At 38.8% G+C, this 1,153,433-nt stretch overlaps 1 protein-coding gene, 1 long non-coding RNA gene and 1 pseudogene across 3 annotated transcripts; 1 reads left to right on the forward strand and 2 right to left on the reverse strand.

The window, feature by feature from the left end:
* Positions 1-22,392: 22,392 nt before the first annotated feature.
* Positions 22,393-23,415, reverse strand: LOC139356952 (histone-lysine N-methyltransferase SETMAR-like; annotated as a pseudogene).
* Positions 23,416-41,683: 18,268 nt separating this feature from the next.
* Positions 41,684-951,019, reverse strand: LOC105492445 (contactin associated protein family member 5). 2 transcript variants are annotated; one of them, XM_071072554.1, is made up of 24 exons: positions 950,897-951,019; positions 728,302-728,406; positions 699,301-699,494; positions 541,793-541,940; positions 525,017-525,220; positions 512,208-512,392; positions 485,442-485,585; positions 456,293-456,557; positions 434,809-434,958; positions 431,796-431,967; positions 394,363-394,469; positions 353,736-353,855; positions 323,387-323,587; positions 224,067-224,223; positions 207,323-207,450; positions 206,975-207,145; positions 197,252-197,470; positions 180,026-180,265; positions 171,858-172,082; positions 103,021-103,151; positions 99,018-99,105; positions 60,645-60,863; positions 51,443-51,514; positions 41,684-48,920 (listed from the first exon to the last, which is right to left on the reverse strand). In XM_071072554.1, the coding sequence occupies exons 1-24, from the start codon at positions 950,937-950,939 to the stop codon at positions 48,724-48,726; spliced, it is 3,885 nt and encodes a 1,294-aa protein (XP_070928655.1). In that variant the 5' UTR covers positions 950,940-951,019; the 3' UTR covers positions 41,684-48,723. The 2 variants fall into 2 exon arrangements, with proteins under 2 accessions (XP_070928655.1, XP_070928654.1); XM_071072553.1 differs by lacking the exon at positions 950,897-951,019 and adding an exon at positions 920,593-921,051.
* On the forward strand, positions 921,151-936,075 carry LOC139357061 (uncharacterized). Its single transcript, XR_011609669.1, has 3 exons — positions 921,151-921,659; positions 931,219-931,328; positions 933,624-936,075. It is a non-coding gene; the product is annotated as an uncharacterized lncRNA (long non-coding RNA).
* Positions 951,020-1,153,433: the final 202,414 nt, after the last annotated feature.

Raw genomic sequence — 1,153,433 nt, forward strand, 5'->3', positions numbered from 1 at the left:
TCCTCTTGTTTTTCTATTTTTCAATGTGTAAAGATAGGCTAATAATTTAAGATCTCTGTTTTTTAATGTATTTCCCTTTTAGTTATAAATTTTGCTTTTAGTTTCCCTCCATTGCATGTTATAAGTTTTGAAATATTTTATTTTTGTCATCAGTTATATCTATATATTTTTAACTTCCATGACATTTCTCCTTTGACTCTTTTGTTACTTGAGTATGCTTTGCTTCATTTTCATTGATTTATGAGTTTTCTTTTTGTTTTTCTTTTATTATGAATTTCTAGCTTCATTCTATTGTGGTTGGAAAATATGGTTTGCGCAATTTCAGTCTTTTTAAAATTAGAGACTGGTTTTGTGGCCTAAGATTGTCCTGGGGAATGTTCCACATTGCTTGAGAAGATTGTGCGTTTTGCCAGTATTGGGTGGAGTGTGCCGCAAGTGTCTGTTAGGGTTAGGTGGTTTTTAATTTTTTTTTTTTTATAGTGTTGATGAAGTTCTTTCTGTTCTTATCGATCTTCTCTCTAGATGGTGTCAATGTACTAGTAATGCATTATTTTGGGTATAAATGTGAAATAATATTTTACTTCTTTCTCTCTGATTTTGTCTTATTATAATTGGAGTGTTTGGACTCTCGGATGCTATAATTCTCTTCCTTTTTAATGTTAATTTTAGTGTTTTTTTTTTCAATTTGCCATCTGTTATGATTTCTTTTTCTTTCTTCTTATTCATATTTACTATGACAATTTTGTTCTGACTCTATTTACTCTGTGATATTTAGGGGGAATTCTTTTAGGCTTTCTTTCTTTCTTTCTTTTTTTTTCTTATTTCAGGCTTGTCTGTTTTCCACTGAAAAACAGTTGAGGTCACACTCTGTTTGATGCATTGTTATAACTGAAGAAAGAGAAGGCACATTCAGATGTGACTGTGTTTAGAAGTTGTTGGAACAACCAGGCTATGTTCTTCTTGTATTTTACTAGCGAGGAGGGTGTCCCATTTCATTGAAAAGATCCTCACAGGATACTCTTATATTTTCTAGTTTAGAGCTCTAGCTTCTAAGAGAGAAAACAAAATTAGTTTTCATGTTTTACTTCCTCCATTGTTCCTACGTCTCCAAGGATCTATTTTTCATCTTGAACCCATTCCCAGTCCCGTTAAAGAGGGCAAACATCCCTTCATCTACTTCTCTCTAAAAATAGAAATAGAGTGATAATTCTGGGAATTTTGAACTTCCAGTATCTTTCCTGTAGTTAATCGGGGCTGGGAAAATCTTCTTCAGCCAAACTATGCTCTGAAATCATATCTATTTTGCCTTTTTACTATCTCAGGACACAAGAAACTTGTGAATTAACACATACATCAAGTAAAACTCATGTTCCACATAAAAAATATGACCAGACCCACAAACCCATGCCTTTGTCTCTTGTGCTATGCTCGTGTTATAATATAGTTTCTTGTCCATAACATTTGCTTTTTGGTGCTTATGCATAAATGCTTCATTAACGTTTGACTGAAGGTGCACTGGAGCTCTGTCAGGTGTAGCATGTAATTCAGTATGGTTAGAGGATAGAGAATGTGAGAGGGTGTAGAGATACCTGAGGCTGAAATGTAGAAAGAAAACCGAAAATAAAGTACAGGCTGATTAAAAGACTCAGATTTTATTCTGAGGACAATGGGTAGACACTAAAGGAAGTGTTTAGAACACTAAGGAGTAACATAGTCATATTAGTGTTTCAGAATTCTCTCTTTGGTGGCAATGTGGAAGCTGCATTTAATGCCAGAAAAATCGGCAGGATGTGGTGGCTCTATGCCTGAAATCCCAGAACTTTAGGAGGCTGAAAAAAATATATATATAAATACATAGGTTTGTGTTTGCACGTGCACGCGCGTGGGTGTGTGAAAAACTGGAGACAAAGAAACTGGTTAGGAGATTATTATTGGCTCTAATCAAGAGATGATGCGGATTCTATTGTGCTCCATCCACAAGACCAAGAGAAGATACCTAGTACCACAGGAAGGGGAAAGGGGGTCTAGCATCAGCTGTGATAACAAAACCGGTATTTACATCTAAACTCAAATCTATCTGTCAGAACCTCAGAACCTCGGGTTAAAGAATTAAATAGTGCTCCTAACCTCTCAAGTCTACTGGAGAAAAGTGGGTGTCTCATCAGGTTCTAATAGAATTTCTTTGACATTGATTATTTGTGTTTCTGATCATGTTCATGGTTCTGTAGCAACCTCTTTCTTTCCTACAGGGCTTCAGTGCTATGAGGAAAAAGGAACTGATGATTCAAATGAGTAAGATAAGTGGTGTTTTTATGAGACACAGAAATTAAAATAGAAGTAAATTAGGGGAGGAAGGAGAAAAGCAAAAGGAAGGAGTTCATATAAACGACAAATCAAACTAACCAAAGTGCCAAAATGCCAGCATCTTTCTGGTAAGTGTACTAAATCTAAACAACTATCAGATAACCATAGCATTGTAGCAACTGAACTCTTCAAACCATTTGCAGGTTTTGAGAGATTTCAAAAAGTAGACTGGCGCTAGTCAATTTGCATTTATTTAAGTTTATATTTTAACGAAGATTTTAATTCCATCAGGATTCATAGTTCATCTCCACAATGTGTGGCCCACAAAGTGGCATCCTGCTGCCTTCCTTTCCCCTTCGTCTCCAGAAAGTGCCGGTTTTTAAATAGGACTCTTTTCCTTCTTACCTCAATATCTTCAAATAACCTGCTATTATTGTTACTTCTTGATTTTCACTTTTAAGCATTGGTTATTAACCTTCCATAATAAAGTGTAACCTGTCTTTAACCTTAACACAGATTTAGATTTACCTGCCTCTTCCCCACACCCTTACACCCTTCACAACTTTCTCCCCCACCTCTTCTCACCCTTCCAATAACATAGAATGGTAATCTGGGTTAATTTAGTTATCAATTTTTTTACATATTGTGTCAATGTACGTCCTTTTTCTATCTGAACCATGTAATAAATGGATTACTTTTCATTTGTATCACAACTTTTCATAGTCCTTGAAATAAATAATTATTATTTTATTGTTGCCTAGTTCTATTTGTTAGTTTTTTTATGCCTTATTACTCATTTCATCCCAAACTCTCTTGGAACACTAACATATCAGGTCTTATATCAGTGGCAACTTCTTGGAAATATCTGTCCTGAAACCTCTGGCTATTTTCATCATACTCAATCCCTTTAATTCTGGTATAAATCTGTCATATGGCTTTGTCTTACACCAGTACAATGGAGACTTTTTTGGGATCCCCTGATTACCAGACCCTTCTTCTCATTTCTATTAGCATATTTTCTCTTTTCATTGGACCACATACTCCCATAGCTTCTTGACAAACACAGAGCATGGTAGGTACACTTTTGGTGATGCTACATCTTTTAAAGATTTTTCAAATACTTTGCCATGTGATGTATAATTTATCTTGTAACAGAATTTCAGATTGAAATTTTTTTTTCTTAAAATATTTGAATCTTGTTTCTTTTGTTGGTGTAAGAAAAGTCTCGAACCATTCTGGTGGACTCCTGATTTTTTTTTTAAATGCAATCTCTGTATTTTCTATTTGTCTTTCTTTTTTTTTTTTTTTTAAATTATACTTTAAGTTCTAGGGTACATGTGCACAACGTGCAGGTTTGCCACATATGTGGCCACACATATGCCATGTTGGTGTGCTGCACCCACCAACTCGTAATTTACATTAGGTATATCTCCTAATGCTATCCTTCCCCCAGCCCCTCCCCACAATAGGACCCAGTGTGTGATGATCCCCTTCCTGTGTCCAAGTGATCTCATCATTCAATTCCCACCTATGAGTGAGAACATGCGGTATTTGGTTTTCTGTTCTTGTGATAGTTTGCTGAGAATGATGGTTTCCAGCTGCATCCATGTCCCTACAAAGGACACAAACTCATCCTTTTTTACGGCTGCATAGTATTCCATGGTGTATATGTGTCACATTTTCTTAATCCAGTCTGTCACTGATGGACATTTGGGTTGACTCCAAGTCTTTGCTATTGTGAATAGTGCTGCAATAAACATACGTGTGCATGTGTCTTTATAGCAGCATGATTTATAATCCTTTGGGTATATCCCCAGTAATGGGATGGCTGGGTCAAATGGTATTTCTAGTTCTAGATCCTTGAGGAATCACCACACTGTTTTCCACAATGGTTGAACTAGTTTACAGTCCCACCAACAGTGTAAAACTGTTTCTATTTCTCCACATCCTCTCCAGCACCTATTGTTTCCTGATTTTTTAATGATTTCCATTCTAACTGGCGTGAGATGGTATCTCATTGTGATTTTGATTTGCATTTCTCTGATGGTGAGTGAGGATGAGCATTTTTTCATGTGTCTATTGGCTGTATGAACGTCTTCTTTTGAGAAGTGTCTGTTCATATCCTTTGCCCATTTCTTGATGGGGTTGTTTGTTTTTTCTTGTAAATTTGAGTTCTTTATAGGTTCTGGATATTAGCCCTTTGTCAGATGAGTAGATTGCAAAAATTTTCTCCCATTCTGTAGGTTGCCTGTTCACTCTGATGGTAGTTTCTTTTGCTGTGCAGAAGTTCTTTAGTTTAATTAGATCCCATTTGTCAATTTTGACTTTTGTTGCCATTTCTTTTGGTGTTTTAGACATGAAGTATTTGTCCATGCCTATGTCCTGAATGGTATTGCCTAGGTTTTCTTCTAGGGTTTTTATAGTTTTAGGTCTAACATTTAAGTCTCTAATCTATCTTGAATTAATTTTCGTATAAGGAGTAAGGAAAGGATCCAGTTTTAGCTTTCTACATATGGCTAGCCATTTTTCCCAGCACCATTTATTTAACAGGGAATCCTTTCCCCATTTCTTGTTTTTGTCAGGTTTGTCAAAGATCAGATGGCTGTAGATGTGTGGTATTATTTCTGAGGACTCTGTTCTGTTCCATTGGTCTATATCTCTGTTTTGGTACCAGTACCATGCTGTTTTGCTTACTGTAGCCTTGTAGTATAGTTTGAAGTCAGGTAGTGTGATGCCTCCAGCTTTTTCTTTTGGCTTAGGATTGTCTTGGCAACGCGGGCTCTGTTTTGGTTCCATATGAATTTTAAAGCAGTTTTTTCCAATTCTGTGAAGAAAGTCATTGGTAGCTTAATGGGGATGACATTGAATCTATAAATTACCTTGAGCAGTATGGTCATTTTCACGATATTGATTCTTCCTATCCATGAGCATGATATTTTCTTCCATTTGTTTGTGTCCTCTTTGATTTCACTGAGCAGTGGTTTGTAGTTCTCCTTGAAGAGGTCCTTTTCATCCCTTGTAAGTTTGATTCCTAGGTATTTGATTCTCTTTGAAGCTATTGTGAATGGAAGTTCACTCATGATTTGGCTCTCTGTTTGTCTGTTATTGGTGTATAGGAATGTTTTTTGATTTTTGCACATTGATTTTGTATCCTGAGACTGCTGAAGTTGCTTATCAGCTTAAGAAGATTTTGGACTGAGACAATGGGGTTTTCTAAATATACAATCATGTCATCTGCACACAGGGACAATTTGACTTCTTTGTTTCCTAACTGAATACCCTTGATTTCTTTCTCTTGCCTGATTGCCCTAGCCAGAACTTCCAACACTATGTTGAATAGGAGTGGTGAGAGAGGGCATCCCTGTCTTGTGCCAGTTTTCAAAGGGAATGCTTCCAGTTTTTGCCCATTCAGTATGATATTGGCTGTGGGTTTGTCATAAATAGCTCTTATTATTTTGAAATATGTTCCATCAATACCAAATTTATTAAGAGTTTTTAGCATGAAGGGCTGTTGAATTTTGTCAAAAGCCTTTTCTGCATCTATTGAGATAATCATGTGGTTCTTGTCTTTGGTTCTGTTTATATGCTGGATTACATTTATTCATTTGTGTATGTTGAACCAGCCTTGCATCCCAGGAATGAAGCCGACTTGATCATGGTGGATAAGCTTTTTGATGTGCTGCTGGATTCGGTTTGCCAGTATTTTATTGAGGATTTTTGCATCGATGTTCATCAGGGATATTGGTCTAAAATTCTCTTTTTTTGTTGTATCTCTGTCAGACTTCGGTATCAGGATGATGTTGGCCTCATGAAATGAATTAGGGAGGAGTCCCTCTTTTCCTATTGATTGGAATAGTTTCAGAAGGAATGATACCAACACCCCCTTGTACCTCTGGTGGAATTCAGCTGTGAATTGTCTGGTCCTGGACTTTTTTGGTTGGTAGGCTATTACTTATTGCCTCAATTTCAGAAGCTGCTATTGGTCTATGCAGGGATTCAACTTCTTCCTGGTTTAGTCTTGGGAGAGTGTAAGTGTCCAGGAAATTATCCATTTCTTCTAGGTTTTCTAGTCTATTTGTATAGAGGTATTTATAGTATTCTCTGATGGTAGTTTGTATTTCTGTAGGGTCGGTGGTGATATCCCCTTTATCATTTTTTATTGCATGTATTTCATTCTTCTCTCTTTTCTTCTTTATTAGTTTTGCTAGCTGTCTATCAATTTTGTTGATTTTTTCAAAAAACCAGCTCCTGGATTCATTGATTTTTTTGGAGGGTTTTTTGTGTCTCTATCTCCTTCAGTTCTGCTCTGATCTTAGTTATTTCTTGCCTTGTGCTAGCTTTTGAATGTGTTTGCTCTTGCTTCTCCAGTTCTTTTCATTGTGATGTTAGGGTGTCAATTTTTGATCTTTCCTGCTTTCTCTTGTGGGCATTTAGTGCTATAAATTTCCGTCTACACACTGCTTTAAATGTGTCCCAGAGATTCTGGTGTGTTGTATCTTTGTTCTCATTGGTTTCAAAGAACATCTTTATTTTTGCCTTCATTTTGTTATGTACCCAGTAGTCATTCAGGAGCAGGTTGTTCATTTTCCATGTAGTTGAGCAGTTTTGATTGAGTTTCTTAGTCCTGAGTTCTAGTTTGATTGCACTGTGGTCTGAGAGACAGTTTGCTATAATTTCTGTTCTTGTACATTTGCTGAGGAGTGCTTTACTTCCAACTATGTGGTCAATTTTGGAATAAGTGTGATGTGGTGCTGAGAAGAATGTATATTCTGTTGATTTGGGGTGGAGAGTTCTGTAGATGTCTATTAGGTCCACTTGGTGCAGAATTGAGTTCAATTCCTGGATATCCTTGTTAACTTTCTGTCTTGTTGTTCTGTCTACTGTTGACAGTGGCATGTTAAAGTCTCCCATTATTATTTTATGGGAGTCTAAGTCTCTTTGTAAGTCTGTAAGGACTTGCTTTATGAATCTGGGTGCTCCTGTATTGGGTGAATATATATTTCGGATAGTTAGCTCTTCCTGATGAATTGATCCCTTTACCATTATGTAATGGCCTTCTTTGTCTCTTTTGATCTTTTATGATTTAAAGTCTGTTTTATCAGACACTAGGATTGCAATCCCTGCTTTTTTTGTTGTTGTTTTCCATTTGCTTGGTAGATCTTCCTCCATTCCTTTATTTTGAGCCTATGTGTGTCTCTGCATGTAAGATGGGTCTCCTGAATACAGCAAACTGATGGGTCTTGACTCTTTATCCAATTTGCCAGTCTGTGTCTTTTAATTGGACCATTTAGTCCATTTACATTTAAGGTTAATATTATTATGTGTGAACTTGAGCCTGTCATGATATTAGCTGGTTATTTTGCTCGCTAGTTAATGCAGTTTCTTCCTAGCATTGATGGACTTTACATTTTGACATCTTTTTGCAATGGCTGGTACCTCTTGTTCTTTTCCATGTTTAGTGCTTCCTTCAGGATCTCTTGTAGGGCAGGCCTGATGGTGACAGAATCTCTAAGTATTTGCTTGTCTGTAAAGAATTTTATTTCTTCTTCACTTATGAAACTTAGTTTGGGTAGATATAAAATTCTGGGTTGAAAATTCTTTTCTTTAAGAATGTTGAATATTTGCCCCCACTCTCTTCTGGCTTGGAGAGTTTCTGCCGAGAGATTTGCTGTTAGTCTGATGGGCTTCCCTTTGTGGGTAACCCGACCTTTCTCTCTGGCTGCCCTTAACGTTTTTTCCTTCATTTCAACTTTGGTGAATCTGACAATTATGTGTCTTGGAGTTGCTCTTCTCGAGGAGTATCTTTGTGGCATTCTCTGTATTTCCTGAATTTGAATGTTGGCCTGCCTTGCTAGGTTGGGGAAGTTCTCCTGGATGATATCCTGCAGAGTGTTTTCCAACTTGGTTCCATTTTCCCTGTCAGTTTTAGGCACATCAATCAGACGTAGATTTGGTCTTTTCCCATAATCCCATATTTCTTGGAGGCTTTGTTCATTTCTTTTTTTTTTTTTTTTTCTTTTTTTTTTTTTTTTTTTTTGAGACGGAGTCTCACTCTGTCACCCAGGCTGGAGTGCAGTGGCGCGATCTCGGCTCACTGCAAGCTCCGCCTCCCGGGTTCCCGCCATTCTCCTGCCTCAGCCTCCTGAGTAGCTGGGACTACAGGCGCCCGCCACCGCGCCCGGCTAATTTTTTGTATTTTTAGTAGAGACGGGGTTTCACTGTGGTCTCGATCTCCTGACCTTGTGATCCGCCCGCCTCGGCCTCCCAAAGTGCTGGGATTACAGGCTTGAGCCACCGTGCCCGGTCCTGTTCATTTCTTTTTGCTCTTTTTTCTCTACACTTCTCTTCTCACTTCATTTCATTCATTTGATCTTCAATCGCTGATACGCTTTCTTCCAATTGATCAAGTCGGAAGCTTGTGCACTGAAGCTTGTGCATTTGTCACATAGTTCTCGTGTTATGGTTTTCATCTCTATCAGTTCTTTTAAGGTCTTCTCTGCATTGATTATTCTAGTTATCCATTCATCCATTCTTTTTTCAAGGTTTTTAGTTTCTTTGCGCTGGTTACGTAGTTCTTCCTTTAGCTCTGAGAAGTTTGATCGACTGAAGCCTTCTTCTCTCAACTCATCAAAGTCATTCTCCATCGAGCTTTGTTCCATTGCTGGTGATGAGCTGTGTTCCTTTGGAGGAGGAGATGTGCTCTGATTTTTTGAATTTCCAGCTTTTCTGCATTGCTTTTTCCCCATCTTTGTGGTTTTATCTGCCTTTGGTCTTTGATGATGGTGACATACTGATGGGGTTTTGGTGTTGGTGTCCTTTCTGTTTGTTAGTTTTCCTTCTAACAATCAGGAACCTCAGCTGTAGGTGTGTTGGAGTTTGCTTAAGGTCCACTCCAGATCCTGTTTGCCTGGGCATCAGTAGTGGAGGCTGCAGAAGATAGAATATTGCTGAACAGTAAGTGTTGCTGTCTGATTCTTGCTCTGGAAGCTTCGTCTCAGGGAAGCTTCATCTCAGGGGTGTACCCCGCTGTGTGAGGTGTGATGTGTCAGTCTGCACCTAGTGGGGGAATGTCTCCCATTTAGGCTACTCAGGGGTCAGGGACCCACTTGAGCAGGCAGTCTGCCCGTTCTCAGATCTCAACCTCTGTGCTGGGAGATCCACTGCTCTCTTCAAAGCTGTCAGACAGGGGCATTTACCTCTACTGACGTTTCTGCTGCTTTTTGTTTAGCTATGCCCTGTCCCCAGAGGAGGAGTCTACAGAGGCAGGCCAGCCTCCTTGAGCTGTGTTGGGCTCCACCCAATTTGAGCTTCCAATTCGAGCTTCCCGGCAGCAGTTTTGTTTACCTACTTAAGCCTCAGCAATGGTGGGCACCCATCCCCCAGCCTCGCTGCTGCCTAGCAGTTAGATCTCAGACTGCTGTGCTAGCAACGAGGGAGGCTCCATGGGCGTGGGACCCTCTGGGCCAGGTGTAGGATATAATCTCCTGGTGTGCCATTTGCTAAGACCCTTGGTAAAGCACAGTGTTGGGGTGGGAGTTACCTGATTTTCCAGGTGTTGTGTGTCTCAATTTACTTTGGCTAAGAAAAGGAATTCCCTTCCCCCTTGCGCTTCCCAGGTGAGGTGATGCCTCACCCTGCTTCAGCTCTCCCTGGTCAGGCTGCACCTGCAGACCAGTGCCAACTGTCCAGCACGCCCCAGTGAAATGAACCCGGTACCTCAGTTGAAAATGCAGAAATCACCCGTCTTCTGTGTTGCTCACGCTGGGAGCTGGAGGCTCGAGCTGTTCCTATTCGGCCATCTTGGGCACGCCCCCTCTATTTGTCTTTCTATGCTTTTCTTTTGTCTCGTTCTCAGCATTCAGATACTTTTTTATGATACATTTTGTCATGATTTTCTTTCCATCCAATCAACCAAGTACAGGTACATTGAGCTCTTCTGCCCCGGACACTCATGCCCTGCATGGATAATATTTTTTCAATCATTTTTTTTGCCAATTATCTTCTCGATTATTATGAAACATGTCTTAGGCACATATTATAATTTCTGGACTGTTTCTCTAGTTTTTATATCTTTATTGTTACCCATATCATTTTTGGGGTTTTATTTTCTGGAAATTTCTGCATTCAGTAGGCATCCAATTATAGAGTTCTTTACATGAATAATTTTAAAATGTTCTCTTGTCCTATTAATATTTCTTTTCCTTCTAAATTCTTTTTCTTGCTTCATAATTGCAATGTCTTTTCATATTCCTCTAAGGGCATTTATTGATAATTACTTATTTGAAGTCTTGCTCTTCTTGGCAAGGCAGTTCTAATTTGTCTTTGTTTGTTGGATCTGATCTCAATCTCTCATGGTAGAGGAATTTTGCAGATACCAAATAATCTCAGGTTGTCTATTCATACTTATGTATGGGAAGCTCTAAAATCTATCTGTAAACTCTAAGAATGTGTGCTGTGTTCTTGCCTGTTGGGATGTGACTGGTCTGTTTGGTAGGGCTGGTTAGAGTTTCCAGAGAAATCCTTTCCTGTCTGCAGAGGAAAGTTTGAAGACCGGACTGCCAAGATTCTGGAGATTGAGTAGAGTGCAGGCTCCTCTGCACGTAGTAGGCACGCAGTCACATACTGGCTGTAACTTCAGTAGAGTACCCCTGGCCACTATATTTTGGTCTTTCCTTATTTAGAGACTTTGTTTTTCACCCTCCTTGAAGAATATTTTCACTTGCTCTCCTGGGATCAGGGAGGGCATTGCCCCAGGTATGCAGAATGGAGAAGAATCAGGGGAGCTAATTCTTAATGACTTCTAACCACTCATCCTTGATCTTACTCACCTGCCCACCCCATTACGTCTATTTCAAGGAATACATTTTGTATCAGCTGCTGAGCTCTTAGAGATAATGCAATGTAAATCATGTTGTTTTACAGTTCACACCCCTTCTGCCCACCCTCTTGCCCATGGGGTTTTACTAAGTGAGTGAATCCTCACCCCCAGTGTTTTCTATCTTCCAAAATACTGTTACCATGTCTCTCCATGATGCTGCCACTCTTTTCATGTTTATAACCAACCAACAAACAAAAAAGAGTCTTGTATCAACTGTTTAATGGGATTGTAAGATAAAGTGAAATTAAATATGCATGGTCTATCAGCCTTATATATCCATAAGCCACACACTAGTTTTCATTTGAGCATGTGCGTTAAATGCTGCTCAGGTTAAGTCACTATTAATAGCTCCAATGGGTGACTTGGGCAAGTCTAGTTTGTCCATTTCCTGAATAAGCACATAATCAGGTTTTCTCATATATGTAAAAGTCTGAAACACATGCATAGACACACACATACAGCCACAAACACATACAGGAATTGTATTCAGTTGGTGCAAAAGTTTTGCAATTTTTGCCATTGAAAGTAATGGCAAAGACCGCAATTACTTTTGCAGCAACCTAATGGAGTTTGCAACAACCTAATGAAGTTCCTCAGAGAAACACAATCAATGAGATGTACAGAGAGAGAGAGAGAGAGAGGGACAATTATTTTAAGCCGTTACAGAGACTGACAAGTTCAAAAGCTAAGGTTAGTAGGCTGGAAATTGAGGGAAAAGCCAGTGCTGCCATTTAAGTCCAAAGGCCATCTGCTGGCAGAATTTCTTCTGTTGGAAGTGGGGGACAGGGTAAGTCAGTCTTTGTTCTATTAAGTCCATCAACTGATTAGATGAGATCCACCCACATTATGGAAAGCAATGTGCTTGGCTCAAAATCCACCAATTAAATGTTAATCTGATCCAAGAAACACCCCTCCAAAAATGTACATATGGCCGCACGCAGTGGTTCATGCCTATAATCCCAGCACTTTGGGAGACTGAGGCATGTGGTTCATAAAGTCAGGGGATCGAGACCATCCTGGCTAACATGGTGAAACCCCATCTCTACTAAAAATACAAAAAGAAGAAAGAAAAAAAATAGAAAAAATTAGCCAGGTGTGGTGGCGGGCTCCTGTAGTCCCAGCTACTCAGGAGGCTGAGGCAGGAGAATGGTGTGAACCTGGGAGGAGGAGCTTGCAGTGAGACGAGATCGTGCCACTGCACTCCAGCCTGGGTGACAGAGTGAGACTCCTTCTCAAAAAAAAAAGTAAAAAGAAAAAGAAACATGCATATGTGTGAGCAATATCTGGGCATTGTGACTCAGCCAAGTTGGCACGTAAAATTAACTCTGTTTCCATCCTTTTCTCTCAACCTTTCCCTCTCTCTTTCACACACACACACCCCAACACACATACACATTATTTTTTATTTTTATAAAAAGGTGTCTCCAGGAAGATAATGGCTAAGGACTCAGGTAGACCAAGATTCAACTTGTATTTCACCTTTGAAGGTGAAACATTTTCTTTGTCCCCATATCTTCTTTTATTTTCTTTATTTTCTTGCAGTGAGAAGGATCTCAATATTCTACAAGCATAAGAAGAGTGTCTTCGAACGTAGTGCGAAGAGTGATTTGATTGCACACGTGAAACAGACTGACCTGTTTGGCTCATAGAAAAGGCTCAAAAAAATGTGTCATATCACTTTGGTTACTATTATAGTCTTTGCCTAACTAAACATTTATCAGAGAGGCGTTTCGTGCTCATTTTTTCTAACATGGTACCGCTCCACACATTCACCTCTTTCCCTGACTCATCTGCTCCTTACTGCTGTAGGACAGCAGAGCTCTGTTTGTTTTGTTCACCATCGTGTTCTTGCAAAGAACCTGGCAAACCAATGGAACTAAACTGAGAAAAGAATTGAATAAATGGATTATCAATATCACAGAGATTGGATTTCTGCTGAGACCATTTTAACTCTTGAGGTTGACCTCAGACTTGGTCTCAAAAGGGATTAAAGTCATTTTCAAAACTAAACACAATATAAACTTAGACAAGATGGGACACAAAAAGTAAATAAATAAACACAATAAAAGCATCTATCCATAATAAAAAGCAGAATAATGGAAAAAATTAAAAATTTAACTTTGACAAAATAAAATTTCCATTCATTAACAAGACACAGATAGTGAAAACATATTAAAATGTTATACACACTCACATACTCACACAGTTCTGGCAAAGGGCTGGTAATCAGGGTTTATGGGAAACTTACATTTCAATAATAGACAACCAATACAGTAAAAATATGAGTAAACCATTTTCACAGACACCTCGGAAAAAAGGATATAAAAATGGCCAATAAGAACATGAAAAATCAGCATTATTAGACAACAGACAAACATCCTTGAGAACTTCAGTGAGATACATCTACCCCTCACTAGGATGGCCAGAATTAAAAATTGATAACAAATGCTAGTAGGCATAAGGAGCAGTAAATCTGTTACAGTGTTAGTAACAATATAAAATGGTACTAAGCACACACCTCCTCAGCAATTCTAAAACTATGCATGTACCCAAGAGAGATAAAGATATATGTTCACAAAATACTTACATATATACTCATGGAAGATTTATGCATGTTAGCCAAAATATAGAACCCTGGTGTCCATCGATAGAACAATACATAAATAAACTGTGATGTAATCATTCAAAAATATTATTCAGCAATAAAAAAGAATTAACTATATATACCAAGGGTGTATCTCAAAAAGTTATTATGCTGAATAAAGGAAACTTAACATAAAAAATCCCACACTATAGGATTCTATTCATATTAATTTTTTAAATACACAAATCTAGTCTATGGTAGAAAAAAAAATCAGTAACAATTTCCTGGGATGCTAGTGGTAGCAAGAAACACATGGGAGAAATCAAGAGAAAACTTCCTGGGGTGGTAGTAAAGTTTAGTTATTAATAGGGGTTTGGTTACTCAAGTGTATGCATTTGTCAACACTTAGCAAAACAAAATAAGATTTATGCAGTTCATCTTTTGTAAATGTTACCTCAAAGGGCATAAAACACTGTAAACGAATCTTGTGCTGTAGTTAATGATATGCAGGCTGGAGTATTTATCATGCACACTTATTTAATTTACTGTGAAATGAATAAAAAAGAGAAGATGGATTCATAGATGGAAATTCTGATAAAAAGGAGGATGACATCTGATAAAGCAAATACAGTAAAATTTTAATAGTAGGCTCTAGAGCAAGCTTCTACAACTTGTAGCCCACAGGCTGCATGTAGCCCTGGATGGTTTTAAATGTGGCCCAATATAAATTTGTAAACTTTCTTAAAACATTATAAGATTTATTTTGAGATTTTAATTTTTTTTAGCTCATCAGGTATCGTTAGTATATTTTATGTGTGGCCCAAGACAATTTTTCTTCTTCCATTGTGGCCCAGGGAAGCCAAAAGATGGGACATCCCTGCTCCTAGAGGACATTCACTGTAAAATTAATCCAATTTTGCTACGTGTTTGAAAATGTTCATAATAAAATGTTGGAACAAATAAAATCAAAATTTAAAAATAACCTTCAAAGATATTGTAGGTTTTCAGGAAATGAATGTGTGCTTGTTGCTCTAGCTGTACTTCTAAACTTTAAGTTTTCAAGATGTCAAGGCAAAAGGACAAATCCACTGCTTTATAGAGTCTTTCTTGTCAATCATTAGATCATTTCTGGTCATGCAACGATCTGTGATTCTACATAAGCCTACCTTGCTCTCCAAATATCTCTTTGGCTCAGAGATAATCTGAAAACAAACAAACAAAAAAACAGGCACATTATTCTTTCCACCGAGTCTGAAATATACGAAGAAGTATATGTCTTCCAAGAAAGTTTCATTTAAATGTCAAAGATGTAAACCGTATTCCAAAACCATGGTGCACACATTGATGGCCGCCAGTGGGGTTGGCCCAATTCCTGCCTTGTGAAGTTTTACAGCAACAATCATCCTCCCTGTGGTTACATCAATATCTTAAAGTCAATACCTGAAGTTCTGGTGTCTTGTTACCACAAAGCATTTCTAAGTGTGCTGATTCACAGAAAGTACTTCAAACACTATTGTTCTGGAGAGGACTTGGGAAGAAAAATACAGCTATAAATCTTAAAAACACTCAGTGATGCAAAGATTGCAAAGGAGAAAGTATGGATTCCATAGTGACTGTGCTTTAATTCTCATTGTAGACAGCATTTCCCATCTTAAGTCTTCCTCAGTTTGCAAAACAGATCTAGATGCTCTAGGCCTATGGAACATTTGCCCTTAGCAATTGTTTGCTCTATAACATTTAGCACTCTGGATTATAACGACTTGCACAGGAAACCTTTCACTGGACTCTAAGCCCTTGAAGCCAGCTGAATAAACTTTTCACCTCTATATTTCAGCTTGGTGCTAGATCTTGTTTACAAGGTAGAATTAAAATTATTTGATAAATGAATGAGGAATGAAAGAATGAATATCGTTAGTTAATTTGATTGTGTAGAGATTTTGACTCTGTATTTTCTCATGCCATATCCTAAGATCGTCTATCATTTGAAAATCTCATGGTTGCAAATAAACAACAAAAACCAATCCAAATTGGTTGAAGCAAAAGGAATCATGTCATGAAAGGTTCAGTGGTAAGACTAGTTTTAAATGTGCATATGTTTGGACTAAAGTGAATCTATTTTCTCTTCATCTCTCAGCTCTCCTCTACCCTGGTATTCTCCGCATTTTAAAATCACTGTTACCCTCCCCTGAGGTCTCAGCTGGCTGACTGCAACCCCATGGAACATCCTTCCAGGTTCCGAACAAGCAGAGAAAGAAAGAGAATCCTTTTCCCTGTATTGACATCAATAGTCTTGAGAGTTACAGTGCTCATCGCAGCTTGGTTGTTTCCCGTACCTGAAAGTCACATTTTCTGTTTCACATAAACTATCAACTTTCACTTTATACACAATGAATAAATTCAAAATTCACAAAGGAGCTACAAATCACCTACCACCCTTATTTGAATGACATATATAATAAAATATTTTTTCCTGAAGCATTCCTCATATACAATACTAGACCAAGTGTTTTTATGACTTTTTCCTCCAAGTGATCTTTCAACCAGATGATATGTTATATAGAAAATTACTTCCTCATGGTTTTACTCCATCTTGCCATGAAAACTTAACTTGCTCATGTGACCAGAGCCATTTCCTTCACTCCTTTATGGCTTATCTGAATCCTACCTAGTCATTTTTCAAGGGTTGGCTCAAACACTGTTTTTTCTCTAAATATTTTCTAACTACCTCCAAAGTGAAGGCTGTATTCCTCATCTCTGAATTGAGATGATATTTAATGTCCTTGCCAATCATTGTGTATTATCCGTAACACACATATTGGCACTGTATGTGGACTTTAGGTTGGTATGGTGGCTATAATCTTGCTATAAAATTAATTTGTGATGACATATCTCACCTTTTTCTTAGATGCAAAGTAAGTAGAAAGTTTGCAAATCATAAATCTAACCAGGAATAAAAAGATATCATAAGCAACGTGTTTAGAACTGTGTTTGGCATACAATAGCATTCCAGAAGTTGTAGCTGCAATTTTCATTATTTTATTATCTCCATTGGTAATTTTTAAGTGTACATTGTGGGTTCACAAAATTATAAACTCTTTGAGGACAAATACTTTGTATCAAAGTTTTTTTGTATCCTTAGGATACACCACAACACCTTGAAGATCAAAGACAGTCAATAAATTTTGATCTAATATCTCCAGTTGCTATTATCTGCTATGAGAGATTTGTGCAGTGGAAATTTTCAAACATAAAATACTATATGCTAGTAGAGAGGTACCTTTTTAGTAAAATATGTATCACTTTTTTGATGGATTGCTTGTCTTTTCTGAAACTGTTTTGTCTCCAATACATTTTTCAAGGGTCCTTGTTCCTAGAAGCCTATCTATGCAATCTGTATAACACTGAGCTATTTCATTTCCGTTTTTATCTTATTGGGATACGATTCTGACAGTAAAATGATGTAGAAGGAAAAAATGCTCATAATAATGACTATTTTAGGGTGGGCAGCTTCTCTTCGTTAAGAACATTAAGAACATTCTTTGAAAAGGATTTTCAACAAAATTATTTGCCTTCACTGTACATATATCTGGTGGAACTTCTGGGCTTAATTTTTAAGATATTTTTCAAAATGAGTAGCTTAAGTAGGCATATGATTTGTTTTGACATGTGATTATAATTTGCTGTTATGGTGGTTTTAAAACACTTTTGCAAATGATCTGGCACTTTGCCATCAAAAGGCAAGGTCTGCATTCCCTTCCCCTGGGACTTTGGCAAGGTGGGACTTTGGGATTGCCTCAGCAAATAGAAAGTGACAAAAAAGACATGACTTCCATGGCTACCTTAAAAAAGCATGTGTAGCTTCTGCTTATTTCTCATGGGACACTGACTCCACCAGTCATGACATGACCTGTAAGATGTCTCATTATCTTGAGATGACCATATGGAAAGGCCAAGTGGAGAGACCTCATAGAGACAGAGACACCCAGGGAACCCCAGTTCTTCCAGCCCCTTCTGTTTGAATCTCCCAGCCCAAGGGGCAGGCATGTGAGGGAAGGTGCCTTATAGATGGTGCCAATCTCAGCCACCATCTGACTTCAATGGCATGAGACACCACAAGTAAGAGCTGCCAAACCGAGCCTAGTTATTCCCCGCATTGGTGAGCAAGCTAGATTATTGCCAATGTTTTAAGCTACTGTTTTGGAGTAGTCTGTTATGCAGAAAAAGATAACCAGAACAGTCCTATGGCCATTAGCAAAGGCAATATTCTTCACAATTAAAGTTTTAATACCAAGGTATTGAGAGCAACCAGTCATGATACATTAGTTTTAGCATCGATTCATGTGGTTTTGCTTGACATGAAAGAAACTGATAAGGAGGGGAAGATTATTTCTCAATTGTTCTGGATAGAGGAAAACAAGTGGCAAATCTGGTTATTTTTTCCCCCTGAATTTTCATTAATATTTTTCACCTTTTATTAATATATTAGGTGTGTAAAATATTCTAAGGACTTACTGTATTAGTCTGTTCTTGCGTTACTATAAAAAAATACTTGAGGCTGGGTAATTTATTTAAAAAGAGGTTTCATTGGCTCATGGTTCTGCAGGCTGTACAGGATGCCTGGTGGCATCAGCTCCCGGGGGGTCCTCAGGAAGCTTACACTCATGGTGGAAGGCAAAGGAGAGCAAGGTGTCTCACATGGCTGGAACAGGAGAAAGAGAGAGAGCAAGAAGGTGCTACATAGTTTTAAACAACAGATCTCACGATAATTCACTCACTTACAATCACCGAGGGAATGGTACTAAACTATTTATAAGAAATCGCCCCCATGAGCCAATCACCTCCCACCATGCCACATCTCCAACACTGGGGATTACAATTGAACATGAGATTTGGGTGGACACACAGATACAGACGATCACTTATATACTTGCTAATTCATTTATGTATTATGGCTATAGCTTATTGTCTCCCTCTCCTGACTCCATCAGGTACAGCTTGAAAAGAGCAGACACCTTTCTTCAATGTGTTCACTGAAGAATCCCAGAAGCTTCCTTAATAGTAATTAGGAAGAAAAAGTAAATTGAAACACCAAGATTCTGTGCCACATCCATCAAGTTGCCGGTGTCTAAAAGACCAGAAATTCCAAGAGTTGACAGAGATCAGAGAAGTGGGCACATATACATATTAAACATGCGTGAATAAATGGTGCCATAATTTTGGAAATTTTCACCATTAGAGGAATGGATAAGATGGGGCATGTACAAAATAATGTTGATACCATAGCTTTCATTAATAAAATGTATCAAAATGATTAAAACCTGAAAATTTAACGGTAAGTAGAAATAAACAAGTAGTAAAAGTATATGAGCACTATGATATCATTTGCTTTAATTTTAAAAAAACTTTAAAAGTTGACAATGTATATAAATACTATAAATTTGTTTAACATGTAGACATTTATATAAATTAATGTGTATTTATATGTAATACATTTTGATGGGTACATAAATTAATAGCAAATGTATAGAACATTGTTCAGAAGAATCTTGGTTACCTCTACCAATGGATGGAGGGAATGGTAATGAAAAGTGGCCTTTAATGGCACATAGTATAGTCTATGTCCTTAGCAATAATAACATTATTATTAAAATATTAATACTAATTTAAAGACCTGAGCCAAAAATGACAAATATCTCTAATTGTTAAATATGATTTCTGGGCATGTGAGAATTGGTTATTTTCTGTACTTATATCTACATTTGAATTATTTCCCATAAAAGAACCTAATTATATAGTCTCAGCATATGTTTAAACTATTTCATCCAAAACAGGAGCTAATCACATAAGAGTCTGTTGAGGAGTATGTGTGGGGCTCAGGTAGAAATGGAACAATATTCCTAGAGCAGTGACAAGAAAAGTTGCATAGAGTAGATAAAACTACTGCTAGTCTTTAATGCCTTGTGAGCATTTGCCAAGGTTATGCACTGAGAAGGGAGATCCCAGATAGAAATTAGTGAGGTGAGGGGAGCTGCCGTGGGAAATCCATGCCTAGAAGAAACTGCACATAGGAAGTTTGGCAGGATGGAATGCAAGGCTGATCCCCAAAGTGGACAGAGGGCAGAGTCCCCTCATGAGTTCCTCTGTTGGGGAGGTCCCCAGGTACCCATGCTAAGTCAGGCACCATGCTATACTTTCCTCAGTGGCGCAGCCAACTTACTTTATTTACAATCATAGCAAGTCCTTTTAAAGAAAACAATTATCTTCTTTTGTAGAACACAGTTATTTTCTGTATTCATCATTTGAGTTAATAATATGAATGGCAAAGAAAGGAAATATGGACAGTGAAATTTTTCTTTTAATTAACTTCATCCATATAATTATGCCAATAAGTAATAAAAATGATAAAACCTAAAATAAAGTGAACAATATAGTGTTAAATAAGCAAAATAATCCCAGAAATGACTTTCTATTTTAAAGAGGTGCATGTATGAATAACATTTCATGCATGAATTAAAGTTTGAAACAAAAATGCTATACCTCACAGTTTCCACTTTTAAAAATATTTAATCAAATAAGAATTTTGATCAGTCACATAGAATACCAGATTCAAAGTAACTGAAGTTTTATTTCTTCTTATTATTTTTTATTTTTATTTATTTTATTTTTATTTTTATTTTTGATACCTAGTCTCACGCTTGTTGCCCAGGCTGGAGTGTAATGGTGCGATCTTGGTCCACTGCAACCTCCACCTTCCAGGTTCAAGCGATTCTCCTGCTTCAGCCTACCAAGTAGCATTTCTGCTGTTTTCTTAACTGTGTGACATTGTTTTGTCCACATGCCTTTGTCCACATACCAAGGAGGTTGGAGATAGCACCAAAAGCACGCTAGAACAATTCCACATTAGGACTGAGTTACCCTTCAAATGAATATGTGTGGTGAGTCCTGTAACACAGGTCAGTCTCTTACCTCCTGTTTCTTGCAGTGAATCTGAAGCCAGCGTCTTGTGAGGGCTTGGGAGCTGGAGGTATCTGGCCAAGAAAAAAATACCTCCCCTCACCCCTCACTGTAAGCCATCCTCTAGCCAACAGCAGCAGCCATTGGTTTGGAAAGAAGAGTACTAAGTTTAAGTCTGGCAAAGTTTTGATGAATAACTGGTTCTGGACATGTTAAATTTCTGAAATAAGACTGTGTTGAGATCCCACGTCACTTCCGAACTTCAGTTATCTAAGAAGTACCAGAGAGTAATAATGACTGACTAAATTTTACACCGGGAACAGAGAACAGCTCCATTTTCTTCTAAGCTGATTATTTCTAAAAGTCAGTGGTTGGGTTCAGCTCACAGGAACCAGCATAGTGTAGTCACAGAGTAGTTCACAGAAGTTTGATTTGATTATTAGATAACTGAGTTAGCCCTCTATGGCTGCCATAAGAAAACCACACACTGGATGGATTAAACCACAGGAATTTATTTTCTCACAGTTCTGGACTCTAGTAGTCCAAGGCCAAGGAGTTGACATGGTTGATTTCTGGTGAGGCTTCTCCTCTCATGGCCTCTTCTCTGTGTGTTCAAAGAGAGAGGGAATCCCTGGTGTCTCTTCCTCTTCTTCTTCTTTTTTTTTTTTTTTTCTGAGACAGAGTTTCACTGTTGTCACCCAGGCTGTACTGTAGTGACACGAGCTCAGCTTACTGCAACCTCTGCCTCCAGGGTTCAAGTGATTCTCCTCCCTGAACCTCCTGAGTACCTGGGATTACAGGCTCCTGCCTCCACACCCAGCTAAGTTTTGTATTTTTAGTAGAGACAGGATTTCACCATGTTGGCCAGGCTGGTCTTGAACTCCTGACCTCAGGTGATCTGCCTGCCTCAGCCTCCCAAAGTGCTGGGATTACAGGTGTGAGCCACCGCACCCAGCACTCTTCCTTTTCTTATAAGGATATCAGTCCTAGATTGGGGCCCAATTTTTATGGACTCATTTTACCTTAATTACCTTCCCAAAGGCCCTAGCTCCAAATATGATCACAATGAGAGACCGGGTTTCAACATATAAACACTGGGGACAAAATTTAGTCCATAAAGTAACCATGGAAAAGACCAATGGGCAAGCACTTTTGCAAGCTGCATTTATTTAACAGTATATGACAGCAGTGTGTCAGTTGATAAGCAGGGAGGCAGTCATGGTTAACAGGTCTTTGGGACCAGGAAGGGAAGGAAAGGAGGAGGCCCTCTTTACTCATACTGTTGTCTGATCAGCATTTCTGATGAGGAGCATTTCCCCACACCTGCAGGACAAATGTATGTTTATACAAATCTACTTTAAAGAGCAGCCTGTCTGAGAGCAAGTTTGCATGCATAAGTTTTTCATAAACAGATATTAAAATGTGAATTTGTGCAAAACTGTTAGATTTGCTCAAACTCAATGTAATTTAGTTAATTTTGTCAGGGATGAAAGAAGGTAGAAAATAAAGAAAAAAGAACAGGATGTTATAATAAAGAAGCATTAATAAAGTGAAACTATGATAGTATAAATTCAAAGTTCAAGATCGGAAATGATAAAGGCTAGTGCAAAAGTAATTGCGGTTTCAGACCATGAACTTTAAACCATTATAACTAGGCTCAAACACATCTGTATTAATCAAAATAGGAAATATTACAGTCAAGACATTTTTTCCAATGATAAATGTTTGTGTATTCCTGCAGCATAAAAATCCATGCTTTGGGATTCGACATACTCTTGGAAAAATATTTTCTGCATCTTGCTGGTGGTGGAAGCGTTTACCCTGCACACAGTTGTCGAGATGCTTGAAGAAGTGGTTGTTGGTTGGCGAAAGGTCAGATGATTATGGTGGATGGGGCAAAACTTCGTAGCCTAATTTGTTCAACTTTTGAAGCGGTCGTCGTGTGACTTGCAGTTGAGTGTTGCCGTGGAGAATTGGGCCCTTTCTGTTGACCAATGCCAGCCGCAGGTGTTGCAGTTGTTGGTGTATCTCATGGATTTGCTGAGCATACTTCCCAGATGTAATGGTTTCACCTGGATTCAGAAAGCTGTAGTGGATCAGATTGGCAGCAGACCACCAAACAGGGACCATGACATTTTTTTGGTGCAATTTTGGTTTGGGGAAGTGCTTTGGAGCTTCTTTTCAGTCCCACCACTGAGCTGGTCATTACTGGTTAGAGTATGAAATCTACTTTTTGTCGCATGTCACAGTCTGATGGAGAAATGGCCTGTTGTTGTGTAGAATAAGAGAAACAACACTTCAAAATGATGATCTTTGTTTATTTTCACTCAGCTCATGAGGCACCCACTTGTCGAGCTTTTTCACCTTTCCAACTTGCTTCACATGCCAAATGACTGTAGAATAGTAGACATTGAGTTCTTTGGCAACTTTTCTTGTAGTTGTAAGAGGATCAGCTTTGATGATTGCTGTCAATTGGCCATTGTCAACTTCCAATGGCCGGTCACTATGTTGCTCATCTTCAAGGCTCTCTTCTCCTCTACAGAACTTCTTGAACCACCACTGCTGTACGCTTGTTAGCAGCTCCTGGGCCAAATGCATTGCTGATGTTCTGAGTTTTCTCTGTTGCTTTTTGACTCATTTTGGAGTCGAATAAGAAAATTGCTCAAATTTGCTTTTTGTCTAACATTATTTCCATAGTCTAAAGTAAATACAAAATCGACGGTAAGTACTAAGTTACTAACAAAAAAAAGCAAGAAATGTGCATTAAAATGATGTATAACATAACCACATTTATTAAGAATGTATTCCAATATCAAATGAAAAATTTAAATAATGCAAAAACCACAATTTTTTTGCACCAACCTAATGTGAAGGAGAATACTTAGAAAGAAGAGTAAAATGGTGGAAAAGTAGAGAGAGAGAGTGAGAGCAAAAGCAAGGAACAAAACCATAAAATCAGACTCAGATGCTCAAAATCGTTTTGTTCCCAAAGACAGAGAAATCAGAAAGGAGGGATTGATCACAGAAATGCTTGAGATTGTCCAGGCTGCATCCTGGAGCAACTTGCTGGTTGCAGAGCACATGAGTGGAAAATCACCCACACCAAGTGACAGCATCATGTAATTTCAGAACAAAAACCAGGGGAAGATCCTAAAAGGTTGGAGAAACGGTAAATCAGCAGTCTTCCTGTAATGAAGGAGGAGTTGATGTAAGATTCCGCAGTCGTTATCTCAGAAATTAAAACTGCAGAGGAAGAAATCCTTTCAAAATTCTAAGGAAAATGATTTTCAGGCTAAAAATTTTATATCTCACCCACCTACTAATCAAGTATGAGAAAGTAATTCAGACTTTTCAGAAAAGCAAGACCGAACATTTTTGGGGTTTGTCCTATTTGTTTTCAGGATATACTTCCTCAAAAAGAGGAAAAGAGGCAAGGAGTAGGAAATCCTGATATTTGGGCAAAGGGAATGCGATGCCTAATAAAGCACAGTGTGATTCCTGGCTGATGGGAGAAGGGAACAACCAGGAGAATAGCTGAGCAGCCAGGCTGGGAACAACGTCTTGACTGGTGCAGTGAAATCAAAGGCTTCAGGATGTAAGGATGAAATGAACCCGCATGTCTGATGTGTTTGGACTCATTGAAAGGCGAATCACATCTCTGGTAGTTTAAGGATAAACTTGTGATAGACCTATAGTCCATCAAACACATGAAAACTTCAGAAAATAGAGATTCACGAGAGAATCAATGTACTTATAATACAGTAATTGGCTTAGGTCCGCTACTATTTATGTGGTCACAATGACAGTAACACTGAATACTGATGTGACCCAAAATGATGCCTTAATTATTCTGGGTGGAGGATGGAGGGTGTGCAAGAAAGTGAAATCTTGATTTTCCACAGTAAGGAAACCATAGTGATACCTGAGACTGACAAGTCAAAAGTTATTAGTGTAAATACGTTATTTAGACAAATAGAGGATGGTACCAGAAGAATTTTTAGGGGATGAGTTAAAATCAGGGAAAAAGATGGGTGGTACATCTTATAAAATATTTTTACTTTTTAAAGTAGGTATACTTTATATGTTGGTTAGGTAATTTTTAAAATTTAATTATTCAATTAAAATTCAAGTGTGGAATACCTATTACGGCCTAGGAATTGAAATTGGCGCTGTGGAAGATGTAGGAAATACAGGGGAAATTTTAGCATATGTTCTACAGAGAGCCTGGAAAAGTTGAAAGCCAAAGTCTTGTACATAAATAAACTACTCAGAGATTGATAATTAAGTGGTAAGTTTTCTGGAGCAGGTTGGAGTAACAGGGAACCAAAGAAGGCAGTCCCATGTGGATGAAGCAGTCAAGAGCAGCTTCATGGAGGAGGTGAGACACAACAGGCCCTGGAAGGAGATGTTCATGTAAACTGAGACTTGGCAACATTTTCTGAATGCTTCTGCTGTGCCAGGTGCTATTATGAGACTTGGCAACATTTTCTGAATGCTTCTCCTGTGCCAGGTGCTGTTATGATTTTTTTTCTTTTTTTCTTTTTTTTTTTTTTGAGATGGAGTCTTACTCTGTCACCTAGGCTGGAGTTCAATGGCACCATCTCTGCTCACTGCAACCTCTGCCTCCCAGGTCTAAGCAATTCTCTGCCTCAGCCTCCCGAGTAGCTGGGATTACAGTCACATGCTAATTTCACTCCGGCTAATTTCTGTATATTTAGTAGAGACAGGGTTTCACCATGCTGGCCAGGCTGGTCTTGAACTTCTGACTTCATGATCCACCCACCTTGGCCTCCCAAAGTGCGGGAATTGCAGGCGTGAGCCACCGCACCCGGCTGGTGCTGTTATGATTTCTATTCATTCCTTGGTTTAATTCTTGATTTAACTCCATGCAGTATGTTTTATTGTGATCATCTCTGCTTTTCAGATGAAACCTTGCAAGAGCTACGCAAGCTGAGCATCTTGTCTGCACTCACATGAATTTTAAATAGCTAGTTAGGGTTGAATGAGCAACTCACATGCTAGTTCAGTGTTCTTATCTGAACAATAAGTATATTAGGCTAAGTGAACTCTAAAATCTCTTCCATGCCCCGTTCTTTGGTCCTATAATCCCGAAATTGTGATTTCTCTTGGACCTTGGCTAGGGGTGAAGTGGGGGATGAGCGTGCACGCAGTGTGTTCATGTCTTACATTTTTATAATTTAAACATTAGTACTCTTTGCCTCCAGGTTAAAAAATAATAATAATAAAAGAAAAGGGATTGGTGGTTAGGACTCCAGTGTTAAAAATTCAATAACGCACCAGTTAGTTAGCTCTTGTGACTGTAGTTCCTCGTCATCACCACTGAAAGATGGCTAGAGCTTAGCTTCCAAGGTCAGTGAATTCTAGGTTTGGAAAACAGCACAGTTTATAAGTTCAAGCATCTTTAACCTGTATTCTAATTTAGTTGGGTATTTCATCAAGTTATTTGACCCAGAGCAAAGCATTTGATCCCTTCATGAATTCCAGTCTCACGTATATGCACCTCATACACACTAAGAACGCTTGAATCTACATGCGCTCTCTCAGTATTAGGAGGTAAACCTGATAATACCACATTGCAGCCCAGGCTTTCTTACTGAATTTTCCTACTGGCTGACACAGGGAAGTAGTACATAGTGGTTGAGACCACAGAATTGGGATTCCGGATCTGTCTGTAAGTCCTTGCTCTGCCCTTGCTGCATCACCTTGATGCTACTTAAACACTCTAGACTCTACTTTCTTATGTGAAAAATAAATAAAGAAAATAAAGTAGTGCCTACTGAACAAGGCTATTGAATTAAAGGAGATAATAAACGTAAAACTTTTAGCACAGTACTTCAAATTTCACGTTTCAACAAATGTCAAGGGTGTTTTGTTGTTTTTTGGTTTTGTATTTATTTGCTTATCTATCTATCTATCTATCTATCTATCTATCTATCTATCTCTCTACCTGCCTAACTTTTTCAGAGACCTATTGACAATGTGTATTTTTATACTTACCCCAGTCAAATCATTGGTTATTTGGGGAGCACTCCTGGGTGTTCAGACTTCATAATCAATGACCAGATATACCGAAACCAGCTACTTTGTACTGACTTTCATACTTTGGTCTCTGGATTTTGTTTTTTTCCGGTCTTAGGACGCTCTTTTTGAGATGGCACTAGGAGATGCATATAGTGGTTGTTGGGGCTCAGAACATGCAAAATAACACAAAATACGGTATACTGCCCTGCTAAGTCCTTAGAACTGAAGGCGATTTGGAAGGACTTCAGCTACGTCTTCTGGACCTTCTGCCACCCTCCTTTCTTCCCCTCCATTATCTACCAAGTGAGTCACAGAAACTGGAATCTCTCTCCTCAAAAACAAACCGTAAAACCCAGGAAGGTCTCTGACCTGCTCCCTTTCCCTTGAAGGTCCTCACGTGACAAGGGCCCTGCCCCATTTCCCAGGTGATAGGAGGAAGACATTTCTTACAGAGACACAGAAAACAAGCTGAGTAAATAGGCTTTGCTGAGTTTACCCCGACTTTATTACCTAGATCCTACACTTTTTGTCCAATAGTGTTTCTCTATAATCATTCTCTTCTCTCATCAGACTTAGGATAAGTACACAGTTTTCCCTGAGTCTTGTAAAACTGATTAAAAAAATTGTGTAAGCCTCTCTCTTGTTATTCTGTCTTTTCTTTTCTTATTTATTTATTTATTAATTATTTATTCTTTTTTTGAGATGAAGTCTTTCTCTGTTGCCCAGGCTGGAGTGCAGTGGCATGATCTCGGCTCACTGCAACCTCTGCCTCACAAGTTCAAGTGATTCTACTGCCTCAGTCTCCCAAGTAGCTGGAACTACAAGTGCCCACAACCACACTCAGCTAATTTTTGCATTTTTAGTAGAGACGAGGTTTCATTATGTTGGCCAGCCTGGTCTTGAATTCCTGACCTCGTGATTTGCCCGCCTCGGCCTCCAAAGTGCTGGGATTAGAGGTGTGAGTTACCATGCCCAGCCATTATTCTCTCTTTTCTTATAACAGTGTTGGTCATGACCCCTGCAATGAATGAGGAGAAGATAGTACTTTTTTTTCTCTTCTACATGGTATTAGTTATGCTGAAAAATGAAGTATTCAGATTCAAACTACTCTATGTTCTATGTGCTCATCTTCTAACAATGACTAGCAGAGCAGCAATTGAGGTAATTATGTGATCTTCTGGAGACTAAACTTCCTCATCAGCAAATGGGAATGTTGGGACATACTTTGTCCTTAGAAAGTAAGAATGTGATTGTGAGACTGGGATGGTGAGAATGAGAGATAATGCACAAATGCAGTGAAGAGAAAAAAAGCTCAATAAAATATGTTGACATCATTGTTATTACCTGCTCTGGCTAGAAAGAAACTTAACTCATCACTATTCTCACTTCAGAATTTAATCGTGATAAACTCTAAGTTTTTTATGTAGTTTTATGGAAAAGTGAATCAATTTTTATCTTTTGATTCTCCCTCAAAACTTATGAACATGTTTCTTAAACTCTATGGATTTTTATTTCTTCTTAGAATAGAATCACAAACTGATAAATTGCATGAAGAAGACCCCAGTATACATCTTCTCAACTCCCCTCCTTTGAAGGGGAAGACACTGAAGTTCCAAGTGGAAAAAAACCAAAACAAAAGAAACCTTCCTCAACCCTCCCAGCTCTTTAGGAGAAGAATTCCGCCCTGTTAGAGGAGTCTCACATCTTTACAGAGCGGCATTCTGTGCCTATTCTCTGCTGTGGTTTAATGCATTCTTTGATAGCCTCTTCAGCACTTCAGATTATTACAATTATTAAAAACACTGACAATTAAATCACAACACTGTTGTCCTTCTTGCCCCTCCTCATTTCAGTCCCAAACTTTAACAAAGTATTTAGGCTCTCTTTTCTGTACAGAAATGTACCCTAACTTTTCCAGCTAACATCTCTAACCTGTTTTAAAAAAGGAACAGTGGTGATATCAGGTAGCCTGTTCCAGTTTCCACAGAGCTATTCAGAAAAGTGTTCCTTAAAACTGACAGTCTAGGTCTCATCAGACAGACACTTTCCTGTTCAAATTTATGAAACTAGGAAACAGCACTATATCTACTTAAGCCTTCTTCATTTTCAACTAAATAATACGAATTCTTCTAATCTCCTTTTGAATCTACTTTGCTGGTTGATTATTTCTTGTCTTTACTCTTTTCTATTCCCCAGAGAGAGGTTCCCCAGGTATGAGGGCCTTTCTATTTATTGGAATGGACTCAGTGGGGATATTCACCCTGACAAAAAGACAGGAGCACAGGTTAGGCATTTAGTGTACATTTGTGAGGATGAAAAGAGACAAAAATTCAAGAGGAGAGGCTAACACTATGGTTCTGTACACAAAACAAATGTACATAGACGTTTGTACTCAAGACCACTTCTTGCCTCGAGTTGTGCCCAAGAAGAAAGGCAGGGCTTGAAAGCTCAGTGATGGGCCTGAGCCTTGATATCAGCTCCAGGTGTGGCTCTTGTATTTTTCTGCTCACCTCTTCTGACTTACTAGGGGTCAAAGTCTGACCTTTTAACAGTGTGACCTTAGATATTTGACTTCACCTTGCTACTCTTCTCAACTTCTTCATGGTGTAAAATGAAGATGAGAGTGCTTGGCACTAATTCTGGAAGAATCTGAACTGACAGTGTTGAAGTAAGTACCTGGCAAGCAGTCACTCAACATATGGCAGAGAAGACACTGCTGCTGCTGTTGATGTGGAATCAGAGGAAACAGATAGCAGTCATTCCAAATGTTAGGGAGAATGATGTTTTCTTAATCCTTCAGGCTATTAGTTTTAGTAAAACAAACAAAAATCATTTGTTTTCCAAAGAATCCAAATCTATGAAATTAACCACTTAGACAAGTTTTAACAGCCAAATAAACTTATGAGTTGGAGGATAGTCTGATCCACAGGTAATAGATTCCTAGTTATTAATAGTGATGTGGTAATAAACGGAGGTGTTCCTAGGTGGTGTTTTCACTTTGTGGATAATGTCATGGCAGTTAACTAAATTGTTTTGCACAAAGCATTTCTTGGTGTCTTCTGCCAAAATTTTATCATCCTCCCATCCAAGAACTAACCGGGCCCAACACTGCTTAGCTTCTGAGACCAGACACGATCGGCATGGTATGACCATACACAAAAAGGTATCATCCTCAGCTTGAAGGAACATTCATCACATTCAGGGCCCAGTTGAAAAATTCTTAACATTTTTACCTATGCAATTATTTTTTAAAGAAGTGACTGATTTGATCAGTCTTCGGTCCCATTCTACATGAGTGTTATTATTTTGTGCTCTTTGGCTTGACTTAGTCTCATGGTGGAAAACTGATATTGAAGAAGCAGCATCTTCTTGCCTAGACCTTTCCTAATGGCATCAAGCCTGAGAGCTGTACAGCCTCTTCATCTACCCTGGACCAGCTCTCTCATTTCACATTAGAGGAAATTGCATTGTGGAGAGTTGAAATGTCTAGTCCGAGGTCACACCATGTGTCAGGAATAGATCTGAAGCTAGGATCCAGCCAGGTTTCTGCATATCAGACCACTGTAATGTCCACTTTCATAGAATAAAAATAAATCAATGGGGTCTGAGAGAAAATGTCACATGCTGAGAAACACTGGTATAGGTGGTATAAAGTCATCATGTCTCTTCACTGCAGAGGTTCGTTCAGTTTGTTAATATACATTGAAGTGTCAGATTCAGGGAATATACTTTATTTCTAAAATATTTACTCATATGATGCTTTTTATTTGTACAGTATTTTAATTTTTCATGGGAACCCTGTGTATAGCTTTTAGGACTTTTTTGCAGACCACAGTTTCAATGGCACACATTAACTACTCCTGACATTAACTCAAACTAAATCACGCCTCAAATTGCAGGACCAGCAACAGCTTTTCCTTTATCTCTGAGACCACCAGACACCTGGCCCATAGTGGGAGCTATGTGCATTTTGAACAGTGCTGCATATTTTCATAAGTACAATAAAAAAAATTAGGCCAGTGAGCAGTTAGCCCAATAACTGAACCTAAATGGAAATTATTTCCATTATAGCCCATCATACCACTGTTGAGATGCATTTTGATAAATTCTTTCATTAGAAAGGCTTTATTTCTTTTCTTTTCTTTTCTTTTTAATGGTGTTTCACTTTGTTGCCCAGGCTGGAGTACAGTGGCACAATCTCTGCTCACTGCAACCTCCGCCTCTCGGGTTCTAGCAATTCTCCTGCCTCAGTCTCCCAAGTAGCTGGGACTACAAGTGCGCGCCACCATGCCCGCCCAGACAATGTTTTGTATTTTTAGTAGAGATGGGGTTTCACTGTGTTGGCCAGGATGGTCTCCATCTCCTGACCTCCTGATCCACCCACCTCGGCCTCCCAAAGTGTTGGGATTACAGGCGTGAGCGACCGCACCCGGCCAGAAAGACTTTATTTCTAAGTGTCCTTCAGTTAGAAAAATAATAATCAGGCTTCTAAAAGAGTTGCCTTAATATAAGGTTAACATTTAAAGAATACATATAAAATTCAACATGGAAATTCAATAAATATTCAACCATAAGAAACTAGGGATAATTGCTAAGTTTTCTAGGATACACAAGTTATTTACTTTCCTTTAAGGTTTTCAGGAATGTATTCAACACTTTATTTTTGTCTTTACTAAATTCAAAATATTCTGTGGGATAGAATTTCAAATACCTAATTTTCTGAACTCTCCTCACAGTCCTCTCCTGTTCCACACTTCTCACTGAAGTCACCACGCTATTTCAGGCTGACCCTTAACTATTGACCCATTCAACAACATGAACAGAGAGGCCCCAACACCTTCTTTGTGCTCAGCAGTGTATAAGGGATAGTGTGTACTCAGTGTTGGCCACTGCCCTCAGGTAGCTCAGGAACTGACAGGTCATCATAGAAAGAGATCATTGGCAAACACCATCCTAGTAACAGAGGCATACATAAGTTGCAAGAGGAGGAAAGCTGAGGGGCACACGTCTGTGTCATATAGAAAGAGCACAGTGGAGAAAGAGTCCTTCCTTTGGGCTTTATTCACACTAAATGTGTGGTCTTACTTGACCCCACTTTATTTTTTTCTCTACAAACCTCCCCTTTCTGAATTTAGGTGTGTTTACCCCTTTCCTTCAGGTTCATCAAATTTTGTCACCCTTTTTTCAGTTAGTAACCTTTGACCAGCATATCCTGTCATCTTAAAATGTATTCATTTCTTTCACGTTAACAGATTTTCCTAGTGAGGTTTATCCATGTAGTTGATAAGCATATCATCACTCGTATTAGTGGAGTTATTGTAGGTTTGCAATATAACATACTCTAGGACTAATTACTGTGAAATAGTAAGTATGAGTAAGTATGTATGAGTAAGTATGTAAGTATGTAGGTTTGCAATATAACATACTCTAGGACTAATTACTGTGAAATAGTAAGTATGGCCTTAGTTGAGACTGACTTATAGAAAGTCACTCTAAAAGTCAGTTAATCTTTCACCGAAGTGTTATACTTAAGTCTGCACCATCCATGATTACGGAGAAGAACATCTTTCGAGACAGAAATCATCAAGGCCTTTTAAAAAAGAGATAGATTGCGGTTATTGTTTCTATCTTGTTCCTACATTCCTGTGCATTTTCACTGAAACAAACTAAATTGGTATCAAAAGGCTTGTTCTTTTTGGAGTCCCATGTTCTAATGTCATAACGTCTCATGCTTTTTAAAGGCATGATTACCCCAGATGGGTTATATGATGGTTCGCTGCCCCTTTCTTGTTTTCTGACTGGCCTGAAACTTCAGAATGTCTCCTTTCCTCTCTTAAGTATCTAGAGTCAATGCCAGGGATTTTAGCCAAGCCCATTGAAAGCCCAGAAGGCACGGCATTCAACTCTTCTGATTTGGAGGTGACACTGCTCCTGGGTTTTTCTTTATCTTTCAGCATGTAGATTGGACCTTGCCACAAAGCTGACAGATATTCAACTCGAAAATTCACATCCAGCTTTTTTAAAAGTGAGCAACGAGGAGGCCATACAAACTTTTAGTATTTTTATGGCTTTCTATAAAGGGCTTTTCTTTCTAGCAAGCAAAAACATTTTGGCCCATTATTGAATGTGAATTTATATCATTTATTTTCTCTTTTTTGCTTACAAGTGGCTTCCAGCTGTAGGCTTCCTTGTTTTGTCCTTAAACAGTCTTTTTACTTCTTTATGCTTTTTGCTTAACTGTCTTGTTTGTATTATTTATCCCAACTCAAAAATGCAGATCTGAGGTTATGTAATTTGACCCACCATCTCTGAGATGCTCATTCTAATCAGACCACTTTCTCAGACCCTGGGGACAAGATTATCCGTTGGGTTGCTCTGGGCACCCTAAGCCCTGCCATTCCTCACAAAGGTTTTAGGTGATCAGTATCTCATGACATACCTATTACTCATGTAAAGCACACGTTTGGGAGTTTAGAATTATTCTAGAGACATTTCTATACATTAGCATCGTCTATGCTAAGCAAACAAAACTCCCTTTCTCCACAATATAATTGTTTTCTTTGAAGTGGCCCACTTAGCCTGATTAACTTGATTGTACAATTAAATGCTTAATCCAGTCATGTTCCTGAGACTTGTGCAAAAGTTTTCAACTTCCTCTGGGTCCTCCAACCCAGACAAACAAGATTCCAGTAAATAAGAGAGTTTATTTCTATCGTAAGTCAAACGTGTATATGCTTTATGGCTAACAAATATTTTCATATTCACAACCTCTTCTTTTTAAAAGAAAAAAATTTTCATGGGAACTCTTTTGAGCAAGAAACTGAGATTATCTTGTTCATCACTGTCAATGCTGTGACCCAAAAACCCAAAAGGCCCCTTTGCTTTAAATCCTTCCCTTCAGCTCAAGAGTAGTCTTGGACTCTTGAATTCCACACCTTTCCAAAAGCTAATAGCCCTTAGTATTTTCAGCCTCATTTTCTAAGTGCATGTGCACACTTTAATAGTATCAGTTTCCAAAAGGTAAAGAGCATTTATTTCATATCTCTACTTCTCATACTAAAATGGGGCTAGACTTTGAATTCAATTAATATTTGTCTAATTCAGGAGTCAGGAAAAACACAACCTGCAAGCAAAATCAGGCCAAGTGCCTGTTTTTGTAAAGTCTATGAGCTAAGGTTTTCGTTTTGCATTTTAAGTGGCTGCGATAAAGTAAAAACACACCAATATTATACGAAATTTACATTTCAGTTTTCCTACATAAAGTTCTATGGAACACAGCCAACCTCATTCGCTTATGGAGTGCCCACAACTTCTGTCACACTACGATGGCAGAGTGAAGTGGTTGCAACAGAGACTGGCCCTTGAAGCCTAAAATATTTACTATCTGTTCATTTACACAAAAGATTTCTCAATCCCTACTGTAATTGACGGATATTTTCTCCTCCTCCTGGCTTGCAGGTATAATACCAATAACTGATAACTAATATCAATAGCTAATATTGCTCTGTATAATTTATAAATATACTTCCGCATTGTTCATTTTATGACTTGTAATAACTCAGTAAGTGGAATATTTTATATACATACTACAAATTAGACACCCGAAGCTCAAGATAGTGATTCGTCTGTCACTAGGAAGATGATGGCTGGGATGGAATGAAGCCTTCCAATACAAAATCTCGTCTGATGCTTGCTTGAACACAATGTGCCCTAAATATAATTCTGTTTGACTTTAACATGTGCCCTATTGTGTCCCAAATTGTTCCTTCTGGTGGGTTCGTGGTCCTGCTGACTTCAGGATTGAAGCCACAGACCTCCGCAGTGAGTATTACAGCTCTCAAAGGTGGCACGGGCCCAAAGACTGAGCAGCAGCAAGATTCATTGTGAAGAGTGAAAGAACAAAACATCCAGGTGGTGGAAAGGGACCTGACGGGGTTGCTGCTGCTGGCTGGGGTGGCCAGCTTTTATTCCTTTATTTGTCCCCACCCATGTCTTGCTGATTGGTCCACTTTACAGAGTGTTGACTGGTCCATTTTACAGAGTGTTGATTGGTCCATTTTACAAACCTCTAGTTAGCCACAGAGCGCTGATTGGTGCATTTTACAAACTTCTGGCTAGTCACAGAGCGCTGATTGGTGCATTTTTACAGAGTACTCATTGGCACATTTTACAAAACTCTAGCTAGCCACAGAGTGCTGATTGGTCCATTTTACAAACTTCTAGATAGCCACAGAGCGCTGACTGGTGCATTTGTACAGAGTACTCATGGGGGCATTTTAGATCAGAGTGCTGATTAGTGGGTTTTACAATCCTAACTACAGAGTGCTGACTGGTGCATTTCACAATCCTCTTGTAAGACAGAAAAGTTCTCCAAGTCCCCACTGGACCCATGAAGTCCAGCTGGCTTCACCTCTCACTGTTTGTTGTCTCTGTTTCCTTAGCCCATAAGTGGAAACTTTGATGTAAAAGGTCATTCTCATGTCTTTGCTGTGCCGTCTGTCATTTCTAAATAAAAACTTTCTAATCTTATTCTAACCTATATTGAGCTATGTACAATTTCCTGAATTGTCTTCTTTCAAATGCTACTTCCTCTCTCTTGAGTACTATTTTCCACCTAAATTCTAATCATCCTCTAGGCCTGTGAGTCACAGCTGGAACCAAGCTCCCTCAGCCAGGTGCCCTCTCATATGTGCTAATCAGAACATTGGGTTATTCTCTACAGCACCTGCTATAGAGGCCTGTTGCTCACCTGCTGACCTCCACTACATCACCATGGCCCCTAGCAAGCAGAAGCCACATCTTAGTATGTGATTATTCCCATTTTCTTAAACAAAATATACATCAAAAGGGCTGACCAACATTTGTTTAAAGAGTCAATAAATTAGGGAGGAAATGAATAGTTTCTCACAAATAATATACAATAAAAGTGGTATTAGACACTATAATATTAACACAAAATGTCATCTCACAGGCTGGGCTTGGTGGCTCACGCCTGTAATTTTAGCACTTTGGGAGGCAGAGGCAGGAAGATCACCCGAGGTCAGGGATTTCGGACCAGACTGGTCCACATGGCGAAACTCCATCTCTACTAAAAATACAAAAATTAGCAAAATTAGCTGGGCGTGGTGGTGCATGCCTGTAATTCCAGCTACTCTGGAGGCTGAGGCAGGAGAATTGCTTGAACCCAGGAGGCGGAGGTTGCAGTGAGCTGAGATCACACCACTGCCCTCTAACCTGGGGAACAGAGTGAGATTCTGTCAAAAAAAAAAAAAAAAAGTTATTTCACAAATTCTGAGGAAGGTTACAATAAGATGCTGTTTCATGTCAAATAAAATGCTAAAGAACCTATATGCAGACAGACACCAAGTTGATCCCTGTTTGTCTTCTAGCAGCTTGATTTGTAAGTTTTCCCACTTTTTTGAATGTATTTACTTAATTATTTGTGTGTTTATTTTTTTAGAGAGGGGTTCTCACTATGTTGCCCAGGCTGGAGTGCAGTGGCTATTCGCAGGTGTCATCACAGATCATTTCAGCTTTGAACTCCTGGCCTTAGTGATTCTGCCACCTTAGCCTCCCTAGTAGCTGTGACTACCACTTGTTGGAATTTAAATAGAGAAAGCATAAATGGGATGTTTAGCATCTAACACATTGAAGGTTCTCAATTAACATTGCATCATAGAGTTTGCTCAATAAGCTTACCAGCTCCTTCACAGAAACCTAAAGGGAAGACCCACAGGGTAGGAGTGAACTCTTACATGAATGTACCCCCGAGATTCCAAGATGGATGCCATACGTGCTGAATAAGCTCTCTCTGTTTATTGGTGGGAGCACTTGATTTCTACTTGGTTGTAAGTTTATGTGCTAGAAAATGTTTCCTATCAGCCCCAGCTTTAGGTAAATATTATTCCTTCAGAGAATGTTTTACCATCTTAGACATCCACAAAAAAAATGCCAGCTGTTCTCCCCACTCACCAAGGATTGGTCCTGAGAGTAGGCACATTAGGAAGCAATGCTGGTGGGCATGGAATGACTCTAACTTTACTGTGTCCCACTCTCTTGCTGCTTCTGTTTCAATGTTGGTTCAGTGTAGCTGGCCTGACAAAGCCTCATTTTCATATTAATGGCCTTTACCAACTCTCTTTAGTATCTCTTTATGTTTTTGGAAGACGTTTTTTGTTGTTGATTTTTGTTTTTTGTAGTTTCATTAAGCAGAAGAATTCTGGGACAGAGCAGTTGCACTAGAGTGGAAATGGATCTCTTGAATTAGTTGTGGAGCAACTAGGTTGACCAAGGTTTGGTTTAAGCCAAAATGTGCTAGATATTTACTAGTTCCACTGACCAGCAGTATGATTCTGGGAAATAGGTATTGTTTCCTGAAAACAGAAAAATTCTGGTTTTCCAGGTGAGAAATTAGTAACAGGGTAAGAGCTTTGCCCAAAGCCACATTGATAATAATGAACAAAACAGATGTTGATTTCAAGTGTTTGTGACATCTGACTATGTATTAATTTTAACAACTTAATTTTCTTAGGCTAGATATTCTTACCTACGAAATGAGAAAAATATTGCCCCTCATGGTTTTATTATGACAATAAGAGGTAACATATATAAAGAACTGTACACAATAGGTCCACAAAAATGGTAATATTCTATTATTTAATTTATTATTATTGTACATTCATGAAGACATTTGACTCATTCTAATTCTCTTCATAAAGCCAGCATTTATTTTTTTCCCCAATTTTTAAAAATTGTGGTAAAGTACACATAACAAAATGTGCCATCTTTGCACTTCTTTTGTATATAGTTCAGTGGTTTCTTAAAATTTTTTCTTTTAATCCTTGCTAGCAGGAAGTCAAGTTGAGTGATATAAAGTACACTTACATTGTTGTGCAACCATTACCATCGTCCATCTTCAGAACTCTTTGTATCTTTCCAAATTGCTTGGAAAGATGTAATTGAACCTCAGTACTCATCAAATAGTGACTCTTCATTTCCTTTTTGTTACCACCCCTTGCACCTCCCGCCATCCCTGGCAACCATTGTTCTACTTTCTGTCCCTATGACATTGACTATTCTAAATACTTCATAGAAGTAAAGCCTGTATTTCTTAAATAAGAGCTTCACATACAACGAAGGGTCCTGGGAGAGAGGGACAAGATGTCACAGTCTCCAAACCAAAGTGTCAGGAAAGTGAGAGCTGCCATGTCTGCCCTTTCACAGAGAGCATTCTTGTGCACTTTCAGCTGATGGCATTTCTCCTCCACGCAGGTGAAAGATGTGCTCTAAGACAGGTTTGAATTCTCTAAGGCCCTTTCCAACAATTAGAGTGCTTCAGAGGATATGACTGAACTGGATTTACCTTTTCCACCAGTCAGCACTGTCATTAGGGCTCCTGTTTCCTCCCCATGGAAGGATTTCACATTCATGGACTTGGCTCTCAGCAACCCCTGTGTGCTGGTGCCAGGCTGAGCCCAGCCACTGCTCTCATGCATTCGAAACGCTTTTCAGCCTGGCCTCTGGCTCAGAGGAGCAGGCGCTGTGAGATTATTTACCTGTTAAGAGTTAGGCCAGGAAAACTATCTTTTTGAACCACCATGAAAATTAAAATAAATGTATATTGACTTTGCAGTGGGCTGAATGTTTGCATTCCCCACAAAATTCATACACTGAAAGCCCAACCTATAAAGCGACCATATTAGATAGTGAGGCCTTCTGAGTGTGGAGCCCTCATGAATGGGATGAGTGCTCTTGTAAAATAGACTCAACAGAGCTCCCTCTTCCACGTTCTACCACATGAGGATGAAAGAGCAGATGACCTGACCTTGCTGGCACCCTGATCTTGAACTTCCAGCCTCCAGAAATGTAAGAAATAAATTTATCTTGTTTATAAACCACCCAGTTTATGGCATTTTATTATAGCAGTATGAATGGGCTAAGACATCATTTACAAATTTGAGTGTTTTTAAATAACTGGGTTTTTTTTCTCACGTACTGTATGTCTGCTTGGACTGAAACACATCTTTTTCTCCTCCTTTAATTCATTGGCCTACACCAAATTCAGAGATGAAAAAGAGACCTCAAGCTAACATAGTCCTTCATGAGCTTCCCGTTTTACTTTGATTCTGCTGTGCGACTAGAATCAAGCTCATGAACAAAGAAGGGAGGGAAACTAACATTTTTTCTGAGGACATGAATATTGTTTAAACATCTTTCGACAACCTGAAAACACTCATATATGTTCCACAGACTGTTCAAAGGCCTTTACAAAATTAAACTAATGGTATCCCTATAGCAGCCTTATGAGGAAGATGCTGTTATTCCTATGTGGTACATGTTTAGGTTGATGATGAGGCCACTAAGGAATATGACTGTATCAGTTTTCTATTGATGTGTAACAAATTACCACAAACGTAGTGGCTTAAAACAAAATAAAAATATATAATAAAATCTTTTGAGTGATGAGGAATTGAAACTTGGAGATGAGATGAGAAGGCACTTATCCACTTACTATCCCTCACCTAGCAATTAAAAGAGTTAACACTTTGGCCTACATGGGTGGATCACTTGAGGTCAGGAGTTTGAGACCTGCCTGGCCAACATGGTGAAACCCCATCTCCACTAAAAATACAAAAATTAGCTGGGCCTGTCAATTCACTTCTGTATCTATGGAGGCTATTTGGGAGGCTGAGGCAGGAGAATTGCTTGCACTCGGGAGGTAGAGGTTGCAGTAAGAGGAGATCATGCCACTGCACTCCAGCCTAGGGGACAGAGGGAGACTCTGTCTCAAAAAAAAAAAAAAAGAAAGAAAAAAGAAAAAAGAAAAAACTCAGAAACAAAACGAAACAACAACAACAACAACAAAAAAAACCATCTTAAGTCATGACTGTCTGTCCGAAAGCTTATAAGGCCAATTTCTTTGCTATCACAAATTATCACAACATTTGTTTTAAGATAATTGATTCATTTTTTAGATTCACAACCTTTCTTTCAAGGGAGACATCTCAAAGGCTCTCTGCGTATGATTTATTAAAGGTCACAGACCTAATTTATGGCAGAGCCAGAACTAGACTTATTTCTAGCCCGATTTGCTTACAAATCACGATTGACCCCTTCATGCCAAACTAAGCATGATTGCCTTTTCTATGCCTCACTTTGTTTGATTCTGTGTGATATGTGTTTACTTCCTGTAGATTAGAATATGATTAAAAAAAAAAAAAGTAATGACACACAGCATCGCAGAGAGCCCCTGACCATGTGGTGTGCTTCGTGGTTAGTGTGTGTGCATGACCTCATTCAATCCTCAGGATCTGTGAAGTTTTTTTTGGTTTGGTTTTATTTTGTTTCCCAATTTGTATCTGCCACATGTAAGGGTTACATTGGTTAATTTATTTCAAATCACAAAATTAAGGAAACGGGTTTTATGTTATTTGAGCCCCAGTCTTCCAAGCTCTGATGTTCACGCATCTCTCCTGCTCGCAGGCCCTGAGCCTTGTTCCATGCCTCCCGGCGCTTCGCCAACTTTTCAGCTGACTCCGATCATAGTTTCTCCCAACTTCTTCATTACATGGCTCTAGAAAGGGTCAGTGCCTTAATCTTGCTAAGCCTGTGGCTTTTATTTCTTCTCACCTGCCTTGGTTTCTCAGTAGCATCTAATAACTCTCTGCTTCCTCCTGATACAGCACTTTGTAATCAGGGCTCCTACTGACTCACCTGGTTTTCCTCATTCTTCAATGCACATTTGCAGGTTCCCTTGTGTAGCTTATCCTTCTAGAACATCCATTGTTTCTAGATCTATTTCCTAGTTATACTCCTGCCCTAGATGATGCCAACCTGTGCACACATGGCCGTGTGTTTGGATATACCTATTCATACATAGACAAACACACATACACACATCTCTTAAGTGTCTACGGACCAGACCTCACTGCTGAACTGCAAACATGTACCCAGCTACTGACCTTCCATCTATGCTTGCTGCCTAGTTGAAACTTCAAACTTAACAAAATCCCAAATTAAACTTGTCTACCCTTCTCATTTTACAACCACCATTTTCCAAAACAAAATAAAACAAAAACTCTGCCCCAATCTACTCAGTTGCATAAGCCCCAAATCCAAGCTTTCTTGACTCTTTTCTCCCCCACACACTCTCTTTCCAATCCACCGAGCCCTGTCATTTCTGTCTACCAGCTACTGCTAGAATCTTTGCTACCACTGTGCTAGTGCAAGCCGCCACCACCCTCCCTCAGGCTTTTGAAATGGCCACTAACTGTTATCTCCTCCTCCTCTCCTATCCTGCTATGATCCCTTCTCCAAGGGACCATAACCCAAGTTAGATTTTTCTTAAGGGTAAATCTGGTACTGTCTCTCTTCTGTTTAAAGCCCTGTCAGTTTTAAATTTCTGTGTGTGTGTGTGTGCTGACTACCTCATACATAGAAGGCTTAATAAACACCACATGAAGTGGGTTCTGTTTCACAGCAGTCTTTGTTTAGTCTCAAACACACAGGGTTAAGGTCCTTTGTAAGAAAAAGATGTAGGGTAGGAGACGGAAGAAATACAGTTTTTGTGAGTGGGCGCTGATGAGGGTGGAGGAGAGTGTGAAGGTTCACGTGGGTAGCTGAAACCAGGGTGGCTCCAGAACACTGAAGCTGACATTGACTGAATCAATGAGATTGCTCTTGTATACATTTAAGCCAGGCGTGAGTTACCCAGGATAACTCAGCTCAGTGATGAGTGAGCCCAGGACAGCACTTTTAGCCATGCTGAAATCAATAAACCCAGCCAGTGGGAGTTTCTTGTTTCTCCAGCAACCCCACAGGTCATGTTGTCTGGGAGTTAATGGTCTAATGAATGAGAATGGGAGCTAAGGGATTAATTGTTTGACTCTTCATTAACTCAAGAAAACACAGCAAGGCACATGTGTCTTCCACACAAAATCATACAAAATGTTCTCTTTATTAAATATACATTATTTACAGTTCATCTTTCTTCTGTACAACAATAACCATAGAAAACAAAGAAATCTAAGGCTAACTTTTATTTTTTCCCCATACAGTGTATTAAGACGTGTTACATGGTCTACAAAACTGACTTGGAAGAGGCAACGTCACTTGGGATTTTGTTTTAGGAACAAAAATCAGAAGATAAAAAGGAAAAGGTAGACTCCAGCATTTCCACAAAAAGATGACCTGTTTTGTGCTTTTACCATAATAAAGAGTCTGACATATGTGTATTTTTGCAGGGAGGTTATTTTGCAATTTATCTTTCGTTGAAATACCCTCCCCACTCTTTCTCATTCCCTGAAAAGGAGGGCCTGAACATGCCGTAGGAAGAGTTACTTCACATCTGAAACACACTGTAATGCTCTGTCTTAGAAATCAGCAAACCGTAACCTATGGACTAAATTAGTTTTTGTAAATAAAGTTATATTGGAACATGACCATGGGTATTCATTTATACATGGCTGCCTTTCTGCCCTAGGCTAGTGACTAAGGAAAATGTTAGCTCAAGGCAACACAGGATATCAGGAGGCCTGTCAACTGTCAGATTCAGAAAGAGAAAATTCTTGGTCTTGGTCCTCACTAAATGCAGTCTCTTTCTCAATATAACTATGCTGCTTTAAGCAAAGTTTGGTATTTTTCTCAACAGTATTTAAGGCAGGACAAGGTTACACGGGTTGATACTGCCTTTCAAACAGAATAGACTAGGTGAATATTTCACGTAAAACGTTTGGGATAGAGACTGACTCTAATGGGAAAGCATGCCAAGGCTGATGCCCATTAATATTTTCCCTTCAAGTTTCCTTGAAAGAGAAAGCCTTTCAAAGAGTCTGTAGGAGAATGCATTATTCCTGTTGCATATCCAGCACTTTGTTCATGTTCTCTTAAGATATTTCTGGCATCTGAAGCATGTAAGACTCTGACACTCATTCAAATAGGACCAGGCTTTAATCACTAACACAACTATCTTCACCTTTGGTCTTGGCTTGGGACTAATCTCCTAATTTTGTCCTATTTTATAAAGGGTTTCCTTGTGTCAACTGGAAGGACTGAGAAAAAAACAGTGTGCCTAGATGGTGTTAGATGGTAGGTCCCTGGCGGTACTCATTGTCAGGGCTGGAAAGTACTCATTCCTTCTTAGAGTTTTGGTATGCTTATTCATGTCAGGATGAATGGAAGGAAAAGAAAGACACTGGATGGATTCCAGAATCTAAGGACTTCCACTCACAGGGGTTCTGACTGAGAATAATAGACCTACAGCAGTTTTCTGACAGTTGTTTCGTTTCCTGAAAGTTGTATCTGGGTGCTTAACCTGGGCAGGTTAGATAATTATAGTAATAGTTCTAAAGCACTCTGAGAAAATCCTGAAAAAAAATTTAAAACTTGAAAAAAAAAAAAAAAAGATGTGACTTAAGAAGTTTTGGAAGTTAAAAAAATATCATGCAAATGTGAGTAAAGAATTATTCATGCAAAGCCCATGATATTGCCTCTTTCCCTAATGAGTAAGACAATGATCCAAATGCACTAAAGAGACTCTTGAGTTAGGAGCCACGAAAGTGGAAAGGCTGCCACCAATGATTCATGGTGGAAGCAATAAACTTCCTCACCTCAGACGGCCACCAATTACTGCCACCGGCCCCTCTTCCTCCTCATCAAGTTCCCAGCGGGTGTGGTTGAAACCCAAACCAGCTTTTGCATTAACCTCTGTTCATGTCTGCTCAGCCACTTCGTAGACTGTAAACATTACATAAGACAGATATCTAGCTTACAAAGTACAATATTTCACTAGAAAATGTGCTTTTCTGTTCTTCCTCAGAGTACCTTAGTGCAAAATAAGATAAAATAATCACTCAAAAATAGCAAACCGGTTAATTACTAAAACCTTATGTGAAAGATTCAAATAATTGCCAACATAAAAGAGGAATGCTTCTCTCCCTACCAAACAGATATGTATGTAGAATGTTCTAGAGAAAAGTTGAATAACAGCCCTATTCGTACAAAGTGTGCACATGTGTGTGCGTGCGTGTGTGTGTTGCACTTTTTCCCCTTTAGGTGGTTCAACTATTTGGAATTTGTGAAGGCAGAGCTGAGAATGAGAGACAACCAAAATCTGCAAAGTAGATGATTCCACAAACAAGACTATGAGAGAGGAGATAAAAGAAGAGGTCGAGAATAGCCCAAGAACAGTATATAGAGATAATTTAATTACATTGTGTATATTTTAAAGAAAACAGGTTCAAACTGCATGAGAGACACGAACTAGCACTCAGTTATCTTCCTAGACTTCTGAAAGTTTTCAGTTTGCCTGCGTCTTCTTCCATTAATCACCTTTGCCATCTTCAGGAACAATGAAGTCTGTTTGTTTATTTGCTCAATACATGACCTGTAGGACAATTGAGGGCTAAGTATGTCCAAGCCTTTTCGTTAAGGAAGAATGAGTGGCAGCACCATACAGGTGTCCCAAAGGCCTTTTGGTAGGCTGCTGCTGCAATGAGATTTTGATGGATGGAAGCTATGGGGAAGCTTAAAGGAAGCTAGGGCAGTTGGTGAACAATCCGTCAAGACCTTTCCTTTCCTAAGAAAAAATGCAGCAGGTCTGATACCCATCTCCCTGGATATCTTGGACTGGATAAGTTGGCTGTGCATGCACCCTCCCCGTGCAACTCTTCTAACTGAATTAACTTCCTGCAGAGAGGGAGCAGGTATGACCTTCAAGACGGGAAACATTCACTCAGGCTCAGAGGTGAGACCTCACATAAATGGACAACATTTTTTAGTCAATTATTGACTGAAGGGTAGACTTCAGTTAGGTTCAGAAATTTTATGTAGAGTCAAAATGGCTCATCAGGACTAAGAAGGGTTTTAGGAAGAGTTGGACTACAACCAAACCACCTTCAGGAACATCTGGAAGAACAATGGCATGCAATAGGTCATAAACACATGGCAGTGGAAGAACTGAGAAAAGGGAAGGAGAGGGGCCAAAGTGGAGACACTTAGGTTCATGGGAGGCGAAACTTTTGGAATCCCCCAACCTGACCTGAAACAAGAATGTAGAGAATTCAGCCTCCCCAAATGTATGGCAGAGACAGAGACTATCTATTTTTACTGTCCCTAAAAGTCAATCCACCTCTTTCTACAGAAATTTATATGCATTGATAGATATCTACTTTGAGGAGGAGAAACAAAACAGCTTATGGAAGGTGGATTTTTAAAAAATTATTTAAAAAATAACAAATATTTCCCAGAAATTTACCTGTTTCTTTCAGTCTCTAGTGGATGCTTTACCAAAAATAATTGTGCAGGACCTTGTGCTGCATTCTAGGACACTTTACGCATGCCCCTGTTGCAATAATACATGCCTTGCCTGCTAGACTTTGAGCTCCTCAAGGACAAGAACAAGGTGTAATTTATACATGTTCATCCAATGCCTAGCACAGCACTCACTGGCATTCCATAAATACTTCATAAATGAAGAAAGAAAAACAATCTCTTTATTTTGTTCTATCCTGTTCTTGCTACCCATTGGTGGGGATGGGTCTGACAGAAGGTAGAAGTCAAGTTAATACCATCTCTGTTATTACTAAGGAGAAGAAAAAAGTTGTTTTAAAATATCACCCCTAGGATCCTTAAAATCTTCTGTGTACAGCTGAGGGTAAATAGAAGAGGCAAAGCTATTCGTAAAAATATGTCTATAGAAATGACAAATGTCTATTTCTCCAGACAAATTTTTCATAAAGATGGCAACTGAGGCTATACATGCAATAAATGATGCAGTAGGTTAAATATATTTTAGAGTTAGCAAATATACTGTTGCTTACATAAATAGATTTGTTTGGTGGAAAAAAAATCAATGAAACAGCCCCATTAAAATATGAAATTTCACAAGTACTTTTGGTTTTACTGTAAACTGATCCATATTCCATAAAATCTTTTTGTAAACAGCAGTTATTGAAGGCTGAGGGTTTAAGTGGAAGAGACCATGGTGGCCCAGTTGGCCAGAGCATGTAGTTGGGAAACCTGAATGTGACACGAAAAAGAAAAAAAAAAAAGTCGTTAAAGAGAGATTAAGATGCTTTCAAAGTCTCCTTTCAGATGATAACTGCTGAAGGATTGAAACACTCACACAATTGAACAATTACATAAAACTACATAGATCTTGGTACCACTGAGGAAAGACAGTCGGAGTTAGCACGATTTCTAACTGTAAATTACATTCTACTTTGGAGGGTACGACTCACTTGCATTTCATATATATCTAGCAAAAGTTAGTGTTCTCTGGGGTTAAGAAACAATTCAACCCTGTAAAAATAATTCTGCTTTAGCCCTGAGACTACTTATAGGAGTGGCGTGCAGGGGGCACTGTCCTGGCATCTACATTTAGGTCCTGTGGCATGCAGTGTGTATGGAGTCTACACACGTGAGGAAGATGCCAGTTGATTCTGCAGTGCAGTTGTTGTCAGGATAGAGCTTCACAGATTCTTCATCCTACAGGACCATCTAAAAGCATATATACTTAGATGAGAAAATCAAATACTCCGAGTTAGCCTTTGCTAGTCTCCATTTCTTCTGTTAGCACTATGTCAGCAAAATACAGTCCTCACTGCTCGAAGATTGAATAATGAAGAGTTCCAGCTTTATTACTCACACCTTCCTTTGCCTTTCTATTTCATTATTGGAGCTGCTTCAGGCTAAACCCACTACACTTCGTGGTGACTTTTATTTCAGGGGACAAAGGAATATATAGCCAAGCAAAAGGCTGATTTATACAGGCTTTTTATGGAAATCAAAAATTCAAAAGTGAAAATTGAAGAAAGGGAGGAAAGGGCAGGGGAAAAAAAACACTGTTTAAAGATCCTTCATCTTACTAAAGAATCATTCATCTTATTAAAACTAAAAGGAGAGAAATGGTATCATGGTTAAAATCACTTTAAAATAAATGATATCATGTAGCCAAAAGATACCATGTAGATGATAAAGTGATTAAGCTCAAATCCATAGAAAATTTCAAGGAGAGAATCTGCATTTAAAACAACATCTTAAAATAGAGGAATATGATTGCAAACTAAATCCTTAACTCATAAGCTCTGAAACTGAAAGAAAAGCTGTGCTTAAAATGGAATGAAGCAACTAAGTTCCTCACTATGAGAGGCGAGAGACAGTGTACCCTAAGCAAAAGGTGGAATGTCTGCTAACTGTCAAGGCTGGCAAACAGAGCTGTGGTCATCGATTTCCACACTGAATCTGCCTCGTAAAGAGAATCAACAAGTATTTTCCACACCTAAGAATCATTACATGAGCATTTCCAGCATCTTGGAGCATTTATGTTGTTTTCTCCTTACCTTTTTCTCCAAGATGGCGCAGGACAAAGAACGATGCATATTGCCATAGAAAAATCATTAAGATCTTTACCACCACCCCATGGATGAGCTCAAGGTGCCTTCTTGAAGGAATGAATGACTGTTTTCAACGCTTTGTTACCAAAAGGGGCAAAAACCCTGAAGTTTATCACCACCTCTTTTGGGAGTTTAAGCCTATAAAGAGATGTTTGGAAGAGTCTTTATGTATATAGGGTATAGCAGACTTGAAAATGTGATAAGCTACAGAACCTAAGGGCTCCTCTGAAATCAAGCAAAGCTAGTTAGCTAGAGGTGACCATGTCACTTATGTTAATGCATCCTAAACCTCTCGGAGAATAGCTTGATGTTCAAAAATGTGAAACTTGCAAATTTGAATTAACTGTCTTCACCGGGTCTTTAGAGAGTGAATGGAAGGGCAGAATTCTGTTTGGTATTTCTCTTCTTTCATGCAGTTTTTTTTTTTCCATTTTTTCCTGATTTAATTTTTGTTTTAAAGCTGAGTTAAGATGGTTTAGGCTCTTTCATTGAAACAGGTACTATTTTAAACTTTTATTTTAATTTCTTTATGCTGCAGCAACATATATGTGTGTGTGTTTGTGTGTACATATCTATATGTGTGTGTGTGTATACATATGTGTATATATATACTCACATATATATACATGTATGTGTATATATATACTCACATATATATACATGTATGTGTATATACTCACATATATATACACATATACACATGTGTGTGTACATATATGTCAGTAGAATAATCCCAGGAATACCTAGCTAGCATTCTTACAAAATTGGAGGAGGCATTTTTGAAGATACGGAACATCTACTTCCTAGACGCTTTCTTGTTACCTCCTAGTTTCAAGCTACTATTACCATGCCTCCCCTAGCTTTATGCTATGGTGTGCTATCCCAACGTGTCGGCCCCAGGAGAGAGTGGTAAGAAAGGAGCAAAGTAATTTTGCTCACTACTATCAGTGATCATATATTTGAAAATACTCAGGGTCTAAGGGTCATAGTGAAAAAGGGTGATGAGTTAAGGCAAGTGATTGCCTATGGTAAAGAAAGTAAACCACCACAAAACAAACCTCTCTTACCCCTTTTATCATGCCTCCAAAGCAAACCAGGCCTCTAGGTTCTTCTCTCCCTGCCCTGGGTTCCCTGGTAAGAATAGACTTGAGATGGGGAGGATGTCAGGAATGACCGTCATGTGCCTAAGCCAAAGAGCTCAGGTTCAAAGCAAGCCCGAACCACCAAGCGGCTGCCAAACTGAACAGTGCATTTTAGAAACTGGAAGTACAGAACTGAACATGCAGGAGTGCACACATGTGTCTCTTCCTTGTCTTGAATAGTGAAGTCAGTCTCTTGAGTGGTCGTTTTCACCCGATAGGTTCATCAGAGAGGAAGGCAGTGGCCACGTCTGCCTGGTCTCTTGGACTGGATCAAGGGAATTGATGCTGTGGTGGATGCAAATATGTTCCAGAAAAGAAATGGCAAGCAGAAAATAAAGAGAATGACCAAATCAAAAGACAGGAGAGAAGAAGGGGAGGAGATAATTGAACAACAAGAAAAAATAGTAGTAGGAACCCTGCAGTTTCTCAGATGAAATATTCCCGTTTACACTCGCTCACTGTGTTTTGCAAGTCAATATCATTTCTGAAGGAACTGTCCAAATTTTCTGGATATTCCTTCTCCTTCATCTGGTTTGTACGATGTGACTGCTTGTGCTGGTAGAGGAACCGGGTCATGATGCCGATGATACAGAAGATGATGAATATCACCACTGCTATCACCCCTGGAGAGAAAGGGGAAGGAAAGAGAGAAGGAAATAATCACAAATCATCTGCTCAGGAGAGTGGGTTCCTGCCAGATGAGAGGAATGCTAAAGAGAGAAAACAAAACAAAACAAATCACACAAACGCAACTCTGCCACCTGCCCAGAAATAAAGACCTGCTGAAAGGCCCTGTCTTCAATTATTATAAAACCTTCTTTCAAACTAGCTGGGGAGAGAGGTGCTTTCAACCATAGAAGGTTTTGTTTAAAGAACTGAGAATGCCATCTTCTACATATGGAATTGGACTAGCAAAGGGTTTCTTTGTAAGTTTTTCAAGTCTGCTATAAATGTGTCAGAATCATTTGTAATTAGCCCATTTTTTTGGTCACCTCACAACTAAGTATTTCAGAGTTACTTTAGCATCCTAGAAAATGGTACTTAAATATCTCACTTCTCAACACATGCCCTCCTGATGTAAATTTGTTTTATGTTATATATTTGTTTCACTCAAACATTTTCATTAATAACGAAATGATCACTATAAATTCAGAACATTTTTGCATGCTCTGCACTCTGTGAAACTGAGGCTCATTCAGTGACAAGACGCCTCTGTTCTCGAGAAACTCAGAGTCCATTGAGACGGCAAACTTCTGCCCAGGCCCATCAGATTCCCCCTAATTCTGATTGTGTGTGATTCAACTGGATTATGTTGCAAGCTATCCTTGCTTACCCTAAGGTCTCACCCTTACCTTTGCCAGGAAGGCTCTTGGAACATGAAAGGCAGTATCCGCCAAGGGACAGTGAAAATGTGGAAGTGGCAGATGTGTCTCTACATGAATGTAGTATTTCAGCATGAAAATATTTAACAATATGTATGATAAGCAAAGACTTGACTTGTAATAAGTTCTATATTTTGCTGTTTTATTTTTCTAAGGAGAGGAGATATTGAGGAAAAGTGTCTATTTTAGAAAGTTATTTTTGGACACAGTGCATTATGATTTACAGAAGCATGGACATTTGAAAGTTTCATATGTGGATTGCACGTCTTCCGCCAATTTTTTGTAGAACTGGGGCCATGATTAAGATTTATTTTTATAAATATATGTTCCTAAACCATTTTGTGGCATTTTCTACGACTATGTTAGAACAAGTAAGAGTAAAATCACTTAAGTTAGCAAGTCTATGAATAAACTGGGTGGTAGTGAGTGACTCTCCTGAGTGGGTTGCAGCCTTAAGAAATGAAATAGGAAACTGGTTCCTACTCCTTCAATGCTTGGGATAGTCCAAGTCAGCAGCTGTGCAAGCCTCCAGGAATTTTCCTAGGGCGTCAGATGACTTTCCTGTCCTTAAAGAGACTCACAGAGCATGTAAATAGCTGGAGAGGAATCAGCAGTCACAAAAGTCTTTTTCTGCACTTGTCAAATGGGAAATTACTGAAAGAGATATAGGCACAAAATTCTTTCCCACATTTCTCGATGCCAAACAAAAATTAAGGTGGACCAGCTTCTCTGAAGCAGAAATTCAGGTCAGAGGTTTTAGGAACTTCCTTAAGGAAAGGCGTGGTTTTCCTTTCTTCATGTTATCAGGAGTGCACCTCTGTGCTCCCATAGCCATTTGTACCTCCTCCCTCAGAACAGCCTTCACTGGTTGTCTTGTTTTCTGTTTACCCATCTCCTCCCTGGCTCATTCATCCTCTACTTAGCACAGAGCCTGACCCGCAGCAGGGCTCATTAAATATAAGCTAAATGGAACGATACTGCAGGTTTTTAAAAGGAAAACTCCATCTGCCAAGGATCAGTTCATCTAGGCTTCCAGAAGGCAGGGATGGTGGCACCTGCTAAGGTTATGTTTCTCAGATAGAAACGAGTTTGGTCTTTCACACGCATCTTACATTAAGCGAAGCTTGGAAATCATTCTGTGTTGCAAGACCCAGATGGAAAAATCAAGCCACAGCAGGCAGAAGCCAAGCTGAAGCAGAATAAAAAAGTGGAGAGGCCAACAGGCAGTGAGAAAATGGAAAAGCAGGAAAGCTGAGCTCGCAGCAGAGGAGACAAGGTCTGCATCTGTAACCATATGTGCAGTGAAATTGTGGGCTTTAGCCTGCTCATTAGACTTAACCCAAATCACTTGGTGGGGAACACTCCGCAGGACTGTGGCTTCACCCATTGTCTGCCCCAACGTGGCTTCTTCCCTGTATTTAGCTTTGTTGGTCTGCTTTGTTTGCATTTTAGGAACAGTGACAACTGTATGAAATGAACAGAATGTGAGCTGCTGTCTGTAAGTAAATGCTCCAGCTGTTGACTTGGTGCTCAGCTGCCTCGTGAATCAGAGGCAGGATGAAGCCGCAGAGCTGCTGGTGTCGGCAGAGCCTGCCTTTGATCATTCAGCACACATGACTACTCATGAAAAGCTCACAGTCTTGCAGATAATGTGGGGGGCTGTGAGCACTGGATGGCCATAATTAAGGAAGGCTTCAGATAACTTTCTCCAAAATACAGGATCGTTTATGTCTTTCTGCATTCAACAACAATGAATTGTTTACCTCCGATGACTGCCGAATCACTTCGAACAGCATTCGTGAGTGGTTCCCGCTCATCTGTCTTCCCAAAAGGATCTGAAAGGAGTAAAAGACATGGGACTTTACTTCTCACTCAAAGCACTGGCAGGAGGTCTACAGTGTGGCCCACCTGGAACGACACACCTGTGCATTACACCAGGTGCCCTCAAAGAGTTGTGAGTTGACATGTTGCAAGGAACTCAAAAAACATGCACAAGGAAAAAGCATTTGAAATGCACTGCTCACACCCCATGGTTCAATGACCCTTTTTGTTTATACGCTAGTTGTAAGACAAGGGGTTGAAACAGAGGATGGTGGTATCCTGCCCACATGCCCTCACTCTGCCCCTAAGGTGCCCTGTTGCCTCGCTGGACAGTTCCTATGCATGCCACCCTGCTCTGCTTGAGAGTCTTCTTCAGGTGCAAGAGGATCCTGAGTTTATTGACAGTGAAGAACAAAAGTGCTGGAGAATTAACACCTTCAGGAACAGCCCTCACTGATGAGGGAGGAATTGTACTACAGGTGCAGTACCATATATGATATAAGAAAAAGCATCAGGTTTAAGGATACACAGACCTTAATCTGAATCTTTGCTCTGTTGTTTGTTGGTCTGGTGACATAGAGCAAGACCTCTTTTTAAATATGAATTTGCACATGTATTAAAGGAGAGTAGTAATGCCTATATGTGTGTATATAATGCATGTTAAATTTTCAGGAACTTGTGGCTACTACACACTCATAAGTAGTCACTATTATGATTATTGTTGTATCATTTATTATTTATAATAATATATATTACAATATTGTTTATTATTGTTGTATCATTTATCATTGGAAAATGACTAGAACATGAGTTTTATTGTTCCCCTTTGGCTAATAAGGAAACTAGATTGAAACAATCAAATAACATGTCAAAAGTCCTACAGATCATTCATGGAAGAGGCAAAATCCACACCAAACGTATACAATTACTGCACTCAGAGTCTTTCTATTACTCCTCTCTGCTGCTGGAAAAACTCCAAGATTGGTGATGTGCAGGCAGCAACAGAATTCAAGCCCCCGTGTGACATCATTAGTCCTGTCATGTGTCATTTAAACTTTCTTATCTGTCCAATGGTAAAAATAATACTTTAATTGCCTTAAAAGGTTTTGTAAGAATTATACAAGTTAATATATATGTTTTTAGAACAGTGCCTGATACAATGCAAGTGCTCACTAAATCTTGTTTCTTATTATAATGTTGCTTACTATTAATTACATACACATTTACATGTGTATAAACATGCATATCCTAGTCTTACGAGCGGGACATCAAGCTTCCTAATGAAAAAACCAAGACACGCACTTCTTCATACCACAGCACTTGCCACACGACCATGTACAGACACACATGCAAGATGTTTGGTAAGAATTTACTGTGTCTTCGAGTGAACAGAGAGTGGTGGTTTATGCTGTCTGTGGTGTACAGGGGTGGCCTTTTCCTAGGACTCTCGAAATTGGAGCAGAAACAAATCAACATGAGAGAGAGGCTGATGGGGTCAAATGGGAATGGTATTGTAATTAAAGAAGGTGCTGGCCATGGGGCAGATATTCTGAACTGGTGACATTGATAAGGTGGGTCTGGTGGAAAAAACTTGGGGTTGGAACTTGACATTATTATTAATCGTCTGTGTACACCTGAATGGCCTACTTACATGCATATATACATGGAGAAGAACATAGACGTGTGTGTGTGTATACATATATACATATATATATATATATATATATATATATATATGTCGCCAATTATAACAATGGGGTGACGATGATGATAGTGGGTGTTAGAGACAGAGAGAGAGCAGGCAGGCAAAGAGAAAGTGGAAAATGTGAAATCAGAGGAAGCAATGAAACGGGGAGAGAGAGAGAGGGGAAGAGGTATAGTAAAAGACAGGTAGAAGACAGGGGGGAAAGAAAGAAGAAAGAATGGGAGGGAGGGAGAAAGGGAGAGAGGAAATTCAAAATATTTAGTTATTAGATCTCCTGTATCACACTGTCCACTGTGCTTGTTATTCTTGTATATCCCTGGGCTAGTCCGCCTACCTAAAATGCCTCCTGCTTCTTTATAAATACAGTCATGTGTAGCTTAATGGTGGGAATATATTCTGAAAAATGTGTCATTAGGCAGTTTTGTCATCGTGTGGAAATCATAGAGTGCGCTCACACAAACCTAGATGGTACAGCCTATGACACACCTAGACTGTATGTGTAGCATAGACTATTGCCCCAGGTTACAAACCTGTATAGCATGCTGCTGTACTGAATACTGCAAGCAACTATAACACATTTGTAAGTACATGTGTACCTAAGCATATCTAAACATAGAAAGGGCAGATTAAAAATACGAGATTTAAATACATGCTACACCTGCATAAGACACTTATCATGAATGGATCCTACAGGACTGGAAGTTGCTCTGGGCGAGTCAGTGAGTGAGTGGTGAAGGTCTAGGACATTACACTAATAAAGCCTTTATAAGCACTATACACTTAGGCTACACTACATTTATTAACTTTTTTCTTTCTTCAATAATAAAGTATCTTTAGCTTACTATAACTTTTTTGCTTTGTAAACTTTTTATTTTTTTAACTTTTGACTTCTTTGTCATAACACTTAAAACACAAATAGCATACAACTATACAAAACTATTTTCTTTCTTTATATCCTTTTGCTATAAGACTTTTTCTGTTTTTAAATTTATTTATTATTATTTTTTACTTTTTAAACTTTTTTTTTCCCTGAAAATGAAGACACAAACATACACAGTAGATTAAGCTTACATGAATTCACGACATTAACATCACTGTCTTCCACCTCCTCATGTTGTCCCACTGGAAGGTCTTCAGGGTCAACCACATGCAGGAGGTACCATCTTCTACCATAACAATGCCTTCTTCTGAGTTTTTTTCCTAAAGAAAATGCTTGGGGCTTTTATTGAGGAGCAAGTTTATACCAGAGTCATCAAAATACGTGTGGATAAGGTGTTGTACTAGGACCTTATGGTTGCTACAACTTCATTAGGTCATAGAAATTATTCAGCTCCATTATAATCTTAGAGGACTACAGTCTATGCAGACCATTATCTTCACATGGTACATGACTGTATTCAAATCTGGATCATCCATTATGGTTTATTTTTCTGCCTTGCCTTGCCTTGCCTTGCCCTGCCCTGCCCTGCCCTGCCTTGCCTTGCCTTTCCCCTTGCCTTTCCCCTCTCGTTTCCTCTCCTCTCCTTTCCTCTCCTCTCCTCTCCTTCTTTTCTTTCTTTCCTTCCTTCTTTCTTTCTTTCTTTCTTTCTTTCTTTCTTTCTTTCTTTCTTTCTTTCTTTCTTTCTTTCTTTCTTTCTTTCTTTCTTTCTTTCTTTCTTTCTTTCTTTCTTTCTTTCTTTCTTTCTTTTTGACTGAGTCTTGCTCTGTCACTTAGGCTGGAGTGCAGTGGCGCGATCTCAGCTCACTGCAACCTCTGTCTCCCCGGTTCAAGCAACTCTCCTGCCTCAGCCTCCTAAGTAGCTGGGATTACAGGCATACACCACCATGCGCAGCTAATTTTTCTGTTTTTAGTAGAGACGGGGTTTCACCATGCTGGTCAGGCTGCTCAGGAACTCCTGACCTTGTGATCTGCCCACCTTGGCCTCCCAAAGTGCCGGGATTATAGGCATGAGCCACCGTGCCCAGCCTCATGGCCTTTTTCCCTTACTCCAACTTACAATGGTTTCTCCCTTATTGAGTCTATGTACTACTTTTAAGATCATTAACCAAAATGATAACCTTGGTTACTACTTAACATTGATTTTACAACAGATTTCCCCATTTCTAGCAAATTTTGCTAATGATACATTAATATATGTTAACCCAGTTTGTTAATTGTAACTCTCTAATATTTATTAAAGCTACAAATAAAATACTTCATATCTAGTATGATGACAGCTTCAGTAACACGACTACGAAAATTAAAAATACCATGCCTATATCCATGTTTAATGGACACCTTCTACAAAGTAACCCTTGGGGTAGTTATTCATTTATTTCAATAGTACTTCTGTCTTCACAGTGTGTCTAAATTGTCTTTTACAATTTTAGAGCTATCTTTTAGTTTTAATTCCCTTCTCAAAAAAAAAAAAATGATGCAGCTTAAATGTATCTATTTATATCATATATATAGATCAAGATCTATATATTATATATAGTCTATATCTATATATCTATTCTTATAGAATAGAATTTATTGTGTACTATAATTATATAGATAGACATTGAGCAACTATTTATATCTATCTCTGTGGAATATCTATATATATATATATAGAGAGAGAGAGAGAGAGAGCCAACATTCGGTAAGAACTCCTCATTATTGAAATATGTTGGACTTCTACACTTGCACCTAATGATTTACCTGTGAGGGGTTTTCACTGATTACTAAATATGCTACACTGTACCAGAAATTTGCACTTTAACTTACATATTTCCTTTTGTAATGGTCTTCTGTCTTCTGAACATTGCAAACCCTTCTCCCTAAGCAATTGGCATGATCACATTATTTATAAATCTATCATTAGTTCATCTAAAAATATATTTGCTGCTTTTTCTAGGTTCCATACAACCCAAAAACTCTGTTCATATCTTTCCCTTAGCATTGCTCACACTGTATTATGATATTGTGCCCAGCATCTAATGCTACACCCTAATTCCCTGAACCATCGCCTTCCATCATCTTTACAGATTTCTAAAAGTAGGGACTTTAAATGTTTCTTAGTTTTTGTTATCTCCACTAACTATGGAAGTTAACACTGAGTAGCTGCTTGAAAGATGTGTGATGAATGAGGCAACAGGAGAGTCACAACAATCTCACCAAAGACAACTCAAAATCGCATTTGAAGAATAAAATGGTGAAACCTAAAGCAGTAAAGGAGTGGGCAATACATTGCTGGAAGAGTAGATAGAAATATTTAAATATCCTATTCAGATTACCAACTTGGTTAAAAAATTTATTTCTCAATTTTTACAAAATATTGGACTGGGCACTATGGATCTCAGGCTAAAGGTCTTGGCTAAGAGTCCTGCCATATAAGAGAGTGCATGTTTCTCAATATATTTCCCAAGATACGAAAATCCCCGACTTGTTTACTGCAATAAGATGTCCCACCTTTTATCTTCCTACTAATACATCATGACCTATCATAGACCATTGCCAGGGGAATTGTGCCTGTAATAGAAAATTACCATGGCCCAGAACCCTTTGATGCCTACCACTATTGTTCTTAGTGTATGCTTGGAGGCAAGGGGAGGGTAAAACAATACCATGGTAATCTGGGAGCTGTATCAAATATCTCAGACCTAGCCTCTTCATCACCACTACTTGCAAAACCCATACTGTATATCAATATTGGCAGCAAATTCTGAACAAAATGTATATACTGTGGATTTAGAAAAAGCATCCTGGAAAAACCTGACAATACCTCCTCACTCCCATACCAACCACTTTATTTTTATTTATTTATTTATTTTTGAGACGGAGTCTCGCTCTGTCGCCCAGGCTGAGTGCAGTGGCGCAATCTCGGCTCACTGCAAGCTCCGCCTCCCGGGACAAACCACTTTAAAGCATAATCAGAATGACAACCTTATTACTGTTTCTATCTATCAATATTGACATGTTGATACATGTGGATGTCTTGGTTTTATCCCAGTGTATTAGTCATTTTGTTTTATCAGTATTTATGATGCTTTGACATCTTGAGGACCTTGCTGGCCAGGGAGACACTGCCCCTCCCAGTGCTAGCTAATTCCTAGAGATAGCAAACAACATGCCTGCAAGCATGCATTTTATACACAAACCAATCAATCCAGAGCCCATCTTCCCCCACTAACTCATTTATTTAACTCACACTCACCAACCTAGTATTTCTCTTGCCTTAAATAACTCAAGGCCAAGTATTAAATAACTAGAGACCACCCTTGTAGCACAGATACTGCCCAAATTATTCAAACTATCCAATTCTAACTGGCTCAAGCTTGCCTACCTGGTTCACACCATTCCTTCCCGTGGAAGCTGCAACACAGCCACCCCACCACACTTTCCCCTTTCTCTTTCTGCCTCCTGACCAACCCTAGCACTCCTCCATGTGGCTCTGCATGGTATAATGTATCTCCTTTCTTGTGAACTGTAAGAAACAAACTTTGCTTTCAAAGGCTGTCACCTCATGCCTGTCACCTTATCATACCTGATTAAAACAAAATCCCAGATACATTTTCAGACACCCAAAATGGCAGTGACTAAGAAAAGATAAAAAAGGCACTTAGAGAATGGTGAAGCCTAGATGCATGGATGATGGTGCTGTGGGTTTTTTCTACTTTTAAAAAAGGCTGATTTAATTTATTTTGGTTACATATTCAGAAACAGGATTCGAGTTTTAATATTTTGAGGAACCTCTCTACTCTTTTCCATAATGGCTGTACCAAGTTGCATTCCCACCAGTAGTGTACAAGGGTTCCGTTTTCTGCACTTCCTCTCCGACATATGTTGTTCTTGTCTTTTTGATACTAGCCATCACATTATCAGCTGTGAAGTGACATCTCATTGTGGTTTTGATTTGCATTTCCCTGATGATCAGTGATGTTAAGCACCTTTTCAGGTACCTGTTGGACGTTTGTATGTCTTTTGTGGAAAAAAATAAAAAAGCCTATTCACATCCTTTGCCTATTTTTTTAACTTATTTTTTATTATTATTATACTTTAAGTTCTAGGGTACATGTGCATAACGTGCAGGTTTGTTACATATGTATACTTGTGCCATGTTAGTGTGCTGCACCCATCAACTCGTCAGCACCCATCAACTCGTCATTTACATCAGGTATAACTGCCAATGCAATCCCTCCCCCCTCCCCCCTCCCCATGATAGGCCCCGGTGTGTGATGTTCCCCTTTCCGAGTCCAAGTGATCTCATTGTTCAGTTCCCACCTATGAGTGAGAACATGCGGTGTTTGGTTTTCTATTCCTGCAATAGTTTGCTAAGAATGATGGTTTCCAGCTGCATCCATGTCCCTACAAAGGACACAAACTCATCCTTTTTTATGACTGCCTAGTATTCCATGGTGTATATGTGCCACATTTTCTTAATCCAGTCTGTCACTGATGGACATTTGGGTTGATTCCAAGTCTTTGCTATTGTGAATAGTGCCACAATAAATGTTTTTCTTTTTTCTTTTCTTTCTTTTCTTGCTATTGAGTTATATTAATTCTTTTTATGCTTTGGCTACTAACCCTTCATCAGTCATATAGTTTAAAAACTTTTTTTTCCAATTCTGTAGATTGCCTTTTCATTTTGTGTATTGTGTCCTTTGCTGTACAGAAGTTCTTTACTTTTATGCAGTCCCACTTTTTTATTTTTGCTCTTGTTGATCCTACTTTTGGTGCCATGTAAAAATTACATATATATTTTCAAGATCAATGTTAAGGAGATTTTTCCTTATGTTCCTTTCCTGGAGTTTACAGTCTCAGGTCTTATATTTAAGGTTTTAATCCATTTCAAGTTAATTTTTATATGGTGCAAGATAAAGGTCCAATTCTATTCTTTTGCACGTGGATATTCAATTTTCCCAGCACAATTTATTGAGTAAGCAACATTTTCCATATTATGTATTTTTGGAAATCTTGCCAAAGATTAGTTGATTAAATAAGCCTGGGTTTATTTCTGGCTTTTTTATTCTGTTCTATTGGTCTATGTGTTTGTTTTATGCCAGTATTATGCTTTTTTGATTACTATAGCTTTGCAATATAGTTTGAAATCAGAGAGTGTGATGACTGCAGCTTTCTGCACTAGTGTTTACTGCAGTATTATTCACAATAGCCAAGATATGGAAACAACCTGTCTGTTAACGCTTAAATGATTAAAGATATTGTGGCATATACACACGCAATTGGAAATTATTCAGCATTAAAAAAGATCATGCCATTTGTGACGATACAGAATAACCTAGAGGACGTTATGCCAATTTGAAATAAACAAGACACAGAAAGACAAATACTATGCGATATAACTTATATGTGGAATCTACAAAAGTCAAACTCATAGAAACAGAACGGTGGTTGGCAGGGGCTGGCGTGTGGAAGAAATGGAGAGTTGTTGGTTAAAGAGTACAAGCTTTCAGTCAGAAGATGATAAATTTGGGGGATTTTTTTTTTTCTTTTTTGAAACAGAGTTTCGCTCTATCCCCCAGGCTGGAGTGCAGTTGCACGATCTTGGGGCATTGCAGCCTCCGCCTCCTGGGTTCAAGCGATTCTCATTCCTCAGCCTCCCAAGTAGCTGGAATTACAGGTGCCCGCCACCATGGCCAGCTAATTTTTGTATTTTTAGTAAAGATGGGGTTTCGCCACGTTGGCCAGACTGGTCTCGAACTCCTGACCTCAGGTGATCCACCCGCCTTAGCCTCCCAAAGTGCTGCAATTACAGGCATGAGCCACCACACTAGGCCCAAATTTTGGTGAACTAATGTACAGCATGATGACCGCAGTTATTCATACTGTGTTGTTTCCTTGATGTTTGCTAAAATAGTAAACCTTAAGTGTCCTCATCAGATGTGCATACACATACACACACACACACACACAAAGGGTAACTATGTGCAGTGATAAGTGTGATTAATTTAATTGTGATAGTAATTACACAATGCATATGTTTATCAGGTTATCACATTTTACACTTTGAAAATATATAATTTGTATTTGTCAATTATTTCTTAGTAAAGCTAAAAAAAGGTTTATTTTAATCACATGAATTATCATATTAGTTGGAGAACCAGCTTGCTGCCTCCCATTCTCTAAATACCTCAATTCTCAGAGCAGTATCCAGTTCAACAGTAGTGACTATGTATACAAACACACACACACACACACACACAATGCATTATATACATGCATAATAAGCAAAGTACACAACTATGCATTTAGTTCTAATTACTCATCATATTAAAAATAAAACATCAATTATATATAAAAATCCCCCATGAAATATCAGTCATAACTTTTAACCACCTGTAATTACACGAGGTAAAAATTGAGTCGCATTAGCCAACCCTTTCATCTGGAAGCTTCTTGAAGACACCAAAAGTAGTGCCAATGACAGAAGCTCTCTTGTGCATGCTCTTGAGTATACCTGATGAAGAATGCACCGTGGTCACTGCATCCACATCTGAGTCCACCATGAAGTCGCAGCTGGATTCCGTCAAGGTCCCATGGACAGTCACAGGCGCGGCGGTGGCATGGCGCAGGGCAGCTTTCAGTGGTGCTATGTGGTTGTACTGGACGGAAGACATGCATCCAGCAAAACCCAAGGCGTTTGCTTTAGCAACTTCAGAATCCAAACTAAGATTCTCTGCAATGTAAAAGACAATCAGAAGTCCTTTACTTCTTTTTTTTTCTCAAATTATGCTGGGTCCTCTTTGAGTAATATCTGAAATTACAGAAATTCCCTCGTTATTCTTTGAGTAAAGAAAACCCTCCCCATCTCTCTTTATCTCCTTTCCCCAGCTCCGCTCCCAACGCAAGCATCAATACGTCAGCCACATTTCATAGAAAACTGTCAGGGCCATCTCTGCTTTGAGATAAAGAATATTCCAAACTTCCAAATTTTCATTCATGTATTTTATGAACTGTAACAAAGACAATAAATCTGTTCTGTACTTTAGGTGTTTTATAAAATTTATATCACTATCCCCATCATCAGTTATCTTTGGATGCTGGTGATTAGTGCAAGCTCCCTACGATGTTCATTACAACATTTCACTCAAAAATGTAGCAAGAGAAAAAAGAATAAAGAGGTAGAGACATCAGAAGTCAACATTGTCCTTCCAAAGATGTATCGTGTAAATTATTTTAAACCACCTGTGTAGACTGACCTTCTATTCAAGATTTTCACCTGCTTGGTTCTGTCCGTGGAACTGATTGGTGTGCATGGGTTTTTTATGACAGCATTCAACTTCGTAAAGTATCTTTGAGACTTTATAAAAGATGAACGTGCAGTAATTTGGAATTCACAGCAAGATCAAATGTCTCATTTTCTTCAAGATTTGTGGTAAGATTACTCAGTATTCTATTTCTTTTTGTTAAAAGAGTAATTTGAACAAACGTCTATGATGCAATTATATAAAACTGCAATGCATAATGGGCCATTTTTTTCCTAAGGTGTAACAGTCGTAACATACCGAGATGGTTCAAATGGTTATTTATTAAGATAATTTGTTTGTTTTCTGAAAGGTGGTAGGGACTCTCTCATCTACCAGTGTAGATTATAATTTTATTTTGATTCATAAATGGTCAAAGAGACTCCATTGATTTGTAAGCATGCATTATGTTGGCAGCATTAAGAGACATGATAAGGATATGGAAGAAAGTGAGAAATTAACCTCCCTTAATAATGCCTTTCTAAGTTTTGCTCTAATTTTACTCTCCTCCATCAACACCCATGTAAACTTAGCCAAGTCATCATCTCTGTCTTTTTTACATAAAGAATGAAATCGTGCATTAATGGTATGTGGCTGCTGTGACAAATTGCCACAAACTTAAATGACTTTAAACAGCTTAAAACACAAGTGTGCGATCTTGCAGTTCTGTGCATTTGAAGTCTGCCATAGATCTCATTGAGTTGAAAATCAAGTATCAGCAAGGCTGCGTTAATTCTAGAGGCTCTGGAGGAATATTACATTTCCTCGCCTTTTCCGGCTTCTAGAAACCACCCACATCCCAGGGCTTCTGTAGACTCCTTCTCTATTTCAAGGCAAGCAATGTTACATTTCTCTGTGTCTTTCTTCCACACTCACTTCAACCTATAATTCTCTTCTATCTCCTTCTTTCACTTTTAAGAACCCTTTTGATTACACTGGGTTCATCCTGATAATACAGGATTGTCTTCCTATTTCAAATACAGCTGATAAGCAATATTAATTACTTTTGCAACTTTACTTCCTCTTTGACACATCGCCTAATGTATTCTTGGGTTCTGAGGATTAGAACACAGACATCTTTGTGCACTATAATTTTTTTTTTTTTTTTTTTTTTTTTTTTTTTGAGACCGAGTCTCGCTATGTCTCCCAGACTGGAGTGCAGTGGCGTGAACTCGGCTCACTGCAAGCTCCACCTCCCGGGTTCACGCCTCAGCCTCCCGAGTAGCTGGGACTACAGGTGCCCGCCACCACGCCCGGCTAATTTTTTGTATTTATAGTAGAGACAGGGTTTCACTGTGTTAGCCAGGATGGTCTTGATCTCCTGACCTCGTGATCCACCCGCCTCGGCCTCCCAAAGGGCTGGGATTACAGGCGTGAGCCACCGCACTGGGCCTGTGCACTATAATTCTATCTACAACTTCAGGTCTGAGATTTTGTGAGAACTTTCCCAAATATGATAATGAAAATCCAATAATAAAGTGAACTGTCACTTCTTCAAATATAAAAGAACTCTGAGATGTATGAGAAACCTTCTGTCTTCCAAATATTCAAATATCTCATACAGCGCTGATATTATTTGTTACTTATTCGTGAAAGGATCACATATGTTTGTTTGTTATCATGAGCATTAAAAGACTGTATCCCACATAAAGCATCTCACAAAAAGCTTTAATGGGCTAGATGGTTTTTACTGGTGGCACCAGAACTCAGTGTATCCAGATACAATTCAGAATATACATTAGCTACAGATTGGTAGTTAGCAAGAGGTAGAGTTAAAGATCAGAAATATTTAGAGGAAGAGGCAGAAGACAAGGGAAGAGGAGCATAAAGTGTCATGGGGTTTTTGCATTGTAGGATTTCAGAACATGGAAAGTGACAAGTCATTGTAGTTCCGCCTGAAGGATCTAAGTCAACATCGCCAGTTCTCATCCCAGGACTCAATGGGGAAGAAGCCTACATAGTGTCAAGGATCTTGGAGGACATCACTATAGTGACTGTCATGACACACTCCAGATGTAAGAATAGGCACAAAGATAAGTTGGGGGAAATGCCAGCAAATGACATTCTCTCCTTGAATGAAGAGATGTTTTAAATAAAGCCCTATCTCTAGGGAAGTGTGCTTCTTCCAGATGTATTAGAAGGACGGAAACCTTGAGGTGTTTCTGAAAAGAAATGCAAAGAACAAGAATCCCTGATAGAAGAAAATATTCTCCGCATGAAGCTCAAGATCATGATTTCTCAGATCCTTACGCAGATGGAGAGGAAAAAAAACAAAAATAAGACAAAAGTTAGAAAGGTTCTAAATGATTTTAGTTTCTTATAATAGTGTTAGCTAATATGTAGTATGCTATAATAATTTGCTGAAAACAATAATTTTAAAGCTGCAAAATACTCAACATTCACCACTCACTGAGTAGCTACATGGAACTGCAATAATTGTTGTCGAAGAATGATTTCTATTCCCCTCAAAAGTTATTGTAGATATGTGTTCTCAATCTTCAAAATTTACAGATGAAGTAACTGCGACTCGAAGAAGTTCAAAGATGTACTGAAGATCACGTAGCAGAGTTGAGATTTAAACCCAAGTCTTTATGATTTTAAATGCCAAACTGTATCTAAGCAATGCAGCCTCCAAAAAAAAAAAAACCCTCCAAAATATCTCTTGTATAGAGTAAAATAATTTTACATAAATTATCTTTAAAAATGGGTTGCAAAATCTAAGGAAAGCACAAGTTATTTTGGTTAAATGCCTCACAGAATTCACTGAACTCTATATTATATTAAAGACAAATGTATTTCCTAATTCATTTTTCTGTTTTTAGGTTAAAATTACATTAGATTCATGTGGAGTTAGATGAGGGGGCTGTTTTATGTGCTGTGCTAGAGAATGGATGTTGAAGACAAACTTAATAGCGAATACGGCTCCTCAAAGGCTGACAAAATGGGAATGCAAGCAAAGGCGACACCACTGAAAAATGCCAGTATTCCCTGTTTCGCTTTTCCCAAGATTTTCTACTAACATAAAAAATCTTATCCAAAAAAAGAATGACAATGTTCAAAAGTCTTGTCACTGCCTTAAGAAACCAAAGGTATCTTGGAAAGAAAAAACAACAGCATATCCAAATGTCTTATTTGAAATTGACTTAGTTTCTCTTACTCAATACATTTTAAATATTATCAAAATATGGTTCTTGATTCTCTTTTGACTTAGCCCCGTGCCCCCCAAGGGTGATGCCAAAACAGCATGAGTTGCTGATAGGTACAGACTGGAAATTAGGCCGACCTAAGTTGATGAATCATGAACTTGCACATATGATATCTGTTTCTGCATTTCTTCAATTTTATCCACTATGAAACAGGGATAATAGTACCTACCACATGAACTGTGTCAGAAACAAATACAATAATATAAGTTGAATTTATAAGTCAATGACCATTAATGCGTCTTTGCTGTTGTATGTATTTATTTGGTTTTTGTATATATTTATATTGTACAACATGATGTTTTGATACATGCATACATTGTAGAATGGCTAAGTCAAGCTGTTTAAGGTAACATGGGGGTTTACCTTACATACCTTTTTTGTGTGTTGTGAAAACCTACTCTCAGCAATTTTCAAATATATAATATATTGTTATTAACTGCAGTCGCCATGATGTACAATAGGTCCCTTGAACTTATTCTCCAGAACTTATTTTCCAGTTTAACTAAATATTCATCCTTTGACTAACATCTCACCATAATAAAAGCATACTGTTAGGAGGAGGAGGCGGGGGGAGTGGTAGTTGGCACTAATAGTAAAATCTTTTACTCCTCCTACTATTCATCAGTTCCAAACTCTGTTGCCTGGCTTCAGTGCCCCTCAACATGCCCAAGTATTGTTGCATTTAGAACTATGGTGTAGACACTAATATGCTTGCTGTGGAAATCTACTACATTTCCACTTACTACTGATTCACGATTGAACAAATGTAGCACTCAAATTTTGAATGACTTAGTTAATTCATTTTAAACTAACTTTTTTGGCATTTAAAATTTGGCTTCCTACATTATTTTGCAAACACCTTTATTTCTTGTAAGTAAAGCTATGTTCCTCTGTTAAATCTAATAGACCTGTGATGCCCGAGAAAGTAGCACAGAGCCAATTGTAGCCTCAGAATGCACAATACTTTACACATTCGCAGTTGTTTGACAGGAAGAGAGTGATAGAATGAATCCAGGCTAGTTTTGTGCAGGCAGGTTTGTGTGTGTATGTGTGTGTGTGTGTGTGTGTGTGTGTGTGTGTTTTATATATGAAAGAAAGACAAAAAGATCAGCAATTTGCTAAAAACAGACATTGCTCGAGATTGTAACATGACATTTTCTATGTGTGAAAAGTTACTTATGACACTTGAATCCTGAAGTATAACAATGCAAAGCTGTACAGACCCATACAACAGGGGCTTATAAGAGTAAAATGTTGTATCAAGATAAAATATAAATAAGTGGAATCAATGTTAATGGAAGGTATGAGAAGTATACACAAGTAAAACTTTTTCCCTCTAGAGTTCATTGTGGCTTTCAGGTAAGGGACAAACGGTTTGAAAACTTAACTACAGGGAGGACCCAAAGTCCAAGAAATAAATAAATCTTTCAGTCCTGAAAGAGGATTGTCAAATTTGGTTAAACACACACACACACACACACCCCACCCCACACTTGGCATTTGCTTACTACTTTTATGTTTATCTTGGTACACTCATTTGTATGTACGATGTAAATATTTTCCTTTATAAAGTGAGAAAGTGAGATAATTATACACAACTTCCCGTTTGGAAAGACAAGACACATAAGGTCAAGTAATTGTTTAAAGTAAATTAACCGGTCCATGGCCAATTCAGGCCTGAAACCTAGGTTTCATGGCCATATCTCCCCTTTTTTTTCTATTATGCTATGCTTGACACTTTTCTGTAGGTATGGATTGTTGATAAGCTAAACACAATTTTATTTCTCTAGCCTGACTTAACAGTCATTCACTCACTAACACCCAGTCTCCCACCTACACATCCAACCTGTCTGCTGTGTATGATCTGAACTAACTTGCTCAGACATGATTCTCTCTGCCTGGAAGACTGTTCTGTTCCTTGACGACCTGGATAACTTCTGTACCTGCTCTGTGAAACATACATCTAATGATTGGCCACCTAGACAGCCACAGCTCCATGTTGAATATTGGACTTACAGTGACTAGCAAACACATTCTTCCTATCTCTGTGAACTTTCAATGATTTTGGAGGATGAATTTAGCAGACCAGCAAAAATTTCAGGCAATAAATCTTACAGCAGAGGGAGATCATTATGTCCATGGGAACATAAAAGAGACCCCTGACAAATCTAGGGTAACAGTGATCACATTGAGAATGCAAAACGACTTTCAGAAAAATGTATGAACATGTATATTTATGGATCTCTACTCATTCAGAGGGTGTGGTTGGGGATGGTGTGCAGAAATCTGCAATTTAAAGAACACATTCTCAGGTAATTATGATGTAGATGGTTCATGGAACACATTTTGGGAAACACTGATTTTAGAAAGATTGCTTGGAATAAATGCATTTAAATAAAGGCTTAAATGATGAATAGAAGATGGTTACATGTTTCAGGAACAAAACAAAACCTTTACAAAGTAAAGAGGGAAGTAATGTGTCACATTTAAGACACTGAAAAATGAAGTTAACTCTGTCTGAAATAAGGCAAAAGATGACACTGAATAGATACGTAGGAGTCAGAGCGAGGTAAAGAACTTCAATATTCCTGGCCAGATACGGTGGCTCATGCCTGTAATCCCAGCATTTTGGGAGGCCAAGGCATGCGGATCACCTGAAGTCAGGAGTTCGACACCAGCCTGGACAACATAGTGAAACCCCGTCTCTACTAAAAATACAGAAATTAGCTGGGTGTGGTGGCATACACCTATAATCCCAGCTACTTGGGAGGCTGAGGGAGGAGACTCACTTGAACCTAGGAGGTGGAGGTTGCAGTGAGCTGAGATGGGGTCACTGTACTCCAGCCTGGGTGACAAGAGCAAAACTGTCTCAAAACAAAAAAAAAAAAAAAGACCTTCCATATTCCTAAGACATTTTGCGTAATTCTATTAGGCTGCCTTTGCTTTGCCATTTTGTCTGTCCTCCCCTTCTTGCTTTAACAAAGGCTGTCCTTTTCAAAACTTCATTCACATCAACCAGAATACAGTGCCCAATACAGATTAAGTGTCAAGCCAATGTCAGGAACATAAATTAGTGAATGAAAAAATAAATATCTCTTAATATCAACAATAATGGCACCTAATTAATGATATTCCTCTGTGTGTGTGTGTGTGTGTGTGTGCATTTCAAACTTCTTCATCCTTGACCTTGATAAACACATAGTTTCTTTACTTTTACATCTACATCCACAGCATGTTATCCAGAGCTCTCTTTGATGAAGGAAGCCAAGTTCTGATTAGAACTTCATTAATATTTCTTACAACTCTGCCAAGAGTGCACAGGGAATATTTTCTTCCATTATTCTCAGCATTTTGATACCTAAAACCAAATCAACTCTTGATATGGAACCTGAATGGCAAGGCAAGCCTGGTTGCACACATCACAATGTCTGTTCTGTTTACAGTGACCCCACAAGCCTTACAAGGCAGGGCCTGTGCACCGACTCTGCACACTGTCCACTGGCCTCCTCCCAAGCATTGCATGACAGGTTCCTTTTTTTCAGGTGCCAGACTGAAAGTCCTTTCCTCACAGAGGACTTCCTTGGGCACCTTCCTAAGGAGCACTCCTCCCTCCTCCCACTGTCTGATTCTCTACCAACTAAAAACAGTTGATTTCCCTTCTGATTCTTTCACTAACTTCATAATTGCATGTGTGTCCCTGTGTGTGGTTATTGAGTCTTCCTCTATGTACCACTCTAGATCATCCGTTTCATGAAGAAAGGATTCCTGTTTTGCTTATAACTAACAACCTATTTCTCTATTTTTTTGAGACAGGGTCTTGCTCTGTCACCCAGGCTGGAATGAAATGGTAAGATCATGGTTCACTGCAGCCTCATCCTCCCAAGTTCAAGCGCTGCTCCCACCTCAGCCTCCCCAGTGGCAGGGACTACAGGCACATGCCACCACACCTGGCTACTTTTTAAAATTTATTGTGGAGAAGAGGTCTCACTATGTTGCCAAGTTGGTCTCAAAATCCTGGGCTCAAACAATCCTTCCACCTTAGACTTCTAAAGTGCTGGGATTACAAATGTCAGCCACCATACCTGGCGCTACTTCTTAGCAAAGCACCTTGGACACAGAAGTTGGGAAATAAATGTTTTTGAAAGATCAAATGGGTCCACATTGCATAAGGTCTGGCACTTCACAGGTCTTCCATGAGTCTTCTTATATAAAAATGCACACATACTGACAGATAAAAGGATGAAGAAATAGATAGATAGATGATAGATGGATATCAATGATACAAGAAGTCAAAAAAAAAAAAAAAAAAGAAAAACATAACCAAGTCAATTCAGTAAACAAACCTTCTACCACTTGAGGATTCATTATTTCAACTGAACAGCTAATTACCTGGCTAAATTAATTTTTCACTTTTTAATTGGGTTGCTTGATAACATGCATTATGTAAAGGCCCCCAGATGGATGTAAGACAGTGAGTGCTGAATCAGTAAAACCTTAGCTACACATCCAAGTTAAAAACTCCTAGGGATTATACTCCTAATGCCAATTCTTCTTATTTTTATATAAAAATCACTTTGTTGGCATTAAGACTGGGACTTGAAGGCCAGGTACGGTGGCTCACTCCTATAATCCCAGCACTTTGGGAAGCCAAGGCAAGAGGATTGCTTGATCCTGGGAGTTCAAAACCAGCTCTGGCAAAATGGCTAGACTCATCTCTATAAAGAATTTAAAAATTAGGCAGGCATGGTGGTGTATTTCTGTAGTCCCAACTGCTCAGTTGGCTGAGGCGAGAGGATCATTTGAACCTCGGAGATTGAGGCTGCAGTGAGCCATGGTCAGGCCATTACATTCCCACCTCGGTGACAGAGCAAGATTTTGTCTTTAAAAAAAAAGAAAAAAAAAACGGGATTTGCAAGTTGATAGGAAATCTCATTTCTTTGGGACTGAAAGAAACAAAAATAATTCCTCCTGGATTGTTCATTATTTACTTGGTGGAGTCAGAATAAATGATGCACGTGTACTGGTTTACACCTATGTTGTTTACTTTATTAAAGGAAATGAGCAAAACAAGGGTCCTGCATATTCCAAGAGAGATTTTGTTTTTAGAAAAGCTTAAAATTAATCATAGAAATACATCCTAGGATATGTTTATTATATATTATTAAGGATAAATATATCCTTAACTTTGGTGAAGTTAAGAATGCCAAAAAAATGTAAACGTGATATTCGGCATCTTCAGTGACTTAATGTTATCTTCTTTTTATTGCAGATGTAAGCATATGGTACATTTTATTTGTTGAAAGTCTTTCTAAAACAAGTAACAGAAAATCCAACCTATAGGGATCTATCTAAACAATACTGCGGTTACTTATCTCACATAACAAGGTATCGAGAGGAAAGGAAAATTCTGGGTACAGAACATGAGGGCTCCCCCTCTGTGGGGTTCTTTCATTTTATTCTCAGGCTGGAATAGGGTGAGTATGCAGTTCCAGGCATTACATTCAGATGCAACAATGTCCAGCAGCAAAAACAAACAAACAACAAACCAACCAAGTGTGTCTGTCTCATCCTGTGTCTCTATTTAAAAATGGAATGTCCTGACTCAGAATCTGAAACACTCGCTCACCTTGCAAGATTTCTCTAATTGGCCAGATTGTGTCACAATTTATGCCTACACCAATCGCTGGCAAAGGAAATGAACCACAGTCATTTGCTCAGACCAGCAGTGTTCAAACTTTTTGGTCTCAAGATTCCTTTCGACTTTAAAAATCGCAAAGAGGTTTGGGATATCTGTATTTTATTATCTATCAGTGTCAACTTTGTCCTGAATGAAAACTGAGAGAATCTGAAAACAAGAGCCCACAGCACACATTCCATTAGTTATCCTAGGGATAGCATCATCAGGTACGGCATAGCCTCTGAAAAACTCCTCTATGTATACGTAAGAGAATGAGCGTGAAAAAGGCCAATAATGTCTATTATAAAAATAAAGACGGTTTAGATCTAATGGATTCCTTAAAAGGATCTCAAAATTATGACCCCTGGACAAAACCGGAGTATCACTGGATCACATTGTTAGAAGGAATCTTCAGGGATGTCAGATGGAGCATATGACTTCAGTGAAGAGCGTGAATAGTTGCACAGAATTGGAATTCTGTTGGTAAAGGAAAGGGAGTCAAAATGGATGTGGGTAGTCCACCAACAGCCAGTTACACATATGTAAGCCAATCTTTGAAAACCAAGTGAGAGTTTTTTTTTTTTTTTTTTTTTTTTGAGACACAGTCTCGCTTTGTCACCCAGGCTGGAGTACAGGGGCGCGATCTCGGCTCATTGCAAGCTCCGCCTCCCAGGTTCACGTCATTCTCCTGCCTCAGCCTCCCGAGTAGTTGGGACTACAGGCATCCGCCACCAAGTCCAGCTAATTCTTTTTGTATTTTTTTTTTTTTTTTTTTAGTAGAGACAGGGCTTCACTGTGTTAGCCAGGATGGTCTCGATCTCCTGACCTTGTGATCTGCCCGTGTCTGCCTCCCAAAGTGCTGGGATTACAGGCGTGAGCCACCGTGCTCGGTCAAGTGAGATTTTTTTAACGTATCTGTAGTAAAACACATATGATATATGTGTTTAAAATGTGGTCATTTTTGATGAGTTATATCTAACTGCTATACATATTCTGATGTCTAATACATATATGTAATTTTATCATATACATTTTTATGAAATACATTTTTTACAATTTAAAAGTCTGTTATTTCTGATGAGTCACATACTGGCCTCTATAAAGATCCAGAGAGTCTAAGTTGAATGACTTAAATTTGACTGTTATCAATTTGTAAAAGTGGAACTATTCTCTGGGGATTGCAGTCCAGCTGCACCCCCCCCCAAGAAAAATGGTCCCACAGTTGACCATTACATACAGCATCCAATGCTGCTTGCCTTTTTGTGTTTTATAGTGCCAAGTCTCCTGCATTCTGATGCTAACCTGTAACAGTTTGTCTCACACTACCAGGCAATATTACATTGCACTCAGGATGCCCTTTGTAGTTATTGCTCCATAATAATACTAGGAGACACTAATTATGGAGCTTCTACCGGGTTAAGTGAACCATCATGCAGAGAAATGGCACACAGTAGCATTAGGACTTGGAAAGACAACGCACTGCTTTGACGACAAATTTTAAAGGTCATGGAACTACCACAGTTCTTATTAAGATCGCTTTACCCGGTTTCAGCTTGTGGAGTCAGTCTTACCATCCTGCTGTACTGAGTAAAATGAAGACTGTCTGCCTAACATTTCTCACAAATGGATGTCTAATGTGCACTAAATTCTGCTTTAAGGGCCTGATGACACTGGACCATCTTCTGTTACTCTGCCCATTTTAAAGACAAAGAAATGGAAACAAAAGGGGTTAAATAATGTGCCCAAAATAGCAGCCAGCAAGTGGTAGAGCTGAGATTTGAACCCAGCCCCTGCGTACCCAATCCCAGCCTGTAGGATGGTACACTGGCTTCCTTTTGTAATTGTTAATGCTCCCAGTGAATGAATCTTTAAATTCTCTTATATGTACTTTTCTCATAATTTAGTAATCATTTCCCCCTCGAACTTATTAACCACCTTCAGCAAAGTTTGCCCATCCCAGAGAGTCAAACACCCTTCCTCCCTAATGAACTTGTTAACCGACTGGCAACCTAATGAGATAATAATGCGTGATGACTGCTTACTGTGCTCTTCTTCAAGATGGCATATTTATATTTTAGAAGTCTCCAGCGCCTTCATACAAAGAAAAAACATATTTCTGGGATTTCTGTACAGGAGGCATTTTGGAACTAGCGTTTTGCCGCCCGCTTCAAATCACACCGCAAATTCAATTCAGTAAATACTAATTGAGGTTGAACTGAGCACAAAACATTGGATATTGTGTCTGCATAAAGACCGCCTGCTTAGCTCTTCAAGCAAGCATGCCACAATTACAGTATAGCACTCACCAGTAGGGCTTGGCCCAGTCCCGAAGCCTCCTCCTGCCGAAAACTTCCCACCCAGCTCAGTTTAAAGAGAATGGTCCCTTCTCTGCATCCTACAGAATTCTTTATCCAGAGCTCTTGCCTCAGAACTCATGTTATACTTTTCTTGTTTTGTCTCTTGAATTTTTTTCTCTGCTACATGATGAGGTGGCTGCCAGTATAATGGATCTCAAAGAGCTCAAACTGGTTTCAGTGACCCAGATGTGAGCAAACATAAATTCGTCCACTGACTTTTCTGTAGGGCAAGGAAACCCTAAGGGATTGTCCAGCTCACAGAGTCATCAGTTCTTGGAAATTTATATCATTGTTCTTCTAGTACAGCTGTTCATTTTGCTATAATGGTAGCATTTCCTTCCCAGTTTCTCCGTCTGATTCCAGAAAGTACGAAAACATAAATCATCCTCATAAGATAAATTTACATTTGACTGCATATATCAAGAAGAAAACAGTGGCTCAAATAAAGTGAGAGTTTATTTCATTTGTGGTTAATGAGAAGTCTGATATTAGGCAGTCCAAGGTTGGTATCTTGTTTCTAGATCATCAGAGGCGCAGAATTCTTTCTAGACTTATACTTCCCTCTCCATAGGCTGTAGCCTTAGATAGCCTTAATGACTTTAGAAGCTCTAGCCATTACCCCTATATTCCAGGGAGAAGAAAGCAGGGAGGGCGAAGGGCACATATTTGTGAAGTTGGGACATTTGGAAAACTCTAGTGACTTCTGCTTACAGCACATGGTCCAGGACAATGTCACATGGCCATTCTTAACTCAAGGGAGGCTAGGAAATGTACTGTTTCTAAATGGGAATATTATTCCCTCAAAAACAAAAACAACAAACCACGAACACCATTGTGTTTTATTAAGAAAAAGAGAGTGAATATTGAATGTTGGATAGGCTGTTAACAGTCCCTGCCTCAACTCTCTTCTAACAAATAAACTTTCTTCTTCTCTACACCTACCATCAACTAAATATGTACACAGTTTCCCCTTTAGAACAGGTTTTTATCACCAATGAATCAGACTTCCAGGGTTCAACATTAACATTGTATCCTTGGACAGATTACATGATATCTTTTGGGCTCAGTTTCTTTATCTATCACATGGGGATGAATATAGTGCCTGCATATAGTAGATCAAAAAGGACAGTAATCGTCATCATCATCATGCCCTTCACCGAGAGATGGGGTCTATTTCCCTTCCTCTTGAATCTGAGCTGACTTGTGACTGCTTTCTCCACTAGAACACACTGAAAATTATTCCCTGCCAGTTCTGAGACTAGCTTTCAAGAGGGCTGGTAATTTCTGCCTACTAGAGAGACTGTGTGGAGAGGTCCTAAGACTAAATGGAGAACGAAAGACTAGCTGAGCTCAGCCTTCCAGATATCCCCATCAAGGCACCCAGCATGTGAGCAAACTCACTTAGATCCTCCAGACTATTCCAGCCACTAGCCAAATATCACCAAGCGACTGAGACTTAATCAATGTCACAAGTAGCTGAAGAACTCTAGTAGGCTGTGCCCAACTTTCTAACCCACAAAATGGTGAGATATTGTAAAATGGATACCGATTTAAGCTACTAAATTATGGGGTGGTTTAATATGCCACAATAGACACTCAGAATTCTACCACATACTTTTTTGTGTGAGCATTAAATGTAATAATGAAGGTAAAGCTCTTTTTTGCTCATTGCCTGGCACATGCTAAATACACAGCACTGTTTAGTTTATACATTATGTTCTAAGATCTACCATGTCTGTCTGTAGAAGGAGACTCTCCACCTGTGTAGGTCTCTATACACTTACCAGCTCGTAACTAAGGCTGGTCTAATTAGTCTTTCAGCTGGCATTTTACTTTTATTCAGCTATTTTTACTACTCCTTCAAACTTCCTGCACTAATGTATTGTCTAAGATTAGAAGATCTGTGAAATGGGGTTTATGCCTTATATGCCTTTTATTTAAGGCTATATCATATAGTGGAATAAATATATTGTTGGCATCAAGCAAATCTGTCTTTGCATACCAGGTCAGCCAATTGAGGAATGGATGGTGACTCTTACAGTTTAAATTTGCTCTGAAGCAGATACCAAGGCAGGCATTAGAGTGCAAGTAGTTCATTTGAGAAATGATGAAAGCACTGACAGGGTGGTGGGCAGAGATAAGAAGGGGAAGGAAACATTAAGGAGACCAACCAGCCAATGAAGAACACAATCAGACTTATCCCTATGGATGGTGAGGGAGCTACGATATTAATGCATCAGCTCACATTATAATTGACTGAAGATAATTCCCAGGAGGAAGCAAAACCTGGGCACTTCTGGGTTGCCATATAGATAGGGAAAACAAGCGTCTATGACCAGAGAAAGATTTTAGCAACATTTCAGGTATGGAGGTTGTAACTGAGCTGGCATTGAAGTGGTAAAGGCAGGGGCTATGACAGAGCACCAACAGCATGTACTAGAGAAAGCTTGGACAAGATACTGAACATTGATTTTCTCACCTCTCAAATCAGGATAAAAACAATAAATCTAAAGAGTTATTCTCCTGAAATCTATGTATATTATTTCTAATACTCCCAAAGTTCTACCCTTACAGAATTTACAGATATAAGTCAATAGAGTTGGAGAAATAGCTGGGGTGAAATAAATGCCAGTTGACTAAAACTCAGTAATTCTTCTAAAAAATGACAGTATATGACTGTCTTTGAAATATTTATTCCCATCATCCTAACACATATAACAGTGGTGATAATACTGTTTTGGTTTAAATCACTCAAATACTTTAATAAAAACAAAAAAATTTACTGATCCAGAGGACAAACCTTATGTGAAATGATAATAAAAACCAAAGGGACTTGCCACAATTTTCACTATTTTTATCATAGTAATTACTGGCATTAGCACTAACAGATAAGAAGTGTATTGGCATTTTAGTTTAATCAATAAACACCAGCTATATCATAAAGGAGCACTTGAGTGAATGCCTACAAAAATACTTTATGCTAAAATCAAAAGCATAAAATTTAGAAAAGAGTTTAGAAAAGAGCTCTCGAGGAAAAGACAAGGAAAATGCTATATTTAAAAACCCTATCTCACTCCATATTCAATAAATGGCACTGGGATAGCGGACCATCCATATGTAGAAGAATGAAACTGGACCCCTACCTTTCACAATATACAAGAATTAACTCAAGGCAGATTAAATATTAAATGTAAGGCTGACTATGGTAGTTCGAGCCTGTAATTCTAGCACTTTGGGAGGCCAAGTCAGGAGGATAACTTGAGGTCAGGAGTTGGAGACCAACATGGTGAAACCCCGTCTCTACTACAAATACAAAAATTAACCAGGCATGATGATGCATGCCTGTAGTCCCAGCTACTTGGGAGGCTGAGGCAGGAGAATCACTTGAACCTGGGAGGCAGAGGTTGCAGTAAGCTGAGATTGTGCCACTGCACTCCAGCATGGGTGCCTGGGTGACAAAGTAAGATTCTCTCTCTCTCTCGGGGGAAAAAAAAAAAAAAAAAAAGTAATACAAGAACTCAAACTACAAGAATCCTAAAAGAAAAGCTAGGAACACCATTTCAGACATCAGACTTGAAAAATAATTTATGATCACATCCTCAAAAGCAATTGTGACAAAAACAAAAATTGACAAATGTAACCCAATTAAACTAAAGAGCTTCTGCACAGCAAAAGAAATCAACAGGGTAAATAGACAACCTACACAATGGGAGAAAATATATGCAAACTATGCATCTGACAAAGGTATGATATTTAGAATTTATAAGAAACTTCAACAAATCAGCAAGCTAAAAACAGCTAACTTTACTAAAAAAAAAAGGGCAAAGGACGTGATGAGACATTTCTCAAAAGAAGACATACAAGTGACAGACTTATGAAAAAACGCTCAACCTCACTAATTGTTAGAGAGATGCAAATCAAAACCACAATGAGATACCATCTCATGCGAATCAGAATATCTATTATTAAAAAGTCAAAAAACAACAAACGTTGATGAGGCTTGGAGAAAAGAAGAAGCTTATTCACTGTTGGTAGAAATCCAAATTAGTTCAGCCACTGTGGAAAGTAGTTTGGAGAGTCCTCAAAGAAATTAAAACAGAACTACCATTCAACACAGCAATCCCATTATTAGGTATATATATATAAAAAAATAAAATAAATTGTTTTACCAAAAAGACACATGTGCTCATATGTTCATTATAGCACTGTTCACAATAGCAAAGACATGGAATCAACCTACATGCCCATCAATGGTGGACTGGATAAGGAAAATGTGGTACATATACACTATTGAATACTATACAGCCATAAAACAGAATGAAATCAAGTCCTCTGCAGCAACGTGGATACACTTGGAGGTCATTATCTTAAATGAATGAAGACAGGACCAGAAAACCAAACACTGTATGTTCTCACTTATAAGTGGGAGCTAAACATTAGGATGGACAAAAAGGTGGCAAAAATAGACACCGAGGACTATTAAAAGGGGGAAAGGGTTGAAAAACTCACTGTCGAATACTATACTCAATACTAGGTGACGGGATCAATTATATCCCAAACCTGAGCATCAGGCAATATATCCACGTGATAAATCTGCACAGGTGCCCCTGTATCTAAGATACTATAAAAGCTAAAATCATTTAAAAAGAAAAAGAAACCAATCTTCTTTAAAAAAAAAGAATCACTCATGACTTCTCATTACATTTTAGATAAATGAAAACAAAAAACAATCCTGGCTTTTCAGGTCTTGGACTCCCCTGCGTGTCCCATTCCACCTCCACCGCCTGACTTACACGGCCTGGCTCTGCAAGACCAGGCTGTCCACGGGGTCTCCTATGCCAGGAATTAAAATGCGGTAAAACAGAGAGAATAGGAGACGTGAAGTTTCTTTTCCGCCAAGGTTTCTTTCTAGCCTGAATTTCACAGGAGTTCTTTCTTTCATCTTCATTTTCAGATTCCCCAGCTACAATTGCCTCCATATGGCACCTAAATATTCAGCAGTCACTGTGCACTAAGCAGTGTGTGTAAAAGCATGTAATACATACATCCAGAGTTATTTAATCATCAAAACAACTCTGGTAGGTTGCAATGATGATTCCTGGTTTTCAGATGAGAAAACTGAGGCCAGATAAAAGGAGGAACTTGCCAGGGTCTCAGCTACCTGTGGTTGAGCCAAGCTTCAGGCTCTGTCTGTCCAATGGCAGGTCTCAAGCTCTCACCATTATACTGTCCTACCACTGTCACATAGGCAAGTGTCAGCTCTCACTGCCAGATATGTTTCTACTGATGCTTAATAATAAGCATCTCCCTCCCAAAGGAACAGAAAGGAATTAGAAACAGACAATATTTGGGGAGCAGGGAGGAATGGCTAACTATGATAGAAAAGTATGTTAACCCATCCCTCACCATCTATAGAAGTGCTGGTTAGAAGGGGTTTTTATATTACTTATGACCACTGAAGATGTGTGTCCAAGAGATGTAGTAAGCTGAAATCTGAATTCAGTGCTCTCCAAGTTTATTGACACGTTGAGATGCAAACTGCAATTGCTCATAACTTAGATGTAACTTGTAGAATTCTAGAGCTTCCAGAAGCAGAGCGCAAAGAAAGATAAAAGTTTAATACCCTATTTATAGAAAAGGGAGCCATCTTTTTCTGATGAACATCTAGATGACGAGGGGCAATTTCAGAACTGAAACCTCCACTCTATGAGTCTAGGTTCTCCAGAATAACAGAGCCAACAGGATTATATATACATATGGTATAAGGAATTAGCTCACATGATCATGGGGGTGGAAAAGTCCCCAGACCTGCAGTCAGCAAGCAGGAGATCCAGGAGGGCTGAGGGTGTAAATTCCAGTCCTAAAGCTAGATGGCTGTACCTCCAGGAGAGTTAATGTCTCTGTTTGAGTCCAAAGGGAGAGAAAGACAAGTGCTCCAGTTTGAGGGCGGTCGGCAGGAGAAGTTCCCTCTTACTCGGCCTTTTGATTCTATTCAGGTCTTCAGCTGATTGAGTGAAGCCCACCCACAGTGGGGAGGACAATCTGCTTTACTTATCTACCAGTGCTAATGCTGACTACATCTGGAAACCTCCTTCCAGGCACACTCAGAATAGTGTTTAACCAAATGTCTGGGCACCCTATAGCCCAGCCAAGCTGACACCTACAATTACTCATAACAGCCACTTCATAAGTGAGTCAACTAATTTTCTTCTTCCTTTGCTTGATTCCAGTTTTCTCCTCCTAACCTCACACAAGGAAATTCTTATCAAATATCAGAGTTTCAAAATGAGTCAATCACAAAGATACAAGATGGATATAAATGATGCATAATCAAACTCTTTCCTATGCATATGATAAAAAAAATTACTGTGATCTTTCAAAAAAAATTAGATAGGATGAAGTCCTGAGCAATTTTCAGGCAAAGGTTTTACCAAAGAATACAAGGGGGAATGAGAAGTCCTGATTTGAGATCCTGAGTTCCATCCACTACATAGCTCAGCTCTTTGGACTTCCCTCTTCTCTCTCTTAAAGCCTTTGGCATGGACAACACTTTGAGTCCCAGATTCCTTCAACCTGCCCCTCCTAAATTGCAACTAAGAGCTTACATAGCTTCAGTCACCACAGTACTATAAATTAGGAATTGCTGTCTAAAAGGTTTCCGGATCCACATAACAATCACACTCCAGAGTCCAGACTACAATGGAAGTTGGTGGCATAAGACTCCAAATTCCATATTTTTTTTGCTATGCCAAGGAAAAGGAAAAAGATGAGGAGTATCCAGATGACCACACACAGAAGTAGTGATATATTTCATTTTTTTATTATTATTATTATACTTTAAGTTCTAGGGTACATGTGCATAACGTGCAGGTTTGTTACATATGTATACTTGTGCCATGTTGGTGTGCTGCACCCATCAACTCGTCAGCACCCATCAACTCGTCATTTACATCAGGTATAACTCCCAATGCAATCCCTCCCCCCTTCCCCTCCCCCCTCCCCATGATAGGCCCCGGTGTGTGATGTCCCCCTTCCCGAGTCCAAGTGATCTCATTGTTCAGTTCCCACCTATGAGTGAGAACATGCGGTGTTTGGTTTTCCGTTCTTGTGATAGTTTGCTAAGAATGATGGTTTCCAGCTGCATCCATGTCCCTACAAAGGACACAAACTCATCCTTTTTGATGGCTGCATAGTATTCCATGGTGTATATGTGCCACATTTTCTTAATCCAGTCTGTCACTGATGGACATTTGGGTTGATTCCAAGTCTTTGCTATTGTGAATAGTGCCGCAATGAACATACGTGTGCATGTGTCTTTATAGCAGCATGATTTCTAATCCTTTGGGTATATACCCAGTAATGGGATGGCTGGGTCATATGGTACATCTAGTTCTAGATCCTTGAGGAATCGCCATACTGTTTTCCATAATGGTTGAACTAGTTTACAATCCCACCAACAGTGTAAAAGTGTTCCTATTTCTCTACATCCTCTCCAGCACCTGTTGTTTCCTGACTTTTTAATGATCGCCATTCTAACTGGTGTGAGATGGTATCTCATTGTGGTTTTGATTTGCATTTCTCTGATGGCCAGTGATGATGAGCATTTTTTCATGTGTCTGTTGGCTGTATGAATGTCTTCTTTTGAGAAATGTCTGTTCATATCCTTTGCCCACTTTTTGATGGGGTTGTTTGTTTTTTTCTTGTAAATTTGTTTGAGTAGTGATATATTTCAAATGAGAATGAGAGCTCATTAACAGTCAAAGTGGCTGGGTACATGCTTGCAGCTGGCAGTCAATGAAAGGAGCACTTCCATGGGAAGCCCAGGTCATGGAGTCAGTACATGCACAGGTGTCAGTTATAAAGGTAAGGAAGTATGCCGCCCAGTGAGGTAAGCAGGGGGAGTTTGGAATTCCACAGGATAAAAGTATAAAATGTCATAAAATATTCACACTTGTGTTTACATGTGATTATTAAAATGCATGTTAATGTTTTAACTGTAAATATCATCAAGCTAAATTTCTTTTTCAGTAGATTTGCTTGCAGCCCAGAAATTCATCGATTTGGGTCAGTGAATTGGATTTCAATTCTCTTTTTCTTCCCTTTTAAAAAGTAGCATGAAATAGGACTTTGGGGTCAGATTTGGCATCAGAATTGTCAAAGTCAAAGTTCATAACATTTTCATACATCACAAAATAATATAATGTTCAAAACCAGAATAAACTCCAAAGATCATCTGGCAGTCTCTGACATTTCAAAAAGGATAGATTTGCAACCAGGAGATGTAAGGCAACTACTCACTGTCACAGGGTTCTAGGAGTGCAGAGACATTCCTGCCTCCAATCTTACTACTTGCCCCAAGTCTAGTTGCTAACAAAATCTCCTTGAACTGCATATTAAATAATAACCTTGGGATATTACCCCATGATTGTCCTTATCCTCATTAACTTATATTTGAGAATTGACAGGACAAAGTATGGCAACCCTGCTCTTGGAAACACAAATGTAGGATAATTAAAAGAATAAATGCAACCAGAATCATCTTTAAATATCTCTTTGTATTGACAAGGAGAATGGTGAGACTGTGGGAAGCACAGTTGGTAATATACTATTTCCTTGATTGATTCCACTGGGCTAGTCCTCGCGTGTTAATGGCTTTCAAAAGGCAACAAATCCCCTCCCAGAGATATGCCCAAGAGAATTAAAAACAGTTATTTAAATAAAAACATATATACACATGTTCACAGCAGCCCTATTTACAATAGCCAAAATATGGAAACAATTCAAATGTTTATCAAAGAACAAATAGATTTTTTTTAAAACACTCTGGCATATACATACAACGTATTATTCAACCATGCAAAGGAATGTAGTACTGTATATGATGCAATATTATAAATATCAAAACTATGCTAAGTGAAAGAAGTGAGATACAAAATGTGACAAATTGTATGGTTCCATTTATAGGAAATATCTCAAATAGGTAAATCAATACAGACAGAAAGCAGCTTAGTGGTTTCTAGGAGCTAAGAGGAGGGATGGGGATGAGATCTGACTGTTTAATGGGTACTGAGTTTGCATTTGTTTGTTTGTTTGTTTTTGTGTGTGTGTGTGTGTGGGTGGGTGAGTGATGAAAATGTTTTGGAGCTATATAGAAATAATGGTTGTAAAATATGGGGATATACTAAATGCCTGTGAATTGCATCCTCTAAAATGGTTAATTTTATGGGCATTTCACTTCAATAAAAAATAAAGAGAGGGTATTATAATGGTCTAAGGATGTGTGAAATTGAGTAGCCTATAGTCCCCTTATTCAGCCAAGCCCTCATCCAAGTACTGCTGTAAAGGTACGTTGTAAACGTGAATGAAGTCCATAATTAGTTGACTTTAGGTAAGGGAAATTATCCTAGATAATCTGTGTGGGTCTCATTCAATCAGTTGTAAGGCCTTATGAGCAGAATGGCTTTTAATACTTCCCGAAGAAGAAGAAATTCCACTGCAACTTCCACGCATGCCTGAGAGTTCCAGCTGTACTTCCTGATAGCCTACCCAGTGGATTTCAGACATACCTGGCCTCCATAACCATGTGAACCAATTCTGTGCAATAAATCTCAATGTATTATCTCCTACTAGTCATGCTCCATTGGTTGAATCCTGACTGATATGAGTGGGTTCTACATTTAGAAGACTTGGGATCTAAAAGCCTTTTGTTCTTCCCTAGCCAACTACACAGCAATTCTCTCACAAGTAAAACAATCTTAGAGAAAGATAAAATAGTTCCAAAAAGTACCCTTTATACCCTCAAATAACTATACTGCCTGGAAAATGAAGAAAGAAGTGCTATGAGACTGAGGGGTTATTACAGGCAGGTGAGGGTAATGTTGATAGCCGAGGCAAGGGTGCTCACCAAAATGTGAGACATAAAGGGACTTTTACCCAGTAGAACCTGACATGCACCAGCTCTTGTCTGCACCACGACTTTCACTACCTCTTTCTCTCTAAGCAAGAGATTGGGAAGTCTTTTATAGGAAATGTGCCTGTCCCAAGATAAATGGGCTAAAGATAAAGACATTGGAGTTGTCTAACTAAAGGCCCAGCCCTACTCTTCAGGGTAGCTCCAAGGCAATGCATTCCAGACACTTCCTTTTGAAACATGAGCACAGTCCAAGACCATCAGAAGCATGAGTAAAGTCTCCGGCAAGAATGAGAGATCACATGACATAACAGAGAAAAAGCAAATTGGGAAATGTGACTATGCAGAAAAGAAGCAAAACACATGGACACACACATAGACATGCATGTACAGATATGAATACATACATACACACAGAAAGGAACAGGCACATACACATATAAACAAATGCACATACAGAGACATGCATGTACAGGTATTCCCGTACACATACATACAGAGAGAAACATGAATGCACACATACATATGCATGCAAAACACTGACATGTGCACAGGACTACACATGTGCACGCACACAGACATGCATGTAAAGATATTCAAACACAAATATACATAAAATGAAATATGCACATATGTGTACACACATGTGCCGGCACACAGACATACATGACAGATATGCACATACACATATATGCACAGAGCAGAACATGCATGCACACATGCATACACATGTGCACGAGCATGGGCATGCATGTACATGTATTCACAGACATACAGAAAGAAACATAATGTACATGACATTTGCAAGCATGGACATACATTTACATGCACACATATACATGTGTCTGGACACACAAAGACATATATATACACACACACACAAATACACAGAAACATAAACATCCAGATAAACACATATACAATACAGTTATAGCACACAATTGCCCACATGTGTTTATGCATGTGGACATGCATGCACATATATGTGCATGTATGGACACAAGCAAACATGCACACATATGCATATACATGCATGTATATGCACATACAAACCCACATACATGAATATATATGTACATGTACCCATACGTGTACACACATGGATAAATGCAAACATACACATATGTGTGCACACACATGCCTGTACAGGTATGTACATCATCACACATGGACATACACATACATGTACACATACAAAGAAACCATTGATATACCCAGAGTTATAAGAAAAGATAATTTAACCTGGAAATTCCATATTAAACTCCAAAAGCTTAGCTTGGTGTCTCTGTGTGTAAGTTTCACTCATGTTTTGGGAAGCACTCTACCCACACACATGACCAAAGCCCCTATCTCCCACCTCAAGCCAAAGTAACTTCTGTGGCTCCCAATATAAAGTAAGCTTTTGGTAGAATGGGCACACACAGGCTGGGCACAGTGGCTCACACCTGTAATCCCAGCACTTTGGGAGGCTGAGACAGGTGGATCGCTTGAGCCCATAAGTTCCAGACTGGCCTGGGCAACTTGGTGAAATCCCATCTCTCTGCAAAGTACAAAAATTAGCTGGACTTGGTTGTGTGAGCCTATAGTCCCAGCTACTTGAGAGGCTGAGGTGGGAGGATTGCTTAAGCCTGGGAGGCACAGGTTGCAGTGAGCTGAAATCATGCCACTGCACTCCAGTCTGGGCACGACAGTGAGGCAGTCTCAAAAAAAAAGAAAAAAGAATGGATGATATATATTGATATGGTTAGGCTGTGTCCCTACCCAAACCTCATTTAAATTGTAGTTCCCATGATCCTCATGTATTTTGGGAGGGAGAGAATTGAATCATGGAGATACTTTCTCCCATCCTGTTCTTGTGATAGTGAGTTAGTTCATAAGATCGTTTTATAACGGGCTTTTCCCCCTTTTGCACTGCATGCCTGCCTCCATGTAAGATGTGCCTCTGTTCCTCCTTCACCTTCTGCTACGATTGTGAGGCCTCCCCAGCCATGTGGAACTGCGAGTCTTCTAAACCTCTTTTTCTTTATAAATTACCCAATCTCAAGTATATCTTTATTAGCAGTACAATACAGACGTACATATATGGAACTTCCCGTTCACAGACCTACAGCAGCTGATGTGATCTGCATCTGAAACGTGCATATTTGCAGGACTTCTCTCTGATGAAGACAGCACCTCTGCGTAAGCTAGACAGAGTGTGTCATCCTTCATAGGGAAGGCCTGGCCTTCCATCCAAAATCAGTAGGGAAACAAGATCTTGGTTACACATAATTTTACTTTTGATTTCTCCTTTCTCTAGTCTTTTTTTTTTTTTTTTTTTTTTTTTGAGACGGAGTCTCGCTCTGTCGCCCAGGCTGGAGGGCAGTGGCCGGATCTCAGCTCACTGCAAGCTCCACCTCCCGGGTTCACGCCATTCTCCTGCCTCAGCCTCCCGAGTAGCTGGGACTACAGGCGCCCGCCACCACGCCCGGCTAGTTTTTTTTGTATTTTTTAGTAGAGACGGGGTTTCACCGTGTTAGCCAGGATGGTCTCGATCTCCTGACCTCGTGATCCGCCCGTCTCGGCCTCCAAAAGTGCTGGGATTACAGGCGTGAGCCACCACGCCTGGCTCTCTAATCTTTTAATAATGCCCTTAGAATACAAGTCCCATGCTTTAAAGATCAACTTCTCTGTAATTACTGCTTGCACACAATTTTGGGTTTCCACCCAGGGCACTGAATATTTAAGAGCATAAACAATCCCACACCCTCCTCCTGTCATCTCAGCAAACCTGGTGCTCTATGATGCACCCTGGCAGAGACTCAGTGAGTGCTGGTCAGTGGGCTGAGTGGCTCATTCTCACTCCTTCCCAACCTCACCTATTCAAACCACAGCATATCCGCAGGGATGGTGGCCCCTGAACTCAGCTGTGGCTGGGCAAAGCGTGAAACTCAGTTGTTAATCTGGCATTCAAAGCCCCGAGTCCAGTTCCATTAAACTATGCAAAACCCCTGAACTGAGTGTGGCTTAGGCGACGGACTGTGCTGGCTTTCCTAAGACTGATCCAGTTTTAGGACCTATAATTCCACATCCCGGGGAATCCCTCAGTCTTGAGCAGACCAGAATGACTGGTCACACTAGTAGGGATCCTAAAATCAGGAATACCAGTGCAAGCATTTCCGCCTTGAATTGAAAACATGTCTGCCACCTGTGATGCATTACTAATCAGAAGAAGTGCATTATGAAACACATAGAAGCATAGACAGAGCACAAAGGCCCATGTTTCAAAGTGGGAGTGATAAGAATATGATGACAAAATGTCCCTGACTTCAAGGACCACACTTTTCCCAAGGAAGCAGCTACATACACACGTAAGAAATACAAGTCAGGAAATCGTAACAAATTCAAGATCGGGAGAGATGTGTCCCATGCAGTGGTGGGCTACTGTGGACATCGCCACAGTGAAGGTTCCTAACTGGACTCTCCCTGCAGCAATCCGATCCACTTCTCTTCCCCATGTGCTTGATGATAGGGATTTCTCAAATCCAGAAGCAGCTGAGCAGGACTGGAGAGGAGGCTCAAAGGAGGAGGGTAAGGTATCAGCCTTACAGTCCATTGTAACTTATGCTGCAAGTCAGCAAACTCGGGATCAGGCCAGACCAGAACTATTTTATTTCTCTCTGCAATGACTGGAAAAAGCTGCTCCAATTTCCTTTCCTCTTGTCCTCTCCATTCCTGCCTTGGGTACTCTGCCACTCACCTACCCGGTGAATTATCCAAATCTTCCAATTCTTATTTTACAAACTGCACCTGTACCTGCTCCCCAGTTCCATTACTACCTCTTTTATATCCAAAGGATAGGCATTAGCATAACCTGCACACCAGTCTCTCTTTCCTCCATCTTGCTTGTTACTAACAAGAGAGGATGATAACAGCAGCTCTGACCATGAGAGCTCCCTTCCATGCTCTCTCCTCTCTGCACAATAGATTCTGAATGCCTTTGCAGAGCACTGAATGTCCTCTGTAATATTCTCCCAATGGACTGTTCTTGTTTCCCTTGCCTCCCTCTACTCTGCTGCATGCATGAAACCCTCTCCGATGGCCTATTTACTGTTCCTATCCTACTATCTTTGTCTTCTTACGGTCTTACCTGGTTCACACCATTCCTCTTTCCTGGAATGTACTCCATCTATTGAGGTCAAACCTGTCCTTCAAGACCAAGGTCAAGGTGATCTTCCACACAACAACTTTCTAGGTCATCTCGGCTAGAAATGCTCTCTCCCTTTTACGAATATTAAGCACACTCCATCTGTAAAGCACTTATCAAAACTGTTCATATCACAATTAAATAAATGTCTTATCCTCACAGATATGTGTTTTATCACTTTGGGAACACAGATCTATGGGCTTTACTTCTTTGAAGTTTTCATATTTTCTCTTATTATATCGCCTTGTATATAATAGGTATCCAATAATGCATTCAATGAATTATCTACAAATAGTGTTAGGGAGTAATTTACTAATTCCAAATATTTATATCATGTTTATCTTTTATGGGAGGCATGCCCTGTGCAAGGCTTATATTCTATGGAATCATTTTGAAGAAAAAGGTAAAACAAGAAATGAGAAAGATAGGGCATGTATTCAAGTCTTATATATGATTGCTTAGAGTTGATTAGAGCAGGCAGCAGTTGATATTAAGTGAATGAACTAAAAGTAGAAATTTCCTAGATAGAATGATTTACTTATTTTCCTTACTAAGAAGCAGGCCATCTGACTCTTTATCAAGGAAAAGGCAGAGAACTTTAGAATATTTGCCACAATTTTCTTAATCCAGTCTGTCACTGATGGACATTTGGGTTGATTCCAAGTCTTTGCTATTGTGAATAGTGAGTTCCTGTCCTTTGCAGGGACATGGATGCAGCTAGAAACCATCACTCTCAGCAAACTATCGCAAGAACAGAAAACCAAACACCGCATGTTCTCACTCATAGGTGGGAATTGAACAATGAGATCACTTGGACACAGGAAGGGGAACATCACACACCGGGGCCTATTGTGGGGAGGGGGAAGGTGGGAGGGATAGCATTAGGAGATATACCTATGTAAATGATGAGTTAATGGGGGCAGCACACCAACATGGCACATGTATACATATGTAATAAACCTGCACATTGTGCACATGTGCCCTAGAACTTAAAGTATAATAATAATAAAAAGAAAAAAATATTAGCCACAAGAGCCTACCTCTGGCACTGATCACTGGCAATGATAATTGTGGAAGTGTAAAGGAAAAATCCACAGATTCAGATCAAATCATTCTTAGAAATGGATAAATGACATCTACAATCTTTCCTAAGTGACAATGAGCTTGACGTTATGCTAATCTGTTGTAAAACTCAATTTATTATCATTAATGGCATCCTGCAAAAATAAAATCTTGGTGGGCTCAATGAGTAACCAGTGGCCACGTAACCCTCCTTGAGCCTGATTCCCTCTCCTTCTGTGTGGGAAAGCATCTAGAATTCTAACCTGTGCTTGTTTCACTTGTTTCTTTCAGCTTCTGGCCAATACGGTGCTTCCATTCTACCAAGCTTCAGAGAGGTCCCTACAAGGCCACTGCAGGGAGTTCATTACTCTTAGCTCGGATCCTTTGTACTTCATTACTTTGTCAACATTGACATTTATAACACTGGCCCAGATTCCCCAGGCAAAGGGCAAATAAATCAATAGCAGAGCCATTGGCAAGGAAGAGGGATATCAGGCAAAGAAAATCAATAGGCGGCATGGTTGTATGATCTTATTAACAATAGTTGCTGTTTTCAAACCAGACACTTCACAGGCACTATCTCATATCTTCAGAACAAATCAATAAAGCAAGTATTACTACTCCTACTTTACAGATGAGGAAACCAAGGCTCAGAGAGGTGATGTTAATCATGAGAGAGCTAAGTAGCAACCTTTCTATGGTTTGAGCTCAGCACTGTCTGACCCCCAACCCATTCATTTCCCATCTCACTACCACACATACTCATGAGAAAAATACATTGTAAGAGGAAGCTGGAGACACTCATCCAAGTCTTGGAGGCAGCTAGCTGCACAACACTGGGCCCAGTCATGGGTAGCATGATAACCTTTCAGATAACCACAGCTCTAATATTTATACATTATACATATGTGTATGTGTATGTATGTGACTGTGTGTGTTTTCCTTCAACGTATATTACAGAACATGTAATATGTGTCTGCCAATACAGTAGCAGGGAAGACAAAACTGTAAATGAGACTGGGGTCCTGTCTTTGGAACCTCATGACTACTCCATGCTGAGAAGTGGAGAGGGACAGAGATGATGTCTGGAGTCTTTAAGCATCAGACTAGATTTGATGATTTTAAGCTTGACTGACTCAAAAAGTATCACATGATTATAACCCATCAGAGGCAGCTTGACTCCTGAGAAAATAAGTTTAAATAATTTCAGGTGGGTTTTGGCCTTGTTAACTCTTTTCAGATGATTTTATCAAGAGTATTGTGGGCCAGGTGCAGTGGCTCATGCCTGTAATCCCAGCACTTTGGGAGGCCGAGATGGGTGGATTACTGGAGGTCAGGAGTTTGAAATCAGCCTGGCCAACATGGTGAAACCCCATCTCTACTAAAGATACAAAAATTAGCCGGGCATGTGGCGCGCACCTGTAATCCCGGCTACTTGGGAGGCTGGGACAGGAGAATCGCTTGAACTCAGAAGGCAGAGGTTGAAGTAAGTGGAGATTGCACCTGGTTGACAGAGTGAGACTCCATCTCCAAAAAGAAAAAGAAAAAGAAAAATGAAGTTAAAAAGTAAATACTGTTCACACCACTGCCGCCACTGTTTACCAATCATGAATTAAAGTCATGTTGACACCTTGCCTTATCCATTCATCCCCCTAGAGTGGGAGAGAAGAGTAAAATTTAAGCTTTGTTATGTAAAGACTAGAATACCTTTAGCTGGAAGGCAATTCGAGTCCTAAAGGAAAAATGCTGAGTTGGATGAAGTAGCTTTTTACGTTATGATTATACTGGTGTTACAAACCTTACTGAGCTTTTATTACATGTCAGGCATCAACCTAGGCACATCATCTGCATCACCACTAGATTTTCCGAATTATAAGTGTTATAATAACATATACCTGTGTTCTAATTGAGAAGACTGACGTTTGCAAGACTTAGTAATTTGTCCAGGTCACATTAGTCAATGGTGAAGTCACAATTTGAACCCACAGCTGATTCCAAAGCCTGACTTACAAGAAATGCGCCATCTTCTCTCCATGATTAAAGACTCTCTCACTCTACCTCTACTTTTAAGCCCATCAGGTCTAAAAAGACAAACTTTTGATGCAGAGATTCTCAGCAGACCAATGAATTATGCATTGTGTCAAATACTTCATATCATTCCTTATAAACCAAACTGTGGCAAGATCTATTAGGAGTGTGGAATCCAGACATTTACGAGTTACGTGATATTGGGAAAGTCACTGAACCTCTGTGACTCAATTTTCTCATCTATAAAAATACAAATAAGAATGGTACTTATCTCCCTGGGGAAAAATAAATTAACATAAGGAACGAGTTTAGACTTAGCATACAGAAAGATATTATCAAATAATCATGCTAACAGTAACTACTAGTTTTATGGTACTATAGGTATTAGTATGCTATAAATACTATACCATTTTTAGTATTATCATTTGGTAACAGTGAAGAAAACCTAGAATTAGCATAGCCTACACGGGATACTTCAAAACCTTGAAAAACTTTAATACTACCAACAGATCCCACGCAAATAACTTTCCTTTGAAAGAATTAATTTTTAAGATAAGCCGGATCTTTAGAACAAGGATAATTTTTTTGCTATTATGTTTGTTTGTTTGTTTCACACACCGTGTAGCCATAGTAATGCTCAATAGTTTTTGCTTGAGGAGAACTAATTTAAAGTTTATATCAATAAGAGTCACGTCATGTGACTTCTGGGCCACCATACAAAACATCCTTTGCTATCACAGTCAGGCAAAGATGTGTAAAGTCTGGCGTTTCCTTGAAGGCCACCCCTCTTAGAAGGAGATTACTAACAGCTCCTCCCAGCTGAAGACAGTCTGCATTTAGAAACAACGTGTCATTGATATTTTTGCTTCATTCATTTTTTTTAGTCACGAGTATAGACAGAGCAGGCAAGTGATGATAGAAAATGAGTAACTCAAGGGCATTCTATTCAAAGAGTGGTTTCACTCTTAGAAAAAACGGACAACTTTTACAGAGCAGTGCAGAGCACGGAGCAGGCTGGCACTGCTATCATGAGGTGATTCATGTAACACACAGAAATAAAATTGCATCTTAAATCATAAGATAACACACATTCCTGTTGCATGAGAAGAAACTAAATTATCTATTGAATTTATCTGTGGGGGAAAAATGTAACTTGTTATTAAAGGAAAAAAAAATAACAAAAATCCCATATAACCCAGTTGCAATTCAATGCTGGTTATCCACAAAGTAGAAAATATAAGACATGCGTGTTTGGGAAGTTGGGATGATTACTGAAATCTGATATTTCAGGATGCTCTAAAACACACCATTTACTTCATGACGCAGAAGGTCAGATTAGATTAACGTATCTAAAATACTGTATTACCCAAAGAGACAGTATCATTAAAAATTATCTGGACACAATATAAGACAATTTCGTACAGTGTTAGGATTTGAGTCTAGAAGAGGCTGTGGTTTGGAGATTCAGTATTTACTAAAGAACTATGCATGACCATAAACAAAATGAAACATAATTTGAGGAGCCTATGCATTTAAAATGAAATAATCTTTTAGAGGAGTCACTGTGGAAGCTATAAACTTGTTTTAAAGAAGATTACATGAATTTATTTATTAAAAGAGCATACCTCAACTATTATTATTCCTACTGCAACATATTTGAATTGTTGATGCACACTGGCACAATCCTTTCCCAAATCAGCCACAATTCCTAGCCCATGGCTATAACTGCACCCTTTTCTCTCCTCTTAAAAGAGGGAGAGCAAAATGCAAGGCAGAAAAAGAAAACTAGATCATTGCTGATTTTTCTCTTTCTCTGGTAAGAACAGCTCAACTTGCTTCTGAGAAGTACCCTTTCCCTGTTATCAACCCATGCAATTAACACTGAACTAACTCCTTCACTCTCTTCACAGCGTAGCTGGGTGAATAATTTGGCCATGGCCATGCAGTAGATCCCAATCACCTGAACACTGCCATGGTCTGAGATTGGTCCTTGAAAACTCAACCCCATGACTTAACACAAGGAAAGTTTTCTGGAACTTTTAAAAGTGAGAGGTTTTCTTTCCACATGGAATGTTGAACTGCTACTACTTAAACCTGGAGCTGATGATTTCACCTTCATAACCACTGAAATCTTGCCTGCAAATGAAGTCCCTCCAAGAGGTAAGCAGTCACATGTGGAGTGAGAAACAGACAGACTGGAAACACCCGAATCTTAATATTTGAGATTCTGAAGCCAGCTGTACCTGAAGCAGATCTTATACCTTGAAACTTCTATTTTAACCAACTATTATTTCCTCTTTTGTTGTCATTGTTGAATCTGGTATGAGTTTGATATACCCTTGAAACATTGCTAATTAATAGATTCTGCAAGACTCACCATGGTTCAGAATTGCTCTTTTGGAGCTCGGTTGAGCACCTCCCTGGAAGTTACACTTACAGTCACCTTGACAGACACATTAACAAAAAAGAAAACAGAAAAAAAAAAAAAAAAAAAAAAAAAACCTCACAGTTCTCTTTTATGTTTCTACAACCTTGAAAATAAAAAAAAAAGCAAACATTTCTTGAGTATATGCTAAATACCAAGTATTTTGCATATAATGTTTCAAGAAATCCTTACACAGCTCTGTGAATTCATTAAATGAATTACGTATTACTATCCTCATTCTACCAATAAGGAACCATACACAAGTTAGATAAATTCACCAAGGTCACACAATGTTTAACTACGTGAGAGATGCAAACATGGGTCAATTTGTCTCCAAAAAGCTGGGCATCTTCCACTCTGGAATTGTGCTTCCTAGTTTAGCATTGACTCCCAGATTTGAATCATAAGAAGCCTCTGTGTCCAAAATCAAAAAGGAATTAGAGTACGGCCTTCCAAAGTGAGCATTTTGAAGTACACACCTTTTATTTATATGCATAAATTCTTCTGTGCTTTCTATAAATGGCAGCCGTAACTCACCCTCTGCAAGATGCTTGTAAGGTGATTTTATGTGAAAGCATTCAAGGTATTCATTCAATGATACTGTAATGTTGCACAAGACACAGTAGGCTCAAAGTGTAAACCTGAGGGATTGGGGAGAATTAAAGAACCCTGTTCTATAGATGCAATCAGAACTCATTTTAACATGTCAAAATCATGTGTACATGCTCACAGATAGCTCTGCGACTTACAGATTAACTGTAAATTTTATGCATCTTGAGAAGAAATGCTTTCAATTCCTGTATTTTTTTTTTTTTGAGGCAAGTAAATATTGAAATCTAGATGGGCAAACAGCCACTGGAGCAGAAGAATAATGCCTCTGGCAGGCGTGAGCTTTGGCCTATCAAACTGGCAATAGGAGATTAATAAACGTCAGCTGCATAAAAAAAATGTTATCAGCATGCCATGAGTGCAAATTTCATTTTTATGTCTCTTCAGAATTTTGTAGCAACAGTTTAAAGGCCATACTATAATTCTTTTCCACCTAAACTTTAACCTGTTTACCTATTTTTAAAAAGTAGCTACTTCTTAATTCTGCAGATTAGCAAGAAGTCTTCTCTCAGAAGAGTAATACCATACTTCTCTCAGAAGTATGATGATGATAATAATAATAATAATAACAACTCTTAATTTCACCCAATAATAGTAGTTTTTGTTTTGAAATCAAATTTTCTTGATATATTTTGGATGCAGCTGGAAACCATCATTTGCAGCAAACTATGGCAAGAACAGAAAACCAAACACCGCATGTTCTCACTCATAGGTGGGAACTGAACAATGAGATCACTTGGACTCAGGAAGGGGAACATCACACACGGGGGCCTATCATGGGGAGGGGGGAGGGGGGAGGGATTGCATTGGGAGTTATACCTGATGTAAATGATGAGTTGATGGGTGCTGACGAGTTGATGGGTGCAGCACACCAACATGGCACAAGTATACATATGTAACAAACCTGCACGTTATGCACATGTACCCTAGAACTTAAAGTATAATAAAATAAAAAAATTTAAAAAAAAAAGAAGGGGACAACAGGACCAGAAAAAAATAAGTTAAACACGGCCGGGCGCAGTGGCTCAAGCCTGTAATCCCAGCACTTTGGGAGGCCGAGACGGGTGGATCACGAGGTCAGGAGATCGAGACCATCCTGGCTAACACGGTCAACCCCGTCTCTCCTAAAAAATACAAAAAACTAGCCGGGCGAGGTGGCGGGCGCCTGTAGTCCCAGCTACTCGGGAGGCTGAGGCAGGAGAATGGCGTGAACCCGGGAGGCGGAGCTTGCAGTGAGCCGAGATCGCACCACTCACTCCAACCTGGGCTACAGAGCAAGACTCCGTCTCAAAAAAATAAATAAATAAATAAATAAACACAAAAAAGGAGAGTTTCTTTTAGAAGTTTCAAGTTTTTTCGATTCCTAAGTCTGCCTGGCTGTCTATGCTCTTGTGACAGGGCCAAGTTAAACAGAGACTTAGAAATAACAGTGATAGAGCACGCTATGTTTAAATCTGAGGCATATACATCTATACTTTCAAATGAAATAAGTACATTTCCAGAAACATTCTCTCTTCCAAATGGGTTACTTCCCTAAATATATGCTCTCTCTCTTTTAATGTTATTTTTCTTAAATTCACTGATGCAATCGGCCAGAACAAGGAATTCTCACTTGAAAGTTAAGAAATGTCAGTAAACCACAGAATAAAGTTTGCAATATCCCATAACTTGACAGATATGAGCATCAACATTCTTAGAGAACCAACAGTGAAGTTTTAATGTAGACAATTATATCGGCTATTTTTTATGGGCCAGTATCTACATCATGGGGACCTTCAGGAAACAAACAAACAAAAAAACAAACAAACAAAAAACTGCTTTATTTATAACAGTATCTGTAGCACCGTGGCTGGTATAGAGTATGTACTAAACCACTGTCCTCTTTAATAAGGAATTGGTCCTTTCTTGGACAAAAAGAAAATGAACAAACTTGCTTTTGCTTTGCAATGAAATGCTATTGGTGGTACTGAAGAAAACTGAGACACTAGATTTACTACATACTTTTTTTTTCGTATCTATCTACCATGAAAAATGCTTTCGAGTGTTTGATTTACAGTTGGAAATGTCCTCCAAAGCAATCTTTTCTAAAATTGTGAAGCTCAGTTGCATTCATCATTAATTCCATGTAGCCATCTTAATATCATCCCTTCCTATTTTCTCCATCCCTACTCTACTCTATTTCTGATGCATGGGGTTTGGTTTCCTTGTTCCAGAGTTCCCCCAGGATTAGTGTCCTTTCTAAATAATAAGTCTGGATGTTCATATTGTCTCCCTTTACCTTCTGCTAGGTAACTTTCATAGACCAGAGTGTTGAGGTTAAGTGTTGGTCCAAATCCTTCCATCTGTTCAACAGCTGTTCAAATGGTAAGGCAGCCCAGTAGGCAGATGTCTCCCATCCTTAGAACAATGAAGACATTTTATTGGGTATTTGATATGGTTTGTATCTGTGTCCTCACTCAGATCTCATGTTGAATTGTAATCCTTAATGTTGGAAGTAGGACATGGTGGGTGGTGATTGGCTCATGAGGGAAGATTTCTGATGAATAGTTTACTACCATCCTCTTGTTGATGTCCTTGTGATGGTTGGTGAGTGAGTTGGTGAGATATAATTGTTTAAAATTGTGTGGCACCTTCCTCCTCTCTCTTCTTCCTGCTCTGACCATGTGACATGCCTGCTCCTCCTTTGTCTTCTGCCATGACTTTAAAATTCTTGAGGTTTCCCAGAAGCTGAGCAGATGCCAGCATCATGCTTCTTCTATGGCTTGTAGAACCATAAGTCAATTAAACATCTTTTTCTTTATAAATTACCTAGTCTCAAGTATTTATGGCACTGCCAAAATGGACTAATGCAGGATTCCTCCTCAATCTTAACAGTTCTTTTCTACCTGATAATTACGAAGCACCAGAAATAAAATAACAAGTTGTCTGTAGTACCTTGCTTTAAAGTTTCAATTCACCAGTCTTATTGTTGGCTTAGCTGAAAGAGTGAAGGGTCATATGAATGCTATACACAGTGGTAAGATTTAATGAGGATTTTTTTTTCATTTTTAACAAGAGGATATTATTGGAACTTCCATTACACAGAGCAGGGGGCCATGAAAAAGGTCTGGGCTTTGTGGTCAGTAAGCCCAAATTTTCCCTCTTTCCTAAGATGTTTTAATTTGGTTAATGATATTAATAGTAACGACATTTCTGCTAAGACTTCAACCAGAAGACTGATCTCACTCAGATATGGAGCTCAAATTTATATTTCTTCACTGTTCAGAAAAAAAAAGGTGAGAAATTAAAATTGTCCTAAGTTCGTAGTACCACCTGGCACCTGGCAGAAGTTAAAAAAAATCTTATTTTGAGGAAAGTGTCTTGATTTTTGATCCTTAGAGTTGTCACAAATTAATTGCGATCAGTATGAACAAACACACATGCACACACGCACACACACACACACACACACACACACACACACACAGCATAAGGAAACAAGCCACCACAGGAAAAAAATCTAGAAAACAGCTAGTAACAGACTGGGACCCTCACAGACTTCAGATGTTGAAATTATCAGAGACAAAATGTTTAATAACTATTAATTAAATGCCTAAATACATAAAAAGATGGAAACGAACAAAAGAATGGAGACAACAAATTATCTTTTTTAATAGTCATGCTTCAAAAAGAGCAAAATATTATCTTTAGAAATGAAAGATAAAATCAATAAGAAATGATTCATTGAATGAGATTAGGCATAAATAAGGAGAGGACTAGTGAATGTGATGATAAAGCCAAATGAATTGCCCAGAATGCAAGATGTTATATCAAAGAATGAAAACTACAAGAAGAGTGTAAGAAATATGATGATAGAATTAGCAAGTCTAAGTTCATATAATTTATATATAAAAGAATTGAGTAGATAGAATAGGAGGAAGTAAGATTTGATATTTTGAGAATTTTTAAGAACTGATGAACGGATACGTATGAATAATAAATATGAATTGGATGCATAGACACATATGACATAATGAACAGGAAACATTAAAATATCAAGTAAGATACTTTAAAAAGAAATCTACAAGCAGACACCTGATGACAAAACGGCAAAACATCAAAGAAAAAGGGATGACTTTAAATCAACTTGTAGGTGGTAGGCACGGAGGTAGTCAGAGTACCTACAAAAGCAGGACAGATGGACAGCTGACTTCTTGGTAGCAACCAGGGGAGCCAGGAAACAAGAGGACACTGATGTGCCAGTGAATCTCTGAAACTGGCTCTTCAGTAGGAAGAGGTAGGGAAAGTCCTGGCTTTTAGCATTTCTGATATCCACAGTGTAAACCCTCCTACTACAGCTGATTTCAAGCTGGCATCCTGCCACCATTGAAGGATGCAGAGTTGGGGAGAGACGTGTATACCTGACTTTTACAGGTATATGGGCTCCATAACACTTCCATCTTATAGGTACACTGGCTCCATAACACCTCTGACTAATTTCTCTACATCTGAGAGAAAATATTCTTCAATATTGAATTGAAGATCTGGCAAAATCATCTTCCAAGATTAAAGGTAAAATACAAACCTTTTGTTCAGGGGGAAAAAAATCTCTCTCTCTCTCTCTCTCTCTCTCTCTCTATCTATCTATTGAAGGAAACACAGAAAAGAATTCAAAAGAATTTAGTTCAAAAGAAGAAAATAAAGTCTGGCAGAAAATAGAAAAGTCTGAGATAAAGGAAGAAATGAGGAATATATAAACTAGTGTCTATATTAATATATCAAAAATAAGCAGTATCTAAAAACATAAAAATGAGTATTATTAGGAGGGGGAATGGAATCAGAAATAAATGAAACTCAATCTGGGATCAGTGTTGATTGGTTCTTCCAACTGCTATTTGGGGAACTAAAATGGACATTTTTTTGACCCTACTGCAGCTAGCTTTCTGGATCAACATCACATCTGGAAATTATAAACCCTTTATGAAGCTTGAGGGCTGTAGCAGGAATCATTTTTCTGCCTTTTCAGCTCTATCTACCGGCAAGCAAAAGCAGGGGCGCGTGCTGCCTTCTTCACAACCATTTTTCAGAGACCTCCTCCTTCTACTTATGAATTTGCATACAGTCTGGGGCACGGGGAAGTCATTCCAAAAGACCCCACAAAGAACTCACACTGTAAGTATACAATTTTGTAAGAGCAACTAACTTACTGTTTTAAATGTATTTCTGCTCACAATGCCTTGAGTTATTAATGTTTTCTGTACTGTACTGTGATAGAGAGAGAGAGAGTCAGAAAGAATATGATGGAATCACAGGAAAAGTTGGATATATAGGAAATAGGGTAGCATAAACAAGTTCAATTGTACAAGTAGCTCCATAATGTAAAAGGACCTACATTTGCCATTATAAAAAAAAAAAAAAAGGATGGACAGATTGGGTATAAAAATAAAATCTAGCGGTATGTTCTTCACAAGATCTCCTACAAAGCTGAAAGAAAAGGAAAACTTAAAAGAAAAAGAATGAGAAAAGAGGCCAGGCAAATACTAAGGTAAGTGAGACTGTAATAGGAATATTAATAATGGGCAAAATAAATTTAAGCATCGAAAGACATTACTAAAGTTTAAAAAGATCACTTAAGTGTGATGAAATGTTCACTTCATCAGGTAGATAAAAAATTTCCATCTTGTATGCATGTAATGAATACTCTCATTATATATAAAGTGAAAATTGACAGAACTTCCAGTAGAAAAAGAGAAGATTCACTATTATAGTAGGAAATTACAATGCCTTTAAAATTTTTGATGAACGATTGAGTTGTTCAAATCCTTAATTTATGCACTCATACATTTAAGTTAAAATTAAGTAAAACTTAAAAATATATTTTAAAATTAAGTACACATTTAAGTATTCTGCTAAATTACTTTAATATTTTACCTCTTGGAAATTTTTATAAAATAAGATAGAAATGTAGTGCCTATTTCTGCCACAGATACATCTTGGCATTTTCTGAACAAGAAATCTTGGTTTCAGATCTCAGATATGACGGGAGCAAAAGGCTGCAGACTTGAATCCTTAAACACCCTAATGAAAATTATGTATTCATTTATTTTAATAAAGCCCACTGGAAAGGTATGAACTAGAACAAAATACCTGTGACTTTGCCCAGGGTGAGTGACCTTATAACCCTGAACTCTACTTCTGGAGAGAAGTTATAACTGAGTCGAAGTTGATGGTCCATCTGCAGGAAAACAGAAAACAAAGGCACATCAGCACAGGTCTGCAAGTAAGAAGCATAAAACGATCCCAACTGGAAATAGCTTGAAACAACGCACACAGAGAGCAGATCCCCCTCTGAGATTTCCTCTCCAGAGAGATTAGACAGGTCTCGCTAATTCTCCCACAATGCACATAAAATACCCCTTGCTTTCTTCTTTGTGAAATAAGGGTTTTCACACAAGTCTTCTCCCTGGGAAACTGTATATAGCGTTTTACAGGTATTTATCTCCCCATTGAGATTTTCTCACCAAATTCTTTGCTGCAAACAAGCAAACAAATGAAACCTGCTCAGGAACTTGCTGTGCAAGATTAACATTCATAGGAGGCAGGAACTCATTTTCCATTTCTCCTCCTTTCTCTCAGTTTGTCCTTAGGGCCACCACTGCCTCCATTGTTCCATAATTCTAACCTGGTCTCATTTAGGTGTGGGCAGAGAGCTTTTCCTGGGCAAGGACTGCAGTTCTACAAAACATGTGGCCCTGGGGAGGAGAGGGTAGCTGAACAGTTAGTTGCAACCAACATAGACGGTTGATAATCCCATCTTGCAGGGGTGAGCAAAAGCCACCACCGGGACTTTAATAGGACTTTATTTCTATGACCATCCTTTAGAGATCCCTCCTTACTTCACCCATTGCTAATTCCAGCTCCATCTGTTTGGTCCCCTCCCCATTCCTAGGAGACCTCCCCGTTCATTCTCACTTTTTCAGGCTAGCCATATCCTACTGGTTTCTTCCAGGCTCTACTCTGACTATGCATATGGTGCTATTCCTGGAAAGGATCCTCATTATTTTTCAGTTCACCTGTAAGAAGAGGAGACTAAGATCCCATTGGCCATGTGCCTAACTTTGCACAGCTTGGGTGCAACCCACCGGAGATTCATACATAGTCCTCCCATCTTCCTTGCCATGACTTTCCTTTGGCATGGCTGCTCAGAATGACCCTCCTCTGTTCTCAGGCAACTTACATTCTAGAGGAGAGAGCTAGGACAGAAAATTTGATAAGTAAATACATTGTATTGGAACTTAAGTGCTGAGAGAAAAAAAATAATGCAGGCAAGGATAAGAGGGAGTGTAGGGTTGAAGTCAAGGAAATAGATTGTTCTATTAAATAAGCTGATCAGACACGGCCTCAATGAGAATGACCTCTTGAATCATTTGAGTCCAGAAGGAAGTACAAGAACTGGACATGTATATACATAAAGAATAGCATTCTAGGCAAAGCAGTGAGTCCAAGTGCTCTGCAAATAGCAAGGAGGCCAGAGTGGCACAGCTAACGTTCCAGAGGGCATATAATTAGATGAGGTTAGTGAAGCAACCAGAAAGGGAGCAGGGGTGTCAGATCATGGAGATCCTTATAAGCCACTGGAAGACCTTTGACTTTTTCTATGTAAGAGAAAGGAAACCATTGACAGGGTTTGGACAGAAGAATGCCAGAGTCTGACTATTCCTTCACCAGGATCACTCTGACTGCTGTGTTGAGGATAGACAGCTGAAAAAACCTAAAGAGAAGCAGGGAGATGTCAATCAAAAGGCAACTGTAAACAGTGATAATCCAAGCAAAGGACAAGGGTGGCTTGCGGAAAGGTAGCTGCTAATGATCCACGAGATGCAGCATGTAAGAGAAAGAGAGATGAAAGGAGAACACCACAATTTTGAGATTGTGTACTTGAAAAATGAAGCTGCCACTAACTGGGATATGCTTTTGGGGATGAGGTCATTGTTTCAGAGGAGCTTCCTAATAAGTCAATTTTAACTATTTACTTAAATATTCCGATGCCTAACAGACATTCCTATAGATATGCCCAGTAGGTTGTTGGTATAAGGTCTGGAATCCAGGGACAGGATTAGTGTTAGATACACATTCAGGACTGATTAATTGGCATGTACATGAAATTTAAAGATGTGAGATTGAATGAGATGAGTATGGAGTGAGTATAGATCAAAAGCAGAAGTTGGAGTCCTTGGGTGTTCTGATGGCTAGAGTTTTGAGAGATGATGGGAAACCAACAAAAGAGACAAGAGGGAGCAACTAACACAGGCAAAAGGATCAACAGGCGAGAGTTGTATCCTGCAAGCAATAAAGACTCAGGTCAATTGCAAGAACAGGAAGGAATCCTGATGTCAGTTGCCAGTGAGAGGAGAAGGAAAGATAACACTGAGACATGACCACCAGATTTTGCAAGGTAAGCACACTGATGCCTTAAGAAGTACAATTTTGCTGAAGCACAGAGACAAAACCTTTTCAGTGTGGGTATAAGAAAAAGGTAGGGAAAATTTGAAGAACAAACATATAAACAACATTTCCAAAAATATGGGCAAGAAAATGACAAAGAGAATGGAACACTATAAGAAGTCAGATAAGAGAAAGGTTTCCTCTCTTTATCCAGAGATATGCTGGCTTGTTTGCTTGTTTAGCTATTGTCATTGTATACTAGTTCTTAATGCATGTAATAATTATTTGTTTTATGCTTTGGGGAGTCATTCAGTAGAGCTGGAACAAATGATGAAACAGAGGGAGGAAGGAGAATTCTGGAGTGATTTTCTTCAGTAGGATATCAGATCTGGCCCACAGGTAGTCAGGTCAGGCCTTAGCTAGAACCATGAACTATTCCGGAGGGAGAGAGAGTGCAAACACAGATGTGGTAGGTACGTAACGTGCTCTTGAGAATGTGCAGATACTCTCTTCTGAATGTTACATTTTTACAAGAAATAAGAAAGCAAAGTCATCTGCTGAGAGTTAAGACAAACTGGCAATTGTTAGCAGTATAAGTAAAGAGGAGAGAGTGTAAAATGGTCAACCGGGAGAACAGGAGAACAGACAGATTAAAAAACATGGAGTGATTGCTGGGCAGATGCAAGGGCTTGCTGAGGGTCATGATTCTAAAGGGGATGATCTGGGCTCTGTCTATTCTCTGTTGAGCTCTGCCATCATCTGCTGCTGGCCCTTTATATGGAGCTCACTGAGATCTCATGGGGTGCCTCCCACACAACACGCTTTCAGACAGCTTTAGCCTGCGCTCACACGGACCCTCTTCCTGAGCACTCGCCTCCATGTGGCCAACTTCTACTCATCTTCAAGACTCAGCTTACTCCTAATTTGCTCCAGGGAGTAAGTACTGATACCCAGGTGGGATCAGCGCCCTCTTAAGTATCACCTGTGCATTCTTCCTCCACAACCCTTCCCACAGCCTGTGATGATTTCCTCTTTGCCCATGCATCTTCCTCACTTTAATGCAGCCCAGGGGTTGGCAAATCTGAGCAGACATTAGTATCACCTGCTGCTTTCCCCTCTTCCATAGCCTCTAATTTAGTAGATCTAGTGTGGAACCCAAGAATCTGCATTTCTGTTTGTTTGCTTGTTTGTTTGTTTTTTGAGATGGTGTCACTCTCTCTCCCGGGCTGGAGTGCAGTGGAGGGATCTCTGCTCACTGCAACCTCCACCTCCCGGGTTCAAGCGATTCTCCTACCTCAGCCTCCCCAGTAGCTGGGATTACAGGTGTGTGCCACCACACCTGGCTAATTTTTGTATTTTTAGTAGAGACGGGGTTTTGCCATGTTGGCCAGGCTGGTCTTGAACTCCTGACCTTGTGATCCACCTGCCTCATCCTCCCAAAGTGCTGGGATTACAGGCGTGAGACACCACACTTGGCCCAAGAATCTGCATTTCTAACAGGGTCCCAAGTGATGCTGATACTTGTGGGACATGGAAAGCACATCTTGAGAACCACTATCCTAGTTCTTCCAAGTCTGGGGGCAAGTGTGATTTGTAACTATGTTTCCAGCACTAGGAACTACACTGGTATCGGGTAGAAGCTTAGAAAAGTTTGAGAGAGTAGCCAAGGCACATTGGCTGATACAGGAGAAAGTAAGGAAGGTACCTGAATGGTAAGCTCTCTTCCCTCTCGGTTAATCTTCAAGTGGTGCATCCTTCTGTTAGCAAAGTTATCTGCATCAATGGTGAATACATGGGTTTCTTCCTTGTTTAGGTGATAGCGAACCTGTAAGCTTCCTTGAAAGAAAAAAATATTAGAAATTAGAATTTAAAGCAACACCTATAAAATGCAAAGACATGATCAGATTGTCTTTTAATTGACTATTAGGGCCCCAGGTCTTAATCCTTCCATTATTCAATTTTTAAAAATATATTACGTATGTTTATCAGGGTCCCTACAGAAAATTCTGAGGAGAGCTGCAAAATTAATGAGAGAGAGAGAGAGAGAGAGAGAGAGAGAGAGAGAGAGAGAGAGAAAGAGAGTACGTGGTGCTATGGCAAACTAAAATGACAAATGACAGTTTAGAAAATAAAACATCTATTTGGTAATTGGATCATGAAACTTTAATAAGGTAGAGTTAAGATCTTTTCTACTTTCTCTTCAATTCCTACCACTTCCTATAACTCTCTTTCTTCCTAATTGCTGTCTCCCTTTTATATCTAAGGACTGGAAGGAGAATCAGTCCTGTTATCACCCATTGATGTATAATGCTCATGATGGGAGTGTGGCCAGGTTAGGGCCAGGTTAGGACACCCTGCCTCACTTTAACCCTTTAGGGTCCTTTAACCCTCTTAACCCTTTCCAGCCCATTAAAACATTTTATTAGGATTAGGATTGTGTTTTTCAAACAGCTGTTAGCTATTCCTTGTTGGTTAGGAAATCCATTTACTGGGTCTCAATCAGCATTTCTTACAAAAAGAAGCAGAATTTAGCTATATGAGACACCCAGGAGACATATTAAAAATGAAGTGTATCATTTGTGTGTGTATGCGTGTGTGTGTGTGTGTGTGAGAGAGAGAGAGAGACAGAGAGAGAGAGAGAGAGAGAGAGAGAATATTAGCTCACAAAGCAAAACGGCCACTTGGGAGAGATTTGTTAAGGGACACAAAATTACAGCTAGATGGAAGGAATAAGTTCTAGTGTTCTATGGCACTGTAGGATGACTAGAGTTAACAAAAGTATATTGTACATTGTTTCAGATAGCTAGAAGGAGAATATTAAATGTTCCCAAAACAAACGATAAATGTGTGAGATGATGGATGTGCTAACTACCCTCATCTGATCACTATATATATATATATATATATACACACACACACATTGCTATGTACCATATAAATATATACAAGTATTATATTATATGTCAATTAAAAATAAACTTCAAAAAATGTTTGAAAGACACTCTATATTTAAAAATTGCCATAGGGGCAATAAGTTGTTGAGCAGCTACTTTATCTCAGATACTGCACACTTTTTCTCATTTGATCCTTTCCCCAGAGTCACTGGCTGTGAGTTGAGCCAAGTGGCCAAACTACACGCTGCTTGCTGTCCTTTTCTGTCTGTAGGCGTCATCTAGTTGGAAGTCACTGGAGTCCCACACACCAAATGGCAGGAGCTCTTCCCTTGGACATATATGGGAACGGAAAATAATTGGAACTGAGGAGCAATGTCATAAGCTGATGGCCACTGGGGAGAAAGGAATGTCTGCTAAAATTTGAGCTGAGAACAGCTGAAGTAACTCTTTCTTCTCATCCCCTCAAAGTTTCTCATATCCCCCCCGCAAAAAAAGAAAAAAAAAAAAACAACCTCCCTGAACGTCCTCAGCCTTCCCATCTTTCCCAGGCTGCCAATCCCAGTAAGGCAGGAGGGTTGTGAGTAACCACCATGTCCCTGACTGATCCCCAGTCCTCACCCAAGTATTTGAATACTTTTGTGGGAAGAGGGCAGGGACTGTTTCAAACATAAGTTGCTACTCATAGAATTTCAGAATACGTGCATGTGATACAAATGCTTGTAAAATAACATAGGGAAGAACAGAAAAAATGTAGTTTGGGGCTATGAGGTCATTGCCTAACACAGTGGGCCAGAAGGAGAAGCTCTCTATACCTGATACTGGTTTTCCTGGTTCATTCTTTCTCTGTGGTTCTGACCATTGCAGATTTCCGGATATTATTATTTTTGTTATTTTACTACTTAGAAAGTAATGGCTGCTCCTAACAGCAACATATTTTGCGCAGACAGGAGCTGTTGGGGGCGGGTCACTGTGCAGATCATGGGCAAGTTACCCCTCCTGCCTGTGGCAGGGAAAGGGCCATCTCATGCACTAGTGGGCTGCTGGGCAGCGTGCTCTTCCACACTTTTCTAATTCTAAGAATCTGTGTGTCTTAACATTTAATTCGACCTCATAGAACAAACCAGTGTGCAATAATTATGTGCCAGGCATAATGATCAACCCCACATTCCTTAAGGCTGTCGAACTCTCTTAACATCTCACTGTTCTGGTAATTCATATTCACACACACACACACACACACACACACACACACACACACACACACACACACATTCTTTACATATTTTTCCATTTTTGATAACACTCTCATTTTATACATGTTTACTGGCATCCCTCTTGACACCATTCCTCTTAGGAACTAGTAATCTCAGCAGTGATCCTATCTACTAAAGTGTTCTGAAGCTTCCCCCAATAGCCAAGTTTGTGCTAAAACAAACAAATGAAAACCAAACAAAATACCTCAACTAGTTCTTCCAAAGTCTTACAAATACTTCTCTCGCCTTCTTAGGAGTTTTGATGCAATCAATGCCTCTTAAAGTATCCCTCCACCCGCTAATGTGATGTTCTGAAACCTCCCACTAACTCATTTTCACGTGACTCTTGGGGAACTCACTCCGTGACTTTTCAAAGTAAGTTTGACACCATGAAAGGCTAATTCCCGGAAGGGATGGGGGTCAGAGCTGGGGGCTCATTATCATCTCCCTGAGCATCTTCTTCAGTGGCTTGGTTAGGGAGCTATGAGGCATTTCTACCTCTCCAGTTGTGCACTCCAGTGGTTCAGATCACCATCAGCTTCTTGCCTGGCATTGCCATGTCTGCTTGTCTCTGGAGAATCCTGGGCCCAGAGTTATTCCCGCTGTCCTCAGGCCTTCCTCTACCCCCTCTGCTTGCTTCATCTGTGAGCTTCCATTTCCTCCCTGGAGTTTTCTGTCCCCATCCCCTTTCATTAGGTTGACAGCAATGATAGACATTGCAAGTTTATAATTCCACAGACAGTGAATGGACAGAGGGAAGGTGCTGTCCCTAAGTCTAATAAAGCAAAGAATGAATTGAATGTTCTGGCCATGAGTGTGATGCAATTACTCTGACACACTGTAATGCATTTATTTTCCATTTGGTATCATTTTCTTGTTGTTTATATATTAACATTGCTACACTGTAAAGGACACACACCATTTTTTGTGCATATAAACAGAGATAAGATGTTCACAACGTGGAAATTAACAATAAAACAGATTTGAGCCTTAGCTTAAAATAAAACTTAGTCTAAAGATAAAACTGGACTGGGTGCAGTGGCTCACGCCTGTAGTCCCAGCACTTTGGGAGGCCGAGGTGGGCAGATCACATGAGGTCAGGAGTTTGAGACCAGCCTGGCCAACATGGCAAAACCCCATCTCTACAGAAAATACAAAAATTAGTTGGGCATGGTGGCACATGCCTGTAATCCCAGCTACTTGGGAGACTGAGGCAGGAGAATCGCTTGAACCTGGGAGGTAGAGGTTGCAGTGAGTGGAGATTGTGCCACTGCACTACAGCCCGGGTGAAAGAGCAAGACTCTGTCTCAAAAACTAATAATAATAAAATAAAATAAATAAAAATAAAACTAATTTGAGCCTTAGTTGCTTCCGGAATAAACATATGTGTAAAGAAATAAACTTTTGTCACTAGCAAGTACCCTATAAAAGTTTTAAAGGTCCTATCAATGTTGGAGCACTCAAGTTAGATCTAGCTGCTGCTGCTGCTGCTTCTTCTTCTTCTTCTTCTTCTTCTTCTTCTTCTTCTTCTTCTTCTTCTTCTTCTTCTTCTTCTTCTTCTTCTTCTCCTCCTCCTCCTCCTCCTCCTCCTCCTCCTCCTCCCCCCTCGTATTCAGGCAAAATCATCATCATTTTTATATTTATTTATTTTTGAGATGGAGTCTTGCTCTGTCACCCTGGCTGGAGTGCAGTGGCGCAATCTTGGCTCACTGCAACCTCCGTCTCCTGGGTTCAAGTGATTCTCCTGCCTCCGCTCCTCAAGTAGCTGGGATTACAGGCTTGCACCACTACACCCAGCTATCGTTTTTTTTGTTTTTTTTTTTTTGTTTTTTTTTGTTTTTTTGTATTTTTAGTAGAGATGGGGTTTCATCATCTTGGTGAGGCTGGTCTTGAACTCTTGACCTCAGATGATCTGCCCCTCTCAGCCTCCCAAAGTGCTGAGACTACAGACGTGAACCACCATGCCTGGTCAGCATCATTATTTTTAGAAATAAACAACAGATATTATAAATGTTGTTTTTCTAAAAAAAATGATAAATCTGTATTTTAAAAAGTACTTAAACACATGATAAAGAATCCTCTTAAAAAAGCCGACGGTTTATCAAACCCTGATAAGATCCCTTTTCACTTACTAGACATCATTACACTCCTTGGCTTAGCACAGGTATTCCATCATGATTGAGCACCTACTCAACACTCCACTTTCATCTAGAATGCTTTTTCTCTTTAATTTTCTTCATTTTACTGGTGAAAAAACAGAGCTGCTGGGAAGTAAATAACTTTTCCTGTTCTCAGTAAATGAGGAGGTCAGATTTAAAAACTAAATCCAGCTGGTTCCAAAGATTATGAGTTTCCCAAGGGCCACAACAGCCCATGGTGATCACCCTTGCCCAGAATGCCCTTCTCATTAGGTCGATTCTCTCATTCTTCAGAATTCATCATAAGTTTCCCTCTCCTAAGAAGTCCTCCCTGGCCTCTGTAAGCTGCCCATAACTGATCCAATAGGCCCTACCATCTTTATTCTAACATGTACTGTGTTGGGTTGCCTAACATGTACTGTGAGTTACTTGCCTAACTCACACAAATCAATAAACTCCTTGGGAGCCAGGACATATCTCATTCCTTCTTGGGTTCCCAGTGCCTGGCCCATGGTGAGTACCCAGTAAATTTAGAAAGAAGGGAAAAGAAAGAAAGAAACAATGGAAGAAAGGGAGAAAGAAAGGAGAGAAGGAAGGAAGGAAGGAAGGAAGGAAGGAAGGAAGGAAGGAAGGAAGGAAGGAAGGAAGGAAGGGAGGGAGGGAGGGAGGGAGGGAGGGAGGGAGGGAGGGAAGGAGGAAATAATTGAATAATTTGGTGAGACTTAGAAATTTTTAATATCTAAAAAATAATTTGTCTGGAACAGTACAACTCTTAGTAGTACTTATTTTCATTAAGTCCAGAGACACTTGTTCTTAGACACTGTCTCACCTAGAGTGTGTTATCCTTGAGTTGGGTGTATATGTTTGTGTGTGTGTGTGTGTGTGTGTGTGTGTGTGTGTGTGTGTTTTAATGAAGTCTCACTCTTGTTGCCCAGGCTGGAGTGCAGTGGTGCGATCTCAGCTCACTGTAACCTCTGCCTCCCAGGTTCAAGCAATTCTCCTGCCTCAGCCTCCTGAATACAGGCGCTTGCCACCATGCCCATATAACTATTCATTTTTTTTTTTTTTTGAGCAGTCTCTGCATTGGTTTAGCCTCCTTCCCACCTGCATCTGAGGCTGTAACATCTCAGAAAATGTACTCAGGTTTGGGATCCCACCAACTGCCTGGAACCTACTGACCGTTGCCTGTGTTTAGGGTTCCATCTCTTTTCCATGTATCTGAGATTGCCTTATATGCTGAGTCCAGTAGTTTTCAAATTTGTTTCCAATTGGAACACTTTATTCAAATGATGTGGACAGTGAAGGCTAGTACAGAAAAGAAAAAAATGTAGAGCTGCACGAGTTGAAGTGGGAGGGGTGCTTAGGGGGAGCCTCACTGTCTCTCTCCCATCATCCCATCTCCACCCCACAACTTCGTTTGGCCTACATAATGCCTTGGTCTCCAAGGAGTACAGTGGAAACCATTTGCCCCTTCGGAGAGAGCCCAGCCTACTGGGATTTGGTCACAGATCCCCAGGGCAGCTTTTTGTATCACTCATGTGAGCCCCATGAGCCACAGCCCAGAAACCAGTGCCTCCCTGCAGGTCTGACCCCTAGGACCTCATGCTCTAAGTATTCAGAGGTCAGATCTGACAAGCTTGCCTTGGATATTTGGCCAGGCTTTACGTTGATCAATGTTAGAGTCTGTATACATCTAAGTAGACATAACTGGCTTCAAGAAAGAACCTCGTGTGGAATAGATACTACACTCCTCCTGAAGTAGGGTATGTTGGACCTATTTCAAAGCAGCTCTAATATTCAGCCAAGGATCACCCAGTACCTTGTGACAAGACATTTTATTATTATTTATATCCTACTTGAAAGTCAGCAACACATGATGGGGGGATGATGGACTAGGAACTCAGGGTCTAAAAGTCCAAATAAAATGCTCAGCATCACTAAAGATCAGGGAAATGCAAGTCAAAACCACACTGCCATATTACCTTACTCCTGCGAGAATGGCCATAATCAAAAAATCAAAAAATAATAGATGATGGCATGAATGCAGTGAAAAGGGAAAACTTCTACACTGCTGGTAGGAATGTAAACTAGTACAACAATTATAGAAAACTGTGTGTATATTCCTTAAAGAAGTAAAAGTAGAACTACCATTTGATCCAGCAATCCCACTTCTTGATATCTACAGAGGAAAATAAGTCATTAAACAAGAAAGATACTTGCACACGTATGTTTATAGCAGTGCAATTTGCAATTGAAAAAATATGGAACCAGCCCAAATGCCCATCAATCAACTAGTAGACTAAGAAATTGTGGGGTGTGTGTGTGTGTATAGATATATATTATTTATCAACTAGTAGATCAATTGTATATATACACATATGCCTGTATATATATACACACACAAACACACACCCCACAATGTCTTTATTTTATACACACACACACACACACATACACACACACACACACACACAACATGGACTATTACTCAGACATAAGAAGGAACAAATAAATGGCATTTGCAGCAACATGGATGGAACTGGAGACTCTTATTCTAAGTGAAGTAACTCAGGAATGGAAAACCAAACATTGTAAGTTCTCACTCTTAAGTGGGAGCTAAGCTATGAGGATGCAAAGGCATGAGAATGATGCAATGGACTTTGGGGACTCAGGGGTAAGGGTGAAAGAGGGGTGATAGACAAAAGACTATAAATTGGGTTCAGTGTATACTGCTTGGGTGATGGGTGCACCAAAATCTCAGAAATCACCACTAAATAACTTATTCATGTAACCAAATACCAACTGTTCCCCAAAAACCTATGAAAATAAACAATTTGAAAAATAAAATAAAATAAAATTAATTAAAAAGTTCAAATATCTAATTCAGTATCTTGACCTGGGACTTAGGGTAAATACTCTCGTACGTTGGTTGTACAAGAACATAATTTTTATGTTTTACCATTTCTCATCATTCTACTCTTCCTACTCTAATCTGTTTTCCACAAATATGAATATTATGACACATATTTGGCCATGTGACTCTAGCGCGCCTAAAAAAAACCAGGGCGGCTGGGCACGGTGGCTCATGCCTGCAATCCCAGCACTTTGGGAGGCTGAGGTGGGCAGATCACTTGAGGTCAGGAGTTCAAGAACAGCCTGACCAACATGGCGAAACCCTGCCTCTACTGAAAATATAAAAATTAGCCAGGCATGGTGGCATATGCCTGTAATCTCATCTACTTGGAAGGCTGAGACAGGATAATTGCTTAAACCTGGGAGGTGGAGGTTTCAGTGAGCCAAGATCATGCCATTACACTCCAGCTTGGGTGACAAGAGCAAAACTCTGTCTAAAAAAAAAAAAAAAAAAAAAAAAAAAAAAAAATCCAAGGCTTTCTAATTCTATATGAGAAATTCCAACTTCTTACCATGACATTGAATGTCCTTTTCTTACCTTTCTGACTTTATTATATATGTATTGTTCATATCTTAGTCACACACCTGAACACTCATTATACCCCCAGATGCTTTTCCTTGCCTCTGCACATTGTTTTGTTTTTGTTTTATTTTGTTTCTGTTTTCCCCTTAGCTGAAAACACCCACCTGTCTCCTAATACGTCTGGCAAGCTCCTCCTCATTATTTAAGACCAAGTCCATGTGACCCAGGTCCCCACTTGCCCCAAAGACTAATAACATCTTTCTTTTCACCATATTGCCACTCTGGTCACTTTGAATACAAATCTCAAATTATCAAGACTCTTTTGTCTTTCTCATCCTCTTGAATCTAAGCTCCCCTAGGAGAAATTGTTGCTTATTCATCTTCGTGTCTACAGAGAATAACATGGGACATGTTATCTTGAATCTCCAGAAGACATTTGTTGAATAAAATAGCCACTATGGAGAATGTTATCACCACTTCATCCAAATTATAAACTAACATTTATTCAATGCCTGCTGGTGTAAGACACTAGAGAAACAAATGGCTATAATGCTATAGTTCTATCTTCAAAGACTTTATAATCTAGTTGAAGAAGACAAAAGCAACAGTCACAGTGGCTGATCTGATGTGCCTACTTTGTATTAGGCACCTAAACGTGGTACTAAAGGTAGGTTTTTCATAAAATCCTCAGATCAAAAAATGGAATGTTACAGAAGTATAAAAACTCCACAAGTAAAACTGTAATGAGAATATCAATAATTAAATGGGATTTAAACTGAGGAGGAGTACAGATGTATATAAAGTATGTGCCCTTTTCACTATGTCATGCTACCTCAAAAGAGATGTGTGGCAGCGTAAAAGGATGGGTGGATGGATAGAGGAATGAACGTATCAGCAGAGGGAAAGGGAGAAGCTTTGATCAGTGCTACAGAATACATGTTTTCTGAATTCAAAATCAATAAGCAGTTATAAGGGTTGAGGTACATCCACACGAAAGTTCACTGCAGCACTATTCACAATAGCAAAGACATGGAATCATCACAAATGCCCACCAATGACAAATTGGATAAAGTAAATACAGTATATAGACACCATGAAATACCATGCAGTCATAAAAAAGAATGAGATCATGTCTTTTGTGGGAACAGCGATGGAGCTGGAAGCCATTATCCTTAGCAAACAAATGCAGGAACAGAAAACCAAATACCTCATGTTCTCACTTACAAGTAGGAACTAAATGATGAGAACTCATGGACACAAAGAGGAGAACAAAAGATGCCAGGGTCTACATGAGGATGCAGGATAGGAGGAGGGAGAGGATCAAGAAAACAACTATTGAATACAAGGCTTAGTACCTGGGTGACAAAATAATCTATACAACAAACCTCCCTGACATGAGTTTAACTGTGTAACAAACTTCAACATAAACCCCAGAATCTAAAATAAAAGTTAAAAAAATGTGTGGAGGTAATCAGAAAGAGTTTGTCTGAGAAGGTTTGCAGAAGCAAGAGAGAACTTAGTTTGGAAAACAAAGAGTGATACACTACTAGTTATGATGTAAACAGAGCAATGTAGCTGTATCTTACCACATGTGAAGCTGTAGAACTGTAAGGCAGTGGAGCTGATTTACACAACCAACCTCATCATTTTGAAAAGTAGGGAAACTGTGACCCCACAAAAGGAATGGGAACTTGGAAAGAAATGGTAAAGAAAGAGACCACACTGGCAAGGAATGCCAAGGAAAGTTTACCTGTTTCTGTAAACAGCGATTCCATTAACAGCTGAAAACAAATGTGTGACACAAAGTGATATTTAACAATGTTAGAATGCAAGAGAAAGAAATAAAGGGCATTCAGTTAGGAAAGGATGAAGTCAAATTGTCCCTGTTTGCAGATGACATGATTGTATATTTAGAAAACCCCATCATCTCAGCCCAAAATCTCCTTAAGTGGATAAGCAACTTCAGCAAAGTCTCAGGATACAAAATCAATGTGCAAAAATCAAAAAGCATTCCTATACACCAATAACAGACAAACAGAGAGCCAAATCATGAGTGAACTCCCATTCAAATTACTACAAAGATAATAAAATACCTAGGAATCCAACTTACAAGGGATGTGAAGGACCTCTTCAAGGAGAACTAGAAACCACTGCTCAACAAAATAAAAGAGGACCCAAACAAATGGAAGAACATTACATGCTCATGGATAGGAAGAATCAATATCGTGAAAATGACCATACTGCCCAAGGTATTTTATAGATTCAATGCCATCCCCATCAAGCTATCAATAACTTTCTTCATAGAATTGGATAAAACTACTTTAAAGTTCATATGGAACCAAAAAAGGGTCCGTATTGCCAAGACAATCCTAAGCAAAAACAACAAAGCTGGAGGCATCACGCTACCTGACTTCAAACTACACTACAAGGCTACAGTAACCAAAACAGCATGGTGCTCATACCAAAACAGAGATATAGACCAATGGAACAGACAGAGGCCTCAGAAATAACACCACACATCTACAACCATCTGATCTTTGACAAACCTGACAAAAACAAGAAATGGGGAAAGGATTCCCTATTTAATAAATGATGCTGGGAAAATTGGCTAACCATATGTAGAAAGCTGAAACTGGATCCTTTCCTTACTCCTTACACGAAAATTAATTCAAGATAGATTAAAGACTTAAATGTTAGACCTAAACCCATAAAAACCCTAGAAGAAAACCTAGGCAATACCATTCAGGACATACACACGGGCAAAGACTTTCTGACTAAAACACCAAAAGCAATGACAACAAAATCCAAAATAGACAAACGGGATCTAATTAAACTAAAGAGTTTTTGCACAACAAAAGTAACTATCATCAGAGTAAACAGGCGACCTACAGGATGGGAGAAAATTTTTGCAATCTACCCATCTGACAAAGGGCTAATATCCAGAATCTACAAAGAACTTAAATTTACAAGAAAAAATCAAACAACCCCATCAAAAAATGAGCAAAGGATATGAACAGACACTTCTCAAAAGAAGACATTTATGCAGCTAACAGACACATGAAAAAATGCTAATCATCACTGGTCATCAGAGAAATGCAAATCAAAACCACAATGAGATACCATCTCAACCCAGTTAGAATGGCAATCATTAAAAAGTCAGGAAACAACAGGTGCTGGAGAGGATGTGGAGAAATAGGAAAATTTTCAAACTGTTGGTGGGAGCGTAAACTAGCTCAACCATTATGGAAGACAGTGTGGTGATTCCTCAAGGATCTAGAGCTAGAAATACCATTTGACCCAGTGATCCCATTACTGGGTATATAACCAGAGGATTATAAATCATGCTACTATAAAGACACATGCACACATTTGTTTATTGTGGCACTATTCACAATAGCAAAGACTTGGACCAACCCCAAATCCATTAATGATAGACTGGATTAAGAAAATGTGGCACATATACACCATGTCATACTATGCAGCCATAAAAAAGGATGAGTTCATGTCCTTTATAGGGACATGGATGAAGCTGGAAATCATCATTATGAGCAAACTATCACAAGGACAGAAAACCAAACACCACATGTTCTCACTCATAGGTGGGAACTGTACAACGAGAACACTTGTACACAGGGCAGGAAACATCACACACTGGGGCCTGTCATGGGGTGAGGGAATGGGAGAGGGGTAGCATTAGGAGAAATACCTAATGTAAACGATGAGTTAATGGTTGCAGCAAACCAACATGGCACATGTATACATATGTAACAAACCTGCACATTGTGCATACATACCCTAGAACTTAAAAGTATAATAATTAAAAAAAAAGAATGTTAGCCTGGGTGCTAACACTACAATGTACGTGTAAGAGCTAAAGGGAAAGACACAAAGCACTATGGACCTCACATCATCAAAGGGACGACTGACCCAGACTCTGGACCACCACTGAGGGATAAGAGTTTGCTCTCATTCTCCCTTTACTATGGCATTGCTAGTTTCTTGCTTTACCACTTCTTTGAAAGAGCAGACTCTTCTCCATATTGATTCCTTTCCATTCCACATCAGTTCATGTCAATCCCAGACTTAGACAGCTTCCTATGCATCTTTCGGTTTCTACTAACCAGATTGTCCTCACCAAACAGCTACCCTTTTAGTTTTTACCACCCCACATAATGGCACCCCTCTGCACGGGCTGCTCAGGTTAAAATTCTAGGAGCCATACTTCTTTCTTTTGTTTCATTTTCCTAACCAGAACCCCATACACATGCCCCACACCAAGTCATCAACAGCCCTCTGGTCTCTGCTAAATACATCTTGCATCTTTGCACTTCTTTCACTGTCTGCGACCATGCCCCAAGGCAGTCCATCACCATCTGTCACTTGGACAACTACAACACATCTGAATTTGTCTCCCAGATTCCAGTCTCACCTCCTTGTTCTCCCACAGCCATCCATTCTCTACATAGCAGTCAAAAATAAGCATTTACACTATAAACCAGATGCCACTACTTAAAATGTGTAATGGTTCTCCAGTGCACTTAGAATAAAATCCAAATTCTTTGACATGGCCTGCAAGAAACTATATCAAATTCCCCTGTACCTCTTTGGTCTCATTTCATTCCACACTTGCCCTCACCCACTAAGCTCCAACTACTACTGACCTACTTTATGTTCCCCTAATGTGCCAGCTTACTCCTGCTTTGGGGACTTTATTCCTGCTGTTCTCTGTACCTGGAATGCTCCTGTTACAGATCTGTGCCAGGAAGCCCCTCCTTATTCACATCTTAGGTCCCATGAGATCCACACAATAATGTCTCCATATCCACACACACCCACTTCAGCACCTCCATCTAACTGTTTTCCAAGCTGTCAGTCATAATTGATTAGTGCATCATGGAATCAATATCAGACTTCAATATTTGTTAGTACTAATAATTGCAAACCCTCCATAATTGCAACTATAGGAATTTAATTTTCTGACTACAATCTCTTGCCTTTCTAATTCCCTTCCTCTAATGCCAGGACTCCTCCAATACTTAGTGTAAGGGCTAATCTCACCACCTGCTCAGAGCTCTTAACTCCTTTGTGTCCTCTCCTCTCTCCTTTCCCAGCTCATATTGTTTGGTCCATCATTATCCGCTCATCTACAGCCTCAAGTCCCTTGGCCCATTCTTGCTTCTTGAATGTGGATATTTGCTTGGCAGAACCATGACTACTTACCCTACTTTTGAATAGTTTATCTGGTGGAAGTTAACACAAACAATGCACACTGTTTACAAGCCACTTTATATCCATGACTGCCAACCTCAGGTGGGCCTTTCCCCTGCTCTCTCAATCTCAGCTTCTTTCTCCTATCGATTTACCTATTGACTAAGGGAACCATATAATGGCTTCTCTTCATTTCTGCCTTCTCCTTCCTCACTCTCAGCTAATAATCTTGTCTCCATCGTCTCAAAGACAACTGAAGCATTTATAAAAGAAGCACAAAGTCCTGCCCCCACATTTACTGACATGTCAATAGCTGAACCATTATGTGCTGACTTTCCTTTTATTAATTTAGATGAATTATCCTCGCTTTTATCTGATGCCCACATATTATTTCCTTTTCATCGTTATCACCTTGTAAAGACATCACTTAGACAACACCCATTCCTTTACAATTCTCTTTAAAATTTGATTCTTTCGACTATATAATTCCCATTAGCATTTTTGTAACTAAAAGGAAACTTCTGCAACTTTCTTTCTTTTTTTGAGACTCAGTTTCTCTCTTATTGCCCAGGCTGGAGTGCAATGGCGAGGTCTTGGCTTACTGTAACCTCTGCTTCCAGGGTTCAAGTGATTCTCCTGCCTCAGTCTCCCAAGTACCTGGGATTACAGGCGCCTGTCAGCACACTTGGCTGATTTTTGTAGAGATGGAGTTTCACCATGTTGGCCAGGCTGGTCTCGAACTCCTGACCTCAGGTGATCCACCCACCTCGGCCTCCCAAAATGTTGGAATTACAAGCATGAGCCATTGCACCCGGCCTGCAACTGTCTTAGCATTAGCTAATGTTATATTTCTCTGCTCCCTTCTGGTTTACAGTAAAACTCTTAAGGCATTATCTATACTTTCTCAAATGCCTCTTTTTTATTTACTCTTAAAATTTACTCCAATCAGATTTTAACCCTAAGCTACCACCAAAACTTTCATTTCATTACTACTTCAGTTGATAAATCTAATTTTCCTTTCATAATCACCATCTTATTTTTATTAGTTTTTAACACAGTCACATTCTTTTCTCTCTAAAATGCTTCAATTTCAAAATATTTTTCTCTCCTAGTTTCCTTCCTACTTGACTGGTCATTCATTCTCTATCTCCATTGCTGATTTCTGGATGTCACCTTGCTTTCTTCATGTTAAAGTCCCCGGGCTCAGTCTAGGAACCTCTCTATGAATACTCACTGCCTTCACAATCTCATCAAGTACTGTGGTTCCATTCACCATCTGTTTTGTCTCCTGGGCTACTGTAATAATAGAAATTTGGAGGCTGGAAGTTTGAAATTGCAGTATCAGCAGGTCCACTCGCCCTCTAATGGTTCAAGGGAAGAATCCTTTCTTGTCTCTTTTCAGCTTCTGGTAGCTCCTGACAATCCTTATTGTTCTTTGGTGTGCACTGCTCCAATCTCTGCTTCTATCATCATGTTACATGGCCCTCTTCTCTCTGTGTGTCTCTATTTTTCTCTGTGTCTCTGTATCCACATCTCATTTTCCTTAAAAAGACACCACTCATTGGATTTAGAACCCATTTTATCCAGTATGACTTCATTTTAACTTAACTTATTACATCTGTTAAGACCTTATTTTACAAATAAGTAAAATTCTCAGTTCCAGGTGGGCACGAATTTGGGGTAAACAAAATTAATGACCTGTTTTTACTGTTATTACCAATATCATTAAAATATCATTGGTTACTCATTTTGTTCTAGGGACTATCTCTAATGCATTTCATATATTTCATCATTCAATCTGAAAAATATGGCATATCCATAATTAACTTTATGCTTATTTTACATATGGGAAAAATGTAGGTCTGTTTAATTGGGTTGGACATTTAAATATCAGTCATTTCACACAGTTCTTCCCTCTAATTTGGCTGTGGTCTACCATTTTCCTGAAGGTTAGCATCCATACTTGGCATCCTTCCTTAGCACCCAACATAGAAAATAAAAACATTTAATGAAAACTCTTTAAATAAAGACATATGATAATCCCATTCAGTTAGGCGTCACAGAGAAAAAAACTAAAATACAATTTGTGACCATTCTGAAGTCAAACTTCATTGTCAAGAACTTGTCCTGGAACCATTGCATGTACAATAGAATGTTAAATGTATAAGACGCTGATGAAAGAAATTGCAGAAGACACAAATAAATTGATAGATAGCCCACATTTATAGATTAGAAGAAATTGTAGAAGACACAAATAAATTGATAGATAGCCCACATTTATAGATTAGAAGAATCATTATTGCTAAAATGTCCATACCACCCAAAATGATCTACAAATCCAATGCAGTTCTTATTAAAATTCCAATTGTATATTTCAAAGAAATAGAAAAACAATTCTAGAGCTCGTATGGAATAAAAAAAGATCCCAAAAAAGCAAAAGGAATTTTGAGAAAGAAGAACAAGCCTGGAGGCATCACACTTCTTAATTTCAAGCTATATTACAAAACTATAGTGATCAAAACCTTATACCGTATGTTATCCACGTTGAATTCCTAATTAGAAAGAAACAAAAACAAAACAAAACAAAATAGTATGGTACTGGCATCAAAACAGACACATAGACCAATATAACAGAGGAGAGACCCCAGAAATAAACCTATACATTTGTGATCAACTAACCTTTGATAAGGACAGCAAGAATACACAATGTAAAAAAGGACAACCGCTTTAATAAATGGTGTCGGAAAAGCTAGATACACACATGCAAATGTATTAAGTTGGATCCACATACAAAAATTTACTTGAAAATAAAGACTTAAATATAAAAATCTGAAACCATAAAACTCCTAGAAGAAAACATGGAGGAAAAGCTCCTTAATATTAGTCTTGGCAATATTTTTTTGAATATGACACCAAAAGAATACACAACAAAAGCCAAAATAAATAAGTGAGACTACGTCACACTAAAAAATGTCTGCACAATATAAATAACAGTTGAAAAAATGAAAACGTGACCCAGAGAATGGGAAAAAATATTTGTACTACATATCTGGTAAGTATTTAATATCCAAAATATATAAAGAACTCAACTCAATAGCAAAGAATAAACGATGACAAAAATGATCAAAAGTTCTGGATAGACATTTTTCAAAGAAAACATACAAAAGGCCAACAGATCTACAAAATGGTGCTCAATATCACTACTCATCAGAGAAATGCAGATTAAGACCAAATAAGATATCACCTCACACCTGTTAGGATGGTTATTATCAAAAAGACAATAGATAACAAGTGTTGGCAAGGGTGTGGAGAAAAGGTAACCTTTGTATACTTTTGTTGGGAATATATACTGGTATGGCAATTATGGAAAACAGTTGGCAGACTCTTCATCAAATTAAAAGAGAACTACTATATGATCCATCAATCCTACTTCTGGGTATATACCCCAAAGAAAGGAAATCAGTACCGTGATAATGTATTTGCACTTCATGTATATTTCAACATTATTCAGAGTAGCCAAGATATAGAAATGACTAGAGTGTTCATTGAGAGATTAGTGAGTAAACAAAATGTGGTACATTATTTAGCCACAGAAAATTAAAAAAAAAATACTTTAATTCTCAATAACATGGATGATATTGGAAGACATTATGCAAACTGAAAGAAGCCAGACACAGAGAGACAGACACTGTATGTCCTCACTTATATGTGGAATCCAAAAAGGTAGAAATCACAGAAACAGAAAGTAAAATAGTGGCTTCCAGGGACTGGGGGTTGGGGAAATGAGGAGATGTTGGTCAAACTTTCAATTATAAAGTGAACAAGTTCAGGCAATCTAACGTAAAGCATGGGTGGTGATGCATTTGTTATTTTGATTATGGTAACCATTACACAGTGTTTATATTATCAACCCATCACATTGTACATCTTGAATGTATTCAATCTTTATTAGTCAAGTAAACATTTTTTAAATGCAATGAGATGACTCCAAATTTTTAAAACATTAAATATTTTTAAGCTTTTTGGAAAAAGAGACACTTTATGCTTAAAAATTATAAACTCTATGGAAAATAAAGACAATTTTTATGACAAAAGTAAACATTAAGAGTATTTTCCATAATTTCTAGCTTAAGCAAGGTAAGAAAAAATTAGAACAGAAAAGAATTAGCTATCCTCAAGAGAATATTCTCGAGAATTAAGATGTCAGATAGGAGTCAGGACTAGCTTGCAGCTTCCACTTGGGTGGACAGAGCAGTGTGTGGAGACTCACGTCATAAACTTTTGCTCCAAGAACTACCACAGGAACATACCAGGAAAGCTAAGAGAATCCACAGACCTTTTGAAGGAACTGGATTACCAGAACAGGTTCCCTGAGATACCGAAAACCTGTAAGTCGGCTTGCTTTCTCTGCTGGGAAACTCATAGTCTGGGGCAAGTTCTCAGCCCTGGTCTCCGGCTGCCTGGATATAGACTCAGTGCTGTTGGAGGGGCACAATGAAAGTAAGACCAGCCTGGCCGGGCGCGGTGGCTCAAGCCTGTAATCCCAGCACTTTGGGAGGCCGAGACGGGCGGATCACGAGGTCAGGAGATCGAGACCATCCTGGCTAAGACCGTGAAACCCCGTCTCTACTAAAAATACAAAAAACTAGCCGGGCGAGGTGGCGGGCGCCTGTAGTCCCAGCTACTCCGGAGGCTGAGGCAGGAGAATGGCGTAAACCCGGGAGGCGGAGCTTGCAGTGAGCTGAGATCCGGCCACTGCACTCCAGCCCGGGCTACAGAGCAAGACTCCGTCTCAAAAAAAAAAAAAAAAAAAAAAAGAAAGTAAGACCAGCCTTTAGGACTATGGACTACATGGGAGTGGGGTGAGGCCTGTGACTGTATGCTTTCCCCCACTTCCTTGGTGACCTGTATGATTCAGCAAAGGCAGCCATAATCCCCCTGGGAATACAACTCCATTGGACTGGAAGTCACACCCCATCCTCCACAACAGCTGCAGCAAACGTCGCCCAAAGAGAGGCTGAACTCAGAAACACCTATCCCTGCCCCTACCTAGTGGTCTTTCTCTACCCGTCCTTGTAGTGGAAGACAAAGGTCTTAAGCTTTTGGGAACTTTATGACCCTGCTTCCCACCTGAGAAACCTGAGTACTTAACCAGGTGTTCCTAAGGCAAGAATGTATCCTCCTTATAGGGCCACATCTGATGCATTCTTAAAAGTGCCCCCTCCTGGATGGAGGCCAACCAACATGCAATCAGCACTCTAAACAAAAACACAACCAAAGACCCTCACAGAATCCACTTCATTCCCCGGCTACCTCCACTGGAGCAGGGGCTATTACCCACGGCTGCAAGACCAGAAGGCAAATCATATCACAGGACTCTTTGCAGAAGCTCTTCAATACCAGTGCAGAGCCCAGTAGCTCTATTGAGTCGCTAGACCCAGAAGAGCAAAAACAGTCACTACAGTTTGGCTCACAGTAAGTCCCATTCCTAGGGGAAGAAGGAGAACGCCCCATCAAAGGAGAACCCCATGAACAAAAATAACAGCAGCTCTTGAATCCCATATCTTCCCTCTGACATAGTCTACCCAAATGAGAAGGAATCAGTAAGACAATTCTGGCATTATGACACAATTTCTTTAACATCCCCAAAAGATCATACCAGCTCACCAGCAATGGATCCAAACCAAGATGAAATCTCTGAATTGCCACAAAAAGAACTCAGAAGATCAATTTTTAAGCTAATCAAGGAGGCATCAGAGAAAGGTGAGGTCCAAATTAAAGAAATCAAAACCATGGTACAGGATATGAAAGAGAAATTCCTCAGTGAAATAGATAGTAAAATAAAAACAATCACCACTCCTGGAAATGAAGGACACACTTAGAGAGATGCACTGGAAAGTCTCAGCAGTCCAGTCAAACAAGCAGAAGAAAGATCTTCAAAGCTCAGAGAAAAGGCTGTGAAATTAACCCAATTCAACAAAGACAAAAAAAAAAAAAAAGAATAAAAAAAAAAAATGAACAAAGCAACCAATGAAATCAAGATGAAAATTATAAAAATTCTTTGAAATGAGCAATAATAGTGACACAATCTATCAAAACCTCTGGGATACAGCAAAAGCAATGCTAAGAGGCAAGTTTATGGCATTAAATGCACACATATGTTTGTTGAGGCTCTATTCACAATAGCAAAGACTTGGAATCAACCCAAATGTCCATCAGTGACAGACTGGATTAAGAAAATGTGGCACATATACACCATGGAATACTATTCAGCCATAAAAAAGGATGAGTTCGTGTCCTTTGTAGGGACATGGATGCAGCTGGAAACCATCATTCTCAGCAAACTATCGCAAGAACAGAAAACCAAATACCACATGTTCTCACTCATAGGTGGGAATTGAACAATGAGATCACTTGGACACAGGAAGGGGAGCATCACACACCGAGTCCTATTATGGGGAGGCGGTAGGAGGGAGGGATAGCATTAGGAGATATACCTAATATAAATGACGAGTTAATAAGTGCAGCACACCAACATGGCATGTGTATACAAATGTAACAAACCTGCACGTTGTGCACATGTACCCTAGAACTTAAAGTATAATAATAATAATAATAATAAATCTACATTTAAAAGTCCAAAAGAGTACAAATAGGCAATATAAGATCACATCTCATGGAACTGAAAAAACAAGAACAATCTAAGCCCAAAGCTAGCAGAAGAAAAGAAATAACAAAGATCAGAGTAGAAATGAATGAAATTGAAATAACAATAACAAAATACAGAAGATAGATGAAAAAAAAGCTGGTTCTTTGAAAAGATAAATAAAATTGATAAACTATTGCAAGATTAACCAAGAAAAGAAGAGAGAATATCCAAGTAAGCTCAATTAGAAATGAAACAGGAGATATTACTACTGACACCACAAAAAATACAAAATATTATTAAAGGTTACTATGAACACATTTATGCACATAAACTAGAGAACCTAGAGGAGATGGATAAATTCCTGAAAATATACAACCCTCCTAGATTAAATGAGGAAGATATATAATCTCTGAACAGACCAATAACAAGCAGTGAGATTAAAATGGTAATACAAAGATCACCACCAAAATAAAAGGCCAGGACCAGGTGGATTCATAGCTTAATTCTATCATTAATTCAAAGAAGAATTGATACCAATCCTATCGACAATATTCCAAAACATAGAGAAAGAAGGAATCCTTCCTAAATCACTCTATGAAACTAGTATTGCCCTAATACAAAAACCAGGGAAGGATATAACAAAAAAAGAAAAGTACAGACTAATATCCCCGATGAACATAGATGCAAAAATCTTTAACAAAATACTAGCCAACCAAATTCAACAACCTATCAAAAAGACAATCCACCATGATCAAGTGGGTTTCATACCGAGAATGCAGGGATGGTTTAACAGACATAAGTCAATAAATGTGATACAACACATAAACAGAATTAAAACCAAAAATCACACGATCATCTGAATGGATGCAGAAAAAAGTATTTGAAAAAAGCCAATATCACTTTAGGATTAAAACCCTCAGCAAAATGGGCATACAGGGGACATACCTTAATGTAATAAAAGCCATCTATGACAAAGCCACAGCCAAGATTATACTGAATGAGGAAAAATTAAAAGCATTCCCCCTGAGAAGCAGAACAAGACAAGGATGCCCACTTTTCCACTTCTAGTTAACATACTAATGGAAGTCCTAGCCACAGTAATCAGACAAGAGAAATAAATAAAGGGCATCCAAATTGGTAAAAGGAAATCAAACTGTCACTGTCACTATTTGCTGATGACATGGTCGTATACCTAGAAAACTCTAAAGACTCATCCAAAAAGCTCCCATAACTGGTAAATAAATTCAGCAAAGTTTCAGGATACAAAATTAATGTACACAAATTAGTAGCTCTGCTGCATACCAACAGAAGCTGAAAATCAAATCAAAATCTCAACCCATTTCACATTAGTGGAAAAAAAAATTTAAAAACCACTACAAGGAAAACTACAAAACACTGCTGAAAGAAGTCATAGACAGCACAAACAAATGGAAACACATCCCATGCTCATGGATGGGTAGAATCAATATTGTGAAAATGACCATAGTGCCAAAAACAATCTACAAATTCAACATAGTTCCCATCAAAATGCCACCATTATTATAAAAAACAATCCTAAAATTCAGATGGAACCAAAAAAGAGCCTGCCTAGCCAAAGCAAGACTAAGCAAAAAGAACAAATATGGAGGCATTGCATTACCTGACTTCAAACTATACTATAAGGCCATAGTCACCAAAACAGCTTTGTACTAGTACAAAAATAGGCACATAGACCAATGGAACAGAATAGAGAACATAGAAATAAAGCCAAATATTTACAGCCAACTGATCTTCGACAAAGCAAACAAAAACATAAAGTGGGGAAAGGACACCCTATTCAACAAATTGTGTTGGGATAATTGTCAAGCCACATGTAAAAGAATGAAAGTGGATCCTCCAACTCTCATCTTATACAAAAATCAACTCAAGATGGATCAAAGACTTAAATCTAAGACTTACACCATAAAGATTCTAGAAGATAACATCAAAAAAAATCTTATAGACATTGACTTAGTCAAAGACCTCATGACCAAGAACTCCAAAGCAAATGCGAGGAAAACAAAGATAAATAAACAAACAGGATTTAATTAAACTAAAAACCTTCTTCACAGCAAAAGAAAAAATCAGCAGAGTTAACAGAAAACCCACAGAGTGGGAGAAAATCTTCACAATCTATACATCTGACAAAGGAATAATATCCAGAATCTACAATGAATTCAAACAAATTAGCAAGGAAAAAACAGACAGTCTCATCAAAAAGTGGGCTAGGGACATGAATAGGCAATTCTCAAAAGAAAATATACAAATGGACAAAAAGCACATAGAAAACTACTCAAAATAATTAATTATCAGGAAAATGTAAATCAAAACCACAATGAGATATCACCTCACTCCTACAAGGATAGCCATAATCAAAAAATTAAAAAAATACAGATGTTGGCATGGATGCAGTGAAAAAGGAACACTCCTACACTGTTAGTAGGAATGTAAACCAGTGCAACCGCTATGGAAAACAATGTGGAGATTCCTTAAAGAACTAAAAGTAGATCTACAGTTAGATTCAGCAATCCCAGTATCTACACAGAGGAAAAGAAGTCATTATATGAAAAATATACTTGCACATGCATGTTTATAGCAGCAAAATTTGCAACTGCAAAAATATGGAAACAGCCCAAATGTTCATCGATCAACAACTGGATAAGGGATGTTATTCAGTCATAAAAAGTTATTACATGAAAAAGATACTTGCACATGCTTTATAGCAGCCAAATTTGCAATTGCAAAAGTATGGAAACAGCCCAAATGCTCATCGATCAATGAGTGGATAAGCAACCTTACTCAGCCATGAAAAGGAGCAAAGTAATGGTATTTACAGCAACCTAAATGCCTGGATGGAATTGGAGACTATTATTATAAGTGAAGTAACTCTGGAATGAAAAACCAAACATTGTATGTTCTCACTCATAAGTGGGAGCTAAGCTATAATGATGCAAAGGCATAAGAATGATACAATGGACTTTGGGGACTCAGGAAAGGGTAGGGGCATAGTGAGGAATAAAATGCTACATATTGGGTACCGTGTACACTGCTTGTGTGATGTATGCACCAAAATCTCGGAAATCACCACTAAAGAAATTATTCATGTAACGAAACACCACCTGTTCCCCAAAAACCTATTGAAATTTTAAAAAAAAATTTAAAAACAGAGAGAATATTCTCAGCTTTTTGAGAATTTCTCATGAGTCAGTAACTGTACTGCACTAAGCATTTTCAGATCCACTCAACTATGATGGTTTTCTGGGCTCAATTCATTTCTTATTCAAAAACAACCTTGAAAACTCTCAGAGGAAGTAGTAAACAGGTACCAAATCCTCCAAACTATTCAGTGATGGGTTCTGGTTTACTTGATTCAGCTCTATTCTAAGCACCTTAATAAGCAACAATTATCTTCTTCTGTTTCCATGCTTCTGTTTACGTTTGCACAAAATATTCTACAACCTGTCTTACCTTTAACTCAAAATGCATTTGCATAGAAAAAGAGTCCCATTACTGGGAATGAATACAGACCAATTGCTACTCTTCCATGGGACCCTGTTCTGACAGGTTTCCTTATTGTATGCTTCACTGAATGGCAGCCCTTTTTCAAGGAAATAAAAATACATTGAATTATGAAATCAAGTGTTTCTTTAATTTATATTTTTCAGTTCATATGTGCAAGTAAAACCAAACCGGTTCCTTGGTTCAGGCCTGCCCTTTGAATTCAGTCTCTGTAGCATATATAAAAGGTACACTTCACAAAACTCCACGGAAGAAATTGGCCGATGTTTTATGGACTTAGAGATTTCATTGAGCTACTGAAGATCTGTTTTTCTTTCTTCTGAGACCCAATTAGAGTCATATTTACAAACTCTCTTATTTACATATAATTTACAGGGTTTGAAGGCAATAGTCATTAGGACTCAACAGAGTAATTAGTCTTTAAAGTATTCAGGATGAGGCAGCTGCGTAAATTTTATGGTCACTTTTTATGATTCAATTGCTTTTAAATATAGATGCTTTTGAGCATGACACTTAAAACTTTTTAATATTTGGAACTAATGTCAGCCATTCTGTGTTTCTGAAGATTTTTTTTCTTAAGTTTTGGTAACCACAGATACTGCCAGTGTAAAAAGATGCAATTTTACAGAAATATTGGGTCACGATTTGTGGTTTGTTAGCTGGTTGGTTGAAATGCCACTGGGAGTGACATCTTCTGTCTAACAAGGAGCGCATGCTCACATTATTAACATCTCTGTGATCCCCGTGCGGGGTTCAGCTGGAAAGCAAACCTTCCATCCACATACAACAGGCAGATAGTCAACACCTGTCATGTACCAGGGACAATGGCGTGGACGCTGGCTACAGAAGGAGACACAGACTTTCTCCCATGACACTGAAATCTAGTGATGAGTTACTTATAACAATAAGCAGACTCTTATAATACTGTGAAGAGAAATGCTGTGAGGGAACACCCACAGGCGGAAGAGCTGGAACATCGGAGAAGACATGGAAGGAAAGATAAACCCTGAATTAGGGTCTTGAAGACCTTAATTATTGGCCAAGGGTCTTGAAGACCCTAAAAATTAGCCACGAGGATGAGAAGGAAACAGAGGCATCTTACTAAAGGAAAGAGCATGTCCAAAGCAGAGGGATTTAAAAAAAAAGATGGAGTGCAGATGTATGGTTGGGTGGAAGGTGGGCATGCATGCTTGGAAAAAGTAGAAGGAAGTACCTGCTGAGCAATTTGAGAGGTGAAACCAAACTCCGATCCTGAAGAGAGGCATTACCTCTTTTGAGATATGACTTTTTTTTTTTTTTTTTTTTTTTTTTTTTTTTTTTTGAGACGGAGTCTTGCTCTGTAGCCCGGGCTGGAGTGCAGTGGCCGGATCTCAGCTCACTGCAAGCTCCGCCTCCCGGGTTTACGCCATTCTCCTGCCTCAGCCTCCTGAGTAGCTGGGACTACAGGCGCCCGCCACCTCGCCCGGCTAGTTTTTTGTATTTTTAGTAGAGACGGGGTTTCACCGTGTTAGCCAGGATGGTCTCGATCTCCTGACCTCGTGATCCGCCCGTCTCGGCCTCCCAAAGTGCTGGGATTACAGGCTTGAGCCACCGCGCCCGGCCGAGATATGACTTTTTTAACTAACCCATCATTTGCTTTTTCCCAATGTTATTTACGGAGGTAATTTCAAAAGAATCACTACTGTGAATGGTGGCTTAGATACATTTTCCAATGATGTCATACCAGGGAGTGGAGTAGGTGGCAACTTGACCCACAGCACAAATGCATCACATAACAGGGAGCTGAGCCACTCTGCATTTAATAACCAGCCCAACAACACATCCTCAGCATCTCATCTCATGTGCACCACTCAATATGCATTCAGAAAATGTATGTTGAGCTCAGAATGATAATTTTTAAAGTTTAAAGGTGTCAATGATGTAACTTGGTCAGAATAGTCTGCACATTGCTTGGTCCTGATGTTTTCCTTGCTTCTGTCAGCCCCATGCAGCCTGCTAAGTGCGGAGAAGACAGACTAGTTAGTGCTGGCTCCAGGCACTTTCATAAATGAAAGTATAAATGATGGTCAATTAGAGATGATTTCCTAAACCATTTTCTAAAATCATTAACAAATCATGTAACTAGCTCATGAATAACTTCAGGCTGTTTTCACAATGTAAAGTTGTCAAGACATAACCATAGAATCCTGTTTATTGGCATAAAGACAATCAGGTGGGAAGTTTTTCTGTATTGTGAGGGGGCAGGGCTCCATGTTCTGCCTCTGGAGTGCACCCGTTCTGTGATGGGATAAGGTTGTTAGTTGCAGCCAGCCAGCATGTCTTACTCAATGCATACTGCCCCCTCTTTCATTTGTTGGATTCTGAGACTACATAGCCAAGGTCTCTGCTCTCATGGAGCTCAAGCCTACAAACAAACAAACGTCATGACCCAGAGAAAATATTCCAGGCTCTGAGGGAGTATGCAATGGGGAGAGAGAGGGCCAGCTTATTCGAGAGGACCTCCCTTGTATTCTCTAATGCCCAAGACTTCCCACGGGCCACCCTTTCTCTAGCATCCTCCCCTATATCAGCAACAAAGTTGTCTTCCTCCACCATACCTGATAGTGTTGCTTCACTATGAAGAAATGTCCTTACCTATCAACATAGTAAAGTCCAATACCTGCCCCGTACTCTAAACTTATCTCAACCTGTCAGTCATCTCTCCAGGAGTCTCCTCCTGTTGTCTTATATTCCATGCTGAGGAGACTCACATCCTCTCAAGCTTTATTGTTCCCCCTCCTCACTTCCTTACATATATTAGGTGCTGCCTAAATACCTGCTAAATGAAGGTATAAATGTGATTCAGAAAACCTATGCATAGAAAGAAAACTGTGTCACTTTTTAACCTTGTCACATGTATTTGTTCACTTATGGCAAGGTGGAAAAAGAGACAAGTGTGTTATCCTTGAAAGAAAAATAAAAGGCAATTGAGTTTGAGTTCCCTAACATTTAGCAAAGATCTCCGGAGCTCTCCAAGCAGCCCTTCACAATTTTCAGTACATTCTAGTTCAGACAAAAGGGTTGATAGGAACTTCTGATGGGAAGTTCAGTGCACCATGTACAGCTGGGCTGGGTCAGATGCTAAAGGGCTTTTCACTCTGTCCCACTGTGTTTGGATTTATAAGGCAGAAGTTTCAGGAATCAGTAAACGTTCTTAAGAAGAGAGTAGTCTTAAAATGTATTTTAGAAAAATCAAAAGGAAAAACCGCAGATCTCAATGAAGGGATGCCCCAGGGTGAAGAAGGACTGGAGGTGGAAAATCATCTAAAAGGCTGTAGGTAGAGTTCAGGCAAGATTTTATTAAAAAAGGGAAATCTAGCTCTGAGGCCACAGGAGAGTAAAGAGAGAGGGGGAGAGAGAGAGAGAGAGAAAGAAAGAGAGAGAGAGAGACAGAGAGAGAGAGAATCATTTTTGACAAGATTTGGTGGCAGATTGTGTGGGAAATCTAGCTCTGAGGCCATAGGAGAGTAAAGAGAGAGGGAGGGGGAGGGGGAGAGAGAGACACAGAGAGAGAGAGAATCATTTTTGACAGAAGTTGGTGGCAGATTATGTGCATTAAGGCAAAGAGAAGAGCCATGAGACTAGGATTCCAGGTCCAGAGGTGACCTGGACCCAGTCTGCTCACTAGACCCTCTCATATCACTCTCCTTTATACTCTGTATAAAGCATACTCTGTTTATACTTTATCCCCTTTATACAAGCGAGACTTTCCTTCAGTTCCTCCTCACCCCATCTTCCCCCATGGGAGAACCTCTGCACAAACCACACACTCTACTGGAACGAGCACCACCCATCTCAGCCAACCCAGCCCACTCTCAGAGCTCAGCTCACCAGGGAAGCCTTCTTTGACTGATCCCCATTGTCCCTCATTTTGATATGAACTTCCATAGTACCCTAAAATTTGTCACATGAAACAGTTCCTAATTATATTTCTACTAGTATGGATATTTTATTAATGTATGACTCTTTTAATCAAATGTGAGCTCTAGGAAGACAGAGATTCTGTTTGATTCATCTCTGTATCTTCAGTACCTATCAAAGAAAGATATATGGCAGATGGCAGTTAATAAATCCTAATTTCATTAAGGAAATAAGGAATTTACTAAGTGTTTTCAGTAAGGATAGAGGAAGAAAAAATACAAGTTTCACAACAAGGGAAGAATCAGTTTAAGCACTAATTTTTTTTTGTGAGATATTATTTGTTAAAGATGGCAAACCAACAGCAACAAATGTGGAACCAGAATTTTGGAGAGAAGTGAAGAGTGGAAATGGAAATCTAAGTGTTATGAATGGGGGTTTGTGTAGACTGTGACCCTATTTGACTCACAGCCAGCTGCATGAGATAACACATTGCTTTACAGTAAGTTAGGACTGTTGCCCTCAGATTACTTCTTCCCAGATCACCAGCTGAAAGACTAGTCAAAATGCATAATAATAAAAACTATGTTCTTTCATAAGACACCCCTTTCAAAGACAGAATCCTCGTAAAGCTCCATGACATAGTGGCCCAGTTCAAATCTTAAGCCTGTGTGCCCATCAACATGTTTTCTGAGAGGCAGGCCAGAGTAGTGGTTAAGAGCTAAGCCCTCTGGATCAGATCTCAAGGCCTCTAGACATCACCTGTGAAAGCCTGGAAAAATCTAATGGTCTTCTAGTATTTCACCTCCCTGTGTGCAAAATGTATATAATCATAGTATCTACTTCTACTTCATTAAATTGTGAAGGTTGAAGCTGAATTAAGTACTTTAAGGGTATCTGGCATATAATATTCATAAATATTAACTATTATTGTGATTATTATCTTGATTATTATTTTTTAATCTCTCTGAAGCTACATTTGCAGAAATTCTACAAAGAATCAAGATAAAGAATCATCATCATCGTCACTAGATAGCCCAGGCTTGATTCTCTGTATCATTTTTGTCATTGTTAAAATGATTCTGAAAAGAACTCTATTAATGCAGCACCACATTTAAGAGCTCCATTTGCACAACAGGGAATTAGAAGGAAGTCAGTGTGGTTTTGAACACTGAAAACAGTGGCCTGGAGTGCTAGTCTCATTACCAATTGATATCAATTGAATGTGTACAATTTGCTATGTAGGCAGCAGCCTAAGAATTCTGCAAGGCCCAATCCTCATCTCAAGTTCAAATTTCTGCCTAGTGAAGGGAAATTTTGAAACGGATGAATTCCTAGGAGAAGCGTGTTTATATAGAAAGGAACCAGTGGTTCTTATTTATTTACTGCTTTGTAAACAACTGTGCCTAAAATATCACTTTTGCTAGATGATAATTTAATTGCTGTTGAGTTCTGTGCTCAAGCAAAAAATGACCCAAATAACTCTCCCACCCCTTTCCCTGGATAAGAGAGGGACTAACAATAGAGTAAACTGTGAAACAAATAGGGTCATCTGATCTACATACATTTTATCTAGATAACTAGCTTTGGTAGCAAAAGAAATGAATTATTTTAGCCAATGCTGGAATTTAGTCACTAAGGTGCTTCAAAGCCAATAATTAACTGAGAATTATAGTTGTAATCCATGTTTTGAACCTTCCCTCCTACCTCATCTTTTTGTTGATTAATGAGGATTTCTCATAGTCAAGAGTTAGTAGAAAGCCACATTTTTCCCTCTAAATGGCACTTAGTGTCACCTGCCCCACCTACCCTGTATTGTTCTAACTTTGGATTTTTCCCTGAGTGTTTTGAGGTAAGTAACCTTCTAAAATCTGCATTTAACCTTCTTTTTTTTAAAAATATAATCATACCCTGGAAACTCCTGTCTTCCAGTGTCTGGTTTCTCTCCCTTCTACTTTCCCTGTCTATACATTCCTGTCCCTCACATACTTAGTTCCACTCTGGTAAAATCAGGCCTGTAATAGTTCACAATTCCCTCTCACAGGAGAAGATGAGAGGTGCTGACTCTTGCCCTTGGGTTGTAAGGGCTTTGCTCCTAGTAGAATGCTGAGAGAGGCATAAACTTAAGACCTTAGGGATAGGTGTCTTAGAAATCAAAGACATTGTTTATTATTTGCAATTCATATTTGCAAAGTGCTTTGAGCTCCCTGGGGGAAGCTGCAATACAAACACGAGGTATGTGTATAATTAATCACTCTTCAGTGGGGATTATGGCCTCTCTGGGTAAGAGCATATTTATACACTGACACTCACAGAAGATAGTTAAATAATCTTAAAACAACCCAGGGCATATTACCCATGGATGTAGTGAGAATTCATCAGCAGTACACTCAAGAACACAGATGGAACCTATCACAGATACAGCACATTGCAATCCACTTTCACCCTCATAGACCACAGCACACATTCACATAGAGCTGGGAGATTACTATGCTTTCTTGAGGATGGGCAGGAAGGAGCATGATAGTCATTATGAGTAAGTGTCCCAGGGATCCTCTCCTAGAAAATCATAAAGCAAAATGGAAAACCAAATCACCATTCCCAATTCCTCCCTCTATAAACAGTCTACAAAACTGACATGAATATTTGACAATGAAAGCCTGTAAGAGTTTGATAAGTTGTCTATGGCAGGAACAATTTCATTTTAGAGACCACTTATATTTTTAGATGACATTATGATATCAATATCTGTCCTAACATATTAGCTTCTGACTAACACTACTGATAATATGCAAGTGTATTTGTGTAGAGTCTTACAAAGCATTTTGCAAACCATTCATTAACTTCAGAATCTTTCACGAGCTTTCCAAGGTAAATAACGTTCTAAAATCTGTGTTTAGCCATTTTTTTCCTAAAACCATTCCCTTGAAAATCCTATCTTTTCTCCAGTGTCTGGTCTTTCTCCCTTCTACCTTCCCTGCCTTTTAAATCCTTCCGCCACTTACCATTGGCCACAGAATAAAGGTGCAGTTTCTTACCATGGTCTACTAATAGCATTTCCAACTCCTTTTTTATATTTCTCTGATATTTTCTGAATAATCTAACTAAAAGACCGGAACAGTCAATATGTTTGCCAGGGTATTGGTGTCCTTCTTGTTGATGACAGTATGTGTGGTCTGGAGCAAAAGATATAGGCCCTCTGTGAATCTTTTTGTATTGTTTTTGGTAAGTCAGAAGAGAGTGAGGTGGTTACTCTTTACTGAGTGAGTTTTGACAAGTCATCTAACCTCTCTGCTCCGTGGCTGCAAAATAAGGATATTAATGTCTACTTCACAGATGTTTTGTTAGATTTAGAAAAAATAATGTAATTTTCCAGCCTTGCACACCATATAACAGATATTCTACAAATAGTAATTGTCCAGAAGCCTGACACCTAGCACCATGCCTGGGGACGGGGTAATGTCAAATGCCATTCCAGGGTTGGATTTTATGCTTCAGACTTCATTAATACCACATCAAACTCTCTGGCATGGACCTGGATGTCGCCACCCTGGAGGGTGCTAACCTTTAAGAAACTGCCCCTGCAGTCTTGGGTCTTGGCCAGAGGCTGTCAGGATGGACCTTTCCCAAGTTCTGTAGCAATCCTGGCAATTTGAAATGGATATCTAAGATCTTAAAAGGATTTTTTGTACACTTAGAACTAGTCATTCAGGTCCAGGAATTTACACAGGGCAATAACTGAGACCCCAAAGACTGAGCAGTATGCAACTGATCATAACATTTGGGGAAAAGGAAGTAGCAAAATTTTATATTACCCTAAGTGTCCAACAATGAGAAAAACGAAAACAAACTATATAATCTAATACAATTTGTTTGCCAATATGGAAATATCATTACACGATATTATTAAATGAAGATCTAAAACCGTGTGTAGTTTGGTTATATTCACATTTAAGTATCCATTGGTAGTTGGATAAAAGTCACTATTAATCATGATCCCTGTTTTAAGCATTGTGATATGTGCTTTAACTACATTATCTTATTTAATCCTCACAATAGCCTTTCAAAATATATATTACTATTTCTGTTTTATAGATGAGGAAGCCAAGTGTCAACACATTTTATGACTTTACCAAGGTCAGTAGAGAACCAGATATAAAATGAAATCTTAGCCTATCTTAATGATGGGATTAAAGTGATTTGTTATTTCTTCTTTTTGCATGTACTTGTTTTTGAACTTCCTTTGATAAGTATATATACACTGTGAAATATTTTAAAGGTATCTTTAAAGCAAGTACACTATAGAGGAAGGTGTTAAGGATACAGCTGCAGACAGGTAAGCAGCACCCTCAGTGCCACAGTGTACTTGACTGTAGAGCTCCCTTAGTATGATTTGCCTAGTGTTCCCTTAGCATGATGTAAAGAACCTCACTGTCCTGTTACTTACAGATCACACCACACCAGCCCCTGTCTCCATTGCCATTCAACAAGAAACGGCTTCTGGCAGCTTGCAGAGGCCTTCTGCTGCAATATCCCCCATTACAGCCTGGATATTTAAACATGAACTACTTCCCTCTGTGTGGAACAGCTGGCTAGGAAACCTGGCGCCATAATTAGCCGTTTCTCCCTGGGGATTTGTGCTCAGTAAATTCACTTTTCAGAGAAAGTACAGCTGGTAAGATGAAATAACAGAATCAATTGTCTAAAGTGTTGGTTTTAAGGAAAACATCATTTGTGCATATATAAGGTGGGGGCAAAGAGGGTTTTTTATTATTAAATATACTAGACGTCAGCTTTAGAATGAACCACTCAAATTTAAGGTTTATGAATTAGTGGTCAAGAAAACAAATTAAGAGTAGGGTATCTGGTACAAATCTTGGTTCTGCCAATTTATCAGCAATTTATTTAAAACTGCTCTTCCTTAATTTCATGATGTGGAATAATACTAATAGTAACTATGATAAAGTGTTATACATGGGGCCTGGAATGCAGTAGATTGCTTACATTTCTTCCTTTGTTATTATCTTTTATTTCTCATGTGAGACAAGGTAGCAAACATAGCAAACATAAGAAGCTGCGTTCCCTCGTTTCTGCATGCCAGCATAATTTCACAAGCCCCTAACTCTGTGATGATGTGCAGCTCTTCAGAAAGAGGCTTTGAAAATAAAACAGGATAGGGCATATGCCCCCCACCACATCTCTTACCTGAGTCACTCTATTCCTTAAAATATGAACGACCTTAACTCTTGCCTTTTCCTGCACATAAGATAACATCTGATAAAGTTAATGATTGTGCCTCTGTAATCTAAAGCCAGAGCTACACTTGAATTGAAACCTTGATGTGATTCTGCTTTGATGTAACTTCTGAGCAAGTTTGATGTGATTTTGCATGTACTAAAGTACTGAACCCTCACCACCTGTATGTAAGCAGTGGGCTGAAACACTGTGACAGAGCCATCTGATAACCTCTCTGAATGACTGCTCCTAGGTGAGGTCCTCATTCTATAGTCTTCAGTCTTCAGTAAGACTTCTGAATAAAATTAACTTTAACTTTCTGAAAAGCTTAATTCTTTTTTCTTTCATCAACAATCATGGTGTCCCAGAAAAAATCCATAGTATACAGATAACGACCATTTGAAACATTGTGGGGACCCAGAGCCTTGGTACCAGCATGACCCTTAGAGCCCCTACATCTCCTCCACATTTGCAGATGACTAGATGTGTCTCTCCTGAGTCTCAGACCTCATACTTGGTTGCCAATGCTGAGTTTTATTCAGCTAGTTATTAACACTCCTTGCCAAAGGGTAAGTTCTTCCATGAGACCTTTTGTTTCTTAGGAAGGGAAATTTTGGTCCAGGTTCCATGGTTCATACCTGCAATCTCAGGACTTTGGGAGGTCAAGGAGGGCAGATCTCTTGAGCTCAGGAGTTTGAGACCAGCCTGGGAAACATGGCAAAAACCTCATCTTTACAAAAAATTCAAAAATTATCTGAGAGTGGTTGCCTGCATCTGTAGTCGCAGCTATTTGAGAGACTGAGGTGGGAGGATGGTGTGATCATGGGAGGTGGAGGTTGCAGTGAACTGAGACCGTGCCACCCTCCAGCCTGGGGGACAGACGCAGACCCTGTCTCAAAAAAAAAAAAAAAAAAAGAAAAGAAAATTCAGAACTTAAATGATCATTATTCAAAAAATTCGCAACTATAGAGTTAACAGGCAGAGTCTTTTAAGTTCTCTATTACTTTTTCTGCCTACTTGAATCTGTTGGCTATTCTACCGGTGTTGAGATAAAACTCATTGTTTATAGTATTGTTACTTCAAGGTTGTATTAGTAACTGGAGATTTTGTTTCTCTTACACAACTTGGCAAGTTCTCACTAAAATGTAATCATTGAAGTATTATCCTTTAACTCACTTGAAACTGAAGGGAAAAAAATGGTAAAAGAGGTTTCTAAAAATCAAACTTTCATGGAAAATGTTTTACCCAAAATGTTGGTCCACAGCCTCCATTAGCTTGCCTACTGGGTCAAATAACGTTTAGCCTTGGGAAAGGTTCCAATTTTGTCAGAAATAATTTAGGTCTAATTGTCTTTTTTAAACTAGTGAGTTTATATTACTATCTCACAGCTAAATTTCTAAAATGAAAGTTATCTTTATTTTTATGTGTTTATATGTGTAGAGAAGTGTTTGCATATGTATGTGTATTATGCTGTATGTTGTGCCATATGGTACTAAATAGATGTATAAATAAATGAGCACTCATGAATTAGTAAGTTTAAATATCTTCCAGTTCATGTGACTTAAGAAAATCCTTAATAAATAAGCTTATTTAAAAAGTATTGATAAAATAAAAATAAAATTGTCTTCTGAATTATCAGCATACATTTTTGCCTGGATTTACTGAAGAGACAGTTCTATATTTTCCTCTGCTAGATATTTTAATGTGGCAGGTTTTAGAATGTAATAAAACTGCAAACTCAGCCCAAAACAGAAAGATCTGTGTGTATTCTTTTTATAAGACTACTTTAATATTGTTAGTTTAATGAAAACAGCTGAATTTTCTGAGCTATCATCAAAATACTCATGTATTTAATTTTAAAGTTCTTACTTAGGTAAACACTTGAGAGTCACAGGCTGTAAAAATGGTCAACTTGGAAATAAATTTAAATGATGACTAGCTTTGTCTAATTTCTCAGTTTTCATAAGTAATCTAGGCAACCTGTTGAAAATAATAAATTAGGTAAATACTTGTAAATAAACTTTTCATGTAATTTTAAATATTAAAGTTATGTTAAATTAAATAATACATACTCATTAAATACTTGGGTCATTTTCAATTGAGAGAAAAATTTTGTTATAAGGAAACATGTTTCTAAAAATTAGGAAATTATTTTAATATATAAAGTACTGATATATGAAAGACAATTCAAGATCTTGCTTCCTAGATTTTGACTAAAATTGAAGGTTACTAAGAATTTAAAATATTTTAATATATAATTCTATATGCAAAGTATGCAAAAATGTCTTTTTGTTGAAAAATGTAAGAAAAGCATACAAATGCATCATTTTGAGAAAAAGGATAATTTTATCTAATTCAGAGGTTATTCATGAAACAAGACAGAAAGGAACCAGTAAGTAGGAAAGAAAGATGTGAAGAATGTATATGAATGGAATGGAAATGATGCTGTATTTTTGGTAAGAAAGGCAAGAGGAAAGATATTAATCTTGTATGAGAAAGAAGCTTATATGGTAAATTGTTGTCTTAAAGTAAAATGAGTGGTTATTTAAAAAACAGAAAGTGTTGGACAAACCAGAAAGTCCAAGCATGTCATAAATGGTCTGTGTAAGTCATGATATAGTTGTGAAAAGAGAATTTATGAAAGTTATGTTTTATGTGATCAAGTTGGCTATAATAGAAATAACATTATTCATAATACTCTTTCTAAAGATTGAGCTTTGATATTAAAATATATTAAAACAAAACAAAATTTTGGCAGTTATGTTAGAAAAATAAGGTTATCTAAAAATATTGATTTGCTCTTAATGCAATTGCAAGAGGTTTTGATTTTTAATTCTGAAATCAGTTTCTTTTTGAAACTTCTCAGATTTATGTCTCAAAAGTTTAACTTTTGCTGTATTTCACTGCACCTGATTTGTGAATTATACATGATTGCCTTCAGTTCCTTTTCTCCTTAAAAAGACATAACTTATTGCTTAGCTGAGATGATAACTCTCTCTTTCAACATTTTCATCAGTTATTGTAAATGTTTTTCTCCAGTTCTAACTCTGCTGTTGTGACCTGAGGCTGAAATGTTTATCTTGAAGGTCCAGAAAAGTAATTTTTTTCTCAAGTATAACTGATTCTGTGCCTTGACTTTTCTTGATATGTCTGAATTGTTCAGTGCAACCAGGAAACTTCCTATATTGTTACTATAAGCCATGTATTCCCTCTGCTCAAGATACTAGTTTTGTGTTTACATTCCTCTATCATATAGTGTACATTCATGACCCTGGACCCACTCTTCCTGTGTCTGATTGAATTCAAGGGCTCTTTTCATCAGATTTGACCATTATCTAAATGGGCTTTTCATAAGAAAAGGCAAGCACACTATAGGAGGTTTTTCTTTACGTTTTACGTAGCTGGCCTACACAATAAAGATTTCACAATCTATTAAGATAATTCCTGTGTTGTCTTTATTCAGTTTTTGATTAATTAGGAAAACTGAGCTTAAAAGGGTTAAGTATTTTACATCCATGTTATGACTGCAGTGAAATGAATAATTATTATTTTACGATAACCTGTGATTCTGTTTTGATCAAGTATTTTAAACCTTTTGACATCTTTTGCAGTTTTCCCAAAGATCAAAATTCTAAATTTAGTCTTTTTGATTAAAATATTAGACTTATTAGGTAGATTGTATAGAAAATATTATCAAATGATAAATAATCTAGGTCTTCTTTACATTTTATTTTTGGATATGTTATTGCTATAAATGTCATAAAATATATAACATAAAAATATAACATGCTATCAGTTATAATTTTGATTATGTTAAACCTTTTCTGAAATTATATTTTTATAAATGTTATTAATGTGAGTATTCGAAAGACTATATAAACTTTATAAAAGTTTGATTTTTCTGATGTGGCACTGTCAGTCATGATTCCAGTTATCTTAGAATGCTGTATATAATAGAAATAACTAGATGTTCTTGTCAACTGGGAACTTTCATCATATTTTAATCATGGCTATTCAAAGTTTTCATTATCTACTGTATTATTTTGAAGTATTCTCTAAAAACATTTATAATAAGCTCTATTCCAATTTTTTCATAAATAATAATAAATATGGATACAAAAAAGTTAAAAACATAGTACAATTAATGAAAAAATATGCAAAAGTATGTTCCCGTTTTGTTGCATGATTATCAATGGTTTTATTTTTTAAAATTTCTAATTTGTAACTGATACTGATGCTATTATGTATATACCACTATGTATAATCTGTAGTATCCTTGTATAGTCCTGTTGAGGTGTTATGTTAGGTGCAGGAAAATGTCAGGAAAGAAAAATAGATTATGCTAGTTAAAAAATAGAAGCTATTCAAAATTTGCTATCCAAGAAATAGGAAAGTATGCAATATGCCCAATTCTTCACAAATACAACGGAAGATCACTGACCTTTCTAAGTAAAGAGCCTTCTTAGCTATGTGGAACAATCAGTATTGGTTTTGTAAATGCAACCAGACAGTTGATTTATGATCAAAGGGGGAATCTTGTGAGACAAAATGGCAAAGGGAAAGAAGCCCTGTTGGCCCTTTTTGAGCTAGCCAGCATAATTTCACAAGCCCCTGACTCCGGAATGATGTGCAGCTCTCCAGAAAGACACCTTGAAGACAAAACAGGATAGGGCACATGGCCCCCCACATCTCTTGCCTGAATCACTATATTCCTTAAAATATGAATGACCCTAGCACTTGCCTTTTCCTGCATATAAGATGACATCTGATAGGATTAATGATTGTGCCTTTGTAATCTATGATCAGATGTATTCTTACACCAAAACCTTGGTGTGATCCTGGTTTGATGTAACTTGTGAGCAAGTTTGATGCGATTTCGCATTTACTGAGCCCCCACCAGCTGTATGTAAGCTGTCGGCTGAAACACTGTGCCAGAGAATTCTGACAACTTTTCTGAAGGACTGCTCTGGGGCTATAGTCCTCATTTTCTGTAGTCTTCAGTAAGACTTTTGAACAAAACTTACTTTAATGATGTAAGTGGTTGAATTTTTTTTTTTTTTCCCAACACTCGCATTGGTCTGCAAGGCACATAGTAGGTCCTTGGTAAACATTTGTTAAGCAAATACTTGCCTTATACTTATAGAGAAGCCATTTCTCAGGCTAATCCAACTATTCAAACACTGCTTAGAAAAGACTACGAAGAGAAGAGAATTCAAATATTTTGAAAACCTACTATATGGCAAAGCATGGTTTTAGTTATTCTGTGCATTCATCCTTAATACCATATTTTTAAAATAAAAAGTAGACATTATTATCAAACTTTACAACCTTTGAAAAAGTCTTTGAGAGATTAAATAGTTCTTGCAAGGTTACAGCAGTAGTGGACTCAGGTGTCAAATTACAACATTTTTCCTGTCACTCAAGGCTGACATCCCTGTCCATGGTACGCTGGGTGCAAGTGGGAGCAACTCAGAAGAAGAGCAACTTGGAGCTGATTTGGAAACAGTTTACTCTACCAGTTTACCCAGAACAGGAAAATTCAGAGGCAGCAAGGAAGAGTTTCCAGGACATTAAGAGCCTTGGTCCAAGACAACAGACAACAAGGGAAGTGAGGGAAGAAAACACAGAAACTACAGAACATAGACCAAAGAACTCACCTGCCTTAAGGATTACTCTATTATGGCATACAATAAGCATTAATGTTTACGAGCCTAACATAGAGCTACTTATGAAAAGCTACATCATATTTAATTGGTAATTACAATAAAAAAGGAAAATGTATGATACAAAACAAACACTGAACTAGTGGTATTTTATTTACAAATCAAAAAAAATATGTAAGTGGGTTATGGTCATCTTCACTTCCTTCCTCTAACCTCAGATACTGTGATACCAGGGTTCAAGATGGAAATGCTGCTGTCTGTCATGTGGGTTAAGTCTCATCAAGGAACATGACAGAAAAAGGTTGTCTCAGTTCACGTAGGTTATGCTGGAGGACAAAACATCAGATTTAGAAGATCTCATGACTTTTCTCATCATATCTGCAGAGACACTGGAGTGCACTGACTTGGCTGCTCAGAAAGGAACAGTACAAAGACTTTAACTGTCCCAGGCCCACCTGGTCAGTGACATTTGAGGGGAATCCATCCTGAAAACCCGTGTAACTCATCACCAGCACACAGTGTGCCACAGGATGTGGTGGAGAAGCTTGCTTGGTAATGCCAAAGTTTTCTAGCCATAAGAATCTTTGTAAGCCAGGTGCGGCGGCTCATACCTATAATCCCAGTACTTTGCGAGGCCGAGACAAGACGATCACTTGAGCCCGGGAGTTTGAGACCAGCCTGATCAACACAGGGAGATCCTGTCTCTACAAAAATAATAAACAATATTAGGTGGGTGGGGTGTTGCAGTTCTGTGGCCCTACCTACTCAAGAGGCTGAAATGGAAGGATCACTTGGGCTTGGGAGGTTAAAGTTGTAGTAAGCTCTGATTGCACTGCTGTTCTCCAGCCTGGGTGACAGAACAAGACCCTGTCTCAAGGGAAAAAAAAAAGGAAAAAGAAATTTGCGTAGATACTTACTTATTGACAATCAACCTTTCTGGGGCTCATCAGAGATGCAATCAATCAGGATCTTCAGGAAGAGGTCTGGGAAGGGACACATTTACCTGCTGCTCAGGTGATACTATCTCAGGGGTGTTTCAGAAATAGTGTCTGACTATAATAGTAGATTTTCAAATAGGAGGATCACCTAGAGGGTTTGTTAAAATACTGAAACGTGGGCCCTACCCCAGAGCTTCCACTTTTGCAGAAGTGAGAGGGTAGGGGTTGGAGGGGAGCATCAGAATTTGCATTTCTAATGAGTCCACAAGTGAAGTTCCTTCTGTTGGTCCAGAGACCACATTTTGCAAAGCCTGTGTAGCCCTGGAGCAAGACAGGAGAGAAGAGGGAAACTTGGGCTTCATCCCATAATAAAGTGGTCAGGGGCCAGGGAGGGGCTGGGAATTTGGCCTGGAAGCTCCACACTTCATCTTATCGCCCACCTTCTCTCTTTACCTCCCACTCATCTCTGAGTTTTCTTAACATCCCACTCTCCCAATGGTCAGCCTACTGAATCAAAATTTGAACCTCTATGGGCCCAATCTGACACTACGAAAGACTGTGCAACGCACCCAAGACTATTTTTTTTTTTCTTTTTCTTTTTTTGAGACGGAGTCTTAACTCTGTCGCCCAGGCTGGAGTGCAGTGGCGCAAACTTGGCTCACTGCAAGCTCTGCCTCCTGGGTTCACACCATTCTCCTGTCTCAGCAGGCGCCCGCCACATGCCCAGCTAATTTTTTGTATTTTTAATAGAGATGGGGTTTCACCGTGTTAGTCAGGATGGTCTTGATCTCCTGACCTCATGGTCTGCCCGCCTCTGCCTCCCAAAGTGCTGGGATTACAGGCATGAGCCACCGCGCCCAGCCTTCACCCAAGACTTTTACCTTCACGAGGAACCCAAGAAATGAGAATTAAAACAGCAAGATAAATACTTTGGCAAGGTTTCAAATATGGTAGAAATATGGTTATAAAATTTCTTAAACTAAGGTACTTCTTTTGATATTTAATAATTAATGTAGTCATAACTCTCGTAGTAAGATCTCAAAATCCAAATGATTCAGGTTTTTTAAATACCACCTGAGGCTAATGTATTCATTTCATTATCATACAATTATTTTGGTTATATAAAAAAACAGTATACTAAAATACATGCATACCCAGTACAAATATTTCAGTCCCTAAATTTACTTTTATTAAGTAAGCCAAAATGAGTTACAATAACTCCTGAGTCCTCTTGATTTTCAACTGTTATAGACACTTTTGAGATTCTAATACAAGCTATGGTTCCTGTCCACAGAAAATTCCAATAGATACAAAGCATGGGATGTAATTCAGAGGTTCCTGGATATCCTGGATGGGGTCATCATCATGCCCCAATTCCAAGAATGCCTGGTGTAGTACAGCAGCAAGTCTTCTACAGAAATAAAGTATATGATTTCTGCCTTTTCCCCAGATTCCATAAAAAGAGACTTTTGATAAGCAGCCCCTTCCAGGCTATAAAGTAAAATCCCCCCTTCCCCCAAGTGTTTTCCATTTCAAAAGCTGTTCTGATTAAGAATGTGTTCCTATCCAAGCAAGAAAGTGCCATTAGGATGCGTTCATTTCTCATCCTGAAGATTCTGCTTCCCACCTTGTGAGGGACTCACTCTCACTCCATCCACAGTATAAAGGGTGTTCTATAGTCAAGGTCAACTGTCTAAGGTGGCTGGTCATAGCTTTGTCTTGTTATCATAAGGGCCCTTCTTGAGGGAGAGTCAGTTTAAATGGGACTTTAAGATCCCCTGTGCTAACGTACTTATCCCTGGGTACAAGCAAGTATTCGTTGGAGATGAGAAAAATCTAGAAAATAAACACTATTGGAAACGGGTAAACTACTGTTCTTCAATTACTTTAAGAAAGTAAATTTGTTATCCTCATTAAAGGTAAGAGGCATACATACTCTATGTCTTGTATACAAGAAAATAGAGTGTAGATAGATCATAGCAGAGTGCAGTATATTTACCAAGCACTCTCAGTATGTATATAGCAAAAACAATTATCTTAATTTATCTAATAATTATCAGATTTTTCTATTGTCCTCTTCATTGACCATTCTCTTATTTCTATAATAGTTAAGAATATGTAAGTAGCTGAAATATTTGTAATATGAATAGAAGCCTATTGTTTTTAGGAGGAATAAAAGGGTGGATTGAGAAGAATATGAATGTCAACTAATCTTTGTTTCATTTCTGAAAGCTTGAAAGAGTATGCTAAATCCAGGAGTACAAGATGGATTGGAACATGTATAAATTAATAAATAAGGCATAAAATCTTTGCTTGTGTAACAGTCCTGTAGGAATTAGTCCTGCAAGTAGTTCACGGATTAGGACTGGTAGGACATTAAGAGAAGCCTTCTGTTTCTCATTTTACTACCCCCAGGCAGACACTACTGATCGTGCTCTGCTTCCAGCTGGGACCAAAGTGGCTCCAGTATTATTCCAAGAGCAGTCAAAATCAACCAACGGGAGTTGCCATGAGCATCACCATGCTAAGACAAGATATTACTTAAGTAATTGACAAACTACAGATTTTTTCATGCTAACCTTCACCAGATGCCAATACTGAGTGAAGCCTCCCCTGATCACTCAACTTTGGGCATCCTTCAGAGTGAGTTTCTGGCTAATGAACTCCTTTCTACTGCACACGATGGATTAAACATCCTAGTGAACTGTTTTGTCACAGATTTTTGTTTATTTCTTTTAGTCAAACAGTCAGAACCTGCCAAAAAGCATGCTATTTTCTGTTTGAAAGTACAGCAGAGGAATAAGCAGCAAACTGATTCTGGCAGGTTAGTATGAAAATTGAAAATAACATGCAAAGATGGTAAAAAGGAAGGATGACTCCCAGATGGCTTTGGGAAAGAGCATGGTCACTTGTCTAAAAGAACATCAGGGCCAGGCATGGTAGTTCATGCCTGTAATCCCAGCATTTTGGGAAGCCAAGGCGGGCAGATCACCTGAGGTCAGGAGTTCAAGACCAGCCTGGCCAACATGGCGAAAACTCATCTCTACTAAAAATACAAAAATCAGCCAGGCATGGTGGTATGCATCTGTAATCCCAGCTACTTGGGAGGCTGAGGAAGGAGAATCGCTTGAACCAGGAGGTGGAGGTTGAAGTGAGCCAAGATCCCACCATTACACTTCAACCTGGGAGATGAGTAAAACTCTGTCTCAGAAAAAAAAAAAAAAAAGAAAAACACACACACACACACAAAAGAACATCAGAACTGTCACTCATGGCCAGCCCTGTGTTGCAGTTAACAACAGCACCAGTAAGAATGATGACAACAACTACACCAGTAAGAATGATGACAGCAACTCGTCACCATGCACCAGATACTTACTTGGCAGCAGAAACTTGCTTAGCATTTTTGCATATACTGGGCTCAGTCTATATAATGCCCTCCATGGTTTTGTGGCTATTGCAAATGGGCATCCTGTGGTTCAGATGTGTTCAGGGGCTTCTCTAAGGTCACCTAACTAATTAAGTGTCAGAGTGGTGACTCATCCTTAGGTCTACCTGTACAACTTTTTAGACTGATAAGGGCACCAAAGAACAATGTGAGCAGGCACACTGATGATGTCCTTCTCATGTCTGGAGATGTTTACTGATTAGCAGAATGTGTCATGGCTAGTTTGCAATAAAATCAAGGTTAAACACAGATGCTTGTCAACCTTAGTCTGTAACTCTTTCAGTATGTAACCAGTAGGACATGGAGTTGGTGTGGCGAAGGTCTTCGAAAAGGTGAAATATGTGAATGGTGAGAAAAGGAGACTAAGCATTTGATAATGGTTTGACTTTAGAAAGAGATCTCAATGTCCAATACAACAGTCTGTAAATATATAATGAAGGACTCTAAAGATCAACAGGACAATGAAACATATTAGTTCCATAAGCACTAGATCTGGTGTCTTAGGTAGCTTTCCCAGAATCATCCCCCAAGGGAAGGTCCATTCTAAGCCTACTTCATACCTGCACGTATCAACTGTAACTAGAGTGACCATATAAATGGTGTGCCAGGAACAGCTGTAAAGTATACCTGTTGTGTGAGTGAAATAATTAGCATGCCTGTACTCTCAGAATTTCCCTGCTTTGGTGATAAATTATTGGTTGCACTAATCACAGCATTTATGATAAAATATTGCATTTTTTTCTCTGTGTTATTTGTATTTTGCAAGGCTATGAGCTCTTTGAAGACAAGAAACATGCTTTATGAACCTCTATCTGACCAAATTTCAATGATGATGGGCACACATTGGTAGAGTTGGGACTCGGGAAATATTCACATATTCCCAAAGGTCTTCCTCCTGACATTTTAATCTCAGATGCCTCTACACCAATTTCCTCTAAGGTCGAGTTTTTTTTTATTATTTAAAATTTCTCTCAGCTAGGAAGACATACACTGTCTAAAAGAATATCCCATGAAAGTTTTCCATGCAAGCCAAGACTCAAGGAATGTTCTGCAGTGAGTAAACATAACATCTGCATTTGATGTATAAACATCACAGATTTGAAGTGAAATGACTCAGAGTTTGCCTAGAAATCATTTGAGATGTCGATCTGTTTCATTTCATTGTCTGCAGCCTTGTTTTGTTTCCCTTTATTTAAAGAAAAGACTAAATGACTTCTGGATCTAGAAATGCTTTTTAAAAATGGCAACAGTACATCTTGCTGGAAGGAGACTGGTAATTGCATCGTGTTTTCTCATGAACAACTCATGCAAAGGCAATCAGCCCATTAGATGATTTGTGTTTCATAAATACACAATAGTATGACTGTAATTATTTGCTTAATACACTGGTTAAAATTGTCCATAAAGCTAGTCTCAAAGAATGAGGGGAAGAGTTAAGTAAGACAAGGTTGTAATGAAGGAAGGCGAAGAATTTTAATGGAAAATTACAAATCATCAGAAATAGAGGCTCTCACACCAACCCTGTCTAAGCATCCCCACACCAAACCCCCTTCCAAGAGGGCTAATAAGCTACAGCTGGAGTAAGGTTCTAATATTGGCGAGGGAAATGAGCAGGAAGATAAGTCCTGAGGCCACAGAGCATAGAACCAAGAATCATTCAGGGGTAAAATTATAATTGAAAGTCAAGCAGATAGTCAGTTGTAATAAATGGACTAAATGGCTGGGTAATGCGACAGAGACCAGGTGCTCTGCAAGAAGAGGTCCCACAACATGAAGACCAGTCAGTAAATACAGGGTTGGAGCTGAGAGCTTCCATTTCTAGCAAGCAGCAGGCAGGCAGCAGACAAGTCCTGAAGACCTCACTATGGTGTTGCAACGTGGCCACAGGGGTGTCTGTAGGACCAAACCACATTTCTCAAAATTGAGCATACATCAGAATCATCTGGAGGACTGTGTAAAACACAGAGGGCTTGGCCCCATCCCCAGAAATCGGGAGTCCGTAGCTCTGGAGCAGAGCCAATGATGTGCATTTCCAACAAATTCCCAGGCAATGCTGGTACTGTAGGTCACGAGACCACATTTGAAGAGCTACTACTATGGGGCCTCTATCGCCTCTCCCAAGATCCAGAGAGGAGCTGTTAAAGTCATAGAAAGAATTCATCGAAGTCACTGTTCACTTGTTCTACAAAAAGCCTAAAAAAATAGCTCATTGGAATAGTTGTCCATTGCACTCTGCTCTGGAGCTGGCCCTTAAAGCAGTGGTTTTCAAAGTGTGGTCCCAGGATCAACACCCTCAACACTAGCCAGGAACTTGTTTAAAAAGAAAACTTTTTTTGAAAGCCCTATGCCAGACATAACAAATCAGAAATTCTGAGAATGGGTTCCAGTCATCTGTGTTTCAAGGAGTCTTCCAGGTGATTCTGGTGCCTGCTGTACTTCGAGCGGGGCTCCCTTAGTGTAAAAGAAAATGAAGGTAGGGGAGGGAAAGAAGGTGGATGGAAAGGCTGAATCAATGATCTGGAAATTACATAACCTGAGATGTAGGTCAGGCTCTTTTTCTCCTTAGTTTTCTGTCCTTCTGTTTTCTTATCTATAAGTAGAGTGGGCCCACAAGCTTTATTAACTTACTGTGGTATTAAGGTAGGTTGTATTATTGTTCCCAGATACATATTTACTTTTCCTGTAAAAGGTAATTACACACCCTGGCTTATGGCCATGAGACCGGCCATGCCTTGTGGGACCTGCATGGTTTCCTGCCTGGCGACGTCGGGAATAACCCTCCGACTTCTTTTGAAAAAGGGCCTGCGAGCACAAACTGTGACAACCCCTGCATATTTCCACAGGTTTGTTCACTCTTTTCTTCTGTCTTGAGAATAGAAAGTCCTAAACAGAGTTATTGCTTCAACCTGGGGCTTTGAATGAAAAACTGCATGGAACAAAATCACAGAAGCTAACCCACGGCCAGTGGGATATAATGTGAAAGTAAGTGGCATTTAACGCTATTACAAGCTACTGAGATTTGAGATTTGTCAGCTATGACAGCAAATCAGATTAATACAGGCATGATATACAGATCCAAAGAGATAATGCACATAACGATGTGTTGAATAAATATGAGGGACTACCATATTGAAGAGAGGATTAGAAAAGATTAAAAGGAGAAGCCCATCAACTCAAAAATTCCACTGATAGGATTTTTGGATCGTACCTATTTAATGTTTGCTTCTCTTTTGCTTTCTTTCTCCCTCCCCTTTGTGTCATTTCCTTCTTCTATTTCTTCTAAATTCACTGCATTTTTACTTTTCTTTTTCCCCCTTCCTTCACACCTCATCTGAGGAGTGGGATTAGGAAGCAACTGGAGAGGGAGAGCAGGTCCTTCCTTGTGGGTTACTGATCAAATTGTGGTTTAGATATCATTATGGAGTGGAAAACCATCATTCTCCCAATGTGTGATAGAATGGACCAGTAGTACTCGGACATACACTGTAAATGGATTCAATCCCCAATTATGTATTATTATGATACAGTCTCCTAATATTCTGAGACTTTCAAAATGCCTCAAATGTATGAAATCACATCTACCTTCCGGGCAAACAAAAAGTTGGACTAAAGGTTTTAAGTTATAATAGATAACAGCTTAACTCTGGGTATGCAGTAAGACTAGAGTAAGGAAAGAAAGAACAATGCACACTCATGGAAGTTCTATTTGTTTGTCCAGGTCTGTCCCATTTCTATAAGGGAGAGAATCTTCTCCCTTACATGTTGTTCTGCAAATCAAATAGCTGTGTGACTTTAGGGCCTTAAGTTGATATGCAATTGCACCAACCAGGCTAAAATGCTGGGACAGGAAGTAAGGCAGAGCCTACATGAGGAAAGCATGGGGGCCAAGAGAAGAAACTTCAAGAAAGAGACACACAGTAACTGTGCAGCTGATGGGAAAGCCTGAGGGACATATGGCATCAAGGCCTGGATATTTTCTCCACTTTTATTCTTTTGTCCCAGACTCTCTATTTCTCAATGTCTATTTTTTCTTACACTTTTGTTATTCTGGCTTCCTGAACCTCCTTTCACTTCTGCTCTTGTTTCTTTCCTTTAACTTGGAGTTGTCTAACCTGGTTCTTAATTTCAGCCCTGAAGCTAGAGGATGAAATCATTCAAACACATCTCAGCCCAGCAGGCTCCACTGACCAACTATTATTTGAAGATAATGTTAATTTCGCATGGCCTGAATGTTGCTTTCATGTAGGTGCTGCATTAACAGCATCACCAGTTGTTTACTCATTTTTTATAAGAACATTTTGATGAAATTCTGGTGACAGATGATTAAAATTCCCAACAAAGCTCAGATCATGGTATCAAATCAATCCATACTGCCATGTTATTTGCTGGAAAAATTTTACCAAACAGAAATAGAAGCCCTAAGTGGTAGTGAAAATTCAATATGACTAATGTAAAAGCTAAACCAGACTTTCAATCATTCAGTCAACTGAATACCTTAGTGAATATCTACTCTGTGCTAAACTCCATCCTAGCTACAAAGGACAACATCTGTGCCCTCCAAAGTTTACATTAAGGTTTGGATGACAGGCAAAAAACAAATAAATAAAGAATGTAATTTCATATAAGAGGCCGATGAAGAAACACCAAGCTGAGTAGAAGGCAAAGAGTGAAGGCTGGGGCTGACTTGGAGACGGCATGTTTTCTATAAACCCCACTCCTTGGGTTCCTCACATGGCAGCCTGTGGTCAGGGAAAGACTGTCAGACAAGGTGACATTTACAGGGGTCTACACGAAACTGAGCTAAATGGGTTTGCAGATAGAGAAAGTTAGTGTAAAACCCTAAACAGTGGCCTGCTGGGCACATTCTAGAAATAATGAGGTCGATGAGTTCAGGTCTATGACAGTAGGTGTAAAAAGTCTGGGATCAAGTTCAGGGGCCAGATTGGGTACTGCCTACTAGATCCAGGTTTGAGAAGAGGAGAAATGCAGTTGGTTTCTCATGTTGTGAATCGATAGCTCTGGATGCCCTATGGAGAAGAGACTACTGCAGTCCAGAGGAGAGGACAGGAGGCTTAGGAGGAGGCTTGTGGCTATAGGAGGGGGATGGAGTGGAAAGTAGGGAGGGAGATGGCAGGAGCATGCAGCCTACAGGGGTGAGGTGGTCAGCAGTGCTTGGATTCAGAATTTTTCTTGAAGCTACAAGTGAAGGGATAATCAACAGGTACTAAATTGGAGATGTATTATTTTTAAGAGATAGGTTCTCATACTGTTGCCCAGAATGGAGTGCAGTAGTGCAATTATAGCTCACTGTAGCCATGCACCCAACTCTTGAGCTCAAGTGATCCTCTCACCTCAGCCTCCCAAGTAGCTGGGACTACCTATAGTCACCTACCACCATGCCAACCTTATTTTATTTTTATTTTTGTAAAGGTGGGGGTCTCTCTTGGTTTCCCAGGCTGGTCTTGAACCCTTGGCCTCAAGCAGCATCTCTGTGAGCCAGTTACCTAATACTTCCAGGGATCATGGTTGCTCAGTGGGGCTTGGAGGAGGAAGCTGAGGGACAAGTGAGGCTAAAACATAGTATGTTTCTGAATATCCAGACTTATCTTTGAAGAGGGTCTTGGCGTGAACACGGTGTTAGGTGGATGCGCACACATTCCTCAGTTTCTATGTCACATGTCTCAGCATAGAGTGTCACATCTTAGCTATATCTGCAGCCAGTGCTTTATATGATTTTAGCACGATTGCCAAGTGAAAACATGGGGCAGTGGTGGAACTGTCCGCTGCAGTGTGTGAGAACGTGTTGGTGGCTAACATTGTCTACAAAGGCAGTTATACGGTGGTAACACAAGACTGGCCCATTTGCACTCAGTTTTATTATTATTTTAAAATTCTCTGCAATGCACCTCCTTTTTGTCTACCCCCAGGCCAGAATCCTCCACCACTGCCTGCTCTCCACCCTGGTTATACCACAGTTGCCTGATCCAAAGAAGTTGCCAAATTAGTGGAGTATAGATATTTTTTGAGCTGCATAAGGCCTCAGGAAAACAAAAGTGCACTGGGGTTTATGTAACTTCCCCAAGTCACACCATTTGTACATGGAAAGATGTGTAACTGAATAATTTTATCCTCTAGTAAGAACTGTGCTGGGACACGATTAATCCTGAGCTCTTCACAATCATCCAATGAGTTTTATAGCCTCTCAAGACTTTATACAACTCTAGCTATCATCTGTTAGAATAGACTTAAACATCATCAAGACCAACCTCTTGGTATAGAGTAGAAAAATGAGAGCCAGAGAAATTAAGCATCTAATCTAAGTTAACTCAGTGCTTTTGTTTTGTGTTGTGTTACTTTTTTTTTTGAAGTATAAGGAATAATTGTACTTATGTCTATAAAAGTGCACATAAATATAAAACTCCATGCTTCATACACTTTACAAATGGAATGCATCTAGTTTAGGAGACAGAACATTCTATCACCATATAAATCCCCTCACATTCCCTTATTCTCCCTACCCGCAAAGTTAACAGAATTCTAATAGCACAGATTAATTTAGCATGTTTTAAAAATTTATATAAAATGAACGTATAGAGAATGTGCCTTTCTTAGGTCTGTTTTTTTCAACATTAACTTTGTGAGATTTATCAATTTTGATTAGTGCTAATATAAGTCATTCATTCTTGCTGCTTAGAGCAAATATATGAGTATCTGGTTTTTAATAATAAGAAGGACTATTTATGTGGGAGAAACACCCTAGGGTGGCCCTCATGTTTACACCCCACATAGAACCCCAACTTCTGAGTGTAGTTGAGACTCATGACTTGCTTTAAACAAATAGAATATGGCAACGATGTACAGCCATCTGATCTTTGACAAACCTGAGAGAAACAAGAAATGGGGAAAGGATTCCCTATTTAATAAATGGTGCTGGGAAAATTGGCTAGCCATAAGTAGAAAGCTGAAACTGGATCCTTTCCTTACTCCTTATACGAAAATTAATTCAAGATGGATTAGAGACTTAAATGTTAGACCTAATACCATAAAAATCCTAGAGGAAAACCTAGGTAGTACCATTCAGGACATAGGCATGGGCAAAGACTTCATGTCTAAAACACCAAAAGCAACGGCAGCAAAAGCCAAAATTGACAAATGGGATCTCATTAAACTAAAGAGCTTCTGCACAGCAAAAGAAACTACCATCAGAGTGAACAGGCAACCTACAGAATGGGAGAAAATTTTTGCAATCTACTCATCTGACAAAGGGCTAATATCCAGAACCTACAAAGAACTCAAACAAATTTACAAGAAAAAAACAAACAACCCCATCAAAAAGTGGGCAAAGGATATGAACAGACATTTCTCAAAAGAAGACATTCATACAGCCAACAGACACATGAAAAAATGCTCATCATCACTGGCCATCAGAGAAATGCAAATCAAAACCACAATGAGATACCATCTCACACCAGTTAGAATGGCGATCATTAAAAAGTCAGGAAACAACAGATGCTGGAGAGGATGTGGAGAAATAGGAACACTTTTACACTGTTGGTGGGATTGTAAACTAGTTCAACCATTATGGAAAACAGTATGGCGATTCCTCAAGGATCTAGAACTAGAGTACCATATGACCCAGCCATCCCATTACTGGGTATATACCCAAAGGATTATAAATTATGCTGCTATAAAGACACATGCACACATATGTTTATTGCAGCACTATTCACAATAGCAAAGACTTGGAATCAACCCAAATGTCCATCAGTGACAGATTGGATTAAGAAAATGTGGCACATATACACCATGGAATACTATGCAGCCATCAAAAAGGATGAGTTTGTGTCCTTTGTAGGGACATGGATGCAGCTGGAAACCATCATTCTTAGCAAACTATCACAAGAACGGAAAACCAAATACCGCATGTTCTCACTCATAGGTGGGAACTGAACAATGAGATCACTTGGACTCAGGAAGGGGAACATCACACACCGGGGCCTATCATGGGGAGGGGGGAGGGGGGAGGGGGGAGGGATTGCATTGGGAGTTATACCTGATGTAAATGATGAGTTGATGGGTGCAGCACACCAACATGGCACAAGTATACATATGTAACAAACCTGCACGTTATGCACATGTACCCTACAACTTAAAGTATAATAATAATAAATAAATTAAAAAAAAATAAGAATATGGCAACGATGATGTGATATCATTCGCATGATAAGGCTACATTACATTGCAAAAGTGATAGAATATCCTCCCTGCAATTACATTAAAAGATCCATACACACACACACACACACACACACACACACACACACACACACACACACATATATATATTTGCTTGCTTTTGCTGGCTTAAAAAAGCAAGTTGCAGCCATGCATGGTGGCTCAGGCTTGTAATCCCAGCACTTTGGGAGACTGAGGCGGGTGTATCACCTGAGGTCAGGAGTTCAAGACCAGCCTGACCAAATGGTGAAACCTCTTCTCTACTAAAAATACAAAAATTAGCCAGGTGTGGCAGTGGACACCTGTAATCCCAGCTACTCAGGAGGCTTAGGCAGGAGAATCACTTGAACCCCGGAGGCGGAGGTTGCAGTGAGCTGAGATTGTGCCATTGCACTCCAGCCCGGGCAACAAGAGCAAAGACTGTGTCTCAAAAAAAAAAAAAAGGTAAGCTGCAAGGTCAATAGGGAGTGCCACAAGGAACTTCCATGGTCTCTAGGAGGTGGGAGCAGAGCCTAGACGACAGCCCAGAAAGAAAATAGAAACCAAAACTACAAGGAATAGAACCAAAAACTCGGGAATAGAACTTTTCCCAGGGGAGCCTCTGATGAGACCACATCCCAGCTGATACCTTGATTGTAGCCTGTGAGCCCCTGAATAGAGCACACAGAGAAATGGTGCTTAGACTCTTGACCCAAGGGAACTGTGAGATAAGAAATGTTTGCTCTTCTAATCCAGTACATTTGTAGAAGCATTACTCAACAATAGAAAACTAATACAAGAACCCAGCTCCCGGGCTTCCTAGTATAGTGATTTTTATTCATTTATATTGCTAACAGTAAGACAAAGACCCCTAAAAACACTTAAATATTCTTTATCCACAATCCATTCTCAGTAATGACCAATTTGGCAAACATAGATCTTGAAGAATATTAGTCCTGGTTTCATCATTTTAAGTTTGTAGTGGCCCCTTACCTTTAAAACGTCATTTATTAATTGATTAGACACCAATGAGGAAATTAGTGGAAGAAGTTGAAGTTGAATATCGTGTCCCAGCACAGTTCTTGCTGGAGGATAAAAGCATTCAGTTGCACATCTTTCCATGTACAAATGGTGTGACTTGGGGAAGTTGCCTAAACCTCATTTCCTGGGAAGAATGATCTTAGAGGAGGAAAAGAAAAAAAAAAAAAAAGAAAGAAAGAAAAGAAAACTGGAGTTGTATATTTTCATGACGCTATTTTCAGCATGTATTTCCCATAGATGCATCTTAAGCACTTTGGAGCAATGCCAACCAGGGTGCAATGTAGTTGTAAGTCAATATCATTACAACATAGGCACTTAACAGGAAGACATGACTGATGCAATACACCTGCTAGCATGAGAAGAAAGCTCAGCGGCTCTGGGGAAATAAGTTTCCGATAGCCCGTTTCTATTCCTTTTCACTTTGTCCTTGATTTATTGCCTCTGTCGGGCTTCAGCATGACAAAGGCTTCAGCTTTCAGCACAAAATGATATTCCAGACTCCACTAAATATATTTGTAAGACAAGGGCAGCCAACAAAATTAAACTGCCGGCACAAAGACCGGCTGTTATTTAAAGCTGGAGAGAGATTACCGAGGATTATTACTTTATCAAAAAATATTTCAGCTACGAAATCAGTGCTTATTCCTCCAGTACCTTTGGCTGTGTGCTAATTTATCTCCCACCTTGAACGGATTTAGTCTTTCATTGCCAGTTTATTGAAAAGCCTGAAAAATGTCGATGGCCTATGGTGCTGGACACCCAGGCTTACTTAGTTATTGCTACGGAGAGCTGGAAATCAGGACCGTCAGAGGGGAATTACGTGTGCTGTTTCTTTGATTTTCATTGTTGTGCTTTCATTTAAACTATCAGGCGCTTCATTGCTAATCTCATTTGTCTTTTCAGAGGCCCCACCTAAGGTGGGCAATTCAAACACCTAAAAACCAACAGTATTAGCATCACGGAGCTGATGACTTGGTCACATTTTTCCCCTATCTATTTTTTTAATGCAATATTTTGCCTGTTTTAAATTGCCTCCCTTTTAAGGTATTTTTTTTTCTCAGACCCTGATTATACTTTGAGAAGAAAAATATCTATCAAAATTAGAAATAATAATGAGTGCAACCCATTTTTATTATCTGCAACTTTTTGAAGTCTTACTCTCATTTTATTTCTGTGCTTTTAAGCAAGGTTGTCAGCCAATGTAATTTCTTATTTTTCCTTCTTCAGTGTGCTTTGGTGCACAACAAAGATATGCCAGTGAACTCTTTTAAAGATGAACCATGAGTATATGCTTGTAAAAAAGGATCTTTTGCTTGAAAACAAAACAAAACAAAACAAAACAAAAAACCCTATTTTTAAAAGAAGCTCTTAAGCAATTTCGCTAAGAAAAGTTGTCCACAATGGTGGAGTATTTATCGCTTGTAGACACTGGGCTCCCACATTGTGCTAGGCCAGGAGCGCTGAGTCCTGGAATTCAGATCATAGCAGTGGATATAAGTGAATGGTAATTGTGAAAATGTCTGTAATAGACTGGTACAGAAAGCTCAGTTGAAGGGCACTTAATGGAGTCTTTGGGAGAGGACCAGGAAAGCTTTCCCAGGGAAAGTGACATTGAACCACAACTTGGAGAAATTAGAATTTCCAGCAAGGAGGGGATGGAGGCAGGAAAAAAAGAGGATTCAAGCAAAAGTAAGAAAATGTGCAAAGACCTAGAGGAAGGACAGAACATGATGCATTCAATCATCTGAGCATAGTTTAACATACATAGAGAGTATAGTGGGGTGTGAGAATCATAAAAAAAATGGCAACTTCAGAGGATAGCAAAAGCCTCGGATTGAGGAGAGTTTAGAGATGAGCCTGCAGGCAATGGGACACTATTGAAAAATAAGTGACATGAATATATTTGATTTTTTAAAAGATCACCCTGGTCAGAATGGAGAATGAATTAAAAGAATACAGGCCTAGAGGTTCGGAGAAGTATTTGAACTCCATGGCAGTAATCTAATTCCAAGATTAGGGTGGCCAGAACAAAGATAGCCAAAGCGGGAGTATGAAGAATTGAATAGATTTAAAGAGACTGTGGAAGCATGCAATATAAGTATATTCAGTAAAGTGTGGTGACTGATGGACTCCAGAGGGGTGAGAAAGAGGAAAAGAAGAGTGATGCTTGTTTCTGACATGGACATTTGGGTGAATGTAGAACATTTATCTGAAAAAGGAAAAATTCAAGCAGAAGCAGATCTAGCTGAGGGGTTGGAGTGGTGGGGAGGGATTGAGGTAGAGCTTGAGTTCATTTTGCGAAGTGTTGAGTTTCAGAGGATTAGGGGACAACCAAGTAAAGTTGCCCGTGTAGGTAATTGGGACAATTCTTTTAAGGCCAAATAGATCTACCCAAGCTAGGCACATAGATTTGGGTTCATCAGCATACAGTAACCAGTTGAAGTCATGGGAATGGGACTGGGAATGGATGAGCTAGCTCAGTGATGGTATATCTTTCCTTCAAAAAAAGAAAAAAGAAAAAACCAAAAAACAGAGCTGACACAAAAAAGTCAACATTTAAAGGGTAGGCTCAGGACAAGGTATTCATCCAGAAGACTGAGAAGTGGCCAATAGAGCTCCAACGCTCTTGTAAGGGCATGTGTCAATGAAAAGTCTAACCCTGTAAAATATTTGAAGAGATTTATTCCAAGTGAAATATGAGTGATCATAGCTCATGACACAGCCCTCAGGAGACCCTGAGAACATGTGCCCAAGGTGATTGGGGGACAACTTGGTTTTATGCATTTTAGGGAGTTATGAGACATCAACCACATGCATTTAAGATAACCACTGGTTTGGTCCAGAAAGGCAAGACAACTCAAAGATGGGGCTTCCAGGTTATAGGTAGATCTACAATTTTTCAGATTGTTTGAAAGACTTAATATCAATAGAAAGAATGCCTGAGTTATGATAAGAGGTTGTGGAAACCAAAGTTTTATCACGCAGATGAAGCCTCCAGGTGGCTGGATTTAGAAAGAATAGATTGTAAATATTTCTTGTGAGATTTAAGGTCTGTGTTAGCGCCAAATGCTAGTTGGCTTTTCCTGAATTCCAAAAGTGGGGAGTGTATAAGGAGGTATGCCCGACCGGCCCTTTCCTGTCATGGCATGAACCAGTCTTTGAAGTTAACTTTGGAGTGCCCTGCCGTAGGGAGGGATTCTACTCAGATGATCAATCGGGGGTGGGGGGGCTTCAAATTTTATTTTTGGTTTACATATGTGTGCTCTAGGTAGCTCATGAGATTAAGGCCTGAACCAGATCTGGCAATGAGGAGCTTCTTATTAGTCTTAGCATGAACTATTTAAATAAAATGTGCTTAACCATTAAAAAAGGGGTAGAATCATTTGTTTTATATATATATATATATAAAATATAAATACATATATAATGTATATATATATATATATATAAATATGTGTGTGTGTGTATATATATATTTTTTGAGATGGAGTTTTGCTCTTGTTGCCCAGGCTGGAGTGCAGTGGCACAATCTCGACTCACTGTAAACTCTGCCTCCTGGGTTCAAGCAATTCTAGGGCCTCAGCCTCCTGAGTAGCTGGGATTACAAGTGCCCCACACCACACCCAGCTAATTTTTTGTAGTTTTAGTAGAGACAGGATTTTCCATGTTGGCCAGGCTGGTCTTGAACTTCTGATTTCAGGTGATCCACCCACCTCGGCCTCCCAAAGTGATGGGATTACAGGCATAAGCCACCGCGCCCCGCCTGTTTTCAGTTAAATTATTACATCATGTATTGTTCCATTAATTCCTTCATTCACTTGTTGAAGAACTACATTAACTGAAAACATCAAAAGGGGGCATATGTGCAACTGTCCACATAGTCATCTCATGTGTCTTCAGCCAATATCCTTTAGATATTTATACATATTTATTGGTAGGGGAAAAAAAACTAATTTTCTTTTAACAAAACTGTAAACCACTTTCTTTATAATCTAACAATAGATTTATTTGAAGCACTTAATTTTTTATCAACGTAATGCATTTATAAAGTCAAATAGTATAGAAAAACTGAACATAAGAAAGCAGCTGTTGCTCCACCCTCTCGCCTTCCTCTTCACATGCAGTTACTTTTAGTTCTATTACTCTTCTTGCTATTTTAACTGTATTTTACTAAATATGTTGTTATTTCTTGATTTATACATTTTAGATATAATCTTTTGCCCACCCACATTGAAAATGAGGAGCTGCCTTTCTGAGACCGAGTCACATAAGAGCTCCTCTCATGCTTTCTGTATACGTCTATCACCATTTTGGTGAGATTGGTTTTCAAAGTCCTTATTGTTTGTCTGATATATGCATGCAAGTGATAAAGCTGGTATTTGTTACTTGCATACTTTTTCTAGGATCCTCCTTCCAAATGCCCTGTTTTCTTGTATCTCATTCTAGACCTATAGACTTGGTTTCCTCAACTTTAAAATTCTTAACCTTCTGGGCCAAATAATTCTTTGTCATGGGGGCTATCCTGGTTTTACAGATGTTTTGCAGCATCCCTGGCTCCTACTCACTGCATACTCGTAGTAGTCCCATCTTGACAATGAAAAATGTCTCTGTATAGTGCTAAATGTCCCCTGGGAGGGCAAAATCATGCCCAGCTGAGAACCATTGACCCAGACTGGTTTTTCTCTGTGACATCTGCATAGCTGCAATCCCGAAATACCTGTCCTGTCCTGTGGTGGCTTCTCTGTTTCCTGGGTCTCGTGTCTTTCTTTTTTATATACTTCTTTAATTGGGTGAACCACGTTGTAACAGGCAATCTTCATGATGACGTCTAATAATCCCTGCCTCCTGGTATTCACACCCTTGTGTAATTTTCTCCCAGGTTGGGCTAGGCATCCCTTCTCCATTTAAGGTTCTAAAAGACTTTGATTTCTGTTTTAACTGTCCTTCTGTGTCCTCCCTCTATACCCTTGCCCCCTGTCCTCCACTGTTTCTGGGGAAGCCAGATGACATGCTGTTTAAGCAGCTCTATTAAAAAACCAGCATATCAAGCACCTGAAATCTCCTGTCAACAGCCACACGAGGGAGCTTGGAAGCAGATTATCATGCTCTTTGCCCAGGACAACAGTTTGACCTCAGAGACACCAAGAGCTGGAATCATCCAGTTAAACCAGGCTGAGATTCCTGACCTCTCCCAGAACTATATAAGGTGATCAAGGTGTGTTGCATTAAGCTGCTAAGTTTGGTGGTAGTTTTTATGCAATATCAGATAATGATGCATATCAAGGAGAGTCCCAGGAAAGATATTAAGGAAGTCTTCAATAATGACATTACACATGACTGATAATTTGACTAAACATAGAATTCCAGTTTGCAAACCATTTCCGCTTAGAATTGTGATATTTTTCCACTATCTGCAAATGTCCAGTGTTTTTCTTGAGGAGTTCCATGTTTGTCTGCCTCCTGATTCGCCTATCTTTAGGAGATTTAGGATGTTGCCTTTGCCTTGGGTATGCTGTTTTCTATGCACTGTGCTGGGTAAGAGAACAAACTTTTACATCAGTTTTATTCTATAAAATATTTTCAATATATATTTGCTAACACCTCCTCCACATTTATTCTCTCTTTCTGTAAATGCTATTAGATATTGGACGTTACATTTTGACCCTCTGATTTTCTTCTTTGTTTCTGATTGCCCACTTTTTTGTATTTTTATTCAATTCCAAAAATTCTTTCTCATTGTTTGCCAGTTTTATTTTAAAGATCATGTTCCCAGCCGGGCACAGTGGCTTGCACCTCTATTCCCAGACACGCAGGAGGCTGAGGCAAACTCCTTGAGTTCAGGAGTATGAGGCTGCAGTGAGCTATGATTGCACCACCGCACTCCAGCCTGGGCAAGAGAGAGAGACTCTGTTGCTTACAAAATAAATAAATAAATACCATATTATTGTTTTATGGGTTTATATATTACCCTACCTAGGTGAAGATATTATGTTGTTAATGTTGCTTGTGTCTCTTGCATCACCCCTGTTTCTCCATTACCTTTGTTTATTTGTGTGCTTTCATTGTCACCTTTCGTCTTGGAGGGCTGGCGAAAGTACTGAATAGCCTTGGTTATTTGTTCACACTTATGACTGAGGCACTACAAATTGGACTGAAGGTCCCAAGTGCAGAAGCTACACAGGTCAGTAGATGGGCTTTACTGTCTGGTGATCATATGGGTAAACTACTTTTTTCAATGAGGGGACATTTCTATAATTCTGGTTATCACACTTTTTTCATGGGGCTGTTCAGTTCTTCCATGGTCAAGGACTCTTATCTCCTGTATAGAGAAAAAAGGGTCTCACTATAAGAGCTCTGGGAACAGGGCCAAAAAATAAGACTGGGGATCCCATAGCCCAGTGTGCAGACCGGGCTTTATTTCCATATTTAGCCCAGTATCTTCACCTTGCCCTCAGCTTTGGACAGTCTTTCGTTCAACCTCTGTATGCTACAGAATAAGCCTGGGATGGAAGTGAAAAGGAACTTGCCTATTAGCCTGAGCAGGGAGACTGTTCAGTAAACACTGGGGCAGAGGCAGCCTTCACCATTCATCTGCTCTTCAATTTCCCACACTGAGTTCATGTTTTTCACTCATACTAAATTATCTTCTGTTGTCTTTGTCTTTTCAATTTCCTACTTCTAAAAATTAAAAATTATTTAATTGCTTTGTCTTTTTTTTTTTTTTTTTTTAAAGACCAAGTCTTGCTCTGTCACCCAGGCTGGAGTGCCGTGGTGCAATCTTGGCTCACTGCAATCTCCACCTCCCTGGTTCAAGTGATTACTCTGCCTCAGCCTTCTGAGTAGCTGGGACTGCAGGCATGTGCCACCACGCCCGACTAATTCTTGTATTTTTAGTACAGACAGAGTTTCACCATGTTGGCCAGGCTGGTCTCGAACTCCTGACCTTGGCCTCCTGAAGTGCTGAGATTACAAGCATGAGCCACCATACCCGGCCTGCTTTATGTCATTTTGAAGGAGTTTAAGAAGGGAGAGAGAATAAATTTGCACATTCATTCTCCATGTTTAAATGAGAACATACATTTATTGCATGGAATTTTTCTGACCAAAAAACAAAAAAACCTGGGGAGCCCTATTAATACTTTAAAATCACTTGTTCCAAGAAAGTAGCACTCCCCTGTGTGCTATTCCACTACAGCATTTCAGTTGACAGTGGCTGTGGGATTTGGTTGGTGAGTCTCAGAGCTGGGGGCTCTTACTACATCCTGAAACTTGCATTACAGAAATTCACACCAATAAAGGTGTGGTATTTTTTTCTTGACTTGTTAGTACTGTGTGCTTCCTTGTGCATCAAAGTGCGATTTGCTAAATATCAGGAGATATGTGGCAAGTTCCTTCATTGGCATTGTGTTTCTAAATCTTTCAGTGGTGTTTTAGCACTCCTGATAAATTACCCCATTATTATTTCTGGCTGGCCACTCTCTTGAATGAAGATCCACAAGCAAGGCATCATGGTGGTGGGGTGCACAGGAAGTGAATGTGGCATTCCTAGACAATACAACCTAGATGGGGGCTCAAGCAAGAACCCCCCCAAAAATGGCAGGTTCCTTGAGAGAAGTACACACAGTACCATGAAAGGTCAGAGAACAGAGCAGAAGAGTTTACAAGTTAAAAAGTAAATATAATGGGCTTTGATTTCCAGCCCCACTGATCCCTTGCTGTGTGTGTCTTTTTGGACAAGTCATTTAACCTTTCTAGGCCAAAATTTCCTTGTCTGTAAAACAGGGAAATACTAGTACTGACTCCATAGTCATTGTGTGAGAATGAGATGAATTAATGTATGCAGACTATGAAAATTATGCCTTGGCACCTACTCAGCACTTGACAGGTATTAGCTGCTAGGAAACATTTTCTAGCTGGAAGATCAAAGACGGTGGTATATGCCTGGTGTTAGGAATTTGAACTGGATTCTTAAGGCTGGAAGCTATCCCCCAACCTATCTTTCCACTGCAGCTTTAGAACAGGGCATCTGACTGCCAGAGCCCTCATTTCTTAACATCGAGAGGTCAAGCTACTTATTAAAGTGGAGACATATCTTCAATAACTTTGAATTAGGAGAAATAATGATAATTCAAGGCCTCCTTGCTGGACAAAAGGTAATTAACTGCACAGAGAACCGAATAACCCTGAGCTCGGGCCTTTCATTGAATTTGTTTCACATCTCAAGATGTAAGTATTTACAGGTCAAGTGCTCTAAGAAGAGTAAAAACATGTCTTTTCTCTGAGAAAAGCTTTCTTCACACTGACTCCAACTATTTTCTTAATCCTTAAACCTCTAATTAGAGTTCCAGTCCAAAAGCTAAACATTCAATCTCCCATTTTCTCTATCCCTGGCTTACAAAAAAAAAAAAAAAGTAAAATAAAGGTAGTTTAGTAACCAGCCTGTTCTTTGGTCTGTTTTGTAACAACTCTACTTTGTATTTTTGCCACATCTTTCAAGTGAGTTTCTCCAAGCCTTTTACAGACAGGATCTCATTAATGCCCCACCACACTGCTGGGAGACCCTTGACCAACACGATTATCCCATATTTACAGATGAAGAACCAAGGCACTTTGTGTACTCCTTTTTTCTTTCTACAAACAATGAAGCATCATAAGGGCAAATAATAATTATTCTGATTCTCACAGTACAGCTGTAAGCAACCAGCCTTGCTGAAAAAACAAACAGTTGTTCAATTCTTGGAAAATTTCTGAAGAGTTGTTTAAACTCGGAAAGTACCAAGTGAGAAGACCTAGAGGCCCTGAGAACGTAGAGCCACAGAATGCCAGCTCTGCAGAGACCCACTCCCCAAGCAACCCTGCCTCCCACACATACATCACAGGTGGCAGGACAGAATCTCAGAAAGAATGTGATTAAGAACTCAATTAATGCAATGGATATTCAGGCCTATTTATACTAGAAGATTTTTGAAATGCACCAGGACGAGCTACTCCCTCTCCCCGATACAGCCCCATTGTCATCCTATAATATCTTCTCATGGATTCTACAGGGCATTTCCCCTCTCACTGTATATGTAACTTCTCCTCCTACTAGATTCAAAATACATTACATAAATCCAAGAATCATGAGAGGGGAACTATGTGCTAAGTTACTCTGCCTCACACTGATGTTACAAAGAGGAAATTGTATATTAATCTTAACCCAAAGAATCTTTCTGAAGCCAACTACACCATATTTATCTTTCTACCATGAACACATAGAACAGCATCTAGCACATGGTAGGTATTATAGAATAAATGTTTGTGTCTCCACAAGATTCATATGTTGAAGACTAATTCTAGTGTGGCTGTATTTGGAAAGGAGGCCTCTAAGGAAGTAATTCAGGGTAAATGAGGTCATAAGGGTGGGGCTCTGATCCTACAGGATTAGTGTCTTTGTAAGAAGAGACACCAGCAAAGCCCTTCTGTCTCTCTCTCCCTTTCTCCTCATGCACGAGGGAAGACCATGTGAGCACACAGGAAAAGGTGGCCAACACAGAGGCAGGGTCCTCACCAGATGCCAACACTGCCAGTACCTTGAACTTGGACTTCCAGTCTCCAGAACCATTAGAAAACAAATTGTTGTTGCTTATGTCATTCCGTCTGTGGTATTTTGTTTTGGCAGCCCAGGCAAACTGAGACAGTAGGTATTAAACAGATGTTTGTAGAGTTGATTGTATTTTGACATTTTTGTTGGCTTTATTTCCATACTAGCTCTTTGCTGAGGGTCTTAGAGGACTGACTTGGAAGCTGCCATTGTCTCTATTTTGATTTTCTTTGATGCTGGCACATGCTGCCCAGCTAGCTCCACAGCCAAAGTTGTTGGGGTTGAGGTGGGAAGTTTCCTTGTGTTTGACTATGTTGCCCCAGGTGTATTGTGCAAGGACTAGCCCTGCAGTGAGCAGAAATTTTTGTTAGTTAGTTCTACACATAACTCTGTTTCCTAATTATCATAGCTCTCTCTCTACACACACACACACACACACACACACACACACACACACACACACACACACACATATCTCTCTTTATTTTAGAAACATCAGAGAAGTTCCCTGAAGGTCTGTGTTGGGGGGCATTTGAGAAAGTCATTCTTAAAAAGGTTTTGTTTTCATGCTTGTATATATTAAAATCTCTTTCCTATGCCTGGAGATAGCTGGTATTCAAGAGGACACCCTGTACCTTATCTTTCTCCTTCTTCAGGGTAATGTCCCATCCAGGCCCAAGTGTTCTGCCTCTAGGCACTGCACATTTTCATTTCCTCTTTGTATTAAATTTTAACCCCAAATGCCCTAAATCCTAGCCTTCACATTCAATGTGCTCTGATAACCCCAGGATGCAGATCATTCATATTATTACTTATACCAATAAGAAAAAAAGTGTGTTTTATAGTTTACAGTCTGCACAGCATAGTTACTTGCATCATCTCATTTGACCTTTGTCCACTCAGTTGGCTACAACAAAATGTCATAGACTGAGTGAGTGACTCAGACAACACTAATTTTCTCAAACTTCTGGAAGCTGGGAAATACAAACACAAGTGCTGGCTGACTTGGTCCCTGTTGAGGGCTCTCCTCCTGGCTTGTAGATGGCTGCCTTCTCAGTGTCCTCACATGGCATTCAAAGAGAGAGCGGGAGACAGAGTTCTCTAGTGTCTCCTGCTTTAAGGACACTAATCCTGTCAGATTAGGGCTCCAATCTCATAATTTCATTTAGCCTAATTACCCTCTTACTCCAAATACAGCTACACTGAGGGTCAGGGCTTCAACACATGGATTTTGGGGAGGGGGTGGTTCACAACTCAGTTCATAGCAATCTTCTTGGAACTTAGGAGCATACCACAAAATCAAGCATAAACAACAACAAAGAGAAGAGAAAAAAAGATGACCCAGATCCGGTATTACTCAGCATGCCACTGTTTCTCCAGTCAGGCCCAACCTTAGCACCCTAATCTAACCCTGTGATAACGGAAGCGCGCGCTGTCTGCCCTTATCATCCATTGACCTTCACTAGGAGAAAGTAACGAGGAGGACTCTTTATCGCCCTCTAGAGATCACACTGTGTCATAATCGCATGACAGTGAAATGGATGATGACAGTACAAGAGATTGTTGGAAAGCCCAGAAACGTAGGCAAAGAAACAACTAAAACAAAGTCTGGGAGATAGCAAAAGACTATTGGGAATTTTAAATTCAAACCCAGCAAAGTGTTGCTTGACACAAGCCCAGAGACTGAAGTGGTCAGGGCTTAGTAAGGCTGTCAAAATAATCCTTCCAAGGCTTGCTTTTCCCCTTCTGTTTATCAGGATTCTTGTTGCTCTGAGGAAATCAAGCATATGCTGGTGTTAGGGAGGGGCTATCTGGAGGCAGCATTACACTTCGAAGGGCTTCCATAAGATAGCAGTAATGGCAGGGGTGTTCTAAGGTCAACTCAGCCCTGGCTAGCCACTGCAGAGTTTTGTGCTTTGAAAATGCTCCCTCCCTGGCTTCCTTCTTATTCTTGCCTCCCTTGGATAGTGTGTTCAAAATATAAAGTGTCACAGTTCATCATTATTCCCTCCAAGGTGTGTGCAATCACAAATGCAGACAGTGCATCTTATGAATGCATATGCTTAAAAAAACAAAAGATTGATAAAAAGAAATCCTGAAGCAAAGTCAGGCAAACCATTTGGTGCTGGAGGGCAGTTGCACAGCCGCCCCAGCAGGTGACCTGGGAACCGTATTTGGATTGTGCACCCGAAGAATTTCACCATGGATGGACAGCCCTAGAGTTAGTGCATATTCTGAATTTGATGTTGCATTTCTATCAACAAAGAAGATGATGGAAGAATAGAAACAGAAATTGATCATGACGCATATGTAGATTTCAACTGCAATGTGAATAAAAAGGAGAAAATGAGGAAAAATCAAATAAATATCTTTATTTTTGTGAAAAATATAATGTCTGCTGGAGAACACTAATTTATCTTTCATGACCAACTCAAGCGTCACCCTCTCTAGGAAGCCTTTTCTGACCTTGTCTCCCAGAGATAATTGATCATCTTTAACTCACTCTACCTAGAACAGACTTCTACCTAGCATCTATGACATTCGGTTGTTTTTATTTATGTTTCTGTCCCATAACTAGATTTCTTTCTTTTTTTTTTTTTTTTTTTTTTTGTTTTGTTTTTGAGATGGAGTCTTGCTCTGTCGCCCAGGCTGGAGTGCAGTGGTGCGATCTCAGCTCACTGCAAGTTACGCCTCCTGGGTTCACCCCATTCTCCTGCCTCAGCCTCCCGAGTAGCTGGGACTACAGGCGCCCGCCACCTTGCCTGGCTAGTTTTTTGTATTTTTAGTACAGACGGGGTTTCACCGTGTTAGCCAGGATGGTCTCGACTCCTGACCTCGTGATCTGCCCGCCTGGGCCTCCCAAAGTGCTGGGATTACAGGCGTGAGTCATCGCGTCCGGCCAACTAGATTTCTTAAAGCCAGGGAAGGGTCCTTTCTGTCTGTCTTTGTCTCTCCAGTACATGAGCTAGTATGTGCCACTTGGTAGGTGTTCCATGGATATTTTCTGAGTTGCAAATTTGAAAGAAAAATCCCCACTACTGTGGAGAAGGCAAAACCATCACATAATACAATTCTGTGAAGGTCCTGTGTATCTTTAGAATGAGCTCATCTCCCTTTCTGGACCCCTTTCCTCTCTTCAAGACCCCTTCTCCTCCAACTGTCCAGACTCAAGAGAAGTTGTCTGTGGCCAAAGCCCCAGGTTATGGAACTAAAACCGCCTTCTCTTTCCTAACAACTCTGACCTCAAAATGTCTCTCTTTCTGCCTCTGTTCTTCCATTACAGAATTTAAAATTATTCCTTTTTATTTAGGAAGAAGTACCTGTTTTCCTTTGAAAACACATCAGCAGTTTAACCTGAATGAGTCTCTAGTTGGAGAAATTTCAAGAATAATGATAAAGGGCAAAGAAGAATTCCAACCCTGGAAAATCAAACCCCTGCCAGGGAGAGACTTATAACCATGGCTTTGAATCACATTGACCTTCTTTCCTCTGGCCTGTTCAACTATATTAAATGAATTTGCAAGCTGAGAATTGTGTGCCGTGTTTATGCAACTCATCCACCTTACTCCACCTGCTGACTTCTTAACCCAAGAGTGCTGAAATTAGAGCCATTGTGCAAACCTGGAGGCGGATACTCGATTTTTTTTTTGGAGAAAGCAAAATGGGCTCCCTATAAGAGTGGCCCTCTCATCTTAATTTCCACCAGATTCCCAAGGCTATCTTCAGTCACAAAGGCTAAGACAACTGGACTAACAGAAGACTCTTAACTCTTCTCAGGGAGGTTTGAATCAATGTTATCATAAAAGTTCTCACAGATAATAACCTTCCCCTGTAAACCCCGTGGTTTTCCGATTTTTTCGCAATCTCTAATAATCTTTAACTCTCAATAGTATTTTCGCAGGTATATGTTTTCATGACAGTGTATCAAAATAACATTAAAATATTCCCAGTTCTTTATCATGCAATGCCCACCCCCATGATTCTCTGGTAATTAGGTCAATGGCCTAATGGAACAAACATACTGGGAACAAGCTGTAAGAATATCGATTCTTTATTCCTCAAAGCAACATTTCAAAGTCTGCAAATGAAGCCTTAACAGAAAGAAATATTAATGTAAGACTACACAAAAAGGGAATAAAGAATCACAAAATCTAAGACTTGGGAAGAAACTCAGATGTTATTATTTTTTTCCTGTCGTCCACTCCTGCGATAGTTATTATGGTTTCTCCAACAAATAGTCATGCATTTTCATTTGAGGACCTTCAACGGCAAAGAATTCACTACCACCAAAGGTATTTTGTTCTACTGTTATGATCCCTGAATTTCTAGAAGATTCATCTTAAAATTTAGTCAAAATCTCCCTTCTAGTTAGATTGCTTCAGAAATCTGGGTAACACGATTGCCTCCTCTATCTAGATTGCCTTTCAAAAAGTTAAAGGCAGATTTTTTAGTCTGTCATTCCTTATCGCCTTTAGACAGCACTTAGTCCTGCTTTTCTTTGCTTATCTTCACAGTTCCTGATACTGTGCAGTTTGACTAGTAATTACCCAGAGACTTAATGAAAAAATGAATGATTGAGCACATATCTTAGTTGTATCTCTGCAGTATAAGGAGATGGCAAAAGATCCCCAGGATTCTAAACAGGGCATCTTTCTCACAACCTACTGCTGTGGGTTCCCTGGAGCAAGGTGTGGTGGGGGTGTTCTGAGTGGAGTGGGGAAGGGGGACACTCTATTAATAACAATGTCCTGGACATCCATCTCCCATGAGTTAGCCTGAGCTAACTAAAATATATAAAACCTAAAATATATAAAACCAACCTGTACCCTGACCACTTTGGGCACACACTCTCAGGACCTCCTGAGGACTGTGTCACAGACCATGGTCACTCATATTTGGCTCAGGACTCATACCTGAACTTTCACACATGCCCTGAGACCTAAGCTTAAACAATCATACAAACAAGGCACAAGTACCTTCTTGACTCCTGCATGTAGCCAGGATTTTAAAACGTGCAGATGCCTATGGGATCAGGCAGCTTTTAATAGAGTAAGACTTCAGGATGTAAGAAGATAGGGGCAGGGAAGAATTCAAGAATGTTTTCTCAATTAAATAGATTCACATTATTTGAAACATTGTGCATTTTAAAAACACTCTTTGTTTAGCCCTGGTGGTTAAGAATACAGATTATGCCACCAGACTGAAGAAGGGAGGGTGAATCCAGCTCTGCTTCTTACTTGCTGTGAGATTTTGAAGTGCCTCAGTTTCTACAACAATAAATCAATCAAGCAGGGTTGTGATGAGGAGTAAATGTTGTGTAGATTAATTAACATAGTGCTCAGTACAGAGTTATATGTGTGTGTGCAATTTGATACAATTATATTCATTATGCACTGTCTGTCTTCATGGCAGCTGTATGTCCCTAGGCATGGCCTGACAGGTACAATTGTGCCTATGGAACTATACCCAAAAGATGTTTTGGAAAAAATCTTGCATTGGTTGTAACCAACCATCTTACTATGGTCCAATGACATCATTAGAAGATGATATTATTTAGAATGAAGGCTGCTGGCTAACTATTGGGAATCCTGGATTCTGGTCCACACTGTGCCATAGATTACCTCGTTGGTATGTCCACCTGCTGAACTTCTCCATGCCTCAGTGTCCTCCATCAGCTTTATCACCCTCACAAAGCCCTGATGGGCAGAGTCTAAGATCTGCTGTGTTGATAGAATGGTCCTAATCATAATCACATAAAGGGCTATTGATAAACAGATCTAATTACCCAGTGTTTACCCATCTCTCTTGTGGGTTCTTGAATTCCAGATGGGCTTGGAATGAACATTGTCATCCTAGTCTCTATTTCTCTCTATTTTCCTTCCCTTCTATTTTTCTCTTAGAAAGAAGGACACTTGTTACATCATGTGGTCCATCGTCATTATTATTTCACTTCAGGCCTGATTCAGCATTTGATCATTTCTTTATGCCCACACATTATTCATGGCTTTTGATGTTGTAAATAGCTGGAAAGCAAGATGAATTAAAGTGGAATAAACCCAAGAAAAAACAAAGCAAGATAATCATTGAGAGTTTTCTCCTAAGGCCTGGAGAGGACTCTGTGTACGGGACACACTCCAGGCTTCCTTTCTGCTAAGTCCCACCACTGTCTGTGCAGAAACTCAGTGGCACGGCTTGGGCAGAATCTGCCAAGCCCCAGCCCCATCTCATGACAACAGCAGATGACAAGGAGAAGGAAGTTGTATTCTTAATCACAATACAGTGTTTTTTGAAATCATACTATTGTATGTTCTACCCCATAAGGTTTTCATCTAATAGTATTCCTGCCATGACTGTATCGAGAGTCATCCTTGCAGAGTGGAATTAAGCAGGATCAGAAGAAAATCTTAACTCATAGTAGCCATCCTAACTGCTGTCGTTCACCATTCCTTGCATGAAGTGTATTCCATCTTGCTTATCACTCTCAACTTCTCATCTTTCATTTTGTCCAAATTCTTTTCAAAATCTGATTCTCACCTACTACTTAAATTAATAATGGGCAATTTAGGTGCTAGAACCTATTAGATACCATGCAAATTGAAAAATGATCTCTTCCTCAGATACGATGATATTGAGTTTATCACTAGTTTTGAAGCTTAAATAATAAATAAAAATTTTTAAAAATTAATCGTTTATTTAGCATTAGGAAAAAAATGCCTTGTATTTTTGTGAATTTTGTATCAAGTTGGAGTAATTATCAAAAAGAGAGGAAGTGATAACATTTTGATTTATAAAACAATAGTATTATAGTTTTGTCAAATAAAATGCCCCAAATCTTTCTGTTTCAAAATAACAAATGCCACAGTTTGTCATTATCTTAAAAAAAAAAAAGCCTGAAAAAAAGAAATCTGATTCTCAGAAGCAAGCCAGCTATTCCCCAAGGTTATGACTTATATACTAACTACTTCTCTGTAAGACCTGGACAATCGCCTTCTATTAATACAGCCTGCAAGTATGCTAATTGTTTTAACAGTCCTCAGTAAAAACGACTGCAGCATAGATGACAAAATATATGTGGCAAGTGTCCTTCTGAAATTCAGATATGCTTATGATCTTCTCCTTTGCACTTAATGGATTCCAGCACAGAATAAATAATAAAGAATTACTGCGATCCAGTTGAGGCGAATTAAAGTCAATGCATTTGAGACTTCAGCAGTGAATTGACACTGGCCCTGAATACCAATTGCAACTCATGCAGGTAAAGTATAATCAAGGATTTGGCTGGAAGTCTGGAAATAAGCTTCCCAGGTGGGACCAACTTGAGGTTGAAATTATGCATAGTTCTGGAGGGTACACACCATCCCTCCAGCCTAGGCTGAGACTCCGCTGAGCATCATGCCATCACACTCACCATTCTTGCAGAGCAGAACAGCCAGGAAGTCCTGAGAAGAAGAATTGACAAAGAGCAAAAGACTGGGTGTCTGAGCTGTCACAAAGCTAAATGCGATGTTTTCCTTGGATGGAGCTGAATCTGTGTAAATAGCTGAGGATGACAGGCTTATATTCTTGGTCACAGGATAGGGTTCTTGAAACATGTAAGTAACCGACGTGCCAGCCTCAAAAACAGCAGAAACCTCTGCAAAATATAAGAGGGAAGAGCACACATTGAAATATTTAGGTCCATTGCTCATGCTAGCCATAACTGCTTTCTCTTGTTTCCTATGCACTGGGCGCTGTGTGAGGAGTGTTACATGCATCAGACAACATGTTCCCCACAATAATTTTGAAGCGGCAGAAGTCACTATCCTTATTTACAAATGAAAAACTTAACGCTCTCATAGGTAACAAACCTTGAACAGGGTTGCAGAACCAGAAAAGAAAGCTCAGGTGTGCCTCCTGTGGTTTAATTCCAGCTCTACATACATCTGCAAAATAATGACCATGTGCCAGGCTAATTTCCTGAGAAGCAAAGATAACATGTCCCTGCTTCCAGCATAGTGCATGGAGAAATATACTGGAACCATCTTACTCCCAAAACTGAGAACTTGACAGTTTTAGTTTGTGTTCTTCTTCTGGTATCTCCGGGACATTGTGGATGGTCTCTCAATACAGAGCAAGACATTCGGGTGAACAGCAGTAATTCTCTATGATGTTGGGTAAAGTGTGAAGAACAATGAAAACAGCAAAAAAAAAATTTATGGAAAAAGTAGAAAAGGCATAGGTATCCAACTCTTAAACTCACTTTTTTAGATGTGTAGGCATTGGTACTCAGTTCCAAAATATAGCCAAGACTTGGGTAAATAGGCTTTCCTATGGGAAACAATCCCTCTAGCATAACACACTGAATGGAGATCTGCCACCACCGGGAAGAAATATCAGATCTAGAAACTGATAAAATTCGTTTAGCGGGATCTGTAAATCACCCAATCTCCTTGAAGAATGCTCTAGCACACCAACTGTTACCATGTTAGTGTAGTGGAACTAGCACTGAGCGAGTCAGCACTGGATATGGAGTCTCACTTGATTTCATCCCGACCATGTGGTCCCAGGCAAGATAATGAATTCTATGGAGAATGTTTTCTTATCTGGTGAATGGGAATCATAACACCTACCTCATCAGTATTTCTCTGATGTATGCGAGCTGATGTATGTAAAGCACTTAAGAGAGTTGCCCAGTACAGTTTGAATTTACGGAGTGTTAGAAGAGAATTTAACCTGAAGCCACCCCAATAGACTCTATACAATATATTCATTTATTAACTGCTCATCTATCCAAATGCTGAGATGCTCTCCTTAGATCAAGGCTGCTCTTGAGTTCACTTTACATTTTATCTCTATACAGTAACAGAGTGTGTGGGGAAGGCTCTTTCACAGGGCAGCACACCTTAGATCAGGCAGCAAACCTCTGCCATAAAAACTGCACAGTAAACATGAACCCATATGGGCATGACTAATTTCCTTTTGTCCTAAATGGCATATGGAATGTTCTGAATTCCCCGTGAAAGTCTCTGATTGAGTTGGTGGCACCTAGAATATAATGATACCTGGCTTTTGCTTCCTAATTCTATTGCAAATGTGTTCCACCTTGTGAAAATTCTATAACAGTCTGTTACAGCGCCAAAAAATTAAAGTTGCATATTTATGCATATTGCCTAGCAGATTGGGAATACTAGTTCGTTTATACTAAAGGTTCAGTGAAAGCATTTTGCGTTTATCATACAGGTTACAACCTTGGTACTCCTGATTATAAAAATATGCAGCAGACATCTGTGACAGTGAGAATTCTGGTTATCATCAGCTTGACCCAAGAATTTTCCTTGAGTACATTTTCTCAGGGATATTTGGTCTGCATTCTGAGCAATGGCCTCTTAGGTAACAAAATAAAGGACTCTAATTTGATATTTGTGTGTCTGCTTAAAAGGAAGTAAAATTCAGAGCATTCTGCTAGGAATAACATAAATATAGATATAGGCATATACAGGATATTACTTTTTTCTTTATACTTAAGACAATAAATTAAAAATGAAAAGCATTTTGTAATTAGGGATGTCAGACCAAATTTCTGTTGTCACTCTTCCTCCAGCCCCAGTTCTAATTATTTTTAATGTTTAAATAGTGTCTGTTTTATCATAAAGCTAAATTCAGCAATACACCTGGACTCTATTATTCTTTCAGTTTCTTATACTTTATAATCTAAGAGTATAAGCTTTTGATCAGATGAATTGAGTTAGCTGAACATTTAAAACCACCGGCCAAAAAGGATAAAGACACTTAACTTGAAAGTGATTTCAAATGACCATGATGCTTCTCCAAGGCCACAGAGCCACTATCAACAACACCCCTTGAGCACCCGCTTGGTGGAAGAACCTATGCTAACTAGGTTCTGAGATGGTAAGATACACATTTTTTAAAAACTAACATCTGGAGAGGGTGTGGTGGCTCATGCCTGTAATCCCAGCACATTGGGAGGCCGTGGTTGGATCACCTGAGGTCAGGAGTTCGAGGCCAGCATGACCAACATGGCAAAACCCCGTCTCTACTAAAAATACAAAAATTAGCTGGGTGTGGTGGCAGGCTCTTGTAATCCCAGCTACCGGGGAGGCCAAGACAGGAGAATCGCTTGAACCCAAGAGGCGGAGATTGCAGTGAGCTGAGATTGCGCCACTGCACTCCAGCCAGGGTGACAGAGAGAGACTCTGTCAAACAAAACAAAACAACACAACAAAACAAAACAAAACAAAAATACCAGTGGACCAATGGAAATTAACCTTGGGCTTGATGTGTTAGTGACAGAGACAATGTTTTCCAGAGCTGGATGTCTCTGAGAGAAGAGCCTCCTGAGACCTGCAAGGGGATCTCCATATCGACAGGGCATTGATGGGTGACATGAACTAGGAGGAGCTGGAAATGGGATGGTACTGGAGGGTGCGTCTCTGAGCTTCCATGGGGCCTGTAGACTTGGAGATAGAACCTGAATCTACCCATGTCCTGCAATCACGGAATCCCACTCGACCTCAGGTTACTCAAATATAAATCAGGATGAATTCAGTCTTGGGGGGGTGAAAGGATTGGAAGAAAGTACGTAAAAGCACAGCACATAGTAGGAACTCAATGAACAGTAGCTGGTTTTAATAATAGTAGTATAATTCGATTTGGAATTAGAACAAACAGAAAGACCAGTCCTGGCTAATGAATAGTCTAGAAATTACCCAGAAATCATCCAAGCTGATTTAGATAAAATCAAACAAACTAAATAAAAATAAAACAATTGGAAATTTGAACACTGAGAAATTATTTCAAAAATTATTATAATTTTCTTATGATAATGATCCTGTGGCTATGTGTTTATCGTGAGTGCTTATCTTTTAGCAATACATGATGTAATATTTATAGATGAAATAGTATTATATCTGGGATTTTCTTCAAAATAATAAAGGGGGAGGATAGGAGGTGAGTGTATCGATGAAATAAAAATGATCATGTGTTTGTAACTGTTGAAGTTAGATAAACAGTGAATGGGAGTTTTTAAATTCTTCCCTGTCCTACAGCATACGTTTGCCATTTTTCCATAATAAAAAGTAAATAAATGGTATAAGTTGAAAGGAATATAAGTATTAAATGATTTCTGGACAGATTTTTGGCAATATGTAAAGAGTACCCAAATGTACATACTTTTATTTTTTCACTGAAATTCTGTTATTAAGAAAATAATCAATATATGTGTTTATCATAGCATTATTTACATACAAAATTTTAGATAATGAAAAATTTCAATCAATAAGAAGAGCCAGTATTTAGTGAGACTTTACACGCCGTGGGCGTGTGCTTTGTGGGGTGCTCATCGAATGTTAAACACGACTCCCTGTGAAAGAGTTTGGCACTTTCCACAACTCCTAGATGAGGAAACCAAGGAATCTTGACGTTAAAGTACACAACCAGTGTCACACAACGTGGACTGTAGACGAACCAGAACCTGAACTTGGGCAGGGGTGGTGCCAGAGCGCCATGATTTCTCTGTGAGCGGTAATGCTCTGGTAAAAGGATGGACAAGAAAAGGCAGTAACACCAGATGGAACATAACGCAGTCATTAAGACGAATGTTTACAAATACTGATGACTTACATAGAAATGCTTTTGAAAGGAAATACAGAAAATCCAGAATATACAATGTAATGGACAAAATTATCTTAGTTATATTAAGGGCAAGGGGAAAAAAACTAGAAGGAAGTACAAGTTCCCTATTAATGATTATTTCTGAGTATTAGATTGGGTTTTAACTTTTCTAGATTTCTAAATAAATTTTCAAACAAATTTTATAAATAATTATCTTATGTTTTAATTAGGAAGAAAAACATTTAAATTAAAACACTATGACAGTCATATCCAGGTTCTTTATTAATGGTGTATGTGTAGGGGGGATAAGAGAGCTAACGACAAACACACATCAACAAATGGTGTTGAGACAAGGATATATCCAAATGCAAAAGATTAAAGCTGGACCCTCTACCTCACAACAAATACGAAAATTCACTCATAATGCATCAAAGACCTAACTGTGAGAGGTAAAACTATAAAACTCTTAGGAGAAACCATAGGTATAAATCTTCATGATCTTGGATTAAGTAAGGGTTCCTTAGCTATGATCCTAAATATATAAGCAAAAAAGATAGGAGACTAGGGAAAATGAATTTGATCAGAATTTAAAACTTTAGTGTTTCAAAAGACACTATGAAGAAGACAAAATACAACCCATAGAACTGGAGAAAACATTTGCAAATTATATATCTCATAAGGGAATTATATTCCAAACACACAACAAATTATTACAACTGACTAATAAAAAGAAGAAAAAATTTAAAATCTACAAAAGATGTTAGACATTTCTCCAAAAAATTGATGTATACAAATGGACAATAAGCACAGGAAAAGATATCCAATATCATTAGTCATTAGGGCATGCAAGTCAAAACCACAATGCAATAGCATTTCATATTCATTAGGATGTCTATTATCAAAAAGTCAGACAGTAAAAAGTATTGGCAAGAAGGTGAAGAAATTGGAGCCCTCATTCACTGCCAGTGAGAATGCAAAATGGAGCAGCCGCTCTGAAAAAGTTTGGCAGTTCCTCAAAAAGATTAAACCTATAGTTACCGTATGACACAACAATCTCACTTCTAGGTATATATCCAAGAGGATAGACAATATGTGTCTGCACAAAAATGTGTACATATTTATAGCAGTGTTATGTATGATAGCCAAACAAATGAAACCATCCCAACATTCATTAACTGATCAATAGATGAATGGATAAACAAACTGTGGTGCTTTCGCACTATGGAACACTCTTTGACAATTAAAAATGAATAAAGTAATGATGAATGTTGTAACATGGATGAACCGGGAGAATAGTATGTGAAGTAAAAGAAATCAGACACAAAAAGATCACATACTATATGGTTCTATTTATATGACAGGCTCAGGATGGGCAAATCTACAGGAAAAGAAAGTAGATTAGTAGTTTCCAGGGATGCGGGAAGAGGTAACTGGGGAGTGACTGCTAATGACATGGAATTTCTTTTTGAGATGATGAAAATATTCTGAAACTGATGGTGGTGATCGTTATACAACTGTGTGAGTATCCTAAACATCACTGAATTATACACCTTAAAAGGGTGGGTTTTATGATATATAAATTACATCTCAATAATAGAGAGAGAAAAAAATACACAAAACAAAAGCTGCATATTTGAAGCGATGGAATCCTATTACCATGTTCACATATAGAATGAAATTAGGGTCATAAAGAGAAAAAATGAAGCAAAGACAAGCTAGATGGACCTCCTGACATTTAGCAAGTTAGTACAACTTTATGAACCCCTAATAAGTCAAATTTAGATGTTAATACCTGCTCTATTTGTTTGGATGAGGAATATATGTTGCAGTTAACGACTAGTTTATTTTTTATGATGATTACTTCTTCGTACTATTATGAGAAACAGAAAAATGGCCAATGAAACATAGTTCTGACCTAGGAATTGATAATGAAAAAAAAGTCCCCAATTCTATACAAGATATATTCAGTATGTACACACCATCTCCTTGAAATATACAGTGCCATAGTAAGTAGCATGGAAGGCTGCACCAGTCGCCCAACAGATCACCCTCTGTTCAGAACCATCTTGTAGCCTCCGGCTCCCCATTTCAGTTCCGGCCACATTCCCCAGAGGCAGTTGGCAGGGCTCAAAGATGTGACTAAAAAGGCCATCTTACATACATTGTGAGGACTAAATATAGAGGGAATCATTTTCTTAGAAATATCAGAAAGAATGAACAGTTTGGAAATAGTAAACTACAATGCACATGAAAAGGCTAGGCACACATTTGCCTGTGTAACTTGCAGATCATAATTAAAAGTGGGAGGGAGCACAGAGATGTTGCAGCATATGCAGGGAAAAGATCCAGGGCCGAGGACGGAAGAAAATTAATAGGAATGGTTTTGGAGAAAGGAGACAACAACAACAAAAGAGAAATTAGGCACATTTAGAACAATATGATCCAAAAGATCTTTGAATAATGTCCCCAGAGAAATGCAGAGAGGTCTCCTGTTCATGTTCTTCCAAACAAAAGTCTTGGGTAGAGATGCTGAGAAGAATGCTTGTGCATTTCAATGCCTGGGTCTCATGGTATTTATTGTTTGTGCTCCTCCTAGCGTGTGGGATGGCTTTAAGAGGAGCATTCACACTTCTCAGGGGAAGTTGTTCGGACACCTCCCCCAGTGTGAATACCTAATAGCACTTCGCTTGTTTAGTTCATAATATGAGCCCCCGGAATGGAACCTGTTTTATTTTAAGTTTCCATGCAGTTAGCCCTAAAATTTTTACCATTAATTTTCTTCCAAGAAACATAACATGCTCTTTGGCAAGAATAAGTAAGTAATTCAAACTAATTGAAGAGAAGGCCCCTGTATGAATGAACGGAAGGCTTAAACTATAGTATCCTTCAAAGAAAACAGTGAGTGCTTTTTTTCCCTTTTGTTTCTAAGTTCCAACAGTAGTAAGCTGGACTAAATAAACCATTGTTTTGTAAAGGTGCTTTGAAGATGTGCTTTAATGAATTGAGAAAAATTATATATAATTGCTATGATTGTTTGTTTCTAAATGGTGTCTCAAAGTGGTTCAACCATTTTATTTGAATAATTTAAATGCTGCTCTTGAAATATTGTTTACATTGTTTACTAAACAAACGTTTCTCCATCAATTAAACTTTTAAATATTGCAAAAATTGAGAGTACACCAAATATTTCTTATGTTTGAAAAATACTACATATTCATACTGAATATTGAGATTTTCTAGTTTCTTGAGGTATCTTGAATTTATCTAGAGAATTTACACAATGATCCTCATTCCTTGTCCAAGCTGTATGTCCATGATTATTAATTTGTGTCAATGTAATGAATTCATGAGATTGTGAAGGGGTACACAAAAAGCCCTGGAGCAGAAATTTTGACTTTCATGTGTGTTTCAGTCCCAGCCCACCAATGAACTGAATATGAGCCTTCAGACAGGGCTTTTAAAGCCTCAGACATTCGCTCAAGTCACCTGCAGAATAGAGAGATTTCACCAAATACATGGTGCTGTGTTTACTAATTTACTGATACTCTCTTTGTTGTAAAAATAATTTAAGATGGTTTAAGTATCTCTAAGGCTCCCCCAGGGCTAGATTCTACAATCCTTTGATTACATTTGCAGACAGAGGGATTGGAAGTGGACATATTAATGTGTTCACTAACAATCTAGCTAACAACAGAAATATGAGTCCACCTCTTTCCCTGCTCAACCGGCTTTTTGGCCACGGGCAGGGTGTTTTCCTGTAATTATCCATCCAGTTCAGTTGCATTGCCAGTGAACACACGCAATATCAACAAGTATACGCAATTATGTTGAGGAACTATGCAGACTCTTCAAACAGAGGGAGAGTAGATGATAAAGACTGTCTCAGAGTGTGAGTATCACAAGGCCTGATCATAGCATGTAGGTGATATAGCACTGCACTCAGGAGAAAGGGAGCGCCTAAGGTACCTTTTTTGCAAAAGGGCCCTTCATAAGGTGAGTTGGTGCAATCGCATAGGTAGCCATTGTGCTTCTCCACACACTTGCCCCCGTTGTGGCAGATGCTGCCATAGCTGCTGCAGTGACCCGGGCAGCCTGGCCTGACTCCAGATGTCACCTTTGCCCTCTCTTCCAGGTCCAGTTTCTGTCCATTCAAGTGTAAGGAGCGAATGCATCCTAGGAAGCCTTTCTGTCTGGATGACGTTCCCCCTAAGAGGTTAAATGAAAGGAAAGAAATGTAAGGTATTATAGGGCTCAATACATTTAGGTTTAATGTTGGCATGGGTAAGAGTTAAGTAGTCCTCTGTTGTCATGCAGGGCTAAATTGATTTTTTATTAAAGTTTCCATTGAGAGTTGGAATTCCAAAGAGCCTCAAAAAAAATGCATGTCTTAGAAACATGGGTGGAGCTATAGGCCACTATCTTTAGCAAACTAAGGCAGGAACAGAAAACCAAATACCCCATAGTCTCATTTACAAGTGGGAGGTAAATGATGAGAATACTTGGATGCAGAGGGGAGCAACAGACACTGGGTCCTACTTGAGGGTGTCGGGAGGGAGGAGGGAGAAAATCAAAGAAATATAACCATTGGGTACTAAGCTTAGTATCTGGGTGACAAAATAATCTATACAACAAATCCCCATTACACAAGTTTACCTATATAATAAACCTGCAAATCTACCCCTGAACCTAAAATAAAAGTTAAGAAAAAAATACACATCCTTCTAGGCTGGGAATCCCCTCCCTCAGGCTCTTGCCGTATACACACACAAAAAAGTGAAAGATTATAGTTCCTGTATTTTACAGGTTTCAGAGTAAAACTTCAGATGGCCATGTTTCTTGTGAAAAAAAAAAAGTTCTTACACAGTCTACAGCACAGTTGCACCTGAAGTGGAAGGCACAGAGTGGGACTGTCCTTTCTGGCAAAGTTAGACAGCAGCTGTTAAGTACACCAACTTACAAAACTTCAGTAGGCTTCCTAATGCTTATGCAGTGCAGTGCAGTGAAGTGGAAGGTGGGTAGACCAGAGCCAGATAGACATGGAGTCAAAGTCATGTCACTCGCTGATTAGCCATATTGACATTGGAATTACCTAAGTATCAGCTACTTGATCTATAAAATAAAAATCAATCTATTGTGCGGGTGTATGGTGAGGCTTCATTAAGATCATAGAATAGGCCAGGCATGGTGGCGCATGACTGTAATCCCAGCAATTTGGGAGGCCAAGACAGGCTGATCATCCGAGGTCAGGAGTTCAAGACCTGCCTGGCCAACATGGTGAAACCCCATTTCTACTAAAAATACAAAAGTTAGCCAGGCATGGTGGCAGGCGCCTGTAATTCCAGCTACTTGGGAGGCTGAGGCAGGAGAATCACGTGAACCCAGGAGGCTGAGGCAGAGGAATAGCTTGAACCAGGGAGGCTGAGGCTGCAGTGAGCTGAGATCACACCATTGCACTCCAGCCTGGGCCACAAGGCGAGAGTCTTTCGAAAGAAAGAAAAGAAAGAAAGAAAGGAAAGAAAGGAAAGAAAGAAAGAAAGAAAGAAAGAAAAAGAAAGAAAGGAAGGAAGGAAGGAAGGAAGGAAGGAAGGAAGGAAGGAAGGAAGGAAGAAAGGAAGAAGGAAAGGAGGAAAGGAGGAAAGGAGGAAAGGAGGAAAGGAGGAAAGAAGGAAAGAAAGGAAAGAAAGGAAGGAAGGAGGGAAGGAAGAGAGAAAGAGAGAAAGAAAATAACATAGAGTACAATACTGTTGAATCACTGCTGCTCTCTTATGCCTTCTCTTGCACCTTTACAATGGCTAGAACCAGGTCCTTAATATATATGTGCTAATTAATCCTTGAGCTTTTTCTTACATTATGATTTAGAAGACAGATTTCTTTTTGCAAGCCTACACAATAGGCTTGTAACTTTCTGCTGAGGATGTATCTTGTAGGTTTCAGAGAGATTTTATGTTTCTTGAAAATTATTCAAGAATCAGGCAGATTTAATATTTCAGAGTGTTTTGTTCCCATCAGAAATCCAATATTCCACCAGCCTACCCCTCTGATATCAAAAAAATGTGTGTTGAGAGACAAGCCAGGAAACTAGGCTAAGTCCCATTAGAAGGTATTTATTTGGTGCTGAAACTCGTGGGAGAACCCAGGGGAGGCAGAGGTACAGCCTGGCCTTAAAGAACACAACTTTTGTTTCAAATCCTCAGACTCAAGTCTACACATATGGATGAGTAAAAGCCACACACAGGTCTCTGAGGTCTGCCAGATGTACTAACGGAGAGGAGGAGAAGGTGGAAGGGAAAATACCAAGGTCAGGACCAACTTGTCATTCATTTTCTGTACCCTTAGGATCTCTCATCTGAGCCTCATTCTAGAAATTATTCTACAACTTTATTAAATCTTTGTCTGGGCAAATGACCAGATACAAATGTGTTCTTATCAAAGTGGATCAGATGAGAAATTGAAATGCATAATCTTAGACAGGGAATAGAGATGTTAAGTGAGAAACAAAGCTGTAAGTTAAAGAAATGAGTAGATAATTCAAAGAATTCCTGGCATTAGTCAGACTGGCCCAGTGGTGGGTCAATGGCTTTGAGGAAAGCAAGGAAATGATTAGAAATGGGGAGGACGTGAGGGGCACATGGGGCAGGGCAGAGTGGGGAGAGAAGGGTTGTTTCTCCTAAATCCCACCAGGTCAGCAGACTCATAAATACATGTATGACATTCACTTGTTCCGTCCAAAGACATTTATCCTAAGGGATAAATCTCGTCTCGCATTCTGAAGTAATGATTCATAGAATACAATATGTGTTCAGTCATTATATTTTCAGTTCCCACAAGTGATACCCAAGCAGGCCAGGAGGCCAAACCCAAATTGCATTCTCCTGTCTGTCTCAATTTTGGTAAGTAAATCTCTTTAACCACAAGATAAATCAATTATAAGCACAAGCAGATCATAGAGGAAGGTTCATTATTTCTTTCCTAGAGAGTGTGTAGAATAAAGAGGAGAGGATTTATGTAGTCAAATGTTTGGTTTCGTTTTGTTTTTCTCATTTTGTAGTCACTCCCCATAGTGGATTTGAATAACTCTTCATATATCTTGCTAGAGTCATTTTTCTTTTAGCAGAAGTGAAGAATGAAAGATCTATTGCACATTTTCTTGCGTGTGACTTAGTCAACAAGTTTATTAATGGAGAAGAAGATGACTGGGGTGGGTGGTCTCTTGGGCAAAAATGCACTCCTTAAGGTTTGAGACTTATAGAGTCTGGTGATAGTGACACAAAACGGGGGGATTATTTCAATTACAGATGCTGACGAAACATAATGACACAGTGAGTTATGAACTCAATTGCACAGTGAACTAAATTTCCATTTTTAACTGGTTGTTTTAGCCTTTACAAAGGAGAAAACTAGGAGTAAGTTTGCTTTTCCCTTTTTTCTTTTTCTTTCTTTCTTTTTTTTTTTTTTGAGACGGAGTCTCACTCTGTTGCCCAGGCAGGAGCACAGTGGCCGGATCTCGGCTCACTGCAAGCTCCGCCTCCCGGGTTCACGCCATTCTCCTGCCTCAGCCTCCCGAGTAGCTGGGACTACAGGCACCCGCCACCACGCCTGGTTAATGTTTTGTATTTTTAGTAGAGACAGGGCTTCACCGTGCTTTTTCTTTATAAAAAGAATAATTTTTTTAAAGCGGCCCCTTCTTACCTACTCTGAGTAAAGAGTTACTGGAGGCATGAATCTTCTGTAAAACTTATTGTACAGAAACAGAAAGGCAACGGTAATCTTCCCTCATCCCCCTCGCTCACCGTCTTCCTCCTCTACCCCAGACCTACGGATTTTCTCTCCCTCTCCCAGAAATCTCTATTTCTGAATCCATTTGCTTCTCTCTCTCTCTCCTCTTTCTCTTTCCTTCTTCCTTCCTTTCTCTTTCTTTTCTTTTTTCCTTCCTGCAAAAACATGCTACCTACAGCCCCTGCTCTTCCTTTCTATTCACCGTTTTGTGGCCAGAATTAATACAAATTTGAAAATGTGATTCTGCTGTACGTGGTTGATACCCTTTGGAAACTAGTCATTGTCCTAGGGATTAAGCTGAAATTCCTGATCACAACTGACACAGCAAGGGAGATCTGGCCTCCCCTTACCTCACCAGCTTCTTTCTCCCACACTTCCTGCACTGACATCAGTGCACCAAGCATTCCAAACCACTTGTGGTTCTCATGCCACATGACCTATCTAGACTTTGGACCTCTTCACATATGTCGTATTTCCTAGTATATTATCCATCCCCCTGCACTCCACTGCTTGTCCTACACTACCCCTGCAGTCGCAGACACGCACACCTGAACTCATATAAACGTATTAGTCATCTGTCTGTTTACCCACCAAGCATTTGCTTATTTTAATTATTTGTCAATTTTTTAAAAAACACAAAAATACTTTTAAAAATTCTAGTTAGTTCCTCATTGAAAAACCAGAACATCTCTTAATGACCCTGCTTTCTTGCATGGCAGTTCTCAGCTGCACTGGGGTCAGCTCCTTTAAGATAGGGCATGCACTCTCCTCTTGACCACAGAGCCCACCAGGAAGACTTCATTCATTCATGTTGCCTTCCTGGCCACTGCAAGTATTTAATTTTTCCTCTGTTGTTCTAGTATACTTTTATTTGTACTTGTTTGCTTCTTGTATACAGTTCACTCTGATTTTAGAAAAACAAAAAACATGTAGCATTATACTTAGAGAAGTTTAAGGGTTTTTTCTTTTTCTTTTTTTTTTTTTCAGCCTTAATCTGTGGGCTCTTTGAGGACCAGAGCAATGCCTCTGGTTCTAAAAACAATATTAAAACATACTAGTCATACTAGTTGTAGGTTAGAAACTTTATACTAAACTCATTAAACTGTCAATGGGAAAGAAGGTATTCTTCATATCATTCACATTGCCTAAGAAAACTTAACATCAGAGATTGCTTTGGCCACAGTCAGGGATTAAACAGATTTTATGTGGCAAAACCTGGAGTCACACTGGACCTGGTGATCTTCAAAGCCTGCAGGTAGCTCCGTGCCCTAAAATTCCAAGATGAATATTAGACGATTTGGGTCAATACCACAACTAAGTGATTCTTCCACTTTCTTCCTCTTGTCTCTTACATGTTTTCTTTCACCAAATAATATACCAGCATGCATTTATTCTCTCGGCTTCCCTATCAGTCTTTTTGACAACTCAGACCATTAGTTGGCTGGCCTAGCTAGAAGCAATTTTGTATGATACTCTTCAGCTGGCCCTTGGTATCAACTGGGTTCATTATGATGATGTTTCCTTGGACTGACTATGAATCAACTCTTAAAAATTTCACTACCATCATTCTAAGCCTGTCTTTGAAAACCTCCATGTGTCAGTCGGACAAATGCTCATTGCTTCCAGAGAAGCATCTCAATTCCTCGTGCCCTCCTTAAGCACAAACGCGGAGCCTCTATTTCTCTCATGTGTGTCTGCTCTGTCCTGCACATGCTCCAGCAAAACTCATTTTCAGAGAAGCCCCTGGAAGAACACAGACTGCATCAGATCAGGCTCTTATTTCACAAAAATTAGTACAGTGCCACCTTTCCATCCTCTCTTCTTCCCTCCCACCCTTTCTTCCTGCCTTAATTTTTTTTCTGCCCTTGAACATGGAGCAGTTTGTTTTCTACTGAAGTTCAGCTGCATTTACCACCTAGATTTCAAAAAGTGACAGAGTTTTTGACTAAAGTGGCAAAGGTTTAACATACACATGATGAATAAAAACAAGTATACTAACCATCAATTATCTTCTGTTTTAAGCCCTGGTTCTCCAATTGGCAGAATCTTGGTACCAGGAGGAAATCCTACTGGAGACTTTAATTTAAAAATGTGATTTCCTTAAGGATAAAGCATGTGTCTGGTTGAGTTTTGCCAGATAGAGAGATTTCTTGCTCAGGAATCACTAAACACACACTAATAATACTGGCAGTATTAACTGGATGCCCAAAATGTAAAATAATAATGATAGTGATCAGAACTAAGAATTTATTTAAAATCAAAACCTTCTACATGCTTCATTGATTTAATCCTCACTACAAATTGTGACACCTCCAACCAAATGCCAAACCCCCTCAAGAAACTGGAAAAGAGCTTAGTGATAACTTGAATTTGGTTAACAGATTAAAATAATTTCCTTATTTGTTTGGTATAAATAAATGTTGTGAAAGACTTGTGAATAATAATTCATCAATGCATGTTAAAAGCCATTACAGCATTGTTATTATGGGCTTTATTGCACTTTTTAAAGAAAATAGCTGAAAATGGAGCTCGGAGGAAGATTACAAGCAGAAATATTAATATTTAATTGATCTTTTGAAATAGTTGTTACAGACTGGGGGAGGGAAGTGTCTGACAAAAGAGAATGATACATAAGTCATGGTAATTCTATATGGGGAACTACTTATAAAACCATTAAAACTTATGATGATGAGAAAACTCAACTTCAGTGATTGAGGCTGTTTTTAGCACCGTGTTTTATATTTTCTTGTGTTCAAGAACAAATGCAAAAGTGCACAGGAATATATGAGTTGATATTTTTTCACAAACTAAACACATCAAAGTAACTAGCAACCAGATCAAAAGACAGAATTTTACCAGCACGCCAGAAGCTTCCTTCCAGTCACCAACCACTCCCTTCCAAGAATACCGCTAACCTGTTTCTGAAATCAGAGGTTGAATATGATTTAAATGGGAATCATATTGCATGTACTATTTTGACCCTGGCTTCTTTTGCCTAGCATTGCATTGATGCCATTTGTCCATATTAATAAAGGAAGCTGTACAGTATTCTGGTTTGAGAAACATTTCATAAATCATCTTTCTTTCTACTGTCAATGGGCATAGTACAGGTTTTGGTATTATGAATAGTGCTGCCATGAGTAATCTTCTGTATTTATTTTGGTTCATATTTCTGTTGGTGTACACCTAGGAGTAGAACTGTTGGTCATAGGGTATACGTATGTTTGACTTTAGTAGATAATGCAAAGGAGTTATCTTAACTGTTTCAATTTATACTCCCACCAACAATAAATTAAATTTTAATTGTTTGCATTCTCAGAATGATGCTTTTTTTAAAAAAAGTTATTTGGTCAACATGCTAAATGCCAGTGATTATTTTACAAACTACAGACGAAAAAAAAAATGAGAGCAATTGAACTAAAATTGTCCCAGCCCTGGGATACTTATTGGAAATCTGATTTACACTTTCCATTTCTACCTATGGCTTGTGGTTGGTCTGTAGCCTCCCCTATACTGTGTTCAAACTAGATCTTTCCTACTGTTTAAGGTCCACATGACCTTCTAGTACAGAAAAAGGTGTCAATTTCACAATACATAATGATGGGGACAAGTTAGAATAACAATAATAACAAGGATAAAATACTGAAATATCTAGAGGCTTTTAGTCTTCTGTGAACACAAAGCAAGCAGGACACATTATCATCCATATTTTCCCGCTGAGCGTGCAGCCACCATCAGAGGTTACATGGCCTTCAGGAATAAATGGAAGGAAGCAAGGTGGCTTTGCAGAAGATAAAAGAGGAGAAAAAATGAGGGTGAATAAACAAAAGGATAAAAAATGATGGAACCAGAGGAAATGCATAACACAATGTGCTTTGACTGAAAGGGGAAAACTGCAGGCTTTCCAACTCAATTCTAAGAGAGTGGAGATATTATAAAAAAGAAATGGACCTCATCTGCATATGCACACATATACATATATATGACTGCTCCACTGCCCTCCATTACTGCTTTTGGAGCACTCTCCTCTGGGCAAGGACTATTTCTTATTAGTGGGTGTGTGGGTGAGAATCTCATGAGCCTGAATCTGCCCTTCAGGGCATCAACCTCATCCTGACAGTGACCCCCACCATGTTTTTGATGAATTAATTTATCTGTGAAAGGATGAGAGATAAAAGGTAGAAAAGGAAGGATCCTTGAGGATAAGAGTTTGTGGGAAAATGGTAGAGAATGAGAAGCATAAGTGCACCCAACTCTGTCATTGATATAAGCACCATCTCTATTTTAAGACAAACCCAAGCTCAAAGCAGGGCCCCAGTGCAGTGTAGGTGGTGGCAGGAAATGCAGTGTCCATGTTGAGTACCCCAAATAGACAGCAGGGTCTGGAAGGATGGTCTCTCTTAGAACCTGAGGCATTTGGGCTCCAGGTGTCCTCCCAGATACCTGAATAAGCGAGCGATTGACTTAGCAAGGCAAGAGACTTGCTTCCTACACAGTGAGTGGGCACACAAGTCTCAGGCTGCTTTCCAAGGGCCAATTTCCTCAGACACTGTACTCACTGCAAATTAATCTTATTTCCCCAATATAAGAAAGAGAGAGGGCAGGAAATAAATAGTTACACAATGTAAGGGAAATAGAGTCTGGGGCCTGCCTCTGCATAGAGTTGGGAGCTGCATCCAGTTTTCCCTGCTCATACCGCCTTGAATACATACCACATACCACAGCATGAAGGACTTACCACTAGAAAATCCAACTCACCTCTTCCCTGAGCCTGTACCTCCCAAAGAGTGAATGGATCTTATTTATCTCCATGACCCCATTGCCCAGCCCAGGGCTGATTGAGCATGCACTCAGAAAACATTTGCTTAGTAAATTACGGAAGGAAAAGAATGTGAGTGGGGAAAAAAAGGATAAAGGACAAAGAAAAGCAAGTAGAAGTGCAGAATCAGACCCCTGCCCCTCAATCCCCATCCCGCAAAATGCTCCAAACTCCACCAAAGCACCCATGGGATTTTAAAGACTCTTTTGGGTAAAACAGTAGGAAAGGAGGAGGTTGATCCCTGGGAGAATGAAGAATAAATTCTGATTAAAGAAAACCATTTCAATTTAAAACAATCATACAGTCTGGCTTTTTGCTGCGCTTTATTCTCTGTCCAGAGCAAGAGAAGGTCAGTGGCTGAGGCAAAATCCTGACTGCCCAGAAGGCAATGCAAATGTGTGAGGAGTGTGGTCAGCTTTCAGTGTATTTCTGGTATCCTCGAATCACAAGTAAAGGTCCAATTTCTGGTCTGGGCATATCCTCTCACTACCAGATCAGACACAATTCTCTGATTTGGAGAAACAACCCAAAAAAGACTGTCTTATTGAACAGATCAGGGGGAAGTAACAGCAGTGAGAATGCAATTTAGCAATAACAATTCCGAAGCAGGTGTATGTGAACCATATAGTAATTTGGAAATGTGGTTTTGAAATCCCTTTATCTTTCAAGTTGTTGGCTAAGAAAATGGCAAGAAACTTTCCCCTTTATAAGGACTGGCCTTCAGCTTTCGAGGCACTCACACTCCAATTACAACAGTGTGTGGGGACATTTCTGTTGATTTGTGAGAAGAAGTAAAATCCAGCATAGGGAGGGGTCCTTCCCCCTGGAGCCATTACACCAATTGAGTGTGTCATTTAAATGTCAAAACCCCTCAGTTTCCAAAAGGAGTGTCTCATTATGCCACTGGGGTGAGGGCACAAATCATTTCCCATTTGAAACAGTCTTTTGCTTGCCATTCTTATTTAAGAACCCTTAAAAGAAAATCCCAAGGGGAACAGGGACATCTATTGCTGCATTCAGTGTTTGAAACTGATTTGCAAGGTATTGATTATTATTAAGCCCAGTGGGCAGATGGAATAACTGAGGCTCAGAGAAAGTAAGTGGCTTGCCTAATACCATAAAGCCACTAGTGGAGTGGACTGAACTGGGAGCTCTGCCTTCATTCACTTTCATTAATTCATTAGATTTTTTTTTTTTTTTTTTTTGAGATGGAGTCTCGCTCTGTCACCCAGGCGGGAGTGCAGTGGCCGGATCTCAGCTCACTGCAAGCTCCACCTCCCAGGTTTATGTCATTCTCCTGCCTCAGCCTCCCAAGTAGCTGGGACTACAGGCACCTGCCACCACACCCGGCTAGTTTTTTTTGTATTTTTTAGTAGAGAAGGGGTTTCACCGTGTTAGCCAGGATGGTCTCGATCTCCTGACCTCGTGATCTGCCCGTCTCGGCCTCCCAAAGTGCTGGGATTACAGGCTTGAGCCACCGTGCCCGGCCAATTCATTAGATTTTTATTGAACGTTAAATATATTAGAAAACCTTTACTAGGCCCAGAGATATGAAGATCAATTAGACACTATGTCTTCCCACAAAGAAACTCCTAGGTCAGTATAATTCAGTAAATTCAGGTCAGTAGAATCAGGCGTATTGTGTGTGCTCACAGAGATGGGGGGGTGTACCAGGATAGACTCCCTTGAGAGGAGGTAGTTCATCTGACTCATCAAAGTCTGCATTATCAATGGAGAGGAGCCTGTCAGGTAGATCGGGGTGGGGCAGGCCCATTTTAGTTTGAGTACCAGGATCTTCGAAGGGTAATGAAGCAAAACCATGCAAACTTGGTCTTAATAACCTATTAGCATTAAACAGTGTTTTGGAAAAAGAAAGTAGGAGGGGAAGAGGCATTATTTTATAGCTAATTCTCAAGAGAAATGAAAAATAAATTTCACTTAAGAAAATTAATTCAATTTAAAAGAAGTGTGTGTGTGTGAGAGCATGCACACATGTGTGTAAATTGCATGAAAAATGTATCTGATTCTGTCTCAGATTAGGTTCACCAGAAAGCAAGTTCTGTGATGGAGTTAAGGGTAGAGGATACTTTTAGGGGAAACCTTGGAAACCAGACTTATGGTTGGACAGAGGAAAAAGAAAGTATGAATGGGCAGAGAAGTGAGCCGTGGTGGCGGCCCAACATCAACCCAGCACAGTACCACTGGGAGTGCTGGGGCCAGAACAAATAACCAGAGATGTTCCTTCTTGGGCCCAGTGGTTGTGCCTTTGCACTCTGGCTCAGTCACTGGATGTGAATCCCCCTGGAAAGGACACGACCTTGGTCAAGGCTTTCTCTGCAGCTGAGGCAGCTTCTGAAGGCTCAGACAGATGAAGACTGTCCACCAACAGCACTCCCAGCCACAGGGCAAGTCCTTCTTTGAAGGGAGACCTAGACAGCAGATTACAAGGTCTACCACAAGTCCCTAAGCCCCTCTACACATGGAAGATGAGCCTGAGACCTGATCCTTTTTACCTTGAGACATGGATGATAACACTGGAAGCCGAATTGGAGCATGGCACTTCTTACCGCCTCTTCTACAAAATCACCTCTTCTACAAAATTCAAAGCTACTGAAGCAGCTTTGAATCTATGTCCGTTTCTTCCAGGTTCAGAAGAAACTCTTTTGTTTTTTTCTTGTTAAGTTGTCTCTATTTGTCACAATCTTTTTAAGAATGTGACTTGGACACTACATTTCCATTCAGAATCCTCTCTCTGAATTATTTTTGAATGGCTTTACAACACGTCTAGGTAGGCTTATCATCTCCCTTCTCTGAACTATACTTTTCTTTGGAAAACAAGCCCCTTTTGGAGAGTTTCTTCCATTAAGTTGCTTCTTGGTTTATGAAACTGGGTTCCTGTCTTCTGGCTTCAGTGTGGAAGATCCCCAGACACATGCTAACAGGATTGACAGGATGATCAAACTCGGTCTGGGCATTGATGATGCCAGCGCTGCTGAAACTGAAGCAAGGCCATCCTCAAAGGAGATGGAGACACAATGTGCATGGAAGAGGTAGACGAAGCTTTGGCTGAGGCACCACTTGTGCACGTGTTCAGAAGAAACTTGATAACAAAATGAGAAGAATATAAGTCTGCCAGTAGGACTTACTGGAGGTTTTTGACATATCTTCCCATCCACTGCTTTGCCCAAGGGCTTTCCCAGCTCCTCCTCTGAGTCATCTGCTTTGTCTCCGCAGACTCTCTCGGAGAAGTGGAAACCAGCTCACTAAGCTCCAGGCAGTGTTGCAGCCTCAGCCACCTCTCTGGTTTGCTCTTTTCCAACTGGGAGCTTCCCTTGTGGCTACTCAGCATGTGGCAGTCACATTAGCTCCAGGGCAGCCTGAATTCTCTCCTGCAGTCGCCCCTCAGATTGGGTCCTTGAATGTCCAGGGAGAACTGTTTTATTGTCCAGAAAGATCTGCCTTATGTTTCTTTTGACAATTAGAATGCCAGTTTCACATAAATGATGCTCTTCTAATGATTTCTTTCTTTACTGAGTTATAAATGTTGACAAGTGGAGGTGCCAAGAGAATCAAATTACTGCTTCTAACTTTGAGTTTTTGTGAGGTCTGAAGCTCGAGACTTCTCTTTCTGGGCTGCCTGAGAAGACGATACCATGCTGCAGGAGATATACCTAGTGTAAATGATGAGTTAATGGGTGCAGCACACCAGCGTGGCACATGTATACACATGTAACAAACCTGAACGTTGTGCACATGTACCCTAGAACTTAAAGTAAAAATAAAAAAAAATTTAAGAAAGACAGTATGAGTCCTGACACACACACAAGCACACACACACACACACATGCACACACACACTCCTCTCCATTCTGCCTCAATTGTCCATTGTCAATCCAACAGAGACCACAAGATGACAAAATGAGCTCAATTAAAGCAGAAGAAGCTGTAGATAAGTGTTTCAAAAATGTGTCTTAAATAGTAGGGAGCAATCTGGGCAGCTGAGGTGGGCAGATTGCTCGAGCCCAGCAGTTGGAGACCAGCCTGGGCAACAAGGTGAAACCCTGTTTCTGTTAAAAATACAAAAATTAGCCAGATATGGCAGCGTGAACCTGTAACCCCAGCTACCCGGGAGGCTGAGGAAAGAGAATTGCTGGAACCCAGGAAGCAGGGGTTTCAGTGAGCTGAGAGCTGGAGATAGTGCCACTGCACTCCAGCCTGGGCGACAGAGACCCTGTTTCAAAAAAATATATATAGTAGCGGGTAGAAAACACTAAAATGGGTGTTGGGAATTGTTAAATGTTTCCAATTCTCAACATCTTCAAGAAGAGACAAAATTTTGCTGAAAGGGTGATTTAATTGTTCACTTTTCCTGAATATAAAAACAGAACCAATGTTTTTTCAAACATTTTCAAGCTACAAGAACCTGATTTTGTGGAGCACTGGTGTTAGGGACAAACCCAGATGTTCTTCACCATTTTTTTTTTATCCACTACACAAGCATTTTTGAGTGGCCACTGGGTGTTCTTCTAGTGTTTCTTATGCAGCTACTGAGGCAGTCCCAGGACCTGCCTGCTAGCCTCGCTCAGAGGTCTCTTACCATCTTCTTAAACCAACCAGAACAATTTCTCTTATGTAATTGTTAAGGGGACATCAAAAGTCATATCTTAATTTTTCCTAAAAAAAAATTTAAGTACACTTCATATATTATTTGACTTTGAAAAAAATAGACTTTTATGGGGAATAGGTAGACGTAATCAGAGATTTATATAATGTTAAAAAGACAATTGTTTCTTCACTTTTTGTTTCACCATTGACATCATGATAATTATTATTTTCCACGCACAGTAGCTTTATGTAAAAATATGCTAACAGTTACTTTTCCAATTATTTCTCAATGTGAAGAGCATATAGATCTCTTCCTAGACTGTGAGACATATGACATCTTGTCTAATGGAAACCACTACAGGCGTGCTTCAGGACGGCTATCTTCATGAGGCACTCACGAGCGTAAAATATAAGTCACTATTCCAAGAGGAGACTGGGGCCAGTTCTGTATGTGTTGCATTATGCCACAAATCAAGAGTTTCGGAAGTGCCAGAGCACAAAATTAACATGTGCACACCAGGACTGCCTGGCTTCACCCTTGACCCCACTGAGTTTGACACGCTTCACCTGAAAATAGGAATAATAATTCCCTACCAGCCTGGAAGCAAGAACAGCAATTTTGGGGGATCTCTCCAAATGTTATGATTTATCAAGTCAGTGTAGTAGTTTCCCTAGGGGATTGTAAGTTTGGAGTAGCTTCAGTTTATTTTGACACAAAGAGAGCAGTTGGGCCAAGAAACAAAAAATAAGCCCATGGGAAAAATAAAAAGTAGAAGGAAATAAAGTCATAAAATGAGACTCACAGGCCCCCATCTTCACACAATTTCCACTCTGTAATTGCAGCATATTTCGAAAGATCTTGTGTTAGGTTTGGAAGGAATGAGACATTTTCTTTGTTGTTACATACACATGGGCATGATGGTAGGTGTGACCGTTGTTCCTAATTTATCCATGCAGAGAGCAGATCTTCACGCCTTAGAAGATCAGTTACAGTCTCTTCATTTTCATTCAGCAGATAAAGACAATAGTACACTCATGCTAGTTATTTTTCTACCCAGGGCCTATGGCTTTGGGCATCTGACCAGGAATGCATACTCGGATCTCTCCACTGGATCTTGGATTTTTCTTGCCTCATCCTCATATTGATGGACACATTAGTGGGGAATAACAAAGCAGAAGGGGTGGTACTATGGACCGTTCCAAAGGTGAGAATGCCACATGCTTGCAGTTTACATTTCAGAAGCTGCATGTTATGAAGAGTCTCCTGCTCTGTTAAAGAAATGTGACTGGTGAAATGGCATGGTTGCAAATGTCCCTAACCATCAGGGTGATATAACAGCCTGAAGTTAAAATATTGATTCTGGAAATCCAGTATGCATTGACTCATGTATCAGTATTTCAACCTGTCACATTCCAATGACAGGGGCAGTGCTGAGAGGAACATCCTATTCTAAAAACACAGCCTGTTTCTGGTACTCAGGAAACACTCATGAGCACAGCAGCTGTGCCAGTGATTACAATGCTGAAGGATGCTCCATGTTGATTGAAAGATCCTTCAGTGGCCAAAGATATCTAGACAGACATATCCAAATTAATATTTAAGTAATGCTACACTCAATCTATTCCAGTAAAGAAGCACATGCCAACGATATCTTTTCCTGCCTAGCAAATATAAATATCCAGGGCCTCTCAATTTCTGAATAATAGAGAATGCAATTGTTCATTTTGGTGACTATAACTAAGCAGACCTCATTTATTTATCTATATATTTGTTGAACAATCGAATTGTGCAAGATGGAAATGTTGAGACTTCAGCTTTGTTGGCTACCTGACATTTCTAAATGGGTATATCACTGAACTCTAAATAGGAAAATTCAAACTGAAAGACCATTAAAGTGACCTCCAACAGCATTTTTTTCTTCTTCAAGTACATTAAGACAAATTCAATAAAGCAGAGTAACATCTGAGATGGGATTTATTGGAGAGAAACATAGCAGAAGCAGGTGCTCTTGCCACAGCTGACCTTGGCTCCAGCTCCAGCAAGATATCTCCTCCAGACCCATCGACATGCTCTTACAGCTCATTGCATTTGTGATCAATGTAACCAAAACGTCTGCAGATAGAAATCTGCCATGAAATACAGCTGTCGCCTTTCCCTTTTGACTTGCACAAACTTTATCACATATCCAGTCCATATGATAATTTCATAGCCACATAAAATTTGCATGAAAGGGTAAAAAAATTATTTCCATCTTTATATATACCTTTCAGCCAGAAAGACTGATAAATACTGCCTGAAGATAAATTAAACGTTGGCATGGAATATAATTTATGAAAATTGTGAAACACTTGACTTGATTCCACCAAAAAATATATTAGATTTTGATGACGAGCAACCTTCCTCAGAAGTCACCCATCAAAATGTGATGTTTAAATAAAATTAAAACAGAAATATAAATTTTAAAAATATTTTAATAGTGAATCATATCACATATATGGGTTATTAATTGAGCAAATGACTTGAAATCACAAAACTGTTTTAATCATTTATATCTCTGGGGAACATGACAGATGAAGAAAGAAATATGGTTCCTATTGAGAAGAAAGAATATTACATCCTCACATTCTATTACTTATTTTCTTTTAGCTGGTGTTATTTTAGTGACTGCTTTCCTCAGAGTTAAAAGTTGCACAAACCTCAATTTAAAGGAAGCAAATAAGAAACTTCCATTGAGTGTTGATGGCATTTCATCACTAGCAATAAAGCTATGTAGTGTGGGAGTTGGCAAAAAAATAAATAAACAAAAAAGGAAACGGAGTTAAATCTGGGTAGACTGACAAATTCTGTTACTTATTTACATCACTGTTCTAAACATCTGAACTGCGAGTTTTATATAAAAACACACTCTTGGTTTTGGTAGTATTGACAATATTTCTTAACTTTCAGAGCTTGATTTTGTATTTTAAAGCTTTACAAGCCCTCCTCAACCTATGCTAATTTTTTTAACTACAGCTATAAGGATGACCTTATATTAGTTTCTCTCTCTTATTTGTCTCTCTCTCTCTCTATCTCTCTCTCTCTCTCTCACACACACACACACACACACACACACACACACACACTCCCGTATGTTTAGCAAAATGTTAGAATTATGACAAGGGAAACAAAATGCCAACTTAAATGTAGTTAAGGCACAAGCACTGAAGAGAGACTTCCCAAACCCCATGCTGTCTTCTCTGTGAAACACGCACACACACACCAGAGGATTATGAACTCCTTGAAAAGCAGTGGTAGTGCTCAATTCATCTTTCATTCCCAGTAACAAGATACCTGACCAGTTGTAGATACTCAGTGACTATTAGCGGAATGAAAGAAGTGAGGAATGACTAAAGAAGGATGCCCGGATGTTTCCAGGCCCACACCAGTGGCAGCCACCAGTTCAGATGAACAACCTGTGGCAGGTTGATCTCCAGTGCTATGAGTTCAGGTAGTATCGAAGAGGCCCCTGATTTAGAAAGGGATCATTCCTCTCCCAACCATGTTATTGATAACAAAAACACCTTTGAAATAGCTCAACTGTCTCATTGCATGGATATCAATAGTTACCAGAAGTGGGGTAGCACTTGGAAGGGCGGCCCATGACTTAGAGTCTACACTCACTAAGGTGTAAAGAGGTGACATGTCCTGTCCCTTAGAGTAGATTTATATTACAATGATGGGTCCCTGGACATCTGAAGACAATATTACCAAAAGAAAATATATAGAATCTGGACAACCTCAGTATTTGCTAAAGGTTAGCATCATCTTAACTTGATGTAGCTAATGAAGCCAGAGAAAAAAGAATGTGTAGAATGAAATTCACGATTAGAAATGATTTATGACATTTCGATCATATCCCAGATCTAAAATAAAAGAGAAATTTTTCCTAGGTGTGGTCACACAGTGATATTGTAGGGGTTTAGCACAAAGGGAGCCTTAAGATGTCCCCTACCTACAAACAACTGGCTGTTCAGCTGCAGTCGAAAATGGCCCTCCTCTGACGTCTCCCGGGTGCTCCTTGGAAGGTTGTCCACCTGAAGGGAGGTCTCCTTGAGGTTCCTCTCAGCCCGGACATAATGCCATTGGTTGTCATTCAGAAGAGAAGGAGACTGGACCACAAGCTCTACAGGACCATTCCCAACATCGATGGCAAAGGTGATCTCTGAAGGAGCTGAAACCAGAGACGAAAATGGGAAGAAGAATAGAGGGAGTTGTTAGCACATTCAAGGCACAGGCTTGAGTGGGAGAAGCAATTGTCAGTCAATATTAATGTAGAGAAGACTTCTTTTGAAATCTCTGTAGCATTGAAATCACCATTAATAGTAACAGCTATCAAATTAAATGTGTATACTTGTTCCAAGCTGTTTTCATTCCTGCTACTTGTGTAAATTCAGGAAACAGGATAAGCACCTGGACCATTCATGCTGATCTGATAAACCTGCATGAATGCCGAGGCCCTGGATTTTCTAGATCTGTTGCGGCTTCAGCTGTGTCCTCCAGGATATCTGCAGACATGAGGTTAGCCAGGCAGCTCCACTCCCACAGGGAGGAGACTTATGCCCTAGGAAGTCCAGCGCTTCCTCCTTATTTTATTAATGCACATTATATAAGCATTTGTGCTATTTCCATAATGAAAAAAGCTCAGAAAGTTGTATTGCCTTGTCCAAGGAGACACTGCTGCAGGTGGCAGTGCCTGCAATCAAACCCAAGTCTCCTGTTGTCACACGGGACTCCTTCCATTATTCTTTCTGCCCCTCTATAACAATCTTTGTATAATGGAAGCCAGATGGCACCCAGTCAGAAGTAGGCATACTGATGACGGTGAAATGACAATGGTGATGGCAGCAGTTATGGTGGTGGGTAGCGCTGGCAGTGGTTGTGGTATTGATGGTGGTGGTGGACATAACGTTAATGATGATGGCGGTGGTGGTGGTGATGGGGGTGGTGGTGGTAGAGGTGATGATGATGGTGATGGTGGCGGCAGTGATGAGGATGGTGGTGGTGGTGGGATAATGGTTGTGGTGATAGTGGTGGTGGTGATGGAGGTGATGGAGATAGTGATAGTGGCAGTGCTGGTGGTGGTAATGGTGATGGTAGTGATGGTGGTGGTAGTGATGGTGTCATCATTGTTGGTGGTGGTGATAATGGTCATGGTGGTAGTGGTGATGGTGGTGATGGAGGTAATGGTGACGGTGATGGTGGTGGTGGTGGGATAATGGTTGTGGTGATAGTGGTGGTGGTGATGGAGGTGATGGAGATAGTGATAGTGGCAGTGCTGGTGGTGGTAATGGTGATGGTAGTGATGGTAGTAGTAGTGATGGTGTCATCATTGTTGGTGGTGGTGATAATGGTCATGGTGGTAGTGGTGATGGTGATGGAGGTAATGGTGACGGTGATGGTGGTGGTGGTGGGATAATGGTTGTGGTGATAGTGGTGGTGGTGATGGAGGTGATGGAGATAGTGATAGTGGCAGTGCTGGTGGTGGTAATGGTGATGGTAGTGATGGTGGTGGTAGTGATGGTGTCATCATTGTTGGTGGTGGTAATGGTCATGGTGGTAGTGGTGATGGTGGTGATGGAGGTAATCGTGATGGTGATGGTAATAGTGATACTGGCAGTGCTGTTGGTGGTAATGGTGATGGTAGTAATGGTTCTGGCAGTGGTGGTGATGATAGTGGTGGTGGTAGTGGTGGTGGTGGCGATGGTGGTGGTAATCGTGATGGTGGTAATGGTGGTGGTGAAGGTGGTGATGAAGGTGATGATGATGGTGCCAATGATGGTGGTGGTGATGATAGTGGCAATGGTGGATAACCATTAAGAGAGAGAACTGGAAGGGGTAGCACAGTGAGAACAATGAACTCTATGCCAGGCACTATGCTAAGCATTGACCGTGGATTATCTCATTTTAATACACAGAACCACCCTATGAGAAATGTAGCATTATTCTCATTTTATGAGTGAGAAAACTAAAGTGCACAGAAATATAAATAATTTGTTGGAAGTGTCCTAGGTGGTAAGTAGAATCTGACTCCAAAGGCAGGGTTCGTCACGATTTTGCTTTATTGAGTATATTGTCTTGTGTTTTCCATTATCACATAAGAATGTTCTAAATTTAAAGGAAATGGAGAGGTTAATTGTAATTTACAAATTGAGGATGAGGATAGGACTGGAACTTTCATATGCCAGGCATTCCTTTTTTTCTAGGCACCTTCACAATTGCTCCCTCTCCTCTACCCCCTAAAATAGGAAATGGGTATTTATTTGACAAAGTCATCAACTGCCAGATTTAAATTATCACAAATGCCAAAAGACAGACTCCCCCCCAGAGCACTTTCTTCCCAGCCTTTAAACCTTAACCAAAAGCCACCTGCATCAAAGTCCCCATTACACATAATTTTGAGTATCTGAGAGCTTGAATTATTTTGCTTTCTGGTGAGCCCTGGCCTAAAGGAGAGTAAGGTGGAAGCAGTAAGAATGGGATTTGAGAGCTTAGACTCTGGAGCTACTGTGACCTAAGGCAAGTTTTCAATGTCACCATGCCTCAATTTTCTTGTCTGCAAAATGGGAATAAGAACAGTACTTAAATCATCAGATTATTTAGACATGAATCCTGATAAAGTTAACTGTGCCTGGCACATACTGCATGTTCAAGAAGTGATAGCTGTTGTTATTATTACTGTGACCTGTGATTTTTCAACTTAGGCAAATTGGCTTCAGGTTACAAATCCATGCCTTAAAGGAAACAAAATTGAAGGGAACAGATTGAGTGACGAGCAGTTAGACTAAATAAGAGTGAAGGTGGCCCCTTGAGTCTTTCCCTGTTTCTTATTCAGATCACCAGTGCCACCTGGCAGCCCTGCATATCTCAAAATTTAAAAACACTTAACTGAGAGATGACTGGACCCCACAATTACATTTTTCTATAAAACACAGAATAAGATTGGTGAGAATTTGGGTGAGGAATGTTAAAGATTTTACTAAAAGCTTTCCTGCAAGGCTAGTCTTGTGGATAATAAATTCCACTGAGACAACACATGTTTGTGGAGGGCTTGCTGCTTCGCTGTGACTAGCCTTGCCCCCTGACCACCACCTCCATAATCGGTTTCCCATCTGTGCTTACCTCTTCTCCAAACTGCAGCCCCCTGCTGTATAATAATCTGTGTACTATCTCCCCCGAGTCTGCAACTCTAGAAGAACACCTCATTTATCGTATACCCAGCACCTAGCACTGTGCCTTGTATACAGGAAGTTCTCATTTTATTCATTGGAACATCATTACATTGCATATACTAAATGCAATTCTGCAATTTTCTTTATACTTTTACAGTTTTATACCAAGGTATTAGGGTCCTTGCAGAGTCTTTAAAATTATTATTATTATTATTATTACTGTTATTTTATTTATTTATTTTTTTTGAGATGTTGCCCAGGCTGGAGTGCAGTGGCGCGATGTCGGCTCACTGCAAGCTCCACCTCCCAGGTTCACGCCATTCTCCTGCCTCAGCCTCCCAAGTAGCTGGGACTACAGGCGCCCACCACAATGCCTGGCTAATTTTTTGTATTTTTAGTAGAGACAGGGTTTCATCACGTTAGCCAGGATGGTCTCGATCTCCTGACCTTGTGATCTGCCTGCCTCGGCCTCCCAAAGTGCTGGGATTACAGGCGTGAGCCACCACACCCAGCTTAAAATTATTATTATTTAACTTTATTAAAGCAACTATTAAAGACATACTATGTTTAAGCCATTCCTCCTAGAATCAGTAAAATTCAATAAAAACAGTTAATATTTACTGAGTACTTACTGTGAGCCAAGTACCTTGCTACTCGTTTTTCATTAATCAACTCACTAAGCCTTGCTACAACTTTATGAGACAGGAATCTTTTACAGATGAGGGAAGTGAGGTACAGGTAGCTAAGGAAGCTGACCCAGTGCAGGTGGCGCAGAGTCTGGATGTGAATCCAGGTGGTGCTTCCCAGGGCTCAATTTTTAAATCATTATTCCTATGATAAAACCTCCACACCTGGAAACCTGTGCAGTTGCCCTGGGTAGTCAAAGTTAGAATGGATGATAAAGATGCCTGAAAACAAGGTAAGAGAATGAATGATCCATCCCACTTTGGCCAGTGCCTTTATAACAGGGCCCTTAAGGCAAATTCAAGTTGGCTCTCCCTTGCTGAAGAGGTGGACATAGCCCACTGGCCCTGAATAGGAAGGGAGAAGACCCATGAGAGCATTAGCTCTATCGTGAACTTACCCTCTAAGCTCAACCTCCCCCAGCCTTCTGACAAACGCCTTCTCTCACCAGCTACTTCTTTATGGTTCAAGGCAAAGCTAAGGAGTCTCCTCAGTCTTTCAGGGCATTTTTATCAAGCCAGGCCCTGTGCTAGGCACTGAGAATTCTGAGACAAATGAAACAAGATGAGTTCGCGATTTACTTTTGAGAAGACTGATAAAGAAAAGAAAGGGCATGTTTAGGGCTGTTACAGAGTTTCTACCGAGTGCTCCTAGGAGATGGGAAGAAGCTGCTAAGAAGACACCTGTATGTTCTTCCAGGAGTGACCACCAAGCCCATTAGAGAATATCCTTAGGACAGACTCCACACATCTCCTCCCAGCACTCAATCCTGAGCTCTGTGAAGACAGAACCACACTCCATTCTGTGTCCTCAATCCCCACCCCAGATCAGCATGAGAGATATTTCAGAGTCCATTTATGGAATGAATAATTTGTAAGGCCTTAATATAGTGAGCTAATCTCTCTGTCCTTCCAGGTGTCCATGTGTAAAATGAGAAATATGAACTAAATAAAATACTGTTAAAACTTTTCAGGGACATAATCTCTTTAAGGTTCTGATGGCAGCCATAGTTTCTAACTCTAGAAACATAGCACCTGTGGTATTGCACAAAATTGCAGGGGCTTCCTCTATGTCCTGTGCCTCAAAATCTGGAGGTAAATAATTGTACGTTCTCTTGAGTTCTAACATTGTCAATCCTGCGGACCCGTGCAAAGCAGAATTGGGGGGTGCTGTAAGGAGTCAGACAGAGCCGGGTAGGTCCTGGATTCTAACCTTCCCAGCTGAGTAATCAGGGCTTGCCTCTTGCCCTCTCAAGGCTCATCCTGCCTATCGGTGCACTGTGCAGTGGTAATCACAGTACAACATAGGGATCGGCATCGATGGGAGTGCTTGGAAACAAAATGAAATCAGGAATGTAAAGAATTGTGCAGTGTCTAATCAGAATAATTGCTCAACAATTCAACAAAAGTGTAATTATGAATAGTATTCATTGGTACTATTCTCTGAAGTTCTAACTATAGTGTGTCCAAGTTAACATCACATTTGGTAATATTCTCAGTATAATACTTCTGAAATCATAAAGTCAAATCTTTCTCGCTCTCTTTGTGTGTATATATGTATCTATACAGTATACACACATATTTATAGAGTATATATATACATACACATACATATACATGTATACACACACACATACATACAGTATATATATGTATCGTTTTTCCCATGAGCAGCTCAGGAAATTTCTGGTTTTGTTTCCTTTCAAGGCATTTTTTAAAATAACTTACACATTTCAATTCTGACAACTGCCTTAGAAGAATCCTCATTGATTGTCTCCCTGGCGACTACCTTCTTTCTAACAATACTGAGTTTGCTTTGGGAAACTCTTCCCTCTCTCACTTTCCCATGGGCTTTAGGGGAAGCTAGCCCAGTCTCTGGTGTGGGGGTCGGCCCTGGTATAAGTCAATCTGCAATCTATACGTTCCCGGCCACACACATTGGTTTTTGGGGGCCAAGTGAGTGACCTCTCAGGAGGATTGCTTGTAGGGCTGGAAAGCAGGGATTCTCCACCAGCTGGCATGCAGCTCCACCATGAGGGAGTGCCAGCCTTAGACCAAAGCAGACATTCAACATTCATAACCGAGAGAGAAAACCATGAGACGACTGATAACTTTGTTAAACTACTGCAAACAACCATAAATAAAGCCAGTCCTACCTCCTCTGGGCTTCGTCACATGCTCCAGTACCAGTGAATTTCCATTCTTGTGGCTGCCGGTTCAGATTGGGTTTTTTGTTATTTGCAGCCAAAGGCATCTCTGGGTGGCATGTGGATGTCACCAACCCCATGTTGCATAAATAAGCATAGGAAGGGAGAAGAACTTGCTCAAGGCAGCTCACAAACCCACTTGGAAGAACAAAAGTTTGAATCCACATTGGGTTCTAGTCTAGCTTCTTTCCACTATGCCAGACTGACTCTCAAAAGCCATTTCCTTCTGATCTCCTCATCTATTCTAAAATATCAATTTCTACCTGTACAGCCATTGTGAGATAAGTATCAAAACAGTTATTGTTTCCACAGGCCCACTAAAACACATATACTAAGACTTGCCAACATAGTGGCGTGTCTTCTTTTTCATAGAGTATGGGCTACAAAATTCAAATATCTTTGACAGCAGGCTGGAAGGAAATGGATTGAAAATTTCATGGAAATCTACTGTTCCCTGTCCAACAATTTGGATATATCAACCTTGGAAACTGCTGCTCGGATAGTTTTAGAGGAACACTCCTTGGGGATGGGAGGCAAATCTATTCTGAGCAACTGCATCTGTTAAAAGGCCATTTCCTTTCCAAGTGCCTGGTCTGTGGATATTTCTTGCTATGAACCCTTTGGAGTAAAAATTCCATCTGCCTAAAATGCGTAATACGAGTGTCGCTGTAAATAAAGAAAGCAAGATGTTTCCATCCCACTTTGGTCTTTTCCCCTTTTAAATATTAATAATAACAAATATTTTGAGAACTATAAGATCTTGAACTTCTCAATGTTTTTATATAAAATCTTGTCTTGGAAGGTATATGTTCTCCAATCTGGTGACATATTATATACCAAACAATTACCTCAGTGGGTTTTGATTTTTGTCAAATGTAATTCTAACCTGCGCTAAAAACAATCTTGCATAAGCCAAAGGGAAAAATACAGTAGCACAAAGTACAAACAAATTGGACATTGATATGTAATTAACACTAAATCATCGGTCATTACCTTGTAATAACATACCATGATGTTTGCTGCTGCTTTAATTAATCAAAGGCCATGGGGCCTAATTTTTATTAAATTTACATTGAAGTTATTATATCCAAATTATGAAATTGTTGGCATTCAACTCAACATTTTTAGAGACTGGTCATGTTAGGTGTGAGGGATCTTGTTTCACACCAAAGCCACAAGAGCTTCCTCCCATTAATAGTCTCAATAGTTGGAGTAAAAGGAGATTAAAACTACCAATTAAGAAGATCTTTTTCCTTGTACGTATTGTGCGGTAACTGCAAAAGAAACACTTAGCTGCTTGGTAATTTGCAGGAGACTTAAACACCTCTGCCACCTCCTCCAGTCATTTTTTTTTTCTCCTTTTCTGGAGCTCTCAAATTTCCAATTTCTGTTGCTAAGACATTACTTATACTTTCAAGGGTATTTCGTGCAGTCGCATCATTATAGTGATATGGTCAATGGCCTCAATCAAACTACAGGAAAACATTCATTTAGACACACACACATAGGGCACCTAATGACAAGCCTGAGTCTTTATGGTCACAGGAATGACACGGGCAAGGTGCTGGCTATAGCCTACCCTGTGTATAAGTAATAAAAAGTGTGCTCAGTGCAGAGAACCTAAAACAATAGCAAAAGTCACTAAAAATACATCTTTTTAAAAATTACTACCATACACAAGTAATTCCAAGCAATGTTAGTGATAAAACATTCCTTCACCAAATAAATCGTTTGTTGGTCTGTTTCAATAGATGCTGATGCTACTGTTATTTTATTTGTTTTTTTATTTATTTATATATTTATTTATTTTTCTGAGACAAAGTTTTACTCTTGTCACCCAAGCTGGGGTGCAGTAGTGCAATCTTGGCTTACTGCAACCTCTGCCTCTGAGGTTCAAGCGTTTCTCCTGCCTCAGCCTCCTGAGCAGCTGGGATTAGAGGCACCTGCCACCACACCTGGATAATTTTTGTATTTTTAGTGGAGACAGGGTTTCACCATGTTGGGCAGGCTGGTCTCGAACTCCTGACTTCAAGCAATCCTCCTGCCTAGGCCTTCCAAAGTGCCAGGATTACAGGTGTGAGCCACCGCACCTGGACTTGAGTTTTACTCTTAAAAATAAACAAATGTATTTTGTTCATATAACGCTACTGTTAATTTTTAACAATGTATGTATAAACTTCAAATTAGTATGTTTTATCTCTTTCCATTTAATAAATATTATATTCTGAGGGAAGGTTAATACAGAGAACTCTAGATTTACCATTGTCTCCTAAAAATACAGACTCAAATATATTTGTTTATTTTTAAGAATAAGAACTCAAATTCTCATTTTTCATCTGTATAATTACTGTGCTAGCATTGTTTAACTCAAATCTAATGTTCAATACATGAATACATGGAACCACAGAGCTTTGAGACAAAATTTGCACCCTATTAGGACCCAAGCAATTTCAAATCCTTAGGAATATGGTAACTTTTTACCTAATAAAATAGAAATTTATGATGAATTTTCTGTCAAAATTATTTTAGTGGAATTTTTTTGCTTGCAGAGACATTTGGAAGTTTCTAGAATCAATCCTGAAGTAACAACATTGACAGTACTAGAATTTACAGAATTTAGTATAAAATGAAATTTTTATGAATTTTTAACAAATATGAAGTTTAAAACCTTACTTATTTGTATAGCTCTTGCTTCATATGAAACAAACAAATTAATAGAAAATATTATTTTCTCAATATGAGATAAATGGACACGAGCATACTCTCTTTTGAACATGAACATAAGAAAATACTTAAATTTTATGAAGTCACTCTCAAATTTCAAGAAGTAGAGACTCAGAAACATAAATTTTAATGTTACTAGGATCACAACAGAGCAATATGTACGTATGCTTTCTCCCTTTTTATTAAAAATATGACTTGGTGTAATTTTTTTAAATTGTATTTTATTTGTATTGGAATATTGTTTCATTAGTATGATTATATACAAAATGTTTAAATGTAGGAAATTTCACCATCTGTATTCCTATCATTTTTCATTGCATGTCATGATTATTACTGAATATAGTTTATATGCAGGGTATGCAGACTAAAAGGTGATCCACGTCCTGGCATCGAGTTTATTAGGTATGCCACTGTTCATGGGGAAGTGGTAGAGAAACCATGACAATTCTGATTGGATAGTCACAGGCTCCTAGGGTGGGAAATAAGTCAGGAAATTACTTTTGGAACAAAGGTAAAACAAAAAGTAGACTCCAAATATGAATAGAATGCATAATAATCCTCTTTTCAGCTTTGCATGGAAAGCGTCATGAAAAAAGTCCTGTAGTGTGGAAGATTAAAGTCACAGGTAAGAGATACTTTGGAAACTGTAATAGGTGTCTGTGGGAATTTTCGGAATGCCCATGTTTTGATGAGAGAATGACTGATTAAATACTGACAGGTCATAATAAATCATAAAGCATCAGAAGAAACTAGACATTATCACTGCTAATTTTACAGATGTCCAGCGAGATTAATTTGCTGGTACAAATGCCCACTAGCGATTGGTGGCAAAAACAAGACTAAAACTTGTTTGTTGATCAGTTACATTAAATTCATAATTGAGCGCACTTACAGCTTATTTCGAGTCGAATGAAGTCTTTAATGCCAAGATTTTCTAGGAAAACTCCGGATAATGCTGTGGTTTTAAAAAAGAAGGAAATATCGGCACTGAATTCCGCATGGAAGGTAGGAAAGTGGAGGTAAGAGGTTTCCGTGTAAAATGAGACGGCGTTCCAGAAGCGTCCTGCAAATGAGAAAATCCTTCAACATGGTTTATCGTTTTCAATGGGGTAGGGGAAAGCACTGGGTATGTGGGTAATTTTCAAGACTAGGGCACACTGCAGGGAAAAGGGATAAGGGAGTAAAAACATCTTGTGCTCATGTAATGCAGAGAGAAAGCTTCTTTCGATTTAGTACTCACGGTCACCATAGCAACGCAAGGGACCAATTCTCCAAGCGGCTTCTGAGTTTGATCTGTCGGTATCAGTGATAACTATCTGAGTGACAGGCAAGTGGTCTTTGAAGGAAAGAAAGCCAGTATCATTTGTCCTGCAAAACATAAATTTAAGAAAAAAAGAGGACAAAATGTGGATCATCTAGGGACTCTTTTCCATGACCCCTCTTTTCAGAAGTGATTTGGGTAGTTGCAGCAGGGTAGGGGAAGAGAGGGGGAAAACAGAAGGCCTTTCATCGCCTAAGTGTGTGTGAAGGAAAGGAATGTGAATTACAAAACCCATGGCTGGCTTCCAAAAACAAGTGAATTTTCCATCTTCCCCGCGTGTGCTTGTAGAAATGGATAGTTGACAAAGATTGCTGCTGCTTTTGGTGGCTAAGAGCAGACCACCTGCTCAAAGTGTGCTAATGTGACATTAAACCTCACCTCTCATTCCCATAAAGAGATCAGCTATCTCAGCAACTAACTTGAAGCAGCCATCACAAATTCCACTCAAAAATCACTCCAAGGACTTGTTTCAGCCACCTGCCGACAGGTTTTAGTCAACTTTATCTATTTTTTACCACCCTTTAACTCGAGGTGCTTTACGGTTACTGCTTCCTTGCTTTTCATTTTGTTCTTAAACATCTCGGTAGTTAATGACTCTGACTTTGTTTTTGTTAACCATGCAAATAAAATATTGACTAATCATCTTTGGATAAAGTTCAGAAAGAATAGGCTAAGCCATTGGAAATGTTTTCCCCTTTTGTTGACGGTGGTGTTTTTGGACTCATGGTAAGGGCCACATCATTTGGCTGAGAAGGAAAAATTGGATGTAGGAAACTAGCATTGAATGTACAACTGTTCTGAGGCAGTTATACTAGGGGATAGGTATTTCCCCCCCACCAAAAAAAAAAAAAATACTATGCCGTAGGTGTCATTATGCCCACTTATAAACGAGGAAACTGAGGCTGAGAGATATTAGATAGCTAGCCTAAGGTCACACCTCACACCACAGAAGAGGCAGGGACAACGTCACATTCTTGGTATCCCCAGGATCTACCCCAGGTCTTTAAGGACTTAGTTTTAGAAGCATACACATGGGTTCTGGAATCTCAGTCCCCAGGTCCTAGCTATGTTAGACTGGGCAAATAATTTCATTTCTGAGATATTCAGTGTGCTCAATTTTAAAATGGAGATAACATCTACATCACAATGACTGATGGGTTTAAAAGAGATTATGTAGTCACTTAGCATGCTACGGTAAATGCTCAAAAATGGTGGCAGTGACACTTATTTTAGTTGTCTTCTTTGCTCCTGAACTACTCTGTGGCCCCAGGCAAGTCAATTCATCTTCTTATGCATCCACCTATGATTCTGCATTGGAGAGCTTATATGACACAGCACATGTAGAAAATTAAATTTTCAGATTTATTATCCAACTCATGAAAATGGAGAAAAACATATTAATTCATCTTAATTATGAATAAGTCAAATATTCACCTGTACACATGTTCCTACAGATCTATCAAATGGAAAATGTAAAGAAATGTACTGTACAATATCTACAATTCGAATACCTGTACTTAGAGGCCATTCAAAGGATATAGAATAAGGCTTTTGCCTCAGCTTGAAAGTACATCTATGAATGCTGCATAGACACAGGGATAAAGTTCAATCTCCACATTCCAATATCTTTTCAGGCAGAGATTTTAAAGCAAATGCCAAACAGCCGAAGTGGAATGAAGACCAAACCTAAATCCTCTCCTGAAGAAATTCTGTACTGCTATAGCACTGTATGCCTCTCCATTTCCATTTTCAAGGTGAAAATAGTAGTTTCTAAAGTCTGCCCATCAATGCCAATGACTGCCTTTCCTATACACTCTGGCATCTTGTCTACAAAAATTTGATGTTTTTGTGTCAAAGTGTTGAGATCTAAAAATAGCACTCTAAGAATAAAATTCTCTTCCAAATAACAGAGGAAAAAAAATCATATTTAGTTTGATGATGCAAGGCACATTACTAAGAATACTTTTTACCTGAAAACTTAAAGTAAATTTCTCTCTAAAGCTATTTAATGCAACAGAAACAGATACAAATTTAAATGCCTACAGGGGCCAAGCAGATCGAAATGTATGTGAATCCAGCTTTGTGTTAGTAATAAATGGAAATTGACACACAATCTCAGTGTCAGGGGGAAAGAGAGATAAGTATAAAGTAGGTGTTCCAACTAAAGCAGGCCTGTAGTACTCATTAGCAACAGGAAATTATGCCATTCTGTAATATGAGACCAAAGAGCCAGGCTAGAATATTAATGTAAAAATTTTCAGTTTTTGAATATTGGCAATGAAATTTAAATTTCTTTAAAAAATTACAGTGGGAATCCACATTGACTGGACCAATAAACTGCATGTGAAGGCTATGTTGAGCCTATAGGCAATGGAGCCATCAAAGGGAATTTGCATATTTATTCCTGCGTTTAAGGTCATATTAGGAATATGATTGGATTTAATTAAATTTGTGAGTGACAGGTATGATTCCAACATTTCAAAACAGTGGGTAGGACAATTGGTGGTGATGGTAGTGGTGATTGTCATGGTGAGTTTTAGTCACAATAAAATGATGCAAATGATGGTGGTACCTATTGATAGGCAAGGAGTCTACAGCTGTAGATTTGCTTTCTTCATGCCAAGGGTAAGAACTCTGCAAACTTTCACTTCCTTTGGAGCAATGCGCAAGGCCCTTCCTAAGTATAGTTGAGAGATGATTGTTTTGTATGTAGTAGGAAAGCCTGTCACCGGGACCAGACGACATGAGTTGAATCCATGCACCTCAACACCCTAGTTGTATAACATCAGTGAGGTCACTCTGGGGCTCAGTTTTCTTATGTTTTAAATGGTTATAATAATAATAATAATACTAACAATTTGATATTTTTGTATGAATCAAAGGGGATAATATATATAAAACAATGAACACACCAACTTGCGCATAGTAGAGATTCAATACATAGTTATGGAAATTCTCATTGAAGTTTGAAATACAAACACGACATACAAAGAATATATAAAAGGAGAACAAGACATGGCACCCCACAACCAGAATGCATGAGCAGAGCAGCCAGACATTCTCACGTATGGCGCCTATAAGGGCACATGGAATAGGCATATGATCCTTAAAAAACACGTTAGTATGACCTAAAAAATAATAAAACACACGCAGCAAGAAAAAAACTTATTCTCAAGGGCAAGGGTATGGTACAGAATTAGTCAATGTGGTTTCTCTAAGTTTAAATATCTGAATCTTGGTATTTCACCAAATTTAGAATGGCAGAGTGATGGGGGGGATATCATTCAAGTCTGATGAAATGTCACAGACTGCCATTCATTTTTATCAACCAATTTTGGTTAACTGCTGCTTGGTAAGTTTATTTTAGTATATAATTTGGGTGACCTAACTATTAAAAAATACAATGAGTTTTTTTCCCCCTCTTTCGTGTCCTTTCCTCTTTCAGTCACTTGGAAGTAGTAAATAAAATGTTATATATGGTAGACAAACAGAAAATTATAGGAAGGATTCAAGAACTCAGCTCCCTCTGAAGCCCATGTGCGAATCTCAGTGGATTAACCTCAAGAGACTCCACACCCGCTTCTCCTGAGTGGGGTACATGATGTTTTTCGTTTCTTATGGCTGTAAAGGAGGAATGGCCAGTAAGATGCCTGCCAGCAGCTCTTCAAGTCTGCAGTGCTGCACTGATGCTTGCTGATAATTCTATCTTACCTTTGTTTAAGGAGCAATTATTTCTCTGTTGCTTTCTTTCTCAAGACTTCCAGATTAAAAAAAAAAAAAAAAAAAAGACCGAGGAGATTAGGTAACAAGAAGCTTTAAATGAGCTTAAGGGTAATTTGGCCGCCAACCAAAGCAAATTCAGGCATTGAGTGGTCAGATATACAGTCTACCCAAGGATAATATTCATTTCCCTGTGTTCCACACAGGGGTGGGTGAGGGGGACTGGACCACATCTGGAATCTTGTTTTTATTTCCAAGCATAAGAAAAAAGGGGAGAAGGCAAATTAAGTATATATTTAAAATGTTCAGAAACTTTTTTTTTCTATAAATGCTCTAGAAACCTGAAACCATAGGACTTTTCACAAACAGATACAAGAAAACAAAAGCAGGTCTTGGTATATGAATCAGCCAAGGTTTACTCAATGCCACTTTCCTGTTAAGAAATTAAAATGACCCTCAAGAAGTCAGAGATGTAAAATTGATTTTAAAAATACCACAGATGAAGATTTTGGGGGTCATAATTTGTAGAACATGACCTCAAAATAAAGAAGGAAACAATTAGTGGTGTCATTTTATATATATATATAAAATGAACATGTATATAATGTGTATATATAATGAATATATATAATGTATGTATAATGAATATATAATGCATATATATAATGAATATATATATAATGTGTATATATAATAAGTGTATATATATTTCTAGAAATATATTCATACATTTCTAGATTGCCTTCAGTCTTATTCAGGAAGCAAGTAGATTAAAAGTCAAAACTATTAGACTGTACACCATACTTGTGATTCACTACCACTTAGATCTTGATGATTCCAAAATATATATCTCTCTTTCTCTGGAACACATCACCTGTTGGTCTTCTCCAACTCTTCAAATTTCTCAAGACTTAACTCCAGTTTCCTCTCAAAAATGTTCCCAAATGTTCTGTATTCTCTTTTCCTTCTCCATCCTAATTTCAATTTCTTGCATATAATATTTTGTGACATTGATTTATATATTGATTTGTGTGTGTGTGTAATTCTTGTTTTCCCTGTTGGAAAATGGGTAAAGGTTTCATAGAGAATAAGCTCGGCATTAATCAGCAATTTAGCCAGGGTATCTGCAAAGTCAGACCATCTGAACCCACCGTGATTTGCTTTCTCTTGGCTTGAGCAATCCTCCCTATGTCCATGGCTAGTATTTTATCCTGAATCTCATCTTCTGATGTCTCAGGGCACTTCCTCCTTCAATTAAGCTCTCTCTTTATGTTGTACCTTCGACTTCTCCCTCTTTTTCTGCTTGCATGCTGTAGTCGTCCTCAACCCTATCTCTCAATCTAGTTACTTCCCTTCTTTTCTCTTCAGAGTCAAATTTTCTTCAGATCATTGCCTGCATTCTCTCATCTCATCTTCCTCTGCACCCTTTTCCTCCTCAACCTATGACAATTGGCCTTTTCCCCTTTCAGTCCACTGAGACTTCTCTTATTAAACTGCTAGTTTCCATGGAACATGTCAGTCCCTAATGTCCTTCACTTTGTTACAGCATTTTACATTTTACTTTTGCCTTCTTTGCTGTTACACACACACACACACACACACACACACACACACACACACACACACACGTTCCTCCATGAATATATATTTATTTGACTGTCTACTAAATCCTTCCCTTGGATGTCATCAGGCACCTTAAACTAAGATGTTCAACCTCCTTCACTAGTCGTTTTCTCAGGGGTCAGTTTTCCCACCTGTCTGTCACTCACCTCTGTGAATGACTTGCCCTGTACACCCAGTTGCTGAGGCCATAAGAATATGAGTCTTCATTTCTCTGTTCTTTCTTACTTCCTCCCCCACTCTTAATTAACAACTTCCACCAATCTCACTTTCTTCATGTCCCTCCATTCAATGGCTTTATCCTCATGCTCCCGAACTCAGTTTTATTTTGAGATCTCATGGCTCTGCCTAGGCCTTGGGGCTGGTGACACAAACTGGATCCCTGCTTCTAATCTATCTACTCTCTTAATTCCTATCATTCTTCTTATTATTCCAGGAAACATGTTTACATAATATGTACCATGATTCATACTTTATTGCTTAAAACCTTTTAAGAGGTCTCTATCTCTCATAGGTAAAGTCCAAACACCAAAATATTTACAAAGTGAACAATAAAATGTTATTTTAAATCACTGTTGCCTTTTACAGAGATAAACTATTTTTTAAAAATAAGATCCCTAAATTAGAGGCACTGCTAGAGTTTGAGGTTGCTGCTTTAGAATGTACTGGTGGTTTGGGGACTCAGATGAGCAACTCATATCCGTGGAGCCTTTCCCTGGCCATGGGAGCATTGAAATAGAGTTTCACACATGAACTCACTTAATCCTGAGAATAACGCTAGGAAAATATTGTTAACAATTACCTGCATTGTACAGGAGCAAGAACTGAGATTCAGGAAGATGATAAAACTTCTCAAGGTTTATCATTTGCAAATAGAAAGGCCAGGATTGACACAGATTTAGATGCCAAAGCATTTGCCTATAACCACCAACATCTCCTGTGCTCCAACACGGGTCTCCCACCTGCCGACAGCAGCTCTCTCAAGAATGGAAGCTGGTGCTTGTGAAGCCTCCTCTGGACTGTGCTGGAATCACAGCGCCAGGCCCTGAGTCCTCACACTGTCCTCAGTAGGTCCCAGGGTGACCATCCCCATTCTGTGCACACAGGCTTTCTCCACACAAGACACAGCTCAATTGATTAGGTTTCTGTTTACTAATTTGCAATCATTTTCCAGCCCTTCATTCCCTGAGATTACACATGGACCACCTTGACAGGATTTCTGGGAGTCCACGAGCTCTTCTGTTATACATTCACAAGGAATCTCTTGGTTTATTTACACACAGGGCAGATCCACCAGTTACATGGTGAATTTTACGAATAAACTTTCAGAGAGCAGCCCTGTTTTGGGAAGAAGGAATTTCAGTGCTATTTCCTTACTCCACTCAAAGTCTGGTGGTTGAATGAACTTTGTGCTTGCATGGTATTACTTCTGTTATGTTTTTGTTCATTGCATACATGCATATATACTTTTCTTTCTTTTCCCTTTAGTTTCTTTTTTTTTATTTCCAACTTTTAATTTCAGGGGTACATGTGTAGGGTGTGGAAGTTTATTACATAGGTAAACGTGTACCATGGTGGTTTGCTGCACAGATCATCCCATCACTTAGTTATTAAGCCCAGCATTCATCAGCTATTCTTCCTGATGCTGTCCCTCCTCCCACACCCAACCTCCCACAGGCCCCAGTGTGTGTTGTACCCCAGCCCGATGTGTTCATGTGTTCTCATCAGTTGGCTGCCATTTATAAGTGAGAAGATGCAGTATTTGGTTTCCTCCTCCTGTGTTAATTTACTGAGAATAATGGCTTTCAGTTCCATCCATGTCCCTGCAAAGCACATGATCTCGTTCCTTTTTATGGCTGCATAGTATTCCATGGTGTATATGTACCACATTTTCTTTATCCAGTCTATCATTGATGGGCACTTGGGTTGATTCCATGCCTTTGCTATTGACAATAGTGCTGCAATGAACAGACATGTGCATGTAACTTTATCACAGAATGGTTTCTATTCCTTTGGGTATATGCCCAGTAATGGAATTGCTGGGTCAAATGATAGTCTGTCTAAATCTTTGAGGAATCGCCACACTGTCTTCAAAAATGATTGAACTAATTTACGCTCCCACCAATGGTATAAACATGGCTTTTTAATAGCCATTCTGACTGGTATAAGATGGTATCCCATTGTGGTTTTGATTTGCAATACATGCATACAGACTTTTCTTAGACATCCGTTTAACTTCTACAAATCAATGTTGGCTTTTATAGTTTATTTAAGATTGGATGAAAATGGAGAAAATAATAATAAAAAGATCGTTGATAAATCTTTGAGCTCTGACTCCATGGCACATCTGCTAGGTGCACAAATTATTGCTAACTCAGCCAGTATTTCCCAGAGATAGATATTCCCCCACTTTAAAAAAATAAATTAGAAACCAGAAGCTTAGAGAGGCTAAATGACGTAGGCTTTCTAGTTAATAGGTGACAAATCCACAATTTGTTCTTTCCATTGCATAATAAAATATTACTGAGATTCATTACGTTTTATATTTAGAAAACGACAATGATACCAGCAAAAACAGCTACAGTTGTGTGTATTTTAAGTGTATTACATGAATTAGCTCATGACACTTTCACAAAACACCTATAAGACAGATGTGCAAAGGAGATGGAATTATTTCTCCTTCTGCTACTTGATGAAGGCACTACACTTTAAAAAAAAAAATGCAGACATTGGGATTTATTTGTAGTTCACAGAGAGCATTGCCATGGACCACAGAATCAGCCCCAGGCAGAATAGAAATGAAAAAGACAGAGAGAATGAAAGGAGCAAGAAAACAGCATCCCCAACTTCCCATTCTGTCAGAGCTGTCCCCTTCAGACATACTTGGCTAAGAGTTCCAGCAAATTCTGATCAAGAAGTTGTAAGGAACGTCTCTCCGTGTATCTCTGTTCTGACTGGTGAGTTCTGAATATCCCTGTGGTAAAGCTACCTCCTCAGGGAGAGGATCATTTCATGTAAATGCAAAATCATAATCTCTATAATGACTGTGAGTTTTATTTCTGATACAATTTTGCTATTGCTCGAATAATGAGACTTTACAGACAATTTAGTGATAATATATTTGTAAAGCCTGACAGATAACTGATGTAAGAGAAACCTCAACCTACGTTTTGTTTTCCACAAGATGAAAAAAAAGTATTTCATAGCTATGTTTTGTTTTCCAGAACTCATGGATGATAAACTGTTCATATTAGATATTTTTCCCTAAAAGGTGGATAGGATGGTGGCATCATTAAATAAAAAGAAGGAAAAAAAAACCCTCTTTAATGCTACCATAGGCAAAGTATTTTATTTACCTCATTTAGGGTATTTACCTCATTTAGAATTTTACAAAATAATGATGTGACATTTTGGTTTTGAATTTTCAACCTTTTATTGCAAGTTCTTTTTTTTTCTATTTTCATATGTTTTTCTTTATCTCTTAACTGGGCAAGGCCTTCTTATTCTTTCCATTGAGATACATCACAAAACATTCTGTCTAAAAAAAAATGTAGGCTGGCTGGGAATAATGGTTCACGCCTGTAATCCCATAACTTTGAGAGTTCGATGTGTGAGGATTGCTTGAGGTCAGGAGTTTGAGGTTGCAGTGAGCCAAGATCACATCACTGCACTCTAGCCTGGGCGACAGAGTGAGACCCTGTCTTAAAAAAAATTAAAAAAAAATTGAAACCCAGTCATGGGAACATTAGCATAAGCAAGCCAGTATCTAGTTACTCCAGAATGTATACTTTAAGAGTATATTCAATGACTAAAACAGCAGAAAATAACTAGCAAGTGGAGCGCATATTTGGCCAGGAAGAGTGGATGAGGAGAGAGAAAATGTCCCATCTCTTCATTCATGCATCCTTTCATTAAGCAGTTAATGCGTGGAGGACCCACCAGGTGCCAAGTATACTCCTCTCCAACACAAGAGGCTGGCCCTGATTAGTTTGCAAGATGCGTGTGGGAATTCAGGGACTGAGTGAGCAAAAACCCACATAAACCCTTTCTAATTCCTGTCTGCCTAGAGAACAGGCACTTTCAAAACTCAATAAGCAGTAGAGTAGCTCATAAACAGATTCATGAATAATCAAATTCAACCAATAGAGATTGCCTAATTTATTATTCTTTTTAAATAAGCGATAGAACGTTAGTGTGCCCCGAGGTGAAATTTTTGTTTCTCTCAGAATTCAAGATTGGAGCCCCTTCTCAAGATACTACCTGGCCTAAGGCGTCCTCACTGCATGGAGCCTGGGAATCTCAGAGGTGAAGGTTTTGAGGAAACCAAAAGAGTTCTGAAAGATCAAATAATGACCCAGGTGAGGAAACAGCAAAATTTGACACCACTAGGAGGTATCCAGCATCATCTCATTCTGCGTCTCATGGGAAGGGAATGCAGGGTCCTTGGGAGGGGCAATGTCCTGGGGCCTGGATTAGACATGTAGTCACCAAAACAAAAGCCTATTTTGAAGGCAAATGTGTACAAAGATAACTTTTGGAACAGGATGTTCACTTGTAGCTACTTTTAAAAAAATTAATTGTTTAATTGAACAACAAAAATTGTATATATTTGTAGGGCATAATGTGATGTGTTGACATATGTATAAATCATGGAAAGGCTAAATCAAGCTACTTAACGTATCTATCCCCTCACATGGAAACAATCTCAGTGTCCATCAGTGAATAAATGAATAAGGAAAATGTGTATATAACCAATGAACTATTGTTCAAGCTTGGCAAATTAAGAAAACCTTGTCCTTTTCAATAACATGAATGAACCTGGAATATATGATGTTAAGTGAAATAATCCAGGCATAGAAAGACAAATAACTACTTTTGGTAGCCAGAAGAAAATCAATCTGTAGCAAAAGGCATGTAGGTTAAAATTTGGTAAATATTTCTTGTGAGATAGTAAAACAGGAGTAATGGCTAACAAGGAAGTAAATTTCAACTAAAATTTCAACTAATCCTATCATGGCTATGGCGTGACCTATCTGAAAATACGTTGGTAAAAATCTGTCTAACAGAAATCATTCACCTATCATTCATTCATGAATTTAGCAACATTTATTAAATAATTTCTCTGTAACAGAAAAGTAGAACCAAAGGCTAAATAGTAGCTTAAAGTTCCAGCATTCTATATGCTAAAAAAAATAACATCCCATAAAAATATTCTATTCTTTAAGGAAAAGAATAAAAGATTTTCTTTTTTGGATTATCAAAAGACTGGAATTTACACCTTACATCATTTTCTCTTCCTATTTTTGCCATATCACTTTATACAAGGGTACACTAAGGGCAAGAGGCAAAGAACAGAGTTACCAAAAATCAAATAAAAACTTCTGTACTTTCTTCTAAAATAAATAAAAGAATGTTCTACTGCTAAGTAAAAGAGCTTCACTTTAGTGCAACCTGGTTGTTTGGATGAGAAGACTCTTCATCTGGGCCACGGGTCATCACCATGAGGGAGATTGCACATTCTCTCTGCCTTCTCCAACATGCTGTTCCGCCGGCCTTTGACCCCTCTTGCTGGATGACTGTTTTCCCACCTCCCACACAGCCCGACACTCTCCTGAGCTGTCTCCAGGGTCTGCAACCCAGAGCTGTCACCAGAGTTTCCTTTCTTACTCTCAACAAGCCAGCACTCTAAAGTAGCTGGTTCAGAAACCATCTAGTTGGGAAGATTCCTAGAGATTGAATGGTGATGTTGAAGAGAAGTTCCTTTGCAAACAGTCATTAATTACTAAAATTATTATTCTTTACATGTTCCTTCATTTCTTCCTTTTTCATTACCATTTAGTGATTTGGTTGGGATAGAAACCCCTAGGAAATCAGCTAATTCAGATGTGTAGTTAAAGCTTTCCTCTTACTCGAAGAAGGAAATGTACTTTTGAGGTTCACTGAGTGACTTTTTCTTCTCTCCCCACCCACCTCCATCTTGTGAGCTGTGTCACTTTCACTCACCCCTACAACATGCACTCATTATCTTCATTTACTTGAGTCTCATTGAAATGTATGTTATTCAGTTACAGCGGCTTGTTAAAATAGAACAAGACGGCCATGGTTGAATGCACCTATAGTCCCAATGCTTTGGGAGGCTGAGATGGAAGGATTGCTTGAACCCAAGGAATCAAGACCAGCTTGGGCAACAAAGTGAGACCCTCACTCAAAAAATAATGAAACAAAACAGAAATTATCAATCACCAGAGGCTTAGAAGATGCCCCAGGTTCCCTAAGCACCCTGGCTTAGCAAAGAGAAGCATGCATGCTACAGTGATGTGATTTGAGAGATCATAGGAGGGTTCTCTCTAGCATCCTCACTGGCTGCCCATTATTCAAAACCCCAACGTTAGCAGCTCATTTGCCATAATCACTAAGTGCATCCTTAGATTCAGCTAAAACATCTACTCTGCCCCTTAGGCAAGCAACCTTAACCAAACCATTTATCATCTCTGAGCCTCAGTTTCTTTTTTCTGGGGAAAAGAAATAATAAAACCAAACTCAAGAGTTATTGAGATGTTAATATGAGATATAGTATATAACATACTAAGAACAATTCAGGCTATGATAGGTAACATTTAAGTGGCAATGTTATCTAGGAGTTGTAACATATTAAACTGCTACCCACTGGGTGCTATAAAAGGCCAAGTCAGTTTTCTGATTAATTTCACAAAGGCAAAAACTTGAGGAAATTTTACAAGGCAAGAATATCCAAAGCTTCTCTGAGGCACACAGAACACCACTGATAGTAAACGAGGCATGGTGGTCTAAAACAAAATTTGAAATGTGTGGAAAGTCAGTCTGACCACATGTTGGTCAAGAAAGAAGTCGCAAGTATGTTGAACGTGATTAACTATTTCACAAGTGTGTCAGCTTTTGTATTTTTCCTTTCTGCAGTAAACAATAGAGTTTGATATATAAATAATAAATACATTTTCACAAATATGCCTGGTCTCATGTGTGAATGCTTATCGTATGCCTATAATCCTTGTACAGACAAAGCTAGCTCACTGTTATTTCCATACCAGGAGCTTCATAACCTGGATTTGACCTTCCTCCCTCCCTTTATCTTCTGTACATTTCTCACATGATGACTGTGCAACAACCACACCAATATATTGAGAGTGGTGATTTGTATATTATTTTACATTTCCCCCCTGCACACAGACGTTCCCCCCACCCCCAACCCCTGCCTGTAGTACACCAGTTTGTTTATTTCTTTAGCTTCTTCTCTTCCTTCAAAACTTAACTGCTGCTTCTCTTCACAATCTAAATTTCCCAGCTCATTTCTACCCCAGGTTCAGGTACATCTGTGCTTATTTCTCTTGCCAAATTTTTCAGACCGATGTATTACTATTAGGTTGGTGCAAAACTCATTGTGGTTTTTGCCATTACTTTTTTTTTTTTTTTTTTTTTGAGACAGAGTTTTGCGCTGCTGCCAGGCTGGAATGCAGTGGCACCATCTCAGCTCAGTGCAAGCTCCTCCTGCTGGGTTCAAGCTATTCTCCTGCCTCAGCCTCCTAAGTAGCTGAAACTACAGGTGCACGCCACCACACCCAGCTAATTTTTGTATTTTTAGTAGAGATGGGGTTTCACCATGTTGGCCAGGTTGGTCTTGAGCCACTGACCTCGTGATCTGCCCACCTCAGTCTCCCAAAGTGCTGGGATTACAGGCGTGAGCCACTGTGCCCAGGCTTGCCACTACTTTTAAATGGCAAAAACCACAATTACTTTCTCACCCACCTAATAACTAACTAGCACTTTCTTTACACTGTCCTGAGGGTTCCTCAAGGGAAGTGACCATAATGCCCTTGACTTTCTCTGTACAGCAGACTATCTGTCTGGTACAGAGTAGGCACTAAGTAATTAAGCGATAAATCAGTAAATGTTTGATAAAGTAATACATACAGATGCTTCTATAATGAATTATTTATAAAAACCCTTTACCACAGGCTATGACTTGCACTAAGACAATGAATGAAACTCAGAAGTGTTGAATCAGAATCTCAGCCTCTACTCCCTCTTGAGAATGACAGAAGGAACTTTCTGATCTGTTCTCACCTAGACTTTGCCCCAAGATGGTCAATATGCTACTCAGGGACATCCAGGAGTGAGGCAAGCATCCTTAAGAGGGGAAACTCAGTCCTTTTCTCTTGACCTTTGATAGGCAGATTGTTGAACAGGACCTTATCTAATAATAAATTCTGATGACCTAAGAGAGGTCACTTGCCACAGAAAGTGGCCCTGGATGGAAAATTTTCACTGGCTCTAAAGGAAATGGAAAGGGTCATGAAATATGTAACAACTTCTGGAGTCATCAAGGTGAGAGAAGACATTGTGAAGAATCCCTCTGAGCTCACTCTGGATGATGAAGTGAAATCATCAGATAAGGGGTTCAGAGGTTAGTGAAACAGTGAGCAGGTCAAAGGAGGGAGAGGCTGGGAGCTGAGTGGAAGACAGCAGTGGAAAGTTTTAGGAAAGGAGACACAGAGCACTTCAGCCCAATTAAGGGATATAAGGTCACGCTCCTCCCTGTCCCTCAGTGTGCAGTAAACTAAGCCTGGTTCATTTGATCCCGGGGAAGTGGAGACACTGAGGCTGTGTTCAGTAGGCAAATGTCCTATAAAGAAAGGGATAAAGGAGAAGAAACACTGAGCAAAGACCAAGAAGGCAACTAAGAAAGGACTCAGAGTCTGCCAGGAGCATTGGCTCACGCCTGTAATCCCAGCACTTTGGGAGGTCGAGGCAGGTGAATCATGAGGTCAGGAGCTTGAGACCAACCTGACCAACATGGAGAAACCCCATCTGTACTAAAAATTAGCCGGGCGTGGTGGTGTGCCCTGTAATCCCAGCTACTCAGGAGCCTGAGGCAGGAGAATTGCTTCAACCTGGGAGGCAGAAGTTGCAGTGAGCCGAGATCATGTCACTGCACTCCAGCTTGTGTGACAGAGGGAGACTCCGTTGAAAGAAAGAAAGAAAGAAAAAAAAGAAAGAAAGAAAGAGTGAGAGAGAAAGAGAGAGAGAAAGAAAGAAAGAGAGAAAGAAAGAAAGAGAGAGAGAAAGAAAAAGAAAGAAAGAAAGAAAGAAAGAAAGAAAGAGGAAGGGAGGGAGGGAAGGAAGGAAGGAAGGGAGGAAGGAAGGAAGGAAGGAAAGGAGGGAGGAAGGGAGGAAGGTGGAGGTGAGAGGAGGGGGGAGGAGAGGGAAGGGGAGGGGAGGGGGGAGGGGAGGGAAGGGGAGGGGAGGGGAGGGAAGGGGAGGGGAGGGGAGGGGGGAGGGACGGGGAGGGGAGGGGAGGGAAGGGGAGGGGAGGGGAGGGGGGAGGGAAAGGGAGGCGAGGGGGGAGGGAAAGGGAGGGGAGGGGGGAGAGGAGGTGGGGAGGGGTCTGAGTCAAGAGTAACTAGGAGAAGCACTTCTACCTATTCCAGCTCCTATATCTATTTCTTTGATTACACACATAGTGTCTAATATGCACTGTGAGAGTAAACTTATAAATCAAAGGAATGAGTGAATCCAAGCGACTGGGAGCAGACGTTTTGAATATGGTTTATGGCAGCACGACCATCTAACACTTCAACACACCTCCCGAGCTCGTAGGTGCCATCTTGTGATAATTCTCTTCTTTAAAGATGGTCTAAATTAATGTGTTCAACTAATTACCACTGAATGTCTTCTGTAGGTCTTGAGAGGTATAATGTTTAAAGAGTCATGGCCTCCACCCGGGATACAAATCATAGTTGGTTGTAGGCATCTGCAATAATGAGATGGAATTCACTGGAGGATAAAGTGGGGGCTCAAGGAATGCAGAAGCCCATTCTACCTGTGGTTACCTATATCTAATTTCACCTACATGAAGAGCAAGATTCATTACCATGTAACTTCGGCCAGCTTGAGTTTAGGAGAAGGCACTCAGGTAACCTGCCCTGGTGCCTAAGCAGCCCTAGGGGGTTCTGAAGAGATAATTCCCATCTCCTGGGATCCAATGAAGACAAATGCCTGGTCCCTTCCTTGCTGAACTGAGATTTTAGCTTAACCTTATATTTTATGTGAAACAGTCCTTGTTGTTCACAGTTTGAGGAGTGAGTAAAAATATTAAAGGGAAATTTGGAGATTGAGACCAGCTTAACATAAGAATTTTTAATTAAAATTGAGCAGCATTTGATGAAGTAAGCAAAATTGCTAAGCCAAAAGCAAAGAATGCTTTAAATTCAGTCAAAGAAAAAGTATATTTGGAAATGTTCTGTACATATTTTCGTAATCAATACAGTAAAAAACTAGCAGCTCACCTGGAGGAGAAAAGAAGAGTAAATGTAATGGGCATGGAAGCTTCAAACTAAATTCGTTTTACAGAAGTAAGTTGGTGTGGGAGACTAAGAGAAACCCTGGCTGCAGAAACAGCTGATTTCTAATTGTGTATCTATCACTTGACCGACATGTTTGACACTGGGAAAATTATTTAACATCTCTGCAATAGATACTACTCAACATTATGAAGCAAAAGTAAGACAATTATATGAAATTTAATAGATGCTCAATAAATATACATTTCCTTTGTGTGTGTTCATTGGTAGCAAAAGGGAAGGCGGGTGATTGAAACATCAATGGGAGCGTGAAGAAACAGCCTATATAACCCCACATCCCTGTCTCTCTCACTCTCTCCCCGCAAAACCTATAGTCCACATATCATTAATATCCTGACTCAATTGCAAAGCTCAATATTACATGTCATTCCTTGTTTGAAATGGGAAGTTCTGAATATAAGAAACTGATGGAGACCGGGTGCAGTGGCTCACACCTGTAACCTCAGCACTTTGGGAAGCTGAGTCAGGTGGATCACGAGGTCAAGAGATCGAGACCATCCCGGCCAACATGGTGAAACCCCGTCTCAACTAAAAATACAAGAAAAAAAAAAAAAAAAAAAAAAGAGCTGGGCGTGGTGGTGTGTGCCTGTCCTCCCAGCTACTCGGGAGACTGAAGCAGGAAAATCTCTTGAACCTGGGAGGCGGAGGTTGCCGTAAGCTGAGATCACGACACTGCACTCTAGCCTGGTGACAGAGTGAGACAACAACAAAAAGAAGCTGATGGTATGACCACATGCTTGTATGTGACAAGCATCAGTTATACTGAAAATACTAGAATTGACCATTTTCAATTAAAAAAAAGGTCACCATCGGGGCACTCCAGTTTGTATTGAGCTTCTCATCCATGTCCTTCTGTCTTGGGGAAATTTTATACATCAATTAATGTGCTTTCTCTATAATTGCAGAAAGATGGAGATTCTCATTACCATTCATCCTTGTCAGCGTCGCAATTGCAAAAGTGCTGAATGTCCAGGCAGCTCTCGTCTAGGCCACACTCACACTGCTGGACCCCAGGAGGAGAACCTCCCCAGTAAGGGTGCCTTTCATTGGACCGCCCAATCCACCAGGTAAATGGTGTTCCATCTGGAAGACAAGATATTCCACCAGTCAGGGCAGGGCAAACCTGAAGTAACACAGGGGATGGCACAGAAACTGAGCTGAAAATATCTTGGAGAATAGATGTATATAGATAATCTCCTTCCCTTCCTGTCTTCTTCCCTCCCTCACTTCCCCCCTTCCCTGTGCTTGCTTTCTCCATTTCTTTGTTTCGTCATCTCATTTTTCTGTTCCTTCTTTTTCCATCTCTGTCTTTCTTTCTCACTCTTTCTATATATTTAAATTTGTATTTATACACCTATGCACACCCATATATGTACACATGTAAACAACATTTTCATCAAAATGTGTGTATAGTCAGGTATCGATGAATGGCAATGTTGAGAGGCAGTGTCGCAAAATTAAATTCTTACCAGATCAGGCACAACTAAGTAAGTTAGGTCAGAATTTAGACCAAAAATTTTAATATATGAATTTTTAAAAAGAGTAACTTTCTTTTACAACTACCAAAGAGAAAATGAGAACACCAGGGCAAAGATTAGCCTGACCTCTGTTCTCAGTTCTGGGTAGACAATGAGGAAGTTAGAGACTCCGGTGAACAAGAGGTTGGCTGTGTAAGACAGCTGATTCTGACTGTCTCCCATTGATTTCTCTCATAATAGTAGCCCCACATTTACCATATCTTCTGATTTTGTTTTTTAAAAAGAAGTCATACATTCCAAGCTGAAAGATTTGGGAGAAAAATAAAATAAAATAAAAGCACTGTGAAGGCTAATAATGTGTGGGCCTGAACAAACCCTTGTGAAGGTTATATTTAACCCAAATAACGCTGGTATGCAACCTGTGATTTCCAGTCTGTATATCTAACTAGAAACAAATAAATATAATAACTAACTAAATATCTAACTTGAGTCTTGTCCTTCTCAATTTTTTTTCTTTACAAAATGTAATTTAGTGAAACCTTTTGGATATTTATGATTGAGAATATTTCATTAGCTTAGAATTATCATTCTGAAAGTGATACGGTATCCAAAACAAGATAGGTAGAGATGGAAATGTTATACACTTTTAGACTGAAGGATGTGAGGCCTGGGCTCCCTTTGGTAATTGCCTTTTTTTTTTTTTTTTTTTTTTTTTTTTTTTTTTTTTGAGACAGAGTCTCACTCTGTCGCCCAGACTGGAGTGCAGTGGTGTGATCTTGGCTCACTGCAAGCTCTGCCTCCCGGATTTATGCCATTCTCCTGCCTCAGCCTCCCGAGTAGCTGGGACTACAGTTGCCTGCCACCACACCTGGCTACTTTTTTTGTAATTTTAGTAGAGACAGGGTTTCACTGTGTTAGTCAGAATGGTCTTGATCTCCTGACTTCATGATCTGCCCGCCTCGGCCTCCCAAAGTGCTGGGATTACAGGCATGAGCCACCGCGCCCGGCCGGTAATTGTCTTATTTGTGTGTGATATACAACAGGTGCTTAACATGTGCTTATTTAAAAAATGAAAGAAATATTTATTGACACTTTATATCATTTACAATTTTACAGTAGACTAATAGGAATTGTCTGAGGATGTTACTAGGATGAAATTTTGCCTAATCAAGATTCTAGTTTATATGCATATTTTTATGTGCAAACGTAAAAACCACAATTAATCTCTATATACAAATAACAACAATTTTCTCTTACTTGGCTCCAGGCTAACATCCCTATGAAAGCCACTGAGGTAAGTAGGAAGAGACCAGGCAACCTAGAGCTTTCAATAATCTGAAGGTCATGAGTAAAACATACAGAAGATACTTTGAAAAGCAACAGCATTTTAGGGGTGCTGATTCATGAAGCAGAGGGCCTGGAGGACTGCAGTCATCCCAACGTGGCACTCCACAGTCTGCCTAAAGTAAGTTCAATTCCTATGTCGTCTTTAAAGCTGGAGTTTCAATTAGAGATGTCTGTTAACTAGTGTGTTCTTTTAAAGAAAAGTTATAAACAATATGAATTCATTTTCTTGAGTTTCCAATAACTATAAATCACTGTACAATACTACACATGAATTGCTTTCTTCCTAAATCCCTGCTCAGGTGAGTCAAGCATACATGGCCTAGAGGACTGGCAGGAGCATGGAGCACATTCAGGACTGGAGTAAGCTTTGGTGGCTCATCGAAGCATGAGTCCAGCCAGCATGGGGGTGAAGCATTTTGTATTTGAATACATTTGTCAGTGTTGTCCTTGGGTCCAAAAGTGGAAAGAAATCTCTCAAACTCTCCCTCCTTCCAGCAGCCCAGGCCTCTCCTCTCAGACTCTAGAATCCAGACTACACAGTCAAGTCCCATGTCAGCAAGAGTTACTTTGTTTATGAACTACCGGAAAGGCTACAAGCACAATAATTGCATCATTACTAATGGTATAAGCTCTGAACAGCCAATTTGTGTGCAACTTCTGGTGGATGTGTTGCTTCTAGTAGATTTACCAATTCTTATTTGGTGTTTTCACTCCCTAGAAGTTCCATTAGCAGCCCAACTCTTAATTCTGTTTTGAATCCATCAACATCTTGCACCACTTTGGCCTCTAATGTCTCTCTCCTAATGTCTGGCTTAAAGGTTGAGAAGTTTAAAAGTTAAAAAATGTTTTAACCAATTGACTTTCAACAAACAAGAAGAAAAAGGTAGAGAACAAAAAATTATATATGTATATATGAAAACAGGAGTATTGCTAAATTTTCCCTCTAGATGTCCCATCTTTGTGTCTTGGTTCCTGTGGAGTATTGGAGAGATTCTAGCAAATGAAGCTACTGAGGATCAAACAGGGGTTTGACTCGCCTGAAGTCTTGACTCTAACCATGTAGTCAGGAAGAAAAAAGACATCCTGGGCTGCAAATTTTGGCCATTGCAGAAATTGAATTTTTTCTTTCCCGACAGGAGGTTCTTTCAAAAGTGAAGGAAAATAGCACAATTATAAATATTTTATTTTAAAACATATGCATTCATTCAACAAACATTTACTAAAGATTTATACTGTTTCAGACATGGTTCTAGGCACTTGGAATAAATCACGTAAGACAACATACCAAAATGAAGAAACAAACAAAACATGCCCTCCCTGTCGTTACATTGTAATTAGGAGGAAATGGCAATAATAACCTTTAAATAATTTAGTATTTAGAAAGGGTTAAGAGGTATGTTGTAATCGGTTTTCATGCTGCTGATAAAAACACACCTAAGACTAGGTAATTTATAAAGAAAAAGAGGATTAATGGACTCACAATTCCATCTGACTGGGAAGGCCTCACAGACATGGTGGAAGGCAAAAGGCATGTCTTATATGGTGGTGGACAAGAGAGAATGGAGTGCCAAGTGAAAGGGGAAACCCCTTATGAAATCATCAGATCTTGTAAGACTTACTCACTACCATGAGAACAGCATGGGGCAAATTGCCCCCATGATTCGATTATCTCCCACCGGGTCCCTCCCACAATACATGGGAATCACAATACATGGGAATCAGGATAAGATTTGGGTGGAGACATAGCCAAATCATATCATATAGGGAAAATACAAAACAGGCTAAGGAGAGCAAGTGTGCTGTGAAGAAGGGTATATTGAAGTTTTAAACCACACAAATCAGGAAAGACTTTGATGAAAAGATATCCTGAGCAAAACTTGTAGGCCACGGGTAAGTCACCTGTGGTCATCTGGAAAATCTCATTGCAGACAAAGGAAATGAACAACGTAAAGAACAAATCAGGGCATTTTTTAGAATCTATGGCTAGGTTTTTAAACTGCACTTTGCAAAATGTTGCAAATGCTCTGATAGGAAGGTTTAACAGGAAAAAAAAAATGGGTAGCATAAAACAGATAAAATAGAACTTAGTTGATCAGGTTCTTGAATAGAAGCTAAGAATTCCCTCTGCCTGTTCCAAGGCAAAAGGTATTTATTATGAAGATGCTGGACTGCCACAGAATCATAAATATAAAACCCTGCCCAGCTGGCTGCCCCTGAATGCTGAACGCCTAGAGACCAATTCAGTCAACATGCTGTCTGAACCACCAACACCTCCCTGCAAGTATCTCGAGCTGCAACCCTGTCTCCCCAAAGATGTGTCTCTGCAGCCCTTGTGTCTGCAAAAAAGAAGGTTCACATGGAGCCTGCTTCCTGGGGTTATCTTCCCATCAGAGCATCTCACAGGTAGGGCTGATGGATAAAGCACAAGTTGCATGCTTGAGTCCCAGCTGGAAAGGAGATTGGGGATTTAAATTCTGACTTCTTTGCTGTGGAGGCAGAACTCACAACACATTTCCCCCTAACACAGACATGTTATTCAAAAGCTAAGCAGACACTTAGTATCTCTTAATGGGTCAATATTTTAAATCTCTGAAATCTCTATTTCTTCCACCAAATGGGATTATTGATCCAAATATAAACCTATTCTGATGCTTCCGATAAACAAAGAACTCTATGAAATCTGGTGAGCAGAGCTTAGGGAGGTTCCACAATTTTGCTTTGACAACCAGGAAGGCACTTTGCTTTGACAACAAGCAAATGGGGACAAATTGTGTCTACCCTCCAGCTGCCTGCATGTGACATAGATATTTCTCCACAGTAGAGGTCTGCGTTATGCACTGTGCTTCCAGGGCCTGGGGCTCTGGGGATTTGTGAGGCCAGCTCCTTGGCTAGGAAGCCAGAGTTTTCATACACATCCCCAGCAGCCATGCCGTGCAAGGACTTCCACGAAAGAGCCAAGACTAAGAAAGCAAGAGGACTGGGACCTGATGAGAGACTCCTCCAGGAACTCCCAGTAGCAGTCTCAAAGCTCTTAGAGAGTTGGCAAAGTCCTCTGTAAGCAGGATATAAAAAATACGACTGAGGAATTGCATGAGTTTACATTACATCTATGTAAATATTATTGTCATATGACCTCATGCATTTAAACAAGATATGGGAAAACTCAAATTACATGTGTGTGTGTGTGTGTATATTTAATATATATGTATACACATATAAATCCTCCTAAGAATTTGTTTTAGAGTGTGCAAAGTAAGTGATCACAGAAGGTGATCTTACACACTGCCACACCATAATAATACTATAGCACAATGCAGTGTCAGCGTTGAGTGCTGGAACCTTTTCAGGATCTCCCTACCCCAAGTTTCAAGGAGACAACCACGAGTGTGTTTTGCTTTGTTGCAGACAACATGCAAATTGAGAGGCACAGTTTAAGCCCTGTAGCTGCCTTCTTTTCAAATGTTCAGTGTCTTTCTGAGTTTTTACTCGAAGTATTTTTATGGACTGAAATTCTTCCCCAATTTTAAAGTAGCTAGAGTATTCAACAAACAAAAGAAAAAAGTTTGCAAAACTACTATTTAACCCATTTGGCAGAGCAGACCGCATAAGGGTATGTTGTCTTAGGTCTGTCCATAAAACTCCTTGCCAGTGAACTTCCCTCAGTCATTTCAACACAGTGAGCCTCTTCCCCTCTTAATCAGGGTAGACGTAAAGTCCAAATATCCGCACTGTTTATCCACTGCAGAAATTTCTAGGTGTGTTTTACCTCCAATTAGGTTGCCAGCCTCAGGTTTCCATTTTTCTAATTATCCTAAACAGGATAATGCATCATAAACTTGGAGAAGAATTATCTCAATTGAGTCACAAAAAGACAGAAACAAAAAATAAAATTGCATACTCTAGAAGGTCTTATAAAGAGAACGTAAGTTTGGGGAGGGAACGTATGTGTGACAGAAAGAAAGAGAGACAATAAGGAGGAGGAGGAGGTAGAGAAAGTAAAAGCGGGAAGCAATATTGCATCCTCATTTGTTAAATCAGAGATTTCAGTCCATATAGACTCCTTTATGAACTGTTTCATAAAAGTATTAGACTTGAATTTAAATAATTCCAGCAGATCAAGTCTAGGGATTTTGCTAATAAGTGAATTACCACACTATCCTGACTCTAAAGTTTCCTCATGTAGAATAGGTATGTATTATATGCAGAGAAATGGTTCAAAGACAGAGAAAATATATATGTTTTATAGAAGACCTAAACATATATCTAATTTGTACATGCTTAGTTCAAATGATGATTTTTATAATGTAAGAAACTGAGGAGAATTCATACACGTGAGTTGCACAATTGTATGGCTTAATCATTGCGAGCTGTTGAACATAATTCAAACTGGAGATCTCTCTGTAATCTTGCAATTGTTTCAATTAAAGTCTTGACAACTGGAAAGCAGTAAACACAACAGCTTCCTGGTGGTAACTACAGCTACGGCCAAGAGAATCTAGCCTCTTCCCATTGCTATGAACAGTCCAAGAAAAATTCCAGACAATATCAGAATGGAGCTAGAAAGTTTCATAGATGTATACAGACAGTGCTCTGTTGAGCTGTTGTTGTCATTGTGGTTATCGTTTTCCTTTACATTTTTCTAAGTTTAGATGTAATATATTCTCATAGCCTTAGATTCTGACAAACTCAGTATGCCAACACGAAGAGTTTTAGTCCTCATTTCTTTTATTCGTACAATATTTGAAGTTGTAGGAGTAAAAGATGAGCAAATCTTTGTGGCAGTGGGTTCATGGGTGGAGTAAACCCCCCGCCCCACCTGATGTGAGGCTTGGCCTTGCTACTTGTGTAGCTCCATGGAATGTGTGCAGAAATGATAATGGTTCAGTTTGAGTGTAGACCTCAAGAGGCATGCATGTTTCCACCTGCCCTTCCAGAGCTTCCTTGACATGACCCTGGGAACACACCCCAGGAGGTCATGACCTCTCCAGTCACGGCCCCAGAATGTAACTCAGGAAGCACAGTTACCCAGTGGATGCACAGAGAAGTGAGCGTGAGAATAAGGACTGTACGTTGTATGTCACTAAGCTTTGGCAACCGGTTATATAGCGTTTTTGCAACAATAACTGACAAAATACAAATTAGATATAAATCACGTGAAAATAAATTCTGTAGGGGTTATAAAGAAGTACATAGAAAGACCAATGATGGCTCTAATTTCAAGATGTTTGTAATATGGTTAGAAACCCCTAGTGTCTTTCCCAGGCGCCCTTCTTCCTTCCCACATGTGATTTACATAAACCTAATCTGGGTTCACCTGGAGTCTGTCCCAACCCAGCCCCAGTGACTGGCTGTGTACGCTGACTTCCATGCCTTTGTCTCCTTCAAACACGGTGCTTGGCTGTCACTGCAATGTAGATAGCAGTTTTCCATGATGGTAATGGTCCTGCCTCATCTTTTTAAGTCTCGATGCCACTTACTCATGCATTCAGTTAAAAACTCTTCAGAGAACTTTGAAGGAACTATTCTCACAACTGGTCATTTAACTGTAACCTAATGAAACCAGATCTTGTACAGCTTTCTCACAGCCTCTGCCCATGGGATGATGCAAAATTGAAAGTTGTGTGTGTGTGTGTGTGTATGTGTATACACACATATGTATAATTAATTATATGTAAATTAACTATTACATTTATATTGTATAAAATTACAAATTCATGTATAAATTCAAAATATAATTCACAAATTATATAATTAAATATAATGATGTGAATTTCATATATTACATTCAATGGTTTAACTGTATGCTGTGAAAGGTCATGGTGTAATATGTCAGTGATATAAACTTTAATGAACTTTTGCTACCCTAAAAGAGCTCATAACACTTAGAGGGGCCGGGCGCGGTGGCTCAAGCCTGTAATCCCAGCACTTTGGGAGGCCGAGATGGGCGGATCACGAGGTCAGGAGATCGAGACCATTCTGGCTAACACAGTGAAACCCCGTCTCCACTAAAAAATACAAAAAACTAGCTGGGCGAGGTGGCGGGCGCCTGTAGTCCCAGCTACTCGGGAGGCTGAGGCAGGAGAATGGCGTAAACCTGGGAGGCGGAGCTTGCAGTGAGCTGAGATCCGGCCACTGCGCTCCAGCCCCGGCGACAGAGCGAGACTCCGTCTCAAAAAAAAAAAAAAAAACACTTAGAGGAAGGAGGCCCCACACACAGCTAAGAGTAATGAAAGTCAGAATGAGATCAGTGCCAAAGAGAGCAGTTAATAAAATTCTAGAAAAGGCCAGAGTAAGAAACTATGACTTCTCACCGGGGGTTGTGGGAACAGTTTTATGAAAATGGTGGCATTTGAGCAGAGGCTCAGAGGCTTGGTGTTGAGGAGGACTTCGACAAAGTGCGCCGTGGAGAAAGAATTTGTGTAGGTAAGGATCACAAAGAAAAGGAGATCTGTTTTTCACTGCAGTCGTCTTTAGGAAATGACTGTTTGGAATAATGAGATTTCTGTACATACTAAACATGCTTTATTCATTGCTTGTAGTTAAGCACTGGGGGCTTAAAAAATAAATCTACAAGAAGAGGCCACCAAAGTTATAAGGCTAAGAGATTACCAGCAATTGCAGTTACATGTCTCACTGTATGAACAAAATACACACCATTGAAATGCTGATTTAGAAAAGAAGATTCTGCCAACAAAAGAAAGTGTTTTATATGCTCTTTCTTTCTACATAGAATATCATTTCTGAGAAAACATTTAGTCAGAAAGAAAAACAACTTCATCCATCTTGGAAAATAACGGCAGGCATTCATCAAAGTCAATCTTCGTCTTCCCGCTTGCTGGTCAGGATCATTAATTCAGAACATATGTCTAATAGTGTGATTAAGGGCTAGTCTGTGACATTAGAAATTAACATTTTTATAATGTTGTTCAATGTTCTCTTCTCCCTGCCTATTGAATTGAAGTGAGCCAAAAAGAGAGAGGGAGAAACAGAAAAGATTAATGGTACTGCCTCTCAAAACAAATGATAAAAGTCACTTTGAGGGGATCATTTCAAGCTGGATTAGACAAAGCTCTCTAGAATGTACCATGGGGATCCTTCATGGTTAGACAAAGAGATGGACAATGTGATTAACTTACATGATTCTTTTGGCATTGTGTGAATTTTTGTAGAATATAAAAATACTTTTTATTTTATTGTATAATTTTTTCTTAAGAACCTTAGTGAAGAATCCCAGTAAGGTTAAATGACATTTAGAGTCACACGGTGACTGAGCAAAATGTGGGCTGCAGGCTCCGGACACCTGAGACTCCGCACAGCTCCTGTCCCAAACATCCTCCTTCACAAAGGCTCCCAGACCTTGATTCTTTTTTCCTTCCTTCCTTCCTTCCTTCCTTCCTTTCCTTCCTTCCCTTCCTTCCCTTCTGTCCCTTCCCTCCCTTCTTCCTTCCTTCCTTCCTTCCTTCCTTCCTTCCTTCCTTCCTTCCTTCCTTCCTTCCTTCCTTCTTTCCTTTCTTTTTTTTTTTTTTTTTGGAGTCTCATGCTCTCTCCCAGGCTGGAGTACAGTGGCACAATCTCAGCTCACTGCAACCTCCACCTCCCAGGTTCAAGCGATTCTCCTGCCTCAGCCTCCTGAGTAGCTAGGACTATAGGCGTGTGCCACCACACCCAGCTAATTTTTTATTTTTAGTAGAGACAGGGTTTCACCATGTTGGCCAGGCTGGTCTTGAACTCTTGACCTCAGTTGATCTGCCCACATCAACCTCCCAAAGTGCTGGGATTACAGGTGTGAGCCACCGTGCCTGGCATACCTTGATACTTTCCAATGTGCTGGAAACATCATGAAATAACATGAGCCTTACAGATAAAAAAGAACATTTTGAGACACTCTTATAAATCTGTAGGAAATGATAACAATAAAGGAACAACTCAGCATTGGAGTTAGATCTTCAGTTTACTACACAATTTCTCCCATAGGACAAAAGCCTTAGTTTTCAAATGCAGAGTGAGAAGAAAGAAGGAGGACTCTCAGCTCTTCATCAAGCTGTGATGTAGTAAAGAAACCTCTATTGTGTTAAGCCACAGAGATTTAGTGCGGGGCATGTTCATGACTACAGCATAGCTTAACCTATACTGATTCACACAGTAAAAAAAAAAAAAAAAAAAAAAGAATGAAAAACAGAGTTGGAAAAGCAAAATACCTGATATGTACACACAATCATAGAAACTGAGAATTGCAATAAATCTGACTACTAAAGCCATTGTGTATATTTATACTCATGATACTAATAAAAACATCCAGAATTGAGCATTTAAAATATTTGAGGCAGATTCATGCTCTTTTTTATGTTCTAGTTTATTTAGTCTCTACAACAACCCTATGAGGTAAATACCTTTATTTTCACTTTGCAGATGAGAAAACAAAGGCATAGATTGAGGTAAAATTACTTGCTAGTAACTCAGCTAGTTGATGACAGACCCTAGCTACAGTCATACTGATCTCTTTTGTGGGTAATTACAATAGACTCAAAAGTAAAATGCTTGCCACCATTTTTGTTCCAACTTCCAGAAGTTATTTTTGTAGCATCCAGAAAGGATTTTTAAAGTATGGACCATGTGATTTACCTCTGATTGAAATTTCCCAATAGTTCCCTATTGCAACAAGAAACAAATCCCACCTTCTTACCGTGGCCCATGAAACCCTATGCATGTGGTCCTGCAGATTTCTCAGCCTTACGTCTTATTCCACAATCCAGCCTGTGCCCTGCCCTCCAGCCGTGCTGGCCTCCTTGCTAGCCGTCACACATGCTCTTTGATGCTTGCTGCTTTCTGCCTGAACCCGTCCTCCCATGGGTCTTCATAGAGGCTGATGTCTTATCACTGGGCCCTGAAATTAACCAGTTAATTATTTCCAGTTAACCCTATCCAAAGCACTCCAACTCTCTTTTTTTTTTTTTGAGATGGAGTCTTGCTCTGTCACCCAAGCTGGAATGCATTGGTGCGATCTCAGCTTACTGCAACCTCCGCCTCCCAGGTTCAAGTGATTCTCCTGCCTCAGCCTTCTGAGTAGTTGGCATCACAAGAGCATGCCACCAGGCCCAGCTAATTTTTGTATTTTTAAAAGAGATGGGGTTTCTCCATGTTGGTCGGCCTGGTCTCGAACTCCTGATCTCATGATCTGCCCGCCTTGGTCTCCCAAAGTGCGGGGATTACAGGTGTGAGCCACCACACCCAGTCTATTGTTCTTAAGACTACTTACTACACCTGAAATCATTTTTCTTTGTTTGTATAATGTATTCCTCATTGGAATTAGGACAAGGGCTTTTTATGGCTTGTTTATGACTATATATCACCAATATAGAGAATGGTAACTGGCTTGCACTAAGAACTACACACATATTTGCTGAATGAACTCATGACTAAATGCCCCCCCCAAAAAAAGAAACAACGCAGAAAGATTTTCTATAGAAGACATTAAAAAATGTGTTTTGCAGAAATATATATGATTATGATGCCTTTAGCTTCTATATTGGTGCATTCATCTTTGGCATTTTAGGTTAGCATTGAAGAAATCAAGGGTTTTTTTTTCCATTTTAGTCACATCTCCAGAAAGAGACACCTATTAAGCCTTTGAATAATTGCTTACTATAAGTGTGGCATAGAATGAGACCACCATATAGTAAGGTTTTCACATATCAGTTCATTCATGTAGTAAACAAACCAATATGAAACATCTGCAATGGTCAAGACTCTTGTCTGATTGAACCTGGTTACCATAAAAGATAAAACATTTATGAATCTTGCCATCAAGTTCTTCACAATGAAAGGATAAGGGAAAGAAAATGTTAAACATTATTTTTAATTCAATTTAGAAAGAAATAAATTTGATGTACAATATTAAGCAATATGTCGAAAGCAAAAGGAAGAAAAATGGCTATTTAAGGGAGAGTACAGTGTCAGGGGGAACATCTAAAGTAATTTTGTTTTGTTTTGTTTCATTTTGTTTCATTTTGTTTGCCTCAGTCTCTTGAATAGCTGGGATTACAGGCACTTGCCATCATGCCCGGCTAATTTTTGTGTTTTTATAGAGACAGAGTTTCACCATGTTGGTCAGGCTGGTCTTGAACTCCTGACCTCAGGTCATCTGCCCACCTCAGCCTCCCAAAGTGCTATGATTACAGGCATGAGCCACTGCACCTAGCCTAAAGTCATTTCTTCTATGAATACACCCGCCATTTCAGTTTACAAACCAGTGAGGAAAGTTGGATATCCATAGCACTAACCTTCAAAACAAGGTTCACATCACATAACTCATTCAACCCTCTCAACAAAAAGCTGTTAAGATGCTTGTTCTCATCTTACAGATAAAGAAATGGTAGCTAACAACGGATTAGCAAATTCCCCAAAATCACACCGAAAAGAAAAAAGATATTTAATTTAGATCTTATGGCTCCAAATCCCAATAATATTTTTACATATTATGTGAAACCTGGTCCTACCAGAGATGGAAATAAAAGAATACTACATATCTTCAGAGCACTTGTTCTTGAATCAATATTAAAATAGTATAAATCAAATAATCATTACATTGGTAAAACTACAGATCATTATTGAATATGTATCCTCAACCTTCTTGGGGATATTCCCAACTGCATTGTATCTCCAACTGTATTAGTCTACCTACTGATTTATCTAAAAAACAAATTAACAGAAAAGCAAAAAAAAAAAAAAAAAACCTTGTAGAAATAATTGTTCTAATAAGTATCATTGTTTCTATGAAGTCTAATTGGCCTGAACATCTACAATTTTTCTCAGTAGCTACCTAGGAATGATAGGCTAATCATGTAACTGGGAATCAGTTGAAATTTTTCCTTAGAAGTCTTATATCAGCGTCTCTCAAAGTATAGCATCTAGCTACTTGAATCAGAATGATCTGGGATGTCTTAAGGACATGTTTTTTGTTCGTTTGTTTTTGGGTTGGACAGTCATTGACTCAACTAAAAATTAATTATTGTGGAGGAAAGAGGGTACATATATATAGAAGGGAAAGCTAGAATTCTCTGCCCAAAGCTGTCAACAACATTAAAATGGATATCATACAGCCATGTATTAATGCATTTTACCCAGGACATGGGTTTTTGAAAACTTTCCAGACACTTGGGGAGTACAGCCCAAGATTCTTCCATTTATTTCACACTCATCAAGTGACACGAAAACTTTACTCAAGTTTACACACTTAAATTTTAGAATCACTAATTACAAAGTTTGAACTTTATTTAAAATTGTCAGGCCTCTATCCCCTTTCTTTTATAAGGAATTCTTGTTTGATGGCACCACGGATTGCTAAACATTAATGAGCTACTTAGTTTTAGGTTTCACTCTTATCAAATCACATGTGTTAGGTTATAGCGGTTCCAGTTAAAGAAAGGTAGGATGATAAGTGGAGACAAATAAAATACAGAGAAAAAAATAAAGGTTAACTTGGAACTGAGAGAAGGTCACCAAATTTCTGGTTTAACTAACTCATATTAGAATTAAAAGCAGGCAGTTGCTCTGCTTCTGTCTTGGTCAAACATAAATCTAGTGTGCATGTGATGATGCTACTTTTCTCACAAATTTGCTACAAGAGTCCCAAAGGAGCATCTCCCACAGTTACTCCTTCTTCACTAGCCCCCATTCCCATTCCCTTTTGCTTCATTTCTGCAGCGAACTCTGTTCCATGATTTGAAAATATCAGTGAGGTTCATTTAGATTTCTTGTGATTTTTGTTTACCCTGCTTCACACACACACACACACACACACACACACACACACACACACGTCACTAGGTCCCAATTCCTGTGTCAAACGCTCTCTCATGCTCACTTTTCATTTGTTTCCATGGGAAGATGATAACATTTTTCCTCTCTTCATTCTATCCCTCTCTCCATGTGTTCATTAGTGACTCCATGTAGAAGGGTTTATCAGTCTTCCTCCCACCCCACCACCCTTCAGTGGACCAGGCCTTTGGAGATGTAGGGTGTTTTCCTCTGTCCTTCGTCATAGATATTTTATCTATTGCTTACACACAAATGCCTAAAGTCTTGGCTCTCCAGCTCTGCATTCTTTTCTGAGCTGTTTGACAGACAGCTGCTCCATCAAATGAGCAGCATGTTACTATGTGGTGTGTCCTTTTTCCCACTCAGGCTTCTCACATGTTTTCCCATTTTTCACAGCCTTAGGTTGACAAGTTTAATACTACGTTCAACAAACGCTAGCCTCTTAACCATCAAGACAGCAAAGCCTGTGTAAATTTTAGAATCACTGATTACAAGGTTTGAACTTTATTTAAAATTGTCAGGCCTCTATTCCCTTTCTTTTATGAGGAATTCTTGTGTGAGGACACCACGGATTGCTAAACACTAATGAGCTACTTAGTTTTAGGTTTCACTCTTACCAAATCACACGCTGTTAGGTTATAGGTTATAGTGTTCTTACTAACACTCTCCCCCATCGAAACTTTCTTTCCAAATCTGCAGTGTGGGCTTGCTCTGTCCTGTCTGCACATCACAGCAATCTACTCTGCACACATGCACTCAACTAGTTTTCTTAAACTATTTGATTACGGCCGGGCTCGGTGGCTCAAGCCTGTAATCCCAGCACTTTGGGAGTCCGAGACGGGCGGATCACGAGGTCAGGAGATCGAGACCATCCTGGCTAACACGGTGAAACCCCGTCTCTACTAAAAAATACAAAAAACTAGCTGGGCGAGGTGGCGGTGCCTGTAGTCCCAGCTACTCGGGAGGCTGAGGCAGGAGAATGGCGTAAACCTGGGAGGCGGAGCTTGCAGTGAGCTGAGATCCGGCCACTGCACTCCAGCCTGGGCGACAGAGCGAGACTCCGTCTCAAAAAAACAAAACAAAACAAAACAAAAACTATTTAATTACAATGCTTTCTGCCAGCAAAACATTCAATAGTATCTTATTTGCAAATGAATTTAAAGAAACAAAAAACTAGCAATCTGCTATTCAAAACCTCTACTCCTGGACCCCCAAGCTACTTTTCATATTGGTCTACCCTCCCAGACATATGTTCTTCCTCAATCAAATTGGGTTGTTACTCATTTTTTTTTTTAAATCTTGTTTTGTTTAGTTTGAATTTCTGCTAACATAATGCTTTCCTGCAGGAATAGTTGACTTCCACTCTTCCACATTTTGACATATGTAAATTCTACTTCTCTTCTTTTTCAAAGCCCTTTTTAAAGGATTTTTCTTCTAAGAAGTCTTCTCTTACAATTTTATTTGAAAGTGTTTCCTCTTCTCCACTGTATAGCACTTTGAAAAAAATGAAAATTATTGACTGACTGCATACTGTCTTATATTGGGCTATTTCTGTTAACTTCTTTAACAAGTTGTAATTTCTTTATACAATATCGAGACTAATTATATGTATAACATTCCATTTTCCAAATACTTCCTTACAAAGTTTGAAGAATATTTATTACCTACGATGCTGTGTGTGTGTGTATAATATACACAAGGAGGTATTAACATTTCCCCCAAAATCTCCTAATCTTTTCTTAAATAAGATGTTCGATAAATCCATAATTTTGTGTTAAGTGAACCGGGAGTAAATGTTGCATTGCTAATCAAAATGCCATTGTGATTATTCATGTTAATAGACTCACCTCCAAGTCACTGTTTCCATTTATCAAGACAACAACTAATTCACTGCTGTTTATATTCTGAGTCTTTTAACCAAAGTGTAAATCCCTCATGGTGATGGCATATTTTATGGAATTTTTGTGTTTGAAAACATGTCACAAAGGGTGAGAGCTCTTATGTAAGGAACTCAATATTTTCTATAGCTTCATCAACTAATTAACACACATTTACTATAAATTGTAGAAAGTTTGAAATAAGTACTCTGTAGTAGAAAATACTAAATTCAGTGCATTTTTCTTATGAAAAGTAAATTTGGTATGCATTTTAGTCTATTTGATCAGCTATAACAAAATTCCATAAACTGGATAGCTTATGAACAACAGAAATTTATGTCTCACAATTCTGGATGCTGGGAAGTCCAAAATGAAGGCAATTCCCATGTCTACTGGGCGCTTACTTTCTGAATCAGGGAAACTGCCTCGTTGACATGTCCTTTCGAGGTAGAAGGGCTTAGGGTCTCTCTTGGGCCTGTTTCCTAAGGGCATTAATCCTGTTCATGAGAACTTTATCCTCATGGTCTGGTTCCTTCCCAAAGGCCCCACCTTCTTATGTCATCACATTGGTGATTAGGTTTCAAAGTATGAATTTTGGAGGAATACAAATATTCGTACCATAGCAATATGATAGAATTATATTGATCCATTAATGCTTTCTAAGATAATTTAGTTGCTGAAAAGAAAGAAGAAGTATGGAATAAAATAAGTTGAGCAACTGAAACTCAATTATGTATTTTATCTTCAAAAGTATCTAGTCTTTATCAACATTTTATCTTGAGCTCACTCATTATAAAACAAAAAAGAATCGCATTTCCAGCCGTGCACTCAAAAACGCTATAATACTGATCCCTGACAAGCTGCTATTTTGCATTGTAATGCATTTTTAAAATTTTCTTTGTCTAAGTAAAATATACTAAGATGAAAAACTAAACTTGCTCAGAGTAAAAGAATAAATTTTCACCCAAATGGTGAACAAAGAAACCTAAATGGAAGGAGGGTATACTGTGTTTATATTATAAACTCTTGAATTGCCTTACCCTATTAAGAATTGCGTTCCTTTCAACACACATATACACACACACAATACACACTCACACTCATGCACACACTCACACTCATATACACCCTCATACCTGCACACTCACACATACACTCATACACACACACTCATAAACCCAGAAACACACACTCATAAACACACGCACACACATACACACACACACCCATACACACGTTCTTACACATAAACACCTATATGATCTTTCTTACACAAAATTGGGTAAGTGCCCTTTGCCCTTTCTTATTTCTTTTTTCTGTCTTCTTTCTCTCCTGGTTCTCCTTTTTCTCTGTCTCCGCATTTGTCTCTCTCTCTCCTTCCTTCCTTTCTTTCTTGCTCTCTTTCTCCTCCTCCTCTCCCCAAATTATTATTACCTCTCTTGTTCCCTCTTCTCTCCCCATATTCCTTCCTTTAATTCCCTCCCAAAAAGCAACCCTTTTAGACACCTTAGCACAATGGATTCAACAAGAATTTATCACAATCCTCTCTACAGTATTTTATTGTTGATGGTTAATAAGCATTATCTGCTTATGGTAAAAGAAAAAAAAAAGTGAAAAAAGGTGAGAAAAGAGCCAGCAAGAACCTTTGAAATAAATACCTACATGAATCAAGTTTCCTTTCAAATTCATTATAATAGGTGGGTAAATACATCAAAGAGAGCAGGAAGGAGACAAAGTGAGTTTGCTTTTCACAATGCTAATGAACAAACAAAAATTCTCTATTCATTTATGTCTGCACTTGAAACATGACTGATGGCTGCAAGTCTAATACTCATTAGAGGTCTGAGCAAGGCACAGACAGAAAGTTGATGGAGTCCACCGATCACACCCATTAGGAAGTGCTGGAAACAGCACGAGGCAGCAACATAAGAAGAATGGGCACAGAGCAGCTCTTCTAATGAATAAAATATGAAGAACTTCGCAATTACACAGACCAGAAAGAACTGGCCAGAGGATCATCAGCATAACGACAGTAATAAAAATAGGATTTCATGCCTGTATCTCCTATTTCACAGCCCCATATCTGAATAATATTTATTAACCACTCTCCTGTTTATGATTATTTACAGGTATATAACAAAAAATAAAATAAGGCTATGGATTTCTTGTCTTTGAGGATTTTCTATTCCATGATACCCCACAAAGGTCATTTAATTATTCTGAAGGATATTTTACAATCATAAAATATATGAAATTGGCAATTTTGGTTTCTGAGCAAGAATGTACCATTTAAAAAAATACTTTGTGTTTTATAAAACTAGATAAAATCAAAACAAAAAAACTAGATGAAATCAAAATAAAGTAATTTTCTAAATAAAAAACTGAAAACATAGGCTAGTGTTTACTCAAGACTTACAACGTACTAGTTGCTATGTTTCCACATCATAAAAGGTAGAGAAGAAGAATTGAATTTATGAGAAGTTGACTGTAACCTACTTAAGGGCAGGGATGATTGGTAGTCATTATACACCAGCATATTTTAGACATTCAGTAATTCTTTAAATAATAATTGAATGAATAAATACATATCTGTTTGCAGATTTATATGTCTGTACACATGTCCACACACACACACGCACACCTGTATACTACACAAAACACCATTCTCATCAAAAGATGTAGTGATACAAACACTCTTAATAATAACTGCAATACCATTCCCCTCAAGACACATTTTTTACCTAAAATTTAAGACAGGATTTTTACTGAAAAACTTGTAGCTCTATTGGTCACAGACAGGTCTACATTTTTTCAGATAACAGGGTGCAGGGCTTCATTTTTCAAGAAGTCATGTTGTTGCTATCACAAGAAAAAGCTAAGTGATTGGAAATAATGTGATATACTACATGAGCACTCAAGTCTGATGCTGGAAAACTTATTCCTTGTCTTTCATCAGGACACACCATTAACAGAGGCTGCCTTCTAGGATCTCAGTCAATATGAACAAGTCAATTAAAGGGCCTTTCAGCTGACAGAGATAGTTAATGCATTGTTGGCTGCTCTCTTAGAAGTCTAGAATCAAATTAGAAAAATAAGCACATTACAAAAAAAAAAATGAATGTTAACAGGTTTTTAGGATAGTGTAATTCAAGCAATATCTAAGATTTAGGACTCATTTGTGGTTAGAGTGAAAATATCTCAAAATAGCGGATGTAGTTATTTTATCTTGAGTATCTGGTTATTCCGGAACTTTGAGTAACAACTGTCATATTTCATCAAAGATGATAAAATAGGTCATCATTGATAATTGGTCGTACCTTTATTTTTGTACCACTAAGAAAGAAAAACCGTTGCCAGTTCAACAATCATACCCCATTGATTCTAAGATTCATTTCAACTTCAAAGATATCAAAAATGTAAAACAAAATTAGGATTTGACTGTACTTACACATATAATTAAGCCTCTTATAAATCATTCCATCTGAAATTAATGCTCTTTTTTTTACCTAGTCAGAGAAATTGCTCAGAATTGTTTATTGACTATATAACAAGGATAAAGGATGATGCCTACCAAAGAAAACAATAATAACAAATTCATTATTCTTCTATTAATATTTTCTTATGAACAATAACTGCTTTTTGCCAAAATTAGACATTATTATAAGTATTTCATTGTATTACATTAATAAAATATTTGAAGATTAGAGTTCTCAAATACGAAATGCATATACATGGAGTCATTTCAAAAGAGGTCCTGAAATTCTCTGATATTCCTCTCACTGGGAGATAAGGTTTGTGTCTCCTCTTAAATCTGAGTGGGCTGACTCCTACAGCCAGTAGATCAGGATTGATGTGACATTACATGACTTCTCATGTGGGATACTAAACGACCTGGTAAGGTCCAGCAGTTCTTGGATTATAATTCCATGAAAGGCCCTTGTTGATTACACCCTGAGAGCCCAAAATGCTGTCTCTTTTTGCATGCCAGCCAACAAAGTGAGAAGGCCTTTATAAGACTTTAATCTAATTTGGAAATTCACACCAGAGAGTAGAAAATAGTCTAGCGTATATATTCGATTATAAATTAGAACTGAGTTTAGTTTACAAATAGGATTATGAAGACTCATTCAAATCCTATTTGTGGAGTTGCCAGATTTTAGAATATGTCATTCAGAAAAAGGCAAAAAATCCTCAGAATTTTATTAAAGGTTTTAAGCCAATTTTTCCATGCCTCATTTCATATTTATTATAAATATTACCTCTCCCATGAAGCTTTATTGATCAAATCAGCTATGAATAACTATTACTTCAGACTTTTTAGAAAATAATGTATATGTATTACAGTTCTATATTTAAAGATATTTTACATTCATTGAAATAAAGAGCAACATTATTTGTGTCTGTTCATTTCTTTGATTTCAGGTGGTTTTCAATGAGAACATGATCAATAAATCTGAACAGATCAATAATGAGTAAGAATATTGCATCAGTAATCAAAAACCACCCAATAAAGAAAAGCCCAGTATCATGTGGCTTCACTGGTGAATTCTAAGCAACATTTAAAGAACCAGTGCCAATCCTTCTCAAACTCTTACTTCCATAAATTGAAGAGCAAGGAACATTTCTTAACTCACTTTAAAAGGCCAGCATCTGCCTAATATCAAAGCCAGGCAAGGGCAAAAAAATTGCAGGCCAACATCACTGATGAACACAGATGTAAAAGAATCCTCTACAGAATACTAGTAAGTGAAATTCAAAAGCACATCAAGAGCATCACATACCATGATCAAGTGAGATAAAAGATTGTTCAACATATACAAATCAACAAATGTGATACACCACATTAGCAGAATATGAATGAAAACTTTTTATCCTCTAAATATATGCAGAAAAAATATTTGCAAAATTCAACATTGCTTCATGATAAAGACTCTCAACAAATTACGTACAGAAGGAACGTACCTCCACACAATAAAGTCCATATATGACTAACCTAAAGCTAACATCATACTCAACCTTTAAAGACGAAAGTTTTTCTCTAAGATTAGGAACAAGGAAAGGATGCCCATTCTGGCTACTTCTATTCAATACAGTACTTAAAGTCTTGGCCAGAGCAATTATATAAAAAATATAAATAAATGAAAGCATCCAAAACTGAAAAAAAGTAAAATTTTCTCTGCAGATGACATAATCTTATACATAAAAATCCCTAAGATGATGCCAAAAACTGTTAGAATAGATGAATTCTGTAAAGTTGCAAAAAACTAATCAACATATACAATTTATTAGTGCTTCTATACATGAACAATGAATTGTCTGAAAAACAACAAAACAATCTCATTGAAATAGCAACAAAAATGAATTCCCTTAGGAATAAATGTAACCATGGAAGTGTAAGATCTGTACACTGAATATTATAAAACATTGATAAAAGAAATAGTGAAAGAAATGGAGAAATAGGCCATTTCATGGATTCAATGAATTAATATTGCTACAATGACCATACCACTGAAAGGTCAATGCAATCATTATCAAAATTTTAATGGCATTTTTCACAAAGTTAGAAAAAAAAATGATTCTACTATTTATAAAGAACCACAAAAGACCCCAAATAGTCAAATCAATCCTCAACAAGAACAAAACTGGAGACATCACACTTCCTTATTTCAAATAGAAAGCTATAGTAGTCATAATAATATGGTACTGTCATAAAAGCAGACATATAGACCAACAGCGCAGAATAAATAACCTCAAAGTGAATCCAGGCACTTAAAGTCAGCTACCTTTGACAAGAGTACAAAGAACAAAACATTGGGAAAGGTCAGTCTTTTCAATAAAGATGTTTGAGAAAACTGTATATCCACATATAGAAAAGTAAAACTGGACCCTTATCTCATGCAATATGTAAAAATCAACTAAAAATTGATTAAAAATTTAAAAATAAGGCCTGTACCTGTAAAAATAACAGAAGAAAACACTGGAGAAAATCTTCATGACGTTAGTCTGAGCAACATTTTTTTAGCATGACCCCAAAAGCACAGGCAACAAAAGCAAAAATAAACCAGAGGGACTGTATCAAACTAAAAATATGCCGTACATTTAAAAAAATCAACAATCGAGAGTGAAAAAATAGCCTATGGAATGCATGGGAGGAAATATTTGCAAACCATACATCTGATAAGGGGTTAACCATCAAAATCCATAAGAAACTGAAACAACTCAATAGCAATAAATAAATAAATAAATAAATAATATTTTAAAAGAAATAAATAGACTTTTTTTGAAGAAGACATACAAATGGCTAACAAGTATATGAAAAGCTATTCAAAATCACTAATTGTATTAGTCTGTTTCCACACTGCTATAAAAAAAACTACTTGAGACTGGGTAATTTATAAAGAAAGGTTTAATTGACAGTTCCTCAAGGCTGGGGAGAACTTAGGAAACTAACAATCTTGGGGGAAAGCAAATGGGAAGCAAGGCACATCTTACATGGTGACAGGTGAGAGAAAGGGAAAGGGGGGAACTGCCAAGCACTTTTAACCCATTAGATATTGTGAGAAACAACTCACTATCTTGACAACAGCATAAGGGAAACTCCTCCAATGATCCAATCACCTCTTACCAGGTCCTTCTCTTGACACATGGGGATTACAATTGAGATACTATTTGGGTGGGGACACAGAGTCAAACCATATCACTAATCATCAGAGACATGCAAACCATAAGTACAATGAGTTATCACCTCAGATCTGTTTGAATGGCTTAATTAAAAGAGAAAATATAACAAGTGTTGGTGAAGATGTGGAGAAAAGAGAACACTTGTACACTCTTGGTGGCAATGTAAATTGGTATTGTCATTACAGAAAACAGTAAGGAGGTTCCACAAAGTAATTTAATGTAACTCTCAAATATATATATATATATATATATATACACACATATATATATATATAGTGTGTGTGTGTATATATGTAGTGTATATATATATAGTGTGTGTGTGTATATATACACACACACTATGCACACACACACATACACAATGAAATGTTATTCAGCCTTTAAAATGTAATTCTTGCCATTTTCAACAACACGAATGGATCTAGAGGACATTATTCTAGTGAAAAAGCCAAACACAGAAAGACAAACACCTTATGATCTCACTTACATGTGGAACCTCAAAATTTGAATTCATAGAAGCAGAGAGTAGAATGGTAGTTTCCAGGGGCTAGGGAGTAGGGGAAATAGAGACATGTCATTCAAAGAGTACAAAGTTTCAGTTATGCAGAATAAGGTCTGGAGACCTAATATGTAGCATGATAACTATAGTTGATAATACTGTAACGCATACTTTAAATGTGCCAAAAGAGTAAATCTTAAGTGTTCTCACCACATAAAAAAAAGAAAGAGAGAGTGAGAGACAGAGGAAAGAAAGGAAAGGAAAGGAAAGGAAAGGAAAGGAAAGGAAAGGAAAGGAAAGGAAAGGAAAGGAAAGGAAAGGAAAGAGAGGGAAACTATGTGAGGTAATGGATATGTTCATTAGCCTCATTGTGGTAATAATTTCAGAATGTATGCCTATATCAAGACATCATGTATACCTTATATATATACAATTTTTGTCAGTGATTCTTCAATAAAGCTGGAAAAAATACCAATCCCTACATCTGTGATAAAGTATAGATGAAGACTGTCTTAGTAAAAATGGAAAATAAAATTATGGAAATATTTTTTAATTCAATTTTGGCAATCAAAGAGAAAAAGTCATCATCACACATTTCTTACTCACACACAAAAATAGATTTTACAAATCGGTGGGAATGAAATAATTTTTTTAAACATTAAATTTGAAAATAAATTTGTGTGTGTGTGAGATCCTGTAAAGAAGAACACAAAGCAGTTTATTGGAAAATGTCCTCGATAGACCACCGTCCAAAAAGTCAGTACATCGAATTTCACGTGGAAGAATTTCTTAGAGAAATTCATATAGTGGAATCTTCTTTAAAAAAATAAAGCCAAGAAAATTTCCTTTGAATAAAGCTAAGGGATTGATGTGCCACAGTAAAGGAGTCACCTTCAAATTCCTGGTTTGATCTAAAGACTAAAATTCAAAATACTTGAGTAGCATCGTCTTCCCATGACCCTCCCTCCCACTAATACTACTTTTTTGAGCTGGGCTTTGGGTGAGTTCTTGAGAGAGAGCACTTTAGGGCCTGTGATATGGGATGCTGCTTGGAATTATGGTCAAATGCTTTACAGAACAGATGAGATAAGGACGCAGCCGTCCATTCAATGTATTCAAGCAGGGCCAGGGAGAGAGGGAGAAAGCTGGATTCAACTGTGTCTTCAGACTTTTAGATCTCCACACACATTACTATTCTGGTGATTTGAGCATAGGCTATCAGAAAATATTGGTGAATTAACTGATCACATATATATTTATCTTTAACTTGATATCTTCTATGGGCTGACTTGTGCCCTTTGCCACCACAATTAATATGTTGAAGTGCCATTTTCCAGACACCTGAACACGTGGAGTTTCCTGGAGGGTAATGCCCCCAGTGAGGGTGTGGAACCTCCACAGTCCTTCACCTGTACTTCGCCCTACACATCTCTTCATCTGTATCCTTTACAATATTCTTTATAATCAACCATAAATGTTAAACAAACAAACAAAAAGCAACAAAACAATATGTTGAAATGCCAACCTGCAGCACCTCAGAATGCCTCTGAATTAGAGATAAAATCTTTATTATTATTATTGTTATTTGAGATGGAATCTCCCTCTGTCACCAGGCTGGAGGGTAGTGGCGTGATCTCAGCTCACTACAACCTCTACCTCCCAGGTTCAAGGGATTCTCATGGCTCAGCCTCCCGAGTAGCTGGGATTACAGGCATGTGCCACCACACCCAGCTAATTTTTGTATTTTTAATAGAGATGGGATTTCACCATGTTGGCCAGGATGGCCTCAATCCCCTGACCTCGTGATCTGCCCACCTCAGCCTCCCAAAGCGCTGGGATTACAGGCGTGAGCCGCTGCACCTGGCCTAAAGATAAGATCTGAAAAGAGGTGATTAAGCTAAAATGACGCTGCTTGGGTGGGTTCAAATCCAATTTGTCTCATGTTCTTATAAGAATGGAAGACAAACTGGGCATGGGAACACACAGAAGAAGCACTCTGTGGAGACATATCAAGAAGGTGGCCATCTGCAAGTCAAAATAGAAGCCTCAGAATAGAAGCCTCAACAACCCTGCTGACACCTTGATCCTGGACTTCTAAGTTTAAGAACTGTGAGAGAATAAACTGCTGATCAAGTCATTCAGTCTATGGTATTTTGTTACGGTGGTCCCAGCAAAGGAAACCAGGTTTCATACAGGGAAGTGTGGTGCAGCTGTAACAAATACCTAAAAATGTGGAAGCAGCTTTGGAATTCGGTAATATGCAAAAACTAGACGAGCTTTGAAATACATGTTAGAAAGATCTTACACTGCCTGAAAAGACTTTTGGTAGGAATACGATGAATGTTAAATGTGATTTTTGAGGTCTCAGACAGAGATGAGGAGCATGTTACTGGAAATTGAACGAACATGATCTTTGTTATGAAAGTAAAAAAAAATGGCTGAATTGTATTGTAGTGTTTTGTGGAAAGTACATACTGTATGGGATGAACTTGAATATTTAGCAAAGAAAATTCTACACAAAGTGTCAAAGCTATGGCCTAGATTTTTTGACTGTTTATAGCAAAATGCCATTGGAAGAGATAAATTAAAGCAACTGTTAAGCAAAAAGAAACCAGAACTTGATGATTTGTAAAATTATCAGCCTGTCCATATTGCCAAAAAGTAGAAAGTGTGCTCTGGAGAGAACACAGGAAGTATGGCTGGAAAATTATTTGGTAAAGAGATTACAGACGTGGCTCCTGGATCTAATCAGCCACCTCCCAGGAAGCTATGAATAGAGAGAAATGGGGGAAACACTGCCAGCCTTGACTGAAGGTGACAGAGGGAGGACAATAGGAAGGAAGGCTGTCAGACTTCTGGGATGCTGCAGGATGGGATAAGAGAGCGATCTGGCTGCAAGCACATGTTTTCATTCCAGGAAAGGGAAGAAGGACTCAAAGGTAACTCAAAGATTACAAGGACTGTCACTGCTGCCACTGTCCTGGAGGACACAGGCTCAGGGATCAAGGCTGCCTCCAGCTCATTTTCTGAGGTTGAGGCTATCCCCTTAATCTCAGCAGCCCAGCTGCCATTACCCAACTCCTGTGGAGGGGCTACCACTCAGGAACTCAGGATGTAATGCGGCCACTTTAGTGGGCCGTGAATATAAGGCCTCCATACCTACCAGCAGGCCTGGAGGATGAGCATGAAGCCAAAAAGAATTAGTCTGGAGCCTTAAAACCTAATCCAATTTACCATACTAGGATCTGGTCTTACTTGAGACCTATGACACCATCTTCTTCTCAATTTCTCCTTTTTGGCAGGAGAATGTATATCTGGTGATTGTCCTGCCATCGTATTTTGGAAGCAGATAACTTGTCTGTTCCCCCAGGTTTACAGCTGGAGAAAAATTCTGCAGCAGGATGAATCATACGTTGGATCTCACACTTAGTTTAAATGATATTTTAATGAGATTTGGGCCTTAGAGTTGGTGCTGAAATGGGTTAAGATTTTTGAGCTGTTGGGATGGAGTGATTGCATTTTGCATGTAAGAAGAGTAGCAATTTGGGGGGTCCAAAGAGGAGAATGTTATGAACTGTATGAACTAAATTGTATTCTTCCCAAATTCTTATGTTGCTGTCTAACCCTGAAGACCTCAGAATGTGTCTCTATTAAGATATAATGTCTTTTAAAAAATGAAGGTAAAATAGGACTGTTTTTGTGGGGCCCAAATCCAATAAGACTGGTGTCCTTATAAGGTCTCATCTTCAGAATAGAAACTGGGGGTGTGCAAGCGGAGAAGAAAGGCTGTGTGAGGGCTCAGGAGGAAGGCAGGCACCTGCACTCTCTAGGGGACAGGTGTTGGAACAAAAGCATTCCTGCTAGCACCTTGCTTATGCACTGCTAGCCTGGAGACCTGTGAGAGAATCAAATTTTGTTCTTTAAGCCACTCAATCTGTGGCATTTTGTTATGGCCACCCTGGCAAACTAAATCAGTACTGTTTAGGACTCCTGATATATCAGAATTTTGAATTTTAAAATCCTAATTATTAAGGGGAATAGTAGTATTTGTGAAAATAAATAGGGCAATACATTTGCTGGTTTGTTTTCAGAACCTACTGTCCTTCATGTCTCCTGAGATTTCTGTATGTCTCTTTTGTCTGCTTCTGACACCCTTATTTAATTTTTTTTTTTTTTTTTTAGACGGAGTCTCTCTCTATCACCCAGGCTGGAATGCAGTGGCACAATCTTGGCTCACTGCAACCTCCACAGTCCGGGTTCAAGCAATTGATTATCCTGCCTCAGCCTCCCTAGTAGCTGGGATTATACGCGAGCACCACCACGCCGGGCTAAATTTTGTATTTTTAGAGAGACAGGGTTTCACCATGTTGGTCAGGCTGGTTGCAAACTCCTGACCTCAAGTGATCCACCTGCCTTGGCCTCCCAAAGTGTAGGGATTACAGGCACGAGCCTCTATGCCCAGTCGCATTTAATTCTTGTAAATAAAGAAGGTGCAAATCTGCTGGTCAGTTCTGAGTACTGTGAGATCTGCCCTTCATCTGGTGTAGAGATAGAGCTGGACAGAGGCAAAGGTGAGTATTGGTCTGTCTAATCTGATTAATGGGATTTGCCCTTTCCACACTTCAGGAGATATGGGAAAGATGGAAACAGATGCAGAGGAATGTGCCTAAGAGCATGGAACAGCATTATTTAGGTTCATAGTAAAGAAAACAATGTTACCATCTTAAAATATATTAAAGAAGAAAAAAATTAAGGGCCCATAAATTATATTCTCAGTATGATCCAATTAAATATAAACTAATTATCAGCCTTCAAAGAGATGTAGCACTCCATTTCATAGCTAAAAGGTTATAAGTACACTAATAATCAATTTGTCATTTTAAATTTTAAAAAGTAAAACTGTCTTTGCTATAGCAAATTGATTCAAAGTTGACATTTTAATTTCTGAATGTTGTGGTTTTTATTTCTAAGGATCTCAGCAAGGCTGATTCAGAGGAAATGAAATTCCTGGCTCTACCTTTTCTCACTCCATGCCTAACTCTACTAAAACAGCTTTTAACACAGTAGAGTCACCTGAAAATTTAAACACAAATTTAAAAAGTGATTTTCTGAGTCATTTATTTTTTTTTCTTGGGATGCAAAGAAGGTTCTTTTTGGAAATATGATCAGCTGCTAAGTTATTTCTGGTTAAATCAATTGTACACTTTAAACTCATCAGAGCAGAATGGGAAGTGAGAGAAGCAACCAGATGTTTCTACAGCTTCAACTGGGGAAAAGGGAACACATGTTTTCAGAAAATAGTCAAAGGGGGAAACCACTAGATTTTTCAACAGTTTTAATGACAATATTTGGCAGTTAAAATACTTCGGTTACATACCGAAAACAGCTAATACAATCAGTCAACAGCAAGCATCCAGGCTGTACAAAAGCCTTTCCTACAGATGAAGGAGTAGAAGCCCTGGGAATGATCTCACAGTGTCGGGTCACTGTGAGAATTCAGATGCTGGGATGGTAGAGAGACCAAAGCAATATTAAGCTAAAAGGTCATTCAAAACTCTCCTGGAGCTCAGAGTCTTGCTTCTGTCTCATTCATAGTGGCTCGCTTGGTTGTCCATAATTCTTAGTTCAACTCTGAGACAATCTTGGTGGCCAGATTATCCACACTTTTTTCTTTCTCCATGGTTTTCCCCATGGAAAGCATCTGTTTTAGGCAAAATAAATCATCTACTACCAAGACTAGGACCACTGAGCCCTTGCTTCAAAGACCAATCTCATTACATCACATTAAAATCTTAGCCATGCACGCGGCTAAACTCTTGATACAAACGTTAAGGCACAGTTTCTCGATGGGTGTTTGGCCTTATTAAAAGTCTTAAAATTACACTTATAAAGATCTTCTTAAGATTTCATAATAAAAGAGATTAATCACAGTATTATTGAGAGTTAAAAAAAAAGAATGGGGATATAGTTTAAGTGTCTTCAACAGAGAAAGTATAAAATAAATTGTCACAGGACCACAAAAGAAACTATTATGTAGCTACTGGAAATCTCTGTGCAAGGAGATTTTCAAATTTATATGGTGAAGTTGAAAAATCAGAAAGAAAATTAAAAGTAAGTATCATTTTAAAACCCCTTTTTTTATATACCAGATATCAGAACAAATAATATTCTTTCCATTCCCAATCCTGTGGTAAACGTACTACTTGGTTCAGCTGTTCTTTATTTGTGTGCCTTTTATTTATTTTTAGATTGTAAGCAGTCAGAACCAGGAACTTTGATTTCATTCATTTTCCAAACACTATGTCAGGCACAGAATTAAAAATCTGTGTATGCATACTACAAAAGACAATGAGGAATTAAACATTTCTTAAACATGAATTACTTACTGGTCATTGTAGGATGCGATGTAGATATGCCCTTTTATTTAATCCTTTCAATATCCCATGAAGAGAGTTTTATTATGCCCATTTTATAGCTTGAGAGAGTGAAACCCAAGAAGGTTGCACAATTAATACAAAGTATAAGGAAAATAAATTTAAACCTGGCCTTGACAGACTCTACCTATACTTTGATCCATGAAAAGGCACTGTCTCTTCCATTGAAGAGGCACTCGGTGATTTGCATTTAGTAAAGTCACTGGCTTGACCTTCAATGGGTCTATAACATTCACTTAGTCACTGGTCTTATTTCCCATTCTTCTTCTTCTTCTTCTTCTTTTTTTTTTTTTTTTTTTAAGATGGAGTCGCTCTGTTGCTCAGGCTGGAGTGCAGTGGCGTGATCTCGGCTCATGATAACCTCTGCCTCCCGGGTTCAAGAGATTCCTCTGCCTCAGCCTCCTGAGTAGCTGGGACTACAGGCACATGCCACCGCATCTAGCTAATTTTTTTTTTTTTTTTTTTTTTTAGTAGAGACGGGGTTTCACCATGTTGGCCAGGATGATCTTGATCTCCTGACCTTGTGATCTGCCCTCCTTGGCCCGGCCTTACTTCCCATTCTTAATGTGGCCAGGGTCTACGAAATTTAAGTATCTGATCACTAAGGAGACAGGATTTTAAAACCCATCACACCTAAGAAACAGTTCAACATACATAATCACCAACACTGTTGCAGCAACGGCAGTAGCATATTTAAGGGCAATAGTGGGCCAATTTGCTTGTTTTCCAATAAATGGGCAGTTTGGGCTCTTCCATTTTTTCCTTCCATGGTTTATACCCTGACACAACATGACACAATTAGAAAATGCCATAGAAGAGAAATAGGAAAAATAAGGGTCAGGGACATTAACTGATGATAGGTTCTACTGAAAAATTGAGTTTGTTGGATTGAGTTTTACACTGTTTACAAGGTGGAAAAGTGGACTTCTGAAGCAGAAATAGGAACCTTTGTCTTTCTTCATTGCCCTCTACCCAGATAGAACAGCTTTCTTAAGCAAAGAGGAGGTGATTAATGAATAATAACACTTTATCTTTCTATTTTTATATTTTTGTAATTCAAAGCTTTTATGTTCTACCTCTCATTTGGTAAGTATGGAGTAGAAAGTTGGACATGCGGGTAAAATCAATCAGTCAAACAGCTATCCTATTTACATCTGTTAGTCTTCTCATTTATTTTCTACAAAGAAATGTAAGAACTGGTGTGGGCAGACTATAATAGCATCTTGTGATTAATGCAACATAGACATGAATAAACTTACAATAAAACCTTAATATTGTTTTCAGGAGTGAGCAAGCAATTTGGAACTTCAGGTGTCCTTGCCCTTAATGAGTAGTTTTTATTACGGAAAAGTTCATCTTTATTGTCTCCTTGGAACATTGTATTAATATATTTGTGTTTGTATCCATCAGTTAAACAAATATGAATTTAATGAGAAATGAATGGACTACCTCTATTGAAGGTAGAGCAATCCATAAAATTCCATCCCCAATTCCCTTAACTTTCAAAGATCATTCAGGCCAACATAGCTTACACCATTTATGTCAGATTCCCCAATATTCTGTCTAGTTGACATCCACATACCAGCAGCAACAGAATCATGTGGGATGCATCTTTCAATTCTTTAAATTGCAGATTCCAGGTCCTTATGTCACATGGACCAAACTGGAGGTTCTAGAAACAAGGCTTAGAAATCAACATTTCAGCAAACTCTTCAAATGACTCGCAGGCACACCAGGGTTTGGGGGAACACTGTGTCAAGTCAATGCTTTTAAAATTGTCTGTGTTTCAATCTATTTAAACCAATATTTATTGAAAGTCTCTAGGCAGGTGCTACTGTTGTATGCGCTAAAGTGCAACCTTCAATTCTCAAGTATTCCCTGAACATTAAAAAGATACAAATTTCACAATTCCATTCTGACATGAAAACCGTGCATAGGGTGGAGATGATGCCAATCTAGCAGCACGCAGCCTCTGATCTTCATTATGGCCCAACACAGCATACACTCCCCTGTTCCTCATTGCCTCTGATTCACCATCACAAAGCAAATCAAACTGGATTCTAACAATTTTAATTTTCCATCCTACTCTGGTAATGGCATCATTTGCTATCACAGTTAAAAAAGATGGTGCTCCTGATTAAAATAATTATATAGTGGGAGCGTGGCCAAATGAAAATAAAGTGTGGGGGATGATCATTCAAAGATTAAGAATGATACTCAAGAGGATAAGCACCCGGGATATTTAGGCAGAGGGTAATTATGAGTAATGGGAAGAAATTAGGCAAAGAATCACTTGCCCTGAATACCACAGAAGTTTTGCCAGGCCAGACCTATGTTACAGCAGGATGATTTCCCAAGAGATGGGTATTTATCCACAGGTTGTTGGAAACTGCAAAGAGACCAACAGCCTAATTTTATTTTCTCTCATCCTAAGCAGGTACCATGCCAGAAAAATCTATCACCTAATCAATTTCTATTTACTCTTCATCTAGCAGTTGCCTATTCTAAAAACATGTGTTTTTGTTTTCTATTCTCTTAGGTGTCCTTGATATCAAGCATGAAACTTCACACATGGTAGGTGTTTGGTTGTTGTTAAGTATGGAAGGAATATAGAGAAATATAAAATTTTTCAATGCCCTTATATTGTTTACAGTGTAATGCAAATTTTTAAAAAACAAGAAACATTGATAATATTCTATTAAAGATATTTAGAATTTTTAATACAATTATATAAGAGGTATTATATAAGTGATAGCTTGTACTATTGCTACTGCTATACTTTATTTATCCAGCAGTTTCACAGAAGGAGGTGTTCTGTAAATGAATCTTCCAAATAATACATGTGGACTTTTCATCATGCCTTTTAAGAAAAATAAGGATAATTATATATTTTGATGGCAATTTTTAAACAGTCCTAAGCTTCCTTAAATGGATGATGGCTCCACACTTTCAGGGTTATTACCATGAGAAAAACTGTATGTGCCAATGTTTATTTAAATATTCAGAGTTATTTCAATTTTTTATTTTACTTTGTACTAATCATTTTTTCATATTGATAGTGGCCTTGCAGGGGGCTTGGCAAAAATATAAAAAGAATTTTAAGGTAATTGTCAATTTGGAAAAAAATACAATCTGGCTTTAAAAAGGTAAGAAAAAAAGCAACTAAATCAAGGTGAACCTGGGCTTGAAGCTGCACCTGTACACTGACTTATGTAAACACACACCTCGGTAGAATTAGTGTTAGAGGAGTTATAGACTCGCTTTTTGATAGGTTCTGGTATATTTCAATGGGAAGGTCACATTGGGAAGAATTGAAATTATGAAATCTCTATTTTGAGAAGGAGACTTGGGAGTCATTTTATTTGTGTGCTTCTTTATTCAAACATCCATCTTCTATTAGACGAGGTGGCAGACTAGTAGCTGTTCCACCATATCCAATCTCCCCCTTGCTACAGCAATGGCATTTTCGGGAGAGTATTGTCACCCAGACGAAGATTGCATTTCCAAGTCTTCTTTGTAGCAAGTTAAAGCCATGTGACTAAGTTCTGGTCAATGGTATATAAACAGAAATGATATATGTTCCTTAAAGAAAAATACCACCCTCCTTTTTATTTTGTATTCCAGCCTCAATGGGAACATGGTGGTGAGACATCCAGGATCATAATAAATTTAGCTTTGCGGGGATGACGGAGAGAAGTGAGCGAGAAGTCTCAACCAAAATAACCCAAACCATCATGTGAGAGGCATAAATATATGGTGTTCAAGATGTTGCTATTTTGACTCTATTTAAGCTGTTAGATGTGTTTTCTAAGCAACAAGATCTAAATGTCAGGAAAGCCATGTCTAATATCTTAACTTATTTCTGTTATCCTCAATGGCTAGCCCAATGCTTGACACATAGTAAGTGCTTGAATAGTTGAAGCAGAGGGCGTGGTGCTCAGATGGCATTCTCTTCAGTGAAATGCCCACTCAGTTCAGCTGCCTTGTGTAACTAAGCAAGGATTAAACACACTACGCATTACTGGGATCAAAGCAATAGTATTATTTTTTGCCTCTTATTGCAATGTCCTACTGTCTTGTTTTCTTGTTCATGGTAGTCCTATCTTCCCTTATCCCTTATGTGAAATTGTTCTTCCTAATATGTCTTAGAGGTAATTAACAAAATTGCGGGTGTTCCGCTTAAAAGATCAATAGGGTATTTTCTACAAGTCAAAAACATGACTTTGCAAATCTGTCTTGATGGGCTAGAGGTTTTTCCGGATTATCTCTGGACTCTGGATTCCCAGTTGTGTTTAGCAAGTAAAAAATGTGTATGTATGTGGCCCCAGTAAAATACAGATTATATATTTAATATATAGGTAGCTCCATATAAATATATCCATAAGTAGTATTATACAATATACAGTATAAGGTACAATATATAATTCATGTATTATGTATTATTACAAAATATATATATTTTTGAACTCACTAGCAGTGCTGCATTTAGAATTCCCTAACTGGGAGCTACTCTGGGCTTACTCTGAACAGACAGAGGCTTTCCATAAATATTAGGGAATGGTGGATAATGGATAACAACTTGAAGGTAATGCCTTTGCCTTTGAAATAACACTATGTGACACATGGAATCTCACCTAAAAACCACTACAGTACTCAAAACTGAAGGGCTAGTTTTCATAACAGATAAAACTTATCATAAACTAAGAGGTTGTGTTTAGCTGTGATGAGGGTCTCTCTTTGAGCCAATTATCTATTATAGCATTTCCTGAACTACAAATACCTAATTTCAAATGTTTGTTTTACATCACTAATTTCTGAGCTCCTTGAGGGTCATCCTGTATATTTTTTCAGTGTTTATACCAAGATTCATCGAGCAGATAGAGGTGAATAAGTCACAATGACTGTTCTCAAGCAGCTGACAAGGCCCTTACACTCAAGCGACTCTTGAGAAGGTAAACAAGTTATTTCATAATGCATAGAACACTATGGGAGTAAAAATGAAGCTCGGCAAACTCAGAATGATGTCAGTGAAGAAAACCTAGAGGGAATGTCATACTATGCTTGGGGGAAAAAAAAAAGAAAAAAGCCTAAAGCCATTCTTGGCCAAATAATAATAATAACCATATGTGCAAAGTCAAGAGAGTATGAGGGAATATGGCATTATCTGGAGGCTGTAACTCATTAGGCAGCGTTGAAGTACAGAGAACAAGGAAAGTTTTTTCTGAACTAGGGTGGGGAGATGGGGTGTCAGGTGTTGATGAGCCTCATGCTCCATGATAAGGAGGTTGGGACTTCTCTTAAAGGTAACTGTGAGGCATTGAGCAATTAGCACAAGAGAAAATCAGGTTCGTGTTTTGGAATGGACCTTCTGGTAGCAGTATGGAAGCTGGTTTGAGAGGGAGGTGAGAAGAGGAGCAAGGCTAGAAATAAGAAACACGTGCAGTGGCTCACGCCTGTAATCCCAGCACTTTGGGAGGCCAATGTGGGTGGATCACTTGAGGTCAGGGGTTCAAGACCACCATAGCCAACACAGTGAAACCCTGTCTCTACTAAAAATACAAAAATTAGAAGAGCCTGGTGACGCACCTGTAATCCCAGCTACTAACGAGGCTGAGACAGGAGAATCGCTTGAACCCGAGAGGTGGAGGTTTCAGTGAGCTGAGATGGCACCACTGCACTGTAGCCTGGGTGACAGAGCGAAAGTCTGTCTAAAAAAAAAGAGAGAAGAAGGAAGGAAGGAAGGAAGGAAAGAAAGAGAAAAGGAAGGAAGGAAGGAAGGAAGGAAGGAAGGAAGGAAAGAAAGAAAGAAAAAAAGAAAGAAAGAAAGAAAGAAAGAAAGAAAGAAAGAAAGAAAGAAAGAAAGAAAGAAAGAAAGAAAGAGAGAGAGAGAGAAAGAAAGAGAGAAAGAAAAGAAAGAAAGAAAGGAAGGAAGAAAAGAAAGAAAGAAAGAGAGAGAGAGAAAGAAAGAAAGAGAGAAGGGAAGGCAGGCAGGCATTATTACAGTCCCATAGCAGTAGAAATTCAGCAGATGCTTGGTAGTCAAATGCTGTGGTCTGAATGTGTGTGACCCCCACTTCTCTAAATTCATATGTTAAAATCCTTACCTCCAAGATGATGGTATTAGGAGGTGGCCCTTTGGGAGGTGATTAGGTCCTGAGAACAGAGGCTTCATAATGGGATCAGTGCCCTTTATAAAAGAGGCCTGAGGGACAGACTCAGTAGCTCACACCTTTAATCCCTCAGCTTTGGGAGGCTGAGGCAGGAAGATCCTTTGAGTCCAGGAATTTGAGGCTTCAGTGAGCTATGACTGCATTACTGCACTCCAGCCTGGGTGACAAAGCAAAACCCTGTCTCTTAAAAACAAAGAAAAAAAAAATGCTGAGAGTACCCTGGCCTCTTCCACCATGTGAGGACACAGGAAGAAGGCACCATCAGTGAACCAGAAAGAGGACCCTCACTGTACACTGAACATTCTGACACCTTGATCTCGGACTTCTCAGCCTCCAAAACTGTGAGAAATAAATTTCCATTGTTTTTAAGCCATCCAGTCTATGGTATTTTGTAATAGCAGCCTGAACTGAATGACACACCAGCAGCAGCTCCTTCTCCACATACTTCTCTCATGCTAATAAAACCCATATTAGGTAGAACATCAGTGGGTAAGAGCAGAATTCTGAAATCAGGCAGCTTGAGTATGAATCCTGGCAGCTGTGTTACCTTTGTCAAAATGCTGAACCATTCTAAGCTTTCATTTTCATTTCTGCAAAATGAGAATAATTATGTTCTCTACCAAATATGGTTGTTGTGAGGGTTCAATGAGGCAATACAAGTAAGTGCTTAGAACAGCGTCTGGCCTGCTCAGATTTAGCTATTATTTGTAGTTATTGTTATGATTACTACTACTGCTGCTAACTGATTCATGTATACACTCAACATGAGTCTGAAGGGAGGTAAGTCCCAGAAGAAAAGTAAATCATAACTGGTCTAAAGTGATGGATGTGCTTAAATTTCTCTTGCAGTGATTGTTCTAGACAGACATATCATACACGCCTGGCCAATAAAACATAAACGGATATCAGGCCAAGAACTTAAAGTGAGTTGTAAAGAAGTCTTCCTTCTGCTAATTGATGTAATTCTTTCTGTTAAGATGCTGGAACTTCTGCATGTGTCTAGGGTCAGGCTTAAGAAAAAAGTGAAAAATTGAAATTACTTATGTGTGATTAGGTGCTGAATTAAATAACACTAGAACTGTCCAAATGTAATTTTTTTTTTTTTTTTGAGACGGAGTATTGTGCTGCCACCCATGCTGGAGCCCTGTGACACTATCTCGGCTCACTGCAACCTCCACCTCCCGGGTTCAAGGGATTCTCCTGCCTCAGCCTCCCAAGTAGCTGGAACCACAGGTGCGTGCCACCACGCCCGGCTATTTTTTTTTTTTTTTCCAGTAGAGACAGGGTTTCACTGTGTTAGCCAAGATGGTCTCAATCTCCTGACCTCATGATCCACCTGCCTCGGCCCCAAATATAAATTATTTTTGTTAATAAATATCCATATTGCTTAAGCCATGTTGCCTGTTTTCTGTTATTTGTGGTCAAAAGCATCTTAACTGTTACAATTAGTACAAAATAAGAAGAGCCTGAACTAAAGCAGATGGAGACAGGAAGAAGGAAATCATTTGGAGACTGTTAGGGATGCAGCATATAAAGGAGACAGTGACTAGTTGGATGCTGGGGGCATGGAGAGATGGCACAGTGTGTGTGGGTGCCATTCCCTCTGAGGAGTTTTATAGGAGAAAGACTTTTTTATTTTTTATTTTTGAGACAGGGTCTCACTCTTTCGTCCGGCCTGGAGTGCAGTGGCGCAATCTCTGTTCACCACAACCTCCGCCTCCCAGGTTCAAGCTATTCTCCCGTCTCAGTCTCCCGAGTAGCTGGGATTACAGATGCATGCCACCACGCCCGGCTAATTTGTGTATTTTGAGTAGAGATGGGGTTTCGCCATGTTGGCCAGGCTGGTCTTCAACTCCTGACCTTGTGATCCACCCACCTCTGCCTCCCAAAGCGCTGGGATTACAGTCGTGAGCCACTATGCCGAGCTTATAGGAGAAAGATTGTAAAGTGAAGGGACGATAAATTCAAAAAATCAAGAAGTGAAGAAAGAAGAACCTACTACAACATGAATGCACAGTAGTGGCAAGGAGAGAAGCAGTAGAGAACTTTCCTGAACACCCAAGGAGACGTTTTCAGAAAAATCAGAACAGACTTCACTGTCACAGAAAAGTCAGGCTGGATAACGATGAAGACATGTTTGCTGAATTAAACAATGAAGTGGTCCTGGATTGCTCTGAAAACGGTAATTTCAGAAAAGTTTTGAAGGGAGGAGTCAGTCTGCAGTGAATTAAGGAGTCAGCCTGGTATCAAAAGCTGGAGACTCGGAAATTTGGCTGCAAAACGTCCAGGAGAGATGGAGTCAAATAGCCATTATCTTCAGCACCACACACAGCCTATCGTCTACACTCCACAGACATTTGCTGGATAGAGTGGTGGATTGATTGATGGATTCACCAACAATGGATGTTAGGTTCTCTTGTTGAACTGAGAAGACTTAAACATTCTAGGCTCCATAATCCAAATTTATATAGAGAAAATCTATTGGTTTTCTATTACAGGTTGTGTACAAAAGCATCTGATAAATTAGAATTTCCCTACCAAAGCTTGCTTTATTTAGCTTATGAAGAAACTTGCAAGATGGAAACTCTCTGACCAGAGGTAGCCTGAAATTGTTGCCCATACAGTGCTTTTAAACTTCTGAATTAATTTGTCAATATTTAAAAACCAAGAGATTTATTATAAAGGGTTTCTGGGGCTTTCTAGAAAGTCAGAAGTCTTGGCAACACTGGGTCACACATTCCCACCAACCAGCCGCTCCTGTAAGGGGCTGCTTGGGCTTTCTCTTCACTGTTCGCCATCATCTTCGGCATAACACGTCGTTGCCAAACTCTGAATTCCAGCTTCGATGACCATCTGTTCAGTCACTACAGATGGAAAAAAGTAAGACCTAGGACCACTTTTTTGTAGTTTTGTAGGGAATTTTTTTTTAAGTAATGACTCTTTTATGTTTAAATCTATCAACATTGAGAAACCTAAGGAAACCATGCTGTATTCTGAGAAAAATAGAAGTTACTATATTCTTTTCTTAAGAAAAGTTAGCAGAAGATCGGGAATAGGACAAAGGAATGACTGACACCCTTTCAATGTCATATGATGCATTGTTGAACAGGCCCATCCAATATTTAATTTAATTTTCTAGAAGATTATTTAATTATCTGGTGGATTAATTATTCCGTTAGAGGATTTATCTTTGTTTGATGTGCACTTTACTGTTGATTAGGACCACATATTAACTTGTAGATTTTGTTCACTGGAGATAAAAATAACTTTAACTCCAGAAGTTAAGATTCATAGTCTTATAAGACATTAACTATTTTGTCTCTGAGCAGATTGCTTTCCTGACTGACTATACAAATCTCTGTTCCTCATGTATTCTTCGAACCAACTTTACTTCCCATTTGAACGACTTTACTCATATAACCCATTAATGGCTCCCTCCTCAATTGATTATATAACTTTTCAGCCTGTGTTAATTCTATACAGAATCATTTCTTTTAATTTTATAAAATTTATAATTTAACATCTTTCAGGAAGGCAGTTTTCCTTAATAGTTATTGCTTAGGCAAGATGGGTCTTTGTAGAAATAATGTCTTCATTTATGTGACTGCTTGGCCCTCACAGACATTTTTATTTGTAAGTCTATTAAAAAGATCACACACACACACACACACACACACACACACACACACACACACACACCCTCCCGCAGGAAGCTGGCAGTGCCTCTTCAACTGTTACCTTACATGTCAGTATGAATGAGAGTTTTGACTGCAGCAGAGATTGTCCAAAGAAACTTGCTACTTTTATGGGCCCGAGGCAGGAAAGAAATATGGAATACAAATGGTGCTAGACACTGCCCACTGCACAGTTTTGCCCAGAGAGACTCTGCTCCGTATTCTGTGGAATGAAGCACAGCGCACGGTGAGTGAATTTGCACTGTGATTTAGTGTTCATAGAAGGGTGCTGTAAGCTGGGCCCTCTGCCCAGGTTGCAGAGAAGAAAAAACACATTTCTCAAGCTTCTCTGTAGTCAGGTACGATTTCATCAAAGACAGCACGGACATAAACAATTGCTGATTCACCACAGTTACCAGCTGCTGAGCAATTCCGGCTTAGAGAACACAGCAATTAGTGCTGACAAGTAGTGACCACTAAGTGATGATGTGGGAATCCACTGCCACCAAAAACAGAGTCAGACTCATTCTTAGGATAAAGGTAGTAACGAGGAAACTCTTGGTAGCATCCTTACTCTGGCATTCCACAACTGCAGCTCCAGTAAAGACACATAAATGCCAATGTCTGTCACAACACTAAAATGCATTGTAATTTCCATCCCTCTGGGCTCAGTGTTTTCCTTGTACCTCCAATCCCGAGATACATTTTCTGCCTTTGTTTGGCTTCTTTGTCCCTGCAGATTGCACAGCCAGGTTCCCGTGTCCGCCTGCCAACAGAAGCACCAGCAGGAAGTGGAGATGAGAGCGAGATCATGGTGTTTCCTTCTGGATTCCTCTCTGCTTTTGAGAACTACCAATGATTGAGCTCTTTCATTGACTCTAGCTTCCACTGGAAACCTCTCTTCCACTGCTCCAGCTCTATTTCCTCCTCAGCACCAGGTTTAGTGATGACTTCCCACTTTTGTTAGCATCCAGGTGCCTTCATTTCGCCTGTGGATACCTCCATTCCTACGGACATCTTTGTAAGGGGTTCATCAGTAAAGCCTCTCCATTTTGACTATTTGAGTTACAGTCTGGTTTATGCAGTAATAAATGTGAAAAAAGTTCACTTGAGTTTTTAGTCTATTAATTAAAACTCAAAGAACATCATAAGCCTAGTTGTAAATACTCAAATGATTTAGAAAGCAACAGTGAACAAAACACCATCGTCTAGTTTCAACTAGTTACTTGACATATTAATTCCCTGTATTCACTTCAGCAGTTTCTGTTACATCATTGATAGTGTTTGCTTTTTTAAACTTTTATCCCGGAAGCATTGCTTTTGTATGCAAAGTTTATTTGTCTTCACTTTTACTTTAAGATGTCCAAATTGGAATAATAATTGTATGTAATCCTGCTTGCACTGAAAGGAAATTTACAATACTTCAGGCTGATGACAAAACTTTTCCTTTTACAATCGATTCTTTTTGAATCCAGAAAGATAAAGGAAGAGATGCTCATTTTATAGAAATAGAAAGTGAGATAGAGAGGTGTTAGGTTTGTTAGATGTCATGGGTTGAGCCACTGCAGAACTGGACTTAGAATTCAGGCTCCCACCTTCGAACCCCTCCCAATCTAGCCATTCCTGGCCACCATCCAGGAATGTGATCATTTTGTTTGGAATATTGTTATCTTAAATGGCTAAGACATGGCATTGATGGGGTGGGTGAAGTATGTGAAGGATTTTTTTTCCTTAAAATTTTATTAACATTTATTGCACTCTGGATTTATTTAGATAATAAAATAATGTGATGTTGCTCAAAAAATGTACCATGATTTCTAGAGGTATTTCTATTCCACTTACTTGTGAAAATTCCAGTTGCACAAATTTAAAACAAACAAACAAAAAAACCCCTCTATTTTTGGGTTTTGATGGAGATTTTTGGAGGAATCAAAGTCTGTGCCTCATCCTCTCTCTTTTGCCACACCTCCAGGTGACCCTGGGGATCACCTCTGAGCAGGGACTCTCGCCCTCTCCTCAGTGTCAATGAATGATCCCAAGTAGTTTCTTCTCCTTCTCCTTCTCCTCCTCCTCCTCCTCCTCCTTCTTCTTCTTCTTCTTTTTCCTCTCCTCGTCCTCTTCCTCCCCCTCCTCCTCCTCCTCCTCCTTCCTTCTTCCTTCTTCCCTCTTCTTCTTCCTCTTCCTCTTTTTCTTCTTCTTCGTCCTCTTCTTGTTTTTTGAGACAGAGTCTCATTCTGCCACCCAGGCTGGAATGTAGTGGTGCCATCTTAGCTCACTGCAACTTCTGCCTCCTGGGTTCAAGTGATTCTCCTGCCTCAGCCTCCTGAGTAGCTGGGACTACAGGCATGCACCACCATGCTCCGCTAATTTTTGTATTTTTTATAGAGACGGGGTTTCACCATGTTGGCCAGGATGGTCTTGAACTCCTGACTTCAAATGATTCGCCTGCCTTGGCCTCCCAAAGTGCTAAGATTAGAGGCGTGAACCACCATGCCCAGCCTCAGGATACATGGAGGGGCACAGAAATCATGACAAATAAGCAATGAACTAATAAGAAATGTTTTGGAAGAAAATACACATATTATCAGAAATTCATATCAATGTAAAATTTTCCAAAATAAAATTTCCCTGAATTAGTATTTTACATTATGCTTTAGCTGTGGCTGCAAGACACAAGAGTTGACACTGCAGAAGTCCTCAAATTCTATCTTTTTTTTTCTTTTCAAACCAATGAACATTGACCCCAAGCCTCACGAAACTAATTATTTCTAACATTTGGAAAGGGAACACTCATCTTTTGGGTAAGTCCCTTTGCTACCAGTGATTAAATCTCAGATGGTGTGGAGCAGTAACCTAGAATCAGAGCTGCTACTTCGTCATTCTCTAGTGTCAAGGCCAAACCTGTACAGATTCATTAGTTTCTTCTGGACCCAACAACAGCAATTCAGCTGGGAGAGATGAGACCTGGGCAGAATGAGCTGTTAAGTTTTCCCTTTGCCTGTGATGATCAGAGGCCTAGAGTGAAGGAGAAACAGTGGATGTCCATAGTATTTTCAAACTAAACATCACACAAGGTGACCAGGTGGTAAAGCATGTGCACTAAGGATTAACTCGAAATTTAAGGGTTTACTTTTTTAATTTCAAAACCAGAAAGTGTCTAGGTATTTAAACATCTTAAAACTTTACTCAGATTTTTTTTTTTTTTTTTACTTTTCCTCTGGTGCTAAAATACTTTGCTCAGATATTTATGCTACTCATTTTAATGCTATTCATACTCTCTTCACTATTAAAAAATCATTTGTTTTATGGAATTATGTTCTTCTTATTATAAATCATCCATAATGCCAACTCCAATTAATTCAACATTTATTTAGAGTGCCTACTATATGCCAGATACTATTGTAAGCATTAGATTTATTTATTTATTTACTTAGTTATTTATTATTTTTATTTTTTGGAGATGGAGTCGCTCTCTCTGTCACCCAGGCTGGAGTGCAGTGGTATAATCTTGGTTCACTGCAACCTCCGCCTCCTGGGTTCAAGCGATTCTCTTGCCTCAGTCTCCTAAGTAGCTGGGATTACAGGCATGTGCCACCACACTACGTTGATTTTTGTATTTTTGGTAGAGATAAGGTCTAATCAGATTGGCCAGGCTGATCTTGAACTCCTGACCTCAGGTGATCTGCCTGCCTCGGCCTCCTAAAGTGCTGGGATTACAAGCGTGAGCCACCGCACCTGACCAAGCATTGGATTTAAATACAACAAATATAATCTGCCATCATGGAATTTACTTTATGGAAAGGAGAGTTACACATACACAGGTGCTCATACATACAGTACACTCTAAAAAAAAAAAAAGTGTGTGTGTGCGTAATACATAACTACATATTATATATATATACATATATATAAAACTATGGCTATAACTACATATATGTTGCATAATATGATTATAAAGTACACAATTAAGTGGAAAGTACTATGAAAAAATGCAAAAGTAGGAGACACTGAGGGGGATTGGATATGGGGAAAGGAATAGGCAGGAACAGGACTACATAGGAGTGTCTCCATGAGCACAGGCCTCCTAGAAAAAGTGGTATTTTAGCCAAACTTGAAGGAGATAAGGGTATGAACTAAGCAGTTGAGTGCAGGGAGGGGGTTTCAGGCAGTGGCGCCACCTGGCACGAAGATGCTTAACTGAGATATGGGGAATAGGAAGCACGTGGTTTAACCGGGGTGTAGGGGGAGGTGGGGGTGGTAGGAGCTGCAGGCGGGGAGACTGGCAGCTGGATGATATCAGGTTTTACAGGCCCTGCAAAGACCCTACAAACCAGGAAATGCTGTAAACATTCTGGCATTTTTCCTCCAGAATTATTTTTTCTGTTTATACATAGGCAAACATTTTTAAAGAGTTGATATAACATCAAACATATAAGACGTGCTCTGTCCCATCAATTAACGATATTTCAAAATCACTTCCCTATGGTATAACACATTCTGCATAAACATATTTAAGGACTGCATACTATTCTATTTTTCCTTCCAACGGACAGGCTTATGTAAACAGATATAGCTCCTGGCATGTTCCTGGAATAGTGATATAGCGAGTTTCACACCTTATGTCCAAACACTCTTTCATTACGTTTGTTTAATCTTTTTTAAAAAATCAGAAAAAAGAAAGAAAAAAAACCACTTCAAATTCACTTAGGTGTTAATGATTTTTTCAAGGCTTTTCTACTTGTCCAGGTGGCAGGCCCCTCTGCGAGGCCCCTGAGGAACCCCTGTGCTTGCAACAATAGAGCAAGGTTTAAGCTGAGGCCACCAGTTCTATCTCTGTGGGTCAAGCTACCCCACTCCCAGTGTAATCTTTGGAGAACAGTTTTAAATCCAGTATGTTATCTTCATAAAGAATACAGAACTAAAGCAATTTAACCTGGGAAATCCTGGATCTTCTGTGGGTTTTTTTTGTGCCAAAATAGGAAAAAATAAAAAGCCTAATAGGTAATGCTGTTCGAATGGTGACAGCTACCAAAATTCATGGATGTTTGCCAAAAGGAATGCAGCCAGCCTCTTACATCTGTGGATGGAAATTTAAAAACTCATATCTACACTTTCTTTAAACCGCATTTAGTCCTGTGCTTAATGATAAGAGTGTGTCATTCACTGACTTGGCTGATGTCATCAGGCATTGACCTTCTGTGATTATTGTCTTCGGGGCCCAGCAGCTGCAACACAGGTAGGAGAGACAAGACCTAGGCAGAATGATGTCTTAGAGCTTCCCTTTGCCTGGGAAGATCAGCAGTTGCAGGGAAGAAGCCAAATGGTTTGAAATACCAAATGCCTATGGTATATTCAAACTAACCATTGCACAAGGTGACCAAGTAGTTAAGGGCAATGTGCTAAGGGTTGACTTAATTAATTACAAAGCTAGGCAGCGTCTAGGTATTTGAACATAAAAAACTTTGCCTAGATTTTTATGCTACTTATTTTATGATACTCATACTTTCTTTGCTGTTAAAGTATCACTACTGGGTCAGAGGTTAAAAGGTAGCAGATATGCAGGATGAACAAGTATAGACTTGTAATATATGACATGAAGATTTAAATCAATAAAATATGTATGATATTCATGCTATGATATATCCAGAAATAGCAAAAATTGTACTAAAAACCAATGATTCTTTCAAAAGAAGGCAGGCAGGAAGGCAGGAAAGAAGAGGAAAGAAAGGGAGAAAGGAAAGAAGGGAGGAAGAAGGAAGGAAGGAAGGAAGGAAGGAAGGAAGGAAGGAAGGAAGGAAGGAAGGAAGGAAGGAAGGAGAGGAAGAAGAAAGAGCGGAAGGAAGAAAGGGAGGGAGGAAGAAGGAAGGGAGGGAGGGAGGAAGGATGGAAGGAAGGGAGGAAGGGAGGGAAGGAGGGAGGAAGAAAGGAAAGAAGGAAGGAATGAAGGAAGGAAGGAGGGAAGGAAGGAAGGAAGGAAAGCTGGATTCCTATGGAGGTTAATGAACAAAGAAGTTTAAAAGCTTTGTTTCACTTTTAAATAAAATGCAAAGATGCTTATTCTGACATGAGAACAGCTGGCACATTTAACATTACAATGTAAACATCTGTTCATGTTCATGTGTTGAAATAAGCATATCAGATGGTTATGTTCCAAAAATTCAGTTGGTCTTAAAATAGTGCTTTTTGATGTCCTCTGAAGTAAACGACAAAATGGGGAAAAGAGAATGAGAGAAAAGGGCAAATAAATCCTTTAACTGTGTCCCTACCTCCCTTTAATGCTGTATCCCATTCCATTGCCAATCGTCTTGAATTCAGTTCTATCTTTTTAATACCTCCTTTTACATAATGGGAAATTTTGTTTCAGTTCTCTTTTCCCAGTGCTGTACAAAATTGATATAGGGCAGACATTGCTTGGCATGCAATTCTCCAGCCCCTTCTGAAATTCTGCTAAACTTTCTCTTTAGAGCAAATAAAGCAGGTAAATTCAATGGCCCTGGAATTGACACTATTAAACTCAGCGACATAAAATAAGGCAACAGAGAAGATAGCCTCTCACTCACTAAGTCTTAGGGGAAAAGCAATGTCCACTTTCCTAAAGGATTACTGTGGCTGTTGGAGGACACACCAAGTTGAGAGTAGCATTAAAGGTCTTTGTCCTCCTTGAAGTTCTTCACTAGAAAAAAAAAAGAAGTGTTCACAGTTTCACAGAAGGACATCATAATTCTTCATTTTAAATTATTTGCGGAACAGAAGTGCTTATGCTTAACGTAAATCGTATGACAACTAACTGGACCACTCAAATACAGATGTTCCATATAAACGTCCTCATTTTGGGAAGAAGAATTTGGTTTTGTTGTGCTATTCTTTTTCCCCTAGCCCTGAATGGATCAGAGCCTTGGTAGGTGATGAGAAAAAGAATTGTTGAAGTTTAAGGAGAAGGAGGTTGCACCAGAAATACTCAGAAAAGTTGAAGGAAAAATAAAAATAGATATGCGATAAGGCATAAAGAGAAAATATTAATTGTAGAATTGGGTAATGAGTATATTGATGTTCACTACACAATTTTTAAATTTTATATATATTTGAAAATTTTCCTGTAAGATGTTGGGGAAAAAATAAGACAAAAAATCCCCCTTAAGTCAGTCATAAGAGAAAGTAAAAGAAACAGCAAATAACTCAATTAAAAAATGGGCAACAAAAATGTAAATAGACATTTCTTCACCAAAGAAGACATAAAAAGGCCAGGACATATGTAAAGGTGGTCAGCATCATTCATCATCAGGGAAATGCAAATCAAAACCACTATGAGATATCACTTCATATTGAAGATGACTATTACCAAGAAGTCAAAAAATAAAAAATGTTGGCAAGGGTGTGGACAGAAGGGAACTCTTGTACCTTGTTCAGGGAATGTAGATTGCTCTAGAAAGCAGTATGGGGAATTATAAAGAAATTAAAAATAAAACTACCATACAACCCAGTGATCCCTATTCAGTTCATACTCCAAAAAGAAATGGAATCTCCACCTCATAAAGACGTCTGATTTCCCATGTTTACAGCAGCATTATTCACAATAGCCAATATACGAAAATAACAAGCATCCATTACTGAAGGCATGAATAAAGAAGCTGCGGTACACATATACAGGGGAATATTATTCAGCCCTAAAACGAGTGAGATCTTGCCATTTGTCACAACACAGATGAGCATGGAGGACATGAGTGCAGGTGAAATGAGCCAGACACAGAAAGGAAACTAGTGCATGATCACACTTATAGGTAGATCCTAAAAAATAACAATTCAAATATACAGAGATTGAGAACAATACATTGGTTACCAGGGTTGGCAGAGGAGAGTAGAAAATGCATAGGAAATGGGAATATATAGGTCAGAGGACACACAGCAGCAGTCAGGCAGGATGACCAAGTCTAGATATCTGATGTACATTATGAGGACCATACAGGTAATAAGAGTGTACTGTGTATGGGATTCATGCTAAACGAGTAGATTTAACTCCTCTTGCCACAAAAAAAAAAAAACCCAAAAAATGAGTAACTATGTGAGATGATAGATACGTTAATTTACTTCACTATAATAACCTTTTTTAACTATTAGGTTGGTTCAAAAGTATTTGCGATTTTTGCCATTAAAAGTAGTGGTGAACCCGCAAATACTTTTGCACCAACCTATATATGTATCTATATGTATCTCATAATATCATATTGGTGTACCTTAAATATATACTATTAAATATATTGTAAAAATAAAAAAGAAAACTCATAGAATTGAAGGATATATTTTCAAATGATATATCAGACAAGGGTCTAGTATCCAGATTACATAAAAAAAAAACTCTTGCAAATCAACAATACAAAGAAAAGTAACCCAATTTAAATAAAATGACAAACCCTTCCATGAAAGGATGTTCAATGCCATTGGTCAGGAGGAAAATGCAACTCAAACAGTAATGAGATACCATTTCACACCCACTAGGATGACTATAATAAAAAGACAATGACAAGTGTTGGCAGAGTTGTGGAGAAATTAGACTCTTCAAGTACTCCTAATAAAAATGTAAAATGGTGCAGCTTCTACGGAGAAAAGTTTGGTGATTCTTAAAAATGTAAATATAGAATTATTGTATGATCCAGCCATTCCACTCCTAGGTATGCACTCAAGAAAATTAAAAACGTATTTGCAAAAATGTGTAGTTATATTCATAGCAGCATTATTCATAAGAGCCAAATGGTATAAACAATCCAAATGTTTGTTAACTGAGAAACGTTAATGTGATATGTACACACAGTGGAATATTACTCAGCCACAAAAAGGAATAAAGAACTGAAATAAACTACAACATGGATAAATCATGAAAACATTATATTAAGTGGAAGAAGCCAGAAGCAAATAACTATTTATTGAGTGGTTTTATTTATACAAATGATCCAGAGTAGGCAAATCCATAAAGACAGAAAGTAGACAGATTAGTGCTAATGGTTGCCAAAAGCTTAGAGGAGAGGAAAATGGAGAGAAATTGCTAACAAGTACAGGTTTTCATTGGGGGTTGATGAACATATTTAAGATCACATAGTGGTGATAGTTGCACAACCTTGTGAATATACTAAGAACCACTGAAACAAACACTTTAAAGTGATGAATTTCATGATATACGAATTATATCTCAGAAGAGAGAAAAGAAAGAGAGAAAGAAGAAAGAGAAAGAAAAAAGAAAGAAGGAAGAAAGAGAAAGAAAGAAAAAGAAAGAAAGAAAAGAAAAAGAAAGAAAAGAAAAGGAAGGAAGGAAGGAAGAAAAGAAAGAGAAAGAAAGGAAAGAAGGAGAAAGAACAAATTATAGGACTCTAAAGCTGAGAATTGTGGGAGAGCCTGGCAGTGACTTCACAGGCATGACCAAATGCCTCTTTGTCTTGACCACCTCCACCAACTAACATTTCAGGTCTGCTAAGAGCATGAATGGTGAATGTGCTTTCTGAGTGTGGGTTACAGAAGCAGTGAGGGACAGCGAAGGGAGAGGTTGGTGGGTGGTGACACATCCGCACAACCATGAGAATCTGAGAAATCCCATTTCCCAGCACAGCCTGCTCGCTTGACTCTGCTGAGTGAAGCAAGGCTAAAGCTGACCTCGCTCAACTTCGAATATCCTGAACCTCCCTGTGACTTTGGCCAGGCTTCCAGTGGGTGGCCTCTGGGGTGGGAAACGACAGCAGAAAATGTTCTGGGGGAGTTTTCCAGTATTGCTTCAATTACCAATCTGAGCCCCTGCCTGCAACCTACAAACACGTAATGCATCCAAAGCATATAAGCATGAAAGTGAATATATCTGTGTCAGGATGATGTATTGAGATAAGAATTTCTGTATATTTCCCTCCCCGTTCTAAGCAGACCACAAAGCCCCTGTGCACTTAATCTTCTTAGGGGTGATTTGCACGGCAAGGCAGAAAGCACAGCTGCTTAAATCAACTTCCTTCCTGGCTTCTCCCTCGCTCTCACCATACAGTATTGTAGCTATCAGCCATAGAGGCTATTTAAACTTCAATTTAAATTACATAAAATTAAATATTCAATCACTCATTTGCACTATCCATATTTCAAATGATGGCTAGTGGCTACAATACTGGAAAATGCAGAGTAGAACAACATGTCCATCACCATTCAAAATTCCATTCTACTGGATTGTCGCTCCTCAAAGGATCAGAGGCAGAAACACTGAGGAAAAGAGAGGAAACGTCCCTCCATGGAAAGGGGACAGAGTGAGTCTCTCATGCAGGTTTTCTAATGGCCTAGGGGGTGGGAAATCCTCAGAGAGGGAGGCTCCCCAGGGCCTAGGATGGCCAACCACAAACCTTGGCCCTTTGGGCAGAGACAAGGACTTTGGCCCACATCTCTCAGGAGTTAGCAGTGTAAAGCACCTGCCTGGACAATGGGAATGCCGGTGTTGACCATGATGAGCAGAAGCATAGAAGACCTCCCCCAGTACAGGGCACTCCCAGAGTCCTCATGCCCAGGAAGAATGACCCAATCATCACCAAGATTGCATTTCTTGGCAGAGCAGCTCAGATCCAAATTCAATTTGATATGAAGAAAATACAACAATGTTCTATTTCTTGCTTACCAAAGTTTAAGAAAAAAGATTTAGTATCTGCTACCCAGTCAAATAATGTATGATAGATAACTAAATATATACATATAAATAAGCAAACATGTGTGTGTGTGTGTGTTGTGTGTGTGTGTGTGTGTATCTTCTCGCATACTTGGGCATATTAAAATCTTGAACTTTCCAGTTGCATCTCTGAGTATCCGCAGAGAATGAGGCCTGTTTGAAGCAAATTTTCAGAGGCCAAGAAATATTCCCCTTTCCTCAGCCTTTATGCAGATCATCTCTCTCACCCATAAGATCTAACAGCTTCTCTGATCCAGTCTAGTCCACCTCAAACCCATTTTGCATGCTGCAGGAAAGGGATTCCCTTAAAATAGGAATCTGAGATCATACCCCTTTTAATAATCTCTCTATATTATATCATTATTTAGGGAAAAATCTATGTCCTTAGCATGGCCCAAAAGGGCTTCCAGGATGTGGCCCCATCATATACCACTCACACCTCTTCATGCTAAAATGTCTTCTATGTTTCTATGAGTCCATCCTCCGTCTCCCCTCTGGGTCTTGGTGCACATTACATTCTTATTGTGCACCTTGGTTTTCTTACACAAAATGAGGATAATAATAGAACCTATCTCATAAGGGTGTTGAAATAATGTAATAATTAATTAATGCAAGTTCATAGAACAGTGCCTAGTATATAGCAGGTAGATTTTAAAAAAATATATAAAGTAATTGTGCAAGGATAGTAACAGATGATGAAGCACTCGTGTGTTGCCTCTGCTTGGGCAGCGTCTGCACTCTGGAGGGCGCTCCTGCATGAAGAAGTCTCTAGTGAAGGATGTGCTGGCCTTATGTCAGGCCTCTGGAAGGGTATAGCTTTTTTATTTTTATTTTTCAAACTAAGGGATGTCCTTTCAGATCTTTTCATCAAATTACTCATTCACATTGCTCACTTAAGGTAAGATACGGCCTTGTTGAAGTTCCTAGAGAAAAAAAAGGCAACTATTGAATAAACAGAGAGATAACACTGGATTAAAAATGAGGACATCATTCTATGAAACATGTGACCAGTGCTCCTCAAAGCTGTCAAGGTTTTCAACGAGGAATGTCTAAGAAACTGTCAGAGCCAAGAGGAGCCTAAGGAGGCATGACATGTAAATGTCACGTGGCATCCTGGATGGAATCTCAGAAGAGAAAAAAGACATTGGGTAAAAACTAAGGAAATCCAAGTAACTCTGGACTTCAATTAATGACCATGTATCAATACAGGTCCATTAATTGCAACAAATGTACCATACAAATGTACAATGTGAATAATGAAGAAACTAGGTACAGTGTATATGGGAACTCTATAGTATTATCTCAGTATTTCTGTAAATTTAAAACAATTCTAAAACATAATATTTTTAAAAAATCTTTTTAAAAAATATTTTTTAAAAATATATTTAAAAAATCAAGGCATCTGAGTTGTATAAGCAGACTTATCATTAAGTGGATCCATGTTTGTATGACTCAAATGAAGTCAATTAACCTTTCTGAGATGCTATATTCTCATGCCATGAAAAGGCTGAAAGAAACAAAACTTACTTTCTCACAAAGTTATAAAATTCCGTGAATTTAAAAAGAGAAATAAAAACCCCAATCCGTAAGTGATACACTAGCTATACCGGATCTGCTTTATTGAACCATATCTTAACATGGAAGTTACAAGAAAAATGTACCTATGGATATGTGTGTGTGTGTGCGAATGTGTGTTTAATGGTGATGGTATCAGGACTGGGCATACGTTTGAGAATTGAAGATTGTCACGTATTCCTTGACACACTCACTTTAGATGCTTCAAAAGTCACACAGTCGGAAGACAAGTTGCCCTGAGCTCTTGGTTTTCTCAAGTTCATTGATTTATTTGACGAAGGCCATATTTTAAGGGATTATTAAATGAACACAATTTCCTTGTTCCTTTTCAGGGACGTATGACTCGATGACTTAGACAAGCACCAAGTAGCGCCAGGGAGAGAAGGCAGGGCTGACTATGGCCACCAGGGAAGAATCAGCTTTTCATTGGTCATTTGAAGACTACTTCTCACTGAGAGGCAGAAGGTAAAAAAAAGATAAGTAAAGCTAAGAGAATGGATGTTTAAGGAGTTATTTCTCTAGGATAGAAAAGATCACAAGCCTTTTTATTGAATTTGCACTTGAAGTTCTGGGATGAAAGTGTGGAAGGAACAAAGGAAAGCAGCAAATATCACTGCATTGTTTCCTGCCTCTTTAACTCACCAGCAAAAGAATTCTTGCTACTGGGGAATAACATATGCTCTGAAATATTCCAGACTTTACTCCAGTAACATTTCCTCACTTTTAATAGGAATCATTCCAGCCATCATTCTCTGGATCCTCTGAACAGCCCCCAGCAGCATAATGACCTTTACCAGCATCTGAGGTGATTCTCAGCTCTGAGTATTTTTTATTGATCTGAATCTTCAGGATAAAAGAGGGAAAGCTTTGGGGTTCTTCTCCAGGTTGACATTCTGACTCTACCTCTTCACAGGTAAGTGATTTTGAGCAAATTACTTCACAAGTCTTCAACCTCAGTTTCGTGGTTTTAAAATTGGAACAATGCTACCACCTAGGAAATTTGTTTTTAACAATTACAAGCAAAAATATGCACAAGGAACCTGGGACAGGTACCAAGCACTCTTCACTCTGCAATGATCACCCAGAAGACAACAGAGTGATGCTGCTCTCCACCTGCTGTATGAGGAGAGCCTGGGCAATGGTGACACTGGCATGAGCTGTCAATCAGTCCTAGCTCCCTCCATCTGGACCCAATGTGGGTTGCTGCTTCTTTGGCTGACCAGATTCCTTTGGATTAACACAGACTTTCTTGAGATATGCTAACACACCCTTTGCATCCCACTTAAGTTTGGAAGACACTTCCTCTATTATAAATGATATGAAAATGTCTGAGAGTTTAGGTGCATATTTTGAAGTCTAACTTACAACAATGATTGTATTTTCCCTGCACACAAATTCTTCATGTACACCCATTGGTGTTCTGCAGACAGTTTGTACTAGTTCAAGGGAGCTGCTTGCTAAATATTCAGAAATTCTGTGAATTGGCTGTGAAACATAGTTGTTATTAAAAGATAAATTATACAAACTTATGACTGATGAATCATATTAAAAACAAAGACAATACTCAACTCATGATTTTTTGTTATTTGACTGCATTTCACAACTGTCTATGGTCTGGAGATTGTTTGTATCTGTTGTAACTGCAAGTGCTGTGCTACTGCACACCTCTGCCCAGGTCCACCTTCGGGAACTGCATGGTGGTATGGTAAGATCAGTCATGGTGCAAGTATTCACACTACAGAAACTCTACACTGCTATGATACAAATCAGGACCTGATGCATTGTTTTATTGATTCTCTGGACTGAAGAAAGTGATGGAGAAAATAATAGTAATACAGACTTAAACTTAAAAGTGTGTCATGTTGCTTTCATTACATTGTAACACACACACACACACACACACACACACACAAAATTTAGGAAATATTCTACTGGTATTCCAAAGCTATTATTTGATTCATCAAAGAAGCAGCTTCCATCATTGACAAACAAGCAAAGCTTTACTCACCAATGTAAATGAAAATACTGACTGGCACTTGTGCTTATATTCTTTCAACAATTGTAACTGTAGGTTGACTATGAATGCCAGGATTTGGAAAAAAATTGAATAAATACATTCTGTGAGAATAAAATGCCCATGTGGAATTTACAATAAGAATAACATGTATTTTTACTATTATTTATAAATTGCTCTGCATCCTCTATGTCAGTCAATTTATAATAAACGTATGTAGACACATTCACATTTTTTTGGAGACCTTGTTGTTAAACATTACCGTTAAACCACTAGGGACACTAAAATTCTGTGCCTATGTGTTTACATGCATTATAGTCAGTGACTTTTATTTTTTATATCATTAAGGTCTTTACCAATGTTCCTGCCAAACCACACAGCTATGAAGATCATTTCAGACTATGTTTAAGCACCCGACATTTCACTATAGAAAAGAGCTGGGTGCTCAGTATTTGACTCTATGCAGGTGAGCAGCATAAGATGCCAAGAATGGAGGTTCTAGGGACAGCCTGCTTGGGTTCAAAGCTCAGCTTTGCCAACTACAAGCTGGAGTCAGCAAATTACTTTTTCACTCTCTGCCTCATCAAAGAACTAAACAAAAATGACTAGAGTTCAAAACTAAGACAACATGATTTTTTGAAATAATCAACATGTCAAGTTTATTTACTACCTAGGCCCGAAAGCACTCACTTGAAGAAACTTACTGAGTAGGTCACTAAAGACGGGGAAGCCCAGGAGGTTTAAAGTTAGAAGTGGGAAGCTGAGGAGCTGTGCCAACTCCGCAGCGAACACCAGCACTCAGACAGAACAGAATGAGCCCATAAGTGTGTACACAGTTGTTTATATGAAATCATGGGTCAGGCAAGTGTCCTCAGCTAGGTCAGATAATGGGTAGTCAGAGCTCACCGCCCCTTGTCAACTTCTGGTGGTTAGAGCCAGCTGCGAAGAAACACAACAGTCAAGCTGGTTGGTTTTGGGTTTTTTGTTTGTGTGTTTGTTTGCTTTCTTGTGTTTTTTGTTTTGTTTTATTTTGCTGTATGACACCATTTAATATTATATAGGCTTAAACATCTTCACATTTCCACTCCATTGATAGACAGACTGGCCCATGCCTGCGATGTTAAAGTAGGGCAGTGGAGCCCAGTAGGGAAAGGACAGCTCATTATGGCACATCTGTGTCTCAGCCACAGCCTCCACAGGGGCGTCAGGAGCAGAGTAACTAATACACGCAAAGTACTTAAAATCAGGCACGTGGTAAGCACTTAATGGATGTCAATGGTTACCATTCTAATTTCAGAAAAACGAATAAAACCCAGCCTAGTCCTCTATCCCAGTAGATCTGACAGTTAACACCTCCGAATCCTCATACTAAAGAGGTTTCTATGACTTATGATATTCATCTTTGTTATTTCAGAACTTTGCACAATGTCTTGGACACATTATGTTCCCAAACAAATGGTGATTACTGTTAAGCTCTTCTGGGTAAGCAGTGATATTCCTGGGATTTTTATTTTGAACTTTGAATGAGATCATCTCAGAGCATAGTCAGAGAATACATTTTGATTATAAAAATAACAAAAAGGCATTTATTCTGTGCCAACTATGCTTCCAATTTTGTCCACACTTTGTGGAAAGTGGTGCACAGAAAGGTTAAAGCATTTGCTCCAGGCCCAAACAGAAAAAAAAAAAAAAATAGCGAAGCCAAGATTTGAACCTGTGTCTGTGTGTCTCTGAAACTCATGCTCTTGCTACCAAGCCATGCTGCCACCTTTCTATTAACTAAAATTTGTGGGTTAAAAATTTCAGAATTTACCTGAAAAGATTCATATGTCACAGGAAAAAAAAAAGAATTCTTTGATTTCTGAAGAACAGATGGATGTGCCCTTTGGAGAATCGCAAGCTGAAAGGGAGTAAAAGGCGCTGAATACAGAAGAGGCCGACTCATCAGCCCCCAGAGACCATTAGCGCTCATTCTCCTGGTCTCTCAACAGTTCATTCTGCAGTTTCCTTTGGTAATGAGGGAAGATAATACCTTCAGCAACTCTAGTTCCAACATCTGCACAAAGTTGGGGAATATGTTTTACTTAACTTTGCTTAGTCTGTGCTAGTATTTTCTTTCTCAACATTAGTAAGAAAGGGAGAGAAAAGATCTGGAACTAAAAAGAGACTGATTTCTGTTTGTATCAACCTTCATGTCTTGGACTCTCTTCAATACTTCCACATTAAGGCCTGACCTCATATCACCTGTGACATCTTTCCTTCCGCCTACCCCCTCCATGGATAAGGTGAAATCTGAGAGCACTTGTTTCAGTGATCTTTTGCTGCTTAACAAACTGGATCAAACTTAGTGCCTTAAAACAGAGTCCATAATTTTTTTCTGTAAAAGTCCAGATTGTATATATTTTAAGCTTTGGAAGCCATATGGTCTCAGACACAACTACTCAACTCCCCTCAGTAGTGCAAAAGCAGCTATAGTCAATATGTAAATGAATACACTTAGCTGTATTCCAATAAACCTTTATTTACAAAAACAAACAGTGGGCCACATGAGCTACTGTTTGCTGACCTCTGGTAGAAAATAGTTAACTGTTTCTCAGAGTTTCCTGGGCTGTTGCTTTCTAATGTGATATTCACTGTGACCACATTCATCTGGTGCTGGAACATCCCCAAAGGGCTTCACTCATGTGGCTGGCACCTCAACTAGGGTAGTTGGAGGAACTGAGAACTTTTTCATCCTTTCTTTCCCCATGTGGTCTCTTATCCAACAATCTAATTCATGCTTCTTCACATGGCTGTTAGATACCAAGAGCACAAAAGTAAAAGCCAATAGATCTCCTAATGCGGAGACAGAGGACTGGCCCAGAGCTACGTGTTCAAAGCAAATCATAGTGACAAGGCAGCCTAGGCTTATGGGGAGGGCAAACGATTTTGTCTCTTAATAGAAAGAGCAGCGTGCACAGACAGGGATGGAAGGAATTGCTGGTGGACACCCTCACAGACAGCCCTTCATTGCATTTATCACATCACATATTTTTTCTAGTATCATAATGCGTGCAGAAGTCCCAGATCAAAGAAGTTCATGGTCTAATTGAAGAAAATTGGGACCACTGAGTGCATGGAACGATGAATTCACTCATGAAACACTGACTGAGTTTTCAATAGGTGCCAGCGACTGCGCTAGAGTGCCAGGGTTACAAACACAGAAGCATCTTCCTCTTTGAGCTCACAACACAATATGAGATAAATAAGCCTGAAACAAAATAATGTCAACAATACTGAGGATCGGGAAATGATATCCCCAAATGAAGGCCTCAGAAAGGAAACATTTTCCTCTGACCATCTCCCATCCTGCTGTCTCTGGCCTCTTATTCTCCCCTAAGGCTAGCCATAGAAACTAGAATCCCTCTTCCTCAAGGCAGGCAATAGAAATCAGAACTCCTTTTCACCAAAGCCAGCCATAAAACCTAAAAACATTACTCTAGCTTTACCCACCACCTTTTTGTATAAAGTCTGGCCATAAAGAAATAATCTGACCTACCTCATATGACTATAGGTCGTAAGACCCCCTATACCCAGAAGGAAATAATGCTATGCAGAGAAGTCAAGAAAAATGTTGCTTAAATTCTTACCCTTCTGAAAAGCCAAGACAGGCTTTTCTGAGTTTTCCAATTCAGTCTGTTTGCATTAGATCATAGCCTTTTCTTCCAATCATCTTTCTGCACAGTTGTTCGTATTGTGTTGAGCCCAAATATAAAAATGGAGTTTCCCCTGTACCTTTGGGCCGTCACACTGAAGGCTTCTGTATCGTGTAAAAGTATGATCAAGTAAATTTGTTTGCCTTTTCTCCTATTAATCTGCCTTTTGTCATTGATTTTCTGCAAATCTTAAGAGGGCAAAGGGGAAGTTTTCCCTTTGCCCATACAGCAACATGATACATTTTAGACTAAGACATGATACATTTTTGAATAAGCAAAGAACCATGGGAATACATTGAGGAGAATTTAGCTTGGAGACATTAAGGAAGGCTTTGACAAGGAGGAGATCATATAAGAATGAAATTTTAATGACTAAGTGGGGGTTGAAGTGATGGACCGGATATGGGGATATTCTAGGCAGAGGGAGCAGTGTGAAAATGTGAAGAGGCTAGAACGAGCTTGGATGGTTGGGGGAAGTGTAGAGGAATAGCAGGAGAGGGGCTGGAGATCCCAGCCAGCAGGGAGCAGGGTCACAGAGGGCCTTGAGTGACATGGGCAGATGTCTAGCATTTACCTGGTAGGTAAATCAGAAGGGTAAGAATTTATTTTTACATTTATTTATTTATTTATATATTTATTTATATATTTATTTATTTATTTATTTTGAGACGGAGTCTCGCTCTGTCGCCCAGGCTGGAGGGCAGTGGCCGGATCTCGGCTCACTGCAAGCTCTGCCTCCCAGGTTTAGGCCATTCTCCTGCCTCAGCCTCCCGAGTAGCTGGGACTACCGGTGCCCACTACTACACCCGGCTAGTTTTTTTGTATTTTTAGTAGAGACGGGGTTTCACCGTGTTAGGCAGGATGGTCTCGATCTCCTGACCTCGTGATCTGCCCGCCTCGGCCTCCCAAAGTGCTGGGATTACAGGTGTGAGCCACTGCGCCCGGCCCAGAAGGGTAAGAATTTAAGCAACATTGTATAACAGAGATTGGTGAAACAAAGAACTAGAAACAGGGACATCTGATAGAAGACTATTAAGTATTGCAGAAAGAATTGGTGGTGGCTGGGGGGAAAATACATTTGAGTATGTCTGTATATTCATGCTGCTTGGTGAGGGGGAACACTGCTTCTGGAGACTGGTTTAGAGGAAAAACAATGCATGAGGAAAAGTCTTCAAATAAATAACGAATACAAAGCATGTTGACTTGTAGAAAGACCACTTGAATCAAAAATGTACTTTGAATGAATCTAAATAATTAACTTGATCTTCACGAACTGAATAGTTTCACACTTCTATGATAGACCTCGTGCTGACACCTAATATGTTTTTAATAGATATAGATGATTTTATTTTTTTACTTTTCACTCCAAGCAAGAATTCATACTGGTGCTTAATATAAGGTTTTTAAAGCATCCCCTGTTTCTTCTCAAGTTATAAAAGTAATGTATATTCATTACAAAAAAAAAAAAAATTCCCGTAAGTGAAGATGAAAGAGTTGTAAAACAGAAAGAGTGTGAGGGAGAATAGAACTTCCTCTTTTGGCATCTCTTACAATTTCCTTCTGAACACCCCTTTCCCTTTGTTCTACAAAAGTATAAAGACTCATTGTCCTATATTGGGCACACAGACAAAATGGAAGCGAAAAGAAGTAATGCTAATTTTACTTCTAACCGAAGTCTGTAGTTGCGTTCACAGCAAAACCAATTGAACTAAGAATAAAAATATTATGAAGATTATAAATAGAGATTGAAGTGCTGTTTGACCTATGCTGCAGATACTGACTTACCTCTGATTCCATTGCCCTGTTCAATCAAATACACACATACACAGTAAACACACATGCACATTCACACACCTGAACATACACATATGCACACATAAATGCACACATGCATATATACACATATAAACACACATATCCACACATGCACACACATATACATATACGTAGACAGGCAAACACATGTGTGCATGCACATGTATACATGCAGAGACACACATGCAAATACCAAATACTATTTTGTATTACAGAGCCTTTGCTGATGACCCAACTTCACCCTCCAACCACATGCCTCTTCTGACCTCATCTTAGCTTGGTCAATTCCCACTCACCTTCCAAGATCCAAGAATTGCTCAGTCCTAATCTCTCTCAAGAATTCATTCCCAGGGCCAGGTCTCTACAAATATCTTCTTCCCGATAATGGCTATTTTGTTTAAAATTATTTGTTTACTGATTTATCTACTCCATCAGACTGTGAGTTTCCAAGGAGCAGTGCTCTGGTCTTACCACTGAGTCCCCAGGAATTGACATAAACCCAAGGAAAGAGTAAATGTTTGATAAATGTCTACTGAGCTGAGTGTGATGTCATGCAAAGTAGAAATAGTAGTGACATTAAGAGCAATAACATGACAGTTTTCTGAAGCAGGAGAATGGCAGGGGTTGATGTGTTAATTTAAGAAGACCAATGTGACGAGTAATTCTTTATATCCTATGTGTGAACATTATCCCTGTGTAATTATCTGCCTGCTATTATCAAAATACATTACCACTGAATTCAATGTTTTCCTCACCTTTTATTTTTAACGTGTTTTACAGCTTTTACCCGTGAATTATTCATATTACATTTTAATAGGTATAAGATAATTGACCTTGTCCGCATGAGGCACCTATAATCTCACCCTGTAATAATTAACTCTCAGATGTGGGCTGTTATTCAAAGGTAATACTTTTCATCAGTTTGGCAATACATTATTGCTTAAGAGGTCCATCTGATTAGATATTTCATAGCTTTGCTTTGTAATTCCTCCCCTTCCCCAGACACTTGCTAGCTAACTGCATGTCCCGGGGTGAACTCAGGCTCATATATTTCCAATTGTGCAAGGGATTCTTCCTCTTTGTATTAATTGAATTATCATTTACTTCCTCATGAACCCAACATTCTATGACTTATCCTCAAATTCTACATCATTCTATCTGACTCACTCCTCTGCATTTTCCTTTTTCTAAAATAGTCATCCAGGCTTACTGACATTTTCCCTGAATGTTGCCCCCTTCAGCAAGTTTATGAAAATAATACCTCAAGTGGTAGCGATTTATGGAAAAATCCCAGCAAAGAATATCATACAGACAGCAATGTTTCCTCCCATATCTTCAAGTAAAAAATAAGGTCTAGACTCCCCAAATGCCCTCAAGATTCTATTTGTTTTAAAAAAAGCTTTATTTCAGCATTTCCAAAGATATTATTGCCAAAAGGATCTATCATAGCTGTATTTCAACAAAACAAAGTCCAATTAGAGAATCTTGCTGTCTTTGTTGTTGGCAACGGATACAGAGTTAAGTTATAGTATGAAATTTGCAGTAGAGATTTATGGAAAAATTCCAGGACAGAGTGTCTTATAGCTAGCAATGCTTCCTTCAATATCTACAAAGAAATAAAGCAGGGTCTGGAGGGGGTGTGACCCTAGGATTCTCACCTGCTTTTGATGACTACGGGAATTTCATAAAGTTGAACCCTATCAATTCAGAATAAGTGCTAGTAAAATGTTCTTGAATAAATTCTTTAATTTTTGAATACATAATTTGATATGTAAATGTCTACCTCAGTATAAGAAAACAGGGCAAATTTAATCTATTAAAAACATACAACCTACCTCTAAATGTTATTACCCTAATTGTATGTACATGGTAACTAATATTACAAATGATTATTCTATATTCATTGAAATCAGGGGATTTGCCCAAGAAAAAGTATGTTCTAAAGAAAAATAGCTATTTTTGATTATAGAGTTTTTGTAGTTCAATCAGATCTCTCTGCCCGCCACGTACAGGTTTCTCGATCGTTTTCATGCTCAGGAAGGACCATCCTTTCTGAATATAGAAGTTGCTTCCTGTGATTACCAACCACCTTTTACATCAATATTCTCCAAGCACTCAAGAGAGGAAGTTAAGAAAAAATGTAATTCCGTGTGAAAAGGAAACCCATGAACCATAATGAAACTTGCAGAGCAGCGCATTTCAGATGAAAGAAAAAACAGGTAATATTTAAAAGATCTTGAAGAATGTTAAACATATCTAATGAAATGCCTAATAACTGTTCAGGAAAGCCTAGCTGTTAACACCACCCACAGCCATCTAGATCTACTGAATGGTTGTTAAATGAAGACCCGAGTGTAGAGACTGCACCTGCACCTCCTAAGCCACACTCCCTCTTATAATGCGGTGTTCAGGTGCTTCAAGCAGAAGAACTTGTGTGGGAGATTTTTAAAAGATATCCTAATCTTATATGCCATGATTTGAGAGACACTAGCATGGAGAGATTTAGTGGCACTATGGCACTTTTCTCCATTGCAACTCTAGCTCCAGGTACCCAACTAATCACATGCCAAACCTAGAAGGAACATAGCCACAAACTCTGGTGATTTCTCTCCTATCAACTCAACTTGTGGATTGCGAAAAGATCATTTGCAATGATTGTGTTTCAAGCGCTCCACACCCACAGGGCTAGTGGCTGCCATATTGGACAGTGTAGCTAAGAACATTTCCACCATTTCAGGAAGTTCTATTGGGCAATGCTGATTTATGGAATTTATTTGGGATTTTAAAAAATGTATTTAAAACTTGTATCTGAAAGTCAGTACGTTTCATATTATTTCTCACAACTTCTGGTGCTTATAATTCCAGTCGACGTGTCTAGATTATATCAAATCTTCAAAACTCCACATGTCTATTGCTGCATAGCAAACCACTCCAAATATGTCGTGGCTTTAAAGCAGTATTTCATTATTTTCCACAACTCTGCAGGTTGACTACGTTCTTTTTCTAGTTTTTCTTGGAGCTTCCCAAACTTCTGCAGTCAGATGGCTGCTGGGGTTGGAATGTCCAAGTTGTCTTCACTCCCATATCTGTCATGTGGGAAAGGACTGTTGACAAGGCTGGGCTCATCTGGAACACAGGGGAAGCTGACTCTTTCTCTCTCTCTCTCTCTTTGTAGAAGAAAAGGTCCTTTTCTTCTGCAGGCGAGCCATCTTTGGGGAGTATTTAGCACATTCATTAAATCACACTCTATCACAAAGTGTCCTCCTACCCCTTCAGTTCAGTTTTCTAAATTTCCACAAGACTAATTTCCTTCCAGCCTTCTGCAAGTGTCATGTCGTCCTTTAAATATTTCTTGAGATCATGCCACCTTCTCTACCCTACTCCTCCAAAATATATAATAATTTTCTTAAGGAAAGGAATTGGGTCTGAACTATCTAGTGTCTATGTACCTCTCCCCAGTGGCCAGCTGTGAACTATCTAGTGTCTGTGTACCTCTCCCCAGTTTCCAGCTCACAGCTGAGCGCTGTGCACAAAGTAAGCCACTAATAAATAAAAGATTGAATTGAATTATCCCACTAACCCAAGACACTACTGTCTCTATTCAAGAGTAGGAGAGTGTCTGCCCATTTCTACAGAAGGTAGTATGGCAAGAAACTCTGGAATTAGGTGGGCCAAGGGTTAAATTCTATGTCCAACATTCTATTACATCAATTGCTTCAAAACAATTGAGAGGTCTTCATAATAAGATTGTGAAGATGACCTAAATTTATGAAAAGTTAATCATAGAATAAGAAACTTAAAAAGTGAAGGGAAAAACGAAAAAAAAAATGAGGACTCAAAAGAATTATAACATGAGGCTTCTAAATCTTACATAACTTAGGAACTCATCATTTTAACTTACGTGGCATTAATTCCCTCGTCATCACAGGACTGCTCAATAACGCGCGCGCGCGCGCACACACACACACACACACACACACTTACTTTAGCTATTGGGTGTTTACAGACTGTTTAGAGGCATTAACCACATAGACAAATATGCCACAGAAGACTGCCTAGATAATAAATTGCATTCATTTTAAAAAACCTCAGTTGTAAGCAGTGCAATTTGCTCTACTGAAAATCCAGATTTTAGTGATTCAGGATTGAGCACCATAAAACTGCTTTTGTTGGCAGTAAAAATATTTTCACTACCTTAAGTCATCACAAACACCAAATGTAACTATTTTTCTTTCAATGAAGAGATGCTGGGATACTCAGACTCATAACCTACAAGGAAAAAATTTTATCAGCTGCCTTAGCCTTTGACACAAATATTTCTATAGGTGATTGAGATGATCTATGTGGGTACTAAGAAATACAGGGTAAGCAGAAATGAGCCATTTTACAGTATTTATTCTGCACAGCCTCCAAAATAGTGGAGAAGGCAAGATCTGAGACAGGAAAATGGAAATAATGTGTCTTCTTTAATTTATATAAGAAGTAAAAGGGAAATGAACCCCCTGCACTTTTGCAGTCAGAATTACAAGAAGCATCTGAGGGGATTTTCATCTGGAGGCACCTCGGCTCACAAGCAATTTACATTTTGAAGATCAACAGGCTTTATTAACCAATTTGAAGATCGTGTACCTCAGATGTTAGCTGGAAAAGTACTCCAATGAGTTTTAATTCCCATGGCAGACATGAGGGGTGGAAGTGGTAATAAGAGACAAAGAAAGGGCTGGCATCTGTAAGCATAGGAAGACCTGGTGATTAAAAGTCAAGGCTTTGGGGCCTGATGTCATGGATCTCAAGTCCACTTTCACCACTCACTAGCTCAGTGACCTTGGGCTACTTGTGTGACCTCTTAAATGTCCGTTTCCCCACAGGTAAGCTGTGGATCATAATAATTCCCACCTTACAGTTTGTTGCGAGAATTAAAGGACATACTACATGTGAATCTCCTAGCACACTGCCTGGCACATACTCATAATTAAATAAGAGCTATCCATGATGAGTATTGCATAGATTTTCTCACTTAATCATCACAAGACTACTCCGCAAGGTGGGATCTCCTCGCTTTACAATGAAACAAGCCTCAAAATCCTTCCAAGGTCATATAGCTTTCAAACAGTCCATTTGATTGCGAAGTCCCATGTTTAAGCCAAAATAGTCAATAACTTTTGGCTATCAAGGCAGCTGTTTCCAGTCCACAAGAGAAATTCAGCTCTCCAGGGGAGAAAGATGGCCATACCCAGAGCTTTGGTATAGAGTAAGGAGTATTAAAATTTCAGCACAGCAAGTGTTCAATAGAAACTTTTCAAATAAATGAAGAAATGGTTAGTAGAAATAAGCTCTGACTCTTTCCCTGCAGTATAATGCTTTTAACATACACTTAGTAACTATGATTCCTAGCTCTGGTCTTATAGCCCATGCATTTGCCCTGTTGAGTGTATATTCAGACATTGACGGGACCACATGTTAAGAACTCTCTGCTGGCTTTGTTTAAGCAGCCACAACCCTCCACCACAGAATGACAGCTGCTGTCATTTCAGGGAACTTCTGTTTACACATTTAGCTTTTACTTCCTTTCCCCAACTCAGATTCAAACTCTGACAGTGGGTCTAATGGGCTGTTGCACTTTGCTAATTTACCTATTAATTTTGCAAATGGTCTGTTTCATGGAAGATAAACCTTATCCTTTGGAAACATGACATTCTTCAGCGCAATCTGGCTTGAAGCATCCCCAGGCCTTGTGCAGAAAAAGAAAATGAATTGCCTAAGGTGGTATTTCACAAATTACTACCTCCCAGTGCCATCGTGTAGATAAAATGATTACTCAGTCAATAAAGTAAAATGATTAGTCAGGCAATAAATGTTAGTTGCCTAACATTTTGCGACTAGAATACTTTTTTATTCTTTTTTTGTCATGAAGAGGGTAGAAAAGTGAAGTTCAGGACATATATAACTTAGTGTGTCCAGAATTCAGTGAGAGACAGAAGTTAACACGAGCAAAGCCACAAATATTCCTTTGCTTGTAGTGATTAATGGAACAGAAAAATAAACATCAATGGAATTAGTAAGAAATGCCTCATAAATTCCCTTATTTAAAAAGCCAGCAATGATAAGGATGCAGAGGCATAAGAATGATACAATGGACTTTGGGGACTCAAGGGGAAGGGTGGGAGGCAGGTAAGAGACAGAAGACTATACATTGGGTACAGTGTACACTGCTTTGGTGATGGGTGCAGTAAAACATCATAAATCACCACCAAAGAACTTATCCATGTAACCAGATACCACCTGTTCTCCCAAAAAAATTGAAATAATTTTTTTTAATAAAAAAAAGTTTTACAGTTCAGCTTGGCTTACCTAACCACTTAAATATTCTTACCACTGGCTTGTTTCCTATAATGCCAAATAAGTCATGAAATTACTTCAAAACAAAACATAAAAAAATAAAAAGCCAGCAATGGGCCAACAAAGCAGTCTGAAAAGAATCTACATAATATATGGGAGAGTGGGGTACATGGCTCCCCCAACAGCTGAGATTCATACATCAGCTACACTCTGCATACTCCTCAATAATTAAGATCAACTGGAGGAAACACCAAAATTATTGCTTTCAGTTTCTAAAAATAGTTGACTTTACCCAAATAAAGTGTTCACAAGGACATAGACAACTCATTACCACGGCCACCAACTGCAACAATGCAAACCTAAAAAATCACTTTAGATAGATAAGAAAAATGTATGATGATCACTATAGTTGTTTCCATTTAAGTAAATATTTGCAGAGTAATTAAAACAATTTTTTGGTTAAGTTCCTACATAGCTTGTATCCTATTTCTTTCTTTTTTTTTTTTTTTTTTTTTTTTTTTTTGAGACGGAGTCTTGCTCTGTCGCCCAGGCTGGAGTGCAGTGGCCGGATCTCAGCTCACTGCAAGCTCCGCCTCCCGGGTTCATGCCATTCTCCTGCCTCAGCCTCCCCAGTAGCTGGGACTACAGGCGCCCACCACCTCGCCCGGCGAGTTTTTTTTTTGTATTTTTTAGTAGAGACGGGGTTTCACCGTGTTAGCCAGGATGGTCTTGATCTCCTGACCTCGTGATCCGCCCGTCTCGGCCTCCCAAAGTGCTGGGATTACAGGCTTGAGCCACCGCGCCTGGCCTGTATCCTATTTTTGAGCCACTAATTAGCCAACATCCTTTTCCATAGCTGGTAAGGTAGTACAATTCATTCAAAATCCCACCAACACTCACAAGTTCAAAACTATACCTTCACTGCCTCTTCCAGAATTTCAGAGTGAGGATCCTGGTAAATTCTCTCTCTCTCGAAAACAACATAAATACAGGCAAAATAACTAAAATCAACCATGTCAGAGTTCTAGCAATTAACCTAAGCCACCGAAGAACTGAAAGTTGCCTACCCGAGTGAAACTACTGAGCCTCGGGAAGATGTGGGGCATGTGATGTGTCCATTTTCCCCTTCTTCCCAGTTCAGCGGTCCAGTGGCCAGAAGCCTGCAGTCTTGCAGACAATTGAAAGATCTGAGAGCTTTTGAAGTTCCATTAAAAGCACCATTATTAGAGCACAGTCAACACTTTGTTTAAAGTCATGTTTCCCTGACAAATCTCTGTTCTCACAGTGTGATAGTTATTTAATTGCAGTCAGAGCTCATCTGGGTTGGGGAGCAGCAGGGTTAACTCCAACGCATGACCAAAATGACAGCACCCTGTTGATGACACCTCAGCTGCATAAGGTTGTGATTTTAGTTGGAGCAAAGAAGAGCTTGGTGTAGAATTTAATGGGAAATTTTGGAGAAGATCAGAGAGAGACTGAAAAATCTCCTAAATGCTCCTGGGAATCTTCAGGTTGCATTCATGTGTGTGGATGTGTACATGCCAAAAAAGACCTCAGAAAGAAGAGAGCACCAATGGCTCCCCTATGACTGACCTTGAGACTCTGCACAAGCAGAAAGTAAAAGCTAAGGCTGTCTCGTAAGATGCTTGAAGTTCAAGGTATCCACATAGGTCCCTTTGGCAAAGGGAGAAAGACATATAGCAAAGCATTTTAAAAAATCTGATCACTCATTGGCCAGCCACTAAATTATACTGACACAGATATAATCCCTAGAAATCAGGATTGAAAAATAAAAACAAGAACTGAACAACAAAAACAAGGGCCAGGCATGGTGACTCATGCCTGTAAACTTAGCACTATGGGAGGCTGAGGTGGGCAGATCACGAGGTCAGGAGATCGAGACCATCCTGGCTAAAACGGTGAAATCCCGTCTCTACTAAAAGTACAAAAAATTAGCCGGGCGTGGTGGCGGGCGCCTGTACTCCCAGCTATTCGGGAGGCTGAGGCAGGAGAATAGCTTGAATCTGGGAGATGGAGGTTGCAGTGAGCAGAGATTGCATCACTGCACGCCAGCCTGAGCGACAGAGCGAAACTCTGTCTCAAAACAAAAGAAAACAAACAAACAAAAACAAAAACAAACAAGAGCTAGAAGAGAACTCAGAGGCTGCAAACAGAATAGACAGAATTATTTCAGGAAGGTCACTACATGAACACGCAACAAGAGAAACAGCAACAAACCAGCAACAACCATCAACACTGGGCTGTGGAGAAATCTAATAAAAGAGTTGTTATGAAATATTATCTGTATAATATATGACCCATGCCTACAACATGGCTTTATAAATTTTTTTTTTTTTTTTTTTTTTTTGAGATGGAGTCTCGCACTGTTGCTTGGGCTGGAGTACAATGGCTCAATCTCGGCTCACTACAACCTCCGCCTCCTAGGCGCAAGCGATTCTCCTGCCTCAGTCTCCTGAGTGGCTGGGATTACAGGCTCCCACCACCACACCTGGCTACTTTTTGTATTTTTTTTTTTTTTTTAGTAGAGATGGGGTTTCACTACATTGGCCAGGCTGACCTCGAACTTCTGATTCAGGTGATCCACCCACCTCAGTCTCCCAGAGTGCTAGGATTACAGGCATGAGCCACCGCACTCAGTCAGTTTTCCCAGCTTTTAAAGGATTAGAGTCATCTGTTGGTCTTAGATGGGTGCAACTCCAAATAAAAGTAACAAGCATGTATTCTTCCACTGCTATAATAGCCTTCATCCCCTTAATCTTACCAACTATTACTACCTTAGCCAACCCCTGCAAAAAAGGTTCATACCCAAATTATGTAAAAATATCTATCACATGCACTTTCATCATTAGCCTCATCCCTACAACAATGTTTATATGTACAGACCAAGAAGTCATTATCTCAAACTGACATCGAATGCCAATAATATATAATATATTGCAAATTGAATGACCAATTTCCAACAAAAACGTATGACACATGAAGTGAAAGAAGAAAGTCTGCCCTATACATAGTAGGGGGGAAATGTAGTCAACAGAATATGCCCCTGAGGAGACCCAGATTTTGGACTAGGTATACAAGCTGCTGGCCTAGAGAAACGAAGGTGAAGGCAGCCCTTCTGGGACCCATGTCTGAGAATGGAAAGAATCAGAGTTCGTGATTTGGAAAATGCTGGAAGCCCACTGTGTGTCAGAATTTGGGCAAGCCACAGGAATACAGCTGGGGACAATTGCTCTTCGCTTTCCTTGACATGGTACTCACATGGGTGACTTAGACCAGTAGAGGGGCGGTACATGTGCTGTTTTGAGAAGTGGTTGCAGAGGGTTATGCTAATGTCTCTGTAAAGTACTGAATACCATGGTAACTTCCAAAGGAGGAACCTAACCTGGCCTGGGAACTCAAGAAGACCTTCCAGAGAATATGACATTTATGATGAATCTTGAGGGATAAAGAGGAGTCTGGTTGACCCTCAAACAGATTAAAATCTGACAAAGAACTTTTGAGGGAATCTGACTAGAAGTGGTGCTTTTTTTTTTTTTTTTTTTTTTCTGGATGCCCATTTGACGGTCAGGTTATGATTTCTATTCCTTCAAACAAAGTTGGAAAGCAGGGTATCCGTAGGATAAACAATGGGTAGAAATACGGAGACTGCTGCAGAGTTGCAGGGGCGGGGGTCTTGAACTTTTTGAGAAGACAAACAGCCATGTACACAAAGAAATTAGCAAACAAATGCGTCTTGCTTTGAACTCAAGACAAACAGTAATAAGATATGAGGCCAGTGAGGTGGCTCACACCTGTAATCCCAACACTTAGGGAGGCCGAGGTGGGCAGATCACTTGAGCCCAGGCATCTGAGACTAGCCTGGGCAACATATTGAGACCCTATCTCTACAAAAATTACAAAAATTAGCCTGGCATGGTGGTGCCCGCAGTCCCAGGTACTCAGGAGGCTGAGGTGGGAGGATCACTTGAGCCAGAGAGCTGGAGGCTGTAGTGAACCATGATTGCATCACTGCACTCCAACCTTAATGACAGAGACCTTGTCCCCCACTCCCCATCCCCTAAAAAAGATATGGGACCATTAGCCAGCATTTTGGGTTCTACGATCAACTCTGTCATTTATCATAATTAATGATTTGGAAAAACCTCCTGTTTCCTCACCTGTAAAATAGAGATTAAAGGGTGTCTGTCCTCTATGAGGGTCACCATACGTGATTGTTTTATAAATGTCAAAGTGCTTCAGAATCAGAAGGGATGAGACGATAATGATGTTAGTGATTATTTTCAATACAATAAAAATGAGGAGACATAGCCAGATCTTCCTATTAACAAAGAACAAGACTCCTAGGTCTCAAATACTGCTTTCCTGATGTGTGCACCAGCAGCCAAGACTAGCTCGTAGCTCAGCTCAGCTCCTTAAGGAGATCCGTCATTTACCAGTTTTATTTATCTTGCTTACCACAGAGGCTCCTCTCAAACCAGAAGTTGCTGCATACCTCTGTGCCTTGTCAATGCTTGCCTGTCTTCTGTGACTTTGCCTCTGGCCATTCATCCCTCTGATAAAGAAGATATAGGTGGAGCTGACAGTTCCCTTTCTGCTTTCGTGCCTGAAACAGGTTTGTTGCAGAGTTTACTATGCCCCGCCTATCCTATGTTGGAGATTCTGAAATGAAAGGTGTCTGTAGTTGACTTTACTTCATAAACATTTATTGAGTGCCTATAGCATGCCAAGCATTGTGCTGAGTCACAGGGATGCAAAGAGGCAACCAGACATTTGTCTTGCCCTTGAGAGAATTTATCTTCTAGTGAAGAAGCAGAAGCAACAGTTAAGCTACCAGGCAATTGGAGCTGGAGTAAAGATAAGTATGAGCATGGAAGGAGCACAGAGAAGCCAAATATCTCGCCCAAGGACAGTCGGAGAAGGAGACCATGGCAAGAATGGTGCATTCTTTTCCTGGCCTCTCCTTTCCATCACAGGGGGTTCCATCTGCTGTAGTTCCCACTTTTCTACCCTCACCTCAGGAATCCTTTTTGGGCCAGTCAGCTCCCATCACAGGACATAACATTTAACGATGCTGAGCATCAAGTCCTACACTAGGTCCAAACCCTCACATTCTGGAATTGTTAGAGCAGGCAGACAGTCGTGAGCAGAAAAGGAAGCCTCTTGGGGAGGAAACTCTGGAAAATCTTGTGCCTCAGAAACCACCTGAAACATGCAGTTAGGTACCAGCAGAGAGGAGGGGCGATAGCTATGCAGAGAGGAACGTCCTGAAATGTCTCTTAAGATACCTAGGAATTGCTCATTCTGTGGTTAAATTGTCAGAATGTAGCCAGCTACATGCTGATAAGAAGGGAGAAAGGATAAAGGGGAAATTCCTGACATATTCAGGCATAATCAGTACAGATTTAACTGCTATGGAACCTTCCTGGAGAGGCGGTCATGAACAATGTCATCCTTAGGTCGGATTCCTATTGATCACCAGGCCCCAGGCATATGCACCAAATGACAGTAAGGGAGGATCCTACAAACCTGGATGAGAACTAGATGGGAACAAAGATGGGGATGTAAGACAACAGTGGGAAACTAGACAAACAAAAAGGCAGAGACTTAAGACATGTGGGAACTTATAGAAACAGCCCAACATGATAAAAACCACAAGGTAGAACTCTTGGGGGTGCTCCCAGCCAGGTCAGCAACATCATCGGCAATAATAAAAACAACAGAAAACAAACCTGGGGAGAAAGGGTATCTGTTTTTCAGAATTTCTACATTATATTATCGGAAATGTCCTATTTTCAAGAAACACATTACTAGATATAAACAGGAAATTATATCCCATACACAGAACAAAAGTCAATAAAAACTGCTCCTAAAGAAGCCCAAATGTTGAACTAATTAGACAAAGACTTTAAATCAGCTTTTATAAATATGTTCAAATAAATACATAAAAATATGCCTAAAGAATTAACAGTATCTCAACAAATAAGCCAACTAACTGCACAAAGCAATGCATACTAAACTGTATTAGTGGGCTTATATACGGATGTAAATTGCATTATAATGAATATAGAATGGATGAAAGAAAAAATAAAATATGTTGCATAAAAGCTTTTGCATACTATTGAAATTGAGTTAGGATTAATGCAAACTTGATTGTTTAAAAATAAGATGTCAATTGTAATTCCCAGGATAACCAGATTGAAAAATAGGCTCTAATAAAAAAGAAAAATGGCAAGTGGGAATCCTGTCAGATCTATAATTACATTAAATATAAGTGAATTAAATTACTCAATCATAATGTAGAGATTGATATAAAAAAGGGAGAATATTTAAAAGATGATTGATATATACTGTCTAAGACAGAAATATGTTGGAAATAAATAGATGGTAAAAGATATACCATGCAAGCATAACCATAAAAGAGAGTTAACATTAGTTTAGCCACAGAATAATGTTAGAGAAAATAAATTTTAAGAAATCAATTGTTATAATGACAAAGAAGGACATTTTATAATAATAAGAGAAAATCGTCAGGAAAATAAAACAATTATAAACATATATACAACTAACAACAGAGTCCTAAAATAGAGACATATACACAAACAAAGTTTAAGAAATGGGCAGTTTAACAATAATAGTTGAGAATTCAATGCTCTTGTGTTAAAAATAAATAGAAGTAGGCAGATCAAGCACATAGAATATCTTAAAAAAAAAACATCAATAGAAAACTCCAAATAACAACAGAATGCATAATCTTGTAAGTATACAACAAAAATTATCCAAGATAGACCATTTGCTTAAAAATAAAACAAGATTTAATGAATTTAAAGTCATAAAAATTATGTTACCCAAATTCTAAACTTTAAATTCAAAATCAACAACTTAAACTTGAAAAGGTTACAAACAAGTGGAAATTTAGCAATACACTTCCAAATAACCAATTGGTCAAAAAGAAATCACAATGGAAATAAGAAAAACTCTGGAACAAAGAAACAAAAACAAAACAAAGAAAACAAAAGCAGAACATATCCAAACTTTTTGGAATGCAAGAAAATATGCCTAGAGGAAAATCTATTGTTGTAAATGCCTGTATTTAAGAAGGAGTAGGAGGAGATGAGAAGGAAGGAAGGAAGGAAGGAAGGAAGGAAGGAAGGAAGGAAGGAAGAAAGAAAAAGAGAGAGGGAGAAAGAAAGAAAGAGACAGAGAGAGAGAAAGAAAGAAAGAGACAGAGAGAGAGAGAAAGAAAGAAAGAGACAGAGAGAGAGAGAGAAAGAAAGAGAGAGAGAAAGAAAGAAGGGAGGGAAGGAAAGAAAGAAGAAAGGAGGGAGGGAGGTAAGAAGGAAGGAAGGAAGGAAAGAAGGAAGGAAGAAAGGGAAGAAGAGAAGGAGGGAGGGAGTGAGGGAGAGAAGGAGGGAAGGATGGATCTCAAATCTACAACCTTACCTTTAGCCTTAAAAATCTAAAGTAAGAAGTTCAGACTAAGCCAAAATCAAGGAGAAGGAAGAAAATATTAAAGATTAGCACACAAATAAATGAAATAGATAATAGTAAAATGATAGAGAAAAATCAATAAGACTAAAAGTTGATTATTTGAGAAGATCAAAACATTTGATAAACTTTTAGCTTGGCTGAGCAAGAAGAAAAGCGAGAAGACTAAAATCAGTAAAACAGGGATGAAATCACTGCTGGGGCTGGGACACCGTGGTGAATGGGGCAAGGTGGGAGCAGGAATGGAGAATGACTGAAAATACGTAGAAGATATTATTTGGGCATGTGAAAATATTCTAAAATTCAATTGTGGTGATATTTGCAACTCTGAATATACTAAAAACACTAAATTATACATTTTTGTGGTACATTTTATGTCTTATTAAATATATCTTAATAAAAGTTAAAACTGAGTACCTCGTCATTGTGAAAATATTTTAGGGCACTGGAGTCAGAAACAATGTCTAAAGGATCTCTCTCTCTCTTTTTTTTTAATGCTGTAGGACTCTGCAGAAATTACTTTCTCTATGCCTTGGATGCTTCTCTATAAAATCAGAAAAACAGTATGTGATAATTAAATTACATAATGCCCACAGTTTGAGGCCTGGTTTTCTGACACAGAGTAGGTATTTAATAAAAGGATGCCACTTTAATTGTCCTGGTAGATAATTTATTATGTACAAAAGTGGGTCTCAAAAACAAAGCCTGTTGGAAATATTAACATGTACCTGCATGCGTGAGGCCTTCAAGAAACGTAAGTTATCTAAAATACCTACGAAATCAAGATGAGAGCTAGGAAAAAAAAATAAAAACTGTAGCTCTCAAGTACCTTGATATTGTTTATGACATTGTGTTACTACTGCCCTATCAAAAATTGCAAATTCCTCATTCATTATTGCTCATCTTAGTCATCATCATCAGAGTGCCATCACTGCAACTGCAATCATCGAATTAAATTCATTAGGAAAGCACATTCTGAGAACGTGTTGGTGCTTTTAAATGTGTTATTTTTTTAAGATAATGTACTGTTTTAAGATTGTATACTCGACTCTTAAGACAGAAATGTTATTGCTCCTAATAAGTTCAATACTGCTAATAACAGCTACCATTTAAAGTATTATTTGCCAGGTTTACTAGCAAATAAAATTAAGCACACAATTTACATTTTGCATGGTGTCTCAGGAAGGAGTTTCTTACCAAAATGCCAATTAGATATATGTTAGCCATTACAACTTTATTCTCCATCACTTACATATTTTTTCTATTTTCTATTTCTTTGCTCTGTGATACATTCTGGGTAATTTCTTATCAGAACTATTTTCTAGTTCTGTAATTCTCTTTTTAGTCACTTCTAATTATCTCTTAAGTTTATCCCTTGTGCTTTCAGTTTTAATTATTATATTTTTAATTTTGAGAAATTATCTATATTTCTTTAAATCTTGGTCACTTGAAATCGTTTCTTACTCATATTTTAGTCTTTTTTAAATGTACACACACTTATTGAACATATTTATAAGAGAGATTTTTACTCCATCCTGATTGGTACAGGAAATTTTCTGTATTTTCCCTTGGGAATTGACTTCAAGTTTCTCCTTTACATTTTGGTTTTATAAAGCATGAGAAGTTAGCATCTCTCATTAAACTCCTTGCCTTAGATGTGCCCTAAGAAATGTCCTCTGCTCTTGGGATCCTAAAGGCCTTGGGGACCAAAAGTCAAGATCACCTGTATTAGGCACATGCTGTCAAGGTAGAAGCCAACCTCAATGATGGATTTACATTCTCCTACACTTTTTTTTTTGACTTTCAGTATTTCTTTCTTTTCAGCGCATTGATAAAGTGAAAAATTTTACAAAAATTTCCTCCTGCATATTTTTTCAATGTTATAAGCTAACCTGTGTCTTCCTAAATTCATATATTGAATTTCTAATACCCAATGCCTCAGAATGCAACTGTCTTTGGAGAAAGAACCTTTAAAGAGATAATTAAAGTAAAATGAGGGCAAATGGATGGGCCCTTATTTAATATGGCTGGTGTCCTTGTAAGATTAGGACAGTGACACACACAGAGGTGAGGTCATGTGAAGACACCAGGAGAGGGTGGCCACCTCCAAGCCAAAAAGGGAGGTCTTGGAATAAACCAATCCTGCTCACACCTTGATCTTGGTTTCTAGCCTTCAGGAATGTGAGGAGGTAAAACAAATTTCTGTTGTTTAAGCTACTAGTCTGTGGAACTCTGTGATGGCATAGTTAACACATGAACACAAGTCTCACTGGGTATATCTGAAATGGTGGTCTTTTGCTTTCTTTAAAAGAGTCATGACCAGGTGTGGTGGCTCATGCCTGTAATTACAGCACTTTGGGAGGCCGAAGCTGGAGGATCACCTGAAGTCAGAAGTTCGAGACCAGCCTGGCCAACATAGTGAAACCCTGTCTCTACTAAAAATACAAAAAATTAGCCAGGCATGGTGGTGCACACCTGTAATCACAGGTACTTGGGAGGCTGAAGCAGGAGAATTGCTTGAACCTGGGAGGAAGAAGCTGCAGTGAGCCAAGATCGTATCAGTGCACTCCAGCCTGGGCAGCAGAGTGAGACTCCATCTCAAAAAAATAAATAAATAAAAATTTTAAAAAGAGTCTCTAAGATTAAAGTTAGCATTCATAGCACATTCCTGAAACAAAAGAGAAAAGCAAAGAATCCAGAAAATTCTGTTTTTTGTAAAGTCTTGAAAGATCACTTAAATTAAATTATAGGGCCATGAGTATTACATTATTACATTTTTTCCTCCTTTCTCTTTACAAAAATAATTTTCTTGAATCCTCACAACAACCTCATTTTACAGGTGAGAAAACTGTGGTTCAGAGAGACCATGCCATTGCTATAATGTCACTCAGCTCAGGAGCAAAAATGTAGAATTGCTGTTTCTTATGCCTTTGTTTTTTGAAAACAAAAATTGGATTACATTCTCCAATAAACTTATTTTTAAATCAGGATTGTCTTGGGAAATCCCAGATATGTGCTTCTATGCCTATGCTGAGTTTACACCATGAAGAAGTGGAACCTTTCTAAACATTTCTTGGTAGTGATGATTATGCTAATAATTATACCAATGATAAAGTAACAGTTAAGGTCAAGGATGGGTGAGAAAAGGCAGATAAAACTGCTTTTACACAGGAAGAATCAGGCCCGTGGCGACAGACTGAACTCCCCTGCCAGTCGGGTGTATTGAGCACCTCCTCTGTAGCAAGCTGTGCTCTGGGCATGGAAAATACAATCACACATTAACAGACACTAACCTTTGACTTAGGAAGCTTAAGTCTAAAAACATGCCTACATAAGTAAGTAAATTATATCATATGAAAATAAGTGCTGAGGAAAAATAAAGTGGAAAAAAGGGGCCTGGGGTTGCTGTGTCCAGAAAAGACTGCAATTTTAAATAGAGTGAACAGAAATAAAGCTTGCTAAGAAGGTTCTATTTATATGGAGTTTTGAAAGAGGTGAAGGAGCAAGTCATGTGGTAAATTGGAAAAGAGATTTGCAGTCAGGGGAACAACAAGTACAACACCTTTAAGGCAGATTTTAGCTTTGACATCAAAAGTACAAACAACAACAACAACAACAAAATAGATAAATTGGGCTTCATCAAAATTAGAAACTTTACATCAAAGGACAATATCAATAAAGTGAAAAGATAGACAGAGTGGGAAAAAATATTTGCAATCATATGTTTAATAAGAGTCTAGTATCCGAGATAAAGAACTTTTACAGTGCAACAACAAAAAGACAAACAACTCAATTATACAAGGTCAAAGGAGCGAGTAGACATTTTTCTACAGAAGACACACAGATGGCCAGCAAGTACATGAGAAGATACCTGACATCATTAATTATTAGAGAATGAAAATCAAAACCACAATGAGATATGCTTCATATTCACCAACATAACTAGAAAGAAAGAAACAAAGAAAGAAAGAAAGAGAAAGAAGAAAGAAAGAGAAAGAAAGAAAGAAAAGAAAGGAAGGAAGAAAGAGAAAGAAAAGAAAGAAAGGAAGAAAGAGAAAGAAAAGAAAGAAAGGAAGAAAGAGAAAGAAAAGAAAGAGAAAGAAAGAAAGAAAGAAAAGAAAGAAAGGAAGAAAGAAAAAGAAAAGAAAGAAAGGACGAAAGAGAAAGAAAAGAAAGAAAAAGAAAGAAAGAAAGAAAGAGAAAGAAATAAAGAGAAAGAAAAAAGGAAAGAAGGAAAGAGAGAAAGAGAGGGAGGAAGGGAGAGAGGGAGGAAGCGAGGGAGGGAGGAAGAATATAAAGACATCCAGCTTGTCCAGAACATGGAAGGTCTGAGAAGGCAACTGGTCTTGCTATGAGTAATGAAATGGGGATGGGGATGGGCACTGGATTACCGAACTCAGGAGACACACAGACATTGTGGGCAGTTTGTCCCTCTATGTTAACAACAAACTGAAAGGTGTTTGGGAAGAAGCAATCATAATAATCAAAAAGACAGATGATGCCTCTTGGGCCTGGGAGTGGCCAGTGCAGTGAACACAATGCTTAAATTTTGCATCTGTTTCAAAGACAGCCAGTTGGGTTAGGAACGTCATTATGAGAAAGTATGGGAAAAAGAGAGGAACCAAGGATAACTCCTAAGTTTTTTGGTCTGAGTGCCCGGAAGAATGAGTTGCTATTTGCAAAGATTGGGAAAGAATGCTGGAAGAACAGATTTGGAGGAAGAAGATCAGGAAATTATTTTGGGACATCATAAGACCAGTAGGCAGGTGGATATATGTATCTTGTATTCAGAAAAGGAATCTTGGCTGGAGATCTAAATTTGATATTCTCCAGCATGTGACTGAATGGCAATCCAAGAAGAATGCATAGATGAAGAAGAGAGCCCTGGGCTGAGCCCTAAGACCTCCTTCTTGTTTAACGGAGCCAACAATAAAGGCAGCAGCAGTACAGTCAGAGGCAGGACTACACTGGAGGGTATCACATTCTAGAAGTTAAGCAAAGCAAGTGTTTCAAAATAGGACATGGTCAACTGTGTCAAATGCCACTAAATCAAGAAACGTTCTAGTATTGCCATGGGATTTGGCAGCTGTAGAGCTTGTTGAGGACTTTGATAAGAAAGGATATGAATAACTCGTGTGCTCAAAACTAATCATTTAATATCACCCAAATGCAGGTCCTTTCCCTGAGGATATAAAAATGAATACCATTTGCATAACATCTCCAGGTGTGCAACTGACTGAAATGAAAGTGAGTGAATAATTCGATGAAAATATGAACTATGTAAAAAGGGAGCAGAAAGAACACATGCTGAATTATTCTGAATAAATCAGGGTGGGCTTCACAGAGGAGGCAGAGCTGGGAAAGCAAAATTAATGTTACCAGCAGGACTGCAGGAAGAAGGCACCTCTGGAAGTGGGAAGAGGAGCAAGTGAGTAAGGCTTAAAGGATGTGCTTAAGGAAGGAAAAGTGTCCTAGCACTTCCTAACCTTCCCTCGTTCCTTCTCTCATTCCAGAAGCATCTTCAAGTTTGTTGCCATTTCTACCCGAACGACCACTTGCTTCAAATCTCTTTAAGTTAATTGACATGAATTACTAACTTCTTTTTAACTTACACTATGCTCTTGGTAACAAGAGATTTGAAATTATAAATTTTAAGTGCTGATGGTATATATTTTTATAACACATTAAAATAGAAAAAAATGATGTTTTTAAAAATCCCATCCATGCACCTCATAAACCTTTCCTGTGTTTCATACGTTGAGAATTCCTGCGCTCAAGCACAGAGTAGCAGGGAGGGCCTGTGGAGGGAAACAAGAGCGAAGATAGGATGGAGCTTGGCAAGTCCGGGTAGATAAAGTAATTATGAAGGCCTCTCTCCCTGATACACAGTTTCCAGGGCAATTTCTTTCTTTCCAGTAATGATTCAACACAGGCTCAATTTGCTCCTTGCCCCTCAATGCCTCTGGAATGCTTGTCATGCTAAACAGCTGGTCCCAAACCTTCCCGTTAACTGTTTAAGATCTCTCAGCTACTCTGCCATTTATGCCTCCCTCAGGGAGAGGGAAATCCATAACCTAGTGGAATCTCTTGGCCTGCTCACTGTGGAAGCCCCTGATGCCAAATAATTTTACTACCTAAATGTATGACTACAGCACACTTTAATGGATGGGTCTGAGGCCCTCATGGTTGTGTATAAATTGAAACAGGCCAAGAGAGCCTGATATCAGACAGCCTTACAAGGCCAGGGAATTCCCTGATACATCACCAGCAGTCACTCATATTTAACCTTCATAACATTCACTCTCTCCTGTAATGACCTTTCAATTCCAGGATGAAAGGGAAGTTCACATTTTACCATTTGATGAACTAGTTCCATCATATTTGCCTGCCGCAGAGTTTTCTTGACAATTCCTCATCCTCTGGGTCATTTCTCCCAAGGACTGCCTTTGATCAGTAAAGCAAACCTGTCTCAAGGATGCCGCTCTTAGCTTCCCTTACAGGAGAAATTAGAAAGAGACAAGCAGGAACAATTATCACTTTTTCTCTTTCATCAATATAGGTGCCATTGCTACCATTACATTTTCATTAAGTGATGCAGGAAGAAGAAATAAGGGAGAGAGAATAGACATGGAAATGGCTACTGCTTAAAAAATGAAGCCACGGGGAGTGCTTTCCATGCACTATTAATGTTAATGTAGTAGAATTGCTCCATCCTCTTAATTAGACTCATAATTCTTAACCTTTAGGTAAACTGTGTATTCAGGCATGGTGGAGGATGAGAAATGAAATTAGCATTGCCCTGAGGCAGGGAAGAGCACACCCACCAAAACCCAATGGTACTGATGAATGACTGGAAGAGGCATTATATTTACCTTGACCAAAATGGCAAGGAGCAGGTGCAATGAGCAGGATTACATACGTGAACACTGTTGCTCAGTGACAAAGATACTCTCATATTCAGGCTGTGAAAAGCATAGTATCAGGAAGACAGCACAGACCTGAGTTGTCAAATCAAGGACGTAGAATTCTGTGGCACCTGGAGTACACATGTGTAGATTAAACAATCTTCTGAGACTATACAGAGCAGCCATCCTCCATTTAGCAGGAAGTAGAAATGCTTTTCTGGTGCTAATCAATCAGGACTATAATGGTCTTAGCAGACCCTATAGAGATGCATTCAAATTGCATGCAGTCATAAACTGTCCTGGGGCAATCTGTTCTTCTAGTTCATTCCTTGGTTAATCTTCCCCAGCTACCAAGATGTTTAAAGTCCTTCATAGTATCAATGGACTTCTATCCATCTCTAACTGCCCAATCACTGCGAATGTTTTCCCCATCGTTTTTCATAAAGCACATCAAGCTATCATAAAATGTGTATGTAACATCCAGAGTAATAGCCTCCCTTTAGTTCTTTGCTATAGTTCATGCACCATCCTGAACATCTTTGAAAGTCTTGAGGAATCCAAACAGCAATTTCAAGCACAAAATATGCAGCAGCAGAAGAGGTCAGTGTGGGAAAGAAACGCAAGCTGCTGGGATGTGCTCCCTACAGGATGGTTCGAAAGAACACTCACCACCGTGGGCACTTGCAGAGTGAGGCGACGGCCCTCACTGGCCAGCTGCCAGAGAGTAGGACAGCATTCAGGGGATGAGGAAAAATATGTCAACAGTGCATAGCAGTGTACCATTTTATGCCATAAACAAAAATAAAACCCTAAGATCCCCTCAACTCTGAACAGACCCCTCGCGCCTTGGCCAAAGGGACTCTAGAGAAATCTGAAAAACTGAATTCCCGGCCATGACGGGAAGGGAGGTCAGACACGCCTTGTGATGACACCTCTCTGTTGGAGTTTAGGCACAACTGACCAGCATTAATATTACAAAGACTAACAAAACAAATTCTTTGTGACAAGAAGATACTAAATAATAAATAAGACCTAAGCCCATGCCTGACAAGGGTTAAGTCACCCACCCCTACAAGTCACTCTCACCCAGTGTATTGGTTAACAGACCTCCTTACCTTAAATATTTCTTTCTGCTGACTCCAAATGTTTAGACAAAGCTTTCCTCCTCTAACCCATTGCAAATTAAAGAATCTCTTAATCCACCTATAACCTCTAAGCCCCTGACTCAAGATGTCCCAACTTTCTGGGTCAAATCATTGTATACTTTCCATAGATTGACTTGTATGTTTGCCTGTAACTCCTGTCTCCCTAAAATGTATAAAATCAAACTGTAACCCAACCACTTCAGAACTACTTACTTGGGGTTTCTTTGGGTTATATTTTACCCTGGCCACGGTCACTCATATCAGCTCAGAATAAACCTCTTTAAAGTATTTTACAGTTTGTTTTTTCCATTAAAAATACATGTACACAAAAACACACGTATGCAAACTATTTCAGAGGCCACAGATTCATAAAAGCAGCATTAAATGGGATGCTGTATCAATAAATATGTATAATATTTTTTAGCTACACACCAACATGTATATGGAGCCAGTTTTATCCACATGTATGTGAGGGCTTTGTGACTAATCACAAAGTTAATTTTGAAAATTTGCTTTGCTTTTCCTAAAAAAGGGAATAAAATAATATTTTGCAAATATTTGCTCGTCAGTTGATGTTGACATTAGCATGAACTAACACTGAAACTATAATATTAACTAAATAGTAAAGCTAATTTTGACATTAACCAAATATTTGATGTTAGCTGAAACTAAAATTCAGGATATTCATATTCATGATTACATGAGGATCTATAAATAGAGTTACAGGTTTAGAAATAGTTCATAGTACTTCAGAGGTCTGATGGATTTTTCTCTCATGTGCCACACATTAACGAATGATTCACTTTATAGTAGATAAAAAGGGAGAGACAATATTGCAAATATACCCTTTGGTTTCAAGTCTCTTTTTGGATATGATATTTTCCTTTTTTTTCCTGTTTTTGTTTTTTGTGTGTTGGTTTGTTGTGATCTCACTGGCTGATAGACATTAGGGTGATGCACCAATTACTTCTGTCTCTTCACCTTCTGAGCACGCGGTAGGATTAAACTTCCTGACCGGGTGCAGTGGTTCACGCCTGTCATCCCAGCACTTTGGGAGGCTTGAGGCGGGTGGATCACCTGAGGTCAGGAGTTCGAGACCAGCATGGCCAATGTGGTGAAACCCCATCTCTACTAAAAAATACAAGAATTAGTCAGGCGTGGTGGCACATGCCTGTAATCCCAGCTACTTGGGAGGCTGAGACAGGAGAATCGCTTGAACCTGGGAGGCAGAGGTTGCAGTGAGCCAAGATCATGCCATTGCACTCCAGCCTGGGCGATAAGAGCAAAACTCTGTCTCAAATAAAACAAAAACAAAAACAAAACAAACAAACAAACTGCCTCATCCCCTGGGGACTGCATATATTTCATTCAGGGCAATGGGCTATAAGCAGAAGTGACATGTGCCATTCCCAGACTGCAGCAGGTTTGACGTACTCCAGAGCCCTCTTTGCACCTGCCAAGGTGACCAGCAACACTTGAGAGAGGTGCTAGTCTATCACTCCGGGTACTGGGAGGAGAAGACTTAACACGGAGCCCCAAGCCAATTCATGAAACATATCTGGCCTACTTGAGAAATGAAAGCATGTTGTTTTAAGCCATTAAGATGTTCTGTTTTGGAGTTTTGTTTCTTTTTACCTTGTTGTGATTGCACCACACTTAAGCTTTTTCTTTTCCTTTTTTTGTTTTTGTTTGTTTGTGTGTTTGTTTTTTGTTTTGGAGATAGGGTCTCGCTCTGTCACCCAGGCTGGAGTGCAGTGGCACAATCATAGCTCACTGGAGCCTTGACCACTTGGGCTCAAGCAATCCTGCCACCTCAGTCTCCCAAAGTTCTGAGATTAAATGTGTGAGCCACCATGCCCCGTCACCTATTTGTGTCTCATATAAGAATTCCAATTACTGTCTTCAAAGTGCTTTTTTGGATCATATTCTCACAGGATTTTCATATCCAAGAAAATATGGGAGAGGCACCTACTTTGTGCCAGTCACTAAAATGGCTCTAGAGGTATTCAGAAATAAATATGACCCAGTTACTGCTTTTGAAAATTCAGAGAGTTAGAAAAGTTTCACTTGAAAGATGAATTTGTATTTCAATTTTAGCCCCAAAGTGTTCATCCCTGTTGAGCTTCTTAGCTGCCAAGAAATTGCCAACTCTGAGCTCCCATTGCCAACTCTGAGCTCCCACTGCCACCATATCCCTGTCTTCCTTTAAGAAAGGAGGAATTCATTGTGGAATGTTGCCATTTCAAATAGCTGTGGGTCATTATCATGGACTCTTGTTTTTCATCATCATAATGTATGGCCCTTGGGAAGATCACAAGGTTATGTGCCTAAGATCATGTCTCCACGTTGAGAATCTGTCTATATTTACTCAAGATAAAAAATGAAGCAGAGTAGAGGTTTCTAACCCAGAGCCAATTCCCCAAAGGATTTTCCTTTCTTTCCTCCCTCTCTTTCTCCCTACGCCGCAACCTCAATGCTCCCAAGATGGATTCTGCAAATACTCCAATATCCTAACCTTTTATCCTTTCTAAATTCTAATGAAAAAATTCTGCTAAATATACAGATAAATTGTTACAGTGTCGACAAATTTGTTTCTGATTTTCTTCTTACCTGGTTCCTTTTCCTTGTCAGTGATGCATTCACAGGAAGATTTAGCTTTTTATTTTTGGGGGGCATCTTATGGAATGATTACCCAGATATCTTTTGAGTGGCTTCAGACGGTGTCTATATAATACTGGTTTACTAGTTAAAATCCAGTCTAGGCTTGTCTCAGTTCAAGCGAATGTCTAACTGGTGTCTGGGCAGCTAGCAACATGGCTGATTTAAGCAAGGATTGTTTTTGTCTTTCCATGCAGTGGGATTTAACTGTAACAGGTTTTACTAGATTCGAGTGTAATCCTATAGATACAGATAGGGTCACATGGTTCTTACTTTACTTAACCTCTTGAACTTGCGTTTGTTCCTTGGTAATAACCTACACCTCACAGGATTCTAAGGATTAACTTAGATGGTTTTGTAATTTGTGTGTACTAGGAACTGAAAATACCACAAAGCCTGGCCCATTGCAGCTGTTAGACTCAAAAGCTGGGCTAATGTTAACAGCTTTCCTTTTTCTATTTCCATATTTTAAGTGTTTCCTACATAAAGATTATTTAGGAACCAGAAAAAACATGTAAAGTGCATATATACATACATATATGTATAGCATATGCAATAATATATAGGTAAGAGTTTATTTGACATGTGAATACATATGACATTTGTAATCAACTACGTATAGTATGTTCTATTTGGCAAACATCTCCCTCCTCATTTGGCAGAACCATCACATAGAGCCAAAGTATCTGCACTCAGGGTCTCCTAATCCTGCTGTACCTTCATTCTCTCTTGACATGTGTCTGTGACTTTTAGAAGCATGGGCTTTGAGGTTAGATCTACCTAGAATCCCATCCTTTGTGTAAGACCTGGGGCAATTTACTTCACCTCTAAGTCTCCATCTTCTTATTTATATAACTGGACTAACAAGATCATATTTAACAGCTGTTATAATACACACACATTTATATAAAAACATATATACAGTCATGTGCTGCAGAATGGCATTTTGGTCAACAACAGATCGCATATACAAGGGTGGCCCCATAAGATTATAACGGAGCTGATTCCTCAAGGATCTAGAACCAGAAATATCATTTGACCCAACAACCCCGTTACTGGCTATATGCCCAAAGGATTATAGATCATTCTACTATAAAGACACATGCACACGTATGTTTATCACAGCACTGTTCACAATAGCAAAGACTTGGAACCAACCCAAATGCACATCAGTAACAGACTGGATAAAGAAAATGTGGCACATATACACCATAGAATACTATGCAGCCATAAAAAAGGATGAGTTTATGTCCTTTGCAGAGACATGGATGAAACTGGAAACCATCATTCTCAGCAAAATAGTGCATGTTCTCACTCATAAGTGGGAGTTGAACAGTGAGAACCATGGACACAGGGAGGGGAACATCACACACCAAGGCGTGTCAGGGGGTGTGGGACAAGGGGAGGGATAGCATTAGGAGAAATACCTAATGTAGATGACGGATTGATGGGTGCAGCAAGCCACCATGGCATGTGTATACCTATGTATACACGTTCTGTACATGTATCCCAGAACTTGAAGTATAATATATATATTTTAAAAATACTATAACGGAGCTGAAAAATTTGTATTCCCCAGCGATGTAGTAGTCTTTTTCAAGTTATTGTGCAATGAATTACTCATGTGTACATACCGGTGAAAACAAACCTACTTCATTGCCAGTTCTATGAAAGTATGGCACTTTTAATTATGTACAGTACCTAATACTTTATCATAATAATAAGTGGACTATGTTCTTGGTTTATGCATTTATTATACAATTTTATCAGTATTTTAGAGTTTACTGTTTCCACTTATTAAAAAAAAATGTGAAACAGCCTCAGGCAGGCCCTTCAGGGGGAATTCCAGAAGAAGGCATTGTTACAATAAAAGATAACAGTTTCATGCGTGTTATTGCCTCTGAAGACCTTCCAGTGGGACAAGATGTGGAGATAGAAGACAGTGATGATGATAATCCTGATTCTGTGCAGGCCTAGGCTAGTATGTGTATTTGTCTTTATTTTTAACCAAAGAAAAGTTTAAAAATAAAATTAAAATTAAAACATTAAAAAATAGAAAAAAGCTTACAGAATGAAAAGAGAGAAAATATTTTTGTACAGGTGTGCGATGTGTTTGTGCTTTCAGTTGTGTTATTATAAAAGAGTAAAAAGGTTAAAAATGCAAATGTTTACAAAGTTAAAAAGTTACAGTAAATTAATGTTCATTTGTTATTGAAGAAAAAATAAGTTTCCAAATGTAGTGGAGCCTAAGTGTGCAGTGTTTATAAAGTGTACAGTGGCACCTTGTAATTTCCTAGACCTTCAAATTCACACACCATTCCCTCTCCGCCTCGCCCAAAGCAACATTCAGTCCTGAATACTCTGTTCATGGTAAGTGCCCTATACAGTGTACTTTTTATTTATTACTATTATTATTATTATTTTGAGACCGAGTCTCACTCTGTTGCCTAGACTGGAGTGCAGTGGCATAATCTCGGCTCACTGCAACCTCTGCCTCCAGCATTCAAGTGATTCTTGTGCCTCAGCCTCCCGAGTAGCTGGGATTACAGGTGTCTGAGCCACCGTGCCCAGCTCATTTTTATCTCTTATCTTGTATTTTTACCATTCTTTTTTCATATTTAGGTATGTTTAGATACAAAAATATTTACCATTATATTATAGTTGCCTACAGTATTCAGTACAGTAAAATGCTGTGAATTAAAATGTGCTGTAAATGCAAAATATGCACCAAATTTTGAAGATTTGGTATAAAAAATAATGTAAAAGAGTGTATTAATTTTTTTTTTACTAATTACATGTTACAATGATATCACTTTGGATCTCTTGCCATAAAAATGACATATTATTAAAATTAATTTCACCTATTTCTTTTTATATTTAACGTGTGGCTGTTAGAAAATTTCAAATCGCCCATGTGGCTTGTGCTATATTTTCATTGTTCAGTACTGTTTTAGACTCTACGTGGTTCACTGAAACCAATAACTCACCAGGCTGTACCAGTGCTTTCATCTAAGTGTTAGTGTCTTTATTTATCTTTCTATTCCTACGACCCATCACCTCCATGCTTTTTAACTCTTCCCCAGACCACCAAGATAGATGCCTACCTAGTCTCCTCCAGACTCAATGGGTTCTCTCTGCCTCCATCCACACGGTTAACCTTCCTCTTATATCCCTTATATCCCTCACCAGTTCAAATGTCTTCATTCAGTGAAAGTAGATGAGTTAATCTATAGAAGCATGCTGGGAAGTATCTGAAATATAGGAAGATCTCCATCTTCCTTCCTTCCTTCCTTCCTTCCTTCCTTCCTTCCTTCCTTCCTTCCTTCCTGCCTTCCTTCCTTCCTTCCTCCTTTCTGTCTTTTTTTCTTTCCATCCTCTGTGACTCTTTATCTGAAATAAGTAGCAAGAACTTTTAACTGTTTTATTTCTACAATGTCTCCCCCATTCTCTGAGGGTCAATCTTCCCTTCATGCCTTTCCCCATCACTTCCCTCAACTCAGAATGACTCCTACCCATGTCATGTCCACAAAGAAGAAGTGCTTTTCCATAGGAAACCTCTGGAAAAGGTGTTCACCTAACTAGAAGTAGTTTCTCCTTTTCAGAACACTGTATACCTTGCTCACATGTACATATAGTCTCTAGCTCTGCCTGCAGGGGGATAGGCTCCTTAAATAATAATAGCCACTATGTCCAGCCCCACACTATGCATGCATAGTGTTAGGTCAACATATTAGCTATTTTGCAGAGAAGAAAATGAGATGCAGATTCAGATTACCTTCCCTGATGATGGCCACTCCACAAATAAGTGGCAGAGTGGAGGAATTCTGTTGTGTCTCTTCTTTTATTCTTTTTGTTCAGAGGCTAAAACATTTCCACTGTCTCATTCCAAGATTATGATTTGCCAGTCTTAGGAAGCTTCATATCTTCTCTGTGAAATCACCGCTACCATATAGAAAGCACGCTGGGTATTTCTCATCTGATCTGACACACACACATAAACACACACACACACAGAAAAATGCCATCATGTACTCACTCCCTTTTCTCAGCAAATAATAAGACAATGAAAATTATGTTCAGAAAGGCACCCCTGTAATTTCAAAACAACTTAGGTAAACTGAAAAGTTATAAAGAGTGCAATTTTCAAACACTTTTTATTCTTCCAATGATGTGGGTATCATTCATGTTATTTTTCTCATCTTCATTCTTAGAGATGAGGAAACTGAGGCTTAGAGATGGTGAGTACCTAATCTAAGGTCACATGGCGGTAGGAGTGGAGCAAGTGCTTGAACCAAAGCAAGTGATGCAACATGGAAGTGAGCTCATCACCAGAACTCTGTGGTCTTCTCTTTGGGAAGGTTCCAGTGAGGACTCAGGTGTGAAGAAAATCCAGTATGTAGCCATGGCTCCTGAAAAGCAAGCTCAGAAATGCCATTATAGCACAACGCCTATGCAGACCCATTAACCTCATCAGTGTAGCTGGTATAATTTCATTTCTACATCTATCCCATAAGCCACCAAATATGATTATAAAGAAAATACATGTATACATATTCTACGGTAATACATGCATACATATGCTACAGTAAGAAATTGGTTTTCTTGCTATTCTTGACTTGTTATGTATGACCCTAGGGAAGTTTCATACCTTCTCTGTACAATCTATGACAAGGTAAGAAAAGTATGTTCTGAGGAGATTAGGTGTATGAAGGTGTCAAAAAGTATCACCTACTACATAAATATATTAGCACATTTCATAGGCTTGAAAGGCTGACAAAAGACTTTTTTTTTTTTTTTGGTTTGTTTGTTTTACCAACCCTGACAAGTTCCTTACTGCAACCAAAAAATAATAAACTCTGACATGTGTTTTAACTCACTTTGTGTGGTGAATATAGAGACTTGGAGTGCCTATATTTCCAGAGTGGAAAGGACACTAGGAGAACATCAAATATAAGCCTCTAGTATTCAAGAGGAGAAACTTGTGGCCCAGAACACATCAGTAACATCCCAAGGTTACAGAGAATCAATGGCAAAGCTGGGAGTCAGAGGGCAGCTCCCCGCAAGCCTAGTCCCTCACTCTGTGAAGTTGCTCTCCTCCCACCAGGGTCTGTGCGACACGCTTGGCCAAGCGCACGTGGTTGTCATCCGTCCTTTGACATCATGTGACTACTGGTGACACTTACGACTGATAAGAGACCTTTTCTTCATTCAACAACATTCACTCAATTGTCCCTCAGTGCCAGGTACTATTCTAAGCATTTTGGGAATATAGAATGAGACAACGAAGGCCCCTCTTACAAGAAGCTCACATTCTATTGACAGAGGCAGATAGTGAACAACTAAGCAGGAAGAAGGTATCCGATAGAAATAACTTCAATGCAGACTCTTCAAGGATGAAGCAGTTAACAGTAATGGAGTGAATACTTCAGTTGTATGTAAAATCGGAGAGAGCCAAGCATGGAGAGAGGAACAAGGCTTGTGGGTGGAGAAAACAGTCAGTGTATCAGGCCTGAGAGGTGGGGCAAGCTGGGCAAGAAGCAGCGAAAAGCAAAGTGGGGCCAACTTCACTGTGTTAGTGGGAGAACAGGGCTGGCAGAGCTCTGCAGACTACAGTTAGGAGTCTGGGTTTTGCTTCCAGGCCAGAGGGAAAGGTTTGGAGCCATGGTTATATAATCTAATTCTGAAAAGATTATCACTCTGGCTGCAGGCTGGGATATCCACTGTAGGGAGATGGGGCATGGGATGGTGGAAGACAGATAGCAGGAATCTACTGAGCTTGTCTAGTATGACGAGGAGATGATGAGAGTGTGAATGGAGGTGGTAGACGTGGAAGTTGAGAGAAGGGACTGGCAAATATACTGAAGGGGGAATGGAGATGGTGAGGAGGAAGGAATCCTAGGTTTGATCTTAAAAAAAACTCAATAGATGAGGGTGGCATTTACTGCAATGAGAAAGATAAGCAGATGAGTGGATTTGGGTATTTGGCAGAAATGAGGAGGAGAACATAGACCTAACTCTACACTCCCAACAGCGCTACCAGGAGTAGGTAAATGCCATAGTTACAAATGAGTGAAGCCAAATTTAGAAAGTAGGTGTGCCCACAAGCTCTGAAGAGGCAAGCTCCACAACCGAACTCTTTGAATGGCCACGCCATGAGACTGGGAGACCCTCTATCAGTGCCTAAGGGAGCTAATGTTCTTCTTGCCCACTGGATAATGTGACAAAATACTGGCTAAAATAACAGCAGTGTCCAGATGGCCTACTCTGTGCCAGACATGGCATCGGTCTCATTAAATGTCACACATAAGAACACTGACGCTCAGAAGGCCCATGTAACTTACTCAAGGACTCATAACTAATAAAGGAAGAGAAAACATTGAAGACCCAATTTCACGATTCCAAAATCCATGTTCTTTGCGTTCTGCTGCCGCTGTACCGTGTCTTAAGATTAGAACATTGTACTCTTCTTCCTATACGTGCATTCCTTTACCCTTGAGATAAAGGAAGTGGACATGGGCTTTCATAAAGTGATGGGAAAAATGCATGTTTTATTTTATGTAGGGTCCGAGTGTTGATTTGTGGGCAATCAACTCTGATTATTTAAATAATTCACGGTGTGAACAGCAATTCAGTTGTGGTCGGGTACATACCATCTCTTGACTTTACATAGGATAGTTTTTACTTTTCCTCAGATTTCACACCCACATCTTTAGCTTGATGAAGGTATCCACCTTATTGGTAAAACCCACCCACTTGTCATTTTGACTTCCTGTCCCCAGTGAAATACCAAGAGGAAGTTACTAGGATGTTAGGAAAGGTGGCTTTGGTTTTCATGCACTGTAAATTGCAGTGGCCTGATTCATGTGATGATCTCTGTATTTTTTGAGAGCTGTGGAAAATGCTTAAAAACACATTTTAGCTGTATCACTCAAAGGGTAACAGAAGTCCCTCCCAGGAAAAAATGGAGGGCCAAACCCATTTCCAACAGGAATTATAACTGACTTAGACACCAGAGTCTAAGGGCCTAGACTGAGTCAGAAAGACCCGGGTTTGACTCTCCACTCTGCCCTGTATTCACTGCATTTCTTAGGCTAATTGACAATTCATGCAAAATTTTGAAGATCACACTGTCATTTAAAACATGTCTGTTTCAGTTCCAGTTCCATTAGAAGATAGAAGCAGATTTCCCTCCCCTGGAATATGTGCTAGTTGCCGTAATTTTTTTTTTTTTTTTTTTTTTTTTGGTGATAAAGTCTCACTCTGTCTCCAAGGCTAGAGGAAATGTGGGTCAGTCTTAGTGACTATCTCACTTTTCTTTTGAGAGAGAGTCTCAGTCTGTCACCCAGGCTGGAGGGCAGGGGCTCTATCTTGGCTCATTGCAACCTCTACCTCCTGGGTTCAAGCAATGTTTGTGCCTGAGCCTCCCAAGTAGCTGGGATTACAGGCGTGCAACACCACATCTGGCTAACTTTTGTATTTTTTGTAGAGATGGGATTTTGCTGTGTTGGCCAGGCTGGTCTCGAACGCCTGACCTCAAGTGGTCCTCCTGCCTTGGCCTCCCAAAGTGCTGGGATTATAGGTGTGAGTCACTGTGCCTGGCCTCCATGACTGTCTTCTAATAATTAGAAAGCAGCAGAAGTAATGTATGACTTTCAGAGCTGGGTAACCGAATGCAATAGAGTCCACTTGACTCACTCCCTTGAGATGTTTGTCCCTGAAACTCAGCTACCATGCGATGAGAAAGCCAAATAGCCACATAGAAAGGCCACGAGTCCAACCGAAGTCCCAGCCACCAGCCAGCCACTAGCCACTGCCTCAGATGATCACAGTCACAGCCTTCGGAATGCCCCAGGTGATGTGCAGAGGAGTTGCCAAATCCTGCCCAAACTGCAAATTCATGAGCAAAATAAATGTTATCGTTTTAAACCACAAAATTTAATGGCAGTTTGCTACATAACAGTTAATAATAGGAAGGGAAATGCACCTTTTCTTTGGAGACCTTAACCCTCCCTTTACTATTTTCATTCCCTCTGCGATGCCTTCCTTCTTTTTCTGTATATTACTTTGCAATGTAGATGTAGGTTAAAACCAGAGAGACATTTTTTTTTTTTTTTTTTTTTTTTTTGAGACGGAGTCTCACGCTGTTGCCCAGGCTGGAGCCAGAGAGACATTTATTTGAGACCAGTCTCTAGCGCTTAGTAGCTGTGAAAACTTGGACAAACCACTTAACTTCTCCGAGCTTCCCTTCTATTGAAAAACTAAGAATGATAATAAAAACTTCATAAGACCATGGAGAGGACTGAATGAAATAATGTGTTTGAAAGGTTGGGCAGAGAGAAAGAAAGTGGTCGGCAGCTGAGATCCAATATCATTAACAGTAATGGTAGCACTAAAAAGTATGCATTCTAAAAAGCATGGGATATGGACCCTCCCCTCCCCTCCCCTCCCCTCCCCTCCCCTCCCCTCCCCTCCCCTCCCCTCCCCTCCCCTCCCCTCCCCTCCCCTCCCCTCCCCTCCCCTCCCCTCCCCTCCCCTCCCCTCTCCTCTCCTCTCCTCTCCTCTCCTCTCCTCTCCTTTCCAGCTGAGCTCTCAACTGTTGTCAAGGCTGCAGTGCAGTAGCACAATTACAGCTCACTGCAGCCTAGAACTCCTGGGCTCAAGCAATCCTCCCACTTCAGCCTCTTGAGTAGATAGGACTACAAGTGTGCCCCACCACACCTGGATAACTTTTAAAATATTTTTTGTAGGGTCAAGGTCTTGCTATGTTGCCCAAGCTGATTTCCAACTCCTAGTCTCAAGCCATCCTCCCACCTCGGCCTCTCAATACTCTGGGATTAAAGGTGGGAGCCATGGCACCCAGCCCACCTGGGTTTATTATATTCTTGTTGTGCATACAGTAGAAATAGCTTTTTGGTAAATATATATATTTATCAAAAATATATATATATATATATATACACATAATCATTTGTTGCAGAAATCCCATTATTGGGTATATATCCCAAAGGATTATAAATCATTCTACTATAAAGACACATGCACACGTATGTTTATTGCAGCACTATTTACGATATAAAAGACTTGGGACCAACCCAAATGTCCATCAATGACAGACTGGATGAAGAAAATGTGGCATATATACACCATGGAATACTATGCAGCCATAAAAAAAAAAAAAAGAATGAGTTCATGTCCTTTGCAGGGACATAGATGAAGCTGGAAACCACTCTTCTCAGCAAACTCACACAGGAACAGAAAACCAAACACCACACATTCTCACTCATAAGCGGGAACTGAACAATGAGAACGCATGGACACAGGGAGGCAAACCACACACTGGGGCTTGTCGGAGGGTGAGGGGAAAGGGCAGGGAGAGCATTAGGGCAAATACCTAATGCATGCTGGACTTAAAATCTAGATGGCGGGTTGATAGGTGCAGCAAACCACCACGGCACATGCATGCCTATGTAACAAACCTACACGTTCTGCACAAGTATTTCAGAACTTAAAGTATAATAATAATTTTAAAAAAGAAGATAGGGAGTATCATTTAAGAAATAACTTTAAAAAACGTCAAACACTACCCTGATATTTTGTCTTCCAGATGTCATGATGTAAGTGTGTGGTTTTAAGTCTGGTGTGGAAGAACTGTAGACATTGGGGATCCATTCTACCCACATATTTGTGTATGTGTCTGTGGAGGCAGGGGGGTGGTTAGGAAAGAAGGAAGGAACAAAGAAAGAGATGAAGGAAAGATGGAAAGAAGAAAGGAAAGAAATATGGGAGCAGAGATGGTGCCTCAGAGTGCCGAGATTGCAGCTCTCTGACACGGACCTACAAGCTTTGTGGGCATGGTGAAAGTGGCCACAGCAAGAACATAGTGGGTGAAGTAGCCGAAGCAATCTCAGCTCAGTTAATTGGGTGAGAAAGAACAGAAGCACCACCATGAATCACAGGGGATCCAAGGTGGTCGCTGAGCCTTCCACACACAGCCCTGAATTAGAATGTGAGGTTACAGAGTGATATAAGACATATTTCTTCCTTCAGGGCGCTCATAGCTTTTTCCAGTTCACCAGCCATAGGGGGTGACCTAAAATGTCTATGTGCTTAGCAAATTATTCATACGAAATTATTCATACCTGGTTTAGCCTGACTCACATAAACTGACATTACCCTTTGGATTTGAAATAGCAAGAGAATCCTCCGCTTAAAATCTTCCAGTGATTTCCCTTTAGTCTTAGAATAAAATTCACAGTCCCAGGCTTTGTAAAATCTGGCCTCTGGATACCACTTTCCATCATTTTCCTCCCACCCTTGCTCCTCCTCTAGCCACACTGGCCTTCTGGCTATTCCTCAGCCTGGAATCTTCTGCCCCAAACACGCACCTGCCTCATCCTGTCCCTTCACTCAGGGTCCTGCTGGATAGCTCCTGCATACCAGGACCTTCCCGCCACCTCATGTGAAATGCAGCTCCCCACATCCACTGACACTCTAGTCCTTTGTCCTTCTGGACCTTTCAGCGTCACTGTCATCATGCACTGATTCTGTGGGCGGGGGGTCGGGGGGCCTGTAGGGGGGAGTTTCTGTCTTCCCTACTACAAGTATGCAGGCAAGAACTCTGTTTTTTTCAGTGTTTTATTTTCACTCCCCAGTGCCCGGCACAAAACAGATACTCAGAAATGCCTAGTGTGTGAAAGAAAAATGTTAATTCTGCTAATTGATATTGGGTGGTACAAGTATGGAGAACAAAGCATTTTTAGTTTTGTGAACCCCAGAGTACCTGGATGTACTGTTTCTTTTCTACCTGTAATTTGACTTTTCTACATCACAATTCCTTACTCAGATTTCTAAACAAAATCATTAATTTTCTGCACATGGGAAGGTGAATGTTGCAAATAAACAGAATTAATATGCACAAGTGTACTTACAGAGCTGCTTGGACACATAAAGAGTATGCGATGAATGTATATACAATTATGGACCAATATGATATAGCATGTACTATATAGTATATACATCATATATATTATATATATGTATCCATACAAAGTACATATTATGCAGTCTAGATTATTATGTATGGTATATATAGTCAGTTAGCTGTATGCTCACTAAAGTATCAGTAATTAAAGAAAAATAAAAAAATTCAGAATTTTAAAATACTTTAAAAGAAATAGCATGCTGTCCCTTTAAATTCTATTGTAACATAACTAGGTAAAGCAGTTGACTGCAGGTAGAAACCACTCTCAGCTGCACGAATGAATTAATAGGAATGGCTTTTAACCAGCACATTACTGGTAGGTAAACAGAGGTTCTGTGGTGCTGTAGGGCTCTGGATTCTTAGGGCTCCTGAAGAACTTACACAATCCTCACGGCAATCTTGCTTGCATGTCTGATTTGCTCCGCAAATGCTTTCTGTTCCGAAAAACCAATGTAAATTCCAGACCAGGCTGTCCTACAGCCGTTAGATTTTGAAGTAACGGAGTCTTGAATTTCCAGTGCTTTCACGTGTTTCAATATTGACTTCTTACCTCTGCCTGCGAGAGCTCACGGCTTTACTGAAAAGGGTTTCCACAAATAGACTTGCATTACATGGAGTGGTGAGTTCAAGAGGATGCCTACACTGGATACTGACACCCCAATGACTGAATCCAGTAGGGGACTTTCAAGGCACCATAGAGACTATTGCAAAAGAATTGTGGGATAGGCAGGCCTTCCAATGCCCATTCCCAGCAGAGGTCTGGGCACTCAGTTTCCCCCATGCAGTCACTTGCCTATGTCCCTCTCCATCTTGTCCTCCTTCCAGTGGAAAGTTATGGGTTATCAAGCTAATTGGCCATGTGATTAAAGAATCTTCCATATTACGGCTTTGATATTTATTTTTCTGTCCTCCTGTTTCATTTCGTGTGCTCATCACTTGTCACCTTCAGGACTCTAGTCTCAGGCAAAATGCCTACGAAGGTGCTGACAAGAGAGAAAAGGTCTGGGCTCAACCAAGGAAGCCTTTTTCTGTGGGGATAAGTGGCCGCCTCCTCCTCCGTCACAAGGTTACTGTGAGTACTGGCAGACTGTCGTGATTCTCCCACCTTGGGCTCTGTACTGGAAGCTGCACTGTAGCACAGGGCCTCTGGCCCTGCAGAAAGATCAGAGTAGAAAGCAGCAAGCAGAGTGAGGGGAACGACAAAGATCCATGAGAATCACAAAGACACTTTCCCTAGGATATGGATGTCCTGGTGAGACATTGGAGAGAGTTTCTAGTATAAACCTTCAGCTAGAGAGATGGAGGATGCATTCCATTGGTGGGCACTTATCTGTAGTTCTGAGGCAAATATAGCCAAGAAGACTGTCATAAAATGACAGTGTCATGGTTCAGTCACTAACTGAATGAAAAAGGCCCAGTGGTGACCCATGCATGACCTTATCCTGCCTGTCTCCTACTTCTCCCTCTGCTGCCGCTGAATGAATGGAACCAGAGCCCTCGCTGGAGCTGAGAGCAGGCAGAAGGAGGCTCTGGGGATGCTGTGTAGGGATACACAGGCCTTTCTATGAAGGGGTGTGTGAGCCATGGAGGCTGCTGTGTCTAGGCCAGGACGATGCAAACCCTATGATGTTACCCAGGAATGTGCCCAGCTCAGGCAACCCCGACAACTCTGTGACCTTCAGAGAGACAGTGCTGGGGGCGCTTCTCTCTTCTTCCATTTTCCTGCACAAAAGGAAATTTATACAAAATCATGTTTTTTCTGACTCCTTCATTTCCTTGTAACTCTTGGCTCTTTGCAGCTTTTGTGATGTACCAGAAATAGCATTTTTGCTCTGACTTCAGGAGATGTTGGTTGCAAGAGTTAGATCTGCCCCTCTCTGTGTGGCATTAAACAAGCATCTTATTCTCTCTGAGGTTCTGTTTCCTGAAATATCAGACGGGGACAATGACTCTTATGGTGCAGATCTGTTGTCTGGGTTAGAGATAATTCCAGTAGCTCACCCCACACATATCCTCAAACATAAGAAATCTCAGTCATTATTGGCCATTTAAATATTTCTTTCATTTTGCCTTCTTATATTGTATCCATTTATTAACTATTGTGCATAGTATATAGGAGAATCTAAGGTCACAAGGCATCCCCCACATTCTCTTATTGATTTAAATGCACCTGCAGCCACAATTTATAATTTTTCATAGTGTCTACTCACCCTGGCTACTAGTTAGCAATAGCCAATAGGCTATGGCAATCAGCCTGCACACTTTTAAAAATTAACAACAAAACTATTTATAATCATCTTTGACTCCACACCTTTGCACTTACCACATTGCCAAAGTTGAAGGAAGATAATGGTATCTATTGCTGGGAAATGGGCACTCAGACTCATAGTGTTGTTGGGAGTATAAATTGGTACAACCTTGATGCATTGCAGAATTTAATGCGGCAAGAGTTTTAAATATATGCATACTCGCTGCCCTGCAAATGGCACCTCAAGGAATTTGTCCTGAGGATATAATCAGTTATGTTCACAAAGATCTAAGTGCAAAACTATTATGCGGCATTATGTGTGATAGCGGGAAAAAAGTGGAAACAATCTACATGTCCAAAAAGGAGATTTGTTCATTGGAGTACATCCATATAATAAAATACTCTATAGTTAATGAAAATGATGATACGAAGTTGTATTCATTGATATAGAAAGATATTTGTACATTTCCTGTGTGTAACAAATACAGGTTGTAAAAGAGTATCACAGGGTCAGAAATCTTCCCAGCATAGACCAAGGATTCATCTGATAAAGGAAAAACTTGCACAAAATTCTTCCAGAATCTTAGATAGATAAGGAGGAGATGGCCTCTACCCTCCTCCGCTTCTGTCCTTGGGCTTCCCCTTAGGAAGGGAGTGGAGTGGCTTAGTAATAATAAGGACCAGGAAAACTTTCCTGTAGGTGTACGCCCTGGGCGCTGGCTGTTGAATCCATGGGACTACAAATGTTTATTGTTTTTCCCATTCCTGCTTTTCCAGAAGGTAAGCTCACATGCATGGGGGACCAGGTGGCTGCTGTCCTGGCAGTGAAAGTGTGAAGCTAGGTCACATCTTTATGGGACTATCTGAGTAAATGAGTGCTCTGTTGCCCCACAAGCGGTGACTGGTCCGGAGGTGGGAGCCAAGAGGACAAAATGGTTTATGCTACATTCTCCAAGCCAGCTCACCAAAAGAAAGTAGACACTGAGCTTACATACCCAGTATCCTCCTTTATCTCCCTCCTTTTGATCCAGAACACATGGAGAAAAGAGGATTAATGAAGACCCTCATGCACAAACATATGGTCTGTCTGCCTTGTGCCTTTGAGAATATACACATGGAAGAATGTCTGGAAGGATTCACATCTGAATGTTAAAGTGGCCATCTTCAGGGGATGAGATTATCTACGTGTATGAGTTTTCTAATCAATTCTGTTACTACATAATTATTACAATTATTCTATTTACATTGTTCAAATAGAAATAAAATTTCCCTTTGTGCTTGTTTCCCATTATGGAACACATTTTGGATGTTCCCTGCTGCAATGGAAGCTATGAATAAGGGCACCAGTTTTTGTTGAATGCCTATTATGTACCAGGCATACCACAAGGAGTTCAGACTAAATTTTTTCTTCCATCCTCAGATCAACCGCATGGGTTCAAGATTTTCATGCAAACTTTTCAGGTGGTGAAATTGAAACTGTAGAAATTGAGCAACTTGCACAAGGGCATATAACTGGTAAATGACAGGAACAAGCTCTTAGTCCCAACATGACTTGCTGCCAAACCCGTGCCCTCCCATTCAAATGAGATCAGAAACTGTGAGGCAGCTGAGTTAGGAAAAGAACACATTTGCAAAGGCAATGGTGTAGCCAAATTGATATCACAGAGTGCATATGCTAAAGGAAGTCCCATAGTCAGAATGAACATACCCTCCCATTTGTTCTACAATTCTGCCAAACCCAACCCTTCAAAAACTAGAAACATGAAAAGAGGGAAGGGCATTTCTGGAGACAGGCACCCTGAGAACAGTGCTGAGGTAGCACGTGCAGGCTTGACGGCTATGGAGAGAGAAATACACATAAATATAAACACTGACTCTGGCAGGGCAGCACCCTCTGAGGACGCTGGGTAAAGCTACACGAACCGGTACCTCTGATCTAATCAAACCTGCAAGCCTGGCTGAATCTAAGGAGAGTACAATAATTGATTTTCACAATGCTGATCCTGCGTCATCAAGAAAAGGTTACATTTTATGTTCAGTATTCTCTGCTTAAGAAGGCATGGAAGTGTGTAATCCATTTGAGAAAGATTTTCATTTCAAATAGTTAAAAATTCTTTGGAAAGATTTTTGGTGCTTAAAAGGGTAAGTGACAGTTATCTGGAAAATTCGCTTACGTAGAACGACGTCTTCCCTGAAGATCCTAGATCAGGGAGGCTTGCCCTGCCTGCCTTGCTGGCCTCCCTGCCTAATGCCGCCCCACTTAAGCATCCAGGCATCCTTCACCCCAGACATAACTTGTCCCTATTGGGTGGGTGTGCTGAGATCCTGGTGCCTTATCAAGCTCTATTCTCTCTCCCCAAACTAGCATTTCCCACGGCCACACTTTCTATGTCAAGCTCAAATGCCCTCTTTGAGGCCCATTCCTCTTCAGATGTTCTTCATTCTCACAACTGTTGCAGGGTGGGTGTTGGAATCATTTTCTTTATGATGAGGAGAAAACCTTGAGAGGTGACAGAACTCACTCTAGCTTCCATCCTGAATTTCAGAGCCAGGATAACTACATAACCAGACCCCTCTTGATGTGTTTCTCTCCAGTGCACAGTGACTACTGGTAACTATAGCCCCCTTCTCGGCAAATTTTCCTTTGCCTAATACTCCAGGTCTGAGGGTCCCATCTATCCCACTGTGGTCATGCATGCAGAGGCCTTACCCGGCGTGTTGAGCAGGCGGGACCTCCTGCAGTGGTAGGCCACCTCCTGCTCACAGTGCTCAGACCCGTCGATCACGGCCTCCAGCTGTTCCATGCTGCCCCCGTAGTCCAAGGCCATGGCATAGGGCTTCTCAGCGTTGGCGCCCCGCACTCGGGTCAGTTCTGTATTGTTGTGCTGCACCGACGTCCAGATCTTGTCCTCTGCCCAGACAACACAACACAAAGCAAGAGACATTAGAAGGAATGTCAAAAATGGAGCAAGTGAGCAGTGTGATGGGCCACTCAGCATGCAATGTTCATCAACACCCTGGTACTGTATGGGGAGTATGACAGAGAAATTGTGTTCCCCATGGAGCTCCACCAGAGCTAGTATGGGGGTCAGTAATCTTAAGAGCTCCATTTGTGGAGCCCTTTTCCCATAGGCTCTACACTAAGCATTTAATCCCACGATCTCAGTTAAAATTGACAATGCCTAAATTGGAGGGGAGGCAATTATGTCAAAATTGCCTCATTTTGCTATGTCAAAAATGAGGGAAATGTGAATGAGAATTAGGCTGTTCACCCAAATCCCACAGTTAATAAGTGACTAAGCAGGGACTTGAGCCAAGGATGTCTGACTCCAAAGCTACTGACACACTTCCTCACAAGAGAAACACCAGCATGTTTTCAGAGAACCATTTTCTCAGAGAACAAGGTTGAGATTATGTGATCCACGCTGCATGCAATGAAGTTAATCGTAGGGTTTTGTTTTGTTTAGTATTTATTACCCATATTACCTCTCTTTGCCAAAAATATTTGGGAAGATTTGCAATGAAAGAACACAGAGATGAGGACCTTTGAATCATGGCGGAAGGACATATTTTGCCTAATAGGGGAAAGAAGGTTAAGGCAGTGAGAGAGGGGAGATATTTGGGTATTAGAGCTTCGGACACCTGTATCTGCCAACAACAAGCTTGGATAAATCACTTCCTTTTATTAAAAAAATATATATTTTTAAAGAGACAGGGTCTCTCTCTGTTGACCAGGCTAGAGTGCAGTAGTGTGATCATAACTCATTGTAGCTTCAAACTTCTGGGCTCAAGTAATTCTCCCACCTCAGCCTCCCAAGTAGCTGGGACCACAGGCATGAGCCAACTGTTCCCAGCTCCCTTCTCTTTTCTGAAGCTTAGTTTTATATTCAGTTAAGAAAACAATGACAATTGCAACAAAAACAAGAGAGCAATACCCTGCTAGCACTGGTAATACGGAAAAGCAACCTACAAATACAAAGTTGCAAGGCTCTATCTGGGATGTATCAGACAGTCTGTAGTAATAACCTAGGCTAAAACATTTACTGCAATTGGACATGCAATTTAATTCTGAACATCCTCTCAAATGCAGCAAAAGAGGAAATAGGAAGACTTGAAAAGCTTTTGTCATCTGAGAATCTTGCCTGCATAATTACATCATTACTCCATAAATTCTCAGAGCTGAAAAGGAACCTAGCATAGAAATCATGTGGTTTCTTCCCTCCCCATCCTCTTAGTCTTACAAATGGAGAAACTAAGGTCCAGAAAGTAAAGAAATGACCCGAGGCACATCTATGAGACAGTAATGATGAGCACATACACTGAAAGTCACCACTATTAATTAGCAAAGCTATGAAGCAGAAGCACAGTAGTTGGCATGACTGAGCTGAAAAGAGAAAAGAATAGGCCACTTGGGTGCCCTTTGTTAGTCCTTTCTCCCTCTCTAGCTCGGTACACAACTTGGGACATGTCGTTTCGTCTTTCCAAACCTCAGTTTCAACATATTAAAAGCAGAAGAAAAAGAGAGTATGATTTTAATTATCTCTAAAGGATTTTCCAATTCTATAAAAGAAAATACTTCTTGCAGCGTGATATGGTTTGGGTATTTGTCCCTGACCAAATCTCAAGTTGAATTGTAATCCCCAGTGTTGAGATGGGACCTGGAGGGAGGTGTTTGGGCCACGGGAGCGGATCCCTCATGACTTGGTGCCGTCTTTGCGATGGTGAGTGAGTTCTCGTGACATCTGGTTGTTTAAAGTGCATGGCACCTTCCATCCACTCTCTCTCTCGCTCCTGCTCTTGCCATCTGAACTGCCTGCTCCCACTTCACCTTCCACCATAACTGTAAGCTCCCTGAGACCTCCTCAGAAGCTGATGATAGATGCTGTCACCATGCTTCCTGTATAGCCTGCAAAACCGTGAGTCAATTAATTAAATCCCTTTTCTTTCTAAATTACCCAGTTTCAGGTATTCCCATTTAGCAATGCAAGAATGGCCTAATATACAGCATAAAATTAAACTGTGCTCCAACATTCCGACTCGTCTGAAGACTATATCCTAAAACCAGTCCACTGATAACCCACATCTCCAGTGTTTCACTGAGGCAAAGTTATATTTTATTTTTTAGAGACAGGGGCTTGCTATGTTGCCCAGGCTGGAGGACAGTGGCATGATCGTGGCTCACTGCAGCCTTGGCCATCTGGGCTCAAGAGATCCTCCTGCCTCAGACTCCCAAGTAGCTGGAACCACAGGTGTGTGCCATCACACTCAGATAATTTTTAAAAAGTTTTTTAGAGATGGGCTCTCATTTTATTGTCCAGGCTGGTCTTGAACTCCTGGCCTCAAAAAACCTGCCAAAGTGCTGAGATTATAGACATGAGCCACTTCATCCAACTTAAGATTATATTTTCTATAAAGTCTAAACAAATTGATGTTATTTGCCTCTGACTTTAAAAACAAAAATAAGACATAATTCATGTTGGTAAAAATAATAATATTACAAAAACAATTAACCAAAAACTTTAAAAATGTTATTTATACCAGTATAGACAAATGCTGATGAAATAACCAAAAATCTTATCCATCAATAATGAAATGGTTGTAGAGGGAGAAATAAAGATGGACAGTTTTGAAATGTCCATAATGCTTATACAAAGAAGACAAGAAAAACCCCGTCTAATCTATCATAGTAAATGTTGTGTTACTGCTTTATACTAGCACATTTAACATACATTATCTCCAGTACGATAATCCACCACACACACAGTGTGTGTGTGTGTGTGTGTGTGTGTGTGTGTGTGTGATCATAAGATATATATAACTGACATCACAAACCTTAGCTTCAAAGACTGTGTGAGGGACAGGAGAAATGATTGCTTGAAACCTACAGCCCCTGAGTTGGCTTTTATTTTGAATCTGCTGTGTGTCCTCTGATTACTGTTCTCTTGGGAGACAGCAGGATAAAGACTAAAACATGGAAGTAAATGGATATTACTTTTCCCATCTATGTCGTGTGTATCTATCTCTTAGACTTACCCTCAGTCTCAACGCATCCAATCTGATTCCAAAATTGGTCGCCACATTTATTAATTCATATAGATTTATATTTCCTTCTAAGTATACATAGATTTTCATACCCATATATTAACTCATCTGATTGTTCATACATTCATTGATTGATTTCCTTATTCATTTACTCATTGTATTACTTTACCAATATCATATTGTTTTTGGCAAGAAAGAAAATAAAGATGCCATAATATTTTTCCTTGCTTCCTATCTTTTCTTCCTCAGCTGCATTGGCGGTTGTGTAGATTTAGCCCTGCATCCTGACTAAATATTGAAAGGTCAGGTGTTAATGCCACTGAAAGAAAGTCAGCTTTGGTGAGAGATACTCCTGATGCCTGCTCGAGGCTAGGGAAGGGTGGTTTGAGCTGGAGATGTTTATGTGGAAGTCATCTTTGATTTTTGAACAAGCAAAATTCATTTTGACAGTCCTTTAGATGGGTGAGGAGGTAGAGATTCACTTTTAGGTGGACTCACATACGACTTCAGCAAAAATTGGACCCACAAAGCTAAATGTTCAAGATGGCCAAGTTAGTTGGACAGTGGAGGTTAGTGAACATAGTATGAGTTCTGGAGTCAGCAGATCTGGGTTTGTGTGCCAGCACAACACTTACTGTGGGAGCAACCTTGATGAAATTATTACTTCTTCAAAGCCCAGGTTTCTCATTGGTAATATTTGAAAAGCAGCAATGGCACCAATAATACCATGAAATAGGCTAGCTTTAGAAACAATCCTATTCAGATTGGAATCTATGTTCTGCTCCATGTCAGCAGTAAAGATTTTGGCAAGTTTCATAACATTTCTGAGCTTTCCTCATTGGAAAATGGTCATATTTACACCAATCTTTGCATCCACAAAAGTATTATAATGACTTGGTACACATAGACTGTCTGGCACTCAAATGAGTAAAGACTCTAAACATTAGAAGTTTTCTACAACATTAGAGTGAGGGCTTGGACTTCATTCCTTAGAGGACTGGGATGGGGAGCATACTCTGCAAATGAGGTTAACAAGTGTGATGGACTGTGATTTCTTGTGATATAGCTGCTCCTATATATACTAAATTATTACCACCTTGTTAAGTTGTTTTTCCACGATAGGACAGCCCCATGTATCTCTCTATTTGTGTCCTTTGCATTTCCTGAAATTCCTTCAAGATAATTTGTTCTTTAGTACTCATGGACCCAGAAACCTGGAAAAATATTGCCCTCTGATACTATCTTTTGCTACCCAGTTCATTTTTCTCTTTCGTTACTTCCACTGCACACCACTACTCAATCCCACAATTAGAAACGTAGCCTCTTCTCTTTCACTGCTCAAAGGCATACATGTATTGACTAACACAGATCAATTCTTTTGCTTAGGAGATGACTGCATTTGGAGATTTTTGAACAGGCAGGAACCTGTTCATCATTAGCTGGGAATAGAAATAGGGCCACTTCACTAAGCATTCTAGTTCGCTGAAAGTAATAGTTATCTATGTGAAATATTGGCTTTTTTAAAGTTGCATTCAGCACAGTGGGTTGGCATGAGTGTGAACGATCTCATGATCCAGATCCAGAGCAGGTATCATGCCTTCTTCATGTAGAAAGGAACTATGAGTTATGGGCCATCAAATACTGTGCCCCCTAACTTCCAAAGACAGCCTGTGTATTGATATGTAAACCAGTAAAGCATTTCCCAAGTTGCATTGCGATTTTGAGCTTTCAAGTTCATTTCTTCAGAAAGCTATGAGATCTTTGAGGATGTGAAATGCATAATTCATTCCTGTGTTTAAATATGTGCCCAGTGAGTGCTCTTCTATCCACCAGAGTACACACACTGAAGGAAAATACGTTAACTTCTCCAAAAGCCTACCATGATCTGGGGAGAAAGTTGTGTACACAAGAATGACAAATGTCTGACACTGTTATAAATACTCTGTAGACTACAAGTAAAGGAAGAGGGGCTTTCTGGAGATCTGTCTGGGGCAGAGTCGGTGGGTAGAGGTTATTACAGAGCCCTGCCCAGTGAAGTCTGTGCACTCTTTTCCTTGAGAACTTCCAAGGTCAACAGCGGTCTTTCATCCTCAGGCTACCAGAGCCTAAGCTAGCACTGAGCACCCGAGTTAGGACTTCCGGATGGCTTCGTCAAGTGAAGAAACTCATTAGTCATTTGTATACTGTCAGGTTCCTACTTTCAGCATTTCTGAAGCTGCTCTTTTAAGCCTGTATTACGTAACAGTCCACATTGAAAAGAAGTCTCAAGTCAAAAGCTCAAAACACACACATACACACTCACGCACACTCAACCATAGCGAAAAGAGAAAAGAAAAACAGGCTGTACAAAGAGCCAGCGGAGTTGTAAGGGTGGACTATTCTGAAACATTTTGTATTCGCATCAGTGTGGTACAATCTTCCCTGGTCATCACCCCAGAGAAGCTCCCAAGCAGCCTTCACTAGCGGATCTCTGTGTGACCTACCTGGTTCCTCTGGCTCTCATTTTGGAAGCCATAAACGGTTTACATACAGAGCCACAATTTAATTTTCTTTCATATTTTTTTCTCTCATCATATGAGATTGGTCTGATTATGACGATCATTATTATTGATAATAGTAATTACAGATGCTGTAAGCAATTTCATCTGTTACCATGGGGATCACAACTCAGAAGAAAGAGCAAACAAAAGGAAAGTAAAAAAGGAGAGACAAGAAATAACTCTGATTAATAAGACCTCATTCTACACACATATCTGTCTCTTTGCAGAGCCAGAAAAAACTGCAATTTTTATAACACCGTGCTTGGAAGGAAGGGAATCCTACAGATTGTCAATACCCAGCTTAATTGAACTGAAATCACGGTGGGGAGCTGCTTCTCATCCTTTGAACAGTGTGCCAATTCACTTATACTCCTATTGTAATAGAGTACAAGTTTATATTAAGGTCCCCAGGGTCACTTCTGCTGTAGTTAGGTATGTTGACAAAGTGAATTTTCTATGCCAAGGGTAAAGACAGTTTAAATAATCCTCAAAGTACTGTCTCTACTGCTCATTTTACATCTATTCATGGGCCGTCTTGTGACATCTCTTGTCATTTTGCATTGATAGTTATTTAATTTTTCATAGGTTTGTCCCTCGTCTCTCCATTTAAATCATAGCTAATGATTGCTGAGTAAATATAGGCTTGGAAAGGGCTCCATGGTTCATGGAGGCAGATGTGATGAGGGGAAGCTGGAGCTTTGCCATCATCAGGGCTGGCTTCCAAGGCCAGCTCTACCACCCACTGGATTCCTGAACATGCAAGAGACCAATTACCTCCCCCAGCCTCAGTCTCCTCCTCTGTAAACGGCATAACTCATTGTGCAGTGTTGTCATAAACACCGAATAAACAGCATAGGGTTGAAGTGAGCATGGTGCTGGCTCTGAGTAGGTGCTCCTACCTCCTTTTTTCTTTTTTACTTCTTTTTTTTTTTTTTTTTTTTTTTGAGATGGAGTTTTGCTCTTGTTGCCCAGGCTGGAGTGCAGTGGCCGTGATCTCGGCTCACTGCAACCTCCGCCTCCCGGATTCAAGCGATTCTCCTGCCTCAGCCTCCCAAGTAGCTGGGATTACAGGCATGCGCCACCACGCCCAGCTAATTTTGTATTTTTCAGTACAGACAGGGTTTCTCCAGGTTGGTTAGGCTGGTCTTGAGCTCCCACCTCAGGTGATCTGCCTGCCGCGGTCTCTCAAAGTGCTGATATTACAAGCCTGAGCCACCGCGCCCGGCCTGCTCCTCCTTCCTAACCCTTTGCCTGGTACCTGACTCCAAGTCAAAGCTGAACTGCTGTGAGCCGTTCTGTTGAAGCGAATCCGGGAGGATGTGAAGAGATAATTTCATTATTAGAAACACTTCTGGGAACCTTTACTGAGGGGGCACATTCCACCTTCCTCCCGCCCGACCTTTAAAGGGAAGGGAGACAATTGGTGTAAAGTGATTTCCAATTCCTTTAAAAGGCTTCAGAAGTCCCCCAGGAGCTGTTTTCCCTCCCATGTGTACCAGCCCAGCTGTCTGTGCGAGAATCCATCCGTGCCTCACTAAAACCACCGCAGACGTGGCTGCTTTTAGTGTCTGGGTTTCTGCTGTTTGGGGGCCTGCGCATTACCGGTTCAGGGTGGCTGGTAGGGCTACCATGCGCTCTGCATTAGTGCCATGCAGACACCGCAGCGCGGCGGGCTGCGTCCATTACTGCCTTCCACCTGCCTGCGCGGGCCACACTTTACGACTTCCAGACAACATACTTGGCTGATTTATCTTCACACTTCACTTTAGCCTTGACTTTTTATGTACCTTTTCAGGGGGGTAATTTTTTTTCTTTTTTCTTGGTTTAAAATAGGCATGATCAAAGAGACCTGGGAAATCTGTTTTATGGTCTTAGGGGGTAGTGGTTTGGAACGGATTCTGTGTGCACTGTATCATATTTGTTTATTTGTTGTTCACTAGTTTATTTTATTATTATTACTATTATTATTATTATTATTTTGAGACGGAGTCTTGCTCTGTCACCCAGACTGGAGTGCAGTGGCCGGATCTCAGCTCACTGCAAGCTCCGCCTCCCGGGTTCACGCCATTCTCCTGCCTCAGCCTCCCGAGTAGCTGGGACTACAGGTGCCCGCCACCACGCCCGGCTAGTTTTTTGTATTTTTTAGTAGAGACGGGGTTTCACCATATTAGCCAGGATGGTCTCGATCTCCTGACCTCGTGATCCGCCTGTCTCGGCCTCCCAAAGTGCTGGGATTACAGGCTTGAGCCACCGCGCCCGGCCTATTATTATCATTATTATTTTTAATTTAGACATCTAGTGTATGCAGAGCACTATGTTAGGGACTGGAAAGGGGTGGCATGAGGGGTGCAAGTTTCCCTAACAGGCTGGAGCCTGAGCTCCGGGAGTTCACATCTGGTTCTAGGAAGGCAGACTGCCTTGTGTTGCACTCCTGTTGGGAAGAACATCTGAAGCAGCAAATGGCAGGCTGCAGGGGAAAGGGGTGGTGACAAGATACCATCCCCCCATACTCAGTGTACTGGCATTTTGGGCAAAGGAAAAGGAGAAAAGAAGCCCTAAATCTAAGTCACCTGATGGAAAGAAGACTGTGGGGCTGTCGGTAGTGGTTTGATTGCCATTAGAAGGCTTTATGAGGTCATTAGGAGTATCATGGTCATAGACACTATTTTGGTGCATGCTGAGGATAAGACTGGGACCCACAGAAGTACATAATACATGTACTGGAACACAAGTACATAATAAACAGTTCTTGTGTTTGTTGTGCTGTAATAGCATAAGTATAATAGTACTTGTTGTCCCTTTGTTTATAAGATCTAAAGTGGCCGGTGTGGAACTCAGAGGTCATCATGAGCTAGTGAGTTGATTGCAAAGGGCTAGCTTTTGTCCTTTGAAGAGATATCCAAAGGCAGCACTTACATCTCCTTGTACCAGTTCAGAAAAGAAGAGAAGCCTTCTCTAAGGGTGAGAGCATCTACTTACTCTGCTCTCATGGAGCTTATATTCTGATTCTAGAGGAGATAGACAAAAAGAAAACTCAGAGATGAGAGCAGAATTACTCATCTTTCTTTCAGCTGACATCTCTACTCTGAAGGTCATCGCAAGATGAATGAGATTGCATGATGCTGGTGTCCTATCCAATGGATGGTCTTTTCTGGTTCTGCTAACATCCTGTGCTTGTCGCATTCACATGGTATTACAACAACCTATTTCCTCAACATCCCCTGCTAAACGGCAAGTACTACATATGAAAATCTGTCTCAGAAATCTCTGGGTCCCTAACATCTGGCCTACAGTAGGTATTCACTTACTACTAAATGCTTAATGGACTACCAGAATTTTTATCCATGTCAGTGACAGCTTTTGAAATCAGCATGAAAGTGACACATGGTGGGAAAGGATGTTTAGACACGTACTTGAAATTCTGCAGTGCAGCCAAGGTTATATATTGCAAATAGCAGAATATTGGAAAAAAATTAAATACACATCCTTAGGTATCTGATCGAATAAAGCATTGTTAACTGACACAGTAAAGTACAATGCAGCCATAATAAATAATACATAAGATCTCCATAAACTGATCTAGAATGATTTCCACTGCATATTGTAAAGTGACAAAATCAAGGTATTGATGCACAAAAGAGTATGATACATTTTGTGAAGGCACAAAAGAGAAAAATGAATACACACGGAAAGGACAAACTGATATAAATAGTTATCTGAAAAAGATGGGTAAGAACAAGATGTAGGCAATAGGAATGAGAACAAAATGTCTCTGATCAGCCAGTGTGTGCATATTTGTCTGTATTTGACTTTTGTAACATGAAAATGCTTTACATTGTCAAAACAAAATCAAAAGGATAAAGAAAAGGCAAGTCCTACAATTGAATATTAATCCGAAACCAAAAAGCCTAGCTGTACATTAAATTGATAAAATAACCATAAAAAAGAAAAAAAGTTAATTTAAGCAACTTTCAAATAGTATTCTGTCTCACTATACCCTCTTGGCAGAATAAATTCTAAGGATAAAAATTAAAATTCAAGGAAGTCTTTACTTTGTTATGGATATGATATTGCTGAAGTAATTCTGAAATGATTATATGTATATTGTAGAATGGAGCAAATGAATAAATATACTGACATTGCTGAAATAAGGTCTTACTGTGAGAGAAGATACACATCTATGTATCTTATATATATGTATCATATATATGTATTCTATATATGTATTTCGTATATATCATATATGTATTGAAGAGAGAATGATGAGAAAAGAATCTAACGGAACTAGGTTTGTTTTGTAAATAACCTTGTGAACTCATACACACATACACACACACACACACACACACACAATTTTAGCTCTGTCCACTGAAAGGGGCCAGAATCAGCAGAATCAGTAAGCAAACAAAACACCTAGGTCTTGGTTTCCAAATACCATTTCCTACAAAAAAGAGGTAGGCTGCTTTAGGAAAAGAGCTGAGTCTGGGTCTAGGGTAGGGAAAGTTCAAGTTGACACTGAGAACGTCTTTCCATGTAAAAACACAAGGAAATGCTCCAAGATTAATAGACACATGTAAAAAAGAAACAGGAACAGAATTAAAGGGACCATGAATTATAGTCCATAACGACACAAGGGGAGATGGAGTCAGGGAAAGGGAAAAATTCAAAAAATAAAAATAAATTAAAAAAACCTCTTCTCTAGGTAAGGTTGCAGAATGACAGCAACAAACCTGAAACTGTAGTATTAGAAAAGCAACATTTCACAGATTTCAGGGTAATAACTTAAAGGAGTCAGGGTCCTTACCATATTGGGAGGAAATGTTGGGGAACAGGGCATTCACATAGTGTCCTCACATAATACTACAGATAACTCACTCACTGGTTGTAAATTGCCTTCATAATGCAACGATCTGGCAGAGCTGCGTTAGCCAAATGATAGCGAGGAGCATCCCCAGTATCAGGACAAACTGATGTCATGTGTCTGCTCATGGGCTGCACTAAAAGAGGCAAGCATTACTCATGAGACTTTCTTGTCAAAATGTTCTACACTGAGTAAATAATCAGAAATATCCGAATATGGTACATTTTATTTAACAACTGTCTTTTAATCTCCAGAAAAGATAAATGTCATGAAAACCAACCAACCACCACCACCAACGAAAGCAACAAGAAGGGGTCAGGGAGCTGGGCCTTCTAGATTAAAGGAGACTGAAGGGTCGTGGCAATCAAATCCAAATTGTAGACACTGCTTGAATTCTGAACAAAAATATGAAAATAGACACTGCTATAAAAGACATTGTAGGAAAAGCATGGACTATATATTGCATAATTTAATTTAATTAATGCTTATTTTCTTATGAGTGGTTTCTTATGTCTGGTTACATAGAAGAATATATTTGGTCTTAGAAGATAAAACCTAAAGTCTTTAGGTTTAAATTATCCGTATGTCTACAACTTACTGTCAAATGGTTCTATAAAAATTTTTTTAAATGTCTGAGAAAATGAGGAGAGGAGAAAAAGAGAAAGCGATGAGGAGGGCACAAATTTGCAAATGTGGCAGAATCATAAACCTGAAGGGTATCTGGCTACTCATTATTTTTTCAACTTTTCTGTAGGTGTGGACATTTAAGAAAAAAACTTTGGGAAAACAAGATAGTTTGCCAGAATGCTTCACATGTAGTAAGTGCTGAAAACTATTCTAAACTCCAAAACATTCACATGTACATGCTTTTATAACAGCACCCACACACACACACACACAGAGAGAGAGAGAGAGTTACGGAGTAACTGGCAAAATAATGATCAGAAAGCTATTATTAAATTTAAACTAAATTAAAATCATGATTAAATTTAACCATTTACACTATGGTAGATCATTCATGTTCAAGTATAAGTAGTTATTCACTCTGTTGAATTAGTTTTCATGAGTGCTTTCATTGTGTCAGGTGTTACGCACACAAAAAATGTTATTAGTTATTATTTTTATCACCATATACCCAGAAACACCAAGAAACCCCAGTCTATATTTCTGGGGACAGAATAATGAAAATAATAACTAATAGTATCCACCACGAATTAGATATATAATGTCAGGTCTTTTTTCTGGCAGTTTACATCCATTATCTCATAGAAGCTTCACCACAAACTTATAAATAGATTCTAGGATTAATTACAGAGAAAGAAACTGAGGTGTAGGAGGCTGGGTAACTCCCCTAAGTCTAACAATTTGCCAAAAGTAGGAAACGTGAGTGCTGGGTTTCCTACCAAGCCCACTTTCTAAATAACTAACTTGGTAGATGTTTTTTTCTTATGAGCATAAAAATTGTGACTTTCAAAGGAGCTTTACATGAGAACAAAATGAAAGCATACCCTAAAGAGGGAAAGCAAAACTTCCTATACGACATAAAAGTTAGAATACTCACAGTTAGCACTGGAAACCCCATGTAGAAATTGTCCCTATGGACAGCAAACAGTCAATGTCTCCTACTTGCTCCTCTTTACACATAGACATGAATATGAGAACTCAAACACACGCACACTGAAAATGCAGGCTGATTGGTGCTCCTGTGACATGAGCCTGCTCGGGAAGAATAGTAGGAAAAGGCTCTCAAGCAAGGGGCGCTTGGTCTGCCTACTTCCCAGAACAAGGACTACAGACTGTCAATCAATCTTGGCCCTTTTATTCTTTGGAATGTCTAGACTTACTTTGATTCATCATCTCTCCTTGGAAGCTGGGGCTCAGAACAAAAGTGAACAAGAGCAAGCAGGCTTTCTGGGAGACACCTTTAACACCCATTTGTTATTTTCCACTTCCAAACAGAAAAAGTATTCATTCAGCCAAACAATATCAGGCCATCAGAACACCCAGGGAAGCCAGGAGGACCTGGGGGACCTTCTCATTGCATCTCCACATTCATGATCCTGCTGAGCTCAACAAGGCTTGTCTTTCCTCCAGTTTCCCTTCTTTGCCTAGCCCCATTATATGGTTTGATCTGTGTTCCTACCCAAATCTCATGTTCAATTGTCATCCCCAATGTTAGAGATGAATCCTGGTGGGAGGTGACTGGAACATGGGGGAAGTTTCTAATGGTTTAGCACTGTCCTCCCTAATACTGTTCTCATCATAGAGTTCTCATGGGATCTGGTTGTTTAAAAGTGTGTAGCCTCTCCCTACAACCTCTGTTTCTCCTGCTCCCGCTGTGTAAGTCATGTCTGCTTTTCCTACATTTTCCGTTACGATTGAAAGTTTCCTGAGGCCTCCCCAGAGCCATCATGCTTCCTCTACAGCGTGTGGAACTGTTAGGTAATTAAACCTCTTTTCTTGATAAATTTCCCAGTCTCAAGTATTTCTGTACAGCAATGCAAGAATGGACTACTGTAGAAAATTGGTACCGGCAATGGGGAATTGCTCTAAGGATGCCTGGAAATGTGGAATCAACTTTGGAATTGGGTAATCAGCGGATATTGGAACAGTTTGAATGGCTCAGAAAACAGGAAGGTGAGGGAAAGTTTGGAACTTCCTAGAGACTTGTTAAATTGTTTTCACCAAAATTCTGAGTCATATGGGCAATAATGTCCAGGCTGATGAGGTTTCAGGTGGAAATATGAAATTTATTAGGTGAGGTACAGTGGCTCATGCCTGTAACCCTAACACTTTGGGAAGCACAGGTGGATGAATCACTCGAACTCAGGAGTTTGAGACCACCCTGAGCAACATGGTGAAACCCCATCTCTATCAAAAAAAATTAGTCAGGAATGGTAGTGCATGCCTGTAATCCCAGCTCAGTGCCTGCTTGAACAGCCACCTAGTTTTGTGCTTGAGACTGACAGCCCTGGTGGTGTAGGCTCACGAGGGAATCTCCTGATCCACATATTGCAAAAATCCATGGGAACAGCATAGTACCCCTGGCAGGTAGCACAGTCCCTCACCGTTTCCCTTGGCTAGGGGAGGGAGGTACACCCACTCAGTGCAGCTCCCGGGTGAAATGATGACCCGCTCTGCTTCTTCTCACTCTCTGTAGGTCAACTCCACTGCCTAGTCAGTTCCAATTAGATGAAGGGGTTACCTCCGTTGGAAATGCGGAAATCACCCACCTTCTCCATTCATCTCACTGGGAGCTGCAGGCTACAGCTGTTTCTTTTCTTTCATCTTGGCCCCTTTTCCACCAGGTATAACTTTTATAGCAATGTGAGCGTGGACTAACATACTCCAGGATACCTGTCTTCCAAGGTCAAACTCAAGCCTAGTATCTCCCATAAAGCTTCCTTGACCACTCCTGTCTCTAAATTCCTTTAGCATCTAGATCATTCTATGACGTTTGCCCTGGTCGGTGATTACTTTTATTTCAGGAGGTCTTAGGGAATGTCAGATATTGTCCTGGGTCTGTTGGGCACATTTGCTTATTTAATTCTACTTAATTTTGTACAACAACTCATTGAGGTAAGAATAAATGATTATTTCTATTATACAGATGAGGAAATTGAGTCTCATAAAAGTGAAGTAACTTGACCAAGATTCCATTATTGTCAAGTTGCTACAGGATAGTTTTATGAATTAAATAAAATGGCCTAGATAAAACTGCTATAAGAGCTGGATGGCTTTATTTTCTTATTACAGTATGAGGTCCTTTGGGTGTGGACCAGCAGGTTACAGAACCCAAGAAGTGCATCAATAAATCTTTGTTGACTGGATTGTTTCCCAATTCCCTGATGCCAAAAATGAGGCTCACCAGTTACCTGCAGTAAAAGATGGAAAGATCCATCTGGAAGAGTCAGGATAAGCCTTGTGTTCAGTGCTTAGAAGAGCAGCGATTCTAGGCCCTGGCCTGAGCCCCCTTAGAAGTGGGGAGATACGTAATGATGGGGCCTTATTAAGCACTGAGCACTGTGCTAATCACCTTATATAGATATATCCCAAAGTCCAGTATCTTAGGTGCTTGCTAAACATGCTATTTCTGATCACTGTTCTGTATCTACTGAATAAATATTGCTGGGAATAGGCCTAGAAAATGGCATCTTAAACATTCATCCCAGCTCATGCTTTAGAAAACTAAGCTTTGTGAACCTCTGCTTTATATAATCTTCATCTGATACTTGGAGAAACCTGCAAAGGTGGGTATGATTTCCCCCCATTACAGATGAAGAAAGTGACGGGCAGGGAGGTAAAGTGGGTATAATGGAGCTGTCGCCCTTGAAGGCTACTTCCTGGAGGAGCTTTCCACCATGGCATTGAGTTAAGGGACCTTGAGCAAGAGACAGGGCAATGCAGGCCAGAGGGGAATTCTGTTTGGACACAGGAGGCTTTCTTTGTTTCAGAGACTGTGTCACCTGGCCTTAATAACCCAGCCTCACGACCTCACCCATAGCTTCCACTCCTGGCTTTACCATTTGCTCCTTGTGAGACCTTGGGCTAGTTGCTTAGTCTCTCCAGATGGTGCCTATCTCTGTAACATGGATTGCTAAGAAAATCAAATAACATCTTGAATGTAAAATACCTAGCATGATGCCTAATACCAGCAGCTGCTAGATAAATGTTAGCAGCTTCTACTACAAAATGCGGCTCAGAGGGCAGCTCTTCAAGGGCATCTTCTCTGCCCACCACCCCCCAGCCTCCTTGTATACTTTCTTTCAACCCCTGTTTCCTTTGTACTATTTCTGTACCATCTACCAGCTTCTATTCTATTTTCCACACTGTGCAAAATATCTGTTTACAATGTCCGTCTTCTTCTCCGAACTGTGAGTTCCTTGAGGACAAGAGCAGATTTATTTATTTTGTAACCATGATGTCAAGTTCAGTCAATACTCAAAAGTTTATTTGAATTACTTAATTTCTGAATTATCAACTGAATAATTGACAGAGTGACTGAATTAATGAATAATGTGTGAGTAATTAAATACCTGAAAAAATAAATGAGGAGGTAAATAAATGAGAGAATTAACAAATGAATACATAAATGAGAGGATAATAAAGGAATTCAAGAAAGCAGCAAATGAGTTAGTAAAGGAAGGGATGGATGAATGAATGATCAAGTAAATGAATTAAAATCACAGTGCAATCACCTGAGCCTCCTGCTCCCATCCACGTGGGTCGGAGTCAACTGGCTGTGCTAAACGGGTGTGTGAAAGGAATTTCTCTAAGTGCCTGTTAAAATTCTCGGCAATTCAAAGGTGACAATGCTTTAATTTCAGGGTAATACTACAGCTTTATGACTTAGTAGTTTTATTTAATGGCCCAATTTAGCAAGAGATTATGCCTTCTGCCACTAGTCCAAAGAGACCACTTTAAAGCTCAGCCCTTCAGCACATGCAGAACAGCTCCAGAGCTTCGCCTAAGAGACCAGCCTTCTGGAAGCCCTATGTGGTCACCACACTTTGGTTGACATCATAAACCCATTAGAGAGAAAAGAGAGACACTTAACTAAAAGTTCCCTCCTCCAAGCTGTTAAATTGCTATTCTTCAGCCTAAAATAGTCCTCTGGAAAAGCTTCATTTACAGAAAGCAAATTATCCCTCTGAAATATAAGCAACAATACAAGTATTATTCCAACTGATCAAACTACCAATGAGCCACAGCACATATGTCACCCATGAGTGAGTCTCAACCAGGAAACGATGCTTGTGCCACCAGGGGACTCAGCTTGTGAGCTCCTCCCCCAGGATGAACTAAACCTGCTGTCCCTAAAGACAGTGGATGTGTTTCCAAGGAAAGACAAAAGAAGACAAGAAGAAGGATCTAGGCTTTCTTTCCCACCTTCTCTGTGACTGTCATTTTCTGACATTGTTTACATGTTAACTCATTCAATTCACTACGTGGCAACCATAAAAAGCTGTCATCATCATCACCCTCCATTTACAGACAGAGAAACTAAGGTATAAAGATGGGGGGTTTTACTCATGCCCCTACAAAGTAATTAGACAATAATATAGTAATTTAGAAGGTGTAATGATTATGGGCACTGTTCTAAGAGTTTTCATTGATGCATATAAACTTATAAATATTCACAACCATGCCCTTCAAACATTGTAAGCCATGGGTAGGAGATGGGAATTTATTCAGGTAGAGGTGGAAGGGACGGGGAGACATGGCCATCCCTGTGTTTTTTAAAGATCAGCCTAGCTGTTGTGTGAATTATGAATCACAATGGGGAAAGCTGAAGACTTGGGCATTTTTTTTCCAACAAGGACTGTGAACTTGCAGGACCATATCTTAATCATTTCTATATTCTCAGTGGCTTGTCAGTGCCTGGCCAGAACAGATAACCAATGCTTATTAATTCAAAGTAATAGAGGAAGTGTTGCCTCCCTTGCCTTACTATCCTTTGATAAAGAGCACATCATACAGAAGTTTCATCTCTAGATAGCTATAATTGGTATCCTGTTTCTACTACTTACTAGCCTCATTCATGCACTTATAAAATAAAAATTATTCCAGCTACTTCACTGTAATGCATGTTGTGCTAGCTTGGTACCCTGTAGATATTCTGCACAATATTTTACAGTCTGTAATCAAATGGCAACCTTGTGGTAACAATACTTTTGCAATGAGGGTTACCTAACTTGTGATAAAAAAGCAAACTTCAGAACTTGAACGCAGCTTGCTATTGTATAAGCCTGAAGTAGGGCAATGGAAGTTGACACGTGTGTGTGTGAGTGTGTGTGTGTGTGGGGGGGGGGTTGAAAGTAGAGTGTTTTCCAATGAGATATCATCTCACACCAATCAGGATGGCTACAATTAAAAACTAACAACAACAGATGCTGATGACATTTTGGAGAAAAAGGAATGCTTTTACACTGTTGGTGGGAGTGTAAATTAGTTCGACCATTGTGGAATACAGTGTGGAAATTCCCCAAAGACCTAGATGCAGATATACCATTTGACCCAGCAATCTCATTACTGGTTTTATACCCAAAGGAATATAAATCATCCTTTTATAAAAATACATGCATGTGTATGTTCATTGCCACACTACTCACATTAGTAAAGACATGGAATCAACCAAAATGCCCACCAATGATAGACTGGATAAAGAAGATGTACTTCATATGCATCATGGAATACTATGCAGCAGTAAAAATAAATAAGATCATGTCTTTGCAGGGACATGGATGGAGGTGGAAGCCATCATCCTTAGCAAACTAACATAGGAACAGAAAAACCAAACACAACATGTTCTCAGTTATAAGTGGGAACTGAATGATGAGAACACATGGACGCATGGAATGGGAACAACACACACTAGAGCTTGTTAAAGGTGGGGATTTGGGGGAGGGAGAGCATCAGGAAGAATAGCTAATGGATGCTGGGCTTCATATCTAGGTGATGGGGTGATCTGTGCAGCAAACCATCACGGCACACGTTTACCTATGTAAAAAACCTCCACATCATGCACATGTAGTACTGAACTTAAAATAAAAGTTGAAGAATAAAAGAAAGTAGAGAGTTTTCAAATAGGAATCTGCAAGGAGATACCAGTGCCAAATTGTATCACAGATACAAATCATGTAATCAACTAAATTCTACTTACTTTGCTATATGATACAGCTGCCACAATTAACAACATCCCAAGAAGGCCGGGGAGAAATAAATGTTTCATAACTAGTGGTCCCATTTTATGTCATGGATGACTCTCATTTCCCCTACACTGACAGACCCGGGTGCAGCCCACAGGTAAATTCACTGACATCGCTCTAACTTCAGGAAGCAAGGCTAACAATTTAGGCCAGACCACATGGATACATTTCTTTCTTTATGTCAATACCTGGGATGATAATCTATTACTGCAATCACACTGCACAATTATGTGCAGAAATATTGGTGAGACCTCAATTGCAGCTTTCTACCTACTCCATTATGCATGCTTTGATGAGTTTTAATGAAAACAGAGGCTGCTGCCAAAGGAGTGAGAAACAGAGCATCATAATAGCCAGAGTGACAAGATATGGAGACTTGTAAGTTGGTTTGCAAATGGATTATGAGCTGTTTGAGAAAGGAAAATAAGTTTCGCTTTAGAGATTTGACTAAATGTTCCTTGCAAATTCCTTGTAATGCCTGATGATTGCCTTACAGATCCACATGCATGAAATTGGCATTGAATCCATCAAGATAAGAAATAAATGTGTTTTTGCTAGTGATTCTAGACAAACAATTTTGCATATCAATATGCAATTACGCTGTGCAAAGGAAAAACAGTATACAGCTAAAAATATCTTTTAATATGTTGACAGTGTGTCCTGTTAACATTAAAAAAGGCACAATGTAAACTGGGTAGAATCAGTTTAATGTCAAGTTTCAAAGAAAATCTTGTCAGAGTGCCTCACCCTTATAATTCGGTTTTATCAATATTGAAAGAGTCCCAGCAGAAATGCTCTCTCCAGGCTCCAAAAGCCTCTGAAATCTCATGGTGCCTACACAAGTAAAGATTCTATTTCTATCACTGGCAAAGGTGATAGCTATCTTTCATGGCTAGAATGACTATATAATATTATTCATACTATGTCAACTATAAGAGTGGTTAGAGACACAATTAATAATCACACCATGACATTACATTAGTATATTGAATGACCATCTACTTTTTGAGGCTAGAAACTTTGCATATTTATGTGTGTGTGTGTACAGCATATATATGTATATGCTAATTCTCACAGTCTTACACGTCACCAATTTTTTATTGTCTCCACATTACTGATAAGAAAACAAAGATCTAGAAATGTTAGATGATTTATCCAAGGCTATGCAACTAGAAAAACCAAGATCTAGAAATACTAGATGATTTATCCAAGGCCATTCCACTAGAATGTGCTAGAATTTAAACCCCAGTGTGACTCCAAATCATATTTCTACCCATTAGTCATTTCTATGTTTGAAGAAAACAGCAACTTGGAGAGAGGTTGGGCAGCAACAAACAGTCATGAAGGCAGTGAGGAACAGATGGGCACTCTCTACTCTTGGACTTATAGAAGGCATTGCAAAGAGTAGGAATGACTCAAACTCAGTCAAGATTAAACACTGAGGCTGTTTCCAAAGTCCCAAACTGTTATTGATTTAATGCAACAGGGCTTGAGTCAAAGATAAATTATGGGAACAGAAAAGACAAAAAGGGGAAAGGTAGAAATTAGTCTTCAATTTGGCAGTGATTTCTGAGTTCAGTTTACACTAGACTCATTCAAGTGTGTATAAAAGTAGATCCAAAGATTCATCACACCCTGTTCCTTATTTTCCAACAAGGAGCTCACAGCCCTGTGGGGACACGTAGGTAAACACTGCATTATAATGCAGTGTGAGTAATGTCATGAGCAGGGCACAGAGTAGGGGCATTAAACCCATCCTGAGGCACCCAAATGGATGAGTCAAGGTTGTCCAGAAACAGAACTACCTGAATAAACTAAACTGTGTGTGTGTGTACGCTATATATATACACATACACACATATACACACACACACATATATGTGTATATATACATGTATATATGTATGTGTGTGTGTGTGTGTGTGTGTGTGTGTGTGTATGAATGAGAAAAAGATAGAAGGAGATAGATTTCAAGAAATTGGATTATGAAGGCTTAGAATGCCCAAAATCTGCAGGGGAAGCTGGCAGACAAGAGACCCAGGAAGTAGCTGTGGTTCCAGACCAGAGACATCTGCTCTCAGAATTCCTCCTTAGTTGGGAGAGGTTAGTGTTTGTTCTCTTAAGGCCTTCAACTGATTGGATGAAGTCCATCCCCATTATGGAGGGCAATCTGCTTTGCTTAAAGTCCACTGATTTAAATGTTCGTCTCATCCAAAAACACTTTTATAGGAAACATTCAGGATAGTATGTTCACATATTAGGTACCATGTTCCAGCCAAGTTGATACATAAAATTAACCATCACCCCAAGGGCAGATTGTCCCACCTTAGAAGCCAATTCTTCTGTTTTATCAACCCAAGCTTCCTATACAGCCAACTTAGGTGTTCATGGATTTCAGTTAGTTACTGTGACCTGCTCTTTCACCTTTTCTTTTATATGGGACCCAGTGCCAAGAACTCCTTTGCTTCCTGATGACATCTCACCCATCCTGCAAGATCGCCTTATGTGCATTTTCATCCAGAAACCCAAATTCTTAGTCCCTAGTGGACTGCTGGTTGTCTCAAATGCATCTCTCCCTACCCACCCAATTAGATTGGTACAGCGAAGGATGATCACCAACTCCTACATCATTGGCTGAAATGCTCTGCACCCATTCCAGGTTTTTATCATCGGATGGAGGTATGAAGCCGAGAACTACCTTTCGACAAAATAATACGTTTTAGCATGTCACAGTTTCTCTTACTTGTTTACTTGTTTCTAAGTTCTTTATAAACTGAGTACCTGTATTAAATCTTGGGGTAGGTCGTTTCCTAAATCTCTTATTCAGTACGTGTTTCTTACATTCATTCTAACTTTAGTGCTATTTAACTCATACTCATAAAGAGTGGTCTTTTCTTGTTCAGGCTGAAATTGATTTAACAAGTCTACGCTTCATTCATTTGCATGGTCTGTGAATTCCACTGACAGCCCCTGCCCCCACCACCATCCTTAATTCTTGTGCATTTTAATCACTTTCCCCAGACCTTTTTGGCCAGTCCTTTAAGCAGGTCAATATGGATATCTTCCATTTGCCCCACCAGTTCCACTTTCCGCACATCTCCAGCCTTCTCTGTGCGCAGGAAGGCTGACTAAAAGCATTCTATCAGTATGCACTTCTGCATTCTCGATTCTAGTTGGGTTTCATCAGTGGGGAGCATAGAAAGGAGCCCAGAAGGAGGAACGAGAGACTGAGGTCAAAGTGGTCATTGGATTGAGCTGGCTGCTTCCCACACAGGAGGCCACAGATCTCCAGAGGCACAGCTTCTGAACATGTGCCTTTTTCCCCACTCTGTTAGTATCCCTGTGCTACAGTCCCTACACTATAAATTCCTTTTATATATTCACACCTTTAAGAATAGTCCCTAATTTGAGCAAGCCATATGAGAGATCCACTGCTCTCAAGATATGGGGTCAGTGCTAAGGTCCATGCATGCTGTGAGGGGACATCTTGTTGCTAGCTCTTAAGACTGTTGCTCATCTCTTTTTTTTTCTTTTTTTTCAGGGCAAGCTAAATAGTCTCACATGCTCAAGAACTCTCTATGATAAAGCCATTCCTCCTTTTCTGTTCTGTTAAATCTGAGACAGCAGATGTTTGTGCTGGGAAACTCTAGTTCAGATTACAGAGCTTCAACGGCCTTTGCTTGCTGCTGCTCAAGTCAATTTGATCCTTTCTCTTCTATTCAGCCACAGCTTTATGAGATTTTCTGGGTTCTAATCTATTGAGTCAGTTCAGTGGGTTGGTGACTTCCACAAATATGCAGGTTCTAGGGATGCTGGGCCTTTGTTCCTGCTCTTCATTCTGTCTTCCTGGAAATGCTTTCTTGCAGCTCTTCTCTTGACCAGCTTCTACTCCCATTTAGATTTCAGAGGCATTATCTGCTGCCCAGTAGCCTTCACACTGCACACCAGGCTAGGTTAGGGTCCCTCCTGTGAGCTCCCACAAGCACTAGACACACCTTGTCATTGTCCTTATACTTTAATTGCTGCTGTGTCATCTCCTTGATTAGTCTGTGAAGAAGACTGAAATCATGCCATTAAGGGTTGAATTTTGTCACCAGAAAGACATATTGAAGTGCTAACCCTCAGTACCTATGAAGGTAACCTATCTGAAAAGACATTCTTTACAGAAGTAAACAAGTTAAGATGAAGTCATACTCCATTAGGATGGGCGTCATCCAGCATGAAGGGTATCCTTGTAAGAAGAAAATAAATGGACACCCAGGCACATGGGAGGAGAAGGCCACGTGACAACATCACATGAAGGCAGCGTAGCAATCTCCAGAAGGCAGAGATTAAAGCGCTGAGGCTGCAAGTGAAGGAGTGCCAAGGACTGAGCAAACCTCAAAAGCTAGGAAGTGGCAAGAAAAGATCCACCCTGCATGTTCAACAGGAAGTGTGGCACTGCAGGTACTTTGATTTTGGATCTGGGCTCTACAAGTATGAGAAGATATTCCTCTGTTTTATAAGTCACCCAGTCTCTGGTTCAAGCATACCTTGTTTTATTGAACTTCACTTTACTGTGCTTCACAGATATTTCATTAAAAGAAAAATGAAGGTTTGTGGCAACTCTTATGTTGAGCAAGTCTATCGGTACCGTTTTTCCAATATCATGTGCTCATTTCATGTCTCTCTGTTATATTTTGGTAACTTATGTTTATTATTATTATCATTATTATACTACATTATTGTCATTATTTTATACCTAGAGCCTGCACATAGGCAAGAACCACCAATCCACCATTGCAATATCTCAAACTTGTTTATTCTTATTACATCTGCTATGGTGATCTGTGATAAGGGGTCACTAATGTTACTATTGTAATTGTTTTGGGGCATCATGAACTGCACCCATATAAGGCAATGAACTTAATTGACCAATATTGTGTGTTCTGACTGCTCTACTGGCCAATGATTTCTGTCTCTTTCCTTCTCCTTAGGCTTCCCTATTCCCAGAGATGGAACAATATTAAAATTAGGCCAAATAGTAACCCTACGACGACCTCTAAGAATTCATGTGAAAGGAAGAGTGGCACATCTCTCATTTTAAATCAAAAGCTAGAAATGATTAAGCTTAATGAGGAAGGTATGTTGAAAGTATAGACAGACAAAAAGCTAGGCCTCTTGTGCAAGTTAACCAAGTTGTGAATGCAAAGGAAAAGTTCTTGAAGAAAATTAAAAATGCTACTTCAGTGAACACATGAATGATAAGAAAGCAAAACAGCCTTCTTGGTGATGTGGAGAAAATTTTAGCTGTCTGAATAGAAGATCAAGTCAGGCACAACATTCCCTTAAACCAAAGCCTAACCCAGAGCAAGGCTCTAACTCTCTTCAATTCTGTGAAGGCTGAGAGAGGTGAGGAAGCTGTAGAAGAAAAGTTTGAAGCTAGCAGAGGCTGGTTCATGAGGTTTAATTAAAGAAGCCATCTTCATAACATAAAAGCTTCAGGTAAAGCAGCAAGTGCTGATGTGGAAGCTGCAGTAAGTTACCCAGAAGGTATAACAAAGATCATTGATGAAAGTGGCTACACTAAGCAGTAGGTGCCATCTAAGACTTTCAGAGGGAGAGAAGAGAAGAAGACAATGCCTATCTTTAAAGCTTCCAAGGATAGGCTGTATCTCTTGATGCAAGTGCTAACGCTCATTTGCCATTCTAAAAATCCTAGGGTCCATAAGAATTATGCTAAATCTACTCTGCCTGTACTCTCTAAATGGAATAATAAAGCCGGGATGGAACCACATTTGTTGACAGCATGGTTTACTGAATATTTTAAGCTCACCATTGAGACCTCCTGTTCATAAACAACAACAGAAAAAGATTTCTTTCAAAATATTACTGCGTACGGACAATGAACCAGGTCACTCAAGAGCTCTGATGGAGATCTACAACGAGGTTAATGTTGTTTTCATGCCTGCTATCACAACATTGACTCTGCAGCCCATGGATCAAGGAGGAATTTTGACTTTTTAGTCTTAAGAAATACAGTTCAAAAGTCTACAAATGCCATAGACAGTAATTTCTTCGAAGTGTCTGGGCAAAGTAAATTGAAGACCTTCTGGAAAGCATTTGCCATTCTAGATCTCATTAAGAACATTCATGATTTATGGGAGAGGCCAAAATATCAAACAGGAGATTGGAAGAAGTTGATTCTAGTCCTCATGGATGATTTTGAGAAGTTCATTACTTCTGTGGAGGAAGTAACTGCAGATTTGGTGGAAATAGCAAGGGAACTAGAATTAGAAGTGGAACCTGAAGACATGACTGAATTGCTGTATTCTCATGACAAAATTGTAACGGATGAAGAGTTGCTTCTTATGGATGAACAAGTAAAGTGGCTTCTTGAGATGGACTCTACTCTTGGTGAAGAGGCTATAAACATTGTTAAAATGTCAACAAAATATTTAGAATATTCCACAAGCTTAGTTGCTAAAGCAGTGGCAGAATTTAGAATGATTGACTTCAATTTTGAAAGAAGTTATACTGTGGGTAAAATGCTATCAAACAAAATTACACACTACAGAGAAATCCTTCAAAAAATAGTCAATTATGTGACATGTTTTATTGTAGTCTTATTTTAAGAAATTGCCACAGCCACCCCAACCTTCAGCAATGACCATCCTGATTGGTTAGGAGCCATTAACATCTTTTTCCTCCAACAGCAAAAATGATTGGGTCTCTTAAGCCTTACTGAAGGCTCAGAAGGTTGTTAGCAATTTTTAGCAGTAAAGTATTTTTTTAATTAAGACAAAGATTTTTTTTGATATGCTGTTATTGCACAATTAATAGTTTACCATGTAGTGTAAACATAACTTTTATATGAACTTGTGTCAGAGATATTTAAACCAGAGTGACTCCATCTTGAACAGGGACCGGGTAAAATAAGGCTGAGATCTACTGGGCTGCATCCTCAGGAGGTTAAGGCATAATTAGTCACAGGACGAGATAGGAGGCTGGCACAAGATTCTGGTCACAAAGACCTTGCTGATAAAACAGCATGCGGTAAAGAAGTTGGCCAAATACCACCAAAACCAAGATGGTAACAAAACTGACCTCTGGCCATCCTCACTGATCATTATACACTAATAATAATGCCTTAGCATGCTAAGAGACACTCCCCCAACAGCCATGACAGTTTACAAATATCATGGCAACATCAGGAAGCTACCATACATGGTCTAAAAAGGGGAGAAACCCTCAGTCCTGGGAATTGCCCACCACTTTCCTGGAAAACTCATGATTAATTGTTTAGCATATAATCAATACATAACCATAAAAATGGCCAACCAGCAACCTTTGGGGCTGTTCTGCCTATGGAGTAGCTATTCTTTATTCCTTTACTCTCTTAATAAACTTGCTTTAACTTTACTGTATAGACTCTCCCCAAATTCTTTCTTGAGTGAAGTCCAAGAACTTTCTCTTGGGGTCTGGATCAGGACCCCTTTGCAGTAACCCTTGGAAACTAGAAAATTCATGTGACTTGCTTTATTATGACACTCATTTTATTGCAGTGGTGTGAAATAAAACCAGTGTTATGTAGTTTGTTACAGAGCCCTAGGAAACGAATATAGACACACTATTAAAACTACAGCACTTTCACAGTACCCACAATGCCCAAATTTATATTGAGTAAAATTACGTTGGCTGAACTGTATTGTAAATCACTTTAAAAAACTGTTAAGCGTCTGACAAGTGTGTGTTCCTGCGGAAACTTACTCTTTAACTTCCTTATCCATCACTTCACTCAATTCTCCATCCAAAAATTGTGCTCTCCCCATCTCCCATCTGATAGCCCTGTGGTGAAGCAACTTAGAACACAGTTCCAAGGATGGCACCCTGTCAAAAGTGTGTGGAGGTCCAGATTCAGTGCACTTTATCAATAAGCTTAATCACCTCCCTTAAGTTAACTTCCCGTCGCAGAGATTATGCCTCTTTACATTAAATGGGGTGGTTGCTGGTTGAGCATTTGGGGAACTCCCCTCCTGAAGACTGCCCTGTGCGCAGGTAAGATGCACAGACTTACATCTCCCAGGACAGGTTAGGGACTACTATGCTTATAGGAAGGGGGAGCTCCCGTTCCCCAGGGTGCACTGTAAGAGAGACAGCTGGGACTCAAATGTACTATTGTTTTCTACAATGGAAACCTGCCCATCTTCAGTCCCATGACATCCATTTGCAAATATCTGTAGACTTCTCAGAAGAAAAGTCTCTCTTCTCTGGAACCTCAAAGAATAGCTCAGAGAATTCTCAATGAGGAAAGACTGGAAGCCAGAGGACCCAGATCTTAATTTTACAGATGTGGGCCTGGGCCCCAGGCACTTAACAGAGCTGACAGGCACAAGGTGCAGAAAGAGCGCTTGGTTTTCCTGCCTTCTGGTGCTCTGGACTCCCATTCTAGGATGATCCCAGTGTTAAAGATAGCACAAGTTTCCTTCTGTTTCTTCTCTCCCTTCTTCCTGACTCTCTTCCCTGGACTACTGCGTCACACTTTTTATAGTGTCATAAGTCACTCACATTTAACAACATTCAACTTTTAAAATTTTCAAATAGAAAGATGCATATTTGCATCATTACATGTACGTATCAGAAAATTGTTTTCCATTTAAATATGAGAGTTGTGTAGTTCAGACAACACAGAGCTTTGCTTTTATTTTATTTTTATTTGTTTATTGTTTATTTATTTGAGACAGAGTCTCACTCTGTCGTCCAGGCTGGAGTGCAGTGGCACGATCTCGGCTCACTGCAATCTCTGCCTCCCAAGTTAATGTGATTCTCCTGCCTCAGCCTCCGAGTAGCTAGGACTATACGCATGCACCACCATACCTGGCTAATTATATATTTTTAGTAGAGATAGGTTTTCACCATGTTGGCCAGGCTGGTCTCGAACTCCTGACCTCAAATGCCTTGGCCTCCCAAGTGTTGGGATTATAGGTGTGAACCGCTATGCCTGGTCTGCTTTTATTTTTGCAGGTATTTTAGAAAACAAAAACAGAAACTTGTACATCGTGCAGCTGAATATAACCCAAAAAAAACATATTCAGAAGAAATACCCCACCATGCACACCAAGCTGATCAACTCGGGACACAGTTCAGAGGCTATGATTTCTTTAGGATCACATCAGCAAAACAGTAATCTTTAAATACAAGTACACTATTCACCTTTAGTCATTCTTGGACAAATGATCAAACATAAACCCTGAGAGAAGGCTGTTGGATGGTGAGGAAGAGAGTCTCATGTAAATGAAACCTGTGTATCAATCAGGCTCTCTATGTCCTTGTCCTTGCATTATTTTGAAGAGTTTAACATTTCTAAGCTATATTTATCTTAATTTCAAAATATATTTTAATAGGGAAAATCTATATCACACATTAAAATTAAAATTTATAATTTAAATATATATGTATATTTCTATGTGTTGGTATGTATATATGTAACATATAAGTTCATAGCAAAAACACACAAGCATTCATTTTAAAATGTCTTGAAGAAATTCTAATAATTTAATAACAATGGCAATCTCTGGATTGCGGATTACAGTTGGCTTTAATATTTCCTTCATCCTTTTTTCCCTCAAAATTTCTTCAATTAACCTTGATTACTTTTGTTACAAAATTTTCTAAAACTAAAGCAACACTGTTTAAAAACAAAATATATGTAATACAACGTATCCAATTAACATTTTGGTGATATGGATTATGACTGAACCAGAAGGCTCTGCCTGCTTCCTACGTCTTGACTGTTAGTCACTGAATTTATTACCTTGAGCCAGTCATGAAATGCTCATATTCTCTTTCCTTCTATGTTAGATGGAGATAAAAAATGTCTGCCTCTGATTTTTGTTGTGAGGATGAAAAGAGACGGTATTTGTAAACTCCCAGCTCAATTCCCAGAGAGAGTCGAAGCACAGTAATTGCTGTCCATTATACCACTCCTATTATTACAAGTCACACCTGGCCACTCAGCAGTGGACATTTATCTCTTTTGCCTTATTCTGCAGCCAAATTACTTTCCCTGTTTTTTGGAAAAGTGGACCAGGGACAATTTGCATCAGAATCACTTGAAAAACTCAGTAAAAGTGCATTTACTGAATTGGAATTTCTGGGGCTGGGAAATCTGCCTTTTTAGCAAGAGTCCATATGTTAATTACATTTTAAAAATAACCAAGATCCGCTGAGAAGCCTAGTTTTTGACCAGGTTGTTGAACACTATAGGTTACCACTACCATGAAAAGACAACAGGAACACAATTTCTAATTATGTTACAGGGCTTTTGAAGAGCAGCTACCATACAACCATTTTGGAGAGATAAAGTATTACGGAAATGCAAGGACGTGGCACCCAATTCCAGGTCACCAGCATTTTCTATGCAGACAGCATGTGACTTTGTATCCAGATGGGCAAATTACTGTGCTTCCTTCCTCACCATTTCTTTCAATAGTTTTCTTGCGTTTCTGCTGGGGATACCTCATGGTAGCGTTCCTGACTTTACTGCCTCATGAACAATCGCCACTGTGTCTTACTTTTCATACCCTCTGCATCCAAAACAGTGTCTGCCTACGGAAAGCACTCCATAAATGCGGTTGCTTTGTTGCCGAAAATCCTGAGGCCTGAGGGCTCAATGAGCCTAAAGAGTCCCCTACCTTCTTGCTTCATTACATGATGCAGCTGGCATCTCTGAAGACCAGCGCTTGAAACAAACAAACAAACAAAAAATGTGTATGTGACAATTAATGATGTTCACAGTGGTAGGAGTGCTTGCACAGCTGGATTTCTTTTTCTTCTTTTTTCTTTTCTTTTTTTTTTTTTTTTTTTTTTTTTTTTTGAGATGGAGTCTTGCCCTGTCGCCAGACTGGAGTGCAGTGGCGCGATCTCGGTTCCCGGCAACCTCCGCCTCCCGGGTTCAAGTTAGTCTCGTGCCTCAGCCTCGGGAGTAGCTGGGATTACGGTCACACGCCACCGCACTCAGCTACTTTTTGTATTTTTAGTAGAGACGGGGTTTCACCACGTTGGCCAGGATGGTCTTGATCTCATGACCTCGTGATCTGCCCGCCTTGGCCTCCCAAAGTGCTGGGGTTACAGGCGTGAGCCACCGCGCCTGGCTGCATAGCTGGATTTTTAAATAATGATTACTTCAAGATTTGGTTTTGTGGAAGTATATTTCATGGTAAATTAAGGATCAAATGCCGTTTCTAAGCCCCTGTAATGACTGCCTCTTACCGTGTCCTTCCGCATTTAAGAAATAGGTTGTAAGCTGTCAAGAGATTTCCAGAGAAAAGTGAAAAAGCTCACCTTTTTGTTTTGTTTCGGTTAGACATCTAAGAACAACCAGTCTGGCTAACTGCTCTAAAACACATGATTGTATTTAATCCTCACAGCTCTGGGGGTAGTCACAATTATTCCCATTTCACTGATAAAGCTCAGAGAGACTGTAGTATTCACCTAAGGGTCATGCATTCCTTGGGGCCAGACTGGAATCAAGCTTCCCAGCTTCCCAGTCAGGGCTTCCCATTGATTTGCAGTTTTGTTTGTTTGTTTGCTTGTTTACCTTTTCTTTCTGTTTTTGAGTTGCAAGAGAGAAAATGCCCTTGGAGGCCCTAAAGAAAACCACTGATAATGAATTCTTGCTTCAATGAAACATTATCAAGACCATTAACAAGTTTTATTTTTTCTGTCTCATGAAAATTAACCTAGCTGCCTATTTGCATTACTCACTACAATACCATTTCTAGTGAGTAGGTCTTTCTAGGAGAAAGGAGGAGACCAGTTGGTCTTTCAAGGTTTTATTCACGTAGGTATCCCTCTCCAGTGAATTTCTTTTTGCTTCCTACCGTGAAGTGGAGTGGTTAAGTGTGAGGAGGGCTACTGCAACCTTACCGGTGATATTGCAGTACACCTGGAGAGGTCCCAGTGGGCCGCTGCCATCCGAGTCGATGTAGAAGAAGCCAGCTGTGTTCCCCTGGTGCCTGTACACCTCACAGGATTGCTCGTAGATGGCTGGAAAGACAAAGGCAGCAGAGAGAAAACTTGGCTTGGCTCTGCACATCCCTTTGCAGGAATCAGTAACTCCTCCTTAGATTTACTCTATGTGTATTCATTTTCCTTCTACATCCTTGACTTTTGCCCCAAGCCTTAATACACCAGTACCAGTGTCTTGATACTGATGTTTCACATTCAGATTTTCCATTCATCTCTCTCTCTCTCTCTTTTATTATTATTTTGTAGACTGCAGTAGTGCGATCATGGCTTATGACACATTGCAGCCTCACACTTCCAGGCTCAAATGATCTCCCAACTCAGTCTCCCGAGTAGCTGGGAGTACAGGTGTGAGCCACCACCCTGGCTAGTTTTTTAAAAAAATGTTTGTAGAGACGGGGTCTCACTCTGTTATCCACGCTGGTCTTGAACTCCTGGCCTCAAGTGATCCTCCTGCCTCAGTCTCTCAAGCTGCTGGGATTATAGGCATGATCCAGCAGGCCCAGCCTTATTTTCCATTCATTTAAATTCATTCATTCCTTTAAAATCAGTGCAGAGGTAATGCCTCTCAAAATGTGGCCCCTCACCTCTTACATGGCCCTCCTCTTTGCTTATCTCTATGACCTTCCTCCTTGTTCCCACTGTATACTGAGCTTGGATCATCCATATACTATTGTGTCTGTTTCAATGGGTTACAGAACCTGTAAGAGTAGAGGTCATATGTCATTTGATGTTGTACCCCAGCATCTAGCAGAGTGCAGCAATCACAGCAGGCCCTGAACAAATGTTTGACTCACGAATTAAAAAAATAACTGCTTACATACAGTATGGCTTTTCACTAATGACAGACTTTTTTTTTTTTTTTTTTTTTTTCTCTTGAGGTCGAGTCAGCTCTGTTGCCCAGGCTGGAGTGCAGTGGCTTGATCTTGGCTCACTGCAAACTCAGCCTCCCAGGTTCAAGAGATTCTCCTGCCTCAGCCTCCTGAGTAGCTGGGATTACAGGCACGTGCCACCATTCCCAGCTAATTTTTGTATTTTTAGTAGAGACGGTGTTTCCTCTTATTGGTCAGGCTGGTCTCGAACTCCTGACCTCGTGATCCACCCACCTCGGCCTCCCAAAGTGCTGGGATTACATGTGTGAGCCACTGCACCCGACTGAGACTGTCTTATTTTTATGTACCTAGTACTCAGTATAGTACATAACATGTAGTAAGTGCACAATGAAATTCAGTTTATTTTGACTTAACTATCATTTACTGAGTTCCTAGTATGTGTCAACAGATGCGGTTGCCACCAGAGGATGGAACCATTGAGGAGGCAATCAATCTCTATCCCAGAAAGCTTACAGCTTGGTGGGCAGCCACAAAAGTCTGCATGCTCAGATAGAGGCAGGTTCAAGTGTCCTGAGATAGGGAGCTTTGACCAATCTGCAGGTTTGGGAAACATATTTTATTAAGCTAACATGAATAAATCTTTTGGGGTACAAAGGAGACACCTGCTGTCTCATACGCGAGAATATAGAATGGTGTCTGATGCTTCAGACAGAATGCTGTGGCTCAGAGCAGCAGGTACATCTCCAATCATGTCACCCTATGATGCTTTAAACACTTAGTGGCTCCCAACAGCTTTCAAGATATAGTACCAACTCCTCTCCTGAGCCAGCTCCTGCCCCTGGAGACTGATATCCCATCCCAGGAATAGGAAGCTGCAGTTTGTCATGATCAAATGCGAGGGGTACCTCAAATAATTTATTACCAGGAAAGTTATGAAGTCTGAGAGGGTTTGACTTTTTATAAATGAGAGTGAACTCAAGGTTATCCTTGTTCTCATGGCATTCTCTCCTGCGTTCCTGCAAACTCTCCGCAGCAGGAGGTATGTGGGAGTGCCACAATCTGTGCCCCACATTGTGAGCATAATGTACAGATTATTTTTGTTTGCCTAAACCTGATAACACCCTTGGGTGTTTGTCACAAAGGTGAAAATCAGCTCTTGGCTGTGTTGACCTCCCAACCGCTCCTGCATTCCCAGGATGACAGCTATGTGGAAGGAGTTGCTGTTGTCCCACAAAAGGTAAACACCACCCCACAGCATGTGAGCAGTTGCAGAGTAAACCCTGGAATCAGAATGGGTGGTTTTGTCTCGCGGGGCTACCCCTTACTCCCTGTGGAAGCGTGGACAAACTACTTCACCTGTGCTAGGCAACCTCTAAGGTGATTCCCGTGACGGACAGATACTTCCTGGGATTCATGTTCTGCTGATAAAATCATGTCCTCCCTCCAAGTGGGCTGAACTTACTGACTTGCTCTAACAAATAGAATATGATAGTGTGGTAGATATCATTTCCAAGATTAAGTTATAAAACAAAATGACTTCCATCTTGGGTGCTTCTAGATCACTAACTGTGGTAGAAGCCAACTCCCATGTAACAAGGCAGCCCTTGCAAGAAGTCCAAGGGAGTGAGCCTGGAAGTTTCAGCAGTATGCCTTGCGAATGGGCACCAAAGTAAGATCCCCACATCAAGCCTTAAAATGAAAGCAGTCCTGTGGACATCTTTATTGCAGGTGCATGAGAGACCGAGCCAGAACCACCCAGCTAAGCTGCTTACGGACCCAGAGACACTCCGAGATGATAACGTCTGTTGTTTCCAGGTGTTGTTTTAGAATCCTTCATTACAATAGGTAGCTAATCAACTCTCAAAGCATAAATTGTCTCATCAGACTACAGTAACTCAAAATGAGCCTCCCTCATACTGTTGTAGTAAGGATTCAAAGACGTAATCCACCTATGGCACAAAGAAAGTGCTTGATTAATATGAGTCTATATTATTAATAGTAGTAGTATTGTTTCATGACTTGTTGCCTCTCCTTTTTTTAATACTATTTTCAATAATTTTTAAAAGTTAAATATAATAACAATTACTTTTTTCTTTCGTTCCTTTCTTTCGGCCTAGAATAACAGTTCTTAAACACTAAAAGAAAATGAAAACAAATGAATTTAACCAGGATTAAAGCAACCTTGAAATTTAACATTTTCTTTTTCACTTTCTTTTTACAGAAAATTTCAAATACGAAGAGCACAGAGAGTAATAAAAGGATCCTGGCTAGCATCACAACCAGCTTCAGCAACTCCCAGTATATCGCTCATCTTCCATCATCTATATTCTCAGTGCATCAGTTCTTTGGCTGTCTAAAAACAAAGACACATAAAACTCCAAATTTGACTTTAAATCATGACTAAGCCATGATTCTGCAGGCCAGTCGTTGAGTCTGGGATTCGCTGGGCAGTCCATGCCTCTGCAGCCAGCTGCTGGGTCAGCTGGGCTGGGTGGTAGTAAGCTGTAGTTCTTTGCTTCGGCCCACGTGACCTCTCACACTCTAGCAGGGAAGTTTACATGGTACAATCTCCCAGAACAGCAAGAAACCAAGTACTTGTCAGGCCTCTGCTTGCATGATGTTTGCTGATGCCCCATTGCCCAAGGCAAATCACTCGAGCCGTCCAAAATTCTCAGGAAAAAATCCCAAGAAGCTAAATGAAATGGAGCAACAGGGTAGACATAGATTTTATCATTGTTTGACTTCACTGAACAGGTCACACTGCATGGGGATGTGAACATAAAATAAATGTTTATTTCACTAAGTCGTTGAGATCTTGGAGTCATTTACCACCTTAGTTAACCTACTGTTCTTGATATACTTGTTCCTTAAATGCTGCCTCAGTAACTGGGAGATCTCTGAGGGCAAAGCCTGGTAACAGCATTGCCATTTATGGACACTGTAAATGAGTTCATAAAATATAAGTACTTTGCCCAAAGACAAACCAGCTGGTAGGTGGTTAATCTAATGCTATCAACCCTTCCTGATTTATTAATGGGAATGCTTTACAAAACTGAAACATCCTTCATCAATTATTTGATTTCCCTAAACTACAATATTATTTGGGAAAAGCGAGTTACATGGTTGATGGTTTCCCTTTAGTTCATCAGTTTCAAAATGCTGAAATGTTTCCCTAGGGTGCCCCGAAATAACCAATGAAAATATTTTTAGTATTACTAGGAATGTATAGATTTAAACATATTTGATATTGAAACAGTAGTTTGACTAGTAGGATGAATCCTACCAAAAAATTTTAAAATATAAAAATAAATTTGATAACCTCATTTTAAACAATATTGCTATTATATTATGAAACTATTAAACATAGCAAGAAAAAGCTAATAATTATCAACTGAAACTAAATGATTTATCATAAAAGATAAAATATAAAATGCAAACATTAGATAAAATTCTGCAATATAGCTTAGAGTTGGTAATGAGCTTAAACTCATAATTTAATGCTTTTTAAAAATGATATATTTTCACATTTAGACCACTGAAAGTGCAAGAAGCAACCTAATGCACAGATAGTTGTCTCTAAATAAAAGTTCTCACATAAAAGGAACAAAGATTTTACTGAGTCAATTTCTGGACCATGAAAAGTACAGAATGAAAGTGGAATGTCTTGTTTTGCCTAAAAACAAGACTTTTGTTAAAGACTGGAATTACCTCAAAATGGTCCAGGAGTCAATTTGATGGGACAATTTGGGCATAAAAAAGAATAGCCACTTTGATTGTTAAATATATACAATTTATTAGTTTCTATCAATCAATTTATGTATGTATGCATGTATGTATGTATTTATGTATCTATCTATCTACCTACCTAGCATCTATCTTGTCTCTCTACTCAAGTCCATTGGTCCCCTTTGAAGTTTAATAGAGAATGAAGTCATGTTCTGAATATTAGAAAGAATAGAGATCACATCCTGCCTTTCTTGTATAAATGTATTTGGATGCTACTTAACAGTCCATTAAAAAAATCTTTAGAGAATAACCAAACCAGAATCTGCAAAAGAATACTAGAATTTGAAAATCATCCTTTAGTAATGCCCAGTGAGGTAAAGGATTAGACAATGATTGTCAAGGACTGCTAAACCATTAGGTGGAATATTAATGGGATATTTTAGTCTATGGATTCAATTTAAAACACCCGAACTCATGGGTCAATCTTAATGTCATGAAAAGTGATTATCAGAGTGCCTCTAATGTGGCACAATAAGACATAACACGATCTAAAACACATTCTTGCCAAAAAAATTGAAGCTAAATGTATTCGAGCCCCAAGATCTAAATACCTATTTACAGAAAGACGCCAACATGCCCAGCCACACTGTTAAGAAGGCAATTAGTTAAATCTAGAATACAGGAATGTTTGACTTAGTGTCTTCAACAAAAATGGCAAAAATGGAGTGGAAATGCAAAAGATATATCAGCCCATCAAACACTATGCCTAGATCTTGTTTAGACCCTAATTCAAACACATTAAAGAAAAGATGAGAAAGGAAGGAAGGAAGGAAGGAAGGAAGGAAGGAAGGAAGGAAGGAAGGAAGGAAGGAAGGAAGGGAGGGAGGGAGGGAGGGAGGGAGGGAGGGGAGATGTTTTAAGATAACCACAACAATTATAGATCAGATTTTATAACAGATTATATTAAATATTTCTAATTTTGATAGGTACAATAATGGCAGTGTGATTATGTTTTAAAAGATGAGTTGTCCTGTGTTAGAGTTATTCACTATAAATACTGTAGTTGTAGTAAAATTATATGTCCACAATTTGTTTTTAAGATGCTCCATCAGCTGTGCACAGTGGTTCACACCTGTAATTCCAACATTTTGGGAGGCTGAGGTGGGACAATCACTTGAGGCTGAGAGCTCGAGACCAGCCTGAGCAACATAATTAGATCTCTGTTTCTACGAAAAATTTAAAATCAGCTGGGTGCAGTGGCTTGTACCTGTAGTCTCTGCTACCCAGGAAAGCTGAAGCAGAAGAATAGCCTGAGCCCAAGAGTTTGAGGCTGCAGTGAGCTATGATTATGCCATTCACTCCAGCCTGGGTGACACAGTAAGATCCTGTCTCAGTTGAAAAAATAAATAGATAAATACATAAATAAATACATAAATAAATAAACTGTTGCATCAAACAAGTGAGGATGGGATAGTAGAAAAAAAATGGGAGAATATTGATAACTGTTGAGCCTGAGTGAAGAATACATGTAGGACAATTACATGATATTATCTTTCTTCTTCTTCTTCTTCTTTTTTTTTTTTTTTTGATGGAGTCTTGCTCTGTCACCAGACTGGAGTGCAGTGGCATGATCGCAGCTCACTACAACCTCCGACTTACTGGTTCAAGCTATTCTCCTGCCTCAACCTCCCGAGTGGTTGGGATTACAGGCACACGCCACTATGCCCGGCTAATTTTTGTATTTTTCACAGAGATGGGGTTTCACCATGTTGGCTAGGCTGGTCTCGAACTCCTGACCTCGTGATCCGCCCACCTCTGCCTCCCAAAGTGCTAGGATTACAGGTGTGAGCCACCGCGCCCGGCTGATTTTATCTAAGTATCTTCTGGATTCTTCTGACTTGCTGTAATATGGGATATTGAGCTACCAATCTGGTTACAGTTGTCTCCCCAAAGCATCTCCTTAAGCTGGATATTCCTTTTAAAACTGGCCTTTTTCACGAAACATAATTCCCTTGAAATCCATTCAAGCTTTGCGATGTCTCAGTTGTCAATTCCAGTTTCACTGCTGAGTAGTATTCCATAATATGGACATACTACAATTTAATAATTAATCCATTGAAGAACATGTGGGTTGTTTCCGTTTTAAGCTATTTCAGTTGTAGCATTTTAAAATTCTAGAAGGTTGGTTTTTTTCCTTTAAATATTATTTTTTCTAATAGCATGTGATGCTTGACTCATTGATGCAAAATTTCATTCATGTCTCTGAGAATATTAATCCTATTATAGTGCCTTTGATCCTTTCTTTGCTCTGTATAGGCTGTTCCCTTTAAGCTGTGCTTGTTTGGTTAGTTGCTTTAATTGTTGTGTGTTTTGTTTTGGTCTCCATCTTATATTTCATGTGATACTGCTTTCTGGGATGTTCTCTCATATTTGACAGTGGTCCCTGAAATACTACCTGGTATTTCTAAACGAATGCCTGTGGTTTGCCTTCCAAGGACTTTAATGTAGGCTTATCTGGTTGAAGAATTTTGTGAGAAATGCTCATGTTAGTGTCTTTTGTCTTTCTCTTGGTCTTGTTAGAGTCTATGATTTAGAGGATGTATGCTTGGCTGCTGAATATCTGGGAGCTGAAGAGAAGAAGGCCAGGTCTTAGCATTCTCTTTATATAAATGTTTTCATACGGTACCCCAGTTTCCATATGGTATAACCTCCTTCAACCATACAAGTTTTCTCCCAGTTTTAGGAATTCTGTTTTCTCCAAAGAACAACTTCCAGTCTTCTCTCTCAGTGGTGAGGGAGCAAGCACCAAGTGTCCACCATTGGAAAGAAGATTGATAATCTAGCTACTTCTAACACAGATGTGGATTTACTCTTCCTGTATTTATCTTACCTTCACCTTCGTTTGCAAAGGTGGCTGATGATTCCTATTTCTGTGCCTTTGGGGGGTTTTGTAATGTGGATTTGTTTGTTTCTTGGATTTCACTACATGTAAATTAAGATTCAGCATTTTAATTATGTTAATCTGTTACCTGTTACCATTCGTCTACTCACTTTCTGCTTTCTGCATTTTCTTGGCCTTTTCTCCTGTGTTTTTTGCGTCTCTCTCTCTCTCTCTGAGTGGTGGTGTTGTTTTTCGGCGAGGTGGGGGGGTTGTGTGTGTGCCCTGTATTTGTCTTCTTTTGTCATGCCATTGTGTTGGATTCGAGTTGTGTCAATTTAAGCCAAACTAGAACTACATTTACTAGAATTCCTTTCCTTGCATAGTTTCTGGTCAGCATATCCCACAATAGACATTTTGCATGAGATGTGGCAGGTGCAAGAGCATAGCACAGACATTGATTCCATGCGTGTAAGGTCAATGAAGGGCATGAGGTGCTACTGTAGATCACAAACATCATTGCTCATCTTCTGATACATGTTACTAGTGTGTGGCAGCCACACCAGCTGCTACTCCAGATGGGCTACCTTCTCCTTCAGTTTCCCTAATTTCTAGCCAGATGAATTCTCAGTCTCCTATGAGAACCCCATTACTGAAGCTGCTGTTTTGGAGATGGTAAAAGGCAAAGAGTTCCTCTGATTTGCTGCTGACTTACAGAACCATTTAAAACAAACAAACAAACAAACAAAACACTTACTATTCTTCATGAGGAGTGTAAGGAAGTAAAGTTAAACACACATGTGCAATTCACCAACTCTTCCAGGAAGTACAAACATACACGTTTGTTTATTAAATTATTCTGCCTACCCTGCTTGCCTAACACATTATGGAACAAATACTCCACACACAGTTATTGAGAATGCACTTGTTTTTCACTAACTCTAAGGTAAGCTCTGAGGAAACTGCATGCAAAAAAAAAGACATGGTTCTAAATCTCAAGTAATTCAGGGTCTTAAACTTACCAAAATTAATCTCAATCTAGGCACAAAATGTATATTGACCTGTTCCTATAAAAGAAAAAAATAGGCCGGGCGCGGTGGCTCAAGCCTGTAATCCCAGCACTTTGGGAGGCCGAGACGGGCAGATCACGAGGTCAGGAGATCGAGACCATCCTGGCTAACACCGTGAAACCCCGTCTCTACTAAAAATACAAAAAACTAGCCCGGCGAGGTGGCGGGCGCCTGTAGTCCCAGCTACTCCGGAGGCTGAGGCAGGAGAATGGCCTAAACCCGGGAGGCGGAGCTTGCAGTGAGCTGAGATCCGGCCACTGCACTCCAGCCCGGGCTACAGAGCAAGACTCCGTCTCAAAAAAAAAAAAAAAAGAAAAAAATAGAAAAAGTATTTAAAGAGCTCCCCCAACCCATGAGCTTGAGGCTGCAATTAACCACATTTTTGCCATTGCATTCCAGTCTGGGAGCCTGGGTCACAGAGTACACAGAGTAAGTAATACTCCATCTCCAAAAAAAAAAAAAAAAAAGAAGCTCCCTCAGATAATAGAGTAAGATGATAATATTGTGAGATTAAATGGTTTCTCAAATGAACCTTTTAAAGAACAAACCATCTCACTAGTACTTCTATTTCTCCAAAGAACAGAAAAAGATATCTTCTCATCTTCCACATTTGTTAGGTAAAGTAAATGCAAAGCTGATCCTTAACTTGACAAACATCATAAAGAAAGAAAAAATTATGGAATCACTCATGAATATCGATCACAAAATTTTAAGTATAGGATCAGCAAACAGAACCAAATAACATATTTTAAAATTGCATAATGACCAAGGGAATGTTTAATCCAAAAAATCAAGAGATATTAAATATTTAAAAATTTCTTTAAATATTTAAATAAATAATTCACAACTATAGATAGTTGTTGATAAAGGCAACTCAAATCAGTAGAAAAACAAAAAACAATTACATGTGGTATTGAGATAATTGGGAAACTATATGGAAAAAGATGAAATTAAATCCACTCCTCATACTACAGACCGGGATCAAATTTTAATTGAGTCAGAGATTTAAATTTTGAAAATATAATACATACATGTACTAGAGGAAAACAAGGCTGAATTTCTATATAAATTAGAAGCAGCAAAAGTACTACTAACAATGATTTAAAATCCAGAAGCAATAAAAGAAAATATAGATGAATTTCCTAATATTCAAAATAAATTTAAAAAAATAAACAACCTTTTTGAATGGCAAAATATATAATAAACAAAAAAAAGGGCAAATGGACAAACTGGGAAAAATTATAATTTGCATCACAAAGCACTAACATTTCTAATATATTTTTACAAGTTAAAAACAAAGACAAAATAGGTAACAACCTATAGGAATATATGCTCATGATATGAGTGGACACTCACAGAAAAATAAATGCAAATAAATCTAAAACACATAAAAGATGTCTGTCGTTACTTATAGAAAAATAAGTGCTAATGAAAATGAGAATATTAGTTTATATTGTAGGAGAAAGACCTTTTCCCTAGCAGGCTTAGCAGTAGAGTATTGTCAATCTTTTGGATCATTGCTAATTTGATACGTGAAAAATTGGATCTCAGTGGCATTTTCTTTAGCATTTATTTTTTTCCTATAAGCAAAGTCAGACAAATTTTTATGTGTTTTAGATTTATTTGCATTTATTTTTCTATTGAGTGTTCACTCATATCATGAGCATATATAATCTATTGGATCATTGCTAATTTTACATATATACATATATATATATTTTGTCCATTTACCCTTTTATTTATGTATATATGTATGACTAAGAGGGAATGCAAAAATCATACAAATCCTAAACGTGGAATTCAGTAATATCTAGCAAAATTACAGATACATCTAAACTTTGACCCAGAAACACCATGTCTAGTGATCTTCTGGTAAAAAATGGGGGGAAAAAGATGTTTCCATATTTTTTAAAAAACACCATTTGTGCTTGCAAAAAGAGAGAAATCATCCCCGGTGTTCATCAATTGAGGACTAGTTGAATAAACTATGTTGCATTCACACAGTATAGTTTAGCTTTGAACAGGAAAGAAGCATCCCCACATGTAATACTGCAAACTGAGCTTCCAAATATATGGTTAGGAGAAAAAAAAAGAGACAATGTATGTATAATATGCCAATGTTTCTCTAATAAATGGGGTATGAACTTATTTGTATTTGCTCATTTAAAAAAACAGCATTTTTATAAAGGTTATGAATAGAGAATGGAAAGGAAGAGGAAGAAGGAATAAGAATAAAAGCAAGACTTGTTTGAAGAAGTCGTATTTTGTTGGTTTTACATTAAAGCCAACATAAACAAGCATTTTTTGAATGGCTTGTAATTGTAAAGTTATCATCTTTTCTGCAGAGGTAGGGAAGACACCATAAATGTTCCCTCCATTAAGGTAGGTTTTAAAATGTGAGTAGGTGTTCACTATGTGAGTGCAGGATGGCTCCTTCTCAGCACGGAACAGCAACAGTGCAACAATGGTGCAACATGGTGACATATCAGTGTAATATGTATGTTTGTCAAGACTAAGTCCCAGGCTTCCTCACCCCAGAAAGCCTTTCCATATCATCAGTCTGAGTTAGGTAGCCCTCCTCTCTCTTTCCCCAACTCTATGTATGGAAATCCTTAGATCAGCATTTTGATCTCTCTTGTTAGACCATATATTTCTAGAGCACAGAGATGTTTTCTAAATTTAAATGATATACGTTTAATTAATATTAGTTGAGTGTCCCCTCTTTTGGTAAAAGTTAAATTGAGCTAAACTTAAAGATTCTATGGCATATCTTTGTTCTCTGCAATGCCTCGTAGAGCTCAAGACAAAGAGATTACCATCCACTGTATATGAAATGACTTGATACTTCTTACACAAGTTCTAAATTAGCACTGAAGGTCATCTTTGGGGAAATCATTACATTTTCTGTTGGGAAGAAGATGAGAGTGTGAAGGAAAAGCAAAACAAACATTATGAGTAACAAGATTTGTCTTCATTAGAAAAAACAGTAACTAGTAATCCTATTGTTGCATTGGAAGGTCTAATATTAGGGGTACACACAGAGATAGGTGCTCTTCAATGAAAAGGACAATGATAGACATATTAAGGCTCTTCAGAATTGCTTTTTATATTAATGAGAACAGATGTATAATGTAGCTGGACAGAGCAGATGGATCAGTGTTTTCATTTTTGAGGAAAATAGTCTGAGTATAGTTCTGGCAGCTAATTTATTGCCTAAGGTACAATTTGAAATGTCCTTGCGATGCCCACTCTCATTAAAGATAATGATAGTATTCAGACAGCAAAATAGTTTTATTTAGACCTCACCTTTTCAAGTACCAAGGTCAGAGCTGTAGTGTTTCTGCACCGCCATTTATATTCCTATTGTAAAACTATAGAAATAGACAAGAAGCTCAGTATGTATTTTTAAGGCCTTAAAAATGTATCAGTCCTGTTTCTTCCTTTGCTTCCTATGTCACCAGCAATATAATATTTACCACATGATTGCATCTTTAGTTACAGATCTCCATGCACAGCCTACAGACATCAATAGGATCAAATTAATTCTAGTAATTAAGTAAATGCTTGTGAAGCATTTTGCATTTAGCAGCCATTTATTTAATTAAGTTTATCAAACCTCTTGTGCAGTAGGTTTGTGGGACTTTGCCTTGGCCTTATTTCAGTGAAGAAAAGAAAAATAAATATGTTAAAACTAATGGGAGTGCTGAAATTAGTTCAAACAATGTGTCAGGGGATTAAATTAGAAAATAGATCTTTTGGTGTCCCAGTGTGCACATAGCTGGTACAGGCTGAAAATAGACATAGGTTCTGTAACATTTTCATTACCTAAAAGGAGGTTAGTAAAGATGGAACCAGATTAGTGGTTGCTACAGATTAGAAATGGAGATAAGAGACTGCAGGTATGGCTATAAGATGATTGTCTTAATTTGCTGTCTACTATAATAGGGTATGTGAGACCTAGTAATTTATAAAGAACAAAGTTTTATTTTTTGTGGTTCTAGAGGCTTGCAAGTCCAAGGTCCAGGGGACTGCATCTAGTGAGGACCTTCTTCCTATATCATCCCACGGTAGAAAGTGGAACGGCAGAGAGAAAGAGAGAGAGAGAGAGGGAGAGAGAGAGAGAGAGGAAGGGGAAAACTCATCCTTTGATGAGAAACTCAGTAACTAACCCACTCCCATAATAACAACATTAACCCATTCACGAAGTCAGAGCACTCATGACCTAATATGCTCTTAAAGATCTCACATCCCAACACTGTTGCATTAAGCATTAAGTTTTCAACATGTGACCTTTGGAAAGCACATTCAAACCACCGCAAGGATAGCAGGAGGAATCCTCACGATGAAACTATTCTGCATCTTGATTATGGCGGTGATTGCGCAAGTCTACATGTGGTTAAAATTCCATGGAACTAAACACACACACAACTGAGTGCATGTAAAAATGGTACAATCTGAGTAAGTTCCATATATTATACCAACATCAATTTCCTTTTAAATATTGTACCATAGATATGCCAGATATTAGCACTGGGGAAACTCGGGCACACAGAACCTCACAGTGCTTTATTTTTGGTTCAAGGTTTACTGTAAATTATGTCAAAGTACAAAGTTGAAAAAGGAGGCAGGAGGATGAGTCAGCAATCTCACTTGCAGGTATATATTTAAGAGAAATGAAAACATGTGCCCAAATAAAAGCTGACATATACATGTCCATTATTCATAATAGTCAAAAAGTGCAAACAACCCAAAAACCTACCAACCAATGAACTGATAAACAAATGTGGTATTTCCATACCATGAAATATTACTAGGCAGTGAAAAGGAATGAGCCATGCTACAACACAGATAGATCGTGAAAACATGCTAAATGAAAGAAGCCAGTCACAGGAGAGCACATATTGTATGATTCCGTTTGTGTTAAATGTCCAAATTAGGCAAGCCTATAGAGAGAGAAAGTACATCAGTGACTGCAGGGACTGGAGGTGGAGGAGGGGAGATGAGGAATGACTTATGTGGATGGGGTTACTTTTTGGCGCATCGAAATGTTCTACAATTAAGATAGTGATGATGGCTTGCATAGCCATGTGAATATGCTAAAAACCACTAGCCTGTACACTTTAAATAGGTGAAATGTGTGGTCTATAAAATATGCCTCAATCAACCTGAAAAAAAGTTATAGGATGGGATGTTATGTTGTAGGACAGGTCCCAAAAGATGTTTCAGGCTCCAAGGACATGCTGCACCAGAGCCTGGTGTCTGCTTGATTTGGCCTGTGGTGTCTGATTAGGGCAACAACACCAGCCAGATGACCTCTGGCTCTGTGAGAGAGGCAAAGAAAGCACTGTGCCTGCCTCCATCTTCACCACCCAAGCCCACATCTGTACTTCATTTTCTTCTTAAAAACCACCACACATTTTATTAAAGATAAAATGTAGCAACAGTCGCTAAAAGTTGAGAATGTTGTTGTGGCTAATATTCCTATTACATTGATGTCCTTCTGACCCTCCATGATCTGATACATTAGTGTATGAGATTTACAAAATAATAAGGTTTATATTTAAAGTATAAATACATAAGCAAGCTCAATATAAACTTTCCCAGTAATTCAAAGCTGAATTGAGTCTAGCCTATCAGATGCCTGGAAGTAAAGTCGTTGGTATGTAAAGACATGGGCAGGCTTGAACCTCCTCAGTGGGCACACACACCTTCTAAAGTATTGGTTCTCTGAGTATGTTCCTCAGACCCATGGCAATTGGCATACTCTGAGATTTCAAGATAGGCATGCAAATTCTTGGGCCCCGTCCTGACCTATTAAACCAGAATCTCTGGGGATAGGGATCTGGAAGTCGTGTCTCATAATATTGTCAGGTAATTCTTTTACAGGTTAAAATTTCAAAAGCATTGTAGAAAGAAAGGAAGAAGAAAGAGGAAATAAATAAAGAAGAGAAAGAAAGAAAAGAAAGAAAGAGGAAGAAAGGAAAGAAAGAAAGAAAGAAAAAGAAAGAAAGAAAGAAAGAAAGAAAGAAAGAAAGAAAGAAAGAAAGAAAGAAAGAAAGAAAGAAAAGAGAAAGAAAGAAAGGGAGAGAGAAAGGAAGGGAGAGAGAGAGAGGGAAGGGAAACTTTTGAAAATTAACTCTTATTAAATGGTGACAGGCCTGAGATTTTTACACTTTTAAACCCATTGCTGAAAACTCAAACTCAAGTTTCCAATATGTCTCAACATACCACTAGTCAAAATGATAAGTTCGCCTTTTCCCAGAACCCTAAGTTTATATATATTTATAAGTTTATATATATATTTTATAAGTTTATATATATTTTTTAAATATATATATAAAATATATATATTTTATAAGTTTATATATATATTTATAAGTTTATATATATTTATAAGTTTATATATATATAAGTTTATATATATATTATTAAGTTTATATATATATTTCTCTCTTTTGTTTTTCCTAGTAATCTTACTTTTTTTTTTTTTTAGGGGAAATAGTAATCATGTTACTATGTAAGTTAAGATTGTTTCCCAACTCACTTATTCAATAATTCTGCTCCAACTAATGATTTTATCATCTTACCACCTGAGATCTTTCCAGAAATAATTTCTGGAGGCTGATAGCTCTGAATTCAAGCATCACTGATAATTTATAAAGACGCGGCCTTTTGAGAGACCTTTCTGGAAGCCAGGGTGGAACTAGCTATATACAGAGGCCCAAAAAGACGAGGAGACTATGGCAATAATCCACCTGAGGAAGAATAAAGATCTGAGCCAGAGAGGGGCAATAAGAGATCTTTTAAAAAAGAGACCTAAATTTGGTACAGGAACATATTTATGCACACTAGAATTTGAAGACAACTGCTCTATACCTTATCTTAGACTCCATATATCTAGGTATAACATATGAAAACAATCAGACAACAAAGAAACACATAAATATTTATTTCTTCTGGGGCAAAAAATTGTTTACAGTTTGATTCAATACTTTGGTAAGATTTCAGTCTTAAATGCATCTGTCATTGTAATCCATTTCAAATTATCCAAAGACTTAGAATAAATTGAGGATGCTACACAATACAGTATATATATGAGGGGGAGAAATGTATACAGCACAGGGAGATGGTCATGGAACAGATAATTATAGCACATGGAACTAAAGACAAAATCATAGTAGCTACCATCTGATACAATAGTTACCATTTGATACTATAGTTACAACTTGAGTTAATGGTTACCATTTAATCCCATAGTGCCTGACTCACATACAGAGTCAGGAATCTCACACAACAGTGTTGAGCCTCATTTTTACAGGGAAGTAAAAGGGGGCTCAGAACAGGACCCTGACTTGTCCAAGTCCACTCACCATTCAGCAGGAAACTGGTATCTAAATCTAGGCCTGGCTATACTCTGCGTATTTTCCCTGTCACAGAGGTAGGAGTTCATGCATCTTACCCAGGTATATTTAATATAAAAAATCAGATACGATATTCAGAGACTTATTTCAGTATCAAAGTCTCCCAGGAAACCTTTACAAACTTTCAAGTGTTCCCTATAGTTAGCTTTTCAAACACAGTTGGAGGTTGCCCTGGAAGGATCTATCCACCGAATTGCAACTTTCTAGCTTGATGCATAGCAAAGAAAGCCTTTAGATTGTTGTGATACTTAACTCTCGACACACCCTCCCCGTAGATAACATTATTTGTTCTTGTATTTCATTGAAGCCTCTGACTTGATCACATCACCTATCTCTAAGCTGAAAAGGTAAAGAGGTGAACGTTTAAAAAAGAAATGACTTTCAAGAAGATTTGAAGATGAGGATATTATTTTATTCTTCATTTTATACATAAAAAAAGCTAAAAACAAAAACAGAAAACCAACCCAACCTGAAGCTCAGAGAGGTAAAATCATTTGTCCTGCAGGCAGGCCAGTGCCTGCTGCTGGCTCAGCTGGGTAGTGGCTAAGCTGTCTTCATGCTTACAGGGGCTGCTCAGCGACCCTGATGCATGCCATTGTTGTCATAGTACATGGAACAAAACCTCAATAACTCAGAAGACTCGGAGGCTTGAACAGATGAAATCATCAATACAAATTGCTGGTTGAGTCATACAACTAGAAAATAATCTCTAAAGATAAGATAGCACAGCTCATTCATTGATCCTTGGCTTTGGTGTTGAAATCTCCATCTAGTGAGCAGGGAGTCTAAGAGAGGAAGTCCCGCCTCTTTTCTCCAGGCATTAAATAGTATGTATGAGAAGTCCTGCCATGGGAAGTTGCCTGAGGCTTCTTCCAGACCCACTTTCTCCAGTCCTTTTTCTTTCTAGCTCCTGGTCAGGGCCATATTTCAGAAGCAGATTCGTATCCCGTTTGTGGAGGTTCACACCTTGTTTCGTAGGTGTAAAACTTGACCTCACGACCAAGTGATACTGCTCTTGAGAGCTGAGTTTGTGGTGTGCAGTACAAAAGAGAGAAGTTTTTTAGCCAAGGAGGTTTTAATTAAAATCCTGGCTTTGCTATTTATGAGTTTTATAAACCTGGCCTCACTACTGCTCCAAGGTTCTGTTTTCTTTAAAGGGTGCTAAAAGATCTGCTTCAGAAGATTTGTAGGGTTGGGGCTCAGAAACCAATACCCCAAGTACTGCTCTTCCACACGCTGAACCCAAATATATATATATATATCTGACCCACTGTCCCTAAGCCAGAATGAAGTTGTTCTCTGAAGTTCTTTTATCTGCCTAATATCTGGACCGACAATAAAGAACAACTGTTTTTTCTTCCCCCGCCTGTAAGACCAAGAATGTAACCATGCTTGAACAGATCCTGTCTCCTAGGCTCATTCAAATTCCAAAGAGAACTATTTACAAGTTGATCTCTGTTCCTGGACCCATCCATGCTCCCTGATAGACCTTGATGCGCCTCAACAGAATTCCTCTCTCCACTCCCATCCCTGTTTTGCCAGGGTAGTATGCAAGCTTCTGAACTAAGGGTAGTTTAGTGTTGCTCAAGTAAAAATTGGGTGGGTCATGTGCCCCCCTTTCAGGCATAACTCTTAGAACTCCCCACGTGATTCTCATTTTCTTCTCTCTCTATCATTTGAAAAGAGCTTCCCAAAGACCTGAAAGAAAATGGGGTGATAAGACAGAAGATGATTGAGCCCCTGTACAGTTTCGTGTACCAGCCATCCTGCAGTGTGAGTGAGAAAAACAAATGTTTCCTTTGCTAAGCCACTGAGACGTTAGGGTTATTTACCACCTTAGCCTACATGCTTGCTCCCTAAACGTTAGCACAGTTCCTGGAGCCTTCTGGGGAAAGAGCCTGCTAACAAGTTTTCCTATTTATGGATAATGCAAATGAGCTCATACAATGTGAGAGCTTTCCCCAAAACCACCCCCACTGGTAAAGGCTCTATCTGTAAATCTGATGTTGGTTCTTGACTCTACACTCCATGCTCTCACCTCTAAATGCCGAAAACAAAAAACTCATAAAACAGTTATATTGTGGTCATAAGTTTTCAAAACTGGTTTCAACTAGACAGAGTAATAAGGGCTATCCTGGTGAAAGTTCTTTGAAGGCATCCTTGGAAATAATTACACAGTATTTATTTGTCTATATTTCACTGTCATTATTTTAACAAGTCCAGAATTCGTTGTGCAGGGGCCCTGCTGGTAATATAATAAACATTTTTGCATTTGCATACCATTAAAGAATGGCATTTCTGTGTGAATTGGTGAATGTCTACTTTTTAAGCTGTGAGAAGGATATTTTATGATGAAAAATCTGTGTCTTTTAGTGTGTGCAGTTCACATGAGGTTTGAGAAAAAGATGAACAAAAATGACATGAGCTACACTTAGAGGATATTTACTTTTGTTACCCAGGACATTTTACGTTAATGCAATATGTGATACCCATTTCCAGATTAAATACAAATCACGTTGTCATTTTTCCTACTAGATCATGCTTATAGTTAAGTTCCTTCTCATCATCACCGCGATGAGAAAATAGTAATTGTCACGAAACAGCATGACCACCAGCAAGAACACTGAGGCAGAAAGCTCTGGGCTAGAGATGAATTTATTTTAAAGCTCTAGAAGATGCAGCTTCAAGATCTAGCAAATCTCTAGCAATGTGTTCACAACATTATGCATTTTATAAACTGTGTGTGTCAGTAAGGGCGGGTGTGTGCAGGCTATCAGAGAAGTAGGCTGTTTGGAGATATATCTGTATTTGTTATAAGGATTTGACCAGATTTGAGCTGATGCTATTGTGGGAGCAGGTGAAGTGATCTCTGGAAAGCTGTTGTCCTCTCCTCAGATGCTGGAGCTTGAAGACCACAGTGGAGAGGAGAAGGTGGATGTGAGGTGCGGGAGCTAGGTTAAACTCAAACCCCCGAGGACATGCTGGAGCCAGGAAGACAGACTGCAACCCACGGAATTTCTTGTTGTCATTGACTTTGGTGATGTGAGTACTCTGCAAAAGGTGGGGCGCTTTGTCACAGAGCTAAACACATGCACCTGACCGAGGAGCTAGTGATGCTGAAGCAGGATCCAGAGGAAGGTGGAGCAGTTCCAGGCCCAGTCACTGCCTCACCAGTGAGATGAGTCAAAAAGCCAGCAACAGTGGATGTGAGACACATAAAGACTGCAGCCTTCCTTCCCCCTTCCAAACCTCCCAAAAGTATCTTTCCTGTGGGTTTCCCCTAACTCGAAATACACAGGAAAGGAAATTCTTTGGAATACAGTCCAGTCAAATTGTGTTGACACATTATAAAGCTATTAAACTTCGCAAAAGTTATTTTAATGGCAATCAGTAAAAACCAAATATTGAACTGCAATTGGTTAATACTACTGTCTCTTTCCCCTGCCCTTCCCAGTGTTTCACTTCTCAAGCGAGGTGGCATTGGAGAGGCCACAGAAATTTTTATGATCCAGTGAGGGGAAATTACGCCATGGATACATATTTAGTTTAGATCGGTAGCATATAATCGTGTTGTTCCCAGCTATGTATGTGGATCGTTAGCCATTGCATTTGAGGAGTTGCTCCCCTGAGTATTCTTGCTCCTTTCTATGGAAAGTCATCCAGCATCAGAGAACAATGGTTCAGGGCCAGAGGTCGTATCTCCATAGAGATGTCTCCTGCAGCGCCAGCAACGGAAGAGTGCAGGTCGTGCAGGGAAGCAAGGTGTGAAATGTAGAGAAAAAGAAGCTGGTCTGCGGAAATTCTAATAAATCTTACTATCTAATCTATGAAACTTCACAGGGATATCCCCAATTTTAATCACAGTCATAAAAGTTTATGTGGCATCACCAATAATGAGGTGTGAAGCTGGAAAAAAAAAAAAAAAAGAAGCCTTTTTGAAACTATGAACATCATTTTTTAAGATATGATTTTATCAACCATACAAGAGGAAAAACTGAATTACTTATTTATTTTCTGCAATGTTTTAAAGAAAATCATCATATAAGGAAGCAATCAAACACTAGCCAAAAGTTAAAAGGAAATAAAAGTATTATAAAATTGTGTCAAGAAGTTAATCAAAATATTATGTTGTTCTAAAATCTGCCAATGTCTGTGGTACTTGTCTTTTTCCTAAAATGTCAGTAATTTGTAGTGACTTCTTTTCTCGTTCTAAAAATTATTTAGGAAAAAAAAAAAAAAAACTCCACAAATTGTAAAAATTTTCAGCCCTTTGAAACTTGTTCTGTCCCAGCTCAGTGCAGAGAGCCTGAGCAGGGCATCAGAACTGGATCATTTCTAAGGTCATCCAGACCAGCTGGCAGCCCCTTTTGCAGGGATGTGTCCCAGGTGCTAGCCCAGGTAAGCAGGAGCCCTGGACTCTTGATTTAGAGTTTGTTTAGTGTCCAGGGATCTGTATCCTGCCTTTTGACTTCCAGGCTCTGAGTTTGCTTTTTTATTTTTTTTTTTTTTGTCCTTATCAGAAATCTTGAGTTCCATCTCCTTTCAGAAACTATTACAAACAGACAATTGACAGGGGAAATCAGCTGCCTCTTTGAGTCAAATGCTGGTTTCTGGAGTGAGTAAAGCCAGGTGAGCAACAACCACTGCCACTTGAATACCGTCCGATGAGGCTGATTTTTGCCTCCCTGTGCCATCCGATTCCTAACCACATGCCTGCAAAATGACAGACACGAGACACAGCCACCGAGGCCTTCTGATCCAAATAAATCAAGCTCCTGCTAAATGGCATGTAACCGCTTTACACTGAAAAGTTCACCAGATTTACACAGTAACTTCAATTTGTAGTCTTTCCAGATCACTTGGATTTCAGTCTTTCAAGATTCATTTTAACGCAGATTTAAAGTAGAGAGACATTTCACCATCTGTTTTAATAAGTAATTTAAACTCCTACTCTAAGCCCCTGCCTCCATGTTTGCAAAACAGGACCAGCTTAAGCATGTTCCTCGGTCTTTGACTTGAGAATAGGTTCCCTGAGGTACCATCGACACTGCAATATGGCGGCCGCCTTTGGAGGGTGGTGTAATGCGAGCAGTCTTTCTCTTCCGGGGCATGCGTCAAGCATGTACAACAGGATTTCTTTCCTCAGCAGGCTGGGATCTCAGTGGGGCTCACCTCGCATTTCTTCCTATTAAGTTTGCATTTCAGGACATCGATTCATCTCTGTGCTGGCCATGTCTTTGGGTTTAAGGGAGGGTCCCTTGACTGATCATTACCCGTGTGCTTTCTCTTTATGTTCCATTTCAGCTTCCTGAAAACTTAAATCTGAAGTTATCCAATTTTTGCTCAAACTCTCAAACGCTTTTTCTCAGTCCCTGCTGCCTGAACTCTGTCTAACCTTTACCAATATTCGACAAAGTCCTTAATGAGATTGTTTTATGTTGTCGTGCTAGAAAATTGAAAATGAAAGAGCTTTGATTTCTTAGTAGAAGAATCACATAAGGGAATCTATGCACTCACTTTTATTCTTTATCTTCTAATTAGAGGATTGGACGTTTTAAAGAAGGAAAAATGAGGAGACTAGAGACTATTACAAAGGCATTATTTCAACTTTTACTTTTTTCCCTGTTTCACTTTTATTGCCACCTTGGCATGATTTTAATTTAAAATTAAGAAACCTGAAATGATCTTTGCAAATACAGAGAAATAAGAAGACTCATGTTCAGAGAAGAATTTTGAAGAATTTGAAAGCATAAAACAGGACATTGCCTCTCCAAAGGGTTAGTGACTCCCAGCCTGGTTGCCTACCGCCTCCCCGGCAGATACTTCACTGTGATCCACCTATTCCCCTGGTCTCCTCATTGGCCCTAAGCCCACGATCTGTGCTTCTCCCTATCATATCCCTCACATTCCATAATCCTTCAGTGACAGCCTTTGAGGAGCCAGGCATTCCTCTGCTTCCAACGACTCCTGTTCCCCCTCTGCTCCACACATTATGCAAATACCTGCATCCTGTAAGGCCTGGCTTCTCCTCACTCCCTGTATAAAGATTCCCCAAACTTAGGACATCCCATATTGTTCTGAACTCCTCCTTTACATCTATTTTATCATTCAGCAAAGAATCAAGTACTGTCATGCAAATCACTCCATATGCATAGGTTTCGTCCTCTCACCTTGTTAAGGCTAACAGATACACACATGCATAGGTCTATATAAACAGATATTGAGAGATGGGAATGCATAGCTGAGAGAGAGAGAGATGGAGACTGCACCCTTCTGGGCATCATGACCAAACGTAACTGTCACGCATTGTGGAGGCTGTAAGGAGGAGGGGGGCCAAGCACTTGTTAAAAGAAAAACTGTAGCCGAATTACATTTTTAAGTGTTTAATTAAGCAAAGAACGATACGTGAATTATGCAGCCTCCTGAGTCAGAGTTGTCTCAGAGACACCAGCACAGCCACGTGGTAGAAGAAGATATGTGGACAGACAGCGGAAGTGAGGTACAGAAACAACCAAATTGCTTACAGCTTGGCATCTGCCTTATTTGAACATGGTCTGAACAGTTGGCCACCTTTGGCCAGAACTCAGTGATTGGCTACAGTCTATTCACAACTCTGTTTAGGTTTTAGTTCATGACGTATAGAGAAGCCTTTAGGCTGAACTTAAAATATGTAAGGAGGCAGCTTTAGGCTAAACGTGATTTAACAATTCCCTGCTTTTGGTTATCCTCTCAATTTGAGAGATTGACCAGAACTTTAGTCATTGATATCACTGTCACCATTGTCAACGTACTTATTTGGTCTTGAAAATCACTGGGAAATAGCAGAATAGTGAGTTTTGTAAGGTGGGAACAAGGATTTCAGGTTATTTTTTGTAAAGCTTAGAGTAGAGGGTACCTCCTTATGATGGAACAAACAAACAAACAGAGAACCAAACCTGGCCTGTTCTAGGATCTATGAATTTCCTTAAAGTCTTAGTTTGATTATGTCACATTTAGCACAAGTGACTACACTTTGGTTTGCTCTGGTCTGTTGGGGCCTAGTGCATGAACTCAGCCCAAAACAATTGCTTCCCATTATTTTGCTTAAAAACTCCCTCCTTTTGGTCAGTTTCTCACTTAGGTGAGAGTGTGACCAAAACTTAGGGCCTTAGCACCACTCTCAGTTATCATCATTTTGGGTTTCTGGTCTCAGCATGTTGTTCACAGGTTATGGTACCCTTGTGATCACTCATTTCTTTCAGCTCTTGTCATCCCAGTTGAAGACAGACCATTTCACATTCTAGAGAAGGCTGCATGCGAACATTTAAAACTTTTGAAAAAATACAGTGCCCCAGGGGGCAACTATTATGACTATCGGGGATAATACCATGAGTTTGGAGGGTCCCCAGAAACCAAACCAACTAAAATAAAATAGATCAAAGAATGAGCTAGATTAAGAGTCTACTCATTTTAAATAAGCAGTCTCTGTGTTAATCCCCTACAACTGAATCTCTATAATACCCGATGTGATATATTTCTTCATGGACAACAAGAATCCAGCAGCTGCACAGATACTTTTCTGTTTAGCCAGTAAGTAAGTAATCTAGAGCAATTCTATTATTTAGCATAACTTTTATGGGAGAATATAAAATATTTTGTGTAACCATATCCTCTACAATAGAATCTGCTATAGAGCCTATCATGAGGGATGAATTTCTAATCATTGCCTCATTTACTCCAAATCATGGTAAAAAAGACCTAACAAAAGACCTCCTGGCAGTGTTATTTTTAATCCATTATGTATGTTAAGAGGTGGGAAACAATGTCTGTTTCTGACTGATTCTGAGGCAACATATGTGCCATTAATGTTTTTCACCTACACTGGCCCTTCATCTCCCATCTATCAAGGTATAAGGTTATCTATGTCTAAAGCGAGCTGAAAAACCCTTCACAAATAAAATATACCCCATGAGTGCACACCACAGACCCCTTGCCACTTCTATCTTTCATAGAGGCATGAGCAAAGAAAAAAATTTGAAAAGTAAGCGTGTTACGATAGTAGAGAAGTCTTGATCTGTGATCCTGGGAAAAAGTTGTCCACATCAAAGATGCTGTTGTCTTATTTATTTATTTATTTATTTATTTATTTATTTATTTATTTTTGAGACAGGGTCTCACTCTGTTATACAGGCTGGAGTGCAGTGGTGTGATCTCGGCTCACTGCAGCCTCAACATCCTGGGTTCAAGTGATCCTCCCACCTCAACCCCCAGAAGTAGCTGGGACTACAGGCATGCACCTCCGTGCTTGGTTACTTTTTTTATTCTTATTTTTTGGTAGAGATAAGGTTTTGCCCTATTGCCTAAGCTGGTCTTGAACTCCCAAGCTCAAGTGATCCACCCACCTTGGCCTTCTGAAGTAGGAATGCTGTCTCCTTCTGGGGAGAAAATTCCCTGGTTAGTTTTACCCTATGGTTTCTAATGGGTGTACAGTACCAAGACTGTGGGAAAACCCTTTTTGAGTTGTAAGATTATGAACCCCCAAATTTTGTTGTGATGTAGAAGGCAAGGGAAGTTTTTTTCACATGTTCAGCATCTTTTTTTTTTTTTTTCTTTTTGAGATAAAATCTCACTCTTGCCCCCAGGCTGGAGTGCAGTGGTGCGATCTCAGCTCACTGCAACCTCTGCCTCCCAGGTTCAAGTGATTCTCCTGCTTCAGCCTCCCGAGTAGCTGGGATTACAGGCTCCTGCCACCATGTCCCGCTAATTTTTTTTTGGTATTTTTAGTAGGGACAGGGTTTCACCATGTTGGCCAGGCTGGTCTCGAATTCCTGACCTCAGGTGACCCATCCGCCTCGGCCTCCCAAAGTGCTGGGATTACAGGCATGAGCCACCACGCCTGGCCATGTTCAGCATCTTAGTCAATTCAAGATAACAATATGACCAATGTTGTCATATATTTTCCCACTGGTTCTGATACCAGTTTTGTCTATCATCATTATTTCTCTCCATTAATAAGAACCCCCAAACTATTCAAGTCCATATCCCACTGACTCCAACTCCAACCAAGTTAATATCAGTCTTGACTCTTGACCCTCCATCACATTCTTTGTCTGTGCAGATCCCATGTATGCCACAGGGTTTGGCTCAAGTCCAGCATTATCCAGTATCCCTTCCCTTCATGGCTCATCTCCTTCTCCTTGTTTGGTGTCTATGTTTTGGGCAGTTCCTATATTCAATTTAGCTTCCGACCATATATAATCTTGCATTATTTTCTTAGTGTATAACACATCTACCTGCTGCCCACATTCCTGCTAATTTTAAAGTCCTTGAGAACAGGAATCAGACCTTCAATTGCCAAAGTGTCACCTGCTATATTTGGTTGACTGTTGAACCCTGAATAGATATTTATACATGCCTGATACAAATGTGTGTTGCATGAATGGGTGACCCCAAAATAGGAGAGACATACAAGAACTGGTGTTGAATACAAATAAATATCTCAATGAAATTATGTCATAACAGTAGCCAAAATAAACTTTGGAATCAGCTACTTTCACTGGTTTAGGGATGTATTATAACGTAATGATAAGTATACTACATGCTAATTAAAATAAGTAAAGGCAATTTCTCACTCTGATTATTCCTAAGTGTGTTCTGAATCCAGTGATTTCAGGAACTATGGAGCCCACCATTATACTTCACGTCAAGCGACTGAGATGTGATGATGGTATTGCGGAAAACATGGCAAGTCCATAGGAGGATCATTGAGAGCCAAAATAAAACTAACTAAGGAAAGTTAGAAGGTACATTCTACTTTCTAAAAGAAATAAATCTTATAGCTACTGGAGAACTACAGTGATAACAGGAGGCATTTATCAGTCCATTTCTAGAGCATTGATTTGAAGTATGCAAGAAAACACACTTGTACTCAAAAGTCCCTTCCAAACATAGAAATCGGAATTTGTTACTAGTCCAAAAGCTATGCACAGATGGCCAGCAAATGTAGAATTGTAGAGGACTGATGAAGTAAAATAAGCAAACTTAACCAGGCACTTCCTATATAGGCACTACATCCACCACTCTAAGCGTAATCTCTTATTTATCAAAAAGTTCTAAGACACAGATATCACTATCCCTATATTTAGAGATAAGAGAACTAACTTTCTCAGAAGGTGAATAATTTCCCACAGGTCACTCAATTAGTAATTATTACAGCCTGGAATTTAACCCAAGGCAGCCTAATCTTCAAAAGCAATTCATTTTTTCATACTGCATCGCCATTAAACACAAAACCAAATACAGAACGGATTTATTTTCTGTATGTTTTGACTATTCCCCCAGTGACATCATTAGATGGAAGACTGTTAAAGTAGAAGCCAGAGAGCGCAGCTCCTCCTCTCATGGCCTGTGAGCTACAGGCATCCCTAGTCTGCATATGTTATGTAACAGTTATTCCATTGAATGCCCATTTAGTCAACATGCAGTAATGAAATAAAATGTCAGTAGACAGAAATACTAGCTCCCTCTTCCAGCCATCATGACAGCAAAATCAAGGAGACAGGAACAAAGGAATGATTGCAGAGTCTTCATCATCACATTAGCTGCCAGCAGGAAATCTGTGCCACTGAGAAGTGACTTTGACAACTCCTCCGTTAACAGACTAATAAACTCAGTTGCATGTCCTGCTATGACAATGGACAATTTTATTCCTTTTTATATTTTCTGCAATATATATATAGCCATCCAAAAGTCCTATTTATGCTAATACCTTAAAATTTGGAACTACAGCTATGCCAACTGAAGGATCATTTACAAGTTAGTTTGAGAGCAAATGGGGACGTAGTGTGAGGCTCTTTAAGAAATACTCTTTTTTTTTTTTTTTTTTTTTTTTTTTGAGACGGAGTCTTGCTCTGTCGCCCAAGCTGGAGTGCAGTGGCGCGATCCTGGCTCACTGCAAGCTCCGCCTCCTGGGTTCACGCCATTCTCCTGCCCCAGCCTCCCGAGTAGCTGGGACTACAGGCGCCCGCCACTGCGCCCTGCTCATTTTTTGTATTTTTAGTAGAGACGGGGTTTCACCGTGGTCTCGATCTCCTGACCTTGTGATCCGCCCGCCTCGGCCTCCCAAAGTGCTGGGATTACAGGCGTGAGCCACCACGCCCGGCCAAGAAATACTCTTTAAATAAAAAGCAGGATGCTCAATTCTTCCATCAAATTACAAACGGGAAGTTTTCCTACATGATGGCTAAATGGAAAGTCTACCAGAGGTTGTGGCCTGTTACCTGATTTGCTATCTTTCACTTTCCCTCAATAAGGAAGGAAGGGATATTAGTATATTTCAAGGTAGTGCCAACCATTAGAAAATTAGAACTCCATTCTCTCAATACTTATTTTGCATGAGCAATATTCCAGACCTGGTATAGGAGTTGGGAACACATACAAAATAACCCCCAAGAAACAAAAGTGCATGGCCTCAAGGATATCAACCTAATGCCAGAGAAAGATCAAAAGTCAATTATTGCAACCACCTATACATGTGGAGGTGATACCGGAGCAGAGCATTGAGTAGAATAGAGAATAGACAATTATCTGGAAGACAAGTCCCGAAGAACATTCCAGGAGAAATAACTTCAAGGTCAAAATACTGGAAAGATAAGAAAAACTGAACATGCTCAGGGAATGAACAGTGGATCACAACTGCTATAAAGTGGAGATATACGGGGCCATGGCTGAAAATGGTTTGTGACCCAAGAGGGTTCTAAATAATGAAGGGCCTCACTTACTGAGATCAAATAGTAAAGGGTTTTCTTCAATAAGATTATAGAGAGCCACTAAACAATTTGAAGTTGGACAATGATATAATCAAAGTCACTTTTAGGAAACAACAGAAACTATATTTTAAAAGAACCCCGGAATTTCCCTAACAACTCACCTTGTCTAGAGCATGATATAGTTGAAAAATCTTGGAAAGAGTCACAATATTCAGGCTTTTGTCCTGCTGGGTTCTTGTACCTGACTGTCCTTGGGCTCTCCATATTAAACTGCTGTATGTCTCATGACTTTCCTCTGTACATTAAAGAGTACTTGCCTTATCCCTCACCAAGGTTGCAGTGGGAACAAAATGATGTAAATACATGAGAAGAAATCTATAAGAAAGGGTTATGATCATACTTGTCAGAGAGATTTCACGCCCATTGATTCATGAATGTATCCCAATAGCACTAAGGGGCAGATTCTATTATTTTCCCTTGAATATGGCAGAAATAAGGCTCACACTGCTGAAATAACCTGCTATACATAGGTCACAGTGTTACTGTGTTATAGAATTGTAAAGAATGGAGAAATGTATTCTGAATTTTGTCTCTGAATTACATAGTCAAAATATATTTGCAAGAATCAGAATGAACACACTGGAAATTCCTTCATTTCATGACAACTTAGTCAAGTCAGTCATAGTTTTAAAAAATACTGATAAATTATACTGAACGATCACATTATGTCTTCATTTTATTATTGCTCACTACTTTCATTACTCTTTGAGTTGACTCATTCCAAATGAAAACCCAACTAATTAAACGACACCAAATGCTTCAAGGGGAAGCTGAAAGAGCTGTGATGCTTGCAAAACATTCCTCACGTTTTAACCTGTTTTATTTTTAAAACCTATTTGAGGTAACCGTGTAAATGAACACTTAGTGTTTTCTATAGACAAGATGTGGACTATCTGGTTTATGTAATTGTTATTTTGGGCTAGAATATTATAAAATGGTTAAGAAAAGAAATAGAAACTATTGAGTGAGATTATAGCACATTCTCATTCTGAGTCATGCTGCTAGAACAAATCAAAACAATTTTCCTTAGTGACCATGTATAATCCACACGGTATTCATGAGGAATCATGGATCACAGAAAGTAAGTGACTTGCCTAAGGTCATTTGTGGCAGAGAGGATCTGACTCATGCAGGAGTCCCCCACTTCCTCCTACAACCCATCACTGGGATTCCATTGGTGATGGTTTGCCTCTTGGTTTTTCTACTGATGGCAACACCTATGCCAAAACCTAACCCCTATTTGGTAGTCTATAGTAGAAAAAGTGTATAGTAGGAATCTATAGTAGAAAATGGCCATATGACCTAGTAGCATAGAAAGGATGCCTCTTATATGAAAATGTATTTCTAAACTTTTACCGAAATTACTTTATAACATGTAATAGATACCATTTAACCTGGAAATGCCCAATTTCGAATATTGCGCTAGAGATGTTGTCTGTTTCTTGCCTCTAATCCACATAACAATTGTGTAAAGGAGTTACTGTTATTTTAGAGACCAAAAACAACCAAGGCTGAAAGAAGTTAAATAACTTATCTGATACTGGAGAACTATTGATAACCTCGATCTGTCTGGATTCAAAGAGGAGGCACAAATGAAAACTGTGTCTTCATATATTGAGTTTATTATGTATGTATATTCCAGATCACTTCTTACTCATGGGACATACCAGAGCTTTGTATTTCTCTGGCAATTAATCTTCTGTTGATTGAAATACATTAGAAATAAGTGCTCGTTTTTCTTGCTCAGTATTCAAAGTAAATATCAACGATTCTCCAAAGGAAGCAACATCAGCAATTAAATTATATTCAGTTAATTATCTTCTCTTATATTTTGGAATCTTTTGTTGCTTGTAGGGGTTTGGAACAAAGCTAAAAATTGTGATTACATTTCTTGCTCTTTATTAACCCAGTGTAAATATTTGAAGTTGGCTTTACTGTAACCTCAATTAACAAGGGGGTGGGGGAAAATGGAGAGAAAGACATAGAGAAAGAGGAAGGAAAGAACAAATCGAACCAATTAACATGTAGGATATGACTGTGGGAAACTCTCAAATCACTGAAATGTATTCAAAAGGAAGAAAATCAATCCAAGGTGAATATACACCCTCCATTCCTTCCTTTCTCTGATAAGAAGTTCTTTGGATTAGTTTTGCTTTTAAAACCTGTGTGTTCCATAAAATATTTAAGAGCGCTCTTCTTTGTACTTCAGATGTAATGTGAAGAGAAAGTGTTTTCAAGCCATCTAGAACTAAGCTCAAACTCCACCGGTTCTGTGGCTGTGAGCGTTTTGGCCATAAGGAACATCACACACTATCATGTGGGAGGCCTATCATGGGGAGGGGGGAGAGGGGAGGGATTGCATTGGGAGTTATACATGATGTACATGACGAGTTGATGGGTGCTGATGAGTTGATGGGTGCAGCACACCAACATGGCACAAGTATACATATGTAACAAACCTGCACATTATGCACATGTACCCTAGAACTTAAAGTAGAAAAATAAAAATAAAAAAAAATTAAAAAAAAAGAATGTTTACGTTCAGTGATGTTCTACTATGTGTAAATAGGTGCCAAATATGCAAGGAGAAATGCATAGAACACTGGCAGTTTGCAAAGAAAAACAAGAAGCAGACAATTTTTATATGGTGGAAGAAGTGCTATGTGAGAGGCTGATAAAGGAGCAAAAAGAAGCAATAGCTGCAAAAGACTCGCTCAGATTTCTTGCATCAGTTGACAGAGGTCCCTCAGGAAAAGACAGTGATAAGACGTCTTTGTGGCCAAGAGATGTGCAAATCTGAAAATCTAGTTGTTTGAAGAGCCGCCGGAGTCTAACAGGGTTAGAGCTAAGAATGTGAGATGACATGTGTTCAGCACTGAGAACGGCATATGGCATTTTCATAGGGCTCAACAAATGTTCATTCCTTTCCCCCTAGGCTAGAGCACTGGGTGAACCCCAAACATCCCCTGTGCTCATCCTTATCTTTGGTCCTTATTTTGATGCCCACCCTTGAAAAGCACCCTCCTGACACCTATCTGACTCCCCAATCCAGCCTTTATGCACAGGTCCGATCTCTTAAGACTTTCTTTCCTTCTTTTTAAATGTTATTTTCGATTTGGGGGTACACATGCAGGTTTGTTCCATAGGTGAACACGTGTCATGGGGATTTGTTGTATAGATTATTTCATCACTCAGGTATTATGCCCAGTAACCAATAGTTATCTTTTCTGCTTCTCTCACTCCATCCCCCCTGCCACCCTCAAGTAGACCCCAGCTGTTTCCTTTTAAGAAGACTTTCTCACATCCAGTTCAGCCTGCTCAGATCTCTCCCTCCCAGAAGTAGCATTCCCCCTTAGAGGCAGTCCTGTGCACTCAATTGCACAGTGCATTCCTTGTTCATTAACAGATTCAAGGAGGTTGGAGATTTTTTCCTGCTCTCAACGGCAGCGAATGCTTTTGAATCACCTGATCCTGACAAAACCTGGGATAGTCATGAATGAACACATTCTCTTGGATCAGCAAATTCCACTGCATTCCAATACTGCCACAGTCTTACGCTGCTGACGAAAATTACTGATTTCTTTCTTTCTTTCTTTTTGAATTAGCTTCCTCAGGTTGAATTTTATTGGTTTTCTTGTTTCATTTTTCCCCTTTATTGTGCTTTTTTTCCATCTTCTCCCTAAATATCTATCCAGTTGTGTAACAATTACCAATCACTATGATGAAAGAGTACTCGGCCTGTAATCCCAGCACTTTGGGAGGCCGAAGTGAGTGGATCACCTGAGGTCCGGAGTTCGAGACCAGCCTTGCCTCCATGGTGAAACCCCATCTCTACTAAAAATACAAAAATTAGCTGGTATGGTGGCCTGTGCTTGTAATCCTAGCTACTCGCAAGGCTGAGGTAGGAGAATCACTTGAACCTGGGAGGCGGAGGTTGCAGTGAGCCAAGATTGCACCACTGCACTCTAGCCTGTGGGTGACAGAGCAAGACTCTGTCTCACAAAAAAAAAAAAAGAAAGAAAAAGAAAAAAAAAGTATTCGGCTCGGCGGTATATTATGTATCTAGACATCTCTGTGAATAGTCTATTTCTGAAACACCCCGCTTCTGACTCCTAGGTTACTTACACTTTCCTTAGTACTTTCTTTTCTTTTCTTTTCTTTTTTTTTGGAGACGGAGTCTCGCTCTGTTGCCCAGGCTGGAGTGCAGCGGCACGATCTGGGCTCACTGCAAGCTCCGCCTCCCGGGTTCACGCCACTCTCCCGCCTCAGCCTCCCGACTTGCTAGGACTACAAGGGCCACCACGCCCGGCTAATTTTTTGTATTTTTAGTAGAGACGGGGTTTCACCGTGTTAGCCAGGATGGTCTCGATCTGCTGACCTCGTGATCCACCCGCCTCGGCCTCCCAAAGTGCTGGGATTACAGGCGTGAGCCACCGCACCCATCCAGTACTTGCTTTCTTTGTTTTGGTTATCACTCCTTCTTGATTGTATCTCTTCTTGACTCTCTTAAAATATTTTACTTTCAAGGTCCTACCCTTGGCCTACTCATCTACTCAAAAGGCTTCAGCAACTATACACCCACTGATTCTGATATTCCCCTTGGACCTCACTCCAGAGTTTTCCAGCTAATTCTGCACAGTGGGAAACTTTCCAGGCAAATACCGTGCCCCAAACTAGACTGAAGTCCAACTACTAAATCTCCTCCTCTTTCTACACATCCTCTATCTATTTAAACAGCAGCTAGCATGAAACAGGAAATTTGTATTTGTCAGGCACCATGCTAAACACTTTAAGAAGATTGTTTTACTCAATCCTCATAACACTTCTTTGAAATGATTGCTCTTATTAGCCCCATATGACAGGGGAGGAAGTTCAAGCACATGGAGCTCACATGGCTTCTTGGCCTAGGTCACATATCTTGTAAATTGTAGGGCCTGTATTTCACACTAGGCTGTCACACTGAGACAGACCTCAGGACTTAGTCACTTCATTCTTCATCCATGAGGTCTTCCAAGTTAAAAAGCTGAAAGTCATCCTTCTATCTACTGTGTTCAATTTTTCTTTAAGTCTACTTGATCCAATTTTAGATATGCCTTGCATATCAGGTTCCTGCTTTCTGGCTTGTGCTGATTCTCATTATTTGCTGCCCACAAAATTGCAAATTGCATCCAGTATCTGTCCCTAGCACCCACATCTTCCATCTTCAGTATATGCTCCAAAGCACTGTCACCATTACATTAAAAAAAAAGAAACTGATGAACAAAGCAAACAACAAATATTAGCAACCCGATCCTCAACACTAAAATGAAACCAACAAACTGTGGCTGGCTGTTAGTTGGCCAGCAGAGAAGTAAGTTCCTTCTCAATTCATCACCTGCCTTTTCTACCCTGTTGCATTTCCTGCATCTCCTTCCCGCCCCCACTCTCCATTTCATCTTCAATTCTAGCTATGCCAGGTGTCTCATAGCCCCCACTTTGTTGCTTGACACTTCATGTCATTTGCCTTTGTTCATGGAGCTCCCTCTTCCTGCAAGGCCATTGTCTGTGCTCGTCTTCTTTCTCATCCCTCAAATCTCTGCTCCAAGGTCAATTATTTTGAGAACTTTCTCAAGAAAGTAACGATGCTCTTGCTACAGTAACTTGACATTGTTATGCGCACATGCCTCATAAATTCATTTTTTTTTTGTATACATCAAAGAGTGGATATCTACTATGTGTCAGGGATTAGAGGAGAGGCTGGAGACCCTGGGAAGATTCAGATATCATCCTGCTCTTATGGAATTCCCACTAAGAGCACACTGAGTTATCTTTTTCTGCTTAATCTTCTGTCTCACCATTTCCATAATAGCCTATATGCCACCAAAGCCATGAATGTGACTGGTACAAGTGTAAGACAGACATGTTTTCTCACCTAAATAGGTTTATAGTCTCAGTAGGTCGTTAACATAAATAACATTAATGATAATAAAAGCGTTGCTTAATGTCATAAGACAAAGCAGGGTGTAAATTCAATTCTTCTTCTTCTTTCTTCTTCCTCTTCCTCTTCCTTCTTCTTCTTTCTCCTACTTCCCCTTTCTAGTTGCAGTTGAGAACAATTGCTAATAGCATTTAAGGTTAATGATGGAGATAAATATTTTTTAGATCTTTATGGGAAATGGAATAATATTTATTAGGATAAGCACTGACCTAAGCTTAGAGATATGAGCAATACTCTTAAATGAGTTCCCTTATTACCAGAATTTCCTACCCTATCCAACTTTTCATTTCAACCACTCAAATGCCATGCAGTCAAAGGACCATTTACCTACTGTTAAAGCTAGTGTTATACCTCTGCAATGATTACTAGAGCGTCTGATAGCCAGATGACTTGATATGCTTTGAATCAATACTTGGCTATTGACTTCCCCACAGAAGAAGCACTACATCAGGCTTGGAAGAAGAAGAAAGCTGACATCCTTCTGCAAAGCTGAAACATGAGCTAAAGGGCATTGTTAGGATGTCAGAGAGGCTACACTATTGAAAAGGGATTGCAAAGGCTGAAACATGGTGAAAAGACCCTGAGCAGGGCACATGTGATTGTCATCAGGGATAAATATTGAGAAGATGAAGGAAAAGTGCTTGTATCACTTACTGGGTCTGTTCAACGTGACAGTCATCACTAAATTCATAGTTTAATGAATCAAATGTACATTCAAAAAGCACTTGTTGAATGAAAAAAGAAAATTCTGTGGAAGCAATCTTATTCCTACAATACAAGTCATCTGAAAAAAAATTTCTTTTTAATCTGAAACTCACAATCAGGGTCAATAATAATCTCTATTTTAATATGCCACTGTGTTAGTAAAAACACATGTAAAATAGTTTTATAGGCCAGGCGCAGTGGCTCAAGCTTGTAATCCCAGCACTTTGGGAGGCCAAGACGGGTGGATCACGAGGTCAGAAGATCGAGACCATCCTGGCTAACACAGTGAAACCCTGTGTCTACTAAAAAATACAAAAAACTAGCCGGGCGAGGTGGCGGGCGCCTGTATTCCCAGCTACTCGGGAGGCTGAGGCAGGAGAATGGCATAAACCCAGGAGGCGGAGCTTGCAGTGAGCTGAGATTGTGCCACTGCACTCCAGCCTGGGCGACAGAGCGAGACTCCGTCTCAAAAAAAAAAAAAAAAAAAAAAAGTTTTAGAAGCTGTAGTAAACAATAATGGCAGAGAAGGTAAAACAAGATCTCAGAAAATAGTGATCAGAGTGTAAACTGTAATAAGAGTTTAGGAAAACAAGTTGGAAATATGGATCAAGATTCTTAAAACTATTCAGAACTCTTGACTCAATAAAGCAGTTTCTGAGGTTTGTTTAAGTGAGCCATAGAACTTGTGGTATTGGATAATATTTAAATACAAAGATGCTCAACATAGTTCTGGTTACAATAATAAATATTTGGAAACAACACAGGTCCTCTGCCTCTCCCACCAAAATAGGAAAGACAAAGAAAAATATTAAGATGGTTGAATATAGAAACAAAAAAGTATTGGGCTATTTATTTTGGAGTTCTTAAAATAATATTTATAGGTATGGCAGTAGCATGTGAAAAGCTCTAGTTGTAATGGTAAGTGTGTTTCAGTATTCTCTGGGGAAAGTGCTTTTAGGAATCCTATGTGGCCTTCAGGAATGAATGACTAGTGCAAATCACGTTTGTTTTTTTTTTTTTCTTTTGAGCCAGGCAAGTTCTGCAGTGTCCCAGAACACAGCATATATATGTCTACTATCGTGTCTTAGCCCTTGACAGTCTGTTTTCGACAAACCTCCCTTTTCCTTTTGTCTATTTCAATTTTAGAAGTCCTCCAAGTCATTCTATTTCCTTCCATAATGCTTTCATGATTATTCTAGAACACAAAAACTTTCTCATCTCTCAGTCTTCTAGAACTGTATTTTCAATTATGATCTCACACTATTCTACTGTGTCTTAAGCAATATAAAGGAGGTTGTGAATGTCCCATCACCAACTTTGTAATATGGAAGTTTACAAATGCCTTGCTTGTTTGAAGGTATAAATAAGATGCAGGATTTAGCACCTGGCATCAACAGGCAAATTCCCTTGGTTTAAAGCCCAACCGCTACCATTTACTAGATATGAGACCTTGTGGAATTTATATAAGCTTTCTGGGCCTCAATGTTCTCATCTGTAAAATGGAGATAATAACACTATGCATATCCCTTTATTGTTATGCTGTACTGATATCTATCTATCTATCTATCTATCTATCTATCTATCTATCTATGCCCTAATATCTCACAATCAAAAATCTGCTCCTTTTTATCTTAATTTGGATTCTTAATAAAGTAGATATGATATACCATGACCAAAATATACCCTGAGTACTTAGAAGCTTGGCTTTGATTATACAACCTTCTGAACTTGCACGTTGTATTCAACTAATAACCATGGTATCTATCTCTGGGAGTTGGAAAGCATTGAACTTGGTTGGGTTGCCAGGGATTGATCTGGTGGACTGCAAACACTGTTTTTGTTCAGTTACTCCTCTGGAGAATAGGATACCACTTTCAGAGAAATTTTCTAACCATAACAACTTACAAACATCATATGATAGTCTCCAATGGCACTTTATGGGGTAGATTTCCTCTTCATATGGGAAAGCTGCCACAGATGGGACAGAAATTGCCCACACATTCATCACCTTTTTCTTAAAAAGGTGGTTTTGAACGATGTACATTTGAAAAGTGACCAAACAAGCATATCCAAGTCCCTTATATATCATCAAGTAAGGATAAAAAGAAATTAAGACTGACTGAAGGTATCTCTACTTTGGACAACAGCATGCTGTGTCTACACACTTCGGGAATTTCCATTTTGTTATTCCTTAGAGAGTCCATTGTGCCCACCTCACCCAGGCCCTCTCTTGTCCACAAAGGCTGGACAAAAAGCAGTTAATCCTATCTGTCCTAAGTCCGTCCTCTTGCTTCACATTTACTAGAAAGCACCAGCAATGAGGAGGGAAAGACTATTTCTGAAGAGCTTGACAAAACTAAGAGAATACTCAAGACATTATTATAAATAATTTATTAATCCAAAGAGTTTTTCTTTTCTTATTTCGACTGTGGCCAATTCCTTCAGTAAAACATTCCTCAACGCAGCAACGAATCTGTCATTTCCACAAGTGCAGAATTTCAGGCCTGTTTGTTTTTGTTTTTGCCGGAGAGTGCCCTGTGTGCCATCTTCTGCACTGCAGAAGCTCTCACCTGGCCTGTGAGTGGGACCCATGCTTGCTGAGAGGGAGACACAAGCTTGCTGATGAAATCACTTGGTTTGCAAAATGACTAAAAACAATGGTCCTCACCCAACTGGGGGAGAGGGAAATTAGTTAGAGGGAGGACAAATATTTGAATTGCACGGAGTACTAAGGTGTGCTTGCCAAATGTCACAAATATTCAAGGGATTTTGATTGGTTCTGGCTGGGTGCCCAGAAGCGAGATAGAGTTTCACAAAGTCGCAGCCTACAGTGTAGACATTGAGCAATTTCACAGAAAAGGAAATAGGAAGGTGTTTTAAAAAATGATATTTTTAAGGTTTTTGTGTGTTGAGTCTCCTGCTCATCGGGCTTGACAGTGTTCCTTTAAAAACCAGCACCTCACCTCCATTGATTTTCAACTTCACACTTTTTTTTTAAAGCTCGACATCTTCTATTTTTAGCCTGATGGATGAAGTAAATTAAAGGAGAACAGTATCCATAGAGATGAACTCCTCAAAAAATTGTTAAATTACTTTTGGAGAAAGTGAGCGGAATAAGCTTTAACAGTCACAGGAATGTTGTAATGTGATTTGGCTGAAATTAGGGTTGCTGTGACTTCAATCTTCATGTTTCCCTTGTCTTGCTATTAAATTGATGGCCATTTAAGTTGTCTCTGAACTTCTTATAGCAGCACTGCCATTACAATCTGGATAGCCTTATGTGGGCCCTGCAATGTTTCTCTATAGGTATATATTGTTCTTGGCTATTTGGTGATAATATTTTTGGAACCAGACTTAAAACTTAGAAATTGGTGTTCACTGGGGCTCTTAGATAAAAACACCTAATTTTAGCCTTAGATGAACCCACAAGAATTCATTAGTTTTTCTTCCTAGGACCTGCAAAAAAATAAAAGGATCCCCAAAGTGATAAATTCATATACGTATTCACATATAAGAACTAGGTAAAGGCCAGGCATGATGGCTCACGCCTGTAATCCCAGCACTTTGGGAGTTCAAGGCAGGAGGATCCTGAGGTCAGGAGATAGAGACCATTGTGGCTAGCATGGTGAAACCCTGTCTCTACTGAAAATATAAAAAATTAGCCAGGCATGGTGGCGGGCGCCTGTAGTCCCAGCTACTCGGGAGGCTGAGGAAGGAGAATGGCATGAACCCAGGAGGCAGAGGTTGCAGTGAGCTGAGATCCGGCCACTGCACTCCAGCCTGCGCAACAGAGTGAGACTCCACATCAAAAAGGAAAGAAAAGAAAAAAAAAAGAGCTAGGTAAAATTTAAATTCAATCTCTGTTATTCCAGTGTTCTTTTTTCTTAATTTCTTTTTAATTTAATTTTTATTTTATTTTTATTTTTATTTTTAATTTTTGTGGGTGCAGAGTAGGTGTATATGTTTATGGGGTACACGAGATATTTTGGTACTGGCATACAGTGCATAATAATCACTTCATAGAAAATTGGCTATTCATCCCCTCAAGCATACCCCTTTATGGTATGAACAATCCAATGGTACTCTTCTAGTTTCTTTGAATTCTAAATTTTTCAGTAGAAAAGTTTTAATAAGATTTTTTTTTAATAAAGCCAAACAATTTTTTTTTTGTTTCTGTAGGCAACTAACAGCAATAACTACATACTCCCCAATGACCAGTGGACGAGAGGACTAGTTCTTCTCTAATTTGATCAGACTTCCCTATGGACATCATCAGTGAATCTTGCTTTGAAGGAATGGAGGAGGCTAAGGAATGGCTGAGAGGTCTTTAAGGATGAGAATATCAATGTCACTTACCTTTGCTCGGTCTGGTTCCAGCCCTATTGACATCTACTATGTTCTTTCTGAATCTCCAAGTGCCAGCCCAGCAACAGCAGGCACTCAAGAAAAACTGGCAGGAGCTGTCCCAGAATGATAGTTCCCACTGTAGTCCTCAGAATAGCTCCAGGCCTTGGCTCTACTCTTATGTCTAGAAAATGTTTATCTTACCCTTCTACCTTCTAAGCCAATTTCAAATTCCTAATTTTTCATGAAATGCTCTACAGTTCCACACAGCGCTTTCAGAAGTATCTTTCTCAATCACACTTACAGTCCATAGTTGGGCATACCTTTCTCTGACTGGCAAACTTTCTATACTTTTTCATGTGTTTTCCCCCACCCATGGTCTCAATAAGACTATACAATTACAAAAATCAGGGCTGGGCCGGGCCCAATGGCTCACACCTGTAATCCCAGCGCTTTGGGAGGCTGAGGCAGGTGGATCACGAGGTCAGGAGTTCGAGGCCAGCCTGGCCAACACGGTGAAACCCCGTCTCTACCCAAAATACAAAATTTAGCCGGGTGTGGTGGCAGGTGCCTGTAATCCCAGATATTCAGGAAGCTGAGGCAGGAGAATCACTTGAAACCAGGAGGCGGAGGTTGCAGCGAGCGAAGATCGTACCACCGCACTCCAGCCTGGGCAACAAGAGCAAAACTCTCTCTCTCAAAAAAAAAAAAAAAATTAATTAATTTAAAAAAATGAAGGCTCATATTCTTTACTTGTTTTCTATCCCTCACTCCTTATCCTGTGTATACTCCAGCCTACCTCTGTCTCACCTCTTACCACTCCTCCTCATTTTCAGCACCCTCCAGTCATCTGGAACTATTGGAAAATTTTGATTTTCCACAGAGCAGAGGACCCCTGTGCTTTATGTCTCCATTTGTTTCTTTGCTTCTGAGTATCCTTTTTCTTTCTTTCTTTCTTTCTTTTTTTTTGTTTTGTTTTGTTTTTTGTTTTCTCCTATATTCCTACAACAAGATCAGCTCAGGTCTTCTATTTGAAGTCTCCCTAACACTGGGCTTGACAGGCAGTCATTAGCACTTATCACCAATATTCAGGTTCCATTTTCTCCCCTTCCATGGTAAAAATTGCACTTCAGCCCCTATTGAAGTTGAGTGTGCCCACAGGGCTTTATTTGGCCAATAGAATGTGAGTGGAAGTAATGTTTTCTACTTCCAGTAGAAGCTTTGTCAAGCTACTGCATGCTTCCCTGTGCTTCCCTCCCCGTGTTTCCTCTTACCACAGCAACCTTCCAGATAATAGAACTTTGTTACCATCTAAGAATGAGGACAAGGTGGAAGAAGGGCCTCTGTCATGCTTGATGGGCTTGTGACACAGGCATGGCGTGGACCTTGTTACTTACACCACAGAGATGTTAGTTTGTTTATTACAGCAGCCTAACAACTCATCAAGACAATGCAATTGACTTAATAGCTCCCTCTTGTGTGCCTGCAGCACCTTCCCTTGCTTCCACCTTAAACTTATTCAACTGTGTTGTCATGATCTCATTTCCTGCCTGTTTTGCTGGTAGACCATAAACTCCACAAGAATATGGCTTTTATCCATGTATCCTCTGTGCCCAATAGTGTTTGGTATATAATAACCTCTTAAAACACACATGTTGAATGAGTCAATAAAACATGCCTGCCCCATGCTAAATAGATCCTGAAGTTAACAATGGTATTCCTGGAGTTTTGTCCATCCCACCAGGGGCAAATACTCAATTTACTCACAGTTGTGGCAGGTGGCACCAGTGTAACTTGTGTCACTGCAGTTACAATAGAAGGTGGTCCAGGACTGGGAGCAGCTTCCTCCATGTTCACAGTAGTTTGGCAAACACCTAATGAAAGAAAACATAAATGAAAAGAACCAAATCAATTGACAGAAAGGGGAAAGCAAAAATGCCTCATATCCAACTGCCTCAATTAATAGTAGATATTGATTTGCTATACTCCCATACCTAAGGCAGGTTGAATGACGTCAAAATAGTATGAGTATTACAGTTTTACCACAAAAGGTAGAATCACCTTGCATTACTGGGCAATGTAAGTCTAAGAGCTGATGTAGGTATTTAAGTTAAGAATGTTATTATTGAGGCAAATTCATGTTGACTTAAAGTTCATTTGAAGCGGCCAGAATTTGTAAGGTTTTTCACTTACCAAAAAATAAAATGTATAAAGATCATCGTTTTACATTTTTTTTTTTTTTTTTTTTTTTTTTTTTTTTTTTTTTTTGAGACAGAGTCTTGCTCTGTCACCCAGGCTGGAGTGCAGTGGCCGGATCTCAGCTCACTGCAGCCTCCGCCTCCTGGGTTCACGCCATTCTCCTGCCTCAGCCTCCCGAGTAGCTGGGACTACAGGCGCCCGCCACCACGCCCGGCTAGTTTTTTGTATTTTTTAGTAGAGACGGGGTTTCACCGTGTTAGCCAGGATGGTCTCGATCTCCTGACCTCGTGATCCGCCCACCTCGGCCTCCCAAAGTGCTGGGATTACAGGCTTGAGCCACCGCGCCCGGCCCGTTTTACATTTTTTAATGGTTTTGCATTTTTAAAGGAGAGGCAGATAATTGAGGTCAATGTCCTCATGCTTCTTTTTTTGGGGAATGCCCAGGTATCCATTTTAAACTGCATAAAGACAACATGAAATCAGAAAAGATGAGACTTGTGCATCTAAAATGCAAGGATACTGTATCATTTGTAAAAGTATAAATGTTATCTTCAAAACAAAGGCTTCACCACTTAAGGCCAAAATAATATGGCTATTCTGAAAAATATTTTTACCACACACATAAAAAACTCTATACAACATTTATATAATTTGAATCAGCAGTCACACTGAGATGACCCTTTCTTAAGGCTATTGTTCAAAATATGAAAAATATATATGCTAATGAGTGTTACTCACAATGATGCCATTCATAATGGTGAATCGACATAAGTGTCCAACACTAGAAAATTACCTAGGAAATCTGTAGTACATAAAACTAATGGACTATCATAAAACTACAACAAATGATGTGGACAAAAGTGATTATAACAGACCAGGACTAGATTAAGTAAAAGTTTAACTTACGAAGCAAGAACACAATCAAATAAAACACAGCCTTTATAAATTTCAAAAATAGTGGAAAGGAAAAATTTTTAGAATTAGTTGGGCTAATGGGAGTGGAGGTAACGTTTATTTCTTCCATATAGAAATCACAGACTTTAGGGAGACATGTATCTGAGTTCAAATCCCATTTACTACATGATGCCTTTGGGTTATTCTCTGCACCTCTTATACTGCTGCCATTAAGAGATAACCTGGCTGGTGCTCAGTAAATGTAGTGAATAAAATTAAGAGTAAAAACAATGATACGTACCATAATTTTTGAAAACAATTTTTATAGGGCCTGAGAGAGTATAGGAGAATAAATTCCGTGAATTTAAAAAGAAAGAGGGTGCAAACAATGAAGTTACAGAAGTGGTATGTAATACAATAAATGGGTTCATTGTGAAGCCACTAAGAATCTGAGGCAAGCAAAAGTAAGATGATTTACTCTGACTGCCCTATATAGGTAGGAAAGCCTCCAGCAATGATTGTTTCAAAGCCCAGAAACTAATATTCTTGCATATGTTCAGACATATTATTAGAAATTTTCTGCTCAGCACAGCAAACATACAATTGTGCTGACGGGGCTTATGTTTGGGAGAAGCTTGCTGATAACTTTATGGTATTCAAGGATAGCCTAAAGTACAGGAAAGATTTAAATGAAGGGCCCATAGTTTTGCTATAGAATGTATTCACACAAAACAGTCAAACAAACAAACGAACAAAACAGTGGTCCTCTCTCTATTCAAATTCCACCTCTCCTCTTTATTCCCACCCACTCTCCTGGTCTTGATGGACAGGAAAGGCCACAGGCTTCTTCTCACTTGGGTAACTCAGAGATCCTCTCCTGCTCTATGCCTGTCCTCGGAGCGAAGTTCCAAAAACTTAGAGCCTTGATGTTCTCATCCAAGTAAGGATCTCTTTCTCCAGGCATGTCCTGAGGAGATCCTGGGGGGCTAGCACTGTTTTGAATGCCCCCTGTCCCCACACCCTGTTTTCTTTCACATCCCGGCATCTCCCTGCTTCTGAAATACTGCTTCTCCTGCAGTTTCCCTTTTGCCATAATTTCCTCTTCTGAAGCTGCCCAGTTTTTCCATGACCTTTCCACACCTCCTTTTGCCCCATCCCATCCCCCTCCACATAGCACACATGTAAACACACACAGAGATCTCCATAATGAGCAAATGATAGTATTATTGCTGCCCTCCCCCAACAAAAAAGAAATTGCCTTAAGAAAGAAAAACGGCGGGCCGGGCGCGGTGGCTCAAGCCTGTAATCCCAGCACTTTGGGAGGCCGAGGCGGGCGGATCACAAGGTCAGGAGATCGAGACCACAGTGAAACCCCGTCTCTACTAAAAATACAAAAAAATTAGCCGGGCGCAGGGGCGGGCGCCTGTAGTCCCAGCTACTCAGGAGGCTGAGGCAGGAGAATGGCGGGAACCCGGGAGGCGGAGCTTGCAGTGAGCCGAGATCGCGCCACTGCACTCCAGCCTGGGCAACAGCGTGAGACTCCGTCTCAAAAAAAAAAAAAAAAAAAAAAAAAAAGAAAGAAAAACGGAACAAAGCACACTCAATAGGTGCTTATTCTGTAGTTCTTTTGTTTCGGGGCCCAAGAAAGTTCAGGGTTGCCTTTGTTTGGTGGCTGAAACTATAAAATAAAAAACCCAGACATTCTCAGTGGTCATGTTTTCAGACATAAGAAAGTTTGTCTGCAGTGAAAGAGAGACAGAATAAAAAGATATGCTGACATGCAGCATGCGGCAAAAAAGGGACATGCCAACACTGTGTGGTGGGTCCCTGCTGTTCTTGAGACTTCATTGCACCCATGAACTTCCTGAGGGCTGGCTATTCTCATCTATGTTGGATTCTGTGAAATAGCCCAACCCTTTTCCAGGAAAAGGGTCCTCTTTGCAATTAGGCTAGTTCGAGCTGGCATTCTCTTACTTTCAACTAGAATTTTAACTTTGAGTAAGAAAGAATATTCCTGTAATTACAAAAAGAAAAAGAAACATTTTCCACACTTTAATTTTTTTTTTTTTGAAATGAAGTCTTGCTCTATCACCCAGGCTGGAGTGCAGTGGGCAAGATCTAAGCCCACTGCAAACTCCACCTCCTGGGTTCCAGTGATTCTCCTGCCTCAGCCACCCAAGTAACTGGGATTACAGGCGCCTGTCATCATACCTGGCTAATTTTTGTATTTTTAGTAGAGACGGGGTTTAGCCATCTCTTCTATGGGTTGGCCAGGCTGGTCTGGAACTCCTGACCTCAGGTGATCCACCCGCCTCGGCCTGTCAAAGTGCTGGGATTACAGGCATGAGCCACACCGCACCTGCTCCACTTTAAATATTTTTAAAACCAAAGATTACAAAATCTACTTTGGCATGTAGGGAGAAGGGTTTAGGCAAAAACTCTAAGAAATATCTGGGCACTTAGAACACATCTTTAATATGCTTCACACAGACCTTATTTTGCAGTGATAAACTCAATTTACCAATAAAAATGTAGAAACTACATTTTTATTAACTTACTAGAAACTTATTTGTCTATGGTCACTCAGAAAAACCAATGATGCATTCCTGGAAGGGTAAAAGAGTACTTGAGTAAGGAAAAATCTAGTTTTCCCAGAATGAGAAAGAAAAAAATAATACTAATAAATGAGCAGGAGAGTTGCCTTCAAGCTTGGTTCATTTTGGTTCAATGCACACTGTGATTAGAAAAACTCATCTGTAAAATAGACGCTTGAGATAAAAGATGCATAACACCAATTTTCTTGTTTAAAAAGGGCAGTTTTACGAGTATAGTTTCCATGTTCTTTAATCAGTTCGTTTTAACTGGGCTTTTGTTTCTTTCTCTATGTGGCATAAACGGAGCAGCGAAGACATTAGCCCAGAAAAAGACCCATCATAGAACTGGGAAGTGAAAAGAGTCAGTTAAGTGTGAGGGCACTCACTCTTTCAGGTGTTAGGTTCTTAATCCAAACTGCTAGGAGATAAACACATTGAACGTCTGTCTTCTAAAATCCTAACGATATTGCATCTGTAACTGCATCTGGATGGATGTGACTTCCTTTGGTGCACAATGTTTAATAAAGAAAGCTTTTGGCATGGACACAATGACTTTCCTCTTATTCCCCAAAGCCCAGACAAGCTAGCATGGTGATGTGTCCCAGGAAAAACTCAGATAGTGTGGCAGACACATTGGAAGCTCTTAGCTTCTGTATAAAAGCAGAATGTGCATTGTCTTAAGGGAAATGAGAGAAAGGGTTGAAAGAAAGAGAACAGATAGAAAAGAAAGGAGAAAAAAAAAAGTCAGAGGGTTAAAAGTCTGTATAATGTTTATCCAAATAAGAATTTCTTCCAAAAGAGAAGGATCATTGCTAGGTGGGGCTATTGACAATCCGGGTAACAGGTAAAGTGAGAAGGTTCATCTAGAGTGGTCCATGTACCTAAGGTCACAGTCCATCCTACAGAGGTACATGGTTTGGGCCTCAAGGTGGTGGTTTTGTGCTGTGTTTGGCTGTTCATGGGAAATATGAAGAAACAGAGTATTTCTCTTTAAAGGCAAATGCACAGCAATGGAGACAGCCACAGAAACGGCTTCAGAGCAGAGAGAAGATTTTGTAGAATGTTGGGAGATGGAACCACTAGGTAGACTAGAGACAGGGATTTCTGAGTATTTAAACCGGAGTCCAATTTCAAGCATCCTGGCAAGCATACTTTCAGCTGAACATGCTCTCTCTACATGAGCGTTAGGAAGAACAAAAGGACCCCCGCAGCTTTCCTTCAGGAAGATCAGAGTGGTTATTTCTCTGTAACTCAGCTTTAACTGGGGCCCGGCTGAAGTTTCCAGCTGGAGTGGACGAGGCCTGGGAAAAGTGTGATGAAAGCAAGAGGAATCAAGACAGTTCAGGGAAATGCAGTCTGTCGGTTTGTTTTTAACTTGGAAAGTTTCACAGAAGAAATATGAATTTTTGGCTTCTTTTCAAGCAAAAATAAGATGACTGAGCAAAGTCAAAGCAAATCTCATGGCTACACACGAGCGACTTCAACGTTTAGATTTGAGTTCGGTCTTTGCTTGTGAACTCCAGACTTCTCTACGCAGCTGTCTGCTGGACAGCTCCACGTGAGCGTCTAACAGGTATTCCAAACTTTGTGTACCCAAACCGAACTTTCCAGTCTCCTCCCTCACCCTGCCCCCACCACCTGCTTCACCTGTGTTCTTCACTATCACAGTTGATGCCAACACCCTCCTTACCAGTATCCAGGTTCTTAAACTTGAAGATCCTCTCCTTCTCTCATAGCCTATATCCAAGATGTGAGCAATTCCTGCTGGCTGGGCCTTCAGAAGCTGCCTTGAACCTCACTACTTATCACCCCTCCCATGATGCTGCTCTGGTCTGAGCCACAAGCATCTCTCACCAGAATAACGGCAATTATCACCTAACTGGTCTCCCAGCTTCCATCCTTGGTCCCTTCAATTAATTTCCAACACAAGAGCAAGGGGGACCCTATAAAAACCTAAGGTAGATCATTTTAAATACCTCTCCTCTGGCTCCCTATTTTATCTAGGGCAAAAGCAACATCCTTAAAATGATCTTCCAGTTCTTATTGATCTGCTCCCCTTAACACTCTCAACTCACCCCTACTCTTTTCCCTTTTCTACAGCTGCTCCAACCATGTTGACTTTGTTGTCCCTAAAGCACACCGGGAATGCTCCCTTGTCAGGGTTCTTGTGCTGGAATTCCCTCTACCCAGAGTGTTGTTCCCCAGATATCCCCATGGCCCATGTCTCAGCTCATGTTCCTGCTCAAGTGTCACCTCAAAGAGCCCTGCCACCATCATGTTATTTAATGTTGCAAACCTTCCTCACTGTTTCCCTGGAACCTCTTTCCTTGGAATCTCTTTCCCTGCCATTTTATTTGTCTTTAGCATGTATTACCTTCTAACACATTAGATATTCTGCTTATGCATCCGTTTATGATTCAGTGTCTGTCTCTCTGAAAATGAACATTAGCTCCAGAAGAGCACTGTTTGTTGTCTGTTTGGTGCACTGACGTACTCAAAGTAGTAAGCAAGGTAGGCACTCTATAAATGGTTGTAGATTGATTGAATGAAGGGACGGACATTTCTGGGGTGCAGGTCTCTGTTAGGTAAGCCTCCTCAGTTCATCACAGCCTCGCTGACCTTCACTCATTTGCCATTACCTGCATGCTCCTGAGCAGCTAAGTAAGAACTCAGTAGGAAAGAGGGCAGGCAAAGGAGCCTCATTTGTGTGTGTGTGTGTGTGTGTGTGTGTGTGTGTGTGTGGTGAGACAACAGTAACACAAGGAAAAAGAGCCTTCTTCTGTGCAGCCACAGGCAAGGAGCAGTTGAGAGAGGGAAGAGAAACTCAGGTTTCTCTGAGTGGAGAAGTAAGATAGAGACCATGAATTGGATGTTCTTTAGTGGCCACTTAGGGATGCAAGTCAGTAATGCAATTCCTTTTGATTACTTATGTCCATCGAGCTGTATTTTTGGGCCCTAACAACTTTATGGCTTAAGTATTTAGAAAGATAATTGTCCTTTAATTGGATCAGAAGCAGAACCCTTATGCATGATGCAACTTAGAGCTTTTTTTTTTTTTTTTTTTTTTTTTTTTGAGGAGGGGGGCAGTAGAATATCTAGCATTCCTGATAAAATCTGTGTACAATTTTGATAGATTTTCATGAGATTAAAAAGTCTGCTGAAAAATTCAATTTACCCATCCTGCTCACCTTGATCCTTGTTACCTTTAACCAAACCTGACTTTCTGATCTCCTCCCTCACCCTGCCCCCACCCTCTACTTCACCTGTGTTTTTCACTGTCACAGTTGATGGCAATACCCTTCTTACCAGTATCTAGGTTCCCAAACTTGAAGATGCTCTCCTTCTCCCATAGCCCATGTCCAAGATGTGAGCAATTCCTGCTGGCTGGGCCTTCAGAAACTGTCCTGAATCTCACCACTTATCACCCCTCCCTGATGCTGCCCTAGTCTGAGCCACAAGCATCTCTCAGCAGAATAACTACACTTTTCAGCTAACTGGTCTTCTGGCTTTCGTTCTCGACCCCTTCAGTTAATTCCCAACACAAGAGCAAGGGGATCCCACAAAAACCTAAGGCAGATCATATTTAAAAATACAATAACCTTAAACTAGCTTTATGACTATTTAAGTAATTTTTAACCAAACATCTTTTTTTTTCCTTTCTACAAAATATCTCCACCAAGAGGAAATTTTGATCTTGACTTTCTTTAAGGCCTTTCCCTGGCCAAAAAGTTTGAAAACACTTTGACATGTGTTCGCAATCACATCTGGGATGTTGCTTTAACAGTATTATTTCCCCTGTTTTACAGATTTAAAAAGTGAGACTAGGTGAGAGTGAATAACTTGCCCAAGTACAAAGTGACAGAGTCAGGAAGGTGAAGCGTACTACCTGTCACTGAAGTCTGTACTTTGGAGCACTGCACATCCTCCTTCAAACAAATGCCAGATCATCTCCCTAAAAGCGATACCTAAGCATACATCTTAGGCATCACTTCTGCCAAAGTGAGGGCTAGGGGGCTTTGCATATTTTCTCCACTGATTCCAGACACTGTTATGCAATGTGGAGTTGTCACTTTAGATTTTTTTAAAAGATATTTTTTTGGTAGGAAAAGGGATCTTAATATGACAAATGGATTAATTGGAAATAAAATTACACGAAAGAAAAAACATGTACGTTTGCACACTTAACAATGATACAGAATTTATTCTATAAATTTCCAATGGGAAAGGAAGATGTCAATTCTGTTTTCAATCCCTCTTCGCTACTAGTTTGTGACATCTTCAAAATAGATTAACCCAGAAGACAGCCTCTGCCCCTGCCCTGCTCTTGTGGTTTACATTTTTTTGCAGACGACAGAGAGTTTTTCTGTGCCCTGAGCCTATGTGAGTTAACACGGTTGTTTTCTCGTTCTTACTACTAATGTCAGAAAATTTTAGACTCTGCCTGCTTTCAGTAGAAAGACCTTATTAGTTATCATTACAAGCCAAATAAAGTCATTTAACCTACCACACATTTCTATTGCATGCCATTTAAATTAAACTTAAGTTGTATAATCCCACAAGTACAGAAAAATGTAAGAGTTCATCCATGTGTATTAAGCAAATGGAAAATTCGTTGAGGATCCATATTTGGTCTTTGAATCCAGTGACATGGGTTTCGTGGTCAGCCAGCTGTGGATGTTACGGAGCCCTTGCCTGAGCTTCCACACACAGGGGTCAAAGATCTCCACCACAGTCTCCAAGCTTCATCACTTAGCACGTCATGTGTCTTCCTCAGGCATGCAATCTTTAAGCCCAGAAGTTTCCAAATTCAGCATCAAAAGTTTAAAATAATCAGAACCATGGTATGAATGTTTTTGGGTAAAGAAGTATGGTACTGAGAGAGAAAAAAGGTCACAAAACTGGTCCTGGACAGAAACTTCTATGTGATGTAATTTTCATTTTTCTCAGAAAAAAATCAGCATTCCCAAGTTAAAAAAAAATACTTGAGCATATTTACGATCAATTTTAACAGGGTTAAGGCTCAGTATCAGTTGACTATCAGTCTTAGGAAGAACCTTACCCTTAGAATCTCAATGTCTTACATTAAGTCATGAAGTTTAATAATCATTAACTGAGTTTTTAATCTTTAAATTTTTCTAAAAACATTAAGTCTAACAAGGAATATATCATTTATCTTTTCTCTCATAAAGGTCCCCGGCCAAGAGAGAATTTTTGAATTGGCCGGCTCCAGTTCTTGTCTCTTGTAGGAAGATTATAATAAAACTTTGACTATATTTTAATAGTCCTTTAGTGTTTGTAGTTTGTAAGAGAACTTGGCCTATTTGAGTATAATTCTTGTAAACTTCCATTTAAAATGTATAAGGCCGAGCTCAGTGGTTCACTCCTGTCATCTCAGCCTTTTAGGAGGTCGAGGCAGGAGGATTGCTTGAGGTCAGGTGTTCAAGACAAGCCTGGACTACACAGGGAAACCCTGTCTCTACAAAAAATTCAAATAATAGCTGGGTATGGAGGTGCATGCCTATAGTCCTAGCTACTTGAGAAGCTGAAGTGGGAGGATTGCTCGAGCCCAGGAATTCACGGCCACAGTGAGTTATGACCTCACCACTACACTCCAGCCTGGGGGACAATGTGAGAAGACCCTGTTTCCAAAAAAAAAAAAAAAAAAAAAAATTACAAAATGTATGAGACAACTGATTTAGATCCTTAATTGAAATCTTCCTTAGTAAAAAACCTAAGACAGAAGTTCATTTAAGTTAAATGTTTGTTTTCTGAATGTTTAAGATTGACAAATGTTCGTCACATTCTGTTTGTTAATTAACAAATCAATGAACTTGGAAAGTTAATAAACTATATCATATACGTAGTTTAAAGTATTTGAAGGTACTTAAATAACTAAATCCAGGATTAAACATTTCCAAAGGTCCCTTAGACCTGATAGCTAACACCTGCTAGATGTATAAATAGAATAAGGCATTATAAGCTGAATTTTAAAAAAAGAAAAAAAAACTTAACAAGGATTTTAAAATTTTAAGAAACTCAACATCACTTTTTTAAAACCAAAAATAAACCTTGCTAAAGTCTGTTCTGCATACAAAAAAATAATCTTTTGCGGGCACCAGAACACTCCCATCAGCACCTGCCTTGGTTCACAATTCTGTTCTTACATTCCACCTTTGGCCCTCATGTCCCTGCGGAGAAGCTCAGCTTCTCCATCAGGCTCTGCACAATGCCCAGGAGCTGACCCTGGGAGCCACTTCCATTTGTTCAGTCTGGAGCACTGAATTCTGCCTCTAGTTTCCCTTCCTCTGTCTGTCTCCACAATGGTTACTTTTTGGTGAAAATAACAGGTTTTAGATTTAAGCTATTTGCCAATTTGTTCTCCCAAATTCCCTAAGTAGTATTTTGATAAATTTGTTTATTCAAAATTGGAAAACTCTGGATTTTATTTTTCTTAATTTGCAAATATTTACAGAAAAACATTTTGCATCATTTTATTTGCATTCTTTTTTTTTGATACTGCATAATCAATCCTTTTATTTCCCTTATTCATTCTAACTTTTTATTTTTATATTTTTTTTGAGACGGAGTCTTGGTCTGTTACCAAGGTTAGAGTGCAGTGGCACTATCTCGGCTCACTACAACTTCCACCTCTTAGGTTCAAGTGATTTTCCTGCCTCAGCCTCCCAAGTAGCTGGGATTACAGGCAAGCGCCAGTGTGCCCAGCTAATACTTGTATTTTTAGTAGAGACTGGGTTTTGCCATGTTGGCCAGGCTGGTCTTGAACTCCTGACCTCAGGTAATCTGCCTGCCTCGGTCTCCCAAAGTACAAGGATTGCAGGTGTGAGCCACCCCGCCAGGCCCAACTATTTCTTCTTGGAACACATTGCCCCTTTACAGCCTTTGCCAGTGTTTTGTGTTATACTACTTTCTGGTCATGCAGCATATGAAGAACATTGCCATAATGCCATGGACACAGTGGCATTTTAAAAACTTAACTCATATATCTGCTTTGACCTAGAATTCTGTTTCTTTCAATAATGTCCCAGAAATACATTTTTACACATACAAAAACAATGTAAAATTATTGTCATTGATAATAGTTAAAAATATAATTAATGGATAATCTACCATTTGGGGGATGGCTAAATAAATGATAGTACATCCGTACTGTAGAATGCCATGAGACATTAAAACGAATAGTACGTCTGTACGTAAGGAGATTGGAAAATTCTTCAATGGATTGGAAATACGTTAATAGTGGTTAACTGCGGGAATATAAGTACCATCTCATTTTTTTATATTTCTGCTCATGGCTTTTACAATGAGTCTGGAAAGAAATGTTGAGATATTTTATTTTAGTTTGTATATGTGCATGTGTGCGTACATAAACACGCACACATATATATACACACAAATATATAGATATACTCACACATAGACATATGTGTGCATGTGAGTGCATGTGTGTATATGCTTGCTATCGGACAATGGTAAAGGGACATTCATGCAGCTGAGGGAGGAAATGGTCTGTAAAAAGAGAGAGTCAAGCTGTCCTAAGGCACATTCTAAGCCCAGGAAAGAGACCAGCTGGACAAAAGAAGATGTTCAGATGTAAAGAAGATGTTCAGATATAAAGAAGATGTTCAGATATCTGAGGATGGACAATCTACCTGGAAAGGTGGGCACTGGATATTTATCACTGCCAATGTGTTCAATGGCCCCATGAGATGCCAGGCCTGTCCTGGTGTCATTGCCTGGATGCAGCTGTCATAGTACCCAAGAGATATATATTGGGGTCACCTTTTCATGTGAAGCTCCTGAGACTCAGCGAGTTCCAGATTTCCAGTGACGGCAGAGTGAACATTTAAACCCAGGTCTAACCGACTGCCCTCTACGTCCCTCATCAAACTCCAGAAATCAAATTAAATGGGGACGGCCTTTGCCCTTTTGGATAAAGCTCATCTGATAGCACACTTCTCATGATCACCATTCATTATTGCCCCCCATTGATTCATGTACATTCTAAGTCTCTTGTAAAAATTAAAAGAAAATGGTCCTTTGTCTAAGAAAATAAGCACAGTGGTTAACTGTGTGTGCCCAAGTGGCCATTTTTATTGCAGTTATTTAAACATATTAACTTTTTAGACTCATGCCCACCCCCCCAAAAAAATCTTCAACCTGAACACATCTTGAGAAAATCATCGGTTAAAAGATAACAGCATAAAAAATATACTCAGGGTACTTAAATAAAAACTTATGGAAATAATTTTTCCTCACCATTAAATTTCCCTCTTCTCCATTTCCCATAACAGACTAAAATGAATAGGACACCAAATGACAGGACTTTGAAATTCCCAAATGTTCAGATAAATGATTCTCTATACATGAATCTGAATGTATTTATGCTCCACAGAGTAACCTCCCTTTTAAAGAATTCTCATTCCTTCTTTATACAGCTGAAGGTCAGTTTAATTTCTATATGCTTTCCTTGGAGACAAAAGAACAAAACATTTCAATAGTTCTCAAAATGCAAGCTGACTAATGTAAGCTGTGTTATGAAGCTCATACATTAAAAATCAGCTAGGTTGAGTTCCTTTGTTTGCTTTAATTAGCAGCCAACTGCATTGATCTTGTTTTGGTCAGAGAGCTTCTCTGAAAGCTTTTGAAACCTATTTCTGTGCCTTTCCATTCTAACAATTATCATAATCCCATTTTACCCCCACAGTTGGATCTCCATTATAATTGAAATTTGTTGTAATTACAGCAGATGCAGACATTAAGGAATTAAGGAAATAAAAAGAAAAGTGTCAAAAGTCAGTTTCCTAAATTTTCCAGGGTCTAGTTCACAGCAGGGAGTCAATTGCAGATTGTTGCGATGATCCCTAGATAATGGACAAGCAAAGATGATCGAATGAGTTTGCAATGCACGTCAGTGATCCCAGCAACAATGCTGGGGTTCAAGAAGAAGCCGGGCACAAAGGGCACACATGCCTCTCCCTGCACGGGCCAGTGAGGGCCACTGAACAGAAAAGGGAAAGGTCTTCTCTCCACTCTACTGCATACCTAAAATGTATGACCCTGAAGTGCTCAATTATTCAAAGGCCAGTTCTTCAAAGCAGAGGACATTCAGAATCAAGAAGAATGTATCAGCATCATCCATACTAATGTTGTTAATATGACAAACAACCTGAGCCTACGAAAATAGTAGCAAGACATTGCTACCTGGGAACTTTAGAAACAAGTCCCCTACCACCAAATTATAAAATCATATATACCAAAAACATTCACAAAGGAAGAGAACTCCCTATTAGCTTGGTGGGGTCATTTTCACAAAAGAGAATATAATTACATTTCTCTAATCAACCCATTTATCTCAGGGACCTAGAAGGGATCCATCAGAATGGAAATCCACCACACGATTGACAGAGGGGCTACAGATTTCATGGGAGAGAAATCTGGTTGGGTTAGTCTACCTCACATCCATTAGGAAGAGGGTTTTGTGTTCCTTACACTAGCAGGCTTTTGTTCAGCATCATGATTGCGGTACCTCGGTTGGAATATTGGAGCTATCGGGAAGCGCACAGACAGTAGGGCTCTCCAGATTACTATAAGGGTCTTCTTGTTAATTTTAGGACATCACTCAGATTCCACTACGAATAGAAATATTTCTATTACTTGACTCAGTGCTTCTCAAACTTTGGTTAAAATGAAGACCCTGATACAGAGGTTATGAATTTATAATAAATTTCTGGGGAATGAGAAAACTGCTGGCTCCCAGACCTCGCTGAATAGCAAAGGTCTGCACCTCAGTAGAGAGTCATTCTGTAGAGGTGGTTCAGAGGGCTTGAAAATTGTAGGCTTTTATTTTTTTCCCTTTCCTTTCCTTGTTTTGGGCTCTCTTGTCAAATATTTCTAATTATTTTGTAAGTTTTAAGTTAAAATGCTATCATTTTCGAATGGGTCATGAATCAGGTTTTAACACACGACACTAGCAATGTTAGTCTTTAGCTCCAGGCTAACTCTGCGGACTTTGATGGAAATCTTTCCCCACCTTCCCTGGGATTCCTGTGAACTTTAATGGGGAATGATGTTACACTGCACTGTCATGTATCATCAGGGCTGCTCAGGCCCACGCAGGCAGTAGAGTGGATACAGAGAGGGCACCGCTACTCCACAGCCTCATCCCCTTAAGCCCAGCCATGCTCAGGGACACCTGCATGCTACAAGCTCTTTCCACTGCATAAGAATGAAGCAATAACAAGTGAGTGGATGAACATGATATTAAAATAATAACATATCATAGCAAGTGTTAGCACTGACTATATATTTATCTGGCTTTTACTTTTCTAAGAAATGCACACGATTCTCAAATTTGAAGTAAAAAAAAGAAATTATACCCACTTTTGAATGCTTCTAGATCAGTCTTATTGAAAAACAGCAGCTATTGCAAAGCGTGGTATCTAGAACTTCTATCAACAGGTAGCTTATGTGTGTGAATCAAGATTTTCTCAGTATTTAACAACCAAACCAGAACAGCCAAATAAAATGAATCCCGAGGCTAATGTATGACTGCAATTTTTGACACTCCTCCCCCTGGATCTAAGAATTATTTTCATAGACCATGTCTAGAAATATTTAATTTAATCTTCAAATATTGTATTTATTTGTTGTGGATAGAACTAAAATTTTATTTGATGGAATACAAAAATTTCACCACATTAAAGTAAAAATGAAAACTACTCATAGAATGCAAGCCAAACATATACACCATGGAATACTATGCAGCCATAAAAAAGGATGAGTTTGTGTCCTTTGTAGGGACATGGATGCAGCTGGAAACCATCATTCTCAGCAAACTATCGCAAGAACAGAAAACCAAACACCGCATGTTCTCACTCATAGGTGGGAACTGAACAATGAGATCACCTGGACTTGGGAAGGGGAACATCACACACCGGGGCCTATCATGGGGAGGGGGGAGGGGGGAGGGATTGCATTGGGAGTTATACCTGATGTAAATGATGAGTTGATGGGTGCTGACGAGTTGATGGGTGCAGCACACCAACATGGCACAAGTATACATATGTAACAAACCTGCACGTTATGCACATGTACCCTAGAACTTAAAGTATAATAATAATAATAATAATAATAATAATAATAATAAAAGAATGCAAGCCAAAAAGGACACAGGTTATAATTGGGCCCAGCAATCTCCCTCTGGATTTTATTATCCCAGCTGCTCTAGGTTTCATTTTCCAATGGAGACTACCACTGTCCAAGCTTGGCCCTTGTTGCTGTGGTCACTGCCGTGGTCTCTAGAACCCATGGACGAAGGCCTGGATTACCGAGGATGCTGATCCATTTTGACATGTTTCAAGGTTCTTTAATTTTTGCTTTAAAGGTCATGCAATGAAATTAAAATTGATCTGGCGTTTGAGAATCAGAGGATTAGGGACTGTGCCCAGAGGCTACCATGTCTGAGCATGGAGGCTGCTGTGATGGAGTAAGGGCTGGTCTGGGACCATCCCCTTGTGCCCCAGCTGAGGCATTGCATGACCTCCTTCAGAGGTGACAAGATTCAGTCAAACATCCCAGACGTCTGATTAGCGACCCAAGTTTTAATCCCAGTTCCTCCAATTTCTAGCTCTGTGACATTTGCTATTATCGATACCTTTCAGAGACTTAGTTTCTCTGTTTCTAAAATCAAGACAAAGCACAATATCTGAATCTTTGTGGGAGTTAAATCAGGTCTTATAGAATGTAAGTAACTGTGAACTCTTGTTATTTTTGTCACTTATACTTGCAGATGGTTTTGTGACACAGTCATAGACTGTTTTTTTCTTTTCTGCACTCTTTCCATTTTTTAACCATTTTTTTTTTTCCCAGCTCGTGGAGAGAGAGATTTGGTTTGCACATTGCTAAGCTCAGTTTACTACTCAGCCTGCCTCTGCAGATCTGGGATTTCCATTCTCTGTTGCCAACCACAGGAGCTGAAAACAAAGGTTACACTTCATCTTTGTTCATTTAAATTTCATCAGTGTCCCGTCCTTGTGAACAGCAAACCCGGTTTCATGGAGTGAACTGGGCGGCCGTCTCTCCACTTCAGTTCTGACCTGCATCTGGGGCTTGAGTGGTGAAGGCAGAGAGATCCTAAGCCACACTGAGTGGTAGAGCACAGCCTCGCCATTAAACTGCTGGTGGCCACAGGTTGTTGCTAATGATTCAAACTGCAGCCGGCCAACAACTTAATTGGCCCCTGACATCGTGTCTGTTCTAGAAATAGATTCTGAATCCAATTTGAGCTAAAATGTCACGGCTCTTACACATGGAGATTATGGAGAACACGAACAAAACAGAAAACACTAAATCCTTCCCTCTACAATCAATGCTTTTTTTCCACTCTCAGCTTGTTTAGATTCTTCAGCCTCTAACTTAAGAGTGTAAAAGGTGTGGTCTAAAAAGACTTATACTAATGAAAACCTTAGATGGAAATGTTGAAAACCCAGTTGAAGCCATTTTAGGAAATGAAAGAGCCATGGGTTCGAAGATGCAAGTGAAAGCTGAATGTCTCTAAACAGCAGGAGGAGACACAGCATCGTTTCAGGAAATGCTGAACCTCAGGGCTTGACTACAACCAGGTGGCTGGCTCCTCCCTGGCCATCTCTTTTCTCTGTGGGTTGAGTTCACTCACCCTCCCGCATCCCCGTCTCCTCCCGTGGCAGGAATTGTGCTGACCGATTGCTGAATCCTGCAGTCTAAGGCTTCTGCTACGAGAAAAGAACCTTACTCTCTAATCTTAAATGTGAGAACTCCTGCAAGGGGCGCTGTTTGGCCTGACTGAACCAGCCACCCTGGCCAAGGCAAGGACTTACACAAGAATACAGATTTCCTGGAGGTCCACACCATGGGAGATGAATAGGAGCAGCCACCCCAGGTACTGACACAACAGGAGCCCCTTGATCAAATCATAGATGAATTGATTCCTCACACAGGAATACACATGTCCCCTGGCTTTACTGGCTCTCGCCTTTGCATGAAAATCCTCTTTGTTGTTCTAAGCTCAACTTAAGTTCTATCCCGGGAAAGAGTTGCCAAAATGAACAATCCACACCACAAAATTCAGTCTTTAGCTGCCCATCAACTGTATTTTTATTAAGTTAGAATTAAATGTCATACCGACTGTCAGTTCTTAGACGGCTCGGGTCACTCCTCATTTTGTTTTTAATTTTTCCTTGCGGGGCTTACTCTCTCTTCCTACTCCTATGGCTGACGTCACCTCACTCATCTGTCATTCAATGCACCAGTTCTCTACTGAGCCCAAAGCCTGCGAGGGAATCTGCATACTGTCTGATGCCACCATTGCTAGCACTGAGGCTGGTGCAACACTTGCCGTCTATTTGCTATCTCTAGTGGTTTTGGTTGGGGCGGGGGAGGCAGTGGGATTGGCAGGGGAAAGACAGAAAGATTCTGCTCCCTCCCTTTTCTTGCTTAATTCTCTCTAAATATTTACACATGTAAAATAAAGTTAACTTCTCTACCAGGTGTCGAACTCTGGACTCAGTGTGCTAGACTTGGTGCTTGCTTATCACGATCATGACTTCAACGAATCAATAAAACAATCTTGTAAGACAAGCATCACTATCTCTAGGAAAGAGAGGCTCACAAATCGAGTAGCTCAGTTAAGATCACAGACACTAAAAATGCAGGCTGCAAGCTTGTTTGTACAAATCAAAAGCGCAAGTCTTCCATACCAGAAGGAAAAAGAGGCAGAAGAAGTTACTTTTAAGGATAAGTGTTTGTTTTGTAGAGAAAAGTGGAAAGTGAAGGCTAATATCTGCTTATGACTCCCAAGTTCTCTTTAATGGTAGCTTGCGAAGTCTCGTTGTGTGCACTACCAACTGCATCCCAGAGTGGCTGCACCACGGCCCACAGTGAGCAACCCAAGGAGTTCTTGGTGTTTCCTGTGATTTATTCACTCTAGGGCAGCATTTCCAAAAGCTCATTATGTGAATGAGTAGTTTTGTGGAAAGAAGGGCTTCGTAGTCATATACGTTTATAAACTTGTGCACAGCTTTCAGCGAGTTACCCCCCTGCATGGTTTATAAACATGAGGATGCTTGTTTAGATTCTTCAGCCTCTAACTTAAGAGTGTAAAAGATGTGGTCTAAAAAGACTTATACTAATGAAAACCTTAGATGGAAATGTTGAAAACCCAGTTTAAGCCATTTTAGGAGATGAAAGAGACATGGGTTTGAAGATGCAAGATGCACACACACACACACACACACACTGAGAAACCCTGCAGTAAAGAAACACACTTAACTTTTCTTGCTCCAGCATTTCTCAAACTTATTTGAACAAAGAAAACATTTTCCACAGACTACCATTAACATTAGGCAGAACTAGAAGTATAGCTCCCCGTTGTGCAGGAAAAATTTAGATGAGCTTATATTACCATGAACTCAATAAAGAAGTGGCTTTATTTAATCTGCTGACACAATACTTCTAAAGGACTGGTCTACAGGTATCCTGGGATGTTGGATAGAATGCAGATTCCAACCTCCATTCCAGATGGACTTAATCAGAATCTCTGGGATTGTAGGGTACAAACAACTGCATTAAAAGACATTTATGAGGGATTTTTATGAATTTCAAAGTTTGAAGCTATCTGTTGGTCGGGCTGAGGTTTAACTTTTAATGTTTTATTTATTTGTATTTTGGAGATGAAATCTTACTATGTATCCCAGCCTAATCCTGAACTCCTGAGCTCAAGCCATCTATCCTGCCACCTCGGCCTGCCCAGTAACTAGGACTAGAGGGCTGTGCTACTGTGCCTGGCTCGAGGCTGAATTTTAAAATTATTTGTAACCCATCCTTAGCTTTGAAGAGTGTTCTGGGTTAACACCTGTAGTCTAGTATAGGTCTTTAAGTAATGCCATTTGTGCTAGTACAGAGACTCAGACGAAATCAAAGCCAACTGGGTTTTCCACATGATAAGGCCTGAAATTCACTCTTGACAGATTCCCAGGACCACAGCCACCACAATAATGACTCATGCAAGCAAACTGACAAGAGACTAGTGTGTGATACTAGAATCCCAATTAATAAATATATGTTAAATGTTATGATTTTCAACGGGATCATTATTTCCACCAGACTGATCAATATCTTTTCTTCCTTTAAGTTAGCTTCTTAGGTTTGCCAAATATGTGAGGGTTGCGAATTAAGCTTGAAATCAGGACAAGAATAGTTACAGAATTTGGGAGTTTCATGCCTTTACCTTGTGATAGGCATTAATCTAAACCCAGTCTAGAAAATGAGCTCGCATGTTTTGTTGACCAAGCAGAGTACCTCTTACTTTGAATTACTCAGATTTGAGCAGGTGGTTTTGGGAATTCTATTAATAACTTCAACATATAGTATGCTATTGGAGATTTTAAAAGTGAAGACTCTCGACTCTCTTATTTTAGAAAAAAAAATAGAAACCAAACCTTACTAAATGGATTATATTTAGATTACAATGTGTGTTTTTTTAACACGTATTCTAATTTAGAAAGTAACTTTGAACTGGATAACAGAAATAGCAAAAGAACACTTGATATCGTAAACTTGTCTTCTTCAGTAATATAAAATTTTTGACATTTTGATCTATCAATCGATAAATCACTTATTTGCAAGGATGTTGGGAGAAATTAAGTCAAATAGTTATAAGCCCTTCTCTTCTGATGTAATTGTCTTTGGGAGAAGGGGTTCCATGACAGATAGTGACCACGACCATACCCAACCTGGGCTGCTAAGGTTGACATTAAATCTACCCCACCAGATCTGAATTTGAGGGCCCAAACCCAATCTTTATACTTACATCTGGTGCAGTCTGCAGCTGCTGAACTTACAGATGAAAAAAATGTAAAATCCACAAGTACTGGCTCTAGCAGAGCGTCTAACCCTGCCCTCTCCAATATGGTAGTCACTAGCCACATGTGGTTACTTAAATCTAAATGTATCACACATTTTGAGTTCTCTATTACCACTAGTAACAAGATGTTAGACAGCATAAAGAAGATTATTTCTATCACCACACAATGTTCCATTGCACAGTGCTGGTATAGACAAGTAATATTTGATTCACAGAAGCAATAATTATATTACATTCCTGTAAGCTTTATCAATTATAAGGGGGGATACTCCAACTCAGTCTGAGGAGAGGATTAAGGGACTATGGGAGTGTACAATTGACGTTATTTCTATTATTCCCCATTGATGTTGCAACAAAGAACGGGCTTTTTTTCTTTACATATCTGATGCTAGGAAGTCTTAATTCAGTTCTTTAGCTAAAATTAGCTTTATCTATTTGATTTTCCTTATTTATAACTCATCTTCTTACCAACTTACTTTTGTTTGACACATGTTTTTTCCTTAGAAACATTAGCCTTAGTCCAAACACTGTCTAGCCTTGCATGGATACTCTCTTGTATCTTCAAGATGATCCCTTAAGACCTATTAGATGGTTCACTTAACTTTCAAAGGGCAACTTTTTTTAACTTCTAAGTTTTTGGGGGATGGAAGATACTTGCCAACTATATAATATTGGGAAAGTAATTTCATACCTGTGAACTTCAGTGTCCTTCTTTGTAAAATGAGCATAGTTCATTTTAAGATATTTTATTATAGTTCTCTATGGATTTGAACAAGAAAATTAGTAGAAAAAAATCTAGCTAGCACCTGGTCCATTGTCGAATTTTGGTAAACCTAGGTGATACTAGTTAGAATCCACTGTAGGAACAAGTACCGAAAAACATCAAAGGAGAAAAAAAATACATCTTCTATATTCCTTTTTATTAAATAAAGAGGCTTTAGATGGCATTTGGCAAAAGCTGGAAGCAGCTCTCTACAGTAGAAGATGCTAGAGAGTTTGACAAAGCCAAATGAATAACAATGTTGTTTAAGTTTCTGCCAGGCACTTTTGAAGAAGAGAGAAAATAAATAAATCTAGAAAACAGTGACAGTGTATGGACTGTATCTGATTCGAATGTTGCTTTCTGGGCTAATGTGAAACCTTTCTTCTTCAGTAACTTCACTTTCAGATAAACAGCCGACATGGTTACAGACACATCAGCATCCTTCCCTGACAATTTTTTGTTCCATTCCTACTAGGTAAACACCACCAACTTTACAAGCGTTCACTACTCCGCCTGTAGGAGCTGCTTAGGGGCACACGGTATCCAGAGGGTACACTCAGCAGATCTTATTACTAGGACAATGCTCACATCCTTTAACAATCACCAAAGACATTCTGTCCACTTCTCTGGAGCTGCCTTCTATTACAGAGCTAACCTTTCTTTCTTTCTTTCTTTCTTTTTTTTAAGCACAAGATTGTAATATGGATAACGTGCTCCTATGCTTCCTTCCACTGTATTATTTATAGACTACATTGCTCAAATACATTGCTATGGTTTGCTTGTCTAATTTTATGATGGCCTTGCTAAACAAAAATACTCTTGCTAGCTAGTGCTTACAGAAGGAGCACTTAACACCACGTGAATGATGACAGCTGGCTCTGGCGTTGCTTTTATTAGGCACTCTTGCTGTTCAAATAGAGCAGTATTTGGCGTGAACACATTGGGAAGTTTGCAAGATGAGAAAAGAAGTGAAGGGCTTTAACTCCTAAATCTCGGATAGCAGCCTCCAGACTTTTGGGTATAAAAAGACATTAAAGACTATCAAGTTCATTCCATAGCTTGAGGCAATATTTGCCCAAAACCAAGAGTCGTGTTGAGTTTTGTTAGCTTCATATGCAGTTTATCCCCCAGCTACTGAGAGCAGATGCTGTTAAAGCTCAAAAGGTTCAAATTATTAAACAAATAATCACAAGGCACGTGCTCTCAGCTGAATGCATCAGTAGACATGATGAACTTTGGGTGGGCAAGATACAGATAGAAAACTAGTCATGATTATGGTTGGGAGCTAAACAAAATATAAGAAGAAAGTGCCAGAGACACGCAAATAAGCAAAGAAGAGTGTGAGCAGTCAAGAAGACTTCGTAGGGTAGGTAGGATTTGAACCAGACTTTGACAGATGGGCTGGATTTGGGCAAAAGAAACTGGGAAGGGAGCTCCAGACACGCGAAATAGCAGCAAGTGCCTGGAGGCTGGAAGGCAGCTGTGGCTGCTTTGCGGCCGGCAGTGGTGCACTTCTGGAATCCCATCACACTCCTATTTTCCTTCTCAATCCTGTCTAAATGCAGCTGGGATGTAGCTTCATGGCCCTCAGTGCCATTACCTTCCCTTTGTAAGATGTCTGCTTTCAGGTTTCTTATCTAGCTTTCTTCTCTCGAGCTTCTTTAAGGCAGAAACTATGTATGTATGTCCTGGAACATAGTAGACGCTCAGTAAATGCACACAGATGGAATGATGAATTATTCATCATGTAGTAGGAGGTAAAGATAGACAGGGAGGAACAGGTGAGGCCAGAAGACTGCAAAAGTCAAGCAGGAGGACTTGGATTCTTGGGTTTAATGCCTCAGGCTCCATCATGTGCTAGAGGTCACGTGAAATGCATGTACAGAATCTGATGGTCAGAATAGCTACAGTCGCAATAACATATGCATTTGGGGAAGTGGGAGAGACATTGTAGGCAAACCCTGTCTAAAGGAAAAATTCTTGGCTACTTTGCTTTTCCTATTTCAAAACCAGGAGAGGTATATCTACATTTAGGATAATTCTATTGAGAAAAATTGAGTTGGGAATCCACTATGATGTGGAGAATGCAGTGGTTGCAAATGGACATTTTAATGCAGACAAGAGTTCACCCTTGAGACCTCTTCTTCTGGATCCTCATAGAAGTGTGCAAAATGCAGATCAGAGGTAAATCGATCATGGAATCCTGGGCTCTTGGAGGTGTGAGGATTTGCCCAGCTATTTATTGATAGCTGGCTTTCCTCTACTTCTCAGGTGCCTCTGAGGTTGAAGAATTATTTAATATCACAGAAAACAACAGTAATTTGTATTACTCTCCTTACTATTTGTTCCAGTTTCTCCCAACCACATGTTCTCATTTCTACCCGCAATGCGTGGGTCTTCTCACATAAACTCCAGAGTGTCAGCTCAACATGAGTAAGCATGATAATTGGAATGACCTTTAAAATGCATATTCCTTTTGTCACTTTCAGATACTTGGGATTTACCAAATTGCTAGCTGAAATATCAGTCCCACCTTTACACTGGTGTTTATTTTGAGTAGGCTGACTTTTTCTCATATTTTTCTAAGTGTAGCGGTGTAGCCTATATACTATTAGAATTGAATTACTAGAAGCCTAACCCTTTAACCGTGGCAGCCAGAGAAGGGATGGGGGATGGTGGGAGGAGAGTAAGAGAGTGGTATGAATGGCAGACAGGAATTCCCAGCACACACATGTTTTGGGAAAATGTGGGGAGTTTGTTTTCAGCTAGAACACCAGTGAAAAAATTTCTTTTCACCAAAAAAAAAATAATAATAATTTTACACCTCTTATCCTCTAAGTCTCCACAGCAAACAAGGATTTCAGCAGAGGACACACAGAACACTGAGATCAGAGTCATCAGCCAGAAGTTCCTAGAAAGCCGTGGAGAGGACAAAGCTCTGAGAAAGTCACTGAGAAAAGTTTGCAGTGACCTCTGTACAGATGCTTTTGTAGAGCCTGAAGATGACAATGTCCACATCCCCTTTCCTGCCAGGCTGCCCTCTCTGCAGTATAACGTAGCCTTCCTCTCAGGTTCCCTCCCGGTGCTCTAGTTATGTGCATGAGGACACTCATGGCATTTTGGAGCATATATGTTTATTTCCATGATTATTTGGTTCAAATGTGTGTCCTTCCATGGAGCTTTCTGAAGTGAGAGATTATCTACTGTGGTTGGCACTCAAGTATATCCTCAGCTTCTACCCAGCACCTGGCACAGCAGAAAGGTTCCCAACACAAGAGATGAAAGAGAGAATAAATGAACGAATGAATGAATGAATGATTCATAATAGTAAATAATAATAATAATAATAATAAAAAGCAGGTTCCTGATCCAAGGAAGATCAGAGCAGGGGAAATCAATGACATGCCTCTATGAGCAAAAACTCTCTGTCTTGCTCACTTTTGGATCTCCAGGCAGAGAAATGTGCCTGGCACAGAGTAAGCACGCAAAGAAGATTTCATAAACGAATAACTAGGTCACAGAGGAAGATGAGCAGAGCACAGGCAGTCTCTCAGCTAGTAGACCTAGAAGTATGCATCAGGATTCACGGGCTAGTATCATATTGTGTGTGAACACATACACAGCTATGTGCATACACAAATGCTAATGTTGATACAAGTGATTCTCATTTCAGAGTGTAGGGTTTTACACTTCTCAATACGATGATTTGATCGAACCTATAAACCTAGAGTTACTTAGGAACCACATCTGAGAAGATTTCCACATCCAAAGCAGGGAGAGCCCCCTACCTAATTATTACAGTCACCATTATATTTTTCAGCATGGGTAAAAGCAGGTAGCAAGGTGATGCTAACATTTTGTCGTAATAAAGTTAATGGTGTTCTGGATGTACTAGACATCACACAAGTTCAGAGACTGTAAAATCTGGCAAGACATAAAATCCAACTTAATCTACATTCTCTCAAATAACTCTCTGTTTTAGCTTTGTGTGTTCCCGTTGCAATTCTCAGGTGTTCAGATATCTACTGCTAGGTCTACGGTTCTCCCAGCATTAGGAGAGAAGAGCTCTGCAGTGGGCCTAGTAAATCATGTCCAAGAGATATTTTTAAGATGAAGCTAAAGCTAGAGGGAAGATTTCACATCTGTAACTTGAATCAAGTGAAAACATTAATCATTTGTCTAAAAAATAAAATAGGTTATGTACGTAGGTAAATTATTCAGAGAAATGTCATCGTTTTCTGCCTGTGGATGGGCTTTCTAAAATCTGGCCTGATCTACACAGAACCCTATCCATTTCCGTCTCTCTCGCTTTTAACTTTAAGAACTTTTCTTTCCGACCTCAGTCAATCCTTGCCAAAATTCCAAGAGGCAGGCAGGAATAATATCGCCTTGCTTTTGTTTAACACTTTGCAGTTATAACATGTTATCTACATTTGACAACTAGGGGAGCTAAGATACAAAGAAGTTACATGTGCGTTGTGTCCAAGATTGGGCTAAAATGGAAACGGCACAGGCTTTCCCACCTTAAAATCCTCAGTCTGATTCCATTTTGAGGCAAGTTAGTAAATTTATGTGAATATCGGTTTTCTCAGGTGACAACCGGGGAGACTGATGCTCCCTTTGGGCATTGTAAGCGTTAAAGTGGATGGCATCTATGATGCTACTGATGCCCGTGATAGAGATGCAGGAGTATCAGTTCAGCCTTCAGAAGTCCATGTCACAATTAAACCCACACGGCCTAATTGGAATTCTATGAACTTCCTCTGAAATATCTTAATTCAAAATGTAAGTAGCATAGCGCTAACTTTAAATTTAATGTTTCACTGCAGACACAGGTGAGAACCTTTTACTGCAGGTCAGACCTGCCTTTTTCCCAACTGAAAACATATTACACTCCTTTTCTCTTCCAACTGTGTCTATAAATGGCGCTTGTAATGGGTCATCGATGAAGGCTTTTGTACCAGGGAAAAACAGCATCCAAGGGCTTCAGGTGGTTCACCTCAAGGGCCCCATGAGTGGACATCAATGCAAATGAGGAAAAAATTAATGTGACATTGGCTGTGTACAAGGCAGTGCTCTTCAGAGAACACGAGAAACAGGTGGAAGGCTCTTATCGGGATGTTGGATGAAGGCTTACTGAGATATCGATCATGTAAAGGAATCAATACCAAGGAATCTCTTTCTTCTTTTCATTAATTTAGGAACGTTCTCTGCTTCACAAAAGTGGCTTGAGATAAAAAGTCTCCTTCACTACTCTGTTATCTAAAACATCTAATTCTTTCTCATCTAAAACATCTAATAATTTCTTTTCCTTCCTTCCTTCCTTCCTTCCTTCCTTCCTTCCTTCCTTCCTTCCTTCCTTCCTTCCTTCCTTCCTTCCTTCCTCTCTCTTTCTCTTTCTTTCTTTCCCTTTCTTTCTTCCTTCCTTCCTTCCTTCCTTCCTTCCTTCCTTCCTTCCTTCCTTCCTTCCTTCCTTCCTTCCTTTTTCTTTCATAGTCTCACACACTGTGCCCCCCAGGCTTTCCTTCCTTCCTTCCCTCCTTCCTTCCTTCCTTCCTTCCTTCCTTCCTTCCTTCCTTCCTTCCTTCCTTCCTTCCTTCGTCTCACACACCGTGTCACCCAGGCTAGAGTGCAGTGGCACGATCTTTGCTCACTGCAACCTCTACATCCTGTGTTCAAGCAATTCTCGTGCCTCAGCCTCCCTACCAGCTGGGATTACAGGCATGCACCACCATGCCTGGATAATTTTTGTATTTTAGTAGAGATGGAGTTTGGCCATGTTGGACAGGCTGGTCTCGAACTCCCGGTCTCCACCAGACTGGGCCTTCCAAAGTGCTGGGATTACAGGCATGAGCCACTGCGCCTGACCTAAAACATCTGAATTTCTAAGCCAGTATACCTCAGGATAGGTATGATCCAGAGCCCCAGGGACTTCGTAGACATTTTCTTCCTGATACGTTGACATGTATGTAGTACCTCAATTGCATAACTACAGCATTTGGAATGAACTCCTCATCTTTGGAAGTGCTCGTGGTAATTCACCTGGCTCATTGTTCTGGCTTCATTTTCAGCTTCAATATGTCAGATTACCAATCACTGGGGAAGGATTCTCACCACCATCTGATGGGCCAGAATGAAGTGCCACCCTGGCTTGCTCAGCCCTCTGTGTTTTCCACGAATAAAGGCTCTTTTGTGCCCTTCCATATGCACAGGTGGAGAAGGACCATTTCAGCAAGATAATGATCCACTTTTCTTGTAAAAACAAGTGACGATAGAGATGAGGTTTGTCACAGGACACAGATGCACTCGTTCAAGGTCGCTTCTTCTAATCAAATCCAGGTTTCCCATTTCTCCAAAACCCTCTTCTTTTCTGAGATTCAAACAGGTATGAGATAGACAGGGGAAGGAAGCCCTTATTAAAGAAGTAGAGAAATGAATCAGTGCTTTTTCTGGGCAGTTCCATATGGAACACCTTTACAAAATCAGCTTGAAGCCTATCTCCTCAAGTCAGTCATTCCCAGCAAGTTCCCAGCTTCTCCTATTCCCCAATCAGCTCAAATAACTAGATCAAGACCAGTGTCTCACGGGAGCCCTGAGCTCATTCTGTGTCTATCTCAGTGCGTTCTTTAGGAGATGGTGACAGTGAGCTGCGAGGATACCGATGATAACCCGTGAGGCACCGAGGTGCTCCATAGCCCTTCTCTCCCTGCTTTAATTTAACCACCTTTGTGACGTTAATGCAAGACAAAAGTATTTTCCACTTCACAGTCCTGCTGAAGAATGCGGGGTGCTTTCCCACAGCAGGGTTAGAAGTAGCACAGTGCCAGGACAGACCTAATCTCTCCAAATAGACTCCATGAATTGCAGCCAGGCTCTACCACATATAGGCTGTGTGACTTCGGGCAAGTTACTTAGTGCCTCTGTGCCTCCAATTTATTGTGTGTAAAATGGAGTTAATAATACTAACCTCACCACATTGTGGTGAAGATTAAAGTCTCTCTCTCTCTCTCTCTCTCACTCTGTCTCTGTCTCTGTCTCTCTCTCTCTCTCTCTCACACACACACACACACACACACACACACACATTGTCACACTGTCCTGGCCCACAGTAAGCATTATTTAAAGATTCACTATTAATGTGGCTGGTCTCTCAAGTTTTAAACCGTTTTGTGCGCTGGCAAGTATATGCCGGTTCTGATTTCGGTTCTCTTGCATCCACTGCTGCCAAAGCAGCCCCTCCAGTATGGACAAACAGACATTCAGCACCGCACCCCTTCCTAACCCCAGCTTTACACTGTCCACGTGAGAGCCCCTGGAGCACCCCTCCTTGACCTCCCTAAATCCAGCCTGCTCTTTGAGTTCCTCAGGATGCGCTGCTTCCTCTGTAGCCCCTCCCTGGCCTGCTCTGGCCACCCAAGCCCACGTCTCCTCTTTCTCTGGCCTTTTGGTAACAGGCTTTCCATATTTATATATACTGAGGAATCAGCAAAACCTGAATTAGAAGCCTGGTTTTTCCAAATACTAAGACATGACCTCGGCAGTCACTGAACCTCTCTAAGAATTGGTTGTCTTATCTAGAACGCGGCGATAACCGAACAACACAGTGTTTCTCAAATTTGAGTGTGCATCCGAGTCACCTGGAGGATGATTAAAACGCAGATGCCCGGGCCCCTACATTTCTGATCTAGTAGAATTGGGTTGCTGCCTGAGACTTGCATGTCTAACAAGTTGCCAGGTGACACCGATGCTGCAGTCCTGGGGGCCATACTTGAGAACCCGCTCGGCAGGCCTTGCAGACTATGGAGAGAATTCAATGAAATAACGTTTAGGAATGTTTGCTCAGTAAGTGTGACATAAAATATAACTTTTTTTTTCCCCTCTGTGAAATAGACCACAAATGATAAATAGTAAAGCAGAAGAGATCTTGTTTGGATTTTGGCCCCATCCCATGAGTTAAGGGAGAACAGCATATTGTACCATTTCTCACTTCAGAGTTAGAAGCTCCGATTGTGTGGGTACTGCCCTTACAATGGCTTTTCTGGCGCCCAATGGAAAGGCTTTCGATTTTAGAGAAGGACGAAAACATATGTATTACCGCGCAATGTAATCTTTTTATATTACCCACTGTTTTTAACACGCTCCCACACACAGGGTGGGTTTTTAGCAGGAGTCTGTTTATGGGAGGTGATCCAACGGAATGCTTGCCAACTCTCCGTGTTTACTGTACTCCAAACCCTGAACCAACAAGGTAAGAATTTTGACCAGAGAGTTCAGCAGATGCATTCTTTTTCTTTTTTCTTTTCTTTTCTTTTTTTTTTTTTTTTTTGAGACCGAGTTTCGCTCTGTTTGCACCCTGGAGTGTAGTGGCGCAATCTTGGCTCACTGCAACCTCTGCCTCCTGGGTTCAAGCGATTCTCATGCCTCCGCCTCCAGAGTAGCTGGGATTACAGGCATGCACCACCATAGACAGCTAATTTTTTTTTTTTTTTTTGTATTTCAGTAGAGACAGGGTTTCACCATGTTGGCCAGGATGGTCTCGATCTCCTGACCTCGTGATCCACCCGCCTCGGCCTCCCAAAGTGCTGGGATTACAGGTGTGAGCCACCATGACCGGCTTTCTTAAACAAGTGTGCGTGGGAGAAAATACAGTGATGATGGAGAGAGAAGCTACATTTCATAACTTATTTGCCACAAGAAATGTAATGCAGTGCTCCACATGTGATCTCCTCTTTGGAAAAAGTAAACGATTTAATTTTAGAAAGGATTACAGCAAAAAGTCTCCACAGGATGCAAAAGCAAAGACCACAGAAAAAGCACCCTGCTTCCATATCTGGCTTTGCCACCCTCTATGTGGCCTCCATTTCCTCCTGTGCACAACCAGAGATGGGGGATCTCCTCGGATCTTCCACAGTAGCATCACTGTGTGAGGAAATGATGAAGGAATGGGCCATGTGACCGTCCAAGTCCTTGGTGGGCACCAGAAGGCCATAAGAAATCAGTGTCTGTCTAATCATTTTTTATATGTATAGATTATGAGGTTCAATTGTAATATTGCTGCATGCATCGATTGCTTAGTGGTCAAATTAGGTCTTTCAGGGTATCCATCACCAGAACAATGTACATTGAACCTGTCAGAAGTTTTTGAACCAGAGCAACTCTGTCTTGAATAGGGGTTGGGTAAAATAAGGCTGAGACATATTGAACTGCATTCCGGGAGATTAGGCATTCTTAGTCACAGGATGAGATAGGAGGTCGACAGGACTGGTGTCACAAGATACAAGTCATAAAAGACCCTGCTGATAAAAAAGGATCCAGTGAAGAAGCTGACCGAAACCCACCAAGTCAAGATGAAAGTGATCTCCACTCGTCCTCATTGCTCATTACATGCTAGTTACAATGCACTAACATGCTGAAAGACTCCTACCAACGCCATGGCAGTTTACAAATGCCGTGGCAATGTCTGGGAGTTACCTTATATAGTCTGAAAAGGGCAGGAACCCTCAGTTCTTGGAATTGTCTGTCCCTTTCCTGGGAAAACTCATGAATAATCTACCTCTTGTTTAGCATATAATCAAGAAATGACTATGAGCATGCTCAGTCAAGCAGCCCATGCCACTGCTCTGCCTGTGGAGTAGCCATTCTTTTATTCCTTTACTTTGTTTCTTTTTTTTTTTTTTTTTTTTTTTGAGATGGAGTCTGGCTCTGTTGCCCAGGCTGGAGTGCAGTGGCCGGATCTCAGCTCACTGCAAGCTCCGCCTCCCGGGTTCACGCCATTCTCCTGCCTCAGCCTCCCGAGTAGCTGGGACTACAGGCGCCCGCCACCACGCCCGGCTAGTTTTTTGTATTTTTTTTAGTAGAGACGGGGTTTCACCGTGTTATCCAGGATGGTCTCGATCTCCTGACCTCATGATCCGCCCGTCTCGGCCTCCCAAAGTGCTGGGATTACAGGCTTGAGCCACCGCGCCTGGCCCCTTTACTTTCTTAATAAACTTGCTTTCACTTTACTCCATGGAGTCACTCCAAATCTTTTATGGTGCGAGATCCAAGAACTCTCTCTGAAGGTTTGGATCGGGACCACTTTTCAATCACAAACCCATTAAGTAATTTCTCATTATCCACCTCATTCACTTTTCCATTGCCTGTCATTCCACACTCTCTGAGTCCATGTGTCCACATTATTTAGCTCCTACTTACAAGTAAAAACATGCAATATTTGTCTTCTTGTGTTTAACTTGTCTCACTTAAGTACCATCCATGTTGCTGCAAAAGAGTGTCCATCGATCTTTATAAAGTTGTGTAGACAATATTGGGGAGAGGTGGAGTCACTGCTGTTATATAGGCACCGCCACCTCCCACAGGCTGTGAAGTGTGTTCGAAGGAAAGATCAAGCTGTGACGTTCATGGGTACCTCACAACAAACAGTTACGCTTGTCAGCAGCTGTAGCTGCTCTAGAACCACACTTTCTCCAGCCAAAATACCCCTCACTGAGGCATACCAGAGGATCTGATCATTTTCCTTGTTATTCATGAAGGCTTTGTTTGTAGTGGGAAGCACGGGAGGAGCTGAGAGAGGAAAACCAGGAAAGCTCAGAGATAGAAGAAACTCAGTCAACACCTGCAGCATCCCTTGGGTGGATTTCAACACCTCTTTGGAGAAAGGGACTTTGGGACATGGAGGGAGCTGCAAAAACTTTTCAGAGAGACTCTGGCCAGGATAGTGGCTGCTTGAGGCCCTGGGTGGGGCAGGAACCATCCCTCTCTCCACACCCACACCAGCTTTGCAGATTCCACACAATGCTGCGTCCTCCAGGAGCAGAAGTTTTACAGCATGGTTCTCAAAGTATGACCACCAGGCCAGCCCAGTAGCAGCAGCATCACCCAGGAATTTCTTAGAAATGCAAATTTCCAGGCTCCACCCCCGTAATTTGTGTTTTAACAAGCATTTCTGGTGATTCTGATGTTAACATGTTCCAATTTGCCTATAAGATTTAAAGAGGACCTCACTCTCAGGTTTCTGCAAATGCAGGATCCACAAATGCATGAACCTAGAAGTCCGGGTCTCCTTAAATTTTATTCTCTAGGCTCACTCTAGTCCTGATCTTGAGACTAATGCTTTAGGAAAATCTGAAGACCACAACCTTGGCACCCAAATTGATGAGTGCTTTCCTAATGGGCCATGGCTGGTGGCCCTGAGGGGCAGGTCCTCTGAACAAGTGGGACCAAAGCCCAAGGGGAGTCACAAAGCGGACTGATTTGGGAGGGGGGATGCATGTGAAATATTCACATGGGAATCTCCTCAGAAACTACTGAGGATCACTTGCAGCAGTGGGATTTGGGGAAAGACTGGCAGGGCACTTAAGCCTCTTCTCTCCCTGTGGAAACCAGAGAAGTGGCAAACCTTTGGCCAGAGGAATTAACGCGGTGAACGTCTAATTGAGCATCCACTGCATTCCAGTCATGCAATTGAACACCTGACTTATCGCACGCTCTCATTTCTCTCTCCCTCTCTCATTCAACTCTTAGCACAAAGGTAGGTTTTCTGATCCTGGCTTTGCAAAAGAGAAAACATGAACAAAAGTTTAAATAATGTGTATTACATCTCAGGCTGTGGGCGGGGTGGATTTAAACATGTCCTGCTGCCTCTCAAAGCTGCTGCCACCTGCACTGTGATTCTGAACTTTTTCCAGGTATGTCCTCTGCTTCTCCCAATCTCAGACACCTTCCTCATCAGCATCCCTGTTTTTCCCCTCCTGGTATGGCTTCATACCTTGGAGCCTGTCTCCTGTGGATGCTCTTGAACAGCATTTGCTAATCTGCCTCTCCTGTCCTGGATCTTGAACTTCACAGGACTGGACACAGCTCCTGAAATTGACTGGGAATCATCTACATGGACGTGGGGCGGAGACTCTTTGAACCTGGCTCACCTTACTCCACTCAGGCCCTGCTAGACATTGCATATCACTCTGAACGTCCCCTCATGGAAGGAATTGCATTAGGCACATAAATGTTACAAAGAATCTGACATATTGCATATTCTTGAAAATTCGATCTGGTTGAGCATGAGAAAAGAAAACAACTTTTATGTGAGGAATGCAAGTCCTTTTACTGATCAGGCCCATGAAACATTAAAAGGACACCCCAGTCATACTCGACACCCCCACTTTGTGCTGTGTACTTATCTCTTGGAACTGCTTGTTGTTAATCTAATCATGCTGCACTGGACACACTACAACCCACACCCTACAGCTTAACAATATACAACCAATCGCTAATCAAATCTGTCACCTGTAAACCATTGAGAATTCCTGGCAGAACTTTATGTCAGTTCACTCCTTGTCCTCATATTTGCCTTTAGAAACCCAGTTGCAACAGCTGCTAATCCAAGTGTCTATTCAGGGCAACTTGAATCCGTGCTCCTGGATTGCCTCAAGCAAGCTTGGCCCAAATGAACTCTCTACTTATATTAATTTTGCGTCAGCTTTTTCCTTTTAGGTCGACAATCAGAAAATGGGGTTACACATTTAGAGACACGGACCCACAGTGACTGCCATTTCCAGATCAGTGCCTCTTTGCTAGATAGTACCGGAGAGAGAATACTCACAGTGCCTGACTCTTGATCAGAACTTCGGCCCTGTGGGACCTTGAGAACACTGACATACGTCTCCAGGTCTTAGCTTTCCCCTTTTAGAAAGTGGGGATATCAGTGTCTCTGGACTCCCAGGGCTTCTAGAGCCTTTACAGCATCACATCCTGCTCAGGGAGAGATGTAAGTCAGTCTCACTCTCTCGCTCAACGCCTACCTATAAGACAGAACTACAGAGGGTGAATCAACAGCTGTTCACCGAATGAAGCCTTATTGAGAGTGACTTTCCTCTGTGATAGATTAGATCAGGGGTCCTCAAGCCCTGGGCCACAAACCAGAACCAGTACTGGTCCGTGGCTTCTTAGGAACTGGAACAAACAGTAGAAGGTGAACAGCGGGTGAGCAAGCGAAGCTTCGTCTGTTCTTACAGACAATCCTCGTCGCTCACATTACTGCCTAAGCTCTGCCTCTTATCAGATCAACTTCAGGATTAGATTCTCACAGAAGTACAAACCCTATTGTAAACTGCATGTGAAGGATCTAGGCTGCACACTCCTTATGATAATCTAATGCCTGATGATCTGTCATCGTCTTTAATCACTCCCAGATGAGACCATCTAGTTGCAGGAAAACAAGCTCAGGGCTCCCACTGACTTTGCATTATGGTGAGTTGCATAATTATTATACATCACAATGTAACAATAATAGAAATCAAGTGCACAATAAATGTGCGTGCTGGAATCACCCTAAAACCATCCCTCCCCAAGCCCCCAGTCCCTGAATGCCAAAAAGGTTGGGGACTGCTGGCTTAGACTATTGTGTTTTGCCTACTTCAAGTCAAAGAGGCTGGAAAGATGGTTATTATGAAGGACAGGGGCTTAGGGTGCAGAAATTATGAGGCTGGTGGTTTGGTCTGCAGAAGAGAGGCAGCAGCTGCAGACTGTGTCCTAGAGGTTCAGAAGGACCGTGAACAGGGCACAGTGTGGGTCAGGAATGCCTTATTCTAATTGCTGCTGCTTCCTTCCCCCATCCTGCCCATGCACTGCCAGGCACTGGAGATGCTCAACACCAACACCTTCCTGCTTCCAGAGCTGTGCGCTAGGCCAGTTCTTCCAACTCCTTTCCTCCCAGAAGCCAGAAGATTCGGTAATTTTGCCCATCCCTGAGATGCACATCGGTTAAAGTTTCTTAATCCCTGAGAAGAGACCCCTTCCGCTTTTGCTCAGGATGAAATGTCAAAGGTGGTTTGTAAACAGTGTAAACCGGGCAGCAGATGTCAGGGTCTTAGGTACCACCTCAAAAGGAAGTTGCTTAAAGGAACTAAACTGGAGGGAGCCCTTGAGATTTTGGAACATTGGTGCCTCAGGTAGGAATGCTACTTATTTATTTATTTATTTATTTATTTATTTTTGAGACGGAGTCTCACTCTGTCACCCAGGCTGGAGTGTAGCGGCACCGTCTCGGCTCATTGCAACCTCCATCTCCTGGGTTCAAGCGATTCTCCTCTCTCGGCCTCCCAAGAAGCTGAGATTAGACATGTGTCACCACGCCTGGCTGGTTTTTGTATTTTTAGTAGAGACAGGGTTTTACCATATTGGCCAGGCTGATCTCAAACTTCTGACCTCAGTTAATCCACCTGCCTTGGCCTCCCAAAGTACTGGAATTACGGGCGTGAGTCACCGTGCCCAGCCGGAATGCTGCTTTAGATGTCTTTAGATTTAGATGTCTTTAGATTTTCCCATGTGACCAGCACTAAGACTCTTTAAGTATGTAAGATGCTGCGTTGGGGCCAGCATAAAAGAAAAGCTGGCAGGGTGGGATCCCACTTCACTTTGAGAGAGAAAAAGAAGGGGTAGGATAACCACAAAGAGGCAGATGGAGACCTGGGTCTCTACGGCCTGTAACAAGGGATTGGAAAGGAGTCTCAGAGTAAGAAGAGATTCTCAGGCTGTCCTCTGTGGGCTTTTCAGACAGCTGTCCAGGTAAGGAAAACCACTGCCAGCCTATTCCCCTCCTCTCTCCCACCAAATAGCAAGCTCCTTGAAGGCAAAGAGTTTGTACTTAACCTGAAATCCAGTTCACACTGATTCACACATTAAAAGTGAAACACCAAATTCAGAAACCACCTGCCCTTGTAACTCCTGCCCCCCTTCAGATAACATTAAATATGAGTTCAAGAAATAGTGACTCAAGCACAGTCCCTTGCCGCAGCTTTCCCTTCTGTTAGACACAGCGCCTGGTAAATCAAGAAAAACTTAACCATTTACCCACGAAACTAAACACAATCCCTTATTATACAATTAACGAAAGCACAATTGTATGTAATCCAATTATACAAGACTACAATTACACAAAACTAATGATGCAGTGCATATGGCAATGACTTTCATGCAATCGAAAATAATGAGAGCTTGCTTGATTAAAAATTAAGGTAGCATTAGAGACCCCTATTGATAAATATTCCCTGTATTGATCAACACTTTGGAAGAGGCTGCACTGGCTGATGAAGTAGGATGCTTCTCCCACGCCATTACTAAACACTATTGGTCTGGCAACCATTGCCTGCAATAACTTTTATTCTCCAAGCTCTAAACTAGCACATTTTAATGAAGCACATATTTTATTACCACTTTTTCAGCTGGTCAAATAGAAAAAAAAATAAAGCAGAAGAGACAGAAAATCTGCATGATTTGTTGATGATCCCATGCATAGCGATGTTAACGGAGAAATGTGTGGAAAGTTTCACCAAGTTATGCAGCTCATTTCAGCGTTAGCAGAGACTATGCACTGCATGGCCGATTTCTGTGCCCCTCAGTAGAGTCACCTGCTACTACTCATTATTCCTCTCCCGAACTGGGCAATCACCTGCCTAGTTGTATGCAAGCTCTCTTCCAATCCACCTTTCTCACTTCTTCTTGAGTACTCTTTCTGCTAGGAAAAGCTAGCCACCTTCCTCCATGGTTCTCACCAAGAGCATGAAACCAAATCCCACTGGTACACAAAGTTCTTCATGACTGGTCCTGCCCCCACATCTCTGGACATATTTACACCAGGTGCACCATCCACAGTGACCTACCATCCCTACTGAGCTACATATTATTTAATCTAAGACACCACTAATTATAAGATATACCATTATTTTATATGCCACTATGAAAAATAGATATTGCCAACTCAACTATTAGAGATTTCAAATGCCAAAAAAGTATTTTGAGTTGATGAAATACTTGCAATCCATGCTTTCTCCTGCTTCTATGCCAATCTCCCTTCCCCTCTCAACCTCAGCCTAGCCTGCCAGTGTCTTCTCCTTTAAGATTCAACTCAGCATTATCTTCTGAAACCTTCTTGGACTCATTCTCTGGGGTCAGACTAAGTTGCTGCTGCTGTGTGTCTGACAAATAAGGGTGCACTTCTTGGTCATGTATCTCACTTTATTGTAATGGCTAATTTATTCCCTGATGAAACATAAGCAGAGACCCTGTCTCATCAACACATAGGCAAGCACTGAACAGATATTATTCACCCATTCTATAAATGATATTTTGACAAGGGTGAGAAGAACTGGAAGAATGAAGGAAGTAGGCTCTGGAGAGGAAAGAAGAAGAACATGGTAAACTTTGATGTAAATTCAGAATCCATCCTCTTTGGTTTTCTGCAGTGTGTCTTTGCATTTAGAAACTTCTATTATAAGGAGAGCAAGATCCCAGGGGAAATGGAGAGCTAAAGTGAGTTTTTCTGATCTCCTCTGGACCAGAGAAGCAGTGGTAGGGGCAGTAAGACCAAAAAACAGCCAAATCCAGGAGTAGTTGTATGTTATTGGGCATTCGTGAACCTCTTTTGCAGACTTCCCAGATGGTCCAATGCTCATCTGTCTGTGTTAGAAAGGACACACACAGCAGTGAAAAATGAAATGGTTTAGGAGAGAAGTAATTCCTTCCTCCTTTTTGCTTTAACTTCAAAGTAATCAAATGTTGTTTATGCATAAAATTTTAATCCTTTCACAAATTTGTATTTTGATTTAATTTGCATATCCCATTTACTGCAAGTCAACATGAAGAGAGACTCAACTAATTTAAACCATTTTTCTCTGGGCCTGAAATCCTTTCAGAAATATTTTCCATTAGGCAACTCAATTATGTCTAATGTGGCTAATGTCGGTGGATTAGAATTTTGCTTAAAGAAATTCATATTTAGAACAGTGAGAATGGGAAGGGGGTGGGAGAACAGAGGAGAAGAGACAATAATTACCTGTCTTTGATGCTACACAGATCAATGTGTAAATCACTAAAATTCCCCAGGGAACCTTGCTGAACTGAAATGAGGTCCTTGGGCTGGTTATCAATAAAGATGAGCCTCATGCAGCCTTGGAAAGCCTTAATGGGATTTAAACATTGGGAATCGGTGAGATTGTCGGGGCACCCTGTGGGACAGAGAAAAAAGATGAAGAAGAATGCTGAAATGATCCGTCATTGCTTTGGCGACCTATTGATGGAAGACCTTGAGGTCTAATTATTTTGGTGCTTTCTCATTCACAACAGTGCACACCCTTTTTGTTGTAAATCCTAGCATTCTCAGGGAGGGGACAGAATTGGTACAAAATAGGGCATACTCCATCACTGTAGAGAAAATAAAAAGCATGGCAAAGGGAATATCAATACTGTAACAGGTGTCTCCTTCTTACTTTTTTTTTTCCTTGGGGTAAGCTATTTTCTATTCTTTCATATGGCATCCTTCACTCACCCCAAGGAAGAAACGTATTATAGCTACTTCAGAATTTTGGTTCTGTCTTGAAATACATATCTAAATGCACAATTCAATTCTGAATTACGCTTTCAAAGGAAATTATGCTTTGGGTAGGGATGGTTGGGTAGGGATGGCAGCAGAGGAATTGTCCGGGTAATTGTTAGCATTAACAGGCTTAGTTCCTGAGAAAGGTACACACAGGAGCATAAGTGGAATTTTGACGTGATGTGCAAAGCAAAATCAGACATTTTGCTGGTTTTAGAAGGAACTAAGGGTTTAAATGCATGTCATTTTAGGGCTGTAATAGCATATGGGAAAGGTTAACACTATACCTTTTTAAAGGGTGTTCTTAAAAAAAAATTACATTGATTTAGTGTAGCTTGCAACCAGGGCATATCTACTTCTCATTAAGATGGGTATAGAGCCTTTCAGGGATATGAGTGCTCATGCTCCTTACAAACTCCATCCCAATGGCTTTAATAGGTTCAGAGCATATGGGAATGCAAGCTTGAAACCATGGTAATAACCCATAAATAACTGGGAATTATTTCAGCCATCTTTAATAGACAGTCACTGCTGGGCTGAAGCCCAGCAGCTGGTTAACAGCTCACAGGCACACTATAAAACGAACAGAGATGCTACAACTTCTAATTGAAGCTGTAGAGAGAATTTATGTAAGTTGACTATTATTACTGAAACTCATTTTTCACCTTCCTTAAGTTTACAGTCTACGTGTGGGGCGTTTGTTTAAACACTGTTCAAATCACTGATAAATCTTCACATTCTAAACCCAGGGTCCCTTAAAACTTGCCTCTAAGAACACTCCTTCAACTGAGGCAGGAGAGCCATTTTGTCTCTGAGGCATGTCAGATGCTTATTGTATCAGGATTAGTAACAAACATTTCCCTCAAGAATAAATTCAAGATAGCGTTTTTCCCTCTGATGCTGAAATATTGCATAAGATGCACAATTATTCGGTCTGTGAGGTTATCTTTGTGGACCCCAACACCCTTGTTCTATGATCTTTATAATACATTTGTTCCAATCTCTGTTTTCACTGGTGGGCTGTGGGAACACAGACCTGGATTTGAATTCATGAGCTCTATGGCGTTGCACAAACTCTTTCATCTCAGCAAATACCAGTTTTATTATCTATTAAGTGGGGGTATTATGTACTGCACAAGGTTTCTGCATGAATTAAATGAGGTAAGTCATACAACTTTTGCAGAGACTGGACGTGTATTCCCTTCCTAAAGGAATTTGTTAAGCCATGCACAGGGGGAGGAGATTTGAGGTAAAGGTCATAGGCCCTTCCTCACCCTAAAATCAAGCCACAAAGATATTGCTTCCCCCTAGGAGATGTTGAGATATACACTGCACCTGTGCAAAATCCCTTTTGCATTTTAAAGCTTTAACCACATTCCATTGGTATGAGAGAAGTGACCTGTAAATTCTGTTTAAGAGACTATGCATAATTTTATACAATACTTCTCTTCAATTTACTAATAGGAAAAGAATAAGGAAACTGTAGACCAGACCCTGACTTATATCTAAAGGAGGTGGAGCCAGTTTCCCCATCCCCTGCCATGTGGCACACTCTGTGCTATACGTTTAAACCTTGGTCGTACTTAACTTTTCCTGAAATTTTGAAGGTGAACTTATTTCCCCATCTTTCAGATTAGGAAGTTTAGGGACTATAAGTACCTTTCTCAAGGTCAGACAGCTATTGAGGTTACATCATTTTCAGAGATTGTTTCTATAATACAAACAACTAACTATGAAACTAGATATTAATTTTTATTGAAAAATACTTTTGAAAGACTAAATACATACATATATATGCATTTATAAAAATTCAGTAGATGCCTAATTATATGTTTTTCTTCACCATCAGCTTGCCCTTGTGTTCCTGTCATTGGAAAGGTTCCCAGGATTCACTTAACATCAGAGAAGGCAGAATCTGAACAATCTAAACTGGCTTCTACACGTGGAGTTACAAGTTCATGGGCCTCCTAGTTCCACCTCATTCCTGGCTGTCTGTGGGCATGATCTCTAGGAATGTGGGGAAGGAGGGGACAGGGGACTAAGAGAGGAAAGTGGCAGAGGAGGGACCCAGGTGCTGAGCATGCTGGTTGTGCCTTTCCACCTGGATTTTGCCTCTTGCAGGTACTGCTGACTCTTGATACACTTTCTCCAAGTTTCGAACTGAGTTTCTCCTTTCCCATGTGATCACAGGGCTTGGCATGGCTACAAAAATCTCCTTTGGATGTGTTATATAACACCAGCTCTTGTAGCTAAAGTTCTTTTCTTCCTCAGCACTGACCTAGATAATTTATATTTGCCCACAGCTGTGAGAGATTTTGCTTCTCACTATTTTGAGATTGAGGATGTGTGTGTGTATGTTGGGCGGGGGGGATAATTGTCTAATTGACCAAGCCAGAACCACCATAGCGAAATAATTGCCCACTTCATTTTCCCTCCCTTCTTTATTTTCCCTCTTAAAGGCTGGAGAATTTACCTCCAAAGTAGTAGCTATTTCCAGAATAAATCTGCACCCAAGTGCTGTCAGGAGCTGGGGGTGCTGCTTCATTATCCAGAGTGAGCGTGATGCGGTTCCTCCTGGCGTTGATGCTAACTGAGTGCCACAAGCCATCATTCAAGTTGCTGCCTGCAAGAGAAACAAGAGAGCAAGCCTAGAGATGATGGGTCCGGAAGGCCTGGAGAAAGGGGGCTTATTTCCCAGCCTGCTGCCGTCCATGCCCTTCTCAGAGCAAACCCACTCCTCACTCGGCTGGATACAAGCCCTTGGAAGGTTCATAAAAAGCATTGCTCTTCCTCTTTGTACCACTTCATTCTAATCTCTTTCTTTTTTAAAAAAGATGGCTAAACTGCTTCTGATATGTTTTGTTTAAAAACAAAAGGGAAAAATACAAAATGTTGTACATACCACAACCAAAGTTATGTCACATATTCTGATCTGTTGTTGTATAAATGCAGAGGAAAAAAAACAGAAAAATAAAAGAACTCAAAATATTACCAGCAATTTTATCTGAGTGGTAGAGTTACGGGCAATTTTAGTTTTCTCATACTTTCCTACAAACAATTTTAGGAAAAAGTGAGCTATTTTTAAAGTAGATGAGGAAAGCTGGATTCCAATGATGTACCAGGCAGAGGCAGCCTCCTGTTGGAGAGAGGTAACATACTAATCCAATTGCAGCGTTTTTCATTCTAAATTAGGTGACATTGTCTAAGTTACTCACCTTCATTAAGCTCTGATTTTATCATCTGTAAATATTATCATTCCTGCCCCTTATCACTGTCAAAGGGATCGAATGAAATGAGGCATGACTGTCTCTAAAGGCACTGGAAGAAAGGTGGGTGGTTTTGTAAAGTTCTTTTCTGTCCTATTCCATTGCTCCAGCTGTCTTTCGTGTACCCTGTGCTGCTGACCTACTTTACTGAGGAAACTGTATTGGGAACTAGTCATGAGGTTTCAACTATTTCCTTTAAAGAGTTTATCATCTACGAAGACTCTGTGTCCTGTTGGTGCGAAGTGCTTGCTGAAGAAAATAAAAGCATATTAACTGATTGGTTACAAAGAGTTTCTGTGGCAAGAGCACATAGCCACACAATTCTAAATTCTAAACAGTCATTTATTGTGCCCTGTGACATGTTGAGTTGTCTTTCCTCTCATTGTGTCAGTTTCCTCACTTGCAAAGAGGACAATGACTGTACTTAACAGGCCATTGTGGGGATAACACCAGTTAGTCCAGCAGGTAATGCAGAATAGTTCATTTCAATCATACGCTGGCAGTCATGTTAGCTTAAAAAATGAACAGAGCGACAAATACGAAATGGTCTTTGGCATTAGAGGGTATGGATATTAACATCACATGATCTCTACCCTAGGGTAGTCCATTGTTAAGAGGCAGAGAGATATGCAAGGAAGATTAAAATAACGTCTTTTGAGTTCAGGTTAGCGGGGTAGACAGAGAAGTAAGCAAACAACACCACCTTTTGCAATTCTGGGTGGAACAACAACATATGAGCAGAGAAGAAAGAAAGTCTAACTAACTCCATGAGAGGATCCCAAGAATGTTTCACAGAAGTGGGTGACAGTTAAGGGGAGTTGTGGAAAATGAGCAAGAGTTTGTGATTCTGGGAGCAAGGGTTCCAGGAGACACAGAGCCTGTATAAAGAAACAAAGGTCTGGACTGAGAAGCAGGAGATGCCAATATGAAGGCAGCTGGAAAGAGGATCCAATCTCCCAGGGGTCTCACATGCCAGGCTCGGGAGGACTTTAAACAATATCCTTTGACAAATGATTCTGAAGAGCACTTTTCCCAAACCGATTCTATCAGCATCTCTGGGCATGGGCCCTAAGCATCTACATTTTTTAAAAAGCTCCTTGGGTGGTTCTAATGTGCAGCCAAAGATGAAAATTACAGCTTTAGAACATGGGAGTCCATGAGGGCTCTCTAGGATGGTAATATCAGGGTTGGAGATGTTTATTCAAAGAATCAGCTAGCACAAGAGCCAATGATAGCAGCTGGGAGGGGTCAAGGCTGGAGGCAGAACTCACAGGTCCTATTGCTTGCAGAGTCCCCGGAGGCAGAATGAGAAGATCTCACCTAAAGTAGCAGCAGTGAAAATGCAAAGCAAGTGATGGATTTAGAGGTATTTCTGCAGGTAAAACAGACCTGCCTTGGTAGAGCCTACTGGAGCAGCCCCAAAGCAGCCAGCTGGGAAGAAAACACTGAGGATCACCACAGAGGTGTGGCAGACCCTCAGAGTGGCAAGTGAAGAGCTGGTGCCCCTCAGGTCCCAGATGGCTGGTGCCCCTGAGCTCCCAGGCTGCCCTGGGAGAAGCACAGCACCAGGCTTGGAACCCAGCTGTATTTGCACCTGGGCAGCTGTGACCCATCTGCTCAGTGCATCCCAGATATAGGAGACCCGATGTGTTTTCAGCCAGATCTCTCAAAGTTAGTCTCCACTGCAACCCTGAACATCTGCTTGGGGTGAAGAAGAGAACCCAGAGGCTTCTCAGCCTAGTGGCCCCACTTCCTCCCAAAGGCAGTTGTCCTCAGACAAGACCAGGGTTTGGGTCCTGGACACAGGGATTCTGCTAATGAGACAGAGAATCTGTTAGGTGTTTCTTGGTGATGAACATTTGACTTCTTTCAGGGGTATTTGGGGAAGACAGTCAATTGTAAGTCCTTTATAAACATGTTCATTTGCATACTCATTTGAATACATCCGCATAACATATGGGACTGTATCTGCAGGTAGACTCTAGACTGGAAGGGTGTTAGTAACTAGTTCAGAATAAAAGTTCTAAATACTCCCTAAAGGCCAAGCACCCTGCTAGGCATCAGGGCTACAGTAGAGAAGAATGTATTTATAGAGGCCACAGTAAGTGTCCCCTCCAATTAGTTATCTACCATCTATTCATGTTACAGATGGCACTGGCCTGAGAGGAGAGGTCTGCTCAATGGGTGTCTGTAGGATCATCTGTTCTGATTGTGGGTCTTGTCCTCTCCCCACATCGCCATCCATTTCTCTCTTTCAAGTTTTTACATAATGAGGGTTTGCTTGGTTGGTTGTTTTCTTCTTCTTCTTCTTTTCTTTTCTTTTCTTTTCTTTTCTTTTCTTTTCTTTTCTTTTCTTTTCTTTTCTTCTTCTTCTTCTTCTTCTTCTTCTTCTTCTTCTTCTTCTTCTTCTTCTTCTTCCTCTTCCTCTTCCTCTTCCTCTTCCTCTTCCTCTTCTTCTTCTTCTTCTTCTTCTTCTTTTTTTTTTTTTTTGGTTTGCCTTTTCTTTGATTTGGCCTTTTTCTACATGGTCCCCAGTCCCTGCAGGGGGAGCCTGGGTGAAAAGTTTAGCTCTGCGGAGGAAAATTATTAGAACAATAATTCTCGATGCAGGTATTGCCTGGGGAGCTTTTGAAAATACAGAACCTGGGGATCACTCCAGGTTAATTAAGTCAGATTTCTGGGGATTATCCCAGGACTTGGAATTATGTTGTGCAGCCAGAGTCGGGAGCCACGTCATTGGAGGTGTCAGAAGAGAAAGGAAAGAAGCCGAGAAATTGGAACTAGCCCAGGAGAGCTGCTCGGGCACGGGTTCCAAGGTAAGTGAAGTGGTACATCCCCAGCTAAAAATCTCCACTTTCAACTGGTCCTCGTTTTCACTTCATTCTGTTAATAGATCCAAAATAATATCCCTAGAGACTCTCCGAGGTTTTGTTATTAAGAATACTCTCTTAAAGGTAAAAGTGGAAGTGCTATTAATTATTCAACAATTAGGAAGAAATCACCTTATCCGACTGCTTTTTTCCCAAACCTCCTTGAGATAAATAGCTTTGAAAGAATAGACATGTCCAATGAGGAGAACAGGAAAGCAACACCTTTTAGGCCAAGAATGTCTTGATGGGGGGAAAAGAAATGCTTTTAGGGGAGAAGAGCAGGATATTGAGGGCCAATATGGGGCACTAAGCACCCCTATGATTTAGGAACTGAGGCCTAAAAGATGGGATTTGGGTTCCAGAAACAGATGAGGACAAACATACAATTTCTGAACTTTAAAGACAGGTCGGGTATTATTTGCCATCTCCCAGACTAATAAAGGATAAAAACTGATTATACTCAATCTCAATGAGAATAGAGGGAAATAGTCAATTTTATATGTTGTTTTCAGCCACCTAAATTTGCACATTCTTTCTGGGAGACAATACACCAGTAAGCATCAAAAATCCCAAGAATGTCATACCTCATTTCCTGTTAATTTTATTCTGAAGAATTATTTCTAAAATAGTAACAGAGCTGTAGCCAAGATTTATGGTGAAGATAGTTCATGACACCATTATTTACAATAGCAAAAATTCACTGCTACCCCTATTTCCAATAGTAGCAGGCTAGGTAAAGCAAACATGGTTTATTCCTAATATGGTATATAACGTAGTCAATAAACATCACAATGTCCAAGAATGTTACTGATATCTTGATAGGAGAGAAGTTCTTAATAAATAGTACGTGCTGCATGATTCCCATTTTGTTAAAAACTAACACCAAGAAAAACACTGCAATAATGTAGACTGACAGAATCACAGATTATTTTTGTTTTTTCTTTCTTTTATGTTATACCGGAATTTTCAATGTTTTTTAATGAACATTTTTTATAATCTTAAAAAACCTGACAAACTGTTTAAACTGAAATAAAAGACAGAAAACTTTTTTGTCCTCTTCACTTTTGTTCTCATGGCTTCTCTTAGGCTCTGGAATTCAGCCTAGGGCATCAATATAAAGGGTTCCTTATAGAGAGAGAGAGTTAAATAGGCTGCCCTGTGCTTTCCTAGGAATCAAATAAAGACTTGGAAGATTTTCTCCATAGAGAAAAAAAGAATGACAGTTTTCATCCTTGCTACTGAACTTGCAAATGAACCTTTGAAATACCCCAATTGTAAAAATAGCTAATAATACATCACACTACCAGTAACAAATGCCTACAATGTGCCAGGCACTTTAAATAATATAATTCCTAATTCTTACAATAGTCCTGGAGGTCAAGTTGATTGCCCTCATGTAATAGATGTAACAGAGAAAAGTGGAGAGGCTGCCCAGGGCCCCATGGCTGCTCAGAGGCAGAGCCAGCGTTCAAAGGGAAGTGTGGGTACTGGGGCTGAGCTCCTTTTGCTCATCATGCTGGCAACTCCAGCCAGCCCTGCCCTGCTCCTGCCATCTCTTTGATGACCAAAAAGCTCTGCAAAGTTTTATGTTCTGCTACTGAATTCTACTTTGCTTTTATTTTTATTTTATTTTTTTGGTAACAGATTTATTGAGGTAAAATTCACATACCATATATGTCATCTAAAGTGTGAAACCCGGTGGTTTTTAATAGATTCAGTTATACAATCACTACAATCAATTTTTAAAACATGTCATCATCCCCTAAATATACTCTGTAACCTTGATATACTGTCCCCCAATCCCCTTATCCCTGCACCTCCAGCCCTGGTCAACCACCACTAATCTACCTTTGGGACTCTATGGATTTGCCTATTCTGGGCACTTGATATAAATAAAATTATACATTATGCTCTATTTTCTGACTGGTATTTTTTTCTTAGCATTATGTTTCTAAGATTCATCCATGTAGCACAAATCAGTATTTTTTTTTTTTTTTCGAGACAGAGTCTCACTCTGCTGCCCAGACTGGAGTATAGTGGCTGATCTCGGCTCACTGCAACTTCAGCCTCCCAGGTTCAAGCGATTCTCCTGGCTCAGCCTCCTGAGTAGCTGGGATTACAGGCACCTAACACCATGCCCGGGTAATTTTTTTGTATTTTTAGTAGAGACGGGGTTTCATCATGTTGGCCAGGCTGGTCTTGAACTCCTGACCTCAAGTGATCCACCTGCCTCAGGCTCCCAAAGTGCTAGAATTACAGGCGTGAGTAGGTGTCTTGTGGTATGCCTGTTGTGTTGGATGTGCAGCAGCACTCCTGCTCACTAGATGGTAATAACAATCCCCCATCACCATCACAACCCTCCATCATCACACCACAACCTTCCATTACCAACATCACCACCCTCCATCACCAACACCACAACCCCTCTTCACCAATACCACAACCCTCTATCACCAACACTACAACCCTCCATCATCAACACCACAACCCCTCTTCACCAACACCACAACCCTCCATCACTAACACCACAAGCCCCCATCACCAACACCACAACCCTCCATCACCAACACCACAACCCCCATCACCACCCAACTCTCCTTCACCAACATCACAACTCTCCATCACCAACACTACAACCCTCCATCATCAACACCACAGCCCTCCATCACCAACACCACAAAGAACGATCATCAAAACCACAACTCTCCATTACCAACACCACAACCTCCCATGAGCAACAGCACAAGCTTCCATTACCAACACCACAACCTCCCATCACCAACACCACAACCCCTCTTTACCAACATCATAATCCTCCATCACCAACACTACAACCCTCCATCATCAACACCACAACCCTCCATCATCAACACCACAACCCTCTATCACCACCACAACCCTCCATCACCAACACCACAACCCTCATCACCACCACAACACCTCATCACCAACATCAATCTCCCATCAACAATACCACAACCTCCATCACCAACACCACAACCCTCCACCACCAACACCACAACATTCCATCACCAATACCACAACACTCCATCACCAATACCAAAACCTTCCATCATCAATGCCACAACCTTCCATTACCAACAACACAATCCCATCACTAACACCACAAATCCCCATCACCAACAGCACATTTTTTCACCATTTGGGGGACAGGTGGGCTAAAAGGTGAGTTTGGTGGGAATGGAAATCTTCCCTTGGCTCAGAGCCGTTGAGTTAAAAAAATATTTTTGAGGTTGCAGAGCCTTGACATACTCTTCTACTCTGGCTCTCAATTGTACCTCTCTCTCTCTGTCTCTCTAACCCCACCAATTCCTCCATAAAATTTCTAACAGATCTTTGCATTTCAATGGTCACCATATTTTAACATCTTTTTTATGTTTCAAAGACAAAATGAAAAGCAAGATCACAATTAATGTTGCAAGGTGTCAGTGAACCTTTGTAACCAAGTGACTGTTCAGGGCCTGTAAGTGTCAGCCGTGACTACCCTAGGCCATTACAGCCACACACAAGAGCAAAAAGGTAGCCCAGGCCAAATCATAGTCCCCAAAGACTGTTTCCAACCCTGGAGATAACTTGTTACAGATTTCCTTGATAGCTTTATTCACCTGCTATTCCTTGCTCAAGTGCCTGCCGCTTACAATTTCCAGAAATTTAGAGAGATTTCTTAACTTCTCTAAACCTATTACATCATCTGTAAAACAGAAACAAATTGATTGGCTTGACTTGAAAGTTTCTAGGCTTTATCATCCCCAGAAAACTCGATTCAACAGTCTTTCTATGTCCTCTCACACATGCTGTTATTTAATAATTCGAAGGTAGCTGTCAACTTTTGCTGACTATCTCACAGTCAACTTTTGTGAGAATAAAGTGGGCAATATATGAATAATTGAATAAGGAAGTCTAAAAATGTCAGTTACATAGTAGAAGAGTATATTACTGTTACTAGTACCATTATGCTACAATTTAGAGCCTGAGTTATGTTTTCCTGGCACACTGTTTATCCATCAATTATCAAATTCTCTTAACTTTTTCCTACATATGGTAGATTGAATTCACATATGCCTTCAAATTCCCTGTCCTACTTTTGTTCTACTCCTTATCCCTGAAGCTGGGAATTTCTTTAATGATGCCCTTCTTTTCCCAGTCCTCTGTCTCTTTCTGATAGAGGACACCTTGCTAGATCCAACTATCTAAACTGCAAGGTTATCATCGACCTCACAGCAAATACTCCGCCACTGGGTCATGGAGCTCAGAGAATGAAAATGACACTGGACAGTCTATTGTTTCTGTAACCAAGTCTCCCTCTGTCCTTTCAGGCTATTTTCCAAAATCCTTACAAGAATTCTCTACTCAGCTAGATCATGTGTTCATTATGCTCTAAGTAAACATAGTTAGTGAACTGGGGCTTCCACACCCAGCCGCTGCTCCACCTATATGCTATCCTTACGATTTCCTCCTTTCAAAATCCATCCCCCAATCTTCCAAGGCCAAGTTTTTGTGTCAGCAAATTCTTTCCTAAACTGTACAGACAGAGAACATACGTTTTATTACTTTCTATCACAGCCACCTACCACAGTGCAGGGCATATAAAATGTGCTGAATGATTGATTGATTGAATACATGAATAAGTTAATAAATATGGAAATGAATGAAGCAGGCTTTCCTTGACTAGACTAGTGCGTGGTGAATTCTCTTTCTAAATTCCTGTAGCATCTGCAGTCGGATCTATTTATTTAGTTCATAATATTTACCACCTTGTGGTATTAATTAACAATCCGTCCATGTAAGTTTCCACTTCCCAGTGGGATGACAGGTACCTGGGGGTCAGAGTCTGAGTCATGTTTTGGGACCCCCCCACCAGCTCCAGTATCAGCAGAGCAGCATTCTGCCCTCTCCAAATGCTAATTGATGGATTGAGCATCAGACCAACTGAATCTCCACTGCCAAGTGTCAGCAGCAGGCCCTCTCGTGAGCATTGGCCATAAATCACGGTTAAACCTTTCCTAGTCATTAATGCCTGGCTCATATTTCAAGGTAACCTGGATCCTGAAAACCCATGATTGCTGCATAAAGGGAAAACATCTTGTTTTGCCATCCGTTAGGGTCTGTTAGGAAGTCACAATACATTTGTGGTTGATGGTGAAGGTGTGGTTTCCTTAGCAGACTTGAATGCTGAGATCAAACATCCACATGCTAAACATTAAGCTAAACTCAATAGAGTTATTTCCTTATTCTCTCCAAGATACAGCACAAACTCTGGGGTCCCTGACCAAAACGCTGCTTCATCTTTTGCCCTCTGGGCCCCAGGCATCTAAGCTTCTATAGTCTTACACCTCCAGTTCTTGTTCTATTTCTCATCTCTTATTAGAGCATCCGATCCTTCCCTCCTTATTTGGCCAAATTCTATTTATTCTTCAGAACCAAGCTGTGACATCTCCACCTCTAGAAAGCCTTCCCTTTCTCCCCTGTCCTGTTGTCTCTTCGCTGTGCTTCCCTGTGCATTATTCATTAATGCCTCTTTACTGTCTCTTCCAACCACGCCTATGAGCTCCTGGTGGGCAGTGCCCCCCTCCCAGGTTCAACCACAGTACTCAGTGCAGAGTAGATACTCCAAAAGTTTCCTAAAGCCAATGGGAGGAACCTAAGTTATATGAGAGAATTGTCAAAGTAAAAATTATAAAAGACAAAGGGAAGTGATAGCAGGTTTGACAAGATTAATCTGCTATGATAAAAAAAAATCTAGCTCCTGCAATTCCCTTTTGAGTGAGAGATAGAGAAAAAACAGTGAGTTAAGAAATACAATGTTTCCATTGTCATTAATCAAAACTTAAAAAGCTGAAGATGCCCAAGAAATCACTACTTTGGTAAACATTTCCAACCTTTGCTTGGTATCTTAAAGTTCAGGCAATTGCATTGCTCAGTTTTCCATAACACGAAATGCTTCATCATGTTATTATCTTCTGAAACTCGAACTCTGTGCTCAACCAGACAGCTTGTTGTGACAATCATAGCCGTGTGGCTATCCATGTTTTTGCCCTTGCTAATGGGATTTTCTCATTAACATTATCTTAGCTCAAATACTGAGGCATTAATGACAACTTAATTGAAGCAGAGGATGAAGCTTGCGGCCTCGTCATGTTTACTTGATGTGCAGGTGGTGGCTAGCTACAAATGGCTTATATGAGAAAGGACAATATTTGGGGAGCAGCTCTGTTAATTGCAGGGCTATAGCCTATAACCACCCAGCTGCCAACATTCCACACAGTACTTCCATCCTGCACAATGCAACTCTCCAGGCCGTCTCCCTACCCGTGGGAGCTCCCTTGCCCTTTATCTAATTAGTACTCCCCTGAGTATAGCTCTTTCCTGGGTTTGACACATTATGCAGAATATAATTGTTGTAACAGGAATGTTTGTTAAAAATCACTACCAACTCTTCTTTCCTTGTTAAAATTCTATCTTTCGGAAATGTTTTAGAGGTCAACTCCACTAGTTTATTCATGCGTGTAGCAAATAGTTATGGAAGATGTGTGGTAAGCAAGGTGTTGGACCAAGGCTTGGGCAAATAATGTACTTGTTTCCATGGTTGCTTACATTCTAGTGATGAGAAGTCACATTGGACAACAATTAAATAGACACATTAATATACATTGCATGAGGTGAATCGTGTCCCTGCAAAATGCATATGTTAAAGTCCCAACACCTAGTACCTGAAAACACAATTGTATTTGGAGACAGGATCTTTAAAAAGGTAATGATGGTAAGTTTCCATATGTTTGGTGTCCTTAGGAGCAGAAGGTATTTGAATACAGACATGTACAGAGAAAAGACCATGTGAAGACAGAAAAAAGACAACCATCTGCCAGCAAACAGAGGCCCTCAGAAGAAATCAATCCTGCCAACATCTGGATCCTGGATTTGTAGCCTCCAAAACTGTGAGAAAATATATTTCTGTTGTTTAAGACATTTAGTCCGTGATGTTTTCTTATAGCAGCCTGAGCAGATGAATACATACATATAAATACTTAGGGCAAACGTTACAAAGAAAAAAAAAAAAACAAAGAAACAAGGAACCTGGCCTGCTTTGAAAAAGTTTCTTGAGAAAATATCAATTGAGATTAAATTCTGAAAGCTAACGGGGTCATGTTGACCATAGCTACAGGATGACACATTTTATTTAATGTAAATGTAGTCAGTGCTCAATAATCATCAAATAAACATTCATTATGGCTGTTGATCCGAGAATGTCATCATATTTTGAGCTACAGAAAGAATAAGCAAGTCACAGAAGTCTACTGGCTATAGAAAATTAACTGATAGAAAGGATGGCTTAAATGTTTTTTACGGGTTTTTTTGGTGTTTGTTTTGTTTGTTTTGTTTCGTTTTGTTTGGAACACCTTCTCTCTAACTAGTACTGTTCAAGGAATTATCAAAAGAGTGAAACATCATAAGGTGGTTGAGGAAATATGATAAACACTATTGCTTGCTCCTAGGAATTAAATGGAATGAGCTGAGATGGCATTTTCAATAAGCCATTTGACTTGACTATAGACACTACTTCATGGTATTTTCTTGATTTCTGGCTCTTTGCTGGCCATGCTGCCTTTTGTCCAAAGATTTTGTCTGTCCCAGGTGATCAGCTTTCACCTTTGCTTTTTCAGTTAATAACGAGCAAGTGGTGCCAGCTGCCAGGGTCAGATCTCTTAGTTTGGATTCTCCCCCCTGCCCTTCTGGATTTAATTTGATTGTGCCAAAACCATGTCTTTAAAATGTAGACTCACTCCTTAATCCTGAAAATCCCAGTCTGAGTTTGATGCCTCTGGTGACATCAACGCAGTACACTGCGCATCTGGGAAGCTCTGGGGAGAAGATGCTTTAATGGAATCCGAAGTGGGCTCTCTGCCTGCCTCACTGCTGCTTGCTTTGCCTTCTGAAGAGATGTTCACACATACCAACCGTTAGCTGTAAGAAAGCCAGTTCCATAGCCAAAGACCCTTGCTGTGTCTCTGCCTGGATTTCTCTCTGCAGGAAATAGCTTCAGTACCTACAACTAATATTGCTCCTCTACTAACATAGTTTGAAGGCCTAATATATTTTGTTAACCCTCCTACCAACATAGGCAAACACACACACACACACACACACACACACACACACACAGAGTAGTCTACTGTGATTTAAGGAAGGTTGCAAAAAAAACCCCATTCGGGTTTGGATATTTGTCTCCTAATTCTCAACAGGTTGTGAAGAGTCATAGCATAACCTTTTTAAGACCAGGCAAGCAACTCATCCACAAAATCCATGGTATCAAAAAGAGGCTACGTCTACTTTTCTGACTCCACAAAGTGCACCGGAGTTTTGGGAGTTGGGAAGCATGACCTCTGGCAAGGGGCTTAGCCCTAGGTACTCCCAATCAATCAGGACCACTTACGCCAGTTTCAAAAGAAGAGCCTTGGGTTGATGATTTCTTCGTAAAGGGTGGGGTTGACCTACTGTTTTCCTTCAAGAAATCATGAATAGTGCTGGAGGGAGCATCCATGATTCTAGACTGATCCTCTCCTTCAGCAAATGAGGACAGTGAGGCTAACAGAGCAAGACTTACTCCTGTCCTACATCTGATTAGAGCACAGGCAGGCTGGAGCACAACCACTAAAGACTGAGTTCAAGCTCTTTGCCCAGAATGTCTGATATTTTGAGAAGCACTACAAAAAACGAAAACAAACAAACCAACAAAAACGTAAGCTAAAACTCCATGCCTGTTTCTTTCGATTTTCCTTGCCTTGTATTTTCCCGTCAGAAAAATTAAAATAACATTGAAATGTCAAATCCCTTTCAAATAATTAGAGTGGTGCCAGTTTTCTCTTAAGATTGCTTACCATTTCACATGACATTCAAAACATTCTGCCCTATTCCTCCTAAGAAAACAAACCAGGTGGTCTCCTTTACCTTTATAAAATGTCCTATTTTCTTAGTAATTCAGGTTGTTTTGAAAAATACTAAACTCCATTCTAAGCATCTTCATAAAAGCCTTTAAAACGGCAGCCACATCCTTCATTAAAAAATAGAGTGTGACATCTATTGCTCAATGAAAGGGTGTGGAGTTTGAGAGAGCCTCATGACCACATGACCATGTGAGAAGTCCCCATGGCACCTGGTACCTTATGAAAAGTATAAAAAAACCGGGAGCTTAAAATATATAAATTAGGTTATGCAGGTAGTTGATCATTCATTGGAGAATTGCCTAAATGGATTTTGTGGTAAGGTTCACAGTCCAGCAAGACTGCTAGAAGGTGTTCTCTGCTCCAGTGAAGCTCATGACTTTCCACATGGATCAGATCTTTCAGTTTGAATTCTGAGAGATCTAATCTTGATTGATGGGGCACAGGGGAAATTAGAATGGGAAAGCCTGCACAAAGCAGGGCAATGTCCTTAGAAGTAGATAGGCCCTTACTGAGGTAGACCTCATGTCACTTGGCAGCCTTCATCCTTCAATGATAATGCTTTTAAGCAATCAGTACTGAGCACCAAAAAAAAGTCTGAAGAAAGTATTACCTATTTTCGCAATGAATGTTGGTGTGTGTGTGTGTTGATACATGGATATATATATGGATATATATATGGGATATACATATGGATATATATGGGATATACATGTGGATATATATACGGGATATACATGGATATATATGGAATATACATGGATATATATATGGGATATATACATGGATATATATATGGGATATATACATGGATTATATATGGGATATATACATGGAGATATATATGGGATATATACATGGAGATATATATATGGGATATATACATGGAGATATATATATGGGATATATACATGGAGATATATATATGGGATATATATATGGAGATATATATGAGATATATATATGGATACACACACACACACACACATAATTTGCTTTTTTGTTTGTTTTTTTGATGGAGTCTTGCTCTGTCACCTAGGCTGGAGTGCAGTGGCCAATGAATATTTGCGTGTGTGCGTTGATATACGGATATATATAAAATTTACTTTTTTGTTTGTTTTTTAGATGGAGTCTCACTCTGTCACCTAGGCTGGAGTGCAGTAGCAGGATCTTGGCTCACTGCAATCTCCACCTCCAAGGTTCAAGCGATTCTCCGGCCTCAACCTCTCGAGTAGCAAGCAGCTGGGATTACAGGCATGTGCCACCATGCTCAACTAATTTTTGTATTTTTCGTACAGACGGGTTTCACCATGTTGGTGAGGCTGGTCTCCTGACCTCAAGCAATCCACCTGCCTCAGCCTCCCATATTATTTACTTGATAATATTATACAGTTAATTTTAGCTAAAATACACAGACTTTTATAAAGACAACAGACTTTCAATCTAGTGTGAATCCCAAGTAATACAAGAATAAGACCACCAAGTAAATTGTTTTTGAAGACACAGCTTTAGACCTAAATAGCCACTTTCCTTAAGAGCCTTTTGTAGATTATCTACAGATGTAAAGCAGAGTTTCTTTATAATTTGAGTTATTTAAGCAACGGACAGTATGAACAACGAATATGGAGAGCAGCAGGATACTGTGTAAAGACCATGAACTTGGGAATTCTAAGGAAAAAGCTGAGGTTGAACATCACTTTGGCTACTTTAACTTAAATTCATATTCTCAGTTTCTTTCTATGTGTGTTGGTATACTAACTGCCTTATAAAGTTTTATGAGTTTTTCTACAGTTTTGTATGACGAGCCCCTAGCACAGTGCCTAACTGGCAGAAGATCTTCAATGGCTGCTGGTTCTACTTTCACATCCCTTACAGTGAAAAGAGGTCTTCTAACTTTCCTCATACCCACATATATCAGGCTTGCAAAAAAAAAGGAGATGACAAAAATAGAAAATAAAGAAAAATACAAGAAAGGGATTCCACTGTTGTCCTTCATCTTCCTGAAACTTCATCTCTACAATAACTAAATTCAGATGTCTTCTATTTTGAGGATGCATTTACTTTGCAAGTCTCTCCTTGATCTTCAATGCAAAAATCCCTAAATCAGAACTACTTCCTTCCTAAAAAGCCGAGCACACTGTACAAAGCTCTGGGAACAGGGTAGAAGGTGTGAGGCATCATTGGACTGCCATTGCCAAAGGAATTACCTTCTCTTTTAGATCTAGGATGTTAGAACTAGTCTCAAATAAACCTTTGATTATCTGCATTCTCTGACCCATTTGGGACATACCAAGTGTCAAGTATAGCCCTGTTGACTCTCAAAAATTATTGGAACGATTGTCATTATTTTTTCATCGTTCATATGAGATTTTCATCTCTTATAAAGCAAATGTAAGCTCAAGTACTTTGAAAACAAGTTTCCTCAGAAATGTAAGGGAAGAGAAAACTGTTTTTGTTTGATTATTTGTTTGTTCTTCCTCCTCTCAGATGGGAAAATAGAAGAATACACAAAATCTTGATCCATTTCTAAAAACCATCAAATTCAAATTTTCTAAAAACATAGAAATTCTCCTTAGGAGAGAAGAGTTTTTGAGAACTCTGGCTGAGCATTTTAAAAACTTCTTTTTGCTTATATCAGTTTCTGAGAGGTGGGTCTGAAATAACTGATGATTTGTTCCCTTTCTGCAGTTGGGTAAGGTGGCAGCTCTTACAAGATTCTCTTTCGGTCATAAATGCATTTTAATGACTGACATGCGTTTAATAATACAGACAGCACCTAGATTTTTAAGAGCAATGTGCTGCCAGGGCCTTCCTTGTATTAAAATTTCATTTTTGACCTGAGGCCTACAAGTCTCTGTATTCAAAAACATCTCACCGATTCAAGAGAAACAGCTCAGTATCAGCTCACATTTTTCTTTTTCAAATAAGGAGGATTGAGGTTTAACTTTTATAATTCAGAACATGAAAAATATTGTAATTCTAAGTGATTAACTCACCTCCATTACTAGAAATCTAATAAATTTTATAAAAATCCTCTGACTGCACAAATTCATTCTTAACTTTTATGACTCTGTAGCATGAGGCCCCTTCTAGCTATATCTCTTGAGTCAGCACAGAAAGAAGAAAAATGTGTTAAATAGCTACTCAACACTTTGTGCAGTATTTGACATATATACTACCTCATTTAATTGCCAGCACCAACTTATAAAGTATAATTTTTTTTAAATCTCTTGTAATAGGCAATCTCTAAGATGATCCTGGATAATCTGTGCCTGTTAATACCCAAGCCCTGGTGTCATCCCCTCCATTTGGACATAAGCTGGGAATATTTACTTGCTTCTAAGGAATAGAATATGACAGAAGTGAGGAGATGCCATTTTCTATATTAGATTATAAAAAGACTGTGGCTTCTGTCTTGGGTGGTTTTTCTCACTCACCCTTGGCAGCCTTCTGGAGAGGGTCATGAGGAAAAGTTGGTAAAAGAAACCAAAATATTTCACCCCAAAATATACGTCTTTCACATATTTTGAGAGGGCTGTTCCGAAAGAAGCAGCCCTGCAAAGCTGTCTTTCATGGGGTACTTGCATCTGTAGAGAAAACTTGCATTGATACAACAAGGCTTTCTGGAGGTTCTCCCTTGTTTGGATTGAGGACTGAGAGTCTAAACATTTAAGAGTCTGGAAGAAACATTTGTCATTTATTCTCTCTAAGGGCTGATACCTGTATGGCTTCACCTACATTTTAAGACCACCTTGGTAAACAGAACCTCCTCGGTAAACAGAACCTCCTCTTCTCTCCCCTCAATTACCTGTCATGCCATCATAACCTGATTTACTATCTCACCTGTGTTTTGTTGCTGTTTTTGTCATTGTTTTGTGTTTTTGAGATGGGATCTCATTTTGTCACCCAAGCTGGAGTGCAGTGGCACGATCACACCTCACTGCAGCCTTGGCCTCCCTGGGCTCAGATGATCCTCCTACCTCAGCCTGCCAAGTAGCTGGTACTACAGGCAGGCACCCACATGCCCGGCTAATTTTCAGTTTTTTGTAGAGATGGGGTTTTGCCATGTTACTCAGGCTGGTTTTGAACTTCTGGGCTCAAGAGATCTGGACTCCTTGGCCTCTTGAAGTGGTAGGATTACAGGCGTGAGCCACCGTGTCTGACCCATAACATGATTTTGGCCATGCTCTAAACCCCAGTTCTTTCTGTAATCTCAAGGTGGTATAAAGGCATCAACCATCTGCCATTTCTTTGGGCTTTTATATTTTGTATGTCTTTGTGACTCCTGTACACATGTGTGCATGTAATAAAATGTGTATGCATTTTTTTCCTGTTAAGTTGTCCATTATTCATTTCTTATATAGATTCAAGTTATTTTTAAATAACTTGAGGGGAAAAAATATAAACTTCCCTACATGTGGAAGTGGATTTTCTGAAGCCTGCCTGAGCACATGAGTTTGGAAGCAGATCTTCCTCCACTGAACCTTGCCATGGCTGCAGTCCCCATTGGCAATTCAACTATGACCTTATGGGAGACTCTGAGCCAGTCACCCAGCCAAGTTGTCCCTGGATTTCTGATCCACAGAAACTAAGACACAATAAATAATGTTTTCAACCATTAAATATTGCTGTCACTTGATATGCAGCTATAGATAACTAATACACTTCAGTTTACATATGAGACAAAGTTTATCCAGGGCCACAGGAAAGGAAGGAGAAAATGAATTAATACTTTTAAACTTGACTGCCTGACTTCCAGACTCAGGCCTTTCTGCTATGCTCAGGGGTTCAGTGGGCCATTTTGTTCGCCTATGGACATTTGAATGTCTCCCACGGTCTGACATGACCATAACTATGAGAAAAGAAAAACAGCTCAGAGCAGTCTGAAATATGCAAATGATGCAAAGTATATTGGGCCCAGAGAGACATGAGTATGAAACTTCAGTCACACACCCTTCCCCTGAGCTCAAGGCACCCATGCTCCAGGCGATTGTTCAAAGTTATTTTTTTCCTGACTACCTGCCTCACCCATTATCTTCTTGCTCCTGGAATCTGTGATACAAAGAACAATGCACAGGAAATCCTTAGCCGGTATGATTTTAATGTACATTTCTGATAAACAATACAGAAACTACCTCTTTTTCGTCTTTAAAAATCTGCTTCTAACTGTAGCTAATCAGAGCATACATTCAGGGCAACTTGAATCTATATTCCCAGGTTGCAATACTCAAGCTTGGCCCAAATAAACTATCTATTTATATTAATATTGCCTTGGCTTCTTCCTTTTAGGTCGACAACTATTAAGTCATATCCTTTACAATTTAACTCAATTTTTGCTAAACTACTTGGATAAAAAATCCATGCAGTCCAGTTGAGAGAAAGGCATCTAAATTAAATTGTAGTATAATCCATGATGGATGTTGACCTGCGGTGAAAAGCAGAGGGAGATTTTTATTCAGACTGTTTATTCAGGGAGACTTCTGAAAGAACTTCATCCTTCTGAAAGAACTTCATCTATCAGCAGCTGCAGCCCAATCCCTGCTCAATCCTTGGCATGTGAGATTTGACCTCAATGAGTATTTGTCACCTTTGTAAATACACCGCTGCTTGAAGAACATCAGATATTGGTAACATAACAGAGAATGAGGGAGAGACTTCCACTGTTCCATGTTGAAGAAACAGCAGCTGGAGGAGCCAGGGTATCGAAAAATACAATTTGTTCCTAGACCTGCTGCATATTGCTAGACAGTAAGATCTGTAGTACATGGCAATGAAACAGTGCTTCCCAAACTTTGGCCATTTGAGGACCATTTAAAAGTGTTCCCATTCCCTGGTGCCATATGTACTTGCATTTACTTAATATATTTAAAGAAATAAAGAGTATTCAGTTAGGAAAAGAAGAAGTCAAATGGTCCCTGTTTGCAGATGACATGATTGTATATTTAGAAAACCCCATTGTCTCAGCCCAAAATCTCCTTAAGCTGATAAACAACTTCAGCAAAGTCTCAGGATACAAAATTAATGTGCAAAAATCACAAGCATTCTTATACACCAGTAACAGACAAACAGAGAGCCAAATCAGGAATGAACTTCCATTCACAATTGCTTCAAAGAGAATAAAATACCTAGGAATCCAACTTACAAGGGATGTAAAGGACCTCTTCAGGGAGAACTACAAACCACTGCTCAGTGAAATAAAAGAGGACACAAACAAATGGAAGAACATACCATGCTCATGGATAGGAAGAATCAATATCGTGAAAATGGCCATACTGCCCAAGGTAATTTATAGATTCAATGCCATTCCCATCAAGCTACCAATGACTTTCTTCACAGAATTGGAAAAAACTGCTTTGAAGTTCATATGGAACCAAAAGAGAGCCCGCATTGCCAAGACAATCCTAAGTCAAAAGAACAAAGCTGGAGGTATCATGCTACCTGACTTCAAACTATACTACAAGGCTACAGTAACCAAAACAGCATGGTACTGGTACCAAAACAGACATACAGACCAATGGAACAGAACAGAGCCCTCAGAAATAATACCACACATCTACAGCCATCTGATCTTTGACAAACCTGACAAAAACAAGAAATGGGGAAAGGATTCCCTATTTAATAAATGGTGCTAGGAAAATTGGCTAGCCATAAGCAGAAAGCTGAAACTGGATCCTTTCCTTACTCCTTATATGAAAATTAATTCAAGATGGATTAGAGACTTAAATGTTAGACCTAAAACCATAAAAACCCTAGAAGAAAACCTAGGTAATACCATTCAGGACATAGGCCTGGGCAAAGACTTCATGTCTAAAACACCAAAAGCAACGACAACAAAAGCCAAAATTGACAAATGCGATCTAATTAAACTAAAGAGCTTCTGCAAAGCAAAAGAAACTACCATCAGAGTGAACAGGCAACCTACAGAATGGGAGAAAATTTTTGCAATCTACTCATCTGACAAAGGGCTAATATCCAGAACCTACAAAGAACTCAAACATACTTACAAGAAAAAAACAAACAACCCCATCAAAAAGTGGGCAAAGGATATGAACAGACAGTTCTCAAAAGAAGATATGCATATAGCCAATAGATACATGAAAAAATGCTCATCATCACTGGCCATCAGAGAAATGCATATCAAAACCACAATGAGATACCATCTCACACCAGTTAGAATGGCAACCATTAAAAAGTCAGGAAACAACAGGTGCTGGAGAGGATGTGGAGAAATAGGAACACTTTTACACTGTTGGTGGGATTGTAAACTGGTTCAACCATTGTGGAAAACAGTATGGCGATTCCTCAAGAATCTAGAACTAGAAATACCATATGACCCAGTCATCCCATTACTGGGTATATACCCAAAGGATTATAAATCATGCTGCTATAAGGACACATGCACCTGTATGTTTATTGCGGCACTATTCACAATAGCAAGGACTTGGAATCAATCCAAATGTCCATCAGTGACAGACTGGATTAAGAAAATGTGGCACATATACACCATGGAATACCATGCAGCCATAAAAAAGGATGAGTTCATGTCCTTTGTAGGGACATGGATGTAGCTGGAAACCATCATTCTCAGCAAACTATCGCAAGAACAGAAAACCAAACACTGCATGTTCTCATTCATAGGTGGGAATTGAACAATGAGATCACTTGGACTCTGGAAAGGGAACATCACACACCAGGGCCTATTATGGAGAGGGGGGAGGGAGAGGGCTGGCATTGGGAGTTATACCTGATGTAAATGATGAGTTGATGGGTGCTGACGAGTTGATGGGTGCAGCACACCAACATGGCACATGTATATGTATGTAACAAACCTGCACATTGTGCACATGTACCCTAGAACTTAAAGTATAATAAATAAATAAATAAATAAATAAAAATTTAAAAAAATAAATAAAATTAAAAATATATGTATACACGTATATATTTTAAATGATGTTTTAGATTTACTGATTTTTACATGAAATATAATTTAGGGGCTATCCAAACTTCCATGCTAATGTGGTTTAAGAGGAGAATATAGATTTGGAAGTCAGACAAATTCAGGATAAAATCCCAGCTCCATCACATAGGAACATGAGATTTGCAAGTGATTGCCATGACTTCTGATTTCCTCACTTATTAAGTGAAAAATAGTAACTTCCTTCAGTGAGCGTGTCTGTATGAAACATGCCATGTTTGTAGAGAACCTAGCAGAGAGTCCTAGAAATGGTCTAGATTGTGCTAAATACTCCCAGGTAAGAATTCTTATTCCCATCTTTCCAATGAGACTGCTAAGAGACTAAGAAATTTAAGCACTTAACCAAAGTTGACATAGCTAATTCTAAATTCACTTTTTTGTTTTGTTTCCTACTAAGAGAAAAAACAAAACAAAACAAAACAAACAAAAAAAAAACGCTGGCCAGGCACGGTGGCTCAGGCCTGTAATCCCAGCACTGTGGGAGCCCGACGTGAGCAGATCATGAGGTCAAGAGATCGAGATCATCCTGGCCAACATGGTGAAACCCCATCTCTACTAAAAATAAAAAAAATTGGCTGGGTGTGGTGGTGTGGAGGCTCCACTCTGGAGGCTAAGGCAGGAGAATCACTTGAATCCAGGAGGCGGAGGCTGCAGTGAGCTGAGATTGAGCCACTGCACTCCATGCATTTTAAAGATGGCAAGACTACATCTTAAAAAAAAAAAAAAAAAAAAAAAAAAAAGCTGCCTCTTCAGAGTTGGAGTAAATTTGTGAATACTGGGCTAACCCACATCCTTGAGATTTGGATTCTGTATGTTTTTGTCAGGACCTCAACCTTTGTCAACTTGGATAAATAAGAAACTGATCCAGAGTGTCAGCAGACAGTACCTGTGAGGATTTCAGCTACACGTTCTGTCATTTTCTGAATCACGAGTTTCAGGATTCCACTCTCCAGGCTCAGCAGCAGGGTCCCCGAGCCTTCAGACAGCTCTGTGGACAGAAGCAGACCATCCTTGTTCCATGTTCGAAACTGGAAACTCACTGAGAGCCCATCAATTTGGGGGGTGCCGGGCAGCAGCAAATAGCTGCCACTGGAGTTGACAAATGTGATGGGCACAATCTGTGGTTCGGAGCAGGAAAAAGTGACATTGCCCTGGAAAACAATAAAAGTCAAACATATAAAAGCCATTTTTTATTCTGCAATCTGACAGCTGATATAAACGACCACCTGGGAGCTGACCTTAATTTCAGGATCATTTCACATTCAGCGGCAAGATCTTAAAGAAGAAAAAAATGTCGGCTTTGTTCAGACACACTCACAAGATCATTTTCCATTCATGTGTTAAGGATCACAATGCTATCTGCAAAGAGGGCCATCCGAGAGTCCCAGAAAGAAGGGGGATGGAAGCATCCACACTTTCTAAGGGGTGTACAAGTAATTACATTTACTCATTATATAAATACCTATGGCAAGTCAACTATGTGCCAAGCTCACAATGTGGACATCAGCTCCCGCGGGAGCCTGGCAGGAGAAATAACTGGACAAGCGAAGGTTATGCGAGGGAAAGCAAAACAAAGGAAGGAATTAGGGAAGGGGTGGAGTACCTTGACTAGCCTTTTCAGTCAAGGGCACTGTTTGTGCAAAGGCTTGAAGAAATTAGCAAAACAGCATCCCTAAGGAATTCCAGGGAACCTGCCATTTCTAAGTAGTTAGCGGGACAGGAAGGTCCAACTAGCCTAAAGGAGGTAAGTCTGGAAAGGTGAGTAGAGGCAGAGCTGGAAAGTCCTCTGCTGCTTCCTGAATAGTTTTCTTTCAAACTCAGAAACAGTGCAGTGACATGGGCCAAATATTTAACTTAGTAAAAGTATTTTCAATAACATAGATGAGGAGTGGATGAGAAGACTTGTCTCGGGGAATATTAAGTGTGTATCGAACCCAAAAGAAGAGTAAGAAGATTATTCTTTGCATAGCAAAAAAGGGTAAAGATCCCACAAGAGGAACGCCCTAACCTGAATGGCTACCTGAATTTAACTTTCCACTGCGGTGGCCTGGTGGCAGAGTTAGATACGTAGTGTGGTTCTCAGTCCTGGAGCAGGGGAATGGTTCAATTCCAAAATCCTCTACCCAGAAAAACATCTGCAGGTCCCAACCATGTTTATTTATCATAGTCTCGTATTCTTGAAAATGAATAACAGTCCCCAAACAAACTTCTACCAGTAGCACATTTCTAATGATTCATCCATCAATCACAGTGCTATGAGCATATTATTGCATGAATCATTTGTTGTAGTTGTTTAGATGTTTTCTTCCCTTTAGGCTAGATCCTCACAAGTTAATTAACGTGTCAAAGGGTAAGGCCCTTGATATCCATCAAGCAATCACCCACAGTATATATCACTCCACTGTGCCAGGCAATAGGATAGGCACTTACATACATATCTTGTGAATTCTGCACAACAATGCCATAATGGATTATTTTCTTCATTTAAAGGATGCACAAACCAGACTTAGAATAAACAACTTAGCAAAAGCCACGTGCCTAGTTAGCAGGGATCATGGAAGACAAACCCTTGTTCATCTAACTTGGAGGCTTTTGCTTTTAGCCACCATCTCTGATACCTCCATCCTCTGCACTGAGTGCCACCATTAAAAAAAATCCACCAACTCGCTCTTGGTATCTCACAGTTGTTTTAATTTGCATTTTTGGATCTCTGGTAAATTCACTTTCAAGAATAAAAACATCACCAATGATGGCCAACTCATCGTGGCAGGGCTGTCTTTTGGAAGAAGCCAAATCACACATGCTCTGCAGAGAAGCTAGGAAGTAGTAATAACTTTTATTTATCTTCTTCTTTCCTAAGGTCAGTATCATTTTTGTAAAAACAAATCTGCCAGAGAATAGCTGCATTCAAAGTCTGAGGTTGTGTGGAGTGGGAATGTTCACAAAGATGAAGAAGGCAAAAGCATAGGAGGTTGCGAAAGTATCCCCTTCCCCGGAGTTATCTAACACCCAGTTTAGCTTCACCTAAACCCTCTTCTGAGTGTTCTCTGGATCAAAGCCATGGAAGGTGGCTTCAGGACAGTGGGGTACTAGAGGACCTGAGATTCTTTCCTTATTTGATCAGTTTGCTCACATTTGAGCAGAGGTCTGGCTCTCTTTCCTCAGTCTCCCTTCATTTCATTGTTTAATTGGCCCAACTTCTTGCGCACAATTCAGGGTTGCTCAGAATCTAAGGAGTTCCTGGATTAGTCCGCCAGAGCAAGGGCTTTAAATAAACACCTTCAGAGATTGTCACTGTTAAGATAAGGTTGTGAGTGGGGATGCACACCTAGCTCAACAGAGAGCAGGAAAACTTTGAAATGCATTGGGATATGCTTTCTATCCTTGGACAGTTTCCTCACTCACCTTAGGCCAGCTTCTCTCTCCCTTCCCCCGATTCCCTTCACACTTCCCTCTATCATTCTTGCCCCTATGCAGCCACTCCAGCTGTCTAAAACTTCTTTGTCTTTAGCGCATGCCTCTACTATATTCTCCAAGGGCAAATCCAAAGGCAAGTAGAAGAGAAAAGATGTGGGTGGATGGGAAATTCCTTCTACACAGAATCTGACCCAGCTCTCTGGGCGCACGTGAATGTTTGCTGTTCAGCTTCCTGTCACACAGCTGCTGTGTGCCACTTTTCTGACAGTCCTGTCTCAGCTTACTGCTGGCAGAAATGACGTACGGTATTGAGGGCCATTGGTGCCACCTCCATTCACCAAAGGGAGGCGAAAAAAGAAAAACGAGCTGCGTGTAAAAATGCTACTTTTGAAATCAACGTGGACTGACCATTTTCAATAGTGCCATTTGTGTCTCCAGAATCTGTCTCAAGACGGCATGTGAGGAAGTTCCCGCTGGCCATTTAGAAAAGCCATGAGAGAAGACATTACTTTAGAATTCTGTCAAAGGAGACATGGCAAATGGTCAGTGGCCTCTAATCCCTTTGAATCCCTTTCTTCAGATATCATTCCTCCTAATCCCAAGAAGGGCGCTTCATTCCCCAAAACCCCTTTGTCCCTCTGTATGTTTAATTCCATTTAAGGTTTCAACATTCATTCAAGATTTTTCAAATATTATAAAATTGTGCTAAGCACAAGTTAGTTGTACACATAAACGTGACCTGATCCTTTGCATGCTATAGTAATTCAATTCACTTTATATACTTACTCTAATTTACTGTAATTGGTACAAAGTATGTCTGGCAGGGAAGGGTGCATTGATCAAACCTTCAAGGTAAAACCACTGGCTTTGACCTCATAAGTGAGACTGAAAGGAGGTCAGTGAGCTACCCTGGGTCCTTTTTCCCTCCCTAGATTTTATAAGAACTATAGGGTCTTTCATTGTCCAAAAAAGGAAGTCACTCTTTAAGGAAGGAATGAAATTCTTGCTGTCTGAGTGCTTTTCCTTACCACACTCCTCAAGCTCCAGTTGAACCGTGGACTCCTCTGTCTGACTGTGACTGCCATTCAAGATGATAATGAGACCTCCTCAGGGCAGCAACTGCCACAAGTCACTGGTTCCTCCAAGTGTCGTCTCCTGTTGTTCCTAAGATGGTAGTTCTTAGTGCCCTATAGTTTCACTCTCATATGTGCCCCTTCTCCAACAATCAAGGTGTTCAGAAGTGCTGGGCCAAAGATGGAGTAGATGTTTGTCCCTGGGGTTCCCCAAACTATGTCTTTTTTTTTTTCTGACAAAAGACTCTTTCCTTGAGCTAACTCTAGTCAGGCTCCTCTGAGTCCTCCTTTGGACTAGGTGTGACGTTGGGCTCTGTCCATGGCCCATTTTTTTTCCAGTTTTAGCAAGAATTCTGCAGAGTCAGAATACAAAACCTCCCACCTTGGTCTGACCTCCTTGGATATATTATCACACTTGCCTGCCTTCAACAAAGCTCCTGTTGGGCTAGTTTAGAAAGAAGTACCCCACCTCTAAGGAATTTTCCATTCCCTGACCCCCACCCTACTCCGTGGCTATAAATCCCCACTTTTCTTTATTGTGCTCAGTCTTTGCTCCCACTATAAAACCCCATTTAGTAGCCCCCCTTATCATCTTTAACAATTGTAATGAATATTTTTTTCCAACACTTCTCTACAGACCCACTACAGTCTTTTCTCGGTCAGCTCTGCTGTGCCATGCGGTGCCCGGATTAAACATTATTTCTGGGTGTGTCCCTGTGTGTTTCTGGATGAGATTAGTATTAAAATTGGTGGACTTGGCAAAGTACAGTGCGCTCCCCACTGTGGATGTGTATCATCTACTCCGCTGAGGGCACAGAGCAAAATGCAAAGGAAGGAGGAATTTGTACCTTTTTGTTTCCTTCCTCCCTGCTTGATCGAGAAATTTCATCTCATCTTCTCCAGCCCTCCGGCTGGGATTTACACCTTCTGGTACTCAGGCCTTCAAACACAGACCAGCACTGACTTTCCTAGGTCTGTAAATCATTGGTCTTCCCAGACTCTGTAGTGCAGTGAGCCAATTTTTCATCATAAATCTCAATCTCTCTTTCAAATCTATTTCTCTTTCATATCTGCATTCCACATATATAGAGATCCTGGCCCTACTTTTCTGGAGAACCCTGATTCATACCAATAGCCATGTGGGAGAGTGAGGAAAGATAACAGATCCATGAGAAATTTGCAGGTACAACTGATAGAAGGTGCTGACTGGGGAAGGGGCTGGAGGGGCAAGCATGGTTCCCATTCTTCCCTGAGAGCACAATGGATTTCAAACAGGAAAGCACAGATGGCTGCTGACTACTGATAGACCGTCACCTCCCTTGGATTGTGTCCCCGGTCATCGGCACTACCCTCACTAGAGTGAGGAGATACACTAACAGCAAAGCTGTCCTCTAGACACACGCTGTGCCTTCCTCCCTCCACCAGGCATGACCTCTTCATTCTTCTGCACCCTCCACCCCCACTTTTGTTCTGCAGGGCCCAGTAAGCCTTCTGGGCTTGCCCATGCCCAGTCCTTTCCTGACATCCATCTCACAGTGGCTGCCTTCTCCACGGGCTTCCGGTGGTGTGTGCTACCTGTGGAAATCTATTATATTTCTTCTACTGCCTTGTAGTAATTAGCTACTTTTTGATAACTGCCCGTGCCTTATATAACAGGTTTACAATTTGGTATAGAGCATCTTGCTCTGAATTCTAAAGAAAGTAAGAGTGTTAAATTTAGGCAGAACTAGATTCCTGTTACAAATATTTACTGAAAAAACCATGCCTTTCTCTGGTCCTCATTGTTTCCTTTATAATCTGGGGAATAATAGTAGAGGGATGATTTAAGACCACATGAGACCACGTGCAACATGTCTAGCATTGCTCCTGGCTTATTATTTTTCTCTCTTCCCAGGTCTGACTCTTTTCTTGGTGGCCAGAGGTGAGTCACTTCTAGAGGCTTAGGTTTCTTTTTTGTAACCTGAGGCAATTGAACTGGAGGGCCCTAATATTCCTACTTGTTCCCCTAACCTTGGGTATCTGAGGCTGAAGACCCACATCTTTACCATCTGTCTTGTCTTTGGAGAGGATTTAGGGATGATCTGAATCATTCTGTTGTTGGCATGAGAAGTGTAACCAAGTATTTACATTTTAGAAGACTTTTTCTTTGAATGATTCAGGCTCTAAAGAGGAAAACTTAGGCCTCTTCCCTAGTAATTCCTGTCTCGATGCAGGAAAGAGGGCAAGAATCACCATACATGATAATTATATTAAAATAAAAAGGAAGTGAGCAAAAGATGATATAGTTTTACATGTTAAAGAAATAAGAAGGCAAGCGTGGTAGCTCACATCTGTAATTCCAGCACTTTGAACGGCTGAGGTGGGAGGATCACTTCAATCCAGGAATTTGAGACCAGCCTGGGCAACATGATGAGACCCAATCTCTATTTAAAAAATAAATAAGAAACCTGATATTTTAAATCACACTTACGAGAGTATAATAACCAATTGACTGATTATGTTTTCCCCCGCTCCCCCTCCCCAGAAACTGGAGCCTAAAATATTTTACAAAGAGAAAGCTAGATTAATGCTGAGCTGTATGAGGAACCAAAATGGTTGTGACTTTCTAGCAGAAGGCAAAATGGGAGAAATTATATGTGACCACTTAGACAGGTGCCAGTTCAGGGGCTATGCAATGAAAACCAGAAGGAAACCACGAGACAGAACGAAGTTCCTGAGCAGCGCCTTCCTTGAAGACGTATTCAGGTCATTCTGCCACCAAACCAGAAGTGCGCCGAATGCTGATGGAAATCCAATGAAACCCATCCACCTAAAAGCTTGCCTCTGTGGCAGAGAAACTCATCCAAAAGGAGGTATTGCAGTAATAGCATAATTACCGCGATCATCTCATGACTGATGGACGGGAGTGTCATGGCAGAAGGTTTCCTTCCTCAAGACTTTTGACACAGAGAACACAGTAGTACTTAAGTCTTTGTCATGTGACTCCAGAACCAATCGAATGAATTGACACTTATCCATTACACAGAGGAACAACTTCAGAAGATGCTGCTCTGCTGACAGACACAAGGATGGAACCACTGCAGTGATCTGAATGTGACTGTATAATAGAGAGAATAGACTGAAATGTGTTGAACAGCGAGCTCAGGCCTCCATGTTAGTCAAACATTCCTAAACCTGGACTCTCTTATATTCATTGATCACTGGGTATTTTAGCCAGGTCTCAGCACATGGCATAGAAGCCATAATTTACTAAGCTAGAACAAGTACCTATCAGAACTGAGAAGAGAGACATTCTTAACAAATGGCTTCATTGGTACTCATTTCCTGGCTTTATGATTAAACATAATCCTTTGGTTATTTCACTGAAGATCATTGATTTACATGAAATACTTTAGACCTTAGCAACAAAAGACAATTCTGCTTGAATTTCCCATTTGGATGTTGGCTTTGCCTTATATCTCTGCTAGGACTCCATCCTCTTTCAAGACTTTTACTGACTTACTTGCCAACCCTAGGTTGGCTGCATAGACAATAGGTTACGCTAAAGTGAGCCATCACTGATAAATGGCTAGAGGTATTTCTATTAGGGGGCATTATTCCTCTAGTCAAACATTGAACATTGGCCAGTTATTTAAGATATTCAAGCACATTCCTTTTGGACTCATTTTACTACCCAAAGACACTATTACTATTTACTATTAGTCACTGAAGCCATTTAGCTATTCTGTGGAAAACTCCAGAAAGTTGTTGGCTGCTCTGCTTTAAATGAAAACCTGAAAATAAAAAAGCTATAAATAAAAAGCATGTGAGGACCATGCAAGATCCAAAGTCTCTAGCAGATTCTCAACCAGGCTGTCACCACTGCTCCCTGACTCTCTTCCCCTAAGGCTTCACGTCACCCTTCAAACACTGCTTATCAGCTCAGCAGTAAAGCTCTGGTTTGACCTTGAGTCACCTGGGAAGAATAAAACAAGAATAAGAGACTACTCTCTATTGAAAAAAGACCTGAGGTCATAGATCCAGGTAGCTGGGGATAGGCTACGACTAAAAGGAGAGTGCATCTGAATCCAGTCTGGTGACCAAGGCAGAAGCCAGAAAATGGCAATGCCTGGGTGGGCGAGGAAGGTGGAAGGCAGACAGATAGTCTACTCCCATTGAGACTCCTCCACTGTAGGGACAATGAGGTCCTGATACATCCTTCATTATTCCTGAGAGGAAATAATAAGTCAGGTGTGGCTGGCCCACCACTCAAGGTGACTAATTTTTAAGACCTGAAGAGAATACAGCAGGCCCAGCTTGAAGTTCTGCTTACCTTGACTATTTTTCAAGTTTCTTATGTGTGACACTTCCAAGGGTTACATTACTGTGCTGAGTTGTTATTTACAAAACTTTTTCATTGTGGGTGTTTGTTTTGTTTTTAATCATCATCTAGACATCACAACACCCTGGTGTGTAAAAAATAAAGCTGGCAGTGCAAAGCTGAGCTTCAATCATGAGGCATCAAACAAAGCCAATCAAGCATTTATAAGCTGGAGAAAATGATCTTAATTCAATCTAATTTGCGGGGAAAGATTTCAAAGCCAGTTCTTGATTTTCCAAATGAGTACAACCATTTCTAATTTGATTTGTCTGAGAACTACCAGCACTGACTGGCATGCTATCAGCAAATATAGGGAAAAGGCTGCCCTGCGAGCTCAAGCTACCCTCCTATTCTCAAACTCAGGGAGACTCAGGAATCAAATGAAGGCTCTTTTTCATTTTTGGGAAAGACAGGCTCCTTCCTTTTTTTTTAAATTGACTTATTGAGCAGTTCTCTATTAAGCAGCTCATATGGGCCACCTTGACTCTCACGACTAAGGATACAGTGAAGGAGTGAGACAGACTCAGATCTGCCCACCTGGAGCTTACATGGCAGCAGGATAAGGGTCATGGAACATGTCATCACAGCTATGACCAAGTGCCATGAGGGAGACGTGTATTCTGCTGGGAGAGCATGTAACAAAGCATTGTAACAGGACTTCGTGAGGTGCCTTTGGATTTGACCTTTGTAGGACAAGTAAGAAGGAATGAAGCTGGGAATACGACTTGGGTGGAGGAAGAGAAAAGAGGGAAGGACAATTACTGAAAAGAAGGCCATAATGCATGTTAGGAATTTAAGTGAAACTAAACACGTGGCACTACTATGGACAGGCAACATTCTGCCTCTGCCAAAGGAGGCTTTCAAGGGTAAAGATCATGCACATTGGGGTTTCATTTGAGAGACATCCAGGAGAGACACACTTTTAGAATTGGAAGGAAGGCCCTGCTAATGGCCGTGGTGCGTGGACAGGCTGGAAGACGGTTCGCTGCATCGCCTTTCCTCTGGCCTCCCAGCAGCTGCCTAGGCACAGGCACCAGTAAACGGGGACCTACTAGAGGCACATGCTGCCTTTGGCCTCAGAGACTGTCTCTTGTCTTTGCTTTTTTTTTTTCGCCCTCCCAAATCTACTTTTTATTATCTGTTAGCAAATATTGCACAAAGCTATTTGGAACTGTGAATCAAGAAGCTCAAAAATATTAATACGCATTTTGACACTCTACTTTCACTTCTAGAAGTCCCCAGGAAATAATTTGAAATTGGACTAAGATTTACACACTGAGAACCATTATTTATAATAATACAAAACTGGGTCTGAAATTATAGAAATATTTAAGTAAATTATGGTACATGTATATGAAAAACTCTTTTGCCACCACTAGTAGCGATGTTTATAGCAAGCAAGAAAATTGCTTAGAACATTAAATTGAACAAATAGAATACAAATTTACACATATGAATCAGGTGAAATATACCTATATAAATATGTAGGCACAGAAGCATGACTAATATACTAAATAGTGGCTCTTTCTGGGTGGTAGAATTATGGCAATTTTTATTTCCATACTAAAATATTTTGTATTTCCAATGTATTTGAAATAAAGAGATATAGCTTTATACTAGGAGTTTCAGTTAAATAGTATTCTGTATGTGAATTCATTTGAAGGCTTTCATGACAAAAATATTCAGGATCAGTAGTTGCTATTAGAAAATTAGTGTAGATTACTGAAAGAAATGATAGAAGATAGTCCAGGTAGGAATAGAACCAGCTAGGCTTGAAACCCAATGACTACTACCTTTCAAATGATTTTTACTCTTGCATAATTTCAAAATTGCTTGTCTCCTCTACCGCAATCTTTAGTCATGTGTCTAGTCTACTCACATAAGATAAAAATAACAAGTCATTATCATAGTAAGGTGTGATGGTTAAATGTAGGTGTCAACTTCACTAAATTAAGGAATACCTAAAAACCTGGTAAAGCATTATTTGTGGGTGTGTCTGTGAAGGTGTTTCCAGAGGAGACATGTGAGTCTGAGTGCAGTAGGAGGGGAAGATCTGCCCTCAGGGTCGGCAGGCACCATCCAACCTGCTAGGGGCCTAGAGAGAATAAAAACAGAGAAAAAAATGAACATATTCATCTATCTACAGGAGCTAGGATATACTCTTCCTCTTCTGTCCTTGTACAACAACTCCAGGCTCCTCAGCCTTTGGACTCTAGGTCTTACACTGGTGTGCCCCACCCCCTTGGGTTCTCAGGCCTTTGGCCTCAGCCTGAGAGTTACACTATTGGCTTCCTTGGTTCTCCAGCCTTCAAACTTGGAGTTAGTCATGCTGTAAACATTCCAGCGTCTCCAGCTTGCACATGGCCTGTTGTGAGTTCTCTCAGCCTTAACAGCCATGTGAATCATTTCCCCTAACACACACACACACACACACACACACACACACAGACACACACATACACACACAGTCTCCTATTGATTCTCTCTAGGGAACCCTTACTAACACATAAGGCTAAAGGAAATGGAGTGTGTGTGTGTGCGCGCGCACACACGCGCGTGTGTGTGTGTCTATGGTTTCCTTTTGTCTCCAAACTACTTTTTTTTAGCCCACAAACAAAACAACTGTCCACTTCACATACAAGTATATGTTGCTTTTCTAGACTAAATTCACTTTAATAAGGATTAAATATTCTTAGCTCTGAAAATATGAGTACCTTTGTTCTTGAGTAAAGATATAAAAAATAGTAGGTGTGTGTGAAGGGCAAGTACCATCAACTGGCCTGGAAAACAAAACAAATTTTCAGCCCAATAATGAGTATGTTATAGAAGTCAACTTCTCAATTTAATCAATAATATTTATAACATAGGAAGGATCATATGTAATTATCTTTAATGAAGTACTTTTAAGTTAAAACATTAATTAAGACAGGGTGCGGTGGCTCACACCTGTAATCCCAGAATCTTGGGAGGCTGAGGCGCGTGGATAATGAGGTCAGGAGATCGAGACCATCCTGGCTAACATGGTGAAACTCCCTGTCTATTAAAAATATAAAAAATTAGCCGGGCATGGTGGTATGTGCCTGTAGTACCAGCTACTCAGGAGGCTGAGGCAGGAGAATTGCTTGAACCTGGGAGGAGGAGGTTGCAGTGAGCTGAGATCATGCCACTGCACCCTAGCCTGGGAGACAAAATGAGACTCTGTCTCAAAAAAATAAATAAATAAAATAAAATAAAAAGTAAATATTTTTAATTAAAAACTTAAATAAAGAGGGGCTGCAATGCAAGCATAGCTCAACATATGCAAATCAATTAAAGAAATTAAGGATAAAAACCTTATGATCATCTTGATAGATGCAGAAAAGAATATTTGACAAAAGTCAACATCCCTTCATGAAAAAACTCTTAATGATTTAGGTATAGAAGGAATGTACCTCAACATAGTAAAAGCTATGTAAGACCATATAAGACAAACCTATAGCTAACATCATACTTAACAGTAAAAGGTTGATAGCTTTTCATCTAACATCAGAAACAAGACAAACCACTTCTGCCACCTCTAGTCACCAGAGTACTGGAAGTCCTAGCCCAAGTAGTTAGGCAAGAAAAAGTAAAATTATTAAAATATCCAAATCAGAAAGAAGTAAATTATCTATGTTGGTAGATGACATGATATTATATATTAAAAAATCATAAGGACCCCACAAAAAATTTGCTAGAACTAATAAATAAATTCTGTAAATTTGCAAGATACAAAATCAACATACAAAAATAAGTTGAATTTCTATACACTAACAATAAACTATTTGAAAATAAAATAAGCAATGCCATTTACAATAGCATAAAAAATAGACAGATAACCCATGTTCATGAGTCATAAGAATAAATATTGTTTAAAAGTTCATACCAAAGTCATCTGTATATTTAATATAAGCCCTATCAAATTCCCAATGGCATTCTTCATAAAAGTAGAATTTTAAAAAATCCTTAAATTTGTATGAAACCAAAAACGACTTCAAATAGCCAAAGCAATACTGAGGAAAAAACAAAGCTGAAAGCACCACATTTCCTAATTTCAAGGTATACCACAAAGCCATAGGACTCAAAACAGTATGATGCTAGCATAAAAACAGACACAGAGACCAACAGAACAAAACTGACAGCTCAGAAATAAACTTATGCACAGAGGTGAAAGAATAGTCTCTTCAACCAGTGGTGTTGAGAAAAGTGGATATCCACCTGCAAAAGAATGAAATTAGGTCCTTGTCTTATAACTCTTACAAAAATTAACTTGAAATGTATTACAGACTTAAATGTAATACCTGAAACCATAACGCTCTGAGAAGAAAACAGATGAATACATCCTTGACATTGGTCTAGGCAATGACTTTTTGGATATTACACTAAAAATACAAGCAACAAAAGCAAAAATAGACATGTGGGATAACATCAAACTAACACATTTCTGCACAGCAAAGGAAGCAACAGAATGAAAAGGTAACCTACAAAATGGGAGAAAACATTTGCAAGCTATCTATCTAATAAGAGGGTACTATACAGAATATGCCAGGAACTCATAATATAACTCAATAGCAAAACAAACAAACAAACAAACAAACAAAAAACCCAGATAATCTAATAAAAGAGGGCAAAGACCTTCATTAGAGATTTTTTTCGAAGAAGATATTCAAGTGGCCAACAGGTATTCATAGTGCTAATCAATTAGGGAAATGCAAATCCAAACCACAGTGCAAGTTTAAACCACAATAGGTATCATCTCATACCTGTTAGGATGGCTGCTATCCAAAAGAAAAAAAAAAAAAAGATACAAGTATTGGTGGGAATGTAGAGAAAGGGAATGCTTGTACACAGCTGGGAGTAATGTAAATTGGTACAGGCATTATGCAAAACAATATGGAGGTTCCCTAGAAACCTAAAGGTAGATCTGCCATATTAGCAATTCCACCTTTGGGTATATGTCTGAAAGAAATGAAATCAGTATCTCAAAGAGACATGCGCACTCTCATGTTCATTGCAGCATTATCCACAATAGCCAAAACATCAGGACTACCCTAAGTGTCCCTCAACAGATAATCAAGAAATTATGACATCTCTCTCTCTCCATGTATATATAAAAATATACATATACATATATATACACATACATAAATAAGAATATACATATATACACATACATCTATAAGAAATAGGAAAACCATGCTGTTTGTGGCAACATGAATAAATCAGGACGTTGTTATGCTGAGTTAAATAAACCAGAGATAGAAAGGCAAATATGTGGTATCTTAAGAGGTCAAGCTCATAGGAGAAGAGGATAGAACAGTACTTGTCAGGGTTAGAGGGTAAGAGAAATGGAGAGACGTTAATCAAAGGGTACAAACATTCAACTATAAGATGTTCAAGCAAGTTCCTGGGATCTAATTTACAGCATAGACGATGATGGTTGTGTTGATTAACTTGATTGTGGTAATTATTATACAATGTATACATGTATCAAATTACCATATTGTACACCTTGAATATATAGACTATCTTTGCTTTTCAATTAAATGTTTTAAAATAAAAGAGTAAAAGGAAATCTGCTACTGAAATACTGGTATTTGGGGGTGATATCCCAGGCCAATGCTGTCTAATAGAAATATAATGCATACTACATAAGTAATTTAAGATTTTCTGGTAACAGTATTTTAAAAAGGTTTTAAAAAACCAGATTAACTTAATTTAAATTTTAGTACAGGATTATTTAACTCAGTGGATGCAAATATTATTTAAATATACAATCATTATTAAAAACATTGCATAATAATTATATAAAATTATTTTACTTTTATATGAAGTCTTAAAACTCTGGGTCACCTTAAAACACATCACAATTTGCACCAGACCTACTTACTTCAAATGTTCAAAAGTTACACATGACTAGTGGTTACCATATTGCACGACACAAATCTAGTGCATCATTATAATAGTAATGATAGTTTTGCCAATTTTGACACTAAGATAGAAATTGTTTTACTTCTTACATAAGAACTCTCATATACTGATCTTTATTGTTCAAAGGGATTGTGGAGAGATCCCCAGTTATATACCAAGAATTAATTGTTCCTGATCTTTCTTTTCTTTTCTCCTTCCTTCCTTCCTTCCTTCCTTCCTTCCTTCCTTCCTTCCTTCCTTCCTTCCTTCCTTCCTTCCTTCCTTTTCTTTCTTTATTTCCTTTCTTTCTTTTTCCTTCTTCTTCTTCTTCTTTTTTTTTTTCTGAAATGAGTCTCTCTCTGCAGTGGTGTGATCTTGACTCCCTGCAAACTCTGCCTCCCGGGTTCAAGCAATTCTCCTGCCTCAGCCTCCCAAGTAGCTGGGACTATAGGTGGGCACCACCACGCCTGGCTAATTTTTGTATTTTTAGTAGAGACGGGGTTTCATCATGTTGGCCAGGCTGGTCTTGAACTCCCAATCTCAGGTGATCTGCCTGCCTTGGCCTCCCGAAGTGCTGGGATTTGCTGGAAGGCTCCTTGAAGGCTGCTGGCTCAGCTGGGAGGAATATCCCCTTCGCCTTCACTTCTTCCTTTCTTCTGCAGCCTGGCATGAGGTTAGAACACCTCAAGCTCCAGCAGCCTATTAGGACCCTCAGAATGGAAGATAGAGAGCTGAAATGGCCAAGCAGAAGGACAGAAGGATCTGCACATCTGACTACTTCATGGAGCTGAAAATCCTGTACTTTAGTTTTGTTATTTCAGTTTTGTTTTAGGAAGTGGAGTTGGAGAAGAGGTCTTAGAGACTGCTCACACAAGCACTTCAGGTGGTTTGCAGAGTCAAATTGTTATGGGCTGAATTGTGTTTCCTCTAAATTCATGTGTTGAAGGCCCAGACCCCAGTACCTCGGAATGTGACTGTATTTGGAAACAGGACACTTCATGATCTGAATAAATTAAAATGAGGCTGTTAGGATAGACTCTAATCTAACATGACTGGTGTCCTTATAAGAAAATGATATCAGGATACAGACATGCCCAATGATAAGACCATGTGAAGACAGGGAGAAGACAGCCATCTACACACCGAGGGAGACACCCTCAGAAGAAATCAACCCTGCTGACATTTTCATGTTGGACTTCCAGCTTCCAGAACTGTGGGAAAATAATTTCTGTTGTGTAAGTCAAACAGTCTGTGGTATTTTGTTTTGGCAGTGAGAACAGACTAACACAGTGATAGAAAGAGTTTTAATAGGTTTTCTTAATGAAACCCTTGAGTTGAAAAGTATTTTAGACATTATCTAGAGGACATAATTCTTAATCATGGAAAGCACCAGAAAGAACAAGCTAATTGTGAACTTTACACACTGAATTCCACTAGCTACATAGTAGGACAATTGCCTGCAGAAGCCACATCTTCTGACTCACACAGTGCTCTTTTTAATTAGGTCATGCCACCTCTGCTGAAACAGGGAAGGAGAAAACATTTAGTGGAGGGAGATACCTGAAGATAGTCTCCAAACACTCTATCTCCAGGCAGCCGAGAGTCAGACTGTGCAACAGATCTCTTAATTGTATGTGGAGATCTTTAGGTACGAAGAGGATCAGTCTCCTGTGAGAAGATGCTCCAATAGGAAGACATTCTTCTTCACATTTCATCAGATCCTTCAAGTTCATTTTAGTATAATCATCACAACATAAGCTTCAACAAATATTTACTATGCACCTCCAATTTGTAGTGTGGTCACTTCTTTACCCGAAATTCAAATTACTCATTTCTCTTCTTATCAAAAATGCATTCACTTATTCAACATTTATTGATCACCATTTTTATAAAGTAATTTCATTTTAGTTAACATTTAGAAACTCAGTGATTAGAGCAAAATATAAAATGTGTGTTAAGCACATCATAGCAGCTAAGCCCAGATTTGGCATTAGAAAGGCCACTAAAGGAAAGCAGATTCTATCACATACTAGTTATGGATCTTGGGGAAGTTACTTTAATGTTACTGAATGTTACTCACTTTTCCCAAACTGAAACCACAAAGAGCTATCCACTTTATAAGGTTATTCTGAGGATTAAAATAGATAAATATAAAAATCAGTTGACAGAATACTTGGCCTGTGATGAATGCTCAACATGTTATTTTCATTGCAGAATATTTATAACAAGAAAAGGAATTACACAAAATTACACCAAAATAGTACTTTTAAAATGAAGACTAAAAAAATCTACACCTGTATAGTATTTATGATTGCTTTGATAAAATTGCAGGTGACTTATTTTCTTTCTGCTTTTCTGTGTTTACTATATTTAGTAAATTTACTATATTTACTATATTTCCTATATTCTATAAGCATTATTTTTTTCATGAATAATGGTAATGCAATGTGATTTGCAAGATATTTATTGGCTTATATTTTGGTTGTTGAGTTACATTGCTGAGAAGACTGAGATTCTTGTACTTTTCCAGAGCAGTCTTAGCCCTAATGATCTCTGGACTCTTATGAATCATGGAGACTGACTGTTTCCTATAGTGCATATGAGGGGTGCAAAAATCTTTGGGTCACAAGGCAGAAGTTTAAGCTAAATGCCGTGGATTGTCAAATCCTAGTATAAGCGTTCAATTTTGTGGGTAAAACATGGGGAAATAAAAGATCCTATATTTTCTTGGTCTTTGCCAATCGCCACAAGGAATTAAAAGTTTGATAAAATGCACTCTAGTTTACTAGAAGCCTATAGAGAAAGCATTTGTTCTTGTTGCAATGTGGAGGAATGAGAGCTCATTCCATGTGTATGGGCACATATAATCCTCCACCAAAGTCATCTTCCAGGGCTGCTGGATCTTCCGTTTACCTTGGGAATCTAGCATTGAAGTTTCTGTAACAAAAGTCAGATATTCAGCTGCACAAACATACTGTCCTTACAGGCATCCACCATGTGGCACGTATAAATGAAGTAAATGGTGGGTTTTAGAGCAGACCCTCAACCTAAAATTTGTTTGGATTCGAAATTTCTGTCAGACACGTTGTATGCGGCTTACGAAGGCTATGTATGTTCATTTAGCTTTGTTCTTTATCTCAGAGTCACATTCTTAAAGATATAGTCAATCTGCTATTTTTTATACTTAAATTATCATTACTATTTTTAAAGATAAGGTATTTATTTAGCTACTGAATTTCCCTGATGCAATGGGGACGAATATGAACATCCTTCAGAGGGCTTGCTTCCAAAGCTGATGTAGGGCGTATTTTGGACCTTGTTACAGCATCAGGGAAAATACTGAAGTAATCACTAGACACTATGGGGGATACTGGATAACCCCATGGGAGGATGTGCTGTCACAGTGATGAGCTGAACTAAGGTATTAGACAAACGTAGAAAGAAATGGCAGGGAAATAAAACAATTTCAGCAGAAGACAATAAGCTATGTAAAACAATTTTTAGGTTAAATATGAATCAGTTTTTGTGAGAATTATAGTAAATCATGTAGAGAGGTAAATTATTAGAGTACTTCTAATTCACGTCCACCTACACAGTGTTCTAAACTTTTTGAGTATGAGAAATGCTTTTTAATGTAATAAATTACATGGGTCCATAATAAATGTAGAGTTTCATTAATTTTTATGGAGCATATACATAATGACAAAGTTAAATAAATAGACATTTTACTAATTACAAGAGCCTAGGCCTATGTTTGTGGTTTTGGACTTCACCCATTTGTGAGACATGCTGGTATTGCATAAAACTGTGATCAGGTGACATATGAAACCATGAAAATATGTATGTCTCCTTTTGTCTTCCCAACTCTCTTTTCCAGATGTCCAAGGTTTCTAGTTTTTTATCTAAATTTTTAAAAGAAGAAAAGAGATTGGCAGTTGTGTCAGTTACTCATTCTGAAGTTCAGTTCCAAAGCCACTCTTGTTTGCCCTGCATTTTTTTTTTTCTTTACATTTAAAAAATTGTTATTTCAATAGTTTTGGGTAAATTGGTGGTGTTTGGTTACATCGATAAGTTCTTTAGCGGTGATTTCTGAGATACTGATGGACCTGTCACCCAAGCAGTGTACACTGCACCCAGTTTGTAGTCTTTTATCCCTCACCCTCCATCCAAGCTTCCCCGCAAGTCCCCAAAGTCCATTATATTATGATTATACATTTGCATCCTCATAGCTTAGCTCCCACTTATAAGTGAGAACATCTGATGTTTGATTTTCCATTACTGAGTTACTTCACTTAGAATAATAGTCTCTAATTCCATCCAGGTTTCTCCAAATGCCATTATTTTGTTCCTTTTTATGGCTGAGTAGTATTCCATGGTTCTTGTGCACCACATTTTCCTTTTCCACTTGGCTGATGGGCATTTAGGCTAGTTCTATATTTTTTCAGTTGTGCATTGTGCTGCTATAAACATGCAAGTCCAAGTGTCTTTCTCAAATAGGGACTTATTTTCCCCGGGGTAGACACCTAGTAGTGGAATTGCTTGATCAAACGATAGTGGAGTTGGACCCTGCAAACATCTCTCTTTTGTCAACTGGTTGAATCTTATGCTTTGTCCATAAGGGGCACTAGAGGGCCACTGCAGGGTGACAGAGGCTGGAAGATGCTTCCAGGTTCCCGTCCTCCATTACTGTTATTCAGTGGGAGGCCCAGGGACTCCGCACGGTTGAGCCCCAGCTTCAATCTCCCCACATCCGTCAGCTTTTGCAGGAAGCTGAGACCTAAGTTCTCCAGCAAGTTTCTTTGCTATCTGTATGCTATGTGTTCCCCTGGTAACTGCACCTTCTGGAAGAGGCCTGAATCTCAGTCTGGGAGGTGGGCAGAGAGAACATTTCTAGTCCTTATTCCTTCACTGTCCATCGTTTCTCAAGTTAGAGAAAGTACCTGATTTTTTGCACATGCTATTTCTGGACAACGTGGAGTCCTATTTACCTGTTTTATTAGTTATCTACCTTCAACTAGAAAGTCACTTTGTATAATTTTTTTTGCATTTTCTAATAACTCATACCTTGACACATAGAGATGTCTTCTAAATCTTGTGACAAAAGGTGAAGCGTTTCTAAGAAGCCAGCCCAGCTGGCTCACACCAGTGTCGGGTCCCTACTTACTACGCATCCTGGTGATTCAACAAGGAACACTTATAGAAGGTTATTAGGAATTTATAAAAACACAGTTTTATTTTACATATAAATGTTTCTTTGTCTAAAATTTAACCTGGAGTTCTTGGGCTACTGTCCGTGGATGAGCTTCACAGGCATCAATGAAGCCTCAACAATGTTATGTGAAGTAAAACGTGTTCATGGTTTTCATTATATTCTTAAAGGGGCGTGTGCCCTATAAAATACTAATAATCACTGATCTATAACCTTTAGTGTTGTACTTGTAAAAGGCCATTTGTCGAGCAGGCTAGAGATTACTCACAGGACTATGGTCTTCATGGGCAACATGTGAGAAGAAATGGTGAGCAGAGTGAGGCAATAAAAATAATTATGATAATATTATCAGCTCTTAGTGATTCAATGCCTATAATATCCTAGGAGTCACTCAATATATGTAAAGTAGGCATTATTATCTCTACCTTGTAGACGAAGGATACTGAAGCAGAGATAACTTAAAAAACTTATCTAAATTTTGTATCCATTATGTGGTAAGGCTGGGATTTAATCTTACTTCCTTCAAATATTATCCTCTTCCTCAACACCTAGTACCCTCATCCATATCCATTTCCTGACCATATATCACATATTTAACACCATGAGTGACATAAAAGCATGTTTCTTTTCTATACTTAGGATGACAGCAATAACTCTTGCAAAGAAATAGACTAGACTACAGCTTGTTGTTTCCCACAGTCCCACCTTGAGCTTTTGCATCTACATGTCCCTGCCAAGTTCCTGCACTTACATAAAGTCTTTCCTGAACCTACTATCCCTGTGATTTCTCCTTTCTAAGTCTCGTAAGCTATGTTTGAGTCTTGCCACTGGATGCAGTAGCTGTGGCTGTGGTAGTTGGAAGTAGTGTCAAGATCCACAGGCTGGGGCTGTGGTGAAAGAAAGGAAGTTGAAAAACCAAATGGGAAACCAGAACTGTGATGAGTGATCGAGATGGAGAACCAAACAAAAAGTAAGGGTCAAACCATAAGGGCAAGTGAGATAAACAGGGGAAAGGTGGCTGTCAAATGGTGGCCAGGAGAGCAGAAAGGTCTGAGGGGATGGCCAAGGCCAGGGCATCCGCTATGAACTCTGAGTCCTGCAAAGGTAAGACCATGCCAGGTGTGTAATTTCTGAGAGCAGAGAGGATGCTTCTCTTTGAAAAGAAGGATCATTTGCTATAAACACAGTAGATGTTCAATAACTACATTTTAGTGACAATAATGACTCAAGTGCTAAGTTATGCCACGTTGTGTATGTATGAAATTCACAGCAAGAAAGGTATTATGAAACTGAGAGTCTGAAAGGGGCCCTGAGGAGAAGGTGGGACAAGGAGTGCACCTGGGCAGGGTGGGCAGACAGCACATTCAACGCTCCCCGCTGCTCTACTCCATGGTAGATGCTGCTTGTAGATTACAGCAGCCTTCTCTACACACTCTGAACACAGCCCTACAATGTTTCTCAGCACTGTGCTCCAGAAAGATACCGACGATGCCTGGAGTTGATAAGGCATGGAGGGTATGCAACACTTTCCTAGGAGCCTGCTCTAACGGTGATTCCATTTTTAACAATTTCAGCCTTCCACATGACTTGCTATGTAGCCACTGGTCCGAAGCTTCTAGTGGCTCCCTGAAACCTGGGCTTGCCTGTCTGTCTTCCTGTGCCCCCTAGGTCTCCCTACAATGTAGCAATTCCAGGTTTCTGGGTTAGCACAGCCTGGGGGCGCCAGAACCCTGGTTTACCTCTGAGAACCAGGTGAATATTTTGAGCATTGCCCTGGTTCAGGATGTGAACCCCACCAGTGAGTTTGAAGAAGGATGGTTAGTTTGGGGCTGGGTCAGGGAAGAGGTAAAGGAGAAAAAAGGCAGCTTGGCTGGCATGGGAGAAACACAACATACAAAGGCTGAGAGGAGGATGTGCATGGAGTGGATTCCAGAAACAGCGAGTAATCCGGGTCTGGTTAGAAAAGAGGCCACACCAGTGAGAAACTGGGAAGCAAACTTTTATATGTAGGACAAACTGATTATAACAGTTTTGAAACACTCACATAAAAGTTTCTATTCACCTTGAAGGAATACAAGAGCCACTGGAAACAGAAGACTGAGTTTCTGGGGAAGCGCTTTGACCCTCTGCAGCACTTGCCGCCTTCTCCTTCAACCCAGAGGGAGAGTCTTCCAGCCAGATGCAGAGACCAGAGCCGCTGGGAGCCGGGGAGCAGTGGGATTCCACACTCTGCCCTTTGCTGCCCTCCTTCCTTTCTCACACCAAAGGCAAGGATTCCACCCTCAAGCTCTTACATCTCAAGAGACACCCAGGAGAGATTTCTTTGGCAAATAACAAAGTACACAGGGGCCATTTCTGAAACACCTCATTGGTCTTCAATACTCAGAGATCAGTGCTGTTCACGGATCTGCCCAGCCTTGTATTATTTTTTTCTTCACTTTGACATGAAAGTCATTCAGGACCCTGAAAAAAAATAAATGCCTAATAAAAACGAATAAAACCTGATGGTGGATTGCTTTCCATAAGAGGAGGAAGAAGACTGTGAAAGGCACAGCCACTAATATATATCACTGACTTTCCCTAATCCTGAGTATATTTTTTTGTATAAAACGTGGATAATAATGTCTGCCTCCTGCCTGTCACACACAGAAGTTTCAGGGACAGAGGATCTCTAATAGAACCACAGCTCATCAATCAGCCCTCCACGGACTGCCCCTCCAGTGCTAGCATCGTGATCTGGCCTTGTCTATAAGTTCTCTGAAATAAGGTATCTTCAAATAGAGGAGTAGTCATTGCAGTTATTATTGCGGGTGCAAGAGCATAAAAAGAATATGCTCAGCTCATTAGTTGGATGTTTTGCATACAGGAGGCACATCTGAGGTCATTTCAACTTCTACGTAGCCCATTCTTTTAAAAAGCACTTGAAGATTCAAATGACTTGAAAGGTATCAGGTGAAACTAGCGGGATAAGCCATTTCCTGTGTACAGTGCCAGCGGGCATGGAACCTGGTGTGGCTTTATGCAATGTTGGTTGAGTCAAAAACTCATAATCTTTGACCCAATAATATTCATTTCCAGTTATCTGTTTTAAATTTCAGAAAATTATTTTCGCACTATGGTTGTAATCTCAGTATTATTTTTAGCAGAAAAAAATTCAAACAACTCAAATTTCAACACAGCAGATTCTTACATGAACTATGGTAAATTGATTCCGTGCTGAAATAGTATTTGTAAATGGAGAAAAAACAACTTTTAATAAAAGTTTTAAAAACAATGAAAATACTTTAAAAAGGTAAAATGTAAAATTGTCAATAAACTGTGGTCTATGATAGATAAATATACATTTAAAGTGTGAAAATGAAATACCTATAATAGATGACAACAGTGTTTTCCTCTCTGGCTGGATTATTATTAATAATAATTCTTGTATTTTGCAAATTTTCATTTTCTATAGAAATATTTTTAAAACGTTCTGAAGAAATTATCTTCAATACTTTACATGATAATTTTATCAGATGAACAAATTTATCATTTGCTCATCTGATAGAAAGGAAAAGTCATAACACTAATTTCAGGTAAAAGAATTTTCAGAGAAGATGACTGCTATAGTTTGAATGTTTTTATCCTCCACTTCCTGAAATTCACATATTGAAATTTAATCCCCAATATGTTGTTATTAGGAGGTAAGGCCTTTCAGGAGGTGATTAGGTCATGAGGTCATGGGATTAACGTCTTGCAAAATAGCCCCAAGGGACTTTGTTTGTTTTTCCATCACTTGAGAAAGGAGGAAGACACAGTGAGAATTGTGAGGTCTACAGCCTGGAAGGGAGCCCTCACCGGAACCCAACCGTCCTGGAAATCTGATCTCAGATTTTCCAGCCTCCAGAACTGTGAGAAATAAATTTCCCTTATACACAAACTACCCAGTTTATGGCATTTTGTTATAGCTGCCTTAATGGACTAAGATATTAACCATTATACTATTAGTTTTGCCTTTTTTCTTTAAGGCACATTATTCTTCATATGACCTTGAAACTATTTAGTTCCATTTTTTCCTGAAGAAAGGAAGGAAGCAATTGTTCAGGGAGTGAGTAACTTGAGAATGATTTTTCCTGCGTATGAGGAGCATACAGAATAGAGGCAGGTGATGTGGATGTCAGACTGGTCAAACGGAAGTAGAAGACAGCAGGAATGAGAATAGAGAAGACACAATACGTTAGTCGCTTTTTCAAATGATTCATTCCATCGCGAGAAAGCATCATTTATCACAGAGCATACTCACAGAGATGAAACATGATCCCGGAGACAAGCTAAAGAGATTATAGGCTTTACTAGACAGTAGGGAGTTTTCTCTGAGCAATTTCCATGAGCCTTTGGGTCACAGAGAGGTAAGATAAAGGTGCCTGTCACTACGTGTGTGTGTGTATGTGTATGTGTGTGCACCTGCAGATGTAAATGTGTGTGTGCTCTCATGTCCACACTGATCTCTTACACGTAACTATGACAGTGAGTGTTTGCTTGGCTTTAGAGCCACAAGAAATAACCAACCATACTCCAATAAGTTGCATGACAGCAGAGATGCAAACGAAGGGCAACACGCTTCAAGACAGCTCACTGTTGCTACTCATCAATACATCTGTTATACCCACGCCTATCAAGCAACACGCTTTTAAGTTCCTTATTTTAAAGGAATCTATCATTTGATCAAATCTGAAGTAACGATTTTCATCAAATTTTCTCAAACAAACGAGATGATTAAGTTTGTAATATATTTACTGCAAACCCACTTCATGACTTATGGTTTGGGAGCAAACAGAAATTCAGATTCAGGAAAGAACAGGAGCTACCTCCAATCAACTTTTATTATTTCGAACTGTATGTGACTGCATTAATTAGCTATCTAAAATGGCAAATAAATATTGGCTTATATACCAACTTCAGTTGAATGGATTTATAGATGTTTTTACTAATAGCTCCAATATATTGGGTGCTTAGTGTGTGCCATGCACTGCACTAAGCATACTACAGATTTAATCTTCACACTAACACTTTGAAGTAGATACTATAATTGCCCTCATTTTATGTATGAGGGTACTGAAGTTTCGTAACTTTCTCAAGATCCCATAGCTGAATAAGCCATGGAGTGGGTATAAACAACCTAGGAAGTCAATGTTTCAGTCATGATTTTATTACGGATGCTTCCAGGAACACTGAAGGGAGACCTTTGGGTTTTCCTCTAGGGCAAACGAAAAGGTAACTTGTGATTATTTAGCAATTTCAACCATGAGGTTGGGAGTAGTATTATATGCGGCTTAGTATTGGCCATTGCCCATCCAATTCCCTGATTCCAATTATTTGGAGACAAAGGCACAGAAATGAATTGACATAGTCAATTAGCTCCAAAGCTAAACTAAAGTCTTCCTGTTAGTTATTTGCATTTTCTTCCCTTCTGTTGAAGGTAAAGTGAAGTAACACATGAATTTCCACTATGATCTTTTAAATAAAAAACAAAATATTTTGGAACCTACAATGATGTGAGTGAAACTTCAACCAGCTCATAGGTAATCATGTTATTCTCCTTGCCTCTGGGAGAGGGGATGTAAGACTCAGAAAGGACAGCTAAAAAAGCATCATTTTTGATGGAGTGCAAGGTATGAAATTAATCATTTTCAGGAAACTATCACAGCAATATATTTCTTATACTACGTATATAATAATCCACATTACAGGTACTGTACATACACTTCAATGGGCCATTTGCTTTCTGATTGTTTATTATATAGTGCTATATTAGCATATGATAAAGGATTTGAGGAAGAATAGTGAGGTATTTTTTATGTCTACTTTAAGCTGTTAGTTTTACTGCATTTCGGGATGTGGAGAATTGTCTTGTAGTCAAATCGAGCTATAAAGACTAAACTGAATTATCCCTATGGAACAGCTGTTAAGTCTCCAGGGAGGGGGAAGGTCCCACAAGAAAGAGATGACAGATTGCAATGAGGATGGCTGCTGAATGCAGCCTGCTAGAGAGGCATACGTTAGATTAGGCAAAGGCTGGGGCTTCTGTGGGCCTTGAAACACATTTTATAATGTATGGGTAGTACCATACTCTTGCTGGCTGATTTGTTGATCCCTTGAATCTGAACTTCCCAAGGCTTAATAATGCAAGAGAGTCAGCAAACACTAGAGAAGGACAAAAATGCCATTCCTTCCAAAAGCCCTTACTTAGCACTACAGTGACTTAATGACTGGGAGCAAAGCTGATTTTGTAGCAGATATGGTGTCTTTGGGGGAAACTTTAAGCTTGACTACAGAAAGGGAAGAGTTTGTACTTCAGTATTTAACTGTGCAAACCATTGCTTCCCATAAGAAATTCCTAAAGGAGATAGACTAGATATATAAACATGTGTGTGTGTGTGTGCGCGCGCACGCGCGTACATGTGCAAATGTATAGTGATGTGAATTCTCACTTAAGCAGGGTGTTGGAAGCAATTTGGAAGAAAAATAATGTACATTTTTTTCTTCTAAATTGTGAAGGTTAAAACTAAGGTTGCCTACCTGCACAATAAAACAATTTTCTTGGGATTTTTTTCCAAATACATTAGGGCTAAATGGATTCTTTATGCCTCATATTAACAATACCACCAATTAAACCCTGAGGAGTAATGTATACTAGCGAAGTTTTAGGCAACTTGATAAGTGCTGTAGTAGTTTAAAAGTCACCACAACACTTGTTAAAGTTTTAGATAATGATTCTCTCAGAAAAGGAAATGGTGGAAGCTACTGATATTCAGAAACTGAAGTTTATTTCCCCTTGCTCGTTCTCATCTTCCTTTTTTTGCTTTGCTTATTCAGTAACTCTAATATATCTTATCATTAAAGATATTTTTAACACATCATATGTATAAATACATTCTTTTAAAATATTATTATAGAGATCTTAGTTATTTATATCTAAAGCTCAGGCTTTTACACTTTTAAGTCCCAGTTTATGAACAATGAGTGTGCAATGTTTTTATAAACTTACTGTTGTTTTAACTTGCTCTGCCACATCTTAGCAAAATGGCAGGTAGTGATGCCCTTTGATGTTGATAACATTAGGCTAATCTAAACTTCCCATAGTGCATGATCTTAATGTAGGGCCCCTGTGTCAGCAGATTGGACTCAAGGAAACTGATATGTTATGAAATATTTCTTGAAACAATATTGGGAAAGGGATAGGAATGAGTGTGCTTTCCATGGCCCAAGACCACAAACCTAGAATCAAAAAGAAAAAAAAATGTCATGAGCAAGTCAGTGCTTATGTTAATTAGGAGATGGTTGACCTAAGCTCATGTGGATAAGTTGCAGAATTGTCGGGAACCTTGGGCTTGAGCCAGAGATGGACAAGTAATGCTATTGGCTCTTCTAGAGTCAGTGAGGTAACTAATCCCTCCCTAGCAGCATCCTAACTTTTCCAAACCAAAGGAGTCAGGGACTTGACACAAACCTTTTAAAATTCTGACAATCTTTAATCCAAGTGTGACTCCCCAGGAGCATCCTCTGACTCACATCCTTGAATCCAATGGCAGTTTTCAAGAAAATGTGTTAATATGATACCGCAAAACATAAAAATCAATATAGATTATATTTATCAAAGAAGAAAACAAACACAAAGTCATTTAAACCCATAGTTTGTTCAGATAATTCTATAATTAGGTTGCAAAGAGAATCAGATTATTGCTGTCAATGATAGGGTGACCTACTCTTGCCATAGACGAAAGAAAAAATGTCAGTTGAAGAGATTTCCAATTCCAGGAATATGACGTAACATAGTTTTCCCTATTTATTCTGCTAAGTAAGACTAAAAGACGATAGAAATTCTGTATAAAATCTACCTAAAAAGAACTCTGAATGGTGGAGAAAATAAATAAAGGATATATAAAAACCTTGGGACCAAGAGAAAAACATACTGGAGAATTCTCTGGATTTTCTCTTAACCTGATCTGTTTTACGTATGTTCCTGAAAGACAAACAACCCAGAGAGACCAACTGGTGCAGTTAAATTCTGTTTAAAATTGCCATTAGAAGACTGCTCTCTAGGCAAAGAATGAAGAAAGAGAGATGTTTTTAGACAACAACTTATCTCCCTAAGCCAAATGCCATAGAAAAGATTGTGGCCCCACTTCCATTGAGCCATGCTGTAGTGAGGTGCCCAGATTTCTGGCCAGGGTGGTATATGGGAAGATCAATCTGGGAATCTGTGGCTTACAAGAACAATTCTGAAGATCTGGGAATTTAATCATTGTCAGATAGAACCAAGTCTCTCCCTGTGGTATCAACTGAGATCACAAGGAAAGCCTAGACTTCTGCCCCTGCTGAACTATCATGAGGAACCCCCTTCACCCCTGCAGGAGCAGTCTCAGAGATGGTTTAGTGGTGAGTCAGGACTGTCATCACCCTCCAGTGATATGAGGGGCATCCCTCTCCCACCCACACACAAACACTGTGATATCACTGCAGGTCACATGGGAAGCAGTAATGAGTCTTTGATACTAATCCAAGCCAAACATATCCCTCGTGGTTTCAAGAGCTTTTCTTTACCTTTTGTCAATATTGGGCAAAAATATGAGTAAATGCAACAAACTCTCCTTCTCCTCTGGAATTCTCTACATGATGTCTGACATTGTAGCAAAAATCATACTACTTGAAATGGTTCTAAATATATAGAAATGGTTCTAAAAATATAATTGTCGAATGAAGACAATTATAAAGTAAATAAGGGAAAATAAAGGGATGTAAATGGAAATTAGGTTTCTACACATCAGTTAAATTGGTAAAATGATTAAACCAGTAAACTACTATAAGTTATGTATATATAATAAAATGTCTACATAAACCAGTAACAAAAGCATACATAGATATACTCTAACACTAAATAAAGCAAAATAGAATTTTAAAAACTATCCAAGAAACACAGGAAGGTAGAGAAAAGAGAATTTTTAAAAACTCAGAAAACAAAAATAAACAAGTATTTAAGCCCAACACATTCATTACATTAAATGTAAATTTGCTAAATAGACCAATTAAAAGACAGAAATTGAAAGCATGAATTAAAAAACCATGACCCAACTATTCGTTGCTTACAAGAAACTCACTTCAAAAATAATGACATAGGCAGGCTAAAAGCAAAAGGATGGGAAAAGTTACACCACAAAGACATTTATAGAGGAAAAGCAAGAGTGACTATGTTAATATCAGACAGACTTCAGAGCAAAGAGAGCTATCAGACAGATAATATTATATAATGATAAGAGTGAATCCACCAGAACACATAGCATACTAAATGTGTATGTATCAACAACAGAGCTACAAAATATATAAACCAAAAATGGATAGAACTGGAGGGAGAAACAGACAAATCCAAAGTTATTGTTGGAAACATCAACACCTTTATTGAGCACCTACCATGTGTAAGGCACTCTGTTAGTCATTGTGAATGCAGTAGTGAAAAAAAAAAAAAAACACGGTCCTGACCCTCATGAAACTCATTGTCTATTAGGGAAGCCAAATGTTACTTAATTAGAAAATCATTTAATTTGTCAGTATGATAAATGAGAATCTCAAACACACTAAAAGTTTAATCTCCCTCATTTAAAATAAACTATTTTTAATATTAACAATAAGTAGACAAATATGTAACTCCCAGGCCATAGAATTTAATGGAATATGTGGTTTTCTTGTTTCATTTTCCAAAGATAATAAAAAATTCATGTTGTCCCAATATAGACTGCAAATACTACCCACAGCTGAAATATACCCCACAGTCAAAAAAAAAAAAAAAAAAATGAATTCTCTGGATGGCTCTAATGTCTTTGTTTCTTCCACTAGTGCAATTTACACTGATTCAATACCTGCCATTCTCTTTCTCTCCAGTGTCACCTCAGAGACTGATGGGAACTCAGAGCATAAGATAAACATATCAATGGGTGCAGGAATGGGCTGGTGAAAGCAAGACTTACCCCAAAGTGGTAGAAACCATCAAGACAAAACAGATGGGTTGACTTACCACAGTATAGATCTGATGCTTTCGTCTCTTAGCCAGGTCAATTATGTTTACTCCATTGTAGTAAAGGTTTTCGATGCATCCATGGAAGTTTTTCTTTAAAAAGGTCCCAGGTTTTCCTGGTACTGGAATTCCTCCAAAACTAAGCTTTTGGGGTGAAAATAAAAACAAACTCTTAGTTACAAGCTCTGAAAGATTAGGAAAGGAAAGTAAACACATGCGTTTTTGGTAGATTCAATTGTATGCATGAGCCAAGTGGCTCAAATAATTATAGATGCCACTTGATTACACATTTAAAAGGATACTGATTAGCCCATGTAAAAATAACTGTAATTGCTTGCTTCTTAAAGGCCTATTTTAAAAAACCATTTTCACTTCCTTTCTGAACCTTTTTAATACTAAATAAAACAATAATTTACAGAAGGAGGGAAAAAGAAAAAGAAAATCAATGTCTTTTAAATTATCTCTTATCCAAGCATCTTAAAAGATATGGCCATACTAAAGCCAAGAGACAAACAAAACATACCTCTATTCAGCTACAGACGAGCCTAGTTTAAAAGCCTATATTGTATGCAAAAAGCCTAATGCATAAGATTGTCCACAATTGTCATCTATAATGAAGAAAAACAGGAAATATTCCAAATGTTCTGTACCATTTTGTGAAGCAGTTAATTAAGAATCAATATGATGAAATTTCACTTGTCAATAATGATGCTTATTAAACATCTGTAAAATAATGGGAAGTAAATATAATGTTGATTTTAAAATGTAAGAGTTATAATTGGATATAAAATATGATGTCAACAATAAGAAGTTGAGCATAAAGCATAGTCTGGGAGGAAATACACTGAATTGTTATCATCAGGTTGGTGCAAAAGCAGTTGCGATATTTGCCACTAAAAGTAATGGCAAAAACCGCAATTACTTTTGCACCAATCTAATTTAATAGTGGTTCACTTTGGAAAGGTTATGAGATACTAGGGTTTTTTTTCTTTTACTACTTTTATTTCTAATTAATATTAACACAAATTGCCTTTTTAATAGATACATTATTTTAAAAGCAAGGTGTACTGTTATGAGTATTTTTTCTACTATGAAAAAGAATCGAGATAATTTATATTATCAGGTTTGTCGCAATACCATTTAATGAGAAATGCAGTTTTTTCTACTGCTTTGAAATATCACTGTCAGCATGTACTTCAACTACATCTATATTTGGATACTTCTCTATCTCTAGTTCACTGTCTCTTTTTATCTGTCTCTCTCTTAATGTTTCAGGAGGATGTGGTCTCCCAATCAGAATGTCTTCTTACATGAATAGCTACTGATATACTAAAGGCTCTTTCTAGATTTTTTTACAAGCTTCACACTAGTAAAAACAAAGTTACTCAATGCAGTGTAATAGGTGAAGAGGATTATTAATCCTTTTGCCCACTTTTACTTACGACTACAAATTTTAAAGAGAACTCTTTGATATTTTATCTATTTCATTTTAAAGCTTAATTACAGAATAATTTTATTTAACTAGCTTGTTAGAATTTTTATGGATAATTTATTATTTACATTAAAACATCTAGTTGGAGAAGAATGGATGTTTTTAAAATATTTCATTTTTCTTTCCAAGAACCCACTGTTGTTCTCTATTTTCAGAAAATTTCTAATAAAGTCTCCCAACTAAGGTTATTATTTTATTTCTCTAGTTCACATACCCATCATTAAATTAATTTCTATGAATTTCATGATTTCAAAGATTCCATTGTATATGAATTGTTTTAATTCATTAAATATTTTATCATGTAAACGCTGTGCTCATCTTATTGCTGCTGGTATATTTTCTTTATCCAGATACTTGCATATACTTTTATATTAAATCATATACTTTTTAGTAATTTTCTTTTAATTTTTGAGGGAGATGCAGGCAATACCTTGTTTTATTGTACTTTGCTTTGTTGTACTTCACAGATTTTGTGGTTTTCATGAATGGAAGGTTTGTATCAGCCCTGTGGCAAATAGATCTATCAACACTATTTTTCCAACAGTGGGTGCTCACTTTGTGTCTTTGTGTTAGCTTTTTTTTTTTTTGGAAAAAAAATCTTTAAATTGAGGCATATATATTTTAAATATAATGTGATTATTGCACACTTAATAGACTATAATATAGTGTAAACATATCTTTTATATGTACTACGAAACCAAAAACTTTGTGACACTTGATTATTGCAATATTCACTTTATTGCATTAGTCTGGAACTGAATCCACAATATCTCCAAGGTATGATGGTAATCATATGATATATATGTGTGTGTGTATATATATATCATCTTATTAAATACATTAATATGAAATCAATTTCTTATACATTTATTTCCTATTTTACTGTCGCCATCAAAACTTCCTAACTCCTAGCCAAAACTTTCTAAGCAATATTAAACAATAATAATGGTATACAAACTTGTAACATCAACACCACCACCATCACAAAAGAAAACATTTTATTTCTCAAGTATACATAACACTAGTTCTGACTCTACATTAAGACAATATCCTTCTGCTCTTTTACACATAAATTATTTATGTATTTATTTTAAATAAGAATGAATGCTTCGTTCTGTTCATGATTATTTCAAAAATCCATGTGACAGACAATAGAGTATTTTGTTTGATCTACTGATGAGTTGAATTATATTACTACATTGCAAGTTAACAAATTATCTCTTATTGAACCATTCTTGTGTTCCATTTGTGCTCATATTTTCAGTACTAAATTAGTTTGAGCTCTAGTTTTCTTTTGTCAAGCATTTAGATCAAGTCTAGATTTGTCTCTGAGTTTTATAACTTATTACGTGAATGGCTCCGAAATCTCATAAAACATTCTGGAAAATTTAAAATTACCAGTGAACTTGTAAATTCCACAAATATTTTGTAAAAGTATTCCAAAATCCCCTTTGTTGATTTATTGATATATTCAAACATTTTAAATTTGAGTCATTTACATTAAGAAAGGGTCCAAATCCATAAAAGTGGATAAACACAACTAAAGACAAAAACCACATGATTATCTCAGTAGATGCAGTAAAGGCCTTTAATAAAATTCAACATCCCTTCATGTTAAAAACTGTCAAAAAACTAGATATGGAAGGAACATACCTCAAAATAAGAAGACCCACATATGAAAAGCCCACAGCCAATATCATACTGAATGGGCAAAAACCGGAAGCATTCACCTTGAAAACTGGCACAAGACATGGATGCCCTCTCTCACCACTCCTATTTAACATAGTATTGGAAGTTCTGGCTAGGCCATTAGGCAAGAGAAAGAGATAAAAGTTATTCAAGTAGGAAGAAAGGAAGTCAAATTATCTTTGTTTGCAGATGACATAATCAGATATCTAGAAAACTCCATTGTCTCAACCCAAAAGGTTCTTAGCTGATAAGCAACTTCAGCAAAGCCTCATAATACAAAATTGTGTCCACGAATCACTAGCATTCCTATACACCAACAGCAGGCAAGCCAAGAGCTAAATCATAACGAACTCCCGTTCATAATTGCTACACAAAGAACAAAATACCTAGAAATATAGCTAAAAAGGAAAGTGAGGGACCTCTTCAAGGAGAACTACAAACCACTGATCAAATAAATTGAAGAGAGCACAAATGGAAAAACATTCCATGCTCATGGATAGGGAGAATCAATATTGTGAAAATGGCCATACTGCCCAAAGCAATTTATAGAGTCAATGCTATTCCCGTTAAACTACCATTGACATTCTTAATGAAATTAGAAGAAACTCTTTTAAAATTTGTAGGAAACCAAAAGTGAGCTTGAATAACCAAGACAATCCTAAGCAAAAAGAACAAAGCTGGAGGCATCATGCTACCCTACTTTACACTATAGTACAAGGCTACACTAACCAAAACAGCATGGTACTGGTATAAGAGCAGACACACAGACCAATGGAATCATAGAATAGAGAGCCCAGAAATAAGACCACACACCTACAATCATCTGATCTTTGCCAAAACTGACAAAAATAAATAATGGGAAAAGGATTCCCCATTTAATAAATAGTGCTGGGATAACTGGCTAGCCATATGCAGAAAATTGAAATTGGACCCCTTCCTTAGACCACATAAGAAAATCAACTCAAGATGGATTAAAGACTTAAATGTAAAACCCAAAACTCTAAAATCTCCAGAAGAAAATCTAAGTAATACCATTCAGGACACAGGCACAGGTGAAGACTTCATGATGAAGATGCCAAAAGCAATTACAACTAAAGCAAAAATTGGCAAATGGGACCTAATTAAACGAAAGAGTGTCTGCACAGCAAAAGAAACTATTATCAGAGTAAACAGACAACCTACAGAATGGGAGAAAAATTTTGCAATCTATTTATCTGACAAAGGCCTAATATCCAGCATCTACAAGGAACTTAAATAAATTCACAATAAAAAAAAAACCCCATAAAAAGTGGGGCAAAAGACAAGAACAGGCAGCTCTCAAAAGAAGACATGCATGCAGCTAACAAACATATGAAAAAAGTTCAATATCACTGATCATTAGAGAAATCCAAATCCAAACCACAATGAGATACCATCACACACCAGTCAGAACGGCTATCATTAGAAAGTCGACAACAGATACTGACATGATTGTGGAGAAAAAGAAATATTTTTACACGTTGGTGGGAGAGTAAATTAGTTCAACCATTGTGGAAGACAGTGTGGTGATTCCTCAAAGACCAAGAGGCAGAAATACCATTTGAATCAGCAATTTAATTACTGCGTATATTCCAAAAGAATATAAATCATTTTATTTTAAAGATGCATGCACCTATATGTTCATTGCAGCACAATTCACAACAGCAAACACATGGAATCAACCTAAATGTCCATCAATGATAGACTGGATAAAGAAAATGTGGTACATATACACCATGGAATACTATGCAGCCATAAAAAGAAATGAAATCATGTCCTTTGCAGGAACATGGATGGAGCAGGAGGCCATTATCCTCAGCAAACTAATGCAGGAACAGAAAACCAAACACTGCATGTTCTCACTTATAAATGGGAGCTGAATGTTAAGAAGACATGGACACAGAGAGGTGAACAACTCACAGTGGGGCCTGTGGAAGGTTGGGAGGAGGTAGAGCATCAGAAAGAATAGCTAATGGATGCTGAGCTTAATACGTAGGAAATGGGATGTTCTGTGCAGCCAATCACTATGGCACATGTTTACCTATATGACAAACCTGCACATCCTGCACAGGTACCCCTGAACTTAACATAAAAGTAAAAAATGAAAAAAAAAATCCATTTTAGATTTGCAAATGTTTCACATACATCAAATTTATACTGTAAAAATATATGTTTAATTGGATGTTACCTTTACTTATTTTTATTATTTTAAATATTTAATGATATTTTTATTTTTGTGTTGGCTATTTTCCTCAATTTCAAAAAAATTAATGTTCCACTTCACTCAGTAATGGTTTAAGAAAATATTGTTTGCAGGAAAATGTAAGTGAAAAAAACAGAAAGAAAGCTGCTGTCTTTTAAATAGCAAAACACAATGCTATTTAAAACATTCAGGGTGGAGAGATTTTTCCAGTCACGTAGTATAGAGGGTACTATATATTAAAAAATTGTTGTTTCCTATTACACTGAAGGGAGCAATCTCTCCTCTATTCTGGGTGGAAGATTTTCAGAGGAAGTTGGTTGAGACAAGAGCACAGTTAGGCAGTAGCTTGAGGTCTGCTCTCTGGCTCTCCCTGAGGGATGTGAAACTGGATATGGATACAGGTAACAAGACAGATCTTGGAAAACACAGAAAGGTACTGCCTCCCAGAAGCACCCATGGCAGTGATGGCTGCAAGCCTGTTAGAGCTGTCTCAGGTTCAGCATGATCCCAGAGAAAATCAGCTGGGGAGGAGAAGACAGGTTAGCAAAGGCTGAGGAAGAAGCAATGCAGAAAGGCTTGAGGGGTTCCACAGTGACCTGGTCACTCTAGCACAGTGCGAGGCAGGCTACTGAGGGTCTCCAGGACCAGAAGAGCAGGTTGAGGGTACAAATGGGCCGAAGCTCTCAGTACATGTATTAAGGGCTGGTAGCTGGATGTGGAGGTTTGGGAGAGTCCTAGTGACTACATCTCACCCCCTTAGGCCAAGTGTGATGGCTAATATTAAGTGCCAACTTGACAGAAGGATGCAAAGTATTGTTTCTGGGTGTATCTGGGTGTTTCCGGATGTCGCCAGAAGAGATTAACATTTGAGTCAGTGGACTGGGAGAGTACTCCCCCTCAGGAAGATCTACCCACAGTGTGGGTGGGTACCATCTAGTCAACTGCCAGAGCTGCTAGAAAAAGCAGACAGAAGAAGGTGGAAGAAGCTGACTTGCCGAGTCTTCTGGCCTTCATCTTTCTCCTGTGCTGGACGCTTCATGCTCTTGAATATCAGACTCTGAGTTCTTTGGGTTTTGGACTCTTGGACTTACACCAGTGGTTTGCCAGCGGCTCTTGGGCCTTCTGCCACAGACCGAAGACTGCACTGTTGGCTGCCCTATTTTGAGGTTTTAAGACTTGGACTGAGCCACTACCACCTTTCTTGTTCTTCAACTGGCAGACAACCTACCATGGGGCTTCACCTTGTGATTGTGTGAGTCAGTTCTCCTCAATAAACTCCCTTTAATTTGTACATGTATACTATTAGTTCTGTCCCTCTAGAGAACCCTGATTAGTACACCAAGGCAAGTCCTACTGACAACAGCAACAAAAGCTGTCATGCAACTCTTTTGCCTCCAAACACGTGGGACTCGTGAACGGCATGACTCCCTTGATGCAGCACAATAAACAAACCACCCCGTTAGTGATCTGCTGAGGGAAGATGAAAAAAGTACAGAGAGAACATCACCACATAACCCAGTATATACCCAATAATGCACTACGTTTTAAATAATCATTAACTAATTATTATTCATCACCAAGGTTAGATTTTTCTATCATTAGAAGCAACAGAGGCTGATGAGCATATTGAATCCAGTTAGGGAAAAGAAGCAAAACCGTTTTCATGTGCATTTGAATATGAGTGTGAATTTTCAACCCAATTTAGATTTTTAGATGTTTTAAGTAGCTGAGAATTGGAAGTTATAATTCTACTATTGAATTATAGGTTTAGTCCATTATCAGAGTAAATTAGACTGGAGACATTTGCTTCATATAATGATGTTTTTCTTTTCTGAATATTTTATAAACACATAGGCTACACACTTCTTAATTCTACATTAATAAATATATCCCTCAGATCATCTGTTTTCATATTTTTGTCTGATTTACCAAAACTTTGAAATAAAAATTAAAATCTTCCTCTAAGCTGTTTCTCTCCGTCAAGCCCTCCATATAAGAATTACCACTATGGAAGACTTGGGCTGGCCGAGTTATTGTAACTACTCTTTGCAAAAGTTGAATACGGATCATCCTCAAGCTATTCTCCAGCTTAGTTCTGCTGGCTTCTCATTGGCTCCCTCCAACGTTCCCAACCTTGGCTTTTCCTGTTGAACTCTGTCCATTAGTTCATTCATCTGGCAGCATAACTGGTTAAACCAACAACCATCTTCCTCAGCCTGGCTCTAGGGCCTCTGCAAGTTGGAACTGCAACACAGGTACTCACATCAGGGCACTATTAACCAATATCCACATAGTAACAATCGGAAGTCTTTTACTTTTGCATTTATTGATATTTTATGTGCTATACACATAGGGTTAGCACAAGCGTTTTAATTAGAGACCATAATGATTATTTTACAACAGCCTCTTTTGATCTTAATATTTACTTTCAAAGGTACTAGTTTTCCCCTTCTGCTTTCTTTCTGTATATATTTAATTGGTGCACCTTTGTCTGCATTTCAAACCCGCTTTTAATCATTTTTAATTTTCTTTCATAGATTTCATTTCCGAGGATGCCAAAGATCTGATTATGCCTTTCTATTCAGATTCTAGAATATTTCATTATTTGGCAGCTGTGGATGATACTGAATGGAGATTGTATTTCTGAGTACATAATCTGTATGACATGGCCCAGGGCCTTCAATATACGGAAGACTGATCTGGACATCCTGCTTCCATTAGATAATGTGCTCATCCATTCATTGGCAACTTACAGTTGTCATAGACTTTCTGAACAAAATCTGTCTTATCTGACCAGTAATTTTCAGTGAACACTGGTCAAAAACTCTTTTATTCTTATTATTCTGTTACCAACTCTTAGAAACACTTGAAAAAGTTAATTGTTTGACACAAATTCGATTCACTTAGTAGTTGTTGATCCCTTACTTTTTGTGAAGCATGATTCAAGGCCCTGTGGTAGAATTAAGGATAAATCACACACTGCCTCTATCTAAAAATGTAGGGCCAGTCGCTAAAGACAAATTCATCCTCCAACAGACAGATGGAAGGCAAAGTATAATAGAAACAATGTAAGCATACTAGTGACCAAAAACTACAGGAAACCATCAAATTTTAAGTCACAAATAAAGTAAGCAAGATCAGTTGGTACCATGGAATAGGATATTTGAATGGTAGGCTGAAAAGAATAGATAATTATTCCATTTTCTGAAGGATTTTCAGAGAATAGTTACTCTATTCTGCTGAAGGATTTTCAGAGAAAAATCATAATCACCTTTACAGAAAATTATTTTCTTGAAGTAAAAATGGAAAAATAAATAAATAATTAAACGAAAAGGGCAAAGATTAGATCAAAGAGGTATAGTTTGGCCTCACATGAGAGGTGGTGGAAGCATGAAAAATGGAGCCTAGTTGTGGTAGGTAAAAGGGATCAATACCCTGAGCAAGCACTCTCAGACAGCATCCTGGAAAACTGACTTTTTTTGTCTCTTCTCAAATGGCACCATCTCAATGATGCCTACCTTGACTGACATATCTAAAATTGCAATCTCGTTTCCTCCAAGAACTCCTAGATCCATTACTTTCATCTATTTTTGTTCTTCTCATAGCATTTATTATCTTCTTACTTACTATATAATTCATTTACTTGTGTTTATTCTTTATAGTTTGCCTCTCCTGCTAGAATGCAAGCACTCTGAGGGTAGGAATCTTCTCTTTTACATTGAGACATTTCACCTACTTGAAGGGAAACTTGATACACAGTAGATGCTGAAAGAAATATTTGTTGAATGTTTTGGGATACCTCCCTAAAATTTTCTCAAAGACACAGATAATATCTGATTCATTTTTGAATATGTAATTCCAAGAGATATGATTAAACCATTAATAGATGCAACAGATATTTGTTAAATTGGATTTTAAAAAGAACACTGGCAACTTGCTCCTAAATCGGCTTTTGCCTTATTGTCCTTTTTGGCAATTTGGTCTCTTTCTTTTCTTACTTTTCTTTCTTGCTTGGTCTTGGCATATTGAATAGGTGCCTTTCATTGATCTTAGTGGTCATTGAATGGTGGGCCTTTCATTGATCTTGGTGGTCAACATTGCCAGGTATTAGATTGCAAAGTTTCACTCACAGTCTCAGTGTCTTAGACAACATAGTCCATCTGGTAACTTGCTGGATTTGCTATTGTCACAGGTGAGCTCCAACAGGATAAATCCCAGGAGAAAGCCTGCATTGATGTTAAACGCATGAGGTCCCAGAATCTGCCACTCTCTTTTTCTTTGATCTTATTATATTTTTGTTTGGTTGGTTGTTTTTTATTTGTTTGCTTTTTTTTTTTTTTTTTTTTTTTTTCGGGGCAGAGGGGGTCTGGTATTTGCTTGTCTCTTTTTCAATCTTTGATGTTACTTCCATGGCAATGAATTCATTCCTCCCTTGTTGGCTTTTTCTCTGGCCCTGTTTAAATTTGGAGCCTTCCTGTTCTAAAGACCCCAGTTTGTATCTGACTTGAATATCTGATACTTTTGAAATTTCTCAGTTGTAAATATTTGTCTCACTTTTGTTCTGACAGTCTACTTCTTAAAGAAACAGGTATAAAAAATGATCCAAACTGCTGTCTTCTTTTACAGCTTTTAAGACTTACACTGGCTGGGCGTTTGCTGAGGTACATGCAAAGCTCATGGCCCTTCAGAAGAAGCCCACCATCATCAACCTTTGGGATACTAGTCAAGGGCTGATTAATTTCTGCCATTACAAATGAGGACAGAAATTCCAATTTTCTGGTTAAATCTCTTGATTTTTAAAATTAGCCTGAATGTTGGGTATTTAAAAAAGAAAGTAAAACAGCATATAGGCAAAATTGGACAATGGTTTTCCAAATCTTGCCCAGGGTCATCATTTCATAGCTTCTGTTTTACTGTTTGATTGGATGAATGACTCAGCCTGTCCCATCTTTGGAACTTCTGATGTCTGTAACTTTAATATGCTAGTAGTACACATCTTGTCTTAGTTTTGCTTCTACTTTGGAGCCAAATAATGAGTGGAGGCAATTGCTTACATTTTTACCAACAATTACCTCTTCCTTATTGGTTTTATCATCTATCATTTCACAAGTTTCCAGTGTCTCCCTTTTTTCTGCAAAAAAAATTTATCCTATTTATTTTTTGCCAGTGATAGAGAGTGGGCGATTTCTTACCCAGACACAGCCCAGCACTGAATAAGAGAAAGCACTGTTCTTGATAGTGCTCCTCATTTAGAAACTGCCTATGCTCCCTCACTTCATCCATGCCCTGGCATCCTGCCCCAGTGCTCCAGGCTCACATCCCTCTTACTACATTCTGCCTATGACTTGTGACCCAACCCCAATAATTGCCCTTAAATTTCACCAGGATTTGGTCTCTCTTGTTCAACCCTCAGCACTCTCTCAAAGTATTGTTTTAGTAATAGCAATAGTAAGACTTATTGATCATGTTTATATATCAGGCACCATGCTTAGAGCTGACTTTCATTTTTTCTCTCAACTTTGAGTTGGCTACTCTGACTTGCTCCATTTTACAGGTGAAAAAAATGACGGCATACAGAGGTTCAGCAGCTTGAATGAGACCTCGCAGCCACAAGGTGAAGAGCTGGAATTCCACAACCTTCAATCTAGAGCCCCAACTATAAGTGCCACGCACACAGTCTCCCCCTAGATTCTTCTACGCCTGGTTCCACTGAGTAGCCTTCTTAATGAAAAATCCCAGGCTAGGGTGACCAAATTCTCCTGATTTGCCTGAAACATTGCCATTGTTAAAACTAAATGTTCCATATCCTCACAGCTCTCTCCGTTCTCGGAAACCTGGCACAATTTGCCCCCTTGTCTCAGCCAAATTGAGCAAACTGGTCCATGCTGTTTGGTGAGCGTTTTGCAGCCCTGGAGGAGGTGAAAAGCAGAACTGGGGCACAGTGATAGCAGCAGACACCACCCATGTTTTCTTAACGGCATAAATCAGCTCCTGGTATTTTCTGTCTGATAGGGCAGCCCTATCTTCTCAAACTACCTTCTGGTTTTGCACCAGCGGTGTATTCAGACCATTTTTCTTATTGTTTTGGTTGTCCTTATTGCTCCTGGTTTAAATCTGATCAATTGCCAGACCTCTGGTTCCTTTCTCTAAATAGGTATTTTTCACAGACTGACAGACATCAGCTGCTGACACAGCCCTATGCTTAACATACATTTTATAATTTTTGTCTGAATGAATTTACTATATTTTTACATTAGATTCTTTGGCCAATGAGGTAAATTATGTACATTTTAGTATTCAAGCAAAGAGTTCAATGGAAATCCTCCTTTCACATCCCCCTTATACCCATGCCAGTGGGGCTTCCTGCCCTGAACTGGGTTCCTAGAGGGTCCCACTGTGGTCGTCCTCGGTCATATCCTGTGTCACAAGGGCAGGGCCTTATGAGCCCAGGGGAGATGACTACAGGAAGTTGCCACCACCTTCCAGAACACCATCTCCCCACACAACACCCAGTTTCCTGCCTCAACAGCTCTGATAGTCCCTCGAAGGTCTTCACTGTTCTCTTCCCTCATCTGCCTTCCTGAGGGGTGGCCAGCAGGCAGCTGTCTGCAGTATGGGCAGAACTTTGACCTGCGGGATGTGGACGTGAAGGGATGTCTATCTGTCAAGGGAGGGGAGTAGAGCATATTTGATTCACTAGTTTTTTAGCTTGATTTGTAACTCTTTAGATTCATACGTGGTTCTCTGTTTGTACTCTTGCCTCAGGCTTACAAACACCCTAGAGGGGCTTGGCTAACTTATGAGTTTATTGAGGATTACAGTAATTTAGCCCACATTTAGCCAGTCTCCAAATATCTTACTAGCTACTTCCACTAGAAGTAGCATGCTAATGAAAAGCTACTAGCATCCCGCTAATAGCAACTAATAGAAAACAAGATATGTTACCATTTGCTCCTTTAGTTCATGTTAATGAAAACAATGCATTTTTGTATAATACTGGTATTAAGATATTCCCTTCATCATATGCAAAACAATTAATCTACTTTTAACACATTTAAGAGAAGTCTTTATCTTATTTCACTCATACAAAACTTGATGAAATGTAAGATTAGCAAGTCCACAAATCACAATAATCTTACATTTAAAACTAGAAGGAAAATGGCACTAAGTAATGTGATTTCATGTCTTATACACAGGCAGAGCCCAGGGCAAGTCCCAGAGTCTGTGTTTGTATCTCCAGACATTGATTCTCTCTCCTCAGAGGGAAAACCTGCTCCCCAGATAAACTTCTGCTCAAACGGTCACACAGACCTGGGCTCAAATCCTGTTTGTTTTCCTTGGTGGCTATTGAGGAATAGGGATTGAAGACTTCTTCAACTTCTCTGTATCCTGTTTTTATATTTGTGATATAGGAGATAATAGCCTTTCTCACAGGGCTGCTTTGGGTGGTTAAACACAATTTTAAAATGCCGTACATAATAATGACTCTTTATTTTATTTTTTTCTTATTTTTCCTTTGTATCTACTTGCTTCCTTTTTCTTTTTTTTTTTCAGTTTATTTTCCTCGATGTAGGCCTTCACTTTTAACCCTGCAGCTGCCTTTCCAAAGGAAACAAAGGATCTATCATTATTCTATCATAGGATCACCAAATAAATAGTTTTATTATATCTGGCAAGTTTTCAATTCGAGTCGGAGTTATTAGAGAGATGTCCATTAGGCAATGCTAAGCATAAGTAAGGAAGACAACAAGGGGTGGCCTCTGAGCATGGAGAACCTATTAGGAACTTATTAAGGGAAGAATGTAGAATGCAGATTAATATCATTTATAATTTACAGAAATAAAATTCATCCAATTACTCAACAACTTTTTACAGAGTGTATTTTATGTGTCAGGCATACTGCTATAGAAGTAAATGAAAGTAAAGAAGAAAATCTCATTCTTTATGATGAGCTTAAATTCTATGGCTGGGCTAGAGATGATGAGATAGATAATTTAAAAAATAAATTTATTTAATTATGTATTATAAAGTAATACGTGTTTTTAAAGAAAGCTATAAATAAAAATAAATCAGTGCATGCAACTTTAAAACAAATATATGAACTGTCTTTTAAATGATGTATTCTTTCTATTGCCTCAGTTTCTCCTTAAAGTACTTTTCTAGATGGAGTAAAACATTCAGAAAGTTTAAAGAGGGTATGCAGTAAAAAGTAAGGCTTTCTTCCTTTTTTGTCCTCCTCTCTGAGATTCTAACTTACCTCTTGCTTTAGTATCGTTTCAGAAATTTCTATGCCTATATGTGCTTTCATGTTTATATGTTCTTTTCTGTTTTTTAAACACAAAAAAAGCTGTTTACACTGCATTGCACATTGATATTTTTTCTTTTAACAATTTATATTGGAGATGATTCTGTATCAGAACATATAGGATTGCCTCATTCTTTTTAATGAGTACATTACTCTTTCGTAGAGGTTTGTCAGGCACCAATACATAAGGTGAACCTAAGACCAAAACCTGACCAATAGACTGGTAAAGATAAAAGAGTCATTTAGATTCAGACAGTTTTTTATTTGCACAAACAGCTAAGCAAAGAATAGTCATGCACCGTTGCTGTAGATACCAAGAAGGATGACATCTAAACAAAATGGGTTAGATGACCACAACATGGGCTGTGGGATTCCCATTGCTAAGAACACAGGTTTGTTGGTTTTTGTTTGTTTGTTTGTTTTTTTGACAGAGGAATTTCACTGTTGTTGCCCAGGCTGGAGTGTAGTGGTGTGATCTCAGGTCACTGCAACCTCCGACTCCCAGGTTCAAGAGATTTTCCTGCCTCAGCCCTCAGCTTCCCGAGTAGCTGAAATTACAGGTGTGTGCCACCATGCCCAGGTAATTTTTGTGTTTTCAGTAGAGATGGGGTTTCATCATGTTGTTGGCCAGGCTGGTCTCGAACTCCTGACCTCAGGTGATACACCTGCCTCAGCCTCCCAAAGTGCTGGGATTACAAGCATAAGCCACCCGCACCCAGCCAAGAACCCAATTCTTGATTGAGCTAAACGATTTTGTGTTATGCAGCTCTATTCTGAGAGGAGAGGGCAGAGAACCCCACCCTTTATCACAATCTGAGAGGTGATGAGAAACATGGTGGCCTCCCACAGGGGTGGGGAGGCAAGTGATATGAGTTTTTGGAGCAGCCATTTGCTGGCCCTCACCTTCTTGCACTTTGAGGTATCCTGGCAAGACTCAGATCAGCTGTGGTGCAAGCCTGTGGCTGAGTGGACTCTGGGTACCTGCAAGGAGCACTGTGGCAAAGCTGTTCCCATGCAGGGCTGACTACAATTTTTAATCAAACCCTTTTTTGATAAATTTGTGGGTAATTTCAAATCTGGTATTATACCTAGCATATATTCCTTTGCAAACATTTGCTAATAATTATAGGACAAATTGCTGGAAAAAGAATTATTGGGTTGAAGAGCATTTGTTTCCAGTTTTGAATAACATCGCCCTTTATTTTATATATTATTAATTATAGTGCCATCAACAGTGTATAAAATATTTCCATTTTCTTCCATGTCACCATGGTATATTATAACTGTTGGTCTTTACAATATAAGTTAAAAATATTTTAGTGTGGGTTAACATTTCTTTTTTCATTAGTGAGGCTGAGCATCTTTCCATACATATGAAAGTCATTTGTATTTTCATGTGTTCCTTTTCTTTACCTATTTTTTCATTGTTACCTATTTTTTTTAAAAAATTGTAGCAACTTTTAGCTTATTATTAAAAGTATGATTGTTTAGCTTTATTTATTTATTTATTTGTTTTTCTTACTTCCATAGGCTATTGGGGAACAGGTGGTGTTTGGTTACGTAAGTTCTTTGGTGGTGATTTGTGAGATTTTGCTGCACCCACCACCTGAGCAGTAAACCCTGCACCCAATTTGTGGTCTTTTATCTCTCACTCCCTTCTCACCCCTTTCCCTTGAGCCCCCAAAGTCCACTGTGTCTTTCCTATGCCTTTGCATCCTCATAGCTTAGCAACCACATACAAGTAGAAACGTATGATGTTTGCTTTTTCATTCCTGAGTTACTTCACTTAGAATAATAGTTTCCAATCTGATCCAGGTCACTGTGAATGGCATTAATTCATTCCTTTTTATGGTTGAGTAGTATTCCATCATATATATATGATATATGACACATACATATGATATATATATATATATAATGGTTTCTTATCCACTAATTGATTGACGGGCATTTGACATTTGAGTTGGTTCCATGTTTTTGCAATTGCAAATTGTGCTGCTATAAACATGTGTGTGCAAGTATCTTTTTTGTATAATAACTTCTTTTCCTCTGGGTCGATACCTAGTAGCACGATTGCTGGATCAAATGGTAGATCTACTTTTAGTTCTTTAAGGAATCTTCACACTGTTTTCCATAGTGGTTGTACTGGTTTACATTGCCACCAGCAGTGCAGAAGTGTCCCCTGCTCATCACATCCATGCCAACACCTACTATTTTTGATTTTTTGATTATGACCATTCTTGCAGGAGTAAGATGGTATCGCATTGTGGTTTTGATTTGCATTTTCCTGATCATTAGTGATGTTGAGCAGTGTTTCATATGTTTGTTAGCCATTTGTATATCTTGTTTTGAGAATTGTCTATTCATGTCCTTAGCACACTTTTTGATGAATTGCTTGTTTTTTTCTTGCTAATTTGTTTGAGTTCTTTGTAGATTCTGGATATTAGTCCTTTGTCAGATGTGACAAAAATTGTGAAGATTGTGAAGATTTTCTCCCACTCTGTGGGTTATCTGTTTATTCTGCTGACTGTTCCTTTTGCTGTGCAAAAGCTCTTTAGTTTAATTAAGTCCCAGCTACTTATCTTTGTTTTTATTACATTTGCTTTTGGGTTCTTGCAAGCCAATGTCTAGAAGGGTTTTTCCAATGTTATCTTCTAGAATTTTTATAGTTTTCAGATGGGACAAAGATTGTATAGATTGTGAAGATTTTCTCCCACTTTGTGGGTTGTCTGTTTACTCTGCTGAATTCCTTTTGCTGTGCAAAAGCTATTTAGTTTAATTAAGTCCCAGCTATTTATCTTTGTTTTAATTACATTTACTTTTGGGTTCTTAGTAATGAAATCTTTGACCAAGCCAATGTCTAGAAGGGTTTTTCTAATGCTATCTTCTAGAATTTTCATAATTTCAGGCCTTAGATTTAAGTCCTTGATTCATATTGAGTTGATTTTTGTAGACAGTTAAGAGATGAGGATCTAGTTTCATTCTCCTACAGGCAGTTTGCCAATTATCCAGCACCATTTATTAAATAAAGTGACATTTCTCCACTTTATGTTTTTGTTTGCTTTGTCAAAGATCAGTTGGCTGTAAGTATTAAGGTTTATTTATGGTTCTCTATTTTGTTCCATTGGTCTATGTGCTTGTTTTTCTGCCAGTACCATGCTGTTTTGTTGACTATGGCCTTATAGTATAGTTTGAAATCAGGTAATGTGATGCCTCCAGATTTGTTCTTTTTGCTTAGTCTTGCTTTGGCTATGTGGGCTCTTTTTCAGTTCCATATGAATTTTAGAATTGTTTTTTCTAATTCTGTGAAGAGTGATGGTGGTATTTTGATGAGGATTGTGTTGAATTTGTATGTAACTTGGCAGTATGATCATTTTCACAATATTGATTCTACCCACTCATGAGCATGAGAAGTGTTTTCATTTTTGTGTCATCTATCATTTCTTTCAGCAGTGTTTGTAGTTTTTCTTGTAAAGGTCTTTCACCTCCTTGATTAGGTATATTCCTAAGTATTTTATTTATTTATTTATTGCAGCTATTGTTACAGAGGTTGAGCTCTTGATGTGATTCTCAGCTTGGTCACTGTTGGTGTATAGAAGAGCTACATTAATTTTGTATCCAGAAATTTTGCTAAATTATTTTATCATTTCTAGGAGCTTCTAGATAAGTCTTTAGGGTTTTCTAGGTAAACAATCATAACATCAGCAAACAGCTACAATTTTGACTTCCTCTTTACTGATTTGGATGCCCTTCATTTCTTTCTCCTGTCTTATTGCTCTGGCTAGGACTTCCAGCATTATGTTGAAGAGGAGTGGTGAGAGTGGGCATCCTTGTCTTGTTCCATTTCTCAGAGGGAATGCTTTCAGCTTTTCCTCACTCAGTATTATGTTGCCTGTGGGCTTGTCACAGATGACGTTTATTACATTGAAGTATGTCCCTTGCATGCCAATTTTGCTGAGAGTTTTAATCATAAAAAGATGCTGGATTTTGCCAAATGCTTTTTCTGATCTTTTGAGATGACCATGTGGTTTTGGTTTTTTATTCTGTTTATGTGGTGTATAATATTTATTGACTTGAGTATGTTAAACCATCCCTGCATCCCTGGTATGAATCCTATTTGATCATGGTGGATTATTGTTTTGATATGTTGTTGGATTTGTTTAGCTAGTGTTTAGTTAAGGATTTTTGCATCTGTGTTCATCAGGGATGTTGGTCAGTAGTTTTCTTTTTGGTTAAGTCCTTTCCTGGTTTTGGTATTGGAGTGATATTGGCTTCATAGAATGACTTAGGGAGGGTTCTCTCTTTCTCTATCTTGTGGATTAGTGTCAATAGGATTGGTATCAATTCTTCTTTGAATGTATGGTAGAATTCTGCTGTGAATCTGTCTGGTCTTGGACTTGTTTTTTTGGTAATTTTTGATTACCATTTCAATCTTGCTGGTTGTTATTGGTCTGTTCAGAGTATCTAATTCTTCCTGATGTAAGCTAGGAAGGTTGTATCTTTCCAGGAATTTATCCGTCTCCTCTGGGATTTTTAGTTTATGTGCATAAAGGTGTTTATAATAGTCTTTAATTATCTTTTGTATTTCTGTGGTGTCAGTTGTAATATCTTTTGTTTCAATTCTAATAGAGCTTATTTGGATTTTTTCTCTTCTTTTTTTTGGTTAATCTTGCTAATAGTCTATAAATTTTATTTATCTTTTCAAAGAACCAGTTTTTTGTTTCATTTATCTTTTGTATTTTTAAAATTCCATTTCATTTACTTTTTCTCTGATCTTGATTATTTCCTTTCTTCTGCTGGATTTCAGTTGAGTTTGTTCTTGTTTCTCTAGTTCCTTGAGGTGCGACCTTAGATTGTTTGCTTGTGCTCTTTCAGACTTTTGATGTAGGCATTTAGGGCTGTGAACTTTCCTCTTAGCACTGCTTTCGCTGTATCCCAGAGGTGTTGATAGGTTGTGTCACAAATGTCATTTATTCAGTTCAAAATACTTTTTAATTTCCATCTTGATTTCATTTTTGACTGAATGATCATTTAGGAGCAAGTTATTTAATTTCCATGTATTTGCATCATTTTGAAGGTTCCTTTTGGCATTGATTTTCAGATTTATTCCCCCATGGTCTGAGCAAGTGTTTGATATAATTTCAGTTTTCTTGAATTTATTGAGGTTCATTTTGTGGCCTATCATTTCCTCTATGTTGGAGAACATTCTATGCACTGTTAAATAGAATGTCTGTGGTTATTGGGTGGAATGTTCTGTAAATATCTGTTAAGTTCATTTTTTCCAGGGTGTAGTTTAAATCCATTGTTTCTTTGTTGACTTTCTGTCTTGACTACCTTTCTAGTGCTGTCAGTGGAGTATTAAAGTCCCCCACTATTATTTAGTTGCTGTCTATAACTTAGGTCTAGTAGGGATTGTTTTACAAATTTGGGATCTCCAGACTTAGGTGAATATATATTTAGGATTGTGATAATTCCCTGTTGGACAAGGCCTTTTATCATTATATAAGGACCCTCTTTGTCTTTTTTAACTGCTGTTGCTTTAAAGTTTGTTTGGTCTGATATAAGAATAGCTACCCCTGCTCGCTTTTGTTGTCCATTTTCATGGGACGTCTTTTTCCATCCCTTTACTTTAAGTTTATGTGAGTCCTTATATGTTAGATGTGTCTCTTGAAGGCAGCAGATGGTTGGTGAACTCTTATCCATTCTGCAATTCTTTATCTTTTAAGTGCAGCATTTAGGCCATTTATATTCAATGTCAGTATTCAGATGTGGGATAACATTCCATTCATCGTGCTATTTGTTGCCTGTACACCCTGTTTTTTGTTTTTGTTTTTTTAACTGTATTTTTTGTTTTGCAGGTCCTGTGAGATTTATGCTTTAAAGAGGCTCTGTTTTGACATGTTTCCAGGATTTGTTTCAAGATTTAGAGCTCCTTTTAGCAGTTCTTATGGTGCAGGCTTGGTAGTGGCCAATTCTCTCAGCATTTGTTTGTCTGAAAAAGACTGTGTCTTTCCTTCATTTATAAAGCTTAGTTTTGCTGGGTACAAAATTCTTGGCTGATAATTGTTTTGTTTGTGGAGGTTGAAGATAAGGCCCAATCCCTTCTAGCTTGCAGGATTTCTGCTGAGAAATCTGCTGTTAATCTGATAGGTTTTCCTTTATAGGTTACCTAGTGTTTTTGCCTCATGGCTCTTAAGATTCTTTCCTTCATCTTAGCTTTAGACAACCTGATGACAATGTGTCTAGGCAATAATTTTTTGGCGATGAATTTCCCAGGCATTCTTTGAACTTCCTGTATTTGGATGTCTAGTTCTCTAGCAAGGCCAGGAAAGTTTTCCTTGATTACTCTCTCAAACATTTAGATTTCTCTTCTTCCTTGGGAATGCCAATTATTCTTGGTTTGATTGTTTAACATAATCCCAGATTTCATGAAGGATTTATTCATATTTTGTTATTCTTTTCTCTTTGTCTTTGTTGGATTGGGTTTATTCAAAAACCTTGTCTCTGAGCTCCGAAGCTCTTTCTGCTACTCGTTTCATTCTATTGTTGAGAATTTTGAGAGCATTTTGTGTTGATTCTGAAAGTTTTTATTGTTTTTTATTTGTTATTTATTTCACTGACTATTTCTCCCTTCACTTCTCATATGATTTTTTTTCGTTTCCTTACATCAGGCTTCAACTTTCTCTGGTGCCTCACTGATTAGCTTAATACCTAACTTTCTGAATTATTTTTTAGGTAAATCAGGAATTTCTTCTTGGTTTGGATCCATTGCCAGAAAGCTACTGTAATTTTGGGGGAGGTGTTAAAGAACCTAGTTTTGTCATATTACCAGAGTTGGTTTTCTGATTCCTTCTCATTTGGGTAGTCTATGTAAGAGGGAAGGTCTAGGACACAAGGCTGTTGTACAGTTCATTATGTTCCACTGGGTGTTTCCTTGATGTAGTACTCTCCTTCTTTTCCTAGGGATGTGGCTTTCTGAGAGCCGAGATGTAGTGATTGTTATCTCTCTTCTGGATCTGGCCACCCACCAAGTCTATCAGGCTCTGGGCTGGTACTAAGGGCTGTCTGCATAGAACTGTCTGTGGGTCTCTCAGCCATGGATATGGGCATCTGCTCCAGTGGAGGTTGTAGGAGGGTGAAATGGACTCTGTGAGGGTCTGTAGCTTTGTTTGATTAATGCACTATTTTTGTTCTCATTGGCCTCCTCCTGGGAGCTGGCATTTTCAAGAAAGCATCAGCTATGGTAGCATGGGGAGGAACAGGTGGTGGCCAGGGCCCCAGAACTCCCAAGAGTATACGCTCTTTGTCTTCATTTACCAGGGTGGGTAGAGAATGACCATTAGATAGGGGAAGGGCTAGGCATGTCTGAACTCAGACTCTACTTGGGCAGGTCTTGCTGCAACTGCTGTGGAGGATGGGGGTGAGGTTCCCAGGTCAATGAAGTTATGTTCCTAGGAGGATTGTGGGTGCCTTTGCTGTGTCATGCAGGTTGTCAGGGAAGTGGGCAAGGCTGGCAGTCACAGGCTTCACCCAGCTCCCATGCAACACAAAGTGCTGGTCTCACTCTCAATGCGCCCCACCCTCAACAGCACCAAGTGTGTTTCCAAGCAGTGGGAAAGCAGGGTTGTGAACTTCTCCCAGGCCACCCACCTCCCAGCTGCAAAAGTAAGTAGGGCTTTCCTGCTTCCCCTACCTGTGGAGTCTGGACACTGGATTCATGCCCTCCCTTGCATTCTGGCCAGGAGACTTCTCAGTGGGTTCAGATTGTTACGAAGTTCAGCTAGAGATTTCCTTCTCCCTATGGCCTTTTCTAAGTGTCTCTCGTAGCCCTCCTGAAGGTCCACTGCAAAGCAAGGCAGCAATTGACTCAGCAAGCCTACAGGGATTTTCCTGCTGCTTCATTTGGGCATTTTGCTCAGCTTTCTAAATTCAATGAGCTCCAAGTAAGGTCAGAATCTTCTCCTGTAGTCTAGACCTTCGGGTTCCCCAGTGGGGGTTTGTGTTCAGGGGCAGATGATCCCTCTTGTGTGGGATGATCTCCCTTTCCCGCCACAGTTTGGGCACTCGCAGTATTTGGGGTGTCTCCTGGGTCCTGCAGGAGCAGTCCGCTTCCTTTGGAGGGTCTGTGGGTCCTCTGGGCTTTCGTAATGTATTCCTGCAGTCTTTCTGGAGCAAAAGTTCATGATGCGAGCCTCCACTCGCTGTTCTGCCTGTCCGAGTGGGAAGTGTAATTTAGCCCTGCCTCAAAAGTATGATTTTTTTTTGAAGTACTTTTTAAAGTTCTTGGGAGGGTGATTATATAGATTTTTTTTTTTTTTTTTTTTTTTTTTTGGTGAACAGTCACATGGTTTTCAAAAATTTTACACAGACAAAATTTTGTATATGTTTTAGTTCCAAGTTGCTGGATTTTATGCCATTCCTAGAAGAATCTCCAACACTCTTACGTTTAAAAAATATAATCCCTATTTAAAACTTCTGTGAAACTTATTCTTAGACATTAAACATCTATGTATTTTAAAATGTTCAGTTCAATCTAATTTTTTGTTTGTTTTTTGACTAAGAATTTTCATTGAAAATATATTTTGTACTTTGTAAAATGCCTTTTCAGTATCTATTAAGTGATAATATATAAATCAAATATGTATGTGTGTATATATACACATTACGTATTTGTGTGTACATATATACATTATATGTGTGTGTGTGTGTATATATATTTTTTTAAAGAAACAGGGTTTTATTCTGCTACTCACGCTGGAGTGCAGTGGTGCTATCATAGCTCACTGCAGCCTCAAACTGCGTTCAAGCCATCCTCCCTCCTCAGTCTCCCAAGTAGCTGGGACTACAGAAAAACCACCGCGCCTGACTCCTAAATCATATATATTTTTCAAATATGTTTTCAACAGTTTAAGAGCTTGCAAAATAGCTATGTAAAACAAGATTACTGAACAGTCTTGATAAGAAAAGACTTCTTGGATTACAAAAATGTTAGAAAAGAACTATTTTTTCTAAAGTCCTAAAAATATCTTTTTTCTCAAGCCCTTCTGCTCCAGGCTGGAAGTAAACTGAGCTGCTACAGTCTTTCTCTCGCAGCATTTGGAGAAGTAACATGGGTTAAGTGATGTAAACTGAGAAGACATTCTAATGAGAAGTAAAGGATCACATTCTGCCTCTTTTTTTTTTTTTTTTTTGACAGAAGATTCTGTGAGCTCTTGTCTGTTTGCTTTCTGGGCAGGAAGGGAAACAGACCACTGCAGACATCTTTTTTTTTTTTTTTTTGAGACGGAGTCTTGCTCTGTCACCCAGGCTGGAGTGCAGTGGCCGGATCTCAGCTCACTGCAAGCTCCGCCTCCCGGGTTTACGCTGTTCTCCTGCCTCAGCCTCCCGAGTAGCTGGGACTACAGGCGCCCGCCACCTCGCCCGGCTAGTTTTTTTGTATTTTTTAGTAGAGACGGGGTTTCACCGTGTTAGCCGGGATCGTCTCTCGATCTCCTGACCTCGTGATCCGCCCGTCTCGGCCTCCCAAGTGCTGGGATTACAGGCTTGAGCCACCGCGCCCGGCCTCACTGCAGACATCTTAGTGCAGCAAAGTTCACCCTAGTTGCTTTACAGAACGTCATTGTGTCATTTGATTGATATCCCTAAGGTACTATAAGATGAGGAATGAAAGCTACTACCTTTTCTTGCCATTATTACCACATCATGGTAAAGAGTGAAAAGAAACATAGGTTTGAATAATTGTATTTGCTTTGGTATGAAATTAGATAGGGTACAGAAGTATGTATCAGAGTAGTACATGCTCCAAAAATTAGTCATTGGCACACAAAGACGTGACTGTCATCCTCTAGCTGGTGATATCCAGGCCTCATTTGTGCACATATGGGTGCACGGCAGAAAGCAAATCAATGTAGATTCTAACTGATATGCAACATTGTGATAAAATAGACCTTAGATTTATATATCCTGTTTAGCTCCATTCCTTCCAACAGGGGTGTGAATTTTGCTTCTGGATGACTGAAGTTAGAAATTTTTATTTTCCAGGTTTACACAGCCAGTTAGTGGTCATGTGGTAAGTAGAACACAGGGTTTCTACACCAGGGTCCCTTCACCTCCACACAGACTCCGGAGTGAATCTTCAAAGGCTGGAGGCTTCTCCCGACACATAACTCTTGTCTTCCAGTACAGCTAATGTCAAACGCCACTATTACAACCAATCTGTCTTCTTTTATGATCATTGGAGCAAGCTGGCTGAACAATCTGGAGAAGACTTGAATTCCCTAAAGCAGAGGTTGCTTCAGAGGGACGTTTCAAGGTGTTTCTTTCCTAGGGAGCACATTTTATAAGGCACCAAGATATTTCGTGCACGCCCTGAAGAATTCAGTTCCAGCTTCATCGGATTTCATTTCCCTAAATGCTGACTTTCACTGTAATGTCACTCGGCTGTGATTTCATACAGATTCCATACACAAGAGACAAAAAATAAGCAGACATGGGCTTGTAATAAACGTTAGATCTGGCAACAGAGTGAATTTTAGAACCATCTTCTGGGACATTAAAGGGAATGTATGTGGGGGGAATGACGAGATGATTTTATAGGTTTTTTTTTTTTTTTTTTTTTTTTTGCTGCTGTTGTTGTTGTCTTTGAGTTTATAAAAGACATCTCTTTTCTTTTAGGTGGTTCCAATATTGAGTGTGTTCTTTCTTTTGTCAATCAATTAAACAAGTCGACAAAAGAGAGTGATTGATATTCACAGATTTCTAGTTTTCAGCAACTCAAAAATATCCACCTGTTATCTTGTATTCTGAGTCAAAGAGCGACAAATTCTTTTTTGAAGTTAATGAATGGCATATTTTATCCACAGTCTACTAAACTAAGGTTAAGATCAAAAGAGCTCTCTTATTCTCATGATAGTGACTGAAAAAATAAGTCCCGATTTTTCAATTATTCATCTCCACCTCCACCATTCTATTATCTATCCCACTAGTGATTGAAATTGTCTCCTAGCAGGCTGTCCAGGGTGGGACACAGGAACACACACACACACACACACACACACACACACACACACAGGTATGTATGTGTCGGTGTGCCATGACTGTGTATCCAAACATAAGATTATTTTAATGATATTAACAATGTGTAGCACACAATTTATGAATAATGATAAAATATGCAATAATCTATTATTGTCAGTTCTGTACAAACCAGCTGAGTTTTATAGAATGCTTTTGCTGACTTTTGTTGAATGATTTTATCTGTAGCACATAAAGTCTCTGTCATATATTCTTTTTGAAAGATTTCTTTATTTCCTTTACAACCCTTTAAAAATGTAAAAATTAGTCTTAACTCACGCATCATAAAAAAATAGGCCTCAAGCCAGACAAGCCAGGTAGTTTTCGGACCCCTGGTTTAGACAATCCTCAAAACAATAAAGCAGTCCCTGATTTGTAATGTATGTCAACCTCTGTGGTATAAGTATTTCCACTATGGTAGACTTCAAGCTGTCAAAGGGATTTCACTGAACATGGAATTGGGGAGAGCTGTGTGGTCGCAGCCCAACATACAGTATCCCCACAACACAGATAGAATAGTCATGCAATTCCTCCAGAGCACCTTTGGTTAAAAGAGACAGCAAATCAATATAATATAGTGAAATAATTAGAAATCAATGAGTTTATTAGCTTTTAAAACTAATTTCACGTTTATATAACTTAATTATTAGTAGTAGTATTTTTAAGACGGAGTCTCGCTCTGTCTCCCGGGCTGGAGAGCAGTGGCACAATCTAGGTTCACTGCAAGCTCCGCCTCCTGGTTTCAAGCGATTCTCCTGACTCAGTCACCCAAGTATGAGAGACTACAGGCACCCACCACCACGCCTGGCAAATTTTTTGTGTTTTTGGTAAGGACGGGGTTTTATCATGTTAACCAGGATGGTCTCTATCTCCCAACCTCATGATCTGCTGGTCTCAGCTTCCCAAAGGGCTGAGATTACAGGCATGAACCACCACGCCCAGCCAACTTAATTTTTAATAATGGCTAGGTTAACCAAGAGCTCACAAAAATTTCTGAAAATCTACAACTTGAAACTCATAAACTGGTAAGAAGCTGACTCAAACACACCACTGATGGCCCATTCTTTTGAATTCCATAAATACTGGACTGTTTGACATTTTTTAAACCACGCTCTGTCATGCCTCCCCAATCTTTTCACCCTATTCTTTCAAGACTTAGCAGCTTCTCCTGCTAGAAAACTTCTGCTATTTTTCAAGGTTGAATTAAATGTCCCGTTTCCTATATAAATATAAAATTTCTATATTCCAAACCTTCAGTGACAGGGGCTTCATCCACTGTAGCCTTTACCTCCTTGTTCTGCAAGGGCTTATCTCAGTTTCTCCAACTCAGAGACTGAATATTTATGGCCCAGCAGAGCCTGGTGTACAGCAGGGGCACAATACGCATTCCTTGAACTGAACTACTAGCAAAAATGGCGAACTCTTGGCTGCCAGTTTGCAGAGCTTTGTGCAACTTTCTTTGTATTGTAGAATTGGTGCATTTCACCGTACCTCTTCTACAAGACAGCAGGGAAGAAACAGCTCACCATGGTATTAGTCAAAAGTTTGCATCGGAAGAGTGAAAGTCAAAGGGTAGTGTCTTGACTGCAGGTTTTAGATTCCATGGGTTTTGTTTATAATTTAAATATCTTTCATCACCACAGATAACTGAAGTCTTTTTTTTTGAGGAGGTACATAACCAAGGGACTAGGCAGTGGCACAGAAAGGTTACAAGCAGAAAAAAAAATAAAAATAAAAAATGAGGAGACCTGCTGACTTTAAAATGCACACACCTGCTATCTTGTGGTTTAACCCTCACTCCCTCACTGGTCAGATTCTCTGGCTGCACGCCTTTCCTTGTAGACTATCTGGCATAGATGGAGGAAGTAAGTCCCAGGGTAAGACTCCTCAGTGCCCCACCACTTCTCTCAGTTGCTCTGCTCACTGATTTTCTTGCTGCGTTCATTGAAGCAAGGGGCCTGGGAGGTGCAGGGAGGATCAACTCACCTCATAGTCAATGTCTAAGGCATCCGTCTCGCCCTTGGTGCGGAAGTGCTGTGTGTGCTTGTCCACCGTGAAGTTCACCTGCTTGCCCACCCGCTCGATGAGGACCGAGTGCCAGTGCTGGTCATCCAGGAGGCTGCCCAGGGTGGCAGAGGGCAGGCTGCTGCTGAGCCGCGCTTTGCTGTCATCTGTGAAGAGGGGAGGAAGGCAGGATGATGTCTGTGTCCAAGGGCAGCTTTGCACACCAGAATGCTCCACAAGCAAAGGCAGCTATCTCTGTTCTAAAGGCAAAGAATGATGTCTCCCTACGGACCAGGAACTGTGCTGGACCTGGGAAGTAATAACAGGCTTTGTCCACAGATTCCAGAATCAAATTCAATATGCATACCTCCTTCCAGACAAAATAGGGCATGTTTTCAAGACTTGAAAAAATAAATAATAAAAGGAACTATGTCCTTATGGCTACATAAATATGATGGAAAATGGGGATTTTGTTTTTAGAAAGAATGAATATTCTTTGAGTTTGAATGGTTCTTGAGTGGAGAAAGCCAATTAGGAGCTGTGCCTAGGAGGAGGAGTAAAGCTGGGATACGTAAAGGGAAGACAGCTAGTAAGTTTCTGGGCAAAAGCAGCGGCAAGGAAGTAATCATCCCATATGCCATGGCTGAGTACCTACTGTATGCACGGCACTTAGGAAGAAATAGCCTTCATCTTTAATCCTCTAAGGGAAAATTATCATCTCCATTTGACAAATAGGAACCTTGAGGCTCAGGGAGATGAGGCATGCATGCCTCAGGTACAGTCAGGACTTGAATGGAGGTCTGCCTCATCCTTTTTACTTTGACCACAGCTATGGATCATGGCTCAAGTCATACTGTTGATGATTGAGCTTCTGTTGAGTTTGCAAGACCCCCTTGAGAAGACATGAGAGATACAGCTGGAAAGGCATGCTTTGCAATCCAACTGCCTGGTTCTCCCTCCCCCTCCTTCTCTCTCACTTTTATGGAAGTCCCTGGCCATACCCTTCTACCAAAAAGATTACAGCTTCTATCTTCCCCCGCGGAAATTGCTTCAACCTTAGCAAAATGAACAATTAAATAGAACTAACGTTTGTGTATATAGACATTTTCAATTTTTGCAACATTTTATATATTAAGTCCCTTAGTAACTGAAAGCTAAATATCTCTCTCCTCCCTCTTGGGAAGTGTTTTCTCCAGTACAGCTGCAGCAGCCTGTTCAACGGTGTGATGTTCAGCAGGCAGGAGCCGCCACTTCCCCGAAGGCTGCTCACTCCCACCTCCAAAACCGCCCAAAGCACCATTCCCTTCACTGAGTAACTTGGATGCTTCCTATAGGGCTGGGGGCATCAAACTCATTGTAATTAGAAAAGTGAAGCTGGTGAATTAATAGCTGACTTGGTTTCATGGGTTTATTCACTGTTTGTTGCACAGCTTCTTAGTTTTCATTCTTTGATGGATTACGCTGATGAATTAAAAGATGTTTTCATTTTTTCTCCCTCCCTTTCTTTCTCCTATGGAAAGGTATTGTGAGTCAGGTGTGGTGGCTCACACCTGTAATCCCACCACTTTGGGAGGCCAAGGCAGGCAGATCACTTGAGGTCAGGAGTTTGAGACCAGCCTGGTCAATGTGGTGAAATCTCATCTCTACTAAAAAAACAAACAAAACAAAACAAAACAAAATTAGCCAGGCAAGGTGACAGGTGCCTGTAATCCCAGCTACTTGGGAGGCTCAGGCAGGAGAATCACTTGAACCTGTGAGGTGGAGGTTGCAGTGAGCTGAGATCACACCATTGCACTCCAGCCTGGGCCAGGCCACAAGAGCAAAACTCCATCTAAAAAAGAAAAGAAAGGTATTGTGATCTAACTGAGCTGGGCACAGTGACAGGTAATGTATCAAGGAGACACGGAGTTTAAAGGTATACTGTCCTCTCTGAAGGTCTTAGTGTAGAGATGCTAATCAAATAAATCTATAAAACATATGCAGGTTTCCAGCACTTAGTGCACAGAGCCATGGAAATGCAGAGTGTGGTGCTATGAAACCCTCCTTATGCAGCAGAGACAGGTTGAAACATGAGGGAAGGAGGAGCATGGTTGCAAGGCCAGGAGAAGCAGCAGCCAGGGTTAGAAATGTAGGGGAGCATGGCCCAAGACTTCCAGCAGCTGAGTGCCAGGAGCTCGTTAGCCTGGATCCCATTATCCAGGACTTTGTATGCTAGGTTACACGGTTTACCTCTTTTTTAAGAAATGGAACGTTGAGTAGGCAGAGGTTACTAATGCAGATTACTGTGTTTTTTTGTTTGGTTGGTTGGTGGGTATTTTTGTTGTTGTTGTTGTTGTTGTTGTTTTTGAGATGCAGTCTCCCTGTGTCATCCAGGCTGGAGCGAGTACAATGGCACGATCTGGGCTCACTGCAACCCTTGCCTCCCAGGTTCAAGTGATTCTCCTGCCTCAGCCTCCAGAGTAGCTGGGATTACAGGCGGGGGCCACCACACGAGGCAAATTTTTATGTTTTTGGTGGAAACGGGTTTTCACCATGTTGACCAGGCTCGTCTCCAACTCCTGACCTCAAGTGATCCGCCGCCCCTGCCTCCCAAAGTGGTGGGATTATAGGTGTGAGCCACCATGCCCGGCCAGTAGATTACTTTTAAGAAAGGTTATTTTGGCAGCTGTGTGGGAATTGGATTAGAAGGTAAGACTGGCTATAAGATTGGCCATAATCTGGATAGATGGGGCATAACAAGGCTCAGGCGAGAAGAGTACAGGAAGAATAGGATCCAAGTAATGATGAGGCGTGGCAGGAGGTGGCCTCCAGCTGATGGAGATAGAATAAAGAACACCACCACCGCCACCCCACACACAGTTTTTATTTGTAAGATGAAATGATTCAGGAGCTAACATTGGCTGAAGGAAACTTTATGCTTTATAAACTGTCAGTTCTAGATGTAACAAGGCAGGTAGATTTAATATTGGAGTTTTCACTTTGAAATTGAGCTACATCTCATTTTTTTCTTAAAATAAGAAAGGCATTGAACAATAATTTATTAATAAGTCCAAATTCTAAACATTTGAAAATTTAAACTCATTATACATCACACACACACAAACACACACACACAAAACCACCACCAACAACAACCACAAAAAACAGGGCAAGGAATTACACCGTTTCTCCAACTTGTTTGTTCTATGTGCTGTTTGTGTCTTTAATGATCTCGTGAGTTCTTTAATAGAGCCAATAATAATAATGATTAAAATGAAATATTTTAATATTTTCCACACAATCCTGCTTCACAAGATAAATTTTATCAATATTATGAATCAGTCAAACTGATTTTATTTTTTATGTAACTTTGGGTATAGTAACACACCCGCCCTCCCTCCCTTCCTCACTTCCTCCATCTGCTCATCTTCCATAGCCCCAGGTAATCACTGCTGTTAACATCTTGCTCGTGCTTCCAGAAAAATATTAGGTGTATGCAAGCAGCAAACATAGATTTTCTTTATTTCTACTCATTTAATTTTTTACCCTGATGGTAAAATACAATGTGCATTTATCTCCAACTTTCTATTTTTATTTAATCTATCCTGAAAATCTTTATCAAAATATAAAGAGCTTTCCCATCCTTTTTATAACTGCATAGTATTCCATGCTCTAATACGTATACATATAATATATATGATCTATATACATGTAATATGATACATAATTATATATGATCATATATATGATATATAGAACATATCATATTTCACTTAATGAGCTCTTAGTGATACAAATTTAGATGTTTCTACTTACTTTAGATCTCTAAAACTGTTGAAATACTTTATTATGTGGACAATATCTTGCTTGGGCACAAGCATATTTGTAGCATTCATTCTTAGATGAAGAATTGGAGGACAAAGGCTTTCACGTTGGCAATTTTGACAAATGCTGCCAAAATGTCCTATATAAAGACCGTGCCTATTTAAATGCCTAGGAGTGCCTTTACCACAGGCTTGTCAACAACAGATGGTCTAGCGTTAAATTTTTGCCTGCCTGGTAGGTTAAAAAAGTGTATTTCTGAGTAATTTTAATATGCATTTATTTTAATAAGAATGAGGTGGAAAATCTTTTTAGTTTTATTTCCTTTTCTTTGAACTGTCTCTTCCTATATTTTGCCTGTGATATGAATTTTGAAAATATCTTTTTGCCTTTCTTTATTTGTTTTTTGATGTTGTTTTTCTGTTTTTGTTTGTTTGATTGATTTTTTAAATTCACTACTCAGGTATTTGTGCATTGGGAACAAATCCATCATTTTTCTTATTAATTCTGGATTTGTATCATAGTTTAAATGGTTCTCCTTATTCTGAGATCACTGATGAATTCTTCTAGTTTTCTCTACTTCCTTTCCACTGAAATTTTTGCTGATGTACTGTATGAGACACAGTTCTACCTTTATGTTTTGAGATGGCTACCAAACTGTCTCAGTTCCACTATTTTAAAATCCTTGAGTGGTCTTAGTTAGTGAAATAGATTGTATAACTTTCAAATGGCAGGAGAACACTAGTAAATTGGATAGGGTGGTATTTGTTATGTTGACTGGATCAAGGCAATCCAAGTACATGATTTGGATCTTCAAATCCTAAAGCTTCCAGTAGTAGGTTATGTTGGTTGTTGCTCACTGTACCCTTCTTGCATCCACTGACACCATCATCACCACCATCTCAATGGACAGGAACATCTCCGTGGTGTAGAAGAGTGGGAAGCAGAGCCAGCATCAGTAACCTTACCTTTACCCTCTTCAAGGTTTAATGTCAGTCCTTTCTCTCCTGGGTCTTAACTTTGGCTCAGAAAGTTTGCTACTCTCATTGCATCCAACAATTCTGTTTCTTATAATTTTAAGACTTTAGGAAAATAAAAGTACTTCTTCTTAAATAAATAGTGACCACCTTTCATTTACTGCATCTAATGAAACCACAAACTTAATTAACACAGTTATCATTTTATGCAAAGTAGCTCATGAAATTTTTATGAATACTTAGAGCAATTTGTTGACCTTTTCTCAAAAGTGGATTAGCATTGCTCCTTGTTTACATTTTTCATTTACTTTGTGCATATATATATATGCCCAAAGATACATATATATATATATGCCCTTGTTTACATTGTTCATTTACTTAGTGTGTGTGTGTGTGTGTATATGTATATATATGCCCAAAGATAATGCAAAATTGAGTCCCACCAATTTTATGGAAAAACATTTCAGTTAGTATCAAGGGACTTAAACTAATGTTCACAACTTTTTGCCTAGTAAACCACTTTCTGTAAATGTATTCTAAAAAAGCAAGCTGAAATGTTGTGGAAAAATTTTTAAGTGGCTAGTGATTTAAAAATTGCATATAATATGCAATAATTTGGAAGGAGAAAAAAATCTGAGTACATTTAGGTAGACTCACTGGATGAAGTATTATATTAAATAGCCATCAAAATATTTATAAAATACATTATTTCAAAAGTTGTGACTGCCCTTTTTGATAACATTAAAAGTAATATTTAATAAATAAAATACTCAATAATTAGACTATACTGATTTAAAATATACATGAGCAGAAGACAAACGTAGAAAATATAGACTAAATACAAGTCTGGAAAAGGCACAAATAAGCACTATGTGTGGGTAAAATTGAATAATGCATTTACCACAATCGTTTTTTTTCTTTTCTCTGTATTTTAGAGTGAGCATAACTATTTTGGATAATGAGAAAAATAAACTTAATTAAAAACACAATCCTGACACTGCATAGTATATTTGTTGAAGACTATATATCAGAGATGTGTAATTATTGAATCTCTTGGGAATTACAAGTTACTTATTAATTAACCAAAAAGGAGCACCTATGGATAAATCTCATCACTCCTTCTCCATTATATAGTTATTATATACCAACACTCAGATATCTTATATCAAAACAAGTTTAGTGAAACTTGGTTTGGTTAAAAAATTGGGAAAAGAAAATTTCTGCTCTTCATTATAAAAGGATGTTTAGAATTGTATTTATGAGAAGAGTAGGATGGTAGTCCTCAGAAACGTTTCGTTTTCCATAGAAATTTCCATTATTAGAGATCACAAAACACTTAATTCTCAAGAAATTGTCATTCTTAAAATCTTAGAATATCGATTTTAAGTTTTATCTCAGTGGCATTTGAGGTTCAATTACTAGTTTTAACTAGTTTCTAATTTCTTAAGACAAAGATAAAAGTTTTCATGGGCAATTGTGAAGGACAAAAACAATAAAACTAGACAGAAACTAACTTTGGGATCAGAAATAGAAAAGGGAAATAATTATTTCTGGCCGGGCACGGTGGCTCAAGCCTGTAATCCCAGCACTTTGGGAGGCTGAGATGGGCGGATCATGAGGTCAGGAGATCGAGACCATCCCGGCTAACACGGTGAAACCCCGTCTCTACTAAAAAATACAAAAAATTAGCCAGGCGAGGTGGCGGGCGCCTGTAGTCCCAGCTACTCGGGAGGCTGAGGCAGGAGAATGGCCTAAACCCGGGAGGCGGAGCTTGCAGTGAGCTGAGATCCGGCCACTGCACTCCAGCCTGGGGACAGAGTGAGACTCCGTCTCAAAAAAAAAAAAAAAAAAAATTATTTCTAATGAAATAAAACTTGTTTCATGTGGTTTAAAATATAGTTAAAATGAAATAATATATATATACTACCCAAGGCCTTAAGAAATACAACAATTTTTATAGGAAGCTTGAAATGTTTGCAAAACATGTTTAACTTTACCTATTTATTCTCCCTCCACCTCAAGATGCTGTGGATACGCATGCCAATTCTTTCACCCTTACTTAGAACTCACATTTTCTGGTAAAGGGCATGCATGTGGCACTGTTTTCACCCAAATGCCTTGTTTGATTAAATCTTCTTGCTAGGTCTTATCTTAACTGTTCAAACATGGATACCACTTTAACTTTCGTAATCTGTGAATTTCAGACAGCCTGGGAAAAAGGGGATGGGAACTCTCGTGTTTAAGATTGTATTTGAGCAAAAAAAAAAAAAAAAAAGTCATTCTTGAAAAGGGTTTGATTCACTATTGACAAAACAGGTGGCCACTCATGTGAATTCCCTCATGACTGCCTCTATCAGATCATCAGAATCAACTTTTCCACCCACCTTTAATTTGTCAGATTATCAACACCGATATTCACTTGTATTTCTTAAGCTTCTCACACAAGTTAAACACTTCACATATGTTGTTCTAATTATTCGTGACCATAATAACCCTGCAGAAAGGTTACTCTCCAAGAAGCCAGAAGATTTACCTAAGGACTCAAAGAATTGGGGTTACAACCCAATTCTATTTGACTCCAAAGCTAAAACTCTCTCCACTACTTTTAGTGGAAAAATGGATACTCTCATTCTCCCTCATTTCTCACGCTCTTACTATCTGTATCTCCCATATACGCATGTAAGTTGTGTAGCTTAGTAGGAAGGGAGGACATTCGTTTGCAAAGGAATTTAATGGATTGGAAAACAGAGAGCTGTAGAAAAGTAAAATGGGGCAACACTAAGAAGGGAGGACATGACACAGAATGAGAAGACAAATTGCACCTCCCTGTCCCAGCCAGTATTATAAAGGTACTCCCTTTCAACTTTGTTTGGAATATGCAAGGCTAGTGAGTGGTCTCCTACGTATCTAAGTGAGAGCCCTGGAGAAAATAAGAAACGGACAGGAAACAATGTGATTTCAATGGACTTGACCTTCAATCCAGAGCAAGTCTCTATGTTTCTCTAAAGCATGAAACACATGTCCTTAGTTGTTAAGAAATTTCTCAATCGTATTGACTAAAAACACTCTCCAGATTTAGGAGCTGTTGCTCTACTGTGGTGTCTAACTTGTGTCCATCTTCTGTGACTTTGCTATCTTCGCAAACATTATCTTAATACATTTCTTACATGATTTTGATGATGCATAGTTAATTTCCAATTACTATAACCAAGCTAAAAGGTAAGTAGAAATAACTATTTTACTAGGTTGAGAGCCTCTTGAATATAGATACTGATAAATCCAACTTTTAACTCCCAGTGCAGAATTCAGTGCCTTATTTACTGTACTTGTTTTACCTATTCTTATTACATAATGACAGAATTTATGAAAAATGTGGTGCATTTTATCCCATTGATTCTTTGAATGAAATGCCTGTTTTTCTCCCCTCTCCATAATAAAATCTCCAGATTGCTCAAGGTTGATCCTGGATCCCTCTGTTCCTTTTTGATCTCTCCATTCTCACAACTTAACACATGCATATTGTCTGCCTGATATTTAACATTTTTTAGAATTGTTTTGTAATTTTTATTATTTGTCTTGTAAAAGTTTATAACATTCTAGTGATTAACATCAGAGAATTGGGGGAGGATTGGATAAGGCTATAATCCCATATCTACAGCTATGCAGCTATGTGACCTTGAGCCACTTACTGGGAATCACGGACCAGCAGTTCTTCATCTGTTAATGGGTTTGGATATAGATTGTAGGATTGTCGTGTAATTTAAATAAAATATGTATTTTAAATGTTTAATGCAATGCCTAAATGTGGGCTCTCAAAAAATGGCAACTGAAAAAACTTTTATGGTGTTTAGTACAATTCGAGAAACATGATAAACATTCCATAAATACGTGTGAGTTGGCTGACTGAAATGCCTGAGTTTCAAAAGAGCTAAATTGAATGTTCATTTGACTCTCTGGATAATGGAAAGAACTTTCTCTGGCATCTCAATGGTTGATTATGCAATCACATGCTTTGGCGCCTGAACCCTGTACTCAGCTCCCGGGTGCTCCTCAGATGTTTGTTCTATTCTAGGAGTCTCACTTGAGTCTCACTTTACTACAGCCGTATGTATTGGGGATTGCATAAACATCCTGCCTCAGTCAAAAGACACTGGGCTCTTGTAAGGACGAGTGACCCGCATGTACTATTGATGTCTTCTTCATTCTTACAACAGTTCTCTTGTCACGTAATATCTCCGCTCTTTGATTCTCTACCTGCAGGAATGGGTTCAGACTATTGTAATTCTGCAGAGGGCAGACTACCATTGGCAATTTGAATGAGATGTGTAAAAAGTGAGAAAGGAAACATGTCTAACCCCCTTATGGATTGAAAGAAGAAATATCTTTCCCATTTAGTAGTTCCGGGAAAATACCAATGTTCCACTCTAAGAAAGTAGGCAAAGAGGAACCACATAGTTCAATTTCTCCGTAGGACTGTCTCTACCCAAGCCAGACACAGTAAGGGTTAGGGTAACTATGTAATGTAAATTGGATACTCATCAAAGAGCATCACTAGAAAAGAACACTAGGTATAGCCACAAAGCCATCCTGAGCAGCTGACCACGGTGCTGGACTTCTTCACTCTTAGCCTGAATTTCTGAATTGCAAGTAACTGATTAGAAAATGAATACACATTGCAGATGAAGAATTGTTACTAAAGGAGACATGGCTGAAATGTCCATATAAATTGGAGAGGGAAAACCCAAAACTCTCTTTATTTGACCAGCGCTATTCTTTAACCCGTTAACTTGAATCCTGCCTCTCTTTCTCTCTGTCTCTCAGCTCTCCTATATTTCTATTGCTTTTCTGATTCATTTTTTTAACAGAACAAACCTGATCATGGATGTCATAAACTCTTTCCCCTTTGAGGCTATGTGACAACAGGAAAAGAACAGTATTTTAAAATAATATTTAAAGAATTCATATAAATAACTAAGATAAATATTGAAAAGATACTAAAATGTTAGTAAAAGAGATAATCAGGTTGTAGGATTTGGATTTTTTTCCTTTTTTATATTATTTTCAGTTTTTTAAAAACTGATATATATTTTATAATCTAAAATTAATAGCAAAACACCTGGTTAGATATAAGTAGATTGTAATGGTAGCTACACGAACCACAGTCTGTGTAAATGGCACAAGTAATTTATCCTCTTTGAGCCTACTATTTCATATCTGTAAACTGGGGCTAATATGTACTGATGCCATAAGTCTTCCTTGAGGATTGGACTGGACCTAACCACACTGTGGATACTCTGTAAATATACCCCATTGTCAGAGACAGTGGTGGATCATGGAGGAGGCAGGAGTGCAGACTTGAAGGTGAACAAGCCCGACAGGAATAATGAAATTTGTGATGAAAACCCTGTTTCTAATGTACTCAATTTGCCTCAAGCACCTACTTTAGGAAGGGGTTCTCCTAAAGGCTAGAGATACAGAAATGAACAAGGTGTTATTCTGGTGCTTATAAAACCTATATTAATAGATTTTCCACTATGGGCAAAGCAAAGGTATTATCACTCCCCTTTGCTTAGTGCTTCCAGAGATCTTCTAGCTGTAATGAGGTAGGAGGGGCTAAAGTACTAATCTGTGGCAGTGTTTCTCTAGAAGAGGAACCTAGAAACTTAGGCTATTTAAGAAGTATCCTAGGTGACTGCTTCAAACAGGTAAGTACAGAAAACACTCAACTGTGGTAAACCGATAAAAAGGAAGAGCTGCAGAAACAGATAAAAAGGATGAAGACATTTTTAAACTATGCAGAATATAGCTAAAATATATTCTTACTACTTAATCATTCACCAAGTAAGGTTTTACTTAATTACCACCATGGATGGAAATATAGAGAAGACGGAAACTGGGAAGAAAGACTTATCCTGCCATCTACGTATCGTAGCAAGGAGTCGGTGCTATTCATCTTAATATTCCATTTATGTTCAGAAAAGCCAGCATAGTTCAGGGTGAGGCATTCAGATATTGTTGGAATACATGAGCAATACTGAGCTTCTATTTTTGGCATTTGTCCATGTTTACTCATTGCTATAGAAAACGTATTTATAGTGTTCTTGGTTTTCATGTCCATACTCTGCAAGACAAGTCATTAGCCCCAGATTAGAAATAAGGAAACTGAGGCTCAGAAGACATTCACCATAATAAATCACATAATAAATAAAATAAAATAATATAACATAATTTGATGGCACATCTGTAATCAAAACAAAACGTGTTACATGACCATACCTATGCTATTTCTACCATCCACACCATGAATGAATCTGGTTTACAACATTAGATTTTGTATGTGGGAGCAGAGTTTTGGATGTGAAATGCCATACCTGAATTGGGAATCTAAACAGTAGTAACTGAAAGATTTCTTAATGTTACCAGTAGAAGACACCTGCTTTGCTCTTGATAAGTAATAACAACTTTACCCACAACTCAAAATGCTGTGTGAGCCACTTGTAACTGGGATGCTCAGCTTCATTCATCTGATCTCCTTTCTGGAAAACTGAAAACGAGTTAATGGATTGATGCATGTTTGTGTAGTATTTGGACACCCAGCCTTCAGAAAGTTCTGATGCTTGCTTCTTTAGTTATGGTAATTACAACCAATGAGGTTACCAGCAAAAATTTTTTACCACTCTCTTCTAGGTGAGATTCTACTTTTAAAGGTATTTTGGAGTGTACTTAATCTAATATATTAGGTGTCAATTTTGAGTTAATTTGAAATCTAGAGATTCTTTCTGCTATCCCTGCCTACAGTCACCATGGGGCCCCAGGAAGACCCTCAGAAATGCTTCAAAATTATATTGTTTGGTTTGGGGGCACTAATATTCATTCTTATGTCTCTTCAGCTAATTGCTAAAATTTATTTAACTTTTTTGTCGATTTTCCATGCAACTTTTTTTTGGTCAATCTTCCATGCAACTTGATGTTACAAATTACATTTTGCAATTTCTTTCCTTCTTTACTATTTTATAGTAAAGACAAAAGGATAACTAATTTCCTTTCCCTTTAATATTAGGAAATATCAGATGGGAAGCAGGGAGTCATTCTTACGAAAAACAGTCATTTACTTTTTTTTCAGCTTATCTCTTTTTTCCTTTCTTTCTTTTTCCTATAGAAGAGCGTTTTTGTTTTGTTTTGCTTTGTTTTGCTTTTGTTTTTTTGTTTGCATCCTTGGGAACTGTGCTCCTGCCTTTTGCACTCAACTTACCCTTCCGTCAGAAGTGCCTTTGATCATGTACAGGGGGCTGGGCCTCTCTCCTCTTTCTCTGGGATAAGAAATTGGTCACAATGAACGCGACCTGCCTATAGCGCAACAGGTCCTGATGGACACCAGCCCACAGTGGGAGGCTGTGTCCTAACTGTGTGGAGGCAGGAGTACTTCTGTACTAAGTTTAATGGAAACTGGTGAGTCTGGGACTTAACCTGGTATAGCAAGGGCACCTAAAGAAAATAGTTTCCCTTAAAAAGATATGGGAATGCCTAGAAACTTAGATTTTTTTGCCTCACACTTATGGTCCCCTCTTCCCCAACACAAAATAACCCAGAGCAACCAAAATGCTTCTCCTTCATTTTCCCTCTGAAACTTAACTTTCTTAAATGTACCTAATAGAATAAATTCTGAGCAAGCCTCCTTATAAAATGTGTATATACAAGCCTCCTTATAAAATGTGTGTACAGTTAAACTTGTGAAAGATTGTTTAGAGTTTGAGTTACTAAGAGAATTAAATGGATAAATACGTAGTTAGGCCAATAAATACATAACAATGAATTTGCAACTCTCCCTACATATCAGTGTTATATTGTGTCAAAGAATGCTATATATGCCTTAAACATTTATATCCCCACCAATATTACTTAGATTGTGCTCCAGTGAATTCCACCAGATACACTGCAAGTGTCAGACACTGTGACCTGTGGAGTAAAGGGACTCTCTATCCCTTGGCATTGGAAGGGGAAGTCTGAGCCTACCCAAGTTGAGGTGCAGGGAGAGCCTCCCCTTCTGGAGTTCCAAGGTGATGTGGTCTCCACGCTGACCTTCTCCATGGAACAGGACCCCATCTCCTTGCATGCTCTTGAACTTCAGGGAGATCACATCTTTGAGAGTACTCATCAACTTCTGATTGAACCTGTACAGAAGTGAGCTTCGGCCATCAAAGTCAGCAACGTCTGATTCTGGGAACAAAGAAGGAGCGGGAGAGAAAAATCAGTGCATATCCTCATGACTGCTGTTCCTGTTTCCCTTATTAGTTTGTGTCCAGTTCACAGAAATGTTCTTGAGATCTGCCAGGTCTAGTCTCAACAGGAAACATGTAGACTAGAACCAACCTAATTAGACTCAAGGGAATTATTCATTTACAAGCAGTCACCACACACTGAGTCAAAGTGAACTGATCATCAATTTAGAAGTAAAAACTCTCATTAGTGGTATGTCGGCTTTTGCTGGAGGGGACAGGGTGAGAATACCGCAAGTACCTATGTCTGGCTTACTACGTCAGATGGCTTAGAATAATCTCCCATGATCTGTCTTCCTGACAGTCAGAAGCACTTGATCTCATCATCTCAGACACAACATTAGAGATGAAAAATAGATATAATTATGATGCCAACTCCACATAGTACTGTCTCCCTAGAAGGCTGTGTTGAGGAGGATTCTGAGGCTTCTACTGGGTTCAGTGGAAAAATAAAATACTCAGCAAAAGAAGACTCGTATTTGAACAAAGAGGGCAAATGTACTACATTCCTGCCATAACTGTCTTATCTGTGCTGGTGATATTTATCATTTTAGTGTTTTCATAGAAAACATTCAATTCATTATTATCAAAGCAAAAAAAAAGGGGGGGGGGAAGGTCAAGTAACCATGATTTAGATAAACTTATGTACCAGGTATGTGCAAACATACCTGACAAATTATGCCAAAAATCTAATAGAGATTCTATTTGGAATGTGTTGTTCTAGGTTATTTTCATGTTTTCTTTTCTATTTTTTAATTACAAAAACTTCTATAATGAGCTTTTATTGTAGAAAAAAATGTAAGACTGTTTAATTATACATTGAAACTGATTCATTATATACCATGTTCTGTGGGTGGGATTGTGGTGATTATGTGGAGGGAGTGGGATTTTCTATCTAAAATTGAGTACCCAAGAAAACTCAATTTTTCTATTATCCATCATGCAATTAAAATCCTCAGCCTGAGCATACACAAAGATAATGTTTTTTTCCACCAAGGATCTAGAAACATTCTTTGTGAATCTGAGGTTCTGAAATGAAAAGGAAAATGAAATAATACTTTTCTGTAATGAGTGTTAAAACCCAATTGCACAATTTATTTATATGGAATGAAGTGGTCCCAACCAAAAGGTTGCTGATGGAAACCTAGACTTTAAAAAGAAACAGTCCAAGAGACTTTCACAAATGTCCACCTTTCTCGGCACCTCCCCTCCCTACCTCATCAATGCATTTATGCCTGTTATCTCAACTAGGATTCCACCCAGACCAAAGTGGGGCCACAGACCAACAGTTGCCACCACTCATGGAGTAGTGAGGACTGTGATATAGATAAGGTAATGGATTCTCAACTGTGATGACCATAGTTTGTTAGTTGGGTCACCTTGGTCTAAGGTGATTGTATTATTTATAAGATGAAGATAATTATATCCATTAGAGAAAACTGCTTTGAGAAGTAAATGTGCTAAGACTTACAAAGTGATGACACATCAGTGTGAACTCATGGTGCATGGCACATTATTTGTGTTAAATCAATAATAGATAGGAGAGGTATTAGTAGTAATTGAAATAACAGGATTAGTTCCTATTGAGGTTACTCTATTGGTTGGCACCTGACCTTCTTACCCCAAATGATGCTTTTTTCAATTTTGATTCAGATATTTACTGCCCAAGGTTGCCAAAGTAGCCCCAAGCTTCTTGTTCTGTCATGTTTTGGCTTCTCACACTCTAGTTGAAATTACTGTGTGCACAGTGCGTACGTCACTATGTATGCAATACTAATATTCTCTTCTGATTGCTTCTACTCTGCCACTGCACCAGATTGTGGAGTAGAAATTGGGTCCTAGGTAGCCCCTTTAGTGCCCAGCAGTGAGTAGAAGGACCACATAGTGTCCCACAGAGGTTCTAAAGGCAAATGCAGAGATTAATGCTCACAGTAATGCTCACTGAACTGACTCAGTTCAAAGGGGGTAGATTCAGACAGGGTTTCTTAGAGGAAGTGAGTGGTATATTGGCCTTTAACAATATGTAGGAGTTACCCCAGGGAAAGGAGGGACTCAGTGTCTCCAGGAGGGGGAACAGAGGCATGAGAATGTTTGGTGCATCTCAGTACTGCAGGAGGACAGCGGGATGGAGAAGGGGCAGAAAGATCTCTAGCTCCCAGTGTGGCATTTCTTGCAGGCTGAGACATACAGCACGTGGTGTGTCTTTGAAGCAGTAACTCAATCTCATCATTATTCATGGATGCATTTGCCCCACTCCCATAGACAGATATCGCATCTGAACTCTGGGTTTCTCTAGCACTGGGCACACCCCTCTGTTTTTGTTATCACATGCCATGTGAGAATCACAGTCCACAAACTGTATACATCATGTCCACTCACTCATACCACTCTTTATCTCCCAGCCAGCACCAGCACTGAGCACAGAGTCTGAACATGGCAGGTGGGGTCCCATGTGCGGTGAAGTGAAACCACATGGAGGAAATTTGCCTTTGGTTCCCTGGTAAAGACATTAAACTAAGGAGAGGAGCCCTCTACAGAGAAGCTCTACTACTCACCAAGTGTCTGACTGGGGGTAAGTTTACGTCAAAACTATGGGCCTCGCTTTCCATCCTTATAAAATGGTGCATAACAATGTATTCATTTACATTTACAACTGATTTTAAGAATGCAGTGAGAGAATTTGGGTTAATATTTATATAAATAAATTATATATTTGTATAAATATATACAAATTTATATAAATATATTTATATAAATGTATGCATATTTATATAAATATATATATTTATTTAAGTATATATAAAGGTGTGTGTGTATACATATATATACATATATATGTATACACACACACACACACACCTTTGACACTTTTTTGTCCAAGCAATGGTTATGGATAAATTTATGGAAATATAAATATTCATTATGTTTCTGCTATTTCCCCCATCCCTCTTCATTTTATAATGCCATACTCCAGTGTACTTGGCCGCCAGGACCCCTCATGGAGGCCTGAGTTCTTGGGTCAAGTGCTGAATTCCAAATGTTTCCTTTCTCCAGTCCACTCACTCACTCACCTCCCTCCCCATTCATCATCGTTACTATGATCTACATTCCATTCCCTCCAATGTCTGGCTAGTCTAGTGACTTAACTAAGGATATAAATGTTGATGGCAAAGGGACATAGGTTATCTCTAAGAAAACACATCTTCATGTTGTCATAAGACCTAGAGAAAATGAAGCCAATCAATAGCACAAGTCTAACGGAGCTGGGTTTCAATTCTGGTTTTGCTCCTTACTACCTGGGGGCGGGGTTGGTTGAAGCAACTTTTTGGATTTCTCTGAACCTCCTCCTATCTGTATGATGGGGCTTACAGCAACCTACCTTCAAAGTCATTGTGAAAATTGCACAAGCTCAGACCTGAAAATACAAAGGCATTCAATAAAAGAAAGTACTCGGTAGTGAAGATTTTCAAGCACGGCATAAAGATGCCATCAAGAACTTGGTGTGAAAAATTCTGTTTGGGTTTGGGATTCGGTAGCCTTCACATCACACTGAGTAGGCGTGCATTCACGCCCTCATCATCATTGCCTGCTTTTCATTTTCTATGAATAGTTTCAGAACTGCTTCCTGGATTCCACTTTTGCTATCTTCACCTGACACATTTTTTATCTTTAAAAAGCATGAGAAACAACACACTTCACCATTGCTAAAGTACTTCAGTGAACTTCCTTTGCCCTGAGAATTAATTTCAGCCTCCAGGACCCCACATGATCCTGCTCTGCTCACCTCTCCCACCTCACCCTCTGTTCCTTTTTTCAACCCTCACACTGCTCCAGGCATGCTGTGATTTTAGTGTATGTGCATATGCATGTATGTGTGGGGCTGGGATAATGTGTGTGGAGCCCACATCACAAGCCCTGCAATTCTCTAAGTATTTTTTGAGCATGAACTCATGTAATAACATCAATTAACCTTTGAGGATAATACTGTTATTATTCCCACTTTACAAACAAGAAAAACACGGCACAAAGAGATGAAGAGGTATGTAATGCACAAATGCCAGGGCCAGGGCTCAAACATACCCTGTCTGACCCACCCATGCTGAGTCCACTGAGCTCTCTCCCAAGCGCTACTCACTCAGACCACGATGCTCAGCTCATCAGTGAGTTCCCACCTGGCCCTTTTTCTAAGGGGTCCTCCATCCCCGTTAGTCTCCCTCTAAGCACCTTGCCATTCTCTTCGTAATGCACTTCGCAATTGGATTAGATGCTCATCTGTTTTCTCAGTGGTTTATAGTCCAGTTGTCCAACACATCAGTGCATGCCATGAGGACAAGGGCCAGATGTACACTGTTTGCCACATTAATTCAGAGCCTCACACTGGACCCAGAAGGGTATGCCATTCAGAGCCACTTGTGAAATGAGCTGTGACCCATCAAGGTGCCTATGCCCAAGTGTGATGCTGCCCAACTGTCCCCTGAGTTCCTGCCACATCATCTATTTCACCGTTCAGAGCCAGCTGACCATCCACACTGGGAGAGTTAGTTTCTTCTGCAGGCCATGCTCAGCCACTGGAACTGTGACCCGCGTGTGACTCACACACGCTTATTGGTGCAGAGAGGATGCATGGCCTTTAGTGAGAACAGAACTAGCCTGGTGGGAGTGCGGGAGCGTTCCTCTGACCACCACCAGTACCTGATAAGGGCCACACTTTGCTGTTCTCAGAGATTTCAGCCAAACACTCTGCACCTCCGCAATATTAATTACATTGCACACAACAGGCTCCAGTCATTTCCCAGATACAGAAACAGGTTTTTAAAACTTTCAAAGAAGGATCAAAGGTTTCCACAACTGAATACTTCATACTCCTTCCTAGACATTAGGAATACTCAACAGTCCCAACTTCACTTGGAAAGCAGATTTAAAATGATAATAATAAAGACCCACATGGTTATAAGGTTGCTGTTAATAAAAGATAAACTATTATACGCTGCTTTTTCCTCATGAGGTAGTATCATAACCACTTTTTCTGGATATCTCTTTGGAACTTAATTTGCTGCATGGGGTCTGGTTATAGAAATCAAAATCTTTATTTGTGTTGTGCGAGCATCTTGGCAGATTCTCTTTTAAAAGGAAACAAAGTGTGTAGAAAGGAATAAAAAGGGTAGACATGGGCTTTTTCTAGCAGATGGGAAATAGGTGATCATTTCATATCTAGTTTTAAAGGTACCAAAAACATAAAACTGAATATATCTCCCATATTCTCTATCACAACTTCTCTAACACACTTGTGGAGATTTCTTTCTCTGAATCCATTCCCCAGGGGAAAAGGCACTAATTAGCACACATTACCTAATTTAATGTTCTTAGTGGCCCTGAAAGGTCCATATTTTTTCCCCATTTGTGAAGTGGGAACAGCAAAGCTCAAAAACGTGTGCCTCACTCAACGCCACACACCAGGAAAGGAGTTGTTTGACACTGAAGCCAAAAAAAAAAAAAAAAAAAAAAAACCAAAACTGATCACTGATTTATAGAAGGGAAGGATGATGTTAAATAAGAAGTTTTCTTTTCCTTAAATGTTGCTCTGAATTTCCCTGGGGTCCCTGCACTTCTTTTTTTTTTTTTTTTTTTGAGACGGAGTCTTGCTCTGTCCCCCAGGCTGGAGTGCAGTGGCCGGATCTCAGCTCACTGCAAGCTCCTCCTCTCGGGTTCACGCCATTCTCCTGCCTCAGCCTCCCGAGTAGCTGGGACTACAGGCACCCGCCACTTCGCCCGGCTAGTTTTTTGTATTTTTTAGTAGAGACGGGGTTTCACCGTGTTAGCCAGGATGGTCTCCATCTCCTGACCTCATGATCCGCCCGTCTCGGCCTCCCAAAGTGCTGGGATTACAGGCTTGAGCCACCGCGCGCGGCCGGGGTCCCTGCACTTCTGCACTTGCTCCTTCACTTGCTCCCTTTCTGGGACGGCAGGGAAACCACGTGGACACCTGGGAGGCTTCGTTATGGTGGAGGTACAATGCCTTCTCTATCCCCACCATCTTCCCGAAGCTCAAACCCTCTATCCTTTTTTATTTTTGTGGTTTTCCTTCATTCATGCATTCTCGTATTCAAGCTCTGCAGAGGTCCTGGCTCTCAAGGGCTAAGCTGGAGAGAGCAAGCACACAATTCTACATCTACATCCAATGGAAGGAGGTGAGCACTGTGTGCTGAGGGAGCACTGGACTCTCTCCAGGGAGTGGCAGAGGGCCAGGAGGGTGTCCAGGCAGGATCAATGTTTCTCCAGAGTCCTGAGGCATAAGGGGCAGTCAGGCTGGTGAGGTGGGGGGTGGAGTGAGAATAGGAGAATAGAAGGAGGGAGTGGCAGTGAGAAGGGCAGTCCCACCAGAAGGAAGGGGTTGCAAGTTCAAGGCAAGGAGGAGAGAGAGAGAAAGTGCAGGGTCCCATCTAGGATCTATCAGGAGTCAGACTTGCTGAAGGGAAGCGCACCCTATGGACCAGCAGTGCTGAGGTAACCAAGGAGGTTTTTAGACATACGGAATGTAGGAACTCACTGTAGACCTAAGGAATGAAAAACTGGGTGTCGGAACCAGCAAGTGGTGTGTTAAGGAGCCCTCTCAGGGGCAGCTGCTCTTGATGAGGTTTGAGGAGCTCTGTGCTCAACTGTAGGGTGCCAAGGGCAGTGGGGAGTCAACAGGTCACAACTAGAGTCGGAAGTCTCATGGTAGAGGGTCAAATTAAAAATAAAATACTACAGGTTTGGCCGGGCACGGTGGCTCATGCCTGTAATCTCAACATGTTGGGAGGCCAAGGCAGGCGGATCACCTGAGGTCAGGAGTTTGAAACCAGCCTGGCCAGCACTGTGAAACCCCGTCTCTACTAAAAATACAAAAATTAGCTGGGCGTGGTTGTGGGCACCTGTAATCGCAGCTACTCTGGAGGCTGAGGCAGGAGAATTGCTGGAACCCGGGAGGCGGAGGTTGGAGTGAGCCAAGATTGCGTCACTGCACTCCAGCCTGGGCGACAGAGGGAGACTCTGTCTCCAAAAACAAAATAATAAAGTAAAATAAAATAATATGAGTTTCAATGTGACCCTGATATCAATGGAGGAAGTAACTACAAAAGCATATAGAGTAGGGAAAATGCATGATTGCTTTTTGGGTTTTTAGAAAGACCTCTTTGTGTTTTAGAAAATGCATCAGATTACTTGCATGGTTAGCCTGCATTCTAATCCTGACCACCTACCCCCATTACCCAATTTTGCTGTGCCTTGCCAAGCCAGTAAAAACCTAATGTGGTCCTTGTGGAATTTTTTCCTTCACATTAATACCTGATGTCTGTTCCTCAGAGTTCTCTATTTTATCTACCATGCCAGTGACCCAGAACACAGCTGTTAGATACTTACTTCCCGGAGTGGACAATTTCTTCCCCTTTTTTTCAAAATCGATTTTTGGGATCCCATTATTACAAACTCAATTCAATTCAGTTCAATGCATGGTTTGTTAAGATGAGGATACAGGGCCGGGCGCGGTGGCTCAAGCCTGTAATCCCAGCACTTTGGGAGGCCGAGACGGGCGGATCACGAGGTCAGGAGATCGAGACCATCCTGGCTAACACAGTGAAACCCCATCTCTACTAAAAATACAAAAAAAAAAAACTTAGCCGGGCGAGGTGGCAGGCGCCTGTAGTCCCAGCTACTCGGGAGGCTGAGGCAGGAGAATGGCGTGAACCCGGGAGGCGGAGCTTGCAGTGAGCTGAGATCCGGCCACTGCACTCCAGCCTGGGTGACAGAGCGAGACTTCGTCTCAAAAAAAAAAAAAAAAAAAAAAAAAAAAAAGATGAGGATACATTGGCAGCCTTCTCTAGAATATGAAGGATAGGCCGCTCATGCTCCAGAGTCCTTAGAATGAAGGCAGGCCCTACAGTGCACAGCCTCTTCTTTTGGGTCAAGACAGAGCCAGCATGCGCTCCCCCATCCTGGAGTACTGAGAATGCCAGCACTGGCTGACTTCCCACCGGGCCCATAATTGCTGACCTGGCTGTCACAGCTTGCTTTCTGAGAAAGACAGAGTTCCGGAGGCATATGCTGGCACATTTGATGGATGTTGGTAGCTTGTCAACAAACCAGCTAAAAAAAGGGCTTCACTGAATAACAGATTCCAAGCTTGAATCCCCAAGTGGGCCAGCTGGGCTCCTGTGTGGGCCAGGGACGAGGAGTCAGCTTCCTCATGGGCCAGAAAGCCAAAGCTCAACATTGACAGGAGAAGCTATGGATTCACCCCGACAATCAGTCCCACTTGGCATCTTCGGTTGTTCACAGTAAACATGATTTTCAGTACAATTACATTTTGAAGCTTATGTCATGATACGTTATATAAGAAAAATGATGATTATTCAGACCATACTCTTGCACTGAAGACTCGAGGGCTTTGGCCAGCAATCCACAAACCACCAAGGTTTCCACGGTCAGTTCAAATGTGCACAGATTCCTCCACCAATTCTGTGTCTTTGCCAGGCCTTATCAGTAACTCTGATCACCTCAGATGAACTAGGAAAACGATGAAAGTTTCCAAAGCTAACTGTGACAACTCCTAACACAGCTTTTCTTTCAAAATTTCTGACATTCCTATGCATGATAGCACATGAGAAACAGGATGAGTTTCAAGAAGGGAACATGAAAACAATCACAGTGCACAAAAAAATCAGAACTCTGAATTCCAGTCATAACCTCAGCAGAGATACATTCTAGTTCTGACAGTGAGACTCGCCTTCTCATAATGCTTAGGTTTTTTGTTTTGTTTTGTTTTGCTTTTAGATATTTCAGATGTGTGGGTGTCTTTTTGGGTGCACTTAAAATTTGTGGTTCAACTGGACTGTTGAATAACGACAAAGATTACACAAAAATAATGTATTCATTTTAGGGAACTCCCATAGTAGATCTCATTTTATTTGTTACTCCTAAATCCATTGGCAGGTATTAAGCATATTCTGTATTCCTTCTGGTCACTGTTCTGAGCTCTGAGATGCAAAGATAACAAAGACATGAACCATGCCACCCAGAAACTCAAACACCCTAACAGTGACATAGCAAATGCATCACTGCGTGACTGTAAGATGTGGTACAAGGAAGCATTATGGTGGTCCCTACAACTTATTACCCTAATGAGGACTTGTGGGATTGAAAAGGGGAGCTATAAATAATGGAATGGGGTGACAAGCGTGGAATAGAACTAAGGAGCAAGCTGGGCCATCTGGTCACCCAAGTAAGAGGTGCGTGGTGGGCAGTGAGAAGATAGTGATCACTCCACTAAGGTGTAGACAGGTTAGCAAAATGTTTCACTACGGGGATGAAGTTTCAGAAGTTTTAGTCATAAGCTCACAGAAGGAAAGGAATGATCAACTCGTGTTGTGGTAGCAGCATCCTGCAATGACAAGCTGCTTCCTGACTTCTACCATCAACACTGGTCTTAAGCTACAGTGTTGACACAATTGACCACTGAAAGGATGTTCATACAATGAGAGTCATTTAAATAGCAATGTCACAATTAGAGATGATAGTTATTATTTTTCTCCCTTGCAGTTTTTTTTAAAAAAAAGATTTAGGATGGTTTTATGTTTAAGAGAAGGTGAACAGTCTTTGTTAATGATTCTACCTGGGCACAGACTAAGCCATTTAGTTCCAGGAGGCAGAGGGGAGTCATGGTCAATCACTCCAGTGACCACTTCAACAGGGCATAAATGCAAAACAAATTGTAGGAGGCAAGGCTTTGGCATTTTTGTGGAAACCTACTGCTGCATAAAGTGGTTGATCCAACTACTAGGTCATTTTTCCCTTTTAAGGTTTCCTTTAAAATCACCGCCATTACCATATGGGTCACAGGAATCACAGCAATATCATCAGTCAAATCACACACTGGGCAGCAGCAGGGCATTAATTCATCAGGAAACTGTGTTAGCTGTGTATTTTTTTTTCTCCTTTGCAAGCCTTACCAAAGACTTGGTTTCTTAAACTTCCATATTTATGAGCATTTGTTTATCTACCTTTTGTAGCTTCTGAAAATCTGTGAGTTCCTAAAGGGCAAGGATTGTCTTATTTATTTTTGTATCTCTGAAGCCTAGTAGAGGGAGCCTACTGGGTAATGTTTGTTGACTATTGAAGGAGCCTTCAGATCCTCAACCAGTCAGAAAAGTTCATAAAGAAGTCATTGATTTAAGATGGAAGATCACAGGGTCTTTTATTTAAGTGTTGTTATTCCATGTACGTGTGTACATTTGTCTCTTCACAGAAGAGATTTTTCAGCCATTCCTCTAGGAACTAAGAGAAAGAAAGGTAGGAAATTTCATTTAAATCTAATGAGGGAACTGCAATGAATCTGGCATCTTGGAGATTTTTCCAACTCTTATAAATGCTATGATTTACAAAGTGGGAATCAAAGATCATATTGGACTGCCAATGCCCCAGGTCTGACTGCTGCCATCCTGTCCCTTCCCACTTCGAGGGCTGACAGAGCTGTAAACAGTGCCTTCTGAAGTTCCCTGTGATAGGGCTGTATGGGCCTTACCATGCCAGAGGTGAGATTTACAACTTTCTGGCCTCTACCATGTGTGACAAATGACCCTAGGTGATGAGAACAGCAACAAAGAGGGCAGCTGAAGCTGGAATGACAAGATTATATATCTGGGGAAGGAGAATACAACTTCAGTTCTGATGGATGATACCACTCGCCGGTAATTAACCAAATAGGACCAAGGTCTTGCATGGAACGGAGGCGACCTGAAGTATGAAGTGATGTTTGTAATTCGTAATGAGACTGGGAAGCCTGACAGATCATTATACTTTATCAGAATTTATAATGTTTTTTAAAGTTCATTAGCTTCCCATATTTAAAGAAATTCAAATGGAAGCCCCCAGACAGAACTTCAGGTAGCCTAGACCCCAGATGGCCTGACCAAGGTGCTGCAATCCTTTGGGACCTGGTAGGTAAAAAAGCTGACCTTCCTCGGAGATACAGATGAGATGTGGTCCTGAATAATAATGGGAAAAAGAAACATAGAGAAGTTTGGCCAGCAGCCTAAATATCTGATGAAGGCAGCGATGCTCATAACTAACACTTTTTGGGTGCTTACGTTATGCAAAGCACTATTTCATACAATTACATGTGTGAAGCAACACTATTATTATTATTACCTTTATTTTCATAGAAAAGGAAACTGGTGTCCACAGAAGACCCAAGATTGCCCAAGATTATCCAACTAGTTGGTGGTGAAGTCAAGTTTCTAGGTCTGGTGGTTTGAATTCAGAGCCCATATATTTAACATTATACTGACTTCTCAAGTTTTCAGATGTCATTTAAAATCCTTAGGATTAGCAATCACAGACATGGAAATGACAGTGCAGACTAAGAATGAAGTGATATTTGAGATAACAACTTTAAATTCTGGTTCCTCACCACGCTTGCCTAGAACCAACAGCAACAAAATGCTTATACAAGCACTGGAGACCCTGCCCGGAGATCATGATCTAATCGAAGCGCAGTTAGAGCAGGCATGTTAAAAGCATGTATGTCCCAAGGTGATTCTTATGTAGAACTAGGTCTGAGAACACAGGTAAGGGATAGGGGATTGGAAGCACGCTAGCCCAGAAGCTCTTGGCCCGGTCAACAGCTAAACTTTGTACCTGGAGCTGCCTATGCTCAGGAATCGTAGGTGGCTAACTTTGATTTTGTGAATAAAAAAATCACCTGAGTATTAGAAGGTTCATTAGGATGTATTCTCTCTAATAGAATTTCAGGTTCCAACATTTGACAATGTTGACAATCCAGGGCATTGTGGAAAGCCGTCTTGTCGAGTCAGGGGAAGCAGACGTTAGACAATCCCACAGTTAACTGATGACATGTAATCACAAGAAAAGTGCTTCCGAGTACAAATACAAGACTGACAGAGTCCAGAAAAAGGTCTTATTTTTTCTGATGTTCCTAGAGCATTGCAAGATGTCTGGTATCTTAAAGGCTAAATAAATGGTATCTACTGAATGAATAAATTAGTGGAAGAAATATGTTAATTTTTCCAAACTATAAAGGGTTAAGTCTGAAGAAACTATAGAGCTGTAAGAATTCTACCAATCTTTAGCAACATACGCAACTAAAATTTGAAAAAATTACTAAGCCCATAGAAACAAAAGTAGTTTCTTAGAAACTACAACAGGTTTATTAAAACCAAGTAATTCCGGAAGAACCTGGTTGCCTAAGCTGAGAGAATGAGGCTGGATTGATAGATCTATATACCCACTCAACAAATACTGACTGTCTTTTTGTGCCAATTAAGTGCTGGCTGTTAGTAGACAAGGTGCCTGATCTCATGGTACATTTTCCTGTGCAGGTACTAGAGTAGGCAAACAAGAAAGAAGTAAGCAAACCTGCCAGTGAGATTCTGTTTTGTGGTGAACAACACAAAGTAAATGACAGCACATCACATATCCATGGGCATATAATAATGGGCTAATGGTGGGTGCACAAGAAGGAAGACAGGTAACTAGACGAAGAGTCGGGGGGACTTCTCTGAAGAGGTGACATTAAAATTAAGAATCACATTGGTAGAAGGAGTCAACCCTGTAGATTCTGGGAACAATCGTTCAACAAGGACTTTTACTTGCCAGTAAGAAATCTCAATTTTATTTCACGTGAATCAAGAAGGGGAATGCTATGGTTTTATTCCTTCTTTATAAAGAACATTTTGTTGACTGTGTTAAAAATGGTTTTGGGGAGATTGTGGTGTGGAAACAGGAACTCCAGACAGAAGGTTACTTAACAACTCCAGGTAAGAACCAACAGAGGCTTCTACTCACAAAGGTGGGAGAAGTACATGGATTTAGGATGCATTTCGTAGGAAGTAACTGATAGAGTTACTGTTAGCTGTAGATAAGTTACATGAGACTTGAAGTAATAGAGAAGGAAGAACCAAGGCTCCTTCCCAGAGTTTTGCATAGGCAAGTTGATGGAGAGTGCTGCCGTTTACTGAGATGGTGAGGAGTGTTATGGAAGAGCAGGTTGCTGAGGGCACCACTAATCAAGGGTTCCATTCTGCTATATTCTATTTGATATATCTACTATACTTTAAGTGGAAATATCAAGTAGGCTGCTGCGCACATCATCTCTGAGGTCAAGTCATGAGATACAGATGTGGGGTGACCAGCATATAGACGTGTTTGAATTTACAAAACTCTATCAATTCAGCAAAGCATGGAGTGTAGATGGAAAAGTAGTAGAAGAACTGAGATAGCCAATTAGCAAGTGAGACAGGAGGAAAAGCGAGGTTTTAAAAATATGGACATAGCTTTTTGAATCAAATACTGCTGAGAGCTTGAGTGAATACAGAAACATTAAGTGTCCACTGAATTGGGCTTCTTGGAAATCACTGGTGGTCTTCAGAAGAATAGTTTCTCTAGAGCATTCTGTATTATTTAGAGTTTCCCTAGAGAAACAGAACCAGTAGGATACTTATATATATTAAGAGACTAATTGCAAGGAATTAGCTTATACAACTGTGGGTCTGGTTAAACACGCCTGAAATACATATGGCGGGCCATCAAGAATGGGAAGCTGGAAACTCTCAGGCAGGATGTGAAACTGCAGTCTACAGGTGAATTTTCATCTCTCTCAGGGAAATTTCTGTTCTGCTCTTGAAGCATTTCAACTGACTGAATTAGGTCCATTCAGATTACCTAGGATAATCTCCTTTACTTAAAGTCAAATGATTGTAGACACCAAGTATATCACAGCAGTAACTATGTTAGTGTTTGGTTGGATAACAGGGGACTATAACTAGGCCAAGTCGACATGTTAAACTGCCCACCAAATGTCTCAATATTGATTGGAATCAGTTGCAGTGTGAAGGGAGGTGAGCAGGTGGGGAGAGCAACTAAAGAGAAGTTGAGAGGAGAGAGGAGGAAAAGGAGAGGTAGTTGCTAAAGAGGGTCATGGGTTTTGTTGTTTTGTTTGGTGGTGCTTACAATAAGATTTTATGTTTATAGAAACAATCAAGTCAGACTTGGGTGCGGTGGCTCACCCCTGTAATCCCAGCACTTTGGGAGGCCAAGCTGGGTGTATCACGAGGTCAGGAGTTCGAGACCAGCTTGGCCAACGTGGTGAAACTCCGTCTCTCCTAAAGATACAAAAATTAGCCAGACATGGTGATGCACACCTGTAATCCCAGCTACTTAGGAGGCTGAGGCAGGAGAATCACTTGAACTCGGGAGGTGGAGGTTGCAGTGAGCTGGATCATGCCACTGCACTCCAGCCTGGGCAACAGAGTGAGGCTCCATGAAAGAAAGAGAAAGAAAAAGAAAGAAAGAAAGAAAGAGAGAGAGAGAGAGACAAAGAAAGAAAGAAAAGAAAGAAAGAAAGAGAAAGAAAGAGAAAGAAAGAAAAAAAGAAAAAGAGAGAAAGAAAGGAAGGAAGAAAGGAAGGAAGGAAGGAGAAAAAGAAAGGAAGGAAAGAGAAAGAAAGGAAGGAAGAAACGAAACAATTCAGTCAAATAAAAAATATGATAATGCTGAAAGGAGAATTGGCTTCAGAAGGTATGCTAACCCATTAGCTTTAGATACAAACTGATAAACGTATTCTTTTTTAAAAATTATTTCCCCCAAATAAAAAAAAGTACCAAAGCATCAGCACTACTGATTGAAGATTATAGGGTTCCTGCTTGAGGCACATCATAGAGAAACACATTCTGCGTTCAATGACTCTCCAAGGTTGTTAACTTCCCATTACTGGTGAGGTTGACCTGAAGGCAGTTTATCCCATCATAGGACGCACTAGACCTGGAGCCTACATGGAGAGAGGTAGACTCTGTTATCACAAAGTCGAGAATTCTTCCCTTGGCTTAGAACTGGGCTTTAGCAGACCTCTGAACCTTCTTATACCGTAGAAAAGGTACACGTTATCGTTATTATTTTTCTGAGTAGAGTGTTCCTTGTCAGATTCTCAAAGGGGTCCATCACCAGAAGATGCTAAACATGCTGCTCAAAGACATCTTTCAAGCCTGCAGCCTGTGATTTAACTCGATGCTGTGACTCTTTCTGTGCAAGCAGACAGTGTGGGTGAACAATGAGCATGAAAAAGAAGTACAACTGAATGGACTGAGAAAAACCAAAAGGGTAAGGACATGTTAAAGAGTAATAAGATTCTTAGATCAAAATAGATGGCTGGTATAATGATATTCACAAACTTTTAATTGTAGCATAAAAGCTTGACACTATATTTAAAAATAACCTCCCAGCAGTGACAAATTGTTATCAAAGAGGAGGTAACAAGAGAATCTTGATGCCCCAGAGATCCCAGGATAGGACACATATACCCTTGTAGGTGTTCTGTGCTTTATCATACAAAGTTTGAAGTGGAAGGCAGTTCCTCCTGGGCCTACTGGTTTGTTGATGCATCTGTTCTAAACTACATTCTTTCTGAAAGTGTTTGTTCAAGATAAATACAGTCATTTTTACCAGTAAATTCCCTGTGTGCAGGGCTTTATTTCTAGCAAACACTCTATGTCCATAGTTTACTTGGAGAATTTTTAACCATTCAGCTTTTTGGGTCTCCGTTTTCAGAAATTAAAATCCAGGATGTATGGGATGGGGCGAGGGAAATGCATTTTCTAGGCAACACTCCTGTTGATTCTGATACAGGCATTCAGTTGATCTCACTATGGAAAACAGTACAAACATGTCACTCATTAGGCACTCCTACAGCCCAAAACAGGAATCTACTGAACTAGTTCGGATGAAAGTGTTAGTGATCAAATGTGTTTATGCATTAGGTGTCATTGGATTTTAGCATATAAGCAGAATATGTCACTGCTTGTGGCAGAAAAATAAAATTTATTATTATGCAATTTTAGGTTTCAGTATAAAGCCTGCAGGAAAGAATCATAGGGATAGGAACCTTCCCTGAATAACTTTAACCTTATTCTAAAGTGATCACTAGTTCTACCCATGTTTATAATCTGCTTCGTGTCCAAGATAGAGCTCTAATTTCAAATTTAGTACAAACAATTCACAGATGAATGGATGAAGGAGATCATTTCAAGGAGAAAGCATTTTGTGAATTACATTTATTGTTCTTTCTCTTCTTCTTCTAGAACAAGTCAAGAAAGTGAATGCTTTTCTTTCATAGCTCTGCGAAAGCAGGGCAGAGAAAACTTTATAATACCTTATGCCACTTTTGGGCAAGGACTAAACTTAATTTTGTTTAACTACAAAGGACAAATGGTTGCTTGATTCCCCAAGAGTTCTTAATTTTGAATGTTTCATTGAGCCTTTATTACACTATCACAACTAAGTCCCTTCAGCCCTAAGTAGAATGTTTTTTCTACTTTGGGGTTAAATCGAACATTTTAAAATATGCATATGAAAGTCTAGAAACAACTTTAAAATAAGATGATTGTCAGTCTCAATGTAGATAAACTGATATTACGTAGGCAATGCCACTCACACTCAGCAATGGTAAAGGGTACATGTAAGTACTTACTATAGGAGCATCCGTAGACCTCGACTCTCATGCCAATTTTCCCACTGGGATTCCATTCCAGGGGCACAAAGCGAACAAATCGGGCCCTCACTGAGTGCAGTAGCTTGTGGTGCACCACACTGTCAGCATTCATGTTTCCTGCAAAGGTCTGCAGAGAAGAAAGGAGAGCCAGTGAGGTCTGTGTTATCACCGAATTTCAGTGGAAAACTATATTTGTTACTTCACAAACTCATACTGAGAACATACCTAATTTCTCACATATTTCAAATGAAATATGGGTTGGGTGAAAATCCTGCATCATGTTTTTTTGTTTGTTTGTTTGTTTGTTTTCAGAAATACTTCACATTATTCTTTATGAAATCCCTTTTAGGCCGGGTACGGTGGCTCATGCCTATAATCCCAGCACTTTAGGAGGCTGAGGCAGGCGGATCATCAGGTCAGGAGTTTGAGATCAGCCTGGCCAGCACGGTGAAACCCTGTCTCTACTAAAAATACAAAAAATTAGCCAGGCATGGTGGCGCATGCCTGTAGTCCCAGCTACTCGAGAGGCTGAGACAGGAGAATCACCTGAACCCAGGAGGCAGAGGTTGCAGTGAGCGAGATCATATCACTGCCCTCCAGCCTGGGCAATACAGTGAGAATCTCAAAAAAAAAAAAAAAAAAATCCCTTTAAAAAATTTTATGAATAAAGCAATTCTAGTAAGTCCTGAGGCATGACACCCAAAAGCTTTACAAAATTAACAATACAATGAAATTCCCATGTTCCTAATGTTCATAATCACTGAAGAATGGAAGATAACTGACAATCTGCTTTTAGAAGGAAAGGATTTTATTGAAGTAATTGTCACCATTAATTGAGGCCAGTCGCTATGCTAAGCACTTTCCATTATCATTATCACCATTTTACAGATTTTTTTTTTTTAAAAAAGAAGCCTAGAAAGAGAAAAGGGGAAGGAAAAAAATCTCCAAGTCACCCAATTGGCTAGTAATTTGAAATTTCTACAGCCTCCTACTCTTCAACAATTTAATTGTTGTTACAGGAGGGAGATAACGCAACTCAGATTTATATCTTCTTCATTTTCACATTTCCTTATGAAGTTTAAGCAAAAACACACAGCACAAAAGCTATTTGGTCTACTAACACTGTACTTCAAAGCCTTTATTTGGATGAACAATTATTGGGGAACTTTTTTTGCTGCAGATGAAATCCAAAGGCTCACACCTAATATATTTTTTAAGTGGAGTAAATATAGGTAACAAAAAATTTATCATTATAACCAATTTAAAGTAAATAATTCAGGGCATTAAGCATATTCATGTTGTTACACAACCACCACCACCATCCTTCCCCAGAACTTTTTCAACATCCCAATCACACCTCATCTTTAAGACGGGATGTCAGCTAGCATACCGATGTGCCTGCTTCGTTATGAATCATCTACTTTCTTCTTTTCAGCTTCTAATATTCATATATAAAACCTACTTGCTGTGTGCAATCAATGTCAACCAATAAAAAGAAAATCCATTGCTTTCGCAAATGGCCAAAGTGAAAACCAAGTAAGATAATTTTGCCTATTTAATGAAATCCATTTTCAAAGACCTTAACCTTAACCTTGATTGTATTTTCTTTTTTTTTTTTTTTTTTTTTTTTTTTTGAGACAGAGTCTTGCTCTGTCGCCCAGGCTGGGGTGCAGTGGCCGGATCTCAGCTCACTGCAAGCTCCGCCTTCCGGGTTTAGACCATTCTCCTGCCTCAGCCTCCCGAGTAGCTGGGACTACAGGCGCCGCCACCTCGCCCGGCTAGTTTTTTGTATTTTTTAGTAGAGACGGGGTTTCACCGGGTTAGCCAGGATGGTCTCGATCTCCTGACCTCGTGATCCGCCCGTCTCGGCCTCCCAAAGTGCTGGGATTACAGGCTTGAGCCACCGCGCCCGGCAACCTTGATTGTATTTTCATAGCACCCGTGGATTTAGGTTATCTTGCATAATCTTTGACATTGCTACTACACAAAAAACACCCACTAGCTAATAGCTCTGAAATTAGGCAATTGATGTAATTACTATTATGTATCACAAAGTGTCTTATAAAGAAGGAAGAGTCTCCCTTTCTGTTTTTCAGCCACTTCTGCAGCAAAACTCCCATGTAAAAGAATGACTTAGTGGCGAGGAATTTCTTGAGAATTAAATTCAACATTTCAGCTCCCAGGTTTGTCAAAGCTTTGAACATTTTCTCTTCATCCAAATGGAGAATGGCTTTATTTGACAGAATTGCTCTTCCACATCCCCTGCTTTCAGCATTAGCATGTGGCACAGGTATGAAGCTGTCCTCCATCCCTGCTCACCTGGAAAGGACACCTCCTTGTGGAGTTTAGTTCTTTTAAAATGTCCTTGTGTCCATACCGCTTTGATATGTATTGGGGAAGGAAGAGAGATGGGATCTGGTGGTTTCTTACTGTTTTGGATAGAGTAAAAGTGTGTCATGTTTTTCTACAGCCTAACTGTGGAACCTTCTATTCAGCACTCTCAATTCCCTACTGATTGCATTCATTACATTCCACCTCCCCAGGCAGGTGAGTCTGTGGGCCTATGGCATTATTTATCGAATCCAAACGTGCAATAGAAACTTATCCACCTTCAAATGACTGGCTGCCCCTTCTGAGTTCGGCATAATTAGTAGATTGAGTATCACACACACACACACACATCTTAAAACAACGTTTAAAATTTGATCGCATACTCCAGATAAAAATATTTGTTTTATGACCTAGCAATGCTTTATAGGAGTTAATCCCGTGACTAATGTATGGTGTGCGCCAACGAGAAGGAATCCCGGACTCTCATTCTCAGAAGAGGCAGCCTTAGTATTGCAGTCTCATAGCCTCAAAGTCCAACTATCCCAGAGCCACAACATTTGCGGTTTCATAGTCTTAGAGGCTCATGGTCAAGCAGATCCAAAGTCTCACAGTTCTGAGATCTCAAAGTTTGCAATGCATGGTCCCAGGGACTTCCTGGTGCCGGTAGCTTAAAGTCACCTAGAAAGCATTTAACAGTAGAGGCAGATTGAATCTAAACAAAGCTACAGTCAGCCCCTCCCCAAGCTCACCGGTGGATCAAAGGCAGTCAATCACTTATCAACGCCAAAAGTTATGTGCTGGATGAATAGCAAGAAAAGACCTTTCTGTTAGATGTATTAAAGACGTGGTCCTATCCAAAGCCATCTCAGCTGCTGAATTTAACATGTGAACAAAGAGAATGACAACAAACTACTCATCAGAAAACAAACAAACAAACAAACAAACAAAAAACCACGGAAATCCCAAAATGCTGAAAGTAAAACACTATCAACCTAGCATTGTACATCCAATGCTGGAACTCAGAAAATGATACCCCAAAACATGGCACTTTGACATACAACTAAAGAAGTAGCCTCAATTCTCTCTGACCTTCCCCTCCTCACTCCATCTCTCAATACTTTGTCTGTTCCAAAGCACAGGCTATTCTCTGAAGTTCTTTTATCTACTTGGAAACTGAACCCACCAAAGAGAAGCACAATTATCTTCAATCTCCTCCCTGAAATTTAATTATTTAGGGAAGATTACAACTCTTATTACAGAGAAAAAAATTTCTAAAAATTAAACAGCACACCTAGAACCCAGATGATCTTTATCTCTAATCCTATTCAATGCCTAAAAAGAATTATTTATTAAAAATAGTCTGAGTATTGGGTCCATCCATCTTCCCTGCTCTTCAGAATGACCACATTTCTCCCATCTCCCTTTCCCCTGTGAAGAAGGGTATTGAAGCATCTGGACCTCATTGAGTTACTGAGTTATCATTCTCTAGCAACTCCCCTGGTGTGCCTTTTCTTTCTAGTATCCTGCTAGTATTTAACTCCCATGTTAAATACACTGGTATGCCTTTTCTTTCTAGTATCCTGCTATTGTAAATTTGTTACATTAATTTGTTACATTTGTTAATTTTCAGTGAACTTTTAGATACAAGAGAGGAAGTTTTCCCCTCACCTCTACACCCACCCCCCAAAAAATAGCTTTCAAATATGAAGGAAAAATTAAAGTTCCATGAACAAAATAAATAATTTATTAGCTATATAGCTGCTAAGAAATGCTAATATGAAAGTAGAAGAAATTGATGCCAGGTGAAATTTGTGGTGCACAGGAAAGAATGATGAGCTCTCAATCCCACTAGTGAAAATGGATCAAAAGGAAAGGAAATCAGTATATCAAAAGGATACCTGCACCCCCATGTTTATCACAGCACTACTCACAACAGCAAAGATATGGAAACAATGCGTGTCCATCAATAGATGAATAGTTAGAGGAAATGTAGTCTATGCATTATTCAGCCATAAAAAAGAATGAAATCCTGTCATTTGCAACCACATGGATGGAACTGGAGGTTATTACGTTAGGTAAAATAAGCCAGCTACAGAAAGACAAACTTCACATGTTTGCACTCACATGTGAGAGCTAAATATAAGTTGATCTCATGGAGGTAGAGTAGAATGATAGTTACCAGAAGCCAGGAAGGATATATGTGAGGTTGGGATGAAAAAAGATTGGTTAATGGGTACAAACATGTAGTTAGATAGAATAAATATGTTCTAATGTTTAATACCACAGTAGAATGACTATAGTTAACAACAACAATGTATTATATATTTTAAAATAGCTAGAAAAGGTGATTTGAATTATTCCTAATACGAATAAATGATAAATGCTTGAGCTGATGGATATCCCAAATACCCTGACTTGATCATTGCACATTCTGTGTATGTATCAAAATATCACATGCATAACATAACTATGTACAAGTATTACACAACCATTTAAAAATCAAATGAAAAATGCATGGTTAAATATAAAAGACTATCTTTCTTTCTTAAACATTTTAAAAGTCAGTTCATAGTTTTTTAAAAAAATAATATCTTGTAATGTTTGCAAGGCACGTAGAGGAAAATATATGTGAACAAAACTAAAAAGGATGGAAAGTACAGAAAATGGAATTATACAAATGGGCAAAAAATCAGAAAGGATATGAAAGATTCAAATAATATTATCAGTAAAATTGACCTAATTTACATTCATAGAATACTCCATTCAATGACTGCAGATTATACATTATTTTAAAGTCCACACAGCACATTCACTGAGACCATACCCTGCACCATAAAATAGGTCTTAGTTAAAACCATACTGTTTGTTTTTTAACCACAATTAAATTAAATTAGAAATCAATAATAAATTACCTAGAAAAACTTCAAATATTTGGAAGTTAATCAACATACTTCTAAGTATGTTTTGACCCATAGGTCAAAGAAGAAATCAAAATGGAAATTAGAAATTAGTTTGAACTGCATGATGATAAAAACACTGTATCAAAGCTTGTGGGACACGGTTAAAGCAGACCTTAGAGAAAAATTTGTGGCTTCAGTTCTTTGCACATAAGAAGAATAACATAAAATTTAAAATCTAATTTTCCACTTCTAGAGGCTACCAAGACAGTAAATTTAATTCAGAATATTAATAGATTGGAATATTACTCAACAATAAAAAGTAACAAAGTGCTGATTCCTGCAACAACACATTAGTTGAGCAAAATAAGCCAGCCATAAAGAGTGCAAACAGCACGATTCTGTGCATATAAAATTCTAAACCAGGCAGACCTAAGCTCTGAGGATGGAAACCAGATCAGTACTTTTCTTGACAGTGTGAGGGCACGAATGACTGCAAAAACATTCATCAGTTCATTTGATCATAGCATTCTTGCGAAGGAGGTAGGCTGTTCTATCTTCATTTTAAAGGTGAGAAAACTTAATTTCGGAGAGGTTAAGTGATCCAAAGTCGTAAGTAAAAAAATTATCAGAAGTTGAGACTAGATTATAGGGATTCTGATGAGAGTCTAGTGACCCTTTTACTTCGCTCCCATAATCACCTCCATATATAAGTGGAGTCCAGTTTCTGCAACCAAATAATTATAGTGCCTGCATCACAGCTACCGTTTTCAAGGGTCTCCTCCATGCCAGGCACTTGCTAGGCTCTTTGCATGTATTAGTTCACTTTGTCGCACTTATCATCAAGGAAGCTTTCAGCCCACTTCCTCACTAAAAGAGACACCCTGTTCCCACCTCTCCATATGTATTTAACCCTTCTGAATTTGCCGTACGTCTTACAAACATGTGGCTCATTAACGTAGTGTCTCCGCCTCACTAGGAAAACCCTGGGACTCAGAGAGATTAATGGCAAGAACACACTGCAAAAATCAGTGCAGGTCCTTTCCATTTACAGTTCTGAGTAATATTATATGCACTACTTCTCAGAAATTTGTTTTTTCTCTTTTCCCCAACCCCCGCATCCGCACAACCTTAGGTACTAATATACTGAAGTTATCCACGGGTCTTTTACAGTTATAATGAGATAAATGTTATTATTTTTGTTACTCTCGAATATCATTCCTATGATTCTTAACAAAGCTGTTCACTGATCTTATCCCTACACGGGAACACAGTGCAGGAGTTTGTCTTTCTTTCCCTGGAGTTAAAGAACTTGAGGCTCAGAGAAGTTAAGTTTCTTGTAATGGTCACAGGGAGAGTGAAATTTGCTCTTCAAAGAGAATCTCAATCTCCCATCTTCTTCTAAGAACTCTCCACCACACTTGGCCTGAATATTAGAAAAGCAAATAAGCACATAGAAAGTAGATCACAGGGAGAGCTTACTCGGGATTGACACACAGAAGAATATGCCAGAAGTGAGAGAGAAGAGTATCAGTCAGCATTCAGCCCCTGCCCTTTTGCCACTCCGTCGTTCCTAAGTGTTCAACACTGTTTGGTTGATGAATGGAAGAACCTCTGGTCACACAAAGGTGCTGATGCTCTTCCTCAACTTTGTTAGGAAGGTCATGGTGTGGGCAGTCACTGTGAGGCTACGGCAAGATTGGTGCTGGGACTGATCAGTGGAGGGTGGACGGGTCTGAGCTGGCTGCCACCACAGCCACTCATTTGGATTCTGTGAATTCACCGTAGCCAGCTGACCTACACTGTTGACTTTGACTGGCAGTGAGATTACAAGTATCCACGTGTCACCAGGCAGATGTTATTAATTTGCCTAACTACAGTCTGTACAAGAAATGACAGGTACAGCAACCAAATTCTGCATCAGTGACCTTGATGGGATGTCGGGAATTTTCAGGGAGACTCTGTTGCAAGTCTGGTGCTCTGCCAAACACACCACGTTGCCTAAGGGTCCATGTGAAGAGAAGCAGTGGGAGAGAAAAGAGATGAGCTTTGGGTACCAATCCTAACATCCCTGCTGATACGGTTTGGCTGTGTCCTCACCAAAGTCTCATCTTGAAATGTAGCTCCCATAACCCCCCCATGTCATGAGAGGAACCCAGTGGGAGGTGATTGAATCATGGGGGTGGGTTTTTTCCCCTGCTGTTCTCGTGACAGTGAGTAAGTCTCACGAGATCTGATAGTTTTGGAAAAGGCAGTTCGCGTGTAAATGCTTTCTTACCTGCTGCCACGTAAGACGTGCATTTGGTCCTTCTTAGCCTTCTGCCGTAATTGTGAGGCCTCCCTAGCCATGTGGAACTGTGAGTCAATTAAATCTGTTTCTTTTATAAAGTACCCAGTCTTGGGTATGTCTTTATTAGCAGCATGAGACTGGACTAATATGATTTGCCCTGTCATCCCCAGCAAGACACCCAGACTGTAATTCCTCTGGGAATATGGATTGTATCTCGTTTTAAACTGCATTTTCCAGAACAGTGCATGGAGCACAGTATTTCTTAAAGGTATATTGAAATAGATTTCAGTAACCCAAGCCAAATATATGTAGTTTTTTCAAAATCAGTCAATTTACAAACAACATCTTAATGCTTCGCATACTGTTATTAAAGACTTGCTGAATAACTGGGTGAATTAATGAACAAAGAAACATAAAAAACTTTTCTAAATCTCTGTTTACTCATCAAGAAAATAGTGAAAATGAAGTCTCCAGGAAAGATGTGAATCTTACATCGAATACATATGCAGATGACACTTCATTTTGTAGGTTCTTTCCAATACAAGCCATACTCTTCAAGAGACAGAGAGACAGAAGGAAAAAAAAGAGAGGCAGGTTCCACCAGGAAATACTTGTAAAAATATCTTTGTTTGACAGTGTACGCTGAAGCAACGGCCTGTTAATACCTCAAGTCACATGCAAGGAATGTGTCAATGACACTTAACGTTTTCTGAATGACTTTCAAAGGGATGTCCCCCCGGAAGAGTATAAACTAAAGTTAAGGAGGAACTAGCAGCACAGAGGTAATTAGAAATGATTGGTTTTCTTTTTAATTTAAGAAGATACATTTAATAAGGCAAAGGGTAATTAACATGCAAACCACAGACTTAAAGCTAAAATTGACAAACCCATTCAGGCTTCAGAGTACCAAACTGCTATTCAGAGCAGTGCAAAAGCGGATATCAGACAGGCGTTTATAGAAAAGAAAATGAGGGAGACAGGTGTTAGGCACTGGCCACTACTGGTAGCTGAGAGGAACTCTGAAATGATAGATTTGAAGAGACAAAAATAAGAGTTAAACGATTGAATTGTCCTTTCCCCTCACCTTCCTTATGTGGAGCACAGGGCCCATTATATCATAAGTGCATATGTGTGTATCTACTTGTCGTTTAATAGGGACGGTTATTTGATTAGCTTGAAAGACCACTCAGAATTCGATGGCTATCTAAGAATCCTGTTGTATCTTAACAGTTGGCAAGAGGGGAATGACTGATTGGCACCACTTTGCCACCCTGCTTGCTTTGCCTGGTTACGACCTGCAGATTAGAGAAACAACACAAGGATTTCGGCCAACACTAGAGAAAAGCTGACATTCCAGCCTGATCTCACCACCAGTGGCATGGGTATAGGCTCTCAGAGCTGTGCTAGTAATAATCACGTGCTCCTGTTCTCTCCCTTCGCTCAGGAGTCACTACCAACTCCGTGCTCTTACTCTCTTGGAGTTGTGTACCTGGGACACTGAAGATGTATATGTTTATGCTTCTGTCTCTGGCAGTAGAAATTCCCTCCAGTGGCTATTAGTGCTTCCTCATTCCCAGCCCAGTCCTGGCACATCTTTTGTGACACATGTGTTCCTGTGCCACCAGTCATCAACTTGACATTTTCCTCCTAGTCTCCTTGTCCTGACCTTCACTGTCAGTCATTCTGCTGAAACTTGACATGGCCACTTTGGAAAATGAAATCTGAAGGGATCCTAACACGGACCACTTTGTTATTCAGTTACCCATATGAAAGTTATTTCTGATGCAAACCTTACTAAATATAGAGTCTCCTAACACACTCCTGGAACCCCGTCCTAAACCATCAGTTATATCCCTTTTTATTCTTAGTGATGGGATATAATAGAGCTTGTCAGCAGAAGTTACTCAGTAAACCCATGAAGGCTGCAGGGGGTAATGTCTTCCATTAAGTGACTCTCCCACTGGAGACTCCAGTGTTGTCAGACTGACCAGTACCTGGCCCCAGGCAGAAAAGCCCAGCTTCCCCTAAGGGCAGTGCCCCATGACCAGGGAGGTACTGCATCGCTACCCTCACTGCCCCGTGAAAGTTATTACTTCTATATTCCATTTTCTCATCCTTCTTCTACTTTGATGAATAAGTGTCCTTTCCTGTGAATTATTTGCATTAAAACTCCTCCATCAGTAACATAAGTACAAATAGAACTTATTGAAAGTCAAGAGTTATAAGCACCAAGAAAGGGCATTGATAAAGTTATTTTAAGGTAGATGTGGAAGAACCCAAATCACCATTGGGCCTCTGCTTATTTATGTCTTTAACAACCAAACACTAATTTAGAATGAAATTTCTGAATAAAGTTCTCAAAGTTCGTCTTAGAACAATATGAACTTTTGTATATAAGTAGTCTATCAGCATCCCTATGATAGTGATAATGAGTCACTTAGTACTAGAAGATAAAGTATGACAACTGATATTATGTACATCAACCCAGAAACAAACAGAACTGTGCCTTTATTGCCCACTGGCTTGTATAATTCAGAAGAGAAATTCTTCTCAAAGGCATTATGCATGTAAAGATAAATGTTTGTTAAGTAATTGAGGACATGCATATGACACCAGACTCCTCTGTTGCTATTGCTGTGTTCGTTCCGAAATTCTGAATTTTGTATGACTTCTGCTGTGTTAAGTATGAGATAATCGGCTGGGCGCGATGGCTCTTGCCTGTAATTCCAGCAATTTGGGAGGCCGAGGCAGGTGGATCACATAAGGTCTGGAGTTTGAGACAGCCTGGCCAACATGGTAAAACCCTGTCTCTACTAAAGATACAAAAATTAGCTGGGGGTGGTGGCATGCGTCTGTAATCTCAGCTACTCGAGAGGCTGAGGCAAGAGAATCACTTGAACCCAGGAGGCGGAGTTGCAGTGAGCCAAGATCTTGCAACTGCACTCCAGCCTAGGTGATAGAGCGAGACTCAGTCTCAAAAACAAAAGTAATTAAAACAAAAAACAAAAAACAAAAAAACCCACAGTATTGGGGTAATGAAGCGACTGTTGAAACAGTGTCATATATTTATGTTTCTGTCTCTGCACTGAGAGATAACACCAACATGTATGGCAGCTCCACCATATGGCGCACGCCTGGAAAAGACTGAAATACCCTCTTAGCAAAATCAGACTTTTCACATTCCACTACAGAAAAAAGAAAACAACCACCACCACCACCACCACCACCACCACCACCACCACCAATGCCTTTGCCCTTTTAAACAAAGTAAACAGAAATCTTTTTCAACTATCTTGCCAATGAGGTAGGGAACTAGAGCATGGGAGTTGGCAGGGCAGCCTGACCTTCTCTTAGAGCATCTGGAGTTAAGGAGTGATATTGCAGCAAGGGCCAGGCCCAGAGCTAGGAAGAGGCTAACTCAGGTCTACAGGGTAAAGCCTTGGGGCAAACAGAAAAACAGAAACAAAGATGAAACGGCTGCTAGTCTTCATAACGCCTTTACGTTCTTATGTGCATTGCAGTGGCTTTAGTAGGTGATCTTGCCAAATCTTTTTCATCTTCCCAGCACGATTTCTCTTTCTCTCTGTCTTGCATTATTTTCTTTCCTACACTTATCACCACCTGACAAACTAAATATATGCATATATATATCCATTTACTTGTCTATCTCCCCGCCATGACACTCTAAGCTTCATGAGAGCAGAGTATTCTCCTAAAATCTCAAGCAGAAGAGGTGGCCCATAAGTCCTTGTTGAATGAAGAAATAATACGTAGCATTGGTTTCCCTATTTTTTTTTTTCATTATAAGCCCTGTTATGTTTTCATGGTGCATCTTGAGGGAATAATGCTCCATGGAAATCTGAACATAATGTCTTAATGGGAGGTCTTAATGGGAGATCTTCCTGGTCATGACTTTGGATGGAAAACAAAGGATAGGAGTTTTGAGGAATGTTCTCAATGAAATGTCATTTGTTTAAGAGGGAACTGGTATGACATTATAGTTTAGAGCTCCTTCTACTATCACAGTGAATTTAGGAATCTTAAGTGTCAGGCTACAGTGCTTCAGAGAGACAAATAATAAAGTGTCAATGTTCAAGGTTCACCGAGCCCTATGTTACCCAGACTATCCAAAATTATTTGAGGTGGAAATATCAAAAGGAGTGAATGGGCAGTATATGAAGTCTGTGTTTCATCCTTGATGCCATTCCACACCTCGGAGAGTCAGCTTGTTAACCCCACAAACTACCCACAGACTGTGGGCTCTAGTTTCTGCCATCCTTTATACTTAATTGACCAGAGAATAAGCTAAGGCTGGTGCTGGTTTCATGAGAAACAAATGATGACTAAATAAATCTAGGATGCTCGCTCATCCTTATTTCCTCCTTAGAACTTTCCAGGCTCACTTCCAGGGATGAACATCTATACCAGCAGAAAAGCTCCAACTTGCCTGTCCTATAGTCAATTTTCTCCAAAGATAATTTCACCTCCCTGAATGGGAATATTTGAGGAGATAGCAGATTCTTGTGGGAAAGAGGAATATGAAGGCAGACATCATGTGTCTTTTTAAACAATTCATGTTATTGAGATTTGGATCTTAAACTAGCACTCTACGGAGAACATGTAAGCTCACTGACAGCCTGTGGCAAAACCACATACTAGCCCAAGTTTATCACGATCTCCTCCTCTCTTCTTCACTCGTTTGTTCCCTTTCTTTCCTTAGATGACTTTCAACTTTTTCTGTTGAATTGTAAGTAGCCCAAGCAATGAATTTCTCCTTTTCCTAGGGAAAATGAGCAGTTGAGGAGGCAGATTTTAAAAGGAACACATGAAGGATAATGGAAGAAAGAAGAAAGAGAGAAAGGAGGAAAACACTTTACAAGCTAAAGGAATTAATTTCTCTTGCCCATTTGCCTGGTAAATTGAGACAGAATTACTGGATATTTACTGGAAGCTCTGAGGTCTGACCTTGAGTAAATAGAAACCCAAGTCAGTACATGGTATATGGCCCACCTCCCTCCGTCTTCACCATCATCTTCATCATGTCCTTCCTGGATCACTGCAATAGCCTCCAGACAATTGTTTGGCCTCCAGTGTTACTCCCATCTAATCAATCTGACAAGTGAGTTCATTACCTTTAAGATAAAGTAGGGCTGGACGCAGTGGCTCATGCCTGTAATCCCAGCATTTTGGGAGGCCAAGGCAGGCGGATCACCTGAGGTCGGAAGTTCAAGACCAGCCTGACCAACATGGAGAAACCCCGTCTCTACTAAAAATACAAAATTAGCCAGGCGTGGTAGCGCATGCCTGTAATCCCAGCTACTCAGGAGGCTGAGGCAGGTAAATCGCTTGAACCCGGAAGGCGGAGGTTGCAGTGAGCCAAGATCGGGCCATTGCACCCCAGTCTGGGCAAAAAGAGCAAAAATGCATCTCAAATAAACAAACAAACAAAAAAAGATAAAGTAAAAATTTCTTAATATTCCCTATAAAGCCCTCTGCTTTCCAAATTAGCTCCTGCTTCTTCTCTCCTCTCCATGTCCTCCTTCTGTTATATCAAACTGCGAGATGTTCCCCCAAACACAACAGGGAAATAATTCCTTAAAGCATCTTCTCAGCTCTGTTTTTCCCCAACCTCTGTGTTGAAGCTGGTGGCACTCTCCTTGTTCATCCTAGTGGTATTTGCCGTCATGGAAGGAAATCAGCAAAGGAGCTGGAATGTCTGTATTTAGGTTGGTCTCCTCTTCTAGACAGCAAGTGCTTTGAGGGTCACTGCCCTGATTCACTTTGCATCCCTGGTACCTGCACAAACTATAGTACACAGAAGGTAGAGAATATATGGTTGTTCCCACAAACTCAATGGAATTTTGTATAAATCACAGTGCAAAGAAAGGAGAGGACATCACTAAAGGAAATTTCTGCTTGTCTATTATGAAGCACAAAAAATGTAAACATTTTGTCTAACTCAGGTATCTATTATCATGAAATTATTTCCTTTGAGCTAAAGATAAATGTGAAGTCTGATGGCAATGTTTTGCTGGTGGCTCTACAAAGATGCGATTTTTCATTCTTCATTTCACTTGCTATCCCTAGATCCCCCTTGTGAAGTGTCACTGGATCGCTGGCTACATGTGCAAGATGAAACCACTGGGCTTTTAAGAAAGATCCCCTTGAAAGTCACCTCCAACCATTATTTCATGTATCACCTTAGGCCATTCATATCATCTTTCAGAATCTTAGTCTATTCATCTATTACATGGAGATAACAATACCATGGGAAAGGAATGATATATATTAAACAGTCACACATTTATTTATATTTTAGAGTAACACAACATCGTTGTAGTGACCTCCAAAGATGACTTTGCAGAAGATGATATAGACTGAATTCTCCTGCAAATTCATACACTGAAATCCTAATGCCAGTGTCACATTATTAGGAAGTGGAGATTTTGAGAGGTAATTAGTTCATGAGAATGAATCTTCTGTGATGGAATTAGTGTCATCGTAAGAATAGAAAAAGAACTAGCCCTATTTTGGCTTTCCCTCATATGAGGAGGCAATGAGAAAATAGCCACTTGCACACGAGGAAAAGTGCTCTTACCAGACACTGGATCTTCCAGCACCTTAATCTTGGACTGTCCAGCCTCCAGAACTGTGGGTAATAAATTTCTGTTGTTTAAGGCTATTGTACATTTGTTATAGCAGCTAGAACTATCTAAGACAGAAAGGCTCTGGCATTGTCAACCTGCACCAAGTAATCACACAATCTAAATAGAAAAAAACTTGCTTACTATGCAAATTCAGCGTCAAAGAAATTCTCTGGCCTCTCCTATCCACAAGAGTGTCACCTAATTTTTTTTCTTACACATAAAAATGCCTGACAGCTTTCAGCATTGCAACATAGTGATGTCCTAAGACAGGAGACTGAGACTCAAGGAGATGCAGCGATGCTCAATGTTAACTTCTGGTCAGCAGCCTAAGTAGGGCTCATTATTCTCTGCATTTGACTCTGACTGGCCTTTTTCTGCACAGATTGTTGTAGTTCAAGACAAAAAGTCCTGCAGCAAAATACTGGGAGACCTGTATTCTAACACCAAATGTATATTAAACAGTTGTTATTATTATCATTATGGCTATTATTATTGTTGTTGTTGACAGGTTAGCAGGGGTATTGAATTCACATATAGAAAGATCTATCTCAAGCCCCAGTTCACATTAAAGTGAATTTACTCAACTAAGAAATTCAGTGAATTTTTGTTTATTTTAATTGCTTTCTGGAGCATCTAGATCCAACTATTCATTAGAAAAAGTATAAAATTGAAAACAAGACTCTGACACTGCCTTTAAAGTAGCAAGCTATTTTTGAATTGATAAAATTGTTTAAAAAGGAGAAAAGGGGGGGAAGGAAATAATGCTTGTCGTAGCCTGCATTTCACTTCAGTTCTTTACAACATATTTATTAAAGCATTTTGTATCCAGAAAAAAAGGATCCCCTAGAACTGTGAATTGATTAGCCTTCTCCAATAGTTTGCAACAGTGCTTCCACTGCTGATATTAATCATGCTTCCAGCACCTCCTCTGCACCAATACCAGGGAGGTCTGCACGCCCCATATTGAATGCAAGGAATTAACGCTGGATAAATGTGTTTGGACCTTGCTGTGTTAAGGAACACTCAGGCTCTGTTTATACTTTGCTTCATTCCCAAGTTTAAATAGTGATTTTCAGACTATCCAGCTTGGTAATTCTATACTTGGTCTGATTTCATTGTTGACAATGTTTGAATCAAGCCAGACAGGCATATGGAAGTTCCTTAGCTTGACTTGCAAGGTCTTATTAGCTGGCCCTGTTCTGCTTTGAGTCTTATTTCTCACAATCCCTGAATGTACTATAAACTCCAAAAAATTAGACTACTCAATGTCACTGGCCAGACACATTACATGCAGTCTTGTTTTAGGGTCTTGGTGCTACTACTGCATGGCACTGTAGCAAGGTGTTGATGATGGACTCTGGGGCACATTGCCTAGGTTCAGTCATTGCCCTCCCACTTACTGGATGTGAGAATTCAGGCACACACTTAGCTTTTCTATTCTAGCATTTGCCCAACTTTAAAATGGGGACAAGAGTGCATTTCTCAAGAGGATGGTGAGTGTGTGTGTGTGTGTGCATGTGCGTGCATGTGTGTGTAGAAATATAAATATATGTATGCATATTAGTTAACATGTATGCTAATAATTTATGCCAGAATTATTCTATGTAATATGCCATATACATTGACATAGTGTTTAGATATTGCTTAGAACAGTTCTAGCATGAAGTATGAAGTTTTGGCACAGTATGTGACCTATATAAGTGTTAACTACTATTATGGCTAGTTCCACACGTTTAGTTAAATTGTAGTTATTCTTCAGGCTCACGTCAAATACTGACTCCTTTATTAAACAGTCCTAATTTTCTAAGCAGGAGAGCAGAGAGAATATTTATTGGATGTAGAAAATGATCCAGGTGCATGTTTTCACATCAGTCTTTTGTCATATCCTATGCTGTTTCTGGGCATTTTGGGAATGAGGAAACTGAGAACTGACATCCAGTAAGTTGCCCACAGTGGACTTGGGATGTGAGCCCAGGTCTGTCCCCCTGTGCAAACTGACTTTCTCTCTGCTCAACACTGTTGCTTCTTGGGAGGCACGCTCTCTCTTTCCTCTGGACTACCAAGGCACATTATTTCTCAATCTCTCATGGCACTCGATTCTTTCTATTTTGTATTATAACTATGTGTGTACATACTTGACCTTCATTATAAAAGAATGTGTATTTTTAGAGCAGAAATCTCAGGTATTTATATATACATTCCCTTCCCCAATTCCACCTTTGTTTGTTCCTTTGCTTTATCAATGGGCATGTTTGCTTCCTCTATAAGATTCTGTGTTTCTTGGGTGAATTTAATTGTTGGAAGATGATTTCATCCCAGCATTTATCACAGGGTAAGATCAAGAGCATTTTATTATGCATTTTACTGAATTATAAATATGTATAGCATGTAAAAGACTGCCACTACCTGAAGCTCTGATACTTTAGTGGGATACTGAGCCTGAATTGGAGCTTCACAAGATTCCTTTGGTGGGCAGTAGAATGCATGTGTCTTGGCAGAGGCGATGCAGTCAGAAGGAAGGGTGAAGGAAAAGCAGATGGGCTGCAATCTTGTCCTCACCACAATGGGACCTGGGCAAACTACTCTACCACTTTAAGCCTTTGTTTTCTCCTCTGTGGAATGCGAATGACAACACTGGGTTTATCAGAGAGCTGTTTGAAGAATGAAAGGCAAAGGGTATGTCAATTACTTGCAAGTTCCTGAATATAGCAAATCCTCATTGAGTGTTCAATATACAACTTTTCCTTCCTGTTAATATGCCACTTGGGGTCAAATTGTCCATGGAAGTCTAAGCCATTCTCTGTCAGAAATTGTTTGTAGTGCTTGTCCAGAGATGTCTCATTCCTTCATTCCTGTCTCTCCTCTTTTCATGCTCTGTATTCATCTTTTTGTATTTATTTATTATCTTTTTGTTTTTCTTTTTTGAGACAGAGTCTCACTGTACTCCAGGCTGGAGTACAGTGGCACCATCTCGGCTCTCTGAAACTTCTGCCCCTGGGCTCAAGCGATTCTCATGCCTCAACTTCCTGATTAGCTGGGATTACAGGTGCCAGTCACCATGCCCGGTTAATTTTTGTATTTTTAGTAGGGATGGGGTTTTACCATGTTGGCCAGGCTAGTCTTGAACTCCTGATCTCAGGTGATCCGCCCACCTTGGCCTCCCTAAGTGCTGGGATTACAGGTGTGAACCACCATGCCTAGCCTATTCACCTTTTATTAATGACTACAGAAAACATATAATAGCTATAACAGTTATTTCATATATAATGTAGCTGGGTTCTCTAACTTACCCAAAACATTTTAAAATTTTGGTGACTAGAAGCCAGGATAAACTGCTAGCTTAAAGCTTACAGTGTTGTTCATTCATATATAGAGAAGAATTGCAAATTTACTTTGCAGAAAATAAATCACAAAACTTCAGTGTGCCCCTTGGTTTTACCAAAGTAAAGCCATATCCCTGTTCAGGTGAGGTGCAGCCTGACACAATGGGATGTCCCAGAGAGAGCCTGAGCCTGGGCTTGGCGGAACTACATCCTGCCCCTCTTTACGTAGTCCCTACGGTAAGTTTGTATGCACCCATAGTTTTGGGGTGCAGGAGATCTGGTCAAATGCCTTTGACCTTTGGCACCCTGTAGGGGCAGCTGAGTGAATCCATACAACAGAGTGTCATACTATGGGTGAAGCAGAGAAGTCCAGCAGGGTTGCCTGGCATTGGAGGCTGAACCCCATGCATGGGTCTAGCATCTTTAACATATAATAGTCAGTATAAAGCTTTCTGTGTGTAATTTGCTTTGACTTACATGCAAACCTTCTCCTTGTCTCCAAGCCTTACAGTTAAGTCTTACCTAGTCTTTGGAGAATTATGAAAACAGACTGGAATAGTCTATTCTGACACTGCAAAAAGGGCAGGAGTCCCAGCTGAGATGAAGAGCAACAGCCAAGGTGAATTTGAAGAGCACATGAGCAATCACTGGGGTCTCTCAGAAATCTTTAGGAGTCAGAGAAGTCATGGGAAATGGTGGGTTGGCTAATTGTCATTTGGAAATTAGAGAGAAGTATGACATCTGAGGATGCCGCATGCCACATTACACACGGCCTCCACGCATGACTCTGCAATCTACGACAGTAAATCGGCGGGGATTCGAATCTAATAAAACTATGCTCACTTAACGAGGTTCTCCCATTCTTCTTTTTGGATTACAAGATAAGGAAACTAACAGAAAAGTTTTGGGATTACAAAAACCACAAAACAAAACAAAAAATAATAAAATAAAATAAGAATTAAAAATTGTTTACACGGTAATCTAAAAAGCTAAACAACTTTGAAAATTGTCCTGGGATCGGTCCACATCAGATTTAGTTGTCTGTACTTGCCTGAATATATTTAAGGAAGAGTTTTGATGAGCGTTAAGCCAAAGGTGCTTCTTTAAAATTCCTTAATTAACCTGAGACCCACATTGCTAAAGCAAAGCAACCAAAGCTTGTTTTTGGCTTTGGTTTTGTTCTCTTTTTTTCATTCTCCTTGCCTTCCTTTCTTTCTTTTTTCCTTCCCTCCTTCTTTTTCTTTTTCTTTTTTTCTTTTTCTTTTTTTGGCAAAGAACAACAAAATGCAAATCGAAAGCCAGATTTATTCAAATACCATGCTTAAGAAGCATATCTGAACAAATTATTCAGAGCAGGAGCTAGGGATTCTGAGAGAGATGACAGGGTTGTATGAATAAATTTCAATATGGCTTTACTTCTTTATGATATAATCTCAGTCTTAATTCCCAATGAAGCTGCCAAAATGCATTATAGCTCTGTCTCCATTAGAGAGATTTTGGTTTTGTCAGCTTACTCTCTGAGTATTTAGATATTTCATTTAATTGACCTATTCCTAGATATTTGTAAAGACAACTGGTTTAAAAGATTAGTAATCTTTTAACTGTTTTCCTTTTAAAGGCAATCAAAGCTATTTCTTTCCATCATCATGGGCAGTGGTTGAGCATATACCAGAGTAATCCTGCTTAGATTATTTGACCTTTTCCTCATCAGCTTTTATAGTTCGTCATTCCTGCTAACATTTCTTCACAGTAAGCAATCTTGGTGTATAGTAAATGCTAATTGGTCCTTTAAAAGGTTCCCATGATAAATACCTTTATGCCTCAATTTAAATTTTCTGGGCACAGAACAGAGATAGGAGAAGTCACTTTGCGCTGTGTCCTTCATCCAGATTCATGCTTTTCTCTAACCTCCCTGACTCTCTGCAACTTTTGATCACTTACTCTTTGTCTTATTTTCCTGTCATTTTCAGTGCCTGCTCTCACCTTTCCCTTTCTTTCTTTTTTTCTTTTCTTTTCTTTTTTTTTTTTTTTTTGAGACGGAGTCTCACTCTGTCGCCCAGGCTGGAGTGCAGTGGCGCGATCTCGGCTCACTGCAAGCTCCGCCTCCCGGGTTTACGCCATTCTCCTGCCTCAGCCTCCCGAGTAGCTGGGACTACAGGCGCCGCCACCTCGCCCGGCTAGTTTTTTGTATTTTTAGTACAGACGGGGTTTCATTGTGTTAGCCAGGATGGTCTCGATCTTCTGACCTCGTGATCCGCCCGTCTCGGCCTCCTAAAGTGCTGGGATTACAGGCTTGAGCCACCGCGCCCGTCCTCCCTTTCTTTTTTTCTCGGTAAGAACAGCAAGTGCTCTGGATTCACAGGACTGTCACCGGTCCTTTTTGTTTTTTTAATTTTTTCCACAAGAGTTAAAACAAAAGACTCAGAGGCTGCAAAAAAAGCAATGAGGCGGACTGACAAATAGCCATTTGCCCAATGCAGGTGGCAATTTAGAGAAGACGATGAGGGGAGGTGGCTGCTTTTTGTTTTTACTGCCTGAGTTACATCAGGTAAAAAGTGATATGAACAGGTCAAAAAGTCACAAAGACGACTTTATCACGTCCACCCATTTTTATGATCCCATTGTGTCGTCTTCTTTCCATTTTAAATTTTCTAAATGTTATATTCTAATTAGCATATCTAAATATGTTAATATATTAACATCTAAAATTTCTCAAAGATCTAAAATACCTTACTGTTTATACATTCTTCTTAACAAATGGTGTATCTGTTATGTAACAGGTATTTTTAAAATGCACACTAGAAATATATTATTTTAGTTAATTTCCTAGACAGTCTCTGTGAGGTATATTTTGTTATACCCATCTCATACATGAAGATCTAGATCCATGGAGTTCAAATAACTAGTCCAAGGCCACATCTCAGTTAATATGTAGAAGCAGATTTAAACCGCTGCTGGTTTGGCTTCAGAATTTAACTTTTCTAGTCATGCGGAGTAATACTGGAACCAGCAGTTCTCTGAACCCATGTCTAACACAAATATTTTTTATCTCCCTTACAGAAATAATTTCATAGAAATTTCTCAATTCTAGTCCTCTGCCTTTATAGAAAGTAGGTATGTCTTTCTGAATGTTGTGCAAAAATATTGTCCAGTCTCGTTTTTATATATTGTATATATTGTATCACACAGTGTATGCACCACCTATAAAACCACTATTCAAAATACTATGCATTATAACACCCAGTGTTTTTGTATAAGGGTTTGGCCAAATACTTTCTCCTTGAGTGTAATTATAGAAAAAAATAATGAATTTACTGCACAGCTAAATGGGCATTTTCTGTTAGTGCAACCTGACACGTTGCCATTTTTGCCTCAGCTACTAGAAAAAGAAGTATTTTCCAGGTGTTTGAGCCTAGTTGATTAACTGCACCCTAGTACACTCTGCTTTGTGTACTCTACACATGCTTCCAGTACGTTTCTGTTTACTTTTGTCCTCTTGGTGTTATTTCTCATAATATTTATCTGATTGGGGCTAACCAGTAACCTCCCACTGAAAGCAGCAGGGACAGGTGGGCTGTCATGGCTTTTTAGTAGAGAATCCTGTGCTGGAAGGTAACCCTTTCTGTATCATCGATAAGATGTAACTAAATTTAGAGTCAGAAGCCACTCTCAGGATTAGCTGCTAAGCTATTTGGTTGACAGGCGAGAAGTTAATCAGAGGATGCAGATGAGAAGTCAAAATCACAAAGAAAAATAAAAAAAGGAAGGCAGAGAAAGATCTAGGAGTTGACTCTGTCGGCAGTTGGATTATCTAGAGCCAGGGAGAGGGCCTAGCCCTTTGATTATCAATGGAAAGATTGATTCAGGCTCATCTCCCTTTTGTTATCATTGGTAGTGCTTTGGAGACACTCATACTTCGGATTTTTTAGCTGAAAGAGACTCTGGGCTGACAAACAACCCAAGTGTTTTTTTTTGTTGTTGCTGTTTAAATTATTATTACTATTGTTATTACTATTGTTACTATTATTATTTTGGAGATTTCGCCCCCTTCTGTTGCCCAGGCTGGATTGTAGTGGTGCGATCATGGCTCACTACAGCCTTGACCTCTCAGGCTCAAGAGAACCTCCAGCTTCAGTCTCCCAAGTAGCTGGGACAAGAGGCAGGTACAACCACACCCAGCTAATTTTCATATTTTTCTGTAGAGACAGGGTCTTGCTCTATTGCCCAGACTGTCTCAATCTTTTGGCCTCAAGTGATCCTCCCACTTCAGCCTTCCTAAGTGCTAGGATTACAGGCATGAGCCACTCTACCCAGTCTAAATTATTATTCAAAACAAACAAAAAAGGTTGCGCTGCTGCTTCTTTTATTTACTTGCATCTCTACTACTTGTGGAAGGCAGATATGCCTTGTTTTTTGTGTCAAAGCAACTGAGACCAGAATCTCCACTATGTGAATAATTAACTGATTTGTTAAACATATATGAATTTTTTTTTGTCTGACAAAAATGAAACTGGTCTAACTGTAAAAAACAAAAGAGAAAAACACATTTTCGAAGGCAAGAGACAAAACCTATGGGTTAACTAGCTATAGCAGGAACTACTTGAAAAGTGTCAAAAGAATGTCACAGACACTAAGCATTACATTCTTATTATTGATAACCAATCATTTAAAAAAACTGAGTATTTCATTTCGAGTGAAATTTGGAAAAACGGACAGTGAATTACATTAATATTTGCAGCAGCCAGTCTTTTCTCCAAGTTGTGGCAACACATTTTTTTTCAAGCAAAACACTTTATTAGCTTTTTAAACTCCTTATTTGCACTTCTTATCTGCACGTAAACATGACAGGACAGAAAAGGTTTCTGTTTGTTTGCGTCAGCTCTTTTTCCTTTAATTCACCTTATTGAGTTTGACTCCATTGAAATAAGATTTTGGAAAAAAGAGATGTAGAAGAAAATATGGCATTCCTCCAGCTGTCTGGTCCTGTTGACATAGTTCAGCCGCTTTGCTTCAGGAATGAATAAACCCTGAAGTCTTTCTTTGTGTCCAGGATTCTGTGAGGCTGTAGGAATAATGGTGAGCATAAAAATGGGCCCCATGCAGCCTGGTCAACATGGTGAAACCTCATCTCTCCTAAAAATACAAAAATTAGCCGGGCATGACAATGGGCACCCATAATTCCAGCTACTCAGGAGGCAGAGGCAGGAGAATTGCTTGAACCCGGAAGGTGGAGGTCTCGCTCTGGGAGACAGAGCAGTACTCTGGGAGACAGAGTGATACTCTATCTCAAAATAAAGAAATAAATAAAAATAAAAAAAGAAAAAGAAAAAGAAAAAAAAAAGGCCCCGTGCTTGGTGCTTGAAGTCAGACCAGGGATGGACATTAGCAAATATTCACACAAGTGAATGCACGATTACGAAAGGCGAGGAGCAGGAACATATAAGTATTTTGAGACCATATAATCCTGGCACTGCGCCTCAAATGAAGGTTCAGAAAATGCCTTCCCAGGGAATTGATGCGTAAGTTAAGGCTGGGCTCGCTAAGCTTCTTAAAAGCCAAGGCTTTTGCTAAAAACATGGGAAGGCTACAGCCCACAGGAAGTGAGATGGGCTGCACTCAGAAGTCCCTGCGGAACTGCATGCTTGCCTTTCTGCAGTGGCATCAGCCGTGCTTTGCAACCCAGGGTTCTGGTGGTAGCTTCAATGACTGCGGTCACTGCAGACCAGGAGTCCCTCTGAAGCCACTGCTCCCCGAGCCTTCAGCTGGCCTAGCCACCATCTGACAGCACCTTGGCTCATGCCCAAGCCACACATCTCCGGAGTCCTGCTCCTGAAGCATGATGCCTTTAGGAGGCAGTCTGTGCTCACAAATGTTCATCTGAAAGCATAGGGAGTTAACACATCAATGACAGAGTTGGAGGACAAATTCTTTTCTTTTCATCCTCTAGACACACTGTTATAAAGTGTAGTCTCTTCCTACGGCCACTCTGAAGCCTATGAGGAGAGGTGGCTAGTTTGAAATGTCACCCCTTCAGAACGACTTTCCCTGTTTTCCTGCCTCCATCCCATTTTCCCTCACTCCTGATTCTCTAGGATTGCATTCTCCAGCAAAAGCTTTAGACTCAGACTTTATTTTTCAGGACACTGTGGCTAAGATAGGAGGGCTGTAGAAGGAGCTTGAAACTGGTCCTCATTCTGTGTGCTTCGATCTCAGAGTATAAGCTCAGAGACAAAAAAACAGAAATAGAAATAATAGATTTGAAGAAAATTATTGGTGAGGCATCGTAGCCAAAATATCTTAAGCATGACTTTGCTATCCCCAGCAGAAAAGATAACATTCTAGTCGGGCTCTGTACTCATCTTTATCAGGCCACAACTAGGATTTGGTGGGAGGCAGGAGGTCTTACCTCTGATTGCTATAACCAAATGCCATAAATTAGGTTGCTTAAACATAACAACACACATTTATTTCCCATAGTTTTGGACATTGGCAATCTGAGATCAGGGTGCCAGTATGGTGGGGTTCTTGGTAAGGGTCCTCTTCACCGTTTAGAGATAACCATCTTCTTGCTTTATCCTCACATGGTAAGAAGATAGCAAGTTAGCCCTCTGGCCTCTGATTATAAGAGCATTAATCCCATGATTAGGGCTCCACTCTTATGACCTAATGACCTTCCTTCCAAAGGTTCCATCTCTAAATACCATCACATTGGGATTAGGGTTTCAACATATAAATTTTGGGGGGACACGAACATCCACTCCACATTGCAGGGGAGTGGCACATTTTTGGGGAGAACCTACGGAGCATGATCAGAAAAGTGAGCAAAACTGGGGAGAGATTTGAAATAATCACAAGAGGAACACTGAAAGCACTGAGGATTCTATATGGAAATAGACTGTCAAAGTGTGGGGGGGGAAAGGTGAAAGGGAAGGTCAGAATTACCATCAGATAGTTATTGAAGAAGGCTGCAACTTCTTTTGTAGAGTTGTAAACTACAGCAAATTGGATGAAGTTATTGTAAGAAAGATTTAGCTCAGAACAATTAAAACATTTCTTGGCAGAAATGCTGTTCAACTATGGAAGAGAGTGCTTGATGAGGTAGAAACATCACTATCCCTGAATATTTTCAATCCTCTGCAGGTATGTTACAGGAGAGGGGATTCCAGCCAAGGAACTAGATTAAACTATTGCCAAGGTTACTTATAATGTAGAGTCTGTGATTCTGAGTTTCAAACAAGGTGAGTACCTCATTTATAGGAAACCTGGATTGCAAACTTCTTAAGGGCATGAATAGTATCTTTCTACTGGCCAATGACCTTCACACAATGGAAAAGAAATTTAAACAACATTGTTTCTTCAGCCTTAGGTAATTCTGAGCAGCTATCATACAAAGGCAGGCATTTGGTTCCAGGAGACTATGTGAAAGAGAAGGACAGTGAAGTTCCCTCCATCAGTCCACAGGAAATGCAGCTCAATGAACAAAGTTAACTGACTGTACATCTCTTGGTGCACTCAGCCTGGGCAGTTCACTTACTCACTCACTCATTAACTCATTCAACAAACCTCGATGTTGTCTATGGGCTCAACATTATGGAGATACAAACTGAATGACGTACTCTGAAAGAATCCATAGCCAAAAGGCAGAAAACAAACAAACAAACAAAGAATGAATGTATTATCTCAGAACACGATAAAAAAGGAAGTGGAGGTTGGTAGGACAATGTGACCCTCTCCAGGGATAGAGTCCTCAGAGGGCACTTCTTGGGGATGGGACACTTTGCTTGCCTCTAGGAATATATATGATTATTCCTGCCCAAAAAGGAAGTACAGATTTATTTATTGCAGCACTTAAGAGGCTTAGGCAAGTCTGGAATTATATACTGATTCTGCCACTTACTTACTACTTAAACATCTGTAAAAGCAGATTCATTTATCCAAAAAATATGTCTGTGCCTACTCATGCAGCAAGCATTGTGCAAGGTACTGAAGATACAGTTATAAAAAAGGAAGACATGGATTCTGCCCCCAGAGAATATAGTCTTATGGGGGAGGTAGTTATTAATTGCAGATTAAACTACTTAAATTCTTATATTGCACAATTGTGACAAGTGGGAGGAAAAGGGGACTTAGTTTGGTCATGGGTGCCAGAGATAATAGGCATGTGTATCTCATAAGATTGAAGTGGGGTAAAGAGAAATGATGCATGCAAAATTCTCAGCAGGGTGGATGGCACAATGAATTATAGGCACATATTCACTATTAGATTATGTTCATAATAATGATACGTTTTCTCTACCATTAATGCCTGCCGTAAAAACAAACACAACCATCATCTTTATCCACCAATGTCTTTTTTTTTTTTCCTGGTTTTCATGTTAAACTTTCCTCATCCACATACAAACCAAATTCATACCTTTAATTCACGTTCAAATGAAATGTCTTTTATGACAAAAACTAAGGTATGGTAGAGGACCTCTTACTCAAGGGTTGGGTGCCTGCCATTTGCAAAGTGACTTGTAATCACTCGCTAAGTGCCGGCTGCTGCTGTGGGAATACACAAGCCAGTGAGGCTCCTGTCTCACCTCTGAGTCCATATGGCATCTCTGTCTTCTTCTGGATTGTTCAACCTATCTGTACTCTCACTTGTCAGGGTGGAATTGTGGATGGAAAAGGTAGGCACAGCGTGGTGATCACAAAAGAAAGGGCTTGGCACCTGCCTCTGAGATCATCCCTGGCCCTTCTTGGCAGAAATGCTGTTCAACTATGGAAGAGAGTGCTTGATGAGTTAGCAACATCACTATCCCTGAATATTTTCAAGCCTCTGCAGGTATGTTACCAGAGAGGGGATTCCAGCCAAGGGTGAGAACTAGATTAAACTATTGCCAAGTTTACTTATAATGTAGAGTCTGTGATTCTGAGTTTCAAACAAGGTTAGCACCTCATTTATAGGAAACCTGGATTGCAAGGGCATGAATAGTATCTCGCTACTTTGTGGGATAGAAGTCTGGGGGAATCAAATAGCAGAGGAAGAACAAAGCTGAGGGCCAAGAAATCCACAGTTTATCTAACATTTGCCTACTTAGTTACTTTTCTACTTCCTCAGAGGAAGGATACAGATTTTGCACACTGATGAACTTGGATTGAAATTTCAGTGTTCCAATTAAATAGATTTGTGGCTTCAGAAATCTAACTTACTTTTTCTAAGTCTCAGTTTCCTTATCTTTAAAATGAAGATAATGTGCCTTTTCCAAATGGGAATTAAGATGGAACATATCTAAAGAACTATGTACACAACAGTTACTTGATAAGCATCTTCCCCTTTCTTTATGTCCAAAATATACTTCCTGTCTCTATGCTCTATCCTACATAGGACCTTTTTTTAAAAATCTCTCTAAAGAAACTCAGGTGAAATTCCAACTTTCCTACTACAGTAACATATAAATGTATACATATTTCCATATGGGAAAGAGAAGAAAGGCAAAGTGATATGTTTTATGCATAGGAAAAATTTTGTGCAATGTGACCATGTGAACTGGACATAGCCAAGGATACTCATACTTCTGTAGCACACTTGGAGTATTTATAAAAATCTAACCTGCATTATGTCACAAGAGAGACCTCTTTAAATTTCAAGGAGTTAACCACATAGGGACATACAGGTTTGACTACAATCTAATCCAATTAAAATATATAATATAACAATACACATTTAAAATTATACATCTGCAAACTCAGTAACATGCAGATATTAAACCATGGATTAATGGGGCAATAATAAGAGAAATAACAGAGATGACAATGCATTTAAAGATGAATGAAATATAAAAAACTCCACCTCAAAACCAAATAATTATTTAGAGAAAAATGTGTAACTTGGCTGCATTGATTAAAATTGCATGAAGAGAAGGAAAACCTAAGAATTCCATTCCATAATATGATATTGGTCGTTTCCTGCAGGACTTCATTATTATTAAAGAGTGAAAAGCATATTCATGTGAAACAATTAGTAAACGATAAAATACACTTTTATTGTCACCCATGAGTTATGATTCATTGAGTGCCAATCATGGTAGGAACTCTGCTAGTAAGGCACTTTGCATAAATCAGCCTTCTCCTTCATAATAGCCTTGCGATTTTTGCTAGTAAGGAAATAGAGGTTCAGAGATTTTAAATAACAGCTAGCATATGGTGGAGTTTACTTGTAGCTCAAGTTTTGTTCTGATGTGTCTTCTTTCCTAGTTACTGTACCACATTACCTCCCACTGGACTGCAGTACCAGAGTGTATGGGGCTGCTGTGAGCACAATGATGTAAGTAGTTTGGGAGCAGAATCAATTATTACTGTGGTTAACAGGAAAGGTTTCACGGTGCAGAGAGGCTGCAATGGGCCTCAAAAGACTGCTAGAAGCTGGAAAGTTAGGAAGAAGGACATAAAAAGCAAATGATATAGCTGGGCCTGTAAACTTTCAAGACCTCGGTTTTCCTGTCTGCAAGTCTAATACTAATGTTTGCTCCAAGACGGTGATGGGAGACTAAATCAGGTAATATGCATGCAGATTGTAAGCTCCAGGGAAAGCTGGAGCTCTACAAACCCGAAGAACTATTATTACTCCAGCAGTAATGCTTGCCAAGTGCTTTAAACTTCTTGCAAGAAAGGTGATGTGGAAATGCATGCATGGGTCATTGTGATTCCTGGCACAGGAATGTGGGGTTGGAGCTGGGACACCTGGAACAAAACTGAAGGTGTGTATGCAGAAGGTAGTAAAGCAAAGGGAACAACTTCACAGCGGGTTTGTAGGAGTCTATTTGAAAACTTGACATTTCAAAACACGTACCTAATTTTATTTCAAGAAAATGCCAGAATCCGAGGAATGTTAAGAACACTTTAAAAGAAAAAAAAAAAACCTTTTTCTGTGTTAAACATCTTGTTTTTCTTGTAGAGAAACACAAGCTCAATTTCCAAACTTCAGATATAGGAATCAAACTAGAAGGAATTCTAAAAATCAATCAAGCACTAAATAGTTTGAGCCAGGATTTGTGAATAAGAATAATGGCAGGAAAATATTTTAAGTGCCTTGTTTTTTGCAGTTTGCAAAGCCTTTTCATATAGATATTTAGTTCTTCCAAATAATCTCTCTTCTAGTAGGTGTCATTCTCCCAATTTTACAGAATAAATTGGAAAGTGTATATGAAGGTAACCAACATCTCATAGGTGTTATGCAAAAAACCCACAATAATTGCAATGATGGGAAATGAAGTTTAAAGTATTTAAGCTGCTTTTTCCAACATCATGCAACTGGAAAGAGGAATACATTGAGACTCAAATCTATTGTTCAGATTTTTAAAAACACCCACTGATGCTTCCCTAGGAAAATTCATTCTCCCACTCTCTAAGATGATTTCATGCAATCTTCTCTCTTCACATCTCCAATATTTCTTCCTCACCCCCACACTTAGCTGATGACTTCCTCATATTTTTAGGACATAACAGAAACAGACTAGAACTACTTCATCTACCCGTCCACAAAGCCACCTCCCTCTGTGCCTGCATCTGAGTGCATAGACTACCTTCTCTCCAGTGCAGAGAGCCAAGCCAAGTGCTCACTCTAACAGGAAGGGCCAGCCTAGCCACATTGATGGCTTATCTCAACCCTCCTACCCACCGTTCCCTTCCTAAGTTAGCCCTTCTCTCATGAGTTTTCTTTTTCGACCAGGTTATTTATTTGGGCATGCAAGCATGCCTTAATACATCTCACAAATCAAACAAACCAAAAGCAAGCAAACAAACAAACAAAAAATAACCTAGATTTCACTTTCCCTCGTTGATCCTGCTTCCATTCATTGCTTCCCTGACACCACTCTCTTGTCATTTCCTTCCTCCTTCACTGTCTCTCTCGATTTGCTTCCTGCCTCTTCCCTTCTTGTTTCTAATTGCTAGAGGCTCCAGGGCTCTGTCGTGTGTGTCCCATTCTCTTCATCAACCAGAGGAAGACCTTTCCCTGGGTGGCCTCATTAAAGCCATGGCTGTAACTACCAATGATAGGCTCAGTACCTCCCACATTCATATGTCTAACCCTGGAGCAAATATACTTGCAGGTCCCGCCCGACCTCTCCCAGGCTCATAGGTGACTCAGACTTCACAGTACTCAAGCAAAGCCTTTCATCTCCCCACCCTACCCCAACCCTGAAAAGTCAGCTCTTGCTCAGCACTTACACATCTCGGCAAAGGACACCGCTCTACGAGGATCTTCCCACAGTGCGCAGTCTTGGGGGGTGATCCTATCACCGTTCCCCCTCACACCTCACAAATCATCCATCAGTCTTTCCCACTGTCTCTATCCCAATGTGATCACTTTTAATTTCTTGACGGTTGCATGCTTGTCCAAGACCTATCGTTTCTTTCTTGAGCCACAGCAATGACTTCTACTGCACTTGTTCTGCTGCTCTCCATCCTCCCAGAACTGGTGTACTGGTTCTAATAGGTAGAATAAAACACATCACGCCACTCCCCCATGTAAAACATTGTGTTGGTATCCTGTTCTGATTTGAATGAAGTTCAGACTCAGGTCCACATGACTTGTGGCTACCTTACTCCACCATTCTCTTTGCCATGTGTACTTGGACCCAGCCACCCCACTACATCAGACTTTCATCTGTCCTTAAACACACCCAGCTAGTTCCCATGTCAAGTTCCTTGCACTTCTTATTCCTTCTGAGCAGAGTTCACTTCTCCCAGGTCCTCCAACCTGGCATCCTGTTCTGAAGGGTCAAGTCTCAGCTCCAGTGCTACCTTCTCAGAGATTTCAGCCCTCTCTTCCCCAGGGAAATATCAGGTCCTTCATATTCCAAACTATTTTCTATTACATTAACTAGTAGTTTACTTTTTGTGTGACACATATCATTATCTGAAATTGTTTATTTAGAGCATGCTTGTTTCCTTGTTTTCTTTCCAGTGGAACGTAAATTTTCGGAAGGCACAGGCTGTTTTGATTGCTGCTCTATCCCCAGAGTCTAAAAACAGTGCCTTGCGCTTAGCACACACCCAGAGAATATTCACTGACTGGCTGTCATCTTAAAACTGCTTCAAAATGGAGTGGATTGGGGGAGGGAGATTTACTGGATACAGACTTTATTACAAATTTCAAAAGAGATGATATAAACCCATGGAAAGGAAAAGAGCAAGCAGTACAACAGTCTGTAATTTAGTGCTAAAGTACATGATATGTATGGCAAGTGCTGTAAGGAATATGCTTATTTGATGGAGACAGAATGGACTTAGGCTAGGCTCCTGTGATTTCCAAAGAATTACAGCAATTATCTGTCTCTCTCTTCACCAGAGTACGAATGCATTATCCTCCACAATATCCCCAAGGATGAATTCAATAAAAATTGGTCAGTATTGTGAAAAAGTGTGAGCATTGAAGGAAGAGGAACCTCACTTTGAACCTTACCCCAGCCATGTATCAGCTCTGTAATTTTCCTTATCTCTCATGCAAATTCTCAGTTTTCTTATTCTATAAGATGGCTTTTAAAAATAAATGGGGTGGTGTGCAAAATGAAGTCCTTCTCACATAGTTAATCTTAATACACTATTAAGCTATTAATAAGCTTAATAAACTATTAATATCTGAAATAATGTCTTCAACTATTAAAATTTATATAAAATCTGATTCATTCTAACAGTAAATTAATAACAAAGAAAATAGTTTTAGATATGCAAATAAACTGTGTTCAGAATCACAAAGAATCATTTTTTAAGAAAAATAATAAAACATAAACAAACATGGTAATCCAGATCTGAATTCTAATTCTGATTTCTCTGCAGTTGTAAGGGAAGGAGTTTCCACAAGCAAAGTATCAGGAACAACGGGTCTCACTTGTAACCCTCTTCACCCTCTCCTCTCTTTGAATAAACTTACAGTATTCCAAAAGACATGTTATGCTACCATCTACACCTCTGCACAACGATTTCATCACAGACTCCTCTTAGGAAGCTGCAGTTACCACTGACAGGAGCAAAATCCCAGGGCTGGTTACAAAACACTCTTGAGAGTTCTCAGGGCAGCCAGCACCAGGGCACTGCCAGACCTCACAAGGGAGGCCATGCCCAAGTTAATAAAATGTTCGCAGCAACCCAAAGAGTGGAAAACTCATGTTCACACAAAAAACCTGCACACAGATATTGATAGAAGCTTTATTCCTAGTTAACCAAATTTGGAAACAACCAAGATGTCCTTCAGTAGGTAAATAGCTAAACTGTGGTATGTCCAGACAATGGAATATCATTCAGCACTTACAAGGAATAAGATATCAGGCCATGAAAAGACATGGAGGAAATGTAAATGTATATTGACAAGTGAAAGGGGCCAGGCTAAAATGGGCTACATACTGTATGAAAACGACAAAACTATGGAGACAGCAAAAAGGTCAGTGGCTGCTGGGGGTCGGGCGAGGGAGAGATGCATAGCCAGAGCACAGAGGCTGTTTAGGGTAGTGCAGATACACAGTCTGATACTATCATGGTGGGGGCATGCCATTACACATGTGTCAAAACCATTAGAATGTACCCCACCAAGGGTACACCCTTATATAAACTGTGAGCTCTGCGTGATAATGATGTGTCAATGCAGATTCATCAATTTTATGCTTGTAAAAAAAAAAAAAAAAAAGGTGCCTCAGTCTGTTAGGGATTGTTGATAACAAAGGAGGTTATGCTTGTGTGGGGCCAGGGGTAAGGGGTATGTGGGAAACTTTTGTACCTTCTGCTCAGTTTTGCTGTGAACTTAAAACTGCTCTAAAAAATAAAGACTATTAGGAAAAAAAAAATAGCAGTAGCCATTTTTCATAGGGCATTGGAGAAAGCAATCCTTACATGTAAGGTAATTCATATGCAAAGTGAGCTTGTTCCACGTTGTTCTTACATAGAAAGTTGCTTCCCTTTCTCAAGATGTAAACAGAGAGTAACGAGTATCCACATAGGTCACTAATAAATGAAGTCAGCAATACCTCGATATGAGCATCATCCAGTAAGAATAGATATTTAAATATACACACTCTGAACCTCGACAGTTTCATACCCAGGAATACGTCGCATAGATATTCTCATAAAAGTATGTCAAGATAAGTTTACAAGGACTATGTCTGCACTATTTTTAAAACACGAAAGCCTAACTGACAGCAACATAATTGTACAGAAGTCAAGGACTTTTGTTGAAGAAGTACGGGTAAGACCATACAATGGAATTTTAAGCAGCTATTGAAAAAATCAGATGTACATGTGATGATAGGAAAGTTTTAAAAAATATGTACTCCTTTACATCGATAATATGAAATTATGCTTTTATATTTAAAGAAAAATCTGCAAAAATGCATGCAAAAATACTAAAAATGGTCACCTTCATAATCCTACCGGTGGGGGTTAGAGAGAGAGTGCGGTAGGTGGAGGGAGAAATACAGAACTTTACTTTTATTCTTACATTTTTTTCTAATGTCTGTGTTTAAAAAAGCATGTTTTCTTTTTTTTAATTGTGTAAATTACATATGGTTGATTCCATGGAGTAAATTCAGACTTTCTCAGTCTTTTTGTTTTCCTCATGAAGTACTTAAAGGATGAAAAGGTTTTGTGATGGATATATATACCTGGATCAGTGCAATCCACTCAGATAATCTAATAAAGCTTGTAAGTAAGCATCGGTCCCTACTAACAAAATCCTGTGAGTATGTGGTGTGCAATGGTGCCAAAATGAGTACACACAAGTAGAAGTTCTTAAACAACATCCCCAGAAATTAGCATTGGCTCCTAGAATCACAAGTGGCAAAGAGCTTGAATTCAAAGGTAGGCTGTCTATAGATATTCAGCCAAGATTCAACCTTGAATCAAAAAGGTTCTTAAGATTTGCACAGGGTGGATATGAAAGTTTTGCTTTCATCGTTCACATATGTAGCTCAAAAGCTCTTGTATTTCCTAGAATTTTTTCGAAGTTTAATTTGTAAATACAACATTCTCTGGTAACCATAACATTTCCTAAAATCTATTTTTTCCCCAGTGATTTGCATTATTATCCATAAGATGCATTTTATTTATTTATTTATTTTTCTGAGACAGAGTTTTGCTCTTGTTGCCCAGGCTGGAGTGCAGTGGCCTGATCTCGGCTCACTGCAAACTCCGCCTCCCAGGTTCAAGCAATTCTCCTGTCTCAGCCTCCCGAGTAGCTGGGATTACAGGCACAGGCCACCAGGCCTGGCTAATTTTTGTATTTTTAGTAGAGATGGGATTTCATCATATTGGTCAGGCTCGAACTCCTGACCTGAGGTGATCCACCTGCCTTGGCCTCCCAAAGGCCCATTTTTGATTGCAGAAATTACTGGTAGCTCCTAATAAAATTTTTCTCTACAGTTTCTTTTGTTTTGTTTCTACATCTTTTACACTCCTTATTCTTTCTCTTAGGCAAAGAGTGACCCATTAGCTAACCTTTCAATACATAGGAAGATACCTTTTTTGAAGAATAAATCCTTTCACCAAAGCAAAAGTAATGTATTCAGTGGAAGACAGTGTTCCTAATGTAAATAACCGCCATCTTAGTTAACTCCTTGGTGACCTTTAGTTTTGTCTACTGCATTCTCATCCAAAACCTTAGTGGTAACTGCCTGAGAGGCAGCTTTAAGGCTATTCACAAAGATATTGCCAACTTCTTTCTCCTTGGAGACTTTTATTTAACCCCTCACACTTCTTATTTTAATACCACAAAATCTAAATCTTACTTTGATTCAAACACAAGACACAGACTCACATCCCCAAAATCTCAGAAGAAGCCAATGCAGAGGTATCAATATTTCCATTTAAACACAGGAAATGAGTTGAAGAAAATAATCAATAGTGCATTCCCCAGTACTTCTCTGGTGCATGAAGCCTGACTTCATCGAAGGACTCTAATTCATTTCTCATTACTTTCTTAAGCTTAAGAGAGAAAAGGTAGGGTCATCTGAACCCTCTGTGGATGCTCACATGAGAGTAAATATCTTTTGAAAAATAAAAGAAATTGAATATTAGCATGGAACATCATGCTCACACAAAGACATCTATGCAATCACAAATTGCCACTCCCCAAATGATAAACTTTATAATAATAAAATAGCTAGCATATTCAACTTTGTTTTACACACAAAGGCACACACACAGAGTGCATACAGTAATGTCAAGCATCCTGGTATTTTCGTTTAGAGAGACTCATAAAGATCATGAAAAACTTTTATCCTAGCACAGCAAATCTCAGCTCCATGATCTCAGAGACCTTCTATTCTTCCTAAATACCTCCACTTACCCAAATGAAATTCAGCGCTTCCTAAATAACCATTGCAAGGGTTTTCTTGTTATGAACCAGTACTTGCTTCTGAGTAATGTCTACACTTGTTCCTGCTTCTGCCTTTGGGAATAATATAAAAAGCTCCATTTTCCTCATGATGGAATTTCAATAAAGAGAGTTTAATTATGTTAAATAAATGGCAGCTGTCACTCACATATTTTATTTCATCTGAATTCATGATAAGCAGCATCTTTCAATTTCTATATTGGCATAGATGGTTTTTTGAAACAAAAGGCAATTATTTCTTATTTTTCTTAGAATATGTTTTTCTTCCAGTTAACTTGGTTACTAGGTGCTTTCATCTACTATATTATTTCTTCCTCCCAGTTTCAGTTCTTATGAAAAATATACAAGTTTGATACTAATCCAAACCTGATTCCAGTGCAGAACAGCAGGCCAAAGCCTGGAATGACCTTTGGTTCTATTTTGAGGACACTTTTCAAGGTGATGTACCCATCAAAGCATTTGGAATATTCTGTGGTAAATAGGGAGAATGGTGTGCTCATGGTGATTTTCTCTCTTGCTCATTCTACTTCTGTTCATTAGAATTCCTCTGTAAGAAAGAGCTGCTCTTTCTCCCTTTATTTATTTATTCAACTGTTTATTTACATTGTTAGATGCATATAATTGTAGTATAACTTATGAGCTATAATTTGATATGGCCATGATTTATTTTCTCTCTCTAATTGTGTTAAGTTTGGGAGCTCTTATTAGCTTGACTTCTGTGTCCTTGAGATAGGCCCTCAACCTTTCTTCAGTACTGCCTTACTTTTGTGAGTCATAGGACGTTGCAGGCCCATCTTATCTTCTCCCTGCCCCAGCTCCACTGTCAATCACTTCTCCAAGAATCCCTGGTTGTGTGCATTGGAGAATGCTGTTTAGAAACCAAGATCTTGCCACTAGATGTGGTCATTCCTAATAGAGTAGGTCTGACTTACGTGACATGTCCTCTTACTAACTTGGAGTGATGAGCATGTCGCTTGCTAGGCACTCATAGATCATTGATTAAGTCATCTTATACTTTTGCCTAGAATAAATATTTCATTTACTAACATATACTTTATGGATTCTGTTTTCTTTACTTTCCTAAAAATGATACTCATTTTGAACTATTTTGAGTATTTTAGAGCATCCATTCTCAAATTTTGAACAGAATATGATTGACTTCTTCTCTTAGTACTCACAGATGTAATAATCTAGAGAGTAGGACCAGGAAATGTGAACTCATTTAGAGCAACTGGAATCTTTTATGTTCTCCCTACTATTGGGATTTCATTTCCTATTGATCATGTTGTTTCAATCGTTTCCAATCTGAGGAAAATTATATGTGATAGAAAACTACAGAACTTTGACTTTCTATCTGGTTTTTGTCAGAACATATTCTTTCTATTTATGTAACCCTATATTATAACTAGTAAATGAAATAATTAACCATAATATAATTAACATTTCTCTAATATAATTGTTTTTAATATATAGAATGTAATTTAATTTGTACTTAAAATCTACTAATTTATTTTTACTTAAATATAGTACCAGTCTGTTTATTATGAAGTAATATAGGGTCACTGTATAATTAAATATCTCATAATATCACCGCCATAGATAAATATTATCTTTACTGTACACACATGCACACATATATACATGTACACACAAAAGTGATACCACACTGCATATGCTATCCGTTTATATTTATCTATTGTTACATGTCTTTTTTTTTTTAATAAAACTGGAAAATATCTTGCTAAAAATCTCAATTTATCAGTGAGCTCCTCGTGGCACCACTTTAGTTCCTTTTTAATCCATTTGTCTTGGTCATTGCTGGTTATTTATTAAATCACTATTTCCTTGTGGGCTGTCTCTCCATTTCTTGATATATTTCTTTTATAATTCTCCTTTAGGGTAATCTTGATTGTGGTCAGTTTTGAATGAGTATGCCAGGATCCTTTCAAATGGATGAGATTCAGCGTTTTCATGAGTCTTCTGGTGTTTCCAATTTATACAGCAACACCTACTTTCAGATTGGAAATAACAGTTCTCGTCATCATTTCTTATGTCTTCCAAGAGTTTGAAGTTGCCTGTAAGGCAAATAAAAAATTTATCGAATGTTCCTCTCTCCACTGGGACTCCAAGCTAATGTCAAGAACGGCACCGCTCCTCTCTCACAGTGGTATTTTTCATCTGTGGCTGTTCTGTTATCTATCTTTGGACTGCCACATTCTCATCTTCAGTTTGAATGGTAGTCTATTCCCTCAAGGGTATAATTTTTGTTGTCTTTGTCTTTTATATCTAGGTCAGGTTCCTCAAGTGTGCTTCAACCATCAGGTTTAAGAAATTCCAGGTCATAGCATATCTTCCTCACATGCATCTTTGATACTATCTTTCTTTTTCTTAAAAATTCTCATTTCTTTGTGCATAGTTACTACTTCATTCTGTTAATGGGTGTCATATTATTAATTCTTGGTAGATGTACCAGTTAGCACAGTTCTGTCTGTAATAACAGGAACCCTGAGTCAATTTGGTTTAAATAAAAAGGAATTAAATACTTCACACATTCGTAAGTCTAGAAGTAGAAAAAGCTTAAGGGCTGATTGAGTAATTCTATGATAGCTTCAGGAACTTAATTTCTTTGCAACTCTGTTTGCTACCATCCATAGGTCCAGCTTCATCCTACGGTTGATTCACTTCGTTGTCAGAAGTTGATTGCAAATGGCTACCTGGCGACCTGGTTCCTAGGTCTTGTGAATTAGGAAAAAATTATATACCTTCAACAGTAAGATATAAATCCTTCCATATTACTCAGGGTTCTCTAGAGATACAGAAGAAATAGGATATATGTATATGTAAAAAGGAATTTATTAGGGAGAATTGGCTCATATGATTACAAAAGCAAAGTCCCACCACAGGCGGTCTGCGAGCTGGAGAATAAAAAAAGCTGGTAGCATGCTCAGTCCAAGTCCAAATGCCTAAAAGCCAGGGGAGCCAATAGCACAGTCCCCAGTATGAGGCTGAAGGATGGAGAGCCCCCGATAGGCTGCTGGGATAAGTCACAGTGTCCAAAGGCCAAAGAACCTGGAGTCTGATGTCCAAGGGCAGGAGATGAAAATGCATCTCCCTGGGGAAGGAAGATAGAGAGGAAGCTCTGCCAAACTGAATATCCCCCTTCTTCTACTTGCTTTCCGTTAGCCAGGCTGGCAGCCAATTGGATGATGCCCATCCACATTTAGGGTGATTCATCCTCTCCCAGTCCACTGATTCACTTGTCAATCTCCTCTGGAAACACCCTCACAGACACACCATATATAATGTTTCACCCAGCTGTCTAGCCATCCCTCAATCCAGTCAAGATGACATCTAATATTAACTATCACATCTTCTTTGCAGTTGACTTGAAAATTTAGAACACTTAGTTCTAACCAGTGCAGCAGAGTCTCTGTACTGTTGGATCCATCAACGAAAGTGGAAGTAGTGTAGACACATTCTCTTCCTTCCCTACCCACTGGCTAAGAATATCTGTATAGTATGTTAAGATTGCGTATATGATTTCCTGCATCTTTCCATGTCTCCCTCCACATTTACTGTTACCCAGCTTTATCTTACCAGCTACTACAACATTTCTCTAACAGTGCTTCGGTTGTAAGAGTCCCAAAAATTTAGGAAGTGCCATTAATTAGATCTGTTTGGAGAAGATTTCATAAAGCCTATTAGCATGCTAAACTCTATGAGAAGTCCTATAGTTGAAAATAAGTTTCTTTTGAGATATTTAACTCCTCATTTTCCAAACCTAATGAATTATGGAACTCTCATGTTGCATGTTGTCTTTTTGAATCTTATAAGGTTTTCAAGGAGAACACTTTGAAAAAATCTACCATATTGTATATAATAATTATCTCAATCAGAAATTCCATCTTTTGTTACATACTTTGGTAGACTAAGAACCTATGATGAGATTGCAGATGTCAGAGCGAGTGTATTCTTCCCATACCTGATGAGGTTCAGGACACATTACCCCAGGATATTTTAAGCTAGAGGAATTCTGAGAAAACAGCAAAAGCAAAAGGGTTACTCTCACTTTCCCTCACCCTTCTTCTCTGAAGCAGGTCATAAAACCTAAGAAAGATTTTCTGACCTTCCCCTGAAGCAGGTCATAGACACTTATGTGAGAGGTACCCTCCCTATATCTGGAGGAAAGGAGCATCCTTATCTCTAAAGATGCAGGAACATAGGGGAAAATCTGCACAAACAGTCCCTGCTAAGCTTTCCAGTTTGTTACAATCAGATCAATTTTTTTTTTTTTTTTTTTTTTTTTTTTTTTTTTTTTTTTTTTTTGCTGTGTGATATTTCGGCATGACTATAAACTCTTCAAACTTACTCTAAAACAAAACAAAACTCAGGTTTAACTGTTATTTCATGTCTTCACTTCATTCTGGAAACTCTTGCATCACATAAAAGTTATATGAAATAAATGTGCATGTTTTTCTCTTATTAGTCTGTCTTTTATTATAGAGCCTTCAACCGTGAACCTCAGATCAGAAGAAGGAAAGATATTTTCCTCCCTTATGTCCCCCATGCAGCACACTCAATCTCCAGCCAAGAGTCAGCACTATGGACATCTAAACAGTGGATCTGGTAAATCAAATTGTGATATCAAATCTCAAATCAATAACCAGCAGTTTGCACTTAATATTCATTATTTCCCTAATTTCCCCTCCCTTGATCTGGAGTGGAAGGTAGGATTTTAAAACATCTTGCATCTCCAAGAGTTCAGTTTTCTCTCAAGGACATCATGGTCTCCAAAGTTGCTGTGCAGAGCTGTTTCTTCTGTCAGTATTCTTTGTCTTCCATGTGACTCTGAGAAGAGGCTTTTAGTTACTTCATTTGAGAAGTCCTAAAAGCAGGGTTCCAGCAGAAAGACCTGGAATACCCAAGTATATGACCAGCTTTTCCTCAGGGCATCACACAACCCACCTTGAAGCCCTCATCTTCCCTCCAGCCATTGCAACCCTTTCTCTTCTTCCTGCTGCTTTGTCTTCATTTTCCATAAAGCACAACGTTTACTGCTGAGGGTCTAGATGTGGCCTCTGCAAAACACAGTGTCCACATATGTAGCTTTAGTTTTGCAGTTTCTTTTCCTTTGTGAAGTATTTTCTCACTTGATACTTGTTTGAATCCCTTTTCCTCTCCATTCTTGAGATGTTGTTTTCTCATCAGAGAATTCATTTTGCATCTCTAGAATAATCTACATATTTGTTGTACATTGTCTTTAATTATAGTGGATACAGTAGGGATTATTTAAAAATATTGTATGGTAACTGCATTGTCTATTTTTTTCCAACAACCTTACCAAATATTGTGATGACCACTTTGTACCAGAGGAAGCATGCTGAGTGAAACTGCCCCATGACCACGCAGCGGGGAACTAGTGAAACTGACCCCAGATTGCTCTGATTATAAATTTCTGTGCTCTTTCTTATAAGCCTGAGGGAAATGCCTTTCCTGAGTTTTGATGTGCACGATATATATAGTCAAGACCTCCTTGCATTTGTCCGATGAAGACTTTTTGAACAGACATGTGACACAAGCATATGTACCACTTTTTGAGTGATTTTTATGTGGTGACCACCATAGCAAGCTCTTACAAGCCTTGTCTTTAAGAACACTTTATAAGGTTAAATTGTGTCATTTGATGCTTATAAATCACAGTTTGACAGGTTATAACACTAAAATAAAACTAAAAAAGGAAAGAAAAGGTTTCAACCCTATCTCTGATTTAGAATCACCGCAGGAACTTCTAGAACATACCAATGCCTATGTCTCTTCCTTACAGATTCTGTTTTAATTGGTCTGAGTAAGATCCCACCCCCACCATCAAAACCAATTTTGACTATAGTTTTTGAACAGTTCTTTGTTAAATCTAATGTTTAGCCAGAACTAAGAACCACGGATTAGATGATTCAACTAAAACCACATAATTGACTGTTTGTAATTAGATCTGTAGTCTCCCGGTTGCTACCCAAGTTCTCTTTCCATTAGGCTCAGTGGCCTCCAAGGTTTCTTTCTATGAAAATATACAAAGGCATTCAAAGACTCTGCAATTATAAGCCCCTGGGTCTCCTGAAACAGTTGGATGGATAGAGATAGTTCTCTTGTTCCCTTGCCCCAAGAATCATCTTTGATAACACTACCCAGAGCTATGAGACAGCCAGGGGCCCGCCAAGCTTCCCACAACTCCATTTCTCTTGTCTCTCTCTTCCCCTTTTCTAATTAAATTGGCTTGTCTTGAAACTCCCAGCTATCCAACTAGTTTTAAAACGTATTGTTTTAAACAAGCAACAATTTTATATGGCTAAACATTGTAAAAGATTAAATGGGGATTCAGTAGATTTCCCAGTCACTCAGCTTCTCTCCCCAGAGCTGCCTAAGCCCAGTGTCTCCTGTGTCTTTTCAGAGATATCTTATGCCTATATTAAAAAAATGTATGTTTTGTTCTTATTCTCTACAAATAATAATACAGTATATGCAGTAGGAATGGAAGCCAGGCCTCCCACCCCTAGCACAAAATTTACCCTCTCTGTGTTCACCAGTTCAAATCTGTTTTACATCTTGTTTTTTTCATGGATTAATGAATTTTGAATAGTTTTCCATACCAGTATATAGGTGCCTCCTCATTCTTGCTTATGTCTTTGTTCAATTATATTCCACCCTTCTACTGATAGACATTCGGTTTGTTACCAATTATTTTATTATTATAGACAAACCTTTAAACTAATGTATTTCATGAGTTTGTCCTTGTGAAGTATATTTCTAAGATAAATTTCTAGAAACGAACTTCCTGGGTCAAAGTGTGTGCATATTTGTAATCTTGATAGATATTGCCAAAATGGTTTCTTTAGCAGTTGTCCTGATTTTTATTCTGAGCAGCACATCTGAGTATCTGACTCTCCTCATAGCCTCAAAAACGCTATGTATTACAAACATTTTGATCTGTATGTCAATCAGATGAATGGAAATGGCATTTCAGCATAGATTCATTTTTGTATATCTCCTTACAGAATCAAGTTTTACAAACTAATTTTTAAAATTCTCTTTTTCTGTGTTTTTTTAATATTATATTTTATTACATTATATCAGGATTGCACTAATCAAACTTGCTATTTATTATTGTAATTGTTTGTTTCAACCTAAGCTTAAAAGGCTAACACATGGGCTAGCCTGGGAATCTAGCCAGCATTTGCAACCTTATTTATATGGGAAAAAAATCACCTATAGCTCCATGTAACTGAATTATAGACACATTTGACAGGCATGCAGTGTCCAGCGTGACACTCTCTGTGCTCCACATCACATGTGTGCAACATATTTGATGGGAAGTAAATAGCTGTTCAGATTCACAGCATAGTACTGAACAGCAAGTACATTCAGAAATTACCTGTTAGTCCTCTTCCAAGAACTCATTTCTTTCCCTAAGTAATTGTACCTTGAACAAAGGTCATTAAACAGCCATAATAAAAGAGTTCGCATTTTAGAAGGTTTTGTGAATTTTGTAATTTTCCTTCACGTCAGGGAGCCAGGTCCCCTCTAAGGTTCAGATGGAGTACACTTTAAACCTCAAGGCCCTCAAAGATTAATTTATGTCAACAGACTGCATTCAGATGTGACATGGAAGCCGGAGGGGCTAGTAACTTCCATGGTTTTACACTGGAAGTAGCCCAATAAGAACAAAAACCAGGTGATATGTTTTGGCTGTGTCCTCACCCAAATCTCATCTTGAATTGTATTCCCCATAATCCCCATGTGTCACGGGAGGGACCCAGTGGGAGGTAATTGAATTATGGGGGTGGTTACCTCCATGTTGTTCTCATGATAGTGAGTGAGTTCTCATGAGATCTGACCGTTTGCACTTCTCATTGCTGCTTCCATGTGAAGAAGGACATGTTTGCTTCTCCTTCCACCATGATTGTAAGTTTCCTGAGGCCTCCCCAGCCCTGCAGAACTGTGAGCCAATTAAATGTCTTTCCTTTATTAATTACCCAGACTCAGGTATTTCTTCACAGCACGAGAATGGACTAACACACCAGGCCTCCTGCCACCAGTCCAATGGTTACTGTTCTGTCTGTGTTTACCATTTCAAATGCATGTCTCTGTTCATCAAGCAACAGTCCCAAACTGAAACTGATAATTATCCTTCAGCATTAAGTTCAGACTAAGGGTCACTCTGAACTTATAATTACCTTTTTTCTTTTCTCTGACTTTGGATCAAACATGTACATAGACATGACATAAACCCAGTTACAATATCCCCTGGGGTGGTGTCGTATTGTGGGGCCCAGATCCCCTCCAGACTGAGGCTCAGCTGAAGGGCGTCTTCTCAGCCTTCTGCTGAGCCTCTCTCTGGACATTGCTCTCTCAGTAGAAGAGAACCTCCTTGGCCAATGTTATGCCTCCTTCCTGGGGCCTACCTAAGACTGGCCCATGGGTAGGAGCGTGACTGGGATAAGACTCAGCCCTCTTTTCTCAATTTAGACAAATTTGAAGGGCTCTCCCAGCCCCAAAGCTTCCCATGAGATGATTGAGGTCTTAGGTATGACTCCAATGACAAGTCAATAGGAGGAAGAAATGGTTGGAAATATGTTGCTGTGGTTTGTTATTAAAATAACACCTGGAGGGGTAGAACTGGGCAAACATCGCTTTACTGCTTCTCTTTAAAGAAAGTTCCCTTAAGATCCAGGGCTTCAGCCTGAGGTTGATTTTCTTTTCCTGAGGACACAGACTTGGTAGTTGAAAGGACACTGAACCTGGAATGTCATTCTTTCTCTTATGGAAGCCCCTTGGTGGCCACCACTAGTCTTGGGCTAGGAATTTCAATGTTGATTGGAATTGGGTATTAATTATTTTTCATTGTATTTTTTAATGTGTTATATTTTGACTATGGAAAACGAAGATTAAAAACAAGAAGGAAGAAGAGAAGGACTATCAATATCAGTAAAAAAGAAAGTCTGTACCTTTATTTTGTGTTTCATAAGGTGCTAAGTACCCTGCTATGTGCTTTATACGCAATGGTGCATGCAAGCCTCGCAGTAACCTCCTGGAATGAGCACTGTGATCCTGGTTTTACATTAAGAGACTGAGATGACTAATGCTAAGTAATTGGACTGAAATCAAATACTTAGTAAAGAGAAGAACCAGGATTTGAATGTGTGGTCTCACCCCACCTGGGCTAGTCCCCTCTGTATAGACTATCTCTCCAAAGAAAAACCAATGTTAAAAATACCCTTGATGTAACAGGGGTTGTAGGACAAACAAACGGTTGAATAAGAAAAAAGTTACATGACCTTAGCCATAAAAAAGGATGAGTTTGTGTCCTTTGTAGGGACATGGATGCAGCTGGAAACCATCATTCTCAGCAAACTATCGCAAGAACAGAAAACCAAACACCGCATGTTCTCACTCATAGGTGGGAACTGAACAATGAGATCACTTGGACTTGGGAAGGGGAACATCACACACCGGGGCCTATCATGGGGAGGGGGGAGGAGGGAGGGATTGCATTGGGACTTATACCTGATGTAAATGACGAGTTGATGGGTGCTGACGAGTTGATGGGTGCAGCACACCAACATGGTACAAGTATACATATGTAACAAACCTGCACGTTATGCACATGTACCCTAGAACTTAAAGTATTATAATAATAATAATAATAATAAAAGAAAAGAAAACAAACAAACAAACAAAAAATGCATCCCAGGTACCACTTGTAAATTAAGAATATAAGAAATATATTCAATTAGCTCCAGTAATTACTCATAATTGCCTATTCAATGCAAGAGCTCCTGGTAAAGATGAAAGATCTAAGATTTAAGAATGAGATCTTCAGTTTCAGCATACACTTATTAATATCGGTTACAAAACGGGTGTCTTTTGGATCTTTCATATGCATTGACCTATATAACCTTTAAGTTAATTGTCAATCTAGTATTAGGAATGCATAAGGTGAGTTTCACAAAGTAGGAATAACTTTCCCAGGAAACTTTTATAAGAAGTAGTAAAGCTGGATCTCAAATTCAGGTCTAAAGAATTAAAGCAAAGCTTTTGCTCTGCTTCCCAATGGTGTTACTATTGGAAAGGGACATGCAGGGCCAACTGTTTCAGTGTTTCCAGTGCTGTGTTCTCTGTAGCACCAATAGTTTGTGAAGTATTTGGAAATTCTAAGCTGAACTTTGTTAAATTTGTTTCCTTATTGCAAGAAAAAAATATCTCCCCAAATCCTAATATGTTAATGTGAACTGTGAACTGTGCATTTCGAGAAATGGCATATGCAAAGATTCCCCAAAGTATTCTTCCCCATTGACATCCTTCCTTCTTTTTTTTTTTTCTTTTTCTTTTTATTTTTCTTTTTTTGAGACAGAGTCTCGCTGTCTTGCAGAGGCTGAGGTGCAGTGGCATAATCATGACTCACTGCTGCCTTAACCTGCTAGGGTCAAGAGAACCTCCCATCTCAGTCTCATGAGTAGCTGGGACCACAGTTGCACATCACCATGCTCGGCTAATTTATTTCATTTTATTTTTGTAGAGATGAGGTCTTACTACCCTTTCCAGGTTGGTTTCAAATGCCTCATCCCTCCTTTTCTTATCGGCTATTAGGATTTCTAATATTTCTTGGAAAAATTCATTCAAGAACCATGAAGAAGAGTTCTATCAACTCCATGGCCAATAGGTTTTTAGTGATTAACTTATGTCTCTTAGAATTTCAGTTTAATTCAGCACACAGTTATGGTGTGCCAGCTACGTGCCATGTGCCAAGCAAGAAGTTAGGCCATAATGACGAGTACCCTAGGAAGATAAGCACATTGCTCTGCTCTGTCTCACAACTCTTAGAAGTAAAGCTCTACTGTATTATCCTCCATTAATTTCTTTTTTCTCCTCTGGTACTTTTTATTTTCTTTCTGGTATTGTACTTAATGCACTTAATTTCTGAATCCAACGTATTGTAAGGAATTCTATCTCAGGAAATTAACTGGCATATGATATCTCTTTCTTGTTTTAGAAATAATCACTAAGTGTGTTCATTCTTTCATCTCTTTATTTAAATAAATAGATGAGGGTTCCTTGAGTACTTAATCTTGAGTACTGAGGGTTCCTTGAGTACTTAATCTGTGCCAGACATTCTTCAAGGCACTTGGAAAACCTCAGTGTATACATTGGGAAAACATTTATGCCCTCCTGGAACTTATATGACTTGCAGAAGTTTAGACAGAGACAAAATAGGTAAGATAATGATATGATATGATAGAAGGGTTTGGGTGATGTGGACAAAATACAAAGGTAAGCAGGGTTAGGAAAGCTCAATTGCTGAGTTGACAGAGGTGGGGCAGGTTGCAACGTTAAAGAGGTTCATTGCAAATGCATTTGCAGAGGGTGAGATCTGGAGAAAAAAAAGAGTTAAAGGTGTAAAGAGTGAGCCGTGTAGTTATCCCTGGAGCCATCCAGAAACAGGAAGTAGCTAGAGCAAAGAGCCTAGTGTGTTAGAGAAAAAGCAAGTCAGCCAGTGTGGCTGGAGAGAGTGAAAGAGCAGCAAGAAAGGTGAAGTGAGAGGTCTCAGGAAGTTTCATGCATCGTGCATGACTTTGTAGCCACAGTAAAGATTTTGTGTCTTACTACTCTGAGTTGAAATAGGAGCCGCTTCTCAAGACTGAGTAGAGGAGAGCCAACATCTGATTTATATTTTGAAAGCATGTCTCTGGCTTCTGACATGACAATAGTCTCCAAGGAGATAAGTGGTAGAAGCAGGACATTGTCATGGGAAAGGCGACACTGGCTTGGAGCAGGGGAAACAGTGGCAAGAATTAATGGAATTCTGCATATGCATATATCTTTATTAAGACATAATTGCTATACACAGAACTACACATGTTTAATGTTTACAGTTTGATGAGTTTGGACATATGCATTCATCTAGAAAGTATCACCACAGTCAAGGTAATAGACAAATCCACCTACTTCCGAAAGTTCTGTTTGCCCCTTTTGTGTGTATGTGGTAATAATACTTAACATGAGATCTATCCTCTTAACAAAAATGTAAGTGCACAATACAGTATTGTTAGATATAAGAACTATGCTGCTGTACAACAGATCTATAAAACTCATTCATCTTGTATAAATAATTCTGTATATTTTTTTGGAGGTAGAGCTGATAAATTATTATGAGATATGAGAAAAAGGGAAAAAATAATATTTCTAAGATTTGGGAACTATTAGAAGAATTGAAGTGCCATTCACTGGGATTTCAAAGGCAAGTTTGGAGAAAAAGTGATGTTATTTTGGGTGTGTTGAGTTTGAGACAGGGAGATGTTGAGAAGGATGGTGCATCTGCAGGTGTAGAGTTCAGGAGGGCAGTCTATTTGGAGACTCACATTTGGGAACATGAGAATAGATGAGATCTAGTCACCGAAAAGAAACTGGTCCTACAAACAAAATTTGACAGGGTACTATTGCCAAGGTTGGAGGAAAATGCTAACATTGAAGTGTCCAAGAAGTAACTGAAGAAGTGATCAAATATGATTTTCAGTGGAACTGGGGTTAGATATGTGCTAATTAACAGCCAGCAATTAATAGGAGGCATTACAAACCATCATAGTGCCTTCATATCACTCACCACAACTGTCACAAGTGAAACTTACTTGTGTGTTCCTTGTTTAATATGTCTTCTCTGCCTTATTATAAGCCACATCCTTTGATTTTTTTTGCTGTGTCTTGGGTTGCCAAAGGATACTGACTCATAGTAGGTGTGCTCATAAATATTTATGGAACAATGACTGAATATTTATTGGGCAGTAATTGAACATATATTAGCAGTGATCAAACACTGAACAAAAAAATAGAATGTAGTCGATTACTTATTGACAGTGTGGTGTGTGCTCATGAGACGTAAAATCCATTGTTAAGCAGTGGGGTGTACGTTGAACTAAGGGAACTAAATGCTTTAGAGGTACAGATGGCAATCTCAAGAAGGTCAAATCTGAGGCTGAGCCTTGCAAGCTGAGATTAATTAAAATTGACAGAAAGGTACAGGGAGAGTTCTCCAGGCAGTACTACAATGACTATTCCTTCACAGCCCATAAAGAACAGTATTCTTTTTCTAACTTTATGTACTGCCATCCATGATAGAGAAGCTAAAAGACATGCTCGAAGTTACTGAGGTAAACAGTGATTTAAAAAATAAAGGTGGGAGTCTAGGTTTTAAAATGATAGTGATATAAAAATAAGTAGAACCATTTGTCTAATGTATGATAAGATGCTAGACAGTGAGAGAGGATTCTGGAAGTCAAAAATACTTAGTCAATATACCCTCTTTATTGCTTTCAGGACTATCTTGTTAATGATATTTAAGGTGTTGAGATTCTATGGACCCACATCTGTCAAACCATCTTTCCAAAGTAAAGTGTTAAAATCATTGAGTATGTCTATATTTTAGTAGAAGCAGGATATTATCTTTTATTTTTATACCTTCTAAAATATTTGTTATGATTTTATCATACTTTTAAAAAGATTGTACTGAAGACAGTTTTCAAATCATGGGACAATCTTGATTCTTTCATTTGGTCAGACTTTATGACTACCAAGGCTTACAAAGAGGAAAATATGTTTAACTCTATTTTATCTGTAAGCATTGTTTATTTTTACCTACTCTTAATACTCACAGAAATATAAGATATATGAGAAAGGTAGAATCGTTTCCATTTCATTTGCAGATGTATTACAACATCTTAGCTTTGTCTCTATCCTTTTAGACACCGGATATTCCAAAGGCTACGCAGAGCTCACAGGGTCAGTCTTTCTAACCATAGATATGGTCTCCTTCCTCTTCAATATCCATGACTTTTTATAATTTCCAGTGAATGCAACTTACAAATGTGCAACTTTCATTTCCATGTTTAGATCCCTTAATTCAGAAAAAATAACAATGGACCCTGGCTGTAAAACCCACACAGTGTTGCAGGCTTTTTGCTTGCTGGAACTTTCAGCTCATTCTTGAAAGTAGAAGTAGGAGAATCTTACTTCCCAAAAGGATGATGAAAGTTGAACCTCTGGGCTCACCTGCAAAATGAACTAAAGGAAAGTCACTTGATTGTCCCTGGATTTCTACCAAAGACAAATCACGCAGCGCACAGGCCTGACACGGAAAAGTTAGTTCAGTGAGAGGGTAGGGTGCCTGCTGCTCGGGAGGCTGTTTGCTGACACACTGACCAGCTCTGCTCCATTCCACAATACCATCCCTGACACACTCAGCAAACCCTCGTGAAAGTTTAGGGCAAGGAAAGAGGATCTAAAAGCTAGATCCCTATTGTATTTCTATAAAATTAAAATGAGATTTCTACCTTTGGCAAACATTATTTCTGTTCCTGAAAGAAATATGAAAAGTAAAAAAAGCAGATTTTGAAAATCCACTCACTTGGCCCATTTTGCAGAAAAATAAACTTTGTAAACACTTTGGAACATCTATCCTCTAATCATTTTTTGTACACATCTACTTAAATGTCTATATTTAATTTTTGAAAGTATCATTCATTTCTTATACAAAGCATATATTATTAGAAATATTAAATACATTATAAATAAAGTATTAGAAAGTTTTTAAAAATGACAAGGAAAAGTATTATTGATATGGGACATAGAGACTGTGGACCTGATTTAGGAATAGCTGTTTCTACAGAAGACCAAGCTCGTGGTTCAAGAGTCATCTCTGAGACTCAAGGGAAGTGACTTCCTAAACTGAAGATTGATCTGATTGTGCTTATCAAAAACCAGGCTACATACTTGCAAAATTATTGACAAAAACTCTACATATAAAAAAGCTGGTCGTACTTTTAAATTAGAAAAATAAAAAAAAAAATCTAGTCAGAAATAAAAACTAATTACCTATTGAGAGCTGAAACTAAGATCATGTTTTGTCCCTGTGTTAAACAATACTCAGAATAAGCAAGAGTGGCTTAGACCTTGCCCCAGAAAACACGCGTTTCATAAGATAAAACTGAGAACTGGCTCAAATGGCTTTTGATCAAGACTGACAGCTTGCTCATAGAGACTCACTTCAAGATTCCTGATTCTCTGTGTCCATCAACCCAAAGGTCTTAGATCAAAAACTCTGTCCAGTCCCAGCCAATTTCCCAGCTGGCAAGATTAGCTTTAAAATAATCCAATTTGGGCCCTAACTACTAAAAATATCTGCCCCCGCCTTCTAGACACTACTAAGACTCTGACAAAGTAAGTTTATCTGTTAATATGGTAGGTCTAATACATTTAGTTTTCCTTTAGCAAAGTGTGTTTTTCGTTGTTTTTTGAGAGTTGTCAGTAGACTTTACTAAAGATCCCAAATCATGGTCTCTCTAGATCTCTTGTGCTCTGAACTAGATTCTCAAAGATTTTTTTGATTTAGTTCACGTTTTGAAAAATATCTGCAGTGTTATTTGTGTCTTTTACTGCCTCAAGCAAAGCAGACAATAGTTTTTACCTGGTCATTTTTAATGTCTTTTCATTCATTTGCTATTTAATCCATGTTTTTTGTTTTTGTTTTTCAAATCTCAACTTAGTGTCTCTTTCTCCCTATTTTCTTTTTATATACTTGTATCTGGTTTCATTGTGATCAAGTCTTCCAGAATACTGTTAAGTTTTTATGGTTCATTATTTTTGCTCAAGAAGTAGATAATTTTCATCTGCCTTACAGGTGGCATACTCTCACTTGGAACTCTTGGACAATCATCCAGGCTACAATGCTTTTATCAAATGCATGAACTCCCTTCAACTGAAATGTGATCTGACCTGTCTTCACTATCTCTCTCTGTGACACAATTACAATGGAGCCCATGAAAAACTACAACGCTCAGAAACCCTGTTATGCACCTTCTTGTCTCCAGCCCTGTCTACACTTTTAACTGTTGTAGACTATTAGTCCCTGATGGAATGTTCCACTTCTGGATTCTTTCTCTTGTTTTAAACTTGTACAGATATCACTGCTTCTGTTCTACAGTGCTCCAGAAGTGAAAAACTTCATATAAGAATTTGAGGCACTGTATTATGGAGATGCACAGAGAGAGGATAATACAAATTCTCACTCTGACTGCCTAAGAGCAGACCTGAAATGGGGACAGACTTATCATTTTCTGTGTAAAATATGCATTGCCTGTCTGGCCCAAGAGGATGCTACTTCCAGGCAGACAACCTTTCTGTTTGCAGAGCATGTGTGATTCTAGAATTTCACTTCATGCTTTAGCTCCTCCAGCCTACTAATCTAAAAAAAAAAAGAATCTCCAGTTTTGGGCCATTAGATTAAATGTCACACTCTCTTCTTTTTTTTTTTTTTTTTTTTTTTTTTTTTTGAGACAGAGTCTTGCTCTGTCGCCCAGGCTGGAGTGCAGTGGCCGGATCTCAGCTCACTGCAAGCTCCACCTCCTGGGTTCACGCCATTCTCCTGCCTCAGCCTCCGGACTAGCTGAGACTACAGGCGCCGCCACCTCGCCCGCTTCTTATGGTGCTGTAATGGCCTTCATTTTTGTTTTTTTGGTTTGTTTTCATTTGGTTTGTTTTAGTGAGAAATTTGAAAAGCGGGGGAAAAAGACTGAAGCTGGATTTGCAGAAGCCCCTGAGAGTAAGAGGTTCGCGTTCAGACTCATTGTATTGATTCATAGAAGAATTAGCTGACATTGAAAATGTGCTTCCTTTGGCTACTGTCTACTGTGATCTTTGTGTCTTTCCACAAGATGTCGACTAGGGCTCTCTTTTGCCTGGAGACCTCGCTCAATGGGGCTCACCCACTTCTGTGGTCCTGTCAAGGGTCCAGCACTAATTGTTTTCTCGTTGAGATCTGAGCGTGTGTTCTGCTTCACCTTGACAGAGGCCCAAAGCATCACCACTTCATTGTGAAAACAAAACATCTTCATCCAAACATACTATGAGTTCAGTAACTTTACTACAGATGCATGGGATTGTAAGAAGAGGTCAATTCATGGATTTTCAGTTTGCAGTGATCTTGCTGTTTCTATGCACACTCTGAAGCAACACCAAATTATTTTTACTTGTCTCATGAGCAGAACACTTTTGCCTGTGTTCAGGCCCTGGAAACCAAACTTTTATTCGGAATTGTGCTTATCAATCCACAGGTTTTATCACAGATGCTAAAAAAATGAGGCAAAATGTTCTCTGGTCCTTTGTATTTACAATACTTTTGGATTGATGTTTTTTCTTTCCAAAGCAGACCTCAGAGGCTAAAAAATGTCATGTAACTTCCAGAAAATTGCACAGCTAGTAAGTGGCAGATGTTGAGATACTGAGGACTCTGAAAACTCTTCATCTAGACTAGGTATTTCTCTGTGTCCAGGCACTGTTTTGTCTTTCACAAGATGGTCCAACACTCCCCTTCTTTATGTGCCCTCCGTAAACTACTTAACTCACTTGCGGTCCTGTTCCATGTGTGTGAAATGGTTGTAATATTCACCTGTAAAACAATAACGTGATTGAGACTTCCAACAGGTAAGGTGGAACTGGACATGTCATAAACACTTCATATTAATTTTCTTCTTCTTCCCTTCATAATTCCTTGGTCAACATGATGACCAGTATACAACTTAATGTGTCACAGAAAAATGAATCTTCCAAATAATGTTTATTTCAGATGGATTTAGTGAAATGAAGCAAGGTCCTTGTAGCAGATAATTATCTTGTGTGACTCACCTGTTTGCATACCCAAAAGCAAAAGTGCAGTGGTCACTAGTGTTCCCTAGAAATTTTCTCTAAAGTAATAGCTTCACTCCAGTATGATAGCTCAGCTGTCACCTGTTCTTGGAATCCTTCCCCTACTCCCAATTAAGGTCAGGTCCTTCCTCTGTGTTTTTTCCAGCTCCATCATTTATGTTAATATGTTAAATTGTTTACCTTTTTACTCCTCCATGTAAATACCAGCTCTTAGTGTTGTGTATTTAGCATTTTTGCTTCAGCAATGTAGTTAGAGAAATTAAGTTATAAGTGTAACAGTAGACATTTGATTAATGTGTGAATGAGTGACTATCAATCTCCTTTCATTCCAAAGTAAAACATTCTTCGAAACTACCAATTGTTATACATTGCCCCAGGTCCTTTAACTAAACTTGGCCAGGTCACTCAATAGATGTAGGGAAACATTTCTTTCCTATTCTCCACGATTGCCCTTCTGCTTCTCTTTGTAGTCTTTCTGCTTCCTCGTTCGTTTTGTGCTATTATCTCCCTGCAACTCTTATTCCACAACTTCTCATTTTGAAAACTAGTCAGTTAAGCTTCTTCAATATGCCAACTGGAATCCACTCTTTCCAGCTTCCATTAGGTCTCCTTGTCCGTGGCTGAGGTTACAGATGAACCCATGACAGTTCTATTATGCCAACAAGAACACGGCCAGGCCGGCTGGTCTTCCTGCCAGAGAAGGTGAACTGGACAAATGATAGACAGCCAGTGGAGCCAGGATGTATAGTCACAGAATGAGAAGCACTTCTCTAAGACGGGCCTTCTCTCCGGTCTTTAACTCTGGCATGGGCATGAAAGAAAGTGGCTGCCCTGAAAGAAATCAACCCTGAAATCAGGTCACTCTCAGGGTTCTGCAAAGTGTTAAAGAATGCAAAGAATATCTTTGGTTTCCAGAAACTTCTTTTCTACAACATTTCTGCAAACCCATCTCCCAGTTCCCCAAAAGAATGAGTTTCTTGGTTTGATGTTCAAAACTTGTTCTCTTCTCTAGAGAAATGTAACTATCAAAGACACTATCTGTCGTTCACAGATAAGATGATATCAGAGAATGATACAGAAGAGTGTAAGCTGGTGTAAATCGAAGTCTTTGGAAGAATAGAAAGTTTAAAGGGAAACATTTCTAATGATGTGCAGGGCAGCAGCCTCTTTGAGGAAACACACAAAAGCTTGGCTTGTCTGTATTTTTTAAACATGAGGCAACATGCTGAAAAAAAAGGCTTTAAAGAGAGGGCCATAAGGTAACTGGTCCTAGTTACTATCTCAGGATGCAGAAAGACTTCATGATGTGTACATTCTGGGCCCAAGAATTTTAGTCTTAATCATTTATTTTTGGTTAGGAAAATATACAACCTTACATATACTGTATCTCCAATACATTTCTGTTAATTTGATTTAGAAATTATAGATAAGCCAGGCGCGGTGGCTCACGCCTGTAATCCCAGCGCTTTGGGAGGCCGAGGCGGGCGGATCACAAGGTCAGGAGATCGAGACCACAGTGAAACCCTGTCTCTACTAAAAATACAAAAAATTAGCCGGGCGCGGTGGCGGGTGCCTGTAGTCCCAGCTACTCGGGAGGCTGAGGCAGGAGAATGGCGTGAACCCGGGAGGTGGAGCTTGCAGTGAGCCGAGATCGCGCCACTGCACTCCAGCCTGGGCGACAGAGCGAGACTCCGTCTCAAAAAAAAAAAAAAAAAAAAAAAAAAAAGAAATTATAGATAAAATAACCTAGTAAAAACATTTTATACCTTCTGTTCTTAAAAAAAAATCCTGCAGTCATGTCTCATCATAAACTTCAGATACTGAAATTTTTTGGGGGATAGATTTTTAAATTTTTTTGAAGTTATTTATATTTGAGTAAATTTATTGAAGAAGTGTAAAGAATTAATATGAATGTGAAGGTGTAAGAACTGACCATGGAAAACGAAGGATTAAAAAAAAACAAGCAACAAACTATCTGCATTTACACAAATTACTCTAAATGTATACACATCTGTATTTAAATGCATCAGAAAATATAATGAATAATTTACCATTCCAAGCAGTCGTAGTTGGAAGGAGATCCAATTTTCCTAATAACACTAAGCTTGCTTAGAAGAGTCTCTAACTCTTTCTTTTTCTAACAAATTTACTTTGGAACAAAGATCTCATATTTTTGATACAATTACTGGCAGCAAATTTTCATCTTTCAACAAGAATTTGAGTTTAGAAATAGCCAGAAGTTGGCTGGGCATGGTGGCTCACGCCTGTAATCCCAGCACTTGGGGAGGCAAAGGCAAGCGGATCATGAGGTCAAGAGATGGAGACCATCCTGGCCAACATGCTGAAATCATGCCTCTATTAAAAATACAAAAATTAGCTGGGCATGGTGATGGGTGCCTATAATCCTAGCTACTTGGAAAGTTGAGGCAGGAGAAGCTTGAACCCAGAAGGCAGAGGTTGCAGTGAGCCAAGATCACGCCACTGCACTCCAGCCTGGGCGACAGAGTGAGACTCTGTCTCAAAAAAAAAAAAAAAAAAAAAAAAAGAAATAGCCAGAAGTCATTTCAAAACCAAGTCTAGGGAATAGGTGAGTGAGCAAGATGTCCCAGTGATTTAAAAAAGGGCTGAGCTGATCCTATGGTTTGCATGAGAGCTCTAAAGACTATTTCAGAGTAAAAATATCTTACAGTGTTTTAATAAGTGAGACCATCATTGAAGTAAGTGTAATTTCCCACTGTGACTACTTTGAAGGAAATGCCACTGAATTAGAAGTATAGTTTCTATTATGTTGACAAGAATCAGTCTTCTTTTTTTTTTTTTTTTTTGGAGACGGAGTCTTGCTCTGTGCCCCAGGCTGGAGTGCAGTAGCGCGATCTCGGCTCACTGCAAGCTCTGCCTCCCTGGGTTCACGCCATTCTCCTGCCTCAGCCTCCAGAGTAGCTGGGACTACAGGCGCCCGCCACCTCGCCCGGCTAATTTTCTTGTATTTTTAGTAGAGACGGGGTTTCACCGTGTTAGCCAGGATGGTCTCGATCTCCTGACCTCATGATCCGCCCGTCTCGGCCTCCCAAAGTGCTGGGATTACAGGCTTGAGCCACCGCGCCCGGCCTAAGAATCAGTCTTCTTATAGGTGTGTTAGACAGAGTTAGTGCTTTTACTATATACAAGATTCAAGCAATGTAAAAGAAAGCACTGGAAAACTAACAAATATGAGTGACATGAACATCAGTTCACAAAGGAAGAAAATTAAATAACTTACACAAATGGGAAAATAAGAAGCTCAAACGAATACAGTCATGCACTACATCAATGATATTTTAGTCCAAGATAGATGGCATCCATGTTGTTGGTCTCATAAAATTATAATACAACATTTGTATTCTACCTTTCCTAGGTTTAGATCTGCAAACACCATTATGTTGCAATTGTCTACAGTATTTAGCACAGTACCATGCTGTACAGGTGTATAGTCTAGAAGCAATGGGCTACATCATATAGCCTAGGTGGACTAGTAGGCTGTACTATCCAGGTTTGTGAAAGCAGACTCTATGATGTTCATGCCACAATGAAATTGCCTAATGACACATCTCTCAGAATGTATTTCCGTTGGGAGTGACATGACTGCATTTTAATCAAGACATGTCCAATCAAAGCAACCATTCTACACAATCTCTAGTAGTTAAGTTCACAAATATTTTTTAAAGATACCAAAAGTTGGCAAGGTAACACACAAAAAAATGAAAACACACCCTTCTGGGAAGGGCATCGATTTAACAAGAATTCTTGAAAATCAATTTTAATATTATATATGTATTTATGTACATAGACATATAGAGAGAATTATATATAGATAGATAATAGATAGATAAGAAACAGCTTGACACACACATGCACACACACATATGCACTCATGTACACACAATGTTTATATCCTGTGATTCTATAACACTATTTCTAGAAATTTGGGGAGAAATAATATGTAATATTGGAAAAATTACAAATACAAATATGTTAAATACAGTATTATGTCCAAAATGAAAACCAGTAAATAAACCATGAAATCTGATATCTTCCTTTGGGTATGTACCAAATTGGATGTTACTGATGGTTTTATTTTGGTAGTCTATTTATGGCTGATTAAAAATACTCTTCTTTCTACATGTCTGCATTTTCTAAATTTAATATAACAATTATACAGTTTTAGCAATTAGCAAACTAAGGTTTATTATTAGAAAATTTCTTTAAAAATTTCTCAACTTCCTCAAATTGATAAACAGCATCTACAAAATGCCCATAACTAACAACATAGTTAATAGTGAGAGACAGAAAGATTTTCCCGAAGTTTAGAAACAAAATGAGGATGCCCTCTCTTGTCACTTTTATTCAACATTATACTGGAAGGTTTAAGCCAGAGCAATTAAGCAAGAAATGAAATAAAATGAATCTAAATGAAAAGCAATAAGTAAAACTCTCTCTATTTGCAAATTCTGTTTTCTTATATTTATTAGCAATGACCAACTTGAAAAATTAAGAAAATTATTTATAACATTATCAGAGGTAATTAAGAAACTAAAATGTGTTTTAACAAAAGAAATGTAAGACTTGTACACTGAAAAATTGTGGAGATAGTATGAGCACTATTGTGGGTAAAAATTAGGGATACAGATTATATGTGTGTATATCTATATTTGTGTGGGTGTATATGCAAACACATACACGCTTACATATTCACCTTTTTAATCATCTAAGTGGATGGCCACAAAGAGCTCTATCTGCAAATGCTTGTTGTGAATTAGCTGCTAAAGTGTCATATTAAATGGAAATACAAGTCAGGTAGGCAACCATAAGTACAAAAAATGTGTGTGAATAGACAGGGATCATCGGATGATAGGAGCACACCCTGGAAAGCAACACAAATTTAATTTTGGGAATGAAACCTCAGGGGAATCCCCCCACGTGGAGCAGTTTCACAGCTTTCTTCTGCTCAGTCTGCCAGTCTAGTGCTCTTAGACCTGTCCTTCTGCCCTGGCGGAGGAGGGGAAAGAGGCTTCCTGGTAAGTTTGTAGTCTGCACTGAGCTATTAGCCATTCAACCAAGAGGACTTGTGCCCCCCAACTCAGTCTTCCAGACTCTGTCATGCTCTGCAGTGAAGAAGAGGTAGGAAGGAAGAGAAACAGTAAACACTACCGGAGAACGCCTCAGCTAGTCTTTCTCCAGACACCCCATAATCAGCGGGAGGCTGCTTCAGGATCATGCTGTTAAGAAACCGTTTAAGCTTTGGTGTCTCTATTAGTTCGCTATTGCCACTGTACTAAATTACCATAAACACAGTGGCTCAGAAAACACAAATTTATTATCTTACAGTACTGGATTAAATTTAATTAATTAATTAATTAAATTTTTGAGATGGAGTCTCCCTCTGTCACCCAGGCTGGAGTGCAGTGGTGTGATCTCGGCTCACTGCAACCTCTGCCTCTGGGGTTCAAGTGATTCTCCCGCCTCAGCATCCTGAGTAGCTGGGACTACAGGCGCGCACCACCATGTCCAGTTATTTATTTATTTTTATTTATTTTTTGTATTTTTAGTAGAGACGAGGTTTCACCATGTCGGCCACGATGGTCTCGAACTCTTGACCCCAGGTGATCCTCCCACCTCAGCCTCCCAGAGTGCTGGGATTACAGGTGTGAGTCACCATACCTGGTCAGTACTGGATTTTAATAATACTGTATGCAAAGTTATTTGTAAGCATTTGAATAGTAAAACCGGTAATCAAACAACTTCAAAATTGGTTCTTTAATAAACATATTTTCAGCTACTAAAAACAGGTCTCGATCTTTTTCCCTAGCTCTCCATTTTACCTAATGTTAATTAGGAGAGAAAGTAGGTGTCACTGAAAAAGAAGCATTGGTAGTTTATTTTTTAAATAGCAATCAATAGAATTTATATATTCTAACACATTATTAATTAGGTAGCACTATTGAAATTGTCATCTGCATCACCCTCATACATTTCATTTAGAAGATCTAAGTGCTGGGCTGTTGCTAAGTGGTATGTTCATCGTGTTCTTACTCATTTGTAAGAAGATGCACTATTTTAATTTATCTATCTTGCTTTTCTTCAGACTAAATCTCTATCTATAGTTAAAATAAAAAATAAACCAGAGTAAGCCATAACAATCACAACTCAATGTTGCTAATGACCTTGAACTAATACCAGTCTTATTTCATCACTGACAGTTACCTCTCCAGTGCTGCAGTGTTATGCATTACCCTTTTGCTCACTATCAAATCATGCTTCTTTTCTGCTGCCCAGAAATTGTCTTAGAATTTTAGTAAGCAAGTGAGTGTGGTATTTTAGGAATACCACTGGGATCATCTTAAGTGCACCTTAGTTTATTTTTTAAAAGTAAATCATTCACAAACTTCAACACTTTATTATGATAGCAAAATATCTGCAGCACATTTTAGAATCTCACCTTACTGGTCTTGCAAACTGTTGATTAAAAAACAGCATTAGGGCTGGGCGCGGTGGCTCAAGCCTGTAATCCCAGCACTTTGGGAGGCCGAGACGGGCGGATCACGAGGTCAGGAGATCGAGACCATCCTAGCTAACACGGTGAAACACCGTCTGTACTAAAAAAATACAAAAAGCTAGCCGGGCGAGGTGGCGGGCGCCTGTAGTCCCAGCTGCTCGGGAGGCTGAGGCAGGAGAATGGCATGAACCCGGGAGGCGGAGCTTGCAGTGAGCTGAGATCCGGCCACTGCACTCCAGCCTGGGCGACAGAGTGAGACACCGTCTCAAAAAAAAAAAAAAAAAAAAAAAAAACAGCATTAGATTCACATGTTTGTAACTTGTCTTATGGTAAGTAATTTTCAGAAAACTGCAAGTTCAAACAACTTGGTATTTTTCTTTTTGTTATTTCTCAGTTTTAGTAAGTAGTTCAAGTTGACTGGTGCTTTGGGCAAATGCAAGCAAGAGGGAGGGGAAAAAGGGTGGGAATAATAGTGGAACAGATAATTTTGCTGAATATGGGAATAAAATGAGACCATGAGAAATTTAGCAACATTGCGGCAATGTCACTTCAACGCTTTGTCCTTATTTTCTCCTCTTTTCTATTCCAATTAGTTGTGATGAGCAAATTTGGCAGCCAAGGTGAAAACTTTTTTGAAAAATAATGGATACTATGAAAATACAAAGACAGACATAGAAAAGAGTTATAGCTACATCTTTAACACACCCACAACATTATTTTATTTATGAAAGCTGAGATTTTCATAAGCATTTCTTTCCATTTCTATTTAATTCTAAACTGCTTCTCCAAGTTGCTGTGCAATTCCTCCCCCATGCTAATGACAGCAGGTCTCCACCTCCACACAACTGATGATGAGTTTGCTGTGATGTTGTCTTTGTTTCCACTGAGTTTTTATTTGGGTCACAGGAATAGAGGAAAATATGAGTGAGAGGAAACGGGGCCTCAGAAACTCTAGGAAGCACTGCCTAGCCCATCACAGAGGTGATGAAAAATGCATATTCTGATATAGTTAGAATAGCTTAGAAGAAAAGTGCATTCCAACACTACTCCATGGAACGTTCTACAAAATGTCCTATGGCTTAAAGTCTAAGGACTGGATTGCTTTCCATACAAAGGACTCTGTAACTCTGAAATGTGTTTCACAATCATTGTCTACTTTCTTCTCCCATGTATATTAAGCTAGTTCATGCCGTTGGGGCTCAGAAACTAACACCCTAAAGCATGGCACTTTGGCACGCTGAGCCCTTAAGTAAAGAAAATTAAAAGGTCTTACAAGCAGTCACAGACCTGATAACTTTCTAACATTTTCCTGCTTCTCCCCACTTCCAAGTTCAGAGACTGGTAGCCATGTAGGTTGCATCCAGAGAAGCCATGGATGCAGGGGTTTCCAAGGGCTTGGGAGCCCACCCCTCATGCCAGTTTGCCCAGCATGTGAGACATAAAATCAAAGGAGATTATTCTTGTGTTTTAGCATTTACATCTGCTCTGCTGGATTTTCGACATGTTTGTTTGTTTGTTTGTTTTGAGGCAGGGTCTCACTCTGTCACCCATGCTGCAGTGAATTGGTGCTATCATGGCTCACTGGAACCTCCAACTTCTGGGCCCAAGAGATCCTCCTGCTTCAGCCTCCTGAGGAGCTGGAACTACAGGTGCACATCACCACATCCAGATAATTTTTAAAGAATGTTAATTATGTTGCCCAGGCTGCTCTTAAATTCCTGTCCTGAACTGATCCTCCTGCCTTGGCCTCCCACAGTGTTAGGGTTTCAAGGGTGAGCCACTGCACCTGACCTAGGTTTTGGACTTACATGGGGCCCATCATTCCTTTCTTTTGACCTATTTCTCTTTTTTGGAATGAGGAATGTCTACCAAATGTCTGTTCCAGCAGTGCATCTTGGAAATAAATAACTTTTTTATTTTTATTTTTTTAATTTTACAGGCTCACAACTGGAAGAAACTTTCCTTCAGTCTCAGATGAGACTTTAGACTTTGGACTTTTGAGTTTGTGCTGGACCAAGTTAAAACTTTTGGAATTATTGAGATGATATGATTGCAGCTTTCATTTGAGAAGGATATGAGTTTTGGGGGCAGGGGTGAAATTGCTATGGTCTGCATAAGGTTTATTTCTCTCAATCAAAGTTCTTTTTGAAATTTGGTCTTTAATGTGTTTGCATTGGCAGGTGGGGACTAATGGGTCGTGCTTGGACCATGAGGGCTCTGCCCTTGTGGTGGCTTGGAGCCATTCTGGTAGTATTTTAAGAGTTCTTGTTCTGGTGTAGCTGGATGAGTTCTCATCGGAATAGATTAGCTTCAACAAGAATGGCTTAGTATAAAGCCAGACTGCTCACAGGTTTGGCCTCTTCACACATATCTGCTCTCCCCTTTACATTCTCTACCATATTATGATGCAGCAGGAAAACTGTCACCGGAAGCCAGGGCCAAGTCCTTGAACTTCCCAGCCTGCAGAACTGCAAGTTCAATAAGCCTCTATTCTTTATAAATTACTCAGCCTTAGGTATCGGGTTATAGCAACACAAAATGGACTCAGAGAAACTCTCAAAAGAGAGAGGAGAGAGAGAAACACGCTCTTTGTACCTCCTACTATCGTATTAGGTCTTTTGATTACTTAGGAAAACTGAGTCTCCTCTTTACCATGGAGTAAAAGTTTCTCTACAATTACATAACTTCCTGTTTTTACTTTTGAAATATTTTTATTATCACTCTGGCTACATGAATATTATATTATGGTGACCCGTGATTTTATTTTCATCAAACGTTTTAAACCTTTGATAATTGACAAACCCCCTAAAAATCAAAATAAAGGTATTTTGATTCCCAAACTAACTTTTGGACAATTAAGGAAAGCCTCTAAAATTCCCCCCTAAAAAGATATTAAACCTATGAGGCCTATGTAATATGTTAAATTGTATGAAAACATTGTCAAATAAGAAATAATACTTAACTTTCTTTAAGTTACATTTATATGGGTATGTTACTAATATGTGTCCAAAGACTGTATGCAATTTCTAGATCTCTGATATGTCTTAAAATAATGCTATCACTTACAACCTTTGGTTATTACAGTTAATTATTGTATAAACACCACAGAAATAATCAAATTTTCTTTTCAATTGCTTTTTTATTATAATGAACTCTCTGAGATCTTTAAACATTGCCATTTTAAGTCTTGTCTTGTTGTCTATAACAAATTGCTTTGTTTTGATGCTTTTTCTGAAAGCGTTTTGTAGGCAATTATAATCCTAAGGTGTTGTTTCTTCAAGGAAGTATATAGGAAGAATAAAAAGAACTTTGATAAGTACAAGTCTCTGAAAACTTTGAGAATTTCCAAGACTCTAATAAAAAAGAATACTAAACTGATAAAATTGCTAACCCAACATTAACAATTGGTTAGCAGAACAAGAATTAATTACTTGGGACTGAACTCATGAAAAACTATGATTTTTTACAAATTTTTATTTGAAACATTGCTGATTCTTTTTATATTTTATCTTCCATATTTAGCAAGACTTTGTTTTTCTTTTAAGCTTTCTATAACTTGCTTCAATTTCATAATGCGTACTTTTGTGAACAGAATTGAAACATTTACTTTTTTTCTCCCTGACTGATCCCTCCAAAATTTGTGAACTATTCCTAAGTATTCTTATTTTATGGCAATGTAGTTACCTAAGTTCAATAAGAATTTATTATTCTTCTAATAAAACACAATTGGAAACACTGTTACATTACTAAAGCTTTGAATAAATAGTCTAACTTTCAGATATAATCTGACCAGTTTAAGGAAATGAATTTGACTTTATGAAACCAATAAAAAGCCCCCTGGAAACTGGTCTAGTGCTTTGAATCCACAGTTCATATGACTGCCATGCTGGTAAGTAAAGAAAGTCACTCTCTGATAAACCCAAGAACTTGGAGATAGTTTGAGAACATTACTGAAAAGAGCGATATTAACCCAAATCTACAGGCATTATGGGCAGAATTTGTGGATGTGTCTCTGGGTTGGCTGCACAACTGTTAAGAAGCCTTTTAAAAGTCTAATTTGAGATTCTTCATTAAAAGTTTCAGCAACACAGTATTAAAAAGAACCTAGATGGTTAAACTCATTTTTGCAAACAAATTGGACTTCCTGTGATTATCTTTGGCAAAAATTAGAGTGACTGAAGAGAGAAAGCACATATTTCAGAAGAAAACCATAATATACCCATTTTTAGGTTCTAACTCTGCTCATCGTGTTTGAGATTTTATCCTTTGCTTGTAATTTGGACTAGATATGAATTCTTTGTGGTTTCCTCCAGTACCTGGTTATAAGTCTCCAAACTATTACAGCATTTCCAATTTTTTCCCAATTTTCTGACTTGAAATAACTAAAATTAAAATTATTAGTTTTCTGAAGCCCTACAAGACAAAACTGGTCAGCTTGATATAACCTTCAGGGAAATCACCGCAACAGCTTATTTACAGACATTCTCTCATAATATGCAAACTACAATCCAGAAAAATCAGATCTGTCAGGTCGGTGCTGACTGCTTCTGCTCCAGCTGAAGATGCTTCAAACTCAAATCTAGAAATTACCTTAACTGACTGCCCTCCAGAATCCAGAGACACTAGTGTATAGATTGCCACAGACTTCAACCTTTGATTTTCTTCTGATTTAGAAAGTCACATATTAAAGACTCGTTCACCTTAACTGTGATGGGAGCTCTGTAAACACCACTTCCTGAAATAAGACACAATTGTTTAATTGGACCAACCTAGTCCCAGAAATGGAAGGCTTGTTTCATGAGATTCTTTGCCATTCCATTACTAACATTTTTCTCTCCATAGCCACCAACTCAGCTCTTAATGTGTAAAACTTCTAAGGAAACTTCAGACAGGCAAATGTTGGGGCTCAGAAATTGATACCCCAAAGTATGGTACCTTTGCTTGCCGATTGCTTTGAACCAAAAAAAATGAAAGAGCCTTAGAAGCAGCTTCAGAACCAATGACTTTCTAATCGTATCTTGTTTCTCAGTACTCCACCCAACACAGGGAGGGGTTGTCTCTGTAAGTTCCCCTGTCTCACTGGGCAACCTTTCAAAAGTAATGTAAGTGTCTTAAAACTCCTCCATAGAAGTTTTATTTAAATAACTTAGAAGACTAACCACATCCACACAGACTGTTTACCTATTCTTTTTGTGTGTGTGTGAGACAGGGTCTCACTGTGTCACCTAAACTGGAGTGCAGCGGCAGTCACAGCTCACTGCAGCCTGGAACTGCAATGGACTGAAGCAGTCTTCCCACCTTAGCCTCCTGAGTAGGTGGGACTACAGGCGCACACTACCCTTCCCACCTAATATATATATTATGTGTGTGTATATATACATACACATATACATATATATACACATATACACATATATATACACATATATATACATACATACACACACACACACACACACACATACATATTTGTTGTTGTTGTTGTTCGTTTTTGGTAGAGACAGATTATCACTATGTTGCCCTGGATGATCTCGAACTCTTGGTCTCAAGGGGTCATCCCATCTCAGCCTCCCAAATAGCTTGGGATTATACCTGTGAGCCTGGACTTTATCTGTTCTTGTGAGTGTAGTTCCAACAGATTACTGGGAAGACTTTGTTTGCATACTACTACAATCTTTATTCACAGTGAAGTTCTACCCTTTACCTTCACACAACTTGTTGCAACAACTCCAGAGCTCAGAAATGCTTTGTTTCAGATTATGGTATATTATTTGGGCATATTCTATTTCCCTGAAAATCACTGACTACTCCTCAAAACTGCCTGCATACCCCATTTTCCTCCCCCCGACCCCACCCCCGTAAAGAGAGTATTTGAGTCTCAACTATCTGACCCTTTCTTTCGTGTCTTGTCTTATACTTCGTATGTTTCCAGCGCATATGAACCCATCTTCACAAAATTGTGACAGTAAGAGAAATCTGATAGAGTTGACTCCATCTTGCTTCTGACTTCTAAGCTGTCCTTAGTCATTCCTGGCATCAGCCAAGCTAAATTTGGGAGGAATTTAATTCACAGTTTAACTTTAAAACAAGGCTGATAATAGCCTTTCCCCAGACTAACCTGCCTTTGTAAAATTAATGAAAGCCTACAAGATTAGGAATATGAGAGAGGACAGAACTCTGCTAAAATTGTGGGCATACTTCTTCTAATCCTTTACTGCTGAGGAGTCACGTGGCCAGAGGTCATAAGATGTGTGACCTTCTCAATTGTTCCTGTAGATAACATCTCTATTGCAGATTCTAAGATTTTCTTTTTAAGATGTTTTTTAGACTGACACCAGCAAGACTTGTGACTCATAACTCAACCGATTCTATGGCCCCACCCAGAGGCAGACTCAGGGGAAGAAAATTATTTTCCACACCCCTGTGATTTCATTTCCAACCAATCAGCATCACCCATTTCCTCACCCCTACCCACTAAATTGTCCATAAAAACCTAACCTTCCAAGCCTTTGGGGAGACTGATTTGAGAGATAACTCCAGTTCCCCCATGTGGGCTGCCCACACATCAGTTAAACTCTTTACTACAACGCCATGGTCTTGGTGAATTGGTTTTGTCTGTACAGTGAGCACAAAAAACCCATCAGGCAATTACACATATTTGTATGTTAAAAATTTGTACTCCTTTTCTCCAGTTAATCTATTGTCTGTTTCCTCCTGCAAACTCAAAACTTCAGAGGGGAAGGAAACAATTCCCTTTGCCTTTACAAGGCCCTGGTTACCGTATCATTATTCTGCGTTATTACACTCCACACTAGTTGGCCATCTCTTTTTCTTTTCTCCAGCTTAGTCAACCAAATTGTAACACATTTATCCTCTTCATTCCTTTATCTACAACTTTAATTATACTACACTCTTGATTATGCCAAGTGCACTGGAGACATACAAAATATGAGCCTTTCATTTGGCTCTCTGACAAGAGACCTACCTTGACTCGTTGTTGATTAAAGTGCAAGAACATGTGTTTACTGTTCAGGTTGGTATGGGAGCGAGAGGGTTCTAGCACTTTCTAGCTAAGCAATACTTGGCAAAGTTTTCAAAACTCCAAGAACTTTTGTTATGTAAAGGTGGGTATAAAATTTACCTCTCAAAGTTGCAGTGTGATTGAACGAAACTGAGCAAACTTAAGGCACTCAGCAAGAAGAGTTCTCTTCCTTTTCTCTCTAGCCCCATCTAACATTTTTCCTCCACAAGTACCCCAAATCTCAGAGAGATGATGTTAGGGCTCTTCTGTGAGTATAACCCCTAAGATCATATGCTCTTCTTTTGACCTTGTTCCTGACATTTCACCTCCCTATTCACCATACCCGAATGTTTATTGTCAAATGAGTAACCGTGACCTTTGGTTTCGTTGGACCTCAGTGAAAAAATATCCCAAAGTATGGCACTTTGGTATGCTGAGCGCCTTTGAAATAGAGGGAAACGGAAGGTCTTAGAAGCTGCCTCAGAACCACGGACTTTTTAACTTTTTCTTGTTTTTCCCGCAACCCCCAATGGCAGAGAAGGGCTCTCTCTGAAGTTCCCTTATCTGACTGAGGAAATTTTTTCTAAAGAAAAATGCAATTGTATTAAAACCCTCTCCCTAGGAATCTCGCTAATCAGCAGAGATGAACCACCAGAGAGGAGAAAAGACTAAAAATTATCACCACACCCATTCAGACTTTTTAATCTATTTTCTGAGGCCAGCTCCTGGCATTAGACTTTCTCAACACTAACCAGGCAACTGAGGTTAAAATAACAAAAGGCCCTTATAGAAGAACTTCTTATTAAGACAACCTCCTCTTTGTACATTTGGGCAAAGAGAGTGCTGCTGAATAACAATTTGTGTCTTCTGTTTCTAGTCTTTTCAGACTGGCCGCTTTGGCAGGACCCAACATTTGGGCCCCTTTAGGGAGGGGAGACTTTTTCTGTATAATATGGCAACCTTTGTTTATAGCGGAGTCCTGCACCTCACCTTCCCTGGTCCCAAGCTATTACCTGTATTGTGGTCCCATTTCATTTCCAAAGACCATCATTTAAAAACTGTTATCCGCTCTTTGCCCATTCATTTCTCATAAAAAACATTTACTATGCCTCAGAATTGCCTAGATTTTTTTTTTATCTCCCTCATCCCTATAAGGAGGGAGTTATTTCAGCTTCAGCCACGTAGTCGTTCATGAAGTCTCGTGTTTTGTATGGCTCCCAAGCTGGTCCACATAAATAAATGTGTATGTTCTTTCTCCTATTAATCATTCTGTTATCAGTTCATTTCAGCAAACCTCAGATGGTGGAGTAGAAGGTGTTTTGTTTTGATTTTCACCCCTGCAAATCCGGCATACTTGGCAAGATACCACAAACACCCTGATCCACTTGAAACTACAGTTGAGAAAACCTAGGACTGACAAGCTGGCAAAAGGGTAAGAGATCTTTACCAGTTAGCCTCCTTAATCTGTCTGTAAAATCCAGTTGAGTGAGTGTTAAACATCACTTCCTATCTTTCCTTCCTTTTCAATTTTACATTGATAGGAGGAAAATATTTGTATAGACTGCTCTTTACAACTCTGGTTTATTTCTGGTATGGATAATCATGCTGTCTCATCCCTTTCCTCCCAGAATTGGTCTCCATTTTGCTCTTTGTCTTTTGTGTCATTTGTCATAAAAAGAACTTTGGGGTATAAAATTCTCTTTTCATCTTGTATCCTGACAGCTTGGCTTTGTGACCAAGTGAGAATCTTCCTCCTTTGGTCTTTCCTAGCTGGGAGCCCAATTTTTGGGTCCTGCCAAGTGGCCAGTCTGAGAAGACTGGAAACCCAAGACACAAATTGTTATTCAGCAGCATTCTCTTCGTCTGAATGTACAAAGCTTTCAGGGGAGTTTCTCTTCGTAAGAAGTCCCATCCCTAAGGGCCTTTTGTTATTTCCACTTCAGTTGCCTGGTTAGTGTTGAGAAAGTGTAATGCCAGAAGGTGCCTAGCCAATGCCATAGATTGACAGGTCTGTGACTAGTAGACCCCATATTTTGGGTGGAGCCCAGAGACACCATTTGTAAGCATCATCTTTAACCACCTGTGGTAACAGGTATCTTTTTGCTGTGTTAGTCTATTTCTGTGGATGAAAATTTGGGGGTAATGGCAACTGCATCTTCTGCACCCTTTTTGGAAACCTCTTGCTTAAAGAGTTTATTCTGAACCTGGAGATTTAGCTTCTAGTCATTGTATAAAGGGGTTCATTGGATTGAGTCACTATTGGAATAAATGTACCATTGGATATCCTAATAGTCAATAACCAGACGATAGGTTCTTTAAGTTGGAAAGTCTTCTATATTTGAAAAAAAAAAAAAATCAGACAGCTCTCATACTGTGCAATTACACAATTGGCACTTATGGGAAGATTTGAAAGAAAAACACATAACAGTGTCACATCAAGTCTTAGAAATTCTCCTAATAAAATTAAAAGCAAAAATCTGACCTAAAACAAAAGTAAAATCCTTTCGACTAGAAGATCATTTGGATGTCTGGGTCCCTGATTGAGACTTTTCCTTCCCCAGTTCAGTTCAATTTAAAGTAAAAAACTGGTTTATTAAAAACAGCCGCGTTTTTGAGGTCTTTCTCATCTCTCTATAGGATCCTGTTTCTCCCATGAAAACTTCACAGTGGACCGAAACTTCCTTTTTCTGAATCCTTGTTAACCATATGCACTGTTTCCTCTGTCTTTCTTTCTTGCGGACATGATTTTTGCCAGGGATAATGTAAAACTCCATAGGCCTTTCTGAAAAACTCCCAAGCTGACTTTTCTAGGACTTGTTCTTTCGTTTACTGATGCCTCTACTTCTTTTGGATGGCCTCAAACTTCCATCTGGTTCCCTCCATATATTCTTCTTAAAGTTTCTACCTCCTCCATTTGGTGGTCAGTGGATAAAACATTACCAACAGAAAACATGAGACTTCTGGCTATTACATAAAAACACCAAAAATAGGCCTTTAGCAATCCAGACACCCCTTAAGGAACACAGAAAATGCACCATGCAACCCCTTTTTGGGGTCCTCAGCCTTCCTCATGGAGCCCCGCGAGTCCTGGACTACTTCCACTGAGGTCTGAAGCTCTGCACTGTTTTACAGTCAGCTGTGTGATCTTTTGGGTTTTTAGGAGTACCAAGGGCTACTTTGTACTGTAAGAGGACACTTGACCTTTCGGTGTTTATTAACTCATGAGTCACCAGCAAGACCAACAATTTTAAAGGTAATTGGCAGCAATTGCAGTAGTGGTTATTATGCAGAGGGCAAATTCAGATTTGTTTTGTTTCTTTGCATGCTTAGGTCCTTAATTTTTAGAGATCTTAGTACTTTGCCTTCCAGTTACAGCTGTTTTTTATATGTAAGTATTAGGCCTCAGAAGCCACAACTTCTTTGTTGGTTCTGTTTGTTACTGGGCTCTGCCTTGAAATCAAAATCCAGTTAAGAAACAAAAGACAAATTGAAAAGTCATCTATCTAACAAAATTGGTCTTTGAACTACAACCTTCTTATATTCAACCGGTGATTTAAAACAGGCTTCTAAATTTTTCTCATAGGCTCTCATTTGTATAATTTCTTATAAAATCCTATAATAGATTGCTATTATTTTGTATTACATTGACATATATTTTAAATCTTCCTCTTTGTCCCACCTAACTGACAAACCCAAACACCTTCTTGTAAAAACTTATGTTCTTTCTCTGTGCTGATGATACGTAAATTTCCTACCTTGTCTTTTCTAAAACTTAGTAAGGACTTTGTCCAGGTGAGATAGACAGTCTTTAACTTGCTCCATTTACATAGACACAGTTTGTATCCAACTGTCCTTTTATTTTGTTTATTTCTGTGTTTTCAATATTTTGTTTGTTTTTCAAGACAGGGTCTTGCTTTGTTACCCAGGTTGGAGTGCCATGGTGTGATCATGGCTCACTATAGCCTCAATTTCCCAGGGTTCATGCGTTTCTCTCACCTCAGCTTCCCAAAGTGTTGGGACTACAGTCATAAGCCAAAGCACCAGGCTCCAAGTATCCTTTTAAACTAGTGAGTTTTACTTGCCTCATGATTAAAATGATAAAATCAGAGCTATAAATTCTTTATTTTGATCCGCCTGTATTTTTATGTATGCATGTGTATATCTCTATGTTTGTATTCTGTCTACATGGTACTAAAGTGACTCGGCGATAAATGAGCATTTATAAATTTTAAAAATAAGCTCAAATGCTTCTAAGGTCTATGTGGGTTTATAATCTTTGGTAAATAAAAATAACATTACTTGATTTAAAACTAATATGTCTACCAACATTAAATCTAATACAGACACACAACTTTTCTCTCTATTAGATGTTTAAAATCATAACAGTATGAATTTGACCTAAATGCAAGTTAATTAAATACATGTAACCGGAATAAAAGTTTAGAAATGAACTTTTTAAAATAATAATTATGCTTCATATCAAGTTTACTTAAAGTTTTTCTAAATCTCTTTGGTAACTACATCATTAGAGTTTTACTAAATTAAATTAAATGAGTATTCACTGAATATCTAGGTCATTTCCAACTAAGATGAAATATTAAAACATTACTTGTTAAACATATGTTTATTTGTTTTTGGTTTTTTAAGTTTATTAAAAGGCAAAATAAATTTGGGCTAGTTAGGAAATACATACTTTTCCACATTGAAATGTTATTCTATGAGGTAACACGTATTTATAGAAATTATAAAATTGTGTTAGACTATAGAATGCTGGTTTACAATTGCTAATAATTAAAATTTTAATTAATATATGTAATTAAAATTACTAAAATTAATGGAAACAATTCTGTGTGCAAGATATACAAGAGAAGTAAGAAGTGTGTTTTGGTGAGAAAAATTATTTTAAATAGACATGAAAATGTATTTTTGTTAAAGAAAAAGTAATTTTTGTCTAATTCAGAGGTTTTTAAAAGGTTATTGAAAAATATGGATTTAGTACAGAAATAAACAAGGCAGAAAGGAATCAGTAAGTAGAAAAGAGAGAGATTTAAAGAAAGTTACATGAGTAAAAATTATATATCTGTTCAAAAGAGTTGTAAAATGTCTTAAAAAGTCATAAAAATTTTATAAAGGATGAATCATAAAAATTTTATGTGCAATCAATTGACAAAGATTTAAAGGAAATTATTTATGAGCTTTTCTTAAAATGAGCTTTAATATCAAAAGTACACTGATACAAAAGTAAACATTAATGTTTTCTTTGAATTAAGATTTTCATGTAATATTGATAAAAAATTAAAATTAAAATTGTTAATCTTTTGAGTGAATTACAAAAAGGGGAGGAGCAAGAGAGACACATTCTGTGAGCTTGAGCTCTCTTTGCTAAGTCTTCTGATTAGCTGGAAAAACGGAGTCTACTTTCTATGAAAGAGAAAATCATTTTTTTTAAACATCTATTTAACATCTTGTATTTGCTTTTGCGTCTTTTAATTCTAACTCTGGTTAGTTGAATGAATGACTATTATTTTATAATGATCTGTGATCCTACTTTTAAATAAGTGTTTTAAACTTTTATTTAAAAAAAAAAATCCAAAATACAAATGAAGTCTTTTATACCTCAAACTGAGTTTTGGAAATTCCAGAACAGCACCTAAAAGTACAAAACCGAGATAATAAACCAACTAAGGTTATTTGATATGTTTAATACATAGAAAGCACTGCCAAAGAAAAAATTAGGTTTGACCTTTTTTGAGTTACACATGCATAGATATACTATTCACATGTGTTCCAAATTTTATGAGTTTCCTAAATATCTGATATGTCATGGTATATGTTATCAGTCATAATTTTGGCTATTAAATTATTGTAGGCTACAAATATAGGCAAACTTCCTTATCAACTGTGACACTGTTATAATGAACTACCATCAGATATTTAACCATGGTCATTTTAATTTTTGTTACTCAGAGCTAATTGTTTTATTCTGATGTTTGGTCTGAAGCTTTTTAACAGGCAATTATAAATGGGAAAAATTAATTATAAAGTGTTGTCTTTAAGGATATATGGGAAAAAAAGAACTCCGACAAGTACAAGTTTGTGGTAATTTCTGATATGATTAAACCTGGTAAGAATTTCCAAAACTAATGCAAAAACTGAACTCATTAAATTGCTAACTCAACACCAAGTAGAACAAAATTAATTACAAGGAACTAAATTAATGAGAGGTTATAACTGTTATAAATTTTTGTTTGAAACATTGCTGATTCTTTTTATGTTTTGTTTTCCACATGCAAAAAGACATTTTTCAAGCATTCTATGACTTCCAGCAATTTGGTAATACATACTTTTGTAAACATAATTGAAGCATTTTTTTTGCATGATTTCTTTAAAATCTGGAAATTATTTGTATTGGTCTGTTCTCATTACGATGAAATACCTGAGACTGGGTAATTTATAAAGGAAAGAGGTTTAATTGACTCACAGTTTTGCATTACTCAGGAGGCCTCAGGAAATTTACAATCATGGTGGAAGATGAGGAGGAAGCAAGCACCTTTTTTACAAGGCAGCAAGAAGGAGAAGTGCTAAGTGAAGCAGGAAGATGTAAAACCATCAGTTCTCGTGAGAACTCACACACTATCACAAGAACAGCATGGGGGAAATCACCCCCATGACTCAATTAATTCCCACGATTCCCTTCCAGGACGTGTGGGGATTATGGGGATTATAACTGAAGATGAGATTTGAGTGGGGACACAAACAAACCATATCACTATTTGTGAGTATTCTTATATTATGGCAGTATAGTTATTTGCATAAGTTCAATAAGTATCTGTTCTCTTTGTAACAGGACAAATGGAAGCACTGATTGTATTACCAAGGCTTTGACTGGAATATCGCATCTTCCAATATGACCAAGCAGCTTTGAGGAACTGAGGTTGACATGAAGCTATAGAAGCCCCTGGAAACCTGCCCTCATACCTTGAATAAAGGTTTTCCTCACAGAGTTTCTAGTCTTATAAGTAAAAAAAGTCACTTCCTGACAGATCCCAGAGCCTCATGCTATTTTGAGCCTCAAGAGGAGAAGAATCCACTCAAGTCTTATAGGTATTACAGGTACAATTTGGGGGCAAGTTCACAGGAACATCTGATATAAACTACAATCCAGAAAAATCTGTGAGATTGCCACTTCCTGGTTCATCTCCAAGTGAAGATACTTCAAAACCAAAGCTAGGAATCATCTCAACTGACTGCCTTCTAAACTGTAAACAAACAAAAAACTAGTTTATAGACTACACCAAACATTAACCATTGTTTTTCCTCTGTGTCCATAAAAATGCCTCTTGTTAAAGATCTGTTTGCTTGAGCCATATAGAGACTTAACTTTGATAGGAAGCCTCCAAACACCACCTTCTGAAATAAAACCCAACTGTTTAATTGGACTGACATATACCCCCAGATGGGAGAGTGGTTTAATGGGATCCTTTGCCACCGAGCTACTAAAATATATGTTTTTTCTCTTCACAGCCACCAACTTAGCTTTTGATGTATGAAACTTTTAGAAATATCTGAGCATGGAAATGTTAGGGCTCAGAGCACAATACACCAAAGTATGGGGCTTTGGCATGCTGAGCACCTTTGAATTAAAGGCAGTTGGAAGACCATAGAAGCAGCCTCAGAACCAAGGACTTTCTAACCTTTTCTTGTTTCTCAACCCCCACCTTCACCTGTTTCTCTGAGGGGCTATCTCTGGAAGTTCCCCTATCTGACTGAGGACAGGTCTTTCAAAAGAAATGCAACAGTCTTAAAATGCCTCCATAGGAGTCTTATCAAATAACCTGGAAAGATTAACCACCTGAGAAGAGAAAGGACTAAAAGTTGTCACCACACCACATACTTTATCTCCATAAATTCCCTGAGAAACTTTATGTACACAATAAAATAATCTTTGTTCACAATGAAGTTTCACTTCTCACTTTCTCCAGAGCTCAGAGGAACTTTATCTCAAGCTATTGTCTTTTCTTTGGTTCCATTCAATTTTCAGAGAACCACTTACAAAATATTGCTTTTTGGACTGATTTATTTCCCCTAGCAATCATTTATTACCCTTCAAAGTTGCCTACATTCTCTGTCTCCTTCTTGCCTACGAAGTCCTATTTAAGCTTCAGCCATCTGGCCCTTCTTTGAGTCTCCTATTTCATATGGCTCCCATGGTTATGCATGTTAATAAGCATGGATGCCTTTTCTCCTGTTAACCTATTGTCAGTTTATTTCAGTGAACCTTTTGGTGGCAGAGAGGAAGCTTACCCTTTTCCCCAACAGTTTCTACAACCATCTTCTTTCTAAGGATTTTAATTTCCACCTGATCAGGATGAAAAAACTACCCCCTTTAGACCTCCCAAGTGTTTCTTTTATATATCTGTTGTAGAACTACTTATCTCACCCCATCCTATTAGAACTGTTCAGAAAAAAACTTATTCTCCTAGAGACATTGCATACTTCACTCTTCTCTTTATCCTCTGCGGAAACAAACAGGCGCCTTTATCATTTGCATTTCTTTGAGGAGAAGCCTTGCTAAAGACAATGCTTATAAGCACTTAAAGGGAGTGATAAAAAGAAGGAAACTTTAATCAATCTCCTGGGGTGTGAGAAGGGAGAAGGAACTAATTTAGGGGACAAAAAATGGAGATTTTGGATTGAGCTCTGGGATGAGTTCAAGAATTGAATGAGCTCAAAGAATTCTGAGGAAGAAGCAAGATACTTTATATTATGCCTGTAATGTGAGCAAGGTTAACTATGAACCCACTGCCTCATGCATGGAGGCTACGGATAAAAACAAAACTACTGGTTTAAAGAACAGAGAACATCAATGTAAAATCTGCAATGTAGAAACCATCTTTTCCCCTGTGGAATTTTGACTCTAAAGTAGCAACTTGCTAGAACTCATTTATCTTATATATGATATATGAAAAATGGGAACAATACATTGTCCTTCAAAAAACATGTGTTGTAGGACCTGAATTAAACATAACTTTAAAAAAAAAAACAAAAACTTTTTTTCTTCCTGTAGTTCTGCTTTTTAAATTTTTCCTTAAAACTTTCTTTTCGTAAAAGCCTTCAATTTTGAGCACATTCTGTGTGGCAATCCCTGCTCTGTTTCTTTTGTAACATAAAAATACTCATTTAATTTTCACAACAATCTTAGGATATAAATATGTGAACCCAAAAGTGTCTGAGACAGTTCTCAACCAATTTGGAAAGTTCATTTTGCCAGGGTTAAGGATAAGCCCTTAACACAGCCTGAAGAGGTCCTGAAGACATGTGCCCAAGTGGTTGGGGTACAGCTTGCTTTTAGACAGCTTAGGGAGAGATGAGACATCAATAAATACATGTAAAATTTACATTGGTTTGATCTGGAAGGGCAGGACAACTCAAAGGGGAAGGGGCCTATCCAGTTCTTAGATAGATTTTAAAGTTTTCTGATTGGCAATTTGTTGAAAGAGTTATTATCAATAGAAAGGAATCTCTGGGTTACAATAAGCAGTTGTGGAGACCAAGGTTTTATTATGCAGATGAAGCCTCCAACTAGCAGACTTCAGAGAGAATAGATTGTAAATGCTTCTTATCAGATTTAAGGTCTGTGTTGATGTTAATGATGTTGGCTTTTTCTGAATCACAAAACTGAAGAGGGTATAATGTCAAACCCCCACTTCCAATGTGGCCTGAACTAGTTTTTCAGGTTGACCTTGGAATGCACTCAGCTGAGAAGAGGGGAACATTCAGATGGCTGTGCAGGGAGAGGGTTAGAATTTTGTTTACAAGTATTTGTATAATGCTTGTTTGTTTGTTTGTCTGGTTGGTTGGTTTTTTAGTTTTTGTTTTTGTTTTTGAGACACGATCGAACTTTGTCGCCCAGGCTGTCGGGCAGTGGTGCAATCTCAATCGTAGATCATTGCAACCTCTACTTCCCAGGATCAAGTGATCCCCTCACCTCAGTCTCTCAAGTAGCTGGGACTATGGGTGTGCATCACCATGCCCAACTAATGTTTGCATGTATATATGTATGTATTTATTTATATAGTTGTATATTTATTTATTTTGTCAAGATGGGGTTTGACCATGTTGCCCAGGCTAGTCTTGAACACCTGGGCTAAAGTGATCGGGCTGCCTTGGCCTCCCAAAGTGCTGAGATTACAGTCATGAGCCATCATGCCTGGCCTATAATGCTCATTTTAAGGATGAAGAAATTGAAGTAGGCCTTAGGTCACACATCTGCTAATAAATTTGACAGCAGAGATTTCTGCTCTGAAGGAATCTGCCTCCAGAGCCCATGTTCTTAGTTGCTTTAATAAACTTACTTTCAAATGTAATATTATTTAGGGTTTTCTCTACCAAGCATAGGCTTTTTAATCATAGTTGGGGTTACATATGAAAAAAGCTTTATGCTTTACTTTTGGAGTTTCTGCCCACGACTATCACATGTCTGCACAGGCACACACACAAACGCACACCAGAAGATCTTGGCTGAAAAACAAGTTTAGTGCTTTAAAAATCATGCTGAAATCCTCATAATTATAGCACAACTTTGTGGAGGAAGCTTATTTTGTGCAGGCCATGCACATGGCTTATCAGGAATGGTAATCCCCATGCACAGGCTCCCTGGGGATACAGTCTTGACGATGAGCCTTCCACAAAGAAACATCATCCTCACCTTCCCTCCTCTGTCTCCACTTAATGTACTTTGGCTCTCTCCCATGGCTGCACTCCACTCTGGTACATTTTGCAAACATTTAATCCTATTTATTACTTATTTGTTATCTTCATTTATCCTTCTTATACTCATTTCATGTCTTCATTGTTGCAGCTGGCATGGCTCAGCTGAAATCTCAAGCCTTTAGCTGGCGTGGTTCATGCTCATACTCCCTGTACAAAGCCTTGAGCCATCTCACTCACTTTAGAGGGCTGCAAGTCGAATGGGGCCCAGCAAGCATGCCTCATCCCCCTAGTAGAGATCTACAGTCATAATTGATTCAATGTCTTTAAATGAATATGAGTTAAGGCAAACAGATTCCTGTTTATGAATCCTCACTCTCATTTGCAATACATAAATAGTTAGAATGTACAGTATTCTCCTGGGAAGGAAGCTTAGAAATGGCCTCACCTCCCTTTCGTATTTGAGAAGTAGAGAAATAGAGGCTCAGGCAGTAGAAGTGACTTGATCAATATCTTCAATTATGTTAATATGTTCCAGAGTTGGAGCTCGCAGCCAAAGATTTTTTTCACCCCAAGATGAATGCCTTTCTACCAGTTTATCTTATGCCAACAATTAAATAAAAAATGAATCACTTCATGGAGACCCTGTGTATTAGAGAAATATCATTGACGAGGTAAAGCTTTTACAGAATTCCGTGATACGATTGTGAATTGTCTTCTCCCTTTCACATTAGTAGTGATACTAGTTTAATTTCTCACTACCTCATCATGAAAAGCTGTGTCTTAGTCTGTTCTGGTTTATATCATAAAATACTGTAAAGTAGTTGACTTATAAACAAAAAAACATTTATTTCTCACAGTTCTGGAGGCTGGAAACTCTGAGATTAAGGCAGCAGCCGGTTTGATATCTAATTAGAACTGGCTTCCCAGTTCGTGGTTGGTGCCTTCTGGCTGTGTTCTTTCATGGCTGAAAACATGAGGCAGCTCTCTGGGGTTTCTTTCGTAAGGGCACTAATCCCATTCATGAAGGCTTCACCCTCACCTTCCAAAAGCCCTACCTCTTAACACCATCACATTGTGGGTTAGAATTTCAACATATAAATGTTGTGGCAACACAAATATTCAAGCCATAGCATCCTGCTACTGAATGAATAACTCTGTCTCCTTTATTTTCATTAATTGTCAAACTCCTCTACTTAGAGATGGAATAAAAGAGCATGTCACAAACTATGTGCTTATTTGTGTCTTTCCCACTCAAAATACTTCAACCAAGATCTCTCAAGTTGCCTTGAGTCATAGAACTACAAAAAGCTTAGATTCATGGAAGCTTGTTTTATAAGATGCCCCTTTTCCAGTGTGGAAAAGCTAACCTCCTCGTTGTCTTTCCTGAGTTCTACTCCAGAAGTCCTCCTGCTTGCCTTCTCTGTGGATTCGTAACACCGCATGCAGGCTCTGTCCTCCTCCTTGCACTAATCACATTGTTTCAGAATTGTCAGTTTACAAGACTATCAAAGTCCTTGAGAAAAGAAACCCATTCACCTTTGAACTTCCTCTGTTGGCACATCTGTGTTGGCTCCCTACTTTTTACCCGTCCCTCGAAACTCCAGGGACCCGATTAGCCGACTGTTAGGCTAAAGCACTCCAGGCGTTCTCCTGGAGCCCCACTTTCCATTGACCACAAATCTCACTCCCTTTCATTATCTGTCTCCAAGTTCCACTTTCTCTGATGTCTCTCTCAGACCTATTTAAAGCTGACGTATGGGCCCAGACATTTAAGGGCTCTGTGCCCAATGGTCAATGTCAGTACAGCCTCATATTCACTCTGGCTCTGGGAACTCCCTCTGTGTCTGTGTCCTGGACTCCCAGGCTGCCTAGAAAGTTGGTGTAGGTCTTCGGGGTGAAATAGAACTGCTACCAGAATTCAAGAATACATGAACTTTTTACCAATTCACTGGTTCCCTAGGAACTAAAGCTGTCATGGAATTGGGCTATTTCTGTTTGGTTCACCCTACATCCTCGCTGTTCATCATAGTGCTTAGCTCATAGTAGATAGACAATTCTTTAAAAAGACAAGCCAACTAATGGATATTAATGAATGTATTTTTGGCTCTTGTTTTTCCTAATGCCGTCTACTTTTCCCAAATTGCACTCTCAGAACCTAACACAAATACTTTCTCCTTCTTTTCTGTCTCTAAAACCTCAAGTCTCCATTGTTCTCTCTTTTCTCTATTTCTCCTTTCACACACAAAAACACATCCACACACACCCACATACACACACACACAAAGGCCATAATTTTTTATTTTTATTTCAACTTTCAGTTGGAGTAATTGAAGGTGGAATATCAAATGAGCCAGTGCAAAGATGAGGTAATGCTTTCTTTCCTTAGCTGTCTAGTTAGCTGCCAACATGGTCTAGTTAATTCTGAAAGCCTCCTTAGGAGGCAGGGGTTGGCAGGCCTGATTTAGCAGGCTAAATGGAAAACACACCTGTCCTTTGCGTGTGATACGAGGGTGTTATGGAAGTTGTGTTAGAGCTATACATAGATGAGGCTTGGATCCCCACCTCGGGCTGGGTGCTTCTGCCTCCCAGAGTGTGGTCTACAGGTGTCGTCCTCTCCTGTAGATGGAACCTCTGCCCCTGACTTATTTGCTATACTTGATTCCCTTGGACGGCTTCAGCGATGCAAGAGACACATTGCTGAATGGTATGACTCATAGGGCACACAAGATTCCCTCACTTGTACCAAGCTTTTTTCCCATTTGTTTATAAGAGTAGGTCTTGACTTGAGTCTATGGAATTCTGTTTTGGTACCCCCTTTTACAGCCTTAGGATCAAATCAGGCAACTGGAGATGCTATGAGTTAAAGATCTGAGATCTCTGCTTGGCAAGTTTCTGACTTTTGTGAGAACTTCTGTCACCAGATCAAATTCCTCCTCTGGGAAAGTGTTCCTGACCCACTTGGGCACACACGGGTGTCCTGTATGCCTTGCACGTTAACTTCTATAACATCATAAACTTAGCAAATTGCTTGTAAGATTACGATCTCCTGCTCAGAAGAAGCATAGTCTAATCCTTCTTAATATTTGTATATTATGGAACAGAGTACATTGATAGTTACATGTTAGATGCTCAGTTAATGTTTATTGAAAAAATAATTTTGAATTCATTGAATTTTAGAGAGGCAGCATGAGGATTGCAAGTAGACAGTAGTTCTGCCTGGTGAGGTTGTGGGATCCAGAAGGAAGTGATGTTTTCGTAACCCAAGGACAAGTATTCTGCAGAAAACTCTAGCTGCCCAAGGAGTCATTGCAAAGCAGCTAATAATATACCATATCTGTTAGTCAATTTTCAGCTGAGACTACGCAAACAAGGACAGAACAGCTCTACTAAACAATTACTTTACACACATACCAATGACCGTGATTTATTATCATCATTTTCATTATTCATTTTGCTGCAATACAGATTCTCAAAGACCATTTTTACCCTTTTACTCATTTATCTTTTTACCCCCTTTATATTACCTGCCTGTCCTACCTGGTATTTGGCTGTGGTAAAATTTCTTAGGTTAACTCTAGTATCTATAGATGATAAGCTCTCTCAAACCTGTAACAAACTAACACTTGCTGGTACATGACTTGCCTGATTTCTGACAGAGCTGGGAATGAATGCGATCTCTAACCTGTGCTGTAGGTGCCAAGCCCTGACAAATTTTGTTTGTCCTCTGTCAAATGAGAATAATATATTTTCTTTACAGATTAGTTTTAAAAACTAAGTCTATAGGAAAATGGTTTATAAAAGCAATATAAGCATTTTATTTTATTTTATTTATTATTATTATTATTATTTGAGATAGAGTCTCACTCTGTCATCCAGGCTGGAGTGCAGTGGCGCAATCTTGGCTCACTGCAACTTCTGCCTCCCAAGTTCAAATGATTCTCCTGCCTCAGTCTCCCAAGTAGCTGGGATTACAGGCAGGTGCCACCGTGCTTGGCTAATTTTTGCCTTTTTAGTAGAGATGGGGTTTCACTGTGTTGGTCAGGCTGGTCTCGAACTCCTGACCTCAGGTGATCCACCCGCCTTGGCCTCCCAAAGTGTTGGGATTACAGGCATGAGTCACAGCACCTGACCGATACAAGCATTTTAGATTTAAATTTAGAGCCTTAAAATTAGAATCCTCTTAACAGAACCTGTCTTAACTTCCTAATTCTTTTATATTTTAAAAGATCCAGGGTACATAAAAACTCACAATGGAAACTGGGACTATCAACACAATACTACAACCTTAGAGACATTCTATTAATTTCTAACCACACTTTCTTGAAAAATACATTTTCTAGACCACCACTGCAAGATGTCTATTGAAAAGTTTTTTTTTTCTTCAAATTTTCTCTAATAAGCAGGGTACTCTTTTATGCTGAAAATTGTTTTTTCAGAAAAATTCAAAGTGGAATTTATACTTTCCTCCTTTTTTAGATGATAAAATACAAGGCAAAAGAAATTCTAATCCTTTCCTTTTTTTCCTTCTTTTATTTATGTATTTATTTATTTATTTTTAGTTGGAGTTTCACTCTTGTTGCCCAGGCTGGAGTGCAATGGCGCTCTCTCAGCTCACCACAACCTCCCTCTCAGGCTCTTGAGTAGCTGGGATTACAGGCATGCACCACCACGCCCGGCTAGCTTTGTATTTTTAGTAGAGACAGAGTTTCTCCATGTTGGTCAGGCTGGTCTCGAACTCCCGACCACAGGCGGCCTCCCAAAGTGCTGGAATTACAGGCGTGAGCCACCGCGCCTAGCCATTCTAATGCTTTTCTTTATTTTTAGCTCCAGCACTGAATTTTCCCTGAATCCTTACAATGGGGTAAGCTTCTTTCCTTCAGCCCATCCTCTGTGGCGCTATGTTGCAGTTGCTGCTTTAAAGACTTTGCAAGAGCTCCAGAATGACTGCTTATCAGGGCCCTGGAATATAGCGACTCCATTCTCGCTCACAGAGCAACCCATCTTCCCTTAAACTAAACCCAGCAGCTATTCATTCCACAATTGAACTCTTTTCCCATTGTGACATATTCCTAAAAACAGAGAATACTTAATTTGGCATCAGAAATGCACAGTCCACCAGTGAACATATCTCAAGTTTTCTGTTTGGAGGGAACACACACACACACACACACACGCGTGCGCATGCTCAACACACAAATACCCACACACATAAAATGTGAGAAATACTTGACAGACACTTTAATTATGAGGAAAGTATTATTATTTTTTTCCCCTGAATGCTGCCAAGTAAGGGTCTTGAATCTTTATGTTTTTTTTCCTTTTTTTGGTGCACAGAAAGCTTGTTTGATGAAGGGGTTAAAGGTTTATAACATAGAGCATAATTTTGGAGCATGTGAGGTCAGGTGAGTCTGAGCTTGCACGGAAGTGGCTGTGGCAGCTGCTCCAGAAATCAGAAGTGAGCAGTAGAGGCGGGACTTGAGGCCTTGCAGGTGTCTGATGTCACAGCATTTCAGTTAGAGACTCTATTCAACTCTATTCAATATTACTATTAGTAAGGGAAACGCAAATTACAGTGACAATGGGATATCACTCCAGATCTATTAAAAAGTAGAGCCTTGACAATGAGTGCTGGTGGGCACGTGCTCTCATACAGTGCTGGAGAAAATTTCTATTGTGACAGCCTTTGGGGAAAGCAATCTATCAACATCTGTTTCCACTAAATATCCACATACTCAACAGTGTAGAAATCTCACTGCAGGGAAGGTAGGCTATAGAAATAAATGAGGCAGCATAAATGGCTATGACTGTAAAGGTGCTTGCTGTGGAACTGTACGTTAGGGCCTAAATGGAATCAGAGTGGGTGTTCACGTGGGGAGGGTTGGCTAAGAAGACGTAACATACCTGCACCGTGGAAGACTGTGTGCACATTAAAACAGAATCAGTTGGTATCATATCTATCAACTTGGAGGAAGTAGAGAAGGGATACAATCTTAATTTATAAGCAAAGAATAACTAAAAATTATGTGTGTGTGTGTGTGTATATATATATATAATTTTAATATATAGTTATAAAGCTGTGGAAGGAGCTATAAAAACATAGCCATCACTTTGCACTGGCCACCTAGAGCAGTGGTTTTCACTTGAGGCAATTTTGCCACCTTCCCCACCCCCTTCCTTTCTGGACATTTTCTTTTTTTTTTTTTTTTTGAGACGGAGTCTCGCTGTGTCTCCTAGGCTGGAGTGCAGTGGCGTGATCTCGGCTCACTGCAAGCTCCGCCTCCCGGGTTCACGCCATTCTCCCGCCTCAGCCTCCCAAGTAGCTGAGACTACAGGCGCCCGCCACCACGCCCGGCTAGTTTTTTGTATTTTTAGTAGAGACGGGGTTTCACCGTGTTAGCCAGGATAGCTTTCTGGACATTTTCGATTGTCACAGTATAGGGGAAAAGTGCTACTGGAATCTACTGGGTAGAGGCCAGTGATGCTGTTAAATGTCCTACAATACGCCAGCTTGCCCCCACGAAGAATTATCTGGCTCAAAATGTCAATCGTGCTGATGCTGAGAAACCTTGATCTCGAGAATGGAGATGAGTAACGTGGAAAATAAAAATGACTGTGTAATTTTTAAAGGAATCTGTGACAACACAAACACACACTAAACAAACACATGATCAAAATCAATCACATTAGTCTGGACAAGAGTCAAATATACCCTAGTCTACACTGAAATATGAAATCAGGTACTTATTTTCAACTGTCCCAGTTTGGGGTTTAGTTTTTCTTCATGTGACCAGAAGGCAGAACCTTGATACAAAATAGTCCTTGATACATCTAATAGAGAATGAGAGACTCTTAATTTTTTTGAATATCATGGAAAAGGAGCTGTTTACATACATTTTTTGCCACTTATCATATCGATGTGCTGAAAATCCCAAAAGTGAAGAACTGCCATCTGCTTTGGACTTATGTATTAATAAGCACGTTAATTAATAGGAAAAGCCACTTACAGAAATGAAGGAATGAAATAACTGGGGAAGAGAACCTTTATAGCTATTTTGTCATTCACTCAACAAGTGACTGTGTTGGCAGCGTGCCAAGTGCAGAGAGAAAAAGGGAGTGTAGCACCATCCTTCCTCTCAACAGGTAGGGTAGGCCAGAGCTAGACCAGAAGGGGAGACAGATACCAGTGGAAAAGGTTGAAAACTGTCCCAGGAGGTTCGAATTTTTCCCAAAAGAGGGGAGTTACCAGTTCCACCCAAGTAGAGGAGAGGACGTAGGAACACTGCCTGGAGAGTTGAGCTTTGATGACAACACAAGGACCCAGTAGTAGGTGCTGTAATGATGGTGTGGGCCGGGGGACTGGAGAGAAATAGAGGGAGGCATATTTAGGAGATAGAGATGGAAAATTGATTGGAAGTGGTAGGTAGGAGAGGAGGGGGAAGGAGACTTTGGGGTTTCTGGCTTAGGGAACAGAGGGACTGTGTAGCCAGGATTGACATTGGATTGAGCTAAAACATTGCAAAATATTCTGCCCCAGGATTTTATAAAGATCCTTTTTCTATTCTCAGACATGATCTGAAACTAAAGCGAAACTCTAAGTGCTGTTTTTCAAACTCTTCCCTTGGTTTATTAATAGCTTCAACAATTACACTTAATAGAATTTTAGACATTCCTTAAAAATGATAAAGCCTGACTGTGGAGCATAAAGTAATATAATTATCTCATTATTTCCTCATCACAAGTCTATGCACTGTACCTGAAATGTGAGACAGATTCATCCATACTTTGAAGAATTACTGATTATTCAAAGCCATAATTTAACACTAGGCCTTATAAAAGTGAGTGGTTAAAATATGTATTCTGTTTGAATTGAAGGCATATTTTAACAGCGGTTTCTAGCTTAACATTATTTAATGTTTAGATGTTAATGTTTTTTAAAAATTCAGCTCTTCTACATAGCAAAAGAAGCCTGCGTGACTTGCCCCTGTTTGCTTCGCCCTGAGATCTCATCCCTGTCAACTGCTCTGCCTGTAGTTTTGGGACCAAGCAATACTGAACCAGGACCCACCGGTGTGTGCTGTGGCCGCTGACTACAACTCCTTTCCTCTGCTCCGCTGCCTCCAGTGCAGTCTCAGCTCATCGTCCCAGGCTTGTTGTACTTTTGCATCTTTTGGGAAACACTTACTTCCTTTTTATTTCCCCTATGAAGCCTCACACCCACTTCAACCCCAGATCTTATTACTTACACTGCAATTTTTAAACAAACAAAAAAGGAGCGTGTGCTGTCTCTGCTTATCTGTGTCTAGCATACTGCTGGCTTCACATCTCCAGCAAAAGTTCTGGCACATAACAATGTGTATCTCACACACACACACACATGTTCCATTACCTTAAGGGTACATCTAAATGTGTGTGGCGTGTGTCTCTTCGTGAATTTGAATATGCGTGTGTGTGTATTTTAAATCAGTGATCGCAATATCTGCAATTGGACAACTGTAGTTGGATATATCAACTGGCTCTTAGACTTTAATAATTGCCTATTAGTAACTTCTCTTTAGACCAAATAACATGTTATACAGAATTATGAAAGCAGAAAAAGTGTATCTGTTTCCCCTCCTTTCTAGAGGTTTTCACTTGAGGCAATTTTGCCACCTTCCCTACCCCCTCCCTTTCTGGACATTTTTGATTGTCACAGTATAGGGGACAGGTGCTACTGGCATCTACTGGGTAGAGGCCAGTGATGCTGTTAAATGTCCTACAATACACCAGCTTGCCCCCACGAAGAATTTTCTGGCTCAAAATGTCAATCATGCTGATGCTGAGAAACCTTGACCTCGAGAATGGAGATGAGTAACGTGGAAAATAAATGCTGAGATTTGGAAGACATGGTTTGATGTTCTAAATGCCCTTTCAGAAAGATAATGTAGATAGCTCCATTAACTGTCGGGTTGGACAGGGCCTAGATGGGCAGCCTTTGTAAGCAGTGGCGAGCAAAGTGGCAAGAAAAGTGGTCTGTCTCAGGCTCCCGAGACAGCCTGGATTCAGTCTTAACTTTTCTACTTAAAAGCTGAGTGATGTGAAAATTTGCTTAAACTTTGTATGCTTTAGTTTTTTATCTGTAGCATGGGATAAAACAGCACAGTTTATAGTTGCAATTTTCAAAAAGGTTTGAAAATTAGTATTGTTATCATCATTACTATTAGTATTATTATTAATTCATTGGGTTGTCAAATCTGAACTGAACTTAACCTAAAGGTAAGGTCTGCCCTGAAATCATGTGAGGCTTTTATGGTCTTAGTTGCAACCACCTGGTGTAAATAGCCACATATCCTTCAGCAGAAATATTCATGTGTGAATAACGGCGTGCTGCTCAGATTAAGCAGATGTTGCTGCATAGCACTCACTGCATGCTCAACGTAACCTTTCTAAAACCCAGAGTATTTGGTATTCTAAAATACATCTGAGTTTCAGATATAAAATTGAGTAACTGTACCTACCTCATACAGTTTTTTGTGTGTGACCATGAAAGTCAATTTCTTAGTGTAGATCTTGGCATACAGGAAGACTCGCTATGTGACAGCCATTCTTTCTTTTCTTTTTTTTTTTTTTTTTTCTTGAGACAGAGTGTCGCCCAGGCTGGAGTGCAGTGGCACAATCTCGGCTCACTGCAAGCTCTGCCTCCCAGGTTCACGCCATTCTCCTGCCTCAGCCTCCCGAGTAGCTGGGACTATAGGCACCGCCACTGCGCCTGGCTAAGTTTTTATATCTTTAGTAGAGATGGGGTTTCACTGTGTTAGCCAGGATGGTCTCGATCTCCTGACCTCATGATCCGCCCGCCTTGGCCTCTCAAAGGTCTGGGATTACAGGCGTGAGCCACCGCACCCGGCTGTGAGAGCCATTGTTAGCGTACTGCAGATATCACAAATATGAGACAGCCTCCTTACATTTTACGTAATACATAACATGCTTTAGTGTGAACGTTTTAACAATATGGCGACTTATGTATTATAGATATTTATCACCAATTCACTCATGTGCTAATTGAGATAACGAGATATCAGGCAACTTCACAGGAAGAAAACTTATCTGGTTTCACTTGGAATCACATTCAGGTCCTCGGACCTCTCTTTTGTAATACCCAGCAGGTTACTAACCCTCTCCAGGGCTACTAACCCTTTCCAGGAAAGTGTGGTCTGCGGGCATGGTGAAGATCACATTTTACATGCATTAGTGGATGTACAGCAGAATCCCCAACTCCTGCTGGCCCAACTAATTACGGCAATAAAACCAACCCAGTTGAGAGTTGAAGGTGGGGCCAAGGGCGGCGAGTAGTTGAGGTTCCGTCGGGGTCTGTGTCTATGTCTCTGTAGGGTTCTTTGCTCTGGCTTCCTCTGTATCTGGTCCATCCTCAGGCAGTAGTTACATCAGGCCTTACATCAGCAGGTAGGAAGAAGTGCCATCTTTTCTGTTCAAGATGAGAATGAAGAACTTTCTTTCCCAGAAGCTCCTAGAAATTTTTTTTTTATCATGCTGCATATGCATTAGACCCAAAAGAGACTATATACCTGAATTCCTAAAGTGGTAATCACTGCCATGAGGAGTAGATTTTGTTCAAGCTATGCAGGATCCCCTTACAGCTCAGGGTTTGTACTTGCATGCTGAGCCAAGAACCCCCGGGGGAGATAAAGTAGCTTCTCAGCGCCACCTGTCAGGCTTGCTGTAGGAGGGGCGACCACCTTAAGAAAGAAGTTGAACAAGATCAACAGCTCTCAAATATTTTTTTAAAGACCAGTAAAAACCTTTATACTAAACATTAAATTAAATTACATTAAAAATATATCATCTTATGAAACCTGACACTATTTATAAAACAGAGAAGTGGAGCAGCTCCAGTGATAGCCGAGCAGAAGCCTTGTTCTGCTTGCGTCTACCTTGGCCCAAAGCAAACCCTGAGGCACCTCCTTGGAACCCTTGAGATTTGAAAACCACAGGGCCAGATGGTCTCTGAGCTCCCTGTTAGCCTTCAAATCTTACATATTATATAATCAAGTTTTCCTCTGATGGAGGAAGGATAGCATAGGCTAAGTAGTATCCAAAACTGACTAACCAGACAGAAAGGCGTATTTGGGGCGGAGCGTGGTGGCTCATGCCCTGTAACCCCAGCACTTTGGAAGGTCTTGATGGGAGGACCCCTTGAGGCTAGGAGTTCAGAACCAGTCTGAGTAACATAGAACGACTGGCTCTACAACAATTAAAAAGATTAGCCAGGCATGGTGGTGTGTGCCTGGAATCTCAGCTACTAGGGAGGCTGAGGGGGGAGGATCTTTTGAGCCCAGGAGTTCAAGGCTGCGGTGAGCTGTGATTATACCACTGCACTCTAGCCTGAGCAACATAGCAACACCCTGTCAAAAAAATAAAGGCTTATTTGTTTGATGTATGCAGTATATACATATGCATATACTGTATACACATTCAGGTAAATTTCCCTTAATATTAAAAGAAATTTTGAAACAAAAATTGCAACTATGTATTTTTTGTATTTAATGTATTTAATGATATTTTATTAGATAAGAACATGTTCAAAATATAAACTAAAACCATGTATTTAATGATATTGTATTAGATAAGAACATGTTCAAAATATAACATAAGCTGTCAAATACATTCCTAAAGCAGGATATGCAGGAGTGGATGGATGGATGGATAGATGAACTGATAGGTGTATAAATACATATATAGGTGGCTTTTGAAATGCCTGGGTAAAAGTGATGAGACTATTAGAGATTTTTATTTTCTTTTTCCTATATTTTGTATTGTATAAAATAAGCATGCATTACATTTCTAAATGAAAACAAACAAACTCATAAATATCATTAATTTAAAATAATCGAGATGGGACTCCTGAGCTTAGACTGGGAGAAGTCAGACATAATCAAGTGAAGGCCCTAAATCCATTATCCACATGAAAATAATTTAGTCGATTGGTGCCTCAATGTGTCCCCTCAGCTAAAATCATGAATCAACTCTGTGTTGCGCCTGCTTCCAAAGACAAAATATGGGTCTCTCAGGGCCCACTATGGAGATTCAAACGAGTCGCTGCAAATCAAGGAGAAATAGCTTTTCTTACTGGCTTTGACAGGGCACTTTTGAATTTGAGCTATGTTTCCTTTACCCCTGAAGGCTAGGAAACTGCAGGTTGTGAAACGTGGAAATCAGTAATAGAATGCAGACCAAAGTCCCCCATTTCAGTAATTCAGATGAAGTAGTACAAGATTGCATGTTGCCAGCTCCAGGCCGGCACGTCTGAAAGCTTGAGAAAACAAGGCATCATTATCGCATTATTCCTTGTGAATCTGGTACCTGGAAAACATACAACGTCTCGGTTTTCCTACAAATCATCCACGCACAGTATTTCTGAAAAGACCCATTGGGCCAACACATCAAAAGCTACTTTGAAGGACAAGGAACATAATGCAGTGTATTTTCAGTTATTATTGAAAGTAACTGAAGTCTGAGATTTAGCTCTAAGTCTGAAGATGCTATTAGGAGGAAAAGTAGTAAGTTCATCTACAAGTACAGTTTTGGGGTCCTAGGCAAACCACCAACAGTTAATTGAATGGAAAACAGGGATGATCTAGATTAAAGGCTTCTGGTATCCCCCGCACCATCGCTCCCCCTGCCTGCCCTGTGGTTTTATTGGATTCCACATTACTCTCCCTGGACTGGTCTGTCTGGGGTGTATGCTGTATCCTCAATTAGCCACAAAGACATGATGGCATGATCCAGACAATGGCATAATCTAAATTCTAGATGGTTACCAAGGGTGGAAGGGGTGTGAGGACACAGCCACAGCTAGATTTTTTTTTTCCTTTCTTGTTTTTAGGTCAAGAGACAAATAGAAATGTATGTTAAGACAGAAAAAGAAAGAGGTATGTGAGAGCAGAAGCTGAATTTTGAGTTTCTAGGCAATTCTGTGAACAAAAATAGTGCCTGTAGCTTGATTTTCTGTTGGCTACTGTTCACATCTTTCTTGGGTGGGTCTGATGTACCAGTTCAGTGTCAAATGATCCTAAAATGTAGGGACTATGCCTTGTACAAGTTCCTACTGTGGTAACGGAGATTCTAGAAGTTTTGCCTCTTCTGTTGTAAATACATTTAATGATTGGATGCCTAAATGTAACGTTAAAAGAAAAACAACAAAAAACATCTAACCACTCCTGACTGGTGATTAATCGTATAATAATTGAGAGTAGTTACCTCATAGACTATTTTTGGTATGAATTGAATGTGCAAGCCTGAGTGACTGTTACATATCGATGATGGCACAGGGTTAATTGAGAAACAATGATAAATGTTCTTGATACATTGTTAAAATGCACACACAGTAAATTTGTAGTCTATTCAGAGCCCAGAGCCTAGTCCAATTCATTTAACAGCCCCTGCTGAAAGAAATGATCACCGGCCGGGCATGGTGGCTCACGCCTGTAATCCCAACACTTTGGGAGGTCGAGGTAGGTGGATCACCTGAGGTCAGGAGTTCGAGACCAGCCTGGCCAACATGGCGAAACCCCGTCTCTACTAGAATATAAAAATTAGTTGGGTGTGGTGGTATGCGTCTGTCATCCCATCTACTCGGGAGGCTGAGGCAGGAGAATCATTTGAAGCTGGGGTGGGGCAGAGGTTGCAGTGAGCCAAGATCACGCCATTGCACTCCAGCCTGGGCAACAAGAGTGAAACGCCGTCTCAGAAAAAAATAAATAAATAAATAAAAATAAAGAATTGATCACTAAGAATTATGCTAAATACTTACTCACTTGCAAAACTCACTTTTGACTCAATCCCATGTATCTCTAACCCAATTTTTCTTTTCAAACACTTTATTGTTAAAATACATTTGATGCCTTGAAGGGCAAAGAATTTGCTCTTCAGCAAAAGTTATAATTTCTTCTACTAAGGAGCCCCATATGAAATGCCTTTTTTATTTTTTTATTTTTTTTTTTTGAGACGGAGTCTCGCTCTGTCGCCCAGGCTGGAGTGCAGTGGCACGATCTCAGCTCACTGCAAGCTCTGCCTCCCGGGTTCTCACCATTCTCCTGCCTCAGCCTCCCGAGTAGCTGGGACTATAGGTGCCCGCCACCACGCCCGGCTAATTTTTTAGATTTTTAGTAGAGATGGGGTTTCACCGTGTTAGCCAAGATGATCTCTATCTCCTGACCTTGTGATCCGCCCGCCCAGGCCTCCCAAAGTGCTGGGATTACAGGCGTGAGCCACCGCGCCCGGCGGAAATGCTGGTTTTCATGGCTCACTGGGTCACCTCCTTCCATTCAGCTTCTAGAGACTTTGAATTGTGTGGAGTTTGTTTATTACCTTTGCTGTACCAGGCTGTTTCTTGCCTTCTGTTTCCTTTCCACATCACATTCTACCATTATTTCAAGACTCCCCGGAATCTTCATTTCCAGTCATAAGTAATGATCCCTTCCTTTGTACCCCACAGTACCGTGAGCCAGTTTGTATGATCATATCTGTAATATGCTATTGCTCTTATTTTTTAAGTGTCTGCCCCTCCCAGTTAGATTCCAGAAGGGCAGAGATCATGTTTTACTAATTTGTGCAAATCAGAGCCTAGCACAGAGCTCATCATGTAGTCATCTATTAGCAAAGTTTCACCGAGTGAATATACGTGACCGTCAGGTAACTTATACAAATGATTTACTTCTTCCTATGGGAACATTAGAAAATTAGAGGAACTAAGGACTGCAGTTAGGCAGTGCTATGGTCTGAATCATGTGTACCCAAAATTCATGAGAAATTTGAACTTCAAATTGAATGGAAGCCTTAACCCCCAGCGTGAACATATTTGGAGAAAGGACTTTTAGGAAGTAATTAAGGGTGGAGACCTAGCAGGATTGGTGTCCTTGTAAAAAGACAAAAAATCTTTGTTTCCTTCTTTCTCCCTCTCTCCCTACACTCCTCTCTCCCTCTCTTTCCCCCGATTCTTTTCTTTCCTTCCTCCATCCAATGACATGCACTGAGGAAAGGCCATGTGACGACTCCATGAGAAGGCAGCCGTCTGCAAGCCAGAAAGAGAGGCCTCACTCGAAACCAAACCAGCCATCACCTTGATCTTGGACATTCCAGCTTCTAGAATTGTAAGAACATAAGTTTCTGTTGTTTAAGCCAGCCAGTCTATGGTATTCTGTTATGGCAGTCTTAGTGGATTAACACAGGCAGGAAAAAAAAAAAAAAAAAGATACATTATTAGAAATCATCTAGAAAAAAAAGATACAATCTAAGAAAAAAATGGAGCAAAGAAGCTCATCTGAAGGGATTCTTAGGAAGACGTGAGAAGACTTGAAGTTGTCTTGCAGTATCAGAGTAAGGAACCCAATAGTACTGGAGTGCTTCTCTCACTATCAGGAATATATACCGAGTTTCCTTTATAAAGACCGTCTCATTTTCATCTAAATTTAAAGAAAAACAGTGATGAAAGTATCAAGGAGTGGAATTACCCTCAGCGTGCTTCGGCACCTGCACAAGGCCCTGGGGCTGCTGAGCGCTGGGCTTAAACCTATATGGGTCCCCCTCTGCCACCTGCCAACCTCAAGCTCCCACTGCAAATGCGGTTCATGATGTAATGAAGCTTCCTGTACTTTTCCATAACGTTCAAAATAACCATTTTGATGACATTTGACACTGTCCTTGAAATGATTCCCTATTTTTCTTAATGAAAGTTTCCATAAATCCCACGGGGCCTCTGACAACCTTCTAATAGGAACATTGTTTGAAGAGATCTAAAAATACAAATTAAAAAAAAAAAAAGGCTCTTCAAAAGAATCATTAGGGAAATTGATGAGGCCTGTTTTCTTTTCTTACTCTCTCCAAGGGCTTGTTAAGGGAGGGCTTGGGTACAGTAAAGGGGGCATTAGAGGAAGGAAGGAAATTAAACTATAATGGAAAGTTACGATTCTAGCCAATCTTGACCTTTCATTGAGAAGGGAGGTAGAGATAAAGGTTATTATTAATAGAGGCGGAAGAGTTTACCAACCCACTAAGTAGGAAGTTCCACTCAGTCACAGCTTTTCTTTCTCACTCAGCACCTTCCTCCTCCCTCCTTTTCCACTCACAAAAACACAGACACACAGCCCACACTTCCACCTACAGTCTACATCGGGGACCGCAATGTATTGCCCCAATATGCCAGCATTAATGTCAACACAGGGTCCCGGGAACCACCTCAACCAGCTGACTTAGTTTCTGACACCAGGCATAGAAATCTGTAGTTACAATAAACACCTCGGGAGATTCCTATGCATAAACTAACATTTGAGAACCACTCCATCTCCCTGAACTTAATGCTCATTAAAAAAAAAAAAAAAAAAAAAAAAGGTAACAGATTCAGGCCCCTTGAAGTCGAAAATTGCCTAAAGCAGACAGACTGTGTAAGCTAGCCACCTTCCACTGCCATATGAAAGCACGTGCTTGCTGATTAACCCAACAAATATGCCCGATGCCTACTACATGCAAGACACTGTTCCTGTTATGCCCTTGGGATAAATATGTATTTCAGATAAATCCGTGGAATAGAAAAGATCGCCTGCCTTGTGGAGATGATATTTTGTTGATTCTATCCAGAGGCCCTTTCTCTTTCATATCTCCACTGTCTTGATGGGAAACGTGGTCATCGGCAGGGGCCTTGGGACACAACTGCAAGGGACATCACATGCACAGTAGCAGATCCTCAGGGGAGGCACTGCTCTGGCTAAAGGCCCCAGACTTTTGCCCCTGGGAAGCTGGGATTCAGTCCTGGCTCTGCCTCAGAATGGCTGGGGACCTTATGTCATCACTGGACCTCATTGCTCTTTGTATTTCCTCCACATTTATTAAGTTGGGAAATTATCTACCTATCCTACTCTAATGGCTGGCTTTGAAGATCAAATATGAAAATAGAGAGGTGACTTTTTTTTTCAATTTAAGTGGATTTGTCAAATAAATGTTCACTGGCATCAAACAATCTCACTCCTGACATGGCTCCTCTATCAATTGTGCCCCCAATATTACTTATTCTCCTTTACTGAATATCTGTAGCATATGTCAGGCGCTATAAATCAATACTCACATTTAATCTGCACAATGGCCCTTTAAAGTTGCTGTCACAGTCACCCCTCCCCGTCCAGTTTTCCTTTCCTAGGTTTTAGTTTGCCCCCAGTAAACTGCAGCCCCAAAATAGGTGAATACAGTACAGCAAGACATTTTAAGTGAGACCACGTCACATAATTTTTATTATAGTATATTGTCATAACTGTTCTATTTTATTATTAGTTATTATTGTTAATATCTTGATGTGCCTAATTTAGAAACTAAATATTATTATATGTATGTACATATAGGAAAAAGTATATATAGGGTTTGATCTGATCCGAGTTTTCATGCATCCACGGGGGTCTTGGCACATATTCCCCTTGGATAAGGTGGGGCACTGGACTATTTCCATTCAGAGATAAGGAGCCTAACTCAGGGTTGAGCAGCTTGACCCATGAGTTGTAACACGCACAGGGTCTGTGAGAATTTGAAGCCAGTGCACTCTGTTTCACAGACCCAGGTTCTTTCACTACTTCCCAAAGCCTCTGTTTTCAATTTTACAAATCTACCAGATAATTTTTCAGTGTAATATGCAAGAAGTTGGCCCAGTTACTGCTTTTATATTTATTTATATATTTGTTCATTTTTAATTGCAAACGCATTAAAACACCTGATACTTTATTTAGAATAAAAATCTACAGGTCAAGAGGCACGTTTTCTCTCCCCGATTCAGCTTAACTTCTTATTTTATCACTCAAACAAACTGGTCATGTGCTTTTCCTTTGGCAACCTTTTAAGCCTGTTTAAATAGTTTCTGGCTTAAATCTTCTATGCTTTAATTTTTGATTAATTTGGTTTGAGCCTTCTGGTAATTCAGCTTGTTACATAAAATAGTCAATCAAATTCTTAGCACATCTGGTTTGATTTTAGTTTGCAACATTGGGATTGGCTGGCTGTGCCAAAGGAAAAGAAAATTGAATAAATTTCGTCTGCTAGCTGAGCAGGTAATAAAGAATCATGTTGGAAATCAGGGCAGGGGATGGAGAAAGGGTTTGCAAGCAGAGCTGGGGTGTGAATAAATGACCAAGACTGGCACCTTGGTTATGTGAGGTCACAACTAAGCTTGGTCTATATGAAAGAAAATATAACTTTATTATAAAAAATGTCTTCCAATATTAGCAATAAGAAGGGACTTTCCATAAAGAGAAGAGATGCTCATGTAAGCCCCACATTTCTTCCTTGAAATTCACTTTGCTTGTGGGAGGAGCTTAGTCAATCATTATGCCCCATTAACACTATAGCCAAGTGTAGGATCTCAAATACCCTGAACCACAGAGTACTTGGCACTCAGACTTTCAGAGCCGTGTTTCTCTAACGGTAAAGTTGTTGTGAATGACCCGCCAGCTTTGTCATATATTGTGGATTCTGACTCAGCAGGCCTGGGGTGGCATTAGAAATTTGGCATTTCTAATTAGCTGCCTGCCAGGTTTAGGGAAGACTCTGCTAAAGCTATGGAAGGCTAGTGGGGAAATAAAGTAGTGAGTATCAGCAACCATGTAATCTGGTTGTTAAATCATCACTTGCTTCCCCACCTGTATCTCTTCTTCTTTGCTTGAGACCTAAGAAATGCCCACTGAGCATTCATTGTCCTTCAGCAGATACAAAGTCCTTCACCTTCAGTTTGCATTTCAGCCCCCAAAGCAAGAACTTGTCTTCCTACTTTCTGAATCTGGGGTCACATTATATCAGAATACAACCAATAGAACTATAATGGCTGAGGCTAAAGCCAAAATCCCTTGAGTTCACAGATTTCGGGTCCAGGATACAATGCTCCAGTTTGGTAATAAAATTCAAAGGTGGAAGCAATGCCCAGGAAGATGAGTTCCAGGAGAAGCAAATGTTGGTGATTTCAGTGAGTAGAGTTTTGTTGTAGACAGTAGGTTGGTGTCCTTCCCCAAATCATATGTTGAAGCTCTAATCCCAGTGTAATGGTATTTGGAGATGGGACCCTTGGGAGCTAATTAGAATCAGATTAGGTCATGAGCACCATGATAGGATTAGTGTACTTATGAAAGAGGAGGAGACACAAGATCTCTCTCTCTCTCTCACCAAGGAAGGGCCATGTGACAATATAGCTAGTAAGAGAGCATTAAGCCAAAAACCTATCATTCTGGCACCCTGATTTTGGACTTTCAGGCTCCAGATTCATGAAAGGCAAATGTTTATTATTCAAGCCATCCAGGTTAATAGCATCCTAGACTAACTAAGATAATCTTCTTCATCCCTGCCTCCAAGGGAGAAAGAGAATTAGATAGGAAACCAGGCCGGCCACAGTGGCTCATGCCTGTAATCTCAGCACTCTGGGAGGCCAAGGCAAGAGGATCACCTGAGGCCAGGAGCTAGAGACCAGCTACTTGGGAGGCTGAGGCAGGAGAATCACTTGAACTCGGGAGGCAGAGGTTGCAGTGAGCCAAGATCACACCACTGAACTCCAGCCTGGGCGACAAAAGCAAAACTTCATCTCAAAAAGAAAAAAGAGAAACCAAGTTTGCAAATACACGACTATGCAGGTGTGTTCTGGGGCAGACACCGTCCTATAGCACTCTCATTCTGGTGATGGCACCTCAACACTCTCTAGAGAACCTGTGTAGTGCACACTGTTAGCCCATGCCATCTGTGTGGAGCGGGTGCCACACTTCTTCTCTGTCAGGCGTGGGTATGTGGCTGAGGTCTGGGCAACCAACGTAGGTCATATTCCTGGCCAGAGTCATTAACTCTCTGACCATGTGGAACTCAGTTCTGAATTTCCATAGACTCCTTTGGGGGGTGGAGAGAAAGACTACTTTCTTCTGTTTGGGACACACTGTTAGGCTGTCATTCTGGGACTGCTTGTGTCTAGCTCACTTCCAGATAAAAAAAGATCTGCCTGGGAGTGAAACAGAAGTGAGAGCCAGAAAGAGTGGTTGAGACTGAAAGGGTAGGAGAAACTGGGAGCACTTTGGGGAGGAAGAGAGGGACCATGTAGCTGGGACCTTATTTGATTATTGTATTCGGAGGTTCCTTGAACTGGTGTAGTCCTCAATTACCAGCTAGATAAATTAAACATGCTCCTGTTTTTACTAAGCCATTTGAGTTGTGGTTCTGTCAAATGCAATCTCATGATCTCTAACTAATAAAAGATGCTAAAGAGACAGATTTATATACAAGAAGCAGGACGAGTGCAAAGAACTGGAAATTAGTTTGAGTGGGAAAGATGAGACCTGATTAAAAACAATATTTGAGAACTGAGCAGAGACATATATATATATAGGTAATTAATAAAATGTGCCATAAGGGACACAGGCAAAACAACATTGTCTTCATCCATTATGCGTTGCTATAATAGAATACAAAATATTAGGTAATTTAGTTTTTAAAAGAAATAAATATCTCACAGTTCTGGAGGCTGAGAAGTTCAGTCTCAAGGTGCTGGTGCATGGTGAGGGCCTTCATGCTGTGTCATCCCATAATGTAAAGCAGAAAGGCAAGAGAGAATGAAAGAGCACAAGGGCAAGAAGGGGCCAAACATACTTTTATAACAAGGTCACTCTTGCAATAACAGTAATGGGCAAATCCCTAATGACCTAATCACCTCTTACTAGGAATTTTTTTCAACACTGTTGCACTGGGATTAAGTTTCCAACTCTTGAACTCTGGGGACACAATCAAGCCACAGCAGACATGATAACTATTTTCCCCTAAAAAATGACATAAGTAAGCAAAATAGTTCTTAGGGTCTTGCTTTCAACTTTCCTAAATGCCAAACAGACAACTTATAGGTAACAGTCCATACTCATGAGAAGCACTTGGATAATTTTCATTCTTCCTTCACTTCTGTGAGAGGTGAAGCCAGCTGGACTTCCTGGTCAAGTGGGGACTCGGAGAAATTTTCTGTCTAGCTAAAGGATTGTAAATGCACCAATCAGCACTCTGTAAAAACATGCCTATCAGCATCCTGTGTCTAGCACTCTGTAAAAATGCACCAATCAGTGCTCTGTGTCTAGCTAACGGATTGTAAATGCACCCATCAGCACTCTGTAAAATGGACCAATCAGCACTCTGTAAAATGGACCAATCAGGGCTCTATAAAATCGACCAATCAGCAGGACGTAGGCGGGGACAAATAAGGGAATGAAAGCTGGCCTGCCCAGCCTGCAGCAGCAACCTGCTAGGGTCCCCTTTCAAACTGTGGAAGCCTTGTTCTTTTGTTCTTGATAATAAATCTTGCTGCTGCTCACTCTTTGGGTCTGCACCACCTTTAAGAGCTGGAACACTCACGCGAGGGTCTGCAGCTTCATTCCTGAAGTCAGGGAGACCATGAACCCACAGGAAGAAACAAGCAACTCCAGACGCGCCACCTTTAAGAGCTATAACATTCCCCCTGAGGTCTGCAGCTTCATTCTTGAACTCAGTGAGACCAAGAAACTACCAGAAGGAACCAACTCCGGACACATTACGCACCACCTTTAAGAGCTGTAACACTCACTGCGAGGTCTGCAGCTTCACTCTTGAAGTCAGTGAGACCAAGAACCCATCAGAAGGAATAAATCCGGACGTATCTGTGCATTACTAGCATTACCTCTGTGAAACACTTCCTGACTCCCCAGCTTCCGGTTAGGCACCCTTTGCAGCATCACCTTTTTTGTTTGCCTGTTTTTATGCATTTTTATTTATTTATTTACTTATTTGAGACTGTCACCCAGGCTAGAGTGCAGTGGTACAATCTTAGCTTACTACAGTCTCAAACTTTGGGCTCAAGCAATCTTCCCACCTCAGCCTCCTGAGTAGCTGGAACTACAAGTGTGTGCCACCACATCCCACTTTTTTTTGTATTTTTTGTACGAACGGGGTTTTTGTACAGATGGGGTTTCACCCTGTTACCCAGGCTGGTCTTGAACTCCTGAGCTCAAGAGATTCCCCTGCCTTGGCCTCCCAGAGTGCTGAGATTACAGGTGTGTGCCACCGCACCTAGCTTGCAGTGTGACTATTGCTCTTTTGCTTATTCCTGGGATAATCCCCATTCTACCATAACTCGATTGCCTGTCCCTAGAGTACTCCTTGGGGGCCAGGGCTATGTGTTCCCTCTCTGAACCCCAGTGCCTGGCATAGGGTCAGTGCACAAACAATGGAGGTTGAATGAGTGAATGAGTGACTGAGGTCATCTTCAAAGAAACACCTAGGGCCTAAGAATACTTTTGAAAATTAGGAAGCAAATTGGGAAGTCTCTAGCCATTTTTGTATGGCATGAACTGAGAGATGCCACTGTTCCTTGTTGCTGGCTACTAGTTTCATTTTCTTATCACTGTTCTTGTCTCTTTCCAATTCACTCTCAACATTGTAGCCAGAATGTTATTTTTTGAAGGAGGTTCTGTTCATATTACTCCCCACTTAAGAATCCTTTACAGCTGTCTAGTGCTTTCAGAACTCTAAGTAATTAATTGCTTATCATTGCCATCAGAAACCTGAAGGATCTGGCCCCTTCCTATCTGGCTCCTATGACCTTGTGCAATACTAATGAACAATTCTTGGTTCAATGTTTTCATATCATCTGTTTTCTTGCAGGGTCTACTTTTCCATTTCTCCCTGTGGTTATCCCCTCTTATATTTCATATCTCAGCTCAAATGTCACTACTTCACAGAAGTCTTTCTTGGTCCCCAGCCCTAGGTCAAGGGCTCAATTTATAAATTCTCCCTTTGCAAAGTACTTCTCCTTAGCATAGAAATTATAATTACTTATGTTTCTAATGATTTGCCTAGTTATTTATTTAATTATCCTTGTTGCCAAAGTATACAACTTATAAAGTTGCTAAAGTATACTATGTATACACTCAGAGCCTTTGTTTGTCTTGAGCATCATATCTCCCCAGGACCTAGCACAGTTCCTGGCATGAATAAAATTTATGATTATTTGTATTTACTTTTTATCTTTTTGAGACAGGGTCTCACTCTGTAGCCCAGGATGAAATGCAGTGTCACAAACGTAGCTTGCTCTAACTTTGGACTCCTGGGCTCAAGTGATCCCCCACTCAGCCTTCTGAGTATCTGGAACTATTGGCACGCAAAATTATGCTGGGCTAATTATTTAATGTTTTGTAAACATCTATGTTGCTTAGGCTGGTCTTGAACTCCTGGCCTCAAGCGATGCGCCTCTGTGGCCTCCCAAAATGCAGAGATTACAGATGTGAGCCATGGTACCCAGTCTGTTATTATTGTTATTATTACTATTATTATTATGATTCAGATAGGTGAGTTAGGTCATGCCTCATCATGTGGAAATAAACTGATCCCCAAGAAGTTGCTCTTTTAAAATTTTTACTCTTTTAGATAATCTATATATTTAATTCCATTAGTAGCTGAAAACTACACTATGCTTTAAAGTGTCAATGTTTTAAAGAAACAGAGAAAGTAGCAATTTTGACAACTGTTTGATTATAACTTGAACACCTGTCTGGGTTCCTGAGAGCTGCATTTACAGCTGTTTCTAGCCTCAGAAGAAGGGTCAGACATGTTCTATGGCTGTTGACACGGATAGGCTGCTGCCTCTCTGTCTGTTATGTACATTTGCACAAGTTTGCAAGGTAGAATCATCTATTTTTGAAACTCACCATTTAGAAATGTGTATCATGACTGAATACATAGTCTACAAGAATTTCTTCCATAACACTCTGGCTATGTGTCCAAACAGACACTGTCCTGTTTGAGTAGATTCAGGGGAGTGATACTTGGTTTCTGCCTCCCTCTTCCCCATATGCTGGTAATGATTCAGCAGGGCTTAGACAAAATGAAAAAAAATAGACCTCCCAAATGTTCACAAGAAGGAATGAGGGTGTTTCCACAACACAGTGGAAGCTTGGAAGCTGGTGGAAAACACAATTCATGGTGAACTGCAGTCAAACACAAAAAGATAGATTAGCGAAGAAAGGAATAACAGGAAGGTGGGTTTGCTCCTTTACGTGGGCAAAGAGCAAATTGATGTAGTCAGAATACAAAAAACAAAGAGCAAGAAAGGATTCAATTCCTAGGAAGAAGCTGTGAGCAGGAAACACACAAGATCCAGGTCAGAATCTGGTGACAAGGTATATTTCACAAAAGGCAAAAAAGGAATTTCACATTGGACTAGCTACTTTCTAAACTAAGTAATCTTTACAACATACTCAGCTTACTCAAGCCCAGAAGTCTTTGGTCAGGGGAAAGAGCCAAATCTACAGATGACAAAAATGGGTACCACTATGGCTTTCAGGTATCTCCCAAAGTTCACTTGTTGGAAACCTAATCCGCAGTGCAAGAGTGTTGGGAGGTGGGGACTGATAAGAGGTGATTAAGGTCACCAGGGGCTCTGTCCTCATGAATGAATCAATGCTGTTATTTTGTGGAGTGAGTTAGTTACTTCAGGAGTGAGTTCCTGATAAAATGGTAGGTGTGGTCCTCTTCCTCTCTTGCTCTCTTGCCCTCACTTTCTGTGTCCCTTCACATTCTGCCATGGGATGATGTATCACGAAGACTCTTATAAGATGCCAGAGACATGCTCTTGGATTTCCCAGCCTCTAGACCCATGAGCCAAATACATTTCCATTTATTTAAAATTACCCAGTCTGTGTTATTCTGTTACAGCAGAATAAACTAAGCTAAGGCAGTCACATAAATGTGAAACACAGCAAAGGGATAGGGATAGCATGGTTTTACTTATTTATTTATTTATTTATTTATTTATTCTTAACAGTATATAGTCTGTGTAACAATTGACTAGAATTTCTACAACCAAATATAGACCATGTGGCTTAAACCATAGAAGTTTGTTTTCTCACAGTTCTGGAGACTGGAAATCTCAGATAAGTTCTAGCTGATTTAGTTTCTGTTGCAGCCTCACTACATGGCTTGCAGACAGTTGCCTTCTCACTGCGTTCTCACATGGCCTTTCCTCTGTGTGTGCAATCTTAGGGTCTTTTCCTCTTCTTACAAAGACATCAATCCTTTTGGATTAGAGCTTCACCTTATGACCTCATTTAATCGCAATTATGTCCTTAAAGGTCCTATCTCTAAATATAGTCACTTTGGAAGTTAGGAATTCAATCTACGAATTTGGGGATGATAAAATTTAGTCCATAACAGTACTTCAGTGACATTTTCCCTTAAGGAGTCACCTGTGGTGAGTGTCCTCCAACAATAATCCAAAAATTAGTCACCCAAGAGATCAGAGACAAAATGGCAACAGTTGCTGTTGCATCAGGAGTATCATCATAGGCCTGATACAGTGCCAAGATCTGAGAGAGGATGAAACATGGTTTGGATAGAAGCTTTTGGGAATGAAGTTTTAGGATGTACACAGTGAATGGGATATGAGTCTGCCCTGCTTTCTTTTATGGAGTATAACGTACATGAGTGTCACATAACATTATAGGTAGTAAGCCAAGCTGAGCAGCATAATCTCACGTTATTATAAAGTCATTTTCCAAAACAGTATCAATGAAATTTAAGTATATGAGGATAGCCAAGAATACCACATTATGCATAAATCCTTCACTAGTGATTTCCTTCTTATGTCCCTGCCTGGGGAGCAGAAATGCAGGCAAGAATCAAGTGTGATGGATAAGAGCAAAATGAATAGTGCAATGTTAGTTCACAAATTGTAAAAGGCATGATAGTTTAAGAGGTTGATCGATACTACACTTTATTTAGCAAGTACAGCTGTCCGGTTTTTGGAGATGACATGCTACCTTTGCAAAGAAAATAAAGATTCAGAGACTATCAACTGCCAATGTTATATAGTCCATCATCAAAGCAAAAGAGTCAGCACTAGCAATTACAGATCAACATCTTTGTAACAAACACGTGATGCCTAATCCCAAAACTGCTAAATCACAAATTCAAGAAGAAACAAGTGTGAGCTTAGATACTGCAACTTCTTCCGGGAGCTCATTTTGTTTAAAAACATGTTTTTAAACTTTTCACTGTAGTATTTTGTACAGAAGTATTTGAGGATGTATTTGTCTCCAAAGCAGAAATACATTATGGCTAGCATGCTTGGGTTTCATATTTCCTGTAACTGGATATGATGGGCAAGTATATTTCCTCTCAGTGTTTCAAGGTGACAGCTGCAGCACAGTCTTGCCCTTTGGCCCCCTGGTTACCTCTGTTTAACCATCTGGAGAAGCTGCCTGCTGAAAAGCTGCTGTTGGTCCTCAGGCCAAACCTGTTCTAAGTCCTTGCAGCCTGCAGGACAATGGATGAAGGCAAGGGAATGGAAAAGTTCCTGGCCCTACTTTGCTTAAACCTTCTGTCTTCAGCATAAACTAACCTTTTTCATGTGGCCTGCCAGTGCTTCTATCCCTGCCACTCACCTGTGGTCCAGCCCCACTTCTGTCCCCTCTACAGGAGGCATTGCAGACCTGATGACCTTCCTCCATTGTACCAAGGATTCTTACCCTCTTCTTCCTCCCAGCCTGCTCTACTCTCTGCTCCATGCCTGGAAATACACTCCTCTCCTATCTTCACGTGACTCATTCCCATCCATCCCAAATGCATCAGCTTAAACCTCCCTTCCTCCAGCAGACCCTTCCTATAGACTCAGTGAGGGGACTCTGCACTTGTTACAGTTTATCAGACTTATCTGCCTTCCTTGTGATTATGTGTCTTTGTGATTACAGAAATGTTTGGGCTCAGTGATAGTGTTTGGAGAATAAGAAAACAGATTTCTGTGTGCAGTAAACCTAAGATAAGAGGAAATGCTACGGAAGCCAGTGTAATCAAAGACAGGTGGATACTCATAGATTTTCTCATCCACAGAGTTGGAATGAGTCATGACTTTGCTGTCTCACCTCTAAGAAAAAGTTGAAATTAATATTAAATCATGGAAGTGACGGCAGTTTTACAAAGGAACACTGATTTGTAATAGTGTGAGAAAGAGATTTAATCCTCACCAAATATCACATGTGTTCTCCTAAACTTCCTAGCCATACTTGAATTGAGATTGGAGCCATCAGACTAGTTCCAGCAAGTAGACACAAGCAAGAGTGGTGTGTATTAACTATGGGACAAGATGGTTAAAAGCTAGGGTACCACATCCATTAGTCCTTCCCTTCACCATGGCCTTTGTGACCTCAGACACCAGGCATTCCAGGTGGCTAAGCTTTAGATGAAGGAAGGATGCCTCCTCCACATCCAACTATAATGTGAGAAATACATTGCTGCATTCAACATGGAGAGTTTGGAGGTTTGTCTTCCATGAACAGTTAGTATTAATTACTTAGACTAGTATGGAAATTGGTAGCTTGAAATCAAGTGCTTCTGCATAAACACACATGTGCACGCATGTTCACTGCAGCACTATTCACAATAGCAAAGATGTGGAATTGATCTAAATGCTCATCAGTGATGTTCATTGCAGCACTATTCACAATAGCAAAGACGTGGAATCGACCTAAATACTCATCAGTGATAGACTCGATAAAGAAAATGTGGTATGTATTACACCATGGAATCCAATGCAGCCATAAAAAAGAATGAGGCCATGTCCTTTGCCGGGACATGGATGGAGTCCTGGAGGCCATTATCCTTAGCAAACTCACACAGGAACAGAAAACCAAACACTGTATGTTCTCACTTATAAGTGGGAGCTAAATGATGAGAGTACATGGATACATAGAAGGGAAAATGCACTGAGGCCTTTTGGAGGGTGGAGGGTGGGAGAAGGGGGAGGATCAGGAAAAATAACTAATGGGTACTGTTGAGACAGCCAGGTAAGAAGGGGTCCCCAGAGAAACTCCAACCAGCCTGCACACTGGGAGGAGTGCCCACTGCGGGGGAGCCACAAAAATTTGCGCCAATTGCAGTGGGGAAGAGCCTGACCCCTCCTCTTCCTGTGTGGAACCCAGGATTCAATATGTGATGTGGGAAGCATATACTGGGGGGATTCTCTCTCTGGCTTTGCAGTGAGTCCCTGTTCCCCTTTTCTTTCCTTTTCGTCCAATAAATTCCATTTTTCTCCCCTTCAAATTGTCTGCGAGACTTATTTTTCATGGCAATGTGACAAGGACCCCCTACCTTTAGCTAAACTAAGGAGATAGTTCTATGACCCTGTGGCAGGCCGGGTCTCCCTAATGGCTGAACAGTCAGCAGTCAGGCCTCTAGAACAATTGTTTCAGCACTAAGCGGTTAAGTGAAACATTCAAAGCTGAGAGGGCCAGTGTCTTTACACAAAGGTTGGAAAGTAGCAAAAGCCCACCAAGAGTTTTGCCTAGGCCTTCCCTGGGCCTTGAAGTATGACAAGATAATGAAGGAATTCTTAACAGGACCCGTTTAGGATTAAACAGGTTTTATTGAGGGGTCTGAAGGAACTCCCCAAACCTCCACGATTTAGCTGGAGACAAGATAAGGGGAATTACCCCAGCACCTGGACCCATTCGGATGAAGTAAATTTACTGAGGCCCCAGAGGAAGGTCTTCAGGACTCAGATCTTAGTTATAGATTGGAAGAAGTTAATCACTTATGTCTTTAGATGAATGAACACTTACACATAGACATACAGCATAGAAGGTAAACAAGTTCTGGAAAACTTTGTAATTTTGAGTTGGTCTGGTGATATTTTCCAGGTCTTCTTCCTGTACCCAGTTACAGACATAAAATCCCTTCTTTCCCAGCTCATATGCATCTCATTGTTGGGTCATGAAGATAAGCAGCCCGACCCTCGGTTCAGTTCTGGAACAGTGCTAGGCTTCATAACCGGGTGATGAAAAAATCTGTACAACAAACCTCCGTGACACAAGTTTACCTATGTAACAAACTTGCGTTTCCACCCTTGAACTTAAAATAAAGTTTAAAAAAAGAAACAAATAAGAAAAAAGAACAAAGGAGTGTGTAAGTAAATAATTGGATGTGTGGGAGGGCGAGGCAGGTGGATCACAAGGTCAGGAGTTTGAGATCAGCCTGACCAACATGGTAAAACCCCATCTCTACTAAAAATACAAAAATTAGCCATGCCTGGTGTAGCGCGCCTGTAATGCCAGCTACTCAGGAGGCTGAGGCAGGAGAATCACTTGAACCCGGGAGGGGAGGTTGCAGTGAGCCAAGATCACACCACTGCACTTCAGCCTGGGCAACAGAGTGAGATTCCATCTCAAAATAATAAGAATAATTGGATGTGGATTGCCTTGCTTAGTAGTTCTCCGATGGGTGGCGAGGAGTCTGATACTGGAAGTTGGAAAGATGGAGAATTACTTGTGGTGATGGTGAAACCCGCATTGAAATCATGACCTTTGAAAGCAGACTGTATGCACAGAGGACTTAGGTCTTACGGGAAGAAGCTGCAAATCAGAAGAGTATATCAGCTGTGTGTGGTAAGGTTCAGAAAAAAGAGGAACAAAATTGTACATATGAGGGAGCAGGAGACATGGGAAGATTGCAAAAATGTGGGAACTTTTTGATTGGAAAAAACAGTGCCTTTAGATAACCACAAGAAATGATAGGATTTTATAAAGACTTTCAGCAGCAAAGACCCAGTACCATGTCTCAGTTGGATAAAGCAATTCAGTGTAAAGATCCAAGGGGTGTACCCTTCTTAGGAATTTTCCCCGAAAGATTACTTGAAATTAAGTTGCGAGAGACAGTCTCAGGGAGGGGGTGCTGAGACAGAAGACAAAACTTCAAAAAGAACTGTGGGTGTGGTTACTGGCCTGGAGAACCAAGCATACTGATCAGTAGTTCCCTTAGTTTTTGAGGCAGATATTTTACCAAATATACCATGAGTTTGGGCCAAGAAGGCTTTTTAATATTTGGTGCTTAAAATATTCCTTGTGGCTCTGACTTTCTGTGGATAGGAAGTGAGAGGAGACAGTATAACCCCAAAAGGCATATCCCCTAATTTCCATTTTTGCTGATGCCACAGAAAGTAATAGGAAAAGAATAACCTTCCAGAGAGGAGTCTAACAGCCTGGTTAATGACAGGCAAAGGAGCTGCCCCAGAGAGTAAATCAAGCTTCCAGCTTCCAAGGCAGGAGGATGTTGCAGTGTTTGCTGAACAGGATTGCAGAACGGCTGCAGGCTGGGAACTGCTGAGTGGCAGAGCGCCTTCTCTAGTCTCACCCTCTGAATGAATAGCAGTGTCTACTCCAGCTATCCTTTTCCTGTTTTACTTTTACACATTGGATATATATGTGTATATGTTTATGGGGAGAGGGAGTATTGAGGAGAAGGGATGATATTCATTTTTTTTTTTAATTTAGTTCTTTTTTAAGTCAAGGTCTCTGTACTAAGAGAAGCCACATGCTGACTTTATGAAAACACTACTACTCACGTGGTCTTAGAAGTAGACAGGGTAATCGGATGGCACTTTGGAATGTCTTTCAAAAGCGTGAATGACAAAAGTATGGCGTATCATGACCACCAATGAGTGGAGGGACAGGAAAAGGTGGGAGCGTACATGTGTAAGACGGTAGCAGATATTTGGTGACAGAAAGGCTGGTGGTGACAAAGACAGTGTTCACCATCCATTTCATGTCCTCCATTACACTTAGCCATGAAAGCAGACCTGCACGGTACACTGTGAGGATGTGTGCTGTGGGCCATTTCTGGGCAGTTAGGAGCCACTGTGCATCTTCCACTTTGTTTTGCTTGCCTTTGCAACTTTGCAGGGTGCTTGTTCTAAGCAGCATGCTACAAGATGGTGAATGACCACCCAATCACAGACCCGAGAAATAAATCTTTGTGGCATTAAACCACGGGAATTTCAAGGGTGATTTTCTGTTGTGAGCAGCTAATATTAATTACCTTGACACGCTGCATGAAAAAAATGTGCACTATCATTATAATCAAGTGAATAGCAGCCTGTATGATATGAATGGATCTAGTAAGATATACATATAAAAAAGCATAGACCAAAATATGAACAGAAGGGGAAGGTACCACATAAATATACGTAATAGGTTTTAGGACTTTCTTCACTGAACATGCAAATATAATATACTGCTCAGGGGAGGATTATCTAAACATTTCTGTTATTTTTAATTTCCTACAGAATTCCTTTAATCATTTATTTCTTGCAGATGATTACATCTTGGAAAAAGGCTGAGTGAAAATCAGTCAAAGTCAAAATGATGGTAACTGCCATGGGAACATTAGGAAGTTACCCTATATGGTCTAAAATTGGGAGGAACCCTCAGTTCTGGAATTTACTACCTCATTCCTGAAAAACTCATTGATAATCCACCTCTTGTTTAGCATATAATCAAGAAATAAACATAAAAATGGGAAACCAGCAGGTCTTGGGGCTTCTTTGCCTATGGAGTAGGCATTCTTTTATTCCTTTACTTTCCTGACAAAACATTTATTGTAAGCACTTACTTTTTAAGTCAATTAATGAAAGCTCTTTTCGATCACACACACACAACATCTATAAATACACAGACAGAAGAAGATCCATACTCAATTTTGTCTCCCAGGTCTGTTCAATGGTCACCAGGTGATTTTCACTCTCCTCAGTAACCACTGACATAAGGAGATCAGAAGGAAAATTAACTCATTTCTCAAACAATAATGTACTTAAAGAGAAGTCAGAAAGTCTTCCCTATATATTCGGACATACGAGGCTGAAACTGAGGTATCTACCTGGTAGGCCTCTGTACACCACATAATCCATTCCACATAAATGACTCTCCTACCTCTGCCAAACATGAGCCCTAATGATCAAAACTAGAGATGGTAGCAATCCAAATTGATCTTCAGTTATGCAAAAAAAGAAAAAGAAAGAAAGAAAGAAAGAAATCAACTTGAGAACCATGCGCAAGCTCTCCTCTCTAGTTTTTGTTGTTATTGTTGTTTTGTTTTTGAGATGAAGTCTCGCTCTGTCTCCCAGACTGGAGTGCAGTGGCAGGATCTCGGCTTACTGCTACCTCCACCTACCAGGTTCAAGCGATTCTCCTGCCTTAGCCTACCGAGTAGCTGGGCACCTGTAATCCCACCACCAACCCTGGCTAATTTTTGTATTTTTAGTAGAGATGGGGTTTCACCATGTTGGTCAGTCTGGTTTCAAACTCCTGACCTTGTGACCCGAACGCCTCGGCCTCCCAAAGTGCTGGGCTTACACGCCCGGCCCTCTCCTCTCTAGTTTATACAAAGCTACATTTTAAAATATTACATAAAGCCATGGATTCATTATACTGAGTAAATACATGTGGTATGTGCTCCCTTCCACATTAAAGTGAAAGTGCAAATTTTTTGTTGCCGGAAAGTATGATCATGTTACTTTAGTCTAAAAACTTCCACTAGATGCGCATAGCATTTAGCATCAAATTCAAGCTCCTCATAAAGACCTATAAGCCTCTAAATACCTCTACATTCTCTTCTTGTACCCATCTCATCCTTATTATGTTCTGGAACTTCAGGTACTGGCCTTCCTCCAGTTCTTCAAACTGTCAAGCCTGATCCTGCCCCAGGGCTTTTGCACTTGTCATTTTGTGGTTTCCACTGCCTAGATTTCTTCTCCTCCGGTACTAAAGATGGCTGGACTCTTCTTAGCGTTATTTTATAGTCCACATATCATCTTTTAAGAGAGATCCCTGCCATCTTAATTCAGAATACATTTACATTGAACTCTAGCCTGAGGATTTAAAAAAAGAAAAAATCCTGTTTTACTATCTCATAATACTTCTCATTATTTAAAATTACCTTATTTTTTTCTCATGTATTGCTATTGCATTTATCTGTTGCGCCCAAGGCTTTTTTGCTGGGATCAGAAGAGTGTCTGGTACACAGAATATAAGATATCAGTAAATGTTTCTTGAATGAATATGCTATGTGGGATAGTAGCATAAGTGCTAACCTCAAGAGGAAAGTGCAATTGAATGCAATCAGAGCATCCATGTCGGGACAAATAAGACACATCCCAGTTTAATACAGGACACCCAGCCTCCCTCCACCCTACCTTTTCTCCCAGCCCCATGCATCCTGGGATCAACTTCACTCTCTTCCTCAAATACACCATGCTTTTCCCTATTTGAGGACTACATCTATGTTGTCCCTATATATCTACATTCTTTCTCGTCTCTGCTGTCAAACTACTCAGCCTCCTAGACTCAGCTCTACTCTCCCTGCTTCCTTTGAAATCTGCCCCAAGCATGCTTGGTCCTGGCCCTACTCTCCTGCAGGTGGGGTTGGTCAGTTTCTGTGTTTGCTGTCCTCAGGTGTTTTACTAGGACAATTGTAGAGGTTTATGGTGATTACCTCGGTGTATGCATTTCAGTCACTACCAGAAGAATCTCTTAAGAAAAAGACCTTTTCTTTCTTTTCCTAGACAGAGAGAAGTATGCATAGTGTATAGAATGTGGCCAATACCTAGTAAATACCTTTGATTTAAAAATATAATTGATCGAAAATTATAACTATTTAAAAATAATTTTCACAAGTTCTATCCATATAATTTGCTAAACATTATGTTACTACAAAGTGCAATTGATATTCTTTTAGTTATTAAAAAAATACTTATTGAAAAAAATACTTTTTGTTTCAATTATGCATTGGATTATTATGAACTGCATTGGATTATGCATATAATTAAATTATGCATTGGAATTTTAATTTTTTATTTCTTGGTATTCAGAGAGTACCATTTGATGCAATTCAGTTTTGAAATTTTTATAAGATTTAGAAATTTCACTACGTGGAATCTATCCTAACAAAATGATCAGAATTGCAAATGGAGAGATACCCATTTCTATTGAGTACAATAGAGGAAATAGAACTATCCTAAATGATCTACAGGAAGAAAAGGGTTAAATATCTTATTAAACACCATATGAGAGATGATTTTCAAGTACAAAAAAGTGTTAAAGCTTTTAAAAATATTTATTTGCTGGATCACAAACTATTATATTGATGGGATTTTTAAATTTAAGAAATAAAACAATTTTCACCAATAAAATTATTTTCAAAAACTCAAATAATAATTATTCTTGTTACTTATTCATATACTTAATGCTTTAGCTCTATCTCTACTAACTCATTATTGCATTTGTCTGAAAAATGTGTTCTTTCAATATGGTCATTTTTATAGAAAACTGCTTACAGCTTTCTTCAGAATTATAGTTTCCAATTTATATGCTGTAAATTGTTGACATAACTACCTGCTGCTTCTTTGTAGACCATGATATTATTTATTCTGTCTTTAGATGCTGAGATTTCTGGAAAATTCAGAAAAACATTGATAAGTGGAGGATATTCTTAATTCTAATATTTTTCATAGGGTTTTTAAACATATTTCAGTCAAATATTTTATACATGAAGTATTTTCCCCTCCTTTTATAATATCTTTCTCTAATAAAAATATCACATAATAAAACTTGTCAAATAAAATGCCTCTATGCTTCTCTTCAATCTATCATCAGATTGAGGTTTATGTGAAATCATAGACTTTCTCAATTTTATTTCTTTCTGATATAAGATACAAATTTATCTAATTAAAAATAGGGCCTCTATCAAAATATTCTTCCCAGAAATTAAGAGATTTCAACATGCAATTATGGTTTTTTAAAATTAAATTTTGTACATATTTGAGTGTCCATCATTTAATTTGCTCCATTCCTCCTCTGCTTTTGTAGGAATAATTTTCAATATATTCCTGTTTGTAAGGTTTGTTTTCAATAATCGTAATTTTCTAAAATCCTCAAAAGCTGAAGGTTTTTGGTTCTACATTAATCGAATACTTTGAAAGATATATTTTTTAAGAGTCTTAAAGATACCGGGAAATGTTCTCAGTATTGAATGGGAATAAAAAAAAAGAGAGATAAAACTAAATAAAGCACCCTAAATGAAAAATTATGTAATTTTTCAAGCTGTTCTAGCTGTGTATACTTTTTTGCACTGTAGCATGCCTAAAATTGGGGTGCATCTTCCTGTCAATAGGTCACTGTTGGTCTTCATAGGATTGTGCTTGGCCACCTGAAAACTGTGTAGACTTGGGCAAAGATGGGCACAGCTTCATCATTTTATGAGTCATACACATTTCTGGTAATGCAAATTTTAAGTTTAATTGCTATTTAAAATGGCTTTAAAATATTATGCTGTGATTCAACATTGAAAAAATATTGTTTACTTGGAGAAACAGCAGCACAGAAGACCATACCATGTTGGACACAGATGTGAATGTGCCAAAGAGGAATCAAGAGAGGCAGACCGTGAATGTGGTTTTGTCCTAGGAATATGGTACCCAATTAATTTTGCATCAATTTTTAATGTATGCCCGAGACTGATACTACGATAAAAACCTCTGCCTATATAATTTGAAGGCCATTTCAAGGCATACAAAATAGAAGTTCTAAAAGGTACAAAGCAGTGTGTCAGTGTTTATGTGGCAGCATTTTTTTTTCCTTAGGAAATAACTGTAGGTCTGACAATCACTGGAACCTTAGATTAAATCACATAGGTCTATGCATATAAAAAAAAGACCAGAAGAAAATATCTTAAAATGTTAATGGTGGCTCTCTCTGGCTCATAGAATTACAAATACTAATATTTTTCTTAATTTACTATCTATAGTTTCTAAATAGGTAAAAATAATTACATAATTACATACAGAATGAAAATATTAATATTTTCCAGTATTTATAATAGCAATATTAACTATATATCTTTCATTATAAAATGAAGAAGGTATCGTAAAACTTGTGTAAGCATATATAATTACATCAGTGAAAATATTTATTGTGTTAATAAAAATGAAAGCAAAAAACACCAAAATGTTAACAGTAGTTTAAAATGGTTGTAGATAGCAGTGATAGAATCTATCTATGGAGATATCTCTGCCTCCATTTTCTCTTTGCCAATTTTTCAATAATGAATATATATGCAAACCAAATTACATGAATCAACAAAAAACAAACAATAATAATTACAAGATTATTAATTACAAAATAAATACAAGATTATCACATTCAAAATGATTGGCATGTATATATATCTCTGCTTCGTTGCATCTATTGTCCATGTGGAACTCACTCTGCGACTGTTTGTTATTGTGGCAAGTCTTTCACCCATACCATTTCATTTCCTATTCACAACAACTCTATGAGGAACATCTATAATTATCCCTACTTAAAAAAAGAAAAAAAAAGGAAGCTGAGACTTGGCATGGCTCAGGGCCTCTGCAATGCCTGTGGTGAGTAAGAGCTGAAACTAGAAGGAGGGCCCATTCTTTAACTCCGATAAAGTTCAGGACAGTGCAACACTCATGGGTTCCTCATTGGACCACTACGACAAACATCATCACAAAACGCCTACTGAGTGAATTGCAGATGGAACAGTTCCCAATTTACATAAAAACAAACTGTAGTAGAGTGAGGTCAAGTAACCTGTGGATGACAGCAGAACTATTCGGTTTGGTGAGAGCATTAGTCCAGGACCTGCCTAAACAAAGGTGAAGACCTGTGACCTGTGAGTAATGGAAATTGAAATAGAGGTCCCCAAATCATGTTTTAAATAGTTCTGCGGCCAGCCTGGCAGTTGAAGATGACTTTTCTAAAATTTATGTTGCATCACTAGGTTCAGTTTCAAAGATACATGCTCAGAGTAGGTACAGGACCTTTTACAACAGCGTTGCAGTCAAGATGTGGACTGAATTGATTTCGCTTTCTTTGGCAGATGAAGATGGAAAATAATTGTAGTAATAACTTATATAATGATTTCCAAACTCAAAGCACTGGGGAAAACACATTAAATAGCTCAATGCCTTTTGAATATGGCATTCTATTAGCTATTGAGTTTCAGGAATGGCTACAAGACTGGAAGGCACATTCAATATGACTTAGTGAATAGTTCATCTTCAGATATGCCATGCTGAGTCGGACCAGCGATCTACCCAGCCTAATAGCTTGCTTCTCACAGCAGTTCCAAGGGGAAGTCGAGGGAAGCACAGATAATACCCTTTGCAATGTCTCCAAAGATTTATAAACACCCTCCCCCAAACTCAATTTTTAGATGCACATTTAAAAATGTAACATATTTCTTGAATAAATTTGGAATAATAATTATAAATCAGAAAATAAAAAAAGCACTCATAATCCCACCAGTAGAACTTCTCCAAAGCCACACTACTGGGTAAAAGTGTACACATACCTAAGCATCTTCAATGATCACGTTTACACTGTGTGTAATTTCAGCCAAAGCCACAAGAGGCATTGTTGTAGAGTGCAAAGAGCATGGCACAGGAAGTATACCTGGTTCAAATCCCAGATCTAGCTTCACATTAATTCTTTAATCTCTCTAGCTCTCAGTTTCTTCAGCCATAAAATGATGGTGATATATCTATTTCACAGGATTACAGTGACATTTAAAAATGTATACATTGAAGGCCTGGTCCTCTGTCTGCTTATGCATTGAATATTAATAAGTGGTAACTGGTTATAAACGTATAGATTTCATTTTATTATATTTCTTCTAATGCTGAAACAATTTTCTTATGCTTCAAGAGATAGACATTTGTTTTCATATTGGGGGACTGATGACACGTTTGTATTCACAACCTTATACATTTTCATATCCCTTAAATATTCTTCTGTAATTGTCTACACTTTTAAGCCATGTGAAACAAATTTTATATCTATATCACTATATCACTTTCTTTAGACAGCTGAAAATTCTCCATACATTCATTACTGTAGATTGTTAACAATAGTTTAGTCACCTATTTCATTAAAAACAATCTTTATTAGAGCAATACATAACTTTGGATCTTTGCCAAAAATGATAGGTGTCTAATTAGTGAAATTGTCTTTAGAAGATTAAAAAGCAAAATATACATACCAGACACCTTGGAAGACTGAAACAAAGCACAATACAACAGACAAAATGTCAATACTGAGTGCTGTTTTGATGACTAGCGTCTTTGGATCACTGGCCACATAACTGCTCTGATTATATATTGGCCTGCTCACGCAGTGGTTACTATTGTTAATTAGAAAATTGAATTGTAAAATCCTAAAGTCTTACAGTTTGACAGAGGACTTAAAAAGGCATTTTTGTTTAACTTGTCATCTAGGGGTAGAATTCTCTTCTACTACATTCATAGCCAATTTTCATTTATTTATTTATTCATTCAAGGAAAGTTTGTTGAGTTTCTCCAACTTTCCAGTCACTGTTCTTGGCTTTGAATACCAAACCAGGAAGAAGCTTCTAGCAGCATAGAACTTAAACATTCATTGCAGGAAAAAATGGGCAGGATATCTAAAGGAATAAATAAATGACTTTGGAGAGTAATAAAGTGCCTATTAGGAAATAAACGCGCATTGGGAGTTATACCTGATGTAAATGATGAGTTGATGGGTGCAGCACACCAACATGGCACAAGTATACATATGTAACAAACCTGCACGTTATGTACATGTACACTACAACTTAAAGTATAATAATAATAAATAAATTAAAAAAAAAAGAAATAAACGCATAGAAGGGAGTGGAAAATCACTTGGGAGTTGGGGGGTTTCAAGGGTTTAATTTAATTAAAATAGCAAGAATCATGAGTTCCATTTTTTATTATTACCTGAAGCATGCTGAAGAAAGTTAACTCAAAATAAAATTATTTATCAGAATTTATAGATCTTCCATGACATCAAGAGAAAGTAATTTATAGAGGAAGCAAACAATTTTTTAAAATTCTATTTACAGGAAAGGGTCACATCTCCTTGTGAGGAGGCCTTATATTGGACTCTTTCAATTCCTGGGTCTCAACGCATTGTCCCATGTATAGAGTTTTCAATAAAAATCTGTTGAGTAAATGATTGACTTGATTTACAGTGACAGTATAATTGGTGAATTGAGCAGAGAAAGTTAATGGTGAATACTTCCAAAAAGTTTTGCTATCTGCTACTTAATTTTTAGCAGTTTGTCTTTAGTACTAAATTATACTGTCCTGGCCAGGTGCAGTGGCTCATGTCTGTAATCTCAGCATTTTGGGAGGTCAAGGCTGGAGGATCACTTGAACCTAGGCATGTAAGACTAGCCTGGGAAACATGGTGAGTCCTTGTCTATTTAAAAAAAAGGCTAAATTAGCCAGGCATGGTGGCAGAAGCATGTAGTTTCAGCTATTTGACAGGCTGAGGTGGGAGCATCCCTTGAGCCAGGGAGGTCAAGGCTGCAGTGAGCCAAGGTTATGTTACTGCATTTCAGCCCGGGCAACAGAGCAAGCAAGGACCTGTCTCAAATAAACAAACTAACATCAAAAATCAAAATTATGCAATCGTTAGACTTTGTTAGTCAGTATTCACTGTAAATATCAAAAATTTGTGTTTCTGAACACTAAAGCAAAAAAGATGTAGCTTCCCTTGAAATTTTCACTTAAAAATAAAACATGAATGTTTCTTTAACCTATAGAAATATTGCAGACTCCACTAGCCAGGTATATCAGAATCAAACAAAGTTAACTGGGGGAATCTCTAGGCTCTTAGATGAGAATTATGACCTTGGACTCTGATGACAAATCAAAAGAGGGATAGATTGGAAGGACAAGACTCATATTATGATAGGTAAATCTGTGGATACATTTGCTGCTCAGATTCGACGAAGCTAAAATGCTCCCAATATTATGTGGTTCTTCAATTTTTCTTTTTAAACATATGGATGGTCTAATTTGAGCTTCTCTAAAAACACAATAAATAAACAAGGCAGTCATCATCAGTATAATTTGAGAGAGGGGACAATGCAGAGATTAAAGAACCTTGACAGGGACATGGTGGAAAAACATATTTTGAAGTTTCCAACCCCAAAGGGCTGCAAATCCTTTATCATCCCTAATTTACATTGATTAGCACCCGGCATACTGGCCTAAGTCCTTGCATTTGGGTTTTGGTTGCATTTTGGGTTATTTACAAGTTGTGTGCTGTCAGCAGGTGAAAACCATGAACCTCATTTCCTCATTTATCCAATGGAGATAATGAGACCGCCCACCTCACAGAATGTTGCGAGGATTCTAAAATGTTTATCGCAGTGCCTGGCACAGGTAAGCACTCGATTATAGCTAACATTGCTGTGTCTTTATTTCCTATCAAGATATGCTATTGACCTTCGAGTGAGTGGGAGTCAGACTGTGGCTGCTGTTCTGGGGAGTATTGCGTGTGTGATGGACACGAAGCATTCATCTCTCAGGGACAGTCCCACACATCTGAGCCATGGCTGGCCTGGAGACTTGGGTTCGGAGCATAGAAAAGCTAACTGGTCTCTGTGGGTATCAGACTTGGGTACTGATCTTGTGACCTCGACTTCTTTACATGCCACCCCCTATTCGACTCAGCTAACAGAGAGTTTTAGTTCAGATGGAACTTTCTTGTAACTAACGGGAGCTGCTGAAAGAGAACAGCTACATTGAGAGCACAGTGTAAATCGTGGACTGGAGAATTTCTCCCAGAAGGAGGGCGACCTGGAGAAGAGGAGATGGGCAGGCTATGCAGAGAAAAGGGGGAGATTCTGGGGCCTTGCCAGCAATGTGTTGGTCTGTGGGCCAACAGAGTAGCATCACTGGGGGCTTTTTTGGAAATTCAGTATCTCAGGTCCAATCTCAGTTCTGCTGAATCAGGATCTTCCGTAACACATCCCCAAGAGGTTTGTGTGCACATTCTGCTTGAGGACCACTGCTCTAAAACAATTGCTGTCACTTTGCTGCACGTCCACATTGCCAGAAAACTTTTATAAATCCAGATGCTCAGGCCCAGTCCAGACCAAAGAATTTAGGATATCTAGAAGTGGTACCTAGAGCTCCCCAAGTAATTCTAAGGTGCCACCAAATTTGAGCATTGCTGCTCTGGAATGTAACTGTAAAGAAGTTATGCCTGCTTCCAAGGTGCAGTGTGTGCTGGGCAGAAGAAGTAGGCCATCCCTGAGAAGGCATGAGTCAGCAGGGAATGAGAGAGATGGCACTCCCAAGGGAAAGGCCTTTGTGAGCCAGAGCCAGGCAGATTCAAATTGAGTCCCCAAACCACCAATTAGTAGCTCTATGGCCTGCGGGAGATCATTTTACCTTTCTGGCTTTTGGTTTCTTCATAGTTAAAAATCAGGATTCAAATACCTAGTTTAGAGTTCTGTTATCAAAATAAAATGTGATTGATTTAAAACACATGCTGTATAATGAGAGATCAGTAAATAATAAGTATTGACTCTATGAAAATAGTATGAATAACAATATATTTTATTACCTGAATAAAAAGGCATCCAAATGAGACCTTAATAGACATTAAACTTACAGCATCCAATGATGTCCTTGAAAGGAATGAATGTTTGAGACAGTGTCAACAAGATTTACACACCCGAGGTTTTCTCTTTTCTCTTTTCTTTTTCTTTTTCTTTTCTTTTTTTGTTTGTTTGTTTGTTTGTTTTTGAGACAAGGCCTCATTCTGTCACCAACACTGGAGTGCAGTGGCACAATCCTAGCCCACTGCAGCCTCTACTTCCTGGACTCAGATGATCCTCTCATGTCAGCCTCCCAAGTAAATGGGACTACAGGTGCACATCACCACACCGGCGAATTTTTTGTTGTTGCTGTTAACTTTTTGCAGAGGGTGCGGTTTTGCCATCTTGCCCAGGCTGGTCTTGAACCCTTAGCCTCAAGCTATCCAACCTCTTTGGCTTCCCAAATTGTTGGGATTACAGGCGTGAGCCACCACACCAGGCCACATTCAGGGTTTTCTTTATGAGCATGTAGAAAGACAGAAAGTCTAAAACTGTAGATGAGATGAGAGCCAACACATAAAATTGGCTAGCAATTTAAGTGACTCTATATAATCCAGTTTCCTCCTGTTTAATGTATGCGTTACATAGTATACAGTTAATCTCGCTTCTTAAGATAATGCTATGAAAAGAGAGCTCAGCCTATGTCCCAGATATTCCCAGGAGTGGAAAGGGAGGGAAAGCTGCCAAAGTGGTCTTAGCTCATGAAAGTTATTCTCCGGGGAACTCATGTAAAACTGCACTGACTCAGGCATTACAAAGGTATTCGCATAATAACTACCAGCGAAGAGAATGCTATCTGGGATCTCACAAACTAAAGCTACTCACGTTGCTCGGTGGAAAAGAGAACACATCCAAACTATTGAATGCATATTCACACTCCAAGAACGAACCTGTTCTAAATTCACAAACTGTACTGAGAAGGCTGAGGTGGGAGGACCGCTGGAGCCGAGGAGATTGAGGCTGCAGTGAGCTATGATCATGCCATTGCACTCCGGCCTGGGTGACAAAGCAAGAACCCTGTCTCAGAATACCCTGGGTGAACTCTGGCTTCCTTGGGAGTGCCATTTCTCTCATTCCCCACTGACTCATGTCTTCTCGGGGAGAGCCTACTGCTTCTGCCCAGCACACACTGCACCTTAGAAGCAGGCATAACAATTTTATGGGTGTGTGAAGCTTGTTGACACTGTTTCAAACATTCACTCTTTTCTAGTACATCACTGAAACTGTGAGTTCAGTCTCTATTAAGACCTGCCAGGGCCTTTTAGTTTCTTGAGAACATAAGATGCTCTTTTTTTGGTATCTCTTTCTTTAAAAAAAAAAAATTAATTTAATTTTAAGTTCCAGGGTGTGCAGGATGTGCAGGTTTGTTACACGGGTACATGTGTGCCATGGTGGTTTGCTGTACTTACGAACCCACAAACTAGGAATTAAGCCCTGCATGCATTAGCTATTTATCCTGATGCTCTCCCTTCCCCCATCCCCCTGACAGGCCCCAGTGTGTGTTGTTCCCTTCCTGGTGTCCATATGTTCTCATTGTTCAACTCCCACTTATAAGTGAGAACATGTGGTGTTTGGTTTTCTGTTCCTGGAACACAGGATGTTCTAGACGCCATGCTGAGGGCGAGGCCTACAAGAGTGAGCCAAGCAGAGCTCTTGCCCTCCAGAAGCTTATAGTTTAGTGGAGGAACCAGATAAATCAAAATAATTTTAACAGTTTTGTTAATAGTTCCAAAAAGGAGAATGGTAGTATTTCAAATACTTAACAAGTGTTTGCCCCCGAGGGCACTGGTATGACAGCATGGGGACCCACTTCTAGATGGGCCAGGGAGGCCTCAAGATGTACCTTTTAGATGCTCAATTATGAGAAGACTTGGGGTTTTCAAGGGTGGAGCTAGGATGGCCAGAAGGTTATGGAAGCTATTTGGATAGCTTGGATATTTTACCAATTATTGAGGAAATATTTTGATATGCAGGTTCGGCAGTCTCAGTGCACCCCAGATCTAAATAAAAATAAAGTACAAGTACTGGGCTAAGAGGAAAAGCCCCTGCTATGGTCTCAATATTTGTGTCTTCCTTAACCCAATACTGACATATTGAAACATAATCAACAATGCAATAACACCAGGAGGTGCAGACTTTGGAAAGTGACTAGTTCATGAGGGTGAGGTGCTCATAAATGAGATTAGTGCCCTTATAAAAAAGCCCCAGAGACCATGGGAAGACACAGCTAGAAGGTGCCATTTATGAAACAGAAAGCCATCACCAGAAATAAACTTTGCCAGCACCTTGATCTTAGACTTTCAGATCTCTAGAACTGTGAGAAGCAAATAAATATATTGCTTATAAGTCACCTACTATGTAATATTTTATTACAGCAGCCCAAACCGACTGATAGTCCCTCTTCCATTCTCCATGGTCAAGGCAAATCTTCTCAGCAAAAATTTAATATTGCCAAGAGAGAGTACGTTTCCATTGTCTCCTGAATTTATTCCTATGTGCTAGACTGAAGCCAGCATCTCTGCAACCAGAGTTGGCTTACAAGAGTCCACAACTCACAGAGGGCACACCTGGGTCCCAAAGGCACATGTGCCAGGATGTCTCCAATTGCGGCACTCACAGCAGTGCTGCAGCAGATGCTAGAGTCAGATAGCTCAACTCTCTGCTCCCGCGCTGGCGAGACTTGTGACCTCTTTTACTTAACCTCCCAACAGCATCACACTCTGACATTCCATTGTGGTGCTTCCTGAGGAGCACTTCCACATAATAAAAAGGCCTGACTGCCTGCCAAAAATGTTGAGGGGAAAATGCTCTCCAGCAAAACTAGAACAAGCAAGAAGGTGATCAAGGCCAAACCAAGACTCTGGCAGGACTACTGACTCCACAAATTCACACAGGGGAAAAAAGATTTGCTCCTGCCTAGGCAAGCAAATCCTGGAAAACCAGCCAAGAGCAAAGTTAAGGCAGGAATATCCTGAGAATGGTTTTCATGGTGACCCAAAAGTAGGTCAAAAAAAGAGAGCAATGGACATCTACTTGGAGGCCTGGGTTTGAGCCCCAACTCGCAAGCATCTGTTTAACATTCTCTGGACTTCTGTTTATTCATTGATCAAAAATGACAGGAATGAGATATTATCTATTTCATACATAAGAGAAACTAATATTGACTCTAAAGAATCGCTTCCTGGTCTGAATCTCAGACCCTCTGTACTACCTATGCTACTTTAGAAAAACTGTTCTTTTAGTAGTTAAAGCAAGGTATAATAACAGAAATGGTGGCTCCTTTCTCAGGGGAAATGATTATTCTGCTGCATGGGGATTTTTTGTTATTTTTAGAATTGTTTAATAACTAGATAAAATAAATGTATTTATTTTTTAGGGAAATGGGGTCGTGTAACAAGATGGGATAAGAGAAGCATCCTGATTTGAAGACATAATCGTTGCAAGGGACTGGAGCCTACAAAGCTAGAGGCCACTTCATTATCTTGAGCTAAATAATATCCGATGGGCATAGGTAGAATGACACACTATACTCAATGTTTTGCTGTCTCCCTTTGGTGCTGAAATCACTCACCATTGTCACCAAAATGTCAGCAAAAGCTCACTCAATACAACAAACAGCCTTGTGCCACTGGTGGTGTAGGAAACTTGTGGCAAAAAAATAATCACAGTGGCTGGGCGCGGTGGCTCATGACTGTAATCCCAGCACTTTGGGAGGCCAAGGCAGGTGGATTTCCTGAGGTCAGGAGTTCAAGACCAGTCTGGCCTACATGGTGAAACCCTGTAGGTAACCGGCATGGTGTAACCGGCCATGGTAATGGGCGCCTGTAATCCCAGCTACTTGGGAGGCTGAGACAGGAATTGCTTGAACCAGGGAGGTGGAGGTTGCAGTGAACTGAGATCGTGCCGCTGCACTCCAGAGCAAGACTCTCTCTCTCTCTATATATATGTGTGTGTATATATATATAAATTATATATATATAAAAATATATATGTATATATAATATATGTATATATATAAAATCACAGAGAAGGTGGCTGAGATGTTTAAACAGAAGTAAGAGGTTAAGGATGACAATCAAGTCTTGAAACACATGCGGTAGGAATTTTCTGATGTAGTTGAGAGAACACTAAATTTTCTAGAAGCAAATGCTGGATGGATATTTAAGTCACGTGTTTAAGTATAAGGTAAAGAAAAATATTAGGAGGATGAAAGGTATGGAACAGAGGTTAAATATACATTTTTTTTTAGGTGACAAGGGTATAATAGGTATGTGTAGGGACTGGGGAGTGTGAAGGTAAGGAGGTTGGAGTATGGGTGGTAAAGGATGAATCCCTGAACCCAACAGATTTCACCAGAAAGCGGGAAAGCACACAAGCTCATCAAATGCAATGGTTGTGACTCCTCTCACATCCTTTCTCTCTACCTATCTACAGCCAGGTGAGAAGAGATTCTGTGTAATTGGTAGCACATTTTAGATGCAGTCAAGCAATATGCATCATTCCCTAGTTAGGTTCCAGAGAGGATATGGTTGGATGCCCTGATAAGCAAAACTAACTTTACTTATCAAAATCTCGGTGTCTTCAATAAGAAAATAGAAATTAATGTCCCTCCCTATCATATGAATATTGGTGAGGGTTGAATGAAGTCTGAGGGCCCTCAGCACAGAGTCTGGTACATAGTACAGAGTCAATGAATGTTACCTGTCATTACCTCTATCTTATGAGTGCATACTACACAGAGAATTCTGGGTGGTTCCTCTGTTTTCTGGTAAGTGTCATAGCTGCATTCCATATGCAAATTGTGCCACTCCCTTGTTAATCATGTGATTTGAGGTTTCTTAACCTAGTGGAAACCTAGTGGAGGCTTAACATAGTGGAAGGCAGGCTGACAAGTTCACTAATTTAAAACACATGCACATGCACACACATACACAAACTTCCTACAGTTTTAACCAAGAATATAGATAAATCATAGACATTATCCTCCAAACTAGAACATTTGAAGATGAAAAAGTCAGTATAAATAGTCATACTCAGACAGCAGACATCCATCAGAGCTGTCCCAGGAAATACTTGGCTATTAGGCCATCCTAGTGCTAGCTCTGTCTGGGATATGCGGCAGCCCATGGTGCTCTAGAACCTGTCTTGTTCAGGTCTCCTATTGACACTTGCTAAGTGTTCAGTAAATATTGAAGATAAAATTAAATGAATGAATAGAAACAAATTCTACGTATATCCTAAACTGAGGCATAAATAAGATCAATACTAAATTATGTTAGAAACATTCTTTAAAGAGGTGTGTATTTACTCATACTGAACTTAGGACACAAATAAGAAAACGTGAGAAAGGAATAAGGATTGGAAAAGGAGTAAAGAAGAAGACATTAATTTAAAACACTGGTAAAATCAAAGGCTAGAAACCAATGTAACTCAACATGTATGCATCTCTCTCTACCTTAGTTCAAGCTGTTTGCTAAAGGTCGCCTATTTTCCAGTCAGAAATCGCAGCTTGGAATGAGCAGATTGGGTTTGATGAAGGCATTCCACATCATCTTAAACTCTGGATCATTCAGTGGAAGTACTGCATCATCCACATGTGGCTTGTTTGCTCAAAATATCTACTGATTTGCAGAAAATTTTGAAGTCACTGACTGTCTAGGGCTTTGTTTTGATTGTGGATAGAAAGCAAACCCATGATGGGCCACCTGGGATATTAAGATTTGGTCATTTCCATATAAAGATGAGCATAATGAATAATTAGGCAAAGGTAAATGTTTTCAAAAATCTGTTTATGTTATTTCTCTATAGGAGCAAATACCTTACTTTTTAATTGAATTATCACTTTTTTCCCATAATTTTTCCTCTTGAAGTTAATTTGTGATTCTTCTGGTGGAAATTAATTAAAAGAGTAGAATCTGCTTATATCTTATTATGAACTTATTTTTAATGTCTCTCCTTAAATATAGCATTGGGTCCATTAGGCATGATGATCTTGGATTTTTTGGGCAACTCCAGTGAGCTTATTATCCCATCTAACTGAAGAAAGGGCTTCATCTGTATTTGTGAAATCTGCCATCCCTGCCTTAAAATTTCTTTCAGCTTTTTTAACAGTAATCCCCCCCAGTGAAGATGCTACAGATACCCACTGGGGGAGGAACTGGCACTGAGAGCTTAACTCAATGATATGGCTCTTTCCTCTACTGGGAGAACAGGGGCACTTGATGGGAAGGTAACAAGGGCAGCTGTGGAATGACCTGTTTCCTGAGGCTGGTCCCTTCTGCATATCAGCATGGTGGTGATTGCTAATGCATGGACCCTGGCTGCAAATGAATCTAGATTCAAATCATAGCTCCTGTACTTACTAGTTTCTTGATGTTTGCCCTATCAGCCTTGAATTGCCTGGATTTCTGATGGCAAAAGACAAATCCATGCCCTGCCTCCATTAGAGCTGTTCTTGCTAGCAGATCCACCTATTCACAAATGATGTACTAAGGTAATTGACAAATGGTTGAAATGGCAATTATAAAAATAATGAAAAATAATTATTGGCCCAATATTTATTTTAACGTAAAACGGTGATATTTAGTAAACCTCTTGGAAATGAAAGTTAATAAAGACTGATTTTACCCCATCACTTATATAAGAAATAAGCATTGGGGTTTCGTGGAGACAGGAATAAACATACAGACTGCCTAGCTTTCTGCATCACTCTTGTATATCATATCCATTTTGAAAATATGGCAAATGCAATACCAGGACTTGCAGTTTATAGGACTCCTATGGTTTCTCTCCTTTGGCTGCAGATTACTCATGACAAGTGCAATCAATAAAAGCTTTCTTGCCCAAGGCCAAAAGGGGCCTGAGCTTTCGACCCTACAGGTATAAGGAAAATGAGACCAGGAGAATATGCTGAGGCCAAGCCTATTTTGCATGGTGATGGGCATTGTTGGTTATTTATAGAGAAACAAATCCCAGGTCAAAGTATAAAGTCCTCACTAGCAGGCATTCTCTTTTCTCATTTATTTAAAAGCAGCCTGTTCTTGGTTGGGTTTCAGGAAGCAACATTTATATTTTACATGTGGTGTGGGAAAGGAACATTTTATGATAGAATCTCAGGGCTGGAGAGGCCGGTCAAGGTCATTAAATTCACCTCCCCCCATCTGATGTCTGCACCACTTCAGGGAGGAGGTGGTCCCACCCTCTGACGTTTCCTGAGCCCCATTTTTCTGTGGCTTCTTGTTTTTGTCGTGGAACCCATGTCTCCTCTCTTAATCCTGCCAAAATAACAGCCTTTAGACTGAACGTCTGTAATGTTTTCCAGCCTTTTACATGTTACTGGGCTTTAATTTGTTTACTCTGCTGGTGTTTGTCCCCTGGGTGCACACTCATTTGTCTATAATATTCTTTAAATGTGTAACACTTAAAAATAACGCCCAAATGAAGATTTTCCCTGATCAGCCCAGAGAAGGACAGTATTAAAGGATTTATAGATGAATTGGGGGAAAGGCCCTGTCACTTATTTAGCTAATATCAGCTTTAGACTTGGGAAGTCATTTTCATCTAGACTCTGAACTTGGAATGTTGAAAGGTTGGGCCCAAATGTGTCCTCTCCTTGGATTGGGCTCATCATCCAAGCATGTACAGATTTTGATGAATTAGTATTTTGAAATCTACTAGGTGCATGTATCATTTAAATAAATCAAGGGACATGGTTGTATAAATACCAACTAGGAAAAGCTGTTCCATTCAGTTTTTTCTTGATTCGGTCTTTGATTAGGTAAGTCAATACTTCCTTTAAGTTAAAAGCAGAGATACAATCTTGCCTATTAAGGTCTTTTGTTTTTACATCGTTTCATATTTGAAGTGTGCCTGACATGCCCTTAGGCATGGGATGTTAGTTTTCTTTCCACTTTATTTCCTAGTTCCTCTGAACTTGTTAGCTTTAGACTTGTATGCTATCACACATGGTAAATTTAAGTTCGTGGGGAAAATCTTATTTAAGAAGCTGTTCCATGTACTTTTGGCTTTTGTGGCTCTTAAAATATTTCCCAGGAGTAGTGTTTCAGTATGAAGTTTGCTGAATAAGGATGCCAGGTTTATTTCTGAGAAATCTCATTGTACTTGAAATTAAGAAAAAAAAAAAAAAACAAATAAATAAAGAAAACAACAAAAAACCCTTTCATTTGGCAGACATTAGACAGTTCCATTGGCAGCAAACTTGCCAGGGCAACGAAAAGTCACATGAGGAATCCAAGTCAGGAGAAACTCTGATGACCAAGTGCAAGTCTGTTGTTCTCAGTGGGTCACTTGGGAGGCATCTACGGCATCTAATGAATTTCAGATCATGCAGGGTGTGGACGTCTGAGATTCAGTAAGGCATGCAGTAAATGCCAAGAATACTGGAGATGGTAGACAAAACTAAAAAGTCATCCTACTCAAGCAAGTCTAATGCCATGTGAGGAAAACCATGGTAAAGAGGTACTCTTGGAAGAATGTAAGAAAAACCGTGGGTGAAGAAGCAAGGCAGCCATAGGAAGGGGGATTAGAGATTACAAAATGACCAGAGATAAGGATAAAACAATGGGACAGAAATTGAAATAGACACAGAGATGTCAATAGGAGGCATCAACAGCCAGAAGATGGTGCAGACACGTAGATAATGAGATAATGTGGCAAGATCTGGGCCCATGCAATAGATTTTTTTTTTGTGCTGGATTTGAAAATATGGATTTAGGTGATGGGGTGATCATCCAGGGATCTATGGTTCATAAGCAGGCATGTGACTGTAGCTGATTGGTTTAGGTTTAGGGTAATGGAATTAGAATGAATGGTCTGATACTGAGATTTAGAAACTCAACCTCATTACCAGGACAGCCCTGATGAAACAACTGGAAAAGTTCTTTTTCTTACTGTTTTTCTTTAGTCCCTGATATGGTTTGTCCATGTCTCCCCTCAGATCTCATCTTGAATTGTAACTTCCACAATTCACACATGTCATGGGAGGGACCCAGTGTGAGGCAATTGAATCATGGGAGTGGGTCTTTCTTGTGCTGTTCTCATGATAGTGAATAAGTCTTACGAGATCTAATTGTTTTATAGAGAGGAGTTTCCCTGCACAACTTCTCTCTCAGCCTGACGCTGTCCATGTAAGACGTGACTTGCTCCTCCTTGCCTTCCACCACGATTGTGAGGCCACTCCAGCCATGTGGAACTGTAAGTCCATTAAACCTCTTTTTCTTCCCAGTCTCCGGTATGTCTTTATCAGCAGCGTGAAAATGGATTAATACAGTCCCTTTATGTATGGGCACAGCTGCTTAAAGAAGTCAGGTGGCCTGGGATGGTATCAGAGCTTCCTGACCTCTGTCCAGATACCACAGGGAGATAAGACCCCCAAACCACCACATGCTGGAGCAGACAACCCCTAGTGGCCTTTAGATCATTAACATATTATTATAATGCAAAAATTCCCCCTCTAAAATAAAACTTCTGCTATTTTGTTTACATGGTTGTATGAAGACATGCTTATGAATTAAGTCTGCACATGCAAGCATTACTCTTGACCCTGCACCCAGTCCTTAAAAACCCTATGCTTTCTAATGTTTGGGAGAGGGTGCATTTAGAGCAAGAGGGTGCCTTCTCCGTTCCCTGGCCAGCAAAAAAAACAAAAAAAACAAAAAAAAAAAACCTGATTGTCTTTTCCAGCTGGGGGTTCTTTCTGTGCAACCCATACAAAATGGGAAAAGATCTCGGTTTACCAGTGACAATATTGGGGCAGGGGAAAAGCAGTGAAAATAAACATAGAGAGGACTTTTTGTTCTTTTATTGTTGGTCACTTTCAAACCTCCACAAGTGTTAGAAAATTAAAGTGTACCTTATAACATAGATGCTCTCTGTGAAAGGTGTTAAAAATGGGAGGTGGCTAGTGAGGTGGATGTCCAATATGTGGCTATTCAGCACCTGACCTATGGCTAGTGCAAATTAAGATGCACTCTTGGTGTAACATACACTCTGAGTTTTAAAGATCTTAATACAAAAACAAAGCAAAACAGAAACAGCAAACTAAATGATTAATAATCTTGAATTATCATATATTGACATAATAATATTTGGGGTACATTGGCTTAAATATGTTGCTAAGTTGATGTCAACTCTTTGTGCTTTTTTAATGAGGCGATTAGAACATTTAAAGTTGCATATGTAGCTTGTTTCATATTTCTCCAGGCCAATGCCAGCCTACATATGTGGACTCACACAAATTTGTACCTCTTCTCCAGCACTTTTGCTAACTGGACGTATGTAGTTGGTCAAGTTACTTAAACTTTTTGAACTTCAGGGTCAACATTAAAAATATTGTTATAAATAATGTTATAGGAAAGAGAGTTACTGCAAAGAAAAGTCATTTATAAAGAACACACATTTTCATTATGAAGGAGATTTTACAAGTGGTGCCCCAACTTGACTCCTTCTGGACTTTGTTAGGGAGACCACAGTACCACGCTCCAATCACATTCAGGTGAACCAGGGTTTACAGCTTAGCAGGTTGGGGTTAAGGGGGACCATCCCTTTGTTCCTTTCTAGGATTGGTAGGTCAATATGGCATCCATCCTGAAAGCACACCATGTATCTGTTCTGTCTCTGGGAAATGGAAATTATAGGGGTTCTGGTCTGAAATTCTAATTGTCAGGAGAAGATGGAGAAGGAAACAATGACAGCAGCTGAGAAAAACTCATTAAGTCTCAGTCCCAGACACTGGCAAATTAAATGAGGACGAGAGCAGATACTCAATAAGGGGGAACCTGGAAGTCCATCTTTCTCTTCTAGCTATCAGGATTTCCATTTCTCATCTATTGTTCCATATCAGAACACTGATCTTAGATAATTGCTTTTAATTTTAGCTTGCATATGTATAATGTCTCTCACTATATCACCCACTATATCTTTTGAACTCAAAATAACCTGAGAAATAGGCAAGTCTGGTAGCATTCTAACACTACAGATGAGGTGCTAAGAAACAGGACTGACGCTTATTGAGCATTTAATATGTGAGAGGCATTATACTGGGTATGTTGCACACTTTATCTTATTTAATACTCCTAGACCTCTTAGCCAGAAAATCTGAATGGCTTTCTTAAGGCTGCACAGCTAGTGAGTATCAGATTCAAGTCTGTCACCATGCCTTCTATATTTTAGCACTTCCCTTTAGCACTTCCCTTTAGCACTTCCTTTTGGAGAAGAAAGTCAAGAACTAGGCAGAATTCATGAGGAAATGACCGACAGGGTCATGCATTTGTTCACCCAATAGTTAGACATAGTTTCTAGAAGATTCATGCATTGAGTTCTTTACCAAACAGAACCTAATAATCTTTTCTATTATGTTTCAAATTATTTTTCATAAAAATATTATTAATGAAATAATATTATATAGATATGAATTAAGGAATGTTTACCTCATTGCTGGTGTTGCACATTTAATCATTTCAACAGTGCTGTCAGGCAGATAGATACTATTATCTAAGTTTATAGGAAGCAGGCTCAGAGCACTGAAGCAATCTGATCAGCATACAGCTAATGAATGGTGAGGAAGCTATATTCAAATTTATTTAATTCACCCACTCCTTCCTCTTCTGTGCAATGACAAAGTCAGAATTGCATTATCTTGACTCTAAAACTCTGGGGTTTAACATGTTGTCTCTCTGTTTCTTTTCTGCCCTCCTCCGAAGAGGTGGGGGAGAGAGCAGATGGTTTCTGCAGAGTTCTCAGGCTTCAGATTCCCTTTCTGTAAGCACATTCTGTATAAAAATGTCTGGTATACACATGCTACAGCTAGTTTCTATTACAGAGAATTTCAATCCACTTTCATAACATATTTAAAAGTAAAGTTTATTGCCAGAAAAAGTAGCTACTTCATAAGCCAAAGCAATCCATCTTATCGAAATGTAAGAAAATAAATGAAAACTGGAAGTCCAGATGAGGACTTGGGAAAACTAAAAATATCTCAGAAATAAGCTTCTTTGCTTCTTAATTTTTGATGATCGCTATCTATAGCAAAGTCTCAAACGTGGAGGACAAGAGAAATAAGTTTATGTCAGAAGCACACACCAAGCTTAAAAACCATACCAAGAGGAATTTCTCAAGCAGAAAACTGTATTTATTTGTTTTAGAAATATATAAAGTAAATTTAAAATGAAGGAAATTAGCCTAGGCACAGTGGCTCCTGCCTGTAATCCCAGCACTTTGGGAGGCTGCAGTGGGCGGATCACTTGAGGTCAGGTATTGGAGACCAGCCTGACCAACATATTGAAATCCTGTCTCTGCAAAAAACACAAAAATTAGCCGGGAATGGTGGCATGCTCCTGTAATCCCAGCTACTCAAGAGGCTGAGGCAGGAGAATCGCTTGAACCTAGGAGGTGAAGGTTGTGGTGAGCCGAGATCGTGCCAGTGCACTCTAGCCTGGGCAACAGAGCAAGACTCTGTGTCAATAAATAGATAGATAGATAGATAGATAGATAGATAGATAGATAGATAGATAGATGATCAATCGACCGATAAATAGATAGATAAAATTAAATGAAGGAAATTAAAGCTGTATCTTTTCCAAGCCAATATTTTTCTGATGAAAACTAAGAAGTATAACTTCAGAGAGACCCTAATCAGATTTGCTTGACTCCATTACCTTTTCCTTTCAACAGTCCTGCACGCAGTTAATGGGGAATTTTCCCAAAGCACACATTCATCCTGTTACATCCTTACCCAGAGACTGCCTTTTTCTCTTGCCTTCTAGCCAACGCCCATCCCCAGGCCTCTCTGACTACACAATGGGCCTCAGTTGTCGTCTCCTGCCCTGGCCGTGCCCCTCCAGAATGTCAGCCACACTACTGTTTCCTTCACACCTTCTAATCCTGCACTCCTAATTGTGTCTCTTGCTGTTCTCCTCTTACGGAATTTACTTTCCTTTCTTTTTAAATTGTGTGCTTCTCTCAAGACTATGCATGTAAAAATCTACCTATTCATACATTTTCTCTGAGTTATTCAACCCATTTTCATCTTTCCCTTTTCTCGAGTTGCCTGGCTGTATTTTCCAACCTTCTTCACATGGAGACCTTCATTGATTACATAGGTATAGTACAGCAGGAGACCTTCATTGATTACATAGGTATAGTACAGCAGGAGACCTTCATTGATTACATAGGTATAGTACAGCAGGAGATTGCTCATGACTACAGGCACAGGGGTTCTACACAGGCCTGGACCAGCAGCTCCAAGGGCTGAAAGCATCAACATCTCTCTATTAAAAAAATCCTATTCCTTGCCACAGTCCAGCAGTCAGGAAACTTGGCTTGATGGGGTTGAAGACCATAACTTAGGAACCCAGCATGGGGGCACATAGTGTGATAAGCATACATATTCTAACAGTGGGAGGATTGAGGTGGAACAGAGAGAGATTTGACATTTTGACTCTGTCATTTTGATATGACCATTTACATGTATTTTGGAACGTGAATATTTGACATGACTTTTTTTGATAAGGAATTTTGATGTGGTAACATTTTGTCTTGGCCTAAAACACACACACACACACACACACACACACACACACACACACACACACGCAGGCACGCGCACATGCGGCATTTAATTTACAAACATAAAATGACCAAATTACACACTCAGTAGTTGTTCTCACTCCCCTCCTTAAAAACTTACAGAACCTTAAAAACGTATAGAACTCAAATATTCTGCTTATCACACAGATGTGACCCTGACCCGTCTCCAAGCATGTATGAAATAAAATTGGAGTGTCCTACACACTCACCACCTGCTGGCCCCTGACCTGGGAGCTTTATTTTTGTCATTCCATCCTCACTATGATCTCTGAAATGAGGTGTGTGGCTGGGACCTGGGCCTTTACACAGAATTACTGCTAAGCTCCCTATGAGAGATTTGACATGTGATTATTTAAAAATTATTTCATAATGTCTTTTTTTGTTTGTTTTTTTTTTTTTGAGATGGAGTCTCGCTCAGCCACCCAGGCTGGAGTGCAGTGGTGCAATCTCGGCTCCCTGCAACCACCATCTCCCAGGTTAAAGCGATTCTCCCATCTCAGCCTCCCGAGTAGCTGGGATTACAGGCAACCACCATCATGCCCCACTAATTTTTGTATTTTAGTAGAGACAAGGTTTCACCATGTTGGCCAGGCTGGTCTTGAACTCTTGACTTCAGGTGATCCGTCTGCCTCGGCCTCCCAAACTGCTGGGATTATAGGCGTGAGCCACCACACCTGGCCACCATGATAGCTTATTTATACTTGTACATTTTTTAAAAAATATAAGAACTGTTATGCTTTCACTACTCCAGCACTAGTTTGTCCTCATTAACACCCGTAGACATGATTTGAGTAAGTGGGATATCTATCTGACCAAACAATGCCCAGCTTTCCAATTGACTCAGATTTTTACATGGCTTTCTTTCAGTTCGACTGGATGTTTTGACCTATTTTAGTGTAGAAAATCTTGAGACTTCTTTTTTAAAACATACGTTTTTCACTTCTTTGCTCCATCGCATGCTGTAGGATAAGGTCGTGACTTGAATGGATGGAGATCCTGCGGCCAGCTACCAATGGTGCAGCTGCCTTATCTTCTTAGAGTCAGGGCTGCCTTTTGTTCTGCCTGCATTTGCTTTTCGGGTCAGTCTGCAGAGGCCTTCCTCTCTTATCACTTTCCACGTTCAGACTACAGGCGAAAAAAATCCCTCTCCCTGGTGCTTATCATGGCTGTTCTTTCCCAGTGATTGCAGGCACCAAGTGTCCCAAAGCTCCTGTCGCTCACTGGAAGCACAGCTGGGAAATCGACAGAGCCCTGAATGTCTTATCGCAGGCATTACTAGCAGATAAGCAGTCCTGGGGTGCTCCTAAGGCTCAATTCAAGACGACCCCAAAGAAAGAAACCTAGCTCAGCTTAATGGGACCCCTGATTTGGGACCTGTGGCCACTTCTCAAGGGCACAAGGTACTCAAAGGTTCTGCGCTGAGATGTGACTGTTAAAACGTTTTATTTTGTAACTATGGAAAGGATTCCTGAAATAGGCGACCAGGTTTGCATTTTTATTTTTTCTTGGATTTTCATTTAAAATACTAGGAAGTCAGCAAGGTAGAGTGGATAAAATATCAGGTTTGAGTCCCGTGATCTTGATTTGAATGTACTTACTTTCATTCACAATGCCCAGGTGGTAGTACTTCCCTTAGACGGGTGGTGGGGAGCAGGAGGGACCCTCCTGGCTTCCTGCTTGAAAGCGCCCCTGTTTTGGTCCTCCTTTGGGTGTTGCTGGTGTTTCCCCATGCCATGAGCATTCATGGGTCCTGGCAGGCTATGAGCGAACTTGGGAGCCTGCCCTCCCCCTGCCTTTCCACCCAACCCTCTCATTCTGGTCTACACCATGTTTCATGCATTCAGACTTCAGAATTTTCTGACCAAATGGCTCTAAGCTCACTTCTGGGCCTGTGAAGGATTCTCCCAGTGAAAATAGGACAGGCCACAAGACCAGTGTGGGCACCTATGGGACCAAGGCATGGACACTGGGGCAGTACGGGCAACCCGGAAATGTAAGCTTGGCCCCTAATGACGTGAAGGATGGAGTCAGATGTTGAATGGGTGGGAGTGATGTGTATCACGTATTGTTCTGATTTCACCCTAGACTTCCACATTGCTGTGAAAGTATACTTGTTAACAAAGGAGTAGAGAACACAAATTATTTAAGTTTGGTAGCATCATTTATAACATTTACATAAGGAAGCATATGGTAGGTGGGCCTCTAGTTACAGTTTGGCCCCAGGACCCATCTTGGTCAGAAGAGCACTACCTCACTGCAGGGTTGGGGGAGATTCCTTAATCTCTATGAACATGATCCTCTGGAAAAGGGGGACATTCATATCTATCTTTTGCTTGAATTTAACTTTATAATGTCTGTTCAACACAGAGCATATACAAAGTGGTCAGTACATCAATTTACAAATCGATACTCAAAGGGAAGGAAAAACACAACAAAACAACACAACAACAAACTCACAATTGGATTTTACTAATGTCCAGTTACAATTGCTCACACATTTCTTGCTACTCTATTAAATGGCAGTTCTCCTCTTTGACTGTTTCAAAGCAAAACCAGTGCGGACAGTCGCAAACCACTGACAGATTCCTGGCTTTGCCAGTGTCTATTGGTCCAAAGATAACCCTGGATTCACACGGTAAAGGCCAATCCCCTTGTAAATGTGCTTTGCTTGTACGGAAAGCATTGCTTTGAAATCCTGAGCTGGATCCTGACATTACCATAAGTGCTCTCACTCCATCTGCACCCCTCCCTCTGCATACTCAGACACTTCTGACAGAGGTCTCACTTGGATTGTGAGTCAGCCTCGGAAGCTGCATATTTTAAAGTTTGAGAAACTAGAAGTTGCGTCATGTTTTCCCTCTGCTCCTGGTTTTCAACTTTCTCTTCTTAAAAACAGTTTGCTTGCCAGGAGCATTTTCCCCAAATTCTCCCAAGCTGTGAACATAACCTTCTATACAGAAAATTTTATATTATCCAAAGCTGCATAGTAGAAAAATATATATTTCTCCCCAGATGCTTATGCTGTATAAACAATGCAAGTCATTCTCCTAGAAAGCTACATAAACTTTATATATTTTTGTATCAAAATGTTCTCCCCTAATTTAATCAAAATTGATAAATGAGTACAGAAACAGGAGCTGAAGCCCTAAAGACTAATATATTTAGTCTTCCTGATGGACCATATGCATATTTACACTTCACAATTAAATGACATACAGGGAGACGTGCAATATCCCAAAGAAATCCTGACAGCTTTATTAATTCTGCCAACAGCTCACGGGGTTGTTGGTCACAGGGGAATATTTACTGGATTTCTTGCCTATAAGAAGTGTTATGTTTGGAATGGAAATTAATCACCATGACCCCAAAGATAAGGATTTGAATTTTTACTTTAACTGTTCACGCTACATAAATTCAGCAGCCATTCCTTCGCAAATATTCTTCTGAGCAGTATCCACTCTGTTCAGGCCTCAATTTTCACATCCTGTTAGAAAATGTTTTCTCATCTTTTCAAGTATGCTTTTGGGATGGCAGTCGGACGCCCCATCAGGTATCACTCCTCCCCACACAGCCTGCATATTCCATTCAGGGGCAGGCAGTCTTTAAAAATTATGAATCTTAAAATAGAGTTTTACCACAAAAAACTGGAGAGATAGATCAGATAATGCCTGCTTCCTAATGATAATGAGGACAGTAAATAATTTTAAGGCCTTCCCAGCATGGTAAAAAAAAAAAAAAAAATCTCTCGTCTATCTTTCCCACATGATAAATCTATATTATGCTTAAGCCAGCAAAAGCGTACGTAATTTCTATTCTATGGGGGTGTATTTTTGGAAAGGCAAACAAGATGCTGTCTTTTCGCCATTCCCAGGCTAGCAGACAAAAGACAAAGTGTCGCTTGTCACATGAATCCTAATTGGCTGACAGGGCTGAGTTTTATGGCATCACTCCATCTGCACATGAAGACCAGAGCATTAATATTCTGGGAAGTAAAACACGATATAAAGTTCATAGTGTAAGAGTGAAAGTAAGAACACTAACACATCAGTCAAATATGATCATCCCAAGACCTATCAAGAGAAAGCATCAGGAAAAATACTCCTCCTGCATGGAAGGCTGAGAGGGTTTCAACAGCCAAGTCCTGCACAAGATACACATGGTGAAATCTTTGACAAATGCATTAAAGAAAATGAGATTGTTATGCATCAAAGACCTATTCATAAATCATTCTGAGGGCTGCCTAACTTTTTTTTGGAAGGTGAAATTTAGCTCTCTCCCAGAGACAAATAGAGTCAAATCAGTTTCTAAAGTCTGTAAAGAAATTGATATTATATTCATAAATGCCACGTGGTTGATTTCATCCACTCAGTTTAATAATATGTTGATTGAGTTCTTAAAAATGGTCATGTGGAGTCCTGTAGACTGGAAAACTCTGTCTGGTTAGCAGACATGGTGATGCTGGGATATCATAGTGCAAGATGCCTCAAACTTATATCCAGGTCTGTAGATATAGGTAATATCAACGGCCACTGGTTGGGCCTTTACCATGTATAAGGTTTGGGAATAGGGCTTAACATTTCAGTCTTATGGGGTCAATAATTTAATTTGTCTTTTTATGGATGAGGAGACTAAGCTTTGGCAAGATTAAGCAACTTGCCGAAAGCCACGGAGCTAATAAGGATGGGAGCCTGGTGTTGGGAACATGGAGGTTGAATTTATAAGCTTTGGTTATGTAGTGGGAGCTGAGAGAAGGTTGTCAACACCAGACACATTTGGGACTTTGCAGTTTGTCTCCCTGTGGCTACTGAATTATCTGCTTGGAGGTTTGACTTTGCACTGACCCCAACCTGACTGACTGTTCTTTTCACCATTCTCATGCTGCAAATGGAAACGTGAAGGCCCATTAATTTTGTGTAGCCCAGCCAGAGCTGCTGGAGCAGAAGACAGGTCCCTAGCTCCCAGGCCGGCCCTCTGTCACCTAGATAAGCCAGAGTGTGCACACACGGCACCAGCTCCAATTTCATGTCAGGATCCTTTACCCATGAATTAGTTTCACTCCTTGCATCTCAGAACCTTGCCAGAGGGCCTTCTCTCTTCCCTAACTTGCTGTAATCTCTGTCAGGCATGTTGCCCTCAGTCCCCCATGCTTTCATCTCTGAATGCTTCCTGGAAACACAGGCACAAAGCCTCCTTTTTTAGGGAGAGTTTTTTGGGTTCTCAGACTGGCTGGTGTGAAGGATAGTGATCGATTAGGACAGGAATGATGATGTTAAAGTGGCGCTTTGCACCCCATGGTCATGAGGGGCGATAATGACCCCATTAGTGCAGTCAGCGAGCCGTTATTAGCATAATCAGAGTGTGCAGAGGTGCCCTGCTGCCCATTTGGACCTTAATGGCGGCAGAAGGTGAAATTGACACCAAGGAATGAGGCAAATGAGCACGGATGAGCTGCGCTGGAAAAGATACAGTTCTCGCTTAAGGGATTCCAGATGGCAAAGCAGTGCACAGTAGGAGCTTTATTCACAGTCCTTGGGCACCTAGGTGGGGAAGGGACAGTGTGAGAGAGGCTGGACTTCATTTTACCAGTCCCTGTCTGAAACTTACATTTCAAAAACAGTGAATTTACATGCTTCTAACCAAAGCACCTTAAGCGAGAAGTCTCCCCATGTCCTCTAGCAACACCATTTATGGGTGAGAACAGCCACTCTGTCATCTCTTAGCAGGTCTGTTTACTGACACTTCACGTGACTTTCAGCACAAGGCACACTAACTTGGGAAAAGGAATTGTCGTATGCCCAAAGACACACCCAGTCACACAGACACAGACTCAGATACACGTGCTCATGCACACACCTCACAGACACAGGTAGACGCACATAGTAGGAGAGCATTCCAGTCCAATGAAGAATGCAGATAAAATATCAGGAATGACCAGGGCTGCCATCGGCTCTCTGTCTGCTCTGCCTCTGGCATGTGAGCAAGGCCACAAAACCACTGCAGATGGTTGAGGGGAATCAGCCAGGACCCTCCTACCTTGGTCAGAGTTGGTCTCATTCCATCCCACCCTACCCGAGCCTGAGCTCTCCAGTGACAAGCTAATTTCAGTCTTGCTCCTAGCCTTTTGCCCTGTGTTAGTATGTCTCTCAGACATGATTCTAGAGTTTCCCCCAGGAACCCTGACTGAACTGACTCTCAGGCTGACCATATTTATGTTGCCTCAAAAGGCAGAACTGTCTGAGTTCTGGTGTCTTCAAACCTAATCCTGATATTAGCCTGGCGATTGTTTTGTGTGTGTGTGTGTGTGTGTGTGTGTGTTCCTGTGTGTTGGGGTGGGGGGTATAGATTTGGGCATTTCATTGTTTACTCGAACACTCTCAACCAGAGTATTATTTCTGTGTTGTTTTACAGGAAGTGACCATTTGTTCCTGTTACCTATAAAAATAGGATCAAACATTTACCAGGTTAAAATGAACTCATTTGTGAATCAACTCAGAAGTTTCTTATAAACACCCATGGTGTGAGCATCCAGATAGTTTTTAAGGCGAGTCTGGTTTCCATTTCTCTGACATGTAGGGATTGAAAACATTCTCTTCCTTCCTATAGCAAAATTGTGCAGGTACAAGGAGCTAATAATGTAAACCATTTGATAATCACCTATCTTGTGACAGACACCTTAAATACCTTACCTCCAATCCCCTTATAATCCTACATGAGAAATATTGCAATTTGCATTACACAGAAAAGAAAATTGGTTACAGAAAAGGTAAGACAACCATGCTATGGGCACAGGAGACTCAGTGGTGGTGGAGCTGGGATTCTGGCCAGGGCTTTGTGGATATATACCTCATGCTCTTTCTGGCATGACTATGCCCCTTCAGTGAGACTTTGGGTATACTTTTTATATACAAAAGAGTGTCAAAAGAGTGTCAGTAGAGCCTCTAAGTCAAGTACGGTCTCTGAAACATTGGCCAGGATTACCAAGAGAGGTTGCTCATGAACCTGCCTACATTTTTGGTAAGGGAAAAGGGGATGGTCCTGGGATTTTACCCTAGGGACTCTGAAGCACATATTCACTGCTAGTTACTGAGATAAATACATATGATTCATATTCCATATTTTTTTAAAAAAAGTTCTTCTATTCGGGTGGGATCTCTTGAAGGAGGGCTTTATCTGACACGGCCCATTGCTCCACACGTACATCCTCCATCTCCTTTCTCCTTCTTGTCTCAGCATCCTAGCCCACCCCGACTGATGAAGAGTCATCTGTCTGTCAGTTGCTGCTTCTCAGAATGCTGTCGGAAAAATTCTATTTTATCCTCCACCCAAAAACCCTAGGGTCTTTTCAATGACCTGCAAAGTATCTAGGCAGTTTTGTAATCCGACTAGCACTTAGAAGTAAAAGGTGACCAGGGGATAAATTGCTAATATTTATATCTTAATTTCTTTAGGTTGCAGAGTGATGCTGGTATTTGTTAAGCAATAGCAGTGTTAGCAAAGATGATGCTTGTCATAGAAAAATCTATGTATTTAATCTAATTTTCAGTACTAGCCTCACACTGGGTTTATTGTGTGGACAATCATTTCTTCTTTTCCACTACTCACTGATTGATTTATTTCATACTTTTTTATTGTGTATCTTTCATCATACTCCTGCTTAGAATGGGGTGGGTTATTTATTTATTATTTTTTGAGACAGGGTCTCCGTCTGTAGCCCAGGTTGGAGAGCAGTGATTTTGACTCGTGGTGACCTCCACCTCCTGGGCTTTAGCCGTTCTCCCACGTCAGCCTCCAGAATAGCTGAGACGACAGGTGCATGCCACCATGCCTGGCTAATTTTTAAAAAAATGTAGAGACAAGGTCTCACTATGTTGCCCATAGGTCTCCATCTCATGGGCTTAACTGATCCTCCTGCCTCAGCCTCTCGAAGTGCTGGGATTATAGGCATGAGCCACTGTGCTTGCTGGCTGTGGTGGGTTATAAATAACTAATAAGTAGCTACAATCATCATATAAATATAATGAAAGTGAAAATTGTGCTCGTTCAATCTGCGCATGTTCCTTGACCCCTTCAATTGGAAAATCGTGCTAGCACTGAACCAGCACCCCTTTCACTACAAATACAGCACTGTCTTCTCTTACCCAAGAGCGTGAAGACTGCTACCTGAATAGTCTCTGTTTTTGACAGCCAAGAAATAAGAAAATGTCACTGCAGAAATAGTAACTTGCCTCTAGCTCCTGAGTACAGAGTGGCCTGGTTACAAGGCAAACACTGCAGCAGGTAGCAAGCAGGAGGAACATCTCCTGAGGAGGAGGACTCCCACTGCCACCCACCTGGATGCTGGGAGTTCAGGACATAATGAGGTAGCTTTGTGCTTGGGGCAGGAATTGGGGAATGGGGAAATGCTATCGATGCTTCTGCTGCTGCTACTTCTTATTATCAATCATTATTGATGTTTTTATGTAAGTTACAGTTCCTGCCTTCTCTCAAATCTCACTCTCTTTTGGGGAGCAAGACAAATAAAAAGCTTACAAAATAGAGTGCGACGTGTCCTCCTCATGGGACAGTTGTGGAAAAATCCTGAGACAATAAATTCTGCTGAGAGGGAAGATTGTTGGGAGTTTGGACAGGGAGGCCTTCGTTGAAGAGTTTTATGTAGGGAGGATATTTATATTTTTAGAGATCTCTATATTTAAATGAATCCCAACACAGAATAGCCACTACCTCTTTAGTAATAAGATTCACTGAATTAGCAGATAAACGTAGCCTTCATTTATGTGGGCTATCATTGATATTGGTATGTATCACTTTTCAGAATGACAATTTTATTTCTTAAATTGCCGTAAAGAAATTTCTCATACATAGAACTCCTTGCCATTTCTAATTTTATTATAAAATTTGAGGTGTCTTTCCACATGCAAAAAATAAAAATATGAAATTATCTCTTAAGAGGCTGTTAAAATGACATATTAAAAGGGAATAATTATTTGGTAAATAGAGTCACTTTTCAAAATTATTTAAGATGTGACAGTTGCACTCCATTTGTGTCTGTGTGTCTATAAGTATGACATGTATTATATCTAACTACACTCAGAGCTGTAGGGAAGGGATTCCACATTATAAGTATGACATGTATTATATCTAACTACAGTCAGAGCTGTAGGGAAGGGATTCCACATATTTTGCATTGGATGGTATTTTAATGTCAGTGCATAGCTCTTACTCTGAGAATGAATGAATGTTTCCCTTTAAAGCTAAAAATGTACCTCTCTCTTCCAAAACCTTTTGTTTTATGACACATATTAAGCTATGCTGGTTAAAAGTATTACTGGATATTGATACATGCATTTAAAATTACTTGAGATTGTTTACTGTCAAATTTCCACTGATACATACATGCCCTATTGTAGGAAGGCATGTGAATCACAGAAGGCAGTCATTATAAAATCTTCTTTGCCAAAATGTTTTTTGTCCAGTGGATTCTTTTTAAGTGAGGCACAGGATAGCACAGTCACAAATGCCTATCTCCCTAGAGGATTGCAAATCCACTACAGAACCACTTTATTCCCTTACCATAGTGTACATCTGGCCGCAATTTGAACTTATACTTTTTTAACCATGCAGTATTGTTTCCCAGTCTTCAAACAATGAAGGGTGAGAGAATGTACTGTATGTCTGAGACATCCAGTGGGGCCACTGCAATGTCATCATGCATTTGTCCAGCTCTTTTACCCAAATGGAACCTCATAACCCATCTATACAACATATTCACAATCTTCCAAATTGGGTATAATGAGTTTTCTTTCCTCAGCAGTGTCATCAATCCAACAGTTACTGTTTTGAAATGCCTGTCAGATCATCTTTGGTCATGTACAAAGAGCATATTCTAGGGGCCTTATTATGTGGCTAATCTTTGAAAACTGTTTGCTGGGAACAAATTAATGAGATACTGCACCCTCTTCTTTCCCCTGACGACTCTAGGCTGCCTTCTCCAAGTTAATTCATCCATCGCCCATACCCCAGAACTGTAGCCACCCCACAAAGGCATCACACAATCTGTATTGCTGTGAGTATTTGTGTCATGCCAGGGCATTTGCATGGGTCATTTTCTCACTTGGGGGCTAACGTTTAGCTATTCCTATAAATATTGTTGCTATACGAGAACAGCTTTAATGAGCGACGGGCAAAAGATAATCCCCAGCAAATGCATCAATTGCATGGCTTTCAAGTCAAATTTATAATGATGGAAAAGTAATTTTAGAAAACATTTCGGTTTGATCACTGTGGAATGAGAGAGCCAGGGCAAAGAGTCAACAAATTACTATCGAATGTTTACTCCATACAAGACGAAGTAGAGAGATGAAGATAAACATCAGACCAGACTTTGTTTTCCAAAATCACTCTATCCAGTTTCATGGACAAGACTAGCTCACATGGAGCAACATGTTGTGGGGCATTATAACCAAATCTAGAGAAGAATTGTTCCGAGTCCAAAGAGATGACCCAGGAAGGAGAAAGGGAGCGCAGACGTACAAAGGATTACTTTTACTTGAAGTAATTGAATCAGGAGAGGTGTTGTAGACCTGGGATTAGAGCTGAACTGGATCTTGAAAGATGAGAAAGAATTTAAAGAAGGTGGAGACATATGTGTCAAGACAGTATGGGGAATCTGAAGGAGAATTCCAGGTGAAGATGGTAGTATGAACAAAGACTTAATGATCCAGAAGCTTGGCAATGCATAACCAGTCATGGACATATTGAACCAGCAGTGGCATTGTGCTAGGTGCCCTGGAGGAATACAAATTATTGTGTGCAAGCTGCTGTGTTCAGTGCATGGTGGCCACACCCCAGCAGAGGAGCTCAGAGTTAAGTGTGGAGTAATAGCAGAGGTCGCAAAATAATGAATATTTAAAGAGTACTGTTTTCCTAGGGTTGCCATAACAAATTACCACAAACTGGTGGATTTGTAAAAGAAAATTATTCTTTCATATTTCTGGAGGCCAGAAGTCCAGAAGCACAATTCCAACAGGGACACATGATCTCTGAAAGCCCCAGGGAAGAAGCCTCCCTTTTCTTCTCCTAGCTTCTAGAAGCTCCTGGTAGTCTTTGGGACTGCATGGTTCATATATGCATTACTCCAGTATCTGCCTTTTTCTTTAAATGACCTGTCTTAGGTGTCCTTTCTGTTTTTGATAAAGATATCAGTCATTAGATTTAGCCGGCCCTAATTTCAGGATGATTTCCCCTTCATATCCTTAACTACTAAATCAGCAAAGACCTTATTTCCACATAAGATCACATCCTGGGGTCCCAGGTGCACAGGAACTTTGTGGGAGCACTCTTCAACTTACTACATCAAGTCTATTTGTGCACAAGTTTAAAATTGACCCAAAGAAGTGAGTTTAATCTTGTAGCCCTTACATACACTTCCATAGAATAGAAGAGTGACTTTCTTCCTCTGAAACTTAGTAAAACTAAGTACATCCTCCTTTTAGTTTGCTAATCCATATTCGATTGGGCATCTTTTCTCCAAATAAACTCATTTTGCTTTTAATAAAAATCGATAGAGGCAGGTAAGCTCCTTGCTTATTATTTTCACGAGCCACCTGCAGGAACTTCCTTAGCAGCTAGGATTTCTACAGTACCGCCTTATTGTACACTCTAATTTCATGTATGTTCCTAAAGATGGTGAACTTATAAAACCATTGGAGACTCACAACCAAAGTTTTATTTATTGATAGGACTTTTTCATGCTTAAACTTTAAACTTAAAAAAAATGCTGGCCCTCTCCTGAATATACACTGGTATAAGGATCATGTGATAGCAACTAATACTATGATCCAGCTTCTTGTCACACATACTTCAAAGGTATGGCATATTCTTAGTTTGCTTTATTTCTGAGTTAGGTTTCAGTTGCTCACTCTGAATTGATGGCAGCTAGAAAGACATTGACAATATAATATATTATCCAAATGAAGGCATTTTTTTTTATATTGACAAGTGGCTCAATCAATAATTACACTAGAACAACAGATGTAAGCAAGGTACTATATTTTCCTGAGCAAATCTATAAGATACATCAGCCAATACATCTATCAAGTCTTATATTTTAGGCCCCCAGCACAACTCCTGTGTTTCAGCCAAACAGATGTCATTTCTGTTATTTTCTATGCAGTTAAAAAATGTTGTATGTATTTTGTTTTCAAACAATCTTGTGACTTGTCACAATACCCACCTAGCTAATGTTTCTTGAAAACGACATAACATTTAATTATTCAAAGCCAGCATTTATTGAGTACCTACTATGTGCCTGGGCTGGGTACATGTATCTGGATAAGATACAGCCTTGGAGACTCAGAGAGATTAAGTGTCTACGAAAATGCACACAATAATAAGGGACAGGGACAGGAATGGGGCATGGATTCCTTACTTCAAATCCTGTGATAATTGTACTTGGCACCTTTCTTAAAAGATTTTTTAAGTCTCCCCAAATAGGGATGATCCTGAACTTAGTGCCTTAAAGACTCCCACATCTTTCTTGATCCCTTATTCCCATCGCTTTTATTTACGGTTTTAAAAAAATTTATTATTTTATTTTATTTTTTGAGACAGAGTCTCACTCTGTTGCCCAGGCTGGAGTGCAGTGGCGCGATCTCAGCTAATTGCAGCCTCTGTCCTGTCCCCAGTTCAAGCGATTCTCCTGCTTCAGCTTCCTGAGTAGCTGAGACTACAGGCACATGCCACCACACCCGGCTAAGTTTTTGTATTTTTAGTAGAGATGGGGTTTCACCATGTTGGCCAGGATTGTCTCAATCTCCTGACCTCATGATCTGCCTGCCTCATCCTCCCAAAGTGCTGGGATTACAGGAGTGAGCCACTGCTCCTGGCCTAAAAATTTTATGTTTTAATTGAGATGGGGTCTCATCACGTTGCACAGGTTGGTTGTAAACTCCTGGGCTTAAGCGATCCTTCTGCCTCAGCCTTCAGAGTAGCTGAGATTATAGGTGCATGCCACCACACCTGGCTGCGTACTCCTATTCTCTTCTAGTTACAAAATCTGTTACTTTCCTGACCTCTCCTTGCTAACCTACATTCTTTCTTTAGGACTTTCTCCCACAGCTTTGTACAAACTCTGCTGCTATTTGAGCGTTCGTGTAACAATATGTTTGCTTATATGGGAACCCTTGTTAGATAATATCTTATCTAGAGGAAGGAGGTTAAGGAATCTATGTCTGTGGTAGGACAAGTTGCAAAACAACTGCATACTTCTGCAAATCAGTCAAAAGTCAGTATTCTGACTCGTCCATTTTGAATGGCTAGGCAGCACATTCTGAAATGAATATACAATGGCTCTGCTATTACTAGTGCTGCAAGAAGAGATGTTGACAAATGGTTCCTGAGATCCTGGGCCTCCATCACGTTACTCCACATAGCATCCCATCATCAACTAAGTCCCCAGCTTTTCTTTTAAAGCCGTGCTCAAATGATTTTCCTGGAAACTGACTTACACAAAATGCCAGTGGCTTAAAATCTGGTCATTGTTAAAATTTCTGGCTCTCCCGGTGGTTTACCTTGTATCCAGATCCACTTACATTCTTCTGGCATGTTACTTAGTAACCCGTGTCCACCCACAAGCATGGCAGATGCTTCATCCATCCTGGGAGCATGTTTAGCAGCATCACCCAACAGGAGAAAGGCGGGACGTGCTGTGCAGAAGCCACTAAAGGGAGGCTAGCCCTCTTACCAGCAGAAGCCACAGACACTGGCATGCCATGACCTCTGGAATTTGCAAATGCCTCAGGACTAAGAAAATACATCTGGGAGCAGGAGCAGGGATATTTTGAAGATACATTTACATTTGAGGGAAGAAATGTGTCTTTTGGGATTCTGATAAAGTCTTGGTCAGCATTCAAGTTTTCTTTAGATAAGGATTTAAATATTGCTAACTTGAGTACTTTTTATATGTCAGGGACATTGGGAGTCTGTGTAGATTGCCTCAGTGAATTCTTATACCACTCTAATGTAGGTTTTATCAAAATTTTCCAGATGTGAATTCTAAGGCTTAGGACATAAAATGCTGCCCAGGGTGATATCATTAGTAAGTAGCAGGGATTCAAACTCAGATTTGCCTAAATCCAAAGTTCATGCTCCAAATCCGTTCATAAAGGAGAATTTTATTAAATACACTTGAATTAAAAGAGACTCAAATGAAACAGTATAATCCTGATCTAGTTTGAATTAAAAATCCTCCTTCCCCATCATCTTCTTATCTAAATCCATGGAGTACAGTTACAGGTTGCTGCCAGCACTGAATCTACTGTTGAATAAACAAAGGTACTTGTAAGTGGAAAAAAAAAAATGATTTGGAGTCTCCTATCCTGATTAGTATCCAGTCCACCAACCACTCTGATAAGTAGTGCCCAATTATTTCTAAAATACATTATTTTCTTTGGCTTCTTTGTTCTTGTTTAAATAAGGAAATCACACAAGTCATTGAACCACAGAACAATATTCTCAACAAATCCTTAATATGTCCATTTATCTGAAGTCCTGCTGATTAGAGAAAGCAAAGAATTATAATTGTCTCGAAGAATTGCAATAGTTACTTTTTACAGTAAGGCAGACGGCATACCTGCCAAGGAGGTAGTGGAACAAAAATCTTCTAAATCTTCTATTTACTACCAGAAAGGTAAAAAGTTTGAAGAATCAAAATTTATAGGCCAGAAGAAATCAAGATGAAACAAGATGAGAATTAAAGATATGTATGTATCGTACATATATTTACACCACACATATATTTATTGAAACATATTTAAATATATATATATAAAAGTATATATGGTAATACCTTAGCATCTTTTACAGGTTCTTGGAAACTGAGTCTTTAAACAAAACAATGTACAATGAGTCCTCGAATAACATTGTTTTCTTCAATATCTTTTCATTATAACATTAATGAGAAAAAAATTGATTTTGTTACCCATGATTTTGCTCAAAGTCACAGTTTCCAGGAACCCATGGGTGACGTTAAGTGAGAACTTACTGTATTTAAATCTACAAATATAAATACATATAATTTGAGTCTATAAGTACATACATTTTTGCTGTACTATTATATATGTGTATATGTACGCTATAGATGTAGATGTTTAAAGTATCAACTTTAGCTTAAATAATAAGATCACCTTCTATAAACATCAGTCTTTATTCACATCTTTACATTTACATTTAAATAAGTCCATGTGTATGGTTTCAATTTCCAAAAACAAATGGGTTTATGAGATATTCTTATGATTTTGGAAACTTTAATACTTCAAATTTTTTTGTAATTATGCAGTTACTTTTGAAGCCTTTTAACAATGTTATAAAAAGAAAGATTTTGCATTTCCTACGTGATAATTTGACTTTCCATTACACAAAATTGACAAAGCTATTCATTGAGTTGTCACTTAATTGTTTCAGAAATTATTCAATAAATGACAAATGCATTTCAAGAAGAGAACTCAAACACATTACTTGGAATGAGGGGGGAGTGTATGAAGGAATCATTAGTAACAGATTAGCGTCCCCTCCAAAGAAAAAGAAACACGACTCAAGGGCTTTTTGAGATGCCACCTCTCTCCAGATACGTCTCAGAAAAAAGATGGCCTGGACTCTGCTGGGCAGGCTGGTCAGTCATCACCCATGAATTAGGGACGCGAAGTCACCTATGCACACCTATGCCGACAGTGCAGCTTTGGTATTTCTGGGTATGAGGGACGCAGGAGCAGCAAGCTTGATGCGAGAGGACTTACGAACAGGCCTGTAAGCAAAGCTTGTCTGGCAAGCACAGGATCTTCCCTTAAATTATGTGTTTATTAAGGGGTTTAGGACGCCCCTCCCAAGCTGTGGCTTGGTTCTTCTTTTATACACATGCATATATTCTTAAATTCTCACGTATTTATAGCCCTCACATATAAACACAGTGTCTGAAACACAACACAAGCGTTTGCAAAAATATGCACTAGATAGGGAAGGCCTGGAGGATGCCCAGGCATGAAAGTGTCCACTCCTCAGAGGAACGTGGCTTTGGGTCACTGTCATTTGCACCTGCACTGCATTTTCCTTTTTCTCATCTACATGCAGAGTGCCTCATATTCAAGGGAGGTGCCACACCCAGTTAGCTGAGCTGTTCACACGTAGCGGGCTAGCTTGCTCGTGCTTACCTGCTGCGTCTTCTGTTCATCGGTTCTGTCTACTCTGTTTTGCAGTCCATTCGTGGAACTCTAGTTCTCAATTATTGTTTCATAAATACAGACAGGTAAGACAAAAATGTGGCTGAATCATTGCAAAATCAAAATAGTGTCTGGGAGAAAAAAAAACCATAGCACTTCTTCTACTGACAAGTTAGAAACTTCATGCACTCAGCTATGTGCCCATCTGTGCATATTCCTCCATTGTGTACCTGTCTATGCATTCTTCTTAGCTCTGACAGGAAACTTCCACATTCTACTCTTGAATCCTCCTTAATTTAGTACCTGCAGAATGTGCCTAACAGATGCTTGATACCCTAAATTACATCAGATAAGACAGGATGTTAGGGCTCCATGATTCTTTGGGGAGATTTTTGCAAGTACATCTTCCTGCCTACAAAAGGGGGAAAAAAAGCACCCACAGCGTTCAAGTTGAAATAACTCCAGCCCAATTTTTATGACTCCTTCTCTGTACTTCCAATACTTCTCTGTACTTCCAATACTCCCTTCCTACAAAGGGGAAAAAAAATCACCCACAACATTCAAGTTGAAATAACTCCAGCCCAATTTTTATGAGTCCTTGTCTGTACTTTCAACACTTAGGGTAGGGGGTGGGGGAAACACTGTTTCTTTTTCCTATGAGCTCCTGAATTAACTTCCGAAAAATTCTTGAGTCACTAAATTAGAGAATTATTTTCAAGGCAAGTCTAGGGTGTTAGACAAACTTAGGGCCATGATTCAGCTTCTGTCTCTGATTCCAAGAGCAGCCACAGCAGCAGAAGTGCTCTTTGGTTACAAGGCAGTAGGAAACCTGCCTCTCATATGAACAGTTGCAATTGGTCAGAGACGTGTAACACAAGAGCAACTCCTGCTCACACTTAACGTTGTTTCCACTGTCTACTTTTATTAGCCTCAGAGGATCAGTGACCAAAATTAATTACCTTTATTTGCAATTAACATTAAGGCCCATGAAACTGAAAACTATACTTCAGAATAGTAGAAACTTACGGTTACTATATTATGCTTTTCTTCTTAATGTCGATTGTTGTCATTGCAATAATAAATTCAATGAAGCCTGCTTCTTTTTTTCAACTTCAAAAAAAAAAAAAAAATACTTGAGAGCTTCTTGGCTTTGTTGATGTTCCTGCCAGGCCTGGAATATTTCCATTTGGCTAGAGCCAGCTAGACACCTGGGGCCTTGAAATTTGACCTAGAGTTCTTTTCTTTAGGCATCAGTAACTCCCCCAGGCTCCTCCTCCAGCTCCTCTGTAGGCTGCCAGGACTCTGTGCGAATTCTCCTTAATGAGCCTGCTTGGGTAAACTGTCTTCACCTGTAACCACAAGATCTTATTTTTTCCACTGAGTATTTAGTTTATTAAGTGACAGAAAGACTGACAGACTGCTTTTCCTTTTGTATACAAAGCTCAAAAGAAAGCAAATCCTGAGAGCCAGTGTCCTCTGGGCCTCTCCCCCAGGTGCATCTCATACACCTGTCTTTCATGGCAATGACATCCCTCATTGTTGATAATGCTGTGTAAAGATCCTTGTGTGGTTCAGTCCATTTAAAGTTTACACACTGTTGCTCAAAGTGAGGTCCTCAACCAGAAGCACCAGCAGCACCTGAGATTTCATTATAAAAGCCAATTCTCAGTCCCAACCTAGGCCTACTGAATACTTTCTGTAGGCAGAGCCGAGCAGGCCTTGCCTTGACAGGTCCTGTGGGACATTTTGATGCATGCTCGTTTTTGAGAATCTCTCCTTTACAGATCATATGAGGTGACGACCCTCATTACATCCACTTTACAGAGGAAAAACTGAGTGCTTTAGGGTTTTAGTCATTTATCATAGTCACAGAATCCATGTCAGACTTCAAAGGTGAGATAATCTATGTAAGAAAACAACAACAAAGAAACACACAGACACACACACACACACACACACACACACACACACACACACACACACAGAAGAATTCGCCCATGTTAGCTCAAAATTAAATAAATAAGGATTAGTTTAAAAATCTCTTCCACTCAGTCATTACACCTAGGTAGCATCATTGACTATATTTACATTTTAAAAATCCCAATACTTTGCTGGATGTTAAAGTTGAGATATTAACTCTTGACGATGAAAAGAGTCAAACTCTGTAAAATATTGTAAGAGGTTGATTCTGAGCCAAATATGAGCGATCACGGCCAATGACACAGCCCTCAGGAGGTCCTGAGAACATGTGCCCGAGGTGGTTGGGGTACAGCTTGGCTTTATATATTCTAGGAAGGCATGAGACGTCAATCAAATACATTTAAGAAATACATTGGTGTGGTTTATAAAGGAGGGACAACCCAAAGAAGAGGGGGCTTCCAGGTTATAGGTAAATTTAAACACTTTCTGGTTGACAGTTGGTTGAATTTATCTGAAGTCCTGGGATTAATGGAAAGGAATGTTTGGGTTAAGCTAAAGGATTGTGGAGACCAAGTTGTGCAGAGGAAGTTCTCAGATAGCAGACTTCAGAGAGTGCAGGTTGTAAAATGTTTCTTAGACTTAAAAGGGTGCCTGGCTCTTAGTTGATTATAACCTGGATCTGGGAAGGAAGAAAGGAAAACAAAGGGGAAAGGGGATTCCTATAGAATGTGGATTTTCCCCACAAGAGACTGCAGAGTAATTTCAAGGTATGGCAAGGAAATATATTTTGGGGTAAAACATTTTGATTTTCTTCCTTGTTATGCCAGAGTCAGATTGGAAAGTAGGTCATGATATACAGGGTCAAATAAAACCCATGTGAGGAGAATTGATGCTTTGCAGCGCATGACTCCCCAGACCCCTTTGGTAGGAATTTGGGCAAGATAGAAAATCAGAGCTTAGGTTTTGGAGACACTCACTTTAGATTAAGAGGAATCACAGTGAGGACTAACAGGTTTATACATATTGAAAATACAATTATAAGTTGGGATTGCTGGGAATCATTAAGCACCCTAACAATAAGATTAATTTAATAGCAGCGGATTTAGGAGAATTAATTTTAAGCTGATCATCCTCCTTATTTTGATATCAGCTGTTGGATCTTGTCCCGCTACACATGCAACCAGTTTGTAGGGGACTGCAAACATCTGGTCTCCCCTAGAAAGTGTCCGTATGAATATTAATCCTGAAGACTACACATTGACTCCCTATCTATGTGATATGTTTAAATGACACATGTGTAAATGTGTGAGTGCATTTACTCCTTAAAGAGGTTAGACCCCATGTTGGGAAATCCTCTGAAACATTTCAGCAAATTCTAGTGTTAAGAAGAGAAAACAGATGGTCATCAGTGAGGAACTTTCAAGTGCTAAATGTGGAGCCAGAGGGCTGGAGGGAGCTTGCTGAAGCTGGGGTAAAGTCCAGCTGTTGCTTTCACAATGCTGATTGGCCAGTTGTTCCCTGTTTCCTTTTCTGCAGAGCTCTATCCAGTGATAAGATCATCTAAGATCAGCAAAAGAGCTTAGGACAGAACCACTCAGACAATTCAAGGGGAATTATGAGCTTTGAGATCCTTTAGTTGACTATTCTAAGCCAGCTTCATAGTGAAGCCCAGGCTTTATCTCCATGCATTTCGCATTTCAACCCACAGGGTAAGCCAAGAACCAGTGTCTGAGCAAGGCAATGTGGAGGAATGGATGCAATGGGCCTGGAAGATTCTAGATATATCCCTGCCCTGGGTAGGGAGAAAGACCTGCTACAGAGATGTTAAGGGACATTTTCAAGGTCATTCAAGCAACCAGTGGTGCAGCATAACCAGATCATAATCAAAAGCCTCTGCATTTCCCTCCATACTTCATTTCTGTTAGTCTGTGACATTGTAATAACTTGCTTCTGCATTGGTGGTCTCCATTAAATCAGCAGCAAGATTCTGGGCATGCTAAGTTCTTAATTGAGCTTTTAATAATTGCCAAAACTGAAATTAATATCTACATTAAAAGCTTATTAGTATATGTGCATGACAGAACAAAGGAGAGAACTATTTTAAAAATCCTGACAAACACATCTGAGAACATGTTCCTACATGTAGTCTTTATTATTTAACAAAAAATTAAAACAGAGAAGTGTTAACAAACTTTGTTACAATGGCTACTAAACAATAATGTATTAGCTTGAAAAGATATGAGGGTACTCTTAGTCTACAGTATCTATCCAGTCTCTCTCTTCAAATTCATTTTCTATCACTAACCAGGTATATCCTGTATCTAATTTATTAATTCTTTGTGTCCTTAATACATCTTCCTTTAAGATTTTGCTTATAGTATTTCTCCTGCCGTAAATGCACCTCACTTTCACCATTTTCTCTTCTCAATTTTTGTACGTTTATTGAATTTTTGTTAGACATACAGTACTCTGTAGGTGCTGACAAGCCAATAGAACTTAAACATGCTCTCTTCTGGTTCAAGTAGGCTAAGCCCCTCACATTCATACATTGCCAGGAACACCCTCTCTGAAAAGCTTCGTGCATGTGAACTGCTGCCTTGGTACGATATACACATATACTGTGTTGCATGCCATTGATTTGTCTCCCTAATGGTTCTGCACACCCAGAGATGGGAAAAACCATAGCTTAGGCCCCTTTGTAAGCCTAGCACCTTGCACAGTGCTTGGCCTATAATGAGAGCTTAAAAGATACATGTTGATGGTGATGAGATTCTCACTCTCAAATTGTTTTCTGAAATCGGTAGACTTAAAATACTATATCAAACAGTGATCAATACTCAGGATGTTCTAGGCCAAACTGGTAGAATAAATGTGTATAAATCATGAAGATCAGAGAGCATCTCCCAGAGAATTTGGAAGTCAGTCAAGGATGAAATTGGGGAACTGAGGACCAAACTGTATAATCCATTGCTTGAATTGACGTCTGTGTGAGAGGTTACCTGTAAACTGCCAGGTAACAAATGCAAGTCCTTCATGTTAAGGCAGATTCGAGAAAGTTACAGGAAATCACAGACCATCAGAGTGCACAGGCCTTTTCAAAAGCGTCTATAATAAAGGACTATATGACTGTCTGTTTGGGGAGAGGCCACATAATTTTAATAAGAGAAAAACTGCGAGTTGAATATTAATAAAATATAGAATATTCACAGGAGATGACAGGGTAGAGAAGGGGCTTCACATCAGCTGTGTGATGAATAGCTGAGGATGTGGGGACATTGAATTAGGGCAGAAGAGCCTCACTGACAGTGTGGGAATTGTGCTTATGAAGGAAAGGGCTCAACATTGTGGTTATTCGTGGATATAACACGGACAGTACATGGTTCTTCTAGCGTATCTTTCAGAAGGACTGCTGACAGGACCTGGTCTGAGTGGACTTAATTAAAGAGATTCCTTTGTTCCAAACAAGTTTACCCACTTTACCAAGCATTGGCTCACACTGCTGCCCAGCGTTGGAATTTTAATATTTGTAGTGATTCAGCATGTCTACACACCAGTCAGGAAGAGGTTTTGGAGCTGCTAAGATTCTGAACATTGTTGCTGGGTTTGTCCCCGACACACCTTCATGCCTGGTTATTTAGTGAAGCGAGGACTCTAGCTTGTGCATAAATCATGATGCATCACTAAGTGGCTGTTTGGTGGCCTCATTCATGAGCATTCCATTCAGTGCCAGATCAGAAACTCTCCAAATTGGATTTTTAGGGCGTGAAAAATTGCTACTGTACATTGCAAAGGTATCCTTTTAGGATTATTTTTCTGAAGCGAACCTTGTGAAATGTAATAAATCTCTTCAGTACTGGTGGATGGATTGTCCCATGCACAGTATGTGCTATGTATTGTTTGGTAAATCAGTTTTAAAGAGCACTACAAACTATATATTATCTAAAATTTTAGGATTCACAGAAGACCCAGTAAAAGTAAGCATTCAAGAGATTCTCTGCTTCATTGGCCAGGTGTGGTGGCTCAAGACTGTAAACCTGAGGTCATGGCGGGAGGATCACCTGGTCCTAGGAGTTGGAGACCAGCCCAGGCAACAAAGTGAGAACCCATCTCTAAAAAAAGAGTTTTAAAAATTTCAAAAGAATTAGCCGGATGTGGTGGTGCATGCCTGTAGTCCCAGCTACTCTGAAGGCTGAAGTGGAAGGATCACTTGAGCCCAGCACATCAAAACTACAGTCAGCTATGACAGTGCCACTACTCTCCAGCCTGGGTGACAGAGTAAGACCCTGCCTCCAAATACACACACACACACACACACACACACACACACACACATATGCATACACACACACACACATATATATATGTGTGAATATATATACATATTCTCTATTTTCTTGATGTACCACCTTTAAGCCAGTACTTGATGTTTTAGGCATTGACTTTTTCTGAAAAGTGAAACAAAACAATTTAGACAGTTTTGCAAAACCTTTTGTTTGACTATGGTTCTTGTCTTAGTTATAAGGCTTAATTTTGGTGAATTCAGAGTCTGTCTTCTAATTTAAAATTAAAATAAATTAAAAATAAAAAGTAAAAAGCAAAGCTCTCAAGATAATCTCTTTCAACCAGCAGCGTAATGTGATGAAAGTATCAATACATATTAGTTAGTCACAAGGCAAATTTCCCAGATTTCTGTGAAGTGTTTGCAAAACACCCTGAAATTCTAGAGGGTTTTAGAGATTTCAAGCACTATTTACAACATATACAAATACAAATAGATGTTATTGGTATCTTCACACTTTTATATTTAGCAACATGTGAATTAAACAATAGGGCTTAATATTATTCTTAAAGAGTTGGCTTGACAAAGTTAACATTTGAAGTGAGAAAAGTAAATCAATTTTGTGAAAATCAAAAATAAAAATAAAAAATAAATCAGTGTACCAAAAGAGAAACAGAAACTACAGTTTTGCAATCAACTATATTTAGGAATAAATCTTAGTTGTGAAATATTTGCCACCAGTTTCTGGTTGTGTGAGCTTGGATTGGGCTCTGTGAGCCTCAAGCCTCTTGTTCCTGGAGATGTTAACATTGAATCATCAATTTATAAAATGACAGTTTGATATACGTATAGAATTACATTTGCTTACATATGGTGTGTAATGGGTGTTTAGTAACTGTGAGTTATCCGAGTGTTAAGTAAGAGGACATCTATTTTTCCAGGGTTGAGCCTAGTTACTGTACATGACCTATCATGGTATTCCTGCCTAATGTCACTGTATTTGACTCTTCAAATTGGAAGTTGTAATGCTCCCTCCTCAAATCACTTCTCCTCCCTGTATTTACTTAGTGAAAGGCTGATCCTGAAGCTGCCTGTCTCCCAATGCCCTGCACTCACTGCAAGCATCTCTGGGGAGTTTGTTGCTGGAATTTCCTTCCTCACTGTGCATGGAGGACCCTGCCTTTCCTTCTCTGCTCATCCAGCAACTTTTACCTGCCCTACCATGTCAAGGCTGTTTGGGATGCAAAGTAGGGTATGGAGAAAGTCTCCTGCCCCCATCCTTCGATTCAGGGAGTCCTAGTAATTCTGCAGTTCTCTTAATAATCATCCCAAAATAAGTTCCTGCCATGTGTCTAGTGATACTAGGCATGGGGCTAAATGGATGTACAAAGAGATCCCTGCCTTTGAGGAGCTTGGAATCATTTAGAAACGCAGGTAAACTGACAAGGGCAAGGAAGTGAAGGAGGCCTTGTGCCCACTGCTCATGAGCCCAGAGGAATTGTCATCCCTCGAAATACATCCCAACCCAGGGCTAAGCTGAAAGTAGGTTATTTGGTTCTAAAGAAAATGAAACTCATGATTAAAAAAAAAAAAAATTTAGGCACTGTAACTCAAAGCTACAACTCAATCTAAAAACAACCAGTCCCGATGACAAGCACCAGAGAAAACAAAAAAATCCCACATCGATTTGTCCCTCTAAAGTCAACATAAAAACCTTAAAATTGCTCCTCAAAACAGAAGGTGTGCTTATTTCTTACCTCGAACTAAAAGTCAAACAAAACGAAAACCTGTAGTAATTTACGGGGACCTCACAATTGAGAAAAAATGAAATGGTCCCCAAAAGACAATTTTTTTTCCTTTTTCAACTTTTATTTTAGGTTCAAGGGGTACATGGGCAGGTTTACTTCATGGGTAAATTGCATGTCCCTGGGGCTTAGTGTACAAATGATTGCATCACCCAGGTTTTGAACACAGTACCAACTAGATAGATTTTGGATTCTCACCCTCCTCCCTACCTCTCCCTTCAAGTAGGCTGTGGTGTCTATTTTCTCTGCTTTGTTTCCATGTATACGCACTGTTCAGACTATTTTTAAAAATGAAGAAAACTTATGCCCTTTATAAATATTATAACCTAACATTACAAGTGACCCAGAATAAAGATGACATTAATGCTATTCTCAGGATTCAGTGTGCCATAACTAATCTTAATCCTCAATTTATAACTGTTTGCAATTACAAACCCAAGTGATGGGTAGGCAATTAACAAATAACAATGAGTATATAACACAGAAGTTGTTTCATTTTTATCAGTGAGATGCGCCCAACATGGGAATGTGAATGTGAAGACAACACTAATGTAAAGTATAAACTGGAATTGATTTAAGAGGAGAGAATTTAAAAAGGAAAGAATATGCTATTAATTTCCAAATCTTCACATTTTACACATATTTGGATTAAAAAATGGTGACTTATTTTCTCAACGAAAAGTAATATAAACTTATAACTTATTTTATTCAGTGCCTGAGGTTCTGAAGCTACCTCCAGGTGACTTTTGCTGTCTGCTTCACCTCCACCTTTTCCTCCATTAATAATTTGCTGACAGCCTTTCACCCACACAGTAAGGTCAAGAATGTGGGGTGGGATTGGGGAGAGAAGCTCTGTTCTGTAACTTGTAGCAAACTGTCCTTCACTCTGAAGCTGAAGATTATTTTCAATGACTGAAGAATTCTAAATTTTCTATTTGTTTTGTAGTTTTAGTTTTCAATTATTTGTGAATCTACGATAGAGGCTGCTTAGTGGCTTTAAAGTCAGACCAGACTTTAAAGATTCCCGAGTCACGAGTCACACATTGGGCAATGTTGATCAAATGACATAATTGAGCTAGCTGTGTTGTTACAAAATATGTGAAGTGCCTGGCATATAATAAACTAATAAATACGTCAATAAATACTTAGTAAATAAGTATAATCACATTAATAATCATACTTTGTTGGCACATTTATCTGTTTTTTAATTAATTTTTGTAGATGAGGAAAGGGAAGCTCAGTCAGTGAATTCCCCAGTTTACTACAAAAAGGGGAACATACTAAACTATCTTGCAACAGACCTCCCAATTTTCCTAGGAACTGGAGCCATGCTGGGCATGGGCCTTACAAATTGTCTAATTATTTCTAATGGGCACTCAACAGTATTAAACTACCAACAATCTAGATATTGGAAAATGATGGAAATATACTGTGGTTACCATGAGCACATCTCAGTTTTATTCATTGGAAGGAAAAAGATGTCCTACCCAGATGCTGTCTTCTTGTTTGTACTGTTTCCAGTTGCGCCCTGTGTCACTGAACATCAGGCTGTAACTCGTCACCCAGTCAGAGCTTCCGTATCTTCCCTGCGTGGCCACTGCTGTAATCTCTACTCTGTTTCCCAGGTCCATCTGGAGCCACTGTTGAGCATTGGAATCTGCTGGGGACCAACCGCCAGTTCCTGGAACAGGATCAGAGAGAGAGAGAGAGAGAGAGTTGTAGTAATGTCTCACATAGCTACAACTTTCAACTATCAAAGGGAAATGAAACAGTGTTCAACTAAGATGACTCTACCCCCAAATGGGCCCTACTCTTCCCTGCATCTGTACTTAACCCCCTGGTACTTTCCATTCTCCACCTCCATCAAAATCTCTCTCATTTCAAAAACTGTATCTTCCATGCTTCCATCCCTATTTCCTTAGCCATTATGACTTCTATCTTACAAACTCCTAGTGACATTTGTTTTATTTATTTCTCTTCTAACAACTTCAGCCTTTGATTGCAGATATAGATGAACTAGGCTTACATGCTCTCTCTCTCTAATATATCGTTCCTTCTTTTCTTCCTTCTCTTCCTTCTTTTAGTGTTCTTTCATTCCCTTCTCTCTCCTCTGTCTCTGAATATTTACTATGAACCTATCATGGGCAAGATATTGTCCTGCAGATACAAAGATGAAAGGACACCAACTATGCCTTTGTATCATTCATTTATTCGGCAGATGTTTGTTGAGCACCAGGAGTATGCTGGGTGCTGAATAGAGAGAGAGATGCTGACAAAAACATATCAAGTGATGTGAAAGAAACTATCACAAGAGGTAAACAGCAGGTACACAGAGCACAGAATGCCTCAGGAGCTGATCAGAGAGGCCTTCTAGAGACAGCCATAGTAGAGGTGACGCATGAGGCAAGTGCAGCCAAATCCCAGGAAAAAAAAAAAACATGGCAAGTTCGATGGAGATTAGCCAGGGAAAAGGGAGCAACATACACCAAATCTCAGAGGCGTGACAGAGTCTCTAACATTCTTGGATCTTCATGTGATTCAGTATACCTAACCTGCAGGGACATTGTGACACACATACGAAAACTGTTTTGGCCCGAGAATTTTGTATTTCTCACACTTGAGGTTTGCAGAAGATCAATATTAGTTCTCTCTTAGTTGGAAGACTTGTAGCCTAAATTTTCTGTTTTTATTTCACATAGAATAAAAAAGACAATATTCACTTATACTAATCCCAAGTTTCACAAATCTTCTGAAGCCCATGTGGGAGCTACTGCAGACTGTATTATGCCATGGGTAGGGATAGCATAGAAGCAACTCAGGACATCAAGTAGGGAGAGGTAATTGAAGTTTTCATTTAGAGGAGTTAATCAATAACCTTTTTCTTTCAATCTATGTCATTGAAATCATTTTTAGTGATGTTTCAGTCTACTTTCTCGCCACCTTGGAAGGAGTCATTTGGACATCTCCTTGGTAACTGAGAGCTTTCCAGAGCCCCAGCTCCTCCTGCAGAGTCTCTCATAGTACAGGGCTGCAATACAGACAAAGTGATAGAGGGCATAAAGTCAATCCTATTCTGTCTTTAAGGATGGAAAAATAGAGGACTTAAAGGCACATCTTACAAATTGTGGTTGATTTTCTTCAGTAAGCAGCTAGCCCTTAGCAGATTTTGTTTGAGAAAAGTTTTGTTTTTTTTCCTTTTTTTTTCTCACCATTCCTGAGAAGAGTCAAATGCAGGAAAGAAGGGGAAGGGAATGTGCTCAGCATCTATTGTGGAATGTATTTTATTCAGTGTTTTTTATGAATACAGTGGCAGATATGGCAGATAGTTACTAATATCCATTCTGTCTTCCTTCTGTGGTAATAGCATTGTAGTGAGTGCATGGCTTAATGGCAGTTTTCAGCTTTCTGTACTTTTATGGTTATGGCCATGTGGTCAAGTTCTCTCCAATAAGAATGTGAATGGGAATAATTTCTGCCACTTCCAGGCTAGCGTGCTCCTTCTCCACTTGCTTTCCTCTTCCACCACTGATGGATGCAGCTGACAACAAGATCTAGATGATGGCAGAATCACAGTATGGAAAGATCCTGGATCCCTGCATCATCACATGGAGGAGAGCACTTGCCTACTTGAACACATTCACCTAGTAGACGAATGAGAGCTAAACACTATTGTGTTTAAGTCAATGTGCATTGGACTCTATTCGACACTGTAGTTTTGCCTACTTGAATAAATATACAATATCCTTTTAAGTAAATAGCATTATCTCCATCATAAAGTTGAGAAAACTGAAATCCAGCAAGTTTAGAAAATTTGGCACCCACGATTAAAACATAGGGTAAATCTAGCTATTTGCAATTATCCTTCAACAGAAAAACACAAAAAACAAAAAACAAAACAAAACAAAAAAACGGTTATAAAACTCCAGAAAATTAGTAAGGAGGAAAATCACTGGAAGTGGGTATTTGATCAGAGATTCTGAGATGCCAGATCCAGGAGTACATTTTTATCATTCAACTCTGTCTTCCTCAACATATTCACAATTCCCATTCCCCTCTGCCTTTCTCTAGCTTCTCAAAATTGACAGAGAGGCTTATAGAGACGGAGGTTTTACATTTTAAAAAAGCCAAAATTATTCTGAACATATTCTTTATTTCTATTCAACATATTCTTCTGCTGCCCAGTTCATGAGGCTGCAGTCTTTCTCAGTAAAAAAAAAAAAAGAAAAGAAAAGAAAAGAAAATGTTGTTGAAATGGTCTTCTCTCAGCAATATTAAAACATGATAGAAAATAAATGTATATGGTGATTTTATCTGTAGTGAATATATGAGTGATTTTATACTTTTCTGATTTTTGTATATAACATAGCTTCCATTATCAACATGTTATTCTTTTATAAGCTGAGAATTGTATTACTCATATGTGATTTATTGCATAAAGAATATGTACAGCAATTTGGGAGCTGATAGTTTAATACAGGACTTCTGATGTTTCTGTGACCACCATTATTTTTAAAATGAAAATTCTTAAGCCTTAACTATTTCTCTTTTACCCTCAATAGTTCACAACTAGACTTCCTCATCATGCTTTAAAGCTTTTCCTTCATCTACTCTAATTAGTATATGATAAGAACTTATGTGAAGAATGGAAACAAGGAACTAGAATGACAAGAAATTTTGCCTTGCAAAGAATAAAATAACAAAGGACTGATCAAAACTAAACCAAACCAAGACAAACCACACCAAAAAATAGAGAATGATTTAACATTAAAGTTTCTGCAAATTTGTCTAAAGAAAATCACATCTCCCTTTTTCCCACAGTAAAAAAAAACTTAACTTATTAATCTTCCCCAAATTAACCAAAATGGAATAGTTGTTGTTAGCATTCATCAACACATCATGTTAAAAATTTTCTGAGCCCAAGAGCTTCAGTCAAAGCTCTTAAAATGGAGAGATGCTATCTGGGTGATAATTGCCGAGGACTCTTTCCTGCTGTTGAAGATGTTCCCCGCATTACAGCTAATAGGGAAGACACCCAGGGTTGCCAGGGTTGCTATGGCAAACGTTTTGTTCTTTCCACCAAACAATAAATGTGTTTTCACAAATGATGAGAGTAGCCTGAAGAAACTATTTGTAGTCGCTATAAAAACGCACTGCACCCACACTAGCTCCTTGTTTCTGAATTATTCCTTAAATTGGGGGTATAACGTACACACAAATAAATGCATTTGGCAAGTTGAAGGCGTCAACTAAGGCAATACTGTCTGTAATTTTGGCTGATGTATCAATGGCTATTAAACACAAAAATTTCTATAAACTCTGCAGTTTAAATTTAAAGGATATTTAACAGAAGTTTACATTTAAAGGGAAAACTTGCATTTAAAGAAAAAATAATCTCACCTTAGAGAACATCTGGAATTGTTCAAATATTTGACAAGCAAAAAATCCAAAATGATTTGGAGGCTATGTCTTAGTTATTTCTAGCCTACTCCAAACCTCATACTCTGCAAACTGTATTATCTGACTTCGGAGGAAAAGATGGCATAAAGAGATGCTGGACCAAAAGTTAGGCGATTTGATTCAAGACCCAGCTCTTTTCCTGATGTTACACTAGATCAGAAATTCTCAAATGAGCTCCATCATGCAAACAGGATAGTTGTCAGCATTTCCAAGATCATAAACTAGGAAGCAGTAATGCAGGAGCTCCAGATGCAGGAAACCTGGATCCAGCCCCCAGGTCTTCCCTGGGCTCTAAGTGGCCTCTCAAGTACACCAACACATCCCTCAGGTCCTCGTCCTCCTGCTTCCTCATAAGAGCAATTCTCACTAGAAACATAATTCACCTTGACATTGTTTCCAGTATCTCAGTTGATTCTCATGGAAATCAGCAGTAGCATTTAAAAAATTTTTTCAAAGCAGTCTCAATGGGCCAAGCAGCTAACCCAGATGTATGGCTAAAGACTGCACTCCAACACAGTCCTTCTAATTTCAAGTCCCTGCCTTAGGTTTCAATAGGAACCAACATCTTAAGAAAGCAAGAATAGACTTGTATGGAGAATTCTAAGCAAAGATTTTTGGGGTTTTTTTTGCTTTGCTTTGTTTTGTTTTTTGAGACAGAGTCTCACTCTTTTGCCCAGGCTGGAGTGCAATGATGTGATCTCGGCTCACTTCAACCTCTGCCTCATGGGTTGACGCGATTCTCCCACCTCCGCCTCCTGAGTCGCTGGGATTACAGGCATGCATCACCACGCCCAGCTAATTTTTGTATTTTTAGTAGAGACGGGGTTTCACCACGTTGGCCAGACTGCTCTCGAACTCCTGATCTCAGGTGATCTGCCTGTCTCAGCCTCCCTAAGTGCTGGGATTACAGGTATGAGCCATCATGCCCAGTCGCAAAGTTTTAAGTAAAAAAAACAAAACAAAATGAAATCAGATCTCCTGCCTCCTCCAGTCACTCCATGCTCACTTCTTTGTACTAAGACACTGCTAATCCTGCATTCCAAACTGCACACACTGGGGTAGGCTGTAAGTATGAAGCAGAATAACCAGTAGAAAATGCAGAAATTCCTCAGTTTCTACACTTATTTCCACTTTTAACTCAAAAAGGGAAATGAGAATTGACTGATGTCACACATTGGAAATGGGCACAAAACGGATTATATACAGGTCTCTGCAAAGTGAAATTGCATAACTGTCTTTCAAAAAAAGAGAGTACATTTAGTCCAAGACCAGCTGGAGTTAAAAGTGTCATACACACACACAGCAACATAGCATTTTCACACCTAATCTGTTTCTTTCTTTCTTTCTTTCTTTTGACGGAGTCTTGCTCCTGTCACATAGGCTGGAGTGCAATGGCGTAATTTTGGCTCACTGCAACCTCTGCCTCTTGGGTTCAAGCGATTCTCCTGCCTCAGCCTCCTGAGTAGCTGGGATTACAGGTGCCCGCCACCACACCCAGCTAATTTTTGTATTTTGAATAGAGACAGGGTTTCACCATGTTGGCCAGGCTGGTCTCGAACTCTTGACCTCGAGGTGATTCACCCACCTCGACCTCCCAAAGTGTTAGGATTATAGGCATGAGCCACCACCCCTGGCCACACCTAATCTGTTTTAAAAATACAGCCTGGCCATTTTTTTTTTAAAGCCTAAAATAAACCCTATAGGAAACACGTTTCCCAGGCAGGTACTTCTCCTGCCTTCCAGAAGGCCCTATGAAACTACAAGTACATTCTCACAAATTACTGTAAGGCTAGTTTGAATCATTAGCCATATCTTTAATTATTAAACAATCGGTGCCTCTGTAAGTAAAAGTTCTAGATGTTTTAGGGACACAGCTACCTGGTAATGTGTAGGGAGACCCCCTGAAACTATTGCTACGGAATAAAGGATGAAATGCTCCTGATTATTGTAAATACAAAATTGCATGCAGGATTGTGTAAAGACAATGCCAGGTTGGACTGCCAGAATGAGCCAATAGCGTGTGATGTGCTTCACCCTGCAGAGAGCCTATGAATGGACATGCAGTCAGGGAGGTTTCACATCACCAAGATTCCTATCCCAGAAAAGCAGATGTTCATAGCTCTGGGAATGGAATGCGACCCTTGTGGAGAGCCTATAAACGGATGCATGGGGGGTGCCTCTCCATATAGATAAGATAGGGCTATAAATGCCCTCATCTTGCCGCAGCTCTTCTAGGCCTCTTTAGGGTTAAGGCATACCCCCGTCTGAGAATTTCTGGTCTAACCGGTTGTCTAGCTTCATGTCCTGTTTCTATGGATTGTTTGTAACCAGCTTTTGCTGCAACTGTTACTGCCGATTAACATCTTGCTAATCATAGGTTGTGGAAAGACTGTGCTTCTGTTTTAAGGCTCTGTTAGAAATTACCGATGCACACACTATATTGCAAATTCTTATCTCTGTATATCGTACTTCTGCATACAGATGTTATGTTAAAGAATTACTTCATCCCCATGTGACCATCTCACCTCATAATCAAATGACCCTAAATCCCTCACTAACCTATGCCCGCCCTCACTAAACTTAATAATAAATGCTGGTATATCCAGTGCATTGTTGGCACCGTGGGACCAGAAGGTGATGACCCCTCTGGACCCAGATTTCACTATCTTGTGTGTGTCTATTATTTCTTGACCTGCCAATCTGCCTGGGAACAAAGAGAGAGCCCCATTGCATTGCGTGCCGCTGGCCAGATCCCGCAATAGTAATGGTAATGAATAACAGAAAGATGCTGTCCCATAAATATTGAACATTATGCAGTATGTGTAAGAGTAATAACAACATTCATAGACATGCTTGTAGCACTCAGAAGGGCTTCCTGCTCCTCCCTGTGGAACAGGATCACCCATGTGTAATAGGACCTGTGGCTGGGCAAGAATCTTTGAGGCGGAAAGCTGTTGGCAAGAACCCTGGGCATAATCTTTCTGCTCCTGGGCAGGTGCAGGAGGGCTAAGGTATTGCAGCCTGGTCCAGGCCATGCCTCCTGCACTTCCATTTCCACATTAATTTAGGGACTAAGGAGTTAACCAGGGGAAAATAACGTGGGAACTTGGCCAGGCACAGTGGCTCACGCCTGTAATCCTAGCACTTTGGGAGGCCAAGGCAAGCGGATCATCTGAGGTCAGGAATTCGAGACCAGTGTGGCCAACATGGTGAAACCCCATCTCTACTCAAAATACAAAAATTAACAGGGCATGGTGGTGCGTGCCTGTAATCCCAGCTACTCGGGAGGCTGAGGCAGGAGAATTGCTTGAACCCGGGGAGCAGAGGTTCCAGTGAGCCAAGATCATGACACTGCAATCCAGCCTGGGCAACAGAGTGGGACTCCATCACTAAATAAATAAAAAAATAAATAATAAATAAATAAATAAATAAATAAAGTGGGAACTTGCCAACACACCGTGTGGGTTGCAAAAATGATAAAAACCTATAAGAAAATCTGGAATGACCCTGACTGAGACCAGTCTGCAGAAAACAACAAAGGAGCTTTTAAGAGATTCACATAAGGGAGGGGTGAGTTTGGATAATAATCAGACCTGGTTATCATAGTCTGATTAAAGAGTCTGCCTAAGGAGTAATGTCTAGGGAGAGTGGTTCTGTGTATGCCTTAGTTTGGATTTCCTGGAAGTCAGTTATGAAACAAGGACTTGAATGCAAGTAGTTCATTTGAGACGTGATCCCAGGAAGATGAGACAGGGCAGAAAGGAAAGCCCATCCATGCCACAGCATCAGGCCTTCATCCCTGTGAGTGAACTTCATCCCACTGGGATAGGGGGAACCTTAGGGTTATCTCATTCGAGTGGGAGGGAGCTGGGGTTTTTAATACACCAACTTGGTCAGGTATTAATTGAGGGCTTCTGGAGAGCAGGGTGGCATCTAAAGTACAGACAGAAACACCGAGAGGAGAAGTTCAGCTATTAGGGTTGAAAGTGTTCCTGTTGAGGATGTTCTCAGGTCTCTATCCAGATCCTCTTCATCCTCTAGCTGTGGGTGCTAGATGACAGCTAGAACTATCCCCTTTTCCAGAGATTTGTCCTTGGCCAAAGAGAAGCCTTCTTGCCTGGGAGCTGTCACTTCCCGTGTCCCCAACTCAGCGAGTGTCGACTGATACAAAGTTCAAAAGGCCGGTCTCAGTGTCACAAGGTATGACAGACTTTATAGTATAGTCTGAGGTCTAGAACATCTTTGTGGCATCTGAAGGAACCTTGACTCCGTGGAGACTATACCCTTGCTAGCTTTCCCCTCTGCCTTATCCTGCTTCCCTCACGCCCTATCTCCAGAGCGCAGTGCCCCAATAATTACTTCCCCAAGAAGCCCTGTCTCTGCTTAGCTTCCAAGATGCTGGCTTTTGGCTGAAATGGTGAAGTCTGAAAGATATGAGCACCAACAGCCTCTGAGACAGTGTGTGCACCTGGCTTCACACTGGTGTGTCTGTCAGCGTCTATGGTGAGAAAGCTGTGTTATTATTTTGAAAGTTGCTCAGTACTCAGACAGTTTTGCTGATGTCCTCTAATAAATATCTTCGCTTTGAAAAAATGGAGCAATCAAGGCCCTGATGGAGCAGGAAAGGAGCTCTGCTGCCTGTTTCATAGTTCAGAAGTTATAAAAGAAGTGAGGGGATTTGGCAAAAGGGCAGTCTGAGCTGGGAAGAATTGGAGTTCAGTCCCAAGATGGATATTCCATATTCATGACCCCTACAGACCAAGGGCTGATTCATGTGTGCATAGAAACACCCAGGTGTTTTTAAAACCTTGGATGGGAGGGTCATGTATATAAAACTTAAAGGGTTTAAAACTAATTGTTCAATATGGTAGTGAATATTTAAATTTAAATTTCACTTAAATTAAAAATTGAATTTCTTAGTCACGGTAGCCGCATTTAAATGCTCAATAGCCATGTGTTGCTAGTGGATACCTTGCATAGCACAGTTATACATATTTCCATCTTTGCAGAATTTTCTATTGGCCAGTGTTGCTGTAAAATTTCTCTTATAAAATGAGTAGAAGCTCAGTTCCATTTTAACTTGGCAAATCAATACACTCCAACTCTGCCCATCTGCTGCTCAGACCTAAGAGATTGTTAGTGGATTCTAGTGGATTATGTATACCTGATTTTATATCTATATATATGTACATGTATATATATATATATATATATATATATATATATATATATAATTATTGAGTTCTTGCCATGAGTAAAGCAGTGTAGAAGATTCAGCAGCAGGGTAAAACACTGTAGGAGATTCAGCAGCAAGGTAAAACACTGTTCCTGTTTTTAGGCATGTAGAGAAAAATTACTCTCCCAAGATTATCAAAGGGAAAAGGAAGAACTGGAATTGGAAGTGATTTGAAACTGCAGATCTTATATTGATGACATTACCACTTACATTTTTTTTCTCTTGAGCAATGTACTTTATGCACAGTTGAGCATACTACATTTAACTTAGATTCTTGGTGTAATTTTCTTTTAAAAAACAGTGTCTGGTCGAATTCTGGTGTTTTTGAGTTTAAAAGGTCACTTTCTACCTTGTGACTTTGGACAGGTAATTTCCCTATTTCTATAAAAATAGTATGGTTAGTGTCTAACATACCAAGGATAAAATTATATATATATATATATATATATATATATATATATATATGTGTGTGTGTGTGTGTGTGTGTGTGTGTGTGTATGTATATATCTATATATACACACATACACATATATATAAATATATATAAACTCACAGGCATCACAACTATGGACACAAAATGACTAAATATGAGTGTATCGAATTGCATTACTCTGAATGAGAGAGAAAGGAGAGAAAGAGGAGAGAGAGAAGGAGAGAAAGAGAGAGAGAAAGGGATAGAATGAATATTTATAGACATGGTTGATTATTCTCTTACTTCATGTCAGATGATTAATCTAAATTCAGAGATGGTAATTCCATCCTCTTTGACTGTGATTGTTTCAGGACTGGATGGATGACCAAATTATGGAAGCTGGTGAAACAGGAAAGGGTGATCCCGGGTCTCGGGTCCTTGAAGAGCTTCAGTGCTCTAAGAATTGGTTCCCAAACTTTTGTGAGCATCAGAATCATTTAAGGAACTTGGGAAAACATAGGTTTCGACTGCCAGAATTCCTAATTTAGTAGGTCGGTGTGAGTCTAGATAATCTACATTTTTATCAAGTTCCTAGGAGATGTTCATTATGCTGCTATTTCAGGGCTCACACTCTGATAGCTTAAAAAAAACAAGCCACAGGAGGTCATGGTCTCAATGATTCCCAGAATGTTGTAAATCTGGCTGAGATGTTCGGCAGGCTTATCAGTTCCAGGACAATGCTGCCACTGAGGGTGGTATTGTTGAATTAAATCTGCCAGCCCTGGAGCCTGCCCTTTTTGAGAATTTCCTTTTGTTTTTAATAATTAATTTTTACCTTTAATCCTTTGGTAATGAGAAAAAAATCCCACAGATACAAAAAGTCTCACAAAATGAATGTTTAGCTTAATAAAGTATTATAGGGTAAAGACTCTTAAAACCACTCTGTTCCGGAAATAGATATACGAATGCTTTTCAATCTTTATCTGAATAATGTAATATTTTTCAACCAGTGTGAGCTGGATTCTGTTATTTACACACAGAAGCACACTAAAAGATACCCCAGAACACTTTCTGATTGCTGTGGATATTTTTGTAGAAAAGATTCATTAGAAGCCAGTCCTTAGCAAAACAAATGATAAAGGTTCTTTGATAAAATCTGGATTTTTAATGCAACATGTTCATTGGCTAGAAAATTAAAGTCAAGACATGATCAACCAATTGCATAGATGAATATAACTGGAATAAGCAAGGAGTGAGATACTCAAAAGGAGAAATGAGGAGGGCATCACCATAAAAGAAAAAGTCTTCAAATTGAAAATCTGGAGAAAGATGAACTAAAGGATTATATTAACTCCCATTTTCTGGTTCTTTGGCATTTGTTATATGCTACCATTTTCACTTCTCATAGTGCATCCTGTAAACCTTAACTTATCTTTTTAAGGACATGTCCGCGATGTTTAACTGAAAGACTTCTTCTAGAGAAGAAGACTCCAGTATCCAACAACATATCCAGTAGACTCCTTCTAACTATTCCTGGTTAGACAAAGAACCACACAATGTTCTAGTTGAACGTATCTTATTTCCTCCTAAATGTGACACACATTGAAAACGTTGTAAACTGGCATTGTAAATTGCTGTTGTAAACTGCCAATCACTAGACAAATGTAAGTCACTAATAATCATGCTTTAATTCTATTCTTACAGTTTTGTTACAAGGCTTTAAGTTAAATTCAAAGAACTAACGAATTAAAGAAGCTCTTGTCTCTTTGCAAAGTGTTAGAAACATGAAAGTGGTGGCTCTCTGCACTTCATGGAGTGCTACTTAGAGGTCATCTCAACCTGGCCCTTCAAAGGAAGTGACTTACAATCAAGAAAAATAGAGTAAAGAATGAAGTACATGGATTTCGCTTCTTTCTTGGAACTTTTTGTGTGTGTGTGTGTGTGTGTGTGTGTGTGTGTGTGTGTGTGTGCGTGCGCCAAATGGTGATGTTTAAATCTTTGAATTATTAGACAGAAAAAAATTTTCTACAATCCCTTTCCTTCTCCTCCTATGTGGTTTTGCAATTAGCCAACCTGAATAGAGGGCTATCACATTGGATTTGTCTCCATCTGAGACAGGGTCCCAAGGTTCCTATTAAATAGCAGAAGGTTTCTGTCCTGTATCTTTCAATGATCTATAGCTGTCCTAGTAAAAGAGGCCTAGGGCATTGTTTAAATATCCAGGTCAAAGTTAGTTTTTCCCTCAGGCATATTAGGCCACATTGAGATTTTAGGGGCACTCAAAAGGCAAGATATATAGATTTCTCTTTCTTCCTTGATGTCTGAAAATCTTTTCTTTTGGTTAAAATACTGAGAACCCTAGGGGAATACCAAAATTACCTGAGAGCTGATTATGTCAAGAGCACCTTTATTCAGGCTAAGATCTCATATCAACATCAATAAAGAAATTGATTAATGAGGGGTAGACAGACCTAGATTCAAATTTAAGCCCTACTAAAATTAGCTGTGTAGTTTTAGGCCACTGACTTAACCTCTCTGACACTGTTTCCCCATCTTAAAAAAATGAGAAAAATACCAGAGTACTAAAGTGATGATAGAAATGAAGAACCAAAGTTTTCAACATGGTTCCTTCTTTTTCTACTCTCTCCTACCCCTAAGATCCAGAGTAAGTAAGTCATAGAGGTGAGAATTGAAAGAACAAAAGGTTCAATGATACTCTAGAATGCTGCATCTCAGATTTCAATTTGCAGATGCACCAGCTGTTAAAGCATGGGTTCTGATCCAGGAGTTCTGGGTCAAAGCCAAGATTCTGCATTTGTAACAAGCTCCTGGTGGATGTCCCATCTTTTACCACCATACACAATTCGAGTGGGAAGGGAGAGTGTGATGCACCAGAGGAAAGCATAGATTTGTCCCATGCCTGGGGCAGCTAGGACAGGACACAAGAAAGGAAAGGTGCTGAAAAGAGAGAAGGGAGGTTCACAGGGAGAGGGGGTTATCCAGTATCCGATTTCTGCATAGCTTACTGTCTTTTAAAATAGATTAAATTCAATGTATTTTTTGAGATGCTTGCCTGTGTAAGTTGAGATTGTGTGTTTCTAGAATGACAATTTTGTTGTCATGGAGAATTTGATTTCTTATGTCAAGGCATTTTCAGCTTCCTGGGTTCAAGGATGGATAAAAAGGTTTAAAATCCTTACCTCCTGCTTTGGCACAGACTCCATGCACACTTACCACCCTCCTTACCACTTCCTTGGGCAGCACTGATTACAAAATGCTAAGGACCCTAAAGGTCTTCTGAAGTTGGTTTTCATCTTGATGTCATCAGGCCATCCATGAGGAGATTAGGGTTGAGAGTGAGCAGAAATCAGGGTTCATTTGCACAATTAGCATATCAGCTGTCTAGAGACTTGTTCCAGATTTCAAGGTGAAAATCCTGGGAATCCAATTTCACAAGCAACACTACAACGTCTGCTGTCTGGAGACAACAGGAGTCTTCTATCTGGATTTATTAAGCCCCACAGAATATAGATCTAATCTACTCTGTTTTATTTATACACACACACACACGCATATATATATATATTTGAAATGGAGTCTCACTCTGTCACCCAGGCTGGGATGCTGTGGCATGATCTCAGCTCACTGCAACCTTTGCCTCCCAGGTTGAAGCAATTCTTCTGTCTCAGCCTCCTCAGTAGCTGGGACTGCAGGTGCATGCCACTATGCCCAGCTAATTCTCATATTATTAGTAGAGATGGGATTTCACCATATTGGTCAGGCTGGTCTTGAACTCCTGACCTTAGGTGATCCACCTGCCTTGGCCTCCCAAAGTGCTGAGATTACAGGCATGAGCCACTGCGCCCAGCCTCTAATCTATTTTAAAAGACAGTAAGCTATGCAGAAATCGGTTACTGGATAACCCCCTCTCCCTGTGAACCTCCCTTCTCTCTTTTCAGCACCTTTCCTTTCTTGTGTCCTGTCCTAGCTGCCCCAGGCATGGGACAAATCTATGCTTTCCTCTGGTGCATCACACTCTCCCTTCCCACTCGAATTGTGTATGGTGGTAGAAGATGGGACATCCACCAGGAGCTTGTTACAAATGCAGAATCTTGGCTTTGACCCAGAACTCCTGGATCAGAACCCATGCTTTAACAGCTGGTGCATCTGCAAATTGAAATCTGAGATGCAGCATTCTAGAGTATCATTGAACCTTTTGTTCTTTCAATTCTCACCTCTATGACTTACTTACTCTGGATCTTAGGGGTAGGAGAGAGTAGAAAAAGAAGGAACCGGCCGGGCGCGGTGGCTCAAGCCTGTAATCCCAGCACTTTGGGAGGCCGAGACGGGCGGATCACGAGGTCAGGAGATCGAGACCATCCTGGCTAACACGGTGAAACCCCGTCTCTACTAAAAAGTACAAAAAACTAGCCGGGCGAGGTGGCGGGCGCCTGTAGTCCCAGCTACTCGGGAGGCTGAGGCAGGAGAATGGCGTAAACCCGGGAGGCGGAGCTTGCAGTGAGCTGAGATCCGGCCACCGCACCCCAGCCTGGGTGACAGAGCGAGACTCCGTCTCAAAAAAAAAAAAAAAAAAAAAAGAAAGAAAAAGAAAAAGAAGGAACCATGTTGAAAACTTTGGTTCTTCATTTCTATCATCACTTTAGTACTCTGGTATTTTTCTCATTTTTTTAAGACGGGGAAACAGTGTCAGAGAGGTTAAGTCAGTGGCCCAAAACTACACAGCTAATTTTAGATTAGATGGGTTAAAATTTCAAGGAACAAATGATAAACATAATTGTTTTCAAACTCTATTTGGAAAAGAAAAAACACATGCGATAGAAAAATACAAACTTCTCCTCTCATGGGGCCGAAGATGTCTATTTCTATTTTCCTTTTAATCATCTAAAGTAACTTAAATCCTTCCCCCTCATTTTCAAGAAGGCCTAACCCACAACTCCGTGGCTTCATGCTGTACCACCAGCCCCTGTACTTCCTGCTGACAGTAAGTGCTTCTCCGAAGCCCAGCTGACTCTAATACCCAGATCAAAAGCTTTCTTGCCACAAAACAAATCACATTTGACAAAGACTGAACCATCCTAAGCCACAATTATATAGATTGACTTGGCAACCTAAGTTAATGGTGATCTGACCTCCAGCTTAATGTATTTTGTCGTGTTTTTTTTTTTTTTCTTTTTTCCAAAAGTAATTAGTTCTCTTCCTTGCTTTTCATTTTCTTTGTGTGTGATGAGATGAAGGCTGAAGTGTCTGTGGAAGTGAGAGAACAAAAATTCTATTTGGCAAATCCCTTCTATCGATGAGACAGCAGCATGGAGATTATTACAGTTGGGCTTTAACTTTTTGTTTTTGTTTTTGTTTTGAGACGGAGTCTCGCTCTGTCGCCCAGGCTGGAGTGCAGTGGCAGGATCTCTGCTCACTGCAAGCTCTGCCTCCTGGGTTTAGGCCATTCTCCTGCCTCAGCCTCCCGAGTAGCTGGGACTACAGGCGCCCGCCACCCGCTAGTTTTTTTTTTGTTTTTTTGTTTTGTTTTGTTTTGTTTTTGTATTTTTTAGTAGAGACGGGGTTTCACCGTGTTAGCCAGGATGGTCTCGATCTCCTGACCTTGTGATCCGCCCGTCTCGGCCTCCCAAAGTGCTGGGATTACAGGCTTGAGCCACCGCGCCCAGCCAGGCTTTAACTATTAATCCCTGCCTCCTGTGCTGGATTGCCCACACCTTGACTGACACAGCAACACGTACCCGCCAACAGCTGTTTCCGAGGGTATGTTTTCTCTCAGAAATGTTAGTTGGTTATTGATAGAACTCATTAAACTTGGTTTACTCAGGGTTTGGGGAGCTTGTCAGATAACATTTGCCCAGCACGTTTTTCCTTCAGTCTTTATGTAAATGTTTGAGTTGGTCTCTTCTCCTGCTATGGCAAACTGATCAGCTGTGCACACTTTCTTCCTGGGTACGGGGCAGACGTGTGTCTACCTGAGTTCTGAGTACACGTGGGGGTAAAGTGTTGCCTCGTCATTTATGTTCAGTGTTTGCCAAGGTTTCATATAATGATCAAGGGACTCAGCAATTTTCAGTGGTGCCCAAAATCTCCCAGGGGAGCTCGTCAGTGTGAAATAGTTCAGCAGTGATGAGGTACAAGGATATTATTGAGTACACTCTATCCTTTTGGGGGGGATTTGATGCTCTGAAAGTCATGGGTTTTACCATTTAAATTTCATCTTGAGTGGGATGCCCAGTGAGATACCGGGATGTTCCTTGACAAGAGTGTTGGAAGACTGAACGGTGTAGAGTAGGAGAAGTTCACTAATTACGGTGATAAATAAACCAATGAATAAATGTTTGGTAAGAAAACACTATCTAAAGTTTCGAAATCGTACGAAAATATAGTATGATCTTTCAACATCATCCTGGAGCAATTTTAAACACATCCACTTAACAATTATTTAATTCTCCAGAAAAACACACCTGTCATTTGGTTTGGCTAGTTTCTGGGTGAGGTAGAGTTAGGTACTGTGAAGTTGTCACATGCTAATTTATAAATGTGTCTCCAATAGAGAAGATATAACCCCCGAGTTTTATAACCCTGTGAGACATTGTGATGGTTAGTATTAGGTGTCAAGTGGACTGGGTTAAGGGACATCCAGACAGCTGGTAAAGTGTCATTTTTGGTTGTATCTGTGAGGGTGTTTATGGAAAATATTGACATTTGAATCAGTAGAAAGATTTACCCTCACCAATGTGAGCAGACACGATCCAATCCGCTGAGGGACCAGATAGAACAAAAAGGCAGAAGAAAAGTGAATTTCTCTCTCTCTCTCTCTCTCCTGGGGCTGGAATATTCATCTTCTTTTGCTCCTGGACATCGGAGCTCCAGCTTTTGAGTCCTTGCGCTCTGGGACTGATACCAGTGGTTCCCTGATTTCTCAGACCTTGGACCTCAGATGGAGGGTCACACCATTAGTTCCCCTAGTTCTCAGATCTTTGGACTCACTGAATTACACCACCAGCCTCCCTCTTCAGCTTACAGACAGCGTATGGTGGGACTTCTTGGCCTCCATAACCATGTAAGCCCATTTTCACAATAAATGATTTCATATATATGTGTATGTGTATACACGTGAGTGTATATGTGTGTGTGTGTGTGTGTGTGTGTGTATACATCCCATTGGTTCTGTTTCTCTGGAGAATCTTGACTAACACATACATTAACTAGTTTTGTATCTGCCTAGCAATTTCATTCCAATATTATTTTCTTCTGCCTCCCCCAACCCTCACCAAATGTCTCTGAATATGCAGTTCCCAAAAATACTCTTTGAATTAGCTTTACCATTTTACTGGTTCTTGCCTTAATACGTTTAATACACACACACACACACATACACACACACACATGATGTGCTGAGTTTATATCTGTATTAGAGCTATGAGTTTATATTTGTATGAGAGCTATGTTTTTAACTTATTGAAAATTATACTTTGACAAGTATTTACTGCTCACCTATTTTAAACTACTACCTGGGGATTCAGATGGCACATACATATCTTAGTACCTACTCTTTTAAGAGTTTAAATGTAATTCTGAACACATGTTTGTGTTTGTGAGTGTGTGTGAGGTAGAGAGAGAGAGTGTGTGTAAAATCTGGTGTTTGAACATTTAGAAGGGGAGGGATTTGGTGTTGAGTGGTACAGCTGAAGGAGGCAGGTTCACCATACCCTCTTGGAAGAGAGAATACAATGAGGCTAAATAAAGCAGGCCATTGTGACTGCATCTATTAGCAAATATGTTACGGAGGAGAACGTGCTGGAAGTTGAAGTGTTGAGGCAGAATATTATAAAATACGGCCCAGTGTATTGAACAAGGCAGAGTGGAGAAATAACCAGCACACTCAAAGTGATTGCTCATCGCTTTCCAAAGTAAATGATACTTTTTTGGATATGACACTGCTCTAACTTGAATGTTTGTCCTGTGAAACTCATTTTGTCAGCTGTGAACAACAACTCATGTTGTCACCTATGAATCAGAAATCACAATGACATCTACATAAAGTGCTCACTTCTTAAGGGTGCAGCCCTTAAGAGGTGATTGATTAGCTCATGAGTATTCTGACCTCATGAATAGATTAATTCATTTGCTAATTAATGGATTAATGATTTGATGGATTAATGGGTTGTCATGGGAGTGGGACTGGTGGCTTTATAAGATGAAGAAGGGGGGGGCGGAGCAAGATGGCCGAATAGGAACAGCTCCAGTCTCCAACTCCCAGCACGAGCCACACAGAAGACCGGTGATTTCTGCATTTTCAACTGAGGTACTGGGTTCATCTCACTGGGGAGTGCCGGACAATCGGTGCTGGTCAGCTGCTGCAGCCCGACCAGCGAGAGCTGAAGCAGGGCGAGGCATTGCCTCACCTGGGAAGCACAAGGGGGAAGGGAATCCCTTTTCCTAGCCAGGGGAACTGAGACACACAACACCTGGAAAATCGGGTAACTCCCACCCCAATACAGCGCTTTAAGCAAACAGGCACACCAGGGGATCATATCCCACACCTGGCTGGGAGGGTCCCACGCCCACGGAGCCTCCCTCATTGCTAGCACAGCAGTCTGTGATCTACTGGCAAGGCAGCAGCGAGGCTGGGGGAGGGGCGCCCGCCATTGCTGAGGCTTAAGTAGGTAAACAAAGCCGCTGGGAAGCTCGAACTGGGTGGAGCTCACAGCAGCTCAAGGAAACCTGCCTGTCTCTGTAGACTCCACCTCTGGGGACAGGGCACAGTAAACAATAACAAACACAGCAGAAGCCTCTGCAGACGCAAACGACTCTGTCTGACAGCTTTGAAGAGAGCAGTGGATCTCCCAACACGGAGGTTGAGATCTGAGAAGGGACAGACTCCCTGCTCAAGTGGGTCCCTGACCCCTGAGCAGCCTAACTGGGAGACATCCCCCACTAGGGGCAGTCTGACACCCCACACCTCACAGGGTGGAGTACACCCCTGAGAGGAAGCTTCCAAAGCAAGAATCAGACAAGTACACTCGCTGTTCAGAAATATTCTATCTTCTGCAGCCTCTGCTGCTGAGACCCAGGCAAACAGGGTCTGGAGTGGACCTCAAGCAATCTCCAGCAGACCTACAGCTGAGGGTCCTGACTGTTAGAAGGAAAACTATCAAACAGGAAGGACACCTACACCAAAACCCCATCAGTACATCACCATCATCAAAGACCAGAGGCAGATAAAACCACAAAGATGGGGAAAAAGCAGGGCAGAAAAGCTGGAAATTCAAAAAATAAGAGTGCATCTCCCCCAGCAAAGGAGCGCAGCTCATCGCCAGCAACGGATCAAAGCTGGACGGAGAATGACTTTGACGAGATGAGAGAAGAAGGCTTCAGTCCATCAAATTTCTCAGAGCTAAAGGAGGAATTACGTACCCAGCGTAAAGAAACTAAAAATCTTGAAAAAAAAGTGGAAGAATTGATGGCTAGAGTAATTAATGCAGAGAAGGTCCTAAACGAAATGAAAGAGATGAAAACCATGACACGAGAAATACGTGACAAATGCACAAGCTTCAGTAACCGACTCGATCAACTGGAAGAAAGAGTATCAGCGATTGAGGATCAAATGAATGAAATGAAGCGAGAAGAGAAACCAAAAGAAAAAAGAAGAAAAAGAAATGAACAAAGCCTGCAAGAAGTATGGGACTATGTAAAAAGACCAAATCTACGTCTGATTGGGGTGCCAGAAAGTGAGGGGGAAAATGGAACCAAGTTGGAAAACACTCTTCAGGATATCATCCAGGAGAACTTCCCCAACCTAGTAGGGCAGGCCAACATTCAAATCCAGGAAATACAGAGAACGCCACAAAGATACTCCTCGAGAAGAGCAACTCCAAGACACATAATTGCCAGATTTACCAAAGTTGAAATGAAGGAAAAAATCTTAAGGGCAGCCAGAGAGAAAGGTCGGGTTACCCACAAAGGGAAGCCCATCAGACTAACAGTAGATCTCTCGGCAGAAACTCTCCAAGCCAGAAGAGAGGGGGGGGCCAATATTCAACATTCTTAAAGAAAAGAATTTTAAACCCAGAATTTCATATCCAGCCAAACTAAGTTTCATAAGTGAAGGAGAAATAAAATCCTTTACAGATAAGCAAATGCTTAGAGATTTTGTCACCACTAGGCCTGGCTTACAAGAGACCCTGAAGGAAGCACTAAACATGGAAAGGAACAACTGGTACCAGCCATTGCAAAAACATGCCAAAATGTAAAGACCATCGAGGCTAGGAAGAAACTGCATCAACTAACGAGCAAAATAACCAGTTAATATCATAATGGCAGGATCAAGTTCCTACATAACAATCTTAACCTTAAATGTAAATGGACTAAATGCTCCAATTAAAAGACACAGACTGGCAAATTGGATAAAGAGTCAAGACCCATCAGTCTGCTGTATTCAGGAGACCCATCTCACATGCAGAGACATACATAGGCTCAAAATAAAGGGATGGAGGAAGATTTACCAAGCAAATGGAGAACAAAAAAAAGCGGGGGTTGCAATACTAGTCTCTGATAAAACAGACTTTAAACCATCAAAGATCAAAAGAGACAAAGAAGGCCATTACATAATGGTAAAGGGATCAATTCAACAGGAAGAGCTAACTATCCTAAATATATATGCACCCAATACAGGAGCACCCAGATTCATCAAGCAAGTCCTTAGAGACTTACAAAGAGACTTAGACTCCCATACAATAATAATGGGAGACTTCAACACTCCACTGTCAACATTAGACAGATCAACGAGACAGAAAGTTAACAAGGATATCCAGGAATTGAACTCATCTCTGCAGCAAGCAGACCTAATAGACATCTATAGAACTCTCCACCCCAAATCAACAGAATATACATTCTTCTCAGCACCACATTGTACTTACTCCAAAATTGACCACGTAATTGGAAGTAAAGCACTCCTCAGCAAATGTACAAGAACAGAAATTATAACAAACTGTCTCTCAGACCACAGTGCAATCAAACTAGAACTCAGGACTAAGAAACTCAATCAAACCGCTCAACTACATGGTAACTGAACAACCTGCTCCTGAATGACTACTGGGTACATAACAAAATGAAGGCAGAAATAAAGATGTTCTTTGAAACCAATGAGAACAAAGATACAACATACCAGAATCTCTGGGACACATTTAAAGCAGTGTGTAGAGGGAAATTTATAGCACTAAATGCCCACAAGAGAAAGCAGGAAAGATCTAAAATTGACACTCTAACATCGCAATTAAAAGAACTAGAGAAGCAAGAGCAATCACATTCGAAAGCTAGCAGAAGGCAAGAAATAACTAAGATCAGAGCAGAACTGAAGGAGATAGAGACACAAAAAACCCTCCAAAAAATCAATGAATCCAGGAGTTGGTTTTTTGAAAAGATCAACAAAATTGACAGACCACCAGCAAGACTAATAAAGAAGAAAAGAGAGAAGAATCAAATCGACGCAATTAAAAATGATAAAGGGGATATCACCACCGACCCCACAGAAATACAAACTACCATCAGAGAATACTATAAACACCTCTACGCAAATAAACTGGAAAATCTAGAAGAAATGGATAATTTCCTGGACACTTATACTCTTCCAAGACTAAACCAGGAAGAAGTTGAATCCCTGAATAGACCAATAGCAGGCTCTGAAATTGAGGCAATAATTAATAGCCTACCAACCAAGAAAAGTCCAGGACCAGATGGATTCACAGCTGAATTCTACCAGAGGTACAAGGAGGAGTTGGTACCATTCCTTCTGAAACTATTCCAATCAATAGAAAAAGAGGGAATCCTCCCTAACTCATTTTATGAGGCCAACATCATCCTGATACCAAAGCCTGGCAGAGACACAACAAAAAAAGAGAATTTTAGACCAATATCCCTGATGAACATCGATGCAAAAATCCTCAATAAAATACTGGCAAAACGGATTCAGCAACACATCAAAAAGCTTATCCACCATGATCAAGTGGGCTTCATCCCTGGGATGCAAGGCTGGTTCAACATTCGCAAATCAATAAACATAATCCAGCATATAAACAGAACCAAAGACAAGAACCACATGATTATCTCAACAGATGCAGAAAAGGCTTTTGACAAAATTCAACAGCCCTTCATGCTAAAAACGCTCAATAAATTCGGTATTGATGGAATGTACCTCAAAATAATAAGAGCTATTTATGACAAACCCACAGCCAATATCATACTGAATGGGCAAAAACTGGAAAAATTCCTTTTGAAAACTGGCAAAAGACAGGGATGCCCTCTCTCACCACTCCTATTCAACATAGTGGTGGAAGTTCTGGCTAGGGCAATTAGGCAAGAGAAAGAAATCAAGGGTATTCAGTTAGGAAAAGAAGAAGTCAAATTGTCCCTGTTTGCAGATGACATGATTTTATATTTAGAAAACCCCATTGTCTCAGCCCAAAATCTCCTTAAGCTGATAAGCAACTTCAGCAAAGTCTCAGGATACAAAATTAATGTGCAAAAATCACAAGCATTCTTATACATCAGTAACAGACAAACAGAGAGCCAAATCAGGAATGAACTTCCATTCACAATTGCTTCAAAGAGAATAAAATACCTAGGAATCCAACTTAACAAGGGATGTAAAGGACCTCTTCAAGGAGAACTACAAACCACTGCTCAGTGAAATAAAAGAGGACACAAACAAATGGAAGAACATACCATGCTCATGGATAGGAAGAATCAATATCGTGAAAATGGCCATACTGCCCAAGGTAATTTATAGATTCAATGCCATCCCCATCAAGCTACCAATGAGTTTCTTCACAGAATTGGAAAAAACTGCTTTAAAGTTCATATGGAACCAAAAAAGAGCCCGCATCTCCAAGACAATCCTAAGTCAAAAGAACAAAGCTGGAGGCATCACGCTACCTGACTTCAAACTATACTACAAGGCTACAGTAACCAAAACAGCATGGTACTGGTACCAAAACAGAGATATAGACCAATGGAACAGAACAGAGTCCTCAGAAATAATACCACACATCTACAGCCATCTGATCTTTGACAAACCTGAGAGAAACAAGAAATGGGGAAAGGATTCCCTATTTAATAAATGGTGCTGGGAAAATTGGCTAGCCATAAGTAGAAAGCTGAAACTGGATCCTTTCTTTACTCCTTATACTAAAATTAATTCAAGATGGATTAGAGACTTAAATGTTAGACCTAATACCATAAAAATCCTAGAGGAAAACCTAGGTAGTACCATTCAGGACATAGGCATGGCCAAAGACTTCATGTCTAAAACACCAAAAGCAATGGCAAGAAAAGCCAAAATTGACAAATGGGATCTCATTAAACTAAAGAGCTTCTGCACAGCAAAAGAAACTACCATCAGAGTGAACAGGCAACCTACAGAATGGGAGAAAATTTTTGCAATCTACACATCTGACAAAGGGCTAATATCCAGAACCTACAAAGAACTCAAACAAATTTACAAGAAAAAAACAAACAACCCCATCAAAAAGTGGGCAAAGGATATGAACAGACATTTCTCAAAAGAAGACATTCATACAGCCAACAGACACATGAAAAAATGCTCATCATCACTGGCCATCAGAGAAATGCAAATGAAAACCACAATGAGATACCATCTCACACCAGTTAGAATGGCGATCATTAAAAAGTCAGGAAACAACAGGTGCTGGAGAGGATGTGGAGAAATAGGAACGCTTTTACACTGTTGGTGGGATTGTAAACTAGTTCAACCATTATGGAAAACAGTATGGCGATTCCTCAAGGATCTAGAACTAGATGTATATGACCCAGCCATCCCATTACTGGGTATATACCCAAAGGATTATAAATTATGCTGCTATAAAGACACATGCACACGTATGTTTATTGCAGCACTATTCACAATAGCAAAGACTTGGAATCAACCCAAATGTCCATCAGTGACAGATTGGATTAAGAAAATGTGGCACATATACACCATGGAATACTATGCAGCCATCAAAAAGGATGAGTTTGTGTCCTTTGTAGGGACATGGATGCAGCTGGAAACCATCATTCTTAGCAAACTATCACAAGAACAGAAAACCAAACACCGCATGTTCTCACTCATAGGTGGGAACTGAACAATGAGATCACTTGGACTCAGGAAGGGGAACATCACACACCGGGGCCTATCATGGGGAGGGGGGAGGGGGGAGGGATTGCATTGGGAGTTATACCTGATGTAAATGACGAGTTGATGGGTGCAGCACAGCAACATGGCACAAGTATACATATGTAACAAACCTGCATGTTATGCACATGTACCCTACAACTTAAAGTATAATAATAATAAATAAATAAATAAATAAAAATTAAAGAAGAGGGACCTGAGCTAGCATGTTAGAGCACTCAGCCACCTTGCTGTATGATGCCCTGTGCTGTCTCAAGACTCTGCAGAGTCCCCGTAAGCAAGAGGACCCTGACCAAATCTGGCCCCCTTGACCTTGGATTTCTCAACTTCTATCACTGTAAGAAATACATTTCTTTGCTTTGTAAAATACCCAGTTTTAGCTATTCTTATATAAGAAACTGAAATGGGCTAAGATATCTAAAGCACAGACAACGAAGACAAAATGAACAAGTGGGACTGTATCAAACTAAAAACCTTCTGTACAAAAAAGAAAAAGCATTTAAATAATTCAAGGCAACCTATAAAATTGAAGAAAATATTTGCAAACTGAGTATCTCGTAAGGGGTTAATATCCAAACATTTAAAGAACAAGTACAACTCAGTAGCAAAGAAACAACCCAATTTAAAACGATGAGCAAAAAATGAGCAAAAGACTACATTGACATTTTTCCAAGGAAGGCATACAAATGACCAACAGGCACACAGAAACATGCTGAACACCGCTAATCATCAGGAAAACAGAAATCAAAACCACCATGAGATGTCACCTCACACTCATTAGGCTGGCTCTTACAAAGAAGGAGATAAGTGTTGGTGAGGAGGTAGAGAAAACAGAACTCTTTTACACTGTTGTTGGGAATGTAAATCAGTATAGTTATTATAAAAAACGGTATGGAGGTTTCTAAAAAAATTGAAACTACTATAAAATCCAGTAATACCACTACTTTGTATACATCCGAAGGAAATGAAATCAGTATCTGAAAGAGATATCTGCAATCCAATGTTCATTGCAGCATTAGTCATAGCAGCCAAGATACGGAAGCGACCTAAGTGTTTCCTGATCAATAAAGGGATAAAAAATGTGGCATATATACAGTGGAATATTATTCATCCATAAAAAAGAAAACCTGCCACTTACAACATCATAGATGAGCCTAGTGGGCATTGTACGAAGTGAAATGATCCAGGCACAGAAAGACAAATACTGCATTATCTCACTTATATGAGGAATCTGAAAAAAGTGGAACTCAGAAAAGGAGAGAGTAGAACAGTGGTTGCCAGGGACTGTGGTGTGAGGAAAATGGAGAAATGTTGGTCAAGGTACAAACCTGCGCTTGTAAAATGAGTACATTCTCTGGATATAATTGTACAGCACGGTGACTATAGTTAATAATACTCTATTGTATGCTTGACATTTGCTAAGAGTAGATCTTGTGTTCTCACCACAAAACAAAGAAAAGGATAACTACATGAGGTGATGGATGTGTTAACTAATTTGATTGTGGTAATTATTTCAAAATGCATACATATATCAAAGCATCACTTTGTACACTGTAAATGTATACAGTTGTGTTTGTCAATTATACTTCAATCACATAGGAGGGAGGGAAGTAAGTGAACTATTAAAAATGACACACAGCTTTCCCTGTCTAAAACACTGAAGTTATTCTGGCTTTCTGGGCAGGACAGTGTTGTGGTGCTGTGGCCAATAACATGGCCATGGGATTCAGATCACTTAGGGGAAAGCCTGGCCTGGCCATTGCTTTCATCTCTGTGTCACCTATGAATCAGAGATCACAATGACATCTACATAAAGGGTAGTGTGAGTATAGAATTGGTGTACCTTCAGGGCTCGGGACAGTGAGGGCTCATAGGAAGTGCTCAATATAGTGGTGTTATGATTTTCAGTTGTGTGCTGCCAGGCATCAGCTTACAACCGGGGGAAGAGGACTGGTGTAATTCTTAGGCACACAATCTCACCATCGAGAGAGATGCTCCTTTACATCTGCACCTATATTGGAGAGCATCTGAGATTTCAAACCAGGTGGTATAATTTGCTCTTTTGGATATATTTCACGTCTTTTCTTTGTAAAACAAAAGAGAAGTTTTAAAGGAAGACACGTTAAAAGGGAGTGTTCATTGAGACAATGTTATAATTGCTTCTAAGCAATGTCAGTGGATAGACAGGATGTAAGTTTGGTCTTAAAAGGAAGAAAATAAATCAGTACTTTATACTGATATTTCCAATATAAACAAAAATTATAAGTTTTCTTAACTTTCTAAATTTTATATTTTTCTACTAATGAAACAAAATCTGTTCTTAATAGCATTAATATAATGACTTTCAAGTTTTATCTTAATATATCTGTATACCACACATGTATATATTTGTACATGATTGTATATGCATGTATATGTTACTGTATCCATCTATATAAACATATATATTCATCCTACTACATATGAATATATTTATATAACCAACCATGTATTTATCCACCTCTTTCTATATGAGAGACTCTGACTGTATATATTCAACTACATATGTGTGTGTATATGTATACATTTTGCTCTATATATTATATACACATATATATCACATATCACATATACATGGTTTATTATAGTATACATAGATATCGACATATTTAACAACATAATTATACTGATATTATTACTAATGACAAATGTTAGCTGTTGATGAGTTTGCAATTATATGGTAATGGTGTTATCAATGTCAACTCTTTGTGAATACTGTTTGTGCCTATTTGTGCCAACTATGTGTCAAGGATCTAGAACAGTGCCTGACAAATACTAGGCACTCAATAATTATTAACAGAAGGATATTTTACTCATTAATTCCTTCAATGTAGCAATTTGCAACTCTTGCTCCATTTTAGAATCACCTGGAAAGCTTTTATTTATTCACACTATCAATATCCTTGCTTGGGTCCCATCCAAGACAATTAATTCAGAATATAGGATGAAATGGGCTCAGGCAATGCTCCCTGTAAAACTCTCTAGGTGATTCAAATGCACAGCCCTTGGATGAGAACCACTGATCTCATATCTCCCTGAGCCAGCGTTTAATTCCTGCTGAGGGCCATGGTTGGGCCTTGGTGAGTAAAGAAGAGGCTGTCCCCGTTGGGCGTCTTGGAATACGCACTAGAGGATGAGTTCTAGGTCAGTGCATCCCAACTGTATCACTATGTCTTCTGCTTGGCCTTCCTAATTTAGACTCTTGTTGGGAAACCGAAGAAAAATGAACCTTTCTGTACACTCATGCTAGCCTTGGATTCAGGCACTCAAATTCCCCGGTGAGCAGAACAATTATAATAAGTTGGAGCAGAGACACTTGTACTCACTCAATATCTGTGTCAGGGAGAGATGTGGCCTGTGATCAGACCCATAGTTTCCCCCAGAAACTGCCCAGGAGCTATTAGACAGTAATCGCTTTCTGCTGCCACACAATTTGGGTGGGATTGAGACAAATCCTTTCTCTGGAAGCTCTGTTGGAAACCGTGTTAAATTCTGCCAACCTGTGTTTCTTCCTGAAATGGACAGTGGGCTTCCTGCTCCATGTCAGTTCTCTACCCTGCTGTAAGAAAGATATTTTGGATATGCAAGTCTGGTCTTAATCTGCACATAATGTTGCAAGGCAGACATTCCTGGGCCACTTTACAGATAAAAAACTGAGGTCGGGAGAGGTAAGTGATTTGTATACTGTCAGAGAGTTTCTAAGTGGCATAGCCTGCATTTGGACTGTGGTTGATTGATTAGTTTTTAACTTTCTTTTCTTGCTGCTACATCCCTTTTCAATCTGTACTAGTCAAGCAATTTGTTAACGGGATTAAGAGAAACGCGAACTTTGAATTCGGACAACTTAGGTTTGAATCCAAGCATTTCCCCTTTCTAGTTTTGCTGTCTTGGGAAACTGATGCCTCAGGAACCCTATCTGAAGGTAAAAGGTAATAATGCTTACAACAGCTTTGTGAGGACTACATATCATAATAAAACTAAAATGCTTAATCAAATTTTTGGCACAGAATATTCAGCAAAGGACATTATTACAAAATTTTAATTGAAATTTTCCTGTTGAATCTTTGGCCATTCTTTTGTTTTTAGAATATTATTCTTAAACAGCTTTCTCAACAAAACAGTGACACTTGCTAACTTTTAAGTTACGAATTCCATTTTAATAGAAAACTGGTGAAATGAGGTACAAGACAAACAACAAACAAACATACAAGCAAAAACTATAAATCAATCTCACTAATAATGGATATTAAAATTATAAATTAAAATGTTACAAATTAAATTATTTAGCATGTTAAAAAAAAAAAAAACAACCAATTAGAACTTATTCCAGAATGCAAAGATGGTTCAATGTTGCAAAAACCTACTAAAGTAACCTACTTAAGATATCAACGGAAAATATAGTCAAAATTAAATAATATAAACTCTAATAGATCAGTAGCTCTCTTTAAATTGCATACATGCTTTTCGTGACCTAGAAAAAGTTTATAATATTCAGTAGATATTAAAATATTATCAGATATCCAAAAAGTGCTTAAAAATTGAAATAATTCAAATCTTTTTCAGTATTTATCTACCTATGCATCTATGCATTATAAAAGTCAACATCTAAATCTGACTAAAACATATCTGCCTAGATATCCAACGTCATATTTGTTAACAACATTTCATATGAGAGATTAGTTAAGGGCCTGCTCTTACTTCCCACAGATTTTAAAGATACAAACCATATACTTAACCACAGTTATTTCTAGCTGGTAGAATAACAGATTGTTTATCTTTTCTTACTTTTAATTAATAGTATTTTTGTATTTTAAAAATCAGCAATATTAATTTTCAAGGAAAATTAAAGTGATTGAAAGCAAATGCTTTTTATAAAGTAATTTTGATAAAGACCTCTTGTGATAATCAAAAAAGGATATTGTGGTTTGGGTGAACACAAGTCAGCATACTTTGAATGACTATTATGCTATGGAAGTATGCTTACATTAGATTTTCATTCCTCTCCTCCTAAATATTTTCCTGAGGACTGCCATTGGACATGATTTCAGTGTTTGAGAGCGCTCACTTTCCTCCATCTACCCACCGTGTAGTTATTCAGTGCTTGGCATTAGGATTTCAGTCAGCCTACTTACCAATTCTCCAGTTGAGTTGAGCTGGGCTATGAGTGCCAGTGAGATCTGAGGAACTGGAAAAAGCCATTGGAGAGAGCAGGGATGCTAGTGGATCATCACAGTTATCTATAATGATAGGAGGAGAGAGGGAGAGAGACCAGATTCTATTAGCAAGAAATATTCCATGAGAAGAGAAGTTGAGAAATTAACTACCATCATTTATCAACCATCTGCTCTGAACAAGGTCAGGTACTCCCTGTTTCCATGTGTTACTGCATCTACTCCTCACAGCACCCCTGAAGGACAGGTCTGGGTTTCTTTCACAGATGGGGAAAATTAAGTTAAAAAATGGCAAGTAGATTGTCCAAGGTCTCAATGCTAGAAAATAGTGCAGCAAGAATTCTCACCCAGATTTTTCTGATTCAAAAACCCAACTAGTTACATTTCTTTAATAAGCCACTGGAGCAAAGCCTTAAATTACTGCTATCAAGATTATTCTATAAGAAGGGAGATGACTAAAAGGGGAAACATTGTTTGACTATTCTCCCATCTTCAGCCCCTAAGAGCTCCCATAATAATTGTGTCTAGAGGAGTAAGATAATTTAAAATTCCCAGTTGTATGAAAGTCTTCAGAAAACAATTTACTTATTCTAAGAACTTATTTCTACTCCATGAAGCAGTAGTGAATAGTCCTCGATCTTGTATATTGTGAATCTGATATTTACTTCAACAGCTATCCTTTCAACCTATCCTAAATATTGAAAGTATTCTTTCTAAGGATTCTTTGATGATGTCCAAATGTGGGAGAGGATGGGGCCATGAGCAAAGATGCTTGTCTTAACAAGGTAGATATACCCCTCTGGGTTGACACTGATGTCCTGACCAGTCAATCTCATGGAGAGGAACTGCTCTTCACTCTTAGTATACTGTTGCCATGGTTGGAATTTTTGTCATTCCCAAAACTCGTGATGAGGTCTAATGTCATTGTAACAATATTAAGAGGTGGGGCCTTTCAGAGATGATTAGGCCATGAGGGTTCCACCCTCACTGGGTTAGGTTTACTGCCCTAATAAAAGAGCTTTCAGGAGTGGGTTCTCTCTCTCATTCTCTTGCCTTCTGCCATGTGATGATGCAACAAGAGAGCTCTCACCAGATGCCAGAACCTTGATATTCAACTTCCCAGCCTTTAGAACTGTAAGCCAATAAATTTCTGTCCCTTATAAATTGCTCAGTCTCAGGCATTCTGTTAGAGCAATACAAAATGGCCTAAGACAATTGGTCATCTAAGTTTTTTGTAATAATTCACTTATCTCTTTGTATTTTCCATTGGGTGGTACACACTTTGTAGGACCCTAGCAGAGAATCTGATACATAATAAGCCTTTGATAAAGGTTTGTTGAAAGAATGGGATTGTGAGCTAATGAAATAAGAAAGGAAAGAATGGAAGGCAGGATTGAGCAGTCAATCAACCAGCCAATTAATCAGCATAATATTACCAACATTCTTTTCCTATTTTTTGTCTTGTACATATTTAATTTTATAGGACATTGAACAACGACTTCATGAAATCTAGACATACCTCATGCAAAACAAATTTAAAGTGTGCCATTTAGTTTGAAAGTAAACTTCATGGTAGTAAAGGCTCTCAGGAAGAATTGGTTTGATTTCCTTTGTTTTTTTTTAAAAGAACATTTACATAGGATTAAGCTTGTTTATTCAGCAAATTCTTAGAGAGCAGTATTTTAGCTAATTGCAGAAAAATTAATTAGAAACATAAGGATTAAATTAGTGTTCACTAGGTGTGTTAAAAAATCAACTGGCAAAGTGTATTTTGAGTTTTTCCCAAATACAAATGTTGAGAAATATTTTGAGGTGTTTGACAAATACAAAACCGAGCCAGATCCTCACTGAAGAAGAATAACATAAAAATCGCAGATATGGTTTCTCCGCAGTTACGGTCTTTTGGCGAATAGAAAGCAGATCAGTACCATTTTAACTCTGGCAGAAGATGCAGGTGACAGAAGGTGCATATACACCTCAAAGCACTTGTTTAAAGGCACACATTTGTTGCATTATTTATATATTAGAAAACAATATATAATAATCACTTATTAAATTATATTCAACATAATGCAGATCTTGCATATGTGTATGCCTGGTTTGTCATCAAGAAGCCTCAGATGAACGCAGAAAAAAAAGCGAGCCCCATAGAAACATACAAACCACACACACACACAAACACACATATAGGCCTTAAGCATCAAGACGGTATCTACATTCACAGGAGCCTTCTAAGCCTCACCCATCGAGATGTGTAGGTATAACCATCCTCCTGTTTCAGGCAACACTCTCTCCACCACTTAACAAGAAATCACAGCTTTTCTGACACCCACTTCCACGGGAAAGTTGTAGCTCTTTTTAAGGTAAAGTATTATCGCTATTGTATGTAATGGTTATGTATTTATTAGACATTTAGCATGTATACAACTCTTCTACTACTTTTATTAGGTTTTTATAGTCTTTTATGTGTGACTGATGAAATTTTTGAGTATTGTACTCCTAACCCTACTTCTCCCCTAAATCTTTTCTTATAAAGTTTGTATTGTACAATTAGCAAGTCATTTTTACAAATGCATATATTATGTTGTAGCAGAATTGACTGTACCCCTGTATATGTTTCAAGTCAACTCAATCACACATTGCTCAACAAACAACTCTGGAATTTATTTTTCTCCTTGTTTTTGGTAATCTTTGCATTCATACGTAAATTGTTAAAATGATCATGGAATAGTAGAAGTAACTTAATCATTTCAAAGTAATTCAGTCCAACCAATATTTATAAAGTCTCATTTTGTTCATATTCTCAGAGAGGCAATCAGGATAGGTTTGGGTAAAATAGAGTCTAGACCTCAAGGAGCTCAGAGGCCATTGAGAAATACAGAGATGTAAACAAATAAATAAACTGATGAGGAAATTTAGGAGACTTTCACTATGATCACACCAAACCAGTAAAATTGGAATCTGTCAGTACAGACTCTCAGGCAAGTGATATGTTTTGTTCTTCCAGACCTGTGCAATCCTCTCCATTATAAGGTGCTGACCTCCAGGAGAACTAAGCTTCCAGAGCCCATTAGCCTGTGGCAATAACTGCCATTCCCTACGGTCTGTTTTCTCCTCTGAAAGATGTCTGCCTCAGTTTCTAGGGACAGTGGTTCCAGTTTGGAAATTAGTAAATTCATAAAAAACAATCTATGCTAATGGAAAGATCCAAGGAAGATTTTTCAATAGTCCTTTCCTCATAGACCCTATGCATTTGAACAGTGGCTTTTGGAAAACATATCTGAACTTTTGATCTCCTGTCCCTAAAAGTAGTAAGAAGGGGAAAATCTCGAATCTAAAAGGAAGAAAGTCCCCCCGCTCCCCAGAGCAGATAATTCTTTTCCTCTGTCACCTCTATCTCACATGAACCACTTTGGCAACCTTGCCTACATTGATGAGACAGCAAGTCTCTTACGAAATTAGCCTAGTAAATGGGAATTTAAGCTGATTTTTGCCTAATGTTCCATTATTGGAACACTAAGCATGTGAGAGTTATCTATATCCTACTGCTCAAGGTTATCGCCAAGGTCTGATTGCAAAAATTCAAAAAATTGCAACCTCAGTCATAAACGGGTTAAGGGTTTGATGATAAAACCATTCTAAATTCAAATGTCTGTATTATTTTAAATATGTATCAGATTCTTAAAGCAAAGGAAGAATGATTTAGCGTAAATGAGAACAATAAAACGTGTTTGTTTTGTTTTGTGATTTGGGATGGGCTGCATTAGTGGAAAGCATATTGAGGGTTAGAGTTGGGAGATTCCTTTTTCCTAGATTTGCTTCTTCTCTTGATTGGATGACTCTAGATAATACTTTCAGGTACACTAAGCTCTATTTGCACTGTCTGCAAAATAAAGAGTCATTTTCACCATATCCAGCCATAGAGTCATTTTAAAGATGGAATAAGAATAGATGGGAAAATCCCTTTTAAGTATAAAGCCCAAAATGAGAATGGGAAGCAGTGTATGAATTGCCTGGTAATATCTGCGACTATTGATAGAAACTATTTTGATGATTTTATTTCCTGGATCTTTTTTCTCGCCACAAAACTTGCCCACAAATTGGTGTCATAGATAGCTCGTTCACATTAAAGGTTTACAACTGGCCAGATGAACAGGAGAAGGTGAAGTGGAGGGGGAATAAAATGGGTGAAGACACGTGCGTGCATAAAGATGACATTGCGCCTCCATTCTCTCCTCTGCAGGTCTGCAGTATTGTGGAGTCTGTGAGTACTAACCCAAGCACGTGGCTGGAGAGCAAGGAAAGAAAACGTTATCTCCCCCAATGCTCCTGAAGCCTTCAATAAGCAAACCTGTGCTCTCCTTCAATTTCAGGCTCCACGTGCATCTCAGACTTCTAACAGTGTGTCTGCACAATGCTGAATCCATCGCTCTGTTCCTCCAAAAGTGTTTGTGAATATTCATCAGTGTTTAATGTAGAAAAGAAGAAGGGGTGAAGAAACTGGGGTCTGAAGAAAGGTGTTTGAATTAAAATATACATAAATATAATCAGAGACCGAAAGGCTTCTCTCATATTCACTTCCAATGGGACACACAGCTTGAGATAAACTATATTGATTTCCCAGGAATCACTTTCCAAGAATGAACCAAATTTCACAGATGCATTGACCTAGTAGAATATTTTCAAAATGAGATCTTTAAGAGCTTCTTCATGGGTCTTTTCTCTAAAAGAGTTATAGCAAAACTCTGATGCAATAAAAGGCTATTTTAAAAATGCAAATCCTTATTCACATCTATGTTTGATTCCCCATTTTTCTTCAACAAATAACTTTGCTGTCATCTGTACTCATTTTCTTTATAATGTAAAGGCCACCACTAGCTCCCGTCATCCCCCCAAAATAAAAATCTACTTCTGTGGGTATAACCAAAAGCACCTTAGCTCTTTCCGTCCAGTAGCTGTTTAAATACTCCTAGTCCTGTTTGCATATGATTCATAGATTAAGAGGATTTCTGAACCAGGAGGAACCTCTGAAATTATAGGTTCCAAGCCTTTCACTTTACATATAAGGGTATGGGGGGAGCTTAGGGAGATGACAGGACTGCCCAAGATTATTCAGTTAATTATTTGACCAGCTGGAAGCAAAACTCAGGTTTCCTTACTGTTTGTAGGTAACCACTAGTCCCGTTCTCTGCCACCTTTGCAGAAGGCAGGTAACCATTGGTAGTAGTAGTATTCATAACAACTGTTATAATGGATGACCTTTTTTCTGCAAAGTGAAAGACAATATTTTATTTCCTGGACAACAGAAAAACATTGATGAAGAGTAGTTTATAACTTTCAGGATAATTTGAATTTCTCTTTTTTTTTTTTTTTTTTTTTACCTTTTTTCTCTTCATCTTCAATACTCTCCCCCAGCTAAACCCTACCCACCCAGGGGGGAGAAGTCAAACAAACAGAAAAAAAGGCAAAAGAAAAAAGGTAAGAAGAGAAAAATAAAAGAAACATTCATTTCCTTATTAATATTTGCATGGACAAAGCATTTTGTTTGTTATTTCCAATTCAAAGAAGAGGGGATAATATGTTCTTTAATATATGTATACAGTTAAATACTGAAGGTCTTCTTCCATATGAATTACAAGGTAAAGGCACAACAGAGAATTCTAAGTAAATACGATATTTACACAGCTTTTGAGAAATTATCATTGACTCTTTAAAATGATTCTACTTCAAGTAACATTTTTTGTTACCAACATATATTTTTATTCATTATTATTAAAATACCAATAGAGTTACAGATGATACTGAAGTTAAATTGTGTGCATCGTCTTGATTACCACAGTAAATTATCTGTATGTAGGGATTTGGAGCTTAAAAGATTCACTTGTATTTATAGGTGAGATAAAATTCCTCTTAGCATTGCACACTTAATGGCCTACTTTGTTTAAAAGATATAAAGCATGCATTTTGTGGAGTGCCTACAACAGTGCTTAGACATGACAACTCATGCCTTTTGCTTCAATTATTTTTCCCCTTGTTACCTATAATTTCACTTAGAAAACAACAAAAATAAATACTATAATATTACTCTTGAATCTGACCCTGCCCACCTTCTTCATGATGAAATCCTAAAAGATAAATTACTTCATAATTAGTAGACCAAAAATACAGCTTTCTAAAATCAGTCATGAAAGGAAGTCCAAGTCTTCTCTATCCTGACATTCTTTTCCAGATTAATGTAGAACTTGCTTTTTGATCATCTGCTAAATACTCATGGTTGTGCTTCTTGCTGTGAGAAGACAGAATAAAGTCAAATACATAGACCCTGAGCTCAAGCAAACAATCATTTACTTTGGACTGAAAGACAATCCATACATTTTTTGAAATAAGCTCCTTATGTTCATGAGCAATTACATGCAAAAGACCATTGGTCTGGGATCCAGGAGTCCTGAGCCTTCCGCCTGCACTAGTAATGTACCCTCTTTTTTACTTTCTCGTATTTCAGATTCCTCAACTTTATAACTGCAGGGGTTATTGTTCATTTATTTCATCAACACAATTTAATTGAGCACATACTAGGTGTCAAAATTTCTGTCAGGCTTTGCAGCGTAAAAGTAATTATCGTAAATTCATCAAACATGGTGGAGATAAACACAGCATCACTCCCTGCACTGCGGTAGTGACTGGTGAGGGGGCCAGAGTAGACTGCGGGAACACCCAGAAGAGGGGGTTAGTCCTGTCCAGGGATTAACAAGAGGGCTCTGGAATTCCTTCCAGGCTTTTAAAGCAATTCTATGTAAGATTTTAGGAAATAGTTTATTTGGAGTTACTAATTTCTTGCTTGTAAGTGGCTTGCTGGGAGGATATCATCGTAAACCCCATAAGCATAAGGCAGCAGCAGCAGGCCTGACTCCTTGGGAGCCTCCTGGTGCATCTGTCTGAGTTGCTCACAGTCACTGCAGCCGCTGCAACGGGGAGACCATCACCTTATTCTATGGATGAGGGCTCTATAAATTTTTCTGTCCATTTCACAGTCTCTGCAGTATCTAAACTAGGCTTTGAACCAAGGTCAAAGTGACTCTGCACAAAACCTGAGTTGAAACCTGCTTCTAAACTCTAAAATGATGGCAGACTGCTCTCTATTTGACAATTTTGTGTGAATATAGCTCTTTCCTTTTTGAATTTCAAGAGCATCTGTACACAGATGTCCCACAATGAGCCCAAACTCAACAGCTCTGAAATACCCTTCCCTCAATTGTTTTCTTCTCAGATTACAGCTCAGACGAAAGCAGTGTTTTGTTATTTTTGATGTGTTTATTTTTGGTGTTGCCACTGATTTTTTTTTTTCTTGCTATGTTTTGATTCTCAGGTTAGAAATAGTTTTCTTTACAATAGACTGTTTGGCTTTATTCTTTTCACTTTCATGCTCTGAATCTAATTTACTAGTGACTTAATCTAATACAACAAGTTGGTAATTCTGTACCAAGAGTTATGTTGTTTACAACTGAGCCCTTCATATGTGACAAATATAATCAGCTAATGATGTGCAAATATAAAGGGTGAAGCTAGACAGATTTCTTTTTTTGCCCTGGTATTTAGTATTTGAGACTATATAAATTAGTCAGTACTTCTTTGTTGAGTGAAAGGATGAAAGACACAAGTTCTATCCCGTTGAATTGCTGTTTTCTCTTGGGATGATCTCTCAGTTTTCCACTTATTTATTTTACCTTTCCCACGATTTGATTCTAGTTCTGGATATCCAAATATTATGTTACAATTTTTGCAATGGTCTTTTCCATTATTTTTCTCACTGACAGAGCCAAGTAGTACCCAGCTCTAGTCCCATTAAGCCATCTTTTAAAAACCCTATTTTTAATATGTTTCCTTCAAAAATACTTACCAGGTATGCCAGCCTTAAGCTTGGCTTCCAGAGGTGGCATCATGAGGATAAAAGAGCAGAATTACTTACACATGGTAGGTCCCAGCTAATCCTAAGTTGAGGAAATCATTTGTGGTACTGAAAGTTGGTCAAAGAATCAAAAAGTAAGACCAAGTTCAGGAATAAGGGACCTGTTGTTAGGATTGGCTTTGTCAGAAGCTGAGGACTGTGCCTCCAAAGGCATCACTCTGTCAGTGTTTAACATCAAATACGGTAAAGCTATTAAAACTTTAAGGTTAGGAATAATGTGTCATAGCTTAATCAGAAAGCTATTAAACCTTTTATAATATTGGGTATATAAGGTAAATAAATAATTATAAATAAAAGCATAAATAAAAAATTAGAATTTTCTGGAATATGAGAAGCTAAGAGTGGTGGCTGGATTACTTTGAAGGGTTTTATAAGAGACTAATAAGAAAAAACACAAATCTTTGAAAAAATAAAATGTTTCCACAAATTTCACTCTGCTTCTATACACCCCTATTTCCCTCCTCCCTATCTATTAACACTTCTCACAACACACTCACATGCATGCACACACTCACTCATTATAAAGTAGTGCAAATTATGCTCAGAATTTATTGGTTCTGAAGAAAAGTTACGTAAATGAACGAACTGGATGGTACTGAATGATAAGATTGGGAGAAAGAAAAAATATGGAAGGTAGAAGCTCATTGTCCATAGGATTATGCATTGAATATTAAAATGAGGGAAAGGAGGCAACTAAGGAATTTGTAAAGACAGTATTTCTGTTCATTCAGTAGTTTTCAGAATTGAGAGTTTCTCTTCTAGAACTGTGTCTTTCTCCGTAGATATCTATTCTTTTTTGAATACAATGGGGCTAAACTTCCAATAGCTAATCATAATCCTGCATTGAGTGGTTCTAAATTACACTGAAAATCCTCGTTGCTCAGGAAACCATGATCTTAAAGTGTAGCTCAATCAATCCATACACATTCATAAACCTTTTTCATCTTGCATGGGTCTAGGCATAATGTTTCTAAAAGAAAAATGAACATCTCTGTATGTCTCATTCTGCTCACTGGAACTTAGGAAAATGCCTGATTAGAAAGATAGGCTTGAGTTGAGTACTGGCCAGCTGGCTGATAGCACAACCAATGGGGTCAATGCCAAACATTTAGAAGTAGATGGGATAAACATGTACTGATAATCTGAACAAACATCGACCTTTATCGGTGTTTGTAGATGAGAAAATAATGGCAGCCCAGAGACAGAAGTCCTACAAGATCATAATGTGGCCGTGTGTATGTGTGCGTGTAAGTGTGTGTGTGTGTGTGTGTGTTGGAAACTGTAGTCTATTTGCAAAGAGACCAGACATTGGAATCCAGCCCAGTCTGAATTCAGATCCTGACTCCGCAACTTACTAATTATGTGTCCTTTGGGAAGTTAATTAATCTCAGTTTTCTCTGCATGTAATGGGGATGATAACTATGCACAGGCTTGTGGTGAGACCAAAAAGCGACAATTCATGTAAAATATCTAAATCGATGATGGGCAGATAACTAGATGAATTTAAGTTGCCTTCATTTTCTATTGCTTTCTAAGCTCATCATCTCCAGTTCCAACTATTGTCCTTGAAAAATGATATTCCCAGGACCATCTACTATATCTTTTAAAATTTTTCCATCCACATGGTTTTTAGCACTTTCTTTATCATCTGTTCAGAATGTGGAGGATAATTCTGTACCAAGAGCTATGTTGTTTACGCATTACTTATGCTCCAAGACCAAACATAGTATACTTTTTAGGTTTTATCATATTTTTCTTGTATTCAACAAATATTTCTTAAGTACAGTGTCCCAGGCATCATGCAATCTGATAAAATACCTGGTGATTCTTAAAGGGAACAGAAAGCATGGACCTCATATAACTTTTCAAGGGATGAGGCAGGGTGGGACAGCTGGCTGGAGAAAATGTTTGAATTTCATTCTAGTTCATATATATAATTTATTTTTAAAATGTGAATATATTAAAATAGGGCCTCCCAAGCTCATGTTTTGAAGATCATAAGCTTAAAAAGAAGGAAATTCTGCACTTATACAGGCAGTAGGAACCAAAATAGCTTAAAAACAAAATGAAATAAACAGAGGGAAATACTGTTTTGGGCAAGAGAGTCACACCAATTAGTATTTTAGAAAGTTTGCTCCAATTTCAGTATGGAAAGTGTCTTGGGTGGAGATGGAGATAGAGTATTGAGGGTAAGAGATTGTGTTAAAAGACCCAATCAGGGGATTTGGAATGGTAAAATAATATATATATGATAATGGTAGCCTGAACTAAAACAATGACAATTGGAATGGAGAGAACTTTGTAACTTTAGTCATACTGTATTGGAATCATCATGACCTGGTGAACTAAAAGGAAGGTAAGAATAAGAATAAATAATTAGTTCAGTATTTCTAGTTCTATTGACAATCTAGTTTGTTCTCCTGAAGAACTGGGAAGCTCACAAATCAATGTCTAAAATTAACATCTCTTTATAACACACAGAAAAGAGGTGATAAATGGTCCCACATTTAGATGACTTCCAAATCATAGTTAAAGCTTCTCATCTTTCTTTAGATAAATATAATAATAAGTGTCACAAGACTAAAAACATATATTTATATTCAGATGACAAGTCATAATATGTCATTAGGTGATGGTTTTTAATTACCCAAAGACAGGTGAGCAATGAATTCCATATTCAGGACATAAGAAAGATGACATTGACCTAAGTTTGGTAGTCTCCCATGCCTTCAGAATAAAATTTTAGTTCCTTGCTTCTGTATATCCCATCATGATCAAACTCTAGGTTATTTAATCTTCTGGCACTCCTTATTTCTCAGTCCATGCCTGGATTTGCCAATTTATTGCCTGTGTTTATATTTGACTCTGTTTTGGATGCCTGCACATCACCTTCCCCTTGCTCACTCATCAACAATGCACTCACTGCACAGGATGAAAATACTCCAGAGCCTTCCTTGATCTCTCCAGGCAAGATATTCCTTTTCTCCTTTATGGGGTCTTTTGTGTCTAGTACTCCACCTCCACCAGGAAGACCAACTCAGTGACAGGTGTTTATTTTGATGATGATGTAGCACATGGATCCTTGAGCTCTTTGAGGCCCTATCTTACTCACTTTCCTACTTTCATTGCATTTCACAGTGATGACCACAGAGAATTGCTTACTGGTTAAATAGAGGTTTAGATAAGGGGAGGACAGTCTTAAATGAAGACTAAAAAGTCTGAGTAGAAACTGTACAGGTCTCTAAAATGGAAAATGTTTGAGCAACAGTAAAGTGACTTATGTTTCCAAGTCACACAGGGAAGTGCGCTCAAGATTGTGAGCACTTGAAGAGAATATCTATGAGATTGTCATTACCATTTTTCTTATGTGTGTGATTTCTAAATGCTTTCTCTATTTGAGCTTTGCAAAAATCATCTCAGCCAGGAAAGACAGCCAAGATGGTGACCATTTGACAGATGAGGAGGCACAGGTATGAAGGTCACAAGAGTATTAACTGGTTAGGCAAAATATCTTCTCTCTGATTTCCTTTTCCAGCCTCCAACACCCTCTCATTTTGCAAGTAAAGAAATCAAAACTCTGAACAAGTTGGGGAGATACCTACTCATTTGGAGGAGAGCCTGGTTGTGTAGGGCCTTGAAGTCTGATGAGTGAGCAAGGTATGGCGAGAGTGAATGTGTGAGATAGAATGGAAACATCACAGCTATGGGTCCTGGTACCTTGTGTATCCAGTTGTTCCGCTGACTGACTTGGTAAATTGGGGCCATGCATTTATTTCTCTGTGATATAGTATTCCTCCATGGAAAATGAAGATGATGATGCCTGTTACCCATGGGGATGTCATGACAAATGAGGGTTGTCATGAACCACCAACAAAGACAACAGTGCTTGGCACAAAGAAAATGCTTAATTAATGATAACTACAGCTTTGCAATTGTAACTATCCTGTGAACCTCTCTAAAGATTTTTGAGTAAGGAAATGATATTTAGAAGATGAATAAATTGGGATCATAATGTTGTAACATGAGAATAGTTTTAGCTTTCAGTAGCCACCACTCCCTCCTGATTTTATCACTAGGCCTCTTGGTCTGGATTTTTGTATTTTGGGGATGAGAGCTATTTATTGGTCAGGAATGGACAATAAACTGGCATGGTTTGTCCCCAGTCACCATCTAGTTTCTGTGATCCATGATGGATGTCTCTGCTTTCTATATTTATTCTCTTCTAGAAAGATATTTTCTCACTGGAAGGGAAGGGCATGAGCAGAGCTCAGGGCTAAATCTCAAGCCCAGGCCTCTGGTTTTTGACATTCTCTCGCATGCTTTTACTCTTACAAAATGTATCCAAACTAAGGCACTGGAAAGAAGACCTGAATGTATTACATTGAGGTAAACATTAACTATAGAGAGTTCCTTATGTCGATTTTGGAAATGCCACCTTTCATAATAACTCAATAAGAATCCTGGGTGTAATATGCTGGACCTAACTGTGGTGTACCATTTGTTAAAACTGTACACTGGAGAAAGTTTGCATGTCAGAAGTCAGAGGAAAAGAGTAGGTCCCAAGAGACAATCATTCCTTCAATTACTCTGTGGTCCAGATAACAAACCCACCTGATATTAAATAGGATTCTTCAGTACTCTATGAAATGACCTACCAGGTACTCAAATATAATGATTTTTTGAGACATTTCCGGCCTCTAGATAATGATTTTTTGGGGACAGGCTAAAAATAAAACCTTGTTCCAGGCAAAATGCTTCAGCATGCTCTACTTTTCCTTGTAAAATGATGTTCTTCTTGCTCATCCTGAATTACAATTGTGATTCTTAAGCAAATGTTGGCTGTAGCTATGAAGACATAAAATGCTATAAATGTTATATGGACATGTCCAGGTATTCAGTGCTGTAATTTAAAAGCATCAATAAAGTTTAAGTTGTATTAGAGTTTGCAAATCTGTCATGGTCAGATGAGTTCAATTTCCATTTTTCCCTCGCCAAACCCTTCAAATTATGCATGAACAGATTAAAAATAGCAGGAAAATACATTGTATTGTGTTCACTAAATATCTCCCATTTTGAAGAAAATCTTTAGCAATCAAAGAACATGAGAAAAGACACACTGGAAAGCAATTATAACCCCGGGAAAATTTCATTTCATTGCTGAAGACACAAAGTGGTGTATTTCAAAACTGTGAGCAAAGATTAATGGTGATGAAGGGAGTGGTAAGTGCCCGTGAACTAAGACATTTAACTTTAATGTCATTGCAAAACATGAGTAGTCATCATTTCAAGTCTCAATCTCAAACATCAATGCATTCATTGCTATTTTTTCTTCCTTTTTTATCCCCCCAACATTGTACTTTGCAAATTGAATGGTCTGACAAGGAGTTGGTTTGAAAGTTAAGGGTTCTTTTCCTGAACAAGGTTAGGTTTAGCTTTGATGACAGCACAGCTTGGAAATCTCCTGCCAAGCATTTCCTCCGGGCAAGAAGGCAGAGGATTTTCACTTTCTCTGTCAGCTTTAGCTCCATCTCAAGTGGTTAGGAGTCAAGCCTTGGAAGAGCAAAGACAGAAGGAAAAATATAAAATCTTTAATGCGTAGCATTGGTCTGAGAGTTCCAGACAGAATTTTTCAAGTGCATTTTGACGAACTGGGTCACAGAGTCTAGTTCCTTAAAGTCTGTAAAATGTGTTAGCAAGGGATTCTCATTTCTTTAAATGGAATTTTAACTTGGGAATAAATTTAGTGTACTAAGAAAATGTGAATAGGCAGCATTTGATACTAAACATCTTATTTGCCATATGAGCAGAGTTGAGCAAAATGTATGTGAAAAGTTAAAAAAATAAATTGTTTGCTTATGTTTCATATCTATTAATATTTGGGCTGTATAGTGCTTTTTTTCTGCCAATAACCTGTGCCTCTGAAACAACTGGACCCTGATGAAATTCCTACCTTGGTTATCTCCCTGTAATTCCTGCATGTATCAGGCTTCTGTCCCCTATCACTCACCCAGGAACCTGCTTTTGATTTTCTAGGGTATTCCCCGGGACACGGCTTCTCAAACTTTATTGTGAGCATGAATTACCTTTACAAAAATGCAGATTATGATTTAGGGTCAAGCTCCTAGGTGCCTCTGATGCCTCTGGCCCATGAGCTGCATGTAGATCATCAAGAACCTGGAGCACTGGTGGTGTCTCTTCTCTAGCTATCCCTCATCTTACTACTTCATGCAACTTCCCCCACAGGCCCACTCAGATCTCCAGAATCAACATAACCCTTGTGATAGCACACAAAGAGAGCTTGGCAAACAGGCCCCAACCCCATGGTTGAGGGAAAGGAGATGGTAGATTGGGAAAATAAGGGGTTACTCATCCAGGCATTATGTTGACAGGCTTTCCCTTTGCATCACAAAATGTCCTGCAAAGTAAGCCATATCTGTACTGTTGCTGTCATCATCATCATTATAATAGCATATACCAATTATTGAGTCCCCACAATAGGCCACTTGGACAGGTAATTTACATAAATTAACTGATTGGGTTAGGTGTTACTGACCTGGTTTTATAAAGAAATTGAGTCTCAGTGCATTTAAGTAACTTGCTCAAGGTCACAGTGCTGGAATTGGCACTAGATCTGCCCAAGGTTCATTGGCATTAATCACTTAGCTACTATCCAGCAGAATGGACCCAGAACACTTGGTTGATCCATTCTATTCATCTGTTCTCAATCTTGGGACCAATTTCAGAATGTTTAGGACATATACAAATGATTTCTACATATACTCTGCAAAGCATGATGTGTATCAGAGTACACTCAAACGAAACTTTAAATCACCAGGTAGGGACTAAAGACCCACTTTTAGAGCTTCCAAATGGAAACTTCATTTGAGCCCTTCCATGAGATCTTAGATCAGAAGTTAAAAAAAAATCATTGACATATGACTACATCTTCAGGATCTACCAGAGACACCAAAACACACAGGTTGAGAAAAAAAGGAGGCAGCAAAACACACAGAGGAAAAAGAAGAATTATCTCTGTATTAGTCCATTCTCATGCTACTAAGAAGAAATAACAGAGACTGGGTCACTTATAAACAAAGCAGGTTTGGCTGGGTGTGGTGGCTCATGCCTATAATCCCAGCATTTTGGGAGGCGGAGGCAGGCGGATCATGAGACCTACCTGGCCAACATGGTGAAACCCCATCTCTACTAAAAATAGAAAAATTAGCTGGGTGTGGTGGTGCATGCTTGTCGTCCCAGCTACCTGGGAGGCTGAGGCAAGAGAATCGCTTGAACCCAGAAGGCGAAAGTTGCAGTGAGCCAAGATGGCACCATTGCAGTCCAGCCTGGGAGACAGGGCAAGACTCCATTTCAAAACAAAAACAAAAACAAAAACAAAACACATAAAAGAAAACAACTTAATTGACAAAGTTCCACATTGCTTATGAGGCCTCAGGAAACTTACAATTATGATGGAAGAGGAAGCAAACATGTCCTTCTTCACTTGGTGGCAGGAGGGAAAAGTACAAGCAGGAGAAACGCCAGATGCTTTCAAAACCATCAGATCTCATGAGAACTCACTCACTGTCATGAGAACAGCATGGGGAAAACTGCCCCCATAATCCAATCACTTCCTGCTGGGTCTCTCCCATGACACGTGGGTAGTATGGAAACTATAATTCAAAATGATATTTGGGTGGGGACATGGTCAAACCACATCAATTTCCAACTTAGGATTGGGTCTACTCTACTGCCACTACTTCTAGGGCTACAACTAATGGCTTTTACTTTCTTGAAATTAAAATTTTGTTTCCTAGTCTGGACATATCACTAGGCCTCTACGTTTCAGTGACCTTCCTGACCTCAGTAGCAGTTTACTTTGACTTTCAATGAATATCCTAGAAAATGGGGCTATGGACCTTCGGATTCTACCTGTCTTCTTGCCTCAGTAGATGCTTTATATGGTTTGGCGGTGTCCCCAAATCTCATCTTGACTTGTAGCTCCCCATAATGAGGACCCTGTGGGAGATAATTGAATGATGGGATTTTCCTGTGCTGTCCTCACGATAGTGAATGAGTTTCATAAGATCTGATGGTTTTATACAGGGCAGTTCCCCTGCACACGCTCTCTTGCCTGCCACCATGTAAGATGTGACTTTGCTCCTCCTTAGCCTCCCACCACGATTGTGAGGCCTCTCCAGCCATGTGTAACTATGAGTCCATTAAACCTCTTTTTCTTTATAAATTACCCAGTCTTGAGTATTTCTTCATAGCAGTATGAAAATGGACTAAAACAGTAAATAGGTACTGAGTAGTGGGCTCTGCTGTAAAAATACCCCAAAATGATGTGAAAGCGACTGTGGAACTGGGTAACTGGCAGAAGTTGGAACAGTTTGGAGGGCTCAGAAGAAGACAGAAAAATGTAGGAAAGTTTGGAACTTCCTAGAGATGCACTGAATGGCTTTGACCAAAATGCTGATGGTGATACGGACAATAAAGTCCAGGATGAGGTGGTCTCAGATTAAGATGAGGAACTTGTTGGAAACTGGAGAAAAGGTGAAGCTTGTTATGCTTTAGCAAAGAGACTGATAGTATTTTGCCCCTGTCCTAGATATCTGTGGAACTGTGAGTTTGAGAGAGATGATTTAGGGTATCTGGTGGGATAAATTTCTAAGCAGCAAAGGGTTCAAGATATGACTAGAGTACTCTTAAAAACATTCTGTTTTATTCATCTACAAAAATATGATTTGGAATTGGAACTTATGTTTAAAAGGGAAGCAGAGCATAAAAGCTTGGAAATTTCCTGCCTGACAATGCGATAGAAAACAAAAAACCATTTTTTGATGAGAAATTCAAGCCAGCTGCAGAAATTTGCATAAGCAACAAGGAGCCAAATGTTACTGGCCAAGACAATGGGGAAAATGTCTTCAGAGCATGTCAGAGGTATTCATGGCAGCCCATCCCATCACAGGCCCGGAGGCCTGGAAGGAAAAAATAGTTTTGTGATCTGGGCCCAGGACTTTGCTGCTTTGTGCAGTCTCAGGACTTGGTGCTCTGCATCCCAACCATGGCTAAAAAGGGCCAATGTAAAGCTCAGGTCATTGCTTCAGAGGGTGCAGGCACCAAGTCTTGGCAGCTTACACAGGTGTTGGACCTGTGGGTACACAGAGGTCAAGAATTGAGGTTTGGGAACCTCTGCCTAGATTTCAGAGGATGTATGGAAATGCCTGGATATCCAGGCAGAGTTGTGCTGTAGGGGCAGAACCCTCATGGAGAACCTCTGCTAGGGAAGTGAGGAAGGGAAATGTGAGGTTGGAGCTCCAACACAGAGTGCCCACGGGGGCACTTCCTAGTGGAGCTGTGAGGAGAAGGCTACCATCCTCCAGACCTCAGAATGGTAGATCCTCCAACAGTTTGCACCATGAGCCCGGAAAAGACACGAACACTCAACGTCAGCCCATGAAAGCAGCCAGGAGTGGGGCCGTACCCTGTAAAGTCACAAGGGGTGGAGCTGCCAAAGACCAAGGGAATCTACTTCTTTCATTGGCGTGACTTGGATGTGAGACACGGAGTCAAAGAAGATCATTTTGAAGTTTTAAGATTTGATTTCCCTGCTGCATTTTGGACTTGCATGGGGCCTATAGCCCCTTGGTATTGGCCAATATCTTCCATTTGCAATGGGTGTATTTACACAATGCCTGTCCTCCCCTAGTATCTAGGAAGTAACTAACTTGCTTTTGATTTTACAGGCAAAAGGGACTTGACTTATCTCAGATGAGACTTTGGACTGTGGACTTTTGAGATAATGTGGAAATTAGTTAAGACTTTGGGAGACTGTAGGGAAGGTATGATTGGCTTTAAAATGCGAGGACATGAGATTTGGAAGGGGCCATGGGTCGAAGGATGTGGTCTGGCTGTGTCCCCACTCAAATTTCATCTTGAATTGTAGCTCCCATAATTCCCATGTGTGTTATAGGAAGGAATTCAATTACCAGTGGGAGGTAATTGAATCATAGGGGTGAGTTTTTTTTCTGTGCTCTGCTTGTGCTAGTGACTAAGTCTCACAAAATCGAATGGTTTTATAAAGGGCTGTTCCCCTGTGCACACTCTCTTGCCTGATGCCGTGTAAGACATGTCTTTACTCCTCCTTTGCATTCCACCATGATTGTGATGCCTTCCCAACCATGTGTGAGTCCATGTGTGAGTCCATTAAACCTCTTTTTCTTTATAAATTATGCTGTCTCAGGTATTTCTTCATAGCAGTATAAAAATAAGACTACTACAATGCTCACATGCAGACTTCACTCCTGAAGCTGGCCCCGTCCTGCTCTCCAACCTAACCTGACTGGTTGTTTACCACTCACAAACCTGCAGGATGGATTTATGCATTAACATTACACTACTAAAGACATCTCAAGATAAAGTTAACATTCTAAAACCCAAAGTTTTCCTTCAAAAGCTCTCAGAATGGCCACTGAATCACATTTATTGTGGCTGCTCTGACACTCCCACAATTCATTTTTATTTTAGTTCTAACAGAAATTTTAAATGATCACTGAAGTAATAATATTGAGAAAAAGAAATTGGGAGAAACTTACTTCAGAACTATAGGGGCCATAACAAAATGATGGAGTACATTCTTTCACCTTGATTTTAGAAATAGTTTTAAATGATTATACTAATACTTTTCATGTTTGCTTTCCAGAACTTAGGGCATACAGTAAAAACCCTGATATTTAAATTAACATCAGACTGATTTACATTGTAACAATAATCTTGAAACATGCTTTATGAAGTATATGGACAAAATATACATATAATATATATATGACTCAGATTTCAATTACGCAAACACTGTCTTGGGGGCCGAGGACAAAGCAAAAGCAAAACATTAATGTTGAGGCTAACGAACAGAGTCCATAACTTTTGCCAGTGTTGATACTAAGATGAACCAATATTATGGAATGTGAAAAATGCATTGAAATATTGCTGCTCTAAGCTTGTATCATAGACTTCTGAGAACAAATTTATATATGCAAAATCCTCATCTTCTGAATCAATTTCAAATACTGCTTTCCTTCTTTAATCATTCCTAAGCTCCCTGATTGCATCTCTTTTCCCAAATTCAGAACAAGACAACGGGGTCACCTGTCACTTACTGCTTAACGTGATAGTTACTGTCTGTCTCTCCAACTACACTGTGATTCTCACAAGGTGATTTATACATTACTCTGTACACCAGAATGGTGAGCCCCATGGGGAGATGTTTAGTGGAAAAGAAGCATGGTTTTAGATGTACGCCCTTGAATACTCTATTTACCTTTTCTAAGCTTTGTTTTCTTTGACATAGATGACAGAATTACTTTTTCTTAGCAAGATTGTGTTGAGGAGGATTAAATATGATCATACATAACAGATGTGGCTTATTGTGAAGATTCTGTAACTGCTGCTTCTCCTTCGTTTTCAAATGTCAGTGAAGATCAAATGTCTTCTGACTCACTGAGTGATTGATACAATTTCCATAATCATTAAACATTGTTACTCCTCAATGTTATTCTCTCCCTTTTTGGCTAGGTTTAAGAGTAGTGCATTTATCTGAGTGGTCCAGGCTGAGAGACAAGTCCTTCTCAGTTACTATTGGGTGACCTGTAGGTTGAGCAGTGATTCAGGGCTGCATGCCTGGTACCAGATGTTTGAGTGAATCGTAGAAATGAGGAGTAATTAAATTGATTCTTATTTACAAGCCTTGCCCTTCAACTCTTTTTTTTTTTTTTTTTTTTTTGAGATGGAGTCTTGCTCTGTCGCCCGGGCTGGAGTGCAGTGGCCGGATCTCAGCTCACTGCAAGCTCCGCCTCCCGGGTTCAGGCCATTCTCCTGCCTCAGCCTCCCGAGTAGCTGGGACTACAGGCAGGCCACCTCGCCCGGCTAGTTTTTTGTATTTTTTTTAGTAGAGACGGGGTTTCACAGTGTTCGCCAGAATGGTCTCGATTTCCTGACCTCGTGATCCGCCCGTCTCGGCCTCCCAAAGTGCTGGGATTACAGGCTTGAGCCACTGCGCCCGGCCGCCCTTCAACTCTTAGCACTTCTGATGGGTGGCCCAGCAAAAAGAAAAAATTAAACATAGCAGGATGATGCTACCTCTTCCTTAGGGTGAAACAGATCCCCAGAAAAATACTGACATCACTTGGGCTGACTCCAGAGGTCACATGAGTCTTAGAGGTGATTTGGCCTGAAGATGGCTCTGCTACAGAGGACAAACAAGGTGGCTCTATAAGAGGGGATGCAAAACTGCAGGAAACCCAGGTTTCAGTCAGTATTTGGGTATTAGATGAGCAACCAGAGAAGCAGCCAGAGTGTGGGCAATTTGTGCCTCTGGACTGGGATTTCAGGATACAGGTAGGGAGTAAGAAATACATGGCAGGACATAAGTGCCAGCAGCTTCGAAATCAGGTTACAGATTGAGAATTAGGAGTTATCATTTAACAGATACAAAGTTTTACAGTGAAACAAGATGAATAAGTTTTAGAAATTTGTTGTGTAACATTGTGACTTCAGTTAATACTGTAGTGTGCGTTTAAAAATTTGTTAAAAGAGTAAGTATCATGTTAAGTGTTTTTTAAACCACAGTTCAAAATAAAAACATATTATAAGAAACAAAATGGGGTGTGACTTAAGATGAAGAGGAATTTAAGTTATTGAGGTCAGTCAAAACAAGATTATGTCAATAAATTTGAAAACCAAGATAAAAGGGAAATGTTTTGAGAAAACCATAACCAATCAGTGGTGTCTCGAAAAGAAATATATATGAATAAGAGACCACAGTAATTTAGAGTAAATTCTAAAGAGAATTCAGCATTATTCAATATGACAAACATGGCTTCAGATTAGAAAAATATGTAATATTATTTACCAAATTGAAAGTGAAAAGGAGATAACTAATATGATTAGTTCAATACATTGAAAAAGTCAATATCCAATAAAAATATCTTAACATCTGTTCTTGACAAAGACTTTTAGCCAATTAGGATTGGAAGGGTGTCTATGCCAATCTAGAGCAAACATTACCCTTATTGATGAAATGCTGAAAAGATTGTTTTAGAATCATGAAAAAGACACTTACGCTCACCATGAACATTACTCACTTGACATTGCAAATGAGGCCCTAGCCAGCAACGTATGCAAGAAAAAGAAAGAAAATTTCTGTTGATTGGAAAACAGGAAGCATAACTCTCATTATTCATGGGTGATATGATTGTATATTTAGAAAACACTAAACAATCTACATAGAGATTATGAGAATGAAGAAAAGTGTTTATCAAGTTACTATGCATAAAATCAATGTACAAAGATCAATTGTGTTTAGATACACCAGCTATAAATAATTGAAAAGGTGATTTTAAAAATGAGAAATTCATATTAGCTTTAAGAACCTTGGAATACCGGCCAGGTACAGTGGCTCATGCCTGTAATCACAGCACTTTGGGAGGACGAGGCGGGTGGATCACTTGAGGTCAGGAGTTCAAGACCAGCCTGACCAACATGGAGAAACCCTGTCTCTACTAAAAATACAAAATTAGCTGGATGTGGCGGCCCATGCCTGTAATCCCAGCTACTCGGGAGACTGAGGGAGGAGAATCGCTTGAACCCGGGAGGTGGAGATTCCAGTGAGCCGAGATCATGCTATTGCACACCAGCCTGGGCAACAAGAGCGAAATTCCGTCTAAAATAAATAAATAAATAAATAAATATTTAAAAATAAAAAATAAAAAAACCTTGGAAAACCTTGGTAAATCTAACAAAATACATGAAAAAATTATAAAATATTCTGGAAAGACCTTTTAGAAGACCTAAAAAAATAGAGATACTTTTTTTTCCTAGAAAGACTCAATACTATAAAGTTTGCAATTGTGATGTTCCCTAAATAGATCTATGAATTCATTGAAATTCAATCCACACCCCATCTCAGAATTCCTTTTCCTCTCTCCTTTCATTTTCTCTTTCCAGCTTCGCTTCCCTTTAACAATGACAAGCTAATAGTAAAGTTTATTTAAAAGAGTAAAGACCCAAGAATATGCAAGATGTTCCTGAAGAAGACGAAACTAATGAGAAGAAACATCTTGGTACATATAAGGAATTATAGAAATCTGTGGTAACTGCAGTGTGAGTATTGGCATGGGATAGAATATTACCACTGTAAAACAAAGTAAGACAAGCAAACACAGCCTCAGGATATATGGCAACTTGGCTTATGATAGAATTGGTCCTGCAAGGTTTTTTCCAGTAAGAAACGAATAGACTTTACAGTCAATGGGAAAAAAAAAAAAAAAAAAAAAAATCATGTGGCAAGAAATTTGGCATACTTCTCATCCAGACACAAAATAATACGTGTCAGATAGACTAAAGGTTTAATTGTAAAAGGGAAAACTGAAAAAAAAAAAAAAACTAAAAAATATGTCAATGTCTTTATGACTTTAAGCTAAAGAACTGTTTTTTAAGCAAAATATAGAGAATTTAAAATATCAGAAAATAATAGACTAATTCTCCCATGTAAAAATGAACAACTTCTGGGTACACGTGGACATAAAGATGGGAACAATAGATGCTGGGAACTCCTAGAGTAGGGAGAGAGGGAGGAGGGTAAGTGCTGAAAAACCACCTATTGGGTACTTTGCTCAATTCCAGGATGATGGCCTGACTCATGCCCTAAACCTCAGCATCACGCAGTATACTCATGAAAAAAACTGCACATGTACCCCTTGATTCTAAAATAAAAGTTGAAAAAAAAAAAACTAAGCGCTTCTATATATTAAAATATATATGTACATGTATATACATAAGAAGGGAGTAAAAATCTAGGCCACAGATTGAAAGATAATTTTGGCAACCATATAACTGACAAAATATTAGAATCTAGAATATATAAATAATTTCTACAAATCGATTTGAAAGAAGGCAGATGGTCCAGTAGAAAAATATTCAAAATATCTGAAGACAAACTTAAAAAAAAAAGAAACTCAAATGGCTCACAGTCTTTAAAAAGCCTCACTGGTACTTAGACAGATAAAAATTAAAGTGGAAATGAAACGCCATTTCACACCCTCCATATTGACAATAGCCAAGGTTTCTTTCAATATGAAGTTTTGACGAGAGTCAATACAACTGGAATGCCTACATATTGTTTGTAAAATATGAATTGGTACAAATATTTGGACAGTGATTTGACAATTTCAATAAAGTTAAAGATATGCATACCTCATGTCCAAGAAATCCCATTGCTAGGTAAATACTCTAAACAAGTGTCCTCCCCATGTGTGCTAGGATGGGTGTGAAAGTATTCATAATGACTCTGCTTGTTACAGCAGAAAACTGGAAGCAACACAAATATCAACTAACAATAAAATAAATAAGCCGTTGCATGTTATTCCGAAGGAAAATCATTCAGCAATGAAAATAAACTGCAGCTATATGCAATAGTATCAACGGAACTCAAGAAAATAAGATTGCCTGAAAAAGTCAACTCAATTTATTTATATGAAGTCTAAAATCACACAAAAGTAAATATAGAAGTGTAGGTGGTAAAACTTTCTTAAAGAAAATCAAAGGATTAATAACACTAAATTCAACAGGATATGCAATCTGCAAAGGTGGAAGAAGGAAGGATCCACAGACCAATTCCGACATACTGGCAGTTATTTTCCCTAAATTGAGGTAATAGGCATATAGATACGTATTTGTGATTATTCGTACCTTATACATAATGTATACATATTTTTATATTTCTGCAATTTACTGAAACAGAATAGTAGAAGGAAGAAATAAAATATGTAACATGTGAAGGAAAGTATATGAAAGATTGAGATATGACGTAGGAACCTTAGGAAACTGAGACATGAGATACATGCTACTATATTTATCCAGACCACCTACTGTTTCACTTAGAGGTTTTGCAGAAGGTGTGTGCTCACTGTATGCCTTGCAGGCAGAAGACAAGGAAATGGGCTGAGCAGCATCTATGTAATGCCAACACTGTCCCCGCCGCTCGGGGACAATGCAAATGAGAAACTGTTATAGGACTTTTGAGACAAGGATCCTGTGTGACCCTGTGTGACCTTTGACTGTCATGGTGTGTTTCTTCAGTATTTTACTAATTTGCTAATTAACACATTTACTAAAAATGGCTCTTTTAAAAATCAACCTCTTTTAAAATGTTTTGTGACTGTTTACAGTGGAAAGTGGGATGCTTCCTGGATGTCTTGAGGTTCAAGACAACATGGTAGCATTCCAAAAGATATGTGATACTTTTGTGGCAACAGACGTCTCTCTCTGTTAAGGAGTATGGGATAATGAGTGTACTACCTTTGCATGGAAATATCAAAAGCAACAGTAACTAGGAATTGCTAATCCTACAAACTATACCATGTTATTCCTGAGTATCTCATGTTATCACTGTGTATACATCTTGTTTTTTAAAATTGGGCATTTAACCCTCAACACAGTTCTTCCAGGTAAATATCATGCTTACTATAACATGAGATAACTGATACTGACCAAGAGCACTTCATGTAGCTATGAAGTGAAGATCCGGGGTGTGAATTCAAAATCCACTCCAGTCCCTTGCTTTTAACAACTGTAGTATGCTTATCCCTTAGCCCTTCTCACCTAGGGACAGGATTTCATTGTGTGACAGCTCATTTTTCTTTATCAGAGGTAGTATCTTGAACAATTTAAGCCATTGTGCATGTAGCTTGACAATTTTCTTCTTCCCCTGGGCATTTTTTAAATCATTACTTCCTGATCAAGGAAAAAAAAAAACTGCTATTTTTTACCTGGTATCATTTATTTTACCAAAAAAAAAAAAAAAAAAAGCGGGGTGGGGGACACTCAAAATGACTGCACGAAGTACTGTGATTCCCAGCCACAACTAGGTACATCATCAAATCCAATCAGAGGCCCGCGCTTCATACTAACTCACTCTGGGCAATTTGGCAGCACTCTGCACAGAATCTCAGTTCTTTAAAAACTGGAGCAAATTATAGCTCCTCATCCAAAACCACAGCTTGTGGGCCTCTGCTTAGAAGAAATGGAATTGGACCTGGGTACAGAATCTTGAGTTAGGACAGTCCTTATTTCTAGGTTCATTTTCATCACTCCCCACCACACCATTGCTTTATTCTCTGTTTGACCACTCCACTCCCCTCGGCATCCTCCACAAGCCATCATTCATATACGATTATGTGTATTTTATATTTACTCTTGCTACCTTTTTGAATTGTGTGTGTGTGGGTGTGTGGGGGTGTGTGTGTGTGTGTGTGTGTGTATTTAAGATGTGTAAAAGGAATTGGGATATACAGGAATGGACAAACTACAAACTACAGTCAGGGCCAAACCCAGCCTACTGCCTGATTTTGTAAATGACACCTTGTTAGATCACAGCCATATCCATTAATTTGTATCATGTCTATGGGGCTTCTGTCGGTGTCGTGGGACAGTGTTGACTATTGCAAGAGAGTCTCTGGCTCACAGCTCTTAGACCCTTTATGGAAGAAGTTTGCAGCCCCCTGAGCAAGGCTGTTCACTGCATTTCTCAACATCTCTAAAAGGACAAAATTGAGTATTCTCAGTAATGTTCCCCTAGGATCCTGTGTGAGAATTTCTCCAGGATGCACACTCAGAGCAGGAACTATGGGGTCACATCTGCTCTCCCTGCCAGCTGGCTCTCCAGCTTGGCCACGCCCAGCCAGCCATACCACCCCTAGTGGGGCCCAGCTGCTTGCTTTTGCCAGAGTAAGAGATGTTCTGTGAATTCTCATCCTTGTTCAAGTGTGCATTCTTGATTTTTAATACAATTGAGCTTCTCTTTAGATGTTTTTTATGCTTTTGAGTTTTGTTTTTTTTTTTTTTAATTCTGAAAGCATTTGTGATCTATTTGGCCAGTTTTCTATTGGTGTGGTTTTCCATTTAGTTATGAGTTTTGGTTTGCAGGATCCCTTATATATTATAACAGCAATTACTTACTGAATTGGGACACTACAAATAACTTCTACTTTTCCCTTGTCCATCTATTAGTTTTTCCCATTGTGTCCAATACTGAAAAGAAATGCTTTTTGAGAAGACAAATGTGTGATTAGTGAAGCTATTGTTATTGTATTTCTATATTACATATAGTTGTATTATATATTGTTACTACATTATGTGTATTGTTACCTATAATATATAAGGTTATATATAAAATATGTTATATGATTATAATTACATTATTATTATTTCATTGTTATAATGTGGCAACCTAAGGTAAGAAAATTATTCTAAGCAAAATTTTTTTATGGATTCAGTTTTTCCAAGTAATACAGATTAGTAACTGGTTCGATTGGAAGTAAACTGTTTTCCAATATTTAGAATAATTTTCTGGCCTCTAAAAGAAGCACATAGAGGACTACTGGATGCATCATTGTCAGTTTACCACATGTTCTAGAAAAGAGAAAACAGGCCTCATTGCATTACCTGAACATGCAGCGCACCTACTTATATATATAATATGTGGGACCTAGTTTATATCTGTGCTATATGCAATTTGAGTTTTGTTAATAGCTATGGTGGGTGGTTGCTCCCACTTGTGGTCCTCCATAGCTGGCCTTTCTGAATACAAAATACAGCCAAGTCATTTGGAGAGGGCATGAGGAGGGTGCTGGTATACCAAGTGTTGGAAAGGTTCAGTAGCGCGGAGAAAATAAATGGGGGAGGGGTTGAGAGGTGATTTGGAATGAAGGGATATTGCAGCAGCTGTGTCCTGGATCCCATAAAGGGCTCTGGATGTGCCCGCCAAGGCCTAGGATGAGTGAGAATCAGGGTCGTGTGCAGCGAACAGGCACAAAGCTTATTGCAAGAGAGATGCAAGCTAAGGTTGATTAGGTCACTTATGACCCGGAGCTGGTGGACAGCAATAAAGCCAGCTCACACGCAGTCCTGCTGGGTGTCACTTCTGTTTGTTTGCTGAAGTCTGTCCAGGGCTGAGGTTTGGCAGCCCCTCTTGTACCTCCTCTCTCTGTCTCCTCCCTCTCCACCCTCTCTTTCTCCCCAAGGTACGTACCTACCATCTGCTAAAGAGTCAGGCCTCAGGTCTGAAATTCAGAAGATTTAACAGGAGTTAGCTTAAGAATAAATGCTTCACATTTCATAAACCAATTGTAGAATAAAGAAAAGAAATACTAGAGTAAAATTTCGATCCCTCCATATCCAGTGAGGTATTCTTTTCCAAGTGAAACGTTAGTGGTTTGATGTCTCTTTACATCATAACAAAATGTTGCTTTTCACAATCAAGAATGCCAACCTAGAGCTTTCTCTATGCTGAGTCAAATTCCATTTTACCTTAATCTTAAAACAGCTTGTTATTCAGACTTTCCCTCCATTTAACAGATATCTATTGAACAACGACTGTTTTCCCACATAGCCCAGGATGCTTGGGATACATCAATAAACAAAAGATACAAAGATCTCTGCCCTGAAAAATACTAATTCTTAGCTAGTGGAGATAGACAATAAACAGTGCACATAATAAATAAGTCAACTATATGTTATGCATTGAATTATGTCCCCCTCAAAAAAAAATAAATAAATAGAAAGAAGCGTTGAAGTCTGAAGTCCTAGCTTCAAGTATCTGTAAATGTGACCTTGTTTGAAAATAGGGTCTTTAGCTGGGCGCGGTGGCTCACGCCTGTAATCCCAGCACTTTGGGAGGCCGAGGCGGGCGGATCACAAGGTCAGGAGATCGAGACCACGGTGAAACCCCGTCTCTACTAAAAATACAAAAAATTAGCCGGGCGAGGTGGTGGGCGCCTGTAGTCCCAGCTACTCGGGAGGCTGAGGCAGGAGAATGACGTGAACCCGGGAGGTGGAGCTTGCAGTGAGCTGAGATCCGGCCACTGCACTCCAGCCTGGGCGACAGAGCGAGACTCCGTCTCAAAAAAAAAAAAAAAAAGAAAGAAAATAGGGTCTTTGCAGATTTCATGAAGCTAAGCTAAGGCCATAAAGGAAGGTGGGCCTTTATCCAATGTGACTGATGTCCTTACAGGAAGAGAGAAATTTGGACACATAGATGCAGACACACAGGGAGAATGTTATGTGATGACCCACAGATACACAGACACAGGAAGACAGAGCCGGAAATTGGATGGGCTTCCACAAGCCAAGGAAGACCTGAAGCTATGAGGACATGGAAGAGACAAGGAAGGATCCTCCCGCAGAGGCTTCAGAGGAAGTAGAAACACCTTCATTTTGAAATTCTAGCATTCAGAACTGAGATACATTTCTGTAGCTTTAAACCATCCAATTTTGATGGCAGTTCTGTTGTAAATGATAACTGCTAAGAAACAAAGAAAAAAAATACAGCAAGACCAGGAGAAGAAGGACTTTTTGAGGAAGCAAGGGATGAGGTTTAATATTCAATAGGGTGGTCAGGGTAGGACTCCTCGTGGCCATGACATTTTACCAAGAGTTGAGGACAATAGCCCAGGAGAAAGAGGAAAGTCAGAGAAGGATCTGAGATTTTCAGCTGGGCAACTAGTGGGATGGAGGTGCCACAGCTGAGAGGATGCAGAAGCTGAGAGGTGGAGAGTGTGTGGAGTTCAGTTTTGACACTCTGATTCTGGTACGACTATTAGATGTGAATGTCAGTTGTGAATATCAGCAGGAAGCTACTGGCACCCTCAGGCACATGGTTTGGGGGGAAGAGAGTTAAGATACTGTCCTCAGGGTGTGGGGAGGAGGGAAAGAAACCCCCACAGGACAGTGAAGCACCCTGGGCAGCCACAATGGGCAGCACTTGACTGGGGCAAAGAGGTGCCAGGGCTGCAGGGGGCAGCTGGTGTGAAGGTCAGGACAGGGAGGAGCCACAGTGTTCTCCAGGGAGAAGAGGCCAACTGTGGTAGCAGAGAGCAAGAATGGAAAGTGCAACCAACATTCTGACCCACTCTTCCCCACCCTTGTATTTCCTCATGCATCCCATGGATAGAGCCATAAAGAAACTGGAGAGAAAGAAAACCAACTGAGAAAGTCTAGGATCCCAGGCCCGAGTGGAAGAAAGATGGAACGTGTGAATCTGCAAGTTCGACACAAAGCGTCTTGCTCCACACTGAAGCAATGGAGTTAATTTTCATGGGAATGAAAGAACACAGGTTTTTCATCACCAGGTCCTCTGTAGGATCCCAGGAATGTCTCAAACTGAAGAGACATGAAGACTGCAGCTCCTTAAAGCCTGCTAGGGAGAGAGTTTTGTATTTTTCTTTTTCTTTTTTTCTTTTTTTTTTTTTTTGAGATGGAGTCTCGCTCTGTTGTGCAGTGGTGTGATCTTCTGCCTCCAGGGTTCAAGCGATTCTCCTGCCTCAGTCTACCAAGTAGCTGGGATTACAGGCGTGTGCCACCATGCCCAGCTAATTTTTGTATTTTTAGTAGAGACAAGATTTCACCCTGTTGGTCAGGCTGGTCTTGAACTCCTGACCTCAGGTGATCCACCTAACTTGGCCTCCCAGAGTGCTGGGATTACAGGCATGAGCTACTGGGCCCAGCCAGGCCAGTCTGTTTTAGGTGTTCTTCCACTGTACTCTCCTAACATCGAATGATTGCCTCTGTCATCTAACCTAAGCACACTGCCATATTTGGCAGCCGACTTGTCTCTCTCTCCATCTTGACTATACATTCACGTAGGCAGGATCCATATCTTTTGCAACTTGTTCCCCATGACAGAGTTTCGACATCCTGGGCATTTCCACTGCCTTGTTGTTGAATGAAGGAGTATTGAAGTTGTATCCTTTTGCTTTGAACCTACTTAATTTTTTTAGTACCTTTGATGGAACACAACCCATTATTCTGTTCTTTAAAGTACACAAAGATGAGCTCAACCTTCTCTCTTCCTGGTAACATCGTCTGAAGTGATTTCAAGGAATGTTTTCTCAAATATCGGGACTCCCAAAGAAACTATGAGATGCTAGCAAAGTTTTGTCTTTTTTTTTTTCCTTCTTCTTTTTCTTGTTTTTCTTTGATTCTCCATATAAATATTAGAGTTTGTCTCCATTTGGCAGATTTCATTGCTTGAACGTAAAAATGTCACATTTTGGCTGCCTATTTCAAAACATTTTATTTCAATTGTAAACGAGTCTCTCACTCCTATTCCAATAAAGTAAAGCAAGTAAGATACATGCCTTCATAAATAGATAAAAGTCTATTTCTTTTGTTAAACATCAACAATGCTTCAAATGTGGAATGCCACTTGGAAAATTGGATTATAGGTGGTTAAAATTACTTTCGGGAGACATATGGATGTTAGAGGATTAAGAAATAGTACAAGTTATATATCTAGTTTTGACTCTACAATTTAGAGATATTTGTGATAAGATGAAATAAAATACAAACACATAAACTTTTTTTTCCTTTATAAATGGGATCAATCTCCTTTAAATGAGCAATGTAATCTGTTTCTTACCACGTTTAATTTGAAAATATCATCTAAGTACAACAATTACTTTTCACAGTAGCAGTTAATGTTAAGAATACTTTACCAAATTACCTAGATTTCAGTAAGGCCAGAAACTCTACTTTCTCCATAATGACTGACTTCCAGAATCTAATATCATAGAGGCACTTCATACCAAAGGGATGGCATCTGTTCTGCAGGCTGAATAAAATTATCATTCACATTAATAACTACACTTGCTCATTACTAACTTGTCAAGCCAGATTTCTCCAAAGACATTTATTTCAGTCAACATCAAAGTTTGTCAGAAAATATGGTTTTCATAAAGGCTGCAACTTTCCTTTGGAGCATTTAAAAAAAAAAAAAAAAAAGGACAGAAAAACAAAATATTTAGTGACATATTTGAGAAAAAATTTAGAGACCAAAGTGGTGTCATGGTACTAAGCCCAGAAAGAGGAGCTCTGAGTTTTAATCCTTGTTTTGTCTACAAACCCTGTGACTTCAGCCACACTATCCCTTCAACTACATTTCTCTATCAGTAAAGAACATTTGAGCTAAGTGTTAGTAAGATCCTTTCTCACAAATTTGTGGTCCTTATGTTTTTAAATTGGAGGAAAAACTAAACGCAAAAGATAGATGTCTTCTGAGCTCAATTATTCCAAATGAAAGAACAGTCACATAGTGGTTTGGTTTACTGAATTTTGTTAAGACTGTAAATCGTGGTGGAGTAGACTAAAGCCAAGATTACGCAATTTTTGATTTGGACTTGGATTATGGAAGTGGACGTGGACAATGGAAAATAAAAAATTACTGCCTTGGGATTGCTGTTATGAGATACAAATGTCTTAATCATTCTTTACATATTGGTTGATGCTAATGTCATGTAGCTATAATAGATCATAATTTAGAAGTTTTTCAAGAATTTCAAGGAATGGAAGCCTTTCATTGCAAGAAATATTTTATCAAAGTCTGTTTGGCAAAAATACCAAACAAGCAAAACCTCTTAAAGAAGCATAGTGGGCAAGTGGAAGTTCAAAAACTAAAAGGGGTGAGCACCCCCTGAAATACACAACTAAGAATCCCCATCCTTTGAGGTCTTCTCCAAACATCCCACACCAAAAAGCTTACGAATAACCAGATCTGTGTCATTTGGACTTGTTGGCCTGAGGAGACGGGTAAATAAAATGTTCACTCAGATTCTTTTTCAGACGTTAGTCAGAAAACAAAGATACCTATTGGTGTTTGCATTTGAACATGCAAATTCCTTAAAGACACCAAAAAAATAAAACACAATCCACGAAAAGTATAGGTATATATTTACAGCTTTAGTTCCAATAAAATATGTCGCAAAAAAAGCCAGGCTTCTACCGTTATCATTCAGTAAATGAGAAGCATCTACCTTTGAAAGATAAACAATAGACACATGGAGTGGTATCCTCCCAGAGAATGAGAAGACAAAGACTCATGTTAGGAGAAATTACACACAGTCAATATAAACAAAAGTTGAGAAAATACTTAGAACAAACTACCCACAGACATGGAATTTACATATATAGGTATATGTATACACAATATATGTACATATGCATGTATGTAATGTTTGTATATTATTATTCATAACTATATTATTTAATAGATGTATGATGTTATCAATGACATAGACATCTCTTATAACACCCTTATTCTGGTTTTAATACAGAAGAGGCAGTTTCAGAAAATTGGATAGGATGAGAGAAATTTCCGTTTTCCTATCTTTTTTCTAGGAACATAGTAGTTTAACTGAGCTTTTGTTTTTCTTTTTCTACATACATTTTTAATTAATTGAAATACCAGGAAGTAGTTGTTTGCAAAGCTGGGGTAGCTCTGATTTTTAGGTTAGGAGACTTGGTCCAATAAGCATCCTGTAGGATCAGTGTGGTAAAATCTGCCAGTTGAGTCCTCAACTCACACATGTAAAAAGTGTGTAAATGGAAACTCACCCACTCATCTCCTCCTTCTCCCTAATGGAGCCTTTAGCATTGGCTACCATCCATTATTGTGTTTAACTCATAAAGCACACACTGTTAGATTTCTCTAACTACCCTTGAAGTTTGCTCAAAAACATCATTGCTACCGATTGTTAGCCTAATAGTGGCTCTTATATCTCTATTCAGACCACCAAAGCAATAAATTTTTTGAATAACCTACACATTATAGAATAAAGAGAGATGAAGCTCACCCTTAAGAGTACTTAGAAAAAGTGGTCTAGCAAAACATATGAAGGTCGTAATTTTTAATTCAAGCATGAAGGTTTTGTATCTTCTTTTCTCTTTGGAGAGAAGCTTCAATTCTCAAGCTCTATAGATAGGAAAGTCAGTAATTGTTTCCAATTTTCCAGAAGCAAACATGCTCAGTGAAGTTAAAAGACTTGTTCAAAGTCCACTTGGGAGACAGAGAAAAGGCCAGGCATATGAAGGTGACTGCTCTGCTCTGCGGTGCCGTCTTTTTGAGGGGTTGATGTGCTGAGCAACCCCTATGCCCTTTAGATGAACCCATTGTTACCTTTATATTTAGAATAGCAATCTGGAAGCCCTGCAAGGTGTGGAATCTATAGCAATAGATGCCAACAGAAGTCTTGCCAATTCTTAAGGTGTAGACCTCTGTCCAGTCTATTAAACAAAACAAAATTTAAAATCTCCATAAATAAAAGGGATTTTTCTCCTTGGCTAATTTGAGTTAATGACATTGATACAATTATGTTAATGAAGATTATGCAGGGCTCTCTTGATCAAGAGTTACATTCAGACTCTTTCACACATATCTCCTATAAAATGCTCAACAACTTTCAGAGTCAACGTCAGAATCACAATTCAAAGTTGCAGTGACTGAGGCTCAGAGTAGTCTGGAACCTCTCCAAGGTCAAAAGATGAATAAAATGCATAGTGGGTCTGTGAGGACCAAGTCAAGCTGCAGGGCCTCCACACCTTCAAACCTCAGAGGGTCTGTATTGACGCCGGGAGTCATTCTGGCTAGCAAGGCTTAGATATAGACTTTATGAGGGCTTTCAATCATATTAAATATTCAGAATATTACATATTTTACTGATTTATTTTGTTTACCTCCTTTTATTAGAAAATAAGCTCCACAGATCAGAAATTAATTGTTTTGTTTACTGTTGTATCTCCAACACCTAAAAAGATTCCTGACACAATGGCTTGACAAATATTTCTCTCCTGAAAAAGAACTAAAATTAAAAATAACAATTCCTAATTATCTAGAGGCCACTTGTGGTTAGAATATGTGTTTCCTAAATATTTTGATTTATTTCAGTCTGTTTTGCAGAAGGAAACTTTGAAGAACTCACAAAAAACTTAATCTTCAAAATATTGAAATCCCATTATATGTGGTCTTGGGTTCACTCATTTAGGTCAGGCTTAAGAAACCCAGATGTGGAATCCTTTAGGTTATGATTAATCCAATTTTTCATGATGGCAGAATGTCTGAAGCATGACAATGTCAGACGCTGCTGCTGAATTCTACCTGGTGCTGAAATAATCCTCCGTCTCTAAGTCTTTCTGTCCAGTTATCTCTCTCTCTTTCTCTCTCTCACTTTGTCACTCTTCCCTTCTTTCTCATTGTTCCTTCTTTTATAAACAGATGTTTCTGTTAACTTACATAATCTTAAGAATCACTTTGGGTTTAGCTAAAGGACTTGATTTCCAAACTTCTTAAAGGATCATCATAAACAAGTACATGTGGGGAAACACAAGTTTAGCTGACTCATAAACCTTGTTACTACTGTTTTTCCTACCTTCAGGATCTTTTGTTTTCTATGCTGAATAGTTGATACCTCTTCTTCTTATGTAAAAAAAAAGTCTAAGCGCAATGACCCTGGAAAGAAAGGCTTCCAGGAAGGCTTTTGTGCACAGGGTCTCCCAGCTCCCAAAGCCATTTCTTGCCTTTCCTCTGTTGCAGTTCTGCTCAGAAGACCAGATACCAGGAAACTAGTGAGATAAGCACACTTTGTATGATACCACCTGATTCTCTCATTTTTGTGCTCATCCCTACGCCCTGATCAGATCTTCAGTGACCTTCTCCATCTCTCCAATAAACTATAATATCAGAAGATGATCTACCATTAATCATTTATACTCCCAGGTACTGAGTCAATATGTTTCCTCTTTTTCTACATTATTTGCATTTAACTTTATCTTGAATTTGAAATAAAATCTTATCCCCTGGTAAAATTGTTTTAGTCATTAGAGGGCCAGGAAGGAAAGCTGAACTTGAAGCAGGATCAGCTCTAAAAAGGCAATTAATTCAATGAGAGTTTGCTGTATACTTATCACAGGTCAAACATCCTGCTAAAAGCTATGGATGTAAAAGTATATGAACCTCAGACTTCAAACCAATGAGGTCCCTATTTGGGCAACGCACCACCTTGTTTTTGAGGAATGCTGATGTTGACAGCTCACCATATAAGTCTCCCCTCTTTCATATCCCAAAATTATTTTACTCCTTCAAAACTCAAGCCCACTAGGTCCTCTCTTACTATTTCTCTTGTCCCCATTGTAACATGCATATTTAAATGAATTCCCAGGGATTTTTATTTATTATTTAACCCTTCCTTGCGGACCATTTTAGGAAAGCACTGATTTATGCTTCTGGATCTAACCACCGAAATCAGGCAGATCTTAGCTCAAATTCTAGCTCTTCCACTTTTAGTTGAGAGTTCTTAAGTAGGATACCCAAAGACGCTAGGCCTCAGCCAATACAGTTATGCATGAAGGGTAATATTTATTGCAATGCGATGTCATGAGATTTAACCAGAGCATAATCATGTCTTGGAAATGCAGTGACTAGCAATGCATATCCATCTTTTTACTACCTTTTCTTTTTTTTCCTTCCTGGTTACTCTTTTTTCTCTTCTATTGCATTTGAAGAATTGTGGAGTAGGGAAAAAAGAAGCTGTTATTTTACTGTATGTCACAGGAGATCTGATCAATCTGGTGCTTTTATTTCTTTTGTTTCTACCTTTGCCCTCCTAAGTGTCAGACCCCAAACTCATGGCTCGCATTTCCTCCTCCTCCAAAGACTAAGCTTGCCTATGAACAAAGCAGACCCTTTTAGCACAAGAAAGATGTAAGACCCAGGATCACTCAACACACTGAGTTTGGACTGCATTTTTGTTCATTTAGTCAGTTAAACGCCAGAAGAATTGTACTATGTCTTTGAAGGAAGGCAAAGAAGTGAAATGATTGAAATTTGACTTTATAGGAGGACCCTGGTGGTTCTGAAAGACCATGAAGCTTATTTAATTTGGCACTTCCATATGTGAAATATAGTAAATATGTAAGAGGCTCTAGGAAAATTGAAAAGATCATCCTTCTAATAAAATTTAACAGGGCCAGCATGGAGACATCTCCGCCCTCAGGTTGGAACACTTAACCACTGCTTTTGATGATGAGTTTAACTAAAATATGAAATTAGATGTTATACTTAGTAAGGCCTTTGTTGTAAAAGGGAAAGATACATTAATACTATACACATGTATATACACAGTATAAGTATCACCTGGAAATATTCTTATAACTATATTTCTATGTACAAACTTGCGTATATGTGTTTGTATACATAAAACTATATAGGCTTAGAACCTTTCATAAGCATTTATTTAGACTCATAGTCATATACAAACAACTTTTGTGAGTAAACATTTTATTTGTATATTTTTATATATGTATGAGCAGCTATGCAGATAAGCTTTTTTTTTTTTTTTTTTTTTTTTTGAGACGGAGTCTTGCTCTGTCACCCAGACTGGAGTGCAGTGGCCAGATCTCAGCTCACCGCAAGCTCCGCCTCCCAGGTTTACACCATTCTCCTGCCTCAGCCTCCCGAGTAAGTGGGACTACAGGTGCCCGCCACCTCGCCCGGCTAGTTTTTTTGTATGTTTTTAGTAGAGATGGGGTTTCACTGTGTTAGCTAGGATGGTCTCGATCTCCTGACCTCGTGATCTGCCCGTCTCGGCCTCCCAAAGTGCTGGGATTACAGGCGTGAGCCACTGTGCCCGGCCAGATAAGCATTTTTACAGTAATTTTTGTCTGAACATAACACACAACTATAGAATAGATGCCCTCATATGTAAGCCAGTGCGTGCACAACACATACATGGACAAAGATGAGAATGTATTTTCTACATCAATGGATCTCAAAGTGTGGTTCTGGATAAACACAATCAGCATCACCTGGGGACCTTGTTAAAATTACAAATTCTCATGCCTACTCAGGACCAGGTGAATCAGAAACCCTAAGGCCCAGCAAGCTGTGTTTTAGCAAATCCTCCAGGGGTTCTGATACACTTGTTGGCATGGTTACCATGAGAATAGCTGCTCTATACAATACATAGTAAACACACACTTTGCAATTATCTTATTTATAGGAGTATACATGTATGTCCTATGCTAACAAATAAATAAAACAAATATTCGAATATATCCATTAACATAAAGCAACTGCTCATTAGTTAGGAGCAGATTATAACCAGTTAGTGGATTCAACTCTGATACGCAGAGGGACCTGTTCACAGTCCCCCTCCCTGGGAAGCAAAGAAGCTGAGCAATGGCTGGGGAAGACTAAACTCACACCCTGAGTGTGCATAAAAGAGAAGCCAAGGATGGTGCTGTCAGCTGTCAGCTTCCCCAACTCCATCACACTGGTAGACCCTATCCTGAAGGTGCAGTTTAAACAGACACTCTTTCTTTAGTGTGGCTTGTGCTCATTCCTACACTGAGCTTGGGAGACGAATAAAGCATCCTCGGCATAACATTGGGCCTACAGTGTTGTGTTCACTCTCCTTGAAATCACACCTATGTATGGCTTGATAGGGGATGAAATTTTTTTAAAAGTATGAAGATAATCCAAAAGAGCAGAAGGCTGCATATTCAGATACTAGATTTTTAATTTATTTCTTGCTCTTCCACGGCTAGTCTAATAATCAAACATTTATTAGGAGTCTTTTATATGCCTAATACTAAGATACTACAGAAGTGTCCTGGAAAATGCTAAAATTTGTCCTTGCCTTTTGGCAGCTTATAGTCCAGTGGGTGGCAATATGAGTTTACAAGCCAGAACCGAAGTCTCAGAGAGGAACCTTGTGCTGGGCTGAATAATGCTGACATAGTAAGTGGCAGGGAGAAGAAACTGTGGGCTGAACATTTTAGTAGAAAGTGTGGGGTTTCAGCTTGGATTTGATATAGAAAAGGTATTTTAATAGGGGAGCTAAGGCAAAATATGTGTATATGTGCAGATATCCTTATCTGTCAATTGGGTTAATGATAACTGTTTCCTGACTGCAAAGCCATTGAGATGTGGATAGAAGATATTGAGTATGGGAAGAAATTGAAAAGTTCAAATCATTATACAAACATCAATATGGTGCATGTTTGAGTACTTCTCCTTGAGACCCAGGATAAATTCATTGGGTCTTTGTTTCCTATGGTTTATTACAACAGTATCGATTTTATCCCAGTCTTCAGAGGAAATATGCACACATGCCATCTTCTCCCCTGTTTGAAGTATGGTTCCATCATAGGTCCAGTGCTCCTGTAAACCCTGGAGCACTAAAATCTCCTATTTGTTCCAGAATATCCATTGTCTTTCTCTTCAGGCTGTGCCTCTCTGGGTCTCAGCCATGGAAACAGAGTTGTCTGCATCCTGCACTCTAGCACAATGTAATAGCAACGCCATTGTGACTCAAAGGGTGAATGCAGATTTTAATAGGTTGTCCCTTGAATCGGTCTCTCTGCCTTGCCCTTTCTTCTCCAATTCATTCTCCACACTGCTAGCACAGTAAGGTTGTCAGATTTAACATAGAAATACAGGATATTCAGTGAAAGTTGAATTTCAATTTGGCAATGAATACTTTTTTAGTATAAATATGTCCCATGCAAGATTTGGGATATGTTGATACTGAAAGAAAAGATTCATTCTTTATCTGAAATGTCACTATATTTTATCTGACAACCATACACCAGCGTGCTGCTTCAACATGCTTATATTATCATACTGTTTCTTCATGCAAAGCTCTGCCCATCCCAAAGCTGGGAAGAGCATATATGGTCCTTTTTGAAGTAATTCTTACTTGTATTTCCAGCTTTGTCTCCTTCCATTCTTTCAGATATGCGAATCCAATGTTTCTATAATATAATTCAGCCAATAAGCTTTCAGTCTCGTAGACATTTCTCTGCCCATCTTGTGTATATGTCTTGGCACATGCTGTTCTCTCCCACTCAAAAACTCCTTGACCTCCCCCGACGCCCCAATACTCTACCAGCAACTTTTTGCCACTTAGCAAATGTAGAACTCCCTCTGTAATCCTCTAAATGTCTTGGACTGAGTGGTTTTCCCTTCTACTTTTTGTCATAAAATTCCAGACATTTATCTGCTGAGACTTAATCACATAATCTATTAGGTTCGTGCAAAAGTAATCACAGTTTTTGCTATTACTTTTATGGCAAAAACCACGATTACTTTTGCACCAACCGAATATAATTATCTACTTATCTTCCTCCCCATCTTGATTGTGAATACCTTGAGTGGGTGGATATTTTCTTCTCCCTACTCCCAGCCTTTGAGTGGTTCCTGGCACATTACACTAAAAAAATGGGTTTTCAATGAATGTATGAATAAATTAAGTCAACTTCATTATAACCTTTTCTAAAGTAAACATTAGAAGGAGAACACCTGAGGGTTGCAATGAAATATATTAACTGTGCTTTATCTGTTTGCCAAATAAGAAAGGACAGACTGTGTTTTACTGTTTGATTGGATTGATTAATCCCAGGTCTGACAGTTTTTGAAAAGAAGCTATTCAACCTGTGCAATATAGCACATGCACAATAACATAAGTTCAATTCCACTGGTTTACAACACATTGAATGTACATTTCATCCTCAACTTTTCACAAGACTTGAATGTATTTCAAAGGAAATTAGATATTTTTACGATTCAACGAAAATAGTTAAGATGGAAAACTATTAAAGGTTTTTAAGATTACCATAAAATAATTAGTAGAGAAAGTTCCCTTTTGGAGCTAACACTATAACATGAATCAGAGAAACAGAATTTTTTAAGCAACCTCATTTTTAGACACACATTTCATTCATCCATTAAATTGCTCCCTTATTCTACCGCTAATGGAATGTTTATTAAATGCCAGTCACTCTGGCCAGTGGTAGGAATATAGCAATTAATATCCATAGAGAAGAAGAATCTAAATCACACCAATGTACCTAGTAGTCTTCCGGATAAAAGTGATATCTTCACCAAATATAAAGGGTTGGTACAAATTACAAAAAGAAATAAGCAAAATGTGGAGGGTCTTCCGTGTTGAAAGATTTATTTGTTATTTACTTGCTACTTGTGAGAATGAAGAAGAAAAATCCTATGTCACAAGCAGAGTCTCCATGGTAAGGAAGGCAAACTGTAAGCATGAAAGATTCAGAAATGTAAGAGTGAAATAACTTGACTGGTATGGAACAAAATGGAAGAAAGCTTCTGATTAAAAAGAGAGAAACAGCAGAGCCAAGGTGGCTTTATGGGTACTGAAGGCACAGGCAGAAGATGAGTGGCAAGAAAACCTGATGCCTTGGAGACAAAGAATGACCTAAATGCAAAAATGTGAGTGAAATGTTATATGACAAAGGCTTGGTACTTGTAAAAACACTGGAGAATTTTAGTGGACACACTTAAGAAGCTGAAAAATACTTGAAGAGAGACATACGGTCTCATAAGAAGATTAGGGACTGGAGGGATGAGACTAAAGATTAATTTTCACTGGATTTGTCAGTGATGAAGTAGCTTTCAAAGCTTCCTGTGCGTAGGTCAAAATGCTTGTCTTGACTAATACAAGGTTTTAGTATTCTAGACATACTGTGTGAGCTTCGGCAAGTTACCTCGCTTCCCTGAGTCTCAGTTTTGTCATCTGTAAAACTGGGGCAATCAATCCCTTGTTAGAAATATTTTGAGAATTCATTGATAACTGTTTGTAATTTCACCTACCATTACATTTAAGGAGCAGTGTCTAACTGTGTGTAGACTAATCACTTTTTCACATTTCATTTGAAGCGGACGTGAGGGTGAGATTTCCAGTACTGATAAACAATATTCCTGTAAAGGATAAATAAGGAATGGACACACATCTAGTTTTCTATCACAAAGGAAAATTAGATTAATGTAATGGCTAAAACTGTGCTCCCAATTCTGATTATTTTGAGAAGAAATTATATTTGTAAATAATTAGTATTAAATCTACTTTTCTTAAATTACAGATAATTAAATTTGTATGAGTCAAAACCAAACTCTATATATTATAGCTGTTTGGATGACTTTATGTCTAATACATTTTGGAATGATGACATTCCCTCTGTCCCAGTGCCAGCTTTGAATCTCAAAATATCTTAGAGCCAGAAATAGCTATTGATTAAATCAGGATTGAAAGGGTAAAAGAGAGAATCCTGCTGTGTATATTAAGGATTAGTCTGTCACATAATTAATACCATCATCTTCATTGTAAAAATGATACCATCTTATAAATATACAGCATTTTCTACATCTCAGAGTGCATTTATAATCTTAGTTCATCTTCACCTTAGTCAGTGATGCAGGCAGGACATACATGATTTCTATTTGCTAGATAAGGAAGAAATAGCACACATAAGACAAAGTGACTTGCTCAAGTACATACATACAGTGAAGATCAGAGCCAGGGCTAGAAGTAAGCCTTTCTCAGTGCAGAACAATTTTCATGTAATTCAATGGGAAACTTCACCCACTTGACCTGTTAGCTAGATCAATTAGTTTCATCAGATATAGAATAAAAATATATTGGGAGATAGGCAGCTAGCTAGCTAGAAAGAAATAATTTTAAAAATGTAAAAAACAAAAGGAAAACCTGAATATAGGGTTATTTGCATATAGTAATATATATTCCTAGAATATCTTTATGATGTTTAATATACTATTTGCTACAGCTTGATTATATACAGAAAAGAAACTCCTACTCAATCTAATTTTGATGCAGAAACATAATAAAATCACTCTTACCAACACAGAAATTCTTACATACTTTACCTTAATTAATTCCACAATTATTTATTGAGCCTTCAAGACAAAGTCCTATCCTAATTACTATAGTTATTCAAATAAATATCGAACATTTTATAAAATATGCAATATAAAATATAACTATAAGATTAATATTTAGATGGGGCCAGGCGCGGTGGCTCAAGCCTGTAATCCCAGCACTTTGGGAGGCCGAGACGGGCGGATCACGAGGTCAGGAGATCGAGACCATCCTGGCTAACACAATGAAACCCCGTCTCCACTAAAAATACAAAAAAATTAGCCGGGCGTGGTGGCGGCGCCTGTGGTCCCAGCTACTCGGGAGGCTGAGGCAGGAGAATGGCGGGAACCCGGGAGGCGGAGCTTGCAGTGAGCCGAGATCGCGCCACTGCACTCCAGCCCGGGCGACAGAGCGAGACTCCGCCTCAAAAAAAAAAAAAAAAAAAAAAAAAAAAAATATATATATATATATATATATATATATATTTAGATGGAATTCAATACAAAATTACACTGAAAATGTGAAAACGGAAGAAGCTTTGTTCTTTTTCTTGTTAATGTATTGGGTCTAAATGAGTTGACTGACTAGATTTTTTTTTTTTTTTTTTTTAATTCTGGCTTTTCTCAAACTGCCCTTCACATTCTCTTACAGAAGGGGGATTCATGGTGGCCTTGGGTATCTCTGACCTAGCTCTTTTCGTGTGGAAGCCCTTGGCTTTTACCAGGCTTAATACATCTGTAGGGAGAGGGAGGCATGAAAATGTAGCTGAGGGTCCCATTCAAAGTGAACAATAAGAGGAAATGAGCTGGCCAGGGAGGGCATTTCCTGTAACTTACATAGCAGAGCTTGAATTATGTGGGGGGACATTGCGGGGGCTTTCATTTCCTGAAATCCAGACGGAGGAAATGGAAAGATTTCCTAACTCTGTTTCCACATAACATATTAGGAAATGGAAAGATTTCCTAACTCTGTTTCCACATAACATATTACTAAACAGTATCACAATTCTTCCAATAATTTCTAACAACTGTTGGAATTAGTTATAATGAGCCATAATAAAACTCATCTTGAATTTATATGCAATTTTAACCTTATCTCAATATTTCTAAACTTCTCATTTTATTTTCAGTTTATGTAGATTTAGGCTTTGGTTATTGAATCTTTATTTTCTTCATTTCTCACTAGCATTTATATGTATATTCAGATTGCAAACAGGAAACACTCAACATTTATTTTTTAACTGTGTTGAATGTACTGTTGGAACAAAATGGGGTCTAAAAATATTGATAAAATATTAACTTCGATATGTCTGATGTTGATGAAAAAATAAAAAATTAATTGATGGGGCAAAATATCTATTTCAAGTTTCCACCAAGTGCTTCCAGAAAACAAGCAGAAAATAGATGCTCGAGAATCATATCTGATGTTGGCCTAAAATCTTTGCTTCTTCACTATTTACAGGAAATTGATTTTCTGTGATGGAAGTCATCTCAGCCCTGCAGGCTCTTTGATGTCCTGTCAAAGACCATTGTGCATGTTCATGCATTGTTTGCAAGCCACCAGGAAACACTTTCATGAAATTAATTGTTGCAGAAGAGAACAGAAGCCAAACTTGCTTTATATATATTTACATTCTTAATGTGTCTTAAATCACATCTTTTCATCTCTTTCATTCACTGTTGAATTACCCAAATCACATAGGTAGAAAGAAAAAAAAAGGAAAAACAACCATGGGTTTATTTTTTAAAGACGCTGTCCCTGGTTTTGATGGAAATATAAAATGTGTCTCTTGAAATAGCCTTGTCCTCGGGGAGCAGAAACGAGCAGATGAGCAGCATTAAGCTTTGGCATGGGGGCCAAGAATTGAAATTTATAAGTCAAACCTATCAGGAATGTATCGAAATCCTGTTAATTTTGTTAAAGCTACAGGGTTAGGATTTTAATAGAAGTTGTAAATACATTTGTCTTTTGGTGGACAAAAGCCAACCCCTTCCACTCCATGTAACTTGCAGACTGACATTTCATATAATTAAAGGAAGCATTTTCATCTTGAATGATGATTGCTCCCGGTTTGGTAGAATGCAGCATCATACAACAATGTAATCACTCTAAGAAAAGCTCTAAATTTATTGTTTTTAGATTTTTTTAAAAAGAAAGGAGAATAAAAAGAAAGGAAACCTTCATACCTTTCCCTAAGCAAAATTGATGTGTTCGATACCAATAAATGAAGTTAGGCCAGGCATGGTGCCTCAAGCCTGTAATCCCAGCACTTTGAGAGGTCAAGGCGGGCAGATCACCTGAGGTCAGGAGTTTGAGACCAGCCTGGCCAACATGGCAAAACCTCGTCTCTACAAAAAAATACAAAAGTTAGCTGGGCATGGTGGCACATCCCTGTAATCCCAGCTACTCAGGAGGCAGAGGCAGGAGAATTGCTTGAACCTGGGAGGCGGAAGTTGCAGGGAGCTGAGATCATGCTACTGCTACACTCCAGCCTGGGCCACAGAGCCAGACTCCGTAAGAAAATAAAAAAATAATAATAATAAATAAAAAGCAGCTGAATTAAGAGAATGAGTATAGGTACATGAGAATGCAAAGCCAGGGTCGGGGTCCAGGTGGGGTATGGAATGGGAGTGAGTGGGTGAAACATTAATATTAAGACAGCCTTTCTTGAAAGAGCTCTAAAAATCAGAGAGCTTTTCACAAGTATTGTTTTCATATTCAGCCTATTGCTGTTGATATCTACTTACAGGCTGCTGATACCTGTTTACAGGCTGTATGAAGTCTATGATAATGAGCACACTATCAAGAGTTCAAGCCTGTGAAAATCTTAAAAGGTGAACTTAGAAGTTTAAACAAAAAAAAAAGAGTCCAAAACCAAAAATTCAACTGCCACCACCACCAGCGTCACAACAAAAACACTTTTCACTTCCAAGGTGGAAAATGAGCACCGCCTCTGAGGAACTGAGATCAAAGTTGACTTGGTAGTCTTAATGGAACACAAGCTAAACAGTACTTTCCAAAAGCAGACTAAAGCATTAAACAAAGCATTAAATAAGGCATTAAACAAAAACATTGAAATTACTATGGGAGATCTCAGCATGTAGAAACTACCAATTAATTCCCAAATTTTGATCAGGTTGGTTAGACTATAATTAGAGTGCTCAGCCTAGTTTGTAGTCCTAGAAACTGAATGATAATATTAAGAACTTGGATAAGGTCTAGTGGAAAGCAACACTTCTATTTAAAAGATAGAGGAATTAGACAGCAAGGAATAATAAAGGAATTGGTTTTATAGCCTAGTGGATGCCTGGGTTGAAGGAGGGTGTTAATTTCTACACCTGCAGTGAGTTCAACTGAAAGAAAAACATCACTGAGAAAAAATAGTTGCTTAGTATGTGCAATAAGCCAGGAGTTGACAAGAATGGATGCTGAAGAACACGAACAACAAAAAAGTAAACCATTGGCTGGGCATGGTGGCCCAGGTCTGTAATCCCAGCACTTTGGGAGGCTGAGTGGGGAGGACCATGTCAGGTCAGGAGTCGAGAGCAGCCTGGCCAACATGGTGAAATCCTGTCTACTGAAAATACAAAAATTAGCTAGGCGTAGTCATGGGTCCCTGTAATCCCAGCTACTTGAGAGACTGAGGCAGGAGAATTGCTTGAACCCAGGAGGCAGAGGTTGCAGTGAGCTGAGACCACGCCACTGCACTCCAGCCTGGGTGACAGAGCGAGACTCCATCTCAAAAAAAAAAAAAGTGAACCATAAACCAACCAAACAAAAAATAACCGACCAACCAAACAAAAACCTGATACAGAAAGCAGGAAGAGCTGTTAAAACGATCACTGTAGGTACATTAAAGCACTTACCACAAATATCTCCTTGCTATGAGGTTCTGCAAGAAGCGTGTTTGTGCGTGCTTTGTGTGCATGCACACACACAGAATGAGCATTGATTAAAAATACCTACCACATGCCCAGCATTGCTCATACATTCAAGTGTCTGTTTCTCCCAGCCACCAACATAAATAGGGGATTTTTGCCACTTTTTATATTAGGACACATGGAAAAGGAAGAAATGGCATATCTAGATACACAACTTTTCAGATACAAGAGTTGGGATTTGAGTCCAGACCTGTTCTACCTGTTTCTGTTTTCTCATCACACTTTCTGATAGAGAACCAGAAGTTGTTTTTGAAGTAAATAAATAACGGTCTGCCTATGGTTGTAGCTCAGAAAAATGATATCCCAAAATGAAGGCCTCAGAAGCAAAAGATTTTCTCTGACCTTCTCTGACCCTCCTGCCTCTGGCCCCTCATTCTCCCCTGGGACTACCCACAGAAACTAGAACCCCTTTTTCCCAAAACCAACCATAAAACCTAAAAATATTACTCTAACTTTCCTTCTGCCTTTCTGTGTAAAAACTGGCCATAAAGACATTATCTGGGCCAGGTGTGGTGGTTCGCACCCATAATCCCAGCAATTTGGGAGGCCAAGGCGAGCGGATCACCTGAGGTCAGGAGTTTGAGAGTAACCTGGCCAAAATCGTGAAACCTCATCTCTGCCAGAAATACAAAAAAATTAGCCGGGCATAGTGGCGCATAGCCTGTCGTTCCAGCTACTTGAGTGGCTGAGGCAAGAGAATTGCTTGAACCCAGGAGGCGGAGGTTGCAGTGAGTCAAGATCGTGCCTTTGCACTCAAGCCTGGGTGAGGAGAGAAACTCCATCTCAAAAAAAAAAAGCAAAAGAAAGACATTCTCTGATCTGCTTTGTCTGATTGTAGATCATAAGATCCCCCCTTCCAGAGAAGGTCTTGCCCCACGCCCAGAAGGAAGGAATGTTGCTCAGTGGCAGAGAAGAAGCTAGACAGACAGGCCTTGTCGGTTTTCCCCTCCCAGTCTAGATCAGATCGTACCCTATTTATCCAATCAAGTTTGGAGAAATGTCCAAACTTCACTGAACCTAAGAACAAAAGTGGAGTTTCTCTTGTATTTTCAGCTCTTCGTTCCGAAGGCTCCTGTGTCATGTAAAACTATAATCAGGCAAATTTGTATGCCTTTCCTCCTATTAATCTGCCATGTCTCAGTGATTTTCGGGTACCTTTCAGAGGCAATGGGGAAATTTTCCCTTGACCCTTATACTAACCAATTGAGTGCTTCCTGATGCAGAGGCGACAAGACCCTTAGAAGGAAGACTGCTTCAGAGCTCTGAGTTTCCTACTTCGAGAATCTTTCCTCATCAAGCTTAGTAAATGGTTTTCCTTCCCTTTATTTCATCCATAGAAATTAATTCATGCCCCCCCCCAAAATGAGATGTGAAATAAAGGATATTGTCTCTGCTTATTCAACGGTCATTTGCCATGTTTTAAAGGAAGTGAAGTCTAGGGAGCATGCATAGCACGTGCCATCACTTCTTTAGACCAGGGACGTGGAGAACAAGGAAGACATTAGAAAGGAGGAGAAAGATCCTGGAAATGGGGACGTGAAGAACACAGCAAACTCTGGAACCCTCCTGTGGACTCAGTATTTTTAGCCACAAAGACTACCAAACTAGTGTGTTCGTTTTCACATTTTAATTTATAAGAGTGAAAACTCACATATGACCCAGCAATCCTCTTACCACATATAAACCCAAATGAGAACAAATTACTTTACCAAAAAGACACAGGCACTAGTATATTCACTTTAGCGCTGTTCACAATAGCAAAGACATGAAATCAACCTAGGTGCCCATCAGTTGTGGACCGCATAAAGAAAATGTGGTATATATACACCATGGAATATTTTGCAGCCATAAAAATGAGTAAAGCCATGTCCTTTGCAGCAACATGGATGTAGCTGGAAGCCATCATCTTAAGCAAATTAACATGGGAACAGAAAACCAAATACTGTATATTCTCACTTCTAAGTGGGGGATAAACATTGGGTATGGTGGCCATAAAGATGAGAAGAATAGAGACTGGGGACTACTCGGGTCAGGGCAAGGGCTGAGAAACTACCTATTGGTTACTATGCTCACTACCTGGGTGGGTGATGGAACCATTTGTACCCCAAACCTCAGCATCGTGCAATATGCCCATGTAACAAACTTGCATGTGTACCCCATGAATCTAAAATAAAAGTTGAAATTATAAAAAAGATCACAGGATTGGGAGGCCGAGGCAGGCGGATCACGAGGTCAGGAGATTGAGACCATCCTGGCTAACACGGTGAAACCCCGTCTCTACTAAAAAATACGAAAAACTAGCTGGGCGAGGTGGCGGGCGCCTGTAGTCCCAGCTACTCGGGAGGCTGAGGCAGGAGAATGGCGTGAACCCGGGAGGCGGAGCTTGCAGTGAGCCTAGATCGCGCCACTGCACTCCAGCCTGGGCGACTGAGCGAGACTCCGTCACAAAAAAAAAAAAAAAAAAAAAAAAAGGAGAATATATGGCTATTATTTGGCGATAAATTTTATAGGGAATAAAAGAGTCTAAAAGCCATTAACAATGAATTAATTAAATCAAATTTTTGTGGAGCATTTAACGACAAGGGAAAGGTCATAATGTAAATTCATGTTGAACAAAAGCAGGGTACTAAATTATACATACGTAAGCTTCTATACATACATATGTATGTGTAGATCCCACTTGCGTGATATATACATGCCCATACAGACATCACTTAGAAATATTGCAAGTCTTGTTCCAGACGATTTAAGTAAAGTAAATATTGCAATAAAGATAATCATACACATTTTCTGCTTTCCCACTGCATATAAAAGTTGTTTGCACTATAGCTTATTAAGTGTGCATAACATTACGCGTAAAAAAACAATGTGTTTACCTTATTTTTATTGTTAAAAAATGCTAAGGATCACCTGAGCCTTCAGCAAGTCATCATCATTTTGCGGGTGGAGGGTCTTGCCTCAGTGTTGTTGGCTGCTGACTGATCAGGGTGTCGGTTGATGAAGATCAGGGTGGCTGTGGCAATTTCTTAAAATAGGACAACAATGAAGTTTGCCACATGGATTGACTCTTCCTTTCATGAAAGATATTTCTGTAGCATGTGATGCTCTTTGATAGCTTTTTATCCACAGTAGAACGTTTTTCAAAATGTGAGTAAATCCTCTCAAATTCATATTCTAAATTCTTCGCTGTCATTTCAACAATGTTCACAGCCTCTTCACCAGGAGTGGATGCCATCTCAAGCAATCACTTTTTTTTGCCCATCCATAAGTAGCAACGTCTCACACTTTAGAGTCTATCATGAAATTGCAGCAATTCAGTCACATCTTCAGGTTCCACTTTTAGTTCTATTTCTCTAGCTCTTTCCACCACATCTATAGTTATTTTCTCTGCTGAATCTCTCAAATTTATCCATCAGGGTTGGAATCAACTTCTTCTAAACTCCTGTTAATGTTGATATTTTTACCTTTTTTTTTTTTCTTGAATCACAGATGTTATTAATGGCATCTAGAATGGTGAATCCTCTCCAGAAAGTTTTCAATTTACTCTGCCCAGATCCCTCAGAAGAACCACTAACTGGCAGCTATAGCTTTACAACATGTATTTTTTAAATAATACGACTTGAAAGTCAAAATTACTATTGATCAATGGGCTGCAGAATGGATGTTGTGTTAGCAGATCTGAAAATAACACTAACTTCCTCAAACATTTTTATCATAGATCTTGGGTAACTAAGTGCATTGTCAATGAGCAGTAATATTTTGAAATGAATGTTTTTTGTTTTTTTTTTTTTTTCCTGAGCAGTAAGTCACAACAGTGGACTTAACAAAGTCAGGAAATCATGCTGTAGACAGATGTGCTGCCATTCAGGTTTTGTTGCTCCATTTATGAGGCACAAGCAGATTATATTAGCATACTTCTTAAGGGCCCTAGAATTTTCAGAATGGTAAATGAGCATCGGTTTCAATGTTAAGACACCAGAGGCAGGAACCCCTAGAAAGAGTCTGTTCTGTGAAGCTTTGAAAATAGGTACTGACTTCTCCTCTCTAGCTATGAAAGTCCTAGATCACTTTCTCTTCCAAAAAAAAAAAAAAAAAAGGCCATTTTATCTACATTGAAAATCTGTTTAGTGCAGCCACCTTCATCAGTTATGTCGTCTGGATCTCCTGAATAATTCACTGCAAATTCTACATTAGCACTTACTGCTTCATCTTGCACCTGCATGTTATGGAGACAGCTTCTTTCCTTAAACCTCATAAGCAGAGCTGTGCTAGTTTCAGACATTTCTTCTGAAGCTTTCTCTCCTCTTTCAGCCTTTATAGAATGGAAAAGAGTTAAGGCTTTTCTCTAGATGGGGCTACTGCTTAAGAAAATGCTGTGGTTGGTTTGATCATCTGTCCAGACAACTAAAATTTTTAAGGCCATTTTGCATTCTTATCATTTGAGGGCTCACTGAGGTAGCACTTTTAATTTCCTTTAAGAATTTTTTCTTCACACTCACAACTTAGCTAACTGGTAGAAGAGGCATAGGCCTTAGCCTGTCTTGGCTTTTGTCATACCTCCCTTGCTAAGCTTAACCGTTTCTAGCTTTGATTTAAAGAGAGAGATGTGCAGGTCTTCCCTTTGCTTGAGTAGTCAGAGGCTATCTCATGGTTATTAATTGTTCTATTTTCAATATTTATTGTTGTGTGTCACGCAATAAGGAGGCCCAAGGAGAGGGAGCGAGATAGGGGAACGGCCAGTCAGTGGAGCAGTCATGGCACACAACATTTATCACTTATGTTTGCTGTCTTATACAGGTGCACTCTTGGTGACCCAAAACAATGACAAGGATAACTAACATTAAAGATCACTGGTCACAGGTCACCATAACAGATATAATAATAACTGTGTGAGAAATGTGTGAGAATTACCAAAATGTAACAAAAACATGAAATAAGCACATGCTATTGGAAAAATGGTGCCAATAGATTGCTCATTTCAGGGTTTCCAAAAACATTCCATTTTTAAAAAGCATAATATCTGCAAAGTGAAATAAAGCAGAGTGCAAACAAATGAGGTACACTGTATATATTTCTGTGCAATTTATACACACACACACGTACACATGTACACACACACAGAGACAGAGAGTGAGAGAGAGCAAGCATTTACAAACATAACAAAGTAGAGACCATGATACTCCTGGGTGCCATTGGTCACACCTGTAATCCCAGCACTTTGGGAGGTCAAGAAGGACAGATTGCTAGAGCTCAGAAGTTCGAGATCAGCTTGAGCAACATGGTGAGATCCTGTCTCTACTAAAAATACAAAAAAATTGCTGGGCATGGTGGTGTGTGCCTGTAGACCCAACTACTGGGAAGGCTGAGGCAAAAGGATCCCTTGATCCCCGGGGGCAGAGGTGGCAGTGAGCCCAGACTCGGCCAATGCATTCTAGCCTGGGTGATAAGTGAGGCCTTGTCTCAAAAGAAAGAAAGAAAAAGAAAAAAGGACCTTGATATCAAAACTATTAAAAGTCAATATTACTCACTGATTTAATTACAAGTGTTTCATATTTTCTAATTTATAGAAATTTCTCTTTTTTTTTTTTTTTTTTTTTTTGAGACGGAGTCTCGCTGTGTCTCCCAGGCTGGAGTGCAGTGGCGTGATCTCAGCTCACTGCAAGCTCCGCCTCCCAGGTTCACGCCATTCTCCCGCCTCAGCCTCCCAAGTAGCTGAGACTACAGGCGCCATTTCTAAACTGAGCACGTCTACCTTTTATAATCAGACAAATATATAAATATTTTAGTAGTTATTTAACAATGACTTATACCAAGTTAATTATCACATCCATCTTCATGTGGATGTATTTCTTGGTTCTCTCAAGAATTCCTACAAATTTCACTGCTATTTCAAGAGGAAAAATTCAGCCTTTCTCTACATAATGTATTTTAAATACGGGCATGAGGGATATGGAAACTATGAAAATCTAAAAGAAATTAAAACTGCATTTCATTAAATACTGACAGAGAAAAGTAAATAGAAATGTTAAAGCATTAATTCCTACATCATTCATCATTTTGGTGTCATTCATGAGGAGGTCCTATGGCCAGCCTTTGAGAACACAAGGACAAATGAAGATAACCTCTGAGCTAATAAGTTGGCCAAAAGAGACTGGTTTACATCTAAGTGAGGAAGGGAGTCATAGTATTGCTATTTGCTGATAAAGAATGTAAAACATAACCAAATTTGGCTGATGGAAATCCTTTCTGGACCATTTTCCTCAGAGAGCTGTGTGTCTGTATTTACTCTGTGTACAAAAAAAAAAAAAAAAAAAGCTTGACCTTTACTGAATGCCCAGAATGGCTAGGACACCTTGCCCTTTGCTCTAATAGATAGGCCTTGACTCTCGGGAAATAGTCAATTCCCAAGACCAGAGACAGGAGAAAGCCAAGAGTCTGAGTTAAAGACAGAAACCATTAGCATAATGTGGCCGCCAAGGACTTCAGCTCCCAGGATGACCCCAAGGACTCTGGTGATGGCTGCTCACATAGCCAATCTGACCATTCCTCTACCTTCTAATGACTCTTGGTGCCCATCCAGGAGCTGCCATCATATCTAGAGAACAGCTCAAATTAGCAACATGCTGAGGGTTTGTGGTGATATCGTTGTGCTAGCACCCCAGTGATCAAAAACGATGCAAGGGCATTTTGTGGCTGCCCAAATGGGGTACCATCATTTGTGTGTTCAATATCTAGCAGAAAATATACTTCAGCTCCTTTCTCTGACCTTGCTCAAGGAGAAGAAGCAGCTTCCGGCCAGTGAACAGGGAAAGAGCATTTGCAGAGGACAGAAGAGCCAACAGGACATCTGAAATTACTCGATGAAAGCCAACATTTTATATCCCTGCTGTAACTGTATCCTGTTTTGAAAAAGCAATAACCTTCTTTCTATCTGACTGACAGCCATATGGGGTTGTTACTGTAGTTCTCAGCAATTTGGAAATGAAAAAAAAAAAAAAAATTAACCTACATGGTGGGATAGAGAAGATGGGAAAGGAAGTAAGGGGCTTCTCAAATGGCTAATGGATCAGAACACAGCCACAAGAGCCTGTTGGGTTTCCTATGTAAGAGATAGGGAAGCCAAGCTCACTGGTACAAGGTCACACAGCTGGAAGGGACGTGCCATGGGGTCTGTGAACACGGTCTTTCCACGCCATCTGTCTATTCGTTCTTCCTCGATTATCTGTCTCAGTGGGCATTTCCTGCCCTTTTCCTGCTCCTGTCTTCTTTTCACCAATTATTTGTCTACTACCCACAGTTACCTTTCACCATAGAGGCAGCCAGGCAGCCATATGCAGTGGGAAAGGCTGACACAGCTTACCATGGCCCATGGCCGCCACCTTGGCTGTCTCTATCACACTCACTCAAATGCACCTCACCACTATGGTAGCTTACCCAGAGCACTCCATCAAAGGCCCTATAGTTTATCTGGAGGCATCGGGAAGCTGCAGCACTCTTGCCTGCCTTTCATAGAATGGCAGAGGACACTGGCTGTGTGATTTAATAGCACCATCTCTGCTGATGTCCCAAGGCGCCACTCATTTGAGAAGCGTCTGCACACAATGCTAATATTGGCAAGATTTCTGAAAAGCTAACTGAGGTACTAAATCATGCCAAATGAACAAGTCAAATCCATATTGGGCTGCTCCCAAGGTAACTCTCGAAAAGAAAAGCAAAGGTTATGTCAGTGACTGAAGCAGAAGTCAACCCAATGCCCTTTCAGGAAAAAAAAAAAAAAAATATATATATATATATATATATATATAAAAATATATATATATATATTTTTTTAAATATATATATATATATTTTAAGACATAATGTCTGAAAGTGAATTTCTTCATAACTATCACCATATGCTGCCTGCCTCTCTTTATTCTTGCAGTTCTTGTCCTCAGATCCTGTGTCATCCTTTAGTGGTCCTGTTGTAGATGACTACCCTGCTTTTCTAAGTCATGCTGCCTCTTCTCTCTCCTGCAGGTGAATATATAGCCCATTTCCCTAAATATACAGTTGTGTCAGTTTGGCTTTAGCTGTAGATGCACTCTACACCGAGGCTACTCCTGGTCTTTACCCATTTTCTTTTTCCACGTGAAGAGAAGGACAAGACAGATCCATGTGGGCTGGTGGAAGGCTACCCTCGCATTATGCATGTGGAAGAGTAAGGTTCTGAAGGATAAGATCAACTGTTGGACCTTAGCTCTATGCAGACGATACTGGCTCCTAGAACCAGGGGCTACTGCCTTCACACTGCTCCCTGAGGAAATCCACATGCTAAGCCTGAGCCTAAGAGCCTTAAATATGCATTCACTTTGTTCTATACCTTAAACAAAGAAACAATAAGAATTAATAATTGGGCATTATATTTTCATTTTTGAAGCATTATAAATCCAACAGACTAGGGTTCTTCAATCTTAGAAATGGAGTTTTCCAGTGGGTTTTGCTGGAAGTGCACCATTGCTTTACCAGTTATTATTTTTCTAAAAATAAATCACATTTTGTCCAGTGTTCCTTGAAAGTTCACAATAAATGTCAAGTCTTTGTGGTTTCTATTCATAACTCAAGATCCTTTACAGGAACTTTGCCCATACTAAAGTTTTCTTTCAGAAGGAACCGTTTTTCCTTCTTTCTTTATTGTGTTTCTTCATCATCCTCAAAATCAATTTTTTTTTTAATGGATGAATCAGTTTCTGCTTTTGTCCATTTGTCCTTTGAGTGAGTGGATAGCCGCGCAGTGCATCATCAAACCCTTCATGTCCAACATTCCCGAATCAGTCCCTAACCCAGGCCAATAAGAACCCCAAGGCCACCACAAGAGATATGAAAAGAAAAAGCAGCCCTCCAGTTCTCCTCAGTTTTGTCCCATACTATTGTCTAAGTATGCATGACAGCTGTGAAGGATAAGATCAATGACGTCCATTCCAGTGGGAAAGAAGACAAGTTTGTGAATGGAACAAAAAAAAAAAAAAAAAGAAGAAGAAGAAGAAGAAGCAGCAGCAAGAAACAAACCGAGGAGGCAGTGCTGAGAATAGAAATAACTAGCCTACTGATTCTAAGTGGGCATCGTGATTCGAGGAAGAGGTGGCATCTTTGGATTCCATCTGAGGAGTCTGATGGTTGTCAGGTGTGCTATGTGAGAGGTAGGGATGGTCAGATGGAGTGATTTTTTTAAAGTTTACATCAATTCCAAAGTGCTACGCAGATAGGTCAAATCCTCAATTGACAGTATGTATTAATATATAAATGCTTAGCTTTGTTTTGGTGAGAAATAAGTTTCAATAAATAGTAATGATATAATAACAGTAATAGCCATTGGTAATTTTTTTTTACTCTATATTTTTATACAGAGGATCTGAGATTGCGGATGACATATGTTAACGTCTTATAATATAAATGGTGCTAAACAATTCCATTTGCTTTCCTGCTTTGTTCTTCTTTCTATTGAGGCCAGGTCTAATCCCCACCTGAGATTCTTGCAGATATTTGAAGGTATTAAGAGGATATTTTGTAACATACTTTTTCTTCCCCCAACCACATCAGAGCAGGTTTGCTCCAACTTCTCTGTTAACAGTCATCTGAATGTTTATAGGGTGAAGAATTTTTGTCCAATAAATTGAGACATTTGGGTGAAGGGACATTGAGCTTATGCTTGCCACTATCCCTGCCAAACAAACAAAACCCATGCTAAGAAAATACTGAAAGTTGAAAAATATGCATTAGCACTGTAGAGCTTCACCTTCTGCTCTCCAACAGTCCAAGGTCTGGGCAGACTCTTGACCTTGCTTGCTCACCTTCCTAAGATAATTCATTAGGAAATGATCAGAGATTTCTGATCATCAGAGAGGGGAAGGAAACCATTCATCACGTTAACACATAGATGTGTTTCCTATAGCAAGACCTTGTTTAATCCTCACAACAGTCTTATGAGGCTCGTGCCCTTCTTCCTCTTTTATAGTAAGGAACTGACTTATCCCTGGTCACACATCCAGAAAAATCTGAAAAGCATTAGAATAAAATTGTGCCTCCTTCCTGGCTCTCTTTCTTCTCTTCCTCCCTACATCTCCTTCTGTCTCCTCAGGTACTCCCTCTCTTTCTTCCTTCTGGTTTGACTTCCTGCCTCAGCCTTGCACCACTTGGGATCCTATTTGTCTTTCTTCAACAGATTTCAGGCATCAAGAATCAGCACAAGAAGGGGAAGGTGGTTCTTTGTATGGGTGACCTTTCCTGGGTTCTTGAAAGCATACTGGGCTGGCCCTCTCACACTGCAGAGTAACTGTGACCCTGCAGGAAGCAGCTCAGGTGTCCTTGAGATTGCTGTCTAGACAGGTTCCCTGCCTAACAAGAGATGTGAAGACACAATCTGTTCTCCATTGCCCCACAATTATTTTCAGAATACTATGGAGAGTACACGGTAGTGAAACCAGTTTTTCCCCGTTAAACCTGCTACCTTGCTTTTATGCTTTAAAAAAAAAAGGGAGAAAGTTTTTTTTTTTAATTTAAGAATTTTTATGCAGTGTTGAGAAAAGTGAGAACCCCTTTAAAAAATTGTTTTGTTTTAGTTGACGACTCCTGGTGATAAGTGGAGTTAATATAATATTGCCAAGTAAAAATGGACCCTGGAGTGTAAAACTTTATTATTAATCTATTATGGTTTTAAGTCTACAGTCACATGTGAAAATACATTAAGTAGAGACCACCCCTAACACTTGTGTTGAGGAGCAGAAGCAACATGTTTTATTGAATTATGTGTGGTTTCCCCAAACATGAGAACATCACTTAAGAGTAAAGTCTTCAGGTGGGAAGAAATACCAACAATTAAAGTGTCCCTGAGTATTAATTATTAGTCTTTCGTTTGAAAGAGAGAGATATCTGAGTTTACAGAAAAGAATATGTTAAGTTGGAGAAGTTAGAGACGATGACAGGGCAAAAAGTATATACAAAAATGAGAAGAATGAAGAGTGTCTGATATTCATATATACAAGAGTTAAGGTCATTAAAGAAAAAAAAAGGGAAGGGGTGCATTGGCATCCACTCTGTGGGCAGAGGCCTTAGATATAATCCTGTGGGCTCCATCTTGGGGAAAGGCTTGGAGATGGATTTGAGGAAGTTTTATCAAAGGACAAACAGAAAAGACTGAGTCTGTAGCTTGGGGACTTCTTGGATTCCGCAGACCCCTCATCTCTACCAATGACATGGTAGTCTTTGTTAATAAAAGCGTTCTAATCATAAAGCCTAATTGTCTGATTTGTTTCCTCTGGCGGCCATCACTGCATGGAAGGAAACCTAAGGAACTGGAAATAGTAGAGATCTTTCTTTTGGTGGTTTCTGTTAATTAGCTTGAATTGCTGGCACAATAATAGAGCTGCCACCACCATTAAGAATACGTAAAAGTGGAAGTCAACAAGAGAACAAGGTACAACAGAAAATTGACAATAAGTAGCTGAATGATCTACCAGAGAAGGTTTTAGTATCAACTAGTCTAAGCTGATCTGACAGTTACGGACCTAATCAAGGCTAGAGAGCAGCAATACCCACTTCCTCATTCTTGGAATCCCTGCACTTAAATCTCAATATACTTAAATGTCACTACTTCCAAGCTTTCGATTATTAAATGTGATTCAGATTCCTGCTGGCTCTAATGGGAACTACAGATAATTATTATTATAAAATCTCCCACATGATGCTTTAATCAGGATTACAGCCATTCGTTTTCAACAAAACAACGGTCTGTGTCATTCAGCCTGTCCTGTCTACAGACTCGCAGATGTGAAGCCGTAGGAACGATGGCTAATGAAGCAGAGCAGGCAAATACAGACCGAACACTTGGCTGTTTCGAGAATTTTGTCTGCATTATTAGTATTCATGTTTCTACCAGAAAACATGAATTCTGGGATCTGAAAATCTGGAGAGTCTCCAGGTCTAGATCATATTCTTTCTTAGAGTGAGCCACGATTTCACACTCAAAATCCTCTGCATACTCATTAAGCAACACGGATGAATGAGCGGGCTGGGTGTGAAAGCAACGAGGAGTTTTGGGGGTTGTGTCTAAATGAATGGCACATGCCTTGTGGAGAGAGCCAGTCACTGCACCGCTCCACATACTTGTAAAATATTCAGATATTTTACCAAAGCCAAGTCAGCAATCTAGGGGTTTTATGTAGAAAATTTCTGATTTTTAATCGTAGCGGCAGGGACAGACCCCTCCAGATTCTGTCTAATGTCTTTTACACAGAATATGCTGCCCCTCCAGCTTTGGTGACTTAAAAGCAGAGATAGAGGATTGCAGGCATTCTTCAGCCTGAGCACCTCAAGCCATTCAGAAACTTGGTCTTTGATGTGAAAATGTGTTTCACGTGCTTGGAGCAGGGGAGGTGACAGAAAGGTGCTGCTGGTGATGATCATGGCATCAACTCACATTGTTTTTAACACAAAGTGCATGCCAGGCATTCTGGTAAACACTACATATATGTTTTCTTATTTGATCTTCACAAACATATCAGACGTTTCCATTTTACAGAAGGAGAAACCGTGGCAAAGAGAAGTTAAGGGAACCAGTCCAAAACCTCGTGCCAGCTACTAAATTGCATCCATTGTGTCTTAGGTGCTTCCACCATGGTTTTAATTCTCAAAACAATCATGTGAAATGGTATCATTCTAAAAACCCTGCAGAAGAGGAGAAAGCACCTCCGAGATTTACCTACTGCACAAACTCCTCTACCAAGTAAAGCGACTAATTAAGCTAGGATTCAAATCCTGGTCTGACTCAAAAGACTGCGGCTTTGACTGTGAACCCATTAGCTGCCCTGTTAGAAACTCTGTTTATATCATCACCTGATAACTCCTAACACCCCTGCAGGGTAGGCAGCAGCGTCCACACTTCACAGTTGAGATCAAGCTCTTTATCCACATGTACACAGACATTAAGTCAGCCCGGGTGGATTACAACCTGAGGATCAAGCCCTTCTCTGACTGACTCCAGGGCTTGTGGTCTACCTGCTCCAGCACACTGTGTCATAAAGTCTGCAGGCTCCCCATTTCCCTGCACAAACATGCTACCCAGTCCTTCCGGCCACCCATCCAGTAGCTTAGGACAAAACCTGATTTCTCCTTCCCCAGCTGAGGTCTACGCTCTACAGAGTCACCTAGGTGAGGTGAAAAATACTGCAACTGCCTCATTTAAACCCCTGCCCCAAAGCCTCCAGTAGCTTATGATTATGCTTCGAACGAAATCCACATTTCCTCATGAGATTTACGTGACCCTGTGTGATCTGTTCTTGGCCTCTCTCTTCTCCCTTTCTGCCTTTCTCTCCTGTATTTACAATCACTTTAGTGTTCTAGCAGATCCTCCAATAAACCAAAGGTGTTTTAGTGTCATGGACTTCCCCTCCACTTAGAAATTTTTCTCCCAAACCTTACTTTTTCACCTTATTTAGGTGTCTGTTCAAATGTCACTTCCTCAAAGAGACATTATTTAAGGAGAAAAGAAAAGTATATATGCATATAAAAGACAGTCCCTGAACTTACCTGGGTTGATTTCTCTCTTTGTCACTTACAGCTATTTGAAATTATATTAATCTATCTATGAATGAGCAGGCTGGGTGTGAAAGCGATGGGGAGTTTTGGGGGTTGTGTCCAAATCAGTGGCACATGCCTTGTGGAGAGAGCCAGTCACTGCACCGCTCCATGTACTTGCTGTAAAATATTCAGATTTATTATTCTTATTGACTGCATCCCTTACTGGCATGCAAGTTCCATGAAGGCAAGAGTATTGCATGTTCATGGCAGTGTTGCTTAGAACAGTGTCTAAGTCTGCACTGAACACATCTCTTTGCATGAATGGCTGAAGGACTTCAAAAGTGCACGTACATTCTCTAACATTTGGCATTCATTTTAGTATTTTCGGAGCCAGAAACACAAGGAGAACAGTCATGTTTTGAAATCCACTAAGAACAAATACTAGGGATAAACACAGATGTAAGAAAAGGAATGTTTTGGACAGTCTCCAGCTAAGTAAGTGAAGTGAAGAAGAGAGTCATAGACCTTGGAACAAAGCATGAAAATGATTAAGCTGTGAATGTTGTTAAGGGAGATTTTAATTATTTTTTTTTAAAGTCATGCAGAAGCAATAATTGAAGTTAAAAGTAAGAGAAGATTTGCTCTTCATGGAAGAAGAGTAAATGTTATTTTATTTCTCCTTTCCTTAACTTGAAAGAAATGAGATGAAAGACAGAGGAGAGTTATCAAGGTGACACTGGGGGAGGCATATAATCTTAAGGGCTGTCACAAAAGGTAGTAACTTTTCTGTAGTGCAGATTTAAGGGAGGAAACCACATTGCTTACAAAATGGAAACTTCAAGCAAAGCCAGTGTTGCTTTTATTCACCTTTAGGGGAGGAAGGTAGTTAGCATTTGTTGTTCAATTTCATGTAGAATGAGGAGCCCTGAGAGATAGCATTTCTGTCCTGAAGCATCTTCATGTAGATCAGATTCAGACCCCCATGCCTGACTTCTCAAAGCATGCTAATCCCATCTTGACATTTGCAGTAAATGAAAACTCTCTGTCGGTAGGTAGATAAGAGGCTTTCCTTCTAAGGATCTCCTATGATTACAATTTGATATAAAAAAACTAAGTGTTTCTATAGCCCTATTCTCCAGGGCTGGAGGTGGCACGTCTCCTTCCTCATTGCAATGTTGGTGGGGTGGGGGAGCAGTGTGGTGTGGCCCAAATCTCAAACACTGATGGGCAGGATATATTTGCTTTGATCTGATTCTGCCAGTTCCTCATGATCTCATTTCTAGGCTTCAGTGAAATGAAAGGATGGAAGAGATTAAATATGCCCTATAGTCGGTTCCCAAATTTAAGACTCCATGATTATAAATCTTTAATGGTCATACGAGAAAGGGTTCAAGAATGTACCAGTTGCATAATATTTTGGAAGTACACTGTCACTAGAAATTTGAGGTCCCCTTTTTTGTCAACTTCAAGGGATGACTTTTACTTTAGAGAACATTTGTTTCAAAGGACTCTGTCTATCTTTGGAATTTCTACTTGGTTAATGATGTTTAGGGATATGAGGAAGTGCAGAGAGGAGCAGAAGGCATGGTGGCATGCATGAGAAACATGCCTTGAAATATATTCTATGATATACTTGCCGTTATTATGATTATTATAGTTATTGATTCACATAGACATACAGAAACTAAATAATTCCTAGTTTACTTTTCAGAAAGACAAAAATTAGTGTTTTTCTCTTAATTTTAGATAAAATCCTAGTTTAAAAAATTGTAATTTTACCCTTATCTTGATTTCTGCTTTTCACTTTTCATTTCACACTATGGATGGGAGCAGGACAGAAATAAAGAGGAAAAATCATGTTTCATTTATTTTAACACCCAAGTCATCTTTCCCACATCAATGATGAGGGTTTTGTCTGCATACTGTGGACGACTTGAGAACAAACTAACCAGGTGGCAAGCCAGCTACATTGGACTTTGTGTGGGTGTACAGCCCAGCTCTGCCACCTTTACTTGGTGTGGCATCAGATGAGTAACTGAACCTCTTTTTGTCTTGATTTACTTTCTGTAAAGATAATAAGAAGATCTGCCTCATAATTTTTTTACCAAGTTTAAATGAAGTAATATCTATAAATAATCAGTACAATGTCAGTTATAAATTAAATATGCAATAATGGTCTAACTCCAGTGTCCTATACTTCATTCAATAATTATTAACAAAAAATACCCAACATTTATTGAGTACTTAGTATGTGCCAGGCTTGGCGCCATGAACCTAAAGTGCACTATATTATTTATTCTTTACCTTGTGGCATTTTTACAGAGAGAAATATGCATAAGAGATGAGTAAATAGCTTGCCCAAGGCTTTCAGGTAGTGAGTGGCACAGGAGTTAAGTTGAATGAGCTTTGCCACAATCATGTCCACATATACGGTGTGCATCTGCTACTCTTTTTTTCCTTTTATTATTTTCCTGTGTTTGCTTTGTTTTCTCAGCTCTTGAAATCTTGATATGATTAAAGATATGTCTCAAATATCATTGAACCTATAAAATATTCTCCAATCATCCATAATCTTCTATCGAATTCACAGATGAATTCTGAAAAGCTTTCTAAATTTTAATCATCAGGATCTGTTTAATAATGTCCATATTTTAATTTTGGGGGTCTGTGATAGAACATTAAACCATTAGCCTCTGTTAATCTAGGGCAGATACCATTTGTTTTTGTACTTTTCTTTCTTTTTTTTTTTTTTTTATCTGCGTTTGCAATGAGTAGAGTTTATCATCTTTCAAAATCATTTTCTTTAAAATACAGATGACTCTTTACAGCAAGGAAGGGGTCCACATTCAAATGGGTAAGTAATACATCAGTGTATTGACAAATACATACTTAATAATTTTGAAACATCCCCTCCCCTCAATAAATCATTAAATAAATGTGGGTGCTTGCTGAGTGCTACTAGCCTCTAGGAGCTGTCATGTGGTTCCTGTTAGTGGTTATGTTTGCATGGGCCATGCAAGGCTACCAACTTCTGTCTTCTTTGTCTCCTAGGTGCTAGGAAGTCAAAGTTTATTTTCTCCAAATCCAACCTCATCATCTCCCTCACTTCACCTCACTCCAAGTCTCCTTATATCCGGTACAGTGCACTATGAGATTGGAGTCATGCAGACCAAGTTTTCATCTCAGCTCCACTCATTTACTGGCTGAATGAACATAGTCAACATACTTTCGTCTATCTCACCTTATCTATAAAATATGAATTGAAACGTCTAATTTTCGGAGTTGTTAAAATAATAAGAAATAAATTGATATGTTAGGCACTCAGTTCACAGATGTTATCATCATCTAGCCATTGCTACAAGAAGCAAAATTAGCTGTTAGCCTCCTTTATTATCTATACTTTCTTTTCTCACTGTTATTTCCTCCGATCTTGCTGTTTTGTTTATCATTGTATGTGTATTTTTTTTCTATTGCATTATATATGGTTTATGCAGATGATCCCCAAAGCCTTTGTGAAACCGGCAAGATATAGTACAAACAAACAATATAAGGAAACAAATAAAATTAAATAAATAAACATAGCTCTTTGGCCATGAATTTCCAAAGCCTTGCACTCTTCAGTTACAAAATCTGTCAACAATGATGATTATTTATAAATCCCAAAGAACCAACAAAGTGACAAAAAGTAAAATTTAACACAGGGTTTGCTTGTGCAGAAGCAGTACTAATTGCAGCCATTTATGTCAACAGCTTACCATTTTATACCTAATTACCATGCCTCAAAACTGCATTATGTATATCATTAGGTGTGTGTCAAATTAACTCTGTTGTAAGTTTTATTTAATTATGCCACTATTCTCTACACCTACATGCTCAGTTTTTATAGTTTGTTGCTTATGGGCCATGGTCGATTGCTCTTAACTTAAAAAAAAAAAAAAAAAAAAAAAAAAACAAGGCAAAGACAGCAAACACTGGAGAGAAGGGGATTAAAATATGTGCCTCTACCACGGATGAGCTTATTGTTGGGGAGAAGGAGGGACTCTGTCTGTTAATCTGATCACCTTAATGTTATCCCACTTCTTCCCACCACTGTAGATTTGTATTTCTTTATTTCCATGATGGGAAGATTAGCCTTATTCTCCATTAGCCTAAGAAAGTCTTATTCAATCCATTGACAGCCAAAATAGAACAGACTCTTAAAAAAGAGTGAAATAATATTCTCTTTCTTTGCCTGACATTGGTCGTCTCCTGCCTTCAGACTTGACCTCTGACTGAAACTTTAACCATCATTGTTCCTGGTTCTCATACCTTTAGACTCAGACTAGAATTATACCATCTGCTCTCCTGAGTCTCCAGCTTAGTGACTGCAGACACTGGGACTTCCACAATTGTGTGAATCAATTCTTATCATTTCTCTCCTGTACGTATAATGAGAGAGAGTCCGTTCCTCTGGTGTACACAGACAACACACTATGTCATAGGCTATGTGTAAGGATAAACAATATCTGTAAAAAACAGGAATATTGTTTACTGTTTGGAAGACTCTTAATAGGCAGTAGTAGTCCTATTTATTCTCCTTCTTCAAATGCATTTATCCCTCGAGTCCTTTAAAACTTAGATGAACATTTTTTTCTTATTAATTTCATAGAATTTTGAATTTTTAATACAGTTGGACATGCTGTTTGTTGATAGTCCATAGTGACTTCAGAACTGAGTGTATTCAAAACAAGACCATAAGGTTCTTACTCATCTTTACTCAGTTTTTGTTTTGTTTTGTTTTGTTTTTGAGACAGAGTCTTCGCTCTGTTGCCCAGGCTGGAGTGCAGTGGCGCGATATCGGCTCACTGCAAATTCCACCTCCCGTGTTCACGCCATTCTCCCGCCACTGCACCCGGCTACTTCTTTTGTATTTTTAGTAGAGATGGGGTTTCACCGTGTTAGCCAAGATGGTCTCGATCTCCTGACCTCATGATCCACCCGCCACGGCCTCCCAAAGTGCTGGGATTACAGGTGTGAGCCACCGTGCCTGGCCCTCAGGTTTTAGCTATACCCTTCAAGAGTCATATTGAAATCACAGGATTTCACATATTAGCTGCAGAGGGAAACCTAGGGGTCACTTTATCCAGTGCTTTTGTTTTTCAGATTAAGAAAACCAAGACCTGGTAAGGTTAAATAACTTAACATGATCACACAGTTGGTTAGTGACAACTAGGACAAAGTGTTCAAACTGATCTTTTCACTGATTAAAAACAAGAACCGGCAAGCTATGACCCACAGGCCAAATCTGGCCTGCCACCTATTTTTGTAAATAAAATTTTATTGGAACACAGCCACACTCTCATTCATTTACATATTGTCTATGGCTTTTCTGATATTACAACAGAGTCGAGTAGTTGTGACAGACACCATATGGCTTGCAAAGCCAAAAATATTTACTATCTAGCCCTTTACAGAAAAAGTTTGCAGATTCCGGTTTAAGAAAAAGCACATTTCCAAAGCTTAATCTCACAAACTGAGATATCACCTAAACCTTTTAAAAAAAAATCTGCATGAAAAGAACCAACGAAAAAACTATGTTATGTTTTTACATTAAATCAGTTTTATCTCCCAAGAGACACACAATGTCATATATGCAATGTCAACGATAAAGGCAATTGTTCTGTTAAGGAGCAGGACTATGCATGTTGAAACCCATGGAGTATAAATGCCTCTCAAAGCCACCTCACATAACCTCTCTCCCTAAGGTTTGAAATGACCATTAAGAAATTCTTGGGAAGGGGGAGGGATAGCATGAGGAGATATACCTAATGTAAATGATGAGTTAATGGGTGCAGCACACCAACATGGCACATGTATACATATGTAACAAAACTGCACTTTGTGTACATGTACCTTAGAACTTGAAGTACAATAAAAAAGAAAAAAAAAATAAATAAATATATCTGCATTTAAAAAAGAAGAAATTCTTAATCAAAGAAGACAGATTAGAAGTTGAACTCTAAGATTCCTGTGGGTATCGAGGGCATCTTAGTATTCCATCCGACTATGGTAAAGCACTCTACTGGCCACCAGCCTTGTACCGTTAGCACACCTGCCCCATACCTGCCAAGGGCTCTTCAGGTTTAATGGAAAGATATGTCAAATGTTTACCCTAGTGAGATGCCTTGGTAAGAGGAAGTGCACCAATCTGATGGCTAGAAAAGCAACAATCTATTTTGAGGACAAGAATATAACTATTAAGTAACCCAGAAACAAATAAAATATCCTCTCATAGCAAGAAAAGAAGGGTATCATAAATGTATCAACATTTGTTGGACATGTTAACCTGTCTGGCACAAAAAGTAAATAGAATCAGCCCTCCACATTCATAGGTTCTATATCCATGGATTCAACCAATTGCAAATCGAAAATATTTGGGAAATAATTCCACAAAATTCCAGAAAGCAAAACATGAATTAGCCACACACAAAGTATTACGTTGAATATTTGCAACTGAAGTGACATAGGCAAGTATTAGGTACTATAAGTCACTCAGATAGGATTTAAAGAAAAGGGGAAGATGTGCATAGGTTATAAGAAAATACTATGCCATTTTATATAAGGGACTTGACCAGTTCAGATTTTGGTATCTGTGGGTGGTCCTGGAACCAATCCTTCATGGATACAGAGGAATGGCTGTACTAGGCATTGTACATTATCTCATCAACTCCTTCGATCACTCTAGGTTATGGATAATGTTTTCCAAGGGAGGGTTTTGGGTTGTCAGTAATAGAAAAGCCCAAATTGACTGGCTTAACCAAAAAAGAAAATTCATCATCTCAGGAAACAAGAAAAGGTTCAGTGGCTCCAGGATTGTTTAATTCAGTGACTCAACAATGTTAACAAGACCCTACATTCTCTGTCTATTTCCACTTGACCATCTACAGCATGTCATCTTTATTTTCAAAGCTGCAAAATGAACAGAGTTATGGCTGTCTGATAGAATAACATGAGACATTTATTCTTAAGCACCTCCTTTTAGGACAAGGACATTCTTTGCTTGCTAGAATTTCGTCATATAACCTTGTCAGAGGCAGTTCTTGGCAGAGATATTAGACTTCCATGATAGTCCTAGACTTTGGTGTTAAGGTTGGGTTGGGGACTCTCTCCTCATGAGCCACAGTTGGGTGGAAGACGGGAAATTCTTGAAGAAAATTGTGGTTTGGTTAGGAAGGAAGACAGAAATGAATTTTGAATGGGTCACTAATGGCACCTCTTCTAGATCCCCTTTAGATTATGAATGATGAAGCACAGAGAAGTTACATAACTTACTCCAAATCATATAATAGAAGAGGAATTTCCCTTCTGTCTTTCGGTATGGACCCCTTCTTTTTCCCCTTTTTTCCTCTGAAAAGAATTGCTATATTCAAATTTTAACTGCAGAGAAACAAGGTAGAAAGTAAGTGAGCAATTTTCTGTAAAGGAATCATAAAGATGGAATACTGAAAAAGAAACATAAGGTGGGAAAACTAGGAAACAGAAAAGTCAAAGTTGGCCTTTCAGTTTCTTGTCTCCAAGAGCCTCACACAACTTCTTCTCCATAGAGCACTAGCAAAGCCAAGCATCGATGCCACAGGAACAGGTGTTACTGAATTTTTATATGAATTACTCCATTCATTCTTCAAAAACATTTCTCAAATGCTGAGTCTTTATTTCCCAGCCAGGTACTGGAAAATAAAAACGCATGCTCTCTCTACCCAGGGGAAGAGGGTGGCTGCGAGGGAGACAGACCTATGCCCAGACTCACATTGCAACCTGCAAATCCTGCCATACCAAGAATAAGGGTAAGAATCCTCCAAGACTTTAACCATGTTCTTCATTTTACACTTGAATAAACAGAGCCCCAAAGGTTTTAGAACTAGTGGAACACAGTTAGGGGATAATCCTTTATTATTACCTAGCTCTTTTTGCATACATACTATGTATCAGGCTTCGCTCCATTTGCATTAGATAACTATCAGGTGATTTGGTCTTAATAATAACTCTACAAGGTAGGTAATCTTACGGTCCTTATTGTACAGAGGAAACTGAGGCATAGAGGTAATCAGTGACTTCACTAGATCATGTTACTGGGTGCTTGGTGGAGCTGAAGTTTGACCCCAACCTGCTAGCTCTGTGAACTCTTAAAAATTAGGCAAAATGGGCTGGGCACGGTGGCTCACGCCTGTAATCCCAGCACTTTGGGAGGCCGAGGTGGGTGGATCACCTGAGCTGAGGAGTTTGAGAGCAGCCTGGCCAACATGGTGACACCCCTTCTCTGCTAAAAATACAAAATTAGAAGGGTGTGGTGGTGCATGATTGTAGTCGCAGCTACTTGGGAGGCTGAGACAAGAAAATCGCTTGAACCTGGGAAGCAGAGGTTGCAGTGAGCCGAGGCCACAACATTGCACTCCAGCCTGGGCAACAGAGTGAGACTCTGTATCAAAAAATAAATAAATAAAAATCAGCAAAATGCTCACATTTTAGGAGGGTCTTCCATCCAGGCCTGGCACAGGAATTCATTCATGCCATTCCTACAGCAACTCTGTGGTTGAACATTGACATCGTGATGATTTTTCATCTTCATTTCACAAATCCATAAGCCAAGGCTTGGAAAGGGAAGTTTACTCCCCACAGATCAGCGTGATGATCGCAGTGAAGCTGGAGGCCCATTGACTGCCCTGTGATTCAGATCTCCCCTCTTGTCCCCAAGTCGTCTCCACTGTCCCTCCTGCTGCACCACACTGGTCTTGCTAGAATTCCAAACTGTCTCTTTAAGATTCTTTCCGGGTTGATCAGGAGATTCTCAAAGCCTTAACCCTTTTACGAAATCAAGATTACCTGCCAGCTCTATTTATCTATGTTTTCTGCAACATGAGACATTAATTGGCACAAATCTACCCTCATCCTGAACCCTTTTTGAGATGAACTTTGCAAGGCCAACTGGGCTTCTGTTTTATGTGGGGTGAGGGTGGCTGGCCTCGCACATTGTCTTCAGAGGAGCAAAGGCTTGCTGTAACCAACTTGTCCAGAAGAGGCTCAACTGTTCGCCCCCGAAATTTGCAATAGACTTGGTCATTAAGGTAAGAATTGCTTTCCCTGAAGTATCACAGATGCAGTACTCCCTTTCTCTCAAATTTATTGATTTTTATTTTGTTTTATTTTTCAGGCCATGAATTCCATGGCTCAGCACTCCTAAAAAATGGATGGGTGAGAAAAGCTCAAATATAAACCTTTTCTACCCCCTCTCCTCTGCAAGTTATGCATGTTAAATATATATCTACATTTCCCTGAAAAGCAAAACAAGAACTGAGATGTTCAAACAAATTAACCAAGAGAGAAAAATGCTGTTTAAGAAAACAAATTCTGGGAGATGGAACAGAAAGAGTGAAATCCTATTTTTTTCCTAGTACACCAATTAAAGCAGATTTACTTTAAGTCGGTCCATCACTCACAAGGCTTTACAAACACACACACACACACGCGCACACACGCACACACACACGCGCGCACGCGCACGCACACACGCACACACACGCACACACGCACACACACACACACACGCTATTCATTTAACATTTGCTGCCCTGTATATTTCCAGCTGCAGACACAGACCACGGACTCAGTTGAGAATTCCACAGGAGAAAAGTGGTATTGGCAAACGAAAATGATTACAGGAGGTTGAAGAGCAGTTGCTGAAGGAACTGAAAACGTTTAGAGCATAAAAGCGAAGGTCAAGTTAGGGCGTTATTGCAGCCTTTGAATATCTAAAGAGCAGTCATGTAGAAAATGGAATAGACTCATTTTGCATTGTTCCAAACTGCAGAGTTTGAATGACTGATGGAAGGTACAGAGGCAGGTTTTGGCTCACAGTAACGAAAAAAAAATTGGAACAATTAGTGTCATAAAAAAAAAAAAAAGGGAATGGTTTGCTTCTGAGAATAGCAGAGTCCCTCCCCTGAAGAGTTTCAAAAAGAGGCTTGTATGGCCATCTGTCAAGGATTTTGTAGAAAAGATTCATGTGTTAGTTGAACAAGAATTTTCAGTCCTGGTTGCACAGTGGAATCATTTGGTGAGCTTTTAAAAACTCTGATGCTTGGACCCCACAGCAGATAATCTGACTTAACCGGTCTGCACTGGAGCCTAGATATCAGGCTATTTAAAATTCCCCATCTGATTATAATGAAAAACCCAGGAGAGGAACCCCTGGGCTTGAGGCTGCATTCATCCCATTGGTCATTATTTGATGGATATTTATGGAGCAAATACTGGAGGCCTAATCTGCTCTGAGTCGGGTAGAAAATGGTGTCCATTCTGGCACGTTAGAACCCCGAACTTCTCAAGGCAGCACCGACCTTTCTTCCCTGGAAAAGTTGCTCTTTCCAGTGGAGGTCGCCTTGTCCATCATGTGGCAGGACAGAGTGCAGGATAATTTTCGCTCCTTGGCTGCATCCCTCCACCCAAGAATAATGTGAACTTCTGCACCTCAGGGGATGGGAGGTGTAGTTGTGAGGTGTTTAACACTGGCCCTTCACATTTCCCAGTGAATTAGCTCCCATTCCACTTCTCCTCACCACCATCAGCTGATAACACCCATTTTGCCATGCCCTTTCTTCCTTTCTTGACTCTGGCACCTACTACTGTTCCCTTTATCTCCCAACCAAACTCCTTGCACTTGAATTCCTGTCTTACGGTCTGCTCTAGGGGAATACAAACTCAGCAGACACAGAACAACCCGGCTCATTCTGGCTCAAAGGGGCCCACATTACAAGGAAAGCCCACAAGAACAGAACTTGTAACTAAGGAGGATTATATTCTAGCTATTCAGAAGAGGACATTGGAGGTTAAAGAACTGATGTATCTATTTGCTATGGACTGAATGTTTGTGGCCCCTAAAATTCATACGTTGAAAGCGAATCTCCGCTGGGATGGCATATAGAGATGAAGCCTTTGGGAAGTGATTAGGTCATGTGGGCAGATTTCTCAGAAATGGGATTAATGCTCCATAAAAAATGCCCCAGGGCCAGGCTCAGTGGCTCACACCTCTAATCTCAGCACTTTGGGAGGCCGAGGCGAGTGGATCACCTGAGGTCAGGAATTCCAGACTAGCCTGGCCAACATATAGTGAAACGCGTCTCTACTAAGAACTACAAAAATTAGTGAGGTGTGTTGGCCTATGCCTGTAATCCCAGCTACTTGGGAAGGTGAGGCAGGAGAATCGCTTGAGCCCGGGAGGAGGAGGTTGCAGTGAGCTGAGATCACATCACTGCACTCCAGCCTGGGTGACAGAGCAAGACTCTGTCTCAAAAAAAAAAAAAAAAGTCCCAGGTGGCTTTCTTGCCTCATCTTCATGTAAAGTATAGAGAGATGATGACTGTCTATGACTCAAGAAGCAGGCCCTCCTCACCAGACACGGAATCTGCCAGTACCTTGATATTGGACTTCCATCCTCCAGAACTGTGAGACATACATGTCTGCTGCTGAAGCCACCCAGCCTCTAGTACTTTTCACAGCAGCCTGAGCTGACTAAGACATTGACCCACTGTATTCAGTTCTCCTGCAGACTAGTCAGCATCTGAACCCAGCAAGGTTGGATGCCAGGGGCCACACTCTAGACCCACATTCTATGTTCCCACTTTCTACCGGAGACTATTATTTTAAATATGTATTAAGCATCATTTACTATGTGTGCCTCACTTCATGTTTGCTTTCTAATTATTTTCCTAATTTTCAGTTTGTTTCCATCTTTTAAATGAATTTCACTATCCTTTCTCCTATCTTCAGAAAATCAGTGAGTGATATGAATTATTTAAATCATGTCATTAGGCTATGAAGGGTTAAGTTTTTACAAATCTCCTTTAGTAATCCCAAACCTCAAATTTCAGCCTTAGCCTCAGGGTAGTTTTAGGTTGGTTAATCACTCCTGGAATATTCAAAGCAGAACTAACCCTAGGGATGGTCTAGCTGACCTTGATTCCAGGATTCTGTATGGAGTCTCACCAGTAGTTTCTATAGAAACCAACATTGATGAATGAGGATGATTTTCATTTGCCTGTCTCCCAGTTACAACTTTCTTTTAATAGGAAACTAGAGGAGAATTATGATTGCCAAGCAGAGAAGTATACGCTATAATAAGATAGAATCACTGGCTATTTCCTTCAAAACTGAAATTTAGATGCTTGCTTGTCTGTTCTGTCCGTGGTCTCTCCAATCTGTCATGCTCCTCTCCAACACCCTGGCTGTGAGACTGCCTTGCTTGGAATGCCCTCTTCATTCCTCTCTACCTTCTGAATTCTCTCCAGCTATCAGCCCGTGTCCCTCCACATGCTCTCTCCCTCCACACAACCTCCTCCAGTCCTCATTAACTGATCTCAACCCTGAAAAATATATCAATTTTAATTTCATACAGCATATATAATGATTCCATTCTGATGCATAAGAGGAATACTTAAGAACAAAGGAATGAGCAAAAGGGAGACCTGTGACTCCAGCTCTCCCACTTATTTGTTCACAGACCTTGGGCTATTTGCTTAACCTGCTTGAATCTCAGTTTTCTCATTTGCAAAATCCAGATGGTAGTAGAATCTACCATATAAGAAATTCAATGGGAAGTAGATATAATGCACTTAGAACGGTGCCTCGCCTATAATATGCATTTAGTCATAATAGTTAAATCATACCAGTTTTTATATGCATCACTTCATGGGGGAATCCTCACGTAAGGTACTTAGACGGGAAAGTCAGATAAGCCCTGTTTTACCCTTCTCCTGTATGCGCGCTGGCTTACCCGAGGTAGAGCACAGTCAGCAAGTGGCTTTACCTCTCTCAGACTCCACTTTCTTTCCTAAAAGAATGCATTTGCCACCATCCACTTCCCATAGTTTTAGTCAAGTTTAATTTAATGAGTCACCATATGGCAAGTGCGTGTTAATGTACGTTCAGTGGGTGTCCTATAAACTTATTTTCCTAGTCTCACTTATCCTCTCAGCCACCCCTTAAGAAGTTGTAATTCCCTTAAGTGACAGTGCCTGGTAGTCACCAGATAATTAGTTCTTGGTTATACGCCTGAGGACACATGTACATGTGGTATAATCACATGCAGTGTATATCCAGGCTAAATTAATAGTAGCTGTTATTGATTCCTGGGTTTGAGATCTTTGTTCACCTGGGAAGAAGGATAAATAGGGATTATCTAGGTTAAGGAGAGAGGGGTGAATTGTCTTTACATGAGACAACTCCATAGAGCTAGGTCCTGTGTTATCTATCAGACATAGTACATACATATTCTTAAGGGGCTTAGGCCAGTGAGTTAAGACATTTAATTGAAATTCATATGACAAAGACAACAGAGAAGAACATGTTTTAAGTGTTGATTTAATTAGTAGCCCATTAGGAGGTCCAAATAAGGAAGAATATCTCAGTAACACAATGTCTAAAATCACACAACTAATAAGTGACAGAGCTAATTTTTAAACGTGGTTCGTCCAACTTCCCAGTCCTCTTGACAAAGTCAGCAGCACTTACCAAGTCCTGAAAGCAAACTCATGAGGATGCTTAGAGAAGGGAGAGTCACTGTGGAGTTCTGGCAATGCAAAATGAAGCTAGCAGAAAAGAGGGGACCAACGTGTTCCTCTCTCTCCTCTGTTTAGAAACCTCTCAGGGCTTGGCATTGCTCAGGATTCAGCCTAAATTCCTGACACTGGCCACAAGGCTCCCACTGGGAGCTCCAGCCTAATTCGTCCCATATCATGGGCTGTTTCTCCCTTGTACTCGTTGGACACGTACACTTCCTTTCTCTGCCCCACTCTGGGGTCTAAGTTGGAAAGTCACATCCTAGACCGTGTTAGGTCATCTGCTTAGCACTTCCTGCTACCCCCACCAGACACTTCCAGCATCCCGTGTCCCTATTACTCACACATGTATCTCCAGCACTGAGCTTGGCCCATAGGTATGTAGTAGGTGTTAAGTAGCCATGAAAAAAATGACTGCATATACTTGGATATGTCAAAAGCACACACTACTCTTCAGAACGGACGGGGGCTGAGTAACAATCTCTAATATCCACACTATGAACTAAATGTTTGTATCCCCCACAAATGCACATATTGAAACCTTAATTCCCAATGTGATGGCATGTAAAGATGGGACCTCTAGGAGGTGATTAGGTCACCAGGGTAGACCTCTCACGAAGAGATTAGTATCCTGATAAGAAGAGATAGGAGATAGTTTATTCTCTTGTTTTCTCTTTCTCTTTCTTTTTCTCTTCCTCTTTCTTTCTCTCTCCCCACCATGTGAGGGTACAAAGAGAAGACAGCCACCTGCAAACCAGGAAATGGGTCCTTGCTAGACACTGAATCTGCTGGTACCCTCGTCATGGACTTCCAGCCTCCAGAATTGTGGAAAATTAATGTCTGTTGTTTAAGCCACACAAGTCTATGGCATTTTTGTTATAGCAGCTGAAACTGACTAAGAATTCATTATCTGATATCTCTAAATTATCTGTTCCCATAATCCATATCTATAGCCCATTCATAAGTTACCAGCCTAGACTTTGGTTTGTAACTACAACCTCCATGGGGTAAGTGAATCAATGAATGCACAAAATCAATAAACAGAGGCTGAGATACACACCTTGGGCATGTTTGGAACTACATGTTGCTGCATTTCAATTCTCAGTCACTTAACACAGTAATTTAAATACAGTAGAGGCAAACAAATTTAAATGTTTTGATATAACAGCAAATGGATACTTTCTGGTGGTGTTCTTTTTTTAATTGGAAATAAATCCATACGCTCTTGTAGAAAAAAAAAATATTCTGATTAGGATTTCATCCCTTTACTTTCCACAGTATTTTTTAAAGAGTACAGAATTAAGGGCTTTCCCACTTCATTGCTGTGCCTGATTTTTTTTTGAGTAATGCAGAGAGGGTACAAGAGACAGAGATCTAGGTTCCAACCACCAGGATCAAGGTTATCAAAAAGCAGCAGTGTTGGCCAGACGGTGAAAAGCCAGAATCTCCTCACCTCCATCAGTGATGGTCTAGGAGGGTCAAGAAGCTGCTTCTGCACTGTTCACGGATGCCAAGGGGATTGTTTTGGCGGCAACAAAAGACACATAGGTAGCCCGGCCAGCTGCGAGCTGTTCAGTGTTGGCTGGCCCTGTAAAAATGCGAGGAGTTTTATTTTTATAGTCAGGTCCACAGGGGAGGAAGAAGCGGCGGTAGCCTGACTGTTGCTATTCTCACTTGGATTCGCACTGCTCACTCCACTACTGCTCTCAGACCTGGTGATGGGCCTTTACAAAAGAGTTTAGTCTCTTTTTCTTTTGCCTTCTGTTTGACAAAAACTTCTAAGCTAAAGAGAAGTAATGCAGAAAATTGTGTTACTTGCCCTGGTTGCACATCTCAGAGAGCTCTGAATACAGATAATGCAACTGTAAAGCCAGTGCATTTGTGATATTAGCCTTCATTTCAACTGATCTCAGAATGAAGCTGAGCTTTTTCTGGGGTTTTTTTTTTTTTTTTTTTTGCAATTGACACTATCTTGGAACACATGGTAGCAAATTCATCTTCCTTCCTCTTCATCTAGTGACCCTTTTTTTGTAATAACATGCATCAAGATTTAATGTCTGAACAGGCCACTTCCTCTCTTTACTCATTTATCAAAATTAAATATAAGATATAGGGACCCAAAATGTAATGGCTGGAAGGATAATGAGAGTAGAGTGAGGGCTGTGAACAGACTAACTGGAGGAGATCTGGATGGCTGGAAGTGAAGAAGGATTTAATGAAACACCCGTGACCTTGAAGCATTGCAAGGAAACAGGTAACACATGTGATTAACATGGAATACAACTGAAAAAGCATAGCTGGTGATCATTTTATAGGAATTCAGTACATTCAAGGAAAACTATTGATAATGCTCATTCATTCATCTCATATATGCACATACATGTATATATGTGTGTGCATATATATGTATATATACACACATACATGTATGTGTATATATAAAGCTCTAACTCTATTTTTTATATATATACACATTTCTATATATAGATGCATAATGTCTGATTGTGTATATATATACACACATGTATACACATAAATATGTGTACACACATACATGTATATATACACACAAATATGTGTACACACATACATGTATGTATATATACACACACGTGCACACACAAATATATATACAATATGTGCATATATATGAGATGAATGAGCATTATCAATAGTTTGATATATATGCAGTAGTGCATAGGTATCTCTCATGTAATATGCATTCGTGCATATATATATATATGAGATGAATGAGCATTATCAATAGTTTTCCTTGAATGTATTGAATTGAATGTACTGAATAGGCCCTTATCTATCTATGTGTATGTATATATATACACATATATACACATACATATATATGCGCATACATATATATATGCCTCTGTCTCCATAGGTGCATAGTGCCTGCTTTGTTATAGGCACAGTTAAGAAACATGAGGATATAGCAGGGAACAAAACCACCACTAGTCCCTGCGTCAGGACAATCTGCATTTCCATGTAAAATGTTTTCTCAATTAGTTTTGGGATGTGGAAACCAAAACTAAATGAGAATATTTTTAATCATAGCATGTCTTGTAAATTTTAGAAATTATGTTCACGAAAGTAATTTAGTTAAAAAATAAATAAAAATATAATAAAGTAGCTGATAACCCTGGACAACCTGAGAGAGCTCTCCTGTGAAACCCTGGTGTGAGGCAAGGCCTAGGCAGTGTGAGTGAAAGCGCTGACGCAGCCAGCGCTGCCGTCATCCAAACATTCCTTCTGCAGAGATTTATTAAACCCCCCACATGAATCAGCATCGTGTTCACAAAGGCTAACGGCCGGCTTTACTCAGCATCTCAGAAACGTTTCTGCCTCACTACTCTCCGTTTGGAAAAGTCACTGTTGAAGACACCCACCAAGAGATTATTGCCGTACATTGATGCATTTGAGGACGTGCATTGTCTTAGAGCAGAGGAACACTGAAGGGTGCCCTAGCCCAAGCCTCTATGCCCTGCAGGAGTTCCCTCTGAGAGAAGCCTGGGCCACTTGCCCCTCGGTGACAGGAGGCTCCCAATAGTGCTAGTTAGAGCCGTTCCATCCACTCACTGGAGCTGTTTCAAACCCACTCCAGAGGCTGTAACGCCTTCAGAAGGAGCAAAACGTGTAAAAGCTAACGGCAAGAAATATAAAATGTTATTTCTGATTGCATCTCTTCATTCATACTCTGTGTGTCTTACACTTTTACAACCTTTTATCTCTCTTTCTGAAATTCATAAAGATATGTAATCAAATATGTTTTTCCCAAAATTCATTTGGTGGAGAACCGTAGCCAGAACTCAGGTGGGCTAATACCCTGTTTATTCCACTTTCTGTGAATATTCATATTTCCCTGCAGAAATATTAATGTCTTTGCTTAAGGGCACTGTCTCAAATCCCACTGGTGTGTTAGCTAATACATAGTATATGCATTTGATTACTTCTCTGAATTTTGAAAAAATGACTGAAAACAAACCTGGCCCAAGGTTTTAAATAAGGAGTTATGTTCTGGCTGAGGCTTTCATCCCCTTCAAGACTTTATTCAAATGCTACACTCCTAAAAAGCCCAACTTTCATCATCTCCTTCAACTGGCAGCTCTCTCTCTTTTGCCAAGCTTTGTATCCTGCACATTTTTCCCTCTTTTTGTATCATCTTTGGATTACTTCAAGAAAGCATCGTAGAGTACTTGTTGTAAATGCTGTGTCATTTAGTTGGTATGTTTATCGTTTATTTTGTGTTTTGTCTCCAACCAACTACCAGCCAACATCCACACTCAAATGTGAGCTCCCCAAGGGAAGAGACTGGCATATTCAGTCCCTAAGAAGAGTGTCCGGCCATAAGACGAGCTGAGGAAGCCACATTGAATGAGATAATACATTAATTTAGAATATCACTTTTACAAACAAAACTTAAAATGTCTTCCTTTCTGTTACTCAAATAATGTTTATTCTGAAACTTTTGAACTAAAACAACAAGGAGATAAAATAAAAATAATAAACATAACTACTATTAATAATTTGACATAACTTTAGTTTCTTACCTATTCTTTATTTACTTAAGGTTAAGTCACAGGAATTTCCTACCTTGTTATATATTCTTGGTAAGTAGAATTTTTAACAGGTTCACAAGATCCCCGCATACAATATAAATTATTTAAGTATTCTGATGTTGAAGAACTGGTTCATTTTCAAATGTTTATTTTCATAATTCTGAGATGAGCATCCTTATTTAAAAAAAAAAAAATCTGTGAACATTTCTCTTTCTTTCTTTAGGATAGATTCCCAGAAGTGAAAATCCTAGGTGAAAGGTCCGGAGTGTTAAGGTTCTTAGCATTGAAATAAATTTAATATGAATTGAAAAATTTCTAATATTCCAGTGTCCTACCCCCTCTCAGGAAACTTTAGGAAGGGAGGGTTTTGTGTTTGTGTGTGTTTTGTTTGGGGAACTCAGTTTAGCAGCATGAGTGGCTTTTGGCACAGTTAGGCATCTCGGCATTTAACAGTTTGGGTCTGAGCTGAGGTGGCAGCTTCCGGTGGTAAGGACACCTGCCCAGTGTCAGGACAGCTGCCGCCAGCTCCCTGTCTCAAACACCTGCCTGCTCCTCTCTGTGCCTCCATCTCCCCTTCTCTTTGTTAGCAGGTGTAGTGGCCTTTGTCCTATCTGCTGTAAATGGACTCTTCTGAGAATATGACAAAATATTGCTCACAAAAGGCCTTTTAAAGTAAAAATTGCTGTAAATGCCAGGTGTTATTAATTCAACACCCAGCAATGGAAATTTTCATCAACTATGTATTATTTACAGTCACTATCAACATGTATCACATTTCAACCCTTCCCACGAACTTCAAAGATCCCAATCCCATTAAATATATTTTAAAACATCAAATCTTCCCTATAATTAATAACAATGATTGGGCACAGAATTCTCAAAGAGAGGCTTATCTCCATTCAGCAATAGTGTGCACTAATGAGAGACCGAAGGAAGGAGATAATTACAGATCAGAGTCTCCTTCGCCAGTCTCTGGAGACCACTGCACAGGAGAAACAGACACCTGCCTCACGTGGCAAGTATCCTGCTTCTGAGAGCTCTCTTTTCCAAGACGCTGCTGTTCCTCCTCTGAAATAAACTACCGGGTGAAGGGGAACTGGGAGAAGTCTACACCAAGAGAGGGCAGATCATGGTGCAAACTGCTCTCCCGCCTTTTCAGGGGCTGGACTGGCTTTATGGAGCATCATTGAACTTCTCTTGTCTTTAGTATTTTTCAAATGGTAACAATTCTTTATTCAATGGTATGAAGGTGATCAGATAACATCTTGAGGGCTTTTTTGTCTCTTGAAACAGCATTGTGTGTGTGTGTGTGTGTGTGTGTCTTTGTTGGGCTAGAAATAAGAGGATTTTATATTAAATACTTCATTTTACACCATTTATTTTGTTAGGAATATATTTAGATTTCTTGATCAAAGATTAGAAAGCTTGACCGTTGTTTTCGAGTGGCTCATAGTCTTATGGGGGGAAAAAAAAACTCCGACAAAATAAAACAAGTAAATGGATAATTCCCACAGGTTCATTTCCAGGATGAAAAGAAGATGGAACAGCTGCAGGGATGTGGTGGAAGGGAACCTACTGTAGACTCAGGACTCAATATATAGCACCCTAGTGGAGTCTTGAAGGGCTAATAATAGGCCAAGAGTGTTCTAGAGAGGAAACGTTTATTATGCAAAGGCTGCTGGTGATGGGCAGGTCATGGCTTCTTCTAGAATTATAAGTAAATCTAGAGTGCTGATATACACATGTGGGGTGTGTGTGTGTGTGTGTGTGTGTGTGTGTTTGTAGGGGAGGGATCAGCTGGAACTCGGATCATGTGGGTTCTTACATGCCATATTTTGGAGACTAGAGACAAATAATAGGGTCATTTATCTTTCTGTCAATAATCAAATTAAACAGATTTTCTCTCAAACTCAGGGACTAATTCTCCAATTTGGCTTTGCATGCAGAGTACAGCTTCTCTCCAGCTCCAGATGCTCTGGCCATGCTAGAACAGTGGAAGCCCAATGTATGGTGGTTTAGGGATACAGTAATGAAGCGCAGAGAAACCCTCAGGTGAAAAAAATAAACAAAAAAACTTTAAGGTCTTCATGAAAAGGCATACATACATATCACTGAAAGTCCATCTCTTAATATTTGTAATGAGGCATGAAATCTAACTTCTTTGCATGCTGCTCCATTAAGAATGCAAGACTCTCTCAGGCCGTATTGTCAAAGTCCCTGAATGAAAACAGGGTATTGGTAACTGTCCCTTAGGAAATCATGGCACGAATGTGTTTAAGAGCAGGTGGACGTCGACTTATGCCTGCCCTCTTTTCTCATTTGCTTGTTGTTGCTGTATAGGGGAGGGCATGTGACAAGGAACAGAGAGCTCATGTACACTTAGTGTCTCATTAGTCTTGGGGCCTCACCTGAGTCTGATCACACACGCTGGTGAGATACCGACAGAGAGGAGGGAGAGGGGTCAGCCTCAACTGCCAGGCTTTTGGCTACACTTCCTCATCAGTAAGGGATCATCTCTAACTTTCTCTTTGAGGTAACATTCTTCAGTTCTCCATTTTTCACTGAGGAAAGCTAATTTTGGTTAGATTATGCTCCCTAGTGAAATCTATGAAATCCCACAAAATTGAGTTGCTCCCAAATATGAATCATACTGGGTAACGAAGGCATGGACAGGGCATCTCCTTGACTTTTCTTCTGAATTTAGAACCTGGAACCTCCTCTGATGCTGTTGACTTCAGCCACACAATGTTAGTCTCTAGGCTCAAGGCCCTCTGCATGTTACTATCTCTCCACAACGACCACTGACTTCTCCACATGTTCACATCTTGCCATCTCTTCAATGGCAAATACAAGTCCACCATTTTCTCTCCAGATTCCTGACATGGTTTCTGCACCTCGCAATAGCATTGATATATCTGTGTGTCACTCCTCACCAGAATGTAAGCTCCTTAGTATTAGACTGGTTTTCATTTCAATTTTTATTACCCTAAAGCACCCAAAGTAGAATTTTGTGTGTGTGTTCAATACATGTGTATTTCTGAGTGAAAAAAAAAAATCTTTAAAATTGAACTTCTCTATGCTGCATTGGTTCTAAGCTATTACATCTGGGTAAATGGGTTCATAGTTTATTTTAGAATTAAAAGTCAAAAGACTTCACTGAAGTTTTCTCTACACCAAGTCCTATGTGGATCCAGACAAAATCGAGGATTTTTTCCTTGTATTTCCTCCTTTTTCATTTATATACAAATAAAGTTTGGATTAACATGGAGAACACATTTGAAAGAAAAAAAAAACTACAGAGGAAAACAGACATTATAAAAGTGTCAAAGGCAGCTTTGTTTTTTTTTCATGTATTCATTCATTCATTCACAAATTGACACCATCGCACACCCTATGTTAACACACTGACAGCACACCAGTAGCCCGTCAGATCATGTTCTAGGCAGTACAAGGTGGTGATAGAAAGGGCCATCTAGCCCTTGAGGAGTTCGTGGGCTGGAGGAGAAGACAGGCATGTGCACAGAATCCAGCACAATATAAGTCATGCTGAAGGAAAGAGTGTGAGGCAGGGGAACATAGGGGAGGAATTTCTCCTCCAGCCTAGGTTAGAGAGGTCACACTTCTCAGAGGATGTTCTGCCTAAAACTCCAAAGAAATTATCACAGGACATCCCAAAAAAACAAGACCGCATATACAATGACAAAAGAGCATTTTCAAGGAAGAGCATGTTGCTTTCACTCACCAGAACTTTTCTGATGAAGGACCACTTTCAAGAGGAGGTGACAGTCTAAGAAATGTGCGGAAAAGAGGTGCATTGCTTTCAGCCATCCAGTTTAAGTATAGCTTTGATTTTGCTTACACATTCCCTCGTCTTATTAACTAGACGGCCCCTGACTTATGATGGTTCTATTTAAGATTTTTGACTTTCACAGTAACGCTAAGGTGAAACACATTCAATAAAAACTGTACTTCAAGTACCTGAACAAACATTCTGTTTTTCACTCTCAGTACTGTATTCCATAAATTACATGAGATGCTCAATATTTTATTATAAAATAGGCTTTGTGCTAGATGATTTTGCCCAACTGTAGGCTAATGTATAATAAGTGTCAAACTCATCCCATTTAAGGTGGGCTAGGCTAAGCTATGGTGTTGAGTAGGTAAGGTATATAAAATGTGTTTCAATCTATGATTTTTTTAACTTAGTTGGGGTTAATTGGGGCATAGCCCCCTTGGAAGTCTATAAGTTCTGTAGCTGTTTCACTTTTCCCCTCTGTCGTTAGTTCTTTTTCATATTTGTTACCCTATGGTTGCAGCAATGAGAAAGCTCAAAATAAGAAGGCATGAAGCCATTTCTCAAACTTTCTCTGATTCACTTACAGCTCTGGGGATTTATACATTGGAAAAGACATAGACTCTATCCTTGAGAGGCTCAGGTGATTACAAGACAAGATTACATTCTTAGGGAAAAAATAGGTATCTCTATTTAATTGGAAATTGGACATCACAGCCTTTAAGTATGAAAACCACATGCTGTAGATTAGCCGCATGGCACAACTTCAACATTCCTCATCTGCTGTTAGACAGTTCACCTAGATTTAAGGTTCAGTGCCACCACAATAGTCCATTGTGCAGGAGTTCAGATAATGGCATGATGAAAAAAGTAGGCCATCAATAAGTCTTCGTGAAGGAGATTGTGATTGTCCTAGCTTGGAGGACAGAAAGGAATTAACACAGTTTATATGGCAACACCATGAATTAAAAGACACCGGTAAGTATCACAGTTTGTGTAAACACACACACACAAAACACAAAACCCCAAATGAACAAACGAAGCCTGGGTCTTCACACCTAGCTTTTTGGTGGTGAGAAATATTAGACCTGGATGTGTAGACACTGGTGTATAGTTGCTATGGAGAAAGGAATAGGAGTGGACATAGCTAGAGGATGAGACAAGCTTAAAGACTCCACAAGAGGAGGCAGAGTATTTGCAGCCTCAGAGGGAAACAGACACTTGTTTGATTAATTAAGGTCTTCTTATGAGCACTTGAGTTGCCTGTTCCTTTTTAAATTGTTTTCCTAGTCTTTCTTGAAGCTCATTCTTACTAATCCAGGGCACATGCATAACAGAAACGCAGCGGAAATAAAGAAAACAAGCTTACATCTTCCTTATAGAGGTGGAATGACTGAGGCCCAAAGAAGTACGAGCCAGCCCAAGGTCCCTTTGCTTCCCTGTGTCTGGCTTTGGTGGAAAACTGATTGCAATGTCATGTTGCTTTCTGGAAACATGCCTGGCCCTCAACGGGAGCTGGCTGGGGAAATGCCCTGTTCTCCAGCAAATATGAGTTCTCAGAAATGTTGCAAAGGATAATGCTTCATAAAAGGTGAAAACCTTGGCCATTCATTAGCTTATTCAGAGAATTTACACAGTGTTTGAGTCTTTCAGGCTTTCTTACTTCGTGTTCTTCTTGCCCTTCTATGAAGGGCCTCACTGCTTGTAAAGGGAAGAAATGGGAATGAATATGGAGCTCTGCTAGCCACATGGGCATACCTTTTCCCTTTATTTTAATGTAATTCTCCCAACAGTCTGTATAGCAGATATTTTTATACAGTTACACAAACAAAGAAACCAAAATACTGGCAATATAACTCAGGTCACACAGCCAGGAAGAGGTAAAATCACAATTTGAAGCCTACTTTTTCCAAGTATAAAGCTCAGCAATCTTTCTACAATATAACCTTTTTTCCGGGAGGATAGAGTCTTGGGGAGTGGTCAGGTCAGAGGAATATTGGGAAATCGTGGCTGCTCAGATGGGGAATGCAAGTATATGTAAAAAAACTAGGTGAGAAAGATCATTAGGACTATTGACTACAGCCAATTATTTATATGTGTATGTCTTTCATTTCGATTATCCGCATGATTTCTGGGCCCCAGGACCATGCACAATTGGGTTTCATTAGATAGTGTGTTTTATTGACTAGAAGCAGACAATATGGATTTTATGAGAGAAATAGCATTTTGCCAGAACACTGGGTGAGGTTAATTTACTAATAGCAAGCTTTCTGAAGAAAACATTGCCTTCTAATAGAGTGTTGTTTCCAAACTAATTTTAATTAATAGACTCCATAGTTTCTGTCTGGAACCCAGCTGTGTTAATATACATAGCTTGCCTTGGCTTTACCATTTTTTTTTTCCCTTTCCAAGGGCTAACTAGTGTGGAAGAGTATTTCTTAATTGTGTCAGCCCTATTTCCCTTTAATACACACAGTTTCATCATTCTTGTAATTTTCTTTTCTTTTACTGCAGGAAGAAAATGAGGGTAGGATTAGGCAACTAATGGTCCTGTGGAATGAACCTCTGAGAAGCTCACTGACACACAGAGTTTAGACGTTGACAACACCTCAACTTTGGCCTTTACAAATGAGTGACACCAGAATCGGGCCCCACGCACATTTACAAAATGTGCTTGGGTGACACATAGGACGAATTAGCACATTACACTGGTAATGTTGCAGGAAAGAACAGCAATTAAGGACTCATGGAAAAAGAGGAGGCTACTTTAGCCACTTCAACTTCCATCAGACCACAGCTGCTTCACAGCAGTGATAGACACACTGTCCTTTAACAGATGCATCTGTTGTTTTGTTAAAGTTATTCATTCATTCAAAAATTTACTGTGGAAAAAATATAAAATATACACTGTGAAGTTTTTGTTTGCCATTTACTGTGCTAGGACATGGACACACAAATATGACCAAGGTGTGGTCTCAGCTGTCAGGGATCCCACAGTCTGCAGTTAGAACAGATCTGTCACCATGTCAGGGGTCTGATAGCTGATCCCTGACATAATCATAGACCTGTTCCAACTGCAGAGGGGAAAAAAAGCATTACTGGTGCTCCACAGAAAGGCAGTGCTGGATATAGAAGAGACACAAAGAGAGCAGTGCTCTGTGGAGAGGCATTGGCAAAGACTTCACAGGAGAGGAGACACTGGGGTGGAATCTTCTAAGACTCGTGAGATAAGCAGAGGGAAAGATTTCCTACAGAAAGAGTGACACATGCCCTGGCCCTAACTGTGTGACCAGGTCCTTTAAAGAGAACTAGAGCTAGAGATGATCACTGTAGACCTCCTTCAGACTGAACGGAAGCTTAGATCATCCAAGGGAGGCAAGTCACTGCAAAAGGTGTTGATATACGAAGTTTGAAGAAGGCATAGGGACTCTTATAGACTTTTTTTTTTTTTTTTTTTAAGGACAAAAGGGCCTTGGAAGGGAGAGGGACACTCACTTAAAACAGAAGGAGCTATGGAGTGGAATGGAAACATCTAAGTATGAGTTTCACTTTGTCACCAGGATGAATTAGAATTGTCAGTCTTTCTGAATCTCAACTACCTTTTTTTTGCATTTTCAAATGAAAAATGAGCATTATGATAACTAGTTTAGCTTCTTCACAAGGATATTTTGCTGATCAATTATATCCCATGCTTTGTAAACCAAGCAGGCTTCTACAATGGAAGACATGCACTGTAATTATCATTCCTATTATTATTGTGGTTATTAGCATTGCTTTTAAGGAATTAAAGAGAGAAATGTGAACAGAGGTGCATGACAAAAGCAGCTTAGACAGAGGTGCCAGGAGTAGGTAGTTCAGTGAGCTAGAGAGAAGAATTCATTAGTACAGTTGGTAGGCTGAAAAATGGACACTTATGATTAAATAGTAGTGAACCTGCCAAGGTACTCAAACACACATTACTGCATCTAATCTGTACACACCCCCCTGCAGTGGACAGAACAGTAATTATATCTCCGATTTGCAGGTGAGAAAATGAAATGATTCTTAGCTGAGTGCTTAACACACAGTGAGTTCTCAGGAAATATTAGCTATTGATAATATTGTTATATTAGCATTAGTAATATTGTATCACAGTTATTGGATGGTTTATAGCTTGAATATCTGGATAGCCTCAGGAACAATAATGACCACTTGTTAACTAAATTGCTGATCTGTAAACTGGGATGAAGTTGATTCTCTCTGTCTCACAGAATTATTCTAACAATAAAATCAGATAGCTCATTTGGAAGCATATTATGTAATACAGTCAGATTAATGTAAACCACCACAAAACCATGTTTTACAGGAAATATTTGTTTATCTGTGCAAGAAAATCTTAACTCTAACAGTTCAGCACAGTTCACCTCACTTAAATATCTAACTACAATAATACAGACCATTAACTGTGTACTTTATGAAGCCAAGACAAGGATTTGGTGAGAATGACCCCTCACCAGTGAGCACTATGAGCAACCTTGTATATTCTTATAATCAGCAAACTGTCAAGGAGGAGCGATAGGTTCTGCTCAGATCTCCAGACCTTTCCACTCAAATGTAGTCTGAAAGTGAGCCCTTACGAAAAACCCAATGGCACTGTCGGCACAGGGCCTTTGAATACTCTCCTTTCTTCCTGCCAAAGGAGAGCAGGACCTGTCTGTGAAATCCTTTATCTCAGGAGAGTGTGAGCATATTCAAAGGACTGTGTCTGTAGATTATTATTAATACACTTCTCCTTGGGTCTCTTTCATGGTTTTTCCTGCAGAGGACCAAGCCCTTAGTTTTCATCCACTCTTCACACACACACCCATTGCACGCTCATGCCTGAGGCACAGTGCCAAGACACACGGCAAAATGAAACGTTGTCCTTATCCCCACTCATCTAAAAAGAGCTGCCCATAAGACAGGGCCTATTTCTTTCTAAAGCTTCCATAGTGGGATGAAAAACTATGTAAGCAGAAGAATGCTTCTAACATACCTGTGGGGCTTTTTTTTCCTATAAAATATTTTATTTAGCTCTTGTATAGAAACCACCCACTCTCCTCAATGGAGAAATACTATCAATGTCTTACAGCTGCACTACGCAAGCACATTTGGGTTGAATCTGCATGGAGCTGCCAGAACTAAATGAATCCTGAGATGAATTCCCAATCTATTACCTCCTGATCACTCACCTATCAGCACATCACTGAATTTGCTGAAACAACGACACAATCCAATTCCTGAATGCAGAGTCAGATAAACTTGAGATTGAATCCCACATCTGGCAGTTACTAATGTGGTCAATTTACTTAACCCTTCTCCATTTCCTCATCTGCAAATGCAGTTAGTAATATTTATAATACAAGATTGTTGGCAGGACTGAATTGTCCTGGGGGAAGTATCTCATGGCATTTCTTCACAAGATAAACAACAAGGTGCCTTTTTATTTATTTATTTTTATTATACTTTAAGTTCTAGGGTACATGTGCACAACGTGCAGGTTTGGTACATATGTATACTTGTGCCATGTTGGTGTGCTGCACCCAATCAACTCATCAGCACCCATCAACTCGTCATGTACATCAGGTATAACTCCCAATGCTATCCCCCACCGCCTCCCCATAATAGGCCCCGGTGTGTGATGTTCCCCTTCCCAAGTCCAAGTGATCTCATTGTTCAGTTCCCACCTATGAGTGAGAACATGCGATGTTTGGTTTTCTGTTCTTGCGATAGTTTGCTGAGAATGATGGTTTCCAGCTGCATCCATGTCCCTACAAAGGACACGACATGCTGCTATAAAAACAAGGTGCCTTTTGCATATAGAATGTGTGATCTTAATGAGGGCCTGGTTTCGAATGCATCAGTACAGTATGGCTCTAAGGCAGAGATAAACTTCACTAAAATTTATAAATCAGAGAAGTGGGGCTCCATCAACTTTAAATAATGCACTTAAGATTGCAAAGCTATCCCATCAGGGTCAGTACAATAACCCAAGTCTTAGGTGAAGGATACATCCACTAAAACACAGCTATTCGCATAAATGAAAACTGGCTAACTAGATTGCCCTAATGTTTACATTTTTCAGAAAAATCAAACTCCACAAATGGCTATTGCTATGATATTTATTTGAATATTCTTCTCAGAGTCTTTATACTTCTGGGGACTGCTACTATTATTACAATATCACCTTCTTTCTTTCTTAATTATAAAAGAAAGAAAAAGCATACAAATAATTTTAATTAATGCATATTCTGTGTGTATTCATTCAATGTTTGAACGTCTGCTCTGACCACAGCACACTACAGAGCATTAAAGGAGAAGATTATCTATGACGGGTTAGGGTTAGGATTAGGGTTGGCAGCCTAGTATGACATGTATTCAAAGTATGATAAAAAGAATTACATAAACCCTGAACGAATTAAATATAAAAATGAGTTTGGGCCTCACAGTCAGTGTTGTAAGAGCTAAGAGGATACTGTAGCCACCAGTGAAACTTCCATGGAGGACCATTGGACTGCACCTATAAAGAAGATAGGTTTGCATAGGTGGGGTGACCAGATGTCCTGTCTGGCCCAGCCAAGCCTCATTTTTTGAAACTTTTTCAGGAATGATCTTTTTTTTTTTTTTTTTTTCACTCTCAAAAGTTGTATGGTCAGCCCATGAATAGGCTAAAGGGCAGTCATTCCACCTACAAGATTTAGCTTCCATGGAGGAGGGGGCAGGTATACAAGTAAAAGACTGAATAAGCACTGTGGGAATGGAGCCTGAGTCAGTGGGCCCAGAGATTTGGCAACAGGGCACTTCGTCTGGGAAGGATCCTGACCACCAAGACATAAGAGTCTATGATGCCTTCTCATTCCTTCTCCTGTTCACCCATATCAGAGTTAGTACTGTGAAGCCAACTAAATCTAACACTAAAACAAAGGTAATTTCTTGGAACTTAGGAATGAAATGAAAGATGACCAGTTGCAGATCCTGACAATATATTTGCAATTTGTAATTTTCAGTAGCAAATCCTTGTCAATGGTGAAAGGGAAATCAGAGAGAGATTTTCAAAGTCTAATTACAATAGCTTGTGGCTTTGAATTTGGCAAATTGACAATCCATATAGAATGGAGATGAGATCCCAGCCCAGGATTTAATGCCAAAAGATCCTTCTTTCCTTCAGTGCATGTAATTTACTATGAAGTCTTCAGTGCTTTCAGGATTAGGGACAGTATCTGTTTACTTATTTGCAATCCTAACAGAAAGTCTTTTAGAATGCAACATAGGTCAGCTGAAGGCGCCCTTCCCGCCAACATCCGTCAGGAAAATAACAAACCAAGATAAAGAGATTTTAAAGCAATCATTTTGGAGCTTCAATAAAGGCTTTCTTAATACTGTTTAACATGATTTTCAGGCCTTTCCTCTCAAACTGCAATTTTATTGTGCTCAATCTAATACCTTGTGTTGGGGCAAGATGTGCCTATTATGTTTGCCAAAATTTGTGCACTATGAAATATTTAATACCATCTTTAACAGAGAATAAGCAAACCCCTGCATGAATGCAATTCTGGAAATGTCAGGAAGTCCTACCCTCACCCCTCTTCCTTGCCCTTTGTCTTCTTGTAGTTGTTTTAAAATTATTCCCGCTTAAATACTAGCAAAATGGGTATCATTGCCCCACGTTAGAGAAGAGGATGAGGATGCTTGGGAAAGAGAAGTTATGTCCTCTTGGCCACACAGTTCTTAGTCCAGCCTGGCTGTGGGACAAAGATATGCTTAACCTCAAAGCCCACAGAGTTCTCTTCATTCCACTGGCTTTAGAGACCTGTCTTTAAAAGAACTTAACTCACAAGTGTGACTGTCTCTGGAGAAAAAATCACACCTTCATTTACTTCTTAATGTTAGAATATATATATATAAAAATATATATATATATTCTACATGGGTGTCAAAGAGCCCTCAGTTCCAACAGCAATCTGCTCCATGTTAGCTGGGAAAGTTGTGTGTGTGTGTGTGTGTGTGTGTGTCTTTTAACATCTCTGTGTTTTGATTTTGCATCTGTAAAACTGGGACAGGAAGATTAGCAACTCAGAGATCTAAGGGATCTGGCACACAGTAAGCATTCAGTAAATTGAAGCTCTGTGACTTGTGCCTTTTCCTTCTATCTCACCTCATCACATGCTTGTGCTTCCAGAAGCTGTAAAGTGTGGAATTTGCTAATTTTAAAGTTGAGTGAAACTCATTTTGGTGAACCTCATAAAAGGGTTACAGAGAAGGAGAGAATGTGAGATGAAGGAGAAATTGCTCTCTTGGGCCTGGGTTTATCTTAGATTGACTGTTATGCTTGCAGATACCATGGAGATGAGCACTTTATACTTGGCCTGATAAATAGAAACATTTTTACCAGAATCATTCAATATGCAAACACTTTAAAAATAAGCAAGGGCTGTTACGACTTTAAATATATCTGTGCCTGACAGCCTGCCTAATGTTTCACGATTTAATTTGTAATATCATTTCCCTGGACTTAAGGTTATCAATCATGTTACAGTTATTTCATTTCTGGCTGTCTAAATATAGCTGGATAGGGTGCTGGCATTGTTCCCTTTGCAAAGATGAGGGGAAATTTTCAAGGAGAAAATGGTGGCAGGAAGAAATAAGACCACTGTGCAAAACGAGCCACGAATCCGGCCCATCAAGTAATCCCATCTTTAATAAATCCACAGCTATTTAGCATCTCCTCTCTCCCCATCATGAATTAGCTGATATGAAACCTCCAGTAGAACACTTGCTAAAGAGCTGAGGAGGAAAAATGAACATACAAAAGCCAATTAATCTAATTAATGGTGGTAATAGTACCATGCATCTGTCTCATACAGTTCACAGCAGGCACTTCTGCAGAAGTGATTTTATTTAACCTCATTTAATTAGCGTTAAGTGCTAAATTGTTTGATACACACTATAAAACTCAGCTGATGTTCATCTAAGGGAAAGATCAATGTGGGCTGCAGTGGTAGGGAAACTTCAGGTTTTGAGGTGGGTTGTAAAAACCGGGTGCATGGGATAGTTTAGGAATGATTGGGGGATGGGGCAATGAGTTCCCTATGGTATGTCTCCTGTCTCAAAATACCTCATAATTTTCCCATTTGTAGCCTCTTAAAACCTAATTTACCATTTGACCACAGCGACATTTGCTATTACTTGCGAATCTCTCCTCAATGATGATAAAAGTCCTGGAAGTCAGACATAAGCAATAATTGTGTTGACTGGGCAGACACACCAATCACGCACAGCAGTCTCTCCTGCAGCGCCACTGCCTTGGGTGTGCTGATGTCGGTGAAGTCAAAGTACAGAAAAAGAAGAGAGCCTCCAAAATATTTCAGTAACACAAGTATGCTAAGCAGGGAAGGAAAATGCACACGTGTGTGCCACAGATCAGCTGGGGAGGAAGCCTTGTGTTTTTGGTCAGGGTTTGCACTGATGAAGTGTGATTTAAAGGGTCAATCTGTACCTAGTAAGTTGAAGTTAAGACACTTAGAGGAGATAGTAAGGGTGTTCACTTATTTAATTCAAAGCAAAGGCCACCAATTGTATACATCTGTACGCGTGTGTGCGGGTGTGTGTGTGTGTGTGGCAGTAAGACCAAAAGCTTCCATGCTTTTAAGATACAGAAATGTTGTCAGTAGGATGGAGGTGGCCAAGGCAGGGAACACACTGAACCTCCTGAGTGATTCAAATCTGTTATGCAGATAAACAGTTATTATGGCCCTATTGTTAACACTAGCACCTTTCTCACACCAAAATTTACCCTCAAACAACATCAAAAAAGCAGATCCGGCCGGGCGTGGTGGCTCACGTCTGTAATCCCAGCACTTTGGGAGGCCGAGGCGGGCGGATCACGAGGTCAGGAGATCGAGACCATCCTAGTTAACACAGTGAAACCCCATCTCTACTAAAAATTACAAAAAATTAGCCGGGCGTGGTGGCGGTGCCTGTAGTCCCAGCTACTCAGGAGGCTGAGGCAGGAGAATGGCGTGAACCCGGGAGGCAGAGCTTGCAGTGAGCTGAGATCCGGCCACTGCACTCCAGCCTGGGCGACAGAGGAAGACTCCGTCTCAAAAAAAAGAAATAAATAAAAAATAAAAATGTAGATCCAACAGGGACCCCTCACATGCCTTTCTCAACTTAAAAAGAGGAGCATCTTTTGAAGCAAGACTCAGGTATGGGCGATTGCATACCCAGGCACTTCCTTGAGGTCATAGAACGAGAAAAATGACAGATTTGTCTTCATTTAGTTGTCTATTTTAGTTTCTTGTTAGACCAGTATTGTGACTCTTTCAAGCACAGCGCACTCTTTTTACTTCCGTTCATGCCTTTCCCCCACAGCTGTGCTGCAGTGCTTACAAACTTGCCTGTAAATCGCCAAGCCTACGTTGCAGTAGAGGTTCTGTCCTTACATGGTTTGGTTGGTTGTTTGGGACAGGCTGAATAACTGTTCTGCGCCGTAGTGACCACACTTATAAAATTAGCTGGTTACACCAGATAGTTTCTAAACCTTTTATAACTCTTGTTTTCTCCAAGATTACCTTCCTTTTCTCGGAGCCTATTCGTGTTCTATTCATCTCTTAAGACAGAGTTTATGTCCTGAGTCAAAGAGTACTTGTCCAGAGCTGGCTTTGTTCTTCCTTTTACTTGCTACTTCATGCACCAAAGATGCCAAAGTTCTCTCTGGCTCACCTTTGTTCCCTGCCACTTGATGTCTCCCTATTTCTGCCCTCAATGGCCTTCCTGCTTTTTTGTCTCTCTAACCTTTGCAGCTAAGCCTAGGCTCTGGGAGGTGATGGGAGGAGCCTGGTTGGGGAACATCTACTTTGTGCTTCCATAGTAACCTACAGTCTTGGTTATCATGACACATAACTTCTAGCCCTGTATCGTAATTGCTGAATCTGTCACTTGCATCAGACTCTGACAACCACAATGGCTGGTGCGCTACCCCCAGAACAGTGGTCCTCAAACCTGTCTGCACATTAGAGTTATCTTGGGAGACTTCAAATATCCCAAAGCCCAGGTCACTCCACAGAACGATTAAATCAGATACTCTGAGGTGGAACCCAGTCATAAGAGCACTTTTTAGGTCCTCAAGATGGTTCCAAGTTTGAGAACCACTGCTTTACAGTGTCCAACACTAAATTATTATATTAATAAATGAGTACATTATTCCCTGATGTAAAGAGCCTGCGGTGGTTTCTTCCCTTCCTTTCTGTTCACTGCAGCTTTTGACTATCACTTTGAGGTTTTGATTGTATTAAATAAAATGCTATATCATAGTCTAGCTTATATCTTGTTTTTAAGAGGTGGGGTTTTCCTCTGTTGCCCAGGCTGGTCTCTAACTCCTGGCTTCAAGTGATCATCCCTCCTAGGTCTCTCAGAGTGGTGGGATTTCAGGCATGAGCCACTATGCCTGGGCCCCTATTCTATCTCAAATTATTTTGTACATAACATAGCATCACCCATATGGAATTTGGTGAGCTCATTTTGCATAAAAATTACTATTAGTCAGTCAGTCCCACAGTGCTATAGACAAAATTCTTAAAAATTGAAAGTGTTTTGTTTTTACTGGTGAGAACAAGATTTACCCATTCTATTAAAATATCCAGTACATACTGAATGCCTAGTAATTACCATGAATTGCTCCAAGGATCAAGTGTACAATAGGCATAAAAAAAGAAAGTTTCCTGCTCTTAAGAAATGTTTATTCTAAAAAGAGAAAAAAAAAGAGAAATGGTAATTTTAATTAAAAAAAAAACAATAAATGAGTGATCAAAGGCATAAATAATGCACAGAAATTTCAGTTGCTGGGTGCTAAGAGGACAATGAAGCAGTGACGTGATGAGAGTGAGTGGGGAAGTTCCTTCTTTCTAAGTGGTCAGGAAACTCAGGATAGAATTCATCAGAACGGACATAGAAATGGCAGGAAAAGTCAGCCTTACAAAGACTCGGTTGCGAAAGTGCTCCAGGCAAAGAGAATACTAAGTGCAACAGCCCTAAAGAGCTTGGCTCGATCCACCAACAGAAAGAAAGCCAGGGTGAATCCACCATATCCGCTAGTAAGATGGAAGTAATTCTGACACTCTGCCTCCTCCCAGGTCCTAGGCAGCATTGTATACATGAAAGAGTACTTGGAGCCAGATAGACCTGGGTCCCGTTTACTAGATATGTGATCCTGGACAAATTATCCGGTACAGGAAACTGAAGGTAAAACTGAACTGTCTAAAATACAGGTAGACTTTTTTAGGATGTGGGTTATTATGAAGACTAAATGAGATGCGCATGTGAATTCCCAGCCCATAGAGGGCCTTCGCAAATGTTGGTACTCCTCTCCCTTACGTGTCTTTCTCTGTCACGTCGCAGCTCTCCACAAATCCTGTAGCAGGCAGCTTTCATGAAGAAGCGTGAGCTGCTATCAAAGAACTATTTCTCCTTGACCTTCCACTACCCTTGTTTCCTTCCAAAACACTCTTTCATGTTCTCTCGAGAGCTCAGAATTCCCACAAGCAGATTGGGTCAAGATGGTTTACACAGTGAACCATCTTACTGTCATGTCACTTTCTTACTGGAAAACAAGGCTCAGTGCTTTTGAATCCTCTTTACTATCCCTTTAATCTGCCCAGTGACAGAGATGTCCTCTGAAAGGGACAGGTCTGAGAATGACTTGTCAACTGTTCCAAGTTGAATGCAAGATGTATAGTTTGCACAAATGACAATCCAAGGTGGGTGCTATGACTTTTCAGGTCCTTCAGTTACCAAAACATTTAAGGATATACATTTGGCTTTATAGGCTCTGTGTATATGTGTGTATAACATGGGGGTGTGTGTGTGTATGTATTTTAAACACAAATATATAAAGAGATATATACATATATTCTGAAGTGTTTGTTGCATGATCATGAACAAACCTTATTTCAGAAAGACTGAAAGAAAAATGATTTTAAAAGAATACTCTCGTTTAAAAAAAAATACCCAGACCAATGGTTTGCAAGCTTTACTGCATATAATAATTCCTTGAATACTTTTTTAAAACGTATGCTTCTGTGTCACACTCCCAGAGTTTCTGACTAAATATAGTTCCAAGTAGCTGGGACTACAGGTTCACACCACCATACCTAGCTAATTTTTTGTATTTTTTGTAGAGACCAGATTTTGCCATGTTACCCAGGCTGGTCTTGAACTCCTGGGCTCAAGCAATCCTCCCACTTGATTTCTGACTAAATAAGAAACTCAGAGTGAGACACAGAGATGTTACGTTTTAACAAATTCTGGGAGTGGAGCCTCGGAATTTGTATTTGAGAACTATTGTTCTAAGTGATGTAATCAATTTCGCGCTTGAGTGCAGAACAGGAGAATAGGTCAGTAAGGGGTTTTTTAAGAAGTCGGCGCTATGGAAAGAAATGCACTTCTGCTGAACAAGGCTTTTTAAATTGAGTACTATTTGATTAGAAAATACACTGTTAAGTACTCATTAAATCAATACATTTCATTACAGATTGTTTAAATATTCTTTTCCTTCATTTCCCAACCTAACTTTTTACCCCAAATCAACTTGGATAATTCGGGGTGCAGTGCTTCTTGTTATAAACTGAGATAATGAATTATCTCTACACAAATGTATGGAGCCTATGCTATGTGCCTTGTACTGTTCTGGGTAATTAAGGACACATAATAAAATCTCTGCCTCCACGGAGTTTGTATTGTGCTAAGTGAGACAAGTAAGAGACAAGTCAATCAAATAAAATACATAATATATCAGACAGTAATAGAATAATATCAAGCGGAAAAGTGGGATTAGGAAATGTGAGAAGAGGTGAAATTTAGATAAAAGTATCCAGAATAGACCTCAGGTCTCTGCCCTAGGAAGATGCAAATTCTTGGCTTGGTTTATATTTTCTGAAAGCAAAACCGGAAAGTCAAATGAAAATAAGGGAAACTTAAGCAGAAGTAACACTTTGAGATTAATGCTGACAATATTAGTGTGCACTACTCTGTTAGGAGAGGTGGATGGGAGAGTGTTTCAGTGCTGTCTCACATTTCAAGGGCAAAGCTAGGGAAATATTGGCAAAACACGCCAAGGACCCACTCAGATATCTGTGCTTAAAATTATAATCACGTTTCATTTTCTGACAAGTCCTGGCTTGCTTTATTTCACCCTGGATTCTAGTTCACTGGCAGTAAGCTGTATTGGGATGAAGGACCCAGTTAGTGAAATGCATGCCACTCTGAACAATGGTCTACGAAAGATGATGTAGGAGGAAAGTCACAGAGGAACTTCCTCATGAAGGATGTCTACTCCTTTAATGAGATCTTAACAGAAGTTCTGGTGTATGGAAATTACTAATACACAAACATAAAATGCTCAATAAAACATGCCCCACATTTCTAGGAGATCTGTGCTACACGTTTACATTTATGTAAAAATGGAAGAGTTTATCTTCTAGGAAAAGCCCAATCACCATGACCCAGCTCAATGTATGTGCAGTGCTTCATACACGGGTGGGGAGCCTGCACTGAGTCACCAAAGGGAAAGGAAACAACGAAGCTCACCTCAGGGGACTTAGTGCATGGATGCAGTGAAGTAAAACTATGGATGTCCAGCTGCTAGCCCTGTTCCTGCCATCTCTTCCCTTCTCTTTGATTCCTTTGTGTGAATAATTGCACAGAAGAGAGTTTTACCCTATACCCCTCTTCACTTCCTATAGAAAGTAATAGGTCATGTGTTCATGCTGTGGGGACTGTGATAGCAGGACTCACACCCTTGCAGACATCCCTCCTAACTCAGTGCTTATAGTTTGAACACCTGGTGCCCACTTTATCTCCGTACTAAGTGGGAGGGAGGGACCACAGCCTTAGCTACTATCCAGTCTGGGTTTTCCTTCTGTGGTAAGTGCTGCTACGTTTTTCCTCTTATTAGTTCTTTGTTTACACCTAAAGAACAAAAGAAAACAAAAACTGGCCCTGTAGAGCATTTAATGTTTATTTTTTCATTGTTGTCAGTTTGTGTTAACTGAGGCCAGATGTAGAGAGAAAGAAATTAACATTGACTGAGTGTTGACTGCATGCCAAGCATTGTGCTTTACCAGCCAGCACAGTTTGGTCTCAAGACTCTTAAAATGAGCATGGTGGCTGATGCCTGTAATCCCAGCACTTTGAGAGGCTGAGGCAGAAAAATCGCTTGAGCCCAGAAGTTTGAGACGAGCCTGCACAAATGTGAAACCTCATCTCTCCACACACACACACACACACACACACACAATTAGCCAGGCATGGTGGCACCTGCCTGTGGTCCCAGCTACTCAGGAGGCTGAGGCATCAAGGCTGAAGCAAGCCTTGATCGTACCACCTCGTGTCAACCTGGGAGACAGAGTAAGACCTCGTGTCAAAAAAAAAAAAAAAATACTAGTTTCATCATGTTACACCCAGGTCTGTCTGACTTCAGAATCTTTGATCTTTTCCTACCTTAAGGCCTTTGTCTGTAGCTCTGCCAGCAACCCACTCTATTTTGTTTTCAAAATGTATTACTCTTTTCATTTTTTTCCAAAAACTGAGGGCCTGCCTAGCCCTTACTTGGTTAGAATGTCAATAATCTTTCTGCCCCAAATATTTATTTCCAATACGCTGGGTTTCAGTCCGAAATTCCTAAACCTGGTGATTAACAAAAATTTTTTCAAAACTCTTAAAGTGTCCATGGTTTATGAGATTGCTATGATCTAATAAAATCTGTAGCAAAATGTTGGCCAACTTAGTTATGAAAGGGTATCCATTTTATGATGATTCTTTAAATTGTACGTCTATGATTTTTGCACATATCTATATATGTGTCATGTTTAAAAAAATATATATAATAGTCAAATGATTCTAGTAATATGTAAAAAAGATATGTAGAATCCTTGATTTTATATATCATGACATAAAAATATGCTAATCATAATAATATGCTATTATCATAATCTCATAGTATCTACAGATATTTGGATCTCTAGCTATATAGAGCTAAATACAGTAACTAATTTGGATTTATTTTTAAAATGTGAGGTTTAAAATTTAAATATTAATCAGTGTAATTCATTATGTTTATGTCAAAAATAAAATCTTAGATGCAGAAAAAGCATTTGAAAATATCCACCTTAAATATTATAAATATATGCACATGTAATATATATATATATATCTCCACATGTTTGGTATATTGCATATATTAAAGGAAATTATTTAAGTTAGTAAAGTATCTACAAATATATTCACTCAGATATCATATTTATTGATGAAATTTTGAAATATTTTATACTAAGATTATGAATGAAGAAGCTTGTCTATAATTCTTACTTCTACTGAGCATTTTACTGAAGGTCCTTTTCAATGCAGTAAGGCAAGATAATGATTTAAATATTAGGACCAGACAGGAAAATATATAAATATCATTAATCATGGATGGTTTGATTATATACACAAAAAATGTGATAAAATTCATAAATAAATTATTAGGATTCATGAGGTTAGCAAGGCTGATGAACCAAGGTCAATTTACTAAAATAAATTTACTTCTATATACCAGTAATAAACAATTAGAAGATCCTGTTCTTAAATAAGATACAATTTATAACGTATCATAAAAATATTAATAGCTAAGAATAAATATAACTAGAGAAGCACAGTCTTATATTTAGAAAAGTTTAAAACATCATTGAGTGAAATATACAAGACCTAAATAAATGAAGAGAGGATGGACCAGTTTCATTGATTCATGACTTAATGTTGTAACAATGTGAGATATTCCTGAACTAATCCTAATCTACTGATTCCATGCAATGCCAACTGATAATTGCAATACATTTTGTTGGGAAGCCTGACAAGCTTATTCTAAGAGCTGTATAAAAAATTAAAAAGAAGAAGTATAGCTAATGATGCTCTTGAATAAGGTGAGGGACTTTTTTCCATTGTATCTACCACTAATCATTATAATTACAGTAATTAGGACATGCAGTATTGGCACAAGGTTAGGCAAATAGATCAGTGGGATAGAATTGGAAACTTAGTAATAGGCATATATATATATATATATACACACACACACACACATAGAGAGAGAGAGACACTTGATTTATAGCAAAGGTGATGCTGTAGAGCAGTGAAAAAATTGATCTTTCCAATGATGTGGACAGTTCGAAAAAATAAAGTGTGACCTTACTCCACATAATCCACAAAAATAAATTTCAAAGGATTATAGACACGGATGTGAAAGGTAAAACAATAAGGCTTCTAAATAATAGAATATATTATAAATTTTTAAAACAAGATGCAAGAGGCTATAAGGAAAAAAACATTGCTCAATTAGATTAGTAAAATTAAGAACTTCTCTTTTCATTTAATTAAGAGAATGAACAAATACACAGTCAGATGAGATGACATATTTATAACACAAGACGGAACTAGGGCTCCAACCCAAGATATTAAAAAATTACTACAAATAATATTTATATATATATATGTATCAGTTGAATAGATATATACAATATAGATATTCAAATAGAAAAAAGTGGCCAAAAGACTTGAACAGACCTAGTACTTCATTTTCCCAGCATGGAGGTATTCAGTACTTCTATTTAAATTTGTAAATAAAGAATTTTTTAACCTTTTTTTTGAGCAAGACATATAACACTTACAAAGAAAAGTGTACAAAAAACTTTAAAATAATTATCCCACATCAGAATTAATTGTATGATTATGAAATAATTGATCCTTTTACTTCTGACATTCATTTGGAGTGTTTCCAGCTTCTAGCTACCGTGAACCACACTGTTAGGACGATGTGCATGTGATTCAGAGGGATACATATGTAGAAGTGGAATTGCTGAGCCACGGGATATGGGTGTACACATTTAAATTTTAGTAGATTATAGCAAATTGTTCTCCAAGTTATCTGGATATACTTACATTCCCAAGAAGTGTACCAGCTCTCTGCTAACTCTTGAAATAGTCCATTTTACATTTCTTTTTAACCTTAGGTATTCTTTCTATTATGTATGAAATCTTACTTTGGTTTAGTGTGGGTTTTCCTGATTACTAACGAAAATAATGAACTATCTGTATTGCTACAAACAACCACTTGAAAAAACCTTAAGGGAACGTAATATTGTACAAAAGAAATGAAACACAAAATGATACATTCTGTTTATAGAATTGAAAAATATGGAGTGTTTAGGGATGTTTGTTGCAGAGGTAATAAATACTATAAAGAAAAACAAGAAGTACAAATGGGGTTTTTTGGGGAGGAGGGAAGTGATAATAGGGACTTCTGAATGCTTGTGATGTTTTCATTCTCAACATGATCGGTGCCTACATAAGCAATCACTTTGAACAAATCATCATGCTAAACATTTTTGTTTCATGAGTTTATCTTTAGGAGCACAAAATTTCATCACGATTAAAAAGTAAAACACTAAACTCAATATAAGAGCTCAGTTGATACATACAAGGAAGTCTGTCTATGTGAGACGCCTATAAGAGAAACAGAAGCACAGCAACTAACAGCCATCCTCTCTGAGAGGAGTGTGACAAGTTGGCTTAGCAAGCATGGACTTTTCAAGCAAGGCAGGAGGTCAGAACACCTCTTAGATAAAAATATGATGTTTCCAATCAGAGCTAGAGCTATATTTTAGGTCTGAGACAGAGTTCTAGACATTCTTGTCCAAATAGTTAACTCAGGGGGAGCCTGAGGGAAGTATTCCCAGCAAAAGTGGGAAATCGATGTCTTTGGAAACTAAATAAAATGATACCAAGGAAGGACAAGCTAAAATTAATAGTCAGGAAGGTAATCCCTATGAATACTTAAAAAGCCCGCCAGATTTCTGTACAAGCCTGAATGCAGCAGAAATCTTTATGTTTGCCTTCAAGGAGGTTCAAGTTTGCTTGGGAGAACACACGAAACTCCAGTATTATATTCTGAGCAGCACGGGATTCCAGCAAACTCGTATAGATGGGATACTCCTGTGGCTAGCTAGGGAGAAGTCATTCAGCGTTCTTGCCCATCAGATATGTCTTCCAGGACAGAAGTGAGAAGGACTGGACCGGTACCATAGCAGTGTGCATGCTGAATTATGAATTGATTTCTTAAAAAAAAAAAAAAAAAAAAAAAAACCTGAATAGATACAGTGTAGTGACACAAAGCTTTGGGTTTGGAGAAATTGTAAGGACAGGAATAAAAAATATTACTTGGAATAAAGATCCACTGTATGATTAATGTGAAGAAGGGCTGGAAAGAAGACAAGGGGATGTCATAGAAATTTTCATGCCGGCCGGGCGCGGTGGCTCAAGCCTGTAATCCCAGCACTTTGGGAGGCCGAGACGGGCGGATCACGAGGTCAGGAGATCGAGACCATCCTGGCTAACACAATGAAACCCCGTCTCCACTAAAAATACAAAAAATTAGCCAGGCGTGGTGGCGGCGCCTGTAGTCCCAGCTACTCGGGAGGCTGAGGCAGGAGAATGGCGGGAACCCGGGAGGCGGAGCTTGCAGTGAGCCGAGATCGCGCCACTGCACTCCAGCCTGGGCGACAGAGCGAGACTCCGCCTCAAAAAAAAAAAAAAAAAAAAAAAAAAAAGAAATTTTCATGCCAACTGCCAATAAATCATCTGCCTTGGGCCTTTGAGTTTTGAAAGTTTGGTATTCCCTTTTGTGACCATCCTTCTGGTTTTGTTTCAGTTATACTGTGGCTTCTTCATGAGGGCTGTTTTTAGTTATTGACATCACTGATGAAGCCTATCGTGATGGTACGGTGATTTGGGTTTTGAGGAAAGATCAATAATTTTATATTCCATGAATTTTCAAATTCACACTGATACAGGCTCATATGCATCAGTGTACAAGTGATATTAAGATCATTAACAATGTCAGAATCAGGCATGCCAAGTTGAAAATGTATTAAACAAGCCACCCACCATATCATAGCCAGAAAGGAGCCTCCAGTTTAACTGCAATCACGGTGGCTTCATGTAATTTCTCCCCAAGATATACAGCTACACCTTAGCATGTTTTCATCATGGACTTCCAGCAGTCTTGGGAATCCAAATGCACTCTAAACTCTCAAGAGTTCCTCCTCTCTTTTTGTGTTCTTCCTTTGCTCTCTGTGGCCTTTCCCAAGTGAGTATGGAATTTGCCCAAATTTCATTTCATTTTTTGATTGTCTGCCAGCCAGATAATAACAGGCATCTGATCAAGGGTTTAGTTAAGTGCTCCATCCAGCAGTATTTATGCTACATAAATTATTCATACAATACCACCCTGGACAAATCGCACTTTGATTATGCAGTCATTTTTCAGTCCATTCATTTACCAGACAAGTAGAGATCACGGGAGATCAGAGGAGCCTCACTTGTGAATCGATAATGAACTTGGGTTCTTCACCTGCTCTGTGTCCTCAGCTCCCCGTTCTGGTGGTGAGCTTTCTATCAAGGGCCTTTGTGAAGATCAAATGAGGTAATAGATGTGAAAGTCCTTTGAATGGCAAATGTACTGAATAAATAGAGATGAGACAGTTATCCTTGGAAGGTACACCTTACAGTAGAATACTTTGGGGTCGCATAGACCTGCCTTTAAATGACAAGAGATTGTGTGGCCCTAGGAAATGACCTAAGCTATTTGAGCCTCAGTTTCATTGTCTATAAAATGAGGATACCAATAGCCCTCTCTCAGGAGAAGTAGAGGAAGAAACCACATATATAAAATGCTAGCACACTGCCTCAGCTATGGTAAATAGGCAATAAACAGTCTTCTCTTTCCTATGACTCTTTGAAGACACTGTTCATCTGACAGCCATAATAATTATTATTATTAACTTTGATTGTTTATTTCTTTTTAATAGGAATATGTGTTTTGCTGCCAGTTTCATTCTAAGCTCTTGAAAGACCGACTTTTTTTTTTTTCTTTTAATTGTTTTAACTTCCCTCCCTTCCAGGACCAAACAGTCCAAATATATCCATGTGAATTCATCGATTATATGAGTCCAAATAGACTTGAATATGGAATCTCCAGTCAGTGTTTTGCTTCTCTTTGTATATACTTCCCCATTCACAAATCCGAATCCCGGTGCTCAGTATAAAAGGAGCAGTCCATACATATAATCAGATGATTTAAAGGAAAGATGCCACACTCAGATTTACAGAGGCTTCCACTGAGCTCATGGCAAAAGAATCACAACCTGGAGAAGTCTTCTGTAAATCTGCAAATGAGTGGACCTCCTGAAGCGAGTAAACACCAAAAAAAGTTGTTTGATACACCCTTAATCCCTAAGTAGGACTGAACTGAACACATGTTTGGCCTGCTCAGAATAGCTTACAATTGTACTTTTGAGCACTTGTTATAATTTTGTGAAGTTATGCCCTAATAGCTAGAACCATTGGTAAGATTGTCTTGCACTTAAATTACTTCTAGGACTAACTACATTATTTGAGGAGCTCAACGTAAAATGTGGATCCTTTGTTCAAAAACCAGAATAAAGTGCCATTAAAAATGCTAAATTCCATATGCACATTTTTTTCTCTCTTCCTGGTATCTCTGTTGACTTGTCATGGCTTTATTTACCTACTATTTAACATCATACCCTATCAGGCAAGGGGCTACCAAGGTGACTGGGGGCCAGACCTTACGATGTAGCCAGCCACACCTGTGGCTCACCAGCTGTCCGTTTATCCCTCCTGTCAGCTACCTGACAGATGCCCTGTCCCCAGGCAGGGAAATCGGTCTATGATTTCCAGGTGCCAGCTTCCCAATCCAAGAAGGATGGGTAATCCCTGAAGGACCACTACCTTTGTACCAGGATATGCCTGTTATCTGAACCAAGCGTGGGCAAGAGGCTTGCCACTACCGACTGACCTGCATCATGTGTCCTGGAATTTCCAGCCTGGGAAGGGACAGCTCTGTCCTGCCCCACACCAAGATGCCATGGGGATGTGTAACCATCCCCAACTCTACCTGTGTGTGCGCCTGGGCTTCTGCCTCGAGTACAGGATGGCAGTTTTCACTGTGTGAGGTGGGGGCTGAATGGGGTTTGGGGCATCCAGAGGTGGAGAAGTTGGCAGCCTAAAATCTACCCGTGAGGCAAGGGTTTGAGGCCTCAGTGTGTGCCCCTTTTTCCCCTGGGACATCAGTTAAAAAGCACATATTTAAATACAAAATTAATTATTTCAAGGATTTTCAAGCAGGAACGCTTTGGAGCAAGGGGCCTGTGTGACTGCACTGGCTGCTGGCTCAGTAAGCTGCCCATGATTGATGACCTCAGATCTCTGTGCTTTTTGGGATCCCTTTGCTTGCTCCCCAGATGTATGCTACTACTTAATTTATCTCTGGAAAGTTCTTATATTATGGTTTCAATGTGATCGTGTCTCAGTAATAAGCTGGTTTATTAGAATTGTGGGAATATCATGAGGATAGGGGCATCAACGCCAGCCTAAGAATATCCCCTGCAAGGAGCACACCTGAGCCTTATAAACTCAACTTGGATTAAAAAATAATTGATCACTTTCTGGTTTCTTAAATATACTAAGAAAGTTACTGTTAACTCTGTACTGGACAAGTGGCTCTCCAGTGAAGGGTTTCTACAAACTGGTATTGAAATTATCATGCTGTGTGGCAAATTAATATTAGAAAATAATACTATATAAGTGACTAAATTTGGAAATCATTAACTTTGAACATATTAACAACTTCCCATGTACTTCTAATGTGCACATGAGAGAGGAATGTAGGCATTTTACCTTCCTTTTCTGAGACATGGCACAGAGCACAGGAGCAACAGTATCATACATGCAAACTCTGTTACAAATACTAACAAGACAGAGAAAAGGGCTGAGAGGGCAAAGGGGTGAGAAGTGGGAGGAAGTGTCTTCTGGGCTGCTTAATCTTCTAATGATGATCCCTAAGCACTAACATTTGAAGTAGTAGAAGGGTAAGCCTATTTAATATTACAAAGGTAAACACTGAGAAAGAGAAGGTAATAAAATAAGATCAGGTGACAGGTGCAAGTGAGAGGAAAGCTATTAATTTAATCATTGCTTATAACCAGAAGTCAACAGATAATGTTTAAAGAGAGAGAGGATTAAGGATATTATATGAAGTTAGAGCTCTCAGGTTGAAATTCCTTGTGGGCCTCAAGATTTTTACCCCAAAATAGTTTTGTGCAGTTTCACCCTGGCAATGTAAACCAACAGCTTATCTTCACAGGTGCAGGACAGAAAGTCGTCGCTCTGCTCACCTGAGACAAATGCATGTCTGACTGTTTCTTCTGCCCTACGGTTTATATAAAAATGCAGATTCACTGAGCTCAACTAAATTGTGTATTCAGTGAAAGGTTGATCAAGGACTCAAAATAATGCAACCTTTTGTCTCTTATCTACCTATGACCCGGAAGTCTCCAACCACTACGAGTTGTCCCAGCTACCAGACAGAACCAATGCACATCTTACATATATTGATTGATATCTCATGTATTCCTAAAATGTATAAAAGCAAGCTGTACCCAAATCACCTTGGGCACGGGTCGTCAGGACTTCCTGAGACTGTGTCACGCGTGTGCATCCTTAACCTTGACAAAATAAACTTTCTAAATTGGTAAAGACCTGTCTCAGATATTTTGGGTTCACACACATTACTGGAACAAAGCCAAGAATATACAGTCTACTTGAATTATTTTGATACAGTCAGCAGAGGAAATACTGTCACAAAAGATTTGATTAACTAAAAGCATACCTTTCTACCACACAATCAAATCTATATAACAGAACTCACCTATTAAAATAAAAAAAAAATTCTGAGATTAGACAAAAGCAAATCTAAACTCTATACTGTATGTAGGAGACACATCTCTTAAACAAGTGATTCAGAAAGTTTCGAATATCATAATGAGCAAAGGTGAGTTGTGTTGTACTGAGTCAACTTTGTTAAGCTAGGAAATACATTTTCCAGATTTCCCTTTCCTATATGCTTCTGGGAGACAAAAAGGTCACTTGAAGAAGATTCAAAATGTGGTCTGGATGCCTCTGGAAGGTCTTCATGATCTGGGACAATGATAGATGCAGTGGTTTCCAATAGCCCTCATTGTTCTCAATTCCAGGTCCAGCTTTTCTTCCTCACTGCTGGCCCTGAGAGCACAGTGGTCCCAAGCCCATCATCAGAGGCTAGTTTCAGACCCACAGAGGTAATCGCTACACAACAGCACCAGCTCCTTTTCTCCCTGAGCTCTCGTTTCACAGTCCTGGCTAGGTGGTTGGATGCGCTGGAGTCTCAGACATGCCTGAAAGCTCCCACTTATCCACCACACCGGTGCTTCAGGCACACTGATCTGAACTGTTTTATTCACAAGACTTCTGATACCAAATGTCTGGGTTTTTTTCCCTCACACCAACCAATTTTCAAGTCTCTAGGCCCCAATGGGTGTTAAACAATTCAACTCAATTCTGACAGTGTCTACTTGGAGTCAGTGTCAGATCCCACAGGTTAAGGACCCAGTCCCGTAAGATGGCCCCTGCTTCAGATGCCAGCCGCAAGCCTCAGGTTGTCACTAGCACTTCTGACTGACCAGCTATATATTGGGAGGTTTCCACAAACCCCTCCTCAGTTTCTACAATTTGCCAGAATGGCTCTCAGAACTCAGGTAAGCACTTTACGTAATGTAACTGGTTTATTTCAAAGGACATAGCTGGGGAACATCCAGATGGAGGAAGTGCTTTCGGAAAAGAATGGGCGAGGGGGTAAAGAGTCTCCATGGCTTTTTGGGATCTGCCACCTCTCAGAACCCCAATGCGCTCACCGACACAGATGCTCTCCAAACCCCTTTACAGGCTTTAATGGACGTTTAATTTCATAGGCGTCCTTGATTAGTTCATTGGCCACTAATCATTAACTCAACCTCCACCCCCTTCCCTCTGCCCAGAGGTTGGGAGGTGGAGCTTAAAGTGTTATAATTCCAACCATGCCTAGGGCTTGCTGGTGCCCAGCCTCCATCCTGCGTCTATCCAGGGTGCTCCAGCCACCGGTAACTTATTGGCACACCAAAGACACAGAACTCTGCAGATTCTAAGGACTTTAGGAGCTGTATGCCAGGAACTGGAGACAAAACCCACATATTTATTTATTTATTTATTTATTCATTTTTTATCACAAGTGGTTTGTGAGGACAACTTCTCGAATCCCTAATCTACTTCTAGACCTTCACTTCCCCACTTCTTGCACTTTTGTATAGGCCTCATTCCTACAATAATAACTTGCATAAAGAAAGAAAAACAGCATATGAAGAAATACACAGCAACAAAATAATAGTAGATTTCAGTTCTCCTTTTTCATTTCATGAAAGATCAAATGAATAAAAAAACATATACAAATGATTTAAGCAATATGGTTTAAAAATGAGATGTAATAGATATATAGTTACCCTCTGTAGACTAATAGCTGAGATTAAACATTTTTCAGATGACCCATTGAACATTCTCAAAAAAAATCACTACGAAAGCATTAATATGTTCTCAAACATGGAAATAATGCCGATAATATTGTCTGATCCGAATAGGGTAAAACTAAAGTCAATATAAAAGTCAGAAAATCCATTTATTCTACTATCTGGAAAGTAAATAACAACAAAAGCAAAACTACCACAATATGTTAAAACAAGCACTAAGTTAAGGTATAAATAATGGATACCAAAAATATGTAGACTATCTACAAAAACGGCAACAAGGAACAAAAAAAGTTAAAATTTTAAAAATCTAGATAAAGCCAGGCTGATAGATAATGCTAAATAATTAGTTCAAGATATTGTTTTTCATTCATTGGACTTCAATAGGTCAGAAAAATTAATAAACAGTATTTTCATGAATGTATTAGGAAAAAGCCACTCTTTTCACTGATTGGAGCATACATCGGTGCAAATTCTCTGTTGGATAATTTGGCACTATCTCTCTAAAAATAATAAGTTTTCATATGTTGTGATTCAGCAATAACACTTCTAGAAATTTCTTACACATGTATTCAAACATTTGCAAAATGTCAGGTATGCAAAGTTATTTACTGCAACATTGTTTTTAATGGCAGTGATTAGTCACAGTCTAAATGTCTATTAGTGGAAGATTGGCTGAAGAAATTATGATACACCCACACAATTTAATACTGTGCATCTTCAAAAGGAATGAAGTGTTTTATGCACTGATCTGAAGAGATCAGTAAGATTTATTGCTAAGTGGAAAAGCAAGGTGCAGAACAGTGCATTTGTATGCTAATAGGTGTGTATTAAAAAGGAGGGAGGATGTCTTTATATGCTTATATATGTGTAGAGCAGCTCTGAAGGACACACAGCAACCTGAAAAGTGGTTGGTCCCAGGGAGGGGACTTGGTTTTCTAAGGGACAAGATGTAGGAAACTTTAACTACATATGATTACACACATTTCTAACTGTGTACAATGTAAATGTATTAACTACTCAAAAAACAAATAAAAACAAGGACAACGGCAACCCGACTACCAGCTACCAAAGTTGTCAGCATGATACGCTCCTATGCTGTTTTGAATGGGAAAGTAATGGAGTGGAACTAGTGCTGGGCCAGGGGAATTGTGTGTCACTTCTAAAGCTTCTCTTATTTATATCAACTATCAGAGTCCACTCATGGTAATGGGTTCTGCATGTGTTCAAGGTGGGGTGGGAGGAGAAAATAAAATTATAGGAAAGTGCTGTACTTTGCCATACATGTGACACTATACCACATAGCACTAAAAAATGCTCATTGGATTTGACAATTGGGAAATCATTAGCAAGCTTATCTGAAAACAAAAACAAAAACAAAACAAAACAAAAAAATATTTTCATAAATGGGGGACATTAGGCAGAATATGGAGTGTTAACGGAGGGCATTCGGTATTGCCCAGACTATCAGCACTCTATCTATTTGGCGTCTAGAATACACATGTGTCTACATGTTCAAGAGTGAGTGGAAATTCAAAAAATAAAGGGGAAAAAAATCTCTCAATGATGCTTACTGATATTTATGGACAAATAATATGTCAATAATTTACCTCAAAATAATGTAGAGAACAGAAAGGTGGTGAGGTATGGAGTTGATGATGGATATGCATGATACATACATGGAGTTTAGGATGCTTTTATTTTTTCCTTCAAAAATGAAAGAAAAATGAAGATTGTAAATGTTGATCACTTGGTCAAAAGGTTTGGTTGCATAGGAAAGTTGAGAAATTATGTAGTATTTAGAGGGGGATACAAGTCAAAAGAGGTTAGGAGAGAAATACATACATAATCTGTATCTAATATAGATTTATATGTGTATACACACACATATTATATAAATATAATTTATATAGTACATCTATTATTATTATTAACTATATTTTAATAACATATATAATGCTTACACTATATATAATATATAATCTATATATAAATATAGATTCATATGTAATATAAATATATATTTATACTATATAAATATATTTATATAGAGTATATCTATTATTATTAACTCTATTTTAATAACATATATAGTGGTTAAGTTACATATAATATACAGTCATGCCTTACTTAACAACTGAGATCTGTTCTAAGAAGTGTGTCATTAGATGATTTTGTAATTGTTTGAACATCAGTGTGTCCTTACACACATCCAGACAATATAGCCTACTACAGACCTAGGCTTTATGGTACAGCTTATTGCTTCTAGGCTACAAACCTATACACCATGTTGCTGTACTGAATACTGTAGGCAATTGTAACACAATGGCATTTGTGTATTTTAACATAGCTAAATATGGAAAAGGTATAGTAACAATAGAGCATAAAATAAAAAACGGTACGCTTGTATTGGGCATTTACCATGAATGGAGCTTGTAGGACTAGAAGTTGCTCTGGGTGACTCAGTGAGTGATGGGAGAGTGAATGTGAAGGCCTAGGACATCACCCTACACTGCTGCAGGTTTTATAAACACTGTACACTCAGCCTACACTACACTTATCTTAAAAAATTATCCTTCAGTCATAAATTAACTGTAGCTTACTGTAACATGTTTATACAATTTTTAATTTTATTTCACTTTTTGACTCTCTTGTAATGACAATGAGCTTAAAACACACACTTGCCCAACTATACAAAATATTTTAATTCTTATTAAAGAATTATTATTTAAGAATTAAATATTAAGAATTAAATATTAAGAATTAAGATTTAAGAATTTTTATTTAAGAATTAAAATGTTGAATTCTTATTTACATTCTTATTTTGTAAGACTTTTTTTCTATTTTTAACTAAATGTTATTTTTTTTTAGCTTTTAAAACACACTTGTTATAAACTAAGATACAAACACACACATAGTAGCCTAGGCCTACACTGGGTTAAGATCATCAGGATGTCATTAGGCAGAAAGAATTTTTCAGCTCTGTTATAATCTTGTAGAAACACCGTTGTATATGTGGTCCGTTCGCTGAAATGTTGTGATGTAGTGCATGACTGAACTATATTTAGATATTCAGGTATTTCAGATGAAAGACACTTGAAAATTTTTTTTACGTGGATAAATAACAGCCACACATAAGAAGAGCTAACATTTATTGTGTACTCTGCATGTACCAACCACTGTCTTAAGTGCTTCACCTGATTCAGCTCATTTATCCTCCCCACATCCCTGCGAGGCAGGCAATATTTTTAATCCCACATCATGGATATAGACCGAAGCTCAGGCCAGATGCCCGCACAGGAATGGGAGGTGGGTTCACAGGCGCAGATGGAGAAACCAGTTTCCCGGGAGGAGGAGACTCCTTTATTGGAACTGGAGCACAGCTTATTTGAATTTATGTGATGAGGGTGGAGAGAAAGGCAGAAAATAGTTAGCTTTCTCATTGCTTCCAGGTCCGCCTCTGTGACTTCTGTTGGTGTTACCATTTCTCTACAGCAGAAGCGTAAACTGAGCTCCAAAGAGATTGAGTGACTTGCCTGAAATGAGGCTACAAAGCCAATGAACGGGCAGAGTGGGATGAAAAGCCTGGTCACTGAACTTCTGACGCTGTGTTCCTTTCATCTGCAAAATCAGCCAGGGTCGAGGAGATAATTATCCCCTGAGGATGATTTACATGTCTTTATTTTATTATTCAGCAATTTTAGCTGGTAGTTTTTTCATTTATTTCATTGAGAGGTTTACTTACTATTACTCTTTTCTTTCTTTGAAAAGTGGCCCCAGGGACTTGGATTAGTTCCTGTGCCAGTGGCATTGCTTTTAATATTTGCAAAGGACAATGCAAAGGTCGCTTTAAAAAATACAATGTATTTGACTTTCTTAATATTTAATTCTGGCTTAGGGGATGGTGGAGGGAATCTGGAAGCCTCAGCATTTAGGAGTTCAGTTTACGGGGAGGTCGTAGAGCCACATCTGCAGTGGTTCCTAGAAGATGTGTGGGCAAATGTCTCTGAAGCTGGTTGTGGACAGTCAGTGATACGCTGTCAGAAACCCCACCAGCCTGTGAGAGAGGCAAGTCAGGCGCCAGGAAGCTACGGCTGGTACGAGACAGAACTACTGATCCACATTAAGAAGAGTGAGTGTCTGATAAAAGCAGCCTTTTCTATTTGGAGAAATGCCTGAAATAAGTGATCAATGTGGAATGGCCATTTGGGTACCCCAGGTTGTTAACATTGAATTGCAGTTTCTGTCTTAGTCCAAATGTCAAGAGCGTATTGGCACAGTCTCTAGACATTCTGATGCATGTGCTGATTAGGGCTGAAGTGAGTGAATAGCTCAAATAAATAACTTTTCAACTTAACTTGCGGATGTTTTTTATAAGCAGGGAAAATGCCTTATCTGAACTTGCTCTTTACTGCCTACCTCTGGGCCGAGTCATGTGTTAAACGGAGGCCTCCATGGATGTTTGGGATTCGTGATGTAAATTCCTAAACCACCTTCAAATATGCCTGCCTCGTCTGGTTGCACCATCCCTTCCCTACTCTTGCCTAGGATTCTTTTGCCCCTTTCCAGTTTTGTTCCTCTAGGTTAATGTAGGTGAGCACCTCATTAGAGGTCAACAGTAGCCAGACAAGGAAGGATTCGTATTAACGAGTGTGGGATCTGAAATCAGACAGGGCTTGAGTCTGAGATCTTCTACTTAGTGGATAGAAGACAAATTTGCACAAATTATTTAATTTATCTTAGCTTTTTCATCTAAATATGATGATGGCATATGTTGTTATAAGGAATATATTATATAGTAAATCACTTAAAGCCATGTATGTCTTACATAAGTGATAAAAAAAGTCACCTATAATTATTTTCATGTTCCTGAGCAACATGATTATTGTGACTCTTCCAAGCATTCCCGTATCTCCTCAATACCTGTTGTGATCAAGGGTTGGCCAAGTTCTATGGGTCCTTCCGCTTTCTAGATAAACCATGGGTGATCAGAAGTGAGTGTTTAACATATTCCCGAAACTGATCCTTTATTCTCTTTTTCAGCTGCATTGATTCAAGAATCGTGAATCAAGAATTGGGAATCTTGATTGTTGATTTTTCTGCTCAGTTTCCCAAACATCAACTTTATCTAATTCTTTTTTTTTTTTTTTTTCTTTCTGAGACGGAGTCTCACTTTGTTGCCCAGGCTGGATTACAGTGGTGTGCAACCTCCACCTCCTGGGTTCAAATGATTCTAGCACTTCAGCCTCCCCAGTAGCTGAGATTACAGGCACGTGCCACCATGCCTGGCTAATTTTTGTATTTTTGTAGAGATGGAGCTTTGCTATGTTGGCCAGGCTGGTCTCAAACTCCTGGCCTTAAGTGATCCACCTGCTTCGACCTCCCAAAGTTCTGGAATTACAGGCATGAGCCACTGTGAGCCACTGTGCTCAGCCAACGTTGTTTTATTCCTTTTTTTTTTCTTTTTCTTTTTTTTTTTTTTTTTGAGACAGAGTCTTGCTCTATCGCCCAGGCTGGAGTGCAGGGGCGCGATCTTGGCTCACTGCAAGCTCCGCCTCCTGGGTTCACACCATTCTCCTGCTTCAGCTTCCCGAGTAGCTGGGACTACAGGTGCCTGCCACCATGCCCAGCTAATTGTTTCTATTTTTAGTAGAGTCGGGGTTTCACCGTGTTAACCAGGATGGTCTCAATCTCCTGACCTCGTGATACACCCACCTCGGCCTCCCAAAGTACTGAGATTATAGGCGTGAGCCACTGTGCCTGGCCTATTTTATTCTTAAGGAGACAGTTAGTGTGATACAGAATACAGACTTAGAAAAAAAAATTCCAGACTCTGAACAATGCTAGATTTGAATCCTGAATTGAACACTTTCTTATTATACTTACTAGTTATTATATGCAATTTTAAATACATTACTTTATTTTTCTGAGCTCATATTTTTTCATAAGCAAAGTAGGTTTGTGATATAGTTTGGATATTTGTCCTCGCCCAAATGCCACGTTGAATTGTAGTCCTCAGTGTTGGAGGTAGAGCCTAGCAGGAAAAGTCTGAGTCACAGGGGTGAACCCTCATGAGCAGTTTAGCACCATCCTCTTGGTGCTGTCCCTGAGATAGTGACTTATCCTGTGGTCTGGTTGTTTAAAAATGTGTGGCCCCTCCGCCCCTCTTATCCCTGCTTTTGCCACGTGAAGTGCCTGCTCCTGCTTTTCCTTCCACCATGATTGGAAGCTTCCTGAGGCTTCCCCAAAGCAGAAGCTGTTACGCTTCCTGTACAGGCTGCATAACTGTGAGAAAATTAAACTTCTTTTCTTATAAATTACCCAGTCTCAGTTATTCCTTTACAGCAATGCAAAAACGACCTGATACAGTGATATGGTTTGGATCTGTGTCCCCACCTAATCTCATGTCAAACTGTCATCTCCAATGCTGGAAGCGGGCTTTGTGGGAAGTGATTGGATCAGGCGGATGGAGGTCTCATGAATGATCAGGTGGATGGAGGTCTCACCATCCAAATGGATGGTGCTGTTCTCGTAGTAGAGTTTTCATGAGATCGGGTTGTTTAAAAGTGTGTGGCACCCCCTGCCCCCCACCTTGTTCTCTTGGTCCTGTTCCTGCCACGTAAACTTCCTGCCTCTCTTCTGCCTTCCTCCATGAGAAAAAGCTCCCTTAGGTCGCCCTGGAAGCAGATGCTGCCATTCTTCCTATACAGCCCGCAGAACTGCGAGCCAATCAAACCTCTTTTCTTCATACATTGCCCAGTTTCAGATATTTCTTTATGGCAATTCGAGAATGAACTAGTACATACGGCTCGACAATCTCAAACTCACAGGTTATACTGAGATTAGCACTGGATTCAAGGTGCCATACCCACGGTCTGATACGTAATTCCAGCTGTCACTTTGTGACACAGCCTGTGTAGGTGCTGTGCTGGACAATAGGGTACAGGTGAATATGACAGATTTTGCCCTCGGGATTTCACTACTTGGTGAATGTTAGATACACAAACGGAGGTGGTTATTATAGTCAGTAAATATGAAGACAGATGTAAGCCCTTCCTGCTACAGAGACCCAGAGGAGTGGTATTTCACCTCCGTGTGCCGCACCGAGTCTTCCTGGATATGGGACTAGTTGAATCAAGGCTGAAAGAGTTGTGTAGGTGCAGAGAGCATGAAGGACATTCAAGATGGGAGAAGAGTGTAAGTGAAACCCTGAAATTGAAGGGTGCAGAGGAACAATGAACCCATCAATATCACTGGTGCTTACAGTGTGAGGACGGATGTATGGGGCATGAGTCTGAAGAAATAGGCAGATCTTGAGTTATGAAGGTCCTTGAGCACCGCACAAAGGAGCTTGGGCTTAATTTATAACAATAGGGAGACATTGACAGTAACAGGAATTAGTCAATAAATGGTGGATGTTAGTATGATTATCGTTATTGCTGTTAACCGGGCAGTTGGTGCAGTGTCTTCGGGCTGGTAACTGATGCTGCGTGCACAGGATCAATTTCCTCATGGATATGATATCGCTGCAGTGAAGTTCCTGACACTTTATCCCCCTTTTAATGTTTCCCAGAGGAACAAAGTCAGACTGCTTGAAGCTCTAAGCCAGTTCTCAAGCTGGCATCTTATCAGTTGTTTGTTTTTTTTTCCTCAATGCCAGACACAGAGAGTACGGCTCAGGCTCTGGTGGGCTTGCCTGGAGATATAACCCAAATCTAACACTAGTTGTGTCCCTGGAATTTTTTTTTTAGCTGTGCCTCAGTTTCCTCATCTGTAAAATGGGGGAAATAATGGGACACTGCTTCTTAGGGTTGTCTTCAGGATTATGATTTACTACACGCAGTATCATTAGAACCATCTCTAGCCCATAGTACATATTCAGTACAGCCATTAGCTGTTAATGTCCTCAGTTGTGTTGATCCTTCCACCCCCACTGTGAGTACAGTTCACCCTTGAACAACACAGGTCAGAACTGCATGGATCTACTTATACCCAGATTTTCTTCCACTTCTCCCACCCCTGCATATCAAGACCAATTACCCCCTCCTCCTTCTCAGCCTACTCAGCATGAAAACAATAAGGATGAGAACCTTTATGATGCCCTACTTCCAGTTAATAAATAGTAAATACATTTTGTCTTCCTTTTGATTTTCTTAGTACCATTTTCTTTAATGTAACCTACTTTACTGTAAGAATAAAGCAAATAATATGTATAACACAAATATGTGTTAATCAACCGTTTATGTGATCACTGAGGCTTCTGGTCAATAATAGGCTATTATTAATAGTAGTTAAGTTTCTCTGGAGTCAAAAGGATTTTTTTGTTTTTTATTTTTTGAGATGGAGTCTTGCTCTGTTGCCCAGGCTGGAGTGCAGTGGTGCGATCTCGGCTCACTGCAAGCTCTGCCTCCCGAGTTCACACCATTCTCCTGCCTCAGCCTCCCAAGTAGCTGGGACTACAAGCACCCACCACCACACCCGGATAATTTTTTGTATTTTTAGCAGAGATGGGGTTTCACCATGTTAGCCAGGATGGTGTCGATCTCCTGACCTCATGATCTGCCCGCCTTGGCCTCCCAAAGCGCTGGGTTTACAGGCGTGAGCCACTGCGCCCGGCAGGGAGTCAAAAGTTATGTGTGAATTTTTGACTGAGTTGGGGCAGCCCCCCAAACCCAGTGAGGTCCAAGAGTCAACTGTATGTGCTTCAGAGGCTGTCTTTACTGTTCTTCAAGTAGAGCATAGAGAAACAATGACAAAAGGCCAGCTCATTCCTGCAAGGTGGTGCATTCTAAGGACCACACAGGCTCTGGGGTGCCAGCATGTCCTTACAAGGTGAGAGTGGCAAGGGGAATGGGTGAGGAGAAGATTTGTCTTAATTTGTATTTTCAGAACATGCATACTGTTTCACTTTTGCATTTATTTGGCTGTTAATATGATAGAAACTTCTTGATGTCATCAAAGTGTATGGAGGTTGAGAGGATGATTAGAAAGCAACATCTTTTTGGTGGGGTTGGAATTGGGGTAGGACAGTGTTGACAGAGCTTTAGAATGTGGACTTTAGAATTAGAATGGCTGTGTCAGGATCCCATCCAAAACCTTCATTAGTTTGGCAGTCCCTGGGCACATCAGGTCACCTCTACATGTCTCATCTGAAAAATAAGAATGCTTAAAATATTTTTCTCATAGGGATATGGTGAGAATCTGAGGAGATAATATATATAAGCTTGCTTTCCAAGCTCTTAAAGAACACCAAAATTCTAGTTATTGTTAGGAATGGGTCATGTTTGGATGGCAGATGAGTAGATAGTCCAGTCCAACAAATAAAGTAGTACATTCAAAGATTTGGGGCCAGTCCGGGTGGCTCACGCCTGTAATCCTAGCACTTTGGGAGGTTGAGGCGGGTAAACTGCCTGAGCTCAGGAGTTCGAGACTAGTCCGGGCAACATGGTGAAACCCCGTCATTACTAAAATACCAAAACTTAGCCGGGTATGGCGACCTGTGCCCGCAGTCCCAGCTACTTGGGAGGTGGAGGCAGGAAAATTGCTAGAACCCGGGAGATGGAGGTTGCAGTGAGCCAAGATCATGCCACTGCACTCTAGCCTGGGTGACAGAGCAAGACTCTGTCTCTAAAATAAATACATAAATAATAATAAAACAAGAAGATTTGGCTTCTCTGGGGCACGGAGAGGAAAGCAATTTTCCCAGAGCTAGGGAATACAGTTCCCCAAATAGTTCGTTGGAATAAATATGATATGCCTCCTATCTGTGAAGAGCGTACAGGCTATTTTGGAAGCTAGACATGTGAAGGCCATGTGAGGGAGTTTGTGTCATGGAGTATGAAGGAAATGCATTTAGAAATGAATGTCCAGTCCCCTAAAGAATGGATACTAAGTTGCCAGCAATTGAGTTGATTAAATCAGCAAGAAGGAGCTATTGAAAATTTTTGCATGAGAGTGATGAAATAAACTATTTTTTCATGCACACCTCTTGCCCAAAGGGATTTTTCTATAATCCTTTCAGCAGGGCTCCCATATGTTCCTATAAATGAGTTTTGATAAATAGATATAAAATATGAAAAAAATTCAGGCTAGTAGAATAGGTTATTCATCTAAGCACAAGTGAGAACTAAAGACAAATAGTGAATGTTGAGTTATTTACACAGCAAGGATACTGGAACGTTAGGAGCCACATGATGCAATAGTAGGGTGTAATTACTTCACGTTTGTGTATGTCAATGAAAATAAGAAAACATTAGAATAACTTTTGAGAGGAGCATGGGAAAGAATGTTCAGGGACCCACCTTGAAAAATCTTTAAGAGCAGTTTGAAGACAAACTTAGTTTTGAATCTCTGCTCTGCAATCTGCTCACTATGCAATGTTGAGCAGTTTACTATTTTTCTATCTAAGCCTCAACTTATTCATCTAGAAAATGGGGCTCATGATGTTTATTTCATAAGATTGTTTATTTCATAAGATTAACTAAAGATTAAAATAAAGAATGAAAATGATTGCTACATATTATGCATTCAGTAAATGTTGGCTGACACAAACCAAAAATTCAGAATAGAAGAAAAAAAAGGTGCGTATTAAAAAAAAAATCAAGACAATTTAGAAGAACTAAGCCTAGAAATACGACACTGACCTCCATGGGAGGCAACAGAAGAGAGACTCATTCATCACGTTTTCAGAAACAATGTACCAAGTGTAAAACAGGCTTCAGGCACCTTCCTGTGGAAGCAGGGATAGTAAGGTTAGCTTCCAACCTTCCAAGGAGCTCATGGGAAAGGGAAAGAGCCAGATAAGGAAATTGACAATTCAAGTGCAACTTTTTTTTTTTTTTTTTTTTTTTTACCTTAAGTTCTGAGATACATGTGCAGAACATGCAGCTTTGTTACATAGGTATACATATGCCGTGGTGGCTTGCTGCACCCATCAACCCATCGTCTAGCTTTTAAGACCCTCATGCATTAGATATTTGTCCTAATGCTCTCCCTCCCCTAGCCTGTCATCCCCTGACAGGCCCTGGTGTGTGATGTTTCCCTTCTTGTGTCCATGTGTTCTCATTGTTCAACTCTCACTTATGAGTGAGAACATGTGGTGTTTGGTTTTCTGTTCCTGTGTTAGTTTGCTGAGAATGATGGTTTCCAGCTTCATCTATGTCCCTGCAAAGGACATGAACTCATCTTTTTCTATGGCTGCATGTTATTCCATGGTGTATATGTGCCACATTTTCTTCAGTCAGTCTATCATTGATGGGCATTTGGGGTGGTTCCAAGTCTTTGCTATTGTACTAGTGCTGCAATAAGCATAAGCGTGCATGTATCTTACTCAAAGGACTACAAATTATTCTACTATAAAGACACATGCAGTTCAGCTTTTTAAAGGTAAGATCCTATAGGAGCACTGAGGGCAGCAGTGCCCACCATGGTGGATTCTTCCTGTGGCTCCCAGCGTATTGATTTTCCTTCTACTATTCTGTAGTCTCACACTGACCCCTGGCAAAGCAGTCATCTCTTATCAGTGAGCAGCACCAATCTGGAGAGAGGTGCCTTCAGAGCTGGTGCCCATCTCACCCCAAAACTCATCCCCCTGGGGCTGTACATGCCTCCAGCCAGGAAATCTTTAGCCCCCACACCAATTGCTGTTGTGCCTTTAGCAATGTAGAAAAAAAAAAAGTGCCCCTTTCTCAATATATTTTGCCTCTATATAGAAGTGTTTTTATTATGTATATATTGATTAAAACAAAATAAACAAACATGAAACTTTGAGTCTATCTATAAAGAACATGGTTGCTATAAATGTATTAGACAAATCTATGACATTTGCAATGTGAGTGATGGCCTCTCAGCCCAGAGACCCTTATGCAATTCACCTGACAGCACCATATCAATAGCCCTGACAAATACTACTATTCTTATTTTCAGATGAAGAAAATGGAATTCAGGTAGATCAACAGAATTGCTCCAAATCATATGATTTTGGAAAAAGAGCAGAAATTAAATGCACATGGAACAGATTTCAAAGTTCCTCCTATTTCTGCTCTCTGAAATGCTGATTACTGCAAGTTAGAAAGTGTTATTTACTTTCTGCCCTTTGCTGAAAAGAAAAAAACAATTTGAGTTTGCACGTTTAGACCATCCCCTTTATTCACATATCAACCTTCTTTGATTTATTGTGCTAAAGCACTTTCAATTCATTAGGCATTCCCTCTCTTTAGTCTGTTTTTCAAAACTCATTATTCAACATTTATCTACACAAACTGTATTTGCCATCCATTAGCTCTCTATTAGCCTGAGGTGCCCAAATGAGCAAATTTCTCCTCCATCAGAATGCACTGTGCCTCATTATTTGTTGTTTTCTCATAATTTAGTAGCATCTGCAAATTTCCAAACTTGGCTTTAAGCACTGAGGCTGTGATATCATTAATACAAATCATGAAAGATAATACTGAGTTGAAATAAGCATTTTTATTTTCACCTCTATCAAGCTGACATGCAAATGCAACGCTATTATTATTGTTGTCCATATTCCATGAGTATTTGCTCTATCTTATACCCAAGTATGGAGATTAGAGAGAGTGAACAAATAAGTTCGAGGTAGAGATTTGCAAGATGAAATATCAGCTGTGGCTTTGTTGGGCTTTACCTTAACAACATCAAATGTGCTTTATTTTTTAATATGACTGTGGGTGCCCATTCTTGCTAAAAAAATAAGATCCTATCATCTCATACATAAACTTGAAACATCTAATGTCTAATCATTCATATTCAGGCATTTGCCAAGAATCACTAAGCATTCATCTCATACCAAATCAGTTCTGAGTTGTCTGTACTTTAACAATCATCACTCCTTCAAAATGCAAGTCAAGAATCTACAGACAGCAATCATAATAGTAACTGTTCATTGAATTTATCATGAGCCAGTCTCTTCTACAGGCTTTATGTATATTTACTATTCCTCACCATAAGCTCTCAGGTAGCTATTCTTAGTTCCTATTTCACATATGAGGACATGGAGGATAAGAAAGGCCAAAGGACTTGCCAATTTCGCATTGCAAGAATGTACCAGAATAAGATTCCAACACAGGTTGTCAGCTCCATAGGCCATGGTCTAGCCAATAAACAGTGTAGCCTGATTATAATAATTATGAGATATAAACCCTGAACATGGCTTTGTACCATGAACTGTTCACATAGAGCCCCTGGAGAAATGTCTACTGATTCTTAAAATCACAAAATATGTGCTCCAACAAACAACTGATTCATTTTAAATATGTGAACACTGAGTTTTGTGACTAACCATGAACTTCTCTTTGTTATAGGCATCAGGAAGCCAGAGGCAAAGTTCAATACTTACTGCTAATCTTTCTGTTAGCATTATTATTTCCCTGTTTTATTGTTTGTACCATGTGATTTTTATTATTTATTTATTATTGTGAAATATTTGTACGTTTTTACAGCACCTCAAACAATCTTTGGACTTAGTGAAAATTACGTTAAAGAGCAAGAGACAAACATAGATACAGAGACAAGGAGACAAACCTTGGTACCTCAATCTCCATGGCCTTTCAAATGGCCCGTTTTGGAATTTAAATAGGTAAAACTACGTCCTGCAATTGGCAAGTGTCTGAGAAATTGAACTATGGCAAGGAGAAGAATGTTGTTGAGGAAACCTGAAGTCTAGCCCAGCTCCACCACTCTCTAGACGTGGTGACACCTGGGTGCCTCGCTAAGTTCCTCTGTCTTTTTGTCACCTCATGTATACAATGAAAGGATTAAAGTACTTCAGGGTTGGCAAACTTTGATCCAAATTTGGCTCATGGACTATAATATTTGTACAGCCTGCAGGCTAAGAAGGTTTGTTTACTCTTTTAAAGGTGGAGGAGGAAAAGCAGCAGCAACAACAGTAATGGGGATGATATGCAGCCTACAAAGCCTAAAATATTCACTGGCTGATCCTTTACAAAGTTTGCCAACCCCTGGACTAGTTGATGGCTGTCATCTTTTTAAGACCTCATTCTTCCCCACAGAACCGTAACTCTGGCTTTACTCTAATAGGCTATCCCAGATAAATCCCTTAACCTTTCTGTATCTCAGTTTATCCCCTTGTATAATGGGTATAATGTAAGATAACCTTGTAACAGGACAGTTATAAAGCCCAGAAAGAGACTGTAGAGTTAAAGGAAAAAGGAGGGGTACTCAGAAAGTATAGTATGATAAAAAGATAGGGGCCACCAGAAGTGATGTGGGGAATTACCATTCTTCTAAGTTCAAAAGGGCACCAGCCCAGATCGACACAAAGCAAGCACAGAAGCCGAGGACATGTCACAGGCAAAGCAGAAGGCTCCACATTCCCCAGAAATTTCAGGTAATGTGTATTTGACCTACTTTGGGTTTTCAATTCAGCCAGCTGGCTCAGCAGAAGCCATCTGCACTATCACAGGCACCGGCAGCTCCTAGCTGTTTTTTTACCTAAGAATCTCAGGGCACAGAGCTTGTTATCTGATTTCGGGGATTGAGGACCTCTGACCTATTTCGGGGTCCATATTAAATTTATTTCTATAAATGTGTGTGGAGTCTCTCCAGGAAAGCATTAGAGCTCCCAAGGTAAACTCAATCCTTCCAGTTACCTGTGATTTCTTTCCCTTTGAAAAACACTGCCATTCACCCAGCAATATAAACTCACAGTTATTGGAAAGCTACTGTGGACTAGGTTCTTTACGTATCTTATTTCACTGAATTTGCCTGGCAACCCCATATTCATGACAGTAAAACTAAGGTTCAAAGTGGTAAAAACTAACAAGTGATGAGGACACAACGGTAAGCTTCTCTGCCATGTGACTTAGCAGGTTCTAGCGATCACCCCAGTTTGAATTTTGCAAGTCATTTCTCTCTCCTCTCACATCTGTCCATCACCCAAATCTGAGAAGCAATTCCTCAGGGTACCAAGTACTCATTTCTAATTGCAGTTCACTAAATTCAGGCCTGGACAAACTGCCCCGCCTCTAAATTGCTCTCTTTTACTGAAACCACACTTTTAAACTGATCCATTCTTCCTTCTTCCTATTAGCTGCAATGTACACTCCCTACTCATTATTTCACCCTACCAGCCGAGGCCTCATTTGTTTCCCACTGTGTCTCTTTCCTGATCAGACTGGTCTGCTCTCCCTTGTTTGGGGGACTCTTTGTGACTCTTTCCAGGCCCTGCATTTTCTCTTCCTTATGCACCCAAAGCCTACACATCTTTAGTCTCCACACTTGCCCCAGGTGGATTTCTTCACTTCTGTCTCATTCTTACTCTTTTTCTTTTAATTTTGAAACACATTTATTAAACACTTACTAGTTATTTAGCTCAATGGGCTTAATGTATTAAACAGAGCACAGGTTTCCTTTCCAACTCCATTTGAATCCTACTTATTTCAGTTACTGTGCAGCATTAATCTAGTTGTTCAGCTCCTCAAAGTCTCAGATTTTTAATAGGTAAAAATTGTGGCTGATAATATTGGTTTTAAAAAGTTTTCCTTTAAGATAACATGAAAGTTTCTCGTATCATGGCTAATACAATGGTAGACAATCAATACCTACTTCTTTCTTCTCTTTTTAAAGCTATCATTTGTGATTATGTAATATATCTCATGCAAGCCAGAGCTCAAATCCTATCATCTTATATTATTTATCATTATTTCTTCCATGAAAATAGTGTGTTCAAATACAAGGTAAGTAACATAAAAGACGGAAGCATATGTTTTGTTTCTTCTTTAGTTATCTTAGCCTTGAGGATCTTATCAAACATACAAGAGCTAATCAATAAATACTTAGTATTGATTAGAGTCTCATAGATAATGAGAAAAATCAATGGTCTTATCTTCAACCGCAGCTAAAGTAATCAATATAATCCCATGAAAATATTTGCCCTCAGGAAGTGCTTTGCAAGTTTTATTTATTCCTATTTTTATTAAAGAAAAGCAATATCCTCCCCCAAAGTAATTGATTCTTTTTTTTATTTTGAGAAAGGTCAGAAAAAATAGAACATTCCGAAACTGATTAATTTGTGTAATTTTATAATCATCCTAAATTCTTTTTCAAAGTAGGCCATATGCCTTTGCTAAATAAAGGATTATTCAATCAGAACTTACTTTCTCACGTGCAGGATATTTTTGCAGATTTTCCTCATCCATACATTCACTCAATATTGTTTCTTGAGGTCCTATGATACAGTGGTCAATTCTGGTGCCAGAAATGTAAAGATGGAAAGATTCAGTACTTTCCCACTCCCTGGGAGAAAGACAGACTAACAGAGAAGCCATCGCAGCATTAGGTGATGATCATAATGACATATGTGCACTCTTAGCTGTGAAGTGCTTTACATCCCAAAGGCTGAGATTTGAAGCATGTGTATGAAAGGGCTAGGACAGCTAGGATAATAGTGAGGCCAGGGAATTCCAGTCATCCGTTGCCCTTGTAAACACTCTGTTCTCACTTCAGAGCTATGATCAACTGAGATGTGTTCAATTCAATGATAAATAAGTCTTTTTATGGTAGCAGAAAATACAGCATAGAGCCAAGATCTGAACTGGGAGACTTATATTCTGAGTTCAAATCATTACCTTTTGGTGTAAATCAAATAATCTTTATCTAATTCTTAAATTCTGTAATTTTGATAAATAATTTCTCCTTTAAGTAACCTCACACAAGTATTCTAACATTTGAGAATTATTTTCTTAAGTGTTAGAATGCTTTGCAAAGCTTTTGCTACCTTGAAAGTATTAGAGAAATTAATGGATGGAGAGTACAAAACATAATGGAGCTGGTAAGTGAGCCACATGTGGGCTCAAAATTCCAGCTCTTTTTCCATCTGTGTGAGCTGAGGCAAGTTTCCTAACCTTCCTGTGACCCAAGTACCTCATTTGTACAACTGGAAAAACACCAAGAGAGTAGTAAAAATTTGAAATGAGATGCTGCAAGTCAAACACCCAGTGCAGAGTAGTCCAACAAAATATTTTTCTCCTTTCATACTTAAAAAAAAAAAAAAAAAGGTGGGGTCTTCAGCCTTTGAGAAGGTGGAGAAAATAGACTTTTCCCTCTTTTGCCCAGTAATTACAATGGAGAATCCTGGACATTCTAATAAAAATAGGCATATGAAGACTGCAAATTGTGGAGAACAAAGCTGATTGTCTAGGGAATTGGAGGAAGGACACGGTGGTGCATGCCCTGAGTTTTATTTTTCCCTCAATTATCTCTGAATTGATGAAGCTAGAATCTGGAATTACAAATGAGGTAGATGAAAAGTGCCCCAAAACAAGCCTGTTCTCTCTAGGAGGTTGGCCAGGAAAATAGCAACCTAACAAGTCAGAAAACTTAAAAATAACTACTGTGACTGGTTAAACACCCAGAAAATACTGTGACCCTATCTTTACCCATGCAAAGGCCGAGTGGGGAACCTGCACTTCCACGTCCATGAGATTATCAAGATGCACTTGAGTGGTGTCAAATAAAGCCAAATAGGGAGCCAGGACTTTGAACTCACTGGCAGTAATATGCTTGCTACAGACAGTTCCAGGGCAGACTCCATGGATAGCCAGAATTCTCACCCCTGCTTGGCAGTAATGAGGAACCCACCAGTCAGGTACCAATGGAGACTGAATAGGATGCATGGATTTTTATATACACAAGACAATTTTGAATTTTACCTCCCACTTTGACTGCTAGCACAGTGTAAAAAAAAAAAATCAGTTAAAACAGAAGGTTTAAATAAATTCAATGATCTCATAACATAATATGAAAATATCCAAGTTTGAATTCAAAATTACTCATCATATTAAGAACCGAAGAGCTTAAATAGTATGACAAAAACAATAAATGCATACATCAAAATGAAAGAGAATGAGCTGACAAAAATTTAAAAACAACGATGATAAAATGCTTCAATAATCAATTATGAACACACCGGAAACAAATGAAAAACTGGAAAACCTCACCAAAGAAACAGTATCAGCAAATAAATACAGGATAAAAAGATCAATGAAAATATTAAAACTAAAAAACTAGAATTATAATAAATCCTCAGGGGATAGGCTTGATAGTCTTAATAGCAGAAAAGGAGATAGAGGAAAGAATCAGCAAACTGGAAGATTAAACAATAAAACGTATCCAATCTGAAAAACAGAAAGTAGACTGAAGAATAATTAATAGAACTTCAGTGACCAGGGGTCAATAACAAGTTTTAAAATTTGTGTCATCCCAGTTCCAGAAGAAAGAGGGTGGGGCTAAAATAATTTGAATAATGGCTGAAAATTTCCCACATTCAATGGAAGACATAAACCTGCAGATTCAAGGAGCTGAGGAAACCAAAGAAAGGATCTACCCCAATGAATCCATACCAAGACCCATCATAATTAAACTTTTAAAAACAAAGGAAAACATCTCGAAAGCCACTTGAGAAAAATGACATCTTACCCATAATGAAAACAAAACAAAACAAATCAAGTGAAAATAGGTTTCCCATCAGAAACCATGGAGTCTAGAAAAAAGGGAGTGCAATACTTTTAGTGTGGTTAAGAAAATATATTTTTTGTTTTTGGAGATGGAGTGTCACTCTGTTGCCCGGGCTGGAGTGCAGTGGCACCATCTCAGCTCACTTTAACCTCCGCCTCCCACATTCAAGCAATTCTCCTGCCTCAGCCTCCCAAGTATCTGGCACTACAGGCCTGCACCACCATGCCCAGCTAATTTTTGTATTTTTAGTAGAGATGGGGCTTCACCATGTTGCCCAGGATGGTCTCAATCTCTTGGCCTCATGACCTGTCTGCCTTGGCCTCCCAAAGTGCTGGGATAACAGGCGTGAGCCACCACACCTGGTCAAAAATATTCTTTAAGTGTAAAGAGTAAATTTTAAAAATCTCAGATGAAGAAATCTAAGAAAACTTGTCACCAACAGGCCTATCCTAACATAATGACTATACTTGGATATCTAAATAAAAAGAAAAAATAAAAGAAAGAATTTTGGAACATCAAGAAGGTAGAAGGAACACAGTAAGCAAAAAAATGTGGGTAGATTCAATAAGCTTTCATTTTTCTCTTGAGTTTTCTAAATTATGTTTGGGACACTTGAAGCAAAAATTGTAATGTTGTGTAACATGCTTCTAAGTGTATGCAGAGGAAATAATTAAAACAATTATACTACCAAAGGAGAAAGATAAAGGGGCACAAAAAGAAATAAGATTTCTGTATTTTATTCATACTGATAAAATGATGATGCCAGTAAACTGTAACAAATTACTTGTATATAATAGAGAATAATACCTAGCAGTTACTAATAAAGCTATTTAAAGAGATGTATTCAAAAGCACTATAGATAAAGCAAAATGGAATTTTAAATAAATATTCAAGTAATCCATAATAAGAAAAAGAAAGCAGAGAAGAGACAAACAGAAAGCATACAGAAAACAAAATATTAAATGGTAAATTTTAATATATTAAAATAAAATATAAATGGCCTGAAGTCACCACTTAAAAGACAGGGATTATCGGATAGGATTATAAACCATGACCCAACTATGTTATTTACAAAAAACTTACTACAGATATGACAAAATAGACAGGTTGAAATTAAGACAATGGCAAAAGATATCTCATGAAGTATTAATCAAAGGAAACTTAGAGTGGCTATATTAATATTAGATAATATATCTTATCTTCAGAGCAAAGAAAATTACCAGAACCAGAGAGATGTATTATATACTGATAAAAGGGTCAATACACCAAGAAGTCGTAGCAATTATAAAAGTGTGTACACCAGGCCGGGCACAGTGGCTCACGTTTGTAATCTCGGCACTTTGGGAGGCTGAGGCGGGCAGATCATGAGGTCAGGAGATCGAGACCATCCTGGCTAACACGATGAAACCCCGTCTCTACTAAAAATACAAAAAATTAGCCAGGCGTGGTGGCGGGAGCCTATAATCCCAGCTACTCGGGAGGCTGAGGCAGGAGTATTGCTTGAACCCAGGAGACGGAGGTTGCAGTGAACTGACGAGGTGAAACTGCACTCCAGCCTGGGTGACAGAGCAAGACTCTGTCTAAAAAAAAAAAAAAAAAAAAAAAAAAAAAGTGTGTACACTAAAAACAACGCTGCAAAATATGTGAAATAACTGATAGAACTGAAAAAACAGTTCTGTCGATAGAACTGAAAGGAGAAATAGACAAATTCACAATTGTAGTTTGAGACATCCACATCATTCTCCACATGACTGATACAACAAGGAGACAGAATATCAGCAAGTTTACAGAAGAACTCAACACCATTAACCAGCAGTCTTCAACCACAGCCAAATGTACATTCTTTTCAAGTTTTCATTGAATATATGTCAAGACAGAATGTATTGTGGGCCACTAAACAAACCTCAACAAGTTAAAAATAGTTGAAATCAAGTAGCGTATATTATTTGACCAAAATAGAATATCACAGATTCTCAATAACAGAAAGTAGTAGGAAAACTTTCAAACACTTGAAAACTACACACTTTTAAATAATAAATTGGATCAAACAGGAAGGCTCAGGTGTAATAAAAAATACATCCAACCGATTGACAATGAAGATACAACATATTAAAATTTGTTACATTTGTCTAAAATAATGCTTGGTGAAATTTACAGGACTAACTGCATGCACTAGAAAACAGTTCAAGTCAATCATCCAAGCTGCAAGCTCAAGAACTTAGAAAAAGGAAAGCAAAAGTAGCAGAAGGAAGAGGGAAGAGAGCAGAAATCAATGAAATTAAAAAATAACAAAGAAAAATTAATGAAGCAACAAGCTACTTCTTTGAAAAAAATCAATAAAATTGACAAAACTGGCAAAACTGACAAAGGAAAGAGAGAAAAACCAGTATCAGGAATGAAACACTCTGTGTCACTACGGGCATCAAAATAATAATAAAGGAATGCCACAAACAGCTGTATCTCATAAATCTGAAACTTTGACAAAATGATTGAGTCTTTAAAAAAATACAAAATATCACAACCAAACATGAAATATATCATTTGGATAGTCCTATAACTATTAGGAAATTTGAATTCATAATTTTTAAAACAACCCTCCAAAAAAATATCCAGACTCAGTTTCACTGGAGTGTTCTACAAAACAATTAAAGATAAATTAACATCAATTCTAAACTATCTCTTCTGGAAAACAGAGAAATAGGGAAGGTGGAATATGTCACAGTTCATTTAATGAAGATATATACATATAAATGTATATAGGTTTGTTATATTTAATTAATACATATACCTTCATAAGTATATGTAAACACATATATACATGCACATACGTATGCATATATACACACACATATATAGACACTATACACACACATAGATGTAATGTGTAGTCAATGCAATAAGGCAAGAATCTACAGGGCAGGCACCGTGGCTCAAGCTTATAATCCCAGCACTTTGAGAGGCCCAAGTGGATGGATCTTGAGTCCAGGAGTTTGAGACCAGACCAGGCAAAATGATGAAACAAATGCATGTCTACAAAAAAACACAAAAATTAGCCTGGCATGATGGCATGCATCTGTAGTCCCAGCTACTTGGGGGACTGAGGCAGGAGAATCTCTTGAACTCAGGAAGTCGAGGCTAAAGTGAGGCAAGATTGCGCCACTGCACTCCAGCCTGGGTAACAAAGTGAGATGCTGTCAAGAAAAAAAAAAAAAAAATCTACAAAATGACTTCTGGAATTAATAAGTGAGATCAACAAGGTTGCAGAATTCAAGATAAAAATAAAAACATAAATTCTATTTCCATATACTATCAATGAACAGATACAAAAATAAAATAAAATATCATTTGCAATCACTCAGAAAGTTAGTAATTAAATCTAAACAAAACATGACCAGGGTTTTTATGCTAAAAAAACTACAAAAAACTGATAAAACAAGGCAAACATCTGTATAAACGGACAGATACACAGTGTTCATGAATTAGAATATTCAATATAGTACAGATGTTAGTTGTTCCCAAACCTGATTTACAGGTTTAATACAAGTACAATCAAATTCCCAGCAAGATATTTTTGTGTACAATTATTTTACTTATAAAACTGTAATTAATTGTTATATTACTATTATTTTAAAATTTATATAGAAAGGCAAAGAATAGCTGAAACAATTTTTGAAAAAAAATGAGAAAGAAAGAAGGAAAGCTGGAAAGAAGGAAAACAACAAAGAAAAGAAGGAAGAAAGAATAAAAAGAGAAATTAGTCTACTCAATTTTAAAACTTATGTCTACAGTAATGAAGACTGTGACAGCGGTAGAAAGAGGGACACATAAATCAATGAAGAAGAAAGTGAACTTGGAAATAAACCCACAAAAATATGGGCAATTTATTTTTGACAACTCAAAAGAAATTTAGTAGAGAAAAGATAAGTTTTTAAAACTCTAAAACTTTTAGAAAAAATGGTAAAAAATATTTGGTATCTATGATACTATAATACTAAACAAAGAGTGCATAATCTGTAAAGCTAAATTTGACTTTACCAAATAAAAAACTTTAATTCTACAAAAGACTCTGTTCATGGGATTGAAAAACAAGTTACAGAGTGAGAGAAAATATTTTATTTATTTATTTATTCATTTATTTTTGAGATGGACTCCCGCTCTCACTGTCGCGCACGGTTGGAGTGCAATGGTGCAGTCTCAGTTCACTGCACTGCAATCTCCGCCTCCCGGGTTCCAGCAAGTCTGCTGCTTCAGCCTCCTGAGTAGCTGAGATTACAGGCACGCACCACCACACCTCGCGATTGGCCTACCTGAGCCTCCCGAAGTGCCAGGATTACAGGCATAAGCCACTGCGCCCAGCCTGAGAAAGTATTTTCAAGCCACATATCTAACAAAGAGCTAGTATCTAGTACAATTAACTCTGAAAACAACAGTAAGTAAATGATCCAATTACAACTGGGCCAATGACATAAAGAGAAATTTCACCAAACAGGATATTCAGATGGCAAATAAACACATTAAAGATGTCCAACATCATCAGCCAGTAGATAAATGCAAATTAAAACCACAATGAGATGTCACTATAGAGCTATCAGAATGTCTAAAGTAAAAAATAGTGACAGCACCGAATGCTCTCCAGGATGTGGATCATTCATACATTGCTGGTAGGAATATAAAATTGTAGAGATACTCGGAATATAGTTTGACAGATTCTTTAAAAAGTATACATGCCACTTCCATATGGCCCAACAATTGTACTCCTTGATATTTCTTTCAGAGAAATAAAAAATCATGATTATACAAAGCTTTGTACACAAATTTCACAGTCTTGTTTGTAATGGCTCCAAACTGGAAACGATGCAATTATCTTTTGACAGGTGAATGGTTAAACAAACCGTGGTACATCCACACAACAGAAAACTACTCAGCAATGAAAAGAAGTAAGTAAAAGGGGAAAAAAAGAAAAACAAAAAAGTAGTTGATACATGCCACTCCATGAATCTCTAGAGAATGAAGTTAAATTTAAAAAGCCAATCTCAAAGGTTGAATTCTCTATGAGTCCTTTTATATAACATTCATAATAGGACAAAAATTACAGGATGGAGAACAGTTTAGTGAGTGCCCGGTGTTGAGGTTGAGAAGAAACTGACCATAAAAGGGCAATATAAGGGATTTTGTATTGATAGAAAATGTTCATATTTTGACAACATGAATGTAATCATCATGGTTGTGATATTGTATTACAGCACAGTACAAGATGTTGACACAGGGAGAAACTGGTAATGGGAACACAGGATCTCTCATTATTTCTTACAACTGTGTGTGAATCTACAACTATTGCAAAATGAACAGGTCAATTAAAATAAGGAATGAGTGGTTCATTTGCCTTATGCTAGTCCTCCTTGTAAAAAACTTTGAAATTTTGCTCAATATCTTCATATGAAGGCACTCTTTCACTACCACATCCCCTATCAAAGAAACACAAAGCTAATGCTCCAGAGCCATAAGACATTCTGCATCCTACAGCTGATTCATTTACATTTTCTAGAAGCGAATTCCTCAGGCCTATGACTCAGAAAAGGAAGCTATAGTGGAATGCTTACATTTTCTGGAGACAAGAAATTAACACTTTAGAGAAGCTTCCACAGTTTAAAAGCTACTTCGACAAACCAGAGAGCACCTAAAAGAAGGTTGCTAGGATAGTGAGCAGTCAGGAAATCGTTTCACAGAAGAAGTAGTTAAGGAAGTTATAGATATTTCGCCTGGGGAAGAAAAAGGTTCACAGATCTATGCATTTGAAGGGCTGTTAGGTGAGACAAATAGGAGGCTTATTTCCTCTTACTCATAAAGAGTGTTTCCCAAAGGGTGGTTTTAACAGATGATTTTAGGTGGTGTAAGAACTAACATATTTCATGTTAATTGTTATTTTCTTATTTAAATGTGCATTAGAAAAAATAAAGCCAGTACATCTAGTAACACAAAATGGTTACTTATAGGGCATATATACTCTCCCTTAAAGTATACCTAATTTTTATAAGACAGTTTTTAAAGAAAAATATAAGCAAATAAGAGTCCAGATGATTTATGACTACAAGAACTTTGAAGCCTGTTTATGAAAGCAACTGTAAAGTTTTATTGGAGACAAATGACTACCGATGACTAGAATCCTTCAATCACATCTAACAAAACATGTCAAGGATGCTGAGGAAAGGGTTCTTATCATGATTGGGGCCCTGGAAAAAGCATTCTCTTGATCTTCTCCTGATATTTCAGAATCCCAGTGTCCATGATTTTTGAAGGTTGTTCTTGAAGAAGCAGTGAAAATCAACTTATTGTATAATTGTTGGAGATACACTAAAAATAATTATAATGGCATTATTTCAAGCAAGAATGAGCAGTCAGCTAATTTCAGTCAAGGTATTTTCAAAATTGCTTATCTTTCGATCCACCGTCACTTTCTAGGGGCATTTTTTATAGAATGGATTTGGGGACACTCTCAGTGTTTTCTATGCAATTGGCCCAATGCAACTGGAAATGATTTTCAGTGTTCCCTCGGATGAATTTTGTGTGCAATCAGTTCAGAAATGACTACTCTAGATTACATACACAGAACACACCCACACTTACGCAGTGGTTCAAAGTCACTGGCGCTTTCACAAAGCCTGAGTTACAGTGTTCTTTCTGAGCCGGAAGGTATAATAATCCTGCCTTAGTTTATGGCAATTTGAGAGTCATTTGTTTAGACTGCAAGACTATTTATGGAACGAGACCATATTATACAGTTCATTTATCCTCCTGAATACTAGAAAAATGCATATTTTTGAATGAAATTTTAGCTTACTAAATATTTTACATTAATTTTCCTAAGACCTTCATTGTTGAAGTTGATAAATACTGTGTTTATAGGGCTAGAACACTGGGTAGTGAGGGGCAGTTGGGAGAGAATACAAAATAAATGTAGTGAAAATGCTATTTTAATTCAATCCCCATAGTATGTCTTTCCAAATAATTGAAAAAACTTGATGATTTTCTTTTCCCTTGTTCCATATTGAACAAAAATTACATACAAACTGTGTACTTCATATATTGATTATGCTTTTACAATGATAAGTAACAGTTACTGAGTAATCCTAATGTGCTAGGCACTCTTCTCAGCTTTCTACATGTAGCAATTCATTTATTCTTCAACAGCCCTTGAGGTTACCCATATTTTATGGATACGAAGACTGAAACATATCTGGCTAGTATGTGGTGGAGTTGGGATTTGAACCCATGCATTTTGACCATTATCGAGTCTGTATTTTGAACCTATGATTCAGTGACTTTCAAAGTTTCTTATCCACGTCCCATCATATGAAATAAATTTCTTGTAGAGACTCAGCACACACACACGTATACATACACACGCATGCTCATACACACTCACGTACACATGAATACATATTTTTTTCCTTTGATAAAGTGACAGAAACCACACACTTCTGATATTTTCATCAATTTTATTTTTAAAATGCTAATCAAGTCTTACTAAACTAATTTCACAACCCATCAATTTATTGCAATGCACTGTTTGAAACGATTTGTACAAGGGCACTGATTCTGTGAAGCAAAAAACCAGGGGTTTGGATAGATAAAAGGGATGCAGCCCTTATGTCTGAACACTGAGGCTGTAGGGGATTTAGAGGTTGAATGGATGGTATACAGCAGAGCACACCATCGTGCTATGCCCAAACAGCTGTGGCCCAGAGCAGAAGCCTGGAGCTTCCACACAAGCACCAAGTGCTGGGCTTTCTTGGAGGCAGTGTGGTGTGATGGGAAGAATGTGGGGGTTGGAGCCAGAAAATCAGAGTTTGAAGCCTGTTTCTGCCAATTACTGGCTGAGTGCTCTCAAGCAAATTAATTAATCTCTTTGAGGTCAAATTTTCTGCCTATTACACTGGACTAAAGTAACAGGTGTTTTTGCTGCCCCAAATCATGGACCTTTGTCTTACTTATGACTTCAGTCACAGTTCCAGTGAACAGTTTCACCTAAGCCTAGACTCACTCTGACAGTCCTGTTTCTGCATCTAGCCCTGTGTCTTTTTTGAAGCACTTGGAATCGCTAGATTCAATTCTAGGCATTTTGAGGTATTATTACCCAGGGAGGTGGTTTTCGATTAGAAGTAATCACCCCTGTTTCCTATGTGTGGAACAGGACAAATCTGGAGATTTCTCGCTACCTTTCGCAGAGGTCCCACACAGCTGAGTCCCTGTTGCCTTCAGAATCTGCTGGGCCATGCCCCATATATTGACATTCCCTCCTTCCCTGCATCACTCTCCAGACACTCTTCCTCCTACTTCCTGGGATAATCTCACAAATAAAATACGTGCAGCCAATTCCTTGTCTCAACGTTTGCTATCAGAATAGCACAAATTAAAAGAAACACAGCTGACATAACAGTGGTATTGAGGATTAGGTGATAGAAAATATATTCTATTTCTAGTGTATGCACATTGCATTAGAGATGGCAAAAATTGTAAATTGTCCAAAATTGAAGATTCCATCACAGTTTGAAGATGATCTTTTGAAGAATAAAACCGATTTATTTAGGCCAAGTCATAATTTGAAATTAACAGCTAATATCATACTGCTAGTATGTGGAAGAACTGGAATTCAAACTCAGGTCAGTCCATAGGTACCTGCAACTAGGAATATGTTTACAGACTTTAACCCAGAATTATTCTTTCTAAGGCTTTATTTGAAGGGTATAATTCAGGATATGCACAAAAGAAATAATTGTGCCTATATACAATAAGCTATTACAAGCGCATAACAAAATACTTTTACAGATGTAGAAAGATGTTCAGAACATATTGTCAAATAAAAATAACAGGCTGCTATTCAATATGTAGACCACAATTCTAGTTGTAAACATATTATCTACATGGGAAAATGTATCTATATTCATAAGAAAACAGAATTTGATGGTTATATGCTACAATTTGTAGAACTGCTGTCCTTTCAAGGATTGAATCTGAGGTTTTGCTTGGCATTTTCTTCCCCTTGTTCTGTCTCTACTTTTTGTAATATTTTATTTTCTGAGTCAACATATATTGCTTAAGTTAACTCAATGAATAACACATTTGACTTCGTTGTCATTTTTCTTGCAACTTCACAAGAAACTCTGCATTGGATTTTGTGAGGAAATGCTAAACCATGTCCAAATGCCCTCATTGTGTTCAATGGACTTTACAACAAAGGAGCCCAAAGGAATAGTTCTCAGTTTGAATCTCTTTAGAGTACAAACTCCTAACTCACAAAGCTGATTCAAGTCAAGTTGTATTACAAACTAGAGAGAATCTTGCCTGATTCTACCTACTTTCTATAAAGCTGGTATTAGAGATCATCTTATTTATCCATATTTTATTTTTTTTTTTTTTTTTTTTTTTAATTTATTTATTATTATTATACTTTAAGTTGGAGGGTACATGTGCATAACGTGCAGGTTTGTTACATATGTATACTTGTGCCATGTTGCTGTGCTGCCCCCATCAACTCGTCATTTACATCAGGTATAACTCCCAGTGCAATCCCTCCCCCCTCCCCCCTCCCCATGATAGGCCCCGGTGTGTGATGTTCCCCTTCCTGAGTCCGAGTGATCTCATTGTTCAGTTCCCACCTATGAGTGAGAACATGCGGTGTTTGGTTTTCTGTTCTTGTGATAGTTTGCTAAGAATGATGGATTCCAGCTGCATCCAAGTCCCTACAAAGGACTCAAACTCATCCTTTTTTATGGCTGCATAGTATTCCATGGTGTATATGTGCCACATTTTCTTAATCCAATCTGTCACTGATGGACATTTGGGTTGATTCCAAGTCTTTGCTATTGTGAATAGTGCCGCAATAAACATACGTGTGCATGTGTCTTTATAGCAGCATAATTTATAATCCTTTGGGTATATACCCAGTAATGGGATGGCTGGGTCATATGGTACATCTAGTTCTAGATCCTTGAGGAATCGCCATACTGTTTTCCATAATGGTTGAACTAGTTTACAATCCCACCAACAGTGTAAAAGTGATCCTATTTCTCCACATCCTCTCCAGCACCTGTTGTTTCCTGACTTTTTAATGATCGCCATTCTAACTGGTGTGAGATGGTATCTCATTGTGGTTTTGATTTGCATTTCTCTGATGGCCAGTGATGATGAGCATTTTTTCATGTGTCTGTTGGCTGTATGAATGTCTTCTTTTGAGAACTGTCTGTTCATATCCTTTGCCCACTTTTTGATGGGGTTGTTTGTTTTTTTCTTGTAAATTTGTTTGAGTTCTTTGTAGGTTCTGGATATTAGCCCTTTGTCAGATGAGTAGATTGCAAAAATTTTCTCCCATTCTGTAGGTTGCCTGTTCACTCTGATGGTAGTTTCTTTTGCTGTGCAGAAGCTCTTTAGTTTAATGAGATCCCATTTGTCAATTTTGGCTTTTGCTGCCGTTGCTTTTGGTGTTTTAGACATGAAGTCTTTGCCCATGCCTATGTCCTGAATGGTACTACCTAGGTTTTCCTCTAGGATTTTTATGGTATTAGGTCTAACATTTAAGTCTCTAATCCATCTTGAATTAATTTTCGTATAAGGAGTAAGGAAAGGATCCAGTTTCAGCTTTCTACTTATGGCTAGCCAATTTTCCCAGCACCATTTATTAAATAGGGAATCCTTTCCCCATTTCTTGTTTCTCTCAGGTTTGTCAAAGATCAAATGGCTGTAGATGTGTGGTATTATTTCTGAGGACTCTGTTCTGTTCCATTGGTCTATATCTCTGTTTTGGTACCAGTACCATGCTGTTTTGGTTACTGTAGCCTTGTAGTATAGTTTGAAGTCAGGTAGCGTGATGCCTCCAGCTTTGTTCTTTTGACTTAGGATTGTCTTGGAGATGCGGGCTCTTTTTTGGTTCCATATGAACTTTAAAGCAGTTTTTTCCAATTCTGTGAAGAAACTCATTGGTAGCTTGATGGGGATGGCATTGAATCTATAAATTACTTTGGGCAGTATTGCCATTTTCACGATATTGATTCTTCCTATCCATGAGCATGGTATGTTCTTCCATTTGTTTGTGTCCTCTTTTATTTCACTGAGCAGTGGTTTGTAGTTCTCCTTGAAGAGGTCCTTTACATCCCTTGTCAGTTGGATTCCTAGGTATTTGATTCTCTTTGAAGCAATTGTGAATGGAAGTTCATTCCTGATTTGGCTCTGTGTTTGTCTGTTACTGGTGTATAAGAATGCTTGTGATTTTTGCACATTAATTTTGTATCCTGAGACTTTGCTGAAGTTGCTTATCAGTTTAAGGAGATTTTGGGCTGAGATGATGGGGTTTTCTAAATATACAATCATGTCATCTGCAAACAGGGACAATTTGACTTCTTCTTTTCCTAACTGAATACCCTTGATTTCTTTCTCTTGCCTGATTGCCCTAGCCAGAACTTCCAACACTATGTTGAATAGGAGTGGTGAGAGAGGGCATCCCTGTCTTGTGCCAGTTTTCAAAGGGAATTTTTCCAGTTTTTGCCCATTCAGTATGATATTGGCTGTGGGTTTGTCATAAATAGCTCTTATTATTTTGAGGTACGTTCCATCAATACCGAATTTATTGAGCGTTTTTAGCATGAAGGGCTGTTGAATTTTGTCAAAAGCCTTTTCTGCATCAATTGAGATAATCATGTGGTTCTTGTCTTTGGTTCTGTTTATATGCTGGATTATGTTTATTGATTTGCGAATGTTGAACCAGCCTTGCATCCCAGGGATGAAGCCCACTTGATCATGGTGGATAAGCTTTTTGATGTGTTGCTGAATCCGGTTTGCCAGTATTTTATTGAGGATTTTTGCATCGATGTTCATCAGGGATATTGGTCTAAAATTCTCTTTTTTTGTTGTGTCTCTGCCAGGCTTTGGTATCAGGATGATGTTGGCCTCATAAAATGAGTTAGGGAGGATTCCCTCTTTTTCTATTGATTGGAATAGTTTCAGAAGGAATGGTACCAACTCCTCCTTGTACCTCTGGTAGAATTCAGCTGTGAATCCATCTGGTCCTGGACTTTTTTTGGTTGGTAGACTATTAATTGTTGCCTCAATTTCAGAGCCTGCTATTGGTCTATTCAGGGATTCAACTTCTTCCTGGTTTAGTCTTGGAAGAGTGTAAGTGTCCAGGAAATTATCCATTTCTTCTAGATTTTCCAGTTTATTTGCATAGAGGTGTTTATAGTATTCTCTGATGGTAGTTTGTATTTCTGTGGGGTCGGTGGTGATATCCCCTTTATCATTTTTAATTGCGTCGATTTGATTCTTCTCTCTTTTCTTCTTTATTAGTCTGGCTAGTGGTCTGTCAATTTTGTTGATCTTTTCAAAAAACCAACTCCTGGATTCATTGATTTTTTGGAGGGTTTTTTGTGTCTCTATCTCCTTCAGTTCTGCTCTGATCTTAGTTATTTCTTGCCTTCTGCTAGCTTTCGAATGTGTTTGCTCTTGCTTCTCTAGTTCTTTTAATTGCGATGTTAGAGTGTCAATTTTAGATCTTTCCTGCTTTCTCTTGTGGGCATTTAGTGCTATAAATTTCCCTCTACACACTGCTTTAAATGTGTCCCAGAGATTCTGGTATGTTGTATCTTTGTACTCATTGGTTTCAAAGAACATCTTTATTTCTGCCTTCATTTCGTTATGTACCCAGTAGTCATTCAGGAGCAGGTTGTTCAGTTTCCATGTAGTTGAGCGGTTTTGATTGAGTTTCTTAGTGCTGAGTTCTAGTTTGATTGCACTGTGGTCTGAGAGACAGTTTGTTATAATTTCTGTTCTTGTACATTTGCTGAGGAGTGCTTTACTTCCAATTACGTGGTCAATTTTGGAGTAAGTATGATGTGGTGCTGAGAAGAATGTATATTCTGTTGATTTGGGGTGGAGAGTTCTATAGATGTCTATTAGGTCTGCTTGCTGCAGAGATGAGTTCAATTCCTGGATATCCTTGTTAACTTTCTGTCTCGTTGATCTGTCTAATGTTGACAGTGGAGTGTTGAAGTCTCCCATTATTATTGTATGGGAGTCTAAGTCTCTTTGTAAGTCTCTAAGGACTTGCTTTATGAATCTGGGTGCTCCTGTATTGGGTGCATATATATTTAGGATAGTTAGCTCTTCCTGTTGAATTGATCCCTTTACCATTATGTAATGGCCTTCTTTGTCTCTTTTGATCTTTGATGGTTGAAAGTCTGTTTTATCAGAGACTAGTATTGCAACCCCTGCTTTTTTTTGTTCTCCATTTGCTTGGTAAATCTTCCTCCATCCCTTTATTTTGAGCCTATGTATGTCTCTGCGTGTGAGATGGGTCTCCTGAATACAGCAGACTGATGGGTCTTGACTCTTTATCCAGTTTGCCAGTCTGTGTCTTTTAATTGGAGCATTTAGTCCATTTACATTTAAGGTTAAGATTGTTATGTGTGAACTTGATCCTGCCATTATGATATTAACTGGTTATTTTGCTCATTAGTTGATGCAGTTTCTTCCTAGCCTCGATGGTCTTTACATTTTGGCATGTTTTTGCAATGGCTGGTACCGGTTGTTCCTTTCCATGTTTAGTGCTTCCTTCAGGGTCTCTTGTAAGGCAGGCTTAGTGGTGACAAAATCTCTAAGCATTTGCTTATCTGTAAAGGATTTTATTTCTCCTTCACTTATGAAACTTAGTTTGGCTGGATATGAAATTCTGGGTTTAAAATTCTTTTCTTTAAGAATGTTGAATATTGGCCCCCACTCTCTTCTGGCTTGGAGAGTTTCTGCTGAGAGATCTGCTGTTAGTCTGATGGGCTTCCCTTTGTGGGTAACCCGACCTTTCTCTCTGGCTGCCCTTAAGATTTTTTCCTTCATTTCAACTTTGGTGAATCTGGCAATTATGTGTCTTGGAGTTGCTCTTCTCGAGGAGTATCTTTGTGGCGTTCTCTGTATTTCCTGGATTTGAATGTTGGCCTGCCCTACTAGGTTGGGGAAGTTCTCCTGGATGATATCCTGAAGAGTGTTTTCCAACTTGGTTCCATTTTCCCCCTCACTTTCAGGCACCCCAATCAGACGTAGATTTGGTCTTTTTACATAATCCCATACTTCTTGCAGGCTTTGTTCATTTCTTTTTCTTCTGTTTTCTTTTGGTTTCTCTTCTCGCTTCATTTCATTCATTTGATCCTCCATCGCTGATACTCTTTCTTCCAGTTGATCGAGTCGGTTACTGAAGCTTGTGCATTTGTCACGTATTTCTCGTGTCATGGTTTTCATCTCTTTCATTTCGTTTAGGACCTTCTCTGCATTAATCACTCTAGCCATCAATTCTTCCACTTTTTTTTCAAGATTTTTAGTTTCTTTGCGCTGGGTACGTAATTCCTCCTTTAGCTCTGAGAAATTTGATGGACTGAAGCCTTCTTCTCTCATCTCGTCAAAGTCATTCTCCGTCCAGCTTTGATCCGTTGCTGGCGATGAGCTGCGCTCCTTTGCTGGGGGAGATGCGCTCTTATTTTTTGAATTTCCAGCTTTTCTGCCCTGCTTTTTCCCCATCTTTGTGGTTTTATCTGCCTCTGGTCTTTGATGATGGTGACGTACTGATGGGGTTTTGGTGTAGGTGTCCTTCCTGTTTGATAGTTTTCCTTCTAACAGTCAGGACCCTCAGCTGTAGGTCTGTTGGAGATTGCTTGAGGTCCACTCCAGACCCTGTTTGCCTGGGTATCCGCAGCAGAGGCTGCAGAAGATAGAATATTTCTGAACAGCGAGTGTACCTGTCTGATTCTTGCTTTGGAAGCTTCCTCTCAGGGGTGTACTCCTCCCTGTGAGGTGTGGGGTGTCAGACTGCCCCTAGTGGGGGATGTCTCCCAGTTAGGCTACTCAGGGGTCAGGGACCCACTTGAGCAGGGAGTCTGTCCCTTCTCAGATCTCAACCTCCGTGCTGGGAGATCCACTGCTCTCTTCAAAGCTGTCAGACAGAGTTCTTTGCGTCTGCAGAGGTGTCTGCTGCGTTTGTTTAGTTTACTGTGCCCGGTCCCCAGAGGTGGAGTCTACAGAGACAGGCAGGTTTCCTTGAGCTGCTGTGAGCTCCACCCAGTTCGAGCTTCCCAGCAGCTTTGTTTACCTACTTAAGCCTCAGCAATGGCGGGCGCCCCTCCCCCAGCCTCGCTGCTGCCTTGCCGGTAGATCACAGACTGCTGCGCTAGCAACGAGGGAGTCTCCGTGGGTGTGGGACCCTCCCGGCCAGGTGTGGGATATGATCTCCTGGTGTGCCTGTTGCTTAAAGCGCAGTATTGGGGTGGGAGTTACCCGATTTTCCAGGTGTTGTGTGTCTCAGTTCCCCTGGCTAGGAAAAGGGACTCCCTTCCCCCTTGCGCTTCCCAGGTGAGGCAATGCCTCGCCCTGCTTCAGCTCTCGCTGGTCGGGCCGCAGCAGCTGACCAGCACCGATCGTCCGGCACTCCCCAGTGAGATGAACCCAGTACCTCAGTTGAAAATGCAGAAATCACCGGTCTTCTGTGTCGCTCGCGCTGGGAGTTGGAGACTGGAGCTGCTCCTATTCGGCCATCTTGCTCCGCCCTTATCCATATTTTAATTGAGGACAAAGTATCAGGAGGACCAGCCTAAACATAGGCATGATGACATTGAGAGAAAACTAAATGAAAATTAAAAACTCAAAGAATAAGGGAAAGGACTTTGAGATCTGACCCTGTGTGACAAATGGTTAGGCTTTCTGTAGTGAACACTTCTGGAGCAAGAGATGGCCTATGTCAACATGTACTTTTCTATGTGCTTGGTTCATCAGACACTGCGATGGGGCCACAGGTAGATAGATTGTTTTTAACTGAGGACTCTCAATAATTTGTGACAACACAATGTCAGAAAAGTAGAGCTGGAGTTTGAATTCAGGAGTTATCTCTAGTTTATCACACAGCTTAGCTTAGGAGAACAACCTATTGGCAAGTATCTCTTCTCAACTAAGGCTTATAATACTGACTGCAATTAGTTGGTTATACTTGTAAAATTCAAGAGGATGCACCCAGACATATTTAGAGGTATGTTATCCAGGGTTTAGTTAATAAAGTGGCCTTCACAACAATGATTAGAGAACAGATTTTGGGAGACACTACAAAGGACTTCTGGATGCTATCATTCATTCAATCAATCAATCAATCAATCAATCACCTTTGTGTATAATTGTATATGCCACTGTGCCTCACTCTTTCAAGCCCTAATAATACAATCTAATTTTTGCTTGACTTTTACATGTGTCAGCCACTTTATAGTAACAATATTTGAATCTTCACTGATGTTGGTTATGAGAGTTAGAACTTTTCTTTATGTTATAAAGGCGGACACCGAGTTTCTGAAATGCTGCTTGCCCTAAGTCACAGAGACGGCAGATGATGGAGCTATTTTTTACAGGCAGACTATAGGTCTCATCCCTGAGCTGGCTTCTTTTATATTACGCTGGCTCCAACTCCCACACCATCATTCTGGAGCCATCACTAGCTAGCATCTCAGCTTTGCAGAGTGCCAGTGTGACCACTATCTTCTCCACTTTCATTACCATTTTTCAGAGGGAATAACAAACTGAAATGACTAGAGATTAAAAAGGAATTCTTGCCTTTCCAAAACAGGGTTGGTGCACTCTCCTGAAAATATACAAATGCAAACGGACTACCAGGGAGGAAAATAGGGGTGCCATATAGTCCTCCTTTGCTGGCAGATATTAGTGAGAAAAAACTTTAAAGACACCAAGAGAGTGTTTCTGGTAAAAGCCCAGGACCGGAGGACAGTTGAGAAAGAAGGAAAGCTTCAAAGTGTCAGCCAAATTGCCATAATCAGGGAGTTGAAGGATACAAGAAAAAGCTTCAAATATGAACACTATTGTACCTGTAGTACACTGTAATATTATACTTGTTATAGGCTATAGTCTTTAAAAACAGTCTTAAGTAAATTGAGTCTCGAGAAACAGTTTCGTGAAATTTGAGAAGCTGGAGACTCTGGCATTAGCAGGAGGCAGGGTTCTTGAGGAACTAGAGCTGCTGCAAAATCAACTATATTTTCCAGGAAGCTTAATTGACTGAGATCCCAGTCAGAGTTCGAGTCGAGACAAAGAATGTGAAGTCAGGGTTTGAGATGCCATCTGATGCCAAGCAATGTGAAGTTAAGCTATAATATCTGTAATGAGGCTACCTGAATTTTAAAATCTAAATCAGCCTTTACCCCTTAATACCTATAATCATTGGGTTAATCTTATAATCTTGCTGTGCCTCAATTTTCTTTTCCATATCATAGGCAAACTCATAGTTCCTACTTCATAGTATAGGCAGTCCTCACTTAGTAAACATTTCTGACATGCACAAGTTTTACTTATCACAGTTTAGGTAAATGACAAAGTCCTCCAAAAGCATGACTCAAGTTTTAATTACTATGGTATATTAATTTTGAGTAAAGGCATGAAGTACAAACTTTGCTGTTAGTTCTTTAGTTCACAAATCACTACATACGTGAGAGATGGCTAGCATGACCAGTGACCAGTCACATCACTTCTTCCAAACTCTTTCAGTGATTGCTGACTGTGTATCTGCTAATCAGTCCACACACAGACAGCAAAATGTGTAGTTGTGTTGCTTCCTTCTCTCCCAGTGGTAAATCTATGTGACATTTTACAAAAATTGATAATTGAAAAGCAGAAGTGAGAAACAGAGGTGAAAGTGCAGCAAAGAAATGAAAAATGATAACACTGGGATTAAAATTTAAATGGAAGCCAAATGGAGACCAAACAGCTGACCTTGGAAACCTTGACATTTTGCTATTCAAGGGACTCTAGACATGCAGGCTAAGAACTTAGCAAAGATGAACTCATCAACATAAATGAGAAAAGTGATTGTGACGAAAAGGTTGAAAATGTCCCAGACTTACAGATGATGGGAAAAAACTTCACATGAAATGGATTCTCAGAGATAATTTGTGACATTGAAGTGCAGAGGATAAAATGTTAGAAGTTGATCCCAACTTAGAAAGGAGTATGACAGGTCACCAAGGATTAGAAAAGATGCCTGCTTTGTATAGTGAGTCATATGACGAACAGGAGGCAAGCTAATCTAGCTATTTTAGGTAAATTGTTTTAATGAAGAAATAAAACACTTTGGTTGTCAGTGTTTCTAATATGTTTAAATTAGGGTGTACTGAATACATATTATATTTTTTCATATCCCTATACATTGATCCCCAACTGTAAAAAAAGTACATTTTTAATGTTTGACATCAATTTTTTAAAAGTCACAAAATATTGCACTTTTTCCTGTTGATTATTGTGCTTGCTTTATGCAGTTTCAGCTTTCACAGACACAAGGAACACTGCCTGCATTGCCAGAAGATTAAATCAAACTATGTAAAATGGAAGAGCACCATGCTTTCCTCACAGTAAATGAGGCTTAGGCATCATAATAACAATAGGAGTAATATTGGCAGTTGCATAAAATCATAATAATAATGACAATAGATGATGATGATGATGAAGAATAGATCTGATGTCAAAGTTTTTGCTGGAGATGGTAGACACAAGATGATCAAATTTATAGATCCTGCTTTACCCATTCCCTCCATTCCACATTCTGCACTCAGAAATATAGATCACAGGCTGGTAAGTGCTGTTTAGGAGTCTATACCCATGACAGTGCTAAATGCCAAAGGGACAGGGCAAGGGTTCCTCTGGTCCCATTTGGTGTTTCTGCACTGTTTTCCATATGCAACAGCCTCGCCTTGATGTTCCTCTCCTTGCTCTCACTTACTCCCTTTAAAATAGTGAATTTTTAATTTTTGTGGATACATACTAGGTGTAGATATTTATGGGGTACATGATATACTTTGATATAAGCACGGAATGTGTAATAATAACATCATGGTAAATGACGCATCCATCCCTTCAAGCATCTATTCTTTGTGTTACAAGTAATCCAATTATATTCTTTTAGTTATTTAAAAATATACAATCAAATTACTGTTGACCACAGTCACCCTATTATACTGCCAAATACTAGGTCTCATTCATTCTTCCCAACTACTTTTTGTGCCCATTAACCAGCACATGCTTGTTTGCTATTTGTCTTATTTGAGAAAAGTCCATTCAGGTTTATTGCCCATTTTTTGATCAGATTATTAGCTTTTTTCCTATGGGATTGTTTGAGCTCCTTATTTGTACCAGTTATTAATCCTTTGTCAGATGGGTAGTTTGCAAAAATGTTGTCACATTTTGAGGGTTGTCTCTTCATTTTGTTAATTGTTTCATTTGCTGTGTAGAAGCTTTCAAACATGATGTGATACCATTTGTCCATTTTTGTTTTGGTTCCCTATGTTTGTGAAGTATTACTATAGAAATCTTTGCCCAGACCAATATCCTGGAGAGTTTCCCCAATATCCTGTAGCAGTTTCATAGTATGAAGTCTTTAATTGAAGTCTTTAATTCATTTTGATTGGACTTTTTGTATATGGTGAGGGATAGAGGTCTAGGTTCATTTTTCTGCATGTGGATGACCAGTTTTCCCAGCACCATTTATTGAAGAGACTGAATTTTCTCCAATGTATATCCTTGGCAACGTTGTCAAAAATGAGTTGACTGTAGATGTATGAATTTATTTCTGGGTTCTCTATTCTGTTCCATTGGTCTATGTGTCTGCTTTTATTCCAGTACCATGCTGGTTTTGATTACTATAGCTCTGTGGTATTATCTGAAGTCCTGTAATGTGATTCCTCCAGTTTTGTTCTTTTTACTCAGGATAGCTTTGGCTCTTCTGGGTCTTTTGTAATTATATGTAAGTTTTAGGATTATTTTTTCTATTTCTGTGAAGAATGTCATTGGTATTTTGATAGGGATTGCATTGAATCTATAGATTGTTTTGGGTAATATGGACATTTTAATAATATTGATTCACTTGATCCATGAATATGGACTATCTTTCCACTTTTTGGTGTCCTCTTTAATTTTTTTCATCAATATTTTGTAATATTCATTGTAGAGATATTTCATTTTCTGGTTAATTCCTAGATATTCAATTTTATTTGTTGCTATTGTAAATTAGATGATTTTTATTTCTTTTTCAGATTACTTAGTGCTGACATATAGAAATGCTACTGATTTTTGTATGTTGATTTTGCACCCTGCAATTTTACTGAATTTGTTTATCAGTTCTAATAATTTTCTTGATGAAATCCTTAAGATTTTCTGGATATAAGATCATATTGTCTGCAAGCAAAGTACTTTGATTTCTTTCTTTACAATTTGAATGCTCTATTTCTTTCCCTTGTTTGATTGTTCTACCTAGGACTACCAGTACTATATTCAATAACAGTGGTAAAAGCAGGTATCCTTGTGTGTGTGTGTGTGTGTGTGTGTGTGTTTTCACATCTTAAAGGAAAAGCTTCCAGTTTTGTTTTGTTTCTTCTTAATTCAGTACAATACTAGTTTGGGTCTGTCATATATGGCATTTATTATGTTGAGGTATGTTCCTTCCATTCCCAGTTCCTGAGGAATTTTATCATGAATCGATGTTGAATTTTATCTAATACTTTCTCAGCATCAATTGAAATGATAATATGTCTTTCATTCTGTTGATAAGATGTATCACACTGATTGATTTTCATATGTTGAACCATTCTTGCATCATGGGGATAAATCCTACTTCTTCATAATGAATAATCTTTTTACTATGTTGTGGAATTCTGTTTGCTCGCATTTTGCTGAGGGTTCTTGCATCAATATGCATCTTGAATATTGGCCTGTAGTTTTGTTTTTTGATGTGTTTTTGTCTGGCTTTGGTATCAGGGTAAGAGAAGCCTCATAGATTGGCCTCTTAGAATTAATTTGGAAGTATTCTCTTTTCCTATATTTTTTGAAATAGTTTGAGTAGGATTTGGTATTAGTTCTTCTTTAAGTGTTTGGTAGAATTCAGCAGTGAGGCTATTGGGTCTCAGGACTTTCTTTACTGGGAGACTTTTTGTTATGGCTTCTGTCTCATTACTTGTTATTGGTCTGTTCAGATTTTGGATTCTTTAATGGTTCAATCTTGGTAGGTTGTATATGTCTAGGAATTTATCCATTTCTTTTAGATTTTCCAATTTATTGACATATAGTTGCTCACAGTAGCCACTAATAATTTTTTGAGTTTCTGTGGTGTCAGTTGGAATTTCTTATTTTTCTTTTTTTTTTTCTTTGAAAATTTTATTTACCATTATGAAAACCAGTTGTTAGCAATGACACTCTCTATATTATTATTAAACATAGTCTATAAGTAGTTAAAATATGGAATAGCTTATATTTAACAACATTAAAAGCATTTTATATCACTTATTAGTTAAATGGTTCATATTTTGTCTCAGCAAACATGCAGCACAAATGCTACAATACAATGTACAGAATCTTGACATTATTACTTTCCCTTCTTCAGTAACAACAACAAAAAAATATTCTGTGGATTGTAGGTTTAGTCACTCCAAAATTTGTGAATAAATTTAAAACCAAAATTAAGGTGCCTAAAGATAATGATAATTTGTATACATATGTAACAAACCTGCACGTTATGCACATGTACCCTACAACTTAAAGTACAATAATAATAAATAAATTAAAAAAAAAAGAAAAATAGAATGAGATTAGCAGTAGGTTTTTTAGAGAGTCTTTATCAAATTAAGAATTTCTAAAAATCATGAATATATGTTAATAATTTTTGATTAATATTTATAGTGAAGAAATAAATGGTAATAAATAGCTTTATTTTAATACAGTAGAAGTAACTTGAATAAACAAAACCATTTAGGGAATTTCTTATTTTTCATCTTCTATTTTATTTATTTGGGTCTTTTTTTCTTAGTCAGTCTGTCTAAAGGTTTGTCCATTTTGTTTATCTTTTCAAAAACTTTTCATTTTGTTAATCTTTTGCATTGTTTTCATTTTAATTTTATTTATTTGTGCCCCAATCTTTATTATTTATTTTACTAATTTTGGGTTTGGTTTGTTTCTGCTTTTCTAGTTCTCTAACATGCATCATTTGGTTATTTATTTGAAGTTTTCCTTATTTCTTTTTATATAGGCACTTATAGCTATAAAATTTCCTCTTCAGTATGAAGAAACAATATGGTTTCACTGTATTCCATAGGTTTTGATATATTGTGTGTCCATTATCATTTGTTTCAAAAAATTTTTCAATTGCCTTCTTATTTTCTTCATTCATCTTCTGGTAATTCAGAAGCATATTGTTTTACTTCCATGCATTTGTATAGTTTTCAAAATTAAAAATTAAGTTGTTTTACTTAAGGATAGTTTATATATGACAATTAGGGTGTTATAATATTCTGTGTTTCTCTGTGTGCTTACTATTCCCAGTTAGTTTTGTACCTTCAAATAATTTCTTATCACTCATTAACATCCTTTTATTTCAGATTGAGGAACTCCCTTTAGCATCTCTTGCTATTGATTTCTGGTTTTAGTCCATCAGAAAATATGCTCGATATTATTTCCACTTTTTGAATATCTTAAGGCTTGTATTGAAGTCTACTATGTAGTCTATCCTTTAGAATAATCTGTATACTGAGGAGAAGACTGTATCTTCTGGAGTTATTGGATAAAATGCTCTGTAAATATTTATTAGATCCATTTGCTGTATAGTGCAGATTAAATTTGATGTTTCTTTCTTGATTTTCTGTCTGGAAGATCTGTCTAATCCTGAAAGTGGAGTATTGAATTCCCCATTTCTTATTGTATTGAAGTCTATCTTTCTCTTTAGTGCTAATAATATTTGCTTTATATATCTGAAAGCTCTAGTGTTGGGTGGGTGCATATATATTTACCATCACCATTATTTTGCTGTATTGACTTTGTTATCATTATATAATGCCTTTCTTTGTCTCTATTTACAGTGTTTGTATTGAAATCTCTGCTGTCTGATGTCAGTATAGCTACTCCTGCTCTTTTTATTGGTTTCCTTCAGCATAGATTATCTATTTTTCATTCCTTTGTTTTCAATCTATGTATATCTTTATACGTGAGGTGTGTTTCTTGCAGGCAACAGATAATTGGGTCTTTTTTTTTTTTTTTTTCATTCAGCCACTCTATTTCTCTTTATTGGAGAGTTTCGTCCATTTACATTCAATGTTATTATTGATAAGTGAGGACTTACTCCTACCATTTTATTTGTTTTCTGGTGGTTTTGTGGTCTCGTTTCTTTCTTTCCTTCTTATCTTCCTCTTAATGAAAGTGCTATTTTTCTGATGGTATAATTTCTTGCTTTTTATATTTTGTGTATTTGTTGTATGTTTTTGATTTAAGATTATCATGAGACTTAAAAGTACTATCTTGTAACCCATGATTTTAAAGTGATGACAACTTAACACTGATGGCATAAACAAACAAACAAAAAGAAAACTCATAAAAACTGAGCAGTTTAACTTTATTCACCCACCTTTTAACTTTTTGTTGTTTCTCTTTATATCTTATAGTACTATCTATGTTTTAAACTGTTGTTGCAATTATTATTTTTGATTGATTCATTCTTTAGTCATTTTACTTAAGAATAGTTTATATATGACAATTATGGTGTTATAATGTTCTGTGTTTCTCTGTGTGCTCACTATTCCCAGTTAGTTTTGTACCTTCAGATAATTTCTTATCACTCATTAACATCCTTTTATTTCAGATTGAGGAACTCCCTTTAGCATTTCTTGTAGAACAGTTCTGGTGTTGAAGAAATCCCACAGCTTGGTGATCTTCAATAAGATCTGAAAGAATTCTCTGAATTATCAGGCACAGGATCTTGTTCTCTTCCTTACTTTCTCCTAAACAAATAGCATGTCCCTCTGTGATGAGGTGCCTGGAGCTAGGGATAGGGTGATGCATGTACTCCTGTGGCCACCACCACTGAAAGTGCCCTGGTTCAGACCTGAAGCCAGCACAGCACTAGGTCTCACTCGAGGCCTGCTGTAATCACTACCTGGATATGACCTACGTTCGTTGAAGTCCCTAGTGCTCTACAGTCAGCAGATAAGTGAACCCAGCCAGGTTTATCCCCTTCCCTTCAGGGTGGCAAGTTCCCCCAGACCCTGAGCAGGTCCAGAGATGCTGACTTGGAGCCACGTATTTAAGTTAAAATCTTTTGAAATATAGCTGGTATTCTATTCTACTGCAGATAAGCTATCACTCAAACCACAAGACAAAGTCCTTCCTGCTCTTCCTTCCCCCTTCCACAGTCAGAGGAGTCTCATCATGGCCACCATAACCCTGGCCCACCGGGAGTTCTGCTAGGCAACTGCTAACGTTCACTTAGGGTTCAAGGGCTCCTCACTTAAGGCACTTGTGAATGCTGACAGGCCGGGGATTCACCCTTTATGGCAATGGGCTCCCCTTTGGCTCAAAACAGGTCCATTAATGTTATCCAAGAGCCTAGGCCTGGACTTGGGAACCCAAAGATCCCACTTGGTGCTCTACTACACTGTGGTCAAGCTGTTACGTGAAGTGAATATGTCTCAGGATTTCTCCCAAGACCCATGGTATACTACCTGGGTATCACTGTTGATAATTCAGGGCCCAAGAGCTCTTTAGTCAGCAGGTGATGAATCCTTCCAGGACCAGATCCTTCCTGTATGACCTAGGGTATATCTAGAAATGTTGTCTGGGAGCTAGGGCCTGGGATAGGGGCCTCAGAACTCTGCCTGGTGTTGTGTCCTACTGTGGCTGGGCTGGTATTCAAAATGTAAGACAGAGTCCTCCTTACTTTTCTCTCTCTTCTCAAGAAGAAGGAAGGAGTCCTTTTCACTGCTGTGAGTTGTGCTACCTGTTGTTGAAGGAGGGGTGGTGCAATCACTCTCTTAGCAGTCATGTCTGGTGTCTCACTAGGTCATGCACCGCCCCAGTCCATTGGCTCTAAGCTCAGCACAGCATCAGGACTTGCCTAAGAAATGCCATTCTTGTGTCCTAGTCTGCCTTTCAAATTCACCTGGGACTGCAGAGCACTTCAGCCCACTAAGGTGAGGCTTCTGAGAAACTCAAGTTCCAGCCTCAGGGCTGAGTGATTCTCCTATGGCTGGGGCTGGTCCAAATGCTCCTTATGTGGGCCCTGGGCAGGTGCTGGCTGAGCCAAAGATGGCTTTGCTCTTTGCTATGACAAGGCAGAACTGAGTTCAATGCAAAGTCCCCCAGTTGCTGCGCTCTCCCTCCCTGATATATACAGATTCTCTCTTGGTGCTATGCAGCCACTTCCAGGGGGTAGAAAGGGTTAGCACCAACAATTCCAGACTCACTCTCCTAGTCTCTTCAATGCTTCTTTCAACCATATGAAGAAAAATACAGGTAGTATGATTCTCACCTGATGTTTGGTTCTTGTAACTGTGCATTTTTGTGTGCAGATAGTTAGAAGCATTCTTGCAGAGAGTGGGGAGGGCAGGAGGACAATTGGTGGGGCTTTCTATTCTGTCTCCTTGCTCCACTCATCTACTCTCTTTTTCTTTGGTTTTATTGTTTATTTCTCTTTCTCCAATATGATTGAATATATCCAGATTATACACACTAAGTCTATTTATAGTTAAAAGTAAATGTAATATTGTTATTTCAATTAATAAAATAGAGTAATACCAAGTCACTTAGGCTTTTAAACGATAAGAAATACAGTCTAACTATGGAAAATACAAGTTCTAATTTCAACAAACACCAAAGCTTTCTCAAGAAAAAGATACTTGAGCAGTGTGTTCTGTATTCCCACTTGTCTCAGTCTTAACACTTTTTCTGAAAACACAACAATGATTAAAAACTATAGTTGAAATTACATACTCTCAGTTATTGGCTAAAAGTGCCATGTTCCCCAGCCCCCCCAAAAAAAGTTACTCATGCTCTAATTTCTTGAACCTGTAAATTTATCCTCTATGACACAATGGACCTTTGCAGATGTGATTAAAGATATTGAGATGGGAAGATTATCCAATGTTATCTGTGGGACAATTACATTTATCTTATAGGATGGGGGCAAAGGAAGATTTTAAACAGACGAGGAGGTGGCAGTGTAGCCATAGATGCAGGGACTGGCATGATGCAACCACAGATCAAAGAATGCTGGCAGCTTCCAGAAGCCAGAAGGGGTAAGAAACAAGATTGTCCTCTAGAGCCTCCAGAAGAAGCATGTTCTTGCCAGCACCCTGATTCTGACCCATAGTACCGATTCCAGACTTCTGACCCTCCAGAACTATGAGAGAACAAATTTCTGCTGCTTTGAGCCATGAAGTTGGTAGAAGTTTTTTATACTGAAGCCACAGGAAACCAATAGACTATATACTTTCAGATTTTGTGTGTTCACCCAATTATCTTTTTGTTTGTGGGTTTAATCCAAATCCACATTTATTGAATACGTATCAAGTGCAAAGTGTCTAGAAGATAGTTTGAATGGAACAAGGCTCCTGTCTTCCAGGTGCTTGTAATCTAAGCAAACAGGTAAATACAAGAGTTACAGTGTAGTCCTGAAGAGTACAATGTAGTCTTGAATTCTTCAAATTCCTGCACTTGGTTACAAACAGCAGCATATTTGTTTAGTAGGATACCATTTGGCCATTTAAAACAAGGTTGTAAAGAAACACATTGACATGGAGATATGTTGACATATATAGATATACTAAAAGGACAGTACCATTAAATAATTTTTACAGTGCATAAAAATGATCAGGAAGCATATGATTGGGGGCATTCTTCATAGTTTTCCATAGGTAGTGGGTTTATGATGTTTATTTAATCTCTGTTTTGTTAAGTGTTTTCCAGTGTCCTGATTTTTTTAATAATAAGAAGATAAACTATTTTCTTTTGTAAAAATTGCCTGGATTCAGTGCCAGTTAGAAGCACCTTCAGGATGTAAAAGTAACACAGAGGAGAAATCAAGAGTCTGACCAGGTGGTGTCTTCACATTGAAACTTTGCCACATAGAAGAATGTATGCCGTATTTATTCAATGTTCAGATGCCATTGATCCAATGGGATATTACTAATTTAAAAACAGTTTTCAGAGGGGAAAAAACTCATCACTAGATTAAATACGTATGCCCTCATCTCCAAATTAATAATGTGAAATGAAGTCTACATTAGATTTGAGAAAAATGATCTTTTTCAAAAAGTAATCTGGCTTCTGTTCTGATCAAGACTAAAGTGAAATCACTTGGATTAAACAGAAGCATTCCAGAGTTTTAGTGTGAGTATCCATAATGCTCTTCAAGATGTGGGGAAAGAAAAAAAGCCGGTCTCTCTCAGGCTGCACCCTACCATGACCCCTACCTTCTTGCCCCACACACAGTTAGAGATGTCGCCGAACCAATACCCAGTGTCAGCTAAGTGGAGATTTCCTGAACCTAAGTACTCAGGCAGACTGCAGTGGGAAGTCCCTCTGACTGTTGTGCTGGCTGCTCTGATACTCTCCCTCGAGAGCATATCCACTTACTGTTAATAGCTTCAGAACATATTTCTCAATTTGAAACCAAAACCAGACTGTGAATACATCGTCCTTTTTTAGCTTTATAAAGCAGATGGACTTTAAGCTGATAAACCTCCAGACGGAGACTAACATTAGTATCAATACTGTGAACTAAATTGGATTTTTTACTTTTGATTATGAGTCATCCAGTTTGTGGATTGTAGCTCAACCGTGTTAAACTGAGAACACCAACCATGAGAGGAGGTGGCTATATTGCTCAGCACTTGAATTCCTATTTCTGTTGGTTGGTACAGCCATTCTTCCAGGGTTCCAAATTTGGATCCTTTGTGTTATTATAATGACAAGTTTCAGTTTTGGGACATTATAGCTGCTGCTCTGCATACAGAGTCTGGATTTGTACAACTGTTTAACAAATTAATATCAGTTTCACATTAAGATGTAGAAATAGGTGCCCAGAGGGATTTAGAAACTTGACCAAGATAACTGAGCTTGAACTTGGTAAAGCTGGCATCTGACCCTGTGTGACTCATTCGTGTCTCTACTGATACTCTAGCTCATCTTTGGTGGTGGGCAGATCTGCTGGGTTTTTTTTTTTTTTTTATACCCACAGAATACATTAAATAAATTACCTTTGCATCATACTGGAAACTGGCCAGACCAATTGGAATTGGTCAGGATGAAATGAATGGCTCATGGTCTGAATCAGGTATGGTGCCAGTGTTGTGTGTATACATTTTTAAGGCTTATCTTGCTTATCAGCTTCTTCACCATCTACTTCAATCTCTGGCCATTTATTTGCTCAACTGTAAGGCAGAACATTCAGTAATTGATTGCTGTTTATCTGCCTGAATTCCAACCACTTCTATCTATCATCAGTGTCTGTACTTTCCCTATTCGAGCTGCTTTTTTAAAGGCTGTCTGCATAATTCTCCATGGACTCATACCATTCAGCTCTTCAATAAATATGGCGTATTCACTATAGAAGGTACTGGGGGATTACAACAGCTAATAACACAAACAAGGACCTACAAAAATGAAAAGAAGTCATCCAACAAGTAATTATACTAGAGTGAGATAATGTAAGTACAGAGGGGTCATAGGAGCCTTTAGCAGAAAGGAGTAATCTACACTAGGGTCAAAACCCACTTTCCACAAAAAGTGATACTGTATATGAAACCTGAAGGATGACAGGAATCAGACTGACAGGAGAAAATGGCATTCCCGGCGGTGGGAAAACCACATGCTTTACCCAATGGGAGGACACACATGCATTAGCAAGATTTCAAGGAGATTCAGAATAGCGGAAGTCCAGCGGTAGTCACAGGACGGTGGTGGAACACTGAATAATGATAAGGGAGAGGTAGACATAAACTTAGTTATTGATATACCCATAAGACATTTTATGAAGTTTTGACTTCATCAAAAAGCAATGAGCTCCATTGAAGATGCTCTGTAAGTCAAGAAATTATAAGATTCACATGATAGAGAATAAAATAGAGGAGTGAAAATTGATGGATGCAGAAGACCAGTTAGAAATCCACGATAGTAACCCAGGTATGCAAAGATGCTGGTTTGGACGGTGTTGGTGTTAATAGAAATGGAGAGAAGCAGGTATAAGATGTATGAAGGTCATGGAATTGACAGGATTGGGGATTGATTAGACATGGTTAATGAGGGGGAAAAAAGGCAATGGATCCTTTTCTGAACCTTTCTCACCATGCCTGAAAAACAAACTATGGAAACCCTATAGCAAGTGACCTCCATCAGATAGTGCTCTTTATTCTAAGCCTTTAAAGCATGTAACAGTCCAATTTCCAGTATCAGTTATAGTCTTTCTGCTTGAAGTGGTAGAAATCCTGATTCAGATGCACTTAAACAATACAGGGGGATTTGATCTCAGATATCAAGAACCTAAAGGAAGAATAGGCCTTTGAGGCTGCTAACTTAGCTACTACATTGTGTCATCAGAAACTGAGTTTCTTTCCATATTTCTCCTCTCTTTACAAGCACCAGCTTCATCCTAAGTCTGGCTGTGTGTTGTCTGCAGCAATGAGAGCAATATGTTTTCTTATGATTTTCAGCAACAGGAAGTGCCTGACTTTTTTTCTCAGAAAGTATAGCAGATTTTGCTTTTCATCTCATTGGATAAATGGGCATAAGCTGACAAATATCTAGCACTAAGTATGGACATACTATGCTTGCCTTAAACGAATCGTCTAATATGGAATGTCCTATGCCCACCTTTATTCCACTGCTTTGATGACATCATTTTTCTCTTGTGAATCTTACTCCATCTCCTCATTCATTACCAGGCCTGGAAATGGTTTGCCTTCCTGGATTTTGGCCAGAGGCTTTGGTCTCTTTTTCTTCGCATTCTGGCACTTATTTTAGTGCCATACATAGAGAAGGACTTGCGAAGTATTATATTTGCTGAATGTAAGAAATATGTGTTGCGTACTGGATGTTAAACAGAGTTTAAGTACTTCCATAATAGTCATTTAATGCTCCTTATACCTTAAACTTCTCTTTCTAAATTATAATTCAGTAAGAACAAGAACCAGGCCTTCTTATTTTATGGCCTAAATTATAACTCAGTAAGAACAAGAAGCAGGCCTTCTTATTTTATGGCTGGACTAAGCATGAAAAGGTTTCAGTAAATATTTTTGAAATAATTTAAATCAGAGTTGTAGAATTTGAAGTCATAGAATAAAAAGATACCTACATCAACATTCCTATTTCATGAAAGAGGAAATTGGCACGTGGAACTATGTACAAATGAGCTTAAGATGACGTAACTAGATGGACGGAGCTGGAAAGTATAACGCGATCTTCTAACTTCAAGTTGAGTGTTGAATAACTTTTTGTTAGGTGTCATGATTGCTACCTGTTCATAAATTAGTATTTATGAGCTCATTATTTGGCTGCATTAGTTTTTCAGGCTCAGTGGGTATTAAAAAACTGTAAAACAGATATTACTGACCCCAATATTCCCTTGATCTTTTTGCTACAACGACGTAACCAATTAGAAAGAATCATTAAGGACAATCAGTAAGGACAAAAGAAACAAAAAACTAACAAAACAAAAATCCAGTAACAACTCACATCTCTTATCACTAATATTAGAAGACTTTCTAGTCTTCAGGTAGATGAATTCTCTAATGAATGACTGTGATATGCTCTCCCAGACTCTACTCCCGATGCAGAGAAAAATAATGACTGCTGTGTCCTCCATGAAAAAAATGCCAAAAGTACCTTTTTTGTCTTTCTTTCTTGTTAAACAAACAAACAAGCCACACCAAAAAACTCCCTAGGAGAAAGGGACCCTAACTTTGTGTGTCCTGCTTCATGGCCTTGACTGATAGGCTTTCCCCACACAGACAACCTAGAGTTTTCTAACCACTGGTTCTAAATCCACAGGCACCACTCTATCCTTAAACTTTTTACAATGGCTGTCATAAGAGTTCTTTCACTGTGCATGTAAAGCATTTATTGAGCATCTACTATGCACTGGAGCCTCTAATAGGTACTACAGTAGGGGAGGGAGATTAAAATGGGGTCTCGGCTTTCAGTGAGGTAATGGTTTAATAGGGAGTAACACAGAAGGCAAAACATTTCCACACACTGCATATACAGATCTAAGGAATCACTATGGTATAGCCCATGCTGGAATCAGAGGCAACCTCCTCAAGGAGAAAACAACTGAGTCCAATTGTAAGAAGTATAATAACAAGATTCAGTTACGCAGAATTAAAGAAGAGCATTCTGAGCCAAAGAAAGTGGTAGAACAGAGACACAGAGGAGTCTATTGTGAGAGAGGAGAGGGGTAGCAAGGAATGTATGGAAAGTATGGTTATAATAATAAGAGCAGGTCGTATCAGTCAAATCGTAAAGAGTTTTGCATGTAGGACAAAGGTTTTGAGATATAAACTATAGCAAAAATTGTACGAAATTGGAGGTGCTAAACAAACAAAAACAGAATTATATCTATAATAAAAGCAAATATTGGCCTTGTGGTGGCTGGATTTAGGTGATAGGGTAGCCCAGAAGATAACAAGACTCTTGGAGGCTGTGGAAACAGCCCAAGTAAGAGAGGAGAAATCCCTGGAATATCCAGCAGTGTGTAGAACAGGGTGTGGATGTGGAAGGCATTGTGGAGGTAGCATCAGCCAGATCCCTGCTCACTGGATAGTAGGATGGTGAAGAGGGAGGGCAAAGGATGGTTCTGAGTTATTGCACTCCCTCCATCCAGGACAATGGTGCTAATCATTAAGGTAAAACTTAGGAGAAGAAATATTTGGTTGAGAAGAGGAGATACTGACTTACATTTGGACATACTGGGAAAGCTGAATTCAGAGATGAGGTATTAAACCGAATTCTGTTATTATTTAGTTGGATAAGCCTTGAACTAATTTTTTAACTGTGCTATTTTTTTCTGATTTGCCAGTGATGTGTGTGTGTCTTAGATATACAACCCAATGACAAACTGTTACAGTCATGAAATGTCTTCCACTTTTTTTTTTTTTTTGTATTATCAGCTGGAAAAGGAAAGCACCACTAGAATGTCCTCCCCAGGGTCTTCTTTCTTTTAGGAAAGTGGCCAGTAACATGACCTGTAGGTACAGGGGCTAATAAGCTTTTCCAAATTCCATGTCCTTCACATTTTCCTTTTCTCATAGATTTAAGGTCAGGGTAGCTTCTATTAGAAAAAGAGAAATGATGAATTCCCCTAGTCAGACATCCAATATAAATTGGGAGGATTAGTGAAGCTTTGGTCAAACACAAAAACAAATTTTCAATGAATTGTGTAAGCAAAAAAAAAAAAAAAAAAAGGTAGATCAAGTGATAGATTAAAGACAACAGTTAAGCTTTGCTGCTTTAGAGAACCCTCTTCCACACTGAAAGGTGAAATGCAGTAACAAGGTAAATACTGAGGCTTTGTTTAGTGGGGTACAGTGAGGATCTTAGGATGAGTTATGGCTGACATGGCTTCACTCTGGGCTTCCCTGACCTTCAGGAACATGCATTCCTAATGGAGACAGCACTTGATTTCCAGAAAAAAACCTGGAAGGGGAATGTGCCCAGATATTGGTGAAAGCAGTAAATGGCACTGGCAGCCCCAGACCTTTCACAGGATCTACTCAGAAAGACAAACTTAAATGACACTGGCTGAGTCCATCCACTGTTGGGTCCACTTGATCTGCTCGTTGTTTTCTGTCATAAAATTTCCAGTTGAAAAAACACCATGAAAAGTTTGACTTGGCTGTTCACCTAGTTTGAATGAGGTCAAAGTCTTCCGGTGAGAAATCACAGCTCTGAGAGACTGACAGACATCCTGGGAGACTTCAGAGAGTTTCACTAGAAAGCCCCAGTTTATCTTCAGCGTATTTCTGAATCTCCAGGTATGAATGTTGTCTTCTGTAAGAAATGCTTGTTCTGCTAATAATGCAAAGAAGCTTAGAAGTATTCACATGTGGTCCAAACTAAAGCCTGCCCAAGGTCAGATTTATTTCTCTTTGTAGAACCACTGGCAGGCCCTTCTCCACCTACGGAGACCCGTAAAGGCCCATACGGGTGTACTCACAAATAGACGACTTGCAGTTCAAACTGTTGACTACCTGAGTTTGTAAATTCTGTTGGGACGTTTCCGTAAGGCTGCTTCTCAGATGTAAGTGTAGGCTTTCCTGTGAATTACAGAGGACCTGCCCATGAGCATCTGAATAATTTTATCGGTCCCCCAATCTGTTTTTACCTGGTAAGTTGCCACCTCCAGCTGTTTTTCAAATTAATATGATCAGGGCAAGCCTGTGCAGTAAAACAAACTCACTCATGCTTTCCTTATTGAGAACTGCTTAGCCTGAGTAATCATGACAGATATCTTCATAGTGGATGGATTTCTGATACAACAAGTGGGTATAGGCATCTCTCACTTTGGATTCCACTTTATGCTCTGTGGTGTCAATTCCAAAGTAGCAAGCCTTGGAAAGGAAAAGGGGCCACGCCGAACACACCGAAATAAAATTCCTTAAACGATTCATAAGTGTCAAGCCTTAGAGGTTATGGACACCAGCCAACTGCAGAAAATGTCTTACAAATCATAGACTATTCGAAGTATTTTCATTTTTCACCTCATCATTTTAAGAAAACCATGTTTGTAAGAAGAAAAATTATTCTTCCTAGCATAACATTGCTTTCCTTACATAATACTATGCCAGCAGTTCTAAACATAGAATCCATGAGACGTTTTTATGTTCTGAGCATACACTCTGTGCTGGAATTCACAGGCTCTTGCCCTCAGGGAACTTCCCGTCTTGTTCAGAAGACCAGAGCCACACAGATATTGAAAAACTCTACGGTGATGCCAGACACAAGATAATCAAGGCTGACAGCAACATGCCAGGGAAATGGCACGAGTGTTCCCAACTCCTTCTTAATGGCCCTATGAAAAACAAGTATACTTGCTACCATGCTAAAAAATAGATTTAAAAAATAAATAAAATGCAATTATTGAGTGCCTAATAGGTGCCGTGTATGACAAAGGGCCGCTACAGCTTATTTTGACAGGAAAATCTGAGGGTCAGGAATGACATCCTGTGCATCATAACCACACAGGTAGTTGATTACAGAAGAGGACATAAACTGGCTGGCTCAGTTTGACTTGAAATGCTGAGCCCATTCCGGTGTACCACATAGTTTTCCTTTGGGCAGAAAAAGCAAAACCACAGCTTTTTTGAAGACATTCATGTGATTAGAGGGAGACCTTATTTACTTTATTCATTGTTCACAGAAATATGATACGTATGCCAATTCAATAAATGGTGAATTCATTTTATAGTCATGACTTTAAAATACAAACAAATCTAGTGAGGTCATTAGTTTTTGGAAATTTTAATAATACTGTTAAGGATAACTTTTACTACTTAAGGTAAGAGAAAATAATAAACACAATAAATTTTAAAATGCATTAGTGCTATTGAAAACACATTTTACTTCTAGGACTTAAAATATGAAGAAGTAACAATAAAATATTAGTAGAAAAAACTCCAATAACATTGCTGTTAATTATATTGTTGATAATGAGTTTACTTCTGTAACTTAAAAAAAATACCCTGTGAGATAAAAAATAATTCCATCACCAGAGTTGGCGATACAAAAACTTACTTTAGAGAGTACCAGGGGAATAGGCACATGGCCGGTTAAATATCCCTGACAGATTGGATCAGCAGGAAGCAACTTGAAAAAGCACTTGCTTAGAAGTAGCAGGACTGAACATGGGGATAAAAACCTCTCATGCAAGGTTACTGCTTGATTTTCAGAAGGTTGTTGATGGACAAGATTTGGCTCATAAGAGTGGTAGAAGACAGCTGGTAGACACTGTGACTTAGAGAGAGAGTTCTTCAATTAACAAATAAAATTTGAGCACCTAATACGTGCCATGCATTTTTTTTAATTGTTAGGAAGCTTTCAGGCTGATGACAAAGACAGGCAAATTACCAAACATTTAAATGCAGTGAGATATATACAATGGTATACTGGACTTGGAGATAGTACAGGGAGGAGAGGGACTGATACACCTGAATTTTTGAAAGCATGGAAAATGGACTTATCTAAGATCAGAGGGGTGCAGATTAGGAATCTCAGCAAAGACTTACTAAGGGAGAAATGATTGATGTGAGCTATTCTTAGAAGGATGAACAAGTGTGATAGGTGAATTGGGAGTGGAAGGACTTTGATACCATGCAAAGGCACAATGGCATGATGGACCAGACCCTGCAGCAGTCATGAGAATCATATGACAGGATAGTTGGCAAGGGGGCTGGAGAGACACTCAAAAGCTGGATTATGCAAAGCCTTATATAACATTCCATACAATTTTTTATTTATTCTATTGTTACATGTTCCCGAATTGTAGTGTGCTTAAGCATCATCCAACCTGGAAATTCTTACTTAGGGGATCTGTGTTGATGTCTAGGAATTACCATTTTTAACAATCCCTGTAGGTTATTCACTTCCATGTGTCCCAAAAGACACTGCTGACCAGGAACTACTAAAATAATTTCAACTTGGAGAGTTAGCTGTGTTTATTCTTTTTTAATTTTTTTAAAAAATGATTTCTAATTTTTGTCATTACATAGTAGGTGTATTTATTTACGGGGTATGGGAGATATTTTGATACAAGCATACAGTGCATAATGATCACATCAGGGTCAGTGGGGTATCCGCCCCCTCAAGCATTTCTCCTTTGTTTTACAAACAATCTAATTATATTCTTTTAGTTATTGTAAAATGTGTGATTAAATTATTATTGACTATAGTCAGCCTGTCGTACTGTCAAATACGAGGTCTTATTCATTATTTCTAACTACTTTTCGTACCCATTAATCATCCCCATTTTCTACCTCTCCACACCCTTCCCTCTCATTACCCTCCCAGCCTCTGTGAACCATCCTTCTTGTTTGTCCACTAAAAGATTCATTCTGGTAAAGTAATTTGTAGATTGGATTGCAGCTCAAAAAAGGAGGTACAGTGGCTCCTCAGTAGGCTATTACCATAATCTGGGTAAGAAGTAATATATGCATGAATTAAGAATGGACTTGTCAATTTATTCACTATAGGAGACAAGGAGAAAGAAAGAGTCAGGTATAACCACCAGAAAATCGTGCTGTTACATAGTGAGGGTGTACAGGAAAATGAGGGGGCTTAATTGGGTAAGAAACTGAGCTCAGAATGGGCATTCTATACCTGGGTCCTTCCCAATTGTGATGTCAGTTGGTTTAATGGGGTTCATGAGATTAGTATTGGACATGACCATTGAGTAATTACCAATCAATTAATGCTAGCTAATTTCACAATCTAGATAAGTAAAGAATATTAAAAAATAAAGGAAACCAACAACACCTGAATTTTGGAGAACATAGCTTTTGGTGGAAACTAGAAACTTGGGGAAAATGCTGAGAAAGGGCAACCAGAAAAGCATAAGAAGGAAACTGTGATAGATATGCATCACTGAAGGCAAAAGCAAAAGTGAAGTCCAAGAAAAGTGGACTGGTCCACAGGATAAAATACTGCTGAGATGACTGATTCACAGTGACTCGAAGTGTCCAGTGACCTCTACATTCTGCTCTGTGTATGTTATCATTTTGCATTCTCATCATGACCACATGGCAGGAGTAGCCATTCCAGTTTTTTTTTTTTTTTTTTTTTGGAATCTCACTGTGTCACCCAGGCTGGAGTGCAGTGGCGTGATCTCGGTTCACTGCAAGCTCCACCTACCAGGTTCATGCCATTGTCCTGCCTAGGCCTCCCGAGTAGCTGGGATTACAGGTGCCCACCACCATGCCTGGCTAATTTTTTTTTTTTTTTTGCATTTTTAGTAAGACAGGGTTTCACCGTGTTACCCAGCATGGTCTCCATCTCCTGACCTCGTGATCTGCCCACCTCAGCCTCCCAAAGTGCTGGGATTACAGGCCTGAGCCACTGCGCCCAGCCGTCACTCAAGTTTTATAGAAGATGCTGGGACAGAAAAGGGATTTTTGTAATTGCCCAAGTTCACATGGCTAGTGAGAGGAGATGGTCAATTTCAGGCCAACTTCTCTCTAATTTGGAAGCCTTCCTAGAAACTTGAGTGAATGAAATAATCAGCGAACTTGTATCCAATAAGCAGAAGAGTATATAGGAGAGGTAGAAGAATAGCATGGCATATAAATGATTTTTCTCTAAAACCTTGTCTCTGAAAGCAAAAGAAACGTAACATGAGATGAAGGGATGTGAAATTGAGAAGGGAAAGAAGTATGCTTTAATTCAAATGGGAAAGAGGCAGCAGAGAGGGAGATGAAGGTGAGGGAAAGAGGCATAGGTGTTTTACAGTCACAGAGGGAGTCAAAATCAGAACCATGACAGTGGACACGGATGGTGCACGAGAAGGAATTGAGGATAGAAATAAGTATGTTGTTAAATGAGGAGAAGATGAGATTACGAAGGTCCTGCCAGGCAAACAGCTTCTGTCTTCCTAATGACTTAGGAAAAATATGGAGTCTGAAAATAATGGAGTCTGGTGCCAAAAAAAGGGGCTTAAATACAAGGAAATGAAAGTTGGAGTAATCCCTCAGAGGATATTGGATGGTAGGTGGTCAAGGTCACAGAAACCTGGCTGGGCAACTTATGTGGTCCTGGTCAGGATGGGGACAAAAGACATGGGATTCTCTCAGTTTCCATGGTCAGGTAACTGTCAGCAACTGATGGCCACTATTGACAATCACTGTGATCATATCCTACTGGTTAGGAATCACTGGACTAGAACATTCTGGGGAGGATTCACGCAAGATGTGAGGCTTGGTGTGAACTGTGGAAGCTGAACAGGATATAGGCTGGCAGAGAGGAGGAAGAAAGCTATCCAAGAAGAAAGAGTAACCAGAGAACATAAAAAAGCATTGCCCAAATGCTGTAACTTAGCAGCAGAAGGGGTTGGAGGAGATGAGGAGGAGGAGAGGGATCCTTCCAGGGAATGTTGGAAAGTAGAGTTAAATGAGTCTTAGTTTCTGGAAAGAACTCCACTCTAGATGAAGAAGTTGGACTTTATCTCTTGACAGCAGTTTTAAAAGTAAAACGCCACCACTGGCCTCACAAGCATCCTTTCTTAGGCTTACAGATGTTCACATCCAGCTGTATCTCATGATGTCAGGAAAGAGGAAACATTTGGTTGGTTTCTTGTCTGTGTTGGAGATACATTTACACACAGTATGTGTAATCTTCAACACACTCTGCAAGGTGGATATTATGCCCATTTTGGCTAAGGAAACTCAGGTAGAAGCAGAGGGGTGAGAGTCCACACTCCCACCCATTTGACGCCAGTTCAAAACTCTGTTAGGGACACAATTCATGCAAGTGCATCAATACAAACTTCCCAACCAGAGCTCCTCTGCGTACAGTAGAGAGTGCTACTCTTTTTGTCCTGCCGGCAGGAATAATTTTTGAAAATCAAACAAGTTCTAGGGCTGTTGCAGGAAGGGAAATAGAAAAGGCAAGTATTTCTTTCACCCAGAGCAGGTGAGGGTAGGCAATTTTACTAAGGAACAGCAGGAAGGGGTTTGAGTGCTGTGAGTTATGTAGTTTCCATAGCTCTTGGAATTATGAAAAGAGTAGTCACGGGTTATCAAGGTTCATGGGGCTGGGATCTGCTATAGTAAACCTGGGATTTGAGCAGCAATAATATCTCACAGAACTTAATTTCTTTTTTACTTTCTTCTCTCCTCATGCTTTTTGACTCCTTTTTCTGCAGGTCTTGCCTCGGGCAAATTTCAACCAGGCTGCTGAAAGTGGAGTGGTGACATTGACAGCTGCTCTCAGTAGACAGGTCCCTGAGGCTCCTGGTCCTTTTGAAGTATGACCTAGGTCCACCTTTGTCAAGAGTGAAGGTATAGGACCCCAGGGGGCTAGGGATCTGAGTGCACCAGCTCTAATTTTTTCAAAATACATTTTTAACAGTGCTGTTTTTTCCATCATATTCCTTTAAAAGTCATAAGCATTTTCCCACTGCCCAAATGCCCGTATCTCCCCTCGCCCAAATATACGGTTTAAAAAGACAACCAACCCACACATCCAGACAAAAAGCCAAGAGCACATCGTTTCTCAGAACGGGACAAAGAACACGTGTCTCTTTTATGATTGAATTGAGGGATTTTTTGGCCTCTGCTTCTTAGTGTTCCTCTCAGCAAGTCAAAGTGTTTCAGGATCTGTAACTGTGATGTCAATCCTTGTCTAATCTACATGCTCTTGAGTGCCAGTACGATGCCACTCTGCTCCAGTAAATCATGTTGATGTCTTTCTTTGCCTTTATTTTGTTTCATTCCAATTCCTCGGCATGGGTTCCAAGGCCTGCCACAACTTGGAAAAACTAGAATTTTCTAGCATCTTTATAAGGGGCAGGTTAAGAAACATTTCCTAAGATCAGGTACTTGTTATGATTTCTAGGGCTGGTTTTTCGTTGAGTAGAGATATGCTTTGATGGGACTTCTGGATTATATTGCTCCAAATCTCCTAGTAATGCAACATTAGGGTGTAAGAAATTGCATAGCAGAGTAACATTGAGCAAGCTTTCAAACAGAACATAAATAGCTGCCTCTGATCATAATAGCTACCATTTATTGTACCTGACACTGTACTAGGTATTTATGTAAACCATGCCATTTAACCCTCAAAGTAATCCTATGACATACGTTATTGCCATGGTTTTTTTCAGCGAGGAAATAGAGACTCAGACAGGCCAATCGTTCATTGAGCTTATCTGTAGCAAGGCCAATACTTCAACTTAAGCCACGTGTTCTGCCCATTATTCCAGACAGGGCCTCGTGTCTCTCGTGTTCTTTACCTGTCCCAAAGCAGAGACCTTTGTCCTCATGGTTGATGCTCTCTGGGCTGGTGCTCGAATGGCTGCACTTAAAATGTATGTACAAATATTTAGTTTGTATCAGAAAAAGGAAGCGGAACAAATAAACAGAAAGAGGTGAATACAGAGGTTACCTTGTTTATGAGTTTCTTGCTTTTCTAGTGGCTGAATCTGATGATTTTTGGTTCTGCTTCACCTCAGTCAAATTTGCACAATAAATTTAGTTTTCTGCTTGTCCTTGACAGTCTTGTTCTTGAGTGCCTCTCAACGCAGCCAGGACACCTACCTCAGTTGTAGTCAGTTCTCAAACATTTATTGGGCATTTGCTGATGAATAATAAATGAGGACAAACAGATGGTTTCCAAATAATGTGGCCGGTTCAGTGATCAAGGTACGCAGAGGAAGGTATGGGCCCACGGAGCAGGGACAGCGGAAGGGAGGGCCGGGGAAGACTTTCTGAACCAAGTCTTGAAGGATAAATAGAAGTCAGCCAGGCAAGGAGGGGTTGATACTGGGCTAAGCAGAGAAAATGGCATGAGCAAAGGAGGGCACAAAGATATGGAAAAGTGACGTGTGGGCAGGGAACTGCCAAGAGTTCAGAATAATTGGAACACAAAATGCAGACCTAATTTCAGAGCTGTAAAGGAGGACTGAGTTCAGAGAAGGCCAGCCAAAACCAGGCTACATAGGTTCTTATTTGCTGCATGAGAGGAGTGATACACACAGGTATGCATTTTATATAGATCATTCTGAACTCAGGGGGAAGATGAAGTGAGAGGTAGAAGCTGAAAGCACAGAATACAAGTCCAATTATCTCCACCCCCTCAAGAAAGCAAAAGGGTTAGTAATAATTGTGGAATGGGAACTTTGGAATGGAAATCCATCAAACACTAAAAGTTCTGCACTGCAGATGCTCGCATTAATTTACCCTTCGTCTGTGCTTGAAATCCTGGGACCCTTGGTTGAGAGAGAATAAGATAAACATCCAGGCGACCTCTCATTCCTCCAGCTCTGGTGCTGTGTCCTGTTAACTCGCGTCTGAGAATTTCCTTGCTCCGGTTTTTGATGTCTGTATGTATGATCACTCCCCTGCGTAAGGTTTTTTACTCTCATTTGCAGTTGATGGTTGGCCTTTCAGTCAATATTAGCTTGAAGTAAAGACTTTCAATAAAGTAACTCGGTGATTTCTACTCTTAATCTGATTACATTTAAGGATCATATCACTGCCTTCCAATTCATGCTACTCCAGGTGTGATCTGCAGACCCGTGTGGGCCCAGGGACCTTTGTCACCACGCCAGGATAAGATAGGGGCAGAATGGGAGGATAAGCACTTAGAAACCTGTCACAATCCAGATGCATCATTTCATCTACATGGAAGAGATTTTGTTGTTTTCTTTATTCTACTTTTCTAGTAGTTCATCTTTGTGTATTTTACAAAAATATTAGTCTGTGCTGGATGGGGCCAGTAAGAGAGGTTTGGGAGGGCTTGGTCCTTTATCACAGATAGTTTGAGACACTTTGTTCTACTTCATGTGGCAAAATGAATGCTGTAGCAGAAAGAAAGCAAGCAAAATCACCCTAGCAGTTTTGAGTGACTACACTGCGTCAAGCAGGTAAACTGGATGTCTCACTTGATAGTCACCAAAGCTCTGTGAGATGGACACATCTATAGCTATTTTGCAAATGAACAAACTGGGCTAGGAGAATGTGTGCAGATTATCTAGGTTGGAATCAACTTCAAATCTATGTAACCTTCCACTACCACCACCATCAATGCTGTTCTTAACACTTCCTGCTTCCCTGCTACAAAGCATATAATTTAGTGCTAAAATTAGGCTTGGAATCACGAAGAGATGGACATTGTATTAAGATCAGGGTTCCTATCATATGCCATTTCTAATGTCTATAATTCCTAGCACAGCACTAGACACAACGTTGATTTCCAGTATGTGGTGGATGATTGGCACCACCCTAGAGTGCCCTTGCTATTAATATGCTCCCTTAGAGGTAAAGAGCACCAAATACTCTGGGAAAAACAAGTGCAGGCCTTCTCATAAGCAGGCCATGCTGTCAATTAGAGTGGAGCCTGCATCAGATCATTATCTAAAAACAAGCAAACCTTAGACCACCTGTTTGAACTGATGAGATATTTTCTTTTTATCTCGGAAAACTGTGTGTGTGTGTGTGTGTGTGTGTGTGTGTTTTTGAAGAATGAGAAGGAAATAAAACTAAGCTTATTTATTTTTAAGGCCTCAAACTATTGCAGATGTTCAAATAGGCTGGAAGATCACCAAGAAACACTTTGTCACATGTCATTGTCTCTGATCCTATCCCACCTCAGCCATCTGTAATGTTAGATTAACTGAATGATTGAATGCACTTCCGTTTCAGGTTTTAACTGTGAACATTTAACATGCTACAGTCCAGGAAAGTTCCCCACACATCCGAGATTAAGCACTCTAGATGTTATCCTGGTGCCTATCTCATTCAGGACTAACACACTTTGAAGAGAGCATGTCCCTGGGCTGGTCCCTACTATAAATTTTGTTTCAGGACTTGCCAGTGCCCTGAGCGGAGTATGCAAAGTGCAATCCCACCTGCAGACAGTGTGTGAGATTGATATTTCAGATAAATTGAAATACAGTCCGAAGTATCCTTCATCAAAGTACAAAGCTATATTCTGGGATCCTAGATGAACCAGGTGCCCAAACTGCTCAGCTTACCTGCCAGTGTGTCAAAGGCACCACGTAAGGAGGGACTCCAGCACACAGAGGCAGTGGCAGAGTCAACAGGACGGCGGGCATGAGGGAGTTTTGAAATCTGGAGCACCCCGGAAAGTGGAGAAGTGGAGTTGATACGTCCCCTCATCCTGACTTTTTCTCTGTCTAAGATCTTGCTAACAAAATCTAGGTGTTTCTTTATTCTTCTTTTATCATTTTTTTTTTTTGAGACAGGGCCTGGCTCTGTCTCCCAGGCTGTATTGTGCACTGGTGAGATCTTGGCTCACTGCAACCTTCACCTCCCGGGCTCAAGCAATCCTTCCACCTCAGCCTTCTTAGTAGCTGAGACTACAGGCACGTACCACCACACCCAGCTAACGTTTTGTATTTTTGTAGACATGAGGTTTTGCCATGTTGCCTGGGCTGACCTCCGACTCCTAGGCTCAAGTGAGGCCACCTGCTCTGGCCTCCCAAATTACTGGTATTACAGGCATGAGCCACCGTTCCCAGCCCATTTCTTTATTCTTAATAATAACAATTGTATTAAGAATATCTATCAATGAGTGACTAGCTACTACATATTAAGCACTATGCTTAAGATATTGCTATGGTTTGAATATTTGTGCCCCCAAAATTCATATGAAAATCCTCATCCCCATGGTGACACTATTAGGAGGTAGAAACTATGGGAGGTGATTAGGTTATTAGGGCAGAGCCCTCATGAATGGGATTAGGGTTCTGAAATAAGAGACCCCAGAGCGCTGTCTCACTCCCTCCACCATGTGAGATTACAGTAAGACGTTTCTATCTATAAACCAAGAAGCAAGCAGGCCCTCATCAGACACTGAATCTGCCTAACTCAAAGTGTGATTAGGATTCTCCAGGCTTTACAACTGTAAAAAATACATTTCTGTTTTATATAAATCACCCAGGCTATGGTATTTTACTATAGAAGCCAAAACATATTAATATAGGTATAATGCAAAAGTTAGCTTCTTTAGCCCTCTCCTTAATCATCCGGGGTAGGTATCATTACCTTCATGTTACAGATAAAGAAATTGAAGCTCAGAAGGTAACAAGGCTAGTGAGTGATGATAGAGCCTGTGTTTAAATTCAGATGCATTGATCCTTAAACTGGTAATTTTTATTATTTTGGTTTCCTCTAATAGGAAGTAAAGTCGACCTGATAATTTTATTATGGTTAAAAATATATAGTTCTGTATACTGAAAAGTCTAAGTTATACATAAAAGTTTTGACTCTTCAGGTTGAAAATCAACACCAGAATCATTCTTAGCAAGAACATCATCTTTAAGACTTGAGACAGGAACTACTGCCACCTCTGCACGTCTCGGGATGTGAGCAAGCGGTGTGCCTTTCTGAGGCATTCGTATTGCAGCCTCCAGAGACACAGAGCAACATGAAGGCTTCCTGATGGCAATGAATAGTTTCCCACCTCATTTCCTTGTTGCCACAGACATTCAAAGGGAATAAAAGGACAGAAACTCAGAGTCTTGTTGTGGTGCCAAATAAAGGAGATCATAGGGACGTTAACAGTGATAAAGCAAAAAGCCCTGAAATCAGTGTTTCTCAAAGTGAACTCTGCAGAGCAGCAAGCCTGAGTCGCGAGATAAGATGTTTGGCTAAGCAAACGGGGGAAGTGCTATACTATGCCAGTTTTAGACATTCTCCTTTGCACGTTAATATATCAAAAGCATTGGAGAAAACTGCCATTAAAGAAAGAAAAACAAACTTGCATTTGATGTAACCTAACATATTGCATTACGCTCATAAAAATAAATGTGTGTAAATATTTGCCCTAGTGATATTCTTCAATTTCTGCTGTATACTTATGAGGACATCCAAAATGGTTAGCATTCTTGGGGACTCAGATAACCTTGGATGATCCCGTTTATCACCAGCTCCCTGTCTGAGCATGCATACTGTCAATACTTCCATCTAGATGAATCAGGTTAAAGGGGGAATAAAAGACTGCCTAAAAAGAAAGCATATTTACCAACCAAAAAGATAAGTACTCATTAATCTTTTCATTTTTGAATTTGTACTCCTTTGAAAGTATGATGAAGGCAACAGGGCACAAAAATAATTTGGCAAACAATTTAAGAACGTGTATAGACAGCCCCCAAATGTCCAATGGACCACTCGAACCAAGTTAACAAATCTCTAAATAGAAATTAGAGACAAACAGAATTATTATCAGGTAATATCTTGGGAGAAACCAATAAAACTCTTCCATGGACACTTACTAAATGGAGACGCAAAGGAAAGAACAACCATTAAATGACATATGAGTATTATCTGTCAAGAATGTGCTCAAAATATACGAGGAAGAAAAGAAGTCATATTTTACTGACAGGAAATAGGATAGTTGAGGTTACCCAAGCTGACATTCCTAGAGTAGAGCTGGTTAACTCCAGTTCTGTCTGAGTCTGGAAAGCATTCCCCCACTACCAGTTTAATTGGAACAACATAGATGGGTACCAAGTGGCTCTAGCTTCAGGGAGCAATTTATTTGGGGAAGATTAAAGATTGCATATGACAAGAAAACTAGTAAAACAGGTAGAATGTGTTAGAGACACAGAGAAACAGTGCTGAATAAAATAAAGAAATGAATGTTTCAGTGTAGCTTGGAAATGTGTATTTGTGTGTGCATGTGCATGAGCTTGAGTGTGTGTGTGCACAGGTGCAAGCTTGTGCTACAGGAGCAACATAAAGACATTGAGAACACCAGAAACAATGCTCTGGCTTCCCTGATCCTGGGTCTAAGTGGCATGAAGGCAGGTACTAGCTCTTTACCACTATTGAACATTGTGTACACACAACAGACACTCAATAAATACCACGGAGTGCATGCAACGGTAGAGCTGAAAAGAGAGAGGAGGGCTGAGTAAAGAGTCTGTACCTTGAACCTTTTACAGCTGAGTCATTGACTGCACTTTCATGCACCAGGGACACAGAGAAAACCTAGATAACATGGAGGCCATGGCAGGAGGCGTGGAGTGCTTCCAGAGCACCAGGATTAACGAGGTTCAGTTGGGCTGCAGCCTTACTACTTGATTGGGTTTAGGCACCAGTGTTAGCATCCAGTATCTCTCCTAGGGATGAATTCCAATATGATTATACACAATATGCAGGTCATGTGAAGTGATATTGAATGGGGAAATGTATGTGCAGTCGGACACAACTTGGCTTTGGCCAGGTTCGCCCAAGCTCTGTGTCTACCAGTGACAAGCCTTGGGTAAGATACTTCACCTGTCCCAGTTTCACTTTCTCCTCTGTAAAATGAGGATCTTAACACTGACCTTCTGACTTGAAGATTGTAAGCCCTAGAGGCAGACTCCCTGAGCAGACATTTCACTTTCCAGCTACGTGACTACCCTTCAGTGGCTCTGTTTCCTTATCTGTAAACATTCAGCATATTTTACTACGTGGGGTTATTATGAAGATTAATGCGCTAATAGATGAAAAGAGCTCAGTATTGTTTCCAGTCTGTAGTGAGTGTTGGATAAATGTTAGGCTTTCCTCATCACTTGCCTTGGTCTTATTTTTGCTGTTACCTAGTAAGCATTCAATTCTTATGCTGCGATTGATACTAAAGATGGATCATTCGAACAAGTCGTTCTCTCAAAGCTGTTTTAGGAATTTCTCAGATTTCTGTATCAAAGGAATTTCTTGCAGTTGGAGACTTTAAAGGCCATTCAAGGCCATTTTCTAACTCAAGAAAAAAATGTGTGCCCAAGGCTGCATCTCCCTCCCCAGTCCAACCTCAGCCTTCTTTCCTCACTTCCTCTATAAAAGGCATGGTATCACTCAGGGGATGTTGAGGCATGTCAGTGGAGCTTTTGTCATTATGAAACCCTTTTTCAATCCCTATGTCTAAAATGTCCCCTTAGCATTAAAAACCCAATTGTCTTCTTTTCTTGTAACTTGACCTGCTAGGAACGTGATTAGTTAATTGCTGTGGGCACCTGACATTTCAAGGAAAAAATGAACACCTCAGCCATCTTCCTTCTGATGCAATGGAAAATGATTAAGCTTCAGTGGTTTCTCAGCAGGAGGTGGCTGTTTTCAGGTGGCTGTTCAGAGCCTTGCAAATTCTAGATGTTAACCTGTTATTTTCTGTGTTTTTCTCTTTTGTGATGGGATATCAGGGGAGGTGGAGGAAAGGCCAAAGGGTAAGGCTCTGAGTAATTTCTCCAAAATCTCTGCTCTTTGTAATAAAAATGTTCATTCCTATTAATTCCAGATTGTTTGCAATGTGCATACTCTGCCACTGGCAAATTGTGACTTCTCCGAAGTTTTCCTTTTCTGTCATTGTCTTTTATTTTCTAGAAGACTCTTTCCCTTTGTGGGGGGGCTCTTTCCCACTCTCTTCAGCACCCCAGAGCTCACACTCACCCTGTCAGGTGCTGGAAAAGGGCACAACGCTCAGGCACATTGAGGTTAAATTTCTAGCATCTAGAATAAGGCTGTCCCCTCCTCCCCTCCCTGAGGATGTTCAGGGTAATGAGGCTCTCAGAGCCTTTCTTTCTTCATCTTTTCTGGGTCATGGATGCGTTTTGGAAATTGGGTGAAATATAAATACCTTTATTCAAGAAAAATGCAAAAATGCAGATATATGCACAGGGATGAGTGCACAATTTCGGGGGGATTCACAACACCTCTTAAACACAGAATGGAAATTGTTACGGGTCCTAATGTAGCACCCATAGCAAGACTCTCTGTGAGAGGCCTGCCAAGGGGGAGGTGGAGGAATGGCCTTTCTGTCAATACTACTTCATTCTACCTTCTTCCCCAACACATAAAGCCAGTAATAGAGATTGTCTGAAAACTGGCATTAGAATAAAAAGAAAGAAGGTTATTAATATTTTCATTGTCTACACTGTGCATTTTTAAAATCAGAGGATGTTAAGAGATAAGACATTATATACAACTATAACATCATGCTGTGTTGTAACACTATCTGGTAACTCTGCCTTAAAGAAAACCAGGCCTGGCATGGTGGCTCACACCTGTAATCCCAGCACTTTGGGAGGCCAAGGCAGGTAGATCTATGAGGTCAGGAGTTCGAAACCAGCCTGGTCAACATGGTGAGACCACATCTCTACTAAAACTATAAAAATTTGCCAAGCGTGTTGGCAGGTGCCTGTAATCCCAACTACTTGGGGGGCTGAGGCAGGAGAATCACTTGAACCTGGGAGGCGGAGGTTGCAGTGAACCGAGATTGCACCATTGCACTCCAGCCTGGGCGGCAGAGCTAGACTCTGTCTCAAAATAGAAAAAATAAAATAAAATAAAAAGAAAAGAAAAAAAAAGAAAAATCAAAGTTTCAAGAAAGAGTTTATTTTCAAATGAAGGCCAATATGGAAGACTTACCTAGACCCACAGAAATTGAATCAGGGGTATTTGTTACTAAGCTTGCTTGTTTGCTTTTCCCTGAGGCATCAGGAAAACAGTGAATTCATTGATATCAAGTTTCTGTGAACACATTTCGGAGCCAGAGACATATTTGAAATCTCATGTTTTATTTGAAAATTTCATGAAATTTTGTATTCTACTCCAGAACATATTTGTATTTTTAAATATATACACATAATATGTATTTCTTACTCTTTGGATGAAATTGACATTCCAGGAAGATGGGCCTCACTTACTTGTGTTTGTGTGTGTGTGTGTGTGTGTGTGTGTGTGTGTGTGTTTTCTCACTACCATTGCTTCCGTCTGTGGCGAGGGTGGGGTTATAGCTACAATTAAGAAGTTTAGTTTCTGAGATAAGGTCACCCTGAAGGATATGTGCCCTCAAACATGCCGAGATCATGTCACAGCATCCGCCATCATGACAGTTGAGGAGATACGAGCTACCATGTGGCTCTATGAAACATTTAAACAAGAGAAAAAGCACAATGGTGAACTACCAGAAAGGAGCCAATATAAACCATCACCTCCATAAGGGTGGCCATGGGAAGGTGGAACCCAAGACCTATGGGACTCTCTGTATTCCACAATTTTTAAAAAATAAGCCCTGGTTTATATTCAGAAATTGAATGTGTTTCTTTACCAATATCTAAGATCAGTTCCTGGTTTAGAATTGGTGCTCTAAAAATATTTGTAAAATGAGTAAAATATCCTCGAATTCATTAGACTGATATATTGACAAACTGCTAGGAGCTCCCATTCTACCTGGATTGTAAAATCTTTTCTCCAATGTAAAGGACACAGTACTTTGGGTTCAGAGACCAGGGCTGGATTTCAGGCAAACCATTTAATAATTGTATGAAGTTAAGAAAATTACTTTGACACTCTAAACATAAATTTCTTCATCTAAAAAGTAAGAATAATGGTATTAACCATATAGGGTCATGAGCCAGATTAGTAGTAATGTATGTCAATGATAAGATCTGGCTCACAGTAAGCAGTACTCCTATTGCTATAGACAGAGGCTATAGTAAATGTAATTCTTCTCACTGATTGCAGTTCACCAAACTCTGAATGAAAACAGAAGTAGAAGCAAATAAAAGACAGCATATAATACAGGGCTTAAAAATGTAATATCTACTGTATAAGTATTAAGGATTTAGAGGACAGTCATACTAATTAAGACTAGAGAAGAGTGGACAAGAACTGGCCCATGGGGAAGATCTGGGCAGATAAAGGTAAGATGAGAGTTCAAAGGTCACTTAATTTAGGAGAAACCCAAAATGGTACCAGTTATCCCGGAACAAAGTAAAGAGATCGATTTATGTCAGTTGAGGGCCAAGTAAGTGAAAGAGTGAGTTACAGAAAGTAGAGACAATATCCTTTCCACAATATGGTTTCTTGGTACTTTCATTTTAGACTTTAAGGTTTATGTTGTAAACCTCACTGAATCTTCTCTCCAACCCAGGATTCCTTATGACCATCACATTGTAGCCCACACAGGTTGGTAAGAACAAATTAGGATTGCATTCTATTCCAGACATCATATTTTAAATAAAACATTGACAAAATGAAATATACTACAAATAAGAGAACATGATGATGGGGGGTCCAAGGGAAAGGAATCATGTCATAGAAAAAAATAAGAAAAAGAAGATATAAAAAGATTGAAAAGATTGAGGGAAGAGTGGTGGCTATCATTATGTATTTGTGGAATAATTATGATGAAGAGGAAGAAGACTTGGTTTGAAATGTCCAGTGAGTAGAGCTACGGAGAGTGGTTTGGTGGTACTTGGAGCAGACTTGTGTACAGTGGAAGAAAGAATGTCCTACCAGCTATAATTTTTGTTGAGGAACTGAGCTGTCCTGTGAGGTCCCACCTCTTCACTTAGGAGGTTAAGTAAAATGGAATAGTCAACCATCTGCAATGTTTTAGGGAATGTGGAGATCTATATACATTATGCAGGGTAGGCTGGACTACATCACTTTCAAGGTCCTTTTCCCAACTCTGCAGTCTCTTACCTCTGATTTTATCACTTTCCTTTTTCAAAAGGCAGACATCCAGTAGAGACCAAGGCCATTCATCTTCTTTCCATTGAAAAGACAAATTAAAGACTATTTCTAATGTAATTGATGTTAACAACTGAATATTAGACTGGAGAAGATAAGCAATCAAAGCCAGGATTATTATCTAGCTGATCTTTGAGCTGCTAAATAAGGTAGAGAGTGCCATCTAAATAGATTGGTTCATGACCTTTCCTGAGACATGTAGTTACATCACCTCCAAAGCATAGGCAACTTTGGCACCTTTAGTTTTTATCCGATAGTCTTTCAAACATAGATAGATGATAGATAGATAGATAGACAGATAGAGAGTTATGCTTATGGAAGAGGGGGCCTACAAAAAGAAGAAATTGACAGAAAGTGCTTTACTATAAACAGACTTCAGTGATTGCATTATAGCACATGGCACCCTGCCAAAAGGTGTACTGACTAGATAATTTTTAAACAGAGGTAGAAATGTAAACCAACCTTAAAAACCCTTTGAAAACCTAAAACTGGTATAAACTTTACCTTTGCAGTTCCTAGTCCGGGAGATGTACCCCCAGTCCAGGATATGTACCCTCAGTCCCTCTTTCACTGTGCCCATATCCTCCGTGTTATCCTTGTCTGTCTAAAGCCTATGAGGACAGCACAGCCATTATTACTCCTCTAAATAATGAAAATTATAATAAATATGATTTCAGCAAAATCATGGTTACAGCTTCTTAAAAATATTCTTTATCTTATGTTATTCGCAATAGAAAATAGGAAGGGTATCATCACCTTTTTTGGGAAAAAATGTGAAATAATAAAGAGGAATTTACATAGCCAGTGAGCAGAACCAGGATGAAAATGTATGCCATCATATTGCTCTTCTATTTTATATCTCTTTCTATATGTCTAAATGCTGCAAGAAAACCTCTTTTTAAAATTTTTCATTGGCTGGACATGGTGGCTCATGCCTGTAAATCCCAGCACTTTGGTGGGCTGAGGCAGGTGGATAACCTAATGTCAGGAGCGCAAGACCAGCCTGGCCAACATGGTGAAAACCCTTCTCTACTCAAATACAGAAATTAGTTGGGCATGGTGTCTCAGACCTGTAATTCCAGCTATTCAGAGGCTGAGGCAGGAGAATCACTTGAACCCAGGAGCTGGAGGTTGCAGTGACCTGAGATGGCCCCTCTGCACTCCAGCCTGGGCAACAGAGCGAGACTCTGTCTCAAATGTGTGTGTGTGTGTGTGTGTGTGTGTGTGTGTATATATATACACACATATATTTGACACATCATGATGCATAAATCACTAATAGATCTAAACTAGTCTCTCAACTCTTGATTATCTTCACATTTGAGTTACATGATTATCTGTTGTGGGAGACAAAAGACGGCATATAATACAATGTGCATTGTAGAATGTTCCTTTCCAATATCTCTGATCTCTATTCACTAGATTCCAGTAGCAACCCCCGAGCTGTGACAACCAAAAGTGTCTTCAGACCCTACCATATGTCCCCTGGGGCAAAGTTACATCTGATTGAAAACCACTAATCTGACTCCACGTTAATTCCTGTTTTTAAAAAAGAGGCACAAACTAAATTAATTGACAGTATGTGTATATGTCTGCTGTGTGTAGGCATGTGTGCCCATACATGTGCAAATAATGGACAAAGAAACCTCCCAATGTCTTTGGTTTCTTCTAGGACTCAAACCTTCCCAGCACATAAAAGCAATGGCACCATCTTGGCATTAGTGTTTAACCTGGGCTGAGGATTGGATGGTGTGTAAAATGAGACTTTGGCCATCAAGTGAGGTATTTTTATTTCCTCATACACAAAATGATATCATTTCCCAATGAACCACAAAACACTTAGCTATAGGAACCCAATAAGTCAAATTGAATTTGCCAACAAAAATTGATATTTATGCAGAAGACATAGAAATCTTTACTCTAAACAATGTATCAACAAGGGTGAGAACATCAATAGAGTTATACATTCTCCCCTTGAACTGATTTTGTTTCAGTTGCTCAGATGTTTTTTGGATTAACTTTACTAATGAATTTTCACAGTGGTTTATTCTCTTGACTACTAAGCCACAGTCTGTGCTTAATTATGATATGCTTGCCTAAGTCCAGGTCTTTTATCAGACCATTAATGGCTAGAAAAGATTTGCATGGATGACAAACTAATACTCCTTGTTTGTAAAGGACAAAACCAAGAATGCACTGCCTATGAATATTTGCATTCCACTCATATATAACAGATTACAGAAACTGTCACCATTATACTTGTATTTAAATGCCTTAGTTCTTTTAAGCTTGAACAATTCTCTGTGTGTATATTGTGACCCATATCCAAAATTAATACAACAGTTATAATAAGAACAACAGGAAATATTTCTATTGTAGTCTCACAATTTTAGAATTTGTGGTTTGATATATTAAAAGCTGTCTACCAAAGATCTCTGTCTTCTGCCAGTAAAGAAGTAAGCACTGTTACACACACACACACACACACACACACAGGCACACAGAGTCATATATATTATATTTACAAGACACGTGGCATACTGTAAGGTTATCTCAAAACGACAAATCAATACCTCAAAACCAATGGAACTACTGTGTAATTTTATGTCTCTTCCATATTCTTTATATAATTAGACAATTGTTGAAGGAGCTTTGTGTTTTTCAGGTAACAGTATCTTGGCCTAAATAAACTCCAAGGCCAAGGTGCTCACTAATCCAATGTGTACTTATTATCCATATGCTCAAATATCACGATCTCCTGATTGTGGTACTGAAATGTCAAGCTGAATACATTTGAAGTTCACAGTCTATCTGTTAGGCAAAAGAACCATGTGAAAGAGGTATAAAAATAACCACAGTAAATCAGAATGCAAAGAATGCTTATTGAACGCCACCCTGAAACAAGCAGCCACAGTGGAGCGTGTCTGCATACCTCCCGACAGCATTTGATTTCAGAAAATAAGTAGATATTAATTTCCATCCAAATGCCCATTTCAATTCATTATCTGGAGAGGTAAATATTCACAAAGGTGACACCCAAGTCAATATTGACCTTGGGGGATAATAAATCTTGACAGTTACCGGCACAAGTGGTTTACATAGCGGATATGCACATGTACAATTCCACCAGGTACACTAACCGTGAAAAAAATCTAAAAAGAAATCATTAAAAAATCTGTGTATGCATATATATGTGTGCATACTATTTAATATTATTAAATTATTTTGAGTAATCCATTAAATAAACCTTCCTGTATTAAATTATTACTTATATTAAATTTTATTACAAATACAAAGCAGGGTCATTTGGGGTTCAACCGGGGGGGGAGGAGAGAGCACAGTGTAGACCTAAATAAAAGGATTTTGTGATGAATGGTACTCTAAGTAAACACTCAAAGATGTGATTAAAGTTAATATTCTGACCAGAATCAGAAATCAAGACTGAATCCAGGTGTGTGACAATTTTATTTGTATATTTTCATCACTTCTACTCACATTAATTAACATTAGGGAGCACTGAGATGGCCTCACTGATGGAGCCCAAAGGTCCGTTTATTTCACAGATGTTGGGAGACAGAGGCTTGAGGCAGTTGAGGGAGCACTGCACTGTACACTCAGGGGTTTGCCCTGTAATATCCCTCATCCAGGCTTGCTGCCTGTGTTTGGGTTTCACCTAACCTGTCGTGCTTCAGTTCAATTTATTAAGTAGTTATTTTGCCATTTACTGTGCTATATATGGGCAATTTAATCACAGCTAACATGAGATTCCCTTTTCTGAGGAGGTCCCAAGGGAATGCCTGGAATGCAGGTAGATAATGCAAGGGCTTTCACAAAACAATTATTGAAAATACAAATAGCTACCACCAAGTAAGGATATCAAGATAAGGACACAAGTATTTGACAAGCTACCATCTTTTCAAATCAGTAAATTCCAGGAAGAATGCCTCGCCCTGACACTCACATAAAATAGTAAGATATATCAGATTTACAATGGTTTAGAATAAAGCGCCTGCTTATTTAGTGTAACTTAGGGCAGAGATCATGTTTGAAGTATTTACCAGCCTGGACATCAGCTCGTTGGCCAATGCAAGCAGAGCCAGGTGGGGCACACCCAGTGTGGCTCTGCTGCTGTGCACCAGACAGGCGTGGACCATGACTGAGGAGGGATTCCATCCCCGCTCTTCCTCAAAACATTCTTGCGCCTAGTCGCTTTTGCGTGAAATTGTAAGCTTAGAGATTCCTGCAATTAAGAATAAGGCAGAAATCTTCACACGGCACCTACATGAAGAATCAGAAGAAGGGCAGGCTGAGTGGTAGGATTCTAGGCCCTTCACTCTATTTTCTTCAAAGCTGCTCTTGTAATTTATTTTACATATTAAAATCATATGTAAGATTTCATTTAGTAAACCCAAAGGTTCTGCTTTTCAAATAAAATTTAAATATTTAAGGCTTTATTCCTTGAAAGGTTAATTCGTTTTCAGAGCTAGAACACTGCGTTGATTAATTGCCTCAGTGTGAACAGCCTCAGAATACTCTGTCCTTTCTCGATAGCTCCCATTGTTGATGCAGAAGACAGGCAAGACTGTAAGGCACTGGACATTGAGCAAATTATCTGGCCTCTCCAAACCCAAACAAGAAGGTCCCCTGACTCAAGACGATAGCTGAAATAGAAGACACAGGAGACACAAAGACAGGCCTCGCAACCAAGCCAATGAGCAAGCCTGAGGGACAGACTCATGAGAACTTGAGAATAAAATAAAGCATTTACTACTGTGGTTTTCCATGCAGTTGACAATGAAAGCAGGTATGTACAAGCACTGTTCCTTCCCTACCGAGGGAATGCTCTGAAGCCAGTCGGTCAGGGGGCCATCATTTGGCACTAGTCAGTGATAGTCAGTGATGAAAAATAATGAAATTGGGTATACACTTGTCAAACCTAACCTTCTGCTCATCCCTATTGGGTAAAAAGAGCTTACAGTCTGGATCTGGGGATGAATCTTGCAGTGTAAAGACAAAGAACAGATCTGAATGCATCCAATAATTACCTTGTTTGAAACGATTATCTAAGTGTCAGGAATAAGGTTTTTCTAATTAGTAAAAAAATTGTATTGTTTATTTAATTGGTCTATATAAATTGTATGTATTTGTGGAGTACAACATAATGTTTTGATATATGTATACAGTGTGAAATGGTAAAAATATTTAAATCTTACTCTCTTAGCAATTCTCAAGTGTATAACACATTATTTTTAAGTATAGTCACCTTGCTGTACAAAAGACCTCTAGAACTTATTCCACCTTTCTAAGTGAAACTTTGTACCTTTTGACCGACGTCTCCCATTCCTCCCTACACCTACAGCCGCTGGCAACAACCATCCTACCTCCTGCTTCTATGAATTTGAGATTTTTAGATTCCACACATAAGTGAGTTGTGTAGTGTTTGCCTTTCTGTGACTGGCTTGTTTCACTTGGCATAATGTCCTCCAGGTTAATCTACGTTGTCACAAATGACAGAATTTCCTTCTTTTTCAAGGTTGACTAGTATTCTGTTGTGTTTTTATACTATGCACTTTCTATCCATTAATCTGCTAATGAACACTTAGGTTAGTTTCATGACTTGACTATTGTAGATAACGCTACAGTGGACATGGGAGAGCAGAATTTAGAGATAAAATCCATGTAACAAATTCTAGGGCTGCAGTATTCTTCAAGGGTGAAATATTATGTAGTGACAAAAATACTGCACTTAGTGACGGGGGAGTCTCAGGAACAGACACTCATAGTGGGCACTGATCATGGAATCCACAAGGCCATTAGTGAAGGCATGACACCTGGCCACCAAAAGTTGATGAAAAGCTTTAGTGAGCAATACAAGCAACTTTTATAAACGGCTAACCTATAGGAACTGGTTGCCATAGTGACTTCTAGATAGGGAGAAGGAGCCTTCTGCAAGACTGGAATAAGATGGCCTGAACATTGGGGCAGAATCTGTGGGTCTAGACACATGAGGCTTTTCTCACCCTGGATGATAGGGAAAGACTGTCTCTGATAGGATGAATTATCTGCTGGAGTTTAACAACAGCCTAAGCCTTTGTGTTGAGTTCAATAAAACAGCAGATAAAACTTTTAAAAGTATGAGTTTTGGAGCCAGAGAAAAGTGGGTTAAAATCCCAGTGTGACCACCTATAGCTGTTTAATCTTGGGTAAATTACCACACCATCCAAGCCAGTATATCCTCACCCTAGAATGGGGAAAAGAACAACTGTCTCATAGGACTGTGATAATAAATAGAGTAAGATCTTACCAAGTACCAACCTTGGCACGGAGTGTAGGTTTGAAACCCTGCTGAGAAAGAAACACATTACTTAACTTTATCTCTAATCTCCAGTGTTCCAGCATTCCAATCTGCTTGGTTTCATTTCTTTGGATTGTGTCACAGGGCTCCTGATTGTTGTAGAATCAGAGGCATTAATCTTTTAATATCCTGGTGGTTTCAGCCTATCTCCAACCAGAAAGCATCTGCTCTGGTTGACCCCATTACTGTAAACTGACAGAGCTCATTCACTCAAAGGTACAACTCATGGATGTGGCAGCATAGTCCCAGGTGACCGTAACAGGGGCAAGCAGTATCTGAAGACTTGGGGTGGGGCTGGGGTTTCTTTTTACCCAGAGCCCATCCAAAAGGCTCTGTTTCTGTTCACTATGCCAGTCTGTGGGTTTCCTTTTCTCTTGTGAATTAATAAGTCCTTCCTACTCCCCATTATTGATTCATCATAATAGGCAGTTCACAGATTAACAGTTGATCATGGGAAATGCAGCAACCTGTTGTTCTGAGATGAGGAGAGAGACCACAAAGTAGGACTCTGTGATACAGGAAGACTGGAAAACATAAATAGGGAGAAAGAGCCAAAAAACTGAAGCCTGTGCTCCTGGGATTTTGCAGCCCTCTGCCATGGGTTAAGTTAATAAACTTGGGTCAACAATTTTAATTGGGGATTTGGGGAAAATATTTTATTATAATATAAACATGGATATAATATGGAGCTGAATGCAAATTTGCCTGAGTGTTGAAGATAAAATTCAAGAAATTACATGCTTCAGTGGCCATTTGAAGCTGAGCTCTCAGAATCCCCTGGGTTCCCATGCACTCTATTTTCCGGTGAGCAGCACTTCAGTGGAAAAGTTTGAAAAGCATTAACTTAGGCCATAAAACGTAAAAACAAGTCATTTAGAAAAGTTAATTGCAACAGGAAGAGTGAGGAAAGGGAGGTAGAAGGGAGAGATGGAGAGGAAGAAGAGAGAAAGAAAGGAAAAAGTAGAACATGGGGAAGAGAGAGGAGAGGAAAGAGAAGGAAGAAAGGAGGATTAGAAAGAAGGCAGATCAGAATATTGGGGAAGAATATCAAAGATAAGGGAGCAGGGAGAAAAGACTTAAAAAATAAGAGATGCTTCGTACATGGAGCAAGAGTAAAGGAATGACGGAAGGGTGGATCACAGTGCTATGACCTTGCTTTGAGATGACACAGTTACCTTTTGTTGTGGTTTTCTCTGGAGCTATGTGGATGGCAATTTTAATTTTTCTTCTCATCAACTGTTTTCTCATGAACAAAAAGATTTCAGAAGTGTACAGATAAATGGATGAGCACTAGGCATTTCAAAAATACCTGAGGAAGGAAGGAAGGAGGGAGGGGAGGAAGGAAGGAAAGAGGGAGGGGAGGAAGGAAGGAAGGAAGGAAGGAAGGAAGGAAGGAAGGAAGGAAGGAAGGAAGGAAGGAAGGAAGGAAGGAAGGAAGGAAGGAAGGAAGGGAGGGAGGGAGGGAGGGAGGGAGGGAGGGAGGGAGGGAAGGGGAGGGAGGAGTCACAGATAACATGTCTTAATAACTCATGAATTATGATGCAGCACCTGATTTTTAACCCCAAAACAACAAGAAAATAGGAATACTTATGCCTTATTTACCAGAAACAGACTTCAGTAGTACGCAGGAAGGCAACGTGGCTCTCTCTACTTTACAATTCTAGGTCCATCTGCCTGAATCTCCTGCAAATGGTGGTCTTAGGGAGCTGAGAACATTGTCATACACACTCCTTCCCAAGATCATGGGTTTACTTAAGGTCTGTTTAAGGATCCTTCTGCCATATGCTGACATCTTTTCCACGGGCCTGTTCAGTTTTTGGGAGGGGCTGTGCTCCTTACTTCTCCAGATGAAGCTTGTTTCCCCTACTCTTATGGGGCTCCTTTTGTGAGTTCCTCAGCAAGCAGCTTCACTGGCCAAGGCCTAGAAGCAGTGATCATGCTATGACTCAGCCCAGGAAACAAGTGAGGGATCCAGAATGGTGATGTTTCTCTGTCAGGTGGAGGTAGACTCTACTTATAGACTGTTTACATGGGAGATAAAATGAGAACAAATTTCTATTTGTCTTAGCAGTGACCCACCCATCCCATTACCCAGATGAAGGGGAAGTGGGCCAGACTTCGCTTGAAAATGGAAATGTGGCTGTCCTTGTCCTACATTGTATCATAAGTTATTATGAAAAAATCCATGTTGAGTTTCATTAATAATTATAACAAGTATAATGATTGGATGTCCACATTATATGTATTTTATGCAGAGTCACTCATACTTTTTTTTTTAAATTTATTTATTATTATTATACTTTAAGTTGTAGGGTACATGTGCATAACGTGCAGGTTTGTTACATATGTATACTTGTGCCCTGTTGGTGTGCTGCACCCATCAACTCATCATTTACATCAGAGTCACTCATACTTAACAGACTTTGCAAGATCCATGTTAGTATCCACAGAACATATTCACAGAACGAGAATTAAATCAATCCCAAACTGTGTGACATATGCCCCTCTCACTGTCCTTTTTCATCTCCCCATTGGCCATCTGCTGCACTTTTGGTCATGTAATATGAGGGAGGGGTTCAGCCTGGGCAAAAATAGGAAAGTGGCAACACTTGTTTTGCATACCTAGAACATCCCTGTTCTTTCTCCTTCCAGATTCAAAACATTATCCTCCCTTTTCCAGATACCCAGTACTATCTCTTCCATACACACTTTTTTTTTTTTCTGGAAAAGGTCTGTTTCTCTGTCAAGTACAGTATAGATTTGCTTTCATATACTCAGTGGGGCTCTGTGTCTTAAAGCTTATTTATATGAATTGGAAGGCTCCCTTCCCCACACAACTCCACCCATATTTACAGATTCAGGAAATTAATGGAGTTGGCAGATGAGTTGTTTGGGGACAGAGTTGGATGGGGCATTGCAATCAAGGGGCCTTCCCAGGTTCCCTGTGGGCACCAGGCCCATGTCTGGCCTGCATCAGTAACAGGTCTTGCCTGGAAGTTTCACTTTTGGTGACTACGCCCGTGTCGTTTAGCAAGGCAGCACTGGAATCTCAAAGACTTCTTACTCCTTTTATCTTACATCCAGAAGAGAATCATCATCTCAGGGAAAAGTTAATGGTAATATACAAACCACATGGTCACAAGACAGAGGAAAAGGAATGGGAAAGAGAGGAAGAAGGTTTAAGAAGAAGGGAGGGAGGGGAAAAAAGATACAACTGAACCCACCTATTCATTAAATAGTGGCCTAGACTAATACCTACATAACATTTGTCTATTTGGCACATTTCTTTAGACTGTTATTTGCTTTGGATTGCCTTTAGAAGGATATTTCTGCTTCCAAAGGTGAATAGTTAAAAATAATATACATCATGAGCAGTGTTTTGGCATTTCCCTTCACTTTCTTTCTATCTTCAACATTACTGTTGTCTTCCTTTAAAACTCTATCAATTCAGCTGATCCAGTGAACAGATGGCATTAATCAACCCCCAAGAATACGCACAAAAGCAATTAGAAATGTAGAGACATGGAATTTATGCCAGCAAATCAATTACCAATGATAGCACATCAGCGTAGCACACCCAACTTCCCCTTGTTTCTCTTTCCACTGAGCAGCCCCTGATAGCAGTAATGATCCCTGGTTTACCCCCCTGTCAGATGGGGAATGAGAACTGGGATGTTGAGGTTTAATTACACATTCCTTAATGACTAGTTCTCACTCTGCTGACAAAATCCAGCATAATTTACAGACTAGAAGATGCATCAGGATGATGGATACAGACAGCATGTGCTATACAATGTCATGCAAATATGAAATATACTGCACTGAGAATATGGTCGTTTGGTATTCCCAGAGAAGAACTTCATTTCAGAGAACTGAGTACCTTCTCTAGCATCTATCCCTCTCATTTGTCAAAAACAATGGAAACAGCTATAGAATACATTTTAACCACCAATCTGTACCTTCTGTGAGTTTACTAGCTCATATATGCCTAGGTCTTAAATTTACTTGGCCATTTTTTTTTTTTCCAACGCTGTGTAACTTTTGCAGATTCTGATATATCTATCCTTCTTTACTTAAGGTCTTACTAATTGTCACTTCAGTTATTGTAATCATCTCTTAACTGGTTTTCTTACCACCAGTCTTGGTCTATTCCAGTCTATCCTTCACAGAGTAATTTTTTAAAGCAACAAATCTGATTATAATCATTACATGTATAAAAACATTCAATGAATCTCCATAGCCTTAAAAATAAAAGACTCTCATGCTTACCTACAACTCTGTTTTTTTCTTCCATCCCTATACCAAGTAATAACTGCCCCCCTCCCATTTCTCCTGCTAACGAAGTCTGACTGTTGAAATCTTAGACGAATTTGTTTTTCCTCAAAGAGTGTACTTTGATGCCCCAGCCAGTATGAGATGCTCATTTTGTGCCTTAAAGTGCATGCTGTGTTTACCTTTATCATAGCATTTATCACTCTGACATGACTGAAGGTTTATTTTTCTAACAAGCAAGTGTTCAAAGCTGCTTGAGGTTATGGACTACATTTTCTTATTCACTATTATTTTTCCAGATTCATAGACAAACTTGAGTTTAGGAAAGAGAACCTGTAGTTCTAAAATATTTTTTTCAAATGCATAACACACACACAAAACTATTAACATTTAAATCTGCTTTTGACCACAGCTTAAAAAGATGACATGGGATTCATGGAATCATGTTATCAGGGTATGATGTAGGTTTGCAATTAAAAAAAAGAGATCTTTTCAATAATTTATTAATAAAGCCCCATTGAATATAATCCAAACTTCTCCATTTTATACTGATCCTTGGGCTATAAAAGTTTTTATAGAAATGTGATTATGTATTTTTTTAGATTCTATAAGCAAAGCTCATTAAAATTCCATAAAGCAAGTTAATAAAATTGGCTGCAACTTGATACTGATGTCAGTGGATGGAGAGGCTTCCTCTGTTAGGAACAAATGGCCATGTGATACATAAATGAGACCATCATAGCAATGAAGTCATGGAAATACGAAAGCTTCCATAGGTGCAGGGGCTCGTTTTTCAGCTCCCGCATCCAATCAGGTGATCCAAACTTCTGTTCTTTCATTTAACAGCTAACTGCTTCTTGGCTTTTCCAAAACAGTAGTGAGTTATACTTGTTTCAAAAATAGACATAAAACAAATTTTAAAAGTAATACTCTAGCGATAGAGCCAAGAGAGAATTTCAGTTTAGAAATAAGCATTCTTAGCAGGAAGCCAATCATTTATTCTCTCATCCTTTCACTTGCTCAATGTTTTAGAAATTGAATATAGACTTTCAAATAAAATATGACCATCAGAGAACTTTGCATCCTAGTTGAGTAGACAAGAATTGTTAGTGCTATGGAAATGTAATATATAGGGGCACTTGATAGGCCTGAGAAAAATATTTCTCTGTGTGTGTGTGTGTGTGTGTAGTAGGGAGAGAGTGAGATAAGATAACAAATGAAAAAGGGTATTTCTAGACCAAGCAGGCAGTCTATGAAAATAAATGCAAGATTTGAGACAACAGAGCTTGTTTGTGGAATGTGAAGGAGTTTCATAAATTTGTGTTGGAGGAATGGTGAAGATGAGGTTTAGTCAGATCAGGGCCAGGCCTGTGCTAGGACAAGGAATTCATAACTATTATTTAATTAATACTTGTTGGTCTGACATCTGTAGACTTACAAGCCGTAATGTCAACTTGTGCCTTTTATGGTACTCTGTGTGTGTGTGTATGTGTACAAAAGGGATTCACAAGTCCTCATCAAGGCTATGTCCTTTCCCTATCAAGTTTTTAAATCAAAGCTCATGAAAACATAAAGCACCAAGTGCTCATCCAGATGAGGCTCTTATCTTTGGTCATTGTGCTGTTTAGCATTTTGCATCAAATCTAGATCTCCATTTCTTTTTTCTTTTAGATGTGACTCAGGAGTTGGCCGTGGTGTGAACTGCTACTCTCATGCCCTTTGCCATGGGTAGAGCTACAGAAATTAACCATAAAGAACTCATGTCAAGTTTCCACAGATATGTATATACACAATGTCAAAGTGAATGTTTTGGAATAAGTTTCATATCTTGCAAAGAGTTTGGTGTTTGAAAATAGATAAATATAGGTCCAGATATTGACTTTTTATTGCTTAGATTTGTGATCTTGAGGAAATCATTAACTTCTGCTAACCTTGATATACTAATCTGTAAACTGGATCTGTAAGTATACCTAGCTGTGCTGCCTTGATAATTTATGTGGACACAATATGAGGTAAGAGATAAGTGTATAGAAGTTGGTAGGAATTAAAACCCTACTATGTTGTTATTCTAATTATAATTGTTTTACAATGTTAGAATATAATCATCCCAGAAATATCCAGATGAAATGACCAGTAGGCAACCTTAGCATTTAAAGACAAAGTTCGTTAAAAGTAAATAGGATGTTAATAATAATGATCTAATCCATTTTCTTCATTTCATACAGCAAGATCATCGGGGTAACTATGTAACCTTTACAAGGTCACCATCCACAAAGTGGCAGAGTTTTGATGAATGAAGAAAGCTTCCCTTATGAATTAAAAATGTCATTATTGGCTCCAAATGTGTATACTGCAACCTTTCAATAAAGTCCTATTGAATGAATTGCAATTGCCCTCTGGTATTGTAGGTAACTAGATCTTTTCTCCACCTTCTCATTATAAGGGAGAAAATTATCATTGTATACACAGGCAATATTTGAGTGAAGCTCTGGCTTATCAACTCAAAGACTCTGAATCACCAAATGAAGGTTTTAGGGGCATTTCAAACGATATCACATTATTTTGTTTTTTTTAACAAATGGGCATTAAGAAGTAAAGTGATTCAGTAAAGGGAAACTGGGATCCAGTAATGAAAGCAATGAAATTGGGCAGAGAAACAAAGGAAAAAGAAAGAAGACTGCAATGAAGAGCATAGTCACTCATTAGAACAAAAATAAATCAAGGAGAGAGTAAGGTTTTCGTAATAAAACTAATTTTCTCATAATTTTGAACTCATGTGGAAATTGCTAGGCTAGGGTTTGGTATACATTTCCCAATTGTGGAAATATAAATTTAGTTGTGAGATGGGGGACTATCGGAAGAGAAAGGAAAAAGTGCTCATATGTATTGTCAAAGATAAGCCAATTCAACAAAAGGAAAATCTTTAAGACTCTTCCAAAAGAGCATTATAGTTCTTCCTTTACTTGTGCCGACTGTAAATGCCACAAAAAGTTGCTGCTGAAAAAACTAGACAGATTGTTTGTTTATTTTGAATATTACCTATTGATTGAGTTTGTGCATAAGCTTCAGATAACTCAAAGTGCATCTCCTTATTTGAAGAGCCTTATGAATCTGATTGACGTTCTCATATATCATAGATGAAATTCCACATGTGATGAATGAGCTAGAATGAAGAGTTTTTGATCCCTCTCTCAAGGCTGTATTTGTGTGACCCTAATATGTAGCAACAAACTTAAGATACTGTGCTTGGAAATCATTCAAAGTGATGTATGGCTCAAAATTAAAGCTCTTTATAATCTCACAACCTATACTTATTGTTAAAAATAGTAAGTAACGACACCATATGTGTTCCATGCATTCCTGCTATCTTCTGAATGCACACTCTATCACTGTAATTGTCTTTTAACATACTTAATATTTAAAGAATTTTCTCAGTAATATATGTACCTGCTGTTCTGTTTTGGAGCAGATGCATACCTAAATTGCTGTTTTATACTCAAGCCTGTGAGCACTAAAAGGTTGAATAACATAACAGGTATTTGAACCCTTAGCTGTGGCATAACTAGGGCTAGAACTCCTCAGCTCTTCTAACTCCCAGTTTCACTGTAACCAACTATCAAGTCATATCACTTCTTCTTGTGTCAAAGGAGTTAATATTATATGTAAAATGACTTTTTGTTAAACATTGGCCTACTATATCTACATTCAAAGTTAACTAATTCCCTCAGGGTAAACCCAAAGGAAGAATTGTAGCTATTTAATATCCTGAAAATCTGAAATGAGGGAATTTCTGCAGTTTTTATTACTGGTAGGTAATTATGTTCTCTGCAAAGATTCATAATAACTGTACTGAAGCTGGCCCTTCTAACCTGACTTTATTTTAATTTTGTTTAATTAGAAACTTACAAAATCTATAACTGGGCAAGCATTCATCTTTCCTTTGAAGTTAAAAGCCCAAATTTTGGTCAGATTATGAGAAATGTAAGTGCACGTGCACACACACACACACACACACAAAAACACACCACACCACAATGACAACCACCAACAACATATTATTATAAGAATAATAAAAACAATTAGAAGTTATGTATACCTGAAGAAAGTCCACAAGTGTAACTATATATCATGGAAAATATTGGGTTAATAATCCATTTTCAAGGCTATTGTCACAAATGTCATGAAGTATTACTTCAAAATATAGGAAGAATGATCTTGTAAAAAAATTTTCCAAATAAACTTTTATAAAGTGACTATTTGAAAAGAAATTGCTAATGTTCAATATATGTATACAAATATTAATTGATTATAGATAAAAATAAACCCAAGTCTTATATTTAATGAATAAAGTGTGTGGTCAGTAGAAATCTAAAGGAATTGTGGAATTTTAATGCATTTTTCTTAGAGCTTCTGCATCATAGGTTATGAAGACACCAAAATATACCAAGTTCAGAGCTAATCTTTTTCCGCTGTTCTATTATTCACTCAATTAATAGATTTTGTACAGCATAATGATCATTAATGATTATTCCTTAAGAATATTGACCCTAAAATATTTAGCAAGCAGCGAGCATTCAATTGAAATGTTGATTGGAAATGGGGAAATTAAACTGTCACTGATAAAATACTAAAGCTCATTATCACAAAGTTTCATTTTAAATGTTCAGAATTAGCTTTATTACTGCATCGGTAATGATAAGCATGAGTCTTAAATCCATGTCATTTAGGTTTTATGAGCATTATTAAAACACATTAACCACAATTCAATTAATTTACAAAATAAATGCTATTCTACAATATTTGTTTTACTGGCTCTTAAGCAAAGCTGTTGCATTAGGAAGTCCAAAGCCATATGCCTATGGAGTATATTTTACCCTTATCTCTCACCCCCATCTTTGTGGCTTTTCAAAGTATTCACTCTCCTCAGATAGGTAAATGTGCTGAAGGGAAAACACAGCTAGCTTGCTGCCACGCCTTTGTATCATTAGGACAATACTGACCTCTAGTGTTCTAGAAGGTGGAGAAACTAGCCCAGCACTGTGCCTTACTTCCTCTTACTAACCACTTAGATCTTTTTCTAAAGCAACACGGGAACAATTTCATAGAAGAAGAAGAAAAAGAAGGAGGTGGAAGACAAGGAGATGAAGAAGTAAACGAAAAAAGTCAGATTCCAACTGCTCCTACATATTCTCTGAAATAATTTATAAACCAGGGCCCTTTGGATCCTCCTTTAGAGAGGATGATCCCTTTAGCCTTCCTGTAGAATACAAACTTTAATACAATTGGTATAAGGCATTATGACTAACTGTAGATGCTGTCCCTCCAAAACTTCTGACCACAGATAGAAACACTGGCTCAGTTTTGAACATTTTTCTGTATACTACATTTGTTCAATTATCTTCCCTTGAGACATAACTCTGGGGATAAATGCACAGGGTCCTCTAGGACCTAAGTGGGTGGAGAGTGAGGTAGAAAGGCCCCTATGTGGTAAGTAATCTTCCTACTGTTCTCTAACCATGATAGTGCAAATTACAAAAAATAAAAAATAAAACTCTTCCAATATGGGTAATATTTTTGAGCTTCATGACAGGAATAAGGGATATGGGAGCAAGCCCAGAAACTTGAGGCACCTTGATAAACCATCTTTGGAAACAACACAGATGGCTTAATTGCATTCTTTCTCATTTAGGAGGTCCCAGAGCTGGAAAAACTTCCTCTCCTCAGCCTAGAGAGGCAGCTGAGAAATTGAGCCTGAACCTCTCACAGCTCCAGAGATTTATTCAAGTTTGACGGACTGGATTCTTTAAATATATAGTGCAGTTGGTGGATCCCCAGGAGTCCAGCCTTCCTGCCTATTAAATTAAATGTCCTGCACTTGCCGAGGTTAGATCTTGGACGACAGAGTGTACACTTAGTGTATACTCATTAATTTTCATAAGCAAAAAGATTTTTGGGGTGGGGTGTGCATCAAAGCTCTTCCTCCTCTAATAGGGGCAGCCATTGATCTTGTGGTTGACTACAGTGGTCCATGACTCTTAGGCCAAAACTCCCAATCCTGTTAAACCGGTGCCCATTGGTTGCAGGATACCCCAACTAGAGCCTTCTACCTAGGGCAGAACGCAGAGCCACATATCGTGGGGTGCTCGGTATACTGCAAATCTGAGGCACTGCATTCAGAGATGAGGCACTGTCACCGAGCACGGTGGCTGGGAGCTTCTCCATCCCAGGAAGCTCAGCTCCCAGTGCATTCTGTCTGAACCGGGGGCCCTTCTCCGGAAAAAGCCCTGGCTGAGATCATGCAGGCATGGAACGAGGAGCTAGCAGGAGATTAAGGGAAGAGAAACCCTTCCTCATCCCCTAAACTTTGCGATAACGGAAGAAGGCAGGAAATCCAGCAGGGCTGGCTCATTTGAGCTCTGCTAACTTTTGGGATGGTTGGAGTGATGGAACCACACTGATTAGCTTTTTTTTTTTTTTTTCCGTTTCCTTTGCCCAAAGCAGACACAATCGAGTACGCTTAGACAGTTGATTGTCTTTCTGAATGCGATCGTTTTCCACCTCACCTACCCGCCCCCAGCTCCTCGTACTCACAATTTGTCGCTGTTAATCCTAAATGCCACAAGCCGGAGAACAGCAAAGTCAAAACGCTGGTCAGCCGTGGTACAGAATCCATTTCCCCCGAGTGAGCGGTCCCTCCCAATGGAATCCCAAATTCGCAGTCGCCAGCCGCGGCTTCTTCTCGCTCGCTCTCTTCTCTGCACGGCCTGACCCCCTCCCACCCCCCCTTGGAGAGGCACTTGCTCTTTCACACCATCCCGTGCCCAGACGCTCCACCGAAACCGTGGCGGGGGAGTCTCCGGAGGTGCAGCTGGGGCTACGGTCCCCGCAACAGCCGCTAGCTGGACTCGCCTTCCTCGCCCGCCTCTTCCTTCTCTTCCTCCCTCCTTAACGGTGCAAATCCAAACCCAATTAGAACGACAAGCGCCGGAGCTCGGTGGACAGCCAAATCCACCTCTTCGGGCGCGAGAGCTGGAATCAGCACCGGGGTGGCGGACAGCTCCTTATAGGCGAGCGGGGCCGCGCGGCGCCGCCCACAGCCAGGCCCGCCCCGCGCTCGCCTATAAGAGCAGCCTGGGCGGGTCTTTGCCCCGCTCCGGCGCTTTTCCTCCAGGCAGCCTAGCCGGTGCGGTGCGCTTTGGCTACCTGGGAGTGAAAGGGAAAGGAGATTCTCTCTCTCTCTACCCTCCACCGGCTTCCTCTTCCCTTCCCCCCATTTGGGAAACGAGTAGAGGTATTGAAATTTAAAGGAGATTTTCAAAGACCGCTGCTGAAGGATGCTAATAGGAGCTGGAAGACAAGCGCATTAGGAAGAGGGAATTTCCCACGGAAAGCTTTGTAATGAGCTAACAAGATGCGTTCCTCCACCCCACGTTTGGAGGGGAGGGGAAAACAGAGCTTGAATTACGCATTTAATTTCCCCTGCGTTCGTTCCCTAATGGGAAAAGCTGATGGGTCTCGATAGGATCGGGATTTCTGGTTTCGCGGTTTAACGTTGTGCGCGCTCCCCTGCTTGCAGACCCCACAGCTACTCCCACCGCTCATCCTCTCGCCGGTCTTGGCGTCTGCGTCTCCCGCCCGCTGTTGGCGCTTTGCTTCGGGCAGGTACTGCAAGGTGCTCGGGGCTCTGGATTCCAAGTCAGTGGTTCACTGACATCTCAGGGAGACGGAGAGAGGAGACACACATGGGTGTGGTAGTGATGAGAGTCAGGGTGGAAGCCCGGGTTGGCTCATAGAATTCAAAGTATGAGGACTCTGCTGTAGGGATTTGAATTTTGAAAAAGGGAAAGAGTGATTTGGGTTTCTTTCTAGACACCCCCTCTTACAAATTTTGTTTCTGTTTTTGGCTTCTAGTATACATCTGGAAACTCTCCTGCTTTATCATAAATCAACTTAGTTTGTTTTTATTGGAAGCTGTCAGAGAGCTGTCAAATCTTAACAAAATGAGGGACCATAATGATTTCTCCTATTTGAAGCTTACAATGAAGTTAGGGTTGATGAACTCTACCCACTTCAGAGGAATCTGATGTCTCCCTCTCTCCTCATCCTCCTCTTACCTTCAACAGAAGCAATTATACAATCTTATTTGTCATTGTAGACTCCTGACAATCCTGGCTGCACAACTATAGATGGGACTAGGTTTCAAGCAGCTTCTGCATGAATCCTGAGGTTAACCTTGTGTTTTTTGGTTACAGCTAGACTCACATCACTGAAATATTAAGAGATAGTTGAATGACAACTGGATTAGTGACCTCATCATTTTATTAGAGAAGAAAGAATTTTGAGGGTCCTATCACTTACACATAAATGATCCTCTTCTCTCTAAGCTTCTAACTAAAGATGATTATGTAAGTCGCTAGATTCCTGGGCAAACTGAAAGACTTTCCCAGCTGGAGTTTTAGTTAGAGTGCATGGTAGGGTGCAGTGGAGGACCACACCCAGAAGATGGTGAATGTCAACATATGGAGGCTGAGGTGACCTAAGGAGCTGTCCTCTTGGCAGCTGGGAAGGGGTCTGAAGAGAGGAGAGGGCTGAGGTTCAAAATCTATCTGCATGGGCTTCTTTTTTCCTTCTACCAAGGGTACTGAGGAGCTGCCACCCAACCCCTAGCCTTTGAGGATCCCATGGTGAAAAACATTTATCTGGCTATTAATCATACTAAGAAGTCTAGAGAAATATACTGAGCCATTACAGCTTGGTATGTTCTAATTGTATGTAAACACTTAGGCATTTTTAAAAGTAGAATAGTACAGATATAACTGAAGCTCCTTTTGCATTTTCTCTGATCCCATTCATCTGCCATCATACCTAGAAGTAAACACTTTACTTATCTGGTGTATATCATTCCTATACATAATGTTTTTAAACTTTTACCATACATATTTATCTCCCTGAACAATATGTAGAGTGCTTTGTCTTTAACCAATACATAAGTGGTGTCATGTTCTTTCATTTTGCACCTTGCAATTTACTTAGTACTATAATTTTGAAATGTATGTATCCAGCTACATAAAGTCCTAGTTATTTTATTATAACTACTGTATTGTATTTCATTTCATAAATATGCCAAAATATATTCATTAATTCTTTGATGTATGGATCTATAGATTGTTTCCAGGGTTGTTGATATTTCCCTTTAAAAAGTACAATCTTGTACCTGTCTTTTAGCTATTCTTGCTCATATACTGAAGAGTAGAATTTCTGGACCATAGGAAATGCTTGTCTTCAGCTTTACCAGGTATTTTCTGTTATTCTTAAAATGATGGTACCAATTCATAAGTCTCCTCCCCCTAGTTCCACATCCCTAACAACTCTTCAAGACCCCTCTCTTTATGAATAGGAATATGATAGTCAGACAACACGTCTTTTGTCACTGAGTTTAATGTTCCACTATATAATTCCACCTTCTACACCTCACACCCCCCAAAATGTTTAGTTTAATATAACATTTCAAAAATTATAGAATATGTTGGCTTTGTCTTCTGGCAGGATGGCTTAAAATTAATTATCTGTGCCAGTAAAATGTGCGTAGGATAGATATGAACAGGCCATTAGGAAATTTTTTGCCATGAAGCCCTCAAACTGTGAATGGTTTTCAAGCTATTAGTAAATATTGGAACTCTGCATTCACATGTCTATGTGCAGACCCAGTGTACAGTGTATAAATTTCACCTAATTTAAACTCCTATTTACAGCTGTAGCTTTTTGTTTCTCTCCCTCAAACACACCTGTTCTCAGAGCAAGTTGAGCCTTAAATGTCAGACATTTGTCTAATATTTGTTAACATTTTAGTAAGAATACTGCAGCTCTGAATGTAGTGAGGGGTAAACAGCTGTTCCTCTGAGACAATAGTGTAAACAATGCCGTCTTCTGGGGGCATTCTGCCAGCAAGTATTTATTAGCAATAGAATATTAATCACCATAAAAACTGTTTTCAGCCAGATTGATATTTACCTATTGAAATTCTTTTGTAAAGCTTTTAGTCTGATAAATCCACTGTCCAAATGGTGAAGCAGAAGCTGAGTAAACTCCCTTTTCTCCCCCATGTTTCTCCATATAGAAAACTAACTCATCTTTGCAGAGCACTCTGCTTTGAAGAGGCTTAAAAGTTCTGCATGGATGGAGCAGGTTGAACACGAACAGAACATGGGGGAAAAATGGATAATTTTGAAACCCCAAAATGTCTGTATTTTCAAGATGATAAATCTGACCATCTCCTCAAGACAAACTTCTATTTGAAATCCTAAAAAAAAGAAATGAAACGGATAGGATGGCATTTCATTGTTTCTTTTGTTTGATTTTCCCTTGAGCGCTTCCACTTATTTTTCCTTAGGAGACAGAAGGGAAAGAATCATTCATCAAATGGAATCTTTGCATTGGAATATTCAACAAGTGGTTCATCTCACTGATTTTATAATTCTCTCGTGAGGCATACAGAAGGCATGTTTGGTCATCTCCATTTTATTGATGGGATACTAAGAGGAGACTGATATTGACATGATAAATGTCACACAGAATTAATGGCTCCAACCCATAGGGGCACAAAAAATGAAGGTCTCCTCCCTCCCCCATTCTATTTCTTTTCTCTTTAGAAAGCTTACTGGTAAAAGTCACTATGACATATGGACACCTTGAATGTATTGAAGAAAAATCCACATATAATCACAGTAGGCTACTCTATTTTTAATATCAGTTCTTTTGGATTATTTTGACTTCTCATGTTATGGTTTGTGGTAAGGACTAAAGGCTAACATCTGTTGCCACCCAAATCTTCAAAATAGAGTTTTTCAAAATATTGATGTGGCAGAAAGCTAATTATTTTTCTTTTCATTCTTTCTTGTTTCATATTTTTTTCTTTATTTTTGGTTCCTCCTTAATAGTATGTTGCCAGTAATATGATACAGAGTGTGGGAAATAGAAAAAAAACTATCTGCTTCCACAGAGTTAGGTATTATTTAGAAAACTAAGATGTAAACACATTAAAAAGTTCACAATACGGCCGGGCGCGGTGGCTCAAGCCTGTAATCCCAGCACTTTGGGAGGCCGAGGCGGGCGGATCACAAGGTCAGGAGATCGAGACCACAGTGAAACCCCGTCTCTACTAAAAATACAAAAAATTAGCCGGGCGCGGTGGCAGGCGCCTGTAGTCCCAGCTACTCAGGAGGCTGAGGCAGGAGAATGGCGGGAACCCGGGAGGCGGAGCTTGCAGTGAGCCGAGATCGCGCCACTGCACTCCAGCCTGGGCAACAGAGTGAGACTCCGTCTCAAAAAAAAAAAAAAAAAAAAAAAAAAAAGTTCACAATACAAATTAGCATGTGACTATGTGTCAAATCTCTGAGATTACAAATGCTATGTGAGTTTTTAAGCTGACAAAGATTGCTTCCTCTGGGAAAGCTAAGTTGCCCTTGGCATAATGAATCGGTTCTTTGTCTCCTTGGAAGTAGGGGGATTTGAGTCACCCTGGGCCTTAAAGGTTGCTATTCAGATGAGGTCAAGTCAGGTATATTTGCATAACAGGAAAGTCAAGTCTTAGAATCATGAAGACAGAATTCTACTTTTGCAGAAGAGTGTTCAGATTAAGACCCATTAACTTTAGCCACATATGGAGAAAAATCTACTTCAGCTTCTCCCCACTACTTCTCTCCCCGTCTCTTCTAGTTCTCACTTAAGCCCTATCTTGTCACAATACTTATCCTTGACATCAAAAATGGTTATCTTCTGTCATCTGCCTCCTGCCAGTACAAGGGCCTTCTCTGTTAGAGGCCTTTGCCGGGTGTGCATGCTTCTCAGCTGGTAAGATGCTGTGCTGTTGCATATACTGCTCTTTCCTCTTTGCCTGGGCTTTTTGTTCCACTGGCAAATGTTCAAGTCCAGACTCCACTAACAATTCTCTCTTTCCCTAACTCAGTAATTTCTCAAGAGTAGTTTCCTGAAGAATATTTGAGTTTTCAGTACACATAGTAGGTTTTCAAGGAACAGCTGATGTCTGATAATGTTAGCTATAAAAAGTCTTTGTCAGTTCTTTCAGGGGTTATAGCGATCCCCCAATCCACTCTTTGCACCAGAATGCAGAGGCTCCTTTAAGGACATTTATCCTTATTTACCTTAAAACCAAGATGTCAACTATATAAAAAAAAAATCACTGAAAATGCAGTTTAGGATTAATATCCTGATAGTTTATTTTCCTAGTCACATGTTTCTCCAACATTTAGATTTATTTCTCAGAGGGAATTTACCCTCTAAAGTATCTATGTAATTGCATTGGTACAAATCTAGCCATGCCACATCCAGAAACATGTCAAAAATCATGTTTCTTTTTCATTTATTTCTGCCTCTCTCTAAAAGAACTGCTGCCTATAATCACGAAGAAGTCATTTTGATATATATAGCATTTCAGGAGAAACTTGTTTGAGATAATTAAATGAAAATAATTCTGAGCTTAAAACAGGAAATTCTAAGTATTAGCCTTGCCTTTGAAGCTTACTATTACGAGGCCTGGAGTATATAACTTGGTTTCTTTGAGATTCCATTTCCATACCTGTGAATTGTGAACTATGATAATCCCTGGCTTTGGTATTTGTGCATATTCAAAGGAATCATATATTTAAAAATACTTTTGTTATACGGACACAAGTTGTAAATGCTATGTCTTAGCCTGAAGAAGACAATTTATTCAGTCCATAATCACAGGATTTCTAATGCATTTTATTTGCCAGTTCAAGTAAAAATAAGTGCAAACATCTATAAATATTACTCATTCTAGTGGAAACCTGCATGATTTATTACTCAAAATAATCACAGTAATTTAATTAACTCAACATTAACTTATTGAGCAACACTAATGTGCCTAGCCTTGTCTAATTTTTTTCTTTTTTTTTTTTTTTTTTGGCTAAATAGATGTCATCAATGACCTGGTCCTATCTGAAGTTTTTTATACTTTCCACAGTTTCTAGCTGGGAAGTTGACATGCACAACAAACACAATGAGTGCTTATAGGAGAGGAACAATTTAATCCTATATTTTTCAAGTCCATCCAAGTGGCAGACATTGAGGTCCTGGTCAACAGTCAATTCCAACTTTTTCCTTGATTCCGAAACAGGCTGGTAAAGAAATCACAATTGGAGTAAGCCTACCGTAGCAATTGCATACCCCTTTGAGAGTGATTATCTGATGCTCGCCGTGTGACTCAGTTCTGACCAAAAAGACTCAAGAGGAAAAAGAGATCTTCTTAGGAAAAGAGAGAAGAGTGGGAATAAAAAGGCCATTGCTATTGTAGTTTTCCCCACAGCATGGACAATATCTTGTGAGGGGATGAGGTTTGTAATAACAATAGCCAATTTAGGACCCTAAACAGTTGGCCAAGACTACAAGATGAGAAAAAACAAAGATGGACATTTCCTGAATCTTTATCACAACATTAAATTATTTCTACTCAAGAACCATAAATATCTTTACTCTTTAAGCTACTACTTGTTAAGTCCTCTAGAAGAAAATAAAACAGTGTTCATTAAATATCAACCTGCAGTAGGCATTTGACTTTGTTTTCTCTTTTAGAATTCATGGCAAAATTCTGAAGGCAGTATCATTAGCTACATTTGGCATATAAAGATATTTTTTAAACTCCTGAAATTTAAGTAACGTTGTCCAAAACACAAAGCTATTATTTAGAAATGCAAGGATCTGAACCTGTGTTTTCTGATACCAGATTTTTGGTTTATCATGTCATTGCTCAGTGCCACAGCTGTTCACAAATGAAATACATCTACTAAATCTGTGTGTTTGTAGAGTGTGTGTGTGTGTGTGTGTGTGTGTGAATTAATCTGATCATTTGAGCCCATATATGATTGACAATTTGACTTCTATAAAAATTATTTTTAGTGTTACAAAGGCCCTGTTTCTGTCTCTTAGGGAATAGCTTACTTCACAGCCAATGTGTTATTACTCAGTTTGTTAAAGGCAATTAATGAAGAACAGCAGGTATCTGTTCTGTCCTAGGTGCACATCTGATATTTAAGTCAGGCTGACATCTAAACATAAGATCTGTGATAGCCACTACTAGGAAAACTGTTTTACAAAATTTTCCAAGGATATATTTTTCAGTAAATAAATTATTTGGAAGAAGAAAGAGCTGATTTCAAAAGATTATTTTATTGTATAATCTAATCCCTAGTATTTATGTCCTTTTATCCCTTTTGAATTTAAATCAGCACACAAAGCACAGTAAAAACATTTATAATTTGCTTTTTATTGGCATTTTTAATAAGGTGGAAAGAATGTTAGCCTAGAGCCAGCAGGGGGTGTGCTGACTAGTAGGAAGTAAAAAATGCAGAGCAGATTTGAAGCAGCAGTGTGAGAAACTTTGTAGGCTGCTGAATTCTTGTTTATTTGTGGGAAAGTGGAGAGAGGACACAGGAGAAGGCACCAAAACACAAAAACAAATCAAAAACAAAAACAAATCTGCTGATGATGTTTTTAAAATCGTTGTTTACAACTGTTGCTACCTCTACTAAGAAATCACACGAGACCTAGAATAATAATTGTTTATAATCCAAAATATTGAATACAAATTATCTTATTTTTAATGTTATTTTTAAAATATGCCACCTGCTTCTTTCGATGGAAAACTTCTCGATTTTAGCCCTGGTAGAGGCACTGCAAATACTAGTTTAATAATTAGACTTAGGCTGCGCATATTATTAGTAGATCATGACGTAGCACTGAAAGCAAAAGGCCTTCAAACAGCAGAGAAACTTGCTGTCTAGTAAATACACTTTTATTTTTCCTTTTGCATGAAGGAAAATTTATTTTAAAGGGCAAGTTATATATATATATATAACCTAATACATTTTTAATTAAAAATTATTAAAATAGGGAGGTTTTCAAAGAGTCAGTTATATGATGTCATTTAAGTGGAGCGTATCTTGATGCAATTTGCACAAGATTTTTTGTAAATCTGGCAATGTGTAATTAGATGCTAGGAGTACACAGTAGCTATGCTCAAGCTTCATGCAACTTAAGAAAGAGGATTGGTATAAAAGGGAAAAAGAAAAACATGACATAGTTGAGAAGTCAGTAAACCCTGTCCTACAGGCCCAAACTGGCCGGCTGCTTGCTTTGGTAAGTTCGTAAGCCTGAATGATTGCTACATTTTTTAATAGTCAAAAAGAATCACGAAAAGAATAACATCTGTGACACATGTAAATTACATAAAATTCAATGTTTACTGTCCACCATAAATTGTGTGTGTTTTAACACTACCATGCTAATTTGTTTGTGTTATCTAATCTACGGCTGCTTTTGCACCAATTGTGAAGTTCAGAAATTACCACAGAAACTATGTGATCTGCAGAGAATCCCTTGAACACGGGAGGCGGAGGTTGCGGGAGGCGGAGGTTGCAGTCAGCCTAGATGGAGATGGTACCACTGCACTCCAGCCTAGGCGACAGGATGACTCTCTCCGACAAAAAAAAAAAAAAAAAAAAAAAAAAAGATATGACCCACAAAGCCTAAATTATTTACTATCTGACTCTGCAGAAAAGGTCTGTTGACCTCTGACAGAGTCTAGCAAGTGTATCCTACTAGAACAGGATACAAGGTATAGAAGGACTATGCAATAGGGGGCATGATGGTTCATTCATCCATTCAGGATTATTATTATTATTTTTATTTTTATCAAGACCTTTGGATGTGCCAGATACTGTGGGATAAGACTAACAACATTGTCTCTGAAATCTTAGAAAACACAGGCTGTATATGTAGATTTAGTGATGTCTATTAAAGTGGGTTGAAACCATTTCTGCTCACCAAGTTGCATTTGAGACTTCAAATTATTACCCATCTCACTTCCCTTAAAAGTATAGAATAAATGTTATGCTGTACTTATCATTTCTCTGATACCTTAGGATTACTGATTATCGATCAGCCTTTATTACCTTCCAAAAAAATTCTGACAGCTCAGTATGACTGCATGTTTTTGTGCATACTTATGTTTCAGAATTGTGACATACTTTCAAACTTACAGAAAAGTTGCAAAAATTGTATAAAGAACTCCCGTTGTCATTTTACTTTTAGCATTTTTTCTTTTCTTTCTTTTTTTTTTTTTTTTTTTTTTGAGACAGAGTCTCGCTCTGTAGCCCGGGCTGGAGTGCAGTGGCACTATCTCGGCTCACTGCAAGCTCCGCCTCCCATGTTCACGCCATTCTCCTGCCTCAGCCTCCCGAGTAGCTGGGACTACAGGCTCCCGCCATTATGCTTGGCTACTTTTTTGTATTTTTAGTAGAAACGGGGTTTCACCATGTTAGCCAGCACGGTCTCGATCTCCTGACCTCATGATCCGCCCACCTCGGCCTCCCAAAGTGCTGGGATTACAGGTGTGAGCCACCGCGCCCAGTCGTCACTCCAGTTTTATAGAAGACGCTGAGACAGAAAAGGGATTTTTGTAATTGCCCAAGTTCACATGGCTAGTGAGAGGAGATAGTCAATTTCAGGCCAACTTCTCTCTAATTTGGAAGCCTTCCTAGAAACTTGAGTGAATGAAGTAATCAGTGAACTTGTATCCAATAAGTGGAAGAGTGTATAAGAGAGGTAGAATAACAGCACTGCATGTAAATGATTTTTTTCTAAAACCTTGTCTCTGAAAGCGAAAGAAATGTAACATGAGATGAAGGGATGTGAAATTGAGAAGGGAAAGAAGTATGCTTTAATTCAAATGGGAAAGAGGCAGCAGAGAGGGAGATGAAGGTGCAAGGGAAAGAGGCATAGGTGTTTTACAGTCACAGAGGGAGTCAAAATCAGAACCATGACAGTGGACACGGATGGTGCACGAGAAGGAATTGAGGATAGAAATAAGTATGTTGTTAAATGGGGAGAAGATGAGATTACGAAGGTCCTGCCAGGCAAACAGCTTCTGTCTTCCTAATGACTTAGGAAAAATATGGAGTCTGAAAATAATGGAGTCTGGTGCTAAAAAGAAGGGCTTAAATACAAGGAAATGAAAGTTGGAGTAATCCCTCAGAGTCACCGCACCTGGCAACTTTCAGCATTTTTTAAACATTTTGTCCTATTTTCTTAATATTTATCAATCTGTCTCTCTCTTTCTCTCTCTCTCTCGCTCTCTCTCTCCCCCCACTCCTCCCCTTCTCTGACTAAAAATCTCTACAGTTTATCTAGGTCTCCAACTCACTCAATACCTGTATCAACACAACAAAAGCCCAAAAAGTGGACAAACAGAAGGAGAACAACTACGAAGGCTCGTGAAAACTCATGATTTAGTAAGGTTTGTCCCTGTCAGACAACTAATTACAATTACATTACATGACAGGGAAAAAAAATTACATTACATGACAGGAAAATACATTACATTCCAGTGCACTAGGAATGTGATCACACCTCAAAGAGGACTCCACCTCATCTTGGAGTCAGGAAAGATTCCTAGAAAAAATGACTTATGTGGTGGGCTGAGAGAGATGGGAGGAGGATGGAGTGCTTGCACCTTTAGTTGACTTCGGGATGGAAAGAGAATGACTAGAAGGAAGACAACCAGAATTACTGTGACCACCAAGTGGACAGGTGATTTAGCTAAGAGCCAGACCACGTAAGTGTGAAGGGTTTGATATTGTATTTGTTGTTGAAGAAAGAAACCGGTATTGGAGAATTTGTTTCAAGGAGGGGAGTGGCTAGTGGTTTTATATTTTATAGTTGTTTGGCTCCAAAAGTCAGTCAGGTCATTTCCAGATAAACTAATTCTCATAGATGCGTTAGTAATTACAATGAGATAATGTGTTGCTTCTCCATTCAACAAAAGTTTTTACTTTAGGTGTTTTTAACACTTTACTCAAAGACGCAATAGCTTATGGATTTGAGATTTGGTCTTCAGAGTATTGGGCATATGCTTTTCATCTCACTTGATGTATATGATATAGAAGGCAAAATACATAAATTATTTGTATCTGTAAAATGGGATGGCAGCAAATCACAAAGTGTTGTGAAAATCAGAGGTGAGGTAAATGAAGTACAATGGCTAGTGCCTGCAGCACTCATTAAATAGTTACTGTTACTGATAATTAGGTGGCACTAAATATGACACCTTAAGACCCAGCAAGTCTTCCTTGGTAATATTTTGTTGCCTCTCTCATAGCAAAGCTTTGTAAGTGTTGCAAAATCATAGTCATTTTCTCTATTGAAGATAATTATGGGCAGGGCAAGGTGACTCATGCCTGTAATCACACCACCTTGAGAAGCAGAGGTGGGGGCATCACTTGAAGCCAGGAGTTTGGGACCAGCCTGGGCAATATAGCAAGACCTTGTCTATACAAAATAATAATAATAATAAAAAAATTAGCCAGGTGACGTGGCACACACTTGTAGTCCCAGCTACTCTGGAGGCTGAGGTGGGAGGATCACTTGAGCACAAGAGCTCTAGGCTGAAGTTAGCTATGATCATGCCACTGCCTTTCAGCCTCAAGAAAGAGGGAGACCCTGTCTCTAAAAAAGTAACAACAAACAAACAAACAAACAAAAATCACATTCCCTTCGGGAAACAAGACATTTAGAATGTGACCAGTGCACATCTTCTGCATGTTTCACATGTGTCTGGCAACTTGTTTCTACTGGACAATGATGATGCATTTTCTGAAAAAATAATAGCAAGTTTCAGAAACTAAATTGCAATGCCTCACAGTAAAGACCATTTTTTTGTCAATACAACCAAAAGGAATAGGCACAATAAAGCCATAAAAATTTATCGGGGGAAAAAGATGGAACATTTCTTTATTTAAAGAAGACTTTAGACAAAAAGCAAAATGCTGTAGCTCTGATTTTTGTTAAATGATTAGAGATGGAGGAAGATCAGAATTGTAGGTGCTGAATTTCAAAGTTTGGTGCTGAATTTACTAGACAAATATTTATCAAGGAAATTCTATATTTATAACTTGCTGACTCTATCCCCACTTCCTATGAATAGCATTCTTTCTTTGGTCTGATATTATTTCTAGTTTAGGAAAGAATCATCTGCTGTGTATAACCCTAGGAAGCATTTGTTTATAGCAGTAATGAGGATGGAGAAACTTCAGTTGGTTTCTTAGAAATCTTTTTGCTATACTCTTGGGATTACATATAAAATGTTATTTTCATCTTTTTCTTGTTTGTCAGAACATCTGATTAATCAATTTGAAAATCCATATTCTGGTTGTCTAGCAGATTTTCATTGGGTAAAAATGAAAACTAAATTCAGCATGAGTCTAGGAACTACCAGTGTGCAATTTCAGATTTATGGGATTGAATAGGATTCAATTAGATTTTGGGAAAAGAATATATATAAATAAAACATGTATCCAATTTAATTTTAATCAAACATTTTATATGGGGGATTTTAATGATTTCAGCTCACCATTTTTGAACCATTTGCATAACTCTATACTGACATTTGTTCTGCTATTAAACAGAAAATAAAGCGAGCCCAGATCAAATGGGTTAGAGGCAAATATGGGAAGATGATAACATCATTTAATGATGTGTTATAACAAAAAGGAAATCAAAGACCTTGGTAACTTCGGTTTAATTCACAGAAGATCACATTTCTCCACTTAGACTGATTTAAGAATTCAGGTTAGTTGACTACTATTAGCAAGACTTGCAATTATGTGAGGCAAGCACATCCACCTCTGTTCACTTGGGTTATTTATGTATAGCAGTAGATCATGAGGACATGGATAAAGGCATTGCACTTATTTTCTCCTTGAGCAGTTTCCACTGATATCTCTGATCCTGATACTGAATTACAGAACCCTGAGGATTCTGTATTGTTGTAGTTCTAAACCTTTTGCTGTGGGGGTTAGCCTGTGGATAGGAAGAGTCAAACAAGAACAAGTTATACAGTTTCTCTGGCTAGATGATGAACAATACGTGCTTCCTGTCCTTATGATGTTCCCACATGTGGATGGTGAAGCAGGCACCAAGATGACTAAGCTAGAGCAACAAGATTTGGTGAATCCAGAGCTGACGAATAACAGTTCCTCTGGCCTGGAAGCAAAGGAGGAAATTCCAGGGAAGGCAAAGGCCCAAATTTGTGAACCTGTGTGCCATGTGCTGGGGAACATTGAAACCTTCTAATAAACTAGAATGAATGTTGTGTGTATGGGAAGCCTATGGACTCAATGAGAAGAATAATTAGTGAATGTGTCCATGTGGTCTACATTTTAGGTGGGTCAGAAGGAAGGATTGAGTGCAGAAGACAAAATGTTAATCTGAAGTGGGGTCATTTTCATATTCAGGATTAAACAAGACTATAGACATTACCATTACAGTATAGAAATAAAAAATATGATGATATTTTTAAGTGTCATAACTTCTAATTATTTGCCATCATATTTTTGGTTTACTCCCTTTCAAATACACTTAAGCATAATTTTAGCCTAGAAGAGAGCAAGACCTAATATTTGGCTAGTTCAGGGAGTGACTTACAAGCAAAGAGGTTCCAAACATGATTTCCCCAATTTCTTACATTTCTAAAGCAACCCAAGTAGAAATACTGGCAAAATATGACTGAATTTTCAAAAAATCAAGTCGCTTCTTTGAAGAGATGTTAAACTCCAGAGATCAATGTATAGACCTTTCCACTTAGCTTACAACTAGATAAAACGTTCTTTTGACCTGAAATGGCTTAGGACAAATTCTTTAACAAAAGAACTGATTAAACACTATTGTCACTAAAGCCTCACAATAGTTAAAGCATTTAAAGAGTTATAAATAGGCTGAGCATTGACGTGTTAAAGGATTATATTGAGCATCACCATATACACAGGAAAGTGTCCTTCAAAACCTACTACAGGGTATAATGGACCATACATGTTGTTGTTGTGAACAAATTGGCAAGATTCAAGGTTTTCTCTGGATTCTAGCATCTTTACAAAGAGAGTGTCTGTTGTTTTATAAAAGCATTTATTTACATCTTTATCAGGCATCCTCCAGTCCCATTGTGCTCAAACATGAGAGGTTAGGGCAATCTGTGGATTGGGATGGATTTCTCTTCTGAGTCACTCCCAGACTAGGAAAGTGGCTCAGAAGAGTCACTGAGTGGGGAAACAGAGAACCAGGGATACCTCTGTGGCTCTGACCTAACTTAAAGCTCCAGATGGGTCTGACCTTTTCTCACTTTGCAATTTAGACCTGAAAAAAATGAGGCTGAAGGTGGCTCATCTTCCTCCCTTGAAAATGTTCTAAGAAGATGAACCACATTCTGTCCATACTGTCCAAGTCCCCAAACCATACCTTATAGCACAGGGGCTTGTTTCATTAGTACAAGAATAAATTGTCTTTGTTTTGCTAGAAAGCTCACAACTTTAAAACCTCCAAAAAATGAATGAATTATAATCTAGAACTTCAGATGTCTGTATCGTAATAGCTGGATATGCTTATGGAGTATGATAATGATCTTTTCCAGCAAAGTCTCACTTCGTACTCCACAAATACATACAATTATTATTTGAAAGTTAAATTAGTTTGAAAAACAATCTGTAGAAATATCAGTGTCTTCTGGGGAGGAAATTATTACATACACATCAACATTTGCCCAAATTTTAACACTTTGTTACCCTATGTCACTTTTGTGAAGTGATTATAGGGAAATTTTTCTAAATATAGAGTTTATCATAAGGAAGTTTTCTTAACTACAGAATCTTAAAAATGCACAAGGATATTCATTGCAATTTTGTTTTTAAAAGTAAAAAAACATTGGCTGGATTGGTGGCTTATACCTGTAATCCTAGAATTTTGGGAGACGGAGGTAGGCAAATCACTTCAGGCCAGAAGTTCGAGACCAGCCTGGCCAACATGGCGAAACCCCCTCTGTACTAAAAATACAAAAATTAGCTGGGCGTGGTGGTAGGCGTCTGTAGTCCCAGGTATGTGGGAGGCTGAGGCATGAGGATTGCTTGAACTAAGGAGGTGGAGGTTGCAGTGAGCCGGGATTGCAGTGAGCCGCTGCACTCCACCCTGGGCAACAGAGCAAGACTCCATGTCGAGGGAGGGAGGGAGGGAGGGAGGGAGGGAGGGAGGGAGGGAGGAAGGAAGGAAGGAAGGAAGGAAGGAAGGAAGGAAGGAAGGAGAGAGAGAAAGAGAGAAAGAAAGAAAGAAAAGAGAAAGAGTAAAAGAAAGAGAAAGAAAAAGAAAGAAGAAAGAAAGAGAAGGAAGAAAGAAAAGAGAAGGTAAAAGAGAGAGAAAGAAAAAGAAGAAATAAAGAGAGAGAGAGAGAGAGAGAGAGAGAAAGAAAGAAAGAAAGAAAGAAAGAAAGAAAGAAAGAAAGAAAGAAAGAAAGAAAGAAAGAGTAATGTAAAAATATATAAATAGCCTCTATTCAATATCACAGGTTGGCCAATAAATTTTGTATGTATGTGAAATGAAATCTTACACAACTGCGGTCATTCCTAATTGTGAAAAAATGTAAACTTAAAAATTGTATGACACGCTAAGGGAAACAGCATACAATCTGAATTCAAAATGTAATAAAAATGCATATTCTGTATGTACATGGAAAAATAATAAAATAGAATAAACAAATACCTAAATAAATATGCTAGTATAGAAGCATTGTGGGATTTTTCTTTAAATTTTTTTTTGTTTAGTGCCATTATATCCATCTTTAAAAAGATAACTTAAAAATGCAGCAATGAAGATCACAGAGCAAAAGAAAGCCACTGATGATGACTAAATGAATTACAATGTTGACATTCTAATTACCACCAGTTAATGATACGAAGTCAGTTTACAAATTAGATAACCTCTTGTGAGAACTGAGAGGTAGAAGTAGGATTTCATTGCATGTTTCTGGTGAAGAATCTCACAGTAACAATGTGTGGTCAAGGAAGACAGAATATAAGAGAAGAAAAATAGGAAAACCAATAAGGTTGGCTTTATGTGGCATGTCGGGCACACATGGGTTTGGCTTTGCCTCTTTCATGGGCATTCTAGATTTACTAACAGTGGTGAACATGAGGTGCTTTACTTGCTGATCAAGTCTGTTGCATATTGTTTCCTCAATTTCCTTCGTCTATAACGTGAGGGACTTAGTTCAATAATTTAAAGGGCAATCTCAGCTCTTAGTGGTATCTGATATTAGTATAGCCTTGGACATAATGCTAAAAGGATTTAGTAGATTTCATCACAATGAATGCTTTTGACAGAAAAACATGGTAGCTAACTGAAGGTCATGGACCTGTCTTAGTGCTATGGAGGAGGATGAATCTGTCTGCATAGTGGATAGAGGGGTTCTCATATAGACAGGGCCAGATGAGGCTGAGGGAAATAACCAGTCTGAAAGTTTCAGAAACGTGATCTGAAGTCTTGGCAACTCCACTGAGTGTCCTTAGGTAATTTACCTGCCTGTTATTGGCCTCAAATCCCCATCTGTAAGAAGGGTTTAAAAATAGCTTCATCACCTTTTTTTTGCAGGGCTTCCTGAATGAAATAATGTACCTGTGAGTCCTTTAAAAAATACTAGCAGTTAATGAAGTGCTAAATACACAACAGGTTTATTTGTGCTCAGTTTCAGCATTTGCTGTGGTGAGATGACTGCCAGTCATTCACTGAAAATTTCAAATGGTATGATCATTTTAAAAAGCAATCCCACGATGTGTATTTGGAGTCCTGAAAACATCACTTCACTTTGACCCAGCAATAGCAATTACAGGGATCAATTCTAACGAAAGTACACTCGAAACATATCCACGCCAAAGTTGTATTTACATGGAAATAATTTTAAAGACAGGCAAACGCTCAAAAATAGCAGTTTGATTAAGTAAATTAAGACATGACAGAATAGGACAGTCATTAACAATATTTACAAAGATGTTACAAATGCTTCTCTATATTAAGAAGAAAATCAAAATATAAAAGCCTAACTCATCTATGCAGTATATGTGCACAGTTGTGTAAACTATATACACATAAAATATATAAGTATTTATCCTTAAGTGATGGAATTTTTCTCGTTTGAATTTTCTATATTATCTATGATTATCATATATTATTTTATAAACAGAAAAATATTTGTCAAAACAAATCGGAAAGGGCCAATTGTCACCAGCTACCAAATGGCTGAATGGCCAATGTGGTATAGTTACTAAGAAAAATATTGTTCATATCATCTTATTTGTTCCTTTTATAAATGTCACATGTGCATACTGTATTTAAGACATTGTGAGCACAGATTGGTTGATTATTTTTTATTTGCATTTGGGCTATTTTTAAGAGAAGGATAGCCAGTAAGAGATTAAAATTCTCAGGACAAGTGGGATACATTAAGATCTAAGATACATTATTTCAGTTTTAAGCAATTGTTTCTTCTTAATGTGTAAAGGAACTGGAAAAGAAAGAGAATGAACTGAGTGTTCCAAACAACCGCGTTGCCTGTTAAAAAAAATCTAAAAGTATCACAGTGTGAATTAAGAAATAAAAAAAGGAGACAAAATTACTGCATTAAAAACAAAACAAAAGAGCCTCCATCTGTCTTGTCATTCAACCCCCAACGCTCCAAACAAACAGTGCTATTTTTATTACTTCCTTCAATTAGTCTTTTGATAATGTGGTCACCAAATTGTAGTTTGAGGTGTGGTGTTCTTGTCATTTTTGCACTTGGAGGTTTCCCTAAATTCACTCACACTTATCCTTTGCAAATTTCTATTAAGGAAGAAAAAAAACAGAACAAAACACTAGCCATGTCCCCCTTCCCCCCAAAGGCCTGCAATTTGATATTCTAAATATACCTAGAAGAATATGTTTAGTTGCAGTGACTTCTTAAGGACATCAAGGTTCTTGGGGCTCACCCATTTCATTTCAGACAAACCTTGTCTGGAGAGTGTAAAATCTGAACCATTCATGGGACTGAAGCTGGTTTAATCGCTTTGAGTTTACAGATAGCATCCACTGTTTCAACTCCTTCACAGGTAAGAATAGAAAGGAATGAGATGTAATGGTTTGGCATCAAGGCAACCCATATACAAAAGGCTGGCTCTGGGCCGGGCGCGGTGGCTCATGCCTGTAATCTCAGCACTTTGGGAGGCCGAGGTGGGTGGATCACGAGATCAGGAGTTCAAGACCAGCCTATCCAAGATGGTGAAACCTCGCCTCTACTAAAAATACAAAAAATTAGCCAGGCGCGGTGGCAGGTGCTTGTAAACCCAGCTACTTGGGAGACTGAGGCAGGAGAATCACTTAAACTCAGAAGGCAGAGGTTGCAGTGAGCCGAGATCACATGACTGCACTCCAGCCTGGGTGACAGAGTGAGACTACATCTAAAAGAAAGAAAGAAAGAAAAAAGGGGCTAGCTCTGCTAGTGATTGCTGTCTAACTTGGAAAGAGTTGCCTCCTTGTGCGTCTAATATCCTTTGAGTTAAAGGGGTAATTATTGATTACACCGCTGGGTAGATTACATGAGTTTACACATGAAATCATGTCTGGCAGAGAATGGATGCTCAGTATATAAATGTCCTTCTTATTATATATGAATATATTTTTAAGTAAAATAAAAAATTAAATACATGGGATCAGACCTGTGCTTTCAAGATTTTAACCTGGCAGGAAAATGAAAGCTGCATTACCACGGGAGGGATTCATTGCTAGGAGAGAAGTTGAGACATTTTAAATGATCCATACATGAGCTAATAAATACCAGAGGGGGCTAATATTTACAGGGTGCATTTGAAAGGGTCTTACAATGCATAAGCTTGGGAAGGAATTAGTCAGCTGTCACTCAGAAATGAAAAAGCGTAGAGTGAGTTTAAAGATCCAGCCTTAGAATATCAGAGGAATAGCTATCCCTGAAATTCTAAAGTCTAGTAAATAATATTGAGAGAGCTTTGAGACACAGGGGCTAATTTCAACTCAGCTTCTTGACAGAGATCAGATAGGTATGGCATTCATACCTGTTGCTAAACAAGATGCTGCAGAACAAAAGTCAAGTTAAATTCTCCCATTGGGTTCCCTGGCGTACGCAAAGATAATTAAGACTATAGCTTTTCAATAAACTATCTTTAGTCTCAAGAGAGACCCTTCAAATGGAAAGGGAATAGGAAATAATGGGGAATAAGAAACAAATATAACAGATCAGATAATGCTAGCTTTTCAAGAACTGTGAGAATAGTCAAAAAGAATAGAATGTCTCAAGAAGGCATTGACATTAAATTAATTGGCATTAAATAGACAAAAAAAGCTGCTCATTTTTTGGAAGAACTGTAAAGAAATTTGGAACTTGAGTTAAATGATAAACTCTTTGAGACTAAAAACATATCTTAAGTTTTTCAACCTTCTCTAAGAGCTATATAGCACCCAAGAAGGAGTATATAGTTCTCAGTACTGACTTCAAATACGTCCAAAGAGGATAACAGAAAAGCAAGCATACTACATAGGGTGGAACACAGGCACCTTGGAGAAAAATATGCTACATAGTCATAATTAAGTTTAGTCAGAAAAATCTCTGACCCAGGACAGGAGGCCCTCCCAATCCACTCAGCGAAGATGCAGGTGTCTGAGTACCTGTGCCGCTGCCTGCTTCATCCTTTTCCTTTCTGAATGAGATACGGGTACTTATTGAAGTTATTCTCTCTGCCCCACATTATAATTTGAGTATTGGGGGCATAAATGATTTGCTTTTTTGGATTATACATGTCTTTTCTGAGACAAGACTCTTTGAATCTAAAGAAGAAACTACAAAACATCACCCTGAGACATCAGATTTTGAGCTTTATGCCCCAGATGGATGGAAACTGCGGGTTGTTCCACTTGTTGAGGAATGAGCATGTCACATGTGTGAAAACAAGGGAGTACAGAAATGTTCGGTGAGCAGAAGAGTGGATTGTGGCAAAGACAGTGTGCTCACCCAGCATCCCACCTGCTACACCACACTCCCCAGCCCTTCTGTAATTATCCAGGGAGCTATGGGAGGAAATAGCAAATTTTCCTTCTGAAGTGCCCCAAATCTGGCATATAACATTTCAGCTTTCTCTCTCTGCCACTCTATAGGAAGGTTGTGGGTCTGGATGGTGCAGCTCCAAGACAGTAAATGATCCATCAGCCTGGAAACACCCACCAGCTTCCCCTGTCTTCCTGAATTAGGCACATAACAAAAGCAAGAAATAAACTGTGGGTTATTTGTTTTGTAGCATTCACTTAACCTATCTTGATTATTACACAGGCTATCTGGTGTAAAGGATAAAAATAGAGGGGAAGGCTACTAGGGTGGTAGTTCCAGAAACTTCCTCTTTCTACTGTTTTCAAGAAGAAATATTCAAATCTTTATCAAGTGAGACAACTCAAAGTATATGTAGCCAGGGCATCAAAGTCAAACTCAGATCTCAGGGCCACGTGCAGTTGTTTCCACTTTGGATATGGACACAGATGTTTCAGAAACCAGTGAGACAAAGTTATATGAGCCACATTTATTCAAACTACGACAGTGGAGGTAGGAATAAGAAAGCTACAGAGAAGAACCTAAAAACGTTTGCAATGATTTTTCTGTATCCTTATCTTTGCCTATCCTGGTGAAATGAAGGATTTGAGGATATATTTTTCCCAAATTTAAAAATAAGACCTTCACTTATTTTCTGGTTCATTTCGCTTTCTCAGGAACTCTGACATATGGATTAACCTCTTTTTTTCCACCTTTTTCCTAGATCCTCTCTTTCAGATTTTAAATCAGCTTTAGTCAAAAAAGATCTTCCCTGACCCAGGACAAGAGTCCTTCCCAAGCCACTCAATGAGGGGGCAGGTGTCTGTGGGCCCGTGCTGCTGCCTGCTCCGTTCTTCTTCTTTCTGAATGAAACACAGGTGCTTACTGTAGTTACACCATGTCTACTTCACATTACAATGGCTAAACCTATAGAGTCTGAAACATATATTATCTTGTCGTCAAGTCCCCATCCAACTGTGATACCCTTTCTCCTGTCCTTCATAGAAGAACATAAGAAACTCCCTATATTTAGCATCTAGATGTCTTTACTTCCCATTCACAGGTCAACTCTTGGCAAGCCATCAAAAAAAGTGGTTCTACCTATGAAGTCATCAATGCCTCCATGACAGTAATATCACTGAACACGTCGACTCCTCTCCATCCTTGGCTCTCATAAGCATTTGACACGCTCTCATTAATTTTTTAAACATTCTTTCTGCTTGGATTCTATGGACTATTCATTTACTCCTGAGTTGCTGACAGCTTCTTTTTATCATTTATTTTCTGCTGCTTAGACTTTCATGTTTGGAGTTTTTCAAGGCTGGATTTTAAGTGTTTTGTTTGTTTGTTTTTGTTTGTTTTTTGTTTTGTTTTCGTTTTTACAGTATAGACTTTCTCTCGGTGAATTCTTATACTCCCGTGGTTTCCATGATTAAAATTATATTCAAAGCCAAGACCTCTCCTTCTAGATCCAGACACACATATTCAGTTGCCTTTCCAATGTCTCCACTTAGATGCTGCAGGGAGACCTGAAACTCAGTGTGCCATAAATATCTTACTTTGGTGTTTCCTACTGTAGAAAAAAAACATGCCCTACTGAATTTTCCAATCCAGAATCTCCTCTACTCCCTCTTTTCCAAACACATTCTCTCAATTCTAAGTCTTATATATTTCCAAATACTGTTGGTTATTTTTTGTCTCCTCTTATACTCCTTAGCCTGTCCCAACATAATAAGTTACATGTAGCTTTCCTTGCTGGGTACTTCTCTATACTGCATCCATACTGATCTATGAAAACATAATTCTGAACTTTTAATTCACCTGGTACAAACTTGTCAAAGATTTTCAATTACTATCAGGAAAAATACCAATCCTTAACATGACCTCCCAGGCCTCAAATGAGATGACCCTGCTTCTCCCTCTGGTATTTTTTTCTTTCATCCCTAATTCTTTCTATACATCATAATTTTTTGATATCCTCTTTCATAGGGACTTTTTATATATTATTCAGAACAGAATGACTAAATTTGTCGGATGGCAACGTATCTTTCAGATGTCCCATTTATATTCTATTCCCAACGTCCTTGACTATATTAGAATCTGTTTACTTTTTTGGTAACACTCACCACAGTGGTAATTATTTAATCATTGGTATATTTTTGAGGCATACATATTTTTTCTCTTGACTGTGAGTGCCATGTGACTGAGAACCCCATTTGTCCTTCAGCAGCAAATCTTTAGTCCCCAGGACGGTGCTTGCCACAAAATTGGCTCTCAGTAAATAGCTGTTGACTTATCAAGGGACACATGGGTTCATTCCCTTTAAAATCAGGAAGGAGTAAATAAAAGTAGACAAATGGAGAACAAAACGTCACAATGAAACCACCATTGAATATGTCTGTCCATCCTTTTGATTGACAGAAACTGTGGTGAATGAGAAGAACATTTTCTTGCTCTTCTCTCAGGACGTCTCTCACCTTGCTGATGGCCAGTGAGGGAAGACCAGGAAGGATCCTGCCAGCCTGAATTGAGGCTGAAAGAAAAGGAATCCTGGAGCAGGTGGCACAGAACAAGATGACTCTGGCCAGGTCTAAAACTCGGGGGTGAAAAGGATCCCCGAGACTTCCTTTAGGATCTGGCATGTGATAAGAATCCTCATCAGGATTTGGACCAAAGTGATAAACAGAGATTGAGAGCCTGCATTGGCACAGTATTGCTGCCAGTTAATTGCTCCTCTAGGTAAGAAGCATGTTGGGTAAAAATAAAAGCACTTGCCACTAAAATTAACTAATAACTGGGTACCAAGGCACTATTCTAAGCTGTTGCATGCATGACCTCATTTATTCTTTACAGAAATACTACTGAGTAGGTGGTACTTTTATATCATTTTTATACATGTAGAAAATAAGGCATGGGGAATTAATTAACTTGCCCAGTAACTCCCAGTTGAAAGGTGGTAGGACCTCCATTCCAACCCAGTAAGTCTGCATGCAGAACCTGCATCCTAAACCACTGTGCATTTCACTAGAGAGCTAAAGAGCAGTGTTTGGCCATTCTATTCATGATTTTAATCTTTTGATTTTTTATTGATTAAAATTTTTGGGGGGACAGGGTGTTGCTCTGTCACCAGGCTGTAGTGCGGTGGTGTGATCATAACTCACTGTAGCCTTGAATTCCTAGGCTCAAGTGATTACCCGCCTCAACCTTTGGAGTAGCTGGGACTACAGGCATGTGCTACCATGCCTGGTTAATGTTTTCATTTTTAATTTTGTAAATAGGGGGCCTTGCTTTGCTGCCCAGGCTGATCTTAAACTCCTGGCTTCAAAGGATCCTCTTGCCTCAGCCTCCCAAATTGCTGAGATTTCATGCATGAGCTACTGCACCCAGATCTACTCAGGTTTTATGTAAACTTGGTGAGATAAATCCTGGTGAAAATATTTTGTTGTAAATTTTGCCTCATTCAGTAACAGGATCCTTCGATTGTTTTCTATTCTCCATACAGGAAAATCTTTGAGCATTTGGTTCAATATGGAAAATATTATTTTCAGAAATCAAGTGTATCCACTCAGCTTTATATTTAAAAAGTACACTACATTATTTTCAAATGCAGTTACCTGTGGTGTAGTTTTGGCATATCATATTTCTTTTCTACACATAAGATGCACATATCTGATAAGCCTCTAATTTATTCTTAGGTTTGCAATGGGAGAAATCAGCTTCATTGTCAGTAAAAGCTAAGTGTAGAGATCCTCCTAAGTGGGAGAAAAGAATAACTTGGTAAGCCATATTGGAAATAGCTAAATGGATTTTTTATTAAATTTTTAAAATTTTTATGTGAATTTTTATGTGAATGAAGCAGAAAGATTTTAAGGCTTGGAGGTAAATCTTCTAGCACATCAAAGTTTTAAAAAATAAAGCTCCATTAATGCTCTTTTTTCAATGATGGTATGATGTGATTTAGTGTGTCAGAAGTCACACATTGACCCCAAATATATCCACATTAGACTGCACATGGTGTCCAAAATTCTGACATTTTTAAGATAATTCTTTCAAGTTTTGGTGATATCCCTAGTTAAATTGCAAATACTCTGCCTAAAGACATAAGTTTATGCCAAAACTACTCATTAGAACATTAATATCACATTTTCTCAGATACTGTCTAGCAAGACAGGGTTGAGAATAACATTGTAAGGGACAGGAGAAGACCAATGGATGAGGTTCTAGTGCTTTGAGCAGACATAATACGCAGTCTGGATAAAGCAAAGGCCAGAACTAGTCTGAAGAATACCTTAAGAATGAAGGAGGGCAACAGAAACAGAGCAGGGACATGCAAAGAGAAGTCTGGCCAAGACATAAAATTAGCTCATTTGCTTTCTCGATGTTGTCTAGCACTCACTATGACCTGGCTAAGTACCCCGTTGTATTATGGTATCTCCGAAGAGTTTTGAAAAAAATTCAGAACACTTGATTATTTTTCTATCTACTACTTATATATGAGTGCTTTGAGATCACAGTCAGAGGTGGACTAGACTTCAGAGCTGGAAAAGCCCATAGGTCCACTTACATAGAGTATGCTGAATTTGTGAGCATGAACAATATCTAGGGGTGACCTCGTCCTCTTTGAAGATTCAGATTTTCCATCTGATATGGATCCTGGAACTCTGTATTTTTGATAAATAGCTCATGTGATTCTCATAATCAGTCAAGTTCAGAAAACCCTAGTCATTCAACAGATCAAAAAAAACAGCCCTGGAGAGAAGGAACTTGCCCAAAATAACATCATGATGAGATTCTTGCTGAGTTAAAAATCTAAAAATCCCAACTCAAAATGCATGTTCTATTCACTAGCCTAAGCCCTTCCCAGCTGTGCTTTGATTTATCTAGTTATGAAACTGGCCTGATGCTTTTTTTCCTTTTTTTGTGATTTCTAATGTAAGCTGCAGCCCTGGATAAATCAGATGAGAAGGGTGGGGAGGAAAGATTAGATTGCTCTGGTGTTAACCTTTTAATTAAATCAATGGCTTGTACCTCTAATAAAGGGAGCGTTAAAGTGGAAAATGGAAGAGAACTACTAGGACATATTAAATGCCCTCATTTGTGGGGAGAGCTGAAAGCGAAAGTGCAGGGAAGCAAGAATTCGTCCATTTGCATGGAGGAGTCCAGAGGATAGAACTCAGTGGGGCTCTGGATTGTTAGAAACAATAGACAGGCCTACAGATGCTTCTGCAGTGGCTCCGTTCATCCCTAGAGAACACCTATTAGCAGGTTGGAGCAGGCCCAGGAAAGCAAGCTGCCTTGTTATTAATGGCAAATGAACCGTGGATGATGCTGTCAGAGAGCCTCTCTCCATCTGACCCACGCTCTCCACTCCACCTCATTCTGTTTATGGTATTGTTTTTGGAATTATACTCAGGCTGGGTCAGAAGTCTGCTTCCCTGGTTCTAGAAATGGCTAGTAGCCAAAGTGCTTTTGTATTGAGAACTAATTGGGGGTGAAGCGAGGTGATGCGGTCAGCTTTTGGAGCTAGTACAAAGGAAAATGTCTCGAGAACCTATTTTTAACTGCCTTGGCGCCTAAATTGGCCACTGGAAGGGGGAGCTGCTCCGAGTGGTCAATAAGTAGATTCCTAATGTATCACACCTGAGACCAAACTGGTGCCAGCTATTATGGACTTTATTTTAGAAAGGGGATGTTTTTCACCATCATATTGCTCAGTTCCCTTTACCCACCTGACACTTCCTGTTTATGGAAGGCTACATGGCGCAGTATAAAAAATGAACAAGTTCAGGTGAGGCAATCTTGGGTTTGAATACCAGATCTGTTCCATTTTACATATATGATTTATTACTTAAAACTCCCCAGGCTTTATTGTTTTCATCTATCAATTGAGGATAATATTTTTTCCTAAGTTTTTTAAAATAGAAATTTATTTCAATTAATATGTCATTTTCTAGCAGATAAAATTGTTAGATTATACATTCTTTGAGCACATATTTCTGTCCTCAAGAGCCTCACTTATGCATTGCTGTAACCAGAATTCACTATGAGACTTGGCAGGGGAAATAAACTTAATATATATGTTTAAGTGAATGGATGAATTAATAATTAAAAAATGACACTGGGTGCATTTAGATTCTTCACAAATCCTTAATAGCCTACTTATACTTGCAGTTAATGTCTCTAACATTTATTCAACTTTGGCTTTTTTTTTAAATTTATACTTCTTGAGCACAACCTATATGCCAAATCCTGTATGATTTGCTGAGGGAAACTTCAGACGAATGAACCACCACCCAGGCCCTCAAAAAGTAAGAGCCTACCCAGATTTACACTGAAATAAATAATAATTTAAATGTAGGTATTGATTTTGATTGAGGAGAAACTAGAATTCTAGGGAAACATTAGAGTATGGCATTTATCCACACTGGGGACTCAGGTTGGTTTCTAGAAGTAAATCTAATATTGCAATAATGTACCACTTTCAAGTACGCTTCTATGTGTGTGTGTGTGTGTGTCCATGTCTTAAGTATTAGAGTTTTGGAAATACACGCCTCAGTATTTTCATAAAAACTCAGTACATTCTGGGAGAGACAGAAACTGTGTACTTTGGATTGATGACTTCCTCAGCTGTCTTATTTGTTTCTTTGTAAGGGTTTGAATATGAGATCTGCCCTTTTCTAGATACATGTCTTATCACTTAAACTCCCCGAGCTTTATTGTTTTCACCTATCGATTGAGGATAATATTCTTTTTTCTTGTTATACTAACAGAGGAAGGACTCAGAAGCTAGCAAACTTCGTTAGCAAATCCTAGATATGCTTTTTTTTTCAGTGGTAGCCAAAAGCCTATAGAAGTTGAGACACAAGGTTGAGAGTGGACATTTGTTCTAATTAATATAACTGATGATGGGAAAAGATGTGCCTGCTGTCCTAGAATGATGAGTGTGGTAGACAATCTCAAGGAGGTGAACACCAGAAATGGGAATAATTAGATGTTATGCTTGGAAGTACCCTTTTTCAGTTGTGCTGGAAAAATAGAGGCAGCTTGGAAGACACGTTATTTGACTCAACTGCATCCCCATCATGCCTCCCTAGCAACTGCACACAGTGCAGGCCAAAAATAATTTTTGATTGACTTGTATTTGATTTCGAGGTGGAACAGGGTATTATGAGCTCTGAGCTCAAACTCAGGCCAAACCGAACTCCATCAGCAGATTTCTTAATAAAAAAGCAAGGTCCCTGCAGGAATTCTACACTTCAGCGTTATATCCGGCAGTTGTAATTCAACTTCTGAGATACTCTCTTCCAGCCAGCTGATGTCAGAGTTTCTTGGAATGTAGTCTGTATCTCTTGGGTAAAGCTATATTCCTGTGCTGAGGTGGGACATACTCTTTAGCTGCATTCAGAGCATAAATCAGGTGAGATTGAAAGGTATTTTAGAAAAACCTGGTATAATCTTTAACTGCTAACTCTCCTCCCAGTAAGGATACTGTTAAAGCGAACTAAATATGGCCTGAGAAGGACTCTGTACTTCCATATTTGAGTTCTTCTGGGTGAACTGTAATCTAACTGAACAGGTAGAAAATATTGAAAACCTAGCTTAGGAGTATGCACCTGTAACAATAACTGAGTCTTGGCCAATCCAAGCAGCCGTACTTCAATCACTCATACACTGCTAAGTGTTCAAACTGTGTTCAAATAAGACAACCACCAACCTGTAACCAATCCAGCTGTTTCTGTACCTCGCTTTTGATTTCTGTACATCTCTTTCTTTTTTTTTGTCTATAAATTTGTTCTGACCATGAGGTACCCCTGGAGTCTCTCTGAATCTGCTGTGATTCTGGGGGCTGCCCAATTCTGTTCATTGCTCAGTTTAACTCCTTTAAATTTAATTCAGCTGAAGCTTTCTTTTTTAACAATATGGATGAAAGACAAAGCAGCTCTGAGTTTAGTATATAGAAGACACCCAGTAAGTGTGAAACATGCCCGGATTCCTGTGTGTATATTTTAGGCAGACATTTTAGTTGGCAAAATACTTGGTTTCCAAAATCCAAATAATATGGTTTTGTTCCTGTAACCTAACACAACACACACCCAACCCTTATGCTTTCTCTAAAATCCACCCATCATCCGTGTTACCCGGGAGGCTTGGGAATTGTCCGATCATCATTTTGGACATAGAAATGGCATGTGAAAAGTTACAGTGGTCACACATGTGGAACACATGTAGGGCACTGATGTGGCACCTACTGTTGGCAAGAAGTTGGACAAAATATCTGATAGATACATTACTGCCAGACCACGGACAGCCCTGAGCATAGGACAGAACGGATATATATGATAACACTGATTGAGTTTCTGTTGGGACTCTAGAATGGCATATGACAGACATCATGCACGTGTTGTGGCCCTCACTGTCCCCACACGATTTGTTGTGTCCCCCTTTTTCTGCTAGGAAAGATGAAACTCAGAGACTATAAATAACTTTCTCTCAGTCACAGAGTGAAGAGATGGCAGAACTTGGATGTGAATTCAGATCTAACTGAATCAGTGTCTGTATTTTTAATGAAACATCTATTTTAGGTCCTTGAGTAAAGGGTAAATCTAATACTAGGCACAGGTGAGATGTTAGAAATGCTTGTTTTTCATCCCTCTCCTATTTTTTTCTGTCTTTTGCTAATCCTGTTCTTGTCATATTAAAATCTTTTCTCTCCCAGGTTGTTCTGTTCCCAAAGGAAATTACTCTCCTCTGGCTGTCACTGTTTATAAGCCCATGTGCCAATAATGACTAATGTATCAAAGAGCACCCCATCCAAAAGAGGTTGTAATTTTAATGGGTGAGGCAAAAATGCCTTAAAGACATATTGTGAAATAAAGTCTCAAACATGTGTTCTCAATAAATAGGATAGGTAGAATCAGATGGAGTTTCACATGGGGGCAGGGAGGAAGTATTTTTTCTCAGTTGTCCTCAAATCACATTCTACTGGACACCTTTTAACGACAGATACTTGATTAAGGCTTATTTTTAAAAACTCATTCATTCATTCAATATACGGCCATTAGCAAAACTCTACACCAGGAATGACAACAGCATTGGGGATACAGAGAAGAACGGTATAGTCGCTTTCCTCAAAGAGCACACCATCCAGTGAGAGAGGCTGTCAAGCACACAGGAGATCACAGCACAGGGCAATGGGTCAAGTGATAACACAAAGTGGTGTGAGGGCATGGAAGGAACCTTTTAAGTCAGACTGTGAGGTCAAAGTCTACTTCGTGCCTCCTCTCAAAAAGCAAATGTGAGCTGAATGGAAAAATTCATAGAAAATGGCTTGAAATAAAAGTAAGGGATTTTAAAAGAAAAAATATATTGTCCTAACTCTGGAGGCCCTCTCAGTCCACCAAGGTGCCCAATAAATGCTTAACCCAAATTATATAAGTCTTTCAACACTGAAACAAATATTGTTAATTTCTTTATGGCAGTGTTATCATCTCTCCATAGGTCATAACTTGTGTCAAGGTGAGAAAGTTCTGGATCCCGTAGCACTGTGCTGTCCAATATAGTAGGTTCTGCTATATGTGGTTGTTGACCATGTGAAATGTGGTTGATGTGACTGAGAAACTGAATTTTTAATTGAATTGTAATGTGCCATAACTATAAAATATATACGGAGTTTTGAAAACCTAGTCTGAAAAAGCAAATTTGAGATAACTCATTTTTTTGGTTTGTTATATCTATTGATTACATGGGGAAGGGCATATTGGGTTAAAGGCAAGATAAGATTTTAAACAGTGGGGGAAACAGCATCCTATGAAGACGGACTAGCACAAGCAAAGAAAAGAAAGCGTGGGAGACCAAGGCACATACAGGAAATTTCTTAGCTCAGCTGCTATAACAACATACCAGAGATACTGGGTGGCTGAAACAGCAGAAATGTATTCCTCATAGTTCTAAGGTCTGAGAAGTCCAAGATTCAAGGTGCTGGCTGTTTTGGTTTCTGGTGAGTGTCCAATTCCTGGCTTGTAGACAGACACCTTCACATGCAGAAGACAGGGGAGGAGAGAGAAACATACTCTCTTAGGTCTCTTCGAATGGCATTGATTCTATTGTGAGGACTCACCCTCAGGACCTAATGACCTCCTAAAAGCCGCATCTCTAAATACCATCATGTGGAGGATGAGGGTTTCAAAATATGCATCTGGGGTCACAATGTTCAGTCTATATCAGGTAATTACAAATCATTCATTACAGCTAGAGTGATGGATGCACGTACAGGAATATCAGAAAGATGAAAATGGAGACATTGAGAGGAGCTCAGTCAAAATGGGGTTGTTAGTGTCTATTTAAGGAAACTGAAAGGCAGATGACAGAAACATGGTGGGTTTTGTTTCAGAGCACCGCAATAAAGCTAGTTACATGAATGTTTTGTTTTCCTAATGCAAATTTAAGTGACGTTTATACCATACTGTAGTCCATTAAGCATGGAGCAGCATTATGTCTAAAAAACAGTATATACACCTTAATTTAAAAGTATTACTAAAAACAATGCTGTTGAAAATTCTGCTGCTATAAGCATGCATGTGCAAGTATCTTTCAATCAGCGAGTGGATAAAAATATGTGAGATATATATATATACACACACACACACGTATATATATACACACACACACACACACACACCATGGAATATTACTCAGCCATAAAAAGGAGTGAAATAGTGGCATTCACAGCAACGTGGATTGAGTTGGAGACTATTATTCTAAGTGAAGTAACTGAGGAATGGAAAACCCAACGTCACATGTTTACTCGTAAGTGGGAATTAAACTATGAGGATGCAAAGGCATAGAATGATACATTGGACTTTGGGGACTCCAGAGAAAGGGCGGGAGGGGGTGAGGGATAAAAGACTACACGTTGGGTACAGTGTACACTGCTTGGGTGATGGGTGCACCAAAATCTCAGAAATCACCGCCAAAGGACTTATTCATGTAACCAAACACCACCTGCTCCCTAAAACCTATTGAAATAAAAAATAAAGTTTTAAAAAACAAAATAAGTAAATAAATAAAACGAGAATTCCTCAGTATCATCAAATATTTGGTCAAAGTTTACCCTTCCCCATGAATCTTACAATGATTTGAAATCTTCTTAACACAAAGAGCTGATAAATGTTTGTGGTGACAGACATCTCAATTATCCTGATGTGATCATTATGCATTGTATGCATGTATCAAAATACTACATGCACCGCATAAAAATGTACAATTATTATGTACGAACAAAAACAAACAAACAAAAAAGAAATGCTCTAGGAACTGGAGATACAGAGATGAGTAATGCACGGCCCTTGCCCTCAAGGAGTTAATCATCTAGTGAACAGAACAATCACATATCAGAAGATTACAATTTGGTAAGTGCAACAGTGCATCACGGAGTGCAGAGGAATTGATGTCTAAGTTTTAAAGGATGATTAGGCGTTGAGAGAGAGTGGGGCTGGAGAAAGCCACGGTGGGCAGAGGGAATGGCATGAAGAAAGGTACAGAGGAAAGAGGTATATGAAAAACAAATAAATAAATAAAAGTATTACTAAAATATGTTAATGATCATCTGAGTCTTCATGGAGTGCTAACCCTTTTGCTGGCAGAGTCTTAACTCACTTTTGATGGCTGCTGACTGATAAGGGCTGTAGTTGCCAAAGACTTTGCCATTCCACATACAGAGCATAAGCAGAGGAAATGTAGCATAATTCTTAAGGGCCCTTAAATTTTGGAATGGTAAATGATCATCTGCTTCACCAGCTGCATTAACCCTGAACAAGAGAGTCAACTTGTCCTTTGAAGCTTTGAATCCAGGAATTTACTTATCCTTTCTAGCTATGAAAGTCTTAGATGGCATCTTCTTCCAATAAAAGGCTGTTTTATCTATATGGAAAATCTATTGTTTAGTGCAGCCACCTTTGTTAATTATCTTAGCTAATCACCTGGTAACTTGCTGCAGCTTTTCCATCAGCATTTTCTGCTTCACCTTGCACTTTTATGTTATGAAGACAATTTATTTCCTTATATCTCATGAATCAACCTCTGCCAGTTTAAACGTTTCTTCGGCAGCTTCCTCGCCTCTCTTAGTGTGCAAAGAATTGAAGAGAACTAGGGCTTTGCTCTGGGTTAGGCTTTGACGTGAGAAAACGTAGGTAGTTTGATCTTCTCTCCAGACCACTAAATCTATCTCTGTTTCAGCAATAAGGCTATTTGGCTTTCTTATTGTTTGTATGTTCATGGAAGTGACACTCTTAAATTTTGTTCAATAACTTTTTCTTTGCATTCACTACTTAGGCGTTTGGCACAAGAGACCTAACTTTCAGTTTATCTCAGCTTTTTTTTTAATTTATTTTTTTTAATTTTTAATTTTTAAATTTTTTTATTATTTATTTATTTATTATTATTATTATACTTTAAGTTCTAGGGTACATGTGCATAATGTGCAGGTTTGTTACATATGTATACTTGTGCCATGTTGCTGTGCTGCACCCATCAACTCGTCAGCACCCATCAACTCGTCATTTACATCAGGTATAACTCTCAATGCTATTCCCCCCTCCCCATAATAGGCCCCGGTGTGTGATGTTCCCCTTCCCGAGTCCAAGTGATCTCATTGTTCAGTTCCCACCTATGAGTGAGAACATACGGTGTTTGGTTTTCTGTTCTTGTGATAGTTTGCTAAGAATGATGGTTTCCAGCTGCATCCATGTCCCTACAAAGGACACAAACTCATCCTTTTTTATGGCTGCATAGTATTCCATGGTGTATATGTGCCACATTTTCTTAATCCAGTCTGTCACTGATGGACACTTGGGTTGATTCCAAGTCTTTGCTATTGTGAATAGTGCCGCAATAAACATACGTGTGCATGTGACATGTCTTCCTCACTAAGCTTAATCATTTCTAGCTTTTGATTTAAAGTGAGAGATATGCCACTCTTCCTTTCACTTGAACACTATAGGCCATTGTAGGGTAATTAATTGGCCTAATTTCTGTATTGTGTCTCAGATTACAGGGAGAATTGAGGAGAGTGGGAAAGCTGAGAAATCGGCTGGCTAGTAGAACAATCAGGACACATGCAACATTTCTCAATTAAGCTCGCCATCTTAATGGCATGTGGCTCATGGTGTCCCAAAACAATTATGATAATAACTTCAAAGATTACTGATTATAGTTCACCATAACAGATATAACAGTAATGGAAAAGTCTGAACTATTGCCAGAATTATCCAAATGTGACAGACACCAAGTGAGTACATGCTGTTGGAAAAAAACGGCACCAACAGAATTGCTAAATTTAGGTGGTTGTCACAAACCTTCACTTTGTGGAAAAAAAAAATGCAATATCTTTGAGGTACAATAAAGTGAAGTGCAATAAAATAAGTCATGCCTTTATCTAGACCCTGAAGGCCATGGCTTCGCTGGAGAATATGAAACAGTTTCTGAAATAAAAATTCACAGGCAATGTTTTCATTTAAAGGCATGACAAATGCAGATTTTAGTGATAGTGATCCATTGGGTAGTACTCCTAAATACCTAAATTCTCTTTGAGAGCACCTCACACATTGCAACTGCTAGGTAAGTAATTGGTAACTGATTATATTTTTTTTTTCCAAAGAAAGTATAGTGTAGTGCACTTACAGCTGCTAGTCTCTCCTCCTATCCTTAGAACTCTACTCACAGGGAGAAAACACAATCAAGGAGCTAAAGTTATTGGTTACAGATACTATCAAAAGGAGCATCTCTAAGTCATTGGAAGTGACTTGTAATTATCGCCAATGTCCACTAGGTGGCAAACAGCCGTGGATCCTGGTGTAACTGGGTCGGCTCCCTATTCTGGCTACTGTCTCCTCAGTGAAAAGGTCTTAGAAATTCTCCTACGTTATCTCATTGTTCTCATTAGTTTCAAATAACTTCTTAGTTTCTGCCTTAATTTTATTATTTATCCAGGAGTCATTCAGGAGCAGATTGTTCAATTTCCGTGAAGTTGTGTGGTTTTGAGTGAGTTTCTTAATCCTAAATTTTAATTTGATTGTACTGTGGTCTGAGAGACGGTTTGTTATGATTTCAGATCTTTTGCATTTGCTGAGGAGTATTTTACTTCCAATTGTGTGGTCGATTGTAGAATAAGTGCCATGTGGAGCTGAGAAGAATGTACATTTTGTTGATTTGGGGTAAAGAGTTCTGTAGATGTCTACTAGGTGCACTTGATCCAGAGCTGGGTTCAAGTCCTGAATATCCTTGTTAATTTTCTGTCTCATAGATCAGCCTAATACTGACAGTGGGGTGACAAACTCTCCTACTATTATTGTGTGGAAGTCTAAGTCTCTTTGGAGGTCTCTAAGAACTTGTTTTATCAATCTGGGTACTCCTCTATTGGGTGCATGTATGAATAGTTAGCTCTTCTGGTTGAATTGTTCCCTTTACCTTCATGGAATGCCCTTTGTCTTTTTTGATCTTTGTCAGAGGCTAGGATTGCAACCCCTGGGTTATTTTTTTTTGTTGTTGTTGTTGTTGTTGTTGTTGTTCTGTGTGTTTTTTGTTTGTTTGTTTGTTTTGCTTTCCATTTGCTTGGTAAACGTTCCTGCATCCCTTTGAGTCTCTGTGTGTGTTTACACATAAGATGGGTCTCCTGACTACAGCACACTGATGGGTCTTGACTCCTTAGCCAACTTGCCAGTCTGTGTCTTTTAATTGGGGCATTTAGCCCATTTACATTTAAGGTCAGTATTGTTATGTATGAATTTGATTCTGTCATCATGATGTCATTTGGTTATTTGCACGCTAGTTGATGCAGTTTCTTCACTGTGTCATTGGTCTTTATATTTTAGTGTGCTTTTGCAGTGGCTGGTACTGGGTTTTCCTTTCCATATTGAGTGCTGCTTTCAGGAGCTCTTGCAGGGAAGGCCTGGTGGTGACAAAATCTGTCAGTATTTTCTTGTTTGTGGCAGCACAATTTTCAACTGCATTTTTTAGTAATACTTTTAAGGTACATCAACTGTTTTTTAGACATAATGCTGCTCACTTAATGGAATACGGTATAGTGTAAATGTTAACACATTATGGTGTAAATTTGGATTGTGAAAACAAAAAAAATTTATGTAACTTGCTTTATTGTGGTGCTCTGAAACAAAACCCATATTGTGTCTGGCATTTGCCTGTCTTTGTTTTCTTAAACAGACCCTAGTAGCCTCCTTTTGACTGAGCCCTTCTCAATGTCTCCATTGCTTCAAGTCACCTTCAGCTCCTCCTAAAGTTAACTGTTTCTTAATATCTTTATTTCATTTTTTCTTTAGGAAGTGTTGAGGAGATAGAGGAAGTTTAGGCTGGAAGGCTACAGATTCTAAAGTTCTTCTCATAAAAAATTGTTGTTCTGGACTCTCCTTCGAAATTCATATTTATCTTTTCCAATCTCTTTTATTGTGTGATAAACTATTCTGTTCAAAGTATTTTTTTTTTTAATTTCAAATAAAAACCAACTCCAAGTGAAGCTGTTTGAGATCATCGATAAATGCATTTGTGTGGTGGACAGAAACTCATATGCTGGATTTGGCCAAGGCTGGATTCAAATCCCACCTCCAATACCTGTGGTACCTGACCCCTGACATCTGGCCTCTCTTAGAGTGTGCTTTTTCCTCCCAACCAATATGGGAGTAAGCCTGAGGGAATAGTGTGTTCTCATTTCACATTTGACTCATGTGACTTCAGAGCAAAATATTTAAAGGGGAAGAAAATAGGAGAGCTTGATTTTTGCAAGTATAGAGAAAGTATGAATGACATCACGCCTCCCAAAACCTTTCTTTTTTTTTAGAAGAAAAAAAAATAAAATAAACGGGATACATGTGCAGAACGTGCAGGTTTGTTATATAGGTATATGTGTGCCATGGTGGTTTGCTGCACCTATGGATCTATCCTTTAAGTTCCCTCCCCTCACCCTTCACCCCCCAACAGGCCCTGCTGTGTGTTGTCCCCCTCTCTGGGTCCATGTGTTGTAGCAAAATGGTATGGATTCTAGTCCTGCACATATTAAAAACTGGATGTTTGACTTAGTCTAGCCACTTGTTTTTCCTGGGCCTCAGTTTTCTTATCTGTATAGTGAACATATTGGAGAACCACTAATTTTAATTCTTCTTCAATGAGCACTAATTAAGAGCCAGACTCTGTGCTCTGATTTTCTGGGAGCGATTGTGAAGGATTGTTATTATATATTATTTCAATATGGTAGAATTTTTCAGTGAAACCATCTAGACCTAGAGTTTTCTTTACATGAAAAATTTTAACTAGATATTTAATTTTTTAATACACATAAGAGTATTTAGTTTTTCTATTTTTATGTATTAATTCATGATTGTTTGAGTCTTTCAAGAAATTGGTTCATTTCATATAAATTTTCCTATTTAGGGCAGAGTGGAATGTCATTTCAAAGTCATTTGATTTTCCCATTTTTCTTCCGAAAATTGTAATTTGTGTCTTGCCATTTTTGTTTTCTTTGTTATTGATATTTATTTTTATTATTTTGTTCTTATTTCTATTATTTCATTTATTTCTTACTTCTATATGCTTTGGGTTCATTTTGCTCTTCTAATTTCCTAAGGTGGAAAGTTATATTGCTTATCCATTTTTAATATAATAATATATACTATAAATGTCCCTCTAAGAACTGTTTTAGTATCATCACAGAAATGTTAGTACAGGTTGATTATACCTAATTAAAAAAATCTAAAATCTGAAATGCTCCAAAATCCAAAACATTTTGAGCATCAACATGATGCTCAAACAAAACGCATATAGAAACAATTTAGATTTCAGGTTTTTGGATTGAAGATTATCAACTGGGAAAGTATAATGCAAATATTTCAGAACAAACAAACACTGAAATCCAAAACATTTTTGGTTCCAAGCATTTTGGGTAAGGAATACCTAACCTATAAGTTACATTTTAATTTTTGTTCAATTTCTAATCTCCTTTCAGACTTTCTCCTTGGCTGATGTATTGTTTTATTTTCAAATATTTGGAAATTTACCATTGTTCTTTCTGTTATTAATTTCTAGCTTAATTTTATTATAATCAGGCAATATACTTGAACTATTATTTCAAATATTTTAAGCTTATTAAGGATAGTTTTAGAGCCAAGAATAAAGTTTATGTTTGTGAAGGTTTTATGTACACTTGGAAACAATTGTGTTTTGCTATAATTCTATGGAGTATTTTATAAATGTCAATTATGTTTCATTTGTTTGATAGTGTTTTTCAGTTCTTACAGATCCTTTTTCATATTCTGTTTACTTGCTCTATTAGTGAAAGAAGGTTGATGCCTCCAGCTGTATTTGTGGATTTGTCCATTTTTCTTTTAGTTTTTGCTTTATGCATTTTGAAGCCTTCTTATTGCCATTTGGGATGAGTATGCCTGTTTGCTGAAGTTCTATTATTATGTAGTATGTTTATTTATCCCTATACTTTTCCTTACCCTGAAGTATAATTTGCTTAACACTAATATTGCAACTCCATGTCTTCTGTGTCTGAGATTTTTGTTCTATGTGCAAGCTAATAGTTAGCCTATCAGGGTTCCATGGATGTTGATGGAGTACACTAAACTCTTGGGTCTGAGACAAAGGGTAATTTATGGCTCACAGAAATAGCAGTATCTATATGCTCAGCATTTTTTGCATCAGCTTCCCAAGCCCCAATTCCTACAGGGAAATATGAATGAGACAAGATGACTTAGGTATAAGAAATGTTTATTTACAGTTGAGAAAATCCAACCTTAGCGTACCCACATCTTTTAAAATAGGCAGTAATATGCCTGCCCTTTGGTTCAAAAGAAGATATTAAAATATGATATTATTTGCTTTCTCTTTGTTTCCTCTGTTTCTTTTTCTTATTTTCACCTATGTCTTATTTTGTATTATTATAACATTATTTAACATTTCTTTTTTGTTTAACTATTACTTTTTATTTTATCTCTTTGTGTGCTTTCTAAGTGGTTGCTCTTAAAATTATTTTATCACTTCAAGTGAAATGTAGATGAATGAAGAACATTACCATTACAGAGACTGGTAAAGGGAGATTGTTTTCTCTCTTCATGGTGTATTTGCCATTTGTATTGTCTACATATATTGAAAATTCCATCAAACAATGGTATAATTTTTGCTTACATATTTTTTTAAAAACTCAAGTAGAGAAAACTAGCCTACTTAAATTTAAATATTTATTTCACATTTTAATCACTCTTTGCTTCATTCTGGAAGTTCCAAGTACCCACTGAATGTAATTTCCTTTCTATTTCAATTACTTCCTTTATCATTTCTGTTAGAGAAGTTCTGCTGCTGAAAAATTTTATCAGTTTGCCTTTATCCAAGAATGTATTAACTATACCTTCATTTCTTCAGAATAGTTTGGTGGATTCTCAGTGGACAGTTCTTTACTTTCAGCACTCTATAAATAATATTTCACTGTTTTCTGCCCTTCCTGATTTTTGTTGAGAAATCCGTAACAATTTGAATTATTGTTCCCTTATAAGTGATGTTTACTTTTCTCTAGCTTTTTTCAATACATTTCTCCTCTCTTTTTTTATTATGTCATTAGCAGTTTGATTATGATGAATCAGAGCAAGGATATTTTTGAACTTGTCTTGTTTAGGGTTCACTGTGGTTCTTGGATCATTTAACTTATATATTTCCCCAATTGTTTTTCATCGATTATTCTTTTATTTTTCCTGCCTATGACCTTTCTCCTTTCATTCTGGTAATCTATGATATGAATGTTAAACCTTTCGTTTCGTTTCACAGGTCTCAGAGGCTCTTTTAGTTTTTACTCTTTTTTTTTTTTTTTTTTTACATTTTCCAGATTAGATAAATCCTATTGCTGTATCTTCATGCTTAAGTTTTTTCTCTGCTATCTCCATCTATTATCAAGCTCATTTAGTGCCTCCTTTTTTTGGTAATTTTGGTATTGTTTTTTATTTATAAGTCTTTCATTTTAAAAAGATATTTTATCTTTTTTTTTTTCCTGACATCTATCTTTTCTTTTGTATCAAAAGTATTTTTCCCTGGCTCTTGGATCATGTTAATAATAGCTGCTTTAAAAATCTGTCTGATAATACCAACATCTCTATTATCTCAGGATTGACATCAATTGATTTTCTGTCTGCTTACAAAATGTCATGATTTTCATGCTCCTTCATATGTTGAGAAGCTATAGATTATATCTGGACATGTTGGGTACTATGTTATGAATCTCAAAGTCTTGTTAAGAATGTTGACCTTGGGAAGCCGAGGTGGGCAGATCACGAGTTCAAGAGATCAAAGACCATCCTGGCTAACACCATGAAACCCCGTCTCTACTAAAAAATGCAAAAAAAACCCAAAACAAAACAAACAAACAAACAAAAAACACCTTAACCAGGCGTGGTGGCGGGCGCCTGTAGTCCCAGCTACTCTGGAGGCTGAGGCTGGAGAATGGCGTGAACGCAGGAGGTGGAGCTTGCAAGTGAGCCGAGGTCGCCCCACTGCACTCCAGCCTGGGTGACAGGGCGAGACTCCGTCTCAAAAATAATAATAATAATAATTAAAAAAAAGAATGTTGACTTTTATGTTTTAGGAGACAAGTGACCACAGTGTGTTCACCAGCCAAGTTTTACACACCCGAGGGCCATGGATCCAATGTCAATCAGTTTTTAAAGGTTTTGCTGTTCTTTAAGATCTTTCCCGAGTTCACTACTCAATGGCCAGCATGGGATGTGGGTGAAGGCTAGTGCTTTAGTTTGTTTCTCAAGGTACTTGATATGCTGTTTAAATCCCTGCGTGCACAGATTTGGGATGAGCTCAGAAGTTTATGTATACTCTAGGGGATTATTTTCTTATATTCAGAGAGATCCCTTCTCTCTGTAATTGTCCTGACATTTTCTTGAACCCAAGGGATTCTCTTAGGTTTTTTTTGTTGCTGTTGTAATTGTTGTTTTGTTTTGTTTTGAGATAGCATCTTGGTCTGTCACCCAGATTGGAGTGCAGTGGTGCAATCATAGCTCACTGCAGCCTTCACCCCCTGGTATCAAGCAATCCTCTCATCTTGGTTTCCCAAAGTATTGGAATTACAGACATAAATCACTGTGCCCAACTTCTTTCTGATCTGACGACAAAACCAGGGCTTTATTTCTACGTTCTATCATGAACTTCCTGTGACCGTACCTTTCTCTAGGGCCACATGGCAAGAAGGTAGGAAGAAAGGAAAACATGAGGATTTCCTCACACTTTTGACACCAGAACTACTTATTTCCTGAAATTTTAGGTGTCTTTCCTATTGCTTCTGCTTCTGTGCCACTGTGACATTGCTAGGGGGCAGGATTAGGAGAGAATAATGATAGCAACAACAAAATTAAGGAACTTTCTTCTATTACATCTTCCCCATAAATGCTCCCTTTTTTACCACTTCTATGAGAAACAGAGGGATTCCTTTGAAGTTCTGTCTAAACCCAGTGCTCACTTCTGAATATTGTGCTATTTTATGAGTCCAGGCTAAGAATAACCAAAGGAAAATAAAAATGGGTATGTGGGGGGAATTACTGCCAATTTAGTAGTAGTTCAAATTTGGTTTTCTTCCCCAATATTCTTGGTGTCATTTGCTTGTTAAAGTCCTTAGGTTCCTTGTGCATGCAGCCTGTCCAGGTTCTTAGTTGCATTTAGTGGGAGAGACATATTGGTATATGCTTACTCAATCTTTACCAGGGTTGGACCCTTTTAATTTACTATTAACAATCTTAAAATTATAGCTGAAATGAGCTTCAATACAGTTTAAAAGTCCTGTTCAGAAGAGACAAAAACATCCAATCCATTACATGGATTCTTTTGTTTTAATTTTGCTTTGTTTCTTTTTTCCTCCAGTCAATTTTCTACCAGTTATAGTATCTCAAATGACAAAAATTAGAAATCATATTTGGTCTGACATTTGTGGTAAGCTTTGTTATTGTTGTAGTACAGAAGTAATGATTCAAAACATCAGCATCCAAATAACTCCAGATAAATTCCCATTAAAACCAGCTCACAATAGTCAAACCCACTGAAGATTGAATTTTATCCATTAAGCCACAGGAGGCAGCAACAATAGTAAAATACCACAGGGCTTCCAGAAAAGAACACACCAACTACTTAATATGTTATTTAATATGCTGTATAAAGCCTTATGTTAAGTTATTTAAGTTAAGTAGACCTTCATAACTGTATATCTAAAATGGGTTGTAAAAAATTTTCACCTAGATTTGTTCTTGATGCACTGAGACAAGATATAGTTCCCAGTAAATATAGGCACTCAAAAGGGCCATTTAGTGTCATATGATACAAAGTGCACATTAAAAAAAAAAAAAAGGAAACCAAATTAGCAGAGAAGAGTAGAAAATTAAATGACCTCAGAAAAAAATGCTTTAAGTTTAAGCATACTTATAGCTACCTTGAGAGAAAGAACATTAAAAATAATATATGTACATACTGATACATAATAATAATAAGTGATAATAAAGTTTAATATGTGCATTGTGTTTACTATGTTTCAAGCACAAATTCTCTGTCTTTCACATGTTATCTGATTAAATCTAAATCCTCTCAAATAGATATGTTATGCTTCCCACTTGACAGTTGAGAATACTAAGGCAAAACAAGGTCATATAGCCAGAAAGTGGCAGAGCTGAGATTCTAACCATGCAGTTTTGGTCCAGATCGTTTTCTGTTAAACAGTATGCTATGCTACCTATCTCAATAAAATTATGGTTTATATTAATATTGTTACTACTGTATAATTTTTATTATCATATTAACCCTGTTATTTCTAACCAACATCTCCCTTTGGATTCATAGCGTTTGTTCTTCCATGTTCTTTATACACCAGCCTGAGTAGCTAAATCACTCCTTGTGGGACTTATATCTTTCTCAATGCTCTTTAGCTGCCCATGATCCTTATGTAAGAACAGCATTCCATCGCCTTTTAGAGAATCAGTAAGAACAAGAGAACTGGCAGAAATCACATCTTTGAGAGGAACATACTTTTTTTCTCATGAAATAGAGTCGATAACAAATTATCTGGAGATCATATGCTAAAGCCAAATCATCAAATAATAATGTATTTGTGGAGCCATTGTGCTATTGGAAAAGATGAAGCTCTATTGATATCATTGTATAAGTCCATGCAGAGAATAAAAAATACTTCACCAAACATGTGCAAAAATATTTATAGCACTACTAACTATAATAGACAGAAAAAGGGGGGCCGAGAGAGAGAGCAACTCAAATGTCTGTCAACAGTATCTTGGATTAATAAATTGATATTCATACGATAGAGCAATTTATTACAATGAAAATAAATGTATCACGACCACATTTACGAAATGTCTACATATGGTTGTATTAGTTTGTTTTCACACTGCTAATAAAGACATACCCAAGACTGGGTAATTTATACAGGAAAAAGCTTTAATGGACCTACAGTTCTATGTGGCTGGGGAAGCCTCACAATCATAGTGGAAGGCAAGGAGGAGCAAATCACATCTTACATAGATGGCAACAGGCAAAAAAAGAGCTTGCACAAGGAGACTCCCCCTTATAAAACTATCAGATCTCATGAGACTTATTCACTATCATGTGAACAAAGACCTGACCCCATGATTCAATTGCCTCCCACCAGGTCCCTTGCACAACATGTGGAAATTCAAGATGAGATTTGGGTAGGGACACAGTCAAACCATATCATTCTGCTCCTGGCCCCTCCCAAATCTTATGTCCTCACATTTCAAAACCAATCATGCCTTCCCAACAGTCCTCCAAAGTCTTAACTCATTTTGACATTAATGCAAAAGTCCACAATCCAATGTCTCACCTGAGACAAGGCAATTCCCTTCTGCCTATGAGCCTGTAAAATCAAAAGCAAGTTAGTTACTTCCTAGATACAATGGGGGTACAGGCATTGGGTGAATATAGCCATTCCAATTGGGAGAAATTAACCAAAATGAAGAGGCTACAGGCCCCATGCAATTCTGAAATCCAGTGAGGCAGTCGAATCTTAAAGCTCCAAAATGATCTCCTTCAACTCCATGTCTCACATCCAGGTCATGTTGATGGAAGAGCAGGGATCCCATGGCCTTGGGTAGCTCCATCCCTGTGGCTTTGCAGGGTATATCCCTCTGCCTGGCTGCTTTCACAGGCTGGCGTTGAGTGTCTGAACCTTTTCCAGGCACACAGTGCAAGCCGTCAATAGATCTACCATTCTGGGGTTTGGAGGATGGTGGCCCTCTTCTCATAGCTCCACTAGGTGGTGACCCAGTAGGGACTCCGTGTGTTCCCCCAGTAGGGACTCTGACCCCACAATTTCCCTTCCACACTGCCTTAGCAGAGGTTCTCCATGAGGGTCCCATCCCTGCAGCAAACTTTTTTCCTGGGCATCCAGGCACTTGCATACATCCTTTAAAAACTAGGCAGAGCTTCCCAAACTTCAATTATTGACTTGTGCGCACCCACAGGCTCAACACTACATGGAAGCTGCCAAGGCTTGGGGTTTCCACCCACTGAAGCAACAGCCTGAGCTGTACCTTGGCCCCTTTCAGCCATGACTGGAGCAGATGGGACACAGGGCACCAAGTCCCTAGACTACACAGCAGGGGGATCCTGGGCCTGACCTATGAAACCATTTGGTCCTCCTAAACCTCCAGGTCTGTGATGACCTGGAGGGGCTGCCACGAAAGTCTCTGACATGCCCTGGAGATATTTTCCTCCTTGTCTTGGTGATTAACATTCACCTTCTTGTTGCTTATGCAAAGTTCTGCAGCCAGTTTGAATTTCTCCTCAGAAAATGGGATTTTCTTTTCTATTGCATTGTCAGACTGCAAATTGTCCAAACTTTTATGTTCTTTTCTCCCTTTTAAAACTGAATACCTTTAACAACACCCAAGTCACATCTTGAATACTTTGCTTCATAGAAAATTCTTCCATTAGATTTCCTAGATCATCTCTCTCAAGTTCAGAGTTCCATGAATCTCTAGGGCAGGGGCATGATGCCACCAGTCCCTTTGCTAAGACATAACAAGAGTGAGTGACCTTGGCTCCAGTTCCAAACAAGTTCCCTGTTTCCATATGAGACCACCTCAGCCTGGATTTCATTGTTCTATCACTATCAGCATGTTGTTCAAAGTCATTCAACAAGTCTCCAGGGAGTTTCAAACTTTCCCACATTTTCCTGTCTCCTTTCGAGCCCTCCAAACTGTTCCAACCTCTGCCTGTTACGTAGTTCCACATTTTCGGTTATCTTTTCAGTAGCACCCCACTCTACTCGTACCAATTTTCTGTATTAGTCCATTTCCATGCTGCTAATAAAGACATTCCCAGGACTAGACTATTTATGCAGGTAAAAGCTTTAATGGAGTTACAGTTCCATGTGGCTGGACAAGCCTCACAATCATGGTGGAAGGCAAGGAGGAGCAAGTCATATACATGGATGGCAGTAGGCAAAAAGAGAGGTTGTGCAGGGAAATACCCCCTTATAGAACCATCAGATCTTGTGAGACTTATTCACTATCACAAGAACAGTACAGGAAAGACTTGCCCCCACAATTCAATTACCTCCCACCAGGTCCCCCTCACAACACATGGGAATTCAAGATAAGATATGGATGGGGACACAGCCAAACCATATCAATGTTGAAAATAATTGTAAACGAAAAGACCTTTCATATAATGTTGACATTCTTGATCTTCATGCTGATGACATGGGTATGCACCTGTTGTGGACATCACTTCACCTTACATTTATAATCTGTGTCTGTCATTGTGTGGATATTCCACTTAATACAGGTTTACATTAAAAACTAGGAACTGAAAGGAGCAAAAAGGATTCAGGGGAATTGGTTTGACTCTCTAAGCTTTAGTTTTTCTATCTATAAAATAAAGAGACATGAATAATCTATATATTCCACTCTGATTTTGATATTCTCTGATTTCTATGCTTTGTCTGGGTTTGATTTTAAACCTTGGTAACTCAGTTTATCAAGATTTTTACATGCATCAGAAGAGGTCAGGTGAGCCAGAAGGGACTCAGCTCTGTTTCTTGTCTCTACTCTGTCCACATAATTCCTTTTCCTTCACACTTCACCTGCAATCCATCAGGTATTCTGTTTGTTCTCTTTTTAAAATATATCCAGATCCCATCCACATTTCATCATCTCCTTTGCTATCCCCATTGTTGTAACCCACAATCATCTCTCATCTGGACTGCCATGAAGCATCTTAATTGTAATAAGCTCTTCTATCCTTGTTACCATATAACATAGCAGTCAAATGATTCTTTTAAAATAGAGGTTAGAGGGTGTCACTCTTTTGTGCAAAATGTTGACATAGATCCTCTTGTCAGTCACAGTAAAACAAAATTCCTTATGATGGCCTACATGTTCCTATAGAGCTGGTGCCCTGGAATATCTCTAAAAGTGTATCCTGCTATCTCTCTCTCTGGCTCATCCCATTACAGTTACATTCACCTCCCTGGTGCTCCTGGGCTGGTGGACCAAACATCTCAGTGCCTCAGGGTCTTTGCACCTGTGCTTTCCTCTGCCCAGAATGTTCTTTCTGGAGATACTAAAAAAGCTACTTTTTTCTCAACTTTCAAATCTTTGCTCAAATATCACCTTCTTAAAGAGACTTTCCCTGACCATCCCATATAAATTTTCAAATGATTTCATCTGCAGCATGCCTTCTTTTTTGATATTTGTGCTACTCCTCACCTTAGCACTTATGTCTTCTAACATGCTGTAAAATTTGCTCACTTATTTTGTTTATTCTCTCCTCAATCAGTCCCAGTCTCGTTTACTTCAGACAGATCAATCCTTAGGAAAAACCTGCTCAACCGAGAATAAGCCATTAGCAAAATAAGAAATTGATTGCAAAGTTTGTTTTTGCAACTAGAAAATAGTAAGAAAAATTGCAACCTGTTTTGAGAGGGTTAGATTTGAGCCAGATTTAAAAGAACAACCACCTAAAGTTCTTAGATAACTTTTCACTTGAACTTTTATCAAAGTTTTAAGAGCTTTTAAAATTCCCTTAAAAGAATAACTTTTTAATCAAGTGAATACAACAGACCATGAAAGAAGATGACTTCAATGATTAAACCATTTGATATGAAAATGCAAAGGAGAGAGAGAGAGAGAATATGTTAAAAGATTATAAAAACATACTGTGAGTCAAGAGGACAAAGTGATCAAAATCCATTTACCAAACCCTTCAAAATATTATCTTTCCTCACCATGACTTAGACATTGGCCCACTTGAATCTTGAAACTCAAATAAATAATCCCACTAATGGGAAAGCAGGATAAGGCAGAATAGGTGTAAATTATGTACAGCTTTTCAAAAGAGTTTTGGAAATATGTTTCATATGACCCAGTTTTTTAAAAAAACCATAAAATATATAAGTATAGAACTAAAAAGCTATATGCTGAAATACCTACATGTTCTTTCTTTACTTGTGCAATACCTTTTACCCTCCCCCCATTTTTTCTCATCAACATTTCCAATAGTACGTTTTACTAATAGATTAAGAAAGCAGTAGGGATGTTTTAAAATGAGACAGAGTTAAAGAGCGTGACGGAAATTAAAGGTCAGTATCTTATTATTAACCGGATGCACAGCAAAGTCAGAGATGTGGAAGGACCTCCTAATTCTGTCCCCTTAAGTCTATTTCTGATACAGGTTCTTGCTTTGACACCTCTCGTGAGTTTAAAAATCTTATTATAACAATGATGCTTATCACACAATGTGATGGTTAATATTGAGCGTCAACTCAATTGGATTGAAGGATGCAAAGTATTGTTCCTGGGTGTGTCTGTGAGGGTGTTGCCAAAGGGGATCAACATTTGAGTCAGTGGACTGGGAGAGGTAGACCCACCCTTAATCTGCATGGGCACCATCTAAGCAGCTGCCAACATGGCGAGAATAAAGGAGGCAGAAGAAAGTGGAAAGAGCGGACTTGCTGAGTCTTCCAACCTTCATCTTTCTCCCGTGCTGGATGCTTCCTGCCCTCAAACATCAGGCTACAAGTTCTTCAGCTTTTGGGCTCTTGGACTTACACTAACGGTTTTCCAGGGGGCTCTCAGGCATTCAGCCACAGACTGAGGACTGCACTATCAACTTCCCTACTTCTGAGGTTTGGGGACTTGGACTGTCTTTCTTGCTCCTCAGCTTGCAGATGGTCTATTGTGGGACTTCACCTTGTGATTGTGTGAGTCAATCCTCCTTAATAAACTCCCCTTCATATATACAGTCATGTACTATTTCTGTCCCTCTAGAGAACCCTGAATAATACATACAATTTCAGGTATTCAGAAGTTATCCCCGAAAATACGGAAGGGATATTGCTGAAGATATTTTTAACAAAAGAAAAAAAAATGCTTAAGGAGTTTTGTCATGTGAGAGAAAAAAAATAAAAAGAGGGTAGACCTCCCTTTGTTTCTCCAGGACCAAAATTCATGGGTGGGAATTTTAGGGAGACAGACGGTATGTAATACGTGTATTCTTTCTAACAATCGGACCTATCTAATAATGCTCTGGTTTGCCTCCAAGCATAAAGCACTCTGCCTCTAGACTCTTCAGGCTGAGAGAAGGTGGCCTGGTCAGATGCCACAGAAACAATCTCTGCTGCCTCTAGGGGGAAGTTATCTAAATGCTTCCTAATGTCTTTGCCAATTCTGAAAAACAATGATTTGGAAATAAAGGTCAGATGGCTGTAGTTTAAATGAGTCATTTCAGTTCTTTGTATAATTTTGAAAAGAGGTATGCTAACTAAATTATTCTGTAAATGCGTTTTATTCAATTATGATGATGTGTTTGAAGGTTTCTGAAGGCCCTGGTTAATCAGCCTCCCTAGGGGCAATTTCTCCCCTTCAGTCCAATTACAATCGAAGATGTGTCTTAGACGCCACATGATGCTCCAGCAATTTATTTTCGTAGTGTTCTTATAAGGTGGAGAGCAGGAGCAGTCAAGCTGCACGCACCAGGTACAGACAGGGATCTGACGATCGACTGACCAGGAGCATCTCTGTCCAGAAACTGTTCTCCAAGTTTGGAGAATATTCCTCCAACGCACACTATCTAGAATATACCTCTATTCAGTCCATGTTAGTTACCAGCTATTTTTTTAATAAAGGAAATTTAAGCCATTCTTATAAGGGAAAGCATTGTTTTAAGGTTTATAAAGGTTGTGTCTGCTGGGGTGGCCTTGCTTCTTGCAAATCCACAGGCCAGGAATGGAAACCCTCAGGCCAGGTTGCATCATATGGCTAAGTAATGCATAGATAGTGTATGCCCTTCCAGACCTTGAGTTGGCCGTATGGTTATTATCAACCTTATAGCCACTATATGTCTCCTGTAGTATACTACCTGATGTTATATATTGTTAGTTTACTTAAATTCATATATATGTATGTGTATACACACACACAAATAAACATGCTCAGCATTTATGCTAGAAAAACGAATAGAAGTTTCCCAACTCTGAGTTTTAAACAAAAATATGTCCTAATAATTTGGATATTTTCCGAAATTTGTAAATTTTTTTTTTTTTTTTTTGCGACAGAGTCTCGTTCTGTTGCCCAGGCTGGAGTGCAGTGGCGCGATCTCGGCTCACTGCAAGCTCTGCCTCCCGGGTCACGCCATTCTCCTGCCTCAGCCTCCCGAGTAGCTGGGACTACAGGTGCCTGCCACCACTCCCGGCTAATTTTGCTTTTGTATTTTTAGTAGAGACAGAGTTTCACCATGTTAGCCAGGATGGTCTTGATCTCCTGACCTCGTGATCCACCCACCTCAGTCTCCCTAAGTGCTGGGATTATAGGCATGAGCCACCGTGCCCAGCCTGAAATTTGTATTTTTTATAATGAATGCATGATGGCAACCTAATACTTGCTTTGCTAATTCCACTGTTCAATATTAATATTAAAAGTGTGTTTTGTCTGTAGTATTTTCTTTCTGATTCTTCCTTCCTTCCTTCATTCCTTCCTTCCTTTTCTTTCTTCCATTCTTTTTCCTTCTAAGAAAATATAGCATTTAAAATCTCATTCTACTATGATAGAACACAATATATTCAGAAATGAAAATGGCCTATGGTAAAGTTCATCCAAGTTTGCCGCAAGGATGGAAGGCAGATGTAATTAAAAAATAACTTGAATTAGAGATATTTTCCAACTTCCTAGTTTTCCCCAAAAAGAAAAACTTTCAAGTTGCTTTTCCTTCTTGGTGTATTTAGCTTTAAGTTGTGTTGGTTAAAAAACAAACAAACAAAAAAAAAACCTTAGCCTCTTGGATATCTGGAGTACCTCCCAGACACCAATCCTCTAAGTACTGAATGAGACTAAGCCTTATCTTTTTTTTTTCAAGACCAGTTACCCAAGTTGTGCTTTTAGGTTCTCATATTTTTAAATTTATTTTTAGATTATCTTGAGATGTAGTTAGTGAATAGTAAATGGTGCCTAGAGACAGAGGTACTTAGATCCAAATTTATTTCTCTCTTCTAACAGCTGTGCCACTCTGCCAATTGCTTCAAAATACTGAGCCCCAGAGTACTCAGCCATAAACTGGAAACTGGGATGGACTATTTAAGATTTAAATCAGATAAGGTGTGTAAAGGGACTAGCATAGTGCCAGGAAGATAGTAAGCACACTATAAATACTAGCTAACTATTATGGAGAAGTAACATAATTTGAGTCTTACCTATACACTGATGTTCTATTTTAAGGTATATTTTAAGCTAATAAATTATGAGCAGAGGAAACACACAGGAATAAAAATTAAATGTGTATAATTAAAAATATTCTTCAGTAGTCAGCATATTGGTAGAGAATGGCTGAGTTAACACTTCCATTTACAACAGAGTTTTACTGATTTCACCAAGGTTCAGCATTTCACATGCACACCAAAGTGCAGTAATACAGTGCCTCCCTCCAAGCCCTGAAAACCCTTTTTGTGAATAAAATATCTTTAGTACCTTCAGGCAGATAGGACAATTAAATGTAAACAAACATAAAACCACCTTTAATACGAGTGTGATTTTTAGAGGCAGAGATCAGTGTGCGTGTAACCCAGTGATTTGAGACCTACATAGGATCAGGTGGACTACTCTCAAGTCCTAAAGAATTCTAAACTCTTCTCCAGGATTTCTTAGAATCCCAGTTGGCAACCTAATGGGGTCTCCTGAGACTCAAGCTCCCTACTTTCTAGGGATTAAATTTCTTTACGTCTTGCTGTCTTGTATGGGCTGTTTCTTCCTGCTCCACCTCACTCCAGGCAGGCAAATGTCTCTTCATATTTCATACAAGATAAAACAAAAGTAAAAACAAGCAGTGGGTACAGTGGATTCCACTGGAAGTGAGATGAGGTGGAATGGAGAGTGGCAGGAGTCACATCACCACCACACAAAACTGCTCCAGATTGAATGTTAAACATCCTCTGGTTTAAAATGTTCCTTGGCCAGTCTTCCACTTGGGCTTTTGTTGCTTACTTCTTCTGATGGACGTCTCCAGCTTCAAATTCCCATCCCTCCCCCAACTTACAAATGCTTCCCACTCGGCCTTGTCTCTCAGGCCCCTCTGCCTCGCTACAGAGCAGAGCCAAGGCTGTCATCGTTGCTCCGAAGAGCCCTTGGGCTTTCTCTATCCTTACTTGGTTCCTATCAACATTCAAACTTTCAGGCTTCTCTCTTTCTTCCCAGTCAGCTTACCAAGATGTTTCCTAAACAAAACCTTTCTTTTTTCTTGTTTCTCTTTTGAGATAGGGTCTTACTCTGTTCATCCAAGCTGGAGTGCATTGACTTGTAGACTTGACTTCCCAGACTCAGTGATCCTCCACCTCAGCCTCCTGAGTAGCTGGGACTAGGACTACGCACCACCACACCCAGCAAATTTTTTTTTTTTTTTTTTTTTTGTATTTTTGTTGTAGTAGTGCGGTTTTGCCATGTTGCCCAGTCCGGACGTTTCTTTTATCTAAGGTAAGTTATATTTCCTGCAGATGAGAGAATTTTTGAAAATTCCTTCCCCACGTATATATATACTCTGCTACCTCTGTCACAGCCATGGGTCTCTCTCTAGCTTCCATAACGATTTATTGATTTAAAAAGTCCAGCTTTAGCATCTGATCTGTGGTATTAGGGGCTACCAGCGCTACTTGTGAACCATATTTTCCAATGAGATCAAATGGGCACGTTGTTCTCAACCTGAAAGCTAGTCATAATAATATCGGGTGGTATTGAGAGATGAAAGTCCCACCATATCTTCAGGTTTTCATACTGTCAGAACCAGAAATGGCACAACCTTGGCTTCCTATCTCCCCAAAATGGAGTGTCACAGAGCTGACTTTCTCATAGATGTTATCCTACATTCAAAATTCTGAGATCCCAGATAATTAGACTGCTATATTTATAGGTGAATTCATTGTCCAACGCATTCCAAGACATGAGTTTCCAATTTTCTTATCCAACCCCCTGCAACCCTTCCCTTCTCAGTAAAGGCTCTGGAAAATTTAAGTTAATTGGAACAATGTGGGAGTCAAAGAAACTTAAGTCCAAGGTGGGAGGCAAAGATAAATAGCACTAGTTTTTAGACGGCATTATGTTTTCATTGCAGTTAATTACTGAGTGTTAGTAGAGCATGGTAGGAACATGTGGCATGCCATGGTTCTACTGCCCAGATTCAGATCCCAGCTCTGCTGCTTGCTAAGCTGTGTTACCTTGGGCAAGTCACCTAACCTATTCCTGCCTTACCTTTTTCATGGTCATTTGGCTTTAACTTACTATGTAGTAAGTACCCAGAACATTTCACTTATTATTAATCTTAGTGGAAGAATTCAAAAGTTCATTTGTAAATATTTGTTGAATACCTAATAGGCAGAAGCACTGCACTGTGCCCAGGAAGACCAAAGAGAAACATTTTCTATTCTCATACAGCTTTCCTCCTACTAGGGAAGTCAGAAATCACCAAACTAGGTTACAGTAATCTTTGTCACTGCTTTAAAAGAGAAGGAAGTAAAACAAGGGGACACAGTGTTGATATTTACTCTGAATATGTAACATAGGCTGAAGATAGGGAGGCACTATCTATAGAAGTGGCATTGAATCTGAGACTCCAAAGACAAACTAGGTGCAGTGAAGGCATGGAGCTGATTGGGCAAGGGATGCAGCAAGGAGTGTGCTAAGCAGAGAAAGATACATGTTCAAAGATCCAGGGTAGGGAAGAAGGTGGACTTGCTCAGCCACGAGGGAGGGTGAGGTCAGCATAGTGGGAATGTTCTTGAAACCAGCCCAACTGACTCATAGAAATGATGTTTATGGTGTTTTGTATGAATGTAGAAATTTACCCTCCCTGTCTTAAAACTTGAAACTTACGTTGGTCTTACTTGAGCTACTTCCTCAGGAAACCAACCCTCAGGCAAGGAACTGAAACTTATTGAAACTTATCAGGTCGTCACATGCAGACAGTGGGATGCTACCCCTCATTCCTCGTGATTACTTCCTTAACTCTCCCTAAGTCCTGTTTTCCTGTGTAGCCTCATTACTTCCCTGCTATATAAACCCTCAATTTTAGTCAGTTGTGAGAGACAGATTTGAGACTAGGCTCCCATCTCTCTGGCCACTGTCATGAGAATAAACAGCCTTCTTTCTTGGCAATACTCATTGTCTCAGTGATTGGCTTTCTGTGCAGTGAGCAACAGGACCTAGAGTGAACCTCTGACATTTGGATAACATTTTGAACTAGAGGCACGGGAGATAGTGTAACAGGGGACGGTCTGGATGTGGGGGTAAGGACTGGGTCCTGTGGGACCTTTTGGGTCATATTATAACTTTTAACTTGATTCTAAGAGTCACTGGCAATTCACTGAAAAGTTTTCATTTTTCAGTTTTTCCTCTTCTTTTAATGGAATATTCTGACTTTTTTATTCCAAATACAATACTGAGATATTGGGTGAACCTGAAATTACGTATGCCAAGTATATACTTTTAAATGATTTAACTCCAAAAAAGTACTCAAAGCGTGCTTTAAATATTTGTCATCTTGCTATGTATAAGGGGCTAGAATATTGTGTGAGGTCAACTGACATCCACAGACCTGTCCTCCACCTGCCTCCCACCCCTGAACGTATCTTTTTTGCAGAATGTACCCTGATGTATTCAAAATTTTACTCTTCTTAATTAGCAGCCATGTGGTTTAGGGGGAAGTCCCTGGAGACATGGCTGCAGACATAGAATGTGAGAGGCTCTGGTTGCGTGAACAGCTCAGGGTGCTCTGCCTCAGGGATTTGAATAGGAGAACCTACCCAGTGACACCAATGAGATGCTGGCTGGAGACTCTGGGAATGGAAACCATTGACCTTTCTTTGAGATTTGAAACAATTCTCTTAACCTTTTTTTTTTTTCTAGATAATTTAAGATTATTTCCTTCCCTTTCTTCCTCCCTCCCTCTCTCCTTCTCTTTCCCCTTCCTATCTTCCTTTCTCCTTTCCTGTTTTTTTCTTTCTTTTCATATTCCCCTTCCTTCCCTTCCTTCTTCCTTTCCTGTTTCCCTTCCACCCTTCCTCCCTCCTTCCCTCTCTTCCTTCCTTTCCTCCTTTCTTCTTTTCTTTCTTCCTTCTTTCTTTCCTTCTGTCCATTGATGACAACAGAGGTCCTAACTGATATTAGTCCCCACAAGTATAACTAGAACTGATGAGGAGAAGCAAGAGAAAGACCAACGTGGATCTGTATCAGATAGAAATGGGAGAGAGAGCACGCGCGTGAGCAAGAACACTTCAAGCTTCTGTATGCCAAACTCCTCATAGTTCTTTGAGTACTTGTTCAAATTCTCCCTTCAAGGCTCTGCTTTGGACTCTGTCTTCGGGAAGGCTTCAGCTTTCTGAGCTGGGCTGAGAGCCTCTCCACACATAGATCCCAGAGTAACTATCCTATCACCTTTGTATCTTCATCACCCAGCTAAACAACTGACTCACTGTTTTCACTGTCAGAAAATGCTTAGAAAATTCAATCAATTGTCTCAAGGTAGTTACTCTTTATAGTAACACTGGGGTATTCAAACATAAAGTTATGCCAGTGCTCTGCCTTTTTGTCAGTCTAAGATAAGTAGAGAATGTAAGAAAAGCACTTAGAAAATTTATAAAAGTTGAGATGAAACAATATCCAGGCTGTTTTTTGTTTAATAAAAGTATCAGTCCACAAGGGATTGATTTTTTAAACACTGTGGGTTGTTCATCACATATAGTTTAATACTTGCTTGGGAATAATGTGGAAGAATAAATTCAAACATTAGTTGAGGAGTCGTGTGAGATGGCCTGTTTCTCTTGTTTTATTGTGAAGAGAAAAAATGGAAACAGAAAAGGCTACTTTTGACATTAGAACTATTATGGAATATAAAGGATTTACTTCACATCCTCTCACTTATACCATCTGCTACCCCATTCTTGCCAAATGGTACTCATGCTGCCTCAAGTCCACTGGTACAGTGGAGACCTTTTGTGACTTCAGCACCATCCTCTCTCTCAGTCAGGCAATGTCCAACCTAAGGGAGGAAGCCACTGAAGGTGGCTCTTCATATTCCAGTGACAGTGCAATGAGAGATGCCTGGATGAAGCTGCAGTCCTTCTCCTAATCCATCTCCATAAGCAAGTGCTTCCTCCATCAGTGTGGGAGCCATGGCTGGAAGCAGCTCTTAGTGTGGGCAAGACACGGAAGCGATTTCCATTTTTCTATTTATTATTTTCCTTCTAGATACTTTCACCTTATTCTCCTTCTGCCTTAGTTCTTCTTACCAATTTTAATTTTTTTGCCATAACTTTTCCATTTGGCTTTTGGAGATTTAGGATAAAACATCTTTATATTTAATATTTCAGGGGTTGTGAAGTAGTTGTGTATATGTGTGTGTGAACTTGATTCAAGATTGGTATAGTTCTAATGGAGAGAAAGAAAAAAATGCTCAATGTACTTGACATAGCACTACACTTGCCACATTAAGTAAATCATGTAGTTCTTTCCCTTTTTATTAAAACTTGCGTGGCCCTAATGAGCTACAATATCACCATGGTGCAAGGATCACAGTTCTAATGACAGTGTTAAGCTTCATAAAAATGCTTTAAAACAGCAGTTGTGCAAAACATCTTCAAAGTCAGCTGTCTGACTGCATTCCCGTTTCAATGAGAATCCAGTCACCTCCCAGGCAGGCATGAGCAATTCTGGGTAAAAGGTGAAAGCTCTTTAATTCTCTGTGAACTGCTTTCCTGAGAACTCCTACAGATTTCCATGAATACATTGTTCATCCTCTGGAGAAAACACTTTTTTTAATGTTATTAATAGTTTTTGGATAAGCGTTGAATTTGGACAAACTAGGTTTGGAATTCTGTCTTCAATACAGAGTAGCTTTAGGATTTCAGAGAATTTACTGAGTCTCCTAAAGCCAGTGTTTCCCAAACTGCAGATCATAACTCATTAGTGGTGTAGAATCAATGTAATGTTCACAGAAATATATGAAAACTGAAATATAATAGAAAATATCGGCCGGGCATGGTGGCTCACGCCTGTAATCTGAGCACTTTGGGAGGCTGAGGCAGGGGGATCATGAGGTCAGGAGATCTAGACCCTCCTGGCTAACATGGTGAAACTCCTTCTCTACTAAAAAAAAAAAAAAATACAAAAAAATTAGCCGGGTGTGGTGGCAGGTGACTGTAGTCCCAGCTACTTGGGAGGCTGAGGGAAGAGAATCGCTTGAACTGGGGAGGTGGAGGTTGCAGTGAGCCAAGATCATGCTACTGCATTCCAGCCTGGCCGACAGAGTGAGACTCTGTCAAAAAAAAAAAAAAAAAAAATCAGAGTTCATTATGTATTGCAAGAGTCAAATTTTGTTTTGTTTCTACATGATATAATATATTCCTTTATGTTTCAGAGTTTCTCAAAAAAATTTGAAAACTTGGCTCTAAGTCTTAGTTTCATTGTCTTCAATCACCATTCAACTATTTAAAACCTATATAAAGTCAAAGATGACTGTATCCCCTTCTAACTGCTAGGCAAGAGCTTAATTCCTTTACAAAGTATTTGGGATCTTGTTTAGGAAAATGCCCTGAGAAGCTATGTAATGAAGGGAAGTGAGGGTTATGTAGCACATGGTCTAGGTGGAGACACTGAAACTGAGATGGGGCTTGATTTCTCTATTTCACAGACAGGGTTTAGGAAGGGACAGCGGTGAGGTAAAGATAATAGCTAGATGGAGAGGAAAAAAAGGAAGAAGCAATCCAATGACATCAGGTGTCAATCAGTGCTGTGCATGCAGGGATGGCTAGTGCACAGGAATTCATAGAAATTAGAATGGCCAGAAAGTTCTCAAGAACACTGAGGTCCACGATTTAGCTATGCATTATGTTTCCTGATACAGCTCTGATCTACAGTGCCTAAAATAAAAATGAAAACAAAAATAATCCAACAAATACAAAAAATACTGTTTTTTGATGGGCTCCAGATTATCCTCAATTCTTATTTTTAACATAAATTTTCAATAAAAGTCTAGAACGCTCCTGAGTGTTGAAGAGCAGAGTTCGAGATGGATCGTGGAAAACGAGTCAGTTACTATCTTAGGGCTTACAGACCTCTCATGAATAAAATGAAACAAAAGAAAGAAAAAAAATCTAAAGTAGAAATTTGGAAAAAGAAGTTTCCTCAAGGAATGTAAGAATTTCTCTCTTCTCTGCTAATCCCGTGAAATATTCAGTGGTGTGCTGGATTTTTCACAGAACCTAAGGTGAGACAGTAAAAATGTTAAAGGGGCCGGGCGCGGTGGTTCGTGCCTGTAATCTCAGCACTTTGGGAGTCCGAGGAGGGTGGACTCCCGTGACCAGCCTGGGCAACATGGTGAAACCCCTTCTCTACTAAAAATACAAAAATTAGCCAGGCGTGGTGGCATGGACCTGTAATCCCGGCCACTCGGCAGGCAGAAGCACCAGAATCACTTGAACCCTGGAGGTGGAGGTTGCAATACACCAAGATTGCACCACTGCACTCCAGCCTGCGAGAGAGTGAAACTCTGTCCCCCACCCCACCACCCCCTCAAAAAAAAGTTAAAGGACAGACTGACAGCCTGGACTCATGGAGCAACTGACACCTGGTTTACATGAAGATGATACATCATGGACTTTACATATAATTATATTGCTTTCTAAATAAGCTAGAGGAAGATCAATCTAACCATTCTATTTGGATGAAAATTGGACAAATGTATCCAGTTATTTTAGTATATCTGAATATCTGTAGATGAAATGGAAAAATACATTTATAATGCTCCTTAGTAGGATTTGGCTGACAGGCCACAGTCTAATTTGACTATCAAAATGTGATGTTAGAGTTAACTCTATATCATACTATTGGGATTTTACTTGCTACATGTCCAAATTGAAGTTTAGAGAAAAAGGCATGTTGTATCAGTAATTTACCATATAGTCCTTAGAGTCATTATCACAAAATTGATTCTCAGTAAAGATCAATTTGTAAGGAAGGAAGGAAGGAAGGAAGGAAGGAAGGAAGGAAGGAAGGAAGGAAGGAAGGAAGGAAGGAAGGAGGGAGGGAAGGAAAGAAAGAAGGAAGGAAATATCATTTTTCAGCTTGCTTCTCTGTGCTGGCACAATATACACAGAGCTTTGGAATTGGTTTGTTTGTGTACTTATGGATGAATGCCAATATTTGTGTATGTGTGTTTTAAGCCTAGTGTTGAACTCAGTAGGGCTCTTCATTATTTCAGTTAGTCTCATCCAGAGACAGGGTGAATTATATTTGCCACTGCCCTGAAGGTGGGCATGGCCATGTGACTTGCTTGGGTTACTGAAACGTGAGCTGACATGATATTTAGCACATCTGGGTAGCATTAAAGTCACTGTTCGATTTCCAACATCCATATCTCGATTAGTTAAAGATGGTAGAGGCCTCGTGTGTGAGGCAATTGTGGAGCAGACTCCTGCGTGCCCTGAAATTCACATATAATGTGAACAAGAAAGACTTCTTCCTTTAATCCACTAAGATTTTGAGCCTAACTGTTACTGCAGCATAACTTATTCATCCTGATTGACACCAATGGCAAGGTGAGTAGGAGGATACCCCGTGGAGTATGATGCCTAAGTTGTAACTGTGGCTCTGTCCCTGAGGACTGTGTAGTGTTGGGTAAGTTAAAGAACCTATATGTGCTACAACTTTGTTGTCTGAAGATGAGAATAAGCATAACACCTGCCTCTGAGTATTTTTGGGTGGTTGTGAAGAGTAAAAGTGATAATGCTTGTAAAACACTTAAAGCAATGCCTATCATCTAGTAAGTGTTCAAAAATTATTATTATTACTAATACAGTTTCAAATGTAATTAGTTTGGTTTCGAGGTATTAAAATAACTTCTTATAAGTCTTAGAATCATTTTTATTTCCTCAAAGGAATTTAATACTCATTTACTTTAATATTTTTAATATGTACTGTGTATCAGGGATGTTTACTTATTACATTTTATTTGATATTTGCACCATTTTGGAAGGAGGCTAATTGAGTTTTTCTTTTAGATGTTGAGAAAATTTACCTTCATTCAGCATAAGATAATATTGACAATTTGCTCTGCTATCACAGTTTTGGCCATCTCTATCCCGCCCCATGTCCAGGAATAGAATGCTGAAATTGTAAGATTAACATGATCTTATGACTGCTCTGATAAGTATTGCATATGAAACTGAATCAATCACTTAAGGCAATCAAACACTTGTAATTAGAAAATATATGACTTGGTGGGGAAAAAAGTTGAGATGAGTAGACATTTGTTGACAGTATGGAATCTGCCACTCAGGTGCCTTCTTTCTGTAGCCATAGGATTTTAATTTGATCTTCCCATGTGGCTGCTTTGCTAGGAAAAAATAGCCAACTAGTCACGGGACCCTTGCAGGAGGCTTCATCATTGAGAATGGTTGGATAAATGTCTGATACTGACCACTCCACCACGAGGGTTAGCCTGTTCTCCAGGTTCTGATTTCTAACAGATTTCTTGTACAGACTTCTTGTACTGACATCTTCAGTCACTGTGGATTTACTAGCTCTTGTGAGGATTCCTCTAATCACATACTGCCAATATGATGGCTACCAAAGAGAAGTAAATCATTTCCATTGTAAATCCAGATGGATTGACTTATTTAACTAAATTGAACAGTTGTTTGAATAAAAACATAAAACCCAGTGGGTGGGTTGGATTCTTAGACATAGCTCACTTTGTTTTCTCCTCATCTTTCACAATGGGTCCCTTCTTTTCCTCATCGATTTAATCCAGACCTCCTTTGTTTTCTGCTATCATTGGGCCCTATAACAAAATGAAGCATAGCATTTTCCCTCAAATCTCAATGCTTAAGGTGTGTTTACTCTGAAAGGAGTTGGCAAGTGTTTACATCATTCACTCATTTATGTGGGTGTGAGAGATTTGTGTGCATACGTGAATACCTTTTTCCTGAATGTGTTGGATTGTTATGAGTATGCAGGAAATGAAGAAAAATCATCTGCCCTTCTGGAATGACTATATAGGAAAGGCTAAATGGAATAAGTGAAAAAAATGGGAGCCAAGAGGCTCAGGTCCCAGATTACACCTTATCATTTGTGTGTCACACTGGCTATGTGACACTGGGAAAACTATTGTTGTGTCTTTGCTTCCTCCATTGTAAAATGGTAGTCTTACATGCGTAAAAGGTGTATTAGAGTTTTGAAAAGTTCTTGGGACCTCAAAAAAAAGTCTAAATTGTGAAAAGGCATCATGTGCCAAGACAGTCATCATGTTGCCAGTTAATTAGTTCGAAAGCACATGAGGGAGAGAAGGAGGCATAAATATGTAGGAGAGGGTACGCCTATTTAAATCCTGATAATAAAAATAATGACTCTTATTTATGTAAAAAGTTCTATCAATTGTACATTGTTCTAAATGCTTTAACTTTACTATTTTATTTAAATATACCATGAATCCTACAAATTTAGAATACTATAGTATCCACGTCTTAGTCTAAGAAGACTGGACTTCAGAGAGTTACAAGTCATGAATCTTCACTAGCAGAAAGTTGCAGAGCCAGGATCTTACCCCAGGTTGCCTGATTTTAATGTCAGAATCATTAATTAATCACGATGTCCTGTGCTCTCCCATCTATAGTAATCACTAGCAGTTATAATATATATATGTATATATAGTTTATGAATATATATGTGTGTATATATATTTTATGTGTATATATGTATGTGTGTATATGTATAGTGAGTGTGTATATATATCCATATATGTATGTAGCAGTTCATTACCAAATACATATATATGTGAAGATTTTGGAAAAAACAGTGAATTAAGTGAAAGCACAGGATTTTAAAATTGCATATTAAGTATAATAAAAATTTTAAAACACAAAATTATGGAAAGAGGCTGCTGGAAGAAATTTTACCAAAATGTTCAGAGTGATATACTATAGGCTGTGAGATTCTCCTTTTTAAAATGTTATTTAAATTTTTCTTCTGCATTTTACATTAAGCAATTTATTTAGTGATAAATATTTTCTATAGCTAAAACTAGCATTTCAACCCAAAATGTGAGCACTTTATTTCACTGCATGAACATACCATGTTTTAAAAATCTATTCATTAGCTTTCCCATGACTTACCACTACTCACAGTCTATGATAGTCATATGACATTTTACACGTTAAGTAAAAGGCCCTTTTCAACACTTTCTCTATAAATGATACTAATGGTAGCTGGCATTTAATGATTTTTTTACATGTGCCAGGAATTGTGCTAAATGATTTACCTTCATTCTCCATTTAATTCACACACCTTATCCGGACGGTCCTATGTGTCCTTCCATAAGACAGATGAAACACTTGAGCAGAAAAGTGAGACAACTTCTCGAGTTCACTCAGCAAGGAAATAGTGGAGCCAGAGCTTCACTCAACATATATCTAACTCCAGAGTGAGCATTCTTTACTGCTAAATAGCACTACCTGTCAAAGCCAGAGTCGTAGAGACTTGGAAGTCCAGAGCTTAAAGGAGGTAATTTTGATCATCCCTCCTATATTAGAAGTTAGAAAATAGAATGTGAGGTTTGGATTTATGGTCACCGAGAAAATTTGGAATTTTAGAGTTGATGCTTAATGAATCACTTCATCAATTTCTCATTTATAGTAATTTATTTGGTGGAAAAGAAACCCCAAAACAACCATGTCTCAGTTTACCCCCACACGCTATTCTCCCAGTTTGGATACATCTGAGATAAAACACATGTCCTTTAATTATAAAATCAATTTTGGTTAAAAAAGTGTCAGCATTCTTATGCATGGATGGATTGATTTTTTAAATGACCAAAGCGATACAATCCAAGACTCCACAACAGGAGAAGAAATTAATGCTAAGACGTAACACAAAGTAGAATTTCTCATATATGGATCCCTGCAGCTACAGGTAAGTCCGATGTTTTAGAAAAAGTAAACACAGTGAGCGGTTTAGCATGGAAATTGTTTGGTAATTCCATCCAAGGGTCCCACAGTCATTCACCTATAGATGAGGTGGTGCAGCTGCGATGTGGAACTCCAGCATCCTGCTAACATTTGCTCCGCTTGCCTCGGAACATCCCCCTTCCTTTTCTTGTCAAGTATTAGATACTATTTCAGTTCTGTTGGTGACCACATTCATGATTCATTAAGAGCCTAGCATGAGCCAGTGATTCTCCTGAACACTTCAGAGGCCATTACTAAGGCCAAGTCCCTGTCCTTCGGCCTATTGACCCCCACTCCTAGACTGCTTTATATCTCAGAGATTGGTTAAAGGAACTCAGGGTGCATTTTATGCACCAATTAGGTTTCCAGAATGGAACCACTGCCCAAATATTCCTAGGTTATAGGAAAATTTAAGCCTGGAGGAAAGCAGTTGATGTCTTGTAAGTCAGAGTTAATGGAAATGTCCAGGGCAGTGGAGGCACAAATCAGAAAGGGAAGCAAAGTAGACAGTCTTGCTTATCTAATGCTTGGGGAGAAATAAGACTCAGCTCACAAGATCTCACAAATACTGCAGTCTATTAAAACATAACGGGGGTAACTACAGATAAAGTTCAGCTGGTGTGAGAGCAGAGGCACTGGCAGTTTTCTCCACATGAGGAAAAGATGAGAACATCAACCAGTGTGCCCTCCAGCAGGTCACAAAGCCTCTGGCCGGGCCTTGGCCAAGAGTGCCTGAGCCTGCAGATGTCTGCAGCCCAGTTAAGTGGACCAACGTCCCTTATTTCATGCAACAGAACCCAAGAAGCCCATACTATTAGTTATTTGAAGTGTTGTAAGTTATAAAGGAGGCATTCCTTTGCCCAACCTCTGTCTCTATCAGTCACCACCCAGATCAAATACCGCTTTAGTGGATCAAATTGACACTTCCTAGGTACTCTAAACTCCTTCACTCTTTGATTCTTGTGAACTGCAAAAGTCACTTGAATTCAAAGTGTACACTAGCCACATTAGCTAATCGAACGTGCAGTGATTTAAGGTAACTCCATTCACTCAGGTCCCTGCCTAGATCCCCACACAGCTGTTTTTTAAATAGCTTTATTGCGATGTATTTCACATGCCATACAATTCACCTATTTAAAGTATATAATCCAATGATATTTCAGCATATTTACAGAGATGTGCAACCATCACCACAGTCAAAGTTTAAAACATTTTCATCACCTCACCCCATATTACCACTCAACAACCACCAGCGTACTTTCCTTAGCTCTAAAGTTGTCTATCCTGGACATTTCATGTAATGGAATAATACAGTAGGTGACTTTTTGTGTCTGGCTTCTTTCATGTAGCATAACATTTTCAAGGTGTATCCAACTGTCACATAGATCAGTATTTCATCACTTTTATAGCCAAATAATATTTCATTGCATGAACATACCATGTTTTCAAAATCTGTTCATTACTGGACATTTGGATTGTTTCCAGCTTGTAGCAATTACTCATAACTCATTACAATTTGTGTAAAAGTTTTAGTATGGACATATGGTTTTACTTTTATTGGAGGAGAGTTCTCTGGGAGTGGAATTGCTAGCTCATACAGAAATGATACTTAATTTTTTGAGACATTGCCAACAGCTTGCAAAAATGGCTATATCAGTTCATGTTTCCACCAGCAATAAGAGTTTTGCTTTGTCCACATCTTTCCCAATAGTGGTAATTATCTGACCTTTTGATTCCAGCCACATTGGAGTGTGAGTGGAGCCACAGTGAGTGTGAAGTGGTATTTCTTTGTGGGTTTTATTCGTACTTCCCTGATGACTAATAATGTCAAACATATTTTCCTGCCTTTATTTGTCATTTGTTTCTTCTTGGGACAAATATGTATTTAGATCTTTTGCATGTTTTTAAGTTGAATTATCTTTTGATCAACCAGTTGTATGAGTTTTTCACATATTCTAGATATGTTTTTTATCAAATCTGTGATTTTGCAATTTTTAAAAATTCTGTGTTGTGATTTATCTTCCATGATAATATCCTTTACAACACAAAGTTTATAATTTGATGATGTTCAATTTATTTTTTTGTTTCTTCTGCTTTTGTATTTATATCTAAGGATTCATTGTCCAATGAAGGTCATGTTGATTAACCCTCATAATTTTTTCAAATAGTTGTATAGTTTTAGCTCTAATATTTTGTTCTTTAATCCATTTGAGCTAATTTTTATATAATGTAAAGTAAAAGTCCAAATTCACTCATTTGTATATGGCTACTCAGTTGTTTCAGGAGCATTGGTTGAGAAAAATATTATTTTCCTAAATGAATATTCCTGGCATTTTTGTCAAAATAAGTTGTAAAAGTTTATTTCTAGGTTCTTAGTTTTATTCATTGCTTTATATGTCTGTGTTTTTGCCAGCATCACACTGTTTTGATTAACATAGCACATTTTTCTTTATCCATTCATTGGTTGATGAGTATTTAAGTTTGTTTCACATCTTTGCAGTTGTGAATAGTGCTGTGATAAACATACATGTACAATTGTCTTTTGATATAATGACTTACTTTCCTTTGGGTAAATAGCCAGTAGTGGGATTACTAGATTACATAGCAGAGATAGTTTGGGTTGAGAAATCTTCATACTTTTCTCCATAAAGGCTGTACTAATTTATCCTCCCAACATCATTATATAACCATCCTCTTTTGACTACACCCCATGCCACATCTATTGTTTTTGACTTTTTAATAAATAATGCCCATTCTGGTTGGAGTAAGGTGGTATCTCGTTGGGGATTTAATTTGCATTTCCTGGATGATTAGTGATGTTGAACATCTTTTCTTGTTTGCTGGCTATTTGGATATCTTCTTTGGAGTGCTTTCCTGTCATGTAATTTGTCCACATTCTAAAGGGATTTTTTTTTCTTGCTGTTTTGTTTGAGTTCCTTGGAGATTCTTGCAGTTCCTTGCAGGTATAAGTCTTTTGTCAGATGCAGTTTCCAAATGTATTTTTCCCATTCTGTAAGCTGTCTGCTTACTCTGATGATTATTTAGTTTGCTGTACAGAAGCTTTTTAGTTTAAATACGTCCCATTTATTTATTTTTGTTTTTGTTGCATTTGCTTTTGGGGTCTCAGTCATAAATGCTTTGCATAGGCCAGATAGTTTCTTCTAAGTTTTCTTCCAGAATGTTTAAGGTTTCCAGTCTTAGATTTAAGTCTTTGATCCATCTAGAGTTGTTTTTTTGTTTATAGTGAGAGAAAGGGATCCAATTTCATTCTTTTACATATAGCTATCTAGTTTTCCCAGGATCATTTTTTGAATATGGTTTCCTTTCCTCAATTTAAGTTTTTGTATGTTTTGCCAAAAATCAGTTGGTTTTAAGTATTTGGCTTTATTTCTGGGTTCTCTATTCTGTTCCATTGGTCTACATATCTACTTTTATACAAGTACCATGCTGTTTTGGTTACAATAGTCTTGTATTATACTTTGAAGCTGGGTAATGTGATGCCTCTAGATTTGTTAAGTGTTGCTTTATTTGGGCTCTTTCTGATTTCATATGAATTGTAGAATTTTTTTTCTAATTCTTTGAAAAATGGCATTGGTATTTCAATAAGAATTGCATTGAATCTACAGATTGCTTTGGGCAATATGGTCATTTTCATGATACTGATTCTTCCAACCCATAAACATGGGATATATTTTCATATGTTTGTGTTATCTCTGATTTATTTCAGCAGTGCTTTGTACTTCTCTTTGTAGAGTTTCTTTACCCTTGGTTAAGTATATTTATATATATATTAGCAGTTGTTGTGAAAGGAATAAAGTTTTGATTTTATTCCCAGGTTGGTCAATGTTGGTGTAGAGCAGTGATACTGATTTTTGTACATTGATTTTGTAACCTGAGACTTTACTGAATTCATATATCAAATCTAGGAGTCTTTTGGAGGAGTTTATTGTTTTCTAGGATTACAATCATATCACTGGTAAACAGAGATAGTTTTACTTTCTCTTTCCCAATTTAGATGCCCTTTATATCTTTCTCTTGCCTGATCAGTCTTGCTAGGACTTTCAGTAGTATGTTGAACAGAAGTGGCGAAAGTTGGCATCATTGTCTTGTTACAGTTCTTAGAAGGAATGCTTTTAGCTTTTCCTCATCCCTTATGATGTTGGTGGTGGATTTGTCATATATGACCTTTATTATTTTTAGGTATGTTCCTTCTATGTCTAGTTGTAAGACAATGAGGTTTTCCACTGTCTTAAGATAGAATGTCAGATAATTGATTTGAGATATTTCATCTTTTTTACTGTAGGCATTTTAAGCTATAAATTTTCCCCTGAAGGCCATTTAACTGCATCTCCTAAGTTTAGAAAGGTTGGGTCATCATTTTTATTTACCTTAAGGTGTTTTCTTTTTTACTTTCATTTTGATTTCTTTTTTTTTTACCCATAGTTATTTAGGAGGCTGTTTTACAATTTTCACATATCTGTAAGTTTTTAAATTTTTTCTTGTCTTGGATCAGATACTACAGACTCTTCTTGTTCTTATAGAATTTTAGTAGATTTTTTTCAACAGGCATTTGTTTCATTTTCTGTTTACTCTCAGGACCATTTGCAGAGACTATAGTCTCTGCCTAAAAGATGCCTACTTAGGCATTTTTTGATGATTTTTATCAGTTTGGCTGAAGAACAGGTCAGAGGATCTCTTTATGCTGTCATTCTAGCAATCAATTGCCACAACTATTTTTTTATGTCAAATTTTACTCAAGGAAACATAATGAACTTAAATGTAATATTCTTACATTTATAGAATTACAGAGATTGAGAAGAGATTTGAAATAACCAATCTCAATGGCCTGTTTTTGAGAGGAGGAATTTGAAGAGTGCTGCCATGTGATGTCCCCATAGACAGAGAAAATACCTTGTTTACGGTAGAGTAGGCCTGGAGTGGCTGTCTCCAGATTTCAGTCTAGATCTCTTTCTACTAACCAGGTTTCACTAAAGATAGGCTTTGGGCCAAGACTGACCACTCCAGCTGTTTGCATAGTGGCTATTTCTTTTCTCATGAGTAGTTAATAGTAATTAGGATAGTAACCTTATTACATGCTCTTTACAGAAATAGTTTGCCTAGCTCAACATTAAATCAATTCCTGAATCTCATCTTCAAGGGACTATTCTCTAGGACTACTGCTATTACCAATTTCTCTATCAAGCAAGGTCTAGGAAGGGGATAGTCTGATTAAACAAAGTGGAGAAGCTGGGATTATTTAACTTCAGAAGCCTGGAGTAAGGGTCCTGCACCACTGCAGCTCAACTTTCTAAAAATGGGCTAGGTTGGGGCTGATGTCTTCAAAAAGTCTCATGTCATAAGACCTGAGATGATGGGGAGTGGTCTCTGAGGGGGTACAATTACATTAGTTCTACAAATGTTGGAAAAACTGCAAATTGAATTGAACCACTACTTAGGTTATGGAGAGGCCCCCAATGTGAAGAGGCAAGGATGGTGTGATCCTCTAAGGAACATTTAGAAGCAGGCTATCTCCACATCCTTTATTAGCAGAGCCAAACAGGAAGCTACTGGCAAAACAGAAATGTAGTATTGAGTCTCAGCTGCAACATCATGCAATGGAGAATAAAAGTTCCGGTTTGAAGGTGAGAGATAAGAGCTTCACCGCTGGCATACTTTTTTTTATTAAATAGACCAAAATTTGGAGAGGGATACAAGCGAAAGAAAAAGGAGCAATTTAAAGCAGGAAATAATATGTGCAGAAGTGTCACAATAAACAGAGCACACATATTTCAAAGTCATAATAATTAAAGAAATGAAATTAAAGCACATATGGAATGAAGCATAACCACTGGGAAAAACAAAGTGTGTCTTTCAGGAGGGAAGGAGATGTCGGGCAGAGGGACTGATTAAAACCTGCAATGATTCAAACATGGGCAAGCTGTAAAATTAGTTCTCTCATAATTCAGTCTCTTAAATACATAATGCTGGGAAAACTGAGTATCTACATGCAAAAAAAGTAACACTGAATCCTTATCTCTCACCATACACTAAAATAAACTCAAATTAAGTTAAAGACTTAAACATAAGACCTGAAACTATAAAACTGCTAAAGGAAATATCAGGAAAAAAGCCATACAACATTGGTCTGGGCAATTATATCTTTTATTTGACCTCAAAACCACAGACAAAAAAAGCAAACATAGATAATGGGAACACATCAAAATAAAAAGCTTCTTCACATCAAAGGAAACAATTAAGAGTAAAAATGCAACCTACAGATAGAGGAAAAAGCTTTGCAAGTCACACCTATGATGAAGGATTAGTATTCAAAATATATAAAGAACTAATACAACTCTACAGAGAGAAAATAATTCGATTAAGAAGGAAGGGACTTGAGTAGACATTTCTCAAAAGAAGACATACTAGTGGCTAAGAGATATATTAAAAAATGCTCAACATCTCTAACAGTTAGAAAGATGTAAATTAAAACCACAGTGCAATAACCTTACAACTGCTAGAATGGCTAATATCAAAAGTCAAAAGATATCAAGTGTTTGTGAAGATGTGGAGAAAAAGGAACCCATGTAACCTGTTGGTGCTAAGGAAAATTAGTACAGCCATTTTGGAAGACAGTAGGAAAGTTCCTCTAAAAACTAAAAACAGAACTACCATATGATCCAGCAATCCCGTATCTGAGTTTGTACCTGAAGTATTTGAAACCACTATATCAAAGAAATATTTGCACTCCCATGTTTATTGCAGCAGTAGACACAACAGTCAAGTTATGGAATCAATGTAAGTATGCATCAGCAATGAATAAGTAAAAAAATATTATATACACACACAAGAGAATATTATTTGGCCTCAAGAAAGGAAGAAATTCTGTCATTTGCAACAACATGGACGAAACTGGAGAATATTATGTTACGTGAAATAAGACAGACACAAAAAGACAAACACTGCACGTTTTCACTTATATGTGGAATCTAAAACAACTGAATTCACAGAAGCAGAGACTAGAATGGTGGTTACCAGAGGCTGCAGATAGAAAGAATGGGGAGATGATAATTAAAGGCTACACAGCCTCAGTTAGACAGGAGGAATAAGTTTGATCTGTCTTTTTAGAATATTTGCACAACATAGTGAAAGCATATAGCTAATAATTGAGTTCTGTACATTTCAATATTACTAAGAATAAACTTATCACAAAAATTATAAAGTATTTGAGGTGATGGATATGTTAATTAGCTTCATTTAATATTTTCACATTGTATGCACAATTATAACATCAGTTTTCATTGTATATATTTATTTTTATTATATTGTATATATTTAATAAATAGTTAATATCCCCCTATAATTTATCAGTCATATGATAATGTGATTTTGTAGATTTTGGGGGTTTTTGTAGTTAATGTGAATAGCATAAGAATACCACAGGATTTATAACCAATCAGAAGCAAGACATAATAATTGATCATCATTGCATATATTTGTATATAAGAAATATACAAATATTTATATTTGTATATTTGTATATTTTACAATATTATATATTTGATTATTTACAATATTATATATATAATATCATGATATCAGGTACTGTTTTAGTTTAAAATACAAGACGATAGTGCCAACTATACCCAGGATTACCCTCACAGTTAGAGAGTTCATGAGTGATATTGCAGAGCGGCTATAAAGCATCCCTGCAGACATGCTACTCATCCTGGGGATATTTATGTAACACTCTGAGTTGCAGAGGGTAAAAAGATATGGAGTAATTTCCAAACAATGCAGTAAAGACACACTATTTCAACAATATTATTATTATTTTGGCCACTGGCAATATTAGCATAATCTTGTGCTTGTATTGAACTCTGTGCCTTTTAAAGCAATCCCATTTCCATTGCTTCTTTTATTCTTTGGCTTAATCATATATGTTGAGCAAAGAAGGCCATTTATCTGGTTACAAAATATTTTTCAGAATTTTCTTTGTCCCAGTGTCAAAGATGCAGATATAATTCACATTATATCTGTCCTTATAAAGCTTACAGTTTGTTGGCAAAATCTGATGATTATTGTCCAGTGAGTTAAGGGCTTGGACAAAAGTATGGAGGATTCTGTGACTCAGAGCACGCCAAGGAGAATTTGTAGAGACGAGCTTGCTAAGGGTGATTGAAGGCCAAAGCGGGTTAGGCAGCTAATAAAAGAGAAAGAAGAGGAGGGGTCTAGAAAAAAGACGATATGTCTTAGATAGCATGGCAAATTCACAATTTCTCCCAGGTCTGGAGCAGGGTCACCGCAAGGTGAGAACTGTGAACAAGAAGGGACCTTTTGCTACTCTTGAGAAATTTTATGTTTGAGAAAGAGGACACTGAATACTTTTATCCATGAATTTGCATACTAAGATTAGCATTTTAGAAAGACAAAAATGCAAATATCAAGAAAAAATATATATTAGAGAAAGGAAAATGCAGATGAACACGTGGAGAAAGTGACCACCTCTGTAAGTTTAAAACCTACCAAATGATAGTATATAGATTTTTCCAACTTGTACATGGAGTACAATTTTTAAACAGACATGGAAATGATGCATGCTAACTTCAGAAGCAAGCTATCTATGGAAAAGATGAGAGGAAAATTGCAATTGTGAGTTTGGGAGAGGACTTCAAGTGCTTATTTCTTTAAAATAAAAATCTGAATTGTATATGACAAAATAAAAATCTGTATCATAGCTGCCTGGTATTATTTCTAGTAATCATATGTTTGAAATCATTTGCCATTTTTTTGGTTGTCGTTGTTTGTCTTATAGAAGTCACAGAAAGTGGGTTGAGCTTACAGCTGGAACAGTGAAATTTAAAGTAGAACAATCAAGTAGGAGGCAATTATAGGGATCATTCCTTTTTGACAGAAGAGAAAAATGAAGACAACATGAGGTGAGAGTGATTATTCCCACAGTTACTGTTGCAATAACTCCTGTCTTCCAAATCCTAATCAATTGCTCTATTATTTACTGATTCAACTCTGGACAGTCACACTTTCTACGCAAATGCCCATCTCTCCCATTCAGCCCCAATTTGTGTTTCTATCAGAACAACTTAGAGACTTTATGCCTGGCCCAGGACCAGTGCACAGGAAGAGTTTATTAATAATATAGTAACATTGTAGAAACAATAATATTGATATTCACTCATCCTGTTGCCAGGAATCTTTGAAGGATGGCAATTTTGATTGCTAAGGGAAAAGCGAAGAATCATCTACTCAACTATTTGTCTACCTCCGGAGACTCCTAAATGATGTTGTTGATTTGGTTCATTAAATGTGTACTAAAGAGACCAATTCCCTCGGCCCAATCAAATAACTCTGCTACTCTGCCTTGTGTACTTGAATAGTGGAGAGAGCAGTCACAACTCCGACAAGCTAGTTAGTCAGTGTGCCTCCTACTTGAAGAATGTTGGAGGGATGATGTAAGGTGTGACCCATGGTTATTTGGAGCTCACTCGAAAAAGGAATTTTGAGCGCCCCCGTGAAAGGGTTAATGTGCTGTGCAAATGCCACTTGGGTGCTCATATATGGTGCTTGGTTTTATAGTGTTATGCCATGATGGATGTCTGTCCTTGTCTCTACCTAGCCCCTCATAGATCTTTGGAGAATATTGGTAACTCATTTCTGCAAAACTTAACTTGAAAAAAATCCCTTTAATTAAGGGAGAATAATATCTAATAAGTATCAAGGCAGCCATGCCACTTGGAATCAAAATTATATGAGGCTCACAATTGTCCTCTTTTCATAGCCAACATATATCTGTGGCTAAAGAAGAAAGGCTTCAAGTGTAGGTACAATCACAGATCCTTCTAGTACCTCCTATTGACAACATCATCTATGGCAAAGAAACACTTGCTTAACATCCATAGCCTGTTTTCTACTTACCTACTTCTACATAAGATTCAGTGTATGTGTGTGTTATAGCCAGTAACTTTCAAACACATGCTATGCCTTATGCTAGGTACTGCTGATACATCATGAACACACTTACTATATTCCTTTCTCAGGGAGTTCGTTCAAACCAGACTCTCAATGGGAAAATTTAGCTTGGAATCACCTGTTTTCAATCATGTTCACTCCACTCAGGAAGAAAGGCACTCCAGGAAACGGCAAGTATGTTGCCTCATTATGGGGAAGTTCTGCACACCTAATCAAGTGACATCAAGGCCAAAAGAAAGGTTGGCCTCAGGTGTCCAGAGCCTGCAAGAGCAGCACAAGTTGTTTCTGGTAGTCAACACTTCTGGGAAATGTACAGCACTGTTACAGAATGTTTACATTACTCAACTGCCCAGATGTGCTTCAGCAGACATGGATTGCCCCTGGAGCACTAGATATCTCAGATTTGAAGAGAACATTACGGCTGCTGTATGTATTAGTGAGGGTTATTTAGATACATAGAACCAATAGATATATATTATATTGTAAATACAGACACACATATATATGTCTTTATATAGATACATATATGTGTTTTATAAATCTAGCAAATGTATATAATACATAAAAAATTATTGTAAGAAATCGACTCATATGATTATGGAGAATGCAAAGTCCCAAGATCTGCAGAATGCATTGGCAAACCAAAGATCCAGGAGAGAGGTGATGTAGTTCCAAGCCAAGGGCCAACAGGCAGGAAGAATTATCTTTTATTCAGTGGATTGTGAGTCTTTTTATTCTATTCTGTCCTTCAACTGATTGGATAAGCTCTTCCCACATAAGGAAGAGCAGTCTGCTCTACTTAGACTCATATAAATTTACCAATTTATAAGTTTATTTCATCTTAAAAATACCCTTATAGACACACTAAGAATAATGTTTGACCAAATAACTGGAAACCCATAGCCCAGTCAAGTTGATACATAAAAATAACCATTACACCTACTTAAATTTTACTAATAACTATATTTTAAAAACTATTATGTCACTTGGCACAATAGATACTTATTAGGTGCTTATTAAATATCTCAATTTGAAAGAACAAATTCATTTTTGGCCCAGTTCTGTTGCTACCTTACAATGCCTGCAAGTAACAGTAATGTTCTGGCTTTCAGTTATTTTCTTAAGACAGTGAGGATGATAACAATGGTTCCATTCTTTATAATTTTAAGGTGATTATAGATTCACATGCAGTCATAATAAATTATATAGGAAATAATTCATTAAAAAGTATGTACTCTTTACCCTTATGGGCAGAATTATGTCTCTCCAAATTTCATTTGTTGAAGTACTGACCTCCACACTTCAGAATGTGAATGTATTTGGAGAGAGAGCCTTTAACTAGGCAATTAAGGTGATGAATCATAGGGTTGGCCACAGTCCAGTCTGACTCATGTCCTTACAGAGGAGATAAAGACACAGATGCAGAGAAAAGACAAAGACAGAAAAGAGAGAAGGAGAAGGTCATTATCTGAAAGACATGGAGAGAAGCCTCAGATGAAACCAAACTTGCTGACACCTTGATCCTGGCATTGTAGTCTACAGAACCATGAGAAAATAAATATCGGTTAAGTCACCCAGTTTGGTATTTTGTTATGGCAGCCCTAGCAAACTAACATATCTGGTATCTCCCAATGGTAACATCTTCCAAAACTACAGTAAAATAACACAACCAGGATATTGACACTGATACCATCAAGACACGGAACAGTTTCATTACCCCCAGGTTGATTCCTTTTATCTTTTTATCACGACATCTTCCTACAACATTAGCATACATATTATGTAACATTTTGTCTTACTATTTAATTTTCTATGGAGTGATTCTAAATATTTTAATTTTCGTTTTCACATGTTCATTGCATTTCTATATACTAACAATGAACATATATACTAATGATACAAACAAATAATTAATTAATAAGGTCATAACAACTGACCTTGCTAAACTCACTTACTAGCTCTAGAGTTTTCAGTTTTTGATGTCAAACTCCTTTAGATTTTTGTATGAACAATTGACATTATTTGTACATAGGGGCAGTTTTACTTACTTCTAGTTGTATTTTTTTTACATCTATCTTGTCTTATTGCAGTGGCTAAAACTTCCATATTTTGTGAGTGTCCACATATTTCAATCATGGGTGTTTGTAAGAGTATGTCCTTGCCTTGGTCTCAATCTAGGAAACCATCTTGGCTCAGAGATATATATCTGAGATGGTTTGAGAGAGAGAGAGAGAGAGAGAGAGAGAGATCTGAGATGGTTTCAGATATATACATGTGTGTATATATGTGTGTGTATATATACATATATATATATATCTCTCTCTTTCAGATGGTTTCCTAGATTGAGACCAAGGCAAGGATATACTCTCACACACATGAGAACATGTTTGTGAACAAATATATATATATATATATATTTTTTTTTTTCAGGAGATTTAAATTTCTTTTTTGTTAACTTTTATTTTAGGCTAAAATTTCCATATTTTGTTGAAAAAAAGTGGTGAGAGTGTATTCAAGCTTTCACCATTAAGTATAATGTTAACTGTAGGGCTTTTGTTATAAATGCTTTTTACCAAGTTGAAGTTCCCTTTTATGCCAGTTTGCTGAGAGTTTTCAGATGACTGAGTGTTGGATTTTGTAAAGTACTTTTGCATTAATTAATATCATCATATGATTTCTCTTCTTTAGCCTGTTCATGTAGCAAGTGGCATTGGTTGATATTTGAATGTTAACCCAGCCTAGCACAAGTAGAATAAATCCCAATTGTTCGTGGTATATAAATCTTCTTATACTCTGCTGGATTGCATTTGCTAATATATTGCTGAGAATTTCTGCATCTGTGAAAAATATTGACCTGTAAGGATTGTTTGTTTGTTATTTTTGTTTTTTCTTGGGGGATGGAATTGTCTTTGTCTGATTCTGGTATCAAGAACCTTATGAAATGTGTTGAGAAGTGTGCCTTCCTCTTCTATTTCTGAAAGCGATTGTATGAAACTGGTGCTAATTCTTCTTTAAATTTTTAGTAAAATTATTCTGGGAAGCCATCTTGGCCAAAATGTTTTTTTTTTTTTTTTCAGGAGCTTTAAATTTCCTTCTTTTTTAACTTTTATTTTAGGTTTGGGGGTACAGGTAAACAGACAACCTACAAAATGGGAGAAAATATTTGCAAACTATGCATCTCAAAAAGGTCTAATATTCAGAATCTACAAGGAACTTAAACACATTTACAAGAGAAAAACAACCCCATTAAAAAGTGGGCAAAAGGATGTGAACAGATACTTCTCAAAAGAAAACATACCTGCAGTCAACAAACATATAGGAAAAAGCTCAACATCACTAATCATTAGATAAATGCAAATCAAAATCACAATGAGATACCATCTCGTACCAATCAGAATGGCTATTATTAAAAAGGAGCTTTAAATTTCAAATCAATTTCTTAGATGCGTGTAAGACTAATCAGGTTTTCTACTGCATTTTGGTTTCAGTTTTATTAATTTATGGTTTTTGAGGAATTGGTTCATTTATTCTAAATTGTATTTATGAACATGAAGTTGTTCATAATATTCTGTTGTTATCCTTCTACTGGTTGTAGGAGCTATAATACAATGTTTTATTCCTGAAATCACTAGTTTGAATTTTTTTGGTCCATTTTTCTTAAAGTTTATATTTTATTATTTCTTTAAAAATAGTATTTTTGTTACATCAATTTTCCCCATTATTGTCTTTTTTTCAATTTCATTGATTTTTTTTCCTCCCATCTTTATTATTTTCTGCTTTATGATTGCTTTGGGCTTATTTTTTTTCAATAGCTAATCTGACATGTTATAAATTCACTGTTAATAGCTGGCTGAGAAAGCCTCACATAACCTCAAAGATTCATTAAAATTAACTTCTCTTTTGAGAAAGGACCACATCCACATGCTTCTAGATGGATTGGGCTTGCTTTGTTTTGCTTTTTTCTTTCGTTTTTCATTTTCTTTTGACTTTACAATAATCATTTTTATTTTGCAACAATTTTTACATAAAAGTGACCCAAAAAAGTACAAAAGTACGAATTATTTATACCCTTCACCTAGATTCAGCAGTTGACATCTTGCCACATTTGATTTGGTATTCTTTTTCTGAATCGTTAGAGACTAAGTAGAAAGCAATAGATTCCCTTCTCACTAAACACTTTAAAGTGAAATTTCCAAAATTATCACAAAACAGAAAATTTAACGTTAATATAATGCTATTATCTAATTACAGGTTTCATTTAAGTTTTGATAGTTATTTCAATAGTGTTCTTTAGAGCAACTTATTTTTTACCGCAGTGTTCTATTGTTCAATACAATATCATATTTCACATTTAAATTTAGTGTCTTTTTAAATTGATATATTATTTACCTACCATAACATTTGTTCTTTTACAGTGTAATGTACTGTGGTTTTAGTTTATTCACAAAGCTGTGCGAACATCACCACTATCTAATGCCCAGAACATTTGTATTACCCCAAAAAGAAACCCCATATCCACTAACATATTTCTCACCTGCCCCTATAGCAGCCTGTGACAAACACTAATCTGATTTCTGTTTCTTAGATCTGCCCATTATAGGCAAGTCATACAAATGGAATAAATATAAATGGAATTATACAGTATGTGACCCTTTCATCTAGCTTCTTTAACTTAGCGTAATGTTTAAAAATCAATCTACATTGTAGTATATGTCATTTCTTTTTATAACTGAATAATATTTCTATGGTATAAACATATCACAAGTTGTTTATCCATTTGTTCCTTAGTTTATTTATACAGTTGACCCTTGAATAAGGTGCAGGTTAAGGCTATTAATGTCAATAGACCCCTGTGCAGCCCAAAATCTATGTATAACCTTTAACTCTCCAAAATTTAACTGCTAACAGCCTACTGTTGACCAGAAGCTTTACTGACAAAAAAAAAAAAAAAAGTCGATAAACACATATGTTGTACATTATATATATGTTATACAATGTATTCTTACAATAAATTAACTTGTGATGTCATGACCTCTCTCTGTGTCTTGGGAGTACTTGTAACATCACTAGTGGCACTTTTTATGGGTCCTATGGTATTATTCAAGATTTATAATATTGCATTAAACACAATGAAAAATATGTGAGAACTTCAATAGATCAGTTTTTACAGTGGAAAGCAACTTACTGGAAATGTGGAGGTGATTAGTGTAACATAACATTTTAAGCAGATACTTGCAATACTTGGGCTAACAGCAAGAGCAACAGGAGGTGACTACAAGATTATCACAGAAGTACAGTATTACTATAGTTAATTTTATGCAGTTAGAATTTAATACCGCATCTTTACATTTGTTTTTATTTCTCTCAAGTATGAATGGTGCAATTAATTGTCTGTGATTGTGTGCATGCATTTTGATATATTTTAATTTTTTATAATTGACTTATGTATATTTTATGGTAGTAAATGATAAAATGGTCTAGTATTTACATATATTTTATGCATTCATGACATATATAAGATGTTTTAATTTTTCATATTTCTAGGCTATAGAGGTTTTTCAAATTGTTGCAAATCTACAAAAAATTTTCCAATTTTTTTTTTTAAATTACATAGAAGTGGACCTGTGTGTTTAAAACCTGTGTTGTCCAAGGGTCAATTCTCTCTCTCTCTCTCTCTCTCTCTCTCTCTCTCTCTCTCTATATATATATATATATATATATAAAATATATATGTATTTTATTTGCCATATTTTATTTAATATGGATGTAAAATATGGTGCAATAAGCATGAATTGAGGAATGTAAAAGTATAAATTATTTTGGCCATACCACTGAATTTGAAATCTGGTTCGTTCACAAGTAAGTGGGGCCATGAACAAAAGTATTTAACCTCTTTGTGACTCAGGACTCTTCTTTAAAAAATATAAAATAATTGGCCGGGCACAGTAGCTCACGCCTGTAATCCCAGCACTTTGGGAGGCAGAGGCGGGCAGATCATGAGGTCAGGAGATCGAGACCATCCTGGCTAACACGGTGAAACCTCGTCTTTACTAAAAAATACAAAACATTAGCCAGGTGTGGTGGCGGGTGCCTGTAGTCCCAGCTACTCAGGAGGTTGAGGCAGGAGAATGGCATGAACCTGGGAGGCGGAGCTTGCAGTGAGCCAAGATCATGCCACTGCACTCCAGCCTGGGCGACACAGCGAGACTCCGTCTCAAAAAACAAACAAACAAACAAATAAATAAATAAATAAATAAATAAATAAAATAAAAAGTTATAAAATAATCACACTAAAGTCACAGTAGACTTTCAGGGATTAGGTGAAGAACTATACTCACTTGCTATTTTTATAATGTACTTTTTTCAGAGAGTTTATGTAAAGTTTGTATTTTTGTTGTGGTCTTATTCTGTTTGATCTCAACATTATTCTACCTTATAAAATTTTTTAACTGTTCTCTTTCCTTTATTAAACACATAGTCATTATTTCTTCCTCTGAAAAAATTATTCTTCTTGAAGGTTTTCTATTACTTATATGACATTCTTGAATTTTTTTTTAAAAATCTTGCATATTGGTCAAAACTATCAAAATGTCTATTTTTATGCATTGATTGGAAGTTGTTCATATTTTTACCTTTTGATTTTTAAAAATTCATTTTTAGTTGAAAATTTTGTATATTTATTGGGTAAAATCTGATGTTTTGATTTATATATACACGGTAGAAACATGGATAGATAATTTGAAGAAGACACAAATAAAGGGAAAGATGTTTCACGTTAATGGACTGGAATAATTAATATTGTTATACCCTGAAAGGGAAAAAGATGTTCATTCCAAACAAAAATAAATTCAAAATAAGAAGAACTGACAGTTTCTCCAGATGAGAAGGAACCAGCATAATAATTCTGAAAGTATGAAAAAACAGGGTGTTACAACATCTCCGAAAGATTACACTAACTCTGCAGCAATAGATACACACCAAAATGAAATATTTGAAATATCAAATAAAGAATTCAAAATACTTATTTTAAAGCATATCAGTTAGATCCAAGAGAAACCTGAAAACCAACACAAAGAAATCAGAAAATCAAACCAGAATATTAATGAGAAATTTATCAAAGAGATAAATATTTACTAAAGAAGAAAAGAAACAGAACTTCTGGAAATGAAAAAAATATTGAAGGAGTTATGAAATGCAGTTGAAAGTTTCAACTATAACCATGACAAAACAGAAAAAAGAGTCTCAGAACTTGAGGACACATCTTTTGAATTAGTTTAATCAGACAAAAAATAGTTAAATGAGCAAAGCCTTGAGAGTTACGGTACTATGTAAAACATTTGAATCTATAAATTATAGGTATTCCTGAGAGAAGAAAATATAAAAAGTCTGGAAACCCTATTTAAGAAAATAATTAGGCTGGGCGTGGTGGATCACACCTGTAATTCCAGCACTTTGGGAGGCCAAGGAGGGCAGATCACCTGAGGTCAGGAGTTCAAGACCAGCTTGACCAACATGGTGAAACCCTGTCTCTACTAAAAATACAAAAATTAGCTGGGCTCAGTGGTGTGTGCCTGTAGTCCCAGCTACTCGGGAGGCTGAGGCAGGAGAATCGCTTCAACCTGGGAGGCCGAGGTTGCAGTGAGCTGAGATCGTGCCATTGCACTCCAGCCTGGGCAATCAAGCGAAACTCTTTCTCAGAAACAAACAAAAACATAAAAACAAAAAACAAAACAACAACAAAAAAAGAAAATAATTGAGGAAAACTTTCCTAGTCCAGCAAAGAAGCAAGACATTCTAATAAAAGAAGTTCAAAGAACTCCAGAGAAATACATTGCAAGAAAGACCTCATCATGACATGTAGTTCTCAGATTGTCTAAGGTTAACACAAACGTAAATATCCTAAAATCAGCAAGAGAACAGAGTCTAGTAACCTATATGGAAAACCCCATCAGACTAATAACGGACTTCTTAGCAGAAATCTTACAAGTCAGAGGAGATTGGGATTCCATTTTCAATGTGCTTCAGGAAAATAAACATTAATCCCAAATTTTGTATCATAAAAGTTCATAAGTAGAAGATAATTAAAGTCTTTCCCAAACAAGCAAAGACTGAGGTAATTTGTCATAACAAGATCTGCCCTAAAAGTAATGCTCAAGCAGTTCTAAAAATGAAACAGAAGGTTGATGCTCATTATTACACAAATACTTGGAAGTATAAAACTCACAGGTCTTATAAAACAATTGCACAAATCAGGCTGCAACACAACTAGATAACAATTAATAGTATGACAGAAACACAACATCACATATCAATATAAACCTTGAACATAAATGCATTAAAATTTCCATTTAAAAGATAAAGATTGTTTGAATGGATAATAAAACATGATCCAACCAAGGCAGCCCATAAGAAACTCATCTTATTAGTAGACCCATATAGATTGAAGGAAAGGGGGTGGAAAAAGATATTTGATGTAAATGGAAATCAAAAGTGACTACAGATAGCCTTATTTATATTTGATAAAACAGACTTTAAATCAATACCAGTAAAAAAGACAAACACATTTTTATGTAAATGATAAAGAGATCAATTACATAAGAAAATGTAAATACTCAAAATATATTTGCACCTAATGCCAGAGCAAGTATACTAGACCTAATTTTACTAGACCTAAGAAAAGAGATAGACAGCAATATGATAATAATGGGGAACTTCAACACCCCACTGAGAGCACTAGACAAGATCACTGAAACAGAAAATCAACAAAGAAACACTGGACTTATATTGGACTTTAGACCACATGAACAGACATCTACAGAACACTCTACCCAACAAAACCAGAATTGTTTTCATCAGTGCATGAAACATTCTTCTCATCAGTACATCAGACAATCTCTAAGATAGGTCATGTGTTAGGCCACCAAACAAGTCTTAATAAATTTTAAAAAATGAAATCATCCTAAATATTTTTTTCTGGAGCACAGTGTAATAAAACTAGATTTCAATTCCAAGAGATTATTGAAACTACACAAGCACATGGAAATTAAACAACATGCTGCTGAACAATTTTTGAATCAAAGATAAATTTAAGAAAAATTTTAAAATATTACAAATTGAAGGAAAATAGAGACCAAAACATACTAAAGCTTCTGTGATAAAACAAAAGCAGTGCTAAAAGGAAAGTTTATAGAATTACATTAAAAAAGAAAGATAATAAATTAAGAACCTAATGTCACACCTCAAGAAACTAGAAAAAAACAAACTAAACCCAAACCTAGTAGAAAAAAGAAATTTAAAAAACCTTAGCAGTATAAAATGAATTTGAGGCCAAAAGAATACAAGGGATTTAACAAAATGAAAAGTTGGTTCTTTGAAAATGTGAACAAAATTTATAGATTTCTCACTAAACTTACAAAGAAAATGAGAGACAATTCAAATAACCACATCAGCAATGAAAAAAGATGATATTAAAAGTGATACTAAAGAAAGACAAAAGATCATCAGAGACTACTATGAACATCTCTGTGCTCACAAACTAGAAACCTAGAAGAATTGAATAAATTCCTGGAAACATACAATATCCCAAGAGTGAACAAGGAAGAAACAGAAATCATGAACAGATCAATTATGAATAGTGAGATTGAATCAACAGTAAACTCCATCTCTCTCCAAAATGCCCAAGACAAGATCAATTACAGTCAAATTATACCAGATACACAAAGAATAACTGGTATCAATCCTACTGTAACTGTTCCAGAATATGAAGGGAGAATATTCCCCAACTAACTCAACAAAGCCAGTATCACCCGATCCTAACAACAGACAAGAATGCAAAAACTAAAGAATACTATAGTTAATATTCTTGATGAATACAGATGCAAAAATCCTCAAGAAAATACTATCAAACCAAATTCAGCAATAAAAAGATCATTCATCATGACCAAGTGGGATTTATCCTAGGGATGCGCAGGTTGGTCAACATACCCACATTCATCAATGTAATACATCCTGTTAATAAAGTGAAAGACAAAAAGCATATGATAATTTTCATTGATGCTGAAAAAGCTTCTGATAAAGTTCAACATCCTTTCATAATAAAAACCCTCAACAAACTAGGCCTGGAGGAAATATATCTTAGAATAATGAAAGCCATATATGGCAAGCCCACAGCCAGCATCATACTAATTGGGGAAAAGTTGAAAGCATTTCCACTAAGAACTGGAACAATACAAGGATGCCCATTCACCACTCATATTCAACAAAGCACTAAAAGTCTTACCTAGAAAAATCAAGCAAGAGAAATAAAATGTATCCAAATTGGAAAAGAGATAGTCAAATTATGTTTGTTTATTATATGATCTTAGAAAATCTTAAAGATTCCTCCAAAACACTCCTAGATTTGTTAAATGAATTCAATGTTTCATAATACAAAATTAATATTAAAAATAGTATCTTTTGTATATACCAATAACAATCAAACTGAGAACCAAACCAAGAATCAATCCCATTTATAATTCAATTGTAATACAAAAAATAAGACACCCTGGAACACATTTAACCAAGGAGATGAAAGACCTCTACAATGTAAACTGTAAGACACCAGTGAAAGTAATTGTAGATGACAAAAACAAATGGAAAAACTTCCCATGCTCTTTAATCAACAGAATCAATATTGTTAAAATTATCTTATTGCCTAAAGCAACCTACAGATTCAATGCAATTTCTATCAAAATATCAACATTCCAATGACATCTCATTACTTGATTTCAAACTATACTATAAGGCTATAGTAACCAAAACAACATGGTTCTTGTGTAAAAATAGACACATAAATCAAAGAAACAGAATGGAGAACTCAGAAATAAAGTCTTGTACCTATAGTCAACTCATTTTTGACAAAGTTGACAGAAAATATAAAGTGGGAAAAGGGCATCCTATTCAATAGATGGTTCCAGAAAAATTGGATTCCTGTATACAGCAGAATGAAACTGAACCTCCATCTCTCACTATATACAAATATTAACTTAAGATAGATTACAGACTTAAATGTAAGACCTGAAACTACAAAACTACTAGAAGAAAACCTAGGTAAACCTCTCCTTGACATTGGCCTAAGCCAAGAGTTCATGACTAAGACCTCAAAAGCAAATGCAACAAAAACTAAAATAAACAAATGGGACTTCATTAAGCTAAAAAACTGTTATGCCACAAAAGAAATAATCACCTGAGAGTGAACAGACAGCCTGCAGAATGGAAGAAAATATTTTCAAATTATGCATCCAACAAAAGAGTATATCCAGAATCTACAAGGAATTCAAATATGTGAGCAACAACAACAACAAAAAATAACCCCCTTAAAAAATGGAGAAAAGGCATGAACAGACACTTTTCAAAAGAAGACATGTAAATGGCCAACAACCATATGAAAAAATGTTTAACATCACTAATCATCAGAAAAGTGCCAATTAAAACCACAGTGAGATTCCTTTTCACACCATTCAGAATGACCGTTAATAAAATGTCAATAAAAGATGCTGGTGAGGATATGGGGAAGAGGGAATGGTTATACACTGTTTTTAGGGATGTAAATTAGTATAACTTCCATGGAAGACAGTATGACAATTTTTCAAAGAGCTAAAAATAGAAATAGCATACAATCCAGTAATCCCATCACTGAGTATACAACCAAAGGAAAGGAAATCAGAATGCCAAATGTATATCTGCACTCTCATGTCAATTGCAGCACTATTCACAGTAGCAGAGATCTAGAATCAACCTAAGTGTCCATCAATGGATTACCAGATAAAGAAAACACAATACATATACACCATAAAATACTAGCCAGCCATAAAAAAGAATAACATTATGTCTTTTGCAGCAATATGGAGGAAATGAGAGGCCATTATTCTTAAGTAAAATAACTCAGAAACAGACAAATACCACATTTTCTAATTTATAAGTGAGAGCTAAATAATGCATACACACGGATATAGAGAGCGGAATAATAGACATTGGAGACTCCAAAGGGTGGGAGGATTGGTGGGGGATGTGGGATACGAGAGTAATGGATACAATGAACACTAAGAGCCCAGACTTCATCACAATGCAATATATCCATCTCACAAAACTGTACTTTTTCCATCTAAATATATAATAAAAACAAAAGAGAAAAAAATTTAAACTTATTTTTAAATAACTAAAAAAATCTTTGAATGTCTCACTATAAAGGATAAATATATGAGATGATGGATATACAAAATAATTTTAAAGCAATGTATACATGTATTGAAACATCACTCTATACCCCATAAGTATGTATAATTTCTACGTGTCAATTAAAAGTAAAATGAAAGATAAATACATTAATTGAAAATAAACTTACTGGCCACCTGTAATCCCAGCACTTTGGGAGGCCTAGGTGGGTGGATCACCTGAGGTCAGAAGTTTGAGACAAGCCAGGCCAAAATGGTGAAACCCCATCTCTACCAAAAATACAAAAATTAGCTGGGTATGGTGGTACATGCCTGTAACTCCAACTACTCAGGAGGCTGAGGCAGGAGAATCACTTGAACCTGGGAGGTGGAGGTTGCAGTGAGCTGAGATCACACCATTGCACTCCAGTCTGGGCAACAAGAGAAACTCTAATAAATAATATTAATAATAATAAATAAAAATAAATAAACCTTAGGCAGGCCATGATGGCTCACTTCTGTCATTTCAGCATGTTGGAAGGCCAAGGCAGGAGGATCACTTGAGGCCAGGTGTTTGAGATGAGCCTGGTCAACATAGTGAGATCCTCCCCTTCACAAAAAACTAAAAAGATAGAATTTACTGTTCCTTTAAAGTATTAGTTAATATGATTTCATTAAATGACATAACGTTTCAAAAATATTATGGGTATTGTGACTCCATTTTATAATGTATACATTTTTATATGCACAGAATGAATTCTCATTTAAGTACACCAAAGAATTAATAATAATTACTTCCATCTTGTTTAATTACAGGTGATTTTACTTACCTTATCTGCAATTTTACATTTCTCTGTAACAACCATGTGTTACTGATTTCTACTTTAATGACAAAAAGTCTTTTCATTGTAATGATATTTTCCAAAAGTATTCCTTCTAATTATATCAATCATTTTCTTAAAATGCTTCAATGATCTGCTGTTGCCTAAAGGATAGAGTTTACAGTTTTCATTCTAATATTCAAAGTCCCCTGTCAGCTGGCACCCAGCTGCATTTCCAGTCTCATATCGTAATTCTCACTCTCAAAACATCAGTTTCAACCAAATGCTTTCGCCAGCTGTTCCCACAAAATCTCTCCCTTCTTCCTTTTCCTGTTCAATCTGTTTCAGCTAGTCATCTAACAGTATCTCTCTGACCTTTTCTACCTATGCAAAGGCTACCTAGTCTTCAAAATACAACTAATCTTTATTCCTCTTTCATAAAGCCTTCTTCAAAAAGAGTAGCCTAAAGGGAGATTTTTTCTTTTAATATTTTAAAAGCAATAACCTTACGATATTTCTAATTAATGTTACATTCATTGCTATTGATTCTAGAGGCACCGACTCGGGGTTGCACATTTTCTTCTGCGGTTTCAGACCTGCCAAAATCTGTCCAGCCACAAGGGTACGGGGATGACCATCCAACACTAGTTAGCTTTCCAAGCTCTGTGCTTTGGTACAAGGCTGCATCTACCCAGAGGAAGGGAGAATTTTTTTTAAAAAACTAATTTGCATTCAGATGTGAGGTCATTTTGCAATTCTAGTCTTCCGAGAGAGGGCATCCTTTGGTATACTACTATAGGGAGTGCTCTTTATAAACTAGTAGCTTTATAGTTCCTTATAATTAACATTTTAAAAGTTTATATCTGCTCCATCAAACCAGGATATGGATAATTTTCTGTAATTGTTTGTACACATCAGATCACCTAGCATAATGCCACATGAATTTTTAAATGAATAAGCATGCATTCAAATATACCATAGCAGAAAATGAGATCTTAGGAGCTTCCCTCAGACAGATTCTAACAGATTCTTACATTTAAGCAAATTGTAGTTGCAGAGACTTTGCCACATAGCCTTTCAAATACCATGAGAAAAGTTTGGAAGATATAAGAGACATTGCATTAGTAATCAACCTTGCCTTTTACTCCTACTTAGGCCTGACGTCTCCTATTATTCCTTTTTGGTTGTTAAAATACAAGCACTTTCTCTGAGCAGTAACAACAATAAGTAATTTTAATGACTATTTTACAGGCTTCATATATGTTATCACTAGGCAATAAATATTTTCTTTCAATTTCTGATCTGATGCCTAACTTGGTGCTTGGAATAGTAGTCATCCAGTAAATATTCCTTAAGTAGATAAAATAAGTTCAATATTAATCATCCCTATGGATACCTGTCAGACAACACTGACGTTTTCGTTTCAATAAGCATGCTGAGATCAGACAAGCAGAGATCAGAGTCACAGCGTCGGCAGGTGGAATGTTCTTTCTAGTACACCTTCCCTCCTGAAAGGGGAAACTCTCTTCCTGCTGAGCCTAGGTAGTAAGATACACTAAGTTTTAAAAGTCATTTAATTGTTTTATCTTCAGTGTAGGTAATGATATTTAAAATAATTTCTTCTTCTCCAGAACAGAAACTTTCGTAGGTAGAGACTGTGTTATCTGCATGTATTTGAATAATAAATACAAATTAAGTTAGTTGCAGGGGGCTACAGCAAGTGACATAGCATCCTGAAAAATAACAATCATTTAAAATATCCTTAACTGGATTTGATCAGTGTTATTAAAAATAGTCTTTTTGAAAGTCTTGTCTTTAAGGCTGCCACATATGTTTGTGACAGACAGCTGTAAAAGAATAGAGGGTGAAAGAGGTGTCCACCCAGATACAATGTGTGGTCATACTCCGCATCTGTGCAATTACCAGGACAATGTGTGCAGCCTCTCACAGTGAGCTAGCATAGGGTTTGTTGTATACATCAACACCAAACATGGCTTTCTGCTCCTAAGCCCCAGAGAGCCAGTTACATTTCTCATACTATGAAACTTGTCACTTCTAGTTTTTCTCTTTTGGCATTATCTTGTAGGACATTCTGAATTAAACTAAGAGCCCATCTCGAAGAGTTGTGCAAGTCCTTGGTGCATGCATGCACTTCTGTGTGCTCACTTTAACACTGTCTTGATTTTTCCTTAAATTTTAAAATTTGTTTTATCGTAATATTCACATTCTTGAAAAGGTGCCTGAAAGTCTTTGGAAGAAACTGGGGTATGTATGTATATAAGAAGAGGAGCTCTCTAGTGAAAACTATAAAGCTAAAAGTAGAATTAGAAAATGTTAGAACCCATTTTACAGATGAAGACCCTGAGCCAGTGAAATGTAAAGGGACTTGCCCCAGGACAAAATCAGTATCCTGAAGCCATTGCTGCATTTTTTTTCTCATGTTTTGTTAAGTTTCTTCCTTTCACATGAACATGTGTCTGGTGTGCGCATGAATGTGCCACAGTCGGTCTTCCTTGTCTTTCATGTGGGTCCTCCTCCCTTTCCTTTAGAGTTGGGCTGTTTTGATGCTTTCTATTAATTTGAATATATAAAAGAGCACTACTCCTGGATCATACTTAGGATCTGACCTGGCTGTCTCATTTGTAGAAGAAACCTCAAGGGTAAAAAAGACTATTGACTTAGTTTCAACTGTGCCTTCAAACACGTAATTTTTGCCCAGTTACAAAGCATACAGAATTAGTTTTCAACTTGGCTTTTCTTTTTTCTTTTCTTTTCTTTCTTTATTATTATTATTACTATTATTATTATACTCTAAGTTCTAGGGTACATGTGCATAACGTGCAGGTTTGTTACATATGTATACATGTGCCATGTTGGTGTGCTGCACCCATTAACTCGTCATTTACGTTAGGTATATCTCCTAATGCTATTCCTCTCCCCTCCCCCACCCCACGACAGGCCCTGGTGTGTGATGTTCCCCATCCTCTGTCCAAGTGTTCTCATTGTCCAATTTCTACCTATGAGTGAGAACATGGGTTGTTTGGTTTTCTGTTTTTGCAATACTTTACTCAGAGTGATGGTTTCCAGCATCATTCATGTCCCTACAAAGGACATGAACTCATCCTTTTTCATGGCTGCACAGTATTCCACGGTGTATATGTGCCACATTTTCTTAATCCAGTCTGTCACTGATGGACATTTGGGTTGGTTCCAAGTCTCTGCTATGGTGAATATGCCACAATAAACATATGTGTGCATGTGTCTTTATAACAACATAATTTATAATCCTTTGGATCTATACCCACTAATGGGATGGCTGGGTCAAATGGTATTTCTAGTTCTAGATCCCTGAGGAATTGCCAAACTATCTTCCACAATGGTTGAACTAGTATACACTCCCACCAACAGTGTAAAAGTGTTTCTATTTCTTCACATCCACTCCAGCACCTATTGTTTCCTGACCTTTTAATGATTGCCATTCTAATGGGTGTGAGATGGTATCTCATTGTGGTTTTGATTTGCATTTCTCTGATGACCAGTGATGATGAGCATTTTTTCATGTGTCTGTTAGCTGCATAAACATCTTCTTTTGAGAAGTGTCTGTTCATATCCTTTGCCCACTTTTTGATGGGGTTGTTAGATTTTTTATTGTAAATTTGTTTAAGTTATTTATCAATTCTGGATATGAGCCCTCTGTAAGATAGGTAGATTGCAAAAATTTTCCCCATTCTGTATGTTACCTGTTCACTCTGATAGTTTCTTTCGCTGTGCAGAAGCGCTTTAGTTTAATGAGATCCGATTTGTCAATTTTGGCTTTTGTTACCATTGCTTTTGGTGTTTTAGTCATGAAGTCCTTGTCCATGCCTATGTCCTGCATAGTATTGCCTAGGTTTCATTTTAGGGTTTCATTTAGGGTTTTAGGTCTAACATTTGAGCCTTTAGTCCATCTTGAATTAATTTTTATATAAGGTGTAAGGAAGGGAACCAGTTTCAGCTTTCTACATATGGCTAGTCAGTTTTTCCAGGACTATTTATTAAATAGGGAATCCATTCCCCATTTTTCTTTTTGTCAGGTTTGACAAAGATTGGATGGTTGTAGATGTGTGGTATTATTTTTGAGGGCTCTGTTCTGTTCCATTGGTCTATATCTCTGTTTTGGTAAAAGTACCACATTGTTTTGGCTACTGTAGCCTTGTAGTATAGTTTGAAATCAGGTAGCGTGATGCCTCCAGTTTTGTTCTTTTGTCTTAGGATTGTCTTGGCAATGTGCATTCTTTTTTGGTTCCATGTGAACTTTAAAGTAGTTTTATCCAATTCTGTGAAGAAAGTCATTGGTAGCTTGAAGGGGATGGCATTGAATCTATAAATTACCTAGGGCAGTATGGCCATTTTCAGGATATTGATTCTTCCTATCCATGAGCATGGACTGTTCTTCCACTTGTTTGTGTCTTCTTTCATTTCATTGAACAGTGGTTTGTAGTTCTCCTTGAAGAGGTCCTTCACATCCCTTGTAAGTTGCATTCCTAGGTATTTTATTCTCTTTGAAACAATTGTGAATGGGAGTTCACTCATGATTTGGCTCTCTGGTGGTCTGTTATTGGTGTATATAGGAATGCTTGTGATTTTTGCACATTGATTTTGTATCCTGAGACTTTGCTGAAGTTGCTTATCAGCTTAAGGAAATTTTGGGCTCAGATGATGGGGTTTTCTAAATATACAATCACGTCATCTGCAAACAGGGACAATTTGACTTCCTCTTTTCCTAATTGAATACCCTTTATTTATTTCTCTTGCCTGATTGCCCTGGCCAAAACTTCCAATACTATGTTGAATAGGAGTGGTGAGAGAGTGCATTCCTGTTTTCTGCCAGTTTTCAAAGGGAATGCTTCCAGTTGTTGCCCGTTCAGTATGATATTGGCTATGGGTTTGTCATAAATAGCTATTACTATTTTGAGATACGTCCCATCAATACATAGTTTGTTAAGAGTTTTGAGAATTAAGCGCTGTTGAATTTTGTTGAAGACCTTTTCTGCATCTATTGAGATAATCATGTGGTTTTGTCTTTGGTTCTGTTTATATGATGGATTACATGAAGATCAAGTGTATGAAATGAAGAGAAGTTTAAAGAAAAAAAGAGTAAAAAGAAATGAACAAAGCCTCCAGGACATATGGGACTATGTGAAAAGACCAAATCTACGTCTGATTGGTGTACCTGAAAATGACAGGGAGAACGGAACCAAGATACAAAACACTCTTCAGGATATTATCCAGGAGAACTTCCGCAACTTAGCAAGGCAGGCCAACATTCAAATTCAAGAAATACAGAGAACACCACAAAGATACTCCTTGAGAAGAGCAACTCCAAGACACATAATTCTCAGATTCACCAAAGTTGAAATGAAGGAAACAATGTTAAGGGCAGCCAGAGAGAAAGGTCAAGTTACCCACAAAGGGAAGTCCATCAGACTAATAGCAGATCTCTCAGCAGAAACTCTCCAAGCCAGAAGAGAGTGGGGGCCAATATTCACCATTCTTAAAGAAAAGAATTTTAAACCCAGAATTTCATATCCAGCCAAACTAAGTTTCATAAGTGAAGAAGAAATAAAATCCTTTACAGACAAGCAAATGCTGAGAGATTTTGTCACCACCAGGCTTGCCTTACAAGAGCTCCTGAAGGAAGCACTAAATATGGAAAGGAACAACTGGTACCAGCCACTGAAAAACATGCCAAATTCTAAAGACTATTGATGCTAGGAAGAAACAGCATCAATTAATGAGTAAAATAACCAGCTAACATCATAATGACAGGATCAAATTCAAGCATAGCAATATTAACTTTAAATGTAAATGGGCTGAATGCTCCAATTAAAAGACACAGACTGGCAAACTGGATAAAGAGTCAAGACCCATCAGTATGCTGTATTCAGGAGACCCGTCTCATGTGCAGAGACACACGCAAGCTCAAAATAAAGGGATGGAGGTAGATCTACCAAGCAAATGGAAAACAAAACAAAACAAAAAGCAGGGGTTGCAATCCTAGTCTATGATAAAACATACTTAACACCAACAAAGATCAAAAGAGACAAAGAAGGCTGTTACATAATGGTAAAGGGATTAATGCAACAAGACAAGCTAACTATCCTAAATACATATGCACCCAATACAGGAGCACCCAGATTCATAAAGCAAGTCCTAACAGACTTACAAAGAGACTTAGACTCCCACACAATAATAATGGGAGACTTTAACACCCCACTGTCAACATTAGACAGATCAATGAGATAGAAAGTTAACAAGGATATCCAGGGATTAAACTCATCTCTGCACCAAGTGGACCTAAGAAACATCTACAGAACTCTCCACCCCAAATCAACAGAATACACATTCTTCTCAGCACCACATTGCACTTATTCCAAAATTGACCACATAGTTGGAAGTAAAGCACTCCTCAGCAAATGTAAAAGAATAGAAATTATAACAAACTGTCTCTCAGACCACAATGCAATCAAACTAGAACTCAGGATTAAGAAACTCACTCAAAACCACTCAACTACATGGAAACTGAACAACCTGCTCCTGAATGACTACCGGGTACATAACAAAATGAAGGCAGACACAAAGATGTTCTTTGAAACCAGTGAGAACAAAGACACAACATACCAGAATCTCTGGGACACATTTAAAGCAGTGTGTAGAGGGAAATTTATAGCACTAAATGACCACAAGAGAAAGCTGGAAAGATCTAAAATTGATACCCTAACATCATGATTAAAAGAATTAGAGAAGCAAGAGCAAACACATTCAAAAGCTAGCTGAAAGCAAGAAAAAACTAAGATCAGAGCAAAACTGAAGGAGATAGAGACAGAAAAAACCCTTCAAAAAATCAACGAATCCAGGAGCTGGTTTTTGAAAAGATCAACAAAATTGATAAACCACTAGCAGGACTAACACAAAAGAAAAGAGAGAATAATCAAATAGATACAATAAAAAATGATAAAGGGGATATCACCACCAATCCCACAGAAATATAAACTACCATCAGAGAATACTATAAACACCTCTATGCAAATAAACTAAAAAATCTGGAAGAAATGGTTAAATTCCTGGACACATACACCCTCCCAAGACTAAACCAGAAAGAAGTTGAATCTGTGAATAGACCAATAACAGGCTCTAAAATTGAGGCAATAATTAATAGCCTGACAACCAAAAAAAGTCCAGGACCAGACAGATTCACAGCCAAATTCTACCAGAGGTACAAAAAGGAGCTGGTACCATTCCTTCTGAAACTATTCCAGTCAATAGAAAAAGAGGGAATCCTCCCTAACTCTATGAGGCCAGCATCATCCTGATACCAAAGCCTGGCAGAGGCACAACAAAAAAAAAAAGAATTTCAGGCCAATATCCCTGATGAACATCAGTGTAAAAGTCCTCAATAAAATACTGGCAAACCGAATCCAGCAGCACATCAAAAAGCTTATCCACTACGATCAAGTGGGCTTCATCCCTGGGATGCAAGGCTGGTTCTTTCTTTCTTTCTTTTTTTTTTTTTTTTAAAGAGATTTTAACTAGGAATCTTAAAACAGGCCAAATATTAAATCTTTAATTTGCAATCTTTTCTTAAGACTTCCTTTTGATAAGAAATGTTTGAGAAAATGTTCACTTAATGGGAACTATTTTGCTATAATACCACAAGCCTGAATCATGAAGTTCCCAATGTCAGAAAAAAACACACAAAAAATGACATCTGCATCAGGACTGTATCAGAAACTGTGCCAAGAAGAATTTGCCATTAATAAAGACACAATCAGGTGCCACAAGGCTAATTAGCGTGCTCAGTCTTTCTGCAGAAGGAATTTTGCTGCCATCACTCCTGGGTCTTAATTTGAGAATGACCTCAAGTCACACTTCCCAAGGTGGTATTAGAGGATATCACTGATAGATGTGCAAAGGAAAATATATTGTCTCCTTGTGTGAATGTTTGTTTTTTGCCTGTTAAAATTTATGTGCGGTTCTCTCAGAGCCTTAATATGTTAATGAACACTGTCAACCTCAAAGAAAGGAATAATTTGACAGTCAGTCTTCCTCCAGCTTCTATGTCCAAAACCGAATGCTTCCTGGGTAGGATGCTCCATGAATCATGGTTTGTGAAATATTAACATTCACAAGAGTAGAAAAAACATTGCATTCATTCATTCATATTCTAAAAGATAAAAATGTGAGTGTGTGGGCAGTCATACATGCATCATTTTGCCATTAAGGGTATGTAGTCATGAAGCTTGAGTTTGTAGTTGTCTCCACACTTACTAGGCATGTACAGGGAAAAATAGTTTAACCTTTCTGTTTCTCAGGATTTTTTTAATCTCAAAAATGAGAACGAGAATAGAAACTCTACTATGGGTTTGTTAAAAAGACAACTGCAAAGATAAATATTTTTGGAAGGCATACTGCATATATTTTCATTCATATTCAGTTTTCCTCTTCTCACCCAAGCATGTGTTTGATATGCACATCCATTTAGCACAGCCTGCTTTTTTTCTTCACTATTTCCAACTGTGTCTTCAGATAGACCCTTCTCCCCTTTTGTCACACTTGGCTGTTTTGATGTTTCCTATTCCTTTGAGCATATAGAGGAACCTGGCAAAACTCAGTAAATGTTAGCTAATATATATATATGACTTTTTTTTCAAGTAATATAAAATGTGCACTGCATTTATTGAGACAAAAATTATTTAACTTACTATATATGTCATAATTGTGTGTGTGTATATATATTTATCATACATAAACACTTCTATACATTAATAAGAAAAAAATAATTTACTTGAAATTATTATTTTTATCCCCTCCAAATCTCATGTTGATATATAATCCCCAGTGTTGGAGGTGGGGCCTCCTGCGAGGTATTTAAGTCATGGGGATAGATTTCTAAATGGCTTGGTGCACTCTGCATTGTAATAAGTGAGATCTCAGTCTGTTAGTTCACACAAAAGCTAGTCATTTAAAAGAGCCTGGCACCTCCCTCCTCTCTTTCTTGTTCCTTCTCTCTTGCTTTCTCTTGCCATAGGATTTTCTGGCACCCCCTTCACCTTCTGCTGTGATTGTGATTTTCCTGAGGCCTCACAGGAGTAGATGCTGGGTCCATACTTCTTGTACAGTCTGCAGATCTGTGAGCCAAAATAAACCTCTTTTTGTTATAAACTATTCAATCTCAAGTATTCTTTACAGTAATGCAAATGGACTAGCAGAAAGTTGGTACTAGTAGTGGGGTATTGCTATAAAGATACCTGAAGATGTGGAACCAGCTTTGGAAACTGTTTCACAAGTAAAAATTGGAAGAGTTTGGAGAGCTCAGAAGAATACAGAAGAAGAAAGAAGGTTTGGAACATCTTAGGGACTAGTTGAGTGGTTGTGACCAAAATGCTGATGGAAATATGGACAGTGAAGTCCAAGCTGACAAGCTCTCAGATGGAGATGAGAAATTTATTGGCAACTGGAACAAAGTCTCACTCATGTTATGCCTTAGCAAAGAGCTTGGGTGTACTGTATCCATGTCTTAGGGATTTGTGAAAGGTTGAACTTAAGAGTGAAAACTTAGGGTATCTTGAAGAAGAAACTTCTAAGCAGCAAAGTGTTCAATACATGGCTTGGCTGCTTCTAATAGCCTACAATCAGCTATAGGAGCAAACTAATGACTTAAATTTGAAACATAAAAACGAAGCAGTGTGTAGAAGTTTGGAAAAATTGCAGCTTGGTCATGTTGTAGAGAAGGAAAGAACATTTTCAGAAGAGGAATTCAAGAGGACTGCAGATAACCACTTGCTAGAGAGATTTACATGACTAAAAGGAAGTCAAGTGCTAATAGTCAATACAAGGAGAAAAGGTCTTGAAGGCATTTCAGAAGTCTTCCAGGCTGCCCATCTCATCACAGGTTCAGAGGCCTAAGAGGACAGAATTATTTCAGGGTACAGGCCCAAGACACTGCTGCCCTGCTTAGCCTTTCAATGCTGCCTCCCACATCCTGGTAGCTCCAGTTCTGGTCTCCATTCAAAGGACCACAGCCATAGCTTGAACTGCCACTTTGGAGAGCACAAGCCCCCATAAGCCCTGGTGGCTTCCATGTGGTGTTAGGCCTGTGGGCACACAGAATGCAAGAGTGAAGAAGGTTGCAGCTTCTACCTAGATTTCAGAAGATGTATGAGAAAGCCTGGGTGCCCAGGCAGAAGACTGCCACAGGGATGGAGCTCCTGCAGAGAGCCTCTACTAGGGCAGTGCCCAGAGTAAATATGCAGTTGAACACCCCACACAGAGTCCCCACCAGGGCACTGTCTATTTAGACCATGGGAAACGGGCCTCTGCCCTCCAGCCTCCCCAGTGGTAAAGCCAACAGCAGTTTGTACCCAGAACCTGAGAAAGCCTCACTGAATTCTGACCTATGAGAGCAGTATGGGAACTACGCCTTGCAAAGCCACAGAGATGGAGCTGCCCAAGGCCTTGGAGCCTACCCCTCACACCAGTGTCCCCAGGATGTGGGACATGGAGTCAAAGATTATGTTGGAACTTTGAGATTTAACGTCTGCTTTGCTGGGTTTCAGACATGCATGAGGCCTGTTACCCTTTTCTTTTGGTCAATGTCTCCCTTCTGTTTCTCTGGAGAACTCCAGGGATAATGGGAATGTTTACCCAATGCCAGAACCACCATTGTATCTTGGAAGTAAATAACTAGTTTTTAATTTTACAGATTCATAGGTGGAAGAAATATGCTTTGAGTCTCAGATGAGACTTTGGAATTTGAAGTTGATGCAAGAACAAGTTAAGACTTTGGGGGACTATTGGGAAGACATGAGGAGTTGGGGCCTGGTAGGAAGTGTTGGGTTATGGGGATGGATCTCTTATGAATGACTTGGTGCTCTCCCTATGGTAGTAAGTTGATTCTCACCTTGTTAGTTCATGTGAGAGCTAGTTGTTTAATAGAGCCTGGCACCTCCTCCCTCTTTCTCTTGCTCTCTCTCTTGCTCCCTCTGTCTGCTTCCTGTCACACTATGTTATACACCAGCTCCCTCTTTGCCTTCTGCCATGATTGAAAGCTTCCTGAGGCCTCACCAGGAGCAGATGCTGGTGTCATGCTTTCTAGACAGCTTGCAGAACCATGAGCCAAAATAAACCCCTTTTCATTATAAATTACTCTCTCTCAAGTATCTCTTTACAGCAATGCAAATGAGCTAACACATCTTATACTAAAATATGCTCGAATTGTCACCTCATATGTTTATTGCTAAATTCACTAAATATTCATAAAATATCTTGTATGTTTAGCCCTATGGAACATCTCCAGAATGTCCCCAAGGATTACAGGTCCTTCAAAAGTTGGAGACGTCTTATAACCAGAGTCTTTGCCTATTCAGTATCCATTGACCTTTTTGAGGCTAATTCCCAGTCCAAGCCCCTTTTAGAAACATTCATCACAGCACTAACTACTATCAGCCAAGTCTCTGTTATGTGTACAGTTCTTTACACCTGCTATTACTAATCCTCATAGCTATATGATGTCAATAACCTCACTTTTCATGTGAAAAAACTGAGCTCTGAAGAAGTTCTACAGTTACTAACACAAGGAACTTGGGTCATCAGACAGGACTGGCTGACACCAAAGCCTGTGCTCTTTGAGCTCTGTGCTGCAACCAGGTGAGCTCTAAACTCAGATCCCACCAACATCTCTCACATGGACAGACTGGGTAGGTAGAAAACCCAGGTAGAGCCAATCAAATTAAATGCAGCAAACAGAGAGGCAATGAGTAATCCTAATGATTTCAAATAGTCCATGTTGTCCCATAGGTTTAATGTGAAGTTTGAAAAACATTACTAAGGAGGGAGAGAGAGAGGGAGGGAGGGAGGGAGGGAGGGAGAGAGGGAGGGAGGGAGGGAGAAAGAGAGGAAAGAAGAAAGGAAGGAAGGAAGGAAGGACAACACTATGTTTTATTAAAGAGGATTTATAGATAAATAGGTACATGAAACAATTTTCAACACTGTTAGCCACTAAGATAATATAAATTCAAACTACAGACTAAATTACTAAATAACTACAGACTAAATAACTAGAATGACTACAGACTAAACAAAACCAAAGCAATAGTGATAACACTAAATGCTGGTGGGAATGAAGAAGAACTGGATCACTAGATTACTCATACACTTTCTAGATGCACCAAAATGAATTCTAAATGGACCAAAGATTTGCATTAAAAAGATAATATATCTTGTATAACATTATTAGAACAAAAATTCTAATTATTTACTTACTCTATTAAAATCTGGAAGCAAGAGAAGAAACTAAGGATGTATAAATAACAAACTATCAGACTTAACTATGTTATGAAATGATGAAAGACAAAGGAAACATATAACTGCTCTACAAAAGACCTCCTAAAATTGTGAATACACAAGATGTCTAAGTGGGCTAAAAAGACTCGTTTCATGAACAAGAAAGTCACCAATTAATGTATGAAATTAGGATTGACTTTGGTAGGAGTTCTGAAAATATAAATTAAAAGTGTTAGACATTAATATTTGCTCTTCACCATATCAGTAGACCCATACTGGCAGTTTGTTGTTCAAGAGTCAACTTTAGTTACAATTTGGAGCAGATGCCTAAGTTAAACTCCCATGAGAATGGAGAGTGAATGATACTATCTTCCTTCATGTTTATATTTCAAGTAAATGGCTCCCAGCACCTTGAAAACATAAATTCTTGGATTGTAAGACTTCAGCTTTTTTAAAGATACATATATGGGGGCACCCAAGATGGCTGAATAGGAACAGCTCCAGCCTCCTGCTCCCAGCGTGAGTGACACAGAAGACGGGTGATTTCTGCATTTTCAACTGAGGTACTGGGTTCATCTCTCTGGGGTGTGTCAGGCAGTCAGTGCTGGTCAGTGGGTGCAGCCCAACCAGTGAGAGCTAAAGCAGGGCGAGGCATCCCCTCACCTGGGAAGCACAAGGGGGAAGGGAATTCCTTTTCCTAGCCAAGGGAAACTCAGACACACAACACCTGGGTAACTCCCACCCTAATACTGCATTTTACCAAGGGTCTTAGCAAATGGCACACCAGAAGAATATATCCCACGCCTGCCCATAGGGTCCCACGCCCACGGAGCCTCCCTCATTGCTAGCACAGCAGTCTGAGGTCTAACTGCAAGGCGGCAGCAAGGCTAGGGGAGGGATGCCTGCCATTGCTAAGGCTTAAGTAGGTAAACAAAGCTGCCAGGAAGCTCAAACTGGGTGGAGCCCACCGCAGCTCAAGGAGGCCTGCCTGCCTCTGTAGACTCCACCTCTGGGGACAGGGTATAGCTCAACAAAAAGCAACAGAAACATCTGCAGATGTAAATGTCCCTTTCTGACACCTTTGAAGAGAGTGGTGGTTCTCCCAGCATGGAGGTTGAGATCTGAGAAAGGATAGACTGCTTGCCAAGTGGGTCCCTGACCCCTGAGTAGCCTAACTGGGAGACATCCCCCACTAGGTGCAGACAGACACCTCACACCTCACACGGCTGGGTACACCTCTGAGACGAAGCTTCCAGAGCAAGAATCAGACAGCAACACTTGCTATTCAGCAATATTCTATCTTCTGCAGCCTCTGTTGCTGATACTCAGGCAAACAGGTCTGGAGTGAACCTCAAGTAAACTCCAACAGACCTGCAGCTGAGGGTCCTGACCATTAGAAGGAAAACTAACAAACAGAAAGGACACCCACACCACAACCCCATCAGTACGTTACCATCATCAAAGACCAAAGGCAGATAAAACCACAAAGATAGGGAAAAAGCAGTACAGAGGAGCTGGAAATTCAAAAAAATCAGAGTGCATCTCCCCCTCCAAAGGAACGCAGCTCATCGCCAGCAACTGAACAAAGCTGGATGGAGAATGACTTTGATGAGCTGAGAGAAGAAGGCTTCAGTCGATAAAACTTCTCAGAGCTGAAGGAGGAACTATGTACCCAGCGCAAAGAAACTAAAGACCTTGAAAAAAGAATGGAAGAATGGATAACTAGAATAACCAATGCAGAGAATTCCATAAACAAACTGATAGAGAAGAAAACCATGACATGAGAACTACATGACAAATGCACAAGCTTCAGTAATTGACTCAATCAACTGGAAGAAAGAGTATCAGTGACTGAAGACCAAATGAATGAAATGAAGCAAGAAGAGAAGTTTAGAGAAAAAAGAGTAAAAAGAAATGAACAAAGCTTCCAAGAAACATGGGATTATGTGAAAAGACCAAATCTACGTCTGATTGGTGTACCTGAAAAGGATGGGGAGAATGGAACCAAGCTGGAAAACATTCTGCAGGATATTATCCAGGAGAACTTCCCCAACCTAGCAAGGCAGGCCAACATTCAAATTCAGGAAATACAGAGAATGCCACAAAGATACTCCTCAAGAAGAGCAACTCCAAGACACATAATGGTCAGATTCACCAAAGTTGAAATGAAGCAAAATTTTTAAGGGCAGCCAGAGAGAAAGGTCGGGTTACCCACAAAGGGAAGCCCATCAGACTAACAGTGGATCTCTAGGCAGGAAACTCTACAAGCCAGAAGAGAGTAGGGGCCAATATTCAACATTCTTAAAGAAATGTTGATGAACATTGATGCAAAAATCCTCAATAAAATACTGGCAAACCGAATCCAGCAGCACATCAAAAAGCTTATCCACCATGATCAAGTGGGCTTCATCCCTGGGATGCAAGGCTGGTTCAACATATGCAAATCAATAAACGTAATCCAGCATATAAACAGAACCAAAGACAAAAACCACATGATTATCTTAATAGACGCAGAAAAGGTCTTTGACAAAATTCAACAGCCCTTCATGCTAAAAATGATCAATAAATTTGGTATTGATGGAACGTATCTCAAAATAGTAAGAGCTATTTATGAAAAACCCACAGCCAATATCATACTGAATGGGCAAAAACTGGAAAAATTCCCTTTGAAAACTGGCACAAGACAGGGATGCCCTCTCTCACCACTCCTATTCAACATAGTATTGGAAGTTCTGGCTAAGGTAATCAGGCAAGAGAAAGAAATAAAGGGTATTCAATTAGGAAAGAAGAAGTCAAATGGTCCCTGTTTGCAGATGACATGATTGTATATTTAGAAACCCCCATTGTCTCAGCTCAAAATCTCCTTAAGCTGATAAGCAACTTCAGCAAAGTCTCAGGATACAAAATCAATGTGCAAAAATCACAAGCATTCTTATACACCAATAACAGACAAACAGAGAGTCAAATCATGAATGGACTTCTGTTCTCAATTGCTTCAAAGAGAATAAAATACCTAGGAATGCAACTTACAGGGGATGTGAAGGACCTCTTCAAGGAGAACTACAAACCACTGCTCAGTGAAATAAAAGAAGACACAAATAAATGGAAGAACATACCATGCTCTTGGATAGGAAGAATCAATATTGTGAAAATGGCTGTACTGCCCAAGGTAATTTATAGATTCAATGCCATCCCCATTAAGCTACCAATGGCTTTCTTCACAGAACAGAAAAAACTGCTTTAAAGTTCATATGGAACCAAAAGAGAGCCCGCATTGCCAAGACAATCCTAAGCCAAATGAACAAACCTGGAGGCATCACATTACCTGACTTCAAACTATACTACAAGGCTACAATAACCAAAACAGCATGGTACTGGTACCAAAACAGAGATATAGACCAATGGAAGAGAACAGAGCCCTCAGAAATACTACCACACATCTATAACCATCTGATCTTTGAAAAACCTGACAAAAACAAGAAATGGGGAAAGGATTCCCTATTTAATAAATGGTGCTGGAAAACCTGGCTAGCCATAAGTAGAAAGCTGAAACTGGATCCTTTCCTTACTCCTTATACAAAAATTAATTCAAGATGGATCAGAGACTTAAATATTAGACCTAAAACTATAAAAACCCTAGAAGAAAACCTAGGTAATACCATTCAGGACATAGGCATGGGCAAGGACTTCATGTCTACAACACCAATACCAATGGCAACAAAAGCCAAAATTGACAAATGGGATTTAATTAAACTAAAGAGCTTCTGCACAGCAAAAGAAACTACCATCAGAGTGAACAGGCAATGTACAGAATGCGAGAAAATGTTTGCAATCTACTCATATCCAGAACCTACAAAGAACTCAAACAAATTTATGGGAAAAAAACAAACAACCCCATCAAAAAGTGGGGAAAGGATATGAACAGACACTTCTCAAAAGAAGACATTTGTACAGCCGACAGATACATGAAAAAATGCTCATCATCACTTGCCATCAGAGAAATGCAAATCAAAATCACAATGAGATACCATCTCACACCAGTTAGAATGGCGATCATTAAAAGGTCAGGAAACAACAGGTGCTGGAGAGGATGTGGAGAAATAGGAACACTTTTACACTGTTGGTGGGACTGTAAACTAGTTCAACCATTTTAGAAAACAGTGTGGCAATTTCTCAAGGATCTAGAACTAGAAATACCATTTGACCCAGCCATCCCATTACTGGGGATATACCCAAAGGATATATCATGCTGCCATAAAGACACATGCACATGTATGTTTATTGCGGCACTATTCACAATAGCAAAGACTTGGAATCAACCCAAATATCCATCAGTGACAGACTGGATTAAGAAAATGTGGCACATATACACCATGGAATACTATGCAGCCATAAAAAAGGATGAGTTTGTGTCCTTTGTAGGGACATGGATACAGCTGGAAACCATCATTCTCAGCAAACTATCACAAACACCGCATGTTCTCACTCATAGGTGAAAACTGAACAATGAGATCACCTGGACACAGGAAGGGGAACATCACACACTGGGGCCTATTGTGGGGAGGGAGCAAGGGAGAGGGATAGCATTAGGAGATATACCTAATGTAAATGACGAGTTAATGGGTGCAGCACCCCAACATGGCACATGTATACATATGTAACAAACCTGCATGTTGTGCACATGCACCCTAGAACTTAAACTATATATATATATAAAAAGATTCACATACATATCAAAGGAATAGAGGAAGAATTTACAATTACTGTACAAGTTTTCTCAAGTAAATGCTATAAGAAAAGGGAGGTCCTGGTGTCGCCCTTTCTGCACTTGGAAAAATCCCATTTTGTTTTGCTTTTCCTTTCCTTTTTTTCAGATTTCTGTTAACCCTTACAGAGTCTTATCTTGAGAAGACGATGCAGCACCATGAATGCCTAGCCTCTTATATCTCCCCTAGGCCCTGTTTTCTAGAGTTTCTAGATTTGGGACTATTTTCTTCAAATTTTTTAACAAATTAATATACCTTGAGAATTCAGGCATGTCCTCAAAATTTAAATTATGCTCAACATTATTTATTACTAACTATATACGTGTTTCCTTAAATTTTCCTAAAATCTTGAAAATTTAGTAAGAGCGTTTGTTCTCTGAACCTTTTCCTTCTATAATTTCCTAGTAAATAAAATTTCAACAAGCCAAAAAAAAAAAAAATTGCTCTTCAACTCTTTGACTTTCTATCATAGATTTCTCTGAGTTTGCCATATGTAAAGCCTTCCGCATCTGCTTAGCTTTTATTCATGCATGTGTAAAATGCAAATGCAAGGATGTTAGAACCCAGGCAGTGGACCCTTGAGCGTGGGCAGTGGCAACTAGTAGAAAAATACCCACCTCTTCTGTTCCCTGGGTAGACAGTTCTCAGCTGCCTTCTCCGCAGCCTCCATCTATATTGTCCCTAGTAGAATTCAGACACAGTTGCCCACAATGGTAATCAACTGGATAATGTATCCTTGGATAAACTTCCTGCACATAAACCTTTTTCTCAGTTCTTGCTTTCTTCAGGAAACTTTGCAAAGACATTGGTTTTTATTTACGAAACAATGTACAGTAACTTTATATCTTCAAAGCTGTCTAATCAGCTAGAAAAATTATCTACATACCTTTATACAACATGAATTATTTATTGAATGTCTATAATAAGTCCATAATTATGCTTGACATGAGTCTAATACCAAACAAAACTAAAACAACCACCGAAACAGAAAGACTTTGCACTCAAATAATGCATAGTCTAGTGGAGAAAGCATCCAAGAATCACACATAAAAATTAATACCAAATGAATTAATGTTTAAAACAAGTATAACATATATCAATTGGTAAAATAGGGTTAATCAACCTAGTCATACAGGCCAGGGAAGGCTTCTCTGCAAAAGTGGTGACTGGACTGAAAACTGAGGAAGAGTAGAAGTGAAATAGGCAACAATTACAGAGAGAAAAAAGGGCATTTCTGAGAGAACAGACGCAAAGAGGCCTAAAGTATTCATGCTACAAATATCTTGGATAAATATGAAAAAGCACAAACCAGAACAAAGTATCTAGAGGGCAGGTATCAGGAGGGAGGCTTCTGCAACATAAGACTGTGTGAACAGGAACAGTGCTAGACAGACCTATTAGCTGAGAGCTGGTATTATTGCATTTCATTGGTTTTCATAGGACTTCTGTTTACAAAGACCATTCTGGCTACCATAACTAATATTCATTGAAAGTTTATACCCTATGCCAGCCACTGTTTTGAGCACCATGCATGTACTACATATTTGATACTCACAACAACCCTGTGATATTTGTATTATTTACCCATTGCAAGATTGAAGAGTTGAGAAACATTAATTATTTTGTCCAAAATCACACAGTAACTGTATGACAGAGCAGACCCCATCTGACTTCAGCACTCACTCCACACTGCAGGAAGAATGGGAAGAGTAGCAGTATACATTTGGGTGCCCAGTTAAAAGCCTATTTTGTCCCTCCAGGAAAGAGAATGGAAAGCTTGGTCTATATCTGCAAGGCAAAATGGAAAGAAATGAATTGATTGTGGTTCTCAAATGGAAGTAATTTTGCTTTCTATGCCCACTGCTGGACATTTGGCAATGTTTGGAGCAATTTTTGATTGTCAGAACTTGAGGGTAGAGTGCTACGCTACTGGCATCTAGTGCATAGAAGTCAAAGGTGATGCAAGGCAGTCCCCCTCAACAAAGAATTATTCAGCCCAAAGTGGTATCAACAAGCTTACCAAAGTCAAAATAACTAAGCTGATTATCATGACCATCTAAGAACTAACTACTGAGAAATGTGATTGAGAGGTTGTAAGGTAGTTGCTGAAATGTCACAACAGAGTGCGAGGTAATAGGTTTGCTAATTGCCCTGATTTGATCATTACATGGTACACACATGTATTGAAATATCACACTGTTCTTGATAAATATGTACAATTATGATGTGTCAGTTAACATAATTTTACAAAGTAAAAGCAAGAAATATTTCAGGAGGAAAATAAATACGGCTTGATGATGGATGGAATATGTGGGACAAGACAGCAGGATGTGTCAAGGATCATGTAGAACAGAAAAGAAAGTGACAACATAGTAGGGAGCCCAGGAAAAGAACCAGGTTTAGGGATATCCTGTTAGATAATCATTCAAAGAGAGCTGTTTTGGAGCTACTTGGTTTTATTTAGTTCTAGACACAAAAGGGAATTTTAATCTTACATTAGGGATTTATAATTTGAGTCATCTGGGTATAGATGATATTTGAAAGCGTGGGCTTGAATGTATCTCCTAGAGTTACCATTTGAGTAAAAAGAATAAATCGTGCCCTAGGATTGAGCCTTGAAGGGATGCAATGTTTAATGGCCTTTTACTAACAGAAAAGGGAAGAGAGAGAGATAAAAGGCGGGGGGGGGGGGGGAGAGAGAGAGTGTGTGAGAGAGAGAGAGAGAGAGAGAGAGAGAGAGAGAGAGAGAAAGTGAAAGCAAGAGAAAGAAAGAGAACACACATCAGATCAGAGAGGTAGGAAAAAAATAAAATAAAATAATGTGTTCTAAAAAACACCAAGGGAGGAGAGTTGAAGAAATGATAGAAGAGTGCTGAGAAGTCAAATAAGGCACAAAATTGGAGGAAAAGTTTCAGGAACTTTCATGGAAGTCATTCAGCCCAAATCGAGAGCTAATTTCGGGTAAGGAAATCTTTAAGGGTTGGAGTGGAATCAGGCGCGCACACACACACACACACACACACACACACACACACACACAAATCCCATTCCAAAAATAATTCTACTAAATACAACATGGCATACTATGTAGTTTAGCATATTTTACACCCTGTACATTCAATAATCAGTTTTTACCCAAATACTATAAAGCATATACCATTATCCTTATTTCACATAGGTGAAATGAAGGCTTAGAAATCTTAAGTCATTTGACCGAGGCTTAGAGATCTTAAGTCATTTGACTGAGGCCGCATACAAGGCTGATTTTGGAACTTGGTTTCCAGTGCAAGCCATACAAGCTCCAGTGCTTACACTGTTTCTTTTATACAGCCCAATAAGGGAAATCTCTAAACTCCATGGCATCTGCTTATGTTGACTTTAATCTTCCTTACAAAATATGGATTCATCTCACTCAGATACAAAATTGTTTTCACATGTTTTCTCTCTTTTTATAAGCAAGGTTGGCCATGGGGTTATTAATCATTGCTGCAACAGATAAAGCTGGCTTGTAAAAAACAATCTCCATTATTCATTTGGAACCACATTGTGGAATGAGATACTGTATCACCAAAGGAAACAGATGGTCTGTGTTCCTGGTAAAAAAACACTTTAGAAAGGCATTTCTATCTGCAGTTCATAGGTTCCAAATACATTCCTCTCAAATACAATGCTCAGAAGGTCATTATTTATGGTGGACCTTTAATCGCTTTGTAATGGAAAATGCAGTATATTTGTAAATGACATTAGAAAAAACACAGTAAGTATAGTACAGATAGATAATACAATTAAGTATGATATATTCAGATTTCAGATCTAATGATAAATAAAATCTAACTAGATGAATGAAATTTGTTCTATCACCCTCCTAAAAGTTGTCTCCTTATCAAATTTGCCAGCTGTGGTCTAAGATTCTCTTTCCAGTCCGACAGACTTTCCTAAAAGGCATATCACATTATTCTACTGCCCTTTTTTGTTGTTGTTGTTGTTGTTTTTGGTTTCTGGGTTTCTGTTTTGTTTTGTTTTGTTGAGACAAGTTCTGGCTCTGTCACCTAGGCATGGTGCAGTAGTACGATCTCGGCTCACTGCAACCTATACTTTTCAGGCTCAAGCCATCCTCCCACCTCAGCCTCCCGAGTAGCTGGGACTACAGGTGCAAGCCACGAGGCCTGGCTAATTTTGGTATTGCTGCCTGATTGACACTTTTTAAATGGCTCCCCATCACCAACAGAGAGATGACCTGAAGCACGCCATTTATGCTCCCCCTAACTAGCTCAAGTTCATACATCTAGTATAGCGGTTGGGTTGGGAGTAAACCTCATGAAGTCAGACTCCTGCTCCAGCTCCCAACCACTAAGTTATAAAGACTTTCTGAAGGGTAGGTAAGTTATGTCCTGGAATCTGTATCCAGCTTGCTGCCTTTTTTTATATGGTCCACAAGCTAATAAAGTTTTCTACATTTTCAAATAATTGAAAAAAATTGAAGAAAAAGATCTCATTAACACGTGAAAATCACATGGGATTAAAATGTCTGTGTCCATGAATAAAGTTTTATTGGAACACAGCCATGCCCATGTGTTTATGTACTGCCTATGGCTGCTTGTCAAGAGCAATAGAGTGATTGTGAGAGAGACTGCTTGGGCCACCATACTGAAAATATTTTCTATCTGACCTTTCGTGTAAAGAATGTTCCTACACCTAAACCAAAGATGGTAGTTAGGAAAGGGAAAATGAAGCTGGCGAGGTAAACAGGAGTCAAGATGTAAAAGGTTGAATTGCTTTGTCAAAAAATGTGGACTTATAAGAAGTCTGGACTTTACACATAAAATATATCCTCTTGAAGTTTTAACTTTTATAAATTGATTTGTATAAAATATAAATATAGCTACATACTATAATGTTTTATATTGCATCTAAACATGTCTGAACTATGTCTGTATCATCTCTTGAGTGCATTTTAATATTTATATCTTTTGCTTTCAAAAGTATTACTCTTTCTGCCTGAGAACCTGTTCTCCTCTTTCAGTATTTCACTAACATTGACTTTTTTTTTCACAGAATTCTTTTCAGTTATTGCCTCCTTTAGAAAGGTGTTTCTGACCTCTGCCTTTCCGTACTGTTAGATGTCCCTTTTCTAGACTCTTAGAGCTCGTACTACTCTTTATAATGGATGTTTTTGCATTGTTTAATTATCTTTGATTTTCCTATCTGAGTTCCTTAAACCTTGGATTTATTTTTATTGATCTTTCAATCCTTGTTGCCTAGGAATTTGCTCAACATAATAGAGACTAAATAACACACATCTGTAAATTAATATTCAAGAAATGCCACATACCTCTTGGACTCAGTTAGATCCTGGTTTCACTTAGAGACAAAGGCTGGGATCCTTCTTTGTTAAGAGACCTGAAGATGTCAGAAAGGCTTTGTGACCTGCAGCACTTTAGGAAAACTAGGGGCCTGTTGACAGACTCACACACATAATTTTCATAAAGAACCTGAGCCTTGTTTAAGCTAAATTACCTGTATGCAGTAAAGAAAAATAAAAGTTGTGAATTGTAGTGAATGTTTTCTACTCATTTACTCTTCTACCCAAGACTAGAGAGATTAAAAAGATGCAGTTGCTGAGAGCTCACTACATAGAGAGTAAAACAAATGCCAAGAAGAGTATTTGGAATAGCATCGGCACGCAATATGTTTGTGGCAAATGGATTTTTTGAATGAACCGACCAGTAAATCAATAAACATGATGGCAGAGGTATCATGCAATGTAAGAGAAGTTCAGACACGGAATTAGGGTGTCTTCACAGAACTCTACGCAGTTTTGTTATTCTAAATGAAACACGTAAAAATGATTATTATTTTTATTCTTTACTAAATGCTTTCTAGAAGCCCAGCACCATTCTAAGTACTTTACATGTATTGTTTTCTTTAATTTTTGCAAAGTTCCTGTGAGGAAGGTGCATCTGTCAGACCCATACTACACACAGTTTCTCTAAATTCACGACACATATTCTGCTGCCCTTTCCCCTGTGTTGTTCTGGCTTCTGATTCCAACACCAAACGCTTATGTTTCTGTGTGTGTACTGGACCCAGACTCCCAAGAGAGGCTCCTTTGGTTCATTTAAACATGATCCTCTGGGGCCTATCTTGTAGGTCCAAGCTCCCTAGGGCCACTTTGTAATCACCCTGGTCATCCTAAAGATGGATTAGCGAGGTCCATGTGGAAGATTTCAGTGAGGATGGTCTTTCATTTATCCACCTGTTTACCATTTGTTCACTCATTTAGCATATATTTAACTCTCACGTCCCAGGCATTGGGAATTCAGAAACGAAAAAGATAGGGTCCCTGACAGCCAAGACCTTCTTAAGCCACTGGCCGTCACTGTGGCAGGTACTGTGGTGGAAACCCCACAAGTCACAGGTCACAGAAGAAACTGCTGGGCCAGCCTGGTGGTGGTGTGGGAGATGAGGATGGAGCGCCGGGTGATGCTTTAAGGCAGCAGCAAAATCTACATAGAGAAGCCACAGAGAAAGTGAAGCATGCTGGGCAGGGCGTTCTGAACAGAGATAACACTAGCGGCAGTGCAGAGGCAAGAGCCAGCATGCTATTTTGAGAAAGTCCTAGCAGTTTATTGGACCTGGAGGAAAAAAAGAAAGCAGTAGAGAGGAAAGCAAGGTTAATGGTGTGGTGCCAGGTGGGTCTGGGCTGATAGATAGAATTTGGGTTCCACAACAAAGAAGCTAAAACGCAGAAAGAGGGCGTGTGATGGGGATGCAGCCAGCAAAGGCGTCCAGGATCATGGCTGAACCGGAAGACAAACTTACTTGGTAATTAGTGTTTTGCTGCCCTGATAAACAATCAGGGCTATATCTCACCAGAAGATAAGAAATCTATCTGATGTGGCAGGGGGTAAAATAGCATGGCCAAAGGAACAAGAAGAGTGTAAAATTGGGATTTGAATGGTGAGTTGTTATTCTGGGATTGAGTAAGCAGTTTACTGAAAGAATGTGCCACTTCACTCAGAGTGTGTGTGTGTGTGTGTGTGTGTGTGTGTGTGTGTGTATTTAAACTTGCTACCAGGTCTGTACAGTTTTCTATTTTGTCCATTTGCCATATCATTATAAACTGAGTAGCTACTTCAGATTGTGGGAGGAAGATTACTAGATTAATGGAAAAAGGAAAAAATAAAAAGACACCTTATTTTATAAGCATATGCTTTCACATGCTGAATTGTTAAGAAAAGATAATAATAAAACATTTTAATCTAACCAAAATGCTATCCTTTGAAACAATTTGCTATTATTTTCAAATCAAAAAGAGTACATACTCATGAATGAATGAATGAATCTTTTAAGCATATTTTTCTATCTTTCTTTTATTTTGGAGTGGCCTGTCAAGTCCCGCACACAGAAAGGTGCACGTTGGATGAGGTTTTCCACTGTCACTTGGAAAATTTACTGAGTTACTGAAAAGGATAGTTTTAAATTATGTCATTTGATTCCTATAACAACCTTGTAAGTAAGGACTTATCACTCTTGTTTTAAATATAAAGCATCTGAGGTGCAGAGAAATGAATGATCTTGTCCAAGGTCAAATGAATGTCTAACTCATGTCAAGGGGTGCTTCTGTGTTACCTGGCATGAGGCAAATTGGTGTTGGGTAGAGGTACCCTGCTTTTCACAGCAATAGCTTGAATGTGAATGCCGTGCCTTTCTGAGATACTGAAAATGGTTCCTTTTAAATGTGAGACATAAATCTTCAGCTACCAGGTGGTGCTCTGTAAGTGTAAAAGAGTGTTCTCTACACCCACACATGGATGCCCCATAGCAGCAACATTGTACATGAAGCATGGACCCATGTAATTGAAGCATGTTTAAGGGACAGCCTATAAACCTGGGCACCATTTTAAGGGAACCCTCAGCGATTTTTTTTAAAGTTCCCAAGCTATCATATTTTGTCATTTTTATTTTTTGAGACTGAGTTTTACTCTTGCTGCCCAGGCTGGAGTGCAATGGCATGATCTTGGCTCACTGAAACCTCCACCTCCCAGGTTCAAGCGATTCTCCTGTCTCAGCCTCCAAAGTAGCTGGGATTACAGGCATGCATCACCACACCTAGCTAATTTTTTTTTTTTTTTTTTTTTTTTTTGTATTTGTAATAGAGGCAGGGTTTTTCCATGTTGGTCAGGCTGGTCTCAAACTCCCGACCTCGGGTGGTCTGCCCACCTCAGCCTGCCAAAGTGTTGGGATTACAAGAGTGAGCCACCATGCCTGGAAATCTTGTCATCTTAAAGCCAGAGAAGACCTCTGAGATCATCTATTTCTAATCCCATCATTTTTTTGCTGTTGGAACCAAAAACCAGAGATGAGAAAAATTTATGAAAAATATTAGATAGTAGCCTTTTTAGTCACAATATGTAGTAATGATTTGCTTCGGGTTTTATGAATAACATTTATAATAGCACAACATGTTCCAGATTAACATTAACATTTTCTTCATAGAGATAAAGCCCTTGAAGCTGGTGGACTCTGGGTGGCGTTTTCAGGGTTAAACGTCTAGTAAAGAGACAAGGCTGGGACTGAAGTGAAGTTTGGTTCTAATATCTGCACCCTGTAGCTTCTATTCAACCTGTCCTGAGATCACCCGCTCATCTGAGTAGAATCAGGACTAGACCCCAGAGCTCCTTCTCCTTCAGAAGAGAAGAAGCTTCTCTTCTGCTCATATAACAATGACCAGGTTGAGTGGTGTGGAGGGTCGGGAGGCAGAGTTGAGCAGCAGCAGGAAAAGGAATACATAAAGAGTAATTTCCGTTTATTGTCATTACGATTGTCCTCTTTTTAAAAGCTGGACCAAATTTCCTCCCTGGTGAAAACCCTCCATGCTCTAAGTGTGCAGAACTGCACAGCACACCGATTTTGAGTTCTGTACTCAGCACCACTACTGATTCATTTCATGACCTTGATCAAACCACTAAACCTTTCTTTATCTCAGTTTCTCCATCCATAATGCGATGATAAATAATACATGCCCCCTAGCTATTTCGCAGGGGTCACAAAGGCATTAATAATGTAATTATTTATAAAGTACTTTGAAATCCTTGAGTGAAATAAGGTATTAGAAATATCACTGCACTCAAAATAGTGCCTGACAGGCAGACTTAAATGAGAGAACTATTGCTCTCTGAGCGGAAAATATGTCCGACGTGATATATAATTTTCCTTCAGAGAAACGTCTTTCATACAAGGATCTCAAAACCTCATTAGTTTGGTTTAAGGTGCCCGAGATTCTGTGGTTTGTTGACCATGGGCAAGAGGCTTCATTAGGCTTGCTTTTTTTTTTTTTTTTTTTTTTGCTGTACTTTTATAACTATATTAAAACTAGAAGGGAATGAAATTATGAGCACTCCAAATTAGGGGTGCCAGATAAAATACAGAACACAAAGTTATATTTGAATTCCAGATAAACAATAAATATTCTGTATATAAATACATGCTAAATAAGTAGATACTTACACTAAAAAAGCATTATTTATGGAAAATTTTAATGTAATTAAAAGCTCCTTATTTTTATTAGCAAAAACTGCTAACATTGCCTCAACAATACTTGTTCAACTGACTTAATTATATCTCAGTCTACAGTGGTAAAAATCTTGTGTTTGATGATTGCAAAGATAAACATTTTTGAAGATTTGCTAATATAGAAATGAAACAAACAGTATCAGTAGACTAAGTCAACACGTTTACATTTTCCAAATGCAAATATTATGCTTGATTCTTCTTTACAGTTTTGAGATTCAGTGTGATTTCTGTAACATTATAAGAACCAGCTAAATGTTCATTGAATAAATAAATAAATGAGTGGTGGAGTACACGAACAAATCAAATTAAGCTGAAGGAATTTAAAGCACTTTGTCAGCTTGCTTTTAAAAATACATCTGAATTTTAATCAGTTACCATATAACTATTCTATTTGGAAGTTTCTTCCAAGATGAGTAAATTAGTTTAATTTTTATAACTTGTAAGCTTTTATTAAATTCAATAAGCACTTATTGGAGGTCTTTTTATGCAAAGTGTTTATCTTGGTGTTAGATTGTATATTAATCATTTATCAAGTTATTTGTTATTGATTCAGGAGCAAATTTCACCTCTGTCTTCAATTATAGAAATAATTGCACAATAATAACTGGTTACTTATTTGAAATTCTTTACCCAGTGGAATTATCCTAAACAAAAGCAGGAGTAGTGAGAATGAAAACTATGACAAGATTTGAGAAAAAAAAATTGTAAGTTAAACTAGAAATAAATACATACAGGTGACAAAAGAAATCAAAGGTAAATAAAACCTTCACTGAGAGGTGAAAGAGAGTTCGGGGCTGTAAACAGAAAACATGGGTTCCAATCCTTATCCCTTTCGAAACTCTGTAATCATGAGAGGTTTACTTTAACCTCTGAAAGCACAGTCTATTTAGCTATAAAGTGGAGATAATAGTAGAACTTACTACATGAGGTCATTGTGAGTAATGGACAAGTTAATGCAAAGGAAGCGCCTGACCTAGTCCCTGGTGGGAGAGGTGTGCTTTGCCCTCCCATTTGTTTTCATCATGTCTCCCACTATATTACTATTAAATCCATAGGGCTAAGGTAGCACATCTCTGATGACTTATTTACTTTAAATAAGTACTTTAAAATAGTTTTATAAAAGCAAAAATGATGATATTCTTGCAAAACATATAATTCACCTAAAATATGAAATACATGTTTTCTTACAAATGTAATGCTACTTGCAGGCCACATTTTTGCTTTAGATTGTCGTGAAATCCTTTATTATTTTGTGTTACTGAAGTTATAAAAGTGGAAATGTTTGAGAAACTCTTGGGTAAAAACGGAAGATATCTTGAGTAAAGCATGCATTCAGTACAGAGTAGGTGCTCAGTAAATTTTGATTATTACCTTTCAGGCTCTTCATATTTGTTACCATGTTTAACTTTTACAGGTAAGTGTTCCATTAGGCTTCTCTATCCCCAATTTACATAAGAGAAAAGAGAGGCTCAAGAGCTCCAGAAACTTCCCCAGGGTACTGCAGTTGTAAGTGGTCTGAAGTCCTATGCAGTTGTAAGTGGGCTGAAGTGCTTTGCTGATGCTAAATGCCTGGCCTTTCATTTCACACTATTTTTCCCTGGAAAATGACCTGGGGTCAGGACTGGCATTGTGGGGAAAGTGACCCCATCTGAATATAGAGAAAAAGTTTTAGGGTGGAGTTCTAAATTTATTTTGCCTGATAGTGAGTTAGGCTATCAGATATAATCCCTTTTCTAAAATCAACCTCACTAAGCAGCAAAATAAACTCGAAAACTGAAAAATGATTATTACAGACCTTGGCAAGCAAGCATTGTTAACAAAAATGATAATGATCTTAAGAACCTAATTGTTTCTGATTCTGTTACCAGGCCACACGGAGAGCATCACCACAGACAGAAGACCACTAGGCTACTTCTCCCCTCTGGTAGAGGACATTTCCTGCCAGGGGCTGGAGGTAACAACATGAATCCTGCTCCAGCAGCAGTGTTAATTTCAAGCTCTGTTAAATGCATGAAATAATAAGTGTACAATTTCTTATTCAGAACAAAATTACAAAACCATTAACTGTTTCACCAACAGTGAATAAATAACACTTTGACAGGCAGTTTGCATTGATCAAGCAAAAAGAAGATGTTACAGGAAAGGAAGACTTCCGACTCCTTTCCAAGTATTATTCTGAGGCCTCTCTGTTTTCTCTGTTTCTCATCCTTCCTTTCTCTGACTCCATGTTATAGTTTACCTTGATCACCCTGCCTTCCCCACTTACTCAACCCAGTTATTACCAATCACCTCTTTTCAGCCTCACTCAGTACTCCCTCTGAGACCATCTGTGCCTCTATCCCACAGGTATTCTCACTTCAGTGTGCGTCTCAGTCAACTAGAGAGTTTGCTAATGTCAGTACTGCTGGGCCCCACTAGACTTTCTGATTCTTGGGCCCAGAATTTGCATTCCTAACACATTTCTAAGGGATGCTAATGCTGCTGGTTTAGTGAAAATCACTGCCCTAACCAGAAATATCCTGGCTCAGAAGTGCTTTCGGCTCAGAATCCAGTTGTTTGTTGTGGGTAACCTATTCTCATTTTCTGGGTCAGTACCTAGTTATTTGCTGTAGAAAACCAATGTTAACTGAACCCTTTGTCAAAATCTAAAACTCTTGCAGTCTCTGTCTTTTTAACCTGCCTAACACTTATCACCTATTCACAAAGCATCCACACCTTGCTGGATGATGAATACGATGCCTTCCTTCCTCTTACATTCCTACAAAATACCTGTAATGCCTACTGAGGAACAGTGAGGGAAAAATCAGACAAGAAGCAGCGCGGGAAATCAGACAGATCTGAGTGTTGAATATTAGTCCTGCTGCCACCTCTCACGAGTTCCCTAACGTCACTGGGATGCTTCATTACCTTAAAAGCTTGCAGAGCTGTGGTGAAGATGACAGAAATTCACACTGAGGTTCTCAAATTTTGGGTCATGTTGGAATTTCTGGAAGATTTGTTAAAAAGTATCAATTACCGGACCCCACCCCTAGAAGCTCTGACTCTAAATCTGGGGTAGACTCCAAGAATGTGCACTTATGCGAAGTATACAGGAAGTGCTGATGTGGCTGGTCCAGAGGCTTACATTTTGAAAATCATTGAACTGATTAAAACAAAACACTTAGCAGAGGGTGTGAAGCATCTATAGGAAGTCAAATGCTGTTTCCCTTCTCTTCCTTTTGGTTTTTATTGGTCCTTAAGGTCTTAATGATTTGAATAGCTCTTTAAAAACTTTTATGTCCCAAGGCTTAATCTTATTTCTTATTAACCTTACTTCTCTGAATTTGACTTTTCCGTATACAAGTTCAAAAGTCCATTTTATTTTTATTCTTCAGTATTATGACAATCTGGTCCTATAGCACCCAATTCATATGGCATCTGTATCCAGAGTTCAGACTCTATCCTCTGTGTCTCTCTAATCTTCACCTACATTTGGCCTCTCCCCAAAAACTCTCTCCCATAATTAGTCACATACGTTGGCAGCAATGGAAGTGTGAGACTAGATTATTTTCTGCTCCAGGTGAAGGCAGAAGATCATCTGAACTCTCACTGTTCAAGAGGCTTTGAATGCAGTGTTCTGTTAAAACAAACAGACTGTCTGGATGCAGACAGTTGCATCTGCCCCTAAACACTTTCAACTGCTGAAAAGCAACAGCAAGATAAAAGAGCATCAAATCTATCTGGAAATTTGTCCCTTGGCAATATGCCTCTTGTTTCTCACTCTGGAAACTTCTGAGCCTCCACCGTTTTTTCATCTTTCTGTGCCCACCTCCCGTCCCCAACTTGTGTGCTGGCACACTGCCACACTCCTCCCATCCTATTGTGCCCAGTTAGAGGGATACAGGAGGCAAAGATTAGACTGTACTTCTAAGAGATAAAAGTCAGTGCACTCCATTTATAACGCCATGCTCTTCTACTACATGTTTCATCTAGGCATCACCAACTACTGCAAAAGTGCTTTGCAAAACTTGCTCTTGTCCTTAGTTCCAAAAGGGGAAATTGAATGCAAACCACTTTCTTTATGATGTGGTACTTCATCAATAACAATGGATTGCAGGACGAATTTAAAGGGGCCAAGTGCTCTCTGGAGCTGTTTCTATTTCTCTAAAATGTATTCATTGTTTAAAAGACAATGTAGGTAAAAATTAAAATGTGATTCCTGGGCAAGACTGGCCTCTCAGTAAGAATTTTGGAAAATTAACTTTAGGACCAATTTCACATGATAAACGATATATGACAGATCATGTCTTAAAAAAAAAAACAAAAACCAGTTTTAAATAGTACACCATAACGTAATTCACATTAGGGAGTTAGTAGAGCTCAAATACATTAATAATCTAAAGCTCATCACAAAATGTAATAGAGAGCTGTACTTTAAATATGCCCACCCCTACAGACACACACACACCGGACACCTCAGAGAATGAAGACCAACTCTGAGAATAGCATACTTCTTGTGCAGTATTTCAAAGGGTGTCAGACATCCAACGTGGAACTCAAGTTACTTTGCCATCTTAAGGTTGATGGAATGGTACAGAATGAGAATGAATCTGAGAGAAGATATCTAAATCCAAAAATGTTTCATCTACACTCCTTATTTCTGAATATTTTCTCTCACTAACCTGTCTGTTTCTCTTTTGCACTAAAACATCAAAATTTCTCAATAATTTACTTTAAGTGATTCTGTCCTGTAATTAGAGGCTGATCAATCAACAAAATGTCTTGTGTCTGTAGAGACGAAGCCATGCAAAGCACAAAAGCTATTGTGCTAGTTGAAGGCTCAAGGTCCATTTACAGGAATGTCATCCATCACTGGAAGTACACTGACGTTCATTGACTGCCTGCACTGAGGCATGAATGTGCATATATTATTTTATTTGTACTAAACAGCAATGCCGTATAGCAAATATCAACAACCTAGTCTTTCAAGTTGGGCTGGAGGCTTAGGGACAATGGTTAACTTGATCAAGTTTATAGTACTAGCCAGAGAACCAGAATTGGAATCCAAACCTGACTAGATTAAAAAAAAAAAAAAAAAAAAAAAAAACCTATGATCTCTATTTTTAGCAATTTCTGTCTCTGCCATAGATAATAAGAGGTCCACCCCAGCTTTATCAAATGTTGTCACTTTACAAAATACACCATGGTTTTATATATATGATTTAATTGAGCTGAGCAATTAGAAGTTGGTATGTGCTCAGCATGGATAGTAACTAGTTAGTGACTTGTTACATTAAGAAGATTTAACTACACTTAAAATAGTAGCTGGGCATAGTGGCTTGTGCCTATAATCCCAGCTATTCAGGAGGCTTAGGTGGGAGACTTGTTTGAGACCAGGAGTTCAAGAACAGTGTGGGCAACATAATGAGATCCCATCTCTAAAAAGATAATTAATTAATTAATTAATTTAAAAAATTTTAAAAACCAGTAAATACAAACTAAGACTGGGTGCCAAGACTCATTTAGCCAAGTGAGTGGTTTTACAAGTCCAACGGATATTTTGTTTGTTGAAGGGTGTGCTTCTGGTTTTTCATAGGCAGGAGCAAGCACAATAGAGCATGAAAGAATCCCACAAGGGTGCATTTTGTATCACTTTCAAATATCTTGCTGGGCATTAGTGCAGGGAGAAAGACTTATTCAAAAATGTTTGATCCTTGAATCCAATTTTATTTTATGTTTAAATGAAAAACATAGTTTTCACTAGGTTTTAATATTACTGAGTGTTCCAGAAATGCAACTAACCCATAAATTGAGGCAAAGTTTTACGCTTTTTGTTAAGGATACTGCCAAAAACTGTTCGCTGTACTGGAAAAGCACATCATGAGCAGCAATGCTGTACTATTTAAATTGCTAATAAAATACACCTGTTTCAAGCAGCTTCTATTGCTGTTGCTTTCATTATGATTCTATGTACAGATGCATGTATTTCTTTCTTTTTGTCTTCTACTATAGATCTGCCCACTAGTTTACATATTGAGAAGCATATTATTTCATTATGAATTACTTTTGTTATGTTTCCCCTTTATACTATTCTTGGAAAAATATTTTAAAAATATTGTATTGATGAATCAGATTATCTATAAATTTCATTTCAAAATAGTAAAGGTTCATTATGAAGCATTGATTATAAAAGGATGTGTTGGTTATTATAGGATTCCAGGCCACTGGGCTAAGCTCTCAGTTACCTACATGGATTCTTTAACTTTTACTTTCTCCAGTGTTCCAATCAAAAAAAAAAAGACACATGTAGACTTAACATCTTCCCCTTGACTGGTATAGTCCTTATTTGCTTTATTCTAAATGGAAAGTATAGGCTTTTAGTACTGACAAAGCTATAATCCACATAATTCAGTCTAATGTATTGTGACAGTTAAAATAACACTGTGTAAAGTTAAAACTCCTATTAAAACATCAGATTACACCTATTAACCTGGCAAAGATTAGAAAGTTCGATAAAGCCAAGTGTTTACAAGTAATAGAAAATTGCTTTTTTTCTTTTTACTGTAGGAAGTATGAGCTGGAGCAGTTGTCCTGGATGGGTACTGATGGTCATATTAAATAGATGCATATATTGTGCCTTAGTAATCCCACTCCTGGGCATGTATCTCCAATATATTTCTGTATATATATCTCAAATACATTATCACATGGCTCTATAAAAGGGAATACACAAAAATGTTAATTGCAGTGTAATGCATGGTAGCTAAGAACTGAGAGCAACCTGGTGGCAACAGGAGAGTGAACAAGTACAAATATTAAGTTTTATGTAGCCTTTGAAAACATTACACTCAGTGTACACATAGGAACATGGATAAATCTTAAAATTTAAGTGATTAGTAAAAACATCTAAGACAAAAAGTGCTATGTAAAATATACATAAATTTACATAAATTAAAAAATATGCAAAGAAAATATACTTTTGTAATAATATATAATAAAAATACATATTAAGCCTAGTGAAAGACTTGCCTATAAGGTACAGTTGTAATAATAATGTTGTATCAGGCTAAAGGTAATACGAAAATTAATACACAATAGATCTTAATTGCTTTTTTGTCTATGCAACGAAATGCAATTTTAAAATTGTCTTTTATTTGTATTTCTTCAGAGAAAAGACATATATTACAACAACAAGAAAAACTCCTTTTGAAACTTTTAGAAATTAAGATTATTTTCCCCTTATTATAGAGCTGATAAATGCTAAATGTCAAGTATAAAGTTCTGATCAGAAATACAGTTTTTCCAAGGCTGCTCTTCTCTATGACCCTGTACAATAATTTCTAGCCCTGGTTTTTACAAACCCTCACTGATATGTTTCTTTCATATTTTCACTATTTTCTCCATTGCAAAAATTCAAGAGTCAACTTAACAAAGTAGGAACCATGAGGGAGGAGAAAGGAAAGAAACTGATGCAGGACAAGCCTGGGTTCTCTTTAGTTATCTCAAGGAAGCAAGAGCCAGGGTCAGCCTCACCATATACATTCAAAATGTACCCTCAATGATTCTGTGGACTCCCACAAACTCCACTCACTTGGAATAAGATTTAGTCATTTGCCGAGGTAGTCAGAAAGGACAAGTTAAAAACAAGAATATTTGGTTCTCAAAATCATCTTTTGAAAGCATGTTTATAAAGGGCAGTAAAACAGTCTGAAAACACTGTTACTATTACAGAGGAAAAAATGTAATAAAATAAAGGGGATTGTTCTGACCTGGATACTGGAACTCTGTGGTGCTACATTTTATACTGGGGGAAATCTTTTCACCAAAGCTTATCTTAGATTCAATAAATGACACCCAAATGCGGTCCATTCTCCTTTACTTCAACATTTTGACAATCAATTCAATTTTCAGAAGCCTTGGCCTCCAAAACTAAGGGCCTTATATATGCAGGCAAATGTTTCAGTCACGAGAAAATAATAGCCAGAATTATAAATTATGACACTGGTTACAGTTTATATAGCAGAGTCAACTAAAACTGCTTTACATAAGTACATGTATCCAACCATTGGCTGCTGTTATAAATTTAAGAAAACTTTTAATTGAAAATCGTAATTTGAATGTGGAGATCCAACCAATTGTTGACCAAATGTGAGTCTATTTCTACGTGATCAATTTCTCTTTCTGGTTGCCATATCTATTTCATTTCTTTTATGGTAGCTTAATGGGACATCCAACAACAAGCTTGATTATTTATGAGCATAGTTGAAAACTGCTTATCTTTCTAAGTAGTGACATTTCCTGTCACCACTCTTTAAGTGAAGGGATTATTCAATTTAATGACACCCTCCACCACACTTAGCATACTACTATGTATTATTAAAAATTTGGAATAAATGAAAGCCAGTAAGTCTGGCAGCTGACTTCAGCAGAAAGCTCACAGACCAGGAGAGAGTGGAACAATATATTCAAAGTACTGAAGGAAAAAAGCCAACTAAGAATACTGTACCTAGCAAAGTTATCATTCAAAAATGAGGGAAATATAAAGACTTATCCAGACAAACAACTGATGAGAGAATTTATTGCTACAAAACTAGTCCTACAAGTAATGCTAGAGGGAATTCTTCAAATTGATAGAAAATGTCACTAGCATAATTATTATACTAATATTGTAATTGTGGTGTTTAAAACACTTACATCTTTGGTAAGAAATCTAAAAGGCCAAACTATTAAAAATAATAACTAAAACAACTTATTAAGAGCTAGGCAATATAAAAATCTTAACTTGTGGGCCAGGGGCAGTGGCTCACACCTATAATCCCAGGGCTTTGGGAGGCCAAGGCCGGCGGATCACAAGGTCAGGAGTTTGAGACCAGCCTAGCCAATACGGAGAAACCCCGTCTCTACTAAAAATACAAAAATAATTAGCTGGGAGTGGTGGCACACACCTGTAATCCCAGCTACTCAGGAGGCTGAGGCAGGAGAATTGCTTGAACCCGGGAGGCGGAAGTTGCAGTGAGCCTAGATCATACCACTGCACTCCAGCCTAGGTGACACAGTGAGACACTATCTCAAAAAAGAAAAAAAAAGTAATTTATGATATCAAGATTTCAAAATGGAGAAGGAAACTAATGCATACAGTTTTTCTATTTTTTGTTTGTTTCTTCTTTTGTTGCTATCACACTTAAGTTGGCATTGGTTTTAAATACTTGCTATAACTATAGAATGTTTTCCATAAGCCTCATAGTAATCACAAAGCAAAAGCCTATAATATATAAACTAAAAATAAAAAGCAATGAATTAAAACGTATTACCAGAGAAAAACACTTAAATACAAAGGCCAATAGTAAGAAAGGTCAAATGAAGAGTAGTTACACAACAACTAGAAAACAAGTAACAAAACGTCATTAGTAAGTCCTTACCTACTGATAATATTGGATGTAAACGGACTAAATTCTCCAGGTAAAAGATGTAGAGTGGCTGAATGGATTTTTATATATACCCAACTGCATGCTGCCTATAAAAAACTCACTTCACTATAGAGACACAAATAGACTGAAAGTGAAGGGATGAAAAAAGATATTCCACGCAAACTGAAACCAGAAAAGAACAATAGGAGCTAGCTACGCTTATATCAGATAAAAAAGACTTTAGGCCAAAAACATACAAAGAAACAAGATTATTGTACAATGATAAAACGGTCAATTCAGTAAGAGAATGTAACAATACTAAATATATATGCACCCAACACTGGAGCATCCACATATATAAAGCAAATATTAAAAGATCTAAAAGTAAAGATAGATTGCAATACAACAATGGTACAGGACTTTAACACCTCACTTTCAAAAATAAACAGATCATCCAGGAAAACAATCAATTAAAAAAGTTGGAATTATACTCTAGACCAAATTTACCTAACAGACATTTACAGAACATTTCATCCAACTGCTGCAGAATACACATTCTTTTCATGAGTACATGGGATATACTCTAGGACAGACCATACAATAGGCCACACAATTCTCAAAAAATTTTAAAAAAAAACTAGAAATCATATTCAGTATTGTTTCTGACTACACATAATAAAACTAGAAGTCAATAACAAAGAGAAACTTTGGAAATTACTAATACATACATTTAAACAATTTTATTGAATGAACAATGTTCATTCATGCTCCTGAATGAACAACAGGTCAATAAAATCGTTAAGAAGAAAGTTTTAAAAATTAAAACAGATGAAAATGGAAACTCAAAATGCCAGAACTTATGGGAGGCAGCAAAATGGAACTAAGAGGGAATTTTATAGCAATAAATGCCTACATTAAAAAAAGGAAAGATTCCAGTTGAACACCCTAATGATGCACCCCAAGGAACTACAAAAGCAAGAACAAACCAAATTCAAAATTAGTAGAAGTAAAGAAATGATAAAGATGAGAGCAGAAATTGAGTCTAAAAAGATACAGATCAATGAAACAAAAGGCTGTTTTTCTGAAATGATAAAGTCAACAAGTCTTTAGCAAGATGAAGGAAAAATAGATGATTCAAATAAATAAAATCAGAGACAAAAGAAGGAAACATTAAAGTTGATACCACAGAAATTTAAAGAATCATTAGAGACTACTATTAACAACAATATGCCAATGAATTAGAAAATCTAGAAGAAATGGATGAAGTCACGAACCCACACAACCTCACCAAGATTAAACCACGGGGAAATAGAAAACCTGAACAGATCGATAACAAGCAACGATAAAGAAGCTGCAATAAAATGTCCTTAATTCAAGAAAATTCCAGGAGCTGATGGCTTTACTACTGAATTCTACTAAACATTTAGAGAAGAATTAGTACTAATTATGCTCAAAGTATTTCAAAAGTTGAAGAAGAGGGAATGCATTCAAACTCACTGTATAAGGCAAGCACTACTCTGATACCAAAACCAAAGACACACAAAAAAGAAAACTACAGGCCAATATCACTGATGAACACAGATGCAAAAGTTCTCAACACAATATTAGCAAACACAATTCACCAACATATTAAAAAGATCATTTACCATGATCAAGTGGCATTCATTTCAAGAATGCAAGGATGTTTCAACATACACATAATCAATAACTGTAACACCTTACAGTAACAGAATCAAGGTCAAAAACCGTATAATCATTTTAGTAGATGAAGGAAAAACATTTAATAAAATTCAACATCCTTTTATAATAAAAACCCTCAGCAAACTGGGTGTAGAGGTAACATACCTCATCACAATAAAGGCTACATGTGACAAGCCCACAGCTAATATGATACTGAATGGAGAAAAAATGAAAGCCTTTTCACTAAGATCAGGTATGAGACAAGGATGCCTATTTTTATCACTTTTATTCAACATAATACTGCAAGTTCTAGACAGAGCAGTTACAGAAGAGAAAAGTAATAAAGGCCATTCAAAATAGATCAGAAGAAGTCAAATTATCCTTGTTTACAGATAATATTGTATATTTAGAAAAATCTAAGACCTAAAACTATGAAACTCCTAGAAGAAAATATTGGGAAAACGCTACACGACACTGGTCTAGGACAAAGATTTTTGGCATAAGACCTGATAAGCACAGGCAACTGAGGCACAAACAAAAAATGGAATTATGTAAAGCTAAAAAGCGCTATACAGCAAAAGAAACCGTAACGAAGTAAAGAAACAACATATAGAGTGGGAGAATATATTTGAAAGCTAACTATCTAGCAGGGAAATAATCATCAGGATATATAAGAAACTCAAGTATCTCAATAGCCAAAACAATTCAATTAAAAAATGGGCAAAGGACATAAATAGATGTTTCTCCAAAGAAGACATGCAAATGGTCAGCATGTATATTAAAAAATGCTTAACATCACTAATTATGAGGGAAATGAAAATCAAAACCACAGTAAGATATCATCTCACCCCAGTTGGAAAAACGATCATTAAAAGGACAAAAAGTAACATATGATAGCAAAGATGTGGAGAAGGGAAGAAGATGCTATACACTGTTGGTGAGAATGTAAAGTACAGCCATTGTGAAAAACAGTATGGAGTTTACTACAAAAACTAAAACTGATACTACTGGGTGATCCAGCGGTCCCACTGCTGGCTGTATATCCAAAAGAAAGGAAATCAGTATATCAAAAAGGCTTCTGTGCTCCCACGTTTATTGCGGCACTGTTCACAGTGGGCAAGATATTAAATCAACCTAAGTGTCCATCAGTGGATGAATGGACAGAGAAAATGTCTTATACATACAAAATGAGATACTATTCAGCCATAAAAAAATGAAATTCTGTCATTTTCAGTAACATGGATGGATCTGAAGGTCATTATGTTACTAAAATAATTTAGGCACACAAAGATAAATATCACATGTTGTCACTCATGTGGGAAATCAAGAAGTGTATCTAATGGAGGGACGGAGTAGAATGGTGGTTACTAGAAGCTGGGAAGGGAAGGGAGGGGAGAGAATAAACAGAAGTTGGTTAATGAGTACAAAAATAAGGTTGGTGGCTGGGCAGAGTGGCACATGCTTGTAATCCCAGCTCTTTTGGAGGCCTAGGTAGAAAAATCTTGAGACCAGGAGTTCATGACCAGCCTGGGCAACAATTATCCAGTCATAGTGGAGTATGCCTGTAGTCTCAGCTGCTCAGGAGTTTGAGTGGGGAGGATCACATAAGCCCAGGAAATTGAAGCAGCAGTAAGCTATGATCACGCCACAGTAAGCTATGATCACTCCAACCTGGTGGATGGATCCAGACCATATCTCCATAAAAAAATAAAATTGGACAGATGGAATACATTCTAGTATTCAATAGTACAGTAGGAAAATTATAGTTAATAATTTATTCTACATTTCAAAACAGCTAGAAGAAAATAACTGTAACGTTCCCAATACAAAGAAAATATAATTGTTTGAGGTTGTGGATATTACAATTACCCTGATTTGATCATGTACCCCCAAATGTGTACAATTATAATATAGCAATAAAAAACACAGAAAAGAATTTTAAGTATAGCAGTTTTCATAGTTGCTTCTTTGGGATAAAAAGGGCCTGTATTTTCTACTTTGTATTGTATTCAATATTCAAGAAAATCCTCTTCCTATTGTAAATTAAAGGAACACTGAAAATACCTTTATTAAAGGAAATAAAACAAGTAGTTATAGAGTGTTCTAAAGAGTTTCTCCTTAATACCTTCTTCCTAACACTTTCTTTCCACAGTTCTTAACGTCCCTTTGTAAAACCATGTGAAATCATCCTGGCTTGGGATTAATTTGATTTAACACATTTTTCTTTTCTAATGGAAGAATCCTGAATGTGTGGAGGATAGTAAGTGCTCATAGAGACTGAATGAGACCCACTCATTAGAACATGGGTTGCCCTTTAAGACGTAGTAAGTAATTAAGCTGAATCGAAGTTTAAGTTCAGATTGTGAATGATCCAGACATGTAATCTTCACCTAAGAAGCAATGGGGGGTTAGTGAATGCTATTTGGCTAGAAAATTATATGTAAACTGAAAGAAAGCGATATTTTACTAACCGTATTATTGCAATGCTCTGTATAATAAAAACTCTAGGTCTGTGAGTCATGAAGACCTGAAGTTAAAGTCTAGCTCTGCTACTTTCTAGCTGTGCAATATCTGAAAAATTATGTAAACGTTTTGAGTCTCAATGTTCTCATCATAAAATAGACATACTTATAATAACTTTTCAAGGTTGTTGTAAGGATTGAACACTTTCACATACATAGATTTAACGCATTGCCTCACTCATGGATATTTTTCTAAATTCAGAGCTATTAGATGGAGGTAATGATGTTCAAGGTGTAAACAGAGTTAAAATGGGTGAGAATTCACAAGCAGGGAGGACACATGGCCCAATCGATGCTTTACTCTTTGTTCTTTTTTATAATGCTTGAGGCTTGGAATGGAGATTTGTCTAGTTGAATCTGGGCCTGTATTCGTAACTTATTTGGATTAGATGAGTAAACCATATTGATGACTGTTTTGTGTCATCAACAACTGTGCAATCATATTCATGTGTGCTTCATGCAAAGAAAATGAGTGTGCTTTTGAGTGCTTGGTGCTTCAGGGACAGAATATGAAATCATAGTTACTTAGGTTAAAACTGAGAATGTCAGCCAAATAAGCTGCAAGCAAATGTTCTACCTAAGAAATAGCAGCGTATGCCAATTACAGTACATCTGCTAATGAAATTAGGATGCTAATAAAAAAGTTAAAATTTGTAAGAATTTTGAAATGTCAAGTTACACATTCTTGTGAGACCCAACTTTCCAAATATTATTTTCAGCTGTCAATTGCAATAGCAGTTGCCACTTAGAAGTACTTACTACGTCTCAAGCTCTTTACATATGATATCCCATAACATCCTTGCAACCTCTATGTGTGCTAGGTATTATTACCCATATTGCCATACAGGAAGCTGCAAAACAAAAGATGAGTTTCTTGTCCAAGTTTGCACAGCCATTAAGTGATGGAATTTGTGTTTAAATTCTGTTCAGCCTTTTTTTTTTCTCCCCTCGAAGTCCATGCTTGCTCTACCACATGGTGCTGTCACTTGCTGCTATTATTTTGGGACTGAAATTATAAGACACTATGAAATTTAGCAAAGTTTTAAACTGGAATGATAAAGAAAGAAATACGGATAAAATGAGTAGATTTCAAATTAATTATCTTCACCAATTTACTGCATATAAGATCATCACCTGGGAATCTTTGTGCTTCACCAATTCTAATTCTATCATTTTCATTTTCTACTAAATATGAACTCTCAGTCAACACTCAAGAATGCCTGAAAATCCCACATACATGATACTTAATGGCCTGAAATATGTATTCATGTATTTCTCTTTGATTATCATCGCACAGATCTACAAAGCTTGAAAGAAATATTAGAATTATTATAGGTAATACCACAAAAAGAATTATAGCCTAATATTTAAAATTTCTGGTAAAAATATAATTACTTCCTACTGAGGTTTATTTATAAATGGTAATTATACACACCTTTTTAATGTTCTCACAAAAACTACAAATCATGGTCTTAATCAGATAATCTCTAGCAAGCATGTATGTTGCAGCCCTCTGATATATGTAGAAGAGAAGCCATTAACTGGGAAATAATGACATCCTATGAATCTTTCCCATGCTGGTGGCCTTTGGAGACTCTCCACTCCACCCCATCCCCCACCACTATACAGTCTCCTTTGGAGAGTTCTCTACTTTCACTGTGTCTAACTGACAGTGCCAGACATGAGCACTCACTCAATACCGTATTTTCTGTGGCCATATGACTATAATTTACTTTTCTACCATCACCTCAGATTCTTTGGATCAGAACTTGCCATGAAGCTTTTTTTCTTTTCTGCCTTTATTAGCTCATCTCCTGAAAAACTGATTTATTTCAGAGGCATTCCTATTTTATTTTATATAAATAAGTACAAGAGCATTTGTAGCTCCAAGATCACAAGAATTAATGCATGCTAAATTTACCAGCTCAGTGCAGATTGACACATTTCCATGCCCGGAGGAGATGGGTTTGACAGCCTTGCCTTTGACGTGGAAAGCTACTTGGATTCACACAGAGGATGGTAAAAGGAAGTTAGAAACTTGCCTAGAAAATAAATACCAAAAGCCTGTTTTCTCCATTTTGAGTCTTTAAAAATTTACTTACAACAACTACTATTTTTAATAAAAATTAAGATGGTGGAATAGAAGCCTACACCATTCATCCAATTGCTGGAACACCAATTTTTACCAACTATATGCACATAGAAAAGCATCGTGACAAGAACCAAACATCAGGTCAGCAATCACAGTACCTGGTTCTAACGTTGTATCATGGAAAGAGATATTGAGGAGGGCAGGAGATACAGTCTTGAATCGTGGAAGCCTCTTCTCCCCCACACACTGGCAGTGGGTATGCAGCAGGAAGAATCTGAGCACTCTGAAGAGGGAGAGTGCAGATACGGGGGGACTTTTCATTGAACATTGCTGCCCTGTCACAACAAAAAAATATAGCTGTAATGGGCTCAATTAACACCCATAAACACAGGGAGCATTTGGATCATCCCTGGCCAGAGGGGAGTAGCCCATCCCAGTGGCCAGAACTTGACTCTCTTGTCAAGCCTCACCATCATGAGCTAGAGTGCTCTACAGCGTTAGGTAAACTTGAAAGGCAGTCTAAGACACAAGGATTGCAATTCCTAGGCAACTCCTGGTACTAGGTTAGGTTTAGAGCCAGTGAACTAGGGCAGCACATGACCTAGGGAGGTATCAGCTGTCACAGCAAAGGGAGGGCTTGCCAACATGAGTGTGGCTCATAGCAAGGAAAATAACTCCATCCTTCTCCTGAAGGAGATGAGAGTGAAGAGTAAAAAGGACTTTGAAGCTCAACCACAGTAGACTAGGGCACTGAGCAGAGTCATGAGGCCTCCATTCTAAGTCTTAGCTCCCAGATGACATTTCTGGACACACCCTGGGCCAAAAAAGAACCCACTGCCTTGAAGCGAAGGGCCTAGTCCCAGCAGAATTTCTCACCTGCTGCCTAGAGAGCCCTTGGGCCCTGAATAACAAGCAGCAATACCCAGGGAGTACACCATGGGCTTTGGGCTCTGAGACATGCTGGCTTCAGGGTGACCATGGTGAAATCTACAGTGGCTAAGAAATTTAAAGATTTCTTCTGTTTGAGAAAAACAGAGAAAAAGTGAGGTAGACTTTGTCTTTCCTTTTATGTACCAGCTCGACCACAGTGGAGTAGGGCAACAAACAGGACCTTGTGGTGTCTACGGGCAGGCCTTGGACAGCATTTCCGGCCTTCCCTGGGGCAGAGGGGGGCACACTGCCCTGAAGGGTGAGTCCCAAGCCTTGCAGCACTCAGCACGAGTTAATGGAAAAGTCCTTGGGCTTTAAGTAAACTATAGCACTTGACTGGTAGAATCCCCCAAGGACTGGCAGATTCCTTTGTGGACTGGTGGTGGTGGTGGCTACAGGGAGAGGCTCTTCTGCCTGTGAAAGGATGATGGAAGAATGAGAAGGACTTTGTATTGTGTTTTGAATGTCTGCTTAGCCACAGTAGAATAAAACATCAAGTCAATTGCTAAGACTTTGGACTCTAATTTCTGGTCCTCAGGCAGTTTATCGGAACCAACCTGGGGCTTAAGTGAATTTGCCACACTGAAAGGGAAGACCCCGGGAAAGACTGTGCTGTGCTGGCTTCAGGTCTGATGCAGCAGGGTCCCTGTGGTGGTGGCACAGAGGTGCTCAAATCACCAAACCCTCAGTTCCATGTGGCTCAGAACAGATAATAAGACTCTATATGTTTGGGAGTAAGTAAAGGAAAAGAACAAGAGACTCTACCTGGGAACCAAGAGAATTCTTCCAGATCTTATCTGAGAGCACCATAGTCTGAGAGCCTACAAGTCTGCAAAACTACAGCACTATTGGTCTCGGGGACCAACTCCCCTGGAAAGTCTACCTAAGAAGAACAGGCACAAACAAGCTCAGATTGTGAAGATTACAATAAATACCTAAATCTTCAATGCCCAGACACCAGAAAATATCTACATGCATCAACACTATCCAGGAAAACATGACCTAACCAAAAAAACTAAATAAAGCACCAGGGACCAATCCTGGAGAAACAGAGATACATGACCATTCAAACAGAAAATACAAAATAGCTATTTTGAAGAAATGCAAATAAATTTACAATAACATGGAGAAAGAATTCAGAATTCTATTAGATAAATTTAACATAGAGATTGAATTACTTAAAAAGAATCAAGAGAAATCCTAGAGTTGAAAAATGCAACTGACATGCTTAAGAATGCACGAGAGTCTCTTAATAGCAGAATTGATCAAGCAGAAGAAAAAATTAGTAAGCTTGAAGACAGGCTATTTGAAAATACAAAGTCAGAGAAGACAAAAGAAAAACAAAAAGTAGAAAACAATGAAGCATACCTACGAGATCAAGAAAATAGCCTGAAAAAGGCAAATCTAAGAGTTCCTGACCACAAAGAATGAGTAGAGAAAGAGACAGTATTAGATAGCTTATTCAAAGAGATAATATTAGAGAACTTCCCAAACCTAAAGAAAGATAACAACGTTCAAGTAAAAGAAGGTTATAGAACACCAAGGAGATTTAACCCAAAAAAGACTACCTCAAATCATTCGATAATCATACTCCCAAAAATCAAGGATAAAGAAAGAATCCTCAAAAGCAGCAAGAAAAAACACATAAATAATATACAGTGGAGCTCCAATACATCTGTTATCAGACTTTTTAGTGGAAACTTAACATGTCAAGAGAGAGTAGCATGACATATTTAAAGTGCAGAAAGAAAAGAATTTTTATCCTAGAATAGTATATCCAGCGAAAGTATCCTTTAGCATGAAGGAGAAACAAAGACCTTTCTAGATAAACACAAGCTGTCATATATGTTCTACAATAAATTTTAAAGGGAGTTATTTAATCTTTAAAAAAAGGATGTTAATGAGCAAGAAGAATGCATCTGAAGATACAAAACTCATTGGTAATAGTAAGCACACAGAAAAACAGATTAGTACAGCACTGTAATTGTAGTGTAGAAACATCTTTTGACTTAAGTAGAAATATTAAATGATTAATTAATCAAAAATAACTAAAACAACTTTTCAAGACAGACAATACAATAAGATACATAGAGAAGCAATAGAAAGTTTGGTGTTGATGGAATTAAAGGGTAGAGTTCTTACTAGTTTCTTTTTTTCTCATTTGTTTATTGGTTTGTTTATGTAATCAGTGTTGAGTTGCCATCAGTTTAAAATAATGGGATATAAGATAGTATTTGCAAGCTTCATGTTAACCTCAAATGAAAAAAACATACAATGGATACACAAAATTTAAAAGCAAGAAACTAAAGCATATCATCACAGAACGTCACCTTCATTAAAAGGAAGACAGAAAGAAAGAAAAGTAGAAAGAGAAGACAGCAAAACAACCAGAAAACAAATAACAAAATGACAGGAGTATGTTCCTACATATCAATAATAACGTTGTACTGGGGGAACCAGTCCCCAATATTTCAACGTACGTTCTTTTCTATTTTCCTTAAGTGTTGGCCAGTCTGAGAAATAAACGGAAAGAGTACAAAAGAGAGAAATTTTAAAGCTGTGTGTCCAGGGTAGACATCACGTGTCTGCAGATTCCATGATAAACCCTGAGCCACAAAACTGGCAAGTCTTTATGATGGATTTCAAAAGGGGAACAGTGTACGAATAGGATGTGGGCCACCGAGATCACATACTTTAAGGGCAATAAAATATCACAAGGCAAATGGGGGCAGAGTAAGATCACAGGACCAGGGCGAAATTAGAATTGCTGATGAAGTTTCATGTCCCACTGGGCCACATTATCATTGATAACATCTTAGGAGACAGGGTTTGAGAGCAGATAACCGGTCTGATTAAAATTTACTAGGCAGGAATTTCCTAATCCTAATAAGCCTGTGGGCATTACAGGAGACGGGGCTTATTTCATCCCTTATCTGCAATTGTATAAGACAGACATTCCCAGAGTGGCCATTTTAGAGACCTCCCCACTAGGAATGCATTCTCTCTCTCAGGGCTGTTCCTTGCTGAGAAAAAGAATTCAGTGATATTTCTCCTATTTGCTTTTGTAAGAAGAGAAATATGACTCTGTTCTGTCTGGTCCCTCAGGCAGTCAGTCCCAAAGGTTATCTCCCTTGTTCCCTGAAAATTGCAGCCATCCTGTCCCTTTTGCATGCCCAGATTTCATATTGTTCAAACACACATGCTCTACAAACAATGTGTGCAGATAATGCAATCATCACAGGGTCCTGAGGCAACATACATCCTCAGCTTACGAAGATGACAGGATTAAGAGATTAAAGTAAAGACAGGCATAGGAAATTATAAGAGTATTGATTGGGGAAGTGATAAATGTCCATGAAATCTTCACAATTTATGTTCAGAGATTGCAGTAAAGATAGGAGTAAGAAATTATAAAACTATTAATTTGGGGAATTAATAAATGTCCATGAAATCTTCACAATTTATGTTCTGCCATGACTTCAGCCAGTCCCTCTGTTTGGGGTCCCCGACTTCCCACAACAACATTGAATGTAAATTCACTAAACTTTCCAATCAAAAGACACAGAGAGGCTGAATAAATGAAAAAATAAGACCCAATGATCTGTTGTTTAGAAGAACCACACTTCACCTATAAAGATACACATAGACACAAAATAAAAGGATGGAAAGAGATATTTCATGCCAATGAAAACCAAAAAAATACAAATAAAAAAGCAGTAGCTGTACTTATATCAGAAAAAATAAATTTCAAGACAAAAACTGTAAGTATAGACAAAGAAGATCATTGTATAATGAGAAATGGGTCAATTCAGTAGAAAGATGAATGATTGTAAGTATATATGCACACAACATTGGAATACCCAGATACACAAAGCAAATACTATTAGAGCTAAAGAGAGAGAGAGAGACCCCAAAACAATAACAGCTGAAGACTTCAACACAGCATTTTCAGCATCAGACAAGATCTCACAGACAGAAAATCAGCAAAGAAAAATCAGATTTAATTTGCACTGTGGAACAAATGAACCTAATAGATACTTACAGAACGTTTAATACAAGAACAAGATAATACACATCCATCTTCTCAGCACTACAGTCATTCTCAAGGATAGACTATAAGGTAGGTCACAAAACAAGTCTTAAACCATTCAAAAAATTTAAATAATATCAAGCATCATCTCTGACCACAATGTAATAAAACTAGAAATTAATAACAAGAGGAATTTTGAAACTATACAAACACATGGAAATTAAACAATACCCTCCTGAATGACTAGAAGGTCAATAAAGAAATTAAGGAGGAAATTGAAAGTTTTCTGGAAAAAACTGATAATGAAAACACAATATATCAAAACCTATGAGATACCACAATAGCAGTAATAAGAATAACATTTATAGCTATGAGCTTTTACATCAAAACAAAAAGAAAAACTTTAAATGAATGACCTAACGGTGCATTCTAAAAAACTAGAAGAGCCAGAGCAAAATGAACCCAAACTTACTGGAAGAAAAAAACAATAAAGATTAGAGTAGAATGAGTGAATTGAAAATAAAGAAAACAATAACAAAGATCAATGAAACAAGAAGCTAGTTTTATGAAGATAAACAAAATTGACAAACCTTTAGCCAGAATAACTCAGGAAAAAAGATAAAAGACCCAAAGAAATAAAATCAAAGCTAAAAAAGGAAACATTACAAGTGAAACTGCAGAAATTCAAATGATCGTTACTGGATACTATGAGCAATCATATTCTTATTAAATTGGAAAATATGGAAGAAACAGATATATTTCCAGCCACATACAGTCTACCCAGATTGAAGCATGAGGGAATCCAAACTCTGAAACAACAAATAGCAAGTAATGAGATCAAAGCCATAATAAAATGTCTCCCAGTAAAGAAAAGCCCAGGCCCCAATGGCTTCACTGCTCAATTCTAGAAAACATTTAAAGAATTAATACCTGCCGGGCGCGGTGGCTCAAGCCTGTAATCCCAGCACTTTGGGAGGCCGAGGCGGGCGGATCACAAGGTCAGGAGATCGAGACCACAGTGAAACCCCATCTCTACTAAAAATACAAAAAATTAGCCGGGCGCGGTGGCGGGCGCCTGTAGTCCTAGCTACTCAGGAGGCTAAGGCAGGAGAATGGCGTGAACCCGGGAGGCGGAGCTTGCAGTGAGCCGAGATCGCGCCACTGCACTCCAGCCTGGGCAACAGCGTGAGACTCCGTCTCAAAAAAAAAAAAAAAAAAAAAAAAAAAAAAAGAATTAATACCACTCCTGCTCAAACTGTTCTGAAAAAAAGAGGAAAAGAGAATACTTCTAAACTTATTCTATGAGGTCGGTATTACTCTGATACCAAAACCAGGCAAAGACACATTAAAACAAACAAACAAAAAAACTACAGGCCAATATCTTTGATGTATATTGATATAAAAACTCCCAACAAAATCATAGCAAAATAAATTCAACAATACATTCAAAAGATTATTCATCATGACCAAGTGAAATTTATTCCAGGATGGATTGCTCAACACATGCAAATCAATAATGTAATATATCATATCAACAGAATGAAGGAAAAAAGTTCATATGATTTGGGAGGCAAAGGTGGGAGGATTCCTTGAGCCCAGAAGCTCAAGATTAGCCTGGGCAACATGATGGGACCCTGTCTCTATATAAAAATTATAAATAAATAACATAGCCAGGTGTTGTGCACCTGTAGTCCCAGCTACTTGGAAGGCTGAGGTGAGAGAATCGCCTGAGACCCCGAGGTCAAGTCTGCAGTGAGCTGTGACCACATTACTGCACACCAAGTTGGGCAAAAGAATGAGATTCTGTTTCTAAAAAAAAAAACAAAATTATGTAATCCTTTCAGTTGATGCCAAAAAGACATTTCCTAAAGTTCAACATCTCTTCATGATAAAAGCTCTCAAAAAATTGGATACAGAAGGAATATTCCTCAACATAATAAAAGTCATATATATTAGATCCACAATTAGTGTCATGCTGAATGGGGAAAACAGACAGCCTTTCCTTTTAGGTCTCAAAAACAACAAAGATGCCCACTTTCACCATTGTTATTCAACACAGTACTGGAAGTCTTGGCTACAGTCATCAGACAAGAGAAGGAAATAAATGGCATCCAAATTGGCACGTGAAATTACACTTGTTTGAACATGATATGATCTTATATTTGGAAAAACTGAAAGACTCTACCAAAAAACTATTAGAACTAATAATAAACCAATGAAGTTACAGGATACAAAATCAACTACAAAAATCAGCAGCGTTTTTATATGTCAACAGTGAAAAATCTGAAAAGAAATAAAAAATAATCCCATTTACAATAGTCATAAATAAAGTTAAATACCTTGGAAATAACCAAATAAAAGATCTTTTTGAAAAAGAAAACTATAAAAATATTGATGCAAGAAATCAAAGAGGAAACAAAAAATGGAAAGATATTTCCTGTTCATGGACTGGAATGATGGACTGGTTCATAAATTGAAATCAATATTATTAAAATGTCCACATTAACCAAAGCATTCTACAGATTCAGTGCAAATATCAAAATATCTATCAATCAAAATATCAGTGACATTCTTCACAGAAAGAGAAAAAACAATCCTAAAAATTACACGGAACCACAAAAACTCAGAATACCCAAAACTGTCTTGAACAAAAAGAACAAAACTGGAAAAATATTACCTGACTTCAAATTATCCTACAGAATTATAATAACCAAAACAAAAAGGTACTGGCGTAAAAACAGACACATAGACCAAGGCAACCGAAGAAAAAACCCAGAAACAAATTCACATACCTATAGTGAACTCATTTTTGACAGTGGTGTCAAGAATATACACTGGGAAAAAGATAATCTCTTCATTAAGCAGTGCTGGGAAACCTGGATGTCCATATGCAGAAGAATAAAACTAGAAGCTATCTCTTGCCACATGCAAAAATAAAATCAAAATGGATTAAACATTTAAATCTAAGACTTCAAACTATGAAACTACTAAAAGAAAACATTGGGGAAAATCTCCAGGACATTGGTCTGGGCAAAAATTGCTTGAGCAACACTCCACAAGCACAGGCAACCAAAGAAAAAATGGACAAATGGAATCTCATCAAGTTAAAAAGCTTCTGCACAGCAAACAGACAACCAACCAAGTACAAACTACCCATCTGATTAATAATTGCAATATATAAGGAGCTCAAATAATGCTATAGGAAAAATCTAATAATCTGATCAATAAAAGGGCAAAGGATTTGAATAGACATTTCTCAAAAGAAGACATACAAATGGCAAATAGGCATATGATAAAAGTGCTCAACATCATTGATCATTAGAGAAATGCAAATTAAAAATTATAATTAAATATAATCTCCTCCCATGTAAAATGGCTTATATCCAAAAGGCATGCAACAAGAAATGCTGGTTAAAACGTGAAGAAAAGGGAACCCTCACACATTGTTGGTGGGAAAGTAAATTAATACAAACCCTATGGAGAATAATTTGGAGGTTCCTCAAGAAACTAAAAATAGGACTAACATACAATCCAGCAAACCCACTGGTGGGTATATACCTCCCAAAAAGAAAATCAGTATATCAAAGAGATATCTACACTCCCATGTTTGTTTCAGCACCGTTCACAATGGCCAAGATTTGGAAGATACATAATTGCCCATTAACAGATGAATGAATAAATAAAATATGGTATTTATATATAATGGAGTACTATTCAGCCATATAAAAGGATGAGATTCTGTCACTTGTAACAACATGGATGAAACTGGAGGTCATTTTGTTAATAATGAAATAATTAGTGAAATAAGCCAGGCACAGAAAGACAAACATGGCACATTCTTCCTTATTTGTGGTATCTAAAAATCAAAACGATTGAACTCATAGAGACAGACAATAGAAGGATGATTAGCAGAGGCTGAGAAGGGTAATGGGGGTGCAGGAGGGAGGTCGGGATGGTTAATGTGTACGGAAAAAATGAGAAGAATGAATAAGACCTAGTATTTGATAGCATAACAAGGGGACTATATCAATAATAATTTATGTATACATTTTTAAATAACTAAAAGAGTATAATTGGATTGTAACACAAAGGATAAATACTTGAGGGGATGGATGCCTAATTTTCCATGATGTGATTATTATGCACTGCATAATGGCTCCAAAATATCTCATGTACCCAATAAATATATCCACCTCTTATGTACCCACAAAAATTAAAAATAAGTTAAAATTAAGATAATATAGTTTTATAAAGGTTACTCCTGCTTCTTTTAGAAAAAACTCAGTACTATTGAAAAGTGCAAAAGGAGAGAAAAACATCTCTACATCTAATATAAACACATTAATATTCCAAAAAGTATTTTTATGGACAAATACTGAGACACATTTAAGTATACATAAATAGCCTACTATGTATTTAGCAATAATTTTATAAAATAGAATAAAATGATAGCATTTAGTATAAATTATTACATTTATTTTAACTTGACTATAACAGAAAATAAATATAAATTTTAAAAGTTTCAAATATCAGATAAGTATTTAATCAAAGCCAGAAATATTGATTTTTTAAAATGCTTTATATTTACAATTATTTCTCATTAACTACATGTTTCAATTTAACATACAGCAATTTTTCTCTCTACTTCCAAACTTGAAAAAGTAAGCTAGTTTAAGCTTCTTCACCTCATTTATGCTCTCACTTTCATATTTTGTATTTTGGTTAATTTAGAAAGATATCGACCCTCTTAGAGTTCAGCACATTTGTATTGTTTTCTGTGACTATTATTATTAGATGGTTTTAGTCTTATTTCAGTATCTCAGAGGAATAAATCTTCACTTTCACTAATTTGCCATGGCTTTTTCATTCCTCATGTATGCTGGTGTATATGGTTTCTAGCTCACATAATCACAATACAGCTATAATAAAAGTGGTTTCATGTGGATATTCATGTTGTCTGTAGTTGAGAGATCACTTTTATCACAGCCGTTTAGGTTTCTGTATTTTGTTCATTTTTTTTCTTTGTTTCTTTCTATTTTTTTTTTCCCCAAAGAAAAGAGCATACACAGAGTCTACATTTCCAGGCCACACGTTTGATTACGTCGGCTATGTCCTTTATCAATGCAAGAGTGACTGGGAGTGTTGTAAGCCTACAATTGTGTTTCTTCCTTTCTGATCACTTCACTTTCAAGTGGAAGATCCTACTTTTGCTTTTGTTATAAGTGATTTGATTTTCATGGCTAAATGATGTAAACATTCTTTCGTTATTCTGGAAGTTCGACAACTCATAAAGAATAAGGATTGCCTCTATTTGCTGTTTCCACTTCTCATTTTCTCAGGACTGCCATTAAGTCTGGCATCCTTTTCACTCCCTCTGATGGAGGGGCTCTGATCCTTGGAGACCAACACCCTCACGTCCAACAGTTCATCCTCAGCACTCATCTTATTAAAAATGCCAGTAGCAGAAAATACAGTCAATCCTTTGTTCTTCCTTGCTCTTCACTTCTATGATATTTTATTTCCCTTAATCTCTTCATCCTTTACCTCTACATTTATTTTATCATGTCAAACCTCTTTTCTACTTCCACATTTCCATTTTTACTATACCTATTTTTGTTTCTGTTTTTAATTTTATTTATTCTCATAATAATAATGTTTGTTTTTTACTTTCTGTCACCCCTACCAAAAGGAAACTACTTTTTCGTATTTTTAACTCTGGTAGGCAACTTTTTAACATTAAGCTCTTCTTTACTGAATTTGTGTTACCATTTTTTTTTAAAACAGAAAAACACCAATAAAAAGTACAAAAAAAAAACAGTCCAATAACAACCAAGATAATGTTAGTGTAGCTATGTTAATAATAGTAAGGCAAAAAAAATTTACAGATAAAAATATTTATGGATAAAAATTTATGATTTTTAAGTAATAAAAAGAATAATAAAAAGAATGTGCAATTAAAATATAAAAAATTCTAAACTTGTACATACATAATATATAACATCAAAATGCATAAAGCAAAATGTGACAAAAGAATACGTCAAAATTAACACATCCACAATTTAAATTACTATCAGTAATAATTATTTCAATATGAAAATTAACTTTTATAGAAGATTATCAAAACCTGATTACCAAGTTTGATATATAATAGATAGAGACCTACCAGGCACAGAAGGAACATCAATCATGTTTTAGGTCATAAAGAAAATCCCAGACAATGACAAATCAATATCACACAAATCATATATTATTATCATGATAAAATTAGAAAACAATAAAATATTCTCCCAAATATCTAGAAATATAAAAGCACTCTAAACACTATGGAGAAAATACGAATTAGTATTTTGTAACAGTTTCGATTAATGCTATAAGTTTTCCTCTGAGTACCGTTTTAGCTGTAAGTCATACCATGGTTCCTAGTATGGGCCTCATTATTGAAATCTGTGAAAGCTTTCTAAATATCCATTAGTAGAAGAACAGAAAAGCGGTATTTTAGTTTGACCGCTAAACCAAGGTTATAAATCTTACTGGGAAAAGGAATTCAAGAAGCACAGTGGCTCTCCAACATAAGAACATCTTGATATTACTGGGGAAGCCTATTAAACAAAGAAGACTAGGTCTATCCCAGATGTTCTAGTCCATTAGTTCTTGGATGGGGAAAAATAATTTGCATCTTTAACAAGCCTATAAGATATGACAATGATGCCCACTGGGGAATCGCATTTTGAGAACCACTAGAGTAGAATGGTACATTAGAAGTAATAAATTAGGGAACAAATACAAATGATTTCCCAAAAAATGAAGGGCATTTAAGATTGTTCATCAGAGTCAAGAAAATCTATTTTTTTCAAAGGTTTTAATTTTAGCTACAAAGATAAAGCACATTCACAGTTATTTCTTTTTAAAAATAACATGGTAGAAAGATGAGATGTTCGAGGAAGAGACAGTGGATAATTTGTTCACCAAGATCGTAGAAAAGGATAGAGAGATGTCAGAAACAAAGTGTGTTTCTGTGTGTGCGTGTGTAATTCCACAAATATTTATTAAGAAACTTATTATGTGCCTAATGCTATGCAAACTACAGGAATGACCAAAGGCAGCTGTTTTCTTCAAAGAGAGATCAGAGATGAGTGAAGTCAGCAGTAGAAGAGCAAATTACAATTACATTGGAGTTTGCTGAGGAGAGAGGTCAGTACATGGTCACTGATAACACAGAAAGATAATCCAAGTCAGCCTAGAGATTTCAGAGAACACTTCTCAGAACAAGTGGCACCTGCTTCAAGCTGTTAAGTCCCATCTTAGGGAGAGGAGGGGTACTTCCTCTGAGACAGGAGGGAATTTCCCTTAGATTGTAAATCACCTGGATTAATAAACACTGAGTAGGTGGTTATTAAATTTAAATTTTAAATGGAAGCAAACATAATGGAAAAACAGGAGAGAGGAAAAAGGAAGAGGAGAGGAAAGATATAATGGATAAAACAATAATTTTGAAGTAGAAAAGTTGTGTAAAAAGGCCTAAGTAGTCTTAGAGAAGGACTGGACAATGGTCATCTGTTGAAGGTGAAAGGATCTCAGCACTGGGAGGGTGAAACATCTTTGCCAAGAGGTGTGTGGAGAAGCCAACTGAAGGTGAATAAAAGGGGTGCTGAGCCTCAGATGTGCCCAGCTGTGGTTAGTGCAGTTTAATGGGAAATCAGTTGCAGATGACATTTTCCATCATAACCCAATAGCCTGAGGTTCTCAGTGAACTTTTCATGGCAGCCAACTCCACTTACAGGTTGCCAATTGAAGCCTTCTAGTGATATGTGATGGTTTTATGAGGTCAGTGGACATTGTATGATGTTGCTTGTTAAACTTTAGTATCTCAAGTGGAACAACCATCTAGTCTGGTGATAGGTTTGACAGCTCTAATAGCACTGGGAATCTGTGTGTCTATTGTTTAGAAGTTAGAGGAAAAAAAAAAGAAGTTTGAGGAGTCTGGAGAGGATTCTGGCCACTTAATGTCTAAGAATGAAAGTAAGTGATAAAGAAAATGTTGTTGCCTTTTTGCCAAAGTGTTCTTAATTCCTAAAACCCAAGAAGAGCCACAGCATTTCCTGAATGGACAGCAAAAGTTACTTGTCTGTAGCTTAAGTGGTGATGTTAACATAACTAAAGAAAGAATGTGTAAGGTTGGGGTGTGAAACATTAACAACAAATCAACAAATTCAAAAGCAGCACAATGTCCTATATTGTCCAAGAGAGATGATAAATATGATGGATCTGAGCATTCGATTCACCAAGTAGGTGTTCTCCATTCTGTTGTCATGCTCCTTGGATCAACAGCTTGTATAAAATTCTCCTGAAGACTAAATATTTTTTTTCCTTTCCCAGAAAGTATACAATAAGAGACAGAGTAATTTGAAAACTCATCATAGATATACAGTGCAAATTTATATCTTTCTTTTGCTTATATTATTGGAAAAAAAGCACATTAAGCATAGACTCAGAACAGCAATCCTAGTCCCTTATCTGACATGTGGGATTACTTGGCCTTCTCCCTGCAGAATGTCCTCACCAGCACACAGCAGTGCAAAAAGGACTCTCTCAATACTCTTTCCCCCGCCCTAACCAGGTCAGTCTCCTGCCCTCTGTTAGTAGTACAGGCTGACATGCAAACTCCCTTCATCTATCCCTAGCTTGAAAGATGAAAAGTATCGTTTCCTGCTCTTGCTATCCATGTCACCTTCTTTCCTTAATCTCCAGTGTTCTCAGTGACAGCCCAAAAAATTAGAGGCCAATTTAGCTTCAATGATGTGGAAACACAGTCTTGAATCTGACCCAACTTAAACTCAGATCCTCAATTAAGTATCCATCACACACATTCACACTCACATTTAAATTAGCAAGAGGATAACACGTGCAGTTGGCCCCTTTTCTAGCAAAGTGACTGAACTTTCAGGAAAATATAAAATTACACTAGATAATGTGGGACAATAAAATTTACAGAGCTGTTTGTTTTCAGTACCAAAATTGAATTTTCTGCAGGAAGTATGATGTGTGTGATGCCAGCTGCATTTAAGAAAGTGAAAATATATGCCATACTAAGACATTCATTTACAGGAAAGCTGGTTATAACTTTGTGTCAGTCTCTGCTTAATTTTAGCAATTTCGATTCTAAACTAAAGCAAAACATTTTATGGATAATGAACAAGAGATTTAATATTGTATGGGTGACTAATTTGGTTACTTACAAAAAAAAATCAAAAATGAACCAGATGCTCTCAACTTGATTAGTGTTTCTGACATAAGTATGCGGCATTAGTTTGACGATTGAAACTCATAGTTCATTATTTTTGTATGGCTTCTCCATTAGCTATACTTCTTAGAGTTTCACTGCTCTGTTAGAACGGTTCATTTTTGCTTCTTGCATAAGTTTTGCTTATTAAAGCCAGTTATGAGAAGCCCAAAGAAAACACAATTGAAGCAATTATGTAGATCATTCTAGACTGAAATTTATTCTCCTCTCTCTTTGTCCTTTTAAAGTCACCTCAAATTTCATATCAGCTGTAAAGACCAAGACAAAAGATAGGCATTTAAAAAAATAGTTTTGTTTTTTTTTTTTAAAGAAAATGCTAGGCAGAAAAGTAGTTTGTGCCCCCGCTTCCTATAGGAAATTCTTTACCATCATTATCACTGCCAGAAAGGTTTTCATTAAAATGCAATACTCACTGGTGGATCAAATGAGTGATGAGTTACTCACACCTTAACATAAACTAGTTTAATCATCCATATTTCTTTATATCACCTTACCAAAGAAATCAGCATTTGAAATAGAGTAAAAGAGGAAGAGAATTTTTCAAGCAGATGCACCAATGAAGATAAGATGCTCGAGTGGACCTCCCGGGAAGTAGAAGGATTTAGGAAACTGGGTAGATAGCACCTCCCACCCCTGCTCCACTCGGGGTTGTGGCTGTAGCAACAGGAAGAGAGAATAACCAAAATACATCACTCTCAAATGACATTTATTATACTTTGGCAACCTAGCAAGCAGAAGTTTCCAATGGCCACAATTTGTTGGTGCAGTAACATGCCCTGAGAAAGATACATGGGGCGTGCATAGAAAGGCCTACTCCCCTGCTTTGATGGAAGCAGCACAATTTGCAAAAAACAAATCGGTTGGAAAGAATTCCTCAAATGACTAGGCTACCATATAATCCCTTTTTTGGACAGTGTGTATCAGCAGCAGTTTGGGTCAGCTTGCCTGAAGGCTACCATATGATTCTACCCAAAGGAGCAGCAACAGACTCCTGGTTTGGTTTCAGAGGGTGTGTGTGCATCTGTGTGTGTATCTGTGTGTTTGTGCATGTGCATATGCCTAAGACCCCTAGTGAGAAAGTACAGAGACCAGCTCTGGTGGCTACCTGTGGGTTATAACTTTCCTGTTGTTAGCATTGACAATGAAGTGGGGATGATATACTGTTTATTCCCAAATCCTCCTCATAACCTTCACCATCCCCACTTCAGGCTTGAAGTCTAAAAGGTAGAAGCCTGTCATTCTGGGCTCAGTTTGATTTCCCCTTTTCTCCTGACAGGTTGTCAAACGTTGCTCGTGGTGCCAATTAACGTTTGGCAAATCAAGTTCAGCAAGTTGGCCTTGGGGTATTCTCAACCTAGAGCCCCTCTGGATTGCCTTTTGTCCCCTACCTGGAGTTCTGTCCCAGGCATGAGGCTGATTTGACTCCTGCACAGGAGTCCTTGGAGAAGTGTACATCAGTGGCCAGGGCCTCCATATCAGGTCAGCCCCTGACCATCATCTTCCCTCAGTTCAATGAATGGACGACTGTTTGCCTGGCTCTAAAACCCATGAGCATTGTTCCGTTTTCAAAAAATCTTTTCTCTATTTTCATTTGCTGATTTGCTTCACTTGGAGGCTCATTTCTGTAAGACTGGGGGCAGAGGTTGGGGATGATGGGTCTTCTTCCTGCTCCCTAAATGCTACCTTTAGTCCTCTTTGGGACTATACCTTCATGCTCATGTCTTTGCCTCAATCTACTTATCACCCAACCTTATGCCCACCTCTGGACTCTGGTTCTTCTCTGTTTATTTTCCATAGGCAGATGTCAGGGAATTGATGCCAAGCTTTCACCAGGGTATGCTACGGATGTCACCTCTTCATTGCCTCCTTACATGTACTTTCCAGTATGGAGGGCAGAATAAAGGAGAGAAAAAACTGTGGAGCATATGCCAACTGCCAGGCACTGTTCTGTTGTCTTCTTTTGCATTCTTTAAGTTAAACCTCATCACACCTTAAGTTGCTAAATGGTTGTGTTCCCCAATTGTTGTGAGTGGCTGTAAGATTTTATTCTCTGCAATATCCCTAATGTCTACAATGCACCTGGACCACAGTAGGATCAATGACAATAGGAAATGTGATAACTTTCTAGAGCTCATAGTTCATAGAATGAATACTTGGATAACCTCCAAAAGTGTGAACTGATATGGCAGTTATATGTGCTCAAGCAAACCTGCTGACACTTAAGGTCAGAGTCACCTGTATATTAAGCTGAGAACAGTGCTTCCCAAGGGTGTTTTATGATACCTGGTTTCACTGCAGTGTTGGGTGATAAAACAGTTCCATGATACAATGAGATTGATATCATCAGGTTAGACAAAATCAAACATATTTATTTACTGCAGGTTGTCTCAGACACTTTATTTGGCTAAAGCATATGGTATATTCAAAGAAAAAAACATTTCCTATAAAATCTTGACCTTAGAGCATCATCAGGAACTAGTGTCCCTTAGAACATGCATCAGAAAAATCTACCCTGGTAAATAAATGAAGGTCTAGCTCAGCGAGAATTATGCTCAGACAAGGGCGTAAGTCATTACTGAAGCTTGATCCTACTTTAGTAAAAGAGGCACGGGCAAAGACTGCACTCAAACTTCCAATATTAGACTGCCATTAATGAGCATAATGGAAGGATTTTCATTAAACCTCTTACTTTACCAAAACTATCAGGGTGTTTGCAGAGCTAAATCTGCTTCTGGGATAGACCTATGTTTTTCTAATTCAAACAATGTGCGAACACCATGGGTGGTAGACAGGGAGTGATTAACAAAACAGTTTGAATAACAGAACTAAACATAGTACCTCTATTTTTATTTGTTTAAATAATAATTACCTTCTGTTTCTTTATTATGAATTACCTTATTTCCCCAAAGTGAGTCCTTAATTCTGATTACTTTAAAAAGAAAATGCATGTCAACTCTCGGGTTGAAATTAATGGGAAGTTTTGGTTACTTCAAAATTTTAAACAAGTACTAATTTAGCCATGACAGGATGATGTCAAGGACAGATATTACTGTGGGTTTAAGTGTTTTTCCTCTAAAAGAAGAATATATTATCTAGCAAGTCAATTTTTGTTTCTCATCTGTAAGTAGAGGTGTGGTTTGAATGTTTTTCATACACTACTCTCAATGAGACTAGCATATATTATTCCTCCTTGTCTGGGGAAAAACTGGACATATCTATATTGACACAGCTTGTTAGTGGTAAAGTTAGGAGTTATGTGCAGATCTTTCCTACAGAATTACATATTTAAATATTAATAAAATAATGTCTAGAACTGTAACAATAATGGGATATAATTATAGCTACCATGGAGGATGTATGCATCCTACCACCTAATTCCTTTTTAATTATCAATCACCCAGTTATGATTTGTAGTCATTCTAAAATTTTGGTGTGCATTAGAATTATCATATATTCTTGTTAAAAATTAAGATTCCCGGCCGGGCGCAGTGGCTCAAGCCTGTAATCCCAGCACTTTGGGAGGCCGAGACGGGCGGATCACGAGTTCAGGAGATCGAGACCATCCTGGCTAACACGGTGAAACCCCGTCTCTACTAAAATACAAAAAAAAAAAAAAATTAGCCGGGCGAGGTGGCGGGCGCCTGTACTCCCAGCTACTCGGGAGGCTGAGGCAGGAGAATGGCGTGAACCCGGGAGGCGGGGCTTGCAGTGAGCTGAGATCCGGCCACTGCACTCCAGCCTGGGCAACAGAGCCAGACTCCATCTCAAAAAAAAAAAAAAAAAAATTAAGATTCCCAGGGCTCAAAATAAGAAAATCTGATTTTATAGATCTGGGATGCATTTTAAGAATAATATCCTATGCTTTGGATGCCGGAGGTCATAGATAATTTCAGTGGAAAATGTAGACAGGCCACTCTGAGTCTTGAGTTTTTCTTAGTAATAAAATCAATGTCACAACACCCTTCAAACACAAAATGAAAGAAGGTCACATGAAGTGCTTTCCATCGCGTAGTGATACAGAGGCCATCACAAATGCTAACTCCTTTTCTGTTCAAGTATTTATTGTTGCTGGCAACAAAGACCAGAATTTTATTCTGAAACTGTTGGAGACACAAGTGGGATGGAGACATGTCATGGCACAAGTCATGGTACGGCTTTTGTAGAACTTACAATTTTCTGCTCCCTAAGAGAGGCATGGTTGCTCCTTCTGCTATTTTCTGTATACCCTTTACAGCAATTCCATTCTTACACTGGTTTAGGACAAAGAATTTGCAGCATTCTTGATACTGCTTTTCACTTCACACTCCATGTCTGATATGTTTACAATTAATCCAAGACCCTGACCCCATTCAGTCCTTCCACTACCCCCATCCTGTCCCCATCCTAACTCATTGTTCTCACTCCCATGCAGTCTGTTTTTATTGAGCAGTTGGAAATACCTTATAAAAAAACATGTCAGCCACACCAGGGTGATGCTGTTTTTTTATGGAGGAACTTAACTTTCATAACCTTAGAGAAAGTCTAGTCAGATAGCATAGTCATGGGTAGGCAATATCTGAGTCTTCTAGTTTGGTAAATGTATTTGTCTTTAACACCTGCTACATGATGGACTACAGTGTGAGTATCTAATTAAGTCATATTCACAAGACTTTCTGTATTTTCAGACATTGCCAAAGAAATTTTAAAAACTGAAATTTTTGTACATTGCTAAGTTTTGTCTGAATGTGAAAATTCTATCATTAACAAATCTGCACCTCCATTTAGCATTAATTAGGAAAGTAAAATGTGTATATCATCTGCAGATTATTGTAGACACTTGTCATTGCTTCACCAGGCAATACTTGAATTTGATTGACTAAAATTGGGGTATTAATCTGTATTTACCTTGTGTTTCTTGTCACATACCTTCAAAAGCCTATATACAATGGGTTTGTGAATCTTGTTTAGGTTTAACTGACTGGACTTACCCACCTATGTGGCAATATTCTAACGAACCTCTCTTCAAGCATGCCGGACTCATTCTCAGTGATATGTCCTTATGTAACTTGTCTTCCATTTGAAGTTTCTGCCTCCTTTTTTCTCTCTCTCCAAAATTCAGGGTTTTCCAAGGCCTAGCTAACACCTTCTCATTGTCTATAAATTTTCTTTAGTCTTTAAATAAAAAGAGATATATTTTTTGTTTATTGTTATTAACATAAAATGTCTTTACTCTCAATTTACTTTCTATTCGTGCATATATATTCATTAAACTTACTGTGTTTCTGCTCTGTGCCATATTTAGAATTTTCTTGGATGCAAACATGAACATGGCATGATCCTTATCCATGTGAAATGTACAGCTGCTTGGCATGTATTTAATTTTCTTCACTTCCACATTACTAGGGCATCTAAGTGGCCTATATTCTTATACTCAGAATGTAAAAATAAATATAATACAGTCCTTAACCTTGAAGAGTTTGCAGTCTAATGGAGGAGAAAGACACCTAAGCCTATGACCACAGTGTGAAGTGGTCAGTGCTGTAATTGCAGTAAGTACAGAGTAATTTCAGAGCAAGGAGAAAGAGGACATGGCCCACTTATGGAAGGTCAGGCAAAAAAGAAAAAAGAGGTGACAGGCACTTGAAATAAATCTTAAAGGAATGGTAAGATAGAGTTGGCTTGGGTGAGGGGTTTCCCAAACTGAAATATAGGTTGGTTGGTTGGTTGTTTCCTATCCAATCTTATGAGATATAAAACTTTCAATGAACAAGAGCCATGGTCTCTCTCAAATGGTAGGATGATGCGAAAGGTTTACGTAATTTACTGTTGTATCACTACACATACATTAATAAGTAATGAATTACTGTGTTCTGACAGAATGTAGTAACTGGCTAATAGATATGCCTCAGGTAAGAGACAATTATGCACTATTCAAGCAACCTGCCTTAGCTCTATTGAAGATACAGTTAACTAAAATTCCAGTTCCTACATGGGTCCCTTAGGTACAAACTAAAAAAAAATGTTAAAAACAAACAAAAAACTGATTAAAAAAAAAAACCTTTTCTTTATGTTTCTCTATTGTGCTAACATATGGTATGGAAGAATGACAGAAGAAACTCACAAGTCAAGAAAGAATATTTGTTGTCTTAGTTCCTGGTCTGTTAAAAATTTCTTCCGACCTTGATTTAAAGTTTTGTTTTCGTATTGAGCAACTCCAGAGGTGAGCTGACTTCTTCGCAGCGATGCACTTCTGGCACAAGTGGGTTTTTCCTAGTGAGGTCAATTAGAGCATAACCTTTGCAGGATACACGGGGTCAAGGAAGTGAATTTATTCCTAAACACATTTGGCAGCACAAAGTCTTGAAAAAGACTCCAATGTGAGATCATGTCCCTAAAATACCTCAACATTATGTTACAGCACTTTCGCTTTTCCTGCATGGCTCTGGTTCCTGCCACATGCTGTGGAGTTAGGAGGCAGAGGGTCTGGCTCTGGCTAAGGAACTAATGAGTTGTGTATCCCTTAGCAAGTCACCTGACTTCTCCAAATCACAGCAAACCTTTAAATATAAAATGAAGCATGAATTGCTATCCAGCTCTAAAATTTTGATTATGAAATTATTTAGAAGTTTCCCTAAAAGACGTTCCTGGTCTCTTCATTTCCTTGCTTTCTCAGCCTGTTTCCCTTGCTCAGGTGTTAGATGTGTCAAGAATCTCAGGGCGTATAACACCATTTCATTCTTTAAGGTTCCTTTACGTGTCTTTTCTTTTAAAAGGTCTGCTGGGATTCTGCTTGTCTGATATAATTTCACCCTTTAGTGTCTCCTCAAAGGTCCTCTGTGTTGTAATCATGCATCTCTTTTCTGTACGCTTAGCTATGCTGTAAATACCTTGGCATAGGATATCTGACTCTCTATTGCATTGCATCCTGTGGATCTAAAACTTTGTAGCTGTCAGTAAATGTTTCGTAGATGAACAAATGAATATAATATGGTGTTGCCTGCACACTGAACATATATGACATGCATTGTAATGTCTTCAGTACTTCACAAGAGGAAATATTTTATTCTATTTCCAGTTAGTTCCATCTTAGCATCATATTATATTATTAATTTTGTATTTTAGAACATTCTTTACATATGACATTGACTTCAAATTGGTATGTGTCTTTATTATCCAATAATATCATATTAAAATTATACTAGTTTGGAATAATTTTGTTGGTTTTTAAAAAGTACACATATTCTACTGCTCTCCTTGTTAATTTATTATTATGATTATTATTATCATTATTATTATTGCAGGAGATCCTGGGTGCTAAGGGAGAAGCCATGAACTTCTTTGCTACTCTCTAGACTGCCATCTATAGACCCAGGGAAGGGAGATTCCTTTCCTGCATCACTTGTCTCCTGCTCTCCCATCAGATCTTAGCTCAGGTGTCATCTCCACAGCGAATCTTTCCTTGAGCCATCAAACAATGTCAAAAACTTATGTTACATCTCATGACTCTTCTTTATAGCAATTTTCACAGATATAAGTTTACATATATTTGTCTGATTATTTGATTTTTTGTCTCCCGATTGTCCCACGAGTGTCTCTGTGCCCATTATATATTCAAAAATCATAAATATAACAACATTAAAGTTCAATGAGAACCAAATAATGCCAGTTTTTCACAAATGAAATAAACCATGTAACTATAGGCCAATCAAATGTCTTTTCAGATATCTAGCTTAAAAGAAAAAGTCAATTAGACCAATTGGCTTAATGGCAAAGCAAGAATAGAATGGTCCCATTGACACTTCTCTGAATTACGCTGTGTGTTTTAATATACAGCTTACCAATAGAAAATTTGAAATATAGTAAGCTCAGCAAGTCAGGACATGGTTTCCATTGAAGAAATAGTTTGTTACAGTTCCCTACAAGTGGGGGGTGCAGCACATCACACAGGCCATGCGGGAAAGAACCAGGGTGGGTCAAAAGGCAGAGAATGAGGAAAAAGGAAGGGATGCAGCCTTTATTGCGTTTACTCAGGAAGAAGCAGGCAAGGTTAGGTCTGCGGACTTGGGATTGTCTCATTTGAATAACTGCCTTGGGCTCTGGAGCATAGGGGCTGTCTTTAGTTGTCTGGTATTTGGCCCTGGGATGATTAGGGCAGTGGAATGGTGGCTGTGAGGTGACAGCCTGGTAAGAGAGGTGGTTGGGGGTGTGATTTGAGATTGGTTGATTTGTTTTTGTAAAGTGTGCCCCAGGGAGGACAGCTCCTCCCAAGGAGAGGAAAGAGGTGACAGGGCAGGCAGAAGGTCAGGATGAAATGACTCAAGTGTGTTATTAGATTGTCCCAGAGCAAGGTGTATCTGGCGTGGGCACGTAATGCAGATGCTAAAGCACGATTTTACAGGCCAGATCCACAGTGAATATGCTGTCATCCACTGGAAATGAAGTTACATAGGCTGAAAAACAAATGAGATCCAACACCCAGACTCTTAGCCAACAGCAAGTTTGCCTTTCTTTCTATTTGAATCTGGATATGGAGAGAGCTTAAAACTTTTCATTCTGTACTTCCTTTTTTTTTTTTTTTTTTTTTTTTGCATTCACAAGACTACATACTGTGAAAAAGAGGAAGAAACATAATTGTATTTTGAATTCTTCCCTCATTTAATTCTCACAACATTCCTGTGACATATGAAATCAATTTGGCAGACGAAGACACTGAAGCTCAGAATAGTTAAATGATTTACCCCAAATTCATATAGTAAGTGGCTAGCTGTAAAGCCTGCTTTTTTTCCATAAAATTCTACCTCCTACATTCTGCTGCTTCAACAAAAGCAGCAACATATGCTCATTTAGCATGTGGAACATTCTCTGCCTTCTATGAGTTGCATGTTTAGAGTGCTATATTAAATGAAATAGGACATTCAAAAAAGTTTTTATGAATCTCATTCACAAGAACTGTAGCGCCCATCTGGGAGATAAGGTATATGTGTGACTCCTGTTGTTAAATCATCTGCTTATTCACATATGGCAGAAGAGTGAAACCATATATCATCTTGAAATGAGTATCTAGAATTTCTCTTTCTTTTACAAGTATCATTAGATGACTCTTTGGGAAAAGGGTACAGCTCCAGATCTCTAAATTGTCTTCTGTTTATTAAAAAAAAAAAGAAGAAGAAGAAGAAGGTCGGGTGCAGTGGCTCACACCTGTAATCCCAGAACTTTGGGAGGCCAAAGTGGGTAGATCACCTGAGGTCAGGAGTTCAAGACCAGCCTGGCCAACATGGTGAAACCACCTCTCTATTTAAAAAAAAAAAAAAATTACATAAATTAGCCGGCCGTGGCGGCATGCACCTGTAATCCCAGCTACTCAGGAGGCTGAGTCAGGAGAATTACTTGAACGTAGGAGACAGAGGCTGCAGTGAGCTGAGATCATGCCACTGGACTCCAGTGTGGGTGATGAAACAAGATTACGTCTCAAAACAACAACAACAACAACAACAACAAAGCAAAGAACAATTAATACATAAATAAATGATCTGTATTAGAAATAGACACTGGAACATGAAGGTTAAGTGAGAAGATCAAAACATGGAAGGAGGGAGGAAGACGTGAGAATCTAGAGTTTGAATTAAGAAAATGAGAGTGGGATGCAAAGGCGATCGATCTGGCTGCGACATCTGTCACCCCATTGATCGCCAGGGTTGATCTGGCTAATCTGGCTGGCTAGGCGGGTGTCCCTTTCCTCGTCCACCACTCCATGTGTGTCCTTCCCAAAGCTGCGCACTTGGTCAAAGAAGATGACCATCCCCAATAGAGGAGAGCCGGTCTTTGGTCAAGGGTATACGAGTAGCTTCACTTCCCTGCTAGAACCTCCAAACAAGCTCTCAAGAAAACGATAGTGAAGTTTTTGCTGTAGAAACATCTAATATTGACTTTAAAGTTGTTTGCATTGCTTTAATTTAATCTTTCTACATCCCCACATCTTCTATAGAATTTGGTGGCAGTTAAGAGGAAGAGCCTAAGAGCTGGACTGATGGCAAAGGGCCTATTGGGAACAGAACCATGAAAGGACACATCAGCTGTGGTATCAGCAGAAATGAAAACTACTCTAATCCAGGGATGAATATGGAACCTTAACATTGCTGAGAATACATAGAAATTAGGAAAAGAATGTGACAATGCCACTTGGACTATGCTGTTGGGGACACTATCATCAGAGTTGCCCTATTCCTCTATAATATTGGCTATATGCTTCATAAATGCTATAGTGTATTTTAAACACTTATCAGAAAAATTAAGTTTCTCATTTGCCTTCTGCCATGCCAAATTTCTCCAGGACCTAGGTATGAGACCCAAGCACAAGAAGAAAGGAAACATTAATACTACAAGAGAGAATGTTAAGTCATCTCAGCAGCCTACCCTGATTCCAGAGCTGTTCTACAAGTATTTCCATATTCCTTTGCTAAAGCAAGTATCAGCTGGAAGGAAAATCTTCACACTTATTTCCACAAGAGGCTCCCCAGACCAGGCTGTCTGCTTCCTAAGGAAAAGGACGACATCTTATGCAGTGCTGAATCCTCACTACTGAGCAGAATAGCAGGTGCTTGACAGAAGAGCTACTACTAAATGTAAAGTGAACTGAACAATGTTCATGGGGTAGACTTGACGGACTGACCAAATTTAAAGGGTGGGGGTGTAGTCACAGAATCATACAGACAAAGTCACTACAATTTTTCTTGGAAAATACTTCTGATCTTTCTAATAAATATCCAAAACTTGACGTTATTTCATGGCACTTTTATTCAAAGGACTAATTCGAAGCTTATACAAAGACCAGACTTTCTGTTCTTGCAAATGGATGTCTCTGCAATTTTATTTAATTGTACTTATTTTTTAATGAAATATGGCAATTGTTTTCAGGTATCATTTGTGGCTGTAATTTTAACATTTCACAACCTAGCCCTTCTAAGTACATGAGCTAAGTCAGAAATTTATCTGCTATTCACTCTCTGAATGGATTTCAGTATTATAAAGGAAAAGATTATGTGCATGCTGCGATTTTCTCTAAGATCTCAGACATTTCAAACAGGGTAGAGGCCCAGTCCAGAGGCTTCATTTAACTGTTCAGCAGGTGTAATTTTCTTTGAACTGGTCATCATTTTATAATCACCAGCCAGTCTGTTTGCTCTGAAAAAACTGGTTGTTCCAGAGATAATTACCAGTTCAGGGTTATTCTATGGCCTTTTCCCAGTCACAATTTCATTCAACAGGCTAATTTGTTTCTTGGGTATTCTGCTTGTATTTCAGAATGGAATGTGTCTCCATTTTTATTTTTAAAGTCCCAATATTTGAGAACAATTTAGAGAAATAGGCTGTGGAGCCTGAAAATGAGTAGAGAATTTATTTTTTAAAAAGCCTACTTATCCATAACATTTACGGAGACCATTTGCTTTAATTCTGGGGCAGGTGTTACTATGAGTTTGAACAGTTTTGTTTTCCCATCCAGTGTCTGCTGTGCATTAGCTGTGTGGTCTGTGCATGGGTTAGTTCACCACCTGAGCCTTGGTTTCCCCATCAGAAAAGCAGAAATAATAATTATTATAGAATAATAGGTTTCTAGGACCCTACCTAGATGATGTGAGATTCAGTAAGAGGATAGTCGGTAAATGGTGACTATTATAATTGTTAATGTCAAACATGGGCTGACTTTGAAGCACAAAGTATTTTAGCTAATCTAGATCAAATGGTCTGCTTTTTCTTTTACCTGTCACATCTTTTATACAAATTGAATGAGAGAGTAAGAGGCTATGAGATAAGGGAAAGAAAAAACCAACATTCATTCAATTCCGACTTTATACCCACCTCTTATTTTAAAAATATAGTCGTGTGCCACCAAAGGAAAAAAACACTGGTTAATGATTGACTGCGTATGTGACTGTGGTCCCATATTATAATGCTGGGTTTTTTTGTTGTTTGTTTGTTTGTTTTGGAGACAGAGTCTCGCTCTGTCACCCAGGTTGGAGTGCAGTGGCCAGATTCAGCTCACTGCAAGCTCCGCCTCCCGGGTTCACACCATTCTCCTGCCTCAGCCTCCCGACTAGCTGGGACTACAGGCGCCTGCCACCTCGTCCGGCTAGTTTTTTGTATTTTTTAGTAGAGACAGGGTTTCACCGTGTTAGCCAGGATGGTCTCGATCTCCTGACCTCGTGATCCGCTCGTCTTGGCATCCCAAAGTGCTGGGATTACAGGCTTGAGCCACCGCACCCAGCCTATAATGCTATATTTTTACGGTACCTTTTCTATGTTAAGGTATGTTTACATATGTTTAAGGTAGATACACAAATACCATTGTGTTATAATTGCCTATGTTGTTCAACACAGCAACATTCTGTACCCTGTACCAGTTTGTAGCCTAGGAGAAACAAGCTATGAAACTGTCCTCACAGGGTTAACAAGAATTCTGGACAGAAACACAGTCATTGTTGTTAATGTCAAACGTGGGTCGAATTTGAAGTACAAAGTATTTTAGTTCAGTCTAGGTCAAATGGCCTGCTTTTTCTCCTGCCTATCACATCTTTTGTGCATTTTGACCCACTTCTTTGTACGCAAAAGTCACATAGCACTAGACACTGACCATTTCCATTTCCATTGTTCCTATAGATAGGATTTCTGACTTTAGAATCATAAAGCTTGTGTTTAAGAATTGTTTAAGCAGATCCTGAATTCCGGTGGAAAAGCCAACCAGACTGAAGACCCCACAGAGGAACTGAATTAACAAGAGAATAGTTTCTTCATCTTCCTGTCTCATAACTTCACCCTGAACTCTTCAACCAATCAAACAACACACTTCAGCCCACTTCAAAACCCTTCCAATTCCTAGCCCCACACTCCTTGGAGAGACAGATTTGACGTTTCCTTCCATGTCCTTGTTCAGAGGCCTTAGGATTAAGCCTCTTACTCTGTTGCAACCCAGGATCTTGGTGGCTTGACTTGCTACAAAGCATAAGGCAAGGAACTTATTACTGTTACAGCTATACCATATAACTGTGTGATAGGCTATACCAACTAACTCTGTGTAAGTGCACTCTATAATGTTCGCACAATAACGGAATATCCTAGTGATGTATTCTCAGAACATACTTCCATCGTTAAGCAATGCATAACTGTCTTAGCATAACGTGTATCAAAAACTATTCAAGATGCCCACCCACTGTGATAAGATTCTTATCTACTTTATCTCACGAACTATTTACACCACCTTCCTGTATCTGTTTTGCAGATCAGAAAACTGAGGCTACATGCAGCTAAATGAGTAGGTAGTAGATTTAAATTTCTACCACGTCTTCCTGATTCCAAACTATATTTGGCTGTTATAGTTAAAATGTATCTACTGCCCATTTTGTGTCAAACATTGTTCTAAATATCTTATGTGAATTAACTCATTGGTCTCTTATAATAAATGATTTGATGTAGTTACCATTATTATGACCCCAATGTAAGAATGAAGAAAATAAGGCACAAAGAAGACAAGTAGCATTCTTAAAGTCACACAACTAGATAAACTAATATTAACTCTGGGAGTTAATTACCACAAATCTGACTCCAAAACTAATATTCAAACCACCGTGACTTCTAGGGGGAAAAGGTCAGTTTTGACATATTGCCTTTTAAAGATATTTCTACCCCTAAGTCTCTAAATCTATGTTGTTACCTCAAATACTAAGCGATTAGATTCCGTATTTTTTCTCGTCTTCTTTCTTTTTTTTTCTTTTGAGACGAAGCCTCACCATGTTGTCCAACTGGAATGCAGTGGCGTGATCTTGGCTCACTGCAACCTCTGCTTCCCAGGCTCAAGCGATTCTCCTCCTCAGCCTCCCAAGTAGCTGGGATTACAGGCGCCTGCCACCACGCCCAGCTAATTTTTTGTACTTTTAGTAGAGACGGGGTTTCATTGTGTTGGCCAAGCTGATCTCAAACTCCTGACCTCGTGATCCACCCGCCTTGGCCTCCCAAAGCACTGGGATTACAGGCATGAGCCACCGGGCCCGGCCTTTTTTCCCTTTCTAAAATATGAATACTTTTTTAAGAACTATATATTGGCAAAAACTGTATTTGTAGAGAGGAACTTTCCCCATAAATGAGCCATGTAACACACCCCAGAGAGGTGTGGATCTAATAAATAAATACTTTTGAAATGAATCAAAAAATCATTTTATATTGATCCTGGTGGCCAAGGTGGAGTGGGGAGGAGTGGTGGACATACTGTTTTGCTAGAATTATCATAAGAGCAATGGCAGAAAGACATTTTGTGCACCTCTTGGAAATCACTTTAAACACCCATACTGGCAACTTTGCCATTTTTATCTGAAAATAAAAATGAAAAATGGATACAGAATTTTTAAGGTCTTTAGTACAATGGCCTAATCAGCACATTTCAAGTGGCACTGTAGTTAAGTATCAATTGCAGATGGAGTTCTATAATTTTCTTTATTAATACACAAAGAAATAGGCAGATTAAGTCTAAAACATCTGCTTAAGGGATGGTAGCACTGAATGAATAATGGTACAGCTCTGTTCATGACTGAATTTTACCATTGTGAGTTTAATTTTCCTTTACACAACAACCCTTTAAACCATAAACAGTGGAGACATTATTCTCCACTGTCACATAGTGTCACATATTATTAACCCCAAGGAGGTGTCCATGTGAGCCCAGAATAGAGCAAGACAGAGCAGGGTTTATGCTGGGCCTTTCTCACACTAAAGTATTTCAGAATGATTTGGGGAATTGTCAATTTCAAACTTAGCCTGTAACTTCTGAGAAGCAGAATGAGCTGTCAAGGTACTGAATCAGGCATGGATGCCAAGAAGTAATTGTGTAGAGTTCAATATACATTTCACATGACCACTTTGCAAATGACGGCCCTGCACTAGACTAGATGCAGACAGCAGTAGGATGGGATAGTCCTATAGGACACTCACTATAGGACAGCCTGGCCTGGCTGGAAAACCTTGCTCCCCAGCCTTGGGGAACTCCTGTCCCTCCCCGAATGTATTCAGCATTGTCATTTCTATGTGTCTATAATTTTCCTTTGCAACTAATCACATACATATGTATTGTCTCTTTCTTTTTCCTGTTTTTTTTTTTTCTCTACATAGGGACTATACAGTTGAGAGTTCTGAGTTAAATGTACTGGAACAATTTCGTTTGTGTAGTTAATATGATGTGTATTTGTTTCCTTTTAAATGCTGTTAGGTGAGAAACCCATTCTCCATTTCTAATATCATCTTTACTATTTTATTGCTTTCCATCACCAAGTCGATGATGAAGGTGAAAGTTCAGGAAATGCTACCCCAAAATATACCACTTTAAGCTTGAGGGCACTTGGGGAACCCCAAGTCAGGCCAAGTTTTTCTCTGTGTTTATCTGCCTAAAGAGAGAACCACCAAAAGGAGCTCAATTGTCCTGAATTCCTTCCTCTCTGGGAATCTTAACAACCAGAGAAGATTAACTCAAGGGACTAGAGGACACCACACCTAGATAGACTATCACTTGTTTTCAGGGCCCATTCATCTTTCCCCAAAATTGTTTATTCTCCACTAAATTGCCTACGTCCAGCCTCTGTTTTTCCCTATGAAGAGGATATATAAGCTTCTAGATCTCACTGGGTTTGTGTATATTCACCCTTCCTTCATGTTATGTACCCATGCACATAATAACTTTGTATATCTTTTCTCCTGTTAATTGGCCGACTGTCAATTTATATTATAGACTCAATTATCGAACATTACGAAAGTACAGGGAAAATGTTTCCTCTCTTACAAATGTGTGTGAGTTTGCAACTTCTAATAGGTTATAATATTCTTTTGTAGGAGTCATCTTTTTGGGCCATTGCAATTTTTTTTGTAAAATATACAGAACATAAAATGTACCCTTTTATCTGGTTTTAAGGGTATATATATTTTTTTGGCATTAAGTACATTCACCTTGTAATGCGCCCATCACCAATATCCATTCTTGGAACATTTTCATCTTGCCAAACTAAAACACTGTACTTATTAAAAAATAATGATCCATTCCCCTATTTGCCCTGCCTCTGGCAATCTCCATTCCATTTTCTGTCTATATTACGTCTCTATAATTCCCTCATGTAAGAGAACAATACACTGCCCATTTGAGACTGGCTTATTTCACTTAGTATATTTTCCTCAAGATTCATTCATGCTGTAGCATGTATCCGAATTTTAATACATTTTAAGGTTGAATAACATTTCACTGTGTTTTGTTTATCCCCTCATTTGTCAGTGGACACTAGGCTTGCTTCCATCTTTTGGCTATTGAGAATAAGGCTGCTAGAAACATGAGTGAACAAATATCTCACATTTGGGTCTCTGCTTCCAATTATTTTGGGTACATGCTCAGAAGCAGAATTGTTGGACCTGAGGGTAATTCTAGGAGGAACCACCATACAGTTGTCAGTTGCAGCTTCACTATTTTACATTTCTACCAGCAATACACAGCATTCTAATTTATCCAAGCCGTGTCAAAACTTGTTATTTTCATTATTGTTATTTTTGTTGTCTGTTTTGTTTGATAGTGGCAATCCATCCTACTGGGTGCGTAGCGGTATCTCATTTTTGTTTTTATTTACATTTCCCTGATGATTGGTGATGTTGAACATCTTTTAATGTGCTTATTGCCCATTTAGATACTTCTTTGGAGAAATGCCTATTCAAGTTCTTTGTTTATTTTTGAATTGGGGTATTTGGGCTTTTTGTTGTTGTTGAGTTTTAGGAGTTCTCTATATAATCTGGACATCAATCTCTAAACGTGGGATAGAAAATATTTTTTCAAGTTCGGTTGGTTGTCATTTTATCTGTTGGTGGTGCCTTTTGAAGCACAAACATTTTAAATTTTGATAAAGTCCAATTTTTCTATTTCCACTTTGGTTGCCTGTTACTTTGGTGTCAGATCCAAGGAATCACTGCCAAATCCAATGCCCTGAGACTTTTCTCCTATGGTTTTTCTAAGGAATTTTTAGTTTTAGATCTTACATTTAGGTGTTTAATCTCTCTTGAGTTAATTTTTGTGTGTGAAGTAAACTAAAAAATTAGAATCTACCCCAATCTTTTGCATGGACATATTGATTTTTCTCAGCACCAATTATTAAAACAATTCTCATTTCACTCTCGAATGGTCTTAGAACTCTTGAAGAGAATCATTTGTCCATATATGTATGTCTTTTTTAAAATTATTTGTTCAAGTACATTGATCTGTATCTGTCTCTTTCCAGTACCAATCTACTTTGATTACTATAGCCTCGTAGTAAATTTGAAAATAGGAGAAATGAAGTCTCCAACTATTTTCTTTTTATTCAACATTCCTTTAGCTATGGAGAATCCCTTGATATTTCATATTAATTTTAGAATGAATATGTTTTTTCTGTAAGAACCTTGTTGAGATTTTTACAGGTTTAGCATTGAATCTGTAGATCACTTTGGGTAGTGTTGATGTTTCAACAATATTTCAATCCATAAGCACAGGGTTTGATACCATTTACTGGTGGTTCTTTTCATTTCTTTCAGCAATTTCCTTTCTTTTCCTCTCAGTTTTTAATGTATAAGCCATTGGCCTTTCTGATTGTTTTTTTCTGAAGTTTTTTAAATTTGTTTTTAGTGCTATAGTAAGTAGAATTATTCTTGTTATTTGCTTTTCTTTTCTTTTTCTTAAATTTTATTTTATTTTGAGTTCTGGGGTAAATGTGCAGGGAATACCAGTTTGTTACATAGGTAAATGTATGCTATGGCAGTTTGCTGCAGCCATCAACCCATCACCTTGGTATTAAGCCCCACATGCATTAGCTATTTATTCTGATGCTCTCTCTCCTCCAACCCCCCAAAAAAGATCCAGTGTGTGTTGTTTCCCTCCCCATGTCCATGTGTTCTCATTGTTCAGCTCCCACTTATGTGTGAGAACATGCAGTGTTTGGTTTTCTTTTACCCTGTTAGTTTGCTGAGGATGATGGCTTCCACCTTCATCCACGTCCCTGCAAAGGACATGCTCTCATTCCTTTTTATGGCTGCATAGTATTCTAGGATGTATATGTACCACATTTTCTTTATCCAGTCTGTCATTGGTGGGCAATTGTGTTGGTTCTATGTCTTTGCTATTGTGACTAGTGCTGGAATAAACATATGTGTGTATGTATCTTTATAATAGAATGATTTATATTTCTTTGGGTATACACCTAGTAATGGTATTACTGGGTCAAATGGTATTTCTGGTTCTAGATCTTTGAGGAATCACCACACTGTCTTCCACAATGGCTGAACTAGTTTACATTTCCACCAATGGTGTAAAAGCATTTCTATTTCTCTACAGTCTTGCCAGCATCTATTTTTTTCTTGACTTTTTAATAATTACCATTCTGACTGGCATGAGATGGTACCTCATTGTGGTTTTGATTTGTGTTCCTCTATTGATCAGTGATGCTGAGTTTTTTTTCATATGATTCTTGGCCACATAAATGTCTTCTTTTAAGAAGTGTCTATTCATGTTCTTTGCCTACTTTTTGATGGAGCTTTTTTTTTTTTTTTCCCTTGTAAATTTGTTTAAGTTCCATGTAGATTCTGGATAGTAGACCTTTGTCAGAAAGGTAGTTTGCAAAAATTTTCTCCCATTCTGTAGGTTGCCTGTTCACTCTGATGATAGTTTCTTTTTCTGTACAGAAACTCTTTGGTTTAATTAGATACCATTTTGTCAGTTTTGGCTTTTGTTGAAAATCCTTTTGGCATTTTTGTCATGAAGTCTTCCTATGCCTATATCCTGAATGGTATTGCCCAGATGTTCTTCCATGGTTTTTAAGGTTTTGGTTTTTACATTTGAGTCTTAATCTATCTTGAGATAACTTTTGTATAAGGTGTAAGGAAAGGGTCCAGTTTCAGTTTTCTGCGTATGGCTAGCCAGTTTTCCCAGCACCATTTATTCCATAGAGAATCTTTTCCTTATTTCTTGTTTTTGTCAGGTTTGTTGAAGATCAGATGGTCGTAGATGTGTGATCTTATTTCTGAGCTCTCTATTCTGTTCCATTGGTCTATGTGTCTGTTTTGGTACTAGTACCATGCTGTTTTGGTTACTGCAGACTTGTAGTATAGTTTGAAGTCAGGCAACATGATGCCTCAAACTTTCTTCTTTTTACTTTGGATTGTCTTGGCAATATGGGATCTTTTTTGGTTCCATATGAATTTTAAAGTAGATTTATCTAACTATGTGAAGAATGTCAGTGGTAGTTTGATGGGAATAGCATTTAATCTATAAATTACTTTGTGCAGTATGGCCATTTTCACAATATTGATTCTTCCTATCCACAAGGATGGAATGTTTTTCCATTTGTTTGTGTCTTATTTCCTTGAGGAGTGGTTTATAGTTCTCAATGAAGAGGTCCTTCACATCCCTCGTTAACTTTATTCCTAGGTATTTGATTCCCTTTGTAACAATTGTGAATGGGAGTTCATTCATGATTTGGCTCTCTGCTTGTCTATTTTTGGTGTATAGGAATGTCTGTAATTTCTGCACTTCGATTTTGTATCCTGAGATTTTGCTGAAGTTACTTATCGGCTTAAGGAGCTTTTGAGCTGGGACAATGGGGTTTTCTAGATACAGCATCATGTCTTCTGCAAAGAGAGACAATTTGACTTCCTCTCTTCCTATTTTAATACACTTTATTTCTTTATCTTGCCTGACTGCCCTGGCCAGAACTTCTAATACTATGTTGAATAAGAGTGATGAAAGAGGGCATTCTTGTCTTGTGCTGGTTTTCAAACGGAATGCTTCCAGCTTTTGCCCATTCAGTATGATATTGGTTGTGGGTTTGTCATAAATGGCTCTTAGTTTTTGAATTATGTTCCATGAATACCTAGTTTATTGAGAGTTTTTAACATGAAGAGATGTTGAATTATATTGAAGGCCTTTTCTGCATCTATTGAGATAATCATGTGGTTTTTGTCATTAGTTCTGTTTATGTTATGAATTATGTTTACTGATTTGCATATATTGAACCAGCCTTGCATTCCAGGGATAAAGCTGACTTGATCGTGGTAGATAAGCTTTTGGATGTGCTGCTGGATTCAGTTTGCCAGTATTTTATTGAGGATTCTTGCATTGATGTTTATCAGTGATATTGGCCTAATGTTTTCTTTTTTCATTGTGTCTCTGCCAGGTTTCAGTATCAGGATGATGCTGGCCTCATCAAATGAATTAGGGAGAAGTCCCTCCTTCTCAATTATTTGGAATAGTTTCAGAAGGAATGGTACCAGCTCCTTTTTATAACTCTGGTAGAATTTGGCTGTGAATCCATTTGGTTCAGGACTTTTTTTGTCGTTGGTAGGCTATTTATTACCATCTGAATTTCAGAACTTGTTATTGATCTATTCGAGGATTTGACCTCTTTCTGGTTTAGTCTTGGGAGGCTGTATCTGTCCAGGAATTTATCCATTTCTTCTAGATGTTCTAGTTTATTTAAAGTAGCTTTATCTAATTCTGTGAAGAATGTCACAGAATGTTTATAATATTAATGTTTGTATTTTTGTGGAGTCAATGATATCCCCTTTTATCATTTTACATTGTGTCTTTTTCATTATTCTATCTTTTCTCCTTTATTAGTCTAGCTAGCAGTCTATGTTATTAATTTTTTCAAAAAAAACCAGCCCCTGGATTCATTGATTCTTTGAAGGATTTTTCATGTCTCTATCTCCTTCAGTTCTGCTCTGATATTAGTTATTTCTTATCTTCTGCTAGCTTTTGGGTTTTTTTTTTTTTTTTTTTTTTGCTCTTGATTCTCTAGTTTTTTAGGTTGTGATGCTAGGGTGTCAATTTGAGATCCTTCTAGCTTTCTGATGTGGGCATTTAGTGCTATAAATTTACTTCTTAATACTGCTTTAGCTGTGTCCCAAAGATTCTGGTATGTTTTATGTTTGTTCTCATTGGTTTCAAAGAACTTCTTGAAATCTGCCCTAATTTCATTATCTACCCAGGAGTCATTCAGGAACACGTTGTTCAATTTCCATGAATTTGTGTGGTTTTGAGTGAGTTTCTTAATATTGAGTTGTAACTTGATTGCACTGTGGTCTGAGAGACTGATCGTTATGATTTCAGTTCTTTTGCATTTGCTGAGGAGTATTTTACTTTCAATTATGTGACTGATTTTAGAGTAAGTGCCATTTGGCACTGAGAAGAATGTATATTCTATTGTTTGGGGCTGGAGACTTCTGTAGATATCTATCAGGTTCACATGATCCAGAGCTGAGTTCAAGTTCTGAATATCTACTAATTTTCTGTTTTGATGATCTGTCTAATATTGACAGTGTGATGTTAAAGTCTCCCACTATTATTGCTTGGGAGTCTAAGTCTCTTTGTAGGTCTCTGAGAACTTGATTTGTGAATCTGGGTGCTCCTGTATTGGGTTCATATATGTTTAGGTTGCTCTTCTTGTTGAATTGAGCCTTTACCATCACATAATGCCCTTCATTGTCTTTTTTGATCTTTGTTGGTTTAAAGTCTGTTTTGTCACAAAAATAGGATTGCAACTCTTGCTTTTCTCTGCTTTCTACCTGTATGGTAAATTTTCCTCCATTATCTTGAACCTATGTGTGTCTTTTCACATGAGATGGGTCTCCTGAATACAGTACACAAATAGGTGTTGGCTTTTAATCCAATTTGCCAGTCTGTGTCTTTTAATTGGGGCATTTGGCCCATTTACATTAAAGGTTAATATTGTTATGTGTAAATTTTATAATGTCATCATGATGCTAGCTGGCTCTTTTGCACACTAGTTGATGCAGCTTCTTGATAGTGTCATTGGTATTCGCATTTCAGTGCATTCTGCAGTGGCTGGTAACAGATTTTCCTTTCCATATTTAGTGCTTCCTTCAGGACCTCTTGCAAAGCAGGCCTGGTGGTGACAAATTCTCTCAGCATTTGCTTGTCTGAAAAAGGATTTCATTTCTCCTTCGCTTATGAAGCTTAGTTTGGCCAGATATGAAATTCTGGGTTGAAAATTCTTTTCTTTATGAATGTTGAATATTGGTCCCCACTCCCTTCTGGCTCATTGGGTTTCTGCTGAGAGGTCCACTGTTAGTCTGATGAGCTTCCCTTTGTAAGCGATCTGGCCTTTCACTCTGGCTGCCTTTAACAGTTTTTCTTTCATTTCAACCTTGGAAAATCTTATGATTATGTGTTTTCGGGTTGATCTTCTCGTGGTCCACAGAGATCACAGCCATCCCTCCCACTAGAGATTCAGGCCCAGGGAGATCTTAGTTCTGTCCCCAGTCTTCTGGCTGGAGTTTCTGGAGTTCCTGCAGGGAGGCTACGCCCAGTGAGAAAGGATGGGTGGGTGTCTGGCCTAAAGAGGCAGTCTGGCCAGGGTCTGCCACAGCCAGCTTCAGTGATGGCTGCCGCTCCTCTCCCAGGGAGCTCAGATGGCTTAGACAGCAGGTAGCCATGGTGATGACGGCTGCTCCACCCCCTGGGAACTCGGTAGTCTTAGGCAGATTCTAGCTGAGTAGCTGTTGAGAATCCACGCAGTTCTGTGGTTAGGATCCAAGGCTCTGGTGGCATGGGTTCATGAGTAGGATCTTCTGATCTATGAGTTGCACAGATCGATGGAAAAAGCACGGGTCCCCAGGTTATGTAACATGTTCACTTACTATCTCCCTTAGATGGGAGAGGGTGCTTCCCTTGCCCCATGTGGCCCTCAGGTGGGCCGATGCACCACCTTGCTTTTTTTTGCTCTCTGTGAGTCACACCAACAGCCTCGTCAGTCCTGATGATAGAGCCTCAATATCTCGGGTGTCAGTGCAGGATTTGCATGCAGTTTTGGTTCTTTTCAGTAGGAGTGTTCGACTGCCACTGCTTCTAGTCAGCCATCGTGGCCCCACCTGTTCTTTCCTTTTCAGGTTGTTTATCGTTAGCACATAAAGTGCCAACTTCTTTTGGTATATTCATTTTGTATCCTGTATCTTTTCAGAATTCATTTACTAGTTACAACAATTTTCTTTTTATGTGATGTCTTTAGGGTTTTCTACATATAAGATCATGTCATTTGAAAACAGAAAATTTTACTTCTTGAAAATTTGGATTTTTTTTTTTTTTTTTGGCATAATTTCTCTGGCTAGCCCTCCTACTACTATGTTGAAAAAATGGAAAAAACAGACACCCTTTTTTTCCCTAATCTTTGGGGAAAAGCTATCATCTTTTTAACACTGAATGTAATATCAGTTGTGGGTTTTTCAAATATTGACTTTATCTTCCTGAGGAACTTCCTTTTATCCCAACATATGGATGATTTTATCAAGGAAAGGTGTTGAATTTTGTTGAACGTTGTTATTTCCAATTGATTATATAGAGTGTTATTAAACTCCTCCATTTCCTTAATAATATTTTAATTGTTCCAACCATTTTTAAAAGTAGAATATTGAAATTATCTTCCATTATTGTGGAATAATTTATCCCTTCATTATTTGCTTCATATATGTGAAAACTCTAACACTTGGTACATGTATGTTTTTACTTGTTACATATCTTCTTGGTGAATCTACATTTTTGTTTCTATATAGTTTCCTTCTTTAGGTCCTTTTACAGTTTTGAAATTAAAATCTATTTGATATTAGCTATTCCTCCCCTCTTTTGGTTAATATATTGATGGAAGGTATATATTTTTTCATCTTTTTACTTTCAATTAATGCATGTTCTTAGATCTAAAATGAGACAGCATATACTTGAATCATGGTTTCTGGTTTTTTTGTTTGTTTTTATGCAGAGTCTCGCTCTATTGCCAGGCTGGAGTGCAATGGCACAATCTTGGCTTAATGCAACCTCCACCTCCTGGGTTCAAGCAATTCTCCTGCTTCAGCCTCCCAAGTAGCTGGGACTACAGGAGCATGCCACCACACCCAGTTAATTTTTTTTTTTTTTTTTTTTAGTAGAGACAGGGTTACACCATGTTAGTCAGGATGGCCTCAATCTCTTGACCTCATGATCTGCCCGCCTTGGCCTCCCAAAGTGCTCGGATTCTGTTTATTTCTTGTCATTGAAAAATTTAAATCATTTGCATTTGAAGTAAATACTAATAGGGAATAACTTACTTCTGCTATTTTTTGTTTGTTTGGTGCATGTCTTTCAGTTTTGTTCTCTTTTCTATTAATATTACTGCCTTACTTTTAAAAAACGTAGTGACAAATTTGGATCTCCTTCTCATCTCTTTTACACACATTCTAGACATATATTCTTTGTGGCTAATATGTGGATTTCATATAACTTTCTCATGTTTTAATAATCTATTTTAAATTAATACCAAGTTAACTTCAATTGCATACAAAAATTCTACCTGCTTACAGACTAATTCCTCTATTATTTTACATTATTGATGTCACAAATTACATCTGTATATATTTTGACCTCATTCTCATAGATTCAAACTATGTTTATGCATTTGCCTTTAAAATTCTGTAGAAAAAAAAAAGTGGAGTTACAAACCAAAATCAAAATACTACTACTTTTTTTTGTCCATGAATGTACCCTTAACAGATAGCTATATATTTTCATATGACTTTAAGTAACTGTTATTTGTTTTATTTTAGCTTGCAGACACTAGCATTTCTAATAGGGCAAGTGTAACAGCAATAAATACTCTCAACTTTTGTTTCTCTTGAAATACCTTGATTTCCCCTTCATCTTTAATAGGCAGTTTTGACAGATCTAAAATTTCTGTTTTACAGGTTTACTTTGTTCCTTTTTCTACTTTAAATATATATTCCCACTGCCTTCTGACCACAAAGTTTCCTGCTGACAAATCTGCTGTTAACCAACTTGAAAACCCCTTTTAAGTGACAGGTCACAATTCTCTTGCTGCTTTCAAGATTCTCTCTTTGTGTTTGGCTTTTGACAGTTTGATTATAACATGTCTCAGTGTGGGTCTCTTCAGAGAATCCAATTTTTTTTTTTTAAGTTTCTTGTATGTAGATACATGCCATTCCTCAAATTCAGGACATTTTTAGCCACTATTTTTTCCAAGAATTCCTCTGCCCCTTTCTCTCTCTTATCTTCCTCCAAGACTCTCTAATTGGTCTGCTTAACACTGTCTCACAAGTTCTTTAGGCTGTTTACATTTTCCATTCCTTTTTATTCCTGCTCTCAGTCAACAATTTCAATTGTTCTGTCCTCAGGTTTGCTGATTATTTCCTCTGCTTATTTAAATCTACTGTTGAACCTCTCTCATAATATTATTTTCAATTTTGTTAGTATACTTTTCAGCTCCAGAATTTCTACTTAAAATAATACTGCTCTTTTTTTAATATTCTCATTGTCTTCATATGCCATTTTCATGGTTTATTTTAGTTTTTGTGTCCACAGTTTTCTTTAGCTCTTTAAGCCTATTTAAGACAGTAGTTTTAAAGTTGAGAAAGGTCATAAAAGAAAGTAACAGATGCCATATGTGGTGATATATGAAAACAAAAGGGACCAAAAAATCTTTATATGCCTGGGACAAGTGGTTTCAAGTAGAAAAATACAATATAACACTTAAGCCATTGAGAAGCTTTTCATTTTCCAAAGTCTAACTCGAGTCTAACATTTTCTCCATGGTGTTTACATATCACAGCATCTTCTACTTCCTCTGTGGTCCTTCTCGGCCTGAAATCGAAGCTATGTCACCTTTCCCCATCTGAGTTCCCAGTCAGGCAAAACAGAAATTTGTCCTCTGGTGCCACTTTACAGAAAGGTTAGACTTTTGGAAATGTATGCTGCTCTGCTTCTTTCCTGTCCGAGAAAGGGAACCAAGAGCTAGGCTGCTTCTTCAAGATTTTCCCATGCCAGGAAAGGTGTGGAGTAAAGTTAAGTAAAAATGCCATGAAATTTCCTATTATTTGGAGGTGGCTTTTACTGGATTGGGCGTTTGCTTGGTTGATGCAGATCTTTGACTGATTTCTGTAGCTTTTGTAGTTACTTTAGCGATCCTTAGTTTTTGTTTTTTCCTTGGTGATCAAGAGCCAAGCTTCATAATCCGTCATCTTATTGATTTTTCACTATAGTTACAAATTTTTTAAAAAAGTATTTATATAACAAAAACATAGTGTCTGCAAAAAATAAGTCTCCATTAATGAGGAATCATTCTTAAATAAGTCAATGAGGTCATGGAAAGGGCATTACTGTGAAAAAAACAACACGTGGCTAACATCCTAAAAAAGGGAGAAATCATGATGGGTGGGCAGATCAGGACATCAATACAGGACCAAAAAAGGCCTCATGAAGGAGACTTTTATAGACAGACGTGTCAGAGGAAGCCTTCAATGAAATTTTTTTAAAATACAAGAAAAATAAAGAAGCTAGGGGAAAATGTTGTGTGTGTGTGTGTGTGTGTGTGTGTGTGAATATTTTAAGTAGAAGAGTTTGGTTAAAAGTGAAAGTACATTATGAATTTGCATATATGAACGTAACGATGTGTTAGAGAATTTTGAAAGCTTTTAACTCATTTAATTTTTCTAATAACACTATACACAGCTACAATTTCTATTTATGTTTGAGAAACTGAGGCAAAGAGAGGTCAAGTAATTTGCCAAAATTATAAATACATATTCAAGGGCTTTAACTTGAACCCAGGAAACCAAGCATTTAATAGTATTTAATCATTGCAACAAATCTGTAACAAAGGCAGTATTCTTATCTACATTTTATCCATGTGAAAATTGAGGCACAGAGAACATAATTAATTTGCTCAAGACCATATTGCCTTAGACAATTTTTTTTTTTCTGGCCTACATCCCAAGCCCACATGCCCAACCACTATGGGTAAGAAATTAACGAAAAAAAATTGGTGGGGAAGTTGCGTGACAGAGTCAATTAGAATGTGAGAATAAGGAGATTCAACCTGATTCTGTATATAATTAGAGGCCTTTGAATTTCTCTTTTTGTCAAACGTATGCATTTATTTTTGAGTGGGAATAAACTGATCTGTCTTCAGAAAGATTAATCTGACAGGATTTTGAGAACAAAGGGATACTTTTAGAAGACTATTTCTCTAGGGGTGACCGTATGCACAGAGGCCCTGAAAAAGATGACAGCAGTAGGAAGAGAGGGCAAAGGGAAAAGACTCCATGACCTTCAAGAGATGGCACACGCTGAATATTGAATACAAACGAAAAATGCACTGGGCAAACTATGAAAGTTTTGCTTCCAAGGTATTGGTAATAGGTTGTGATGTTAGCAGCAGTCAGGTAGTTTTCGGTTTTCTTAAGTCAATGGAGAAATATTTGTTAAGTGCTGTATATGTAAAAGACACTGTGCTAATGATTATGCTGGGAATTACTCAGTATACAAAGAAGTATAAGATGCTCAAGATTTTTGCCCTCCTTATCTGTCTCTTTCTCTCTTTCATCTTTTTTTGTCTTCTCTCCCTCTCTTCCATCCTTTCATCTTTCCCTATTTATTTCCTTCTTTTTTCTTCTACCTTCCTTCCTTCTTTTTTTTTCATTCCTTTTTTCTTTCTTCCTTTCCTTGCATTCTTCTTGCAAATGTATACATTTTTTTCCTACTCTGTTTTAGGCACTGTTTAAGGCACTGGGGATTTGGTGGTGAATAAGACCATATCCCTGCCTTTACCTTCTCGAGGGAGATGACAGTTAATAAATAGGTTAATAAATTAACTTAAAACCAAATTTCAGGCTTATACTTTGAAGGAAAAAAAGGCTAAGAAATGGTGTTAGAAGAGATAGATGTGGCTATTTTAAATAAGATAATTAGAAAAGAGCTCTCTGAATTTTAGGAAAAATCTCAAGAGTTGAGAATATAGAGCTCTATGTGTCTCAAGTGAAAATTAGGCCTTTTTAAAAAAAATTATAATTTGTTTTCTTTATTCCTTTTTTTTTTTCGAGATGGAGTCTCACTGTCACCTAGGCTGGAGTGCAGTAGCGCGATCTCAGCTCACTGCAACCTCTGCCTCCCAGGTTCAAGTGATTCTCCTGCCTCAGCGTCCTGAGTAACTGAGATTACAGGCATGCGCCAACATACACAGCTAATTTTTGTATTTTTAGTGGAGACGGGGTTTCACCATGTTTGCCAGGCTGGTCTTGAACTCCCGACCTCAGGCGATCCACCTGCCTCGGCCTCCCAAAGTGCTGGAATTACAGGCATGAGCCACCGCACTCATGCAGTGAATGAAATATTTTCAAGGGATAAAATGAAAATAAAATATTATAAAATAAATTAAAATACTTTATTTTCATTTTATCCCTTGAAAATATTTTGTGTGTGCTTTATAATATCTATAAATAGATAGAATAGTATATTTTCACAGATTACAACAGATATACATATAATTCATGCTTTAGGTTTTTTGATGATAGAGGTGTGTAATAAAAAAGTACAGAGTCAGCTGATGTCTACAAGTCAGTTGTTGCAAGATTTCTTGCTACTTCCTCCATCTTTGAATCCAATTGAGAGCTCATCTCTATGTGTGTTCTGGTTGACTTTATGTACCTTGTCACTTAGACTGTGTAAATTTCACAGCATTTTTATAGGTATTCTATTGTCTCTTATGACCTGTCTCATAGGGAATCCCTTTTCTCACAAGTGAACATGTCCTCTGTTGTCTCAATATAGTTTCTCAATATTGGCTGTATACTAGAATCACCCAGAAAGCCTTTTTGTTGTTGTTGATACATAATAACTGTACATATTTATGGAATACATGTGATATTTCAATACATGCATAGAATGTGTAATGATCAAGTCAAGGTATTTAGAACATTCTTCACCCCAGCATTTATCTTTCTTTGTGTTGAGAACACCTCAAATCTTATCCTCTAGCTTTTTAAAAATATATTTCAAATATAGTCACTCTACTGTGCTACTGAACACTACAACTTATTTTTTCTATCTAATTGTATATTTGTACCCGTTAACTAAGTTATCTTTATTTCCTCCTTCCACCTACATACATTCTTCCCAGCCTCTGGTAACTATTATTCTACTCTTTATCTCCTTGAGATAACTGTTTAACTCCCACACATGAATGAGACATGCAACATTTGTCTTTTATGTGCTTAGCTTATTTAATTTAACATTATGACCTCCAATTCCATCTATGGTGCTGCAAATGAAAGGAGTTCATTCTCTTTTATGACCAAATAGTATTCCATTGTGCATAAATGCCATATTTTTAATCCATTTACCCACTGATGGACACTGATATTGATTCCATATCTCTGCTATTGTAAATAGTGCTGCAACAAACATTTGATACATTGATTTCCTTTCCTTTCCTCTCCTTTCATCCAACAGTGAGATTGCTGAATTGTACGATAATTCTATTTTTTGTTTTTTGATACATCTGCACACTGCTTTCCATGATGGTTACACTAATGGACACTCACCAACAGTGTTTAAGAGTTTTCTTTTCTCTGCATTCTCACCAGCATCAGTTTTGTCTTTTTGATAACAGTCATTCTGAGTAAAAGGATGTCTCATTGTGATTTTAATTTGCATTTCCCTGATGATTGGTAATGTTGAATATTTTTTCATGTATCTATTGACCATTTGTATGTCTTCTTTTGAGGAAGTTCTATTCATGTTATTTGCCAACTTTTTGTTTTGTTTTCTTTCTTTTTTATGAGAGGGAGTCTCGTTTTGTTGCCCAGGTTGGAGTGCAGTGGCATGATCTCAGCTCACTGCAATCTCCACCTCCTGGATTCCAGAGATTCTCCTGCCTCAGCCTCCCGAGTAGCTGGGACTACAGGCACACACCACCAGGCCCGGCTAATTTTGTATTTTTTAGTAGAGATAAGGTTTCACCATATTGGCCAGGCTGGTCTCAAACTCCTGACCTCATGACACACTCGCCTCGGCCTTCCAAAGCGCTGGGATTACAGGCGTGAGCCACCACGCCTGGTCATTTGCCCACTTTTTCATGAGATTATTATTATTTTTTGTTATTGGATATTAGTCCATTGTCAGATGAACATTTTGTAGATGTGTTCATCCATTCAGCTGGTGTCTCTTTTTTCTGTTTTTTTTTTCTCTTTTTGCTTAGAGTTTTTTTTTAGTTTTATATAGTCCCATTTGTCTATTTTTGTTTATATTGCTTGTGCTTTTGAGGCCACAGCTATAAAATTTTTACTTATACTAATGTTCTAGAGTATTTCCCCAATGTTTCCTTTTAGAAGTTTTATCATTTGGGGTCTTACATTTAATTCTTGATTCCACTTTGAGTTGATTTTTGTATATAGGGAGAAATATGTCTCTAGTTTTCTTCTTCTGCATCTAGATATATAGTTTTCCTAGCTCCATTTATTGAAGAGGGTATCATCTCTCCGGTGCACATATTTGGTGTGTTTGTTAAAAATAAGTTAGCTGTAAATATGAGGACTTATTTTTTGGTTCTCTGCTCTGTTTCATTGGTTTATGAATCTATTTTTATACTTATACTATATTGTTTTGGTTACCATAACCTTGTAGTATATTTTAAAATTAGGTAGTTTTGGTTACTATAACCTTGTAGTATATTTTAAAATTGGGTAGTTTGATGGCTAGAGCTTTCTTCTTTTTGCTCAAGATTATTTTAGCTTTTGGAGAGCTTTTCTGGTTTTATACAAATTTTAAAGCTTTCACCCTATTTTGTGAAAAAGTTCGTTGGTATTTTGGTAGGGATTGCATTGAATCGGTAGATTGCTTTTGGTGGTATAATCATTTTAACAATATTAATTTTTCTAATTCATGAGTATGAGATGTCTTTCCATTTTTTTGTTTTTTTTCTTCAATATCTTTTTTTCTTTTTTTCCCTTAAACTTTTATGTTAGATCCAAGGGGTAGATGTGCAGGGGTGTTACCTGGGTATATTGTATGATACTGAGGTTTAGATTACAAGTGACCCCATCACCCAGGTACTGAGCATAGTACCCAAGAGTTAATTTTTCACTCTTGTTCCCCCTCTTCCTTCTCCTTCTAGTCATCCCTAGTTTCTATTGTTGCCATCTTTATGTCCATAAGTAACCAGTGTTTAGCTCCCACTTATAAGTTAGAGCATGCAATATTTTATTTTCTGTTTCTGTGTTAATATGCTTAGAATGATGGCCTCCACCTGCATCCATATTGCTACAAATGACATGATGTCATTGTTTGTTATGGCTCCATACTATGCTGTGACGTATATGTACTACCTTTCCTTTATACAGCCCACCATTGCTGAGGTCCTAGGTTGACTCCTTGCCTTTGCTATTGTGAACAGGGCTGTAATGAACATGTGAGTTCATATGTCTTTGTGGTAGAATAACTTTTTTTCTTTGGAGTATATATTTAGTAATGGGGTTTCTGGATTGCACGGTAGTTGTTTTCTGAGAAATCTCCATAGTGTTTTCCATAATGACTTCACTAATTCATACTCTCACAAGCAGTACATAAGAGTTTCCTTTTCTGTATATCTTCACCAGCATCTGTCTTTTGTTTGTTTGTTTGGTCTTTTGTGTAACAACCATTCCAAGTGAGGTAAAAGGATATCTTACTGTGATTTTGATTTGCATTTTCCTGATGACTGGTGATATTGAACTTTTTTTTTTTTTTATGTTTGTTGGCTGCTAGCATATCTTCTTTTGAGAAGAATCTGTTCATGCTATTTGTCTATTTTTAATGGGGATTTTCAATTTTATTTGTACAACTGTTTAAGTTCTTCATGGATGCTAGATATTAGACCTTTGTCAGATGCATAATTTGTGAATATTTTCTCCCATTCTGTGGGTCTTCTGTTTACTCTGTTGATAGTTTCTTTTGCTGTGCAGAGGCTCTTTAGTTTAAGTCTCACTTGTCAATTTTTGGTTTTGTTTCAGTTGCTTTTGAAAACTTAGTCATAAATTCTTTGCCATTACCAATGTCTAGAATGGTGTTTTCTAGGTTTCCTTCTAAGATTCTTATATTTTGAAACTTTACATTTAAATTTTTAATTCATCTTGGGTTAATTTTTGTATATTGTGAAAGTATTCAGTGTCATTGTTCTGCATATGGCTTGCCAGCTATCCCAGCACCATTTATTGAAGAGAGTTATTTCCCCCTTATTTATTTTTGTCAACTTTTTCAAAGATCAAATGGCTGTAGGCGTGTGACTCTATTTCTGGGCTCTATATTCTGTTCCGCTGCTCTATGTGTCTGCTTTTGTATCAATACTGTGTTGTTTTGGCTACTATAGCCTTATGGTATCATTTGAAGTTGAGTAGTGTGATGCCTCCAGCTTTGTTCTTTTTACTTCAGATTGCTTTGGCTATCTGGGCTCTTTTTTGGTTTCACAAGAATTTTAGCAAAATGTTTTTCCAGTTCTGTGAAAAATGATGTTGGCAGTTGAACCTAAGTAGCATTGAATCTGTAGATTACTCTGGGAAGTATGGCCATTTTAATGATACTGATTCTTTCAACCTATGAGCATGGTATATATTTCCATTTGTTTGTGTCACCAATGATTTCTTTTAGCAGTGTTTTGTAGTTCTCCTTGTAGAAAACTTTCATCTCTTTGGTTAGATGTATTTACAAGAATTTTTCTGTAACTATTACAAACTGGACTGCATTATCATTCTTCATTTGGCCCTCAACTTGAATTGTATTGATGTATAGAAATGCTACTGAGTTGTTTACATTGAATTTGTATCTTGAAACCTTGATAAAATTCTTCATCAGTTCTAATAGCCCTTTGGCAGAGTCCTTAGGGTTTTCTAAGTATAGAATTATATAATCAGTAAAAATAGATTGACTTCCTCTTTTCTGATTTGAATGCTTTTATTCAATTCTCTTACCTAGGTTGCTCTTCCAGCACTTGTAGTACTATATTGAACAGGAGTGGTAAGAATGGGCATCCTCGTCTACTTCCAGGTCTCAAGGGAAATACTTCCATTTTTGCCCAGTCAGTATAATGTTGTCTGTGGGCTTATCATAGATGGCTCTTATTATTTTGAAGTATGTTCCTTTGATGCTTTGTTTCTTGAGGGTTTTTATCGTGAAGGGATGTTGCATTTTACTGAAAGCTGATTCAATGTCTATTAAGATAATAATAATGTTTTTTAATTTAATTCTCTTTATGTGGCAAATTACATTTATTGATTTGCATATGTTTAACCAACCCTGCACCCCAGGAAGGAAGCCTACTTGATCATGGTGAATTAACCTTTTGATGTGCTGTAGAATCCAGTTTTCTAGTATTTTGTTGAGGATTTTTGCATCTTATGTTCATCAGTGACACAGGCTTGTAGTTTACTTTTTTGTTGCATCTTTGTCTGGTTTTGGTATCAGGGTGATGTTGGCTTCATAGAATCAGTTAGGGAGGAGTTCTTTCTCCTCAATTTTTGCAAATATTTTCAGTCGAATTTATTCCAGCTCTTTTTCATACATCTCATAGAATTTGGCTTTGAATCCATCTGGTTCAGGGCTTTTTTGGTTGGTAGATTTTTTTATTACTGTTTCAATTTCAGAACTCATTATTGATCTGATCAGTGTTTCAATTTCTTCATGATTAAGTCTCAGGAGTCAGTGTGTTACCAGGAGTTTATCCATTTTCTATAGATTTTCTAGTTTGTGTGTGTAGAGATGTTTATAATAGTTGCTCCAGTCTTTTGGTATTTCTGTGAGATCAGTTGTAATGTCACCTTTGCCATTGCTAATTGTGCTTATTTGAATCTTCTTTCTTTTTTTTTTTTTTTCTGTGTTAATCTAGCTAGTAGTCTATTGGTCTTGTTCAGGCTAAAAAAATAAAAAATAAATTAAAAAGAAACACAACTTTTGGGCCATACCAGATATTTTGGTATATATCAAAGAACTTTTAAATTTCTTCTTTGATTTTATCATTTATGCAAAAGTCATTCAGGAGCCAATTTTTAAATTTCCATATAATTGCGTGGTTTTGAGAGATCTTATTGGTATTGATTTCTATTTTTACACCACTGTGGTCCAAGAGTATGGTGGTATAATTTTTATTTTTTAAAATTTATTGAAACTTGTTTTATTGTTGAGCATGTCATGGGTCTTGGAGTATGGTCTGTGTGAAGAGAAAAAGAATGTATAATCTCTGGATGATGAGTGAAATATTCTGTGAATATCATTAGCTCCAATTGTTCATGTGTTGTGTTTAAGTCCAGAATTTCTTTGTAAGTTTTCTGCCCCAGTGATCTCTTCAGTGCGTTCAGTGGAGTGTTGAAGTCCCCCACTATTATTGTGTGGTTTTCTAAGTCTTTTCTCAGGTCTAGATGTGTTTGTTTTATGAATTTCACACTGCAATGTTGGGTGTGTATATATTTGGGACAGTTAAGTCTTTTTGTTCAATGAAACTGTGTATCATTATGCTGTGTCCTCCTTGGTCTTTTTTTTTTTCTTTCTGTTATTGGCTTAAAGTCTGTTTTATCTGGTGTAAGAATAGAGACCCATGCTCTTTTTCGTTTTCTGTTTGCCTGGTAGATCTTTCTCCAAGCCCCTATTTTGAGCCTATGGATGTCATTACATGTGAGATGGGTCTCTTGAAGAGAGCAGACAGATGGGTCTTGTTTTTGTAACCACCTTTCAGTCTGTGCCTTTTATGTGGGGTGTTTAGGCCATTTACTTTCAAGGTTAATATTAACATGTGACGTTTTGATTCTTTTGTGAAGCTGTTAGCTGCTTGCTTTGTTATATCAATTGTGTGGTTGTTTTATAGGGTCTGTAGGCTGTGTACTTACGTGTGCTTTTGCTGTAGCAAGTATCATTCTTTTATTCTCATTTTTAGAATTTCCTGAAAGATCTCTTGTAAGGCTGGTCTAGTGGTAACGAATTCCCTTAATTGCTTTCTTGCCTGGAAAATATTTTATTTCCCCTTGACTTATAAAGCTTAGTCTGACAGTATATAAAATTCTTGGTTTGAATTTCTTTTCTTTAAGAATGCTGAAGATAGGCCCCCATTCTTACCTGGCTTGTAAGGTTTCTACTGAGAAGTCTGCTGTTAGCCGGATAAACTTCCCTTTGTACATGATCTGCCCTTTTTCTCTAGCTACCTTTAAGATTTTTCTTTGACATTAACATTGGACAATTTGGTGATTATATGCCTTGGTGATGTTGGTTTTGTATAGTATCTTGCAGGCATTCTCTGTTTTATTTTTTAAATCTGGATGTCTAACAAGATTAGGGAAGGTTTTTTTTAATATTCCATCAAATATATTCTCCTTCTCTTTCAGAAATGTTAATAATTCATAGGCTTGGTTGTTTTACATAATCCTATGTTTCTCAAAAACTGTATTTTTCTAAATTGTTTATCTTTTTGTTTGATGGAGTTATTTCAAAATGCTGGTTTTTAAGCTCTGAAATTCTTTCTTCTGATGGTTGGGTTTATTAATAAAGCTTTCAGTTATATTTTGAAATTTCTTAAGGGAGTTTTTCAACTCCAGAAGCTCTAATTGATTTTTTTAAAGGTGTTTATATTTTCCTTCATTACTTGAATTGCTTTAGAATTTACTTGCTTTGGTTTTAAACTTGTCTTGGATCTCATTGAAATCCATTGCAACCCATGCTTTGGATATGTTATCTGTCATTTTTGAGTTCCCATTTTGGTTTGGGAGCATTGCTGGAGACCTACTGTAATCCCTTGGTGGTATTACTTCCAGATTTCTCATAGTGCTAGGATTCTTGCACTTGCTCCTTCTCATCTGGAGACACTGGCACTTTAATTCTTGTAATTATTTTCATGCAGGTAGCATTTTTTCATCATTTTATGTTATTATTATTACATTCTCTTTCCCTTTCTCTTTTTAATCCTTGCTGGGAGGTGTGACCGTAGAGAATACTGAGAAGGGTCTTTGGCTTTGCCTCTATAGTTCTACGCACTTCTTTCAGCAGGTTATAGGCTATGGAGTTTGACCCACAAGCCCATAGATGGCACTTATAGGTAAGAGCTGACTATGACCAACATGGGTGCATATACACTTCATTTTTATTTGTTGGCAGAAGCTTTCTGTTGCCTCAGATAATGGTCTGATATATGGAATGCACAGTGTTCTGAGCTTGCTTCTTAGCCCAGGGGACACATGAACCATATGTGAGACTGGACTGCGCAGATCCTCCTACTGGTCCCATGATGGCAGGCATAAGCATCAGCACTGAGGGAGAAGCCAGTGGGAAGTCAACAAGCACCCAGAGCTGTGCCTAGGCATAAAGCTGAGAAATCACCTCTGAAAAATCACCTCCACATTAAGCTCTCTGCACATGAATTGAAGGGGGTTGGGGGCAGTCTAAACTTCTAATCCAGAAGATGGTTTCAGCAGGTTTTAGATGGTTTCTGATCTCAGATGCCTGGAGATATGTCAGATGCTACATGCAGCAGAGAGGTATCCCTTGTACCAAGATCTCTGCACAAGAATGCTGTGGTGACTCAGACTGCTGAACCAGGCAAGCAGGTGTTCTGAATGTCTAGAGATCTGCCTGTGCCTGTAGCAGAGATGGCTCTCCTTCACCAGGATCTCTGTGCAGAAAGGGTGAAGTGGATTAGGATGCTGATCCAGGCAAGCTGGTGCTCTGAATGCCTAGAGATCTACCTAGATGTGAAGCAGAGAAGGCTTTGTTGCACCACAATCTATGTCCAGGAAGGGTGGGGTGGCTCAGATTGTTGATTCAGACAAGTGGGTTCTCTGAATGCCTGGTGATCTGCCTGGATGTGAAGCAGAAAGGGCCTTCCTGCACCAGGATCTCTGCAAAGGAAGGGTGGGGTAGATAAGGCTGCTGATCCAGATGAACAGTGATCTGAATGGCTGAATCTGGAGCAGTGAGGGTTTCCCTGCATCAGGAGCTCTGCACAAGAGGGGCGGGTTACTCGGGCTGTTGAACAAAGCAAGCAGGTGCTCTGAACGCCTGGAGATTTGCTGGCCATGTAGAAGAGAGGGTCCTCCTGTGCCAGAATCTCTGCACATTAAGGGTAGGGCATATCAGTCTGCTGATCCAGGCTAGGTGGTGGTCCAAATTCCTGGAGATTTGCCTCAGTATGGAACAAAGAGAGCCCCACTTTGCAACAATATATGCCCACGAATGTTGTGGCAGTTCCAGCTACTGAATTAGGTGGATGGGTGCTTTTCATTTTTGCAGACCTGCCCGGGCATGGAGCAGAGAGAGCTCTGCTGCACCAGGATCTATATTCAGGAAGGGTGGAGCAGTTCAGGCTGCTGAACCAGGTAAATGGGTACTCCAAATTCCATGGGATCTGCCCGGGTGTGGAGCAGAGAACCTCACTGAACCACAACCTAATCCTAGGAAGGGTGAGGTAGCTCAGGCTTCTGGTTCAGGCAATTGAGTGCTCCAAATGCCTGAATTTCTGCCTGGGTATGGACCACAGTGGTCCTTGCTGCACCATGATCTTAGGAGAGCGGGGGGAGACACACAGCAATGACACACACAGATTGGTTTCGAGTCACCAAGCTGGCCCAGGTTACAAGTCTCACCATCCAGGAAAAATGGCAGCTGTAGCAGTTCCCCTCCTGCCTAGGCTTACCATGGGTGAAAGCACTGTTCTAGCTCTACTCCTGGGGTGATGTCCATGGTTCTGACTGTGGAGGTCCCCACTCAACTCAAGAGAAGGTACTCCAATCTCTGGTCAAAGACTATAATGTCTGTGCAGCCACACTGCCAGGTCACTAAGGAATGTACGACTTTCTATATACCTAGATTTAAAACGGTGTACTGCTCTCAGTCTTAGATCTGGGAAAACATCTGCAGCTTTTTCCATTGTCTTTCCCTTACAGCATCTCCAAGCTTCTCCCCAAGTTAGCCCCAGGGCTTGAGAGAAACCGTGTTCTCCCTTGGCCTAGGTTGCTTGGATTCCCAGTGGAAAGGTGAGTCACAGAGACAGACTCTCTGTCCTCTCACCTACCGGGTCTTTACTCATTTTTACCAACCACATGCTGCCACAGGGGCAGTTTGCCAAATTATCTTCTTCAGGGTCTGGGGTGACCTTCATGATTCAAGGGGATTCCCATTTTTCTTCTTGAATTAAAGCTCACAGAGTTTATTTCTATGTACTATAGCTATTTCCAAATGGTGGAGGCATGCCCCTAATCTGCCATCTTGGGGGAGAAAAAAAAAAATATATATATATATAAAAAAATATTTTTTATCAGTCATTTGTAACATTCCTTGTGGAGACCTTTCACTTTCATGTTGAATTTATTCCCAGGTATCTTTCTTTTGGTAGCTATAGTAGACAGGATTGCCTTCTATATTTCTTTTTCATCTTGTTCATTTGGGGTGTGTAGAAATCTTACTTTTTAATGTAAATTTTGTTTTCTGCAACTTTATGCAATCTTTTAATCAGATCTAAGTGTGTTTGTTTGTTTGTTAAGGCATTACGTTTTTCTAAATATAGGATCATGTCACCTGCAAAAAGGGACAATTTTACTGTCTCTTTTCCTATTGAGATGCCTTTTATTTCTTTCTCTAATCTGATTGTTTTGGCTAGTACTTCCAGTACTATGTTGAATAAAAATGGTAAAATTGGACATACTTCTTTTATTCTAGTTCTCAGAAGAAGGGATTTCAGCTTCTCCCCATTCAGTATAATGAAGCTGTAGGTTTGTCCTGTACAGCCTTTGTCATGCTGAGGTATGTACCTCCTGTGCATAGTTTATTGAGGGTTTTATTTAGTGGAGTGAAAAAATCTTTTTTTAATGAAGTGAAAATAGTTTTCAATAAAGTTATGTTTAATTTTACCTACTGCTTTTTCTGCTTCTATTGAGATAAACATATGGGATTTTTCTTTCTTTCTGCTGAATGTAATTTATCACAATTTTTGATTTGAATATGTTGAACCATCCTTGCATCACTGGGATGAATCCCTCTTCATCATGGCTTATTACCTTTTTGTCATGTTGTTGGATTAAGTTTGCCAGCATTCTGTGGAGAATTTTTGCATCTATATTCATCAGGAATATTGACCTGTAATTTTCCTTTGATGTTGTATTCTTGGCTTGTTTTTATATAAGGGTAAATCTGGCCATGTAGAATGAGTTAGGAAGAATTTTCTCCTTTTTAATTTTTTTTGAATAGTTTGAGAAGAATTGATGTTACTTTTTAAATATAAATTTAATAGAATTTGACAGTAAAACCACTTGGTCCCAAGCTTTTCTTTGTTAAGAGACGTTTTATTACTAATTCAAATTTGTTACTCATTATTAGTCTGTTCAGGTTTTCTATTTCTCCCTAGTTCATTTTTGGTAGCTTGTATATGTCCAGAAATTTATCTATTTTATCTAGTTTTTCCGTTTTTTAGCTTGTAGTTGTTCATGATTATCTTTTGTATTTCTGTAGCATCAGATGTAATGTCTTCTTTTTCACTTTTTATTTTGTTCATTAGGGTCCTCCCTCTTTTTTCTTTGTTAATCTAGCCAGAGGGTTATTGATTTTGTTTATTCTTTCTTCTCTCTTTTTATTTTTTGTGGCCCTCTCTAAGGTCAAGCGAAAAACACTATTTTCATTTATTTTCTTGTTTCTATGTTTTATGGAAATAAGGTCTCATTGATACGAGACAGTTAAAAAGAAACCTAAATACTTATAGTGCAACAATGACAGTTGATCAGCAATGGGAAATCTAGTTCTGCAAACAAATTAACGAATATATTTACATGCAGCTCTGGTGATTGGTAACCATGACCAATTTAAAATAACACTAAAAATGTATCTTTCCATAAATTGTAGCCATTTAACCTATCTATATGTGTATGCAAATAAGGGGAAGCATTCTAGTGCAAAACTTTACTTAATAAAATATGCAATTTCAGCCTCGTTAAATACTAAAAATATATGTTTCAGTTAACAATTTCAAGTTGTAGAAAAACTGTCTTAAATTAGTTGTAATAGCCATGAGAACAGTGTCTTTTCCAAAGGAATTATTATACTTACAGAAGAATGAGAACATTAAACCAACTATTTTTAAGAAAAACAAACCAAAAAAACCACCTTTCTAAGATTTCTTGAATTGCGCATAGCAGCCAGCCACAATTGTGAAGGTGCTAATGAATTCTCCAAGGACAACAGGATGATGATGATCATATTGTGCGGGAAATTGTTGTCCTGTATACTATTCATGTGGCCTATAGCATTTCAAAAGCTATAAAATTAACTAAAAAATCTTAATAATTCTATTCAAACCAAAATGTTTCAAACTGTCTTGAAACTGACTTAACTTTTTTTTTCTTACACTATTAAAATATTCCCTTTAACAGTGTTCCCAGGCACATCATCTCAGTTCAGTTGTTTTGGGTTAATGACTCTTTCTCTTCTAGCCAGCATTTCCTCTTCTTTTTAACTGGTAATCTAAGAAATGTAACATTTTCTCTTTATATTCTTCAAGACCAGCTTACTCAAGACATAGGCCTTGTTCATTCTGTATTCATCACTCAAATATATTGTGCCACCCTATATCTCAATTATTGTTGCCATATGAGACCAAAGAAAGAACTGCAGATGCCAAAACCACTGAAAAGACTATGATGCCCTACTGTCTGCCACACACACAAAAAAATTAGAAATAGAAATAAGACTAATTCAAATTAAACCTACATTTTTCTGGATCTTCTAATAACAGAATTCTCACTTCTTTTGGTGTCCCTGCCTGGCAGGTATCCTGACCATGTACTTAGTCTGCCTATTAAAAATTCACACTGTTCAATTTCACAAGTCCTTGGCATTTTTCTCTAGGATTCACAATAAAACAAATGGCAGATCAAGGATTTCCATCCAAGAATTGGTGGCGATCTAGTTGAATGGTGCAGTTAGAGATTAGCTTTAAAGCTAAAATTATGCAGTGAAAACATTATTATTACTTAAGGCTTCATCTTAATAGAGAAGGATTTGCAGTGCTAATAGAGATTTTTGGAGGCTGAAGCTCTTCTCTTAAGCCGTCTGTCAGTGCTGCCACTTTGTGATGGTTAATATCGAGTGTCAACTTGATTGGATTGAAGGATGCAACATATTGTTCCTGGGTGTGTCTGTGAAGGTGTTGCCAAAGGAGATTAACATTTTAGTCTATGGACTCGGAGAGGCAGAATCACTCTCAATCTGAGTGGGCATCATTTAATCAGCTGCCAGAGTGACTAGAATAAAGCAGGTACGTGAAGATGAAACAGCAGACTTGCTAAGTCTTCCAGCTTTTATCTTTCTCCCCTGCTGGATGCTTCCGGTCCTTGAACATCAGACTCTAGGTTCTTCAGCTTTTGGACTCTAGGACTTACATCAGTGATTTGCCAGGGGCTTTTGGGCCTTTGGCCACAGACTGAAGGCTGCACTGTTGGTTTCTCTACTTTTGAGGTTTTGAGACATGGACTGATCCACCACTGGCTTCCTTTCCCCTCAACTTGCAGGCAGCCTATCATAGGACTTTACCTTATATTGTAATTCAATTTTCCACAAGAAACTCCCCCCTCATATATCAGGGGAACCCACCCCCAATATTTCAACGTAGGTTGTTTCTATTTTCCCTAAGTGTTGACCGGTCTGAGAAATAAAGAGAAAGAGTACAAAGAGAGGAATTTTACAGCTGAGCCACCGGGGGTGACATCACATATCGGTAGGTCCATGATGCCCACCTGAGCCTTAAAGCCAGCAAGTTTTATTAAAGATTTCAAAAGGGGAGGGGGTGCAAGAACAGGGAGCAGGTCACAAGATCACATGCTTCAAAGGGAAAAAAGGAGAACAAAGATCACACGCTTCTGAGGAAACAGTACAAGGGTAAAATCAGAAACTCCTGATAAGGGTGCAACAAAGATCACAAGGCAAAGGGCAAAAGCAGAATTACTGATAAGGGTCTATGTTCAATGGTACATGTATTGTCTTGATAAACATCTTAAACAACAGAAAACAGGGTTTAAGAACAGAGAACCAGTCTGACCTCAAATTTACCAGGGTGGGGTTTCTTCCCCACCATAATAAGCCTGAGGGTACTGCAGGAGACCAGGGCATATTTCAGTCCTTATCTCAACTGCATAAGACAGACACTCCCAGAGCAACCATTTATAGACCTCACCCCAGGAATGCGTTCCTTTCCCAGGTTCTTAATTATTAATATTCCTTGCTAGGAAAAGAATTCAGCAACATCTTCCCTACTTGCATGTCCGTTTATAGGCTATCTGCAAGAATAAAAATATGGCTGTATTCTGCCTGACCCCACAGGCAGTCAGACCTTATGGTTGTCTTCCCTAGTTTCCCTGAAAAATCGCTGTTATTCTGTTGTTTTTCAAGGTGCACTGATTTCATATTGTTCAAACTCACATGTTTTACAATCAATTTGTACAGTTAGATACAATTATCACAGTGGTCCTGAGGTGACACACATCTTCGGTTTACGAAGATAACAGGATTAAGAGATTAAAGTAAGACAGGCATAAGAAATTATGAGTATTATTAGGGAAGTGATAAATGTCCATGAAATGTTCACAATTTATGTTCCTCTCCCAGAGCTCCCGCCAGTCCCTCTGTTCGGGCTCCCTAACTTCCCTCAACACTCATACATACATATATCCTACTAGTTATGCCCCTCTAGAAAACCCTGACTAACACAGACTTTGTGTGGAGACATAGATACACACACACACATACACACACACACACACACACACACACACACACATAAATGTATTGCTGGCTGATCTACTTACCCCTAGCTGTCCTCTTTTTTTTTTTTTTTTGAGTAGGAGCCTTGTTCTGTCACCGAGGCTGGAGTTTAGTGGTGCGATCTCGGCTCACTGCAAGCTCCGCCTCCCGGGTTCACATCATTCTCCTGCCTCAGCCTCCCAAGTAGCTGGGACCACATGTGCATGCCACTAATTTTTTGTATTTTTAGTAGAGACAGGGTTTCACCATGTTAGCTAGGATGGTCTCAATCTCCTGACCTCGTGATCCACCTGCCTCGGCCTCCCAAAGTGCTGGGATTACAGGCATGAGCCACTGCGCCCAGCCAGCTATTCTCATTTCATATGATGTTTCTAAGCATTAAACATCTTGTGGATTTTTCCACATACATTCAAAATGACTTTTAACTGTTATTTTCCATGTGGGTTCTATCTAACTCTTTACTTATTTGTTGACCATCAATTCTTCAGTTGACTCTACAGTCTTATGACACTGTAATCATCTACTTTCAAACTTATAATGAAAAATCATACCATGACCAAAAAAGTGTTACATGATCTTAATACCTCAGTGACTTCATTTCCTTTCACATTTTTCACTGAGTAAGCACCCTGAAATTTTTCTTGTTTCTTTAACTGGCCAACTATACTTTACCTACAAAATTGTCACAGTTATGGCACCCTTAGTTAGAGACAATCTCCCCCTGCATATACAGATAGCTTATTTCTTCATTTTTCTCAAGATATTGGTTCAAACATTAGTTCCTCAACAAAGGCTTTATTACCAAAGTAGAATCTCATGATTACCTTTTACTTCCTATCAAATGGAGTTTGAATTTCATAAGCTTGGAGACTGTTTTTTACTACTGCATTCTCAGACATAGGGCAGTGCCTAAAACCTAATAACAACTCAGGAAACACCTGTTGAATGAATAAATGAGTCCCTTCAGGTTCAACAAAACTATCACACAAATGCATCTTTGTAATACTGTCTATTTGTCTGAAGACCCTATGGCTATTCTCAGTTAAAAAATTATTTATACTCCATGTATGGCACAGATATTGTATTATCTGGAAATATTTTCTTACTTTCCTATTCCTTTTTATCCTCTACCCCTACCTCATTAATATTTTTATTACAGGGCAACTTTCAACCCGTAACAAATTTTATTGATCTGGCTCTATTAGCATTAAACTGTGACAGCCTTTAGATGCTAATATTATTCTATTGCTCTTTGTATGCTTAGTCCTCAAAACACAATGACTAGTTATTTACCTGATGTCAAAAAATGGTTGTCAACTTGAACCAACTTATCTTACAATATTACAACAAAGCACAAAAGGAACATGGTATTTCCCATTCATAGATATAATTTGGTGGAACTCAATGCACTCTAGTAATAGGAACACAGACGCATGTATACACACATACACATACACACACACACACACACACACACACACACACACACACATTGCCATCAGCAGCAAGATGTTTTTGACCAATCCCCTTCTCATAATTATTATGAAAAGATACATGCCAATGAAATGGCTGACTAGGAAACTCCAAGCCATTTTTTCTAGAAAGACAAAATAAATGACCAAAAGTTGAATGAACCCACTTATAAGAACTCTGGAAAATAGTCACATGTTTACAGCAACCAAGCAAGTGACCAATTAGGAAAAGGCCACTTTAAAAATGATAGGAAATTGCATGGCAATTTCACTTATTCTTGCTCCACCCCTCCACATGTGGTGTGGTGTTGTGGCCTTGGTATCAAGGAAGCAATGCCTGGTTCCTGCTTCTCTCTCTTGAACTGCAGGGAGGAAATTAGCACTACTTGCAACATTTCAGCCTACCTATGTGCTGTCTAAAGAACAGGTGTCTGTCACATCTAACTCAAATCTGAAGCAGGGAAAAGTAGTAACCAATGGTTATGAAAGCTTTATAGGGTAAAAACAGACCCACATATACCTGTTGCAAGAGATAATGGTGGCATCATTCTATTGACCATCTAAGATCCTGAGGAAAGGCCAAAGTAAAATTCTTTGGAAGACTAAGAAATCGAAAAGCAGCCATGTATTAGGGATAACTGAGAAAACTACAAGCAGATGCAGTCAAGAGATATGCTCAGAAACATTCTGAAACTGCTTAATGCTTTCACCTTGGCCTGATCGCCAGACTCAGAGCATGCACAGCTAATCAATGATGGGCTGTCCTGGCAAAATGGCAGTCTGAAAATACTCACAGATTTATATATATAAATATATCACACAGCATACAAAGAAACAGAAAAACATGAGCCATTCAAAGGAATAAAATAAATTGGTAGAAAGTATCCCTGATGATATACAAATACCAACCTAGATAAAGAATCTACCATAAGTATAACTAAGAGCATAATAAAAATATGAGTAAAAAAACTAAAGGAAATTAGGACAATAATATTTGAGAAAAATAAGAATATCAACAAAGAAATAGTAATGACCAAAAAGGAAACAAACACATATTCTGGAGCTGAAAAGTACAACTGAATTGAAAAATTCAGTAGAAGGGTTCAATAGCATATTGTACAGGCACAAAAAATGAATTAGTGAACCAGAGGGCAGGACATTTGAAATAATTGTGACTAAGAACTGAAAGAACAAAAGAATAAAAAAAGGTGACCAGAGCCTATAAACTTGGACATCATCAAGTAGATCAATATATATATTATGGAAGTCCCAGAAGGAGAGTGAAGAGAGAAAACAGATGAGAGATTATTTGAAGAAATAATGGCTAAAAATATCCGAGATTTGAGGAAAGACATGAATCTACAAATATAAGAAACTCTATAAAATCTAAGTAGAACTAACCCAAAGCAATCCACATTGAAACATACTATAATCAAACTGTTGAAAGACAAACAACAGAAAATAATTTTGAATGCAGCAAGAGAGAAGTGACTTCTCAAAAAAAAAAGAAATCTTCAAGAAATTTCTAAGCATATTTTTGAGCAAAAAAATGTTGAAGGCCACAAGACACTGGTATATTTAAACTGCTGGAATAAAAAAGAAAGTCACCAAGAACTCTATATCCAGGAAAACTGTCCTGCAAAAGTGAGGGAAATTAAAACCTTGCCAGATAATAAAGTTGATGGAGTTTATTGCTCTAGAGCTGCCTGCAAGTAATGTAAAGGAAGTTCTTTTGGTCAAAATGAAAGGATACTAGACAGTAATACAAACCCATATGAAGGTAGAGGAATCTCTGATTTGGGTAAACTGTAGTTTCCTACAGTTTATATTAAACAGTATTAAAGCCACTATTCTTACCATTTTTTGCTAGTATCTTTGCTTTTTATTATCTACATAATTTAAATGACCAACCATATAAGATTATAAGTATATGCTGTGGGTACATAGCGTATAAGGATGTAATTTGCATCATCGATACTGTGGAAGTTAGAACCGTATAGGAGTTTGTCTGTGCAGTTGAAGTTAGGTATTACCAATTAATATTAGATTATTATAAGTAGAAGATAATATATGCAATCTTTATAGGGAGCACAAATAATTATACAGTAACATAAAAGGAAATGAGAAAGGAACCAAAATATGCTACTAAAAATCAACTGTATATATGAGAAAACAATAATAGAAGAAATGAGAAATAAAAATGCTGTGAGGCAAACATAAAAATAACAAAATTGCAAAAATAACTTATTTTTTTACTCTAAATGTATATTAATTAAACTCCCCAGTCAAGATTAGCAGAATATTTAAAAGGGAAAAAAATGTGATCTAAGTTTATGCAGTCTATAAGAAACTCTATTTCATCTTATTTTATTATTTTTTTAGAGACAAGGTCTCCCTGTGTTGCCCAGGCTCTACTTAAACTCCTGTGGTCAAGTGATCCTCCTGACTCAGCCTCCCAAAATGCTGGGATTACAGGCATGAGCCACTGCACCCAGCCAAGAGACTCTTTTTAGATATGAGACACAAACAGGTTTAAATGGAAACAAAAGAGACATTTTGTGCAAATATTAAGAAAAAAAGAGCACACGTATACATTTTTATGTGTATACTAACATCAGGCAAAATAGTCCAAAACTATTACAAGAGACAAGAAGAACACTACATACTGATAAAAGAGCTATTAACCAACAAGATACATGAATTATAAACACATAAAGTCAACATAAAAATGTGAAAACAAATGAAACAAAGATTGACAAAATTAAAGGCGGAAATTGATAATAATCAATAACAGTTTAACAATAACAGCTGCAGACTTTAATATGTCATTTTCAATAATGGATAGCACAACCAAACAGAAGATCAATGAGGAAGTAGAAAACTTGAACCACACTGTAAACCAGCTGGATTAGGCACACGCAGAACAAAACAGCAAACAACAACAAAAAAGAATCATTTTTCTCATTTGAGCAGGGATCATTGTCCATATGTTATGCCAAAAAAGTTTTTGTAAAATTTAAAAGATTGATATTGTAGAAAGTATCATTTTATACCACAATGTATAAAGCTAGAAATCAATAATTACAGTAATACTTGAAAATTTAAAAGTATCTGGAAATTAGACAACACATCATTAAACCACCAATAGGTCAAAGAAGCAATTCCAAGAGAAATTGGAAAATTCCTTCAGACAAATTAAAATAAAAGTACAATATACCAAAACATATGGGATTTGGTGAAAGCAGTGTTAAAAATAAAATGTATAGTCACAATCAATTACATTAAAAAGAAGAAATATTTCAATTAAAACCCCCAATTTTGCACCTTAAAAAAGCAGAAAAATGGCATTAAAGTAAGCCCAGAATAGCAGAAGGGATGAAACAATAAAGGGTACAAGAGAGGTACATAAAGCAGAAAACAGAAAAACAATATAGAAAATCAAGGAAACCACAACATTTTATTTAAAAAGCTTAACAAAATTTGCAAACATTAGTGAGCTTGACTAACAGAAAAGGGGAGAAGGCTCAAATTACTTAAATCAGAACTGCAAGTGGGAGCATTGCTACCAATTTAAAAAAGTATAGGAGAGTTATATGAATAATTGTACACCAACAAATTAGATGACCTAGATGAAGTGGACAACTTCCTAGAAGCACAAACTTAGCAAGACCAAATTATAAACTGACAATAAGAATAGAACTATAGTTAGTTAGGAAGTAGAATCAGTAATAAAAATCTAACAACAAAGAAAGTCCTTTGACCAAATGGCTTCACAACTGTACCAAATATTGAAAGGATTAGCACCAATCTTTCTCAAATTATTCTAGAAAATTGAAGAGGAGGAAACCTTTCTAACTCATTTTATGAGGCGAGCATTATCTTGATGATAAAGCCAGACAAAAATATTATGAGAAAACTACAGACCAATGCCTTTTGTGAACTGTTTATTTAAAAATCTTCAACAAAATGCTAACAAACTACATTCAGTAGCATAGGAAAATGATTATATATCATGGCCAAGTGAGATTTATCCCTGCAATTCAAAAGTGGTTCAATACGGAAAAATACTTGATTTTCTTCCTAGTAACAGAATCAAAGCAAAAGCAAAACAATACACCGCAAAATAAACCAAAAACAGAAGAATCATCCAATATATTCAGAAAAAAAAATTTCCATAGCCTTTAATAATAAAACACTCCAAAGACTAGGAATAAAAATAAACTTCTCCAACATGAAAAGGCTAGAAAATCCTGTAGCTAATATCATAGTCAATAGTGAAAAAATCCGAAAGTGTTTGCCCTTAGATTAATAACAAGACAAGAATGCCTGCTTGTGTCACTTCTAATTAAACATAATATTGGAAGCTCTAACTAGAGCAATTAGACAATAATAAAAAATAAAAGGCATCAACTTCGAAGATAAGAAGTAAAATTTTTTCTCTTTGCAGATAACAGTGATTGCCAAGGCTGGGGAAAGGAGAATTGGAAGTTAAATTTGTATAGTTTCAATTTGGGATAAGAACTTCTGGAGATGCACGGTAATGGTGGTTGCACGATGTAAATGACCAATGCCATTTAATTGTACACTTAAAAGAGTTAAAATGGTAATTTTTATGTCATGTATATTTTGCCACAGTAAATATATTTTAAAAGGCAAATAATGAAAATAGCTATGTTAATGAGTCTAGTATTTGCTTCTGTCTTCCCTCGTTATTGTTCCTGTGCAAACGTCACCAAATCTCAGAAGTGTTTTTCATAGTTGATGATGTTCTGCGTCTTGAAAATCTCCTCTATTGGCTTCCTTAATACAGATTTAGCCAGCGCCTCTTTATTGGTGATTCCCTCTCAATTATCTTCATATCGTTTCTTACATCTTCAAGCATTCCCGTGCTTTTAATAACACCCACAGGCGTCTGGCACTTAAGATACATGTAATTGCAGATATATTTTTCAAACTCCAGACTCATACCCAATTGGAGTCCCCCATTTAAGTATCATGCAGGCATGCCACCTTTAACATGTCTGAAACTCAATTCTTGATCTAAATCTCTTTGATTTCTAGTGTCTTCTCTCTCCTGCCTCCAGTAAACTTCTGCTCAATCTGAGCTCATTCAATTTTTATACCCAAACATAAGTTGTAATCCTGCCAACAGTCTTTACATCAGCCCCACGAGTTAAGTCCAAAGCTCCGCATTGTTCTTCAACTATATCTCATTAGTTTCTCATTCCTACTCTGACACCGTGTGACCCTCTTTTGACTCACATATGCTAAGGTCTTTCCTTCTCCCAGACTTTGAAATTGCTCTTCTTTTGAAACTAGCTGCTTCTCCCTCAGATACACACTTCAAAGCTACTTTCTCAGAGAAGCTTTCCATAAAAATCCGTAATGCTTTCTTACTTAATTTGCATCCAGTCAGCTTTCTTACATATTATTATTTTGCTATAAGGCTTTTACCAACATTGAAATTGTAGTATCTATTACATTGATTATTATTTTATTTTTTAAAAGCCAACTTTTCACAATATATTTGAGTTCCATGAGGACAGGAATCATGCCTATCTTAAATAACAAATGTCTAACATCTAGCAGTGTTAACTATAATCAATACTTGGTAAATCTTGCATTTTGTTTGTTTTAATGGATAGTTTCAGGACTTAAGTATAGCTTTACATCCATATTTTTTAGGCTGTACAAAAATTTTTAATACATTTTTGTCAAAATTCTATCCAAATTGATACATTTTCATGAGAATGAGAATATCAACTAGAATAAATTTCATTAAAATCAAGAGCTATCAATTTTTACATAGTTCAGTTAAGCAATTTTTATTTTTGGTATTTTATAATATTTTGTCAAACTATTTTTGTCATGTTCAGTACTTTATAGCACACATTTTATTTATTCATTCATTTTAACCTTTTTTTTTTTTAACTTTTAGGTTCAGGGGTACATGTGAAGGTTTGTTACATAGGTAAACTCCTGTCATGAGGGTTTGTTGTACAGATTATTTCATCATCCAGATATTAGGCCAAGTACCCAATAGTTATCTTTTCTGCTTCTCTCCCTCCTCCCACCGTCTACCCTCAAGTAGACCCCAGTGTCTGTTGTTTCTTTCTTTGTATTCTTAAGTTCTTATCATTTAGCTCCCAACTATAAGTGAGAACATGTGATAATTGGTTCCTGTGTTAGTAGCTAGCTGGAGAATAATAGCCTCCAGCTCCATCTGTGTTCCCACAAAAGACATCATCTCTTTGTTTTTTTACGGATTCACAGTATTTCATAGTTTATATGTATCACATTTTCTTTATCAAATCTGCCAATGATAGGGATTTACGTTGATTCTATGTCTTTGCTATTATGAATAGTGCTGCAATGAACATTTGTATGCATATTTCTTTATGGCAGAATGATTTATATTCCTCTGGGTGTATAGGCAGTAATGGAATTGCTAAGGCAAATGGTAGTTTAGCTTGTAGCTCTCTAAGGAATCGCCATACTGCTTTTCACAATGGTTGAACTAATTTACACTCCCACCAATAGTGTGTTGTGTTCCCTTTACTCTGCAACTTTGCCAGCATCTGTTATGTTTTTGACTTTTTGTTTTTTTCTTTTTTTTGAGATGGAGTCTTGCTCTGTCCCCCAGGCTGGAGTGCAGTGGGGCGATCTCGGCTCACTGCAAGCTCCGCCTCCCGGGTTCACGCCATTCTCCTGCCTCAGCCTCCCAAGTAGCTGGGACTACAGGCGCCCGCCACCTCACCTGGCTAGTTTTTTGTATTTTTAGTAGAGACGGGGTTTCACCGTGTTAGCCAGGATGATCTTGATCTCCTGTCCTCGTGCCTCAGCCTCCCAAAGTGCTGGGATTACAGGCGTGAGCCACTGCGCCTGGCCTATTTTTTGACTTTTTATAGTAGCCATTCTGACTGGTGCTGAGATGGTATCTCATTGTGGTTTTGATTTGTATTTCTCTAATAATCAGAGATAGTGACTTTTTTCCTATATGCTCGTTGGCCTCATATGTTTTCTTTTAAAAAGTGTCTGTTCATATCATCTGCCACTTTTTAATGGTATTGTTTGGTTTTCTCTTGTAAATCTGTATAAGTTACTTACAGATGCTGGATATTAGAACTTTGTCAGATGCATAGTATGCAAATGTTTTCTCCTATGCTGTAGGTTGTCTGTTTACTCTGTCAATAGTTTCTTTGACTGTGCAGAAGCTCTTACATTTAATCAGATCTCATTTGTCAATTTTTGCTTTTGTTACAATTGCCTCCAGCATCATCAGCATGAAATATTTGCCTGTGCCTCTGTCCAGGATGGGATTGCCTAGATTGTCTTCCAGATTGTTTATAGTTTGAGTTTTACATTTAAGTCTTTAATTATGTCTTGTGTTGATTTTTGTATACGGTGTAAGAAAGGGGTTCAGCTTCAATCTTCTGCCTATGTCTAGCCAGTTATCCCAGCACCATTTATTGAATAGGGAGTTTTTCCCACTGACTGTTCTCAGCTTTGTTGAAGATCAGATGGTTGTAGGTGTGCGGCCTTATTCCTGGGCTCTCTATTCTGTTTTGTTGGTCTATGTGCCCATTTTTGTACCAGTACCATCCTGATTTGGTTACTGTGGCCTTGTACTATATAGTTTGAAGTCAGGTAGCATGATGCATTCAGCTTTGTTTGCTTAGAATTGCCTTGGCTATTCGGGTTCTTTTTGGTTCCATGTGAATTGTAAAATAGCTTTTTTTCTAGTTCTGTGAATAATCTCAATGATAGGCAGTCTGAAAGGAGTAGCATTGGATCTATAAATTGCTTTGGGCAGTATAGCCATTACAATGATATTGATTCTTTCTATCCTTGAGCATCAGATGTTCTTCCATTTGTCTGTGTCTTCCCTAATTTCTTTGAGCAGTGGTTTGTAGTTCTCCTTGTAGAGATCTTGCACCTCACTGATAAGCTGCATTCCTAGATATTTTATTCGTTCGGTGGCAATTGTGAATGAGATTGCCTTCTGATTTGGCTATTGGCACAGCTGTTGTTGGTGTATAGGAAAGGAAGTGATTTTTTTATGTTGATTCTCTATCCTGAAATTTTGCTGAAGTTGTTTGTCAGCTGAAGGAGCCTTTGGGCTGAGACTCTTGGGTCTTCTAGATATAGAATCATGCTGTCTGCAAAAAAGGATAGTTTGACTTTCTCTCTTCATATTTGGATTCCCTTTATTTCTTTCTCTTGCCTGACTGCCATGGCTAGAACTTCCAATAGTTGAATAGAAGTGGTGAGAAAGGGCAACTTGGTCTTGTGCTGGTTTTCAGGGGAAATGCTTCCAGCTTCTGCCCTTTCAGTATAATGCTAGCTGTCAGTTTCTCATAGATGACTCTTATTATTTTGAGGTATGTTCCTTCAAAACCTAGTATATTGAGAGTTTTCAACATGAACGGTTGTTGAATTTTATCAAAAGCTTTTTCTAAGTATATTTAATCATGAAGTTTTTATCTATAGTTCTTTGTATGTGATGAATCACACTTATTTATTTGCATATGTTGAATCAACCTGGCATCCTGGGTATGAAGCCTACTTGATCATAGTGAATAAGCTTTTAAATATTCTGTTGAATGTGGTTTGTAAGTACTCTGTTGAGGATGTTTGCATCAATGTTCATTAAAGGTATGGGCCTGAATATTTTGTTGTTGTGTCTCTACCAGTTTTTGGTATCAAGATGATACTGACCTTATAGAATGAATTGAAGAAAAGTCCCTCCACCTCATTTTTTGGAATAGTGTCAACAGGAATGGTACCAGCTCTTTTTTCTACATCTAGTAGAATTTGGCGGTGAATCCATCAGGCCCTGGGCTTATTTATTTATTTGGTTGGTTGGTAGGCTATTTATTGCTGATTCAATTTCAGAGCTCATTGTTGGTCTGTTTAGGGCATCAGTTTCTTCCTGGCTCAGCCTTGGAAGGGTATATGTGTTCAGAATTTTTTTTTTTTAATCTCTTCTAGGTTTTCTAGTTTGTGTGCATAAAGGTTTCTGTAGTAGTTTCTGATGGTTGTTTTTATTTCTATGGGGTCAGTGGTAACATTCCCTTCATCATTTCTAATTGTGTTTATTGGGAACTTTTTTCTTTATTGGTCTAGCTAATGGTCTTTCTATTTTATTAATGTTTTGCAGAAATCAGCTACTGGGTTTGTTATAGCACACACTTTATATAAGTCGTTAGTTCATCAATCAGGTTTTCTCCGCTGTGAAAATTTTTCCTCTTGTAAAATTATATCTTTTATAGCTCTGACATTATTTACCATATTTTGTTGTCATTATTTTTCTCAAGTCCAATTTTTCCTAGTCAGTCTTTTTATTTCTATATTTTATCATCATGTCTTAATCTGTCTGTTTACTTTTAGTTAGTCCTGTATCTTACCAGGGGTAGTTCTTCCATTTTGTTTGATTATTTCAACTGTCTAGTCTTGGGTGGGTAATAATTGAAGGTTACAATTTTGCCAATATGATTTCTCACTCTTCTATTTAAGAAACATTGTGCTATTTGCAAATCTAAGCCTTTGTTAGTATACTTTTGTGTAACTATTTCATCAATAACATCATTATTTATAATACTAGAGACTTGTTTTTCTATATCCTTTGGAAGAAAAATTCAAGAGCATTAGGAGAAATGTGAAGAATCTGGAGTCATGGTGAGGTCAATGCTATAGGGCAAAAACATTTTACCTTGCTTTTTGTCTCTTTCCTCCCCCCCCCCCAACAAGTCACATAGCCTTGGGAATCACAGCTTCCCATTGTCATTTTCATTTCATAATGAAAGTCATGGACATTCATAACTAAATATTTATCTCTGGGCTTTATACTTTGGGTTTTGCAGTGTTTCTTTACTATATTTTAAATCCATTTAAAAAAAAGAGGAAAAGTATTTTGTCCGTCTATTTTTTCTTGATATTTTTCTTTCTTTACATAAATCCAGGTTGCTGACCTACATACTTTCCATCTACCTAAGGAATTTACATTAATATTTTCTGCAGTGTAGGTATTCTAGTGATAAATTTGTTCAAGTTTTGTCTGAGAATATTTTTATTTCCCTTTCACTTTTTAAAAATAAAATTTAGAATAGTTGCAGGTTTACAAAAAAGTTGAAAAGATAGTACAGAGTTTCTATATACTTTGTTCCAAGCTTTTCTTATTGTTGGTATCTTATATGTTAGTATTGTACATTTATTTCCATTCATAAACCAGTATTGTTTCATTATTATTAACTAAAATAATACTTTATTTATATATACTTAATTTGTTTTTAAACCCAATGTCCTTTTTTCTGTTCCAGGATTACACCCAGGATACCATATTACATTAAGTCTTAAGTATCTTTAGTCTCTTGGCTGTGAGCATTTCTGATTTTCCTTGTTTTTGACAACCTTGAAGTTTTGAGGAGTAATGGTTAGATATGTTGTAGAATGTCTTTCAACTGGGATTTGTCTGATGTTTTTCCTGTGATTAGACTGGAGTTACGTGATTTTAGGGAAGACTCAGAGGTAAAGCATCATTTTCATCACACTTCAAGGTGCATACTATGAACATTACTTATCACTATTTATAGTAAACTTTATCACCTGGATGAGGTTGTTTGTCAGATTTCTCTATTGTAAAGTTACCAGTTTTCTTGTTTCCATACTGCACTATTTGGAAGGAAGTCACAATGCACTGTCTACACTTAAAGAGCAGGGAGATATGAGATATGCTCCACCCCTTTGAAAGTGGAGTGTCTACATCAGTTACTTGGGCTTCCTCTGGATGAGAGATTTGTCCTTCCTCTCCTGTTTCTGAATATAGTCAATTATTTACTTATATTAGTATGGACTTGTGAATGTTTATTTCATATTTGGACTATAATCCTATACCATATTACTTATTTTGTTGCTCAGATTACTTCAATTTTAGCCATTGGGCATTCTTTGTTTTTTGTTTTTTGGGTTTTTTTAATCAATTTGACATAACCTAGTTATGGTCTCATTTGTGTTTGTTTGACATTTTAGTACTTCTTTACTTGCTGGTACTACTAGATGCTCTAGGATCATCTTGTGTATTTCTTGCTCTACCTACTCCCTATCTTGGAGGCCATCTGATTTTCACTGAGAGAACTTGATGGGGTGTTGATAGGTAAAGCCCAGGAAAGTGTGGGATCTCTCTAAGGCTGCAGTCCCCAGGAATTACTCATTCTCGTAACAGTCACTCTCAGCCTCCAGCAAATGATCAAAATTGCCATTAAAGTGTTCCTATCAGTTTATGGCTGTTTATCAGCTTCTGTTCTTTGGAAGAAGAGCTCAGCTGTGACTCTATGGTTTCACCTGTCTCTTTCGATTTTCAATTGGAAGCTCACCCTGCAACATCAGTCTTTTGATGCGTCCAAAAGATGTTGGTGAGTCAGTTTGTCCAGCTTTTTGTTTGTAGCACATAAGTGACAACCTTCACTCCTATAAAGCTGAAACCCTCTATTAAATTTTAAACTTCATGAGAATAAAGAAGATGACTTCTAATTACTACTGTATATTCCGTAGCTAGCATAATGCCTGGCACACAGAGAATATTTAGTAAATATGTTAAAAAAAAATAATGCATGGACAGAGAATGAATGGAAATATCTAAATTCCTTTGTTGATGTAAAATACATCCACTTATCAACAGCAGAAAAACCCAACTTCAGAAATTATCTGCTTACATACAGGATAATAGCCAATCACTCACAAACTATGTTATTAATCACTAATATGAAGACCAAAAAGTAATGTAAGACTGCCCTCCTACCAGAACTAATGGAAAGAGATACTTTTATCTTCTTGAAACGTGTCTTGTAAATTACTTTTATAGGAGAGCAACAAATGGCTTCCCTTCACTCTTTTAGGTTCCTTGGCTGGGCTATAAATTAAATTGGCATAAGACATATTAATGGGAGAAAAAAATAAACACATTTATTTGCATAGGTATGCATGGGAGTCCCACAATATATGAGTCTTGAAGAAGAATCAAATGATTGCAGCTTATCCAACATCTTGAGGCCCTTCTGGGAGATGGTGGTAACACAAGTTATGGGAGGGTGATGGAGGAGATGTATGGTGAATAAATGTTGTCTTGTTATACAGATAAAGCATTTCTCAGGTAATAAAAGTTGTCTCGGAGCAGCACTCAGAAGAACAGGTGATTGTCTATCTGGGCATGGTATCAAACTTCATCTTCATCTCCTGGGATCCCAGTTAATTTTCCTTGGTTAACAGAATCCCTGGGGAAGGGATTCATGACGATTGGGTTAATTTGGCAGGATCTGTTGTTAGGCAGCTAAGGGGAGCTCAGGGAAAGATTCTGCTTATATCTAGTCTTCCCCAAGTGCCCTTGGTTCAAAGAATCGGTATATACTCCAAAGTGGTGTATTTGGGGGTGGCATTTCCTGAACTCCACTTTTAGCCAGCACAGTTCCCTGGGCCAGAAAGAATCTTAATATAGGCAATGTAACTACACTAAGCCTGTGCATATGATGCCATGCCTAAATTAGTAGACAGTCATAAATAGTTTTTGAATGGTACATGAGGAAATAATTATACATGCAAGACATACCATTAATCCCTTTACCTTTGATGAATTATTTTACCTAAGTTGCCGCTAGGGCTCTCATTTTGAGATTGACAGGACAGCATGACTTGGAATAATTTGTATAAAAATATCACAATGTGGCCTTTTCCTGACATATCCCCACACACAGCAGGAATATTAATAGCAGGGAACTTAGCTTTGTGTATTACACAGCAAAGAAAAGGAAATCTGAAGATTCACACAGCATGTTTTAAAATTCTAATTGCAAATGTGTTCGGTATTTTACTACTTCAGTTCTGCAGGGGTGGAGCATTTTGGACAAAGAAAGATAGAAACAGAGTCAGGGTTTTCTCTTTCACAAGACTGCCATTGAGACAAGTTACCCACACGCATCTAAATTAGAGAGAATAAACACTTAGTGAAATCCCCAAATTGCTGGGAAAGCCAAGGATCAATCTGAGAAACGATGGGTTTTGGGGTTAGCACCAGGTAGTTCTAGTTATTGTTGTATGTGACATCAGTCAAGTTGCTTTCTGCTTTATTCCCATCTAGAAAATGAGATAGCTCTCAAAAAAGCTTTAAAAATTAAAAGGCATCTCCATATTACTCAAGTACCCAACACAGTGGAACTCAGTGATTTAGATACATAATGATACCATTGAAAAGCAGAGTAGAACTGGTTCAGAGAAGGAAAAAAAAGAAGACAAAAACAAAGTAAGAATGGTATAAATACTTGTATGGAAATGTTTTCTAATAAGCTTTATTGTTTCTCAATTATATGCCCTGTGAACAGATAGAAAAGACAAATGGTGGGCATTGGTCCCAGATTATTTTAACTCATATGGTCCTAGAAAGCTGCATTTCAATCAAATGGCACACACACACACACACGAGGGAGCTTTTCATTTTAATAAATATTTAATGAATAGTTTTTAAAAATGAGTATCTTCCCCAATTACTGCTGTAAACAAAAATAAAATGCGAAGCCTCTCAGCTGACTGAATGGACTCCCCTTTGGCAAAGAGGACCCCAGAGAAAGTTGAAGAACTAAATTTTAGGCCATGACAGGAAAGGAGGTTGAAGACACTTATATCCCAGTCTTTTTGGAGTTTAGGTATAACTAACCAGCATTAACATTAAAAGACAGAGCACAAGACTGACAAAAAAAAAGAGTCTTTATAACAATTAGATTATTAATTCCAATGTGACTCTGGTATAGCATCACATGACAGTTAGCAGACTAATGTAGTTTGGCTGTGTCCCCACCCAAATTTCATTTTGCAGGTAGCTCCCATAATCCCCATGTGTCCTGAGACAAACCCAGTGGGAGGTAACTGAATCACGGGGACAGGTCATTCCCATGCTGTTCTCATGATTGTAAATAAGGTTTATGATATCTGATGGTTTATAAAGGGGAGTTCCCCTACACATATTCTGTCGCCTGCAGCCATGTAGGAGATGCCTGCTTTCCTCCTTCGCCTTTTGCCATGATAGTGAGGCCTCCCCAGCCATGTGTAGTCTCTTTCTCTTTATAAATTATCAAGTCTTGGGGATGTCTTTATTAGCAACATGAGAATGGACTAATACACAGACCCTGAGATAAATCAAAATATTTCACATCAAAATATATTTCCTTGACATATTTTGAAACGCTCCTGCGAAACTCTTTTGTGGGAGAAATACACATCTGCAGAGAACCTTCCCATCCTATGTCTTTCTCATATCTGAGAGAGGTTAAATGAGGGTCTAATAGCTTTCGAATCTGAAAAGAGAGAGACATTAACCATATTCTCTCTAAGGCTGCTACCTAGAGGCTTTATCTATGTAACAGGAACCTTTACGTCCATGTTTCCCCTTACCTCAACTCAAAACTTTAGTTCAAGTCTTTAGAGAAAGCCGAACTTTTTCAAACAATTGCCAGCCAGAAAATCTTTGAACCCAGGCATGACTTATAAGAGTCTCCCCCTCCCTTTCTTTGAAATTTCCTGCCTTTGGGGGCCCAACCAATGTATATCTTACATGTATTGATTTATGTCTTTGCCTGTAACTCCTGTCTCCCTAAAATGTATAAAACCAAACTGTGACCCAACCAACTTGGGCACACTTTCTCAGGACCTCTTGAGACTGTACTGCAGGCCATGATCACTCATATGGGCTGATAATAAATATCTTTAAATATTTTTTACTGAGTTTGTTTTTTCATCAACATTGATTAGCTTCTTTATATTGTTAAACAGTGTCAGTTAATAAAAAGTAAATCCACACATGTGCGTGCATGCGTGCACATGTACACATACATGAGTGTGCAGAAACATATACATATTTGGCTAAAATCAGATTCTTAAAAAAATATTCTTATACCTGATTTATTCTGAAACTTTCAGTGAATTTCTATAAAATTTATGTTTTCTGTTGCCAAGCACACCCAGTTATTCAAAAGAATTGTTTCAGACAACATATCTTGTGTCGTATGAAACAGATATCGTATGAAAGAATGTCATGGCTAGATTCTACAATCCTAGTTGTGTGCTGGTGGTGCTCCTGAATTACTTTGCCTGGTTTATAGAAGATGGGATATCCCTCACTGAAGAATCTTATCTACAGGAAAAATTCTCCTTTCTGGTTTTAGAGAGAGTTTATTCAGAGTCAGCATACCTTTCAGGCTTCCAACTCTATTCTTTTAAATTGCTTAGGAAATGCCTACCAACTGAGTTCATTTCCAGAACAATTTCAGAAAGCTGGTGCTAAAAGGGCAAGCTATTGTTATTGGTCATTTACAGTAGAAGCTCTCTGAACTGACTTCCACTTAATAATGCACTGAATTAATCTACACTCCATAAACCTCGCCGACTGATGCTAATGGCATTCTGAATACTCCCTGCTAGTAAATACCTGCCTAATATAGCTACAAAATTCTATTCTCACCAAATGTACTTGTTTCTAGAATTATTGTGCTTTACATAATTTAATTAAATATTATATGAACAAATGTCAAATAAGAGCAATAAGAAACAGAGATCTTTCTTCCCTTCCTCCTCTTCTTTTTTTTTTTTCCTTTTTGCTTTTTCATATTATAACATTAAGTTGAATTACTTGGAAATGCTTACTGACATTGATATGAAAAATTATTGCAGTCTGTCTTCTTTACTGGGGTCCTCAATACAGTTTTCTGGAGTGAATTATGGATTAAATAACAGTGCTTGGGTGTTTATATTCTGTCCAATGAGATAAAACCACTTAATAATAGATTTAATTTTAGTTTTATTTTTTCCTCTAATCTTTAGTTTTCTCTCTCATTTTCCTTTTTAATCTTTATGCCCCATTTCTCCTTCTTTCTTTTCCCCTTAGTTAATTGCTCTGTTTTGTATAAATCCTTCTTTTTTTCCTGTTTGCCAATGGTTTCTGGTCTTGAGGTGTCATTATCATAAATCAGTGTGGTTCCAAAGCCCTGAACTGTGAAACAGAACATTCTGTATCTTAGTCCTGGTTATTCAGCCAATTTGCTGTGGTTCCAGGCAAGCCACACAGCCTCTGATGTTTGTTAGGGTTTGCAAGTCTAAAATATGCAAGATTAATTATTAACCTTCCATGATATAACATGCATTTGATATGATAGGACTTTAAGAAATATTTAGCTATAAAAGATGTTACTGTAACCAACTCCTTTTCAGTCACACAAAAGGTAGTTTTGGTTAGAAACTGAATTTATGACACAAACAGCACTTCTAAAATAGATTCATTTCAAGTAAGCGAAAAAATCTTGTATGTTGAGATATCACAAGAGTTGTAGAGCTTTCTTTGGTGACTGGAAAATGAGCAGATGCTATCAAAAAACAATAGTGTTCTGAAGCTACCTGCTCCCTATTTCATGGAGTTTTAAATTTATTGAGTTTGAACTCCTGGATGGCCACCTGCCACATACCTGCCTGATGATTTGGGTAGTAGTTTTCTTGGCTAGTAAGATCTGCATTTCCTTGTGCCTGCAACACGGAGAAGACTACAATGGAACCAGGATCCAAATTTAAGGCTGGTGGAAGACATATCCAGGGATGTCAGGATAAAGCTGATTCTATCTATATTTTATTATTTCTTACCATTCTTCACAATTACAACATTTTTGGCAACAAAATGAAACTCCTAAATTCAATAAATACACCTAGAGAGAGATGTTGGTAGTCAGTCTTACAAGCACAGAGTAAAAAGCCTTAGAGAAAAAGAATACATATACATTTAATGGAGACATAAAGATTTCAGTTTTCCCCAAAATGATCAAAAGCTGTTTTTTTTGCAATTGTTCTATATCTAGGGGAGAAATCAGTTTTTTTGTTTTTCAATATCTGCAATTTATGTTGCAAATAAATATCACTAGGCCTCAAGCAACAGTAAGGTTGAGAGACACAGGTCAAAGAGGTAATACTTCAAGGTTCTCGCTAATCAATGCCTTAAAATAATAAGTGATAAATAAGCAACACCCTCAGTCACACACACATAGTGAATTTTCTTTTCTTTCTTTTTTTTTTTTTTTTGAGACCGAGTCTCGCTCTGTTGCCTAGGCTGGAGTGCAGTGGCAAGATCTTAGCTCACTTCAACCTCCACCTGCCCGGTTCAAGCAATTCTTCTTCTGCCTTAGAGGTGAGATTAATACCCAAGTAGCTGGAACTACAGGTGGATGCCACCACTCCCGGCTAATTTTTACATGTTTAGTCAATATGGGGTTTCACTGTATTAGCCAGGATGGTCTCGAACACCTGACCTCGTGATCTGCCTGCCTCAGCCTCCCAAAGTGCTGGGATTACAGGCGTGAGCCACCACGCCTGGCCACATTCTGAATTTTCATGCATACATTTCTGATAAAATACCAGGGCCCAGGTGTGGAAAACCTATGGAATCTCTTCTATGAGTAATTAATAACCACAAGAACGATCAGTGACTTAAAGACTGCAGAGCCTAGGTCTTCCAGAGAACATCACCCCTCTGTTCTTTAGCTTTAAATGAATAAACTTCTGTGGAAAATTATTATCTGCTAGTTTAAGATCTTCTATGTACTTTCCCAGTATTCAGTCCATACTTATCATTATGTATTATTGATTTATAATTATTGAACTTTTAAAAATTTTAATCACAGAATTAATACACACAGTAATAGTTCCAAACGATATAGGATTATGTAGTGGAAAAGCAATAGTCTTCCTTCCTTTCTTCTCTTTTCCATTTTCTCATGTCCATTCCCCCACCTCAAACACTAATTTTAGTGGTAATTGCCACTAATTAGTACTTTATCTTAATAAACTTTTTTGTTCTAGGCACATATGGAGTCTTAGTATTTGTCTTGCACTGCCACTGACGTTTTTCTGTAGCATGAAGCTTGCCTAACTTTCTGTGTCAATACATGCAGATTTAACATATTCTTTTTAATGATCCCGTATTAATCCTAACAATAGCTGCACTGTAATTTACTTTGGTATGCTCAGTTTACTCTCCCTTAGATTATTTTCAATTTCACTGTTACAAATAGTGCTGTATTGTTCACATATATTCATGTTCATTTGCATATGTATTTTCAGAATGAACTCTGAAAAATAGAATTTCTGAGTCAAATCTTATTTATATTGAAAATCCAAAGTGGCTGAAGTAATCTCACCTCTGTACCTATAATTTATAAAATCAAGCACTCTATCTCCCCACTCTCATGGAAACTTCAAATTATTAAACTTCGAGAAATTTTGCCAGTCTGGATAGTCTTCATTATTTTAATTTACTTGTCTTTAACTGCTAATAAACTCAGGCATCTTGTTACATATTTAAAATTCATGTATATGTTTTATTGTATAAATTATTAGCCTTTAGCTTTTGTCCATTTAGCTTTTGGGTGACTTGTTTTTTTTATTATTTACATAACTCCTCTATAAATCTTAGATATCAATTATCTGTTAACTGTATAAGTACAAAGTATATTTTTTTCAATATGTGGCTTGTCTTTTTTGTAACTTTATTTTGAGTTCAGGGGTACATGTACATGTACAGGTTTGTTATATAGGTAAACTTGTGTCATGGGGCTTGTTGTACAGATTATTTCATCATCCGTTCAATAGGTTCAACTATTGAACCTAGTACCAATAGACATTTTTCCTGCTCCTCTCCCTTCTCTCACTCTCCCCTCTCCAATAGGCCACAGTGTGTGTGATTCTCCTCTATGTGTTCATGTGTTCGCATCATTTAACTCCCACTTATAAGTGAGAACATGCACTAATTGGTTTTCTGTTCCTGTGTTACTTTGTTGAGAATAGCCTCCAGCTCCAGTTCTCTCCATGTTCCTGCAAAGCACATGATCTCATTTTTATGAATGCACAGTATTTCATGGTGTACACGTACCACATTATCTTTTTCCAGTCCATCACTGATGGGCATGTAGGTTGCTTTCATGTCTTTGCTACTGTGAACAGAGTTGTAATGAACATATGTGTGCATGTGTCTTTATGACAGAATGATTTATATTCCTTTGGGTATATACTCAGACATGGGATTACTGGGTCAAATGGTATTTCTGTCTTTAGGTCTTTGAAGAACTGTCGCATTGTATTCCACAAAGATTGAGCTAATTTACACTCCCACCAATGGTATAAGCGTTTCTTTTTTACAGAACCTCAATAGCATCTTTTATTTTTTGACTTTTTGATAATAATAATTCTGACTGTTGTGAGATGGTATCTTATTGTGGTTGATTTGCATTTCTCTAATAATTAGTGATGTTGAGCCTTTTTTCACTTCTCTAATAATTAGTGATTGTTGGTCGCATGTATGTCTTCTTTTGGAAAGTGTTTGTTCATGTCCTTTGCCCACTTTGTAATAAGGTTGTTTGTTTTATTCTTGTAAATTTGTTTAAGTTCTCTACAGATGCTGAATATCAGACCTTTGTCAGATGCATAGTTTGCAAAAACTTTCTCCTAGTCTGTAAGTTGTTTGTTTACTCTTGTTGATAGCTTCTTTTGCTGTGCAGAAGCTCTTTGGTTTAATTAGAACCCATTTGTCAATTTTTGCTTTTGTTTTAATTGCTTTTCGTATCTTTGTCATGAAATCTTTGCCCATGCCTATGTCCTGAATGGTATTGCCTAGGTTATCATCCAGAGTTTTCATAGCACTGGGTTTACATTTAAGTCTTTTATCCATCTTGAGTTAATTTTTATATATGATGTAAGGAAGGGATCCAGTTTTAATCTCTGCACATGGCTATCCAGTTATCCTAGCACCATTTATTGAATAGAAAATCCTTTCCTGATTGCCTGTTTTTGTGAGATTTGTTGAAGATCAGATTATTGTAGATGTGCCGTCTTATTTCTGGGCTATTTGTTCCACTGGTCTATGTGTCTGATTCTGTAACAGTACCATGCTGTTTTGGTAACTGTAGACTTTTAGTATAGTTTGAAGTTGGATATCATGATACCTCTAGCCTTGTTCTTTCTCCTTAGGATTGCCTTTGCTATCTGGGCTCTTTTTTGGATCCATATAGATTTTAAAATGAATCTCAATGGTAGTTTAACAGGAATAGCATTGAATCTGTAAATTGCTTTGGGCAATATGCCCATTTGAACAATATTGATTTTTCCAATGATCATGAAATCCATGAGCATGAAATGAGCATGGAATGTTTATGCATTTGTTTCTGTCATCTCTGATTTCTTTGAGTAGTGGTTTGTATTACTCCTTGTAGAAATCCTGCACCTCCCTACTTAGCTCTATTTCTAGGTATTTTATTACTTTTGTGGCAATTGTGAATGGGAGTTCATTCATAGTGTGGCTCTTGGCCTGATGGTTGCTGGTGTTCTGGAATGCTAGTAATTTTTTACACATTAATCTTGTATCAGGAGACTTTGCTGAAGTTGTTTATCAGCTTAATAAGTTTTTGGGCTGAGATGATGGGGTTTTCCAGATATACAACCACATGATCTGCAAGTACAGATAGTTTGACTTTCTCTCTTCCTATTAGAATACACTTTATTTCCTTCTCTTGCCTCATTGCCCTAGCTGGAACTTCCATTACTATGTTCAATAGGAGTGGTGAGAGAGGGCATCCTTGTCTTGTACCTGTTTTTAAGGGAAATGGTTCCAGCTGTTTCCCTTCAGCATGATATTGGTGGGTTTGTCATATGTGGCTTTTATTATTTTGAGGTATGTTCTCTCAATACCTGGTGTATTGAGAATTTTTCACATTAAGAAATGCTGAATTTTAGCAAAGGCCTTTTCTGCATCTATTGAGATAGCCATGATTTTTGTCTTTAGTTCCATTTATATGATGAATCACATTTATTGATTTGTATATGTTGAACCAACCTTGCAACCTGGGGATGAAGCTGCCTTAATTATGGTGAATAAACTTTTTGATGTGCTGCTGGATTTGGTTTGCCAGTATTTTATTGAGAATTTTTGCATCAACATTCTTCAAGGATATTAGCCCCAAGTTTTTTGTTGTTGTTGTATTTCTGCCAGGTTTTGGTATCAGGACGCTGCTGACCTCATAGAATGAGTTAGGGAGGATTCCCTACATTTCAATTGTTTGGAATAGTTTCAGAAGAAATGTTACCAGCTCTTCTTTTTACCTCTGGTGAACTTCAGCTGTGAATCCACCTGGTCCTGGGCTTTTTTTGGTTGGTAGGCTATTTTATACTGCCCCCTATTCAGAACTCATCATTGGTCTATTTAGGGATTCAATTTCTTCCTGTTTCAGTCTTGTGAGGATGTATGCTTCCGGGAATTTATCCATCTCGTCTATATTTTTTAGTTTATGTGCTTAGAGGTGTTTATAGTATTCTCTGATGGTTGTTTGTATTTCAGTGGGGTCAGTGGTGGTATCCCCCTTATCATTTCTGATTGTGTTTACTTGATTCTTCTCTTTTTCTTCTTTGTTAGTGTAGTTAGCAGCCTATCTATTTTATTCATATATTTTTCAAAAAAGCACCTGCATTTGTTAATTTTTTGAAGGGATTTTTGTGTCTCTGTCTTCTTCAGTTCTGCCCTGATCTTGGTTATTTCTTGTCTTCCACTATCTTTTTGGCTTGTTTGCTCTTGGTTCTCTAGTTCCTTTAGTTGTGATTAGGTTGTTAGCTTGAGATCTTTCTAACTTTCTGATATGGGCATTTAGTGATATAAATTTTCCTCTTAACACACCTTTGCTGTGTCCCAGAGATTCTGGTATGTTGTATCTTTGTTTTCATTATTTTCATATAACTTCTTGATTTCTGCCTTAATTTCATTATTTACCTACGAGTCATTCAGGAGCAGGTTGTTCAATTTCCATTTAGTTGTGCGGTTTTAAGTAAATTTCTTAACCTTAAGTTCTAATTTGACTGTGCTGTGGTCTGAAAGACTTTGTTTTGATTTCAGTTGTTTCGTATTTGCTGAGGAGTGTTTTACTTCTGATTATGAGATCAATTTTAGAGTAAGTGCCATGTGGCAAAGAGAAGAATGTATATTTTGTTGTTTTGGAGTGGCAAGTTCTATAGATATCTACAAGGTCAAGTTGATCCAGAGCTTAGTTCAGCATATCTCTGTTATTTTCTGTCTCCATGATCTTTCTAATATTGACAGTGGGGTGTAAAGTCTCCCACTATTATTCTGTGGATGTCTAAGTCTGTTTGAAGGTCTCTAAGAACTTGCTTTATGAATCTGGGTGCTCCTGCATTGGGTGCATATATATTTTGGATAGTTAGCTCTTCTTGTCGAATTAAACCCTTCACTATTATGTAATGCCCTTCTTTATCTTTTTTGATCTTTGTTGGTTTAAAGTCTGTTTTGTTAGAAACTAGGTTTGCAACCGCCACTTTTGTCTGTTTTTTATTTGCTTGGTAAATGGTCCTCCATTTTTTATCTTGAGCTTATGTATGTCTTTGCATGTGAATGGGTGTGTTGAAGATAGCATACTGATGGTTCTTTGCTCTTTATCCAGCTTGCCATTCTCTGTCTTTTAATTAGAGGATTTAGCCTATTTACATTTAAGGTTAACATTGTCATGTGTAAATTAGATCCTGTCATCATATGCTAGCTGGTTATTTTGTAGACTTGTTTATGTGGTTACTTTATAGTATCCCCAGTTTGTATACTTAAGTGTGTTTTTGTAGTGGTTAGTAACAAGTTTTCCTTTCCATAGTTAGTGCTTCCTTGTAAGGAAGCTCTTTTAAGGCAGGTCTGGTGGTAACAAATTCCCTCAGCATTTGCTTGTCTAAAAAGAATCTTGTTTCTCCTTCACTTATTAAGCTTAGTTTGGCTGAATATGAAATATTGGAATGTAATTTCTTTTCCTTAAGAATGTAGAATATTGACCCCAATCTATCCTAGCTTGAAGGGTTTCAGCTGAGAGGTCCACTATTAGTCTTATAGGCTTCCTTATGTAGGTCATAGGTCATCTAACATTTCTCTCTAGCTGCCTTTAACATGTTTTCTTTCATTTTCACCTTCGAGAATCTGATGATCATGTGTCTTGGAGATGATCTCCTTGTGGAGTATATTACTGGAGTTTTTTACATTTCCTCAATTTGAATGTTGGTCTCTATAGCTAGGTTGGGGAAGTGCCCTGGATAATATCCTAAAATGTGTTTTCCAAGTTGGTTCCATTCTCTCCATCTGTTTCAGGCACATCAATCAGTTGAAGATTTGGTCTCTTTACATAATCCCATATTTCTTGGAGGTTTAGTTTCTTCCTTTTTATTATTTTTTCTCTGTTCTTGTCTGCCTGTCTTATTTCAGAAAGGAAGTCTTCAATCTCTGAGAATCTTTTCTTCACTTGGTCTATTCTCCTATTAGTACCTGTGATTGCATTATGAAATTCTCATAGTATGTTTTTCAGCTCTATCAGGTTGGTTACTTTCTTTCTCTACACGGGTTATTTTGTCTTTCGGCTCCTGCAATGTTTTATCTTGATTTTTGGCTTCCTTGCATTGGGTTACACTGTACTTCTGTAGCTCAGTGAATTTTGTTCCTGTCTATATTCTAAATTCTATTCCTGTGATTTCAGCCATCTCAGCCTCAACCCAGTCTCAAACCCTCACTGCAGAGGTGATGTGGTCATTTGGAGGAAAGAAGGCCCTCTGGTTTTTTGAGTTGTCAGTATTCTTTTGATGATTCTTTCCCATATTTGTGTGCTTATCTACCTTCAATCTTTGAGGTTTCTGACCTTTGGGAATTTTGTTTGTTTGTTTCTTGGTTTTTTTTTCTATGTAATGACTTTAAGGGTTTGTGGTATAAGATGAATTCAGCCAACTGGCTTCATTTCTGGAATATTTTAAGGGGCCAGTGGTCAGCTCCCAACTCCTAAACTGTGTGCTCTAATTTTGGGGAACTTGTATCCAACCCCCATTTTATTCTCCGGCTCCTGGAGGTTTGGAGTCTACTGTGCTGGGGGGACCCAGGTGCAGCAGTAGCAGCAGGGTGCTAGCAGTTGCCGGGGTGCCTGACTCTCTGTGGAAGTTCACCACTGTGGTGGAGACAAGGAAGCTGGGAGAAGAGCGGGGAGCCCCTGCTGGAGACTATGTGTGCTGCTGGGCTGGAGATGGTGTTCGTTTGGGGCAGGGTGCTAGCCAGCATATATCTGTGTGCCTTCTCTGTGCCCTGCAAGCAGGAAAGATAACTTAGGGTGTGGGAGGATCCTCTGTTCTCTTGAAGGCATTACTACAAGGATTGGGTGCTGGCAGTGGGGGTCGGGGGGACCTACTGGCTTATTGACCACCAAGGCTCCATCTATAGCAGTTGGTCGAAGTGGCAGGGGCCTGGCCGCACTAGCATATGCTGTCAGGGTAAGTAAAGCAAAATTTTCCATGGAGACACATGACAGTAAATTGATGTGGGGAGTTTCCATGGGCTTGGAGGAGGCTGCACTATGGGGAGGGAAACTGTGGACTTGTGCACAGCTATAGGGGCCACCTCACTGAATCTCTGGTGCAAAAGCTATGGTGTGGGCCCTCAGGACACACAGGACTGCCATGTAGGCCAGGTTGGGGCCTCAAGAGAGGCCAGCAGACCAAAGAGTTCTCAGGTTGAATCAGCCCTAACTGGTATGCAAGACAACCCTGCTGAGATAAGGTCCAACAGTTCCCCTAGGGCTAACGTCTCTTATGAAAGCAAGTGAAGTCTAGAGGAATGGTTGTTCCTGGACACATTCTGCCATGGACACTCCCTCACCAACCTCTCTGGGCTCCATCCACATCAGCTGGCTTGCTGCCCCATCAGTTTGCTTGTCTCCTGGGTACTCCATCCAGAGAGATGCAAGCTGGCTAAAATTCTAAACCTGTGGGTCTTATCCTGTGAAACACTGTGGAAGTGGGGCCTGCAGACCATCACTGCTTGGCTCCCTGGATTCAGCTTCTTTCACTGGGGTACGTACAGGGGTCTAAACTCCTGCTTTGCTGGAGTTGCAGCTACTTTTGTCAGGAAGCCCAGAAAGTATCTAGGGCTCCCAGGTCTCTGTGCATGCCTAAGCAGATGCTCTGCCAAGACTCCACATAGCTCTGTGTGTCAGACTGATGACCCTGGTGGAGTGGGTTCACAAGGGGATGTCCAGACCCAAGAGTTGTGAAGATCCACGAGAGAAGCATGGGTTCCTGGGGTCACACATTCATTCACCACCTTCCCGGGTGGAGAACGTTTCCTTGGCTCCACGTTGCTCCTAGTGGGCTGTCATCCTGCCTTGCTTTTCTTTGTTCTGCATGGGTTGAGTTGTTTCCTTGATTAGTCCCAATGCGAGTACCTGGATGCTTCAGCTAAAGGTGCTGTATTTACTCACCATTTCCGTTCCTCTCCATGACAGCCACACATACTATCTGCTTCTAGTTGGCCACCTTGGCCATTCCCCCTACCTTTTCATTTTATTTATGGTGTGTTTTGTGGTTGAGGTCTTTTAGTTTTTCACATAGTCAAATATCCTAATATTTTCTTTATGGCTTTTGAATTTTTGTATTTCTGACTAAGGTCTTACTTGATCTAAAACACAATGCAATATACAAAATTTTTTATGTTTTATAATTCTAACATTAGATTTTTAACCCATCTGCCATTTTTTTGGAATATGGTGTAAAGTAGGGATTTAATTTTTTTCTGATTAGTTAGCTAAATATTCCAAATATACATACTGAAAATTCCATTTATTTGCCAATAAATACAAATGCCACCATTATTATGTAACCAAATTTACGTATTTTCTACTCTCTGGTTTGTTGCATTCATATAATTGTCAATTTTTAAACAATATCCCACAATTGTAATTAATGTAGCTTTATATTATGATTTAATATTTTGTACAGCCATTGCCTTTAGTATTCTTTCCTTAAGAAAACTTCAATATTCTTACATAATCATACAAATTTCGTAAGTGACTACTATAAAGATTTTGATGTGAATTGCATAAATTTTTTGAATTCTTAATATTTTAATATTTAGTCTTCTCATGTAGAAAGATCATTTTCCCACTTACTGAGTTCTATTTTTAGTGTTTAGTAGTTCCTTGAACTTTCTTTTTAATTTATTCTTAGGCAATTTGCAACATTCGTTAACACTAATAATTTTAAATTTACTACAAATTAGGTCTTTTTGAAGTTAAAAATTCTAATTGGTTATTTCAGTAAGAGAACATTTGATTTTAATTTGTTTTATATCCCAGTAATTTATTAAATACTCATTAGTTCTAATGGCTTATAGTTTACTGTCTTGGATATTATAGATGACAATTATAACAACAGCAATTAATAATGATAACTATCTCTTATTAACATTTAGACCTCATTTCCTTTCTTCTCTAATTACATTGGTTAGCATTACCAAATAATACTGAACATCTATGTGAATCAACAGATTCTTCCTTATTATTTTGTGGGGTCTTCTGGCTTAGTATGCATTTATTGTGAATTTAGGATGATAAGCTTCATTAAGTCAAATGAGGTTTAAATATCAGCTTTCCTCACTGATGAACAAGCAGTGATAATTTCTACAATGTTACATTTTAAAATACAGCTTAAACTCTGCCTTCTATTTTCCCAAATTAAACTTACCTATCATTACACAAGTAAAAAAGCTGAAACACAATGAGTGAAAATAGTATCTGCTGAATGGAGAAATAAAAGGAAAAACAACTTATTTACCTGAACATATGTAGTTCAAAAAAGCAAGGGCATATGTCCCATGAGAACAGTGACCTTCATACAGCAAATCTTTCCTGAGCACCTGGGGTGAGTCAAATACCCTTCTGGTGCTTTAATATGTGGTGTTAAAAAAAGATCGGATAAAACAGGGTATATGAAACTGTCATTTTAGAAAAACTTGCAGGTTGCGTTCCAAGATGGTCAAATAGGAAGAGCTCCAGTCTGCAGCTCCCAGCATGATCAACACAGAAGACGGGTGATTTCTGCATTTCCACTGAGGTACCTGGTTCATCTATTGGGACTGGTTGGACAGTGGGTGCAGCCCAGGGAGGGTGAGCTAAAGCAGGGCGGGACATCACCTAACCTGGGAAGCGCAAAGGGTTTTGGGATTTCCCTTTCCGAGCCAAGGGAAGCCGTGACAGACTCTACTGGGAAAATCAGGACACTCCTGCCTTAATACCGTGTTTTTCCAACGGTCTTAGCAAACAGCACACCAGGAGATTACATCCTGCACCTGGCTTGGTGGGTCCCATGCCCAAGGAGCCTTACTTACTGCTAGCACAGCAGTCCAAGATCGAACTGCGAGGAGGCAGCCGGGCTGGGGGAGGGGTGTTCACCATTGCTGAGGCTTGAGTAAGTAAACAAAGTAGCCGGAAAGCTTGAACTGGGTGGAGCCCACCACAACTCAATGAGGCCTGCCTACCTCTGTAGACTCCACCTTTGGGGGCAGGACATAGCTGAACAAAAGGCAGCAGAAACTTCTGCAGACTTAAAAGTCCCTATCTGACACTTCTGAAGAGAGCAGTGGTTCTCCCGGCATAGTGTTTGACCTCTGAGAACACACAGACTGTCTCCTCAAGTGGGTCCCTGACCCCCGAGTAGCCTAACTGGGAGAAACTTCCCAGTAGGGACCAACTGACACCTCATACAGCCGGGCGCCCCTCTGAGATGAAGCTTCCAGAGGAAGAATCAGGCAGCTAATATTTGCGGTTCTGCAGTATTTGCTGTTATGCAGTCTCCACTGGTGATATCCAGGTAAACAGGGTCTGGAGTGAGCCTCCAACAAACTCCAACAGACCTGCAGCTGAGGGACCTGACTGTTAAAAGGAAAACTAACAAGCAGAAGGTAATAGCATCAATATCAACAAAAAGGACATCCACACCAAAACCCCATCTGTAAGTCACCATCATCAAAGACCAAAGGTAGATGAAACCACAAAAATGGGGAGAATCCAGAGCAGAAAAGCTGAAAATTCTAAAAACCAGAGCAACTCTTCTCCTCCAAAGGAGTGCAGCTCCTCGCCAGCGATGGTACAAAGCTGGATGGAGAATGACTTTGATGAGTTGACAGAAGTAGGCTTCAGAAGGTCAGTAATAACAAACTTCTCTGAGCTAGAGGAGGATGTTTGAACCCCTGGCAAGGAAGCTAAAAACCTTGAAAAAAGATTAGACAAATGGCTAACTAGACTAAACAGTGTAGAGCAGACCTTAAATGACCTGATGGAGCTGAAAACCATGGCACGAGAACTATGTGACACATGCACAAGCTTCAGTAGCCAATTTGATCAAGTGGAAGAAAGGGTGTCAGTGATTGAAGTTCAAATGAATGAAATGAAGCAAGAAGAGAAGTTTAGAAAAAAAACAGTAAACAGAAACGAACAAAGCCTCCAAGAAATATGGGACTATGTGAAAAGACCAAATCTACGTCTGATTGGTGTACCTGAAAGTGATGGAGAGAATGGAAACAAGCTGGAAAACACTCTGCAGGATATTATCCAGGAGAACGTTCCCAACCTAGCAAGGCAGGCCAACATTCAAATTCAGGAAATACAGAGAACACCACGAATATATTCCTTGAGAAGAGCAACCCCAAGACACATAATTGTCAGGTTCACCAAAGTTGAAATGAAGGAAAAAATGTTAAGGGCAGCCAGAGAGAAAGGTCGGGTTACCCACAAAGAGAAGCCCATCAGACTAACAGCAGATCTCTCGGCAGAAACTCTACAAGCCAGAAGAAACTGGGGGCCAATATTCAACATTCTTAAAGAAAAGAATTTTAAACCCAGAATTTCATATCCAGCGAAACTAAGCTTCATAAGTGAAAAAGAAATAAAATCCTTTACAGACAAGCAAATGCTGAGAGATTTTGTCACCACCAGGCATGCCTTGCAAGAGCTCCTGAAGGAAGCACTGAACATGGAAAGGAACAACTGGTACCAGCTGCAAAAACATGCCACATTGTAAAGATCATCAATGCTACGAAGAAACCGCATCAACTGATGGGCAAAATAACTAGCTAACATCATAATGACAGGATCAAATTCACACATAACAACATTAACCTTAAATGAAAATGGGCAGCCGGGCGTGGTGACTCACGCCTGTAATTCCAGCACTTTGGGAGGCCGAGACGGGCGGATCACGAGGTCAGGAGATCGAGACCATCCTGGCTAACACAGTGAAACCCCGTCTCTACTAAAAATACAGAAAAATTAGCCGGGCGTAGTGGCGGGCACCTGTAGTCCCAGCTACTTGGGAGGCTGAGGCAGGAGAATGGCGTGAACCCTAAGCGGAGCTTGCAGTGAGCTGAGATGTGGCCACTGCACTCCAGCCTGGGCGACTGAGCAAGACTCCGTCTCAAAAAAAAAAAAAAAAAAAGAAAACAGGCTACATGATCCAATTAAAGGCAACAGACTGGCAAACTGGATAAAGAGTCAAGACCCATCAGTCTGCTGTATTCAGGACACCCATCTCTTGCGCAGAGCACATAGGCTCAAAATAAAGGGATGGGGGAAGATCTACCAAGCAAATAGCAAAAAAAAAAAAAAAAAAAGCAGGGGTTGCAATCCTAGTCTCTGATAAAACAGACTTTAAATCAACAAAGATCAAAAGAGACAAAGAAGGCCATTACATAATGGTAAAGGGATCAATTCAACAAGAAGAGCTGACTATCCTAAATATATATGCACCCAATACAGGAGCACCCAGATTCATCAAGCAAGTCCTTAGAAACCTACAAAGAGATTTAGACTCCCACACAATAATAATGGGAGACTTTAACACCCCACAGTCAATATTAGACAGATCAACAAGACAGAAGGTTAACAAAGATATTGAGGACTTGAACTCAGCTCTGCATCAAGCGGACCTAATAGACATCTACAGAACTCTCCACCTCAAATCAACCAAATACACATTCTTCTCAGCACCACATTGCACTTATTCAAAAATTGACCACATAGTTGGAAGTAAAGCACTCCTCAGCAAATATAAAAGAACAGAAATCACAACAAACTGTCTCCTAGACCACAGTGCGAACAAATTAGAACTCAGGATTAAGACACTCACTCAAAACTGCACAACTACATAAAAACTGAACAACCTGCTCCTGAATGACTACTAGGTAAATAATGAAATAAAGGCAGAAATAAAAGATGTTCTTTGAAACCAATGAAAACAAAGACACAACGTACCAGAATGTTTGGGACACATTTAAAGCAGCGTGTAGAGGGAAATTTATAGCACTAAATGCCCACAAGAGACAGCAGGAATGATCTAAAATTGAAACCCTAACATCACAATTAAAAGAACTAGAGAAGCAACAGCAAACAAATTCAAAAGCTAGCAGAAGGTAAGAAATAACTAAGATCAGAGCAGAACTGAAGGAGATAGAGACCAAAAACTCTACAAAAAATCAATGAATCTAGGAGCTGGTTTTTTGAAAAGATCAACAAAATAGGTAGTATGCTAGCAAGACTAATAAAGAAGAAAAGAGAGAAGAATCAAATAGACACAATAAAAAATGATAAAGGGGATATCACCAGAGATCCCACAGAAATACAAACTATCATCAGATAATACTACAAACACCTCTAAGCAAATAAATTAGAAAATCCAGAAGAAATGGGTAAATTCCTGGACACATACACTCTCCCAAGACTAAACCAGGAAGACATTGATTCCCTGAATAGATCAATAACAGGCTCTGAAACTGAGGCAATAATTAATAGCCTACCAACCAAAAAAAGTGCAGGACCAGACAGATTCACAGCCAAATTCTACCAGAGGTACAAAGAAGAGCTGGTACTATTCCTTCTGAAACTATTCCAATGAATAGAAAAAGAGGGAATCCTCCATAACTCATTTTATGAGGCCAGCATCATCCTGATACCAAAGCTTGGCAGAAACACAACAAAAAAAGAGAATTTTAGACCAATATCCCTGATGAACATCGATGTGAAATTCCTCCATAAAATATTGGCAAACTGAATCTAGCAGCACATCAAAAAGTTTATCCAGCAAGATCAAGTTGGCTTCATCCCTGGGATGCAAGGCTGGTTCAACATATGCAAATCAATAAACATAAACCATCACATAAACAGAACCAAATACAAAAACCACATGATTATCTCAATAGATGCGGAAAAGGCCTTAGACAAAATTCAACAGCCCTTCATCCTCAAAACTCTTAATAAACTAGGTACTAATGGAATGTATCTCAAAACAATGAGAACTATTAATGATAAACCCACAGTCAATATCATACTGAATGGGCAAAAACTGGAAGCATTCCCTTTGAAAATTGGTACAAGGCAGGGATGCCCTCTCTCATCACTCCTATTCAACATAGTGTTAGAAGTTCTGGCCAGGGTAATCAGGCAAGAGAAAGAAATAAAGGGGATTCAATTAGGAAAAGAAGAAGTCCAACTGTCCCTGTTGGCAGATGACATGATTGTATATTTAGAAAACTCTATTGTCTCAGTCCAAAATCTCCTTAAGCTGATAAGTAACTTCAGCAAAGTCTCAGGATACAAAATCAATGTGCAAAAATCACAAGCATTCCTATACACCATTAACAGACAGACAGCCAAATCGTGAGTGAACTCCCATTCACAATTGCTACAAAGAGAATAAAATATCTAGGAATCCAACTTACAGGGGAAGTAAAGGACCTCTTCAAGAACTACAAACCACTGCTCAATGAAATAAAAGAGGACACAAACAAATGGAAGAACATTCCATGCTTATAGATAGCAAGAATCAATATCACGAAATGGCCATACTGCCCAAGGTAATTTACAGATTCAATGGCATCCCCATCAAGCTACCAATGACTTTTTTCACAGAATTGGAAAACAACTACTTTAAAGTTCATATGGAACCAAAAAGGAGCCCACATTGCCAAGACAATCCTAAGACAAAAGAACAAAGCTGGAGGCATCATGCTACCTGACTTCAAACTATACTACAAGGCTACAGTAACCAAAACAACATGGTACTGGTATCAAAACAAAGATATAGACCAATGGAACAGAGCAGAGGCCTCAGAAATAACACCACACATCTACAACCATCTGATCTTTGACAGACCTGAGAAAAACAAGAAATGGGGAGAGGATTCCCAATTTAATAAATGGTGCTGGGAAAACTGGCTAGCCATATGTAGAAAGCTGAAACTGGTTCCCTTATACAAAAATTAATTCAAGATGGATTAAAGACTTAAATGTTAGACCTAAAACCATAAAAACCCTAGAAGAAAACCTAGGCAATACCATTCATGACATAGACACGGGCAACGACTTCACGTCTAAAACACCAAAAGCAATGGCAACAAAAGCCAAAATTGACAAATGGGATCTAATTAAACTAAAGAGCTTCTGCACAGCAAAAGAAACTGCCATCAGAGTGAACAGGCAACCTACAGAATAGGAGAAAATTTCTGCAATCTACCCATCTGACAAAGGGCTAATATCCAGAATCTACAAAGAACTTAAACAAATTTACAACAAAAAAATCAAACAACCCCATCAAAAAGTGGGCAAAGGATGTGAACAGACACTTCTCAAAAGAAGACATTTATGCAGCCAACAGACACATGAAAAATTGTTCATCATCACTGGTTATCAGAGAAATGCAAATCAAAACCACAATGAGATACCATGTTATTTCAACTTTCTACATATGGCTAGCCAGTTTTCCCAGCACCATTTGTTACATAGGGAATCCTTTCCCCATTTCTTATTTTTATCAGGTTTGTCAAAGATCAGATAGTTGTAGATGTGTGGTATTTTCCCATTTCTTGTTTTTGTCAGGCTTGTCAAAGATCAGATAGTTGTAGATGTGTGGTATTATTTCTGAGGGCTCTGTTCTGTTCCATTGGTCTATATCTCCGTTTTGATACCAGTACCATGCTGTTTTGGTACCAGTTCCATGCTGTTTTGGTTACTGTAGCCTTGTAGTATAGTTTGAAGTCAGGTAGCACGATGCCACCAGCTTTGTTCTTTTGTCTTATGATTGACTTGGCAATGCAGGTTCTTTTTTGGTTCCATATGAACTTTAAAGTGGTTTTTTCCAATTCGGTGAAGAAACTCATTGGTAGCTTGATGGGGATGGCACTGAATCTATAAATTACCTTGGGCAGTATGGCCATTTTCACAATATTGATTCTTCCTATCCATGACTTTGGAATGTTCTTCCATTTGTTTGTGTCCTCTTTTATTTCATTGAGCAGTGGTTTGTGGTTCTCCTTGAAGAGGTCCTTCATATTCCTTGTAAGTTGGATTCCTAGGTTATTCTATTCTCTTTGAAGCAATTGTGAATGACAGTTCACTCATGATTTGGCTCTCTGCTTGTGTGTTATTGGTGTATAAGAATGCTTGTGATTTTTGCACATTGATTTTGATCCCTTACTTACACCTTACACAAAAGTTAATTCAAGATGGATTAAAGACTTAAATGTTAGACCTAAAACCATAAAAACCCTAGAAGAAAACCTAGGCAATACCATTCAGGACATAGGCATGTGCTAGGACTTCATGTCTAAAACACCAAAAGCAATGGCGACAAAAGCCAAAATTGACAAATGGGATCTAATTAAACTAAAGAGCTTCTGCACAGCAAAAGAAACTGCCATCAGAGTGAACAGGCAACCTACATAATGGGAGAAAATTTTTGCAATCTACTCATCTGACAAAGGGCTAAAATCCAGAATCTACAAAAAACTCAAACAAATTCACAAGAAAAAAACAACCCCATCAACAAGTGGGTGAAGGATATGAACAGACACTTCTCAAAAGAAGACATTTATGCAGCCAACAGACACATGAAAAATGCTCATCATTATGGGCCATCAGAGAAATGCAAATCAAAGCCACAATGAGATACCATCTCACATAGTTAGAATGGTGATCATTAAAAAGTCAGGAAACAACAGGTGCTGGAGAGGATGTGGAGAAATAGGAACACTTTTACACTGTTGGTGGCAATGTAAACTAGTTCAACCATTGTGGAAGACAGTGCGGTGATTCCTCAAGGATCTAGACCTAGAAATACCATTTCACCCAGCAATCCCATTACCGGGTATATACCCAAAGGATTATAAATCATGCTACTATAAAGACACATGCACATGTATGTTTTATATGGCACTATTCACAATAGCAAAGACTTGGAACCAACCTAAATATCCATCAGCGATAGACTGGATTAAGAAAATGTGGCATATATACACCATGGAATACTATGCAGCCATAAAAAAAGGATGAGTTAATGTCCTCTGCAGGGACATGGATGAAACTGGAAACCATTATTTTGAGCAAACTATCACAAGGATAGAAAACCAAACACCACATATTCTCACTAATAGGTGGGAGCTGAACAATGAGAACACTTGGACACAGGGCGGCCAACATCACACACCGGGGCCTGTCAGGGGTGGGGACCTGGGGGAGGGATAGTATTAGGATAAATACCTAATGTAAATGAGGAGTTAATGGGTGCCACACACCAACATGGCACATGTATACATATATAACAAATGTGCATGTTGTGCACATGTACCCTTGAACTTAAAGTATAATAATAATAAGTTGCAACAATAAATATGTAAACAGATAAATATACAACAAAGGGCTAGATTGAGAAAGAAAAATAAAGCTGTGTAAAAGCATGTGTGCCTAGGGAGAGTTTGTGTTACCATTTTATAAATAATGTTTAGGCAATCTCTCTCTAATATGATGACAATTGATCACATATCTGAACAAATTGAAAAGTGAGCAGAAAAAAATGGAAGACTAGGAATCTCCAAGTTCCCATTCCCCCACAGAATGTAAAATATAAATAAATAAATGATTTAGACTGGAAGACACTGTCTCAAGTATTTTAACAGTTTTGGACCTATAGAGCCTATTTGAATGCTTGCAGTTTCCAAAAGAATAGCTTGGATTAGAAATTATGTTTTATATTGGTCAATCTTGGCTTCCAGTATGGTAGTAGCCACCCATCCATCACCCTATAGCCCAGTGGCAGGCAGCTGTGGAGATAGCAGCCACATTTCTGGTGTGGTTTGCTTGAACCAGAATGGACAAAAAGAACTTTATCATACAAATATCATAGTTCTAAGTTCTGATTGGAGATTTTTGTTTCTGATCATTGTTGTAAAAATGCAGAAGTTGTCATTATATCAACCCACAATGGCTTCCTGGTTTTTTCAAGAGGTCACATCTGTTTCACACCCTATGTTTTTTAAAAGTCCAGTGTATGCAGATGTTTTAGAAAACCATAGTGTGCACTGAGGAAAACACACACCCTTAAGAAAGAACCTGGGAAGATTTTAACCTTTCATCTCAGGCTGATACTGCCACAGAGATTCTAAAGCAATTAGAAAAAAAACAGCAAACTACAGCAAACTCTGGGAACAGGGAGAATATCATCTGTAGTGTCTCCACATTGTAAGATCCAAATGTTCAGTTTTCAACAATAACAACAAAATTACAACATATTCAAGGAAAGAAGAAATTTTAGCCCATTCTGAGAGAAAAACATTCAATAGAAAATGTACCCGAGGAAGCTGAAATAATGAACTCACTACATAAAAACTCTTAAACAACTGCATTAAAGATGCTTTAACAGCTAAAGGCTCCAGACTGGGCAACAAAGTGATACTAAAAGAAGAGAAGCAAAATGAGAATATCAATAAATAGATTATAAAATTATTTTTAAAAAGCCAAAAAGAAATTCTGAAGCTTGAAAGTACAATAACTATAATATAAAATACATAAGAGGAGTTCAACAGATTTAAGCAAGCAGATATGAATATAGGACAATTGAAATTACAAAGTTTGATAAACAGAAAAAAAGATATGAAGAAAAATGAAGAGAGCCTAAGGGACTTGGGTTTCCACAGAGCAGACCAATATATGCGCTGTGAGAATATTAGAAGGAAAAGTGAAAGATAATGGGACAGAAATATATTTGAAGTAATAATGACTAAAATATTTCCAAATGTTGTGAAGGATATGAATCTACAAACACAAAAATCTCAACAAACTCCAAGTATAATAAACGCAAAGATACATGAAAATACATTATAATAAAACTGCTGAATGCCAAAGTCAAAGAGAATTATCAGTAACATTATCAGCCAATTTCTTATCAGAAACCTTGGAGGCAAGAAGAAAGTGAGATGATATATTTAAATAATTGAAATAAAAATAAAATTGTTACTGAGAATTCTATATCTAACAAAATGGTTCTTCAAAACTGAGGGTGAAATTATGACATTCTGAAATATATACAAGCAAAAAAAAGAAAGCAAACTAAATGTAAAGCTAGCAGAAGAAAGAGCATAATGAAGAACAGACCAAAGATAAGTGAAATAGACATTATAAAAACAATAGAAAAATTTAACAAAATCAAAATTTGGTTCTCTGAAAAAAATCAACAATATGGAGAAACCTTCAGCTAAATTGACTACGAAAAAAAGGAAAAAAGATTCAAATTCTAAAATCAGACATAATAGTAAATATATTATTTCTGACCTTACAGAAATAAGAAGTATTTTAAGATTATACACTTACAGTATATTTTACTTTGGAGAAACTAAATGAAATAGACAAATTCCTAGCAAAACATAGTCTACCAAATCAAATCATGAAGTAGAAAATCTAAATAGACCTATAATTACTAAGACATTTGAATTGAAATTTAAAAAAAAATCAATAAAGGAAACCTTTGGACCAAATAGCTTTACTCGTGAATTCTACAAAACATTTAATGAATTAGTGTAAATCTTTGTCAAACTCTTCCAAAAAATTCAATGGGATGGAACACTTTATAACTAATTCCACGAAGCCAAAAATACCTTGGTATCAAAAACAGACAAAGACATCATTACAAGAAAACTACAGAAGGATATTATTTATTGAATACTGATGCAAAATTCTCAACAAAATATTAATAAACCCAATTCATTTGTATTTTTTAAATTATGAACCTTGGTCAAGTGGGATTTGTTTCTTTAACACAAGGATAATTTGATAAATGAAAACTAAGTTAGGTAATATGCCACATTAATGAAATGAAGGGAAAAAAATCCTGCATGGCATTCTCAATTCATGAAGAAAAAATTCTTAACAAAATTCAACACTCATGATAACAACAACAACAAAAAATTACCCTACAATGTAAAATTATAAGGAAATACGTAACATAATAAAAACTACACATAAAAAACTGACAGCTAACATCATGCATAATGAAGAGTGAAACTTTTCCTCAGGTTCAATAACAAGACAAATATGCCCACTTTCACATTTCTTTTCAACACAGTGTTAGAACTTCTAGCTTTGGCCATTAGGGGGAAAAAAAGAATTACAGAAGGAAAGAAAGGAGAAGAAGAAAAAATAGCATTTGAATTAGAAATAAGGAAATATAATTATCTCTGTTCACAGATAGCCTGCTCTCATATGTACAAAACACTAAAGATTTTATAAAAGTATACACACACATAACTAAAAAGTAAATAAAATTTTAGAGCTAATAAAAAGGTTCAGCAAAATTTCAGGGTATAATTTGTAAACACAAAAATCAGTTATCTTTCTAAACTAAACACTACCAAGAAACAATCTGAAAAGAAAATAAAGATATTAATTCCATTTACAATACCACGAAAAAGAATAAAATACTAAGGGAATATGTTTAACGAACAATGTGAAAGACTTGTACACAGAAAACTACAATTTCTCAAAGAAATTAAAGAAGATATAAGTAAATGGAAAGATATTTTGTATTTAGATTGGATGACTTAAAACTGTTATCATAAAATTATTAGCCCTAATAATCTATAGATTCAACGTAATCCTTATCAAAGTTCCAAAAGCATTTTGTGTAGAAAAATATAAAACATTGTAAAATTCACACAAAATCGCAAAGAACCCAAAGTAGCTAAACCAATCTGGAAAAAAAAAGATAATAAATTAAAATAAATCATACCTGCAAGCGTCAAAACTTATTACAAGGCAAGAATAGTCAATGCAGTGTGATACTAGGACAAGAAAAGTCGTAAATATCTATAGAATAAAATAGCCCAGAAATAAACCCTCACATATATGGTCAAATAATTTTTGACAAGGGTGAGAAGACCATTCAAGGCAGAAATGACAGTCTTTTCAACAAATGATGTTAAAAACAAAATGAAACAAAATTATATATCCTTATGTAAAAGAAGAAATTTTGATCCTTACCCAAAGGCATATACAAAACATAATAGAAAATCAAAGACTAAAAGTAAAAACTGAAAATACAACATTCTTAGGAAAAAACAAAAGGAAAAATGTTCATGACATTGGACATTGGACCTGGCAAAAATTTCCTGGATGTGACATCAAAAGCACAGACAATTAATGTAAAAATATGTAAACTGGACTTTACCAAAATTAGAACTTTCATATGTCAAAGAACACGATCAAAATGAGGGGGAAAACAATCCGTGGAATTGGAGAAAATATTTCAAATTATGTATATAATAATTATTATTATTTACACCATAAGTGTTTAATCTTTTGGCTTCCCTGGGCCACACTGGAAGAATTGTCTTGGGCTGCACATAAAAGACACTAACTCTAGTGATAGCCAGTGACCTAAAAAACAAACAAAAACTAAAAAGGCCTATGCATAAATCTCACAATGTTTTAAGAAAGTTCAGGTATTTGTGTTGGGCCACATTCAAAGCCATCCTGGGCCACATGTGGCCTGTAGGCCATGAGTTGGACAAGCTTGATCCAGACTATATTAAAACTACAAATCAACAACAAAATAGCAAACAACCAAAATTAAAAATTGACAAGTGTTCTAATATGTTTATACAGAAGATATACAAATGACCAACAAGCACATTAGGAGAGGTCAACATCACTGGTCATTAGGGAAATGCAAATAAAGGCCATAATGTGAGACTATATCATACTCATTAACACGGCTATTACGAACACAATGGAAAATAACAAGTGTTAGTGAGGACTTGGAAAAATTAGAATTCTGGTAAAGTTGTTGAGAAAAACAATTTAGTTGTTTATCAATAAGTTAAATTTAGAATGGCCACATAATTTAGCAATTCCACTTCTACATATATACCCAAAGGAGTTGAAAGCAAAGAATATGAACACCTATGTTCATAGCAACAATATTCACAATAGTCAAAAGTTGGAAACAGTCAGATGTCCATCAACAGATAAATGGATGAATTAAATGTGGTATATTCATACAGTGGAATATTATTCAGCCTTAAAATGAAATTTTGATACATGCAATAATATGGATCAACCTTGCAAACATTTGCTAAGTGAAATAAGCCAGGCATAAAATGTCCAATATTGTATGACTCCATTTATATGAAGTACATATCTAGAAGAGGTAAAGTCATAGAGACAAAAAATAGTAGATATTATGTGACCCTGAGGAGAAGAGGGAAATATCTGTTTAATTTGCACAAACTCTCTGCTTGAAATGATGAAGAAGTTTTGAAAACAGGTAAACGGTGACAGTTGCATGACATCATGAATGTGTTTATTGCCACTCAACTGTACAGTTCTAGATGGTTAGAATGCCAACATTTACATTCTATATATTTTATCACAATAAACAAAATTATTTTTAAAAAAGCGATTCAAGAACATACCCCCTGTGGAGAGTTTCCAGGCAGAGAGGACAAAATATGTAAAAGCCCTGAGGTGGGAGGGTACCTGGCATGGGATGCCAGACTGAGAAGGATGACAAGGAGAGATGAGGTCTCCATGAGTGATGTCAGAAAGGCAGGCAGGGGCCAGATATATTAATCTTTGAGAACATCATAGTGTCTTTAAAGAAGATCAACGTTTGAAAATAGTTTTGAGCAAATAAATTGCTATAACCTGATTTATGTTTTAAAAGCATAGTGTGAGATAATATGATGGGAATAGAACTATAGGATGGCCAGGTTAGAAACAGAGATGTGTTTTCCTGCCAACAGTCCCACAAAGTAATGGGGGGGGAGGGTTGGACTGGGATGGCAGCAGAGAAGATAGTGAAGGGTTGGCAGATGGAGGACACATTTTGAGGGTAAAGCTGACAGGATTTGCTGATGGTTTTGACGTTAGTCAGAGAGAAGGAAAGGACTCAAAAATAATACTGGGTTTTTGGCTTGAAGAAGTGATGCAATGGAGTTATCTTTTACTAAAAACAAAAGGGAGAAGAATGGTAAAGACAAACTTTTAGAGAATTCCATTTGCTTGTAAAATATTATCTACTGATGTTTACAGACTACAAACACTCATCTTAGTCAAAGTTTGAGTACATGGTAGAAAAAGAGCAGGACATAGTCATATCATATATCCTGGTTAGCTTCTCTGTAGTTCACAGTGATCTCCACAACATTGCAATGACAGATAAATTTTTTAAAGGCTTATAAATGTTATCCAGGTGGGCAGAGGCCTTACTTATTTTCTGAAAGAAAATAACATACAGAAGGCAGAACATATTATTGGGAAGCAGTGGCAATTGATAACAGTATCTGGGACAGGTAAGCTTTCTGTAGCATGTAAGGTGTTAAGTCCTAAGGATGCTCTGTCTGCTACTGGAACATGAAAACATTACTGTCTATGCAAGTGAGACACAGAAGCCCACAAAGACTGTCAGGGTGAGGAGCCAGTCAATTCTCACTGCAGGTAACCAGAACTCAATCACCAGTCAGAGGCTTAGAGGTAGGACTCAAAAATTGGAGAGGTTCTGAATACAGTATGGCAGGCCATTATTACAAGAAAAGGCACAGAAACAGACAAGGATAAGGCTTGGGATTCCCTGACTTTTCAAGAATCTCTAGCCTCATGTAAGAAAGGCCTTTAATGTTGTTCTTCATCTCTAGCCTCATTGCCCAGAAGCTAATGAAACACTGTGACTATATAACGCCGATAATTGACTTAAAAGAAAAGCAGATGACATATGTGTTTATGAGAAAAGGAATCATAGTTGTCTTTGGCTAAGAAAGAATATAAGGGAAAACTCTGGAATAGAATGGGAGAGCTTCATCCCTCAGAAGCAAAGGAACCAGAGGTAATACTAAGAGATGGCCTTGTGTATTGATCCATTTTATTTGTTTTATATGTAATTAAGAATAATTCTAGTGACAGATCACAGGCTCTTTATCTATTTGACCCACTGATGTAATAAGTTCCTTCTATATTATAATGTCAATACTTTGTGCCTTTGTATGTATAGTGTGTATGTGTTCTAACTACCTCATTTGTTTCACTTATATTTTATTTACAAGTGGGTACTTAATATTCTTATCTGTAGAATGCAGACGGTGTGTGCAGAGCCAGTGAACTCCCTCTTCTGTAGATGCATCTTATCTCTTTTCCCTAGAAATAAACAGCCTGGTGTTATTAATGATAACAGCATGCACCTGCCATTTCCTGCACAGAGCTGCATGTCTACGAGTGGTGCTATCTTGCAATGATTGATGGGGCTTAAACTTAGGGTTACCATGCAACTTCCCCCCAGGGAGGCCTGCTATGTCAAACAGCAGCATAATGCAAAAATGCCACAGCTGATCTTTATAATGACAAGTGAAATGAGCCAGTGGGCATAGCAGTTGAATTTATGCAGCTCTTTTCAATATTACATGACTTTGAACTGATGCCTCTTATCTGATGCCTGGCTATGTCACCATATTAACCAATGAAAGATCAACTGACTCAATTTTACCTGTTGCGCCACTGGCTTTGTTTCCAACTCATCTGCCTCAACAATATTTCTCTTTTGTCAGGCATGAAGTTACTCAGCATTATTTATTGAGTTTCCACAGTAGGTACAGACACTTGAAGTGATGTGTAAGGATTAATCACAGCAGGCTTCTTTGAAGGAGATACTGAATAAATTATTATTTAATTAAAGCTCAAATCAAGGCTGATAATAAAACAAATGTCCGAGCAGTTGGACACTCCCTTCCTGAACCAACTGGACTATAATTACACTCGACCATGGACAAATCACTTTATTGGAAGTCAGTTCCTGTAGAAGTGACTAGCCCCAACTAATGGCTATTGTAAATCAAGGGATGGTGATAGCTAATCAGATGGAGGCCTCCCTATGGTAGGAAGTTAAAGTGGTATGAAAACAATTTCCAACACTGGCCCAAGGAAAAACAGATTGCCTTCTTTGTGAAAAGCATCATGAATAAAGCCTTGGGTAATGTCACCTAGAGTTTCCTCAACATGAAGACATTGGTTTCTGCATGAATGGATGAAAACTGAAACTAAAGCAATGATTCCAGAGGGATAGGGGATCGAACTTGACATCACACAGATACAGACTAGAATCCAGGCTTTACTATTTATTTGCAGTGTGATCTTGGGTGATTATTTAAGTTTTCCAACTCTTAGTTTCCACAATTGTAAAGAAAATATAATAATGTATATCAACATGACTTCATGAGATTGGAAATGGAATATATATAACACTTATGATATGTTAGGCTCTGAATACATGATGGTCTTGCTTACTGTCACTACCATAAATGATAGTATTTACTGCTGAAAGTAGTCTTAATAGTCTAAAATTGCAACAAAGTTCTATTATATTAAAACTCTGAGATTTGGAAGGATATTTGGACCAACTCCTAGAGTTAAACTAGGATACTTCAATGAAACCCATATTACATTTGCTATGTTGATCCATTACAATTACATATTTTATTAAGTAAATTTGTTAGAATAATTGGATACATACCCTCAAACAAAAAACATACTGGTTTGATGTCTAAACACAACCTTCAATATTGTGACCTTCTAAATTACATGCCATAATTATGTTCATTATCATATGTAAACATCACTTATGTCACTAGCCTAATAGTTTACTGACTGCATATGTTGTAATGTATTTTTATTCCTGGACATTTAGTTTATTCATACTTTTGTACTATTGCTAATAATATCACAAATAGTCATGAGATTAAAAATTTACTTGTTGAATATATAGTATATATTTTAAAATATTTTAAATATATTTTATATATAAAATGTTTGTTGAATTCATATATATTTATATATATAAATATATGTTTTTATATATGGAAAAGTACCGTATTAGTAAACTACCCCTTTCTGGGGATGGGTTAGCTGCAAACTCTTAACTGTTGCAACAAGTGAAAATACTGAGGATGGGATCTCTTCTCTCCTTCGGAATGATTTCCTTGCTACTTATGTCTTTCTCCACACCTTCTTCATCTCTGTATTAGAAGTTTACTCCCACACTTCCTAATTTTCTACCCCTTCACATCTTTTCACATAGTTATACCTCCAGTACTATGTCCAATTGAATCACTACGGTTGACCCCAAAGACATTTTCAACCTTGATTTGTCAATCATCAATGTTTCAGCAATGTTCTTGTTAATTTTTCTATATTTAATAACTGTTTCCAACATTTTATATTGTAAATGTTTTATCTAGATCCTTAAGTTCTTATGTGTACCCTAAATCTCTTTAGCTTTTAAGGAGACAAATATATGTTCTCATCTATCCTGTCTCTGAAAGGACTTGGTAATGTAGGAGAGCACATATAGTTTCCCAAACATGTTACAATTTTTAATTTTACATCAGAAGGTGGGATAGGCTTCACCCTTTTTGTGTACTTTAGGACACTCCAATCTTAGTTTGGGCACAATGTACAAAGCAGTACAAGCACGAGCCACCTTTAAATTGAACCAAAGTTGTCTAGTGCTGGGCAGCCTGTCTGCTGGCTGCTCATGGCTCTGCCTCTTTCCTGTGGTGCTCCAGTCTCTCCTGTACTGAAATACAATGAAAAACAATTTGCCAAACAGCACACTCAACAGAGTCTAGGAAAACTTCCTTGAGGTTTATAATAACCTCTTATTAACTTGCCTGGCCAACTGAAGATCAATAATAATAATCAGTCACAAAAGTAAAGAATAAACATGTTTTTATTTAAAGTTCTAAAAATAAAATTATTCTTAAAACTGCTTTCCTCAGTCATTATATTTCTTTACCTCCTTCTCAATATGACCTAAAATTAAAAGTATATTTTAAAGATAATTCTTCTGGATACATCTATTCTTGGAAGAAGCTTTCTGCCACAGTAGAAACAATAACGTTGATTCTCGGGCACAAGCGGTTATTAGACTAAGAACATCTGGTGCATTTTGTAAAATGTCAGAAGATTCTGAACTGATCTTTCATTGTACAGTTATATTAAGAATGATTAGGCCAACTTATTGAATCATTAAAATTCAGTCCGTTTTTCAACAAAAACAAATATTAAATTTGCTTTTCTATTATCATTATTATGCTCTATTAGGAAAAAAAATGTGTTTATTTCAAGGTAAAATAATTTTTGCTCAGGGAAGATTTTCTGTAATCAAAAAGTAACCAACCTTTAGCATTTATATAATTTAGACACATCATCACAACAGTTTTAATATAAGAAAAAGGTTATCTTGTCCCAAGTTACTTTAAATAAGTTTACACCACAAGGCAATGAATACATTGTTGGCATGATCTTTTAAGAAAGCAGGGTAAAAGTGAGATGTAGAGCAGCACATGGAGAAAACATAATTTAGAAACAACAGATTCTAGAACAACTTATTGATCCTAGATTTAGTTCACACTATTAAGAGAAAGTTACACTCACTAAGGAAAGTCATAAAATTTTCCTTTACGATGAGATCATTTAATTTACAGTGTGGAGATTTTTAGAACATTTTATTTTACTCTAACCGAAGCTGTTGAGAACCAAAACTTACCACTTCACAATTTGCTCAAAAAATAAAACGAAAAAAAGGTGATGATATTGATACATGGAAATATAATGAAAGGCAGAAGGGCTCTTTGTGACATGGTCTGACTTTGTCTTTCTCACTCAAATACTTATTCCTTCCATGGATATGAAGGGATATAGACTGCGTTTGTCTGTTCTCTCACTGCTATAAAGAAATACATGAGATTTATGAAGAAAGGATACTTACGGCCGGGCGCGGTGGCTCACGCCTGTAATCCCAGCACTTTGGGAGGCCGAGACGGGCGGATCACGAGGTCAGGAAATCGAGTCCATCCTGGTTAACACGATGAAACCCCGTCTCTACTAAAACTACAAAAAAAATTAGCCGGGCGCGGTGGCGGCGCCTGTAGTCCCAGCTACTGGGGAGGCTGAGGCAGGAGAATGGCGGGAACCCGGGAGGTGGAGCTTGCAGTGAGCCCAGATGGCGCCACTGCACTCCAGCCTGGGCTACAGAGCCAGACTCTGTCTCAAAAAAAAAAAGAAAGAAAGAAAGGATATTTACAAAGAAAGGTAATTTATAAAGAAAGGGTATTTAATTGGCCCAAAGTTCTGCAGGCTGTACAGAAGGCATAGCAGCATTTGCTTCTGAGGAGGCCTCAGGGAGCTTTTACTCATGGTGGAAGGCAAAGCGGAAGCAGGCGTCTCACATGACAGGAATACCAACAGAGAGTGGGGGAGGTGCCACACACTTTTAAACAACCAGATTTCATGAGACCTCACTCACTACAGAGTACCAAAAGGGGATGGCACTAAACTATTCGTGAAAACTCTGCCCCCATGATCCAATCACCTTCCACCAGGCACCACACCCAACACTGGGGATTAGAATTTGACATGAGAGTTGGTGGGGGCACAGATTCAAACCATATGACAGATTGTTAAAAAAAAATTACCAGAATAATAAAAATAGAGGAGACAAACATCACAATGAGCTGTAAGAGTAGATATAAACCAACCCACTGAATTACACTGAAGCACATTAGTATAAATGTGGCATAAAAAATAGACTAAATGCAAACAAATACAAATTTATATATTGTATATACATATACTATGTAAATACCTGTTATATATTTATAAGCTCGAGTAGGGAAATAGTATGAGATTCAGTGAGAATGCTGAAAAGCGGATACAGATTCAGACTTGAGGAAAGCTTGAATAGAAGTATATGATGCCCCTTCTTTCCACCTCTGCAGCAACAACAAACACAATGTGAACATAAAAATTCTTGTTCACTATTGGAAAGGAGGGAAAAGTGATAGTGAGATGTTCCTATCTTTGAGGAAAGACAGGACTGATACTTTACTTCTGAAGAGACAGCATAGTCTTTCAGGAAGTAACAAAATCTTGAATTCCATGAGTCCTATGAAGTTTGAAATGGAGAAAGGAGGCTGAGTTATCTGGAGAAAGTGCCACTTGGATCCAGTCGACAGAGGAATGTGAGTGGTGAGTATGGAACTGAAAGAATGTTCCCAGTGGAAATGTGCTGTCCCACAAAATCAGTGCTCAGAGGGACATTGATAGCAATATACACCAACATTAAAAAGGAAAGATTTCAAATAAACAATGCAATTATACATTTCAAGGAACTAGAAAATCAAAAACAAACCAAATCCAAAATTAGCAGAAGAAAAAAATAATAAAGATCAGAGCAGAACTAAACAAAACAGAGACTAAAAAAAAAAGAATAAACAAAATGAAAAGTTTGCTCTATGAAAAGATAAGCAAATTTGATAAATCATTAACTAGACTAATCAAGAAAAGGTGAGAAGATCTAAATAAAATAGAAATGAAAAAAGATTTTAAATAATACCACAGAAATAGAAAAGATCATCAGAGACTATTATGAACAACTATACACTAACAAACTGGAATACCTAGAGGAAATGAGTAAGTTCCTGGAAATATACAACCTATCAAGATTGAATCAAGAAGAATCAGAAAACCTGAACAGACAAATAGTGAGTCGTGACATTTAATCAGTAATTAAAAAAAAAAAAAAATTCATGACAAAGAAAAACCCAGAATTGAATGGATTCACTACTGAATTCTACCAAGTCTACAAAGAAATACTAATCCTCCTCAAACTATATTTAAAAAATTGAAGTGGAGAAACTTCTTCAAACTCATTCTACAAGGTTAGCATTACCCTGATATCACAACCAGACAAGGACACAACAACAAAAGAAAACTACAGGCTAGTATCCCTGATGAATATAGATGCAAAAGCCTTCAACAAAATACTAGCAAACAAAATCCAAGATCACATCAAAAAGATAATACACTGTAATTAAGTGAGATTTATCTCAAAGGTGCAAGAACAGTTTAACACACATAAATTCATAAATGCTAGGAATCACAACAATAGAATAAAGGGCAAAAACCATATGATCATTT

The sequence above is a fragment of the Macaca nemestrina genome, chromosome 11 (assembly GCF_043159975.1).
Source record: "Macaca nemestrina isolate mMacNem1 chromosome 11, mMacNem.hap1, whole genome shotgun sequence".
Classification (NCBI taxonomy): Eukaryota; Metazoa; Chordata; class Mammalia; order Primates; family Cercopithecidae; genus Macaca; species Macaca nemestrina.

Coding starts and splice junctions, on each gene's coding strand:
- LOC105492445 (XM_071072553.1), bottom strand. CDS start 920,674: ATGGATTCTGTACCACGGCTGACCAGCGTTTTGACTTTGCTGTTCTCC. Junction 394,470..431,795: donor CTGTGTAGCATCAAAGACAG/GTAATTATTGTC, acceptor TTCTTTCATTAG/GTGTTTGCCAAACTACTGTG. Junction 99,106..103,020: donor GAAGAGAGCTTACCATTCAG/GTACCTTCCTTA, acceptor GTTTTCCTGCAG/ATGGACCATCAACTTCGACT.